This window comes from Triturus cristatus, chromosome 5_1 (assembly GCF_964204655.1).
Source record: "Triturus cristatus chromosome 5_1, aTriCri1.1, whole genome shotgun sequence".
NCBI classification, from domain to species: Eukaryota; Metazoa; Chordata; class Amphibia; order Caudata; family Salamandridae; genus Triturus; species Triturus cristatus.
In genome coordinates, this window is record NC_140587.1 from 162,827,132 (window position 1) to 163,935,919 (window position 1,108,788).

At 46.2% G+C, this 1,108,788-nt stretch overlaps 3 protein-coding genes, 1 long non-coding RNA gene and 1 pseudogene across 9 annotated transcripts in view; all 5 read right to left on the reverse strand.

Annotated features, from left to right (window-relative positions):
* Nucleotides 1-125,116: 125,116 nt before the first annotated feature.
* Nucleotides 125,117-226,859, reverse strand: LOC146830517 (chitotriosidase-1-like). Of its 6 annotated transcripts, none has more exons than XM_085604720.1 (8): nucleotides 226,770-226,859; nucleotides 214,245-214,446; nucleotides 183,987-184,043; nucleotides 180,068-180,124; nucleotides 175,359-175,481; nucleotides 173,814-173,932; nucleotides 157,852-157,968; nucleotides 125,117-125,246 (listed from the first exon to the last, which is right to left on the reverse strand). In XM_085604720.1, the coding sequence occupies exons 1-7, from the start codon at nucleotides 226,846-226,848 to the stop codon at nucleotides 157,940-157,942; spliced, it is 666 nt and encodes a 221-aa protein (XP_085460846.1). In that variant the 5' UTR covers nucleotides 226,849-226,859; the 3' UTR covers nucleotides 125,117-125,246; nucleotides 157,852-157,939. The 6 variants fall into 6 exon arrangements, with proteins under 6 accessions (XP_085460846.1, XP_085460848.1, XP_085460844.1 ...); XM_085604718.1 differs by lacking the exon at nucleotides 125,117-125,246 and adding an exon at nucleotides 172,738-172,920 and having other exon boundaries at nucleotides 157,866-157,968; XM_085604722.1 differs by lacking the exon at nucleotides 173,814-173,932.
* A 95,272-nt stretch (nucleotides 226,860-322,131) lies between these two features.
* LOC146830518 (complement C4-B-like) lies at nucleotides 322,132-877,126 on the reverse strand. Its single transcript, XM_085604724.1, has 41 exons — nucleotides 876,962-877,126; nucleotides 835,695-835,887; nucleotides 819,328-819,508; nucleotides 817,234-817,304; nucleotides 816,189-816,277; nucleotides 811,393-811,475; nucleotides 806,265-806,352; nucleotides 739,019-739,124; nucleotides 735,451-735,583; nucleotides 730,876-730,991; nucleotides 707,925-708,095; nucleotides 685,611-685,799; nucleotides 682,855-683,037; nucleotides 678,606-678,758; nucleotides 675,469-675,595; nucleotides 655,071-655,142; nucleotides 652,783-652,983; nucleotides 633,754-633,865; nucleotides 628,818-628,888; nucleotides 601,019-601,158; nucleotides 599,980-600,189; nucleotides 598,963-599,014; nucleotides 597,167-597,256; nucleotides 576,309-576,512; nucleotides 531,446-531,521; nucleotides 492,675-492,834; nucleotides 481,546-481,650; nucleotides 478,613-478,781; nucleotides 473,466-473,680; nucleotides 433,500-433,658; nucleotides 424,520-424,579; nucleotides 392,989-393,082; nucleotides 385,083-385,245; nucleotides 363,475-363,565; nucleotides 357,422-357,496; nucleotides 356,832-356,934; nucleotides 356,036-356,125; nucleotides 336,944-337,036; nucleotides 335,451-335,534; nucleotides 325,793-325,925; nucleotides 322,132-322,436 (listed from the first exon to the last, which is right to left on the reverse strand). Exons 1-41 carry the CDS (start codon nucleotides 877,024-877,026, stop codon nucleotides 322,295-322,297), a joined length of 5,112 nt encoding a protein of 1,703 aa, XP_085460850.1. The 5' UTR covers nucleotides 877,027-877,126; the 3' UTR covers nucleotides 322,132-322,294.
* Nucleotides 877,127-919,886: 42,760 nt separating this feature from the next.
* LOC146830519 (uncharacterized) lies at nucleotides 919,887-922,234 on the reverse strand (annotated as a pseudogene).
* Nucleotides 922,235-923,648: 1,414 nt separating this feature from the next.
* Nucleotides 923,649-925,120, reverse strand: LOC146830520 (uncharacterized). Its single transcript, XR_014961434.1, has 3 exons — nucleotides 925,052-925,120; nucleotides 924,154-924,207; nucleotides 923,649-923,817 (listed from the first exon to the last, which is right to left on the reverse strand). It is a non-coding gene; the product is annotated as an uncharacterized LOC146830520 (long non-coding RNA).
* Nucleotides 925,121-1,050,088: 124,968 nt separating this feature from the next.
* The window catches only part of LOC146830521 (cysteine and glycine-rich protein 1), a 145,144-nt gene continuing 86,444 nt past the window's right edge, over nucleotides 1,050,089-1,108,788 (reverse strand). Inside the window, exons 3-6 of the mRNA XM_085604726.1 lie at nucleotides 1,098,338-1,098,506; nucleotides 1,086,550-1,086,679; nucleotides 1,052,237-1,052,330; nucleotides 1,050,089-1,051,428 (exon numbers count right to left, since the gene is read on the reverse strand). Coding sequence (XP_085460852.1) covers nucleotides 1,051,352-1,051,428; nucleotides 1,052,237-1,052,330; nucleotides 1,086,550-1,086,679; nucleotides 1,098,338-1,098,506 — 470 coding nt within the window. The 3' untranslated portion in view covers nucleotides 1,050,089-1,051,351. The remainder of the gene's footprint in view (nucleotides 1,051,429-1,052,236; nucleotides 1,052,331-1,086,549; nucleotides 1,086,680-1,098,337; nucleotides 1,098,507-1,108,788) is intronic.

Consider the following 1,108,788-nt stretch of genomic DNA (forward strand, 5'->3'; position numbering starts at 1 on the left):
ATATGGAGAGATCTAGTGAACCTATATCTCAGTAAGGGGTGCATGCACCACCTTACCCAGGCTGCAGTAGCAGACCTGTGGTGTCATTTTGGAAGGCTTCCCAGGGGTGACACAATACATGCTGCAGCCCCTGGTAGGCCTCTGGGGTACCTATGCCCTTGGTACATAATATACCATATACTAGGGACTTATAAGGGTACCCCAGAATCCAATCTGGAGTGTACCTATAGTACTTGTAATCAATTTAAGGGAGAAAGCAGATAGGCTGGGGTCCTAATAGCAGGATCCCAGCAAGACTAAGTCGAAAACCAGCAAAACACCAGGAAAAAAGTGGGGGCAACCATGTAGTCAGATTCCACCTTCCTACACAGATCACAAAGTGCACATAATGTAAATAGGTCAGTGGGCTACTGCTTTTGTCAGAGAGATCCTTTTGTTACTTGCAGTTAATAAGTTAAAATCCTAACATAGAACAGTGAGCTATTAACTTTCATCTAAGAGCTTCATACAACCTGCAAGGTATAAATTAGAGCGTTATGTTTTCCCCCCAGTCTTTGATTATCCTAATGTTGCAAAAAGTGTTCTTTTGGACAGAAATCAATTCGGATTATTAAAGAGCACCCCCAACCATGGTATTATGTTTTAAATTCTGAGTTTGTTTCTCCAGACCAATCACTATTAAACTATACCGCCTAGTAGTATGGTTGTCATGTGACTCCTACACCTTGTAGTCCTTAGTCTTATGTAACATTTTCTATACAGTGATTTACACACATATTGATTGTCTCTGAGTAATGTGTGTGATGTAAAGTGCCCCTGACACCCTACACTGGTATGAGTGGCGCTGTAAATCAAATTAAATGCATCTAGGAGAGAGTGTGGTTATGGAGACTTGAGGGGCACTGTTAAAGGGTGGTAGTGAGGGAATCCATGACAGAGGTGGCCATTAGAGGGTAATAACAAACATTAATGAACAGGGCACCACCAGTGCTAAGACTGGCCCTGCCCTTGAGGCCAGTCTGCCTCACCCATAGTTAGCTCCATTGGCCTTGTTTCATAAGTAGTAGCTGCCACTCACCAGGGATTGGCAATGCAGAATTTGGCACGCACACCAAACTAAGTTTGCAAACTTCACAGTCTCTCTGCTTCATTCACAAGCACTTTTAACATGTGCTGCTTGCTGTGGGGTCACTGGAATTAAATATGCAGCAAAGGAGGACAAAATTATGCCACAGTGTTGACTAAATTATGCATTTAAAAAAAGGCTGCAGCGTAATGCAGTATATTTTCTGATATTTTATTATTTTGACGTGTACACATGCTAACAGTCTTTTGAAAGATTTTGCCTTATTAGCACCACTGTAACATACAAATGCAACAGTGAGAAAGATGATCAGTCAACCTATGCAATAAGCCATCCACTCCGCAGCAAAACAAGTCAATTTGTTTGTTAACTTTTGATACATTTGAGCTATAAACAATTTATTAGTTTAAATGGTCAGATCATGCAACAGATCTTGCATTAGGAGGCAAATATGGCAGAGCCAGAGTTATATAGAAAACCTTTGCAAACTAGGATATGTTGCCATTCCTGTTTGAACTGCTGTTGTGGAAAAAGGGAGAAGTGCTGATGACAGAAACTCCATGGCTCGGAGACAAATGGCTTGTGCTTCCATATTTTATCGTATTTGGGACATTCTGTGATTAGAAGCATATCCCACTTTGTGAATGTGATTTAATGTCAATAACTCATTATAACCTTATATAATCATGTGTATCCATTGGTTGATTAAACTGGGCAGTGAAATGCCAAACAAATACTAAAAATTGGGATATTTGCGCATTCTGGCCACACCTCTGGCTCCGCCCACTGAGCCAATCCTTGGGTTATTCCCGCCCTCTGATTCTCCGCCCACAGTTCCCCTACTTTTTTTCCCCCACTTCGACCACTGCAATAGCTCAAACTTTTGCAAATGCGAGACCCATTGCATTGCAAATGCTTGTTCTTTATTGAGATTTGTAATGCACAGTCATACATGTAGACATCCATGAGGATATACGTTTTCAAATCTGCCATAGTAAGTCATTAATGAAGACTTATAGCCCGCCGTAGCGGGCTATACCGGCTATTAAAGGCCCACTGCAGCGTTAAAGGCCCGAGCCGAAGGCGAGGGACTTTAAAAGCCGGTATAGCCCTGCTACGAAGGGCTATAAGGCAGCGGTTCCCAAACTGTGCGCCGCGGCACCCCGGTGCGCCGTAATGACGAGCCAGGGGCGCCGCGACCACAATGTTGAAAAATGAAGCGATGTCCTGTTGAAAAATGAAGCGATGTCCCGACCCACCTGAAAAAATGAAGCGAGAGCGAGCTGAAGGCAAAACATGGTCTGTTCCTGGAGGCGTACTGTCGCGATACGTGCGTACGTACGTATACGCGTCGTACGTGCATTCTCATGCGTTGGAGGTAGTCTCCATTACTGGCATACGCATGCCATACGTACGCAGCTCTGGCGTTCGAGAGGAGTAACTGCTGCCGTCTTCTGCCGCCCGCCGCTTTCTACCGCCGGCCGTCTTCTGCCGTTCCCACATAAGCCAAGGTAAGAGTGAAGTTGATATGAGTGAGACAATAATTAAGTCGTTACCCCAGTGTCTGCGTTACCCCTTTCCACGGCGACCGAATGGCTTCCAAACAGCAATGAACTGTGCCATTGAAGGGGAACGTGTAAAATGAACCAAGCATTGCAAAGCCAACGAGTCTCTCCTCTGACACATATTGGCTTTATCCACGGTTTTTCGCCATGATTGACAGCATCCCTGAGTGTGCAGCATGGGTAAATAAGAAAAACAAAAAGTCTACGATGCTGGCCTTGTCGTCATTTTGTAGGCACGTGAAAGCCATGCTTTCGCACACTTAAGAAATGAGGCAGCTTTTTTATCTTTTTTATTGCCTGAGTTGGATCGACAAATAAAAAGAAAAAAAAAATACAATAAAGCGTTTTTTTAATCATGGGTGTGCATCATGAGGGGCACGAAGGAAAGGAAGCAGCATGGAGAGTGGAGGGTGAGGAGCAGAAATTACAGGGAGTGCAACGTGTAGGGGGGCAGGGCAAAGCACATGGGTGACAGTGAAAAATATGGAGTGGAAACAAGCATCCTAGGACCGGTTGCGGCGCACAAATAAACATCCTACAGAAAAATCACTGCAATTTAGACAAAGAAAATGGTGCAGACGAGCCGCATGGCTGATTCTCTTTAGTCATGTCCAGGCTGGGAGTAGGTGTCAAAGGGGCGTCTTCAAACACCTCCCAATACCTCATCCTCATCCGCTCATTTCTGATAGGAAAACATTACTTTGTGGACACTTTTAGGGCAGAAGGGTAACACTACACAGGCACTGCCAATTGTCGGTCCACCAGTAGCATGCTGTCAGTCATGTATTTGACTGCACTTTTAAAAGCCTTAAAAATGAATATGGTTGTAATGTTTGCATTGTTAAATATATTTAAAGTAGTTCCTTTTCTTGTGAAACATCTTCAGCCATTCATAGTATTTTTACTAACAGAGCACTGCATTTTGAGACTTCCAGTTTTTGAGTTAACATTGTAAGAAGAGGCTCGAAAAGTCCAGTATGTACTTGTGTCCACAAAAGATGTTATTTCTCTGGGATGGCATGGTGTATTATTTGCCAGTAATATGGGACAGGTGTATTTATTGCTGTGTAGATGTCCTTTAGTTGAGACCGTACCAACAGAAGGAGGAGGCATGCTGTTTTTTCTCTGTGGTTGCCAGCCTATGCATTTCACATGTGTGTTTAAGCTCCGGAAGTACATATTTACTTCCTGAGCATTTCAGTTTTCCTGAAGTTTCTTTCAAATGTTTTAAATTGAAGACTCAGCTCCGCGTCTAATGTGTCACTCCTGCCTTCTGCTGTACTAGTGTGGCATGTTAAAAATATATATTCTCTAAAGCACATGAAACCAATAGCAGGTGCTATTGGTTCCTGTGCGTGTTTACACCGTGCTGCACACAACTTTAATTTTGTTTCCTAAAGCAAATTCAAAGTTGATAAAGGGGGTAATTCTTTTTGACATGAGATGGCTTGTTCTTCTCGGGGAAAGTTCCAACTTCACCACTAAAGAGAGATGGGTCGTTACTCAGGTCTGTTTACATTGCTGTTTGATTGAGGCTTGTGTGGCACTCACTAATATGCGCTTTTAAGGTACTTGTTTATGTTATGCATTACTATTTTTAAGATGCACCTTCTTTATATATTATTTATTGCACCGATTGTAGTCGGATTCAGCAGGGCGCTGGGTAAAGGCTGGGCCTTGTTTGGTTCTAACTCGTGGTTTTGTATTTTAAACACGCAAACAAGGACAGTCCCACTTTAAAGCATTGAGGTCCAACAGAGGTTCAGGAGGACTGGCTCTGCGATAAGTTTCAAAGAAAACCACTAGATATGTAAATGAGTTCCATGTAGGTTCAATGTAGGGCAATTTATTTCATGTAGATATCATCAAAATCTGGTAAACACCCGCCCCTCCCTGGCGTACATTGGATACCCTCTTAGTTCAAAAGGGAACTACAGCAAATCATTTGTGTACTAGCCACAAATAAGTTGGATTTGGAGACATTCCATTAAATATCACCCACAGTGGTAAATAAACCGAACCATCAAAGTCCTGTTTTTCCTAAATAATGTAGAACATGTGCACAGTGAATAACACAACTCTATGAGCATATGTGTGGTGCTGCTCCTGCTTGTGTTTATTTGAGAGTGCTGACCATGAATGTGTTAATGTGCCTGCTGCAAAGAATGTGTACCATGCACGTCACACAGTGAAGCTAGTTTAAATAGGTCAGTGCCTTTGTCAGATCTTTTGGTTAAAAGCAGTGTAGAATGTTAAAATCCACACTTACTGTCTACCAGTATGGATGACCTGTGACTTACCTTGTAGTCCTCTGGCTTATGAAACATTTCCTATACACTAATTTACACACATATGATTGATTGTCTCTGCTCTGTGTAATGTGTGTGTGATAAGTGCCCTGACACCTTACACTGGTATAGGTGGCACTATATAACTGATTCAATATATCGGAGAGAGAGTGGTCATGGAGACTTGAGGGGGGCACTGCTAAAGGGTGGTAGTGATGGAATCTGTGGGGCGCAAACATTGTCGCACTGGGCACCACCAGTTCTAAAGCTGGACCACCCAGGAATCCTGTGCTGTTTTATCATTTATACCCGCGTACTGATTTATACATTTCTGAGCCTGCAAAATGGTTCTGCGGAGGAGAATACGGACAAGTCAGCCTTCCAAAGCCGCATTTATTCCTCCTGGCACAGTAGGCAGCCTTTCTAAATTATTTTCCACCCATCCATGACATTTGTGTCTTTAAAGAAAAGCGCATCAATGCCTCAGGTTTTCATCCCCAAAGAGGCCAAATGTGTTTCTATTTGATTTCACGCTGGTTTAAACCTTGCTTATATGAACTAAGTCAGAGCTGCTCATGTTTTCTATTGTTGGTTCCAACCGCTGGGCTAAATTGCAGCAAACTTACAATTTGCCATTTTATTTGACCTTAGACTTCATTAGAAAACTGAATGCTCTTTCTGTCTGTGCGGGGTACCAATAAGAATAATAAGTCCAAATGGTCACCATCATCATGGGCTACTATTGCAAACTAACAGAAATAATAGATCCATCATTAGGCAGAGAATAACTTTAGTTCTACTTATACTTGTCTTACCTGGATGTTTTGTACTTCAGGCTTATTATTCCGTGGAGACTGTGGATGACACCTGGAAGAAACCTGGAAATACTTCAGCAAAGGAAAAGAAACGACGACCAGGGACTTTACAGATAGAAAGACGAGAGGAACTGATTCCCATCTTTGTGATTGACAATGAAGAGATTTCTAATGCCAAGTTCAAGTTCATCTGAGCAAAGTGAAGTTGCAGGTTCTTCTGACAAAAAAGACGACGGGAAACGAAAGGCCAAGTACAGAAAGTACGATGACAGGTATTTGGATTATGGTTTCACGTGTGTTCGGGTTAATAACGAGGACCGTCCTCAATGTGCAATCTGTTTAAAAGTTTTGGCTCTGGAATCCATGCTTCCAAGTAAACTTAAGCGACATCTTGAAAGTCTTCACCCAAATGTGGTCGGAAAGCCAAGGGATTTTTTTGAAAGAAAAGTTGCTGAAGCCAAACTACAAAAGTCCACTTTCTCAAAACAAACCAAAACTAATAGTAACGCCCTCCTGTCTTCATATAAAGTGGCCTATCTAGTTGCACAGAGTAAAAAACCCCACACAATTGCAGAAGAGCTGATTTTGCCTGCTGCTGTTGAGATGGTAACAATCATGATCGGCGAAGATGCGGGTAAACAGCTGCTGAAAGTGCCTCTTTCTAATAATACTATCAGCCGGAGGATAAATGATATGGCTGAAGATATTAACGATCAGCTCATCTGTAATCTAAGAGGCAAAGACTTTGCACTCCAGTTGGATGAGGCAACAGACAACCACAAAGACACCCATCTTATTTGCTATGTCAGGTTTCTATACGAAAAACAAATTGTTGAGGATTTGTTGTTCTGTAAAGAAATCAAAGGTGGAACCACAGGTCAAGACTTGTATGCGGTTGTGGATGATTTCATGCAACTGAATCAAATTGACTGGGAGAGATGTGTTGGAGTTTGTACAGATGGGGGCCGTTCAATGGCAGGATGCTACCAAGGACTTCAAGCTCGCATACGATCTAAAGCTCCTAATGCTGTTTGGACACACTGCATAATTCACAGAGAAGCACTGGCAGCAGGAAACCTCAGTGAAGAACTGCATGGTATTCTGAAAATTGTCATCAAAGTGGTAAATTATATTAAAACAAGACCATTGAAAGCAAGATTTTTTGCTAAACTGTGTGAGGACATGGGTGCGGAACACTCATGTCTCTTGTTCTACAGCAGTTCTCGATGGCTGTCTCTAGGTAACTCCCTGCTTAGGGTGTATGAACTGAGGAATGAAATCTACTCATATCTACATGGTGATGAACATTGTTTTGCTGACAAGTTTATTGATGCAGACTTTCTAATACAAATGGCTTTTCTTTCTGATCTATTTGAAAAACTGAATGCACTGAACAAGTCCTTGCAAGGCAATAATACTAACATCTTGCAACTGTCAGACAAAGTTTCAGGCTTTAAGAAGAAAGTGATCCTTTGGAAAAGCAGTCTAAGCAAAGGTGACTATAAATGTTTTCCTTCATTGGACCAGTTCCTGCAGGAGAATGAGATGGCGTTAAAGGAGGAACTGAGGACAGTTTTTGTTCTGTATTTGTCTCAACTGCGTTTTTACCTTGATAAATATTTTCCAGAGGATGAAGTGGAGCCAATAAAATGGGTGAGAGACCCCTTCAACGCTGAGATACCTCAGCATTTCAACAATGAGGAAGCAGAACAGCTTATTGATGTTTCAAGTGACTCAACATTGAAAGTAAGGTTCCAGTCTCAGTCACTGCTTGAGTTCTGGTGCCAAGCTGGAGATGAATATCCAATGATTAGCAAGAGAGCCCTGCATGGTTTGATCCCTTTTGCAACTTCGTACCTTTGTGAAGCAGGTTTTTCAGCAGTTGCAGTGATAAAGTCTAAATATAGGGCAAAAATTCACCTTGAAAAAGAAATGCGTGTTGCAATCTCAAAAATAACTCCAAGATTTCAGGAGTTATGTAAGGAAAAACAAGCACATCCATCTCACTAGGATTTGTAAGGTAAATTTCGGACTCTGTTTTACCTGTTCATTGAAAAGATATTTTATTACATAGAAATTTGCGAACTATTGTTGTGTGGTTAATAAAAGTTGCATGGAAACATATTTGGCTATTAATCTTGTATCGTTTCACACTTAACAAAGTTTTATTAAACAGCTGTTATCTTCGTATTTTGTTACAAATATGATTATACTACCTTCATTGCATCCCAATTAATTTAAGGAAGACAACAGGAAGTACTCCCGAGGTCGGGCTTACATCCCCCCGCCACCCGCCCACCCGTAAAAAAATGTTGGGGAGCCACGGCCAACTGCCAATTAGGTCAAGGGAGCCATGGGTCAAAAAAGTTTGGGAACCACTGGCTATAAGGCTATTAGAACATTCTGCCACTAGAGGGCAGAATGTTCTAACAAAGCCTTCAGGGAGCGCGAGGGGATTGAAATCCCCTCGGGCTCCCTGAAGCCTTTGTTCACAGCCAGAGCTGTGAACAAAGACACATTGGAATGTTGGAGCTCCGGGCTTATACCAGCCATTATAAGCCCGGAGCGCTCCATTGATTTCCCGGATCAGGCATCAACCATCACTCTTCTATTTCACTGAAGCTGAAATTGGACCCTTCCATATTGTCAAAAAATCCTATCCATTCCTTCACCACCCAGGGCAGTTTCACTAAAGAAAAAGAAGGGGGAAAATCAAAATATGTCCTCTCGCAACACAGCTCTCCCGCTAATGTGCAGTTCAAGTTGTGTTTAGAACACCCTCATTCTGATTTGACATGATCATTCCCATGAACTTGCACACTCCCTTCCTCTCTTTGCAAGAGTGAGTCTTTGTTCTAGATGGGTACTCTCTGTATGCCCGTGTACCTGAGCCATTGTGCCCTCTGCACTTCAGTCACCTAACACTTTAGGATGTTTCTGAACATGTCCCCTCAATTCTAGACAGATTTTCCCTTGTTCCAGAACCAGAATCCCTCCAAATGTGGCCTCTGAAGTCTCCTACCTCCTTTGGGTAGCTGTTTCTCTCCATAGACAGATGTTCTAGTCTCTGCTAGTATCTCATCGGGCATGTGTGTCTCTCGTCAGGTTAGAAGTCACTTGTGTGAAGTGTTTCATTGTTTTTTTCTCTATTTCCCCTAAATATCGGAAGTCTTCCTAATGAATAGGAAGAGCATTGAAGAGATGGAGCAACTAGCAAATGTAGAGATAGGATTGTGCATGGATATTGGAGCTCAGCTGTGAAGGACATTATGAGCTGATGGGGAGCATTGTACTCACTTTAGTAGCCAGGGGGTCTTCTATATAAGAGGGGGGCCTATACTGTTCAGTGGGCTCTGTGCTGAGCATGAGCCCTGTTAATTGCTGAGTGGAGAGCTCTGAACTTAACATATAGCATGTACTGGACAGATAGATCGGCACTTTGCACTGCACTTAACGCCGGGAGACTCATGCCAGAGCAGCAATTTTGCGCTTTATAAATCCCCTTCATTTTAGCAGAGTAGACCTATACTGAATATCTTGGGGTGTGAGCGTTATGCCTAACTAGAGCTCTGCACTCGATAGGGAGTCCTCTAATAAGTATGTATGGAGATTTGTATTTAGAAGGGTGCTCTACGAGTAAGAGGCTCCGTTTGCCCAGTAGTGTTGAGCAGGACAGCTGGTGATTAGTGAGCTCTGTACTGAGCCAATGAGAGACAGGATTTTACAAACCAGGATATTCAGTATCATACCAGGGGTATCTTTTGACTTGTTTCTAATGACATTTCTTGAACATTGTGATGTAATATGTACCATCTGAACTCCTGTTTTTCAAAATTATACAACAATATTTCTGGAAATGTATGTTGTAAACTCAATGCATCAAATGTAACCTTTTTTATTGATTTTTCTTGCTGGGGGATTACCCACTCTGGAAGGCTACGCCACAAAGGTACGGAATATTATACCCATAAAATAAGTCAGTAAAAAGATGTAACACGGTGTCCATGCTATTCTGTCCTGCTCCAGCTACGCCACAAACGTACGGAATATTATACCCCTCGAAATAAGTCAGTGAAAAGATGTAACACTGCGTCCGTGCTGTCCTGCTCCAGCTACGCCATAAAGGTACGGAATATTATACTCCTCGGAATAAGTCAGTGAAAAGATGTAACAGGGCGTCCGTGCTATCCTGTCCTGTTCCAGCTACGCCACAAAGGTACGGAATATTATACCCTCGAAATAAGTCAGTGAAAAGATGTAACACGGCGTCCGTGTTATCCTGTCCTGTCCTGTTCCAGCTACGCCACAAAGGTACGGAATATTATACCCTCGAAATAAGTCAGTGAAAAGATGTAACACGGCGTCCGTGCTGTCCTGTCCTGTTCCAGCTACGCCACAAAGGTATGGAATATTATACCCCTCGAAATAAGTCAGTGAGAAGATGTAACACGGCGTCCATGCTATTCTGTCCTGCTCCAGCTACGCCACAAAGGGACGGAATATTATACCCCGCAAAATAAGTCAATGAAAAGATGTAACAGGGCGTCGATGCTATCCTGTTCCAGCTACGCCACAAAGGTACGGAATATTATACCCTCAAAATAAGTCAGTGAAAAGATGTAACACGGCGTCCATGCTATCCTGTCCTGTTCCAGCTACACCACAAAGGTACGGAATATTATACCCCTCGAAATAATTCAGTGAAAAGATGTAACACGGCGTCCTTACTATCCTGTTCCAGCTACGCCACAAAGGAACGGAATATTATACCCTCGAAATAAGTCCGTGAAAAGATGTAACACGGCGTCCGTGCTATCCTGTCCTGTTCCAGCTACGCCACAAAGGTACGGAATATTATACCCCTCAAAATAAGCCAGTGAAAAGATGCAACAGGGCGTCCGTGCTATCCTGTTCCAGCTACGCCACAAAGGTACGGAATATTAGACCCTCGAAGTAAGTCAGTGAAAATATGTACCACGGCGTCCGTGCTATCCTGTCCTGTTCCAGCTACGCCACAAAGGTACGGAATATTATACCCCTCGAAATAAGTCCGTGAAAAGATGTAACAGGGCGTCCGTGCTATCCTGTTCCAGCTACGCCACAAAGGTACGGAATATTATACCCTCGAAATAAGTCAGTGAAAAGATGTAACACGGCATCCGTGCTATCCTGTCCTGTTCCAGCTACGCCACAAAGGGACGGAATATTATACCCTCGAAATAAGTCAGTGAAAAGATGTAACACGGCGTCCGTGCTATCCTGTCCTGTTCCAGCTACGCCACAAAGGAACGGAATATTATACCCTCGAGATAAGTCAGTGCCGAGCCGTCTGAGTTTAAATAAGCATTGTCAAAGCCAATGATGAGGATGATGTGAGCGCCGGAGACCAACAGACTCACGTGAGGGACTAAATAAAAGAAAGGGAAAGCAAGTCTAAATTCCGAGCTATAGAAGGCGCCCGGCTGCGCAAGGGTCCGAAACGAACAGGGCGCAGAGCTACACGGTACAGAGGAGAGATGTCGAGTTGCGCATGTTACATGGTTCTTGAGAACGGCTTCTTCCCCATCTTGGTCTTGCGCTTTCATAAAATACCTTTCCCAGACAGCAGGTGGCAGGCGGCGCCCACATTATAATAATACCCTGGCGTTCGGGCCACTTGGTCCCGTCATTGAAGTCACTAGCTGGCCGTGGACCCTCCTAGCAGGCTACAGAAACATATTGGAGGTCGGACTTAGGTTCAGTCCCTTAGAGAAGAGCTGGTGAACAGAAATACGCAGCATGTTCTGTTTTTAGGTCTCGCCTGAGCCAGCGCTTTAGCTTTTGTAAAAGGGGGATGTGGAAGTGCAAACAGTAGCTTTTCAGGCCTCCAAATACAGTGCATGTGCGCCGGGCGCACGCACCATTTGGCAGCCTGAAAATCACTGCCTGATCACTTCACAGCCGCTCTGATGTCCTCAGTGAGCCGCGCGGCCACTGAGGACATCAAAGCGGCCGCGAAAGTGCTCACCATATGCTCTGCTTCTCCCTCCTCCCTTTTCGTCACTTGTTTTGGTAGGCACCAGGAGATGAAGTGATTTACCGATCACCGGCTGCTAAGCCGACCCGGAGGCTCGTACTTACTCCACATCATGTAATTGAGACAAGATGCTGTTCGCATCGCATGCGACAGTGTGCTATTTTTGTTTTCGAAGCGCTCTCCTGCGGCCAAAATGGGCAAGAATGCATTTTGCTCTAAAAAAAAGTAACTTACAGTGCCACTCTGGCATTTTGCATAATGTGCATTTGCCCACGTAACTTTGTGTTTCTTCCCCGGGAAAATATTTATCCGGTTGAGAAAATTCTTTTACACTCCAGGGAATTCCGGCGGAGGGGGATCTGTCTCTGTCCCGTTCATCCCCCCTTACAGCTCCTTTCGCTCTTTCCTTGTATGTGTGCTTGCGGGGTTGATTGCGGGGTTGCAACCTAGCTTCAAAACGTGTGTGATACGAAAACTGCACATTTTGGGTGTTTACTGCATCTCGCAGCCCCCCTTTCACTCACCTAACCCTCACATTTATGGTGGTGCGAACCCCACGGCCCCCAACCCTCCTACAGACGTCTTGCTGTCATTTGAATCCTGTCTGAGGTGACATTTCGAAAGGCAAATGGCTTTTGTTATTGAACGTTTGTTTGTTGGGGTCTACCCACTGCACAGACCCCGCCCAGCATAAGCGCCAGAGCGCTGTAGAGAGCAGCGTGCGCATAATACAGCGAAGGCAAAAATCATAGCTAGAAAAAACTCAAAGGGGCTTGGTGTGGCCTAACGGCTAGAGCTGCTGGCCTTGAAGCTAGAGAACCAGCTCAAGCATTCTTTGATTCTGGGCAAATCACTCGTGCCTTAAAAAAAAACGCATTCTTTTGTAATGCAACCGGTGCTTATGGAACACGCTCCGGTTCCTTCGGGTTGAGTTCGTGCTATATAAAACTGCACACAGCAAACATTTTTTTACAAGAGTTCAGGACGTGATGGGAAGTGCACAGAGGCAGGCAGAAAGTTTTAAAATCTGGTAATTCTGTGCATGCGCTCTCTTTTTGAAACAAATTGCTGTCCAGGGCGTTAGTGGCGTCCACTTGCAGGGAACAAGACTACAACTCCCACTTACAATTAACTGGTATTTCGTGTTTTCGTTCTTAAAAACGCGGCAGCTAAATAAATAAAATACGTGGTTTAAATTACCACACATGTAACAGTGGGAAGGTCACCATTATAAATCACTTTGAATTTGATAGTGCTTTTTGTAACGTGAAAGAAATCTCTCAGCCAATCAAAAAATATCCCAGCAGTTACTATTGAAGCAAATTATCGCCTAGTTTACCAGAGACTCACTATCACACCAGACATGCGTGGTACATTGGGCATACGTTTTAACAAGCATTTGAAACTGCTGCCAAGCAGAGTGAGGCATCCTTAGGAGAGGAGACTTGCCTCGGACTCTCCACCCCGAAGGCCCAAGAAACGTGGCAGCTGAAGAGGTGTAAACGAAGCTTGGCCGAAGCGCTCAGCTTGGAGACCCCCAGGCACTTGTGAAACGGGAGCAGGCAGGTTCGTCACGTTGTGCACGGTGTTTATTTGATATCAGCAGCAGCATGGGCGTAAGTGTATTAGGTTAACACAAATGTAATGGTGGGGTAATGTACTGTAACTGCTCCCCTGTGACGCTGAGCTATAACTCAGTATTCATTTAAAAATCAATGTTTTGTTGGAAAACCGTGACCAGCACTTTCCCCAGCGATGTTTTCAGCACGTTTTCTGCTTCTGTCCTCCCAGCACACTACACACACACTACACACCACACACACAGATTTCGGGGGCGGGGGCTAAGACTTCCAGCCATAGGCAGAATGGCTGTAAGAAGGGGTGAAAACACAACAAATGCCTCATTAACGAGTAAATGGTCTTTTAAAGACCCGTGAAGTACTCTGGTGCTGCTGCAATTAGACGGACGCCAGCCCGCGAGGCTGTCTCAGCCGGGCTGTCTCACACGAGGTGGGGGGGGTCTGAAGCCCGGTGAGCCCAATGGGTGTTGTGCGCCTGCACACCACACTTTAATTAACAAGCATTTGCAATGCAATAGGTCTCGCATTTACGCGAGTTTAAGCTATTGGCATTGTAAATGACGATGCCTTTTATTTATGTTTGAAAAACGAAAACACAAATAAAAGGCATTGTTATTTGCAATGTGAATAGCTCAAACTCGCGTAAATGCGAGACCTATTGCATTGTAAATGCTTGTTTTATTTTAATCATGCATGTACGGGTTTTGCCGGTGAAGTAGTTGTTTAGTAATCTCATAATCCTGACAGAATTGAACAGTGTAAATCTTGGGAACACGCTTCCCACCTGAGAAGGCCTAAAACATTGTGCTTTGGACGTCACCGTGGCACAAGCACGTATACAGAACTTCCCATATGGAATCCAGCCGAGGTATATGTCTAACTATTCAACCATTCAGCCTTCTGACTCGCCCACCCACCCTTTCATCTAACCGCATGCTTATCCGTGTATGCATCGACCCATTCATCCGTCCGTCTATGCATTCTGCGGTTAATAAATCAATGTGTTTTCCATCCATTCCGCCATCCATCTTTTAATTTTTCCTTCTGTCTTGCCACCTATTCATCAATTTATCAATCCATTTGTGGAAATTTAGTTCGTAACTGAACATTATCTGCGCCATCTTGTCTCTCCCCAAGCGCCACACGCGGAAAACGCGCGACGGCCATTTTAGGCACCATGACCTCATTGCCGATCGCCAGCGCGTCCCTCTGGCGCAGCGAACATCCCCCCGGGCGCCTGACCACCCCCGCTCTCTCATACATGGGCCATAAACCCTCTCCTCCTGCGCGACCCTGCCATGGAACCACATCCCACGCCTGACCGACACCTTCTTTCATCCCATACATGGTCATACATCCCTTTGATAACCCCCTTCCTCTGCGCCCGACTGTCCGAACTGATCCCAGGCCATCACCTAGCCCTGCGGACGCAGTTTTATTGCCCCTACTGTAAAGAAAGCACCTCACATCTAAGGGATTGCAGTAGATCAAGGCCCCCAACCCCTGTGACCCGATCAGTCGCACTCACCACCCGGGAATTGGCGGAATGTCCAGCTGTGTGATAGCCATCTCCTACTGTGGGTGGGGTGGGGACTTCCACTGTAGATATGTGTGGGAACGAGCCTGACGTGGGGATTCCAAGGATGTCTTTCCATACAAAGTCTCAACAAGAATGTGTAACATGTAATAAAGCAATAAACCTGTGTATAAGAGGCCAGGCCTCAGAGATGTGGTTAGAGCACCTCGAGACGATACCTTGCTGTCCGATCTGATGTGTTCTGCTCCGACGGAATAAAACTTTGTTTCCTGCCTTCCAGTCTCCGGCGCCTGCCTCTTTTGTTGGTTAATCATCGAATGGTGTAAGAGGCGATTACCGCCGGGCAATACTTGAAGTTACCGACTGAACCTGCCCACCATTTAACAATTGGCGTCCCAAGCGTGGGGCCCATCAGCGACACGTGGATCCAGTGGGAGAGGTCCTGACGACAAAGTGAACGACTGCAACGATCGGGAAGAGCTCCTGCCTGATAGACCCTCGTCTGGCAGCCGATCATCCGAACTTCACTGGTTCCGAGCAGACCTCTCTCGAGTGATCTACGGTCCTGACTGGGAACCATCAGGAGTGCCGTGGCAAATACGGAGAGTAGAGGACGATCGGGCGCTGGAGGCGGAAGACGAGAAACTGTCCATGCGGTCCGGGTAAGGTCGTATAACACGACAAGTTGCGAAACGATTGATTGATCGAAAATACTAGTATTGCTTATTTGATTGTTCTTTGAGATATTCGCTGTCTACAAACGGGGAAGAGTAGAAACACTCTCTCCCTTTGCAGATAGTGGAGGGTAGGTAACGCAGACTTTTGTCCCCCTTCGTAATCTGTCGTGCCTATTATTCTCCCCACTGATTGATTGTCCGAACATGGATTGTTTTTGACGAATAGTGCTTTTTGAGATATTCTCTGTTTGCAAATAACGTAGAATAGAAATATTCTGTCTAGTCTTTGCAGATAGTGAAGGGTAGGTAACGCGGACTTTTGTCCCCCGTTGTAACCCGTCGTGCCTATCTCTTTCTCACCATTGATTGATTGTCCGAACACTGGTTGTTCGATATTGGTACTTTGGAGGTATTCTCTGCTTACAAATAACGTGGAATAGAGATATTCTGTCTAGTCTTTGCAAGCAGTGAAAAGATAGGTAGTGCAGACTTTTGTCCCCGTTGTAACCCGTCATGCCTATCTTCTCCCCACTGATTGATAGTTGGTTCTGCCCGGACCGCTTATTAGAGATGAACCATCCGGCTCCACTGGAAGGCACCCCTAATAAGGACATGTTTACTAAATATGGACTAGTCGCTGTAGCCTATAGACAACTCCTTCCTCCTCTCTCCCTCTGACCTGGCAGTCCCTTTCTCCCTCAGTTTCCACCTAGCCCAATTCCCCCCACTCCACCTGGCACCTGTCCCCCTTCATCCACCATCCATAACCTACAGTTCCTGTCCAGCACCATCCTCTCTTTTCACCTCATACTCATGCCCTTCCTGGGACCCCCCTCATTCCCCCTCTCCCTTCTTCTCCACGAACCTGTGGCATTCATCTAACCCCATGGCCTCCCCTCCCTGCTCAGCCTCTTCTCCTCTCCGATCCCCTTTCCTTTGGCCTTCATTTGACCCCCCTCCTACTCCTCAACCTTCTCCTCCTATTTTTGATCTCCACTCCTCCCCTCTGTTCAACACCAGTAATAATTTTTTTCTTCCCACCACTGTGTTTCCATCCACTCCTATCGCCCACCACCTTCCCCCACCTTCTACCCTTGCTCCCCAAATCCCCATCCATTCCCCTACCCCTCCCCCCCTCTGCGCTTCCTCTGTTATCTCGTTCCCCCACCCTGCCCCGTTCTCCCGCACTCCCTGCTCTCCCTCCCGTTTCCCGATCCTCCATCCCGCCCCACCCTCAATCACCCTCTGCACCACCTCCCTTATCCCGTTCCCCCACCCCTCCCCATCCCCACACACCCTCCGCACTCCCACCCTTTTCCTTCGTGCCTCCCAACACTCCGTGCTCCGCCCTCCTCTCCCTGGAAAATAAACTTGATTCTCTCATCTCTTCTATCTCCCAGCTTGTAGCTTCTATCTCACTTAAGTGCCAAGAGGTCCCCCTTCCCTAATATCCTCCCGAGGAGTTCCGTGCTCCCGCGCCCCAATAAAGCCAACCACAGTTTGTCCTCTACAGGCATCTCCAATTTACTAGCCAGCTACAAGTCCACCAGCATCACCCCCCCTCCACCATCCTCTCCTAAGAATTCCACGCAGTTCACTATTCAGACTATCTCCTCTGTCAGAACCTACCAGCCTACCTCTTACCGGACACCCTGATTCAAGAATCTCATCCCTATCTCATCTCATCCCTATCTCCCTTAACAGCCCTAACACCCCTGTCACCAAAACAGTTGCGTCGGAGCTGCACTGCTTGCTCCACAACTGCAGATCTGCAATCAGACATAAATTGGAAATCTCCGACATTATCACCCTCCAGAAACTTGACATGTTCTTCCTCACTGAGACCTGGTTTAATGACTCCTCTCATACTTTGTTTGATCTTCTGGTACCCACCGACTACTCTATCCTCAGAAATGACAGACCAGACAAAATTGGGGGTGGTGTCGATATCATCTTCAGGAATTCCCTTCAAATGAAAGCCTTCCCTACCATCCCTTTCCGTATATTCGAATGCCTATCCCTAGAACTTCAAATACATCATGGCTCACCCTTTAGATTCCATGCCATCTACCACCCGCCCGGTAACTGCTCTGCCTTTGTGGAGGAACTCATTGACTTCATCAGTGACCAATTTTCCCAAAATGACAGGCAGATCTTCCTGGGTGATTTTAATCTCCAATGGGGCTCTCTGGAAGACTCGCCTGCCAACAAGCTTGCCACCTTTCTCTCAGCCAATGATCTATTCCAACATTGCTCGGAAACCACTCATTCCAAGGGCTCAATTCTGGATCTTGTCATATCCAAAGCAGACCTGCTGACTACTGCTTCCCCTATCCATGTAGACTGGTCTGACCACTTCCTCGTTCGCTTCCGTTTTCACCTTTCGCACGTTATAACGCTCGGTCAACCTAAAAGAGCTACTACCTGGTTCCGCAACACTAAAAACATTGATCTTGTCACTTTTTGTGACTCTGCTATGCGGTCACTTCCTAAACTTGACCCCAACATGGATGTCAACGTTCTCAACTCTGTGCCTCTCAGTCATAGCAGTCGAAATTAACAATGTAGCTCCACTGCAAAGCAAAAGGAAAACACCCACCCCCTCAGCACCGTGGTTCAATAAAGCCCTCTACGATGAAAGGAAAAACCTTAGAACCCTGGAGAAACATTGGAGAAAATCTCCTTCCACCTCTAATCTCTTTCATTTACGTTCAGCAAGATCCAAATACCACAACCACATCTTCCATGAAAAAGCATCACATATCAGATCCCTCCTCGACTCAGCCAAAACAGACCCCAAAAACTTTTTGACCTCATCAAAAACCCAAACTGTTCTCCTTTAACTACTAAGCCTGAGGACTCCACAAAGAAAGCAGCCGATTTTGCTATTTTCTTTGATGAAAAGGTCAAAGCACTGGTGATTCAGGTCACCCACCCCACCCCCTTTGAGGAGCGGAAATCCTTAGTCACCTAGCAACACTTTGACGACATCTCGGAAGATGAACTCCTCAAATACATCCTCGAAACCAAACCATCCAACGATTCTTCTGACCCCATCCCTAGCGGCATCGCCATCGATTTCTACACCCATACTCTCTCTTACTGGACCAGGCAAGTTAATCTCTTCCTCAGTCAAGGCTCCCTCCCTGTCGCCGTTAAATCAGGACAGGTTACCCCTCTTCTAAAAAAAAAAAACCTCCGCTGATGCGAACGACCTCAACAACTTCCGCCCGATCACCAACCTGCCTTTTCTGTCGAAAATCGCCCAAAAATGTGTTGCGAAACAACTGGCCCTACATATTATGGACAATAATCTCCTCGACGTTTTCCAATCTGGCTTCATCCAAAATTGCAGCACTGAAACAGCCCTGCTGCAAGTGATTGATGATGCGCTGCATATACTCGACTCTGGGGAATCGTGCCTTCTGATTCTTCGAGACCTCTCTGCAGCCTTTGACACTGTTAATCATAGTACCCTCCTGAACACTCTTCAACAGAGAATGGGATTGGATGGCACAGTGCCTAAATGGTTTGCCTCTTTCCTCTCGTACAGATCCCAAATGATTAAGATAGCGAACAGTCTTTCATCCCCATTGGCTGTAGGTCAAGGCATCCCTCAAGGTTCTATCCTGGCACCCACCTTGTTTAATCTCTACCTGGAACCATTAGGCAACCTCCGAAGCAAATCTGGGATCCATTACCATCTATATGCGGATGACACTCAAATCTACCTCAAGGTGTCTTCTGCACATGATCTCTCACTACTCAACTCTACTCTCCACTCCATTTACAACTGGATGTTAGGTCACCAACTCATTCTAAATCCTGCCAAAACTGAATTCCTCCTCCTTTCTACCTCTCGCTCACCTCCTCCCATTCAATCGTGGATGGATCAGCTGAACTTACTAAACAGCAAACCCATCATTGTCGACAGCGCTAAATCCCTAGGTGTCATTCGCGACAAAAGACTCAACCTAATCTCTCACATCAACTCTATTGCCAAGAACGCACGGTACTGCTGCAGATCGGCGCATATAAATTCGCCCTACTTCCACGGACAGAGTAATTCCACAGTCATACGCACATATACTCATCATACGCTAGGGCCCATCACACTAACATTCATAACTATTACTCTATCCACACTGTAAATACGAGAGGAAACCTAAACCAATCTGCATCTAATTCGAGGTCAATGCGACCTAAAAGAAATTGTCTTGAGTCATGATTTAAAACACAGGAAATACATTCGGAATTCAATAAATGACAAAGAAATAACCACCCGAAACTGGAATTCAAACAAATGGTTGTTTATCTAAATTAGTTCAAAAGAACGTCAATCAATAGCAAAATCATTATTCACATAGTTACCTATTCTAGCTAAATAGGTCAGGACAGGTCTCTCAGTAAAGTCTCTCGAGTCGCCGTCCTCTCAATCAGCATCGAACCTCTCTCGAGCATAGGTTCAGGAAGAAATGGCCAAAATCGGAGCAGACCCTCTCTAGTCTAGTAGTATTTATAGGGAAAATATCAATTTTGAAAATAACAAACAATCTCTAAACGTCCGTTGAGCTGCTGAGCAGAGCGAGCAGGAAAGGATATTGTTTTGCAACATTTAGAAAAACCTCCGCTCTCGAATAATCACAAAAATAAAAACATGGAAGAAGGAAGCTTCAAGCTAAAACGATACATTCATGAATGCTCTTCCTCGGAATCACAGTGAAGCCACCGCAATATTATCAAAGTTCATTGTGGCTTTATTCTTCTCCAAGGGCACTTGGCAGCAAGCCTGGAGCTGCTGTACTCACGGAAACTTTTAATTCAGACAGAGGCTGTGGTCAGGTGACTTTCAACCATGTTCAGCAAGGCCTCTTGTTAAATTTCAATCACTCGAGTGCAGGCTGTAAATAGCGGCCATCTTGGATTAGGCCAAAACGGACCATCTTAATTAAAAGAAATACAAAACAACGTTACTACATCATAATGATTAAACAGTGTTAATTCCCACTAACACCCTTATGTGTATGTAATTATCTAGCCTTCTGCAACACAAAGAAGCATTAGAAGCACGTTATTTTAAAGCGCAAACACATTACAAATAACACTTTAGCCACACATTTAATTAATCCGCTCACTAATTTAGTTCACGTGTTAATAAAGCAACATAAATGCATTCCCGCGTGTAATTTCTCTTTCATTAGTAATGTTGATTAGTCAAGACTTCTAACAAAGTTAGTAATTAATGATTATAAATCAGTCATTTTAATCATGACATATAACGTAAACTGGAGTTTAAATCTCAATAAATTTTCAATAGAAAACTCTGCTCCAGCAATCCCCCCTTTGGTGATATATTATCACCACAAAAACCAACCCAAAAAAAAAATGTAGTCCCATTTCTTAGGAGAAATTGAAATGTCTTTTCAAATCACTACACACCAGACACTTTCATCACCCCTCTTTGACTCCAAGTAAACACTCTCCCTCAACTCTTCCAATTCTATTTCTTGTGGGTCTCTCTTTGGCCTCTTTTGTTTCTTTTCAGTATTCTGTCTTATTATTTTCTTTTTCCCTCCCCTGTTTTTACAACACAAACACCCTAATCTTAGTATCAATAAAGCAACAATCACACATGTCAAAGGAAATAAAATCTTACCAATAATAGTACTACCTATTTTAGCAATAAATCTCTTAACAGCAACTATCTTATTAGCTATTTTAGTCCAGATACTTACAGCTTCCAGTGGTACTAATTCTTCATGCAAATCAGTAATATTTTTGATATAGACCTTTAGATCTTTGCTTTCATCAGGAATGTAAGTGCAACAATGTTGAACTTTCAGCATTCCACAGACTCCACCCTCTTTGGCCAATAGAATATCAAGGGCAAGTCGATTTTGCATAGACATGGCGCGTACGGCAATCATCTCCGTATTTACCAAACGAAACCCTCCAGCGGTACTTGTCGATAAGCGATCCACCACTGTTGACAGTTTCCGAATTCCATATGCATTTAATGAAATTCCCACTGCTGGAATTAAAGCTCAAAAAATATCTCCTACAATTTCTGACCAAGATTCTCTCTTAAAACGGGTTAGTAGATTAATGTGTTCTACATCTTCTATCTTATCTATATGAAAAATATTTGGAAAGACCAGGCCAACATAACACGTGCCATACCAATGGTCGGGCAACCTGTAATAAGCCTTATTCCCACAAATATAATACACTCCCGGGAAAACTGGATCTTCTCCTCCCTTGAATCCCCATCCTGTTGCAATAAAGTATGTATCATGGCACTCACTAGCCCCAACAAAAAATGCATCATATTGGGATTTCCTTCTGGTAATGCATAGTTTACCCTTCTGTGGTGCATCTAAAGCCAAAGTTGGACTGGCCCCATTCCTCAACTCCTTTCCCATCTCAATATCCCATATTGTCTCACTCATTTTATATTTCCCTGCCTCTTCATGCATGCTCATTCTCCTTTTCTCTACCATGTCCAGGAAAGCTTTTTCTTCTTCTTTCAAACTGCAAGTTAAATTGTTTGTAAAAATGTAATCTAATGTTAATTCTTCTGTCTCAATAAAAAACTCACCAAAAATGTTAGCTTCTTTAGCAGGGTTCAGTTTCTTATCCATAGGCAACTGCCCAAAAATGTTATCTTTGTTAGACATCGCATAATCTATTTTCCCTAGCAAATAAAAAACACTACTCAACACACTACATGAAATCCCATACGTAGCTGGTAGATGGTGATAAGTAACACCCTCTGAAACGGATGCAGGCAATTGCATACAAACGTAGCAATCCCTTACTTCCATTGTCTTTACGTATTCGTACAACAATTTTGAAAAAACATTGCTAGAAAAATCATTAATTGACCTATCTTTATGTATGTAAATGTTACTAATTCTAGTTGGAACTACTCTCTGTGAACTCTTCTCCATGTTAGTCACATTCTCAGTAGGTATTCCAAAGGTGTCTAGTGTAACTCTAAAAGTAACTAGTAAAGCAAGTACACCCCATAGTAGCACTAATAATCCTGTACAGCAGCAGCACATTCTACACCATATTCTCAAGAAGGCACATCTACTTTGATTATTTTCTGTGTTAGCCATGTTATTACTCTGGCAGTGTCTTTTGACTTAGCCTCTACTACTCCACTACTGAATTTCTAGAACACTAGATTATTTCAAACAGCTAATTTTAGATTTGATTTTCTTCTTTTCACCCTTTCCAAGTGACTCCTTCAGTTTACTCAATTTGGATTTTCATCACTTTTCACTTCTTCAGCAACATCAAATAGTATCAGATCTTCAACGTCCTGAGCATCCGACTCTTCTCCAATGTCAGTCAAGATAACTTTCAGGATTCCAACAGTTTTCTCCTCCTTAACCACTTCTCGTATGGTCCCCTCTGGATTTCCTTGACTTTCTGTCTCTTCTTCTTACAGTGCCACATACGTCCATTCCGGTGACCTATACTTCTGGTTAGGTTTTCTGATTCTCTTGATCTCCTCTGGTTCTTTTGATACTTCTTGTTTCTCACCCTTTGCTTGATTCTGACTCGACTCCTCGTTCACCTGTTCAGCTTTCGATGAACTTGAACTTGCTCGTGTCAGTCTGTACCTTAGCCTCTTTATCGTGTTGGGCCAAAGATTTCCTCTCACAACCCTTTTCGGTCTCACTTCTTTATTATTTCTTTCTCTGATCCAAGTTCTCTTTCTCAGAACTCAACCCTCTGATTTCTCATTCTCACTCTCATCCGATTCTGTTTCATTTGCCTCTGGTCCATGAACAACTTTCTTTTGCTCCACAGACTTTTTCTCCAGCGATTGAGATTTCCCTATTTCTGTCCCTCCCCGGGTCTCCGACACGCAATCTTCTTGCTGTCTACTTGTCCCTTCACCTAGCTTATCAGGAATATTCCCTACACCTCCTCGGGGGTCTTCCGCAATCTGTCCCTCTCTATCTTCCTCTGACCCTGCTTCTTCAGGATTAATCTCAAGTGGATTCTCAATCTCTTCATTTGACTCAGGTGTAGTCTCTGTGGAATTGTTCCTTTCTCCTCTTTCTTCACCACTCGTTGTTGGAACTTCAGGCACTCTTACAGAATCCGATCTCTCTTCTGAGACTCAATGTTTCTCTTGAAGTCTCTCTCGGGAAGAAAAAAGAATCACCTAACTCTTTCTCCTTCACCCCTTTCAGGATTCTTTTTTCTTCTCACTTGTTTGGTTTCTGGATCTTCACTGGAATCTGACTCTTCAAAATACTCCTTACCAGTCCCATCCTTTGGATTCGGAACTCTCAGAGTATGACTTGCATGAACCCAGTTTTTCACACCAGCACACTTTACTGCAGTTGTCGTAGTCAAAATGACTTGTCTTGGTCTTCCCCACCTTGGAACCAAGCAATTTCTTCTTCTGTGCACTTTAATCCTCACCCAGTCCCCTGGACTCAGATCATGGGCTTGCTTCTTTTCAAGTGTAGTAGCGTCTTCTCCAACCTGGTGAAACACAGAATGAACTGCGTCAGCTAGGCCTTTACAGTAATCCAAAATCATGTCATCAGTTATTGTCATCAACTTGTTGACAGGCACGAAAGCATGTCTCATCGCACGTCCCATCAATATTTCATGTGGACTCAACCCTGTGGTTCTGTCTGGAGTAGACCTAATTGTCATTAGCACTAGAGGCAAGACATCAGGCCATTTCATTCCAGTGGCTAAACACATCTTACCAATTCGGTTTTTGATTGTGCCGTTCATTTGCTCAACAACGCCAGAAGCCTCTGGTCTGTATGCACAATGTAGCTTCTGCTGTATGCTTAATGCTTCACAAATCAAACCCATGAGCTCATTGTAGAAGTGTCCACCTCTGTCTGACTCAATTGTCACTGGGAACCCGTACCTAGGAATCAACTCTCTTAACAGTAACTTTGCCACTGTTATTCCATCATTTCTCCTAGTCGGATAGGCATCCACCCATCTTGAGAACAAACAGACTACGACTAGAACATACCTCAATCTGTTCACTTGGGGCATTTCAATGAAATCTATTTGCATTCTGGTAAAAGGACCTCCTTCTCTGCCTATTGTTCCTAGACTTACCACTGTTTTCTTTCCAGTATTGAACTGCTGACAAATCAAACATCTTTGACAGATGCTCTCTGCAATCAGCCTGAACTTTGCATTGTACCAGGTTTGTTGAAAGGACCTAATCATAGCGTCCCTCCCCAGATGTCCCTGGCCATGATACATCCTTGCCATTGTTGATAGCATCGAGTTAGGCATGACTGGTCTTCCATCTCTATAGATCCAAACATGATCTGTCTCTCTTGGGGCACAACCTGCCTTGATCCAATCTCTCATTTCCTCATCTCCTGCTTCATCCTGCAACTGTTTCACTTCATCCCACATTTCCAGGACATTAGTAAACATCACAGAACAAAAAGACATTTCCCTTTCTCGTGCCCTATTAATCGAATGATTGTTCTTTGCACAATACTGTGCTATGTCAATTGCAAAACGATTACCAAGGGTTACAAAATCATCTCCTTGTCCATGAGCAGCACATTTTACAACTGCTAGTTCTTTAGGCAGCTGTATCGCCTCAAGTAACTTCCCAATCACTTCAGCATTCTTTATTGGAGTTCCACTCGATGTCAAGAAACCTCTCTGTAGCCAAAGTTGGCCAAAATCATGAACCATTCCAAATCCATACTGACTATCAGTCATCACAGTTACTCTCAAATTCTTCCCAAGCTTTTGTCAATGCCACCAATTCAGCCACTTGAGCAGACCTTACTCCTTTCAAAGACGAAGCTTCTATAACTTCTGAAACTTTGCACACCGCATATGCTGCACTCCGCACACCATCTTCTATTCTCAGACATGATCCATCCACAAACAACACATGATCACTCTCAGGTAGTGGCAGATCTCTTATGTCTGGTCTGGGTTTTGTGCAGTAATCAAGCACATCCAAACAATCATGATCAACATCATCTCCCACATGCACATTTTCAGCATCTGGTAACAAAGTTGCTGATTCACATTCACACATCTCTCAAGAGTCCCATTTGATGCTCCCAGGATGATTTTCTCATATTTAGTCAGCCGACTATGTGACATATATTGAGTTCTGCTTCTTGTCAAAAGAATTGCCACATCATGAGGTACGAACACCCTTACAGGATATCCCATTATTATACCCTCACTCTGTTCCAAACTTCTGCATGTAGCAGCTACTGCTTTCAGGCAACCTGGCAAACCTACAGCTACGGGGTCAAGTGTTGATGAGAAGTACGCAATGGGCCTTCTCAGTTGTCCATGTTTCTGGATTCACACTGAAAGTGCACAACCATTCCTCTCACTGCAGTACAACTCAAACTCCTTCTCATAATCTGGCATTCCCAAAGCAGGAGCTTCACACATTCTGTTCTTCAACTCCTCAAATGCTGCCATTTGTTCTGCATTCAGTTCCAATGGATCTCTCACCTCACTTTTAGTCAATTTAATCAATGGCTTTGCTATCAGGGAAAAATTACTTATCCACTCACGACAATAACCCACCATCCCCAGAAACATCCTCACTTCCCTCTGGGTCATGGGGCTCTCATTCCTCTGATAATTTTGATCCTGTCATCAGTTACTTTTCTCAGACCCTTTTCAATATTGTGTCCAAGATAATGCACCTCTTTCTTGCAAAACTGCAATTTGGCTGGAGATACCGTTAACCCTCCATCTGCCAGATGATTTAATAAAGCTATGGTATCTACTTCACAAGCCTCACGTGTTTTCGATGCCACCAGTAGGTCATCGATGTACTGCACTAGTACTGAACTTTCAGGCATGATCAAACTTTCCAATGATTTCTTCAGTAACTGATTGAATATCGAAGGACTCTCTGTATACCCCTGTGGGATACGACACCATGCTAAAATACGCTGTCCAAACCGAAATGCAAAAATCGGCTGGCTGTCATGATGCAATGGAATTGAAAAGAAAGCATGACACAAATCAATTACCGTGTACCACTCAGCATCATGAGGAATCTGATACAAAATCACTGATGGATTTGGCACAATGGGACAACATGCCACTACAATTTTGTTAACCTTTCTCAAATCCTGTACAATCCTGAACTTTCCATTAGGTTTCTTTAGCCCCATTATCGGTGAATTACACGGGCTACTCAGTAACTCTCTCAAAACACCCTGTTGAATCATCTTGTCAATTATAGGGGTTATTCCCTCAATTATCTCTGGTGTCAATCTGTACTGTGGGATATTAGGATAAACGATTCCCTCTTTCACTGAAATCTTCACTGGATCTACATTATTCATCAATCCCACATCTTCTCCAGTAAAATCCCAAACTGCTGTTTTCACTGTGTGTCTCAACTCTTGAGGCAAATCATCTGGATTAAACACAGCATATGTACCAACAATCTCACTTTCTCTATTATCTAGAGTCATCCTGTACAAAACATCCTCATCTGGTGTCTCAAAAGCTATTCCATCCGGAGTACAGAAAATTGTGCAATTCATCTTACACAATAAGGCCCTACCGAACAAATTCACTAGACTGGTGTCACAGACTACAAATCTGTGCATGTCTGAACATTTCCCTATTCTTACCCTTACTGGTTCAGTAAAACGAGTTTTAATCTGTGTATTGGCTACACCAACCACTTGGATTGCTTCATCCGAGAGAGGAAGATTTCTAATATCTGCTGACCTGACAGTTGATCTCGTTGTTCCTGTGTCTACCAAAAAAGTAACTCTCCCCATTTATTTTCCCATCTACAAATGGTCCTGCCTGGTCTATTTCTAGAGTTGCACCAAGTATGCACTCTTCCTCCTCTCTTCGGCACCGTCAATAGTCCCCTTCAGACTCACTCCCCTCATTCTTTAGCCAGTACTGCTGTACCGGGTTAGTACGTCTCGGTTTGTTTACCTGCTCATCATTGTAGAATCCAGAGTCCTGGTTATACTTTTGGGACCCTCTATTCTGCGGCAAGGGCGGTTTTGGCTCTAGACTCTGCTGTCTGGCCACCTTCTGCTGCGGTCGCTGCTGATGATTACACCCCTCGTTCTGCACCTGTTGATTTAACGATTTATTCTCATTACTTACTAATGGTGGATTCGTACACTCGGATCTCCAATGCCCCAATTGTCCACAGTTGTGACAAGGGAACTTCTTCTTGGCCTCTTCTAAATTCCCTTTTCCTGCATATCTGGGCTTATTTCCTGGATTATTTGCTTGTTCCACCAGCTGTGCTTCTGGTCTTTCTGCAACTTTCACCTGTGCCCACATTGCTTTCTCTTTCAGCTTTCTCTGTTTTGCCTCAATCTCATCACTGAAGTATTTTGCATGTCTCAAGATTTCATCAATCTTTTTACTCTGCCAGTCGACCGTATGCTCACGTATCATTTCACTTATTTCAGGTTATGTTATGTTATTTATATTTTTATAGCGCACAGCTGCCCCAGCAAAGGGGCGTCATGGCGCTATGACAGACACTACAACATAACACACAATAAAAGAAAAAGAAAATTAAACAGACACGGGAAACAGGAAAGTTTTGATCGCCTGCCTGAAGGCGAGTAGATCTTCAAGAGCTCGGATGTGTACCGGGAGCGAGTTCCATAAACCTGCCGCGAGCACCCTAAAGGAGCGGCCACCCATTCTGCTCAATTTAAAGCGTGGACAGACAGCCAGGTGAAGCCCCTCCGATCTCAAGGATCTCAAAGGAGTATAGGGCGTGAGTAGGTTGGCAAGTGCCGGCGGCGAAGCAGATTTCAAAATTTTAAAGGTCAGGCACAGCGCTTTGAACTGGATTCGCTGTCTGACCGGGAGCCAATGTAAGGCCGTGATGGTACCAGACACTGAGCAATGTCTAGGGAGGCCCACAATGGCCCGTGCCGCGGCATTTTGTACCATTTGGAGCCTAGAGGCCTCTGCTTGATTCACCCCTAACAGCAGTGAACTGCCGTAGTCCAGCCGAGATAGTATAGAGGCCTGGACCACAAGCTGTCTGGTAGGGGGATCAAAATACTTTAAAACCGGCCTTATTCCCCGCAGAATACCATAGCACGTAGCAGCCACCTTCTTAGTGTGGTCCCTGAAGGTGACCGCAGAGTCCAGCCAGATGCCTAAATTTCTCACTCCAGAAGCTGGAATGGGAGTGACACCCAACTCTGATGGCCACCACTGGTTACCCCATAGCTCAGCGTGCTTCCCTAGTACCAACACCTCTGTTTTGGTGGCATTTAACTGAAGGCAGTTGGTGCGAAGCCAGCTTGCTACTGCCATCAGACCCGCTCGGAATCTGGGGGCCTCCACCTCAGGGTCTCCACTGAGTGTCACCGCTAGCTGTGTGTCGTCCGCATATGAGGCCATCGTAAGACCCCACTGTTTGACGACACCAGCCAACGGTTTCACATAGAGGTTGAACATTGTAGGGCTCAACGAGGATCCCTGTGGTACCCCCAGCTCCAGGGGATAAGTGGCGATTGGCCAGGTGGTATAGCCACTTTAAAGGAACGATCCGATAAAAAAAGACCGAAACCACTGGAGGGCGAGATCCGTCACTCCCGCCTCCTGTAAGCGTTGGATCAGTATATGGTGGGACACAGTATCGAAGGCAGCGCTTAGATCTAATAGTAAAAGCGCTGCAGTACAGCCTGAGTCCAGTACCTGGCGAAGATGTTCCGTGATGTAGAGTAATGCCGTCTCGGTACTGTGTCCCGACCGGAAGCCGTTCTGACTGGAATCCAATATCTGGTTGCGAGCCAGATGCTCAGACAGAACAGAGTTAACGTGGGCTTCTGTTACTTTGGCAATCCAAGGCAACAGGGATATGGGTCGGTAATTTTCTGGCAACCGGGGGTCAGAGTTGGCTTTAAGTATAGGAGTGACCACTGCCTGTTTCCATGCCGTGGGTACCGTTCCATTGGACAATGACATATTGATAAGATTCAATAAGGGGTCACGACACAGTGGGGAAAGTGTGTTGATAAAGGCTGGCTTTAACGGGTCCGAGGGAGAACCTGACTTGACCCTGAGGCTGAGCCTGTCAAAGGTCTCAATAGTCAGTTCAGGTAGCATAGCAAGGGTCTCATATCCCATCGTATCGGGGACAGTAACCTCTCGGTTCTGGTGGAGTGTGTCAAAACCTTGGTAGATTTTTTCCACTTTCTCCACAAAAAAAGGAGGCCAGCTTATCACAGTGGGAATCTGTGCAAATCACCTCTGAGGTGGATCTGTTTTTCATAAGATCCTTCAGTACCTTGAAGATCAGTTTTGATGGGTTAGGGCTGGTAGCAAATTCTTGAGCGTAAAATGCGGCTCGTGTTCTGCAAATTGCTCTATGGTAGAACTTCAGCTCAGTAAAGTACCGAGTTTTCAGAGCAGGGTCATAGGATCTTCTCCAATCCCTCTCTGATTTTCGGCAAGCTTTTTTCAGTTCTGCGAGTGACTCATTATACCAAGGACTAGGTGTTTTTGTCCGGCCTTTCGACCACCGTAGAGGTATAAGAGTGTCTAAGGCATCGGTGGTCCAAGCGCAGAACTGTTGGTAACCTTGTTCCACATTAATAAAAGTGCTCAAAGGTTTCTGTTCCAGTATGCTATAAAACTCTTCAAGCCTAAGCTTGTGCCAAAGCCTTTTTAAAATAGGTCTGTCCACAGCTATAAAAGGCTTATCGTGGACCGGACAAAAGGCTTCTACCAGCAGATGATCAGTCCACCCCATCAGCCTCGGGTCTGACAACCTCACCCCATCAAGTGTGGAAAAAAAGGGGTCCAAAATATGGCCCTCTGAGTGGGTTGGAAGGGTGACGAGCTGAGTGAGTTGAAGAGCTTCAAGGTTCGCCAGCAGAGTGCTCACAGTAGTGGATGACCTATTATCAAAATGGATGTTAAGGTCCCCCACGATGTTGAAATTGGCACAACCAAGTGCTATAGGACTGACCATATCGGCCAGTGCGGACCTGAAGACAGAATCATTGCCGGGAGGACGGTAAATGAGCATACCACTGAAAGTGAATTGATGGGAAAAAGCGACTTTGAAAATAGCACTTTCACATGCAGGTAGTCCCGACGGTTTCCAATCAGCTGGAAAACAGGATTTGACTGCCATAGCAATACCACCTCCTCTTGTGGTCCTATTGGTAGTGAAGACGGTATAGTTCTGAGGGAATGCAAGATTCAATATGGCAGAATCCGAATCCAGAAGCCAGGTTTCTGTCATTAGAAAGACATCGGGGTCCTCTTTCTCAAGCAAGTCATAAATGGACAGGTGATGTTTTACCAGCGATCTAATATTTAGACACCAAATACGAAGATCTCGAGATGCAACACACGTTCGCGTGACAGGAATAGCATCTTCCAAGGAACGGATTTTAGTAGGGCTCTTAAGTGACCAGCCTTTGCAGGCACAGCTGTAAGGGCCAACTAAAGGGTCCACAGGCTTACAGACACATCCTCTGGACCTTTGCCTTATGTACAGCAGCTCGGACCGTGTGTAAGACAACATACCTGCCAGAAGCGGCGAAGCAACACCGCGACGAGAACCAGAGCCTGCCCCGCCTCGCGCTGCCTCGACGCGGACGAGCGCAGACGGGCAGGACTCTGGCACGACTCCGGCTAAGCGACGGCGTCCTCACCTGCGCGTCCCGCTGCGCGGGAGAGGGGAGCTTTAAGTAGGCTCACCAATCCTAGCGCGAGGACGCTCCAAGATGGCGCCCGAAGCTACCTTTACATCCCTACCCAAAATGGCGCCCATAGTGAACCACCCCCGAGATCCAGGCCCGCCAAAACGGCAGTGAGGGAGCCAATTATATGCGGAATGAGGAAGGGGGCAAGACCCAGCTAAAAACAGGGGAGAAGTGCAGCAAAGTAAGATAAAACAAAATCACACAATCAGGAGTTTTAAAAAGCGAAGCGCCAGCAGCAGCGCCAACAACAGCAAGTGCGCAATTGAACAAGCGTCTGTCAAGGCCGCCTCGAAACTGAGTCCGCCTTAAGTAGGCTCACCAATCCTAGCGCGAGCGCGAGGACGCTCCAAGATGGCGCCCGAAGCTACCTTTACATCCCTACCCAAAATGGCGCCCACAGTGAACCACCCCCGAGATCCAGGCCCGCCAAAACGGCAGTGAGGGAGCCAATTATATGCTAAAAACAGGGGAGAAGTGCAGCAAAGTAAGATAAAACAAAATCACACAATCAGGAGTTTTAAAAAGCGAAGCGCCAGCAGCAGCGCCAACAACAGCAAGTGCGCAATTGAATAAGCGTCTGTCAAGCCGCTTATTCAAGGTCTCAAGCCATATACAAATCTGTCTACAAAATGACTCAAATCCTTATCACCCAGGTGTTCATCTCCACTAAACTGTTTAAAAGCCAGTATCAGCCTTTCATAAAAAGCATGAACTGATTCTTTTGCTTCCTGATGTGTTCGATCTATCTTAACCCAATCTGTCTCTTTCGGGGGTACCTTATTTTTCAAGAACACAATAACCTGATCATATTTCCTCATGACCTCCGGGTCTGGAGCTCCTGTTTTCGGATGTCTTGGGTACTCCTTAGCAGGCCAATCTACAACTATTTTACACACTGCCCACAAGTCTGCTGGAACAATTATATCAAACAGACTATTCAGGTCAATCCACAGCACCTTTGACAATTTCACAAACCTGTCTACCTGCCTATACCACTCGACGGGCTTCTCTCAGTCGAGGGAAATCATTCGTAAATGACAAAATGTCCTGTCTAGTCCATGGGACATGTACATATCCTCCTCCAGGAATCTCTCTCATAGGATAAGCATCCACTGTTTTTTTTTTCTCTCATAGGGAAAGCTGAATAAGTCCTGTCCACTGAATCTTCCCTTTTCTTGTACCACCTATCCTTCCACTTTTCCACATCACCCCATTTTCGCAATAAGGCAATCATTTCCTTTATCTGCCCTGTTCTGCCAACACCATTTAGATTTTCAATGTCCTTATCCGAGAAGTCCACTCTGTAAGGCTTCTGCAGAGCTTTCACCTTATCCATGTCAACCCCCATTTCACTCGCTATACTCTTTAATCTGTCATGTGTACTCTTAGCCCTCCAGGTGATACTCTTACACATGTACAACAACTCTCCATCATGATGATTTTTCAGTATATCTGTAGGAATTGTTCCTGCAATCAGCTCCTCCAGTTCTGTGCGCAACCTGGCCACATCAATTGCCTGTGAATCTTTATCCTTCTTTTGAAGAACCTTTAACCAATCATTCAAATCCTCAGCTGTTATTTCCGTAGACCTTTTCACTGTACATACTTGCTCTGCCATCCTCTGTGGTTCCAAAATCGATCCTCCTAAACAACCAGTATTCAATCCTGAATTAGGCTGTACATCTGATCCTCCACTACATGTCATGTCTCAGCTGTCTCAAATTATTTTCTCCCATCCTCATTCCGGATTCCTCCAAAGAACAAGAACCAACCAAACCATTTCCTACATAGGGAACTGTCAAACCATTCTCACCCATTCTTTGTTTATCAAAAATAGGCACAACCGGACCTATGGTTACAGGCACTGTAACAGCTTCTAGATTTTTCGTCAGCTCTAATTTTCTCAGTCAGCTCAGATGTGGTTCTGGCTAATTCTCTTGTTTTCTCTTCACTGATCCAATTCTCTCTCTCTCGCTCTCCCTCTCTCCCTTTCCGTGAAAGAGCTACCACTTTTCAGATCAGGTGTCGCAATCTCAGTTTTAACAATTCGCAAAGTATCTCTTATGGGAGTAGCAACTGGCGTTCTCTCTTCTGGTTCTGGTCTATATGGAGGCGGTCTCTTATAGATCATGTCATCCAAGACTTCATCCTCAATCATTAGCCCCATACCTCCTCACTTCTGTATCAGGTATCTTTTCCATACCCTTCCTCTCTTCCTTCTCGTCAACTGCCCTCATAGGATACAATCCCTCCGTCATACTAGCATCTCGCCATCTCCTCATTCGATCATGATGAGTCTCACAATCCTGTTTCCTCCCAAAAATATACCTATAGTTAGCTCCACTCCTCTGCTTTTCTCGCTCATGTACCTCATCTTCCCATTCCACCAATGCCTCGAACTGTGTCGGCCTTGGTCTAGGCTCTAGACACATCATCTTGTCCCGTAAATTTCTCAACACAGCCAAATTAAATGAACCATGTTCCGGGAACGCTAAAACACCATCGTCCTTAGTGTACCTAGCCCAGTTGTCTAACCAAATACATTTGATACCCATATTTCGCAACCATGAAGGATGCAGGAGTTCTTGTCGGAGGTAGCAATTCACCTTCTCTAGTTATTACGTTCTTATCCTTGTCGAACCATCTCTTAATTTTACCGAACAAGGACTTCTTTTTCTTCTTTTCCTCCGTTTGATAATACATTTTAGCGTTTACCACAATTCTGTAGTCCCTTCCGCAACTGTACGATCTTTGTCCAATAACAGCGCGACTCACCAACGCACCAATCCTAGCGCGGTCACTGTTCTAATCCACTGTCCAATCACAGCGCGGTCTGTCTCGGACGTCAACAGTCGCTGACTGCAGCTTCTACTCCTGTCTCCTGTCACTCGACTACCCCTCCTTTACAAAGCCTTCTTAGTAGACTTCGTTTTAGATTCTACAAAATCTATTAGTTACAACATATAGACATCTCCATTGTCTGCTTCGCTAACCACAGAATAGTAAAGAAAAGTCTTACAAGAATCCCGCTTCTCTAGAACAGCGCTTACCTCTGCTCCACTACGGAATTACCACTTTCATTGACACGGTAGCACATCCCTCTACTCTGCCCTTCTACCATGCATCCATTAACTGTTTCCTCCTGGAATGCTCCAAAGAGTCTCACAATCAACTAAATGCTCATACATTCACACACTTTCACACCAGAAAATGTAGCACATGCACACAGAATCCTGCTTTTCCCGAGAACAGCGAACAGTCTGTCCCACTACAGAATTATAACACACGTTAACCAAGCAGCGCTTACCTCTGCCCAGTCCTTCAAACAAGCTCAGTGAATACCTATTACTCCTCCAGCAGAAAGCTTTAACGGCAAACCTAACGGATCCCTGGGACTTAAGACCAGAGTTTCACAGATAACCTTCGCTACCATACGCACTCCTTTTATACTGAAAATATGTTTCTAGTAGTAACACACGACGATGTCACTGATTCCGAACCCAGACAATGCGACGCGCAACTTCAATCGTTACACGTTTTTCCTGCATACGTACAGGTAATTCCAACAATTCCGTCTTTCCCGAGAGCAGCACACACTTCCCTCTGCCCTACTACGAAACTGTCAACAGCTCCCCACGTTCCAGAAGCCGTACATACTACATAAAACTCAATACGACGACTTCAACATATAGTATTAGTACATATATCAACATCAATCAATGAATCCAAAAGCCTATGTACAAGCAATCTATCAGATCAAGACAATAATCTAACCATCATACTGCTACCAGGAAACTGCTGCAGATCGGCGCATATAAATTCTCCCTACTTCCACGGACAGAGTAATTCCACAGTCATACGCACATATACTCATCATACGCTAGGGCCCATCACACTAACATTCATAACTATTACTCTATCCACACTGTAAATACGAGAGGAAACCTAAACCAATCTGCATCTAATGCGAGGTCAATGCGACCTAAAAGAAATTGTCTTGAGTCATGATTTAAAAACACAGGAAATACATTCGGAATTCAATAAATGACAAAGAAATAACCACCCGACACTGGAATTCAAACAAATGGTTGTTTATCTAAATTAGTTCAAAAGAAAGTCAATCAATAGCAAAATCATTATTCTCATAGTTACCTATTCTAGCTAAATAGGTCAGGACAGGTCTCTCAGTAAAGTCTCTCGAGTCGCCGTCCTCTCAATCAGCATCAAACCTCTCTCGAGCATAGGTTCAGGAAGAAATGGCCAAAATCGGAGCAGATCCTCTCTAGTCTAGTAGTATTTATAGGGAAAATATCAATTTTGAAAATAACAAACAATCTCTAAACGTCCGTTGAGCTGCTGAGCAGAGCGAGCAGGAAAGGATATTGTTTTGCAACATTTAGAAAAACCTCCGCTCTCGAAAAATCACAAAAATAAAAAACATGGAAGAAGGAAGCTTCAAGCTAAAACTATACATTCATGAATGCTCTTCCTCGGAATCACAGTGAAGCCACCGCAATATTATCAAAGTTCATTGTGGCTTTATTCTTCTCCAAGGGCACTTGGCAGCAAGCCTGGAGCTGCTGTCCTCACGGAAACTTTTAATTCAGACAGAGGCTGTGGTCAGGTGACTTTCAACCATGTTCAGCAAGGCCTCTTGTTAAATTTCAATCACTCGAGTGCAGGCTGTAAATAGCGGCCATCTTGGATTAGGCCAAAACGGACCATCTTAATTAAAAGAAATACAAAACAACGTTACTACATCATAATGATTAAACAGTGTTAATTCCCACCAACACCCTTATGTGTATGTAATTATCTAGCCTTCTGCAACACGAAGCATTAGAAGCACGTTATTTTAAAGCGCAAACACATTACAAATAACACTTTAGCCACACATATTTAATTAATCCGCTCACTAATTTAGTTCACGTGTTAATAAAGCAACATAAATGCATTCCCACGTGTAATTTCTCTTTCATTAGTAATGTTGATTAGTCAAGACTTCTAACAAAGTTAGTAATTAATGATTATAAATCAGTAATTTTAATCATGACATAACGTAAACTGGAGTTTAAATCTCAATAAATTTTCAATAGAAAACTCTGCTCCAGCAGTACCAGTTGCGCCTTCTATGGGGGATCCGTCGGTTCTTCCCGGAGAAAGACTTAAAAACCTTGGTACAATCGCTGGTTCTCTCAAGACTGGATTATTGTAATTCTCTTCTGACTGGCCTACCCAAATCCCACCTCTCCCCTCTCAAATCCATCCTCCATTCAGCAGCTCTCTTCATTTCAGGGTGTAAACGAAGCGACCACATCACTCCTATCCTGTCCGCTCTTCGATGGCTTCAGATTGAGTCAAGATCTATTTACAAAACTGCCTGCATCACACACAAAGCCTTGCACACGTCCTCCCCTCGTTATCTGGCAAATAAATTGAAATTGTCCGGAGGCTCTCGACCCTCTCGTGATGCGGAAAAGCTTCTGCTTGAACCCCCCGTCTTCAAAAGGGAAAGATCGATTGCACAATCCTTCTCAGGCAATGCGGTGAGAATATGGAACTCACTTCCCCCATTGCTCCGTGCCACCTCCTCTACCCGGATCTTCAAAGCTGATCTCAAAACTCTTCTCTTCCAAAGACAGTTTCAGAACTAACACTTTCATTCTCAGGCCCCTCTTGGAAGTTCGCTCCTCATTGTAATTTTTTTTTATTTTTTCCTGTGCATTCCTCTCTCCTCCGTGCTTTCTCGGAATTTGTGTCCATGTAACCTTCATTTTTAGTCTCCTGTTTTTCTTTGCAATGTTTTATTGTGTTCCACGGTTCTTTTGTAATGTAACTGGCTCTATTGTGCAGCGCTCTGACACCTTCGGGTAATGTCCGCGCTTCATAAAAATGCACAAATAAATCAATAACAGTAAGAGCTCCAACCTGACGGGACTCGCTCGCCTCCTGCTCTTCACAGCGCCCGGGATTTGTGGAGGTTTTTCATGTTTTTGAAGGGGGCCACTGGTGTTTTTTCTCCTCCCTTGTCCACCGGGCTCCCTGAATTTCTGTGCCCCGCATGGGACCCCCCCATCCCAGGACTGATGGATTACCTGCTGCCGGGCATATTGGTCTCGTGCGTGGGGGGCGGCACCCGGTTGCTGGACGGCACCTGGTTGCTGGCCGGGTACTCCATCTGGCGGTGAGCAGCCTCGCGCTGGGTCTTGGGTGCTGGTTTTGGGTGGGGGGTTGGCGGGGGGGGGGGGGGCAAGACCTTTTGTCCCCTTTTCCGTAGTTGAATGATTGAGTGTGTCGACATGCATATACCAGCGAACTGTAGTGCCTCGAGGCGGATTGTCATTAAGGGTGTAGACGCACAGAGTTCACAGGAGTTCTTTTTGAAGGGCTCTCCCAGTTTGGGTGTATTTTAATTACGGCTAGTATTCATAGTCAGCAAAGGGGCCGCCCTGCCTTTTCAGTGCACACATGAGTTTGCAGAGAAAGCTGCGGCTGGACAAACTCCGGGTTTTATTCTGTGGCGCTATCATTGCCGAAGTGAGTCGAAAGTGTCAAGTGTGCGAGTATAAGCACGCGAGGTTGATTGTGCCATTGTGTTTGTCAGTGTGTAATTGCCTGAGAATGTGTGAGTGTACGATCCTGTCCGCATTTGAGTGATGGAGCTGGATGCATGAGTGAGTGTGAAAGTGTGTGGCATGTTAGTAAGAGAGTGGATGACTGTAGGTGTGAGTGAGAGCGCATGGGTGCACAAGTGAGAACATCAATGAAGTATGTTGTTGGCGTGCTTGGGGTGCGAAGTGGAAGAGTGAATACGCGTGTGAATGCGTAGTAGAACAGGAGTGTGTGTGTATGGCAGGTATTGCCTGGGTTCATGATCACTTTGTTGTGATAGATAGCTCTCTTCCAAGCGCTTAGAAGCCCAGCCCATGATCAGGCTGGGCTAAGGCCAGTGTTCACCAGACTGCCCACTGCCTCGGTGTTCAGAAAGAGAATTGTGATATTCGGAAGGGCCCGGCCTTCGGAGGCGGATCCAATCAGAATATTAGTTATTTATACGGGGAATGTCCCCCGTGGGCCACTGTTCATCACTTCGTCTGATGACGTCAGATATTACATCACTGTATTTAGACACTTATTTACCCATGTCTTCTTCCATTAATCTTTAGCTATACATATATTACAAATATTTATTTTTCAGAAAGACACACATGTCATCAGTGATGTAATATCTGACGTCATAAGCAGAGGATTGCGGTCGCGTGAGTTATAGTTGCCAGCACTAACTATAACGGGGGAATTTCATTGGTTTTTTTATGAGTGAAATGTCCAGCTAACTATAACATGTGTGAAACCTATGGTTTTTTAAGTGAATTTGCAAGGTTTTTTAAATGCTAATTCGTAACTATAACGTGTGTGAAACCTATGGTTTTTTCAGTGAATTTCAATGGTTTTTTAAATGCTAATTTATGTATGTTTTTTAATGGAATTTTCAGCTAGCGGAATTTTTCAAACTTCGCGTATTTTTTTCCATTTCTACCGTGCGCGCAGGGTGCGCGCACTCTGCGATTTTTCGAAAAAAAACCCTGCCCCCTTTTCACGTTCTAAACCTTTGTTTTTCACCACCTCAGACTGCGAGAGACAAAATGGCGGCCGAAACTTCCTGGTTTCGACCAATTCGAATGTTTACCGACATCTAACAACCAATCAGAATTGCGCTCGCGCACGGCAGGGTGCGCGCTCACGGTACGCGCGTATAGATATTGATATGGTTTTAAATGCTATTTTCTCAGGAAATACTGAACACATTTACACGAGACCTTCAAAAGGCACTTTCTTGACCTTCTGGCTACCTCACGTAATTCTGTTCAGCCGTTCGGGCTGTAGCTGCGACTAAAGGTCCTATGGAACAATGCATGGGGAAAACGCGTTTTGGGACCCCCCCTTTTTCTCAGCCCCCTCTTGACGAATCAGCCCGAGACTTTCAGGGTACGAGCGGAGCGCCCCACCTATTTTGAAAATTTCACGAGGATTCGTCAATCGGCGCCAAAGTTATTCCAAATAGAATTTTCAGATTTCCTATGGAAAATAGGTTGTAACTATAACCATCTACTGGCGACCGCCAGTAGATTATATATATATTTTTTTTTTAAACAATTGACCAAGCGATGGGGACATGTGAAACGTCATAGACAATGATGTCGGGGATTAGTCGAAGTTGATAAAACCACAGGGAGTAATCCAGTCATTGAAGTTTTTTTCCTGAGGCACTAGAGTGAATTTATTTGTCCAATGGCTGCCTGTTGTTAAATGAGTTTGCTTCCGATAACACCAGAGCACGATGAGGAATTATATTGATTTAACCTTTCTGGCAAGCCGATGGGGAAACAGGTGGTGTGTGTGTGTCAAGGTGCACTAAAACAGTATTGTATAGCCAGAGCGATATTATTAAACCGGCGGTCTTTTGTCCGAGCTGCATGGGAATCAATTAATTGCGGATTAGAATTTGGCAGCTGGGTGCTCCATCACAATACAGACCAGCATTTGCAATGCAATAGGTCTCGCATTTACACGAGTTTAAGCTATTGGCAATGTAAATGACAATGCCTTTTATTTATGTTTTAAAAACGAAAACAGAAATAAAAGGCATTGTTATTTACAATGTCAATAGGTCAAACTCGCGTAATGCAAGACCTATTGCATTGCAAATGCTTGTTTAGGTCTCGCTGAGCCAGCGCATGCGCTGCTCTGCGAGTCATTTAGTATTGGGGTTTTCAAAGTGCCGCCACAGGCTTTTGGTGGCCTAGCGCTTGCGTTCACGCGAGCGTGCATGTGTGCAGCTGCCATCTGCCTCCCAGCGCAGTCACTTTCACTGTTTAGTGCTGCTGCGCGCGCATCACTAGCGTGTTTTTTTTCTTACATTACTTACAAGCTTCCCGCGTCTCGCAGCCAATGCTCGTTTTTTTTTTTAGCACAGGCCCATTTTTTCTACCCGTTCATTAAAGGAGGAGTTGTGCTTCCGCCATAAAATACCGTCAGCACTCTCCACCTGAGCATCATCTTTTGTCGGTGTGTACGTCTGCCTCTATGACTCATCCAAGATGCAGCACAAAGACTGGGCCAAGGCAACCTATTCTATTGTTTCTCTCTTAAATAATTCTACTGCTTTCCTCCAGTGCTTCTCGCAACTTGATCGGACTGCCGGTTGTTGACTAAACTACTAAAAGCGTATTTCCTGTAGAATGCTTCTAGGACTGTGGTGCTCAATTAACTGGAAAATGTGCATGAGATAACCGCTTCTAATCAAAGGACACTGTGGCTCGGGAAATGTTCCGGAATATTTTTATATCTTTTTTTTATTTTTGTAAATGAATTGGTGAAAGACAACCAATTATATTTGCCCGGCAGTTATATTATGTTCAACAAATCACTTTACAACATATAGAGAGGAAGATTACATCACCCAGAAAGCTAAAGGAAAAAATGTGAACACAACAGGTGGCGATACTTTAAAGAAAGACCAAAAAGACTCAGTGAACATGACCAAGACTGCAAGGACGAAACGCATGGATTGTTTTTCTGTGTGTAATAAAATAAAAAATTAGGAGCTTTCGGAGAGTAAGGCGGTATTACCGCTTGATGTCAGCTACGGGTCACCCTGCTTCAGCCATGGGATCACTTCACCATGAGTGAAGCTTTCTGGCCATGCACACTGTGCCGGCCCCTTCAATGCCATGGACTACTGGGGCAATATGTTTGATTACAAAATATATTTTTTGCTTTAATCCAATGCTTGGTTTTATTATGTTGGTGCATGACCAACTGCACCCCCAACACTGCTGCCCGGTCACTTGCAAACGCGTACAAAGTGCACAATCCATTACTTTAAATTTAAAAAAAAAAAAAGAAAAGTCCAAGGCGGCCACCAAAGCTTCATCGTGTCTACTAACTAAGGGGCATATTTACAAGCTGGCGATAAGAAATTATCACCGATTTTGCGGCCGTTTTCGGCCGAAAAGCGGCGATAATTTGATCGCCTAGTTAGCAAGGCTATGCTAACGCGTGAAACCTTGCTTTAGCTTCAGGATTCCTAACACCCAGCTTTACATCTCTAATGAGATACAAAGTGGGCGTTCCTGACCTAACATGACAGGAGAAGTGTCGCTAAGCGACATTTCTCCCATCATCAAGCCCCACGCTATGAAGCATAGCGTCAGGAAAAGTAGCGATAACCCCGGTTATCGCTACTTTCCTTACGCCTGCTTAAGGACTGACTTAGCAATGCTATCCTATGGAAGGTGGATATCATGGCTAAGTTTGTGAGTCCCTAACAGCAAGCTAACGCCACACTACGTGAGATTATCGCTGGGTTTCCAGCGATAATCTTACGTTAGGCAGTTAGCGTGAGGATTTTTATCGCTGAGGAGATAAGCGTTGCTAATAGCACGCTATCTCAGCGATAAAAAGCCACGTTACCCGGCGATAATTATCCTCACACTAAGAGCGCTGAGCGATAATTATTGCCGGTTGTTGCTGATACTTATAAGGTCCCAAAGGCAAGACCTATTGGCTATACCAATGCTTGTTTTAAACTTTGGGTGAAAGCACAATAACCCTTTCACTATAATGGTGGCCGTGCCCCTTTGTTTAGACACTCCTCTCGGTAACCTGAATATGTGAGCAGCGTCTAAAAAAGGGGCGTGGCCACCATTATAGTGGTCTCACATTTGCAAGAGTTTGAGCTCTTGGCTTTAAAAACAACAATGCCTTTTATATATGTGTTCCTTTTAAAAACACAAATAAAAGGCAGTCATTTTCAATGCCAATAGCTCAAACGTTCGCAAGTACGAGACCTATTGCATTGAAAATGCTTGTTGAAGGCCAGCTCCTGAGACTTGCAGAAAATGAGAACAAAACCAAGTGGCAGTTCCCAGTGGCGTAACGAAACTTGAGGGGGCACCCCAGCGGCCCAGCCCACCACCAACCACTTTGCCCCACCACCCAAAAACCTGATATATTTTGATCTAAAACCTCCAACCTTTAATGAAATGCCTCTATATTGTCTTGGTTAAAGTTCTAATGAGAAAGTGGGAAACCCTCTTAACATACAAGCTATGCCATTTGTAACAATACTGTCAAAAGCAGAATATTTAACGGAGGCAGCAATCAGAATAATGCCAAGGAGCGATCCTATTGTCTCAGGAACTGCCTGTGGCTAAAGAACAAAGAACAACTATGAAGGGTTTGAATTAGAATTTACATTAATGGACAATAACTTGAATCTTTGAAAGACAAACCCAAACCTGCAGTTCCATAAAAACTCAACTGACAATATACATGAGAAGTACACAAGATATAACTCAGTATCCTGTGAAATTCAAGAGAAATAGACTGGTGAATTATCTGCATGCCAAACACTAGCGACTGTCTAAGGTTGTGCATGATAACATGAACTGAGGAAGCAATTTTAATTTCTACCATCAAGTCTTTATTAGTAAGCATTACAAAACAGGCAGGCAAACGAGGCTGAGGATGAAAACTGTTTGGATGCTTCAGAACATTGATGCAGATGTTTGTCTGAATTCATCATTTCTGTAGTGTAAACAATGCTTAATACAAGATCGAAGGCACACGTATTACAGACAAGTGCAAGCAACACCATGAATTACACTGCATGTAGAATAAAAATAAACCATATCAGCAAGTACCTAATGACAGAATCTGTACAAACTGTAGTTGGTAAAGCAAAACAAATGTGCAAATACTTCCAAGTGCATAATAAAGCAATCACCCGTCCAGCAATATACAAAAATCAAGCATGTTTTGTAAAACAATCGAACTTTCTTAAATCAAGGTGAAAATGCTTTCAAAGTGCATGATAAAAACAAGTCCAGCAATATGCAAAAATGAAGCCAGATTAGTCAAACAATTCCCCGTTTGGTGTGTGCATAAACGCACATATATTTCAAAGTAACTGGTAAACAACAACATCTACAGCACCATACAATAATCAAACCAGTTTAGACTAACAATTCCCTTTTTTGAATATTTCAAAGTGACTGGCAAAACAGTAACAAGTACAGTAGGCAGCAGCATACACAATCAAACCACTTTAGTCAAACAATGCCCTTTTGGTTGTGCCTGAAGGCATAAATATTTCAAAGTGCCTGGTAAAGCAATAACAATTGAGCAGCATAAACATCAAACCCGTCGAGTCAAACAATGCCCCTTTTATTTGTGCATAAAGGTGCCGGAACCCACTTTGCCTATGCCTTATGTCTCTGGATGGCATCTGCCTTTAATGGATGCAACAATCTCCCATCTAGTAATGGCAGCTTCTGAGGCAGCAATTGTGACCTGGGGAAAGTAAAGGATGCCCTGGCAAGAGGCGATCCCAAGGAGATGGCTCGACAAACAGGATATGTGGCAGAGCACTTACAATCAGGCCTGGGCCATGGCATGGAACAGGAGCTGAGAATTTACTGTGCGTGAAAGGAAGTGTGAGGGAAGATAGCAGTCCATCACCAAATGGTGGGCATGTAAATAGAAATAACAGGGTGGCCAGGCAAAGGGGCACCAAAACCCAGGCACCTAAATAATTTGAAAAGATGTCTTGCAGCCCCTGAAGTTGGTTCGCAACTTGGAAAAGCAAAGGCATGTACATTTTAGTAAGAAGCATACAAATCTGCTCAAGCGGCACATGATTTCAAACAAATAGTAGCTAGTTGTAAGCTTGCTTTTAAAATATGTGCACACGATTTTTCCAATATTCTCCATTCCCATATAACAGCTCTCCGTCTGAGCAAGTCTATATTGAAGTGTTTTAGGATGTTCAGAGTAAAGTTGGAGATGAGAACGTGGTTAGTTGTTAAAAGGGAAAAGTAAGATTCCGACCACCTTCCTTTCTCTTTTGTCAATGAATGCAATGGAATTTTAGAAGGGAGTAAAGCAAACTATATTAAGGGGTTGGTTATGCAGAGTGATGGACACATCCTTTTTTCCACCGAGAGGTTATTGTGAAGAGGAATACCTGATCTTCAAAAATGTAGATGAATATTGCACATTCGGTGAATAAGTAACACCAATACTGGGAGGAGAAAGAGACTTATGCGCCCCCTTTATACACACCGTTTGTCTACAAAAAATATACATTTTCAAGAAACTCGTTATTTTCAACATGGTTGACAATGCTGTATTAGCATAGCAGTATGCTTAAAAAAATCAAAGTCCATATTCAACCCCATGAGCTATCACTTATGGTTCAAAATGCGGGAAGTACCATATAATGTCCAGAGATGGACAGATATCTATACAATGGAGCTCAAATGGGTGCAGTACTGGGGGTAGCACACCTGTGCCCATTCACGGATTAGCTTTGCCCCTTGCTTCCCCAGTGGTCATCACCGACCTAAGACTCAGATAAAAACCAGAGAAGCGAGAACGAAAGTCATGAGTTGGCTGGGGCATTAAAAAACCAGGGGCGCAACTAGACCCGAACTTTTTGGGGGGGGGGGGCTACCACTCCCAGCCAGGGCTGGCCCTAGCACTGGTCGCACATGGTGCAAAAGTCTTTTCTAGTGCCCCCTCCCCCATTTCCTCCTTCTCCATGAATTCCCTCACTACCACTCACCAACCATGCACCTCATCTCTCTATAGCACCTTTCTGACAGATATTTCATTTTTTTTATAGCGCTACACATAGTTAACTCACTCAGTTCAGTGATCTGCATGGTACTCGTTCTGTGTAGCAGGCACATTAACCCTCTACACTTTGTGCACTCACATGGGCACTCCTCCCACTCACAGTGGCAGAAGCGACAGTGTGAGAGTAGTTTAAGAGGAGTGACTGCAGGGTGAGTGAGATGACCATATGAATTTGGGTGCAGATGTTGGTACAGAGTTGGACGAACGAATGCATGGTTAGTGATGGGCTTGTTTGAGTGAGATTGCAGATTGAGCAGTGAGGAGGACAGGTGAGTGAAGGGTGAGTAGTGTGCTCTTGTGACTGCAGGGTGAGGTATAGGGTGAACAGCACAAGTGCATTGTGAGTGCATTCTGATCGCTGTGAGTGCAGGGTGAGCGTAAAAGTGAAGGGCAAGAATGTCGATTGAGTTGTCTGAATGCAGGGAGCATTCCCAGACACTTGAAGTAACTCAGCATGTTATTGACGGTGGTGTAGGGTTTCAGATCTAAGTTCAACTATTGATTGCTATTATGGCATTAATAGGGATTGAAGGTGTAGGAAATAAATAATGTGCTGATCCTGCAACAAACTTCCAGTCTCATGACTTTGATGTCCCAGATGGGACAACAATAAGCAGTCACCTGAAGCTGGATTTTCAGCACTTATCTGTGCGTACTTTGAATAGCAAATATAAATGGAAAGCACTTTTAATTGTGTTCCAGGGCTGCCTGAATGATCCATGACTGATAATTAAAGGAAACAAAGACAGAAAAGTCACATTACAAATTAATACATACACATTTATTTATAACCCTATTTAGTGTCTACACGAGGTCTTTCCAGGCTCTTTAAACAATACATTGCGGGCATTTTTTTTTTGGCAACCCTACTTTATATTCCTTTTCATGAAACGCATTCTCAACAGTGATGTGATATGTGATGTCACCTCCGATATCAATTATTTTATTTGTGATGTTATCTTTAACATCAAGAACGAGCTGGGGGCAAGTGTAGGAAATTATGAGGTAGAGGCACAATGTGATTTGCGGGAGGCATTGTGGGTAAAGTGTATTGGAGGAGCACAGAGTAATGCGCTTCAGTGAAGCGCTGGTTGTCATGCCTGAAGGGAACACTATGTGATGTGTCTCACTGGTGGACTGGGTGTTGGGAATGTGGTGTGCAATTTGGGACTGTGCATCAGAAGGGCACTGTGTGTTGTACAGACGTGGTGTGTGTATTACAGAGCAGGTGAAGTGCGGGGCGAAAGTTGATGTTCAGTAACAGTTGTTGGTTAAAGTGTAACTTCAAAGAGGCCTGAAGATGTACTGTGTCAAGCATGAACAACTCATCTGTTCCATTTTTTTCTTTCCATTCAGGGATTTGGAGTACTATTCAATTATAAATGAGGGAATGCAAGTACTACAATACAAAGAAAAATATATATATTAGGGCTGGATAATCTACTGACACGACACCCGGTACTTTGGAAGATAAAAATTGACAGTCTTGCTTTCTAATGCATTGTGGCGATTTGTTTTTAGGGTCAGGAATCTAATCATGGCAGAAGATCGTGTTTAATATGGTATGTTTAATACAGGCAGATATACACATGAAACATTCATGGGCACATATTCAAACATGCACAATTCACATACAAGAATGGTTACACACCTGCATAGGTACAAAGAGCCCTACGACATCTTTAGACAGTCCTGTTTTTTTGTACAACACGGTTTGGCATAATGGCACTTTCAACAATTCGCTTATATTTGTAAAAGAAAACCTAAGCCCCAGAATGCAGTAATTTGTTGCTGCAATAAACAGAACTGGCTGAGGGCGTCACATGTGAAACGGGCTACTTGGTAGAATAGAATGACAGAAGTAAAAAAACCAAATACATTCCCTCTTTATTACATTTTAAAATAGATTTATTTTTGGTTTGTTGCTTTAACTCCTTAACCGCGGCGCAAATTCCGGTGCGGAGTTCTATTGAGTGGGCGGGGCCGCGTCAGCCAACGGATGTGCGCAGCACTACAGAGGTAGTGCGTGCGATGGCTGTAGGCAGACGCGCGCAGGCAAGGGGTTAAATATTTGCCTTAGTCTTCCATGCCTACAATATGAACAAGAAAAGTGTTGAAAGTATTAATTTCCATTATTTTTTTTACCCTGCTCCTCTCAAACATTTTCAAAGGCTGAGTTTAAATCCGAAAGCTTCCTTAGTTCTGCTTCTTTGACCTCCCCTTTTGGAGAACCTTCACATTGGTCAACAGGCGTACAGCCCCGTTTTCATTGGCTGGGGGCGAGGGGGTGCGTCTTGATTCACCTTAATCCTATTCGACCACGGACTCGCCACTGCTTAACCTCTTCAGCGCTGCGCGGATTCCCGCGCAGTGCTGAAAGATCTGAGCGTGGGCGGGGCCATGACGGAACGGTTCCGTCATAAGCACAGCCCAACCGGCGTGCATGACGGAACCGTTCCGTCATCGGCATCGAAGAGGTTAATTTATATTATAATAATAATAATAATACTAATAATAATAATACTAATAATACTAATAATAATAATGTGGAGTGCACAGAGTATTTGTTTCAGGAACCAGCCTCTGACGCAGCCAGCAGCCTAGCAAGGAAGACATGGGCCCTGGTGCAAGCAAGGAAAATGCCACCTTTTACTGCTGTTGGGTAGTCAAAAACAGCAATTATCATAGTTCAATGGGCCTCAGAGTTCCAAGTCCCGGTGCCACTGAACCTCCTGCAGAGATGGTAGCTGCGCCCCTGGACTCGGCAGAAGGTTGCCTTTCTTCCACTACGCAAACCTTCTCTTTCTTACTCTTGACTTTTTCATTCATGCAATCTTCCTTTTATCACTGTTTTTCTATTCTCTTCCTTCTTTCTCCCTTTTCTGACAGACTCTCTCTTGCTCCTACGGAGCATGACAAATGCATAGCTGCCAAGTTTTCAGATTTCCATGTGTGACATTTTCATAATTTCAGTGCTATTGATGGAGCTTAGATTTCACCTATAAAATGTATGCATTATTATATGACAAAAAGCTGCAGACATGAGTTTTATAATGGCACGCAGATTGTGGCGCAAGCAATATCAAAACATAATGCTTCAGTTTGGAGGTGCTTTCATGTGAAAACATGCTTAATTAGTTGAACAGCCATGCTTATATGTGAATAATCCATATGTAATCTCACTATAGAATGCACATTAATTTAGAAAATGTATTTGTACTTTTAAAATGGCATCATGTATTTTTGCAAGAGTAGAAATGTACTGAATTGTGTTTCACAGTGTAGAAAACCACGTGATTTTAGTTTGCCTTAGTGGACTAAACTGAAACAGTTTGGAATGTGCTACTTTTTCCCTAGCAACTTACAATGAACGGCTCTGAGCTTCCTCCGACCTTCAAAATGTTGCATATTTTTGTAGCCTGTTTAAACATGGAGAGAAGCACACTTTTTTTTCATAAATCACAAAACTGAAATTTGAACAGGAACAAGCCTGATTAATGACGTATCCAGTCAGCCCATTGGGGGGATGATGTGTCTTGAAGCTTTCTGATTGGACCAGCTATGAGGACTGAGCACGTGAACTTTTCCTTGAAATATGGCTTACAAGTGGGAGGAGGCCTCCTTTTTGCCTTGCTTTTCATCTCTCTCCAGGCCCAGTTTCTGTGCTGGACACAGAGAAAGGGAGGGGCTGCATTCTGTGGGGGCTATGGTGTAGCTGGAGACAGAGACACAGACTAGCACAGCGAAGCAGAGGGGAAAAAGCTGAAATGATCACAACAGGTTTAGATTTTAGGTGCTAAATTGCATTTATTTCTTTTTATGGGATATTTTTGCCATTATTAATTATTGATTAACCTTGTAAAAGACTAACTCTTTTTTCTTATAAACTCTTTAAGAGTTTTGACAGAATTTGCACCACATTTCCCTTCCTATATGTGATGCTTATATGCAGACTGTAATATGTTCTGTATTAATGCTATTTTTCCTATTTTTCCATTCTGTAACCTGATATTTGACTAATGAATAAAGAGTCGGAGAACCTTAAATTTTGACTTAAAATAAAACCCTTTAAAAGAACTCACCACTCTCATTATTGCCTCTAATATTGATGGCATTTAATTTTTATATATATGTAAAGTCTCCTGTTTAGTGAAACACGGTCATCAAAAGATCCATTTTTCACCCTTTACAGCGGTAAACCATAGGTGATGTGGTTTTGAATGGGGAAATTACCAGGTAATTACCGCTGGATCACTATTATGAGTGACATTTCAACGAGTAAGAGTGACAGTTTCTCGCAAGCGAAATAAAACAATGAAGACTAGGGAAATATATAGATATTGCAAATTACTACCATTTGCGCAACAAGACGCTCTATACTTGCTCCTTAGTGCGCCCCCGTTTCCCTCTGTTGCAGGGGGTGCAATGTCTGGCGGGCATTGGTGCACTGCGACTAGAGGAGGGCATCAGAGAAGTTTGAATGGGGCTTCTGAAGGCTGTGAAAGACCCGTAGGCAGCGTTACTGTGCACACTCGAGCTGAGACAGGAGGCGGAAAGACCGGGATTGGCCGACACTGGGACACCCATGCAGTTGCGCACACTCCAATCCAGAGACAGGAAGGTGTAAAGGCATGCATTGACCGACACTGGGACACGGACACAGACACAGTAACAGGCATGTATTTACAGACACTGGGATTTAGATAGATACAGGGGCATAAAGACACAGGCACACTGCCCCTACAACTTATTGCAGAAAAAGGGTAGAAAGGCTCAGGGAACTCGCACTAAAACGTAGGGACATATAATTGGGCAGCTTAGCATCTCTCCAGGCCTGGCCTCTCTCCCGCGTCTGGGACCCGGCCCCAACAGGATATGTGAGGCTCCAACTGCCACAACACACTGATGTCTAGTGTTGCCGAGCTGGCTGACAGAAAAACAAAACATATTGCCAGCCAACGTGTGGCCTGCCTGATGGCAAAATCATTCTGGATAATACCCTCAGGACGACTCGGGCCTCTCTCTGTGACGTGAGGAAAATGCCGGTCCCCAAAACAGAGTCCAAATGCCCACCACCTGCAGCTGCAACCACCGACTTAAAGCACCGAAACTCGCCTCACTTACTTCAAAATTTAACATCCATTCGCTAATGAAACCTCGAAGTACACGCACATAAGCAGCGCCTCCTCTGTGTGTGTGTGTGTGTGTGTGTGTGTGTGTGTGTGTGTGTGTGTGCTACAGAGCTGATGGGGCCCCTGGAGTCTGGAACACGGGGGCTGCTGCGGGGCCTAAATTACGTTTTAATCCAGACCCCATGAAGCATCCCACCCCACCCTCGGAGACTCCTCGCTCCTCCAACACTCACCTGATGCCTGGCCTGCAGCTTCATTGGCAGGCACGAATGGGCGGCAGGAGACAGGGCAAGGCGAAATTAAATTATTGCCGGAGGCCGCGCAGTCACTCTAAGTCAGTGGCGGCTGGTGAGATTTGAAAGTGGTGTGGCGTAAAAGTTCGTGATGAGTGTCATGTGGCGAGCAAGCGTAGTGAGCGAGCTCAAACGCCATAAGGGGGGTTCGGGGGAGGTTCTCTCCCCGTGAAAATTTCGAAAAACAGTGGATAATGGTGCATTTTCAAGTAATTTTTTGATGATGCAAACCTATAACTAGCACATAGACCGCTGCAGTATTATAGGCTGGGGCCAACTAAATACACATAGATCTCTGCAACAGGCACTTTAACCCAAAAAGCTATTTGACATTGTTTTCTGTTTGGGAATAAAGTGAGCAGAGCAGCAGCTGTGTTACTCAACTATGGGCCAGGTCACAAAACATTCTGGTCATTGCCATTCACCATAACTGATGGCTAAGACAGCTGTGTCTGAGACCAAGCCTTAAAATGGTGTCCCTCATCCTCACTTTAGGTGATCAGGTCACATAACCTTACCTATGTATGGTAAGGAGTCTTTTAAAGCAGCACTGACACCTAGTTAATAACTACACCTAGACAGATAAACAAATACTATACTACCATCTAAAAATGCGCACATGCCCCCCCCCTTTTTTTTTTTTACACTTTGAGCAAGTAAACGTTATTTCACGCAACCCACTATTTATAATGTTGACGACCACCACCACGGATACAGAATAATCACGAATATTCAACATCGCTTGTGACCAATGCAACTTGTGATTCACATCTGGGTGTGGACTCGCGGTTTTTAAACTGTTGACTCGGACAACTGTCCTCAGCTGCCAAACGTCAAAGTGATGCAACCATTGGAAAGAGGAGTTTGAAGCGAACACTCAGGCCGGTCTCCAGACCAACTCAAGGAGCGGGCAGAGGGGGCAATATGCCTTTGGAACTGCTCTCCTACAGCAATATTTATGCATAGATTTTTAATTTAAAGCAACCAGAGGGTCATTAATAATGAAGCCACACATAGACACACAACTAGATGGCACGAGAAACCGTGTTTTCTTTTTCTGCGTATTTTAGTTAATAATTCTTGCCCCTGGCAAAGATGGCAGAAGCCCAAGTCAGCTTGTTGAGTCAGGCCCGCAGAGGTTCTGACCAGCTTCTATCATCTCCCCGTTCGGGGAACAACATTTACAACGCAACTTTTACAACGCACTACACTTACAACGCATTTTTTACAACGCAACATCCATTACAACACATTCCATTACATCGCATACTACCTTTACAACGCATACCATTACAACGCATAATATTACACTACACTGTCCAACACTTACCCTACTGTTGCACCCCCTGGAGTTCGAATAGCAATTTTTACCCCTATACTATCCAACACTTAACCTACTGTTGCACCCCCTGGAGTTAGAAAAGTAATTTTTACCCCTATACTATCTAATACTTACCTTAAATGCAATTTAATATTATGCGTTGTAATGGTATGCGTTGTAAAGGTAGTATGCGATGTAATGGAATGCGTTGTAAAGGTAGTTTTTAAAAATGCGTTGTAGTGTCATGCTATGTAATGGAATGCGTTGTAATGATGTTGCGTTGTAAAAAATGCATTGTAAGTGCATGCGTTGTAAAAGTGCGTTGTAACGACATACATCCCCCCGTTCAGCCTGCATGCCTCATTGATGTCTGTGCTTGGAAGCTGACCCCTGTCTGTACACTCTACCCTGGTATTTCGTCCCGAGGGCAAATCGTACCCAAAAACGTTTATCATTGCACTATAACGAGGCACAGACACCCAGCCAAATCTTAATAAACAAATACTACACATAATTTATTAAAATGAAATGGACCATCGAAAGATGCCCTGATGTGCACTCTAAACTGCGTCACCACACGACTTTCACATTTTCAAACGGTACAGCCAGCGTATTTCAATAGTAAATTACCACAAATAAATTGCTAAACAGTGAAACGACAGAGCGAGGTTCTTCCCGTACTCAGAAAAAATAGCATTTCCTTATATTGCCACGAAGTCTGCTGCTGAAAGCCATATGAGGATCTGCGGGCCAAAGTCACTTTCTCGCTTCCTAACAACCAACCTCACCTGTTTGTCTCGATGAGAGGCATCCTTGAAAGACAATCAGGTCAGCTATTTCTTGAGTTCCGAGTATACTTAAGTAAACCAAAGTGTGGTAAATATTCTTTCACCTCGACTGAATTTCATACGGAATCTAAAATAAAGTAAAATAGCTCAGAATAATGAGAGGCAGAATCCGTGGTATAAGAGATTTTCTGAATGGGCTTTATTCCAAAATGGCCGACTCGAGTGGCGGCCTTCAGGTTCCGTCACCACGAGGGTTCAGGAAGTGAAGTACAATACTTTATTGACAAGAAGTAACTTTTATAGGTCATACATTACAATGAAACGAATGCAAAAGGCGTAACAATTGATAAGAGAAATGACATAGTAATACGTAATCGAAACTAGGCGTAATAAGGAGCAAAAGGAAACATGATTGGCTCTGATTATCATACATAGGTGGATCTATAAGATAATACTTAACATAGATGCGCGCGCAGCAGCATGACGTGTGATTGACGTGCAACTAGGGGGTGAAGGGGACTTGACATTTAGCTCTACATGTGGAGACGAGAAGTCTGGGGGGTCAAGTCAACCTAATCCCAAATCATATCTAACATCCTATGTTTAGAGAACTATGTTATCCACAAGGAAAGACTCTCGGACAGAATCTATTCTATACTGACTGTGTGTGCGTGTACAAGCGTCTAAGTGTCTATATGAGATGCGAGGGGCAGAAAACTTTCCATGGCAACAGGGCTATGAATTACTTGCAGGAGGACGGAAAGGCCGAGTCCTTTGCTTGTGAGCTAAAGGAGATGTTTACCTAAATCACTAGACAGGAATGCATCGGCTGAAGAGCAAAGTAGATAATCCGAAGGTGAAATACAGCTTCTTGGCAGGCAGGCGAAACTGGCCGAGGCAGGCACCGTTAGCTGCACAGGGAGTAGGACAAAGTTCATGGATACAGATGCGAGCTCAAGCTGAAGCTGTCAGAGACAGAGAGCAGGGAAAGGCTTTGAGGACAGAATCGGGCCTACTTGCCTGAACTGTAAAAATGGAGTAACTTAGCCATATAAAGTCGGTGGCCTTTCATACTTAGGAATCGAATATCCAGCCCATTGATGGCGGATCTGACAGAGAACATGTTGACGGTGGACGCACATATGTTTGCGTCTTGGAAACTGGAACTGGAGGGAACATACATGTACTTGTAACATGCATATAGAACCGTTGGGGTCCAAGATAGGGGACGTAACTGATCAGGAAAATCCACATTTCCACATTCCCTCCTTGTCCCCTACTTGCCCTTCAAGAGATATCAATCTTCATCATTCCATCGATTTGCTCATGGAGCATCATTTCTTCTTCCTTCTTCTTCCGGCATTTTGAACGAGAACCTTGATATGGAATGCATGATGTGGCACACAGACCACAAATCGCTGGTCCACATTGCAGGCATAAACAACAACTGAAGAGCATAAGAAGGCCAATACCTAGGAAGGATAGAACTCTCCATCCCAGGCTGATATCACACTCCAAAACCACCCGGACCACGTCCAAGTGCCTGGATTCTCGTGTATCTGGCTCACAATCTTATGAAGGCGTGTTATAGCTTTATATACAGATGGCGAATTTTCTGGTATGAATATGCAGCAGCTGGATCCGATGACCCTGCAAGCTCCGCCCCTATCGGCCAGGATGACGTCAAGGACAAGACGATTCTGGAGAACAACAATTCTCATCACTGATTGTTCCTCTGTCAGATTGCCTAGGGCGGCTATAGTCTCGTTTACTACAGCTTCAAGAGTCTTTGTTAGTCTGCGTATCAGCTTACTATTTGATATTGTACCTATATAGGGAAAGATACCTTTATTGAAATCTACATACTTGTCCCATGCCGTCTCAGTATAATCGACAACTGGGAGATCTCTTCGCTCTCTATTGTGTACTAAATGAACATTTCGATAATAATCAGGGGGAGCTAGGAAAACAGGTGGCAAAAGGAATGCTATGTAACAGGTACCATCCCAATCTAGAGGCAGACGCATATATGCCGTCTGACCACATATAAAGTAAGAATGGCGAGAAGCTCTAAATGAAGATTTACCTTGATCACTATATTCTACTGTAGTAACGCATTGGCTATGGCCCATATGTATGGAACCAACTTTTCTTACACATAATTCACCCTTAACTGGAAATACTGACATAGTGGGCAGAATTAGTTCAACTTCGGATTTGACATTCAGAATCATAAGATTAGGTGTAAAATTACCTAATTTATACACTTCATTTTCTAGATCAGTCCCTGTTCTACTGGGGTGACCCTCCTTATTAGGGTGACAGACTTTGAATAAAACTAGATTCAGATTTCCCCATATCCAATGTTGTTGATAAACTGCTGTGTCTGGGTCTATGGAATTTAGTAAACTAAACCATGCTCCACAGGAGCCATTATGTGTGAACGGATGTGGAAAGAAAGGCAGAACTCCTTTGTTATTCTGATAGGGAGGGAGTCGGCCACACACCCAACAATTGGTGGCATTACTAGTCTGATGGGAATGATGTAACATACTAATGAAAGTGTTATTGCGCAGCGCAAGTCTATAAGATAATTCATGTGGCGGTAGGTCACTAAAAGAATGTTCAGCAGCAATATTATAAACATGTCTAGAAATAGGATGATATATGTGCAAAATCACACTCGTAATAATTATTAAAAGACTCAATAAAAACAGAATTAATAATGTCCTCATACAGTAGCTACGCAGTGATTTACAATACGCCTGTCGTTTCAACATTTCTCGGGTATTTTCTCTACTCGGGTCCAAGGGATACATGTCAGAGACAATTCAACCGCTTCACCTTGGAGAGGACTTAAACAATCAAATTGCTCGACTGTTTGGGCCTAAGCTTTAATTTATAACACTGAGAGTCATTCTGTTCAACAAAGGGAAGTTTTGAATCAGTCTGTGAGGGAGTGCAGGGCACAGTGTCTATATCCGAGGATAGTCCATGAAATTTCTTAATGTGGCTGGAATGTATCCAGCCCTTGCGGCCCTCAACTTTCACGGCTGTTCTTGTGGTCAGCAGGACTAGCTTCGGTGCCTTCCACCTGGGCTCCAACTGGGTCTTCCGATCGAAATTTCTCACAAACACCAGATCACCCGGAGCAACGTCATGGGGTTTCACCTCAGTGTTGTCAGGAAAAGCTGCAGCTACCTGTGAACGACAAGATTGTAGTGCAGACATCAAGGAAGCCAAGTAGTCTGTCAGCATATTACAATTAACATCAGTTATTTTACGTGGTATAGGCGTCCCCCACATATTTGGTGGTCTTCCGAAGATCACCTCATACGGGGATAGCCCTGTTCGAGAGTGTGCTACCATTCTTATGTAAAATAGTGCAACTGGTAAGGCTACTATCCAGTCAACACCTTTCTCCTTACATATTTTAGACAATCTGATTTTCAAAATTTGATTATGTCGTTCCACGAGACCTGCTGCCTCGGGGTGTCGGACACAGTGGAATTTCCACTGATATCCCAACAAAAGTGAGACATGTTTCATTAATTCGGATGAGAAAGGCTGGCCGTTATCTGAATATACAACACGTGGTAAACCGTACCGTGGGAAGAATTCTCGAACTAACTGTTTGGCAGTAGTCGGGGCCGTGTAATCTGATACTGGGTACGCCTCAGTCCATCGGGAGAGAGCGCAGACAACTACAAGAACATATTTGAAACCTCGACATCGTTCCATCTGGATATAATCCATTTGGAGCACTTCAAAAGGATGATCAGGAGTCTGGAATCCACCCTGTTCTACGGGAACACTTTTTCCTGGGTTGAACTGACAACATATCATACAGGTACGGACTTTTTGTTTAGCTGCTGCTCGTAAATGTTTATTGAACCAAATGTATTGAATGCTATCTAGCATAGCTTTCTCTCCTAAATGCGCCGGGCTGTGAATTGTAGCTATAATGGCTTGGACCATAGAGTCAGGAAGAAACCATACAGATTTCTCCTTCGTCATCCATCCCTGATCTGTCTGGATCCCTCCTAGTTCAGTCCATTTCTTTAATTCTTCTGCAGTAGCATGTGTCTGTATGTCAATTACGTCAAGTGCGGGATCCTTAATTGTCATACACTGTGTTGGTGTCTGAACTATTGGCTTGGTCATGTCTAATGTGCGATTCTGAGCAGTCTGTTTAGCTGTTCTGTCAGCTAAATCATTGCCTTGAGAAATGATATCAGTAACCTTCGTGTGTGCTTTACATTTCATAATCGATATAGCAGTGGGTAGATGTATTGCGTCTAACAAGGCATGAATGAGGGGTCCGTGCTGAATGTGGGCACCATGGGAGGTTAAATAACCTCTCTCTCGCCACAGCACGCCGAAGTCGTGTACAACTCCGAATGCATAACGTGAGTCAGTGTATACATTAACTTTCTTATTTGTGGCTTGAATACAGGCTTGTGTTAGAGCAATAAGTTCTGCTGCTTGGGCTGACAAAGTATCTATACAGTTTGTCTCAATAACTTCAGTGTCTGTTGTGACTGCATACGCGGCCACTAAATCTCCTGTACTTGTTCTCATGCACGATCCGTCTACATACAACGTCAGGTCTGGATCTAACAATGGAACGTCTGTCAAGTCTTGTCTAGGTTTCGTCTTTATTTCAATGATTTCAACACAATCATGAGCTAGTGGGTCTGTCCCAATTACAGGTAACAGTGTAGCAGGATTCAATGTATTACACCGTCGGATCTCTATGTGTGGCTGAAACAATGTCAGTTCATAACCGGTAAGTCTTGCTATGGTCAAGTGTTGTGTTTGTGTTCGGTTCACAAGAACTTCTACTGCATGTGGTACTTGTACTGTCAATGGATGTCCTAACACTATGGCATCGCTTTGTCTGATTGCTAAAGCTGTTGCCGCCACTGATTTCAGGCACGCGGGCAAAGCCTGAGCTACGGGATCTAATGTACTGGAAAAATAAGCACATGGCTTGCGTGATCCTGCTTGTTCCTGAGTGAGTACTGACAAGGCAGTACCTTCGCGTTCTGTAACAAAGAGTGTAAAATGTTTGCTATAACATGGTGTTGCTAAAACAGGTGCTTGACATAAAGCTTCCTTTAGGCTTTCAAAAGCTTGTGTATGTTCCTGAGTCCAAGGGAGAACAGTCGATGTGGCTGCCTCCTGTGTGGTCAACTGAATGAGTGGTTTTGCTAGAAATGCGTACTGAGGGATCCACTGCCTACAATATGAAGTGAGGCCTATAAAAGCCCGCACCTCCTTTTGTGTCTGGGGTATTGACATGTTAGCAATTAACTGGATGCGATCTGGTGTAAGCTGCCTTCCCTCCTTGGACAGCGAGTGACCAAGATAAATAACTCGCTGGACACAGAATTGCAGCTTAGAAGGAGACACCTTGTGCCCCTTGTCGGCTAGAAAATGTAAAACTGTCAGAGAAGCCTTTTCACATTCGGGTTCGCTTCTCGCGGTGATCAGCAGATCATCGACATATTGAAGCAGTGCAGTATTGACTGGCATGTGGATACTGTCAAGTTCTCGTTTCAGTGCTTGACTGTAGATGCTGGGGCTTTCTGTGAATCCTTGGGGAGCGCGTGAGAATTTAAAGCTGCGCCCATTTAAACTGAATCCGAACAAATATTGGCTTTCCGGATCTATTGGGACACTGAAAAAGGCATTCTTGAGATCAATTACAGTAAAGAATGTTGCTTCGAAATCAATTGCTGTCAATAATGATGATATATCGGGGACCACAGGAAATTGTGGCACAATGCACTTGTTTAGTTCACGCAAATCAATAACCAATCGGTATACTGGCGGAGCAGTAGGATCAGTTCGTTTAAGAATCGGAATTATCGGTGAATTACATACATTGGAGTCTGTTTCTACAACTACTCCTTGGGCAATTAGCTCATCAATAATTTTCAGCAAAGCCACTACAGCATCTTGCGGTAACTTGTATTGTCGCATTCGTGGTAATACCACTCCTGCCTTGAGTGTAACTCGGTATGGTGTAATGTTCATGCAACCAACATCAGTAGGGCCTTGTGCCCATAGATGCGCTGGTAAAGTCTGTAGTCGGGGATCCATGTCTCTAGACACATAGTGACCTTTAAAATCACGTAAAAACAACCTTACTCCTTCCGGAGAACAACATATTATGGCTCCTAGGGCTTTCAGAGTTTTAATTCCTAACAGATTTTCTGGGCATGATTTAGTAAGCAATAAATCTGTAGTTCGTGTCAAAGGTCCTATCGTAAGAGGAAGAGGCTGTGATACTTCATTAACAATAGGTTTTCCTGAAAAACCAAGGGAAACATTTTGAGAGCCTGAGAGGGGTGCCCCTGGAACTTCACTACGTTTTATAGTTGTTCGACTTGCCCCAGTATCGAGTAAGAATTTTCTATCTTGACCTAATAATTCACTATGTACATAAGGTCCTTCTTGATCTACAGGAATCTCGATAAGGGGTAAGTCAACTTCCCTCTCTAGGCTGGTTCATGCGTAACGCTGATACTCAGGATATTCATACTGTGCAGTCTGATACATTTGTCGTGTTGTGGTTTGTGTGGCAGTAGCAGGCAACGGTGGTGCAGCTGGCACAAACTGTATTGGCTGTTGTGCGGCTGGCATGGCCTGGGGATGCGGCATAGCTCCTTGTTCATTCTGATCTTGTCTGAGTGGCCGTGATCTTTCTTGTGTTTTACCTATGGCGATATTAGGTTTTAAAACTGGACAATCGTGTACGTAATGACCTGGCTTTTTGCAATAATTGCATGTCCCTTTTACCGGTCCTGCTGAATCGGACTGTGTCATACCCTTTTTATGTCCTTCAGCCGGTACTGTCTGAGACACTAGCATTTTCATTTTTGTATCTTTCATACGTCTTTGTTCGTGTTCTTGTTCATCTCTAATTCTATTGTGATGATACTGTAACATTTGTAGCATTTGTGACGGAGTGTTACTTTGCCAGGTACTTTCGAATTTCAATATTCTATTCTTTACTGGAGGTAATGCATTTTCTACTAATTTTGTCACAAATAAATGTGGATACGACTCACTACTTGTTTTTATACCATTATTTATTCCAAAACATTTTTCAAATCGGGCATAATAATCACTTGTGTCTTCATCATGCTTTTGTTTACAGGCCGTGATTGCACCCCAATCTTCCTTTTTCGTAGTTAATAAACGTGGCAGTACTTGTACTAGTAAACCTGGTAATGCTTTGACTTTATCCCCGAGCCCTGAACCTGCAGTTCGGGCCTTTTCTTCCGTTTCTAATGCTGTCCAATCTATCTTTTGGTCTCCCACTTCCCACTCTTTTTCTTTCAGTTTTTCATAAATGCCAGCAGGTAAGAGCACCTTTAATATCGTCATAATATCAGGATAGGTATACTCTCCCATCAGTAACATGTCCTTAATTTCTCGGTGGAAACCCGCTGGGTCTTTGTCATGACTTGGTACTACTTTCTTCATTTCTAACAATTCAATTTTTGATATGGGTGTGTATACAAATACACGGTGAAACTGATTGTCTTCGCCTTTTATTGGGTGCACTTCTCGTAAGGGATTTTGTCTATCCATATAATACGGCGTTCTTTCTTTGCGGGGCAGCGAGAAAGAATCCGGACTTACAAAAAGGACATACTGTTTACGTGACACTAATATTTCTTTAATTAACTTGTTACTAGAACCTCTCCATCTGTTCGTGAGTAGTTCCGTTAATATATCAGGTAAAGGACCAGGGTCAGCATGTTGGCTCTTATATAATATAAGGAGTTGCTGAATCATATAGATTCCAGCTAAACGTTGTTCATCTGCACTGAGGTTAAAAAACGTGTGTGCTACGGTCTCATCACCGTATTTTTCAGGACTGTCAATCCAGTGAACGGCTGATCTGGCTAATTCTTGCTCATCCATGGAATCGAGGAGGTGGTAACCCCTTCGTTCTCGTAGTATTTTATCTGCGGCTTGAAACAAATGTTCAGGAGACTTCAGATTTATTACAGGCGTCGGATACGTTCTGCTATTTGGACATACAGAGTGTATGGGATCAGAAAAGCATCTAGTATTATCACAGGATCTTCCTCTGCCTACGTAGGCTATGGTCTCTGACTGTCTTGCGGAATTCCCTGATTCGGACACTTCATCTGGCTCGAACTCGTCTGTTTCCAATCTTTCTTCATGAATACGCTCTATTTCTCTACGGATTTTTCGGCACATGGCTATTATACAGTTTTTCTTATCGTGTCTCCCTTCTGATATATTCTGGCTCCATCTTGTAAGAATAAGCATTGCATTCGGGTCTACCCCCGGTCGGTCTTGATTTCTGATCACACAGTTTATGAGGAAACGTAACAGTTCCCCCCTGTATCTCTACTTTCTGGAATTCCATGGCTCTGTTAATACATTCTGGGTCTCGCCCGGTTTGGACAAAATGATATATTTTATCTAGATGCGTAGTCATTCCTGGTAACCTCGCTAAATACTCGGCGGCTCGTCTGATACGTAATGATGCCAGGACCATTTCGTCCTCTTTACCGACCACCGGGTCATATCTACAATCTATAAGGAGTTCCTTAAGCGTACGTTCACTTACGAATTTGGGTGTACGTGAATGCGCTGACTCTTGGAAAACAAGTTTATTTATTCTAGGTGGCGTAAAAGTATTGCTAGCACCTCCCGTGGCCCCTTCAGGGGCGTCGGGAGTGAATGGATTCGTCGAACGTGACACAGCAACTATAGGTGTCGATACCACTGTAGAATCGATTGCGGGGACAGATGCGGAAACAGATGTGCTTGCCGGAGCTTGTGTCGGGACTTGCTGTTGCACGGGGACAGATACCTGATCCTGACGTTGAACCCCTCCGCCAGACGGTCTATGTGGTGCGGGGTTAGCATACTCGGGAGCTGCGTCATCTAGATATGAGGAAAGAAAAACATCTTCTGCGGTTCTGGGATGCCTTTTTGGATGTACCTTAATTGGAAATAATGGGGGTGGCAAGTCTTTTGGCATCTCTGGAACAGCCTTAGGTAGTCCTTCGGCTAGGAGGGGATACATACCATTCATAAGAGCATTTCTTTGTCTATCTACTTGTTCTGATTTCACTCGGATACCTTCCTCAATTAATAGATTTTCTTGAACTTCCTTTGAACTTTCTTTACTCCTCTCTTCTTGTCTACGTGCTTTTTCTGTACGTCTATGAGATTCTTTACGCCATAACTCAACAGCGTCTTTCTGTGACTGTCTGACTTTTCTTTTCCATAACTCTTCCTCCACTTTCATGATGCACTCTGCATCCCAGGTTCCTGCTGCGGGCCACCTTTGACTTTCCGGCAATCCCTTGGTATAATCTACCCATAAATCAAGAAATAATATGGCATCTAAGCCATGCTTGTGATACATAAAATGCCCTGGAGTGTCCCTAGGAGGAATAGGAACTGCTTCTTCAAGCACCCCTTTTCTGGTAGTAATCTGTCTTAACTTCGAGAAGAGCGGCATCTTGACAACTGATCTGATACTTACTCTTGAACTCACTTAATACGAAAAAAACACAATAATTAACAGTGAACAATGAACAATCATTCATACCACAATATGCAAGACATTTGAACACTTTAAACATTAAACATTAAACATTTTAAAAATGACCGGCAATGATGACAGTCTGCATAACTAATCACCAAGCTGAATTCTTGACAATAACTGAATACTTCGGAATACTTGATATACTGCTAAACAGTACATATACACTGCTAAACAGTGCAGACCGGATTTGTGTACCCAAATCCGTCTTGACCGGCACAACCTATGTGCGCGTCAACACGCCTCCCCGGCGATGGTACTCACCGAGTAGCTCCTTGAAACGGAAGGCCTCAGAGAATGGACGGGACTCGATGACTGCGGACAGCGGACCCTCTGGACATCGGGATTTCGAAAACCTGGTGGGCCTCTGTATACCTCGGATCTTGCTCTCTCAGCTAGGCTCTGGTCGGGATACTTCGCACTTCTCACCGCCTCGTCTGGGTTGATCGCAGCCTCAGTCGCCCCCGCTTGACCGGAGGGAGCTACAGGAAATCCTGCTGGTACGCGTTTATGGTCCGTCCAGCTGTGGCAGGAGACCGGGCCTGCAACGCACCGCCGGCGCGTGAGATGAGAAAGTGTCCCTATTCGGGCGCCATTATGTGGTAAATATTCTTTCACCTCGACTGAATTTCATACGGAATCTAAAATAAAGTAAAATAGCTCAGAATAATGAGAGGCAGAATCCGTGGTATAAGAGATTTTCTGAATGGGCTTTATTCCAAAATGGCCGACTCGAGTGGCGGCCTTCAGGTTCCGTCACCACGAGGGTTCAGGAAGTGAAGTACAATACTTTATTGACAAGAAGTAACTTTTATAGGTCATACATTACAATGAAACGAATGCAAAAGGCGTAACAATTGATAAGAGAAATGACATAGTAATACGTAATCGAAACTAGGCGTAATAAGGAGCAAAAGGAAACATGATTGGCTCTGATTATCATACATAGGTGGATCTATAAGATAATACTTAACATAGATGCGCGCGCAGCAGCATGACGTGTGATTGACGTGCAACTAGGGGGTGAAGGGGACTTGACATTTAGCTCTACATGTGGAGACGAGAAGTCTGGGGGGTCAAGTCAACCTAATCCCAAATCATATCTAACATCCTATGTTTAGAGAACTATGTTATCCACAAGGAAAGACTCTCGGACAGAATCTATTCTATACTGACTGTGTGTGCGTGTACAAGCGTCTAAGTGTCTATATAAGATGCGAGGGGCAGAAAACTTTCCATGGCAACAGGGCTATGAATTACTTGCAGGAGGACGGAAAGGCCGAGTCCTTTGCTTGTGAGCTAAAGGAGATGTTTACCTAAATCACTAGACAGGAATGCATCGGCTGAAGAGCAAAGTAGATAATCCGAAGGTGAAATACAGCTTCTTGGCAGGCAGGCGAAACTGGCCGAGGCAGGCACCGTTAGCTGCACAGGGAGTAGGACAAAGTTCATGGATACAGATGCGAGCTCAAGCTGAAGCTGTCAGAGACAGAGAGCAGGGAAAGGCTTTGAGGACAGAATCGGGCCTACTTGCCTGAACTGTAAAAATGGAGTAACTTAGCCATATAAAGTCGGTGGCCTTTCATACTTAGGAATCGAATATCCAGCCCATTGATGGCGGATCTGACAGAGAACATGTTGACGGTGGACGCACATATGTTTGCGTCTTGGAAACTGGAACTGGAGGGAACATACATGTACTTGTAACATGCATATAGAACCGTTGGGGTCCAAGATAGGGGACGTAACTGATCAGGAAAATCCACATTTCCACAAAAGGCTTATGGTCTATACACAACTCAAACTGATTAACCAACAAATAAGTTTAGAATTTGTGGACAGCCTGTACACTTGTTAAAGCCTTCCTCTCAGAAGTACTGTAGTGTTCAGTAACTTTCAAAGAAAAAGACAAAAATGCTCTAGTTATTTCTTTGCCAGCCACTACCCGACTCAGCACCAGCGCTGGCATCAACTGTGGCAAAACATTTAGCTCCTGCCATACAAGACTTCAATACTAGAGCACGGATAATCACTTTTTTGACATCTGAAACATTTTCATCTGTTTCTCCAAAAAAAGACTTTCCTTCTCAACATTTTAATCGCTCTGTCCACACACATCTCATCCAACACTTACTAAGAGACCTCAAGAAGTCAGCGAGTCTGTTAGTCAACAATTGTCTTGACCAAGTACGTTCTGGGCTTCATATCTTCTGAAGACAAAGTGTCACACATAATTACTTTGTCAGTCAGAAACCTGCACTTTTCCTTCCCGAGGGTCTAGCCTTTACTCCTTAAAATAGAGAGCACATTTGCCAGTCTGAAATTGGGTTTCTTCTGTGTGTTTGTAAAAAACAATATGCCATTGTGAAGGGCTTGAACCCCTGGAACATCTTTTAGCATGACATCCATTAACTTTTGAAAAATACTTGCACTGGATGCAAACAGGAGCGACAGCTGTAAATATTTAAAAGCACAAAATAGTGTAAGGAATGTGATATACCCCTGCATCTTGAAATAAGTCTACCTGGTAATAAGCGGTTCTTAAATCGATTGGGAGGAAAGTGTGGCATTACCGAATTAGGCTAGCATCTCCTGTATTTTCAATAAGGTGTAACAATCCACCACTATATTTTATTCAAACTTCTTCAGTCTGCACACAAATAAATCTCACCAGATTACTTTCCCGTGATAACAACTGCTAAATCCCACTCTGAAGAATAAACTGGCTGTATGATGTTATCAAAACATATTTTATCAAATAGATCTTTCAATTTGCAATACACACTTAAGGGCACACTCCTAATCTTTTGTGCTACTAGCACACTTCCTTTGTGTAAACCAATCCTTTGCCAAAGGCCATTTACAATGCCTACTTTATCCTCAAATACCTCACTATAACTTTTAACATCTAACCCAACAAGGTTTCCTATATAGCTTTCCTCTACAATTAGGACGAAGTATACCTGTGTTCTCTTGGACTTGCCATCCCATTACACTCACATATATTGTAGAGAAAATGCTGCTGCCTTTAAACAGCAAGTTCGCCTCCAAATACCCCAAAATATCGACATTGAACTCTACACCCAAGGTTTGACATCAGTTTCCCCGTCCATCTCTTCTCAAAAATAAACTCAGATTACAATAGCATATATTTAGTCAGCCATTATAAGTATCTCTACATTGCCGATATGAACATTCCACAAGAGTCCTTTAGAGGTATGCTCGTTGCTTTCAAATCCGAAAGCAAGCACTAAATTAAACATCCCCGATTCCGTTTCATCATTGATGAAACTTTTTACAAGCAAGTGTTGTTACATATACAGACCTTAGCAAAAAGGGTCCTCTTTTTTCACTTATTACATCGTTTACCTTGTACTGGGCAAAATTCCAAAGGTGACCTCCAGCCAGAACTGTAACAGAGAGTAGATTTTGGTCTCACTAATGACTTCGCTTCTTTATCTTGAACATTACCAACATTCACTTGCATGGACAAGCCCTCCTCTCGACTGGCTTTTTGTAGAAACATTAGCCATTCAGTCTTCTTAGAAATGGGGATATTGTATCCCAATGTTAGATTTCTACAAGAAAAACAACTCAAGATTAACTGGCATCTCACATAAGTATCAATAACATTCTCAAAACACGGAGCCCAACTTAAAATACATCCAGTTTTGTCCTAAACCTTCATCCACAGTTTCATCACTGCACTAACCTCTAGAAAAGCTACATCCTCCTGAGGCGGAAGCCGGGAGAACTTTGCAGACAAAAAAAAACGACTTTTAACCACTGTTCAGAATTGTTTTTAGCCTAAGGCAACTCACTCACCTCTGAGCACTTCCCTGCCATTCTCGCCTTCTCATCCCCCCCACACAGCGGATATCAGCGCTGCTGCGGGATCGGGAAAGCAATCAGCGCCTTTGCGCGCCAAGCCCCGGGTCACGCCCTTCCTTGGAGGCCACGCCTCCCACCATCCTATTTCCATGTGCATTTACCGGCAGCGCGCCTAAGGCACGCCAAAGGCAAGCCCGTCTGCGCCCGTCTGCGACTGAACGGGGCCCGGGGCCAGACCCCCTGCCTCTTCTGCTCCCCCGGACAAGACGACAACTCACAGACGGGAGCAATATTATACTAAACAAGAACTACTATCTCTATGCCCGACACATGAAGATAGTTGCTATCACACCTCGCAAGCGGACTCTTTACCCCTCGTCTGTTAAACCTGTAATCACACCTTCCAACTCCTGAAGAAGGAAAAGCGGGCGACAGCCAAGTTAAAAATGTTACTACTAAATTGCAGATCTCTGAAGAAACATAAAATAGAGATACATGATCTTCTGACGGAGAGCTGTCCCGATGTTCCATTTCTCACCGAGACGTGGCTAGACGAGACTTCGTCGCCCGAAACTCTCGAAGCCACCCCTCCAGGTTACTGCCTACTTAGACTAGTAAGACAGAAACAGAGAGGCGGGGGTTAGCTCTATGTTACAAAACAGACTTAGAATGCACCCTATTGAAGGCTTCACTACCTAATGGCGAGGGTGGTTTTTTCACAATAAAAGCAGGACCCAAAAACATCAACGGGCTACTCATATACCGCCCGGAGGAGCAGCCCAGTTCGGCGACCAACTCATAGAACTGATTACCCAGCCGGCAATTCGATATAAAAAAATTCTCATCTTAGGTGACCTAAACCTCCACTTTGATATTGCTGATTGTAGGGAGGCACAAGATGTGGCAGAAGCATTGAAAGCCCTAGAGCTTAACCTGCAATCCAAATCCCCCACGCACCAATTAGGCCATCTTCTCGATCCCCATCTTTGCCAATTGGGAGGGTGTTAAGGTCTCCCCCCCGATCAGAACTATTTGGTCAGATCACTTCATCATCCCGTTTGAAATAGAAAGTACTCCTTCAGAATTCAGATCTAACAAATCCCTACCCCAGAAACGTAGAGATTGGAAAAAATTCAATCAGGAGACATTTCTTGAAAAACCCCCACCCCCTAGCAACCTTACATGAGGCGTGGAATAGGTACGAAAAATGGGTGTCCAACGCGTTAGATACGGTAGCACCCTGGACACACAAACCGCCTGCAAGACACACCAAAACTGCCCCCGGGTTCTCCGAGGAACTCAAAATAGCCAAAGCCAAATGCAAAAACTTGGAAAGACAATGGAGGAAAAATTACAACCAAAAAAATAAGTCACTTTACAGAACAGAATTAAATAAATATCACAAACTTATAAGAACAGTGAAAGGCGCCCACTTTAAAGACAGAATAGAATCCGCCGACAACCCCACCAGAGAACTTTTCACTATCTACAAAGAGCTAACAGTTCCAACTAGACTCGAAGCAGAAGACACCTACTCTAGCGAATTATGCGACTCTATAGCTGATCATTTTGTTGGCAAGATTGATAAAATCTATGCCACTTTCACAGACTACATTGATCCCTTTAGCAAAGATGTGGAAGTCAGAGACAACCCCACCATTAAACCTTGTCTGACATGTTTCAAAGTACCTGAGAGACAGGAACTGCTGAATATTGCTTACAGCATACAATCTGGCTCCCCCTGCGACGTGTGCCCCCCCCCCCAAACGCTGCAAGGGAGTCTTGGAAAGCATGATTGATCAGATTGCTCACATCGTCACCCTCTTTCCAAGAATGCCATGTGCTTGATGCATGGAAAACAGCCCAGGTCATCCCTTTGAAAAAAAAAACCCAATACCCACATCTCCCAACTTCAAAATCTACGTCCCATTTCCCTTCTTCCTTTTTGCTCAAAAGTAATGGAAAAAGTGGTCAACAGGCAACTCATGACATATCTAGAGGAGAAATCCCTTCTCCACCCCACCCAATCGCGGTTCAGAGCCGGCTACTCGACGGAGTCAGCCGTCCTCTATTCCACCGAATGCCTCAGACAGATGGTGGATAAAGGACCGACAGCAGCATGGGTTTTATTAGACCTTAGTGCAGCTTTTGACACAGTGCTGCACACAACACTGCTGTCTCGCCTCTCCGACATGGGAGTGGAGGGATCCGCCCTTGCTTGGATAAAATCTTTCCTAGATAACAGGAGTTTCCAAATGTACTGCCCCCCTTTTAAATCTTCCCCCCCGGAAGCTGAGCCATGGGGTTCCACAGGGCTCCAGCTTGAGCCCTACCTTGTTCAACCTCTACATGGAACCCCTGGCCCATATAGTCGAAGCTTTCGGGGTGGATATCGTCACGTATTCGGACGATACCCAACTGATGATCAAGCTCACGCCTGACCACACGGAAGATGCCATTAATTTCTCCAAATGCCTGTCATCAGTAGCAACATGGATGAATAACAACTGCCTGCGCCTAAATGGCGATAAAACGGAACTTCTAGTCGTTGGAAAATCTCCAAATGCCTGGTCGCATATGTGGTGGCCCGCGGAACTAGGAAATTTTCCAACTCCCGTTGAATCTGTTAGAAACCTCGGAGTAATGATCGACTCGGATCTTTCTTTCAGGTCTCAGGTTAGCAAAGTTACGGGTAAGTGCTTCAGCACATTAAATACCCCCTGAAAAGTCCTTGACCTGCTCCCCATCAACGTCAGAAAAACACTTAGTCACTCCCCACCTTGACTACGGCAACATTTTGCTTTTAGGTTTAAGTAAAAAAGGCTTGCACCGACTTCAGTGCGTACAAAACGCTGCTGCTCGCCTGGTACTTAACCTGCCCCGCAGAGCATCTGGGAAGAATGCTCTAACAAAACTTCACTGGCTACCGGTCAAGGAACGCATTGAATTCAAAACCCTATGTTTCACGCACCGCATCGCCCATGGCAAAGGCCCAAGATACTTGCAAAAGCTCCTCACTATTCACCGCCCCACCCGGAATCTGAGGTCGTCCGGAGCGATGCTGTTTAAACTCCCCCGCACTCGTAGAGCCAGAATGGGAGGACGTTCTTTCAGGAACCTGGCTCCCAGACACTGGAATGAACTACCGCTTGACCTCCGTATGGAACCTTCAGAAACCAGATTCCGTGCTAAACTTAAAACTCACCTGTTCCCACACAACTAACCTCCTCTTTTTCCCCCCGATCTCTTCTTCGTTCTCTCAAACTCGTTGCCTCTTGTGATATAGCATCAATCCAGCGCGGGGACACACTATTTTTAGTGCAGCCAGGCGCTTTAGAAATGGCTTTATTATTATTATTAAAAGAAATTGTGTCTCTCACTGGCTCACCCCAAGTAGTTAAATAACAAGGTTCTTTCCTGTCAGAGTCCTACCTTTTACTGTCATTGCCTATTAAACATTTCATAATGCCTTTAAATCAAGACTACAATTTCATCACAGGTTTGCAAAGGGACTGAAGAAGTAGAGGTGCATTAGAAAAGAAACCTGTTTATGGCTATCTACCTCCTGAAACTAAAGCCATTCAAAGAAGTCAACAGGGTTTGCCTGCAATTGCCGTAAATCCCGAATCACAGACTCTGCTTGACTAAGCGGCGCTTGACAGCATCATGCACGTGTAGGAAATGCTTGTCATACAAAATTCGAAGTAGCTGCCGAGAGCTTGCGCCACGTACTGATGTTACAAGAGCTAGTAGCTCTGGCAGGTACTGTAACAGCGCATAGGAGGGGAGCCAGGGGAACAATGCCACGGCGTGCGAGAACGCGCTGTGGACGTTAGGAACTACAACCCCCAAGCACCCCTGCGGCACGCCAGGGAACGTGATGACGCGCCACCCAGGAAGCGCTTAAGAGCTTCCGGAGACGCCGCCCAGGTGCCGATTACTTTGAATCCGGTGCGGTGCTGAGGCAGACATGGCGGTGTTTGGCGGTAATCCTTCCTCAAGCCGTCAGTTCGTCGACAGCACTGGGTGGCAGGGCAGGACCGCCCCTTCGTTGCTCCGTTGGGGGAACCCACTACCGGGGTTCCGTGCAGAGCAACCTTCCACCTGCATGAAGGCAGGATTCCTTCGTGGCAGGTCAGATCTATGATTTCTATTTGGTAGAGACGCTGCGAACAGCGTTTAACTGCGTAACCTTCCTAAGCGGTCACTCGTAATAGTGAGTGAGCTGGGGGTTTGGTTATCGTTCTTGAGGGCTTACCAGAGACACTTTGAACAGGAGGGGAAGGACCCTCCCCTAGAAGTAGACTATACCCTGAATTCCTAAATTGCAAGGAGCATGACATTGTGAACAAACCGGCTGATGCGTGATATACAAATCAGGCGATACAGCAAAAACCCACGCCCCGAGAAGGGGACAACAATCGAATTATTTGGTTTGTGTGTGCGGCCATCTCCCAAGACGTATTGCGGATATGAGTGGAACCATCCCTACCGTATGCTGAGTGGGTGTGCGAGCAACTGGGGAAATGATCTGTGTGTTTATTATGTCTTCCCGAGCAGGGGATCCGTGAGTGGGTGGTTGGAAGGCCCTACGCTCCCCTGTTGTATGCCTATTCTTTGTCGCTCAGTGGTAGGTCAAGCCGCATCACTAACTCCTTCTCAAGGCCGCCTCTCATGTTCTAGGATTGCGTGATCTATAGTAATGCACCTTTCTTTTTTCATACAGTTTTGAGTGCTACCCCCACGCTGCATTGTGCACCTGCATCAGCAGAACTGTTATCTTTTCTTTACAGGTACGCGCAGATCTTTTTGTCTTGGGGGGAAGCGTAGTGGATTTCAAGCGCTGATCTTGGTCTTCTCTCTACAGGTCTCCCTCCCCGCTGTCCCCATCCTTTCCTTCCCCCGCTTGATCACCCCATGGAGTCTGTGTATATCTGACCAGACCGTGGGGGTGTCGAGAGGTGGACCCCTTATAGCAACGTACGATCCCGAGGATTCCTGGCCACCACTACAGGTACACAGAACCTTAACCAATAAGGCCGTGGAGATGTGATGTCAGGCAGGTGTTACTGGTACCTCCAGAATGGCGTATGGATGTACTCTATGTACGCTCGGAGTAACATTCCTTGCTTATTACTTCTAATAAGGACTTGACTTGCACACATACTGACGGACATCAATTCTTGGCAAATGGTCACGACGGTCCTTGCAGGTTTCTCCCAACTCAACGGGTAAAGATGGAAACAATGAAATCCTCACATCAGTTATACCAAAATTCACCAGGTCATGGTGACGCAGGAAAAAAGAAGAAACCAAATGCTGCTCAAACCAGTGACAGGATTCCCACAAATTCAGGTCACAAGTCTCATCCTTGCGAAAATGTTGTGTGCTGGGAAAGAAATGACCACGAAGAGTCGAGTCCAAGTGGTAGGTAAGAATAATTCACAATGAATGCCTCGGTAAGGTACGTTATCTCCGGGATTCCTCAACTCCTCGCGCTCACTTTTAATTCTTCTGTGATGCGCCAGCCCCACCCTAAGAGAATGAAGACCGCAGAGACGCAGCCGCGCACCATTTAATTTATAAAAGAGGCCACAGTGAGGTGCCACGACGGGAGCCTAAAGCAAAATACGTACGCTCTCACATCCCAGATGCATGTGTAGTGCTGTGTGGACGCGGAGGGGGCACCCCCCACCCCCCCGCAACGCGGGATCTGTGGGGGCCTGTTTTACGTCCCTCCTGCTCTGGGACTAACATGAACCGGAAGTCCCAGCGCAGCCAGAGACTGGCAGACGCACAGACACTAGGGTGACCAACTGGCATGGGTGCAAATTCAGGACGGCGAGTGTAAAAATTCAGGACAAAGGGTCAAAATTCAGGACAAAACTTCGGGACAAAAGGTGCGTTTTACAGACACATCAGAGGAGGTTGCACTATAGTATATAAGTAATCCCATGTATATCCAAACATTCATCCATTTGCACACCTATTGTCGAGGAGTGCCCCAAGTCACCGAGACCTCACCTCATGGCCCCCTTGATCCCCCGTTATTTCTTCGTTCCAGCCCCCTGATGCACATGAGTTCCCTGCCACGGACCAGGAAGCTGACGCGGATTGGCTCTTTCCTCCCACCCCTTTCGTCATAAGGCGGAGTCCCGCGTCCCAGGGACCAACAAGAAGGCGTCTCCGGCTGACTAGAGGGGACCGTCGAACCCAGAAGAGGACGAGTGCCGACTGACTGAGACGCGAGAACCAGTGCAAGAAGCCTGTCGGGAGCCCGGATCGATAGGAGAGAACCAAAGAACCCGTGAGGAGGACGCAGCACCCGACCATGGCCTCACGGGAGGGTCGTGGCTTGAACAGGTGCGTGCCAGAGTTCGGGGGATTGGGAGCGGGGTGGGGACAAGAAAAAACGGCAGGCTAGAGAAGGGGCAAGGTAATTAGACCTCCCGGGGAAACTCAAGGTTCCTTTTTCCAGTGCATACGCCTTTCCCCCCCCGCTTACTACTCCTGGTGACAGTCCTACTCCCTACCCTTCGCACGGAGACCCTCACCGAGCGTGTATTACACTTCCAACACGGGTGTATCCCTAGTCACACGCTGTGGTACCCTGAGCACTGACCAGTGCCTTCTTTTCTTTTGTCTTTTTCTGGCCCGACTTCGCATCTCAACCCAACAAGAGGGGATCAAGGTCCAACCTGTATCCAAAAGAAGGAGCACCGTGACCCTACGCATACCCCGGCTGAAGATTGACACTGACGGAGACATCTACACCGCTCCTTCTCTTTTTGTTTTGTTTACTGTCCTCGAACCGACTGCAATAAATACAGGGACACAGCGCCCATTTTCACTATCACCGTGGTCCGTCTCTCTCACATCCTACAAGTGGCGAGCCAGATAGGAGCCTTACTCCACCGCACGACTAGATGGAGGCCTTAATCCAACATTTAGCAGAGGGACAAAAGAAATTGGAATGGGCCATGGAGAGACAAGTGAACATTGCCCAAGCAGATCGGGACTTGTTTAAGGACTTGAAGGGCGTCCATCTGTCCCTTTGAGTGGCGAGGAGGCAGCCCAGGGGGGCGGCGCGTCTCGAGGAAGTAAGATGTTCCCCTCAGCGCCCACGGTCTCCCTACAAAAATACGTCTCAGGGGAGGACCCAGACACGTTCCTGCTCAATTTCGAGCGGGCCGCACGGGCATCAGGTTGGCCTGTTGCAAAATGGCCCTACTTTTTAGCCCTGTTGTCCGGTGAGGCCCAGGCAGCCTACCAGGTTGCTAATGCGGGAGGAGTAACGCCCTACGAAGAGGTGAAGGCCATAATTCTGGATCACCTTGGAATGGATTCGGAAACCTATCGCATGCGGTTCCGAAAAGAAAGGGGGGCCCCAGGGGATAATCCCAAGACATATTTCAAGCTGAAAATGGCAGTGGATAAATGGTTGAAACCCACCGAACACACCAAGGAAGAAATCATGGAGGCCATTTATCTTGAGCAGTTCATAGAGGCGTTACCTTATCCCACACAGAGGTGGCTGAAGCAGCATTCCCATCCAACTGCGGAACAAGCGGTGGAAATGGCGGCATCGTATTCTAGGGCTCAACCCCGCCTACCCCATATAGAGATAGAAAGAACCTCCCGGTCACATACCGCCCCTCGGAAGCCCTTGAGACCCATTCGAGATGCAGAGAAGATACACCCCCCTCGAGGCGACCTACCTCCCCATCAGGGCCCACAATGCTTTGACTGTGGGGGTTGGGGCCACATCGCCAGAACCTGTCCTAAGAAACACACAGACGAGCCCATGACGTCAGTTGTATTCCCCGCAGTCTCTTCTACACAGCAGAAGTGGAGCCCTGCTTCTACGCAAGTGTTATCGTAAACGGGGTTCCCATAGAAGCCCTCCTAGATACAGGGTGTAGGCAATCAGTAATACATGCGAGTTTTGTGGAAAAACATCAAATTACTCCGGGGGGGGGGGGGGGTAAGAGCGCATATTCGATGCGTCCATGGCGATATCAAAGAATATCCCACAGCAGTCGTTCCCCTGATCTAATCGAGACAACCCTCCCTCCAAAATCTCCATTGGGGTTTTGAGCACACTCCCCGAACAATTGATCCTCGGCACGGATAACCCGTCTTTTATGGCCCTTATGCAGGAACCCACCAAGTTAAACCATTCCCTTCTCAAAACCACGGGGAGGTCAGACGAGCCTTCTTACCCAGGAGCCCTGGCAGCAGGATACACGCTTCCAATGGGCCTAGACTAGCGACCCTACCCTTGTCACCGTCTGGCAACAGGCCCGAAACCACGATAAGAACAGCCCACCACTCTATCCCTTATTTAGGATAACCAAGGGATTGTTGTACAGAATCGCCAAGGAAGGCGAAACACCTCAACTACTAGTACCTCAACAGTTTAGGGAACAAATCATGTTCTACGCACACTCACCTCTTAGCAGGACATTTAGGCCCGGAGAAGGTGACCCAGAACCTCCTACGCTATTTTTACTGGCCAGGTATATATGCCCACATACGAAAATTCTGCCAGGAGTGCCCAATATGCCAAGTTAAAAATCCCCACCGGCCACGAGCAGTTCCTCTCCAGCCTCTCCCAATTATAGGGAAACCCTTTGAACGCATCGGAATGGACCTTGTAGGGCCTTTACCCAAGAGCACCAAGGGACACCAATATATTCTAGTACTGGTGGACTATTACACCAGGTTTCCAGAGGCCTTCCCGCTCCGAGCCCCCACCACTGCGGCTATCGCCGATCGCCTGCTGGAATTCTTTTCCAGTGTCGGATTTCCTCGAGAGATCTTGACAGATCAAGGAACCCCTTTTCTTTCCCGATTGATGAAACAAGTGTGCTCCCTCTTACAAATCAAACAGATAAGAACCTCCGCCTATCACCCTCAAATGGATGGTCTAGTGGAACGGTACAATGGAACCCTAAAACTGACTCTTAAAAAGATGTTGGCCCTAGAGGGACGGCGTTGGGACCAACTCCTCCCACTTGCCTCATATGTCATACGGGGACAGATCCAATCGAGTCTGGGATGATCCTCGTTTGAAATGTTATACGGAAGACAGCCCCGAACCTTACTAGAGATGACAAGGGAGGAGGGACCCGATGGCGCCCGTGATCTTCTGGAATACAGTCAATCATTGAAGTCACATCTTGCTAAATTACGTGACCTAGCCCATACCAATATGGAAAAAACAACAAGAAAAACAAAGAACCCAGTACGATAAAGAAAATAAATGGCGTTCTCTTCAACTGGGGGATTGGGCTTTGGTATGTTTACCAAAATCTCTGCCCTCAGTACAGAAGGAATGGAAAGGGCCCTTTAACCCCTTCGATGCGCATGACGGAGCGGTTCCGTCATGCACGTCGGTTGCGCTGTGCGCATGACAGAACCGCTCCGTCATGGCCCCGCCCGCGCACAGAACCTTCAGCGTGGCGCGGAAATCCGCGCCGCGCTGAAGGGGTTAAAGTAGTGGCAGTGTTTGGGAAAACCACCTGCCAATTAGCAATCGGGCCAAATCGTACTCAATCCTATCACATTCCCCTTGTTCAGTCCCCTTGTTCAGGAAAGCTTTAAAGACCTGGCTATTTGTTATGGCATATCCGTGAGCTGGCCTCTGTGTTTCTGATCATATTGGTAGGCGCCTTGATGCCTTCGGGCTTAGTTTGCGCGATATAAATTGTTTTTCAATCATTCACATTAACCTATTAAAAAAATGGTTAGGACCCCTCCCTTCCACCTACGATAGCCATCTGGTCCACATTCCTAAAACCCCAGACAGCACCCTAGAAAACCTGGTGATAAGCGAACTCCTAACACCCGATCAACAGTCATCCTTGTTGAATAGGTTACTCCCGTTTGCCCACGTGTTCTCGGACCAACCCGGGAAAACCTCCTTAGTTGAGCACGCCATACATACCCTACCAGGGAAAGCGGTTCACCTGCGACCCTACCGAATACCAGCAAATCGCCGAGCAGCCGTGACCCAAGAAATCCACAACATGCTGGAGATGGGAGTCATTGAACCTTCTCATAGTGACTGGTCCTCCCCCATTGTCCTTGTTCCCAAACCGGATGGTAGTATCCGTTTCTGCATCGACTTTAGACAGGTGAATGCCATCTCCACTCTTGACGCATATCCCCTGCCTAGAGTCGACGAGCTCATAGAACAGTTAGGGGATGCACACTACATTACTACCCTAGATCTCCCGAAAGGGTATTGGCAGGTACCATTACGTAAGGCAGATCAGAAGAAAACGGCCTTCACAACTCCCGACGGCCTTTTCCAATTCACTGTCTTGCCCTTTGGGCTACACGGTGCCCCAGCCACGTTCCAACGGCTTATGAACCATAACCTAAAACCCCATCGAGGGTACTCGTCCGCTTATCTGGACGACAGTCATTTACAGTTCACAATGGGAACAACACCTAGACGACATACAGCTGATCCTGGGGGCCCTGGAACAGGCAGGTCTACACATCAACGCGAAGAAGTCGAGGGTTGGATTTTACAAAGTGAAATACTTGGGGTACCTCCTAGGCAACGGGTGTATCGAACCACAACAGGAGAAAGTAAGAGCCATAACCAACGCCCCACTTCCTACCACAAAGAAAGGGGTACGAGCGTTTTTGGGTCGCTTAGGTTATTATCGACGCTTCATTCTCCATTACTCAACCCTTTCGGCGCCTCTCACCGATCTCTTGAAAAAGGAAACCAAGAACAAAGACTTGTTATCCCCCTCCCCTGCGGTGCAACAAGCCTTTTCCAATCTCAAAACGGCTATCATACGCAGCCCGGCGCTACTTTCACCCGACCTTTCCTCCTACAGACCGACGCTTCTGAAGTTGGCATAGGAGCGGTACTCTCACAAGAAACAAAGGACGGAGCGGAACACCCAATTTTGTTTATTAGCCGCAAGTTATTTCCTAGAGAATATGCCTACCCTCGAGAAAGAGTGTCTGGCCATCAAATGGGCAGTCGAGAAACTGAGGTACTATCTGGAGGGAGGTAAATTCACCCTATTTACAGACGACGCACCCTTGGTCTGGTTGGCTCGAAACAAAGGCAACAACCCTAGAGTTATGCGTTGGTTCCTTTCCTTACAACCCTTTGCTTTTGACATTCACCACGAAGAGGGGCCCTGAACGCGAACGCCGATTTCCTTTCCCGCTTCCCTGTCCTCCCCGATCGGGATGACTCTAGGGGAGGGGTGTGTCGAGGAGTGCCCCGTGTCACCGAGACCTCACCTGATGGCCCCCTTGATCCCCCCGTTCTTTCTTTGTTCCAGCCCCTGATGCACACGAGTTCCCTGCCATGGACCAGGAAGCTGACGCGGATTGGCTCTTTCCTCCCACCCCTTTCGTCATGGCGGGGGAGTCCCGCGTCCCAGGGACCAACAAGGAGTCTCCCGCTGACGAGAGGGGACCGTCGAACCCGGAAGAGGACGAGTGCCGACTGACGGAGACGCGAGAACCAGTGCAAGAAGCCTGTCGGGAGCCCGGATCGAGAGGAGAGAACCAAAGAACCCGTGAGGAGGACGCAGCGCCCGGCCCCACGGGAGGGTCGTGGCTTGAACAGGTGCGTGCCAGAGTTCGGGGGAGCGGGGTGGGGACAAGAAAAAAACGGCAGGCTAGAGCAGGGGCAAGGTAATTAGACCTCCCGGGGAAACTCCAGGTTCCTTTTTCCAGTTCATATGCCTTTGCCCCCCCCCTACTACTCTGGTGACGGTCCTACTCCCTACCCTTCGCACTGAGACCCTCACCGAGCGTGTATTACACTTCCAAGACAGGTGTATCCCTAGTCACACACTGTGGTACCCTGAGCACTGACCAGTGCCTTTTCTTTTGTCTTTTTTTCTGGCCCGACTTCGCAGCTCAACCTAACAAAAGGGGATCAAGGTCCAACCTGTATCCAAAAGAAGGAGAACCGTGACCCTACGCATACCCCGGCTGAAGATTGACACTGACTGAGACATCTACACCGCTCCTTCTCTTTTTGTTTTGTTTTCTGTCCTCGAACCGACTGCAATAAATACAGGGACACAGCGCCCATTCTCACTATCACCGTGGTCCGTCTCTCTCACATCCCACACCTATCCATCATATATCCTTCCTTCTATCCATCCCTCCATCCACCCTTTCACCCTATCCATCCGTACACTCATCCATCTAGTCTTCCACCCATCCATCCAGCCATTTACCCTTTCACCCATCCAGCCATCCCTTCACTTATTCATCCACCCACCCAGTCACTCATCCTTCCACCCATTTACCTTTTTAGTCATCCATCCATCCTCCCTTTCTCTCCCCATTGACCCTTTCACTTAGCCATCCTTCCTTCCATCCACCCACCCATCCTTCTACTCATCCACTCATGAATCCATCCATTGACCCCATCACTCAGCCATCCTTTCACTCATCTATCCACCCATTCACTTGCCCATCATCCACCCTTTCACTCATTCATCCATCCATCCTTTCGCTCATTATCCATCCATTCACCCTTTCATTCATCTATTCACCCTTTCACTAATTCATCCAGCCATCCAGCCATCCCTTCACTCACTCGCCCACCTTTTCATATTAATTATGAGCTGAGTCTTTATCTGCAGAGGTGCATACAGAAGAGGCCCATCAAGAATGTCACCCTTGTTGTAGTTCCTAAGGCAAGTTCTAGGATAGGCCATGGTACGGACATACCCCCCACCCTCAATCTAAAATGGCGAGCTTCTTCTCCGGATATCGATGAACGCAGAAATTGAGCAGGAAGGTGGAGTTCAGTAACTTGTGGGCAATAAACGACCCCTTAATCGGTCACAATGTACGGAGGTACTCCTAAAGCTGCAACCAGGCACAGGCTGCTGGCCGACTTAAGTACACGCCGAGGTCCTCCTCAGATGCTTACCTCGTTCTTGACCGGTGAAAGTCGAGGTGAAGAGCCATAAGGAGTCCTGGAGCAAAGGTATGGGTGCCAGTTGCACAGCAGTCTTCTCTATGTATGCGGTGGGGTAGTAGCAACGCAACCGCGATAGTAGTGCTTCCGAAGACCTGCTAAAGCAGGGAAATATACTAAAAAGTGGTCCCAAGCCCTGGAGCATAAGCGCGGCTCAACCTTCTGTTGGCCATTCGTTGTACAGTATATATACACATGAGTAGCTATATGAGCTATAAATTAAATCCTTTTGAGAGAGGGGCTAAGGGGCACCATGGTGGGTGGCCATGCTGGGTGGTAGTTAGGGAATACATAAAGAAGGTCATGGAAGGGGCACCAACAGATTGTCGCCCTGGGCGCCACTAATGCACATAGTTTGGAGTTCGACAGTTCTTCCAGAGCCTTTGCAGCAACCACCTATAACGTTTGTCCTGTTTGTGGTACACAGTTACATGAAAGCTACGCCTCATTGTTTAAAATAAGTTTGCAAACAAATACAGAGCAGAGACATTTTAAGGCAAGGGCAAAGTGTGCAACGTCCAAGGACCCCAAGCTATAAAGCCCACTCCCTCCCCATGGAAGATGATCTATTTCTATATTTATGTCTATTTATCTCAACGCACCCCGCTCTCCTGTGTAGTTTTAAGGCTTGTTGGGCCCCAAGGGAAGACCTATATCAGCTGTTTCTGCATGATTCAGTTTCTAAAACTTTAACAGTTTAATATTTTTATGCATTATGCAATTCTTCAGTTTTCAGAAAATGGTTAATAAAATGCACAAATGTTCCGAACAGGGGGCCCCTAAACATATGCACAGGGCCCTGAAAATCATTAAGATGACAATGATACAGGGCAGTAGCCATCAACGGTGGAGCAGGAGCATTGACACCGGGTCCATTGCACACCAATTACTGTTGCCTTTTACGTGTTACACCACCGCACAGAGACCATATTTTATCCGTCATTTAATCTGTTTAATGCGTCGTGCTTTGAGGATCTCCTGAAGAATAGACAGAACTGCAGGAAATCTCCAAAAATGCATTAGCCTCGGATTCTGACATTAACAGTTCCCCAGCTCCAATCCAGCCAATGGCACCTTGAGGCCTGGTCCGTTTGGAACGCGTTTTACTGAGTCTACAGGTCGAGTAAGGGTCCCGAAAATTTAAATTAAAAAATAAAAAAAAATCTCAAAACGTACTCTGCACGTCCAGAAGTTCCGTGGCTGGGTACCCTAAAGCTGTTCTCATTGGCCAGGGCCAGTAAGAGCACTCCTGCAGTGTACCAGTGAGCTCTAGGATTGGCGCATGGCTTTCAAGCCAATCCTAAATCGCTTTGTTTGGTCTCCACATCAAACGGTTGGCATTAGAAAGGCACATGATTGGCTGTTAACCAACAGCTGTTAAAATTACGGACAAATGGCGTCCGTTAAAGAAACCGCTATGGACAGACGGCCGAAATTACGGACTGTCCGTGGAATTTACGGACGGTTGGTCACCCTAAGACACCCACTTCATAAAGAGAGAGAAATTGAAACTTACCATTACTTCTTGCGTCATGGCGGCAGCAGCTCAGTTCGAGAAGCTCCAGGAAGAGGCTTCATGTTCTATATGTTGCAAATATTTTACTGATCCCGTGACGATCTATTGTGGACACAACTTCTGCCGCTCCTGCATCACTGAGGACTGGGACAGAAGAGATGAAGACTTCCCCTGTCCAAAGTGCAAGGAAATATCTACCAGCAAAAAACTCCGACGAACAGTCAACTGGGGAACATGGTCGATATTGCCAAACAGCTTCATCTGCCCCTCGCGAGGTCCCTGGAGGAGAATCTTTGAGAGACACAAAAACTAAATCTGTTCTGTGCAGAGGATCAAAGGATGATATGTGTGGCGTGCTGGGAGTCCCCGGAGCATACAACACACTCAGCAAGTCCTCTAGGGAAGGCTGCAGAGGAGTACAAGGTATGTCTACAGGCCAGAGCTTTCCAAAGTGTGTGTCGCCACACAGTGCTGTCGCGTCCCCTGGGTGGGTGTGTCGCGTGACGATGACATCTGCGAGCACATTAGCGCGAATGCTCTCGAGACTCTTGGGCGTTTGCATTCAGTGATGCAGGAGTACAGCGTCTTACGCAGAGGAAGGAGAGCGTGAGCTAAGCGCGCAGCCTTGTTCTATTTGAGACGCAGAGACCACAAAGCCTCCTCTGCTCCCCAGGCGCTCGGTTAGCTAAATCTTTAAAAGTGTAAAACTATTTGGGCATGCACATTGGGTCACTCATTGGAAAGCGTAGGGCTGAGTCCGGGCGCTTTAGATTAACGGGACGAAGCCAGGCCCGGTTCTAGAGGGTGGGCCGGGTCCACCCAAACATGAGCCTGGCCCATCCAAACATGAACCTTGGCCCTGGCAGTGACATCAGCAAGGCCAACAGAAAATGGCCACTGCAATTTAAAACGTTCTCTGTCGGGCTGCCGCTACACAGCGCCAAGGGCCTTCCCTGTCCTCGTTGGAGGAAGGGGGGCGGGGGGAGAGACTCACTCACCGCACAAAAGTAGCTCCCTGGAGACACGACGGAATCGGCGTCAGGGAGAGGGGATTTTTATTTATTTTTTTAAATCTCCCACTTTGCTTTTCTGAAATGTTGGCATGTATGTGTATTCAACTGGCCCCGAGCACGTGCACTCGGGCCCCTTTATTAGCCGGGTCACGTCACTGGTGATGAATGGGTGTGGGGTGTGTGCGCCCACTCCCATAGGGGAGTGGCTACTAAGTGTCTCGTACAACAGTTGGTCACCCTAAGACACACCCACTTCATAAAGAGAGGGAAATTGAAACTTACTGTTACTTCCTGCATCATGGCGGCAGCAGGTGGGCTGGAGAAGCTCCAGGGCCAGTGCACATTTTCTATATGTGGCAATTATTTTATTGATCCCGTGACCATCGACTGGGCACAATTTCTGCCGCTCCTGCATTGCTAAGGAGTGTGAGGGAATTGATCGAAACTTCCCCTGTCCACAGTGCCAGGAAATATCTACCAGCAAAAAACTCCGACTGAACAGTCTACTGGGAAACATGGTAGATATTACCAAACAGTATCATGTGGAGGAGAATCTTTGTGAGACACAAACAGAAACTAAATCTGTTCTGTGCAGAGGACCGACAGATGATGTGTGGTGTGCTGGGAGTCCCCTCAGCATGTAACACACTCGGCAAGTCCTCTAGGGAAGGCTGCAGAGGAGTAAAAGGTATGTCTATAGGCCAGAGCTTTCCAAAGTGTGTGTCGCGCACTGCAATTTAAAACGTTCTCTGAACGTTATTTTTCTTCTTTCCTTAGGAGTTGCGTGATTGGGCTTGGGCTCACACCCCCAATCATGCATCTCCTATTAGAAAGGTGGGCTGTGTCCCCGCCCACTTGTGCCGGTACATAGAGGCGAAGGTGACAAATCCTTGGCACTGGATTTGTGTACCGGCCTGCTGAGAGGATATTTCATTCTTTTCAGCTGGTGAAGAGGAGTTTGTTTTTGCCGATTCATTTTCCTGACCCCTTGAGCTGCTTATCAGATCGGGCTGTGACATAGTTCCTAAGGAGCAGGTAAGAGAATGTGAGGCTATTGTTGCGTTTTTTTTCATCTGTGAACAAGACATACTTTGTGTGCCCTGTATATTTTATTTAAATCGTTTGTATCATCATCATCATGACTGGCTCTGCCAAGGACGCACGACAACTATTAAAATGTCCAGATAACTCTGGGGATTAATGATCCTGCTGGAGAGCAATCTTTTGTCTGTTTGTAGTTTGTAAATGCAGATAAACTGTAGTTTACGTGGATAGCTCAGTGGGTTACTGCCTTTGTCACAGAGATCCTTTGATTACTTGCAGTTCAGAAGTTATAATCCTAACATAGGACACTGACCTATGGACTGTCAAAGACCTGCATTCAAACCAGAATAGTATAAGTAGATTTCTTTTTTGTATTGCTAGTTAGTTCAAATTTTCCCAGTCTTTCATAATTCTAATGTAGCAATAAAGAGTTTGTTTGGGCAGATATACATTCTAATCAGTAAAGCCAACCCACAAACACTGGGGTATGCTTTAAATCCTGTGTTTGTTCTTCTCTAGACCTAACCCTCTTAAAACATATTGCCCAGCAGAATGGATGACATGTGATTCCTACACCTGGTAATCCTCATTAGCTTTTGTGACATTCCCTATAGGCTGATTTACATACTTGTATGATTCATTGTCTCTGCATAATGTGTGCGTGATGTAAAGTACTGAGCCACCCTACACTACGCGTAGCGCTATACAACAAATAAAATGCATACGAGAGAGGGGCTACGGAGAGATGATGGGCACTGTTGGAGGGTGGCAATGAGGGAATCCGAGGGGGACATCATGGGGGGAGGGGCTATGGAGCACTGAGGGGCACTGGTGGAGGTTGTTTGTGAGGGAGTCTGCGGAGGTGGTCATGGGGGAGGGGATTTGGAGTGATGAGGGGCACTGGTGAAGGGTGGCAGTGAGGAAATGCGAGGAGGTGGTGCTGGAGTGAGGTTTTTCTTAAAAATTGTATACCCCCTCCATTCTATAAGGTTTGAATTAAAAAGAATAACTGATTAATATTAATTGTACTAATAGTTTGCTGTGGATGACTGACCAATATTATTAATATAAGAAATACACGTGGGAACTGCTTTTGCATGGCCTAATTAATAAGTAAACTAAAGTTTGTCCGCATATTAATGATAGATATTTAGAATCAGCATGATATATGTTGCTTTTGTGATGTATTTGTAGTTCGTGCCTTATGAAATAAGTTTTATTTGCATTAAGTGTTGCTTATTGCTAGATAAATACACGCACATAAAGGGTTTAGTGAGGGAATAACATTTTAATAGTCATTTCTATGTATTAATTACGTTTTGTGTTTCCTTTGCTTAAGTTGGCCTTTTCGGAGTGGCCACAAAATGGCTGCCATCCCTATTTGACGGACTGACGATATGATGAAATCTCTGGGTGAAGTGTGCATGCGTTGCTGCAGGCAACAGTGGCCTTTGAACGACCCTAACCAGACTGTGGCACCCAAGGACGCACCGGGCTGAGAGCCAGATGCCCTGAATGGACAATTATAGATACAATTTATCAGTCAAAATATGAACTATACCTAAAGAAACATCTTGCGCTTGGGAATCAAGAAGGATGATCGTGTTTCCATTAATCAAAAGTGTTTAAAACATATGTTTGTAACATTTTGTCAGTGAATTTACTATAAAAGATGTAGAATAGAGGGTAAAAAACTCCATCATTTGATTGTCGACTTTATTTCCTGACGTTATGCTGACGGAGAGGACGGTGACACTGCAGGACAGCTGTTATCCAGAAACTGACGGACTGATCAGATGCCCAATTACCAAACAAACTGATTAATCGCTTACGGGCAAAGAGACAAAAGATCTGAATTTGACTTAGAGGACAACATGTAGCCAGAATAGGTAAATATGATAACAAGAAACGAAATGAGTAATGATTTTTCTATGCAATTAATCTAGATAAAAAATTCTTTATTAATTATAAGAATTGTGTCTGGTTGTTATTTGAGAAATGTATTGATGTAAAGTGTTTAAAGATTTAGGTGTTACTTCACTCAACAACTAGCTGATCCATGGCCTATCTATGGGAAGAATACTAGGATAATGTTTGGAGTCCTGGTGAGGTAGGAAAGAATAGGTGAACTTATCGCTCATTAGGGATTTGTGTATTCCCTCATTACAGCGTATGGAGTGAAAATCACCTCTTTAGCATCAGATCAATAGGGAATCAATGTTGGTGTTATGGGCCCCACCAGTGAATGGAATGAATGCGTTTGTAAAGATCTATGGTCCGTGACGGAGAGGGATTTAGTATTCCACGCTGCAACAGATTTTCTGGTAGCAGAATGATGGTTAGCTATTGTTTTGGGTTTAGTAACGATTGCTTGTAAATAGCCTATTGATTGATTGGTATTGGTTTATGTACTAACACTATGTTGAGTTACGTCGAGTTATATGTTGTTTGCATGGCTTCTGGGATGTAGGAAGTCGGAAGTTTGTAACGGTTCCGTAGTAGAGCAGAGGTAAGCGCTGCTCTCGGGAAAGACGGAATTGTTGTTGCCCTGTAGGTACACAGGGAAAACGTGCAACGAGTGCAGTTGCACTGCACATTGTCTGGGTTAGATTCGGTAACATCGTCGTGTGTTGCCATTAGTGATATTCTTTGTATGAGAGAAGTGTGAATGATAGCAAAGGGTTACCTGTGAAATTTTGGTCTTAGGCACCAGGAAACCAAATGGCATACCGATGACGCTTACTACTGAAAAGATAAAAGGTATAGTCAGAGCTTGCTAGAAGGACAAAGTAGAGGGAAGTGCTGCTTTGTTAACGAATGGTATATTCTGTAGTAGGGCAGAGGAAAGCGCTGCTCTCGAGAAAGACAAATCTGTATGAATGATCTACATTTTGTCTGTATGACAGTGTGTGTATGGAAAAGGCATTTAAATTAATGGCGAAACTCTAGTGTTATTTAATACTAGAAAAGCGGTTAGTTGAGGTTTGTTAGAAGGGTAAGGTGTGCTACTTTATCAACGGAAGTATTGATTCCGTAGTAGGACAGAGGTAAAGGCTGTTCGAGAAAGACGGAATTCTCGTGAGAAAGGTCTTTTTGCTGTTCTTTGGTTAGTGAAGCGGACAATGGAGATGTTTTAGTGTTGTTACTAAAAGAATTGTAGAAATTGATACAAAAACTTACTGCGCGGATTTTGTAAAGGAGGGGTAGACTAGAGCAGAGCTGCCGCAGCGGCTGCTGACGTCAGCGCTGGGATTGGACAGCAGGTCAGAGGCGTAAAACGCTCCGAATTGGTGCGTTAGTGTAAAGCCGCGCTAGGAGTGGAGAAATACAAGGTGACGTAAACGCTCCCTATTGGTGCGTTAGTTGCGCTGTGAGTGGACGTAATAGCGGTACAATTGTAAGAAGACTAAACGGTACACGAAAACCGAGAAAATGTATTACCAACCACCAGAAAAGAAGAAATCGTGGTTTGGGAAAATTAAGAAGTGGTTCAAGAAAGATAAATCAGTTAAGACTAGGGAAGGACAGTTACTTCCACCACCGAAAACCCCCGCATCTATAATGGATTGCGAAATATGGGTATCATACTTGTATTTGGTTAGACAATTGGGTAAAATATACCAAGGACGATGGAGTCCTGGCATTTCTAGAAAATGGTTCCTTTAATTTGGCAGTTTTAAGAAATCTCTGTGATAAAATGATGGACTTCGAGCCAAGACCTAGACAGACGCAGTTGGAGGCTTTGACGGAAAGGGAAGATGAAATGCATGAACGAGAAAGACAGAAGTGGTAGGGGTTACCGATACATGTTCGGTAGACCGTACGGACATGAGACACATGATGATCGGATGAAAAGGTGGCAAAATGCAAACATGACTGAGGGTGTTTTTCCTGTAAGATCGGCAGGAGAGAATGAAGGTAGAAAGTGTGCAGAGAAAAGGCGTAATGTGGAATCGAGTGGGTATGAAGCGAATGAAATCGGAAGATGATGTTCTTGATGTGTTTTACAAAAACCCACCGCCGTACCGACCAGAACCAGAGGCATTGTCACCAAGTGTCCCAATGAGAGAAACATTGTGAACAATTAAGACAGACTATGTCACCAGAGTTAGGAGAAAGTAACTCTGCCAGAATAATAGAAAAACAGATTGAAAGTAGAGTAAATAGTGAAAATTCAACAGAACTGGCCAAAACTACCCTAGAACTGACTGAGAAAATAAGAGAATTGACCAAAAATCTAGAAGCCGTAACGGTCCCAGTAACAATAGGTCCAGTAGTGCCTATATTTGAGAAACAAAAGGATAGCGAACATGGTTTGACAGTACCGTATACAAACCATAATTTAATCGAGAGCCCTGAACGGACTCAAAATGAGAATCCATGGGGACCAACAATGAATATGTTTGAACCAAGTGTTTCAAATAATCATTTGTGAATCAAAATTATGTTGAAAAGAATAGAATGACAGCGGAAACCTTATTAGAACCACAAAAGGCTCCAGAACAAAATAGTGTAGAAAGCCCAGTAGGACCATCTGTAGCAGAATTGAGTGAATGGCTTAGAGGGTTACAGAAAAAGGACCAAGAATCCCAGTCCATAGATGTGGCCAATTTACGAATCGTATTAGAAGAATTGATAGTAGGAACTATCCCTACTGAAAAATTGAAAAACTATCAGGATGAGGAATTATTATTTCTATGTAAAAGTGCGACATGGAGAGCGAAAACATTCCATGAAAAATTAGGAGAAGTTGCAAATGAAATGGGAATAGATTTTGACAAGGTAAAAGCATTACAGAAACCTTAGAGTTGATTTCAGTGAACGGGATATAGAAAATCTGAATACTACAGGACGGATAGGTCAGATTAAGGACATAATCGGTTTGTTGAGAAAATGGGGAGATGTGGATAAATGGAGAAGTGGTATAAAAGACGCGATGATACCTCAGAAAAGACAGCCTCAGCATTTCCTGTTAGGGAGAAAGAAAATGTAGCAACAGAATACCCAATGAGAGAGATTCCAGGAGGAGGATATGTGCATGTTCCATGGACGAGACAGGACATTGTCTTTCACAAATAATTTCCCTCGACTATGCGAAAAGCCCGTCTAGTGGTACCGGCAGGTAGACAGATATGTAAAACTGTCAAAAGTACTATGGATAGATTTGAATAGTCTATTTGACATAATAGTACCAGCAGATCTGTGGACAGAGTGCAAGCTCATGATTAATTGGCCAACACAAGAATACCCTAGAGATCCTAAGACAGGAGCTCCCGACCCAGAAGTAATGAAAAAATATGAGCAGGTTATGGCATTTTTGAAAAATAAGGTACCTCCTAAAGAGACCGATTGGGTTAAAATTAACAGGACACATCAGGAGAGTAAAGAGTCAGTACATGCATATTATGAGAGGCTAATTCTAGCTTTTAAGCAATTTAGCTGAGATGAGAATCTGAGTGATAAAGATTTGAGTCATTTCGTATACAGATGTGTATGGTCTACGCCCAGAAATTGGTGACATGATAAAACAACATACAGTTGATTGGCAAAATAAGAAAATAGATGAAGTATTGAGACATGCTAAATATTTCAGCGATGAGTGAGGCAAAACAGCGAAAACTGAAAGAAAAGGATATGTGGGCACAAGTAAAGGTGGCCGAGCTACAGGAAGCTCAGCTGGTAGAACAGGCAAATACAGGAGCAAAACCAAGATTTGGCCCAGGAAAAGGGAAAGGTAATATAGAAGTAGCTAAAAAGAAGTTTCCTTGTCATAATTGTGGTAGGTTAGGGCATTGGAAATCCGAGTGTAAATTTCCTCCAAGTACTAATACTGAAAATCCGACATTGAATTCACAGGTGCAGAAAGAGGCGAGTGGTCAACTGCAGCAACAGCAGCAGGTGGTTACTTCACAGAATCAGGTGCCAAAACCACCTTTTCTGCAGAACAGAAACTCACAGAAGTATAGTAATGAATCGGGATTCTACAATGAAGAACAGGTAAATAAACCATCACGCGCTCGCGCAGTTTCGAAGTATTGGCTGCACAACGAGGAGTGATTCAGAAGCAGGCTATTGACGGTGCCGAAGGGAGGAAGAAGAGTGCGTACTTGGCGCAACTCTAGAAGTAGACCAGACAGGACCATTTGTAGATGGGAAGGTTAACGATGAGAATATTACTTTCCTAGTGGATACTGGTGCTACTTAATCAACTGTTAGATCAGCTGATGTTAAGAATCTTCCTCTCTCGGATGAATCAATCCAAGTAGTTGGTGTATCCAACAGACAGTTAAAAACATATCTTACAGAACCAGTGAAAGTTAGTATAGGGACATTTTCTGAAATGCACCGCTTTGTGGTGTGTGACACCAGTCCTGTAAATTTGCAAAATGAATTGCACTATATTTTGTACTCCAGATGGGATAGCTTTTGAAACACCAGATGAGGATGTATTGTATAAAATGACCATAGCTAACGGAGAATGTGAGTGTATCGGAATATATGCAGTATTCAATCCAGATGAACTGCCTAAATAATTGAAACAATCTATAAAAGCAGAGGTTTGGGATTTCACTGGAGAAGATGTAGGGCGGATGAGAAACGTAGATCCAGTAAAAATAACTGTAAAAGAAGGAATAAGTTATCCAAATATTCCTCAGTATAAATGGACACCTGAAATAATTGAAGGAGGAACTCCAATAATTGAGAAAATGATCAAGCAAGGAATTCTAAGAGAAATAATGAGCAGCCCATGTAACTCACCCATAATGGGCCTGAAAAAGCCAAATGGGAAATTCAGAATAGTGCAAGATTTGAGAAAAGTGAACAAAATTGTGGTACCATGTTGTCCCATCGTACCAAATCCATCAGTGATTTTGTATCAGATTCCTCATGATGCAGAATGGTATACAGTGATTGAGCTGTGCCATGCCTTCTTTTCTATCCCATTGCACCACAACAGCCAGCAAATGTTTGCATTTCGGTTTGGAGACCGTATTTTGGCATGGTGCCGAATCCCACAGGAAAGCCCCTCAATATTTAATCAATTGTTGAAAGTCATTGGAAAATTTGCAAATGCCCGAAAATTCAGTACTAGTTCAATAGATCGACGACCTCCTTGTGGCGTCAAAAACACGTGAAGCTTGTGAAGTAGACACTATAGCCTTACTAAATCATTTGGCAGACGGAGGACTAAAAGTGTGCCCAGCAAAATTGCAGTTGTGCAAGAAGGAAGTACAGTATTTGGGACACAATATTGAAAAAGGATTGAGGAAAATAGCAATAGACAGAATCAGAATCATAAAAGGAATGAGAGCCCCCATGACCCAAAGAGAGGTGAGAAGGTTTCTGGGAATGGTAGGGTACTGTCGCCAGTGGATCAGCAATTTTTCGCTGATTGCAAAACCTCTGGAACGGCTGACAAGAAGTGATGTAAAAGAACCCCTGGAACTGAACAAGGAAGAATTGGCAGCATTCAAACGATTAAAAGATGGATTGTGCGAAGCCCCAGCATTGGGTATGCCCGATTATGAAAAAGAGTTTGAGTTGTATTGCAGTGAGAGAAATGGATGCGCACTTTGTGTTGATTCAGAAGCATGGAAGATTGAGAAGACAGATTGCATATTATTCATCAATGCTTGACCCAGTAGCTGTAGGCTTACCTGGCTGTTTGAAAGCAGTAGCTGCAACATGTCGGAGTTTGGAGCAGAGTGACGGAATCGTGATGGGATATCCTTTGAAAGTGTTTGTACCACATGATGTGGCGATTCTTTTAACAAGGAGTCGTACTCAGTATATGACACACAGTGGACTGACTAAGTATGAAAAGGTTATCATAGGTGCAACTAATGTGAGCCTTGCAAGGTGTGTGAATGTGAATCCTGCAACTTTGTTGCCTGATGCTGAGAATGTGGAAGTCCGAGATGAAGCAGATAATGATTGCTTGTATGTACTGGAGTATTGCACAAAACCACGACCAGACAAATATGTACCTTTGCCAGAAAATGATTTTGTGATGTTCGTTGATGGGTCATGTTTAAGAACGGAAGAAGGAGTGCTAAGTGCAGCATATGCGGTGTGCACGGTTGCAGCAGTGTTGGAAGCATCTTACCTAAAAGGGGGAAAATCTGCACAAATAGCAGAATTAGTGGCTCTGACTCGAGCATGTAAAATCGGGAAAAGTGAGAGAGTGACTGATAACTGACAGCCAGTATGGCTTCGGAGTTGTCCACGATTTTGGCCAACTGTGGCTACAAAGAGGTTTCCTGACCTCAAGTGGAACCCCTATTAAGAATGCTGAAGTGGTTGGAAAGTTACTTGAGGCGATACAGCTGCCTAGACAATTGGCTGTGGTGAAATGTGCTGCCCATAATCAAGGTAGTGATTATGTTACTGTTGGCAACAGATATGCCAATGATATGGCACAATATTGTGCCCGAAATCAGAATTCAGTCAATCGGGCAAAGGAAAAAGAAATTACTTCTTGTTCCTTAATGTTTACTAACGTTGTAGGGAAATGGGAGGAAGTGAGCCAATTGCAGGAGGAAGCAGGAGAGGAAGAGACAAGGCAGTGGGTAAAAGCAGGATGTGCACCAAGAGAGAAGGACCATGTGTGGGTCTATCGAGATGGAAGACCAGTCATGCCTGATAGCATGTCGTCTACCATGGCATGGATGTATCATGAGAACAAGAAGAGCAGTTCCTATGGGTATCTAGTTAGGAAGGGAGAGGAAGTGGGGAAGCACAGGTCTTTTCTTCGTAATGCCCTCACACACCCCAAGGGATGTCATGCTTCATCATTTGGGCATTTGCCCCTCGTCAGGCCGGCGCTGCAATGCCTGACGGGCTCCCGAAACCGGGGCTCTTTGTCGGGGATCTTTTGAAGAAGCCGTATGGGTGCGTGTGGGTGTGAGGGCAGGGTAGTGCACAAGGAGTGAGATGTTTTTTAAAAAAGGTATAGGGCCGTCCTACTTATTTAAGTATTTTTATTAATGAGGTAGCTCTAGCCTTGATAAAAAGAGGTGTAGAAGCCCTATTTAGGAGTAATGGTCCGAAAGGGCTAATTATGTGAAGGTGTGGTCAACATGTTTCGTGCCCCAGCTGCCCCAAAGGGGTCAATGGCACTTCGTCAGGACCAAAAATTAGAACGTGTAAGGTAAGTGCACTACCGTTTTAGCACTAGTTGCTTGGAACGGTAGGGGGTGATTGCTAAGGAACTGGTACTGCGATGAGGATAGACCCCTCACGACCTAGTTCCGGACAGACGGGGATGACAACAGAGCACAAAAGTTGCTCCGATTTGTAGGTAGACTGGCAACTTGCTGGCGTCCTACCCTCGCTCTGGGCGAGGGTAGGACGTTCTAATTTTTGGTCCTGACGAAGTGCCATTGACCCCTTTGGGGCAGCTAGGGCACGAAACATGTTGACCACACCTTCACATAATTAGCCCTTTCGGACCATTACTCCTAAATAGGGCTTCTACACCTCTTTATCAAGGCTAGAGCTACCTCATTAATAAAAATACTTAAATAAGTAGGACGGCCCTATACCTTTTTTAAAAAACATCTCACTCCTTGTGCACTACCCTGCCCTCACACCCACACGCACCCATACGGCTTCTTCAAAAGATCCCCGACAAAGAGCCCCGGTTTCGGGAGCCCGTCAGGCATTGCAGCGCCGGCCTGACGAGGGGCAAATGCCCAAATGATGAAGCATGACATCCCTTGGGGTGTGTGAGGGCATTACGAAGAAAAGACCTGTGCTTCCCCACTTCCTCTCCCTTCCTAACTAGATACCCATAGGAACTGCTCTTCTTGTTCTCAATATACCCTTGGTGCCTTCTGAGCAGGACCTGTTTCAAAACTAGGCTCCTTGTCCCTCTCTGAATAAATATGGATGTATCATGGCCAGGGACACATAGGGAGAGATGCTATGATCAGGTCATTTAAGCAGACCTGGTATAATCCAAAGTTCAGACTTGTAGCAGAAAGTCTATGTCAAAGATGTCTAATTTGTCAGCAATACAATCCTGGGAGAAAGACAGTGGTGAGTCTAGGAACAATAGGCCGAGAAGGAGGGCCTTTTACCAGAATGCAAGTGGATTTCATTGAAATGCCTCCTTGTAACAGACTGAGGTATGTTCTGGTTATAGTTTGCCTATTTTCCCGGCGGGTGGAAGTATTCCCAACAAGAAGAAATGATGGATTGACAGTAGCAAAGCTGCTTTTGAGAGAATTGATCCCCAGGTTCGGGTTCCCAGTGACCCTTGAATCAGACAGAGGAGGGCATTTCCATAATGAGATTGTAAAATTGATTAGTGAAGCATTGAATGTACAACAGAAACTACATTGTGCCTACTGACCAGAGGCTTCTGGTGTGGTTGAGCAAATTAAGGGTACAATCAAAAACAGAATTGGGAAAATGTGTTTAGCCACAGGAATGAAATGGCCTGATGTCTGGCCTCTAGTATTGATGACGATCCGTGCAACCCCAGACAGAACTACAGGGTTAAGTCCTCATGAAATAATCATGGGATGTGCGATGAGGCATGTTTTTATTCCAGTCAACAAGCTGATGACTATTTCTGATGACATGGTATTGGAGTACTGTAAAGGCCTGGCTGACGCAGTTCATTCTGTGTTTCATCAGGTTGGAGCGGATGCCACCACCCTTGAAAAGAAGCAAGCCCATGATCTAAGCCCAGGAGATTGGGTGAGGATAAAGGTCCACAGAAGAATTAACTGTTTGGTTCCCAGGTGGAGGAAACCAAGACAAGTCATTCTGACCACGACAACAGCTGTGAAGTGTGCTGGATTGAAAAACTGGATCCATGCCAGCCATACTTTAAGGATACCAAATCCAGTGGACAGCCAAGAGAAAGAGTATTATGACGAATCAGAGTCAAGTACTGAATCAGATAACGAAGAACCAAAAACACGAGAAAATCCTGTAAGGGGGGGAAAAGGAACCAAATCAGATATTGGTCCCCAGAAGTATCTGAGGAAAAGATTACAGATTTCTGACAGTTCAGATTCTGAAGACGAGCAAAGAAAGAAAGGTCCCAGAAAAGAACCCAAAATGAAAGAAGGAAAGGACAAAGAAGAAGCAGTAAAAAGAATTCAAGGGAAAGAAGTCCCAGATGAAAGACAGAGAAATTCCACCTGAAATTATAGAACTAAGTGAAGAAGGGACAGGTACAGAGAGGGACAGATTGCGGAAGACCGAGGAGGTGTAGGGAACTGCAACATCCAGCTAGGTGAAGGGACAAGTAGCCAGCAGGAAGATTGCGTGTCGGAGACCCGAGGAGGGACAGAGGGGACCTGGAACAAGTGGTGGAAAAAGAGACCACTGGAAAGGAAAAGCAAGGTGGGACAGAGTCAGAAGAGAGGGAGAACGAAGTACCTGAAGGTCGAGTTCTAAGAAAGCGAGCTTGGAGAAATGAAGAATGTCAGAGCAGTGGCGTCACTGGAGGGGTGTGGGGGGTGCGGACCGCACCGGGTGACACCCTCACGGGGGGTGACACCAAAGGGCCGGTCCGGTCGGTGTGTCACTGTCTGTGGTGCACACTGCAACCGTCCGCCGTGCACAATGACGTTAAACCACTCGAACCAGCAGTCCAGACTCCAGAATGAAACCGAAACGCGACGACGACGCGCGCGCGCAACCTAACCTTATCGCTTGTTCTAATTAGGAGGTGCCTGTGCGCAGCGCGCACTGTCTCCTCCTCCGCCGCGTCTGCGCGCCTCGGCATGACGTCAGGGGTGCAGTCAGCGATGTTACGGGTGGAATCCGAATCCCACATGCGCATTGGCCCCCCCCCCCCCCCCCCCAAGTGCGCGTGACTTGCATCACGAGGGACGAGGAGGTCTCAGCCTCAGGTCGCCGCCCGTCGCCACAGCGCTACTATAATTTAATTTTATTCCAAGGGAGCAAGGCCGACCGACCGTCACCGAGGGTAGTCCTCCCCCCCCCCCCCCCCCCCCGTCTGCAGACTGCAACTCAGCAGGTGAGTGGCCTACTATTGCCTATCATCATCATGTACAGCGCTCCAATACCTTCGGGTCGAGTTCGCGCTGTCTAAAAGATGCAAAAAAATCTAAAATCTGTCTTCGTTTCACTCTAATGTTTGAACTGAAGCTGTACCGTTACTCCATCTGACCCCTGGAGTCAGTAGCACACACACACCTCTACATTGGTAACCCCAATTACCCTTTCACATTTGAAAGAGATATACATGATGTAGAAGAGAGAGAGATGGAACAGAGATGGAAAAGAGATGGGAACTTGAGAAAGTGGTTTGGAATGACAGGACGGTGCTTGCCTCGGCATTATCCCCAATGGCAGTAAAAACTTTGGGTGCCTCCCTTGTTTGGGTATTGTATGGTTCTAATAGTTCAAAGCAGCCTTGCACATGGTGACAGCGCAAAGAGCACTACAAGGACCAGAACGCCTCTCGAGGAATCTGAAGCAGACAGACGTTACCAGACACCAGGTGATAATAGCGATGCACAAAAGCTCCAGTAACGCGTTGAGAAACGCAACAGGCGGCACAGGCCTTCTTCCATTTCATGAGCTCTACACTTGTCGGGTGTTTTCCTTTCGACAGTCTGGGATGTTGAAATGGAAAAACACTTGAAGGGAGAAGCTAGTCCAACTATGGCTTTAGATTGGCCTCAGAAAGGAAAAATGTGTATTAGAAGGAATCAAACTGCATATGATAATTACTTTGTAGGTAACCGTGAATGCCATGATACATACCGAATCATGGGTGGATGGGGATTTAAAGGAGGAAATGATCCAGTTTTTCCTGGGTTATATTTTATCTGTGGGAACAAGGCATATTATCGGTTGCCAGACCATTGGTATGGCACATGCTATGTAGGTCTGGTTTTTCCAAAGATATTCCACATGGGAAGAGGAGAAGATAGTGTACATAAGTTAGGTAGTCTATTAGCTCGTAGGAAAAGAGAATCTTGGTCAGAAATTGTAGGAGACATTTTTGGAGCATTGATACCAGCAGTGGGAATATCTCTGAATGCACACAAAATTAGAAAACTATCAACAGTAGTGGATCGCTTGTCAACAAGCACCGCTGGAGGATTTTTATTAGTAAATACTGAAATGGTTGCCATGCGTGCTATGGTAATGCAAAATAGACTTGCCCTTGATATATTATTGGCAAAAGAGGGTGAAGTCTGTGGAATGCTGAAAGTTCAACATTGTTGTACTTGCATTCCTGACGAAAGTAAAGATCTGAAAATCTACATTAAAAATATAACTGAACTTGCATGAGGAAATTACACCACTGGAGGTTGAAAGTGTTTGGGAAAAGATTGGGAAGAAACTTTCTTCTATTAAAGATTTCCTGTTACACTTAGGTGGTACCTTTAGAGGTAGGATCTTATTTCCATTAACATGTGTGATTTTTATAGTATTAATTTTAAGATTAGGATGCTTGTGTCATAATAGAAAGAAAATACAGAAAAAGTTAAAATGAGAAAATTTGAAAAGAAGACAGAATAAAAGACACGAGAGGGAATTTGAAGAAGTGGAATTAAAAGAAATGAAAGAATGTATAAAACAGCTAGAAGAGAAGAAATTGGGGAAACAGATGTAAACTAACTAAAAGAATTCATTTCACTTTGACAAATGATGTTTATATATTTCTAAAGCGCTTGAATGCCGAGGCGTCTTGGTGCTGAAAGGTGCTGTAGCAGGGGAAGGCGGAAGTATAGCGGCCTATGTCATTGCAAAGAGCCTGGTTTTTAAATGTTTTCTGAAACTCTGAAGATTGGGTTGGAGCCTCAGACTGGGGCAGCTTATTCCAGAGTCTGGCTGCACAGTATGTAATTGTGCGGCCACCCCAGCCTTCTCTTTTAATCTTTGGTACTCTGACCAAGCCTTGAGTGGCTGATCTTGGGTCTCGCAAAGGAGCATATGATATAAAAAAAAAAACTTTCAAGACCTTTAGCTGCTCCACCGTAGATTGCCTTATGCACATATGTAAGTGCTTTGAAATCTATGCGTTGTTTTATGGGCAGCCAATGTAGGGAGCGTATCCCGTTCGAAGTGGATTGTCCTTTGTGTAGGCCCAGAAAAAGCCTGGCAACTGCATTTTGCAGGGACTGTAGCTTCAACAATTGACACTTATTTATCCCTAAAAAAAGGGCATTAGAGTAATCTAGCTTGGAGAGAAAAAGAGCCACCATTACCGTTTTTTGGAGTTCCTGGGATATGTAAGGAAAAAAATTTTAGCGTCTTCAGTAAAAAGAAACATGAAGACATCAAGCTGTTGACTTGTGCAGCAAAATTAAGTTTGCTGTCAAAGAGGACCCCCAGGTTTCTGACTTTCTCTACAGGAGACGGGCATTCTCCCGCCTCTCTCGGCCACCATGCTTGATTCCACAACGGCAGGCCAGGTCCAACCTCCATCACCTCTGTTTTATCAGTGTTTATTTTTAGATAATTTTGACCCATCCAGGGCATGATTTCCGAAAGGCATGCATGGAATCTGCATGCAACAGATTCAGGCTGATTGATAGTGGATAGAATATGTTGAGAATCATCAGTGTACGACACTAATGTGAAACCATGTTTCCTGACGAGGTTAGCCAGAGGTGTGACGTAAAGATTGAAAAGAGTAGGGGAGAGGGCCGATCCCTGTGGCACTCCACAGGGGAGATGGAAGCTGTCAGATCTCATGCCCTCCAAGAATAGTCTGTGCTCTCTATTTTCCAAGAAGGACGCTAATAGGGCCAAGGCGGTTCCTCCCACTCCCAGGTCCCTCAGCCGTTGTACCAGTACGGTGTGATTCACGGTGTCAAACGCTGCCAAGAGATCCAAAAGCACCAGGACCGCCCTCCCACCGCCATCCACAATCTTGTGGATTTGTTGAGCAATTTTTACAAGTGCAGATTCCGTTGAATGTCGTGGCCGAAAGCTGTGCTGGGAAGAGTCAAGCAAGCCGTGTATGTCTAGGTAAGCGGTAAGGGATCTGTTCAGATGTTTTTCTAAAACCTTAGCTGCAAACGGCAGTCCTGCAATGGGACGATAGTGGTTAGGACTGCAACAAAATTTTAATGGTGTGGTGATAAAATCACCAAAGGGGGGATTGATGGAGCGGGTAGTACAAAATTTTGTATACCTCCCCCCATTCTACATGAACATACTAATGATATAATCATTAATTATATTATTAAATGAGTTTGCATGAATATTAAACCAACATTACTAATATCCAAATTGCACGTGGGATTGCATATTGCATGACTAAAATAACCTTTATGACTAAAATCTGTACGCATACTAACAGTAGTATATGTAGTAAATAGAATACTGCATGAATATGTTGCTTTTGAAAGGTCTCTGTAATGTTGCTCGAGAAGGACCGAAAGGGTGAATATAATTGCTTTAAATGTTGTTATACGCTAGATAAATACAAACAGAGGGATTAGTAAGGTGTTAACAATAGATTTATTATTTCTATGCATTAATTACTCTTTTGTGTTTGTTTCGCTTAAGTTGGCATTTGGGCCTAAATCCAAAATGGCAGCCGACGCGACACGACAAAGTGGCCACTGTCCCACGAGGCATGGAGTGAAATGCGCAGAAGCGACAAAGTGTTCCAGACCCCGTCATGAACTGTGATCTCCGTGTACCCAAGCAAGGACACTGTGGGAAGACGGCCAAGACTGACAATTGATTTTCAGTAAAACTGGAACAAACTGACTTTTCACTGACTTGATGACCTCACCCCTTGAACTGTACTAATGTCCCAAACCCTAGCATCGGACGATCGCAACCAGTCAATCAGAACTGTGCTGAAATTACAAAATGTATCTTCTGGATTTGATTTTCTTATAAAAGTACATGGTAGAATAGGGAGGGCTAATCACGCTCTCGACCGCTCCAAACATCAATTTCATAGACCGCGCTACTCGTGACGCTACTTAGGCGACTGACTGCGTTTTCCTGAATCCTAGATGGTCCAGATGCTGCCCAATTATCGGATGATTGCGAACTTTTCCTAATTCTATGGGCACTGATAGATGCTTGCACGTCTCTGGTCTTTTGCCGATCTTTGAGACTGTAGCGTGCTGAGCAAAGAACTTTGATCTGCTTAGACGAATGATGACAGATTTGAGTATGCAGACCCAATGACTTAGAGAACTCCAGATAGCCAGATTAGGTAAATATGATGTTCTGCAATTTACTTGAAATTTGATATAAACTTTCTAAATGCGAACTTAAACTCTTCAAGAAATTTTAGATAAACAGATATTGATTAACAAGAAATGAGTTTGTGGTTTATTAAGAAAGGTAGATCTAAATCTTGAAATGTGTTTTAGCTGGTTCTAAATCACCATCAACCAATCCAACTATTTGGTCCATTGACCACGTGGGAGGAGTGCCTTGATGTTTAGGATTGAGCTCTGTAGGCGAAAAGGGTGTGGATGTACATTTTGTAAAATAACTTTTCTTTCCCTATAGGTTATAAGGTGTTCCCCTCATGTCGAGCGCTTGAACCGCTCATCCCTCCTGCTGCGTGCAGACCGGTGAATGTGTAAGTGTGAGTGTTGATGTTATGGGCCCCACCAATGACTGCATGTGTGAATGAGTTAGTGTGACGTCGGGTCTGTAACGCAGGGAGGATACCGGTACAGGTTGGCTTTCCCAGTTACCAGGGGTTTTTTTTTGCTCTCCATCACAGGCTCAAACATGTAAATGCACTAAAACTAGCAAGAATGGAAAACCTCAAGAGCTTATTTCAAAAGATCATTGGCTGGATAGGGTTAATCACCGAGCACATAAATCAGAAAGAATTGCAAACAGGAACATTCTCCCAAAATGATGACCTTGCTTTTATCCTGAACTAGATTTTCAGTAAAAAAATGTGTAATTAGGTTGTGTGACATTATTATTAAGAACTCAATAGTTCAACCAAATATCAAACTGAAGCCACTTCCTTTGCCACTCTATGTGTTGGTGCATTATCATAAAACAGACTTCCACCCTTGATTGGGCACAGATGTCATGCTTTAATGGATTCATTGTTTTAGCGTGGAATAATCTTACATAGTAATAGGATCTCTGAAGAGCAGGAAAACAAAAGGCCTCATTTAGAGTTTAGTGTGCAGGATAATTCGTCTCAAATGTGGCGGATGTCGTGTATGCCGTACTGTAGCCTTATAGCCCGGGCCACTGGAATATGTGCTGAATCCTGATTTCTGTGAATATTTATCATTTGTGCGTCGCTAAGTGTTTTGATTTGTATTGATCCTATTAAATCTGTTTACAGCACACTTCAGAGTTACAATTTTTTTTATTTATTTTTGCTTTCCTAAATGGTGAACAAATACAGTTCATTTAAAAGGTATTTACATTTAGCTGTGTGTTGCAAAATTACGCAGCCACGGCCCGTACAGGTGAGCGCGGTGGGGCTATGGGGTGGAAGTGACAGACGATGGAATAGGTCAAATAAATTAAATAAATAAAACCACTTACCTTGCGATCACCGCATCGCCGAGTTGTTTGTAAGTAGTTTTATTCATTTATTTGACCTATTCTGTCATTTGTCACTTCCACCCCCCCTGCACCTGCTCCACCGCGCTTGCCTGCACAGGCCACCACTGCAAATACGACATCCTACTGCCTTTCCTGTCAAACTCTGTCCAATCGAGCAAGATTGTTACCCAATTCACTTTAAAAACTTCCCTCACTTCACAGTCGGAGAAAGAAAAGTAAACACCAGTCCATAGGTTAAAAGAATAAGCAGCAATTTGTCAAAAGACGTGGCTGACATTTGGCCTCCTCCTTGAAGCTCCCCTAAATGTGACAAGATCAGCACCAAATCTTTAAGCATCTTTATTTATTGCTCGGACTTTAGCAGCCCACCAAACATCGGCTCATGACCCAGTGTTTGGGAAACGCTTCAGTAGAGAATTGGTGCAACCTTTCCATCGTTAATCGTTTGTTTCACCAAGGGATCTCAATGTATGCAGCAGTCATGCACAAGTAAACGGTTCACACACTAAATGAAAACAAGAATAAGCTGTACCTAGAACAGCACAGGTTTGTCCTGACCAAGGAACAGCTGCCTGGTCCAGGAGTGCCTGCAGCTGCTAATCATCCAAAGTCCTTCCTATGTCACTTGTAGGGGAATCCAACGGTTAGCCTCCCAAACTACAAGCCACAAGCCCTGCTCACTGTCAGGTCCCAGTGAGTGAGCGGCCAGGGTCCTTAACTAGAGTTGGGCGGACACATGGTATCTGCCAACACGTGGCAGGTGAGTTGCCCCCTGCATGAAGAGGGCATTGATATCTCTGGCACTTTAAGTATGAGGACGAGTCATGCGACAATGTTTAGCGGATACCCTACTTCACTAAACTCAAATGAAGGCTTCACGTCCTCAAGAGAGTGCAAGGTTTGGTCCCTACCTCCTCCTAAAGAGGCCTCTGTGCCCTGATAATTACCAGGCTTTATTGGCAGTGTGTTTGGAGTGAGGTCCCCGCCAGCAGGGACATTTTAAGGATTTGTGGGGCCCTGGGCCAAATGTATTTAGGAGGTTCTGTTCTGAACACGTTTCAGCTCTTTCATGCCCTCTTTGCCCAGGGCACTGGCAGGGCACAAGCACATTCGTCCAAATTCTGAAGGGGTTTACATCTAATATTCAGGGATCGCGATGTGCGTTTTCAATATTGTTACACAGCAGCAGCTCGAGAATATTACTGCAAATAAACTCCATGACACCCTCCCATTTCTCCTATGGAAGGTCCTATTTCCTTCAAAAAACAAACTTTTTCATGAATATTACACGAAACATGAAAACATTACTTTACAAAAGGTCTGTAATAAAGTCACACACATCAACTACATTAAAATAAATTAACGCTAACGGTATTCAAAACAATAGGTTTAGGAATTATTCCAGGTCACCAGGGCAAGACTGCGGATCACAGCTGGCTCTTTGAGGGGGCGGGCCTGAAAGGAGGGGCCATCGGCCAGAGCCACTGTGCCCAGGCATTTCAACGTCTCTGCCTGCCAGGGATGCAGAGGTAGTGACAGAAGTGTCCCACCCTCTTCATCTGGTTTCTGGTCACTATCAGAAGTTGGAATTTACCAACAAACCGGATCAGATGTTTCCCCAGTATCAATATTGTCTACGAAATTAACTTGTTTCAGGAGTTATTCCCCAGATTCAAGATTCAGCCTGACGTCAGGGGATAATTCATCCCCGCAGATCAAGAACAGACAGCAATCCAAGGCAAAGCCAAAGGTTGATGGACTCTCCACTCTTACCCCGTCCATTCCATGGGACACCCGGCCACTATTGCTAGATACTCCAGTGCGGTCCCAAGAGGCACAAGGGCTTCGGGCACCACCCTGCTTCACTCCAGCCAGTGGAGACCGGAAGGACTTGTCACGCCGGGACACTGGCACCACGCTGAACATGGACTTTCAACACTTTTGTGATTTTCCTCCTTCTCCTGTGTCCTCATTACCTTCAAGGAACTCCTTGAGCTTGTTTATAAGAGGGTACGGGCCCTCATTGCAGAAAGTCCCTGCAAAGTCATCCTGGTCGATGGTCCACACCATGCCGCCGCCAAATCCTTGCTCCCTCACAAACGTGACCTGAAAATACATAGAGAAAAGTTGTGAAAAGACCCATCCATTTATTTTGTTGTATTCTTAATCGGTGTGTGTTCAAAGTTACATAACCAGGCAGAGTTAAACCTCAAATCTAATATGGCCAGGGTAGGAATTGGCAATTGGCCATATTTTTTTTAATGAAAAATGTGTGCTTCCTAGCTGATAGTGATCTAGGCAACTGCCTAGAATTGCCTTGCACTGACCCTATAATTTTTTTTATTTACTCGTTTTTTTTGTATTGCTGTGTAGTATGAAAGGGCAATCAATATTAACATAGTATCAAAACACAGTAAGGAAAGTAGAATACTTTCTTTGCACCAGTGACGGAACAATTCTGTATTGATGACCGGTTAATTTTGCACCTGCATTTCCATGCTCTGACCTGTCGAAAGTCACATTGGACCAGACCGATGAGCGCAAGAATGACATTTACATAGGTGGCTCCTCCATTTGAGCAGAAGAGAGTTGACTAACAATCCCCAGAGTTCAAAAATTAAATGGTAATAAAAGTTAATTTATTACCTTTTTATTTTTTCTGCAACCTGTCGTGAAATAAGTGTCAGGACAGGGCAGTGCCAGCACTGCATATTGGCAGCAGCAGAGAGCTATGCGCTTTAAAAAGTGCATGTTTCTTTGGCTGGCCGTCTTGTGCTGGCCAGCCAGACATGCGCATTTTAAAGTTCTCTAACCTAGCTGTCTTAGACAGCTGGGTTAGAGAAAGCGCAGGCCACCAGTGCTCTTAGGTGCGCTTACTCTATCCAATCCTGGTGTTGCGTTCATGCTGTGAAAGCAGCCCCGGGATTGGGCAGTGCAGTTTCCTGCATCAGGAGCTTCCTGAAGACACCCGAGGGAGGAGAACGTAGTGCTGCGAAGAAAGAAAGGTACTTTTTTCAGTTTGTTTTTTTGTTGTTGTTTTGCCCCCCACACACACGCCAGTTGCCACAGCATTTGCATTGGCTAAAAATACACTTTTGCAGTAGTTGGCCAGTGCAAACGGGGGGTTCCAAAAAATTGTTCAGTCACGGGTCTACTACAGGGAGGCAAGTTTGTAGTGCCGTATGTTATACACTGTGTCCTGTGTGCACTCACGGGAAATTGCTGCTCATGTTAGGCTACACCTGTACTTCCGGACCAAAACTACCAAATGGATTCTTTTAGCAACTCCACATTTGTGTGCAACGTCTTGTTATAATTTTTTTAATCTGAGGTTTGCTTCTCAATCGGTATTTTGGGCGGTTTGCATGCAGATTAGACGGAGGGTCTATAGTGATATTAGTAGCATCAACATTGCTAGGGAGTGTGCGAAGTTAGTCACATTCAGGAAGTTTATTTATTTTTAAAGTGTTTAAAAATGTTCTAACTTTGATTACTTCATTTAGTTTGTGAGAAATAGAAAAAAATCGTGTACAAAATAGCTAATATAATTGCATTTATATAGCCCTGAAGAGGCATCGGAGTGCTTTTTTTTTTTATACAGTATTCAAACCAGCGTCCATCAGCTTGTATCTGCATCATGGTTCGGGGCAGATGTACGAACGCATTTACTAGTCGTAAACGTACATTTCAGGGTACAAAATCGAGACATCTAGTGAAGATAGCCAAGGCGCTGCAATGCCTGACGGGCTCCCGAAACCGGGGCTCTTTGTCGGGGATCTTTTGAAGAAGCCGTATGGGTGCGTGTGAGTGTGAGGGCAGGGTAGTGCACAAGGAGTGATGTTTTTTAAAAAAGGTATAGGGCCGTCCTACTTATTTAAGTATTTTTATTAATGAGGTAGCTCTAGCCTTGATAAAAAGAGGTGTAGAAGCCCTATTTAGGAGTAATGGTCCGAAAGGGCTAATTATGTGAAGGTGTGGTCAACATGTTTCGTGCCCCAGCTGCCCCAAAGGGGTCAATGGCACTTCGTCAGGACCAAAAATTAGAACGTGTAAGGTAAGTGCACTACCGTTTTAGCACTAGTTGCTTGGAACGGTAGGGGGTGATTGCTAAGGAACTGGTACTGCGATGAGGATAGACCCCTCGCGACCTACTTCCGGACAGACGGGGATGACAACAGAGCACAAAAGTTGCTCCGATTTGTAGGTAGACTGGCAACTTGCTGGCGTCCTACCCTCGCTCTGGGCGAGGGTAGGACGTTCTAATTTTTGGTCCTGACGAAGTGCCATTGACCCCTTTGGGGCAGCTAGGGCACGAAACATGTTGACCACACCTTCACATAATTAGCCCTTTCGGACCATTACTCCTAAATAGGGCTTCTACACCTCTTTTTATCAAGGCTAGAGCTACCTCATTAATAAAAATACTTAAATAAGTAGGACGGCCCTATACCTTTTTTAAAAAACATCTCACTCCTTGTGCACTACCCTGCCCTCACACCCACACGCACCCATACGGCTTCTTCAAAAGATCCCCGACAAAGAGCCCCGGTTTCGGGAGCCCGTCAGGCATTGCAGCGCCGGCCTGACGAGGGGCAAATGCCCAAATGATGAAGCATGACATCCCTTGGGGTGTGTGAGGGCATTACGAAGAAAAGACCTGTGCTTCCCCACTTCCTCTCCCTTCCTAACTAGATACCCATAGGAACTGCTCTTCTTGTTCTCAATATACCCTTGGTGCCTTCTGAGCAGGACCGGTTTCAAAACTAGGCTCCTTGTCCCTCTCTGAATAAATATGGATGTATCATGGCCAGGGACACATAGGGAGAGATGCTATGATCAGGTCATTTAAGCAGACCTGGTATAATCCAAAGTTCAGACTTGTAGCAGAAAGTCTGTCAAAGATGTCTAATTTGTCAGCAATACAATCCTGGGAGAAAGACAGTGGTGAGTCTAGGAACAATAGGCCGAGAAGGAGGGCCTTTTACCAGAATGCAAGTGGATTTCATTGAAATGCCTCCTTGTAACAGACTGAGGTATGTTCTGGTTATAGTTTGCCTATTTTCCCGGCGGGTGGAAGTATTCCCAACAAGAAGAAATGATGGATTGACAGTAGCAAAGCTGCTTTTGAGAGAATTGATCCCCAGGTTCGGGTTCCCAGTGACCCTTGAATCAGACAGAGGAGGGCATTTCCATAATGAGATTGTAAAATTGATTAGTGAAGCATTGAATGTACAACAGAAACTACATTGTGCCTACCGACCAGAGGCTTCTGGTGTGGTTGAGCAAATTAAGGGTACAATCAAAAACAGAATTGGGAAAATGTGTTTAGCCACAGGAATGAAATGGCCTGATGTCTGGCCTCTAGTATTGATGACGATCCGTGCAACCCCAGACAGAACTACAGGGTTAAGTCCTCATGAAATAATCATGGGATGTGCGATGAGGCATGTTTTTATTCCAGTCAACAAGCTGATGACTATTTCTGATGACATGGTATTGGAGTACTGTAAAGGCCTGGCTGACGCAGTTCATTCTGTGTTTCATCAGGTTGGAGCGGATGCCACCACCCTTGAAAAGAAGCCAGCCCAGGAGATTGGGTAAGGATAAAGGTCCACAGAAGAATTAACTGTTTGGTTCCCAGGTGGAGGAAACCAAGACAAGTCATTCTGACCACGACAACAGCTGTGAAGTGTGCTGGATTGAAAAACTGGATCCATGCCAGCCATACTTTAAGGATACCAAATCCAGTGGACAGCCAAGAGAAAGAGTATTATGACGAATCAGAGTCAAGTACTGAATCAGATAACGAAGAACCAAAAACACGAGAAAATCCTGTAAGGGGGGGAAAAGGAACCAAATCAGATATTGGTCCCCAGAAGTATCTGAGGAAAAGATTACAGATTTCTGACAGTTCAGATTCTGAAGACGAGCAAAGAAAGAAAGGTCCCAGAAAAGAACCCAAAAAGAAAGAAGGAAAGGACAAAGAAGAAGCAGTAAAAAGAATAAGGGAAAGAAGTCCCAGATGAAAGACAGAGAAATTCCACCTGAAATTATAGAACTAAGTGAAGAAGGGACAGGTACAGAGAGGGACAGATTGCGGAAGACCCCCGAGGAGGTGTAGGGAACTGCAACATCCAGCTAGGTGAAGGGACAAGTAGCCAGCAGGAAGATTGCGTGTCGGAGACCCGAGGAGGGACAGAGGGGACCTGGAACAAGTGGTGGAAAAAGAGACCACTGGAAAGGAAAAGCAAGGTGGGACAGAGTCAGAAGAGAGGGAGAACGAAGTACCTGAAGGTCGAGTTCTAAGAAAGCGAGCTTGGAGAAATGAAAAGAACGTCAGAGCAGTGGCGTCACTAGAGGGGTGTGGGGGGTGCGGACCGCACCGGGTGACACCCTCACGGGGGGTGACACCAAAGGGCCGGTCCGGTCGGTGTGTCACTGTCTGTGGTGCACACTGCAACCGTCCGCCGTGCACAACGACGTTAAACCACTCGAACCAGCAGTCCAGACTCCAGAATGAAACCGAAACGCAACGACGACGACGCGCGCGCAACCTAACCTTATCGCTTGTTCTAATTAGGAGGTGCCTGTGCGCAGCGCGCACTGTCTCCTCCTCCGCCGCGTCTGCGCGCCTCGGCATGACGTCAGAGGGGTGCAGTCAGCGATGTTACGGGTGGAATCCGAATCCCACATGCGCATTGGCCCCCCCCCACCCCCCCCAAGTGCGCGTGACTTGCATCACGAGGGACGAGGAGGTCTCAGCCTCAGGTCGCCGCCCGTCGCCACAGCGCTACTATAATTTAATTTTATTCCAAGGGAGCAAGGCCGACCGACCGTCACCGAGGGTAGTCCCCCCCCCCCCCCCGTCTGCAGACTGCAACTCAGCAGGTGAGTGGCCTACTATTGCCTATCATCATCATGTACAGCGCTCCAATACCTTCGGGTCGAGTTCGCGCTGTCTAAAAGATGCAAAAAAATCTAAAATCTGTCTTCGTTTCACTCTAATGTTTGAACTGAAGCTGTACCGTTACTCCATCTGACCCCTGGAGTCAGTAGCACACACACACCTCTACATTGGTAACCCCAATTACCCTTTCACATTTGAAAGAGATATACATGATGTAGAAGAGAGAGAGATGGAACAGAGATGGAAAAGAGATGGGAACTTGAGAAAGTGGTTTGGAATGACAGGACGGTGCTTGCCTCGGCATTATCCCCAATGCCAGTAAAAACTTTGGGTGCCTCCCTTGTTTGGGTATTGTATGGTTCTAATAGTTCAAAGCAGCCTTGCACATGGTGACAGCGCAAAGAGCACTACAAGGACCAGAACGCCTCTCGAGGAATCTGAAGCAGACAGACGTTACCAGACCAGGTGATAATAGCGATGCACAAAAGCTCCAGTAACGCGTTGAGAAATGTAACAGGCGGCACAGGCCTTCTTCCATTTCATGAGCTCTACACCAGAACCCTTTCAATCTCCTGAGGCGGAAGCCGGGAGACCGCCGATTATTTTAAAAATTGTCACTTTGTTTACTCTGTGTCACCACGTAAAACTGCATTTTTAAAGCGCACTCACCCGGCAAGCATCCCAGCAGCGGGCTAGAGTCACGCACAAACAGCGACCCCTTCGCTGCAACGAAGATAGCCAGGAAATCACTCTTCGCCGCCATTCACGGCGAGGAAGCGAGGCCACGCCCACCTGAGGCCACGCCCACTCCCACAGCATAAATACGCTGCTGTCAGTGCTAAGCTACCAGAACCCTTTCAATCTCCTGAGGCGGAAGCCGGGAGACCGCCGATTATTTTAAAAATTGTCACTTTGTTTACTCTGTGTCACCACGTAAAACTGCATTTTTAAAGCGCACTCACCCGGCAAGCATCCCAGCAGCGGGCTAGAGTCACGCACAAACAGCGACCCCTTCGCTGCAACGAAGATAGCCAGGAAATCACTCTTCGCCGCCATTCACGGCGAGGAAGCGAGGCCACGCCCACCTGAGGCCACACCCACTCCCACAGCATAAATACGCTGCTGTCAGCGCTAAGCTACCAGAACCCTTTCAATCTCCTGAGGCGGAAGCCGGGAGACCGCCGATTATTTTAAAAATTGTCACTTTGTTTACTCTGTGTCACCACGTAAAACTGCATTTCTAAAGCGCACTCACCCGGCAAGCATCCCAGCAGCGGGCTAGAGTCACGCACAAACAGCGACCCCTTCGCTGCAACGAAGATAGCCAGGAAATCACTCTTCGCCGCCATTCACGGCGAGGAAGCGAGGCCACGCCCACCTGAGGCCACGCCCACTCCCACAGCATAAATACGCTGCTATCAGCGCTAAGCTACCAGAACCCTTTCAATCTCCTGAGGCGGAAGCCGGGAGACCGCCGATTATTTTAAAAATTGTCACTTTGTTTACTCTGTGTCACCACGTAAAACTGCATTTCTAAAGCGCACTCACCCGGCAAGCATCCCAGCAGCGGGCTAGAGTCACGCACAAACAGCGACCCCTTCGCTGCAACGAAGATAGCCAGGAAATCACTCTTCGCCGCCATTCACGGCGAGGAAGCGAGGCCACGCCCACCTGAGGCCACACCCACCCGCCCCTTTTTTTACCTACAAGGATGTGCAATCACCGGACGCGCAGCGGACGGGCGCAGCGGGCGCGCCGTCAGCGCGCCGAAGGCGCGCCAAAGGCAAGCCCGTCTGGGCCCGTCCGGCCCAAGGCCCCGTTACTCTGCCGGGTGGCCCTCAGAAGCGAGTGACGTATACAGCAGATACATTGCGCTCCCTTCGACCTAAGAACATCCTTACCTGCCACCACACGCTCACCGCAGGTAATGCTTTCTCGTTCTGTCCTCGATGCAATCCGACTCCCCCCCCTGAAATCTACCACACTCCCTTTGAAGTTGGGACTTCTTAACTGCCGTTCCCTCCCCAAACATGCTACTGAAGTAAACCTTTTGATTCAGAATCAGGATCTTGACCTACTGTTCTTAACGGAAACATGGCTATCAGATAACACCGACCCTGACGTCGTCGCGGCCCTACCCACTGGACACTTCTGCCAAGCTTTAAATAGACCTAAAGGGAGAGGAGGCGGGGTAGCTATAATTCACAGGGAACAGTTCACCTGTAGGATGGCTAACGCTGGTATCGAGGACTGCGAGAGCGGCCAATTCTCCATCCAAATCTCCTCATCCCTTTCCCTGGCAGGGCTATTGATCTATCGCCCCCCAGGAGCCCCAGGCAATTTTATCAATTCCATATTCGAATCTGTATCACAATTAGCTTCCTCCACCTCCAACTTCCTTATACTAGGTGACCTGAATTTCCACTTCCTAGACCCCATGGATCGAGTAGCCTCGGATATTAGACACGACTTAACATCTTTAAAGATACATCTAGTGAATAACGAGCCTACCCATGAGAAGGGCCATCTATTGGACCCTATCCTCACCAATATAGCAGCGGTGACCACCAACCTACCTGTGACCCTACCATGGACGGACCATTTTCTGGTCCCTTTTTCCTGGGAAATCCCCAAACCTACTCTAACCCCTAAAACCCAGGTTACCGACCGACAATGGCGCAAATTGTCACCGGAGAAATGGGCTGCTTCTCTTGCAGACTCCATTCCCGAGCTCTCCTTTGACCCCAACACGGCTGACAAACAATTTTGTGATTGGATCACTTCGTCCCTGGATACGATGCTTCCGAAAACCACCACCCTTAAACAGCCCAAGAGAATTTCCCCCGCTCTATGGTATACTCCAGAGCTTAAAGCTCTGCGCCAAGAGTGCAAAAAAACCGAACGCGCTTGGAGACGTGAAAAATCAGGAACCAATAAAAACACCTACTCTACCTCTCTTCTAAGCTACAAAATCGCTATTCGCAAAACCAAAAGCGCGTTTTATCAGGAGAGAATAGAAAAAGCGGGATGCTCCAGTAAGGAAGCATACGCCATCCTTAAAGAGCTCTCAAAACCCCCAGAACAAGGACTGGGACCTCCTTCCGACCCTAAAGCAGACCAGGAGAAATGCCAAAAATTGGCTAATTTCTTCCATGACAAAATCCGACTTATTCTGGACTCAATTCCTCCCTCGAGCCCAGGGGAAGAAATTGTTTCCCAATACACGACATCGTCTACTTGTCTGTCCACATGGGGCCAGGTCACAATAGACGAAGTGAGAAATACGTTCAACTCCATGAAGAGCGGCTCCCCTAGTGACCCTGCTCCTCTTCGGATCCTTAAGGAGGTAGCCCCCACTATCATCCCCTCCCTTACTCATTTGATTAATACCTCACTCCAACAAGGAGTCGTACCCTCGAGCTGGAAGAAAGCTGTGGTAAAAGCCCTACTGAAGAAACCTTCTCTCGATCCTGAGAACCTGGCGAACTACAGGCCCATTTCCCTACTCCCAGGAGTCAGCAAGATCGCGGAAAAATTAGTCAACAGGAAACTCTCGCAGTTTCTAGAGGCCAATAACAAACTAAAAAGTTCCCAGACGGGTTTCCGACCAGGGCAGGGCACGGACATCGCCCTCCTGGCAGCGGTAGAGGAGGCCAGAGCGCTACTGGATGGGGGAGGATCAGTGGCAGTGATCCTCCTCGACCTTAGCGCGGCGTTCGATACCGTCGACCATCAACTCCTTATCGAAAGATTGGCAAGAGTTGGAGTGGAAGGTACAGCCCTATCCTGGCTGTCATCTTTCCTGGCCCAACGGTCCTATCAGATTTGGGAGAAGAACGCCCGCTCCTCCGAAATGCCCCTCCAATGTGGTGTGCCTCAGGGCTCTTCCCTGAGCCCCACATTATTTAATATCTATATGTCCACATTGGAGGAGGTTATCACCCCATTCGGAGTGAGCGTCGTCAGCTATGCTGACGACACACAATTAGTGGTGTCTTTGTCCCATCCCAAACAACAGAAAGCTGATCTCTTCAACTGCCTTACGCAGGTTCATCGTTGGATGAATAGATCAGTCTTAAAACTAAACGGGACAAAAACGGAGGTCCTTATACTTGGCCCGAAAGGAACCTCACTCCCCCTGGATAGTTGGCCAGCCTGTCTAGGTCCTCTCCCTGACCCAAAAACAGAGGTGAAAAGCTTGGGAGTATGGATCGACTCCGATCTCTCATTTATTCCGCAAGCAAAGAAGGTAGCAGGGACCTGCTTCGGTCTTCTAAAATCTTTGAGGAAAGTCCTGCCCCTTCTTCCCCCTAAATCCCAAAAACTGCTAATCCAAGGTCTCATAATATCGAGACTAGATTACAGTAACGTGATTTATCTGGGCGCGCCCGAAGCGACCCTTAATAAATTGCAGAGAATTCAGAACACTGCTGCCCGGATCATCACAAACACCCCGGCCAGATCATCTGCTAAACCCGCTCTCAAACTCCTCCATTGGCTCCCCATAAGGGAGAGAGTCAAATTTAAGGCCCTGTGCCTGGTCCACAAAACGTTACATAACCAAGGCCCCCCTATCCTCAGTAATTTTGTCACCCCTTACATTACCACTAGATCCCTCCGCTCTAACGCAGAGAACCTCATCAATACCCCGAGATTCAGGAAAGCCCGATCAGGAGGAAGACGCTTCTCGGTACAAGCTGCCCGTCTTTGGAATTCACTCCCCCATGACTTACGTCTTGAACCACAATATCTGCGCTTCAGGAAGCTGCTAAAAACACATCTCTTTCCCTAGCTTCCATGCCCCCCCCCCCGTTTTGATTTCCCACCCTTCCTCTCTTTTGCTCTTAGCTCCCGGGCCTCAGATTTGTTGAATTAGGGTTTTTAGCGCTGGGATACCTCCGGGTGACTATGCGCTTTATAAAAATAAATAATAATAATAATAATAAACTTGTCGGGTGTTTTCCTTTCGACAGTCTGGGATGTTGAAATGGAAAAACACTTAAAGGGAGAAGCTAGTCCAACTATGGCTTTAGATTGGCCTCAGAAAGGAAAAATATGTATTAGAAGGAATCAAACTGCATATGATAATTACTTTGTAGGTAACCGTGAATGCCATGATACATACCGAATCATGGGTGGATGGGGATTTAAAGGAGGAAATGATCCAGTTTTTCCTGGGTTATATTTTATCTGTGGGAACAAGGCATATTATCGGTTGCCAGACCATTGGTATGGCACATGCTATGTAGGTCTGGTTTTTCCAAAGATATTCCACATGGGAAGAGGAGAAGATAGTGTACATAAGTTAGGTAGTCTATTAGCTCGTAGGAAGAGAGAATCTTGGTCAGAAATTGTAGGAGACATTTTTGGAGCATTGATACCAGCAGTGGGAATATCTCTGAATGCACACAAAATTAGAAAACTATCAACAGTAGTGGATCGCTTGTCAACAAGCACCGCTGGAGGATTTTTATTAGTAAATACTGAAATGGTTGCCATGCGTGCTATGGTAATGCAAAATAGACTTGCCCTTGATATATTATTGGCAAAAGAGGGTGAAGTCTGTGGAATGCTGAAAGTTCAACATTGTTGTACTTACATTCCTGACGAAAGTAAAGATCTGAAAATCTACATTAAAAATATAACTGAAGGGGGCGGAGCTTGGCTCGCGACGAACATGGCCGCCTGAGCCCGGAGCTCCTCCGCACCGGCCTACTATCCTGTATTTATCCGACACCCCCTCAGGCAAAAATCATCTTTGGACGACTGCTGTTGGGTCCGGGGGCCTCGGCGTCCCAGATCTGGCCTTTCGACTCTTGGTGGCCCCCCCGTTCCGGAGCTGTGAGGCGAGGCCTCTGGCGCGTTGCTGGGCCTCGCATCCCCGGGGCCTGGTAGACAGGGGGCGTGGCTGCGTCGCCTTGCGTGCGGCCGGGCTCTGTTGGGACGGGCCGGTCCCCGGAGCGACCTGTGGCAGGACTCGAGGGCCCTCGGCGGACTCGCGCCAGGGCGAAGGCGGGGTGCTGATCTGGCCCCGCGGAACGATCTGGCCCCGCGGATCGATCGTGTGAGCTGAGCCACCTGCAGCGCCTCCTTGACTGATGACCCTGGTCCCGCCGCCCGTCCATCTCCGTGCCTAGAGGGGCCAGGGCAGCGGCCCGCGCCTCGAGGCAACCAGCATTGAGGAGGAGCAGAGGTGGACTCGCCGGCTACAGGGAGGTTAGTGGAGATCGGACTTTGGGATTGACCTACACGGGGCTGGCGGCGCCCTGCCGCTCTGGACTGCGGCCTCCCTGCGGCCTTCTGAGGGGACTGTGAGCGCCTGACCCGGGTGGAGCCCTCACGCAGACTGCCGGCCAGCAAGTGTAGTCCTGGGATGCAGTGCATCGCCCCAGTGCCTGCGGCCATACTCTGACCTTTTGCTGTGGTGACCGTCGCTTTGCCTGTGGCTTGCCGGCGCTGGGGCGCCTCGGATATCGGCGGCCGCGCCGTGGGGGCGACCTGGAGCTATCTCGGCCCGCTGCGGCACTCGTGGTCGGGCGGCGCCGCCCTTGGGCCTGCCCTGCACGTGGGTCGGTCGCTCCTGCGGTAGCCCTGTGCCTGCACCGGCCGGGAGTGATCGCGGAGACGGCCTGGCACCATGGGGGGGGAAGGGCCACCGCAGTGGGGCACAGGCGAAGCTTGAAAAGTACGCGTTCTGTCAGGATCAGAAACGGTCCCCCCCGGACGGGCCTGCGGAGTACACGCTGGCGGACGTCATGGCCACGCTGACACAGATGCAGGCCTCAATCGGCACTATCTCCACAGATGTTGCGCTCCTCCGGGCGGATGTCGCCTAAATTAACTCCAGACTGACTGAGGTCGAGGCCACCACGGAGACCCTCACGCGGGGCACGGCAGACCACCACAAACGCATACAAGCCCTTGAACTGGTGCAAAAGCAGCTGCTGGCCAAGTTGGACGACCAGGAGGGCCGGTCTCGGCGCAACAACGTGCGGGTCGTGGGTGTGCCTGAGAGTGAACGCGGCCCTGCCTTAGACCTCTTTGTTGAAAAACTGATCACCGAACAACTGCAGCCCCGCGGGCTCTCCAAGTTCTTCTCGGTCGAGAGGGCGCACCGGGTGCCGGGTGGGAGGCCTAAGCCTGGGGCCCCCCCGCGCCTGATCCTGGCCCGCATTTTCAACTTCCGAGACCGGGATGCGATCCTCCAGGCGGCGCGTGCCGCCCCACCACTGCGGGTGGACAACGCTAAGGTCACCCTCTATCCGGACTACACCGCTACAGTAGTGCGGCAACGTAAGGACTTCATGGCAGTTAAGGCAGACCTCCGCTCTCAGGAGCTAAAGTATTCAATGTTGTACCCTGCAAAGCTGCGAGTGGAGGCGGAGGGGCGCACATGGTTCTTCACATCGCCGGCGGAGGCCTCGGAATGGCTCGAGGGGTGGCGTCCAGCAAGAGCGAGGGGCAGGGGAGAGCGCGCCCTGGGCGGCCTTCCCGACTCTCACCAAACCCTGAACGTTGAGGACTCAGGCGCGGGTGACGAAGTGCCCTGAGGCATGGGGCTGTGATGTGACCGAACTGTTGGACGCTTGGCGACCTGGGACCTTGCAGTGGCTGTCGGCCCCTGGGTCCTTGAACCTACAAGGGGCGGATGACCCCGGATCCCCCTTTTTCCTTTTCTCTCATCTGACAGTCTGCTGCTTGAGGGGACAAACTTACGGTATGGGGAGTGGCGGCTGTGTGCTGAGCGGCTTTCCCCCGTACGCACGTACCAAGTTTATGGGAACTAAGCACTCTGCTGTGTTGGGGTGGCGGGTAGTTGTAAATCCGCTGGGCAGGGAGGCAGGGAGGGGGGTGGGGGGATGGGGAGTTCGTTTAAATGTTGATTTTTGTTTTGTTTTAGGTTCACCAACCACTCAGGGGTACATGCGGCAGATTGGGCAGGTACAGGTGCACAGGGGTGGCACAGGGCAAGACGCGACTAACACACCCTCCCCTGGAGACGACGTCACATAGCTTGCCTCGAGCGGCCTCTGACTCACTGCCAGACGCCCCTGCTCAGCAGCGTTCTCCTTCCTTTGCGGTCCTCTCCTGGAACGTTAACGGCCTGGGAGACAAGATTAAGAGGGGGCTAGTGCTTCAATATCTCAAGCGCAAGGGGCCCGGGGTGGCGCTCTTGCAAGAAACACACCTAGTGGGTACGTCCACCAAAGCCCTGGATAGGTGGGGGTTTAAGATGGCAACACATTCAGAGTTTACGACAGGGTCCCGGGGGGTGGGCATACTGGTGAACAAGCGTGTCCCCCTGATTCTTCTTGATTCCCGTAGGGACGACTATGGCCGCTTCGCGGCACTCACTTGTCAATGGGAGGGGAGGGTTTATAATCTGGTTTCTGTCTACATCCCCCCGACACTACACCAAGCCTCCCTCAGGGCACTGGGCGAATTCCTTTTGGCGCTCCCGCCCGGGGAGCTCATCATGGGCGGAGACTTCAATGCAGCCATGGACCCTGCACTGGACAGGTCTGCACACAGGACTCTTGGGGCCGACGCCTCCACGCTCGCAGACTTTGCTACCGCGCTTGGCTTAGTAGACACATGGAGGGCATACTGGCCTGATGAGAGACAATACACCTTCCTCTCCGGGGTACACCACACCCTCTCCCGTATCGACTACATCTTCACCTCACCGGCCGGGTACAAAGGGGTGACGGAGGTGTCGCACCTACCCAGGGGCATCTCGGATCACTCGCCGGTGGTCATCACGTTTGCGTCCGGTGACCCAGGAAGGCGCACATTGTTCCCGATCCGCCCCGGATATCTTAAAATCCCTAAAATTGCTAAGACCCTCAAAAAGGCGACCAAGAACTATTTTACCGAGAATGCTGAGTCTGTCGAGAGCGCAGCAACCCTCTGGGAGGCCTTTAAAACCGTCCTCCGTGGCCAGGCCATCTCCATCATTACGGACCACACTAAGACCCAGCGGCTCGCTGTACTGGAGCTGGAGCGGGCGATAGTGGAGGCGGAAGCATCCCATACACTGCGGGGGGACGGAGATTCGGCGCATACCCTTCATATGGCGCAGCAAGAATATAGGTCCCATCTTTGGGAGGGGGCCCGAGCTCGACAAGTAGCCACCCAGCACACCATCTATGAACTCTGTGATAAGGCTGGCAAACTCCTGGCGTGGCTGGAGAAGGGGGACCGTGCGTCGCGCTGGGTGGCGCGGATTCGCCTGGGCGAAGGAGACTTTACCTCGGAGCCCCAGCGCATAGCAGAGGCCTTCGCGGCCCATTATCAACGCATCTATACCCCGGAGGCCTCGGCCACCGTGGCAGACAATGAGCTCTTCCTCAGGGACATCGCAATGCCTCGGCTGGCCGCTTCGGGGGCCGAGGCCCTGGAGGCGGATCTGACGGCGGAGGAAATCACGCTGGCGATTTTGGCCCTCCGCAGTGGTAAGGCAATGGGGCCCAACGGAATCCCAATCGAATACTACAAGCAAAATTCCGCTCTTGTGGTCCCTCACCTATTAGCCATGTATGGGGACGGTCTATCGACGGGGATGCTCCCCCGTGATCAGAGGATGGCTACAATAGTGGTGATCCCTAAACCCAACAAGCCGTCCCACGAGTGCTCCTCTTATCGCCCGATCTCGCTGCTTAATGCCGAGGCGAAGATCCTGGCCAAGGTGATAGCAACGCGGCTGCAGCCCTACCTTTCGACCCTAATACACCCGGACCAGTCGGGATTTATGCCCCACCGGAACACCGCTTTGAATCTGCGGCGTCTCCATGGCATCATTGCCGGCCGCTCCTCGATCGAGGAAGATGCGGCCATACTGTCGTTAGATGCGCGGATGGCGTTTGACAGAGTGGAGTGGCCTTTCCTCTTTGCCGTCCTCCGCCATATGGGGCTTGGCCCCAGGATTTGCGCGTGGATCCAGCTGCTTTACACTAAGCCACTTGCACAGGTGGTGGTCAATGGCCGCGTCTGACGCCTTTCCGCTGGGTCGAGGGACTAGGCAGGGTTGCCCCCTCTCCCCGCTCCTATTTGCTATGGCTCTCGAGCCATTGGCGGCGTGGGTGCGACAGGATCCGATGATTCGTGGCCTTAGGTGGACGTTGGACTGGGAGGATCGCATATCCCTTTATGCGGACGATGTGCTCCTCTATCTCGCCTCGCCGGCGCGCTCTATCGCCTGTCTCCTCAACATATGTGAATCATATGGTAGTAGGTCCGGATACGAAATAAACTGGGAGAAATCCATCTTATATATGCTCCGAGGCTCCCCACCGCGGCTTCCGTCAGGCTGTAACATTCTACTAGCTAACGACGGGTTCAAATATCTTGGCATGTACGTCACGGCCGACCGGGACAAATTTGTCGCGGAAAATCTAATGAGGCCCCCCCAACGGCTTCGCACCGACGTTAAACACTGGCGCGCATTGCCGCTGACATTGCTTGGGCGGGCTTCGCTCTTTAAGATGCTCGCCCTCCCGAGATTCCTCTATGCGCTGCAAAATACCCCCTTCCCCATTGCACCCTCTTACTTCACGGCGATCAACGCTGAGATCACTCGTCTCCTCTGGGAGGACAAGTCGCCTCGCATTGCCCTCCATAAGCTTACCAGTGGCTGGTATGATGGAGGTATAGCCCTCCCCGACATGAAGACCTATTACTGGGCGTCGCACCTCATGGTTATTAACCAGTGGCTCCATGTGCCGGGGGATGACCCCGTATACCGTATGGACCGACAACTACTTGGCCCCGGAGGGGTGATGGGAGCCCTTTACAACCCAAAAAGGGGTCGCGTTCCGGCGGGGCCCGCAGCCCATACCCTCCGGATATGGCACGCGTCGCAACGGGCGATGGGATGGGCTGGAAAGATTACCCAGGCAACGCCGCTTTGGGACACCAGGCAGCTCGGGGTACTTCGCACTACCAAGGGGTTCCACCAGTGGGATCTTATTGGTATCTCCAGGGTGGGAGACCTCTGGCGCAAGGGAGAGGTGATCACTTTTGCCCAACTGCAAGCAGACTACGACCTGGCGGACACCGAGCACTTCAGATATTTACAAGTTCAACACGCTCTTCAGGCAGCGATACCACGTGGGACTCGGCTCCCTGAGTCATCGCCCTTGGAGGACCGGCTCCTCATGGAGCATCTGCTCCAGAGGGCGACGTCCCTAACGTACCGGAAGATAATAACCGCCCGACCCTTTTTCCGCCCTCAAGGGGAAGTGGGAGGCAGAACTTGGAGAATTTGATGAGACAGACTGGAATTCCGCGCTCTCATCCCCCAGGGAAGTGGGCATATCTTCCAAGCTCAGACTGGTCCAACTCAAAATTTTGCACCGCACATACTACACCCGCACCCTCCTATTCAGACTCCACCGGGTGGAGTCCCCGCTGTGTCTCAGGAACTGTGGCCACGAGGGGACCTTCTTGCATACCCTCTGGGAGTGCCCTGTCGTGGCGACTTACTGGAAAGGGGTGTTGAGTATTCTCTCCCAGGTAACAAAAATTCCCACGCTGCCGGAACCTCGGCTGAGCCTCCTCAATGTCTGGGAACAGACGGACCACAAGAGGGTGACCCAGCTTTGGGTGACTTTGGGACTCATGCTTGCAAAGCGTAATATAGCCCAGAAATGGGGATCGGGGCTGGGGCCTACCCTGACGCATTGGATCCGAGATATGGACCTTGTAATGGTGACCGAAAAAACTGTGTATGCCCATAGAGGGTGCCCCAAGAAATGGTCCCAGGTCTGGGGTGGATGGAATGTATACCGGGGAAATATCTGTGAGCCCCCACCGGATGCAGCGGACTCGGATCTGTGACCAGGATTAATGGCTCCACTGCTGGAGATGGGTGGGGAGGGGAGCGATGGTGTGTTGTCATTGGGCTGTTTATTTCTCTCTGTGACACCTGTACTGTCATTGCTCCGGTACCTTGTAACCCCTGTATGCCATGCCTTGCACTAATGAGTGGTGTTTGTTTTATGTTTTGTTGATAAACCCAATAAAAATATTTCAAAAAAAAAAATATATAACTGAACTTGCATGAGGAAATTACACCACTGGAGGTTGAAAGTGTTTGGGAAAAGATTGGGAAGAAACTTTCTTCTATTAAAGATTTCCTGTTACACTTAGGTGGTACCTTTAGAGGTAGGATCTTATTTCCATTAACATGTGTGATTTTTATAGTATTAATTTTAAGATTAGGATGCTTGTGTCATAATAGAAAGAAAATACAGAAAAAGTTAAAATGAGAAAATTTGAAAAGAAGACAGAATAAAAGACACGAGAGGGAATTTGAAGAAGTGGAATTAAAAGAAATGAAAGAATGTATAAAACAGCTAGAAGAGAAGAAATTGGGGAAACAGATGTAAACTAACTAAAAGAATTCATTTCACTTTGACAAATGATGTTTATATATTTCTAAAGCGCTTGAATGCCGAGGCGTCTTGGTGCTGAAAGGTGCTGTAGCAGGGGAAGGCGGAAGTATAGCGGCCTATGTCATTGCAAAGAGCCTGGTTTTTAAGTTTTCTGAAACTCTGAAGATTGGGTTGGAGCCTCAGACTGGGGCAGCTTATTCCAGAGTCTGGCTGCACAGTATGTAATTGTGCGGCCACCCCAGCCTTCTCTTTTAATCTTTGGTACTCTGACCAAGCCTTGAGTGGCTGATCTTGGGTCTCGCAAAGGAGCATATGATATAAAAAAAACTTTCAAGACCTTTAGCTGCTCCACCGTAGATTGCCTTATGCACATATGTAAGTGCTTTGAAATCTATGCGTTGTTTTATGGGCAGCCAATGTAGGGAGCGTATCCCGTTCGAAGTGGATTGTCCTTTGTGTAGGCCCAGAAAAAGCCACCATTACCGTTTTTTGGAGTTCCTGGGATATATGTAAGGAAAAAAATTTCTTAGCGTCTTCAGTAAAAAGAAACATGAAGACATCAAGCTGTTGACTTGTGCAGCAAAATTAAGTTTGCTGTCAAAGAGGACCCCCAGGTTTCTGACTTTCTCTACAGGAGACGGGCATTCTCCCGCCTCTCTCGGCCACCATGCTTGATTCCACAACGGCAGGCCAGGTCCAAACTCCATCACCTCTGTTTTATCAGTGTTTATTTTTAGATAATTTTGACCCATCCAGGGCATGATTTCCGAAAGGCATGCATGGAATCTGCATGCAACCGATTCAGGCTGATTGATAGTGGATATAATATGTTGAGAATCATCAGTGTACGACACTAATGTGAAACCATGTTTCCTGACGAGGTTAGCCAGAGGTGTGACGTAAAGATTGAAAAGAGTAGGGGAGAGGGCCGATCCCTGTGGCACTCCACAGGGGAGATGGAAGCTGTCAGATCTCATGCCCTCCAAGAATAGTCTGTGCTCTCTATTTTCCAAGAAGGACGCTAATAGGGCCAAGGCGGTTCCTCCCACTCCCAGGTCCCTCAGCCGTTGTACCAGTACGGTGTGATTCACGGTGTCAAACGCTGCCAAGAGATCCAAAAGCACCAGGACCGCCCTCCCCCCGCCATCCACAATCTTGTGGATTTGTTGAGCAATTTTTACAAGTGCAGATTCCGTTGAATGTCGTGGCCGAAAGCTGTGCTGGGAAGAGTCGAGCAAGCCGTGTATGTCTAGGTAAGCGGTAAGGGATCTGTTCAGATGTTTTTCTAAAACCTTAGCTGCAAACAGCAGTCCTGCAATGGGACGATAGTGGTTAGGACTGCAACAAAATTTTAATGGTGTGGTGATAAAATCACCAAAGGGGGGATTGATGGAGCGGGTAGTACAAAATTTTGTATACCTCCCCCATTCTACATGAACATACTAATGATATAATCTTATTAATTATAATATTATTAAATGAGTTTGCATGAATATTAAACCAACATTACTAATATCCAAATTGCACGTGGGATTGCATATTGCATGACTAAAATAACCTTTATGACTAAAATCTGTACGCATACTAACAGTAGTATATGTAGTAAATAGAATACTGCATGAATATGTTGCTTTTGAAAGGTCTCTGTAATGTTGCTCGAGAAGGACCGAAAGGGTGAATATAATTGCTTTAAATGTTGCTATACGCTAGATAAATACAAACAGAGGGATTAGTAAGGGGTTAACAATAGATTTATTATTTCTATGAGTTAATTACTCTTTTGTGTTTGTTTCGCTTAAGTTGGCGTTTGGGCCTAAATCCAAAATGGCAGCCGACGCGACACGACAAGGTGGCCACTGACCCACGAGGCATGGAGTGAAATGCGCAGAAGCGACAAAGTGTTCCAGACCCCGTCATGAACTGTGATCTCCGTGTACCCAAGCAAGGACACTGTGGGAAGACGGCCAAGACTGACAATTGATTTTCAGTAAAACCGGAACAAACTGACTTTTCACTGACTTGATGACCGCACCCCTTGAACTGTACTAATGTCCCAAACCCTAGCATCGGACGATCGCAACCAGTCAATCAGAACCGTGCTGAAATTACAAAATGTATCTTCTGGATTTGATTTTCTTATAAAAGTACATGGTAGAATAGTGAGGGCTAATCACGCTCTCGACCGCTCCAAACATCAATTTCATAGACCGCGCTACTCGTGACGCTACTTAGGCGACTGACTGAGTTTTCCTGAATCCTAGATGGTCCAGATGCTGCCCAATTATCGGAGGATTGCGAACTTTTCCTAATTCTATGGGCACTGATAGATGCTTGCACGTCTCTGGTCTTTTGCCGATCTTTGAGACTGTAGCGTGCTGAGCAAAGAACTTTGATCTGCTTAGACGAATGATGACAGATTTGAGTATGCAGACCCAATGACTTAGAGAACTCCAGATAGCCAGATTAGGTAAATATGATGTTCTGCAATTTACTTGAAATTGGATATAAACTTTCTAAATGCGAACTTAAACTCTTCAAGAAATTTTAGATAAACAGATATTGATTAACAAGAAATGAGTTTGTGGTTTATTAAGAAAGGTAGATCTAAATCTTGAAATGTGTTTTAGCTGGTTCTAAATCACCATCAACCAATCCAACTATTTGGTCCATTGACCACGTGGGAGGAGTGCCTTGATGTTTAGGATTGAGCTCTGTAGGCGAAAAGGGTGTGGATGTACATTTTGTAAAATAACTTTTCTTTCCCTATAGGTTATAAGGTGTTCCCCTCATGTCGAGCGCTTGAACCGCTCATCCCTCCTGCTGCGTGCAGACCGGTGAATGTGTAAGTGTGAGTGTTGATGTTATGGGCCCCACCAATGACTGCATGTGTGAATGAGTTAGTGTGACGTCGGGTCTGTAACGCAGGGAGGATACCGGTACAGGTTGGCTTTCCCAGTTACCAGGGGTTTTTTTTTGCTCTCCATCACAGGCTCAAACATGTAAATGCACTAAAACTAGCAAGAATGGAAAACCTCAAGAGCTTATTTCAAAAGATCATTGGCTGGATAGGGTTAATCACCGAGCACATAAATCAGAAAGAATTGCAAACAGGAACATTCTCCCAAAATGATGACCTTGCTTTTATCCTGAACTAGATTTTCAGTAAAAAAAATGTGTAATTAGGTTGTGTGACATTATTATTAAGAACTCAATAGTTCAACCAAATATCAAACTGAAGCCACTTCCTTTGCCACTCTATGTGTTGGTGCATTATCATAAAACAGACTTCCACCCTTGATTGGGCACAGATGTCATGCTTTAATGGATTCATTGTTTTAGCGTGGAATAATCTTACATAGTAATAGGATCTCTGAAGAGCAGGAAAACAAAAGGCCTCATTTAGAGTTTAGTGTGCAGGATAATTCGTCTCAAATGTGGCGGATGTCGTGTATGCCGTACTGTAGCCTTATAGCCCGGGCCACTGGAATATGTGCTGAATCCTGATTTCTGTGAATATTTATCATTTGTGCGTCGCTAAGTGTTTTGATTTGTATTGATCCTATTAAATCTGTTTACAGCACACTTCAGAGTTACAATTTTTTTTATTTATTTTTGCTTTCCTAAATGGTGAACAAATACAGTTCATTTAAAAGGTATTTACATTTAGCTGTGTGTTGCAAAATTACGCAGCCACGGCCCGTACAGGTGAGCGCGGTGGGGCTATGGGGTGGAAGTGACAGACGATGGAATAGGTCAAATAAATTAAATAAATAAAACCACTTACCTTGCGATCACCGCATCGCCGAGTTGTTTGTAAGTAGTTTTATTCATTTATTTGACCTATTCTGTCATTTGTCACTTCCACCCCCCCTGCACCTGCTCCACCGCGCTTGCCTGCACAGGCCACCACTGCAAATACGACATCCTACTGCCTTTCCTGTCAAACTCTGTCCAATCGAGCAAGATTGTTACCCAATTCACTTTAAAAACTTCCCTCACTTCACAGTCGGAGAAAGAAAAGTAAACACCAGTCCATAGGTTAAAAGAATAAGCAGCAATTTGTCAAAAGACGTGGCTGACATTTGGCCTCCTCCTTGAAGCTCCCCTAAATGTGACAAGATCAGCACCAAATCTTTAAGCATCTTTATTTATTGCTCGGACTTTAGCAGCCCACCAAACATCGGCTCATGACCCAGGGTTTGGGAAACGCTTCAGTAGAGAATTGGTGCAACCTTTCCATCGTTAATCGTTTGTTTCACCAAGGGATCTCAATGTATGCAGCAGTCATGCACAAGTAAACGGTTCACACACTAAATGAAAACAAGAATAAGCTGTACCTAGAACAGCATAGGTTTGTCCTGACCAAGGAACAGCTGCCTGGTCCAGGAGTGCCTGCAGCTGCTACTCATCCAAAGTCCTTCCTATGTCACTTGTAGGGGAATCCAACGGTTAGCCTCCCAAACTACAAGCCACAAGCCCTGCTCACTGTCAGGTCCCAGTGAGTGAGCGGCCAGGGTCCTTAACTAGAGTTGGGCGGACACATGGTATCTGCCAACACGTGGCAGGTGAGTTGCCCCCTGCATGAAGAGGGCATTGATATCTCTGGCACTTTAAGTATGAGGACGAGTCATGCGACAATGTTTAGCGGATACCCTACTTCACTAAACTCAAATGAAGGCTTCACGTCCTCAAGAGAGTGCAAGGTTTGGTCCCTACCTCCTCCTAAAGAGGCCTCTGTGCCCTGATAATTACCAGGCTTTATTGGCAGTGTGTTTGGAGTGAGGTCCCCGCCAGCAGGGACATTTTAAGGATTTGTGGGGCCCTGGGCCAAATGTATTTAGGAGGTTCTGTTCTGAACACGTTTCAGCTCTTTCATGCCCTCTTTGGCCAGGGCACTGGCAGGGCACAAGCACATTCGTCCAAATTCTGAAGGGGTTTACATCTAATATTCAGGGATCGCGATGTGCGTTTTCAATATTGTTACACAGCAGCAGCTCGAGAATATTACTGCAAATAAACTCCATGACACCCTCCCATTTCTCCTAGGGAAGGTCCTATTTCCTTCAAAAAACAAACTTTTTCATGAATATTACACGAAACATGAAAACATTCCTTTACAAAAGGTCTGTAATAAAGTCACACACATCAACTACATTAAAATAAATTAACGCCAACGGTATTCAAAACAATAGGTTTAGGAATTATTCCAGGTCACCAGGGCAAGACTGCGGATCACAGCTGGCTCTTTGAGGGGGCGGGCCTGAAAGGAGGGGGCATCGGCCAGAGCCACTGTGCCCAGGCATTTCAACGTCTCTGCCTGCCAGGGATGCAGAGGTAGTGACAGAAGTGTCCCACCCTCTTCATCTGGTGTCTGGTCACTATCAGAAGTTGGAATTTACCAACAAACCGGATCAGAGGTTTCCCCAGTATCAATATTGTCTACGAAATTAACTCGTTTCATGAGTTATTCCCCAGATTCAAGATTCAGCCTGACGTCAGGGGATAATTCATCCCCGCAGATCAAGAACAGACAGCAATCCAAGGCAAAGCCAAAGGTTGATGGACTCTCCACTCTTACCCCGTCCATTCCATGGGACACCCGGCCACTATTGCTAGATACTCCAGTGCGGCCCCAAGAGGCACAAGGGCTTCGGGCACCACCCTGCTTCACTCCAGCCAGTGGAGACCGGAAGGACTGGTCACGCCGGGACACTGGCACCACGCTGAACATGGACTTTCAACACTTGTGATTTTCCTCCTTCTCCTGTGTCCTCATTACCTTCAAGGAACTCCTTGAGCTTGTTTATAAGAGGGTACGGGCCCTCATTGCAGAAAGTCCCTGCAAAGTCATCCTGGTCGATGGTCCACACCATGCCGCCGCCAAATCCTTGCTCCCTCACAAACGTGACCTGAAAATACATAGAGAAAAGTTGTGAAAAGACCCATCCATTTATTTTGTTGTATTCTTAATCGGTGTGTGTTCAAAGTTACATAACCAGGCAGAGTTAAACCTCAAATCTAATATGGCCAGGGTAGGAATTGGCAATTGGCCATATTTTTTTTAATGAAAAATGTGTGCTTCCTAGCTGATAGTGATCTAGGCAACTGCCTAGAATTGCCTTGCACTGACCCTATAATTTTTTTTATTTACTCGTTTTTTTTGTATTGCTGTGTAGTATGAAAGGGCAATCAATATTAACTTAGTATCAAAACACAGTAAGGAAAGTAGAATACTTTCTTTGCACCAGTGACGGAACAATTCTGTATTGATGACCGGTTAATTTTGCACCTGCATTTCCATGCTCTGACCTGTCGAAAGTCACATTGGACCAGACCGATGAGCGCAAGAATGACATTTACATAGGTGGCTCCTCCATTTGAGCAGAAGAGAGTTGACTAACAATCCCCAGAGTTCAAAAATTAAATGGTAATAAAAGTTAATTTATTACCTTTTTATTTTTTCTGCAACCTGTCGTGAAATAAGTGTCAGGACAGGGCAGTGCCAGCACTGCATATTGGCAGCAGCAGAGAGCTATGCGCTTTAAAAAGTGCATGTTTCTTTGGCTGGTCGTCTTGTGCTGGCCAGCCAGACATGCGCATTTTAAAGTTCTCTAACCTAGCTGTCTTAGACAGCTGGGTTAGAGAAAGCGCAGGCCACCAGTGCTCTTAGGTGCGCTTACTCTATCCAATCCTGGTGTTGCGTTCATGCTGTGAAAGCAGCCCCGGGATTGGGCAGTGCAGTTTCCTGCATCAGGAGCTTCCTGAAGACACCCGAGGGAGGAGAACGTAGTGCTGCGAAGAAAGAAAGGTACTTTTTTCAGTTTGTTTTTTTGTTGTTGTTTTGCCCCCCACACACACGCCAGTTGCCACAGCATTTGCATTGGCTAAAAATACACTTTTGCAGTAGTTGGCCAGTGCAAACGGAGGGGTTCAAAAAATTGTTCAGTCACGGGTCTACTACAGGGAGGCAAGTTTGTAGTGCCGTATGTTATACACTGTGTCCTGTGTGCACTCACGGGAAATTGCTGCTCATGTTAGGCTACACCTGTACTTCCGGACCAAAACTACCAAATGGATTCTTTTAGCAACTCCACATTTGTGTGCAACGTCTTGTTATAATTTTTTTAATCTGAGGTTTGCTTCTCAATCGGTATTTTGGGCGGTTTGCATGCAGATGAGACGAAGGGTCTATAGTGCTCTTAGTAGCATCAACATTGCTAGGGAGCGTGCGAAGTTAGTCACATTCAGGAAGTTTATTTATTTTTAAAGTGTTTAAAAATGTTCTAACTTTGATTACTTCATTTAGTTTGTGAGAAATAGAAAAAAAAATCATGTACAAAATAGGTAATATAATTGCATTTATATAGCCCTGAAGAGGCATCGGAGTGCTTTTTTTTTTATACAGTAGTCAAACCAGCGCCCATCAGCTTGTATCTGCATCATGGTTCGGGGCAGATGTACGAACGCATTTACTAGTCGTAAACGTACATTTCAGGGTACAAAATCGAGACATCTAGTGAAGATAGCCAAGGCATTGTGGGCGTCGAGCAAGAAACATCTTTTGGAGCAGAATATCTTCCGAATCCGATGGCAGACTGGTATTTATAGATCCTTTATGTTAGATTTGAGGGCCTCTAGTTAGCCGAGGGAGGTACCTTTGTCCAAGTAGGGGCCCTTGCGTCTAGTCAGGGTAAGGGGGCACACTCCTAAAATAACCTCTGCTCACCCCCTTGGTAGCTTGGAACAAGCAGACAGGCTTATCTCAGAGGCAGTGTGTAAAGCATTTGTGAACACATACAGTAAGCAAGTGACAACACTACAGATGGACACCACACAAGTTGTACTTTAAAAATAAGTACTCTTTATATAGACTTATCACAAGACCACAAAACGAATAAAAAATCCACAATATTGTACTTACAATGGTAGAAATAACTTAATTTTCTTTAGATGTTAAAATGCGACTGAGTTCAATGAACCTTAAGATGCGCAACGCTATACAACTAAAGTGTTGTAGGGAAGGTGATGCGTCGGTTCCTTACACGCAAGAACGGTGATGCATCAGGTCCCTACTGCTGCGTAGGGGTTGCGTCGGTTCTTCTCTGCGAGGGGAGGTGATGCGTCGGTTTCTTACTGCATTGAAGATCCGGTGCAATGAATCAAAGATGGCGTCTTTTCTTGATATGACATGATACGAGCCGCGACAGGCCCTGCAAAAACGCTTCCCGGGGATGCAGCGGCATCTGATGCAACGTCAATCCTCTTCTCCGGCAAGGCGCTTCGGGGACCCTGCGATGACTCAACGGTTCTTCTGGTTCGCAACAGGCCCTGTGACACGCTTCCTGGTGACTCAGCGGCATCTGCTGTGACCTCGAGTGAAATGTCCAACTAACTATAACGTCTGATACCTATGCTTTTTTCAGTGAATATAAAAATATATATATGCAGTCAGTCAGGTGTGTGCGTATATATATATATTATACACACAGACCCGGGGAAGCCAATGGACACATTAAGGGGTTTCCCGAAGTATTAACCCCCTTCTTTTGCTTGGTACATCAGCGTTCATGAAATCTGCAATCCGTCCGGCTGGTGGTACTTACCACAGTGTTGCATGCTGGTCATTGAACTCTACAGTTCAGGACTACAGAGCAAACAACCAGGTGGGACGAGTCTTACTGCCACCAATTGGAGAGCCGCAGAATTTCCATAAGAGGGAGGTGGCTCAACCCAGTGCTGTTGGCATCTGAGAAAGGCGAATTACGCCAAAATGCACCATGCCAATCAGCTGTGAATAAATTGGTTTCTCCGCAACTCCCCGCTGTGTCCTCTTTATTGCTTTCCAGTGAAGCGGTCTTGTGTGTGATATACTGCACGTGTCGCCGGCAAACCCGCTAAAGAGGACCCGTCCAGCAAAGCGGCCTGTGACATTGTTGGCATCGTGTTAGGAGACGTCCAATGGATTGGAAACCTTAGGCCCGCCTCAGGATCGGGTCAGGCAAGTGGCCGGTGCCAGAAGACAGTCCATGATTACATGGAGAATCGTCATCAATGTATCGACGATTCACAGCCCTGACTGCATTTGAAATTGGGGCTTGGACGTAGGGGACCCGGGGAAGCCAATGGACACATTAATTACGGGGTTTCTCAAAGTACTAACCCCCCTCTTTTGCTTGGTACATCAGCATTCATGAGAACTGCAATCCTTCCCGCTGGTGGTACTTACAACAGTGTTGCATGCTGGTCATTGAAGTCCAGGACTACAGAGCAAACAACCAGGTGGGACGAGTCCTATTTCCACCAGTAGGAGAGCCGCAGAATATCCATAAGAAGGAGGTGGCTCAACACTGTGCTGTCGGCATCTGAGAAAAGCGATTTACTCCGAAATGCATCATGCCAATCAGCTGTGAATAAATTGGTTTCTCTGCAACTTCTCGCTGTGTCCTCTTGATTACTTTCCAGTGAAGCGGTCTTGTGCGTGAGATTATATATCTATATATATTTTTTAAAAAATCTACTGGCGGTCGCCAGTATAGTTATAGTTAGGACCCATTTTCCATAGGAAATTCGCGACATTCTATTCCCAATAACTTTAGCGCCGATTGACGAATCTTCCCGAAATTTTCAAAACTCGTGGGGCGCTCCGGTCTGCTCCTACCTTGAAAGTTTTGGGGTGATCCATCCAGAGGGGGCCGAGAAAAAAGGGAGGTCCCCAAACGTGTTTTCCCCATGCAATTTTCCATAGGAAAATTTAGACACGGCTACAGCCCGAACTGCTGAACGGAATTACACCAAATTTGGCTAAGAGGTAGTTCTTGGTTCAGAAAGAACCCTTTTTGTTAAATGACGTAAATCCGTTCAGTAGTTGCTGAGAAAATCAAAAGTAAAAACACATATCTAGGGCCGCGGATCCTCCCGAGCACGAGCTTTATGCTAATTGGCTGTCAACACTCCAAACCAGAAAGTGTTGGCAGACATCTTGTGCCTCGGTGGAACCTAGGCACAAGAAAACAGAAAAAGTAATGCGCAAAATGCAAAAAGGGGGCAGGGTAGAAACACGGTGAGATTTGCGCCACCAGCACGAATTTAGGCCGCAATTAAAAAAAAAAAAGCACCTTAATATTTAGCTCCCGGGTGGACCAAATCCCAGAGGCAATATTTGTATTGGGATGGGGGGCCACCACCCCCCGGGGGTTTTCAAACAATTGCGGGAGGGGGGCTCACTGCCCCCCGCAGTCCCGGGGACCGCCACTCCCGGGGGCGTCTTAGTTTAATGTTGGGGGGCCTCCAAGGCCCCCCAAGCCACGGGGACCACCACCCCCCGGGGCTCTACTTAATTGTTATTGCAGGGGGGGGCACACTGCCACCCCCCGGGCTTTACATTTTTTTTTTTTTAAACTGTGTGGGTGGCTCAAGCCGCCCCACACGCCCCGGCACCCACCACCTCCCCGGGGCTCCAAATATTAAAATTGGGGGGTCCATGACGGAATCCCCAGCCCCGGGCACCACTACCACCCGGGGCTTTGTAAATTGTGGGAGGGGTGCCACACGGCCCCCTTCCTCGAGCCTTATCATGGCCCTGGGGACCACCATCCCCCAGGGACGGCTCCTGCAGTGTCCCGGGGTGCCCACCCAGGGACTCTCAGGATTGAGGAGGAATTAATTCTCCAACTTAAAATGCGCCACAGGGCGTGTTTGCAGACATGTCACCTCAGGCCACGCCCCCTTCCTTCACCATTGTGCAAACGCAACCCCTGGCGAGTTGTAAGTTGGGGAATTAATTCCCCTTCAATACAGAGGGTCCCTGAGGGCCAACAGGTATGCACCAGGGAGCTGTGTTGCAGACAAGTGTTGTGAGGCCACGCCCCTTTTTACACCTCTCTGCAACGCAGCTCTGTGGCGCTTACTGGAGGTACCTACTGGGCTAGTTGGACCCTAGGGACCCTCAGGATTCAAATGAACTTAATCTCCCAACTAAAAATGCCCACAGGGCGTGTTTACTCAGTGAGGAAGGGAGGGGACGGGGCCTGAGGTGAAGTGTGCAAACACGCCCTAAGGAGCCTGTTAAGTTGGGGAAATAATTCCCCTTCAATCCTGAGGGCCCCTGGGGGCCAACTACCCCACCAGGTGCTTCCAGTAAGTGCCACTGCACTGCGTTGCAGAGAGGTGGTCCAGGCCGTGCCACTTTTTACACCTCTCCGCAACTCAGCTTTGTGGCGCTTACTGGAGGTACCTAGTGGGCTAGTTGGACCCTAGGGACCCTCATGATTCAAGGGGACTTAATCTCCCAACTTAAAACGGCCACAGAGCGTGTTTGCACAGTGATGAAGGGAGGGGACGGGCCCTGAGGTGACGTGTGCCAACACGCCCTGTGGCGCTTTTTAAGAGGTCGTTTAATTCCCCCTGCCCCATTATATACTAGGGGCTTACAGAGGAGGTCATGCTAATCACAGGGGGACCCCAATGCATAGTGTTCCCTAGTGTATGTAGGTGTTTTCACTGTATTCTAAGTGCCTTTTAACATAGCACTGGCTCTAGGACTGGTTAGTCCGACTGTTACCAGCAGTATCCGTCTGAAAAAGTTGAGGGTACAGGATGATTTTGCAACAAGGCTTCTTTCGGCTCTTCGGTTTGTTCTTTCTGCATGTTTTCCTTCTTCCTGCACCTTTTTGTCTTTGAGGACTTCTGTTGCTGCTTCCTGCATTTCTTTTTTTTCCTTTGTGAGTTTTTTCTTATTTCTTCACATGTCCCATCTCTGTAGGCATACTTAGAAATTAGCATTTAAAAAACCTTAGAAATTCACTGAAAAAAAACATAGGTTTCAGGGGCGTTATAGTGAGCTGAACATTTCACTCGTACAAAACCATTGAAATTCCCCCATTATAGTTCAGCTAACTATAACTCGCGCACCCGCAATGCACTGCTGATGACATCACATATATCACTCATGACATGGTCAGTGACATCACTGATGACATCATCTTTGTGATAGAGTGGCAGACCGCCTCTCACCCTAATATAACCTTTGATACACACATTCAAAAATAGAAACTAAAATTTTCAAAACCATGGACATACCAATACCAGTTACAACAACCTATTCAGTAATTCTAAGATCCACATACACATCCACTCATTCACCAACAGTCCTATACAGTCACTCATACATGTACTCACTCATCATATGTACTCATACACCTATACATCCTGTTACACACCGCCACTCATCCATAGATTTACTCACACACAGTCACTCATGCTAATAAAGAATCAAACATCCATTTACTTGCATATAAAGTTATACAAACACCACCACACTTACTTCTACAGAAACTTACACATAGTCTTTTAAACAATCACTTATAGAAACCTACTTATTCATACAGGAACTCTTCCAGTCTTTCACTCTCACATATACACACTTATATACACCAATAGTCACATATCCTAGTTTAAAACATATGTAGTTACTCATAAAGACACTATTGAGACAAGTCATTCACTCACTAACACACCCATACACACACTCCTCCACCCATACAGTCCTGCACACATGCGGTCTTCCACACATTAACAGTGAGTCACTCATTCATGAATCTATGCACTACGTAATACCCCCCACCAAACCATACAGACAATCACACTGATACTCAAAAAAACAACTAATAACCTATATAGACACTCATGTAGCTACTCACTAACCCATGCAGCCACTTAAACACAAAGTGAGAGACTGATACAGGTATTTACATATTTAAACATTACTCACTAACCCATGTATTCACTAAGATACACTTAATCAGTCAGTTATACAATCAATTTTTCATTAACAAAATCATCCATTTAGACATATACCCATTTATTCTTCCATCGACCTGGAGTTATACATATATAAAACATATGTAATTTTCAGAAAAACACACATTCACTAGATGATGTGAGTGATGTCATGAGTGATGTAATCTGTGATATCAGCAGTGGATTGCAGGCGCGAGAGTTATAGTGAGTACAACGAACTATAACAGAGGAATTTCAATGGTTTTGTACGAGTGAAATGTCCAGCTAACTATAACAGCCCTGAAACCTATGGTTTTTTCAGTGAATTTCCAAGGTTTTTTAAATGCTAATTCCCAACTATAACATGTCTGAAACCTATGGATTTTTCAGTGAATTTCGAAAGTTTTTTAAATGTAATAGTCATATGTATTATTTTATACTGATTTTTACAGTTTAACCGTTTATTTTTACATATTTTATTTTTTAAATTACATTATATATTTTTAATATAAATGGAAATAAAAATGTTTTTTTAAATATTGAAACTGAATTTTTTTTTTTTGTTGAATGTATAAGTGCAGAACTATAAGTGTGTTGGTTAGTTAGGATACTGCATGCATAGTGGATAGGGGTTTGAGGCAGTCCATGTGCTAATGCCTCGCTGCATGAGTACTTGGATACTGACTGAATGATTAGAATACTGCAAGGAGAGTGCCTGGGTGAATTTATAAGTGTTAGAATTACTTTTTAGAATCAGTACTGGGCTGAAAGATGCAGCACTGAGGTCTCTCCTGATAACAGGTGAGTAAATCGGAAATTGTAGTGCGGCTGATTTTAGATGAATATTTTAAAGTTTCAAAACTGCACACTTAGAAGAATTTCCAAGTGAAACCAGTCAATGTTAGCCTATGGAAGGAAATTCAAGTTACTGGTAAGTACGGTTAGAATTACTTTTCAGGATCAGTACTGGGCTCAAAGATGCAGCACTGACGTCTCTCCATGTTCACGGGAGTACTATTAAACAGTAACAGGGGTGGGAGCACACCGCTTCACCTCCCAGCAGGGTTCGCCCCTGGCATTGTGGTAAATGCAGTTTCAGTGACTTGCTTGCTTCAAGAGTGTTCGAGTGTTTCGCCACAGTTGGCGCAGATAGTGCTGATCTCTAGACATGTGTTTCTGGTTCTTTAACCGTCATCAGTAGAGATTACAGTATTTCAAATGTGGGGTTTGCTGAGTAGGCTGCCAACATCTTTCTCAGGTCAGGTACCTCACAGGCAAGCGGGTGCTTCATCCACGAGCTCGTCAGCTCAATGACTCACAGGAGTACTATTAAACAGTAACAGGGGTGGGAGGCAATGATATCCTATGGAAGGAAATTCAAGTTACTTGCAAGTATGCTTAAAATTACTTTTCAGGGTCAGTGCTGGGCTAAAAGATGCAGCACTGGGCTCTCCTGATAACAGGTGAGTAAATCGGAAGTCGTAGTTCGGCTGATTTTACTTCGGTCCAGTAAATAGAGCCACTTTCCTACACCATCCCCTCCCTTCACCACTGTGCAAACACGCCCTGTGGCGCTTTTTAAGTTGGGGAAAAAATTGCCCTTCAATCTGGAGGGTCCGTAGAGTCCAACTAGCCCACTATGTACATCCAGTAAGAGCCACAGAGCTGCGTAGCAGAGAGATGTAAAAAGGCGCACGGCCTGCACCACCTCTCTGCAACGCAGCGCAGTGGCACTTCCTGGTAGCACCTGGTGGGCTACTTGGCCCCCAGGGTCCCTCAGGATGGAAGAGGAATTCCCCCCCCCCCCCCCCAACTTAAAACGCACCACAAGGTGTGTTTGCACACGTCACCTCATGCCCCGTCCCCTCCCTTCACCAGTGTGTAAACGCGCCCCATGGCGCATTTTAAGTTGGGAGATTAAGTCCCCTTGAATCCTGAGGGTCCCTAGGGTCCAACTAGCCCACTAGGTAACTCCAGTAAGCGCCACAGATCTGTGTTGCGGAGAGGTGTAAAAAGGGGCGCGGTCTCTGAACACCTCTGCAACGCAGCTCCCTGGCGCATATTGGAGGTACCTGGTGGGCTAGTTGGCCCCCAGGGACCCTCAAGATTGAAGGAGAATTAATTCCTCAACTTAAAACATGCCACAGGGCGTGTTTGCACAATGGTGAAGGAAGGGGGCGGGGCCTGAGGTGACATGTCTGCAAACACGCCCTGTGGTGCGTTTTTAAGTTGGTGAATTAATTCCTCTTTAATCCTAATGTCCCCTGGGTGCCAACTAGCCCACCAGATACCTCCAGTATGCACCAGGGAGTGGCATTGCAGAGAGGAGTTCAGAGGCCATGCCCTTTTTATAACACTCTGCAACGCAGCTCCGTGGCGCTTACTGGAGGTACCTGGTGGGCTAGTTGGCTCCCAGGGGACCTCAGGATTTAAGGGGAATTAATTCCCCAACATAAAATGCACCACAGGGCGTGTTTGTACATCACGTCAGGCCCCACCCCCTACCTTCACCACTGTGCAAACGCGCCCCGTATGGAAAAGTAATCTGCTCTCGCTTCAATGAAGCAAAGCAGTTTGTAATGTCGTTGCAAACTACAGTGTCCCGGGGGTGGGCACCGCAGGACACTGGAGGGTGGCGGTCCCCAGGGCCGGGGCGTGTGGGAGGGCTCAAGCCCCCCCCCCACACAGATATTTTATTTATTAAGCGAGCCCCGGGGGTGGCGGTCCCTGGGGCTGCGGGGGGAGGCTGTGAGCCCCCCCCCACCCATTTTTTGCAAAGCCCCAGGGTGGCGGTCCCCGGGGCTGGGGGGCCCCTCTGGGGCCCCCATTGCTATAAATTGCCCCTGGGACTTGGCCCCCCGGGGGCTAATTGTAAACGAAGCGCGGGAGCCCACGCTTCTTTTTTTTTTCTGGAAGCGGGATGCGTGGATCCTAAGCGCATTCTGCGATTTGGGGCCTTGGGGGTCCTTGTGGGACCCCCCTGAGCAGGCCTAGGGGGTCAGGGTGTTTCTACCCTGGCCCGTTTTTGCGTTTTTCACAGGTTTTTTTGTGCTTTTTTGTGCCTCGATTCTACCGAGGCACAAGATGGCTGCCAACACTTCCTGATTCAGAGTGTTGACAGCAATTAGCATAAAGCTCGTGCTCTGGTGGATCCGCGGCCCTAGATATATCTATCTTTTTACTTTTGAATATCTCAGGAACTACTGAACGGATTTACAGCATTTAAGCATAAGGCACGAGTCTGAACTGAGGACTACCTCTTTGCTAAATTTGGTGTAATTCCATTTAGCAGTTCGGGCTGTAGCTGCGTCAACAGGTCCTATGGGAAAATGCGTTTTGGGAACCCCTTTTTTCTCAGCCCCCGCTTGACGAATCACTGAAATTTTCAGTATAGGAGCGGACCGGAGCTGGCCAAAGGTTTGGAAAAATTTTCGAAGATTCGTCAACCGGCGCCAAAGTTATTCCCAATAGAATGATGCAGATTTCCTATGGAAAATAGGTCCCAACTATAACTATCTACTGGCGACCGTATAATATATATATATTCCACATAACAAAATGATCTTGAGCATGATTACTGACTGTTTGGAAAATAACTTTTTCATGTTTCACAACCAAATATATCAACAGGTCAGGGGCGTTGCCATGGGGGCTCGTTTCTCTCCGAGCTATGCCTGTCTGCATTTGGGGCTCTGGGAGGAGCAGGCCCTCATGGTCAACCATGGTGACATTGTAAGGCAACATGTCATTTGTGGGTATAGGTATATAGATGACCTGTTTTTAATCTGGAATGGCACTGAAGCATCTGCACAGGAGTTTGTTAATCTAAACGTGAATAATTTAAATCTTAAATTCACGGCGGTGATGAACAAGTTACTTACCTTCGGTAACGATGTATCTGTAAGAAACATTAGTTAGTTAGATTCCTCACCTTAGAATATCCCCAGGCGTCAGACTGGATCCGGAAGATTTTTCGGCAGCAATACCCCTTGCGCGTCGCTAGGCGTCGTCTGCTGCTCCGCGTCCGTCGTCGGGCGCCGGAATGACGTGGGAGTACTTAGACGCCGCCCTCGCGCGCTGACGTCAGTTCTTGTACATAGCTTTCCGCGCCAGGAACGCAGAGCCATGCAAAGACCGACACTGGTGCCAAAAATAAAATCTAGGGGCCTGAAAAGGATAACCTTAACCCTAGATGTCAGTTCGCAGAACGGGGAGGATGGGTGGGTCGGTGAGGAATCTAACTAATGTTTCTTACAGATACATCGTTACCGAAGGTAAGTAACTTGTTCATCTGAAAGAAACAAGTTAGTTAGATTCCTCACCTTAGAATAGATACCCAAGCAATACCATCCCCGGTGGTGGGTCTGCGAACCAAGATCACACCAGAAAGTCCTGGAGGACAGAACGGCCAAAGAAGCCATCCCTCCGGACTTGGCTGTCAAGGCAATAATGCCTGGCAAACGTGTGTAGCGAAGCCCACGTTGCCGCCTGACAGATGTCCTGCAAAGGGACACCCCGTCCCAAAGCAGTAGTAGCCGCTGTGGCCCGAGTGGAGTGGGCGCGCAGCCCAACAGGAGGGTCCTTTTTTGCCAAGGAGTAACAAATTTTGATGCACAAAACGACCCACCGAGAGATGGTCCGTTTGTGCACCGCCTTCCCCTTCTTAGCACCCACGTATCCAACGAAAAGTTGGTCGTCCACCCGGAACTGCTTTGTGCGGTCCAGATAAAAGGAGAGCGCACGTTTTGGGTCCAGACGGTGGAGCCTCTCTCCTCTTTGGAAGGATGCGGAGGCGGAAAGAAGGTGGGCAAGGTGACAGACTGCCCAAGATGAAATGGAGTCACCACTTTCGGAAGAAAGGAGGGACGAGGCCGAAGGACAACCTTGTCCGGATGAACAGACAGAAAAGGAGGCTTTGAGGATAAAGCCTGGAGCTCACTCACCCGTCTAGCCGAGGTGATGGCTACCAGAAAAGCAGTCTTAAGAGTCAGAAGACGAAGAGGACAATTGTGAAGAGGCTCGAAGGGAGCGCACATCAGGAATGTCAAGACAAGATTCAAGTCTCACTGAGGCATTACAAAAAGGGACAGGAGGGAACGTGTGAGTAATGCCTTTCAGAAAGCGTGTAACTACAGGGGACTTGAAAAGAGAGGGCTGATCAGGAAGCCGCAAGAAGGCAGAGATGGCAGCAAGATAACCTTTCAGGGTGCCCAGGGCAGAGCCCTGCCGGGCCAAAGAAAGAAGAAAGAGGAGAACCTCAGAAAGAGGGGCGGAAAGGGGATCCACAGCCTTTGCTGTGCACCATGCCACAAATTTGTTCCACCGGCAGGCGTATACCGTCTTTGTGGAGGGACGCCTGGCTGCCAGAATGATATCACAGACTTCAGGAGGCAAGTCAAATGGCATCAACTGCCACCGCTCAATCTCCACGCATGGAGGTGGAGGCTGGACAGGTTCGGGTGGAGGACCGTCCCCTGCTGCTGCGACAGAAGATCCTCCCGAAGGGGCAGACGTATCGGAGGATCGGTCAACATACTGAGTAGCTCGGGATACCAGTACCTTCGTGCCCAATCCGGAGCCACCAAGATGACTTGGGCCCGGTCGTGCTTGATCTTCTTCAGCACTCTGGGCAGAAGTGGTATAGGCGGAAAGGCGTACAACAGACCGCAACTCCACTCGTGACGAAAAGCGTCGCCGAGCGAGTGCCGCCTTGGAAATGCCAACGCGCAGAACTGCTGACATTGCGCGTTCTCTTCGGTGGCGAATAGATCTAACCAAGGCTCTCCCCACTGCTGAAAGAGACCTTGCGCCACTTCGGAGTTCAGACGCCATTCGTGATCCATCATGCACCGGCGGCTGAGTTCGTCTGCTCTGGCGTTCAGAGAGCCCGCCAGATGTTGAACCACCAGGGTGACGCCCTGGTGTTCCAGCCATGTCCAGAGGCGCAGAGCCTCCTGACAAAGGGTCCACGACCCCACCCCGCCCTGTTTGTTGCAATACCACATGGCGGTGGTGTTGTCCATGAACACCTGCACGACACTTCCCCTGACAGAGGGAAGGAAGGCTTTCAGTGCAAGTCGGATCGCTCTCAACTCCAACAAGTTGATGTGGAGACGAGACTCCGCCGGAGACCAGAGGCCTCTGACCTCCACCTCTCCCATATGGCCACCCCATCCCAGGAGGGACGCATCCGTCACGACGACATGCTCCGGTTGGGGAAGGGAGAGGCTCTTGCCCTTGACCCAATCGCGGTCCGTGAGCCACCACTGCAACTGCTGTGCAGTGCCCTCCGAGATCAAGACATGGTCGGACAGGTTGCCGTGATGCTGGGCCCACTGAAACTCCAGGTCCCACTGCAGAGCCCGCATGCGCCGTCTGGCATGATGCACTAGTAGGATGCAGGAGGCCATCAGCCCCAGAAGCCGCAATACTAGCCTGACCGAGACCCAGGATAGAGGCCGAAAGATGGGAATCAGGGCCTGTATATCCCGGACCCGCTGTTCCGGTGGATGGACCCGGAACTGCGCCGAATCGAGAACCGCTCCGATGAAGAGGAGCTTCTGAGAGGGGCTCAGGTGTGACTTCGGCACGTTGATGGAAAATCCCAGCAAATGCAGGAGATCCGCCGTAGTCTGGAGGTGGGAGACGACTGCCTGGGGCGAGCCCGCCTTCAACAACCAGTCGTCGAGATAGGGGAAGACTGGAACCCCTGATCTGCGCAGATGAGCTGCGACCACCGCCATCACTTTCGTGAACACCCGAGGGGCACTGGTGAGGCCGAAGGGAAGCACGGTAAACTGAAAGTGCTCCGGGCCCACCGTGAACCGCAGGTAATGCCGGTGGGCCGGCAGGACAGGGATGTGGAAATATGCGTCCTGCAAGTCCAACGCTACCATCCAGTCTACGGGGTCTAGGGCAGCTAGAACCTGAGCCAAAGTTAACATCTTGAACCTTTCCTTCCGGAGGAAGGTATTGACGTTCCGGAGGTCCAAGATAGGGCGTAGGCCCCCTTTGCCCTTCTTGGGAACCAGAAAGTAGTGGGAATAACAACCACGACCTACTTCTGGGCTCGGAACGCGCTCGACGGCCCCCTTGGCCAAGAGGGCCGAAACTTCCTCGTGGAGAAGATTCAAATGATCCCCCGAGATACGGTGGTGCTGCGGTGGCATGGCTGGAGGGGTCGTCTCGAAGGGGAGGGAGTAGCCCCTTCGGACGATTTGCAGCACCCACCTGTCCGATGTGATGGACCGCCAGTGGAGCAGGTGATGGCGAACTCTGCCGCCCACTGGCGTGGAATGGGCCTGAAAGCTCGGACTAGGAAGGCTTTGAGGCGGATTGCTGCCGGGGTGGATGTGGGCTGACCTCGTCGACCTCCTCCAGACACAGGGGCAGCGCGTCCTCCACCGCATCCCACAGAGAGTGGGAATAACGGTCCAAGAGACAAGCGGTGTTCAAAGACCGCAGGCCCAAACTAAGGGAGGAGAACAGCTTCTTGCCAAACTGCTCTAGTCTCTTGGAATCCCGGTCCGGCAGGGCGGTCGGGAAAGAGGATTGGGAGGTGGAGGCCTCGATAACCAGGCTCTCAGGGGTAGGGTGTTGGGACAGAAAACTGGGGTCGCCCGGAGCAGGGCGGTGGCGCCTGGCGACGTTCCTGTCCACAGGAGGAACTGTGGAGGGCTTGGACCAGGTGCCCTGTAGAACGTCAGTGAGGGCCTCATTGAATGGCAGCAGAGGCTCAGTGGAGCTTGCTGCAGACAGAAGCACCTCAGTGAGGACATTCGTCCTCACAGCCACGGCAGGTAGCTCGAGCCCAAGGGCTGCGGCCGCCTTGCGCAGCACCACAGAGAAAGCAGCACCCTCCTCCGAAGCCACAGTCGGAGGAGAGATGAATCCAGTGTCTGGCGAGGTATCCAGGCCACTGGCCTCCCCCAGTTCATCTGCCCAGTCCTGGGACAGTTGGGCCTGAGCGGCCATAGGATCCTCGGATCCCTCCCAGTAGTCCCCATCATCCAACTCCTGGTGTAGAGGAGAAAGTAACGGAGCCGGGCGGTAGACAAAATGTGTCTCTAGCGGCGCCGATCGCGGCGTCCATAGACGCCGTACCGGCGCCGGACTGAACCGGGGCTCGACGTCGAACAGAGTCGACGTCGGCGTTGGGGGTGGTACCGGTGTCGACGCCGGCGGAGGAGGCGTGACGAGGTTGACCGGCGTCGACGGGGACTCGAGAACGGGTCCCACGGGCGCTTGCGGCGTCGAGGCCGGAGCCGTCAACGGCGCCGGGGCCACCGGAAGGCAAGGCAGCCCAGTCGGGTCCGCGGGGCCCGAAGGCGCACCAGCGGGCGCCGACGGCGGAGCCAGCTTCCTCATGGCCGAGAGGAAGGCACTGACTTCCGCCGGCGTCGCGTCAGTCCCAGGGACAGGAGGGTATGGGGACGTGCGCAGCGCCTGTGGCTCCGCCGGAGCCGCGGGGGTGGAACCACCCTGACCCTCGGCCGAGTCGCGCGACCGGCGAGGGGAGTCCGAAGAGTGGTGTCGCCTCTTGGACTTCTTGGAATGCTTAGACTTACCCGAAGACTTGGATCCCGACGACCGATGGTGACGTCGGCTGCGGCTCCGCGACCGATCCTTGGACCTCCTCCTGGACCGGGATCGAGAGGCGCGCGGAGCCGAGTGGCGAATCTCGAGAAGCTTACGGGACCACTCCCGTCTATCCTTCGAGGTCAGGGCCTTGCAGTCCGAGCACGACGCCGCGTCGTGATCGAGGCCCAAGCAATAAAGGCACCGGCGGTGATGGTCCGTAACCGACATCAAGCGGCTACAGTCCATACAGGCTTTGAAACCAGGCATCCTACCGGCACCGGAGTCGAGACAGGATCAAAAAGGATCAAGAAAGTTAGTCAAAAATTGACTAAAGGGGTAGCTCTCCCGGATCTGCGCTTACTGGCGCGGAAAAAAGAAGAACTGACGTCAGCGCGCGAGGGCGGCGTCCAAGTACTCCGACGACGTCATTCCGGCGCACGACGCCGACAACGGACGCGGAGCCGCAGACGACGCCTAGCGACGCGCAAGGGGTATTGCTGACGAAAAATCTTCCGGATCCAGTCTGACGCCTGGGGATATTCTAAGGTGAGGAATCTAACTAACGTGTTTCTTTCAGATCGGTAACAGCGTATTCTATTTAGATGTGGAGGTGTTTGTGTTCAACAGACTTGAAACACGTTTACATAGAAAACCCACCTCAGGTAACAATCCTTCATGCGCAAAGTCATCACCCGCCACATTTAATTAACAGCATCCCCTTTGGGGAAATGCTGAGAATTCGAAGGATTTGTAGTACAGACAATGAATGTACATTAGCCCAGCAAGAATGCAAATGGAGGTTCCTAGAAAGGGGGTACTCTGAGACAGTCTTGGATCTAGCTATGATCAAAGCTAATAAAATACAGAGATCGGAGACACAGACACAAATCCAACTTGAATACCGATCTGGTCCAGCCTACCCGCCTCATTTTGACATATAACATACAACACAAAGCCATACGTAGTATTGTCAATAAAAACTGTCCCTTAGTATGCAATGATCCTGTTTTGGGTAAAGATATGAACAAGTCCCCTAGTGTTGCTTTCAGAAAGGCACGCTCTATGAGCAATTCCCTGGTTAAGAGTAGTCCAGAGGTCAGATTTACCAACACCTGGCTTGGGAAAAGTAAGGGGTTCATAAAATGTGCTAGTTGTAAGGCATGCAAATATGGCATCAACACACAATCCTACCAGGAGCCATTCCAGCCCAAGCCTGTGAAAATCAACAAGGCCTTAACCTGTAAGACCGAGTATGCAGTATATGTGCTGGAGTGCTCGTATGGCCTGCGGTAGGTCGGCAGTACGAAACTACAGGTCCACAAGCGAGTGCTCCAGCACATAAGAGCCATCAATAACAGTGATGCAGCCTACCCCGTGGCTCGGCACTTCAAGGAGTGCCATGATAATAACAAAGCTCACCTCAAATATTACGTTATTGACTCTGTGCTGCCACTCACTAAGAAGATGGGGCAATCGTGAAAGATTGCTGCGTCAGATGGAAACTCGGTACATACTCAGACTGGATAGTAAGACACCACAGGGCTTGAACGCTAGTGAAGATTTTTTTACCTGTCTAGGACTGTGTGTATACATTGATGCATTTCATTTCTGTGAATCTCTGCTGCCTCTTGAATGCAACTCATTATCAAATAAGTTTTTAAAATCTATTTGTTGTTTTTAATTCTGTGCATTAACTGTGGAAATAGAAATTATTCTTCCATTTTTCCCACTGTATTTGTTTACATGCCTTAAATCACGGCTGTGATAGGATGTAAATTGGTTCTCTTTGCACAGCACATTTTTGCACTTTATTTCAAAAATACCCACCTCACAAGATCTAGGCCCACTTGGGCAAGACACCTGACATTCCTTAGATGCATTGTGCAAATAAGGCTGAGTGACGTAGAAAGTTGTTCCCGTTTTTGTTGACATTCACTAGTGGCATTTATGTCTATAACTGGTGTCCTCGACATACGATCAAAATGATTATGCTTACCATTTAAGGTGCCATTGTTTTCAATGAGCATAACATTTTAACAGAGGTAGACTGTTTTTAGCATTTTATACGATATTTTATCAATGCTATGCTTCTATCCATACATATGTATATTTATATATTTATTTATGTATTTATATATTTATTGGTGTATATTTACTTTGTCTGGCAACCCTTTTGCACTTTGATGTTATATCACAGTACTGTATTATATTGCGTTGTTTGTACAAACGTGGGTACTCCCTGCAGTTGTGGGGGTTATCTGTCCTCTATGTCCATGATACGAGGTGGGAGTGTTTTGCACACACGTCTTTGACGCACTAGCACTTTAAAAACTGAAAAAAACTGACTCAGTATACCATGTGATCAAGGCCTCCGCGAGGCTGAAACGCGTAATGGCGATGGTGTATGGGCTTGAAACAATAAATCTTTGAAAAAGAGCACACTAACCTGGGTCTATCTTCGTCTTTTCGAATTGCAAGTCGACAGAGCAATGGAAAATTATATATATATATATATATATATATATATAAATTAATTACATTAATTAAATAGCCCAACTCTGCTTTATGGACTGTGTAGGCTTCTTTATTCAAATAAGCAAAGCAATACCCGATGGGGACCTTGATGTAAGTACAGCGCGGTCGTGCAGACCCTGATGTGATGTGACTGGAATGAGAGGAGTAGTCGCTGGCTAAAACGCTTTCCTCTTTGTTTACTCCTCTTTGTTTTCATGCACATACAGAATATAACTACAGGTTTGTCACGGATCCGTGGACCTATGGAGAACTATTAAGTGTTACTACATGTATGTCTTGTGCACCATGTGCATTGTGTGATGTGTGAGAATATTTGAGCACTAGGGCAACGTACTATGTGAAACTCAAAATTGTCCTCTTCAGTATGGAACATAGCACCTACCGGATGATCGTGCAATTATTTTGGATCTTTCACGTGCTGGATACGGCAAGGTGCTTAAAGATAATGGGAAGTATTACCCGTAGAGGATATGGAGTTTCAATTTTATGCTGGATAAACGACACACAAGACTTTTCCCAGTGTCCTGGGTCAATCAGCGCTAAACTTCTTTATAGTTTCAGAACCAATGTAATTATAACACCAAGTAGGTGACAACAAATCTTTGGCATGTATGGCATTGTGACAGGAATGTACTCTGCACAAATCACAAATATTAAAGGAGTGGTTTCAGGGAGTGAACTGTTCGGTCTTGACGAAAGCCACAGGGACGGGTGCCAGAAACTTTTACCAGCTTTTAGGAGGAAGTTAGGGCTATAATTTTCCAGAGAACTTCCCACTTCATCTTTCCCATTTTTAATCATTTTGACTGAAGTATTTATTAAAATCACAGTAGCTATCAGCCAGATATTGTTAATGCTTATAACCCCCCAACTCCTGTTTTCTTACATATCATTAGAGATCAGTCTGTTCTCCTGTGTAACCCACTGCTGGCAGCAGGCCCCGTTCCTCAGCAGAACGGGAAGAAACCAAATGATGAAGCATGCTACCAAGGGGTAACCCTGGTGGGTGAGGGTTCTACATATTTAAAATAAGCATTTGTTGCTTATTTGGATAAAGAAGCCTACACAATCCATATAGCAGAGTTGGGCTCTCTAATTTTTGCATAGCGAGTGTGAGGAGGATGACCCGCCGCTCTATTCTACCTCTTCTCTCCCTCTTATTTGTAGTATATTATTGGAATTCACAATGAGAGAATGTTTTCAGCTGGAGACCAGAACCGGTAGCTATAACTATGGTTGCGTTTCTTCAGGATTGGTCAGGTGGAACTCGTTATGCTTTACCGCCATTCACAATGATTTCTAGATGTCGGACTCCGATACGCCATCAGCTGGTGTGAATAGTAGTGGTCGCCCCACTTTGTAGAAGTTACCCATGTTATTCAATCTTGTTGGGGAGATCAGTAGATTATCCAATTATGAAGAACCCGCAGGCTCTGATCTACAGCTAAAAGTACTCAATCTTTGAGGCCACTCACAGACTTACTAGGAATTTCAAAAGATGCTTCAGGGTACATCAAAGCATCATGGGCCCGGGATAAACAAATCATAGGTCAGCATGGGGATCCTGTTCCTTGTGCTTGGAAAGAGGTATGTATCCCATTTCAGTGGATGTGATTAGCAATCTAAAGGTCTTGGCTTCCTTAGCAGTGGTTAAGTGCAATAGAACCATTATTGGATACAGGTCAGCTATTTCCGTAGGGTATGAAAAGGTGGAGAGAAAGCATGTACGTGAACATCCTTTAGTATGTAGATTGAAGAAAGGGATTAGATAGTTAGTCCTTCACAAGCCCAGGTATGCTTCTATGTGGGATGTGAATAAAGTGTTACATTCATTTGAGTCATGGATAGATAATGAAAGTTTAAAATTTAAACTTCGGTTTGATAATTAGTAATGCTATTATGTCTGGTGTAATTCAGAAGAGTTTTAGATGCTAGAGCTTTGGATACTGATAGAATGAGCTTTTATCCAGGTCGTGTTCAGTTTAATGTTATGTGCCGTAAGAAAATATGATCTACATACATACACTTTCCACGTTTCTAATCTCATCCACAACTGTGTGTAGTAAGATGCCTTAAGAGGGTTTGTGTCAGTAACTAAAGACCCGAGGACAGAAGCTCCTCAATTGATAGCCTTGTGTAAGCCCTCTTCTCTTACACCACACTAAGTAGGTGGGTTAAACACATTATTAGCTGAAATGGATAAAAATTCTTTTGGTGACCATTTGACTAGAAAAGCAATGGCTTCTAAAGCCTTTTGGGTAGGTACCAGTCTGGAAGATATCCTAAAAGCTTCAGGTTGATCTTGGGTTTCAACATTTATGGCTTTCTATTGCAAGCTGATAGAACATGCAGCAACAACTGTAGTCATTATGTGTTAAAAAGTGTACAATACCAGCCTCCTCTCTTGTAATAAAATTGTATTGCAGATTCTCCTACTCAGGGGCCGATTCCGATCCAGGTCGGAAGGGCACCCAACGCGAGCAGTACGCGTGATTTCTGCCTGACTCGTACAGCTGTACGAGCGAGCAAGTACGATACGAGCTACATGAAATTCACCGACCGAGTCATTTCTGGGTCCGAACTGCTTTGTACGTCTCGGTTGTAAGCTATGGATGCGATTCACAACCGAGCCAGTACGATGCACTCGGACAGCCTGTGCGAGCAGGAGTGTCCGGCTCGTAAATCGTCCGGGTGGATGCCTTTGGGTGTCCGCGTCGGACCCCCTGTCACCCACAGCCCTACGACTCAGACACAGGGGGAGACCCAAGGGTACCCCCAACACAAGCATGTACGGTGCGGATGGTACGGACGCGTACTCACTGTAGGGGGCGCACTTGTCCACGACGTACCCATTCAGTCAATGGGAGCCCATGTACGCATCGTACGACCGGCTCCCATTGACTTCTTTGGGAGTCCGACAGCATACGGCCGCATAGTGCTCGCTCAAACTGCAGGACTCCGGTTTGGTCGGAAAACACTCCGGATCCGACTCGGTCGGAGTGCTTTCCGACCCCGATCGGAATCGGCCCCTCAGTTGTGAAGGAGAGCCCTGATTTTCTTAAAGCTAAGGAGGTGAGTATTATGCTACCTCTGTAATATTTTTCTGTTATCTGGTGCCCCACCATCAAATCAAACTTCAGGCTGACCAACCAAGCATGGAAGTGTCTTTGGACGCCACTAAGTGGACCACAAATGGAATCGGAGAAAGGATTGGACGACGTTGTTTGTTTATGTTTTGGACTTCAATTATTTTTGTTTCTTCGAAAGATCAGATGTGAACTTCTTTGCATCAAGAAAAGGAGGTGGACCCAGTGGTTAATAGCCTCTATATAGACTGAGCATTTTTGGTCCTTTTTTATATTTATGGCTTTGAAAACTGAAATGCATTACGGTATATGTAGTGGTTTCAAAAGCTGTAAATAAAGAATGTATTTACAGTGCAGTTTTTACATCGCAACATCCTTTACAACACATTCTTTTACATCGCATGCCATTACATTTTCAGAAACTACCTTTACAACGCATTCCATTACATCGCATTATCCCTTTACAACACATACCATTACAATGCATGATAATTACATCACATTTAAGGTAAGTGTTGGATAGTATAGGGGTAATAATTACTATTGTAACTCCAGTGAGTGCAATAGTAGGGTAAGTGTTAAATAGTGTAAGGGTACTATGCGTTGTATTGGTATGCATTATAATGACTTGCGATGTAATGCCTGCATTGTAATGACATGCGTTGCATTGACATGCAATGCATTGACATGCGATGTAATGACTGCTATGTAGTAATGACTGCTATGTAAAGGTAGTGCGATGTAATGACTGCGTTGTAAAGGTTGTTTCCCGTAAATAAATAGTAAGAAAGTAGACTGCATACTAAATCGCCTAATGGTCTTTAATAAAATCAGGATTCTTCACAACTGGCAAGGAGAATCTGCAATACTTTTGCATTTGTTAAAACTGGATGTGGTGCATATAGCAGGAGGAGCATGAGGGCCTAGCTTCGGAGCTCTAAACTCAGCAGTTGATAAGCGATGGTTGTGCTTTGTAGTAGAGGACCAGCTAGAGGAGGTGAGTGAGTGAGTGATATGTTGGAGTAGTGGGATGAGATGGAGCACAGATGGAGATGGTGGGAGTGTTCTGTTTAGTAAAGGTGCAGTCAGATGGTGGGGTCTTGCCATGTGGTTTTTTGTGATGGAAGAGAGTGAAGTAGTGAATTTCGGGTCTACTTTTTGTTGACAAATTCTCAAACATAAAAATGTTTGGATGGAAAAAGCTCAAGCAAAGTAGTCTTTTTGAAGCAAAATTTACTTACTAGAGAAGTTCTGTGAAGTTCCAAAAAGTTCTCAATTACACCTAATGACACTACTCTAGAAATACCCAAGAACGACGATCAGCTGAGAAATAGTATTTGCGCTATTTGGTGCATTAAAACAAAAAAAAAAATTAACAAAAATGATTAAATTGATTTAGGTAAATATAAAACCAAATTCGTAAATTAGAAAATTTGTAAAGATGCAACAAATTCTATTGGGACATGAATATCAACTGCATGGTGTACAGGTGTGCTCCTCTGCAACGAGAGACCGACTACAAGTATCTGGTATACTAACTTTTGATGTTGTACCTCCAGTAATGCTACTCTACTGCATGTGGAACGGCCCACAACTAGGACCTGGTCTTGTTCTGTAACTGGGAGGGAAGAACGAAGCGTGTCCTAAGTGTTCTTACATTGACAGACACAGGATTACTGTGACTGTTATGGGTTTAGCATATAGTGGGGAGGTGGCAGCTTAACTTGTTTTGAGTATCCGTAATGTGACCAGGCCTTCCTATCGGAGTCACTGGAGTGGAAATATACTGGCCTACTTGGTTAAAGTCCTACTTATGTGCGTACGTAGTGTCATGCTCTAAAATCCTGAGTGCATGTTAACTAAGTTTGATATATGTAGCATGCGCGGTACACGCATTGCATGTGTGAATGAGCGAGAGTAATGGAGGCCTTTGGAATGCATTTAGGCTACTCATGGCCTGGATTTTCACAATATGGAGGTGATGTGTTTCAAGAGAGAAGAATTGTATTGCACACATTTCTGAAGCTAGAGGGAGGAGACCTAGACACTAAAGTGAGGGAAGCAAAGACAGGGCTCTTTTTGATATTCAATGAGGCCCTTTGCTTAGCAAGGAAAGGCTGATTAGCCTTCCTGAACACTGCCACTTGGCGGATGGATGGAGTGAGGGATGGGACTGCTGACTTTACTGAAAACATTAGGTGAATGAATAAACATCTTTGAGTGCAGCGGATATTCAGAAAAGGCAGTTTTGGCACTAGTCGAGGCAGAAAAGCACAGATGGGGGAATAGGATCAATATACTATGGGAAGTTAAAGAACCACATTTTAAGATTTGTTTTCTGAAAGTGTATTCTGACTTCATAAAGTAGAGATCAAATGAGTTCCATAGAGAATATGCCAAGAAGACAGAGGATCTGCCTCCTATTCTTGACCTTTTGTGCTTGTGTACAGGTTACCAGTTAAGTTTTGAGTAGAAGGCATAAGGCTGAAGTTTGGGCAGTTTGAAGCCATTGACTCAGATGGCATCCTAGAAGACCCAAATTAATGGAATTGCGATAATTCAGCTATGCAGCGATTAAAGGTATGAACTACTCTTTTACAAATAGTACTGTCCAGGAAAGTAAGAACTTTCATAAGGTCACTCAGTAGTGATACGCATGTTGCAGAGACACATTAAAACGGACAAGCAAAAGAAAAGCTTTGATCGGATGGGATCCCAAGTTATCTAATCATGAATGGGGAACAGCAGGTTAGCCAAGGTCTGAAGACTGCCATTTATTAGACCAGAGAGGTGCCAAATCACAATACCTCAGTGTTTTCACTATTATGTTTGAGGCAACGTCATTCATTGTGACATGACATGCATGACCAGAAGTTAATCTGTGGCAGTAAGAGTGATATCTTATCAACTGAGTGTCATCAACATATGATAATATGCTAAATCCCTAATATTGGACTAACTCAGCAAGAGGTGAGGTGTAGACATTGAACAATGTGTAGATTGGTGGGGATTCCAGAGGAACTCCATAGGGAAGAGGACAGGAAGTAGGTTTATAAGGTGTAAGAGAAACCAAATTGTGATCTGTTGGTTAAGTAGGAACTGAGCCATTTCTAGGGGTGGGTGGTGAACTCCACTCTGCTTGGAGCGAGGTGCCTTGCAAAAAACTCCATGTGGTTCACTGCCTTACCCCCTCTAATTCTTCTTACTCCCTCTAATGCATCTCCAGCCAGCTTCAGTCTGATGTTTGCATGAGTGACAGAGGTAGAGTCGGAATAAACCTCTCCCAACATGCGATGTCACCAGCAGCAGATGGTGCTCTACACCTCACTCCAACACTCCGATTCCTGCTAGTTCTTGAACTCGATGCAGTCCAGTCACCCGACATCTCCACCGGAAGTGTCTTTCTTCCTGTATGTTGGTGTCTCACCGGAAATGCAGAAGTCCTTTTTCTGCCTTTGCGTTATTCAGTCTGGAGAATGGCAGTGCATTCTCATGTTGACTTTTATCCCCTGCTCCAAGTTTTAGGTGGGGCCAATAGGCTGCTAGTGTCCACCTTTCAACTTGCTAAAGGATGCTTGCCCACAATGAGAACCATTGCTGCTTCGCATATGGGGGGGTGACTTCTCAAAGGTAAATGAGCATTTTTACACGCAGGCACTGTATTGTTCTTTATTAAACCAGCAAGTGTGTGAAAGTGGTTTACCCAAACCTGTGCTCTCCAGGCTGACAAGCTGCCATAGATGGTCGCTGGGTGATGCAGCCGTCGTGTTGGAGCAGGAGACAGAAAGGGAGGTGCCTTCGAGCAAGCAGCTGCCCACTTCCTCTCCCTCCTGCCACTCGCCGCTGCCCCTGTTCTGCAGCCAGCTCCAGTCCAGTAACAAATATTGCAAGCTGTGGCTTCGGGGGGCGGGGGGGGCTCACCTGTGTACTGGGGAGCTCACAAGTAACTCGGTGAGGTCGCAGGTGACTGGTAGTACCTTAGACCAGATTAGGAGGACAGAGTGTACACAGAAGAGTGTGGAGAATCTCCTGTAGCAGGACATGAGTGGCTGCAGAAGATCATCCGGTGACGCTGAAGGATGGTTGGAGAAATTTGAGCCACGTGTGGATACGTACCTTTTACTGTAGCTGGTAAGTGGAGAAGGGGTCAGGGTGGGATTAAGGGAAATGAGTATGGCAGGGGAGATGGAGTGAAGGCTGTGACTGTACTCCAGGGGTGGGGGCGGGGTAACAGTAGCATGAGAACAGCCAATATTGTTCTATGTATTTCCAATTCCGCAATTAGGCCTACCCGCAATCAGATGGTCACGACAAGCGTGCACGGCATACCATTCTGCTGCTTGAGGAACTACGTGGAATCCCACTGAGCTTTTAGTTAACTCAGTGGAATTCCGAAGAGTAAAACTGTGAGTTCCGCCCACACTTAGGCATTTCATGGCAGTTTCCCACACCCCGCTTTTTAAGAGGTTTTCAGAGGACGGCATGTGAGACATTACTGAATGCTGCCTATAGGTCCAAGAATATATAAGTGCATCTGAGCTGCTCTGGTCTAGGGTGGATTGAAGGATTTCTGAGACTGCATGCAGGGTGGTGTAAGTGCTGCATTCTGATCTAAAACCAGATTGGATGCCATGCATGCAGTGGGGAATGGGACTCTAAATACCAAGACAGTTACTTTTTGGCAGGTTTTTCCAGGATTTTCAGTGGCAAAGGGAGATGGGCCCGAAATTGCTTAAAAACACTTGGGTGAACGGTCAGGGGTTTTGAGCATTAGAACTACTGAAGACTTTACACGTAGCCAGCACAGTAGCTGTGGTGAAGGAGGCATTGATATTAGTGAGAGGTATCAGGGTTTCAGCAATAAGATGGTGAATGTGTGGGGTACAATGTTAAAGGAGACACAGACTTGCATGAATTAAGCCCTGCCAGTGTTTCCTTTACCAGTATGGATTCAAACTAAGAAATGGATGAACCAACTGAGGACATGGATGAATCTTCCATTAATGAAATGGTATGTAACAATGTGCTGGAAAATGGGTGGAGATGTTGGCAATGTTGTCCTGAAAAAAAAGGTACCAACTCCTCACAAAGTTTGGGAGAGGGTGCCACTTTTGACCCTGTTTGAGGGGTTAGGCAAAGACTTAACCAAAGAGAGCATCTCCATTCTATCCTTGGAATAAGTATGGACAGCAATGGTAATTTCAAATTGTTGCCCTTCTTTGGAGGTTCATCATAATTCTACCTCAATTTGCTTTCTGATTTTTTGAGGTCCCTTTTGGAGATGGCCTCACCTGGCAGTTCAGGACAAACTGGTCTAATGAGGAGGGGATCAGTACTGATTTCCTAAGGCGGGCCTTTGTATTAAATGGAATGTGGTCAAAAAACAATTAACAGGAGTGCAGCCTTTGTTTAGAATGGCAGAGTGATACGAGAAAAAACATAGCAGCCAGGAACAAAACCGGAAACAAGCAACTGACTGAGATAAAGGAAGTTAGCAGGGCACAGCCACAGAATAAAAGTAGGCAAGGCATTGACCGCCAACGATGAAGACCGTAAGATCCACGAACAGTTAGAAAACACAGAGAGGAAACCACCGGATTACAATGTTCTCGCTCGAAAAAGCGCTGACAATAAGGCCGCAAATAGACTAAGAGGCCCGAAAAACGGACAAAGATCCACAGAAACTCTTGAGGCTGGACGGCAAGACCCTAAAATGGAATACGAAAAAATAGAGAACTTAAACCCAGAGGCTCTCAATTATAGAAATAGCACCTCGGTAGGACCGATAACAGAAAATCCTACAGCCCATGATCTCGGTGATAGAGAAGTTAGCCCAACAGAGAAAACGCAATCGAAACCACAATTGGTACATAGACATGAGAACCACCAAGGAAACTCAGGGCAGGAATTAGCAATTAACCACAACAAAGATCAATCAGGAGAACATGGCACCGCTAGAAAACCAAGCTCAAAACACCAGAATGGCAAATATGACCCAATACGTAAACCTTAGAGTCCAAATAAAAGATGAAAAGAAACAAATTACAGCCGACAACAAGAATGAGGATCCAATGTTACAAATATAGCAATGGCATCAACTCCCGAAACAGCAAATACTTTTAATTCCGGAATATGACTCAAAAGGGCCACAAGACACGCTGAATAGGGGAAACATATTGAAATTAACAGCTAACATTTCAGCCTTAAAATATTTGAACTCGAACTTATTGGCAGTAGAATTTATAGAAAAAGGAAATCAAACAAATATAGAACAAACACTGACTACATGGCAGTCAGAAGAAGACGCCCAGCACATCATGAATTCCAATCTGCAATTCGAAGCTTGGGGAATTAAACTGACAAGGCCAACTATACCACGCTATCCTGGCCCTTTGACTGTAAACTCACAACAAGAGTTATGGACAAAGTCAAAGAGCAAACAACCAGCATAAATATACAGTCCTTAAAGTAGTTAAAGGCAGCAACCTTCCATCCTCAGAGGAGAGAACTGCAGAGCGACCAGACAATTGAAAATGATCCAGTCCAGGACAGATGGAGCTGGCTGCCAGGAGCGCCAAGTACAGATAAGGGCCACTGACCATTGGAAAAGACATCAGTCAAGCAAGACTTGGAAATATACAGCTGCTCTCCTGGAACATTGCTGGGGCAAAAAAATGACTAGAAAACGGCTGTCAACCTAATAACTGGGAAAAATATGATATAATAGCGCTTCAGGAGACATGGGCACTGGAAGATTTTCCCCTGGCAAATTACATACATTACACAGTCCCTGCAACAAAAACCAAAATTTATGGACGGCCAAAAGGGGAACTGGCAGTATATACATCCACCGTTACAACAAACAAATGATGGACGGAATCCATGTTGTAACGCTTTTCGCCCTAAGTGGGATGGGTATTCCCAGACGTGGGACCCGTGCTCCCTACGCCATTGGAGTCGAGCTATCCTGGCTGATGACGGCTGATAGCCCGAAACCGGTCCTAGGATGCTTGATTCCGGTCCAGGGAAGACATGGCTTGGCAGTTCGGGCTGGACTGTTCCCATGAGGCACAGGGTCAAGACTGATTTGCATATGGCCATGTCTGAACTGGGGTGGCGTAGTGGGCAAAAGAACGATGGATTTAACCCAGATCTCTTGACTGGGGGAGAATGTCTGCATTGTCAGCATTCCGTCCATCAATTGTTTGTTGTAAAGTATATACATCCACAGCACTAAATATTGAAACGGAACAGATTGTCTCTTCAGGTCCAAATATCCAATTGATAAAGCTTACCTCTGGGACCGTCGGCAGAACAAAAGCGGTCCTGTTGATCAATACATATACACATCCACTAGCAATGAAAAAAACAGCCCACAATGCCCAGTTGATCACCATAATTAAAGATTTAAGGAGTACATACCCCTCATGGGACATGATACTGACAGGGGATTACAATTCTAACTTCATATATAACCCTGATGAAGATGAGAAGTTAGTAGCCGACAATATATACTGGAATGTTCCACAGCAATATCAGCTAAAGAGATCTACACCGGACCCCGAAGGTCAACGACTGGTAAATGCCCTAGAGTTTCTTGGTCAGAGAGTAATAAACAGTAGAACAGATGATTTACCACCAAAACACATTCCACGGAGGAAAGACACGATAAAGACTGGATTATACAGCCATCTCAGTAGCACTGATGCCATTTCTCTCTCACTTTTCCAAACATCAAGCAAACATGATAATAGAGGGAAGCATCCATACAATTGACCTAAAACGCCTTAAATGGTCAAATGAAACGATAGATACACTCCACACTAAATTAAAGATGATAACAGCTAGCGAATTCGAGGCCCCCGAACAAAATCCAAGCCTGGGTAAAATTCACCTCGGATCTCACAACATTAATGTCGAGCAAACAACATCAGTATAAAAATCAAAAAAACAAAAATGAAATTAATCAAAAATCAACGGTTGGGTGACACCCTTGAAATGCGAACTCAAAAAAGCTATTAGGAGGCTAAAAACAACTTTCCACGACCAAGTATCCTGGGACAATGTACGTCAGCTGAGGAAAACGTATAAAAAAAATGCTATGGGAAGAAAAAAGAAATCGTAATGACAAATTTTGGGCTGAATTGCTTTGCAGTGCTAAGAAAACCAACTCCAACACATTTTGGGAAATCATAAATAAAATGATATAGGCCGGTGAACATGCTATCATCAAATATTCAAGAACATGAGAGGGCTAAATTTCTAACCACAAAGTTTACAGAAATCGTAACTCATGACATGCTAGAAGTGAACACCCAGGAACAGCCTGAGGAAAAAAATACATCTGAAATTATCATACAATGGGTCAGTGAAACAAACAACTCAGGAGAGGTCAGCACGCATCACATAAGAGAAAAAAAGATCTCCGGAGCCAAGTCAACGGAGGCAAAAACCAAAACGCAGGGGAAAAAAATGGCACCAGTTCCCCAAATGTAAAGACAAGCCAGTCCTCCATGCTAGCTGATGGAGTAATACGCATAATTAAGAAAGGTAGAGGAGACGGCACTCCAGGACCTAATGGAATTCCACAAGCCATTATTAAGAATGATCCATCTTTCTGGAGCAAGCATTTAAACTGTATTCCACCGAATTGGCAAGGCTCGATACGGACACCCATTTTTAAAGGAGGAAATAGAACAAATCCATCCAATTACAGGCTAATCGCCTTTGTGGATGTAGAAGCCAAATAGCACGCCACACATTTTTGGAAGAGCTGAAGGAATGGCCAGATAAGCTCAATCTTATTCCAGTTAATCAGACAGGCTTCGGGCAAGGTATAGGGACGGTATCGAACATCTTAGCTCTATCTCCAATAGCAAACAAATGCAAGCAGAGGAAACAACAACTTTACCTCTGCTTCATAGACCTAAAGGCAGCATTCGACAGTGTAGACCGTCACCTCCTTTGGAAAAACCTGCGAGCCTGGAACATACCCGAAAGGTTACTACACGGAATACTGCAATTCTACTCCAATACATGGATAAGAATTAAGATAGAGACGGCACCAGATTATCAAGAAAGCTGATTACGACTAAAGGCCTCAAACAAGGTTGCGTATTGGCCCCACATCTTTTTAATTTGTTCATGTCTGATCTTGCACAGAGGCTAGACTGCACCAATTCTCATTCGCTGAAACTTGGTAAGCTAGCACTCACACACCTCTCGTACGCTGACGATGTGGTGATAATGAGTCTAACAAAGATCGGTCTTCAAAGAGTTTTAAATGAAATGTCAGATTACATCTCAGAGAACAATCTAGAAATAAATACATCAAAAACCAAAACAATGGTGATTGGCAGTCACCGGAGAAGCAAGCAGAACATCTGGCTTAATGGCAACCAATTAGAGGAAGCAAAAAACTATAAATACTTGGGATTTTATATAGACCATTTACAAAAATCACAGAGCAAAAAAAGTACATGACTCAGAACCAGCGCTCTCACATTCGCCTTCAGTCAACTGTCAAAAAGGTTGAATGGTCCATCATATAAACCACTGCTAGCGGTGATGGCGGCGAAAATCCTTCCTACGTTAACATACGCCAGTGCCGCTTTTCATGGCAAAGACTCAGAGCTTTTTAACCAACTAATAGTTTCTACCTATAAAAAAAGTTTTTCAGCTACAACTGTCAGCTTCTACGGCACAGGTTTGTCTTGAATTCGGCCTAACAAATGAAACTATGCGGCCACATCACCAATTAAATAAGCACTTTGGACCGAAGTAGATGACAGAAAATCACCTTATAATGAATACCTATACAAATCTGTTGTTTTTCCTCTTTTAATGTTTTTTTTTGTATTTATATGTACTTATATTGTTAAGGTTTTAATTGACCAAACAATAAAAACTTACTTAAGAGCGGCACAGTGGAGGAAAAAGGATGGACTGAAAGGAGCCCAAGAGCTAGCTAGTGCCTGAGATTAGTTCAAGCATTTCATACAGCATCTGGTTGTTTATTGCAGTTGATGCTCAGAGTGTGACAGCTGTGCCTAGAAATGGGTCCTGTGCTCACTGTGCCATAGGACTCTTGCTACACCCAACTGATGAGCCTTAACTCAGGCGAAATCAGTCTGAGGTTACTTGCTTTCCCTTCTGGAGTGGGCTTCATCTAGCAGTTTGGGACAGATTGTGCTCATGAGGATTTGGGTCAGCACCAATTTGCATGATGTGGGCCATTGTCTAGAGTGCATGGTAGGCATGAAATGATGGTCTGGAATGTGCCTGAGTGGCTGAGATTAATTCCAGCATTCCATCCCTCACCTTGTTCTAATTTTTTACAATGACATTGAGCTGTATTCTCCATTTCTGAGTACCAGGGCACTAAGCGCGTTTTATGTTGGGAACAGACACTTTTGATAGGAGAAGTTGAATCCAGTACTGAGGTAATCCACCTGCCAAAGTGTTCTGCATCATCAGAGATCTCATAGCGATGTTTACAAGGGTGTTCTATAAGGCTCTCATAGGTTTCTCTACTGTCATCTTGGCCCAAACACGCAATAAGACATAGAAAGATTGCAAACATCTTTCTTGGAGAAAGCCACAGAGGAAGGGACTGCATAATGGTCAGTCCAGGAATAAGGGATCCTTGGTTACTGATAAATTCATGAGGTTAGAAAATGGGATTTAGACTCTGCCCTGCAGCACACGTGAAGAGCAGACTGCGCTAGGAAAGACGGAGCATGGCGCAGCCTTCTAACATCATATGAGTGATGAGGGCTAGCAATATGAAATTTTTAAGTCCCTTAAAATGGAAAAATTGGAGATATTCAATATATGGGGAGCAATTATATCTATTAATGAGGTGATTAATTCACCTGGATGCTGGTAAATAAGTGCCCCCAGAAAAAGACAAAATGTGACTAAGGCATAGTACAGAGACGATCATTTCAATGCCCTCCACTGCAGCAGTTTGACAGGTAGCAGTGTAAGTTCTGCTTGATAGACGATCATCAGTTCACCTTTAGGGATAGCCAGAGTAACATCAAGAGGTGATGAATCCCAGTGGCAAGTCTCTAAAGAATATGGCATCAGGCTGAGGGTTACATGAAGTCTAAAATACTGGCACGATGCCTGGGCAGGGGTACATCATGAAAAAGCTGGACTATTGCTGGCCTAGATGCCAAGGGGTCTCATCTTGATGACAGACTGACAATATGGCTGCTAAAATAAGTGAACAGTTCTCTATTCACGACCAGGGTTCTGCATGCTTTGGACATGTTGAGGTTACAAAAAACTGTTTCCCTACAGATGTCAGAGATGAAACAGAAACCCCTAGCAGCAACATTTCAGGTTCAAATGCTAGAACTGCAAACACAGTAGACATACATGCACACATGCCTTACCCTGTGTCCAGAGTTTGCCCAAGTGGGTAATATTTTCCAAGACCTCAATGAGGTGGCAGAAGAGACTCAGACTAACAAAAATTACAGTAAGTAATCCATGTGTTACAAGACCTAGAGTGAGGTGGAACACTCACCTTGTACTGGTAGCTCAGCACATTGTCATAGCTCACCCACTGGTTGCCCTTGTAGGCGTAGGGGACCTCTTGGACATTTTCCCAGTTGTCAGTTGCACCTTCCAGAAAGGGGCAGATCTACCAAAAGAGTAAACAATCACTTAATCTGAAAATAAGACAATGAGGGAGGCCCTGCAGCATTAATATGGATTCCCATCAGCCACATTTCTCGATATCCCCAGTTTATGAAAACTAGATATTGTATTGCATTCTATTGTAATTGCATTTATATAGCACGTGCTACCCCTGATATGATCCCAGTCTTTATCTATTAAAGCTTTTCAGTATATCAGCAAACCACTCCAGGAACTTCACAATGCAGGCTTATTCTTCACCAGACATAATAACCTTAGATGAGCTGGGAGTCTGCAAAACAATCATCAAGTATGAAACCTGTCTCAGTTGTGATGCCTCATGGATTTTATTTAAACTTCTATATTCTATAAGTCCTATATTTTTGAAGAAGTGTCAAATTTTGGCTCAAATCCCTAAAAGTCACAATGGTAGACTCGTAGCGAAGGAAGGTCTATACATATGGGGCACCATTCCAAAATTCCAATAAAGGATCTAGGTTATAAACATCAGAAAGTTTTTGTGAGCTTTCTTTTTCAAACTAATGCAAGGGTTGGAGTGACACTGCCTTTGAATATTGTAACCAGTGTGTGATCCTTTTTTTCTCAAGAATGGACAGAGTGAAATCAGGAATGGGGGAAAAGATTGTGTGGTCCAGGCCGTGCATAGGACCTCTCCTCGGGACCCTTCAAGGGGTGCTTGGGTGCCTTCACAGCCGGAATATGCAGCTGACAATAGACTGGGACATGGAACAACAATGTAATACATACAGTACAACCCTTCCACAACTTGTGTGATAGCTGCTAACTGCGGATTCCGTGACACACACAACACTACCTGTAGACTTAACACGACTGAAAATAATGCATTTCCACCTTGATGCCTGTGAAGCAAAGCACAAATCTGTCCCACTTTTGACACCAAGTTTTATGAATAGCAGTAGAATGCAGTTCCTGGAATCGGCTCGATGGGAATCTTGAAAAAAGTAAATGGGACCATGTGGAAATCCTACTTTTTCAGAAAAAGTCACAAATTTTGTATCAAAAGCCTTAAACCTTGCTATGATAGGCTCTTGGTCAATGACATCAAAGGCGTACTTAGCACAATTTAAGATTTCCAATAATGGATCAATGTATGAACCATTTGATTCAGACACAGGGTAAATTCAGGACAATGATGATAAAATTCGTGATTTGTTTTAGCAAAAGACCAGTTATAATTGGGTCATACATTGCATAGCAGATGCCGGCCTCACCTTTGCTGAAGATATACGCATGAGTATTGTCAGTATTGGTAACGCGTGGTCTGCCGAGGCAAGGCCTTCTGTCCCTTGGGTTGTCGGTGAAATTGGTGACTTTTAATACATCAATTTGTAAAGGCCATGGTCAGTTGGATATAAATTGGATGACGTTGGAGAGGTCAATGAAGGTTGCATACATTAGCTTTAAAGTTTTGACAATCTTGCATGTCCAGAACCCATTTAACAATACTAGTCCCAGCTGCAGCCTGTGCATGTAAGTGCAGTAGGGCTGTGGGGATTTCAACAGATGACGACAATTATTTATTTATTTAATATTTCCTCATGGTCATCTGTCGGATTCCCCTCCAAACCGGCCCCACCGCCTCACTACTCTTACCTGCATGGGCCGCTCCTGACTAGTCCTAAATAAGCCTAAAATAAAACTCCAAATATAACCTCACAAAAATACTTCAATAATATATTTCACTGCAGAATCCTCAAGCTACTACCCTTGGTTGGAGGATGGCATTAAATGACAGTAACTATTCTGCGTTTTCCTTCAAGCAGTTCTGTGAACAAAGGCATCTCGTCCGCTTCTAATTGTGCTCTATTCTAAAGTGAAAAGCACTGATAAAGGACATGGCATATGCATCGTCGTAGGCAATGCCCATCTTTACTGCACATTGATTTAGAAGTGTTTTTCTCACTGATTGGAGAAATATAGATAATATTCACCCATTTACTCCATCATTACTTACAAAAAAATGGAATCAGCAAAATAAAAATAGCAGCCACAAACTAGCATTGGCAAAGCCAATAGGTTTTGCCTATGCGAGGTCTATTGGCTTTGGCAATGTTTATTTCGACAAGTGTCACAGCAGCCCGGGCTGCTGTAAAAAATGGCTTAAAGTAAAGAAAAACAAAGCTCTATGACACTGCCACGGTTGGTCTAATCATATTGCTTTTCTTTCTGTCCTTTAAGCCATGTTGCACAGCAGGCTGAGCTTTGATTGCGATGAATGTAAGATATGGCTTTGGAGGTGAATCCATAGAGAAGATTATAGAAAGGGAAGGCACTTTAACCTAGGAAAACCTGCACAGTTTCTTGACAACAAAGTGGAAGGAGAAAGGATTGTTTGAACTTGGGCCTTAGTAGTATCTTGTTTACATCATGTGCTGCATCTTGAAACACACCATTGGTTCCAATCTACATGACAATCTTAGCCGAAAGCGGACATATTTTTGAGTAATCTAAAGAAATCTACAAATTGTGAAAATGGCAGCAACAGATCCTCCATTTTCCATGTATGATGTTATGCAAATGTAACCTATGAATATTGTCACAATAGCATATTGTTCATACCTTGTTTAAAAACTCTGGTTTGCCCACTGGAATGAAGATGATAATCTTACGTTTCCAGGGAGAGGGATTCATATTTGTTCTGTCTTGTTATTCCCATTTTTCTTGGTGACCTAGATGCTGTTGAGACCTTTTTGTTGCAGGTGTTTGAATATGGTTGAGTGGGAGAGACTGATTGATGGGGTAGTGGCAACTCTTCTACCGGTGGATTCACACAATGGAGTTGAATAGCCTTGGCCATAGCTGTATTTGCTACAAGGAGTTCCTTTGGTGAGAGTCACTTGTACCTTCAACCAATGTTTGGTGTTGAAGACCGGTGGTTTCATAACTTTGTCTTTGATTGTGAAAGCTTCAAATCATACGCTCAAAAAATGAAAATCCGGAAGCACTGTAAAAGACTGAAAGGGAATCTCTTACCACAGGATTTAAACAAATATTTCCCCCATGTCATATGCCTATCTTTCACAAACAATAAGGGTTATAGGAAACAAAAAAATCCTTGTGGAAATCTTAGTTCATATGAAATAACAGTACAACATGTATGTGGGTTCTTTGATAGCCTTACTTCTAAACCTTTAACCCTCATCCCAGTGATCTAGCCAATGACAAGAGGCCGGTTAATGATATTCTTCTTCTACACTGTATGTGATCAATACTGAGGGAAAACCAGTTGTGGAAAAAGTACATGCCTGGGTGTGTCGGGCAGCTGTGTCTCAGCCATCTGGGCACCGAAACCTGCGGCACCTTGCATGGTCCTTTGGTTTACAGGCCTCAGAGAATGCTGTAAGAAGCCCACCTTTGCCTACGAGTCTCACTCACCTTGTACTCCTGGCTGCTGTTCCTTGCTCCTCCAGCTCCAAAATGGCAGTCAAATTATCCCACAGATGGCTATTTTTCCCCTTGGTTTCTTCATAATTGTCTCAGTTCATTCGGTTTCCTGGTTTGTGGTGTTTGATGTAACGGGCTTCCGTCTGGTTGGAGAACTGGTCCCAACACAGCTTTGTTCCTTTGCTTTTACCTCACTCTCTTCAATTGCTGATCCTGGATCTTTGCTCCAAACAAATTTCCCATTTGAACTCCTGGTTTCTGGTTTCTTCAGTCCTTTGAAATCTTCATCCAGCAAGGAAGTTATCTGCAACTTTGAATTTTTCCTCCTACAAAGTTGGAAGCCCCTCAGGGGCACTCGCCTACCACATATTCTAGTGTGTGGTGACATTGTGGCTTTCGGAAACGATCGCTCTGACATCGGACAGAAGACCCAGACCCTGATTGCAGTCGAGAATCCAGCCCTCAACGGGGAGATGTTGGTTGAACAGAGACTGTGTAAAGTGCAATTTAATCAGGATGAAATGGCAAAAGAGTTTAAAAGCAAAGGGCCAGTTAGCAACAATTATGACAAATTAAAAGTCTCAGTAATGGAATAAGTAGCTCTTTTTAAATATCTTTCCTTCAGGTCTTCCTCTTTGTATTGTGAAGGGGAACGTGCACTCCTAAAATTGGGGAAGAATTCACACTGTTGCTTATGTATGCAGACAATGCCTCCCTCAGCAAACAAAAGGCCTGGATAGTTTGGTCCAGGGTCACCTGGATAATTTGGCTCTATATGCCTCCGTAAAGCATCTGCACACAGCTACAGCCAAAGCCAAAATAATGTCTCGTAAAAAAACGACACTAGCACCAGGCCTATTAATTGTAAAAAAAAAATGATAGTGGTCACTTTTAACTATCTAGGCTATTTAGGTTCATATGGCTTCTCGTAGTTGGAAAGCTATTCCCATTAAGAACTAGTGTACATATTTTATAATGCTTATGAGGGTTTTTCAGTGACCCACGACTTGATGATCCAGGAGGACAAAATCGTCCTACGATTTTACTTTTTGGGCTGAATACTGGCGATGTTCTCAATTTGGAACACTGAAACATGGACAAAATTGGCTCTGGATATGTCACCATGCACACCATTTCGTGCTATTCTCAGTGAGTTGGCTTTATTTCGGACACGTCCTTTTAAAGGCACTTCCCTTTAAATAGTAGATTCTAAATTGAAAACCTTCGCTTGGTGAAGCTTTTTTTTGAGCAGCTGGTTGCGCAGCTGGTATGCTAACGCACAGATGGTTAAACTATTTCTTTGTCCATGAGTACTTAAACTACCTTCTTAATCAGATAGATGAGGTTCCTTATTTAACAAACATGCTACATCTACCAGTGTCCTTTGTGCAGGTTGAAATCATCCTATTGAGGACTTATGTTTCCATGAAACCATTTCTTGTAGACTTGAAAACTACCAGAGAAGCTATTACTAATTCCTTGCACAAAAAGGAGGCATAATGTTCATCCATGCCAATATTATGGGATGTCTTTATAGCAGCTATTGGTGGGGGTTATATTCAGTATTGGGATGTTGCGAAAGAAAATGTTCAATTAGATAGTAAGGGGATTGAAAATTTGAAGTCAAAATCTTGAGAACAGACACATCTAGGATTCTTCCAAAGAAATCAAAACCCAGGTTAAGAAAATAAATCGGACTATAGCAAGCTATTGAGATAAAGAGCTGGGTTCTGGGGCAACATCCAAAAGTTGACGTACATGTATAAAATTAAAAGAAATGCAGTTCAACTATCCTGTAAAATTTAGACAGTGGCAACAATGAGGAAATTGATGACTTGATCCAATCTTTTTATGAGGACATTTCATATTCCTGGTGGGAAAGTAAAAGATATGGTAATCCAAATGTACTCCGTAGTGTTGTGCCCATCAAACTCAGTAAGCCAAGAGTTAAGACTACCTGATTGCAGAGATATTAATATTGATTTGTTTTGTAAAGCGCTTGAATGCCAATAGCATCTTGGCACTAATGTCTATCTACTGCACTGAATATAGAACGATGGACCAGTGTTCCCATCGCAGCTGGCAGGCAGTTTACACAATACTTTCATGTCCACATTCAGCATTGAGAGGCCTAGATGATGATGGATCCATTACATCTCCCACCGACTTGGGCACCAAACATACTACCCCTTCCCCAAGTGTTGTGGGGTAACACACCACGCCCCCTTGCCTCTTGAAATAATTTTAACAGCGAACCCGCCAACTGCGCTTATATGCCTTGCCTGGTAGAACTCCACCGGAAAGCCATCACCTCCGGGCAACTTTCTGTAATTCATATTAGTAACCACCTGTTTCACTTCCTCAAGAGTAATAGCTCGTCTCGTAAGAGGGATGGCAAATCAGAAAGTTCCTTACTTGCTGGATAATCTGACACCGTCACATCTAGGCCTGGGCGGTAAATTCCGTTCCGCTCTCGGTGGGTAATTTTGCATTCCGCGGAGAACGCGTAATTGCCAAAAATTCCACGATCCGCGGAATTTTGCTTGTTCGCTCTTTCAAAATGCGTGTTCGCGAGATATTTCTCCCCGAGCATGCAAACAGCATTCGCGAACAGGAAAAAAGCATCGCGAACGTGCGGAAAAAGCAATTTGCGTGTTCGCGGAACTTTTGCGTGCTCGTGGAGACTTTACCATTTCCCGGAGCTCTGCGGAGCGCGACTACGCAAATTCTGCCCATCCCTAGTCACATCATCAGCAGTCACACCTCCCTTGTAAAGGTCTTCTAGGTGGTCCCTCAAGATTTCAGTAATAAGTCGGTGTTTATGGACCATGGTTCCGTCACCACGGTGGAGTGTCATAATGGGGGGCTTCTCTGTCTCTCTCCTAAGTAGCCAGGCTAGCCATTTATCCATTCGGGGCCCCTCTCGGTGTAGTTTCTGCCTGTGCTTCCGTCTCATCTTATCTGTCCCATGTATTCCCCAGGCGTCTTTTGATATCAACTAAGGAGTCAGCTACATCTGGGCTCTCATCCAACAGCTGGGCCTCCGCTAATTGCTTCTCAAGTTCCCCCAGTTTGGCCTGCAGCTGTCTACACAGACCACTTATCCTACTCAAACATTCCCCACGTATAACAGCTTTGAGCGCCTCCCACTCCATGCCCCTGCTCGTCGTGGTGCCCCAAATACACTTCAAATATTCTGTAATCTTTTCACCAAGGGCCTGTCTAAATGGCACATCCAGCAATGCCTTCATCTGCAATCGTCAAAGTCTCCTATCAGATTGCGCCCAGGCTCCATTCCACTCCAGTAGCATGGGGGAGTGGTCAGATAAGAACCTACCCAGGTAGACTACCTTCTGCATATCCAGCTGCGTATTGGATGTACCCAAGGCTCGGTCTAAATGGCTGTAAGTATTGTGTGGACGAATAGCAGGAATATTACCACCCTGTTGAATAAACATCAGTTAGAGTGTCCACCATAATTAGTTTAGTCATACCGCTGGTTGGCTGTCAATCTATAACTGGGTCTAGGACACAATTGATGTCCACCACAACAGTCGCTGCACCATATTACCCATCAGGAGTGTTTGCATCTTTGGGAAGAACTCCCCGTCATCAACATTGGGAGTGTAGGTATTTAGAATGTTATATCCACCCAGTCTAATAACCCCTGCACCAGCACATGTCTACCTTGTGTGTCCGCCTCTTAATAAAGCAGGTGGAAAGGAACCCCAGGAGCCACCCAAATAGCCACACCACGTGCATAAGAGGAGACATTTGATAAAAGCAATTGCCCCCTCCATCTCTTCCGTCTTTCGTCGATCCAGGCTGTGAGGTGGGCCTCCTGAAGACAGGTGATGGCCTCACTTGTGCGCTGCAAATAGGAGTACACTATTTCATTTTACTTGGCTTCCAAGCCCTTGTACAATCCATGTGATTGTTTTATGGTCTTGCACCATGTGAGTGTCTGGAGTGCCTGCACCCCCCACCCTGCAGTCTCAAACCCCAGCAATGCATGACATATCAAATCCAGTACCAACACTAATAAAACTGTGAAACTCCCCCTGCCCATCCCACCCTAGACAATCTGATAACAATTAGGAACAACATCATCATGATAGCCCGCCATTTAATGACCAATAGACAATTCCCCCCTTTTGCCCCTCTGTGATCAAACTGATTTGTACTCCGACTCGAAGAGTGAAACCCAGCCCTTGCACAGGAACTTAAGGCCTGATGAGTTTGATGGTCCATGGACCACCAAACCCATGGTGGTGCAGCAGTGGTGTTCTGATCACCGTATTATGACTCTGGCGGTTAGAACCGCCATGGGATCGCCACCACCACCGGGGAACTGTGATCCCTGGTGGTACAGTCTCGATCTGATGCAGCAATATGCTTGGCGTGCCGCTGTGGCACTGCCAAGCATATTACAAGTTCTCACCATCAGCGCTCTCATGGCAATGCCCATGCCATGAAAATGCTGGTAGTTAGGAAACTAAGGGGGCCCTACAGGGCCACCTGTTGCCTCTGGGCCTGTGGATACATGAAGGGGGGCACGGTGTGCACCCCTGTGTGCATGCACCCCCTTTCCTGCAAAGCATGAACTGCTCAGTCCAAGCCATGCAGAACAGGCTTTGGTGCTCCCATTGTGGTGCCTTACTAATAGGTACCACCCAGGGATCACCAAAGGACTGCCTGCCAGACCACAAAAAAAACTCATAATATGGCAGGCAGTCTAGTTTGGTGGTGTCGGAGTGGGGTGCGGGCGTGACAGCCCACTCTCACACCGCCAAACTCTTAATCAGGCCCTTAGTCTAAACCCCATATAGTGCAGGGGTAAGTGATACCAGCATTTTCCACCAGCCCTGTAAGAGGCAGTGGTCCATACCAGGTCTCATCCCAGCTGACCTACTAGTGTCTTAATACATGGAGGGCCTGTGGGAGCCAAACTGCAATAGCAGCACTCTCAAATAGGAAACATTTCACTCCTAAAACAGAAGGCAATCAAGTACCTGAAATCCGGTGTGCATCCCACAGGTCAGGATAGACGCATTTCACCCATACCCCCAGTGTACTTACATACAAATGGCAGCATACTGTCTCTGCCAGTCTGTGTGGCAATGTTCTCTAATGGGGGTCGGCGGTATCTCTCCTGCTCCACTACTCTGGATACTAGCCGAGCAGACGTGGTCCGTCAAAACATCTGTAAGCGCGCCACCCTCTTGAACCTCGATCTGAGAATCAGGTGAGTTGCCAGTCAACGAATGTCCCTGTGAGACAGTCCATGGGGCTGTGCCCTGGCACCCCCTTCGTCTGCTCCGATCAGTCCTAAACGAACAACGTTCCTACTGCGAAACTTTATCCCATCTCTCAAGCGACACCCAAGCATCCTCTGGTTGATCAAAGAAATTGGTCTTACCCTGGGCGACTACATGAAGCCCTATGGGAACAGTAGCAAATAGGAAAGCCCCATAGTCTGGAGTTGCGGTTTGACTTCCACAAATGATTTCCGTTGTGCTTTTACCTTCCGGTGTAGTCTGGGAAGATGGAAATAGTATGATTGTCATATTTCAGTGTGTCTGCGGTTGGAGCTGCCTTAAAACTACAGTCTGTTTCTCGATAGTGGAGGATCCGTGTAATCAGGGCTCATATCGGGGCCCCCAGCTGAGCCCATGCCATCAGCGCCTGGTGCACATGCTCTACTGCAAATCTGTGAGTTAAACTATCAGGTCGGAGGGCCAGGTCTCTAGGAATTATTCTGAGGAGTGTCCCTCTGCTCTTTTGGGGAACCCCACCAGTTGGATATTATTGCACCAGGACCAACCTGCTGCATCCTTTGCTCCGTTTTCATCGCTGCGATCAATTTAGCAACCTGTTCTTTCAGTGTGGTAACATCTTGGACCAGGCCACCAATCTTTTGTTCACAAGCGGTTACTCTCTCCCATACTTGGTGTAGGTCATCCGGTAGTAGACCCACTGCTGTGGCCACAGTATATGCTTTCTCTTCCAAGGCATTGGGTCACATGAACCCTCTATTGCCTCCATCAGGGCTGCTCTTGACATCTCCCCCTTAAGCGCACCAAATCCATCCCCCAGTTGTGCCATCTCTCGTTGTCGCTCTGCAGCACTCCACACTACCGGTGAGGACAGCCGGGCCTCTTCTGTGAGGCCGCACCCCATCCCAGGCACCTTTGTCGTCACCGTAAGGCTCTAGGGCAGCATCCTTTATTGATAGGCCTGCACAGGGGCCAGGCTACACCAGCACTCGATAATTAGCAGTGCAGGATCGCTTCCCCTGTCACCCTCGGTACGGTGCCCGGCAACGGGGGAGGGGTTCCTACAGGAAGGCAGCCCTGGGACCACTCCCATACTGCTGCTCTAAGCCTCCACCTACTCCCGAGACTGTGGCACCGCGATTCCCCAGGGAAGCTCTTGTGTCTCAGCAGTTACAGCAACCGCTGGAGGGATAAAAAAAACACCAAAGGCTCAAAACTAGATTTTGAGGAGTGTAGATCAAAGCAGTAGGGTGCAGGAGACCACTGCACACACTTGGGTCACTGCATAGGGCTCTCACAGGCAGCATGGTGTGGGATTATACACTGGAGCGGTGGAGCTCGGACTTGGGTTGAGAAGGGGGTGTGACCCTCGGATGCACTAACTTTACAAATTCTTTCGTCAGTAACTCTGCCGGGACATTCATAAACATTTCCTCTTTGGGTGAAATCCTAGCTACACAGTCAGTGGCTATTATTATAGTCATCCCAAATCCAAAAAGACACAAAATTGTGACCAATTTAAGACTGATTTCAATGCTAAATTTAGACTGTAAACTCCATGCAAAGATTGTGTCACGACCACCCAATAGGTACATACATAAAATAATTCATCCATCACAATCATAGTTTATGTTTGGCAAACAGACAAGCGGCAGCATGAGACTGTGTCTAATAGAGGTGGCAAAACAGTTTGGAACACCTTTAGCAACTGTCTTTTTGATACGCTTGACAGTCTTGTGGTTGTTCATTAGCAGGGGTTATACAGACATTTTATTCTGTTGAGGATTTTATTTAATTGGAGGGCCATAGATACGTGTATCTTACATTTGACAACATAAAAAACGAACATGTGAATATATTGAGAAAGGAAACCAAACAAAATCATGGAACTGGAAATGTGTTTGTCCTCTCAGAACATAACATGATGGGGTATGCTAGAAAGGGGGAATATTATCTTGATGCTTATTGGTTAAATCAAACATTCCTAAAGTGACATTGCAAATTTCTTCTCCGATAAGATACAGTATAAAAAGACTGCCACTTTACCACCTGTCAGGAAAGGTCCTCTGCCTCGGATTATCACCAACAAGGTACTGTCAAACTAGAGGACGATCCTGCATGCCAGAAAGGCTGCCGCCGTATCTTGCTTTCTACTGAAAGCTAATGCTGAACTCCCCCCCCAGGCTTGTCAGATCCTTATCTGGAAACAGGGACATATGCCACATTTGAAAGATTTCTATAGCGGTGAAAAACTCCAGATGAAAAGGGACCTCACTGAGAAATTGGCATTGACCGGACACAACATGTATAGACTCACACAGGCACTACATTGGGTGGCGAGGAATCCTGTTCGTAGAGCATTGCAAAGGGGAAGAATCTCAGATTGAATCCCAGTACACCAACAACATCAGACACAAAGGCACATCATGGCTGAATCATTACATTTTGAATACAACTCCCCTTAAAAAAACCTTCATACGTGACACAATGGGAGGGGAAATTGGATATGAACATTCATGAGGAGACCTGGAAGACTATATAGCAGAGGGCCTTGAAACCCTCAATATGTTTATGTTATAAAGAGAATGCTTACAAAATGCTGACAATGTTATCGTACTCCCATGCAACTACATAAGATGTTTGGCAGCTTAAAACTGTGCTGGAAGGGGTGCAGTAATAGGGTCACTGTCTTACACACATGGTGGACATGCTCACAGATCTGGGTCTTCTGGGACAAAGTCCTACTCATGATACGAGATAAAAATAAATGTCTTGTCGTACTTTAGAATTTGGGACCGCGTAGGAGATAGGGCCCTACCCCTGTCTATCTCGGTAATAGTGAACCGCGAATGGTTAATGCGGTATGTACGAGTGCTTTCTGTAACGTTTTAGCTAGGAATGCACTGCGTATACGCTATTTCACATCACTACGTGGGTTCCATTTAGTATCGGTGGCCATCTTATGGTTGCCCTAACATAGGCTATATAGTATGAAGCTAAAACGGGTCTTTTAGAGCACATGTGCCTTTCCTTGACTTCTCTGTGACCTGGGCAGCCTGGCTCCGCTGCCCCAGGTCAAACTGGTCTCCCGAGTTCCCCGTCCTCTGGCCACCTGTGATTAGCATCAGGGCATGACACACCATAAAGTCTTTTATCCTACACAAGCCTCCAGCTAATCTCTTTCACACCTGGCTGTTCCTGCTTTATGGCTTGTTTCCCAAAACAGGAGATGCTCATGTTTATTGGGGCCTATCGATATCTGATGTGGGATCTGAGCTTTACTGTGTAAATAATTGCGGGCTGGCTTCACTGGAATGTGGGATGGTCATCATGACTGCTTTTTCGTTTGTAATGTACACTTTGAATAACCATACCATAAACTTAGGAATGTATGCCTGAGGCAGGAATATCTGTATTTAAGAAGAAGCTAGTTTCTGTGATTTTCAGCAGTCTGAGAACATACACGCTGTTGTACTTCTAGGACGCCTGTAATTGGTCTGCAGCCAATAAACTGATCTTTGACTTCACCCAGAAGACTGTTTCTGTAGGTCTGAAACAGGAAGAACCCCGAAGTCATAGGGTGTGTTCCCCTGCACCGCTGGGCTTAAAATACCCAGTACTTCAGTCTCCTTGCCCCAAAACCCACTTATTATTCTCCTGGGGGACACTGGGGAATACAGACTATCCTACGATGAACTCACTGGGGAAATTGTTTTTCCACCTCCTCTTGGCTGCACGCTTGAGCAGCTGTAGAAACAACAAAATTCACCTTCGCTCATTATGGGGTGGGGGAAGATATGGTCAATCAATGCTATGAAGAGACTTATAGCAATAATCCGTGATAGGGTTGCATAATTTGAAAGAACATGTGCCCCGTCAGCACATACTTAAAGAGTACAAAGAACAGGTGGAATACACATGACAATGTCCAAGACTCTACAAGCTTCAGACGTGTGTGAAATGTCTTCCTCCGGAGCCGAAAGCCAGTCACCACCAGCAGCAAACTCAGACTAAATATTCAAGGTGAATGGTAATCCATAAAACGACCAAATTGAGACAAATCTTACGGACCCGAGCGCACGACGAACACTGCTATGTCCACTTGTATCCCGTTTTTCCCCAATTGTGCTCTCCAGTTTTAGGTTTAATAATGTATATCGTAAGGGACTGTGATATCAAAGTGTGTGTCCACAGCCCCAATAAAATTCAAAATAAAGTAGTAACGAAAAAAATAGCTGATACCGCGCCCAGGAGGAGTTGATGCCGATACTCAATGCGTGTTTGCCCTTTTCAGGAAATACGACCTCACTGACTCTTGATAATTACAGAGGTATGCAGTTAACCCTGGGCATAGTGTGCGTAGCAGGACTATGCGGACGGCATTTAAAAAAAAACTAAAAACCACTTACCTGTTTACCGCGGCATCCCCGGGCTGCCCTCCTCCTCATCCTCACCATACGGGTACTGTTTGAGAAAACTGCACAGGCACGTGCGCCCGCGCATGTGCATTTCTCGTACCCGTATGGCGAGGAAGAGGACGAGGGCAGCCCGGGGACGCCGCGGTAAACAGATAAGTGTTTTTCAGTTTAAATGACTGGTAATTTGTATCTTAATAGGGGGGTGGAGGTGGGCAGTGGGCCAACTCCAATCTGCTGCGGAGTGTGAGGAGATTTGCCTACTCTGCGTTCAACCGCGGAACACGGAGTAGGCCAATCTCCGCACACTCCGCGGGCAGAGCGGAGTACTCCACCCACGGTTATATGCAGTATGCCAATTATTTTTAAGAAAATCTAGCTGCAAACTATTTTACATTCCATGCTCTCCTAGCATGGTGCATAGAAGTAGGTTTTAGGGTGTTACGTATTCTGGATTACATTTTAACCATAGTTTGTTTTCAATCACCACAGTGTCCCGAGAGACCTGTTTAGGGACTGGTAGTTACCCAAAAGCATTGACGCAACTTCAACTGTGTATTGGGTGAGGTTCTGCGGGGCTGTAAAAACCTGTGTTTCACATTCCAGTATGGTACATTGAGCTAAGGTCACTTGTGTCACTCATAGGTGTGAAATCAAACCTTGTAGAGCTAAGCCAGAGACTTGCGCAACATGACCTGCCCATCAGACCTCTGCGAGACTCAGCCCCCAGTCCCACTATGTTCAGCATGTCCTATTCCAAGTGATCTTTGAAGACTGTCTTTCCTTAGTAGCCAAATCTAGGACTTCCAGCTACCTCAAATTTAACTCATACGAGCTCATTCTTTTCAGACGGGCATCCTTGATGTGGCCTCTTGCCGGAGTGCAAAAGAGCCTGGCCATCATCCAAAACCATCCTGCATCCAAAGATCTGGGCACCAGGACTGATGCCAATCTCTTTTGCCCCACAGACCACCTCCCAATCTGCCACCTGTTACCTCTCTTAAGGAATCCCTTCAAAATGTATTTGAGTATATCCCTTTCACTGCTTGCAAAAGAATGGTAAATACTTTAATTCCCTAATTACTATGGTAAGTTCCTCTTGCTGGGCAGTTCTAAATATTTGATACAGCACCATCAAGTTGTACAGAATTCTGCTGCTTGATTAATCCTTAACATTCCTAAATGGCAGCCTACTTTACTAAAAATCCTTCACTAGCATCCCATTATCAGGATAATACAATGCAAGTTTTTTTATTTTTTTAACTTTAGGGCAGTTCAGGACAAAGGCCCCAAATATCTTCTGGATCCGTTTTCCTGGTATGCACTGCCAGAGCCTCGGGGATTATCTAGATTTAGATGTCTTACCTTTCCTTGATTCCACAGATCCCATGATGGTGGTCGTTCCTTCGCTTTTGGTGCTGCCAAACTCTGCCTTGCCATTGCACATTCGCTCGGTTACATCTGAACATTTTTTCAGCCACAAATCCAAACCTGCCTCTGTTACTCATAGCTACTCTTGTTCTTACTCTGCTTAATCACAGACTGATCTTCAGCACTGGGATGCCCAGGTTGGAGCAGCTATGTCATCCATCCATCCATTCCAAATTCAGGTAGCAAATAACACTTTGGTGTTAAAAATTTGTAAGGGATGCTCACCACAAAATAGGTTAGGATGCTTGGCACCTTGGTATATTCACCAGGGGAGCCTGGGCCAGTGATCTGAGCTCCCGGCTTTGTGTCATTGCCAGGGATGATGAATGACCACCCATATCTTGGAAATCCCATCAGTAGCTTCTCTGCTGGTGCACCCTTCTCCTTCCAGTAATTCATAGCATACTCCTGGAGACACAATCACAGCAATATGGTCAAGAGTGAGAGAGAGTGTTATGGAACACATCAAAGTTTGCTGCACAATGTGCTTACAGCCTATATTTAGCAAAGCCCAGGTCTTAAAGTTGACACAAATGACACAGTGGCTTTAACAGTTCACAAAGAACAGCCATTACTGCTACAGTCATTAATGCATTACTCAATAATGGCAAATGACTGTTCCTATCGCCTTAGGTAAATGTTTTGTTTTCATAACAGATTTGTCAATTAGAGTCTGGTGGACAAACCAGGTCAGAGTTATGGTCCCTGCTCCCCTTCTGGAAGACTGGTCACCAGATTTAGAAATCCTCGGCTGCCTTCTGGGAACGAGTGTTTCTGCAGTGAAGCCACTGTGGTGTCACCACTGAAAGCACTGATCATTTGCTGTATGGACACCATCTTTGATACGCCAGCTCAGAGACGTACATTGGTTTTCAAAAGCACACTTCCAAAAGTTTATTATTGAAAGTCAAAAAAATGCAAAGCTGGCCCCGATGCAGAGTTGTCTCCCAGCGCATGGGGGTCATTTCTGTTGCTTGCTGTTCAGGACTTCAGGCTTTCCCGGGCGATCCCGACCCAAAACAATTTACTGCACATGGACCGCCCTAAAGAGGCGGTGGTCCTGACCTACATTAACCAACTGCACTATTGTGGGTGGGCCGTTAGTCTAAGGTTTCAGGCCACAAAGCCAGCTGAGGTTGCACCTGCTTAAATAAGGTACCTTTAAAATGACAGGCGAACCATGAGTTCGGCGGATAAGGCATCTGCTGATTCGACAGATTCCCCATATCCACCATACTCTAAAAAACTCCATCCTTTTCAACATGTCAAGAGATATAGAAGGGATGGAGGGGTGCTCTTACGCAATAGTAGGCAGCCTCCACAGTCGTTGATGCCTTTATTCAGAGGACTGTTGAAGCCTGTGGTATTGTCCCAGGGTGCATGGAAGTCAAAGGTCATTACGCTGATGAAATCTAGAAGCCTTACAAAAAAAAAATACACAACAATTACTTATCTAAGTACGGCAAGTTATTCGTGTCGAGACGTTTGAGACACACCTGGATATACAGACATTAGAAAATCAATATGTCAGAATTATCCACACTGTAAAAACTCGTGCAGCACCACAGCTAGCAGTGTCTTCACAAATGAATTCCAGAACAAAAGGAGCTCAAGTTAACAAAGGGTTGTAGGTGCTACACACTCCGGGTAAACCCAGTCCTAATTCCACCATTACCCAAATATTTAGAGGAAGAATCTTCTTACAAACCAGCCAAGAAACCTAGGATTAATGCTTTAGGTGACAACTTGATACTGAATAAACAACTAGATATGGTGAGCAAAACCTGCAATTACTAATTCAAACTCTAAATGCTGCCTGTCCTCCTCCCCTTTCCGATTTGGAGTAGTTATATTTAAATTGCATTATCTGGTCCCAAAATTATATACCACCCGCTAGTGACCATTGCCTTCTTAACCAAGCTGCTACTGGAGAGTCAAATACACCAAGGAAGTCGCGTCAGATGTTTGTACCAGTCACCAAATAACCAATTCCCTGGATCCAACCCTGAAGTCTATACCTACATTCTCTCCTCCCTGTCACCAAAACACCAACACTCGAGGCCACGATGGAAGTGGGCTGTGGAATCCATTGTCGATTCATTTGTGTCTCAGCCCACCCCATACACGTGGCAAAGTCACCAAAGAGGAGCTCTGACAAAATGATCCGGAAGTTTAGTTATGCTGATGTCTGTATAAACACCATTAGGTAGAGATTTCACCGGAAGTAAGACACTGGCAGCATGCACATGTTGGAAAGTTCCCAAAAGTGGCAAGTGTTAAAACTGCCTGGCCTCATGTTTCCTAGTGCTGTAGAACCCAAGGCCCGGAGACATCAGCAATACATGGCAGTGCCCATCACAGAGCGGTCGCCACTCACTGCCTAGGACTGGAGATAAGCGCCATCACTCAGGAGATGGCACACCGCCTCAAAAAACTTACAAGCTCCATGTGCCACACGAAGGCCACAGACACCAATAACTTTTCATTGTCGTAAGTTAAAAGGAAATTTCCCAAACTAGGTACCGGGTGCTATTACTCCACCAAGATTAATCAGCCTCCATAAGCCAACTCTATGGCCATCGCCCCTAATGTGGGGTTACTCCAATCCACCCTACGGAAGGTGCCAACAAGAGGTCTTTGGCACACAAGGTAAAAAAGGTGAAAAGTCAGACGAGTCCATCCTTCAGATGGAACGAGAGTGTAAGGATATCAAACCCAACCCACTGGTTTGCACTTCAGAGAGACCCTCAGTGAAAGCCTCTGTGTGCATGAAATGTCTTCCTAAAGTGAAAGGTTGCATCAGTTTCCTTTTGACAGTAGCCGTCCGCTCAATTTGGGGTACTTACTCTCCAATTTTTTTTATTTCGTATCCGGTGTCAATGGCTTCTTTGGCACCAGACACAGCCGCAGTGACAAGCAGTCTGGGGCGCCCCGTCTTTGCCTTCGGCTTCAAAAGCTTCAAGCAGTTCCTGGTGAAAAATACAGACAAGAGTCACAATTGTTATGCATTCCTCTAACCTGCAAAGGATATTTGTCTGCAACAGTACGTCACCATGATCAATACACTAACTTAAGGGACCTGGGTCAATGTGAAACCTGCTCACCGCTTCACTTGTTCACCTACAATGTCACTCCTCCCTTACCATCTTCCTGTTCCATGACCTGTTTGAGGGGCTTATTTACTAGCCCACTGCACCACCAGTGCATCACATTTATCGATGCACTGGTAGCACAATGGCCTTCCCCATATTTACACGGCCATGTAAAGTCACCCTGCATGACTTTTCATGGCTTTGTAAAAAACAATTCCCTTTCACACAACTGCGTGAAAGGGTCGTTCCACTGGTGTTGCTGTGAGTGTTCCCCCGACAGGAATAAATGAAGAGAACAATGAATAAGGACCCAATCAGTGCTTATTTGTAAAGACTTGTCCAGCCGGACAGTGGTCATGGATTTTACTGATATAGTAATGAAGCAAACAAATTGCAAAAAAATACACAAAGTGGGACACAAGCCTGTGTCCCGTACAACTAACAAGAAAAAGTACAAAGAAAACAAAGGTTCAGGCAAAAAACGTTTGTTACAATTGGCAGAAATAGAAAAAATGAACCATCAAACATTACATGGGACACCCTTATGTATCGAACTTAATATTACTAAAAACATATAGGGTGTGTACAAGTGTAGACGGCGTTTCGATCCTATAAAGGGATTGTTAGGATCATCATCAGGACAACATTGATCATGCCTGTAAAATTAAACCTGAATAGCCGTTAGAGAGTTAGGTGATTACGTAACGGTATTTGGACGAGATTATGTAGAAACGTCAGGAGGACTTGGAGTGCGCAAGGTTAGCGAGTATGGTGGAGGTCCGACAGTGCGGGGTACGAGATCCGGAAGAGCGGCAAAAGCCGCGAGGGGAAGCCTGATTGCCGGATCGTCAGGAGGGCTGGAGATTCAGCACAGTATATAATCCAGAGTAATCCGACAATGCGGGGTACAAGATCCGGAAGAACAGCAAATGCTGCGAGGAGAAGCTTGATAACCGGATTGTCAGGGGAGCAGTGTAAGCTCCAGAGCAGTCCGTCAATGCGGGGAGCGGAGTCCGATGGTAGAGAGCTGCCGTCGGCACTTGTACACACCCTATATGTTTTTAGTAATATTAAGTTCGATACATAAGGGTGTCCCATGTAATGTTTGTTGGTTCATTTTTTCTATCTCTGCCAATTGTAACAAACGTTTTTTGCCTGAACCTTTTGTTTTCTTTGTACTTTTTCTTGTTAGTTGTACGGGACACAGGCTTGTGTCCCACTTTGTGAATAGTTTTTGCTATTTTTTTGCTTCAGTACTATATCAGTAAAATCCATGACCACTGTCCGGCTGGACAAGTCTTAACAAATAAGCACTGATTGGGTCCTTATTCATTGTTCTCTTCATTTATTCCTGTCTAGGGACTTTTGTTGTTTATAATTACGTGATTCCCATGGTCCCTGGCCGACCTTATATGGGTGCTCTTGTTGTTATTTAAATATGTGAGTGTTCCCCCGTCACATCCATACAACTCGAGGCATTCCCAGATTTACAACATTTTTTAAACCTGGGAAGGCGCCAGAGTCCTACGCCTACCCAAGGGAGGCATAAGGAGGTGCGACGAGGAGAAATACTTTATTTCTCCTCGTTTTAATGTCTCTTCTAGGCAGCGCGCATGCGCTGTCTCTCCGAGACATCAAGTTATCTGTATCAGGGGTGAAACTCCACCTATTGCCTGGTAATTTCTCCTGCCACTTGCCATTAGTAAACTCTGGCATTGCTTTTCTATGCGGGCCTATTATTGGCTGTAGATCCGATGCGTCACTTCCATTTATTTCAGAAGCAGCACCGCCTAATTGCAGTTTTCATCCGCTCTTTGTTCATGTTTGTCCAAAGGGAACTTTCTTTTTAAGGCCCCACTAGCGCATCCATAATCATCACGGAGCTCATCACGAGCGTCGCTGCTGTTAATTATACATAATCAGCACAGCGCTCGTCATGAGCAGCACTTGCTTCTGAGCTGCATTTTTCCGGTGACCAGCAGGAGTGTATGCTTCTGGTGTGTCTGCTGACAAACAGGGGCTTGCATAAATGTACACGCTGATATAACAGGCCATAGCAGGATTTGTCTTTTTTTTATTTTTTATTAGAAACCGTTATTACACGATAAAATACAGACAAGGGCCTACAACCACCAAGGCCGGCCGCTATAGAGCCCGAGGGCCCGCAATGCGACGCCACACATTCAAATGAACCAGAGGCAAAGCTCCCGGCAGTTCGTAAGCACATATAACAGGCCGTGGTCATAGGCCAGGAGCAATCGGAAAAAACAGTTTCATTTTCTATTAAATACAAAACACACTCAAGGCAATGAGAGTCCGAAATAGCAGCGTGCTCTTCCCAGGACGGGGAACAACGTACAGTGTCCAAAGCAGTTCTTGTCTGGAAGCGGTAGTAGGGGGCAACGGGAAGACAAAACATGGAACACACCTCACACAATCCAGCAGAATGTGTGGCTAGGGGGACAAAGCAATATCGACGTCTAATGGCAGAGGCGGGGTGCAGATACGTCCACGATATAAATTCCATGGACCCCATACCTTAGTTCATTTCCCTGGCTTGCCTCTCGCCACATACACCGTCTTTTCCCTAAACATACACCAGTCCATATTCTCCTTCCATACCTCGATCGTGGGCGGCCTCGGGGAGCCCCACAGATGTGCAATGTTACGCTTAGCCACCATGTACCCCAAAGTCACCCACTGCGTCTGTGCCGCATTATAATCATTCGGTTCCCAGACATTCAACAAACACCTCCTAGCCTCTGGCAACAGGACTCGTCTTTTAATGCCACAGATGGTCTCCTTGCCTGTAGTCACCTTAGTAACCGGGAGTAGAAACAGCACCTCGGACATCTCTCGGTCTTGATCGCACTCTCTCTGCCAGCAGTTCTGTGTTGCCTTGTGGGGTGTCTCTCGCTTCCATTAACTCAGCCCTCATACACCTTGAAGTGAGACTCCCATCACACCCCGGGCTCTCAGGACGAGGGCGAGAGTTGCATCCATGGGCCACCTATCTGTACGCCCTGCTATCATGTCCACTGCTGTCCGAACTTTCACTCTCTGCCATCTATAAACAGCACACTCACCTCAGGAGTGCAATGATTCTCACTGCGGCACAAGGATTACTGTTTGCTCATAAGTTTAAAGAGCTCTCGCTCAGAAAAGTGCATGCAAGACGATGGCCATCCTGGCTCTGTGAATCCATTTTTAGAGCTGCTTTCAGGTTTGTGAATCTTTGTGTGTCCGTCTGCTATAGACAGTCATATGTTAGGGAATTTGGCCCAGTGTGAGGAGCCGGGGCCAAATGGATGCAGTGAGAGGGGTCCAAGGATACATGGAGAAATTGTGAATTGCAGGGGATAGAGGGTCGATGGAGAGACAGTTTGAGGAGTAAGACCACAGCTGCATGGGTAGACAGTATGAGCGGCTTGCATGGAGTAGAAATATAGGGTGAGGCAATGGGCATCAATGGTCCTTGTGAGAAGCAGAGGCTATACATAGGCGAGGGAGGCTCTTGGACACAGCGAGCGTGGCTAGAAGGAACATGGGCAGTATGTGATGAATTAGCCAATAGGACAGCACAGAGAGTTGAACGTGTGCCAATCACTGGCTCTGTCCCAGCTCTACTATCCTTTCGAAGGTATGGGCATATTGTACAATCTCAATATGATAAAACAACCCCCTGCTATCTAAAATGGCTTCTAATGACAAGTTCATCAGATTTTAGCCATTTACTTCCCCTGTGACAGGTTTTAGGAATGGCCTCAGCTGCTCCCTACAGGTAGGGCAGTCTGCATAGATTTCAACGTTATACATGTTCTCTGACCTGAACCAGGACGGTGAAGCGCTGCTTGTCCTCTGGAGGGCTCCCCCTGTCCGCATTCCCTGGGTACGGCCAATACAGGTGCAGTCCGTCAAATCCATACAAACGCAGCCAGTTAATCACCGACTCAATGAATATTTTACGGTTCGCCGCAGAAGCAGACATAGCTGTGAATCCACAAAACTGATCACAAGGTGCTCTTGCTACATGGACATATTTTATACCCTGGATCGTCAACTGCAATCACTGTGGTAATCAGTATTGACATTTCTAACTTTGTGACTTTACTCATCAATTTCAACTTCAATGAAAGCTTGAAACCTCATTAAATATTAGGACTATAATCCCCAGCTTCAGTCTACCACTTGAACAGAAGTACAATCACAAATTTCAGTAATCATCTACAACTTCACTTTATACGTCCCCTTTCAGCCCTGAGTTTAGACCCATGCCCATCTCTAATCTCACTGAATATTCCCTTCTCTAACTTCATGGAACATCTGCTCAGACTTCACTGTCTCCTTCATAGTTTTACTCACTATCTCCTCCCAACTCTACTCTTTGTTGGTTTGTCAATGTAGATCACTGACCACACTCGCATCCCAAAGTAGAACATTCTGATTCTAAAAGCAGCTCTTACTTTCCCGTGCCAAAGGTCCATCCTCCAATCGCCAACAGAGTGAGAAGTTCGGGATTTCTATGGAGCAAAAAACTATTATTTAGAATGATGACAGTCTGTGCAAAATCTCACCCAAGAAGTTTAACAATATCACCTCCCGAGACACTTGTAAGGTCGTTCTAGTTAGGCTCAGATTCCACTCGTACAAAACCATTTTAATTCAACAGTTATAGTTACCGGAGCTAACTATAACTCACGCTCCCGCAATGCACTGCTAATAACCTCACATATTACATCACTCATGACATGGTCAGTAACATCATTCATTACATCACAAATGACATCACGGATGACATCCTCCACTGAGTGTGTTTCACAAACTCTTTTGAAACGTATAGATATATACTAAGCTAAATTACTATTTTTCGTGTACTACTGAGCAACACCATTTCTAACACATGTCAACTGAATGGCCGTTCATTTAAAATGGTTTGTGTGAGTGAAATCTGAGCCTGTAACCTGTGTTTTTTTCAGTGAATAAATATCAAGGTCGAGAGTATATCATTGGGTTCCTCTATCCTTGAATAGTATCGGTCTCCCCATAGTGGATACGTTAAATAATATTCTCTAACTGGATTAACTAGAACTTTCTTGGGGAGGGAACTGCTGGTTTTAAGAGATTTATAAGTGTAAGGACATCAGCTCTGCCTCCAATATAGAGTGTATTAAGGAGATGATAGAGTGGCTAGTGAATCAATTGCCAAAAGAGTACCAATAGAAATGGAATTTATAAGTATTTTATTTACTCTTCACAGACCTTATCAAGGGGAACTTAATACATTAAGAAATACTGACAATGATGGAACTTGGAGATTAAAATCGTTATAAGGTTAGACTTATGGAATTAAATAATGAAATAAATAAATATTTAAAGAAAACTAGTTGGAAGTCCTTACTAGAGTTCAAATAATGGTAATATTTTTTCACAAATTTAAAATTATTTTTGTGTAAGTACAAGTGCTAACTTTAGAAGATGAAAAAAGAAAAGCAAAATCAAGAGACTATAAAAAAGGTAAATGAGCTTTATTTTTTATTTGCTTAAATAAATAGATAAATCGATGTTTAGGTATGGTAAAAGAAAAAAGGTGTTCGGCTAGCGGCTTGTGGAGAAGGAAGATATGTGCTCAATTGATTACTGAAGCTAAGCAGGGTCAGGCCTAGTTAGTACCTGGATGGGAGACCGCCTGGGAATACCAGTGGTAGTATGGTTTCTGTATCCCCTAAAGGAGAAGGTATAGAGAACATGGAGGCAAATATAATTTGTAATTGTATAGATTTCTCAGTGTGTTAAATAAATTTACTACGCTGAATTTCAAGTTGTATTTTGTTTAGATTCCAAATGTAATGTTCTATGTTTGTAAACAACCCTGAAGAAGAAGTGCAGTGGAGCGTGAAACACGTGTTGGCTTTGTACAGACTGCGGCTATATTTTGACTGCTTAAGAAAAAACAAATAAAACCAAAAAGAAATGAACTAAGAAGATTTGATTTTTATTGATGTCTAATGTGTGTGTATATCTCAGTGATGGTTTTTGATATACCAATATAAAGAATACTGGTGGGGACCAGGCTTTATTTTCGCAGTGCTGGCAGTCCATAAAACAGGCCTTTCGCAGTGCTGGCAGTCCATAAACAAAGGCATACGCGTTTCAGCAGTAAATCGCTTTCATCAGTGCCAATTTCAATTTCACGGGCTCCATCGGGGCCAGCACACAGAACAGCTGCTGTAATATATATAAAATTCACAGAAAAACCATAGGTTTCAGGGCTGTTATAGTTAGCTGACATTTCACTCATACAAAACCATTGAAATTCCTCTGTTATAGTTAGTTGTACTCACTATAACTTGCGTGCCCGCAATCCACTGCAGATGATGTCACATATTACATCATTCATGACATGGTCAGTGACCTCACTGATGACATCTCAAATGACCTCACTGATGACATCATCCACGTGACTTATCAAAGTACTTGTAAAGCGCACTACTTACCCATGAGGGTCTCAAGGCGCTGAGGGGTGGGTGTCCGCTACTGCTCCAAGAGCCAGGTCTTGAGGAGTCTTCTGAAGGTGAGTAGGTCTTGGGTCTGCCGTAGGTGGGTCGGGAGGGTGTTCCAGGTCTCGTCGGCGAGGTAGGAGAAAGATCTGCCGCCGAAGGTCGTTCGTTGGATGCGGGGGACAGTGGCGAGGGCGAGGCTGGCGGAGCGGAGCTGGCAGGTGGGTAGAAGCGGAGTCTGCTGTTCAGGTAGGCTGGTCTGGCGTTGTGGAGTGCTTTGTGTGCGTAGGTGAGGAGCTTGAAGGTGATCCTCTTGTCGATTGGGAGCCAGTGTAGGTCTCAGGTGGGGGGTGATGTGGCGGGGGGACGTTGAGGGTCAGTCGGGCGGAGGAGTTTTAGATGCGTTGTAGTCGACGCAGGTGTTTGGCTGGGATTCCTGCGTAGAGTGCGTTGCCGTAGTCCAGCCTGCTGCTAACAAGGGCCTGTGTCACTGTTCTTGTTTTGGTTGGGATCCACTTGTAGATCCTGCGGATCATGCAGAGAGTGTTGTAGCAGGAGGAGGAGGAGGAGATGGCGCTGACCTGCTTCGACATGGAGAGGGAGGAATCGAGGACGAATCGTACGTTGCGTGCGTGGTCGGTGCTGTTCCCAGCATGGTCGACCACCAGGAGTCGCTCCAGGCTGAGGGGGTGGATCAGAGGATGAGGACCTCCATCTTGTCAGAGTACAGCTTCAGACGGCGACGGCCTTCATTTCCTCGTGGAGGTTGGTTTTGGCGGTGTGCGGGTCCTTGGTGAGGGAGAGGATGAGCTGGGTGTCGTCGTCGTAGGAGATGTTGAGGTCGTGTTGATGGGCCATGTGTGCGAGGGTGACCATGTAGACGTTGAACAGCGTCGGGCTGAGGGATGAGCCCTGGGGGACGCCGCAGATGTCGGTGGCTTCGGATCAGAAGGGTGGGAGGTGGACGCTTTGGGTATGTGATGAATTAGCCAATAGGACAGCACAGAGAGTTGAACGTGTGCCAATCACTGGCTCTGTCCCAGCTCTACTATCCTTTCGAAGGTATGGGCATATTGTACAATCTCAATATGATAAAACAACCCCCTGCTATCTAAAATGGCTTCTAATGACAAGTTCATCAGATTTTAGCCATTTACTTCCCCTGTGACAGGTTTTAGGAATGGCCTCAGCTGCTCCCTACAGGTAGGGCAGTCTGCATAGATTTCAACGTTATACATGTTCTCTGACCTGAACCAGGACGGTGAAGCGCTGCTTGTCCTCTGGAGGGCTCCCCCTGTCCGCATTCCCTGGGTACGGCCAATACAGGTGCAGTCCGTCAAATCCATACAAACGCAGCCAGTTAATCACCGACTCAATGAATATTTTACGGTTCGCCGCAGAAGCAGACATAGCTGTGAATCCACAAAACTGATCACAAGGTGCTCTTGCTACATGGACATATTTTATACCCTGGATCGTCAACTGCAATCACTGTGGTAATCAGTATTGACATTTCTAACTTTGTGACTTTACTCATCAATTTCAACTTCAATGAAAGCTTGAAACCTCATTAAATATTAGGACTATAATCCCCAGCTTCAGTCTACCACTTGAACAGAAGTACAATCACAAATTTCAGTAATCATCTACAACTTCACTTTATACGTCCCCTTTCAGCCCTGAGTTTAGACCCATGCCCATCTCTAATCTCACTGAATATTCCCTTCTCTAACTTCATGGAACATCTGCTCAGACTTCACTGTCTCCTTCATAGTTTTACTCACTATCTCCTCCCAACTCTACTCTTTGTTGGTTTGTCAATGTAGATCACTGACCACACTCGCATCCCAAAGTAGAACATTCTGATTCTAAAAGCAGCTCTTACTTTCCCGTGCCAAAGGTCCATCCTCCAATCGCCAACAGAGTGAGAAGTTCGGGATTTCTATGGAGCAAAAAACTATTATTTAGAATGATGACAGTCTGTGCAAAATCTCACCCAAGAAGTTTAACAATATCACCTCCCGAGACACTTGTAAGGTCGTTCTAGTTAGGCTCAGATTCCACTCGTACAAAACCATTTTAATTCAACAGTTATAGTTACCGGAGCTAACTATAACTCACGCTCCCGCAATGCACTGCTAATAACCTCACATATTACATCACTCATGACATGGTCAGTAACATCATTCATTACATCACAAATGACATCACGGATGACATCCTCCACTGAGTGTGTTTCACAAACTCTTTTGAAACGTATAGATATATACTAAGCTAAATTACTATTTTTCGTGTACTACTGAGCAACACCATTTCTAACACATGTCAACTGAATGGCCGTTCATTTAAAATGGTTTGTGTGAGTGAAATCTGAGCCTGTAACCTGTGTTTTTTTCAGTGAATAAATATCAAGGTCGAGAGTATATCATTGGGTTCCTCTATCCTTGAATAGTATCGGTCTCCCCATAGTGGATACGTTAAATAATATTCTCTAACTGGATTAACTAGAACTTTCTTGGGGAGGGAACTGCTGGTTTTAAGAGATTTATAAGTGTAAGGACATCAGCTCTGCCTCCAATATAGAGTGTATTAAGGAGATGATAGAGTGGCTAGTGAATCAATTGCCAAAAGAGTACCAATAGAAATGGAATTTATAAGTATTTTATTTACTCTTCACAGACCTTATCAAGGGGAACTTAATACATTAAGAAATACTGACAATGATGGAACTTGGAGATTAAAATCGTTATAAGGTTAGACTTATGGAATTAAATAATGAAATAAATAAATATTTAAAGAAAACTAGTTGGAAGTCCTTACTAGAGTTCAAATAATGGTAATATTTTTTCACAAATTTAAAATTATTTTTGTGCAAGTACAAGTGCTAACTTTAGAAGATGAAAAAAGAAAAGCAAAATCAAGAGACTATAAAAAAGGTAAATGAGCTTTATTTTTTATTTGCTTAAATAAATAGATAAATCGATGTTTAGGTATGGTAAAAGAAAAAAGGTGTTCGGCTAGCGGCTTGTGGAGAAGGAAGATATGTGCTCAATTGATTACTGAAGCTAAGCAGGGTCAGGCCTAGTTAGTACCTGGATGGGAGACCGCCTGGGAATACCAGTGGTAGTATGGTTTCTGTATCCCCTAAAGGAGAAGGTATAGAGAACATGGAGGCAAATATAATTTGTAATTGTATAGATTTCTCAGTGTGTTAAATAAATTTACTACGCTGAATTTCAAGTTGTATTTTGTTTAGATTCCAAATGTAATGTTCTATGTTTGTAAACAACCCTGAAGAAGAAGTGCAGTGGAGCGTGAAACACGTGTTGGCTTTGTACAGACTGCGGCTATATTTTGACTGCTTAAGAAAAAACAAATAAAACCAAAAAGAAATGAACTAAGAAGATTTGATTTTTATTGATGTCTAATGTGTGTGTATATCTCAGTGATGGTTTTTGATATACCAATATAAAGAATACTGGTGGGGACCAGGCTTTATTTTCGCAGTGCTGGCAGTCCATAAAACAGGCCTTTCGCAGTGCTGGCAGTCCATAAACAAAGGCATACGCGTTTCAGCAGTAAATCGCTTTCATCAGTGCCAATTTCAATTTCACGGGCTCCATCGGGGCCAGCACACAGAACAGCTGCTGTAATATATATAAAATTCACAGAAAAACCATAGGTTTCAGGGCTGTTATAGTTAGCTGACATTTCACTCATACAAAACCATTGAAATTCCTCTGTTATAGTTAGTTGTACTCACTATAACTTGCGTGCCCGCAATCCACTGCAGATGATGTCACATATTACATCATTCATGACATGGTCAGTGACCTCACTGATGACATCTCAAATGACCTCACTGATGACATCATCCACGTGACTTATCAAAGTACTTGTAAAGCGCACTACTTACCCATGAGGGTCTCAAGGCGCTGAGGGGTGGGTGTCCGCTACTGCTCCAAGAGCCAGGTCTTGAGGAGTCTTCTGAAGGTGAGTAGGTCTTGGGTCTGCCGTAGGTGGGTCGGGAGGGTGTTCCAGGTCTCGTCGGCGAGGTAGGAGAAAGATCTGCCGCCGAAGGTCGTTCGTTGGATGCGGGGGACAGTGGCGAGGGCGAGGCTGGCGGAGCGGAGCTGGCAGGTGGGTGGGTAGAAGCGGAGTCTGCTGTTCAGGTAGGCTGGTCTGGCGTTGTGGAGTGCTTTGTGTGCGTAGGTGAGGAGCTTGAAGGTGATCCTCTTGTCGATTGGGAGCCAGTGTAGGTCTCAGGTGGGGGGTGATGTGGCGGGGGGACGTTGAGGGTCAGTCGGGCGGAGGAGTTTTAGATGCGTTGTAGTCGACGCAGGTGTTTGGCTGGGATTCCTGCGTAGAGTGCGTTGCCGTAGTCCAGCCTGCTGCTAACAAGGGCCTGTGTCACTGTTCTTGTTTTGGTTGGGATCCACTTGTAGATCCTGCGGATCATGCAGAGAGTGTTGTAGCAGGAGGAGGAGGAGGAGATGGCGCTGACCTGCTTCGACATGGAGAGGGAGGAATCGAGGACGAATCGTACGTTGCGTGCGTGGTCGGTGCTGTTCCCAGCATGGTCGACCACCAGGAGTCGCTCCAGGCTGAGGGGGTGGATCAGAGGATGAGGACCTCCATCTTGTCAGAGTACAGCTTCAGACGGCGACGGCCTTCATTTCCTCGTGGAGGTTGGTTTTGGCGGTGTGCGGGTCCTTGGTGAGGGAGAGGATGAGCTGGGTGTCGTCGTCGTAGGAGATGTTGAGGTCGTGTTGATGGGCCATGTGTGCGAGGGTGACCATGTAGACGTTGAACAGCGTCGGGCTGAGGGATGAGCCCTGGGGGACGCCGCAGATGTCGGTGGCTTCGGATCAGAAGGGTGGGAGGTGGACGCTTTGGGTTCTGCTGGAGAGGAAGGACGTGGTCCAGTCGAGGGCCTTCTCTTGGATTCCAGCTTCTTGGAGGCGTGTCTTTAGAGTGCGGTGGCAGACCATGTTGAAGGCTGCTGACAGGTCCAGGAGGAGGAGGGCTGATGTTTCGCCGTTGTCTAGTTGGTGCCTAATGTCGTCAGTGGTGGCGATGAGGGCTGTCTTGGTGCTGTGGTTTTGTCTGAATCCGGACTGGGAGGGGTCTAAGATGTTGTGATCTTCGAGGTGGCGGGCCAGTTGTATGTTGACTATTTTTTCAATGACCTTCGCTGGGAACGGGAGTAGGGCCGGAAGTTCTGGAGGTCCGCCTTGGGCTTCTTGAGGAGGGTGCCGATTTCGGCATGCTTCCAGCTTTCCGGGAATTTCACTATTTCAAAGGAGGTGTTGATGACCTTTTGTAGTTGGGGTGCAATGGCTGCGTTTGCTTTGTTGAATACGTGGTGTGGGCACGGGTCCGACGGAGATCCTGAGTGGATGGAGTTCATGACCTTGCGTGTCTCGTCGACGTTGGCCCAGGAGGTCAGGCAGGTGGTGTGGGTGGTGTTCGCAGGGGGTTGAGTTCTGGCGTAGTCGGGGCGGTCGTGGTATTGAAGCTGTTGTGGATGTCAGTGATCTTGCAGTGGAAGAAGGTGGCCAGTGAGTCGCACAGTTCTTGTGAGGGCGGGATGTCATTGGTGTTGGCGCTGGGGTTGGAGAGTTCCTTCACAATGCTGAAGAGCTGTGTTGTTCTCCAGGTGGTCTTTGAAGGAAAATCTCTTGGCTAATCTGATGAGGTGGTGATGTCTGCGGGTGGCGTCCTTGTGGGCTGTGTGGCTGTCCGGTGTGCGTTCATGGAGCCATTTCTTCTCCAGGTTCCGGCATGCGCGTTTGGAGGTCTGGAGCTAGTCGGTGAACCAGGTGGCTTTCTTGCTGGTGTGACTGTTGGGTTTCTTGAGCGGTGCGAGGGTGTTGGTGCAGTCGTTGATCCACTTTGAGGTTGCAGGTGGCGGCGTCAGGGTGGGTGGGTTCTGGGCGAGGGTGGTGGTCAGCTGGTCTTCAGTGACTTTGCTCCAGCAGCGGTGTGGCAGCAGTTGGGTGCGGTGGTGCATGGTTGATTTCTTGAAGGTGAAATGGATGCAGCGGTGGTCGGTCCAGTGGAGCTCGGTGGTGTGGTGGTAGGCGACGTGGGTGCTCGTGGAGAAGATGCGGTCCAGGGTGTGTCCAGCAGCATGGGTGGGTGCAGTGACTAGTTGTCTGAGGCCGAGGGTGGCGGAGTTGGCGGCGTCGTTCGAGGTGGAAGTTCAGGTCCCCAAGGAGGATGTAATCCATGGAGGCCAGTGTGTGGGTGCTGGCAAGGTCAGCGATGGAGTCGCTTAACTGTGCCCAGAGTCCGGGGGGTCTGTAGATGAGTGTTCCTCTGAGGGTGGTGTTGGAAGTCGGTGTGGATCCGGAAGTGCAGGTGTTCGGAGGTGTTGAGGGTGTCGTCCACGTTGGTGGAGACCTTGAGGGTGGATTTGTGGACGATGGCTATTCCTCCTCCGATTCCGTTGGCGCGATCCCTGCGGGTGATCTTGTAGCCGTCCGGGATGGCTATGGCGATGTCAGGCGCCGAGGAGTCGTTCCACTAGGTCTCGGTCAGGAAGGCAACGTCTGGGGTGGAGGTGTCGAGCAGGCCCCAGAGCGCGACGGCGTGTTTGCATGCAGAGCGGGTGTTGGGGAGTATGCAGCGAAGGTGGTTGGGTCCGGCCCTGGGAGGTTTGGTGGCTCTGTCACAGGTGAAGCTGCAGGTGTGGCAGGAGAAAGGTCCGTGGGTGCGTTTCAGGGCGGCCTGGAAGCAGCGGTGGTCTCGGGCGGCATTGAGAGCGTGGAGGGTGCTGGCGTCGTAGCGGAGTCTGGAGGCGTGGCGGTTGCGGGGACCAGGGGTTCTGGTGCTGGGCACGGTCCGGGCGTAGACGGGCTTGCCTCTGGCGCAACTCTGGTGCGCCAGCGGTGCAGCCACCATTTAAGGCGAGGTGGGAGGGAGGAGCAGCTGGGACGCGGGAGCAGGGCGGCGAGTGGGATACAGAAGGCAAAAAAGGGGCGGGCCACAGGGGAGCAGCGGCGGGAGCGGGGACAACGGCGAGGGGTACAGAAGGCAAAGGGGGATACTGGAAAAACAGGGGGCACAAAAGGAACAGTCAAAGGGCAATGATACAGTTACAGTACAAATACAAAAACCACAAGTATGGCAGAGACAACGAACCAGCAGAGCTGCTCAGTGCAGCACGGGAACGGCGAACTCATGTGGCAGGAGGCAGCAGGGGGGGGGGGGAAGGCACGGGCACAGCTGGTGGAGCCGTGCGGCATGGGGAGCGACCTGGCCTGCAGGCAGGGTCAGGGGTCGCTCTCACCACCGCGCAGTAGCTGCCATTTAAGACGAGGTGGGAGGGAGGAGCAGCTGGGAGGCAGGAGCGGGGTGGCGAGTGTGATACAGAAGGCAAAAAGGGGGCGGGCCGCAGGGGAGCAGCAGCGGGGACAACGGCGAGGGGTACAGAAGGCAAAGGGGCGATACTGTAAAAACAGGGGCACAAAAGGAACAGTCAAAGGGCAATGATACAGTTACAGTACAAATACAAAAACCACAAGTATGGCAGAGACAACGAACCAGCAGAGCTGCTCAGCACAGCAGCGGCGAACTCACAAGGCAAGAGGCAGCAGGGAGGGGAAGGCACGGGTACAACTGGTGGAGCTGTGTGGCGTGGGGAGCGACCTGGCCTGCAGGCAGGGTCAGGGGTCGCCTGATACACCTCATCATACACTAGTATAAACTTTCATCACTCACTGTAAAATACAGAGTACCATATTTGAATCCATTGACACACCAATACAAGTTTCTAAAAACCCACTCAGTGATTCCTAGATCTACACACACATCTAATCACTTAACTATAGATTTACTCATACATGCTGTCAATGATCAATAGAATAATATCAAATATACTTGTACACCTATATCGACATTATACACCAGCACACATCCTATTCACTTATGCAGTCATCCTACTCACTTATGCAAACAATGGATCATACTTACATTTAGTCAGCTACACACTTATACAAACACCACTTCATTTATTCATAGAGATAGTGACTCATACTTAGTGTGTTATAAAATCACTATTTCCAAGTATACAGTTATCCATACAGTCACCCATACAATCTCTGAGGCTTATGCATACTTATTTATAAACAACTGTCACATACACTGCCTTTTATTGTTCTAGTTTGTTGGACATGTACCATTGAGAAATATATTTGCTCATCACCACACCCATAAAGATATTCACTCACCCAAACAATTGTTATAACATGCAGTCTTAACCTCATATTCCTACTGAATCAACTATTCACACATCTTTGGGCAGTCACACATACACCCCACCGAACCACACACACACATTCAATCAATCAATAATTCTTTATTCGGTGGTTAAAAACCATCATAAAAGATTACATATATATACACACACAAGTAAAAATAGTATTAAATCATTATGCAAGAACATTGACTGAGTCTATATACATAAAATAATTCATTATTCACAATAAGGGCACCATAAAAACTTAATCACAGTAGACGGGTGGGGAATCCTACAGGGTTCTCAGGTAATGCTATCCTCTGGTTACCCTTAGTCTTAGTGCAAATTTCAGGAAACTAATAACAGAACACAAGGTTATCGGGTCACTGGCCCTTTGTAGGAAGATCAGTGCTTCTTTGGCTCGAGTGAACCTGGCCTTTTTTAAAATTTCCTTTAAAAATCTACGTCTTGGAATTGCATACAAGGGACATAGAAGTACAAAATGAAGGGTGTCCTGCGGAGACTTATTGTCGCAGCCGCAGGCACCCTTCTGCTCAATTGACTGACTAAAACCAACTGGTTCAGCTAACAAAAAAGGTAAAAAATTGAGCCTAAAACGTGACATTAAAAACCTTTCTTGGGTATTATACACGACACAAAGATAGGGTTCCATCCCATCAGTGGTTTCAAGCCTACTATAAATACTCACTGAGGGTTTTGCCCCTTCCACTGTGGATCTTGCAAGAAATCTTTGGTCCACAAAAATTTTCTTAAGAGTCTGCTTATCCTGTGGGATAATCCCTGAAGGGTTTGAGTACAGCTCCTTACGACCCATACTTTCCAAACTGGATTTCACGTAAATAAGCCATGGGATATTCAAGCTTTTATCCCTCCCTAGGCAATCTGTTAGGATCTGCCTACTCAATGCAGCTTCAGGGTTAAGCCAAATTTTCAGCCAGGCCAGGATTGGTCTGAATTTAATCAAATCCTCTAGATAAGGTCGTCCTAATTCTCTATGAGCTATGGCGGCAGGGGTGCAGTTGGGGACTTTCAAGATTGAACGGAAAATTTTATTTTCTTCCCTTTGCAAAAGGTCAAGGTTTATGAACCCCCACACTTCTGAACCATACATGGCTTTGGGGCAACAGAGCCATAAAGGTTCATTGATTGTTCCGGGGACCATCGACCAACTCTCCTCCCATAGCCTGCTATGGCCCCAGTTGATGCAACCAATTTTCCACACCTTTCCTGTACCAGAGGGGCAAATTTCAGGGACTCAAAGAGCACACCTAAATACGAAAAGGATTGTACCCTTTCTAGTGTGTGATTCCCAATTCTGTAAGCAAAGCTAGTCTGTGGTTTATGACCTGCTGCCATTACGTAAGATTTTTTTTGTAAATTCACAGACAGATCTAACGCATCCATAAATTTGACGAACCCGTCAATTAAAGTCTGCAGACTTTTAGGGGTGCGCGCCAAAAGAACCGCATCATCTGCGTACAGCAGCACCGGGATATTGCGTGTTCCTACCCTTGGGCAGTCGGTTTTTAAGTTGGTTAGAGACTGTTCTAGATTATGAATATAGAACGAGAATAGAAAAGGGGCCAATATACAGCCTTGCCTAACACCGCTAGTACATCTAAAAGACTCGGTCAGCCCCCCTTCCATGTTATAACGTACTCTGGCAGAGGTCTCTCTGTGCAATTCCCTCAGAGTACAAATTATACCTGGATCAATTCCTAGATGACTCATCATCGCCCAGAGCTTGTTCCGGTTTACGTGGTCGAATGCCGCAGCCAAGTCCATGAACCCCAAGTAAATAGCTTCTTTACTGGTTTTCGTGTACTTGGCGACCAACATAGAGGTTCAAGCATTGGTCACTAGTGGACCTACCAGACCGAAAACCGTAATGAACGTCCGAGATGATGTTGTTATCCTCGGCCCAATCAGTCAGTCGGTTCAGAATAACTCCTCCTAAAATTTTGGCTGAAACGTCTATCAGGGAGATTGGGCGATAGCATTGGGGGTTGTCTGTTACCCTTTTTAAAAATAGGTACTATGATGGCCAGCGACCAGGACCTAGGCAAACCTACCACGATGGCCGCATTTATTACTCTGGTTAAAATGGGAGCCCATAATTCCACATTACTCATGAACAGATCCGGGGGGGGGGGTCCCATCAGGGCCCGGGGCTTTATTTTTGGTTAATCCCTCGATGACCAAGCCTATTTCTTCCAGGGTGAACTCCAAAATCTGTCCCTGCGTGACCACCCTCCTCTCCTCTGTACTGTGCCTCCCTGCGATTATACAGGCCCTCAAAATGCACTGTCCACTGCTCTGGTAAAATGTTTGTGGCAACCGAGGGTGAGTTTATCTTGAAAACAAGGGGTATTTATTATTCTCCAGAATTCCGTTATATCCCTTTTTTCGGAGGCCTCCCTCAAGGCCGCCCACGCTTCCCCCTGCAGCGCTGCTTTCCTTCTTTTTAGCTCCTTCCTGTAATTTAGTCTATACATTCACTCTCCCATACAAATACACAGTTATCTAATCAATAACTAATATAGTCTTTCACGTAGCTAGTAACATACTGGTACAGCAGTTTACACAACAACTGACAGTGATACAGATATTCACACAGTTTACTCACTATCCAATATATTTGAGACACTATAAATTAGTCAAGTAAACAGTCAATCACACTGCTACTAAATCCTCCATCCAGATATTTATATATCCACTCATTCTTCAATGCAGATATAAATACATATTTAAATAACGAACCAAGACACATTCACTGGATGAGGTCAGTGAGGTCACTGACCAGGTCATGAATGATTTAATATGTGACATCAGCAGCGGATTGCGGGTGCGCCAGTTATAGTTAGCAGAACTAACTATAACGGAGGAATTTCAATGGTTTTATACGAGTGAAATAACTATAACAGCCCTGAAACCTATGGTGAGTGTCTGAATGGATGATTTAGTAGGTGTGTGACTGACTGTATACGTGAGTGATTAAACTTGTCTTACTGAATGCATGGGTTAGGGAGTAAAATGTGTAAAGGTCTATATCAGTTGCTGTGTAAGTGGCTGCATGGGTTGGTGAGTAGCTACATGAGTGTCTATATGGGTTATTGATTGGTTGTCTGAGTATCTGTATGGGTGCCTGAGTGTGTGTGTGTGTGAGTGGGTGATGTGGGGTTTGTGACTGTGCATAGATGTGTGAGTGGGTGATTCACTGGGTGTAGGAGTTCAAGAATGCATCTGGGACGGGGGGGGGGGGGTGTGTGCGTGTGTGTGTCAGTGGTACATGTGTGAGTAACTACATATGTGAAAGGCAGTATGTGAGTGTTGGAGTATATAAATGACTATATGTGAGAATGAGTGATTGTGAGGGTGGCTGTATGGATGAGTGTGCTTGTATCAGTGATTGTACAAGAGAGTAAGTATGTGTTAGTATCTGTATGAATAAGTGAGGTGGTGTGTGTATAACTGTATAGGTGAGTACATGGGAGTGTGATTGATTCTTTGCATGACTGACTAGCTGTGTGAGTAACTCCATGGATGAGTGGCGGTGTGGGAGGGTCTGTATAGGCGAATGAGTGCATATGTTAGTACTGTATTGATGAGTGACTGCATGTATGAGTGACTGTATGGGTGAATGGGTGGACGTGTGTGTAGACCTAGGATTCAGTGAGTGGTAACTGGTATTGGTATGTCTATAGTTTTGACCATAGTAGTCTGTATTTTAGAGTGGGTGTATAAAAGATTATATTAGGGTGTGAGGAGATGCATCAGATTATCACTTGGATGATATCAGTGATGTCATTTGAGAGGTCATCAGTGATCTCACTGACCATGTCATGAATGATGTAATATGCGACATCAGCAGTGCATGGCGGGGGCGCGAGTTGTAGTTAGCTCAACTAACTAACTATAATGGTCGAATTTCTCTGGTTTTGTACGAGTGAACTGTCCAAGTAACTATAACGTCCCTGAAAACTGTGGTTGTTTTCAGTGAATATATATATTATTTGCATTAGAACTAAGGTTACTGTGCTGTCCCATTACCAGATGGATGTTTGACAAATTATTATGCAGGATGAATCTCTGATACAAGACATGGGTAATTTCATTAAGGTATTTTTATAGATAAACGTAGCCGTAGCAAATTTCTTGTTGTTTGGGACACGTTAAAAGCTGCTGTTAGGGGCTATATTATCTATACTAAAATATAATATAGATTTAGAACATACTGCCTCATTAATATTTTCCAATCACTCTTCAGAGATGCAAAAAAGTTAAATACATATTATAAGTTTAGAGCTTAATAAAGACTATGGAGGGATGGCCTTACCCTAACATCAGACTTTATTATTTCACTGCCCTTGCGATTATGGCAAATTGTTGGAATACTAAAGATCTATAATTAATTCCATGTTTCTTTATCAGTTGAATTATTTCCCAGCAATCATAAAAATGTTGAGATGCCCCCAAAACGGCATAAGGCAAATCAAATGCTCGAATAGGGGATGTAAGGAGGCACGTTTGCAGTAAGAAAATAGGGTTAAATGCAGAATTACTCATTTTGCATAATTCAGCACAATCTTGTGGAACATTTCATTAATTCTGCGTGAATATACTACAAGGAATTACACAATCTACACCCACCCCCACTTTTTATACTAAATTATTTTACTCATAAGCTCCTAAATAAAATATGTTTAAGCACATTACATGTGTTTTCAGATGTTCAAATTATATAATCAGTGGATAGTGGCACATAGTCAAGATGGTTATCTTTTGGAATAAAATGTATTAATTTATAAGTTTTAGAGCAACACTAGATTACCCAGGGAGAAGAATTTATGTATAGAGATGTCAATTGCATATTCACTGATTATACAGCGCTGGAAATTTGCAAAGCTCTGAAAACTTGGTTTATGGATGAGCTTTTTTTCCTTCACTGTTCGAGATTACATGTGAACTTTGATGTATGAAATTTGAATTTAACCTGCTTTTTATTAGCAAATCGGCAACTGAAATTTATCCAATAGCCTACTGTTAGAGTCGGGGATATCTGGTTGCCGCAAGGTTGCCCTTGTGTCAAGCAGGAACCCTCTCCTCCACGTCAGGGCGCAGGATAACCCCTCGCGAATGACCCTTGCTCACCCTCTAGGTGCGTGGCGTGAGCAGCCAAGGCGATTCCTCAGGCGTTGTTGGTTAAGCACTTACAATCATACACACAGTAAATACATCAATCCCCCCAGAAACGGACACCAGACTTGGATATATATAAAAATACGCTTCTTTATGTAAAAATAGGTATATATATCTCAGCAGACTTATCACAAGACCAATAACGTTTTCGCTAGGCCACCAGGTTATAAAGCAGGCAAATGTTCTTTGTTCGTAGCTTCAAATGGAGACCTTGTAGTCTCTTGCAAATGTTACTTGCGGTTCCAGTACTCACAGAGATCGGCTCCTGCGAACGGGGAAATAAGGCGTTGGGGGCCCCGAGCCCGATACTGGAACTTCTTTCGTGATGTGGAGAGTCCGCACAGGTCGGTGCGACTCTCAGCTTGGGAAGTGTTCTTGGGTCCTCAATCAGCAGGTGTGGGCACGTAGGCAGGCGCGGCCAGTGACCCTTTAGCACGGCGGTGCCGGAGGGTCTCCACAGCGGGGGCGGCGCGGCCTGAGATGTCCAGGGATAGCGAAGCGGGGTCGCAGGGCACGGTCAGTGCAGCTGGATGACCCGGCGTAGATCACAGTCGTCGGACGGCTTCCGGCGGGAGGGGTGATAGCGCGGTCAGCGCGCTCCAGTAGCAGGCGGTGACAGGGATGCAGGCGGCCTGGCCCGGGGACAGAGAGCGGCTCTGGACGGAGCGGGGCTCTCACGGGTTTGAGGCAGGCAAGCTTCTGAGTGTCACGGCCCTAGGAGGGGCGATGAGGGGCGCAGGCTCTTTCCAGCGGGATGCACACACGGCTCGAATTGGAGGACGAGCAAAAGCACAGAGAACCCACTGGTCCTGGGGTTCAGTTCAGGGGGCAAGCTCAGATCAAGCCCTTGGAGAATGTTCAAGCACAAAGTAGCAAAGTGTTTTCAGTAAGTCTCTTCCTCTCCTTTCTCAGCAAGGCAAGCAGCAGGCCAGCTCCTCCAGTGTCTTCTACTCCTTCTAGTCGGGCAGAGGTTCTTTCTGGTAAACAGGATTCTGATTTCTTAGGAGCCAGGCTCCTACTTTTATACCATGATTCTTTTGTTCTTTAGCGCCAGGGGGCCTAGGCCTGGCTCAGTCCAGTTCTGGAGCACTTTGTTATGGTGACTCTGCTCTTTCCTTTCAGCAGCAGGGCAGAGACATCAGCCGCTCCACAGGGGGCGGCGCCGGCTTTGTGGTGGCAGAGCACAGGTCTATTCAAGAGTCAAGGTGTACTCCTCCCACCCATCCAGGTGTCACCTCTCTACCCACCACCTGGCAGCCAACCTGTCTCTGGGGATTCCCCAACCCTGCTCCTTACTGTTGCTAGGCAGAACACACACACACATCAGAGGCGGACTGAGATGGTCAGGTCAGTAAATACGAACTTTCTAAAAGTAGTATTTACAAACCCAGGATATTAAAATAAACTTGACTACAAGAAGTATTTTATTATTCTGAGTTCAGGCATACTAAACTTGACACTCTACCATGCTCTCTGAGTCCACTGGGGTCACAGCGTTGGCGTGATCCCGGCAGCCCATTCTGGCCTATGGAGAGCAGGTAGCCTTCAATAGTGAAGAACGAAAATGGCTGTAATTCACTACTAAGACATGCCACACACAGCAGGGCATGTCCTACCTTATGCCTACAATGCACCCTGCCCGTGGGCCTACCAGAGGGGTGGCTAATATGTAGGTAAGGGAAGGTTTAGGGACTGGCAAGTGGGGGCACTTGCGCAGTCAGCGCGACGGTCCCAGACCGCACACAGGGTCTGCGGTGGCAGACCCTAGACACATTTTACAAAGCCGCTTTCTGTGGGTGGCGCAACCAGCGCTGCAAGCCCACCAGCAGCATTGGCATTCACAAGCCCTGGCACCCCTGGTGCACTTTACTGGGGACTGACAGTGAATCCAATAAACCAATCATGGACATCAATTACAGGTACACTTTACCTAGGGAGCACTTGCACTGCGGCACGGATTAGCCGTGGCGCAGTGCCCTGAGCGGACAACACCAGCAAAACAATCGAAGCACACCATCAAAAAGTGGAAGGGAAACTCACGCCAAGGTGCCAGGTCTAACACGTGTCTCCTCCAGCTGAAATGTGGGGGGGGGGGGGGGGGGGGGGGAACTACCCTTGCCCAGGGGGTTCCTCGTCACTAAGGCGGAAATACCTGGACAGACCGTCAGCGTGATCTGTACCAGGACGGTGTTCCACCGTAAAGTCCATACCCTGTAGGGAGATGGACCACCTCAACAGCTTCGGGTTCTCACCCCTCATCTGCATCAACCATCTGAGGGGCCTGTGGTCCGTCTGAACCCGGAAGTGAGACCCAAACAAGTAGGGTCTTAGCTTCTTCAGCGCCCAGACCACAGCAAATGCTTCTCGCTCAATTGCACTCCACCTACTTTCCCGTGGGAGTAACCTCCTACTGATGAAGGCTACGGGTTGGTCCCAGCCCTCCTCAGTCATCTGTGAGAGAACAGCCCCTACACCATGCTCTGAAGCGTCCGTCTGCACTAGGAATTCCTTGGAGAAGTCAGGGGCCAAGAGCACGGGCGCCGTGCACATGGCAGTCTTCAGGGTGTCGAAAGCTTTCTGACAGGTGTCAGTCCAAATCACGTTCCTGGGCTGCTTCTTGGAAGTCAGCTCTGTCAAGGGGGCAACAATCGTTCCATAGCCCTTGACAAACCTCCTGTAGTACCCAGTGAGCCCCAGGAAGGCCCTCACTGCGGTCTGCGTCTTGGGGGGTTCCCAAGCCAGGATGGTCTCAATTTTGGGTTGCAAGGGTGCCACCTTGCCACTCCCCACTTGGTGTCCCAAGTACACCACGGAACCCTGCCCGATCTGGCACTTGCTTGCCTTGATCGTGAGGCCTGCTCGGCGCAGAGCCATCAACACTTCCCAGAGGTGGCGCAGGTGTTCGGGCCAGGTGGCACTGAACACGGCGATGTCATCCAGGTAGGCGGCACTGAACGCATCCAGCCCAACCAGTACCTGGTTGACCAACCTCTGAAAGGTGGCAGGGGCATTCTTCATTCCAAATGGCATGACTCGGAACTGGAAGTGCCCATCTGGAGTAGAGAATGCTGACCTCTCTTTGGCCCCATCGGTCAAGGCGATCTGCCAGTACCCAGACGTTAAATCAAACGTGCCGAGGAACCGGGCAGCCCCCAGCCGATCAATGAGCTCATCAGCTCTGGGGATGGGGTGCGCGTCAGTCTTCGTTACTGAATTGAGTCCTCTGTAGTCCACACAGAACCGGAGTGCAGGTGTGGCTCCCGGCGCAGCAGCTTTGGGGACCAAGACCACGGGGCTGGACCAAGGACTGCTGGAGGACTCAACCACCCCTAGCGCAAGCATTTGAGACCTCCTCCTTAATGCAAGCTCTGACCCTGTCAGTTACCCTGTAAGCCTTGTGCTTCACAGGTAAGCTGTCTCCTGTGTCCACATCATGGACGCACCAATCTGTGACACCAGGAACCAGGGAGAATCGGTCGGAAAACTGTCCCAGCAAGTGGCGGCAATCTTCCTGTTGTTCGGGCGTCAGGGTGGGTGAGAGGTTAACCCCATCCACTGACCCATCTTTCTCAGAGGCCACTAAGAGGTCAGGAAGAGGCTCAGTCTCCTCTTCCATTCCATCATCAGTGGCCAGCAGCATGCCCACTTCGGTCCTCTCTAAGTGGGGCTTAAGGCGGTTAACATGTAGGACCCTCAAAGGGTTCCTGGGAGTCTGCATGTCCACCAAGTAGGTGATAGGACTTTTGCGCTCCACAACCTCAAATGGACCTGTCCACTTATCCTGAAGTGCTCAAGGCTCCACTGGGGCCAAGACCCACACCTTTTGTCCAGGTTGAAGCTCTACCAGAGTGGCATTCCGGTCGTACCACCGCTTCATCTCCTCCTGGCTGGCTTCCAGATTTGCCTCAGCAAGTTGCCTGAAACGCAGAGTCTGGTTTCGGAAGGCCAGCATGTAACTGTATACATTCTGGGGAGGTTTCCTGGGAGATTGCTCCCAGCCTTCCTTTACCAAACTCAGAGGTCCTCTTACCGGGTGACCATACAGAAGCTCAAAGGGGCTGAATCCTAGAGACTTCTGTGGCACCTCACGGTAAGCGAAGAGCAGGTATGGCAAGAGGACGTCCTACTTAAGCCTCATTGGACCGTCCAGGCCCATGATCATGCCTTTGAGGGTTCGGTTGAATCTCTCAACCAACCCATTTCCTTGGGGGTGGTAAGGAGTGGTGAACTTGTAAGTTACCCCACACTCCTTCCACAGGGATTTCATATACGTGGATATGAAATTGGTCCCCCTGTCGCTCACCACCTCTAGAGGGAATCCCACTCGGGAGAACATTCCCATCAGTGCCCGTCCCACCACGGGGGCCGTCACTGTTCTCAGAGGGATGGCTTCAGGGTACCGGGTGGCATGGTCCACCAAGACCAGGATGAACCTGTTGCCCAGGGCTGTCTTGGGGTCCAGAGGCCCCACAATATCAATACCCACTCGTTGGAATGGCGTACCGACCACAGGGAAAGGTTGCAGAGGAGCATTGTGCTTCCCTCCGCTCTTACCACTTGCCTGGCAAGTCGGACAGGTTCTGCAGTAGGAATCTGAATTCTTGTGCATTTGGGGCCAGTAAAAGTGGGTGACAAGCCTGTCATAGGTCTTGTCCATCCCCAAATGTCCTGCTAAAGGCACATCGTGAGCCAGCCCCAGTAGGAAGGTTCTGAACTTCTGGGGTACCACCAGCACACGGGCTGACCCAGGTTCAGCAGCCTTAGGCTCGGAATACAGGAGGTCACTCTCCCAGTACACGTAGTGTGTTTTGGCCTGAACACCATTGGCCTGGTCTGCAGCCTGTTGCCGCATACCCACGAGAGAAGGGCATTCTTTCTGCTCCCTGCAGAATTCCTCCCTGGAGGGACCTCCTTCTTGCTGCCAATGGGTCAGCTCAGGCAGGTCTCCCAGTTCGGCAATCTGTTCCCCGGTAGGCTCCAGAGCATCCCCCTCAGGGTCTACTTCCTCCTGGGCCGTGGGAACTTTGGGGGCCGGTTTCCCACGCCTCCTGCGCCTTCTCCCTAAGGCCGGTTCCTGGACCTCTCCCTCAGGCTCCAGGACCCTCTCAACACCCCTACTGGCTGCCATGGACCGGGTGGTCACGCACGCCCAGTCGGGTAGACCCACCATCCTCAGATGCGTGGTCTTCTCCACCTTTTCCCAAGGGGAGCTCTCCAGGTCGTTCCCTAGCAGACAATCTACAGGCATGTCAGTTCTCACAGCGACTTGTAGAGTACCAGAGACCTCCCCCCACTCAAAGGGAACTTGAGCCATTGGACAACGACTCTCTATGTTGTCAGCATTGACAACCCTACAGTAGGCATTGGGTACAATCTGCTCTTGAGACACCAGGTGTTGCCTCACCGAGGTCACGCTGGCTCCTGTATCTCTAAGAGCCTCAACCTTCTTTCCATTGATGGTCACTACTTGCCCATATTTCTTAGTGTTAGAGGGCAGGTAGGTTACAGGGACCATCTCACTGTCTCCTAGCGAGACTAGGGTCATCTGCCCGGGACCCCCACCCTCCTGGACTGCTACCACCTCCCCAAAGTTAACACTAGCTACTTGCCGGGGTGGAGCACCAGTGGGTGCGGTCTTACCAAACAGGCGACACTTAGGATCAGAGGCAATGTGACCCGGGTCACCACACCTATAACAATTGAAGGGCCCCTTTGGAACAGGTCTACCTGTCGGGGCCCCATTCTGCTGCGGGGGTGGGGGAGGCTGAGAACCCTTCTGCTGGTTCCCTTGGGAATTACTTTGGGGGCCTTTTTGGAACCCCTTCTGTTTACCCTTGTCCCCCCCACTCTTCTGCTGGGGACCCTGCCCACCTTTGGCGGAGTCTCCCACTTGACCCTTGTGGACCCTGGTGCTGAGCCAGCGGTCCGCCTCCTCAGCAAGCTTCCTCGGGTTGGACAGCTTGCTATCAATCAGGTGCTGGCGTAGCTCAGGAAAACATTGACTGGACAAGTGCTCCCATGCAATTAAATCAAGCAGCCCTTGATAATCATTCACTTTGCTACCCTTCACCCAACCATCCAGTGCTCTGCAGAAAAAGGTTACATACTCCACATACGTACTCTCAGGGATCTTCTTCGTCTCCCTGAACCTCTGTCTATATAGCTCAGGAGTTAACCCATACCTGGTCATTAAAGCTTCCTTCATATGGGGGTATGAGGTCTGGACTTCTAAGGGTAAATCTAACAGTGTGTCCCGCCCTTCAGCAAGGAACCTTCCCCACAACCCTGCTCCCCAGTCTTTCTCAGGGACCCGGTGTGAGGACATGGCCACCTCGTAGGCTCTAAACCACTGCCCTATGTCATCCTTTCTAAAATACTCCTTCACTACATCTTTGGGGATGTACACCTTGGACTCTACCTGCACCGGTGGATTGCTGCCACCAGAAGGAGCGGTGTCCAAACTTTTCGCCTTCAGCTCCAACTCCTTCAATCTTATATCATGATCCATTTGGCGTTGTTGTGCCTCCAGGGCCAACTTCTGCTTCTCCATTTCCATTTGACCTGCCAACTTTGCCATCTCCATTGCATGCGCCCTGTCTGCTGCCCTGTCTGCCAGCTCCTCTGGCGACCGGACTCTGCTGGGCTCCTCAAGGTTGTCGGGTGGAACGATGTCCCCCGCATTCCGTGGGTCTCTTGACTCCTTCCAGGCTCTCAGCGCCTTGGCGTACTGGGTCCTCCTCTTGAATCCAGCATGGGGGACTCGGAATTTTACACTGTAGCCTTTCAATTGCTCCATCGAGTAGCCTTCCAGTCTCTCCCAATCCACCTCATCTATTCCAGAAATCACAGAGAGTGCTCTCCCAGCGGAGAGTGAGCTAGGCATGGTTGCAGTAATGGCAGATGTCTCAACAAAGTTCCAAAAATGAAAACCTGTGGCTGCGTTACTTGGTCTGCTCTCACTATCTGGTGATTAATAATTCACCGTATGCAAATTACAAGTGCAAATCCAAAATCCCACCGCTGCCACCAATGTTAGAGTCGGGGATCTCTGGTTGCCGCAAGGTTGCCCTTGTGTCAAGCAGGAACCCTCTCCTCCACGTCAGGGCGCAGGATAACCCCTCGCGAATGACCCTTGCTCACCCTCTAGGTGCGTGGCGTGAGCAGCCAAGGCGATTCCTCAGGCGTTGTTGGTTAAGCACTTACAATCATACACACAGTAAATACATCAATCCCCCCAGAAACGGACACCAGACTTGGATATATATAAAAATACGCTTCTTTATGTAAAAATAGGTATATATATCTCAGCAGACTTATCACAAGACCAATAACGTTTTCGCTAGGCCACCAGGTTATAAAGCAGGCAAATGTTCTTTGTTCGTAGCTTCAAATGGAGACCTTGTAGTCTCTTGCAAATGTTACTTGTGGTTCCAGTACTCACAGAGATCGGCTCCTGCGAACGGGGAAATAAGGCGTTGCGGGCCCCGAGCCCGATACTGGAACTTCTTTCGTGATGTGGAGAGTCCGCACAGGTCGGTGCGACTCTCAGCTTGGGAAGTGTTCTTGGGTCCTCAATCAGCAGGTGTGGGCACGTAGGCAGGCGCGGCCAGTGACCCTTTAGCACGGCGGTGCCAGAGGGTCTCCACAGCGGGGGCGGCGCGGCCTGAGATGTCCAGGGATAGCGAAGCGGGGTCGCAGGGCACGGTCAGTGCAGCTGGATAACCCGGCGTAGATCACAGTCGTCGGACGGCTTCCGGCGGGAGGGGTGATAGCGCGGTCAGCGCGCTCCAGTAGCAGGCGGTGACAGGGATGCAGGCGGCCTGGCCCAGGGACAGAGAGCGGCTCTGGACGGAGCGGGGCTCTCACGGGTTTGAGGCAGGCAAGCTTCTGAGTGTCACGGCCCTAGGAGGGGCGATGAGGGGCGCAGGCTCTTTCCAGCGGGATGCACACACGGCTCGAATTGGAGGACGAGCAAAAGCACAGAGAACCCACTGGTCCTGGGGTTCAGTTCAGGGGGCAAGCTCAGATCAAGCCCTTGGAGAATGTTCAAGCACAAAGTAGCAAAGTGTTTTCAGTAAGTCTCTTCCTCTCCTTTCTCAGCAAGGCAAGCAGCAGGCCAGCTCCTCCAGCGTCTTCTTCTCCTTCTAGTCGGGCAGAGGTTCTTTGTGGTAAACAGGATTCTGATTTCTTAGGAGCCAGGCTCCTACTTTTATACCATGATTCTTTTGTTCTTTAGCACCAGGGGGCCTAGGCCTGGCTCAGTCCAGTTCTGGAGCACTTTGTTAGGGTGACTCTGCTCTTTCCTTTCAGCAGCAGGGCAGAGACATCAGCCGCTCCACAGGGGGCGGCGCCGGCTTTGTGGTGGCAGAGCACAGGTCTATTCAAGAGTCAAGGTGTACTCCTCCCACCCATCCAGGTGTCACCTCTCTACCCACCACCTGGCAGCCAACCTGTCTCTGGGGATTCCCCAACCCTGCTCCTTACGGTTGCTAGGCAGAACACACACACACACACATCAGAGGCGGACTGAGATGGTCAGGTCAGTAAATACTAACTTTCTAAAAGTAGTATTTACAAACCCAGGATATTAAAATAAACTTGACTACAAGAAGTATTTTATTATTCTGAGTTCAGGCATACTAAACTTGACACTCTACCATGCTCTCTGAGTCCACTGGGGTCACAGCGTTGGCGTGATCCCGGCAGCCCATTCTGGCCTATGGAGAGCAGGTAGCCTTCAATAGTGAAGAACGAAAATGGCTGTAATTCACTACTAAGACATAAAACAAAAAAGAAAAAAAAAAAAAAGAAATGCACTTACCTGCAGACCGGCCATTGCCTCTCGGTCCTCTTCCTTCGTTCGATGCAGAAAGCAAGAAGCACACAGACTCCCATAGCCGATCACAACGCTGCTATCACCAGCATGACAGCAGCGGGAGCCCTCGTCTTTCGAGGGGAGCCCTTGTCTTTCGACCCTGTGGAATTGTTTGCTGGCCGTTTTGGGAGTGTTGCGCTGCTGAACTGTTCTTTCGCTGGGACCCTGCGTTTTGTGAACTCCTGTTGCCGCTGCCACCAGTGCTACAACTCGCTCGCAGCTGGGGGGGGGGGGGGTGGGGGGGACTGAGGCAAAGAGGCTGGTAGACTACACTGACCAGAACCCTCCAGGGCCTGAAGCCACCTCCTTGTCCCGCCCATGCCAGGTGGAATAAATTGACCAACAGCTACGCGCATCGCGGAACGCGCGCGGGAACGAGCCCGGGCGAAGCCCGGGACAAGGCCGGGCCCTCTGTGGCCCTCATTGGCCTGAAGAGACTGGGCTGGGCCCGAGACCCTGGTTTTCGTGAACTGATCCCTCTTTTTTTAAGTAACAAGTGAGACTTTAATTCTTTAACATTTATGTATAGTCGCATTGCAACTTAAACACGTATTGTTTCTATTTAGGATGTCTAAGGCTAAAAATGGAAAAACTGCTACGGGCCATAGCACTATTGACAATTACATGGTAAAAAAAGTCACTCAGATCAACAGTGAACGTCGGGCATCTCTAGGGAAAGGGCCCCCTGCAACAGCACTGGTTGAGACGCCGCCTCTGATAGCGATGGACGCTGAGGGAGAGGCCAGCGTCAATGGTGCTGCTAGAGAAAACCCGGTCACACCGATTGTGGTAAGGACTGAGGTCCATGTAGAACACCAAGATACATCCAGTGAGGATTTGGAGGAAGTTCCGCCAGCTATAAGGCCGGTACGCAACTGTGGGCGAACACAGATAAAAGGGGGTGGGAAACAGAAGAAAAAAACTACTGCTGTAGATTCTATTGTTAATGTCCCACTTAATAATCCCTTTGTGTTTACCGGAAACAAGGAGAATAACTTAAATGCTAATATTGTACAACTGGTTGCCCTCATAAAAAACCTAGAGTCTAAATTGGAATCTAAGGTAGAGGAGGCTATCAGACCTTTAACCACCAAGATAGACACTAACAGCTGAGGTGTCCAGGCTTGATGGCCTGGTATCTTCGTACCAGGCTGCAGTTACTGGATTAAGGGATAACCCTGGGGAAGGCAGACAGGCAGGGATGGTGCGGGGAAAAATGCAGTCAAATTCCATTAATACGATGGCAGTACCTACCACCGTGAGCAGGGTTCCAATAAAAGCAACCACACCAGCCACTCAAATAACATTGGATCCACAGATTCAATCTAACCCTGTTTCAAGACAGGGAACAGATAGTAGGTCGCACAGGAGTAAACGCGATCTTAACCTACCGCCCGACTGTGCGCCATTTGTGGTAGTTCTAACTAATGTCCCACCCTGCGGTACTCATCCTGCCTCACCCTATGACGAGTCTCACGCCTCACTTAAAAACAAAACCGTGTCATGGCTTAATAAAAACTGGCTTTCCAATTGCATATTTTTTTTTTTTTTTTTTTTTTTAAAGAAACCTTTATTACACATTAAAAAGATACAAACAAGGGCCTACAACCACAAGGGCCGGCCGCTAGAAAGCTCGGGAGCCAGCAAGGCAACGCCATACATTCAAATGAGCCAGAAGCAAAAGCTCCCGAAAGTTCGTAAGCACATAACAGGCCGCGGCCACAGTCCAAGGGCGATCAAAAAGGACGGTTTCATATTTTCTATTAAAAAACAAACAATAACACACAAACAAGGCAATGAGAGTCCGAAATAGCAGCGTGCGCTCCCCACCAATTGCATATTTTGATCAGATAGTGGCAGTCGGGTGACTTGGGTGGGCCCATCGAAAAAAATGGGAAGCGGAGACTGCATTGTTGTGAACTTCAAACATCCCCAACATGTGGCCACCGCTCTCTTAAGAGCTTCGTCACTGATATATAATGAGAGCAGTATATGTGTCCGACCTCTGCGGTACTTCTATGCCCATCTCTGTCATAATTCCCCCCAACAAAGGTGGTTTAGTCCAGTGGCTGAAACTCAGATCCAGGCCATGGACACCCGCTCTCAGTATAATATTGTTAACCCGAGGGGATTTGGAAACGTTACCAATACACAGAATAGACCTAATTTTTTGGCCCAACCTTATTCCGGGTTTAACATCAACACACAGAACAGGTACGACCTTCTATCTGGCCTGGACATGTGTGATTGACATGAGATCCCTGTGGGTCAGGGCATCTCAATCTCAGATGAATTGGTACCTATCCTGAACTCACAGGATAAAAACTGTGGTAGCAATGTTGTCTCGTGGAACATTGCGGGGTTGGCTGCAAAAATGGCAGACATAAACTGGGTCAACTACATTAAGCAATTTAAAGTTATCTGCCTACAAGAGACATGGCTGGTTGAATGTGATCTTTTTCTAGAAGGGTACTAGGCCTTCTATGTCCCGGCCACACCATCATTAAGAGGCAGACCTAAGGGTGGACTGGTAATTTTCGTTTCTATCCTTGTTACCTGTAAAATCAGTAGAATTGATGCAAATGATCCTGGTATGATGGGTTTGGTTTTAAATGGGGAACACTGCCGAGTACGTTTAGTGAATTTTTATAATGCTGCCAATGTCACTTCAGTATCTAATTCCGTATCTGTCCTGCATGCCTTTCTCATTTCCTCTCTAAATGATTTCAATCACAACCTCATGATTGTGGGGGGATCTAAATGTCCACTTGTGTGGAGACCCTCTGCACAAATGCATAAATGATTTAAGTTGTGAGCGTATGGAGGGACTCCACCTGGATCACACAATGGCTGGGGAACTATGCAATGCTCTCCTTGATCACCTGGACCTCTCCCTGGCCATGACACTCAGGGATCCATTTAAATGTTTTGATACCCCAACCTTTAAGGGGCACCTTTATGGATCACATGCTGTTGTCAGCGACACTGCTACCTTTTTTAGATTCGTTTGATATTGTCCCAAGCGAATTCAGTGACCATAATCCTTTAACAATCCGTCTGAAGGGACCTTGGTTCACTAAGGAAAGACATATGTAATTCCGGGAGGCTGGGCACCATAGATGGGAGGCGGCGACTCAAATGGTCAATGGGAACTCCAGATTTACTGTATAAAAACATTGTAGACACATGTACGGAGATATTGTGAACTGCACCCAGGTAGGGGCAGACCCACGACGGGTTCTCACTGCTTATCAAAATCTGTCGGAGAAGGTGTCAGAACTGATGTCGGCTCCTGCAAAGATGAGTGTGGAAAAATGTGGGCCAAGATGGTTCAATCATGATTGCTCCAAAGCTGCTCGTAACCTCAGGCTAGCACTGGCAGCTACTCCGAGAGTGCAGGAAAATGTCAAACTGTGCCGTAGAGAATATAAGTCCATTCTTAAATCCCATAAGGAGTCGCTAAGAGTAGAAGCGTGGAATGAGTTACTTGATCCCTCTACCTTAAAATCCAGCACCAGATTTTGGACAATAATTAAAAAAACATTTCTGGTAGAAGACCCGGGTAACGGTCTGGACTGTTGTATTACCAAGGAAGAGTGGGAATTTCACTTCAAACAATTATACTCTTCTGGGTTACCTGTTACAACTGAGAAATTACTTGATGCTAGGGGAGGTGCTATTAGGTTTACTAATGGTGAAGTTATGGTGGCCATTGAAGGACTTACTGCTAGAAAAGCCCCAGGGCCTGATGGGATCCCCCCAGACTTGTACAAGTCTGATCCACACTTTTGGGCACCCATCCTGGCTGCAGTATTCAATGCAGCTGCCAAAGTGGGCTGTCCTATCTCCTGGGGACTATCAACGATTGTTCCCGTTTTTAAAAAAGGAGATAAGGGCAGTCCTCACTGCTACCGGTCAATCTCCTTAATTGACTCCATGGTCAAAATTATGGGGAGAATTCTACTACAAAGAATAACATGCTGGGCGACTGAAAATAACATGTCGATTTCTCAGTATGGTTTCTGTGAGGGGCGCTCCACCATAACCCAGTGCCTTAACCTCTTCCTTGTATTGAGCAAATATACCACTGTACAGAGGGGAACTGTCCATCTTGCCTTCATGGACCTTTCTTCAGCCTTCGACTGTGTTAACAGGGGGGGGGGCTGTGGAGGTCCATGAGGGAGAAAAGTGTGGATCCTGGGATAGTCGACTTTCTGGTGGATATGCACAGTAATACCAGTGCTAACGTCAGATATTCTGTATTCTGTAAATGGGGACACCACTGGTAATTTCGACATAAAGAAGGGAGTGCGTCAGGGCTGCATTCTTGCCCCCTTCCTTTTTAATTTGTATATTAATGATTTAGATGATTATCTACAGAATGTACAGGCAGACTGCCCTAGAGTCGGCAGGCGGGGTATTCCAGTTCTTTTATACGCAGATGATGCGGTTTTAATTTCGAGAACGGAGAAGGGACTCCAGGCGCTTTTAAATGCTTTTAACATTTTTAGGTCTGATCGAAATCTATTGGTCAACAACTCCAAATCATACATAATGCATATTGGCCATAAACCCAAAAAGAATTTTATTTTTAAATTGGATGATGTCCCAATACCAGTCACAGAAACACTCATATCTTGGTGTCCTGTTTGATACCAAGCTTAACTGGGGTCCACACCTGGTCAAAAAGAAAGGTGAACTGACAAGGGCTAATGTTTCTGTTTTTAACTTTGCGACAAAACTGGGTAAGAAGCCAATTAACGCAATGATTAAGCTTTACAATGCCAAATCTGTTGCTACAGCTGCATATGGTAGCGAACTTTGGGGATATGTGGCTGGAGAACAGTTGCAGGTTGTCGAAAACAATTTCCTAAAACGTCTACTTTGTGTCCCCACCAGTACACCCAACCTGACAGTACATGAAGAACTGGGAATCCAGTATTTAAGTGATATTTTTTCCTTACGGCCACTGATTTGATGGGTGAAACTGTGGATAAATCAGGACATACCTTTTACCCATTTGATTGTAAGAGATCTTGTATCTCAGGACAAACACATGCGTGTCCCCTGGTTAAAATATCTGAAATCCTGCTTTTCCAGGCTAGGCCGTCTGAATTTGTTTGAAAATCCTAGCGGAATTGTAAAGGGGGATATAACAGCAATCAAACAAGCCTTCTATAAGGACAAGTTGGCTCAAAGGGAAAGTGAGGAGCTTATGAAATCAAGAATTAGGAAATATGTGATGTTAAAAACTTGTGAAAGCATGGAGCCATATTTAATGATTAATCTCAACTGTCATGAGAAATTCTGGTTGACTAGGTTTAGATTTGACATCTTCCATCATCTTTTAATTCGACCAAAGTCAGACATTTTTAATAAGGTTACAGCACCCTGTGGCTGCGACGGGAAGTCTCCTCAGGATATGCTGCATTTTATGTAGGTTTTATGAATATCCCCGCAAACTTTCTTGTTGCACTCTTAAGGAAACTTAATTTTAACCAAATCAAACCTGCCTTTTTCTATTTGCAGCTTTTGTACAGCGATAGTGTCTTACAGGTTAAAGAAACTTTAAAATTAACCGTCAAATTAAGGAATTGCCTAGACCAATGATGTTGTACTTACTATCTGCACTTTACCCTGTATCTGGATCAAGTTATTGGCAATGGGCTACGTGTAATATGATTCTTGTATGTGACTATGAATTATTGTAATAGTATGAATAATGTTTTTAATCGTATTGTATATATGTGCACTTTTATGGTGTGAAATATAACCCAATAAAGTCTCTATTGATTGATTGACAGCAGCGTCGTGATTGGTCAGAGCGCTGTGGTTCAGCGCTCATACAGCGAGTGGGAGCCTATACATGCCACCCAGGCTGTGCAATACAGTCGGGTGGAGAACATGCTAATTGCGCATGACAATTTGGCCGGCCCAAGGCGACTGGCCAAACAGTCATGTGCATTTAGAGTGCCAACCATTCCGCCCTCAACCCTGCTCTGGCCAACACAACCCGCCCCGAAGCCAATACGGAATAATAAACTGATAACATTGAGTTATCATTTTATTTGTCCTTTTTGTACTGCTCACAGAAAAGTGGGGCAATGCTCCTCCTTATCAGAGGAGCCGCTGCTGCAAATTAACCCAATATTAGCTGTTTACAGGGTTTTGGTGCTTGTTTAATATTTTAGTATTCCCAAACACCAAGAGGGAAAATCAGAAAGTCCGACCAAGCAGAGCCCTGCCTTGGATGTAGACGGGACCCGGTGATGAAGCATGCCACCAATCGTAGGTGAGGGCTTCATGTTAGAAAAATAATCAGTTTCTCTTATGAACCCTGCACTGCCATCTTTTCGCCCTTTCCCCCTCCTGTGCCGGGCCTTTCATTAGCGGGCGGGGTCCATGACGAGATAGTCTCGTCATGGGCACAGCGCAACCGTGCTCCATGACGAGACTATCTCGTCATGGGCATAGAAGAGGTTAAGTTGTCGATGGCCTGTTGCAATACAATGTAAAAGCACCACAATATTGACTTGATCCTCTCAGCTTTGCCCCAAGACCTTGGATTGCTGCTGTTGCCCCACAGCTCCCATGCCCTATAATGAGGGTGTTTTTTTCTCCTTTGCTGTGAGTGCCGGGCAGCTTGCAGCTGTTCCATTGTCCTGATCAGTTACAAACACTAGGGCCGCTGTCCAGGTCCTTCATCCGCAGCATACGAGGACAGCTGGGACAGCTGCCACCGCAGCCACCTCTAAAGTGCAGCTGTCAGCTCTCCTGCTCCATCTTTTCCCTCCATATAGGGAGGGTGAAGGAGGACTACGGAGAACTGACAGCTGCTGCCCCATTGTTGACAACTGTACTCTTGTACAATTTCTCAGGTGATGTTCATGAACATCAGGTTTTTATTTAATGTGGCGTTTTATCCTCATTAAAATAACATTCTACAACAAGGGTTCCCTTTGTTACTGGTGTAGCATGTTTTTTTTTTTTTTTTTTGAAGACCTTTATTGATAGAAAAGGGGCAAATACAAGTCAACAAGGAGCCCGGGGGGGCTCACACATACGGTACATTACAACTTACTGAAAACAGAGGATACATTACAGAAGGACTGAGGTCTAGTTTTAAAAGTTTTCCTTGTAGGATAGACATAAGCAGGATATCGTAGCACAACAAGTCAATACTGGTGTTAAACAATCAGGATAGATAATCTTATAGCAGTAGAAAACACCAGAGTCGCTGCGTGGCACCCAGAAAGGAACGTCTGAACCCCAGGGAAGGAGAAAGGACAAAGAATAGAAGGCCCATAGAACAAAAAGGAAAAACAAAAAAGAAAGCAACCCCACCCCCCAAGTGCCCCCCACCCTGCACCCCTGCAGCTGGCTACGGCCTTTCCCCCCCTAGCAGTGTGCCTGTCGCCCAAGAAAAGGAGTCCCGAAATATAGAAAGTAAGAAAAAGAGAGAATCCGAAAACACTCATAAAATTGAGAAAGGTGGGGAGGAGCCCACTATTCGTCCCCCAGCTCCGCCATCTCGCACCCATAATAGCAACAGTAGTCTAACACCCAATAGTAATAACATGCCCGGTATGACGAGAGAACTGGGGTCACAGCAGCAGCGCGCAGGGTAAATAAGGCAGCAACACCCAACCGAAACATCCAAAATATCAACAAGGAATCTTCAAGCCATGATTGATAGGCGTAAGCCCCCTCAATAGTCTTCTAGCACCACCGATACATGTCCCGGTCACTCAGAGAAAACTAGTTCCCCGGCTGCCCCACCCACAGGAACGGTGCAAAACGTTTATCAACGGAGGAGGGCCAACCCAAGAGAACAACAGAAAAAATCAACAGAAGTGTATCCGGCCATCACCTCCCAGACCCCCATGCAAACCATACCCAAAGTCCAGCGTTCTCGTCAGTCCAGCACAGTCCCAGGAATGTAGTTACCGGTATCAGAGCAAGAATAAAGACAAACTCAACCCTGACCCCTACGTGCCAGTGCGCCAGCATAATGCAGTTGCGGCGTAGCCCCGTAGAGTAGGAAGAGCATCCGATGTGAACACCCAGAGAGATGGCAACAGCCAGTAATCGCCATCCAAAGCAGGACAGTGTTATCCCCAAGAGTGCAGTACGGGTAGGCGTACAGTGATAGTCCACCAAAATTGGGCAACTCACTCCCGGGCAACATGTTCAAAGTAAGCAGAGCGATCTTGTCAGCAATACCCGCTGGCGGTGGTAGTCCTGGCATCCGACGGCGAACCTCTAGGTTCCGTCCAAATATAGAATGCACTGTGTCCTCCATAGTTGCGACAGTCCGAGCGGCGGTGATGTTAAGTTCACTCACAATCAGTTCCTCTACGTCTCCCCGGAGAGGCTGCACACGACTGCCGAGTCCTGGGCTCGGCGATCCGCTCCGCGCACAGCCGCCCGTCCGGTCAGCCAAGGAGAGAACGGGCACAGCGTCGTCCAGCCGGCGCTCCAGGTCACGGGCGTTGGAACAAAAAGCAGCTCGCATAGCGGCCAAAGCTTCCAGGACGTCGCCGATACTCACGGGCATAGCGTGTGAGGAAGAGATGCCAGCTCCCTGTCCCCGGAATTCGCAGGCGTGTGGCGACCCTCGAGCCCAGTCTTTAGCATACATGTCCAGGCGTCGTTTAGTAGGTCAGCTCCCAGAGAGGCAACGCCAAACCACAGGGACAGGGCAGCAACCTCCAGCCCAGCGCCACGCACAGGGACAGCACAGTGACGGTCCAACCAGGCGCCGTGTATAAGCGCCGATCACTCAATAAAGATGGCCCCTTCCATTACACTTCGTAGCGAGAGATCAAAGAGGAACTTCCAACAGGGGGGGATACATTTGTTGCATCGGTGGTGGTAAAGCAGCGTAGCGGCGAGACTACAATAGAAACTGTTGCGCTACTTCTGGGAAACTCGGTGGCCTGTCGCGTCTCGCCGGCGGTTTCAGATTCTCCTGTAATGGCCGCTGTCGTTGCCCTCCAGCCGGACGCCGCCGAGAACAAAGGACCGGACCCACTCCGTAGGCGTCTGCGGGAATTAGAGCGTTTCTTCACCCCCGGTGCAGAAGGAACGACGGGGAGCCCACCATCGGATGCAGCGTCGCCTCCCCAACCCGTTACCGCACAACAGGCACGATTCAGCAATCAGGAGAGGAAGCGGTACGGGAGGGAAGCGGACGAGTCGGCGGAGCCGAGGGCTCAGGCGGCCATCTCTGTTGCCGGCTAGGCTCCTCCCCCACGTTTATTTTTTTAGGGAGAAACAACTCATTAGTGTTGTTTTCTTTCCTTTGAATTGCTAACATCATGAGTTTAGATGAATAGAATCCCTCTGAACATATTCCACAGGCAACCACATGCTACGATGTTCATAAACATTGTGAAAATTCAACTAATCAGAATGCTGCTTTTTAATTTTTCGAATTTCAGATGTTTGCATACATTAAAGAATATTTTCAGATCATGTCCATGCACTAAGGCCACTTATATTTTTATTGTATATGACCAAAACCTCCAAAAGTAACAAATGAAACCAATCACACATTGCCTGCCTAATTTAGTGTACCTTGATTGTGGCTTTTTTCCCTTGGCTAAAATTGCCTTTGGAAATGTCTACCTTTATACAGAAAACTGCTTCTTTTGCACCTGGACTTTGCACTTTGAGTTTCCAAAGTTTGGTGTTAGTCTATGGAGGGCATTAATATTGCAAAGAACAGGTTTTTCTAAGGAGCCTTGTGTCAACCTTAACTACAAAGGTAGAAATGCATTTAAATATAAATAATAATTACTGACTTCTCCTTGAGGGCGTTAACCTGCTGGTAGAGCTCTGGGTCATTCTCTACACAAGTGGTGATCTTGTGGTTCTCCATGCAGGCAAAAGCGTAGCTGAAGTGCGTACACAGCATTGGGTCTACATCTGCTGGCCAGTATGTCGCTGGTGCTTCTCTGTACTGCGACCAGTTGGTGAAGTAGCAGGCCAATTTGTAGGCTGAGCCTAGGAAGAGAGAACAGAGGATGATGTGGGTGGTTGCAGAGGATGCTAAAGGCTTTTGTGGGTCCACCTACAATGGAATCCATACCTCTAGAAAAGGTATGCCAAAGTTCAGCACTTTATTGGCCCTGCAGAAAACCTTGAATACACCGAGTGAGGCTCCGTCTGATCATACCAGGCCTGATCTGGCACCTGTCATAGTCCTCTAGCCCACAGCAGTTATAAAATGGTCCCAAGGCTCCCAAGCAGTGAGCAGCTACCAACCACCAAACGTTTTAAAAAACAAATAAATTTTAAGAGTAACAGTGGGACTTTGTGTACTTCGAGCAAGCCACACTCTGCGCACAGACCCTCTACCTCATCTAATAAGCTTCTTAAAATACATGTCTCCACATGCATGATGAAAAGTGTTACGCTTCCAACCCCGCACCCTGCCTGTTCAAGGAGTGTGGAAGATGGCGTCAGTGGAGCAGACCACATCTGCTTAGCTGGCCAGTACGCTAAAGGCCTGCCATGTGCCATCTGGGTGCAGGCCTTTGTGCTTGAGTCAGCTCTGGGTCTTGGTGGAGCTGGCGGGCTTTGAGCCCCTGCAGCACCTCAGCAGTGAGGTTTACATGGGAAAGTTTGTATGGTAAATACTTGGGATGGTGGAAATAGGCCTGGTGATTGTGCATCACAAATTGACATTGTGTAAACAGGCATAGCCACAGTGTTGCATAAAGGAAAATGTTCAAGCTGCCATGGCAACATGTGTTCGCCCTATGGGAGAGCATAGAGCAGGGCTTGGCAATGTGTGCCTTACATATAGGACAAGGTGGATGTTGGTTTAGCAATCTGTGCTACACACTTGGCACCATTGAAACAGGAATAACAATGTGAGCTTCACATATAGCATAGTAACCAACCTGTGGCAGCAACGTTCGAAATCCAGAATAGCATTTGGAACCTGTAAAGGCAATGGTGCTTTCAAACCTGCAATGTGAAATCGCGCATGCCAAGGCGTTCTGTAGGAGCAGCACATTGTGGGAATTGATTTTGCAATAGATGCTGTATGGACTGTACAGGAGGAAATGGGCAGGGCCTTGTGCACTTTACACATGTGGCAATGTGAGTGCTATCATGGCAATGTGTGCTATGTGTAATGTGGGATTGAAAAACAGAAATGCAATGTGCCCCATGCGTACTGTACATTATAGAAACAGGTGTGGGATTTTTTTGTGCATTTCTATAATTGTGTATTTTTAGCAGAGTAAAATGCGGATCCACACTTGAATTTACATGTATACTCCTATTTGATGCCATTACCTTTGAAACAAATTCACTAGGACATATATAAGGGCATATTAAAGGGTTTATGCCAACGAGGTCTCGGGCTTCAATTACATCTTGTTCAAACGGGACGTCTCCCTTCACGGTTTATTATTTCTGCAGCACATGATGGTGATGATGAAGCACATTTCCAAAGCACTCAGTTGCTCCTAGGAGTGTCCCTGCGCTAATTCAAGAGCACGCCAAATGACAGTGTTTGCAATTCCTTCCTGTCTCAGATGCATCGGAAGACAGTTCCATGCAGATGGCCCTAACAAGGAAAAGGAGCTCCTGCAAATCGTTGAGTCTCACACTCGGCACTCTGGCCAAAGCCAGATGTGAAGACCAGAGGCTCCTCGCAGGATTGTAGGAAAGAATATGGGAAGCCAGATAGCCTGGCCCAATATTGAGGAGAGCACGAAAAATCAGCACCACTGTTTTGAGCAGAATTCCTTCATACTGGGAGCCAGTGCAGAGAGGAAAGTTGACTCAAGATCCTCGCTCTCTTTGGTGGGTTCGGTAGGAGACGCGCAGCAGCGTTTTGCATCACTTGCAGTCTATGGATAGCATATTCTGGCAGGCCAAGATACAAGGCATTAGCATAATCAAGCAAAGTTGTGTTTCTTTCCATTCACATGGTGCTTGATGTTCTTGAAGAAAACTTTCTAGCATGGGCTCAGTAATGTGATCATTCAAGGTCTCTCCTGCTAGCTCACTGTACTGTATTCATTCACTGTAGTTCACTTTGTAAATAGTTTGTCTGTATATTTTGTATATAGTTCTAATTGTTACAAAATCAAAAATGTACATGGTTAATGCCAGACATAATTAATGGCAGCCATAAAAAGTCTGGAGCATGTTCACAGAGACATTTTAAAAATACACAGGTGCTTGCTGGACAAGTTGCATGCTTCTGTAAGGATGTCCTGAACTTTCTCAGGCTCTCCATGGGCATCATTTAGAGGTCACCAGGTGTCACAGCCGCTACCCGTGGATTGCCTCTTGCTACCCCTGGCACTGCTTTTGCGACCCCTGGCCTCAGAGGTGGCAAAATCAGGGCCTGAACACAGGGGCAGCTCTTCCATACTGGACACTGGTTGGAGCTCCACTTCCTGGTTTCTGTCAATTTGTTTTATTATACAAATAGTTATTAATATTCCCTATTGGTGTAATAAAAATGGAGTACATTAGCTGAAATATGACCCTATCTGGAAGCTATGGTAAGTATAAAATGCTGTTAAATGTAAGTTGTATGCATGCTCGCATGTGAGTGTGCGCTTACATGCACAAGTGTGTGTGAATGTGTTAGTATGTGTAAGCATGTGTATGTGAGTCAAAGTAAAGGTCAAACGGTGTGCATTGTCACTTCCATTACCCCTGCCATTTTGGTGAATTGACGTCCATGATACTGTCTAGTTATCAAAGGAAAGTGCTGCAAATATGACATAGGCATGCAGATTGGTGTCCTGTTTAACACTACAGAGGCATCCTAAGACATGACTAGCAGTCAGTCAAAGGGTAAATGGGAGACTGAACGCTGCAGGATGCGTTTCACACTGCGTGGAGTGAAGACATGCTTACCGTTCACTCATGATGGCTTTTATTGTGAACAGTGGGAGGGAGGGCTATAAAGATCTGCTGCAAGTTTCTTTTCCTTTCTGATTCAGAGCAGTTCATTTGTTTTCCTGCAACTGAAAACTGTCAGTCTGTTTCGCGGTTCAAGCTCCCACCAGTGGCTGCTCCTCCACTAGAACATAAGAGGATCGCCCCCTGCTGGGGGAAACGGGAAAGATATCATGATAAAAAATTCACTTTATCATCATTTTATTTTTCCCGTTTCCCTCTACAGCCAATTAAGTCTAGGCAGGGTGGGACTTGGCTGTTGTCACAGCCAGGAGGAGAAGATTTGTACACACTAAGTGCGCATGACGGTTTGGCCGGTTGTCTTAGGTCGGCCAAACCATCAGGGAACTTAGGTTTCGCCAACCCAGCTGTGTTGCACAGCTGGGTTGGAGAAATAACACAGACTCCCAGGTACTGACTGAGCAGCAAACAAAGCCCCTCAGACCAATCCTGGTGCTACTCTCATGCTATTGAGAGCAGCACTGGCAGTGGGGTAACAAAGGCCCCTGCAACCAGTGGTGTGGGGGCCCACTCTGCGCAGTACCCTGGCTGGAGAGCTGAGTGTGGCCGGAGGGGCCCCCCCTCCATGTACTTTGCAGAGGGGGTCCTCAAGTTTTGTAATGCCACTGTGCGCCAGGATTGGGTAGGGAACCTGTGCTGGTGTCCGATATCATCAGTAGAGAAGAGGAGCACAGAGGCATGCCGGGAGCATTGGAACAGGTATTTTTTTTGTATTATAATTATTTCCCCAATCCCCTGTCCCGTCCACCCCTCCCCCGCACCACCCACTTGAGTTTTGCAGCAGCCGCCACTGGCTCCCACCTGGTTTCTTCACCTGCACAGCAACATGCAGTGTGACGTTCCAAGCGACCTAAAAACACCTTGATGCTGAAGTTTAGAGGTGAACCACTCAACCTACATGGACAGCAGCACTAAAGCTCAGGATAGGCAGTCACAAATCTGTGCTCTGGCCGAGTTCCGGATCTTCACCTCAGGCACAAGTACAACTGGGATGGTGCTCGTCACAAAAGTACTCAAAGGCTGCTGGACGCCATCACTGCTGCTACTTTCCCTGGGCATGTACATGCTTTTAATTTAAAATATCACTTTTGAAGCTCAAAGGAGTGGCAGCAAACGGTGTGGCAATTAGATCACATGTTGCTTGGCGCCTGAATAAGTTTAACGTAACAGGAGAAGGGCAAAAAGAAATTAAAGAAATATCACGTGCTTCAGAAGTCAGGATCGGCCTCAAGCGCTGACGAAACAATAAAAAAAACAAATACTACCTGGATATGATGGGAACCTATTTGTGCATTGATTAATTCATTGTGAAGGGGCAGAATGACTGAAGGGCTCCGTCCCAGGGTTCCATGCTGTAAATTCGAGTGGGTGGAAGAAAGAGGTTAAAAAAGCCACAATAGACCAATGAATGAAGAGCTGGCAGAAGCCCCTATAAGTAAGTTTGTTTGTTATATATATTTTTTTGTAAATCAAAAGGTCTTTGCTAACACCAGACCTAAAAAGGAAAACACCTTTCACCGCTTTGGTTTCTTTTCCCAAAAAAGAATTAATGCTCTGTTAGAAGCTGAAGCCTCACAAAGTAATTTGGTATTTTTATATTATTAATACCTTCAGACAATTTCACATTCCTGTGGATATTGGTGTCAAACATGACATACTAAAGTCATACTACCTCCGACAAAACAGAAGTACTGATCTTTGGTAAGAACACCACTGCATGGGACCACAGCTGGTGGCCAGCAGGACTCGGACCAACACTCACTCCAATAGACCACGCACGCAACCTAAGCATCATCCCCAACAGCCAACTGACCATGAAACATCAAGATCTTCAGATAGATCCTGAACAACACCAGAAAGACCGTCACACCACCGTCGTCACAAGCAGCCTTGGCTACAGCAACGCTCTCTATGCCAGAATCTCCACACAGCTCCTCAAAAGACTCCAGACCATACAGAACACCGCAGCCAGACTCACCCTGAACCTCCCCAAACAGACCAGCATCACCCCTCACCTCAGAAACATCCACTGGCTCCCCATCCAGAAAAGATGCCAGTTCAGGATCCTCACACAGGCATACAAAGCTCTACAGAACCAAGGGCCATCATACATCAACCATGGACTAAGCTTCCACCTCCCCGCAAGACACTTGTGACCCACCTCGGTCACCCTCGCCCCCCCCCCGCATCCATCACAGCTGCAATGGTGGCCACTCCCCCTCCTACATCGCTGCCAAGACCTGGAATAACCTGCCACTCCACCTCCGGACAGCACCCTCCCTGGCGTACTTCATAAAGAAACTCAAGACCTGGCTATTCGACGGAGAACCAGCTCCCCCAGCTCACAGGTACCCTTAGGGGTGACAGTGCTGCACTTTACAAATATTGATTGAAGATCCATAGGTACTGCGAAACAGAAATGTCACACATGCATGCTGCAAACTTGACAGCTATGCTTACTAATGTTATATAAACACAGAACTCAGACTTGTATCTTTATTTATTTAGATTTTCGCATATAGCAGAAAAGAAAAAAAATGACCACTGGCAATTCAATAGCATATGAACCATGTGTAATAAAAAAAACAATTTAGAAGAAGCATTCCATTTCATGAAATGAGGTCTTGAGCACATTCAATGTAAATACAATTCCTGTTGACTACCACCCAATATCCACTATTCCTACTCTAGCAAAACTAATGAAGAAATGCATCCACTCCCAACTATGCAACCATATAGCCCAATTCCAACTCATTGAGCAGTTCCAATCAGGCTTCAGGCAGAAACACAGCACAGAAACGGCCATGACCCACATCATCTATGACACACTCAATACTAGATCAAAACGAATCCTGCCTCCTAATCCTCCTAGACCTTTCATCAGCCTTTGATACGGTCAAACATATCAGTCTCCTAGACCTACTTGAACACAGAATGGGCTTATCAGGAGCTGTCCTAAAGTGGTCGCCTCCTTCTTAGACAACCAAACTCAAAGAATCAAGATTAACGAATTGCTATCCTCGACCACACCCATCACCCTGGGAGTCCCTCAAGGTTCCGTCTTATCTCCTACCCTCTTCAATCCATTCATGGAACCCTTAACTGAAATTCTGAAACTCTAAAATATCGATTACCACATGTACGCAGAGGATACATAACTATACCTAAAAATATCATCGCCGGATGACATCCGACTACTCAACACAACTTTACAAAATAAAACATCTGGCTAACAAAAAAACACCTCAAACTCAATGAGCTCAAAACTGACTCTCTACTAATCTCCCCACCACAAGGACATGGTTGCATAGTAAACTGGATGAAACGTCTAACAGGCCTCAATTGCAACCCTCACATTATCAATTCCACAAGATCACTGGGAATAATACTAGACAAGAATCTCTTGACATGAGGGAACACATCAGCACAGCCACCAGAGGAGCCAACTTTCATATGAGCTTTCTAAGAAAACTAAAACCCTTCGTCAACGACAACGACCTAAAAACAGCCAATCTCTAGTTCTACCCAGAATAGACTATGGGAATACAACCTTATGTGGCTTGCCAAGATCCAGTCTGGCTCCTTTAAGAGCCTCACTAAACGTGGCTGCAAGACTCGTCACTGTCTCCAGAAAGAATAACCACATCACCCTGGTTCTAAAGGAACTGAATTGGCTCCCTTACGAGGCAAGAGCACAGCTAAAGATTGCATACATGACGCACAAAGCCCTGCACCTCAACACACCAAAGTATCAAGTCAATAAACTCGAATTATCAGGCAATAGCAGAACTCTGAGAAGCACCAACACCCTGCTATTGAAACCACAAAAATTTAGGAAAAAGAAAACCTACACACCACTTTCTCTGGCCTAGCACCCAGGATATGGAACGCCCTGCCCCAAGCAATCAGAATGAACCCCTCCACCACCTCATTCAAAAATGAAGCCAAATGACTTCTTATGAATAAAACTCTTTCCTGATCCCAGCCCTGGTGCAAGTGGAACCAACCAGAAGCTGCTCATCTACCAAGAGCCGTGTTGGTCTCTAATCGAGAATGACTAACACAACCATGACCTTCTACAAGAACTAACAACATATACAATTTCTTCTTAGATCCTCATTTATATGACTAGCGTGCAACTTCTCTATTGACGTAACTTTTGTAAAGCGCTTTGATGCCCTCGTCAGGTCTAGTCCGCACTGTATAAAACCTTATAAATAAAAATAAATACATTATGTAGACATTTCTGTGGCCATATCGATTTAGTCCCAACTTCGTGGCCTTTGTATACAATACGTTAACATTCTCCTCTCTGCTTTCCTCCCTCATCAACAACTTGACAAGGGCTGAAACTCTAATGTGCTGAAACAAGCCCAGACGCACAACTAGACGCGTGGGGAGCCCCAGCTTTAGCAGTTACAGCCGGGGAGCCACTAAAATGTGAATTAATGATAGACCTATTCTATATGCAGACAAATGGTTATATTATACAACATGGTTGAGCAGTGTGAGCCGAAGCTGCCGAATGAGGCAAGTAAAGTGAAGGATCTGGTCGGATGAACAATTAATAAAAATGAAGAAAAATGACAGAGGCATATGGAAAAAGTGAGCAGGAGAGAAAAAGGTAAGAAAGAAACCAAATGAAAGAATACAGGTGAGAAATAGAGTAAAGAAAGAAGAGGAGACGCATGTGAGATTAAAAGGAAGAAACAGGGAAAAGAAGAAAGGTGTAGAAGCTGAATGGAAAGGTGGAAACAAAGGCAGAAGAAGGAAACATGGAAAAATGGGGATGGGTGGAAGGTTGAATGGAAAAAGAATAGGTGGAAAGGTGAAGAGATGTATGGAAGGATGAAGGGATCGGTGGATAAAAGGATGAATGAATAGAATGGTGATAGCATGAATTGATGGAGAAACTAGTGGATGGGAGTAAAAGCAAAAGGATGGGTGGATCAATGGATGAATGGATGGCTGGAAAGGGGAAGAACTCTACAAGGGACGGTCGTGCTTACTCGATCGGTTCCATGAGAGGTACGAGACAACATAGAGCGTATTTTAATTCCTTTCCTACAACCTAGTCAACAACATACAAAGGCATCTCAACATACATTGTCTATGGAAACTGTGCAGAAATATCCTATCCCAGGCCAGCTGAAGGCCACACAAGTTGCACTTGTCCATGCCCACCTCTGTTGTGCTCTCAGGCTCCAGTGCCGGACACAAGATGACTTGTGACTGCAGCCAGGTGGCCACACAAGAAGTGTCTTTGCAGCACACCAGTCACTCAAGCCCCAAGCATCCAGTGGAGTCTGGTGAGCCCCAGATTACTGTTCATCATACCAGCAAACTCATGAATCCATCCCGCCTACATGTCACCGCAGATCCAGCCATTCTATGCCTCATGGATGACCCCATGACCCAAGCACATTCCCCTCCTAGACCAAACCCACCGGCCAGTCTAGCAAAGAGCTCCCGAAGTTCTACTCCCAGACCATCAACTCTTCCCCATCCAATCACGCACTAAGGCTGTATCATTCTAGCCGACGAGGATTACAAGTCTACTGGGTTTCACCCTCCGCATAGTCACCGCTCCCTCCAGGCCAGCCATCTGGTGGTCCATGACTACACTTCAGACATCATTTCCAGCCATCCGAAGCTGCATTCAATGTCCTAGTCCACTCAGGCTACATTGGCAGACCCATCCTTCATAACCATCTGACACTACATCCTCCCTAGCCATCTGACACGACACTCCACAAGCATCCATCCTCGCCATCTGACACGACACTCCACAAGCATCCATCCTCGCCATCTGACACGACACTCCACAAGCATCCATCCTCGCCATCTGACACGACACTCCACAAGCATCCTCCCTCGCCCACTACACTCCACAAGCATCCTCCCTCGCCCACTACACTCCACAAGCATCCTCCCTCGCCCACTACACTCCACAAGCATCCTCCCTCGCCCACTACACTCCACAAGCATCCTCCCTCGCCCACTACACTCCACAAGCATCCTCCCTCGGACACTACACTCCACAAGCATCCTCCCTCGGACACTACACTCCACAAGCATCCTCCCTCGGACACTACACTCCACAAGCATCCTCCCTCGGACACTACACTCCACAAGCATCCTCCCTCGGACACTACACTCCACAAGCATCCTCCCTCGGACACTACACTCCACAAGCATCCTCCCTCGGACACTACACTCCACAAGCATCCTCCCTCGGACACTACACTCCACAAGCATCCTCCCTCGGACACTACACTCCACAAGCATCCTCCCTCGGACACTACACTCCACAAGCATCCTCCCTCGGACACTACACTCCACAAGCATCCTCCCTCGGACACTACACTCCACAAGCATCCTCCCTCGGACACTACACTCCACAAGCATCCTCCCTCGGACACTACACTCCACAAGCATCCCTCGGACACTACACTCCACAACCATCCATCCTAGCCAACTGATACTACACTTCATAACCACCCATCTTAGACACCTGACACTACACTGACCGACCCATCCACCCTAAATCTCAGAGACCACACTCCATAACCAGCCCCGACACAGTACACTACACGCAGCCACCCTAGCCATACACAGCTTCACTCCAGACCCAGCTATCCCAGCCAGCTTCAACTAGGTTCACATACACAATCACTTTAACCCTGAGATCACACACCAGACCCCGCCATCCCAGCCCTCTGAAAACACTCACCTCGCCCAACCATCCTCCTGCTTGGACACGCCAGACCAATTTATTTTTACCCGAGACACTCTTATTTCACAAAGACTCTTCTAACCCATCCTTATGCATCATCACATCACTGAGCATGTGCGTCCACAGAAATTTTTCCAGGGGGGGGGCTAACCTGGCAAATGAAGGGGCGTGGCTAAAATCGCAGACAATCCGGATCTGGTAATGCTCAGGCCAAGCTGAGAAAAACAAGCATTGGTATAGCCAATAGGTCTCGCCTTTTGGACCTTATAAGTATTTAGTTCTGCAGCAGGTCCCAAAGACGAGACCAATTGGCTATGCCAATGCTTGTTGTTATATCTGGGCATGTTGAGAGGCTAGGGGACTGGGTCTCGATGTCGGGTTGGAAGCACAGCAATGACCTACTCAATCTGAAAGCGTAGGTAATACAACCTGAGGGGTGAAATGAAAGGTTGACTACCAGGAATAACAGGAAGGTAGAAAGTTAGGCTGGTTAGAAAGGTGAGGCAGGCATGGTGGTGAGGGGAGAACCAGATGCATGCTGCGAGGGCGCTGCGAGGGGAAATCGGAAGAGGCACTGAAAGGTGGGTTGTGTAAAGACCGTAGTGAGGCAAACAGAAGGGTAGCACGGCGTGAAGGGTAGACACAGAAGTGAGGTGTAGAAGAAAAAGATTCAGGAGCAGAGACAGAGACAGAGAGGAAGAGGTGTGTCAGAGACAGGTAGAGATAGCTTAGGAAGAGGGAATAATAAAGACTGAGGTAGAGGGGTGCGTTGATATAAAGGAAGTGCAGAGATGTTACTGAAGAGGAAAAGTAGAGGTATTGAGAAAGGAGTAAGGTACTAAAAGAAGTAAGGGGGTGAACAGAGGTAGAACGAGTGGAAGGGGAGAGAACACGTAGAGGATGAATAGCAGGGTAAAGTGAGCGATCAGGCAGTGAGCACGCGGTGTGGGGTATGTTGTGGCAGTGAGCGAGGGCAGGGCCAGCTTTAGCGCTTGTGGCGCCCAGTGAGACAATGTTTGTCGGTGCCCCCAATGAACCCACTTTGCAACATTAGGATAATGAAAAACTGGAGAGAAATCACAAGGCTCTAGCCTATACCCTGCAGGTTGCATGCATCTTTGATAACAGTTACTTGCTCACCGTTCCACATTAGGATTTTAACTCATAATGAGTTAGCAACAATATGGAATCTGACAAAAGTGTAACCCACTGACCTATTTACATTACATTATACGCACTATGTGAGCTGCATGTTCTTTGCAGCAAGCATAGTAACCCTCGGCACTACCTTACGATGAGTAGAAACTTCCATTACACAAAACTTCGATCTCTCCCGCTGTTTCTAAGAAGTGCATTAATCACTGCAATCATTTAGACATTTTTATTGGTGGCTGAAAATTTCCGGAGTCCAGGAAAGCAGCAGGTACTTTTAAAATCATCATATTAGCACCCCCTACACGAAGTCAGCACCCGGTGCAGTGGCACCGGTCGCACCGCCCTAGAGCCGTTCCTGAGCGCGGGGATTGGGGTACAGGGGGATATGAGGCAGTGAGCGCGGGGAGTGGGGTGCAGGGGGATATGTTGGGTCAGTGAGCGCGAGGTGTGGGGTACAGAGGGATATGAGGCAGTGAGCGAGGGGAGTGGGGTACAGGGGGATATGAGGCAGTGAAACACAGGGTCGGGACGTCCTGCCAGACATGATAGGGTGCATACTGGCAGATAGATATGTTATTGACACGAGTCTGTACGTTTTAGTGGGATCTGAAATCCGGGCTATGCTGCAATCTCAGTTTTTGACTTGGGAGGATAATGCATCTACTCCCCCCCCAGAACTTAATTCAGAAGACCCCTTGCTCTCAGGCTACACAGTGTTGAAAGGAGGTCTTGGTGTCCAGACTGAACCACTCGTGCTTGTGGCGCAGCTCAAACTGGCCATGGTCATCCTGTTTGTAATAATCACCCACAGACAGAATGACGAGGGGCTGCGAGGAGGAGTGCGAGGCGCCGCACCAGGGAGTTGAGGCCTCTGGCAGGGAACACCTCTGCTCCCTGCAGGGCCTGGAATTACGAACAAATGACATCCGTAAAAGCATGAGCGCTGCAGGGGGGGCAAGGAGGGGCACTCCAAGGGGGGGGGAGCGCCCCTCCTTGCCCCCCCTCCCTGCGGACGCCCATGTCACTGAGAGCCTGACAGCCATGCCCCACAGACCCTTCCTACCGACAGACCTCGCGCCTCCGGTCTACCGCCAGGGCCTCTAGGATGTGCCCTACTCTGTGACCCTCTTCCTCCCCAGCCCCGTTTTACCACCGACAGGGCCATCTGTGACCGCACCACCACACACAGACCTCGGCAGGGACACACAGACCTTTGTTGACCATCAGCTAACCACACTTCCCTCGTCACCTGCACTGACTGACAAGCTGCCCCCCCCCCACCCCCACCTCCTCAAAAAGAGAGAGAATCGAAGCAATCGTGGTCTTCATTGTCAGTCCTCTCACCCCCGCCCCCCAAATGACAAGCCGCCACTCCCATTATTGCCTGTCCCTTATAGGTTTCACGACTTTCAGCGGCTATGGGGCAGAAGAGACGGGGACGCCAGTTCATGGCTGATACAGCCGCAGGGTGCGCGCTCATTACCTGGTCCTCCACAGACCCGTCTTGCACCAACAGCCAGCAAAAGCCAAAACCACAGCCCCATCGTAGAAACACTGAGCATCTCCCGCCCAGCGCCCGGCAATCAGTCTCACTGATGAGGCCCAGCTGCATTCATTCCCGGGGGACGGAGAAAGGCGACCAATCACAGAGGAGGGCGGGAGAGAGATGGCTGCACCCACACCTGCCCCTGCCAGGCACCTATCAATGTATGTGGCCTTCTTTGTTTTCCAGTAGGAGGGATATGCATATGTAAATCATGCTGAATGTGCAATTGAACAATTAACTCTTTTCTCCACAGGAAAATAGCTTCGCCCGTTGAGAAAATGTTTCCTCTGCTCTCTCATTTTAGTCTGGAGGTTATGTTCAATGCACTCAAGTTTCCCCAGGTCCATGTGTGAGTAGCGAGCTCAGCCATTCTAGTTGTTTCCTTTGCAACCTGGTACTTGTAGTCCTGGATTTAGTACCAGAATGCAATTTTTTTTTTAAAACCTGGCTTGTAGAGCTACTTACACATTCAAAACGTGAGATCTATGTCTAACCCTAAAAAAACCCTTCCGTCTGCACTTGAAGTGTAGTTGTATCCATGCTGTGAAACTACCTGCAAAATACCCCTTCAAAGCCCGCAAACGTGCGAGATGGTGCATTTCACTACATTTTGCAAGGCTACATCCCTTTCGGTAGTATGTCCCTTTCTATCCTTAGACAGTAAAATTACAATACTGAACAATTGACCATCAAGGCATTTCATTTTAATTTGTTTTTCTATTTCTGCATGTGAAAATATGTTTCCCCTGGAGAAACTCCTTCCCCAGTGCGATCACCCGTTTTGGAATATATCTGAGCGCTTTTTGCCTGAAAAAAATACTCCAAAGTTCGCCAGCTCCAGTTGCGAGTGTTCGGTCAGATCAGGTATTTTACTTTGCATTCTGGGATTTGAAGTCCATTTGATCCTATTATAAAATTATGACTACAAGACCTAGAATGCAAAGAAAAAACTTGAACGGGTTGAGCTGCTCAGGCATGGACATGTGAACCTTGAGTGCTTCACTCCTCTTATCTTTGGCCGCAATCGACTTCAAATCGTATGCGGTGTGGGACAGTGCATAAAATGTTTGTGAACACCCACGTACTCGGCAAGAAATGCGCTCTCCCTTTACCTGTGAGTATTTGTGCTCCCTATAATAGTGTACCGTCTTGTAATAAATACTACTTGGTAGTAAATTGTGCCATCCAACTTGATGTATGCCTTTTCTTTTGCATAGTGCCAACAAAAGCCTTGATTTACTATGGTTGCTCTGGTGCTCGCAGTTCAAAGCTGTGCACATGGCCGGTTGCATCGAACAACTTCCCAATAAAAATTCGATTTTGTGCCTCAAAATTGACGTGTGTGCAACACCAAATGGATTTGCATTGCATAGCACCAACGCTCTCGTAATGAATTCAACAAGCACAAGCTCGCGCGGCAGGCGGGGGCCTGCACGATTTACTTGTGGTAGCGAGCGGCTGGCGCCGCGATAATTGATAACATATGGCGCCAGCCGCTCGCTCCCGCAGGTGAATCGCCACACGTGAACGCATTGCCATTGAAGGCAATGGAACGCGTGCACGTTTTTGGCCGCAAAGCTGTGCTGATGACTAAAGGTCTCTCCTATGAAGCGCTATGTAGGCGAGACCTAATGAATGTGTCCTCTTGTAATGCACTGGCGCTATGTAAAGTGCTCTGATACGCGATTCGGGTCAAGTTCGCACTATATAAAACTCTGTTAAAAAAAAAAAACAAAGCACTCTGCCCTATGGGATGTTTAGGGCCTACCTTAGGGGCGACTTATATGTACTAAAAATGAAGGTTTTAGGCCTGCCAATAGCATCATTTTGCGAGGTCAAAATTACAGTTTAAAACTGCCCACAAGCTGCAAGAGCAGGCCGGAGACATTTTTATAGGCTATTTAAGTGGGTGGCACAGCAAGTGTTGCAGGCCCAAGTGTTACAAAAGGGGTGGTGATGGACGGAGCATCAGAACCCATCAAACACTCACACCCAGTCAACAGATCTGGCTGGGTTTGATCCATCACCGTTCTTTAGCCCACTCTGCCACCCCAGTTCAGACATGGCCATTTGCAAATCAGTCTGACCCTGTGCCTCATGGGAACATTCCAGCCCGAACTGCCAAGCCATGCCTTCCCTGGACTGGAAACAAGCTTCCTAGGACTGGTTTCTGGCATTTCAGCCGTCTTCAGCCAGGCTTGCTTGAATCCAGTGGCAAAGTGAGCAAGGGACTCACGTCTGAGCATACCCTGCCAACTTACGGCGAACAAAGCGGTACAAAAGGGGGTGGTGATGGACGGAGCATCAGAACCAATCAAACACTCACACCCAGTCAACAGATCTGGGTTTGATCCATCACCGTTCTTTAGCCCACTTTGCCACCCCAGTTCAGACATGGCCATATGCAAATCAGTCTGACCCTGTGCCTCATGGGAACAGTCCTACCCGAACTGCCAAGCCATGCCTTCCCTGGACCGGAAACAAGCTTCCTAGGACTGGTTTCTGGCATTTCACCCGTCTTCAGCCAGGCTTGCTTGAATTCAGTGGCAGGCCCAAGAGTAGCATTTAATTTACAGGCCCTGGGCCCATGTTGTAGCACTTTTCTTGAGACTTATAAGCAAACTAAATGGGCCAATTAAGGGTAAGCCAATTGTATCATGTTTTAGGGAGAGAGCACAAGCACGTTAGCACTAGTTAGCAGGGGTAAAGTGCATAGAGTCCTAATACCAGCAAAAATTAATTCAGAAAACAGGAGGTGTGAAGGCAAAATCTTTGGGGATGACCCTGCAGAGAGGGCCAGGTCAAACACATGGCACAGAAGCACACTGCCTCGAGGCACTTCAGAGGAATGACAAAGAAGGTGATACTTGGTGCACATAGAAAAAGAAAGCACTGTTGTTGGAGTTGCTAGATGGAGGAACTTAAGGGGCGGGGGGAATTGAACTGATGGCACTTTGAACAGACTATTGGGACTTATGGTGAATAAGGGAACGGTGCAGTGAAGGGTAATGGAAGCTGTAGATGAAGGGGTGGTCTGAGGGCATCAAGCGATACAAACAGGTACTTTAAAGTAGTGCTACAAGTGAGGCTTGGAAAAGAGGCATTTGAGGCAAAAAGGAAGGACACTCCAGGGGCAATTAATGCTGGGGGTTACTTTGAGTGGGCCATTGAGATACAGGGCATGAAAACATGTGATGTGGTAATTGCGACTGCAACATTGGGGCGGCAATTGAAGCTGTCAGTGACTAAGGAACAGCACTTTGGGGTTCACTGGGGGATTCATAGGAAGGGAAGGGATGTGCCACTGATATGTGCTGGTGTGGAGGTGATGTGTGAGGAGGGCAATTCATGGCGGACATCTTGGCATGCTTAGAGTTGTGGACAGAGTGTCTGGTGGGACTTAAATGGAACTATACAAACAGCCCCAGGAGCTAAAAGAGGCAATTGGGTCTTTTGGGTCACAAAAGGAGTGGCACATTGTAAGTTACTTTGAGACACAGACGAGCAACCTGAGAGTACTATGAAGTGAAATTTGGGGATGGGGCTATTTGGGGGTGGGGGTGGAAAAGGCACTTGGGCCTGGGGCAGTTAGAGGGCCATAGGTAATTGGGGAATTAAAGGAGACATGGGGAGAAATGAGATGGTAAGGATGGGAGCACTGAGAGGTGCTACTAGGTACTGACGGGGAGCATCAGATGCACAGAGGGACAACAATCGGGGGCACTCGGAGGTGGTGGTTGTTGCTCGGGTGCAAAGCATCTGGTAGCATCTGGTAGAAGGCAGTTTGTCAAAATCAAGGGTAGTCTGCCTCCGAAGTTCCAAATCTACCGATGATTTTCTGCTTCAAAAGTAATTTTAATTGTCTGTGTTGTCTTTAGAATGGTTTGATGTGACTCTGAAATGTGGCACATGCTTCAAATACGTCTTGTTTGGCAACAACTGTTTTGAAAAGCTGCGTTGCGTCGGTGGCTGTAATTGCTGCAACCCTTCACAGGGCACCACGGGATGCCCAGCCTGCACTCCAAGGGCAAAACCCAAGCTACAGATGCAAATAGCCTGGGCATAAGGGCTGGTGATCCAGTCCAGTCCTCTCACTCCTGGGGAGGAACAGATGATGCCACTGGGACAGCCTATGGGGCACTAAACGAACAGCAAGACCACAACCTAGAGACCAGATCAACTGAGCAAGGAGGTCAAAGACGGAGGCGAGAGTGCTGAGGATTCAAAATGGAGACAAACAGATGGGGAATGGAAGGTGAAGGGGAAAGAGGTAAGTGGAGAAAAAGGAAGCAAGGGCTGTGGAAGAGCCAAATGGAGAAAAAAGAGGATGGGAGAAAAGGTGAGTGGAGGAAACGGAGAAAGACTGAGGGGAAAAAAGGGAGAAAAACTGAAGGAAGGAGAAGGTCCGAGGGAGAAGAATTAAGGGGGAAAGGAATATTTTGGGGGGATGGTGAAGGGATTAAAAGGGCTTGGAGAAAGAAGTTGGAAGTACGTCTGGGAATCTTGGCCTTGAGTGAGGCAGGAGGGTACAGAGGGAGCATCACAATGGGTATTAAGGAAGGGAAACAGAGGTGAGTGACCGTGTGGGGGGTGGCAGGGTGGACTCAGCTGTGCCACATGACACAGAGATGCGGCAAATGGTGGGCCTCGGTTCCTGGGACAATTGGGGTGGGCATAGAGGTAACATTGCATTGGGAACGGGGGCACTGTAGGGCACAGCTGCGAGGCATTTGAGGCAAAATGGGAAGATGAGCCTGAGGGAAATGGCAGTGGGGTGCACTAGAGCTGGTGTCACTGGGACTGAAGGTAGATGGAAGTTTTCATTGGGGTAATTGGGAGGGGAAGTGCTTGGTCGGCGGTACCCTTTAAAGTCTTTGGAAAACATTCTGCATTTTGTTCTAATGGTTCCAAGGCAGACAAGGTCCTCTTTGTGATAATACTTTGTTTTTAATATCGATAGTACTGTTCGTTGCACTGTAAATGACAGGTGTTCCTGTTTCCCAGTTTAATGGAACTCAATCTAGCACCCTCGGAAGGATGAAAGGCTGAATTGGCCTTGATGTAATTCGAATGTGTGACTTGCAGATCACTGCATGTTTAAGCAGCAGGTATCAAGTCATCCTAAGAGCTGAGGCAGCACTGAGAGGCCTTCGTGGCCTTCCACAGGCAGTGCCCCCATCTGACCACACTCACTCCCCTCTAATCTGTGTGAGTTAACCCTCTGAAAGGAACTCAGGTCTTAGTGGCCTTCCACAGGCAGTGCCCCATCCGCCCACACTCACTCCCGTGTGAGTTAACCCTCTGAAAGGAACTCAGGCCTTCGTAGCCTTCCACAGGCAGTGCCCCCATCTGACCACACTCACTCCCCTCTAATCTGTGTGAGTTAACCCTCTGAAAGGAACTCAGGTCTTCTTGGCCTTCCACAGGCAGTGCCCCCATCTGACCACACTCACTCCCCTCTAATCTGTGTGAGTTAACCCTCTGAAAGGAACTCAGGCCTTTGTGGCCTTCCACAGGCAGTGCCCCCATCTGCCCACACTCACTCCCATGCGAGTTAACCCTCTGAAAGGAACTCAGGTCTTCTTGGCCTTCCACAGGCAGTGCCCCCATCCACCCACACTCACTCCCCTCTAATCTGTGTTAGTTAACCCTCTGAAAGGAATTCAGGCAGTGCCCCCATCCACCTACACTCACTCCGCCGCCCATCTGTGTGAGTTAACCCCCTGAAAGGAACGCAGGCCTTCGTGGCCTTCCACAGGCAGTGCCCCCATCCGCCCACACTCACTCCCTGTGTGAGCTAGCCCTCTGAAAGGAACTCAGGCAGTGCCCCCATCCGCCTACACTCACTCCCCTCTCATCTGTGTTAGTTAACCCTCTGAAAGGAACTCAGGCCTTCGTGGCCTTCCACAGGCAGTGCCCCCATCCACCCACACTCATTCCCCTCTCATCTGTGTGAGTTAACCCTCTGAAAGGAACTCAGGCTTCGTGGCCTTCCACAGGCAGCGCCCCCATCCGCCCACACTCACTCCCCTCTCATCTGTGTGAGTTAACCCTCTGAAAGGAACTCAGGCCTTCGTTGTCAAGAGGTGCTTCGGAACTCTGGCCTAACACCAAGACTCGTACCATAGTTAGCTTAATACACTCTAGCAGCAATCTACATCCCAATTAAGCACAGGGCAGAAAGGCCAAATGAGATCAGTCTCAGGTGAACAAGAATCATGTGTCACCAAATTACTTTCTGGTTTGTAGAAATATAGGCTAGCGAACTTTGAAAAGTAATCACAACAAGCATTGGCAAAGCCAATAGGCCTAACATTTTTATTTTTAGAATTGCTTCAGTATTGATTGTCTGGTTCCATGGGTGGTTGAGTGGGTGGGAGGGTTATGCGAGAACAAGTTAATGGTTGGATGAATGAGTGCATAGATAGATGAGTGATTCCATGGAGCTGCGTAGGTGCTTCCAACCTCATCACCTGTGCATAGGGGCCATGGCACTCTTTAGCATTTCATTACTGGCCACCCAGGTCACCTATTGTGGGTACATGACAGATTACTCCCACCATGGGAAGATATCACAGACCCTTTGTTCGATGCATGTGTACCTGGTGGTGTGGAGCCACTGAAGACAGGTGTGCCTAGTCGCCTGTGGTGGTGGCTTCACTGTGTGTGCCTCGCAGCACACCAGCTAAATGAAGTGCTATGTTTGTCAGGATGATTTCTGTCTCTCCAGTGAGAGACTGCTTTGCGATGCTGGGTCCGCGCCACCGAGGTGGACTCATAAAATTGCATTACTAACGAAACGGGCATATGCTGGTATAGAGGAAAAGCTCAGTATGACATAACTGCTAGTCACTATGATGAATGTGGGCTGATCGGTACATACATAAATGACATTTACAACAACCAACGACCGAGGGGGTGCATATTTTGCAATCCCCCCACCCCCGGTCTTGTGAGACAGGTAAAAACTGTCTCTATGCAGCCCTAAAAATCATGTGAAAAATTCTCGGCCTTTATAAAATAGTATTAAAATGTAATTCGCCGTACTGAAATGTGACGAAAGGTGTAAGTTTTACAGCAAACACAAGATGGGAACGTATATCAAATGCTACAAGTAGTTTTCTTGTGTGCATGCATAGAGAAAGAACCTTTTGCACTTACCCATCTGCACCTGCAGCAAAAGGGCCAACCCTGCAAAATAAATATTGTGTCATGATGAATTATGTAGTAGCAGCAGACATCTGCACATGGAGATTCAAGATTCATGTTCCAGCAAAAGGCTGCCCCATCTTTTAAAGAGTCCGACTGGTGGCGCTTACACTACCCTCTACAAGGCTGCACCGGGTCATCTGTTGGTCACCTCCGTTTATACAATCGCTAGCACATATTGTCTAAGATAACAGTTAGATACTAAGGGAAACGGGTATTGATTGCCTCATATTCATGCAGTGATAAAAACTACAGCAATTAAAACTGATTAAGGGCATATTAATTAATCCAGGTTCAACTGCCACAAATATGTCATTTACGCACAATATTTGTGTTGCCTACAATCTGGATGTGTTGTACTTTATGGAAGCTTGCTACTCGAGTACTGTTCAGGTGACTGGTCCAGTATTTAATGGTTTATTGTCAAATTGCCACCAAATTGTGATACACAGTCGAGACCATAGAACGGGGGTGGGGTGGGCCGGAGGGGTCACTGTAATCTGCTCACAACACTTTAAAATCATGAAATAGATCATGGCACTCGACCCTCTTTAGAACACTTTATTGCCAGATTAAGAGGCAATTATATTGCCTCCTTTGAACTACATGTGGCATATCACCCTAACCCCAAGGACCCCAAATGTAAGTTAGATTTGTTTATATATTATTTTACCTGACCGTGACAAATGCTGGCATTAACCCAAAACACCTCAACAGATTGCGGACAGATCATATACTTTCAAAGTGAGAGCACTTCCGGTGTGGGGAACATGGCTTTGCGAGTTAAAGCAAATTAGCAAAGACAGGTCAGATTGTATGATCTGCAAATCAAAAACGACATCTGCCTATTAGGTAGAGAAGATGTCCTGTGACTGGAGTCGGGTAACGAAAGTCATTCAATTTATTCCAGAACTTCAGACAGACAATGAGCTGTCTTCCTGTTCCACTACATCTATTGCTTTTTGTGAATCTTTGGCACAAAGAGCTACTGCCCAAGAAACCCTATCATCCTACATAAAAATACACTTCTTAAATTACGAGATACTGACACAACATGATATGGCACTCCCCCCATCTTTTATATCTTTTCTATCGCTTGAAGCAGAAAAACGAATGCGACTGGCAAAATTGATACTATCTCTCAGACTCCTCTTATTGACTCCTGGAGACTTTCGCACCCTGACACTCTTGATTATTCTTTTTTCTCTTCTCCTCATGCAACTCTTTCTCGTCTAGACTATATCTTTCTTTCTAAGTCTTTCTCTCAAAATCTTCTTTCTTCCTCTATTGACCCCATAGTTATCTCTGACCATGCCCCTATTGTTACAGACCTTGACTTGCTCCCTCCACATCTGAAATCTTCTTGATGGCGTTTTAACAACTCTCTTCTTACCGATGCTCTCTTCACTTCCTCCTTTCGCTCTTTCGCTAATGAATTCTTTGAAATTAACTGCAACTCTAACTCATCCCCTCATGTTATATGGGACTTCTTTAAAGCCACAACTAGAGGTTTTATAATTGACTTTGTTTCAAAGAAAAAGAAACGGTTTCTTACTCAACGGACAACTACCTTAGCTCATTTCAAGCTATTAGAACATTAATTCTATACTTCTTCTAAAAATTCAATTTTAGCAGAACTGATTCGAGCGAAAATTACTTTTAATAAAACCACTACTGATAATGCCTCTTCAATACTCCTTCGGAGTAGCGCTCGATTTTATGGTGGTCGTAATAAGGCAGGGAAACTTTTAGAAAACTATCTCAAAACACGCAAGGAACGCACTCTTATAGATTTTGTTTACTCTTCTACTAATTATCTTCTGCATAAAGATAAGGAGATACTTAACGAGTTTAAATTTTTTAATCAAAATCTTTATACGCCGGAATCCCCTCCCTCCCCTCCTCTCATTCAATCTTATCTTGATAAAATTCCTTCTCCCTCTACTTTTCATCTTAATCTTCTTGATCTTGATAAAGACCTCTCTCTTGATGAACTTTCCGTTGCTTTGAAAACTCTTACTAAAGGGAAAACTCCTGGTCCAGATGGATTTTTTGTTGAATTTTATCTGCATTTTTATGACTTACTACTCCCGAAACTTCTAACACTTTTTCACTCATTTCATTTAGCGGGTAAAACAGAAGGCACGTTCCAGGAGGCCACTATTTGCCTCATTTCTAAAGAAGGTCATGATCCGCACTTTTGTAAAAATTATCGGCCGATATCTCTTGTCAATGTTGACTATAAATTGTTCGCCAAATTGCTAGCTTTACGTTTAGATCCCCACATGCCTCACCTTATCAGTAAAGAACAATGTGGCTTTGTGAAAGGACGACTAACCTCCGACAACTCTCGTCTCTTTCTCAATGTTTTAAATAAAGTCCCCTCCCTATCTATATCTTTGGCTGCTATCTCTGTTGATTCAGAAAAAGCTTTTGATAGAGTAGATTGGTCCTTTTTGTTTGCGTCGCTTCAATGGCATGGTTTTGGTTCTAAATTCATATCTCTTATCTCCTTATTATATTCCGCACCTAAAGCCTCGGTCTTAGTAAATGGTAGTGTTTCACCTTACTCTCCTCTCCAGCGTGGTGTTCGTCAAGGTTGTCCTTTATCCCCTCTTCTTTTTGTTTTAGCTCTTGAACCTTTTTTGTCCTCTATCCGCAATAATGACTCCATTTCTGGTTTTCCTTATGGTGATTGTCAGTTGAAACTATCCTCATATGCAGACGATATCCTTCCTTTTATCTCAGATCCTGACACTTCTATGCCTCCTTTACTACTTGAATTCGAATCCTTTTCTCAAGTCTCTGGTTACAAAATTAACTCAGATAAGACTGAAATTCTCCCCCTTACAAAATTCTGTTGTCCTCACTCTTTCCTCTCTACTGGGTTTACTTGGAATAGTTCAAAAATCAAATATTTAGGCATATGGTTTTCCAACTCCATTGCCTCCTCAATCAAATTGAACATGTCTGCTGTCTTATCTCGTATAAATAAGTTACTCTCTTCTTGGAATCCTCTTTTCCTTTCCTGGTGGGGTCGATTGGACTCGGTTAAAATGATGATAGCTCCAATTTTAATTTACATACTCTCTATGCTTCCCGTTCATATCCCTGCTGTTTACTTCAAACGTATTGACTCATGTCTCTCTAAATTTCTTTGGAAGAACAAAAAAGCCAGCAGTGCCCTATCTTCTCTTCGTAAGCCAAAATCTAATGGTGGTGTAAACGTCCCGGATTTTCGCCTCTATTATAAATCCTTCTCTCTTCGCCAGGCTTCCAAATGGCTCCTGTCAGAATTTTCCCCATTTACTCCTCTTTGGCTTTCCATTGAACAAATCTTGTCACTTCCCTTCTCTTTCAAGGAAGTTATGTGTTTCTCTGCCAAATCCTCTTATACCTCTCTTCCACTATTTAGACACACCTGTTCCCTCTTGAAACCTCTGGTCCAACCTGCTGTTATCTCTCGGGAATGTTTTTTAGATTCTCCTATTTGGCATAATTAGCTTATCCTCTTTAAGAATAGGTCCGTTTTCTGGAATTCATGGAGATTAAAGGGTATTATATGGGTTAAAAATCTTTTTAATGGGATTTCACCCTGCTCCTTTTCCCAATTTCAATCCATATTTCATTGTCCTTGCTCCTTTTTGTACAGGTTTACTACTCTCATGTCAACTATTCTAGACATTTACTTTTCTCTCCCCTCTCAATCTTCCTCTGTAGCCCAAAACTCCCTTTTCAAGATACTCCTTACTCTACCCAAAGCTTCTCTTATATATACATATTTTTCAGCCCCTCCTGCTGATCGTCCTAAATCCAAATTGGAACTTTCATGGGAGTCGGATCTCAATTGTGAATGGTACACGATCTTTTGGGATAAATTTTGGTCTCGTTCTTTAAAAATTTCCAGCTCTGCATCTCTTACTCAATCTATGTTTTTCCTCTATCACAGGCTTTATTTCTCACCTTTATCTTTTGCTCGTTTTTCTTCCTCTGCTGACTCTAACTGCTGGACTTGTGACTCCTCTAATGCTGACCTTTTACATCTTCTTTTTCTTTGTCCTTCTGTTTCAGTCTTTTGAGATAAGGTCTGGTCATATATTTCTCGAATTTTCTCAATTTCCATTCCTTATTCTATCCCTCTTTTCTTTGCTGGTAGTCTCTCTGACTCTTTAGAACTTCCATCTCATGAGTCTGGTATTTTCGATCTTATACTCGCTCTAGCCTTTCAACACATATCCTTCATCTGGAAAACTCTTACCAAGCTTTCCATACAACATTGGTGGAATACTCTCTGTCATTTTTATAGACTTGATGCTGCATTTGCCTCCTCTTGTAAACCATTGTTGAATAGAGATCTCTTCTGGTTACCCCTTACCACCTATTTGGATCGTATTGCTTTAAATAGTATCTCCTATCGAACTGCAGAGAATTTTAAACCTCCTTGAATGACATTATCTCTGTTCTTTTTTACTTTTTACTTGGTTCATTTCAATGTACATATGTATCCACTCGATAACTCACATTTACTTTTCTGTAATGATGTAACCTATAGGTTTCTCTTTGTTTTATTTCTCCATACCATGATGTTATTATACCCTCCTTGCTCCTTACCTTTCTTCCTTTGTTCCCTCCCCTCCTTCTTCCCTTCCTTTTTCTATAAAATCTAAAAATGGCTTTACTCTTCTTTTTTTTGTTAGGTACCAGCTAATTCTGATGTTTTGTTTCATTCCTTTTTTTTTATTGTATTGCTGTTATGTTTCCCATATCTTTATTCATTAATAAAGCTTTTCAAACATAAAAAAAAGAAGAATTTCACCCAGCTAGATGGTTATAAATCACCGAGGTTCCCATATCTGGGACGCCATTTTTCGTGACTAATTTGCCTGATTGTGATTTTTAAGGAGGATATGTTTGCTGGTCAAACCAATAGAGTACAAGTTAGCTGTCAGAATGCACACTGCGATTCGACGCAGATCCTGTGATCTGGCCACAGTTTGCATTGGGCGCGAGTGGACTTTGAACTGTCATGGCCAGTTTCAATGGTCAGCAGCTAACGCAACGGGTGCTACACTAAGCGCTCTCTTTTGAAATGCACTTTATAATTGGAATTTTGAGTTCAATGTTCCTCACGTAATGGAACTGGTGCTATGCTAAGCGCTCTCATTGATGTTCCTGATGTAATGCAGCTGGCGCTATGCTAGGTGCTCTTATTTCGGAGTATGATTTCAATGTTCCTCACTTAATCCAACTGGCGCTATGGTTCTTATTTTGAAGTATGATTTCAATGTTCCTCACTTAATCCAACTGGCGCTATGCTAGGCGCTCTTATTTCGGAGTATGATTTCAATGTTCCTCACTTAATCCAACTGGATCTATGGCTCTTATTTTGAAGTATGATTTCAATGTTCCTCACTTAATCCAACTGGCGCTATGCTAGGCGCTCTTATTTCGGAGTATGATTTCAATGTTCCTCACTTAATCCAAATGGCGCTATGCAAGGCGCTCTTATTTCGGAGTATGATTTCAATGTTCCTCACTTAATCCAAATGGCGCTATGCAAGGCGCTCTTATTTCGGAGTATGATTTCAATGTTCCTCACTTAATCCAACTGGCGCTATGGTTCTTATTTTGAAGTATGATTTCAATGTTCCTCACTTAATCCAACTGGCGCTATGCTAGGCGCTCTTATTTCGGAGTATGATTTCAATGTTCCTCACTTAATCCAACTGGCGCTATGGCTCTTATTTTGAAGTGTGATTTCAATGTTCCTCACTTAATCCAACTGGCGCTATGCTAGGCGCTCTTATTTCGGAGTATGATTTCAATGTTCCTCACTTAATCCAACTGGCGCTGTGGCTCTTATTTTGAAGTATGATTTCAATGTTCCTCACTTAATCCAACTGGCGCTATGCTAGGCGCCCTCATTGAAAGTCAGATTTCAATATTCCTTATGTAATGCAACTGGCGCTAGGCTAGGCGCTCTCATTGGAAGTCAGATTTCAATGTTCCTGATATCGTACAACTGAGGCTAGGCGAAGCGGTCAGAATTGATAGTCTGTGATCAATGTAAAGTTTAAAAGCCCTGCTGCAGGTCAGCCAGCAAGGTATATATACGGTATATTACCCGTTATTCTCATTGTAGTTCCAAAAACGAATCCTTGCGGAAGCAAACATATACCTGCTTGTTAAAGAGTGACAGCCGGGGTAGCTCGCTCTAGTTTCATGCCGCATTGTGTCGTAGAACTTACTCATGGAGTTTGGAGGCGGCCGCATCCATAGGGGCTGAAGGAGGAGAAGTGATCACTAAAGCCTTCCTTGAATCGCTGTTCGTGACCCTGCGGGAAGACCTGCAAACGCTTAAGCAGGACCTCACAGCCGAAATCAAAGAGGTACATCGAGACATGGACAGCATTGGCGAGAGGGTTGTGGAAAAGGCAGACAGACAGGAGATGGAGATGTCAGTGCTACAGCAAGAAGTGATTTGCATTCACGACCAGCAGCTGGACCTTCAGTCCCACCTGGAGGACTTAGAAAACCACTCCTGACTACATAATATTAGGATCCGGGGGGTTAAAGCCGATGAGGAAGCGGGCGACATATTCAAGTACGCCAGAGAACTCTTCAATCACGTTCTGGGACACCCACTCGACACAGACATAGCACTAGACAGGGCGCACAGAGTGGGCCTGCCGCACCTGGGCAGGGCTCCACCGTCCGACATCCTAGTCTGTGTGCAGGACTTTCAGATCAAGGAGGAAATACTGCGGAAGGTGCGGCAGTTGCATCCATTGACATTCCGTGGCCAGAACCCGGTCCTGTACCAAAGACCTCGCCACCCTGACACTTCACAAGCGGAGGATCTTTCGACCAGTCACCTCCTGCCTCCGCCAACGCAACATCACATACAGCTGGGGCCACTCATTACGCCTGATCTTCCGCATGGATTGCAAGCTGTTTCAGCTTCGCTCCCTCACGGAGGCTTGTCGCCTCCTAGGAATTGACTTCCCCGGCAGAGGAGAGCGGTGACAAAGGCCCTGTACCCGGCGCAGACGACTCTAAGCCTCGATGAAAGCAGCAAGGCCGACGCCGCCAACTTAAACGGCAAAACCCGACCGAAATCTCCAAAGGCCAGAAAGCAGCGGTGGAGACATTGCCGGCAGAGTTAGCAAATACACAGTCTGGTTGACTCTAGCATCGTGCATCTGGGTCTCTGGATGGGCGGTATATGCTAGGCGAGCCTAGTGGGAGGGGGTGGGGACGGCACTGGTCATGACATATTCCTCATGGACAGTTCTCTCCAATCATCCGAAGATGATGGACTACGATATGTCTTTTGTTGTTTTTTAGTTCAATTTTGCCTATTCGCTCACCTGCGGATGACTGACTATTTTAGGGTTACATTTGTTCACCATTTTACCTTTGTCCCAGGTGGAAGAGTTCCGCTGTGATACTTGTTTGGGGTAGTTTCTTTTGGGGTTTGGGGTCGCTTGTCCACTTTTCTATATTAGCTACTCAGTCCTGCAACAGTCGCTACTCTTGACACCATGACTCGATCTCAGAGAGCGCTTGGGTAGGCGTCAGCCGGCACACATGGCCCTCACCGCCCACCTCCACCTAAATGACTCCCACCACACTTAAGGTCCTGACACTGAATGTGCGGGGTCTTAACGATCCCGTCAAACGTAGGGCTGTTTTATCCTGTCTCGGAATCACTGAGGCTGATATCTTCCTCCTGCAGGAAACACATCTGTTACCTAAAGATTGCTATCAGCTTATGTCCCGTAGATTTCCCACCCAGCTGTTCTCCTGCAGTCACACCAAGACAGCCAGAGTTGCTATATTAGTCGCCCAGAGGTTCTGGGGTAAGATCCTACACAAGGAGGCCGAGATCAAGGGGAGGCTCCTCACGTACCGATTCACTGTAGGAGGCCTCACGCTCACAGTGGGTTCTGTGAACGCCTCTAATGAACGACAAGAAACTTTTTTGCACACAGCACTCACCGAAGCAACGGCTACGTTGTGAGTGCATACCTGCACCACCAGACCATCCAGACATCAGAACACAATTACAACTACCTGTGCTCACTGGCCATTTAAAAAGCAGTAGATGCACGCAAACGCACGGTCAAAGGAGCTACATTTACCCATCAAAGTCGCATATTCAAACTTCATCACCTAACAAACTGCAATAGCAAAAATGTCATCTACGCAGCCAAGTGCCCCTGTGAAAAACTCTATATTGGGCAGACAACACAGAAGATCAAGAGCAGAATCCTAAAACGGTGTAGTAGATTACGCTGCAGGACCCAGGGGGCACCCCCTGGTAGAACATTTCTCTGAAGAAAACCATAAAACAGATGGCCTGAGGTGGTGGGTACTCCCCCACACAAGGAGTGGTGACCTAGCTTCCACACTCAATTTCAAGGAATGTAGGTGGACTCGCCTGCGAGACACTGTAAACAATGGTCTGAATGAGTTGGAAGAGACCAGTAGACAGCTTGGACTTCTGCGTAGAAGATAACCACCTCTTACCCTTGATTACTTAGGGGTTCGCTCTTACACTGTTACCCTTCTTTAGGTCTTTACCCTAGCTAAAATGTGGAGATGTGAGCATCATGTTATGTATATATGATTGATTGTGTACAACTGTGGATTTTAAACCCAGTATTTTCACTGCATTATATGCGTTCCATTATTCACCCAAATGCCAGTATGATGTACTACTGCTGCTTCTCTCCACTCTTCAATCCTTGCTCACAACTCCTTCATATCAGCATGCTGTTTAAATAATACCTCAGGTTGTATTACTACTAGAAAAAAAGTTGTGCATTTGCATTGATACCGAGAATGTCTTTACAATCAGATCCTTTTTGCCATTGATTAAGGTGAGCGGCGCCGCACTTCCTTGGAGTGCACACTCTCTTATATCTCATTAATTATAGTCAGCTGAAAGGTCCTAACACCCCCTTATCCCACTTTGCATTTCAGAAAATGTCTTCACATACTTGATTCCAACCTGACGGTGGATCCTTGATTCATCCCAAGGTATGCCTCCAGCATGAATCCCCTTCCTCGACGGACTCTCTCACTCAATTATCCGTAGTGGCACAACCATATTGGTTCCTGCTGTGGCTGATTAGCTCAAACAATAGTTGATCATACTTCTTTTTAATCGCTGCCCAAGCTGGACATGTGATTACTTTTGCATGACTGTCCATCGGGAACTCACTTATCCCGGGCCTCCTTGTCACCAGTGGGTGGTTCTCTTATTCATGTCTTATCTTGGAACACACCCTAATCGTCCATATTCAATTATAGGCTGTCTAATTTCTCATCCCCTGTCCTGATTAAGACCCGCCGTGACGCACAACCGCGCTTGCATCTAGGTCGAAACGTCGACGTGCCTGAGACAATCCTGACCCTATCTCCTCAGCTCCACGCCAAAAGGAAAATCAAATCTTCAGTGGTTCCGTGATTCATGCAATTAGGGATAGATGTCATTTGAAAATGATTGTTTTTAAAGCACTGTATCACTGTAAATAATATATCCTCACAATCAGCACTCCTCTTGCACCTAGTCACTTCAGCACCTGCGCTGATTATATTAGTTTCTATTGTCAGCGACAGCCCTGCATTGTCTTTCACCTACTGGGAAACGTAAAAAAGTACAAAACAGAAAATAAGTTATTCCATCTTCTAACAAGATAAAGTGTTCTCTTCTCCTTTTGAATATAATACTTGATTTGCTCATGATTTTGTTGTGTTCCTTGTTTTCTTTTCTTTTCATTAATTGTGGATGAGATAACATGCTTACATGAGCCATTCTGTATGCATATATAGATAGGTTTATAGTAAATGAATAATAAAGCAATTCGGTTCCTGACAGAACCACTTTACTTTTATAACTACACACCCAGGTTCTGAGGGGCACTGGGTTACCCCATTACACCAGACATCTGATTATGAGTTTGGTGGTCTTCATGTAGGACCGCCACCAAGCCTGTTGTGAACCTGCCTTCTGGATTCCGAGTGGAATTCAGGGCTGGCGGTGCAGCGGCAGCGGTGTCACGGCGGCAGGTATGTTTGGCTCATAGGGGAGCCTAAACAGCATACCGCTGTTGTGACAGCGCATCCAGCACGTCCGTGCATGGTGTGGCATGCACCATGTCATGTCTGCCACACAGTGCATGCATGACCATGCACTTTTGAGGGGAGTGGGGCACGTCTATGAGCAGATTTGACATGGGGTTCTTACCATGAAATGCTTGGTGGAAAGGCAGGTCAAAATCTGGTCGATGGTTCTGGCATTGGTACCGCTGCGATACTTGCCTGTTTTTCTCACCAACATGAGATCCTGGATCCTGTCGGTAGTGGCGGTCTTGTGGCCATCGTAACCCGACGGCCAAACCCTCGGGTGGTGGGAGTCAGACCACCAGCTGAAATTCCGGCAGGAAAACTGGCCTTGAGAGTCCACCGGCGATGACTGGCGGCAGGTGGTGTGGTGTCCGGTGTTGTGATCATGGACGGCGCTGGCGTCGTAGCGGTGGATGGTCCGACAACCAGGGTCTGTGGTGCTGGGTGTAGTCCAGGTGTAGACAGGCGCAGGCAGGCTTGCCTTTGGCGTGCCAGCACCGCGCCCGCCGCCTGCACCCGCAAAGCAGCTGCCATAAGTGGTGTGAGGGGCAGGGCTGGACAGATGAGAGGCGGGAAAGTGGTAAGCAGAAATTGGTGTTTGGGGGTCGAGCAGCTGCAGGGACATAGAAAAGGTGCAAAAAAGAAGGGGAGAGAGAAGAAAGTGAAAACTGTGAGAAAAATGCACGAAAGAGAAAGGAAGGAAAAAGAAAGTCAGAAGGCACAGGCACAGAGACAGAGGGCAGAGCAGCGGCAGAGCAGAAAAGCTCCCCACTGGACCACAAGGGATGAAGCAAAGGCGGTTGCCTGCGGGTGGAGGAGGGCCTCGAACCTCTCACCGGAGGGTCAGCAGCAGCTACGGGAGCAGCAGCTACCAGGCGGAGCTGTGCAGGGAAGGGAGCAGTCCACTGACAAGATCAGTGGAAAGATATAGTGAAGGGCATAGTGATCCCCCACTCAGGAAATATGAGTGTGATAATGATTTTTTGAAATGCTTTACCCTAAATACCATCAAAGATCTTTATTTTAACCCTTAGGTTAACTAGAGCAGCTGGTCCTGATACCCTCTTGGAACACAAATAGTGATTGGTGGGCACAGTTTTTCCTAACTAACCTTTAGAAGTATTGTGACGAGGGGTGGTGGGTTAGGTTCCAGATAGCTGGAAAGAATATTTAACTAAGCTACTTTTTACAAAGAGAAATTCTAACAACCCACACATTTATAGGCTCATAATCCTAAATGATGTTCAATTGACAGTAGACTCCAAAATCCCTGCTGAAACGCAAGGGGAGATTGAGGCGAAGGGCTTAATCCCAGCGAAACCAGGAGGGTTCAAAGAGTAGACCCTGCTTCACTCTATGGGATACAACCCCCAAGAATAATTAAATTAGGGTCAACCGCTACTCCTGTTTTGTTGATTTCATGGCACCGTTTGACTTGGTTAACTGTGATTTAATTTAATTGTGGTAGCAATTCCATGAGGGATATTGGCAATTTTCGAAGCAATGCATTGATGACATTTCCTTGTGTGGATTTAAGTCTAGATGGCCATCTGACAACAAATATTCCCATTAGAAATGGATTACTCCAGGGATGTGTATTGGCCTGAGCCTATTTGCTCGGTTTCTTATGGATTTACCCTTGACATTATTGAATTCCCACTTGTTTTTGCCTTTGATGGGTAGAAGGCATGTGTCTTGTCTTCTTTATGCTTTTTGGTCATTTTAGATGTACCCAAGTGGGCTTACAAATGAAACTGGACGTCTTCTTTAAATATTGTGGAAAACAAATTGTTGATAAATTTGAAAAAAGACTAACACCATAGTATGCAGACTTAAGAATAAAATATTTCAGTGTTTTGTAAATTGGGCACGGTTGGAAGAAGTACCATTCCATAAACTTCTAGGAATGTCATTTAATTGCCATGTAGATGCAGTGAAACTTCTGGATCTTACAACCATAGCAGGGATTATGAAGGCCCCTCCATGGCTCCAGCGGTGGATGCTTTAAAGCTTTGGTTCAATCTAAATATGTATAATGTACAGAGCTCCTGTTAATAACTGAGCATCGTAACTGGACTAACGTCGAAGGCTGTTGCATAAAATCACTTCTATGCTTTCCGCAATCCTCTATGAACCAAACAATAACACTGGATTCGTTTCTTGGCATTTGTGATCAATAAAGCTGATGATGAAATTCTGGAATAGTTTACTTGTAGCTGATAAGGACAAACTTGCCTATTACTGTGAAAATGAATTTGTGATTAGTGATCTGGGCTGGACTGCGAGAGTAAGAGTGCAGATAGAAATGATAATGGATCCTGTTCTCTTTAACTTTCCCACCTTGGATGTTCACGAGTGGACTCAACTAAGAAAAATGAAAGACTTTTGTGAAACAAGGGTTTGCAATATTTACGTTTCGAGAGTTCAGTATTGTCTTCAATAGACTTTTGGCACAATGGAGCGGCATTCCTGTTTGCTTCTGTGCTCCGGGACCAAGCCATGCATCACAGGATTTTAAATTTAATATTGGTGTTAGTCCTATGTTTACATGGCCTGAGGTATCAAACAGGGAATGTGATTTAAATGTGAAATATTCTAATCTACATAATTTATGGGATTGTCAATTTTATTCAAGAGCCAGACGCAGGATTTCAAACCAACTTTATTAAGTATGGGATAGCTTCATGCCAACAAGCCATGAGTGTTTTTTTTACATACTTTAGAAATTCCTTTCAGGTCATGCTAAGGAATTGGGTAGTCTTGAAACTGTAATTGAAATGTTTCTTTTAATGTAGGTTTTTTATGTTAATGTAATATATAATGCGCACAAATCACGCCTACGAGGGTGTCTCGGCGCTGCACAGCTTATAAACAGAGGAGCAGGCTAAATAAGCCAGAAATAACAATGTTTATTACTGTCCCCAGTATTTCATTGAGCTGATTTGTGTATTTTTAGATTTTTCAACTCCTTATTTGATATTTGAGGTGAGGATGCATTGAAATGTCCAGCGAATAATATATTGTTTTTTGGACTGGACAGGTAAGTGCCTAACTTCGAGCGGGGTGGCCACAGTAGCAAGGTCATGCTGAACATATTCAAACTCTGTTATGAACGAGGCAGACTGGGCATGCCTCATTCTGAGAAGTATTACTTGGAGTCTCAGATTGACAGAATGCACAGAAAATTGATTTAAGATAAAATGTTAGCCAGATAATCGATGGCGACTCTTCGATCGGGACAATTGCACACTGAGAAAAGACCCATCAGGTTTGAGGAATCTCAAGCCCACTGTGTTTTAAAAACCGTGTTTTATTGTTTTTGATCTAGCAATAAAAAGAAAGAAACATGCAGCGCTAGAGCTTCAGATTCCCGCATAATATCCCAATGAATACGAGCCATAGCCTAGGCGTCTACAGAAATGAGTGCATTCCACGTGTCAGGTATTACAGCATCAGAGAGGTTCAGATTCCCGCCTAATATCCCAATGAATACGAGGCATAGCCTAGGCGTCTACAGAAATGAGTGCATCCCACGTGTCCGGTATGACAGCAGCAGAGAGGTTCAGATTCCCGCCTAATATCCCAATGAATACGAGGCATAGCCTAGGCGTCTACAGAAATGAGTGCATTCCACGTGTCAGGTATTACAGCATCAGAGAGGTTCAGATTCCCGCCTAATATCCCAATGAATACGAGGCATAGCCTAGGCGTCTACAGAAATGAGTGCATCCCACGTGTCAGGTATCACAGCAGCATAGAGGTTCAGATTCCCGCCTAATATCCCAATGAATACGAGCCATAGCCTAGGCGTCTACAGAAATGAGTGCATCCCACGTGTCCGGTATGACAGCAGCAGAGAGGTTCAGATTCCCGCCTAATATCCCAATGAATACGAGCCATAGCCTAGGCATCTACAGAAATGAGTGCACCCCACGTGTCAGGTATTACAGCAGCAGAGAGGCTCAGACAGTGGTAAGTGCAGCTCGTCAAATGGACCAAGTCATCAAGCAAAGCATCAATCAATGATTACAGCAGAATCTCGCTTGTTGCCATAGACATAGCAGGACATCCATCAACCAGCCTTTGCCCCTCTCCCTTAGAGCTGTCATCAGTGCTCGCGCCTCCATCCTCAGTGAAGTTCTCAAGCAAGTGGGCCCAGATCAACATCTCCTCTGTCGCCCCCTCAGGTGCGTGTGGTGCTCCCCTGCCACCCCGGTCCATTAGGTTTCTCAGACAGTGGCACCCTCGTGTCCATCCTCCAATGGCTATGTGAGGTTTCGCTAGGCAGCTGGTCAGCTGAGCGAGACTGTAGGGGATCTTTCGTCCCCTAGGTTCTGTCCTCTACGCCCAGCAGACAGGCAATCGGTGTTCGAGGAGTGGACACTCCAGTGGCGTCCTCAATTCTTGGTGCCACCATCCGCCAGAAGGTCTGGATCCCGTCACATTCCCAGGGCAGAGGCAGAAAGGTGGCGCTTACCTCCCCACAGCGCACACATTTAGCCCCTCTAGAGGGATCCATTCTGGTTATTTTATAAGGTGTCATATAGGTGCGGAGTAAAAAATGAAAATGAATCTGCTTGGATCTAGTACTACAGGACACTGCGCACGAGGGCCGCTGCGCGAGCACCATGGGTGTCTGAAACGGGCTCCCCCAACTCATGCTCCCAGGCTCTACACGCTACATACGATCTCAAGTATGCTGGAATGTCAATTTTGTATTTTTTGCCAGGCTTACAAAAGGAGCTTGATTGAGGTGGCCATACCTCCCAAAATAGCCAAAAGAGTCAGAGAAATCCATTTGGTCACAGAACTTCTAGAATGGCTTCACTTTTTTACGGGGTAAGTCCGACTGAGAAAACGCATCTTACATTATTAGAGAGGCCAGGGAATAAGCAACGTTACAACGCACGTGTTAACAACGCATGCCATTACCACGCGGTCATTACAACAACCACGTTGTTTCGACACATACCATTACAACGCAAGTCATTACAACGACTTGCTGTAGGGGGGGGGCGCTGGATTTTGGAATAGTATAATTTACTATTCCAACTCCAGTCTCTGCAACAGTAGGGAAGGTGTTGGATTTAAAATCCAACACATTCTGTCCCCTACAACAAGTCATTGTAACGACTTGCGTTGTAATGGTATGCGATGTCACAAGGCGGTCGTTGTAAACACCGAGTTGTAATGGCATGCGATGTATCAAATTCGTTGTCAATAACGTTTACCCCCTCACACTCACACCAGTAGGGGCTGAGGGGGCCCCCTCCAGTATGGGTAAGCCTGCCCCACCCCCACCGCGGGGGCGCCTCTGTTATGCCACTGGACTGTGAGACATCTATTACAGAGAAATAATGGGAAAAAGTTTGCATGCCGGGAAATTCAGTGTAAACTCATCCAATTGAACGTTCTCCATAGGCTCTCTTTTATCCCAGCAGCCTTGCATAAAAACAACTCTGGTCGTTTGCGCCAGCGTCCCAGGCGCAGGCTGACGTCTTCCCTATGTTTCGGCCATGCAGCGTAATAGCAGATTTCTGGGCTACCATTGTAAACACATCGAGAGCAGTTGTGAGATTGGCCTTCTTCTGTTGCTATTGGGTTGTCCAGTAGCTGCGAAATATTGGCTGCTGTCTGGGGGACCTGAAACAGACTCCTAGTACCAAAATATGAAACATGAAATATTGGACAGGAGCTGCATGTGGCCATAACCAGAGCCGACAATAAGTTGGCAGAAGTCTGGAGTGACTGGAATGTGATGGAGCAGATACTGCTTTTCCTCTCAACACTTTGCCCAGGATGTATGACGTTACAACGCATGCTATTACAACGCCTACCTTTACAACGCATTTTTTACAACGCAAACACTACTACAACGCAATACTTTACAACGAATACTGTTACAACGCCAAACTTATTAAAATACTTAAAAGTGCTTTTACAACGAAAACCATTACAACGCATACCATTACAACGCCAAAAAATATATTTTTTAATAAAAAGTTCAATAAAATCTGGCACGGGATGCAGGGAAATTAGGGGTTTTAGGGTGGGGAAGTGTATTAAAATGTGGAGCAAAACTGAACGTAAATCTACTGAAATGCATTACCAAATTAATGCGCGAGTATTAAAATTAATACTCGAGTATTAAAATTAATACCAGAGTATTACAATTAATACTCCTATTTTCCAAAAAAATCCGTTTTCACACATTTAAAACTTTTACACAAATAACGAATAATTAATCAACAGTTCATATACATTTAAATCATGATTATATCAGAAAAAAAGTAAACGGATTAAAACAGAAGACATACACATAGTCGCCATTTTATCCATCTCACTTCTAAAACTTGTCCTACAACACTTTCTATGAAAACAATAGCAAAAGACATGTTCCAAAATGGATGCCAAAACGAAGCAAATCAATGAAAACAATACATCTTTTAATGCTTTTTTAAATTATCATTTTCCACAGCAAAATAAAATATACTAAAAAACACAACGAATGCTGTTTTTAAAAAAATTAATAGTGACACTGACTAAAACTTATAAATACCAGCAAGACACCATTTTGCAATCAGTTGATTATCAACTACCAGAGAGACCAGACGCAAAAACCTGACCCTCTGACACCTAGACTGTGACCTCGACTGAGAGAACACTGCAATCCTTTGGAGAAGCATTCTTTCTTTCCAACTACTAGTAAGTCACTATTAAATTTTAACACCTTGTTTTGTCCTAAATCATGTTTTATTTCCATCCAAACAGTGCTTTAAAAATAATTTAAATATTTTATAAAATGTTCTCTAACCAATTTTTTATCACTGAAGTAACTTTAATATATACCAACTTAAAACATCTTTTTTTGTTCCTAAAACAGAAATTTGTTTTTCTATCAAAAACAATATATCGTTTGCCTAATTTATCTTCACCTCAACCTCCTCGACTCACCTTTGTTATTGTGAAGGTAAATGATTTAATATTTCATTTTTTTTTATTTTAAAAATTTTTTTTAGCAAAAGTGTTGTATGGTGTAGGGGTAAATAATAATTTTTAAACATTGAAGGTGCATCATAAAAGAAATTGTGCGATGGTGCAGGGGTAACAATTACTAATATTACTGCACTTAGGTGCAGCAGTAGAGAAAGTGTTTGATGGTGCAGGGGTAACAATTACTATTCTAAGTCCAGGAAGGTGCAGCAGTAGGGAAAGCGAGGGATGGTGTAGGGGTATCCATTACTACTCTAAGTTCATAATGGTGCAGCATTATTGAAAGTGTAGTATGTTTAGGGGTACCAATTATTTTTCATTCTCAAGTGTGATGCAGTACCATGGAAAATATGATATGTTATGTAGTTACAGTGAAATAAAATATCAGATTTACAAGCAATTTTTCACATTTTTTTTTTTTAAGCAACGTTGTCAAAGTTGTCTTAACTTTTTTTTTTTTTTTCATTTTCACAGACAATCGGTTGCAACTTTGTGGATAAAATCTGTAAAACAAATAACTCAAACCTCCAGCCAGCAGTAAAATACCACAGCAGCAGCCAAACCAAGAAACGAAACAGCTAAAGCAAAAGGTAATTTAAATTTACACTGTTATAAATCCAACAATGTAATAGTCAAACCTATTTCTATTGTAACTCCAGGAAGGTGTAGATGTAGGGAAAGTGTTGGATGGTGTAGGGGTAAAATTTACTATTCTAACTCCAGGAAGGTGCAGCAGTAGGGAAAGTGTTGGATGGTGTAGGGGTGTAATTTACTATTCTAACTCCAGGAAGGTGCAGCAGTAGGGAAAGTGTTGGATGGTGTAGGGGTATAATTTACTATTCTAACTCCAGGAAGGTGCAGCAGTAGGGAAAGTGTTGGATGGTGTAGGGGTACAATTTACTATTCTAACTCCAGGAAGGTGCAGCAGTAGGGAAAGTGTTGGATGGTGTAGGGGTAAAATTTACTATTCTAACTCCAGGAAGGTGCAGCAGTAGGGAAAGTGCTGTATGGTGTAGGGGCTAAAATTTTCTATTCTAACTCCAGGAAGGATGCAGCAGTAGGGAAAGTGTTGGATGGTGTAGGGGCTAAAATTTACTATTCTAACTCGAGGATGGTGCAGCAGTAAGGAAATTGTTATCTAGTAATACTTAAATACAATGTTATAATTTCAAACATTTAATCCAAATTTGCATTTGTCACCAACGTTGTCAGTGGTTTTTTTTTTTCATTTTTCCAGACAATTGTTTGCAACTTTGTGGAAAAAATCTGTTAAAGACATAACTCAAAACTCCAGCCAGCAGGCCAATACCACAGCAGAAGACTCACCAAGGAAAGAAATCCATAAAAAACAAGGTATTTTAAAACAACACTGTTATAAAACCATCAATATATTTGTCAAACCATTTACTTATTAATTTTAATAAGATCCCCAAATGCATAAAATATGGTTTGTAGTAGGAATAACTTATTATTCTTACTCCAGGAAGGTGCAGCAGTATAGAAAGTGTTGGATGGTGTAGGGGTACAATTTACTATTCTAACTCCAGGAAGGTGCAGCAGTAGGGAAAGTGTTGGATGGTGTAGGGGTACAATTTACTATTCTAACTCCAGGAGGGTGCAGCAGTAGGGAAAGTGTTGGATGGTGTAGGGGTAAAATTTACTATTCTAACTCCAGGAAGGTGCAGCAGTAGGGAAAGTGTTGGATGGTGTAGAGGTACAATTTAGGGAAAGTTACTATTCTAACTCCAGGAAGGTGCAGCAGTAGGGAAAGTGTTGGATGGTGTAGGGGTATAATTTACTATTCTAACTCCAGGAAGGTGCAGCAGTAGGGAAAGTGTTGGATGGTGTAGGGGTATAATTTACTATTCTAACTCCAGGAAGGTGCAGCAGTAGGGAAAGTGTTGGATGGTGTAGGGGTACAATTTACTATTCTACCTCCAGGAAGGTGCAGCAGTAGGGAAAGTGTTGGATGGTGTAGGGGTAACATTTACTATTCTAACTCCAGGAAGGTGTAGCAGTAGGGAAAGTGTTGGATGGTGTAGAGGTACAATTAAGGAAATTTACTATTCTAACTCCAGGAAGGTGCAGCAGTAGGGAAAGTGTTGGATGGTGTAGGGGTATAATTTACTATTCTAACTCCAGGAAGGTGCAGCAGTAGGGAAAGTGTTGGATGGTGTAGGGGTATAATTTACTATTCTAACTCTAGGAAGGTGCAGCAGTAGGGAAAGTGTTGGATGGTGTAGGGGTACAATTTACTATTCTAACTCCAGGAAGGTGCAGCAGTAGGGAAAGTGTTGGATGGTGTAGGGGTATAATTTACTATTCTAACTCCAGGAAGGTGCAGCAGTAGGGAAAGTGTTGGATGGTGTAGGGGTACAATTTACTATTCTAACTCCAGGAAGGTGCAGCAGTAGGGAAAGTGTTGGATGGTGTAGGGGTAAAATTTACTATTCTAACTCCAGGAAGGTGCAGCAGTAGGGAAAGTGTTGGATGGTGTAGGTGTACAATTTACTATTCAAACTCCAGGAAGGATGCAGCAGTAGGGAAAGTGTTAGATGGTGTAGGGGTAACATTAGAGCTAGTTTATTTACTTTTACATCCTAATTTGTTTTTCTTCTCTTCTCTTTTCAGATAATGTCTAGTCTTGAAGCAGCTAAATACATTAAATCGAGGAAAGGAAAAAATTTATTAAACCATGCAGGATACATATATAGTAAGGAAAGAATAAGTTTTCCTAGAAATCATTGGAGTTGTGTGCAATACTACACTACCCATTGCAGTGGCAGAGAGGTTACACTTGGGTGCCGATTACGATCCTGTAAAAACCGGGTACGAACCGTCGGACGGAGCATATTCTCCGTCCGACGCGTACCCGGTCGTACAAAAATACAAACATGGAATTACGATTCGCACGGGAACACCATTTCCGTACGAATCGTAAAAAACCCTGACCGAACAAAATAAACATACAAATGCGAACCGGGAAAGCGCCGACCTGACGTCGGGACGCACGCAGCCTGCCATTCACGAACCAGGAATTACGATTCGCACCGACGTCATCCCGCACGGTGAATATTTTCCGGCTGCCAAAAACTGCCGGGAAATCAGGACGACGCGAACAAGGACTACCAGTACGCGACGGACAGACAGGACGACGCGAACAAGGAGGACCAGTACGCGACGGACAGACAGGACGACGCGAACAAGGAGGACCAGTACGCGACCGACAGACAGGACGACGCGAACAAGGAGGACCAGTACGCGACAGGACGACGAGAACAAGGAGTACCAGTACGCGACGGACAGACAGGACGACGCGAACAAGGAGGACCAGTACGCGACAGGACGACGCGAACAAGGAGGACCAGTACGCGACGGACAGACATGGACCCGAACCTACGAGTCATCCCGGCCCTCATAGCAGTCGACCTCCTCTACAGGTTCCGACGCAGACGCCGCAGAAGGTCAGAACAACTAAGGGAGGGGGGAAAGTGGTGTGGGGTGGGGGTGGCAGGACCAGGGCAGGCCACAAACCCCCCACCAAAGTCACACAGCACACATGCCCTGGACATACCTGACTCCCATGCCCTGGTCACTACGAGGGGGTGGGGGCGTGTCCAGATAAGCCAGCGACCGCCACAACGGAAGTCCGTCACAACGCGAACAGGCAACACAACCAGACAGGTACATCCCGTACCCACGCCTGAAGAGCATGGGTACGAGTCGAACCACGCCCACACCCACGTCACCCCAACAATGGCGGGACGGCTCGTACCCACGTGGCAAAGGCCTGGGTACGGCCCGCACAAGCATCACATAGCGTGGGGACGGATATGTACGGACCCTACCCCCACCCGTATGCATGGAGCGTACCCCCACCCCAACAGTGTAAGTACGACCCGTACCCACCCGCGTACATATGGAGCGTAGCCCCACCCCAACAGTGTAAGTACGACCCGTACCCACATCCGCGTACGTATGGAGCGTAGCCCCACCCTAACAGTGTAAGTACGACCCGTACCCACACCCGCGTACGTATGGAGCGTAGCCCCACCCCAACAGTGTAAGTACGACCCGTACCCACACCCGCGTACGTATGGAGCGTACCCCCACCCCAACAGTGTAAGTACGACCCGTACCCACACCCGCGTACGTATGGAGCGTACCCCCACCCCAACAGTGTAAGTACGACCCGTACCCACACCCGCGTACGTATGGAGCGTACCCCCACCCCAACAGTGTAAGTACGACCCGTACCCACACCCGCGTACATATGGAGCGTACCCCCACCCCAACAGTGTAAGTACGACCCGTACCCACCCGCGTACGTATGGAGCGTACCCCCACCCCAACAGTGTAAGTACGACCCGTACCCACCCGCGTACGTATGGAGCGTACCCCCACCCCAACAGTGTAAGTAAGACACGTACCCTCACCTCGAATGCATGGAGCGTAGCCCCACCCCAACAGTGTAAGTAAGACACGTACCCTCACCTCGAATGCATGGAGCGTAGCCCCACCCCAACAGTGTAAGTACGACACGTACCCCCACCTCGAATGCATGGAGCGTAGCCCCACCCCAACAGTGTAAGTACGACCCGTACCCACCCGCGTACGTATGGAGCGTACCCCCACCCCAACAGTGTAAGTACGACCCGTACCCACCCGCGTACATATGGAGCGTACCCCCACCCCAACAGTGTAAGTAAGACACGTACCCTCACCTCGAATGCATGGAGCGTAGCCCCACCCCAACAGTGTAAGTAAGACACGTACCCTCACCTCGAATGCATGGAGCGTAGCCCCACCCCAACAGTGTAAGTACGACACGTACCCCCACCTCGAATGCATGGAGCGTAGCCCCACCCCAACAGTGTAAGTAAGACACGTACCCTCACCTCGAATGCATGGAGTGTAGCCCCACCACAACAGTGTAAGTACGACACGTACCCCCACCTCGAATGCATGGAGCGTACCCACATCCGTGTATGTCATGAGCATACATATTGTGAAATTGGAGAGGTGGGTGCAGAGTCCTCCCAGCAGTGCCCTGAGACAGGAGGGGTGTGTGCAGAGTCCTCCCAGCAGTGCCCTGACACAGGAGGGGTGTGTGCAGAGTCCTCCCAGCAGTGCCCTGAGACAGGAGGGGTGGGTGCCTATCACTCACAGCAGTGCCCTGAGACAAGAGGGGTGGGTGCAGAGTCCTCCCAGCAGTGCCCTGAGACAGGAGGGGTGTGTGCCTATCACTCCCAGCAGTGCCCAGACACAGGAGGGGTGGGTGCAGAGTCCTCCCAGCAGTGCCCTGAGACAGGAGGGGTGTGTGCAGAGTCCTCCCAGCAGTGCCCTGAGACAGGAGGGGTGGGTGCCTATCACTCCCAGCAGTGCCCTGAGACAGGAGGGGTGGGTGCAGAGTCCTCCCAGCAGTGCCCTGAGACAGGAGGGGTGTGTGCAGAGTCCTCCCAGCAGTGCCCTGAGACAGGAGGGGCGGGTGCCTATCACTCCCAGCAGTGCCCTGAGACAGGAGGGGTGGGTGCAGAGTCCTCCCAGCAGTGCCCTGAGACAGGAGGGGTGTGTGCAGAGTCCTCCCAGCAGTGCCCTGAGACAGGAGGGGTGGGTGCCTATCACTCCCAGCAGTGCCCTGAGACAGGAGGGGTGGGTGCAGAGTCCTCCCAGCAGTGCCCTGAGACAGGAGGGGTGGGTGCAGAGTCCTCCCAGCAGTGCCCAGACACAGGAGGGGTGGGTGCAGAGTCCTCCCAGCAGTGCCCTGAGACAGGAGGGTTGTGTGCAGAGTCCTCCCAGCAGTGCCCAGACACAGGAGGGGTGGGTGCAGAGTCCTCCCAGCAGTGCCCTGAGACAGGAGGTCTGTGTGCAGAGTCCTCCCAGCAGTGCCCAGACACAGGAGGGGTGTGTGCAGAGTCCTCCCAGCAGTGCCCTGAGACAGGAGGGGTGTGTGCAGAGTCCTCCCAGCAGTGCCCTGACACAGGAGGGGTGGGTGCAGAGTCCTCCCAGCAGTGCCCTGAGACAGGAGGGGTGGGTGCAGAGTCCTCCCAGCAGTGCCCTGAGACAGGAGGGGTGGGTGCCTATCACTCCCAGCAGTGCCCAGACACAGGAGGGGTGGGTGCCTATCACTCCCAGCAGTGCCCATGGAACGCAAAGGGTGGAGTAGTCACAGATACCATGCCCACAAATGTCAGTCAGGTGCACAAAGACCCTGCAGTACATGTACCACATGTGTTCGAGGCTGGGAGTATACGCATGCATAGCGCAGAAAAGAAAACATGTACACATGAAGTCATGTCAATAGGCCACATACACAAGTACAATGACTACCAAGGATGCCACGAATGACGCAGGTGGAGACATCGCTCAGCATGCATGTGCAAAGGTGAAGGACTACGTCACACACCCAGCTAATGGACACACAGCTCTGTGCCAAAGTCAGGGGACACCCTGCAGGGAAGAAGTCAGGGTACACAGAGGAAGGAATACACCTTGGGACAATTGCAACATGCAGCAACTGCATACATGAATGGAGAAAGGTAGCTAACACCGTGTGATGGCACACAGATCCCAGGGTCCCCCCTATGAGCAGCACACTACTACATTTCCCACACACCCAACACATGACCAACACCCACAACCATGTAGCAGCCCCACCAACAGCAAGGCCAGCAATGCAGGAGTGTTCCAAGGGCAAAAATAAATAGCTTTATTCAGCATGAGAAAAAAACTAGTATGACGTGAGTCCAATTTCAACAAAGGCCATAGGGCAGTCCAGGAGTCCCAACTGGATGGGGGACACAGTGGGATGCGTGTCCCCTAGCTTGCCTGCACAGTTACAATCCGTCGTCTTCCACAGGGGTCAGGGCATCATGTGGGGGGGAAGAAACAGGCACCGCAGGGACAGGAGGGTGAAGGGTAGGTGTCGTGGGTGCAGGGATGGAGGACTCCACCACAGGGGGTGGGGCAGGGCCAAAGGCGGAGGCCAGGATCTCGCTGCACACCTTAGCAAGGTCCTCCAGGGACTCCCCTGCAACCGAAGGAACCACAGGCCCCAAGGAGGGGGGGGGTCAGAGGGATGGGTCGCAGCGCCACTGTGGGAGGGTGTGGACAGGGGGGGGGAATCAAGCACCATGACCGGGGACCTCCTTGACCGCTTGCGGGGTGGTGTCACTGTGGGGCTCAGGGACAGAGCGGCCATGAAGGAGTCTTTGGGGGAAATGTGGCCAGGAGAGCTGAGGGGAGGGGATTTGGAGGGAGTGGATTGGGTGGAAGGCGGACTCCCACTCTGGCTGCGTGTCACACGTTTGCCCCCCGACCCAGTGGGTGTGCCTACTGCACCCTGTGTGTGCGTGTCAGGAGGTGTGCGGCGGACCTTTCCTGCTGGTGTGGTGCCTGTGTCTGTTGTGGTGGTTTCATGCTTACGTCTGGGTGTATGTTGGACAGGCATGGGAGTGGGAAGTGTGGAAGGAGCAGGGGTAGGGGGTGGGACGTAGCGCTGCAGGATACCCACTGCTGCAGTCAGTGTGGAGTCTATGGATCTCAGCAAGTTGCGTTGGTCAGCCTGCGATGAATGAATGCCCTCCAAGTATGCCTCCATGTTGTTGAGGACCTGGCTGTGGCCATGGAGGACATTAAGGATCGCAGTCTGACCAATCTGCAACTGCCGCTGGATGTCCACAGACTCAGCATTGGCGGCAGCAGTGGAGACAGGGGCAGGGGGTGCGGTGCCTGGCAGGAAGGAGACATGTGGTGACCGGGCACGTTGGGAAGGGACACGAGCACGTGGGAGGCGGCTGATGCCAATGGAGGGGGCGGTGCCAGATGTAGGGCTGCTGTCAGATGGTGGTGCAGCCACCGCCCACTCGGAGTGATCATCCTCGGACCCGTCCGCTTCATAGGCTGTTGTGCCAGTCGACAGGTCCCCGGGGTCACTCTCCACCGCCTCTGTCCCACTCGAAGTGCCAGCCCCGATGTCACCGCTGGCACTGGTGCTCGGTCCCTCCGCGCCGTCTGTGTCCATGTCTCCCACCGTGTCCCCCGACGATGCTGTGGGCAGGGTGAAGAGACAGACAGTAATCATACACCTGTATACATATGTCACATGAGTACAATCTACGTAGGTTACAGTGCATAGCCTGAAACAAAGGATGAGTTACAACTACAAAACAAGGTACATACGTAGGCCCTGCAAGACACAGTTGTGTGACCCACCATGGCATGGAAAAACTATGGAGAGCATGACACAATAGCAAATGAGATGACATGGCACATGTGGTACATGTACTGCAGGGTCTTTGTGCACCTGACTGACATTTGTGGGCATGGTATCTGTGACTACTCCACCCTTTGCGTTCCATGGGCACTGCTGGGAGTGATAGGCACCCACCCCTCCTGTGTCTGGGCACTGCTGGGAGTGATAGGCACCCACCCCTCCTGTCTCAGGGCACTGCTGGGAGGACTCTGCACCCACCCCTCCTGTCTCAGGGCACTGCTGGGAGGACTCTGCACCCACCCCTCCTGTGTCATGGCACTGCTGGGAGGACTCTGCACACACCCCTCCTGTCTCAGGGCACTGCTGGGAGGACTCTGCACACACCCCTCCTGTGTCTGGGCACTGCTGGGAGGACTCTGCACACACACCTCCTGTCTCAGGGCACTGCTGGGAGGACTCTGCACCCACCCCTCCTGTGTCTGGGCACTGCTGGGAGGACTCTGCACACACCCCTCCTGTCTCAGGGCACTGCTGGGAGGACTCTGCACCCACCCCTCCTGTGTCTGGGCACTGCTGGGAGGACTCTGCACCCACCCCTCCTGTCTCAGGGCACTGCTGGGAGGACTCTGCACCCACCCCTCCTGTCTCAGGGCACTGCTGGGAGTGATAGGCACCCACCCCTCCTGTCTCAGGGCACTGCTGGGAGGACTCTGCACACACCCCTCCTGTCTCAGGGCACTGCTGGGAGGATTCTGCACCCACCCCTCCTGTCTCAGGGCACTGCTGGGAGTGATAGGCACCCACCCCTCCTGTCTCAGGGCACTGCTGGGAGGACTCTGCACACACCCCTCCTGTCTCAGGGCACTGCTGGGAGGACTCTGCACACACCCCTCCTGTCTCAGGGCACTGCTGGGAGGACTCTGCACCCACCCCTCCTGTCTCAGGGCACTGCTGGGAGTGATAGGCACCCACCCCTCCTGTCTCAGGGCACTGCTGGGAGGACTCTGCACCCACCCCTCCTGTGTCTGGGCACTGCTGGGAGTGATAGGCACACACCCCTCCTGTCTCAGGGCACTGCTGGGAGGACTCTGCACCCACCCCTCCTGTCTCAGGGCACTGCTGGGAGGACTCTGCACACACCCCTCCTGTCTCAGGGCACTGCTGGGAGGACTCTGCACCTACCCCTCCTGTGTCTGGGCACTGCTGGGAGGACTCTGCACACACCCCTCCTGTCTCAGGGCACTGCTGGGAGGACTCTGCACACACCCCTCCTGTCTCAGGGCACTGCTGGGAGGACTTTGCACCCACCCCTCCTGTCTCAGGGCACTGCTGGGAGGACTCTGCACCCACCCCTCCTGTCTCAGGGCACTGCTGGGAGGACTCTGCACACACCCCTCCTGTCTCAGGGCACTGCTGGGAGACATCAGGAATTCCCCCCCCCGGGACCCCCCCTGCAGTACAAAGCATGTGTGTCACACCTGGACACAATGGCAGAAGTCACAGTCACTAAAAAGGGACACAGTCTGTGCCAGTGGACACTGAACTCACCTGATAACCTGGTCGCCCATACAGCATGGGGTACCGTGGGAGGATCACATCCACCAAAGCCATGTTCTCCTCCAGGCTGTGACCTCTCCACAGCCCTTGACATGGTTCCAGGGAATCAGTAGCAGCAGCTGGGTCGTGGAATACAGAGATGTGCAGGCAAGTGCTCCCTCATGGGACCTGGCTGCCTTATATCTGCCTTGCTGGCCCATCTCATGCACAGGAGTACAGAGTGATTGGTCACTCACATTTGCATCCTATGTTTCCTCCAATCCCTTCAAACCTAGCAGTCTGTGGGTTCTCTATCGGTTTCATTCGCCTGCATGATGTCAGCCCCACAAACACATTGCAACAAAGTAGAAGAATTCCAACTGACTACTGCTGTGCACCTTCCAGAACACATTCAAATTTTGAACTTGGTCTCCATGACAACCAGCATGCATGTAGGCCTTAATACTTGTCCCTCATGTGTCCCCTATGTAATTTGGAGCTCCACACACAGGTACGGTGCGTTCCGGGGCCCTAGGGCACCCAAAATGCATTGCAACGGACCGTACACGCGTGCCTACGTTCACTATCACTATGGGTGTCCTCGCGTATGCGTACTCGTAGTGGTACGGGCCGTACACACACCTGTACGCTCCCTATCACTATGGGTGGCCTCGCGTATGCGTACTCGTAGTGGTACGGGCCGTTCACACGCCTGTACGCTCCCTATCACTATGGGTGTTCTTGCGTATGCGTACACGTAGTGGTACGGGCCGTACACACGCCTGTACGCTCCCTATCACTATGGGTGGCCTCGCGCATGCGTACACGTAGTGATAGGGAGCGTACAGGCGTGTGTACGGCCCGTACCGCTACGTGTACGCATACGCAAGAACACCCATAGTGATAGGGAGCGTACAGGCATGTGTACGGCCCGTACCACTACGAGCACGCATACGCGAGGCCACCCATAGTGATAGGGAGCGTACAGGCGTGTGTACGGCCCGTACCACTACGAGTACGCATACGCGAGGCCACCCATAGTGATGGGGAGCGTACAGGCGTGTGTACGGCCCGTACCACTACGTGTACGCATACGCAAGAACACCCATAGTGATAGGGAGCGTACAGGCGTGTGTACGGCCCGTACCACTACGTGTACGCATACGCAAGAACACCCATAGTGGTACGGGCCGTACACACGCCTGTACGCTCCCTATCACTATGGGTGGCCTCGCGTATGCGTACTCGTAGTGATAGGGAGCGTACAGGCGTGTGTACGGCCCGTACCACTATGGGTGTCCTTGCGTATGCCTACTCGTAGTGGTACGGGCCGTACACATGCCTGTACGCTTGCCATCACGATGGGTACACATACGGCAGCACCACTCCCATAGTGATATGGGAACGTACACAGGCCCTCTTCGCAGCAGTACAGCGGTTTTCACACATCACAGTGGTGACAGGCGGCACACAGGTAGGGATAGGGCGGACATACTTGTCCATGGATGGACATACTTGTCCATGGATGGACATACTTGTCCATGAATGGACATACTTGTCCATTAATTGACATCAAGGCATCGTCTGTGCATTACTACATGTGTGGGGCACAGGTGTGACGGCCTGTGATGTTGAACATTACTCCTGAGTCGAGAAGGCACCAGATGTATGATGAGATGTGTACAGATGTACTGTGTGATGGTGCAATGTGTGCCAGGCATGCCCTTGACCCCTTTGACATGTGTGCATGTCGTACTGCACACTTGGGGTGAGCGTCACTGGCATGGCACGGACACAAACACACGGAAGTGTCCCCTGATGCCCGGTACAGGGGTTATTACACCTGACTTGTCACTACCCACGGTGCACAATGTGACTATGTCATGTATGTGTGGGGGCTTCCCATCAGGTTGATGTTGGAGCACCCTCAAAAGCTGCAGCCGTTGCAGCAACCAACATGTGTCTGTGTGTAGATTGTCATTGCACACTGTTCCGCACACCATGCCACATGTGGTATCGGATGTGAGGTGCACATGTATGCATGGGACACGGAGTAGCGTGACAAGGACATGTCAGCATCCTCACAAGGAATGTGTGGTGAGTCATGACATGTGCACCTTCATGGCAAGGTGTGTGGGCTGTCCTAGTGTAATGTCATGTGACCTGTGGCTCCAGTGTTCCGCTACCAGTCTCTGCAATCGGCATCCTACTGCTGCTGATGTGTGGGCGTATGTCACTCCTGTCTTGCGTCTGGCTGTTCACTTGCACTGGGACACAGCTATTCCCATGGCGTGGCATGGGGAGGTTCTCAATCTCCGTGTGTAGCTGGGTCTTTGTAGGAGTGTCACCTTGCATCCATACGTGTCCTGGGCATGTAGCACATACCTGACTCCCTATGTAGCATATGTGTATTGACAGATTAACATGTGCTCAGTACACATGATTTGTTGTCGTAGTGCACTCACTCTTCCTTGTCACTTCCAAATTACTGCAGAGCGCCGCCTCTTGCCCGACCAATTCCGGACTTGGCTGCCATGCAGGAGAATGACAGCATCCGGCTCTACCGCTTCACACAACCGTTGATTCTGGAGTTGACGGCGAGACTGGCACCACACCTGCAACCGCAGCACAGGTATCCTACGGCACTGACACCCCAGCTGAAGGTAATGGCTGCCCTACATTTTCTTGCCACGGGTACCTTTCAATATACCATAGCTCATGTTGGTGGCATGTCCCAGAGCATGTTCTGCCGTGTGCTGCATGATTTCTTAGAGGCCATGTTGATTCACCTGGATGACTTCATCAAGTTCCCAACCCCTGAACAGATGACTGCGGTCAAGCGTGGATTCTATGCCCTGGGAGGGATGCCCCATGTCATTGGGTCCATAGATGGGACACATGTAGCTTTGGTACCACCACACGCACGGGAGGTGGCGTACCGCAATCGAAAGCACTACCACTCCATCAATGCCCTTGTGGTGTGTCAGTCCAACATGGTGATTTCACATGTCTGTGCTCGTTTTCCAGGATCAGCACACGATGCCTACATCATGAGGCGTAGCAGGATGCCTGAAATGATGATGCAGCTGCGCAACGAACGGGCATGTGTTGTTGGTGGGTACAGTCTGTCTGTCCTGTATTTTGCATAGCCTACCAGCACGACCGCTTCACCACTTCTAACGATGTCCATGTGCTTCCCATGTAGGGGACGCTGGCTATCCCAACATGCCTTGGCTGCTCACACCTCTCCGCAACCCCATCACGCCGGCCCAGCTCCGCTACAACACCGCCCATGGCCGGACAAGGCGAGTGATAGAGAGGACGTTTGGCCTGCTGAAGAGCCGATTCAGGTGCCTACACAAGACCGGCGGCGCACTCCCATATGCCCCGGCGAAGGTCTGCAAGATCTTGATGGTCTGCTGCATGCTGCACAACATGGCAGTTGAAAGAGCTGTGCCACTCATCCTGGATCAACATGACGAGGACCATCCACCCGTGGAGGATGAAGGGCTTGGCAATGGGGCTAGTGATGTGGAGGATGTGGAGCCGCAAGAGGACATCCGGACTCGGCTCATACGCGACTTCTTTGCTTAGTGGTGAGTACCAGTGTCTGAGTGTGCACGCATTGGTCCCCGTGTGGCATGTGTTGTGATGTGTGTCTCCACCTGCATGTATGGCATGTGAGTCAGAGGTGTGTGTGGGTGTGTCACTGGAGTGATGGTGCCAGTGATGGTTGTATTTCCCCAGTCATAATTGTGACCTAGCATGTTGTCATCCATACATGTGTCGAGTAAATGCACATGCAAGTGGCTGTGCTTTTTGTGGCTGACTTCTTGTGTGTCTCTCTTCCCCAGGTACTTGCGCATGCCGTCTGCTGCTTGCATTGTTGTGGCACTGCTATTCCTCATGGACATGACATTGTGGGCTGACTCAGCGTTACAGGCACGGACACGTTTGGAAGTCTCCATAGGGTAAGGGATGCATCTGGGGTGTATTGGGTGTGGCAGTTGTTCACGATGTATGCACACTGCCCCTGTCGATGTTTGGTTCCTCTGCAGCCATGTAGCATCACCATGGGACACGACATGCAGCTGTGTACACCTGAATAGATGGTCTGCCTGGTTGACAGTCATCAGTGATGGGATAGGGGATTGTGATGATGGCATCAATGTGTGTGACACTGCCCTCGGACACATACGGTTAGCATTGGCTTGACATGGTGTGGGACTTCCACATCAGCGGATCTATGGTGTATGGCAGGCTCTCCGTGAGCATCTGTGGGTGTTTAGCTGTTAGCCGACGCTTGTGTGCCAGTTCCATGGCGAACACGCATTTGTGCTGCAGAAGGGGGGTGCCAGTGTTGGACCCACATGTTACTCCACATGATGTGTTTATGTGTACTTCAAGTTGCCTCTGCAATCCCGAAAACATGACTAATAAAGGTGTCCCTATGCCTCCAAGGTGCCTCTTCTCAGTCAATGCTGGTGTGTTGCCACGGTGCATCCAGCATGTCTGGCATGGTATTCCCTGATTGTGGCTATGTGTCAATGTGTCGAGTAGCAAGATGCAAGCTGTGTGTGTGGGCTGAGACTGTGTATTGGGCATGATGTCCATGACTGTGTGGGTATTGTGACATGTGCCATCCCCATGCATCCAACGTTGTCCAGGACCCCATTCTCTGCATCCACCGGACTCAAGCTTGCAGGACATGGTTCTGCCACCTGTCTACACATACCTGGGTGCCCCCCAGGACACTGGACTGGATCCCTGACCTCTGCGCATGACTGTTGCTGTACTCAATGTGTCTGTCAGCACGGTTGTTCGGCCACCCCCTCAGCTGGTTGGGCCCATCACGGGTGTGTATGGTGCTCCATGTCTGTCTTGCCTAATACACTGTGACCCATGTGTCCTGTGCCAGACTCAGGCCCCAGGGTGTGGATGGTTGAAGACAAAAGATGACTCAGGCATGTTTAGACTTTACAAGACACATGTTAGGTAATAATGCAACCAGCAGGCATCTACTCTTCATAGTGTGATTTATTATTGGGGGGGGGGGGACAAAGTGAGGGGCTTTCCGGGATTTTGGAATCCAAAGTTCAGTAGGGGAGTTGGTGTCCTTGCCATTTGAAATCCTCAGAGTCCATGCCACAGTCTTTGTCAACATTGGTCAGCCAGTGACCAGCAGGGCCATGTGGCAGAGAATGTCTCTTGATGCTGTGATGCTGTTGCTCCAGTGGGCCAGGTGCCAGGCCAGGTGTCCTGGGAGATGGTGATGTAGCGCCAACCCTCACGGTCCTTTCCGTGGACGACCTGGCCTCCTGCGGGGACCCTCAGCAGCAGGCCGTGACGACGTCTGGGATGCTCCATCGGATGTTTCCTCCTCCTCCTCCTGATCCCTCCCTGTGGGTGGTGATGTTCTCCGCCTTCTGGCACAGGGAGGGTCGGCCATGTTGTCGGCCATCCGACGGAGTGTATCGTGAATCCCCTGGAACGCCGTCACTTGCTCAGCCTGTCTGTTCTCCATCCTCCGTTGGTGTCGCAGTAGACAGGCATGTTGCTCCGCATGTTGCTGGGCCTGCTGGGTCTTTATCTCATCGAGGGTCCCCTTGATCTCCTTGAGGGTGGACACAACCTGGGCCATGCCCGTGGTGTCCTGCCGGTATGTGTCCATGATGTTTCGGACATGGGCAAATACTGGTTCCCCAGCCAACTGGTCAGGCTCGCGCCTCCGCCGTCCTCCACTCCCACCACCCCTGCCCACTTGCACCTGGCCTGCCCTTGTGGGTACATCGGGTCTCCGGGACCCCTGAGGGGTGGCATTGGCGTTGTCGCCTGCCTCTTCCTGGGTGCCCGGGACACCGTGTCCCTCCTGGCCAGCCTGGCTGCATTGTGGTGTTGGGGCAGGGATCCTGGGTGTCTCCTGGGATGTGGCAGGAGTGGGGGTGGTGGTTGGCACAGTTGTACCTGACGCAGGTGCTGCAGGTGGTTGGACACCAGAGGGGCCAGGTCGGTCGGGGTCGTCCACAGAGTGGTGAGAGTGGTCGCTGCCGGTGGGATCGGGCTCCCGCAGATCCGGGTCCTGTGAGTCTTCCCCCCCAGTGTTGGGGGGTGAACCACGACGTTGACCTGTGTGTGAGAGAGACAATGTTAATTTTGGTCCATGCAACATCCATGTTTCATCTGTTTCAAAGTTGGGACATTTCCTCTTGGAATTGGGATCTGTCTTGCATTCCACTCACAGTGCACTTGTGCATGGGTGTGTCCCTTGGGCACCACTTTGGCCCCTTTAACTATGTGTGGCACGGTCTTACTTGCTGCGTCAAGTGTGACTGCAGTCAGCAGTGGAGTGGGCAGGTGTGGCGAGCCATGCATTGGCGCCTTCCGTGTAGCACTGTACATGTGCACATGGAGTGGATCCACACACTTATATGATCCAGGTAGCTGTTGTTGTGCTCGTGAACAGGTTGTGACATGGCCCTGTGTTTTGCCATGGGGAAGAGGGGGGGTTCTGGGACTGGCCACCCTTGTCTACATGCACGCAGTCTACCTGCTGACGAGCAGACATTCGCACACGCCACACGGCTGATTTGCTCTCCCTGTGTCTCGCTCCCTCTCTGTCCCCCTTTCCCTCCCTCCGTGTGTCAGCCTCCTCCCTCTGTCCGTCTCCCTGTGTCTCCCTCCCTCTGTGTCCCCCTCTCCCTCCATCTGTGTGTCAGCCTCCTCCCTCTGTCCGTCTCCCTCCCTCTCTGTCCCCCTTTCCCTCCCTCCATGTGTCAGCCTCCTCCCTCTGTCCGTCTCCCTGTGTCTCCCTCCCTCTGTGTCCCCCTCTCCCTCCATCTGTGTGTCAGCCTCCTCCCTCTGTCCGTCTCCCTGTGTCTCCCTCCCTCTCTGTCCCCCTCTCCCTCCCTCTGTGTCCCCCTCTCCCTCCATCCGTGTGTCAGCCTCCTCCCTCTGTCCGTCTCCCTCCCTCTCTGTCCCCCTTTCCCTCCCTCCGTGTGTCAGCCTCCTCCCTCTGTCCGTCTCCCTGTGTCTCCCTCCCTCTGTGTCCCCCTCTCCCTCCATCTGTATGTCAGCCTCCTCCCTCTGTCCGTCTCCCTGTGTCTCCCTCCCTCTGTGTCCCCCTCTTCCTCCATCTGTGTGTCAGCCTCCTCCCTCTGTCCGTCTCCCTCCCTCTCTGTCCCTCTTTCCCTCCCTCCGTGTGTCAGCCTCCTCCCTCTGTCCGTCTCCCTGTGTCTCCCTCCCTCTGTGTCCCCCTCTCCCTCCATCTGTGTGTCAGCCTCCTCCCTCTGTCCGTCTCCCTCCCTCTCTGTCCCCCTTTCCCTCCCTCCGTGTGTCAGCCTCCTCCCTCTGTCCGTCTCCCTGTGTCTCCCTCCCTCTGTGTCCCCCTCTCCCTCCATCTGTGTGTCAGCCTCCTCCCTCTGTCCGTCTCCCTCCCTCTCTGTCCCCCTTTCCCTCCCTCCGTGTGTCAGCCTCCTCCCTCTGTCCGTCTCCCTGTGTCTCCCTCCCTCTCTGTCCCCCTCTCCCTCCCTCTCTGTCCCCCTCTCCCTCCCTCCGTGTGTCAGCCTCCTCCCTCTGTCCGTCTCCCTCCCTCTCTGTCCCCCTCTCCCTCCCTCTGTGTGTCACCCTCTGTCACCTCAGCCCAGCTTCCTGGGCACACACTGTTAGCAGATCTTTGAGTGGCCCTTGGCTTGTTGATGTGAGTTTGTTTCTGATCTCCAGGCACCCATTGGGTGTGATGTGTGTCTGTGCGCTGCTGCTGTGGTGGTGTGTGCTGCCACTCTTTCACAATGTTGGCTGTTCATTAGCTGCTGTCATGTGCAAAACAGTGCCTTCACCCCCATGTGTTGATGCAAGGCGTCCGCCATTTGCTGGCATGTCATTCCTGTGTTGGGACACACTGTTTGTCTGGCTGTGACCTAGGCCATATGGGCAGAGGGCATTGTTGTCTGCTTCGGAGTTGCACTATGTGATTTTTGGGGCCCAGCCTCCCGCCATCCGGGTTACCGTGTCATGTGTTGGTGTCTTCTGTGGCCTGTGACTTGACATTGTCCAGCTGGGTGCATGGGGCATGGTGGCAGCAGTGGCATGTGCGTGCTCATGGAGTGTGGTTGAGTCATGCGATGGCTTGGGGTGGTTGCGTGCCTGTTAGTGATTTTGGTTGTGGATGCCGTTCCCCCCATGTGAGGTGCGTTGTTTGTGTACTCACCCGGGTCTCGGAGTCCTTCTAATCCTTCGACTGCCTCCACCGGCAGTATGGCCATCACCCTCTCCTCCCAGGGCTGGTAGTGTACGGGTCTGCGGGAGGGCCCTCCTCCTGTGGCGTTGGCCTGGTTGTGTTCCTCCTGCCTCTTGGCTCGGACCCTCCTCCGCAGATCGTACCACCTGTTCTGGCATTCCTGCCTGGTCCTTCTGGTGTCCGCAACAGCATTCACAGCATCGACGATGGTCTGCCACATGGCTGTTTTAGCTGCCATGCTGGTGTTTCTGACCAATGTTCCAAAGAGCTGTGGCTCGACTCTGAGGATTTCATCGACAAGAACCTCCAACTCTCGGTTACTGAACTTTGGATTCTTGGTAGTGGGCATGGTGAGGGGTGTGGGTGTGGATGGTGGGGTGTGGGTGTGGATGGTGGGGGGGGGGTGTGGATGGTTGTGGGTGTGTGTGTGTGGTTGTGCAGGTGTGTGTGTGAATGTGATGAGGGTGTGTTTGTGAAGGTGGTTGTGTGGAGATGTGCAAGTGTAAGGTGTGGTGAAGCTTGTAGTAAGGTGCTGTAAGTTGTCTGTGGTGTCTGGCAGCAGTGAGTCTGTTGCAAAGGCTCATGGTTTGTGTGTGTGGGCCCTTTTTATTGGTCCATTGGTGGGTGTGGCTGTGTTTGAAGTTTGGGTGAGTGTGTTATAAGGAGTGGTGGTGTTTAGGGCCTCTGTTTGTTTTTGGCAGTTGCAGGTCAGTGAATGTGTGTTTTTTGAGTGTTTGTTGGCCATGTTTAGTGGCTTTGTGCCATTCGAATAGTGTATTCTTGTGTTGTTTTGTTTTGTCCTGGTTGTGTACGTGCGTTTTGAGCTTGTGTACGGTGTGTAGATGGGCCATTTGGTTGTACGGTGCTGTCCTTGTGTGTGGCTTGGCACGACTCGTACATGCGGTTGTGATGTTGTGGCATGGGGTGCGCTCCGTACTTAGGAGGTTGTGGTGGGGGTGCGACTGGAACGTACTGGGGTGTAGGTACACGGGGGTACGACACGTACAGGGGTGGGGGTACGACTCGAACGTACTGGGGTGTACTTAGACGGTGGTACGACACGTACAGGGGTGGGGGTACGACTCGAACTTACTGGGGTGTACTTAGAAGGTGGTACAACACGTACAGAGGTGGGGGTAGGACTCGAACGTACTGGGGTGTACTTAGACGGTGGTACGACACGTACAGGGGTGGGGGTACGACTCGAACGTACTGGGGTGTAGGTACACGGGGGTGTGACATGTACAGGGGTGGGGGTACGACTCGAACGTACTGGGGTGTGGGTACACGGTGGTACAACACGTACAGGGGTGGGGGTGCGACTCGAACGTACTGGGGTGTACTTAGACGGTGGTACGACACGTACAGAGGTGGGGGTACGACTCGAACGTACTGGGGTGTGGGTACACGGTGGTACGACACGTACAGGGGTGGGGGTACGACTCGAACGTACTGGGGTGTGGGTACACGGTGGTACGACACGTACAGGGGTGGGGGTGCGACTCGAACGTACTGGGGTGTACTTAGACGGTGGTACGACACGTACAGAGGTGGGGGTAGGACTCGAACGTACTGGGGTGTACTTAGACGGTGGTACGACACGTACAGGGGTGGGGGTACGACTCGAACGTACTGGGGTGTAGGTACACGGGGGTGTGACATGTACAGGGGTGGGGGTACGACTCGAACGTACTGGGGTGTGGGTACACGGTGGTACAACACGTACAGGGGTGGGGGTGCGACTCGAACGTACTGGGGTGTACTTAGACGGTGGTACGACACGTACAGAGGTGGGGGTACGACTCGAACGTACTGGGGTGTGGGTACACGGTGGTACGACACGTACAGGGGTGGGGGTACGACTCGAACGTACTGGGGTGTGGGTACACGGTGGTACGACACGTACAGGGGTGGGGGTACGACTCGAACGTACTGGGGTGTGGGTACACGGTGGTACGACACGTACAGGGGTGGGGGTGCGACTCGAACGTACTGGGGTGTGGGTACACGGTGGTACGACACGTACAGGGGTGGGGGTACGACTCGAACGTACTGGGGTGTAGGTACACGGGGGTATGACACGTACAGGGGTGGGGGTACGACTCGAACGTACTGGGGTGTAGGTACACGGGGGTATGACACGTACAGGGGTGGTGGTACGACTCGAACGTACTGGGGTGTGGGTACACGGTGGTACGACACGTACAGGGGTGGGGGTACGACTCGAACGTACTGGGGTGTGGGTACACGATGGTACGACACGTACAGGGGTGGGGGTACGACTCGAACGTACTGGGGTGTGGGTACACAGTGGTACGACACGTACAGGGGTGGGGGTGCGACTCGAACGTACTGGGGTGTGGGTACACGGTGGTACGACACGTACAGGGGTGGGGGTACGACTCGAACGTACTGGGGTGTAGGTACACGGGGGTATGACATGTACAGGGGTGGGGGTACGACTCGAACGTACTGGGGTGTGGGTACACGGTGGTACGACACGTACAGGGGTGGGGGTACGACTCGAACGTACTGGGGTGTGGGTACACGGTGGTACAACACGTACAGGGGTGGGGGTACGACTCGAACGTACTGGGGTGTGGGTACACGGGGGTATGACACGTACAGGGGTGGGGGTACGACTCGAACGTACTGGGGTGTGGGTACACGGGGGTATGACACGTACAGGGGTGGGGGTACGACTCGAACGTACTGGGGTGTAGGTACACGGGGGTATGACACGTACAGGGGTGGGGGTACGACTCGAACGTACTGGGGTGTAGGTACACGGGGGTATGACACGTACAGGGGTGGGGGTACGACTCGAACGTACTGGGGTGTGGGTACACGGTGGTACGACACGTACAGGGGTGGGGGTACGACTCGAACGTACTGGGGTGCGGGTACACGGTGGTACGACACGTACAGGGGTGGGGGTACGACTCGAACGTACTGGGGTGTGGGTACACGGTGGTACGACACGTACAGGGGTGGGGGTGCGACTCGAACGTACATTGGGTGTGGGTACACGGTGGTACGACACGTACAGGGGTGGGGGTACGACTCGAACGTACTGGGGTGTAGGTACACGGGGGTATGACACGTACAGGGGTGGGGGTACGACTCGAACGTACTGGGGTGTGGGTACACGGTGGTACGACACGTACAGGGGTGGGGGTACGACTCGAACGTACTGGGGTGTGGGTACACGGTGGTACGACACGTACAGGGGTGGGGGTACGACTCGAACGTACTGGGGTGTGGGTACACGGGGGTATGACACGTACAGGGGTGGGGGTACGACTCGAACGTACTGGGGTGTGGGTACACGGGGGTATGACACGTACAGGGGTGGGGGTACGACTCGAACGTACTGGGGTGTAGGTACACGGGGGTATGACACGTACAGGGGTGGGGGTACGACTCAAACGTACTGGGGTGTAGGTACACGGGGGTATGACACGTACAGGGGTGGGGGTACGACTCGAACGTACTGGGGTGTACATACACAGGTGGGGGTTCGACACGTACACGGGTGTACATACAGGGGGGGGTGTACATTAACGGGGAGTACGACTCGAACGTATGGGTGCTGGGGGGAGTGTTTGGCACGTATGCGGGCACATATCTCCATGGTTGCAATGGGAGTTCGGTGCGGACGGTGTTTTTACCATACGGTTGTGAGTTCGGACGCACGGGTGGGATCGTGATTCCTTGGTCGGACTTGACTTTTCACGTTTGTACGGTAAATCGTCCGAGGACGTGTCGGACACATTTTCCGACCCGAGGACGTGTGGGGAATGATTCCAAATGCGGTTCGTATGGACCTTTTACCATGCGAATCGTGATTGCCAGTTCGTACGGAACTTGTACGATTCGTACGGTAAAAAGACCGGATACGAGGGGATTTTTTCTACCGGATCGGAATCGGCACCTTGATAATTTAGTTGTGAAAACAACAGAACATAACCACTCTGCCTCTGCAATGGATGTAGAAATAAGAGAAACTGTTAATGAAATGAAAGCTATTGCAAGCACCTCCAACGAGAGGTTGCACAGCATGTCCCCAGTCATGTTGCTAGTAACATGCCTATAATTCCTAATTTGAGACGAATTATTCAAAGACAAAAGCAGGCAAGTAACATCCAATTATCTACACCACATACTTTTTCAGATATTAGAATTCCACATGATCTTTCTATTTCTTTTTCTGATGAACCTTTCCTTTTGCATGACAACCAAAACCCTCAGAAACGAATTCTAATTTTTAGTACCCCACGTAACCTTGCAAAGTTAGAAAATAGTGAAATTTGGATGATGGATGGGACGTTTAAAAGTACACCCCATCCTTTCACTCAAATTTACACTATACATGCCAAAATTAACAATAATGTAATTCCCTTAGTATATAGTTTGCTACCTGATAAGACTTCTGCAACATACTCTGAACTTTTATCAGTTATTAAAAGTAAAACATCTCAAAGTCCTAGGAAAATAATAATTGATTTTGAATTGAGCATGATCAATGTGATCAATAAAACGTACACGGATACCCAAATTCAGGGATGTTTTTTCCATTTTTCCCAGGCTTTTTGGCGTAAATTACAAAAAACATCCCTAGTTGCAGATTATTCTCGTGATAGCAAACTACAGTTTGAACTAAAAAAATTAACAGCACTTTGTTTTGTTCCTCCCGATAGTGTGGACGAGTACTACACTGCTATTATAGAATCTGTTTATTATACAAATAATGAAGAGAAATTGGCACCCATCCTAAATTATTTCGAGGACACATGGATTGGGCACCTAAGCAGATCGGGTCGCAGGAGGAAGCTGTTATATCCTACTTATTGTATAACATGTAATCTAGCCCTGCTGCCACTAGCTGCTCAGCCAGAGCGTGAGATGGTCATGGAAAGTTGGTGTGCCTGTGATGCGTGGAATGCCACGATTCCATGTGGAGTGGTGGAACTGCTACACGAGCTGTTTAGAGGGAGAAGCAAAAACAAATAATGCCATTGAGGGATGGCATAACTCCTTCAACCATACTATTGGCAAACCTCATCCAAATTTCTACTCTTTCTTGGAAACTTTGAAGAAGGAGCAAAGTTTTCAAGAAATGAGACTTGCCCAAACACTTGCAGGTAGTCTAAACCCACGAGTAACTGTCAAAACTAAGGAAATGTCTGAGAGACTATTGGCTATATTACAACAATTTACGTTGTGTGTGGCTCTAGACTACCTAGAAAATCTTTCTAACATTCTTTCTTTCTAAAACTAGTTATGTACCTACTTTCTTGCTTTGCCTCAAATTTAAATATCCTTTAATTACAATTGGCATACAATTATTTTTCAAACATTTTTTCAAATTTACAAGTCGGGTCTCCTAATTATTGTATTTTATTTCCAAATCTTCATTTTTTCATAAACAACCAATGTTTCCAAAGCAACTTTTCCATAATAATCGACCAACTTTCCAAAAATCAAACGCAAGTAAATAATTATTAGAAAACTTCCTAAGTAACTACCACCATTAAAATCCACTAAAATTCTATGTTTTCAATGTTCCATTAGTCAATCCATTTTCCGAAATGCACATTGCTGCATAAACACCAAATTAATAACAATCTTTTTTTTCACAAATTATAAATACGCAATTTTTTTTTTTTTTTAAATGAAGATATAATTCATTTGTAATGGTTCCGAAGTTTTGTAATAAACATTTTTAATAGTAACTTAAATTACTTTTACAGTTACTTACATTTTTTAATGAAACAATACATTTTCGCGACCCGACATAGGCATACATTAATGACATGAACGTGGACATGTTTTTAAACATTTAAAAGATCAATTAGTTTTTCCGCAACCTCTCCTTATTCTTTTTTTACTATATATGTATCTTGTTTTAGCGTTATATCTATAAATAAATGTGAAAAAGTTTCCTACCTGGACGCAGATCAGCTTCCTGCTGCTTCCTCCTCCGATGCTCTTCAAAATGGCGCCTTACGTCTACGTTCACGTCATGACGTCATCGCGTGCATCAATGTTAAAAAAGGACTATTTTATTTACTTTATCTAAAAATAAATGTTAATTAATGTAAATAAATTATGTATATGTTTTGTAATAAATGTACATTATGTTATAAAAAACAATAAATCCAAAATGTTTTTCTATGTTTTTTGCAATAAAGAAATATTTAATAAACCTTATTTGTTTACTGTTATTTATTTTTAATATTGTTATTTAAACATGTAAAATGTTAATTTTAATTTGTAAATTTACTAAATGTGTTCCTTACCTTGACTCTATTTTCTTTTTCCTTTCAAACTTGCTTTTTCTTCTCTTTTCGCTCCTTCTTTTCTTGTTCCGCGGGTTGTATATTCTTAAGCTGCCAAAATAAATGAAGGACAATTTAGCACATAGACTTCAATGCAAAAGCGTGGGAATTTTTTTAAAGTAAGTTCTATATTCATAGTTCAATTTTAGTTTGTATTAATTTTATGTTAAAATAATTTTAAATAACTCTATGATTATTTTATATATAATATATTTTTTTTTTTACATTTTTTATATTTCATATTTTAATACTCCAAAATTACTTTTTCATTTTTTAAATACTTTTTTTCATTAATTAAATTTTAATTTTGTAGGTTAAAAATACTCCAGTATTAATCTTTTTTAATACTATTCATATATTTAATTTTTTCAAAATAAATTAAATAATTTATACACAATAATTACTTTTTCAAATTGTTAAAATGTATTATTCAATATTAATATTAAAATATTAATTATTTATTTTTAACATACTCCAAAGGTACTCAATATTACTACTCATGTATTATTATTTTTTTTTTATCAAAAATCTCTTTTTTTTTAAAAAAAAACTAAAGTATTAATATTTTATAATACTAGTTATATATTTTATTTTTTCATATTTATTTAATTAATTTATACACAATAATTATTTTTTGAATAAAGTATTTATTTTTAATATTAAAATATTAATTAATTAATTTTAACATACTCCAAAGGTACTTTTTTTTAAATTAATTTTTAAATATAAATTACATTTTTAAAAAGAAAGATAAAAATACTCAAGTATTAAACTCTCACAATACTACTCATTTTTAATTCCTTTTTAAAAATACTCTTTCTAATTTTAAAAGTGCTCCAGTATTAATCTTTTAAAGTACTACTCATATTTTTACATATTTCTTAAATTTTAAATAATTAATACTCAATAATTACTCTTTCATATTTTTCTATTATAGTATTTAATATAAATAATAAAATATTATTTAATTATTTTGAAAACATACTCAATAATTACTCTTTCATATTTTTCTATTATCGTATTTAATATAACTAATAAAATATGAATTAATTATTTTGCAAACATCATAAATAAAAAAATGTAAAAAATGCGTTGTAATGGTATATGCGTTGTAAAAGTACTTACCATATAACAGCATGCGTTGTAAATGCATGCGTTGTAAAAGCTTTTGCGTTGTAAAAAATGCGTTGTAATAGCATTACGTTGTAAAAGTTGCGTTGTAAAGGTTGTTTCCCCTTTGCCCAATAACAACTGAATGCAATGGCTGGAAAGTGTATTAAGTGGAAATAGATTATAGTTCCATGCCTTTCGGAAACTATTTTTTCCAGGGTGCAGAGAGTTGTGGCCTTCTTTGCCCATTGGCAGGGAGGGCACATATTACATTCACACATGGCCCTGGACTTCATATACTAATAACTTGCTACTACGCACTGACAAGACCCCATCCCCGAAGCCAGATGGAGCATGTTTTTTGAACTCCAGTTATAGTTTATATTTCGTTGTAGGCTTCTTGCTGCCCTGAACTGGGAGTGGGAGTTGGGTGTTTTGTGTTGGGTTTAATTTCTGTGGAGCATGATCATCATTTTGTACAAGTCACATGGGGTTTGAACCAGTGGCGGTCCCTGCAGGTAAGTGTGGTTGGGCGGGGCAGGAGGTAAGGGCTGGAAGTGACAAACGACGGAATAATGTAAATAAAATAAATAAATAAATCCATTTACCTTGCGCTTGCCCCATCGCCGAGTCGGCGATGCAGCGAGAGCAAGGTAAGTGATTTTATTTATTTTATTTACCATCCTATTGCTCTTTATTTCGGTTTTCGATATACCATAAAAGAGGTACATAAATAACTTACCATACAAACAGTCAAAGATTAAGACATTCATTAGCTAAAAACAAGCAAAGTCTAGTTAAAACATGTAAAAAAAATTGAACATGCATTTATACCCCCTAGCACCAATTAAAAGTAATGTAGTATTTGTCTTATGTATTACTGTATAACAGTGGGCTGCTTTTATGTAGAACACTCTTCCACTGTAGCTCTAGAATGTAGGGTGCTTGGTCCCTGTTGCCAAGTGCTTAGGGTCAGTTGCTGTTTGGTGCCCTGTGGATAGGATGTTGCTTTACCTGAAGTTTAATTAAACAAGTCTACTTCAACAATCAATACTGCCCCCTGTACTTCTTCACTTCAGTTATATAGGAATATTACGCATTCTTAACAATCAGGAACGCAATAAAAATCTTGAAACTGCGAAAACCTGAGGGGGGTGGGGCTGGCTTAGTTTGTAAGATCCTTAGGGCCACTTCATGATTTCTAGTGCCCAGGTTTCTACAAATGGAAACTAACCATTTCGACCTAGGTTTACTGTAACTAGGGCAAGAAAAAAACAAATGGGGCACTGATTCATTATCATGTCCACAGCTAGGGCAGCTCTGGTCCTTCGGGTTATCTGCTCCTAACCAGCCAGGTATGAATGCACAAAGAGGCAATGTACCACACCTAAATTGTACCTACAGTTTTTTAGCCATCCTGGGTTCAACAAAATCCAAGAATGGCTTTAATAAATAATGATCTTTATGCTGCAAAAAAAAAGCAGGATAATGTGCCATATGCATTGGAGTCAACAAAATTAGACAGCTTGAAGGACCTGTATTTATCTTTCAGGTCCTGTGCCCTTGTACATGGGCATGAACCCCCTGGGTCACTCCATAAATCCAGAAGACCCATCCCCTTAAAAGTGTCTCTTATATGCTTGATCCAGGGTAATCGAGCAGAGCACAGGTTCTTAAGGATTTCTAGTAAACCACTACAATAAAGTGACAGCTGTGGGGTAGCCCAGAGCCTTCTCCAGAATAATAAATGACTTAATTCTATTTGACCTGAAATTGGTCTCAACCCAGTGCCAAGTCTTAGAGGTGTTTATTGCGTGCTTATTGGGAGACTCGTTATTATCCTCAAAAAGTGATTTTCCTCCAGCTCGAGCTCTATAGTCTTTTTATTTCCCCATATTTCTGCCTGCCCCATAAAGAGTTACCCCAAGTGCTTGGCTGGTATAAATCTGTATTACTGGGGAGATGCCTTTGCTGAAAGAGCCTTTGTGTAGCTTCGATAGTCCCCCTATCTGGTGGGCTAGTTTTAAGTTTTTGTCTAGTGACAGGGTGTCCCCAATTCATACTCTCATCAAAAGTCATTCCTAAATAATCAAAAAGATCCACCCTTTCTAAGGGGATACCTTCATGTGCGGGATTTTTTTGTGTCAAACGGCAGGGGTTAAATACCATGTATTTAGTTTTATTGATTTCGAAGCCCCTTTTGATTCAAAATCTGCTAAACTCGCCCACATTCTTTTGTACGCCCATTGGAGATTATGCCAAAAGGAGTGTATTGTCAGCAAACATGAGGTTCGAAACCCTCATGTTTGCCAGCTTAGGGGCATCATTATCAACTACATTTAAGTGCTCAACCAAGTCATTTATATGCAATGTTTACAAAGTGGGAGCCAATACACATCCCTCTCTGATACCCTTGCCCACTGGAAATTGGGCAGTCGTCTCTCCTAACTTCCACAGCATACCTGGGCAGAATTGTTTTCATGTAACCTCTCGATGATGTGACATACATAATTGGGAACTCCCATGTTTCTAATCCTCAGCCACAGCTTATGCCTCGGGACCACATTAAAGGCCACTTTGACATCTACAAAAACCACATAGAGTCTGTGCTTCTCAATCAATACTGTCTTCTAGTATATCAACTGGAGTCTAAAAAGCTGGTCAATCATCAAAGTATTTGTCCTGAAACCCTCTTGTAGCAGGGTCACGATTGCTTTATTGTCCAGCCATTGCTACAGCCTTGTAAGTATTACCTTGCTAAAGAGTTTTTGGGTAGTGTCAATAAGGCTAATTTGCTTGTAGATAGCAGGGTCTAAAGGTGAATCTTTTTTAAAGATAAGTATAATTTGAGCCCTAACCTATGATTCGGAAATACTCATTCCATTTAGGATGGCATAAAAATGACTGACAAATAAGGGCCCCAGAGGTTTATCCTGATAGAAATAAATCGCCTGGGATTTTATCAATTCCTGGGACTTTGTAAGGTACCGTCTTTCAAATGGCTGCTTTGATAACTTTAGAATTATTATGATAGAATGCACAGCTCTCTGCATTGTTGGTTAGGCTAACGCCCACATGACTGATAGAATAATCCATGTCTTGTCCAGGGTCTAATGAATATAAACGAGAAAAACTATCTATCTATACATCATTTGCTATATTCTTATCAATTGCCATGGATACCGCTGCATGCCCAGTGGCAGCCAAATTCCAAACCAAAATAGTGTTTGGTTATATTATCTTTAGAAGCTTCAAGCAGTTCATTCCACCTTGTTGTCCCAGTCCTTTTTAGCCTCGCTTATTACCTTTTTATAGTTAGCTCTACTCTTAACGATTTCCCCCTTGTTCTTAGTTTTAATTGCTTAACCAGGGCTGGTTTGGCTTTCCTACACTGACTAATATACCACGGCATGCCAGTCTTCTTTTGTCTCTGGACCCTAGGTACCTGGAAAGATTTATTTTTTAGGTTCTCGAATAGGGAATAATGTATCTCTCCCATTTTCAGCTAAACATCTCCAAGGGTAAAAACACGATTTATATTACATATTTCCACAAGTGACTGCTCAACATGGGTGTAGATGGACCTCATTGCTTGCTCTGATCGTACCACTGTGCACCAGTGGATTTTCTGTTTGTTATGTGTTAAGCAGCACCTATCATCCATTGGACTAATGGAGATTCCAGATATGTACTCCATAGGCAAATCCAACACCAACTCCAGAGGATTGTGGTCACTCTCATATCTGGATCTCACGTTCATGTCTTTGACCAGGGGCCACATTCTGACATCTACTAGAAATTAGTCAATCAGACTTGAACCATTTGGGCCAGAAAAGGTGTGCTTCCCTACTCTTCAGACCTGCTCCTTCCGTTGCAAGCTCGTAGGTTATAGTTTAAAACCAGCACATTTATTTTGATTGCCAAAGGTGACCATTTCTTAATCGCATTAATATTCAAGTCTGGTATAGACCAAATTCTATCTTCTATCAGGGAATTTTCTGTAAATTGGCAATTTAGGCCTGCACTATTTTTAATACCCTTTGATTAAGATTATTCAGATGGGAATTTAACCGTCTAACAGCTGGCGATTCTTTTTTGTTCCCTAATGGTCTGGAGTATATGTTATAAATGCAAATAGTGGTTCCTGAGGGTAATCTTATGGAAACACTTAACATCATTCGAAATGACCTCACACCCCAGAACATTGCAATTTAGATGTGTACCTACCCAGATCATCAAACCTCCAGATGGTCTTCCTCTACCTTTAGCAACTGCCTCAACACTAAAGGCATAGTAACCTCTTCTACTTATTTGTGTAATAAGCTACGTTTACTGGAATAAGCAAATATCGTAATGGCTTATAAAAGATCCCCAGTCCTGTCTATCCAGTTTTTTGCCCAGACCAGCACCGTTCATGAAATCACCCTAAAAGAGAAAGATTTCCCTTTTGCTTTGATATTCCTATCTGAGACTGAACCATAATAATCCCCATCCCTATTCATTTTGGTCGATTCTCTCACTTGGCACAATTGATGTTAGATAAATGAAGGATTCCCCAGCGCGTTCCCTGTTAGACATGCATGATGTTGCAATGTCTCTATCGGACAGGTCATTATTATTACCCACTACTCCCTCTCCAGTATTAGCCTTCCTGATCTTTGGAATGGGCCACTGTCATAATCCGCCCCAATTAAATATTGGACGAAAAAGCAGAACCCCAAAAGTCCTTTTCTGGCATTCATTTTGGGGGTGGGGTCCTTCTGTTCATTGCGCTACTATGTTTGGAGCCCTCAACTCTTGTTACCGCGATATCCTTTCTCACTGGGGTGGTCAAATCATCACCATTAAGTCAGTCTACTTGGTCCAGTAGTCCAAACCTATTATTGACTTGCACATTATAAAAATAATTGCCCAATTCAGGTGCCTTGAAGGCGGGTACAGTGGGGGCTTTATAATTCACTTTCATAGCTGAACCCTTCTGTGGGTGGTTTATAGAAGTACCCCAGTGGTAAGAGTGATATAACAGTACCCTATTTACACCATTCCGTCATTTGTCACTTCCACCCACCCCTACATTTGCACCGCCCCCCTGTGCTTACCTGCATGGACTGTCACTTGATTGAACTACCTGGGGACCGCAGTGGATCAACCCAAGTGGAAGGTAGGGGTTGGCTTGTAGATACATCATTACTACGCGCCTGGCCATGTACTTGCCTACATATAACGTTATCATCTGTAATGTCTGATGATAGCTGCTCCCAGATGGCATCATTTGATACATTCCTACCTGTGGCGAAGACAGGCCCACATCGCTTACTTACTAACACAGATGGAGAAGCCAAATTATTGGTACCTACTACTCGGGATACGCTAGGGGCGTCCTCATCTGACTGGCTCCAGGGGAACTGCTGACGATGAGCCAAAGGTGGTGGATCCCAAGGGCAGATATGTGGTGGTGGACCACAGCTGGATGAGGCTCCGATTACCCTACTGGTGCTTTACAAGCCTTCTATCAACCAGCAACAGTTCCTAACAAGTCTTACCCCCCACTCAATCAATCAATCAATCACTGCATTTGTAAAGCGCTTCATACCCAAGAGGGTCTCAAGGCGCTGGGGAGGGAAGGGGGGTGCTACTGGTCGAAGAGCCAGGTCTTGAGGAGTCTTCTGAAGTCCAGCAGGTCCTGGGTCTGTCGTAGGATGGTGGGGAGAGTGTTCCAGGTCTTGGCGGCGAGGTAGGAGAAGGATCTGCCGCCGGCGGTGGTTTTTCGGATGCGAGGGACTGTGGCGAGGGCGAGGTTGGCTGAGCGGAGGCTTCAGGTGGGGGTGTGGAAGCTGAGTCGGTTGTTGAGGTAGGTGGGTCCGGTGTTGTGCAGTGCTTTGTGTGCGTGGATCAGGAGCTTGAAGGTGATCCTTTTGTTGACGGGGAGCCAGTGCAGGCCTCTCAGGTGGAGTGTGATGTGGCTTCGGCGGGGGACATCAAGGATGAGTCGGGCCGAGGCGTTCTGGATGCGTTGGAGTCGTATCAGGAGCTTGTTTGTAGTTCCTGAGTAGAGGGCGTTCCCGTAGTCGAGTCTGTTGGTGATGAGGGCCTGGGTAACGGTTTTTCTCGTGTCGAGGGGGATCCATTTGAAGATCCTGTGGAGCATACGGAGGGTGTTGAAGCAGGACGCGGAGACGGCGTTGACTTGCCTGGTCATGGAGAGAGTGGAGTCGAGGATGACCCCCAGGTTGCGTGCGTGGTCCGTGGGTTCCGGGGCTGTGCCTAGTGATGTGGGCCACCAAGAGTCGTCCCAGGCTGATGGGGTGGGTCCGAGAATGAGGACCTCTGTCTTGTCTGAGTTCAGCTTCAGTCTGCTGTCCTTCATCCAGTCGGCTACGGCCTTCATTCCTCTGTGGAGGTTAGCTTTGGCGGTGTGGGGTTCTTCGGTGAGGGATACGATCAGCTGTGTGACGTCGGCGTAGGAGATGATGTTGAGATTGTGTTGTCGTGCGACGTGGGCGAGGGGGGCCATGTACAGATTGAACAGCGTCGGGCTGAGGAGGGAGGATTCCTGTGGGACGCCGCAGATGATCTCGGTGGTTTTGGAGCGGAAGGGTGGGAGGCGGACGCTCTGGGTTCTGCCGGAGAGGAAGGATGTGGTCCAGGCCAGGGCCTTCTCTTGGATACCGGCGTCATGGAGAGGTGCTGATAGGGTGCGGTGGCAGACCGTGTCAAAGGCTGCTGATAGGTCCAGGAGGATGAGGGCGGCTGTTTCTCCTTTGTCCATCAGGGTCCGGATGTCGTCAGTGGCGGCGATGAGGGCGGTCTCGGTGCTGTGGTTGCTGCGAAAACCAGATTGGGAAGGGTCCAGGATGTTGTTAACTTCGAGGTAGCGGGTCAGCTGTTTGTTGACAATCTTCTCGGTCACTTTTGCCGGGAAAGGGAGCACGGAGATGGGCCGGAAGTTCTTGAAGTCCTTGGGGTCCGCCTTGGGCTTCTTCAGAAGGGCGTTGATCTCGGTGTGCTTCCAGCTTTCTGGGAAGGTTGCTGTCTCGAAGGAACAGTTGATTGTTTTCCGGAGGTGGGGCGCGATGGTTGCACTGGCTTTGTTGAAGATGTGGTGAGGGCAGGGGTCTGATGGGGATCCGGAGTGGATGGAGTTCATGGTTTTGATGGTGTCTTCGTCGCTGACGCTGGACCAGACGGTCAGGCGACTGGTGCGAGTGGTAGTCGAAGGGGTGGTGGACTCGGTGGTGGGTGCGGGGGGGTCGGAGTTGAAGCTGTCGTGGATGTCGGTGATCTTGCGGTGGAAGAAGGTGGTCAGGGAATCGCACAGGTCTTGAGATGGCGGGATGTCGTTGGTGTTGGAGCTGGGGTTGGAGAGTTCTTTCACGATGCTGAAGAGCTCTTTGGTGTTGTGTGCATTGTTGTCTAGGCGGACCTTGAAGGCGGTCTTCTTAGCGGTCCTGATGAGTTGGTGGTGTCTGCGGGTGGCGCTCTTGAGGGCTGTGTGGTTGTCTGGTGTTCGGTCGTGGAGCCATTTCTTCTCCAGCTTCCGACAGGTGTGCTTGATCCGGAGGTCCTCGGTGAACCAGGCGGCTTTCTTGTTGGTGTGGTTGGTTGTAGAGGTCTTTTGAGGGGCGAGGGTGTTGGCGCAGTCGTTGATCCACTGTGTGAGTTTGGTCCCGGCCGTGTCTGGGTCGGTGGGGTCGGTGGGTGGTCTCAGGGCGAGGGCGGTAGTCAGTTGGTCCTCGGTGACCTTGCCCCAGCAGCGGCGTGGTAGCTGTTGGGTGCGGTGGTGTGTGGTGGGTTTTCTGAAGGTGAAGTGGACGCATCCGTGGTCGGTCCAGTGTGGTTCGGTGGTGTGGATGAAGGAGACGTGGGGGCTTGCAGAGAAGATGGGGTCGAGCGTGTGTCCAGCGGCGTGAGTAGGTGTCGTTACGAGCTGTTTGAGTCCGAGGTTGGCGAGGTTGTCGATCAGGGCGGTGGAGTTGGCGTCGTTGTTGTTCTCGAGGTGGAAGTTCAGGTCCCCGAGGAGGATGTAGTCCGTGGAAGCGAGGGCGTGGGTGCTGATGAGGTCGGCGATGGTGTCACTGAACTGTGGGCGGGGTCCGGGAGGTCTGTAGATGAGAGTTCCTCCGAGGGTGGTGTTGGGGTCGGTGTGGATCTGGAAGTGCATGTGCACGGCGGTGGTGAGGGTGTCATCGGTGTTCGTTGAGATTTTGATGGAGTCTTTGTGGATGATAGCGATTCCTCCTCCCACTCCGTTGGTGCGGTCTCTGCGGGAGATCTTGTAGCCCTGTGGGATGGCTATGGCGATGTCTGGTGCTGAGGTGGCGTTCAGCCAGGTCTCTGTCAGGAAGGCGACGTCGGGGGCACTGATACATGACCTTACGGCACCCAGTATATGGGGTGGGGATTTCAATGCTGTGCACGACATCACTTTAGACAGGTTATTCCCTCCCTTGCAGGAAACACTAGCAACCAGAATAGCAATGCCCTAAGAGACTGGCTCACACATCTGACGCTGTTTGTATCCTGACACGAGGGAATACTCGTTTGCTCCCCAGTACACCAACTCCAAACCAGAATAGACTTATACTTATGCAACTCCCACATGACATCCCAAGTCGTAGCCACTGAGTACATGGGCCACGCACTCTTTGATCACAACTCCCTTTAGATGACGTAGCAATGGAGCAGACAGCAGGCACCGATGGCCACCCGGAAACTACACATGCTGGCACTACAAGACAAGGTTTTAAGTGATACCTTTTTCACACACATCACTGAATACTTCATCAAAAATGAGGGGACCACCATCCATGCAGTGGTTGATTGGGACATTTTTTAAGTGGTCAAATGGGGCCTGAGTATCAAAACTTTATATTGGGAAAATCACATACTGCAAACACAGACCCTTGAGCCTGAATGAGCCATACAAGCGGCAAATGTACAAGCAGGGACCGATGCAGGGAACAAAGACAGAGTGACTCCCTCAGATGGGTACATAGGGAAGTGGTCGTGAGACTCGGGAAACTAGACTATGTGGAATATGTGGCAAGACAATATGTGGAAGGGGATGAGGCCGGAACCCCATATGAATGCTATCAGATCGCCGATGGGACATATGCTGAACATGCAGGCAGTCATTAATCGAGTCTTCTTTGATTACTAAACCTTACTCTACAGAGTGGCGGTGGATCATAAAGGCTTCACCTGGCGGAAGTTCCTGGATAAACTACCTATCTCGCGCCTTGACCTCCTACAACGCCGCACCTTGGATGAGGCACTATATGGAGATGAGATCCGTCTCAAGATTGGCCAGAAGTACGCAAAAAAACCATGGGATGGATGGTTTCACAGTGGGATTCTACTCCACATATAATGCAACACTTGCACCAAAACTACACAGGATGTTCCAATGGGCAAGAGATGTGGACATCTTTCCAGCATCCTGGATGGAAGCAATGATCCTAGTCCTACCCAAGCCAGACAAACACCCCCTGGAGGTGCAATCGTACATGCCACTATCCCTACTGATCACTGACGTCTAAGAAAGGTAATTGTAAATAGACTACTACCCTGCCTCTGCACATTGGTTCACCAAGACCAGCATTGTTTAATTCCAGGAAGAAACTCTTTAACATCTAAGACGCCTATTCTGGCTGATGATAGAAAAGTGACCCCCACCGTGCACATATCTCTCTCTCGACATGGAGAAAGATTTTGGCACCTCAGGGTAGCTCTACCTGATGGAAGTGTTGAAGAGAATGAGGTTAGACTACAAGATAGTACGATGGATAGCATTACTCTCTACCCTTCCAATGATCTGGGTGCATACGGGCAGAGAGGTCTCTACTGCATTCGGGGTTCACAGGGGTCCCAGGCAGGGATGTCAGCTATCACCGATCATTTTTATCCTGGCCATGGAGCCCCTCAAGGGCCTCTTCCACCTACAAAACCTGCAAGTGTGGTATCCTGTGTGGTAACTCCGGGGAAATCATTTCGCTGTAATGGTGCACTGGTGTATCTCAGGGATGCCGGTAGTGACCTCCCACTCGTAGTTGAGGCATTAGATGATTTCTGGCCCAGTACAAGCAGGGGGCATTGCCTAACTTGGCAATGTACTGCTACCCTGACACTTTCCACTATCTGGGCGTGAACGTCTACCACTCCAATGACGATCTTATACAAGAGAAACTGGGGACGGTTGTAGCCAACATACACAGCTCCTTGGCGTTCTGGAACTTCCTACCACTGTCGCCGGCGGGCAGGTTGGCGATAGCAAAAATGCTGGCACTGCCTAGACTATTGCATTATTTCTCAGCCTTCCCATTCAGCCTCCCCAGACGCTTCGTGATTGAGTTGAAATCTATTCTCTCAGATCTGGTTTAGGGGTCTGGCTGCAAGAGGGTGGCGCTTAGTAAATTATATGCACCCTCGAATGTGACGGGTTAGGTGTACCAAACTACGAGCTCAGTTGCATTGGCCAATGCACTGGCACACAGACACTCCCAGTCCCGAACAGACAGCTGGGAAAAGAGACTTGGGTACTGTAGACTAATAAACTGGCTGATGGATCCCCGGCAGGCTGTCCTACTTCCCGGCTGGTTGACCAAGACTGCCAAGTGCTGCTGGCATAGATATATGCAACTCAACTGCCACCAAATGCCATGCTTGCCGAGCTTACCAATATGGGTGCCACCAACCCTTTGAAGGGTGGCTGTGCACCATAATATCAGACCATTGCCAGTTGCCGGCCTTACCATGCTGGGTGACCTCTATTTACATAAAACTCTTCTGCCTTTTCCAGAACTTCCAGCATGCCATGGCATTGCAGAGGGCCTATTCCTGTCCTACAACATGCTTTTGAATGCTATAGGACTCCTATGGCGACCAGAGTGACTAGATCCTGACCCTTGTTGGCAGGGCACAAGTCCTAAAAATAGAAGTGGGGGGACTAACCTAGTTAGGCAGTATGCCAGTGACATCACGGAGCGTGACATCATGGCACCTGACATCACGGCACATTGACATTACATGTGGTATCACAGGAATTGACATCATATGAAGTGGCATCACAAGCCCCGACTTTAATATGTACGTGTGATGTAAAGCGCTCTAACACTCTGCTATGGGATGAGTAGTGCTATACAAGAAAAAATAGTGGTACTTAAATTATTTCAACACCTCCTCAGGGGTAGTAAGCACTATATAAATTACATTTATTTTGTGTAAATACTGGGAGAGACCAACAAATCTGACATTCTTACAGTGCATGCATCTCTAGAAACAGAGTCTGAAAAAAATGAAACTCCGCCTCTCTTAAGTAAGTGTGAAGTGTTAACAAGATGTGAACCTTTGTTTCCCCTCTGCTGCATTTGCTTCTAGGTGTGAGGCTCCTGACTACTCCCAGCCAAGAGGAACAAAAGGAGGCCTGATGACCCCTCAGAGTCGCCCTTTGTTATGGGCCCAGCAGGAGTCTAAATTAAGAAAGGCCGTCCCCGCCTGCACGTTGTTTGCAGATGGAAAGCAGACAACAACGTGCAGACGCTGCTGAATGTGTTCCGGTGTCTGGAAATTACACATTATTCAGTGGGGCCCAACTTCTTGGCAGGGTGGATGGCGTTCACCCTGTAAAAATAGTGGGAGGACGCCGTCCACCCGCGTGTACCCCCCGACTCGTGCCCTGCTTGTTGGCCTCTGCAGTCCTTACATACCCATGGGAATGCCAGACGGGCTATCATGGTGCTGTATAATACACTATTAGACCCTCACATTGCAGACTTCCCCACTCTCAAGGATAAATGGGCAACCGCAACAGGCCAGGAATTCCCAGACAGACAGTGGACCGCAGCACTTGAGCAGCAACGCAAAGAATCTGGAAGCCCTTGGGTGAAGTATACTCAATGAAAGTAACTCCCATTCACATCCACTGCATGTTCCCAACTAAATCTCGTGGGCGCCCACCATGCCCTAATCTGGAGGCGAATTTCTACCTTACTGTATGGCTCTGCTCCATTGTTGGACAATTTTGGGAAGCGATAACGTCGACACTGTTGGACATTACTGGACGAACATTACTTGCCGACCTATTACAGTGCACACTGGGGATCTCAACGCGAACACGCAAGAAGAAGTACACCATAAAATGTATAGACTTGGCATTTGTGTTTGCCAAATACCATATTGCCATGGCCTGAAATCCCAGATGTGCCCTCCACTCGACCATGGCTGCAGGATCTGTTAAGTGGGCGATGGGAAGAGTCAGGACCTGGCACTCGCCTATGCAACAGGGGACCCTCCAAATGTGATGCTGGTGGCATGTACTTGGGAAAGCAAGACAGACGACAGGCCCCCCATTAGAGATACTATTGCGTTTCTTTTCCCCAGGGACTAGTAACCCCCCCTACATACTACACATACATGAGTCACACGCCTCATGTCCCTGAAACTCATCGTCCTCTGTTCCCCCAACCCACCTGGCCCCCCAGGACTACAGCTGCGATATCATTAGCTCAACAATGGCTACCATAGTTCACCCCCCCAGTTTTTTCTTATAGACAAAGTATAGCGATGCCTTATTGCCAACACTGCAGAAGATATCGGGTTGCCTCCACGGAAACATGGTTTATGCGTTTATGCCTCAATTGGGCATTTTTCAAGCTCTAACAATGGAGACGTGTGGAATCTAGTGCCTCAATAAGGAGCTTGAGAGTTTCACATGGTGACGGAATATAAACGGTGTGAACACCTTATACTGTTGTCCTCAGTAATGTTACTCCTAGGTTTTAGGCGGTTTATGCCTTCTGGGCAACCTCGAAACTATGCTTTATTTGCCTATGACGCCTGTACTGTATCTATACATAAAACACCAATTAAGAACCAATTGTAAAAAACAAATGTCGAAGGGATTACTAAAGTGACTTGGATTGTACATCTGGTTACATAAAGTGCCTGCTGTTCTTCTCTTATGGTAAAATACTTATAAATGGATTGGAGGTGAGTTCCAAATAGGATTCTAAAAGTGTCTTTGAGAATGAAACTGTTATCTGTGCTGAGCTGTTCTTGTACCAGTACTGTTTGGTTTACGAAATAATAAAAATAAATGGATACCTTTAGAGCACAGGTAATGGGTTAATTATTTATATGTATTTTAAATGAATTAACGTAAGGGTTAAGGGTATGATGACATACTAAATTACATTTTCTGGGATTTAAAAACATTAAGGGGCAGGCTTATTTATTTATTTACTTATTTTCAGTCAAGGCAGATCTGATATTTACAACTCAACAGCCAGTGTAATTTGCAATAGCACTGAAGATACACAGCTTTTTAAAGCTTCCATTTGCCGTTTCAGCGGTAAATACTCAATCAGTCAACTCAGATTTGTGGAGCGCAGCTAATCACCCACAAGGGTATCCCGACGCTAGGTTCTTGCTGGGATCATCCAGAAAGCCAGGTCTTGAGTCCCTTTCTGAATTCCCTGACAGAGGATGATGTTGGGAGGTGTAGGGGAAGGTTGTTCCAGGACTTGGCAGAAAGGTAAGAGAAAAATTGTCCTCCACTGTAGATTTGAAGGATGCTGGGAGTGTGTGCAATGGCAAGGGAGGCGGAACGAAATTGTCTGGAGGGCTGGTGGACGTTCCGGCAACCACAACCAAAGACCTGATCCAGGCTCTTGGTTGTGGAGGGCCTGGATCAGCATCTTCAATTGGCATCCTTTCTGGGTGGGGAGCCAGTGGAGGTTTCCTGAGGTGGGAAAGGGGTTGATGTGGGTCCATTTGTCCGGCAGCTCTGTTCTCTATCGTCCAGATTCTCGTCAGGAGTTGTGTAGTGGATCCTGCGTAGAGTGCATTGCCGTAATCGAGCAGGCTTGAGTGACGGTATTCCTGGTGCTGACTGGAAGCCATCTGTAGTTCTTTCGGAGCATGTGGAGGGTGTGGCAGCAGGCGTAGGAGACTGTGTTGATCTGGCATTTTATGGTGAGTTTGCTGTCCAGGATGATGTCAAGGTTGCGGGCGTGGTCTGTTGGTGTGGTTGTGGGTCCATATTCGAAGGGCCACCAGGTGTCTTCCACATCGAGAAGTTGTTCCCAAAAATCAGCACTTCTGTCTTACCCGTTTTGAGCTTCAAACAGTTGGTCCTCATCCAGTCGGCGCCACTCGTCATGTAGTTGTGGAAGTTGGTTCTAGTGGTGATGGGGTTCTCTGAGAGTGAGAGGATGAGGTGGGTATCATCTGCGTAGGAATTGATGTTGCGGTCATTGATTCTGATGATGTTGGCCAGGTGGGGCTGAGGGATGAACCTTGAGGACCTGGACCCTTATCATAGAATGCTCTTTGCGCATGGCACATTAGCTGAAAATGTTAACTTTTCCAGACTGGAAGCCAGTGAAGATGATTGAGATAGGCCAAGGCTGAACCAGTCTTGTTACAAATCAATCTTGCTGCCGCATTCTGAATAGTCTGAAGCCGCATGAACAAATGCTCTGCCATGACTACCGCAGATGGTGCTCTTGGGTTCCGAAGTGATGGGCTCATCCTGTGAGGAAGGATGTGATCCATTTAAGGGCATCTCCCTGGATCCCGATTTGCTGGAGTCTCTTGATGAGTGTGTGGTGGGATACGGTATCGACTGCTGCGGAGCGGTCAAAGAGGATCAATGCCGCCGTTTCTCCCCTATTGGGAGGGATCTGATGAGAGTTGCAGTGATCAGGTCTTTTTTAGTGCTGTGGTTGGTGCAGAAACCAGATTGAGAGGGGTCCAGCAGGTTGTTTCTCTCCAGGTGTTGGGTGAGTTTATGACATTCTCAAGTACTTTAGCGGCAAAGGGAAGGGGAGAGATAGGGCGGTTGTTCTTTGGTTTACTCGGGTCACCATAGTATTTCTTAAGGAGGGTACTGGCCTGACTGATTTGTTGCATGAGAGTTTTAAGCACTTTATAAAGTAAGGGTTTATTTTAATTAATTAAAATGTGAATACATGATGGAAAGGATTAAGGTTAGTATGTTAAGGCCTAGGGTTGGCATAAGTATTATATATATATGTGTTTGTAAAGCGCACCCTCATTCTCTAAGGGATATCCCAGTGCTAGACCTCATCTTTGCCAATCCCAATCAAGACACTTGGGTAGATAAAACCAGGTCTTCAACTTTCTCTGGAATGCTAACAAGTCAAATACTACATGTAGATTCTGGGGGAGATTATTACTTTGGGCCACTGCAAAAATATTCAAGGGGAGCCAACCATTCTGGATTTTTTGATTCAGTTACAGAATATGAAAGCCTGATTGTATGATAGAAGATTTTGCATAGGCTTGTAAAATGTAAGTCTATTCTGTAGAATCGCTGGACCTTTATCATAGAATGCTCTTTGCAAGTACTAATGCGATTGTAAAAAAAAGTAATGATGCAGTTTGTAATGCAAGTACTAATGCGGATCATAAAAGCAAGTAATTTTGCAGTTCGTGATGCAAGTACTAATGCAGCTCATAAAAGCAAGTAAAAATGCAGTTTGTAGTGCAAGTACTAATGCGGATCGTAAAAGCAAGTAATAATGCAGTTCGTGATGCAAGTACTAATGCAGCTCATAAAAGCAAGTAAAAATGCAGTTTGTAGTGCAAGTACTAATGCGGATCGTAAAAGCAAGTAATAATGCATTTTGTAATGCAAGTACTAATGCGGATCATAAAAGCAAGTAATAATGCAGTTCGGTACCAATCGCAGTGCTAGTGAAGGTCTCTATTCCACTCTTGGCTGACTCGCGGTCAGCGATTGCCAAAATATGCCCCCAATCCTGTTACGAAGGAAACAAAGTAAAGCTCCACAATCCGACCCCGGTACTGCCACTCCTCGGCGAGTACAGGCCACGATACTGACTTGAGTGGAGACTTGCGCTGCAAAGATGGGAAAGGCAGAGAGCAATCTCTCTTAGCACGCACTCCACCCCAGGCGGCGACACACGCACTCTCGCTAAGCGTTACCTGGGGGGTGCAGTCTCTCTCTCTCCTCTCCTCGCGGCTTGGGCGTCAAGCTGTGTTAGCTTTGGGTTGGTGGCGGCTGCTCCTTGCAGTGAGAGTTGGGGTACCAGGTGGCGGCCTCGCAGCTGATCGGTTCCCGGCGCGACTCCATTGATCTTGGGCAAAGGACCTTGGACCCACAATGGTGAAGGTTCACAGGTCTCTCCTTGGCAAAGGCAGGCTCAGGACAGCGGCGGTGATTTCTCACTGCTCCCCTTTGGGACAACAGTCCGGGCCGAGGGCGATAATGATCACAGCACTTCTGGTCATGCTGTCGATTGAAGTAGAGGGCAAGACTGCTCCGGGCCACACGGTCACGGGGCAATTCTCACGAAGGTCTCAGTCTGCAAAAAGGACACGCACACAGCATCGCTGAGACACACTTGGAAACTTGTATGTTCCTGAGTTTCCACAACAGGGAGCCAGCAACTCTCGGGCCCTTGGAGACAAGTTACTTCAGGACACAGCATACAGCAAAGTCCTTCCAAGCAGGGGGACACAGCACACAGCAAAGTCCTTGGTCCTCTCCTTAGTCAAATCAGCAAACTGCAGGCCAGCCCCAGAACACACAGCAAGGGCTGTCCTTCTCTTCAGTCTCTTCAGCTGTTCTTCCTTGGCATAGGTTCCTCTTGATCACGAAGTAGTTTCAATCATTCTTTAGGCTTGAGTTCAGGGGTTCCAGCGCTCACATTTATACCCCTAAATGCCTTTGAAGTCTTTGTGTTCAGGGGGCTCTGAGCCTGGTCTAAACCAGACCTGGGTGTCTTCCTGCCAGTGCACACCCTCTTCCTTTGATAGTCAGGGTCTGGGCCTCAGACACTCCGCAGGAGGTGGAGCCATTCTTTGGTGGCAGTAACACAGCCCTCTTCACAATCAGGGGGCTACTCCTCCACCCACATCAAATGCAGGCCAGCCTGTTGCTGTTTCACCTACTCCTCCCTGGTGTCAGGACACTGCACAGACCCAGTCAGATCCAAACCCAGACAGTCAATACACAACCAGGCAGAGGCACACTGGATGGTTTAAGACAAGAAACCAGCCACTTCTAAAAGCGTGGTTTCTAAACACACAATTTAAAAACCATCTTCACAAAAAGATATATTATTAAATTCCGAGTTCACGCACACTAAACTCCATCTCTCCATCTTATGCCTATGTGAAGATATGCTGGAAACATGGGACACAGCCTTCCCCATTCTGTCCTATGGGCAAGATGGTCTTGCAACTGTGAAAAACTAATTTGGCAGAATTTCACTGTCAGGACATGGTACACACCTCAGTACATGTCCCACCTTTCACATACACTGTACCCTGCCCAGGGGGGGTACCTTGGGCCTACTATAGGGGTGTCTGATGTGCATAAAAAGGGAAGGGTAAGGCCTGACAAGTGGGTGCACTTGCCAGGACAACAAGGCAGTTAACAAACTGTGCGCAGGCAATGCAGTGGCAGGCCTGATTTCTCTTGTTAGGGCTAATTGTGTGTGTGGCACAATTAATGCTGCAGGCCCACTAGTAGCATTTGCATTACCAGCCCTGGCACACATAGTGCACTTTACTAGGGACCTTACTAGTAAGACAAACATACCAATTATGGACAACCAATTACCATAACACTTTACACAGAGAGCATATGCACTTTAGCACTGATCAGCAGTAGTACAGTGCCCCTAGTCCTAAAACCAACAAAAACAGGTCGGAAACAATACAGGAGGAAGGAAAAGGTTCAGGGATGACCCTGCAAAAAGGGCCAAGTCCAACAGTAGGCATAAGTATATATATATATGTATTTATAAAGCGTACCCTCATCCTCTAAGGGATATCCCGGTGCTAGACCTCATCTTTACCAATTACTCGGGTCACCATAGTATTTCTTAAGGAGGGTACTGGCCTGACTGATTTGTTGCATGAGAGTTTTAAGCACTTTATAAAGTAAGGGTTTATGTTAATTAATTAAAATGTGAATACATGATGGAAAGGATTAAGGTTAGTATGCTAAGGCCTAGGGTAGGCATAAGTATTATTTTGTTGTTGTAGTCACTTTATTCGATATAAAAACAATATCATAAAAGTATAATACAGCACATATGAAACAATTTAAAACCCACTACAACAATGACTTTGGTCTTTATACAGTTAAAAAGAGTAAAAAAGCAGTGTCTATATACATACAGCATTTACGCACACCCCCGTTACATGATATAATAAACAGTAATATTCGTACAGGGTCAGGGGGATAGATGGTTAGCTTATAATTGGTACATCTTTAAGGAGCTTGCGTCTTATCCTCCAGGCCCAGCCCAGATATTTAGCAGTCCCACAGATAACACTGGGGACTGATGTTTCGTAGGTCAGGATTCGCAACGCCACCCTAGAAGACCTAGTGCCCAGGTTATTACAAACCGGTTTCAGCCATCTTAATCTTGGTTGCCTGTACGCCTGACAGGCAAACATAAAATGGCCAATGGTCTCTATGGGGGAGGCACAGCCTGGGCAGCCTTTTGGTCTCACGATTGCCTTACTCCAGCTAGATTGGAACTCGTGCAGTGGAAGGGTACCATATCTCATTTTAAGATATAGTGACCTATCTCCAGGAGATTCAATCAGGTCCATAAGGGATCCCATACTGGGAGCAGGTTTCACATCCAAGAAATTCACAGTTATAACGCCCCTCTGGTTTCTTAAGGTGTCAATCGTGACCCATTCCCAATAGATCTTTTTTATCGTTGATTTGGGTGGAGGGAGCTGACTCTCCCAAGCCTCTTCCAGGCCTATCTTCTGCAATTGTTTTTTCAGATTCGATACCCAGGGGATCTTGTGCTCTGCTCCAAGTTTTAATAACTTGTCCAGAGCAGAAGCGTAATGATGAAGTTCGGGGGACCTTCTGAGCCTTGTCCAATATAATATAGGGCGCAGCCTAGCCACATTGCTGATGTTATGTCTACCGAGATCACTGCGGAGCGGAACTAGCGGGGTAGACAGAGGAAGCGAGACTAAGTCTCTAAAGAACTTATTCTCAGATTTAAGCAACTCTGTTAGATTTTCAAAGCCCCACAGTTCCGCCCCGTAGAGGGCCGCTGACATGGCCTTCCCCTCATAGACCTTGACTGCCGCAGCTATTGGCCTACTATATGAGAGCCTCTGATGTTTCGCTATTGCCCCTGAGACTCTTTTATGGACAAGGAGCATTTTTGACAGATGGGGGGCCCATTTGAGCTTGTTGTTGACCCTCACTCCAAGGTAATCAAAAGCCTCCACTAGCTCCAGTGTGGTGTCATTTAGCTTGATGTTATTCCTAAAGCTTTTTGAGGGTGATAGCGTCATCAGCTTGGTTTTTGTTGTATTTATTTTCAAGCCCCTGATGTCGCAAAACTGGGAGAAACGGGACAATAATCTTTGTAAGCCCATAGGGCTTTTTGATATCAACAAAGTGTCATCAGCGAAGAGCAGGGTGGCTGTTTTTTCCCCGCACAGGGTTGGGGCGTCGGCCATGTCATCTCTCAAATGGTCTGCCACCCCATTTATAAAAAGAGAGAACAGGGTTGGGGCTAGAACACAACCCTGGCGCACACCTTTCTCGACAGCTATCCTCTCTGTGAGCTGGCCCTGGTGTCCCCACCTGACTTTGGCAAAATTGCCTCCGTGAAGGCGTTTGAGGAGGTCCAGGATTAGGGGGGGGGATGCCCAGATCGCACAGCACCTGCCACAGCTGTAATCGTGGGACCAGGTCAAAGGCTGTTTTTAAATCAATAAACGCCAAATACAGGATGCCTTTTTCAATAATAACAGATTTCCAGTATATAGTACAGAATCGGAAAACCTGGTCAATAGTACCAACTCCTTCCCTAAATCCTGCTTGATAGTGACTCAAAATGCCCTCCTCATCTATCCAGGCCTTAATCCTGGGCAGGAGGACTCTTCCAACCACTTTTTGTATTACATCGATTAGGCTAATCGGTCTGTAGTTGGCAGGGTCCTCCCTGTCCCCTTTCTTATAGATAGCCACCACCTCCGCCCCCTTCCATGAATCCGGAACTGGGTATCTTGAAGCTAGGTTGTTTAAGGTCCGAAGGATAAATTCTGCCCAAAGGTCTTTTTCATGGAGCAAAAGGTCGCCAGGGAGACCGTCGGGTCCAGCTGCCTTTCCCGGAGCGATCATATTGATCGCAGAGAGGACCTCTGTTAGCCCAAACTGGGCCTCTATCTCCAAGGGTACCAAATACTCTATTACCGGGGTCTGCTCCTCTAGAGCCACTCTTTCCCTAAGTGAATAAAGATCAGAGAAGTGTAGATGCCATTGACTCCCCGTAATGTGGTTCGGGATTGGATCGGCCCCTCCCCTGGCGCTGATGTTGATAAGACTCCAAAAGGGGGTTGAGTCTTTCAATAGGGCTGCGGCCTTTAAATCCTGCCAGTGGGTTTCGTCCCACAAACGCTTCGCCTTCCTTATGGCTTTGTAATAAGTTTTCCGGGCATTGACTTTAGATGACTGTTCCTTAGATTTTATGGCTCGAGATAGGATCTGTCTCTTTTCCCTGCAGTCCAAGGGTTTACTGACTTTGGGGGATGGGGGCGCTTTTGACCCCCCTTTTCATGCAACTCAAAAAAGTTCCCCACCCTTGCCACAGTCTGTTGATAGACTTCTAAGAAGTCATTGGGAGAGAGAGCCTCTGACGGACAGCCCGTGGGCGTTTCAAAAGCTGCAGTGCCTCCTTCTACTAGCCTTTTAATTTTGCTTAGATCCATCTCTCGCTTAACTACCCTTGGCCACTTGAGGCGCCTATTACAGTTAGGCGGGACAACCTCTCTTGCCCCAGGCCTCTGCTTAATTGAGGGCTCAATGGAAGTGGTGACCGACTCACGCCTGAGTTGCATGGACAGCGGGCTGTGGTCGCTCTCGCACCGATAGACCACTTCCATGTCAATAAGATATGGCCAGAGCTCAGTGCCCAGCAAGATGTAATCAATGCGCGAGGGGGCACCAGTTCTCGTGAAAGTAGGGGCTCCCAGGCCATCTGAGCGGGTTCGTCCATTTGTCGCCCTCAGGTTAAACTCCAGAGTTAAAGCGTTAAGTTGCACAGCTCTCTTGAACCATTTCTTTAATGGCGGGAGAGAGAGTTGGGGTATGCCCTGTTTAGAGTCAACATCTCCAATACCCAGGATGTCATCGGTGCTCAGGGGCTCGAAAGTACAGTTGAAATCCCCGGCAACGATGACATCCGCCTTAGTGATAATTGCTGTAAGTTCAGACTCGAGGGCTGATACAGTGGGGCTTGCTTGTGCACCAGGGGTCCCTCTAGCATAGAGGTTAAATATTTCAGGGGGGGGTTGTTGGTCAACCCCATTGATAGATATGTGCAAGAGATCAGAAGATGTAGTTACATGACTCTTGACTGCCCAATTCAAGCTGATATTGACCCAAATTAAAAGGCCTCCTGAGGGTCGTCTTCTAGTGGACCTGATTGCGGGGACAAAGAGGGTAATGAACCCTGATCTATGCAGGGGGACCAGGCTCCAGGTTTCCTGAAAGAGGATGACATCGAACTTATCAATGAAATCGCTCCAGACAGGATCTATAAGATTCCTCTTTAACCCCGCAACATTCCATGATAAAAACGTAATGACTCCTGAGGGAATGGGCATTGAGGAAATCCCCACGTCCTCCACCATGCTATCTTGACACCCCTCGTCAGCTACCATGATATCAACAGTTTCACCCAAACCATTAGGAGACTAGTGGGGAGCAGGAGTGGTGTTCAGGACTGGCCCCTCATTAAAATGAAGTGTAGGTGAGTGTAGGGGGAATCTTGTGTGTAAATTGGATAGTCAGTCCACCTGTCTTAGACCAGAGTCCTCGCCCTCCCTCAGATGGGTCCAGGCGGGAAACCTACGATTCTGAATTGAGGAATGAGCGGGAGGTGATGACCTATACTCGAGCAATATTAAGTTTTCTGCTAATATAGGATCCCCAAAAACAATCTCTACACAATCAGTAGTAGCGTCTGCCCGAGATAACCTGCTTACCCTTGTGATGTCCTCTCTAATAATCGATCTGCACGCTCTGACATGTCTCAGCCAGTGTATAGCTTTGTTATGTAATGAGTCACTGTTTTCAGTAACGCACCGTGATGGCAATTTCGGTACGTGGGTCATGAAAACAGAAGACTTAGCCTGCACAGGATGGGGAGAGGGCGAATAAGCTGGCGTATGGAATGATAGATTATTATTACCCCGTCTAAGAGGTAGAAGAGAACAAGAGGGGTGCCTAGTGAGAGAGTTTACATTTGGTGCATTTACTGACTCAGAGCATCTTGTCATATCTGCATATGACTTAGTAAGGCCATTTGTTCTGATATTATTATCCTCATTGTAAGCTCCCCCATGTGCAGAATCAACATTTATTTTCGGGGGAATTTGCTTGGGCGGAGCAAACTTCTTCCTAGGAGGGGCAACCCCGGAAGATGGTAGAAGAACGGGGGGAGTCGGGGAAGAAACTTGGCTTACTACAAGGCTCTCCACCCTCTTGTTGAGATCCGCCACCAACTCCTCTAATCTCTTAATTCTATCTTGGAGCGCCGCGAAGGTATCGGCATCGGACCTGGTAGAAGACACAGAATCCACAGTAGGCTTTGCTGCAAAAGTAGTAGAGTAAGATAGATCAGGATCGAGGGGGGCGAACCTATTAGAACATAAAATACGTTGCGGGGCACAATCAGGAATAACTGGATCCACTTCTATGACATTCATAGTGCCCGTAGTCTGTACAGGGATGACTTGGGGATCAGGGATTGTTATGATAGGGGCGGGAATAATACTTGTTGTTTAGACTGACGCTGGCTATGAAACATAGATGGAATTGTATTGTTAAGAATCGGGGCGGTTTTAACTGTCTGACCACCCGCCTGTCCGCCAGCCAAAGAATCCTCACAATCATTAACAATCTCCTCAATTCTAGTGAGAACACAGTTCATGGCAGCATGAGTATTTTTCTTAGATCTTTTTCCCTTTTTGCTACTGCCCATGAGACCTCCCTCAGCAGCTTTCCTTTTACCCATGACAAGAGCCCAATACCAAGAGGGATAGACACAAACTGAGAGGCGACCGACAAAACGTCTGCAGGAATCCTGCTCGTGGATGAATAGCGATGTCACGGGCCCCCAGGAAGGGACGGAAAAATCCTTTTGACGGGACACAGTACCTTAGCTCTTAGCTGGTTGGTAATCGGCAATGACCTCGTGTTAGGGGGGTGGCTCGGCCCGGCCTCCTCTGGCCCCTGATGGCCACAGATGGCCCGCCCTTTGCCCGGGCTTAGCCCGGCACCGCCCGCGCGCGTCCCGCGAGGCGGGAGGCGTTCCCTTCTCTTAAGGTGCCTCTGGGCGCGTCGATATCATCAGTGGTGCGCTGGCCCCTGTGGCTGCTGGATGATGTGGTCCCCAGCTGCTGCCGTTCCCCTCACAGTGCCACCGCCAGCACAGGTGAAGCCGTTTCCCCCGTGATGCTGCCGCTAATGCTGTCCAAGCCGTTTCCCTCACGGCGCTGATGGAGATGAGGCATTGCCCTCACGCCGCGACCAGGTGATGCAACTCTGTATTATATATATATGTGTTTATAAAGCGCACCCTCATTCTCTAAGGGAAATCCCGGTGCTAGCCCTCATCTTTGCCAATCCCAATCAAGACACTTGGGTGGATAAAACCAGGTCTTCAACTTTCTCTGGAATGCTAACAAGTCAAATATTACATGTAGATTCTGGGGGGATTATTACTTTGGGCCACTGCAAAACAAATTAAGGGGCAGCCAACCATTCTGGATTTTTTGATTCTTCTACAGAATATTAAAGCCCGATTGTCGCTGGACCCTTATCATAGAATGCTCTTTGCGCATGGCACATTAGCTTAAAATGTTCACTTTTCCAGACTGGAAGCCAGTGAAGATGATTGAGATAGGCCAAAGCTGAACTACTGCCAGTCTTGTTACAAATCAATCTTGCCGCTGCATTCTGAATAGTCTGGAGCCACATGAACAAATACTCTGCCATGACCACATAAAGCGCGTTCCCATAGTCCAGCAAACTCATAATACGAGCTTGAACAATATTCCTTCACCACGTCACTGGGATCCAACGAAATAGTCTATGAAGGGTGCGTAAAAGACCAAAACACATCCTGCACATCATCTTAACTTGTTCTTGCAATGAAAGAGAGTCATCAATTAGGAAGCCCAGGCTCTTTACCACCTTTTTAGGTCTTTGTGCCGGACCTAGCAACATCGGCCACTAAGAATCATTCCAGACCTAACAGGTGCCCCCAAAAAGCAAGATTTCTGTTCTTGCTGTGGTCAGTGTGTCTGTCACCATCCTGCCACTTTCGACAGACAACCACATTTCCCTGTGTGTCAGTGTGGTTGGCATCAATACCAATGATCAACTGGGAGTCATCAGCGCACATAACGATTTCCAAGCCGCATACCCTAACAATGCTTGCCAAAGGTGCCAAATAGATATTAAACAAAGTGGGGCTCAGGGAAGAACCCAGAGGAACTCCACAGTTTCAGCAAATTTCAAGGGCTGGACCTAAAAGAGGGTAGCTGCACTGAGTGAGAAAGATTGCTTCAAAGCAAGCAAAACCATCGCAGAGTGGTCGAAAGCAACTCAATTTCCTGCAGCCTTTGGAGTAAACGTTTGTGAGACAACAGATCTAAAGAGTAGCCTCTACTGTTTTTTCCCATGCACCCTGTTAGGGAATTCCCCAACAGATTATTACTCTCCAGGTATTGAATTAATTGTATGTTAACTATTCTTTCCAGCACCTTAGCCAAATAAGGTAGCATTGATAGAGGGCAGTAATTAGATAAAGTGGAGGCATCCATCCCTACTTTCTTCACCAGTGGCACCGCCAAGGCCTGCTTCCAGGTTGTGGGAAACTCAGCCGCCTTCAGAGATTTGTTCAAAAGTGATGTTACACACGGATCGAGCACGGAGGTTAGGAGAGAGTAAATAAAGTATGGACAGGGGTCCAGTGTGGACCCTGATTTCACCTTTGCCATCATCCCCTCCGCCCTTCCCTCTGACAACTCTGCAAAACGACCCCAATTCGAAGTAGCTTCCAGCTGTGAGCTAACATCCTCAGATTGCTCCCCCCATAGGTGGTTGATCACCAAATGTAAAATAGATGGTCTCGATTGTATTATTGAAAAATGTATCTGATTGCTCAATAAAGGAGGCCGACGCTTTAACTATCTGATCCGGGGCATAGAATGAGGTAATTCTTTAACTATTTTAAATAGTTCTCTGAATGAGCTAATATTTTCCTCAAGTCATTTTACAAAATATTGCATCTTGGCTTGTCTCAGGTGTTTATAGTATATTTTAAGTGCATTTTTGTAGGCCCTTGGTCCTCTGTCCCTTTAGTAGGCTGCCACTTACACTCAAGGGCTTTACAGCCTCGTTTTATTGCCCCTAATTCACTTGTATACCATTTCTCTGATGATGGTCTATTTACAGAACAGTTCTTTTTACCAGGGCACAGCCATCCAATGATAAAGACATTGCATTTGCAAGCTCATTGACTGCTCTTTCTACAGAACCCTACTCCCTAATCACAGGAAGACTAAAATTACTGGTGAAAAGGGCAGGGTCAACTTTTCTCCATGATCTCCCAACAACAGGAGGTGAGTTCTGACTGTCAAACCTATCCGCAACTGAGGAAAAAGAGAAATCAAGTATGGAGTGGTCATACCACGTAGTGGGCTCCACTGATTGAATCGTAGCCGAATTTAAATGTGTAAATAGTAGATCCAATGTATGCCCTAATGTATGGGTTGGACCCACTGCCCACTGTTGCAGCTGCAAAACCTTAATCTCATTTTCCAAAGATCTACTATTATGTCAAAGTTATTAGATGCAATAATAACATTAATTACACGAGGTCCATATTGTTGTAGAAACGGGGCAGTAGGGTTAATGCAGTTGTAAAGTAAATTTAAAATGTACCTCATCCATGTAGTTGTAGGTGAGTTAGTGGTATCAATGTAGTGGATATGGACTTCAGATTCATAAAACACTCCCTGCTGTACGGCATGTAAATTCCACATGCTCACAGGCCTTGGTACCCCACGCCATCTCCAGATTTACCCCATGCGTTGTCACAAATACTCTATGAGTGTTATTTATTAATGTTTTGTCTGGGTGCTCGTGTGGATATAAAGGATTTTATCGATTTACTTGCCATGAAACAAGACCACAAACATTGCGAAAAGTGTGCTGCGCAGCCCTGCACATACCCAGGACCAGGTGTCTTTACTTTCTTTAAGAGAGATTAATAAACGTTTTTCAGTAACTCTCTCCAAGTCACTATTAAGTCTTGAGCAAGTTTCATCAAAGATGACTGAGACACCATTCAGGGAGAGGAGGGTATCTTCTGGATTAACATGTTAGGCCCTTAGATGCCGGGTCACTAGATCTAGTTAAGGTTTCATCATCCCACCTACTGTAACTCTCTACCATCTTCTACTCCACACTCACTCATGGACTTGGCCTTCTCTGCAGGGCTATCCTGAAACTTTTTGCCTTCACCCTTTTGTTTTTGAAACCTGTTTTCTTTTGGTTTTTAGGCCTCAGTGCACTTTACTCCTGCTAACCAGTGCTAAAGTGCTTGTGGTCTCTCCCTTAAACATGGTGAAATCAGCTCACACCCAAATGGCACATGCAATTTACTTATAAGTCCCTAGTAACATGGCACTACATTTACCAACACCTGTGAATGAAATGCTACCAGTGGGCCTGTATCAATAATTGTGCCACCCACTTAAGTAGCCTTTTCAAACACGCCTCAGGCCTGCCATTCCAGCCTGTATGCGCAGTTTTAAACTATCCTTTTGATCTGGCAAAATAAACCTTTTCCAACTCAGGCCTTTCCTGCTTGCTGACAAGAAGAAGTGGGCCTGCTTCCTTGATCCCAGGTTGAGTGACTCCAAGGGTCAGCTGACTGACCTCCTGTTCTGAGTTACAGGGGCACAACAAACTACAAAGGACTTCCTGCATCTGGCCAGCTGACCTGCTGCCTGGACCTGCAACTGAACCTGCCTGAGCCCTGCTGACCACTGCTGCAGGGAGTTCCCGGGTCATTTTGCTCCAAGATCTCGCAACCACCAACGTGAATTTCAGGTGAAGCGACTCTTTGTGCTACAGCTACCGCCAGCGATAACCAGCAATGTGGGATCTACACTGTGGGCTACAGCATCAACCGACCACAGTGACCACCTAAGCGAACCTCCAGCAGCGACCGTCCGTGACGCCCGACAGGATCATTGTGCACCCATCTGTGACGCCTGACCTGGTCTTTGCGCTACCACAATTGTTTTTTTAGAGTTTTATATAGCGCAAACTAGACCCGAAACATTGGGTATCAGAGCGCTTTTCATGAGCATCAGTTTCGTTACAGAAGGACACATACATTTTATTTTGTTAGGCACAGGGAGATTAAGTGATTTGCCCAGAATTACAGGATGTTGAACGTTGTTGCTGAGACTCAAACCCGGTTCCCGAGCTTCGAGGTCGACCGCTCTAACCGTAAGGCTACATCCTGTCCCCACAAAGCAACTTGGTTTAATGACAGATGTAATTGTCTTGTAAATTTTCATCTCCTTGATATTATTGTTTTTATATGGTATTTTGTACATGTTTATGTCTTGTTTTTATATTTAAAAAAAAAAAAATGACAAATGAAATATTACACAAATTGACATGATTTTTTATTAAATTTGGAAGTATAAGCATTCAAGTTACTGTGTAGCACTGGGGGAATGAATGTGATGTGATTCACATGTTGGATGTATGGTTTTTTGAGTTCTCAGTGATTTCCAATGAAGTTATTTAAAATGGTTACCATTTCTTCGCTCCATCTTAGTTCGTTCCCGTTTGTCCATGGCATGCATGCTTCATGTCTCCTCTTGTGGTTAGTCCTCCCGGAGCATGGACCAAGTACTTCTCCCACTGCTCCCGTTTTAGGAGCTACTTTTTGCCTTGTGCTTGAGCACTCCAAACGAGTACTTGTGCAGTTTGCTTTTTGCTCGCCTGTCCTGCCAACCCGCCTGAAAATAAGCACTGACGCGGCCCTAGCACTGACCGTGTTACAGCACTTATTTTTGTATACCTTTACTTTTACTGTGCAACAATTGGACGACAGTATGAGAACACCATGCACCTTTTTGACACCTGGGCCCTTTATGTTCCCCATCCTCAGTGGACCTGTCACTAAAAAACTGCCTTTCCAGAAGCTTCTACAAAAATAGAACATTAACAAAGATCCTTCTCTCAGTTTCTCTCCCTTCTATACAGATGCTTCGAGTCAAGATCGTGGGGGTCTGCACACACAGCTTCTGAACGGTTCTCTCACTTGCACCCAATCACTGGCAGTGTCTCATTCTAGCACGCACCCACTCATCCAGCGCTTTCCCTCTAGCAAACCTGTCTGCATTATCCTGCCTATCAGCGTAGACCCCGATATTCTTGCATTCTCCCCTGAGCGCCTAAACATCTGAGCCTTCACTTCCATAATAACCTGTTTGGACCCCTTAATCACAGATGCCCGTTTCATCCTTCGATTTACTTTCAACGTATTTTACACATCTTCACTCATAGTCCTAATATCTACATAGTTTTTGTACATTGTTCTACCTTAAAAACAAGCATTTGCAATGCAATAGGTCTCACCTTTGGGACCTTTTAAGTGTTGAACAAGTTACTTACCTTCGGTAACGATGTATCTGTAAGAAACATTAGTTAGTTAGATTCCTCACCTCACCTTTGAATATCCCCAGGCGTCAGGCTGGATCCGGAAAGATTTTTGTAGCAATACCCCTTGCGCGTCGCTAGGCGTCGTCTGCGGCTCCGCGTCCGTCTTCGGCATCGTGCGCCGGAATGACGTCATCGGAGTACTTAGACGCCGCCCTCGCGCGCTGACGTCAGTTCTTGTACATAGCTTTCCGCGCCAGGGACGCTGAGCCATGCAAGAGACCGACACTGGTGCCAAAAAATCTAGGGCCCTGAAAGGAAGAACCTTAACCCTAGATGTCAGTTCGCAGAACGGGGAGGCTGGGTGGGTCGGTGAGGAATCTAACTAACTAATGTTTCTTACAGATACATCGTTACCGAAGGTAAGTAACTTGTTCATTTGAAAGAAACATGTTAGTTAGATTCCTCACCTTAGAATAGATACCCCAGCAATACCAACCCCGGTGGTGGGTCTGCGAACCAAGATCACACCAGAAAGCCCTGGAGGACAGAACGGCCAAAGTGGCCATCTCTCCGGACTTGGCTGTCCAGGCAGTAGTGTTTGGCAAACGTGTGCAGCGAAGCCCACGTCGCCGCCTGACAGATGTCCTGCAAGGGGACTCCCCGTCTCAGAGCAGTTGTCGCCGCTGTGGCTCGGGTGGAATGGGCTCGCAGCCCAAGAGGAGGGTCCTTCTTTGCCAAGGAATAGCAGATTTTAATACACAACACGACCCACCGAGAGATGGTCCGCTTGTGTACAGCTTTACCCTTCTTCGCTCCTACGTATCCAACAAAAAGTTGGTCATCCACCCGGAACTGTTTAGTGCGGTCCAAATAAAAGGAAAGCGCACGTTTTGGGTCCAGACGGTGGAGCCTTTCTTCATCTCTTGAAGGATGTGGAGGCGGAAAGAGGGTGGGCAGCGTGACAGATTGCCCGATGTGATGAGGGTACAAATTAGTAATGCCCTTGAGAAAGTGTGAAACAACAGGGGACTTGAAAAGAGATGGTTGATCAGGAAGCCGTAAGAAAGCAGAGATTGCAGCAAGATAGCCTTTCAAGGTGCCCAGAGCAGAGCCCTGCTGGGCCAAAGAAAGAAGAAAGAGGAGAACCTCAGAAAGAGGGGCGGAAAGGGGATCCACAGCCTTTGCTGTGCACCATGCCACAAATTTGTTCCACCGGCAGGCGTATACCGACTTCGTGGAGGGACGCCTGGCTGCCAGAATGACATCACAGACTTCAGGAGGTAAGTCAAATGGCATCAACTGCCGCCGCTCAATCTCCACGCATGGAGGTGGAGGCTGGACAGGTTTGGGTGAAGGACTGTCCCCTGCTGCTACGACAGAAGGTCCTCCTGAAGAGGCAGTCATATCCGGGGATCGATGGACATACTGAGTAGCTCGGGATACCAGTACCTTCGTGCCCAATCCGGAGCCACCAAGATGACTTGGGCCCGGTCGCACCTGATCTTCTTCAGCACTCTGGGCAGAAGTGGTATAGGCGGAAAGGCGTACAACAGACTTGCGACGAAAAGCGTCTCCGAGCGAGTGCCGCCTTGGAAATTCCAACGCGCAGAACTGCTGACATTGCGCGTTCTCTTCAGTGGCGAATAGATCTAACCAAGGCTCTCCCCACTGCAGAAAGAGATCTCGCGCCACGTCCAAGTTCAGACGCCATTCGTGATCCATCATGCACCGGCAGCAGAGTTCGTCTGCTCTGGCGTTCAGAGAGCCCGCCAGATGTTGAACCACCAGGGTGATGCCCTGATGTTCCAGCCATGTCCAGAGGCGCAGAGCCTCCTGACAAAGGGTCCACGATCCCACCCCGCCCTGCTTGTTGTAATACCACATGGCGGTGGTGTTGTCCGTGAACACCTGCACGACACTTCCCCCGAACAGAGGGAAGGAAGGCTTTCAGTGCAAGTCGGATCGCCCTCAGCTCCAAGAGGTTGATATGGAGCCGAGGGCGGCGTCTAAGTACTCCGACGACGTCATTCCAAAGCACGACGCCGACGACAGACGCGGAGCCGCAGACGACGCCTAGCGGCCCGCAAGGGGTATTGCTACAAAAATCTTTCCGGATCCAGCCTGACGCCTGGGGATATTCTAAGGTGAGGTGAGGAATCTAACTAACGTGTTTCTTTCAGATTAGCTATGCAGCATATTATCTATTATATTATATTAGCTATTAAAGGCATTAAAGTTTGTGGTAATTTATCACGCCTGAGAGCACTCACATGCCAATACTCTCTCATCCCAGTACTGCAGAAGTACAGATCAGTCACAAAATCAGGTGCGCTTATGTGACAGGCTGCTAAAGAATAAGCTAGCCTCCTCCACCATACCGCTAGCTTACACCAGTACCGTGAATGTGTGCCATTGGAGAATCCGCCCCTCACTCAGCGCAAAGGATGGCTAATCGGAATTGTTGGAATGGGGAGATGTGACTCTGCCGATGTCCAGTATTTTGGTGTTAGAGTACTAATGAGACTGAAAAGATAGAATATGGTTGACAGTGTATTCTGTCTGAAACTGAGAGAGTAAAATTGAGGTTAGTGCTTGAGGGTGGCGGGGCAGTGTGTAGGGGTTGGGGCGATGCAGCATGGAGTGGATTACAGCTGTAGATACCACTAGCCAGGAAGAGTCCACTGGGTCTGATAACATGTTTCCCTTCAGTGGGATTTGAATGCAGGTTTGGGGAGAGTGGGTGTTGTGATCAAGTTTGTGGCAAGAGTCGAGGCCAGTGGGGAAACCTGGATATTGGAGTGTGTAGAGTTCAACATGTTGTAGTGGCTACTAAGTATTGTTTCGGCCAGTTGGATGTTCTGGATTAGATGGTAACGTTGTTTGAGATTGTAAGAACTATGGGCCATATATATCATTCCAAATTGCGATCGCAAACCCCGAAATTCGATTAATTTTGGCGTTTCCGATCGCAATTGCGCTTAGTGGAATGTATTAATGGAAAACTGCCTCGCAAAAAAAGGAATTGTAAGATTTGCGATTCCCTATTTTGCGATTGCATTTAAGGATTTGCAAATTGCAATTACTTAAATGCAATGTAAGAAGCAAAGAAAAAGTGCAATTTGGCCTTAAGGAATCGCAAATTACCACCAACTTCAAGTTGGTGGTAATTTGAGATTTCTTTGAAAAATGCTCTTTTTTGGATTTCTCAAAGTGCCATGTGGCGCACATACATGCCCTAAGGGCATGTATGTGCGCCACATGTGCACACATGCACCTTTCAGGGGTGCAACAGGGTGTCCTTTTGACACCCTGGCACCCTTGAAATTGCATTCTCAATTTGCGATTCTCTAATTGAGAATTGCAAATTGAGAATGTCTTCCCATTCATTCCTATGGGCCTCTAGACCCATAGGAATGAATGGGGAGGTATTCCTTAATTGTGAATTGCAATTTGTGATTCGCAATTAAGGAATATGTAGGATTCGCAAAATTATTTGCAAATCCTACATACATAGCGTTTTGCGATTCTCAAATAGCGATTCGCAAAAAACTTGCTATTTGAGAATCGCAAAAGAACATTTTGATACATATGGCCCTATGTGCTAGGATACATGGAAAGTAGATGTTTAAGTGGTATGTGTGGGGGTGGTCACTAAGATGTGAGATAAGGAGGCGTGGATGTGTTTGTAGGGAAAAAAGGTGTGTGGTTAATAATCAAAGTGCTAGAGTGGGATTTTAGATAGCTGTATATCAACACTGGTGTTTTAAAACAGACATTGAGATCAGTTTTAAAGCATGAATCTGGATTTGCCAACTGGCATATATTGGGATGGTAGCTTCTGCATAGAATGGATCAGATGGGTTATGTTTAGTTTCTTGTCATTAGGGATTTTTGATATGCGGGAGACAGAAAGAGGAGAACGCCTCACTCCAGAAAGGAGTGTAGCAGGAAAAGAAGTTCTAAGAGTACCTCTTCTAGGACAGTGGTATTAGTCAGAGATGAAGGTATTAGGCAGTGTTTCCAGGAGCCTGTGTTTAAATTTCCTCAAAGCACTTTTGGAGGGACTGAGAGAATATATAGGATAGGTATCCTATTTTGACCCGGTGGGAAGAAGAGTGTTACCACAACTGTATAGCTGTGCAAGACAGTCCCGTGACATACCTCTAGAGATTCCACATTTTCTCAGATATTCTAAAATGGGTGATACGGGGAGGTATATGGTGTCCCACCCTTGTTTACACTGTTTTCCAATACCACCACTGTTGTGACTAGGGCAAAATGAAGTCCGACTGAAGCATTGCAAAGGGGCAGAAAGTATCCACACTAAAGAGATCTCCAATTGTCATAATCCCCTTATTTTCCCATATCGTCCATCAGACTGGCTTTTGGCCAAGTGGTGCCTCTTTGTTACCAGTGCTGTCTATTCCCAACAGCTGGTGTGCTCCTTTCCTAGTCGTCCACATTGCCCGAAGCATGGGGGAAGGGGTCAGACTTTGATGTTGTGGTATCATAGAGGATTCATAGACCTGTCGGGGTTTGTGTCACTGTGCACTCCCAGGGTACTCACAAGGGTTGGCTGTCAGCGGATGCCAAAAAGTAAGCCAACTGTGAGAGGTGGTGGCAAAGTAGTCTATGCATATCAGGGAGAGTATGCCTCGGCTTTAGTGTACACATGTAGCCTTGCCACCTTTATATGGGGTTTTCTGCCCGCCCTTATAAACAGCTTGATGCACTTATTTATATTACGGAGCATGTGAGCGGGATCGTGAGCGGCAGCATGCTTAAGACATAATAGAATCGAGGTGTTGTTACCATTTTATCATCTGGATTGTATCACGGAAAGAAACCTGCAAAGTAGGCCATAATGTGAAGTCTAGGTCCATCCTAGACACGAGGGGTTGTATATTGTCAAGAACCATTCTATTGAGAACCGTGTTAATTAGGATGCTTAAGTATAAAAAAGTATTTTATTCCACAGTTCTTCCATGTGAAGCCGTAGGAACCGAGCATGGTTTCTTGGTCGTGGGCCATCAATGACAGTGCCTAACGAATATGTGACGTTACAACGCATGCCATTACATCGCATGCCGTTGCAATACCAACCTTTACCCCGACTTTCTGTCGGGGGAGCTCTGGAAGTTGGAATAGATTAATTTTCTATTCCAACTCCAGTGTGTACAACAGTAGGGAAGGTGTTGGAGTTAAATCCAACACCTTCTACCCACTGCTGCCCATCTTTTACGTTGCAGCGGCATGCGATGTAATGGCATGCGTTGTAACGGTTGGGTCGAAAAGGCTGTTTCCCGTGCCTATCATGTCCTACCTTTTAAATAAAATGCACCCTGCATTGTGAGCCTTTGGAGCCTACTTTAGGGGTGACTAATAAGTATTAAAAAGGAAGGTTTATGCTGGGAAAAAGGTTTAGTTTGCAGTTGTGCAGAAATGTGTATAGTGTTATTTGGGTTATATGAATTATGACTTTGACTATTGGCTTTGACATGGCATTTATATTACTATTGGCTTTGACATGGCCTCATGTAATTTTGTTCTCTGACTTTCCCTTTCTTCATGGCAGTGCTTACTATTGGCTTTGACATGGTCTCATGTCATCTTGCTTTTCAATTCCATCGTGCCTTTCTGTGTGCATGGCATAACTAACTCCATCTTCATAACTGAAGTCATATTCTGTGCTTGCACGTAGTTGCAGAGTGGGGAGGGCATGTTTCTGCTCCTCACTTATTTTTCACTCTTCACCGACTAGAGAGAACTGGATGTTATATGTGGAATGTACATACTCTGCCTCGGAGCCATAATACAGAGGCCTGGCCAGCCGATATCGTGGCCTTGACGCAGGCTGGTACAGGCCAGCTCGGTTCTCTCTCATGAAAAAAGGGGGCGAGGTTTGCTAGAAGCTTCGCCTCACATTAAATAGTGTTAAAGCTACAAGCTTTAGCAGCTCAAGCGAAGTTCACCGCAGAGCAGACGTGTTGTTGTGGACTGGTGGGAACTTTGTGTCCTGACTGAACTCTTGCCTAGCTGCAGTACCCGGACGTCCCTCAGCTTGGTCGGCGAGATGTGGAAGCAGTCGGTGAGGTGTTCCTACTAACCATTTCTACTTTATTCTATCCTATCCTATTTGTATATATTCTTTACTCTTTAATGCTTGTACATATTGCAATCTATTTTGATTGTTTATTTCAATTGTCCTTTTGATATGTGAGAGTCTGCCATGATCAATATATATTCGGTCTGCCTTTTTAAAATGTTGTATTAATAAACCTATGCTATAATCCATACATTTTGATTTGTTTTCTTGCCTTACCTTTGGGGTGCTGAAAGTTTTCCCGCCCTTGGATGTGCTGTGCAAAGTGTATATTACATAAGTTTGGATTGGTATTATTCTCTCGCCTTAGGGGAGTGTTGGGTTATACCTCGGCCTAAGGGAGGCTTGTGTCTAGGATCTGTCCTTTTTGTGACAAGCAGATTCACTACACATGCATACTAAATTTCATGTTTCCTGTTTGCTTAGAAGCCATTTTTTGGGGGGTAATACATCTGCTCAATTCTTGCATCACCGAGTAAAGCATAGCCTCACTCCAATGTTGGCAAACAGGAGAGAGATTTTTGGAAAATAGTGACTTCAGTAATGTTTATGGATCTTTGTCTTTATTTCAAGGACTCCTTGCATTCTCTCCGTGAGAAGATTCTACCTCCTTCTCTTTTGATAGTTCTGTTTTAGTAATAGTTTCTGTCACATTTATGCTCTATAAATGTGTATTGAGAGAAAAGTGTAGAACTGTCCAAAATTGCATACATTTTAGCATTACAAGTTCCAACTGACTTTTTGAGCAACAGCTCTAGTCAACTGAAACAACAATTGTCATTTATTGTTTTGCTGTTCTCCTTGCTATTTGTGCATTAAATCCATGTAAGACTTGTGCTTACCAATGTGTTTGGTTATATGTTTAAAGGCTGCACATGGTTCTTTAAGGGGAAACGAAAGTGGCTGGTGATGGGGAAGAAGAGAAGGTGGAGGGCTGCTGGATCTGGCAGCCTCTGCCTTTGCCTCTATACTGCCTGAGAAGCTAGATCTTTTATTGGGGAAGGTGGCAGGGCTGACGTTGGCAAATATTGAATCCCTGGTGGAGCCTCAATATTTTCTAAACTTGTGTTGGTCCCTTACAGTTTACTTAGCTCCCTAGCTAGTTGTAGGAAATGCTCTGAGTTCTGCTTTGAGTTGCAGAAGGCCTGCAAAATCAGACTTTCAGGGGAGGGGTGTCAGAATGGGTCAGAATCAGAACCAAAAGGTTCATGTATAATATCCCAATAACATTGGTGGAAGCTTCCTTCTATGCATCTCTAAATCATCCCTCCTACACTATCCTTTGTGCTACTGAAGGATAGCCTGGGATGATGGCAGGGGCTGCTTCAATGGAGATGCTGGCTTCAAAGCCACTAGCAAGGACAAAAGCATTAGAGCCGTAGACAAGTCAACCGGTGAGGGCTGCAGCATCAGAACGATTCCAGAAAGCGCCAAAGGTACTCCATGAGGGACGGAGAGACCATACCATGCTGGGGGAAGACCAGTCATCAGGTACCCAAACAGTGTCCCAAGAGGTGGAGGACTTACTTGTTGAAGATGGCCAGAGTCTTGTTTAAGACTACTTCTTTCTTTCCTCTACTTTTTGTGTTTGCATCTTTTTCCTTTGAGAAATTTAATGAAGGACAGGACCTTGATGGAATAAAACGACCTTGACCGAGATAAATGTCTAGCCCGATATCAGTTGTTACGGGCAAGGGCCATGAACAGTTTGGCTTACAAAACCTCAAGTTGTGCCTCAACCTAGGAACCAAAAGCAAATGTCATGGTGGTAAGTGGTAGACATTGGCACATGGCAATCACAAAAAGGCTTGAATCCTGATATTTTTGGGGCCACATCCCTAGCACTGCACTTTTTTGAGAATTTGTGAAAGGGGTTCTCTGGCGAAAATAGTCCTGAAGATGATGTGGCATGACGAGACCATGAGGATCTTGATCAGGATGTAGAAGAAAATAAGTTATTTACCTGTAACTGTAGTTCTCCAGTATAGGTATCTGACATAGATTCAAGCATGTGAATCTAAGAAAGATCCAATACTGGTGTAATATCTTCTCCATCTTGAGCATGTAAGTCTATGAGATCTTGGACGATGACGATCCTGAGATCACAGTCTTGACCTCAACATAACATAACATGTGTATTTGTAAAGCGCACATTCACCCCAAACGGGGTATCTTGGCGCTGAATAACAGATGTTTATTGTTACCCAACTCAATGGTACTCATTTTATCGACCTCATATGGATGAAAGGCTGAGTGAGATCTAGGGTGCCTTATTGAAGGGTGCCACTGGTACAAGAGACACGAGTGGCTGAGAAAGAGTTGTGGGGGTATTGGCAGCAGAAGTAGACTGGTTGAGGAGAAAGAGGAGGAGGAGGCATAGAAGGAGGTGGAGGAGATGAATGTGGAGGAGGTGTGGATTCCGTTGGAGCCTGAGGAGGTGACTCAGACTGATGAAAGTCTGTGCGCGTTCATCAATGAAAGCGACTCCGCTGTCTTGGTGACAGAAGTTGCATGATGTCTCGACTTCGAACCATGTCTCGATTTTGATATACCTCTCGACATCGAAGGTGCTCTCCTCCTCGTCATACGAGTTATTGAGGTTGAACCAGCTTCTGATGGCGATACAGTAAATAGTGCATGTCTTCTTGACGTCAATGTCCTCGATGTAGAACAGGAGCCAGATTTTCTCCTTTTGGATCTCTGCAGAAGTCCTCAGACTGACACAGATGTACTGATAGAGGGAACAATCTCTCATCACCCTTCAGAAGTCTCTCCAGCCAGGGAATCTTGCCTTCTGCGGTGCTCCACTTGGCCATGGAGGCAAATCGTCCCTTTCTCCCTCAAAGTGTGCCTGGAAAGGGTCTTGCAGTGGCAACACGTCATGGGGTCATGAGAGTCAGGAAAACATAGGATGTAGATCCTGTGCGGGTCTGTTTTTGCAATTTTTCTGCCATAGTCTGGGCAGTATGCAAAAGAGACGGCATTTTGTGAAAAATAAGATATATTTCTTGTCAGAAAAATATCTAAAAATACTCCACGCCTTAAAGGACGTTGTGTGAATCACTTTATAATGCAAAAGATAAATACATTTTAGAGAAAAAATCCTTGACAAGGCATATCTGCGCTCCAGGATCCTGTCGGGAAAAGTTGGAAAAAAGAACTGTGCAAAGGGCCACCTGCAGGACATGATGGGGCACTGGAGGTCAAGATGCCCTTAAAGGCGCAGTTTCCTCTGCTTCTCATTGTTTTCAATGCTGCAGCCTGTACAGCTACAATGCCATGCTTTCCCCTCCTCTTACTTTAAAAAAAGAAGAAAAACAGTTTATGAAGGACGTTTTTAAAAGGTCTCTTTAAAATCTTATAGTAATTGAATAGAATTGTCAATCTAGCCTGTTGTAAGGCTGCAAAATGTAACATTTGTGTCACATGTGCTCCCTGACCTTTCCTTAAGTAAGATAACATAAATGTGACTGCTCCGGTGTCCCCTCACGTGGGCGGGACTATCTAGTGCTTATGATTATCAATGGAGATCCCCTGAAAGAACAATAAAAGTTATTTACCTGTAACTGCAGTTATTCAGTATTGTTATATAATAAAGCAGTATGTATAACTAATATAGGCTATATTGCCACTAGGCCATGAATGTAATGGCCTATCTGTGTCCTTTTTAAAAAAGGACAGAACTTTAAACAATGACCAATCAGGTCACAGCACCCTCTAGAACCTTCCCAAGGGAGGCTGACTTCTTCAGATTTTCAAGCATAATTAGGAATAGTATTCCTAGTGAGAAGGAGAGCCTCTAAGGGGAGGAGGGCGGGTCGTATGTGAATCTAGGAAAGATACCAACACTGGACAACTGCAGTTACAAGTAAGTAAGTAACTTATTTTCTTATCCAATATTGAATCTTTCATAGTTTCACATGCTTGGATCAGAATAGCAGGCAGTATTGTAAGTACCTGAAATGCCCTTGGAGAATGGTGGGCAAAAACAATACTTTTTTGTGAAGAAGAACCTGTACATATAAACAAAAAAATATAATATATATATAGCTAAAACAATAGGAAGAGAACATAATCATGTAAGTGCATAACGTTTAGACAAAGTATGTAAATATAAATATAAAATAGCGATATACCATAGCTAGGAAAATTAGACTTTAAAATAAATAAACTCCTCTATTTAAAGAGGGCCACCTTATAAGTGTTAACAACACGTGGCCTGCAGCTGCTTCACTTTGCTGTGCCGATTCCAGGCCCTAGTGCTGCGTGAACATGTGGGTGCTCTTCCATGTTGAAGCACCCATATTTCCTCCAGCACAACACCTGCAAACAGAGCACCCGAAGTGGACACTGCTCTTGTCGAATGCGCTTTAGCTCTTCTCGTTAAGGGTTTGCCCGCTTTGGAAAGTCAACACTGAATTGTCACCAAATCCAGCTTACAATCATAAGTTTTGTCACTTCTCTGAAGTGATGACCTTGACCATAAGTTAAAAGAAATTGGTCATCAGTCTTGCGAATGAGCTTAGTTCTGTGAAAGCAAAATTTGAGACATCTCTCAATGAGCCTGCTCAGCCGGTGTGGCTGGGCTGGGAAAAAAGTCCGAAGGATGATAGGTTCATTGAGGTGGAATTGAGAAGGAACTTTAGGGATGAATAAAGGGTTGCACAGAGAAGTATGTATTCATCGATGAAACAGAGAAAAGGTTCTTTAGGGGTATGCATCTCACTAACCCTTCTGGCAAATGTGAGAGTGAGAAGAGGAAGAGCAACTTTCCATGTGAGAAACTTTAACTCAGCCTTATAAATGGTTACGAAAGGCTACTTCATTAGTTACACGAGGACCACATTGAGATGCCATTCTAGGGGAGTTCGTTCGTTCGTACTGGTTGCAAAGCTCTGAAGAGTCCTTTCAAGAATTGCTTTATGAGCCTTGTAGAACAGATCGATGGAGCCTGTGCCGAGCGTCTGTATCTGGAGATTGCTCCAAGGTAAACCTTAACTGATGAATAAACCAAGCCTGACTTGGCCAGAGAAAGAAGATAAGGTAAGATCTGTTCCAGGGAAACATGGAATGGGTTTAAGTTGTTGCAGCTCCTCTTGTACCCAAATACCTCAACGACAGAATTAACTTCCACGTACCCAAAAGAAACCTCCGATCTTCCAACCTCGCACTGGCCAAAACCACGCGCATCCACAGAGCCAGAGCAGGCGGAAGATCCTTCTCCCATACTGCAGCCAAGAGCTGGAACGAGCTACCGGCAGACATCAGATGCGCCCCCTCCCTGAAAACCTTCAGGAAGACCCTCAAGACCTGGCTCTTCAGCTAAACAGATCTGTGGACCCCTACCCCCATCAGCGTCTTGAGACCCTCACTGGTGAGTAGCGAGCTTACCTTTCCCTGATTGATTGATTTATTGATTGATTGTAAAGGTTTCATTTAGAGGCGTGCCAATGGTACCAAGTTTATAGCAGAAGAGAGCCTGCCAAGGAGCGACTTGAACAGTCTCACAGAAACGTACTGCTTTCTTGCAATTTGTTGAGCCAAGCGCGCTAGCCTCCTTTGTCTGTCCAGAGAGAGGAAGGCTTTGATTTGTATTGTGTCCAGTTTGCTCTGAGAAATGCCATAGCCTGACTGGGACTGGTAGAGGACTTGCGCCAATTTACGGCGAGGCCCAGTTTGAGAAAAATACCTTTGTCACTCTGGCAGCCTGTCCTGGGGTTCAATTGTTTAGCAGCCAGTCGTCTAGGTAAGGGAATACCTGATGGCCTTGCTTCCCGAGTGCTACTGCTACTACTGGGGCCATGTACTTGGTGAATATACGAGGGGTGGACATTAGACCAATGCGAAGAACCTTGAATTGTAAATGGGTACAAGCTACTGTGAAACGAAGATATTTGCAGCGCTTGGGATGGATGGGGATATGGACGTAAGTGTCTTTTAGGTCTAGGGATGTCATGAAATCTTCGCTGTTGATACGATGAAGAATGTCAGAGAGAGTTATCACCTGGAGAGATTGCTTGCAGAGGTATTTGTGAGCTTCCTGAGATCTAGGATAGGTCTCCACTCTCCTGATTTCTTGAGAATAGGAAAACATGGGAGTAGAATCCTTCCTCTTTTTGAGCATGCTGGACTTTCTTTATCGCTCCTTTGGCAAGTATTAAGAAAGCATCATTCCGCAGTAAGTGAAGATGACAGGGGTGCGATCCCCATGGTGGATTAGTTGGTGGTTTCTACTTAAATTCCAGGGTACGGCCAAAGTTAACAAGGTCCAATACTCATCAGTCTGAAAGTGATGGTTTGCCATTGATGGAGGTAACTGAATATCTTCGCACCTACGGGATGAGAAGGTGGTGTAGCTGGTTCCTGGAGAAGGTCACTGTTTGCGGCCTGTCTCGCGGCTTTGAGAAGGTGGCCTTATGCAAGGCCCTTGTTCAGAGAAACCTGCCATAGAGGATTGATGGTAGGACTGTTGCTGATACCCCTGCCTGAACTGAGGCTGGTAGGACTGATACTGTTGAAAGCCACAGATACTGTTGGAAGCCACACCCTCGCACTCCCCACAAAAGCACAATGTAATATTGAGGGGTGTCCAGGGAGTTGGCGGAATCTGTGCCCATTTTAGTGACAAGCAGGCATCGTCAATGTGTTTGCCAAATAATGTGTCCCCGTCATATTCCATGTAAAAACTGGAATGGACCTCTGGTCTGAAAGAGGTCACCCAAAGTCAACCTTGGCGCCTTAACACCGATACGCTGGCTAGTTGGCGGAAGCCTGTGAATGCGATGCCCCTAGCACAATGAATTATTTCAGATGACATGCGTACGTCCTCCAATAAAATCTTTCTGGCTTCCGACTGTCTATCCTCCGGGATGAGATCAATGATGGATCTGACATGCGACCACAACAGCTGAGAACCGCCAAGGCATTCGCTGTGTGCGCTGTAATCACAGACATCGTGGAAAATCTCTGGCTAATATTGTCTACACTGCATCCAACTGTATCAGGTGGCACCGAAATAGGAGTAGATGGGGTCTTAGACCTCCGATGTGCCGCATGAGATATGACTGAATCAGGTTTGGGATGTCCTGTCAAACTTGCTAGGGAATCCTCAAGCACCCTGTACTTTTTGTCACTGTGAGGAAGGACAGGCACTACCCTGCCAGGGTTTTTCATTACCTTGACTCCTTCCTGCCAGATGTAGTCTACGATTGGTATTGAGCGCAGCGATTTTCTTGCTTGCTCATTAAAATCATAAAGGAAGCAGTCAGACTGCTTCACCGACATGAGAAGATGAACTCTGGTTGCCGCTCTGTCCATCAGATTGTGGAAACCTATATCTTCTAGAGGCGAATAAGAAGGGTGGTGCGGAGGCATGGATAGTGCTGGCATGACATAGTCATCCCATTCATCCAAAGGCGGCCGTGTGTCAGGGATCTCACCCTCTTCTCTTTCATCATCAGATGATAATGGATACCTTGGCACTGCAACATGGGAGGCAGGCAGCATTCTAGGCGTACCTGGCTGAGGGAGGGGTGGTGGAGGAAGAGGGGTGGCAGGTTGTGGTGGTGCACCAGGCTGTTCATGGGGAAATGCCTCAGATAATCCATTAGCATTGCTTGGAGGTCCTGCATCAAGGAAGCAGGAATGTGTGCAGTATCCCACTGAGGAAAAAGATCTGAAAAACACACTCTGTCTCATAGAGGATAGTAATGTTGGTAATAATGACTATCCTCCTCATAATTCCCATCTTCCTCCTGAAAATTAACGTTCCGTTCCTACAGACTATGAGCTGGACCAAACAGGCGACATCATCATCAGACTGCTCAATGTCCAATAGATGACTTTGAGGTAGAAGTGAGACTTTGCCGGATATATTGACTTCAGGATGCAGAAAGGTTTTGGAAACCTTAGAAATCTTAATTGTCATCGACGGGGGCGTCGGCAGTGTTGTTATCACAGGAGTCCTGTCTTTCTTTGGTGTCGTGGTCAACGGTCTCAACGAGAAGGTGGTACTGGTGGTCATCGACAGTCTTGGTGTCGACAGAGAAGGTGTTGTCGAGAAGGATTTTGAAGAGGTTTTTGGGTTTGTGGATGGCTCAGCAGATGAGGCATGAGGACAATCTTTATCCTTTCATGTTAAGGATGATTCTTAGGAGAAATGTCGTTGGTTCTCCTTTTTCTTAGAGCTGTGAGGCTGGTGAGAAGTCTTCACCGATTTTCTGGACTCCTCTGGCGCGCCATCATTGGATCTAGCCCTTTTGTGAGACCCAGAAAAGGTGTCACTATCTTCCGTAGAACACGACATTTGAGCTTTCGTCTTCTGAACCCACACTAGTAGCATACCTTCTCTGTCCCTCAAGAGGTTTTGAGAAGAAAGTGTGACAGATCTTGTACTCTTTTTCCTAATGTTTGGGATGAAGGCAGTAAATGCAGTTCTTATGGGTGTCGTCCACATACACTCTCTTCTTCCCACAAGCCTTACAGGGACGGAAGAGGCTTTTTGTGTCAGACATAGTAGAGTAGTAGTTGAAAATAGCTTTGAAATAAGAGAAACTGAGCGGAGCTCAGGGAGACTCCCTTCACACACGACGTACAGTGAAAATCTGAGGAAGTCAGCCTCTCTTGGGAAGGTTCTAGAGGGTGTTATAAACTGATTGGTCATAATTCAATGTTTGGTCCTTTTTTAAGAAGGACAAAGATAGGCTACTGCTATTGTCGTCTATGTTAGTTATACTTACTGCTTTATTAGAGTACCGTGGAATGATTCAAGCATGTGAATCTATGAAAGATCCAATACTGGATAAGAATAGATGTACTATTCTGACTCTTCATTTAGAGGCAGACATACATTTTTCATGCAATGCAGGACCGCAAACAAAATTGCTGCACTGAGTTGTGTGAAATTGAGAGAACGTGAAAGAGAGAATTGTTTCCTCTGGTGCACTCTAGACTGCTTTGCACCACCAAACATACCCTTGCACTATACTGCAAAGATGTGTGCGTTCTATCAAGCATTGTTTTTTTCCTGGAAGGAGAAACTTTCAGTACAAAAAATATGATTTAATACATTTCCTTCTTTGTATGTGTGCCGTACAGTGTCGTGTACACGTCAAGCTAGAAAAATGTGGAGAGTTTTGAAGCTTGCTACCCAGTTGCTACTGCCTCGAGGAGGCGTAAGGTTTTGGATTAAATCCTTGTCTGCAGTTGTTAGTAGATAGGGGTTTGTGCCACAACCAAGTGTGGTTGCATGTGAATGCCCATGATGCAAAGTATTGTAAAGTTGCAAATAGCGCTACTTTGCTTTACCTTCAAATGCAAATCCTGATCTGTGTTGGACAGTAAATACCACAACACTCTGCATAGTGTTAGAAAATTTCGGCCCATGTTTCCTTGACAAAATAGTGCAAGTCGATCTTCATTGGCATCAATATTATTAACTCACCCCGAAAATATTGTGACTAGTCCCATTTTTTTTATACAAAACTCCAGGATTCTGGAAGTACAGCTGGAAGGTCTGTACGTAAATCTCTATATAAACTTTGGTGACTGGCCCGCTATATGCCAATGTTTCACTTCCTGTCGCCATTTGCCAATTACAAGGCAAAGGTCTCTCGGATTGGCATTATCCGTACTTCTGCCCCGCCAACATTCAACCAGTCACCTGCCAAGAGTGACTGCCCGATTTTATCACAGCTTGGAGGGGTAGAAGAATAGCGGGGGCCTGCTAGCTATAACATAAGTAGAACTGCATCTCTACAGCACCGGGGCTCAAGGAATCTCCAAGAATTCACCCCGGGGTATCCTGAGCTGGCGTGTCGAGCATGCAGGTGGGAGAGAGCACCTGTGAATTCCCAGAGACCACAAGAGTGGAAGACAAGTAGATTCATACCTGGGAGATCAGAATCACAGCCTCGGACGCAACCTTCAGAAAAAAACTGAAAACTTGACTGTTTAACAAATGCGACTAACCTCCTTCCTTCCCCGCTTCTCCATGTCTCATACCTAGCGCTGGGAAGCCTTTGGGTTGCCATGCGCTCTATAAATCCTCATAACATAACATAACCTGCAGGCCAAGGCACAAAGCTAAACCTCAGGATTATCTTTGTGTTTTTGGGTCACTGGTCCCGGGGAATCCTGAGGATTCTGTTTGCACTGTTATTCACACACACAGCAGTACGGATGGGAAATCTGGGAATTCTGCAGGTCCCCAGGGATCAATGACAAATCTGAGTTCACCAAGGGCTGCCAATTGGAGCAGGGGCATGTTGGTGCTTGCACTGCCATACTGAAGTCCACTTGTGCCCTGAAATTGTCAACCTATGCCCAGCTGGAGGGAGGTGGCAGGGTGAAGCAGGGGATTGGACTTGGGTAGAGGCTGCGTCTGGATCTAAGGAGCAAACAATGGCCTGAGTTGCTCTGTAACAGACATGAAAATAACTCACACTCAGACAACTCAGTAGGCATCTTCTTCTGCCCCACCTCCACATGCAACACACTGAAGGAAGTACCATCTAGCTGCATTTATGATGTCTACTCGACACCATACCAAGGCTTGCCTCCTTTCTAGAGTTTCCTTTAGACCCTGTGCTGTGCCAGATTCAAGGACTGACTATTATGTGACTCTCACACAAATAACACTGTCTTACACAGGAAAATCAAGAAATGACAGATTCCAGTCACCGTAGAAACAGGAAAAGCAAAATCTACTTCTGTTTATTAAAACTGACTATGCATAAAGTAGATCCCATCTACTTTTCAAGAAAAGATCAATAGAGTTGTAGTGGACAGGACTTGTGCCAAAAAGTAAAGGTTATACGGTCTTGTTCCGGGAGCCCTGTACTGGCTCCCTAGACCATGCAGCCATTGTTCCGATAGTCCTCCATGAACTTCTGCATCTTCCGGCACTTGCTACGGTGGATGGAGGCTCTGCAGTTCCCTTCAGTCGCAAGTTCCTCGATCCAGGAGTTGGACTCAAGCAAGTACTGCAGCCTATTAGGGAAAAAAGAGAGCAAGAGACAAAAGGAAGCATTACATATGAATATGACTTGTAAATATTGGGATTTAAAGCGCTTGGAACAAAGCAAGGAATTAGGGTAGGGTGCTGGAGATGTAGCATTAGGGGTTGGGGTTTAAAATGGAGAGTGGAATAGGGCTTGGGTGAAGCTCACAGGAAGTGTAAGGGCAACAAAGGTGGCAGAGCTGCAGGAAGGAGGGAAACTCTTCAGGGATGGTACGACTACCAGTGATGAGCTGCTGCTCAAAATTAATTTTTGGATTATAACATGTGTATGAGTAGGGATGCACTAAGTAAGGTTATTCTTTACATGAATACAATTCTGATGTAAAACACACCATACTGTCCCACAGTTGCACATGGTTGTGTGTCAGAATATTGAGTATAGAAATATTGTGATACAAACATACTGTTGCCTAAACAACCAAAATATAGTGAGATTAAATATAGGTAAGTATATAGGTATATATAAGTACATCTAGGTGTCGTGTAGTTAAATATTGTCAAGTTATCTACATATGGATTTTAGTATAATAAACCTATATTGACCTATATATATTTACCATCACAAGATTTTGGTCTGTGATATTTTCCCAACAATATTTTTGTATCACAATATTTTTCCCATGATATCCTGATACATATTACTGCACATATTACCAACAGGTCAAACTGGCTTAGTTTGTTATGTTTTACTTTCCCTATCTGTCGAGACATGTCTATGCTCCGCTCTATCACATGCACGTGTAACACGCCAGAGTGTTCGATAGAGAAGAAAGGGCTGAGGTATTCGCTTTTATTGCTAGCAACTGAAATGCAGACACCAAACGTTAGGACAATGGCTCTGATTGTGTTTGCACAGAATCACACACTTAAACGTGTGCCCTGGTCCTCAGTCTTGGTGAATTCACAACCATTTCTTAAGGAAAAGTTATAATTGGTTTAGACTCTATTGATGCTAATATTACCAGCATTTAGTGGCATCTGGTAACCTGGAGAAATAATGGGTCAGAGACACATGTGCCCACTCAGGACCACCATCCATGAACACAACTTATACCCATCCTTTCACAACCACAGATGCGCACACACATTCAGACCTATCTATTCACCAGCATGCAAACATACACACCTTTCCACAAGCACACATATGTTAGTACATATACATTCATGCAAAAACACAATCACTCAAATTTCTATTATACGGGGGTGATGGCAGAACCAGCGGGTGAGGGAGGGAGAAGCGCAATGGCTCAGGAAGGAGCTGCAAGCTTCAGGAGGGAGGCTGAAAGCAGAAGATCCCCCCACCTCCTCTAATTGGCTATCCCTTGTTAAGGGTTAGCCAATGAGACTAGGATCTTCTCTAATCCACAGAGTGGGGTGGAATCATTGAGACTTGTGGATCCCCCCACCTCCTCTCATTGGCTACCCCTTGTTAAGGGTTAGCCAATGAGACTGGCATCTTCTCTAACCTGCAGACAGGGGTGGAATCATTGAGACTTGCGGATCCCACCTCATACTGCGGCTGATTAGTGAAGGGTGATGTGAAGCATCACCCCTGTCAGACAGTCAGTCCTGGGCCACTGAGGGCTTAAATCAGTGACTCTATCCATGACGCTACCCCTCGCTGTCAGAAGGAAGGTTCCTCTTAGAGCTTTCCCAGGCTGATGAAGTCACTGCCCTCAAACCTTGGCACAGGCTGTAAGCACCTATTAGTGCAAATGTCTGACCCTGACATGGTGAGTGTCTGTTAGTCTGCCCTTTGCTCAGTCTGACAAACTTTATTATATTATGAGAAAGAGGGGGGAGGTGGAGCCCCTGCACCTGTAATGACGAGCAGTCGCTGACCAGGAGGCCTTGAACAGTTCAACGATGCCTTGGCCCTGGTCAAGAAAATAAATACAACCTTTAGATCTAGGAGGCAGACAGTTACTGTGCCAATGGGTCATTGTAGAGTGGACACCTCTGGTTTGAGGCCCCCACAAAAATGCTCCTGGTGCAGCATCACTGAGCACACCTAAGACCATTCACATTCATGGTGCGGGGCTGCGAGTGTGTGATGTCTAGCATGGGCTTTGTACTGGATGGATAATCTTCCAGTTCAGAATACAATGCGTAGACATAGTGTAAATCTTTTCCACATGTGCATGTGGCCTTCACAGTAAAGCACACATAGAAAGCTGGAAAAGTTTGGAGAAAATAAACTTTTCCTCCAATGTCATACCTGCTTCAAGGATGCATTCACTTTTGGCGCAAAGCCCTTGTTATCTTTTTAGTGCATTGGGCTCCGTGTCATGACCCACGGGTGGTTCCTTGGGAAAGCCCATGTACCGTCCCTGGTCTACCCAAACAAAGCAGGGCGTAGAGCTACTTAGTGTTACTTCAAGATTACTTTCCAGCATGATGCAAGATTTATGCTGGAAAGTAAATCCCAATTCAACACTATGCACTGGTTTGTGTCACTTCTGAAGCAAACCTGGAGCAAAGTGCTAGTACAACTGTGCCACATGTCAGCCTTTGCCCCTGTCAGTGCTTTACCTGTGAGCAAGATCCAGAGATGCCTCCACCTGTGAATGTAAAAGGTGACGTCCTCTGTAAGGTGAGCTGCTGATGTTTGCGTGTTTTCAGAGACACATAGCAAGATTCAGGGAATGGTGTCTTCTCTCAGGATAGACACCAGGTATCAGTGTCAAGCAAAAGGCCTCATTGGCTCTGGTCCCTCTCACACAAGGAAGGATCCTGACTCATAGAGCAGTTTTATGTGTGCCTCTAGAGTGGAATTCATGATGTGACATTTGTGGGTGACAAAAACGATCTGAATGTGTTGGTGTTCACCAGAGGTTGCATGGGCATCCCAACACATGTCATTCCATTCCTCCATTTCACTCTCCCTACATGCAGACATTTGTGTTTGTGAAAATGCACAAGTCCTGATTCTGTGAAATCAGGATTTTAAATTTAAATACACAAATCCAACATTTTTTGCACCTAAGCAACTCAGTTCTGTAAATACTGTGCCCAAAATTAATAATCTTAATCTTATATTAAGTATTCGGTACGGCACTCAATCTGGAAGTAATACAAGCAAGAGGTAAGGAGCTACTTCTGGGTGTTATATTTTGATTTATAGATGTGCTTCAGGCAAGGATAATGGGAAGAAACACTGTAAGGATGTTATACCTTGTCTTTCCACAAATGATCCTGATAGTTATATTATAGCTAAACTGTAATGGCTTGATACACTAATTTATTTCCGTGGATTAGGACAGTCGAGAGAGGAGAGACTGAGAGACGGGGGAGGGGATATGTGTGTCTCTAAGCTGTCACTCACTCTCCCTCAGTGTCGTTTGTGTCCCCGTCCTGGCCCATCAAAAGGTACTCCTTTCCATCCTTCAGCTCCATCCGGCATGCTTTGCGCTGAATGAAATTTCGGAAATGTCCCGCCTTAATCTGTTCATCCTTGGCTGCACGATGGTGAGAGGGCAGAGAGAGGGAGAGGGAGAGAGAGGCAAAGAGAGAGGGGGAAAGAGGGAGATGGAGGGAGGGAGGGAGAGAAAGTGGGAGACAGAAAGAGAGAGGGGGAGAGGTGAGACAGAGAGGGGAGTGAGAGAGGGAGAGAGAGAGGGAGGGAGAGAGGGAGAGAGAGAGGGGGAGAGGTGAGAGAGAGAGGGGGTGAGAGAGGGAAAGAGAGAGGGAGAGAGGGAGGGAGAGAGATAGGAAGAGGGAGAGAGAGAGGGAGGAAGGGAGAGAAAGAGGGAGAGAGAGAGAGAAAGAGGGAGAGAGGTGTGTGTGGGAGAGAGAGAGAGAGAGAGAGAGAGAGAGAGAGAGGGAGGGAGAGAGATAGGGAGAGGGAGCGAGAGGGGGGAAGGGAGAGGGAGAGAAAGAGGGAGAAAAAGAGAGAGAGAGGTGAGAGAGAGAGAGAGAGAGAGAGAGAGAGAGAGTGAGAGAGAGAGAGAGAGAGAATGGATAACACAACCTTCATTAGTTTGTATTCACAAATACAATTTTTGTATGGTTGATTCACATGAAGGAAGTATACCAAGTATCCCATCCGGCTTTGCGGGTAACAATTACCAAAATGTTATACAGAAAGGCATTTTTCCTACCTCAGATACAGATCTCAATGGATGGATGTCAAAATATCATATACACACATATTGTCTGACGTAAATCTTGTGCTCTAGTTATAGTTTACTTACATATCGTTCCATTGGATGTTCAATTCCTCTTGTTAGCTTCACGGGGGTACTATATTTGTAAACTATGTTTACAACACAATAGTGATGGCAGGAGATATTCTGACGATGATCTTCTGGTGCCACGAAACCATGAAAGCGAGTTTTGAATAAACATAATCAGGCCGTTCAGCCGCTGCTCCTGGCTGCCCCTTTGCTATCCCTGGCGCTGCTCCTGCTACCCATGGCCTCAGGGGGCATGTAGGCGGCCACAGGATTGAAGATCAGGATAAATCAATTAACTATACTTACTCTTTGTAGTAGTCCCTTCATGCCTTCAAGTAAAAGGCTAGCGATGGGCAAAGGGCGAGACTGGGACTCAATCATAAGGAATGTGATCTCACTGCCGCTGTACCAGGCATTTTGGTGAACCAATGTCCATATGGACTGCCCAAAATATTGTCTACTACGCAGAATTACTATATCATGAATCGTTTGACTTCAAATGGATGTGAAGAAAGAGAGAAATAGCAAAATAGCTGCAGGAAGCTAGAGGCTAAAGATACCTTTGCCACCATACTGTGAGACACTTTACAGGTTGCGCACATCGCATGGCCACTCAAAGCTTTCAAACTGCTCCCCTACAACTCTTGGCCTCATGCGCATGCAACATGGTGGGACTTGCATGAAAGGAAGAAGCTTGAAAGGGACTAATGTGCCCTCTCACATTGTGTCAGGCGGGGAAGGGAAGCAACCATGTTGTTTGGTTGGAGTCATGTTTTATTGTCTTTAACATCATTGCTACACTTAAACCTTCCTCCCACACTAAAGACCCCCTCCCTTCTAACCTTGTCACAGACCTGAAGCACATCATTGCCCCACTCCTGGACCTCTATCGTCAACACCTCCCTTGCCATGGCTTGCGTCGCTATTTCCCTTCAACTTGGGCAAATCACTCCCATTCTTAATAACCTTACGGCCGACCCCAATGACCTTAACAATCTCCGCCCCATCTCTAATCTCCCCCTTCTTTCCAAAGTCCTCAAAGTGTGTCCAGCTCTAATTAGATAAACACATCGAAAGCTTCAACCTGCTGGATCCCCTACAGTCAGGCTTCAGGAAAGGTTGCAGCACCAAAACTGCCATGCTTAACATTGTCGATGACATCCACCACACCCTCGACAATGGCGAGACCTGCCTACTGATCCTCCTTGATGTCTCCGCTGCGTTCGACACAGTTAACCACTGAGCCCTTCTAAACGTTCTCAGAGACCGCTTTGGCCTCAATGGTACTGGCCATAAATGGTTTGTCTCCTATCTCCAGCACCGCATACAGCAAATCAAAATTCTCGATTGCTTATCAAACCCCACTCCGGTCTCCCTAGGAGTCCCCCAGGGATCCATTCTCTCTTCCTCTCTCTTTAACCTCATTATGGAACCCCTCACCTTCATTCTTAAACAAGCGGGAATCAACTACCACCTCTATGCCGATGACACCCAACTCTACTATAAGTGCAAAACCACACGCGGACATCCTACACCTTAACAACACCCTCTCTATGATTCAATCCTGGTTCCAATTATAATCATCTCAAACTCAACCCCCAAAAAACTGAAATCATTCTCTTCTCCCCTAAAAACAACCCTCTTCCCATTCAAACCTGGATCTCCGACCTTAATGCCTTCAACTTCACACTCTCCCTGTCCAACTCAGTAAAATCTCTTGGTATCTCCATCGATAATAGCCTAACTCTAAATGTGCACATCAGAAACTCGGCTAAAGGAGCTCTCTTCACTCTCCGTCATCTAAAGAAAATTAAACCCTTTATTCCATCAGATGTCTTTAAATTAGTAGTTCAATCTCTGGTCTTTTCACATATTGATTATATTGATTATAGTAACGCCATCCTCACCGGAATCCCCAAGGTCCACCTTGCTTCACTCAAATCTGTGCTCAACCTTGCAGCCAGGCTCATCACTGACTGCAAACGCTTCGACCACATCTATGCACCCCTCAAATCCCTTAAATGGCTCCCCATCGAAGGCAGATCCGCATACAAAACTGCTTGCATTACTCACAAAGTCCTCCATCAAAATACACCGCCATGCCTCGTCCCATGGGAAGCACCAATGCTCTCCTCCTAGTCCCACCCCTGTGAGAAGGTGGCCTGATATATGCTGTCCACTAGTTCTAGTGGGCACCTTGTATCAGTCCAAATAACCCCTTATGATGATAGGTTAAAGACAACCTTTATTGAAAGCTATCCTAGTGGTAGCTATGGAGAGCAGCCTTCAGGCTAAGTCTTGAAGGAATGTAAAGCAGCTTGTTTTACCAGTCTATAATCTCTTGAATGATCAAATGAAAGGACAACCACACCAGGTATATATTTGATATATATGTATTTAAGATAAAGCGCACCCCTCTAGTCTCTTTATGAGGCTGGAGTTCGAAGTACTTAAGTTACAAGATAGCAATCACCAGTAGTAGCACAAATACACGTTTGGGCCCTAGGGGCGTACCAAACCATATACCAATAAAGTGGTATAAGAACCACGACTGAACTAGACACAAGGCCTAGAGCCTGTAGAATCGCTGGGACCCCAAGGTAGTGATACAGGGGACCCACGGGGGCCGTGTGCAGTGTGTAAGCACAACCGCGGGTTCCCGTTAGCTTCTATGGGCAATGTCGCGAATGGAAATTTAAAGATTAGGGACACTTAGAATCGAGTCAGGACCAAACCCTTTTGGATTTAGGAAGTTCTAGGGCTAGCACCCACGGGAGCACCGGAGTACTCGAGTTACCTCACCCAGGGAAGCCGGGTGCATAGGTGTCTTTTGGTGTCGGGTCACGTCGCCGATTGCAATGGAAGCTGGCAAAGAACTGCTGCTGCCGTGAAGAGAAGAATTGTCCACAGAGATCCCAGCCTGGATCTAGGATGGAAGGAACCTGAAAGCAGAGGGGACAGAGTCTGGGTCACTTGCCAGTGACCGAGGGCAGGATGGACCAATGCCAACAGATGTCGGGTGCTTCAGGTGAGTTGACGGGTGTCTTGACTCTTCAATAAACAAACAGTTCGAACGAGAGAGTCCAAGGGAAAATTTTAAAGACCACTAAGGATTATATCCCCAATCAACTACTAACAAACACAAGAATCCTAGGGTCTACGTACTACCTCTAAGTTACAACTTAAACCTATGCGATAGTAATTAACCTAATTGGTAAAAACTGTTGAGCAGAATGTTCCTAAGGGCAGATCACTTTTAGGACGTAATCCCTCACTCACCAATGGTGACATGCTTCATCATAGGGACTCTCCTCCCAAAGGAAAAACCTAGTTCCTTTGGGGGCTACAACCCCCTCTCTGAGAGGGAGGACCTCCGGCAGCAGGCTCTCCAGGACTAGCGGTACCGACGGATAGAGCGGTGCTGCCTTCCTGAGCAGCTGCCAGGTAGAGGTGAGATCCTGTACCCAGCCTTTGCGGGTATTTGCAGGCTCGGATAGAGGCCTATGATATTGCACTGGCCCTATATCCTTTTTTGGTTTCATTTCACTTTCTTCACTTGCAGTAGCGTTTCTTTGTAAGGTCCTGACGAAAGCCCGATTCTTGTCTTGACTCTTCAGCCACGAGGTCCAGGAGGCACCGATGATGACCAGAAGCTGGATTCGAGCTGTCCCATGAAGTCTGTCGAGTGCTGCGGTGTCGGCGACCAGATTAAACCCAGCAAGCCTTGGCAACGGCAAGTCACTGGAAATCAGAGAAAGGACTGCGGTGCAGACCAGCAAGGTCTGAGGGACTCACCCAGCAAGGGTAAGCCGGGGCACGTCTGGAGCAACCAGGAAAGCCCAATTAGAAGAGGAGTTGCCTTCATGGGGTCCTACTAGCCAACGGGCTAGCGATCGCGAAGGAGCCTCGAGCGGTCATGCTTGAAACTGGACCACGGGTTACTCATGGAGTGGAGGCCAGCAATCTTCGGTGCAGGAGGTGCTCAAGGCTGGGGCTACTCGGAGCCCAAAGCACAAGTTCGAGGAGGACCAGGAAGATAGTGTTGCTGCAAAAGTTCACGGTGTCCAGGGGTCACGGTTCCATGTCACCCACAATAGACACTGGCCTCAGCTTTGCTGCAGACTCAGGGTAGCCCTGGGGAGGTCTGGAAATCCACCTCTGGTGATGCAAAGCCTTCGGCGTCTGGCGGGAGCTTCAGCGATGCAGACCGGTCAGTTGCTTCTTTGGTGCCTGCCAAGCAGGGGAGTCACTCCTTGACCCCAAGGGAGATTTCTTCAGTCTTCTAAGCAAAGTAGAACATCGAAGGTCCAGCATATATATTGCAGCGTTTCGTCCAGGGTAATCTAAAGTCGCAAGGACTGGGTTGACATACTCTAGGGACCCACGTATGGGAGGGTTTGGAAAGAGGGGTGGTTACACCCATTTCCTTTGTTCAGTTTCGCGCCAGAGCAGGGGCAGGTAGTCCCTGCAACCGGTTTGAACTGGACTATGCACAGGGACACCAAGTGTGCCCCCAGTGCAGGACTTCAAAGCACCAGAGAGTGCTCCCGCCCAGCCCCAATACACATCTGCCTGTCTGGGGAGGTGGTTATACCCATTTTGTGATGCCAGGGCTCAAGAAAGTCCTATCGGGTTAGACCAGTGTGAACATGTCTCTCCCTCTAGAAGGGTGGAATGCTACCCCCGCCGCCAGAACTGCCGGGGGGGGGGGGGGGTAGTATTCCAAAGCGTTTCACACCAAACACAACATGTTTCCGTGCAGCCAACCCAAACTTAGCATTTACCGCGAGGTTATAATGCACTTAAGAGTATATGGTCAGGCTGCACCACAAACAGCATCAGAGGAGATACTCCGAACGCTGCAGAGGGGCTCTGCGCATGCAGGGACACCATCTCACATAAAAACCAAGCACTCTGCCTTCAGGATTGTTAAGGCCTGCCATAGGAGTGACTTATGCAGTAGCAGACCTGTGGTGACATTTTGGAGTGCTTCCCAGGGGTGGCATAATACATGCTTCAGCCCCTGGTAGGCCTCTGAGGTACCTATGCCCTAGATCCATATACTAGGGGCTTATTAGGCACTCCAGAATCCAATTAGATATGTATCTAATGTACATGCAAACCATTTTAGAGAGGAAGCAGCTAGTCTGTGGGCCTGATAAGCATGGTCGAAAAACAGTGAAACACCAGCAAAAAAAAGGGGGTACCCATGTGAAGCAGATCCTACTCTCCTACAACCCCTACTAAAAAAGAAATCCACACAATCCCGCTCCTTCATTGGTAATGCCCCAAACATCTGGAACGCCCTCCCCAAAGCCCTGCGATGCAACCCTTCCTACATCAGCTTCAAAAAAGACCTCAAAATCCACCTCCTCAATCAATATTGGGGGTCTTCTGGTTCCCCCCACTTTCCTACTGCCTCTCTCATCCCCCCTCCCCTCCCTCTACATTCCACTCACCCAGCTTTCTCCCTTCCTCACTGCTCTTATGCGCTACCTCTCATAGTCCTTCCCATCCCCCTCCCACTCCCACCAAAATTTCCCCCTCTGCTTCCCTCTCACTTTCTCACATCTAACTTCCTAATACCTGCTGCTCTTCCTGCCCTTCTCCATCCCATACCATTATACGAAATCTGATCTCCCATTTCCATGTTATACATGTATATAGCCCTCGCTCTATCTACCTATTTTATATGTGTAAATTCTAGACGTTTCTATTTTGTTAACTTGTTGGTATTCCATTCTGTTGAATTTTTGTTCTATACCATTAACATCTTCTTACGCATGTAAAGCGCTCTGATACCTCTAGGTCTAGCCAGCGCTATATAAAACCTCTCAAATAAATAAATAAATTGTGTATGTGAGGGTTTGTGGAATCGACAGAAGCTCTTAGTGTCACAGCCTGAGGATCAGGTGCCAAATGGCAGCATGGAAATGGATGGTGTCATTGGTGTCTATGGTCAAATCAGGAAGTGTGGCGGCATCGGCTGCATCAGTTGTACTGTTGTGACGGCTGCCATGTATGCCTGTTCTATTTTCTATCCTATGCCTAATTTCAGCGTCATTTATCTCTTTTTAGAAAGCGTGACATTCTTAGTCATGCACAGAGATGTTTGCATCATATGTGCTTGCTATCTAGGATGACATATGTATTGCTGTCAGCCAGGGATGCTGCCATAATGTCATGGACGCTCACTGTAGTAGCTAGCATGTTTTTATTTTATTTTTTAGTTATGGAGTATCATTAATATGTGAATCGAGATGACACGTTTATCGCCATATTGTTTAGTCTTGTTGATACTTTCATGCTGCAAGTTCAGCTTTGTTTTATAAATAGAAAGATATGATCGGCCATTAGAAACTATGAAAACAAGGCATTTGACCTTAGGTTAGAGGGACTTGGACTAGGACCATCACGACAGAGGTAACACCAGAGGTCACTCCGGTTTGCCGCGCTAGCCCGCCCTGGACATTTGACCTCTCAATTCAAAGTCCCACAGGAGGAGGCATAACATGTGACTTAACGCTATCGTCTTACTGCACATTTTACCCTGCTTTTTCAGTACTATCTTCAGGGTAAATTCATGGCTTTCTGCAGAGTTTGTGCACAACTCAGAATCCAGATTTAGGCAAAACCACCCTCTGCACCCAGCCTTCAGTTCGCCAAGGAGCTTTGCTAGAAAACAGTCTGCATTAGGTGGCTAGAGGTGGTTAGCTCCCTATAATGTGCTACACAAGTGCTGTCCCATCAGTTACAGGCCTGAGGTGCTGGCCCTCTGGGTGCTGCCCATTGGATTCACACTCTGTTTAGGAGCCCCGTGTCGCCGGTGCATAAGTGCCCAGCTTGGACTTCTTCTGAGGAACCTTTTATGCAGAGGCTCTTTTCTGTAGAAGAATGTGACCCTAAAGAGCACTGGAGCACATTATGCAAATACAGTCTATACCAAAGGCATCACCAGTTTACAGCAGGCATACAGAGAAGGTGACTGCAATAAAGACATAGGGGGGTGTTGACAGCAGAGCTAGTCTTCGTTCAGTTACAGAGGACATACGTACACTTTTAACACTGTGTAGAAAGTTGTATGAATACATGGCATGATGGGAAGGGTTGCTGATGGCTGCAGTGTCACCGGTGGGAGAGGGTCTTCACAGAGACCAGCCCGCCTCTTCTCTGCTAGGTGGCTTGCTGTGTGGCCTCAGGTGTTGCACAGGTAGCCTCAGGGGCTATTGGTGGAGTCATGGGATCAGATTTGTGACTTCCATCAAATACACTTGCCAACTGCAAACAGTCAGTAGAAAGGGCAATAGTTTTGGCTCTCTGCTCTCAAGAGTTGTGACTGATAGCTAAATCATTGCACTCTTAAGGTAGAAATACAAAGAGGGTGATACATGGTAAGTTTGCCACCTTCCTTTCCACCATGGCCACGTCTCCAGCAGGATGCCAGGAGATTCTGCACTTTTCCCGCCTTTTATTGCATACAAGGCTCCTCGTTCCAAGATCACTGAGTCGTACCTCAGGTTTTCACATGTTCGCTGATGATACCCAGCTGCACCCAAAGCTGCAGGACGGGTTACGTGACCAACATTTGACCAGACCATGCCTAGCGAGGGGCAAGACTGGGTGCAGCGAAGCCAGTTCAGCCTCAGTGAGGGAGTCTGAGTGAGGGTCCGACTCCCATGTCCATTATTCTTATTGGCTTGGACGTCCTTGGGAAGAGCTTCAGTGCTTGAACTGCGGTCACCCTTGACTCAGAAGAGATGTTTATGTATGGACTTAAAAGGGTGGTCAAAAGAGTCTTCCAGCATCCAAGTACACTAGGAAGAATTTTACCCTCACTGGCCCTTCCTCAGTGTGGGGCACTCTACTGATGACTACACTAGGCTAATGCTAAACGAATCAGGAGTCTGTGAAGGGCAACAAATGCATGCCTCACATTAAGACCGCGTCACGCAGCTCACATGACCCCTGCACTGAAAGTCTCTACACTTGCCACAGATAAAAGAGCGAACACAGTTGAGACCTGCACTGGTGGGCTCAAGCTCACCTAATTACCATCTTCAAAAATATCTGCAGACCAAATGCCTCTGAACCTGCTGGACACCTTACCTGCCAAACATAAGCCGGTAAGTAGGGGGTTCCTGCACTCTTAAGCCACCACTGTTTCCAAACCCCCCATCCATCCAGCTCAACCCCACAGAGGATTTACCGTTTAGAAATCCACTCGTTGTTGATGGGTGTCCAGCCCCCAGCATTCTCACTCATGATCTTAGGATCACTTGTTTCTAGACTACCTTCTTCCCACCAAAACCTTCCAGATGACAGTCTGGCTGGGTCTGGTGGCTCAGTGGACTAATGCTTCCACTGCAGGGGCCTGTATTCGACCTCATGGTCACAGGTTCAAATCCTGGAGGGTCCACTCAGCCTTTCATTCATCTGAGGTCGATAAAATGATTACCATTGAGTTGGGTAACAATAAACATCTGTTATTCAGCGCCAAGATACCTGTGGGTGAACGTGCACTTTACAAATACGTTATCTTATGCAGTGACAAAAATATGTCAAATAAATACAATACAATAAATAGCTATTAATGGCAGAGAGCATAATTATATGAAGAGGGACATTCATATCCAGAGGAAGCAAGAACTCCCCCCATGCTCCAACTTCAGACACAAACTCTACAAATCTGTATTTCCATCAGCCCCACACTATACAACTTTGCTTCCACCTTGGACCCAAGCCCCCCAACTTAGCCTTCCCCCTACAGTCCCCGGCATTTCAGCAGGCCTTGTGCCGTTTGATACATACAACGTTGCAGGACTTCGAGGATCTGTGCCTTGTAAACCACAAAACTGTTCAGCTCTGCAGACTCCACCACCTTGACTTTGTATCCTGAAAGGCGAGTTTTGGGGTTAGTAAACATGGCGGGCTTTGGGACGCGGTCAATTACAATTCATTTATTTCAACATTGCAAGAAAACCAGGAGGTGTCATGACATGATGGTGCCTCTGAAAGACTGGTTGTGGTACAGAGTCACCCACGTCAGGTCTCTGAAAGAGCATTAGTCCTGGGAGCTAACAGGCACTTCCTGGATCAACCCAATACATCCCTCTGTTTATACAGGTAACCAGTGCTTAATTTGAGCCGGTGGTTGCCGGTGGGGACACTGGCACCTATCTTTAGGGACTAGCACTTGTTTTCCTACCTCATACATTTACTAAGAGCGACAGAGGGAAAACCACCAAAATCAGAGAAACGGAAGAAGAGAAGTATGGAAAAACCGTCACAAAGGGAGAAAGCAGGAAGCTGCAAGGGTGAGATAAAGGTGCAGCAGTGTCTGGCAGTGGAGTAAAGAGGCATGAGGTGGAGATAGGACTAACATCCTATTCAGGCTTTTGCGCAGAACTACGGGCACCAGCACTCTTTCTTTTACAAATTAAGCACTGCTTGGAGTCAATATGTTATGTATACACATTACAGACAAGCAAAGGTCGTTTAATCTCCTTTATAGTGTCTTACAGTCTGCTGAAAGCCTCTGTGTAAGGGCCTGAGCTCCTCAGCCTCACATAGACCCTAAAGCTGGCTTTAACAGACCCTCACTCAGTCATTCATATTACAGGGCCTCCAGAGGCTCCAGTCTAAGGGGCATATTTTGAGAAATAATCCCATAGCGCAGCAAACCAGCTTGCTGCGCTGAGCTACAGGAAAAGGGCAGGAATGCGCTGCATTTAACATTATATGGCTCTTTCCCTGCGCTAGCGCACAATGTGCTGACTACCGCCAATCCACGCATTGTAAGCAGGATTGTTTTTGTGCAGGAAGGAGCGCCTTCCTGCACAAAAAACAATCCTTCTAGGTAATTTCCTCTTTCTATGTGTGCTGCAGAATGCAGAACACATAGAAAGAGGAGAAAAAATGAGGCACAATAAAGATATTTTGCATTGTTACGCCTCCCCTGGCAGCGCGTACCATTCTGACCCATTCCCAGGTCTACCAATAATGTTAAATCTGGAAATGCACCAAAATCTATGGGTGAATGCATAGGAACACCTACGCTCCACCCAGGGATCGCCTCCCTGGGGCAGAGTAACGCAATGCAGCAACTCTAGATAAGTCACACGGGGCCACACAAGGTGGCCTTATGTGGCTTGATAAATCTAACTCACGAGCTGCGTCGGCCTTGCGCCCCGTTTCGTGGCACAAGGTCAATTCAACTCTGATCAATTTGGCTCCAACTGTTCTCCAAATCCAATCTCTGTTTCTCTTAGCCTACCCGTCACCCATCCTTCCCCCTCACTTACCATACTTGACTCTGGGACTGTAACAGGCATGGATGTGTCGGGGGTCCACGTCATCTTCTATGCTCAAGGTCGTAGTCTTTTTAGGACAGGGGCCTTTAAAATAAACACAAAGCCTTCATAAGTCATCTTCTGACCCAAGTACAACAAGTTATTGACTTTGCCATGAAGGTTAAGGATCATATTTTTGACTCATGGCTTGCTATCAGTGTACAGATTCATGCTCTGACCGACCTTTCCATCATCTGGTTAGATCATCTTGACCTTAGTTTCTACATCAGCTTTCCACACCCAAGGATAAAGGGAAATATCTTATACTGTATTTTGTCACATCTAGACGTGTTTCCATCAATCAACTTAAAAACTGTATTTCTGGATTTACTGGAAAAAGTAGGCAGAAGATGCCCATTTATCAAAGTCTCCGGCATAATCTCATATAGCCCCAAAATACCCCATGGAACCAAGGCCCATTCTAAGTCCCCCCCAGTAAATAGTTTTTACCCCTTCATTATGAGTTGCCCAGGCTGGGATGGGGAACAGCACCTGGCTCCAGTTTTAATAGACATTTTGTGTATCATTGCCCAATTTTCCAGAGTTAATGATTTCAGGTAACACCACAAGTCCGTGCAGAAAGTTAGCGCAACTCCACATCTGGATTCAGGTGGTTTTGCCTAAGTACGGATTTATCAAGAAATTCACAATGACAACTGTGTTCTAAATATGTTGTACCTGGGTGTATATCACAGTATAGGCCAGCACATTTATCGACTCAACGAGGTTGACTTTCACTTATCATCAAGGTATGCTATGCACTGGGAAGTATATATTTACTATTAATTCCACACATGCTTATCTTGACGATATTGTGCAAGTCCATACTATGGGGTCAATAGAAGTGCAGGTCATTATTTAAACTTCAGTATAATGGCAGAGTACTGCCGAACCCTAATTAACCGATATCAACTGCCGTACCCTAATCAACCAATGTCAACTGCCAAACCCTAATTAACCGATGTCAACTGCCATACTGTAATCAACCACCCTCAACTGCCGTACCCTAATTAACCAACGTCAACTGCTATACCCTAATCAACCATTGTCAACTGCAGAACCCTAATCAACCGAAGTCAACTGCCAAACCCTAATTAACTGACATCAACTGCTGTACCATAATTAAGTGACATTAACTGCCATACTGTAATCAACCACCCTCACCTACCGTACCGTACTCTAATTAACCAACGTCAACTGCCAAACCCTAATTAACCGATGTCAACTGCAATACTGTAATCAACCGCCCTCACCTACCGTACCGTACTCTAATTAACCAACGTCAACTGCCGAACCCTAATCAACCGACGTCAACTGCTGCACCCTGATCAACCGAAGTCAACTGCTGCACCCTAATCAACCAAAGTCAACTGCTGAACCCTACTTAACTGACATCAACTGCTGTACCCTAATTAAGTGACAGCAACTGCCATACCCTAATCAACCGACATCAACAGCTGTACCCTAATTAGCTAACGTCAACTGCCTTACTCAATTAACCAACAACTGCTGTACCCTAATCAACTGACCTGAATCTACACATATTAGTGTTGAGGCTTCGACAATTTCAGACCTCGCTATAAACAACTTTGAAATAATTGTACGTTTTGGGCACTACTAAACTCCAGAATGTTCACATTTCCTGGACATATGCTAACCTCTGTGGTTATGCACATACCATTTTATGGCCATAATCAAGACGGGACTTCATATACCAATCCGCACAGCTCTCTCAATGGGTCGAGCAGTCCACCCATCTAGGGGGCCACATTCTCGATCCTATCCTTTCCAACTTTCCCATTTCAATCAAAACTCCGCTTCCGGTCTCCTGGTCCGATCATTATCTAATTGGCTTTTCATGGGTAGTGCCCCCGCCTAGTGCTGAACCTTGGGTCGGCCATAAACCAACGTTTAAGGTCGACCCCTTACACTACGCCAGGGCGCTGGTGGCTAACAGGCCGTCCCTGCCACAAGATTTAGATCAATGTCTTGCTGCCTTTTCCAACTGGCTCCTGAGCTCTATGGCGGACATTGCCATACCGACCTTGGCTAGACAGTCAAGGGATTCTCCCTCTAAACCATGTTTTACGGAAGACCTGCGTCTTCTCAAGCAGGGCTGCAAAAAACTGGAGCGCTTGTGGCGTCTCAGCAACTACTGCCCGGCAGCCAAGGCTCAGCTCAGGCAGGGTCAGAAAATCTACTATAAAGCTATCTCCTCCGCAAAAGGGGCGTTCTTTGCAACCTGGATTGAGCAGGCCCAGAACAATTCTAAGGAGATCTTCTCTATCGTCCAAAGCTTCATGTCCCCTGTGGCGCAGAGCTGCACTCTGCCGGCGACTGTCGACTGGTGTGAGACGCTTTCTTCATTCTTCCAGGATAAGATACTAACGATACAAGGCAGCTTCTCCGGCCCGGGTGTCTCTGATGGGCCCTCGGTTCCTTTGGACCCATCGTCTACCGCTTCTACTGTTCGGCCCTCCAATCATTCCCTGTCTAATTTCTCCTAGGTGGATCTGCCGTGCACTCTAAGAATTCTGCAAGGTCTGAAGTCCGGTTCTCCGGACGACCCATGCTCAGCAAGACTTCTGGCCTCTGTGGCAGAGACGGTGAATGTGGAAGTTAACTACATCATAAACCGGTCCCTGCTGGAAGCCAGTGTTCCTAGTTGTTGGAAGCAGGCTAAAATCCTCCCCCTACTGAAGAAACCTACTCTCGATCCTTCAGCTCCGGGAAACTACAGACCTATTTCTCTCCTCCCTAGCTTGTCTAAGGTCTGTGAAAAAATAGTTAACAGACAGTTGTCGGAGTTTGTCGAGAGTGCTGGTCTTCTTCACCCTGCCAAATCTGGTTTCCGCCCCTCTTTCATCACGGAAGGTGCTCTTTTGGAAATCTCGGAAGCTATTCGGGAGAGTTGCTCGACAGACTGTCGAAGATTGGGGTATCGGGCCTGGCCTGGGGTTGGATTAAATCCTTTTTGGAGGGTCGGTTCCAGCAAGTCTGGTTACCCCCAGTGTCCTCGTCACCCCTCCATGTGGGCACGGAGGTTCCCCAGGGTTCATCCCTTAGCCCCCTCCTGTTCAATATCTACCTCACTCCTCTGGTTGTCCTAGCGAAAAAGTTGGGGGCTAAGGTCATTGCCTATGCCGATGACACTCAACTTTTGTTTACCTGGGATAAGCAGGGGTCTTCGGTGGCCCGTGTGCAGAGGTGTCTCTCCTCGGTTTTTGATTGGTTGGCGTCGGCCCATTTAAAATGCAATGAGGATAAATCCGAAGTTTTGATGTTTGGCGATTTCCCCTCTGGATTTAGAGAATTAATCTGGCCTCCCGAGTTCCCACCGCCTGTTTCCAACAGTCAGACGGTGAAGAACCTGGGAGTTTACTTTGACTGCAATCTCTCTTTTTCCAGTCAAGTCAGGCGCCTGTCAGGGTGCTGTTTTGGTCTACTCAGAATCCTGAGACGCTTCCTTCCGCTTCTCCCTCAAACAGCTAAGGAATCGGTGGTTCGGGCGCTTATTCTGTCCCGTTTGGATTATGCCAATGCTCTTTATGTGGGGATCCCAGCTTATGCTCTCAACAAGCTTCAAGTGACCCAGAATGCAGCTGCCCGTATTCTGGGTGGGCTGGGCCCCAGGCAGAGCGTTCAAGGCTATCGTCGCTCCCTTCATTGGCTCCCGGTTAAGGCCCGGGTAGCTTTCAAATCTCTTACCATTGCCCATCGCGCTTTGCATGGGCAAGGCCCCGGTTATTTGCAGAAACGCTTCTCGTTTTATGTGCCGGGGAGACACTTGAGGTCTTCCTCTCTCAGACTGATGAAGATTCCTGGCTTTCAGCGACATCGGTTAGGTGGCGCTTCCCTGGTCGTGTTTGCTGCCCGCTCCTGGAATGCGCTCCCTCTATCACTCCGCATGGTTGAAGACTTTGGGGTCTTTAAAAAATTACTCAAAACGCATCTCTTCTCGTAGGGCTTGGTTATGGTTAGTCTTCCCTTGGGTCGCGCCGGGACACTCCTTGGAGTATCTGTGCGCGTAATAAGTGTACGTAACATAACATAACATAACATAACATATACGTCTCAGACTAAGAAAGGACGATCATTGTCTCGGCATGACGGGAAATCGCATTGGCCCAAAGCGGAAGACCGGATAAAGGTTCAAATGTCTCAGCCTGATTCATCTATAAAGTCATTGTATATCACAAGAACCATACATAAGAGACAGCTGGATTAGCCCTCTCACACCTGCCCAGAGCCATCTGGCCATCTACAGAGGTAAAGGTTTTTAAGTCGGAAAGTCGAAGGCCTGAAACACATCCTATGTCCACCTGTGCCAAGAACTGACTAACTAAGCTTCCAGCATTGTCCAAGACTTTTCAGTTTGTCCTGTAATATTCTCCTGAAGCATGAAAGCACATCAGCTAAAAACGTATATATTAAATATAAAACTCATTTATGAGCACCGATGAGCTCTGGGCAAGTCCCTGGGATAGGGTGCAGCCTCCCCCTCTCAGGGTGGATTAGGGTTCTAAATTGTCAATGTGCATCTGCTTCACTATTGTCCAGTGCCTTGTAAATTTCATGTGTAGAACTTAGGCAGCTGGGATTTCAGAAAAACTCTCTTCAGAGAATTGTGGAATAGATAATAGAGACAGTGTTCCCCAGATGAATGGCAAAAAGACGTGTGAGGCACTGCCAACAGGATTTTGTTGTTTGTGAACCAGAGAGAGGGTATGTTTGGGTGTGCACAGGCCACTTTCATCTTTATAGCCAGCAGCAGTATTTATAATGCCATCCTGACCAGCACCTCGCCTGACTTGATGGTAAACTCACCACCTGAATGGATTTTGGAACACCGATGTAAGGTACCATCAGACTGCAGACAAAGAAGTGCAAGAAAGAAAAAGAATAAGGCAAAAGGCCTTCTTCATCTATGCACCTGGGACCTGGAACAACATCCCTGTAAGCATCAAACGTGAACGCCCCAACTTCAAGGTTATTTTGACCAATGGGACACTTTCATAGCTGAATTTTGTGAGGAGACGAAAGCACAATTTTTACAATCTTGGAGTTAGTGAAAAGATCGATCTAAGGTATTCTCCATTTGTGGAAGATACCTTGTGCTACCTCTAAAAATAAGTGCCACTCAAGATCCCCTAGGCGTCGGCGGCTGAGTTTGTCCACCCTGGTGTTTAGAGATACCGCCAAATGGTGTACCACTAGGAAAATACGCAGGTGTTCCAGCCAATTCCAGAGGCATAGTGCCTAATGGCAAAGGGTCCACAAGGCCACTCTACCTCTGTTGCAATAACATGTGGTGGTGTTCGTGAGCACCTGCACCAGCCTCCCTTTGATGGAGGGGAGGAAGGCCATCAACGGCAAGCGGCTGGCCTGCAAATGCAGGAGGTTGATGTGGAGCAAGTCCTCTGATCTACACCTCTCCCAAGAGGTTGGTCCTACCCAGAACCGAAGTTTCGGACACCACTGTTAGCTTTGGGTGCGGTAGGGAGAGAGGTCTGATGCTGACTCAATGGTGGTGCAGCAACCACTACTACAGGTCTTTTGCAGTCTCCTCTGAAATGTGGACATAATAGGAACCGTCCCCCTGATGCTGTGCTCACTGGGACTTCAAATCTCACTGACAAGCCCCCTTATGCCACCTGGCATGCTTGATCAACAGGATGCAGGAGACCATAAGTCCCAGCAGCCTCAGAGTCATCCTCACTGAAATCCAGGACAGAGGTTAAAACATTGTTACTGTAGCCTGAATGTCTTGGACTCTCCGTTCAGGGAGGAAGGCACAAACTGTACAATGTCCAGAATGGCTCAGATGAAGGGGAGTGTCTGTGAAGGAGCCAGATGTGACTTTGGCACGTTTGTAGTGAACCCCAATGATGCTAGGAGGTTCGCCGTAGCCTGGAGGTGTGTGACAACTGCCTGGGGTGAGCCGCCTTCAGCAGCCATTCATTGAGGAAGGGGAGGACTGGAAATCTTGACCTTCGAAAATGAGCAGCAACTACTGCCATCACTTTAAAGAACAACCGAGGGGCACTGGTGAGGCCAAAAGGAGGCACAGTGAACTGAAAATGCTCCTTTTCCATCATGAACTGGAGAGAGTGCCTGTGGGCCTGCAGGACAGGGATGTGGAAACAAGCATCCTGCTTGCCCAACTCTACTATCCAGTCTTCATGGTTGAGGGCAGACAAGACCTAGGCCAAGATGAGCATCTCGAAGTTGCCCTTGAGCAGGAAGTTGTGAAAGGATGAAGGTAAAAAATAGAATGAAGTCCTTCTTCGGCACCAGGAAGTGGCAGGACCAAAGCCTACTTTTGATACTGCCACCCTCACTATGGTTCCTTTGGCCAGAAGTGCCAGCAATTCCTGTAGCAAGAGGGACAGATGGTCCTTTGTCAGCCATTCTGAGGATGATGGAAGGTGCAGCAGGTTGACAAGAAATGGTAGTGCATTATCCTACTGAATATTCTGTTAGGACCCACTTGTGTGAAGTAATTGCAGTGGCAACCTCGCAGAAAATGTAAGACACTGCATAGGACAGGATGGCAGTGTGTCTGAAAGGGCAGATTTAAGAGGTTTTGAGGCAGTAGCAGCTGGAGGGGCATAAGACTCAGCTACATTCTAGCCCTGTTGTCCACATGACCTGTTAGTACCTTGGCCTCTGCACTGAGCAGGTTGAAGAGTTTGTTGGGTAGGCTGAACGTGCTGGTTATACTGGATGCCCTTCCCGTAGCAACAAAAGGGGCAAATCTGTTAGTGTGGTTGACATGGTAGGCATGACAGGCCTAAGGTGTGCACCATGGCCCTACTATCCGTCTGCCATCTCATCAAAAAGGCAAGAGTCACTGAAAGATATGTCCATTAATGTGGATTGGACGTCTCCAGAGGAGCCTGTGGACCTCATGCAGGCAGGCCTCCTGAGAGCCACACTTGTGCCAATTGCCCTGCCTAAGCAATCGCTGGTGTCCAAGCCACAATGGATAGTACATTTCGTGGCATTGCAATAACCCTGAATTGTTTGTGTGGGGACAGGACATAAATCATCAGGGAGACGAGTCAAGATTTGTGCAACAGCATGGGTATAATGTCCAATAATGCAGCCATATTGATGGAGAGTAGTGTTAAGCTGGTGGAGGAAAACATAATTCTCCCAAAGGTCTCAATACATTTCCTTTCCCTGTCTGGTAAGGTGGGAGGGAATGCATTGGGGTTGACATTACTCATTGAGGCCTGCATGACTAGCTTTCAGGTGTGGGGTGCTGAGCAAAAAAGTCCTGGTCGCCCGGGACAGGACGACAGCTCCATGCTATCTGTCTGTTGACCGGATCAGAGGCCCGGTACAGGATTTTGTCCAAGCCCCTAGATGGTGGATTAGCTGGGGTGGATGAGAATCCACCTAAAATAATATGGTCACTAATAGTGTTGGGTCCAGTAAGGGTTTCAGTAATTTAAACCTGAGCTGAACACCTGGTAACTATGGCACAGAGCAGACAGGCTTTACTGAAGAAAATGTGTAAAGCGCTTTAGAGTACCAAAACAGTTAAAAGTTGAAAACACAACATAAAAAAATCCCCTTTCACTTGATAAACAAAAACATTTTATGAACAAAATGACTCCAAAATGACAAAAATTCAATAATGGGAACCAGAAATGCAGATTCTTTAAGTTTTGTATAAAAACAGCGCCAAGAAGTGCAAAGCACCAACTGCAGCAACGGTTCACACTACGCTGAGGCAAGAGTTACGTTTTCAGGCTACCCACGATGGAGTGCAAATCAGATACAAGGGCCAAGTTCATCCCAGTGGAAAAGTTATCTCCCAATGTCAATAGCCTTCAATGGAAGCAGGCAGCTTGCTGGCGCCAAGAGAAGGGGTCTTGAGGTCAATGCAGTAAAAGCTCAAGTGCATGAAGTTCAAGTCTTGGCACCCCTAAGGTCGTTGACATCAATCGAGTCTCCTTGAATGGCAGTGCCAACAAAACTGTGGCTGTGAACTGAAGGACTGGGCTATTCTAAGGCCCAGCGGTGCCAGGGGACAACACCTGAAACCTTCGTGGGTTACCTGTTCCGGCGTACCAAACACAGAGACACGGGACACTTCCTGCGGCATCAAAGATCAGTATTTATTTACTGCAGGGATACAGAACTCGCAAGAAGTACACAACGTGTTAGTTCTGAGAGACTGCTTCAAATTGCAAAAGTGGATCGCTCCTTTTATACACATTTTCGTCATTGAACAACATGGCGAACAAAAGGTTACAACTCAGTTCCCACAGTAAACTTCAAAAGGGTCGCATTCATGTTTACAGAAACCCGGAACATAATTACAGCAGCATTGCCGGTTCCCAACTGTAAAAGCACATTATCCCCACATTAATCACATTCCATTTCTGACTGTAAACGAATTAGGAGGAGGGACAGAAACGGGTGCAAAGGAAAAACAAGGATGAGCAACAGATTGGAAAAGGGTGTAGGGAGCAATATCGGAAACATGATTGCAGGATCAAAGGATTTGTGCCTAATACATGCATGACTGAAACAATAGGCTAGCACGGCAAGATGAGCCTCGAGCGGAGCCATCTGCCTTTACAGTGTCATCCCCCTCATCATAAAGACACCTTCAAAGGAACACGTGTCTTCCGCGAAAGCTTGGGAATCCCAGGGTCACGAAGCGGACAGTGTCCGTTCGCTGACTACTTGAGGGCAAGAGACAAAATGGATGCCGTATCTAAAATGGAACCCGAGGGTTCAGATGGACATACCCAGGAATGAGACGAACCATCCATAGTAGCGTAGCGAAAACGCGTACACCCACTAAACTCGTCATTTGCGGTTCGTAGATACCAAACTCGTCCATATTCGGACAAACCCAAAAATGTCATTACGATTCTCACGGAACCTCAGACGCTCCTTTTGCCCTCATGTAGGCAAGGTCTAGTCGAGATCAGAATCGATTTCGATATTCATCAAATCGTTCAGTTGTTGCTGGAACATCATTCTATCCATCAATGTCTCTTTGGTAACAGATGGCCGTCTTATACACGTTGTAGCACAGAGGCCACATAAGGCAGGACCACACTGCACACAAAGACAACACGTGAACAGAAACGTTACGACAACCCCTATGATCATCAGAATCTTCCAACCCCAAGTTGACATCAGGCCCCAAAACCATCCTAGAAGCGTCCAACCACCTTCGTCCACGTGTATGGACTCGGAAATCTTATGCAACTTCGAGATGGCTTGGTAAACAGTTGGAGCGTTGTCAGGGATGAAAATGCAACAGCTCGAATGGATCACCTTGCACACACCACCTCTATCTGCAAGAACAACGTCTAGAACCATACGGTTCTGCAACGTCATGAGTCTATCCGCCTGAAGTTCTGCTGTTAAGTTACCAAGAGCACTTGTAAGTTCTGCTGTTAAGTTACCAAGAGCACTTGCAGTCATGTTAGCAGTCAATTCTACCACACGGGTCAACTGTCTCAGGTTCCTACTATTAACCATAGGTCCCCAAAACGGCAAGAAACCCTTAAAGAAATCTCCTGCTTCTTGACCGGCAGTGTCCTCTTCGCTAATAACGCCTCTCACAACTCTAGTCTTGTGATAGTCTGAGGCAACCGTAAAAGTCGGTGGCAAAAGATTCGCAATATAACAGGTACCCGAGAAGTCACGGGGCTACCATGTATATGCACGTTCATAATATACGAAATAGGTACCCTTGGCAGTCAGGAAAACAGGGGAAGAGAGCATCAGTAGAACATACGTATCAGTACAAGCACTCTTCCCAAACTGGGCTCTCGGATTTCGACCAAGACCTTTCAAGCAGAAATTACCGAGGTGGGGTACGATCCATATTGGAGACGAGCTCTTAAGCTGTCTATCACCCACTGACGTACTATACTCAGCCTCACTCAGATCTTCATATGCTTGCACCTCTTCATCTGGAATAAGCGATGCATCTAAATCAGCAATCGCTATCGCCAAAGGCTTGTGATACGGACCAGGACCGAAGTTTGCAGAACGTGGCTCTCGACTGGGGTAGGAATCTAGTGCACTACGGAACATAGTTTGGAATGCTCGAGCTGACCCCTGGGAGCTGTAAGGAAGAACCAAATACGGAATGCCCCTATCCATGGTATGTGGCATTAACCCACATACCCAACAGTTGGTAGTATTCATCACCAACTGATGCTGATGTAGGAGTTGAACGAAAGAGTTATTCATGAATTCCGCACGTCTAACCTGTTCATGTTGGGGCAAAGGATGAAAGGAATGTGGAGAAACAGTGGTAATAGAACTTGGTTTAGGAGACAAAGTAGGTGAAATGGAAGGCAATAACGACTGTATCGCAAAATATACTCCACCCACCAATAGCATAGAAACAGTCAGAAACAGCAGGAATACCTGAAACAAAAAGCATTTTGTTCGTACAATCTTATGCAATTTTGATCTTTGCGCCGACATCCTTTCTACTTCCAACAGCTCAGAGAATGCCATCCTCTAAAAACCGTCCGTGACGTCCTTGACGCACTTCGTTCTGAGTAGCGATTATCAATTCCCAGGAGTTCCCAGGAATCGACAAAAAGTAACCGACCTAGTATCAGGAACATGCTAAACAGAAGGAAGTACCCGCACGGCCCTACGGTCAACCCGGATGATAGGTTTTCTAAACAAACATTCAATTTAATAAAAAGTCTCTTAGCTGTAAAAAGTACACATGAAAAGGAACTCGAAAATCAGTAAAGGATGCAATTGTTCTTAATGTTCGTGGCAACAGTAAAGGACAATATAAGAAAAATGTTATTAGTCTTTGTCATGTGAACAAAGAAAATATCGACTTCTTCCAGGTCGAGTCTGCTCTTCAAATAATTGTTCAACTTGTGAAACAGTGTTCAATCGATCAGATGACAATTCAGACCTTGAGTTCTCCAAAACGGACGACTCAACAGATGTGTCTGGCTGCAATGAATTGTTTCCTACAAGTTGAGCATCACTAAACGGCACGAAACATAGAGGGGTCTCGGTTTCCGTTGCCACAATACCAGTTCTCACCCAATTGTCTGCTGGTAAAGGGATCGGAACCTTTTTGGTATGGGTGGCATGCACCCAGTTCTTTCTGCCTTCCAACCGAACTGCAGTCCTTGTAGCCAGCAATACTTGGAAGGGACCCACAAATCTCGGCTCCAAGTTGCGTTTTCTGCCAAAATTGCGGGTAACAACCCAGTCACCCGGTTGGAGCCGATGTCCAGGACCCTCTGTCTGTGCCGGTAGAGCTTCAAAGACCTGTTGATGAATTAACCTCAGTTTAGCAGTTAGATCATGAAGATAATCAATTAACATTGGATACTCAAGACTATCAGGGCGGCCGAACACAATCTCATATGGGCTAAGCCCTACTCGAGAGTGCACAGTCGCCCTGGTCGATAAAAGAGCCAGAGGCAAGGCATCAGGCCACGACAGACCAGTCGTAGCTTGTATCTTCGCAAGTTTCAGTTTCAGAGTACCATTGTACCCTTCAACCAAACTTGCTGCCTGGGGATGATTGGCGCTATGGAATTTTTGTCGAATTCCAAGGCCCTTACACACACTCTGCATCACGCTTCCCACAAACTCACTTCCGTTATCTGACCACACAATCCGTGGCATTCCATACCGAGAAAAGTATTCCTTCAGTAGGACTTTCGCTGTGGACAGGGCAGTATTATCCTTAAGAGGATAGGCCTCGATCCATCTGGAGAACGCACAAACCACAACTAAAACGTACTTCAGGTTATTGCATCTCTCCATATGGATGAAGTCCAGTTGGATAACCTCAAAGGGACATGTAGGAGGAGCAAAATGGCCGGGTGGAGTGGGGGTGCCCTTGCCAGGATTATGCATCAAACACACCATACAATTCTTAACCACTCTTTCAGCACATTTAGCAATACCATCATTCTTCCATACCGGGGACAACAACTTACATATACCTTTCGCACTAATATGTGACAAACCGTGGGCCATAGTCACAACGGCTAGCACATATGCGTCCGGTAACATCCACCTCTGACATTCCGACAAGTCAACCCAACATCCATGCGTGTCTAACTTTCCCGTGCTTTCTTTCCACTTGGTCTTTTCAGTTTCAGTGGCCTCATTCTGAATTGCTTTCACGCTCTCGACAGTGTCTTCACACATACCAGTCTCCGTCGGCCACCTCAATGAACTCGTAACATACATTCGGGTCGTAAGATTCTTAGCCGTTTCCTTAGCAATCTCATCCGCAAATGCATTACCACGACCAACATCATCCGTAACCTTTCGATGCGCACTACATTTAATGATTGCCACCTGTTTAGGCAATGTGAGTGCATCCAAAAGATCGTTCACGAGCTGTCCGTGTTGGATCTTCGTACCATGTGATGTCATAAATCCTCTTTCTCTCCAAAATCGACCAAAGCTATGTGCAATGCCAAACGCATATTGACTATCAGTAAACACATTTACTCGCTTTCCCTTAGACAAAACACACGCTCTTGTCAACGCAATCAACTCTGCCGCTTGCGCTGAATTCTGACTCAATCTCGCAGTTTCCACAACCGTACTCAACGTCACTACAGCATACGCAGTCGTCACATCACCATTCGGCAACTTAAAACATGAACCATCAACATACAAAGTGCCATCGGGGTCTATCAATGGAGTGTTTTTCAGGTCAACACGACCCTTCGTTTCTTCCTCAGTTCGTAAATATCAATCATGTGGTGGTACATCATTTGATTCCATATTAGTCGGCAACAATGTCGCCGGATTCAGCACATTACAACGCTTGATCTGTATGTGACTTGCCAAAAGTGTCAACTCATAACAAGACAACCTTGCACTCGTCAGATGTTGAGTTTTTGTACGATTCAGGAGAGTGTCAACTGCATGCGGAACCATCACTGTGAGCATATTATCCATGACCAGACCTGCGGATTGTCGAATAGACACCGCAGCTGCCGCTGTCGCTCTCAAACAACTCGGCAACGCTCTAGCTACCGGGTCTAAGGTCGAGGAAAAATATGCACATGGGCGCTGCTTACCACCAAATTGTTGCGTCAAAACACTCAACGCACAACCTTCTCTCTCGTGAACGTATAGTGTAAATGGTTTACTGTAATCAGGAGTACCTAACACAGGAGCCGAACACAACGCATCACGCAGTTCAGAAAAACTTTTCTGACATTCTTCCGTCCATGGCAAAGGAGTCGAAACATCCTTGCACGTGAGAGCTATCAATGGCTTCGCTAACAGTGAAAAGTTCGGAATCCACTGTCTGCAGTATGACGTGATACCTAGAAAGGCACGCACATCTCTCTGAGTTGTTGGCACAGTCATTCGAGCGATCGCTGCAATTCTTTCTGGGGTCAACCTTCTTCCCTCCTTTGACAATAAGTGACCTAGATAGGTTACTTCTTGACAACAATATTGTAGTTTAGAAGGTGACACTTTGTGATGTAAGTCTCATAGATGCTGTAACAGTGATACTGTAGCAGTTTTGCAAATCTGTTCAGTGTCAGCAGCTACCAACAGATCATCAACGTACTGAATCAAGGCCGCACCAGCCGGTAACACAAACGCGTCAAGTTGACTCTTAAGAGCTTGGCTGTAGATCGATGGACTCTCACAGTAGCCCTGAGGTGCGCGTTTAAACCTGAAGCTGCGACCACCTAATGAGAAACCGAATAGATCTCTGCTTTCCTCAGCAATCGGAATGCTAAAGAAAGCATTCTTCAGATCGATTACCGAGAACCATGATGCAGAAGCTGGAATCAGAGTCAGCAAAGCTGTAATATCAGGCACCACGGGGAACTGTGGAATTACAATTTTATTTACCTCTCTTAAATCAATAACAAAACGATACACAGGAGGCTTGGATGGATCAGTCCGTTTCAAAATAGGTAACACAGGACTATTACACACGTTACCCCGAGTCTCTTCGATGACATCTTTATCGATCAAATCGTAAATGATCGCTAATAGTGCTCGTTCTCCATCAAGAGAGATATGATACTGGGGAATGCGTGGCAATCGCGCGTTTGATTTCAATTGAACAGCATAAGGTGGTATATCCAGCAGGCCCACGTCATTGGGACCTGTTGCCCACAAAGACTCAGGAAGAGAACTCAATTCCGGTGGGAGCTTATCAGTTGACAAATACATAGGAGAGATCACTCTCTGACCCAACGTAAGCTCCACTCCCGCAGGAGAACAGTACAAAGTCGCATATAACCGCTTCAACAAATCCAGGCCCAAAAGATTCTCACCACAACCAGTAGTCAAAATCAAAGGAGCTTCTAACTCACGAGACCCAATTGTAAGGGGCAAAGGGCTAGAAACTGGATTGCTAACGGGGGCGCCCGAGAATCCAACGGAAACATTCGTTAAGCCAGACAGAGGCGCGCCAGGGAGTTTCGAATGCATGATGGAACTTTTCGCTGCACCAGTGTCCAACAGAAAAGGCTCAACTACGCCCAATGTGGCAACTGCGACATAAGGCCCTCTCTGATCAACCGGAACCGATACTACTCCCTCTCTTTGTCTATGGCTGTCCTAGTAATTACCATCAGCATCAACATCATGCTCGACATAATAGTCGTCCACACGATACTGTGCAGATCTACCAGACGATGAATCGCGCCGATCAAAGCAATTTTGCGAGTCTGATGAAATGGCGAAACGCTCATTCTGATTCTGAGTAACACCGTGACCTCTACCACGTGATGCTTGTTGAGGACCACTACGACCTCCTCGAGCCGAAACACCATTGTTCCGGTCACGCAAAACTGGACAATTAAACTTCAGATGGCCCTCACCCCTACAATATGCGCATTGATTATACCCCAACATAGATCGTGGTCTAGAGGAGTCAGTACGCGACTGTAACCTAGAAAACTGTGATTGTAATCGATTTTGTTGTTGCGAGTCATTTTGATTCGAGCGCGGAGGATACGCTTGCTGCAATAAGACCTTAGTTTTAAGATCCTTCGTTTTCTTATCTGCACGTTCGCTTTCTTCTTTCTCTCTATTTTCGTAGTATTGGGCCGTGGCTAATATTTGAGCAGTGGTAGAAACGGCCCACGAACTTTCAGAATTCTTCAATTTGTTGCTTAGTTCAGGCAACAAATTCGATACAAATTTATCAACAAACAGTCGCTGACCTCCCTCAGTGCTCATATCTTGACCACTGTGATCGATGAATGCCTCCTCAAATCTCGTAAAGAAATCGGAGACACTCTCGCCCTTCTTTTGTTTGCACGCAGACAGTTTGTCCCAGTTAAGTCTTATTGCTGGCATAAGCGTCTTCATAAGTGTAATTATCCTCTGAGGCAGATTCTCAATGATCTGTTCAGGTTTAGACCCACCAACTTGTCGTCCGTCAGCCGCCGCAAGTGCAGCCCAATCACCGCCCAACTCAGCTGCGTGATTCTCTTGACGGATTTTCGCCCAAATCGGTTGAGGTACTACATTACCGAACAACATGTCGATATCGGCGAGGTTCATAACAGTAGCATCCACTAATTGGGATAACTCCTTATAATAACCTGCCGGATTTTTGCGGGGGTCAGGCAAAGTTTGCTTCACCTGCAAAACTTCCGATCGCTTCCATGGGAGGTGTATCCAAACTCTCTGAAAGTGTGGTGGAATAACAGGATTAGCAGCAGGATCACCTGGCATCCACACTGGGGGAACTTCCCGCATAGGATACTGACCAGATTGTGCCATCCGCTGCTCAGTTTCGTCCTTAAACAATGCTTGAGGTTGTACGGTAGATCGAAAAGATAACAGACGCTCTAAAGCACGTCGAACATTACCACCCACAATCATACCATTCGAGAACTGATTCTGAAGTTCAGTCATCTCTGGCGGTACATTGTCTACCTCCTCATTATCCCACTCTTCTCTCAAGGATTTACACATTTCCTCAAACACGAATCTTTGTGTGGGCTCATTAAACTGAGAAAATGTTTCGAAAACTATACGCGAAGTGTACTTAGCAGGATGCCTAATCCATTTACGCGCCATTTTCACTAACGACTCACATTCTCTACCATCAGGAATTTGACTGCGCCTCTGAGAGACATCAGAAAGATCGGACCCAAGTATTGGCCCAAAAAGTGGAGAATAGAGATTAGCAACAGCATTAGGTATAGGACTACGAACAGAAGGGGAAGAGGAAAGAAGTACAGGAGCAACAACATTAGGAGTAAACGTAGAAACAGTAGCAGTAGTCGAAATAGCAGGAGTAGTAGTAACAATAGGCTGATGAGGTACAGGCAAAGGAGCAGTAGGAAGAAAAGCGGGTAAAGGAGCAGGGACAATTTGGGGCACAAGGGGATTCGGAAGAACAGGAGGAACGACAGGCTGACCAGCAGCCACCAGAACAACAGGTTGAGGAACAGGAGGAATCACAGGACCCATAGTATCGGGTGCATAGGGAGGTGGTGATTTCAATAGATAAGACAATAATGGATCCTCTACCGCTTCTTCTCCCTTCCTATCAGAACTAGACGGTAGAACCGGATAACATTTATCCACCGCCATATGATGCAGTCTAGCTAAAACTTCCTGTTCCTTCTTGTCTTTGTCTCGCTGATACTGTTCTGCATTTCGCATTACCGTAATAATACCTTCTCTCTTATTTTTCTTAATCTGTTTGATTTCTTTCTGCTTGGCCTCTTTATGCCATAACCGAAAGGAATCAAACATGGCCGGCCTAGCCTTCTTTTTAAACAATTTAGCTTCAAGATTATCTAATATTGCAGTTTCGAAACTACCATGTGGTGGCCAACTAAGAACACCATCATTTTTAGTGTAACGAATCCAATATTCATTATATACGATAGGACCTACTCCGTGGCGACTATAGAGCTCATAAATTGGAGTTCCAACTGGAGGTATCGGACATGAATCCTCCAGCCGGGAATCCGTGCTGCAACATTTAAGGAAACCAAACAAAGTACTACGGCCAGGCATCGTGCACACTAACCGAGTTTACAAACTTCAAGGGCTATCGAATTATGATGTCCTCGCAAAAAAAATGCAAGACCCTCGGTTTTTGGCGATTGCAATTGTCAAATAAAACCCAACAACTAAGAACCAACAACTAAGAACCACAAATGCAATGGAACCATGCAAACAACCAAGTTTAACCAAGTTACAAAAATACAAAGTAACCGTCCCAAAAAGGAACTACAAAACCATGGACTCTGGGAGCGACCCACAAATACTTAACTGAAAGAGCAATGGCGTCACCAGGAAGGCCCGTCTATCGTCTCGCCGTACAAAGGACTACGCCAGGCGCCAAAACAGGTCGACAGTCAGGGCATCAGTCCGTCGCAGCCGTCAGGAGGCGGGAATGTTCGCGGGAAAAGTCTTCGGACCACTTATTTCGACAACTGGATCGATGAAGCGGGGTGCACCTTCCCTCGGAGATTTCACACGAAGTTCCTCACGATCGTCGGGCTTTGGACCGGTACCGCTGATGTCGCCCCATGTTGGGCGCCAACTGAAGGACTGGGCTATTCTAAGGCCCAGCTGTGCCAGGGGACAACACCTGAAACCTTCGTGGGTTACCTGTTCCGGCGTACCAAACACAGAGACACGGGACACTTCCTGCGGCGTCAAAGATCAGTATTTATTTACTGCAGGGATACAGAACTCGCAAGAAGTACACAACGTGTAAGTTCTGAGAGACTGCTTCAAATTGCAAAAGTGGATCGCTCCTTTTATACACATTTTCGTCATTGAACAACATGGCGAACAAAAGGTTACAACTCAGTTCCCACAGTAAACTTCAAAAGGGTCGCAATCATGTTTACAGAAACCCGGAACATAATTACAGCAGCATTGCCGGTTCCCAACTGTAAAAGCACATTATCCCCACATTAAGCACATTCCATTTCTGACTGTAAACGAATTAAGAGGAGGGACAGAAATGGGTGCAAAGGAAAAACAAGGATGAGCAACAGATTGGAAAAGGGTGTAGGGAGCAATATCGGAAACATGATTGCAGGATCAAAGGATTTGTGCCTAATGCATGCATGACTGAAATAATAGGCTAGCACGGCAAGATGAGCCTCGAGCGGAGCCATCTGCCTTTACAGTGTCATCCCCCTCATCATAAAGACACCTTCAAAGGAACACGTGTCTTCCGCGAAAGCTTGGGAATCCCAGGGTCACGAAGCGGACAGTGTCCGTTCGCTGACTACTTGAGGGCAAGAGACAAAATGGATGCCTTATCTAAAATGGAACCCGAGGGTTCAGATGGACATACCCAGGAATGAGACGAACCATACATAGTAGCGTAGCGAAAACGCGTACACCCACTAAACTCGTCATTTGCGGTTCGTAGATACCAAACTCGTCCATATTCGGACAAACCCAAAAATTTCATTACGATTCTCACGGAACCTCAGAACCAAGGAAGGCTTCAGCAACAATGGATTCTGTCATAGAAAGAAGAACATAGCATATACAGTTCCTTAAGGCACAATATCACCAAAGCACTGGTAGTTTTAGTCTACGAAAATGAGGATATTTGAAAATGCTTTGGTCCTAGACCCTTATGATTCAAAGAAGTGAATCTGGCTTAAATGATATCACAAATGCTGCCCTAAAGTGGGCAACCAGCCCAACGCCTTATCAGCTGGGGTCACGTCCACCAAAAGGGTTGTCACAACTGTAGAGTGAACTGTGGTTCCATCATCAGAGGTGCAGCTTTTTGCCGCTCTCAAAATAGGGAAGTGGAATGAAAAGGAGCAGAGGCAGGACATCTGCCTTTTTCCTGGATGTCCCATTTGCTCTTCAAACTCTGAGTCATTTGCAAGCTGCAGGTTTTTTGCAGCTGGAGATGTCACCGACTGAGCTACTGTGCTGGTGCAAAGGATGGGCAGTGGCTGGTAAGGCACATTCTCCCTATCACTGTACTCTACTGCCCTGTTGAAGACAAATACCAGTGCAAACCATTCTCAGCACTTTTCCTCCTTCAATAACTCCAGAAGCCTCACTTACCTTCCGCACACTGACATACGTCTTCAGTGCAGAGGGAATTCACCAGCCTGCTCCCGGATGGGAGGTTGTAGAAAATATTGCACTTCCGGTCTGTAGGTGGAAACGGAGATGGTCAGTGTAGCCAAAGGACAGAAAAACATAAGCTCATTTGCAACTAATTCCATGTCTAAATACCTAATCATGGCAAGAATACACAATGGCTTAAATCACTGGATGAGAGGGCCTCCCATGCCTATGGACACTGATGACATCACAAGATGTGCCGGCGACCTTTATTACAAGAAGAGGGTGACATATTGTACATGAGTGGAATGGATACTTTATGACAGCAACATTTCACAGACAGAGATAAGGGCAGGAAAGAAGCCTCCTGGGGCAGAGGTGTCACAAGTGCAGCTCCTGGTGGTTCTTGATGCTCACATTGGTGACACATGGCAAGCCTGCCTGTTCCCTGCTGGCTCCTGCTGGGAGGGGATAGTGCATAACAGCACCCCTGTCTTCACTACCCTGAGACTTGTACCTCAGGTATGGTTTGTCTGAAAGTGGCCCAATCTTGGACGTACAGAGCTTACTGTGAAAGTATGAGTTCACAGCCCGCGCGACACCCAAGGACAGCCCTACAGACAGAATAACCTGTGTGAATTGGGTGTGTTTTCAGCTGGACTACTGAACCTACTGGTATATGCTGGTCATGGAAGACGCCCAAATGGGGCAAACAGGCAGTGATTCGTAGCCGGGCACACGGCTGATCGCAATCAAGAATTACGACATAGGAAGGTCTTCCAGAAGGTCTTACCCGGCTCATAGAAGTCGTACAGGGTGGCAGAGGCAGGTTGTAATGAACCAACCTTGACAGTCTGGGTGGCTCTAAAGCTGATGTGATCTTTTACAGCTGGAACCTGGAGGGAGAAAGTGTTATAATACTAAGCATTAGGGTTCTAACCTCATGAAGGTAACAGCTCCCAAACCTCCCCCAGAAGAGGGCCAGATCAGCAGCATTCAGAACTGCATTTGTTGTGCCGCTGATGACGGCAATAATGACGGAGCAGCAGCATGTGCACCGCCTTTAGATGGAGTGGCCAGAAACGCACTTAGATAGGCCATTGAGAATGGCATACCAGCAGCATGGAGAAGTACATCTATACATGCCACTCATGATGGGCTGTCCAGCAGTATGGAGAAGTACATCTATACATGCCACTCATGATGGGTTGTCCAGCAGCATGCAGAACCATCTCTAGACGGGCCACCTCGGCAAGTAAACCAACTTCACCAGTGTCGCCGCTATCTAGATGAGAGATAGCTAATGACTTGACTGACACCAAAAACCGATTTACAGGTAATCAGAGAAGCTAAATGTCCTTTGGTCTTCCATGTCGATCTTACCGTTTCGAAATAGAGAAGAAGTCGGCCATGCTCGTACTCATAGTGGCTGATATAGCGGTCGTCCAAATCCTTCAACTAAATGAAGAAAGCAGAAAAGAAGTAACTATGCAACCTAAAGGCGGCTCAAATCAGACATGAAGTGGCATAGATAGAAAGATATACATACAGAGAGCAAAGTAAAGAGTTGTTGAAAATCACTGCTGTATTAAACTGGAGATACAGGTAAACAAGCTGGTGCGTGTAAATTCACACACACGCACACACAATACACAAAGACAAGGAGATGCAAAGAAACACAAAAACAAGCAGAGGCAAATATATACTTACACATTTAGGCAAAATCACACGCACGCAGAAATAAACAGGTACAGCAGAAGTGCCCCTAAATCGTGAGAACTGGATTTGACATTCAAGCTGTAACACTAGAGTCGTGGCAGGCGTATGCTCAGGGTTTGCGAAAAGCAGTGCTTCATTTACCACTTTCACTCTGACATTTTGGTTTCGAGGTCATTTCCTTCAGGTATGAGTATATGCATTAAGTGGCATCTTATTTTGGGCTGTCATTACTACAGTACAACAAACAGGGCAACATGCTTACGGCCCCTTCCAAGATGGCGGTCACCACCACAAATCACAGGACTAAAGAACTTGCACAATGAGAACAGCTCTGCTCCAGTAGTTCATTTGAGTTACTATGCCTTGAATTAAAACAGCGCTAATATTTTACTTTTAAGGTGGTCAGTATGTTAGTTATTTTAACATTTGGTATATATTGGTCCTATTTTCCTTGCCTGTGATAGAGCGCTTTCAGCACTCTATATTGTATGGGTGCACTATACTCATGATTAAGACGCACTCATATGTATTTTATTGTTTGCAGTGTTTTATGAATATTCAGATGTATTTAGTTGAACCATTTATACATTAATCGTAGCGGATACATTTAATTAGGACCACATATGCATTGTAAATACTGAATGTATAAGGGACAGGATGACATTATATTCACATAATGTAATTATGTTTAGTTTAAGTTGCCCGAGTCTAGGCCCTGAAATCACAGATTGTTTTTAGTTTCACATCTCCTTGGTATCTCGAGAATTAAATAATTAAATGCATGTTGTGTTCGAAAAACAGAGTGTTCTCATCCTACTGCAGGTGCAGGAATGCAAACTCGTTATTTTCAGATTGAAGAAGATACTTGGAATGTCTTAGAAGTCTGCTAGGAAGCGAGAAGGGAGGACGCCTTTCATGTCTGGCCTATCTGAGAACCAAGGCCATTCGAACAAAGAAAGTTAATTAAAAGAGCTCCTGGAAAATCACCACACAGACAAAGTTGCAATGGAAAATTTATGATGACGTATTGCCAATCGAACCCCATTTTTTTTGTATGATGCGCAGGGACAGTGAAACCAGACTTCTGCTAGCTTTCGAAGGAGAAGGAGCATCTTGGAGCGAGCTCCAAAGCCTTAAGCTAATCAACCCATTTCTTATGAGGAAGTCAACACGTGCTGACACCTTTGGGAAATGATGGAATGGAATTAGGTAGGATCTCCATTTAGAACAGTGTAGGGAAAGCTTTTGTTTCTTCCTAATGAAAAAAGATCTGGACTCCGCATCTATTCTTCGTTGCATTCTGATTCTGGAGTTCGTCATTATATGCCTTTTGTGTTGCATAACCTATATTCGTAGACTCGGCTCTGTATTGATCGTTTTGTATCTGTATACTTTGATTCTCCGCTGTGTCTACATCCAATTGTTTTTGGCCTTATAATAAATCAACAAAACTGAAGTTTGGAGTCTGTGGTCCATTAAAGTATGTATATATTGAAAGTATAATCTTGAATTGTTTTGCTCCCCTCAACCTGTTTTAGTAGGTAAATAAAAGATCATCGGTGCCAACCTAGTTGGAAATATAAGGGGTGCAAGTTGGCGTAATCACCTGTAAAGTATAGGTCTACTTTACTAGGTCCCTTCCCTTAATAATATTTCTGTTTGCATCGACTTATCTAACAATTTACCAAAATTCAGCTGACAACCAAATACTTCTTAATTATTTGGTGCCTTCAGGTGGATAGTCGAGTAGACTCTTTCAACCTGTCTTTCTCTGGTTGTACATAGTGAGTCAGTAATATGCCCCCTGACACTTTATCCTGCCTTCACACTATTCACTCTTGATAGAGAGCTAAAACGAATGCTATAGAATACGTTAATATGGCAACACTGCCCGGTGCATAAGGGTTGTATGCAAGAATATCGTATGCATAATATCATCTGTCATAAATATCGTTCATAAAAATATTCCTCATTGTGTTGGTTTTCTATTATTAACGCCAATATTTAGGACACAATATTTACGCGAGGAGATATTATGTCACCAATTTATCACACCGTGCCAGAACTTTAATACATCTTGCTCTTCATTTAATTATTCTTTAGCTCGCTACAGAGCTCCCTTGTATTCCGGCTCCCACCAAACTCCACCATGCCAGCAGTGCTTAATTTGGAAAAGATTAAGTGCTGGGGCCCAAAATTTTGCTCAGGAGCCAAACAAACTAAAAAAAAAACACTTACCTCTTTGGTCGGCTGCGTCTCTCCTCTGCTTCCCTGCTGATGTCCCAGAACAGAAGCGCACACACAGGCTCCCCTAAGCCAATCACAACGCTGCAATGCAGCGTTGTGATTGGTCTGAGTGGTTGGGCACTCAGACGGGGACTGGGAGCCTGTGCATGTTCCCCACCAGGCTGTGCGTTACATGCAAAGTGCGCATGACTGTTTGGCCATTCCACAATGGCCGGACAAACAATCATGCACACTTACAGTGTCTCCCCTTGTGACCCCAGGCCCACCCTGCTCATTCCAGCCCCGCCCTAACCAAGCCCCGCAGCTACCAAAAATAAATTGATAATAACCAGGTTATTATCCTTTTTTTTCTTTTCACTGCTTTGAGAGCAGTGGGACGACGCTGCTCCGCCCCTGATTATAGCCAGTGGCACCTGTAACTAGGTAAATGGGACATTTGTCACATTCTGATAGACTATTCCATCCACCAAGCTCTAGATAAGGACATGAGGCTTTTGTGAACACTTATGGATCTTTCAAAGGTAATCCCTCCATAATGTGGCAGATGATCTGCCAGTTTATAGCAGCTGATCCGCCGCCAATTAAGGCGGAGTTAACCCTGTGAAAGTTCTCCATGAGGAAGGATGGTGGTCTAAAGTATAAGTAATATTTCTAACATGTGGGGAAACAACAACCCAAAATGTTAGGGAGAGCCCATCTGGAGGCACTGACACTGTGCCACCACTTTGGTGGTGCATTTGAAAAGCGGACAGTGTGAAATATTTATCCATTGTCTATGACTGAATGTTACAACATTGGAACTCCGAATGAGTGACCCCCTACTACAGAGATACTAGGAGGATAAAGGTATTTAAATTCATCCAAACTATTCATCGAGGGAGCAGGAGGGAGAGGAATCAGAGGCTGAGGGATGAGTTATCTGTTGGAACATTTAATTGCGAAATCTCCAGTTTGCAGCAGGAACGCAGAGGTATTAGATGGAGTCACAATGAATGACATCACAATATGATGCTGTAAGGCAAGCGGCAAGTTCTTGGTTACAGATATGTGATGAATAATGTTCAGAATTGAAATTTCTTTCATTTTGATAACATTCCTGATTGCTGAGTTGCCTATGAATAGAGTAATATTTATAAATCATATGATTTATATCATAGAAGCATATAGTGAACACTAACTTACAAAGTATCTAGATATTTGTGTGAACTGATTCTGGGGCTTCTATTGGAGACCCTTATACCCTGCAAGAGTAGGAGGTTATCGGACAGCTGTATCTGGATCCAGAATTCACCATATAACTGTAAGCATAACCCGCAGAAGCGGGTGGAAAATACCTTTCTGTCACTTTTTTCACCACAGAAACTAGAGCCTCCTTTGTGGCTAAGGAAACTTTCCCTGGAGTGGACCCCAGAAAGGGGGTTTTCTTGACAACTCCAAACCACAGTGGTATCTCCAGAGCTGGCACAGCCACTGTGCTGTTGGAAGCTGTGTAATCATGGCCAAGACCTCTAAATGTGATGCAGTGATGGGTAAAAAAATGCACTCGTAACCCTAACTGAACACTCAATCCATTCTACTCAATCCGTTCAGATCTCTTACACTATGTACAGTAAACTGAGACTGTCTCCTGGACAGAGTCTAGAACAACGTTGTAAGGGATTTGCCCGAAATCATCCATGCCTCAAATTTAAAATCTTAATCTACAGGTTAATAGATGACACACGCCTTTAAGGGATTTTACTTCTGATTGAATGTTGAACAACATAACAGTAGACGTAAGTCTGGAGACAAATGGGTGGGTCCATGGTGAGCACATTTATTTAAGATCATAGTAACAGGAGCAGCAGAAGCAAAGGGCCATTAACAACCCCCAGAGCTGCTTAACTGTCCCACTCATACATATCATATTCCACATTGCACCCACCCACCTGAGCCACATGGTCTGCACTTCATAACACCAATCATACGTTCCACACTCCATCCATTCCAGGCTTCTAATACCACAGTAGCACACACATTTTCATGTTAATCCTAAATACAATGAATGTTTTAAGGCAGGGGTACTCACAAACTTTCTCTTGGGGGCCAAATTTACAGTGTGGTTTGTGACGGAGGGCCGCACCTTGGGGGCGGGGTCATTGAGGGCGGGGGCGGGGCTAGAGCAACAAAAAAAAACTGTGACCATGAGGTGGAACACAGGTCCCTGCAGCGGACGCCTTCGTCCACTGAGCCACGGGACCCGGCATACACATATCTCTCTCTCTCTCTCTCCCTCTCTCTCTCTCTCTCTCCCTCTCTCTCTCTCTCCCTCTCTCTATCTCCCTCCCTCCTCCATCTCCCTCTGTCCTCCGTCTCCCCCCCTCTCCCTCCGTCTGCATCCCTCTCCCTCCATCTCCCTCCCTCCTCTATCTCCCTCCCTCCTCCATCTCCCTCCCCTATCTCCCTCCCTCGCTCCTTCTATCCGTCTCTCTCCCTCTCCGTCTCTCTCCTTCTCCCCCTCTCCGTCTCCCCCTCTTCGTCTCCCCCTCCCCCTCTCCGTCTGTCTCTTTGCCTCTCTGTCTGTCTCTGCCTCTATCTGTCTGTCCCTGTCTCTGCCTATCTGTCTCTGTCTGTCCCTGTCTCTGTTAGTCTCTATCTCTATCTGTCTGTCTGTTTCTGTCTCTCCCTACTGCCCTCTGTCACCCTCTGTCCCCTTACCCGACTCTCACACCCTGCTGTTCTCTTGTCACTCTTTTTCACCTCTCTCCCCCCCCCCCCCGGCCCCCCACCCTCTGCTTGTGTGGCAGCTGAGGCAGCTTCCCTTCCAGGGCACACAACCAGCCCCACCCGAGTACTTCACAGGTCTTTAAGAGACCATTTGCATGATAACGAGACTTTGTTGTATTTCACCTCTTAGCGCCCCAGCAGCTCCACTTGGACTATCGCTTGAATCCCCGGGCCCCCACAGAGCAGAGTCTGTGTTTGCTGACACTGTTAAAAAAAACAAAAAACACCGGTACGATGTCTGCAAGGTCCGCGGGCCGCCAAGAAAGGCTTGCCGGGCCGCTGGCGGCCCGAGGGCCGTACTATGAGTACCCCTGTTCTTAGGCATAAATGTGAGTTTTGTAAGCATTGTGGTAACTTAGTGAATGTGATGTTTTATTCAACCTTCTTTGAAAGCAAAGACTACCAATAATGGCATTTCTTGTCCACACATGCTGTTGAAACACAGTACAAGTCATTGACAACCGCAAAATGTCCATAACTGATGTAATTCCAAATAGATGTAGTGTAGGCTGAACCAAAATGTTCATAATACGTATAAAAATCAGTACTTGATGACCGGATGGGGCTTGACCCATTGCCCCTCTTGCTTTGTATTATTATGATATAGTGTAGTCAAAAAATCTTCTGGAATGCTGAAGCAGTCTCTGCCAGGTTCATTGACAATAAGCATGCACAGACATATATGTACTAAAATATAACTATACCTTGTTGAGGTCGTCTAGGCTGGGATCAAAGCCACTCAACATGGTGATGTCAACAATGGCCATCCCAGAAAGGTTTGATCGTGCTTCACGCCTAAAAAGAAAGTTATCACACAAATTTAGGGTACTGATGCATCAGATTTTTTAAAACAATATGACAGACAAACTTACAGTGCTTTTCTGTACTTGTCACACAAGCCTCTTGTCCATCAGAGGTGAGTGGGAGACCAGAAGTGATGTATCAAATAGGAAGGCAATATTTACACAAAAGTGACAGAGAGCAATCCACAGTCTCACATTCTAACTTATATATGCATCCATTCTGTATTTAGGCCAGTCTAGTCAATTACAGGGTAACCAATCACATTGATGGAAATGCCCTGTGGCCCTTCAGTAGAGTGGTGGGACACTAACCACACTGCGCCAATGATTCAGTTTAATGAAGAATCCTAAAGGGGGTAGAAAAACCAGCTGAGTCTGAAGCTGTGCTGTGTAGTGTGCTAGTTGGGCATCCTGTCTACCCCTAGGTATATGTACCTAAAAGAAAGAAATTCTTCATCGCACACTGACTATACCTTTACCCAGTCAAAATTCAGCTCTTTAGTAGTCAACCCCTTCACAATATATTTGATTCCATCAAGCTGTCGATGATTTTCTTTTACGTTCTAAAATTACCTTCTTTCGGCAATTTATATAATTTTGCATACTTTGAATTTATGGTCCTTATCACACAAACTTTAAATTGATTTATATACATTTTGATTGAAAACTATTATTAATTGCAAATGTTTTGATATCGAGCAAATTTCAAGGGAGTCAATAGGGACCATTAAAAAAAATGTGTGCTTTTATGTGTATATCCAGTGTGGAAATTTCGCAGTTAATTATTTCTCTGGATTAAATGACATAAACACAGATAACCAGATAACTAGATTCAACAGACGGGCACGAAGGCTGGTGGGACGTCTGATCCGTAGACGAGGATCCACATCAAGGATTACTTTTTATTAATTTCAGACTTGAAATAGCAGATCTGATCACAGCAAGCCACACATAATATATCACTTTCCATAAATGGCAATATAAAGTTGTTAAGGATGTGGCACTCACCTTAAAGGAAACTTTACCTAATCTAAGCACCACCATAAATAAAGCAGAAGACCTCTGCAGTTGACCAAAAGCTGCAGCCTACATTCACTCCCCTTTAAAGAGTTGCTGTGTACTAATTGAACTAGTTACTTACCTTCCGTAACGCCTTATCTGGTAGAGACTCTATCTAGCTGAATGTTCCTTAGCTTAGAATTATCCCTGGATCCGGACGTTTTTCGTGACCAGTACCTCTGATGGATGGTAGGTGGTGTTGTTCTGCTTTACGTAGCATGCTAGAAGTGACATCCCCTGTGCATACATAGGTGCCACCCCAGCATGCTGACATCAGTTTCTTTTGCGACTTTCCACACCAGAAACGCAGAGCCATGAAGAACACTGACCACTTGTGTGTAATACTAGGGCACTGAAAGGGGAAAATCCCTTTCCCTAGAAATCAGTTTGTAGAATGGGGAGGATGGGTGGGTTGGTAAGGAATCTGCTGTTAGATAGCGTCTAGTCTTTACCAGCTAAGGCTTTAACAAAGGTAAGCAACTTGTTCATCTGATAGACTTCTAGCTGCAGATTCCTTACCTTGAAATAGATATCCAAGAAATACCTCCCTGGAGGTGGGCCAGTGAACAATTTCACGCTAAAATGTTCTACAAGACCAAATGGGCAAAGGGCCCGTCCCAATGGACCTGACTGTCCAGGCATTAGTGCTTCGTGAATGTGTGCAGAGAGGCTCACGTTGTTGCATTGCAGATGACTAGGACCAGGACTCCATGTGCTAATGCCGTAGTCACAGCTTTTGTTCTGGTGGAAAAAGCATGCAAACCTGCTGGGGGTTGATGCTTGGCCAATGTGTAGCAGGTCTTAATGCAGAGCATGATCCATTGGGAGATGGGCCGTTTCTGCACAACCCTCCCTTTGTTGGCTCCGACATACCACACAAAGAGTTCAAAAAAGGTGGAGCGTGGCCAAGATGGCGAGCGGGTAAGACGCAGCCCGCTCATCTCCAGATCACCGCCTGCCGGCCTGGGCGCTTTCCGGCGCAGTTTTTGAGCGATGGACCCCTGGAGCTACGGCGAAGGGCAGCGGGCACACAGGGACAAGTTTTGGGACCGTCCCTCGCTGCCAATCAGTCAGAAACTGCGTCCTCGGGCGCCAAGCTCTGGACTCCAAAATGGCACACGGCTCTCACAGAGGGCCTAGGGGGACGGCAGACAAATGCGGGAGTACCCCCATGTGATGTAAAAAGACTCTGGTGACCTGCTGACACCCGGATCTGACAGGGACGGTACGGCGGGCACACCTTGGACGCCTGGTGAGTGCAGGGACGAAGATGCTGCTGGGCCCCGTGCGGAGGGGTCGGTGATCCTGGTGGCAGGCTGCCTGGTGCTGCAAGAGGCTTGCCGATAAGGCCGCGACAGCGAAGATCTGCGACCGCAAGGCTAGCGGTAGCGGCCCGGTGCTTCCCTGCGACTCTCCCTGCCAGCCAAGGCGGGATCTCCGACCGAGCGCTCATCCGGACCGCCGCCCGGGAGGACGAGGAGGAATTGGCCCAGACAGAGGTACCCGAGGCCATGCAGGGTGAAGTGGGGGGGCCCCGGCAAGGCTTTTGAATAACCTACGATTTAAGGAGGTCTGAGAGTAGAAGTGGCCCCAACTGAGGCGTTGTGGGGTCTGGCCTTCCACCTGAAGTCCTGGGGAGCAAGAGAGGGGCGGTGATACATCCCTGGTACGTGACACTCTGCTGCGCCTGAGGGCCACGCTATCGCGCTGGACTGAACTGGGCTGCTCGGCGCGTGCATCGGATTGGGAGGGCACACCCTGAGTGGTGCGGCGACTTCGCGGGTGGGGCTACTGCCCCTGCAGAACCCTGGGGGGGGGGGGGTGTAAACAGCGGACTCACCCTTCTGCCCGGGTGCGCGGCCATTGTGGTCTCTCGGCTGAAGACAACTGGGTTACGCAATGCTGTGCACTCTCTCAGCTTCGGGGGGTGCCCTCGTGGACTTTGTGCCCTGGCCCAGCCCTACTACGCATCTGACCTGCAATGCCCCAGAAGCAGGGGGGACGTGAGAGGCCACCGATCCTTTGTGCCGCATGAGGGGTGCACGTCACCTGGGCCTCACTCGTCCGCTCATGGGCCGACCCACCCGCATCAGCGACCGCCTTACCCCATGCCAGAAACCCAGACATGTCCACTACGCGTGGAAAGAAATAGAAAGACAAAGAGAAGGGGAAGGAGGATTGGTCCGTCAAGGACTTGTTTGCCAAGATGTTGGGCGCAGCTGGAGGGAGGGGCCGTGTCTCCCCAGCCCCTCCCGGAGGGCAGGAGATGGAGCAAAGGGACGAACCAGTCACAAGAGCCTTCCTCTCCCAGTTGTTCTCAGTTTTTAGAGATGATCTCCATATTCTTAAAAAAGAATTTGCAGATGAAATGAAAGAAGTGCGCGGTGGGCGAAAGGGTGTCATCTATGGAGGATCATGAAAGTCTCGTGATGAGGAAGTCGAGCAACTGCAGCAGGAAGTGATCCGCTTACAAGTAGAACAAATTGACCTCCAGGCCCATGCGGAGGATTCAGAAAACCGCTCCCGCAGGAACAACATTCGGGTGAGAGGTGTTCCCTCCAATGAAGAGAATAACGATATCAATGGGTACCTCCAGGAGCTATTTCGTCACGTGCTAAAAGAAACTCAAGACTTTCCTATCAAAATAGACAGGGCTCACAGAGTTGGCTTGCAGGGGAAGGCCCCAGCACTTCCCCCTGATATCTTGGCCTTTCTACCGGACTTTCAACTTAAAGAACTTATCCTGCGCAAAGCCCGCAATGCCCAGCCCTTGATTTTTAGAGGCCACACTGTCGCTTTATATCAGGATTTGGAGGCCTCTACCCTTCAGAGACGCAGGGACTTTCATCTGGTCACAACCCACCTCTGCAACCAAGGTGTCTCCTACTCGTGGGGGCAGCCATTCCGCATCATTTTCAAGTGGGACGGCAAGTTATGGCAAATACGCTCCCTGCAAGAGGCATGCCAGCTCCTGGACATTGAGCAAGACCCACTGGACAAAACCTTGAGTCAAGACAAGAAATTCCGGCGGGGGCGATGGCAGAGAGTTAGGTGCACGCGCCGGTCCGGGACCCCCTCGAAGCCGAATCCAGAGACGATAGCACAAGAACGTCGAGCAGTGCTGGCCTCTTTGACGGCGGACTCTGGACCTGGGGCCGATGCTTAACAAGCACTGAGGTCAGATAAGTGTGCTAGAGCATAGCTGGGGGGCGGCAGGCGGGTGGGCTGGGACAGGAGGGACACCGTCGGCCACAGATGCACCCCACTGACTGTTTTACCTAGGGGACGGGGTCTCGTACTGCGGCTTCTGGACACTGTGTGTTTTCTTTTGTTAGGCTTGTTGAGGTTAGGGTGGGGGGGGAGAGACCTCCGATATCCATGATCACCAGTTGCAAGACCTGTTGAGGAAGGATTACTTACCTGTAATCCTAGTTCTCTTCCAGGGGTATCCTCATCAAAGTCATAAGCATTAGAATATTCCCGCCAAGGCGCGGGATCCCGGAAACAGTATATTATATGTGCCCCACATATATATATCCATACATATATACCTATATGTATACACAAGCAACTGCAGCCAATAAACACTAGAGCTGAACCATGCTGTAAGGAATTTCCACTATACATAAAAAAATAGCATTATAAACACGAGAAACAACATTATAACTTGTTTAGAAACTGTTTTAATGCTCAGAAAACAGCAGAAATTCTTAGAAATCACTGAAAGCATAGGAAGCTCCCAGGCTGCATTGCAAATACCCAGTCTAAAAAGACTGAAAAGCTAACTAATAGCTGCATAGCAAAAACTGACACCGTGCCTTTAAGGCACACCTGACCCCCAACATCCCATCATGCCTCAGGGGTGGCAGTTAGGTCAGTTGTTCTTTGCGGAGACTGAAAAGTCATGGCACAAAGAAATAATTACCTCTGAAAAAGATAGCACACCTTTGCCCAGGGAGGCGGGAGGGTTGCTTATGACTTTGATGAGGATACCCCTGGAAGAGAACTAGGATTACAGGTAAGTAACTAATCCTTCTCTTCCAGGGGATCCTCATCAATAGTCATAAGCATTAGAATAGAATAGCGAGCCTCACCTCATCCCCCTGCGGGCAAAGGAAAGAAACAGAGAATGAACCTTATGCTTAGATAGACCAAGCTACCCAAAAAGGTTCCTCAAGGAGGCTTGGCCTACTTGGGCATCCGTCCTGGAATCGGATTCTAGGCAGTAGTGCCTGGTAAAGGTATGAACCGATTTCCAGGTGGCCGCCTTGCAAATCTCTGCCATTGGAACATCATGCAAGAAAGCTACTGTGGCCGCTTTCCCCCTATTAGAATGAGCCTTAGGGGCCAAAGGTAAGGGCCTTTTCGCCAGCTGGTAGGCTAGGGTAATGCAGGAAACAATCCATCTGGAAATGGATCTCTTAGCTGCTGGGAAGCCTGTTCTCATGGCGCCATAGTTGACAAATAGTTGATCCGTCTTCCTAATGCCTTTGGTACTTTCTAGGTAGAATTTACGTACCCTCTTGAGGTCTAAGGAATGAAGCGACCGCTCAGCCGGGGTCGCTGGGTTCGGGAAGAAGGATGGAAGAGAAATGGACTGATTAATATGAAAATCAGACACTACCTTAGGGAGAAAAGATGGATGTGCCCTCAAGACCACTTTGTGCTGGTGAAAAACTGTGTACGGCTCTTTAGTACACAGCGCCTGGATTTCGCTTACTCTGCGTGCCGATGTAATGGCTACCAGAAAAGCGGCCTTCCAAGACAGATGCTGCAAGGAAGCTCTGTGGATTGGCTCAAAAGGTGGGCCCATCAATTTGGACAATACTAAGTTCAACTCCCACGGAGGAGAAGGGTTTCGAACAGGGGGGTAAACTTTCTTCAACCCCTGTAAGAAGTCCTTGACCACCTGCATCTGGCAAAAAGAAGGTTGATTGGGAGACCTCCTGTACGCTGTAATGGCAGACAAGTGGACCCTGATTGATGCATACTTCAAGCCTGATCTCGCTAAGTGCAGAAGGTAAGGGAGAATGACATCCTCCTGCCCCTTCGTAGGATCAAGGTGATTCTCTCTACACCAAATGAAAAACCTCTTCCACTTAAACGCATAAGACGCTCTTGTGGAGGGTCGCTTCGCTTCTTTCAGAATATGCATGCAATCAGGCGGCAGACCTAAATGTCCGTATTGCAGGACCTCAGGAGCCATGCTGTTAAGTTCAGTGAGGGAAGGTTGGGATGCAGAATCCTCCCGCCCATCTTGGACAGCAGGTCCGGCCTGCAAGGCAGTCGCCTGTGAGGTCGCACCGACAGATGGAGAAGGTCCGGGTACCACCACTGGCGCGGCCAGTCCGGAGCTATGAGGATCATCTTCATGTCGGATCTGAGCAGTTTGGATACCACCTTCGGAATCAGAGGCAGGGGCGGAAAGGCGTAGGCAAATGTCCCTGACCAGTCCATCAAAAGAGCATTCCCCCTGGTCCCTGGACGGTGGAATCTGGACGCGAAGGCGTGGCATTTTGAATTTTCGTCGTCTGCAAACAGATCTATTTCTGGACGACCCCAACAATGGAACAGGTCCGCCACCACTTCGTCGTGTAGCACCCAGTCTGGCTGATCTTCGAAGTGCCTGCTAAGTGCGTCTGCTTTGAGATTCAACTTCCCCGGAAGGTGCACTGCCACTACCGAGAGGTTCCGGGCGAGCAGCCTGTGCCAGATCGCCTGTGCCTCCAGGGAAAGAGGACGTGACCGAGTCCCGCCCTGCTTGTTGAGTTAGAACATGGTCGTGGTGTTGTCGGTCTGCACCAGGACTGAATCGGCCTTGATTGCAGGGAGAAACGCCTTTAGAGCAAGGTGGACTGCCCGGAGTTCCAGCATATTTATGTGGTAGCCCTGCTCTTTTGTAGACCACCGACCCTGTATATGGAGGCACCCCATGTGGGCCCCCCAACCTTGCAGCGACGCATCTGTCACCACCGATTGCACCGGAAGTGGCTGGTGAAAAGGGACTCCCACCATCAGATTGTCCTGACGAGTCCACCATGCAAGGGAAGATTTCGCCACCTGGGAGAGAGAGATTTGATCTTCCCAACGGCCTGTGGACTGATCCCATTGGTGCTTTAGAGCTTGCTGCAAAGGTCGCATTCGCAGTCTGGCGTTGGGAATGAGAAAAATGCAGGACGCCATGGATCCCAGCATAGATGCTACCTGCCGGGCTGAAGGCCTCTGCATCTGCTGCATAAGCCTGCATTTCCGCTTCATTGAAGACCGTCTCTCCCCTGAAGAATACGCTCTTCCCACGCTTGTGTCCAGAACGGAGCCAAGGTAGTGGATGGTCTGAGTGGGCTGCTGCACGGACTTTGCCATGTTGACGTGAAGGCCGAGAGCGTGCAACTGTCTCAGACAGGTCTGGAAGTCTTTCCTCACCTGTTGCTGGGATGGAGCCTTACCAGTCGTCCAAGTAAGGGTAGACGAATAGACCCTGCTTGTGTAGGCAAGCCGCCACCACTGCCATACATTTGGTGAAGACTCGCGGAGCCGACTTGAGCCCGAATGGAAGGACTTTGTACTGATAATGCTTGCTTCCGACCACAAACCGCAGGTACCTGCGGTGATGTCTCGCAATTGATATGTGGAAGTACGCATCTTGGAGGTCCACCGAACACAACCAATCCCCTACTTGCAGATGTGGACAGATTTGATGAAGCGCCAACATACGAAACTTCTCCTTGACGATGACTTTGTTTAGGAGAAGAAGGTCCAGAATCGGCCGAAACTTGTGCTCTTGATCTTTTTTGGGCACAAGAAAGTACCGGGAGTACACTCCTTTTCCGATTTGCGAAGGAGGAACTTTTTCTATGGCCTGTTTTAGCAGAAGGGCCCTCACCTCCTTTTGGAGCAGCTTTAAGTGGTGAGGACGGGACTTTTTTGGCGGTATGTCTTTTGGACGCGCTCGAAAACGTAGCGCATATCCATTTCGCAGTATATTCAGCACCCAGCGATCTTTTGTGATGCTGTCCCACTCTGCCAGATGTTGTGACCACTGGAGTGGGCAACGGTCGTACAGGAAGCCACAGCTCATGACTTTCCTCCTCTTGTTGCTGTTGCTGGTGTCCACCTCTGCCCCTGGTGGACTTTCCGCCTCAAAACTGCGATTTGCCTTGGGTTTTACTCTGAGACCACTGAGGGGTTTGAACCCTCTGTTGAGGCCCCTTGCGTAGGGTGGGTCTAAAACGGCGCTTGAATTCTTTTTTCTTCTCCAACCCCACAGCTTTGAGGGTGTCCAGTTCAGTTTTCATGCGCCCCATCTCCTCATCCGTGTGAGTGCCGAAGAGGGAGGTGCCAGAGAACGGGAGGTTTAAAATCCGTTGCTGCGCATCCGGCTTGAGCCCTGTCAGCCGCAACCAGGACGACCTCCTGGCGCATACGCCGTGTGTGTAAGAATGGGCTGAGAGCAGCGCACCATCCGCCGCCGTGCTAATCGACTGATTAGCCACCAGTGACCCTTCAGTGACTATTTCTTCGAAGTCCTTTTGGTCCTCCTTTGGGAGCTTGGACTTCAACCGCTCCATAGAGTCCCAGAGAGCCCTATCGTATCTGCCCAACAGCGCCGCCGCGCTGGAGCTTGAGGGAAGCCGCTGCGGACGAGCAGGCCCTGCGCCCCCAGGAGCCCTGGGTTCTGCTCTCCTTATCCGGAGGAACGGAGGAGGACGCCGATACAGCATGACCCTTTCTTGCAGCCGCCACTATTACTGAGTCTGCAGGAGGGTCCATTTTTACAAAGACAGGATCAGAGGTAGCCGGCTTATATTTTTTGAGGATACGAGCCGGAACCGCTTTGACGGTCGCTGGGGTGAGGAAGGTGTCCATGACGGGTTCCATGATCCCTGGGACCAAAGGCAGCAGTGGACGAGAGGCAGACTTCTGGTGAAGTGTTTCGAAAATCACCGACGTGGTGACTTGGGGGACTGACATCTCAATCCCCAACTTCTGTGCCCCCCTCTGCAGCACCTCATGGTAGGTGTTGATGTCGTCTATGGGCGAGACCCTGGACACTGGGCTGCCCGATAGCGTGGGTGAATAGTCCCTTATTGAGGACCTGGTGGACGAGGAAGATGACGTTGATGGTGACCTCCGATCCCGGTGATGATCACGAGCCCGTGATCCGGCCGAACGCCCCTCCCGCCTGGGGGAGCGTGATCTGCGTCGCTGGCTCTCAGGCGACTTCTCACGTGCTGGCCTGGGAGGACTTGCTCTGTCCACTGCCTCCACCAACCGTTGCAGCGGAGAGTCATGCACTTGACTGACATAGTCCCGCAGTCTCCTTGTAGCCCCTGAGTCCTGCCAATGATGTGCTGGCAGCAGCCATCTGGGCGACAGTCGTACCGCAGAAATGGTCCCTTGAGTCTGAGGGGAAGACCTGCGGAGTTGGCTGGCAGACTCTCGTGGAATTGCCGGTCGTGGAGATGCCCCTGAGCGTGAGGAGGAATGGCGCGAAGCCGACTCCGTGACCAGGACCACTGACCTGTCCGAGGCCTGCCTCGACGTCGAGCGTGGTCTTGACGTCGATCCGTGACTTCGCCTTCTTTTTCGCCGGGACTCTCCTCTTCTCGACGTCGAACAACGCCTCGATGTGGACCGGCGGCCATGTTCAGCCGGCGAAGAATGCCTCCTCGATGTCGAACGGCGGTGTGAAGCCGCCGACGGAGGCCCTCTCTCCCTCGACGCCGAACGCCATCTTGACGCCGGCGGAGATGCTGCCACTCTCGACGTCGACGTGGAAGGTACCCTCGACGCCGAACGTCGTCTGGATGACGACGGCGGAGGACTCTTCCCTCTCGACGTCGATCGCTGATGGAGTCGCGACGACGGAGGGGATCGTGCCCTCGACGACGGAGGGGTGACACTCCTCGATGCCGATCGTCGCCTGGTTGACGATGGCGGAGGGTCCCTGCTCCTCGACGCCGATCGTCGTCGAGATGACGACGGCGAAGGTTCCCTGCTCCTCGACGCCGATCGCCGCCGGGTTGACGACGGCGGAGGTTCTCTGCTCCTCGACGCCGATCGTCGCCGGGTTGACGACGACGGAGGGGTGGTGTCTCTCGACGCCGATCGTCGCCGGGTTGACGACGGCGGAGAGGCTCTGGTTCTCGACGCCGATCGCAGCCAAGTTGACGATGGCGGTCTAGACTTCGACGACGACGACATACCTGCTCTAGACGGCGAGCCCGCTGTCGAAGGTCTCTTCATGGAAACATGACCTACCGGAAGATCTTTTCTCAGCGCCGGTCCCGACGCTGAGGTGGAAGGACGAGAGGACTTGCTTCTAGATGTATCTCTAGGCCTCTTGGAGCCCTTCCTCACCGGAGATCGTCCTCTGGATGGTTGTGCCAGGCCATAATTGCGAATTCGCTCTCTGTCCTTCAAAGTTCTCTTGGACAGGCTCTAGCAGTGAGGACATGTCTTGGAATCATGATCCTCCGGCAGACACAGGATACAGACCCTATGAGAGTCAGTCCTGGCCTTCTTCTTGCCACAAGCAGGGCAAGGATCGAAAAGAGATGGCATTTTAAGGTAGAAAAAATGCCCAAAACCGTCTAAAAAAGACAGCCTCCTACTTCTTTAGATGTAAAACGTCGAAGTAAGGGAAAAAAACAGTTGAAAAACAGACAATATTTTCTGACAAACTCAGAAAAAAGTGGAGCTCTGTTGCCAGGATCCTTCCAGAAGGAGCCGGAAAGAACAAGTAACCTAACTGCCACCCCTGAGGCATGATGAGATGTTGGGGGTCAGGTGTGCCTTAAAGGCACGGTGTCAGTTTTTTGCTATGCAGCTATTAGTTAGCTTTTCAGTCTTTTTAGACTGGGTATTTGCAATGCAGCCTGGGAGCTTCCTATGCTTTCAGTGATTTCTAAGAATTTCTGCTGTTTTCTGAGCATTAAAACAGTTTCTAAACAAGTTATAATGTTGTTTCTCGTGTTTATAATGCTATTTTTTTATGTATAGTGGAAATTCCTTACAGCATGGTTCAGCTCTAGGGTTTATTGGCTGCAGTTGCTTGTGTATACATATAGGTATATATGTATGGATATATATATGTGGGGCACATATAATATACTGTTTCTGGGATCCCGCGCCAGGGCGGGAATATTCTAATGCTTATGACTATTGATGAGGATCCCCTGGAAGAGAACTCTGATGCTACCACGACAATGGTATCATACTACCCTTGGCACTACACGTATATATACTGCAGCACTCATAGACTGGGAATATGCTTACACCTGAGGCTCTGCCTAGAATGCGCAATTTTCCTACCCCCTTGATATGGTGCCTGTGAAAATTCTTACAATTAATGTAAAGGGGCTTAACAATCCGGTGTGGAGGCATGCGGTATTGTCGTATTAGGAAAATGCGGAGGCAGGCGTGTGTCTCCTGCAGGAGACATACCTTCTGCCCGGAGACAATCTCCGCATGTGGTCCAAGGCCTTCCTTCTCCAATACTTCTCCTCCTTGGGGGAGAAAAAGGCCGGAGTAGCTATACTCACCTCTAGACGATGCAAGGGGGTGGTGAAGGACAAAGTGGCAGAGCTCAAGGGGAAGCTACTGGCTTATACTCTTCAATTTTGTAATCAACCCCTGGTCATTGGTTCCATTTACGCCCCTAACTCAGGGCAGGAGCCCTTTCTCCAGGCTGCCCTAGTGGACGTATTGGCCCCACAGAGGCGTAGGACGTTAGTGGGGGGACCTCAACATAGTTATGAACGCAGGTATGGACAGGTCACATGCAACCTTTTTCCCGGGAACTGTCACGGAATGGGAAGAGGTGGCTGAGGGAGGTGTGCTTGGGAGACATCTGGAGGGCGGCTCATCCCACATCACGACAATACACATACTACTCCCATGCCCATTTTACGCCTGACTGGACAACTTTCTAGGGATGGAGGAGGTAAATGTTGCAGTGCGGGAGACGTGCATTGAACCTATGGCTCTCTCAGATCATGATGCCCATCGGTCCAGGTTTTGCTGAACCCAAATACACATCGAACGGTAAGTTTGCGGCTTAAGGAACACATGCCTCATAACAAGGAGGTAAAACAGCAACTTCTTACATGCATTAGGGATTATCTCACCATAAATAACATGTCAGACATTGCAGTTACAACACTGTGGGAAGCATTGAAAGCAGTAGTACGGGGAGAGCTTATAGGGATCGCAGCGGCCCACAATAAAGAGCGTAAGGAGGTGAGAGCTACATTAACAACTCAAGTATGAGAACTTGAACAGGTACATAGCAGGACTTGGGGCCCCTCAGGTCTGGAGACAGCTGAAGGCGGCGAGGGCACAACTGGCCAACCCTTGAACGTATCCGGAGCATCCGTTAGAGCAGGGAGGCCGATATCCAACGAACAGACCGCCAATTTGGTGCCGTCACCCAAACACATAGAAGTCAGGACCAGCCAAATCAAATAACGTGGTAGAGATGACAAACTCCTACACCAATGGTTCTATCACAATATAGAGTTTCTCATATAAAGAAATCTATATCAATAATATATCCCATTGTATACAAAACGGTGGTTCTAATGGATACAAGGAAAGGATCCATTCATCTATAGAGGCTTCCTTAATGCGATCCGAGCTGTGGTGAGATATCGCCATTTCTCCAGATTATGTAAATTATTAGACATAATCCCTCGATATTTCCAGATTGAATAACTTGTTTTTACTGTCCTGAGGAAGGTGAAAATATTGAATAAACACCGAAACGCTGCGTCGACTTTTAATGTTTTTAATGAATTTTAATTTTTATATGTTTTTAGTATTCCGATACACTTAGATTGTAACCTATTTTGGGAGGAAGATTACCATTGATTTATGATTGTTTATGCAATATTTCTATTGTTGGAATAAAATTGTCTTTTGCAATATATTCATGACCAAAATGAATGAGTCTCTTTGTGCAAACGTATGCTATACTGTGTTACTGTGATTAGTTGTTTTTTCTCAAGTTGTATTAGCTTTTGTTGATTGAGGCACATAGTAGATAAGGATTACTGCTAGTTTCTTTAGCATCTAATTTTCCGTTCTAGATAGGGGTACATCCGCCTTTACCTATCACTACATAGGGACTTCTTGTTTCTTGGGCTCAACCCTTGATTTGGACAGGGCAGAATATGCGGCGGTGCGCTTGAAACATTCCTACTACGTTGGGGGAGACCGCACAGGCCGGCTCCTGGCCAATCGCCTGCGGGCACAGAGGCAGCAAGTGCATGTTTCTTCACTTCGGAAAAAGGGCGGGGGAGGAGAAATTAGCAGGGATGCAGAGATTGCACAGGAATTCATGGATTTTTACCAGAAACTTTACTCTGCGGAACCACGATCTGATCACGCTGCAACGGCTTACTTGCAGTCGATCTCCATGTCTGCATTGTCTCCTAGTCAGGTAGCATCCATAGATGCCCCCTATTCGTGTAGAAGAGTTCATCATGGCGATTTCACACTTGAAATTGCTTAAATCCCTGGGCCTCGACGGGTTTCCTTCTCTTTTTTACAAGAAATTCTGCACTATCATAGCACCAATGCTAACTAGGCTTTTCAATTCGTTTGGAGGCTCCACCCTGATTCCGTACACCATGCTGGCGGCAGCAATAGTGGTATTGCCCAAGCCTGGTAAGGATAGGCAACAATGCAGCGCATATCGCCCGATCTCTCTACTAAATGTAGATTTCTAAACCTTCATGGGTATCCTTGCGTCACGCTTGAGTCCTTGCATGTCATATTTGATAGAACCTGACCAGGCGGGGTTTATTCAATCCCACCAATGTAGCGATAATACGAAAAGAATGCTCCATCTTGTGGATAAGGCCCACCAGACGCGAATGGATGCTCTCCTGTTACAGATCGATGCAGAGAAAGCGTTCAATCGGGTGGATTGGGGGTTCCTGGGGCTCATATTGGAGAAGTTCGGCCTGGGGAAGCGGTTCCGTGAATGGGTGGGCTTTGCCGCACCTATGGCCTACATCAGAGTCAATGGCATGGCATCTCCTCCACGCACTTTGTTATTCAGAGGGGGACCAGGCAGGGCTGCCCGCTGTCGCCATTATTATTTGCCTATTGTATATTGAGCCATTGGCACAGCGGGTCAGAGATAACCAGAATATCAAGGGGATCCCATTTGGAGGGGAAACCCACCCCATTAGCCTCTATGCTTTTGATGTACTGTCGGCGCTGGCAGCACCCAGACTATCCCTACCCGCCTTCATGGATGAGTTGGACGCCTTTAGCCAGGTCTCCGGCTTTCGGGTTAATGTAGGCAAATCTCTGGCGCAGCCCCTCGGCTCGGCTGGGCCTCCACGCAGACCTCGCAATCGCCAACAGGCGCTTGGCTAACTGGCATTAAAGTGACGGAAACAATCCTGTATCTAAGCTAAGAGGTGGCGGCAACGGTCCAACAAACAACTCAGCTGAATTATGCTAGGTTGCTGCGTCAGGCGGTGAAAGACCTGGTCTTGTGGGGCAAATACCACTTATCCCTCCTCGGCCGGGTAGCCGTGGTTAAAATGTCTCTACTAACTCGGGCACTATACTTGTTGCAAACTCTACCAGCTCAGCCTCCTGTCAGTGTGCTCACTGTGCTGCAGCGGCATATTAATCAGTTTGTCTGGGCTGGGAAGAGGCAGCGGATAAGCAAGGCTCTCGGTTACATGCGCCCCGAGCATGAGGGCCTCGGGATACCGGATCTCCTCACCTACTATAAATTGACCCACCTACGCTACTTAGTGGAATGGGCAAGGCCGGAGTCCGAAAAGCGGTGGCTTTTCCAAGATAGGGCACTTGCGGGCATCCCTTTATGAAAGATCCCCTTTCTTAGGAGGGCACAGCGGCCACGAGGCCTGATGGGCTCTCCAATCACTAAGTCGGTATTGGTGGCCTGGGACGGGGTGGCGACTTCCAGGAATCTTACGACTTTTCCTTTCCCACTGACCCCCTTGTTTGGCAATAGCAACTTCACTACCGGGTTGCCTGATAAATCATTCCGAGACTGGTGCGACACACCATGTCGCTCAGTGAGCCACTTATTTGATTTGTCTGGGATGATTTTGTTCAACCAGTTGAAGCTTGACTATGGGATTCCCGAAACCGAGAGAATGAGGTATATGCAGGTGCAACACTGGGTCCTCCAACCTGGGATGCGGGAACAGGGTAGTCACAAATTGACCAAATACGAGAAGTGGTTGATCACTAAATTGATGGCTAATGGGATAATATCGGAAATGTACAATAGGCTTTGGAGCGTACCAGGCCCGCAGGCCACCCCGAGCCAACGGCAGCACATGGGGTGGCTTCATCGCATATGGCATATTATTGGGATGGAACGCATATCTCCCACACTGAGTGGCTCTGCTGCCTCGTTTCAGAAACTGAGGAAACCGTTTCTGACCATGCTTTTAAAAGAATGTAATGAAATCACACAGCCCAAGTACCTTAGGGTGTTGCAACTCTCCGACTTAGGGACAGAACTGACGCAGGCCCCCACTGGATGAAGGGGATTTCTAGAGTGAGGAGACGAGAAGGGGCCGTTCAGGGGTTGCGGGATATCGGACGGGATTTAGGGGGGGGGGGGGGGGTTCAGGTTTTTCTTTTACTTACGCAATGCTTTCTATTGCAATGCATGTTTTTTCTTGCCCCAATAGCGATACGACTGTACGAGTTCCTTTGTAAGCAATACATTTCTTTTACATTGACGAAACGTATAAATGACGGAGTCTATTGCATACTACTGCTATGGTTGATGGTATGTTTTATGTTTTTGAAACTGCTAATAAAAAAATTAAACTAAAATAAAAAGGTAAGCAGGGTGATGGACTGGCCTATATGAAAGAGAGTGACCGCCCTTGGAAGGAAGGAAAATCTTGTGCTAAGAAATAGTTCTCTGGGAAGATGTTGAGATATGAAGATGACAAAGCCTGGAAAAAGGCGTATCGACCCTCCAAGCAGATGTTAGGGCCACCAGAAAGGTCGTTTTGATTGTAAGAAGTCTGAAAGGACAATTGGGTAGCTGCTCAGTAGGAGCACACATTAGAAAGGTGAGTACTAAATATTGGTATGATAAAGGGTGAAGGAGTAAACATGTGTTGGAGCCCTTTCAAAAAACTACGTACAATAGTGGATTTGAACAGGGATGACTGATCTGGCAACCGCAGAAATGCCAAGAAAGCAGTAAGATAGCCTTCCAAGGTGCCCAAAGCAGAGCCCTGCAGGGCAAGAGGAAGAGTAAAACAGAAGCACCGGAGAAGGGGGAGCAGAAAAGGGATCAACTTGTTTTTCTGCACACCATGCCACAAACGTAACCTTGCAGTAGGCGCATACCATCTTGGTGGAGCGAAGTGTGGCTGCCAAAATGACATTACAGACTTCAGGCGGAAAGTCGAAAGGTGCCAACTGTCATGCTCAATCTCCGTGCCTGAAGGCGGAGCACTGACAGGTTCAGGAGGAGTACACTCCCTTGGTGCTGCGACAGAAGATCCTCCCGAAGGGGCAGCCTGATTTAGAGGACCGATAGCCATGCTCAACAGCTCGGGACACCAAACTCTCCAAGCCCAGCCTGGGGCCACAAGGATGACTTGGGCCTGGTCATTCCTGATCTTCTTGAGAATTCTGGGCTGGAGTCGTACGGGTGTAAAGGTGTACAGAAGGCCTGAGCTAGCCACAAGACAAAAAAACGACTCTGAGCGAGGGCCACCTTGAAACTCCAGTGCACAAAACAACAGACATTGTACATTGTCGGCTGTGGTGAACAGACATAACTAAGACTTCGCCCACTGCTGAAAGAGACCTTGCACCCCCTCCGGATGGAGACACTATTTGTGACATCTTTGGCTGAATTAATCCGCCCTGACATTCAGAGAGCCCACAAGGTGTTGAACCACCAGGGTTACTCCCTGATGTTCCAGCCATGACCAGAGATGCAGGGCGTCTTGACAGAGAGTGCACAACCCCACCCCGCCTTGCTTGTTGCAGTACCACATGGCTGTGGTGTTGGCCATGAACAACTGCACTAGCCTTCCCTTGATGGAGGGTAGAAAGTCTTTTTATACTGATATGGAGTCCGGATTCTGCCAGGGAGACCAGAGGCCTCTGATTTCCACCTCTCCCAGATGGCTACCCCAACCGAGGAGTGATGGATCTGTTACTATTGTCAGGTCAGGTTGGGGAAGGGAGAGGGGCGAGGGGACTGCCACTGACCCAATCATGTTTTATTAACTACCGCTGCAGATCTTTTGCAGTACCCTCCGAGATCTTGACCATGTCTGGCTTCTGGTTCCTCTTTGGAGGCTGTACTCCTGCCATTATTGCCTTCGTTTTCTGATGAATGGGCTAGTAATGACAATGTTCATTTCTTGGATATTGCTCTTCAGGCCTCTGTTGTTGTGTTGTCTTCAGATGCGGGTTCCGTCCCAGCCCCACCAACACTCTGGATATCGATGTGGTAGACATGTTGGAGTAGCTTCGTTTCACTTCAGGCGCCTCCAAAACTCTTTAATTTGCTTTTTCATTTCTAAAAATTGTTTTATTCATTTCTTAGTAGTTTGCATGGTTTTTTCGTTTGGTATTTTTTATGGATTTCTGTGTCTGCTTATTCTGTTAAACTTTTATATGCTTTTTAAATTTATTCATTTCTATTGCTTATTTTTTATTGTGTCGTCTCCTTCCGATCAAGGGGAGGGTATTGTGGAGCTTACATTAAACCTCCATTTTAGCTTTTTGCTTTTACCTTAGTATCTTTTTTTAATGGTGGTTTACACATGTTTTGCCCTAATATGAGAATGTGCCATGCACGCATTTATTCATACTAGACATTGTCGCCCTGAAATCTGCACAATTAGTTTCAGGGTCACACATTTGAGTATACGACGCTTGGTTTTATTTTCTGTGCTTGTAGGAGATGACTCTTCTGCTTCAGACTAATTAAACATGTTGTTCTGCACCTCAGGCATAGTACAATAACATTGCTGTTTTATTATTTAAGCAGGGTCCATGCTAAAGTAGGTGAGAGGTTCACTTCCCGGCAGAGTTATGATGGAGGCTGCCTGTGAGCTGTGACTGAGATTCAGCCCTGCTGTACCCAACCTTCATCCAGAGAAGGAAGGTAGCCGTGCAATAGAAGTGTGCAAGCCTGCACACTCAAGATTGAATGCATTTGTTAATGCACTAAGGCCTGCTTCCTGACACATTATACCAGGTATGGGGTTAGATCATTCCAACAGGTCTGGCAGAAGGGACTATTCCCGATATACTTTCTTTAGCATAGAGATATTAGTGATAGAAAGGAGTAACCTTAGTAATAGTATGACTAATTAACATGGTTGAATTGTTTGTGTTTTACACCGTTCTACTAATGCTGATAACAATGATGTGTCTCATCTGTCTAATAATCACAGTTCATGTTTTATTTACAAAGACCAGAGCTTTTCAATAAACATTTGAACATTCATTTTTGTATCTTTTCTGTAGGTGACACCTTGACCATGCAAAAGTGACAAATGAAAGGGTTGGATCTGTTTCCACTATTTCCTTAGGAATCTGAGTTGTCATGTTCGAGGTTACCGGCATCTTCTGTAACTCTGTAAAATTAGGAGTTTAGATGATGTACTGTGAGCTAGCCGAACAAACCAACATTTATTGATTGTATAGGAAGACTCAGTATCTGCATTATGAAGTTTTGTGATCAAAATATACAGTCCTTCTAAATTTGTAGGAACCGTATAACACTTAGTGCTGTGCCCATTGGCACTTCACATCTGACTGAACAGCATGTGCCACCTGGAATGTTTCACTACCATGATGTAGCAGACCCAGCAGCCCATGAGTGAGTCTCACTGGGAACCAGGACCAAGGCTGAAACATTGAGATCAAAGCCCAAATATCAATACCTCTCTGCATTGGGGGTGGGGGAGCATGGAACTGCACCGTGTTCAGCATGGCTTTGATGAAAGGGAGTGTCTGAAAAGGAGGTAAGTGTAACTTTGGCATATTGCTAGTGAACCCTAGAGAGTGCAGGAGGATCATTTTAGGCTGGACTGGATGAAGACTGCCTGTGGTGAGCCCATCTTCAGCAGCCAGTTGTTGAGGTGAGGAAAATCTGGAACTCTGACCACTGAAGGTGTGCTGCAACCATCACCATCACTTTTGTGAACAACCGAGGGGCACTGGTGAGGCCAAAGGAGAGCATAGCAAACTGAAAATGCTCCTGACTCACTATGAACTGTATGTAATGCTGATGGGCCTGCAGGGCAGGGATAGGAAAATAAATGTCCTGCAAGTCAAATTATACCATTCAGTCTCAAGGGCCTGAGCGGGTGTGAGCATCTTGAATTCCTCCTTGTTCAGCAAGGCATTGAGAGGGTGCAGATCTAGGATAGGGCAGAGGTCTCTGTTCTTTTGTGGCATCGGAAAGTAGCAGGAATAGCAACCACAACCTACTTCTGATGCGGGCACCCTCTCGATGGCTCCATTGGCCAAATTCTTGCTGCAATAAGAAGATGTTGCTTTCTGTCAGCTGATCCAAGGGTGACAGGGTTTCTGTTAATGGAAGGGCATAACATCACTTGACAATTTGAAGCAGCCACTTGTCCAAAGTTATGGCTTGCCATTGGGGCAGGTGGTGCTTGATCCTGCCGCAAATAGCGTGCTTGTGTTGGTGCGAGAGGCTTGGAGGCTGCGGCAGCTGGGAAGCTGTCAGACTGGGTAGGCTTATGGCCTTTGGGTCACATGGGACTTGTGGGAGCCATGTGTGCAGCTGCAAAATGGCTGGGAAGCCTGTTGGCTGGGTTGGGATGAACACAGTTGGTAGCCTCTAACGTATCCACGGAAGGAGTGAAAGAAGAGTGTGGTTTGCATGCTGCCAAGGTGAGTCCACGACCGGGCTGTGACAGTACTCTCTTTTAAGGGCTCAAGTGCTGATACAGCCTTGTCATCAAATAGCCGATAGGCATGTCCATAAGGCAAAGGCATGCCATAAGGGAATTATAGACAGCCCCTGTGAAGCCATTTGATCGCATCCAGGCGTCACAACGAAGCAGCACCCATGAAGCAACGCCTCTCTCCAGCAATTACGTCATATCCAGCCCGCATCTGATGGTGAACTTTGCTACATCCTTGCCAATGGCAATAGCATGGGTCTGCTTCTTGGATTGCTTTCTGTGGGACTTACCCAACAATGACTTAGACCTTGATGACGATCAGTAGGAGCAACACTAAGAGGGGGCGCGGGACCTTAAATTAAATGTGACCAGGACCTGGAGCAGTACCGAGTCGTCTGTTGTCAAGCGACCTGGAACTTCATTGCCCACTCTCGGTTCGCTTTGGACTTCATCGTATGGCAGTTGGGGCAGGTCTAGGAGTCATGGTACAGCTCCTGGTACCACAAGTAAACCAGATGGGGCTCTGTCACAGACATTTGTCAATGACAGGCTCTACAGGGTTTAAAACCCACAGGGTTCTTAGGGGAAATACTTAAGGCAGACTGGGATCAAAGAGGCTCAAATAGGTTGACCAAATGTTGAGAAGGAGGTCAAAAAATGACCAAGGTAGGTCTTCCGGATCTGTGCTGTTGGGACAGAAAGGAAGGAACTGAGAACCACATGCTGGGGTGCCACCTATATAAGCATTGCACAATATCTGATACAGACGTTGCCTACAAAGGCAATGCAACAGGCACACAGAGGTACTGCTCAAGATTTTCAAGATCCAGTCTGACACCTGGGGAATATGCTATGGTAAGGAATCTGCGGCTAGAAGTCTCTATCAGATAATTTTTGGGTAGATGACTCTCATTCTTTCTCCACTCTTCCTAAGTTCCTAAATGCTCTAATGGAAAACCTAAAGTCACCACTGAAGACTCTCTCCCAGAACCAACAACAAACAGACCTAATACAGCATGTTCTGCACTAACCACAAATGGATCTAAAAACATTATTTTGACGTATGACAACCTAATCTTGATCACTTTCAGTATTTACTGCAATTTTCTTATGCAACAAACTACACACATAACTTACCACCACTAGATCTAATACATCACTCTCATCAACAAAGACAGACCCTTTATAGCACTCCATGCAATCACCGAAGGCAAATCTTCCATGGCGCTCACAGACAGTTGAAACACAACACTCAAAGACAAACAGACATATCTGATATAGCATTCCAAATGTGTACCACTGACCTGCCCAGCCCTTCACGTACTTACCACACACAGAGCTTACACAACACTCCATACATGCACTACGTGACTTATTCAACAGTTCATATTCTCGCCAGAGACGGATGTTACACAGCACTCTATACACTGACCACAAATGTGTTATACAGTCCTCGGTTTAATTACTGTGGATGGATGTTACATAGCACTTACCACAGATATACTATAGAGCACTCTTTCCACTTACCAGAGATACACCATATACACCACCTCCTTGGTCTTTCCTTCGACCGGCACTGCTTGGCGCCTGCGTCTGCTGCGGAGGTCCTGCCAGTGGATCCTGGCAGAGGGCTCTTCCTTGACTTCATCATCTTCCTTGTAGTCGTAGTCTGCATCATAATCAGAGGGAACTGGAGAGTAAAAAGAAACACAGCACAAAGTCTTGCGCTTGGCGGGAGAACCTGTCCTTCACCACAAAACATCCAGCAGAAATCGAGCCAGGCCTTCACCTTTGCAGAAGATAATGAACCTCGTGATGGCTGGCTCAAGGGGAAAAAAACTCCACCTCATGACCCTTGGAGGCCCCTGAGATCTGAAGCCATGAGACTCTTTCTCAGGCACAGTCCAATTGTAGTCTTGAGTTTCAAAATGGCGCTATTGCCAACTCTATGTAGCCTAGATTAATAGTGGAGCTGCAATAGTAAACTAGGAATATGAAGTGAAAATAGGCATAACTTCAAAGTGTCATCTCTGAGACAAGACGTTCTTTAGTATCTTGTAGCCACGTTCAAGAGCTAAGACAGAGTGTGAGGAAATTGGGGGGTGTTATATGGTGTGGTTGTGCAACCTCACTGTGTGATAAATTGACCAACCCTGTCTTGGGTCGAGTCAAGCTCATTTGTTCAACCTTAGCTCAGCCCTCAGTAACTGTGGCTGTGAGCAGTCAGGCTTAAACAGAGGAACTACTGTAAAGCATTTTAGCTGAAACAAAACATTTTAATAAGAATTCAACGCTAAAATAAAAAAATCAAACACCAATTTATAAAACTAGACTATATTCTTACGAATTTATAGACACCAAAACGAAAAAGATCTACCAGAGAGTTCTGGAGATACAAATGCTTTAAGAATCAGTAAATCATATCTTTCTACTTAACTTCAAACTTCAAATTCAACTAATCTGGCACTTAGAAACTTTTCCAAGAAACTTGTTGCAATGTGGAATGCAGTCGTTTAGAGTTACTTTGGGTGACCGTCTCCGGCAGGGAGCAGATCAGGGAGATCAACTAGGTCCAACAAGACAGTTACCTCAAAAGAAGAGCAGTCTTCAGACCAGTTCCAGAATCAATAGAAAGTTGCCATAAAATCAAATGGAGAGGTCCTGATGCAAGGAATGCAGTAGGATGAAGATGCTCAAGGATGCTGTAGGCGATACTCTGGTTGACGAGGTTTTTCTGAGCCACCTCACAAACACGGTGGTGCGACTTTGGCCACAAGGGGCGACGTCCCTCGTAGTCCAGATGAAGTCCAGCACTGACACACTTGCCACTCATCTGCTTGTCTCTGGCTACAACGGTTTCAGTGGTTTCCTTTTATTTGTGATAGCTTGCCCTCTAGGTGGCTAAACTGCAATCCAACGTCTCTTCTCTTTTTTGTATCAACATACTGTGGCATTAGAATAGCTACCCCATCAATAGTTTCAAGCTAGCAGCAATGACTGGGGGGGTGAGGGAGTGTGAGGGAGAGAGGAGTCAAGAGATGGCCAGAGCTGGCCAACCAAAAGAAACAATGGTGATGTCAGATGGGAGGGAACCAAGTACCGAAAGGCAGGACAGATGCAAAATATTAACCAACCAGACAAAAGAATTTTAAAAAGCATGCCAACTAACCAACCAAAAGCGGACGGCATGTCCAAAGTCCCCGATAGCACATATACCGAATACAGCATGCCTTGCGGAGCAGTGCATGCGCTGCCTAGGCTAGAACTAAAATGGTGTATCAGGTACGTGGATGCCCCAAGAAATATGATATGATAATGGGACCCTGGCAGCATGCAGAAGAAGACATTTCTTGAGGAGGGGCTCAGCTGGAGGAGCCGGCTGGGTCCAGGAACTGAGGGCACTAATGAGTGTTTAAGAATCTTTTGGTGGGAGTCAATTTGATGTCTGCTCCTTTGTATAATTTCGGCAGAGATTTGGTCGGTGCCTCGGATGACAGAACCTGTTGTATTGTATTCATTATGATTCTAGTTTAATTGTCGCGGGTGGGTGGCTGCTTTTTACCCGGTTATATGAAAATCAATATAATAAAAAAATTAAATATATGTCAGCAACAAAAATATTGAGGACACAAACATTGACTTTACATTCTTGTATGTAATGTCAAAAACAGCAACTACGAAAATATATACGACCACAATATCTAATAAAATAAGTATTTTGACTTTTAACTATTATGCATTATATTAACATATAAATATATATTTAAAACTATTATAACTTTTTTTTTTTAAATACACCTCCCACATCAAGGATATATAAAACAGTAGACCTTACAAAAAATCCTCACTTTGAAGTAAAAGTTACTTACCTTCGGTAACGCTATATCTGGTAGAGACACAGTCTAGCAACAGATTCCTTAACTTTGAATTCTCCCCAGGTGCCAGTCTGGATCCCAAAACCTTTCGGCAGCACCTCTGGGCGCCGGGGCATGTTATAAATGTCATCGTAATAGTCCACAGGACGTACAACAACAACTCTACGCTGTTTGTTAATTTACACCATCACCTGATATACTGACAGTACCCGCATTACCAAAAAGTCATTCATAGAAAGAACAAATAAATGAATACTGCTCACTGGTGTGTAAACCAGAGAGCAAGAGAAAACACACACACACTCTACCATTCAGAAATGGACGGTATTGCAATCTCTAAACAAAAGCTAAGTGGCCAGGCCAAGCAGCTGGTTTAACCCAAACATAGAAAGAGTCAATGATTACTGGTCTATAAACCCAGTACTGAAAGGGTAAATCCCGTATCTCAAGAATCATACGCAGAGCGGGGAGGATGGGCAGGGCGTTAAGGAATCTGCGACTAGACTGTGTCTCTTCCAGATATAGCATTACCGAAGGTAAGTAACTTTTACATCTGATAGAGACATCTAGCCGCAGATTCCTTAACTTTGAATTAAATGCCATAGCTATACCCCACTGGAGGAGGGTCTGCGAACTAATCCTATGAAAGTTCTCTAAGAGAACTAACCGGTCAAATGAACAACCGACCAAGTGTACGTAGGAATAGCAGTACAAGGACTTGGCTCTTAATAGAGACCCTGATCACTGTAACAGAACATATCAATTAAAACAACCTCACAGGCCCGAGAGAATCGGTCTTTGAAGGAGAAAAAAAGGGTTTGAAGCCTTTGAACAATCATCTGTCAGAGGACAGACGTGAACCCCTGTCCCCCAAACGGAAAAAGAAAGCTCACTGACCAAGAAGGGTCAACAGCATAACAAAAGTCCTATAATCTGCATTGTTCATGACAATATTAATTATAAAAGGAACTGTCCTGATAAAATCTCCAAACAGGAGTTTTAGAACTCATTTCTGCAAAGGAAAGATGAACGACAATACCTCCTGGTATGAATAATTTAGTCTGGACAAAAGAATATCCATATTTATTCTATGCACCGATTGCATAACATCTTGCCACATGATGTATATATGGACATAAAAGGTTTTGCAAACATAAATACATCACCAAATACTTCAATTGAACCACAGAATTTAACTGGCCACAAACTACTGCCAGCAGAAGAACCTATAAAACTTGCCTCCAAACAGACTTCCGTGCCATAGCGCAATAATAGACTGAATACTATCTCAAGCTCTGAATAAGCTCAAACACCAAGGCAAGCGAAAAAAGGGAATTAACTGCATATTTGACTAACCATCTTTCTTTTTTATCTTTTTTAAACTTATTTAAAAAAAAAAAAATGCGTAGCGCATATGATACCTTCCTGTTTATACTGTGTACATAAGAATAAACTAGAACTGAGATCCAGTCCTATGAAAGACTTCCTCAATAATATTGAAGAATGGGACGCAACAAAAGGTGTAGTTCCAAATTACACATAAAATAAATCACTGCCAACAACAGCCACATACGACACCTCTGATACAAGACAATATATGAAATGAGAGGATCGGCAACACACACAACCCAGAGAGAAAAAAAGAGTAGTACCCTGCCACCATCCAAGGTGACTTGCCGTATGAAAATGTCACCTGACAAATGGTATCTTAAATAACTGATGCCACAACAAACAACAATTATGAATCCTCACAAAACAATGAATTTGGAGAATAATAAGTAGATTCCTCCAGAAGACAGGCAATGCCAATCGGACCAAGAATATCAAGGGAAGAAGGAAAAACATCCATTATAAAAAGTGTCTCCGAGACAGAGGGCCCGATTCACAGAACTAACTTAAGACAAAATCCTAAACTTACAACTTTTGGTATTCACAGAAGTTAGGATTTTGTCTTAAGTTTGTCTTAAGACAAACTTAAGACAAACTTAAGACAGACTTAAGACAGACTTAAGACAGACTTAAGACAAACTTAAGACAGACTTAAGACAGACTTAAGACAGACTTAAGTTAGGATTTTGTCTTAAGTTTGTCTTAAGTCTTTCTTAAGTCTGTCTTAAGTCTGTCTTAAGTCTGTCTTAAGTTTGTCTTAAGTTTGTCTTAAATTTGTCTTAAGTTTGTCTTAAGTCTGTCTTAAGTTTGTCTTAAGTCAAACTTAGGACAAAATCCTAACTTCTGTGAATACCATAAGTAGTAAGTTTAGGATTTTGTCTTAAGTTAGTTCTGTGAATCGGGCCCAGAGTCTCCAGGTGCAGGTAAATGTCTACGTGCAATGTCACGGTCCACTGGGACCCCTAACTCAGGCTTAGCCTAGGCACCTAATAATATGTCAAAAAGGGCCTCACTATATGGGAGAACAGGTTCTTCCCCTTTTTGTCACTGATAAAGGATCTCAAACAAAGGGTCTGTAGACCGCTGCACTGTGGGCAGTAATAAATCTAAAACTGCAGCCACTTTCCTCAGCATGTCCACAAAGGAGGAACTTGTCTCCATGGCAAGGCCAGAAGGATAGAGTAACCCCGATGCTGGCAAAGAGTCCAGACCACAGGCCTCACCAAGAGCTGTCAGCCAGCTCTCTTCCACCTGAAATGGGCCTAAAAAGTTCTGCCCCAGGTAGACCTCCTGACACCTCTCCATGAAGAGGAGCCACAACATGAGCTGCTCCTTCACGTTGCATAAGAGATACTGCCACCGACGTTGAACGACGCCCAAGCGGCGCAGACACAACGTCGACAGGAGAGTTGTGAGGCAACTTCAACCGGCGCCACCAATGTCAAAGTCAGAGTCGGTTGGTCAATTACTGGCGTCGAAGGCAAAGACACTGAAGGGCTGTGAGCTTGCTCATCCGATGTCTGTCGACGCCGATCCATCAAGTCCGAAGGCCCAACCGTCACTGAGGATGGTGCCCCACTCACCTCCTCCGGGCCTTGGGGCTCTCCAGAGGGAGATGGGGTCCCAAAGATGACCCATCAACGGCCCGGCTCCCGGAAACACAGGGAGGCGCGACACGAAGTCTCGAATGGCTTCCTCAACCGTCGAGCGAAGGAGCCCTGAGGAGCCCTGGGGGATGGAGTCTCTCCACACTAAAGTCCGAGACTGCGACCTCGACCGCCTCTTACCTTTCGACTTACCCAGAGAACAACGTCCTCTGGACCTGCTTCGGACTCTAGATCGACCCCACTTCTCTTCCCGGGACGACAAAGTCCGAGGCTGGGAAGCCTCTGAGGATCGTGAAACAAGCGCTGCCATCAATTTCAACCGCTGCTCCTTCACTGACTTTAGTTTCAACTTTTAGCAGGAACCACAATCCCCTGTGTCATGGTGTTCACTTAAACACCACATACAAATTGTATGCGGGTCCATCACCCACATCTGTTTGTTACAAGACCCACAAGGTTTAAAACCTGTCGACATCAGTCAAGGCACACTGTCCCACCAACACCAGGTGCCAGAGTAGGTCTGTAAAATAAAACGACCTGAGGAAACCGCTTCTCCGGAACCGCGTTACAGCGCAGAAAAGAAGAAACTGATGTCCACGCACCGGAGGGCACTTATATGGCTCTACTGACGTCATATCCGGAGACGCCGTCACTGCGGAGCCATAAGGCGCATTCCCCCGGCACGCAGAGGTACTGCTGAAACTTTTTCGGATCCAGACTGGTGCCTGGGGAGAATTCAAAGGTAAGTAATCTGCGGCTAGATGTCTCTATCAGATATAATTTCAAACATAAAAAGCAAGAAAAATACTACTCATAATGAACTATATTTATAACACAAGATACTAAAAATAAACAATAGACTGGATATTAAATGATATTAAAACAGAAATTATTTATAAAAAAACTACAAAAATATGTAACAAAAATATTTACCATTAAACAAACTTTTAACATTAAACCACAAAAGTATATTACATTAAAAAACCTCTGACAAATAAATTAGACTTAGTGTTCCCATTCCAACATAAGCGACAGTAAGAAAGTTTTTGACTTTGGAGGGGTCAGATTATCTATTCCCATTCCAAGGTAAGCAACAGTTGGGAAAGTGTTGGACTTTGGAGGGATCATAACTACTATTCCTACTTCAGCGCAAGCACCAAAATGGAAATGTTGAACTTCGAAAAGCACAGATTTACTTTAGCAAAACCTAAAATGAGAAGAATTAAATCAACACATAAACACACACACACACATATATATGTGCATGTGTGTATATGTATAGTAAATTTTAAAAGTACATTTTAAAAATATTAACCATAAATGTAATTTAAATAAAATAAAATAAACTTAAAATATATTGCCAAATCAAAAAATACAAAGCTATACTCAAAATAATTAAACATATTAACTTATATAACAAAATCTAATCAAAATCAACAAAATAATTTACAAAAACCCTTAGGTACAACTAGATTAAGACTACATTTATAAAACAATATTTGTACCTTCAGTATTCTGTCACACAATATTTTTGTCATTACAATATTTTGACACAATATTTCTCTCTCGAGATTTCTGAAACAATATTTGGTGGATCACCGTCAGTCATTTTAAGCTCTCCATATTCTGACGAGTAGCTCAGCTATGCGAGATCTGCCTAGGATAAGTGATTACTCTGTGATATAAGCAACCAAATTTTGTGAAATCAGTGTCTTTGTATTTACATTTCCTGCCCATTTCCAGCGAGAACCGTGAAGGAAAAAGAGGGCGAAGGGAAAATAAGTAGAAATTATAAGTGAAGGAAGATGCTATATACATTATGGTTCTCATTCATCTTTCATTCTGAGTGGTCGGCACTTTGAGCTGACATTTATAGCACCTTAAAAAATCCTGCTCCTTGAGTTGGAATTTATCGGAACCAAAAAATACCTATTTTATTGTTTGTCCCTAATAATAGGGACTCACGTGCATATTTTGATGCTTAACGTGCCAAAATATGCATTTCCCAGTAACTATCGGGTTTGACTTGCCCACAAAAAACTGCAAGAGTGGGGTTATAGTATCAAACTCCCAATTAAGATATGTCTGGTTACAGGAACTGCCATACATCTTACAAGTAAACATTTCACTCGTATTGAGGACCTAACTAAAGTCATACAAAGACTATTGCATTTCTGGGCAGAGATTATGAACCATCACTTTAAAGGTCACTACAAAGCAGCGCCTAACACCAGACTGGGGTGTCAAGGGCCAATAATCAGAATATAGGAGCCACACAATTCTGTCTAGGAATAGAGGCTCCCACATGCTGATAGACTCTCTCTTAGGTCTGACTGCAAGTTCATTACACTGACCATTCACCATTGTAGTGTCTCCTAAATGTGAAACAGATGACCACCCCATCACAGAACTGGCACAACTGGTGCACAGTCAGGCTGCTGAATATTCAGTCTAGAAATTTGCATCACTGGAGTGTGTTTCTAGCACTTCCCTACACTTGTGTTAGTGGCCTAGTGGAGAGGGGTGTCTTCTCAGTCTGCACCGGGGAACAGCATCATTTACCCGGTTCCCGGAGATCTTCGGTCAGCTCGATCTCCAACTTCAGTTGTTGGCAGGTGTTGTTCTCCACCTGCATCACATTGTACAGTCGCAGAATCTGAAACCAACGGGGAAAGCCAAAAATGAGGCTTCTGTGTCACACAGTGGGTCGCAAAAATGTTTCTTCAGGTCGTTTGGCCATTTAACACCATTGCCAAAGCTGGCTACCTTTTTCAAACACATAAACTGTGTAAAAGACAGATCTGCACATGTTCCTTCCCATCAACACCAGTACCAGAGCTGGACCAGCCCTTATACCCTCCCTTCACCACAAGTGACAAAGCTGGGTTAGCTGCCATCCCTTCCCTTCATCACCAGTACTTGAAATGGGTCTATCCCAGTGGCGGCTGGTGACATTTGAAACTGGTGAGGCGTATACGTCAGGCATAACTTTTATATAGCAAATGATGTGAATACGTTCAATGGACAAACCTGGGGTCCAGGGTGAGTCCCTCTACCAAGAAAGAAATTAAAAATAGATTGGCAAATTAATGTAGCGAGAAAGCAAGGCTTATAAAGCAGTGAAAACTTATAGTCTTAAACACATTAAAAACAGCCCCATATCTTCCTGCATTAATATGTTCAACAGTTACTGTAATGTGTAAATTGTACAGCATGACAACTATAGCCCTTTAAAATGTATGCTTGCCCATTGTCTTGCACTGCATGCAGCAATAACTTTGGAAAGATATGCTCTAACCAGACTTCGAGAAGCACCCACAGATGCTGGCTGAAACCAGTCACATAAAAATACGGGCAGACAGGTCCTTAAGTGAGATGGAAAAAGTGGGGGCTCCTATAAAAGTACATGTGAAATAAGTTTCTGTGATTTCCATAGTGTGCCACCTGACCAGTATTTTTGTTTTTCTCTGAGATGTAACTTTACCCAGATACATGACACAACAACTGACATACACCCAAAGACTGTCAGTATGATTGGCTTTGTCACTGGGTGTTGGCTGTTCAAGATACATGAGTAGCAACAATGATTTCTTATAAATAACTAACATTGACATTTTTTGCATTCTGAAATAGTGTTATGCATACACACAATTTTGTTCCTAATGTACATAATTATCATCAAACAATAACCAATGTATTTTCAATATATATAAACAATGTTAACAAAAAATATATATCAATATTTTTATACAATAAATGATTTAATATACATTTTTTTAATATCATCTGTTTATTTGGTGTTTATATCACCTATTTTTGTTTTTTTCGCCCACATTAGCAACTGTTTATCGCCTTGCCTTAGGCATTCATTTTTTCAATTGTATATTTCCTTGTAGAAAGGCAATCTTATATTGTATACAGGGGCCCCGTTCTTTTCCAAACTCATGGGCAGAAAGGCATACAGGAGAGTTGAGCTCAACTTGAGATCAAAAGCGTCTCAGAGCGAGAGCCGCCTTGGAAACTCCAGCGTGCAAAACTGCTGACATTGTATGTTCTCGGCAGTGGCGAACAGATCTAACCAAGGCTCTCCCCACCACTGAAAAAGACCTTGCACCACATCCGGTAGAAGACACCACTCATGATACGCTAGGCATCTTCGCCCTGGCTTGTAGAGAACTGCCAGTTGTTGAACCACCGAGGAAATGCCCTGAGGTTCCAGCCATGTCGAGCGACGCATGGCCTCTTGACAGAGGGTCAGCGACCCCACCCTGCCCTGATTGGCGCAATACCACATGGCAGTGGTGTTATCCGTGAACACCTGCACTAGTCTACCCTTGATCGAAGGATAAAAGACTTTCAGTGCAAAGTGATCGAAGGATGAATGGCTTTCAGTGCCAAACAAATTGACCGAAGCTCCAACAGGTTCATCTAGAGCTTGTACTCTGCCAGAGACGTGAGGCCTCTGATCACCACCTATCCTAGATGGCTGCCTCAGCCCAGGAGTGACGCATCTGTCACTACTGTCAGATCTGGTTGGGGAAGGGAGAGGGGTCTGCCAAGGACCCATTCACGGTTCGTTAACCACCACTGCAGATCTTTTTCAGTACCCTTTGAGAGCTGGACCATGTCAGACAGATTCCCCTGCTGCTATACCACTGGAACGTCAGGTCCCCCTGCAGAGCCTGCATATGCAAGCATGTGTCACAAGCAGGATGCAGGAGGCCATGAGGCCCAGCAGCCTCAGAGTCAGTCTCACTGAAACTCAGGATAAAGGCTGAAATATCAGTATCATAGCCTGAATATCTTGGACTTGCTATTTAGAAGGATAAGCCCGAAACCGCACTGTGTCCCGAACAGCTCCTATGAAAGGGAGCATTCGAGAGGGAGTCAGGTGTGACTTCAGCATGTTAATATTGACCTCCAGTGAATATATTAAGTCGGACATAGGCTGGCGGTGGGAGACGACTGCCTGGGGGAAGTCCGCCTTCAATAACCAGTCGTCGATATAGGGTAATACTGGCACCCCTGATCTCCACAGATGAGCTTCAACTACTTAGATCATGTTGGTGGATACCTGCTGGTAAGCCCAAAAGGGAGCACGGCAAACTGAAAGTACTCATGGCCCACCGTGAACTGCAGGTAACACCTGTGGGGAGCAGAATGGGAATATGGAATATAGGTCCTGCAAGTCCAACGCTACCATTCAGTCTCCCGTATTGAGGGCAGAGAGAACTTGAGCAAGTGTTAGACCTGGCACCTTGGCATGAGTTTCCCTTCCACTTTTTGATGGTGTGCCTCGATTGTTTTGCTGGTGTTGTCCGCTCAGGGCACTGCGCCACGGCTAATCCGTGCCGCAGTGCAAGTGCTCCCTAGATAAAGTGTACCTGTAAATTGATGTTCACGATTGGTTTATTGGATTCACTGTCAGTCCCCAGTAAAGTGCACCAGGGGTGCCAGGGCTTGTGAATGCCAATGCTGCTGGTGGGCTTGCAGCGCTGGTTGCGCCACCCACAGAAAGCGGCCGTGTAAAATGTGTCTAGGGTCTGCCACCGCAGACCCTGTGCGCGGTCTGGGACCGTTGCGCTGACTGCGCAAGTGCCCCCACTTGCCAGTCCCTAAACCTTCCCTTACCTACATATTAGCCACCCCTCTGGTAGGCCCACGGGCAGGGTGCATTGTAGGCATAAGGTAGGACATGCCCTGCTGTGTGTGGCATGTCTTAGTAGTGAATTACAGCCATTTTCGTTCTTCACTATTGAAGGCTACCTGCTCTCCATAGGCCAGAATGGGCTGCCGGGATCACGCCAACGCTGTGACCCCAGTGGACTCAGAGAGCATGGTAGAAGTGTCAAGTCTAGTATGCCTGAACTCAGAATAATAAAATACTTCTTGTAGTCAAGTTTATTTTAATATCCTGGGTTTGTAAATACTACTTTTAGAAAGTTAGTATTTACTGACCTGACCATCTCAGTCCGCCTCTGCTGTGTGTATGTGTTCTGCCTGGCAACAGTAAGGAGCAGGGTTGGGGAATCCCCAGAGACAGGTTGGCTGCCAGGTGGTGGGTAGAGAGGTGACACCTGGATGGGTGGGAGGAGTACACCTTGACTCTTGAATAGGCCTGTGCTCTGCCACCACAAAGCCGGCGCCACCCCCTGTGGGGCGGCTGATGTCTCTGCCCTGCTGCTGAAAGGAAAGAGCAGAGTCACCATAACAAAGTGCTCCAGAACTGGACTGAGCCAGGCCTAGGCCCCCTGGCGCTAAAGAACAAAAGAATCATGGTATAAAAGTAGGAGCCTGGCTCCTAAGAAATCAGAATCCTGTTTACCACAAAGAACCTCTGCCCGACTAGAAGGAGAAGAAGACGCTGGAGGAGCTGGCCTGCTGCTTGCCTTGCTGAGAAAGGAGAGGAAGAGACTTACTGAAAAGACTTTGCTACTTTGTGCTTGAACATTCTCCAAGGGCTTGATCTGAGCTTGCCCCCTGAACTGAACCCCAGGACCAGTGGGTTCTCTGTGCTTCTTGCTCATCCTCCAATTCGAGCCGTGTGTGCATCCCGCTGGAAAGAGACTGCGCCCCTCATCGCCCTCCTAGGGCCGTGACACTCAGAAGCTCGCCTGCCTCAAACCCGTGAGAGCCCCGCTCCGTCCCGAGCCGCTCTCTGTCCCCGGGCCAGGCCGCCTGCATCCCTGTCACCGCCTGCTACTGGAGCGCGCTGACCGCGCTATCACCCCTCCCGCCGGAAGCCGTCCGACGACTGTGATCTACGCCGGGTCATCCAGCTGCACTAACCGTGCCCTGCGACGCCGCTTCGCTATCCCCGGACATCTCAGGCCGCGCCGCCCCCGCTGTGGAGACCCTCCTGCACCGCCGTGCTAAAGGGTCGCTGGCCGCGCCTGCCTACGTGCCCACACCTGCTGATTGAGGACCCAAGAACACTTCGTAAGCCGAGAGTCGCACCGACCTGTGCCGACTCTCCACCTCACTAAGGAAGTTCCAGCATCGGGCTCGGGGCCCGCAACGCCTTATTTCCCCGTTCGCAGGAGTCGATCTCTGTGAGTACTGGAACCACAAGTAACATTTGCAAGAGAACTACAAAGTATCCATTTGAAGCTACGAACAACGAACATTTGCCCGCTGTACAACCTGGTGGCATAGCGAAAACGTTATTGGTCTTGTGATAAGTCTGCTGAGATATATATATCTTATTTTTACATAAAGAATCGTATTTTTATATATATCCAAGTCTGGTGTCCGTTTCTGGGGGGATTGATGTATTTACTGTGTGTATGATTGTAAGTGCTTAACCAACAACGCCTGAGGAATCGCCTTGGCTGCTCACGCCACGCACCTAGAGGGTGAGCAAGGGTCATTCGCGAGGGGTTATCCTGCGCCCTGACGTGGAGGAGAGGGTTCCTGCTTGACACAAGGGCAACCTTGCGCCAACCAGAGATCCCCGACTCTAACATTGTTGGCAGCGGGTGGGATTTCGGATTTGCACTTGTAATTTGCATACAGTGAATTATTAATCACCAGATAGTGAGAGCAGACCAAATAACGCAGCCACAGGTTTTTAATTGTTGAACTTTGTTGAGACATCTGCCATTACTGCAACCATGCCTGGCTCACTCTCTGCTGGAAGAGCGCTCTCCGTGATTTCTGGAATAGATGAGGTGGATTGGGAGAGACTGGAAGGCTACACGATGAAGCAATTGAAAGGCTACAGTGTAAAATTCAGAGTCCCCCATGCTGGATTCAAGAGGAAGACCCAGTACACCAAGGCGTTGAGAGCCTGGAGGGAGTCGCGAGACCCACGGAATGCGGGGGACATCGTTCCACCCGACAACCTTGAGGAACCCAGCAGAGTCCGGTCGCCAGAGGAGCTGGCAGACAGGGCAGCCGACAGGGCGCATGCAATGGAGATGGCAAAGTTGGCCGGACAAATGGAAATGGAAAAGCAGAAGTTGGCCCTGGAGGCACAACAACGCCAAATGGATCATGATATAAGATTGAAGGAGTTGGAGCTGAAGGCGAAAAGTTTGGACACCGCTCCTTCTGGTGGCAGCGCTCCACCAGCGCAGGTAGAGTCCAAGGTGTACATCCCCAAAGATGTAGTAAAGGAGTATTTTAGAAAGGATGACATAGGGCAGTGGTTTAGAGCCTACGAGGTGGCCATGTCCTCACACCGGGTCCCTGAGAAAGACTGGGGAGCGGGGTTGTGGGGAAGGTTCCTTGCGGAAGGGCGGGACACACTGTTAGATTTGCCCTTAGAAGTCCAGACCTCATACCCCCATATGAAGGAAGCTTTAATGACCAGGTATGGGTTAACTCCTGAGCTATATAGACAGAGGTTCAGGGAGACCAAGAAGATCCCTGAGAGTACGTATGTGGAATATGTGACCTTTTTCTGCAGAGCGCTGGATGGTTGGGTGAAGGGTAGCAAAGTGAATGATTATCAAGGGCTGCTTGATTTAATTGCATGGGAGCACTTGTCCAGTCAATGTTTTCCTGAGCTACGCCAGCACCTGATAGATAGCAAGCTGTCCAACCCGAGGAAGCTTGCTGAGGAGGCGGACCGCTGGCTCAGCACCAGGGTCCACAAGGGTCAAGTGGGAGACTCCGCCAAAGGTGGGCAGGGTCCCCAGCAGAAGAGTGGGGGGGACAAGGGTAAACAGAAGGGGTTCCAAAAAGGCCCCCAAAGTATGTCCCAAGGGAACCAGCAGAAGCGTTCTCAGCCTCCCCCACCCCCGCAGCAGAACGGGGCCCCGACAGGTAGACCTGTTCCAAAGGGGCCCTTCAATTGTTATAGGTGTGGTGACCCGGGTCACATTGCCTCTGATCCTAAGTGTCGCCTGTTTGGTAAGACCGCACCCACTGGTGCTCCACCCCGGCAAGTAGCTAGTGTTAACTTTGGGGAGGAGGTAGCAGTCCAGGAGGGTGGGGGTCCCTGGCAGATGACCCTAGTCTCGCTAGGAGACAGTGAGATGGTCCCTGTAACCTACCTGCCCTCTAACACTAAGAAATATGGGCAAGTAGTGACCATCAATGGAAAGAAGATTGAGGCTCTTAGAGATACAGGAGCCAGCGTGACCTCGGTGAGGCAACACCTGGTGTCTCAAGAGCAAATTGTACCCAATGCCTACTGTAGGGTTGTCAATGCTGACAACGTAGAGAGTCGTTGTCCAATGGCTCAAGTTCCCTTTGAGTGGGGGGAGGTCTCTGGTACTCTACAAGTCGCTGTGAGAACTGACATGCCTGTAGACTGTCTGCTAGGGAACGACCTAGAGAGTTCCCCTTGGGAAAAGGTGGAGAAGACCACGCATCTGAGGATGGTGGGTCTACCCGACTGGGCGTGCGTGACCACCCGGTCCATGGCAGCCAGTAGGGGTGTTGAGAGGGTCCTGGAGCCTGAGGGAGAGGTCCAGGAACCGGCCTTAGGGAGAAGGCGCAGGAGGCGCGGGAAACCGGCCCCCGAAGTTCCCACGGCCCAGGAGGAAGCCGACCCGGAGGGGGATGCTCTGGAGCCTACCGGGGAACAGATTGCCGAACTGGGAGACCTGCCTGAGCTGACCCATTGGCAGCAAGAAGGAGGTCCCTCCAGGGAGGAATTCTGCAGGGAGCAGAAAGAATGCCCTTCTCTCGTGGGTATGCGGCAGCAGGCTGCAGACCAGGCCAACGGTGTTCAGGCCAAAACACACTACGTGTACTGGGAGAGTGACCTCCTGTATTCCGAGCCTAAGGCTGCTGAACCTGGGTCAGCCCGTGTGCTAGTGGTACCCCAGAAGTTCAGAACCTTCCTACTGGGGCTGGCTCACGATGTGCCTTTAGCAGGACATTTGGGGATGGACAAGACCTATGACAGGCTTGTCACCCACTTTTACTGGCCCCAAATGCATAAGAATTCCGATTCCTACTGCAGAACCTGTCAGACTTGCCAGGCAAGTGGTAAGAGCGGAGGGAAGCACAAGGCTCCTCTGCAACCTTTCCCTGTAGTCGGTACGCCATTCCAACGAGTGGGTATTGATATTGTGGGGCCTCTGGATCCCAAGACAGCCCTGGGCAACAGGTTCATCCTGGTCTTGGTGGACCATGCCACCCGGTACCCTGAAGCCATCCCTCTGAGGACAGTGACGGCCCCCGTGGTGGGACGGGCACTGATGGGAATTTTCTCCCGAGTGGGATTCCCTCTAGAGGTGGTGAGCGACAGGGGGACCAATTTCATATCCACATATATGAAATCCCTGTGGAAGGAGTGTGGGGTAACTTACAAGTTCACCACTCCTTACCATCCCCAAGGAAATGGGTTGGTTGAGAGATTCAACCGAACCCTCAAAGGCATGATCATGGGCCTGGACGGTCCAATGAGGCGTAAGTGGGACGTCCTCTTGCCATGCCTGCTCTTCGCTTACCGAGAGGTGCCACAGAAGTCTCTAGGATTCAGCCCCTTTGAGCTTCTGTATGGTCACCCGGTAAGAGGACCTCTGAGTTTGGTAAAGGAAGGCTGGGAGCGATCTCCCAGGAAACCTCCCCAGAATGTATACAGTTACATGCTGGCCTTCCGAAACCAGACTCGGCGTTTCAGGCAACTTGCAGAGGCAAATCTGGAAGCCAGCCAGGAGGAGATGAAGCGGTGGTACGACCGGAATGCCACTCTGGTAGAGCTTCAACCTGGACAAAAGGTGTGGGTCTTGGCCCCAGTGGAGCCTTGTGCACTTCAGGATAAGTGGACAGGTCCATTTGAGGTTGTGGAGCGCAAAAGTCCTATCACCTACTTGGTGGACATGCAGACTCCCAGGAACCCTTTGAGGGTCCTACATGTTAACCGCCTTAAGCCCCACTTAGAGAGGACCGAAGTGGGCATGCTGCTGGCCACTGATGATGGAATGGAAGAGGAGACCGAGCCTCTTCCTGACCTCTTAGTGGCCTCTGAGAAAGATGGGTCAGTGGATGGAGTTAACCTCTCACCCACCCTGACGCCCGAACAACAGGAAGATTGCCGCCACTTGCTGGGACAGTTTTCCGACCGATTCTCCCTGGTTCCTGGTGTCACAGATTGGTGCGTCCATGATGTGGACACAGGAGACAGCTTACCTGTGAAGCACAAGGCTTACAGGGTAACTGACAGGGTCAGAGCTTGCATCAAGGAGGAGGTCTCCAAAATGCTTGCGCTAGGGGTGGTTGAGTCCTCCAGCAGTCCTTGGTCCAGCCCCGTGGTCTTGGTCCCCAAAGCTGCTGCGCCGGGAGCCACACCTGAACTCCGGTTCTGTGTGGACTACAGAGGACTCAATTCAGTAACGAAGACTGACGCGCACCCCATCCCCAGAGCTGATGAGCTCATTGATCGGCTGGGGGCTGCCCGGTTCCTCAGCACGTTTGATTTAACGTCTGGGTACTGGCAGATCGCCTTGACCGATGGGGCCAAAGAGAGGTCCGCATTCTCTACACCAGATGGGCACTTCCAGTTCCGAGTCATGCCATTTGGGATGAAGAATGCCCCTGCCACCTTTCAGAGGTTGGTCAACCAGGTACTGGTTGGGCTGGATGCGTTCAGTGCCGCCTACCTGGATGACATCGCAGTGTTCAGTGCCACCTGGCCCGAACACCTGCGCCACCTTTGGGAAGTGTTGATGGCTCTGCGCCGAGCAGGCCTCACGATCAAGGCAAGCAAGTGCCAGATCGGGCAGGGTTCCGTGGTGTACTTGGGACACCAAGTGGGGAGTGGCAAGGTGGCACCCTTGCAACCCAAAATCGAGACCATCCTGGCTTGGGAACCCCCCAAGACGCAGACCGCAGTGAGGGCCTTCCTGGGGCTCACTGGGTACTACAGGAGGTTTGTCAAGGGCTATGGAACGATCGTTGCCCCCTTGACAGAGCTGACTTCCAAGAAGCAGCCCAGGAACGTGATTTGGACTGACACCTGTCAGAAAGCTTTCGACACCCTGAAGACTGCCATGTGCACGGCGCCCGTGCTCCTGGCCCCTGACTTCTCCAAGGAATTCCTAGTACAGACAGACGCTTCAGAGCATGGTGTAGGGGCTGTTCTCTCACAGATGACCGAGGAGGGCTGGGACCAACCCGTAGCCTTCATCAGTAGGAGGTTACTTCCACGGGAAAGTAGGTGGAGTGCAATTGAGCGAGAAGCATTTGCTGTGGTCTGGGCGCTGAAGAAGCTAAGACCCTACTTGTTTGGGTCTCACTTCCGGGTTCAGACGGACCACAGGCCCCTCAGATGGTTGATGCAAATGAGGGGTGAAAACCCGAAGCTGTTGAGGTGGTCCATCTCCCTACAGGGTATGGACTTTACGGTGGAACACCGTCCTGGTACAGATCACGCCAACGCTGACGGTCTGTCCAGGTATTTCCGCCTTAGTGACGAGGAACCCCCTGGGCAAGGGTAGTTCTCCCCACATTTCAGCTGGAGGGGACACGTGTTAGACCTGGCACCTTGGCGTGAGTTTCCCTTCCACTTTTTGATGGTGTGCCTCGATTGTTTTGCTGGTGTTGTCCGCTCAGGGCACTGCGCCACGGCTAATCCGTGCCGCAGTGCAAGTGCTCCCTAGATAAAGTGTACCTGTAAATTGATGTTCACGATTGGTTTATTGGATTCACTGTCAGTCCCCAGTAAAGTGCACCAGGGGTGCCAGGGCTTGTGAATGCCAATGCTGCTGGTGGGCTTGCAGCGCTGGTTGCGCCACCCACAGAAAGCGGCCGTGTAAAATGTGTCTAGGGTCTGCCACCGCAGACCCTGTGCGCGGTCTGGGACCGTCGCGCTGACTGCGCAAGTGCCCCCACTTGCCAGTCCCTAAACCTTCCCTTACCTACATATTAGCCACCCCTCTGGTAGGCCCACGGGCAGGGTGCATTGTAGGCATAAGGTAGGACATGCCCTGCTGTGTGTGGCATGTCTTAGTAGTGAATTACAGCCATTTTCGTTCTTCACTATTGAAGGCTACCTGCTCTCCATAGGCCAGAATGGGCTGCCGGGATCACGCCAACGCTGTGACCCCAGTGGACTCAGAGAGCATGGTAGAAGTGTCAAGTCTAGTATGCCTGAACTCAGAATAATAAAATACTTCTTGTAGTCAAGTTTATTTTAATATCCTGGGTTTGTAAATACTACTTTTAGAAAGTTAGTATTTACTGACCTGACCATCTCAGTCCGCCTCTGCTGTGTGTATGTGTTCTGCCTGGCAACAGTAAGGAGCAGGGTTGGGGAATCCCCAGAGACAGGTTGGCTGCCAGGTGGTGGGTAGAGAGGTGACACCTGGATGGGTGGGAGGAGTACACCTTGACTCTTGAATAGGCCTGTGCTCTGCCACCACAAAGCCGGCGCCACCCCCTGTGGGGCGGCTGATGTCTCTGCCCTGCTGCTGAAAGGAAAGAGCAGAGTCACCATAACAAAGTGCTCCAGAACTGGACTGAGCCAGGCCTAGGCCCCCTGGCACTAAAGAACAAAAGAATCATGGTATAAAAGTAGGAGCCTGGCTCCTAAGAAATCAGAATCCTGTTTACCACAAAGAACCTCTGCCCGACTAGAAGGAGAAGAAGACGCTGGAGGAGCTGGCCTGCTGCTTGCCTTGCTGAGAAAGGAGAGGAAGAGACTTACTGAAAAGACTTTGCTACTTTGTGCTTGAACATTCTCCAAGGGCTTGATCTGAGCTTGCCCCCTGAACTGAACCCCAGGACCAGTGGGTTCTCTGTGCTTCTTGCTCATCCTCCAATTCGAGCCGTGTGTGCATCCCGCTGGAAAGAGACTGCGCCCCTCATCGCCCTCCTAGGGCCGTGACACTCAGAAGCTCGCCTGCCTCAAACCCGTGAGAGCCCCGCTCCGTCCCGAGCCGCTCTCTGTCCCCGGGCCAGGCCACCTGCATCCCTGTCACCGCCTGCTACTGGAGCGCGCTGACCGCGCTATCACCCCTCCCGCCGGAAGCCGTCCGACGACTGTGATCTACGCCGGGTCATCCAGCTGCACTAACCGTGCCCTGCGACCCCGCTTCGCTATCCCCGGACATCTCAGGCCGCGCCGCCCCCGCTGTGGAGACCCTCCTGCACCGCCGTGCTAAAGGGTCGCTGGCCGCGCCTGCCTACGTGCCCACACCTGCTGATTGAGGACCCAAGAACACTTCGTAAGCCGAGAGTCGCACCGACCTGTGCCGACTCTCCACCTCACTAAGGAAGTTCCAGCATCGGGCTCGGGGCCCGCAACGCCTTATTTCCCCGTTCGCAGGAGTCGATCTCTGTGAGTACTGGAACCACAAGTAACATTTGCAAGAGAACTACAAAGTATCCATTTGAAGCTACGAACAACGAACATTTGCCCGCTGTACAACCTGGTGGCATAGCGAAAACGTTATTGGTCTTGTGATAAGTCTGCTGAGATATATATATCTTATTTTTACATAAAGAATCGTATTTTTATATATATCCAAGTCTGGTGTCCGTTTCTGGGGGGATTGATGTATTTACTGTGTGTATGATTGTAAGTGCTTAACCAACAACGCCTGAGGAATCGCCTTGGCTGCTCACGCCACGCACCTAGAGGGTGAGCAAGGGTCATTCGCGAGGGGTTATCCTGCGCCCTGACGTGGAGGAGAGGGTTCCTGCTTGACACAAGGGCAACCTTGCGCCAACCAGAGATCCCCGACTCTAACAGCAAGCATTTTGGATTTCTCCTTTTTCACGAAGAAATTGAGAAGGTACGGTTCTAGAATAGGAACACAACCTTCTTGTGAAGCTCGAACCCTCTCTATTGCTCCCTTGGCCAAGAGAGCTGTCACTTCCTGGTGGAGTAAGGAGAGATAGGCCTCCATCAGCCTGTCGCAGGTGGGTGGCATGGGTGGAGGGGTGGTGATGAAGGGGAGGGAGTAGCCCCTTTGGACAATCTGGAGAACCCAGCGGTTAGATGTTATCGATCTCCAGTGGTGCTGTTGACGGAGTATCGTGCCTCCCCCTGATTGTCCATGATGGTTGAAGTGTAAAGTAAAGGGGCTTGGAAACTGCAGCTACCGGGGGAGTGGTGGACTGGCCCGATCTCTGGCTGATGACCTACATGCTCTATGAGTACTGTGTCCTTGGCCAAGCCAGGCCCGGAAAGCTTGTGTATTGTGGTTGCTGGTCATGGAGAGAAACAGCTGGAAGCCCCTTTGTGGTCACGAAGGAAGCAAAAGGCAGACTGGGGTTGGCGAGGGGTCATGAAAATGCCCAAGGACCTGTCCATAGCTCTGCTTTCCTTAAAGCACTCCAGCACTGGTTAAAGCTTTGTTTTCAAAGAGATTGGAGCCTGGACATGCACCGAAAAGCCAGTCATCCTTTGCCAGCCATCGTGCCACACATGAAGAAACTGCTCTGCCTAACAAGTCGGTCATTTCAAGCCCATTACAGATTGTGAACTTAGCTGTGTCCTTCCCATCAGCCATAACTTGATAGAGTATGGCTTGGGCCTCATCTGGGACCATAGACAGCACCTGTGAAACAGGATCACAAAGTAACGGCCGAAAATGCATGTGGTGTTCATGGATCGCAGTGCCAGGCTGGTGGAGGCAGACATTTTCTTGCTTAATGTGTCCATCCTTTTGAATTCCCTATCCAGTGGTGTGGTACTGGTAGGGAATGCACCAGGATTTACTCAGGAAGTGGAGGCTTGGAGCACTAAGCTCTCCAGGGTAGAGTGCTGGGTGAGGAAATTGGGTTCCCATTGAGTGGGGCAATGGTGGCGGGCAATTATCCTGTTCACAGGAGCCCGTGTGCAGGGCTTGAACTAGGCCCCAAGCAGGATGTCTGTGAAAGCTTCATTAACAGAGAGGAGGTTCTTTGGGGGTGACTACCGGCTGAAGCACCTCTGTCAAGACGTTAGTCTTGACAGCCACAGAGCATAGCTGAAGATCCAGGACTTTGACCGCCCTCTTAAACACCATAGCAAAGGAGGCTCCATCCTCCATAGTAACGGTAGGTGGAGAGACTAAGCGAGTATCTCGAGAGGTGTCCAGTCGACTGGCATTCGCCAATTCCTCACACCAATCCACAATGGGGTACAGGGGCTGGTATTCATAAGGGCCCTGTGGGTCCGGCCATTCTTCTCCAAGTCAATCAATCAATCAATCAATACATTTGTAGAGCGCGCTACTCACCAGTAGGGTTCTCAAGGTGCTGGGGGAGGAGGGGGTGCCTCTACTGTTCGAAGAGCCAGGTCTTGAGGTGTTTCCTGAATGTGAGGTGGTCCTGGGTCAGTCGTAGGTGGGCGGGGAGGGAGTTCCACGTCTTGGCCACCAGGTAGGAGAATGATCTTCCTCCGGCGGTGGCTCTGCGGATCCGTGGTACAGTGGCGAGGGCGAGGCTGGCAGAGCGGAGTTTGCGTGTTGGAGTGTAGAACGTGAGGCGGTTGTTGAGGTATTCGGGACCTATGTCGTGGAGTGCTTTGTGTGCGTGGGTGAGGAGCCTGAACGTGATCCATTTGTTGACGGGGAGCCAGTGCAGGTCTCTCAGGTGGGCTGATATGTGGCTGTGGCGGGGGATGTTGAGGATGAGTCATGCGGATGCGTTTTGTATGCGTTGGCGTCTTTTCTGAAGTTTGACTGTGGTTCCTGCGTATAGGGCGTTTCCGTAGTCTAGTCGGCGGGCCTGGGTGACCGTCTTTCTAGTTCCAGTAGGGATCCACCGGAAGATCTTACGGAGCATGCGCAGGGTGTTGAAGCATGAGGATGAGATAGCGTTGACTTGCTTGGTCATCGTGAGAGAGGATCCAGGATGAATCCCAGGTTGCGTGCGTGGTCAGTGGGTGTTGGTGCGGTGGGTGGCTGTCAGTGCGGTGCCCAGTGCTGTGGGCCACCAGGAGTCGTCCCAGGCGGATGGGGATGGTCCGAGGATGAGGACCTCTGTCTTGTCTGAGTTCAATTTCATCCATTCCGCGATGTTTTTCATTCCTTCCTGGAGGTTGAGTTTGGCGGTGGCTGGGTCTTTGGTGAGGGAGAGTATCAGCTGGGTGTCGTCGGCGTATGAGACGATGTTGAGGTTGTGTTCGCATGCAATGGTGGCGAGGGGGCTCATGTAGATATTGAAGAGGGTTGGGCTGAGCGATGAGCCTTGGGGTACGCCGCAGATGATCTCGTTGGCCGCGGAGTGGAATGGAGGGAGGCGGACTCTCTGGGTTCTGTCGGAGAGGAACGAGGTGATCCAGTCCAGGGCTTTACCTTGGATCCCGGCGTTGTGGAGGCGGGTTATTAGGGTACGATGGCAGACTGTATCAAAGGCGGCTGAGAGGTCTAGGAGGATGAGGGCGGTTGTTTCCCCGTTGTCAAGCAGGGTCCTGATGTCGTCGGTGGCTGTGATGAGGGCGGTCTCGGTGCTGTGGTTGGCTCAAAATCCGGACTGGGATGGGTCGAGGGATCCATTGGCCTCGAGGAATGCGGTCAGCTGTTATTGACGATCTTCTCGATAACTTTTGCAGGGAAGGGAAGAAGAGAGATGGGGCGAAGTTTTTGAGGTCTTTAGGGTCCGCTGTGGGTTTCTTCAGTAGGGCGTTGATCTCTGCGTGCTTCCAGCTCTCTGGGAAGGTGGTGGACGCGAGGGAGTTGTTTATGGCGTTCCGTAGGTGGGGAGCGATGATGGTGTCGGCTTTGTTGAAGATGTGGTGAGGGCATGGGTCGGAAGGAGAGCCGGAGTGGATGGTGTTCATAGCGTGGGCGGTGTCTTCGGTGCTGATGGGAGTCCAAGCGCTGAGGGTGGTTGTAGGGGGCGTTGGTTTGGTGGCTGGGGGTGCAGTCTGGGCACCGAAGCTGTCGTGGATATCGGCGATCTTGTGGTAAAAGAAAGTGGCGAAGGAGTTGCAGAGGCCTTGCGACGGTGTGATGTCGTTGCTGCTGGCGCTGGGATTGGAGAGCTCTTTTACGATGCTGAAGAGTTCCTTGCTGTTGTGTGTGTTGTTGTCCAGCCGTTCTTCGAACAATGTCTTTTTGGTGGTGCAGATCAGCTGGTGGTGTTTGCGGGTGGCGTTCTTGAGGGCTGTCATGTTTTCTGTCGGCTGTTCGCGGCGCCAGGTTTTCTCGAGGGTTCGGTAGGATTTCTTCGATTCTTTGAGGTCGTCAGTGAACCATGTTGTTTTCCTGTTGCCGGGCTTGCCTGGAGGGTTCTTCAGTGGTGCAAGGGTGTCGGCACAGTTGACGATCCACTGTGTGAGATTGCGGGCTGCATCGTTGGTGTCAGTAGTGTTGATTGGTGGGTTCTGGCTCAGTTATGTGGTTAGCTGGTCTGCGGTGACTTTGCTCCAGCATCTACTGGGGATCTGTTGGTGGGATGTGGTCTTCTTAAAGGTGAAGTAGATGCAGCTGTGGTCGGTCCAGTGTAGTCCAGTGGAGTGGCTGAAGGCAACGTGGCTGCTGGCAGAGAAGATGGGGTCAAGCGTGTGGCCGGCGTAGTGGGTGGGGGTGTCCACCAATTGCTTGAGTCCGAGGTTGGCGAGGTTGTCGAGCAGGGTGGTGGTGGTGTTTTTGTCATTGTTGTTCTCCAGGTGGAAGTTCAGGTCCCCTATGAGGATGTAGTCTGATGAGGCGAGGGCATGTGGGCTGATGAAGTTGGCGATGGCTTCACTGAATTGTGTGCGTGGGCCCGGGGGTCTGTAGATGAGGGTTCCTCTGAGGGTGGTCTTGGGGTCGGTGTGGATCTGGAAGTATAGGTGTTTGGCGGTGGTGAGGGCATCTTCGGAGTTGGTCGTGATACTGATGGTGTTCCTGTAGACGATGGCGATTCGTCCTCTGATTTGGTTGACGCGGTCCTTTTGGGTGATCTTGTAGCCATCCGGGATGGCTATGGCGATGTCGAGTCCTAGCTCATATGAATAAGGCTCAGGCCCCGGCCTGGATGGCATGGCTCCAGCCACACCAGAGTCAATGTTGGACGATGCCCCTATGGGTCTGGGTTGGATTTGGGGATTATAATGGGGATGATGCAGCCGGAGGGCTTAAGCGGGTATTGGTAGCCCGATAATGAGGTGCATGGATTCATAAAGTTCACGAAGTTGGGCGGGGGTCGATCTGGCTCCAAGAAACTCTGCAGGCGCTGAGACAGCCTAGGTTCAGGGTCAACCGTGAAGTCAGGCCTTGAGTGTAAATGCTCCTGTGTGTCGTCGGTTGACTTCGATGGACAGGGCGAAGTTGATGATTTTTTCAACTTCTTACTCTTCTTTTTGTGGGACTTACCAGAACAATACGACTTTGACTGTGAAAAAGATCGATGGCTCCGTGACCAATGCCAGGACCTTCTTGTTGACTGGGATCAAGACCATCGTGGCATAGCATGTTGAGCAGGAAGGAGCATGGGGGATCGCTCCCTCAAAGCCTTTGGGTGCATGGCACAACAATCAACGCAGGTTTTGGCACTGTGGTCACACTCAAGGCACCAGAGACAAACAAGGTGAGGGTCATCTCAAACATTTGTTTGTGACATCCAGCCTTCCTTGTTGACATCCCTCCCACACCAGGAGATCAGTCTAAAAAAACGTTGACAAAAAGTTGAAAAGAGACAGTCAAAAAACGACTGAGGGTAGCTCCATCCGGATCTGTCCTGACTGGCGTGGAAAGAAAAGAAGTGAGGTCAGCATGTTTGGGTGGCACTTATATAGACACACACACACGTCACTTCCAGCTAGGACAATGCTATGCAAAGCTGAATAGCGACCCCTACTAGTGCGTACAGATACTGTTCATGAAGATTTTTCAGATCCAGTCTGACGCCTGGGGATAATCTTAGGTTAAGGAATCTACGGCTACAAGTCTCTGTCAGATACTAGGCTCACTCCACCAGCTAAGCCAAGAACTAGTGACTAACGCCAAAGGATGCCTACTGCGAGGGCCCTGACTAACCATACCTGCCAGCCTCATAGTGCACATGGTGCATCTGACACGCACCGGCCTTAACGGGGTGAGGAAAACCAAAAATTGCCTCCCAAGCAAGGTATGGTTCCCACTCATGGACGAGATGGTAGTGACTATCATACATTTGTGACAATGGTGCAAAATAGCTGGTCCCCTTGACCCACCAGTGCCTGTGCTTACAGAACATAGCTGTCAACAATTGTGGACATGTGCCAGCCTCAATTTTGGCTGCCTCCCCTTTGCGCGGTACACCATGGTCCTAATAGATGATTACACCAAATACCCTGAGGTGGAAATTGTGACCTCTCAGACAGCCAGTGAGACCCTGCCAGAGCTCGAGAAGATGAGGTCCAGACAGAGTTGTTGAAAGAACTCAGGACAAAAAATGTTCCACCCTTTCTCAGCCAGGAATTTGCAACATATGTACACTCTTGGAACACTAAACATAAGAAGGTGATCGCACTGTGGCCCTAAGCAATGGGGATGCCGATAGGTTCATGTGTATGTTTAAGAAAGTAGTTTGCGTATTTCATGCTATCTAACAAACACTTGAATGGGCCATATACGCCTATTTACAGGAGTCCTGCCAGACACCACATTCCACTACCAACAGGCCCCAGGACATGCCATCATGGGTTGAGTGATAGTGACCTCCCCCCATTGACGACCACCAAACACTGCAGAAGAAGAAGGCTACCAATCAAAGGGGGAGCATCCACGGAGGGGCCAGAGAGCCCGAGAGTCAGATATTCGACCAGGAGATCCAATGTACATTAAGGACTGGTATCCTTAGAGCAAATTTCGAGCTCCCATTTGAACAATACCTGTGTCCGTTTGCTTGCGCCAGATGGCAGAGACACTCTAAGGCATGGGCAAATAGGGCCAGGCCCAGGGCCTCAGCCGTTCAGGAGCATCCTGATAGAGCCATCTCTGTCTTTCTCTGATGCCCTTAAATAATTATTTCACAGATTGTTTTAAATAACGTTTTCCTTTCGTTTATTTTTAATGTGGGAGATTTATGAGAGCCTATTCCAGACATGTTGCTGAGAAATGCTTATGTTTTTCAACACCATGTAACATTCATAAAACAATAATTTTGGATTAAAACTGAACTTCACATATGAGAAATGGGTGCGGTCACAGATATTATTTACAATAATATTAGTTAGCTGCTGCGGAATTGTAATACTGAAAGTAACCACCACTATTTCTGAGTATTAGATAAAAACACATTTAAAATATGGACGAGTTTGCCTGTGCACTGTCAATAACCTGGCCAAAGTGGACATAAAAGCTGAAACTGGATCATAAATTCAAAGCTGGTCTGAATTGGTGCCCCCAAAATCTGCTTTGCTGATGGCCTCTGAAATACTTAAGATGTCCTTGGACAGAGGTCTGTGCGAAAAAAACAGCTGGGAGACCCCAGGGGCTGCAATCCTCCCAGGATTGGGCCTGGTATTTAGAGTGCCCTCACAAGTCCTGTGCAAGGCACCAGTACAGCCGGCTTCTGACTTTGGCCTAAGCTTCACTGTACAGATGACGTAGGATCAGAAGCTGTGCAGGTCCAACCAATGAGAAGAGAATGGGGCCTCCTATATCCTTCATCGAGGCAAGGGGAGGGTTGGGCTCTCAAGAGGTATATGGATCAATCTGAAGGTATAGGGGAATATGGGGGCTTCCAGAGGAGGATTCTACCCACCTTGCAACCGAGGCCACACCTGTGCAACTTTCCAAAGAAAAACCTTACGCTTTTGAACTGTTATAGCTCCAGTTTAATGCAAGGGACCAAATTTACAAACGCAATCTGTACCGCAAACATACATTGTAGGTGCAGGAAAATGAAGGGGCACGGAGTCAGGAGGGCTATATGTGGCTGAGATTACTCTTTGCTCGACTCATTCGTTATCAGGCTATTAAAAATATTCAATAGAACTTCCTCATTCCAGCAACCAGATGGCACGCTTGAACTATTTAATAACACCTAATGCTAGTGGATGATGGTCACCAAAGCCGCATGACACCACCAGTGACGCAATAGCTCTGAATTAGTATAAATGGCCCCTCCGGGAACTGGATGGACACCCTCAATGATGCTCATGAAAGACTATAAGTCACCTTCACTTATAATATTACTCTCTTGTACTATTAATTGTTTAATATTATTTTAAGTGATGCCTCTGGCCCTTAGAGAGTGCTCACAAAATGCCACTTGACGCATTAAACCTCTAAGGCCGTGATTACAGGTTAAGTAATACCACACCACATATTTTCAATTCCGCCCAGTAAATGCGGGTTTGGCACCTACAGTGATACGTTTTCTTCCATGTCTCGCTGAATTGTTCCATAAAACTCAGAAAGAACCTCATATTTGTCACCACACTCACTGCCAGTGTGGTGAAGGACAAGGCAGAGTGACTTGAGCTGTAATTCCCTCTTCTGTGAGACAAAGGCATCCAGCTCCATTCTGCATCCAAGGCTGCCATCTTGGATTATGTAGTCCATTAGCCATCAAACGTCCTTCCTGTCCCAGTCTTAACATATCTGAGGATATGCCAAACCAATAAAATGCACTAACTAACTCATAGGGCACAACAAGAAACTTTACTTGACTCGTACAATCACTCCATTGCGGTATCCAAAACAACATGAACCAATTTCTTGACTGTGGAATTCGATAAATCCATTCAATAATTAGAAATAAATGTCTGAGGATGTTCCCAGGTTTCTGCCCTAAAAATCTCAAGAAGCGAATCACCACCTGCCTCAGCCCAGGAGGCTGAAAAGGGTCATTCAGAGAAGACCTGTAAGCCTGAGTAAAAAATTCCTTTCACCCACCTACTTAAAGTAGGAGCAGGCACCTTTTCCCATTTGTTGACTGCTCCGTATGAAACAAACCAGGAATTAGACAGATTAAAAGGTTGTGTCTTTGGGATTATATTAACAATTCTGATCTCGAAGAAGATGGAAAAACCGAAGCACTCTTCCTTCGAAAACTGATATCTCGACTACACTTAGGAATGAATTTGGGATCTACTTGAAGTACAACCCTGTATGGGAAAAACCTCAAAGAAGGGAACGTAATCAAAAGGTCAGATAACTCCCTCGGTCTTCTGGCAGATGTAATCGTTCAGAAATAAGTGCTGTAAAGTAGCATCTTTCTGTGGTTCAAGCTGAGTCAACAGAAGGCCCATTAATCACTATCACCAAACCACAGGTTGGACCCATATTTGTGAATGGCTGGCTCCTGAGTCTAAAACTCTTAAGAAGGAAAGCCACTAGTGTAAGAATCATGAGAAATCCTGAGATGGACTTCTGAACGCCTGTATTGCTAACCACTAAGCACTGAGGATAGCAGGAGCTTGGTCCTTGTCAAAACCCTCTTTCAAGACGTCAAGGACTTAAAACGATTAATGGAATATGGGGCCACCGATTTCCCAGAACACCAATATTTAAAAGAACCCTAATGTTACTTGTAAGATTTCAATGTAAATGATCTTCTGGAGTTTTCTATATCCAAGGCCACCTGATGTGAGGACCTCAACTTTTCCAAACATAACCTCTCCACTTCCAAGCTGGCAAGTTCAGCCTCTTGAGAACCTGAAAGTCGAGATGGAAAACTGAAGGGGCAGGAGGGGGATGAAAGGGAGATGAAACTGAACTTCTACTGCCATCTCCAAGATCAAGCGATACCATCGACGTCATGGCCAGAATGGAGCCACTATCATCACCTGAAGCTTCTCCTCCTGAATCTTCTGCAGCACCTTTAATGGGAGGAGAATTGGAGGGAAAGTATGCAGTAGATGTTGAGGCCACAACATTGACTGCAAAAGGACACCAAGCATTCGAGAAAATGAGAGGGAGCATTGCATCTGGAAGGCAAACAGGTCTATCTTTGGGGGCCCAAACCAAACTGTTGTAAATGAAAAAGAGAAATGGAAGGCAAACTGCGACTCAAAGCATGTGCCTGAAAATTCACCTTGCTCTGAACGTAAACTGAACTCACAGCCAACAGATGATCTACTGCTCAGGAAAAGTTTTTAGTGGCCAGGTCGTTAAGTCCCCAACTCCTTCTGCCCGCCTGATGATTCGGTTAACAACTTGCTACTGATTGTCTGTTCTGATGACCAGATGAAACCCTTCAAATATGACTGGAGAGCACTGACTTTTGGAATATGTGGGTACTGTTCCTCAAAGTGGTCAATTGGATATCTTTTCCCAGAAAATGAGGAATATAGGATATATCAATGTCTTTCCATTATTTCATGACAATGTCTCTAAAGACATCATGGAATGGAAGGTTGTCAACTGTAGAGGAGCAACACTGTGTATAAAGCTCCTCTTGCTTCTGCTGGTTCTGTTTAAATTCCAACACATTTTGAATATACCAACACTTTCTACAATTGCGAACCTTGAATGTAGCTCTTTTTGTGGTCAGACTCCTGCTCCCCATCCAAGTCTGCCCTAGCCCTTTTTACAGCTGGTTCATTCAAAGCAGGGTCGACTGTCTGCTTAATAGCTGCAGAGTCCCTCTAGAGATCTGTTATACCTCCTCATCCATAGGAGGCTCAGGGTTGTTACCTTGCTGGTTTCCTTCACGTGTTCCATAGTAACTGAAGTAAAATAACACCTATAGAACAAACTGTAAAAGCTGTAAGACTGAAACAATGAGACCTTCCAACAACAGGCAGCAAGTTCCAGCCGTGAATAGAATAAGGAATACATCCTGTTTATATGCAGATGCCTGGCTATCAACTCTTGTTACTCGAGATGCTTGAGCCAGACAAAAATGAGGCAATCGAATATCCGGTCGCTTGAACAGGAACAGCACATGACCAGAGTGGGAGCACCACCACATGCTGGTATCTGCAAGACTACCTCCCCATACCAAGACTTTTCCCTACCCCAGCACCGCGAGAACTGAGACTTGGGAGTAACTGTCACAACGTGATGAACAGGGCAGTAAGTACATAAGAAATGCATTCAAAGAAAACACGCACAACGTACTACAACAAAAGGTTTACTTATTTGTCATACCATTTAAAGGTCGACAGGGAACAATTATCAGGAGATTTGAGAGGAAAGGGAGGTACTTTTACAACAAGGTCAGTCAACGTAGAGATAGGACTGAAATTTCAAATTTTGTTGGGTTTACTTTAGTAGTGACCTGTTGGAAACAGACTCCTCATGTATGCTAATACTGAGACAGGGAGGACGGACGATGGGTAATGCAGTCAGTGACAGTGAAGGTTCCATTAAGGAAAAATCTACAACAGAAGGTAGAAAGAAACAGAGGGAGGGAGAGCAAAGACGGACTGGACTTCCTGTATTTCGAGAAGTTTGTAGGGATGGTTATAATTTGAGGTGCCGCAATAAGATTAAAAAGTCGGAACAGGATCAGCATTCTGACAGCCGTTCTAAATGTTCTTCTCAGGTCATTGATGATAAACAAGCAGAGAGAGTGAGTCTATCCCAGTGCTGAAGAAAAGAAGAGTATAGCATGAAAAGTTGAACAAGACGAGAGACTGAAGTCAATGTAAAGAGGGAAGAGAAAGGGTTGGGCCCTGAGACTCCAGTTAGAAAGAAGAAAGTAGTAGGAAAAACATGCAGAAATAGCTACGGATACTCTAGAAAAATAAGACAACGGGCAATTCTCCAAAGGTTTCTGGTGGCTGATACTAGTTGAGAGTCCAGATAAGCATTTAAATCCTCCTGATAAGAGTTTATTTTCTAAAGATACAGATTGAAGGGGATATACAATGCATCATTAAAGCAGTCTTCTCTCCGCGTTCGAGGTTTTTGATATCATACTAGCTGAAAATTACTTTATTAGTGAAGCACCCGGGGGAGTGGGGGAGGTTTAGAGTAAGTAATTAGGGTAGCTTTTTCTCACATAGTACCCGAAGATATCAAGGAAATTTACACCAGTGGATGGGATGTTAAACAGGAACCCGGCCTCATACAGAAACCAAGTGGGGTGGGATAAACCCTCTATTGCACATGTTAATCCCTTACACAGTGAGCATCAGGTGCAGGCTCCATACCCTTTAAACCCAAAGGCAAAGCATGGCATAAAATCCAAGTGAAAAAATTACTGAGGGGACCTCAATCGATTTGTGTTATGGTGCGGAAAAGAAGGAACTGAGTTCAGCATGCTGGGGTGCTGCCTAAATAGTCACTGCGCATGTCACTTCTGGTGAGGATGATGCCAAAGACAAACAACCCTCCCTACCACTACACAATGGGACTGCTCAAAAATTTCCAGACCCAGTCTGATGCCTGGGGAATATTCCAAGGTGAAGAATCTGCGAGTATAAGTCTCTATCAGATCCAAATCCGCATACACGATATAGAGCATCGAACAATTGGAAGAAACAATATTTTCAGTTTGTAACGATTCACCTAATACATGGTTAATACAAGGCATTATTTCTGTAGTATTCCCTTCTACTGTGAAAGCTGATGCCAATCCAAGTCTGAAGAAAGAGGAGCCATGGTTGATGCATGTTTTCCCTTCGAGGCAACACTTGCTCTCGACTGCTGATAACTACAGTGTTTATCTGTAAACTTCTGTTCAGTGCTCTGATTCTCCCTAAGAAACTCTAGATGCACATTACACTATTCCAGCTCTCATAGTATAGCACATATAAGTAGTTGGTAAATTTTATTTGCATGATTAATAAAAAATCTTACAATAACTACATTCTTAGAGAAAACGCACCAATTAAAAATAGTTCAAAAGTTTTTTAAAAATAATTTAAGGGCTAAAAGGTTTTCTTAAATAGACATAAATACAATATATAAACATTACATCAGACCGTCATCTTTCCAGAACTTAATATAAATAGTGTCAATTAATATTTCTATAACTTATGCATGATATCATAAATTTAGTCCTATATTTTGTCCTTAACTATTTTAGACTTCCAGATTTCCTGTGACCAACTCACAGGTATCCAACTTCTTTTTAACAAGTATTAGAAATTTAGTAAAATTGGAAATCATTTTAATATCCGTTGGTCTAAAACGGACTACCATGGCGTGTCTGCAGGTACGAACACCTCTGTCAATGAAGCAGTTTTTCAAGTATTGTTTTCTTTGCACATAGTCGGCTTAGATGGTCACAGCCAGGGCACTGCATGTTTTAAGCCAGGAAAGTTGCCAAATCGTGCTTTAATAAAGGTGTTTTAGTTTCTACTGACCATGGTATTTCTAAGTATGGTTGGACCTTATGACTTGTATATTCCTGAACCAACATCCATGCGTGGGATCTCTTAATAAACAGTTCTTTATCTTTTTAAAGGGACAAATGTTTAACTGATTTGTTAATCATTTTCTTAAAACTTTGTAATGTTAAGGACATTTCCCAAATTTCAGCAACTGACAGTTCTTCAAGTACTTTTTGTAGATATTTATGGAAGGACAGTTTTTTATTTTGTTGCATTTCTTTCCACAAGAATGTGCACATTAGGTTATTGATATTAGTTTTAATTTGTCTCCAGGTCTTAACGTACTGACCCATTCTTGCATATTGTTGATTACAAAAGCCAAATTCTATCCTTATCTGAGCAGGTGATACATTAGGTGGAAGCCGAAATAGATGTTTAAATGTATTTGTAATAGCATTATTTAATAATGCAGAATCCATTCCACACAGTATTTCACTTCCGTATGTAAGGCTTGGGAGCAATTTCGCTTTTATTACTTTTATTAATGGGGTATAAGTTGGACCTCCCAAGGAGCTATAAAGTAGACGAAAAGCCCCTTGTAGACTTTTGGCTCTTTTCCTCACCTCCTTTTTATGGAATGTAAAGGTTCCTTTCTCGTCAAATAGTATCCCAAGATATTTGTAACATTGTACTTTTTCTAGTTCCCGCTTTTGGTGCTACCATTTGTATTGACTGTCCTTCCTTTTCTTGGTACTAACTTCCATTACTTTTGTTTTTGTTTAGTTTATAGTCATTTTGTTCTCAATTGAATACATTGGTGTTTTGTTTATTAATCGCTGTAGCCCTATCCTTGTTTGGCTTAGCAGAACGACGTCATCAGCGTATAATAAATTTGATATTTGTTTCTCCGCCAGCTTTGCTGAGTCTGCTAATTCATTGTTCATTTCAAGGGTAAAATCTGATAAAAATAGGTTAAATAAATATGGGGCTAAAACATACCCTTGCTTTAGGCCTTGAGTTGTTTTAATTTTCCTCGAGAGCCTTGAACCATTCCCTAGCCGGACTCTTGTCCAAGTATCGGTATATAACAATTGTATTGCATTTAAAAGGCTGGAGCTAATGCCACAACGATCCAATTTCCTCCATAAAACCTGCCTATTCACACAGTCAAAGGCAGCTTTAAAATCAACAAAACATAAATATAATGGCTGTTTTTTTATTTTATATTTTTCCATTATGATTCCCAGTGTTATCACATTTGTTGTTGTACCTTGCCCTTGTACAAAACCCGATAGTTTTTTTGGAATTAAATGATTTTCATTAGCCCAGTCAATTAATTCCTTAAGTAGAACCGATGCAAATAATTTAGCTCCAATATCTTGGAGCGTGATTAGTCTGTAATTGGATGGGAGGGACCAGTTCCCACTTTTATATATAGGAGAAATAATAGATCCCTTCCATGACTCCGGAACTGTTTTTGATTGGAGAGCGTGGTTAAAAACTGGGGTTAGATAGCTTGACCAATATGAAGATTCCTTCTTATACAACACTGCGGGAATCCCATTAGGGCCTGGGCACCATTGGATCTCTGAGTCTTTATTAATTTACATACTTGGTTTTCTGTTATGTCTATTGAGTTGTTATTCTTTTCTCCTCCTATTCCGTTTATTGCCCTATCAGTAGGATTCTTAGCCATGTTAGGGGTAGAATTCAAATGCATATCTATAAACAATACCCATTCAGATTCAGTCACTGTTGATGAAGTAGATTTGCTACTAGACCTACTCAGTTTGTTTACTAAAATCCAGAAGTCTCTTGAATTACTCCTTTTGCAAGCATATAGAGCTTTCGCCCACAACAATTGCTTTTCTTACATTTTGTCCTTCCAGACCATTTTCCTACCTTCTTTATTTATCCTTTTAAGTTTCACTCTGTAAGCTAAATTAACTGGGAACTTTTTTACCAGTCTCAAGATTCTGTTACGTTCTTTTTTTAATTGATGGCTTTCAAACAAAATTTTCACCAATGAACGTGCTGGTTTATTTCTCCACTGACCTTTGTTAGCATATTTTTTAGATTGACTGGTAATTAATTCCTTGGTTAAGAGAGACCATTTTTCAACAGCGTTTGAGTAATCTCGTTCAAAGTAAAAATCAACAATTGCCTGCGCAGTGTTTGTAATAGAATCTTTGATGCTATCTGACCAATAAAGTTTCTTATAGTTTACTGTCGCTATTTCTCCCGGAAGTGTCATATGGTTTTCATATCTTAGGCCATTTAGGTTTAACTCAATTAGTTGTTGGTCATGGTAGCTTATATCTGTTCTCTCTATCTGGTAAGAAAAGATTTTATGAAATAGATTCAACGATGCTGTGGTATAATCTATTCTAGACCTGTAATCCCCAGCTTGGAAAGTCCATGCAGGTGGTGAATCCTGAGGAAATCGACCATTTAGCACTCTTAGACCTATAGTTTCTAATTCTTTTACAAGAGTCTTAGCTATTTTTTCATTGTTTTGTTCCCTCGTAACCGTTGTTAATAAAAAACTTGGAATTGACCATAAGTAATTTTGCCTTTGTATATCAACATCTCTAACGTAAAACCATAGCATATTCATGTTATAATCTCCGGTAATAATGAGCTCAGGTTGGGTATCATTGTCCAGTAGCTGCAATATCATAATTATCAAATTGTTCGCCATTGATCTTCGTGTCTTAATATCGGGATGAATGTATATGTTAATTATTACAAGAGTTTTAGTTATATTTTGTTCCTTGAATCGTATTTTAACAATTAGATAATCCTTTTGACTTTGTGCGTCCATTTCACTTTCTATTTTTAGATCAGTTGATATAAAAGTGGCCAGACCCCCACATGGTCTGCCATAGTTACTTGTTCTCCTAGCTAATGAGTAATAGCCTTTATACCCTTCTAATCTAAATGGGACTAAAGCCCAAGTCTCTTGTAAACAAATGATTTGAAAACAACACAGGGTAGCTAGTTGATTATTTTGAATCTTTGCTTGAACTCCATTTATATTTCAAGGACATAATCTGACCCTTTCGTTCATGATTGTTGGCCCCCTTAAAGGCACTTCAGTTAATAGATGTCAGTCCTGCCTGACATTATGGAGAGCTGCTGTTAACCAACCTTATTTGACAGTGTCAAGTAGTGGGTCTCCTTTTTTTTCCTCTAATGATTTTAAAAGATGCCCGTTGGTCATTCCTATGGGGTTTTTTAATACTGAGTACTTCTTATTATTTTCTCAGTTCTCATTTGATTATGATTTTGTAATTTTGATGAAACAAAGGGGCTAGGATAGGAAGGTTGAGGGGGAGTTGTTATTTTTATTCCCCAGTCCTGAAAGAGTTTATGTTCTTGCATAATAAGACTAGCAGCAGTAGATGATGTCCAAGTTACTAATGTTGATTCTTGATTATTGTTCTTAATTGTGAAGAATTCAATTGATTCTATATCTGTACATTTGATTTTCTTCAATGCGGGTACTGCATTGCACAATTTTAATATGTTTCCACGATTCAGAATATCATTGTTACCCCTAGATTTATATTCCGGCGTAAATATTACCTGCACCGCTCCATCCTTTTGATCTGGATTATTTAATTCCCTTTGTTGCAGGCTTTTATCACCTTTAGCATGCTCAGTAAACCTTCCATTATGATTACTAACAGTTTGAGACCATGATTGTTGATGATTGTATAACTGCTTCTTTTCGGCTCCCAGATCTTGTGGTAATTTAATATCCTTCCCGATTTTTAACAAATCTCTATTCGTTTCATCCCCACTGGTACTCTCACTCTTTGATCTTTTTGTTTCCAATTGTGAATTTATTTTCCTCCTGTTTATTATTTTCCTCCATTTGCAGCATTTCTATGGACTGATTTTTCCCATTCTCTGACATTTTTATACTATCAGCTTGCTTATTTGAACATTTATTTTTCATAACTGCTTGAACCTCCATTAGATCCTTATTAAATAGAGGGTAAAAAGGTTTTGTTGAAGACATTTGTTTACCATCACCTTCGCAATCTGATATTTGGTCGTGGTTATTTCCTGTGTTCAATCTCACTATACTCGATGTGTTTGTATTTTTTGTACTTTTATAAACTTTGTTTCTTGCTTTCCGCAGTTTTTTTCTCTTTCTTTTTGTTAGATGAACTTCCGGAGCTGCGTCTGTCACTGTTGATTGTGATGAACATAAGTTTATTACTTCTTGGTCTTTTGTTATATCAACTGTTTTTTCTTTAGCAACCACATTATTGTCTTTACTTTTTATTGTATCTTTAGAAGGGCAGTCAATCTTAGTGGGTTGAGTTCCCACAGTAGAAAATGTCCCTTTTACATCGTCAATTATTGTTTTTAAAATATCCGGAATGGTAGCCAATTTGTTAATTAGTGGGGCACAACTACACTCTGCATATGTAGATATTGGCTGAGATTGTGCCCTTACTATTAAAATTATTTAGCGTTATCTTCTGCTCAATTTCGGCAACAGAGGAAGCCATAGTGCTCAGGAGATCTTTTTGGACCTCCATTTTGTTGGACTGATATGTTAAGCCTTCCAAGGTTAATTGCGAGGTTTTGAAAAATAAATCCCAAATTGCTCCAGTGTTTCCACTTCCTGGTACCTGAGTACCTGGGCTATGATATTGCCCATTTATGAATGATAGGTCCTTATACTCCTCTTTTTGTGATCCTTGAAAACCATATCCCTCGTCATAAGAATTAATAAATTGTGCACTACTATTCAAAACATATTTTTGATATGGAGTACTCCAACGCTGCAGAGTTTCTGGGTTGCCCTTGTATTTATCCTTATTAGTTTGATCTCTGTTATTTTGATTAAATTTCGGCTGGTCCAGTTTTTGCTCGGAATTTATTTTAGACAAACTAAGATCCGGTTTCAGTGGGGTATTGACATCCCTTATAGTTTTCACTCCGCCATTTAGATCATTTGGAGCTTCTTGATCTGGTTGATTTATTTGATCTGGTTGATTTACTTGGCCAGATTAGATGGTCCCCCTATTCCGTTAGCTTTTCTGATTTTTACTTGCACTTCTATTGGCATTGGGTGCCTAGTTGGTAATAATTGCTGAGTATCTCCTATCATTGGACTCGTGCACTTTGGGTCCTCTTGTTGTGAACGACCAGAAAGTGGGATGGTTAACATCTCTAGGTCCGTTATTTGACCCCAATGGCTAAGTTGGTCTTTAGTTGAATTTGGGATTCGTTCGACTTCAACTTCAGACTCAGGGTGGGCTGGTTCACTTACTCCTTGCTTAGGGGATATAATATTCTCTCTATTCAGTGGTTTAATTGGAGTAATTGGAGTTTGAAGATCACATGAGTTAGTTAGCATTGTTAGCATAGCACCAATTGGATCTTTCATAAAATCAAACTTTGACGGCGATTTTCCCAGTTTCCTAAATGTGTGGACCTTAGATGGTTTAAGGGGCTGTGTGTCGCCTGCCTGTTTTATTTTAAACGTGTCCAATATTAGTGTTTGTTGTATTTTTCTTTTCCTTTTGATAGGAGGAAAAGGTGGTCGCTCCTTTCCCGACCTCATAGTTCACCCTCTAAGGTGAGGCAAACTTTGCCTCTTTCAGAGAATCAATATGGGCCAGTGACAGAACCAACGTGTCCTTTAATGGAGCAAAACGCACCTCCAAAACCTCCCAGGAAAATACCCCCAAATCACAACCTCAGCACTAAATCCACCGGTACTACTGGTTACTTATTAAATAAATAATTAGTTTGTTAATTGATTAATATCCAGTCTCCAGGTAGGGCTATAGACTAAGCATGTGGAGTAGTACAGGGGACAAGGGTTGCTTCCACAGGGCCAAAGTCTATTATCACTTGCCCCTTTAATTTATTTCACTGATTTTACAGATTTACAGATTTATTACAGACTCCAGCGGCTCAGCGACTTACTGTCTGGTTAACCTTGGCTGTCGCTCACGTCGCGTCTCGTACCTCTAACCACTTGTCACTCGCCATTCACTCACTTATTCATTGCTGTTTGTTGTTATTTATCGTTGTCAAAAAAATACAGGGAGAAGGCTGGGCAATCCTTCGGTAGCAGGAGCGCGATCAAGAGCCGGTCACATAGACGGTAGATGTAAGCACTTCTCTCCACTCCACTCCTCGGTTTGGCTCTGCTCTTAGTGTATCCTTGGTGTTTACACAGAACCAGACTGCAGGCAACAGGCCAAGGCTCCTCTGACCCAGCAGCAACCGCTGCACCAGCAGTACCGCCGGTCAAGGCTCCTTTACCACCTACAGCACCCAGGGTCTTAGCACCACGGTAGCAGCCGTTCCTACCTCCGCTTGAAATGGCCGTATCGCAGGTCAAGGTTCCTTTACTCCCGCAGCACCGCACCAGCAGCACCGCAGCAGCACTGCGGTGCCGTCAATGGCCGTTCCTGCCCCCACTTGAAGCGCCCGTATAACAGGACGCGGTTAAAACAAGAAAGCCGGGGAAGCAGGAGAGAGCCCTCCGGGAAACCTGCAGGAGCAGGTAACTGCTCGCAACACAACCCGACAATCGTTCCGAGTTCCACGCCAAGCTCCACGCCACTTGCTCCTCGCCACTTGCACCTCCTTTCGCCTCCTTTTAGGGGGTTAGGTAGCTAGATGCCATTTTAACTTTGGTAGGAATGTTAATTTCATTCTGGTTGTTCGTAGCATGCATTACTGCTATTTTAATATTATTTTGTTCTTTTGTTTTTTACGTGTGCTAGGCAATGAGATGAGCCTGTTGAGTCTTTTTTTGAACACAGTGTTTGTGTGTGATATTGTAAAGAACAAAATTGGGCTTCTAAATTGCCACTGTATCCCTGGATGCCTGTTTAGGAACCGTTAGTAACCCTAAGGACAGATGCCACTTCAGCAATGTATTGAGTGTGGTTGTGTGGGGCTACAACAACCTGTTTTTCACATTCAATCACTGTTCTATTGAACTAAGTTCACTTGTGACACCTGTGGGTGTGAAAACAAACCTTGTAGAGCTAAGCCAGTCTTAGTTTACACATTATTACTCACCGTCAGGGTTGCTTTGCCTTTCCCTTGGACTTCCACATGCAAATCGTTTCCGAGAGAAAACTAGGTCAGGGAAAAGAAATATTCAGAATAGATATTAAAATCATTGTTGTGTTGTGATTTTACTTTGATATCAAAAGCTCACATTTAGAGAATTTGCCCTAGTGATATTTAGCATATATGCAGCAAACCACACAAAGTAACTTCTCTTCCTGTTGTAACAATAAGTGTTATGTTATCTAAACCATGGTACTCAAATTATGTACATCTAAAGGATGAAATTCTAGTTATCGTTGTGAAGATTAAAAAATATGACCTGCTAGCTCTGCACAACAGCCACTCTGCCACCAAAGGGTCTTCTTGTGCATCCCTTGAAGACATGCATACCTTTTTGTATGACCAAAACACTGGCACTGAGCGCCCTCCCTAGAATCTTCTCCATGTGAGCCAAGACCACCAGATTATTGGTGGAGTCCAGGTCACATAAGAATGTGTGTCATCTCTCAAATACCCTTAACCATTTGCTGGATGCCTGAACAACCATTTATCACTCATTTATTCATTTTCTACAGTGCCAAACTGCCATTATTTAGTATTATTTTATGACCTACGACCTCTGATCCCTTTACCCTCCTAAAGTAATATGAAACTGAATGCTCTGCCTATGATGACCTTGGAACACAATCTCTACACACACTCTTGCTGACTTAAGGGAGGTATGAGTGAACTTGATCATAAATTAGTAGAAATACCCAAAAGTGTTCTTCCGAGCCCTTAATACGATGTAAGCTATGTTATACTGGTTTATCTTTCTAACATTCACCAGTACTAATGAACAAGTTACTTACCTTCGGTAACAATATATCTGTAAGAAACATTAGTTAGTTAATAGATTCCTTACCTTAGAATTACCCCCAGGAGTCAGACTGGATCCGGAAAGCTTTTTCGTCAGCAGTACCTCTGCGCGTCGGAAGGTGGCGTCGGTCGACTCTGCGTCCGTTATTGGCGTTGTGTCGCTGGGATGACATTGCAGTAGCTACTTAGACGCCGCCTTCGAGTGCTGACATCAGTTCTGTACACGACTTTCCGCGCCAGAAACGCAGAGCCACGCAAGACACTATCCACTGGTGCACAAAACAAGGGCCCTGAAAGGATATCCTTAACCCCAAAAATCAGTTCGCAGAACGGGGAGGATGGTTGGGGCGGTAAAGAATCTATAACTATCTAATGTTTCTGACAGATATATCGTTATCGAAGGTAAGTAACTTGTTCATCTGAGAGAAACACGCTAGTTATAGAATCCTTACCTTAGAATAGATACCCCAGCAATACCAACCCCAGTGGTGGGTCTGCGAACCAATATCACACCAGAAAGTCCTGGAGAACAGAAAGGCCAAAGAAGCCATCTCTCCGGACTTGACTGTCCAGGCAGTAGTGTTTGGTAAAGGTGTGCAACGATGCCCATCTAGCTGCCTGACAGATATCATTCAGAGGAACTCCTCGCCCTAAAGCAGCAGTGGCTGCCGTTGCCCTGGTGGAATGGTCATGCAACCCCACTGGAGGCTCCTTTTTTGCCAGAGAATAACAGGCCTTGATACACAAAATGACCCACAGAGAGATAGTCCGTTTGTGTACGGCCCGACCTTTTTTGGCGCCCACGTTGCCAACAAAGAGCTGGTCATCCACCCAGAATTGTTTTGTGCGGTCCAGGTAAAAAGACAGCGCACATTTTGGGTCCAGACGGTGGAGCCTCTCTTCCTCTTTGGAAGGAGGCGGAAAGAAGGTGGGCAAAGTGATGGTCTGCCCAATGTGAAAGGCAGTGACAACCTTTGGCAAAAAGGATGGACGGGTTCTGAGGACAACCTTGTCAGGATGCACAGAGAGAAAAGGAGGCTTTGAAGAAAGAGCCTGGAGCTAACTCACTCGCCTGGCAGAGGTGATAGCCACCAGGAATGCAGTTTTGAGACTTAAAAACCTCAAAGGACAGTTGTGAAGTGGCTCAAAGGGAGCGCACATTAAATAAGTTAAAACTAGATTCAAGTCCCACTGAGGCATAACGAAAGGAATAGGAGGCAAGAGATGAGTTATGCCTTTCAAGAAGCGATTAACAACCTGGGACTTGAAAAGAGAAGGCTGATCTGGAAGCCGAAGGAAGGCAGAACTTGCCGAGAGATAGCATTTGATAGTGCCCAGAGCAGAGCCCTGCTGGGCCAAAGAAAGGAGGAACAAGAGAACCTCAGAAAGAGGGGCAGAGAGAGGATCCACAGCCTTTGCCGTGCACAATGCCACAAATTTGTTCTGGCACTGCACAATCATTTTATTTTGTCACAGGAAGTGATGTCACAGGAATATGTGTCACAGCCCTGTCACATAATGATGATGATGATGCTAAAAAGGCATTGCCAATTAAACTCATCACAATATAAAATGTGACTCAGATATAAACAATATGAAAACGTTACAGCTGTTGCAGAACAAGTTACTTACCTTTGATAACTCCTTATCCGTTAGAGACTATCTAGCCGCAGATTCATTACCTTATTCCCCAGGCGTCAAACTGGATCCTGAAGTTTTTGAGCAGTTCTCCTGCATGCCGTTAGGTAGCATCTTTCTGCTCCACATTAGCAATGGCGGCGGTGTCTGCACAAGAAAGTACATGCAAAGGATCTATATAGGTGTTGCACCAGCATGCTGATGTCGGTTACTTTCGCGATTTTCCACGCCATTGTATTGTATTGTATGGCGTATTTATAGAGCGCAAAAACTGTCACCCAAAGGGTATCCTGGCGCTTCGACTTATTACCAACAACACGCGATGTTACAATATCCAAGCAAAATTAACCTAACCTAGGAAAAAGATGAGTTTTTAATCCTTTCCTAAAGGAGGAAAGATCCCCCATACTTCTCAGCGACAGGGGTAGGGAGTGCCAACATTTGGCCGCCACAAATCTAAAAGACCGTCCGCCCATCGGGGCCCTCAAAACCTTCGGAACCACCAATAAATAAGCTGACAATGATCGAAGAGGACATGCAGGTACATACCACGTGAACATTTCCTGCAACGGGACAGGGCCTAGCCCATGAAGCGCCTTAAACACCAAACACAGTGCTTTAAACACAATCCGCGGCGAGATAGGCAACCAGTGAAGGTCTGCCAGCGCCGTGGTGGAAGAATCAGAGCGCCGCCGAGAAAGGGCCAACTTAGCAGCCATGTTCTGCACACGTTGCAGTTTACCCACCAAAATGGCGGGTGCTCCTAACAGCAATGCGTTGCAATAGTCCAACCTGCTCAATATAATGCCACGTACCACCTCTGGCCGAGCATGGACCAGTAGTAACGGAAGAATTTTCCATAGCATGCGGAGCAGCGCCATGCAAGTGGCCACAGTCTTGTTAACAAATAAGTCTAGCTGAAGATTGGGCCCGAACATCACACCCAGGTTCCGGACGGAACCTGCCGCCATAAGTGCAGAACATCGATAAAGAACTGACCACTGGTGTGAAATACTTAAGGCCCTGAGAAGAGTCTACCTTACACTCCAATCAGCTCGCAGAGTGGGAAGTATGGAAGGGCCAGTAAGGAGTGTGCGGCTATATGGAGTCTTTACCAGATAAGGCATTACCCACGTAATGTTCATCTGATAGAGACATCTATCCGCAGATTCCTTGCCTTAGAACAGATACCCAAGCAATGCCTCTCCAGAGGTTGGTGGGCATAGTCACTTTAAACCAGAAAGTCCTGCAGGACCGAAAGGGTGAAGAGCTCATCGCGACGGACCTGGCTGTTCAGACAGTAGTGTTTTGTAAAAGTGTGCAAGGAAGCCCACTCTTCATCCTCCTAAATTACTTGTACTTGTGTCACTTTACTTGACTTCCCTGATACCTCAAGTGTGACTACAGTCGCTGGGTGCGGCTCCATGAACAGTCACAGGACCTTCTGCGCAACCGAGTCTCATTGGGTCGTCTGACATTGGTGGCGAGGAGCTCGCGGCAGTCCTTGTAGATCTTGGAGGTGTGGTCCCTTTCCTAGCACCACACTAAGTGTGGGTCTGTCATAGACATCTGCTGGTGACAGGCACCATATGGTTGTGAACCAGTTGGTTTCTTAGGGGACAAACTGTCACACCAGGAAATCAAATCTCTCAAAAAAGAGTTGACAAAAAGTCAGAAACAAGCCAGTCAGAAACAACTAAGGGTAGCTCTGACCGGATCTGCTCTATCTGGTGTGGAAAGGAAAGAACTGACATCAGAGCTCCAAGGTGGCGCATATAGAGGCACCGCCAACGTAATTTACGCTGTGGACGACACTGACGCGAAGCTGGACGACACCTTACGGTGTGCAGGGCTACAGCTCAAAACCTTCCGGATCAAGTCTGACACCTGGAGAATATCCTATGGGAAGGAATATGGATCTAGAGGTCTCCATCAGATAACTTATACATTATCTTAGCCCACCGCCTCAACGGTAATATTACATAAAATTAGAATGGCCTCAGTGCTGAAACTGAAATCCTATACTACGTGCTCATGTCCATATATAAAGCACACATTCATGCCTATCTATTTCTTCATCCCTGCAAAGCATGAGCCTAGAGTTTAAATTATTAAGTTAATGTTATCACATAGAGAAACGTGAAATTAACCTATAAACATAATTTTAAATATTGTAGATCACACATTAAGGTGCGGTTATACTTAGAAATGACCCAGTGACAACATTTTAAAACACATGGGAGGCAAGCTTCGTTGTCACATGCAAGGGGGCAATGTTCAACAAGCCTGACTGTCCTTGATAGCTTACTCTAATCATTATAACGTGGCAGAGGTAATACAGTACTCGCCAGAAGGATGGTCACCTGCTGGCAGCGCTCAACAGTCCCCCATGAAGAAGGAAAAGTTACTCATCTGTAATCCTACTTCTCTCGCTGGAGAATCCTCATACATGTCATAAGCACTGAATAGTTCCGCCCATGTGTGGAGATCCCGAGCACTTTTTAAAAGTATACATATATGTATAACAATCTTTGTACCACAGCACCTTACATATATGTTTGCATCCTAAAGAAGATAAAAAATTGACAAATTTCATAGAATTTTCATTTTTTTAAAAAGCCAATTGCATAGAGATGCGTCACTATAACAAAATGATCATAGAAAATCTTCCACAAATCTTTTTAAAAGGGAAAACGAAAGGGAATATGAAGCATTGTTGGCTAATAGTCTGAAATGCAAAGCAAAGTAGAGAAATCTGGCACTATGCCTGTACGAACATCACAGTACCCCCTGTATCCCTCCATGCTTCACAGGCAGTCACAGCTGCTACTTGGAAGCAGCAGTGGAGGTTGTCTGTAATTATAAAATAGTGGGCCAGATGTACGACCTGCAATATAGCGCATCGCAAATTGCTCATGAATATTAATGAGCCTCTCGCAATTTGCGAGCTCATTGGGAATGACAGGCCCTCCCAGGGATGGTGGCCTGCTGGGATCAGCAGACCACCATGTCTGAGACTGCTTTTAAATAAAGAAGTTTTTTTTTAAATGCAGCCCGTTTTCCTTAAAGGAAAACGGGATGCATTTAAAAACGAAAAATTGAACTTTTCTGTTTCATTTTTTTAAGGGCAGGCAGTGGTCTCTGGGACCACTGCCCGCTCTTAAAAAATATTTTCCAACATACTCACAAAGGGGAAAGGGTCCTCAGGGGACCCCTCCCCCTTTGTGAGTGGTTTACCACCTACTTAAAGTAGGTGGTAAACTGCAAGTGTTTTGAGGCCGCAAAACACTAGTACATAGCATGTTGACTCGCTATTAGGAAGAGACGCCCCTTCCTAAAAGCGAGAGTCGCAAATGATAATTGTATTTGTGCATGCTGTGACCCTGTTTTGCAAAAAAGGATGCACATCTAGCCCTAAGTGTTTTAAATTGAATAGTGTGTAACTGAATGTTTAAAAATAAATTCTTATTGGATTTTGTATGTTACAACCCTGAAGAAGCTTGAGTGAGAGCGAAACGTGTTGGCTGCATTTTTCATACAACAACTTTTGGAGACTAGTTTGGATGGACTTTATTTCTGAAGATGACAGTTTTGCTAAATAAATCTTGACAATTACTGTCTATTTATTATATTTTATCAGAAGATCTAACTTGGTTAATGTATGGAGACATACTTGAAAATGGCTCATTGTTTCTTTGCAAATGTTTTGCTTCCTGTATTGATCCTTTTTTCCTGAAACAATAAGTATCAGGAATACACTCCCAATCCATTTCGATGCAAAGGAACTTCCTTTGCTGTTTTTTTCTGCAGTAAAATGTTCTCCTCTTCCTGAAATAGAACTTGTTGATAAGATGATGTTTTGGTTGAAGGAAGGGGACTTGAAAAGAAAAGAAAAGAACAGCCACTTTGAACAATATTAAAGACCCATCTGTGTACAGTTATCAGCAGCCACTCTGAAAATCATGTTACAATACTTCCTCCCACCTGAGTGACTGACAGATCTGGGGGAAGATGTGACTCATTGTCATTGTTTAGAGTCTTTCCCGCTGCAGATTGCTGATGTTGACCTCCTGTTCTTTTGGATTGTATGACTGCTTTAGGAGATGTTGCTGCTTGTGGTGCAACCAGTGAGGGGTGTCAACCCTCTGAGGATTGTAGCAGCTATCATAGGGCCTGTGACTCCTTCTAAATTATTTTTTTCTTTTCTAGGCCCACATCTTTTACTGTACTGTCTTCATCTGTGGCATGTCGTCATCCGTTTGATATCCAAACGTGTTTTTCCTGAGATTGGCAGGTTCAGGGTTCTATTTTGCGCTTACGGTTTTAGACCTGTTAGTCTAAGTCATGAGCTTCTCCATATAACATGGCAGTAACCATGAGCGGATAAATCTGATATGTCAGCAGCTGGACTAATGATTTGAATTGATACAAGCATTCTCTCATTAATGCCATCCTGAAATCTGGAAGCCGAAGAACAATTTCTGATTAAAGATCTTGAGGTTGTTGTTCATAAGGGAGACAGTGTTCTGCGATGGCTTGTACTAGATCTTCTTGAGACAACTGGCTTCTTTCTCTAGAGCCATTTAAAAAACTAAGGCTGGATCTAGATTTAGAACGATGTCTATGAGTCAACTGTGGACTGTCCTGTGGATTTGTGAGGACAGAAGGAGATGCCAAGGATTATAGGTGATAGCATTGGAGATATTACTGAATCTGGAGAAAAGTTAGGTGGCGTGGCCCTCCCTGGTGAAGATGTACCATAAAGCAATGTCCCAAAAGCACTACTTCCAGTGTTTGACATGATTGATAATATGTTTGGGAGTATTTAGATTATGGAGTTGTAGGTCGTCGTTGGGGGAGGCAGTCTCGACATCAACAGAGGTAGCTTTGCCATAGACGGAGGTGGTTTCAATATCAACAACTGAGATCTTATCATTGAAGGAGGTGTTTTTCGATGGCAACTGACGGGTTCTTTCACTGTTGAGTGTCTCAACTTTGTACCTGATGAGCGCAAGCAAATAGGTATGTGTCCAGTCTGCAACCTTATGCTCCTCTACATAATGCTTCTCGATGTCGAACAGGAGCAATGTCTCTTCTTCTGATGTCTTTTTTCCTTGGATCTACCTCGAGGGGGAAGAAGAAGCTTTAGTAGAAGACTAGCCTTCTCCATGGTGTCTAGAAGATCTGGCAGCATTTTCTTCCTTCTTTTGCTGCAACCCATGTAGTCTGATTTATTGTTGATCCTTCAAAGTTCTTCTGGAGAAAGATTGTCAATAGGTACAGGAATCATGAATGTTATCCTCAAGAAGGCACATAATGCAGAGCCTGTGGGGTCTCACTGTGTCTTCTTTTTCCACAGGAAGGGCACTTCACAAAAAGTAAAAACATTTTTAACAGAACAAATATATAATAGTCTATCAGAAAGAGGTGTCAAACTACCCTAAGTATCAATAGACTTTGAACTAAAACTCTAAGTACAATATTTGCAAAGATTTCTAAAAGACTTTGTCCAAAAAGGCAGAGCTCAGTGCCCCAGTATCCTGTTTCTAGGAGCCAGAAAAATGAACTGACCCAACTGGCATGATGGGATACAGGGGATACTGTGGGGTTCTTAAAGGCACTGTGCCAGTTTTCTCTTCTATGCTTTGCATTGCAGCCTACTAAAAACATATTCCTTTCTTTTCCTTTACAAAAATGTTTTTGGAAAGATGTTCTATGGTCTCTTCTTGTTAGTGATGCATTTATATGCAATTGGCTGGTTCTTAAAATGAAAATTCTGTAAATTCTGCCTATTTTGAGCCTTCTTAAATCTGCAAACATATATGTAAGGTACTAATGTACTAAGCCTGTTATACATATATGCATACTTTTCAAAAGTGCTCCGTGATCCACGCACGTGGGCGGGACTCTTTAGTGCTTATGACTATTGATGAGGAGCCCCTGGAAGAGAAGTGCATTGAAAGCCAAAACAAACTTCCTCAAGATGTGCCTCATCATGAGGTCACAGTTCTGCCTTTCCTGCCTACAGGCAGATACTACACTATAATACCAGGGACACAGGATGAAGAAAGATTAGCCTAACAGAGGCATCTGGGTTACAATTTATTATACATTTATATGTCTATGCTTGTATTCCACTTTTCAAAACGGAGGCTGTAGCTCTGACCCTCACCCAGTCGTTCATCCTCAGCATGTATTAGGAGCAATATTAGTGAGGGAAGTCAGGTATGTCTGATGTTGTTTGCTTGGATCATGGCTTCTTTAGTGCAGGTAATTTAGTCTATGACAGCGGCATATGCCATGAGTTATAGCTGAATTGGTCGAGAAATCACTGTGGGTTTGTGGCTGATGCTGATGACTATTGTGCTCAATGTTGCTGCATGTTTGCTTGCCTGTGTTATACGCTGTGAACTGCACGTGTGTGCTCTCCAAAGCACTGGTGGATTACCATCTAAAGAGTGAAACACGTTTATTGGCTCAGAAGACTTACCTGCAACTGCTCTTGCACTTGTTTGCTGTGTTTGTCCAGGTGAAGTGTGTTTTTGAAACTTCTCTGTGGGGAAGAGATAGTGAGGGCAAGATTCCCTCCCTCTGTTGAGTAGGTCTTCGTCCAGTAGCGAGAAAGGGCCTCCAAAGCAACCACAGTGTCCTTAAGCAAAACAGAATTGGGATTACTATCTCACCTTAAAAACACCTCCATCCCAGGTGCAACATAACTTCTTCTTTTGAATCATATCTTCATTTAAGTTCATGCTCCAGACTCTCTTTGTTGTGATGCATCTGCACCCCTTTATTCTATTGGTGAATACCACAATTGCAAAACCCTCTTCTTCATTTACACTGTTGCAATACTGTCTGCCTGAAAACCTTCATTCATCCCTTGATGCCCATCATCAAGTGCACACAAAATATACTGTGATGACCCGCACAGTCATAATACTCACATTGTACTTATTTGTGGCTACTGTTATTGCACACACTAACAGAGGTTTCAAAATCCATATTTCACAGGAAATATATAAGACTTGTAAATTATTTTCCATAATTTGCAGGAGGTATTTATTCCTGTGGATTAGGGATACTATCCAATGATAGGCACTGTATCAGTCCAACTTACTTGCAAGGGAGAGCGGGTGGAATTCACTGGAAGGTAATGTGGAAAACCCTTCAAATTTTCAAGATCTTTTCACTTGCCTATGTTATTAACACTGATAACTTATTGGACACTTCTTACTTCTTTACAGTTTTCTTGTCATTTTTACTCACATTTTTACTAAATTTCTGTTATGCTTCCTAAAAATCTATATACCTGGTGCCAGATTTATCAAGGTTTGTGAAACCTATGCACGATTCAAGGGGGCATAAGTGTGACGCAAAATCTAAATGAGATTTACGAAGCCAAGTAAGGCGATTCTGCGTGGCCCTGTATGTCTTGATAAATCTGGAGTAATGCAAGGCAGCACAAATTAATGCCTTACTTCGCTTTGCCCCAGGGCGGCGTTCCATGGGTGAAGCATGGGTGTCCACGAATCCACCCATGGATTTTGGCGCATTCCCAGATTTACCAGTAATGGTAGTCCTGAGAAGGTGTCAAAATGCTACCCCTCCCCAGGAGAGGTATAGCAAGGAGAAATATATTTATTTCTCCTCAATTGTTCCTCTTTCTATGAGTGCGGCACTGTGAGAAAGAGGAAAATGCCCATGTGGGTTCTTTTTGTGTCGGAAGGTGCCCCTTTATAATGTTAAATAAAGCACATTCCTGCCCTTTCACGCAGCGTAGTGAGGTGGCTTGCTGAGCTGCGTGAATATTTGTTGAATATGCCTCTTGATGTTTATGTTTTTCATGTGTTTGTTGCTACCATGATGGTCTTGGCAAACCATTCCACCACCTGAAGCCACCCAAGATTTACCACTTAATGGCTCATTAAGAGAGGTTAGAGTTAGCCTGTCTTCCCCTGTGTTAAGTCTAAGACACCACTTTTCTGTGCATTAAAACAATCTATTATAAAATATGAAAGAACCAGTAACTTGGGATTTTATGCTCCAATGCACAAAATGTTGCAGCTGCCAATGCTTGAGAGACTGGTTCTAAATTTAATTGTATTGATCAATAACCTATCCTGGGGAGGAGCCAAGATGGCGACCGGAGCAGACGCTTGAGCGCCCGGCTCCGTCGGTCCGTGGCCTCGGACTACTATCCTGATGCCCATCCTCGCCGATTTTCGAGGTGCACCGTGTGCGAAGATGCGCTGACCGCGTTGCCGCTTTCCCGGAGTCTCAGCCCGCCCAGATGCCCGAGTTCTGGGTGCTTTTGTCCTCTGCACCGAAACCCTGCGTCATTACGGCCTTCGCTGGCCCCCTGGAAGCTCCGCAGTTGCCGGACCAGCTAGCGCTAACCTGAGCCCCGCGGTCCCGATTTCACCTCGCACCACGGATCGTTGCCGGACGAGCCCGGAGAGGGACGGCCGGACACCTTCTGCACCCTGTGCCGGACGGGCTGGAGCTGTGGGGTGGGCCCCTGTGCGGCGGGTCCCCTGCCCCGCTCTGAGTACCGCGCTGTGGGAGGCAGCTGCCCCCTTCACCTATTGCCTAGCCAGCGGCGGAGGGACCCTGCGAGAAGAGAAGCGATTGTCGGCCTTTCCCGTTGCGGCGTAGACCTGAGGGGAATTGACTACTTGCTACGACCCCCCCCCCCCCCCGGCCATTGCACCGTATAGCGGCAAAACATGGCGTTTAGTGCCTGCTTGCGGTTGGGGGGCGATACTCCGGTCTCGCCCGCCGCCCACTTCGCCCCCTCTCTTCCGGACACCAGCTCCACTGTGCCGTCCCGGATTGCTGCCGCTGTGGGGGCCCAGCCTCCGCTTACATGCGGCTCCGTTCTGGCTGCCCTGCGGGACTTCCAACTACAGATGTGCGCTGGCCTGCAGGCGCTGAGTGAGCGGTTTGACCCCATACTGTCGGCCGCGGGTTGTGAGCGCACTGTGTGCCATCTACAGGGCGTGGGTCTCCCGGTGCTTTTGTCCGCTTGCGGGGACGCAACGGCGGTGTGTGACTGTGTTACTCTGGTGCCTTCACCTGGCGCTCCCGGCGCCCAGGGTACACCGCTCTACACCTCAACTGCGGATGCTCTGTCCCCCTGGTCATGGCTGCCTGCTTCATTGTTGCCTGCCTCACCGCGTCCACTGGACTATCCTGTTGAGAGATGCCTAACGGCTTCGGGGAGCCGTCCGCGGTGGCCCACTGCTGACTTTTTGTGGAACTCCTGTACCTTACTTGCCAGGTTTGGATTTTATGTGGTGCAAAGAGGGACCTTAATCGAGGGGCGGCGGCCATTTCGTGATCCTACTTCACCATCCTTTCACAAGCGACCATCTTGTTTTTGTTTGTTTGGGACACGGGGCCTTCATGCAGGGGCTGGTTTAATCCCAAGCCCGCGATCGGGCCAGGGCTAGACTGACTTCTAATGCCATGGTTTATGGACGGGCTGGCCTGGGACTGGAACTGTATGCATGTTATGCGCGCACTCGTTGCGACTTGTATCCCTTCGCTTACACTGTGGTGCCATGGTATCTTCGCATGCCGTTTTTTTGGCGTAGTGGGCTCTCAGTGTGTGGGGGCCATGACTGGCTGATGGTTTGGGGCGCTCTGGTGTCCCGTGGGCTCCTCCCCGCCTTCTTTTCTGTTTTCTTATTTTCTTTCCTCTATTCCTACTTTCTTTCTCCTCTATATTTCGGGTTCATTGGGCGACAGGCACTATGCTGGGGGGGGGGTAGGCCGTAGCCTCCGCATTGGTGTAGGGTGGGGGGGTAATACTCTGTTCTTAATTAGTTCTATGGGCCTTTTTTCCTTTATGTCTCTGCGTTCTGCTTTCTTCGATTCTGGGTCCGGGTGCGGGGTGGATCGAGTGGGGGCGGCTCCGGAGGGGTGCGTACTTGCCCATGTGACTATCCTGTTATATTTCTGCACCGCCTCACTGTTTGAGTTTTTGCTTCAATTGTTGTTCTTCCTGCTGTTGCTGCTCTCCCGTGTGGTGAGGCTATCTTGCGGACTCGAATCTCCTTTGTTCCTATCCTTCATTGACTTTTTTCTTGATAAACTTATCTAAAAACTTAAAATTAACCTTCACTTCTCCTTCCCCGAGTGTCAAAGATATCTCCAGTATGTGATCCATAACTTGTTGTTAATCCTGACTGTTGACGCACGGGGGATTTAATGTGGCTATCAGTGCTTCATTGTATCGTGGCCGGCCTGAAGGTTGTAGGCCCGTATTTGTTCTTTCAAGATGCACGAATAAAGGTTTTTAAAAAAAAAAAAAAAAAAAAAAAAAATAACCTATCCTGAGACACCGTCAATGGCAACCTTACTCTTTCCATTTATAAGTGTCTGGCAATGCTTGAGGTTCAATTTAAACTAATCTTAAATGTAATCCTCGGTGAGGTTGGTGAAAGCTAGTGAGTGTTCATTGATCCCTCAATTCAAGTCAAATGTCGCAGTTGTTCAGACACTGCATGACTCAGAATTTGGAGGAGACTGAGAATATCGCCTCTGTTTTCAGGACAATTTTATTAGTATCAGTTTGAATCTGGGTATATCACTGCCTGCCTGTTGTGAAGTTGCTGTGCTAGAGTCAATGTCTGAAACAGAATTGTTGATGAGTTAATCCTTTAAAACCTGGAAAGGTTTAAATCATCTGCTTACTCAGGGATCTAAAGAAACTTGTGGGTGGAGCCATTGCGATCAGTACTCCCATATCAGGTTCATGCACAATCTTGTATGAATAAGAACGATGTTCCACGTTCACTTTTGTCAAGGGTGAGGGTTCTAACCTGGGAAGAAACTGACATGCTTCAAGAGTCTAGACAAATGTGTCAAAATCTTACTACTATGAGCTCTCGACAGAGAAATGTCAAACATTTCTTCTTAAATTGGTTTTTTGTGCATAAGGTGGTATGTTCTATACAGAGAGGGCCCGATTCACAGAACTAACTTAAGCCAAAATCCTAAACTTACTACCATTTTTGTATTCACAGAAGGCACTTACTCATTTCGGTATTCACAGAAGTTAGGAGTCCTAACTTTAGGACTCCTAAATGCCTTCTGTGAATACCGAAAGTCTTAAAATTAGGATTTTTCTCAGTTTAGTAGTAGTATAGTTAGGACTCCTAACTTTAGGACTCCTAAATGCCTTCTGTGAATACCGAAAGTCTTAAATTTAGGATACTACTAAATTGAGAAAAATCCTAAATAGTGCCAGAACAGGGTGTTCCTGAAGATAAACCAAAGAAAAGCGGAAAACAGAAAAAGCGAGAAAAAAAGGACTGGACCAGGGTAGCACTAACACTTAAAACCAAAACACCTATTTGGCAATATGACCGTGGGATTTTTTCTGCCCAAAGAGAGGATCCCACCCTACGAGGAGCCTGGAACAAAGCCCTAGAAGAAGAAGACCTAAACCAAGTAGGTCCTCAATTTTTATTCAAAAGGCTAGTATGGGTCTGAATTTTTGTTTGGATCCCTTCTATCAAACCATAAAATACTGGGAGTGAACTCCCAATTCTTTTTGTCAGTGTGGAACCTCCTCCACTGCTTTTTTCAACATCAATGTGTTGACCTCTTTCTGCAACAGATCTATTTCATAATCGTTTGGTTGAAGTAGGAGGGGATCTGAATCATAGAGAATATCCATTCTAGACAATATTCAATACCTATTTGTCTTTGGTTATTTGGTACCACTCTTCGACATAATTGCTTATATTTCCTCCTACCTGAGTAGACAACCGAGAAGGAGAACGGTTGGTGGAGACCTCCTTTCCTTCTAGAAGATTTCCTGTGTTGGTACAGTTGCCTTGGTTGCTGCTGCTGTTGGTGCAAACAATGAGGGGAAATAATGCCTGTCATAAGCCCTCTACTGCCTTCTGAACTCTTTTCTCTTTTCCAGGCCAACTGCTTTTAAAGTGTCCATGCCAGACTTCATTTGTGACATTTCATCATCTGCATGAGAGCCAAAATAATGCTGAGCCTGAGAATGGTAAATTAGCAATCCTCTGTTGCACTTCAGATTTGAGGCTGGTAACTCTCAACCAAAAGTTACATCTTGTGGAGATGTCATGAGCAGTACCCATGCACTGCCAAGTCGGCTAAGTCTGCTGCTGCTACAATGATTTGATTTGAGAGTAGCATGCCTTAATTAAGGATCTCTTTGGAGTCTTATCTATCTTCCTTAGGGAGTGTATTTTTGTAATGAATCCCACAGGAAACAATCATATCTTCCCAAGAGTGCAGTCGCACTTGCCGCTTTCATAATTGTTGCAGATGTTCCGCACATTTTTTCTGCCCTTTTTGTCAGGTGGGGCAGAAGAAGCAGGAGCAACTATATAGGATTTTTTAGCTGAAGCTACAATCACTGTATCGGGGTCATGATCTGGTGGCTTGTACTTCTTTAGAAAACCTGGAAGGAACAGACCTAATAGATGCAGGCATCAAAATAGCTGTGTTGCAGGCTCTAAAAGACCTCGAATCAAAGGCAATACAAGTCTAGATGAGAGTATTTGGTGTAAAGCCTCAAAAATGTCTTAAGTCAAAGTAGTAGAAGTGGGCATTGGGATGTTTCTCAGCCCCTATCACTAATATCTCATTGAAGGTGGAGAGATCATCTACCGCAGAGACTCTAGCTGAAGGAGTATCAATCAGTGTTGGGGAGCAATCTCTTATCGAAGATTGTGACAGAGTTGAAGGCAAATATCTCCTATGTAGGATGTTATGTTATATTGATTTGTATAGCACAGTAATCACCTGAGCAGGCATCCAGGCGATTGGGCAGGTGTGTAGGTTTGTGGTCCCCAAGGTGGGGTGCTTATACAAAGAACCAGGTCTTCAGCTTCTTGTGGACCTCAAGCAGTAAGGCGAAGGCTCTGGTGTGTTGAAGGAGGTCATTCCATGTCTTGAGTGCGATGTAGGAGAATGAGCAACCTCCAGTTTTGCTTTTGCAAATGCGGGGAATGTGTGCGAGTGAGAGTGAGGTAGAGTATAGCTGTCTGTTGGGTTGGTGAAAGTGTATGCATCTGTTTAGGTATTCTGGTCCAGTGTTGTGTAGGGGTTTGTATGTGTGCGTGAGAAGTTTGAATTGGCTGTTCTTGTGAATGGGGAGCCAGTAAAGCGTTCTGAAGTGCGGTGTGATGTGGGCGTGGAGTGCGAGGTTCAGCATGAGTCTTGCAGCGGTATTCTGAATGGTCTGAAGTCTGTGTTGGAGTTGTTGAGAGATTCCGGCTTAGAGAGTTGGCATAGAATGAGACCTTGCCGATCTTCTTCCTGATCGTCTTGAATGAGATGAGGTAGATCTTGCAGTAGATTGTCTGCTAGATCTTATCTTATCTTATCGGAGTGTTATAGAGCGCTTGTTCACCGGTTGGTTTCATGACACTGAGAGATCTGATTCTAGATCTAAAACGAGTTTGATGCCTTCTCCTCAGTGATCTCTTTGTCCTTGGAGGGGATATCTGTCTAGCTGGAGATGGAGCAGAAGTAGTTTCTCATAACAGTCTTGGAGATGAGACTGGACCAGGAGACAACGAGATAGAGCAGACTGTCTCCAGGGTGTTACGTGAGGGTGACTAGGTGCAGGAAAAATTTGAACCAGGAGTACCACTTCTCTGCTTACTTAAACTTTGCAACCATCTTGGTGACAGGTTGATTGATGGAGGTCCAGGATAGAGAGCTAGACCTTGTCGTCAAAGAGGTTGGTCTTGAACGAGACTAATGTGACAGTGAAGTCTTCAACGTCAACAAAGGAGGACTCAACGTAGATGGAAGATACTACTGCTGGTGGTGTCATTTGATTTTAACGGTGGCTGCTTCGACTTCAAGCTTGGTGGTGTCCGCGACAGAGGAAGTGCTGATGTTGTCGGGAGTTGGCTTGTCATTGACGGCAGTGTTTTTGACTTCGACGGTGGGTGCCTTGACGTCGACCTTGATGTTGCTGACGATAGAGGTGTACTCTAGGGGAGTCCTTGAAGCGGGAGGAAAGAGCTCCGATGGTAGACTGACCTTCACCATGGCTTCTTGAGGAAGCAGCAGTCTTCTCCTAATGTTTTTCTTGCTGTTGATCCTGTAGTTCATGCAGTCTGATTTTTTGCCTTTTTCTCAGTGTTCTTCTGAAGAGTTTTTTACAGTGTCTGCTTGCATTAGAATGGTGATCTTCTGGAAGGCAGTGGATACAGACTCCGAGTGGATATGTTCTAGCCACCTTCTTCCCACCTGTGGGACATTATGAAATACTGAGGGTACTGTGAGGTGCCTATATGCACAGTGCCAGTTGTGGTAGCTGAATGTACTGCTTGCAGCTTATTAGCTAATTCTGTCCTTCATTTGTTTTCCTTTTAAATAAAGCTTGTGAAATGTGTGATATGTTCACCTTTATTATATGGTGACATTTATGATAACAAATGCTTTTCGTTTTCAAATGATAATACATTTTGGACTTTTTGCCTGTTTATAGGCTGCAATTGTTGTGAGTGTAAATAATTTTTAGATTGTTGTATATATAAGCATACATGTATTTTATAAGTGCTCCATGGTCCCAGTGCGTGGGTGGGACTATTCAGTGCTTATGACTATTGAGGAGGAGGATGTAGAAGAGAATGTGAGAATAGTGGTCCAGCAGGCAACTCTCATTGACAGACCTGAAAACCAAGCTAGTGGCAGAAAATAACACCCTCCCAAAGGCCTCCACTCTTTTGGGCTCCCTATCCAGAGGAGTAGTCCAGAAAGCATTTGGATTTGTCCAGCTAGTGGAAGCTTGCACCACCAAACTCTGAGGGGAGGGATGCTGACAGAAATAGAAGGAGGAGTCGCCGGGGGAGGTCAGTCTCAACTCGCACCTTGGTGATTGACTGGGGGTCCATAGCACGGTTTGGCCCAGGTCCTTTGAAGAGCATCAGTGAGTGCCTCATTTAAAGGTAACAGGGGCTCAGGAGTGTTTTTCTCCAGCTGGAGTACTTTTGGTGAGGACAGTGGTTTTGACCTCTAAGGTGGAGGAGCTGGAGGTCGATAACGTTGCTGCCCTTCAGATGACCATTGCAAAGGGAGCACTTTCTCCAGTGGCAGGTCTTGAGGGTGAGAAAAAGCCAGAATTAGGAGAGGTGTCAAGATCAGGTCATCATATCATTGTCTGAGGTCACCATACCAGTTTTATTATGTGGTGGGGTAGGGTAATTTTATCTCCTGCATCATAGTCATTATTAGAATTATTCCCAAACAAGGATTGTAGTGTATGAGATCTGCCTTGTGGAGGTGGTACATCACGCGGATCACATAGAAATGGCTGTAGTTCAATGGAAACTGAGAACAGCCTTGGTCAAGGGTGGATAGACACCGACTCTGAGTTGGAGGGCACAATGGGCACTTTTCCCTCTGGTATCGGTGGAGTCGGCATCGGTGTTGATGCTCTGGGTCCTGGCATGGATCCTGGAGCCAGAAGCAGAGTTGGTACAGGGGCCGGAAGACATCCAGTGATACATTCAAAGGGTCAAACTAGTGACGAGGGCAAACCCGCCCGCGGTATCCCAGATGGAGTGACTCCCGGCTCCTTGGTGCCCGCAGGCATGCCAGAGGGAGTGAGAAAGGAGTCTCAGCATGCACTTGTGGAGCTCTTGGATCTGCCTAGGTGTTGCAGACAGCCCCAGAAACTTAACTTGTGCATGAACATGTTGCGTGATGGGCTTAGATTTTTACTAACTTCGGCTATCAGATCGAGAGGCATGGTAATGCTCTTGCACTGTCTTAGGAGTATGAGAGTGGCAGGGACGGGCCAAGTCCCTTTTGGTTTATGCTTCAACTTACCCAAAGATTTGGAGCACGACGATAATCAGCTTCAATATCGACCCTTGAGACTTCTGGAACAGGAATGAGACCGAACCTTGGACTTGGAGGTCCCGGCAGAATGTGAGAGTGATGCGAGGAACAGATGTGGCATCAGACCATCACCTTGTCATGTCTAGGCTAAAGCTAAAGCTTAAGAAAGCATGGATGGAACCGACAAACCAACATCAGAGATATGACACCACCGTCTTAAAAAATGCACAGAAACGGAGTGAATACTCGGTCACCTTTAGTAACAAGTTTCATGTCCTGCAACAACTAGAGGACGAGAGAGACCCAAAAGAAAATCTGTGAGAGAAGATCAAAGAAACAGTGATATCAGCCTGCCAGAAGGTACTGGATCCCAAGAAATACAAGCAGAAAGAATGGATTTCCACCGAGACTCTCTGCAAAATTCAAGAAAGAATGGAAAAGAAGGGGGGGGCGCTAGGTGGCGCACGAGCGGAATGGATGCCTCTTAGAGGAGCTCCCGCAGACTGATGTCGTTATCCGTTCATTTCTCCTACTCCCGGGACCGTTGTCCGACTGGAGACAACTTGTGGCGTTGGTGAATGCCCGGTGCATCCCCCGGGGACCTTTTGAAGTTGGTTGAGGCTTCAGGGCCGAGACGATCGCCCTCGGTGACTGGCAGCGGAGGGCAGCGGTGGCTGGACTGGAGCTGGTGGTCGGCGCAGCTCCTCACGCGAGTGGCCGGCGCTCCGCGCGGCGGCTGGGCCGCACATCTGCATCCGGAGGGCGCTGCTGGGCTCGTGAGGAGGCGATTGCTGAACGACTGCGCTGATGTTCAGGTGGCCGTGCATCGGAGGGGCTGTGGTGCCGGATCGCGACGTGACCGGGGCTGAGAGGACTAGAGGAGTGCTAGGACCGGAGTGCTGCCGCCGGACTCTTCGTCCTCTGAATTCTGCCTGGTGCGCTGCGGCCCTCTCTTATGAGGTGAATACCGGGACCTGTGGTGAGCGGAGGTGAGCGATACAGTGAGCGGAGGGCTGCGGGCGGAGAACTGCTGGCGGGCTGACTGCTTACCCGTGCTGGTGCCGCGCTGGCCTCCGGAGCACGGGGGAGTGGCGCCATTGATTTCCGGACGCCTGTCTCCTGAGGGCCGGTGGGGCTGGCCTGAATGCCGAGGTGCTGCTGGTGGGGGTGCTTTGAGGGCCCCCTTGTCTACAGGGTGTCTACTTGTGGAGAGTGGACCCGCGATCGTTACGTGCTGGTGGGTGACTGCGCCAGGGAATTTGAGAAGTTTGTCCTTCATGCTGGAGAAGGCTATGATGGGGCCGCTGTAGCAAGGCACCGGATTGTGGCTGGTTTAGGGTATTGGCGACTGCTGTGCCCTGGAGGAGGCAACGGAGGGCGCGAAGTGCTACATTGGTGTCTGTCAGAGCGAGGTGATAACTTGCGGAGCACTGAGGACCTGGTCTTGAATTCGATGGTGGTGTTAATGCTGTGGATGGCGAGTGACGAGTGCGGGCAGTACAGAGTGCGGTCCGCTGACCTGGCGCTTGATTCAAGGAGGTGCTGATCAGCGTGATTCGTGCGGAGACGCTGCGAGGTGGGACTGCCTGGGGGTACACCCAGACCCAGCGTCTGCCAGGACAGTGGTGGACCCTGCAAGATGGGGAAGTCAGAGGCTCGCCAGCAGAATCTATCCTTCGATGCCCGGTGGCAGGCGACACAGCCGCAGTTGGAGCAGGGCACGAGAGGTGCCACTTCGCGGGAGGGGCAACCAAAGACCTCAGACAATGACTTGCAGCTTATACTTGCCGAGATGCGCCAAGGGTTTGCCGCGATTACTGACAAAATGGACACCCTGGCCAACCGCATGGACACAATAGCGCGGAAAATCGAAGGGCATGAAACCAGGCTTACTGAGGCGGAGCAGCGTATCTCTGATGTGGAGGACGCAGCGGCACATGTGCAAACGGCGACTGAGCAACTAGATAAACTGCTCAAAGTCATAGCTGCAAAGAACGAAGACATCGAAGCACGTAGTCGACGCAACAACGTTCGCGTTTTGGGGATCCCGGAGAGCACCAACACGGGCAGGCTGGAAGAGTACATAGAGAAATTACTTGTGGACGTTGTGGGAAAAGATTCTCTGCCTTCGCAATTTGTGGTGGAGTGTGCTCACCGTTCCTTGGGACCTCGGCCGCCGCCTGGGGGCACTCCCCGGCCTATCATTGCTCGCCTACTAAATTACAGCGATAGGGATGTGGCCCTGAGGGTGGCCAGGGAGAAGAAACAGCTGTCTTATAATGGGGTGACCTTCACCATGTATCCTGACTTCACGATGCACGTACAGGAGGAGCGCCGTCGGTTCTTGGCTGTGAAGCAGAAACTGAGACAGGCTGGCATAGATTATGCCTTGCTGTACCCGGCACGTCTACGGGTGACCCATCAGGGAGCACAGAAGTTTTTCACCAATCCGCAACACGTGGAAGACTTTTTGAAACAGGCCCGTAGGAATACCAAAATACCGTTGTCACAGTCGGAGGAGAGCCGATCCCCCACGCTGGAGAAAGCCTGATGGCAAGCATGGACGATGACTGCGGGGAACAGATGGCGCTGCCGAGGCTCCTGGTCAAGCCAACATCTGTGGAGTTGGGTGGGTGGAGTGTATGGACTGGTGCTGAAGCCACTTGTATGCCGGTAACGGGCAATATTGGGCTACTGCTGGGCAGGACATGGAGGATGGGAGTAGAACTTTCTAAGCTCATCAGTCACCCTCAGGTTTGAGTCCGGGCCTGGTGGCTGTTGTGGCTGGGTCCGAACCGACTGGAGGTCATAGTGCGGCACCTGGATGTGAAGCCCCTAAGGGAAGTACCCTATGTTTGTTCTGTACAGTTTACAGCTTCTCTCTATGCCTGCCTTGAGTGGGATATGGGTGGCGCTCAGGTTATTGAGTACAGTTGGGAAGCTGTTGGAAGTTGGGGTGGGGGGAGGGACTAGTGATGCTGGCATGATTGGGATGCTTCAGTGGGTGGGGGAGGGGGGGAACGGGAGACTTCATGAGTACTGTTGGGGTTTGCTGCACTGTGTTGCATTAGAGCAGGGTTGTTCAGGGAATAGCAGGTGATGGTGTGCTGGGCTGCAATGTGTAGTGTTGGTTTGTCTGTATGGCGTCAATGGATCGGGAGGAAAGTGGTGTGCTTAAAATAATGTCGTGGAATGTGCGAGGCCTGAGAGACCTGAGGAAGCGCAGGAAGATCTTGGCGTATCTAGATAGGCAGCAGATCCAGGTGGCGCTGCTACAGGAGACGCATCTAGACCCCAGGGCTATTACCACCTTTGCATGTAGGTGGGCGGGACATCGTCTCTTCTCCTCATTCTCCTCTTATGCCCGTGGGACGGCGATACTTTTCCGAAAACAATTGCACTATGAACCAGCGGGGAGCATATTAGACGCGCATGGTCGGTATGTGATCACATGGGGACGGCTGGGGGGAGACTCCATAACGATAGCAAACTGCTATGGCCCGAATAGTGATAGTCCGGACTTCTTTATTGACGTCTGGGGGAAGATCATGACCATTGGCTCTACTCACATCATCTGGGGGGGAGACTTTAATGTTGCCTTGCAGCCAGGACAGGATAGATCGCACCCCTTGTCGCATCACTACACCAAGTCCAGGGAGGCATTGTCTGGCATAATAGAGGAGGGAGGACTGCTTGATAGCTGGCGGTATTTGCATCCGTTGGGGAGGGAGGGCTCGCATTTCACTTCTCACACGGGTAGCTGGGCGCGGATTGACTACTGCCTGGTGTCTAGAGGGCTGGGACCTGGTATACGGGCAGTGACGCATCTGGCCAGGACGTACTCAGATCATTGTCCTGTGAGGCTGTCGCTCATGTTGCCGGGCTATGCAGCTGCCAGGCCGCGCTGGAAGTTACAGCCCATGGCTCTACTAGATGCTGTATTTCAGGGAGAGCTGGAGGAGGAAATCCGTGAGTTTTTCAAGAGGAATAAGGGATCGTTCAGGAGTGTGGAGACGATATGGGAGGCCTTTAAGGTGACGATGAGGGGCTATTGCCTGTCTAAGAGTTGCGGAGTGCTAAGGGACATACAGCGCACGCTCCATAGTCTGGAGAAGGAGCTGAAGGGGTTGGAGAGGCAGATGGGGCAGGGACGAGACGGGGCGGCGCACAGCTTGTTTCGGGAAACCCTAACGAGATACGAGGCGGAGGCACAACGCGAATTGAAGTTTCGGGGGAAATACTGGGCGGCCCGCAGATATGGTGAGGGGGAGCGGCCTGGAAAGGCTCTTGCCGAAGTAATGCGGCCTCCCCGATTTAGTACTTACATTCTGGAAGAGTGCGGCCCTGATCGTACGATCCACCGAGACTCGCGGGGCATCCTCGCCACATTTGTAGAGCATTATGGTGCGCTTTACACGTCCCGGAGAGAAGGAGCGCTTGAGTTAGAGGACTTCCTGGACGACATCGTGCTGGGTTGGCTTGGGGATGCACAACGTGAATTCTTGTGTCATCCCTTTGAGCTGGATGAGATACGGGAGGCGATCATGCTGTTAAAAAATGGGAAAGCGCCGGGATCGGATGGGTTGCCAGCTGAATTTTACAAAAGTTATATTGACATAATGGCGCCGGTCCTACGGGAGGTGTACGAGGAGTCTTTAGAAGTAGGCATCTTGCCGCCGTCGATGAGAGAATCGGCGGTGACATCTTTATTGAAGCCCGGGAAGCCCCCGGATTCTTGCGATTCATACAGGCCGCTTTCTTTGATCAATTGTGATGCAAAGATTCTGGCTAAAGTGCTTGCCATCCACCTTGCGCTGCTGATGGACAAGCTGGTCCTGCCGGACCAATCGGGGTTTGTACCCGGGAGGTCGACGTCTCACAACCTTCGTACTCTGTTTTCCCTGGTGCAAATGGTGGACCAGGAGTTCCCACTCGCCGCTGTGTTTCTTGATGCTACCAAGGCATTTGACTCGGTAGAGTGGGACTACCTATTTGGCGTCCTTCGGCGGATGGGGTTTCATCAGCTTTATGTCTCCTGGCTTCAGTTGCTGTACAATCGGCCGACGGCCCGCATATTGATAAACGGTGAAGTGTCCTCCCAGATAGCTGTTTCCAGAGGTACGCCACAGGGGTGCCCACTGTCGCCCCTGCTATTCGCAATTGCTGTGGAACCGCTGGCTGCCCGTCTGCGACAGGTGCACAATGATAAGGCGTTCCGTTGCTGCTTGCGACAGATATTGATCTCGCTCTATGCGGATGACATAACGCTATACATTAGGGATCCGCAAGACAACATCAACCCCATATTGCGGGAATTTATACGCTATGAGAGACTCTCCGGAGTGGGTGTTAACTGGGGTAAATCCATGGTGTTCCCGCTCACGACGGCCGTGACTCCCTTCCCCCTCGACTTCCCGCTAGAGTGGTGTCAAGAGGACTTTCGATACCTTGGGATCCAGGTTGCTCGCACCGGGGAGGAGATTATTAGGGCAAACTATGGCACGGCTATGGATCGCCTCAAAACCAACGTAACGCGCTGGATCGCGCTGCCCCTATCTATGGCAGGCCGTGTGTCACTCATTAAAATGAAGATGCTCCCGCAGTTTCTGTACCTGTTTCTAAATATTCCCTATCATCCGGGGCGGGTTTTCTTCACCATGCTGCGTTCGGAGCTCATACGGTTGGTGTGGGGGGGTAAACAGGCGCGTTTGAGGTGGTCTACGCTGGTCAAGTCGTATGATCAAGGAGGGTTCGATGTTCCTGATCTGGAGCTGTACTTCTTATGCGCGCAAGCACATTACGCTTATTATTGGATTTACCCGCCGCGTTACATGCCGCAGGTGGCGCTGGAGGCCTGGCTTGCGGACCCAATACCCCTCAATGGTCTCATTTATGGTCCCGAGGCCATTCCGGTAGCGGCGCCCACAACAATCACTGGGACGGTGGAGGCATGGCGTCGTTTGCAGACCCTCTTAGGAGCTTCTTTCCTATACTCCCCTAGATTGCCACTTGCGTATCATCCCGCCTTGACGCTGCTGCAAGAGAGGGGGTTTCGAGATCTCTGTAAGCGTGTGCGGGTTGAGACCTGGGGGGATCTCTTTCAAGAAGGTACTTTTCGCACACCTGAGCAGTTCTTTCGGCAGGCGACACGCACGCCTCTTGATGTATTCTTATATGTGCGACTGCGGCAGGGCATGAGATCGTTGCTTTCTGATTTCCCCCAAGAACCGGAATGTTTTGAACCATTGCACCGGATGCTGCGCTCGGCGGAAGGTGGCCATTTAGTGTCCAGGCTATACGCCTCGATGCGTGAAAGTGACGTGGGGGACGATGGATTGTCCCAGACGCGATGGGGGGAAGAGCTAGGGAGCGAGGTAACTGAGGAACAGTGGAGATACTGTAGTCGGCAGACGGCACAGATATCGGCTAGTAGTCGGTTTCGTGTCATACATTTTAACTTCTTGCATCAGACGTACTACACGCCGGTTAAGAAACTACGTTTTAAGCTCGCTGATAATGATAATTGTGGGAGATGCGGTCAGCCGGGTGCGGGATTCTTGCATTTGGCCTGGGAATGTGCCGCGGTGAGTGCCTATTGGGAGCAAGTGTTTACGGCTCTGGGAGATATGCTGGACGTGCACCTAGTGAGGGACCCGCTTCTTGCACTTCTGGGACACACGGCACACGTGCCCCTGAAACACAAAAAGTATGTTGCCATTTCCTTACTGCTAGCGAAGTGGAGGGTAGCTTGTAGGTGGGGTAGAGGCCGGGCCCCGAAATTCAAAGAATGGCTGGCTGATATGATTTTTTGCCAAGAGCAGAGTGCCACGTATGCAGAGCTGCTGCCTCGGACCTCGAGGCCCAAGGATATATGGGGGCCGTTGGTGGGGTACCTTCTAACGCATGGCCCCGATGGGAGCAAGGCTGTGCAGAGTGCGGCTGGAGATGAGTGAGTGGCGGGCTGGGCGTTACTGCCGTCCCCTAATGCATGAATACACTTTCCTAGCTCGGGGGAGATCGAATGTGTGATATACGATTCACGGAGTGGATTGCGATCGCTGTGTGGATACGGCCAGTTTGTGATGTTTCGACGAGATTTCGTACTTGCACAAAGGATACTGCATGCCACTTTTATGTTTATGATTGTATGCCCTTCATGCTGATTGGATTTTTTTTGACCCTGCTGATGGTGTTACATTGCTTTATTATGAGCAAAAATAAAGTTTAAAAAAAAAAAAAAAAGAAAGGAAAAGAAAGCTGCAGTCAACGCCAGCCGAACTAGAGCAGAAAAAGCAAAAGCTCAAGGTGAATACACCAAAACCAATAAGGAAGCAAAGAGAAGCTTAAGAGCAGACAAGTGAAGATTTATCGATGGTCTTTCCACAGACCAAGGAAGCAGCAAGCCATGGAACCTTGAAAGAACTCTGCTACATAACAAAGAAAGTTTCCGTCACATACAGCAAGCCTGGAAGACCTGTTAAAGACAAAGCTGGCAAGACAATCATGCGTAACGAAGGCTAACAACGTAGATGGGTAGAGCGCTTTGAAGAACTGCTGAACCAACTTGTGCCACAGTCTCCACCAGACATTCAGCCAGCTGACAAGGACTTGCTAATTGATTGCAGCAGACCAACCAAGGAAGAAATACGGCAAGCGATCAAACATCTGAGAAATTGAAAGGCAGCAGAACTTAGAACATTCCTGCAGAGGCACTGAATGCAGACATTGAAATATCAGTAGATATGTTCTTCCCCTATGTTTTGAACGTTCTGGGAGGAGGAAAAGGTGCCATCAGCCTGGAAAGAGAGATACCTCATCCAAGAAAGGCGACCTGAGTAACTGAACAAACTACAGTGTGATAACTCCTCTATCAACCCCAAGCAAAGTGTTTAACAGAGTCATCTTGAACAGAATGAAGGAAAAAGTCAGCGATCAGTTGCGAGACCAGCAAGCTGGCTTCTGCAAAGATAGATCCTTCACAGACCCGACTGCAACACTGCACATCATCATTGAGTAGTCCATGTAATGGAACTCCCCCCTCTATGTCAAATTTAAAGACTAGAAGTCACTTGAGAGAGTGGATAGATAGACCCTTTGGCACGTCCTCCACCATTGTGGTGTGCCAGATGTACTCGTAAGAATCATCAAGAACTCTTACAAGGGAATGACCTGCAAGGCCAACTCATGGAAGCCTACCAAGTGAGGACCCGAGTCATGGACATCATTTGGGAGTAGTCAGGGGTCGCAGATGTGAGCTCTAGCTTGCTCCCTGCTACTCCTGGCACTTCCTTTATGAACCCCGGCCTCAGAGGGGGCAAAACCTCTTCTAAGGCCGGGGGTTGCATAGGAAGTGCCAGGAGTAGAAGGGAACAAGCTAGAGGCCACAGCTGTGACCCCTGACTACTTCCAAATTACGTCCAAGACTGGAGTCTGCCAGGGTTGTTTGCTCTCGCCTTTTCTCTTCCTACTGGCCATAGACTGGATCATTATGACATCCACAGCATGGAGAAGAAATGGGATCCAGTGGGCACCTTGGAAGCAGCTTGACGACCTGGACTTTGCAGATGACCTGGCCCGACTCCCTCCTACCCATCTACAGATGCAAGAGAAGACTAACAACGTGGCAGCGACATCAGCACAACCTGGCCTCAATGTCCACAGGGGAAAACCAAGATCCTGAAGACTACCAGGGCCAGCCAAACTGCAGTCACTCTTGCAGATGAGGCCCTGGAAGAGGCTGAGGCCTTCACCTACCTGGCCAGGGTTATAGACAAGGAGCGCGGCACAGATGCCGACCTCAAGGCAAGAATCAGCAACGCAAGAGCTGCCTTCATTCAGCTCAAAGGACCTATCGCTGCAAACCAAGTTTGGGCTTTTTAACACCAACATAAATCAGTACTTCTGTATGGAGCAGAAACTTGGAGGACAACAGTAACCATCCCCCAACAAAACCCAGACCGTCATCAACACCTGTCTGAGGAGAATCCGCCAAATCCACTGGACAAGCACATTCAGCAACAGTGACCTATGGCAGCAGACTTTCCAACTCCCTGCTCATGACCCCCAAGGGAAAATGAAAAGAGGAAGGGCAAGAAACACCTGGTGCCGAGGCCACGAGGCTAACTTCAAGGGGATGGGTTACTCCTGGAGTCAGGTTGAAAGAACATTTGCTTGCAACATTTCTTGCAAGGTTTAAAACATGTCGTTTTGGGAGGCAAGATTTTCTCTTGCACACTGCAATATTTCCAAGGTAAATAGATCTCTAAGGTACGAGCGGTAACTCTGGATCCATGTCTGGTGGCCCGTTAAGAAAGGACCGATATTAATGTGCAGGAGTGGCACCTATATTGAACCCACACATCATTTCGTAAGTGGAACAGCATCAGTGAAGAGCTGCAAGGTGCCACTTACCAGCACGCAGAGGTACTGCTCAAAAGGTTCCGGATCCAGTCTGACACCTGGCAATATTCAAAAGTTGAAGTGAACAGCTGCCCACACAGAAAGATCCAAAGACCAATAAATCCCCTCAATGAATAATCACGTCAAGAAATTGACTCACTACCCACCTGTCCCATCTATGATTTAGCAGTGATGTAGGCTTCCTATGACGAAGGCATCCTAAACTTGTTCTCAGTAGTTACACCGTTGACAATCGCATAGTTGGTTTGCAACAAATTAGAATATCTGACAGCCATAATGTTTGTTTGACTGGAGCCTTTGCCAATCACAACATAGGCTATATCTAAAGGTTGAGCGATTTTTTTTTATTGAAATATTTCCGTATTTCTTGCAAACAATATTCAAAGGTCACTAATTTGCACACAAGCTAGGCTTTCCTACGAAAATCAGGGCTTTATACTGCTTCTGCATGCATTCAAGTGTTCTCTGAAATACTTTCTCCAAGGGAAAGCAAAGTAAGATGTAAACTTGCATACCCACTGTTGCATTTTAAGTTCTGTCACTTTAATTGCTTGTACTTATGTCTTTACTATTGGCATGCACTCTGTTATCTTTTGTTGTACATTCCGAGTTCCATTGTAGATCTTATGGGAAGTTTTCCAGTGAGAGACTCAGTTGCGCCTGGAGTCTACATCTGGATGAATGTTCTGCCGTGCTGTTTCTCAATAAACTAACTGAAGATTTACTTATTGTGGATTTTAATATTGGCGACAAGGAAGAAACCTCTCCTGTCTGCATCAGCACGGGAACGGAGAGTTTAAAGAGTCCAAGGGAATTTAAAGACAAACAAGGAATTTCAAAAAAGTTGGATTTTAAATACAAGGAGGAAAAAAAGAAGCATTCCTGACCAGCGAACAGAACACGGAGGAAGATTTCCCAAAGCATTGGTTTTACTGGGAAAGGAAGTGTTGAATTTACGAGCCAAAGTAAAGGATAATTTAAATAAAAATACATTACCGGCACGCCATGGAATTTTGAAAGGGGGCGATCACTGTATCCTAGCAGCATTGAAGTAAGAACGCGGCAAAGGAGAACTTCTGTATCCTGGCGTCAGCGCGAGAATCAACAAACACGTCAGAAGCTACATCAGTGTGTGAGGACAGACGCTGACGTGCAACGCGGCGTGGTGGCCATTTTGAGTTGCCATAGCAACCAATACACAGAGTGGAAGATCTTACGAGAGGAGCTGCGCGATCGTAGTGAAAGTGTTTATACAAGTCAAGACGTCGGTTTAGAAGCTGAAAGGAGAGTTTAGAAAGTGAAATTATATGGATTTTGTGAATAAACTCTGGTGGGCAAATAATTCTGATTAGACATAAACATCATATCAGAAAGAAATATTTAAAAAAAAATCATTAAAGAAATTAAAAGAGGCATTCATTCAGGTAATATTCTAATATTGTTATTTTGACAAAATAAGTGGTAAAGAAGAACTTACAGAGGACAGTTAAAGGCAAGGACATTTTTGAGAATTTTTGACAAGTAGAATATAAAAAAGAAAAATGCAGTTTGAACCACCAGGAAAGTTTCTACAAAATAAGGGTGATCCACCCTTACCATGGACAAGGTGGAAAGAAGAATTTTTAACATACATGAAGGCAATCGATGGCGAACGCATGGGCGCTGAAAGGAAAAAGAGCATACTATTACACTGTCTAGGATCAGAAGGACAATACATTTTCAGAGCACTACCACAAGTCACACCACAAATAGGAGAGGAGAATGTAAATGTATATAATGAAGCTTTACAAAGGCGCGAAAAGAGGTTTAAACCAACTACCAGCATTGCGCTGAACAGATTTAGGTTTTACACAAGGGCACAAAAGGAGGATGAATCATTTGATTTCCTAACGGCTTTAAGATCTTTATGTGTTCATTGCAAATTTGGCATGATGGCTGATGAAATGATTAGGGATCAGATAATTGTGCATGTTAGGAACAAGAAGGTGCAAGAGAACCTGTGGGTAATGAGTGATCCTAGTTTATCTGAAGCAATAGCTAATGCTAATGCTGTAGAACAATCTGAAAGTTGGATGCAAACGGTTAGGCAAAGTACGAAGAAGAGTGAGAGTGTGGAAGAAGTTTGTGCTATAAAGAATAATACTGGAAACAGTATGGAGGGTCGTAGTAGCAAGCCAGAGAGTACACAAAAGAAGTTTGTAATAAATAGATACAACAATAGTAATGCATTTCGAAGTAACGGGAGTTTGGGAAGTCAAATTTCATGTTATAGATGTGGAAGTAGAACACATTTGGCATCTTTAATGGGTTGTTCTGCTATTACTAGAGAATGCAGGAAGTGTGGAAGGTTGGGTCATTTTAGTAATGTTTGCAGAGATAATAGGAGAAATAATACAGCCACGACAGTTTCAGGCTCAATATCGACGATTACTGGAAATGAAAATATTCACAATGAGGTTGAAAGGAAAGAAAGTTATGATAATTCTGAGTGTGAAAGAGGGCTCGTTGTATCGATTGTTAGTAAAAGTGTAGATGGGAACAATGAGATTTTGCTTAACTCACCTAAATGTACGGTAAAAGTGTTTGGGGTGGAATTACAGTTCATTGCTGATTCAGGATCACCGTGGACCATCATATCAAAAGAATATTTTGAAGAGAAATTGTCTGAAGTTTGTAATGGGAAAAAATTACAAGTTAGTGATGTTATAGGTGCAAGTTTTGACGGTTCAAGAATTGATATGGAAGGATATTTTAATGTTACCTTGTTGTTTAAAGGAAGATTTGCAGATATTAAATTGTACATTGCTGTGAAGGGTGTAAATGTGCTAGGATGGCGTGATCAATGGAAGCTTGGGATTATTCTCAATACACGATCTTCTGAACCAGTCACATTAGGGGAAAATGTTTCAACACAAAAGTAGCCGTTTTAGATTCTAAAGTTAGGAATTTGGTTAGTAAGTACAAAAATGTTTTCAGTGATAAGTTGGGAAGATTAATTATTTTTAACATAAAATTATTTTAAAGGAAAACGCACGTCCAGCTACGTTCCCTTTAAGGCGTGCGCCTTCCTTGACGTCAGCGCGCACTCCCGGATGTGGAGCGTGCACAACGATTCTAGGACGTCGGGAGAGAGGCGCCGCCGCTTTAAGAAGCGGGCGGCGCGAAAAGCAGGCACTGTTGAAGCAGTGCCGGAGAGGAGTCGTGGAGAGTGCAGGTAAGGGGGCTTGAGGGCTTGTGGCGGTTGGGGGGGGTGGCTCGGGGCGTGTGTATGCAGAGCGCGGGGCTGATTGTGGCCTTTTGTTTATATATTGATGGCAATCACAGCCCGTGAAGGGGCTCTGATTACCATCAATACTTAAACAAAAGGCCACAATCGTCCCCGCACTTTACTAACAAAACAGTAAAGTCGGTTTACAATCACAGTGTGTACCAAAGTACACGCTGTGTTTTTGAACTGGCTCTACTCTTTTGTTAGTAAAGCGCGGTGCGGGCACAATCGTCCCCGCACCGCTCTTTACTAACAAAAGAGTAGAGCCAGTTTAAAAACACAGCGTGTACTTTCATAAAGTACACGCTGTATTTTGAAACTGGCCCGCTCTCCCGCTCAAACTTATGGATGCGTTTCCAACCCCACTGGGACCTCGGCCATACTCTTTGGACCTGCCCAGGTGTCTCCGAGGGAGGAGGGGTCGAGATAGTTTTAGTGCAAGTTTTTAAATGTACTTATTCTCTGGGAGTGATGAAGTTTCACTTTGCGGCCTGAAATATATCAATGCGGCAAAATATTTAATTTTTCAACTCTTGGATTTAGCAGTGGCCGTTTCCTAACATGTGTCATATTTTCCCAATAAATAACATTTCAGGTTTTGGAACGCCACCTCTCTAAGCAGGCTTTTCCCCCCCTGAATCTGCCAGAAAGAGGTTGGTGCACACATGAACCAGATAATTCAAAACCAAAGGTGACACCTGCCTTTCCCGGTGTAAATGTATTATTAAACACATTAGAAGGCTTGTGTCACTGCGAATGAAAGACTCATACCCCTGAGATCGAGTTATGATAAACACTGGTAGGCGCAAATGTTGTCAGGAACACAAAATCACATTAATCTCCGCCCCAGCCTTTTCCATTTGACAAGTAGTTCGCTAGCGAGATTTTCAGATTTTCGCAATCTTCAACAACAATAAAATCCAGTGAGCAGCGCTTGATATCACATTAACATGTCTTTCAGTATACAAATATGCTTCAAAACTTGCCAGGCGCTATCGGATTCAAATACACACTAAAGTGTTAAAGGATGGCACACTGTCCTACGGACAGATTGACAATCTTTTCAAGCTGATGCTTGGTGGAAACATCTTGTGAGGAGGCGGCCTCCATAGCCGGGATACCCTTCCCATCATCCCTTGTACAGAAATACAACGACACGCGAAGGCGGGGAGGGAATGAGTTAATCCTTTCCCCTACCTCTTATGTGCAGGGAAGAGCCCCGCCCGGGCTGTGCAGGAACCAATGGCATCCGCGAGAGGCAGGAACTGATGAGTACGAAAAGAGCCCGGAAGAACAGCGAGAGTGTGTGGAATCGGAGGAGCAGAGAAAACAGCCACGCCGAGAACAGCCACGCCGAGAACAGCCACGCTGAGAGGAAGAGAGGAGCCTAGAGGAACCCTCGACCATCGACGCAGGAGAAGAGGAACCGAGGCCAGCCGTCGACTCGGAGGTCTCACCCGAAGCCGAAGAAGCCGAGACCTGGTCCGAAGAGTGGTGGACGCCCCCAGGAGGACGATGATAAGCCGCTGCAGCTCCGGAGAGTTGCGGCCAACGCGGTATGTGATACGGGAAGGGGGAGGGATAAGCGGGGTCCAGCTAGTGGACTATCGGGTGTTGCCATTGCCAGGAATCCTCAAGGGATAAGCGGGGTCCAGCTAGTGGACTATCGGGTGTTGCCATTGCCAGGAATCCTCTAGGAAAAGCGATTGCCCTAGCACGCCCCGGCATTCTGGTATCCCTTCACAACCCGGCCCGTTATACTAACCACTGTGGTATATTAGCTGAGCTTTGCAGCGATTATCCCCTGTTCCACGCCTATAAGAACTGCCACACCTGCATCTTTATATCGTGCCTCACAACGGGTCTTTCTTAGTTAGTTTTTGTCACTGTTGAAGGGTTCGTAACAGAAAAGCCTGAACCACGAGTCTTACCGCCTTCTCTCCTTCTTTCTTTCCGAGGCAACCTGGGGGAGAACATCCGACCACGTCAGGAACCCATCACCCGCCGGAAGACCGTGGGGACGATTCCCGGATAGAGAAGGCCATCATATCATCCTAACCTGTTTTGTGGAACTGTTCATTTCCTTTAAAAATAAACCTCAAACACCATTGCTCATCAAATTCGGCCTCCTCGCTTTTCCTTTCGACCCTCCCTCTCACACATCTCCTGTAACTTTTAAAAACATCAAGCAAAATGTAATCTACCTCAACCAGCAGCTCTCTTGAAGCGACAAATCCGTACAAAAGAGACAAGCACTTTGCTGATGTTATCTCTGTACTCCTAGAAGACAAGCCTTTTCTTTGACTAATGAAGTGATCTGGCCATGGCAAGAGACCTGGAGAACCCAGATATTAAGGAATATTGTGGGTGGCGCGGTCATGCTTCTGTAAGAGTAGTCTACTTGCCTTGCAGGGATGTCTGCACTCACTATAGCCATTGCTACATATACCAAATCATTGCTTCTAAAAGCTGGAAAAAATTAAGTTCTCCAGTGTGCACGGTATAAGCAAAATAAACAAACATCAGGGACTCCACCTAAGTGAACCCAACAAAGCACCTGGGCCTGAGGCTTGCATGATGGGTACCAGCCCACGCCTCCCTTCACCCCAATTTGTTTTCTTCCATGAAAAACACAAGACAAGGGCCTTGTCCTTTGACTGCACAATCCGCCCCTCAACTTATATCCGTCTCTTATTTCCATAACTATTTGCCATACTGAAATGGTTTTAGTCTAATGAAAATTTCTAGAAATTTCTAACATTTTAAGCCTCTTGAAGAGTCAATATTTCATTCTACTCTGGTCGAGTGGCCTTCTGCTTTATTCTTTTTGAACAAAAGACAAGAAGAATGGAAGGGGCTAAAAATGCATTATCTTTTGTAAATGTTAACATCTATGACGACATTGTAGCATTGTAGACATATAGAAATTCTCTACTCACTCTTGGTGGCCTTGGTGCTGTCGCTCTGAACACTGTCATTTGAATGGTTGCTTGAGACAGAAGATACACTGGAAGTCCTTAAGAAGCCGAAGGCTGGCATCTTAGCAGTAGGCAAGCGTGAGTAACCTGGCGGGCGGAGTCCTGACCTACGTTCCCTTTAAGGCGCGCGCCCTGTGCGATGTACGCCCCTAGTGTAGATATACTTAGGGGGTTAGGTCTAATGCGTTAGACTAATGAGAAATTGGATAATGTGATTTATGCCCCTGTGATAGATGCAGGATAGGTTTTATACCTGATGCTAGTGTGATGACGCTGAGGTCATTATTGCGCCAGTAGTTACTGGTTGTGCTCTACAGTGATAATTTGTGCTACAGTTAGTATATGTTCTACATGTACAGTTGGTGCTTTGTGCTGATCCTGACAGTGGTCCATGTGGCCCTGTCCTGTGTAAATAGTCCCTTGTAAAATTCTGCCCAGTGCCAGTTGGCACCGTGTAAATTGTGTGAATATTATCTAATGTGTTTTGGTATAATACAAAGGCTATTTTTATATATAACCTTGTGTGGAGTTTCCTTTGTGGTGGGCCTTGGGTGTTGTTGCTGGGTGCGCGCGCAAACGCTTTACACATTGCCTCCGGGATAAGCCTGACTGCTCGTGCCAAGCTACCAAGGGGGTGAGCAGGGGTTATCTTTGGCATGTAATTCCCCAGCCCTGACTAGAGTGGTGGTTTCTGCCTGGCTTTGGCGCAAGCCCTAGCCAACCAGAAATCCCATTTCTAACATTGGGAATTGTACATGGTGTGACATTCACAGTATTTCCTACTATTGCACTGAGTGACACGTTGAACACATTTAGATATTACTGTCATTGATTTATAAATTGAATTTACGAGTCACCCAAAAGCTGTTTGCGTACTTGCAACGGCAACCTAGTTTTCTTACAGGCATTTGCAATCCGCAATTATCGGTGCGGCATCAGGGCGGTGCAACCGGTGCTGTGACTTCAGGGGCCAAATTCAGGGTGTGTGGTGACGGGTGGGGGGCGGGTTGCTTCATTTTAAAACATCTAAAGGCACCTGCTGCACATATTTTTGTGTGCCCACCAGGAGTGAAAAGTTTGGGAACCACTGGTATGGGAGATGCTATAAAACAAATGAAATACATGTGACAGAGGAATGAGAGGCACCGTTGAAGGGTTATATTAAGGGAATCATTGAGGAATCCCAACAAAGATTGTTGTATGCTGGTGCATTGTAAGATTGTCATTTACTATTCCTTAAAAGCTAATAAAAGTCAATATATAATGATACATGTGTTGTAGAATGCACCATTGATTCCTAATTTTCTTGGGGGGAGAGGCCACTCACTACACTTAGGAGCCTTGTACTGTGAAAGAAAACTAACTATTTAAAAGTTAATCACCGAGATGCAGCACCAACCTTCCCACTACATGTTCCCGTTTTTGGCAAACTCTTCCAATATAAAATACTAAATTCATTAGTAATTATAGTTTGTTTTTGTGCGCCCATGTGTTTATTTTTTCGAATTACTCTTGTACTGTTTACATCATACTAATAATGAAACACATTGGCACACGCCTGTTTGTCCTAGACTGGAATCCCAGGTAATTGTTTAGTATTTTTTTCTATTGGGGTCTCTAGACCGGTCCCATTCATAGTTTGTGATTCTTCAAGCGTTTGCTGACTATCTTGTCTTCAGTTGCAGGTTTCCAGTCTGTAAGGTATTTGGATAGGAGTGGTCAGGTGCGAGTACCCACAAAGACAAGGTAATTCTGTGTACGTTCCTCGTTGGGTTGGCGGTTGCTGGGTAAATAGAATCACAATCTGCACCCCTTTTCTTTTGCAGGTTTGGGAGACCGTACTACAAATACAATTGCACAGGCAGACGGGAGTACAGGCAGAACAAACAGGTAATTGAGTTCAAGCAGAAGAGGTAATTGTTTGGTAGAGTTAAACTGTGGTGCATCTTCATCCTTGTAGTATAATATACTTACCCATGTTTTCTTCTGTTGCAGGCTTCGCAGCCAGAACCCCATACATTCACACAGGCGTACGTGAGTTCAAGCAGAAGAGGTAATTGTTTGGTAGAGTTAAACTGTGGTGCATCTTGAACATTGTAGTTCAAAGGATTGCATTCATGAGCTAGGCGCCAACGTAAGCCATGTTCCCTTATCTTGCAGGCTTTGTGGCACAGCAGGTTCAAACCGGCGGGCACGGAAATGTTCAAGCGCAAAGCTGTCACTTTGGGAGAGTGCAATGCTTCACCACAAAGGAAGAAATGTTGCCTTGTATTCAAGGGAGAGTGGATGAAGGAAATTGTGGAGGCTGAGATGCAGAAATCACGGAGCAAGGTTCGCGTGCAACTCGGGGAACTTTTCCAATACAGTCCAGATGTGGGCTTGATTTGCAAAGCATGTGCCTAAGCCAAGATTGTAGGGGACTTTTCCACAGGGAAGAAATGGAGTGATGGCTGGAAACTGGATTACATGAAACGCCATCTACTTAGCAAAGTACACGAGTCTGCCATGGTGATCTTGAGAAACAGAAGTGCTGCTGCCAGGTTTGGTTTTGGAGTGCGGGCAATGCTGACAGAAACTGCCACTGACAAAGCAAATAGAATGGAAGTAGTTGAACGCCAAAGATCTGTGCCTGAAGAGATAAAGATTCTCATCAACAACGTGTTGCTGGCGGTGAAGATGAATACTTCAATGTTATCTGTACAAGACATCCATGACCACCTAGCTTTGTATGTCAAGATACCAGACAGCTGGAAGAGCAAGAACTATGCCTTTGAGTTCCTTGAGGCCATCAATAGCATGATACACTGTGAAGCTATGGCAGAACTTCGTAACGCTTTGTATCACACATTGATAATTGATGAGAGCACTGATATTTCTGTTTCAAAAATGCTCATCCTGTACTTCAAGTTCCGACCAGTAACATCAACAGAGCACAAAACACAGTTTGGGCGCATAGTGAAGCTGACTAGTTGTAATGCTGAGGCTATCACTACTGCTGTGAAAAATTTCTACCCTGCCAATGAACCGGACCTCTTGAAAATGGTTATGTTCACATCTGATGGTGCGTCCGTGATGCTGGGTAAGAATAATGGTGTTGCTACTCGCCGTAAACAATCCATACCTCATCTAGTTAAGCAGCATTGTGTCGCCCATCGAGAAGATTTGTGAGTTGATGATGCCTGGAAAAGGGTTCCAATGGTTAAAGAGATGGAGACATTATTGAGGACTGTCTACACTGTGTTCTCCAGATCTCCTGCAAGGAAGTCCAAGCTGGATGAAATTGCATCAGTCACTGAATGTGAAGTGGTCTCTTTTCGACCACTGAATGAAGTCCGGTGGCTTTCAAGGCATTTTTCTGTTGGTGCACTAATTCGTAATTACGAGGCTGTTCTTAAGTACTTTGAGCATGAGAAAGTTGAGGAGAATGATCCAGTTGCTAAATATTGTTATAAAAAGCTATCAAACTTCAACTACCATATTTCACTTGCAGTACTTAATGACATTCTGGGTGAATTTGCATCTTTGTGCAAACTATTCCAAAAAAGTTCTCTGACTACTGTTGAAGCTGTACAGTATGCAAGAGCAAAGATTGGCCAAGTTAAGCAACAGTATTTGGGGGACACTGTCTTTTGGAGCAGCAATGTAAGAGATCTGATGGTGTTGTACAAGGAAAGGCAAGAGTTTGACAGTGGGCCTATTTTGTTTTTGTTTCCCTTCTTTGTGAGCACATGCAAAAAAGGTTCCCTGAAGATGAGCTGAAAGAATGGGCAAGTTTTGAAATCCAGGCAATGGCCGCACAATCACATTTTGATTTTGGGACTGAGAATATACAAAGACTTGTAGAAAAGTATACAAATGTCTTGGTCCTGGGTGATTGCGAAACACCAGAAGATGTTGTTCGACAATACAGAGACTATAAATATGTGGTGGCAGAACATGTAAAGGGTGGGTTATTTACCACCTCTCAAGACATGGTGAATTTCACTGTACGCAATGCTGCTCAATATAGTGTGGTGGCTCAGCTTGTTGATGTCTGCGCAACGTTTCAAGCATCTAGTGCAGATTGTGAACGAGGATTCAGCCTCATGAATACTATCAAGAGTAAGTTGAGGAATAGACTAGAGCAGAAGCATTTGGATATGCTGATGAGGACAAAGGCCTACCTCCTGAACGGGAAAGTTGACCTAGATCGAGTTTATCACCACTGGAAAAATGCCAAAGATCGCAGTGAGAAGCAACCCTGTCACCCCTCTAGTGATGCCACTTGACATGTCTCCCTTTATTGTTTGTATGTGATATTGCATAGGCTCCCAACATTTCCCCACCCAATTAACAGTGCTCACGTTAAGAATATTTATTAAAATCATATGATGGTACCACAGTTTAAGTCTTGTGCTTTTCTAAACTTGAAGTGTACTTGCCTGTGTAACCAATTCATGTCATGGCGTGTTTATCCAATTTGTAAACTTGCCTTAAGACACTTATTGTGGCACTGTATGTGTGAAAATGCACCATCTTTTCACTTTTTAAAGTAAACGTTCTGAGTGACATTTGGCGCCGCGCACACGCGCTGTCTGGTTCCTGGCGCACATAGCCATGGTTGCAGCGCACAGAGACCCTACACTGCCGCACACAGAGGAAAGAAATTAGAGGGAACATTGACGTCCAGTGGTACAAAAACTCAGGGGGGTGCCCATTAATGTGAGAGAAGAACTTAGGGACATGTTGAAAGAGCTTACCAATGAAGGAATAATTGAAGAAGTTGAATCTTCTGAAGGCTGATACAAAATTGAGGGTGTGTGTGGATCTGAGAGCCTTGAATTCTAATATTATTATTGATTGTCATCCTCTTCCAAATATAAACGAGGTGGTATCAAAGCTGGAAGGTGCAAAGGTCTTTTCAACATTGGGCTCAAGGTCTGCGTATCATCAGATTTGTCTTTCTGAGGATTCAAAAAACCTAACGGCTTTTATAACTCCCCAAGGCCTGTATCGTTACACAAGGATGCCGTTTGGTTTGGCTTCGGCCGCATCGGTTTTTCAAAGAGTTATGTTCAGGATGTTCAGAGATATTGATCATTTTGTTAAATGTTTTCAAAATGATATATTCATCTTTTAAAAAAATGAGGCAGAACATACTTTACATTTGAATATAGTCTGCAGGAGATTAGAGAAGCATGGTCTCACACTTAAGGAAAACAAATGCAAGTTGTATAAAAGGCCAGTAGAATACTTAGGACATACACTATCAGGTGATGGCGTGGTTCCAAAGAGATCGAATGTTGATGCTATCCTAAATGCACCAGCTCCTGTTAACAAGGAACAATTGTTAAGTTTTGCGGGAATGTGTGAGTACTATAGCAAATTTGTTAATAACTTTGCAAGTAAAATGGAACCATTGAGAGAATTACTCAGAAAGAATGCCAACTATGATTGGTCTAGTACTCAACAAAAAGTGTTTAAAGATATCAAGCAGAAGATAGTGTGTGCACCTACTTTGAAACCTTTCGATTTAAAAAAGAGTGTATTATCACAGTAGATGCAAGCCTATATGGGATTGTTGGTGTACTTTCGCAAAGGTATGGTAGAGAAGAATGGAATATGGCGTTGGCTTCAAGAACGCCTAATGAGACCGAGAGAAAGTATGCTGTGATAGAAAGAGAACTCCTTGCTTGTGTTTGGGCTATTGAACACTACAAATTGTACGTATGGGGTAGTAAATTCACATTAAGGTCGGACCATAAACCATTAGTGAACATCCTTTCGTCTGGTGAAGGAAGGAATTCCACTGCTAGAATTGCTAGGCTTTCCTTTAGGCTTCAAGAATATAATTTTAAGACGGAGTATGTACCTGGAAAGAAAAATGTGACAGCAGATTTTCTTTCCAGGTTACCTTGTGTTCAAAGTGGAGTGAACGTTGTCAAAGAATCTGATTTTGTACTTACCATCTGTGACATCATGCCTGCACAATTTCATGAGATTAGTGAGAGCCTATGGGAAGAGTGTGTCAATAAGGATAAGGATTGACTAGAAATTAAAAAATATGTTATGGAAGGATGGCCCAACAAATAACAGATTAGGCCTGAGTATTTACCTTTGTTCAAGGTCGCAGGAGAACTGGAATTTGAGGGAGATTTACTTTTTAAAAATAGTAAATTCCCCCAAGAGGAATGCAAGATGTTATTCTTAAAATAGCTCACCAGACTCATCCTGGCATCTCATCTATGAAACGCCCATTCAGGAATTTTTTTTGGTGGCCAGGAATGGACAAATCTATCGATCGCATCGTCAGGGAATGTGAATTATGTGTGTCTAGTGAGAGAATGCTGAGTGTTAAAACTCCTCCTTTAAGAATGGTTGAATGGCCCAAAGAACCGTGGCAAAAGATAGCTTTTGACATTTCAGGTCCTTTTAATATGTTGCCAGAAAACTATCGGTTTGCGTTGGTTTTAGTAGACTACCATTCAAAGTGGCCGGAGGTAAAATTTGTGACCAAAATCACCACGGGAATCGTTTTAAATTTCTTAAAAGAGATATTTGCGCGTGATGGATGCCCATCGTGTCTTGTCACTGACAACGGTGTACAATTTACTTCGTCAGAGATGAAAACCTTTGAAAACATTTGTGGCATTAAACATGTTTTCACTTCCTTATATGGACCACATGAAAATGGTCAGGTTGAAAGATTTAACCAGGTTTTGAAGGATTTTATCATTGAATCTGTCAAACAAGAGAATAATTGGTTGAGTAAAGTTAGAGAGAAATTATGGTTATATAGAATAACTCCTCATACCACAACTGATGACAGCCCTTTCAAATTGTTGAAGGGAAGAGATCCAGCTTCTAAAATTTGCCCATGGTGGTTTAGAGAGAAGTGTGTAAAAACAAATCTGAGCAGTGGGAAACAAACAACAGAAAACTTGTGCTTGGTTTGATAAGAAGTGGAAAACTAAAGTTCCATCTTTTAAAATTGGTCATTGGGTTAGGATTTTAAAACCAGGCCTCATCAGCAAGGGTGCCAGCAGATTTGGAAAGGCCAGCCAAGTTAAAAGAGTTTTTAGGAACTCTGTTGCCACTCAAGATAGTAAGGTATGGAACATTAGAAGGGTTGCCAAATGTCCACTTAGTGTGCGTGGCGATACACCAACAAGCTCTTCTAGTGAGCCTGACCATAGTAACAAATCTAGTTATGGTACCTCTGGTGAATCCAACAATGTGAATAAAGATGATTCTGGTTTTTCTAAGGTTAGGACCTCTAACCGTTTAAGATATTTTCCCAGAAGGTTAAATGACTATGTTTAAATTTCTTTGTCTTTCCCCATTATTGCTTTTGCTTATTTTGGTTTTTTTATTTATTAAATGAGGGGAATGTGTTGCATTTTAAGTTCTGTCACTTTAATTGCTTGTACTTATGTCTTTACTATTGGCATGAGCTCTGTTATCTTTTGTTGTACATTCCGAGTTCCACTGTAGATCTTATAACACCTCGGGAGGCAGAAGCTCGAAAACAGCTAGAAGCCTACTCGCAAAATTAGAAGAGCTGGGCCTACGAGCACTTAATGGTAGATTCTCAGGGGACCGTCCCCAATTCGCTACATTTCATAGCACTAAGGCTAGCTCTACAATTGATTTCACACTCCTCTCCCGCAGCCTGTATCAAAGGGCAAGAGATTTCCATATCGGTTCGATGGATTACAGTGACCACCTTCCTCAGGAAATCACGATTGAGGCTCCAATAATACTAAGCCCTCCCGCTGCCAAAAGACTAGGGTCAGAATTCTCAACAAATGAAAGGCGGATAAAGTGCATAAATAATGACCTACAAAGCCTTTTATCTCAAGCGAAACAAGCATTAGGAGAGGCACAATCAGCAACCACAGACTCAATCAAAAGTTGGGAGGTGTTCACACAAAAACTTTACGAGATAAATTCGAAAAAAATAAAAACGTAAGGATCGACGGAATGGTCAAAGCCCTGAAACATAAGAACCATCACAATTTTAGAAATGACATCAAGCTAAAAAAGTTAAAGTGCAGATCAACAATACTTTCCGAAGAGCATGGACAGACCCTGCCGCACGTCAAGCGCTCAGATAGTTAAAAGCTACCCGCAGGAAATTGATATGGCGATTTAAAAAAAGAAGCTGAAGAGGCCTTTTGGGGAAAACTCCTACACGACGCCAAAACGAACAATAGAGCGAAGCCAGGGGATCGAATCCTATACCACTGAAGAGGCCTGGACAACCTTCCTTGGTACACATTTAAACGATGCTCAATAACCGCGGAAAGAATCATATAAACTCAAAAACGTTTCCGAAGCGTGGAACTCTCAATATAAAGAAAATCTCGCACATAATGAGGAATTCCCAATCAAGAACGCACAGATACGCAAAAGAATCTTGAAAGGGAGACGCGAGGGAGCACCAGGCCTAAATGGCAGTCCCCCAGTCGTGTTCAAACAAGAGCCGGAGTACTGGGCTGTCGTTTTCAAACCAATGTTTGAAAAGATTTTGCAGACTTCAACAATCCCACGATCCTGGAGGGGAGCAATTATCTTGCCAATCTTCAAAAAAGGAGACAAGAATGATCCAAGAAGCTATCGCCTTATAGCCTTACTTGATAATGAGGCAAAATACTACGCTGGCCTCTTACTCCAGGAGTTAACATTCTGGGTGGAAGACACAACAGCAATTCCATATAATCAAACTGGATTCCGTAAAAACATGGGGACGACCACTAATATTCTAGCCCTATCACTCTTGATTGACTCAGCTCTTGTGACAAAACAACCTTTATACCTGTGCTATATTGACTACAGCTCCGCTTTTGACCATGTCAATAGAAACATGTTGTGGCAAAAATGAAAGAAAATGGAAATTCCACCACTACTGTTGAACCAACTAATTCTCCTGCACAGCGACACCTGGGTTCAGGTCAAACTAGGTGCAGGGGAATTCCTATCCAAGAAGATCCCAACAAGCACAGGGGTAAAACAAGGATGCGTGCTCGCACCAACATTGTTCAATCTTTTTATGGCTGAACTCCCAACCTTGCTGAATGAAAGCAATTCTCACGCACCCAAGCTAGGGGGCACTCAGCTGTCCAACTTATTTTACGCGGATGACTTGGTGCTGATCAGCCGGACTCTGATAGGCTTACAGCGACTGTTAGATATCACTTCGCAATACTCTAAAACAAACAAACTCAGTATCAGTCAAGAAAAAACTAAAGTCATGTGCATAACTAATAGTAAAAAGAAATCATAGACCAGTTGGTTCCTGGACTCACGGAAGCTGGATGTCACAAGAAAATACAGATATCTGGGGGTCATCCTAGACCCCAGCGACAGCTTTAAGCCACAATGCGAGGAAATAAAAAAGAGAGGACTAATGACAGCGGTATCTCTAAGAAACTTAAAAAATAAGATCACTGGACCAAACCTCATTCCTTTATTAAAGGTGATTCAGGCAAAACTGATTCCATCTATCACCTATGGAAGCGAAGCGATGAGAGGAAGGGACGCTAAAAAGGTAGACGGAACAGTAACAAGAGCCCTGCGCATGATCTTTGGCTTGCCAAAGTACACTTCACCCGTGCAGATTAGACTCGAATTTGGGCTGGTAAAGGAAGAGCTGGCACGTAAAGGAGTATACTTAAAAAGCTGGTATAAAATAAGCAGGGGAGAAGCAAACACACTCAACGATCTCCTTTGGAAGGAACTGCAAATTAAAGAAAACGGCCCCGCAAGGCTTTTCCTGGAGGACACAATAAAACACCTGGGGGTGCGTCAACTGTGGTATCTACAGGGCCTTTGGTGGGTTTCAAAAAAGCAGTAAATAACATCGTTAGAAAAGAATCTCTCCTGCAGGACAAAGCTTTACTGACGGAGCGAGCTCATGGTTGGCTAACTATACAATCTAACTCCAAACTTAGGCCACAAACATATCTTCAGACCAGCTTCACTAAAAAAACAAAAGAGAAATTTCTGAAATATCGCCTAGGACTATTGCCTTCTGTAGACCATATGGCCCCTTGGCTGCATCCCTCAATGCCAGCAAAGTGCCGCCTTTGTGGGAACGACGAAGAAAACATCCTACACCTTATTACCATCTGTAAGGTGCTGTTGCAAGATCGCAGGAATCTTCTGAGACCGCTATTTAACAAAAAACGAATCAGGTCATGCAGACAAGCGGTCCTGGCATGTTTTTCGGGTGACGAAGTTCAATATATTGAAGTTGCAGAAGCCCTCCTTAACAAAAAGAAAGAACAAACTGAAAAAGTTAAATTGATGGAACCCAGTGCATCTCTTGCATCCTCAGAGCTAAAATATTCGGATAATAATGAGGGCCCAACTGGCACTTAGGAGCCCACTGGAACTCAACGCTACAAAGAACAAGCATACAGGGATGAGAACGTCTTGTAACCCATGTGGACTACGAACTGCAATAATCAAATGCATCCTGAAGGGGAAAGTAGGTCAGCCTAATCATGTAAAGCTCCTCAATGGCAAGATAGAAGTGACTCAGCAATGGGCCAATTTTCCTTCCCGCTATTATTTTTTTAAAATAGTTTTAGCTTTAGCATTTTTTAATTGTAGCTTTTTACATCTTACCACAGTATTAATATAATTTTCTATGCTGTTATAGACACACAAAACTGTTTTTATTGATGTTGGTTTGTAATGGTTTTTATTAACTGTACAATAAAGTATTACCCCTTATGGGAAGTTTTCCAGTGAGAGACTCAGTTGCGCCTGGAGTCTACATCTGGATGAATGTACTGTTATGTTATGTTATGTTACATAGAATTTGTAGAGCGCACGTTCACCAGACGGTTTCTTGGCACTAGGAGAGACATGAGGCGGCAGAGGGACAAGAGCTAGTTGTCATAAGCCTGAAAAAATAGTCAACTCTTCAGAAGTTTCCTGAATAAGGCATAGGTGGAGGCTGTTCTTATCTCCAAAGGGAGTGAGTTCCAGAACTGCGGTGCCAGTACTCCAAGATGAGCGCCACCCACTTTTTTACGTTTGAAGGTAGGGATGACTAGCAGGTTGTGATGAATGGACCGGAGGACCTGGTTGGGGACATAGCGTACGATTTTAGATGAAATGAAAGCTGGTGAGCTTCCGTACAGAGATTTGAAGATGGTGCACCCCAGTTTAAAAAGACCTTGTTTGGCCACAGGTAGCCAGTGAAGTTCCTTCAAGAGGCTGAATGTGTTTGCCATCTAGGCTGATGGAAGATCAGTCTGGCCGCCTGATTCTGGACAAGTTGGAGGCGTCTAAGCTGATAGGCTGGGATGCCTACATAAAGGCAGTTAGAGAAGTCCAGTCGGGAGATGACCAGGGCTAAGATAACTAAGGTCAAGGCTTCTTGAGATAGAAATCTACTAATTTTTTTGATTCGGCGCAGTTGGAAAAAGCCGTCTGAGACCACAGAACTGATCTGGGCCTTCATCGAGAGGTCGTTACTGACCAGTATTCCAAGGCTCTTAGCGGAGCTAGTTGGGTCAGGGGGTTGCCTAAATAGGGGGGCCATAAGTTAGAGTTCCATGGGTTAGCAGGGCCACCCGTGAGAATGAACTCCGTTTTGTCAGGATTGAGTTTCAGCTGGTTTCCATTCATCCATTCGCTAATAAATGTCATAGTATCTTGGAAGTGGGTTAGCGAGGAAGGGAGCAAGGCTGATATTGAAAATCCGCTGAAGGTCATCCGCATAATTATAGGTTACAACTTCCCTGTCCCGAAGAGAAGAGATTAATGGGAGAAGGTATAAATTGAAAAGGAGCGGGGAAAGGGAAGAGCCCTGAGGGACACCACAAGAGAGTTTCCTCTTTTTAGACGAGAAATTGGCAAGACGGACTGATTGAAATCTGTTGCTAAGGAAAGAGGAGAGCCAATCCAGAGCCCGCCCCTGGATCCCGGCACTATTGACACGGTCCAGAAGGATGTTATGGTCGACCGTGTCAAAGGCCGCGGACAGATCCAGGAGGACCAGAGCCTGAGTAAGCCCTTTATCAGCACTCCCTCTGAGCTCGTCCATCACTGTCAAAATGACAGATTCAGTGGAGTGAAAGGGTCGGAAGCCGGCTTGGTGAGGGTCCAGAATGTGATGCAGTTCAACAAAAGAACTTAGTTGTGAGGAGACATAAGCCTCTAGGACTTTACCAAGGTATGGTAGGAGTGATATGGGGCGGTAGTTGCCAGGGATGGAGGGGTCAGCACCTGGCTTCTTCAATATAGGGATGATTTCCGCATACTTAAAGAGGTTGGGGACAATGCCCTCTTCAAGTGATTTATTTAGGAGGGAAAGGGGATGGTCAGGACACCTAGAGAGGGTCTGCTGAAAGGGGGCAGCAATCTGTTGGGGACCCTGAGCTGACTCTTTTTAGTAACCCCAAAAAGGTTTCCAAGGAGATAAGGGGGAGCTATGTCATCGGAGGTGGCCGGTCCTTGGTGTTAGGAGGAGTAAGGGGGGTGCAGAAGGGTGGGATACTGGCTTTAATGTCAGTAATCTTGTCCATAAAGTAGGAGTTAAGTGAATCGCAAAGAGATTGAGAGGGAGTTAGCTTAGGCACTATTCTGTCAGGTTTACTTTAGACAGCTCACTGACTATAGAAAAAATGTCTTTAGCTTTGTTGGCTGAATCTACAACCTTTTTTGAGAAGTAATCTGTTTTGGTTTGGAGAATGGCACTTTTATATTCCTTTAATAGGGTGATGTAAATATTTTTATCGACTGAGTGATAGTGGAGTCTCCACTTACGCTCAGCTTGTCTGAGTGTAAGTTTCTTAGTTTTTAGGTCCGTGGAGAACCATCGCTGAGCATCATATGGTCTACAGGTTTTAGTGTACTTGAGCAGAGCGACGTACTCACTTGCGGATTCAAGCCAAGACTTGAGATTTGGGGCCTGATCATGGATTGACTCCGAGTCAATAGAGGCCGTAAGAGTAAGGTGGGAACAGAGAAGATCAATGTTAGCATTTTTCAAGCTCCTTGACTTAAGGTTTTTGGTCGGTTCAGGTTTAGGGAGTTGAACTTCCGGTAAGGTGAAGGACACAAAATGATGGTCCGACCAGGTGCACAGAAAGATCAAAAGGGACGAGGGAGTCATATTCGCTGTCCAAACCTGGTCTAAAATATGTCCCTTGGTGTGGGTAGGTACCTGCACGTGTTGGGTGCAGTTCATACCCAACAGAAGATCCGTTAATTCAATAGAGCCGGCGCTCTCCATTGCATCTAAGGGCCAGTAATTGAAGTCCCCTATAATAAGGAGTCTAGCATGAACAATCGCCAGGTGAGAGATCAATTCTCCTAGGGCCTGGGGGAAAGTGGGCATAGAGCAGGGTGGTCTGTAAAAGAGAGCGCAGGTGAAGGACGAGTTGGGGGATTCTAGTTTGATGACTAGACTATCAACAGAAGGTACACCCTTAATCTCCATAGTTTTGAACTGATGGTCCTTAAGGATAATGGCAGCAACACCGCCACCCGCTTTCCCTGAGGGGCGGTTGGTTTGGAGAATATAGTAATTATCTGGCAAAGCTGCCAGAATGTCAGGTCTGGATTCATCTGTAAGCCATGTTTCCGTAAGGAGAAGTAGATCAGGCCTCTCCAACTGTAAAAGTTGGAGGATCTCAAGTTGGTGTTTCACCATAGATAGGGTGTTTAAGTATATAACAGAGAGGCCCCCTAGGCTTTGAGTGCCAGGAGTGTTGAGCTGGATGCCATTAGTAGGAGTATCAAAATCACGAATGAGGAGGACTTCAGGAAAGGAGGATCTGTTTCGTGAGATACTTGCTTTAGCCAAGCAGAGACGGGTGTGGGTAGCGATCTCCCAGTTCCCATGCAGCTCTCTGAGCATAATCGATGCATATTTTAGGGGAGAGGCAGGGGGACTGGCCCCTGGGCCCGACCGGCCGCGGACGGGTGCAGACGGGCTTGCCTTTGGCACGCCGGCGGAGCGCCCGCTGCGCGCGTCAGCTGCGCGGCCGTGACCTCCTCAGCTTTATGCGGGTCAGGGCAAGCGGCAGGAAGTGAGGGGAGGTGCAGGGGGAGGAGCCACGTCCCCTCCGTTCAATCGGCACAACAGCCGTGACGGACCGGGGGACAATGGACTCCCTAGATGCCACAAAAGTTGCTAATGGCAGTGCGAGGGTGAGTAGAACAATACAGAGTGCAGATAAAAGATTTTTGTTAAAAATACGGCGACTGAACTCACACAAAACGCAATTAGTAGTCAATTGTAAATCACGCAATGCAGATAGATTTAGCACATTTAGGCAAGCAATTGACTATGGCTATTAGTCTTTGCGGAACTCACGGTGCTCACTGCCGTAATGTTTCTCAATAAACTAACTGAAGATTTACTTATTGTGGATTTGAATACCCACACAATACAGTTTCACAGTATTCATAAGAACAATATATCCACTTTTGGTGCCAACTAACACTAACAAAGGGAAAGCAAGAAGCTTCAAGAGCTAAAAGCAGTCAATAACTCTGACAGGCAAAGCTACTCACATAATAAAAGCTTTGCACATCCCTGCTGAACACACCATATTAAATAAATAAAGTTTTTTTTTTCACCTCATCTCTCTGTTTAGCTGTTACTTCAGAGTTTCATGCCAAGGGGTCTCACTCTCAGCTGGGATCGTTTGCCCCGGACCTCAAACATTGGAAGGTCGTTTGCCCCGGACCCCAAACATTGGAAGGCCTGTAAGGCTTAATGTGTTTATAGATCGGAATGAGGCAGGTGATGACCGCCTCTAGTATGTGGCGCCTTTCGCTGCGGAAACCTCCAAATAGTTCCCCGGACAGTGTTTCTATTCTGAGCGAGGTGCTTGTGCTGCCGGAAAACCAGAGAGGAGCCCCGCATGACGTTTGTGAGCCAGGCCCCACAGAAGCTTTCTGGAAGGCCCTGGACCACACTGAGAGGAAGCCTTACCTGTGTGGACTTGAATCCCCCGCCGTAGTTTTGCTGTTCCGTCAGCCACCTGGCGATTTGATTGGCTGTCGGGATGTCATTCCGAAGCAGCACGTGCATCAGGGCGAAGGCGGTCCCTTCCACTGTGATGGCGGAAGCACTTGGCACGCGGTCCTTCTTGGTCTCTGAGTGCAGCCTGTCTGCCTCCTTCGACTCCCAGTACAGCATCCGGCCATCTAGGCGCGAGAAGAGACAATGAGGCAAAATGGAACCAAGAGGAGAATGACAGCAAGGGTGGGATACGACAATGAGAGAACAGAAAATGGAACTGAGCGGTGGAGCCCAAGAAGAGTAGAGAACAGCAAACAAATACATTCTGAAAAGACAAGTGAATGTAAGTATGGTTTGGCGAGTCTTCAAGAGCCCGTGGCAGAGAAGTGAGCAGTGACTAAGAGGCAATGGAAAGGACTGTGAGTGAAAGAGAACAGCAGAGCTTGCAGAAGAAGAAAGCCAGAAACCAGAGTTACACAGTGGGGAAGGAGAGAAACTGGGGCGGTTTCTCTAGGCTCTATCACCCTGGCTCCTCCCGCACGACTCAGTGAGGGTGGAATTCATGACGATTAGACCCATGACACAAATAAATACAAGTAACTGGTTTCCAGACTGAGAGCAAACCTTGGGCAAATTAGTACTGGCCGCCTTGTCATGGAGACAGTCCATCCTGAAATGCAAGGCGGGCCCCCTTCAGCAGGGAACACAGGCAGCCTCATGCCTGTTATGGCCATGTGAGGCCCCGCGGCAAGGTCTTGCTTGGATCCTGTGATGAAGCAAGGAGCATCTGTGCATACCTTTGGCAACTTAAGGCGTTACATCAGGAACGCTTGCAAAGAGCGTAGACCACCCACAATCACTTTCAGTACCTCTCAAACTAAGTGGTCTTCGGCCACTCTAGACAGAGGCCCCGACTATGCACAGCCATACTGTTGGAAACGGCCCTTTTTGCAGGGTTATCCCCAAACTTTTTGCTTCTTCCTCCTTTATTTCTTCTGACCCGTGGTTGTTGACAATAGGACTCTGAGCACTTTACCACTGCTGATCAGTGCTAAAGTGCATATGCTCTCTGTATAAATTGTTATATTGATTGGTTATCCATGATTGGTATATTTGTTTCACCTGTTAGCCCCTAGTAAAGTGCACTGCGTGTGCCAGGGCTGGTGATTCAAATGCTACTAGTGGGCTGCAGCACTGATTGTGCCACCCACAGGAGAAGCGCTAAAATGATGTCTTAGGCCTGCTTGCAGTGCCTATGTGCAGTCCAGGACTGCCATGTCGACCTGGCCAGTGCACCCACTGACCAGGCCTTATCCTTCCCTTTCTGTACATGTCAGGCATCCCTATGGTGGCCCTAGGTACCCCCCTGGGCTGGGTGCAGTGTATCTGAAAGGTAGGGCATGTACTGAGGTGTGTAACATGCCCTGGTAGTGAATTACAGCCATTTTCGTTTTTCACTGCTGAGAGGCTATCTTGCCCATAGGATAGAACGGGGAAGGCTGTTTACATGCCTATCTTCCCATAAGGGCAAGATAGAAAATCCAAGTTTGGTATCTCTGTGTTCAGAATTTAACTATACATCTTTTTAGCAAGATGGTTTTTAAATTCACTGTGTGAGAATAGCACTTTTTAGAAAGTAGCTATTCTCCTGTTTAACCTTCCTGTGTGCCTGTGTGCTGGTTGGCTGACTGGTGTCATGTGATGGGCTAGGTGGCTCCAGGAGCCTGGATGAGTCAGCAGCAGGGTGAATAGGGAGATCTGCTTTAGATGGGTTGGAGGAGTAGCTCCTGGGTTTGAATAGGGCTGCCTCTGCCAGCACAAAGCTGGCTCCACCCCCTGCTGGCCAGGCTGAGGACTCTGCCTCTGCTGGCACAAAGAAGGCTCCACCTCCTGCTGAGCGTCTAACGACCCTGCCCCTCACTCTGAAAGGAACCAGGTGCTCCAGAGCAGAGCACACCCAGGAACCGGTTTGAGCAGGGGAATCCCCCCACTGGAACAAAGAGAGACAAAGACTTGGAGGGGTATAAGAAGAGGACCCCAGACACCTAAACTTTAGATCACTTTGGAACTAAGAAGAAACCTCTGCCAAGGAGAAAGCTGAAAAGAACTGAAGAGGAGAAGGCTGCCTGCTTGCTGTTTTGCTTTGCTGCCAAGGAGAGGGGAAGGACTTTGCTGTGTCCCCTTCTTTTGATTCTGATCTCCAAGGGCCTGAGAAGAGCTGGCTCCCTGTTAAGAAGTCCCAGGAACAAAAGGACTTCACCACCAGCTCCCCTGGAACTCTGCTGAGGGAGTTCTGACCTGCCTTGGAGTGCTTGCCCAGTCTTGGGGCCTCAGGAGGTCGTTTTGCTGTGTTTTGGGAGCTGGGAAGCAGAAGCGTGAAAAATAGTAACTGGTACCCAATGCATCATCCGATTGCGTGTCGCAAGAACGAGAGTGCGTAGAAAATTTCATCGCGGCACCATCGCAACACGCAGGGTCCCCGCATCGCCGAGTGCATCGAGCATCGTCCCGAAGCGTGAAGATTCCTGACATTGCGAGGGTCGTCGCAGAACCAGTTTGCGAGCCGCACCACTGCCGGTGCGTGAAAGTCTCCAGTCATCGTGTGCGTCGACGCAGAGTCCCGTTCCGTGGCGCATCGAGAGTTGCAGCGCCGGAAGTCAACGCTGTGCCGCGCATCGTGCCACATTGAAGCGTGTCGCATCGAACCTGTGTGTGAAGCTTCCCCCTAAGAAACCTACGCAACGAAAGCCAAAGTCATCGCATCCTCCCCCTACAGATCGGAGCCGGCGCATCCACCTCTGCTGCGTGAAGCAGGGCTTCTGCAAAGCCTCCCCAGGATCTCAGGAGTATCGCATCGCCTTTGCCATCTCCCTTGTCATAGCTTTTGGGAACCTTATCGCAACTACAGGTACTGTTGGGCACGAAAGTGTCGCATTTTGTGCATTGAGAGTCGCATTGTGCAAGACACTGACTTTTACATCCTGGAGTACTTTCTGCAAACTCTTGAACTATCTTTAAAGTAACCTTTTGAATTATATGTTGGTTTGTCTGTAGTATTTGGTCTTGTGAAGTTTTTAGTAAAGATACATTATTTTTCTAAAACTGGTGTGGAGTAAATCTGTGGTGTTTTCACTGTGTTACTGTGAGTGTTGGTACAAATACTTTACACATTGCCTTTGATAGCCTAGACTGCTCAGGCCAAGCTACCTAGAGGGTGAGCAGGGGTTATCTTAACAGTGTATCCCCCTCTCCCTGACTAGAAGCAAGGGTCCCTACTTGGCCAGAGGTACCTACCCTGCCAACTAGAGACCCCCAGATCTAACACATACTGACCCGGCTTCTCATGGGACCAGTCCATCCCAAACCTTCATACACATGCATGTCCCGGTGACACTGATCTTAACATCTTACACTATACAGCGATATCTTCCATTGCAATAAACTAAAAGACATTGATTATTGACATCTGAGAGACCTTCAGCCTTAGCAGGGAAAGGGGTGCAAATTCCAGCTTCCAGTCAACGGTCAAGAACAGAAGCTTCACCCTTTTCAGTCAACCAAGCACACAATATCCCTCTCTGTCCGTCTACCTCTATCGTGAAGTAGAATCAATTCTTACCTATTACTAAGGATGCCCCTGCTCCCTGGGAGAGCAACATTAAATGATTATGAATGACATGGTGAAGGTTCTTTGTTGGCTTGTTTCAACACTATACATATCTCTTTATATAAGGACACGTCCTGCTTACAATAAGTCAGTTTCAATATGGTTTTGACTAAACTTTTGTTATTACAGAAGCCTGACATAGTCATTGTTCTCCCCAGAGAACAGACTCCTGGAACAAAACCCTTTCAGATATGTTTTCTTAATGTCATGAAATAGCGCTCTGACTTAGTTTACACCCAATCTTTGATACAGAACATCCCCACTCACAGTTTGGAAGACAAGCTGGCTTTTTTCCCCTAAAAATAATATGTACCAGATGCATCACCGACAGGGACAGATTCTGTTTCAAGTAAGGAAAATATGTCTGACTACAACTTGATGTTTTCAATAAGCATTTTCAGCTTATCAATGGAAGGCGGTCAGAAAAGATTGTCTCCCCTCAGAGAGTTCAGCGTGGGTGCTCCTTTACCGCCGCGAAGGCGACGATTGATCTCTCTCTGTTTTCTTTCCCCAGTTTTCTCATTCATTGTGTAAGTCTGTCTGTGTAGATCACCAAAGCACCTTTGTACATTTTAATCTTTTTGGTTAAATGTTCCTGGGGTTGATGGACTCCTTCAATTTCCACGCCCTTCAGCTCATTGCAAGAAAGACTATGTTCCAGTAAGCCAGTTCCCTGAGAGGCTGCATGCATGACACTGACTGCTTTCTACTTTGCCTGTCATTGATGTCTGATGTTTGCAGATGAAGCTGGATTTCTTGTAGGTTTGAATAGGTAAGTGCTTTCTGACTGCTTATCAGACAAACCACAGGCTGCCCCTGGACACTGTTTAGACTGTTCTTCCTCTTTCTACCACCGGCTGCTGCTCAAAGTGGTCTGTACCTTTGTCCTGATGAAGACTCACCAAACCATCTACCAGGGCCGAACACGTACATCACTGAAGAATGACGGTTTTAGATTGTGTCCCGTGGAATAACTCCTATTCAAACAGGCAGGTGTGGACATCTTGTACAGTCGCAACACTAAGCACCACAGACAGAACTTTTGCTGTGTATCTTTGTCTCATATGTGTATTTATCATTTGCACTTTTAAAATACACAAGCACTGCGCGGTCCGCTCATGTTTCTAAATTAGAACCTTTGCTATCTACTATTGATAATGTGACCCTTTAAATGAACTTGCACCCTTTGTGTATTTATAGAAGAATAAATACTTCTATTTCTCAATATACTGCCATCATTACTCTTGTATCTATAAATGTATACAAATATGGAATGTTATATTAAAACATTATGGAATGACTATTATTGTCCTTGGGTGTTCATTGGTTGAGTGTTTCTATTCTTAGGTCTTAGTCATTTGTAGGAAGCAAATGGTGTGTGTAATGTGGCCACTCTCTCACTCAGTCATCCCTTATCTACTTACCACATTGGTGGCAGTGGGCTACTCACCCTTGGTCTTTGTGGCGAAGTCCATCAGGTAGCTGTGGGCCTCCTTCTTGGCGCTATCGCTGTCTGACACTAGAGTCAGGGCGTAGGCCGAGATGGCGACGGTGTAAGGGCGCTGCAAGCTGGGCAGCTTCTGTTGGAGGTACTGGGCTGCCCTCTCAATACTCAGCCTCTGCAGAGGATGGAAAGAAGAGTGGGGCACTGTGTACGGCTGCGAAGCACCCATACTCGTACGCATAGTACAGAAGAAACTGGAAGAGTTGTATCGGATGTAGGATGGAAAAACAAAATCAAAGATCCATTTCCAGAGGAAGAGAATTAGACAAGAGAAAAAGCTAATAGAGAAAAGGCAGCTTCAGTGCTGCACCTTCATTGCTCACATCATAGCAGATCCGGCTGCTGTGGGATCAGCAGCTGCCCTGGCAGTGAAACTGGGGGTCCAGTTCCGTCTACACAGGGATCCACCAGGGCCCCTATTCGCGCGCACAACATCAATGTCCGCCATCAGCCGTACAAAAAGAACAACCTCCAGACATATCACACTCAAAAATACTAAGTAACAATAAACTTCCTCAAATTTAGTCTGGCAAAGGTCAAATAATTATTACCAAGGATGCACTCTGAAAACACTCGTAAACTACTGTGGTTCTACCGCTAGTACTCACGATGATGTTCATCTGGCTTCGCCCTCGGCATCTCTGAATTTAACAATATAACAACTCACCCTCCTGCTCGAAGCCACAAATGTCATTCCGCTCTGACCACTGTGGGCACTCGTTCAAGTATCCTGGGGCAGAAGATAAATAACCACACTCTGATTGTGGCCAATCCAATACTCTCGAAAGGACAATGTTCATGGCAGCAAGATTTGTGGCTGCTGCTTTTCAGTTATCGCAACACTAACAAATGAAGCGAAGTACTTGCTGTCGCAGACACTCAAGATAACCCTCAAACTCCTCTGCATCAGACACAGCTCTACAGAGGCAGCCTACTGAACTTAGGACACAAATTCAAGAACTGTAGCCATAGATAGAAGAAAACCCAAAGCAATGTGACTGACATCTCACTTCGGCAAAGTAAAGACCTAAAATCAAGCCTTCCAAAGAAGAGCATCCACAGCAGGCTGAAATGAATTCCTACTGTTCATCCACCTCAGAGGCACGCCGCCCGCTCCGTGGTGATTGTAGCGCACGGGGGGAAACATCTAGGACTTCAGGTGAAGGTTTGTTTGGGCCACAATGAATGCCATCGTCAAGCTCCTGCCCCTTCTGCCATCAGTGCGCGTTGGTTTCCAATGATCAGTTTAAAACTCGAAAACACCCGAGGAGGGGAATGGGTAGTTCCTTCGGGGGCTACAGCTACATAAGGCGCTGATGGACAATCTAGGAGATGGAGCAAAGGTGGTCTCGCCTTTAGGGAATATAAGAAACTCTACAGCAGACTGGTAACTCTCCAAAACTGGTAGGGCTTGGAAATGTTCACTTGTCAAATAATTTGTTTGAAGGGCAAGCGAGGTTGGAGAAATGTCAGCTCAGTGCCCATCCATTTCTGCGGCATAAGCATCATTCACTTGGCGCCACTGCTCGCTTTAAGTATCCATGCTTACAGAAGAGAGTAGGCGAGAAGGTGGAGATTCTTGTTATGAAGGAGCGCACACAAATATAAGGACCAAAGCACAGTCTGATTGAATATATGTAGTTCTCCTACATCTAGTGACACTTCTGGCCGTCTCCTTGTCAGAGGTTTTCCCCAGGCTTGCTTCTCCTCCCTGGTCTGGTGGCAAAACTGCTTCACAGCTTCATTCCCCTGGCTTTCTCTTCCCTGGTCCACCACAACTCTGTATTTTGTTATTATTTGGGAACATATATGATAAGTGCTGCTGTTATCCTGAGATTTCCGTGTGTATTGATACTTTTTCAATATATCCAACCCTATGTACTGCAGGTTTATATGCAATTAAAGGGCCTATTTCAACCTGTACAGAGACCAACCTCTCAGGTCCGCTTCCATTCTCCTCTAAATGCCACCCCTTAAGTCCAGAATAACGTGAGCGTCTGAACTGGGAGAGACCAGTGAGTTGAGGATGGTTTGAACCCTAATAGGGGATGACAACTGTGTTTGATTTCACAGGTCGTTAAGCGGCATGGCCTGACATTTTTGTGTTATGTGTCCCTAATATTTATCTTGGAAATCACACTCTGGTACTGTCTCTCCTAGTGTGGATTCAAAACCTGATCACCTTCCCTGCCCTGCCCTGCTTCTCCACTGCCCTCTGCACCTGCTGGAGAAGGTTGGGGTCTTTCCCTGTTTGGAGTTTCTCGAGATTCTTTGAGGTTCAGGCCCTGCTCTTTGGTGTGAAATTATACAATGTTTTCATTTCTCAGAGGTTAAAGAGAGACAAGCAAATTATCAGAGACCCTCAAAGTCAGGAGAACCCTGGGATATATAATTGTGTAGACCCAGACTGCAGTGATCTGGTAGCAACCTGGCTGGTAGACCTGAACGTGGTCATGTCATGTGGACATGTCTATTCCTGTGCACTCTACACAATGCATTGCACTCTTGCAGATGATGTGCTTTCCAAGCGGCAGCGCCAATCAACCAATCATCTCATGCTCAAGCTAGCGCTCTGCGCAGCCAATCTACAGGCACCCTGCTGTGCCTAAACCACATCAGCCTATCAGTGACCACCTCAGCAGCCATCTTGGCCACCCCATGGACCCACCTCTCAGGCAGGGCCTCGCTGTTAGACAATGGACAATGTTAGCGCCTTAACATTACTAGGAAGATAGAGAGTGGAGTAAAATACAGACAATGAAAGATGTAACACCTAGGAGCTAGACCGAGAAACAAGCACAGGCAAAACAGTGAGAGCAAAGCATAGGTTGGGCAGAGGGGTAGTTAGCCAGGCTCAAAGAGAGTGCGATGGTGCCTACCACTTTGCTCTTGTCTGGTCCTGTGTGGACGTCCATCGTGTGGTGTAGAGCGATGGTCACAAATGCAGTGAGGGCCACCTCGCCTTCCAAGCCTCCCACGCCGCCCTGAAACAAGTCAACAAGCCGCTCAACATTGGATCTGGAAGAACAAAGCTCATAACGGTGGCAGCCCAGAAGAGAGCAGAGTGTACTGAGGCCCTGATGCACAGTTCTGGGAGGGTGGGGCTTTAAGTGTACCCTTTCTTTAATCCTTTAGAGGTTGACACAAAATGAACGATCAATTTTGGCAGAGTAATTAATTTAAAATAGTATGGTTTTTATGCTGGCATCTTCCTCAACTCAGAATGTAGTAGACTGCTTGTTACGATGAACGGCAGCCGATCTCTAGATTGTGTTTCTTTAAAAAACAGGGAGTAAACCCACAGCCAAGAGCTCTTATTATAACTTTGGAGCCCATCCGTGCCGCCGGATATGAGGTCCGGATAAAGAGCAGCCCTTGATGAAGCCTGCACCAAGGTTGGTGGTGAGGGGTTTTCTTTTCTATAGGAGAAGCACAATCTAGAGAGCGGAAATTGTTTCCCATCTGTAAAGCGCGTTCTAACTATAGGTCCTCCAGATTCCGGGATCCGGTTTGTTCATGTGACATCTTTGGATTCCTCTATGGGAGGATACAATCTTTGGAGACCCTGTACACTATGGCTGTACTTCTTATGATAAATAGGAGCAGAAGAAATCCAAAAACAGCACCACAGAGAGGCCAGTTCAGAGACTGTGGCCAGTGTAGCTGTGTACTGGTACAGGGGATGCATTGAAGAGTCCCTCAGCCAGGCTTTGGTACAAATGGAAGGGCTCAAGAGTATTCCAAAAGCAGTAATGCGTAGAGTTTCAGATGTTATGTCACGCACATACAGTGGGTTACAGTAGAACGGCCCACGACAAGGTAAACACTGACTGCTCTTTTTTAAGCACCTAACAATGCACTGAACAATATGCATAGCAACCTAGTCATTACACCAAAATATAAAATTGTAGAATCAAAATTGATTAAATGAAATAAAATACATTATGCAATGTACATCAATACAAAACGAAAAGAAAGAATGCCAAGCAAGAACCAGGAATCCTAACCTAATGCACAGAACGATCAAACAAAAATGTTCTCAACACAAACTTGATAGGCAGAGTATGATTTTAGAAAATAGACATATTACTACTGGTGGGGAGCTTGCTATGTACGGGTCACATGCAGTCACTGGAGATTCAAGGCTTGCAAAAAGGTAGGAGCTTCATGAGAGAAGCATGTGCGTTTGACTTGAATGTGAGGCTCGAAAGCCAACCACAGTAGAGATTTAAGTAACATTTCCACTGTCCTTAATAAACCAAGTGGCTGATGCTGTATACATTCTCAAAAATTATACCTTACCTCATATTTGAAGTGGCCATGTTGCGGTGCTCATTCTGGCCATCTCTTTGTCCGTATGCGAGCCAAAGAGGAAAAACGGAAGGTTCAATATTCGCTGTTGGGCCTCAAGTTGACGGCAATGGAGGGTTTCACCTCGACATCGAACACTGTAATGACTGCGACAACGGAGAGCGATGCTTTGACTTTGGGCGATGAGTCGGTGCCAATGGAGATCGACTCCTCGACGTTGACCTTGCCGGCTGCCTCGTCAACAGAGAAACTCTCACAGGCGATTTCTTCGTTGTTGGAGGCATTTTCGAAGCCGAGCCTGACGCCGAAGAAGAACAGTCCGAGACCTTACTCTTGGAAGTCGACCTGGGTCTCTTCTTCTTGTGCTTCACTGGAGATCTGCCTCTGGAGGTAGTGGATTTCTTTTTCTCTGAGAGGCCATAAAGCTGGATTCTTTCTTTCTCCTTGAGAGTGCGTCTTGGAAGATTCTTGCAGTGTTGGCAAGTCTCAGGGTTATGAGACTCAGGAAGGCGGAGGATACAAACACAATGGGAATCTGTTTTGGTCTTCTTTTGCCACAGGAGGGGCAAGAATCAAAAAGAGAAGGCACGGTCTGACAGAAAAAGGGAATTTTGTGCCAGAAAAAAGATAACTCCTTACTTCAACAGACTTCCAGGGTCCTGACTGAAGGAGCTGGAAAAAACAACTGACCAAACTGTCAGCCCGGAGTCATGATCGGAAGCTGAGGGTCATGGCTGCCTTAAAGGCATGGTGCCAGTTTATGCTTGCAATTGCTTTCATTTCTTATGCTGTTGAGTTTTCAATGCAGCCTATAGGCTAACAATGCCTGCTGTTTTGCAGGACAACTTTCTTATGTCCATTAAAGAGAGTTCAAGTGTCTTCTTGGCCTTCTGTTTTCTGTTTCCTCCAATGCAAAAGCAGATTTCCAGAGCATTCGTTAGCCTTTGTTTTTTCTTGGAGGCTGCACTGGTTTGTGAATAAATAATATAAATATATATAAATTGCTGTATATTTATGTTTTATATATCATTTTATATATGTTCCATGGTACCCATGCGTGGGCGGGAATATTCAGTGCGTATGGCTTTGATTAGGATCATCTTGAAGAGAACTCCTTTGCGAAGCCCAAAACACCCTTTTTAATACATATAAGTCAGCCCAGGGTAGGCCCTAAACAATGCAATTTATTTAAAAATGTGGACATGAATTTTCAAGTTTTACATGTCCTGGTACTAAAAACTCACAAATTTCACTACTGTGAGGCCTACCTCTCCCTTAGAATAACATGTGTTGTGTGATTACATTTAATAAATGATAACTTTTGCTTGGGAGCAAGTGGTAATATCATGTTTGGTGTCTAAGAAATTGATATTTAAAATCCTCTTTAATTGTAAAATCGGATTTTAGTTCTCAATTTTAAACATGCTTCATTCTGAAAGGCACGTTTTTCTGAAACACCACAGAAGTTACACCACGGGAAGAAATCGATGTGTTTCACTTCATAAGACACGCCGGTCTGCCGGAGGTTAGGAATGATTCAAGTTCGTTCGAAGGGTGCAGTTTACGGACTACCATAAAGAGCAGAAACCTGCTTCAACATGTACGGAATAGTTGCACTATTGAAGAAACCACTATGAACGGAACTCACTGCGTGCTCCAGAAGTGTACAATAAGGAGAAAGCACTGACCAAGTCCCGGTACTGAGGAGAGCCCCAGAAATTACAAAAGGCTTCAAAACGTGTTGACCAAGCTGGTTGGGGGAAGATATAACCTGAACAGACTAGCAACAATCAGGAAACACGGCAAATTGCCTGTTCTTGCACTACAGAATCCCAACAAGCTTACACTGTCAAGATGTAGAACATGATTGAATTTTAAATGTAAATTCCGCCATGTGCTTTGTTCTTAGATTGAAGGACTGGTCTACTTCACAATTGTTTTGCCTTTTCATTTAAATGTTAATTTTTTTGGTATGTTTAATTATAACTGTGAATGTATATATGCAAAAAAGAGAAAAAGTTGCCCTCCTAAGAAATACATGCTATGAATGTTTAAAGTCGTTTTCAAACTAAAAAATGAGTGTGAAATAAATCACCAAGGCCACTATAATTGCAAATGTGGTTCTTATAGCGAAATATTATAATTTGACTAGAGCACCTAGGCACTGAAATTGTTGATATTACTTTATAAGCGGCCCAGTCTGGGTGCTAGTAACAGGCCCAACCCCCCACTTTTATAACTTTAATAAAGTTGGCATTTTTTGTTACCATTTTGTGTCTGCAGCCCGTTTCCTTGATCACATGACTGACTAGGTGTAGTTGGTCTTTGTATATTCCTCTCAGACAGCCAAACAATAGAGGGACTAAGTGTTGTCAGGATGGGCCACCTTAGCAGGACACGGGTAGAGCTGAGCAGAGACTCACTTGAACTTCAAAGACCCTGCCTTAGCACACACACAAAGAACTTCACACTAGCCTTTTGTGACTTTAAGACCCAGTAGAGCCTGGGCAGTTAGGCAGTAAACTCCAGATATTTCTGTGTGGGGAAGAGTCCCTAAGGTTCTTCCAATTCAAAGCTAGCACTAGGTATAACAAGCATTTGCAATGTAATCGGTCTCACCTTTGGGACCTTATATGTATTTAGCTATGCAGCACATTAGCCTGGGTGCTGAAACATCTACAGTTCTTTAACATGGAGGGAAACTAAGCACCAAACTGAGTGACACGCCAGGTATGGGAACAAATATTGCCTTTCAGCAGGAAATGGTATAGTCCAAAGCTATGTTTTTAATATGAAATCAGGGCCTTCAGTGGTCATATCACTGAAAATACAAGATTTGAAGAAAATATTATTGTCTACGTGTGCTTGTGGAAGACAATTTCTATGGACTGGAATCTAGAAAATACTAAAATGATTCTGGTATTTTACTGACCTCTGCTGGTCATTTTCTATCAAGAATGTTAAATAGAGGCAGTTGCCAGAAAAATAAAAAAGAAAGTCCCTAAGCAGAAAGCAATTCTGGTATTTTACTGACCTCTACTGGTCGTTTTCTATCAAGACAGTTAAATAGAGGCAGTTGAACAAGCAGAAAGCAATTCTGGTATTTTACTGACCTCGACTCAGGGCCGGACTAGGGCCCAAAACTGGCCCTGGCAAAGTGCTCGGCCGCCCCACCCCGGGGCTTTGGGGGGTGCGGCCGAGCTGTTTGGCATGGCCAGTATCGGCCGATTTTGTTACAGAGGCCGATATTGCTGCTATGCTGCAAAAGTGGCCCTGTAACAAAAAAGACCCCCACCCTGGTGGCACACGGGGGAAATGCCCTGTGCCCGCTAAGGCCAGTCCGGCCCTGCCTCAACTGGTCGTTTTCCATCAAGACAGTTAAATAGGGGCAGTTGAACAGAAAAAAAGTCCCTTAGCAGAAGCAGACAAGTCCTAGGGCTGATCTCCAGAGCCCACAAAGTACAGACACATATAAGGATATACTAAAGTATATACAAGAGGTCTTGAATGCTCAACCTAAAAATAGGACCCTCAGACTCACTCTTCAGTTCACTTCCGGGCCTGTGGAAGGACTCTCGAAGGACTGCCCCGCTATCCATGGCCTGGTGTGTACTTCAAAGGACTGCCCTGCTGCACCAAAAGGACTGCCCTTCTGCCTGAAGCCTGCCTTGTGCCCTCAGAGGACTGGCCAGCTGCTAGAGACCTGCTTTTCTGCTTGCACCCAGGACTACCAGAGTGACTCCTAGGGCCAGTTCGTTGGCCTCCTGATCTGAGATTCGGACAGAGAAAAGGCTCCAACCATCTTGAACCCGCACCTGGAACCAGCCAGAGTGAGTCCTGACCCTCCAAGTGATACACCCCCTGTCCTGGGCCCTTGAAAGTTCTGCTAAAGGTGCCAAGAACCTGTGATAGTGCAGTCAGCTGCACCTTGCTCGTAGTACTAGCTGATAATTTGCTTATTTGTACAGATCAGAACTAGTTCTAGTTATTTTTTAGATTTATGTACTGCTTTTAAATTTGCATTTTAACTTACTGCACTGTGTTGAATTTGATGTGTGGAGGGAGGCGGGAATCGAACCCTGAGTGGGAGGCAGCTGAGCTGATAATTAGAAACCGCCATTTCCTTTGATGGTGCGGTCTAGTTGTTTCAACCTGGGGATTATGAAACAGGACGGTGCGTGAGCGCGCTCAATCCCGTGATAGTGCAGTCAGCTGCACCTTGCTCGTAGTATTAGCTGCTAATTTGCTTATTTGTACAGATCAGAACTAGTTCTAGTTTTTTTTTTAGATTTATGTACTGCTTTTAAACTTGCATTTTAACTTTCTGCACTGTGTTGAATTTGATGTGTGGAGGGAGGCGGGAATCGAATTTTGAGTGGGAGGCAGCCAAGCTGATAGTTAGAAACCGCCATTTTCTTTGACGGTGTGGTATAGTTGTATTAACCTGGGCATTATAAAACGGGACGCTGCTCAAGCGCACAGCAGGCGCGCCGCTGGTGCGCCTGAGGCAAGCCCATCTGCGCCCGTCAGCGTCCCGGAGGCAGCCTGTGCCGGAAATGCTGCCCGTTTTCCACTTGATCACATAAATCGCATAAGTTACTGCAGAGCAAGGCTAATTGATATTGGCAAGTGTGTGAACTGCTGCTCCCACTTTTCCCTTCAGGCAGATGCCTTGCCTGCAAACACTGCAATTGGGCCGCCTTCCCCCCTCGCAGCGAGACGCGCGTGGAGTGCAAAGAGAAGTCTAACACCGGCGCCCACTCAGACCAAAAGCATGGGGAAGGGAGTCAACTGAAGGCTTTCCTACAAAACACCCAGTCAGTAGAAACAAACAAGTTTCAGCTCTTTGACCTTCTAATAGATTTAACGCTCGATATTATGTTTCTAACCGAAACGTGGCTAAACGAAGGCTCTAATCCCACCATTGCTAGTGGGATCCCCCCTGGATACCAGATCCAAAGAAAGGATCGGCCAGGGGGCAGGGGCAGGGGCGGGGCTATGGCCATATTCTACTTGCTCTTTACTGCCTACCATGTTGATAGAGGGGGGCGAGAGCCTCGGCTTCCTTCTTGCCGTATCTGCCGTATCGGCCCTACTGGGCCAACTGGAAAGTTCACAGAGTCTATTAGCCACGCTATCTACCCTATTGCTGCCAAATACAGTCACTGCTTGGTACTCGGGGATTTTAATATTCTAATGGACAAACCAGGGTAACTTGAGCCCATGGGGCTGTGCGAATCTCTGGGCATACTCTACCTGGCCCCTTATGTCCTCTTCTCTACCCATGAAAGAGGTCACACTTTGGACCAGATCTTTTCCAGGCAGCACTCCCCAACCCACCGACCACGCACGCAACCTCGGCTTCATCCTGGACTCATCCCTCACCATGACCAGACAGGTGAACTCGGTGACCTCAGCATGCTTCAACACCCTCCGCATGCTCCGCAAGATCTTCCGCTGGATCCCCACAGACACCAGAAAGACCGTCACCCACGCCCTCGTCACCAGTCGCTTGGACTACGGAAACACCTTGTACGCGGGCATCACCACCAAGCTGCTGAGGAAACTCCAACGGATCCAGAACGCTGCCGCAAGACTCATCCTGGACATCCCTCGCCACCACCACATCTCAGGACACCTGAAAAAACTCCATTGGCTCCCCGTCAACAAGAGGATCACCTTCCGACTCCTCACCCACGCACACAAAGCCCTTCACAACCTCGGACCCAAACTCATCAACAACCGCGTCTCCTTCTATACTCCTCCGCGCACTCTACGATCCGCCGGACAGGCCCTGGCAGCCGTACCCCGCATCCGCAGAGCCACCGCCGGAGGAAGATCCTTCTCTTTCCTGGCAGCGAAGACCTGGAACTCTCTGCCCAGCCACCTTCGCGCCATACCTGAACACCTCTCCTTCAGAAGGCAGCTCAAGACCTGGCTCTTCGAGCACTGACCCCCCCCCTCCCCAGCGCCTTGAGACCCTTTATGGGTGAGTAGCGCGCTTTATAAATGCGAATGATTGATTGATTGATTGATTCCACCGCCAGTATAGAAATGGACGCGCCCTTCCCCATAGTATGGTCTGACCATTTTCTGCTTGGTTTTAGAGTCCATAAGGAGTCAGGTAGCCCTCATTCATATTGCAAGCTTCGCGCCAGCAGTTTTAGGTCGTTTCATTAGTTTACCTCGGAGGCGTTGCATACTGCACTTAGCCTCCACCCTATCCCTCACAGCGGAAACCACAAGAGTGATGTGCTCTCCTTGGAAAACTGGCAACAACTCCGTTCCCTGGTGCTTGCCCCTCCTTCCACTCGGGAAGCAAAAACTAGCAGAGCCTCGGCCCCATGGTTCACGGAGGCCCTTAGGAAGAGCAAAAGTGCTTGCAAACGCCTGAGAGAGCGTGGCGGAATAACTTCAATCCCACGGACAAAATCACCTACAAACTGGCCCTGAAAGTCAACTACAGTAAAGTCCGCGAAGAAAATAAACTTTTTCTTTCCTCTAAAGTCGAACAGGCCGGGAACAAAAGTAAAGAACTTTTTAAAATGGTAAAAGACTTCTCATCCCCTAATGTAATTGACAGCCCATTTGCCCCTACCAGTGATTGGACTAACCACATGGCCCGCTATTTTTATGACAAAATTGAAATCATCCAAGATTCTTTTGAGACGCAGCCCCTGGTGACTTTAGTAAACACGGGTCCGCCCCCCGTGCTAACCCTAATATTGGTTTTTCCCTCATGCAGTTTCCTTCTATCACTTTGGATAAATCCCTCAAGATAATGAAAGCACTAAAGTCCTGTGCACCCTCCGACCCTTGTCCAGCAAAATTGCTGGCATCTATTGTTGAGGTGATTAACCAAGTCGTCAACTTGGTCCTGAACACCTCTCTGTATGAGGGGCAAATGCCGGAGAGCTAGAAACACGCAAAAATGATCCCGCTTTTAAAGAAACCTGCTGCAGATTCATTGGTAGCCGGTAATTACAGGCCAATATCATTGCTGCCTTTCTTCTCCAAGGTTTTGGAGAAATATGTAAATACAGTCACCACGGAATATGTGAAGATCAACCATTTACTTCACCCAAGTCAGTCGGGTTTCAGAGCAAACTTCTGTACTGAAACAGCCTTATTAGATGTCTCTGAAACTATTAAAGCAACACTAGACAAAGGTGGCAACGCGGTACTGGTATTGTTGGACCTTTCCACGGCCTCCACGACCGACTCCTGCGAAGACTCCAGGAGTGTGGCATTGGTAGCACGGTACTCAGATGGTTCACCTCCTTTTTAAGTGGACATCGGAAAACAATTTGGTCCCCTCCCTTTTCGGCTCACATCCCCCCTATGAAAGTAGGGGTCCCACAGGGACCCGACACTCTTTAACGTGTACATGGCCCCCCTTGCGCTCCTAGCTGAGGAATACAGTGCTAAAATAGTATCCTACGCCAATGACACACAATTGTTGTTCACCTGTGCTAAGGGTGCCAACTTTAGATGCGGTGAGATAAACGCCTGCTTGACGGAGGTGTTTTCCTGGCTTAGACAAAACCAAATGAAGTGTAATCCGGAAAAGTGGGAGATTATTTTCTTCTGCTCTAATCCTGGTGAAGCATGACGCCAATGGTGGCCACAGGATATGTCCCCGCCTGTAACCTTAATAGCACCGTGAAGAACCTTGGGGTCAAGCAAGACGCTGACCTGTCCATTAAGGCTCAGTTTCAAACTGTGGCCAGCACCTGCTTTGGGCTATTGAAAATATTAAAGAATTTTCTTCCCCTGCTCCCAGTCTCACACAGAAGGATGTAGTCCAGGCCCTCATTGTATCAAGGCTGGACTACGTCAATGCCCTGTACCTGGGCCTCCCTGACTATCTACTAGGTCCCTTGCAGGTGGTTCAGAGTGCGGCGGCCAGAGCTATTCTTATGGTTGGCCCCAGGGAGCGAATGACCCCCCACTTGATATCCTCGCACTGGCTACCGGTCCAAAAGAGGATCCATTTTAAAGCGCTAGTCCTGGTCTTTAAGGCCCTTCATAATACAGGGGAACCTTACATCAGGAAAAGGATTCAGCATTATGTCCCACAATGGACTTTGAGGTCCTCAGTACAGCTCCTGACGACCATTCCAAAGTTTTCCCGCTCCCGTATGGGTGGTCGATCCTTTCAAGTGGTGGCATCTCGGCTATGGAATAGCTTGCCACTCTCTCTTAGACAGGTGCAGGATCTCCTCGCCTTTAGGAGGAAATGAAAAACCTGGCTATTCCAACATTAGATCTAGGCCTACCTGCTTGTTGTGCTCACTGTCTGTCTCGTGGTCTTTTCAGCGCCGGGACACTCTGTGGAGTAGCAGCGCACTTTACAAGTACCTAGTTACATTACATTACAGAACCGAGAAAAGACTGAGACCAACCTGCTTGCTAATCCGCCCATGGTGCAGCACAAGTTGCCCTAACTTTGCGGAAGCTCCTGCTAAATTCTTCCCCACAGAAGTAAATCCTGTTGAGCTGCTCCTCTTTGGAAGGATATACGGCCTCCTGCAGCCCTCATCGAATACAGCCTGCAGCTTTGTCTCGCTGGACATTTTCGACTTCCAAATGGAAACATCTTCACTGTAACTTCGTCCAGCAGCTACCCGGTGACAACACCTCCTTCTTGGACTCTGCCAACTGCCTTGCCCCGCTAAACTTAAACTTCTTAGACATTTACATTTGAAATTTCTTCTAAGTCTAAAGGTAAGCATAGACTGGGTGAATTCGAACCACACTTCATCGAGGTCTACCAGAACTTTCGACTTTGCCATGGTATTGTACAACTAGATGTCCGCAGCTGGCGCTTTGATCTTTTAGGCACTAGATTTTACTAAAAACGTTTAGGGGCATCAGTGCCTGTACAGGAGCTTCTAAACGTTTTGTTTTACAGACAACTTTGAATGTTGCCTGCAGCATATTATCATTGGTTGGATGATGCTGGTTGCAGCGGTTGCTGTACAGCTACATAATATTCTATGTATGGCTGAGGGCAGCTATGGCCGAAGAATGCATTAGGTTATGTTTACCATCTCCCACTACAGCCTGCACTGGTTGGATACACTCAGGTCATAACAGCATGGCATGGATACAATGGATAATGCCATGGCATAGAGCATAGTGGAACTTTAGTAAAAAGGTAGAGCAGGCCGACTCTGTTCTTCATTATTGTATTGTCAATAGAATACCAGTGAGCTGGGTAAAAATAACAGCTAACAAAGTGTCAAGAGACACATCAGTCAAAATAAACCTATTAAATTAACTGAAATCAAGTGAGAGACTCGCACTGCACAGTCCTGTATTTTATTTATGTTTGATGTTTTTGTTCCGCTGTGGCCCATTGACATCAAAACACAGATAGGCAGACATGTTGGGGTAGCACATATGCAGGTGGCAGGGACACTTTCTTCCATTGCAAGGATGCTGGTTCCAAGCACTTGTGCCTCAGAATTCTCTGCAGTGGGGACAATGGGGAGAGGGAAACCAGGAGACTACGGCCTACCCTCATTGCATCAAGACACAGATAGTCTTTAAACCTCCATCTTCCCAATATATTCCTAGGTTAGGAGAAGCAGGAACAGCAACACCCTCTCAAGTAGGAGTAGCTTGTGTAGAGTAAACACATTATTTGGACCTTCTCCCTCTTCCTCCTGAGCCAGAACATGACCCTGATTACCTGCATCTCCCTTTGCGAGACCGGTGCTGGATCCCTGAAGGCCCCGCTATTCTCCTCCTGATGCTTCATCACAAAGTCCACCGCTGTCAGGATGGTGCCATCATTCATATTAATGTGATCGCGACAAATGGAGAGTATCTTAGCAATGAAGGCAGTAAGCCTGAAAGAAAGAACGACATGAATTTCATGACATCAGGGGACAGAGTACAAACACAATAGAAACCACCACTATGTCTCCCGATTCTTGCAACATGACAAGAGATGAGGATGAGGTAAAAGGCCATTTTGTCAAATGAAATTAATGAAATGGTTGGTTATGAACTCTTTGTTGTCCCTTTGAACCGGAAAATAAATGATGCTCAAACTGATGGGTATTTTGAGGTTAATGGCTGATTTAATTGAGGGATAAATACAAAAGGTATACATTAATTTAAATGTAATATTGAAACAAAATTATAATTTAGGACTGTAATCAATCTCACAAAAAAGCATGAATATTTGGCTAGAAACTTACACTGAAATTTAGCAATATTGATCTAATACCCCTTACGTCTAATGCTTGGCATTTACCTGAAGTAGTCGTCCGATTTGGTATTTCCATTAGTAGATTTCAGTCTAGATAAGTGGGTTTTAAAGTCACTAGTAATTATATTATATCCTAGAGAACAAATCCTGGATTGAGCCAACAAAGCTGACCAAATCCACTGGCAAGGAATTCTTTGAAGAAGGTGGTAAATAAACGTGTAGTATTTGTACTTAAGCTTCTCCCCTGTTGCTTTAACCCTAGCTACTCAGCCAGTGTGAATGTGATGCATGGAATGTTGGAGTGGTGATGATGAATGGAATGTTTGGGTGCCTGTGAGGTGAGGTGTGACAGTGGAGTATGGACTGAGCAGCAGGCAGGCTGCTGTACATGAATTTACCAAGCTACAACTAAGACTAAATAAACTTTCTTAAATTACACTTCAGCTACCTGATCTTCCTTATTAGAAAACCATAATATTATTAATATTCAAAACATCATCTGTTAAAAAAACAAATGGTTAGTTGCCCTCTCTGAGCTTTAAGTTTAAGTTTCTCAAAACCCATGCTGTCATTTATTGCCGTTGTTCATTATTCAATTTTACTTCCCAACATATTCATATTTTTTCTAGAAACTATCTACCAAATCAGAATAACTAAGTTAGAAGCTTATTGGTAGCATAGTTCGATGACACAACAAGCAAAACGTATTTCGCAAAAGAACAATTTGTATCTTCCACAACCGAGAATGATGACTGACCTGGGGCTGAGACAGTGATGGACTTGGAACTGAGCCAATTGTGATGGCCTGAAGCCAAACTAACGATTGATTTGGCATTGAACCAATGACGAGCCTGGGATTGAACCACTAATTAATGTTGGGACGAGAAATAATGGACTTTGGAACGATGGCCTAACATGTGAGTCTATGATGATGGGCCCGGGGCAAAACCAAAGATTGACTTGGCTGTCAGCTATTGATTGACCTGGGGCCGAACCTTGGAATGTTGAACAATGGGCATTGGACTGAACAAATGTTGGCTCTGGAACTGATTCAGTGATGGACCTTGAACTGAGCCAGGGATGGACCAGCGAGTAATCAAATGTTGGACCTCTCAATGCACTAATAATGGAGCAGGTGCCAATGAGAAATGATGGAAGGAGCCATTGGTGGAACTGAGACTGCTCCAATGATAATAGACCTGGGACTGAGGCAAGCATAATGGGCCCGATTCACAGAACTAACTTAAGACAAAATCCTAAACTTACTACCATTTTGGTATTCACAGAAGGCACTTACTCATTTTGGTATTCCCAGAAGGCACTTACTCATTTCGGTATTCACAGAACTTAGGAGTCCTAACTTTAGGACTCCTAAATGCCTTCTGTGAATACCGAAAGTCTTAAAATTAGGATTTTTCTCAGTTTAGTAGTAGTATAGTTAGGACTCCTAACTTTAGGACTCCTAAATACCTTCTGTGAATACCGAAAGTCTTAAAATTAGGATTTTTCTCAATTTAGTAGTCCTAAGTTTAGGACTCCTAACTTTAGGACTCCTAAATGCCTTCTGTGAATACCGAAAGTCTTAAAATTAGGATTTTTCTCAGTTTAGTAGTAGTATAGTTAGGACTCTTAACTTTAGGACTCCTAAATACCTTCTGTGAATGCCGAAAGTCTTAAAATTAGGATTTTTCTCAATTTAGTAGTCCTAAGTTTAGGACTCCTAACGTTAGGACTCCTAAATGCCTTCTGTGAATACTGAAAGTCTTAAAATTAGGATTTTTCTCAGTTTAGTAGTAGTATAGTTAGGACTCCTAACTTTAGGACTCCTAAATACCTTCTGTGAATACCGAAAGTCTTAAAATTAGGATTTTTCTCAATTTAGTAGTCCTAAATTTAGGACTCCTAACTTTAGGACTCCTAAATGCCTTCTGTGAATACCGAAAGTCTTAAAATTAGGATTGTTCTCAGTTTAGTAGTAGTATAGTTAGGACTCCTAACTTTAGGACTCCTAAATGCCTTCTGTGAATACCGAAAGTCTTAAAATTAGGATTTTTCTCAATTTAGTAGTCGTAAATTTAGGACTCCTAAATGCCTTCTGTGAATACCGAAAGCCTTAAAATTAGGATTTTTCTCAGTTTAGTAGTTGTAAAGTTAGGAGTCCTAACCTTAGGACTACTAAACTGAGAAAAATCCTAATTTTAAGGCTTTCTGTATTCACAGAAGGCATTTAGGAGTCCTAAATTTAGGACTACTAAATTGAGAAAAATCCTAATTTTAAGACTTTCGGTATTCACAGAAGGCATTTAGGAGTCCTAAAGTTAGGAGTCCTAACTATACTACTACTAAACTGAGAAAAATCCTAATTTTAAGACTTTCGGTATTCACAGAAGGCATTTAGGAGTCCTAAAGTTAGGACTCCTAACTTCTGTGAATACCGAAATGAGTAAGTGCCTTCTGTGAATACCAAAATGAGTAAGTGCCTTCTGTGAATACCAAAATGGTAGTAAGTTTAGGATTTTGTCTTAAGTTAGTTCTGTGAATCGGGCCCAAAGTTCCTAGGAATGATTAAATAATAAAAGACAGCAACTAAAACAGATAATGCACCAGGAGCTGAGCCAGAGATGACAGGTCTGGTACCAAACCAGTGACAATTAACCTGGGACTGAAACACCCATGGACCCGGAAATTCAACAGTAATGGGCCTAGAACTGAACACTGATAAACATGAACTGAGCTATTGATGGACCTTGGCCTGGACTAATAAATGAGCTAAGATAGAGACACCTAATTCTGGGCCACTCTTGGTCTGAACTATTGACAGACCAGCGAGAGTCAATCATGGGTCTGTGACTGGCCCAGTTACTGAGCCTATGATGGACTGGGACTGAGCAGTGCTGGGCCTGCACCAGAGCACCAACTAAACCTGAGTCTAACCCATTAATGTCCCTGAAACTGAGTGAGTGTGGGGAACTTTAAAATCGAGGAACGCCTTCTTGCTGGGAGACCTACCTGCTGTCCTGCTGTCCTGTTGTGCCTGTGCTGCTGCCGCCGCTCCTGGGCCCCTCACGCTGTGTGTCTCCCCCGCCGCCGCCACTACATCTCGCGGCCGAGAGCGGGGGGAGACTACAGCTCCCAGGCTCCTTTACGGCCGCTGACGCCACCCACGCGCCCGGAGGCGCATAAAAGAACGCGCCTCCCTCCGCGTCGCGGGACGCGCGCGGGTGGCGCCGGGCTAAGCCCGGGCAAAGGGCGGGCCCTCTGTGGCCCTCAGAGGCCTGAAAAGCCTGGCCTGGGCTAGAGACCCTGGTTGCGCACGTATCGCCCATCTCATATGTACAGGTGTAGTGAGTGTTGCTTTGTGGGGGCCAGTATTTGTGTGATTTTCCTGTATACATTTTGCTTGCAGTCAGAGGCCAGTATCAAGTGTACTTGATGGCCAAAGGTAAAAGTGAGAATACTCAGCATGGGGTGGGTACCCTGGACAATTACCTAATTAAGAAGGTAAACCAGATCAATAATGCCAGAAGGGCCTCCCTAGGAAAGGAGACCCCTATCATGATACCTGAAGAGTCGTCCCTCACACTGGTGGATACACATGCGCCTAGTAATCCCATTATTAGTGTTGGGAACATTGTACTGACTACAGCTCAGCTGCATGATGAGAGACACGCAGGTCAGCCAGTTAACTCTAGGGTTTATCATGAGCATGCCCCGCCACCCGCTAGATCAGTAAGAAAATATAAAAAAGCACATCGGAGGCATAGGGGGAATGACAACCAAAAAAGAGTAGTAACCGCTAACCATAAAAGGGGCTCTTTTATGCAGTTACTATCAGGAACAAACTCTGCTATGGGGGATTCAGGGACTGTGAGACCATCAATGACTAATTCTACCTACTTATTAGTAGACCATACTGATTTACCTAATTTTGGAGATACGGAGGATACGGGGGAAGCCCTGGTTAGCCCCTGCACCGACGATCCTCCCTTTAGCACGCCCGATAATACTTGCGAGTTTTTGCCGAGTTTCTCCATTAGCATGGACGAAGAAGGGTCATCATATCCTCCTAGATTTTCCCCCGAATCTTCCTCAATCTCAAAAGACACGTCTCCACATACCGCACTATTAATGAGGGAGACCTCTTGGAAAAAATCGAGCACTTGGTAAAATCCTCAATGCAGCCCCTTTTTGAAAAGATTATGACGATTAACACGCACCTGGATCTGATTGAGAAAAAGGTAGAAGAAAACTCACTTTCACTTTCTGGATTGGCGAAAAATCCAGGTAATACGAATCCTAGTAAAATACCCGTAAAAGTGTCGACAGAGGCAATACCAGCTCCATCACGTCCCACGACCACTTTAAAACCTAATCAGTGTAGACAAATACCATCTTGTCCTTCTCAAATTAAAGTGTTATCCCCGCCCTTGTCGAAGAAAAAGTCTGTTCATAGGTTGGAACCTCAAAGTAAAGTAGGGGATCTAACAACGGATAATCTGACTTCAGAAGGAAAATTAGCACCATCACAAAATAAGACCAATAAGGAGAGTGAGGTTGGAAACACTATTAACAAAAATTGGCAACCCCACAGCATAGTAGACTTACCGCCAGAAGCTGCGCCTTACGCGATTGTTATGGCGGGCGTCCCTGAGCTCCCCTCTGAAAATAGGGAAGACCATCAAGCCCTAAGGAATAAAGTTATCCATTGGTTGAGCAATAATAGACCTTTGCCTGCTGTACTGCTCGATTTTCCCGGCCTTCCCGTGTTAAGGGAGGCCTAATGTGACTTCAGTCTCTTTCCATTCAAGTCTAAGGGTTAGAGTAGTGTATAGAGCCTATTTATTAGGCACTTCAACATGATCCTGTGTTCTTCCCCATAGATCAGGGTTTGCATATATATATCCTAGGGGATAGATTCGTTAGCATTAGGGGTAATATGTTCTGTAGTAAGGGTATCTAATGGAGCTGTGCTGCATTCAGGCCTGGTAGGCCTTAAACGGGAGAGACTCCATCTTTCCTCCTGCTCTGGCAGCTTGGAAAGTTTCTAGGTCATAGGCAGTGTTTTAGTTAGGAGGTGTTATTCGCTTGGAGAGAACCGGTTCAGGCCGGCCCTTATCGAAGGATTGTATTCTCCTTCATGCCGAAGACACTACAACAGGCCGGCCGGCTGGGAACGTGTCCTTGGCACGGGGAGGTACAGGAATTTGGTGGGCGGCAGGTTTCGAGCTGGAAATTTCCATGAGAGAATGCACATCTATATTAGTGAAAGTCTGAGGCAGACACTTGCACTTGCTTCTAGACCATAGGCGGCATCTGGCCGTTAGCAGTAAAGCTACTACTTATTCCAGGGAAGACAGATGACGAACCTGAATCTAAAGAGGAGAGAGCAGCTGATGAGGAGGAGGTTCCAGTGACTAGGAGAAAAAGAGAAGGGAGTAGATCTGTGACTACAGAGGTGTGACTTCCAGGCGAAGCCGAGGCGCAGATGGGAAGGGAACCTAGATGACCTTTGAGTACAGGCTGAATATAATCAGGTGATGTTAACCCTTTACTATTAGAGTATACAACTTAACCTTTCACTTTCCTTGCAGGTTGTCTATATATATAATGTATTCTGCGAATGTGCATGTGGCATTTAAATAAAGTATTTAGCTTGTTGTACGTTAGCATGTGTTGTGTACTTTTGTATAGGAGGATAGCCTATTCTTTAGTCAGAGTTGCCCCAAAATGAACAGAGGTTAATCCTGGTCAGGTAAGTGGTAACTGGATGAGGGGGAAAACAAGCCCCTCGAACTAAGAGAACAGGTTGTGCTCAACTAATAGTCTTTGTGTGATCTGATATATGGTAATCCCGATTCCCCTGTCGTGTACCGCGGTAATAATAGGATGAGCTCGTGCTAAGGCTGCCGTGTAGGTAGGAGATTCTGGACCTGACTGAGGTCGCGAGACTGTGTGTGTTGCTGCCGAATGGGTAGGAGATTCTGGACCTGACTGAGGTCGCGAGACTGTATGTAGCTACCGGATGGGTAGGAGATTCTGGACCTGACTGAGGTCGCGAGACTGTGTGTGTTGCTACCGGATGGGTAGGAGATTCTGGACCTGACTGAGGTCGCGAGACTGTGTGTGTTGCTACCGGATGGGTAGGAGATTCTGGACCTGACTGAGGTCGCGAGATCGTGTGTGTTGCTACCGGATGGGTAGGAGATTCTGGACCTGACTGAGGTCGCGAGACTGTGTGTGCCGCTACCGGATGGGTAGGAGATTCTGGACCTGACTGAGGTCGCGAGATCGTGTGTGTTGCTACCGGATGGGTAGGAGATTCTGGACCTGACTGAGGTCGTGAGACTGTGGGTGCTGAGATTGCGAGGCTGTGAGGTCTTGATATATATATATAATAGGAATTCCCTGTCCTTAGGTGGTACATATATATGTGGTTATTTAGGTGTAAAAAGGCCCTAGGGAGGGGGTAACGTTCTGGTTTGGGTTGGAAAGGCTCTGTGGAGCAGGTTCTATCTGGAGGAAAAACCAAAGCAGAACATTTGGCGTCGTGAACCGTTTACGTATTCTGTGTGCGTTGTGTTGTCCCGTGTTTGCTGCTGGCGTGTGCGTGACTTTGTTTGTATGTTCTTTGTGATATACTGGTGTGTCTAGCCTTTCTTCTTCTTTCTTTTCTTTCTCTTCTTCTCTCTTTTTCGCGATCTGTTCTAAACAATGTACATATGCTTTTAAGTTGCCCGTTGATATTCCCGGCTGGGATTCCATGCCTTGTGAAGCCCTAGCCCGGGAGTGGGCTGAGTAATTGTAAGCAGACTGTTAAACGTCACTTGATTTATTTGAATGGGGGAAGACAGTATGATGTGCTGGCTCGTGAAGTGAGCTCATTGTGCTGATTTAGAATTGGTATGTGTATGTTTCAGCGTGTCTTGTAAAGAGTGCTTATAAATAGCTTGCTACGTGAGGCAGAGAGGGCTGGATCCCTTTCAAGTGTTAGTTAAGGAATGCATATCTACTGTTTTCAGTTGTAAAGTGCATGTAAGATCTCAGAGCATGGCTCTGAAACGTGGGACTCCCTTGAAATTCCAGTCTCCGTAGTTGCAAGGAAGGGTGTTATTCAACAGGTGATTGATGGCATTTTGGAGAGAGACAGCGGTGTTATTTTCATGTGTTGGTTACCATGCATTACACATGTGGGCATTTGCAATAAGAACGTAGTGAGTTAGAGGAGGAGCCAAGATGGCGACCGGAGCAGACGCTTGAGCGCCCGGCTCCGTCGGTCCGTGGCCTCGGACTACTATCCTGATGCCCATCCTCGCCGATTTTCGAGGTGCAACGTGTGCGAAGACGCGCTGACCGCGCTGCCGCTTTCCCGGAGTCTCAGCCCGCCCGGATGCCCGAGTTCTGGGTGCTTTTGTCCTCTGCACTGAAACCCTGCGCCATTACGGCCTTTGCTGGCCCCCTGGAAGCTCCGCAGTTGCCGGACCAGCTAGCGCTAACCTGAGCCCCGCGGTCCCGATTTCACCTCGCACCACGGATCGTTGCCGGACGAGCCCAGAGAGGGACGGCCGGACACCTTCTGCACCCTGTGCCGGACGGGCTGGAGCTGTGGGGTGGGCCCCGGTGCGGCGGGTCCCCTGCCCCGCTCTGAGGACCGCGCTGTGGGAGGCAGCTGCCCCCTTCACCTATTGCCTAGCCAGCGGCGGAGGGAACCTGCGAGAAGAGAAGCGACTGTTGGCCTTTCCCGTTGCGGCGTAGACCTGAGGGGAATTGACTCCTTGCTACGACCCCCCCCCCGGCCATTGCACCGTATAGCGGCAAAACATGGCGTTTAGTGCCTGCTTGCGGCTGGGGGGCGATACTCCGGTCTCGCCTGCTGCCCACTTCGCCCCCCCTCTTCCGGACACCAGCTCCACGGTGCCGTCCCGGATTGCTGCCGCTGTGGGGGCCCAGCCTCCGCTTACATGCGGCTCCGTTCTGGCTGCCCTGCGGGACTTCCAACTACAGATGTGCGCTGGCCTGCAGGCGCTGAGTGAGCGGTTTGACCCCATACTGTCGGCCGCGGGTCGTGAGCGCACTGTGTGCCATCTACAGGGCGTGGGTCTCCCGGTGCTTTTGTCCGCTTGCGGGGACGCAACGGCGGTGTGTGACTGTGTTACACTGGTGCCTTCACCTGGCGCTCCCGGCGCCCAGGGTACACCGCTCTACACCTCAACTGCGGATGCTTTGTCCCCCTGGTCATGGCTGCCTGCTTCATTGTTGCCTGCCTCACCGCGTCCACTGGACTATCCTGTTGAGAGATGCCTAACGGCTTCGAGGAACCGTTCGCGGTGGCCCACTGCTGACTTTTTGTGGAACTCCTGTACCTTACTTGCCAGGTTTGGATTTTATGTGGTGCAAAGAGGGACCTTAATCGATGGGCGGCGGCCATTTCGTGATCCTACTTCACCATCCTTTCACAAGCGACCATCTTGTTTTTGTTTGTTCGGGACACGGGGCCTTCATGCAGGGGCTGGTTTAATCCCAAGCCCGCGATCGGGCCAGGGCTAGACTGATTTCTATTGTCATGGTTTATGGACGGGCTGGCCTGGGACTGGAACTGTATGTATGTTATGCGCGCACTGTTGCGACTTGTATCCCTTCGCTTACACTGTGGTGCCATGGTATCTTCGCATGCCGTTTTTTGGCGTAGTGGGCTCTCAGTGTGTGGGGGCCATGATTGGCTGATGGTTTGGGGCGCTCTGGTGTCCCGTGGGCTCCTCCCCGCCTTCTTTTCTGTTTTCTTACTTTCTTTCCTCTATTCCTACTTTCTTTCTCCTCTATATTTCGGGTTCATTGGGCGACAGGCACTATGCTGGGGGGGGGGTAGGCCGTAGCCTCCGCATTGGTGTAGGGTGGGGGGGTAATACTCTGTTCTTAATTAGTTCTATGGGCCTTTTTTCCTTTATGTCTCTGCGTTCTACTTTCTTCGATTCGGGGTCCGGGTGTGGGGTGGATCGAGTGGGGGCGGCTCCGGAGGGGTGCGTACTTGCTCATGTGACTATCCTTTTATATTTCTGCACCGCCTCACTGTTTGAGTTTTTACTTCAATTGTTGTTCTTACTGCTGTTGCTGCTCTCCCGTGTGGTGAGGCTATCTTGCGGACTCGAGTCTCCTTTGTTCCTATCCTTCATTGACTTTTTTCTTGATAAAATTATCTAAAAAACTTAAAATTAACCTTCACTTCTCCTTCCCCGGGTGTCAAAGATATCTCCAGCATGTGATCCATAACTTGTTGTTAATCCTGACTGTTGACGCACGGGGGATTTAATGTGGGTATCAGTGCTTCATTGTATCGTGGCCGGCCTGACGGTTGTAGGCCCGTATTTGTTCTTTTAAGATGCACGAATAAAGGTTTTTAAAAAAAAAAAAAAAAAAAAAAAAAAAAAGAACGTAGTGAGTTGAAAACAGAGCTGGTTGATGCCCAGTTTGCTAATATCTCTTTGAAGACTAAATTAAACGTGTACCAGGCTGTGAAGTTGTTCACTTTGCCATGCCAGAATGATTCAGGTGTGATAAGTGTAACCGAGAATGCAGGCAAGCTATGAGCTACACAGATGATTTTAATTACTTCCTCTGGGAAGCTTTCTCAGCCTGAATGGAATGTGCATGAAAGTAAAAAAAAACTGATGTTGTAGTCTTCACGATCACCGGTTGCGGACATAAATTAGACATGACAGTGTATGATATATTTTGCTTTAAAAGAAGATTGCAACAATGTGATTTTGGATGTGCACAGCTGATTGTGTACAATAAGTCTAATATGTGGCCACTTCATTAACATGAACATTTATTTCCTAAGGTACTTCTAGAGCAATGTGCCCTTTTTAGTTACAGGAAAGTGCAGGGAATTAATAGGTCGCTTTTAATTTCAGATGCTGGACACATATTGTGCTTTTGCGCCCCAACACATACTGAACAAAACAGGGTTAGAGGCAATGTGATTTGCCTATGGGAGAGCATTTTCAGATTAAGACATGTGCAGTCTTGCTGGAGGTAAGGAGTGATTACAGCTATTTTTTCCTCTCAGACCTGTAAAGAGTTGTTCTGAAAGTGGGTCATTTCACAGCGTCTTTCAGATTGCTGTTTGGGAGTCTTGCAATGAGATCATCCAGCAACGCTGGGCAGGGCTCAGGCTTTCTGTGAAGTCCGAGAAGGAATTCCTACGGGAGGGGTCATCTCATCTCAGCTCCTCTTCTCCGTCAGTAGGGACAGCTTCCTGAACATAACTGTCTGGGAGGCTTGCACAGGCGCAGGCCCCCCCCCCCCGTGAGGTGAGTTGCAGACAGTCCGAGAAAGTTGGCAGGCGTGCAGTTCTCTCCGACCTTGAAGGAGATAAGGTGTGAGCTACAGACAGCCGGAGAAGCCTCTGCTTGTTATCTTTGGCGAGAGGCCATTTAGTGTCCGCGGAGATTTGTGAAGGGGGGCAGCACCTGTGAGGGGTGCAGTGAGAGAAGTGAGAGAAGGAGACTGCCCCAGCCCTTCTTGCAGTGTATTGAAACTGAGGGATTTTTATCAAGACTTTAGAGGCTAAAGCGTTAGTAGTATTATTACACGATTCCCCAGAGTTGGAGGAGACCTATATAGACAGAAATTAAAATATTGTACTTTTGAAAATGTTCTTTGCAAGAAAAGTGATGCTTGTTTCTTTTTCAGATTCGCCCAGTTCTCCGCGTATGAGTGGGACTCCCTTCTCCCGTGTGAGTGGGGCCCTCCCTCTCCCCTCCCCTTCCCTTCCCCCCCCCAAGCCTGGAGTAATACGAGACGGTGGCGGCTGATGCCGGTGGCTATCCAGACTGGACGGGGTCCTCCCTTATCAAGAAGATACAGCTGCTGATGTGTACCGGAGAGCATGATGGCCTGCTTCTTTCAAAGCGAAATGGGATCAGCAAAGTGTAGAACTGTTTCCTTCACGTGCGGCCACCATTATTTGCATGAAGGCGGTGTGTTTTTTCATACTGAAGGACTGTTTTTTTTTATTTTTTTATTAGGGATGGAGATCAATAGAGACGCTTTGCAGCGCTCAGAGTAAATATTTTCTGAGTTAGTGACCAGTAATAACTTGTAGCTGTTGCTACTATATCTGAGTTTGACAGTGGAGTCTCCAGTTTAATCATTAGAAGCATTTGGAGCGTTCAACAGCTTGATTGATTTATTTTCTGTATCCATTCCACATGTATCCGGATGTCTATGAGCTATTTCTAGCTGCACCTGCAGTTGTGGCTACTACATGTGTTTGGAGAATGCGGACTTTATTTGCTCTAAAGTGATTATCACATACCTTTGATGAGTTTTTATTGCTTTTTAGTCATGCTTTGTTTTGAATTGTGTATTTTTGTGTAGCAACTTCAAAATATGAGTTGCTGTTTCAACATGTGCTTTTTAGTAGTTGTGACTTTTAATTTAGACATGTGGTTTTCAATGGTTTTTGCTTTCAACTGCGATATGCAGTACTTTCATGATCATTTTGCTTTTCACTTATGTAATACAGTTGCTATTTTCTAGATTTTGTTTTTGACTATGCGAATGGTGATGATCAAGGGTCATGGGGTGCAATGTAGTGAATCAGCCACTTGTGGTCTGACACCCTATGGTGACCCTCAACCACCACCATTCTGTACTGACTTAAGTGTGTTCTACCTTTTAGTGGAATAGTCTTTCCAAGAATAGAAGGTATGGTATGTTGAGGTGCGGTCTTGTGGGTGGTGGTGCACACATGTGCTCAATGTTGTATACTGAGGGATTTAGCGTATAATGTTATTTGGGTTAGGTGAATTATGATTTTGACCCATTGGCGTTGACGTGGTCTAATGTGATTCTGCCTTTTGACTCTACCTTGCTTCAAACTTCTCTGTGTGTGTAAGTTGTGTGGATGAGAATTATTGGTGTTCCTGCTTTGGCAGTCTATAATGCCAAATCTATTGAGAAAATGGCCTGCTGGATGGTGAAATCCATTAATAATACTTCTACAGTCTTATCTGACTTGCTATTAGACGCCCAGGGTGAACGTAGAGCCATCTTGCAAAATAGAGCAGCCATTGATTATCTTTTGCTTAAATATGGACATGGCTGCTCAGACTTCGAAGGTCTCTGCTGTTTTAACTTATCTGATCATACACAATCCATTCGTGCACATATAGATAAATTGCATGACCTAACTAATGAAGTTAGGAAACACATTGATCAGGGCTGGTTTGACTGGCTCTTTAATTGGTTGCCAGACATGCATATGCTACGCCACACATTAGGTGGCATTTTGATTGCTCTTGCTGTTTTGATCTCTATCTGTTGTTTTATTCAGTGTATCCCTTCACTGCTTCAATTCTGCACATCTGGTACTAGACATAGATCGGTTAGTTTTGTTTCATATTATTCTTATGTATAATAGACTGAAGTCAAGGGTGGAATGTACTGCTCGATTTTCCCGGCCTTCCGGTGTTGTAGAGCGATCCATATGACTTCAGTCTCTTTCCATCCAAGTCTAAGGACTGGAGTAGTGAATAGGGCCTATCTATTAGACACTTGTGACACAATCCCGTGCTCCTACCCATAGATCAGGGTTTGTATACATATCCTAGGGGATAGATTCGGTAGCCTTGAGGATAACTTGCCCTATAGTGAGGGTATTTCATAGAGCTGTGTTGAATTCAGGCCTGGTAGGCCTCAAACGGGAGAGTTATTAGACACTTCCTGTGTTCTTCCCCATAGATCAGGGTTTGTATACATATCCTAGGGGATAGATTCGTTAGCATTATGGGTAATCTGTTCTGTAGTAAGGGTATTTCATGGAGCTGAATTCAGGCCTGGTAGGCCTTAAACGGGAGAGATATTATTCCTCCACCGATGTTAGTCATGTTTATTGAATGTATAATAGACTGAAGTCAAGGGTGGAATGTACTGCTCGATTTTCCCGGCCTTCCCGTGTTAAGGGAGGCCTAATGTGACTTCAGTCTCTTTCCATTCAAGTCTAAGGGTTAGAGTAGTGTATAGAGCCTATTTATTAGTCACTTCAACATGATCCTGTGTTCTTCCCCATAGATCAGGGTTTGCATATATATATCCTAGGGGATAGATTCGTTAGCATTAGGGGTAATATGTTCTGTAGTAAGGGTATCTAATGGAGCTGTGCTGCATTCAGGCCTGGTAGGCCTTAAACGGGAGAGACTCCATCTTTCCTCCTGCTCTGGCAGCTTGGAAAGTTTCTAGGTCATAGGCAGTGTTTTAGTTAGGAGGTGTTATTCGCTTGGAGAGAACCGGTTCAGGCCGGCCCTTATCGAAGGATTGTATTCTCCTTCATGCCGAAGACACTACAACAGGCCGGCCGGCTGGGAACGTGTCCTTGGCACGGGGAGGTACAGGAATTTGGTGGGCGGCAGGTTTCGAGCTGGAAATTTCCATGAGAGAATGCACATCTATATTAGTGAAAGTCTGAGGCAGACACTTGCACTTGCTTCTAGACCATAGGCGGCATCTGGCCGTTAGCAGTAAAGCTACTACTTATTCCAGGGAAGACAGATGACGAACCTGAATCTAAAGAGGAGAGAGCAGCTGATGAGGAGGAGGTTCCAGTGACTAGGAGAAAAAGAGAAGGGAGTAGATCTGTGACTACAGAGGTGTGACTTCCAGGCGAAGCCGAGGCGCAGATGGGAAGGGAACCTAGATGACCTTTGAGTACAGGCTGAATATAATCAGGTGATGTTAACCCTTTACTATTAGAGTATACAACTTAACCTTTCACTTTCCTTGCAGGTTGTCTATATATATAATGTATTCTGCGAATGTGCATGTGGCATTTAAATAAAGTATTTAGCTTGTTGTACGTTAGCATGTGTTGTGTACTTTTGTATAGGAGGATAGCCTATTCTTTAGTCAGAGTTGCCCCAAAATGAACAGAGGTTAATCCTGGTCAGGTAAGTGGTAACTGGATGAGGGGGAAAACAAGCCCCTCGAACTAAGAGAACAGGTTGTGCTCAACTAATAGTCTTTGTGTGATCTGATATATGGTAATCCCGATTCCCCTGTCGTGTACCGCGGTAATAATAGGATGAGCTCGTGCTAAGGCTGCCGTGTAGGTAGGAGATTCTGGACCTGACTGAGGTCGCGAGACTGTGTGTGTTGCTGCCGAATGGGTAGGAGATTCTGGACCTGACTGAGGTCGCAAGACTGTATGTAGCTACCGGATGGGTAGGAGATTCTGGACCTGACTGAGGTCGCGAGACTGTGTGTGTTGCTACCGGATGGGTAGGAGATTCTGGACCTGACTGAGGTCGCGAGACTGTGTGTGTTGCTACCGGATGGGTAGGAGATTCTGGACCTGACTGAGGTCGCGAGATCGTGTGTGTTGCTACCGGATGGGTAGGAGATTCTGGACCTGACTGAGGTCGCGAGACTGTGTGTGCCGCTACCGGATGGGTAGGAGATTCTGGACCTGACTGAGGTCGCGAGATCGTGTGTGTTGCTACCGGATGGGTAGGAGATTCTGGACCTGACTGAGGTCGTGAGACTGTGGGTGCTGAGATTGCGAGGCTGTGAGGTCTTGATATATATATATTCACTGAAAAAACCATAGGTTTCACACACGTTATAGTTAGGAATTAGCATTTAAAAAACCTTAGAAATTCAGTGAAAAAACCATAGGTTTCACACATGTTATAGTTAGCTGGACATTTTACTCGTAAAAAACCAATGAAATTGCCCCGTTATAGTTAGTTCAGCTAACTATAACTCGCGCGCCCGCAATGCACTGCTGATGACGTCACATATTGCATCACTCATGACATGGTCAGTGACATCACTCATGACATCACTGATGACATCTCAAATGACATCACTGATGACATCACTGATGACATCATCCAGTGAATGTGTGTTTTTCAGAAAAATAAATATGTTTTATATATGTGTATCTCAAGGTCGATGGAAGAATAAATGGGTATATAAGTGTCTAAATGGATGATTTGTTTTTGAAAAATTGATTGTGTTACTGACTGATTAAGTGTATCTCTCACTTTGTGTATAAGTGGCTGCATGGGTTGGTGAGTAGCTACATGGGTGTCTATATAGGTTATTAGTTGTTTTTTTGAGTATCAGTCTGAGTGTCTGTATGGTACGGTGGGGGGTATTACGTAGTGCATAGATGCATGAATGAGTGACTCACTGTTTGTATGTGTTGAAGACAGCATGTGTGCAGGACTGTATGGGTGGATGAGTGTGTGTATGGGTGTGTTAGTGAGTGAATGACTGTCTCAATAGTGTCTTCAGGAGTAACTACATATGTTTTTAACTAGTATATCTGACTATTGGTGTATATATGTGAGTATATGTGAGAGGGAGAGATTGAAAGAGTTCCTGTATGAATAAGTATGTGTTTCTATAAGTGATTGTTTAAAAGACTAAGTATGTGTAAGTTTCCGTAGAAGTAAGTATGGTGGTGTGTGTATTACTGTATATGCAAGTAAATGTATGTTTTATTCTTTATTAGCATGAGTGACTATGTGTGTGAGTAACTCTATGGATGAGTGGCATTGTGTAACAGGATGTATAGATGTATGAGTACATATGATGAGTGAGTACATGTATGAGTGACTGTATAGGACTGTTGGTGAATGAGTGGATGTGTATGTGGATCTTAGAATTACTGAAGAGGTTGTTGTAACTGGTATTGGTATGTCCATTGTTTTGAAATTTTTAGTCTCTATTTTTGAATGTGTGTATCAAAGCTTATATTAAGGTGAGAGGAGGTCTGCCACTCTATCACAAGGATGATGTCATCAGTGATGTCATCAGTGATGTCATTTGAGATGTCATCAGTGATGTCATGAGTGATGTCACTGACCATGTCATGAGTGATGTAATATGTGACGTCATCAGCAGTGCATTGCGGGCGCGCGAGTTATAGTTAGCTGAACTAACTATAACGGGGCAATTTCATTGGTTTTTTACGAGTAAAATGTCCAGCTAACTATAACATGTGTGAAACCTATGGTTTTTTCACTGAATTTCTAAGGTTTTTTAAATGCTAATTCCTAACTATAACGTGTGTGAAACCTATGGTTTTTTCAGTGAATTTCTAAGGTTTTTTAAATGCTAATTCCTAACTATAACGTGTGTGAAACCCATGGTTTTTTCAGTGAATTTGCAAGGTTTTTTAAATGCTAATTCCTAAATATAACGTGTGTGAAACCCATGGTTTTTTCAGTGAATTTGCAAGGTTTTTTATATGCTATTTTTTTTTTTATTCTTCATTTTTTTCAAACATATTTTTAATTTAATTTTCTTATCTTTTATAAAGACTATGCTTAAATTTTTAAAATCCTTAAATATTTTTTTTATATATATTTTTTAAAATAAACATGTAAAATTTATTTCCAGTTTTTTTTTTTTTTTTTATTATTTTTTTTTATAGTACGCGTACCGTAAGCTCACGGTAAGCGTACGGTTTACGCAACGCCCGTAATCTATCTACGCTGCTTGCGTATAGTTACGTACTTTGCGTAGCCGCGCGTACTGCGCGTGGGACGCGTGCGCGCTTACGCAACACGCGCACGTTACGCGGAAGTGCCGGGAAATGACTGTTATGCGCATGCGCGCAAGCGCGTGTCTTTTTTACGCGCACGCGTACTTTTTGCCGTAAGCGTACCGTAAGCGTACCGTAAGCGTACGGTAGGTCATGTGATCTTGAAACACAACTTTTGATTGGTTGAAACTACTTTCAGTTCTAGAACTCTCCTACACCACACCCATTCCCCTCATTTCTGCTTGTGATCCCTTGGGAGAAGGAGCTGGTTTGTCTTTGGGATACGATGGCAGAACAGCAGAGCTCTTCTGAGAGTGAGGCTAGCACCAGCAGCACTGTCTTGAGGCAGAGAGCGAGGAAAGTAAAGCCTTCTTACGTTTGGGAGTATTTTACTTTTCCAGAAGGCCAGCAAAAGGTGAATGCACCCTTAGTTACTTGCAAGCTGTGTAAGCGTGTACTTTCTAGAGGTAATCCTAACAGGAAGTATTCCTTTGGGAATCACACCATGAAGAGACACCTCCAGGAAGTACACAGAAGGACACATGGTCATCTTTTTGGAGGTAACTCTTCAGAAAGACGAGCCAGTACATCCACAGCAGCTCAGCCTGGACCATCATCTGCAGGGCAGACTCCTTCTTCTGCAGGTCAGGTGAGCCCTTCATCTGTGGGGGGAGAATCTCCTTTTGCTGGCCCTCTGGAAATTAACCCTCGGTTTGCGAGGGTTGAAGTACGGTGCGCCACTTGTCACGATCTAATTACTTATAGGGAGACCAGTGTTTCCCTGGTGAACAGTAAAATAGATCAGCACAATTGTCGTACCGTCTAATATTCCCAATCTTTCTTTCCTCTGTCCCTGCATGAACACAACGGTTCTTTTAAGAGCCAACCTTATCTTTCATCTTTTTTTTTCTTTTTTTTTTAAAACTTTTTTTTTTTTTTTTACCGTACGCGTACGGTAAGCGTACCTTTTTTTTATTTTTTAAAAAAAAACACTAAAAATCATTTATCTCATTACAAAGTCCTTGAGAGACTACAATTTTTATTTTTAACTTACCATACTCACTCAAAAAAATATTTATTCATTTGTTTTTTTTAAAAATAGTTTTTAAAATGGTTGTAGTTTCCGAAAATGTTCTATATCGATCTGAAAATAAAGAAAAAAGTATTAATATTTTTTATCCATTTTATAATACAATACACATATTTACATTTTTTAAAAAAAAATATTTTTGCCTTATTTTTGCTGTTTTCAGAATATATTGCATTTCACTATTAATTGTGAAAGCAATTGCATTCATCATTTTACAGCGGGCAAAAAAAATTAACAATCACAAAGATTGTATTAAAAAAGCCCAGAATGTCTTCTCACTTAAACTTATCATTACAGAAATGCATATTATTCTAAAAAAAATCATCTAAAAACAATACTTTTTTCTTTAAAATACCGTCTGATATGTTTGTTTCAGAAGTATAATCACAATATTATATCTCAAATAACTCCAAAATACATCTGATTTTATTTCCTTTAGGCCAAATAGTATTTTTTTTTTTTTCCTGGAATAAATTTCCAAGGGAAAACCATTAAAATTCTAAAGTTTAATCTGTCCAGATCTCACCAATTCTCTGTAACATTTTGGTTCACGAAAATTTTTTGAATAATTTATTTAGTCCACAATAGAATTGCTTACTTTTCCACATGGCCAAATAGTAATTTTTTAAATCATTTTTGAAAAAATTTCCAATGGCAGTCCAATTGCATTCCATAAATTAAAATGTGCAGAAGTTACCGATTATCTCTAAATTATTGGTTTTTGAAAATTGCATTAAAATTTAAAAAAGTCCACATTACAATTGGTTATCTTTCCTTTAGGCCAAATGATAATTTTAAAAATCTTTTTTCTACAAAATTGCAATGGTAATCCAGTAAAATGGTAAAATTATTTTGTCCAGATCTTGCCAAATCTCTCTAAAATTTAGGTTTCAGGAAGATTAGATAGGAATTTGCTAAATCAAAAGGCAAACGTTGTTTGAAAATCAATTTGGAATCATTACACAGTGTCCAGCCTTTTTCACATTTTAGATAAACTGTGTAATGTCCAGAAGTAACAGTAGGTCCATCATGGAAAATTATTGCAACAGTTACAAAAGTTTTTCCTGAAATTGATAATTGCTGTCCTGTAAACTTCTTTATTAAAGTATCCAATTTTGATCCATCAGCTCTACATCGTTGCATCATTAAAATTACATACTGTCCGTATTCCCTTAAAATTAATGTTGAAAACATGTCAGAATTACACTCACCACATTTCATGCTATGATTAGCATCTTTAACTAATTTTGCAAAAGTGACTGTTTTACTCTCTGGCAATGTCAAATAAATAAACCTTTCATTATCAACAATAGAGCCACATATATTATAACAATTATCACAACTATGTTCCCATTTATAAGAGAGACCAAAAAAAATGTCAATGGGAACTCCTTCTTCTTCCACTACCTGAAGAAAATACATCAAAAATTCGTGTGCATCTTGCTGTTCATTTTGAGAAAACTGTGTTCGTCCTGAACATACATCTAAAAGTTTTCTAATTTCAGTAGCACTTTCTATTTGAGTTTTATCTTTACTCAGCTTTTGAAAAAGGAGACTGAGCTCTGAACAGAATCTTTTTCCCTGATTTACTATTATCTGCTCTTGCAAACTTTCCAGATAAAATGCAACATTCAGCACTACATTAGCGTAGCAGTTGACACCAGAGCTATTTTCAAAATGACATCCTACAACCTGTTCTTCATTTTCCTTATTCTTTTTGCTTGCAATTACATCACTCCTCTTTTTTTTCCTCTTCTCTACATCTTCATTACAGATATTCTCATTTCTCCTTTTACGAGAAACTACACGTTTCTCCAACACAGGATACTGACCTAAATGAGGAGCATAGCTTCTTCTTAATCTATTATACTCCTTTACACAGTTTGTATCAGCACTAACTTTTGAGTCATCAAAGTCTATCATGAATAAACCTGATAATGTTTTGACTCGTGACAAAGCTACATATGCCATACCTTCTTTGAACACAGTTGAACCAATGTTCACAAATGCACAATCTACAGTCAATCCTTGAGACTTGTGGATAGTTACAGCATATGCTAGTGAAAACGGAAACTGCTTCCTACGTACATATAAGTCTTTCACAAGCATGAAACGAACTGAACAACGACAAATGTCTTTAACTTCCTCTATCTGATCAAATTTTATCTGTAAACATTCAATTCCTTCTTTTTTCTGATAATTAATAAAACCCACAACTCTTCCCATCGCTCCATTCACTAAGCCTTTCTCAACATCCAAATTTCTCCTTAAAAACACTCTACAGTTCATGCAAACATAAAGATTTTTTTCTAATCCTGCTGTTTTGGAGATGTTCTTCTCTAGTGAGTCCAATTTATTTTTCAGTTTGCCTGTTACTGTGACTGTAATTCTTCCATCCTCAATTTTGTCCACTGCTTCCAATTTCCTGATGTCTTCCTTTTCCAATTTCAAAAGCTCCTCATTAAATATTGAGCATTCACGTAGAGTTGGCATTAAGCAGATGACACTTTTGTTTTCTGCAATATTCTTGTATATTTTCTCTGCAACTATTTCTTCCTTTGGAAATAAATTATGTAGCAGCCGACTCTGTAATGCTTTTTTCCCAACATCTGTGAGTAGTCCAATCCTGATATCTTTCAGAATACTTCCATATTCTTCATCGTTTGCTTGCCTCATATTAGTTGTAAGTTCCTTGTACTCAAAGAAGGACCAAATATTTGTATTTCCAATGCTTCCCAATGACTTCTTCGTGTCTTCATGTGTCACAGTATTAAACACTGGTTGTCCTTTAACTGGAGTAAGTTGCAAAAGATCCCCAAAAACTATGACGTGTTTTCCACCAAATAACACGTCATAGTCTGTCTTCAAAATTTGCTGCATTCTTAAATGCACAAAGGCAAGCATTAAGTTTGATACCATGCTCACCTCATCAATAATGAGAACTTGCATCTTCTTCAATACTCGTGAAACTTCCAAGGATGCTTCTCCAGTTAGCTTGTTGAATTGTATTTTGTTCTCATGCTCCACTGGTAACATTAGCAAACGATGTAAGGTGATTCCTTTTATGTTATATGCTGCTAACCCAGTTGGAGCAGTAACCACACAAGACAAAGTAGAATCCGTTTTTTGCTTTAGGTAGCTTCTGATGACTTTAATTAGGAAACTTTTTCCAGTGCCAGCTTGTCCGCTTACATACATCCTGATTGGATGAAATGATGTGCATGAGCACTCTTTTTTGATATGTAGAAATCCGTGATCAATTTTGTTTCTGATCTCTTCATAAATTTGTTGCTGCTCTTGATTCAGTTGTTTTTCCAAATTTTCTAAGTCTATAAATTCTTCTTGAGCTAGATTCATAGCCGTTTCCACTTCATTCATGGCTATTGATGCTTCATTTTCAACGATTGGTTGTCCTAGGGGATCTTGACTGTGTGTTCCTGAACTTTGGCTGTCCTGAGAACTGTCTCTAGCTATTTCTGCTGCAATTGTAGTTTCCTGTTCAATTTCTTCATTTAACATTTGCAGATAAGTTGAGAATGTACTGCATTGTATGCTGTCTTTGCAAGCATTAAAAGAATCTTCATAGCTCTGGAATTCTCCCAGTAGTTCATCCTCTGTACGCCATGGTTTAAACAACTGTAAAAGAGCCAAGTAGTAAAATTCTTTCTTGTCGGTAGTGTCGCAACTCAGCTTCCGGTGATTTATCAAACTTCCTTTGGTTTGCTTCACCAAACATCCTTCTTCACCAACAACTTTATATTTTCCACTGTTGATGTCTTCTGCAGCTTTCCGTGAATAAATGTAGTTCTGCAGCACTTCATAGAGACACATGTTCTCCAGATGATGACTTCTCTTGGGATAATATGTGTCCAACATGTTTGTTTTCAATATGTCTGTACTTTCTGGGTCATTCTCGGCCAAATATTCAATTTCTCCAACAGATTTCAGTACCCGATTTCTCATTGCTGCAAGGCCTAAACTTGCCCAAATTATTCTTCTTGACTTCGAGTAGAGACTTGCAGAAGATAACCTATCTGAACATTCGTAGGATCCAATTTCTCGATGCGATAACATCTTCAAACTAAAACTGTACAGCTTCTTACTGACAGTCTTCTCGTGAGAAATCTCTTCCCACATTTCCTTCAATTCTGTTTTTTCTGATTTCGTAATGTAAGACGTTACATATCGAGCAACAGCAATGGAATTGTCAGCAACATACTGTATATCCATGTTAGCGTTCCACATGGATAAAATGACTGGGTTGTAGTCATTTATATTTTTTGATTCTTCTTTTCTTTTAAGGTTGTAGGTATTCTTAGGTGATTTTCTTGTGATAGTATGTCTCACAGCTGACATAAAACTGTTGACTCTTCCATTTGTAAGAACAGGTCTAGGAAATCCAAATCGACATTTAGTGTAGTATTTTTCTTTGCTCTTGTATTTCCGTCGACAGTATTTTCCACACCGATGACTTTGGAAACGTAGAACTTGCTCCTTTAACTTGTTCTCTTCTGTGTTTTTAGGTATAGCACATGTTGCATATTCTTCAATGTAAGATAACACTGCTTCATCAGTATCTGTTCCAAACTTTGGGGCATCCTTGATCCACAGCAGCATATGAATATGAGGAGCACCTCTTGCCTGGTACTCTTTTCTCCAAAAGAAATCCACTACTTCTCCAAGGGGTGGATTTTTTTTATTGCAGATGAAGGACATCATAGCCTCAAATCTATGATTGAAATATCTGCAAACATTAACCGGATCCAATGAGCACAGTTCTCCTGCTGTCTTGTATTCGATGTTTTCAATGTTTGAATTGGCCTCTCGTAGAAAATCCAGTAAATCATCCCAAGCGTACTCGGCGCAGCTTAGGGTAAGGAACCATGTTGCTGTTCCTAAGTTGCGTAACATGCATTTTAGTTCACCATGGCGTCGGTACCAATATTCATTTGTCCCACGCTGACAAGCCATCAGATTGATCAGTTGTGTTTCCAAATGATCATCTCGGTGCTGCACTTTCTCCATAAAATCCTTAGCAGACACATTTTGTAAATGTACTCCACTTTTTAAAATGTGATTTACTGCATAAGACAGTGCAGACAAGTCGCTTTCAAATAAAAGATGGAACAAATAAGGGATACTTTGTCGAAATCTGGGATCTTCAGCATATAGTCTTGTAGTCCGATACTCAGAAGCTGGAATCTGTTCCGGACGTTCATCGTATCGTCCTCCTTTTCCTTTAGGAAACAGCTGGGGAAAACATCGAGCTTCCAAGCTCTCCTCCCATACACTCACAGGATTTCCTTTTGCTTTCTTCATCTGAAAGAGATCAATATTGTCTCCCATAACTTCTTTCGAATGGAGAGGATGTATGCTAAAATGTTCATAAATTTCTTCTTCCTTTGACTTGTCCACTTTTTCAATTTGTCCAGTTGGTGTTTCTGTGTCTCCTTGTAAATCTTCTTCTTCTTCTTCTTCTTCTATATAAATTGATTCATACCATTTGTTATTTTTTTTCAAATACAAATTTGCTCTTTGTACTTTCCGCACATCTACCAGCTCCTGCCAAATCTTCTTATTCTTTGTAGGGACACCATTAACCAGAATAATTAATGGTTCAGTTTCCAAAGTATCTGCATCAATAGTTTCCATATTTTTTTTCAAATCCAAGGGCAAATACACCACTCTACCTTTTAAACCTCTCAGTAAATCTGAAGGAGGTAATTTACCAGTTTTGGGCTCCATACGTACTATGGTCTGGAACGGATGAACACATTGAATGAGTATAGACTCATATGTATTTAATTCAGAAAGTTCAGCAGGAATAGCATCCAATTCTAAATTATTATGTACAGCTCTGGTCGGCATTCTATTTTCCTCTAACTTGTTGTAGCAGTATTTGCAAATACGCTGATCTTCACCCAATTCAAAACAATTTTCAAGAAATATATATGTGGCAAAATCCATCCACTTATAATTATCTTCATTTTCACTCTTTCTGTAGAGATCAACATTCCTAGTTTGTTTTCTATAATGAGTTCTGCGGCAACAAATACAAGTAACATTTGGTCTTTCATTAGAGACTATTGCAAATTTTGTTATGTGATCATTAAATGTGTTACTTACAGAGGGTTCTACATTCTCTTCCACTTCTGCCTCATTTATTGTGTCCTTCTCTGCACTGTTTTGTTCAGGACCAAAGTAACAAAACTGAATTTCATCAACAACCTTCTCTACATCTGATACCGTTCCTCGGAACAGAGCCCTATTCAATTCATTTAACTTTATTGCTGGACTTTTGGCAAAATACAACCGTCTCACAAACTTTCTCATTTCAGTATGATGAACAGCCAGCATCCTAAAATGATGGAAAACACTATTGCACACTTTTCTAGATAGACAAGCAAGAGAATGACCCTGCAAACCAGTATTCTCTCTCACTCTGCATGGATCCAGACTTTGAAGCACCTTAATCTTTTGTTTTACACGTTTTTTTACTATATTCTCTTAGAAACTCTCGAAATCTGTCAATAGATTCCTGACGCACAGTGCAAATACTACTACAATTCCAAGTGTACACTGGGGCTTTAGGACGTCTCCCCATTGCCTCATCTGCCATCACTTGTACCTCATCTCTTGGAACCATTATCTCCTTCTCCATTATGCAACCGTTTTTTACTTCGTATGAACGACCTCTGGTGTCAACTGCATGCAGCAAACTATTGCTTTGAAAATAGCTTTCTTCATTAAAAAAAGGTTCACTACTTGAACTATGCATCCACTTTCCTAAAAACACTTTACAAAAGTTTGTTCTGTTCACTACTCTTTTGCTTTTGCTTTGTGATTTCAGTACATTAACCATTTTATCTAATGTACGCATCCTATTCAAAATTAATATGAATAGTTTCCTTTTTAATTCTAATGCTTTTGCTGCAATGGCTTCAATTTCTTTTTTTCTCTTATAATATTTAGCCTTCTGCTTATATTTCTTTATATCCTTTATCAAATTGGACATAACTCTTCTCTGAAACATTTTTCTACGTATCTCTTTAAATGCTGTTTTTCTGTTTATGTTAAACTTTTCAATTGCAGAAGGTATATTTGCATTAACTAAATCCTCAATTTTTTGCTGTTCTGTAGGTTTTGTTACATTTTTCCGAGAACAGACATTTTGTACATTTTTGTTTGTTTTCAATATTTTGTTTAGGAATTGTCTTTTTTGCTTACCAGAAGATTTTTTCTTTTTCCCAACATCAGCATCTTCTACTAACTTTGGTCCTCCAGTTGTCCTCAAATATAGTTTTTTTTTTAGCGTTTTTTGAACTCGAGATTTTGTAGGCATCTTAAATTTTGTTCACTGTTCTTCAGCAATACCTGAAAAAAACTAAAAAAAAAATCCTTTATTGTATTTAAATATATTACTACATTTCTTTTCACAATAGTCACAAAACGAAATTTCTTTGCCATTTTCAATGCACACAAACTGCTCTTTTTTTAAAATTTATTTAAATGCACATGTCCAAGCTTTTTTTTTTTTTCAGATCACCACCGTGTGTATTCTCTGTGACTGCCTACACTCCAGCAGGGGCAACCAGCCTTAGTGATGCTGAATGTATTTGCATTACAGACTTAAACCTGAAAACCCCACTCGCTTCTAATTACTGTGCATGACTATACATGGCAAGCACATGGGTGTGTGCTAAGCCTCTGCTTCTTCCCCCAAAAATTCGCTCCTCTTTTCCATCTACTGCAACTGTGAAATCACCAGAGCAAGACGCAATAAATTTCTGCCTATAATTCTTCTATGCACACAGAGTCATGTTTTCACATTAGTGCCAAAACGAAATTTCTTTGCCAATTTGAAAGCACACTTACTGCTCTTTTTTTTTCGGGCCAAGTGAAAATCTCTTTTTACACTTTGAAATCACTTTTACAGACTGACACATTCTGAAACCTTTTTTTTAAATTTATTTAAATGCACATGTCCAAGCTGTTTTTTTTTCAGACCACCACCGTGTGTATTCTCTGTGACTGCCTACACTCCAGCAGGGGCAACCAGCCTTAGTGATGCTGAATGTATTTGCATTACAGACTTAAACCTGAAAACCCCACTCGCTTCTAATTACTGTGCATGACTATACATGGCAAGCACATGGGTGTGTGCTAAGCCTCTGCTTCTTCCCCCAAAAATTCGCTCCTCTTTTCCATCTACTGCAACTGTGAAATCACCAGAGCAAGACGCAATACATTTCTGCCTATAATTCTTCTATGCACACAGAGTCATGTTTTCACATTAGTGCCAAAACGAAATTTCTTTGCCAATTTGAAAGCACACTTACTGCTCTTTTTTTTTCGGGCCAAGTGAAAATCTCTTTTTACACTTTGAAATCACTTTTACAGACTGACACATTCTGAAACCTTTTTTTTAAATTTATTTAAATGCACATGTCCAAGCTGTTTTTTTTTCAGACCACCACCGTGTGTATTCTCTGTGACTGCCTACACTCCAGCAGGGGCCACCAGCCTTAGTGATGCTGAATGTATTTGCATTACAGACTTAAACCTGAAAACCCCACTCGCTTCTAATTACTGTGCATGACTATACATGGCAAGCACATGGGTGTGTGCTAAGCCTCTGCTTCTTCCCCCAAAAATTCGCTCCTCTTTTCCATCTACTGCAACTGTGAAATCACCAGAGCAAGACGCAATAAATTTCTGCCTATAATTCTTCTATGCACACAGAGTCATGTTTTCACATAAGTGCCAAAACGAAATTTCTTTGCCAATTTGAAAGCACACTTACTGCTCTTTTTTTTTCGGGCCAAGTGAAAATCTCTTTTTACACTTTGAAATCACTTTTACAGACTGACACATTCTGAAACCTTTTTTTTTAAATTTATTTAAATGCACATGTCCAAGCTGTTTTTTTTTCAGACCACCACCGTGTGTATTCTCTGTGACTGCCTACACTCCAGCAGGGGCAACCAGCCTTAGTGATGCTGAATGTATTTGCATTACAGACTTAAACCTGAAAACCCCACTCGCTTCTAATTACTGTGCATGACTATACATGGCAAGCACATGGGTGTGTGCTAAGCCTCTGCTTCTTCCCCCAAAAATTCGCTCCTCTTTTCCATCTACTGCAACTGTGAAATCACCAGAGCAAGACGCAATACATTTCTGCCTATAATTCTTCTATGCACACAGAGTCATGTTTTCACATAAGTGCCAAAACGAAATTTCTTTGCCAATTTGAAAGCACACTTACTGCTCTTTTTTTTTTGGGCCAAGTGAAAATCTCTTTTTACACTTTGAAATCACTTTTACAGACTAACACATTCTGAAACCTTTTTTTTAAATTTATTTAAATGCACATGTCCAAGCTGTTTTTTTTTCAGACCACCACCGTGTGTATTCTCTGTGACTGCCTACACTCCAGCAGGGGCAACCAGCCTTAGTGATGCTGAATGTATTTGCATTACAGACTTAAACCTGAAAACCCCACTCGCTTCTAATTACTGTGCATGACTATACATGGCAAGCACATGGGTGTGTGCTAAGCCTCTGCTTCTTCCCCCAAAAATTCGCTCCTCTTTTCCATCTACTGCAACTGTGAAATCACCAGAGCAAGACGCAATACATTTCTGCCTATAATTCTTCTATGCACACAGAGTCATGTTTTCACATAAGTGCCAAAACGAAATTTCTTTGCCAAATTGAAAGCACACTTACTGCTCTTTTTTTTTTCGGGCCAAGTGAAAATCTCTTTTTACACTTTGAAATCACTTTTACAGACTGACACATTCTGAAACCTTTTTTTTAAATTTATTTAAATGCACATGTCCAAGCTGTTTTTTTTTCAGACCACCACCGTGTGTATTCTCTGTGACTGCCTACACTCCAGCAGGGGCAACCAGCCTTAGTGATGCTGAATGTATTTGCATTACAGACTTAAACCTGAAAACCCCACCCGCTTCTAATTACTGTGCATGACTATACATGGCAAGCACATGGGTGTGTGCTAAGCCTCTGCTTCTTCCCCCAAAAATTCGCTCCTCTTTTCCATCTACTGCAACTGTGAAATCACCAGAGCAAGACGCAATACATTTCTGCCTATAATTCTTCTATGCACACAGAGTCATGTTTTCACATAAGTGCCAAAACGAAATTTCTTTGCCAATTTGAAAGCACACTTACTGCTCTTTTTTTTTCAGGCCAAGTGAAAATCTCTTTTTACACTTTGAAATCACTTTTACAGACTGACACATTCTGAAACCTTTTTTTTAAATTTATTTAAATGCACATGTCCAAGCTGTTTTTTTTTCAGACCACCACCGTGTGTATTCTCTGTGACTGCCTACACTCCAGCAGGAGCAACCAGCCTTAGTGATGCTGAATGTATTTGCATTACAGACTTAAACCTGAAAACCCCACTCGCTTCTAATTACTGTGCATGACTATACATGGCAAGCACATGGGTGTGTGCTAAGCCTCTGCTTCTTCCCCCAAAAATTCGCTCCTCTTTTCCATCTACTGCAACTGTGAAATCACCAGAGCAAGACGCAATACATTTCTGCCTATAATTCTTCTATGCACACAGAGTCATGTTTTCACATAAGTGCCAAAACGAAATTTCTTTGCCAATTTGAAAGCACACTTACTGCTCTTTTTTTTTCGGGCCAAGTGAAAATCTCTTTTTACACTTTGAAATCACTTTTACAGACTGACACATTCTGAAACCTTTTTTTTAAATTTATTTAAATGCACATGTCCAAGCTGTTTTTTTTTCAGACCACCACCGTGTGTATTCTCTGTGACTGCCTACACTCCAGCAGGGGCAACCAGCCTTAGTGATGCTGAATGTATTTGCATTACAGACTTAAACCTGAAAACCCCACTCGCTTCTAATTACTGTGCATGACTATACATGGCAAGCACATGGGTGTGTGCTAAGCCTCTGCTTCTTCCCCCAAAAATTCGCTCCTCTTTTCCATCTACTGCAACTGTGAAATCACCAGAGCAAGACGCAATACATTTCTGCCTATAATTCTTCTATGCACACAGAGTCATGTTTTCACATAAGTGCCAAAACGAAATTTCTTTGCCAATTTGAAAGCACACTTACTGCTCCTTTTTTTTTCGGGCCAAGTGAAAATCTCTTTTTACACTTTGAAATCACTTTTACAGACTGACACATTCTGAAACCTTTTTTTTAAATTTATTTAAATGCACATGTCCAAGCTGTTTTTTTTTCAGACCACCACCGTGTGTATTCTCTGTGACTGCCTACACTCCAGCAGGGGCAACCAGCCTTAGTGATGCTGAATGTATTTGCATTACAGACTTAAACCTGAAAACCCCACTCGCTTCTAATTACTGTGCATGACTATACATGGCAAGCACATGGGTGTGTGCTAAGCCTCTGCTTCTTCCCCCAAAAATTCGCTCCTCTTTTCCATCTACTGCAACTGTGAAATCACCAGAGCAAGACGCAATACATTTCTGCCTATAATTCTTCTATGCACACAGAGTCATGTTTTCACATTAGTGCCAAAACGAAATTTCTTTGCCAATTTGAAAGCACACTTACTGCTCTTTTTTTTTCGGGCCAAGTGAAAATCTCTTTTTACACTTTGAAATCACTTTTACAGACTGACACATTCTGAAACCTTTTTTTTAAATTTATTTAAATGCACATGTCCAAGCTGTTTTTTTTTCAGACCACCACCGTGTGTATTCTCTGTGACTGCCTACACTCCAGCAGGGGCCACCAGCCTTAGTGATGCTGAATGTATTTGCATTACAGACTTAAACCTGAAAACCCCACTCGCTTCTAATTACTGTGCATGACTATACATGGCAAGCACATGGGTGTGTGCTAAGCCTCTGCTTCTTCCCCCAAAAATTCGCTCCTCTTTTCCATCTACTGCAACTGTGAAATCACCAGAGCAAGACGCAATACATTTCTGCCTATAATTCTTCTATGCACACAGAGTCATGTTTTCACATAAGTGCCAAAACGAAATTTCTTTGCCAATTTGAAAGCACACTTACTGCTCTTTTTTTTTCGGGCCAAGTGAAAATCTCTTTTTACACTTTGAAATCACTTTTACAGACTGACACATTCTGAAACCTTTTTTTAAAATTTATTTAAATGCACATGTCCAAGCTGTTTTTTTTTCAGACCACCACCGTGTGTATTCTCTGTGACTGCCTACACTCCAGCAGGGGCAACCAGCCTTAGTGATGCTGAATGTATTTGCATTACAGACTTAAACCTGAAAACCCCACCCGCTTCTAATTACTGTGCATGACTATACATGGCAAGCACATGGGTGTGTGCTAAGCCTCTGCTTCTTCCCCCAAAAATTCGCTCCTCTTTTCCATCTACTGCAACTGTGAAATCACCAGAGCAAGACGCAATACATTTCTGCCTATAATTCTTCTATGCACACAGAGTCATGTTTTCACATAAGTGCCAAAACGAAATTTCTTTGCCAATTTGAAAGCACACTTACTGCTCTTTTTTTTTCAGGCCAAGTGAAAATCTCTTTTACAGACTGACACATTATGAATCCACCATGTGTAACTACAACAAAAACAATTCCCATTTCTATTATTCATTTCTTAAGTTACCACATACATCCCCTCTCAAACTGTAAACTCACCTTTAAATTTAGTTAGTTGTGAAAGAAATGTGTCACTCAAACAGCAGATTATCAGAGCCAGGATCTCTGTTCTGTACACCTCTCTCCTCTCAGCAGAACCAGATAATGGCAAACTTTCCCTCTATTTTTCCACACATATACATGTAAGTTTCAAATCTCAGTGCTTCCCCCTTTTTTTCAAATGTAATGACACATTTCTATTGGTTGAAAACCAACCCTTTTCCAAAAGTACCCTGCCCCCAACTTGACTTCTGCCTAGTACCCTTCCCCCAACTTGACTTCTGCCTGCTACCATAGCAACAGCTCATGGAACACTGCTGTGTGCAGTTAGGTCAGAAGTTCGACACACAATGTTTCAATTCCACAGAGCAAGAGTGCTTGACTTTTCAAACCTAACTGCAAATCCATAGTACTGTTCTTTGGTTACACATTTTTTTGTACCAATACAAAACATGCTTCTATTAATTTTCACATACAGCCTATTTTTTATTCTAGAATGGTATGAAACAGCCAATCAGTTCTTTTTGTTTTGTAAAAAATATGTATGCCTCCATTTCCAAACTGTCTTTATTTTCATATTGCCATTCTACTGAAAGACACCTCCTGAGTGCATCCAGTTCTCCTTTGAAGATGTTCACAGTGTGGATTGTAGGGCACAGCTATGTCTTCTGGAGTGAAAAGTTTGCAGAGAAAACAGATATGGTGAGAGACCTTGCTTTGCCAAATGTAGACATTAAATGGATTGGTCAGAGAGGGTTAAAGTGGCACCAATTGATGCCATTGGTGAAATCCTTCATGCAAATCCAACACCCTGACCTCATAATAGTGCACTGTGGTGGCAATGACCTAGGCACTTTGACTGGGGTAGGTCTGGAAATGCTTATGAAGGACACCTTTGCACAACTGTTTACACTTTTCCCTAAAACTGCCTTTGTGTTTTCCAACATATGCCAAAGGCAAAAATGGAACTGGTCCAATCATTTCTGTCCACAGATTGACAAAGCAAGAAAGCACGTCAACAAATCTGTTTCTGCTTTCCTCCGTGACTATGGTATGGGTGCCATTTACCACAACAACTTGCGTTACGACATGCAAGACATTTATAGAGGAGATGGTGTGCACTTCAATGATGAAGGGAACAGAGTCTTCCTCTTGAACCTTAGACTCTGCATCGGTACTTACTTGTAAGTACCACTAAAAAAATGACTCCATAAACACAACAGCTCTTTTTAGAGCTCCCTAATTTCTAAACTCTTAAATCTGATTTTCATTTATTTATTTTTATTTTTTTTACCGTACGCTTACCGTGAGCTTACCGTACGCGTACCCCGTGATTTTTTTTAAAATCAATAAATGTTTTTTTTGTACTTTTCTGTCCTTCTTTGACCCCCTTACAATTGTTAGGGGGTCTGTAACTCTCCTCATTGCCCCCTTTCTTTGTTTTCACTCTTTTTTTTCAGAGTGAAATACACAAAATGGCGGCCGCCGCTTCCTGGTTTCGGCCGATTCGAATGTTTACTAAGATCTAAGAGCCAATCAGAATCGCGCTCGCGCACGCCACCGTACGCTTACCGTAAGCGTACGGTAAGCGTACCGTAAGCGGGCTCAGATATATATATTGATTTAAAGGCTATTTTCTCAGAATCTACTGAACAGATTTACACCAAACCTACAAAAGGCACTTCCTTGACCTGAGGACTACCTCTCTGCCAAATTTTGAGTAATTCTGTTCAGCCGTTCGGGCTGTAGGTCGTTCTAAAGGTCCTATGGAAAAATGCATGGGAAAAACGCGTTTTGGGACCCCCCTTTTATCTCAGCCCCCGCTTGACGGATCCCCCCGAGACTTTCAGGGTAGGAGCGGAGCGTAGCGCCCCACCTATTTTGAGAAATTCGCGAGGATTCGTCGACCGGCGCCAAAGTTATTCAAAATAGAATGTTGAGGTTTTCCTATGGAAACGTGGTCCTAACTATAACTACCTACTGGCGACCGCCAGTAGGTAATAATAGGAATTCCCTGTCCTTAGGTGGTACATATATATGTGGTTATTTAGGTGTAAAAAGGCCCTAGGGAGGGGGTAACGTTCTGGTTTGGGTTGGAAAGGCTCTGTGGAGCAGGTTCTATCTGGAGGAAAAACCAAAGCAGAACACCTGCCCACTTAAATGGGGAAATACTACACGTAAGGCGCTGCAACTGGGTGGGGGTCCGGCCTAAAGACAAAACAGGGGATGTGATTATTGTAAATTTTAAGGATCATAGAGCCGTTAGGCACATTGGGGATTGGTATGACCTAAGTAGCAGTGATTCCATCTCTACACACTACCTTAATTACTTCTACCCATATACTCTAGCCCAACATAGCAAGAACCAGGAGGAAAGAAGGCACACTGTAAATAGGTCTGCCCCTATTCACCATGATTATAGCCGCATCCCTTTTTTGCAACCATTTAATTTACCTAATCCCCATCCTAGGCAGCCCTATTCCAGCATCCGAGGCCCGAATTATGGAAATAACTCTCTGTGGGATAATAGAGGCATGGTCCCATTTGCCCACAATATATCAACCTATAATCGGTTCGATGTTTTTTCAGGCCTTGAATGCGTGGATTGACACAAGAAGGATACTTGTGACAGACAACCGCTAGGTTTAGTTGGGCTTGCCGACATAATTAGTGAAAATTTAAATGTACAGAGGCTATCGGATTTTAATGAGGATAATTTACAAGTACAACCCGCTTACAGAGCGATTCATGCTGATACTGGGAAGGATTGTTGTAAGGTTTGGAGCATACCTGATGCAAATGATGGGGGAAATAACGAAGGTCCCCGCTACAAGCAATCTGAAATGGTAACGGATAAAGGATCTTTATGTGACCTCGGAGTCAATGAAACAAGGAAAACCTGTACATTCCTATTTTGGAATGTGGCAGGATTAAAGGAGAGAATAAAAAATCCATCTTGGGAAATTGTTATAGATGGACATGGTATTTTGGCTTTCCAAGAAACCTGGTCTATAGACCCAGTATTTATTAACGGTTATAAAAGTTTCTTCACCCCGGCGGAGGGGGGCCAACATGGAAGAGCCAAGGGTAGTTTACTCACACTTGTTTCAAACCAGCTTAAATGCGATAAGATTCAGTTTACGTTAAAATCTAGTTTTTATCAACTAATAACCCTAAGAAATAAGAAGGGGTTTAATGTTGTTCTTATACATTTTTATAACAATATTCCAAGGAATGAAATCCCTAGCATCTTAATAATGCTGAGGGAGGATATACAACACGAAATAGATAAAAGCGACAGGGAATTCATGATTTTATGGGGAGGGGATTTCAACTACAAACTCTGCCCAAGGGGTAAACAGGGCATTTGCGGTCTATCAATAGAGCAGGAGACAAATCTAACCCATTTTGACCATTCTTTGATTGGGGACTTATTAAATGACATATTGTTTATGTATGACTTGGGATATGTCTATGAAATTGCCCAAAAACCTACTACCTTTGTGCCCACCTTTATCGGCAGAGGAGCATTGTCTACTATTGATTTTATCATTGCCTCAAATAGCTGCAGTCATAAGATTATTAAGCTAAATATTTTGGATCTACCATTAAGTGATCATCTGCCCCAAATAATGGAGGCTGAAAACCCCTTTTTTGATCGGCACGAAGATATACCCTCTATGTGTACTGTCCCTGATGTAGCCCTAGGTAGACAGAACGGGTATAACTTAAAGTGGGGCAAGGTAGTCCCGGAAATGTTTTTGGGCAAGCTGTTGAATGCTTGCCCAAGCAGCTTTGCTATCTGCCTGGATGAAAAGTCGAATCACAAGATGATAATCGAGCATTTTAACATAATAGCTTCCAAAATAAAGGAAAATCTGTGGGTGGAGGTTAGGAAGAGGGCAAAGGGTAAGAAAAGCTGGTTTGATAATCTTTGCACCAGGTCCTTAACTGACCTAAAACGTGCAATCCATAGGATACCTCGAAATCCTATTGAAATAAGAGGTTGTAGGAAAAAATATAATGAAGCCCTAAAAAATAGGAAAAACATCATAAAAAAGGAGGCCCTGGTAGTTCTATGTGAAGCATCACAGCTTAAGGATGCATCTGCATTCTGGAGGGCCGTTAATACCCCGTTCCTCTATGATAGTTCCAAAGCGCGTATAGAGATTGCTATCGCTGAGGAGGACTGGGTGGAGCATTTCTCACATCTTTATAGGTCTCAAGATGTATGCCATAGCATAGACTCTCCAGCAAGGGATAATACAGGTGTTGGGGTTAAAAAACTGGTAATAACCCTGGAGGAAGTTACTGCGGGTTTGAAAGCAATGAAGGGTGGCAAGGCTGCTGGGCCTGATGGGATCCCAGTAGATCTGTATAAAGCAAACATTGAGATCTGGGGACCAATGCTGGTGCAACTTTTTAATGCAGCACTGGCAAGAGGTTTAAACCCATCTTGGTTCACCTCGATCATTGTACCCATTTATAAGAAGGGAGATAGACAATGTTGTGCATGTTACAGACCAATCTCCCTTCTGGATTCATCTGTAAAAATCCTTGGGAGAATCATTTTGGCAAGATTACAAAGTTGGGCTGAGGAAAATGAGTTAATGAGTGACCTGCAATATGGATTTCAAAAGGGCATTGGCACAGTCGAACAATGTTTAAACTTAATGATCCTTCAATCGAAGTATACGAGGATAAAGGGCGAACGTTTGTATCTCACGTTCGTGGACCTTTCATCGGCGTTCGATTGTGTATCACATGTCAAGTTATGGGCAATTTTGAGAGAGATGGGTGTGGAAGATTCCATTGTTTGCTTTCTTAAAGATTTATACTCAGGGGCCACCGCTTCGGTCCGTTATGGTAGCGGGGGTCAATGCACTAGAAGGTTTGAGGTGGGCCGGGGTGTGCGTCAGGGCTGCGTTTTGGCTCCTTTTTTATTTTTAGTTTATATAAATGGTCTGGAGTGCCGTCTACTGCAGGAGTGCAGGGATATGCCTAAGGTTGGGAGGAGGTCTATCCCTGCGCTCCTGTATGCGGATGACGCAGTCCTGATGGCTCGTACCCCCGTGGCACTACAAAACTTGATAAAATCATTTGAGATCTTTATGTCTAGCTTAGATTTAAAAGTTAATTGTAGTAAAACCTTCTCAATGTACTGTGGTAAAAGATCTGGAAAGCAGATAAAAAGAATGTTTCTGAATAACGTTCCTTTGGAAATTACTCCTACTTTCCCTTATCTTGGAGTCTTGTTCCATGACACTGGGGCGTGGACTAGTGCAGTAAAGACCAGAACCTTTTTGTTTCAAAAAACTATAATGGCCTTAAAAATTTTTATAAAAAAACTGGGTAAGAAACCGATAAAAGAAATTCTAACAATATATAAAGCTACATGCACATCGGTAGCTATGTATGGCTCGGGTCTCTGGGGGTATTCCAATATTGATTTAATTCAAAAACCTGAGAATAGGTTCTTGAGGTACGTCCTGACAGCACCTCAAAGCGTCGCGACCTACATATGCCACACTGAACTTGGTTTACCTTACATATCTGATATTATCAGAATACAAACCATTCTCCTGTGGCACAGGGTATGGACAACTAATGAGTGTGCTATGAATCGGGCCGTCTTACAGGATGTTTTAAATTTGGAAAATGTGGGTAGACTTGATTGGCTAAACTATGTCAAAAATTTCTTTGTTAAAATTGGCTGTCAACAATATTTTGAAGACCCACCCTCAATGGATAGTATATCCAGAAACCTATTGTCTAAGTTATGTATGGAATATCTCGAGGAAAAAAGAAGGCAAGAGGAAGCGAAGAAAAGTCAGTAACCTCGCACTTTTCTTTGTTAACTTGCAACAAAGTACAGCCATACTTAACTTTGCCAATGTCAAATTACGATCAATTTCTTTTGACCCGTTTTAGATTAAATATTGTGTTCAGACTCTTGACCTTCCCAGAAATGAATTCATGGTCGCCTAATCTGCCCATGTGTCCGTGTGATGACTCTTCGTCCCAATCTGACATCCATATTTTATTTTTTGGTAAATTTTATACTTTACCACGCAGGAAATTCATCATCCCATTCCTCAAAGAACTGAAATTAAATAAATGTCGCCCAGTTTTTCTAGAATTCCAAAGAATGGACACTGTTCTAACTGTTACCGTAGTTTTAAGCTTTTTTAAAAATGTTTTTAAACTTCGGAAAACAATGGGCCTTGATGAAATATAATTAGACCCGCTGTCTTTCTTTTTATACTTTTCCTGTGTAATTTGTAATCTGATGTTGTTGCTTTCATGGTTTTTGTTTTTTAAACCGAATAAAGTATTTCTTGAATCTTGAATCTTGAGTGAGTGTTAGCCTGGGAGTGAATGATGGATATTGGACTAATTCAAAAATGCATCTGGGACTCAACCAATGCTGGAACTCAGAATGTGCTAATGAAGGACTAGGCAATCAGCCAATGATGAACTTATTGCTGGGCCACTGAAAGACCCAAGACGGATCCAATATTCATAGAACTGGGACTGGGCCAAGGGGGATGGACCTAGGACTGGCTCGGTAGTAATGGAACTGCAACTGAGTCTAAAAGGCACCTGCAACAAACCCAAAAGTGGACCTTAGACTATGCTAATGACAGGCCTAGATGTGCAGCAAAGACGATGAACCTAGGAAGATCCAATAATGAAGAACCTTCACCTGAGCTCCTAACACACCTGGGACTGTATTACACATAGTACCATGAGGCAACAACAGGCGTGTGCCTACTTTCTGCACTCCTGGGGCACGTTGGTATAAAAGAACGGGCTGAAGCTGCACAGCCCCTCCTCTCATACAGTTTGTGCTAGTGCTACATGTGCACAAGCGCGATATTAAGGGAGCATTCCTCATTTTCATGGCAGTATAGCCCATGCAAATGAGTAAACACTTAACCTCTGTGACAATGTGCTATTATAGGCGCTGGCACATATGCAAAGCAGCAGTCAGGGGTCTGTCTGTGTGCCACAAAGAGGTGGCATGCATTCAGTGTGATTCCCCCTTCCAAGGATTCTACTTGAATACAGGGGAAAGTGGCTCCCAAGGTCCCTCCAGACATCCCCTGTTGGTGGGTGCTGTCACTTACTGTCCCTCATTGAAAGGCAGTCTGCATAGCTGCTATACGGTGAAAGATGGACTGACAGCTTCTGCTGGTCCGCCTTTCACTAACGTGCTGCCCTTAGGCCAGATGTGAGCTTGCAGCTGTACTGAGGGTACCATATGAACACAAATAGGACGCGCTGACCTGGTCAATGCCTGGTGCACCAAGTACATTGTGGTGCGGACCAGCGCATAATAAGGCCCATGGGGCTCAGCTAATGGTGTTTAAATGAGGGCCTGGTGAATGGACCAGTAATAGACCTGGGACTGAGCCACTGATCGACCTAGACTAAGACTGAGCCACTAAAAGACCAAGCCAATTATGGTCCTTTGGCTGAGGCAACGATGGACTGGGACCGAGCCACTAATGGACCCGGAACGAAGACAATGATGCTGCAGAAACTGCAGGGACTGACACAATAATGGACCTAAGAGGGAGCCATTGGTGAACAAAAATTAGAGGTAATGATGGTTCTGGGACTGAGCCAATAACACGTTTGGGACAGAGACAACAATGGGCCTCGAAATTTGCCACTTGTGAATCTGAGACTGAGGCTATGATGGACACACATCTGAGCTAGTGATGGACCTAGGACTTAGTCAACAGAGAAACATCTGGGACCAAGTTAATGATGAAACAAGAGAATGTGAAATAATGATAATCTTAGGACGAAATAATGGTGGTTGGCTTACTGAGCCAGTGATATATTTGATAACTTAATATGTAGCCTGGCAATGCAATGATCTAGAATTCAGTAGGCCAAATAAGTAAGGTGCAGGAAGCATAAAACTGACCAGGTGCTGCTAGGAGTGGTTTTCCAAGCTCCATATGACCCATCTTCTTTCCTAAAAGTCAAGAGTCGCGCGTGACCTGAAAAGAAGCAAGAAAGCATTAATAGAGACAGTTAGGCTGTATTTTTATCCATCAGAACATTTATACAGAATGCATTTTAATGCAGCTGTGGTCCATTACATTATACACTTCAGACAGTAGTGCAGACATTGGAAATATAGAAAAAATCCAGCACATTATGAGACGGAAGGACTGTGCACTGATGATCATGTTACTTACCTTTGGTAATGCCTAATCTGTTAGAGACTTTATCTAGCTGCAGATTCCTTACCTTAGAATTATTCCCAAGCATCATACTGGATCTGGAATGTTTTTGGGAGCAGTACCTCTGCGCGCCGATAGGTGCAATCAGTTACTCCCATGGCATCGCCGGCGCTGGAAGTGACGTGCATTGCCTATGTAGGTGACACCCAAACGTCAGTTTCTTTTCGTAACTTTCCAAGCCAGGAGCGCAGAGCTACGAAGAACACTGACACTGGTGTGTGAAACTAGGGCCCTGAAAGGGAAACAGCCTTGTACCTAAAAATCTGTTCACAGAGTGGGGAGGAGGAAAGCCGCAGATTCCTTATCTTAGAATATATATCCAAGCACTACATCTCCGGAGGTGGGTCTGAAAATCTGATCTAGACTAGAAAGTCCTGCAGGACCAAACAGTAAAAATGCCCATCCCAATGGAACTGATGGTCTAGGCAGTAGTGTTTTGTGAACATGTGCAACAAAGCCCACGTTGCAGCTTGACAGTTGTCCAGGATCGGAACTCTGTGTGCTAACGCAGTGGTCACAGCCTTTGTTCTGGTGGAATGAGCATGCAACCCCTTCGGGGGTTGCTTCTTGGCCAGAGCGTAGCAGCTCTTAATGCAGAACACAATCAATGCGGAGATGGTTCGTTTCTGCATGACCTTCCCTTTCTGGGCTCCGAAATACGAACACGAAGAGTTCATCGTCCACCCAGAATGGTTGTGTGAGGTTAAGGTAGAACAACAGCACTCTTTTTGGGTTGAGCCAGTAGAGTCTCTTATCTTCCTTAGAAGGATGACGAAGAGAGTAAAGAGTAGACAAGGTAATGAGCTGTCCTACTTGCAATGGGGTGGCTACCTTCGGCAAGAAGAATGCTCGAGTCCGAAGGACCAGTTTGTCTGGGTAAAAGGAAATACATGGAGGCTAAAATGACAGCGCCTGCAGTTCACTGACCCTCCGGGCAGAAGTAATTGCCACCAGAAGGCTGTCTTGATGGTGAGGAGCCTAAAAGGGTAGTTATGAAGCAGCTCAAAAGTGGTGCATAGTAGAAAAGTGAGAACCAAATTGAGGTCCCATTGAGGCGTAATGAAGAGAGCTGGAGGAAGCATGTGCTGAAGACCTTTAGGGAACCTATTCACAATAGGGGACTTCAAAAGGGAAGGTTGATCTGCCAGCTGCAGGAAAGCTGAGATAGCAGACAAATAACCCTTCAACATGCTTAATGCAGAGCCCGGCTGGGCCAGGGAACATATAAATAAAATAACGTGGGAAAGGGGTGCAGATAAGGGCTTGAACTGTTTGTTCACCATGCCACAAACTTGCTCCAATAGCTGACGAATACCATTTTCATAGAGGGACCGTAAGCTGCCAAAATAACATTACAGATTTCGGGCAGAAGGTCAAAAGCCATCAACTGTCACTGCACAATCTCCACGCATGAAGGCAGAGCATTGACAGGTTCTGGTGGGGAAACCTCCCCTGCTGCAGCGACAGGAGATCTTCCAGAAGAGGCAGCCTGATTGGAGGACCGATGGACAAACTCAACAGCTCGGGATACCTGACTCTCCGAGCCCAGTCCGGAGCCACCAGAATTTGTTGGGCCCGGTCCTTCATAATCTTCTTGAGCACTCTGTCCAGGAGTGGTACTGGCGGAAAGGTGTACAGGAGGCCTGAGCTCCACTCGAGATGAAAAGCTTTTACAAGTGAGAGTCATCTTGGAAACAAAGAATTTACAAGTGAGAGTCATCTTGGAAACTCCAATACAACAACACAATGGTCTCCTATTGGGAAGGGCAGGCCTCTGCTTCCTTGGCAATTTGAAGAAGGCTATCAACTGCTTGCTTGTTATAGAGAAATTAATTTAGTTTATTATTGACAACAATGAGATTATACTCAGAATATGTACGAACCCATTTTGCAACACATTGTTTCAAAAGGTGCTCCAAGAAACGATGCAGTGACTGTGAATGTGTGAATTAAAGTACATATGTGCAATCTACAGTGCACATAACAATTGCTTTACACGCTAATGGCTGAGGAAACAATTATCACACTTATCACGCTAGTAAATATGCAGGTAAATAAAGAATAAAACAGGTGCACCGTAAACTCCAGTATAGGACAAATCCACAATAATGTTTGCAACACAAGTGACTCAGCAATCAAAGTGTTTTAATTAGAACACAACCATAGGTCTTCTAGCGTATGTAAGATATTGATATCACAATGCAATAACTTGTTTGTATGAATTAACAGATTTCTTTATTCATTCTTAAAAGTTTCTTTTGACAGGCTATGACTGCAGTCAAAATACGTTTCTAAGAAGATCATGAATAATGGTTGTATTCTAATATTTTTTCTGATAATATGAGTGCTGAGTCACTTGTGTTGCATACAATGCATAATGTAGGAAAGTGCCCCTTTTTGACATGGTCAACCCCACCTTTTGCCTGGTATCTGATGCCATTTTGACAGGAGTGCACTGGGTTCCTGCTATCCCAGTCCCCAGTGCCAGCTCTCTTTCCGTAAACTGTATAATTGTTCCCCTAATTGGCAATACCATCAACACCTCCTGTAAGACCCTAGTAAAGGGCACCCCTTGTACCTAGGGCAGGGCAGCTAAAGAGTGTCTCTAAGGGCTGCAGCATGTAGTGTGCAACCCTAAGAGACCCCTCAGCACCAACATGCAAATTGACATTGCAATGTGTGCCATGGTGAAGAGAAAAGTGAAAATACAACATAAAACACATCCCTCTATGCCATGCCTGTAGACACTGCATACAGTATAGGTAAGCCACCACACCAGCAGGCCCTACAGCCCTAAGGCAAGGTCCACTATACTACATGTGTGGGCATATCTGCATGAGCAAATATGCCAGATATGCCCCCTGTGATGTCTAAGTCAATTCTTAGATATCACAAGTGAACAGTTAAGCCATTTTAAGTACATGTGATGGACTCTGGTAAAAACGAGTTTCCCAGTGACATGATAGCTTCACTGAAATCTATGGTATCAAACACGTTATATTTTTAAACCCACTCTGATTCCAGTGGTGGATTTATTAATACCTTCACCCAGAGGGTAACCTAGATGGGCCCCCTGAAAACCTACCATCTACTAGTGTGCTGACTGGCTGGTGCAGACCAGCCTGCTACCACAGACAGGTGTCTGACCCCACTGCAGGTAAGAGCCCACGCTCTCTGAGGGAAGAAACAATGCCTGCTCTGGCCAGTGGTGTTGTCACCCCCTCCAAGCAGGATGGCTAAGAAATCAGCATATCAAGGCAGGAGGCTTCAAAGACTGAATCAGCAGGCAGAGGAAATGCCAACCCCCTGCCCTGGGCCATTTGGCACCAGGACAGGCAGGTAATTTGATATGCAGGGAGGCGTGGTGCACTACCAGCCAGTCACACCCCTAAGGTGACCTGCCTGATGCGCCCCCCTTTAGGAAAATTCCACCATCTTGGTGATGGCAGAATTAGGAACTCTGGGACAGGGTTAGGGCCATTTCCCACAGAAAGTGGTCATATAGGGGGTGTAGTGACCCCCAAGGGAAAGTAGCCCATTGGCTACCATCTTTCACTCCCCTTAATGCCCCAAAATATAGTATTTAGGGAAGCCCCTGGCACCAGGAAAGGAGATTCTGATGACCTAAGAAGAAAAAAGACACTGAAGAGCTGGAAAGACCTAGAACTGCGGGGTAGCAACTGACCTGCCGGCCTGTCAGCTGTCCCCGACAATGGTACCAAAGAAGGCTCAGCCTGCAGCTGCTCTGCCTCCAAAAGCCTGGTAGGACTGCCAGCACTTCAATGAGCAACCAGCATCTCTCGTGAGGTAGCAGAGCTACTTCTCTATACCCTGTAGGCACCCAAGAAGAACCGTGAGGACTCTGGACCGTGAAAACTTGACACCAGAAAACACCACTGCACACGGTCACCCCAGTCTGAGTTGAAGTGGGCTAACAGTGCCAGGGAGGTCCTGAGACCCACCAGAGTCGAACCCCACCTTGGGTTTGCCCAAACTGTACTTCCAGTCACTGCCTGCAGCTTCTTTGTGCAGGCCTTCTCATCCACGAGTGTCTCCTGCAGCACGGATCCGACGCCCCAAGACTGGGCCTGGGCGGAGTTGGCAGAGCTACACGGAACCCCGCGAAGTGAGCCAAAAACTCTGCCATGCTACGCCGAGTTCCACGAGTGGGCAGAGTAACAATAGCTCAAGCTTCGGGTGTGGGACAGAAAATAGAAAGGTAGTGGGATGAGAGATCAATTCGGCAGAGGAGCAATGCAATGCGTTATGATGTCATTTTCCTGTTAGAAAAACGTGGCTGGACATTAATTAGTACTGATTGTGGGTTAATTTAAAAGTGCACTTACTTACTGTGGTGTTGTTCATCCCACGGCGGAAGGCTGACCCTGAGGCGCTGCTGGTGCTGGCAGTGCTGGTTGTGCAGGTTCTTCTTCTAATGGCCTGCCAAGAAGTCAAAAGCATTTACTTGCCTGAGACCAGTTGCAGGTCCTCTGCATAGAGCTGCAGCTGTGTGTGAGGCTACCGGCTAAGCCGTCTCAGGCCCAGTCTGCGCAGTGGTGGGGAAGCCAGAGAAAGTGAAGCTGCAGGCGATGCCAGCAGGGTAGGTCGGCTGGTGGCCCACAAAGAAAGGCAGCGTGTAGGACTTGGCCTGCTTGGGCCCAGCCTGCACCGAGTTCGCCGCGAGGTGGGGAAGTCGTAAGAAATTAGGCCTCTCACCGGAGCCCGTCTGCTGGGTGCTGCTGCTACTGCACATTTGAAGTCTCCACGGGAGGGAGATCCCAGAGGGAGGGAGAGGCTCGCTCGGCCTGGCGCCACTCCTCAAATTTGCAGATGAAGTGGCAGCGTGGCCCATAGGGTCAAGCATAACCCACTGTGTGGAAGCCAAGGTGCCACTTTCCACATTGGGCTGCCGCTGTGTGTCATTTCTTTCATCTGAACAGAAGCACTCCGTTGCCTGTCTTAGTGTGAAGGCTGAGAGTGGCCAGCGCAGCACAGGTAAACTCTACTATGCGGCAGAGGCGGGGTTTTTGCCAAAATGTGCACTCCAAGCGGAGGGTGGAGTGACAAAAACTCAGTGAACACTGCCAGCGGAGCGTAGTTTAGCACCCAGCCTTACTAAACACACCACTGCACCAGAGCTCGAAAGCCAAAGAAGAAGTGTATCCACGGTGTCCCTACGTTCAACTGTAGTGTCCCCCCAGTCCTAGATTGCAGCCTCTTTTTCCCAGGACCGTTTCCACTTGAAACCAACGGGGTCACCCAATGCCATAAAGCACCTCTTGCACCGGGACACCCCAGAGCCTGCCGAGGTGATGTGTTGGTGCTATCTTAGACCTTGCCCTATACTTACCTTAACTCCAGAAGACTGGCCCTGTAAATTGCTGCTAAGTACCCGTATGCAATATATGTGTTTTTCCCCATAGGATAACAATACCGTATTAGAGACAATACAAGTTACCTACCTGTTTTCTTAAAAACTCCTATTTTAAGGGGCATAGCCAGGTGCTGCAAGATGGTGGGTAGGTGTAGGAGAGTAGGGTCTGCTATCCTATGGTCACCCCAAATTTTTGCTTTTTGCTTCACTGGTTTTTGACATATTGAGGCTGTGGGCCTGCCAATCAGACCCCCAGCCTGCTGTTCTCTCTACTAAATTAAAACTATGCACCCTAGGTGCATAACCAATTGGAAGTGGATCACCCTGTCAGCCCCTGTACCAGTGTACACTAGGTACCCAGGGCATTGGTGTACCCAAGGCCTGCCAGGGGCTGAAGCATGTATTGCCACCCCAGGCTTGGCCTAACAATCTGACACAACTGGCTGATCACTCAGCTGGGGTAAGTTGGTGTAATCACCTCTTACTTACGTGTAGTATACCTATACCTAACCTTAAATGGGACACCTGGTAACCTATAAGTCACTCCTATGGCAGGCCTTAACAATCCTGAAGGCAGAGTGCTTGGTTCCATGTGAGATGGTGCTCTGGCATGAGCTGAGCCTGTCTGCAGTGGACGGAACAACTTCCTTCTACTGTTTCCAGATATCGTCATACCATATACTCCTAAGTGCATTATGAACCTCGCGGTTAAATGCTATCTTTGGTTTGGCTTTATCAAAACATGTCGAGTAAGGTGTCATACGAATTGGAATACTAACCCCTCGCCAATTCTGGCGACGGGGTTAGCATTCCACCCTTCTAGAGGGACACGACATGTACAGTACCTGAAACCCGGGTAAAATCAGACATAGCCTCAGCTCCACAAAATGGATGCTGCCACCACAGACACAAGTCTGCCCTCCTGCTGCTGGGAGTCCTTCCAGCTTGGGAGGTGTGGACAAAGGGTTTCCTGCCAGGGGAGGTGCATGCACCACCCCAGACAGGATTTTGTGTATTGGTCAGGTAGAGCTTGAAAGAAACCAGACATGCCTGAGGCTCACAAGGAGCCTCGGTGCATATGCCAGTTCAAACCGGTCCTGGGGCACACCAGTCCCGGGCCTGGGGCGAGCTGGACAAAGGATTGGGGGTGTAACCACCCCCCTTCCTGGTCCCACCCATAGGGAGGGACCTAGCAGGTAGTCCAGCCCCTAGAATCCGCTTAAAGGTAGGAGCTGTGTCCTAAGACTTCAGACATCCTGGAATCAACTTGAAACTAAGAAGAAGACGGGAACTTCGACATTCTGCTGCACAGAAGACTGAAGGGAATCTCCCCTGTGGTCAGGGAGTGACCACCTTGCTAACGCAAGCACCATCCAGCGAATCAACGTCTGCTTTGCCGCCGCCTCCCGCCGGAGCCCGAGCCCAGAGACTGACAAGACCTGGACCTCCAGACCTCTCACCGCCCGATCCACAGTCCCTGAAAAGAGGAGACCCGTGGAGGCACAGAGACACGTGGAGCCAGCCATCTTGGAAACGACGACGACAAGCTGCAAGTGCAACAACCGAGGCTCCCTCCAAGTTGTGCTTTGGGATCTGAGAAGCCCAACCCTCGAGCAGCATCTGCACCAAAGGTGAGCCCTCCAGCATCTCCACGATCTGCGTGGGGCCCTTCTGCATTTTGCCACTCGACGCGCCTAACCTGTTGCTGGCCCACTGGCTAGTAGCCATCTTGGCGACGAACTTTACGAAATACACCGCTGGTCTGGTTGCTCCAGACTGGCCCTTGCTCCCCTCCAAAGGAGCAGTCCTTCTGACCTTGCTGGTCAGAACCATCAGCTTATTTCATCTCCTACAACAATTGTTGCCAAGGCTTGTTTGCTTCGATCAAGTCGCCGACACCGCCGACAGCGAGAGCCTGCGTGGGACAGCTCGTGAACCGACTCCTGGACGTCGTCGACCTCCAGGGACCACGTGGCTGCAGAGACAAGCTACACCTTTCTTCCTGTTTGCACCCGACATTGCCTGGTACCCACCTGGTACCACGCTGGTCACTGGCTAGTGACTGTGAACACTGTCCCCTCTGCTTAGAGGTCTTCAACATCTCCGATCCACTCCTGGATCCACCGCATCTCTCCCGGACCGACCGCCTGCAGCATCTTTGTCCACAGGCTCCACGGAACAGACAGAAGAAACCCGACGCACTTCGAGGCCTATGCACCCGCTTCCTGTGGGTGAGGTAAAGCTGGCACTCCTGTGCCCAAGTGTAGTATTACATCTCTAGTGCCTGTGTTCCAAATCTTGAGTTCCTAGTCCATCCAGAAGATCCTCTTTGCAGTAACTTTGTACTTTTTACGCACCCATTGAAACCTATGGGAGCACGCGTGTGACTATTTGCTCTGCACACGCCACCCGTGGACCTCCTGGTCACTAACTGAAGTTAGCTCCTTGTAGGCCCAGCGATTCTAGAGGCCCTAGGCCTTTTCCCTTTTCTGTTCGTGGTACTTATACCACTATTTTAGTATATGGTTTGAGGGGCCACCAGGGCCTATCCATATAAAGTGCAACTTCTGTGTATTCTACTGTAATCTTGTTTGACGATTTGTGCTCCTGTGCTCATAAAGAGACTAGGGGTTACTTTGAGAAATAAATACATATATATTTTGAATATATATCTGTGTGGTGTCCTTTCATTGGTATAAAAGGGGGTTGTATTTGGTAAAACAGCTGGCTTAACACGCTTCACGAGTTTAGCCTCTAAGACTGCTTAGCCTACGCTACCACTAGGGCAGCTAGTCCAAAAAGGTTGACTTACAACCACACCATAAGGGTTGCTTGGCATGGTACAAGGTGATCACTTTAACTAGTGAGCATCATATACCAGGCCAACTTCTCACATTGGTGAGCAGCGGTTGGATTTGAGCTTGCTGTGTTTTACCATTGTAATCTCTTGGTTACCAATTGAAAGATCACATAGGTACCTGTAGGTACATATAAAACAAGTTTAGATATACATAAGTTCTACTGAACTTAGTTGTTGTAGAGCAAAGGGAGTAGCACACCCTGACTACAACTACTAGATAGGTTTAGTAGGTAAACCCAAGTGTAGGTAGATTGCAACACATCCACCCACACTTAAGAGCAATGGCTAGGGCAGAGGGGTCCACTGTACCCATCTCTGTTGAGAGTGACCCCCAGAGGGCACCATCCATCTTTGCTACCCTTAATCAGAATGAGCTCAGGCATTTGGCAACTCTTAGAGGCCTTAAACAGCCCAAGAACCCTACCTCTGCTGAGCTCAGAGAACTCTTGCAAAATGATGAAAATCTGAGAGAGCTCAAGAAAGCTTCCCAGTTAGCCCCCCTAGGGTCAGGAACAGGAGGCCCCTCTTCTGAAGATGCTACAGAAGTACCCCTTTCCAATAGCCATCCCTTAGATGAGAACCATACTATAGAGGAGGAAAGTGGAGAGGATACAGAGAGTAGTGATGATGAAGGGAGAACTAGCCCAGTGCCAAGTGTTATACTTGGCCCAGCTAAACTAAGGCTATTGGGGACTGACAATGGGACCATCCCATTGGATCTCCCCAGTGGACTTAACCAGGGGCTTGGGAGGCAAAGGAATCACTCAGGTGACTCTAATGCTTCTCATGCCTCTAGAGGCTCTCAATGTCACTCCAGGAGAAGGATGACCACCCCTCAGAGGAGGGAGCATGAGGCCAGGATGCAAGAAGCCCAGCTGAGGATCAGGAAGCAGGAGCTAGAAGTAGCTCTGATGGAAGAGAAACTGAGCAAGGCTAGGCAGCATAAAGAGAGTGGGTCTATACCCACTGGTGGCAGCATTGTCCCTAAGGACAAAGATAGGGTCTTTGATAATAGAAACCTGTCTAAGGTTGTGCCCCCCTACAAAAGTGGGGATGACATCCACAAATGGATGACTGCTCTTGAGAGAGCCTGCAAAGTGCAGCAGGTTCCTGAAGACCAGTGGGCAGCAATCCTCTGGCTCTCCTTTGAAGGAAGAGGCAGAGACAAACTCCTCACTACTAGAGAAGAGGATGTCAGAAATTACAGAGTCCTGAAGAGTGTCCTAGTTGATGGGTTAGGCTTAACCACTGAACAGTACAGGTTAATGTTCAGAGACACCCAAAAGACACAGACTCAGGACTGGTATGAATACATTGAATGTGCCACTAAGGCTTTGGAGGGTTGGTTGCTGGGAAGTAAGGTATCTGATTATACAGGATTGTACAATTTGATGATGAGAGAACAGATTTTAAATAACTGTCAAAACCAGCAACTGCATCAACACTTGGTTGACTCTGATCTGACCTCTCCCCAAGAATTGGGAAAGAAGGCAGACAAATGGGTCAGAACCAGGGTTAAGCAAAAGAACCAGAACCAGGGCCAAGGGGGTGATCAGAAGAAAACAGACCAAAAGGGTGGAGATCAGAAATCTAAAGACCAGAAGTCTTCAACAGGGCCCCAAACTACTGCTAAGGAGGGTGGGTCCCAACAACAATCCAAGGGAAAGAAGAAAGAAGGTCAAAAGAAACCCTGGTGCAATCATTGCAAGAATACAACTCACTGGACTAGTGATTGTAAAAAGGGTGGAGCCCCCAACACTGTTGCCCCTATGGCACCTGCTCCCAGTACTACTGTTAGCAGTGTTGGTCCCCAGACAAAGGGTGTAGTGGGAATCACTATGGGAACTGAAGGAGATTCTGACTTAGACAGAACCCTGACACAGGCAGTCTTGATCTGTGATGGGGACATTGATTTGTCCCTGACTGTGAGCCCCAGTAACCTGGGCAAGTACAGACAGACACCTTTAATAAATGAAAAAGTGGCTCAAGCCTACAGGGACACATGTGCCAGTGTCACTATGGTGACACCAGGCTTTGTGGACCCTGGACAGTACATACCAGGTGAGAACTACCTGGTGACCAATGCCAGCAATGCCACTACTTCACATAGTGTGGCAGTTGTTAACTTCTCATGGGGAGGGGTATCTGGCCTCAAAAGGGTTGTGGTTAGTGCAGACCTCCCGGTAGAATGTTTGTTGGGCAATGACCTAGAGAGTTCTCTATGGTCAGAAGTGGAGTACAGGACTCATGCAGAGATGTTAGGTATATCATCACATGTCCTTGCTGTGACCAGGTCACAGGCCAAAAAGTGCCTCACTGAACCTCAGGTCTTGGATCCTGGAACAAAGGACCAAGCACCTACCAAGAAGAAGAACAGGAGGGTCAAGGCTGTGCCTTCCCCCCTGCCTCAGAGTGATGATCAGCCTTCCCAGGAAGCTGATCTAGAGGACCCTGAAGGAACTGTCCCTGAAGAGCTTGAACCTGATCAGGTTGAGTTTCTGGGGACAGGGGGACCTTCAAGGGCTGACTTGAGGCAGGCTCAGTTATCCTGTCCCTCTCTTGAACCCCTCAGACAGCTGGCTGCTGCTGAGGCTGCTGGGAATGCTCAAGGTACCCATAAAGTGTATTGGGATGAAGGGCTCCTTTATTCAGAGGCTAGAGACCCCAAGCCTGGTGCTACCAGGAGGTTGGTTATACCTCTGCAATTTAGGGGCTTCCTTCTTACCTTGGCCCATGATATTCCTTTAGCAGGACACTTAGGCCAGAACAAGACTTGGGACAGGCTTGTCCCTCACTTTCACTGGCCTCACATGAATGAAGATACAAAGGAGTTTTGTCGCTCCTGTGTGACCTGCCAAGCCAGTGGCAAATCAGGTGGCACAACAAAGGCCCCCCTGATACCACTACCTGTGGTGGGGGTCCCCTTTGAAAGAGTGGGAATAGACATAGTGGGTCCCATGGATCCTCCCACTGCATCTGGGCACAGATTTATACTGGTGGTAGTGGATCATGCCACCAGGTATCCAGAGGCAATTCCCCTTAGGACCACTGCAGCACCTGTTGTGGCCAGGGCCCTGCTGGGAGTATTCTCCAGAGTGGGGTTTCCTAAGGAGGTAGTATCTGACAGAGGTACCAACTTTATGTCAGGATACTTGACAGCTATGTGGAAGGAATGTGGTGTCAACTACAAGTTCACCACCCCTTATCACCCACAATGCAATGGGCTTGTTGAGCGATTCAACAAGACCCTAAAGGGTATGATCAAAGGATTACCTGAAAAGCTCAGGCGAAGATGGGACATCCTTCTACCCTGCCTTCTGTTTGCTTACAGAGAGGTCCCACAAAAGGGGGTTGGCTACAGCCCCTTTGAATTGTTGTTTGGGCACCCTGTAAGAGGCCCACTGTGTTTGGTGAAGGAAGGATGGGAGTTACCTCTCAAAAAGCCTAAGCAAGACATAGTGGACTATGTACTTGGTCTCCGCTCCAGGATGGCTGAGTATATGGAGAAGGCATCCAAAAACCTTGAGGCAAGCCAGGCCTTACAGAAAGCTTGGCATGACCAAAAGGCTGTCTTGGTTGAGTTTCAGCCAGGACAGAAGGTATGGGTGTTGGAGCCAGTGGCCCCAGCAGCACTCCAAGACAAATGGTCTGGACCCCATACAATCCTGGAAAAGAAGGGAGAGGTCACCTACTTGGTGGACCTAGGAACTCCCAGGAGTCCCCACAGGGTACTCCATGTTAACAGGCTTAAAGCATATGTTGACAGGGCAGACATGGGCTTGCTCATGGCTACAGATGAGGGACAGGAGGAAGAGAGTGACCCTCTCCCAGACCTGTTGTCTCAGAACCCTGAAGATGGCTCAGTTGAAGGAGTGACCCTTGGAGGCAATCTCACTGCCCATCAGCAGACTGAATGTAGACAGGTTCTACAATCATTTTCACATATGTTTTCCTTGATACCTAGTCAAACTGACTGGTGTACCCATGTGGTGGACACTGGTGACAGTCTGCCTGTAAAGAACAAGCTTTACAGACAACCTGACCACGTCAGGGACTGTATAAAGGCTGAGGTACACAAAATGCTGGAATTAGGTGTCATTGAACCCTCAGAGAGCCCCTGGGCTAGCCCAGTGGTTCTGGTCCCCAAACCTCACACCAAAGATGGCAAGAGAGAGATGAGGTTCTGTGTGGACTACAGGGGTCTCAATGCTGTCACCAGGACAGATGCACACCCTATTCCAAGGGCAGATGAGCTCATAGACAAACTAGCTTCTGCTACGTTTTTGAGCACATTTGACTTAACAGCTGGCTATTGGCAAATCAGATTAGCTGAGGAGTCTAAGGCCAAAACAGCATTCTCAACCCCAGGTGGGCACTACCAGTTTGTGGTGATGCCCTTTGGTCTGAAGAATGCACCTGCCACCTTCCAGAGGCTGGTGAACCAAGTCCTTACTGGGTTGGATGACTTTTGCGCAGCATATCTTGATGACATTGCTGTCTTTAGCTCCACCTGGGAGGATCACCTGATCCACCTGAAGAAGGCTCTTGAGGCTCTGCAAAGGGCAGGCCTCACTATCAAGGCTACTAAGTGCCAGATAGGGCAGAGTAAGGTTGTATATTTGGGCCACCTTGTAGGTGGAGGCCAAGTTCAACCACTGGAGAGTAAGATACAATCCATCAAGGATTGGTCTCCTCCACCACCCAGACTCAAGTTCGAGCTTTCTTGGGCTTGACTGGGTACTACAGGAAGTTTGTTAAGAACTATGGGTCCATTGTGACTCCTCTTAATGATCTGACATCCAAGAAGATGCCCAAAAAGGTTCAGTGGACAGTAAGCTGTCAAAAGGCATTTGATGACCTGAAGGAGGCCATGTGCTCTGCACCTATCCTGAAAAGTCCTGACTACTCCAAAGAGTTTATTGTCCAAACAGATGCTTCTGAGTTGGGTGTGGGAGCTGTGCTGTCACAACTTAATGTAGATGGTCAAGACCAACCCATTGCTTTTATTAGCAGAAGGTTGACCCCCAGAGAGAAGAATTGGTCAGCTATTGAGAGGGAGGCCTTTGCTGTGGTGTGGGCCCTGAAGAAGCTGAGGCCATACTTGTTTGGTACTCACTTCAAGTTTCAGACCGACCATAAGCCCCTCTTATGGCTAAATCAGATGAAGGGTGAAAACCCCAAACTGCTTAGGTGGTCCATTTCCCTACAGGGGATGGACTTTACAGTGGAGCACCGGCCAGGTACTGACCATGGGAATGCAGCTGGTCTCTCCAGGTACTTCCACTTAGGACATGAAGACGAGACTGGTCAAGGCTAGTTTAATGTCCCAGCGTTTGGGGGGGGGTTGTGTAGGAGAGTAGGGTCTGCTATCCTATGGTCACCCCAAATTTTTGCTTTTTGCTTCACTGGTTTTTGACATATTGAGGCTGTGGGCCTGCCAATCAGACCCCCAGCCTGCTGTTCTCTCTACTAAATTAAAACTATGCACCCTAGGTGCATAACCAATTGGAAGTGGATCACCCTGTCAGCCCCTGTACCAGTGTACACTAGGTACCCAGGGCATTGGTGTACCCAAGGCCTGCCAGGGGCTGAAGCATGTATTATGCCACCCCAGGCTTGGCCTAACAATCTGACACAACTGGCTGATCACTCAGCTGGGGTAAGTTGGTGTAATCACCTCTTACTTAGGTGAAGTATACCTATACCTAACCTTAAATGGGACACCTGGTAACCTATAAGTCACTCCTATGGCAGGCCTTAACAATCCTGAAGGCAGAGTGCTTGGTTCCATGTGAGATGGTGCTCTGGCATGAGCTGAGCCTGTCTGCAGTGGTCGGAACAACTTCCTTCTACTGTTTCCAGATATCGTCATACCATATACTCTTAAGTGCATTATGAACCTCGCGGTTAAATGCTATCTTTGGTTTGGCTTTATCAAAACATGTCGAGTAAGGTGTCATACGAATTGGAATACTAACCCCTCGCCAATTCTGGCGACGGGGTTAGCATTCCACCCATCTAGAGGGACACGACATGTACAGTACCTGAAACCCGGGTAAAATCAGACATAGCCTCAGCTCCACAAAATGGATGCTGCCACCACAGACACAAGTCTGCCCTCCTGCTGCTGGGAGTCCTTCCAGCTTTGGAGGTGTGGACAAAGGGTTTCCTGCCAGGGGAGGTGCATGCACCACCCCAGACAGGATTTTGTGTATTGGTCAGGTAGGGCTTGAAAGAAACCAGACATGCCTGTGGCTCACAAGGAGCCTCAGTGCATATGCCAGTTCAAACCGGTCCTGGGGCACACCAGTCCCGGGCCTGGGGCGAGCTGGACAAAGGATTGGGGGTGTAACCACCCCCCTTCCTGGTCCCACCCATAGGGAGGGACCTAGCAGGTAGTCCGGCCCCTAGAATCCGCTTAAAGGTAGGAGCTGTGTCCTAAGACTTCAGACATCCTGGAATCAACTTGAAACTAAGAAGAAGACGGGAACTTCGACATTCTGCTGCACAGAAGACTGAAGGGAATCTCCCCTGTGGTCAGGGAGTGACCACCTTGCTAACGCAAGCACCATCCAGCGAATCAACGTCTGCTTTGCCGCCGCCTCCCGCCGGAGCCCGAGCCCAGAGACTGACAAGACCTGGACCTCCAGACCTCTCACCGCCCGATCCACAGTCCCTGAAAAGAGGAGACCCGTGGAGGCACCGAGACACGTGGAGCCAGCCATCTTGGAAACGACGACGACAAGCTGCAAGTGCAACAACCGAGGCTCCCTCCAAGTTGTGCTTTAGGATCTGAGAAGCCCAACCCTCGAGCAGCATCTGCACCAAAGGTGAGCCCTCCAGCATCTCCACGATCTGTGTTGGGCCCTTCTGCATTTTGCCACTCGACGCGCCTAACCGGTTGCTGGCCCGCTGGCTAGTAGCCATCTTGGCGACGAACTTTACGAAATACACAGCTGGTCTGGTTGCTCCAGACTGGCCCTTGCTCCCCTCCAAAGGAGCAGTCCTTCTGACCTTGCTGGTCAGAACCATCAGCTTATTTCATCTCCTATAACAATTGCTTTTGCCAAGGCTTGTTTGCTTCGATCAAGTCGCCGACACCGCCGACAGCGAGAGCCTGCGTGGGACAGCTCGTGAACCGACTCCTGGACGTCGTCGACCTCCAGGGACCACGTGGCTGCAGAGACAAGCTACACCTTTCTTCCTGTTTGCACCCGACATTGCCTGGTACCCACCTGGTGCCACGCTGGTCACTGGCTAGTGACTGTGAACACTGTCCCCTCTGCTTACAGGTCTTCAACATCTCCGATCCACTCCTGGATCCACCGCATCTCTCCCGGACCGACCGCCTGCAGCATCTTTGTCCACAGGCTCCACGGAACAGACAGAAGAAACCCGACGCACTTCGAGGCCTATGCACCCGCTTCCTGTGGGTGAGGTAAAGCTGGCACTCCTGTGCCCAAGTGTAGTATTACATCTCTAGTGCCTGTGTTCCAAATCTTGAGTTCCTAGTCCATCCGGAAGATCCTCTTTGCAGTAACTTTGTACTTTTTACGCACCCATTGAAACCTATGGGAGCACGCGTGTGACTATTTGCTCTGCACACGCCACCCGTGGACCTCCTGGTCACTAACTGAAGTTAGCTCCTTGTAGGCCCAGCGATTCTAGAGGCCCTAGGCCTTTTCCCTTTTCTGTTCGTGGTACTTATACCACTATTTTAGTATATGGTTTGAGGGGCCACCAGGGCCTATCCATATAAAGTGCAACTTCTGTGTATTCTACTGTAATCTTGTTTGACGATTTGTGCTCCTGTGCTCATAAAGAGACTAGGGGTTACTTTGAGAAATAAATACATATATATTATGAATATATATCTGTGTGGTGTCCTTTCATTGGTATAAAAGGGGGTTGCATTTGGTAAAACAGCTGGCTTAACACGCTTCACGAGTTTAGCCTCAAAGACTGCTTAGCCTACACGCTACCACTAGGGCAGCTAGTCCGAAAAGGTTGACTTACAACCACACCATAAGGGTTGCTTGGCATGGTACAAGGTGGTCACTTTAACTAGTGAACATCACATACCAGGCCAACTTCTCACAGTAGGCTTTAGGACTGCTCCTCAGGGAGACTCACAATCCAGTAACGCCACTGCCATCTGCGCCTTCAAGGGTTTATTTGTAGTGGCTCTGGGATGGGAAAGATGGCAGCACTGATTGAACAGTGTATTAACATATCCCGTGCCTTGCAAGCTTGCCTACTGACTGTGAGCCTCTCAGGCCCGCAGGGCCTTCAACGTGGCCTGTGGTTGAAGTAGAGTGTCTACTAGCTCAGCGGAGCAGCTTGGATTCTGGCGACCAAGCAGGTATGGCCCTAGCACCTAGGAGACCAGCAGAGGAGGTGCCTGGGAGCCTGGGTGGCCTTCGGGCAGGCGACAGGTCTCCGTGGCTTGTGCGGTGAGTGGAGGTGGAGGTGGAGGATGGTGGTCCAGATACTGACCCCCTTGGGCCTCTGACTTATCTCCTGTGGCCGCCTCCTATACAGTAGCTGGAAATTGGGCTCGGGCAGGCAAGGGACCCACGTGGCCGCTGGCCTGGTTAGCAGGCAGCTCTCTGCCTTCCTGTTGCTGCTTCCCCCCTTTCTCTCCTCTGCATTTGGAGAGTGGGGCTGTGGCCTGATCATGTGAGGAGGTGGGGTAAAAGAGCCCCATGCGGGCATGTTGGCTGGGCCTCAGATGGCTGGATCGATCGCCCATATTGTGCCCTTTATGAGCAGCGGCTGAAGCTCCTAACATGGGTAAGCCACAGGACCTTCATGTTGGATGGCCCTGAACCCCCTGTGGCCAGATTCTCCGGGGGAGGGGGCGCCCTCCTCCCCTTAAACATTACTTAAGGAGCAGTGAAATGGGAGCCATTCTAGTGCCTGGGGGGCACTTATGGGGGACTAGGCCCAGTATAATCTGATGTGCTGACATCTGGTAGCTCTGAATGAGGCATTGCAGGACGCAGTCACATTGGTGGAGGTGAAGTGACCCGTATCTATATTACATTGGATGACTGGCCTGTTTCCTGACTGGGAGTGGCCGAGAAGCTTCTGAGGTGGACACTCCCCTCTGCTCTTTATTGCTAGGAGCATAGCCGGAAGCAGCACAAAGAAGGCAGCCTTGAGACTATTCGTGCCCCTCTGGCACAGGGAACAGGGAAGTGGTGGGTCCTGCAACGGGAGGAACAGGCTCCATATGCCATGCTGTGCCCTGCTTCATATGTGAAGATGTTCTGGCGCAGACTAGTACGTGGCTGCTGAGGCCGTGTGGTGTGAGACTGGGAGTGGGAGTCCCGCCAATGTTTGGACATTCCTGCCTGGTTGGACTGCTCGTGCAGCTCCACTACTCAGAGTGTGGGGGACTGGCGTGTACGCACTGGTCATCTGTCATCTCCACTGCGCTTCCCGGATTTCTGAACCTGGGCAAGGCTGCTTGCTGGTGGAATTGACAACATGGGTCACAGAGGAGGCAGTAGCAGCACCGACCCGATATCGAGATGAGCAACTCTGTTGTGTCCTGACCTCTGCCACACCCTCATCTGAGCCGACTACCGACCTTAAACTGGACAAGATACTTGCTGCTATAGTGGTTACCCGCCAAGATTTGCAGACTAGGTTGGATGCAGTAGCGAATGAACTGGGGCTGGTACATGAAGACCACGGTAAACTAGCGGACCGCGTCACCCATAATGAACAGGATATCACAGAACTGCGTCCCACAATGAAGGATCTGGTGGGCCAGATACATTCCCTTACCACAAAGGTGCAGGAATTGGAGGCACGTGCGAAGGACACAGAGGGGCGCTCCCGTTGCAAAAATCTCCGCATTGTGGGCATCCCCGAGGGAGTGTAAGGTTCTGACCCTGTGCAGTTTTTGGAGTCCTGGCTCTCACAGAAGGTGGCTCCTGGATTGCTGTCCGATCACTACTCTATTGAACGTGCCCACCAGGTCCCAGCGCGGTGGCCTCCGGTGGGGCACTCTCCTTGTCCTGTAAGTGATTGCACTGTGACCTGTGGGCACCGCACTCCGCACCGCTTCGCTTCACTTCGCCACCCTTGTCTCAACGACGCTGTCGCTGCTGCTGACTTCGACCCCATGACTGCATCGTAAGTTCCTCAACGCACCGTCTCTTCCCACACAGCAGTCTGGGCTGACCGACGCCAACTCCCGCTAACTGGCTCTGTCGCTTGCACCGCAACCTGCCAGCACCACATCGAGCACCACCTCGCCCTGCACCGTACACCTTGGTCTCACCAACGCCATCTGGACGATCGTCACTGAGCCGCTGCCTACAATGCATCGAGAGGGCACCGCACCCTGCACCGCTTCCATTTTGCAATGCAACCACGAAGGTTGCCACAACCAGCTTGCATCCACGTGTCAGCCTCAACGAGAAAGGTACTGTTAACAAGTCTGTCCACGCTTTCGCTTGCCCGAACCGACGTGGTCAGCTGGAACTGTTAGACTCTGTTGTTATCAGCTTAGCCGTAGCCCTGGACAGAGCTACCGACTGGTACGAACTGTGTTTTTAAGATATTTCTGCAATTTTAAGGATATCTTGCCAAGTATATATTTTTATATACTGTATTGAGCATTTTAATGGTTTTGGTCTTGTTTTGGATATATAAAAATATTGGATATTTTTCTAAACTGGTGGAGTGTCTTTTTGAAGTGTTTTGACTTTATTACTGTTGGTTATGTGCAAATGCTTTACACACTGCCTATGAGATAAGCTTGACTGCTCATGACAAGCTACCAAAGGGGTGAACAGGGGTTATTTTAGGAGTGTAACTCCCTTACCCTGACTAGGAAGAAGGGTCCCTACTTGGACAAAGGTAGCTACATCTGCCAACCAGAGATCCTCATTTCTAACATCTCCCGTTTACATCAAATGTTAGAGCTTTCCCGGGTTCAGTGGCCTTAAGCGGCTTGCTGAAGCTGAAGAAGGCTTTCAACGCGGTGGAGTGGGAGTACCCTTTTTTGACCTTGACCGCCTTTGGCATCTCGGGGAGACAACAAAGTCTCATACATCTCCTGTACACCGAGGCTACTGTCTGAGTTAAAATTGGTCAGTGTATTTCCCCTCCCTTCTCAGTAACACGGGGACGGAACAGGGCTGTCCACTGCCACCCCTGCTCTTCGCCCTGACAATGGAGAATTTGGCCCAATGACTACGACAACAGGAACAACCCTGGGGCATTCCGCCAAAAGGGGATACACGTTGTCTCGTTATATGTGGATGATATGTTGAGATATATATAAGGGACATTCAAGAGGGCATAGATGGAATATTGACCATGCTGTAGGAATTTCGAGCTGCTTTAGGGCTAGCGGTGAACTGGGCTAAGTCCTCCTTATTCCCCTTACATCCGGACTTCCCAAACGGCATTATGTGGTCGATGCCTACCTGGTGCTTTGGAAACCCCGCACACTCCGCTACCTCAGGATAAACATATATCATGAGACACAAGACATAATCAATGGCAATGTTACCAGGGCTATAGGCTTCTTACCGCCTCAGATGGCGTTCTGGGGTACGCTACCACTCACAGTGCAGGGCCAAGTCTCATTGGCAAAGATGGCGATGCTGCCTAGACTGCTGTACCTTTTTTCATAACCTCCTGGTTCACCTCCCTAAATCTAGCTTTCACACACTACACTTAGCTCTAGGAAGCCTTATCTGGAACAAAGGGAAGAGGCGCATCGTGCTCCGTAAACTGCAGTTGCCTGCAGAACAGAGGGAGCCCCTAACTTTGAGCATTGTTATCTGGCGGTGCAGCTGCAATGGCATACGTGCTGGCTGGCAGGTTGCCTTACAGAGGAACTGGGCCTTCCTGACATTTCCCAGCCACGGCAAATAGTCCATCATGCCTTTCTACCTAGTGCCAGACTCTTTCTGCATACGAATAGTTTGTTTTGGATTGCATATATCAGTCTACACCTCAGTTTGCTACTCATGCCGCGTGTACCCTGTTACTCCCCTGAAATTCCGTTGAATTCTCTTGAGCCTTTTGGGAGCATGCTGGGTAGAGCAGGGGTAAAGGCCTGGGAGTGAACCCCCTACGGGCACTATTCCAAGATGGTGTCCTATTGCCCTATGAACAGTTGCAAGAGAAGTATGACATTCCGGCGGTACTCTTCCTAACTTATGGCAGTCTGCTGGTGCTACTGGAGGGTGATGACGACGGGCTATCAACCTATTCACAGGAGCTCCTGGGCAGGGCTTGGACCTGTGAGGGTTTCATTAAATGGTAGAAGCAGTTCAGATGTGGTGACTCCTGACTGACGCACCTCAGTGAAGACATTGGTCTTGACAGCCACAGTTGGTAGATGAAGGCCCATGATCTCAGCTGCCTTCCTCACCACCTTAGCGAATGAGACTCCCTCCAGCATAGCCACGGTAGGAAGAGAAACCAAGCCATTATCTGGGGAGGTGTCCAGTCCTCTGGCATCCACCAGATCCTCACACCTGGTGTCCCCGGTGGTATCTGGGGCTGGTATTCATCAGGGTCCAGTGGCCCCTCCCAATAATCCCCAAGTCCTAGCTCACGGGCTTTGACCTTGAGGTCTGCTCCCAATCAGCGACAAAGTTGGCACTGGGCGACGCACATCCAGCTCTGTATTATAGTTGAGATGAGTATGTGGACTGTGCCCCCAGTGGATCGCTCCGACTCCAAGAAACTCAGAGAGGCACGGAGATGGCCCTGGTGCAGGCTCAACTGTGGTGCCAGACCTTGAATCCTGAGTTCCCTCGTCTCGTTGGATGACTTGACAGGACGGGGCAAAGTCGAAGATCTCTTCACCTACTTACTCTTTTTCCATTTGTGTGACTTACTTGACGCCCGGATGACTTCGATTGTGACAACGATTGCTGGGAGTGACTCTGCAACTAATGCTGGGACTTCCTCTCAACCGGGATCAAGATCATTGCGGCATCTCACGTCAAGTTGTGAGGAGCTTGAGGGACCTCTCCCTAAAGGCTCTGGGGTGCATGGTGCCAAATTGGCTCACATCTTGGCATCGTGGTCAAGCTCAAGTCACCAAACATAGGCGAGGTGTGAGCCCGTCATTGACCTTTGTCAGTGGCAGGTACCACATTGCTTGAAATGAACGAATATCAAGCTTTTAATGTCAATGATTTTTCAGCAAGCAATGGGGTAACCCAGTATCCCTCAGAACCTGGGCAGACTTATATCAAAATTACAATGGTTCTGTCGGGTAAAACCATATCCTGCTGGATATACAGCAAGATGTCTGAATGAATCAGAAGTGACACAAAGACCAAGAAACCTCAATATCCTTATATGAATTCATTCATTTATGAATTTTTTCATCAAAAATCATTTGCAAAGGCCATCACAATACAGAGACATCACAAATAATGACCAAAGTAAAACTTAGTGCTCAGTGAAATAAGTGCAAAACAAAATACAGTGTAATTGTACAAAAATATATATTATTATTGGCCCGCAAAACCAAAATTCATAGTAGTCATGCACACTAAAGCAATTCAATAGTTAAGGCAGGCTCTAAAGACTGGTCCGGGGAAATTGTCGACGTTTCAACCCTGTTGATGCACTACTAGTAAGTCGGTGCGGGTCTTCATCAGGACAAAAGTAACAAAAAGATGGCCTGTGGAGAATAAATTAACTTAAAGTCAGAAGTGTCACAGGAAACTGAAAAACTACCACTCAAGGGTAATTTGAGGTGGTGTACCACTCACCTATATTCTGGGCGGGGTATTCAATCCTTTCCGCAGATAAATGATTGAATGTATCTATAAATGAGTAGAATAGATTCAAAATTCCTACTCAACAGACTCGTAAAATTACAGAGCTATTAATATAGACTCAAATAGTATTCGTGGCAATTGAAGCTCACCTCAATACTGAACGTCGTGCTTATGACTCTGTCACGAAATTAATAATTTGTCTATTGCTTCTCGAGAATGGTCCAAGGCGATCCAATCTAAAAGCCATTAAATTAAAAGGATACATATTATGTAATAAATCATACTCGTATCCAACTATTCTTCATTTACATAGTACTATTAAAATTGTTATCAAAGAAGTGCTAATGATGCTCACCTCTTGAAGCTCAAATGAGGCGAGAAAACGTCACTCAAATTGCTGTTACACTCGATCTGTCAAATAAAGATTGTGAATTAGGTATACGCTATTCTAGCTTAGCTTAATGTTATGGCTGTTCCAGAAGAGCTCTAGGTCCTGAGATTACCTGAGTCCGAGTGATTGAGAGGAACGGCATGCAAACGTCTCTGCTCGTCCGTGTCTGCGAAAGACGCGTTCGAAACGAGCATTGCATATATAACATCCATTGCGCATGCATCACTGCGTCCATTGGCTGTTGCTAGGAAGCGACGTCTATGCACGTCTTCACGTGATCGTTGTCTTGACAACATTGAACGCCCAAGGTTCATATCCTTGCCAAACCCTCGTCAATTACTTGATCGTTACATCAAACGGGCACTGTTCTGAGGTGAGCTCCCTATTCCGCGAAAAAGGAAACACGGGCCGCCAGAAGTTAAAAGCAGCACCCTCATTCTGTTGATCCTAATGCGCTTGTGCGCCATTTAGGCGTTACGGGGCAACCGGAAACAATTATCCGTGATACTTATCGAGTATGCACACAAGGTGCTCTCGATCTACAAACTATGTATATGCCAAGAGAAGACTATCTCGCCATGAGTGAGATGACACGGGAAAATTCCCTTGGAAACATTGTCATGTGATTTGCGATGTTATTCGTAAAGTCATATATCTCACATTTTCCAAAACGATAATTGACAAATGTTGTTCATACATAAAAGACAATCCTTTCAGATTCTGGTGTTAAAGCAATTCAATCATGTTACAATTGAAGTTACAATTTTCAGCATAACTTCATACAAGTAGTTGGTCACAGATGGATCTGTAACAATTTATCAATAACCGGTCTACTAGGAAAAAGATAAAAATAATAATAAACTCCCATCTGGAAAAACAATACGGAAATCATTATATATTGCCAGATTTGTAAAATTGTATAGTCATTGTGAATTATACATTACATACATAGTGGGAGGTGTAGATTCGTTAACATATGTTAGGTGGAAACTACCAACCGTACAATTGATCCTACATTTTCAAATGCTAACCAGAACTAGATTATAATTGCCCCATCTGTCTTGTTGTCTCCTCCATCTCGTTCAGCACGTGGTCTATCAGGTCAAGCTGATGTATCCATCTACATTCTTTATAGTTCAAGCACCTCGTGACTGAACCACCCCTTACACTAGGAATAATCTTCTCAAGTACCCACCATGTAAGATTGTGTGGAGCGTGTTGGTGTGTCATATAATGATCAACTAAGGGTGCCCCTTGTACCTTACATCTTATCCTGCTCATATGCTGTAAGATCCTCACTTTCACTTTCTGAGTGGTTTGTCCAACGTATATACACCCGCAGGGACATCTGATGGCATATATAACGTTGGTACTGTTACAATTTGTAAAGTGTGAGAGTGTATACGTTCTGTTGGCGTGTTCAAATGTAGTGCCCACATAGCATAACTCACAGGCCTTGCACTGTCCACATTTGTGATGTCCAGTTACTGGAGGAAGACCAAAGTGACCTTTGAGGTCCAATGGTTTTGGTTCATCAAAATATGCACTGACCACTGTGTCTTTGATGTTTTTCCCCCTCTTGAAGGCAAAAATGGGGTTCTGTGTGGTCTGGATTTCACTTGCAACCAGGTTCCAATATTTCTTTACGATCCCTTTTATTTCGTTACTCCTGGTGTTAAATGTGGTGACACAAACCATTTTGTCTGTTTCTTTAGTTTTCTGATGGATCTCCAAAAGTTGTTCCCGGGGGCAATACCAGGCACGTTTTTTGGCTCGTTTAAGTACTCCGGTAGGGTATCCCCTCTCTTTCAGACGGTTAGTTAATATCTCGGACTCCTTGAAATAGTCGGTTCTCCTTGAACAATTTCTTCTGAGTCTGAGATATTGCCCATACGGGAGGTTATCTCGCAAACTGCGTGGATGGTGCGACTGATATTTCAATAGTGAATTCCTCTCCATTGGTTTGCGGTACAAATCGCTGTACACAAAACCTTCTTCGACTCGGAAGGTGACATCCAAGAAATCAATGGCCTTGTTGTTACTGGTCATAGTAAACTTGATGTCATCAGATCTCATATTCAGCCAAGAGAAGAATTCATTCAAATTCTCATTACTTCCAGTCCAGATCATTATGACGTCGTCGATATATCTTTTCCATACCGAGATCGAATTGAGGTATGGATTTGCATGATTGTGTAAATGTTCCTCCTCATAATAATCCATATAGATGTTCGCCAGGCTCGGCGCATAGGTTGCGCCCATGACTACTCCTTTACATTGGAAGTAAAACTGTCTTTTAAATACAAAGAAATTTTTGTTCATGGCAATCTCGAGTAGGGAGATTAGAAAGTCTGTGGGGATCCAATGAGGCCTTGGTCTGGTGTCTAAAGTTGTTCTGATGACTCGCAGTGCAGTATCTTGAGGAATCGATGTATAAAGTGATGATACATCCAGCCTAACCAAAATTTGAGTTTGTATATCATACGCTTGGCCTTCCAGTAGTTGAATAATATGCATTGTGTCCCTAACAAACGATTTTGTCTGAGGAACAAATGGTTGCAAAAAATGGTCTATAAATTGGTTGAGTGGTTCCAATATAGACCCGCAACCAGATACAATTGGCCTGCCGGGTGGTTTAACAATTCGCTTATGAATCTTCGGCAGCGTATAAATCGTTGGTATTCTCGGTTCCTTTTTGTTTAGAAAATCAGCCTCTGATTGGCTCAAAAAACCATCAGCAAGACCTTTCTTGGTAACTCTTGCTATCAAAGATGTAAGTACAGGGGTAGGGGCAGGCCAATTGTATCTGGCTGCGGGTCTATATTGGAACCACTCAACCAATTTATAGACCATTTTTTGCAACCATTTGTTCCTCAGACAAAATCGTTTGTTAGGGACACAATGCATATTATTCAACTACTGGAAGGCCAAGCGTATGATATACAACCTCAAATTTTGGTTACGCTGGATGTATCATCACTTTATACATCGATTCCTCAAGATACTGCACTGCGAGTCATCAGAACAACTTTAGACACTCGAGATTGCCATGAACAAAAATTTCTTTGTATTTAAAAGACAGTTTTACTTCCAATGTAAAGGAGTAGCCATGGGCGCAACCTATGCGCCGAGCCTGGCGAACATCTATATGGATTATTATGAGGAGGAACATCTATACAATCATGCAAATCCATACCTCAATTCGATCTCGGTATGGAAAAGATATATCGACGACGTCATAATGATCTGGACTGGAAGTAATGAGAATTTGAATGAATTCTTCTCTTGGCTGAATATGAGATCTGATGACATCAAGTTTACTATGACCAGTAACAAAAAGGCCATTGATTTCTTGGATGTCACCTTCCGAGTCGAAGAAGGTTTTGTGTACAGCGATTTGTACCGCAAACCAATGGAGAGGAATTCACTATTGAAATATCAGTCGCACCATCCACGTAGTTTGCGAGATAACCTCCCGTATGGGCAATATCTCAGACTCAGAAGAAATTGTTCAAGGAGAACCGACTATTTCAAGGAGTCCGAGATATTAACTAACCGTCTGAAAGAGAGGGGATACCCTACCGGAGTACTTAAACGAGCCAAAAAACGTGCCTGGTATTGCCCCCGGGAACAACTTTTGGAGATCCATCAGAAAACTAAAGAAACAGACAAAATGGTTTGTGTCACCACATTTAACACCAGGAGTAACGAAATAAAAGGGATCGTAAAGAAATATTGGAACCTGGTTGCAAGTGAAATCCAGACCACACAGAACCCCATTTTTGCCTTCAAGAGGGGGAAAAACATCAAAGACACAGTGGTCAGTGCATATTTTGATGAACCAAAACCATTGGACCTCAGAGGTCACTTTGGTCTTCCTCCAGTAACTGGACATCACAAATGTGGACAGTGCAAGGCCTGTGAGTTATGCTATGTGGGCAATACATTTGAACACGCCAACAGAACGTATACACTCTCACACTTTACAAATTGTAACAGTACCAACGTTATATATGCCATCAGATGTGTCTGCGGGTGTATGTACGTTGGACAAACCACTCAGAAAGTGAAAGTGAGGATCTTACAGCATATGAGCAGGATAAGATGTAAGGTACAAGGGGCACCCTTAGTTGATCATTATATGACACACCAACACGCTCCACACAATCTTACATGGTGGGTACTTGAGAAGATTATTCCTAGTGTAAGGGGTGGTTCAGTCACGAGGTGCTTGAACTATAAAGAATGTAGATGGATACATCAGCTTGACCTGATAGACCACGGGCTGAACGAGATGGAGGAGACAACAAGACAGATGGGGCAATTATAATCTAGTTCTGGTTAGCATTTGAAAATGTAGGATCAATTGTACGGTTGGTAGTTTCCACCTAACATATGTTAACGAATCTACACCTCCCACTATGTATGTAATGTATAATTCACAATGACTATACAATTTTACAAATCTGGCAATATATAATGATTTCCGTATTGTTTTTCCAGATGGGAGTTTATTATTATTTTTATCTTTTTCCTAGTAGACCGGTTATTGATAAATTGTTACAGATCCATATGTGACCAACTACTTGTATGAAGTTATGCTGAAAATTGTAACTTCAATTGTAACATGATTGAATTGCTTTAACACCAGAATCTGAAAGGATTGTCTTTTATGTATGAACAACATTTGTCAATTATCGTTTTGGAAAATGTGAGATATATGACTTTACGAATAACATCGCAAATCACATGACAATGTTTCCAAGGGAATTTTCCCGTGTCATCTCACTCATGGCGAGATTGTCTTCTCTTGGCATATACATAGTTTGTAGATCGAGAGCACCTTGTGTGCATACTCGATAAGTATCACGGATAATTGTTTCCGGTTGCCCCGTAACGCCTAAATGGCGCACAAGCGCATTAGGATCAACAGAATGAGGGTGCTGCTTTTAACGTCTGGCGGCCCGTGTTTCCTTTTTCGCGGAATAGGGAGCTCACCTCAGAACAGTGCCCGTTTGATGTAACGATCAAGTAATTGACGAGGGTTTGGCAAGGATATGAACCTTGGGCGTTCAATGTTGTCAAGACAACGATCACGTGAAGACGTGCATAGACGTCGCTTCCTAGCAACAGCCAATGGACGCAGTGATGCATGCGCAATGGATGTTATATATGCAATGCTCGTTTCGAACGCGTCTTTCGCAGACACGGACGAGCTGAGACGTTTGCATGCCGTTCCTCTCAATCACTCGGACTCAGGTAATCTCAGGACCTGGAGCTCTTCTGGAACAGCCATAACATTAAGCTAAGCTAGAATAGCGTATACCTAATTCACAATCTTTATTTGACAGATCGAGTGTAACAGCAATTTGAGTGACGTTTTCTCGCCTCATTTGAGCTTCAAGAGGTGAGCATCATTAGCACTTCTTTGATAACAATTTTAATAGTACTATGTAAATGAAGAATAGTTGGATACGAGTATGATTTATTACATAATATGTATCCTTTTAATTTAATGGCTTTTAGATTGGATCGCCTTGGACCATTCTCGAGAAGCAATAGACAAATTATTAATTTCGTGACAGAGTCATAAGCACGACGTTCAGTATTGAGGTGAGCTTCAATTGCCACGAATACTATTTGAGTTTATATTAATAGCTCTGTAATTTTACGAGTCTGTTGAGTAGGAATTTTGAATCTATTCTACTCATTTATAGATACATTCAATCATTTATCTGCGGAAAGGATTGAATACCCCGCCCAGAATATAGGTGAGTGGGACACCACCTCAAATTACCCTTGAGTGGTAGTTTTTCAGTTTCCTGTGACACTTCTGACTTTAAGTTAATTTATTCTCCACAGGCCATCTTTTTGTTACTTTTGTCCTGATGAAGACCCGCACCGACTTACTAGTAGTGCATCAACAGGGTTGAAACGTCGACAATTTCCCCGGACCAGTCTTTAGAGCCTGCCTTAACTATTGAATTGCTTTAGTGTGCATGACTACTATGAATTTTGGTTTTGCTGGCCAATAATAATATATATTTTTGTACAATTACACTGTATTTTGCTTTGCACTTATTTCACTGAGCACTAAGTTTTACTTTGGTCATTATTTGTGATGTCTCTGTATTGTGATGGCCTTTGCAAATGATTTTTGATGAAAAAATTCATAAATGAATGAATTCATATAAGGATATTGAGGTTTCTTGGTCTTTGTGTCACTTCTGATTCATTCAGACATCTTGCTGTATATCCAGCAGGATATGGTTTTACCCGACAGAACCATTGTAATTTTGATATAAGTCTGCCCAGGTTCTGAGGGATACTGGGTTACCCCATTGCTTGCTGAAAAATCATTGACATTAAAAGCTTGATATTCGTTCATTTCAAGCAATGTGGTACCTGCCACTGACAAAGGTCAATGACGGGCTCACACCTCGCCTATGTTTGGTGACTTGAGCTTGACCACGATGCCAAGATGTGAGCCAATTTGGCACCATGCACCCCAAAGCCTTTAGGGAGAGGTCCCTCAAGCTCCTCACTACTTGACGTGCGATGCCGCAATGATCTTGATCCCGGTTGAGAGGAAGTCCCAGCATTAGTTGCAGAGTCACTCCCAGCAATCGTTGTCACAATCGAAGTCATCCGGGCGTCAAGTAAGTCACACAAATGGAAAAAGAGTAAGTAGGTGAAGAGATCTTCGACTTTGCCCCGTCCTGTCAAGTCATCCAACGAGACGAGGGAACTCAGGATTCAAGGTCTGGCACCACAGTTGAGCCTGCACCAGGGCCATCTCTGTGCCTCTCTGAGTTTCTTGGAGTCGGAGCGATCCACTGGGGGCACAGTCCACATACTCATCTCAACTATAATACAGAGCTGGATGTGCGTCGCCCAGTGCCAACTTTGTCGCTGATTGGGAGCAGACCTCAAGGTCAAAGCCCGTGAGCTAGGACTTGGGGATTATTGGGAGGGGCCACTGGACCCTGATGAATACCAGCCCCAGATACCACCGGGGACACCAGGTGTGAGGATCTGGTGGATGCCAGAGGACTGGACACCTCCCCAGATAATGGCTTGGTTTCTCTTCCTACCGTGGCTATGCTGGAGGGAGTCTCATTCGCTAAGGTGGTGAGGAAGGCAGCTGAGATCATGGACCTTCATCTACCAACTGTGGCTGTCAAGACCAATGTCTTCACTGAGGTGCGTCAGTCAGGAGTCACCACATCTGAACTGCTTCTACCATTTAATGAAACCCTCACAGTTCCAAGCCCTGCCCAGGAGCTCCTGTGAATAGGTTGATAGCCCGTCGTCATCACCCTCCAGTAGCACCAGCAGACTGCCATAAGTTAGGAAGTGTCACTTCTGATTCATTCAGACATCTTGCTGTATATCCAGCAGGATATGGTTTTACCCGACAGAACCATTGTAATTTTGATTTAATGTCAATGAAGCAGAGAGAGCTGGAGAGTTGGTTACAGGCTTTGGGGCTCAGCACCATGAAGGACTCCACCCCCCCCCCCCCACCAGGATTTGAGTCAATAGGATGGGGGCTTCAAAAGATTGGCAGAGGATGTTCTCAGCGTTCTCTAGTTCCTGTAGTGGAAGAGATGGGCAGTGAGGTATTTGGGTCCAGTGGACCTAAAGGCTCTAAACACCAGTAGTAGGATCTGAAAAAGCATCCTCTTATGGATTGGTAGCCAATGGAATTTTTTCAGGGAAGCTGAAGCAGAGCTCAACTTAGGAAGTTGCAGCACCAAACCTGCAGTAGCATGTTGTGCCATCTGGAGCTTATGGTTTGACTGCTTGGAGCAGCCTGCGTAAAGACCAGTGCAGTAGTCAAGTCTTAAAGTAATTAGGGCGCAGGTAACAGTTTTCCTGGCTTTCAGAGGAAGAAGATAAAACATTTCTATTAGGTTAAAACACATGCCAGCCGCTGCCACAGCTTGTTGGAGAAAAAGGAGGGTGATGTCAAATTTGACCCCTTGATTATTTGACATTTCCACGGTGAAAGGAGGGGTGTACACGGAGATGGGCCACCATTGGATAGAGGAGAACAGGTTTGATTTATGGAAAATCAGTTTTCAAATGTATCTGTGTTGCATTTGAGGTGATTGTTTTGCATCCAGAGTATGATATTTCAGAAGCAGTTTTTGGAAGTTGAGTTCAGAGCCGAAAGAACCTTTGTCTAAGGAAAGGATCAACTGTGTATCGTCAGCAAAGGCTGTAGTAGCGATTCTATATGAGACTATCAGGGAAATGAGGGGGGGCATATAAATATTGAATAGAGCATGGCTGAGGGATGAGCCCTGTAGAACTCCCATTGCAACTGGTCTTTCAGCTGACAAGAGTTTTCCTAAGGCTACCGTCAGGAAGGATTTGATCCAGGATAGAGCCTTGTGGGAGAAGCAAATTTCTTGGATACGCTCAAGGAGGGGGGTGTGAGAGATGTTATCAGACTTACTGTGGACATCCCTGCCACACCAGGAGACAGTCTCAAAAAATATGTTGACAAAAAGTTGCAAAAGAGTCAGTCAAAAAAGATTGGGGTAGTCTTCTCCAGGTATGCGTTGGCTGGTGCTGTAAGAAGATAACTGACATCAGCATGCCGAGGTGGCACTTAAATAGGCACAGCACATATCACTTCCAGCATGGAGCCTAACAATGCCACCTACTGGTGTGCCTGGGTACTGCTCATGAAAGTTTTCTGGATCCAGTCTGACTAATGGGGACTATTCTTAGGTGAGCAATCTGCGGCTAGAAGATTACTGGGTGTATGGATAGCTACAACATGTCACAGTTCTTATTGAAGTGGGTATGCTTATGTTGCTGGAGTAGTCCGGACTGGTGTTGGAAGGGAACCCCACGTATCAAGACCTAGCCTGACAGAACTTGCAGGTTACCCTAGCTATGGTAAAGGAAATAAGAGACCTACTAACAGCTTTCATAGTATCTCTTACAGACTATGCCTCGTACCCTCCCCTCACGGCACATCTCCACAAGCTATTAATTTTCCAGCTACCCATGCTGTGATTGGAAACATAAGGAAGGCCTCTCATTTTGTATTGTGTATAAAACACATCAGGTAGATGCAGTATAGCCACATTATTTCTAACCCTCAAGAAAAAAAGTGAGTTCTGACCATATGTCTTCAAATAAGGACAGTGACGCCTTTGACATTGGACATGCTGGGCGTGCATATTTGCTAAATTTTGCATTGCCACACATGGGACTCCTTCTACAGATGTGACACCAGCCGTTCTAAAATAAATTTAGGAGGAACCTGTGGCACCTCCTGCAGTGTTTCTTGGCATGTGCTGCAACTGGCCATCTCTGCAGGGTCAACCCCAAACATTTTGCCGTGACCTTCTTTTTTTTGCTTAAATTTATTTTTGTTGGCCCTAGGACTCTGTGCACTTTACCACTGTCAACCAGTGCTAAAGTGCTTGTGCTCTCTCCTCTAAACATAGTATCATTGACCTAATTGTCACATTTTATTTACTTATAAGTCCCTAATAAATTGTTACTACATGTACCCAGGGCCTCTAATCAAATGCTACTATTGGGCCTGCTGTACTGATTGTACCCCCCACTTAAGCAGCCCTTTTAATATCTCTCTGTATTTTCGCACTAGAACTTGAATTCGCGAACATTTTAGTATGTCCTGCTGTAGAGTTCAAGACGACTTTTCATGGTAGAGGTGCTACCACAACCATCGATTTTATCTTATGCTCTCAATCCTTAAAAAACCGATTGAAGCAATTTACAACTGGCACCGACCCCTCAAGCGACCACTACTCAAATAGCATAACAATAGCATTAAATACTCCATCCTCAGCCTGCCCAAAAACAAGCCTCTTAGCGCAGCACTCTCTGGAGATGAATAAAATTAACGGTTATACTGTCAAGTGGACGATGACCAATCCCACAGAGATCACTAGTAAGATCATCCAAAAAACCCTTCCTTTTATCCACCACTGTTTGGAGACGTCATCTTCCCCCAAGCTGATCCTCTCCAGCTTCATCAAGATATTAGAAGTCATCAGACAAGAGCTCACCCGTCCCTATAGGACTCATGACAATGATAAGGATTCAAGAGGGTGGTTTGATTTCCGATGCCGTAAAGCGCAGCGTGCATTGAAAAATGCTCTACACAAACAGACTAGGGACCAGCCCCAAATTGCCTCCTTGAGGAAAAACTATAAGATGGCACAGCAATCCCGTAAACGGGAAATAAAAAATAATCTCTGGGCCCAACTACACCAGAGTACTCTAACCAAGGACTCCACTATGTTTTGGAGAACAGTTAGGGCCCCTTTCCTAGCTGATGAAACTGCGTTACAGCATCTAGATGTGGCAGTACCTGCTGATAAATGGGTAGCACACTACTCGCAGATCTTCGCGGATAATCCCTTGACAACGGAGGCTCCCAGACCAGATGCGGAAGCTCCTACTAGTAATAACATCTTCCCCATTGACCTCCACTTCGATCTAGAGGAGATAATCACAGCACTGACTGCCTCAAAGACCGGTAAGGCGCCCGGTCCAGACGGGGTCCCCTTAGACATATTTGTGAGCAATATAGATCTTTGGTCTCCAATTGTCACACAGGTCATGTCTGCAGTTACCCAGATCGGCCTTATTGATTCTTGGTCTACTTCTGTGCTCCTGCCCATTTTCAAAAAGGGAGATCGGGACAATCCAGCCTGCTACAGGCCCATCTCCCTTTTGGATTCCCTAGGCAAGGTAGCTGGCAGACTAATTCTGGAGCGATTAAGGGACTGGGCTACAGAGAATAAGATCTTAACTGACTTACAGTTTGGGTTTCAGGAGGGCCTGGGCACCGTGGAACAGGCCTTAAACCTGACTTTACTCATAGGCAAATACGTTGGGGCCAAAGGCGGTAAACTTCATCTAGTCTATGTGGATTTGAGTTCCGCATTCGATTGCGTAATCCATTCCAAGCTATGGGCGATTTTGAAAAATCTGGGCATAGATCTCGCACTGCTGAATTTTCTCCGAGAGCTATACTCGGATGCAAAAGCTTGTGTGAGATACGGTATCAAAGGGGAGCTTACTGAATCCTTTAATATCGAAAAAGGCGTAAGGCAGGGATGCGTCCTTGCTCCATTCCTATTCAACATCTATACTAACGGACTGGAGCAAGCGATGTTGGTTGATAGCAAAGATCTACCCTGGATAAGCTCCCGCCCTATCCCTGCATTACTGTATGCAGACGATTCAGTTATCCTAGCAAGGACACCCAATCAACTTCAGACCCAACTAGAAAAATACTGCGAATTTATGTCTTCTCTTGGTCTCAAAGTCAATAAATCCAAGACTTTCGTAATGAATATCGGGAAGAGAGCCCAAAAATGTAAATCTCTCTTTATTGAGAAGACCTGACTAGAAACTGCCACTACCTACCCCTATCTAGGTATCCTTATTGATAACCATCTGTCCTGGAAATCTGCCATATCCAGCAAAAAACTGCAGTTTCAACGCACAACATCTGCACTGACTTCGTTCTCTAGGAAACTGGGTAAGCCCGCTCCTACTGTGCTTTTGAAGATCTACCAAGCCAAATGCATGAGTGTGGCTACATATGGCGCCGGAGTCTGGGGCTATGTGTCCACAGACGAGCTACAAATTATAGAAAACTACTTTCTGAAATACATATTAGCCCTCCCCCGTAGTGCTCCTACTTTCGGCACCCATGTGGAACTCGGTCGGGAGTATCTGACTGATATCATTAGTTACCAGCCGATTCTACTATGGCACCGTATATGGACTCAGGAGCAATGTCATCTAACTAGGTCACTAATATCTGACTGTCTCACTTTGTCCCATTGGAAAAAGATTCCTTGGCTGCTATATGTTTCAAGATTTTTGACAGATTTGAATCACCCTGCATATTTCACTGACCCTGAATCCTTATCGGATATATCTAGAAAATCTTTGAAAAAGCTATGTGCTGACCACTTAAGCGATCTTCGTTTGTGTTCTGAACTCGTCAAAAAGTCAAATGTTCATTTAACGATGGTCCAATCTCCTCATGGCATTCAACTTTATTTGTCATTTTTTCTGTCAAATTATGAGAGGTATGTTTTAACCAGATTTCGGTTTGATGTATTTTATCGCCTTGTCTCACTGCCTGTGCCCTTAGACTGGTCACGGGAACTAACAAACTGTCCCTGTGATGGTCTCACTCGCCAGTCAACTCTGCACGTAACCTTTTTCTGCGGTTTCTATAAGTCCCCGCGGAAACGATGGCTGGTTCCATTGCTCCGACACTTAGGACTGAGAAGATGCAGACCGGCTCTTTTGGCACTTCAATATCTAGACACCCCGTACGTTGCCAAAACCGTAGCCTGCTTACTCAAAGCCTGCTTGAAAACTCATTCCCAACTATTGGCAACTGTTTCCTAAGATTTTATCGACTATTCTGTTATTATTCTTGTATATAGAGTGTTAGCGTTTACTTCTAAATGCCTGCTTTCCTTAACAGCCACTGAGCAAATCGAATTTTTATTGACTACTGTGTTATTATTTTTGTATTTAGAGTGTTAGTGCTTATATGTAAAATGCCTGCCTTTCTTAGCAGTCAATGAGCAAACTGATTTTTATAATGTTGTACTGTTTTAAATGTACTTTTTATGATTGTAAATTCAATCGAAATAAAGTTAAAAGTAAGTAAGTAATATCTCTCAGGCCTGCCATTACAGCCTGTGCATGCAGTTTAAACAGCCATTTCAACCTTTTGCCAGGCCTAAACGTTTATTTTTTAATACATATAAGTCACCCCCAGGGTAGGCCCAAAAGAGCCACAGGACAGGGTGCAATGTATTTCAAAAGGAGGGCATGTAGTTTTAAGTTTTACATCTCCTGGTAGTAAAAAACTCTTGAATTAATTTCTTTCAATACTGCAAGGTCTGCCTCTCCTGTTGGATAACACCGGAGTTACCTTATTACATTTAAATAAGCTGTATTTTCCAAAAGGGAGCAGGTAACCTGTTCATGATTGGTGTCTTTAGAATTGTAATGCAAAATCCTAACTTATGGTGAAGTCGGATTTTAAATTACAATTTTGAAAATGCCACTGTTAGAAAGTTGGCATTTTCCTGCCTTAGCCATTTAGTGTCTGTAGCCTGTCTCTGGATCACATGACTGGGTATAGATGACAGTTGGACTTTGTGTATTCCTCCTAGACAGTCATACACATAGAGAGCTTAGGTGTGCCTGGATGGGCATTACTGGCAGGATGAAAGGGCGGACCTGGACACAGACCTACTCACACTTGAAGGGGCTACTTACCCCCAATAGTTAGTCTGGAGGCAGGACAAGGAACAAGGAGCCTGTGGACTTCGAAGAGCATTTCTAGAAGCCTTTCCAACCTTCCAGATGAAGGGTACCAGGTATAAAAACCTGTGACTATTCTGCCAGTAAGAAGGACTGCTGCGCTGCTGATGAGACTGCCACTCCGCTGGACTGCTGCTCTGCTGTGCTGGCCTGCTGCCTGCCTGTCTCCTGCCTGATGCAGAAGGATTTGGACCTGCACCTGAACCCAGGACTCTCGGAGTGACTCTAAGGGCTAGTCTGCTGGCTTCCTGTCCTGAGCAAGAGGGACATAACTGGCTACCAATCACCTGCACCATTACCCAGATCCAGCTTGATATAACCCCTGACCCCCAAGTGGTGCCACTCAGGTCCGCGACCCTTGGCGTGGCCTCAGCGAGACTGAATTGAAGTTTTTGCACTCTCCATGACTGGGCCAGTTGCAGCTCAATCCTTGTCCCTCGCACAGCCCGGAATGCGAATTTCCGTCAACCCGACCCTTCGTGCTATAGCTTCGATTACATGAATCGACAACGCAAAGCACCGGCCCGACCGTTCGTGGCAACAGCAGGATCTTCACACTACAGGGATGACCGCCCATGGTGCCCGGCCTGCTCTTCGCGCAGCATCGACGACCATCCGTGAAGCTTCCGTACTCCTTGCGGCCCCTTAACTGTGAAGAGGACTGTTGGCGCTGGACTGAGAAGGTAACTTTTCAGCGGGAATTACCGGGCCCTGTATTCGATCCACGTTCCATCGCGGTCAGCCTGAACTTGTGACTTTTTGTAGGTCTCACACAACCAGATAGCCATGGTTAGTGCTTTGTTGTGGTATTTTACCCTACATTTTTTTTTAATTCATAACTGCGGTTATACTGATTGGATTTTTGGCTGTTTGGTCTTATTTTTTTTATTAAAAATAAGCGTTTTGTTCTAAAGCTGATGTGGGTTCCTTTTATAGTGTGTTTTCACTGTGTTACTGTTTCGAGTGTTGCACAAATACTTTATACATTGCCTCTGAGTCAAACCTGACTGCTCAGTGCCAAGCTACCCGAGGGTTGAGCACAGGTAAATTTAGGGTTTGCCTGTTACTTCACCGTGAGAACATTTATGATTGCTGCATGAGAAGGATTTCACACCCGTAAACCAATCACCCCATTTCTTACAGCATGGAATTGATCAAATCATGCTCAGGAAACTGCACAATTCTTGTCTTGTGCGCTGCCTTCGTGGAAGTGCTTAAAAGGGCACTTCTCACGGAATCCTACCCTGAATAGGGGGCTTCTCCCTTAGAACAAGGAAAATTCTCTTTATTCATAAGGAATAATGCCAACCTCCTTTTTCTAAGGATTTTAGTTGAGAAAGACTTACAAATATTGCAATCTGCTGGCCTATGTGTTGGATAACTGCAATAAATACACAGAGATTGTGGGTCATCAGTGTAAATCTTCTTGTTGCCACAAGATGAACACAGTTTAAATAAAGATTTATTTTCTTTGTTAGCCATGGTGACAGTTGGTTGCCAGATAAAATGAGCTCCCTGCTGGTCCAGAAAATATCATAATCTACCCTAAACAGAACTCACAGTACGTCAGTGCTAAAGGCAGGGCTGATTTGCATTCAGGGCATATACTAACAATTTCAGGTTTACTGATATGTTAGACCAGAGATCTGACAGGAGACTCCCATTTACACGACATGCAGTAGAAATCTGAGCTATGGTGGCCTTTAGGGGGAGTAGGAGAGCTTAAGATTCCACCTCATTGGCTGAAGCTTGGGTTCTTTCTAATGAGGTGGTTATGCTATCAAAGATTCTATGCTGTTTAGGCCTATGGCCTTTTTTGAACAGTGTATAGTATGCTATATATATTTTACACTGTTTTCTGCTATGTTAGTGTACCAAGGATTCGCACCCTGACGACGGGCTTGATTACATAAAAGATCCAGGTGCACACGCATCAAAATAGCCAATAGCGAATCCTTAATTGCGATTTTTAAGGAATCGCAATTAAAGATTCGCTATTGGCTATGCATGTAGGAATCGCAAATAAATTAGCGATTCCTACAAATTCCTTAATTGAGACTCGCAATTACGGAATTGCTTCCCATTCATTCCTATGGGCCTAGAGTCACATAGGAATGAATGGGAATTGCATGCCCAATTTGCGAGTATGTAGTCATGAAGCAGGCACGAAGGAGTTGATTTCACAACTTTATTAGTTGTAGGCTACACGGCAGACAGGAGACATAGGCAAATCTCCATTCAGCTCCAACCGCCCTCCAAACCTTTTGAATAAAACAAGCCCAGCAACAAGGCAACCATAGAAGATTCTAACAGGAATGACACCAGCATTAGAACATTGAGCTGCAACATAGGGCTACAGCACAAAGTAAAGTAATACAGAGAATACAACATATCCTCTTTTCTCAATAAAACGAAGAAAAAAATATATATATAAAACAACAAGCCAAAGAGCGTAAGAAAAGGTAAAGAACAAAATAAACTACAATCTATATCTGCTGGGAATAGCTCTAGATACTTCTCCTAACAGGAACCTGAGAAGGCACAAGAACGTCATGACTTAAAGAAGAGTCAGAAACACCAAGTGGTACGTTCCTGACTTTAACAATCTTACCTACATTCCACCACTTTCCTCCCTCAACTTAAACAGCATTCCTCCCCGCCCTGGTGACAGAAATGGGAGCACCAAACTTGCTTTGCCCCTTTTTAACATGTATGGGAGACTTTACACGCACCAAATCTCCCACAGCAACAGGAACAGTCTTAACAGCTTCCTTTTTGTCATACCATGACTTTTGTTTGGATTGTGAGATAGAGACATTTTCTCTGGCCAAATCCATGAGAAATTCAACATCAGATATGGTCTTAACCCATTTATTCATCTAAGCAGGCTTAAAGCTAGTGCTGGCCCTCCTTCCCCTTAAAAGTTCAAAAGGAGATACTTTGGTCGTAGAATGGGGAGTCGTCCTATAGAACCAGAGCATGCTATCCAAGGACTTCACCACATCAAAATCACTAGACTTGGCCCATTTGATACAGTCACTCACCACTCTGTTCATGCGCTCAACGAGACCGTTAGACTGGGGGTGATAAAGAAAACTCCTTACAGGTTTAATGTTACATCACTGTAGAAAAAACTGAAAAATAGCACTAATAAATTGTGTCCCATTGTCCTTGACCATGGTCTCAGGAAACCCTTCCTTCATGAACACTTCTTTATGGAAAGATATAACAACAGCAGAAGAGGGATCCTTGACAAGTTTGATTTCTGGCCATTTTGACCCATAATCAACAAGCACCAAAATAAATCGACAACCACCAGGCAAGATTTCAAGAGGACCCATTATATCCAAACCGACTTTAGTCCAAGGTCCAGATGGACACTCGATAGGAAGGAGAGGTGGAGTCGACACTTTCAACCCCTTGTCAGCTGTGCAGCACACAACACACATATCAACCACATAATTAATTTCAACATCCATAGAGGGTCACCAGAAAACCTCACAAATATGTTGCTTTGTAAGAGTAGAACCCAAATGACCATCATGAGCTTTGGCAATAATCCCCTTCCTAAGGCTCTGCGGGGGAATAAGCTTGTCTGAGCGTGGCAAAACTCCACCTCCCAGAGACATTTCTCACTCAACCTTCTCAAAAAGGTTGGAGACGTGGAGAAAGAACGCGCTCTCTGGGCCACCCACACCTGACAAACTCACACATTTGCTGCAAGACATCATCATTCCTAAGGGCACTCACCCAGTTCTCCTCTGTGCCAAGATCATGTTCCTGTAAATCCAGTGCAGCTACAAAACAGTCATCAGTGTCATCTTCACAAGAATCTAGGAAACCATGTTCCCCTTCATCCTCATTCACAGGAAACCGTGACAAAAATTCAGCCCTAATGTTCCTACCACCAGAGACATGGACGGTGTTGAATTGATACTGTATAAGGTGAGACACCATCCGGAGAATCCTAGGGGAACAACATTGACTGGTGCCAGCACCAAGTATACTAATCAAAGGTTTGTGATCTGTCCTCAAAAAGAAACGTGTGCCCCAGACATATGGGCAACACTTTTCAATTGCCCACAAACAAGATAAGAGTTCATAATACTTTAATAGTCCAAGTAAAGATTTGACACCGGTCTTGTCCACTGGTGCAGAAGCATAAGTGATAGCATCTAACAGTCCTTCCTGGGTCGAATTCCTTCACCAGAAAAAACATGACCAAGGTACTCAATCTCTTCACTGAGAAATTTACACTTCTCTGATTTGACCACCACACCATGTTTATGAAAAATCCCCAAAACTTTGCTCAGTAAGGGGTCATGTGATGGGACATCTTTGGAATGAATCAACACGTCATCTTGAAATACTAAAACTCTGTCAATACCACCTAGTAGATTTTGCATGACGCGTTGAAAGACAGAGGTAACTGAAGCTAGCCCGGAGTGCATTCGCTTGTATTGGAACGTACCTAGGGGTGACACAAATGCAGTGAGAGGGCGTGATTCAGAATGTAACCTAATTTGATGATACCCACAGGCAAGATCTAACTTGGAAAAATACATTGACCGCCTGACACATGCAAACAGGTCGCAGATCTTGGGTAAGGGGTGAGAATCAATCCAAATTTCTTTATTTAAAGATCTCAAGTCCACGCAAACACGTAACTTCCCACACTTCTTGCGTGCAACGACCAATGGTGAGAGACAAAGAGAACACTCTGTAGGCTCGATGATCCCTTGATCACACAAAGTCTTTAGTTCCTTTTCAAGATCGTCCCTGACGCTGAAAGGCACACCCCTAAATTTGTACTTAACAGGAAGGACTCCATCCTTTACGATGAGCTTGTGTTTGAAACCTCGTATCATTCCCAAACCATCACCAAAAACAGATGGAAATCTTTCTTTCCACTTACATTGCTGATACTCTTCTGAAACTACAAGAACTTGTTCTTTCGTACCCGGCTTGAGAATCATGCCAAATAACCATTGGTGGTACCAGCCAAAAATGTTAATGTAAAATGTTCAATCCATTGAGGGCAACGTAGATCTTGCCTCTAATATTCCTTCCCTTGAAAACTAAAAAATGTTCGATGTAACCCAAGAGTTCAATTTTCCATCCCTCATATGAAACGGGGGAACGATCAGGAGGTTCAAGAGGTCTGTCTTCCCATGTTTCGCTGAACAGTTTCTGTTTCATCATTGTGATTCTGGCACTTGAATCAACAACTAAATTTAGAGATTTATCACCAACACAGATCTCAACTATAGGATCAACATAGTTACTTGGATCACCTTCAACAGGTTCAGAATCATGCACATCAGTAACTACAGAGACAACATCAGAATCCGACTCTTGATCAGATTCTAACACACATGCAACCGTTTTTTAAACTTTTTTCAATTTCAAGCATACTTTTGCAAAATGGCCTACTTTTTTGCAATTATTACAAACAACATTGCCACCTGGACACTTCCCACCCTTCTGGTGAGGTGGGTTACCACAGCGATAACTCATTTGTTTTGTGTTAGAAAATTGTGTCACATATTTGCCCACAGAGGAGTTTTTACTTTCAGTATTTCTTGGGGAAGAATATCGAATATCAACCTTAGCATTACCTATAACAACATTTACTGATTCAAGAGCTTTATCCTCTAGTTCCTTCAGCGAAATCTGGGACGTTTCAATACTTTTCGCTATTTTGATTGTCTCATCAAGAGTGGAGTTACTTAGAGACAAGAATTTTTGGCGAATTTGTTTGTCCTTGCATTGGCATACAAATTGATCTCTGATAAGTAAATACTTCAAATTGACAAACAGAGGCCAGACTGCGCAGGACAGAGATGTAAGAGTCAATGTCTTCTCCTTCACCTTGACGTCTTTTAAAGAATTTGTGACATAAAACCATTAGGCTTGGTTGTTCATCAAACCTCGTTTTGAGTTTTGTAATGGTGTCTTGATAGACATCACCATCATCATCTGGAAGAAGAGGTATTTCAGGAAGGTGCTTAAAAATAGACCTACCCTCAAATCCCAAGGAATGGAGAAGAAGGCATTTTTTGCGCTGACTGCTAAATCTGGAAGCACCAATTGCTCCGAGATAGGTGTTAAAAGCATCAAACCAAATCTCCCATTGAACAGGAGGTTCTCCAGGAGAGTCCAAGAAAGAAGGAGGAGGAACAACAGTTTGCATGATCCAGATGTGGACGAAAAGAAGAAAAGATACAGAAAAAACTAAAATAAATGTATAAGATGTCACATAAAAGATGAAGGGTGAAAAATGCAGCAGAAAAAAAACAACGAAGATTGCAAGAGGTAATGAAACAACAGAAAAACAGCAGAGTGAGAAAAAAATATTGGTGTGCGAATCACCGTGTGCAAATTCGCTTTTCTCTTTATAAAAGTTAAAAGCTGGCAAAAAGGTGAGAATAACTGTATTGATCTCCGCTGTGCAGACTTAAGATGTGTGGATCATCGATAAGATGTGTGGATCATCGAGATAATACCCACCTGAAAAGTTTTTATAAACAAATTCTTGCAAAATGGTTTCCAAATTGATATGAATAGCACTTGGGATATGGTGATCACAAAATGTGAAATGACATCAGCAAGAAAAGACAAAGGTGTGCTAATCACCCTGATCAGCTTTGCAGGAACAACTTGAGACTGCCATGTAAATAGTGCTTTTAACTGTATTGTTGTGCTGATCACCGTATAAATATCTTCAATAATTAAGTGCGTTTCACCGTACTTCAACCAGAAGTTAAACACGATTAAAAAAAAAGAAGGTGTGCCAGTCACCGTGACCGGCTTCACATGCAGCTGAACTGGTTGCTGAATGCCCGTGAAAGCCTTAGTAGAGTTTCACCCTATCGTAATAGAGATGACTGCCGAGAAATGTGTGATGTGTCACACGCACAGAGTTTGGCAGAGCCAGCCACTGGATCTGGCTTGCTATTTGAGGTGTGTAAGTCAGGCAAGGACAGGCAAGGCGTTTGGCCCACCCAATGCACAGTGTTAAAGTGCATTGAAAATAGTATCCAGTAAACAGACAAAGCATTGCGATAACGTGAAAAACAGTCAAAGCGTGGAGGGCACTATACAGTCACAGTCAAAACGGAGAAGAACTCTTTGAAGAAATAACGGCAGTCTGCTTGCGCACAATGCGATTCCGAAACGGTGCGCCTTAAGGGCGATTCGAATGGCGAACAATTAAAGTCAGACAACAGTCTTACCGCCAAGGAAGGTTGGAACCTTTAGTTTTCTCCTTTAGATAAGTCGGATAGCAGAATGCACACGTAGGGTTCAGCGTGTTACCATGTAGCCAGCTTGTCGCCACAAATTTGTACTGATGAAGCAGGCATGAAGGAGTTGATTTCACAACTTTATTAGATGTAGGCTACAAGGCAGAAAGTAGACATAGGCAAATCTCCATCCAGCTCCAACCGTCCTCCAAACCTTTTGAATACAACAAGCCCAGCAACAAGGCAACCAGGCAACCATAGAACATTCTAACAGGAATGACACCAGCATTAGAACATTGAGCTGCAACATAGGGCTACAGCACAAAGTAAAGTAATACATAGAATACAACAGAGTACCCAATATGTACTCGCAAATTGCGCATGCAATTTCAAGGGTGCAAGGGTGCCAAAAGGACACCCTGTTGCACCCCTGAAATTACAGTGTATCCACATGTTGCACACACATATGCCCCAAGGGCATGTGCGTGTGTAACATGGGACTTTGAAAAATGCACTTTGGTGCATTTTTCAAAGAAATCGCAAATTACCATCACCTTTTGCGATTCTTAATTGCGAAATCGGAATTATTTTTCTCTAATGCATTGCATATAAGGAATCGCATTTGGGATGATGCATCCCAAATGCAAAAATACCGGTTGCAAAGGGGCATATTCTGCGAATCTGGCCCTATGCGACCAATATTTGGTTTGATGCATGTGTACCCCAATGTTGGAGAAGCTTAGGGAATAAACCCCTGTGTGTCATGGCTGTTGTATCTGTGAAACAAACTCCTGCTTTGGGAGTAGAAAGTCAACCAAGACCTGTCAGACATGACTGTCAACTGGCATCTTTCTTTGCCTTCAGTGCTCCCTCCACCAGGGCCAGACAGCTGGGGATCTCAATTCATGGCAGTAAATAGGGCCTTCACTGATATGGAGGCTGCACTGGAAACATCCTTCTTTGCCCTGGTCTTAATGATGCTGATGTCTTGAAGACACATTAGAGGTTTGGTCACTCTCTCTCCACTCTCTTCTCCAAGGAAAAGGGGCAGGGAGAGTTCAGACTAAGGTAAGAGCTAACAAGTTGCCAAACACAGCAGAAATTCCATAATATAGATTTACAGAGAATTTTAGTAGATATGATTTTAGATTTCAAGCTTGATTGATGTATTCAGAAACTTAAAAAATATGGGAGGGAAGCAGAGCATACCTTGGACTAACTAATGAGATTATTTCATCATAAGAAATTAGTTGCCTACCTGTACTCCAGTTTCCAACACTGTAATGTTTTATATATTGACATGGTTGAATCATTCCTCGTCGTCAGGCTGGGATGCCCACTCTGACGACGGGGAATGATTTAGGCTTGTCAATATATAAAAGATCCAATGATGGAGAAATGTACATCGCCAATGTGGGTTAATAACGGCAATAGAACTGCCAGTGCGATTGTGTTTAGCATTTCCCTAACAGCCACACTTTCCCTAAATGTTCAGCTGGTACTTTTGCCATCTTTACACCTAGCTACTGATGATACATCACCTTTTTCCATAGTCTCTCGTGCCTCATCCCGCCGCTCTGGTCCGAGCTGGGTCCACTGCTCGGTTTCATCTAGGTACTTCATGGCATATACCCCTGGTGCCATGTAAATCATGGTCTGCTCGGCGCAACCCGTAGGCACCCGGATCAGGCGGCTCACTCCATCGGCAGCCAAGCTGTTGTTGACAGTCTCTATGGAGTTGTCGGCTACAGAAAACAGACGAAAAGGCATTTAACTTGATGTGTCTTGATTGTCCCTACAGTAATCCATCATATTCACTTTAACCTTACACAATCACTCCATCTTCAGACCAAACACGGGCTTGACTACACGAATATTTAAATAGACACGGGCGGTACTGACCACATACAGATTTGGTTTCAACATGTTAATAAGCAGTTTTCAGGTTTGTCACCAGGTTCACAGGATATTGGCATAAGCTAGGGATATTAACACTAGACTAATGTTTCATGTTTGAGTCTGTCTACAAAAGAATTTATGCAAGATTGTATGGTGGACGATATCAATACAATCCTTACCAAAGCAAACACATGTAAAATATACAATTTGGGATACAGAGAGAACATATGGCAAGTCCAACATTTTGAGGCTCTGCACAAATAATCTGTTAACTCCCCATTAGTGAGAATGCAGACATATCACCCAACTGATGCACTTTCTTAAAAAAGAGGAAACGGCAGAAACAAAATGTGGCATGCCCTCCAAGCACTGGAGCTAATGTTGACCTTAAACACCACTAGTCACTGCTACAGGCATGTAAGGGATCACTTAGCATTTTGGAGACATGATCCTCTTGAGGTACTCATGAAAAAGACCTTTGATAGTGCTCCACTCATGAGAATGAAATAGCCATGATTCTGTCCTTCATATCCTGGCAAAGACCTACAGAAGGGGCTCAGCCAGACATTGCTTTGCAGCAAAAAATCATCATCTGTGTTGAGACGATGAAATATTGATGGTGGATTTATAAAGAGACTTTAAAGATACCATAAAACCAGAGGTTCAATTGATGGACAACTTACAGCCAACCCAATCCAATTCCATTTCAGGACCGGAGGCGAGGATTATGCTTATCTGTGTTTTATTGAAGCAGCCATTCATTAAACAAAATATTTCCCCAACAGTATGCACAACAAAACTACAACTCCCATGAGTTCTTCAGAATAACTCCACAAATGGCCCAACTATGGCAGATAACAGTTCCAACAATGAGCCAATCAGACTCCACCAGGTGTCCCATAGTCCTTCCTAATTTGGTGTGTGTGCTTGTTATGGCCGTAGGAACGTGTTTTTGCACTCCTCCACAGCTGCTATTCTGGTGTGGATTCGTGGTGCGATCCTCGACCCACTTGGTGGCACTACGGGATGGTTGACACTCCTCTACTGATGCGCGATTCCTGTCAATTCACATCAGTGGATGCTGGGGTCATGTGCTGGTAGCTGCCGCCTGGAGCCTTTTTGACCTAGAGCGTGACGCCCCAGCACGCTGGGGTCTGTAAACGATTGGGGAAATCCCCTAGGGTTTGCTGCATTGACGCCCTGCTTGGGTCAGTAGTAAGTGCATTATTATGCTCCCAGGGGTTTTTATTACTGTTGGTGGCCACAAGGGTCTGTGGGAGAACACGCTCCCAGGCACTTGATTTCCCCTACTGATTTTGGCAGCGGGGGGACGTGTTCCTGGCCTAGACCCATATTGTATGTGGCTTTGCCCACTAGAAACCCTTGACTGAATCCACAGTCCACCATTTACAGCCACCTGACTACCTACATTAGCCCTAAAGGGGGCTAAAAAGCTCTATAAGTGCCTGTATTGTCATTGTTTTCAAGATACGCCTTCCTTATGGAGGTTGAAGGGGACATGTATGAGGAACCTTTGGATGCCCTACCCTGGGGTGATGATTTTTATGATGCTGCGGACGCTTCTATTTACGGGGCATTTAATGAGGCCATGGGCCCTATGAAGAGTGCATTGTGCAACTGACTTCTTACAAATGCGCCAAGTGCCCTCAGGCACCACAGGAGGCTCCAGGGCCCTCTTCAGGGCCCCCAGCACCTACAAAGTTTGACCCAGCACTGGTGAAGTACCATTGTGTGGAGGGAGTGGATCTAGATGCCTTTGTGTGCCTAAAGCAGGCCTTTATGGCCCAAAACCCCGCGGGTTCCCCCTTCTGATCCAGCGGAATCGCTGGAGCACCCTCCCCTGATCAGAATGAGGTCTCACTGTCGGATGAGGAGGTGGGATTCTCCAGTCTGTGGCGTACGCCCCTCTGCAGCCACCGAAACCCCGCTGCAGAGGCATGATCCGATATGTTGGATCCAGATGAGATTCTTCATCCCAGATCAGCAGAATGGGTCCCCGGCAACAAAGTGGCACACTATGTGGCCAACCGCCTACGTAAACCTCTAGAGAAAGCGGCGCATAGCAGCCTGTGGGCACAGTTCCCACATCCGGCTCTGGCTGACAAGGTTACATTGACACTGAAGATCGACCTTAGGATGGCTACTTTCCTAGCAAAATTTGTCAAGGACCCCAAGAAAGGTATCGACAGGTCCTAGAGAGCTTGCCAAGATAAGCTCCTGGACATGATGGGCCACTAAAATCCTAAAATCTTCGACATGGTGTAGGATGCCAAGTCTCCGGATTCCCTGATTTCCCCCCAGGTGCTCTCCGGATCGGCACAGACAGATTATCTTCTTAGGTAATGCCAACTACGCTCTATCCACGAAGGGACGTTTTTCTGTCTTGATATAGGTGGACCCAAAGATTGGGAACCTCATCACCTTGGAGGCAGTGGCCCAAGGAGGGCTGTTTGGGGAGCCTTTTTATTAACAAGCTCAGTATATTTGTCAACACGTTCACCTCAGACAAAGCTCAAACATCTATCAAGAGGGTTTTCCCTAATTAGGTTTTCCCTGGGGGGCGACCATGGTAGGTGGCGCTCAGACAGCTGATTCGCATCCCAAGCCCCTTCCAGAGGGCCAGACTTCAGGCAAGGCTATAATCAGGACCCAGGATGCTTTTTTCCCGTCCAGGGAGGACCTGGCCTAGCAATTTTGGCTGGAATGTTCACATGGGACTGTTACAATGGGGAGCAAGATCAAGACTGATTTGCATATGCCTGGGTCCAAACTGGAATGGCATGATGAGCAAAAAACGATGTATTTAGGTCCAGATCTCTGTACTGGGGGTGAATGTTTGACATTGTTCAGCATTCCGTCCATCAATAGTTTTTTTTTGCATTTGTCCTCCTAAGTGGGAAGGGTATGTCCAGACGTGGGTCCCATGCTCACCATGTTACTGGAGTTAAGCTAGCCTGGCTGATGAGGTTGATACCCTGAAACTGGTCCCAGAATTATTGTTTCCGGACCAGGGAGGACCTGGCCTGGCAGTTCAGGCTGGACTGTTCCTATGGGGAGCAGGGTCAAGACTCATTTGCATATTGCAGGTTGCAAACTTAAATGGCATGGTGAGCATAAAAATAAATTTAGGCCCAGATCTCTGTACTGGGGGTGAATGTTTGACATTGTTCAGCATTCTGTCAATCAATTGTTTTGCAATTATCAGGACCAGCAGTGTTTCGTCATCTTTTACCCACCAGGAGTCAACTCTTCAGAGGCTTCAAGGGGCAATCTAACCACTCCAATTCTGGTAAGTACTCATCATTCTTCTTTGATCCAGGTGGAAAGCAGACTAGTTCTCTTTCTCACAAGGTAGAGGACACTCACAACAGACACGTGGGTCCTGCAGATAGTGCAGAGATTTCAAACAGAATTTTATGGCACCCCGCTCCAACCCACCGGCCCTCAGCTGATCCAATTCTTTTCTCAGGAAGTCGCGCTTGTAGAGGTGGAGGTTCAATCACTCTTGGAAAAAGGTGCATTCGTCCAATGGCCATCCACCCCCACGGGTTTCTAAGCAACCTATTTCTGGTCATCAAGACCAAAGAAGGTTGTCGTCCTGTCATAAGCCCGCGAGAGTTCAACAAATGGCTGGTTTACTACCATTTCCAGATGGAAGAAATCCACTTCCTGCAGGATGTGTTGCGTCCGGGCAACTGGATGGTCCGTATGGACCTCAAGAACGTTTATCTGCCATTCCTAATCTTTCCTCCTCACCAGAGGTTTCTTCAGTTTCTTTGGCGCCATCAGACGTTTGAGTTTTCCAGCTTTCCGTTTGGACTCCCCACCACCCCTTGGTTTTTCAACAAGTTTCTCAAACTGGTGGTGGAACACCAGCAGGTGCCAGGGAAACGTCTCATTGTCGATATGCTTCTTATAGCTCAGTGTACACGACAGTTGTCGCTTCAACTACAAATGGCGATAGACCTTCTGGAAGACTTGGGATTCGTGGTCAACGACACGACGAAGAGTGACCTTCTTGGGATTTGTTATTGATTCGACCACATCCTTCCTGAGCCTTCCATCTCAGAAAATAGCAAAGATTAGACACAAATTGATGATAACTCTGGCGAAGCCCTGCACGTCGGTTGCATCAAATTGCCCATCTTGTCGGCCTTTTCTCTTCCTCCATCCAGGTCATTTTTCTGGGACCCCTACATTATCGGGCCTTTCAAAGACCTAAGGCAAATCATCTGCGCAAGGGTCTTACATACTCACAGACAGAGTCCCTCTCAGAAGAGGCAATGGGGGAAATCTGGTGACTTTCTCACATGAAAGCCTGGAAAGGGAGAGCGATTTTTGGTTCGGACCCAGATGTCGTCATCAAGTCCAAGGCCAGCAGGTCAGGCTGGGATGCATGGTGTGATGATTTTTACACCGGAGGTTCTTGGTCCCCCCACGAGACGACCTCATATAAATTGCTTATAGTGCCTCACAGTGTCATTCGCAGTCCGGTGCTGGATGAAGGGCAGGATTCAGTCTTCTGTTCTCCTCAAGATGGACAATGTCTCAGGTGGCACGATACATCAATCATCAGGGGGGCACGGGCTTCCAAGATCCTCACCGACCTGGCCACAAATTTATGCCAATACTGCCTGGACTATCAGGTCTCAGAGATAGTGGAGTACTTGTCAAGTCAGGCGAACGTGGTGGCGGGTTGGCACTCCCGGCATTTCTGGCACTCAAGCTTGTGGAGGCTTCATCCAGAAGCGTTTACCGCCCTCCAGAATGCTGGGGTCCATTTTTAGTGGACCTACTAGCAACGCAGCTGGATCACCAACTTCTCAGGTTCTTCAGCTAGAGACCGGACCCACAAGCAGTGGTTAAGGACGCCTTCATGCAAGACTGGCCTCTGCATTTTGCCTATTTGTAATGCTCACCCAGGCCACGGCCCAGATCCGGTGACAGAAAGTGGATGTGGTGATGATTACACCAACAAAGACATCTCTGGTTTCTGGTTCTTCTGGAACTTTCCTGGGATTCTCCAATCCCACTCCCCCCTGTTTTCTCCACTTCTTCTCAATTCGGATCGCCTGCCGCACCGACTGGTGCTGGAAAACGCGCTCTCCCTGATGCTTGGTGGATTCCAGGGGACGTTGGTCGGTTCTGGGACTCTCGACACAGGCTGAACACATCTTGTCGAGAGCATGGGCAAATAGTATCATTAAACGGTACAGGTCAGCCTGGATCAGATGGACTAGTGGTGCCTGCGAAGATGTTTGGGTCCTGTGGGGCCGACACTGTCCAGATCCTCAATTTCTTACCGAGCTTGGCAACCATGCACCATGGTGCAAGGGTGCACGCGTTGGTGCAAGGCAGCCAATTGTGTGCCAGCGCAGTGGAAGAGGACAGGCATGTGCCTAGCTCATAGATACGGTGCATTCCTGCCCTTTCCTTTGGGGCAGGGCAGTGCAGCAAAGTGACTTGTTGAGCTGCCCTGCGTCAAAACTAGTAAATACGCCCCTTAGTGCTTATGAGCCCTTTACTAGCAACACCCCTGAAGGCAGGTTCGTTTTCTTGCTATATGAAGTAACACTAGCAATACAGCGGAACCCAGCAGGTAAAGTACCCAGTCCTGAGGGGGGGCCTATCAACCTCCTAAAATTCAACCTAGAGTTATGGGCGTCATTGATGTCCAGCATCTTTAATAGCCTAGCTTATATACAACTGCCAAGATCCTGGTCACCTTTGATCACTGTACCCGTCTTTAAAAAGGGCAATCACTCTAACCCTAGAAGTTATCGGCCCATTTCCCTTATTGACATCTCAGTTAAAATTATCGGCAGAGTCATTTATAATAGAATCTGTGATTGGGCCAACAAAAATAGCATCCTTAATTTATGCCAATATATATTTAGAGAGCGGCTGGGTACTGTGGAGCAGTACCCCAACCTTAATTTGGTCAGAGGCAAATAAACCACTGCCCAGCACTGCCCACTATACCTGGCATGTATGGACCAGTCAACGGCGTTAGACTGTGTTAACTGATCGAAACTATAAGCGACTTTACTGGAACAGGGGCTGGATGAGAAACTAATAAGCTTTTTATTCACCCTTCACAAGAATATTTTAGCAAATGTTAGATTATTTTATTTTACATTTGCCTAGTCATTCTAATAGATGAATCTGTACACTAGTTATTTTAATGTAGGTAATTACAATTGTTTTAAATCGTTAGTGCTTTTATAGATGTCTCTGTCATCCGAATACAGTTTGGCTGATGATGACATGCCACGTTTAGTGTCATTCAGTTCATCTGTGTTTGCATCAAGGAGCAAAGAATCTTGTGGGAGTTAAAATGGGAAATTTCACTTTTTGGAACATCCCTATGTCTAGGCCCACGCTTGAGGAATCTGCACGAAACTTGGCACGATGAACCCAAATTGGAGGCACTTTTTTTGGGGGGGGGGGAGGGGGAGTTTTGGACAGATCTGTTGAATGGTATGAAAGTTAAGAAAACAAGAACATTTCTTATCAATGGAAATTCTGACCTAACCGTAACGAGAGAGGAGTTATTGCAGTCTGCGTTATACATATAACAGGATGCTTTGTCAGTGACTTCTGAGCTAAGAGTCATGTATATATATATATATATATATATATGTGTGTGTAATTAGTATCCATTAATTGGACAGTCACGTAACTAATCTTGCTGTACCACCAACCTATACATTAAGGAATGTATTTCGCACAATTAAGAATGTTTTTCACACTGAGGTTTTGTGTTCAGACAGGTGGGATGGAAGGTCATATAAGAACTATCCATTCTAGTCCAATATGCATATGTTGTCTAATCTACATGTCTCTGCTGTTTTACTTATTTTTTCAGTTTTTCTAAAAACTGTCAATGTATTACGCAACGAATATCGATGGATCTATTGTAATGCACATGAAACTGGTAAATAAAGTTTAAAAAAATAATGTTTTTCACTCAATTAATTGATTTCTAATACTGAATGTCATGACCTACAGATTTGCAACAAATGCCCCAGTCGTTGGAAAAAGACAAGTATTTGAAGTCACAAACATGATCTTTCTACTGTACGAATTTCAATACTTTTAATAAGAAATGCTGCCTACGGGAGATTGTTTTAAGCTTAAATTCTGTGAAGAAACATTGAGCATCAGGAGTTCTGTCATTCGCTTTTTGGGGTAGTTTGCACCATAAGTTACTGCTGTCTGTAAGGGATGTGATTCCACGGAATGCATTGAGCAGTTCTGATTATAGAGAGAAGGGCAGGTTATGAAACTGATGGTATTGTAAAGAAGTATGGAACAAACCGGTAACCAAGCCCTGCAGACAGGAACAAAATACTTATGGCACCAAAACAACCGAGGAGAAATGCTGCAAACACTATTGATATCCAATGGACTAGGGAGGTTGCTTATGTCTGGGAAACAGGCGTTTCATCTATACAGCGTGTGAAATGAATAGATGACTGAGTGGCACTGATTTTAGACGTTATTGTAACCTCTATCTATCTATCATTCAAAGACATCACCATCAACAAGGAGCCTTAATCCTGGGCAGTGGGAGAGGTATCTGGTTTTATGTAAACCCATCAGCTAATTTAATTTCTGCCCTTCCGAGTACTAATACAGTCACTTTTTCTGCATCACGACTTTCTGTTTCTTTGTCTGCCCCATGGCACTTGTGTTTAGCATACAAAATAGTCAAATCTTGATCCTTGCAGGAAGAAAATGAGTTACTTACCTGTAACTACGGTTCTCCAGTATTGGTATCTTTCATAGATTCACATGCTTGAATCATCCCAGTCCTCGCAGTGGCAGTCCCATGGTATACATATAAAAGCAGTAGATAAAATGACCACAGGCTACCAGGCAATGAAAAGTCAGTGTAATAGCCTATCCACATTCATTTGTAAAAAAGAACCAAAACTAACCAACAGCCAATCAGGCAACGGCACCCTCTAGAACAATCCCAAGAGAGGGTAGGTTCCTCAGATTTTTCAGCACAAGTGTGACATTATAAACCTTAGAGAATAAAGGAAACCTCTCCGGGGAGGGGGGTGGGTGGCATGTGAATCTATGAATGATACCAATACTGGAGAACCGTAGTTACAGGTAAGTAACTCATTTTCTTCTCCAGTATTGGATCTTTCATAGATTCACATGCTTGAACCAAAGTAGCTAGCAGTTTCATAAACATGCATGTTTAATGCACCTTAGAGGATGGTGGATTATAACATACATGCCAATATAAAATACATTAATGAGATAATACGGAACAACAAATCAACCATAAAAGCATATATAAATATATATATATATAAATGTATATATATCAGATAAGGTAGGCCTCTAAAGATCTACCATCTAAAATTAGAGGCCTACCTTATTGAAATAGATGACGCAGGACGGCCTGTCCCGCTGCTGCTTCGCTATAAGTTGCCATATCCAGGCAATAGTGCAGCGTGAAAGTATGAGCATTCTTCCACGTAGCGGCTCAGCAAATCTTGTCCAGCGGGACACCAGCAAAGAGAGCAGCAGAATAAGACACTGCTCTTGTGGAATGCACCTTGGTTTTGGTTGTAAGCGGGTTACCCACCTTTGAATGGCACAATTGAATAGTGGCAGCAATCCATCGGGCAACAGTCCCTTTTGTAACAGCAGATCATAGTTTAACAGGTACATAGGAAACTAGGAGTTGATCCCTTCTGCGCAGATGCTTTGTCTTTTGTAAATAAAATTTAAGGCATCTTTTTACATCTAAAGAGTCAAGATATTTCTCATCTGGAGATGAAGGATTTGGGAAAAAAGTGTATGAAATTACAGGTTCATTAAGGTGAAACTGGGATGGCACCTTTGGAATAAATTTAGGATTTGTTCGAAACATTAAATAATCCTTTGTGAAATGTAAGTAAGGTTCTTTAATGGTGAAGACCTGAATTTTACTTACTCTTCTAGCCGATGTAAGTGCGAGAAGCAAGGCTATTTTCCATGAGAGAAATGTGAGCTCTATCTTGTGGATCGGCTCAAAAGGTGGTTTCATTAACTGAGAAAGGACCACATTAAGGCGCCATTCTGGTGGAGGAGGCCTATTAGGTGGAAAAGTTCTGAAAAGGCCTTTCATGAACTGTTTGATGATGCGAGCAGAACAAAGATAAGAGGCGTCAGACATCCGTCTATATTGAGAGATGGCTGCGAGGTGTGCCCTTATTGAAGATACACCAGACCTGATCTTGCCAGAGAGAAGGCGGGATTTTTTTCTGGGGAAGAGTGAAGAAGGTGAGTATCATTGCGATGGTGCCAAGAACAAAAACGTTTCCATTTCAGCCTATATGTTTTAGTAGTAGACTCAGCATCTTGCCCTGGACAAAATATCTTTACAATCCTGAGGGATACCTAAATCCTTGAACTCAGGTTACAGGCATGCAATTGAAGATAAGCTGGGTGCGGATGCAGGATCTGTTTCTTGTTCATCGTTAGCAGGGTGGCTGACGGAGGAAGGCTATAAGGATTGTATTGCGACAGCAGGCGCATCTCCGTGAACCAGTGCTGACGTGGCCAACGTGGAGCAATGAGAATGAGTTGGCACGGTTCCTGTTTCATTTTCATCAACACCCTGGAGATCAGGAGGTATGGGGTGAAAAGCATACGCAAAGATTCCTGACCATCTTATCGAAAATGCATTCCCCCATGACCCTGTCTGAGGTTCCCTGCTGGCAAAGAACCAGAATTTCTGGTTCCCCTGAGAAGCAAATAGATCCAAGCTGGGTGTTCCCCATTTTTGGAAGATGTGGTTGAGAATTGATTGGTTGAGTTCCAACTCGTGATTTGATTGATTCAACCTGCTCAAGGTGTCTGCCAGGTTGTTCTTTATTCCTGGGAGTTGCTCCGCTTTGATATCTATATGATGTCGTAAAGACCATTCCCATATCTGTTGAGCTTCCCAAGATAGGATCGGAGATCTTGTTCCTCCCTGCTTGTTCATATAATGCATGCAGGTGGTGGTGTTCGTGCGTATGAGGACTGAGGATGCTCTTATCCTTCGGAGGAATGACTGGAGGGCTAGAAAGATTGCCTGTAGTTCCAGAAAATTGATATGCATTTTGGAAAGAGAGACTCCATTTGCCACTTATTTGGAGGTCTTGCAGATGTGCTCCCCAACCTTCCAAAAGATGCATCTGTTGTAAGAACAAACTCTGGAGGAGGAGAAAGGAATGACAGTCCCAGAGAGAGGTTGCAAGGAGATTGCCACCAAAGGAGTGCATCCTTCATGATTGGAGTTATCCGAACTATGTTGTCGAATGATCCTGATATTTGAAGCCATTGGGCATCCAACTGCTCTTGAAGTGGTCTCATCCTTAGTCGAGCATGAGGCACCATGAGAATGGCAGAAGACATCATCCCGAGAAAGGATATGAGGAGATGTAAAGAAGCGCACTCTCTTCTGTAAAGGTCGTGAGCCAGAGATATGATGGTGCTCAGTCTTTCTGTTGACAAGAAGAACAAGATTCCTCACCTTATGAATATCTCCTGCACCAGCATTCCGCAGAATTTTTTCCTAGCTCTCCATGCCGATGAGGACGTCGGCTCTGCTCGCGACTCTGCATGATGTCACCGGAGCCATAAGAGAGCCTCATCGGCGTGATGACATCAGTTCCACCCATTTTTTCCGTGCCTCTGAGGCGAACAGGTGGACCGACATCAGATTCAAAGTGTACACAGTACACAACATTTGAACCAATATACACAGTACAAAATCAAAAAGGAAAGCTAAAGAACATCAGCATTTCATAAAAATGTACCAGATAGAAGGAAGATACAATGTAAAACAACAAGCCAAATAAGGCATCCTTTAAGTTATACAAAGGTGGACAACGGGGAGGAGGGTGGGTCAGTGAGGAATCCACAGGCAGATACTGTATCCACCAGAAAAAGCGTTCCCAAAGGTAAGTAACTTGTTCTTCTGATGGATACATCTGCCTGTGGATTCCTCACCTTATGAATAGATTCCCACAGCAGACCCACTTCCGGAGGAGGGTGTCCATCTTTCTTATACCAAAAAGTCCTGCAGGACAGAGCGTGCAAAATGGCCCTCCCTCCTCATTTCGGAATCCAAGCAATTATGCTTTGCGAAAGTGTGGAGGGAGGCCCTTACAAATGTCCAACACAGGAACACCTCGTGCTAAAGCAGAGGTGGAAGACTTAGCCCTAGTAGAATGAGCTCTAATACCCTCAGGTGGTTCCTTACCAGCAAGGGTGTAGCAGATCTTGATGCACAAGATGATCCACCTGGATAGAGTGCGCTTGGGCACAGCTTTGCCTTTTGAGCATCCAACGTAGCCCACAAAGAGCTGATCGTCCAAACGTAAGTCCTTTGTCCTGTCCAAATAAAAGCTCACCGCTCTTTTAGGGTCCAGGTGGTGAAGTCTCGCCTCCTCCTTGGAAGGGTGAGGGGGAGGATAAAACACAGGAAGAGTTATGGACGGCCCCAGATGAAAAGGAGTAACTACCTTAGGCAGAAAAGCAGCCCTAGTGCTGAGGACCATGTATGGTCAAAAATGGGGGTTTTGAACTAAGAGCAGGAGGCTCACTCATCCTCCTTGCTGAGGTAATGGCTACCAGAATGACTGTTGGTAAGGCGTTTGATAAATTTCAAAATGATAGGAGACTTAAATAAAGACGGCTGATCAGGTAGACACGGAAAAGCCAATAAGGTCGACTAATAGTCTTTAACAGTAGCCACAGCACAACCCTGCTGAGCCAAGGAAAGAGCAAACTGAAGAATATTCGACAAGTGGGCCTTTAAAGGGTCAATGGATCTCTCTCGACACCATTTAACGAATCTTGACCATCTGTAGGAGTAAATGGACTTGGTGGAGTGTTGCCTGGCCGATAAAATAACATCCACCACGTCAGGCGGGAGAGAGAAGGAACTCATGTTGCCCCGTTCAATCTCCAGGCATGAAGGTGCAGGCTCTGGAGGCGGGGGTGTAGAACCTGCCCCTATGTCTGTGAGAGGAGGTCTGCCCTGAGAGGGAGACGGAGCGGACGGTGCAATGAGACGTGAAGTAGATCTGTGTACCACACCCTTCTTGGCCAATCCGGGGCGATCAATATGACTTGGGCCCGGTCTTGGCGAATCTTCCTCAGAACCCAAGGGTATGGGAGGAAATGCGTAGAGGAGTTGAGAGCTCCAACTCAACTGAAACGCGTCCCCCAACGCCTCCTGCATCGGAAACTGGAGACTGCAGAATGACGGGCAATGCGAAAGTGGCAAACAGGTCCACCCGAGGAGGACGACTGAGACTGTCCGCACGCACATTTAGCAGCCCAGCCAGATGATTTGCCATCAAACAAATCCGATGGTCCTAAGCCCAGGACCAAAGTCGCAATACCTCTCTGCAGAGACGGTACGACCCTACTCCTCCCTGTAGGTTGACATACCACATCGCGGTAGTGTTGTCCGTCAGGACTTGAACCGACTGACCGTGAAGGGAAGGGAGAAAGGCCTTGAACGCCAAACGTATCGCCCGCAATTCCAGAAGATTGATATGAGACAATTTTTCCTCTGAAGACCAAAGACCCTTGATCTCCAGATCCCCCAGATGAGCACCCCACCCTAGGGTAGAGACATCCGTTATCACTGTGGCCACCGATGGAGGAAGATGAAAGGGCTTTCCTTGAGACCGATTGCCCTCCACGCTCCACCAAGACATATCCGCTGCAGCTTCTCTGGAGATCCTGACTGACTCCCTGAGATCCCCGTTGTTCTGATACCACTGCCTGCGGAGACACCACTGGAGCGCTCTCATGTGCCAGCGTGCATGGTTGACCAACAGAATGCAGGAGGCGAACAGACCAAGCAGGCGAAGGACCTTCATAATTGGAACAACCGCTCCATTCTGGAATAAAGGGATCATCACCTGAATGAAGAATTCTTTGTGGAGGAGGAAATGCTCGACACACAGTAGTGTCCAGTACCGCCCCTATGAACAGGTTGTGCTGAGAGGGCACCAGGTGAGATTTGGGCACATTGATTGAAAAACCCAAGTTGAACAACAGTTGAGATGTTACACGCAGATTATGAAGCACCAATTCTGGCGACTCCGCTTTGAGCAGCCAGTAGTCCAGATAGGGGAAAATAGGAATCCCCGACCTTCTGAGATGAGCTGCCACCACTGCCATCACCTTTGTGAAGACTCGAGGTGCAGTAATAAGACCGAACAGGAAGACCGCAAACTGGTAGTGCTGCGACCCAACCGTAAAACTGAGATAATTCCTGTGCGACTTCAGAATGGGGATGTGAAAATATGCATCCTGTAAGTCGATCGACACCATGCAGTCCTCTTGCTGCAATGCCAGAAGAACCTGAGCAAGGGTCAGCATCTTGAATTTCTACTGCTTTAGGTAAAAATTCAAGACCCTGAGGTCCAGGATCGGACGTAACCTGCCGTCCTTTTTGGGGATCAGGAAATACTGGGAGTAGCATCCCTGACCCCTTTCCTGCTCCGGAACCACCTCTATCGCACCTTTTTGTAGTAATGCAAGAACCTCCTTCTGCAGAAGAAGCAAATGGTCCTCTGAACTAAAACCTTGGCAAGGAGGGTAAGGAGGAGGAAATTCCCGAAAGGGAAGGGCGTACCCATTCTCCATAAGGTTTAAAACCCAAAGGTCTGTCGTGACCGATTTCTAACCTTGCAGAAAGTGAGACAGCTGACCCCCTACAGGACCCACATGATCCAGGATGGGGGATCTAGGGCTGCTTTCCTGCAGTACCAGAGGGAGCGGGGGCAGCAGAAGAGGAGGAGATGAGATTGCGGGCAGAACCACGTTGGCGACCTTTGACACTTCCTCTATAAGATTTATAGAGTGGATTTTGCTGCTGCTGCTGAGGTTGACGGAAGTTGCGAAAGGAAGACCTTCCAAAAGCCTCGATATTACTTGTAGCCTAAACCTCTCGACTGGGTCTACAATCCCAATGATTTCACCATGGCTCTGCTATCCTTAAACCTTTGTAAGGCCGAATCTGCTTTTTCCCCAAAGAGCTTCGACCCGTCAAAGGGAAAATCAACAAGAGTGGCCTAGAAATCGGGAAAATCCAGAAGAACGAAGCCAAGCCTGACTTCTTGTAGCTGTGGAGGAGCCCATAACTCTGGCTACTGAGTCAGCCATATCCAGGACTGATTGAATAACCTGTGTAGCCGCAGGCTGAGCGTCTGACATCTCTGAGCTTTCCTCATCAGGTAACTTGGGGGCCAATTGTTTTGCTGAGTCCATCAAAGCATGTATGTAACGGCCCAACAGAAAAGTGGCATTGGTCGATTTCAGTGCCATGCTAGAAGAGGAGAAAACTTTTTTAGCCGACTGTTCCATTTTCTTTGAGTCCCTGTCAACTGGGGCCTGTGGAAAAGCACCTGAAGATTGCTTGGAGCAGGATGCCTGCACCACCAGACTCTCTGGAGATGGATGAGAAGAGAGAAAATCTGGATCCCCTGGTGCAGTCCTATACCTTCTAGCCACAGCCTTAGAAACGGCATGCAAAGAGAGTGGTTTACGCCAAACCTTGAGAATAGGATCCAACAAAGCTTCATTAAAGGGTAATAGAGGCTCAACTATGGAGGAAGGTGAATGCAAAACCTCTGTCAACAAATTTGGTTTATATTCGGCAGTAGGTAACTGCAAATCTAAAAGCTCCGCAGCTTTCCTTATCACCAAATGGTAGGGAGCTACCTCTTGAGGAGGTGAAGCCCTTGTAGAAGAGAGTTCCCACTCTGGAGAGGTATCTAAACCACTTGCCTCTTGAATTCCCTCAAATTCATCCCGAGACTCTTCCAACTCGCCCTCCTCTACTTCCTCTCTACAATACGGCTCCTCTTCTAAAAGCCTCTGAGCCTCTCTCCGAGAACGAATCTGCGGACGCGGCATTGCTGGCGTCGTACGTGGCACCGATTGCTCCGGACCCGGCGTCGAAGGAGGCTCCGAAGGAGGCACGAGATCCACATGTGGCCGAGAGGAAGGCTCACCAGACGGTGCCGAGAATTCTATCAACGGCGTTGAGACTCTCGGTGCCGGAAATTTCCATGACGCGCCATTGGCATGAAGGGCATGAAAGGTGCCTGGGCATAGTGCTGGGGCACCCCCAAGTTGAATGCCAGCGGACCCACAGGACCAGAAGGTTCTCCAGATGGGAAAGCCGCCCTTGTAACAACTCCATACATAGTATTTAAAAAATGCGACAGATCCGCCCCTGGAGCCGGGAATTGTGGATATGGATTCGAGCCAGTAAACGGGGAGTGTCCGACGTCGGAACGATCGGATCCACTGCCTAATCCACCGGTTCAATCTCAGGCACAGAAGAAGATGGAACACCCTGAACCGACTCGGCATCGACTGCGCCGGAGTGCCTCTAGGCAAAGGAGACTTCTCTGGAGTTGCACGAGGAGAAGGAGAGGGTGAAGGAGATACAAAGTCCTTATGGTGACGTCAAGGGGCAGGCGAAGGCGACCTGAAAGCCTTACCCTTCGTTGAGCGGCGCCGAGATCCACGTCTTCTTCTTTTCTTGTGCTTTCTCGACTTCGATGTATGTGAAGTCGACGACTTCGACTTCGACTTATTACGCTTACGCCCTCTACCTTCTTTCTTCGCCTTGGCCAGAAACAACTTGGCTTCCCACTCTTTAAGTGCATTAGGATTCATTTTCCTGCAACAGGTAGAGTCCTCCACGTCGTGATCCGACGACAAGCACCATAAACAATCTTCATAGGGGTCAGTGATGGACATGTTTCCCCCACATTCCCTACAGGGCTTAAAACCAGACTCCCTTGAAGATGACATCACTTCTAGCAACAGTTAAAACAGAAGGAACAACAAAGTAACTCCACAAAATATGGAGAGTGCTAGAAAACCGTTACGCGTCGACGGTGCGGAAAAAAGGGAACTGACGTCATCACGCCGACGAGGCTCTCTTATGGCTCCGGTGAAGTCATGCAGAGTCGCGAGCGGAGCCAACGTCCCCATCGGTGTGGAGATCTAGGAAAACATTCTGCCGAATGCTGGCGCAGGGGATATTCATAAGTTGAGGAATCCACAAGCAGATGTATCCATCAGAATACCTTGTTTTGTAGAGTGTCTATAAGTGCTCCTAGAAATGTTAGTCGATGAGAAGGGGCAAGAATGGATTTTCAAAGATGGACTGCCAGCCCTAGAGAGCGGGATAGTTGCAGTCAGAAAGAGATGTCTTCTGAAGCCTGACGAAGAGAGGGGGCTTTCACCAGCCAATCGTCTAGGTATGGGAAGATCTGTAGGCCTTTAAGCCGTAGAAATGCTGCCACGAGAGCAAGGCACTTGGTGAAAACCCTTGGAGCTGAGCGAAGAAATACGAATGGTTCAGAAGTTGTAAGATCTCCTGAAGAGTAACCATGCGAAAGGATTTCTTCAGCAGGTACTTGTTGAGCTTTCTGAGGTCTAAAATGGGACGCCATTCCCCCAACTTCTTTTTTATCAGGAAAAAGCAAGAGTAGAAACATTTTCCTTTTTGAAAGCGTGGAACACGTTCTATTGCTCTTTTTTGAAGCATTATCAAAGCCTCCTTCTTTAATACCTGAAGATGGGGTGGCTTTGATCTTTGAGGTGGGTGATGAGGTGGCGTTGTGGTAAACTCTAGGGTATGGCCATACCTTATTATATCTAGGACCCATTTGTCTGATGTTATTTCTTCCCAATGATGCAAAAAATATGAGAGAAGGGTTTTCTTCAGAGAATACTGAGGTGCGGCAGTAGGCAAAGCGTTGTCACTGTTTACGGCCCAAATCTCTGGGCTGAGCCTGTTGTTTTCATCTAGGCTGTCTGGAGTAGGCAGTCTGTGGCGGTGCATGATATTGCTGTTGCTGCTGGTAGGATGGCCGGTAAGAGGTGTAGGTTTGAGGCTGGTATCTTTGATAACCTCCTCGAAAAGAATAATTTCCTCTGCCCCGGGCTCCACGAAAGAGGGTCTTTCTGTATTGGAGCGTTCCTAGAGCCGTAGCCCTGTCTGTATCTGTTTTGATGGTCAGCAAAGTGTCATCGATATGCTTGATTCACCATCAAATGGCATTTCCAATATCTTGCTTTGAACTTCAGGGCAGAACATAGTTGCCTTCAGCCAACCCTGGCGTCTCAGGACAACGGCTCCAGCAAGCTGACGGAAAGCCAAAGAAGCAATATCCATTTAAGCATCAATAATCTCGGAAGTTGACCTTTCTCCTTCAAGCAGGATTTTTCTAGCTTCCATTTTCTTGTCTTCCGGAAGGAATTCTAAAAATTGGGCAATGACCGACCACATCTGTCGATCGTACCTGGCTAAAATCGCAAGAGCGTTAGCAGCTCGAACAGTTGCTCCTGATGTGGTTGTGAACCTTTTCCCAATATTATCCAAGCGCCTCCCTTCCCTGTCAGTTGGAGCAGTAATGGCTGGTAGAGGGTTCCTCGATCTCCGTTGTGCGGCCTGAGAGATAACAGAGTCAGGCTTAGGATGACTTATTAGACACGCTGGAGCATCATCCGGAGCCTTGTATTTCTTGTCAATTCTGGGCAAGACAGGGATAACTGTGGCTGGTGTCCTCATTACTTTTAGTCCCTCTTCCCATATGTGGTCAACAATAGGTATAGACCTAACCTATTTTCTATATAAGTCTTTAAAATCATAAAGAAAGCAGTCTGATTGCTTTACTGTTAGGGATAGTTGAAAACATGATGCTGCTCTCTCAATTAAACCATGAAAGCAGCTGATGTCTTCTGGTGGAGACTCTATCATCTGTGGAGATGGAGACACTGGTGTAGATATGACATAGCAAAACACACAAGATGATGGACGGAATGTTGCACATTGGCAAAACATTCACCCCCAGTCACAGATCTGGGTTTAATCCATCGTTATTTTGCTCACCACGCCACCCCAGTTCAAACATGGCCAAATGCAAATCAGTCTTGACCCTGTGCCTCATGGGAACAGTCCAGATGGATTTAGGCCCAGATCTCTGTACTGGGGTGAATGTATGACATTGTTCTACATTCTGTCCATCAACTGTTGTTTTTGCATTTGTCACCCCGAGTGGGTAGGGGATGCCCAGACGTGGGTCCCGTGCTCTCCATGCCACTGGAATCAAGCTATCCTGGCTGAAGAGGGGTGAAACCCGAAACCTGTCCTAGGATGCTTGTTTCCAGTCCAGGGAGAACCTGGCTTGGCAGTTCGGGCTGGACTGTTCCCATGAGGCACAGGGTCAAGACTGATTTGCATATGGCTGGGTTCAAACTGGAACGGCATGGTGAGCAAAAAAACGATGGATTTAGGCCCAGATCTCTGTACTGGGGTGAATGTATGAAATTGTTCTACATTCTGTCCATCAACTGTTGTTTTTGCATAGATATGACATAGTCATCCCATTCCTCTCCTGTTTGACCTTCCTTTTGAGGCTGATTATCCTCAACTTCTCCCTCATCTGAGGTATCTGGATGTTGTTGCGGCCCACTAGTATCTCCCACCAGGGAGGATGCAGACACAGGTATTGAGGTACGAGGTGGTGATTCAACAGGCGGTGGTGGCGGAGGAGGTGGAGGAACAGGTGCTGATGGAAAACGTGTACGATAATCTCTTAATAATTCCTGAAGGTCTTGAACCAATGCGACAGGAAAGTGGACCATAGGTTCAGAAACTGGCTCCATATATTGGATTTTTGCATGAGGAGGGTGATATTCCTGTTGATAATATCCTCCATAATCCTCGTCATCATCCTCCTGATACTTTACATGTAATTGAGAAGGACTGTCAGCCAATCCAAACATGAAGGAGGTACAGGAGACATTATCGCAGGATTTTGCAAAAATTGCCTCGTCGACGGTGTTGTCGATGAGAACGTCGTCGACGGATACACTGGCGTAAGCTGCAAGGAAGATGGACGCTTACGACCACGAGTGGGGTACATCGTCGTCAGCTCATTGACGGAAACGGTGTCTGCGTCGTCGACGAGGACATGATAGAGTAAGCTGAAGCCGTCGTAGGTATCGTCGACGAGATTCACCGTCTCCGACGAGGTTGCTGACAAAAAGGTTGAAGTAGTCATCGTCAGGGTTGCCGTCGACAATGAGGTCGATGGCGGTACAGCAATCGTCATCACCGGAAGTGTTGTCGATGGGACTGTCGTAGAGTCTGTCATCGGCGATGGAGATTTTTTCGACGATGAGGAAGAAGAATCTTATTTAGAAGATGGTTTTTTCGTCGACGGGGATTCTGAATATAACGCTGTCAGTGGTACAAGGTTCTTTGAGACAGAGATCTTCATTGAATGGATCAAAGAATATTTGTCTTTTTATGGCTTTTCTCAACAGTAGGAAATGGAAGCTCTCCTTTTGGTGAGGTACCTTCCTCCTCATGACGAGACCTTTCTGATGTCTTTTTCTTGGAAACTTCAGGAGAATCAAGAGATCTCTCTCTCCTTTTAGGTGTTTCCTTTAAGGCCAGTGAGGTAGAGATCTCCTCATCCTCAGAAAGAACACCAGATTTTGATTTAAGTTATTGAAGCCAAATTAATAATCTACCCTCCCTGTCCTTGAGGAGCTTTGTAGAGAAGGTTCTACAGATTTTGCAGTCTTATACCTTGTGTTGAGGGTAAAGGCAGTAGATGCAGTTCTTATGTGGAACCTCAGCATGTAGTCTCTTTTTCCCACATGATCCACATGACCTAAAGAGTCCTTTCTTTGAAGATTCAGACATTTTTTAAGACAAACTCTGCTACAAAACTTGAAAAACAGAGAAAACTGAGCAGAGCTCAGGGAGACACGCTTTCACACGACGTGCAGTAGAAAATCTGAGGAATCAAGCCTTTACAAAAGAATGTGGATAGGCTATTGCACTGACTTTTCATTGCATGGTAGCCTATAGTAATTTTGCCTACTTCTTTTCTATGTATATCGTGGGACTCCCACGACGATGACGCGGATGATTCAAGCATGTGAATCTATGAAGGATCTAATACTGGAGAACACTGAAGATTTCTAACACACAATTGAAAAGCTTCCTTTAAAGATGCATATTTATGTTGCTTTTCTGCCCTCTAAGGACTGCTTTTTAGAATGTAACAATACATGGAGTCTTCCTTTGGCATTGCCACTTTCCAACTTATATAACCTTTTTTACAAAGTGGTCACAAAATCCTATTACACTGTCAACGTTTAAAAAGGAAAAGGCACATATGTTTTTCAGGAGAGCGTTTTGAATACTGCAGTGGTAGTTGTTTGGTGAATTGTGGCACTGACAGAGCAAACCTATTTTAAGAAGTAATTAGAAATTAGTCCAATATATCCTTGTCCTTCCTAACCATCCTAACCTGGACAATGGGGGTTCTTCAAATGGCCAGAACAGGCATTTTTAACCTAAGACAAATCTACAATTTGCGTTATTTGAGGCAACAGGATAACAACTGAGGTCTGGACTTACCGCTGACCCGCACGCTTATTCTAACATCTCCTTCGGGGATCAAATTTGACGGCTCTGCCCCGGGAATCTCAAATGCCCTGCCCTGTAAATCTGCGATAGGAAAAGACAGAGGAGTGAAAAAGAAGACAGTGAGAGGCAGACACAAACAAGGTTGAAGCAGACCAAAACCAAAAACAACTAAACTTCTTTCTGCTGGTTCAATATACAAATGTGAGATCTTTAGGAAAACTGAAAAGAGTACCAAAGGTAAGGACTTCAATTTAGGATAAACATTATAGATTTTACACAGCACACCGTGTCTGGGTTTACTCTATTTTATGTCACGAGAAAGTATTATTAAGCAATTCTTGAAGAAGGTGTTGCTTGCACTTTATAATTTACACAACATAATGAATAACAGGGGACCATATTATTGGATAGACTGGGTAATTATTTACCAACTCTTGATATCAATATTGCGTGTTTTTTACATTAACTAACACACATTGCACCAGGGGTTAATTTATTATGGGATAGACAGCAATATCATTGGGCAAGTCATGAAGTATTGAATTTGTTTTACATGTTCCACAATACATTACACCAGGTGTTATTCTGTTTTAGAACAGCTAGTCATTTCACTTTGTGATTCTTGAATGAGACTGCCTCAGGGTTTACAATTATTTTAATATAGATGGTAATAATATTTAGTTATTAGTAGTACATGTGTTTAATATTATAAACATTAGTCTCAATAGAGCTTTTTTTTCTGTAACCTTCTGGAATCTGACAAGGGAATGGCATTTGATGTCACAGGGTGCCCAGAGAAGAATGAAGCGTGAGCAGAACTGGGAAATTAGAATAATTTCAAATTAGAATTATTATGGGTGTATCCACTTTAGACTATTTTGTTTGATATGAATAATACTTTTATCATTAGACCAGGCCAAATACCATAACTTATTCATGTTACAGTTTTTTGTGTTTTCTCATAGTTTCTCAATAGTTGTTTTTCATTAAACATGACATTAATGGTCATCCCTCCCTTCTACTGGATGTGTGCATTTCCGGGGGAGTTTTGATAACAAAGTGTGTGCTCTAATTAAGAAATAAGGACTAGGATGTCAGGCATTTTCTTAGTTAATGTCCTAACAGAAGAAGAGTCACCTTTGGATATAACTCAACTGGGCTTTAGAAGACTAAAATTCCCTACCCAACCCAGAGACCATTTTTTCCATATAATCTGCAAGGAAACACAAAACTGCTACAACATATTTAAGCCTGGATCCCTAAACCAGCCTTTTGTAGCATATAATGCCTTTAGAGGTCTTCACCTAAGCACAATATTGACCAATTGTGTAGGGCACACCACACACCAAATTGTTCCTTGCAGTGATTATTAATTAGTATTATTGTTACTCAATTGCTGATCACTTCTTTTATCCACCGTAAAAGGCTAAAAGGCTCTTGGATTGAAACCTGTGACCAGCAGATTCTCAACCGGTGTTGAACAGGTTTTCCAGCCAACCGTAAATATTTTTCAAACATCCACAAAGTACTCTACCACCATCCAGAACAATCTTATGCAAACATCCTGGATCTAAAGATCTACACTCCTCCTATAGGCTGTAATGCATCTTACCAATATCCAGTCCTTAACGTTCCCACCTGAAAGTGGCCCATAAGTTCCCAAAGGAAAATTCTCATCATGCTGGACAATGTACAGAGGCACTGAAAAGAGTATCAACAACCAAAAACAATGTACTCTAGGACCAGCACAGAAACACCAACCTTTGGACATGAGGAATCATACTTACCATTGGTGTCAAGATTGTATGTTTGTTCTTCAAGTTTAGTTACTCCCTCTCTCTGCCAAAAAAGGAAAGAAACCATAGGATACTGGCGAGATGAAGTGAGACAGAGAGATTGAGAAAGGAGGTAGAGAAACTGATAATGTGGACTGTCCAGGAAGAGATCTGGGGAATATAGAGGACTAGACTAGAGAAAACTGAATTAGACACCTCTAGGTGCAGACCTGCATGTTCTAAATTACACAGAATGTAATACTGGATGTGGTCTGCTTTTTAGGCACTCTCAATTTTGGTGATGTAGGGAATCAAGGCACACTTGCAATCAAATATCTAGGAATCTGGCAGCTGATTTCAGGCTTTATTTTGAGAATCACTTGCTTACATACCACTGAGCGATTGTGTTTGCCACCAGCTATCTTCTCCACTTTGCTACCAAGCCAGACGGGTTTATATGTATCCCAGCCTACCACTAAATCACATGATAACTTGCTAAACTACATATCAACAAAGCCACTAGGTCAGTAGAGCATAACAAACTTGTCCACCCCTTCACATCTGAACTTGGCATCTATACCATGCCTCAATCCGGGCACTGGACCCTATTGCAACTTTACACGAGCACTAGAGCTCATTGTAACATAACATCTAGACCACATCTCATAATCAGCTACCAGTTCATATCATAACGTAGCAACAAGGCCAAGTTAAGACATAGCCACTGTAACTCATACCACAGTTGCCTCTAGACAACATTTCAAGTAGGCCAGTAGATCTCATGTCAGCTTGATGCCAAGGCCACATCTCATCTTACCAACTAATCCACATCTCGAACTAGCCATTGTGCCACATCGTAACTTAACCATTAGGAGACATCTAAACGTGAGACACTACACCCGCTCACCTCATTACTCTTTGTGAATGAGGAAGTACTGGAAAATGTACTGAGGATTGTGAGGGGATTCAAAGAGACAAGATAAAAAAGACACAGAGGGATAAAAAAGCAGACTACTGAGAGTTACTCACCACAATTTTTAGGAACTTCGTGATTTTATCTCCACCGCCAAGTGGTCCTTGAGCCAACACAGTGACGGGGATGTTCACCTTCGTCATGGGCACGATGGAAAAGGGCACTGCAACTGCAGAATTTTGGGGCACCCGCACCTTGTATTTTTTCTCCGGACCTGACGTGGCTTGGCTGCAGAGTCCTTCTGTCCTTCCCAAAGACACCTGGACCTAATTAAAAGGTTGCCAGCAGAGACCAAAGCGTGTAAACAGGAAACATACAGCACTGTTATTGGTTGACCTTCAAGAGAATGTTGCTACTAAATACTAAACATGGAATTATTCAAGAGTAGTGAGACTGTGATACAGAGGTGACAGTGCCTAAGGCAACCATCAGTACAGAGTGATGGAGCAGGGTATGCGACCTGAAGTGTTTGACGTTCATGTGCGCTGAACCAACAAGGACAGCTACTGCTCCCTATGAGCTTAGAAGGAGATGTACTGGTAAACAGAGATGACCTTGTCAGGAGATTTGTTGACTGACTTGACCTGCAGGACTTGGAGAACGTTGATTTCAAGCCTGTCTATGGCCCAGCCACTTTGACCTTTGAGGCACACCTGCTTGATAAGTAAACTCTTTGTTTCTCACTGGGTGCTTCATCTATGTTGATTGGATGGAGGTTTGGTTTGAGAATATCATGAGGCCAATCAGTTTGCAGTTAATGTATAATCACCTGAGGCCGTGTGATGTTTCCAGAGATGATGGCTAGTATTCAGCTTCCAGAGTGGTCAGTGCAGTCATAGCAATATGTAAATTTATAATTATGACACCACCTTGCTGCAGGAATGATCCTTACCTTCTACGCTGACTGGTTTGGTCTTCAGACCAGCTCAGCAACTGACTATGTTTGCAGAGGAGTTAAGTGATCCTGAACTTACCTATATATAATTACTTTGTTGATATTTTTTCTACTACATTCTGGTAGCATAATATTCTGTAGTTGATACTAATGTGGAATAGCTTGTCACTTCTAGTTAGATTACCCTCATGTTTGCTTACCTCCAGATCCTGCTCAACATAGTTGTAGAGGGTTGGGCGAATCTCTAGCTGTTCAAAACGCTTGACAGAATAAGGGAGAGGCAGGTAAATATGAAAAGGCTGGAAAACCTTCACTCTAATTGGTTCCGCAATACAGAATCCTAGGAAAACAAGAAGAAGATAATCAGGAAGGCACCCTTTGTATCTGCCTGTGAATAAACATGGGTGATCTAAGGACAAACCTAGGGATAGAGAAAGGAATCTGTGATTTTTTGACTATGCAGTAAGGAAGAAAAGGGGCACTAGTCATGGGAACTCAGGCCTGTATGCGTAAGTCACCTGGTTCTAATCCTCAGAGTAAGGAGAAGGAGTAGAAGTGGCAAGAGCGACTTGTGATTTTGCTGGAAGAGATATGGACAGGTGGTGGGAGCTCAGGTAAGAATACAGACGTCCACTGGTTCTATTCTTTACTGTGAGAGAGAAGAAGGGCAGGAGCTCCTCAGGGTTTTGAGGGAAGAGCTATGCACAGGGTTACAGAGAGGAACCCACTGGTTCAACTGGGTGTAAGGTAGAAAGTGTGGGCTAATGTCCTAGGGCTCCTTAGAACTATGAGCAAAGAGGTGTGGGCTGGTGCTGGGAGCTTAGGGAATAAGCAGGAGTCCCATGGTTCTAACCCTAGCTGTGAGGGAATATGTGTGGGCTAATGGAAAGAGCTCCTCATGGATGATGTGTGGGCTAGTGGTAAGAGATCCTCTGGGGTTTGAGGGAGGAAGGTATGAGCAAGTGGAGAGCACAGGCCTAGAGACTTTGGTCCACTGGTTTTAGTTCTACTGTGAAGAACCAGTGCGGGCTAGTGGCTAGAGATGCTGAAATCTTTTAAGGTATTGTGTGGTGGTGACATCGCAGGCCTTAAGACAGGAGTCTCCTAGTTATGATTCTAACTATGAGGGAAGACATGTGGTTTAAGGACACAAGCTCGTTATGACCTAAAAAGAAGAGCTGTGGGATGGTGGCAAGAGTTCTTTGGAGGATGATGCGTAGGCTTGAGAGCTCTTTAATGTAAGGCTAATGGGGAGAGTCCAATGATTTTAGACCTCCTAGAAAGGAGGTAGTCAGGAGGAGTGGTGAAATTTGCCAGTTACACACAAGTCCATTCTATTTAGACCTGGTGTGTGCAGAGAGATGTAGTCTTGTAGAATGAACTCCTCAGGGCTTTTAGGGAAGAAGAGTGCATTGTTGGTGAAAGAACCTCAGGGTTTTGAAGAGGTATTGGCTAGTGGCAACAGCTAGCAAGACTGTGGGAGAGTAGCTAGGGAGCAAGTGGTGTGAGGGAGTAGCTAGTCAACAAATGATTCCAATCCTTGCCATGCCATGTTATGCTATTTTTATTTGTTTAGTGAGCCAATCCCCCATGAGGGTTTTTGGGTGCTTTGCAGGTGGGCAAGCAGCTGTCGTCTGGTGAGGTTGATCAAAGTGCCATATTTTCAGCTTCTTGCAGAACCCGAGAAGCAATGAGGAAGCTGGGATGTGGTGAGGGAGGTTGTTCCATGTTTTGGCGGAGAGATATGAGAAGAAACGGGCTCCGGCTATGGATTTGCGGATACAGAGAATGCATGCCAGTGAGGCGCCTGGGAGGTATGTATTTAATTTGTATTAATTTATTTATGTATAAAGTTTGCTGATCTTTTGTAGCATCCTAAGGATGTGGTAGCAGGAGGCGGTCACTGCGCCTATTTGGGCTGTGATGTTGAGCTTGTTGTCTAGGATGCTTCCAAGAATTCTTGCATTTGTGGTGGGGGTGGGTGAAGGTCAGAAATTAATTGGCCAACAGTTAGAGATCTCGGCAGAGGCTTTCCTTCCAAAGATCACTACTTCAGTTTTGTCTGTGTTTAGTTTGAGGCAGTTGTTTTTTAGGTCTTGCATAGCGTTGCAGCACAACGCGCTGTTCGCTTTGCGAGACATGCAGTATACAGTATAGTGGGGGGAAGCTCCGCCCACTTTCAATCCATGTTTTTGATTGGCCTATATGAGAAATGCTGCATCCTGATTTGTTTTCGGCTTGTTTGTCCCTCCTCCTAACAGCCATGTCGTCATTTATCTCCTTCCATGGCTATCAGCCCCTTTACTTTGAAAACTCTTTTGTTCCTCTGGCACCCCCCCCTTCCATCCCGCAGTCTGTAACTTCTCTGCCTACCACCACCCCCCTCCCCACTCCTGATCATGCCTTCTTGGAGACACACGCTTTTGTTTATAATGCAATAGGGCTCGCGTTAGACGAGTCTTATTGCATTTTGAAATGCTTGTTTTCTCCTGGGATTGGCTGGGATTGGCTGGCTGAGTCTCGCACCTTATTTTGCCTGACCTGTCCAGGCGGCTATATTGCGCATGCGTCGTCCAGCAGCTGCTAAACAGACGCTCCTGCGCATTAACAGGAACTGAAAAAAAAAGCAGCAGAAGCATAAACAAGCATTTACAATGCAATGGTCTCGGCAATATTATAGGTAGAGCTATTGGTATTGCTCATTTTTTTATCATTTTTGTATCCCTAAATAAATGGCATTGTCATGTCTATTGGCCCCCGCACATGCACTGTAGCTCTAGGCTGGCCTGGTAGCACTTTTTGGAGCCCTCTCAATAAGTCTCGCCAGACCAGCGCATGCGCTGGGTCAGGCGAGACCAAAAAAACAAGCATGCAAAAAGCCAATTTCGAGCAAAAAGTGATTCTATGAATTGTTTTCTATGAAATGCTGAATGCCATTCATTCTGAAAAATTCCATTAAACAGTTTAGGGAAAATGGCTTCTCAGTAATGGTATTCCATTAAATTGACTTCAATGAAGTCACATGCAACCAGGAAAACTTCTGTGAACAGGGATGTTAAGAGTGGCATAACTATTAGTGGCGAAGCATGGGCAGTGGCTCCAGGGGCCCAGATATACGAGGGGGGCACTGATTGCTTTATTTTACTACCCATCCAGCAGTCAGAAGGTCCTTTGTCCTTGCTTGCACTAGGGCCAAGGGTACCCTAGCTACACCACAAATGTCGAGTATTATTTACCAGCCATGGTCTTCTATTCAGCAGCCAAAGCATTGTGGGAATAGTAGTTCTGGCTTATCTCAACATGCTGCCCCATATCAAATGGAGCCATCGGTTAACATTAGATGGGGGCTAGAGACCCCTCTTCAGGGAGAGATGTTACGTCACCAGCAGAGACCCTTCTTGAGACATCGGGGAACAAGAAGATCACTGTCTGCGCGTCCAAAAAATGACACTATTAGCAGATGAAGCAGAGGTTTCCAAGGCTTGGAAGTAGGCATAACTTCGATGGTAAAGTTTAACAAAGAAAGGCCTCTGGCTGGAACTAATTCCTGACAGCTGCAGGGCACAGCTGGCGGCTGACCAGGCACACAGAGCCGGCCAGGGAACAGCAGCTTTCTGTCCCCGCCTCGGCTTCCAATAGTGAACCCTTGTGAACTGACATCCAGCTTAGCTGGGGGCTGTGGGGCGAGGGAGTGGGAGGGAGCGCTGAAATTTATTTCCAGATGTTTCTGGGAATGATGGAGGGGTAGAAATATCAGACCAAGCAACTGAGGAGGGCATTTGATTCAGTTTTGTGCTGGGTAACAGTGTTTTTAATGTGCTAATGTAAAATTCCAGATGTTTCTGGGAATGATGGAGGGGGTAGAAATATCAGACCAAGCGACTGAGGAGGGCATTTGATTCAGTTTTGTGCTGGGTAACAGTGTTTTTAATGTGCTAATGTAGCGCAAAAAAGTCTCGGCTTTTCATCAGTGACCACCGAATAATTAACAGAGACGAGGATGAAAGCGGAGCCTGGAAGCTCGTGACTGGCCCCTCTTACCGCAGAGTATTAAGACACAGAGGTGGGGGGTGAGATAGCGAGTGAGGGGGGGCAAGAGTAGAAAAGAGAAGGGCAGGGGAGTGAGAGGGATAGGAAAATAAGTGAGCGTGACAGAGAGATAAACTTAGAAAGGGAGAAAAGACGACAACCAGGTAAGGGAAGAAGAGACTGCTAAAGAGCGAAAATAGGGGGACAGGCAGAGAGGTACACCAAGCAAGGAATGTTATGTTATGTTATGTTATGTTATGCAGGTTTTTTGTATAGCGTACGGCTACTCGAAAGAGTGTCCCGACGCTTTGAATTGCACACTAATCGCAGAAACACAGCAGGGAAAATGAACAGAAACAGAAAAAGAGGAAACCTGATAGGACCTGAAACTAAGAAGTGAAAAGCCAAGTTTTAAGCCCCTTCCTAAAGGCCAACAAGTTAGGGGTGCTGCGCAGGGACACAGGCAATTTATTCCACAGCTGAGGCGCTAAACATTTAAAGGAGCGGCCACCGATGCGAGCTCTCTTCGCGCGGGGCACTACAGCAAAAAACAAGGCTTCAGACCTGAGCGATCTGGCAGGACGGTAGAAGGACAACCTTTCCTGGAGATATTTTGCTCCAGATCTGTACAAGGCTTTGTGTGCCAGGGTGAGAGATTTAAAAACTATCCGCTTCCGGACAGGAAGCCAGTGCAGAGCCTCCAAAAGGCCCGAGGCTCTGGCACGGCGAGGTAGTCCAAAAATAGCACGTGCTGCCGAATTCTGAACGACCTGTAGTCGTTGAAGCAGGTATTCTGGCAGGCCGAGATAGAGAACGTTGGAATAGTCTATTCTCGAGCCTATCATCGCCTGCACCGTGATCTTCCTATGTTCCTCCGATAGCAAGGGAAGGAACTTGCGAAGCATCCGGAGTAAGCCAAAGCAGGTCCCTGTGAGACCGATTACCTGCGAACGTAGTGTGAGGCCATTGTCGATCTTAATCCCAAGGTTTTTCGCTACCTGGGACGAACTTGCTGGTGTAAACATGTTCTCTGGCCACCACACTTTCCAGTCCGGGTCCGAGCTGCACCCAAAGAAGAGGACCTCGGATTTATCCGAGTTGCACTTGAGGCTATTATGATGGAACCACTGAAACACAGCCTCAAGGCAACCCTGGATCCTACCTCCATCGAAGTCCGCACCCCTCTCACAGGTGAAGAGGAGCTGGGTGTCATCGGCATAAGAAACGATCTGGGCCCCGAAAGACTCCGCCAGGGCCGCCAGAGGGGTCATGAAGATATTAAATAGAGTCGGGCTCAGGACAGAGCCCTGAGGAACTCCGACACCCAATGGCGACATCTCGGCGGAGCAAGCAGAAGCCCAGACCGATTGTCGACGACCTGCCAGGAAAGATCGAAACCACTGGAGCACCGTCCCACGAAGACCAATCTCTGAGAGTCTAGCAAGCAGACCCTCATGGGGGACGGTGTCAAAGGCCGCCGACAGGTCTAACATCACCAGCATCGCTCTCCCACCCGAATCCAGCACCTCCTTTATCGCCTCCGAGACTTCCAGGAGGGCTGTTTCGGTGCTAAGATTGGCGCGAAAACCCGACTGGGTAGGGTGCAGTAGATCGTGGGCCTCCAAGTAATCGACAAGCACCCTATGCACCCTATGAATGTGACAGAGGAAACGAGGGCGAGCACGAAGTGCAGAGGAAGGAGGGAGAGAGCAAGCGGAGCTAAGAAAAGGGGGGGGGGAGGTGGAATAGCGGAAGGAAGAAATGGGAGCCAAAAAGGAGAGGGGGAGATGGAGGAGAAATGGATGCGCGCGAGAAGTGCTGAGGAGAGAGAGGCTACGGACGCAGGGGCCCAATAGGGAGCGCGCCAAGCCCTCCAGGGCAGAACCGCAGAAGCAACATGAGACTGAAAAGTCGAGGAACATTAGAGTTGCGATGCTGGCACTGGGGGGGGTGGTTCGGAGGGTTTGTGAGTAGAGGGCTGCCTTTTGCCGCCTGTTCTCTGCAGCCGGTGAAATCCAACCCCGAACCCCCGAAAAACTACTGAACATGGATGGCGCCCTGATCCTTTCTGGAAGCCTGTGCGTGGAGCACTGATTATCCGTGCATGGGGTCCTGACACTCCATGTAGGGCTGGGACCTGGGTCACCTGTGGCCGTCCCTGCGAGCCTGACGCCTTCCCGTACTCTGTGCTTGGGGCCACAGGACAGGGGGCCGGCCCTCCTCGGACGCCTGGTCCTCATTGGAGAGTGTGACGGAGTATACTGCGGAGGGCCGGGCCAGCTCCCCGCACCAGGCCTCACATTCCTGCTCAAGAACTTTTGCCTATTTTAGTAAAAGAAGGAAGCCTATGCAGAGAGGGTAAGGGAGAGAGAAATACGACTAAAGAGACGGGAAAAAACAACAGGGAGCGAGAGAAACCTAATGGGACTCAGAGAAAGGTGCAATAAGCATAGCAAGAGATAAAACAGGCACACCGCTGCCTTTCTCCGAGGCGAAGCAGAAATGCCTCGGAGAAACGCAGCGGCGGTTTCAGATTCGGGGGCGTGTTTTGCTGTTATCTCCTCCAGCCATTGGCTGGAGGAGATAATTAGACTTTCTGCAAAAAACACGCCCCCGATCCGAAAAGGACGGGGCCTGATCGGAGTGACGGGACCTCTTCTCCAATGGCTGGCCAGCATTGAAGAGGCCAGCCAATGGAGAACAGGGGAGAAGAGGGGCGGGTTCAAGCCCCTCTTCTCCAAGTCATTAAATCTCCGACTTCCGGTTCTGCCTTCGGCAGACCGGCGGTCCTCGACCTAAAAACGAAAGTGTAGCGACCAGAAGACCCGTGACTGGAAGGGAGGGGCCTGGCTACACAGGGGCCGCCGTCGTTGAGGAAGTGACGGGAGCCCAAGCCTGCCGCACACAACAGCAGCGCTGCTGCTCAGCTGCTAGTGGGTCCCTTGTTTTGTAAGTCTATGACGTTAAATATGCAAGAAGATTAGCACTATCAGTGCTTGCTTGTTATGGAATCCCCAGGTCCATACTAAGAGTACGCTGGCAGGCCCCTCGCCCTTGCCCCATCATTGAGGTGGGGGTTCGGATGCGTGCGGTTTGATTCAGCCCTCTGTTGTGAGGCAGATCACCCCTCCATACTCGGTGAAAAGAGTAAGGCATTGCAGTCACCAGCCCACATTTCCGCGGGAGTGCCGCGGCCTCATTGGCCTGCCCTTTGCTTCGATATAACGTCTGTGGACCTAAAGATAAGAACTAATGAGAACTGAAGGGAGAGAAATGGTTGTGGGCGATGACGGGTCGCTTCTGCCAACCCTTCTCGTAGAAAATATTTTGTTCGCTAGATTTTAAAACGGCTGCTTAGAGCAAAGCGAGGAATGCCGTGAAATGCTTTCTTTTTGTAGGTGAATTATTTGTACTTTTTTACAGCAACGAAATTAAAAAGCAGTGTATTTCGTCAGCTCTGGCACTGCTCATTGTTCAGTGTATATTCAGTGTATTCAACCCCTAAAAGTCACTCGGACTTTATTACAGAGCGCATCTCTGTGAAGCTGTGTTTTAGTACTTGAATCGTTTTCATTTATAATTGGTAACATAAACTTCCGAGTTGTCATCTAAAATGTTTGACTGAATGTCAGTCATTCCTTTGGCAAAAAAAAACCTCTGTTCTTGCTCATGTTTGTCTGTGCCGTGTTTACCCCCGCCCTCCCACCCGTTGTCTGTGCCGTGTTTACCCCCGCCCTCCCACCCGTTGTCTGTGCCGTGTTTACCCCCGCCCTCCCACCCGTTGTCTGTGCCGTGTTTACTCCCGCCCTCCCACCCGTTGTCTGTGCCGTGTTTACCCCCCCCCCTCCCCCTTGTCTGTGACTTGTTTAAATTTGTTGTAACTCAATGCCAGTCGAAATTATAAACCCAAATATAAAGGCACAGACGATGTGCGTGCAACTTTGTAAAGGTTGGAACGTGATATGTTCATTGTTTTCCCTCATCTTGTTTTTAATAGTAGTGTGATATTGCAAAGCGTTTCTTATTCTATATTAATGGTGCAGTGCGTCATGAATGTTATTGTGTGAAGAATTTGTATGCAACCTGCAAATAAAGAACAGATCCTAAGGGAAGTCTCCCCGTGCTCAGCTTGGGGTACGCTCCCAATCAAGAACGTGTTGATATGTACAGGCACTGCCAGTGACGCCGGAAGGAAGGCATGGCAGTGACCGGTGCCAGTGTTTCGCTGTATGAATGCTATCACTTTGTGTCGATGGCGTACTTTCAGGCGGTGCAGTTCGGGGCCAGTGTAATACACCCGGTGTCGTCTTTGCAGTGCATGGAAAGTGAAGGTGATCTAGATAAAGTTGTATACATCATAAGGCTAGAGACAGGCTATCAGACGTGACCTTTCTGACCTTCGAAGCAGTTGCTTCTAACACTTCTCTCTAAGCACTCTTGCTGCCTCTGCTAAAATTGTGTGTGGCCGATTAAGCAGCAGATGTGAGCAGTCCCGCGCTCCACCAAAATCTTGTCCACTCTCTAGAGCTGGATGTCACTGCCTCTCCCGCCCACACCGCAGGAGGTCAGAAGCTGACGTCACTGGCTCTTTTTCTGGCTTTCCTTCATGTAATTAACTGTACCCGTGAGAGTCAGTCGCTGAAGCACCATTGTCAAATGCTTTTGTAAATCAATAGATATAAATGTAGGTGCTCAAAATTGATTTATGAGCCTGCCTCGACTGGCATGCTGGCTCCTCACACTTCCAAAATTCTCACCACCTGCTGCCTGCATGTACAGTGCCCAAAGTTGAAGTGCAGAAAATGAGTGAAGCGAGCAAGCCTGCCTTCCTTAAAGTGGAATTCAGGTGAGGGCTGTCCCTTAAAGAACATTTTTTTTAAAAAATAGGTACATTTGGCCTTTTTACACCATTATTTTCATTTAAATTTGTTGCAAAACGAGACAATATTCATATTTTGAATGACCATGCTATCACGGTCAGGAGGAGACTGTAATCAAGAAAACAAAATAACCACAGCAGTGCCTTCCAGAAACACGCCGCGGAATGGAGTCGGTGCTGTAAGTGTGATTAAAAAAAGGTGATGGCCTCTCTGAAAGGGCCATGCCCAAAGATTCATAACTGAATCTTTCCAAAAAGGCATGGTCTATGTGACCAAGGACATGGATTTAACATACTTGAATTCGGAAAAAAAAAAGATTGCAAATTCGACACTACTTGAGGTCTGTGGAAGGGGGAGTGGTCTTTGGTGTGTGTGTCACTTCTATTCCCCCCTTTACATCACTCTCCTATGCAATCCCTGCTAGACAGTTGTCTTTTTATTCCATACAACGTTGTCTGTGTTGTCTTTAGTACTGCCCCCCACTTGTTGTCCGGGTTGTCTTTACTTCTGCCCCCCTCCTGTTGTCCGTGTTTTCTTTAGTTCCCACCCACTTTCTTTGTTGTCTTTACTCCCACTCCCTCCCATTTTCTGTGCTGTCTATACTCCCACCCCCCACCCGTTTTCTGTGCTGTCTGCACTCCCACCCGTTGTCTGTGTTGTCTGTACTCCCAACCCCCACCCGTTTTCTGTTGTCTGTACTCCCACCCCCTCACCCGTTTTCTGCGTTGTCTTTACTCCCACCCCCACCCATTTTCTGCGTTGTCTTTACTCCCACCCCCCACCCGTTTTCTGTGTTGTCTTTACTCTCACCCCCCATTTTCTGTGTTGTCTTTACTCCCACCCCCTCCCATTGTCTGGGCGTTCTTTACTCCCGCCCCCCTGTTGTTGTCCGTGCTGTCTTTACTCCCACCCCCACCCATATTCTGCTTTGCCTTTACTCTTGCCCGCACCCGTTTTCTGTTTTGTCTTTACCCCCGCCGCCACACCCGTTTACAGGTTGTCTTTACTCCCGCCCCCCACTCGTTTTCTAGATTGTCTGTACTTCTGCCCCCACCTGTTGTCTGGGTTGTCTTTACCTCCACCCTCCCACTTCCATTGTCCGTGTTATCTTTACATATCCCCCAACCGTTTTCCGTGTTGTCTTTACTCCTGCCCCCTCCCATTGTCCGTGCGCTCCTAACTCCTGTCCCCCTGTTGTCGTCCGTGCTGTCTTTACTCCTGCCCCCTTCCTCACTTACAATGTTGTCTGTGTTGTCTTTACTCCTGCCCCCACCCGTTGTCTGTGTTGTCTTTACTCCTGCCCCCACCCGTTGTCCGTGTTGTCTTTACTCCTGCCCCCCACCCGTTATCCATGTTGTCTTTACTCCCGCCCCCACCGGTTTTGTCTTTACTCCTGCCTCCCACCCGTTTCCCGGTTGTCTTTACTCCCACCCCCCACCCGTTTTCTGCGTTGTCTTTACTCCCACTCCCTCCCGTTTTCTGTGCTGTCTGTACTCCCACCCCACCCGTTTTCTGTGCTGTCTGCACTCCCACCCGTTGTCTGTGTTGTCTGTACTCCCAACCCCCACCTGTTTTCTGTTGTCTGTACTCCCACCCCCTCACCCGTTTTCTGCGTTGTCTTTACTCCCACCCCCACCCATTTTCTGCGTTGTCTTTACTCCCACCCCCCACCCGTTTTCTGTGTTGTCTTTACTCTCACCCCCCATTTTCTGTGTTGTCTTTACTCCCACCCCCTCCCATTGTCTGGGCGTTCTTTACTCCCGCCCCCCTGTTGTTGTCCGTGCTGTCTTTACTCCCACCCCCACCCATATTCTGCTTTGCCTTTACTCTTGCCCGCACCCGTTTTCTGTTTTGTCTTTACCCCCGCCGCCACACCCGTTTACAGGTTGTCTTTACTCCCGCCCCCCACTCGTTTTCTAGATTGTCTGTACTTCTGCCCCCACCTGTTGTCTGGGTTGTCTTTACCTCCACCCTCCCACTTCCATTGTCCGTGTTATCTTTACATATCCCCCAACCGTTTTCCGTGTTGTCTTTACTCCTGCCCCCTCCCATTGTCCGTGCGCTCCTAACTCCTGTCCCCCTGTTGTCGTCCGTGCTGTCTTTACTCCTGCCCCCTTCCTCACTTACAATGTTGTCTGTGTTGTCTTTACTCCTGCCCCCACCCGTTGTCTGTGTTGTCTTTACTCCTGCCCCCACCCGTTGTCCGTGTTGTCTTTACTCCTGCCCCCCACCCGTTGTCCGTGTTGTCTTTACTCCTGCCCCCCACCCGTTATCCATGTTGTCTTTACTCCCGCCCCCACCGGTTTTGTCTTTACTCCTGCCTCCCACCCGTTTCCCGGTTGTCTTTACTCCCACCCCCCACCCGTTTTCTGCGTTGTCTTTACTCCCACCCCTCCCGTGTTCTGTGTTGTCTTTACTCCCGCACCAGCCGTTGTCCATGCTGTCTTTACTCGACAGATGGGCCCTAGGGCCTGCCGGCTCCTGGGCGTTAGAGACTCTGGTGCGTGCTTTGGGTCGCGTCTTTTCATGATATTGAGGTAATCTGGGCACTGTGCAGACAAAACGGGTAGCGAATATCGCGTGAAATAATATCTGCACCATTACCGGGACCAGGATAGATCGGCGCCGCCCTCCGGTGGAGGTGGCGTCAACCGAGCAGCAGATATTATTATACAGAGGGGGCGAGCCGCGAGGTCGCGTCCACATTCAGTGAGGCGCGCATGGGGGGGTGGAACGGGGTCAAATAACACTGCTGCTGTTACCTATACTCCCCCCCCCCCCCCCCTTTGGCAGCAAAAGCACTCACCGCTTGCCTGATTATGCACCCAGGCCCACTTAGCTTCCTTGCAGGCACGCGGGGAACACAGCACACTGTATCCTCAGAGATTGCTGTGGTGTCGTGCAATCTGGGTGCTTCCTGAAGGTACGCTCCAAGACCTTGCTTCGCCAGCCGTGGTCCCGGTCTCGGGGAAGCACGGCGCAACGTGGAATTTCCGATGGGGGTGATCGTCGCGCCAGCGCGGCAAAGATCAAGCTTGCGGCTCAAGCTTGCGGCGCAGGCCCCATCCCCGACAGCGGGGGTAACCCGAGTCATTGTGGCTTAGCGGTGAAGGTCCCTGACTCTTCCATCAGCATGTGTACCCCTGAGGGAGGGGGGGGGGGGCAGCGTCGCTCCCCCTGCTGATCGTTACGGTGGAGCTACTCCTAGACGCTAAAACCACAAGTGGTTAAACGCCCATCACTGACATCTGCTGTAATCTGCTGGTCGGGAGATAATAATCCCACTCGACGTCCGTCAGACAGTTCATTTGATGGACTAAGGCTGATGCAATATATGGGGGCAGTGCCTGTATGTATTGGGCGGCGGTAATGGTGGGTCGCCACTGTTCCCTCGATGTTTAGGGTAAATGCGGTGCTCAAGATCAGGGTCATTCGAGCAGGTAATGGGGTACTGTGCTCCCCGTGCCGTGCGTAATGTAAATACGGTGCTCATGTAAGGCGCTCCATTCCCATGGACGGATGCGTGCTGCATAGATTGCTTGGCCACACGAATTTAGCGTCAATTCCTTCGGGTCGTGTTGGCGCTAGATGAATGCAAGCTACGATTGCTAGCTATAAGCGCATGTGTAGGCATTGCTCGCAAGATTTCGATTGTGATCATATTCCCGCGCATTAGGCGATTCAGGACCTTACTCTTTGGCGCGTATTACTGTTTAAGGAACTTCGTCGCTGCGCTGCCGCCTCTGCCATAAAAGTTGAGCTCACGTAATCTCCCTGGCGAGGAGGTGGGCCGTGGGCTGCGCTGCCGCCTCTGGTGCGAGTAAGCAGGGGTCGAGCCGCGAGGTCGTGTCCTCATCCGGTGATCCTGGGCAAATCTTCAACCCCGCCACCGCCTCGAGTGGGGGCCGGTTATGAAGTAGTGCGTAGGTTCGAATACTTGCACGCACGCGAGACGTAATGGGATCGATGCCCGCACTCTCCGTTAAGAGGATATGGGCATACATTTTGAAATCATGTAATCCCCGTGATGAGGTGGTGGTCCGGCTGCTGCGTGGCCGCCTCGGGTGCGGTACAGCAGGTTGCGAGCCTCGTGGTCGCGTCTACATCCTGTGATCCAGAGCAAATCATTTAATCCCCCCGTGCCTCGAGTAGGGTCTGGGTGGGGCTTCGACTCATGGGTAGTAGTTCCGGATGGACGAGCATTGGATTAGCACGCGAGGGGTAGAGGGATAGAGGCCCGCACTCTACATGGAATTTGCTTAAATTGTCAATTGACGTAATCGCCATGACGAAATGGGTGCCCTGGCCGCGCCACCGCCAAAGGTGCAGGAATCTTGGCCGCGAGCCTCGGGGTTGGGTTTCGACGCAGGGGAAGCTGCTCCGTATGGTGGAGCAATTGCTTTGCACGCGAGAGGTAGCGGGATCGATGCCCGCACTCTTCATTAACATTAAATATAATTAAAAAATAAAAATAAAAAATAAAGCCTCGTGCGCGTGTAGCGCGTCTGCCTCGCTCCCGTGCCACACGCTAGTGGGTCACAGTGAGTGCCGTTATAGCACGTGAACGAAATGTGTAATGTAAATAAGGTGCTCATGTAAAGCGCTCCAATACCTTCGCGCACGTTAGTTGGCTTGGGAGCGGCCGCATATAGTAGGCAACAGGTTGGTTGGCTGCATACAAGGGCGGATGCACGGTGCATCAATTGTATGTGCACAAAATCGCCGCCAAGTCCTGCAATGTCGGCGATGAACACGTAAAGCGCTCCAATACCTCATTTGCGCGATATATTAGGCATCAGGTTGGTTGGCTGCCTAGCAGGGTGGATGCGCGATGCTTAGATTGTATGGGCACAAGAATGCCGCCAATTCCTGCAAGTCGGGTTGGCGCTATATATTATGCAGGCGGTGTTTGCTGGTTGCCTATCAGGCATTTATATGATTCACGAGGATGCATGGTTTTGAAACCGGACTCACATGTATGCATTGTCACAAGAGGCGCATTAGGTCACGTCACCTCCTTTCCACCTCGTGTCCATTTGGCACGGCGCTCTTATACGGCGCTACAATACCACAAGTCCCTCCCTCCCAGAGCTGCATCAACGGGCTCCCTCCCGGGTGGTGCTTGCCCCTTAGCCCAACTGCATGCGAGGCTGCATAGCCAGCCATGGGCCTTTACTTAACAGCAGCCACGACTCGCGGCACACGGTATGGCGTTGCAGGTGGGCAGGCTACCTCCCCTACCGGGCTGCGCAAACCGGTTGCGGGTGAGGGAGAGGGGGCTCTTCCAGTGGCAGCATCTTCCCCCCCTAGGATGGTAGGTCCATGCAGCCACGGAAGCCAGCGTCGTGTGCTGTATAGTTAACAATGTAGGAACCGCTCTCCCCTATCTGAAATTGATCGCACCTAATGTTCTGCTGAAATAATTCACCCCAGCGTTTTCGCGGGCACGGCAGGCCATGGATTTAAGTGATCCCTTCGTGGGTTCCCGGCCCGTCTGCTGCGCTGCCGCCGAAGGGCGGGAATGTGAGCTGCAGGGTCGCGTCGCCATCGTTATGCGAGTTCACGCTGTGATGGTGTCTCTGGGGAAGTCACTGAATCTCCCCATGCCCGGATATGTATGCGAGCTGCTGGACCTGGCCTGCCTGGGTCCCCGAGGGTCCGTGCCCGAATATGTATGTATATGCGGGGCCCATGTACTGCGATCCAATACCGTTGGGCGAGTCGCGCGGTGCCTCTGGGCAGATCACGTAGTCTCCCCGGGCCCGATTATGTATGTAAATGCGGTGCTCATGAACTGAGCGCCAATACCTTCGGATCGAGTTTGCGCGGTGACATTGTCTCTGGGTACATCAATGAGTATCCTTGTGCCCGAATATGTATGCGAGCGGCTGGACCTGGTTTGCCTGGGTCCCCGAGGGGCGAGTTCGCGCGATATAAAAGAGCTATTTACTGCACGGATCGCGCAGTCTGATCCTGACTGCACGTGACGCTTTGTAACCTACATCGCGATCCCTGCCGACTACGAAAATCTTAAAGCCAGTGCGCTCCCACATGTGCGGGTCTGACTCCGCCCCTCGCCTTTGCGCCACGTACCCTGCTCTCCCCGAGTGTGTGTATCTCTGATGTCAACGGCGCCGGGGACGGATTGGGCGGCTAGCACCCCATCGCCCCACCCGGCCAGGTTTGGTCCTTCCGGCAGGGTCTGACTGGTATAGGGCGGACCGGCGTAGGGCTGAACAAATCTCTCTGTTCCACATCTTGAGTCCGAGGCCCCGACTACGAATGGCTGGGGGCTCTCTGCCACGCGAGGCGGACAGGCACGCGCTGGGACAGATCGGGCTCAGCTGCGTCGCGGAAAGGACACCGGTGGCGGCGTGGGTCTGTTGTCCTGCAAGCTGGCAGGAAGAGCCCCAGTGCTTGGCTCCTTGGTTGATTGGTCGGTATCACGGCGTTGCACACACTGACAGCCCGTGCCCAGTTAGCGAACTGGGCCTGATAAATGAGGTTTTGTTGTAATGGGTGTCCATTCGCGCCTTTTTATAGCAGGGTAAGCAAGGGCAAGTGGGGACGCACTTTCTTTATCAGGTGCGAAGGCAATTCCGACCCCCGTGTCGCCTCCTCATGCTTGTCTTAGGGAGAAGGTATTTGCGCCCCGCCCGCGGGTGAGCGGCCGCTGGGGGCGCGGGTGGCATGCGCCGGGCCACGTGGTCCTGGGCAAGGGATGCGCTGCCACCGAATGCGTAAATGCGTAATGTAAACACTGTACTAGTTAGAGCGCTTCAATGCCTTCCAGACCCCCCCTGCCCATGCATCGGCCGCGAGATAGTGGTTGGCAGCCGCATCGAACCAGGGTTCAGGGGGCTTCGCGGGCAAGGTCTAAACCTTCCCCTGCCTATGTAAATAAAGGTGCTCATGTAAAGCGCACCAATACCTTGGGTCGAGTTCGCGCTATATAAATATGCAACATGTAATTGCTAGCCTCCTATAAAGCAGATACATGACACAAGTACATGCATTGTTCACATTACACGATTGCAGGCATTACTAAAAACCCCGCACCTCAATGTTAACCTGGTGCGGTGTTCGCGTGATTTGGCACGGGGATCGTGTAATATGGTACGAATCGCTCATGCTCCCCGTGCCGACATAGTGTAATGTAAATACGGTGCTCATGTAAAGCGCTCCAAGACCTTTGACGTCGAGTTCGCGTTATACAAATAGGCAACATGTATCTGCTGGCTTCCGATAAGGCAGACACTTGATACAAGTGCAGGCATTGTGCACAAGATTTTGCTCGTGCCCACATTGTGGTATTTGGTCGGTGCTCGTGTCTGGCGCTTTAATAATTTCGCGCGCATTACGGTTTGAGCTAATGACTAATCCACCGTACCCGAATAGGTATGCTAATGCGGGGCTCATGTACTGCACTCCAATACCTTCGGGCGGGTCACGCTGTGACTGGGCTGATAATTTAATACCCATGTGCCCGATGATGTATGTATATACGGTGCTCGGTAACTGCGCGCCATTACCTTCGGATCGAGTTGGCGCTGTGTTTGTGACGCTGGGCAAATCACGGATCACCCCATGCCCAGATAGGCATGCGTGCGGCTGGGCCTGGTCCACCTGGGCCCCCGAGGGTCGCGAGTTTTGGCGGCTCATGATCCCACTCCGTGCCCGAACATGTATGTAGATACGAGGCGTACGGACTGCGCCCCATATACCGTCCGACGACTCGCGCTGTGACGCCGGGCAGATTACTTAATCCCCCCGTGCCCGATTATGTATGTAAATTCGGTGCTCGGGAACTGTGCACCATTACCTTCGGATCGAGTTCGCGCTGGGTGTGTGACGCTGGGTAAATCAGTGAATATCGCCGTATGATCTCACTCCCGTGCCCGAATATGGGTGTAAATATGGTGCTCATGCACAGCGCTGCTATACCTTCAGGTCGAGTTCGCGCATATAAAGTGCTATTCACAGCTAGGGTCGCGCTGTCCGATCCTGACCACACGTGACCACGTGTCCCTCGTCTCCAACCTTTTGCTGAAGGGGGGCTTGGTTCGGGTGTCGTTGTCGTTGTTGTCAGCAACAGAGAAAGTATCAGCGTGTGGGTAACAGGCATCTGCTCTCCAGCAGCTCCGTGCCCTGGGAGCCCGCGCGTTGCCCTAAATTTTGAGGCCTACCCATAAAGGGGCCGAGTAGCAAAACAAGTAAATAGGCTCCTTAGGCGGGCCTCTGGCCTTACAGCTGGGTGAAACCACCATCATTTGGAGATAGGCCCAGGTAAAATTAGGGCCTTTTCTGGATGTCTAGAGGACCATTGCGGTTGGGGGTATCTCCCACCGGATTCACTGGTCGCGTACTGCAGCTGCGGGAGACTGGGATCGGGGGTTACGGCCATGTTTACCGCGCTAGGGGCGCTGCCAGCCATACATAGGGTGCTGCTGTCTCAATAACTGGGGTGTCAGCGGGGCAAACACAAGGGGACATTATGTCAATAGTACATTTGTCACGCCCAGGGTGCACTAAATCTCCACTTCAACGGAGCAGGAATTTGGCACCGCTGGGGATGCTCTGGGTTTGTGGGGGGGGGCACCCCCCGCCACCCTCCTACTGAGGAGCAGGATGGGAGGGGCGAAGTAGGCTTAGTCAATCCTCAATGCTTGAACTTTACTGACAGCGCGCAATGCTTAAGCCAGACAGATGCCCGAAGCTGGTATACCTAGGGGGTTACATCACTGAGGGATCTGTAGGGGCATAATTCCCATAAGGAATAGGGGATGGTGGGCAGGGGCGAGAGTCGCCCCTTGACCATGGTCACGCGCTGGCAGCCAGGAGCACTCCGGTGCTCCGGGTTTAGCAAGCAGAGGACTGGCCAAAGGTTAAGTAAAAACCCTTCTCGCCTTCATAGCCAAAGAGGGCAGGCCCAGAATTGTGAAGAGGGTAATCTGCCCGCATGAGGGGCGAAATAGTTCTTGGCACATCTCCCCAGGCCTTGGGGGCATAGATGGGGCTATCTACAACACCAGGAGCTATAGCTCACTGGTAAGTGGGCCTGTGGATAACAGGGATCTCACAGGGTTTGAGTCCCGCTAACGCTGTCACACTGTCTTGAGGCGGCAGAATTTCAAACTCTTCTTTCTGCTAGGATGGTTCCCTTCCAGCTAGTTGCAGGAAGCCCTAGATAGGAGAGGTTGCAGGTAAGACTATAGCAGGTGGTGGGGGGCCCTGGCGGCGACGGGGGCCGCCGCCATGGCTGTGGCGGAGTTACAGGGCGATCTGGAAGCAGGCCGGTACAAAGAGTACCTCTGCGCGGCACCAAGGGGGTGCCTGAGCCAAAACGAGGAGCCTCCAGAGAGGTCCCGGAAGCCGTGTCGGCGCCCCGCTAGTCCTGCGGGCGGTTGTGGGCCTGAACAACCGGGGGCTTGCTATGCGACGCTTCGCCCCGAGAGGGGGGGCGTGAGTAGAACTACCAACGGCACGTGATCGTAGAAAGAATCACCTGGAGGGCAGCACTTGCGGGCATCGCTCCTGCGCTGCCCGGCTCATCAGGCGGGCAGGCGACCCAGATGGTTGCCTGCCCTTGGATCGCCCGTAAGATAACCCACCCATTACATATCTTGGAATTATGTAATAAACCTGCAGCATTTGTTACCCACTTACAACTGTTTCTTGTGTGTCATTGGGTAACCTAATTTGGGGGAGGGGGGAAAGCGGGGTGCACCCTGGGGGTACTATGAACACTGGATTTTGCATCGTATGAGGAAGCTGCCAAGCAACCTTCCCTGGGTGGGCTTAGGGCAGCGGCTTCACAACAAAGGTAGAGAGGACGCATGTGCAAGCCTGAAGGACTGCGTGTGTTTGGAACTATGTGTTCTGATTACACTTGTTTCTTTCATCTTTACAAACCCTTGCCTTCCCCTTAAAATATCGGTGTCCGTAATCCCTCCCCTTTGGTAGGGACACATACTAAAACATTCAAAGCTTGCGCCAAAAGGCTTATTGTCCTAATCGGATCCACTCAGGGCACAGTTACATGCCAGCCCGTGCCTCCGTTTGTAGAAACATTGCCAATTCTTGTTTCTTTTTCAATTTAAAATCAGAATGAAATCTATCCAACTATCACAGTTTTCCTGATGAAGTTGTGATGTATTTTATTCCACCCTACCCTAAAACTGCCCCTTTGTGTCGGGACTTCCACCAAACAACAGGGAGAAAGGCTGCAGTTTATGAAGTGCAATCCCCAGTGAATTAGGAGCTCATTTTTGTGAAAATTCAAAGATTGATGCGCATGAAGACCGTGCCCTTTTGTACTGCCTCAAGCATTCGAGACAGCAGCCACACTAGTCAATCAATCAATCAATCATGGAATTTTTACCGCGCGCTACTCACCCGGAAGGGTCTCAAGGCGCCTGTGGGAGGGGGTCTGCTACTGCTCGAACAGCCAGGTCTTGAGCTGTTTCCTGAAGGCCAGGTGGTCCTGGGTCAGCCGCAGGTGGACGGGCAGGGAGTTCCACGTTTTGGCTGCCAGGTAGGAGAAGGATCTTCCTCCGGCGGTGGCTCTCTGGATGCGAGGAACGGCGGCGAGGTTCACGGATCGTAGCTGGCGGGTCGGGGTGTAGAAGGTCAGGCGGTCGTTGAGGTACCTTGGGCCCAGGTCGTGGAGGGATTTGTGTGCGTGGGTGAGGAGTCTGAACGTGATCCTCTTGTTGACAGGGAGCCAGTGCAGGTCTTTCAGGTGGTTCGAGATGTGGCTGCGTCGGGGGACGTCCAGGATGTGTCGGGCGGAGGCGTTCTGGATGCGCTGAAGTCTTTTCTGAAGCTTGGCTGTGGTTCCAGCGTAGAGGGTGTTTCCGTAGTCGAGTTTGCTGGTGACGAGGGCTTGGGTGACCGTCTTCCTGGTTACGGTCGGGATCCATCGGAAGATCTTGCGGAGCATGCGGAGGGTGTGGAAGCATGATGAGGAGACGGCGTTGACTTGTCTGGTCATCGATAGGGAGGAGTCCAGGATGAAGCCCAAGTTGCGTGCGTGGTCCGTTGGTTTGGGTGCGGTGCTGAGGGCCGGGGGCCACCAGGAGTCGTTCCATGCGGAGGGCGATGATCCGAGGATGAGCACTTCTGTCTTGTCCGTGTTCAATTTCAGGCGGCTGATGTTCATCCATTCGGCGACGTCTTTCATCCCTTCGTGTAGGCTGGCTTTGGCGGTGTCGGGGTCTCTGGTGAGGGAGAGGATCAGCTGGGTGTCATCGGCGTAGGAGATGATGTTGAGGTTGTGTTGGCGTGCGATGGCCGCGAGGGGTTTCATGTAGACGTTGAAGAGGGTGGGGCTGAGAGATGATCCTTGCGGGACGCCGCAGATGACTTCGGTGGCTTCCGAATGGAATGGAGGGAGGCGTACTCTGTGTTCTGCCGGCGAGGTATGAGGTGATCCATTCCAGAGCCTTCCCTTGGATGCCGGTGTCGTTGAGGTGTTGGACTAGGGTGCGGTGGCAGACAGTGTCAAATGCTGCGGAGAGGTCTAGGAGGATTAGCGCCGCTGTTCCACCGTTGTCGAGCAGGGCTCGGATGTCGTCGGTGGCCGCGATGAGGGCGGTCTCGGTGCTGTGGTTGGCTCGGAATCCGGACTGCGAAGGGTCGAGGGATCCGTTCGTCTCGAGGAAGGCGGCCAGTTGCTTGTTGACGACCTTCTTAATGACTTTGGCGGGGAAAGGAAGGAGCGAGATGGGGCGGAAGTTCTTGAGGTCGGTAGGGTCTGCTGTTGGTTTCTTCAGCAGTGCACTGAGCTCGGCATGCTTCCAGCTCTCTGGGAAGGTGGCTGTGTCGAAGGAGGCGTTGATGACGTCTCGGAGTTGGGGTGCGATGGTGGAGGCTGCTTTGTTGAAGACATGGTGGGGGCAAGGGTCGGTCGGAGATCCGGAGTGGATGGTGTTCATCATGCGGGTCGTGTCTTCGGGGGTCACCTCGGTCCATGTCTGGAGGGTGGTGGCGGGGTGCGTAGGTTCGACCGATGGGTGCGGGGGTGGAGCGCCGAAACTGTTGTGGATGTCGGCAATCTTTCAGTGGAAGTACGAGGCGAGGGAGTCGCAGAGGTCCTGAGAGGGAGTGATGTCGTTGTTGCCAGTGCTGGGGTTGGAGAACTCCTTGACGACGTTGAAGAGCTCCTTGCTGTCAAGGGCGTTGTTGTCCAGTCTTTCCTTCAGAGATTTCTTCTTGGTGGTGCGGATGAGCTGGTGATGTCTGCGGGTGGCGAGTTTGAGGGCGGTCATGTTGTCGGCGGTCTTGTCGAGGAGCCAGGCCTTCTCGAGGGTGCGGCAGGCCTTCTTGGAGCCCTTGAGTTCGTCGGTGAACCAGGGGGCCTTCTTGCTTCTGGGCTTGGTGAGCGGGTTCTTCAGTGGGGCGAGGTCGTCGGCACAGGAGGTCAGCCACTGCGTGAGGTTGCGGGCTGCTGTGTTGGGGTCCGTTGTTCTGACAGGTAGGCTCTGGCTGAGGGAGGTGGCGAGCTGGTCGGCGGTGATCTTGCTCCAGTTTCTGTGGGGAATCTGCTTCGGGTGATGGTGGACCGTGTTCTTTCTGAAGCTGAAGTGGACGCAGCTGTGGTCAGTCCAGTGAAGTCCAGTGGAGTGGCTAAAACATACCTTAAACACATTAGCAAAGCCAAGAGCTCTAGCAAAACACTTAAGCATTGGCATAGTCAATAGGTGTTTTATTTTATATTCAGCACTCCATCTGTTCCCATGCGCTCTCTCCCTGCTTTTTCTTCTTCTCACAAGTTCCATTCATTTCTCCCTTCTCAACGCTTCTCCACACCAAACCTTTCTAGAGGGGGGTATTTAGGGGTGTAGCTTGCAATAGCGCCGCAGGTACAGTAGCACCTGGACACAGTGGTCTGAAGGCTTTATTTTTTTTTGCATACTGGGTCTATTTAACTTTCTTGATAGAAAACGACTAGCAAAGGTCAGTAAAATAACAGAATCACTTTAGCATTCTCTAGATTCCAGTCCATAGAAATTGTCTTCCATGAGCACCCGTAGACAATAATATGTTTCCAAATCTTGTATTTTCAGTGATATGACCACCGAAGGCCCTGCTTTTATATTTTAAAAAACAGATCTTTGGACTGTACCATTTCCCGCTGAAAGGCAACATTTCTCTCCATGTGTTCCCATACCTGGTGTGTCATGCAGTTTGGTGCTTACTTTTGCTCCATGTTAAAGAACAGTAGATGTTTCAGCACCCAGGCTAATGTGCTGCGTAGCTAAATACATATAAGGTCCCAAAGGCGAGACCGATTGCATTGCAAATGCTTGTTTTATCCTTGTGGCTACTGTGGTCATGCATGTGGCAATGTTGTTTTTGTAATAGGGGCCTTGTTAGACAGAGAGAGTAGGTTGGGTATCCCATGCTTAGGACAGTATTTTGAAGATCTGAAGAGGTCCGCTATTGGAGTCATGTAAATGTTGAATAACATTGGAATGAGGGATGATCCTTGGGGCAGTCCAGATATGAGGTTCTGGGCCTTCAATGTGTAGGGTTGCAAGTTAACTCTTTTGCTCTTCCTATGGGAAGGAACAAGTCCAGTTGAGGGATTTTGTATATGGCTTTGATTTTGTCGCTGAATAATTCTGAGAAGTTGTCACCTAATTCTTGCGAGGGAGTGATGCAGTTAGTAGTGGCGACTGGTGAAGTTAAGTCTTTGATGATTGTGAATATTTGTTTACCACTGCTGGAGCTTTTGCCTATGCACTCTGATAGGGCCTTCTTTTTTCTTGCCCTGAGGGAGTAATTGTGGCCAAATTGCAAGAGTTTGGACAGACTTTGGCATAATTGCGAGCGCTTGAAAGAAATTGTGTGGGGTGGTGGCAAAAGCATCTCAGGGTTTTAAAGGAAGTGGTGTGGGCAAGTAGTGCGAGTGTGTGGGCTAGAGACAGAAGTCTATGCTTTTTTAATTGGACTGAGAGAGGAGGTGTAACCAGCAGTGAGAGCTCAATTGAGATTCTGAGGTCCATGGCTCTAGACTTGGTTTTGATGGATAAGTTATAAGTCCATGTGTTCTCACCTTTACTGTTAGGGTGGAGGCGTTGGTTAGCCTAGTGCTGACTTTCTAGCTGTGAAGAAAACTTGGAGTATGGTGGAACTTACTCTGTACTCTAGCTATGAATGGATGGGTTACAATTCAAGCTGTGAGGTAGGTGGTGTGGAATAGCACAGGGCTTGAGGCAGGAATGTATGCATTAGTTCCTGCATTCATTAAGAAGTCATGGCACAGTGGTGAAACCTACAGGTTAGAGTCGAGCTCTATGGGTTCAAGACATGCAAGAAAAGAAGAGGTCAAGGCAAGTAATGACAGCCTAGAGCTAGAATCGGGCTTTATGGGTTCTTGAACCCGCTAATCATTTGCCATGAGATGTTGAATCCACAAGCCTTATCAATGAAAGACACAATTAGGCTTTTCTGTTTTCAGTTTCTATTTTTGGTAAATTCTGGTGTTTTTTCCCCCAGTGTTTTCAAGTGATTTCAATACCTTAAAAACAAGCATTTGCAATGCAAATAGGTCTCACATTTGTGAGTTAGAGCTATTGACGTTGAAATGGCAATGTTTTTTACCTACACTTTTTATTTTTGGAGTGAATGTATGTAGTGTGCAAAATCCCTTGGAAAGGTCCTGCACTTCGTAATATATTGAAAAAGACGCAAAGTGTGGATTGTGTCAACAATTGCTTGGCACGTACCTCATGGGTGAAGTGTCGACACACATGCACACCGTGGTGCTTTACTAATGAGAAACTCATTAATAAAGGTAGTGCTTACAGACTAACCAACGCGATCGGGATCGGAGTATGGGACCGAATCCCGGTTTCTCTTTCATTTTCTAGACTATTTGACTCACTCTCCTGCGTCTTGGTTATCCCCCAAACACTGGGAGGCAATAAAGTTAGCCAAGGGGGCGGGGGCTTCGGGGGTACAGGGAAATGTAGTCATTGTCTAGTTGTTAAAGGTCGCCCGGTGCTATTAGTTAAAAGTGTGCAGATTTCATTAAGTTATTAAGAGTACTGTACCTGCATCTATGAGAAAATCGACCTTAACTAAACAAAATGCCAGAATGCGTGTCCGTTTTCACAGTGTTTTAGACAGTACTGGTTGCTTAGTTTAATTGCATTAATTTTTGTATTTACTCTTTTACACAGCATCCGAAGTAGGTTACCTAACCCCAAAGCCCTGAATTGTTTAATGACCCATAGAAGGGAGTGTTTTACAGTTGAGCAAATGTGTCCAAATGTAATTTTGGTGGTGCCATGTTATGATCAGTCAATGAGGTACTCGATGAGCAGGTATTTAACTACACGTTCAAAACGTACGTTATTGTGGCTGTTGTTTGTTTGTACACAACCACCTCTTTTAATGTGTTTATTAACACAGAGCTCCATCTACCAGTCAGTGCTCACAGAGGGGCGACTAAAGCACAGAACAAAATGTATTCATTAATCCTGAGTGTGAAGGCACCCGGAAGCCCAGAGAGGCTAGGGATTCCAGCGCTTCTACAGACTCTGCCGTGCTCCTCTGCACCAGCAGGGCACAGCTCAGAATCTGCCGCTTCTGCTAAGAATAGGTGAGGGGGATGAGGTTGGGGCACGCAGGAGTTGCCGCCAGATTTCCATGTTATTGAAAGTGATGATTTGGACGTGAGGCAATGGAGACTGACTTTGTCTGTTTGTCTGCACCAGTCTATTTCTCTACCATCTACCAGGCTCACAGTCATGTATCCATTCATCTCTCTTTGTTAGAGGAGTGCGAGCCAATATATTAATTAGCAGGTAGAGCCAGCCGGAGACGGGCCAAGCATATACGAGCCAGTGGGTGAGCCGTGAAAATGATCGGCATGTTAATCATACAGTAAAAATTATGTAAATGTGTGATAAGGTCTCTTCAGAATTCAAAAAAGTGCATTTGTTTAGCGGGTCACCTCAGTACACAAGATTATAGCACTGAATTGAGAGGAAGTTATTAAAAGTGCTCGTTTTAAGCTTAAGTTAAAACTCCCGCTCGACAACAATGCCATTTGTGAATTAAGAGTGGTCAGTTGCCATGCATACCCCGAATGTTGCCTAGAGTCATATTATATTTAGAGTAACATTAAAATCTAGTTCATTAAACACGAGAAGTTTTTGTACAGCATGCATCTTGAACTCGCATATTTCAAGGTGGCAATCATAAAGATGAAAATGGAAGTGCCGGCAGGCAAGAAAACATGAACAGGAGTGAGGGGGGTTGGGGGAGGGTGAGAAGTCACAGACTGAGGAAGGGGGCGGTGGGGTGAGGAGACAGGGAAGACAATAGTGTTAGGAGTAAAGGGGCCAATGGCCGTGGAAGGATACAAATGATGAATGAGGAGGGACTAACAACCCTCAAACCAATCGGAAGGCAGCATTTAAGACAAAAGCCAATGGGCAGAGAGTGAGCGGAGTTTCCACACTACAGCATATACTGCATGCCTCGCAAAGTAATTACAGCGCATTTGCGCTGCAACGCTAGGTGAGACCTAAAAGAAAATAGTGTTAGGAGTAAAGGGGCCAATAGCCGTGGAAGGATACAAGTGATGAATGAGGAGGGACTAACAACCCTCAAACCAATCGGAAGGCAGCATTTAAGACAAAAGTCAAGGGGCAGAGAGTGGGTGGAGCTTTCACGAAGCTTTCACACTACAGTATATACTGCATGCCTCGCAAAGCACCATTAAAAACAACAGACACAGTGTTTTTCCAATATTCATGGAACGTTTTGCTTTTATTATTGCTTGCTTTCTGCACTGATAGACAATGGTATATAGACAGTGTATGTACAGCGTATATGAGATCCAAATACGTTTTTGCAAATCAAACTTATTGTAATACACCATACAATACTTTTGCAGTGAGTCTTTGGTCATGTGTGCTTACTTTTTCCTTCCCATGTAAACTTTTTCTGTGAAAAGGCCCTCTCAACATTGGCACGTGAGATGAGCAACGCCAAAACAGCCAGTACACAATTTGCTAACTCTGGCCACTGACATAGCTTTCCATGCCAATAGTGGTGCACCTAAAGATTGCGATTCTCTTTGCAGGTTCGAAAACATTTGTGTTGAACTGGGTGCTTATCCCTCAGAGATATTGAAGCGGTATAAATGAAGCGGCACTTTGAATCTACTGAGAAAATTCCCTTTTATGGAAGGGATCTAGAGCTTGTACAGAGTAGCACAGTGAGGTTTCATTGGCTTCAAATGCCATGGTTGGTGAAGGGACACTTCTATGCATCACTGCCAGCCATTTCTCATACATTGTAAAATGAAAGTTCCTGAAATGCCTGTCAACATTGCTTTGCATACCAAGTGGCAAGCACTCTAACATGGAACATGTTGCAGTGCCAAAGTCACTAATGATGTCGCCCAGCCTACTCTGAAGGACATGTTTCACATCTACACCAATTATGCTCAACACTTGGCAGACAAGGGTGTTTTCAGACTCTAGTTCTTGGATTATGTCCACTACAGCAGTTATGTTTTCCTGCGAAAATCTAAGAATGCAGTAGAGTGTACTTTTTTTCACATCACTATCAATATGCGACCAGAGATCCTCACATTCCTTGCCTTTGGCATAATTAATTCTGTAAACAGTTACCACATGGATAATATAGCATTCACAGCCCCTTGATCTGAGAACTAGCAGCTAAGTGACACTGTTGAAAGGACTCTTTCTTTGATGCCACACAAAGCTGAGAAATATTTGCATTTTAGTTCCAGCGCATAACAAAACAGTGCACCAAATGGACTAAAAAGTCAATAGCATTCTTCATTAACTCTGAGATTGTGAAGATGCTTTCAGCATGCCATCTAACAGGTGACAAGGATCTCTTACAGGGAAGCACTTCAGCTCAGGTATCGATTGTGACAGGTCATCACACAACTTTTTCATATACGTAGCTGAATCACTGCAATACAAACAAAACTACTTGGAAATAACCTTTTTGCAGAAGCATTCCAAATGACATTGTGTTCCATGTTTTCCAAAAGTCTAGTGTCATGTTTTCACCACTATCCCAGATGTTTGGTGATAGCAATCTTTTCACACATACTTGTCACTATACCTTGCATTGAATGTTTAAAGACTGAGGTGTTGAACTACTATCAATACTGACTCACTAGAAACTGGGGGCTGATATAGCAAAGGTTTTTACCTATTCTCTGTAGGTAAAGGTGATGGCACATATTGGGGAAGATTCTTATGAAACCAGTCATTTTACTTCAGTGAAAGAATCAAACACAGCCAAATGTCAAATATGATTTTGATATTTCCTGATTCTCTACAGTTTATAAAACCATTAAATAATACCTAAAACCTGCTTCTAAACCCTGCATCTTTAGACCAAAGACCACAAAACTGAGAAAGCAAAGGAAAGAAGAAATAGTATTTATGTGACATCCCTAAACAAAAAAACTCAAGCAGAATAATGTTAGCCCAGTCTTTCTTGGTGCTAGCTTGTATTAAAAAGTTACATTGTATTGGTCCCTTCAGGAAGAAAAAAAAATACTCCTTCACTCTCCTTTTCCTATCTTTGAATGGCATTTAGTTTGTGGTTCGGCAGGTGTTTTTTAGGTGCTTATATGTTTACACTTGTGAGGGCTATTTCCGTTTCGGTGGGGTTTTATCAGTTATTATGGATTTAAACCTAAAACCGGACAGCCTAGACGTAATGCCCATTGCAACACTTTGAGACTTTCTAATGTAGTGGAGAGATATTGAAGTAACTAACCAACCTGCCACATTTCAACAAAACTGTGCAGAATGGGTTGTTTATGCATTACTACTTCAGCAAACATAGAAGAATTGGGCTCTGTTCCAATGGGATCCACAAAACAATCTCCCAACACATAGAACCATGGAATATGTCCTCCTTAAAGAGATTAGCCTGGTATCACAGTACTTGCTCAGAGGTCAGGCATGTTGCTCTTAAGTCCAGTAAGCTACAAAAATATGCCTTCACATCTGCTGGATTGACAGCAAAGTTTGCCCCAATAGTGCTGTGAGCAGTCACAGTCTGACCAGCTATCACTCACCTCTTCCGTTGGATATGCTGATGGCCTGGATCTCCCACGTCGTGATGGAGTCAGGAACAAATGTATTTTCTCTGTAAGACACATAAAGCAAATGACAAAAACAAATCTGTGCATCTGAATAATATAGCCAGGTGAGGAGATGATGCTACTAGTGCTGATGCAGAGAAATATGATATTATAAATGCAGTAAGTTCTCAATTTTAGCTTCGTTTTATTTATGAATATGAAGCAAATTGGAGGTTAATGTAATAGGCGTGCATGCATGTATGCATTGTGCTATGGGACTGTGCTGCATTCACTCTGAAAGTTAATGCTTCAGAGCATACTGGATCTAAGCCAGGTAGGAAAAGGGAGAGGACTCTGAAAGGAAAGTGAATTAATCTTTAGGTGGGACAGATGTGGGCTATTTCAGAGTTGCGGTGTTGTGGATCTAGGAGGATCCTCAGCATCTCCCTAAAATTAGGATATCCTATGGTATTGCATTTCTTAGTGGTCAAGATTAGACTGGCTTGAGAGGATTTGAATATTAGTCCACCTTGCTGAGGTTGACCTAGTCCTCAACCCAGATTGACTTACGGGTCATACAGAGGATCTTACTTTGGATTTGTGCTTCCATCAGAAGACAGTTGAGTAGATGTGGTTGCAGTTTGTCTGTCCACATGGTTTTGGAACATCTCAAAATGTAGGGCATTGCCATGACATTGTCAATATTGGATACACAATTGCCCATAAAAAAGGTGCTCAGTGTTTGCTTGAGCATAAACTGAGTCATTTTATGCAGAGCAAAGCTGAAAATTGCAGGACATATCAATTTGACTGATTTGCTGCACAACGTGACTTTGTTAAGAAAGGTGGCACAGATATCTGGCTAGGACACACTTGAGTGGTCCTCCAAACTAGGGCCCAAAATATGAGTATTTTAGCCTTATTCGCGGATCAGCTGAGCTTTTAATTAAGCATGAGTGATCTAGAGGCAACAGTGAATGGAATCCACATAATCTATGCATAACTTTAGGATCTCCAGAACAACTTCGACATGCATCTTAAAGTGAAGGAAAAAGTTGTGTATGACTGCTAAAAAAAAGATAAGGTACAGGTCGAAGAGGTGTGAGTCTGCAGTTGTGAAATACCCCATAAGGCAGGTCAGTGTTTGAGAACCTGAAGGACTGAATTTTCACCTGATCAGAGTATCTGTTCAAGAAGTATCCAAATCAGTGCCAGGCTTTACCACTGACATCTTAGAATACTCACAGGTTCTCCAAGGGAACTTGAATGCTTGAGTCAGGTTCTAGTTATGGTCAAGAACCTCAGGCAGGACCAAGGATAGAAATGACAGAGCTATGCCTGTGTGTGGTACAAAGTCAATGCAGTGTGTGGGAACTCACACTTGGGAGCTGAGAGGTTTTTAACAGGCACTCTCTAAAGTAATGCACTAATTCCTGCAAATGACTGTGAAAAAATGTTTACCAGAGAAATCAGCAGGCTATTTATGAAACCTCCCAGACACGGCTATTTATGAAACGCTGTGGGCATCAGTCTAGAATCAATTTTGTGCGATCACACAAATTTCATAACTTCATTCTTCAGCATGTTGTGAAGGAAGTTACTTGAAGAAGATTTTTTTTTTTGTCAAATGACAATTCGGTGGAGTTAAAAGTGGTGGAATAAAACCAGCAAATTAATATTTGGAAATCCGTTTGGGCATCCAGTCTGTACTCTTAGTTGCAACTAAGAGAGTAGCTGGAATTCGTATCTAATTGCTGTGCCACAGCCCTGCGGAGGTGAAACTTTTCAGCATTTCTGATTTCCAGTGTTTCCTTGCCGGACCGTGGCTTCCATTTCAGTATTTTGTGCAGTAACACGTTGAACTATGATCAACATAATGGGAAGCGCACTGAATTCCTGAAGCGTTAAAGACGTTTCTGGATTCACCTGTGAATTGTAGGTCAAGTGAAGATGTAGAAAACCAATAGGTCATGAGCGGAGCTGTTGCTTTTTTCTGTGTTTGTATTCACTTACAAACAAGCATTGGCAAAGCCATTAGGTCTGCCATTTTACTTTGTATTGACCAGTAATTTTAGTGTGTGTATGGGTGAATGAGATAACGAGTTAATGAGTGGATGATTGGATGGGTGAGTGAGGGCATGTATGGAATAATGTGCTGACTCATTCACAATATTTATCCATTCAGGCATTCATTGGAGTAATGTCTTAAGTAAAGGAATACCTTTGTGAGTGTACATTAAATAATGTTGAGTACATAAATTAACTGTACAGGGTGAATGAATATTGCAACGAACAAGCTGGTACAGGAAGGAAAAAGTGAATTCATATGAATCAAAGTGTGAAGCAGGTAATGAATGAGTGAGCAAACAGAAGCGGATGTGTGCACCCACTAGTGAATGCTGCACTGGGTTCAGTAATGAATGCTTCAGCGTGCAGCAGTGAAGGAGGGAGTACCAATACGAATGCATAAATGTACAGAACTAAATGAGTTCAGCAGTGAGCATGTGATTAGAGCAATCAATGCACAAGTGTCCAGGAGTGAATGGATGGAGTACTGAACGACTGTGGAACTAAGACAATGAATGTGGGACTGGAGGTGTGAATGACTACTACAACGAATGACTGAGCAGAGGAATACATGAATGAATAAGCAAGTATTCATAAGTGAACGAGTGAGTGAATTACTAAACAGAGGGTGCATGGAACAGTAGTAGGGATTGAAGCAATGAGTGCTGACAGCCACATGTAGTAGTGAGTGGATGTGAAACACGTTTGTAAAAGTGATCCTTCTGACTGGCTGTTGCCAGAAATATAAAAGTAGATGGAACAAATTAACAAGTAAAATAAATTAGAAATTTGAATTTCAAGGTGCAGAGTAGATCTAGGAGAGCAAAAGGGAAGAGAACGCTACATTTAAGTACATACGAGACAGATGATCACATATTTAAAGAATCTTTGGGGCTTCGGGCAAGACATTTTCTGGGCACTCTTAAGGACAATTATGAATTTATTATCCATTTTTAGCTAATTACAGCCCTCATGATGTAAAGCAAAATTGAAATACATGAAACTGTGTCCCACAAAGCACAGCCAAATAATATGAAAGAAATCTTGGACAAGTGATGATAAAGTTATTTTCTTATTTGTGCTTCACTCTAGATTTGTTGTCTTCTAGCAATAATAATTCATATAGAATTCCGTGCCTAACAAACCACATTCACCCCATTAAAGAAAAGACATGGTAAAATGACTTTGATGATGTTTTGTGGACAGATTTATTGTATTAAAATACAAATTATGGATATACGACTTGAAAAGGTAGCTTTAATTTAACATTTTCATAAGCACAAATAAACCCCATCACAATTGTCATCCATGCTGCAACAGTGAGACTTGAAGCAGGTGAAATCTGAGTGTTCTCTTTAATTCCCTTCCCCTTCCTTGTCCATCCTCTCCTCATTCTATGTACACTTCTCTTGTTAGACAGTGACTTCCTGATTGATTGAGTAAGGGAGGGTAAAGAGTGGGACAAGTTATATATAGAGGATGGGAGAAGCAGAAGTAGATATCTGTGATAGAGAGAATGGAACGAAAGGTGTGGCAAAGAGGAAAAGTTAAGTAGAGAGGCAGTTGAGGTAGACAGAAGTGCAATCATAAAGAGGGAAATAGAGGGTGCGGTAGACAAAGAGGTGAAGTCTGAGAAATAAGGTAGGGAGAGGTATACAGGGAGGGAGGAAGAGAGAAGAGATGTAAATAAGGTGGAGTGAAATAGAGGTAGATGCAGAGAGTGATAGGAGAAATATAGATATATATAGAGGAAATAATAGAGGAAAAGTGGTGGAAGTAGAATAAGAGAGGGAATGACAAAGGTAGTGAGAAAAGAGTTTTCAAAGAGAAGGGTGCTGGAGAGGTGAATATATAAGGAAGTAAACTGTTAGGTTTGGTAGCAAGATAGAGAAGGTGGTTGGGTAAAGATGAGGGAGAGAGATGTGAAGTAGAGAGAGACTTGAGCTAGGGAGAGAAGTGACTAGAGAGTGGAGAGCTAAAGAGTAGAGTACTGAGAGTAATGAGAGGGGTGAGGAACAGATCAAGAGAGGTGTATGGAGAGATTAGTGAGATGAAAAAGATGAAATATTGTTGCTTTTGGTAAAGGGTACAGAAGTTGCAGATCTTAGCACCTGGAAAGTTCCTCTTTCCACTAAAGCGTAGCCCCAAAGCATGATTCTGATGGTTTTCCACATTGTATTGCTGAATCTACACAGCTATATAAGAGACAGAAAAGTGTGTGGACTGTTGAACCATGTTACAGAGATCCTTGATTTACTTATTGAAAAGAAGTCTGTCCAAAAAGATTTTTATGATCAAGAGATTCCCTAATCTAAGCATTGAGGCTTAGTCATTTTCGTAAGAGGTCTGAACCGTAGGGACGCAATGGTGTGGAGGAGAATATGGTGGCTCAGAGATGAAAGTGGTGGTGCGATGACATGGGGGAACAAAGAAGTATGAATAGGATTGTTAATTCACAAACACACACACACACACACACACACACACACACACAGTTTAATGGTGCCCCTTCCCTTGTATGGATACATCAATTCCAGAATGATCCGTTTTTTTTACAGTAGACAAAGATAAGTTACTAGAAGGTGATTAGTATACAAGGCACACCACCTACATATCAAGCAGGTTATTGATCATGGCCACCATTCAGTTTGGAAAGGAGAAGCTGTTGTCAAAGACGATGGGCGAGGACCTCTAAATGCAAAGTTTGAGCCAGTGGGTGTTTTTCGATGATAAGGTCATAGTTTGAATGTGTTGTCTTTGACGACATTGCTGTTGACTGGTCACCATACACTTGCACAACGGTGGATATCTTTGAAGTGGAATATAAAAGATTAAAATGGCCACACTTAGCAATCAATCTTACATGTGTTTTTTGTTCACATTCACTGTCTTCCACAGCCAGCTCTCAGGGAAGTTTGTTCTTGCGTCGATAGAGTCTTCGTCATAAAACTCTTCCTCTTCATCTTCTGAAAGAGCTGCAACAACAGAGGAATATTGGACTGGATGAGCTCATAAACACTAATCTTGGAAGAGATGGAGCATGTGTGAGGTGAATGGAATAGAGCACATGCATCTCCAGACCCTCCCACAGCATCACATCAGCACTGTTAATTTTGTAGATGACTTTTTAACCCCTTGATTTCCGAGGTGCCTGTGTAATCCTGTGCTAGATTTCCTCTCTGTCTTTAGAAATCTTCAATATACATGAAAAAGTCACTTCCCTTCAAATTTGTGCCTCATGCCCATGTTTTACTTATGTCATGAGGGAGTACTGTGTCCACCTTTGTATGATGTATCCATACATAACAAGGGCAGCAAGAGTGTTTTGAGTGAGATGCTACAGTCCAACAGGGGGCAAAGGCCATTAAAGAGAAACTGTCAACATGGGGAGTACAGTAGTGGGGCACCGACAGGCTTAGGGATGCTCCGCAGTAGGGATAATTCTCAAAACTAGGGAACAATGACAGACCAAAGCCATTTCCATATTTACAGAGGTTCTCCCATTTAGGTTCTCACTATGAAGGTGATGTAATTTGGAATGGGGATACCAAGGGACTGGAACCTCAGATTCCAGCCTGTATCCACCACCAAATTCCAATGAATAAAACTGCAAGGATCTGCATGACTCCCAGGTCCTTTTCCATGCACTTGTTCCCGCTTCTGGGGAGGAAACCGCTGATACTTTCTCCTCAATCTGAGCACCTGGAACGTGTCAGGTCAGGCTTCCGCCCACTGCTGCAGGGGTCGGATGCGGTGTGGCTCTGCTGCTGCCCACAGCACATTCAGCATTTAATTGGACTGGTATCTCCAGGCCTGGATTGATCGGGTCTGGAGTTTGCGGGCACCATCGTTCCAGACCTGGAGACATTCAGAAAATTGGGCAGGCAGAATTCCATAGAAAGTTATCGCTCTGGTTGAATTCCAGTAACTCATATTGAGGGCCACATCAGAGATCAAAGAATTTCTCTTTTAGACAAAATGCAGTATGCAATGAACAGAAAGTCCATGATTATGCTTTACCAATATTTGGAACTTTTTCTGAGTTTTTGGGAAATATCACCGGTCACTATTACAAAAATCCTGTTGCAGGTGCCAAAGATATTTCAGGCAATTAGCATGAGGTGTGCAGTGTTGGTAGCACACTTCCAATACTCCCCGGAAAAGTTTGAAATATTCTAGAGAACTAAAATATGTGCAGCAACCAGAAATGTAACTGGTTTGAAGATCATTAGTGGCAATTTAGCACAATGGGTTAAATTATCTTTGATCACATTCATGCAGGCACAGTACAGAACACACTAAACACCTCATGCTTCTGATTCACTGTCTCTTGAGTGGTTTCTCCTCCTACCAAAATTCCTTTGGATGTGTTTGGTACCACCCAAATTATCTCATCTTGAAAACGAAATTCATAGGAGAGAGAAGAACTTTCCACAAAGCACTTACAGGGCCCGGTGACCAGGAGTCTGGAGTTTTTCAAAGCTCCAGAATCTTTAAACAAAAGATGCTCTATTTTAACCTATTCATTTTATTCAGGGCTTTTATATTGAACAAGCCTAGCCCCAGGAGGCAGTATAGTGCTTTACATGGAACTCCAATTACAAGTCAATTTGTGCTAGCTAGAGACCGATGTCTACAATAAGACAAGGGCTCATGTACAAGCTACATAAAAAGCAGCAGGTAAAGGCGTGGGTGGAATCAGAGAGTCCGGAGAGCGGAACAGAGGCCCAAAGGGAATACTAGGTGAAAAGGAATGTTTTAGTTCTCCTCTGCAGTTTGTTAGAACATCTTATTCCTTGGGGATTTCCAGTTTGATCAGGTTGCACAGCGTGTGGTGTGGTTGCAGTCAGATGGAGATAGCTTTTATGATGGATGGTATGATGTGCTTGTATGAGTGTAAACTAGATGTGGTACCATCCGTGTTAACCTTGAAGATCTTTGTGGGAGGAGTGATGTGGTTGTACTTGCATTAGTCAGTGAATGACGTGAGTTGCTGCATGGAGCACAGCTTCCAATTATTGAGGGAAGAGTCCAGAATGACTGTCAGCAGGGAGACTCCATCCCCCCTTCCCCCCTCCCCTTCATTGCTTCACCGGTGAGAGCTTGCACTGTGGAGTGGACGCTGTACACTGGGCAGAAGACTTCAAACTTTGTAAGTGGCTCAGTAGTTACCAAGCCGTTCCCTTGAATAAAAGACTAGGGGCCCGATACACAAAGGTAAACTGAGACAAAAGTCTAAGTTTACTACTCGTAAATGCCCTTTGTGAATACCAAAAGTCGTAAAGTTAGACTTTCGTCTCAGTTTACCTTTGTAAATATATATGTATATTTATATATATAGTTAAGATTCAGATTCATTTTCCATAGGAAGAATATTATTTCATTTTCCAATAACTTTGGCGTTGTTTGATGAACCCTCTCAACATTTTCACCAGGTGGTTTGCAGCTCACTTCAGCTGCTGTATTGAAAGTTTTGGTGTGATCCGGCAAGGGGGGCTGGGAAAATGGTGGGTCCCAAAACGTGTTTTCTCCATGCTCATTTCCATAGGAACTGCATACATGGTTACAGCCCAAACTGCTGAACGGAATTACACTAAATTTGGCAGAAAGGTAGCTGTTTGTCCTAAAAGCGAACTTTTGTAAATTGGTGTACACTTGTTCAGTAGTTGCGTAATTTTGTAAAGATTTTTTCAATTGTATATATTGGGGCGAGGAGGGTCCGCAACTTTAACGCAAGGCAGCGTGAACCCCAGCAGTAGGAGGAATGCTCTAATTGGCTGGCCGCAAGCTGAAGAAAGTGTTGCAGCCACCATTTTATGAAGCAGAGCCAATCCTGGGGGATGGTTTTAAATGTTGGAAAGCATACAAGAGGTCAGTGTAGGAGTACCATGACGCCAAGGGTGTATTGTAGGGGTGTCTTAGACATCCCTTAAGTTTTCGAATGCATAGATTCGTTTTTTTCTCCACATGGATGGTGTTGCAACCCAATCGTGGTGCTCAGCACGATTCCTCCTGTAAAGTCACGTTGGAGGTTGTGAACCCCACGAAACAAATAAAAAACAAAATTAGGGCCACCATTTTATGAAGCGCGAGTCAGTCCCAGGGGATAGCTATCAATGTGAAAGAATGTAGAAAGGGTAAGGGTTGGAGTACCCGGACCTCATGGGTATATTGTAGGTGTCACCTAGGGACCTGTTATGAGTTTTACAATTCGAAGATAAGGTCATTTTTCCCACGCGGCAACAGTTGCAACCCCACTGCAGCGCTCAGTGTTGCCCCAATGTAACATCGTGATGGAGGCATGAACCTCACTGAAATAAATAGAAAAATTATATACATTCAAACACTCACTCATACATTAATGCATGCACTCAAACCGTCATAAATCCACTCACAGGCTCAGTCACAAATGCATACACCCACTCAGAGAACCACCGAGACAGTCACTCAACCTCAGAGACCCACTTACAGACTCATCTACCCACTCAGACCCACTCAGACACTGAAGCACTCACACAGAGACCGACTCAGAGACCCATGCACCCACTCACAGACCCACTCAGACACTCATGCAGCCAAACACAGACCCACTCAGAGACTCACATATCCATTCACAGACCCACTCAGACAGCCACACTCCCACACAAGGCCCATTTAGATACTCATGCACCCACTCACAGACCCACTTGGAGACTCATGCACCCACTCACAGACTCACCCAGCCACACATCCACTCAAGACTCATTTAGACGTTCATGCACCCACTCACAGACCCACTCAGAGACTCACACACCCACTTACAGACCCACAGAGATTCATGCACTCACTCATAGACTCATAGAGTCATGCACTCACTAACAGACCCACTCATAGACTTGTGCAGTCCCTCACACACCCACTAAGAGGTTCATACAATCACTCTCAGACCCACTCAGAGTCATGCGTGTACTCATACAGAGGTTACAGGGATATTATTGTTAGGAAATAGAATTTAAAACCTTAGAAATTCACTGAAAAATTAAAGGTTACAGGGTATTATAATTTGGAAATAGATTTTAAAAAACTATAGAAATTAACTGAAAAAAACAAATGTTACAGGGGTGTTATAATTAGGCTAAGATTTCACTTGTACAAAACCAGTGAAATTCAGCAGTTATAGTTACCTTAGCTAACTATAACGTATTCCCCCGCAATGCACTGTTTAAGACCTCATATATTGCATCACTCATGACATGTTCAGTGACATCACTGATGACATAACTGATTACATACCCATTCACACTTCCATACAAACACTCAGGTATGTGCTCACTCACCTTTAGTCATTCACACAGACATTCACTCTCCAATGCGACTACTTACACACACAGTCAGTCATTCATACAGACATTCAGACAACCACTCACTCACCCATACAGTCACTCAAATATCCACTCACTCACCCACCCAGGCAGTGAAACACCCACTCACTCACCACCAAAGTCATTCACAAACCCACTCACTCACCCACACAGCTATTTACTTATACACCAATACAGCCACTCACACACCCATTCACACCTCCATACAGAGACACCTAGAAAACCAGTCATACACTCACTCACTCACCCATACAACCAATCAGATACCTACTCACACATTCATACAACCACTAACACATCCACTCAGAAAACCTTAAGACCTACTTAGAAAATCTACTTTTTAGCCATACATTCACTCATGCATGCATTCACACACCGATGCAGCCACTGACACACTCACTCACCCAGCAACGTAGTCACTCACTCACACACCCACTTACTCACACACACAGCAACTCACATACCTAGTTTTACACAAATACAGCCACTCACACACCCACACACACCTATACAGCCACTCCCTCATGAACAAAAGCACTCACTCACACACCTATGCAACCACTCACATACCAACTCACACACCAATACTACCACTGACACAACTACTCACTCACCTACAGACCTAGTCAGAAATACATTCACTCACCCATAGTCCCTTATACATGCGGTTGCACGCCCATTCAGCAACTCACACACAGATACAGACAATCACACACCCACTCAGATCACACACTTATTTCTAGTACAGCTAGTATAGTAATCTAACTTTTGTAGTAGGTTAGTACATATCTTTAACACCCATAAACTCTTAAACACACTTACTCTCACTGGATGATGTCATCAGTGATGTCATTTGAGATGTCATCAAATGTTGTCACTGACCATGTCATGAGTGATGTAATATGTGAGGTCAGAGGCAGTGCATTTCAGGGAAGTAAGTTATAGTTAGTTCAGGTAACTATATCCGATGAATTTCACTGGTTTTGTATGAGTGAAATCTAAATATAATTGAAGTGAAAAAAATACATACATATATATATATATATATATATATATATATATATATATATAAATATATTAGATAGTTATAGTTAGGACGGTGTTTCCATAGCAAATCTGAAAATTCTATTTTCAATAACTTTGGCGCCGGTTGACGAATCTTCGCGAAATTTTCAAAACTAATGGGGCGCTCCGCTCAGCTCCTACCCTGAAAGTCTCGGGGGGATTCGTCAAGCGGGGGCCGAGAAAAAAGGGGGGTCCCAAAACACGTTTTCCCCATGCATTTTCCCATAGGACCTTTAGCCGAAGGTATAGCCCGAACGGCTGAACAGAATTACTTGAAATTTGGCAGAGAGGTAGTGCTCAGGTCAGGGATGTGCCTTTTGCATGTATGGAGTCAATCTGTTCAGTAGTTCCTGAGAAAATTGCAGTTAAAAGCACATACATATCTATAGCCGCGCACCGTGCGTGCACCGTGCGAGCATCCTAACGTGCGTGAGCGTAATTCTGATTGGTGGTTACATGTTAGTCAACGTTCGAATCGGTCGAAATCAGGAAGTGTTGGCCGCCATTTTGTTTGTTTTCAGTGCGAGAGTGAAAAAGGAAGGTGGCGAACGTGAAAAGGGGGCAGGGTAGAGAGTTCCTGACCCCCTAGCCTTTGTCAGTGGGTCCCTGAAGGACCCCGAAGGCAGAAATTTCTTTTTTTTATTTATTTTTTTAAATCGCGGGGGTGCGCGCACCGTGCGTGCACGGTGAAAAACCAAAAAAAAATGAATACGTAGTTTATTGTAAAATAAATATAATACATACATAACTTAGCATTTAAAAAACCGTACAAATTCACTGAAAAAACCATAGGTTTCACACACGTTATAGTTAGGAATTAGCATTTAAAAAACCTTGCAAATTCACTCAAAAAACCATAGGTTTCACACATGTTATAGTTAGGTGGATATTTCACTCGTAAAAAACCATGAGTGATGCCAGTGACCATGTCATGAGTGATGTAATATGTGACGTCATGAGCAGGATTGCGGGCGCGCGAGTTATAGTTATCTGAACTATGAGGCCAAAAGGGGACATCAGAAGCACCGAAGACATTAATGAAATATTATAATCTATTTAATTTTAAGTGCATTGTTTGGTAAATATATGGGAGAGGGTGAGCACGCTAGGCCCTGAATCGGGCCAATGGGTGATACAATAAATCTGGTCTCGGGGAATACAACTGAAGTGGGCAGCATTTGAGCTGTTGGAAGAACAAACTGGAGTAGATGAGGCTGAACAATTAGGCACTACTCAGCTAAATCTAGCACTACAAGGCACTTGCCAAGGGGATATTTAAATTGCAACCTGACCCCAACCTGGGGGGTTTAGATGAAAAGCGCAGGAGGACGACGGCACTGGTACGGAAGGATTGGGCGAATCTGGTGATAAAGATCCTCTCATTCACCGGCAAGAACAGGCAATAGCCCCTTCAACCCCCCCAACTATCATTGCTGATCTCTCTAGCTGTATTACTAACGATAGCTTGAACATTGCTAATACTAACCCAATCTACTCTCTGCTAGATGATGTGGCTTCGCATTCTGGATCAACTAGTTCACCACTTGGCCGGAAGAAGGACGATGCTAAAACTAAGTCTGAAAGATGATACAAAAAAGGTGTTGACAAATAATGTGACACACACGATCACAAGATTATTGCTGGCAAACTTGTCACAGACAGCAGTCCCCTCCGTAAGTGGGTTACGGCAAAGGGCGAAGTGAAAAACTTGATATCGTGACTCTCTGGCTCTGGCCCAGGTATGGATTATGATCTAAGACGCACGTTTCAAGGACCTAGTAAAGAATTAACTGCTTCTACTGATAAGGAGCCGACTGCAAACAGTGGCTCGAAAAATGCGGTGGCTGGTTTTGTTCCTCCAACTACCCTCGCTAATGTGGGTAAAGGCGACTTAACTGCTTTAACTGCTGGCTTAGCTGAATCTTCTGTCGTGGTGATCCTGCAAGCATTACAAGCCCAAAGAGAAGAAGCGCAGGAGTATTATACACAGGCCAGGGCTGATAGCTTATCGATTAAGGAAAATGCTACTTACCAGTATGCATCTGTTCTTGGCATGTAGAGCTGCAGAATATCACACTTTTGCATAGATCGCCATCTGGTGTTGGGCTCGGATGCTTGCACCTTGCTGTTGTCTTGGAAGAAGTATTTTGTAGTCACGAGATAGGTGACTCCTCCCTTGGACGAGAGTGCCCACGGGCATCGACTCCATCCTCAGATTGTTTTTTTCTGCCATCGGGTTCGGATGTAACTTCAGCGCTCTGATTCGGTACCGTGTTTCCAAACCTTTTTGACGCGCAAACCATCGCAAACTCGACGGTATTGTTTTTGTTTACGTGCCTTTCGACACGCTAACTCAAATACTCGATTCCACTTGTCGACACGGGCTGTGGGGCCTATCGATGACATTCGGGCCTTCAGCTACTGGAAAGGACTCCATTCAAAAAATGCCCCCAGTATGGAGCTAAATTCCCACAACCTTTGTCTCTCACCGGAACACGAAGATGTTCCAGCGGTTTTAATGGCTTTAAAACTTTCCAAAGCCTACAAAATGCATATGCACTCCCACGCCAATATCATTATAAATATTTACAATTTAGAGACTTTACCATGAGATCAAAGGGGGTGTGATCTGTAGGGACATATGATATATGAACATGTTTGCAAGAGACACCTCAGAAGCATGCAGTTCGTAAAGCATATCAATATTTGTGTCAGGAGAGGATTGATCCATGCTTACAGTTAGCTTCAAAATGGAGCAGGGTGCTAGAAACAGAAGTCACTTCTATGGCAATAAATGATGCCCTTATAACGCTAAAAGAAGCTGTTTGGTCTACTAACCTAAAGCTTCAGTAGTTTCGGACAATATGCATGCTATACTATACCCCGGAAAAATTAGCCAGTTGGGGGGGCAAAGTAGACGACATCTGAGTAACAAAGTGTATGGTCCAAAATGTAGATTATATGCTGCTCATATTTTGCATATGTTTGTTGCATGCCCATTGCTATTGCCATTCTGGCAGGGAATCAGACAAGTCTGTAAAGCTCACCTCGGCTTAGACTTGGTTTTCACTACGCAGGAGATTATGTTGGGGTATAAGGCTGAATTTAGTTACTGCCAGATTAGCAATCTCAAGGGCCTGGATATCTCCAAAACCAAGCAGCACTGCAGAATGGTAGGCTATTGTGGTGGAGATCTTTCAGAGAGAAAGGGATCTGGCTCAAAGTAGAGGCATACGATCGCTTCTGATGTTCAATGTTGTTTGGCAAAGAATGATAAAAGACTAATGTATTTTCCATATATTTCTATATCTTTCTTTCATTGTATTTTATAGGTACTGTTTTAGATGTATGTTTTGTTACAACATCTATGATATGAACTCCTATATATGAATTAGTATTGCCTTACTGTTAAATTTTGTATAAATTATGTTGATCTCCTTTGCACAAATGAAAATTACATTTTAAAAAAATAAAAAAGAGTGGTAAATATAAACAATAGTTCCCCAGAGTAAGGACACCTTGTTCAGGGAAACAGTGCATTTTATTTCACCCAGTCATTCATTCACTAATGGATGCTTTGTCGCTACAAAAGGTCAGTTCTAGACTTGGAGCATTGCAACATTTTAGTATTCATTTTTCGATAGGTTTATGCCTTCGTCAATGTTTTTGGTGCTCTCATTTAAGCCTCCTTTTTTACCTCTAGTTCCTCTGCTCTGACTACTGTTTTGATTACAGATTCTTCAGAGAACTGATTTGATGACTACCTTTTGGGACCTTAATGACACCAGCTTGTTATAGATCATCATCCTGGACATGGCGCACAGTGTCCTTAGTGGTCAAGGACTTAATTATCTGACTACCTATGTTCAGTTACCCATTCTAGAGTCTTACGCAAATGGGAAAAAGGAGCTTCTTAGGTGTAGGGTGTATAAACTGAAAGATACATTATGTCAAGATCAGGTTAGAAGGTTTAGCTAATGAAGTTATTACATGTGATCCTGTCAACCCTTAGCTAAATTTGTTTTTATATAATGGGATGAAAGTGCGAGGAGACCTTATCGTAATGTATGTTATAAATCAATCCATTTATGTGTCGCTGTTATTGATGCTCATGTCAGTTTGGAAGTATTCCACTTTGGATTTTTCCTCACGCTACCTCTTTCGAAAAGCATCTGTGGTATCTTGTTGTATGGAACACCAGCTACACAAAGGTCCTACCCTTAGCTTGGTCTTCCCAGAATGGATGCTAGGGACCCTCCACTGCAACCAGCCACTGACTATATGATGAAATAGCTATCTATTACCTTACCTTGGTACTTGCTAGACAAGTAATCAATGTTGCTATGAATAAATTATATATATGTGTGGTTCAATCTGGGGTCAAAGTGTTAGCATCCTTGAACTGCTGAGCACTGTAAGACGAATATTGTTGATTTAATAACACTCATGTGAATTTTCTAAAATCGTATCTGTGATGAAAGTAGCAATTAATAATTAAACAAAAGGTGCAAAAAATGCAAACAATGGGTGTTGTTAAAGGTATGTATGTGTTGCCAAATAATAGAATATAAATAAATACAAGGAAAAATAAACCAAGAGAGCGATCAACCATGAACCATTGGTTATGCTGTTAATTATAGAATGGGCTGCCCATGGAGCCCCTCGCTGCCAGGCTCAGACAACACCACACCCACAGAGGTCTCGGTTTTGCGGCCCGAGCTCTTGCCTTCTCCATGTATGTGGACGACGTCACACTCTATGTCCGCAATCCCCAGGAGAATCTCGGCCTTATGGTCTGCGAGGTGGTACGTTTCGGGGGCCTTTCTGGCATCCAGGTCAACTGGGACAAGTCCATTCTTTTTCCCCTCATGGATGCTACTGTCCCCTTCAATCCGGATTACCCTTTTGTATGGGCATTGGGACCTACTAGATATCTAGGTATTTGGCTCAGCAGAGACGTGAACGAACTCTGGAAGGCCAATTTCGGCCGCGCTGTAGATTGGCTTGAGTCTAAGATCCAACTCTGGTGACGGTTGCCCCTGTCTCTGGCGGGCCGCATAGCCATCGTCAAGATGGTGGTGCTCCTGAAGTTTCTGTATTTATTCGTGAATGTCCCCTTCCCCTAACAGTGCACTTCTTCCGCAGACTCCGCTCCCTTATCATTACCCTTGTCTGGGCCGGTCGTCAGCCTAGAATCGCATATAATATACTCACCCTCCCAGTGTCGCGTGGTGGACTGGGAGCCCTGGATTTTAAACTATACGCCCTCAGTGCCCAAGCCAGCTTCCTCCACTTCTGGCTCCATACGACTCCTTTCTAACCTCACGTCGCGGTGGAGGCTAACCTCGCTGCCCCCTGGCCGCTCCTGACCGCTCTTTTTGCCCCAATGAAGCCCCTGAGCGGCAACACAGTGGAGACTTTGCGATGGGCCTGGGATGGGTTCCGGAGATATTCTGGCTCAAGCATGCTCTCCGCAAATGCCATGCCCATTGCACATAACCCGACATTCCCCCCTCTACAGACGGCCGGAATGGTCAAACACGCGACCTGTTTGGGACTCTCCATGGTGTCGGACCTCTACCCTAGAAACAATTTCTTTTCTCTCAAGTCTCCATGAACACTCTACTTTATTGTCAACTCAGGGCTCTCTGCAGGGAGCTTCATTTCATGTTTCCTCAGCCCTCCCCTCGATGGCCGCCCTCAATTTTCTCTACACATCCCTCTCCCGCCACAAGTTGGTCACCAAGATATATATAATATAATATTTGCATAGACTGTACCGCTCCCCCACTCAGCTGCACAAAATGGGCCTCGCCCCCAGCGACAGATAATTGTGCGGCTCTGCTCCAGCGGCAGACTTCTCCCACCTTGCCTGGCTGTGCCCCAAAGTCTCAACATACTGGCGCAAGGTGTGCGCCGCTGTTACTGAGATCACCTCCGCGCTGGTCCAGCCGGACCCTCTGCTTTGCCTCCTAGGCTTTGTGAAACTCTACCCAGATACTACACGTTGGCTGACTGCGATGCTTCTTGTTCCCGCACGGCGCAGGGGTTTCCATGTGTTGGGGTCGAAAGTCTGCGACAAAGGTTACCACTTGGCACGAGGACGCTGCGCGCTGTCAAACACTTTTGTCCGAATTCTGGGACATAATGCCGGCCACTTCCCGCCCGATTGATATTTGGGGTCCCCTTGTCTCCTATCTCCAGCGTAAGGACTCCCTGCACTCAGCGGCCTCTCCCGCGCTCCCTGCCGGCACTCCGCCCGCGTAGGCCGCCGGAGTTGGCCCATGAGATGCTGCCTCCCCACTCACATACTCCTCTGGTCCCCTGAACCCTCTTCCATCTGCGTTGGGCTTCTCCCGGGCGTTCTCACCCGCTCCTCCTGCTTCGCCTTAGAATCTCTCTTTCTGTCCATTGTAATGAGCTTTGTGTATATGATGTCTCATTTGATGTATGAAACAGTTCTCCTCTTTGATTGCGGACCCTCCGGCTGCATATACTGTAACCTTGAAGTGCAATTCTTTTTCAATAAAGGTGTTTGAAAAAAAATAAGAAATAAAAAATTATAGAATGGGCTGTAAAATATAGGACATCATCTGAACATTTATGAGGATAAAGGCTGCACAAATCCTTATTCATAAAGAATGGGAATCACAAAGTGCAGTCCCCTTGAGATAACACATACAAGATGCAGGATACAAACACTATTGCCTAAATTAAGGCCATACAGATTATTTAGCATTTGGCACTTGTTGATTTTCATTTAATTTAAGCTACCACACCAAATACATGAGAGAATCACCAAAGGGATTATTCACAAACCTAATTCAGATATAATTATCACTACGAGACACACGTAATTTGTATCATATGTAAGTAAAGTATTCAGTTTGAAAAACAAAAAAAGACATATTTTTCCTGACTTGTAGAATTATTTGTGGGTGCTTTGACCCCTTCTTTATGATCTCCTTTGAACTTTCACCAACACATGTTTCTTTTTTTGGCGGGTATCCCTAAGACTTCATCAAGGATATTCCAATATCCCATCATGCTCAGCCAGAGGTAGTTACCTCGGTTCTTTTTGTAGGGTACACTAGCTGAATAATAGCAGAGCATGAACGTGACTGTCTAATCAACCGGGATGGAGGGAGGGATACTAATGACTATCATGGAAAAACCCCTACGAGAGAACTGGAGTTACAGCTAACAAATGACACCTTCTCTCGAAGGTGATTTCCATGTATAGTCATAAGCATTAATAGATTAGCAAGCCCATCCCCCCTGAGGCGGTGGAGTAAACAACAACAATAGCAAGATAGATAGCGAAGCAAATAGATTTCTGAGGGATGCCTGTCCCACTTGAGCATCTGTTTTAGCATCAGTCAAGACGGTAATGCCTAGTGAATGTGTGGACTGACCTCATGTAGCAGCTTTGCAAATATCTGCCAAGGGAATATTTCTCATCAAGGCGGTAGTGGCTGCCTTGCCCATAGTGGAGTGTGCTTTGGGTGTGCTATCAACAGTCTTATTAGCTAATTGATACCAGAATAGGGTGCAAGAGACAATCCACCTGGAAAATGACTGTTCGGAGGTAGCCATACCTGTGTGAACTGGACCAGAATTGAGGTACAATTTTTGTGATTTGCAAATAGATTTGGTTTAGCCTAGATAAAACTTTAAAACCCTATTTACATCCAGAGAGTGAAAGGCACTCTCTGCTGAACTGGATGGATTTGGAAAAAGAAAGTGGGAAATATAGTCTGATTTACGTGAACGTAACTTTAGGGAGGAACTTGGGATGGGTCCTCAACACTACTTCAGAAGAATGGAAGATTGTGTATGGCTCATGAACACTGTTAGACGTGGCACCATTGGCGTGGGTCTCCCTTCCATTTTTTGCTATTGCCTCATGTCTTTTTGCTGGTTATAGATGCTTTGGGCACTGTGCCACTGTTGTCCAGTGCCATAGTGCAAGTGCTCCCTATGGTAAATTGAGGTATGGATTAATGATTAAATGATTGGCTAGTTTGGTTTACCTGTCAGACCCTAGTACAGTGTACCAGTAGTGTTCGGGGCTTGTAAACCAAATGCTGCTGGTGGGCTTGCAGCACTGGTTGTGCCACCCACAGAGGCAGACTGTAAAAGTGTGTCTCAGGTCTGCCATCGCAGAGCCTGTGTGCAGTCTGGTACTGCCATGCTGACTGGGCAAGTGCACCCACTTGCTTGTCCCTAAACCTTCCCTTTTCTTCATATCAGACACCCCTATGGTAGGTCCAAGGGCAGAGTGCATTGTAAGTATAAGGTAGGACATGCCCTGGTGTGTGTGGCATGTCCTAACAGTGAATTAAAGCCATTTTCGTTTTTCACTATTGCAAGGCTAACTGTTCCCCATAGGCAAGAATGGGCAGATTGATTATTACATTTTATAATCCTAACTGACTCAGGGAACTAGGTAGAAATTCGAGTTTAGTATGCCTGAACTCAGAATGATAAAAATGCATCTTTTAGTGAAGTTGTTTTTAACATTCTGTGTTTGAAAATACCACTTTTAAAAAGTAGGTATTTTCTGGTCTAACCATCCAAGCCTGCCTCTGCTAGATTGTGCCTTCCTTGTCTGGAGTTTGAGTGACAGAGGCTGGGGGATTCCAGGAGACAGGGTGAGTCAGCACAGGGCTGAATAGAAAGATCTGCATGTAGATGGGTGGGAGGAGTTGCACCTGGGACCTGAATAGGGCTGTGCCTTCCCTCCACAATGCTGGCTCCACCTCCTGTGGTGCGTCTGATGTCTCTGCCCTGCACTGTGAAAGGAAAGAAGTAGTCATGTTAACAAAGTGCTCCAGGACTGCCCATAACTGGTTAGGACTAGGCAAAGGCCTCTCTACCTTCAGAGAACAAAGAGAAACTGAGTATAAATATTGGGACCCAAACCCAAGAACTTTAGATCACTTTGGGAAACAAGAAGAAACCTTTACTGAGGAGAGGAACCAGAGAGACTGAGGAGTGACTATCCCTACGATGAAGTGCTACTTGGGGGATTGGCCTGCAGTGGTTGCCTAAACTGCCAAAGAAAGGAGAGAGGAACTTTGTGTGTACTTTCATCAACTTGTAAAGGATCTCCAAGGGCTTGAGAGAGAGCTTGCCTCCTGCTGAAGTGTCAGGAACAACAGACTTCACCCACCAGCTCCCCAAGAGTTCTTTTGGAAGTGCCTGCTGCTGTGCGAGGCTTTCTGAAGGACTGTGTGTCGCAAGGAGCTGGAAGCGCGACTCAAGAAGAAGAAGTGTGTTGCAGCCGCTGTCGTCGCATCGCCGAAGAAGAGGATCGACGTCGCATCAGACGCCACCGCATCAACGGAGAAGCATGTCGCCACCGCTGCAGTTGACGCATCATTGCCGAAGGGCCTCACATCAGCGGAGAAGAGGATCGACGTCGCATCAGATGCCGCCGCATCACCGGGAAGCCTGTTGCAGGGCCTGTCGTGGCTCAGAAAAATCGCTGAGTCACCGCAGGGCCGCCGAAGCAACTCGCACCGCCGGAGAAGAGGATCGACGTCGCATCAGACGCCGCCACATCACCGGGAAGCGTGTTGCAGGGCCTGTGGCGGCTCAGAAGAATCGTTGAGTCATCGCAGGGCTGTCGCATCGTTGCCGAAGCTACTCGCATCTCCGGAGAAGAGGATCGACATCGCATCAGACGCCGCCGCATCACCAGGAAGCATGTTGCAGGGTCTGTCGTGGCTCAGAAGTATCGTTGAGTTGCTGCACGGCCGTCGGGCGTGCATGCATCGTGCCACATCAAGAAGAAGATGCTATCTTTGTCGCATTGTACCGAATCTTCATCGCATCACGGCGTTGTGTGCCGCAACGCCACGGAAGTGCAGTAAGAAACCGACGCATCACCTCCCCTCGCAGAGAAGAACCGACGCATACCCTAAGCATCAGTAGGGACCCGACGCATCACCGTTCTTGCGTGAAAGGAACCAACGCATCACCTTCCCTGCAACACTTTTGTTGTATATCGTTACGCATCCTAAGGTACATTGAACTCAAAGTGTCGCATTTTAACATCTATAGAGAACTAAGCTAATTCTACCATTTTAAGTACAGTATTGTGGATTTTTGTCGTTTGTGGTCTTGTGTTAAGTCTATATAAAAGATACTTATTTTTAATATACAACTTGTGTGGTGTCCATCTGTAGTGTTGTCACTGAATTCTGTATGTGTTCACAAATGCTTTACACACTGGCTCTGAGATAAGCCTGTCTGCTCGTGCCAAGCTACCAAGGGGGTGAGCAGGGGTTATTTTAGGAGTGTACCCCCATACCCTGACTAGACGCAAGGGCCCTATTTGGTCAAAGGTTCCTACCTCTGCCAACTGGAGACCCTCAAATCTAACAAGCACAAAGGGCCTGTATTGTACTAACTCTACATGCCGATGTTATAGCTACAAGGAATGCAGTTTTCCAAGTGAGATGTTGAAGAGATGCCTTATGTATAGGCTCAAAAGTTGAGAGCCCTGCTGAGCGCATCTGCTTGGACATTCTGAACACCTGGTAGGGGAATAGCTGTTACCTTCAGAATCCTGTTGAGGAATCAGTGGCAGATCGTCTATGCCTCTTGTGAGAGGGCTGTGGACCTTGCGCCACCTGCTTGTTCAGGTAGTACATGGTGGGTGTACTGAACAAGCAGGGTGTTGGTCGGGAACGACGGCTGAAATGCCTTAAGTTCCAGATGTACTGCGCGGTGTTCGAGGAGATTGTTGAGCCTTGTATTTGCAGGTGACCCATGTGGGCTCCCCACTCAAGCAGAGAAGATGATGGTCTGTCTTGGATCATGTTGGTGAAATGGAATATCCTGCAGGAGATTGCTTGGGAAACACCACCAATTGAGTGACCTGATGGCATGAAGGGATAGGTTGGGTCTGTCTTCCCAGTTTCCTGCAACTGGTCCCACTGGTCCTCCAGACACTCCTGGAGAGGGCCCATGTGAAGGCGAGTGCTGGGAGTCAGAAAGATGCAGGAGGCCATCAAGCCGTGAAGTGAGGAGACTTTGCAGATTGTTGGATGGGACATTCGTTGGAGAGTGTGACATTTCTGGGGAAAGGATAAGCGTCATTCCTTCGAAGGACACACCCTTGCAGGCAGTATGTGAATGGTATTGCCGGAGTAGTGCAACTTCTGGACTGGTGTTGACGGGGACTCAAGAAAATTGACTTTGAGACCCAACCAATGGAGGAGTTTGCAAGTCCATTTGAAATGTAGTTGGCCTTCTCGGAAGGTTGATGCCTTGATAAGCCAGTCGTCCATGTAAGGGTAGACAAAGATCTGGTGCTTTTGAAGATGTGCTGCCACCACAGCCATGCATTTGGAGAACATCCTGGGTGTTGGCCAAATTGTAGGATTGCATATTAGTAGTGGTCAACTTCCGATGCTTCTTTGCGATGGCAATATAAAAATAGGCATTGTGCAGATTGATGGAGGAAAGGCAGTCTCCCTGGTAAAGCTGACTGTACATTTGGTTTAAAGCCAGCAGCCTGAACCTTTCCTTTCTAATCCATTGGTTGTCAATCCAAAGGTCGAGAATGGGTCTTAACTCTTGTTTGCCCTTCTTTGGCACAAGGAAGTACCTGGAGTAAATGCCCTGTCCCTATTGACTTCGGGAGACAGATTCCACTGCTTTCTTTTGACATAGACTGTTGACTTGCTCCTTTAGAAGCTCGAGGTGGAAGCGGATGACTTTGGTGGAATGGATTGTGGTGGGGCAGTAAATCTGATACAATACCCATGTTTGACAATATTCAAGACCCAGGCATCTGTCATTATGCATTGCCACTCTGTCAGGTAATGTAAAATGCTTCCCCCTAGTGGAGTGGGTAAATGGAAGAGGGGTAAGGATGGGTTCAGGGATTTGATGATGTTGGTTGTCGGCCCCCTTTGGTTAGGTTGTTGTGCCGCACGTCTGCTGCTTGCGCTGAAGGTGGCAGGACCTTTGGTACTGCTGTGATCTCCCAGTCTGCAATTGAGGGTTTTGAACCCTCTGTGACGAGACACAACTCTGGTAGGGTCGGAACGACCGGCGCTGGTACTTAGATTTCTGAAGCCCTATTGCTTTTAAAGTATCCATCTCCGTCTTCAGCCTTACCATTTCGTCATCAGCATGTGAGGCGAACAGAATGGAACCCGAAAATGGCATGTTCTGAATACGCAGCTAAGCGTCAAGCTTTAATGATGTATCTTGACGTCGAGCGTTGACGTTTATACGGCGGCGAGCCAGTCATTGACGTTAAGCATGTCGACGGCGAACCTCCTCTCGACATCATCCGCCTCGACGTCGACTGGGACCGAAAGCGCTTTCTTCCTGAAAAACATCTCTCAGACCTTCCACGATGAAGAGTTACCTTCCCCTCGCTCAGAGGTCCCTCTGGCTTCTTGCTTGAGTCTTCTTTCATCTTTTCCTTGAAGGTGAATTTTCTCCCTGTCACGTAGGTTTTGCCTGGAGAAGGTTTTGCAAATGTCACAGTAGACAGGTAGATGTGAAGAAGGCAGGCAGGTAATACAGACCTCATGGGTGTCTGTTTTGGCCTTTTTCCTGCCACAGCAAGGACGCCTGTCAAATAAAGAAGGCGTTTTAAACACAAAAATACCTCTATTCCTGTCAAAAATATACAAAACTCAATAGGTGAAGACAAAAGATGTCAAGTGAAGCAAAAATCACTGATATTTAAGTCTACATTTTGGAGAAAACACCTCAAAAGGTCGAGTTCAATGTTCCAAGTGTCCTGTCAGCAGGAGCCAGAAAAAAGAATTGTGGCAATTGCCGCTGGCTGAGCATGATGCGATATTGGAGGTCACACAGTTCTTAAAGGCACATTCTCCTTTTTGTTTCCTAAAAATGGCAGCCTATGGGCTATATTGCCCTGCATGTCTTCATTCTATTCTCTAATAGCAAAAGGGTTTGTGGAGGATTTCTTCTCTGACATTACAAAGTTGTTCATGCATTAAGCGCCTATTTCCTTGGATAGTCCCCTTTTGTTCCATCAACATTGAGAATTTTGTCCACTGTAGCCTAATCCTATTGGCTGAATTATGACTTTTTAAAGTGACTTTTCAAGACCTTCCTGAAGAAAGGCAAATTTCAGCACTTAAGAAGATATATTGGGAAAAGTGCTACGGGGGACCCGCAGGCGGGTGGGACTATTCAACGCTTATGACTATACATGAAAATCCCCTACTAGAGAAATGTTTTTTCTTTCATACACTGAGAATATAAGCACATATACATACACATTTAAAGACATAGTAAGTGGTATTTAATAGGCAAGTGCTTCACCCTGAAAAGGAACATATTTTCTAATAGTGCTGCCACAGTACAATTATTGACTGCTAATATATCCCAATTTGTTGGTAAGATGTAGATAGTCATACCACAAGTAGATTAAATGAACAAGGTCACAAAGGAGCATGGATACTTACTTCTTCCCAGCCCAGAGGTCACCCTCCTGTATTTCTTCCGCTGCTCTGCAGCAAATTCACAGCACTTCAGCAGGGCACTTCTGCATTTCTCATCTGGGACTCTGGCGGACCTCTGTTCACAGCTGCGCTTCATGTGTGGGGGCAGGAGCGCCATGCCGTTTTTGCAACACTGTTTCAGTTTGATATCAGTAAACTCTCCGACTGTGGCATACAGGAAGTAAAAGGCAGTAAGTGATGAGCAGAACAAGAGGGGGTGAAGCAGAAACACAAAACAATGCAATAACAAGCCCTCATTGTGCATGAGCTTAAGAACTGCTAGTGACATGCTGCCTGGTGGCTTTACAACGCTAATACACCTGTTAACGGTGTAGATGGGGAAGTTCTGAGGTGCAATTTGTTGGGAATCAAGGAATGCCATTTGAAATTAAATTGGGGGAAAAGGAAAATCATATCTCCATTCGGCCACCACTGAGGTGGAATCACATGTTGTGGCATGCTTCATTGGGCCAAAGAACTAACACCCATCCTGTATGTCAAAAAAGGGAGTGTTAAGCTTGATCGACCACTTTTAATGGAGGATCAAGTGAACTCTGTTGCCTTTACCAGCTGAGGGTTTTCAAATGCATAATCTGTATGTTTACAAACCAACAAAGGATACCTGTTATGAGCGTTTTTATCTCAGCCTGGCACAATTATTGCAATGGCCTGTACCTGGATCCCCCAGCTATATCTTTAAGTAGGCTTCAGCTGGTGCAAAATGATCTATATCTCGCCTGCTCTGAATATACTGCTTTGGCTCCCTGTGAACCAAAGAGTAAGATTTAAGACTTTATCATAAATCTTTGAATGACCCACATCCAAACCCTCAGGGAGATTTTCTTCTCACAAACCCAATGTCAGTTTAAGATCAGAGGGAGCCTCCCTCCTCTGAGTACTGAGTATTGCGGTGTTACTCTGTGGGCTGCAGACCCTTTTCTGTCACATCAGACCGACTGTCATGCATTCCACTGAAACTGTGACATGAATCTCCTTGTTGATCTTCAGGAAATTGCTGAAGACCTGGCTGTGTCCCAGTTCTTAGTTTGAACTTCTTTCTTTTATCTTGTCGTGCTCATTTTAGCTGGCCGACATATACCACAGAGTATTAGTCCTTACATATCTGCAGGCGATTGTTTCATGCGCATCAAATGTAAATGAAAACTAAAATAAATGAACAGCTTAAACACAAGGGCTCCTGAATTTTGCCTATGACTGATTTAGCATCCTGTTTTGCTCTGTATCATGGAGTCATTTTGTGAGTCCATCATGGGCCTCATTAAGGATGCTTGACGCTGCACCATTTCAGAAGTAGACAGTGCGTCTGAGGGAGCGATCTGAGCCACACGGGCCCCAATAGTGAGAGGAAGGTCCTCGAAGCTGCTCCCCCACACATAATATACATTCACATGTGGAGTAAGTGCACATTTGCAAGAGCTCATTCGTGGAAGAGAATGTGTGATTGCACCATTTGTACATGCAGTTTAAGGTTTGGCTGTGTCGTAAGCGAATAACAGCCTGTGTGCACTGCATATTGCATAAAAACGACTCCCGACCATGTGATGCAGCACAATGTGCAAATCACAGGTGGGGTCAAATTCTAAGTGAAAATGTATTTGACAGACCTTTCTTAGACTGAGATGGGCAAGTGTGCAATGTGCAAATTTAACAAAAAAAGTTTTCTATATGTAAAGCCATAAAAAATGAATATATAAAGACAAATGATGAGAACCTTTGAGGACTGAGATCATGATTGTCAGACCACCATAGCCACAGATATAGCGGGATTCCTCCTTTATCCACTTACAGAAAGAGCTCAAACCCATAAGTCACATAAATGTATACATACATAAATACAAGTCACATTGGTGCATCACCTGTGCTTGACTCCACAAAGACAAGAACCCCTCACAAGGCTTAAGCGGTGACATACTTGAATATTAGTGGCGAGTGGTTCTCTGAAATATGCCTTTTCAGTGAGGTGGCCTACATAAATGCATCATTCCTGCAATCCATTCAAATTTCCATTTCACAGATTTGCACGCTCACTGGTGAATGCAATCCCATAATTTCCTCCCACTATAGAAGAGGGGTCACCATTGGTAGAGAAGAAAGAGGAAACATCAAGCCGTGGATGCGATAAAGAAGAGGATTCGGGCCATGGTAAGATAATAGTTTCCTTTTACCAAGCGCTGTCCTGGAAAGGCGTTGGTAGCCTGAGATCAAATATTATTTTCCCCCACTCTACTCACGTTTGTTGTTGATTGTGGTTTGGTAGTCCAGAGCCCTTTTCTTTCTCCTTGGCTGTGCTTTGCACCCGTACCCTGTGAGATAAAACATCAAAACAGAAGACTGAGCACAAAATATCGAGATTTAGAGTTAAGTAGGTGTGAAAAATTCTGGAGGAAGTGCTAAATCTGGAAGTAAATAGAATTTCCATCAATGGACTAAGCTCTAGATTTTGCTCTTCCTCCAAAAATACGAGGATTTTTCATTATGAAATTATAACTCATGAAGGTGACGCAAGAAAATAGTGAGCAAAAAAACAAAAGAGAATGTAGAGGTTTCTGCTTATTTTTCTCCATTACTGCAAACAAACAGTTTGTCCCAACATATTGGAGAATATCTCCAATTGCCTCTTTTATCTCCCATGTGCTGGACACGACAGTGCAAGAATGAAAATGAGCTGGAAGTGAAGTGCCAGGCTGAAGGACCCTATACAGATGTAGTTCGCTCCTTCCCTTGGGAACAAAGGGACTGAGGTCAGTCTGACAATGACTTGGTTAACAACACTATCAGAACCCCGCTCAGAAGGCCACGGGGCAAGCATGAGCCACTGGGCCCAACCTTGGTGGTTGAGGCCTTTTACTTCTCATGTCCTGGGACGCAACCTACTATGGATCCACAGCAACTGGGAGAAGTACCCCTTCAGCACTTGACTCTCAGTAATAGCGTGGTCCAAGCAGTATAGTGCTCCATCGGAGGGGAGGAGGGTGGACACAAGGGATGGACATGGGCTCACAACCCACGATATGTGCATCAATAAATTATTGTCCAGCCAAGTACTCACTTTTATCCAAAAAAATTAACATTGTATTTTTACCACTATCCACACAGGATATACAGTCCCCTCTGAGGTCAGGGTTCTAGTGTTTGGTAATCTGTCCCCTGTCTCCCACTCCCTCCTCGCTCTAGTGATGGTTAGAAATTGGGTTACTGGTTGAGGAGGGATAAACCCTTTTCAAGCAGCAACCACAATCTCTGTCAGGGTGAAACCTAAGTAAACCCCAAATTAACCAGAGCTTACCCCTCTGGTAGCTTGGCACAAAAGCAGTCAGGCTTAAGTTAGAGCCAATGTGTAAAGTATTTATGCAGCACTTCAAACCGTAATAAAGTGAAAGCACAACACAAGAATAATTGCACAGCAATTTAGAAAAGGAGAGTAGCATTTACTAAGGGGCAGATATACGACAATTTCATTTTGTGATTTTTTGTGACTCGCAATTAGAGACTCGCTGAATGAAATGTACTAATGTGTCCCAGACACATTAGCAATTCCCAAGGGGGTCTCAATTGTCCTGCCTCATCAATATGAGGCAGGTCGCACTTTGTGATGCATTGGAAATGGGCAATAACACAGGGTTGGCCTGCTGGGGACAGCAGACCACCATGTCTGTGTTTGCTTTTAAGTAAAGCAAAGTTTTTTTTAATGCAGCCCCTTTTCCTTAAAGAAGGACGGGATGTGTTTCAAAAATAAACAAGCATTTGCAATGCAATAGGTCTCGCATTTACGCAAGTTTGAGCTATTGGCATTGTAAATAACAATGCCTTTTATTTTTGTTTTTAAAACATAAATAAAAGGGATTGTCATTTACAATGCCAATAGCTTAAACTCGCGTAAATGCGAGACCTATTGCATTGCAAATGCTTGTTTCACCATGTGTCCTGGCAGATTTCACAACATTTAACACGTTCGGTTTTCAGGCGACTAAACACAGGAGGCAAGTTTCCATGTGTTCCGATACTTAATGGGTTAGCTGCCCTTAACAGAAAACTAATTAGCACAGATGATGCTGTGAGCATATGACGACCCCTTAATGCCTCATTGCCTGTATTTTCTGTGTTTATTGCACTGTTAATTAATCATTTCCATCTCCGGCCATGAATGCAAATGGTAGTCCTATTTCTAGGTTTGTGGAAAGTCTCTATTTTTGTTTTTTTTTAAAATCTAGTCCCCCTCGAAGTGCCTGCTGTTGGCAGCAGTTTTGCTTTCTTCATTATCACAGTATTCAAGTCCTGGGTGCTTGGGCACTAGTAGCAACAAAAAAAACCCCACCAACAATAAAATAAATAAATAGCCGTTACTTGCTAAAAGTGTTACTGCTGCGCCTGGCAGAGACAGTTGTCCGCTTTTGCGAAATTGTGCTCTATGGTGAGGCATCATTTAGAAAACAAGAATCATAAAACACGATAAATCATGACCAGAGATGTTAATCTTTAAAACGTGGCACTTTAGGTGTCATTTTAACTAAATTCGGGTAATTGTGGTCTATTTTACCCCCCAAAATAGTCTTCTGTTTAAAATAATTATCAATGCTGTATAGGGGGTTTGAAAAGCACCATTTTAAATGTGACGAAAAGGACAATGTAACTCAGAGAAAATGACGCGGTTAAAATACACAATCCAGCGAGACACATATGCACATGTTCATTCAAATGAGTGCATGTAAATACAGGGTCATGTGATAACTGAATAACTTGGGCGGCATGCTACATAAAATACTATTAAATAGTGGGGCTGTTAGAAGCACTAAAGTCCTCCGAGCTGAGCTGCCGGCTGCACGCCTGTCTGAAATGGTATGGTGCCAGTATCTCACATCCAAAGACGAGCCACCAGTGTCCTTGCAGTCCACAAACACTACACAGCATGGCAGCATTCCCTGTGGCTAATATGATTATATTGCCTTCTTGAACAAGTGAATATGGAAAACTACTGCTATCTGCATTTATTGAACCGGTTACTGGCAAGAAACGAAAGTAAGGATCTAGTTGTGACGGGCATTACATTGCAATCCCTGTGCAAAGTGATGTTTGCAGTAGGGGTCGAATTTAGGAGTTGTGCATCCATGATGAATTTCTGCACATTTAATATGCCGTAATATATGCGTTGTGGGGGAGGGAAATCACCCAGTAATTACTGGGGTATGCAAAGTTTGATCCGGTAAGCACCAGAAATCAGCATGTTACCCCAGGAAATACAAACAAGCGTTTGCCGCGCGCGAGCGGCTTAAGACGCAATATGTGGTGAGGGAGGGGGAGAAGCGGGAGTTGTGTGTGCGCGTGCGTCATCTTGATCGCGATCGCTCTGAAAGCGAAAGTGATCGCAATCGCGATGACGCACGAGTTTTTAAAGTGCTGCTGGCAGCCGGCTGCGCGCGCACGATCGCGTGAACGCAAGCGTTAGGCCAGCCAGCAGCACTTTGAAATTCCCACATACAAAATGTCTCTTCGAGCCAGCGCATGCGCTGGGCTCAGCGAGACCTTAAAACGATTCGAAGCACTGCAAAGGAAATAATTGGAGCCAAGGTAGAGCTGCGCCGCTCCTTGCAATACCTTTACGCCCTGCTGGACAGTGGCGCCCTGGGCCCCGTTCTGCTGGACAGTGGCGCCCTGGGCCTGGGCCCAGCTCGGTCATGCCAAAATCCAGCCCTGGTGACCTTGGCACATGAGTGTTTGTGGAGTGATGTAGGGCACTGTGATTCTGTGGTCTTCTCTTTTTGGGTCTTCCCTGTTTCCATGGCTATGCTCCCTGGGTTGAATGGTGGTACAGGATGACTAGATGTGGTTTGGCCCCTTAAGCCAGTGACCTCTCTGTCATATCCTGGTCACCTGCCCTGTCTGCGCCTATAACACAGGCTGGATGGGGGAGATATGAGGCACAGCCTCTAGAGTTCTACAATGACTTCCTTTAGCTTCCTGAACTTTCTAAAGAGCAAACCAGCCAGAGCCCGGTGACCAGCTCAGACCGCCTCCCCATCATCAGGCCCTTAAAAAGGTGCTCTCTGGTAAATCACTGCAATAAATAGATGCAAGTTTCAGATCTGATAGCCTAACAAATATGACCCGCAAAAAGTAAGCTCTATTTTTGTTCATAGTTAACAGTGGAGAGCGTTGTGATTGTGGTGATGTTGTCCATAGTAGTGTCTTATAGTACTTGAATGTGGCTTTTTTATGGAGAGTTGATTGTTGGGCGAGGTCGTGTGTGGCTCTTGATTTGAGCGTGTTGCTAGAATGAAATGCGGCACAAATTTCCGGCAGTTTGGTGGCATGGGTCACATTCTCTTTTAGTAACTTAGGTAAAACCAGGTGATGAGCGCTGCAAACCCTTTACAGATAGTCCACATTCTTTGGAGCATTTTGACAGCCAAGATAACTAGTTTGTGCATCATAAACGCTGTTTTTTTTCCGCTAAGGTGGAAAGTGATATGCTGTCCACTGTTAGGTTAGGCCACAATGTGTCTTTTATTTTTTGAGCCATCGACAAATATTAGACCCTAAAGAAATCTTTACATAAAAAACACGCTTTGAAACCCATTTGGATTTATGGCAGTGCTTTAAAATATGATGGTTGCATACCTAGGGTGATGCATGCTGGAAAGGATGGCCGTACGGATGTCGACGTGCCAATCACCCTTTCAAGAGGATGCAGATGATGCCATGGAGGGTGGCACCTTTTAAATAGTTTTAGTTAGCACATGCGGAGCTGAGCAGGGCTCGTCGGTGTAGACTGCTTGGTGGTTCTGTTTTCGCCGTACACTAGTTCACATTTTGCTGTGGGTTATGCGGCATGTGAACCGATGTTCATGCTGTGTCTACTGTTTTACTTTTTATCGAGTGTTGTCATATTTTCCTGTGCATGGTTGTGTGCTTTTGGCTTGCTGTTGTAGGCGAAGGTGGATGATGGTGGAGTGTTGTGCTGTTGAGTGGGGGCCTGGCCGCCGGTGAGGGGCCTTTTTTTTGGGGGGGGGGGGCCCTATCACTTATTTATTGTCAATTAAACACCGTCTGAAAACTCATGCACCACGTCATCTTTGTATATTACTTTCGTTTAGGAGATAAACTGTGTTAAACACTGCAGTTTGTGCAATAATAACCACATCATTCTCCAATACTTTTTTCACAGTCACAACTAATAGACTTCAATAATTCTATGAAAACAAACAAGTTAGGTGACGATTCATTGATGGGCACAAGACCACAATTTACACCACAGGTAGTATTGGAGTCCATACAACAGATGAGCACTACTGCAACTGGAAAAGAGAGAAAGAGAAACAGAAATAGGGGTGGCGCGAAGATAAAGAAAAGGAAAGACAGAAAGAGGGAAAGAGGGAAGAAAGCTAATTTAAAAAAAAGTGCGTTGTACTTGTGCAGCAGCAAGTACCCCTTGCATCTGACGGAGCGTAATTATATTAAAATGATTTGTCTGAATCAATCCCTGCTCATGAAATAGTGTGGTACTAATACATACTTAAGGCTGTAAACGACACTAACCCTGCGCCATATGCCTCGCGCTGGGCCCCGGGACCGCGCAGCTTCCCTCCATGATTTTATAGCTGAAGGTGCTTTTAGTTGTCCTCATAAGATGAACTGCTTATTCCATGTTTTTGTCAAAGTCAATTGCCTGCATTATTGACGTTCATTTTCCCAACAGAGAGTCTCCGGGCTGAAGGTGAAGCAATATGTACACAAAGGGCTCTTCCATGTGCATTGCTCTGCCTTCGATTTGATCAGGGAATCACAGAAACGCACTTCACATCAATGACCTCGCAGGGTATCAGCGGAACGTAATATATCCGTCGTGGGGGAGGGAAATCACCCGGGAATTACTGGGGTATGCAAAGTTTGATCCGGTAAGCACCAGAAATCAGCATGTTACCCCAGGAAATACAAACGAGCATTTACCACGCGCGCGAGCGGCCGGAGATGCAATATGTGGTGGGGGAGGGGGAGAAGCGGGAGTTGTGTGTGCGCGTGCGTCATCGTGATCACGATCGCTCTGAAAGCGAAAGTGATCGCAATCGCGATGACGCACGAGTTTCAAAGTGCTGCTGGCGGCCGGTTGCGCGCGTGCACGATCGCGTGAACGCAAGCGTTAGGCCAGCCAGCAGCACTTTGAAATGCCCACATACAAAATGTCTCTTCGAGCCAGCGCAAGCGCTGGGGCTCAACGAGACCTAAAAATGAAATGTACAGGTTTATCTTTACTGCCTGCTCTTAAGATCGTTTTAGATATCATTCATAAAGGGGAGGGGTCATCTGGGACCCTTTCCTGTTTGCGACTGGCTTACCACCTACCTGAAGTAGGTGGCAAACTGTGATTGTTTTACAACTGCATTCCAATCAAAAAACAATTGTACATTTCCCTGTGACTCGCGATTAGAAGGGACGCCCTTGGCAGGCCCCTCCGAATAGCGACTCCAAAACCCTATTTTGCGACTCGGTAATATTATTGCCAACAGGAGCGGCCATCTTTGTTCTGCTGTAGCATACACAGTCTAGTCAAACTTCGTATACAAGCATGACTGGTCTTTTTCATTCCTATTTAAACTGCACCAGGAGACAGACGCGCTAAGATGCGGTCTGCCCGGGAGCCAATAGGTGATATTAGACGGAGGTGTGCTTTGACTTAGTACGTTTCTTTTTCCTCAACAGGCCCTTCCGGACATTTCAAAGCACTATTTTCTTCTCCCTTTGAGCATCTCCCATCCACGTTATCGTTATGGGCAGACACAGCAATATGCTTTGCTGGTAGTTTTCTTATTTTTCTTCCCTTTGCGCACAGTTAACTACAATGCTCTGTGTCTCTTTAGGGTATGACTACAAGCCCCTCTACCCTGGCAGACCATGAGGCATAGTATTGCCAAAGCATAAGTATGTTCCTGAAAATTATGAAAACATTATGTGTTTATAAGTTGTATGTCATGTGGTGTCTAATTTTTTCACAAGTGTTTTTAAAGTTATATTTCTGCATTTAACTATGCTTTCTCACAAAGGAGACGTCTGATGTGTTTGATTGTTTCACATTAGATTAAAGCACTAATTAATTATTATCTCTAAAGGCACCAACTATAGAGGAGTACATTGATCGGATTACCTCATTGGGTATGGACCTGCCCACGTGAGAGGTGGGCAGGCATTATGAGCTAACTTTTCAATACTGTTTTATTCCCTGAACAGATACTATGAGTCAAAGACAAAACCGTATATATTTTAAATCGGGTGCTCACAAATTAGGTGTGCATCCTCACTTTATTATAGGTTTTCACAAGGAGAAGCATGCATGGGGCTGGTCCCCGTGTGGTGCTGAGGAGGTTTAGGGGATACCTCGAAACATGTCGACCTAATATTCGGGACTGTATACACATAATAGTTACTTTTTTCCCTACTATTTAACCCTCTTTTTATCCATACTAACTAGGAGCAAGAATAAAATATTAGCTCACTAGCTAGGTACTTTTTAACATCACTTTCACCACTCCACTAACACTGCACTACACATTTTTCCACAAAAAAAGTGCTCCTGCGTAATTCCGCAAGTTGCAGCACGCCCCAAACAGCAGCTATTTGGGATGGCCCCAATGATGAAGCATGTCACCTGGGGCAACCCTGGGTGAGTGAGGGGACTCAGGTTTTTTGGATCTGACATTTACAGATTTTTTTGTGAACTACAGGTACATTGGAGGGTGAACCAAACCATTCCCACCATCTCCCCTCTGTTTTTGATTGTGGGGACAGCAGACCACCATGTCTGTGTTTGCTTTCAAATAAAGCATCTTTTTTCTAATGCAGCCCCTTTTCCTTAAAGAAGAAAGGGATGTGTTTCATAAAGAAAAAGTAAACGTATAGGTTTATTTTTACTGCCTGCTCTTAAAATCGTTTTAACTATCATTCATAAAGTGGGTGGGAGGTCCTCTGGGACCATTTCCTGTTTGCGACTGGCTTACCACCTACCTGATTAGGTGGTAAACTGTGATTGTTTTACAACTACATTCCAATCAAAAAACAATTGTACATTTCCCTGCGACTCGCGATCAGGAAGGGACGCCCTTGGCAGGCCCCTCCTAATAGCGACTCGCAAACCCTATTTTGCGAGTCGGTAATAGGTTACTCACTCACAAATTAGGGCTGGTGCATCACAAAAGCCATTATAGTGCTTGTAAAAGGCCCAAACCTGGCCCTAAATTATTTGAGATCAAAATGACAAAGATCCAATCAGTAGAACCACAGATATGCAATTTTAAAGATCTAAGTGAAAATAGTGCCAATCAATCAGTGGTTTATAAAGCGCAGCTACTCACTAGTGAGGGTCTGAAGGCGCTAAAGGCGGGGGGGCTCTGTAGTGTGCTGGGGTCATCCGAAGAGCCAGGTCTTGAGGTCCTTCCTGAACTGGGGCAGTGTGGAGGGGGAGGTTGATCCAGGCCTTGGCTGAGAGGTGTAGAAGGACTTCCCTCCCGCTCTGGTCTTGTGGATGCGTAGGACAGTAGCCAGAAAGAGGTCAGCTGATCAGAGGTGTCTCTTGGCTGCGTGGAAGGAGAGGCAGTCATTTAGGTATGCTGGTCCAATGTTGTGGAGGGCCTTGTTTCGATGGGGAGCCAGTGGAGATCGCGGAGGTCTTGGGTGATGTGGTGGTGGCGGGGTATGTCTAGGGCTAATCTGGCTGCAGCATTCTGGATGGTCTGGAGCTTGTGAAGTAGTTTCTTGTTGATTACGGCATATAGAGCGTAGCCGTAGCCCAGTTTTCTGCTTATGAGGGCATGCATGACCCTTTTTCTGGATTCAGGAGAGATCCATCTGAATGTTTTTGGGAGTATGCAGAGGGTGTTAAAGCATGACGAGGATACAGCGTTGATCTGGAGGTTCATTGTGAGCACTGAGTCTAGTATGATGCCGAGATTTTGTGCATGGTCCCTTAGGGTGGGGGAGTTTCTGAGGGCAGGGGGCCACCAGGTGTCATCCCAGGTTGAAGGGGTGGGGCCAAGGATGAGGACTTCTGTTTTCTCGAAGTTGAGTTTCAGGCAGCTTCTCTTCATCCAGGTGGCAACGGCTTTCATCCCTTCTTGGAGGTTGTACCTGGTGATGTTAGGTTATTTGGTGAGGGAGAGGATGAGCTGAGTGTCATCCGCTAAGAAGACTATGTTGAGCCCATGGTTTATGACGATGGTTGCGAGGGTGGCCATGTAGAAATTGAAGAGGGTGGTGCTGAGGGATGATCCCTGGTGTACTCGGCATCTGGTCTCTGTTGGTTCGGAGAGGAAAGGCGGGAGTCTGACTCACTGAGTTCTGCCTGTGAGCAGATGCCGGCGTTGTATAGTCAGGAGGCTAGTGTGCGGTGAGAGACAGTGTCAAAGGCAGCTGAGAAGACCAGGAGGATGAGGGCTGCCATTTTGGCCCTGGTTGAGGAGGGAGCGGATGTCTTTTGTGGTGGTGAGTAGGGTGGTCTCTGTGCTGTGGCTGCTCTGGAATCCGGATTGGGAGATGTCCAGGACATTGTTGGCTTCGATGAAGTTTGCTAGCTGGGTGTTAACTGTCTTTTAGATGACTTTGGCTGTGAATGGGAGCCGTGGGTATTGAGCCTGCAGAGTGAAGCGTGTGCTGCCCTCTGTTGAAGGTTGTTTGGCACTGAAGAGAAGAGAGTTTTAACAAGAGGCTAACAGAAGCCGCAGCAGGCAGATCCTGTGGGCAGCGGGAGGTGCTGCACTTCCGTGAAGCGGGACCTGCTGAGGGTGGTCTGCAATGCAAATTACCATCCCGCGGTGAGTGGGCCTCCAGAAAGAGGCAGGTGGGAGAGATAATGGCAGACCCTGGTGAGGCCGACAAGCAGATTTGTACAGCTGGCCCAGGAGCACATAGCGCCCGAGACGAGCGATGGGCCGTCCTGGACCACAGACGCTGACAGCTTGACCGGGCGGGAGGCTGTGGCTGAACCGGACCCCTCCATAACTATGTGCGGGCGCCTCACACGCCTGCAGAGAGAAAACTGCTCTGGAAATTACGTAAAGTAAAAGATCAACAAAACTACTACCAAGAAATTATATTATAGTTTGTGCGAACGATAAATCGGCGCTCCTTGAATTGTGACTCCCCCAAGTGACCTTACAGCAGAGAAATAGCTGAGGTGAGAAATAACCTCCAATTTGTTCTTTCCCCTGGCTAGTCCCAGAGCTTTATATTACTATAGAGCACTGCCTAAGCCCCAGAAGGGATCTTAGTAGAGACTTGCCTGAAATAACACGCCGCTGTGGAAGACAAGGGAGTGCGCACCTCCACAACACACCATCAAAAACTACCCTGGGCCCGCCTCAGCCTAACTCTTGAATCAGCATAACTCGCGCTGGCTACAGGGGGCGGGGTCTAGCCTCCGCGCAGAACCAGTGAGTGAGAGGTGGTGCAGGAGGACGATCGTAATCTGACAAGGCCACTGCAACACATACACTGCTGCAAAGCCTGTCCACTGGACGCAGAGAACTCCACCATGGGCAAAACAGATAAGAAGCAATCCCGACTAACATTTGAAACCATGAGAGCGGCCAAACCCAGCAGGGAAGCAATATCAGACTCGGAACAGGACATTCAACCCCAGAGCTCATTGGGGCTGGCCTCCATGCTGGCGGTGATGCAGCAGAGCCTACAATGTATTGACAGGAAAATCAACAAGCTAAACCTATGCTTTGATCATATGGTGACCAAACGGGATAAGCAATCGGCCAGGATAATGGTGACAGAGCAACATATATCCACAACAAAGACACACTCCGCAGCACTCAAGAGTAATGCTTAAACATGGAGAAGGTCCTGGAGGTGATCTAAGCTAAAAAACGAGGATATCGAAGCTAGATCTATACGGAATAACCTGCGGAATATGGGGGTTCCGGAAACCACCAACACAGGAAACATGGAAGTAGATCGCTTGCTGAAGGAGATCTTTTATACCAGGCAGTTTTCGCATGTGTTGGTGGTAGACAGAGCGCACAGATCGCTGATGGCGAGGCCTCCCCCTGGAGCTCCTCTGCGCCCCATTGTTGTGTGCCTTTTGAACTACGGAGATGGGGATGTGGTACTACACCAGTTCAGAGAACGGCAGGAGATCCAATATCAAGGGAATGCCCTTTAATTTTTCCCAGATTTTATGGCGTTGGTACAGGCCGCTCGCAGGGAATACCTCCAAGTAAAGAAGAAATTGCAAAAAGAGGGCATCGAGTATGCTATGTTATATCCAGCCAAACTTAAGATCGACTACAAGGGCACACAAAAGATATGCTCCACCTCCAAAAAGCGGCAAAGGAATAAGTGAAGCAGATTACGGGGACCCAACGGCCCGCCCAGGAACAGGAGGACTGAGGGGCCCCAGGTCAAATACCCCAGCAGATGGCTTCACGTCTAGGTGAACAGTCAACTAGCGGATGAAATCTGAGCGGACGGCTGTACAGAATACAAGATCCTGTGTGAACAAGGACCACCCTGTGTGAGATCTGAAGGGTCTGTAAGTACTGTACTGAATAGAAATGGTGTGGCAAGAGACAATGTTTAAGGCCTTGAGATAGATGAGTCATTAAAGGCTGCACACACGGCCTACCCGCCCAACCTGCTCAGCTGCTCGTCTCACGAATAGACAGTGGTGCATGAGCTCCCTTGTTGCCTCCATCTACCAGGAGGTTACGCCGAGCGACTAGCTGCCCCCCTTGGGTGATCCCCACTTGAGTTATCGTTCATGGGTGTCTTATATCTCGATTACGGTATAGTCTATTAATGCACTGTATTTGGGACGTTCAGGTATTTAAGGATGATGCCTTTAGCATGGTTGGGATGCTGAAGTGGGAGGGGGAGGGAGTGTTAGTTTTATGTTAAAAGCCTACAGATTTATGATGGCTGAAACTGCCAGATGTGAAGCTGTGATCAAAATGAACCAGACACACACAAGGGTACGCAGCTAAAGCAGATGGGTAAAACACCACAAGTTGAACCACTACATTTAATACCATTGAATGTGTGGGGGCTTAATAACCCCCCAAAAATTAGACAAGTGCTAGCCTACCAAGATAGGCATAAGGTACAAATAGCGCTGTTGCAGGAGTCGCACCTCAGAGGCAAAGTGGCAGAGACGACAGGAGCCAGATGGGTGGGTTACCGAGTGGCCTCTTCTTACTCTAACTACACCAGGGGGTTCAAGCTATTGATTAAAAAGGGGGTCCCATTCGCGGCAATATATTCCGAGATTGATGAAAATGCCCGGCATGCGATAGTACAGGGCGTGCTCTGTGGCACATTGTTGAATATTATTAATACCTATGGTCCCAACGTGGACGGACCAGAGTTCTATGCGCACTTTTGGCGCCGGCTAAGGGCACTACAGCCCTCAGCGACCATATAAGGAGACAACCTAAATTTATATTTGGATCCGAACATGGACAGATCAGTGAAAAGGGAGATTAGGGGGAAACAGGCAGAGCAGCTGATGTGCAATGAAATGGATGACTTTGGCCTAATAGACATCTGGAGACATCCGAGTGGAAGGGAGAATACCTACACCTCAGCGACCCATGGTTCCTGGTCTCGCTTAGATTATTGACTCGGAACAAGGGAGGTGAACACATGGGTGCAAAATATACGTCACTTGACTAAAACGCTATCAGATCACACCATGGTTTTGTTGACACTGTTTATCCCAACACAAGCACCTAGACAGTTCCAATGACGTCTGCACCCCACTGAGCTATTAGATCCAGCTTTCCGAGACACAGTGAGCAAGGCTATAGTGGAATACTTTAACATAAATACAGACTTGGTCGACAGCGTTGGGGTCCTTTGGGGGGAAGCATTCAAGGCCACCATCCGGGGGGTGTGCATGGGAACGCATGCATGGATTTTAAAGGACATCCTCACCCAGTTACAGAAACTGGAAGGCAACCTGCAGAAGTTGGAGCGAGAGTACGAGAGCGACCCACAAATAAGAACCTTGGCAAATATAAGGACGCAAATCTCCGAATATGAGGCTCTAGCAGAGCAGAAAATGCACCATATGTGCCGCAGACCTGTGACGCGGGTGTATGGGAAGCCGGCAGACCAGAATGCCACTTGGCCATGTCACTGAAAGCTCCATGGGCACAGTCCAATGTAACTGAGGTGATCTGGCTCAACTGAATACCCTGCTATGGCACCCCCTCAGTTGGGGCGGAATTCTCCGATTCTATGCTCAATATACAGCTCTTGCGAGGGAGCGACAGCAGCCGAGACCTCGCAATATATGGGCGATATTGCCAAGGCATGGTTGACAGATGGCCAGAGAGAATACCTGACGCAACCTGTCTTGGTGGAATTTTATAAGGAATATGCAGATCTTTAGGCCCCAAAATCGCTTAGGGTATTTGCAGAAGCATACGATAGGCAAGTGCTCCCCCGTCATTTAGGGAGGCCCTCCTGATAACGATTTTAAAGCCAGATTAGCCCCCGAACCAATGCTCTTCATATTGGCTGCTGTCAATAATTAATATAGATATGGCTTCATTCCCAACCGCTCAACAGCGCAAAATCTGCGCACCATATTTGCATTATTCACCCAGCTCCACCCCTCTTTGAAAGCCGCTGCGGTCTTATTAGACGCCGCAAAAACCTTTCACTCGATCCAATGGTCCTACATGTTCACCATTTTCCTCCGGTTGGGTGGTGCCACACGCCTTTCTTCGTTGGGTCTACCTACTATATACAGACCCCTTGGCACGACTCAGGGTGAACAGAGTCACATTTGAGGCAATACCCATACACAGATGCACAAGACAAGGCTGCCCACTGTCGTTGATCCTTTTCACCCTAGCGCTGGAACCCCTGGCATGTGTTATACGCCAGTGACACGCTGCGTCTGCACTATGCTTTATACCTCGCCCCATAGCGATCTCAATGTATGCAGACAATATGGCCGTACATGTTCAGGAACCGGAAACATATCTGGACTCGATCATTCAGTAATACTTTTGGTTTGAGTGACTGTCAAGCCTAAGTATAAATTGGACAAATCTTTTGTAGTTACCCTCATCCCATGCACGACAACCTGCACGCAAAACCCCACTATATGGGAAGGCATTACCGTTAGATCACCAACCAGCAATATCAGTCATGAAGGAACCCAAGGAGCTAAGCTTAATAGTGAAGTTGTTGACATGTTCCCGGACCGAAAGTTTATTCAATGGACAACCATGGCCCAAATAGGTCATGGCTCTCGATTACTACATTTTGCGTATCTGATTCTGTGCCCATCTATTCCCAGTCTACATCCACAGTTCCCGGAGGAACCCCCGGCATTGTCAGCACTTCAGATATTTCTGACTACTCCAACTAGACAGAAACTAGTCACCAGGCTCTATAACGCATCGCACCTTGACAAAGCCCAGTCCAGCAACTCCCCCAGGGACAAATGGAATGAGGTTCTAGATACACCCCTCACACAAGCGGAATGGACATTCTGCTGCACACAAACAGGGGAGCTCACCCCAAATTGAAATGTACTCATTATTCATTTTAAGTTCCTCCATCAAACATACTACACACCACTCAGACTTAGGAGATATGGCCTGAGGAAGGATGACAATTGCAGTAGATAAAGCTCCCCTTGTGAGATGTTCCCTGTGGTCCACAGACAGAAGATCGAGTTTTAAATGTCGAAATGCACAAATATCGAGTTGGAAATATCATGATAAAGAAATATTGAAAGCAAGAATATTGTAATCAAGAATATCGACTTTAAGGTAAGACATATCGTTTTTGAAAATATCGTAGTCATTAATATCGTTTGCAAAAATATAGTTGTTTAAAAAATCGATTTTTTTAATTAGTGTTATGTATTTTAGTATGTATTTTAAAAGTATGTGATCTATTTTTTTGTATAAGTATTGCTTTGGTTTTTTAATATATGTGTTCAATTTTTAGCAGTTATTCATTTTATGGTAATTAGATTTTGCATTTATTATTTATTTCATTTAGATTTTATAGTGTTAATTGTGGGAATTAATTTATTATTAATTAAATATTAATTGGTTGTTAATTGTTATTATTTAATTTATTGGTAATTATATTAATGGTGTAATTTTCTTAGCAACAGGTTTTGGGTTTATAGGGGAAAAGGATGAGAAGTAATTTGATTATAATCAAATTATCAATATTTTGTAATCATTAATATTTATTTAATTTATGTTTTATACTGTTAACTGTGGGAATTAATTTATTATTAGTTTTTTATCAATTGGTTGTTAATTATTGTTAATTCATTGCTAATTATGTTAATTGTGTCATTTTTTGGGGAGCAGGTTGAGGGTTTATAGAGGATTAGGGTGGGAAGTAATTTAATTTTAATAAATGTATTAATATTTGTTATATATTAATATTTTTTATTTTATAATTTATAGGGTAATTGTGGGAATTAATGTATTAATAATTATGTATCAATTGCTTGTTAATTATTATTAAGTAATTCATTGGTAATTCATTATGTTAATTGTGCCATGTTTTAAGAAACGGGTGGTGGGGTTTTTAGATATCCCCTACACAGAGCATGCGTTGTGCTGTGATATGTATTGTTTACAATTCAGCTGGCTTACAACCAGCCCACAGCATACCACTAGTTGTTTTCATTCTCACTTTCATTTACAATCTTCAATTGTTTAGCTCCCGTAGGCTTCCCTTCCTTTCTAGTCTTAGCTCTTCTCTGGAGCATGGACCCTATATGTGTTCTTCCTCGTCTTTGTACTTCCTCAGCTTTTTGCAACATGCTATTTTTTTATTTTATTTTATTTTATTTTATTTTAAAAGCGTTTCAGCATTATTCCTGGATGTGCAATGTGCTTTCCTACTTTTAACACCGGTATACAGCTTCTAATTTATGCTTCTTTCATCCTATCTGCTGTCTCTATTGACACCTTACAACCACAAATGTCCTACTCTGTGCCACTCTACCCTATACTACTGCACTCCACTCTACACCACTCCACTCTATTCCACTCCATGCCACTCAACGCCACTCTACTCCACTCCACTTTAGTCTTTGCCACTTAACTCTACACAGTGCTTTTCTACTCCACTCTACACCACTCAACGCCACACCACTCTACATCACTCTACTCTACTCTATGCCACTCTACTCTGCCACTCTACTAAACCACTTTACTCTATGCCATGCCACTCTACACCACTCTACGCCACGCCACATCACTCTATTCTACGCCACTCTACTCTACGCTATTCCACTCCATGCAACTCCCCTGTACTCTAAGCCACTCCACTCTACTCCACCCTACTCTATGATACTCTACTCTATGCTCCTATATACTAGATAGAGGTGAAACAGCAGCCCTCATCCTCCTGGACCTCTCTGCAGCTTTCAACACAGTGTCACACCACACACTCATCCAGCAACATTGCCAGATCGGAATCACAGGCCACACTCTCAGATGGATGGCGTTCTTCCTCACAGGACGTACCCAAAGAGTCCCCTCCCATCTCCTTGCACGCCAAGGCCACCATCTGTGGGGTACCCCAAGGCTCATCTCTAAGCCCCACCCTCTTCAACATCTACGTGACTCCACTCGCAGACATCGTCAAATCACACAACATCAACATCAGCTCATACACCGATGACAACCTCTCACTTTTTCTCCTCGGTCTTAAATCCGGAGCACCCTCCGACCCTTGCATGCCCTCCGCACTTCAACTGGCCCCAGGACCAGCAGCTAATTTCCTGTGCGAGGTATTCAATGGAATACTTTTATCCGGCTGCTACCCAGCTATCTGGAAGGAAGCTATTGTTCTCCCTCTCCTTAAGAAACTCAATGCCGATCCCTTGGAGCTAAAGAATTTCCATCCTATTCCCCTCCTTCCTGCCCTGGCAAAAATCCTGGAGAAATTCATTAATAATGAACTGAGGACGTATATTGACTCACAGGAAATCTTAGATCGTTCCCAGAATGGATCCCGCGCCGGTCACAGCACCGAATCTGCCCTTATTGCAGCCACTGACTGCATTCGGTTGCAGGTAGACCAAGGGGGCTCGGCAGTGTTGATTCTGCTTGATTTATCGGCAGCATTCGACACCGTCTTCCCAGCGTGCATGGTCCAACATTTGCAGGAAGTGGGGGGTCACGGGAAAAGCCCTGCAGCTTCTTCATTCCTTTTTAACAGATAGAGTGCACACAGTCAGTTTTGGAGGCTTCAGAACAATAGCTTTTGCTCTCCCATGCGGGATCCCTCAGGGCTTCTCGCTTAGCCCTACTCTTTTTAATCGTTGGATGAAGGAAACTCTCTAGAGATCAACACAGAAAAGACCCAGGTCCTAGTTTTTGGACCACAGAACTCCGTCTGGTCTAATGCCTGGTGGCATTCAGAATGTGGATCTCTTCCAGCCCTGGTAAAAACTGCTAAAAATCTGGGGGTAAACTTTGATGAGGGCCTGACTTTTGATGCCCAAGTGAATAGTACAGTTATATTTTAACAACCCTCAGAAAGGCGCTTCCATTCATTCCCTCGGAACTACATCGGCCAACCATTATCGCACTGATTACCTTTCGTCTTGATTACTGCAATGCCCTATCCCTTAATATCACTGCAACATCACTGAATAAACTCCAGGTGGTACAGAACTCAGCGGCAAGACTGATTTTAATTATTCCCAAACATCAGTCTGCCAGAGAAGGGATCCGTACCTTACACTGGCTCCTCATCAGGGAGCGTATTTCACTCAAGGTCTTAAGCACGGTACATAAAGCCATGCATAGCAAAGGCTCGCCCCAACTCAAATCTTTGTTTCAATGGTATACTCCAAGGAGGACTCTGAGATCATCCACTCAGAACAAACTGGTCTCGCCCAGATTTCGCAGATCCAGATGGGGCGGCTGCTCCTTTTCGGTTGCCGCTGCCAAACTTTTGATCTCACTCCCCCTGCCATTGCCAACGCAAGCCCTCTTTCAGCTTTCAGGAAACTCCTGAAAACAAGGCTATTCCCCTCTTAATCTGCTGTTGTGCTTTTTTCCCCTTGTTTGTGTCTGCCCAGCGGCTTGACTCCTTCGGGTATAGTGCGCTTTACCAATCCTATCCTATCCTATCCTATCCTATCACTCTCAGCCAACCCCACCCAGACAAAGACCAACTTCCTCAACGGCATGAAGAACTTAACAAAATGGGTGAAAGACAACTGCCTCAAGTTGAACACGGACAAGATGTAAGTCCTTATCTTTGGCATTTGATGAATATATTAGGAGGTGCACACCTGTTTGAACCTGTGTACTGGCTATTCTAATTAATAACAAGGGTGCAACAGTGTAACGCTTGCTGCCGGGTCAAGCATCTTGTATAAAGCAGGGAAAACACAAACCGACGTGGTCATATACACTGTGCACTGTTCAATAAGTTTACAAAACCTGGCTCTTCGACCAGTAGCACCCCCCCCCTCCCCAGCGCCTTGAGACCCTCTCGGGTATGTAGCGCGCTTTACAAATGCAGTGATTGATTGATTGATTGAAAACCTTTGCCAATTTGCATATAAATACAGAATACTTTAACAAAAATCGAAACTGAAGTTATGATTCAAACATGTATTTAGTTACATTGACATGAATGAACATATGCAATAATCTTCTGAGTAGTAAGATAGTGAATATGGTAATTATAGTGGGATGCTATGAACGTGCTGGCTATCAGCGTAACGCTGATGTCAAATAATCTTCGAGACGCGGAGCAGGACTCTACAGCACTACGGCTGGCAGTTTTTTGCCTCTAAAGCGGCGATAATTTTAACGCTGTGCTTTGATAATATGCCCCAGAAGTTCTTAATAGGATGGTGGTAACACAGAAAGTCTTTGCCTCTCACCTCCTAGTGCACAGGTATCACACCGGCCCAGGTCCATGTAACTGATTTCACTCCTAGGAGTAGAAATGAAATCCTGCATCCCACATCATATGCCTGGTCCTCTACATGTATTGCCCGTTTCCCTACATAAGCTCTGTGTTAGATTGGGACTATTGATACCTTTCTTCGGCTGCCCTTGAGAAACATTCTTTGTCCAAAGTGGTGTACCACACAGCAGGAAGCATTAGGGCTATCTCTAACTGGAGCAACCACAACATGGGCACATGGCTGTTGTCGCCCTTCCTGAAGCAATTATCAGACAAATAACTTATATGACCTAGAAACCTCCTCACCTTGAACAACAAACTGCAGCTCAGACAGACGAATCTGCATCTCCTTGTTAAATAAACAGCGCCATTGAATGTTATTAAAGTGGCCCAGTCTCTCCCTCCTCACTTCAGTGTCTGGGTCTCCTCACTGCAGCTACAGTAATGCAGGCAATGCACTTGCACTGTCTGCGAAGCTATTCTCACCTCTATCCTGTGCCATGCTAAACCTGGGCATCCAATTGCTTTCCGTTCATATGTAGGCAAAGCATTTGTGAGGCAAATTTTAAGGGTTAACATCAGAAGATATGGCTGGAGTAATTGCAGAATCTCCTTTTGAGGTTTGCATTATTTACCTTATATATTCTTTCACGTTGCTTTGATAATGAGAGTATTGCATCAATATAGCACAGTCTAATGTGCTTGACAGTTCCTTATCTCTGCTGTCAGCCTTTACTTTACACTTGCAACCCCTCCGTACTGAAGCAGTGCTCTAGCAATAGCCTAGAAGTAGACTGACTGTTCACCTGATTCTATGGCCTATCAAAGGTGCCCCATATAGAACTATCTCACATGCAAATATGATGTTTCTTCTTACAGTTTTACATCCTCGGATTTCAAGCTCTGTCAAAGTCTACTCCCTGTGCTTAAAACCCTGCTTAAAAATGTTGACCGTGTCTTAAAATTTCCGATGGTCACCTTCCCTCCTTTTTACTTTGAATGGCCCTCTCCTTGCCCTCCCTCTTCTGCATGCCTCCCCTCGGAGTACAGCCTACTCTAAGTCTTGTGCATAGTTGCCTTCATCTCTATTACTGTTTTTGTGAAATCATAAATATCACCACCTGCCCTTCTTTGAAGGTCAGCCCATGCAACCTAGCAATACCTAATGCGCTCCAGCTCCCCTATTGACATAACATAAGATAACCTCCAAGACACTGGAGCTGACATGGAGACTAGGAATGGTCTCCTTGAGAGAACTAGACTAAACCCTACACCAACAATAACCACTGGATGAACCTCTTACTTCGGTTCCGAAGCTGAGTCCTGCTTTGCATAAAGGACTTCAACAACTTGTTAGGGCTAGTAAGCGCTATATAAATCTAATTACAATACAATACTCACTAAATAATCTGTTAACATTCTGCAGTGTCCTCTATTGACTCATTAATGGATTGTTGCAGAAGGGCTAAGCGTCAGACAAGAGGTCAACACTAAGGTGCCATCTTGTGTTAAAGGGTGAATTATATACTTTCTGGCAAATAACACTGATTCTGGGACCTCAATCGCTTGATTAGCGAGTTGTCACATGTTTGTGAACCACATGGCCTTGGTTGCAGTGCACAGAGACCATTCACTGCTGCACACAGGGAAAATAAATAGAGTGAACGCTGATTGAGAGATGTATCTGTGACTGACAACATGGTCAGAAGACCTTACCTTCACGGAGTGTTGAGGCGGTCTGACTGGATATGAATGAGAGACCGGCATCCTTAAAGACACCGTCAAAATCTTTGCCATTCCCCATCGTGCAGCCGAGGTCGTACTCGTTCATGGCCTGGAAAACCTGCATGCAGGGGTTTGAAGAGAAAGGCATTCGTAAGCAATGCATTGTCTGATTACAAGATACCATTACCAAACTCCTGCTGAGATAACAGCTTGACAACCATTGTTCATTTCTTCAGGTGGCTTCCAACCCCTATACTAATATTGTGTGTTTAGGATCTATTTATTTGCTTGGGATGCTGTATTTTCAGTGCACAACCACGCAGTAGAATAGGGTCTAAGGGACTGAGTATTGGCTGTGCCATATTTTGATTTGGATCGAAGTTGAGATAAATTCAGCTCCAAGTCACAGTCCACAATGAGTTGAGGCTCCTTTTCCAGTGCTGGATGAGTTGGTGCTGTTGTTGACATCCGTTGGACCAGCGCAGACTTTAGCACATATCCAAAATCACCATCAATGCTGTTGTGGAACTCGAACTCTGTTCAAAGGGTACCAACAGCGCCAAAGGAGGACTAATCGACAGTAACATGGCTGGAGGTCTCTGCTTATCCTTGCAGCCTGAAGGTGTGCCAAAGAGAGACGGAAGGGTGCCAAAGATGTGCTGCATGGCCTCTCGAAAGGCTTTGACTTGCTGCAGCATTGTTGATAGACCCAGGAACACAGGATGCATTGGAATCAAAGTCAGATTTGGCTCTTCTGAGGAATGAGAGCGAGACCTGGAGTCATGGTGACTCCCTGGCACCTTCTGCAGAGAACGAGAGTGGCAGGAAGAGGCCCAGTCTCTCTTGGATTTTTATGTTTCTTCTTGGACTTACCAAAATACTTCAACTCCACATTCTCAACTTCAACCTGTAGCGAGACCTAAGTGGAGTCTTGCAGGGTTTTGCGATCACAAATATCCTTCAGATTCATCACGGTGCAAACGTTGAAGCCTTAGAGTCATGTGCGGAACCCAAACAAACCTCATGGGGATCTGTCATAGACATCTGTTTGCAACAACTCTTACGAAGCTTAACCTCTGCAGTCTTGGGGGTGACATGCTGCATTGCACAATAGAAAATCTTTTAATGAATAAATGACTTCACAGAGTGAAGAAATAGATGAGCGGAGATACTGATCTTCATCTGAAGGAGCAGAAAGAAAGGAGCTGACGTCAGGACGATTGGGTGGTGCTTATATGAGGCTCAGTTCACCCTATACCCCAGCCAGGACTTTGAGGTCATCGACCCAACATTTGCTGTCGGTGCCTAAATTCTTTCGGGCTAGGAAGGGGGCACGCTCATTCCAGGTGGTAGTTGGAAGACTATGGAATGGTCTGCCTCTTTCTCTCAGACAGGAACAAGAGCTTCTTAGTTTTAGGCGCCAACTTAAGACCTGGCTGTTCCTTCAGTAATGAGGACTTTGTCGGATGAGGTTGCACACTGTTTTCTGTCAAGGGGGACCTGTTAGCGCCGGGACACTCCATGGAGTAGCTGTGCGCTTTATAAATACCACATAACATTAACACTTCTGGAGCAGGACAACGTTGGCGCACAGAAACAAGGCGTCACCTACTGACACACAGGAGCACTACTTTTTGAGTTTCCATATCTAGTTTAGTGCCCTGGGGATTGTCACATGGGTAGAAGAATCCATCAGAAATACCAATGCTTGAAAAAATTGACAGTTCTATGGCTTTGTCTAGTTTTTTTCTTAACTAAACTAAGTTCCTAGAGAGACCTGGAGAAACCTCTTCCTGTACACCAATTTTGGGGGCATTACACTCCTCTTACCACCATGCAAATAGATGTACTGTTTGCAAAGTGGCAAGTAGTATGTGAATACCCACAAAAATGTATGTTTGTGAATACTCACAAATGTACAATCTTTTCCAGCCCTAGAATACCCATTCCCTGCTCACAGCCCACCTGCACTTTTTCAAACAGTAAATCCATTCATTAGTGCATGGTTGCACTGAGGTAGCAGATGCAGGGTTTAGGGCAAATGATGACAACAGCATTAGCTGGATGAAATATACAGTCGAGAAAGTGATTATGGCCTTCGGTGTGACAGATAGGTGAATAAGTAGTGATGCAGTGTGGTGTGGGGAAGTACTTAGGGAGAATGCTATAGTATTATGGATGATGGGAGTCGAAAAGCAATAGAGGGAGTGTCTACAAAGGGAACGGTGCCAATAATGGTAGAGGTGGTGGTACAAGCAGTGATAATGAAGAAAGTTGAGATAGTTAAAGTAGTATAAATAGCCATGGTTGAGCAGGCACCATAAGGTGGCAGTGGAAGGAGCATGCATCTAATGGTATACTTACCAAATGTTGTGGTAATAGTGGTGGTAAAGGTCCTACAAACAAAGTTTGTGGTGGCAAAACAGGTAGTATTGCTGGAGTTTGTAGATGAGGAAGGAACTAGGGTCCGGAGGTGATTCAATTTTTAGAAGCAGGAGTGGAAGTGTTGTCATCATGATAGTGGTAAATCAATGAGGACACAAACATGTTTTTCGTGGATTGTACTGATTGAAAAAAGAGGGATTGGATGCGATATGCAAGTAGTGAAGTTATTGTTGGTGGTGAAAAGTAGCTCAGACAGCTAGTCAATTACTAGTAGTGGCACTGATGATAGTTAGCTTTCAGGACACAGTGGTACAAGCAGCAATAATAGTAGAGATATTTTTGATAGCTGGGTTAGTTGTCAGAAAAGGAGGAGAGGAAGTTGTGCGTGTGCAGCGATCACCGTAGAAATTGTAAAGTTGCTGGTACTGAAAAGTTCAGTAATGGATGGTGCGCTCAGTGATCACAGTAGAAATCATAAAGTTACTGCTGATGGTACTTCGCAATGTAGTGGTGCACTAAGTGATCAAAGTAGACATTGCAGTGGACTGATGATGATGCTTTGGCAAGAAGCAGTAGTACAAACATCTGCCAAAATAGGAGTAGTAGAGGTTTTGATGATCGTGATTTCATCGTGGAGGTTTAGGTGATAGCACGTGCCAGGGAAGCCCTGGTGATGGAGAACAAGTACTGTAAAAGTGCTCTCTTTATCAAGCTGCACACAGGTTATCTTCAGACTGCCTTACCTTTTTCTGGGTCAGCTTGTTCTTCTTGTTTAGAATGTAGACAGCAGTGTCAATAGCAGCGAGGGCGACCTTCGCTTGGTCATCTGTCTCGATCGTCACTTTCAAAGAACCACCCGGCTTCAAGACATCCCTCACATTGCTTTCAACGTGCAGCTAGAGGATTAAAAAATATATATTTAGATGCCTGACTTGACATTTTTTGCAATACACCTGAGTTCTTAATGTTATTAGGAAGGTTTATTTCTGATATCAGAGCAACTGACCTTTTGTGTGTCAAGTGAATAAATACAGCAAGTGTGTCTATATCTGATTCAGTAAGGCAAGATCCATGTGAGTTGATCAGGATTATACAGAATGTAAATATATCTCATGTCTGTGACTTGAATACATGGCATGGATCTGACCTCCCTGGTCTTATGTTGGGCACCCCAGGCTTACAGCAAGTGAAAGTAGCTTAATAATAAAAAAAGTTATGGACAGGAGTTGGGAGTTGGGAGTATGTCTCTGGGAGGCAGTGAGATGCTTCACCTGAAACAGATGCTCAAGAGGCACAGAGTGTTTTAAGAAATACGTCACAGGAGCTAATTCATCCAGTTTCCCCAGATATGGGACCTACCTAAAATAATTTACAGGTATAGAATAACAGGGAATGTATCTGAAAACAATGATTATATATAAAAGAAGATGGATTGTAAAAGTTTCAGTACCTGAAAAGAAAGAATTTGAAAAAAATCCATATGGTGCCCACACTACATTTTGTAGTACATACAGTCGTACTATAGCAGCACTACTTACTACAAAATACAATTCACAAGCCTACAAGTGTAAATTTCCACCGCCGCCTCCCTGGTCTTTTTATACCGGGGAAATCTCACATTTAGGTTTACTACTTAGGGGTTGATTACGATCCCGTTCGGAAGGGCTCTGAATCGGATTTGGGTTCTCGTTCGGAACACAGGCTACCATTGAAGTCAATGGGAGTCAGACCGAATCGCATTCCGGAAGCATCTAGAAGCATCCATATCGCTCGGTCGGACTACTCTGATCTGAGTTGTCTGGAAAGCATTCCGGAACCGATTTGGTCAGAATACTTTCAAGGCGAGATCATAATCGGCCCCTTAGTAGCAAATGAGGGAGGAACAAAGTGGAGTGGCTGGAAAATGAGGAATACTTACTACAAATTAAGAGGGGTTTAGGCAGGGTTAAGTTGGGGGTTTAGGGAGGGTCATACTAACATAAACACCCAACCACAAAAGTATTAGACCATTACTTTTCACAAACTACACTTCTAAAATTACTACAGCCTAAAATGTCACAAAACAGTTGTACATGTACTCCAGTCCCGTCTAGGAGTAAGTCTAGCACCAGACATGGTCATTCATAGGTACTGCAACAAACTCTCATAGAAAAATTGGAAGCAAGGACTTAAAATAAAACCTAATAGGAATTAATATAAAATAAATCCCACACACACATCTGTGTATTAATTCAAATGTTTTAGCGTTAAACATTGCAATAAGTGAAAAATTAAATATTAGGCACTTTAAAAAAAATATTTAATTAAACTATTAATGAAAAATACAATTATTTTAAATGCATTTACTAAATATTATTTTGATATTAAAATGCTAGTAAAGGTGGATTTTTTAATTTTATTGAAAAATATTTATTAAAATGTTTTATTTAATTAAACTATTAATGAAAAATACAATTAATTTAAATACATTTACTAAATATTATTTTGATATTAAAATGCTAGTAAATGTGTATTTTATAATTTTATTTAAAAATATATATTTGTATTTATTTAATTAAACTATTAATGAAAAATACAATTATTTTAAATACATTTACTAAATATTATTTTGATATTGAAATGCTAGTAAAGGTGGATTTTTTTAATTGTATTGAAAAATATTTATAAATCCATTTGTTATTTTTGTTTTGACTTTTTAGTTCAATATCTCTTTATTAAAGTTTTAGTTCCATACAGGTACATAATAATCAGTACAGCATAATAAAACATAATGACGCAATCTAGACTGTATTTATAACTCTTGACAATTTGCCTTCTGAGTGACCACAGTTTGGAACATTGTAATAACATCAAACAGAACCACTGTGACATGACATGGGTGCCCATCAATGATAATGATTGATAGTAAACTAGTCTGATCTGCGGGTAGAAAAGATGTCTTGCTTCACATAAATCGTGAACCATGTGGTCAGCTGTCACGGTACGGTTATATAAGTTCTGCATGGCATTCGCACTCTAAAATTTGGCATGGTGCAGTTACATTTATTCTTAAGATAGTACCAACCACACTATTAATCATATTAGCCATAAGCGTAGTTATCCTGTCAATCTTCCTTCCTGATCATAAATGAGTCTTAAGTCTTATGTGCCTATGCCCGTTTATGTATTCCCATTTGTGTTCCAACATCAGCTTGCGCTCAACTGTGCACATCTTTTAACCATACTCTGACTCTGGTGCTAGCGCGGCTTTACAACACATGGATATAATCTACTTCGCCGAAACCAATGCCAGACCCAGAAACCCTGCAGAATGTTGATGACATTTATACTATGGGACTTGCCCCAATTTCACCTGCCCACCTATAACATTTGCAAGGAGACAAAGCACTTTCTCCAAAAAGCCTCTAATTATTCATTTGGCAAAACATTTGCATTCACTGCTTTACATCAGGGACACCCAGTGCCAATTACCCTAGCCATCTTCCCTAAACACTGCATGGACAGGTATGTATGACGTAAACATTTGATTTGAGTGTAGTAGATGCATGGGTTCCTAGATACCACAGACACATATCACAGACACCGCCACCAGTGATCCTCAGATATTCTCAATCTGCCCGCTATTGCCAGTTTATTATACATCACCGCTGGCATATCACTCCCATGAGTAAGGATCACCAGAAGCGCCTTGGACCTAGGGCTTCATTCCCAATTGAATCCCATGTACCAGCGACTACACCCATCACTGCATTGAATGTCAGGAACTGACCTCTGGCAAAGAGATATACGTCACCTACCTTTTCAAATGTATGTAGGGTACCATTGTCATACACATCCCCAACCATACGTACCCCCGCTTCCATCCATGCATCACAATCATGTATGCGTGCTACTTCCCGGAACTTAGGTAGGGACCATAGAGGGAACTCCGGTGTGTAGGGGTGGCTGTTGTGCTCTTCCCAACCCAGATCGCCCCGCAATATTTCATCATAAAAATGTAGGCACTTGAAATCTAGGTTTGTCCAAGGTTACCAGTCAATCGAGTATGCATTCCCATAGAGCGCTTTCGCGTTTCATTCCTTGCCAGGTTCTCCCCATTATTTATTTGAATATTTAATAAGCATTTAATTTGATGAGTTAATGTGCTGTAACATTTTATTCCATTATATTATCTAGGTTAATAATAATCATGTTGAAGTAATATACAATTATATTTTACATTAAAATATTTTTAATGTCTTTTTTTTAAATATTAAACTGTATACTATACTTTATCATAAAGAGATCTCTGCCCTAGTGCTGGAGATCTCTTCCCCAGTGGTGGAGACCTCTACCCATGTGGTATTGATCTCTGCCCAGGGGTTGGAGATCACAACTTGCATGTAAAAAAGTAACTTGTAATAACTTTAAACTTGTACGTTCAGTTTTAGATGCCTCCACCCTCTGGTTTCAGTGCCTGGAGACATGTAATTTTACACTTAGGTGTAAATCAACACTCATAAATGGTGAATACCAAATAAATGTAGATTTACACCTAGGTGCAGTAGTAAATTTACACGTAAATAAATCTGCATGTATAGATTTACCTTTTGGTCAAATGAACTTTAAATTCTTGGGGCAAGTAGATCAAGCAGTCTTTAGCTCAAATTGACTTTAACCCAATGAACTTTATTCTGTTCTACACTGGGACTAATACAGTGTACAGAACTCTCCCATCATCCCGTAATCAATGGTCCTTCAATTTATTTATATTCTTTTCACTTTTTAACATTGCTGGCAGGCTTACTGTTTTTAATATTTCCATTTTCTGTCAAAGCACAAAATGCAGGGACAAGATTGTTGATCTCTTCATAGCAATGCAGATCTTGGTCGATTCATAACTTCACAAAAATGCTATCATATAGCCTTTTCCAAATAACGAAATAAATGGAAGTGCGTTCTTCTCCCCTGCACAAAGGTGTTAGTTCCCCACCCCTTTCAAGTTTTTTTTACCCTTCCTTCGCAGGAATCCTCCACATCCATCCACACGGAGTTGGCTACGATCTCGTCCCTGAGGTAGTAGTAGACGACCAGCCTGAAAGATGGGATCATATCTTCAGTGACCATGAACTGGATAGTGGTGAGATCTGCCTTTGCCACTCTCCTCAAGAAGAGTATCTGGCCTTTGTTCAAAGCCTGTGAAGGGGTGAATAAGGAACACTGAAGTCACAAGGAACAGGAGTATAAGAGTAGACTTTAGAGAGGAGGAAATGAAAGAGGAACTGAGTGGGAGAAAGGGAATAAGAGAGAAGATAAAAGAGAAGGAATGGAACAAAGTGAAGGTCTAACAACATGGGAAGAAAAGAGAAATGAGATATAATGTGAGTTGTGGGGTGGAGTGAAGCTGAAACAAGATAGCAGTGAGATGAAAATGGGCAGACAGAGAAAAAAGAAAGCAAATTAAAAAAACATACACCATTCTGTGATCTAAAAAAACATGAGGATAAATGAGAAATAACTGATATCTGGATCTTAATGAGTTTGGCAAACAGTTTTAAAACATGTCTAATAACTCTTCAAGGTTTTCCACTCATTTGACAAACACCACCTATTCTTACTGCTATACTTCAGGAGGGTCGACACATTTGATGTAACATAAATACTTCCTATGCACATATTTCCTATTTACTTATTCTAAAAGGACCATCTGCCATCTTGAAATTGTAAATTCATAATAAAGTCTAATAATAAAATAAAGAAGGCTGGCTGTGGCCTGCATGAGCTTGGATGCACATGCATGACGTGTAATCTTGGAATGCTTGTCCTATATGTCAAGAACCATTCCAAGAAGGCTATGTGTTTGCATGCGTGCTGATGCACCACCAACTATCTTGGAATGGTCTTTGACATGCATATATGTGCGTGCTGATATACCAGATGCCATTTAGGATGAACTATGTTTACAATTGTCATGACAGAAAAGCTAACAAGCACTGTCAAAGGCAGCGGAGCTGTACCCCGTTATTAAAGGGAAGACTGATTGTCTTTCCCAGTGTTTGTTTTATATTTCTGGATGGCCACTGATTACATGATGGCCGCCCTTTGAATATGTTTTCCCATTGCATGATGACTACCCTTGGTGAGTGTTTCGAATCTGTGGCGTCTTCCAGGAGGTCGGTCCGTGATGATTTGGGATGCCAGCCAAGGCTGACAGTCTGATGCGACTTCAATGACAGCTGTTTCTGGTGCTGGCTACTTACTGCAACCTCACCAACTGCAAGTGCCTCTTCAAATTAGCTATTTTAGAAATAGAATTTGAATATTTTTGATAGATTTCTATCTATGATTTGTACTTTGTTTTTTTTGATATTTTCTAGATCTCACTTTTTGGAACAGATTATCATCACAGACTGAGCTGTGGGTCCATTTTCTTCATTAGAGCCCTGTTCTGCTCTTCCTGAACGACAGCCAGACAGACATGATGGTGCCTTCAAGAGCCCTTCACAAGGCACAGGCCCAGTATATTACCCATTGGAGAGGATGATCTTTCCTTTCTCTTACCCACCTTCAGCTTCAAGTTACACCAGATATTTCACAGCGGCACATTCCTACTTCAATTCTCGGTCTGTAGACCAATTTCAGAACTCTGCCACTACTCGCTGGATGTTTGCATGCATGCTTTGATTGGTGTTAGTACCTTCCACCGGTGCATCAAACACATGCCTTCAACCCCTCTTTGGCTATCCGCTTACCTTGCCGACCCGGACCTCCGCTCCCTACTTTGAAGTCTGTATTTTCTTTTGGTTCTCATTCTTCGAATTCTCAAACCAGAACTGGGACTGATCTTGGGTCCTCAGATTCCTAGTCCTGTCCTGGTTTTGTTTCCATCCCTGCCTTGCACGTTATCCACTTCTGCCTGTTTGCTTCTTTCCTGCTCATCCTGGTTCAATGACATTTGTATATCTATTCCTGGCAGAGTGCCTGGTCTCTGGGCTCCCTTTAATATTATTACTTCATGTCAGTGCTGTTGCTGCCGGACAAGGAAGCTCATCGATACAAAAAACAGTGGTCCTAGACCTTCATTACAAGAAAGGGATATTAATCCCTACTCAGTGATATCACTCATTAGTTATGAGCTTTTTAGAAAAAACGGTTTAATAGCTCATGGTATTCAATACATTATTCATCATAAACCAAGGAGAGTGCGACAGACCATAATCTTAATCACCATGCATTTATTTTCATGACAATTGGTGAAAAATACAGTCTTTCTTTTGACAATTTTTGTAGTGGAGGTTGCTCCAGAGGAAACGTGCAAGGAAGCTCAGCAGGTGTGCCTGCAGTTACTGTGGCACAAGTATTTTGTCCCAATATGTCTACAAGCCCCCTATTATTGCCCCACAGTGGAAATGATCCACAGACATTGTTACAGCATTTGGTAACTGAGCCACACTACACAGAATTATGGCCCTCGTTAACCGCAACCCCAATGCACAGACTCAACATGCTGCTAAAGGCTTTGCAATCTGCCCACCTATGGGTACAGAAGACATTTTAGAACCTCCTTAAGTCTATCATGTTCTGATGTCTGTCCTAATTTTCTTTCTCTGGTCCCATTTAAGGCATAGCCTCAGTAACTCTCTTGTCCAAGCCTGCAAAACATCTGTGTGTTTTAGTATTGTCCTCAAGTGCCTTCATCAGACAACGTCAACACCCTCCTCCCAGGGGAGATGATAGCAGCATCAAGATGCTCCCAGGCATAGACTCACCATATAATACAGGAAGATGATCGCTTCAGGCTTAGCAGTAACAGGCTTCAGGTTAAAGGATGCCAGTGTGCCAGGCTTCACCGCCAAGCTAGTGAGTGCCTGGATGTAGAGGTAACTCTGGCTTAAAGATTGGTACGCACTGAGAGTCACCCGGCTGGTTTCTGAGTTTTCCCCCTCACCAATGGTTGCCTAAAGAGAGCATGGGGGTGGAGGGAAAAACAATATAAGAAAAGCTGCATCAAAAGAAGGTCATAGTTCAGCGTGGTCTCACAGAGGCAGAGGGGACCCACGGCCTACTGAGTAACATCAGTAGAAAGCGTTGTTGTTTATCAGGCCTGTCCATCTAGAGATCAGAGTGATCAAGAGAGTAAATGTGTGTGTGTGTGTGTGTGTGTGTGTGCGTGTGTGTGCGTGTGTGTGTGTGTGCGTGTGTGTGCGCCAGTGAGTGAGTATGGGACTGAGTGAGCAAGAGAGTGACCGAGTTTGAGTGAGTGAGCAAGCAGCTGAATGGGGAAGCAAGCGAGTGAGTGATTGACTTGTCAGTTATTGGAACCCCATTTTCTACATGATGGTAAACACGTTTCTTGCACTTCACGTTGGGGAGGATGCGAGGAAGAGAGAGAGAGAGAAAGAGAGAGAGAGAGAAAACCAGAGAAGAGGAAACGAACTATGGAGATTGAGATTAATGCATAAATAACACCAAAAATACCCGTTTGGACATTCCACTGGAAGGCTCAGGTTAGGAGAGGTAAGGCAGACCTGCTGTTGAAGCAACTGGTTCCAAGAATGCGCACCAGTTCACCATGTTCCAGCACATACAAAGCAATCATACAAAAAGAATACATTTTCACTTTCAGCACCCAACCCCTGCAAACTCTGCTATGGTAAGGGTTGGACTTGGCCCTTTTTGGCATGGTCATTCCTGAACTTTTTGCTTTCCTCCTGTATTTTCTCTGACCTGTTTTTGTTGGATTTATGACTCAGGGCACTTTACCACTGCTGATCGGTGCTAAAATGTATATGCTCCCTATGGCAAATTGATGTATGGATTAGTGATTCCATGATTGGTTGGTCTGGTTTACTTGTCATACCCTAGTACAGTGTACTGAGTGTGCCCAGGGCTTGTAATCCAAATGCTGCTGGTGGGCTTGCAGCACTGGTTGTGCCACCCACAGAAGAAGCCTGTAAAAGTGTGTCTCAGATCTGCCATTGCAGACCCTATGTGCAGTCTGGTACTGCCATATTGACTGGGCAAGTGCACCCACTTGCCAGTCCCTAAACCTTCCCTTTACTGCCTATTAGTCACCCCTTTGGTAAGCCCAAGGGCAGGGTGCATTGTAGGTATAAGGTAGGACAAGCCCTGATGTGTGTGGCATGTCCTAATAGCGAATTACAGCCTTTTTCCACTATTGCAAGGCTACCTGTCCCCCATAGGCCAGAATGGGCAGTTTGATTATTACATCTTATAATGCTAACTGACTCCGAGAACTAGGTAGAAATTCGAGTTTAGTTTGCCTGAACTCAGAATGATAAAATGCATCTTTTAGTGAAGTTGGTTTTAACATGCTGCGTTTGAAAATACCACTTTTAGAAAGTGGGTATTTTCTTGTCTAACTATCCAAGCCTGCCTCTGCTAGGTTGTGTATTCCTTGTCTTGCGTTTGAGTGACAGGGGCTGGGGGTTTCCAGGAGACAGAGTGAGTCAGCACAGAGATGAATAGAGAGATCTGCATGCAGATAGGAGGGAGGAGTTGCACCTGGGACCTGAATAGGGCTGCGCCTTCCCTCCACAATGCTGGCTCCACCTCCTGTGGTGCGTCTGATGTCCCTGGCCTGCACTGTGAAAGTAAAGAAGGAGTTATATAAACAGAGTGCTCCAGGACTGACCAGAACTGGCTTGGACTAGGCAAAGGCCTCTCTGCCTTCAGAGAACAAAGAGAAACTGTGTATAAAAAGGGGGACCCAGACCCCAGAACTTTAGATCACTTTTGGGAAACAAGAAGAAACCTTTGCTGAGGAGAGGAACCAGAGAGATTGAGGAGAGACTATCCCTAAGCGTGAGGTATTGGCCTGCAGTGGTTGCCTGACTGCCAAAGAGAGGAGAAAGGACTTTGTGCTACTTTCATTCAACTTGTGAAGTATCTCCAAGGGCTTGAGATAGAGCTTGCCTCCTGCTGAAGTCTCAGAGACAACAGACTTCACCCACCAACTCCCCAAGAGTTATTTGGAAGTGCCTGCAGTTGTGTTGGGCTTTCTGAGGGACTGCATGTCGCAAGGAGCTGGAAGCATGACGTACGAAGAAGAAGCGTGTCGCCGAACTGCCGCTGTCGCTTCACAACGCAAAAGCGCCTCGCATCGCTGGAGAAGAGGATCGCCGTCGCACCAGGCGCTACCGCATCATCGGAGAAGCATGTCGCTGCCTCAGCCGTTGTCATCGCATCGCTGGGAAAGCGTGTCGCCGCTGAAGTTGTCGCATCATTGCCGAAACGCCTCGCATCACTGGAGAAGAGGATCGACGTCGCATCAGATGCTGCCGCATCACCGGGAAGCGTGTCGCAGGGCCTGTCCCGGCTCAGAAGAATCGTTGAGTCACCGCACAGCCGTCGGGCGTGCACGCATTGTGTCGCATCAAGGAGAAGACGCCATTTTGTTTCATCGCACCGGATCTTCATCGCATCACGGCGTTGCGGGTCGCATCGCCACGAAAGCGCAGTAAGAAACCGATGCATCACCTCCCCTCGCAGAGAAGACCCGACGCATCCCCTACGCATCAGTAGGGACCCGACGCATCACCGTTCTTGCGTGTAAGGAACCGACGCATCACCTTCCCTGCAACACTTTCGTTGTATAGCGTTACGCATCCTAGGGTACATTGAATTAAGCTAATCCTACTATTTCTAAAGTACAGTATTGTGGATTTTTGTCATTTGTGGTCTTGTGTTAAGTTTATATAAAAATACTTATTTGTATACTACAATTTGTGTGGTGTCCATTTGTAGTGTTGTCACTGGGTTACTGTATGAGTTTACAAATTCTTACACACTGCCTCTGAGATAAGCTTGTCTGCTCGTGCCAAGATACCAAGGGGTTATTTTACGAGTGTACCCCCTTACCCTGACTAGAAGCAAGGGTCCCTATTTGGTCAAAGGTACCTACCTCTGCCAACAAGATACCCCCAGTAAATGATTTGAATACATCTGGGCACCACCTTAATTGTTTTGTAGCACTTACTTTGTATCCCTTTTATTTAGTCCCCCCATTTCCTGTCTTCTCACAATGCCATTTCCCTGCCCTGCTCCCCGCTATACTACCACAAAGCTTTCCTTCTCCACATTACTGCTACCTGCTGCCTTCCCGTTCCCTTCCGCAGCTTCTGTTCTCCTCACCTTTCTAGACCTGCTCAGACTGACCTCGTACCCATCACTTCTTCTTTCAGCTCTCCGCTTTCTACATGCCCCTGCCCACTGTGTCTCTAGTGGGGTCATCATGACATCCTGCGGATCATTTGCTCCGTCACTGTGAATTTCTTGAGAGAAAAGCCTCTATCCCATCCATATAAGTGTTACGCAGCATAGTTGCACAGTCTTTGCATGCATGTATGTATGTATGCATGTATGTATGTAGTATTGCCTAGCCAAAAGGCAGCGGAGCGCTGTACAGGGTCAAAGACAACCATGAAGTCAACAAGTGATAGGAGAGAAAGCTGGTTTGTGGATGGTTATTGCATTGTGATAGTGTCCATTAAGGAGGGCCTGGGTGTACAGATAGAAACGGCCTGCTGCCTTGTTTAGTCTATTCGTACACTTCTTAGTTTACCGTCAGATGGTGATGTGGCTGTGCCGAGAACCAACAGAGATAGTGAGCTTCTCTGGAAAAAAATAGGGGAGCTGATTGTGATGGGTTTGTCAATGATGCATCTGGGTTTGAAGATGATGCAGGATGGCAAGGGGAGCCAATGGGGTTCTATCTGGATGGAGGTGATGTGATCACATTCCTTAGGACCCGGGTAAGACATGCTGTGGCGTGTAGGATTCCCTTAAGCATGGCCAGACTCTCTACCAAGTGTTTGTTCTAAATAAACAATTAAAAAGTCAATGGTTTCAAAGTACGCTTTAAGCATGCTTTAAAACTATTCGTTAGGTCTCGCGTAGACAGCACATGCGCTGTCGCAAGACCTATAGTAAACACAATAATCAGGGTAATTTCTCCTGTCGCTTGCCATTGGTTGATTCTGGCATTGCTTTTCTTATCTCGCTTACTGTTGGCTGTTGATCGGATACGTCACTTCCGTTTTTGTAGGAAGCAGCACCGACCAACTACAGTTTCCCTACAATGTGAGTGCTTGTATATTATTTTGGGGACTACTTCTTTTTAGGTCGAGCATTACACACACCCATGCATACATAATCAGCACGGCGCCCTTTTACAAGCGTCATGCTGTTAATGGTTTCATTGTTTCCTCCACCATGCTCTCCGCTCTCACTCCCCCCTCCCTTCTCCCCCTCCCTCCTTGTTTAAAGAGCTTGAGTGCGGTGCTTCATCGGAGCCATGCACTGCACTCACTGTATTGGGATTGCCACGCGCCTGACTGTGGGGCCCAAGCACTCCTGTTTCCACAACCATTTGCACAGCTCGTAATTCCCCTGATTTGTGTGCCTGGGTGATCTTGCAGCACAAACAGCCAGCCCTTGTCACGTGACACTGCTTCTGAGGGCACCACTGACATTGCTGAAGCCTCCTCCCATGTTGGAGTACACCAACAAGAGAGTACGCTGCATCCGGAGTCCCCAAGGTGCCGCTGCAGCCATCAACCAGAGGGGAGATGTTGCCAGTCCGTCCCGCAGCACTAGAGGCCACAGTAGTGTGAGATGTGCTCCTGCAGCTCTGGTCAAGGAACCAGGGGGCATATCAACAAGCAGGCGATAAAAAATTATCGCCGTTTTCGGCCGAAAAGCGGCGATAATTTTATCGCCTAATTAGCAAGGCCATGCTAACGCGTGAAACCTTGCATTAGCGTAGGAATTCCTAACGCCCAGCTTTGCATCTCTAATGAGATGCAAAGTGGGTGTTCCTGACCTGGCATGACAGGAGAAATGTCGCTAAGCGACATTTCTCCTATTAGCAAGCCTAACGCTATGAAGCATAGCGTCAGGAAAAGTAGCGATAACACCTGTTATCGCTACTTTCCTTACGCCTGCTTCAGGAGTGACTTAGCCATGATATCCTATGGAAGGTGGATATCATGGCTAAGTTTGTTTGTTATCAGCAAGCCTAACGCTATGAAGCATAGCGTCAGGAAAAGTAGCGATAACCGCTGTTATCGCTACTTTCCTTACGCCTGCTTCAGGACTGACAAGGGGGCATATCAACAAGCAGGCGATACAAAATTATCGCCGCTTTTGCGGCCGTTTTCGGACGAAAAGCGGTGATAATTTTATCGCCTAATCAGCAAGGTCACGCTAACGCGTGAAACCTTGCTTTAGCGTCAGGATTCCTAACGCCCAGCTTTGCATCTCTAATGAGATGCAAAGTGGGCGTTCCTGACCTGGCATGACAGGAGAAATGTCGCTAAGCGACATTTCTCCTATTAGCAAGCCTAACGCTATGAAGCATAGCGTCAGGAAAAGTAGCGATAACACCTGTTATCGCTACTTTCCTTACGCCTGCTTCAGGAGTGACTTAGCCATGATATCCTATGGAAGGTGGATATCATGGCTAAGTTTGTGAGTCCCCATCAACAAGCTAACGTGAGATTATTGCTGGAAACCCAGCGATAATCTCACGTTAGCCAGTTAGCGCTAGGAGTTTTATCGCTGATGAGATAAGCGTTGCTAATAGCACGCTATCTCAGCGAAATTGGCGCGCCGGCGATAATTATCCGAGCGCTAGGTGCGCTCAGCGATAATTATCACCGGTTGTTGTTGATATGCCCCTTAGCCATGATATCCTATGGAAGGTGGATATCATGGCTAAATTTGTGAGTCCCTATCAACTAGCTAACGTGAGATTATCGCTGGGTTTCCAGCGATAATCTCACGTTAGCCAGTTAGCGCTAGGATTTTTATCGCTGATGAGATAAGCGTTGCTAATAGCACGCTATCTCAGCGATAAAAATCGGCGCTAGCCGGCGATAATTATCCTAGCGCTAACAGCGCTGAACGATAATTATCGCCGGTTGTTGTTGATATGCCCCCAGATACGGTGTCTAGCGGTGCCACAATCACCATTTGGCACCGTTCTCGGGCCACCCTGTCCCATAACTGAATCCAGACATGCGCCACACTGCGGAGGCTGGGGGCACCAGAGTTCTCCTTGATGTCACTCACTACCACCGCTAGTCCGGGTACATTGTTCCGCTATGCGCAACAAGTACTGTGACAACCCTGCATCACATCTCACCTTTTTAGCTTAAATATACTTGGTCATCTCAAGTTACCTGAATCGGACCTGAGTGGCCCCAGCGTTGCCCCTAAAACACAGAGGGCAGTGGTGGGGGATTTACTTTGGCGACATTCCAGTCTCTTCCTTCTGAAGCAGAGGCGGCCGGTGTACAAATTACTGTATCTCTCTTAAAGGGAGCACCCGCATTTTGTTTACCTGAACACTACTAATTTTGGGAGCACATTGCTTTACTATCAGACACCACTCTAAGCACTAGCACTGCTAGTTTGCCCACAGATTACCTAATCACCCGCTCTCACCCCCCCCCCCCCCTTTCCCCTCCCTCCTTGTTTAGAGAGCTTGCTGGCGCTCCGTTGTCATCAAACCTATCAATGAGCGTCGAGCGCCTTCACAAATGCATTTTTTTAAGAGCGCTGAAACGTCGTGCTTTAACTTTAAATATTTATTTTATTCATCTTTTTTTTTCTTTTCAACATCGGTAAGATGCCGCACTTTTACATTAACAATTTCTGCTTTTTAGGCAAAGAATAAATAAGAAAATAAAAGATCGGCGCGAATTCATCACTGGCACAGAAAAAAAGTTACTTGTCCGTCCTAATTTTAGGGCACAATCAACACCACCAAGTTGTTTAACAAGCAGTACAATGCAGGGAGAGATAAAATATTATTTATTTCTGTGACTAGACTTACCAGTACTGCCGAAACTTGATCGTTTACAATATTTTTTTTAATGTTGTGAAACCAGTTATACATTAAATACTTGAAGGGAGGATAAACAAGCATTTGCAATGCAATAGGTCTCGCATTTACAAGAGTTTGAGCTATTGTCATTGTAAATGACAATGCCTTTTATTTATGTTTTGAAAACCTGCAGGCGGTGCGTAAACACGCACTTTGTACTTATAGTCCTTGCTTACGAGAAGCAAGGTTGGCAGTAAAAGAGGCGCTGTTACTGACAGCCTTACTTCTCATAAGCAATGACTAGAAGTTCAAAGTGTGTGCTTACGCACCGCTTGCAGGTTTTCAAAACACATCAATAAAAGGCATTGTCATTTATAATGCCAATAGCTCAAACTCTAGCAAATGCGAGACCTATTGCATTGCAAATGCTTGTTTTCTTTACTTTTAGCCGTGTTGCAACATGGCTAAGAAACTTTGGCAAAGCCAACAGTTCTCAAATAGAGAGGACCTATTGGCTTTGTCAAATGATCCACCCTTCACAGAGCGGTACTTTTCAAATGCTCCGTGCAGTGGATGAATTGCAGCTGGAAAGAGCCTGCCACATGTGCACCATCAGGGTCTCTTGAAAGCAAGAGTCCTGCTGGTTCTTTTTAGGTCTCGCTGAGTCAGCGCGCATGCGCTGCTCGGAGAGACATTTTCTATCTGAGTTTTCAAAGTGCTGCTGGCTGGCCTAGTGCTTGTGTGCACGTGAGCGTGCACGCGCGCAGCCGCCAGCTTTCAGCGCTGCACCGCATCGCACACCACTCGCCAGCGCGCGCAGTCGCCAGCTTTCAGCACCGCACCGCATCGCACACCACTCGCCAGCGCCAGCCTACTTTTGCCATCGCGCGGCGCGCGCGCTTGTTCTACTTGTTTTAATTGTTCCTTCTGTTTGTCCGTAATTTTGATCATTTTAGGTAAGAGCCATAGACGTTGTGCTTTCAAACAATTAATGTTATGCCTTTCACTGTCCGGAGCTCCCTAGGATTGGCTTGAAAGCCATAAACCAATCCTAGTGCTCGCTGCTCCCCTGCACGACCAATAAGAGCAGCTTTAGGGTGCCCAGGACCTGCTGAGCATGCTTTTGGTCGTTCGTTTCCGGTTTACACTACAGGGTCTGACTCGTGCGTTTTAGGGAGAGCAACATCGTGTGCCAGGCCAGCAGACTCAGACCTTTAAGAACCAGAGCACAGAGTCAGCCACGGTTTCCATTACCCCCTACAAACAACTTCTCGAACACTCGATAAGTTAAACAAATGTGTTTTTCAAGTATTTGTAGGTCTGAAAATGACATATGTCTGTTTTTGTATATTTTTGTCTGTCTCTGTTAACTTGTGAGTTCCTATCTGTCTGTCTGCCTTCTACCAAGTCGTTTGCCTCTGCCAGTTTGTGGCTGTCTGTCTTCTAATTGTCTGTCCAGCATTACGGACGGTTGGTCACCCTGGGCTCCTGGCTGGTGGGTAATATGTATCTTTTCAGAACCCTCTGTGCACCGGGGCTAAACCCCTGCCCTCAGTCTGTGTGGGAGGAGGATGCGCCTTCACTGCTACAGAAGGCGTTCCTTTATCGTTATGTTTACAGCTCTGCTCCCATTCTTTCCCTGTCTTACTGCTCGGACAGCAGCACAGAAGGTCACTCATTGCATGGACATGTCTGTCCCACTGTCTGCCGGCCAATGGGTCACTACTTTAATGGCAACCACCCAAAGGAACAGGGAAACCCAATACACCAATTAGCACCTGTTTAGATCATTTAAACAGACAACAACGGTCTCATATGCACTAATTGCATTAAACATTTTACTATTTCTAAGGACCAGCTATACAAAGTAATAACAAAGCTGTTTTGCAATTTTAAATACTCTGTAAGTTCAGCCAAAGCTGCTAAGGTTCCATTACCCCCTGCAAAGAACTTCTCGAGTGTCAGCATTTCGCCTTTCTGTCTGCCTAGCTTGCTGTCTACCTACCTCGAATTAAGCAGTATTGGCTATGAGATCTCGAAAGTAAACACCAAGGAGCATGAAACTGCCATACTAATGCTATCTATGGCATCCCTCGCTATACTGTCTGGATTACGTTGGGCTGTACATCACAGTGACATCACAGTGTGATTCCATGCATTTTCTGCTTCTCAGTGGTAATATGTCTGATAGATGCTGCTTACGTGATTCAATTTCTGTTGCAACATTAAAACTTACATAATCAGTAAAGCACAAGCCATGTCGGATCCCACAACATACTGCCTATTTGTTGGGGTTGTTCTCTAACAGGAACACAAAGGTATGAACGGCCACTCACCTCATCTGTAAGGGTTTCTAGGAATCTGTAAATATGAAATGGCCTTGTTAGTCTCTAGGAAGAAACACTGCTCCTGCTATGGTGCTTTGACGCGAAGTGCATTCAATGGAAATGGCTCAAACATACGTATAACACAGTCCCAGCAGTGGTCAGAGGAACCTGTTTCCTAGTATCTTAGAGAAATACTCAATAGTTTCTGCAAATATTCCTGCACTGTTTTCTGGCACAGGTTTGAATTTCCACAAACATAAAATCTGGGAGAGTGAGAGGAGTTTTGCAGAGAGAAATCCATACCACCCTTTCTTACACTGGTATCCAACATAGAATTTGCTTCCATTAGCCCACATGGGGTGTATGTTTCTTTACCTTGAGAACATTCCACGGCTTTATGTTGGTAGTGATGATGCCAAGTCAGGTTGATTGTGGGACTTGCGTAGCAGATTATCTATCAGCCTTTCCTACTGTTTCGCTAGTAATGGATATCTCTCAATCTACTGGGTCTGCAGCCCATGACATTACTTATACCAGTGCATGCTTACATAGTTGTATTACACAATCGATGTAAAAGTACAAGGTTAAACATGAAGGAGGCTATTAATCTACCTTTCCTGAAGTGCAATATCCACTGTGTGTTTATGTTGCTTTTTCATGGCTTCTCATGTCACCAGTTTTATGTTGCCTCATATGGTTGGTGGGGTTAATATGCTAATGTCCAAAGGTTTACTCTGTCTGGCATGCTGTCTCATTGTCACTGTGGGGCATATTTATGGGGAATTGGCGTATGGCTGCCCTACACAAATGTGAAAGGGCAGGAATGCACCGTATGTGTGCAATACGTTGCATTCCTGTCCTTTCACCCTGTGCTGGCGCACAATGGGCTGCGTAAGGCCAATGCCTCAGTGGCATGCAGGGTTGTTTTGGTGCAGGAAGGGGCACCTTCCTATTAAAAAGCAATGCAGAGAGGCGTTTTTCTCTTTCTATGTGTTCAGGACACATGGAAAAAGAAACAAGCATTGGCATGGTCAATAGATCTCGCCTTTGGGACCTTATAAGTGTTTAGCCATGCAACAGTTGTTGTTGCACCAAGGATATTGTGCTGCATAACTAAATACTTATAAGGTCCCGAAAGCGATACCTGTTGGCTATGCCAATGCTTGTTTGATGTTGTGGCTGCTACATGTGCCCCATCAGGGTCTCTTGAAAGCAAGGCTCCTGCTGGTTCTTTTTTGATGTTTTGGCTGCCACATGTGCCCCATCAGGGTCTCTTGAAAGCAAGAGTCTTGCTGGTTCTTTTTTGATGTTTTGTCTGCTACATGTGCCCCATCAGGGTCTCTTGAAAGCAAGGCTCCTGCTGGTTCTTTTTTGATGTTTTGGCTGCCACATGTGCACCGCCAGGGTCTCTTGAAAGCAAGAGTCCTGCTGGTTCTTTTTTGATGTTTTGGCTGCCACATGTGCCCCATCAGGGTCTCTTGAAAGCAAGAGTCCTGCTGGTTCTTTTTTGATGTTTTGGCTGCCACATGTGCACCGCCAGGGTCTCTTGAAAGCACGGCTCCTGCTGGTTCTTTTTTGATGTTTTGGCTGCCACATGTGCCCCATCAGGGTCTCTTGAAAGCAAGAGTCCTGCTGGTTCTTTTTTGATGTTTTGGCTGCTACATGTGCCCCATCAGGGTCTCTTGAAAGCAAGGCTCCTGCTGGTTCTTTTTTGATGTTTTGGCTGCCACATGTGCACCGCCAGGGTCTCTTGAAAGCAAGAGTCCTGCTGGTTCTTTTTTGATGTTTTGGCTACAACATGTGCACCGCCAGGGTCTCTTGAAAGCAAGGCTCCTGCTGGTTCTTTTTTGATGTTTTGGCTGCCACATGTGCACCGCCGGGGTCTCTTGAAAGCAAGGCTCCTGCTGGTTCTTTTTTGATGTTTTGGCTGCCACATGTGCCCCATCAGGGTCTCTTGAAAGCAAGAGTCCTGCTGGTTCTTTTTTGATGTTTTGGCTGCCACATGTGCACCGCCAGGGTCTCTTGAAAGCACGGCTCCTGCTGGTTCTTTTTTGATGTTTTGGCTGCCACATGTGCCCCATCAGGGTCTCTTGAAAGCAAGAGTCTTGCTGGTTCTTTTTTGATGTTTTGGCTGCCACATGTGCCCCATCAGGGTCTCTTGAAAGCAAGGCTCCTGCTGGTTCTTTTTTGATGTTTTGGCTGCCACATGTGCCCCATCAGGGTCTCTTGAAAGCAAGGCTCCTGCTGGTTCTTTTTTGATGTTTTGGCTGCCACATGTGCACCACCAGGGTCTCTTGAAAGCAAGGCTCCTGCTGGTTCTTTTTTGATGTTTTGGCTGCCACATGTGCCCCATCAGGGTCTCTTGAAAGCAAGAGTCCTGCTGGTTCTTTTTTGATGTTTTGGCTGCCACATGTGCCCCATCAGGGTCTCTTGAAAGCAAGGCTCCTGCTGGTTCTTTTTTGATGTTTTGGCTGCCACATGTGCACCGCCAGGGTCTCTTGAAAGCAAGGCTCATGCTGGTTCTTTTTTGATGTTTTGGCTGCCACATGTGCACCGCCAGGGTCTCTTGAAAGCAAGGCTCCTGCTGGTTCTTTTTTGATGTTTTGGCTGCCACATGTGCCCCATCAGGGTCTCTTGAAAGCAAGGCTCCTGCTGGTTCTTTTTTGATGTTTTGGCTGCCACATGTGCCCCATCAGGGTCTCTTGAAAGCAAGGCTCCTGCTGGTTCTTTTTTGATGTTTTGGCTGCCACATGTGCACCGCCAGGGCCTCTTAAAATCAAGGCTCCTGCTGGTTCTTTTTTGATGTTTTGGCTGCCACATGTGCACTGCCAGGGTCTCTTGAAAGCAAGAGTCCTGCTGGTTCTTTTTTGATGTTTTGGCTGCCACATGTGCACCGCCAGGGTCTCTTGAAAGCAAGAGTCCTGCTGGTTCTTTTTTGATGTTTTGGCTGCCACATGTGCAACAACAGGGTCTCTTGAAAGCAAGGCTCCTGCTGGTTCTTTTTTGATGTTTTGGCTGCCACATGTGCACCGCCAGGGTCTCTTGAAAGCAAGGCTCCTGCTGGTTCTTTTTTTATGTTTTGGCTGCCACATGTGCACCGCCAGGGTCTCTTGAAAGCAAGGCTCCTGCTGGTTCTTTTTTGATGTTTTGGCTGCCACATGTGCCCCATCAGGGTCTCGTGAAAGCAAGGCTCCTGCTGGTTCTTTTTTGATGTTTTGGCTGCCACATGTGCCCCATCAGGGTCTCTTGAAAGCAAGGCTCCTGCTGGTTCTTTTTTGATGTTTTGGCTGCCACATGTGCACCGCCAGGGTCTCTTGAAAGCAAGGCTCCTGCTGGTTCTTTTTTGATGTTTTGGCTGCCACATGTGCACCGCCAGGGTCTCTTGAAAGCAAGGCTCCTGCTGGTTCTTTTTTGATGTTTTGGCTGCCACATGTGCCCCATCAGGGTCTCTTGAAAGCAAGGCTCCTGCTGGTTCTTTTTTGATGTTTTGGCTGCCACATGTGCCCCATCAGGGTCTCTTGAAAGCAAGGCTCCTGCTGGTTCTTTTTTGATGTTTTGGCTGCCACATGTGCACCGCCAGGGCCTCTTAAAAGCAAGGCTCCTGCTGGTTCTTTTTTGATGTTTTGGCTGCCACATGTGCACTGCCAGGGTCTCTTGAAAGCAAGAGTCCTGCTGGTTCTTTTTTGATGTTTTGGCTGCCACATGTGCACCGCCAGGGTCTCTTGAAAGCAAGAGTCCTGCTGGTTCTTTTTTGATGTTTTGGCTGCCACATGTGCAACAACAGGGTCTCTTGAAAGCAAGACTCCTGCTGGTTCTTTTTTGATGTTTTGGCTGCCACATGTGCACCTCCAGGGTCTCTTGAAAGCAAGAGTTCTGCTGGTTCTTTTTTGATTTGTTGGCTGCTACATGTGCACCATCAGGGTCTCTTTAAGCAAGGCTCCTGCTGGTTCTTTTTTGATGTTTTGGCTGCTACATGTGCCCCATCAGGGTCTCTTGAAAGCAAGGCTCCTGCTGGTTCTTTTTTGATGTTTTGGCTGCCACATGTGCCCCATCAGGGTCTCTTGAAAGCAAGACTCCTGCTGGTTCTTTTTTGATGTTTTGGCTGCCACATGTGCCCCATCAGGGTCTCTTGAAAGCAAGGCTGCTGCTGGTTCTTTTTTGATGTTTTGGGTGCCACATGTGCCCCATCAGGGTCTCTTGAAAGCAACGCTCCTGCTGGTTCTTTTCTGATGCTTTGGCTGCCACATGTGCACTGCCAGGGTCTCTTGAAAGCAAGGCTCCTGCTGGTTTATTTTTGATGTTTTGGCTGCCACATGTGCCCCATCAGGGTCACTTGAAAGCAAGGCTCCTGCTGGTTCTTTTTTGATGTTTTGGCTGCCACATGTGCCCCATCAGGGTCTCTTGAAAGCAAGAGTCCTGCTGGTTCTTTTTTGATGTTTTGGCTGCCACATGTGCCCCATCAGGGTCTCTTGAAAGCAAGAGTCCTGCTGGTTCTTTTTTGATGTTTTGGCTGCCACATGTGCCCCATCAGGGTCTCTTGAAATCATGAGTCCTGCTGGTTCTTTTTTGAAGTTTTGGCTGCCACATGTGCCCCATCAGGGTCTCTTGAAAGCAAGAGTCCTGATGGTTCTGTTTTGATGTTTTGGCTGCCACATGTGCCCCATCAGGGTCTCTTGAAAGCAAGAGTCCTGCTGGTTCTTTTTTGATGTTTTGGCTGCCACATGTGCCCCATCAGGGTCTCTTGAAAGCAAGACTCCTGCTGGTTCTTTTTTGATGTTTTGGCTGCTACATGTGCCCCATCAGGGTCTCTTGAAAGCAAGACTTCTGCTGGTTCTTTTTTGATATTTTGGCTGCTACATGTGCACCGCCAGGGTCTCTTGAAAGCAAGACTCCTGCTGGTTCTTTTTTGATGTTTTTCCTGCTACATGTGCACCATCAGGGTCTCTTGAAAGAAAGATTCCTGCTGGTTCTTTTTTGATGTTGTGGCTCCTTACTTTTTCGCTCAATGCATTTATTTCATGTTACAGATAGTGTAGTGAGTTAAACTATCGCCGCTGAAACATGCAGTGATATGAAGGTCACATGTTTGAATTCCCACAAGGCCATCTGAGCCTTTCTTCCTTCTGAAGTCGGTAAATTGATTAACTATCGTCGGTAAAAAAATACACTTTTTATTTGCGGCACTTGGACACTGCAGAACTGCAGCGCGACGATATATTCACATTTGTAACTTTTTTAACTGTTTTCTGTATTTGTATTGAATGCTGTGGATGTTGGCATGGGGGAATCCGGTTTTGAGAACCTATTTTATTCTGCGGTCTGTGCATTTTTTTATGTCAAGCAGCAGCAGACAGAGCTCTTTAAGAGTGAAGTTGACCCTTCATTCAAGGCAAGTACTGGGTTGCCCTAAATGGGCAATACCAGACCTGCCAAGCTTAAGATACTTTTCGATGTGTTAAGTTAATTTTATTTATATAGCGCATTAATGCCCTGAGGCATTAACTGTGCGATAGTTCAGGGAAGAGAGTATGGTTTTAGCAAGTGGGTGGGGACATGGCGAGTGGTGCGTTGGGCGTCCTGCTCTGCCAAAACAGCCCCCCCCCCACCTGTCACTCCTGCCTCCCGCACCCACAACCAAGCAAGAATTGCTATATGGGGCCACCTCCTACGTCCTTGGGAGGTTTAAATGCAGCTCTGTTGTGTAAAAACTTCACACTTCAGCTGGAAACCTTTCTATTAAAGGGCTTCCAGCTCACCCTATTAGGGTTCGATGGCGGCCGCCAATTTCATTAGGTGAATATACTGGCCTGAGCCAAGACATGATTGACATGATTGAAAGTTATAGCGCCAGGACACCTCAGGGTAGCAGAGCGCTCTAGAAATCTTAATAACATAACATAACATAACATGAGCCAATGGCTGAAAGAGGCAGACCCAAAGGCCACCACCTCTGTACATTATTAGCAGTAGCTCTGTTTAACTGTGGTGCTGTCAAAGCCCGGACCGAAAACTAGGGTTACCATTTCAAACACCACATTCCATTCCGAACCTCCTACCAAGGCACCTACAAAGCCCCCAAATATTCTAATGCTGCAAACTTGTGTGGAAACAAGAATTGCAGACCTGCAGGCATATGAAATTTCAGAAGAACCACATTTTAGTTAAGAAATTGGGATGTTTGAAGCAGAATTATTATTACTAGGGGCAAAGTAAGACGAAAAACGAATTCTAATGAACATATTTGGTATTCTTTGTCCTCAAGAAGGGCTCGTGGAAGCGAGATTTTAACTTTTAAATACCATCTCAGAGGCCTCCGAGTAAACTTCAAGATCTGATTGAGAACAAAGGGTGGGGGGAGGGGCAACGCAGTTTAGAAGTGTATATGCTATTTATGCGCATTGAGGACCCCACCCAGAGTGGAAAGAGACCACACCCCACTGGTGGAAATGTCATACCATCAGCTGTGTGGAGTCCACTGAGAAGCCACAGACCCCCAGCCCACTGGAGGAGCTGTAGCCCACCCGCTGCACGCAGTGCGGAGTCCACCCCAAAGCCACATAAGCTACCCTCTGAAGGGACAGTTAAACCAACAGTTACGTGTATGCAGCGATCACCTGTGGGGTGACACAGACCCCACCCCACCGAGGAACTGTTCCACCTACCACCAGCTATATGACCATGAACCAAAAGCGACATAGTACCCCTCCACACTAGAGAAACTGTTAATCCACCAGCGGTGGCACAGGAGTGGACCCAGCAGCGGCAGAGCCCCCCACCCTATGGAAGGACTGTTAAACCACCAGCTGTATGCACTGCCCTTCAAGAAGCAATGGTAACAACCAGTACATTAATCCCTACAGATCCGTGCAGAGGGCTTATTTATGATGTTTCTGCACGTGTATTTATTAATAACTAAAGGACTTGACCAGAACCAGAAAACAAAGGCCTAAACAGGTGAGATCTAGCCACACTAAAAGGTGCAGGGGGCTTAGTTTTCCTCTGTGACATTATTACTACCTGCAATTTATGAAGCAATAAACACCATTTTGCTCATTATGTTACACCATGGTCATAACAAGGAGTCTGGATTACACCGTGGTAATAAGTGCGTGAATGTGCGTTTATTTGTACACTTACCCCAATTAGCATGTTTAATTGGGACACGTTTTTCAGAGGTATCGCATTAACATGCCTCTTGCTCCTTTAACAATTTATGAAGCATAAAAGCCTCACATTACCAGTCAACCACAGCTGACCCTTCATTCAATAAAAATACCAGATAGCACCACTCACTGCATACTGTGCGAATGGTAAACTATGTTACCTTATTCCCATATGTGGCAACGTTTCTATGCCATATTGTTTTTTTGCCATAAGTTCTTTTGTTATGCTATGTTGTCAAGTTACATCCTCACGCTCTCATGGGTTGATGCAGTACAGGAGTCTGAGGCTCTGCTACTGCGGAACCTTCCCAGACGGGCTTCGATGGGCTCGGCATAAAGTGCACCTGCTTCCCATAAAGTCTGCCTTCAAGGCTCTATGCTATTGTTACAGGGTCTTTAACAAATCAGGTGCCAGCTATCTTCACCGCTTCATCAAACCCTACCGCGCTTCCACCCTCCAGTGTCGGAGGTCTTCGGGGGCTCGGCTGGCTGAAGTCACCACAGTTAAGAAACCGCTGGGACACTTCTGCTGAAGTAGCCATGCGCTTTATACATTGTATTATTATTGTGTGAAAGCTTACTGTTCAGCGTTCTTGCAGGAGTGGGCATCGTGGCGCTTTTAGCTGTTCTCAGAGGTCAAAAAAATAGTAAAATGAGTGTGCACCATTTGTGTGCTCTGAAACAGCAATGCTTCACAGCTGCGCTGCTCTGAGCACTCCTGTGTGGGTGCAAAAGCCACTGTTGATTCTTGGATGGAGACGATGGAAGGAAGGACAGTGGTCTCATTCTGATAGTGAAGCTGAACAAATCAAAAATCATCCCCCTCCAGCTGACCAAGCAGAAAGGCAGTGTCCCCTTTTTGACGTTCACTTATCTTTGAACTTTTTTTATATTTATTGGATACGAAATACTTTGTACATTTTCCGCATCCCCTTATTGTTCATGCTGCCAAAAATGCAGTTGGTCTACATGTGTGCACCAGTCTCTGTCTCCAGATCATACAACAGTGTGGTTCATCGCCATCAAGATAGCAGGCAAGCCAAAAGTAAACTTCACAGAATATACAGAAGAACCGTGTAAGTAAGTCACGCAGCGATTAAGGTCTGAGAAATGTGCAAACAAAGCAATACCTTGATCTAGAGCCGACGGGGGGAGGGAGGGAAAGTGTAAGCGCGCCATGCGCGCATTACTGCTGACACCGTGTTGCAGGGTCCCCGGGAGCTTCCGAGATGATCTGGAGCCAACGGGGGAAGGGAGGGAAAGTGAAAGGGCACCATGCACGCGTTGTGCGAAAACCCCGCGAGCGGTACACGTGCACATCGCCTGTCCGGGCACGTGCACATCTCCTCTCCCCTTCGGAAGCTAAATCGACAGCAATAGATCTCGCAAGCGTGCAGCGCATATGCTGCGTCGCTAGGTGAGACCTAAAAAACAGTGAGGGGGCATGTTTGGCACTTCGTACGCACTTGTCATACAACTTATGAGTATCCCCTCAATCCTCAGTTATTTAAAGAACTCTGACTTGTAATGTTAACTCAACTTGGCCGGAACGATGGTGCTAGAAAGATCAGTGTTGCGGAGGGAGGTTGCATAAAACAATGAATAAATACCTTGCAAGTTGTCTCGTTCAGTTCCAAAGTCGACTTCACAGGAACAAATCCAGCAAGAATTTCCCCTTTAGAGACCACCACTGGCAGGTAAAGCTCATTTTATAAAGCAATGTTTTCGAGTTAGTTCACTCTCCTAGAACGCTTTTAAATATCGGATGAGGAGGGACTGTCTGGAGAGAGGTAGGGCGATTACTCGTGGCTGTCACACGTGGTGACTGACTGCTCTCTGGCCTAGGGGTGGAGATTTAAGGTCAAGAGTGTCAAACACATCGGTTCCAGCAGCTGCTTTTCTTGATTTCTCTGCTAAGAGTCAATCTTGGCTCCTATTAGCATAGGCGCTGGAGCGGTGGGTGCGGGGGTGCTGCAAATCAAAACAAGCATTTGCAATGCAATAGGTCTCGCATTTGCGAGAGTTTAAGCAATTGAAATTGTACATGGCGATGTCTTTTATTCATGTATGAAAAACCAATACGAAAATACGTAAATAAAAAGGCATCGTCATTTACAATGCCAATTGCTCAAATTCTTGCAAATGCGAGACCTATTGCATTGCAAATGCTTGTTTTTGTATTGTTGTTAATTTGGAACATGGAGGCAGGTCCCCAGTAACAAAACCGTCCCCCACCAAAATGCCTGGTAGCCAGTCCAGCCCTGCACTTAAGGGGTGCCAGTGTCCAGATTGTAATTCCATGCGGCAGAGCGTTACCACTTTCCAGGTAAGAGAGTATGAGGGCTTGAAGAGCACCTCTGAAGTTGGTTCTGGAAAAAAAGTATGAGTTTTTTTTAGAAGAGAGAGCTGTTACAAGGCCACCTTTGTTTTTTGACAATGTGTTTCTTTATGGTGAGGGCGGTGTCTATGCTGAATCCAAGTGACCTGGGGCCAGATGTACGAGCATTCACTTTTGCGAGTCGCAAATTGCGTCGAATTGCGACATCACAATTTGCGACTCACAAAAGTGAATGTACAACAGTGTCCCAGACACTGTTTGCGATTCCCAATGGGGTCGCAAATTTCATGCCCCATTAATATTCATGAGTTAAGCGCAATTTGCGCCCCCATTAGGAGTGGCTAGAACTCCCAGGGATGGTGGCCTGCTGTGGTCAGCAGACCACCATGTCTGTGACTGCTTTTTAAATAATGCAGTTTTAACACAAATGCAGCCCGTTTTCCTTAAAGGCAAATGGGATGCTTTTAAAAAAGAAAAATTAAACTTTTCAGTTTCATTTTTTAAGGGCAGGCCGGGTGAGGAGGGATTTCGACAACAACGAGGGCAAATTATTTATTTATTGAATTTTCCCATGTGGTCGTTGGTCGAATCTCCCCCCAACCCAGCCCCACCGCTCTTGCCTGCGCGGGCTGCAGCTGTTTAAATGCTCCTACTTAGAGTTAAGGAAACCAGACCTACTCAAGAGAGTCACAGCTGAGGAACACAAATGGCTATTAGTCAACATGGCATATATTGTAAATCCTCTGTAGGATTGCTGGAAACTTCATGCATGTGTCTACTTACCCTATGAGAAATGCTTGGGTAAGAAGCTGCAAGTGCTTCAAAGAAGGTTTAGTGATAGCCAAGGAGCCCAACGGATTGGCTAGTGACTGCTAAAAGGCCCTCAGGGCCACACGAAGGGCATACTTCCTTTTAAATTACAGCAATTGTAACATTGTAAACAGAGAGGATACCTTGTTACCTCTATGTCGGCTGAGTTTGATACATGTGACAACAAAAACATTAAATAAAAAGAGACGATGCAATTTTCTCAGGTGAGACAACTAAGTAGAAAATCATTAAGTAAGTGGTTTCAGCAGAAATCCTAAAATTCAGGCACAAGATATGAAACCTGCTGCTTCAAGATGCATTTTATAGAAACATCAGGGGCTACACCAGGCTTGTTTTCCTGGTTGCAGAAGAAGTGCAAGTACTAAAGGGCCAAAGGTGGGGTAAAAACATTGTGTGAAGACTTCAAGTTAACTAGCCTCAGCCAATGAAACGCACTACTAACGGTGGCAACAGCCGAGCTTCTCTTGGGCCCAGGGAGGAACAGACAGGCTTCCACAAATTAAAGGGGGTTTCAGCAACCCCTTTTATGCATGCTTCTGTCCACCACTGGGTAATGGTCATGGTGCTCACTACATCAAGTCAGGTTTTTATGTGGCAGTCTGAGAGGGACACACTGGCTAATCAGCGGACGCAAGCTTTCAGTGTGCCCAGCCTGTGCTCGGCGCTTTCGAGATACAGAATTTGCAGGGCTGCCTCTAACTGGCCGACTGTTCTAGAGCATGACCCTGTCAGCTGGGCCTTGAGCTCATCCTTGAGGTACAGAGATAATCATCACCACTCTGAACAGTATCAATCGATCAATCAGGATTTATAAAGCACGGCTAATCACCCGATGGGGCATCCAGGTGCTTGCAGGCCCAGGAGGCTTTTTCGAACAGCCAGGGTTTGAGGGCCATTTGGAATTCTGGAAGTGAGGTGATGGTCCAGAGGTGCGTGGGGAGGCTGTTCCAGGTCTTTTCTTCTATGTGGGAGAAGGAGCGTCTTCCACTTCTGCTTCTGTAGATGCGGGGTGAACGCGCAAGTGAAAGGGAGGCGGAGAGTAGTCTTCTCGTTCGTTGGTGGAAGTTCAGGTGGTGGTTAATGTAGGCATAGAATAGCTTCCACTCTCCGGAAAAGGACACAGCACCACGACATTTACCTCATCATGGTATAGTTTCCTTTTCTCAACTGGTGCTGCAGAGCTTTATTTGGAATCCAAAATGAATACAAAATCGATGTTATGGAGGGAGAGTACGGAATTGAAGCCACTGGTGCTAATCAACGGCTCACTCAAAATGTGTGCCATCCTCGAAATGTATATCCACATCAACCTGAACAAGAAGCAGCTTCAGCTGTATATCCTAGGTTTCCTACACTGAAGGAGGAGAAGAAACGCACGGTTAGAAGGATAAGTATTATGAAGTCTCAGACCAGACATCCCAAGTTTCAGCCAGTGTGGTTTTCCATGGCATAGTCTGAATGTGGAATGCAACCCAGAAACCAAACAAGGTTAACACTCCAATGGGGCCTTTGAGATACAGTTTCAAATGCTGCTGCAAGCTTGGGGAGATGCAGTGACCTTAACAGTGACCCGCTATCTTATAAAACATGCAGAGCATTTTCACAGATGACACAATTCGCACAGCACACAATCATAAGCACAACCACACAACAACACACACACTGTGAGTGAAGTGAAGGACTTCAGTGATGAGCGACTGGATCCATTTTAATCCAGGGCGTTGATGAATCCCATCCCTGTGGCATGCAAATAACACGAAAAGAAGCCAGTGGCCTCCAAACATTGGGTCCACTGGGAAGAAAAAATTAGCTATGCAGAAGTAAAACATGGGGCACAATTACAGCTATCTATTGCAAAGCTTTTAATCACCCTACAACACAAAAGTGTCCTTTTGCACACAAATGGCCATTGTACACACAAGTGACCAGCCATGGGCAATTATATCCACTCCACTCTAAAAAGCAGTCTACACTCTACCTTTGCTACATGAAGCACTTATCTATACCATGATCAGGCTTTTGTCTATCACTCACTGAGTATTAGTGGGAAGACTCTGCTGTACCAAAGTACTACCACGAGATACTAGTGATATTTGGAAGCAATACAAGAGTCAGATAGCAAAACCTAACACATATATTGATTTCTCCTCTTGCACACGTCAAAAAGAACACCACAAGATAGACAAGGAAAGGATTAGACAGTTATTCTATGAAAGTGTAACAGAGTATAGCAGAGAAGTTTTCAATTGGAGTAGTTGTCAACAGTTGATTAGGTGATGGTTAAACAAGCAGATTTTAGTTCCATTTCTTATTGACTGGTTGTCTTAATTAGTATGATCCTGGACATATCACTTTATCTCTATTTCATAGTAATGGGGCATGGTTCGATTAGCCTTGTGATTTACATCTACTCTGGCCCCCACCAAAGAGAGAAGACAAGACATTAATGGCTGTATGACTAAAATGATCTTGGTACAAAAATCTAGAGAGATGAGCCCTTCCTCTTAGCTCTTACTAGTGATCCACCAAGCCTGTACGATCTTCAATAATAACCAAAGACAAGAGACACTCACCGATATATCCAGTGTCTTGGCAGGAGTGGGTGTGTTGATGTAGTACTCCAACACTCCATTCTGATTTGATTTCTGAGTTGCCAGGGAATGCCAAGGGGCTCCATTTGTTTGCATGGCCAACTTCACAGGGATCCCGGCAGCCACGGAGCCATCCGTGTGAGATACCATTGTCTGTTAAATGACACAAACAATATCAAACACGTCATTTTGGTCAATGGCAATGAATTGTGCCAAAAAAAGACAGGAAACACACTGTCATACTTCTGTTGCATGTGTATTACTACAATCAATAACAAGCACAGACTCCAGGTAGAATCTGCAATACTAGAGACACAGAAGGGGCTCATGGCTCACTAGACTGTCTTTAAAAACATGTGTGGCCTTCTCCATCCTTCAATAATCATTATTCATACCTCGCAGGTGTACCACCATTAAACCATCATCTGTCAAAGTGGGAAAAACCATGACAGCAGGCGCTGCTGAGATGGAATCACTCCCCTGCTAAACTTGTCGATGTTGGTCCCAGATCTCGAGGCACAAGATGGAGTTCCAGATAGAGTTATCAGTTCCAAAGACCGGAAATTCCATCCAGTGGCTGGTCAAATTGAGGGAGTTTTTTTGTTTACGCTGGTCCACTGGCAAAACTTGGACTGACATTTCTTAAGGCTGGAGTCTAATGTCACCATCATTTGAGCATCAGCTGCATAAGCCATCATTGTGACTCAGAAGGATCAGATGAGGATGGCCAATGGCATCCAACAGGGTGGGGCGAAGGAAGTACTCCTGTGGAACCCTGTATCAGAGAGAACCTGAAGGGCGGCAATTGCACTGCATTGTGATGGGTTATGAAAGGGTTCTGCCATGGATGTCTATTTAAGTCTGGCATTGGCAGATGCTGTGAAAACCATAGAAAAGGAGGTGGCAGAAATCAAGAAGGATGAGTACTTCTTAGTCTTCCTTTTCTAGAGCCCACCCGAAATGGTCAGAATGGCTAGAAGGGCTGGTCCGCCAGAGGCCATCAACCAATTGAATAGGTTTGAGAAGATTGTAGAATTTAATGTAATGGGAGAGTTCACCTCGAATACTAATACTTTAGCAGGGAATTGGAAAAGGGAAATGAGTCAGACTTGCTCATCAGAAAGGGCTCAGCACTGGGCTGTTCAAAAGGGGGAAAACCAAGGCTCTCATCTAGTCCAAATGAAAGGTGCCAGAGAGGACTTTCAAAGGTCAGTGAACAAAGTGCCAATGTTATGAGTGACGGATTAAGAATGTGAGGTGTGCGGGGATCAAGTGGAAATCCTAATGCGTGATTTGGCTACACTTGCAACACCGCACATTGTCTATTCCCAGATTTGTGGTGAGGCAAAGGGGACGCAGAAAACATCCATGTCTGTAAGAGAAGAGTCAATGGTTTTAATTTTTAAAAAATAAAAAAAAGTGGACGGTTAGTTATAGAACTAGGGAGAGCTACAGAGTTTTCTTAGGCCTTGGGATCTGTGAATTCCTTATTGAGTTTAAATATTTCACCAGGAAGACTGCTGAGGGCCATAAAATGTTTTAGAGTAGAAAGGATTTGTATTTAATAAAAAATGTAAGATAGTTTTTCCTCAAGATGCATTATAGTTTTTATGGACTGGCTTGACAGCGAAGTCGCCACCAGACAATTATGTGGGTATGACTAGAGAGGGCCTTTGGCTCTGCCCACATGTTGAGAGCTGGGAGTGTATGATTGACTGGGCAGAAGTTGTGTGCATCCACAAAATGTTGTTACACTACACACAGTTGTGATCATTTCATTTATTTAACCATCTGACTGAGCTTGAACTTTCAGGTGCATACATGACATTCTGATGCTAATAAAGTGTCTTAGATAACTAAATCATCAATGGTGTTTTTCCCTGCCAGCAGCCCATATTGGAGGAGGGCACTCATTAACCTACATGCATGTTTAGCTCTGGCTCTCCAGTGCAGTTGAGCTTTTGACCTACACCAATATTATTCAACAGTTCTTTGCTTCCACAGAAAAGCATGTCCATCCCCATGCAGTTTATTTGTAATGCTTCATATTACCATACAACATTCCTTTATAGGCAAAGTTATTGGCATTGGCAATACACTATAAAAGTAGAGAAGATGGGGTCGAGCTCAACTGTGAGTGGCAGAGCCAAATGAAGGTTAAAGTCTAGCGTATTTATATATAGATAGATAGATAGATAGATAGATAGATAGATAGATAGAGACATTTACACATATCTATACATATATATATGTGTATGTGTGTATCTATCTATCTGTTAAAATTAAAGTCAAGAACTTATGAAATCTGTAAAAATACAAAAAATACAATACACAATGCAATCTGGTAAAAAGGATTTGCCACTGGTAATCCAAACTGGAAATGGTAATTTAATTGATAAGTGTTAATCACAAATGAAATACAGTATTCACAAATAATGTGTCAATCTCAATATAGTAATGAAACCATAACTGACTGACGGACTGCACGTGTAAAGCACTGTTTGACCTGTCAGCCATAAGGTGGTCTTCCCCAATACTCTTTGCATCCACTCCTCTTATTTTGCAGAATTTATTTTCCCTTGCCTTAGGACTCTGTAATTTAATTTAAGGTGGATTTGTAGAGCACAGCTTGTCACCCGTGAGAGCATCCAGGCGCTGAGTAGGTGAGTGTAGGCGTGTGGTTAGGCTGGGCTTGGGTACAGGAAGTCTTGAGGGTTCTGCAAGAAGACTAATTGAATAGTCAGGTCTTCAGCTTCTTGTGGAGTTCAAGAACTGAGGAGGAGTCCCTGATGTGCAGGGGGAGGTAATTCCAGGATGTTCTGCTTCTGTGGATGAGTAGTGTGTGTTTCGCTGAGAGTGATGCTGAGCGAAGTTGTCTGGTGGGTTGGTGGAAGTGAAGCTAGTAATTGAGGTACGTGGTATGTGGGTTCTGTGTTGTGTACTGGCTTGAATGCGTGTTTGAGAGATTTCAACTGCCAGCACTTCTGGATGAGGAGCCAATGAAGCTTTCTGAGGAGTGGTGTGGGTTCAGCGTCGGAGGTTGAGGACGAGTCTGGCGGTAGCAGCATTTTGGATGGTTTGGCGTCTGTGAAGAAGCTGGGTTGGGATGCTGGCATAGAGTGCGTTGCTGTAGTCCAATCTGCTTGTGATTAGGGCCTGTGTGATGGTACGTCTGGTGTCGGAGCCACTTGAAGATTTTGCATAACATGCAGAGGGCGTGGAAGTATGAGGATGTGACGGCATTGACCTGTGGCTTCATGGCGAGGTTGATGTCCAGGATGAGGCCTAGCTTTCTAGAGTAGTGGGCTGGGGTAGATGTGGGTCAAATGTTAAGTGGATCACCAGGTGGAGTCCCAAGGTGAGGTCTTATTCCCAGAGATCAGCACTTCAGTTTGTCTGTGTTGAGCTTGAGGCAGTTTTCTTTTATCGAATTGGCAACACTTGCCATACATTGTTTGGAGTTTGTCTTGGTGGTGACAGTGGCATCTCGAGGGAAAGAATGAGCAGGGTGTCATCAGCGCAGGAAAGGATGTTGATTTCATGGGAATCTGATGATGTTTTCCGGAGGAGTCATGTTGAAAAGCGTGGGGCTGAGTGATGATCTCTGTGGGACACGGCAGATAAGGTCCTTTTGATTCTAAAGTGAACGATGTGAGTCTGACTCATTGTGTTCTTCAAGAGAGGAAGGAAGCTATCCATTTCAGTGCTGGTCCTTGGATTCCCACTGTGAGTAGTCTGGCGATGAGTATGTGATGGGAGACTGTGTCAGAAGCGGCGGAGAGGTTGAGGAGGAAGAGGGCGGTGGTCTGTCCATGGTCGAGTATTGTGAGTATGACATTTGTGGCAGCAATGAGGGCTGTTTCGGGTGCTGTGGTTGTTTTGGGATACTGATGACGAGTCGTCCAGGAGCTTGTGGCATTCTAAGTGGTCAGAGAGTTGTCTGTTGATGGTCTTCCTGATGACTTTGGCTGTGAAGGTGAGAAGCGAGATGGGACGGTAGTTACTGAGTACTTCGGATTCGGCTGAGGGTTTTTGTGAGGAGGGCAGTGACTTCGGCATGTTTCCACCTATCTGGGAAGGTTCTTGAGAGAAGTGGTGATGATTGCAGTGAGTGCAGCGCTGATCGTGGCTCTTCCGAGGTTGTAGATATGGCGGGGGCAGGGGTCTGTGGGAGCATCGGAGTAGACTGTCATCATCATTGCTGCAGTGTCCTCGATGGATAGATGATTCCTTGCTGTCAGTTTGTCATCTTTGGTTGATGAGGATAAGCAGGCTAGGAAGGTTGATGAGGGGGTAGCTGTAGATCTTGGTGGTTTTTTGTGGAAGAAGACAGAGAGGTTGTTGCAGAGTTCTTCTGTTGGGGTGATGGTGTTGGTTGCTAATGTTGGGTTGATGATTTCCCTATACAATGGTGAAAAGTTCTTAGCAGTATTTGGAGCTAGTTTACATTCTCAGGATAAGGGCCTTTTTTGCCCTCCTTCACTTGATGACGAACGTGTGGCCTTGTAAGTGTTTCTTGCAGTTGTTCCTTTGGTGGTTCTCCATTTCCTTCCGAGTTGTTTGCAAACCTTCTTGGATTCTCTGAGGTCATCATTGTACCAGCTGGATCTTTTGGGTTTGGTGTTTTTCAGGGGTGCCAGGGTATGGCAAAGGTGGTGATCTAGTTTTTGCAGTTTTTTGTGTCAGTGATGAGGATGTTGGTGGAGTCTGAGTAGTTTATTTGGAGGGCATTGAGCCATTCTGTTTCTGGAATGGTCTTCCAGTTGCGTCTAGGGGTGTTGCTAGACTCCATAAGAGTAATTGGTGGCCCTGTTAAGTGGAAGTAGACGATGGAGTGGTTATCCCATGTGAGTGGAGTGATGTGGCTGACTTTAACTTTATTGCTGGGAGATAGGATGGAGTCCAGGGTGTGTGCGGCAATATGGATAGGGTTTTGTACACGCTAGGTGAGGCCGGTGTCTTGTAGACTTCCGAGCATGCCCAGGTGATGGAATCTGTAGGGATGTCGAGATGAAAGTTGAGATCGCCTAGAAGTATGAAGTCTTTGGTACCCATGGTGAACAATTCTGTGAGGAGGTCCTAGGCGCCTGTTCCATAAAAGTGGCTTGTGGATTGGTGTGAGAGGTATACTGGATGGTGTCTCTGTGGATGATGGTGAGTCCTCCCTCTGGTTTATAGGGTTGGACTTGGTGCAGGATTTTTTCCAGCACCGATGTGGGGTTGAGTCGGGTTTTGGTGAGGAAGAAGAGGTCCTGTGCATGGGAGTCGATGAGGTCCCAAATCTCGGTGGAGTGCTTGCGGAGTGATCATGTGTTGATTGTTAGTGAGTGCTGTTGTTCGGGGTGGGTGTGTGGTGCTGTGTGAGTGCGGGTCTTGAGTTCTGACTTGGTGAGATATGTGGTGTGTGTTGTGGGTGGGAGTGGGTGTGTATATGCAGGTGAAGTGGCAACGCGAGTAGGCAAAGGGCCCAACCGTGGACTGAGTTGAGGCAGCAGCTTTCGTGGCAGCATCCAGGGTTAAGCAGGTGGATTTTCTCGACCGAGTAGCTGCATGAGGAGTTTGGACCAGGGTTCCTGGTGCTGGGTGTGGCCCAGGTATGGACTGGTCCCGACGTGGTTAAGAGGAACAATGGATACAAAAAGGAGCAGTTAAACAGAGATAGAACACACAGCACCGACAAAGAAAGAGCAGTTACAGAGTCAGCGGCAGAACAAGCACTTAAACAAGAAAAACGGCAGGAGACAGACACCAACACGAGTCCGAAGGGCAAGGCAAGGGCAAGGGCACACTGAGCAGACGAGTGACACCAGGACACCTACTATGCACCCTTTACCACTGCTAACCAGTGCTAACCAGTGCTAAAGTGCTTGTGCTTGTGCTTGTGCTCTTCCCTTTAAACCTGGTGAAATTGGCTTACACACAATTGGCACATTTAATTTACTTATAAGTCCCTATTAAAGTGGTATGCCGTAACCAGGGCCCGTGGATTAAATGGTATTAGAGAGCCTGCCGCACTGATTGTGCCACCCACTTACGTAGCCTCTTAAAACATGATATAGGCCTGCCATTGTGGCCTGTGTGTGAAGTTTTAACTACCATTTCGACCTGGCAGAATAAACCTTTTCCCAGGCCTAAAGCTTCCTTTTTTCCTATAGAGAAGGGTGCAGTGTCTTTAAAAAGCTGCTCATGTTCTTTTAAGCTTATTACATTTAATGAGTGATAACCTTTGCTAAGTAGCAGGAAGGAAATTCATGCCTGGTGTCTAAGAAATTGTAATTGAAAACCCTCTTAAATGAAACAGAAAGTCAGATTTTAAGTCACAATTTTGAAAATGCCACTTTTAGTAAGTTTGCATTTTCTTGTCCTAACCATTTGGTACCTTCAGTCTGTTTCCTGGGTCACATGAATAGGTGTAGCTGGAATTTGGCTTTTGTATTCTCAACGGTATCACAGAGGAGAGTAGGTGTTGGCAGGATGGGCCATCTCTAGCCGAAGATGGAGCGGTCACCTGCCACACTTCAAAGGGGCTGACTCAGCACACTCACAAAGGAGACTAGGTGTTGGCAGGATGGGCCATCTCTAGCCGGAGGGGGAGCTGTCACCTGCCACACTTCAAAGGGGCCGACTCAGCACACTCACAAAGGGATTCACACTAGTCTATTGTGACCCAAGACAATCTTGGGCCGGGCCAGGTCAGGAAGGAAGGAAGTTCCAGACACCTCTGTGGGAGGGAAACTCTAGAAGCTTCTCCTACTTCAAATGGGGCACCAGGTATGAAAATAGGACCCTCAGACCCACTCTTCAGTATTCTTTTGGCTACTACAGAAGAAGGACTTCCCTGCTTCTTGAGGCCTGACCTGCTTACTGAGAAGGAAGACAAGACCTGCTCCCTTCATCCCAGGCTAACCTGAGTGACCCCAAGGATCAGCTGGCTGACCTCCTGGGACACAAGATGCTCCAGGGGCCTACCTGCATCTGTCCGCTGACCTGCTGCCTGGGACTGCAAGTGGACCTGCCTGAGCCCTGTGGACCTCTGCTAGAGGGAGTCACTGATCCCCAAGAGGTGCCTCCCAAGGCCCTGAACCCTTGGCGGACATCAGAGTGCACTCATTTGAACCTACAGGATACATCCTGAAGTTTCTTCATGACAGCAATTAGACAAGTTCTCACCAAGACCTTGCTGCCAGCGCTGACCGACAATTTAAAGCTCAGTGAAACGGAACCTTTACGCAATATCAACTGCCAGCATGACCAACAACTCAAGATCAGCAATTTGTGCAGCAGCATCGTCAGCCCACAGTGAACACCAACGTGAAACTCCATCATCGACCGTCCGTGATGCCCAACAAGATCATCGTGCAACAGCGACGACCATCCGCGACGCCCGGCTTGCTCTTCTCGCTACAGCGGGTATCATCCGCAATGCTAGGATCATTGTGCTACAGCAATGACCATCCGCGACGCCCGGCCAGCCCTTCGCGCTACAGCGATGACCATCCGCAATGCTCTCCCTGCTCCTCGCGTTCACTTCCACTGCCAATTAACTCTTTGTCCTAGACTTGAGCGAAGCTAACTTTTGCAGTGGGACAAACTTGGTCCCTGTATCTGGCAGGTGCTCCATCGCAGTCAGCCTGAACTTGTGACTTTCCCCTGGTCTACCACAACCAGATGACCGCGAGTGGCGCTTTGTGCATTTAGCTGGTATTTTCAGCTAAATGTCTAAAATTACATGTCTCCAGTTCTACTCTTTGGATTTTTGTTGTTTTCGTCTCCTTTTATTTATTAAATTGTCGTCTATTTTTTAAATTGGTGTGTGATTTTTCTTGTGTTGTACTTTCACTGTATTACTTACTGTTTGTGTGCTACATAAGTACTTTGGAGTGCCTATTTATCCAGCAAAATAGTACAAAATCTCTGCTCTATACCCAGCGGCTAGCAAAATTGTACATAATCTCTACTGCTTATGCTGCCATAGATTAAATGGTAGAGATAATGTACAATTTGATCAGCGGACAGATAAATATTGTGAAAGAGGTATTTATTTAGCCGGCCATAAAGAAAAAAGGGACTCCAGGCAATGGTAGTGTGGTAGCCACCTTGTATTGGGGGTGCAACATGTGTGAAGTATTTGAAAGTAAGTGCATATACAAATGTACAATAGTTTGCAAAAAGGTAAGTGCATGAATTGAGCTAAGCTATTTCCAGATGAAAAAAACATAAAATAAATTTTGAATAAAAAGATATATGGTATTTTAATATTCAAATGAGACGTGGAAATAAAACTGAAGCTTCTGGATCTGGCACACAGATATTTGTGCTTCAGTCAGGGAGTATTTGGCTGCCAGCAAAGAACACTGAGTTGGATTTTAAAGCGTTACACAAATGTTTTATTTACTCAGGAGAATACGTTGTCTTATCTAATGTTCATGATGCTCCTATTGATGGTGTTTGAGGGCTGGGCTCTTTTTTTAGGGTATTTATGGAAGGCATTGTGCAAGCTTTAGGCTTCTGTTTGAGGGGGATTGTGCTTGGTTAGTATTTCAAATCTGGCAAAACAGCAGCAGTCATCAAGGAGCAGCAGGTAAGAACACGATCAGTAGCTAAATGGTGTTTGGGGGCACAGTGGTTTGGGGCACTTGCAGGAGGGACATTGAGGAAGACACTGTATGGGGCTTCTGTGGAATGGGTAAGTGAAAGTAGGAGACAGGTAAGTAATGCATCTGGGTAATAAACAGGATACGTTCACTCTGCTGCCTGAGAATGAACACGCCCTTTCATACTATTAACCCAGCCGAGTAGGTTTACGGCATTGATACTTATTGGTCCCATGTCATGTGTGGCCCCTTCAGCATCATTGATATTTGCACAATACATTTGGGAATTGTAGTTTTGATTTTGAACATGTTAGGCAGTGTTTTTGTTTTAAGTGGGCAAGGTCTTGTCTCTACTGGGTTCTCATTTCTGCATCTGACAGTACAGTCTCAGCAAAAGAAAATTTGCAACCCAAAAAAACATATAGATAAATACAAATTTGTGTGATAGTATTGGAAGTTGTACCTGACTGAAGCCACTGTAGATGTGGCACTGAGGAAGAAAGCAGTCGGAGGAAGAGAATGAAAAGTAGGAGAATATGGGCCAAAAGGTGGACTAGGAAGGTTAGGATGGCCAGTGCCAAGAGGACAAGAAGAACCAGGCCCTGGGATATCCAATCTTTGAGGACCAGGGTTATCAATGCCAGCGGGGACCAAGAACAAGTAGACGATGAGAAACAGGACAATGAAAAACAGCACTAGAGTTACTCCGATCAGGGTTAGGAGAAACAGGAGGATGTAAAACAGGGATCTGGTCACAGAACTTAAAGACCAGAGTTAGAAGGGGTGACAAGAAGGGCGATGAGGGCCTGTGAACACCAACCTGGACCAGAGAGATATGGAAAACCAGTGCCAGGAATAGCAAAACCAAGTAGACAGATCAAAGAGGACCATTACCAGGAGACCAAATGGAGAGAAGGACCAGTGGCAGGAGGGCCAAGACCACAGACATCAGATCAAGGAGACCCAAGGGTTCAGAAGCAAAAGGACCAGCATACCCTGCCAACTTATGGCGAACAAAGCAAAAACCAAAGGAAATGATGGACGGAGTGTTGAACATTGCAAGCACTCACACCCAGTCAACAGATCTAGGTTTGATCCATCACCGTTCTTTAGCCCACTCTGCCACCCCAGTTCAGACATGGCCATATGCAAATCAGTCTGAACCTGTGCCTCATAGGAACAGTCCAGCCCGAACTGCCAAGCCATGCCTTCCCTGGACCGGAAACAAGCTTCCTAGGACCGGTTTCTGGCATTTCAGCCGTCTTCAGCCAGGCTTGCTTGAATCCAGTGGCAAAGTGAGCAAGGGACTCACGTCTGAGCATACCCTGCCAACTTATGGCGAACAAAGCGGTACAAAAGGGGGTGGTGATGGACGGAGCATCAGAACCAATCAAACACTCACACCCTGACGATGCTAGACAGCGCAGCAGAAGTAACAATAGCTCACCAGAACCTGAGGGAATTTGTTAAGCATTTGTTGTACACACTCAGTCAGCAAATGATTTCACACACTCAGACTGAACGCCAGACCAATTGTTTTTGTATAAAAATATTCTTTTAGTTATTTTATTTTCTAGAACCAAGCAAGCCTGGCACAGATAAGCAATAAATACTTTACAGTAGTAATGCAGTTTGTAAACAGTTTGAATTGTAATTTTATATGCACTTTGTTTGGATTACAGTACTGGTACTGAGACTGCAATGCTTTGGAAATACAGTACATATACTTTGTATAGGCTTTTTAGTAAAATTACAGGTAAATTACTTTTGAGATTACTTTTCTTACACAATTCAGTATACCTGGATAAGGCACTGGGACATTTCCTGTAAAAAGGTAAGTAAAATCGTTTAGGTTACAGTTTAAAAGCTTTTGATAGGTTTCCTAACTCTACACTTAAAAACTTTTCACAGAAAAACAGTCAATGCTATCCTGTGGAGGAAAATAGTGTTATCGGTTTAAGGGTAAGTATCGGTTGTGGGAGTTGGTGTTCTGGGGGTAGACTCAGGGGTCCCCCAGGGTCAGGGATTCACTCTTGTTACACCCTCAGTGGCACTAGGGCGGCCGGGTGCCCAATGTTATCCAATGGGGGATAGGGGCCTCCGGTTAATGGCTGCTGAGAAGCAGGCCACTTGGTTGTGGGAGCAAAGCCCCAGGACTTTAGCTCAGGACAAATGGGGAAACAAAGTAGCACCAAAGGTACACCCTCAGCGGCACTATAGCGGCCGGGTGCATGGTGCTGTTTCGCCATCGGGCGCCCTGTTACTTGCAATGGGGATTCTTCGGTTTGCAAAGGCACTGCAGGCTCGGGGACGAAGGTCTTCTGGGTGTGACCACCACTTCGAGAGGTAAGTTGGGATGTTAGGGGTTGGCTAGGCACAGTCCGTTGGGCAACCAGAACCAGGAAATACAGGGCCAGGAAGTTCTTCGACTAGCATGAACTGAAGACCAAGAAACATCAGAACTAGAAAAGGCTAGGCTGATCTGTGACAGGACAAGTTCTAGCAGAGCCATACATGCAAGGTGCAGGAGGACGAGGGCCAAGAGGATCAGGATCAGATTGAAGAGGTTCAAGTCGATCAGGACCTGAGGGGCAATGGCCAGCATGTCTAGGAATAAGAAGGACAGGGATTTGGAAGACCATGGGGGGCAGTGCCAAGGGTACCCAGAAGACAAGGGCAAGAGGACTACGTAAACTAAAAGGATCACGACATTGAGGACCAGAAACAGGGCTAAGAGGGTCATGAAGATCAGGACCTAGGGGACCAGGGATCCGAATACCAAGTGTGCCAGGCCAATCATTTCATGTAGCAGGACCAGGGTGAGGAGGATCTGAGGCAAGAAGACCAACCAGCACCAGGCAGACTAAGTGAAATAGACAGTGGTGGGAGGAGAACCAGGACCAAAATAACCAGGCTGAGGAGGACCTGAACAAGGAGAACCTGGATCAACAGGACCTTGATCAATGTTTGCAGTACCAGTAGGACTAAATGGACAAGAATCAGATCCCAGAGAACAAGGAGAAACCAAACCAGGAGGACAAAGACTAAGAGTGTCAGGACACGAGAAGCAAGACGAACCAGGACCTACGGTACCAGGGCCAGGAGGTGGGCAGTGAGGCGAACATAGACAAGGTGACTAGGACCAAGAGGACCACAGAGGAACAGGGCAAGATGGGCCAAGGCTGGGGAAACCAGGAAGGGACACGATGGGCAAAAATAAATATTTATGATAAAAAAACTCAATGGGATAAGAAGGACCAGGACCAAGGAGACCAAGACTCAATCAATCAATCAATCATGAAATTTATATCGCTCACTACTCACCCGGAAGGGTCTCAAGGCGCTTGGGGAGGGGGGCTGCTACTGCTCGAACAGCCAGGTCTTGAGCTGTCTCCTGAAGGCGAGGTGGTCCCGGGTCAGTCTGAGGTGGACGGGCAGGGAGTTCCATGTCTTCGCCGCCAGGTAGGAGAAGGATCTTCCTCCGGCGGTGGTTCTCTGGATGCGAGGGACGACGGCGAGGGCGAGGTTCGCGGATCGTAGCTGGCGGGTGGGCGTGTAGAAGGTCAGTCGGTCGTTGAGGTATCTTGGGCCCAGGTCGTGGAGGGATTTGTATGCGTGGGTGAGGAGTCTGAACGTGATCCTCTTGTTGACAGGGAGCCAGTGCAGGTCTCTTAGGTGGCTCGAGATGTGGCTGCGTCGGGGGACGTCCAGGATGAGTCGGGCGGAGGCGTTCTGGATACGTTGAAGTCTTTTCTGGAGATTGGCTGTTGTACCGGCGTAGAGGGTGTTTCCGTAGTCTAGTCTGCTGGTGACGAGGGCCTAGGTGACCGTCTTCCTGGTCTCGGTCGGGATCCATCGGAAGATCTTGCGGAGCATGCGAAGGTTGTGGAAGCAAGCTGAGGAGACGGCGTTGACTTGTCTGGTCATCGATAGGGAAGAGTCCAGGATGACGCCCAAGTTGCGTGCGTGGTCCGTTGGTTTGGGTGCGGTGCCTAGTGCCGGGGGCCACCAGGAGTCATCCCATGCGGAGGGCGACGGTCCCAGGATGAGGACTTCTGTCTTGTCCGTGTTCAACTTCAGGCGGCTGATGTTCATCCATTCGGCGACGTCTTTCATCCCTTCGTGTAGGCTGGCTTTGGCGGTGTCAGGGTCTCTGGTGAGGGAGAGAATCAGCTGGGTGTCATCGGCGTAGGAGATGATGTTGAGGTTGTGTAGGCGTGCGATGGCAGCGAGGGGTTTCATGTAGATGTTGAAGAGAGTGGGGCTGAGCGATGATCCTTGCGGGACGCCGCAGATGACTTCGGTGGCCTCAGAGCGGAACGGAGGGAGGCGTACGCTCTGTGTTCTGCCGGAGAGGTAGGAGATGATCCATTCCAGGGCCTTCCCTTGGATACCGGTGTCGTTGAGGCGTTGGACTAGGGTGTGGTGGCAGACAGTGTGAAATGCTGCGGAGAGGTCTAGGAGGATGAGTGCCGCTGTTTCGCCGTTGTCGAGCAGGGCTCGGATGTCGTCGGTGGCTGCGATGAGGGTGGTCTCGGTGCTGTGGTTGGCTCTGAATCCGGACTGCGATGGGTCGAGGGATCCGTTCGTCTCGAGGAAGGCGGCCAGTTGCTTGTTGACGATCTTCTCGATGACCTTGGCAGGGAAGGGAAGGAGCGAGATGGGGCGGAAGTTCTTGAGGTCGGTCCGGTCCGCTGTTGGTTTCTTCAGCAGTGCGCTGAGCTCGGCGTGCTTCCAGCTCTCCGGGAAGGTGGCTGTGTCGAAGGAGGTGTTGATGATGTCTCGGAGGTGGGGTGCGATGGTAGAGGCGGCCTTGTTGAAGACATGGTGGGGGCACGGGTTGGTCGGAGATCCGGAGTGAATGGTGTTCATCATGCGTGTCATGTCTTCGGGGGTCACCTCGGTCCATGTCTGGAGGGTGGCGGCGGGGTGTGTAGGTTCGACCGATGGGTGCGGGGGTGGAACGCCGAAGCTGTTGTGGATGTCGGCGATCTTGCGGTGGAAGTAAGAGGCGAGGGAGTCGCAGAGGTCCTGCGAGGGAGTGATGTCGTTGTTGCCGGTGCTGGGGTTGGAGAACTCCTTGACGATGTTGAAGAGCTCCTTGCTGTCATGGGCGTTCTTGTCCAGTTGTTCCTTCAGAGATTTCTTCTTGGTGGTGCGGATGAGCTGGTGGTGTCTGCGGGTGGCGAGTTTGAGGGCGGTCATGTTGACGGTGGTTTTGTCGAGGAGCCAGGCCTTCTCGAGGGTGCGGCAGGCCTTCTTGGAGTCCTTGAGTTCGTCGGTGAACCAGGGGGCCTTCTTGCTTCTGGGTCTGGTGAGTGGGTTCTTCATTGGGGTGAGGTCATCGGCACAGGAGGTCAGCCACTGCGTGAGGTCGAGGGCAGCTGTGTTAGGGTCCGTTGTCCTGACTGGTGGGTTCTGGCTGAGGGAGGTGGTGAGCTGGTCGACGGTGATCTTGCTCCAGTTTCTGTGGGGAACCTGCTTCGGGTGGTGGTGGATCGTGTTCTTTTTGAAGCTGAAGTGCACGCAGCTGTGGTCAGTCCAGTGAAGTCCGGTGGAGTGGCTGAAGGTGACGTGCTTGCTGGATGAGAAGAGGGGGTCGAGCGTGTGGCCGGCATAGTGGGTGGGGGTGTTGACCAGTTGCTGGAGTCCGAGGTTGGCGAGGTTGTCCAGCAGGGCGGTGGTGTTGCGGTCGTTGTTGTTCTCCAGGTGGAAGTTGAGGTCCCCGAGGAGGATGTAGTCGGCGGAGGGGAGGGCGTGAGGGCTGATGAAGTCCGTGATGTCTTCGCAGAACTGTGTGCGTGGTCCAGGGGGTCTGTAGATGAGGGTGCCTCTGAGGGTAGTCTTGGGGTCGGTGTGAATCTGGAAGTGCAGGTATTCGGCGGCGTTGAATGTGTCGATGGAGTCAGTCGAGATGCGGATGGTGCTTTCGTGAACGATGGCGATGCCCCCTCCGGTCTGGTTGACGCGATCCTTCCTGATGATCTTGTAGCCGTCCGGGATGGCTATGGCGATGTCGGGGGCTGAGGAGGCGTTCATCCAGGTTTCCGTGAGGAAGGCGATGTCTGGAGATGCGGTGTCGAGGAGGTTCCAGAGTTCCACGGCGTGTCTGTGGACAGAGCGGGTGTTGAGCAGGATGCACTTGAGGTGGTTGCTGTTGTCCGTCCTGATGGGTGCGGTGCCGGGTCGGAGGCAGGAGAAGTTGCAGGATCGGCAGGCGAAGGGTCCATGGGTGCGTCGCGGGGATGCTCGGTAGCACCCGGGGGCTCGGGCGGTGTTGAGTGCGATGAGTGTGGCGGCATCGTAGGTCCTGCGGGGGGGCTGGTGGACGCGGGGGCCAGGGGGTCTGGCGCTGGGCGCGGTCCAGGCGCGGACGGGCGCAGACGGGCACAGACGGGCTTACCTTTGGCGCACCTTCGGCGCTCAGTCGGCGCTCCCGCTGCGCGCGTCCGCTGCGCAGTCGCTCAGGGGGCGTCATAAGTAGGAGCCGGGAGGGAGAGGGTCGGCCGGGAGGCGGGAGGATCAATGGGCGAGGAGGGGAGGCGGAGCTACGGGGCAGCGGCGGGAAAGCAAGGAAGTGACCGGGGCAGCGGGGCCGGTGAGCAAGTGAGGAGCGGGGGCAGAGGCGGCAGGCTGCGGGCGGAAGGCGGACTTTAGGAAGAAGCAGAGGGCAGCGGCGAAAAAGAGGTGAGCGGTAATCTGCAGCAGCAGCGGTCAGGCAGCAGGTAAGGCAGTAGGCAGGCGAGCGGCAGAGCAACGTGGAAGGAGCGACCGCCTGTGGGGGGGAGACTAGATAGCAGTTGGGTAGGTCCAGGAGAACTAAGGCCAGGAGAACCCAAACTATAAGGAACAAGGCCAAGAGCACAGAATCTCTAGAAGGACAAGGACTATGAAAAACAAAAATAGCATCATGTTGGCCTAGAGTGCCAGGTAGCTAAGACAAGGTTCACAGGCAGCCAGAGTCAGAAGAAAAGAAAAATAGTTCTAATAGGACCAGGAAACAAAGAACTAAGGGGACCAGGAATATCAGGAAAAAGAGCTTCAGGACCTTGAGTACCAGAATCAGGAGAACTAGGGTGAAGAGGAAAAGGAGGATCAGGAGCAGGGACAGCAGGACTAGAATGATCACCGTCTGGAGATCCTGTCCAGTGCTAGGAATAGGAGTAGCAACAGGCTGGCCAGGCCCATTAGGACCAGATAAAGGAGGAGCATGATATGATGGGTTTGTGCAGCACGAGCAGCACAAGGTCAAGCAGTCGTAAGACCAGGGCTAAGAGGATCACGACCAGATCCAGGAAGACAAGATTCAGGCTGATAGGACTGAAGGCTAGATTAAGCAAACAAGACAAGGGGGTCAGTACCAAGAATAGGACCACAACCAAGATGACCAGTACCAGAGCAAAGATGATTATAAGGATCAGCACCTATAGGAATAGGCCTAAAAGTGCCAGGAAGACCATGGCCATAAGACCAGTGCCCAGAATACCAAGTGGAGCAGAAAGACCAGGACCTGGAGTTAGTAGGACCAGGGTGAGGAAGATCAGGAGTCCAGACTAAGGCTACGGAGATTGGACATCCATTGTTTGGGTCCTCTTAAGCCTGGTCATTTAGGTCCTGGTTCTCCTCCCACCACTATCTATTTCACTTAGTCTGCCTGGTGCTGGTTGGCCTTCTTGGATGTCCAGAAGAACCAGGACCAAAACGACAAGACCGTTGGGTCTGGTGCAAGAAGGACTATAAGGACGAGGCACAAGGCCAGGAGGATAAGGATGATCCAAAGCCGGAAGACAAGAGCTAAGACGGCAATGCCTAAGACGGCCAGGACACAAGAGGCCAGGTATACCGAAGTGACCAGCAGGACTAGGAACTGATGGCCTGGGAATTAGATGAGCAGGATGGGAAGGATCAGTAGGGCCAGGTTAAATGGACAAGGATAAGGAAGACCTGGAAATGAAAGATGGAGCTAGGAGAAGGGGGATGAGGATGACCAAAAGGACCTGAACCAAGGGGGCCCAAACAAGGAGGACCAGAAAAAAAGGATTAAGTCTAGTGGATACAAACCCAGGAAGAAAATCCAGACTGTGAGGACCAGGAATAGGAAGACCATTACTAGAAAAAAACAGACAGAGTGAGAAAGACTTGGAGAACAGGACCTGAAGAAGCTGGCTAGGCAACCAGAACCAACAAGACAAGAGCTAATAGGACCAGTGGCTCCACAACCAAGTGGAAAAGGAAGCTCAATTCACAGAGGCCCAGAGTATCAGGACCTGGCATACCAGGACAAGCAGGACTAGGATGAGGAAGAAAAGGAATACCAGGACAAGAAAGGCTAGGATGACCTGAACAAGGAGGATCAGGATAAAGTGGACAAATAGTCTAAGATAACAACGTGCAGGAGGACCAGGGCCAAGAGTATCATGACATGTTGGAGGAGGACCAGGAGAACTAGTGAGGTCAGGAATAGGTGGACTATGGCCATTAAGGCCAAGGACCATATGGTGATGGGTTAGGTGGACTTGAAGGATCAAAATAGACAGGACCTGGAAAAGGGCAAGTATGACCAGAGAGGTCAAAACCAAGGAACCAGGACATAACATTCCAAGCCGAGCAGGGGGACTAGAAACTGGGAACAAGGGTATTATGACAAGGCTTGTTGATGATCAGGGGAACCAGGTCAGCCAGAATCACAAGGACCAATAGGACCAGATATGGACCAAAATGACCAGGCACAGAGCAAGAGAACCTAATAAAGAGGAAATGGACCAATGGAGGCAGTACCAGATGGACCACAAGGACCAGGGAAAGGAGAATCAGGATGACACAAACCAGGAAGACACAAACCAGAAAGACAAGGACTGCCAGCCCTAGGAGGACCAGGGCTACGTGGATAAGGATCCAGAAAACTAGCGTGGATCAGGATGAGGATTAGTAGTACCAGGATCAGGAGGAAAATGGTTCTTATTTATGCCTCTATACTGCCAACCTTTAGAAACCCCTATCTATCCAGCCCACATATAGAACTGATAAGTATTTGATGAAAAATCAGAGCATGCAAAGTGAATATAAAGCTGGGACTGTCATGAACTAACCTTTGAGCGTAGAAGACACGGTCTGATGCTGGCACAGTAAACTGAGGGAGTATCTGGGGGCACAGGGACTGAAACTTGACAGACGAGTTTGACAGTGGATGGGTGAAAATGAGTGTAGTCTGTGAAGGAGTGAAGGGTGGCGGAAAGGGTTTGAGAAACTCAGATGGCTAGAGTCAAGAAACAATGGTTAATGGCTAACAAATGCATCAAAGGGCTATGGCAGTCAGCAAAAGGAATCTCAAGATCATAAGAAGGCTCTGATCAGCAGAAGAAGGGATGATGGAGGCTCCAGATAGATCATCTTAGATGGCCTAAAGATGGATTCTGTGTGACCCCCTGATTTTTGTGCTGACATTCCATGTTTGCGTATGTGAGGTGGATATGTAGAGTGGGGCGTGACAGGGAGATAGCAGAAATGTGACGTATCTATTAAGATAAGCTCCACCCACGGAATGTCTTCTCAACATAGAGTAACTCAAAGCAGCGATTTGCTCTGCCTTGTATCACTCTGGACTTACTAAGTCACGCAGAGCCAAGCATGGTGCCATTCGTCTGGTCTACGGAGTAGACCGTACGAATAAACAGTATTGTGGCCCATGGAGACTAAAATAGTTCATCACTTTCTAGGGTTGCAAACCTACATTGGAAAAGCTAAGTTTCTGGAAAATAAGCTAGATTTAATCAGAGACTCGGGCCCGAATTATTGTTTGACGAGCGGTAGTTTGTCTATCAGGGTGACAGAGGACATCACCTCTGCTATTGTGACTGACTACCATCTAACAAATTTGTAGATCACTGCCGACCTAGCAGTCATTTCAGTAGATTGAAAGGATCCACTATCACAGCGATTCCTTCCAGTGCTCAAAATGTTTGGTGGATGGCTGCTGTTAGGTATCAAAGACGTTCACCCAACTTTTCAAAAGTTTGCTCTTCTGAAGCAAATTCCTAAAGCTGGAGGTTGTTTCAGAAAAACTACTGACCCCCATATTTTTCACCCAGGAGTGTAAGGACATTCTTTTTCTCTTCTGTCCCTCATTGACAGGCTTTCTCTGGCAGTGACGAACAGGAAAAATAGACATTATACTAACTAGCCTAAACACAGCGGACAGTGAAATGTCTTCACTTTGACAATCCCTAGTCTGTCGTGCCACTGGAGGAAGTTTCCCATCAACAGAGCTAAAGGGGGTTCCATCGATGGAGATCGTAAGGCCCATCTTCTGTTTCTAAATGAGGCAGATGGACTGAGGGTTTTTCAGACAGTGTACTCGGACAGCGGACAGGGCAGCACAGGACGTCGATTTACCAGTGAAACAATGTGCTACTATTAAATTAAATACAGTGCACAAGATCTTCACGACATCCGTAGGTATGTTGTGTGCCGTCCACACTTCTATGCCCTCGACAGCGAGTTGGTTTCGGGGTGCAAAGACTGCTGTTGGATTCCCCAACTTGATCTAGAATCACCTAGGGATTTTTTATCTCCCACGTTGCAAGGTTCAGCTCAGGAACACAAGGACAATCATTTAAAGATGTTCCTGTTAAATACACGATCTATGAAGAAACATGAGTTTCAGATTTATGATATGTTAGCTGACCTTAATCCTGATGTTATCTTTTTTACCGAAACTTGGCTCACCGAAGCCTCTAATCCGACGATTGCCAATGCTATTCCAGTTGGGTATTCGATTATGAGGAAAGATCGTCCTTTAGGCAGGGGTGGCGGCTTAGCCATTATTTTTAAAAGCTCCTTCAGCTGTACCTCTCTAGCTCTACCCAATTTAGATGGTGCAGAAAGTTTGGGTTTTCTTTTTTATGTCTCAGCCCATCAAACGATCGCGGGAGCTCTGATTTACCGGCCCCCCGGTCCGACCAATGGATTTCTCGAATCTATAGGCCAGTTGTCTGCTTCCATTGCTGCTAATCATAGCCAGTGTCTTGTTTTGGGTGACTTTAACATTCATATGGATAAGGCACTGGATCCTGTGACCATACAATTGTATGAATCTCTGGATATTTTTAATCTTACCCCCTACCTCAAACAAGCCACCCATGAAAAAGGACACACCTTGGATCAAGTCTTTTCCTCTGCGAAGATTGTATCCGAGGTACCACTCGCACTAACGTGGTCAGATCACTACTTAATAAAGTTCAATATCAGGAAAGAGTTAAATAAAGTAGGGCCTACGGGCAAATCTCTTTCCCGGAGCAGTTTTAGAGCTTTTAACCTGATGACACCCGAGGCAATTCAGAGTGCTTTAAGTCTGCGTCCTCCCCTGCTGTGTGGTCAGCCTGATCAAGATGTATCATCTCTGGAAAACTGGCTAAATCATCAGGCTCTGATTCTGGCACCCCCCAAAATGAAGGTGGAAACATTTACAAGAGTGTCAGCCCCATGGTTTACTATCACTTTAAAAACAAGCAAAAGCGCCTGTAAACATCTAGAACGGATATGGCGTAGACATTATAATCCCGCAGATAAAGCCACTTATAGCCAAGCCCTGAAGGATTATTATAAGAAAGTACGTGAGGAGAAAAGATAGTTCCTAATGACAAAAATTGAACGGGCAGCTAATAAGAGTAGGGAACTCTTCACGATCGTGAAAGGCTTCTCCTCCCCTTCTTCCATTAGATGCCTGTTTACTCCTTCAAGTGATTGGATCAAACGGATGGCTAGCTTTTTCCATGATAAAATTACAGTCATTCAAAACTCTTTTAAGAGTAAACCTTGTGAAGATAAGACACAGGATCTCAGGCAAGACGTAGGTCTTATGCAATTCCCTAATATTAGCCTTGATCAGTCCCTTTCTATTATGAAAGGACTTAAATCTGGCTCGACCTCTGATCCTTGTCCTGCTAAAAATCTATCAGCCATTGCGGAAGTGATCAACCCCATTGTAAACACCATTTTAAATTCTCTTTTGCAGGAGGGCCTTATGCCCCAAGCTTGGAAAAGTGCCAACATTTTACCCCTTTTAAAAAAACCTAAGGCCGACCCCGACGATGTTAGCAACTATAGGCCGATTTCTTTGCTACCCTTTTTCACCAAAGTGCTGGAAAAGTTTATAAATAAAATAATTACAGACTTTTCCGAAGCGAGCAACCTTCTCCACCCCAGTCAATCAGGCTTTAGAGCCAATTTCAGCACAGAAACTGCTCTGCTGGAGATGGCAAAACTGTGTTGGATAGGGGTGACAGAGCAGTGCTGGTGCTGCTTGATCTTTCCGCGGCCTTCGATACCGTCCCCCATGAACTTTTATTACAAAGGTTGGAGAGGGGCGGCTTTGGAGGCCTGGTCTTGAAATGGATGAGATCCTTTCTCAGTAACCGGTCCCAAACGGTGTGGGCACCCCCTTTTTCAGCTGAAATTCCAGCCTTGAATGTCGGGGTTCCACAGGGATCTATTATTAGCCCTACGCTATTTAATCTGTACATTGCCCCCCTCGCCCTTCTGGCGGAAAATCATGGAGCCAAAATAGTATCATACGCGAACGACACTCAGTTGTTGTTCACTAGTGAGAAGGGTTCGGAGTTTGATTGGGAATGTATAAGAAACTGCCTTGGGAAGAATTTTACATTGTTTAATGATAACCAATTAAAATGTAACTCCGATAAATCGGAGATTATTTTTTTGGGCCCCCAAGCCCATGAAGCCTGGCTTTCCTGGTGGCCACAGGATATGTGTCCCCCGCTCTCGGAAGTGACACTCGTAAAGAATCTGGGGGTTAAATTGGACTCTGCTCTTTCCATGAAGACGCAAGTCCAATCTGTCACTGGTACTTGTTTCGGGATTTTGAAGATGTTGAAAAACTTTCTTCCACTTCTCCCTGTATTGCATCGAAAAACAGTGGTACAGGCTCTGGTGTTGTCAAGACTCGACTATGTGAACTCTTTATACCTGGGTCGTCCCGAGTATTTATTAAGTCGGCTTCAAACTATCCAAAATGTGGCAGCCAGGGCTATCTTTCTTACTAAGCCCAGAACTCATACCTCTCAATTGTTGTCTTCACTCCACTGGCTCCCAGTGAAAAAAAGAATTCACTTTAAGGCTATGGTTTTGTTTTTTAAATCCCTTCATGGGATTGGGGCCCCGTACCTACGGGAAAGACTTCAACCTTACACTCCTCAACGTTCTTTCTCCTCTCAGTCCCTAACCCTAATCCCTAAATTTAGGCTTTCACGGTTTGGAGGAAGATCTTTCCAGGTCACGGCCTCTCGCCTCTGGAATGGTCTCCCCATTTCACTCCGTCAAAACTCTGATCTTTTCTCCTTCAGACGAAACCTGAAGACGTGGCTTTTTCAGCTCTAGCTCTCCTTCCCCTTTATTTATTAGGACGGCATCTATGGGCGTTTATTTGCTTTTGTTGGTTGTCTGTGGTCACCTGTAGCGCCGGGACACTCTTTGGAGTAGCTGTGCGCTGTATAAATCACGAATAACATAACATAACATACTCCGCCACATTTGCTACAGAGTACACTGTCTGCCAAACTCTAAATTGGGCCTTAATTGTGGGTAGAAAGTTATCTTCATTTTTGAGCAACCAAGGTTTGAATGGGCACCAAGACCAGCCTGTATTGTCACATGCATAAGATGATTTCAGAGGGCCCCCTCTGTGAAACCTGTGTACGTATCTTGAAAACATAAATATCGTTAACGTACATATATGTGGAATTATATATAGTAAAACTTTACTTACCTATAGAAACTTACCTTAACAATATTTTTGCTCTCGATATTCTGAACATTTTAGCGGAAGGAAGCAGTAGCCTCATCCGTCGAGGTCCCACCAAATTCATGATGGAACAGAGCCAGAGATACTGTCAATCTCTGGGATATATCCATGCTTATCCAGATAAAGACCATTGAAACTCTCATGGTGTCAGAAGTGGGTGATGTGCTTGTTGGCTGACCTAAAGTATTGGTAGTGTTTTCCATGTAATACTTATTTCCCACCATTTTCTAGCATAAGAAATAGCAAGCGATTCTGCCCGGACCATCTTGAACAAATTCCTGACCTACTGCGGGACCACCATAGTGTCTCCAATGGAACAGATGTGAAGGGCTGATTACTTGTCTTTATTTATTTACATAATGTGTGTGTGTTCCTTTGCCTATGGCTTTCCCATGATGAAGTAAGACTACATATCCCATAAAGCATAGTGATGTGTTTAGTCACCGTGTTTGCCCTCTAATGTTCAGCCTCATCACTCCCAGAAGGAGCCGTGCACGTGTCTAGCTCACGTCATACTCACCTGCACCTTAAAAGACGTCCCCGGAACAAAGTACCGCTCAGTCTTCGAAAGGTCCACCACGTAAGGAGACGCCACAAATTTCACAGTGCTCAGCTCCTGCTCTTCGAGGGCCCCAGCTGTAGAGTGAAACAAGGGGTCCAAACTGTAAACACAGCACTTTTAAGCTTTTAAGTTCTATCACAATTTACAGAAACAGCAAAGTCGAGATGCTCCTAGTTTTAGCAGCAGACTGTGAGTCTGGGGCCTCACTTGGGTCCCTCCAGCTGTGCAGGGGGTGTACCATTTAGGAGGCCCCAGTTAACCTAAGTTCCTTGTACATGTGGGCTGATGTATCAAAGAGTTTGATCCATTATGTGTCTATGGAGAAATGCGTTAATATGAAAGGGCCCTGGCGAGGTGGCTTTAGTCCAGAGAATGGGTGAGTTGCGTGCTCATGACTGAAGTATGCAGTGATCTGCAGGTTACAAGTTGGGATCCACGCAGGGCCATCTTAGACTTTCATCCTTTTGGAGTTTTTGAATTGAGTGCCAATAAATTGTGTAACAGTAGCACACCAGCCACCATCCCATGTGCTTTCAGATGTCACTGTACATCAGCCATTGCCCATTCAAAGACAAAACGTATCACTGACAGAATATCGGAAACACAAATATCGTGAGGACAGAATATTGTGTCACAAATATCGAGGACCAAAACATCGAGAACGTAAGTGCAAAAGGGTAAGTATAGATTTACTATTCTAAACTCCGCATCTACGTATCTTGAAAATATAAATATCGTTAACGTACATATATGTGGAATTATATATAGTAAAACTTTACTTACCTATAGAAACTTACCTTGACAATATTTTTGCTCTCGATATTCTTAACAAGATATTGTGTCCACACAATACGTTTTCTCCACTATTTTCTCTGCACACCAGAAAAATATAACTTCCTTCTAACAGCACAATTGGTCCTTTCTTTAGGGAATTTGACACAATAATCGCTTATAACACACGCTATTTTCATAACTGTTCTCTGATCACTTGCTATTGAATATATACTCGACGCCAGTGCTTACCCCATGGATCTAATACTGCTTCCCAACACAATATCCCATTCTTTACCAATCGTTGACCCCCCTTTGTCGGATTGGGATATCATTTACACGCTACTCATACCCCTCCAGCCTTCCGTCTCAACTCATTCCTGAGCCAAATACACAACATCCTCAACCCACTTTTATTTCATCAAAATAATGGTATCCTGACTCATGCCACTGGCTCACACTATGGTCCAGGCACATTCTCCTCTACAAGGACACATCCACAGGGCTGACACACTGTCAAGGTAAGCATACATAGGAAGTATACATTTACTATTCTTAACTCCACATCTACTTACCTTAATCATAAATTAGTGGCCAGTATTGTGGTGGATTCATAATATGATAAAACGCCTTGTCTTCTATCTCTCGAACCGATCTATCTCGCGTGTCTGGAAGTCCAAACCCACACATGCTTCACTTTCAGTAGGTGTCAGTCAAGGCTCTGTCCCTCGCTCTCTTCTTTTTTACTCCATCTCCTTCGGGGACATCATTTCCTCTTTTGAGCACTCATTCAATTTTGTATGCAAAATACTACATCACAATGCATTAACCATCCATAACATCACAATGCATTAACCGTCCATAACATAGCAATGCATTAACTGTCTAAAACATCACAATGCATTAACCGTCCATAACATCACAATGCATTAACCGTTCATAACATCACAATACATTAACCGTTCATAATATCACAATGCATTAACCGTCCATAACATTTCAATGCATTAACTGTCCAAAACATCACAATGCATTAACCGTCCATAATATCACAATGCATTAACGGATTATAACATCACAATGCATTAACCGTCCATGACATAACAATGCACTAACCGTCCATACCATCACAATGCATTAACCGTCCATAACATCTTAATGCATTAACCGTCTATAACATAGCAATGCATTAACCGTCCTTAACATAGCAATGCATTAACCATCCATAACATCACAATGCATTAACCATCCATAACATTGCAATGCAATAACCGTCCATAACATTGCAATGCAATAACCGTCCATAACATTACAATGCATTAACCATCCATAACATCGCAATGCATTAACTGTCCATAACATCACAATGCATTAATGGACTATAACATCACAATGCATTAACCGTTCATAACATCACAATGCATTAACGGACTACAACATCACGATGCATTAACCGTCCATAATATCACAATGCCTTAACCGTCCATAACATCACAATGCAATAACCGTCCATAACATCACAATGCATTAACTGTCCATAACATCACAATGCATTAACGGATTATAACATCACAATGCATTAACCGTCCATGACATAACAATGCACTAACCGTCCATACCATCACAATGCATTAACCGTCCATAACATCTTAATGCATTAACCGTCCATAACATAGCAATGCATTAACTGTCCTTAACATAGCAATGCATTAACCATACATAATATCACAATGCATTAACCATCCATAACATTGCAATGCAATAACCGTCCATAACATTGCAATGCAATAACCGTCCATAACATTACAATGCATTAACCATCCATAACATCGCAATGCATTAACTGTCCATAACATCACAATGCATTAACGGACTATAACATCACAATGCATTAACCGTCCATAACATCACAATGCATTAACGGACAACAACATCACAATGCATTAACCGTCCATAATATCACAATGCCTTAACCGTCCATAACATCACAATGCAATAACCGTCCATAACATCACAATGCAATAACCGTCCATAACATCACAATGCATTATCGTCCATAAAGTTTCAATGCATTAACTGTCCATAACATCACAATGCATTAACGGACTATAACATCACAATGCATTAACCGTCCATAATATCACAATGAATTAACCGTCCATAAAATCATAATGCAATAACCGTCCATAACATCACGATGCATTAACCGTCCATAACATAGCAATGTATTAACTGTCCATAACATCACAATACATTACCTATCCATAACATCAAAATGCACTAACCGTCCATAACATCACATGCATTAACCGTCCATAACATCGCAATGCATTAACCGTCCATAACCGAGCTACTGCTCCTATCACTCACTTGAGTTTATGCTTGTCTTTGACCTTGTACAGCGCTCCGCTACCTTCTTGCTCTATATAAATATTATACACATTCAACACAAAATACTACATAAATTCATACATACGGCCCCAAAATCGTTTTTTATTTCCTACTTTTTTGCCCTCCTTCAGTCACATGTATTTAATTGTCCTACTATCATTTGTTTCTAGATTGCTTTACAGTTCCTCATGTGAACCTCCTCTAATTCTGAAGTCCTGTATTTCTCCTCCTCATTGGCATCTCTCAAAACAAAACACAATCATACATAACTACTACAACAACCTCAGAATAACATCAGGTTTGGAATGTACAAAAGAATCACACAGATATCCCATTCAACATGGCACAACACTCATCAAGTCACCTGTATAGGACGCAATACAAGGCTTTTATATTCTAAATAGTTGGCCTTCCACTCTCTTGACAAGGTACCTTCTACACTCCTTTTTAGGAAGACTCCCACCTCATCCTATCATGCCAAGCTGACTGGATTTCCAAAAACACAGCCACATACCAGGCATGTGTACAAAGCAGTGAATGGTACTGCCCCAACCCTCTCTGGCATCTTAAACCAGCTGCACTCCATCCAAGATCCACAATCTCTAGTGTGCTAGTTGCACTTGGCAGCACTTGGCCTCCTCGAGGTTCCGAGCAGTGTATTTATCTTCAAGATCCTCTGCACTGGACCTCACTCCCACCAGTCACTCTGGCAAACTTTTGTTCTCCAGATTTGGAAAAAGTATTAAAATGGAATCCATTGTTAATGGAATTAAATGAGGCAGTGCTGCCCTATTCATCAGCAACTGTAAATGTATTTATTGTTTGCTTACATTTCTCATATAGTTTGCCCAAATACTAGACATCGCAACTGATCACTTCGGCTCAATGTTAACCATCTTACCCCCAGTTTTCATGGTATTCGTACTGTTTGTGTTTTTTTAGATGAAATAAATATCTAAACAGCAGGATTCCCAGGGCTACCTCAAGACACGCTTTAGGGTGAATTATTGGCTGGGGGTTGTCATTTTGTGTTTGTTATGTCACTGAGTTATTCTGGTCATGTGAGGTGTATTAGCAGAACTGTCCTGATGTCCATGTTGTTAGTTGGTCCAGAGGATCCTGTGTGTCAGGGTTGAGATGCATTGGAAGTGCTCGAAGAGCAGTGACCCTGCAGGTCAAGACTGAGCTCTATCAGCAGAGATTAGTGCTGGCAAAGTACCTAAAAAGTAGTGGTCATTCAAGTCAGTATTTAGGGGCACGAGTACAGCAGTGGACAGGTCCTGGTGCTGAAATAGGGGGTGTACGGGGAGGTATAAATACATTTGGTGCATTATGGTACTGGTAGTTGAATGGCCCAACACCGCTACTCACTTGCGATCTCCAGCACGGTCACAGCAATGTACAGGTGCCTCCCCTTCAGATCGGCCAGGGACAGATTGAAGGTTTTACAAATGCTTGAAATGCTTTCCCCTGTCAAACTGACCTCAGCCTTCCCCTCCACCAGCTGTTGGTAGAGAAAGACATAGAAAGAAGTAACTAAGAAAACATAATTGATAACTAGCTGATCACAATGATAGAAATGTAGATATTGATTGAGTACATACAAAAAAGACATTGATGATTTCCTGATCACACTCATAGATTTCTTTTGATACAATATGTAAGCAAAAGTATTTGATAACTTGCTGATCACACTGATCTATGTTTTCTAATACAATAACTGAATAACCCACCACAATGATGACATCTTGCCACGGGTGTTCCAGAAGCTACATTTCTGCACATCTGAGGATAGATAACCCCATAGATGTGGCTTGTCATCTTTAATGTGTAAATGCTTATGATGTCTGCATCTTGTTTTGTTCTGGTGTTTTAGGGCATTGTGCACACTGACACAGGCCTGTGCCCTGCTAGGTACATTACAGAGTAATGGAACATAAGCTCTCACCAGTCTTACCTGGCTATCAAGTCAGTAGTGTTTTGTGAATGTTTTAACAGCTGCCTGAAACAGGTGCTACGCATGGCAACATAAAGGTAGCAGCATTCGCTCTGGTCGAGTGAGCCCACACATGTTACGGAGGCTCCTTATGGGCCAATGTGTAACAGATTGTAATAGCTGATCGATGACCCTGTGGTCCTTAGTACAATGGATGTACAAGATCAAGGCCTTCTTGGCGTCCAAGCAGTATAGCCTCTCCTCCTCTTTCAAGGGCAGAGGTGGAGCAAAGAATTGCAGAAGGGTGATGGATTTTCTGACTTGAAGAAAGTCACCTCCTTCGGCAAGAATCCTGCAACACCAGTTTTCCGGGGGAAAAGGTGGTGTACGATGGATGCATGACAGAGCTTGGAGCTCACTCATGCAGCAAGCTGAAGTTATCACTGTGAAAAAAACTGTTGTAGAGACAACGGACACAAAGGACAGCTGTGCATCTGCTAAATTGTGGTACACATACAAAATGTGAGAAGAAAATTAAGGTCAAACCGCGGCATCATAAAAGGCTTGGGTTGACACGTATGAACCAGATCATTGGTCTGGGAAATGCAAAAAGGCAGAAACTGCTGGCAACCAATAACGGTGCTCATTTCACATCCGTGATGGGCTAAAGACAGCACAAAAAGTAAAACATACAACAACTTTGCTTGTAATGGATCTGTATGAAAGGATGTGCACCAGGCTTCAAATCTATCCCAGTGTCCAGCATAAACCGTTTTCGTAGATGGATGCCTGGTCACTAGGATGATATCCACTACTTTGGGAGGAAGTGAGAAAGCAGTCAACTGTCACTGCTCAATCTCCACGCATGGAGTTGTAGATTGTCTAGGCCCAGGTGCAGGCCAGTGCTCTGCTGCTGCGACTAGAGGAGAAGAACCTCTCAAACAGGCCTCCTGATTGGATGACAGGCCCAGAAAGTTTAGACACCACACTCATGATTTGGGCCCGGTTGTTGTTGATCTTCGTCAGATTTCTGGGCAAGAGAGGCAGGTGGAGAAGGATTCTGAGAGGAATTATAGGACATAGGCTTGTTGAATGGGTGCTCCCACTCTAAGGATGTGATGCTCTGCCACCCATGAAGGTAAGAACTTGGTCTGCCTGTTGCCGGGTGGCCATCGCTACAGAGGGCAAACTAAAGCGGCTTGGGAGCTGAAGTTGAGGGAATGGAAAACTGAGCCGTTGTAGGCTGGATCCCTGATTCCGGCCTCAAACGGACTGGTGGGGGTCAACTGCTCGAGTGGAGGACCTTCGAATTGTCTTTGCCGCTATGTCCCTTCTGAAGCCTTGAAAGATGTGACATAGCTGGGGATACTGCTTGTGAAGTCTGGCCACCTACCTATTTACCATCGTATAAGAGCAAGGTGTGGCCCTGGTGCCCATCATTATGTCAGTGAGTGCTTCAGTAAAAGAAAGAAGTGGCTCTGTAAATGCCTGTCCGGGCTGTGCTTACAGAACTCACGTCAGCACATTTGTCTTGACCTCAATGGATGGAAGATGTATGTCCAAACCTTTGACCGCACACTGGATGACCCTAGCAAAAGAAGCTGATTCTTCTGTTATGGGACCATGTTGGAATTGAAACCAGTATCAGGGAATATATCCAGGCCACTAGCCTCATACAAATACATGTACAAAAGTATTGGACATCATCCCCATTGTCATCGCTAAAATTATGTTGGCTTTGGTCAGAGTCTGAGCCAGGCAAGTTGTGAGGCTGGTGGATGATTTCCCAATGTAAGGTGTTCTACCTGAGTTGGAAAGGGGATGGATTGTAGCATTTGTCTTGACTTCGGTCACGGTGGAGTCGGATTAGTTTCAGACAATCGGGTCCTCCTCTGGCATTATCATTATCATTATTATTGTAAAGGACTTATAATGCACGCAGCTGTGCTGAGGGGTCTCAAGGCGGAGGATAGAGGCAGCTGACGGAGACCGCAGCGGGCAGCTAGAAGAGCCATGTCTTCAGATTCTTACAGAAGGCAAGTAAGGGATTACTGTTCCTGAGAGAGGTGGGGAGAGAATTCCGCATTTTAGGACCAAAGCAAATGAGCTGCCCTTCTTGTGGGTAAGATGAAACCTGGGCGTAGCAAACAGCGAGAGGCTGGATGATCTCATCAGACGCGTAAGCACATAGGGCGTCATCGGGCTGGTGTTGACGTGTCAGGTACAGGCATGGCCCATGGTGTGGTAATCATGAGTCAGGTTGGGCGTTGACCCCAGAGTCTACATTGAAGACAAGATGCACAGGCGGTGTCAAGGATGGTTGTGCTGAGAGTAATTTAATAGGAGGCTTTCTATTATAAATGAGACCTGACGGCGCACCAGAGTGAGCTAGAAATGTGACAAATATGTGTATTATGGTTTCTGTCAAAGGAGACTGATAAATATTGGGTGCATCAGGACAAGTTGGGGGACCCATTACTCGCTAAGAGACTGGGATCAAGATCGAGAGGCACCTTGATGTCCTTGCAACTTCGCAAGACTAAAGTAGCAGGACAGGGAGAAATTACGCTTGGATTTCTAATTTTTCTTTATTTACCTGACAACTCAATTGAGAGGAAGATCTGTTTGTGAGAATGGCATTGAGAGCGGGAGCTGTCAATGTGGCCCTCAGTTCCTGTACTAGGCTGGGTCAGTTCAAGTTTTCAACTTTTTAAGTTGATAGCATGAGAATCATTGAGTTGAGTAACATGCCTGAAAGTTTCATGCAATGTGGGCTTTATAACTAGTCAGCATAATGTAACTTTTTTCACAGTGGTGATGCTTGCAATGCAGAGAGTCATCCTCTGAGTAGATGCACCTATTCACTGCTCCTGAATTAAGAAACCTCTTTGTTAAAGGTGTGGAGCCAATCCACTCCGTGCTTTTCCCATTGCCCTGTGGTGACCCGGAGCTCTGTGGACCCACACATGCGCCCGGTCACCCAGTCAAGTCACACCCACTCACCTTGATCTGCTGCTCCGTGCCTCGCAGGAATTTCTTTGTGCCATCTACGTCCAATATGGCGAACCTCACATAGCTGACCCCTTGAACACTCTTGCCATAGACGTAGCTGGAAAAGAATTTAGATTCATTGGTGTACTGTCTCAAACAGGCTCTGCCTTCCTGCTTGCAAAGGAGAAGTTACGCACCTTCTAGAACACTCTTTCTGGTAGAGACTCTACCTAGTTGCATGTTCCTCACCTTTTAAATATTCCCCAGGTGTCAAACTGGATCCGGAAACATTTCAGCTGTACTTCTGTGTGCCAGTAGTGATGCCGTTGTGCTCTGGAAAGTAGTTGCTTTTGAGGCTGTCTGCGCCCCCAGACGAGGAGCCCCCATTGCAAATTGGTTGTGAGCAGAGTGCAGATTCCTAGACGTGGGTCTTATTAATGGATAGAGTTCAATCACAGAACGGGGAGCATGGGAGGGCCAGTGAGGAATCTGCAGCTAGACAGAGTTTCTATCAAAAGAGCATTACTTTACGTAAGTAACTTGTTCTTCTGATTAAGAAATCTATCCGCAGATTCCTCACCTTCTGAACAGATACCAAATCAGTAACTAATTGAAGATGGGTGTGTGAAGGGACAAAAACCAGAAAGTTACTCTTCGTGCCTAATCCAGGGCCACAAGGATGTCTTGGACCTGGTCAGTCCTGACCTCCTTGAGAACTCTGGGCAAGAGTGGCAGACATTGCCCATTCTCAGTGGTTAACAGATCGAGCCAAGGTTCTCCCCATTTGCGGAAAAGACCTTGTGTCACCTGTGGGTGAAACTGCCACTTGTGATCTGCTTGGTGCCGACAGCTGAGCTTGTCTGCACTGGGATTCAATTATCAAGATTCACTGGAGGTCCAGATGCATAGGGCCTCCTGGCATAGTGTCCATGACCTCTCCCTGCTCCCCAACCTGTTTGTTGCAGTACATCCAGGTGGTAGTGTTGTCTGTGAGCACCTGTGCCAATTTACCCTTGATGGATGGTAGCAAGGCTTTCAATGCCAAGCAGATGGTCCTCAGCTCCAGATGGTTGAAATGGAGCTGGGCTTCCCCCAGAAACCAAAGGCCTCTGTTCTCCATCTCGCCCATCTCGTTCCAACCCAGAAGGGATGCATCAGTCACCACTGCCACCTCTGGGTAGGGTAGAGGTGTCTGCCACTGACCCAGTCACGGTTCAGTGACCACTATTGTGGATCTTTTGGAGTCTCCTCGGAGATCTGGACGTGGTAGGAGAGGTTCCCTTGATATTGGGCTCACTAAGTCTTCAGATGCCACTGCTGAACCTTCATAAGCCATCTGGCGTGCTTGACCAGCAGGATGCAGGAGGCCATCAGTCCCAGTAGCCTCAGAGTTGACCTCTCTGAAATCCAGGACAGCGGATAACCATAGCCTCAATGTCCTGTACTCTCCTTTCTGGGGCAAAAGAACAAAACCAAACCATGTCCAGAATGACTCCAATGAAGGGGAGTGTCTGAGAAGGAGTGTATGGTATGACTTGGCACTCTCATAGTGAATCCCAAAAATGACAGAAGGTTCGTCAATGTCTGGAGGTTGTTGACGATTGCCTGGAGTGAGCCCACCTTCAACAGCCAGTTATCAAGGTAGAGAGATGAATGGGACAATTGGCCTCCAAAGGTTTGCTGCTACCACCACCATCACTTTTGTGAACACCTGGGGTGCAGTGGGGAAACCAAAATGGGGGTCACAGAGAACTGGAAAAGCTCCAGTCCCACTACTAACCCCAGGTATTGGCAATGGGCATGTAGGATGGGTATATGGAAATAAGAATCTGTAGGTACAACGCCACAATCCAGTCTCCAGGGTCGAGGGCAGACAAGACCTGGGCTAGCGTTAGAATCTTGGCTTCTTCATCCTAAATGAAGGCATTGAGTGTGCTCAGGTCTAAAATAGGACGAATGCCTCCATCCTTCATTGGCACCAGAAAGTAGCAGTAATAGCAACCACAACCTAATTCCGGTGCAGGCACCCTCCTTATTGCCCCTTTGGCTAAAGGAACTTGCACTTCCTGCCTTTAAAGGGACAGATGATCTAACAACAGTCATTAGGGGGATGGGGGAAGATGTAGCGGCATGGAAATGAAGGGTAGGGCATACCCCTTTCCAACAATTTGCAGGATCCAACTGTCCCATTTTGTGACCTGCCAACTGGGTCAGATCCTGCTTCTTATTAGGTAGCTGGGCTCCACTAAGGGCTCTTTAAAGGGTTTTGGCAGGTGGGGCTGCAGGGGGGAGAGTGGACTGGGTGGCCAGTTGACCTTGAACACAGGGGCGGTGAGCACCATGACCGCAAAACTGCTAGACACCTTGTTGAGGTTGGACTGGCTGACAATATGTGGTGCCAGTCAGTCAATGTCAATGTCAAATATTCTTATAAAGCGCACAAATCACCAGAAGGTCTCAAGGCGCTAGCAGCAAAAAAGACAGAGAAACAGACAATAACCTGATACCTAATGCGAAAACTTATTGTGAAAAGAGCCAGGTTTTCAGCCTTTTACGAAAATATTTATTATCAGCTATGGATGAAAGACCTGATGGTAGTTTATTCCAAAGCATGGGGGCAAGGTAAGAAAAGGAACGGCCACCATTACGAGAGGTTTGAATTTGTGGCTGAGCAAGGTATGATTTAGTACCAGACCTTAAGGAACGTCCAGGTACATACCATTGCAGTTTTTTTGCTAGGTAGCCAGGTCCGGTATCATACATTGTCTTGTGTGTAAGACTTAAGATTATAAAATGGCCTCTTTGACGCACCGGGAGCCAGTGCAGAGTTTTAAGAATCGGGGCGGAAGGAGATCTGGGGGTAGATTGAGAATAACTCTGGCAGCGGTATTATGAAGAATCCGGAGCTTGGAAAGCAAATCTTGATTAAGTGCTGTAAACAAAGCATTGCCATAACCAAGACGGCTAATAACAAGACCCTGTACCAAAGGTTTCCTCGCTTCGATGGGTAGCCACTTAAAAATTTTACGAAGGTTACGCATAATCCCAAAGCAGACGCCTAAAACCTGGTTAATGTGGGCTTTCATGGACAAAGAATTGTCGATGGTAAAGCCTAGGTTGCGTACTGCTAACTTGGGAGAAGGACAAGTACCTAGCTCCGGGGGCCACCAATCCTGTGTCCAGAATTGCTCAGCTCTTCCAAATAGAATAATCTCAGTCTTGCTGCCAATTAGCTGTAGCTTATTTAAGCTCATCCAGTTGGTAATTTGGACCATGCAGCTCTTAAAACGGGATTGTGTGCCACCATAATCAGAGCCACATGTAGAAAGCAATTGGGTATCGTCGGCATAAGACACAGTCTCAAAGCCATACCATCTAATGATACCCGCTAAAGGTATTAGATATGGATTAAACAACATGGGGCTGAGAATATAACCCTGAGGGACCCCAACTGTTACTGGGTAACTAGGCAAGACCATTTCGTCTACATGAACAGTGGTGGATCGGTCAGCCAAGTAATTCTCAAACCAGTCCAAGGCCTTCCCTCTGATACCCACCTCCCACAGTCGATGTTTCAAGATACTGTGGGAGATGGTATCAAAAGCAGCAGACAGGTTCAGGAGGACCAAGATTGCTGATTCTCTTTTTTCCAGAGTAAACCTGATGTTATCCACTATCTGAACAAACGCGGTCTCCGTACTGTGAGCAGCACGGAAGCCTGATTGCGATGAATCAAGGAGGCCGTGGTTCTCTAGATGGACAGTAAGGCGTTTATTAACTAAGTGCTCCAATACTTTCCCAAAGTAAGGTAGTAATGAAATGGGACAGTAATTTACTGGTAGATTGGGGTCAGCCAAAGGTTTTTTATGGATTGGCTTAACCTGAGCATGTTTCCACCTATTCGGAACCTTGGCTTGCTCTAATGACATATTAAAAATAACGGTTAAGACATTCGCGAACAGAGGCGTAATCTTAGTACAGGATCGAGGAGGAAAAGGGTCAGCTGGAGAACCGGATTCAGTAAAATGAGGAACAGGGTGGGGCTGCTTGAATAAGTCAAATCAGCATCCCCACTGGGCCTGTGCCCACCTGGCATTATGGCAAGTATCTCCAACTTATTCACTCCTTCCATCATGTCTCTTTTTAACTTCTCCATGGACTCAGCTCCAGTCCCCATTGCATGGGAAAGTGCTCTAGTCTCCCCCATCTTAAAGAAGCCAAACGCTGACCCAGGCATTACATCAAATTACCGGCCCATTTCTCTCCTCTGCAAACTTCTGGAGAACATCATTAACATGCAACTCTTTGCCCCTTGGAAAAACACTGGCTCCTCGCGTCCTCCCACTCTCGTTTTAGAGCATGCCACAGCACAGCGACAGTGCTAGTCGCTGTCATGAACACTATTAGATTGTCCCTGGATGCGGGCACCCTAGTAACGCTAGTACTTCTAGATCTGAAGGCATCCTTCGATACGATCATACATGGGATTCTCATTCGCAGGCTGCATGACATTTGAGTCTATGGTAAGGCGCTCAAATGATTCATCAACTTTCTAAATAATTGTACCCAATCCAATTCTCGGAAGCCCTTTAAGTCTCGTACCACGCCTGTTGACAAAGGTGTACCACAGGGTTCCACACTTAGCCCTCCGTTATTCAACGTCTATGTTGCCACTCTGGCACAGCTCATCAAGGTATGTGGTTTTGAGGCAATCTCATATGCTGATGAGACACAATTGGTCATCTCTTTTGGTCAATCTAGCAGGGGTTAATTCCCGCTTCTCTGATTGTATGAAGAAGATAGTTTTCTGGATGTCTAGTAACTGTCTACTATTGAATGGAGAAAAAACTGAGAAACTCCTATATGGCGAAGCTCAAGATTTATGGAAGCCAGACAGGTGGCCTTCCAAACTGGGGCCAGTCCTGTCCCTAAAGCAAGTAGCACAAAACCTGGGCATAAAGTCATATCTCACTTTCTCTATAAAAGAGCATATATCTAATATCCGTGGAACCTGCTTCACCTCCATGTGATTACTGAAAAAAGCTATTCCTTGGCTCCCTCTAACTTCCATCAAAACACTGGGGCAAGCCTTAATCACACGTCTTTTAGACTATGGCAATGCATTATTGGTTGCTGCAAACAAGGCTCTGTTGTCCAAACTCCAAGTGGTACAGAACATGGCAGCCAGACTGGTTGGCAATCGTCCATCTAGATCCTCTTTTGCTCTGATGATTCTGAACTCTTTGCACTGGTTATCCATCAGGAAAAGGCTCATGTGCTGTCTTACACATAAGTCACTAAACGTGAATGATCCATCTTACCTGCAATACAGGCTCCGACTGTATAACCCGACCAGACCTTTAAGTTCTAAAGACAAAGCCTTTTTGCAAATTCTGTGAATGCCCACTGCCAGTTATGGCGGTAGGTTGGTCTCTCCCTTCCACTGGAACAAACTAACTCTGCATATCCAACTTTACTCAGAGTTTGGAAAGTTAAAAAATCTTTTTAAAACATGGCTATTCTAGTCGATTGGTTCAGCTGTTGCTCTTCTATATCAGCATAGTGCTGGGATATTCCTTCAGGGAGGATTTGTTCTGTGCTATAACGAATGTGGTTAACATAACATTGCATATCCGGAGTGGAACGGCATCAGTGTTGAGCCACACAGCACCCCTTACCTGTGCACAGAAGTGCTGCTGAAAAGTTTGCGGATCCAGTCTGATGCCTGGGGAATATTTAAAAGGTGAGGAATCTGCAGCTAGAAGTCTGTATAAGAAGTAGGGCAGTGGCTCTATCACAGCCAAAAATATTCTCCATATGTAGTTGGGCTTAGTTACAGACAAACTTTGCCCACCTCCACGCACATCAAACAGTTAGTTTATGGCAGAACAAACCCCCATACACTCACATCAGTACACAGATTTGTCATGTGCCTTGCCTCCTTTCTGCTCTTGTTCACCATCAAAGATGATATTTATTCATTTTTTCACTAGCATGTATTTATAATTTTGCAGTGCATTATTTTGTTTGCTATTTCATCTTCATTCATTCAAAGTATAATGTTGCTTTTTTTATAGGTTGATATTTTATCAATAGTTTATGTATTCTATTTCCATATAGTGTAATTCAGGGAAAAAGATCAGTTTCATGTAAATGTGCAAGAGAATTCACACTCTTTTTTTTACACCTTACATGACAAATCACAAAGCTCATTATATTCTCCGAATACTCCCACGCCCACCTTCAGGCCACGCCCCCTTCCCGCCCTTCTTAAGCGCCAGTTCTCGAGCGCTCACTGGGTTCACATCTCCTGAGGCGGAAAGCCGGGAGACGCTCTTTTTAGTTTGTGTATTTTGTGTATTTTAAACTTTACCTGCTGCTATTTGCTTGGTTGCACCTCGAGGGCTCCGTGTAGCGGATCAAGCGCTCACGTGACGCCCTCCTGCCGGCTGGCCACGCCCACCTTCAGGCCACGCCCCCTTCCCGCCTTTACGGCCACCTATAATAATGTGCCATTTTAGAACGCGCAGCGGACGAGCGCAGCGGGAGCGCCGACTTCGCGCCGAAGTCGCGCATAAGTCAAGCCCGTCTGCGCCCGTCCGCGGCCGATCGGGGCCAGGGGCACGACACCATGCTAAAATCCTGTCCTATTCGCCTAAGGACCTCATCGCCCTTCAAGGCCCTTGGCCACTCCCGGATTCCGTCCATAGACTCGTCTCTTCACTAGGCCTTGCCCCTACCCTCCCCACACCTCCGCTACCCCTGCTACGCACCCCCCTGTTACCCTGCCCCCCCCTCGCCGATCCCTGTCCCACGACCCCAGCACTGTCTGTCATCCTACTTAATACCAGGTCAGCGGTCAAGCACCACCACGAGTTGTACGTCCTACTCGATACCGCGAAACCGGACTTACTGCTCCTGACCGAAACCTGGTACTGTGACTCCTCCCTCCCCGCCCTCCTGGCTACCCTTCCGCCTTCCTACGTGGCCCTACGTGCCGATCGTCCGGCGGGCAGGGCTGGCGGTGGGGTCGCCTTAATCGCCAGGTCAGATTTGCATTTTCTATCACTTCCTTTTCCCCCTATGCTCCCTGCTGACTTCTTAGTAGTCCGCTCCCTTTTATCCTCCCCTCCCATCACTTGCCTTCTCGTGTATCGCCCTCCCCAGCCCTCACCTTCATTTTTACCTGCTTTTCAAGACCTACTGGCCAATCTGGTGGTCAATTATGCCTCGGTTCTGGTGCTGGGGGATTTTAATTACTGGCCCTCAGACCCACACGAGTGCCCTGCCTCAAAGGAATTTACAGAATCCTTACTATCTTTCAACTTCGTGTCACATATAACTGTCCCTACTCACTCTCACGGGCACACACTCGACCAGGTCTGGTCTCTCAACCTTCCATTGGCCTCGGTGGCTGTCTCTCCATGCCCCTGGTCTGATCATGCCTTCATCTCCTTCTCCATCCTCCACAACCCACTTTCCAAAACCCCGCGTGCCAAAAACACCTGGGCGCGGAACTGGAACAGGCTGGATCTCCCCTCCTTGACCTCCCTGCTCCGCAATTCCATTCCCTCCTTCTCGGGCCTATCATCTGCCTCTCAAGCCAAGGCCATTAACACCTGGCTGGCTGGAGGTTGCGACTCAGTGGCTCCCCTACGTCGCATTTCCATTCGCCGACTCAAGGACTCCAATAGATGGTTTAACGACCACCTAAAAGAACTCAAACTGAGCGCCCGACGGGCGGAGAGGCAGTGGAGGAAAGATTATAGCCTTTCATCTAAAACCCACTTCCTGGCATCACTGGCTAAATATAAATCAGCAATCCTGGCTGCAAAAACCGACTACTTCTCCACGAAAATAACGTCTGCCGACAACAAACCCAGGGTAATCTTTGGTATTGTGAATGACCTGGCATTCTCTGACCGAACTTCGTCCCAAATCCCTTCCTCCCAGCCCCTTTGTGATCAACTCAATCACTACTTCTTGGACAAAATTACAACTATCAAGGCTAATATCCCATTACCCTCGTCTGCTTTTGTTGATCCATCCCCCCCCACCGTCCAGAACCCTCTCACCCTCATCCCTCCCCTCACTCAGGAATCTTTTCTGGCAATACTCCCCAAAGTAAAGTCGGGGTCTCCGGCGGACGTCTGCCCCGCACGCATCTTACAGCAAATCTACTCTAGCTGCCCTGATCCCCCTATCGCCTTCCTTAACAGCTCCTTGGCTCAGGGTGTTGTGACCCCTGCACTAAAGGCCGCCACCATAGTGCCTCTGCTGAAGAAACCCGGCGCGGACCCTTCCATCTCGGCTAACTTTCGCCCCATCTCCCTGTTGCCCTTTCTGGGCAAGGTGATGGAACGCCATGTCACCGCGGTACTGAGCGCTCACATCGAGGCGAATGGGGGGCTGGCCTCTCGCCAGGCAGGATTCCGCCCCAGGCATTCGACCGAATCGGTCGTAGTCTCAGTCCTAGACAACCTCAGAAAGGGTATGGATGACAACAACCACCAGGCACTGGTCCTCCTTGATCTCTCCGCCGCCTTTGACACGGTGGACCATACCACCTTACTTGCCCGTGTCAAGGCGGCCGGCATCGGGGGATCAGCTCTGGTCTGGCTCTCCTCCTTTCTGAGGGACCGCACTCAGGCGGTCCGACTAGGCGATTTCACCTCCACCCCTCTCTCTGTCACCTGCGGTGTTCCCCAGGGCTCCTCTCTCTCTCCCTTACTCTTTAATCTCTATATCTTTCCTCTTATCTATGCACTCCAGCAGCTGGAGGTCACTGTTTACAACTACGCGGATGACCTCCAGCTCATCTTTGATCTGTCCCCCTCTTCTCTCTCGGTCTCTAATTTCCAGTCAACTATGACATTCATCAGGGACTGGATGAACCACAACCATCTTAAACTGAACCCTGACAAGACCGAGCTGGTTCTCACTGGTGGTTCATCCAGCCCCTGGAACTCTCTTTTCTGGCCCCCCTCTCTTGGCCCGGCACCATCCCCCTCCACCGTGGTCAAAACACTGGGTGTTAAAATGAATAATCAGCTCACTCTTCACTCACAAATCAGTTCCGTGGTTTCCTCCTGTTTCCTCACTCTCCGAACTATCCGTTCTGTCTCCCGCTTCTTCTCTCCCCAGGCACTTAAGATCATCATAGCCACCCTGGTAATCTCACGATTGGACTACGCCAACGCCCTCTATCATGGCATTCCAGCGTACAGCCTGCGTAGACTCCAAACCATCCAGAACCAGGCGGCCAGGCTGATATACAGCCTTCCACGCTACCACCACTCCACCCCCCTTCTAAAAAAGCTTCACTGGCTCCCCGTGAAACAACGCTCCCTTTTCAAGATCGGATGCATGGTTTTTCAGGCCCGCCAGGGCACTGCCCCCGCTTTCATCGCCTCACTAATTAAACCCTATGTCCCCGCTAGAAATCTCCGGTCTTCCTCCAAGTCCCTTCTCCAGACCCCCCGCTTCTCACGCAAAAAGTGGGGCGGTTCTAACTTCTCAACTCTGGCCCCTACTTTCTGGAACTCACTTCCAGACAATCTCCGTTCTGCAACTCAGTATCTCTCCTTCCGTAGAGACCTGAAAACTTTCCTCTTCAGCCAGGCTTTCCCCGCCTAATACTTACTCCACCCTTCCATGGTCTTTCCTCCTCAGTTACTGAACCTCCAGCGCCAAGAAACCGCAAGGTGTACGCCGCGCTCTACAAGTGTTTTAAATTAGAAATTATAGTGCTAAGAAATAATATGTGAGGTCTAAGTAGGACGCTCTCGGGAAGAGTGAAAGTCACATCTAGATTGGGGAACCAAAAGCAGCCCTTGCAAAAATGCTCAATTTAGCCTCAATCCTCAAGCTCAGGCGTGGCTGGCACAGGTAAGAGCGGTAGGGTGGGGCAGGGGCAAGGCAGTGCCGGGTCCGTGTGAGGGGAAGTCAACAGACGAAGGGATAGGAATTTCTTTTTTTAAACAAAAAAACCACTTACCTGGTGCTCGCTGCATCGCCGACTCGGAGATGCGGTGAGTACAAGGTAAGTAGTTTCTTAAATTTATTTAATTTTCCCTATCCCGTCGTCTGTTGACTTCCTCCCACCCCGCCACCCCACCGCTGTTACCTGTGCCGGCTGTGCCTGCTCAAGCTATCTTTCTCTGTCTATCCATTGTCTCTCTCTTCTCCATCTGATCGCTTTCTCTCTACTTTCTCCGTCCATTCATCTTGTTCTCTCATCTTATGTCTCGCTTTATGTAGTTAACCATGGACACCTGGTGAAGGTGTAAGAAGCACCATGAATGCCACTGGGCTCTCCAAACCAGTCTTCTTAGTTTGCATGCTCATTTCACAAGAGCTAAAGCTGCAACCACTGCGTTATCACGTGGAGTTCCAGTCGTGTACATCTGCAAAGGCAGCAATGTGGTCTTCCCTGCACACGTTTTTGAGGTCTCTACAAGAATAGGAGGTCATTGAAAACTTAACACAAAACATACCCAAGTCTCATTTAAAATTGGCACCAATGATATAAAGCGTCACACCCGCCTGGCTAAATCAGTGAGCGAATAATGTGAAATGATGTTGGGCAGCCAAATCACACAGTGTGCTGGCTGCTTTATGTGAATAGAGCAATGCTCTGTATTTTAGTGCGGTGATGCGGACACCAGCATTAAAATGCATCAGTGTAACGATTGGTGCGTGGTACTTGGCAAGGATGAGCTCCTCTAGGAGGGAGAATTTTTTCAGAGTGAGCGTATAAAGGCGCCGGAGTTGTTCGCTGCTTTGAGAAAGCAGTGAAAAGCAAGGCTAATATTGTATTTCACATGTGTAAGGGAGGTTCTAACAAGGAAATCTTATGCCACAATTCACCTTTTAAAATAGAGTAAGCTGGTTTTATACTATTTAGCTTCTTTTACAATAAAAGCAGGAATAACTGGGATTCACTTAAGCTAATGTGCAACTGTCACAGTTAAAAAGTAAATATCTATTTCCGGAAATTCTTATCATAAAAACACAGGAGACCTGCTGTCACACGAGCACAGTAAACAAGCACATTACACAGGGAGCAAAAACAGTGCCTTCTGGATTTTTAATTCCCATGGCTTGCTACTGACTTTGAGAGGCTTGGTGATCATAGCTAGGCTTCGTGTAGTAGCATCTTTTAGTGATTAGTAAGCCCTTATGACTTCCTTTAATTTATTTATTTTATTTTAAAGGTTTTATATAGCGTTGGCTAGACCCGGGGGTATCAGAGCGCTTTACATGATTAAAAAGTATAGTACAGGAGTAACAAAAATTGTACATAAAGAAGAATTCAAACTGGTTAGGGTAAAAAAAGAGCAAATACAATAAATACAATTTGCATATGTCAGAAAGGCAAAACAGAGCTATCTACAAAACATGACATGGACACAGGCAAGACAGAGCAATCTACATCAATGACAGGGATACAGGCAAAACAGAGCTATCTACAAAAAATGACATGCACACAGGCAAGACAGAGCAATCTACATCAATGACAGGGATACAGGCAAAACAGAGCTATCTACAAAAAATGACATGGACACAGGCAAGACAGAGCAATCTACAGCAATGACAGGGACACAGGCAAGACAGAGCAATCTACATCAATGACAGGGATACAGGTAAGACAGAGCAATCTACATCAATGACATGGATACAGGCAAGACAGAGCAATCTACATCAATGACAGGGACACAGGCAAGACAGAGCAATCTACATCAATGACAGGGACACAGGCAAGACAGAGCAATCTACATCAATGACAGGGACACAGGCAAGACAGAGCAATCTACATCAATGACATGGACACAGGCAAGACAGAGCAATCTACATCAATGACAGGGACACAGGCAAGACAGAGCAATCTACATCAATGACATGGATACAGGCAAGACAGAGCAATCTACATCAATGACAGGGACACAGGCAAGACAGAGCAATCTACATCAATGACAGGGACACAGGCAAGACAGAGCAATCTACATCAATGACATGGATACAGGTAAGACAGAGCAATCTACATCAATGACATGGACACAGGCAAGACAGAGCAATCTACATCAATGACATGGATACAGGCAAGACAGAGCAATCTACATCAATGACATGGATACAGGTAAGACAGAGCAATCTACATCAATGACAGGGACACAGGCAAGACAGAGCAATCTACATCAATGACAGGGACACAGGCAAGACAGAGCAATCTACATCAATGACATGGACACAGGCAAGACAGAGCAATCTACATCAATGACAGGGATACAGGCAAGACAGAGCAATCTACATCAATGACATGGACACAGGCAAGACAGAGCAATCTACATCAATGACATGGATACAGGCAAGAAAGAGCAATCTACATCAATGACATGGATACAGGTAAGACAGAGCAATCTACATCAATGACAGGGATACAGGCAAGACAGAGAAATCTACATCAATGACATGGATACAGGCAAGACAGAGCAATCTACATCAATGACAGGGATACAGGCAAGACAGAGCAATCTACATCAATGACAGGGACACAGGCAAGACAGAGAAATCTACATCAATGACATGGATACAGGCAAGACAGAGCAATCTACATCAATGACAGGGATACAGGCAAGACAGAGCAATCTACATCAATGACAGGGACACAGGCAAGACAGAGCAATCTACATCAATGACATGGATACAGGTAAGACAGAGCAATCTACATCAATGACAGGGATACAGGCAAGACAGAGAAATCTACATCAATGACATGGATACAGGCAAGACAGAGCAATCTACATCAATGACAGGGATACAGGCAAGACAGAGCAATCTACATCAATGACAGGGACACAGGCAAGACAGAGAAATCTACATCAATGACATGGATACAGGCAAGACAGAGCAATCTACATCAATGACAGGGATACAGGCAAGACAGAGCAATCTACATCAATGACAGGGACACAGGCAAGACAGAGCAATCTACATCAATGACATGGATACAGGCAAGACAGAGCAATCTACATCAATGACAGGGATACAGGCAAGACAGAGCAATCTACATCAATGACATGGACACAGGCAAGACAGAGCAATCTACATCAATGACAGGGATACAGGCAAGACAGAGCAATCTACATCAATGACAGGGACACAGGCAAGACAGAGAAATCTACATCAATGACAGGGATACAGGTAAGACAGAGCAATCTACATCAATGACATGGATACAGGCAAGACAGAGCAATCTACATCAATGACTGGGATACAGGCAAGACAGAGCAATCTACATCAATGACATGGATACAGGCAAGACAGAGAAATCTACATCAATGACAGGGATACAGGCAAGACAGAGCAATCTACATCAATGACAGGGACACAGGCAAGACAGAGCAATCTACATCAATGACATGGATACAGGTAAGACAGAGCAATCTACATCAATGACATGAATACAGGCAAGACAGAGCAATCTACATCAATGACATGGATACAGGCAAGAGAGAGAAATCTACATCAATTACATGGATACAGGCAAGACAGAACAATCTACATCAATGACAGGGATACAGGCAAGACAGAGCAATCTACATCAATGACATGGATACAGGTAAGACAGAGCAATCTACATCAATGACATGGACACAGGCAAGACAGAGCAATCTACATCAATGACATGGACACAGGCAAGACAGAGCAATCTACATCAATGACAGGGACACAGGCAAGACAGAGCAATCTACATCAATGACATGGACACAGGTAAGACAGAGCAATCTACATCAATGACATGGACACAGGTAAGACAGAGCAATCTACATCAATGACAGGGACACAGGCAAGACAGAGCAATCTACATCAATGACAGGGACACAGGCAAGACAGAGAAATCTACATCAATGACATGGATACAGGTAAGACAGAGCAATCTACATCAATGACATGGACACAGGTAAGACAGAGCAATCTACATCAATGACAGGGACACAGGCAAGACAGAGCAATCTACATCAATGACAGGGACACAGGCAAGACAGAGCAATCTACATCAATGACATGGATACAGGCAAGACAGAGCAATCTACATCAATAACATGGATACAGGCAAGACAGAGCAATCTACATCAATGACATGGATACAGGTAAGACAGAGCAATCTACATCAATGACAGGGACACAGGCAAGACAGAGCAATCTACATCAATGACATGGATACAGGCAAGACAGAGCAATCTACATCAATGACATGGACACAGGCAAGACAGAGCAATCTACATCAATGACATGGATACAGGTAAGACAGAGAAATCTACATCAATGACAGGGATACAGGCAAGACAGAGCAATCTACATCAATGACAGGGATACAGGCAAGACAGAGCAATCTACATCAATGACAGGGATACAGGCAAGACAGAGCAATCTACATCAATGACAGGGACACAGGCAAGACAGAGAAATCTACATCAATGACATGGATACAGGCAAGACAGAGCAATCTACATCAATGACAGGGATACAGGCAAGACAGAGAAATCTACATCAATGACAGGGACACAGGCAAGACAGAGAAATCTACATCAATGACATGGATACAGGCAAGACAGAGCAATCTACATCAATGACATGGACACAGGCAAGACAGAGAAATCTACATCAATGACAGGGATACAGGCAAGACAGAGCAATCTACATCAATGACAGGGATACAGGCAAGACAGAGCAATCTACATCAATGACAGGGATACAGGCAAGACAGAGCAATCTACATCAATGACAGGGACACAGGCAAGACAGAGAAATCTACATCAATGACAGGGATACAGGCAAGACAGAGCAATCTACATCAATGACAGGGATACAGGCAAGACAGAGCAATCTACATCAATGACATGGATACAGGCAAGACAGAGCAATCTACATCAATGACATGGATACAGGCAAGACAGAGCAATCTACATCAATGACAGGGACACAGGCAAGACAGAGCAATCTACATCAATGACATGGACACAGGCAAGACAGAGCAATCTACATCAATGACAGGGAGACAGGCAAGACAGAGAAATCTACATCAATGACATGGATACAGGCAAGACAGAGCAATCTACATCAATGACATGGACACAGGCAAGACAGAGCAATCTACATCAATGACAGGGACACAGGCAAGACAGAGAAATCTACATCAATGACATGGATACAGGCAAGACAGAGCAATCTACATCAATGACATGGACACAGGCAAGACAGAGCAATCTACATCAATGACAGGGATACAGGCAAGACAGAGCAATCTACATCAATGACATGGACACAGGCAAGACAGAGCAATCTACATCAATGACATGGATACAGGCAAGACAGAGCAATCTACATCAATGACATGGACACAGGCAAGACAGAGCAATCTACATCAATGACATGGACACAGGTAAGACAGAGCAATCTACATCAATGACATGGATACAGGCAAGACAGAGCAATCTACATCAATGACATGGATACAGGCAAGACAGAGCAATCTACATCAATGACATGGATACAGGTAAGACAGAGCAATCTACATCAATGACAGGGACACAGGCAAGACAGAGCAATCTACATCAATGACAGGGATACAGGCAAGACAGAGCAATCTATATCAATGACATGGATACAGGTAAGACAGAGCAATCTACATCAATGACGGGGACACAGGCAAGACAGAGCAATCTACATCAATGACAGGGACACAGGCAAGACAGAGCAATCTACATCAATGACATGGATACAGGCAAGACAGAGCAATCTACATCAATGACATGGATACAGGTAAGACAGAGCAATCTACATCAATGACATGGACACAGGTAAGACAGAGCAATCTACATCAATGACAGGGACACAGGCAAGACAGAGCAATCTACATCAATGACAGGGACACAGGCAAGACAGAGCAATCTACATCAATGACATGGATACAGGCAAGACAGAGCAATCTACATCAATAACATGGATACAGGCAAGACAGAGCAATCTACATCAATGACATGGATACAGGTAAGACAGAGCAATCTACATCAATGACAGGGACACAGGCAAGACAGAGCAATCTACATCAATGACATGGATACAGGCAAGACAGAGCAATCTACATCAATGACATGGACACAGGCAAGACAGAGCAATCTACATCAATGACATGGATACAGGTAAGACAGAGAAATCTACATCAATGACAGGGATACAGGCAAGACAGAGCAATCTACATCAATGACAGGGATACAGGCAAGACAGAGCAATCTACATCAATGACAGGGACACAGGCAAGACAGAGAAATCTACATCAATGACATGGATACAGGCAAGACAGAGCAATCTACATCAATGACAGGGATACAGGCAAGACAGAGAAATCTACATCAATGACAGGGACACAGGCAAGACAGAGAAATCTACATCAATGACATGGATACAGGCAAGACAGAGCAATCTACATCAATGACATGGACACAGGCAAGACAGAGAAATCTACATCAATGACAGGGATACAGGCAAGACAGAGCAATCTACATCAATGACAGGGATACAGGCAAGACAGAGCAATCTACATCAATGACAGGGATACAGGCAAGACAGAGCAATCTACATCAATGACAGGGACACAGGCAAGACAGAGAAATCTACATCAATGACAGGGATACAGGCAAGACAGAGCAATCTACATCAATGACAGGGATACAGGCAAGACAGAGCAATCTACATCAATGACATGGATACAGGCAAGACAGAGCAATCTACATCAATGACATGGATACAGGCAAGACAGAGCAATCTACATCAATGACAGGGACACAGGCAAGACAGAGCAATCTACATCAATGACATGGACACAGGCAAGACAGAGCAATCTACATCAATGACAGGGAGACAGGCAAGACAGAGAAATCTACATCAATGACATGGATACAGGCAAGACAGAGCAATCTACATCAATGACATGGACACAGGCAAGACAGAGCAATCTACATCAATGACAGGGACACAGGCAAGACAGAGAAATCTACATCAATGACATGGATACAGGCAAGACAGAGCAATCTACATCAATGACATGGACACAGGCAAGACAGAGCAATCTACATCAATGACAGGGATACAGGCAAGACAGAGCAATCTACATCAATGACATGGACACAGGCAAGACAGAGCAATCTACATCAATGACATGGATACAGGCAAGACAGAGCAATCTACATCAATGACATGGACATAGGCAAGACAGAGCAATCTACATCAATGACAGGGATACAGGCAAGACAGAGAAATCTACATCAATGACATGGATACAGGCAGGACAGAGCAATCTACATCAATGACATGGATACAGGTAAGACAGAGCAATCTACATCAATGACAGGGACACAGGCAAGACAGAGCAATCTACATCAATGACAGGGACACGGGCAAGACAGAGAAATCTACATCAATGACAGGGACACATGCAAGACAGAGCAATCTACATCAATGACAGGGACACAGGCAAGACAGAGCAATCTACATCAATGACATGGATACAGGCAAGACAGAGCAATCTACATCAATGACATGGATACAGGTAAGACAGAGCAATCTACATCAATGACAGGGATACAGGCAAGACAGAGCAATCTACATCAATGACAGGGATACAGGCAAGACAGAGCAATCTACATCAATGACATGGATACAGGTAAGACAGAGCAATCTACATCAATGACGGGGACACAGGCAAGACAGAGCAATCTACATCAATGACAGGGACACAGGCAAGACAGAGCAATCTACATCAATGACATGGATACAGGCAAGACAGAGCAATCTACATCAATGACATGGATACAGGCAAGACAGAGAAATCTACATCAATGACATGGATACCGGCAAGACAGAGCAATCTACATCAATGACATGGATACAGGCAAGACAGAGCAATCTACATCAATGACAGGGATACAGGCAAGACAGAGCAATCTACATCAATGACATGGATACAGGTAAGACAGAGCAATCTACATCAATGACAGGGACACAGGCAAGGCAGAGCAATCTACATCAATGACATGGATACAGGTAAGACAGAGCAATCTACATCAATGACATGGATACAGGCAAGACAGAGCAATCTACATCAATGACAGGGATACAGGCAAGACAGAGCAATCTACATCAATGACAGGGATACAGGCAAGACAGAGCAATCTACATCAATGACATGGATACAGGTAAGACAGAGCAATCTACATCAATGACAGGGACACAGGCAAGGCAGAGCAATCTACATCAATGACATGGATACAGGTAAGACAGAGCAATCTACATCAATGACATGGATACAGGCAAGACAGAGCAATCTACATCAATGACAGGGATACAGGCAAGACAGAGCAATCTACATCAATGACAGGGATACAGGCAAGACAGAGAAATCTACATCAATGACAGGGATACAGGCAAGACAGAGAAATCTACATCAATGACATGGACACAGGCAAGACAGAGCAATCTACATCAATGACAGGGACACAGGCAAGACAGAGCAATCTACATCAATGACAGGGATACAGGCAAGACAGAGCAATCTACATCAATGACATGGATACAGGCAAGACAGAGCAATCTACATCAATGACAGGGACACAGGCAAGACAGAGCAATCTACATCAATGACAGGGATACAGGCAAGACAGAGCAATCTACATCAATGACATGGATACAGGTAAGACAGAGCAATCTACATCAATGACATGGACACAGGCAAGACAGAGCAATCTACATCAATGACAGGGACACAGGCAAGACAGAGCAATCTACATCAATGACAGGGATACAGGCAAGACAGAGCAATCTACATCAATGACATGGATACAGGTAAGACAGAGCAATCTACATCAATGACAGGGACACAGGCAAGACAGAGAAATCTACATCAATGACATGGACACAGGCAAGACAGAGCAATCTACATCAATGACATGGATACAGGCAAGACAGAGAAATCTACATCAATGACATGGATACAGGCAAGACAGAGAAATCTACATCAATGACATGGACACAGGCAAGACAGAGCAATCTACATCAATGACATGGATACAGGCAAGACAGAGAAATCTACATCAATGACATGGACACAGGCAAGACAGAGCAATCTACATCAATGACAGGGACACAGGCAAGACAGAGCAATCTACATCAATGACAGGGATACAGGCAAGACAGAGCAATCTACATCAATGACATGGATACAGGTAAGATAGAGCAATCTACATCAATGACATGGATACAGGTAAGACAGAGCAATCTACATCAATGACATGGACACAGGCAAGACAGAGAAATCTACATCAATGACATGGATACAGGTAAGACAGAGCAATCTACATCAATGACAGGGATACAGGCAAGACAGAGAAATCTACATCAATGACATGGACACAGGCAAGACAGAGTAATCTACATCAATGACAGGGACACAGGCAAGACAGAGCAATCTACATCAATGACAGGGACACAGGCAAGACAGAGAAATCTACATCAATGACAGGGATACAGGCAAGACAGAGCAATCTACATCAATGACAGGGACACAGGCAAGACAGAGAAATCTACATCAATGACAGGGATACAGGCAAGACAGAGCAATCTACATCAATGACAGGGATACAGGCAAGACAGAGCAATCTACATCAATGACATGGATACAGGCAAGACAGAGAAATCTACATCAATGACATGGATACCGGCAAGACAGAGCAATCTACATCAATGACATGGATACAGGCAAGACAGAGCAATCTACATCAATGACAGGGATACAGGCAAGACAGAGCAATCTACATCAATGACATGGATACAGGTAAGACAGAGCAATCTACATCAATGACAGGGACACAGGCAAGGCAGAGCAATCTACATCAATGACATGGATACAGGTACGACAGAGCAATCTACATCAATGACATGGATACAGGCAAGACAGAGCAATCTACATCAATGACAGGGATACAGGCAAGACAGAGCAATCTACATCAATGACAGGGATACAGGCAAGACAGAGCAATCTACATCAATGACATGGATACAGGTAAGACAGAGCAATCTACATCAATGACAGGGACACAGGCAAGGCAGAGCAATCTACATCAATGACATGGATACAGGTAAGACAGAGCAATCTACATCAATGACATGGATACAGGCAAGACAGAGCAATCTACATCAATGACAGGGATACAGGCAAGACAGAGCAATCTACATCAATGACAGGGATACAGGCAAGACAGAGAAATCTACATCAATGACAGGGATACAGGCAAGACAGAGAAATCTACATCAATGACATGGACACAGGCAAGACAGAGCAATCTACATCAATGACAGGGACACAGGCAAGACAGAGCAATCTACATCAATGACAGGGATACAGGCAAGACAGAGCAATCTACATCAATGACATGGATACAGGCAAGACAGAGCAATCTACATCAATGACAGGGACACAGGCAAGACAGAGCAATCTACATCAATGACAGGGATACAGGCAAGACAGAGCAATCTACATCAATGACATGGATACAGGTAAGACAGAGCAATCTACATCAATGACATGGACACAGGCAAGACAGAGCAATCTACATCAATGACAGGGACACAGGCAAGACAGAGCAATCTACATCAATGACAGGGATACAGGCAAGACAGAGCAATCTACATCAATGACATGGATACAGGTAAGACAGAGCAATCTACATCAATGACAGGGACACAGGCAAGACAGAGAAATCTACATCAATGACATGGACACAGGCAAGACAGAGCAATCTACATCAATGACATGGATACAGGCAAGACAGAGAAATCTACATCAATGACATGGATACAGGCAAGACAGAGAAATCTACATCAATGACATGGACACAGGCAAGACAGAGCAATCTACATCAATGACATGGATACAGGCAAGACAGAGAAATCTACATCAATGACATGGACACAGGCAAGACAGAGCAATCTACATCAATGACAGGGACACAGGCAAGACAGAGCAATCTACATCAATGACAGGGATACAGGCAAGACAGAGCAATCTACATCAATGACATGGATACAGGTAAGACAGAGCAATCTACATCAATGACAGGGACACAGGCAAGACAGAGAAATCTACATCAATGACATGGATACAGGTAAGACAGAGCAATCTACATCAATGACAGGGATACAGGCAAGACAGAGAAATCTACATCAATGACATGGACACAGGCAAGACAGAGTAATCTACATCAATGACAGGGACACAGGCAAGACAGAGCAATCTACATCAATGACAGGGACACAGGCAAGACAGAGAAATCTACATCAATGACAGGGATACAGGCAAGACAGAGCAATCTACATCAATGACAGGGATACAGGCAAGACAGAGCAATCTACATCAATGACATGGATACAGGTAGGACAGAGCAATCTACATCAATGACAGGGATACAGGCAAGACAGAGAAATCTACATCAATGACAGGGATACAGGCAAGACAGAGAAATCTACATCAATGACATGGACACAGGAAAGACAGAGCAATCTACATCAATGACAGGGACACAGGCAAGACAGAGCAATCTACATCAATGACAGGGATACAGGCAAGACAGAGCAATCTACATCAATGACATGGATACAGGCAAGACAGAGCAATCTTCATCAATGACAGGGACACAGGCAAGACAGAGCAATCTACATCAATGACAGGGATACAGGCAAGACAGAGCAATCTACATCAATGACATGGATATAGGTAAGACAGAGCAATCTACATCAATGACAGGGATACAGGCAAGACAGAGCAATCTACACCAATGACATGGATACAGGCAAGACAGAGCAATCTACATCAATGACATGGATACCGGCAAGACAGAGCAATCTACATCAATGACAGGGATACAGGTAAGACAGAGCAATCTACATCAATGACAGGGACACAGGCAAGACAGAGAAATCTACATCAATGACAGGGATACAGGCAAGGCAGAGCAATCTACAGCAATGACAGGGATACAGGCAAGACAGAGCAATCTACATCAATGACATGGATACAGGTAAGACAGAGCAATCTACATCAATGACAGGGATACAGGCAAGACAGAGAAATCTACATCAATGACAGGGATACAGGCAAGACAGAGAAATCTACATCAATGACATGGACACAGGCAAGACAGAGCAATCTACATCAATGACAGGGATCCAGGCAAGACAGAGCAATCTACATCAATGACATGGATACAGGCAAGACAGAGCAATCTACATCAATGACATGGACACAGGCAAGACAGAGAAATCTACATCAATGACAGGGACACAGGCAAGACAGAGCAATCTACATCAATGACAGGGATACAGGCAAGACAGAGCAATCTACATCAATGACAGGGACACAGGCAAGACAGAGAAATCTACATCAATGACATGGATACAGGTAAGACAGAGCAATCTACATCAATGACAGGGATACAGGCAAGACAGAGAAATGTACATCAATGACATGGACACAGGCAAGACAGAGCAATCTACATCAATGACATGGACACAGGCAAGACAGAGCAATCTACATCAATGACATGGATACAGGCAAGACAGAGAAATCTACATCAATGACAGGGATACAGGCAAGACAGAGCAATCTACATCAATGACAGGGACACAGGCAAGACAGAGCAATCTACATCAATGACAGGGATACAGGCAAGACAGAGCAATCTACATCAATGACATGGATACAGGTAAGACAGAGCAATCTACATCAATGACAGGGATACAGGCAAGACAGAGCAATCTACATCAATGACATGGACACAGGCAAGACAGAGCAATCTACATCAATGACATGGACACAGGCAAAACAGAGCTATCTACAAAAAATGACATGGACACAGGCAAGACAGAGCAATCTACATCAATGACATGGACACAGGCAAGACAGAGAAATCTACATCAATGACAGGGATACAGGCAAGACAGAGCAATCTACATCAATGACATGGATACAGGTAAGACAGAGCAATCTACATCAATGACATGGATACAGGTAAGACAGAGCAATCTACATCAATGACATGGATACAGGTAAGACAGAGCAATCTACATCAATGACAGGGATACAGGTAAGACAGAGCAATCTACATCAATGACAGGGATACAGGCAAGACAGAGAAATCTACATCAATGACAGGGATACAGGCAAGACAGAGCAATCTACATCAATGACAGGGACACAGGCAAGACAGAGCAATCTACATCAATGACAGGGATACAGGCAAGACAGAGAAATCTACATCAATGACAGGGATACAGGCAAGACAGAGCAATCTACATCAATGACAGGGACACAGGCAAGACAGAGCAATCTACATCAATGACATGGACACAGGCAAGACAGAGCAATCTACATCAATGACAGGGACACAGGCAAGACAGAGCAATCTACATCAATGACATGGATACAGGCAAGACAGAGCAATCTACATCAATGACAGGGACACAGGCAAGACAGAGCAATCTACATCAATGACAGGGACACAGGCAAGACAGAGCAATCTACATCAATGACATGGACACAGGCAAGACAGAGCAATCTACATCAATGACAGGGACACAGGCAAGACAGAGCAATCTACATCAATGACATGGATACAGGTAAGACAGAGCAATCTACATCAATGACATGGATACAGGCAAGACAGAGCAATCTACATCAATGACATGGACACAGGCAAGACAGAGCAATCTACATCAATGACATGGACACAGGCAAGACAGAGCAATCTACATCAATGACATGGATACAGGCAAGACAGAGCAATCTACATCAATGACAGGGACACAGGCAAGACAGAGCAATCTACATCAATGACATGGATACAGGTAAGACAGAGCAATCTACATCAATGACATGGATACAGGTACGACAGAGCAATCTACATCAATGACAGGGATACAGGCAAGACAGAGCAATCTACATCAATGACAGGGATACAGGCAAGACAGAGCAATCTACATCAATGACATGGACACAGGCAAGACAGAGCAATCTACATCAATGACATGGATACAGGCAAGAAAGAGCAATCTACATCAATGACATGGATACAGGTAAGACAGAGCAATCTACATCAATGACAGGGACACAGGCAAGACAGAGCAATCTACATCAATGACAGGGATACAGGCATGACAGAGAAATCTACATCAATGACATGGATACAGGCAAGACAGAGCAATCTACATCAATGACAGGGATACAGGCAAGACAGAGCAATCTACATCAATGCCAGGGATACAGGCAAGACAGAGCAATCTACATCAATGACATGGACACAGGCAAGACAGAGCAATCTACATCAATGACATGGATACAGGCAAGACAGAGCAATCTACATCAATGACAGGGATACAGGCAAGACAGAGCAATCTACATCAATGACATGGACACAGGCAAGACAGAGCAATCTACATCAATGACAGGGATACAGGTAAGACAGAGCAATCTACATCAATGACATGGATACAGGCAAGACAGGGCAATCTACATCAATGACATGGATACAGGTAGGACAGAGCAATCTACATCAATGACATGGATACAGGCAAGACAGAGCAATCTACATCAATGACTGGGATACAGGCAAGACAGAGCAATCTACATCAATGACAGGGACACAGGCAAGACAGAGCAATCTACATCAATGACAGGGACACAGGCAAGACAGAGCAATCTACATCAATTACATGGATACAGGCAAGACAGAGAAATCTACATCAATGACAGGGATACAGGCAAGACAGAGCAATCTACATCAATGACAGGGACACAGGCAAGACAGAGCAATCTACATCAATGACATGGATACAGGTAAGACAGAGCAATCTACATCAATGACATGGATACAGGCAAGACAGAGCAATCTACATCAATGACAGGGATACAGGCAAGACAGAGCAATCTACATCAATGACATGGATACAGGTAAGACAGAGCAATCTACATCAATGACAGGGACACAGGCAAGGCAGAGCAATCTACATCAATGACATGGATACAGGTAAGACAGAGCAATCTACATCAATGACATGGATACAGGCAAGACAGAGCAATCTACATCAATGACAGGGATACAGGCAAGACAGAGCAATCTACATCAATGACAGGGATACAGGCAAGACAGAGCAATCTACATCAATGACATGGATACAGGTAAGACAGAGCAATCTACATCAATGACAGGGACACAGGCAAGGCAGAGCAATCTACATCAATGACATGGATACAGGTAAGACAGAGCAATCTACATCAATGACATGGATACAGGCAAGACAGAGCAATCTACATCAATGACAGGGATACAGGCAAGACAGAGCAATCTACATCAATGACAGGGATACAGGCAAGACAGAGAAATCTACATCAATGACAGGGATACAGGCAAGACAGAGAAATCTACATCAATGACATGGACACAGGCAAGACAGAGCAATCTACATCAATGACAGGGACACAGGCAAGACAGAGCAATCTACATCAATGACAGGGATACAGGCAAGACAGAGCAATCTACATCAATGACATGGATACAGGCAAGACAGAGCAATCTACATCAATGACAGGGACACAGGCAAGACAGAGCAATCTACATCAATGACAGGGATACAGGCAAGACAGAGCAATCTACATCAATGACATGGATACAGGTAAGACAGAGCAATCTACATCAATGACATGGACACAGGCAAGACAGAGCAATCTACATCAATGACAGGGACACAGGCAAGACAGAGCAATCTACATCAATGACAGGGATACAGGCAAGACAGAGCAATCTACATCAATGACATGGATACAGGTAAGACAGAGCAATCTACATCAATGACAGGGACACAGGCAAGACAGAGAAATCTACATCAATGACATGGACACAGGCAAGACAGAGCAATCTACATCAATGACAGGGATACAGGTAAGACAGAGCAATCTACATCAATGACATGGATACAGGCAAGACAGAGCAATCTACATCAATGACATGGATACAGGTAGGACAGAGCAATCTACATCAATGACATGGATACAGGCAAGACAGAGCAATCTACATCAATGACTGGGATACAGGCAAGACAGAGCAATCTACATCAATGACAGGGACACAGGCAAGACAGAGCAATCTACATCAATGACAGGGACACAGGCAAGACAGAGCAATCTACATCAATTACATGGATACAGGCAAGACAGAGAAATCTACATCAATGACAGGGATACAGGCAAGACAGAGCAATCTACATCAATGACATGGACACAGGCAAGACAGAGCAATCTACATCAATGACAGGGATACAGGTAAGACAGAGCAATCTACATCAATGACATGGATACAGGCAAGACAGAGCAATCTACATCAATGACATGGATACAGGTAGGACAGAGCAATCTACATCAATGACATGGATACAGGCAAGACAGAGCAATCTACATCAATGACTGGGATACAGGCAAGACAGAGCAATCTACATCAATGACAGGGACACAGGCAAGACAGAGCAATCTACATCAATGACAGGGACACAGGCAAGACAGAGCAATCTACATCAATTACATGGATACAGGCAAGACAGAGAAATCTACATCAATGACAGGGATACAGGCAAGACAGAGCAATCTACATCAATGACAGGGACACAGGCAAGACAGAGCAATCTACATCAATGACATGGATACCGGCAAGACAGAGCAATCTACATCAATGACATGGATACAGGCAAGACAGAGCAATCTACATCAATGACAGGGATACAGGCAAGACAGAGCAATCTACATCAATGACATGGATACAGGTAAGACAGAGCAATCTACATCAATGACAGGGACACAGGCAAGGCAGAGCAATCTACATCAATGACATGGATACAGGTAAGACAGAGCAATCTACATCAATGACATGGATACAGGCAAGACAGAGCAATCTACATCAATGACAGGGATACAGGCAAGACAGAGCAATCTACATCAATGACAGGGATACAGGCAAGACAGAGCAATCTACATCAATGACATGGATACAGGTAAGACAGAGCAATCTACATCAATGACAGGGACACAGGCAAGGCAGAGCAATCTACATCAATGACATGGATACAGGTAAGACAGAGCAATCTACATCAATGACATGGATACAGGCAAGACAGAGCAATCTACATCAATGACAGGGATACAGGCAAGACAGAGCAATCTACATCAATGACAGGGATACAGGCAAGACAGAGAAATCTACATCAATGACAGGGATACAGGCAAGACAGAGAAATCTACATCAATGACATGGACACAGGCAAGACAGAGCAATCTACATCAATGACAGGGACACAGGCAAGACAGAGCAATCTACATCAATGACAGGGATACAGGCAAGACAGAGCAATCTACATCAATGACATGGATACAGGCAAGACAGAGCAATCTACATCAATGACAGGGACACAGGCAAGACAGAGCAATCTACATCAATGACAGGGATACAGGCAAGACAGAGCAATCTACATCAATGACATGGATACAGGTAAGACAGAGCAATCTACATCAATGACATGGACACAGGCAAGACAGAGCAATCTACATCAATGACAGGGACACAGGCAAGACAGAGCAATCTACATCAATGACAGGGATACAGGCAAGACAGAGCAATCTACATCAATGACATGGATACAGGTAAGACAGAGCAATCTACATCAATGACAGGGACACAGGCAAGACAGAGAAATCTACATCAATGACATGGACACAGGCAAGACAGAGCAATCTACATCAATGACATGGATACAGGCAAGACAGAGAAATCTACATCAATGACATGGATACAGGCAAGACAGAGAAATCTACATCAATGACATGGACACAGGCAAGACAGAGCAATCTACATCAATGACATGGATACAGGCAAGACAGAGAAATCTACATCAATGACATGGACACAGGCAAGACAGAGCAATCTACATCAATGACAGGGACACAGGCAAGACAGAGCAATCTACATCAATGACAGGGATACAGGCAAGACAGAGCAATCTACATCAATGACATGGATACAGGTAAGATAGAGCAATCTACATCAATGACATGGATACAGGTAAGACAGAGCAATCTACATCAATGACATGGACACAGGCAAGACAGAGAAATCTACATCAATGACATGGATACAGGTAAGACAGAGCAATCTACATCAATGACAGGGATACAGGCAAGACAGAGAAATCTACATCAATGACATGGACACAGGCAAGACAGAGTAATCTACATCAATGACAGGGACACAGGCAAGACAGAGCAATCTACATCAATGACAGGGACACAGGCAAGACAGAGAAATCTACATCAATGACAGGGATACAGGCAAGACAGAGCAATCTACATCAATGACAGGGACACAGGCAAGACAGAGAAATCTACATCAATGACAGGGATACAGGCAAGACAGAGCAATCTACATCAATGACAGGGATACAGGCAAGACAGAGCAATCTACATCAATGACATGGATACAGGCAAGACAGAGAAATCTACATCAATGACATGGATACCGGCAAGACAGAGCAATCTACATCAATGACATGGATACAGGCAAGACAGAGCAATCTACATCAATGACAGGGATACAGGCAAGACAGAGCAATCTACATCAATGACATGGATACAGGTAAGACAGAGCAATCTACATCAATGACAGGGACACAGGCAAGGCAGAGCAATCTACATCAATGACATGGATACAGGTACGACAGAGCAATCTACATCAATGACATGGATACAGGCAAGACAGAGCAATCTACATCAATGACAGGGATACAGGCAAGACAGAGCAATCTACATCAATGACAGGGATACAGGCAAGACAGAGCAATCTACATCAATGACATGGATACAGGTAAGACAGAGCAATCTACATCAATGACAGGGACACAGGCAAGGCAGAGCAATCTACATCAATGACATGGATACAGGTAAGACAGAGCAATCTACATCAATGACATGGATACAGGCAAGACAGAGCAATCTACATCAATGACAGGGATACAGGCAAGACAGAGCAATCTACATCAATGACAGGGATACAGGCAAGACAGAGAAATCTACATCAATGACAGGGATACAGGCAAGACAGAGAAATCTACATCAATGACATGGACACAGGCAAGACAGAGCAATCTACATCAATGACAGGGACACAGGCAAGACAGAGCAATCTACATCAATGACAGGGATACAGGCAAGACAGAGCAATCTACATCAATGACATGGATACAGGCAAGACAGAGCAATCTACATCAATGACAGGGACACAGGCAAGACAGAGCAATCTACATCAATGACAGGGATACAGGCAAGACAGAGCAATCTACATCAATGACATGGATACAGGTAAGACAGAGCAATCTACATCAATGACATGGACACAGGCAAGACAGAGCAATCTACATCAATGACAGGGACACAGGCAAGACAGAGCAATCTACATCAATGACAGGGATACAGGCAAGACAGAGCAATCTACATCAATGACATGGATACAGGTAAGACAGAGCAATCTACATCAATGACAGGGACACAGGCAAGACAGAGAAATCTACATCAATGACATGGACACAGGCAAGACAGAGCAATCTACATCAATGACATGGATACAGGCAAGACAGAGAAATCTACATCAATGACATGGATACAGGCAAGACAGAGAAATCTACATCAATGACATGGACACAGGCAAGACAGAGCAATCTACATCAATGACATGGATACAGGCAAGACAGAGAAATCTACATCAATGACATGGACACAGGCAAGACAGAGCAATCTACATCAATGACAGGGACACAGGCAAGACAGAGCAATCTACATCAATGACAGGGATACAGGCAAGACAGAGCAATCTACATCAATGACATGGATACAGGTAAGACAGAGCAATCTACATCAATGACAGGGACACAGGCAAGACAGAGAAATCTACATCAATGACATGGATACAGGTAAGACAGAGCAATCTACATCAATGACAGGGATACAGGCAAGACAGAGAAATCTACATCAATGACATGGACACAGGCAAGACAGAGTAATCTACATCAATGACAGGGACACAGGCAAGACAGAGCAATCTACATCAATGACAGGGACACAGGCAAGACAGAGAAATCTACATCAATGACAGGGATACAGGCAAGACAGAGCAATCTACATCAATGACAGGGATACAGGCAAGACAGAGCAATCTACATCAATGACATGGATACAGGTAGGACAGAGCAATCTACATCAATGACAGGGATACAGGCAAGACAGAGAAATCTACATCAATGACAGGGATACAGGCAAGACAGAGAAATCTACATCAATGACATGGACACAGGAAAGACAGAGCAATCTACATCAATGACAGGGACACAGGCAAGACAGAGCAATCTACATCAATGACAGGGATACAGGCAAGACAGAGCAATCTACATCAATGACATGGATACAGGCAAGACAGAGCAATCTTCATCAATGACAGGGACACAGGCAAGACAGAGCAATCTACATCAATGACAGGGATACAGGCAAGACAGAGCAATCTACATCAATGACATGGATATAGGTAAGACAGAGCAATCTACATCAATGACAGGGATACAGGCAAGACAGAGCAATCTACACCAATGACATGGATACAGGCAAGACAGAGCAATCTACATCAATGACATGGATACCGGCAAGACAGAGCAATCTACATCAATGACAGGGATACAGGTAAGACAGAGCAATCTACATCAATGACAGGGACACAGGCAAGACAGAGAAATCTACATCAATGACAGGGATACAGGCAAGGCAGAGCAATCTACAGCAATGACAGGGATACAGGCAAGACAGAGCAATCTACATCAATGACATGGATACAGGTAAGACAGAGCAATCTACATCAATGACAGGGATACAGGCAAGACAGAGAAATCTACATCAATGACAGGGATACAGGCAAGACAGAGAAATCTACATCAATGACATGGACACAGGCAAGACAGAGCAATCTACATCAATGACAGGGATCCAGGCAAGACAGAGCAATCTACATCAATGACATGGATACAGGCAAGACAGAGCAATCTACATCAATGACATGGACACAGGCAAGACAGAGAAATCTACATCAATGACAGGGACACAGGCAAGACAGAGCAATCTACATCAATGACAGGGATACAGGCAAGACAGAGCAATCTACATCAATGACAGGGACACAGGCAAGACAGAGAAATCTACATCAATGACATGGATACAGGTAAGACAGAGCAATCTACATCAATGACAGGGATACAGGCAAGACAGAGAAATGTACATCAATGACATGGACACAGGCAAGACAGAGCAATCTACATCAATGACATGGACACAGGCAAGACAGAGCAATCTACATCAATGACATGGATACAGGCAAGACAGAGAAATCTACATCAATGACAGGGATACAGGCAAGACAGAGCAATCTACATCAATGACAGGGACACAGGCAAGACAGAGCAATCTACATCAATGACAGGGATACAGGCAAGACAGAGCAATCTACATCAATGACATGGATACAGGTAAGACAGAGCAATCTACATCAATGACAGGGATACAGGCAAGACAGAGCAATCTACATCAATGACATGGACACAGGCAAGACAGAGCAATCTACATCAATGACATGGACACAGGCAAAACAGAGCTATCTACAAAAAATGACATGGACACAGGCAAGACAGAGCAATCTACATCAATGACATGGACACAGGCAAGACAGAGAAATCTACATCAATGACAGGGATACAGGCAAGACAGAGCAATCTACATCAATGACATGGATACAGGTAAGACAGAGCAATCTACATCAATGACATGGATACAGGTAAGACAGAGCAATCTACATCAATGACATGGATACAGGTAAGACAGAGCAATCTACATCAATGACAGGGATACAGGTAAGACAGAGCAATCTACATCAATGACAGGGATACAGGCAAGACAGAGAAATCTACATCAATGACAGGGATACAGGCAAGACAGAGCAATCTACATCAATGACAGGGACACAGGCAAGACAGAGCAATCTACATCAATGACAGGGATACAGGCAAGACAGAGAAATCTACATCAATGACAGGGATACAGGCAAGACAGAGCAATCTACATCAATGACAGGGACACAGGCAAGACAGAGCAATCTACATCAATGACATGGACACAGGCAAGACAGAGCAATCTACATCAATGACAGGGACACAGGCAAGACAGAGCAATCTACATCAATGACATGGATACAGGCAAGACAGAGCAATCTACATCAATGACAGGGACACAGGCAAGACAGAGCAATCTACATCAATGACAGGGACACAGGCAAGACAGAGCAATCTACATCAATGACATGGACACAGGCAAGACAGAGCAATCTACATCAATGACAGGGACACAGGCAAGACAGAGCAATCTACATCAATGACATGGATACAGGTAAGACAGAGCAATCTACATCAATGACATGGATACAGGCAAGACAGAGCAATCTACATCAATGACATGGACACAGGCAAGACAGAGCAATCTACATCAATGACATGGACACAGGCAAGACAGAGCAATCTACATCAATGACATGGATACAGGCAAGACAGAGCAATCTACATCAATGACAGGGACACAGGCAAGACAGAGCAATCTACATCAATGACATGGATACAGGTAAGACAGAGCAATCTACATCAATGACATGGATACAGGTACGACAGAGCAATCTACATCAATGACAGGGATACAGGCAAGACAGAGCAATCTACATCAATGACAGGGATACAGGCAAGACAGAGCAATCTACATCAATGACATGGACACAGGCAAGACAGAGCAATCTACATCAATGACATGGATACAGGCAAGAAAGAGCAATCTACATCAATGACATGGATACAGGTAAGACAGAGCAATCTACATCAATGACAGGGACACAGGCAAGACAGAGCAATCTACATCAATGACAGGGATACAGGCATGACAGAGAAATCTACATCAATGACATGGATACAGGCAAGACAGAGCAATCTACATCAATGACAGGGATACAGGCAAGACAGAGCAATCTACATCAATGCCAGGGATACAGGCAAGACAGAGCAATCTACATCAATGACATGGACACAGGCAAGACAGAGCAATCTACATCAATGACATGGATACAGGCAAGACAGAGCAATCTACATCAATGACAGGGATACAGGCAAGACAGAGCAATCTACATCAATGACATGGACACAGGCAAGACAGAGCAATCTACATCAATGACAGGGATACAGGTAAGACAGAGCAATCTACATCAATGACATGGATACAGGCAAGACAGAGCAATCTACATCAATGACATGGATACAGGTAGGACAGAGCAATCTACATCAATGACATGGATACAGGCAAGACAGAGCAATCTACATCAATGACTGGGATACAGGCAAGACAGAGCAATCTACATCAATGACAGGGACACAGGCAAGACAGAGCAATCTACATCAATGACAGGGACACAGGCAAGACAGAGCAATCTACATCAATTACATGGATACAGGCAAGACAGAGAAATCTACATCAATGACAGGGATACAGGCAAGACAGAGCAATCTACATCAATGACAGGGACACAGGCAAGACAGAGCAATCTACATCAATGACATGGATACAGGTAAGACAGAGCAATCTACATCAATGACATGAATACAGGCAAGACAGAGCAATCTACATCAATGACAGGCATACAGGCAAGACAGAGCAATCTACATCAATGACAGGGACACAGGCAAGACAGAGCAATCTACATCAATGACATGGATACAGGCAAGACAGAGCAATCTACATCAATGACAGGGATACAGGCAAGACAGAGCAATCTACATCAATGACATGGATACAGGTAAGACAGAGCAATCTACATCAATGACATGGATACAGGCAAGACAGAGCAATCTACATCAATGACAGGGATACAGGCAAGACAGAGCAATCTACATCAATGACATGGATACAGGTAAGACAGAGCAATCTACATCAATGACATGGACACAGGCAAGACAGAGCAATCTACATCAATGACATGGATACAGGTAAGACAGAGCAATCTACATCAATGACGGGGACACAGGCAAGACAGAGCAATCTACATCAATGACATGGATACAGGCAAGAGAGACCAATCTACATCAATGACAGGGATACAGGCAAGACAGAGCAATCTACATCAATGACAGGGATACAGGCAAGACAGAGCAATCTACATCAATGACAGGGACACAGGCAAGACAGAGCAATCTACATCAATGACATGGATACAGGTAAGACAGAGCAATCTACATCAATGACAGGGACACAGGCAAGACAGAGCAATCTACATCAATGACAGGGACACAGGCAAGACAGAGAAATCTACATCAATGACATGGATACAGGTAAGACAGAGCAATCTACATCAATGACATGGACACAGGTAAGACAGAGCAATCTACATCAATGACAGGGACACAGGCAAGACAGAGCAATCTACATCAATGACAGGGACACAGGCAAGACAGAGCAATCTACATCAATGACATGGATACAGGCAAGACAGAGCAATCTACATCAATGACAGGGATACAGGCAAGACAGAGCAATCTACATCAATGACATGGATACAGGTAAGACAGAGGAATCTACATCAATGACAGGGACACAGGCAAGACAGAGAAATCTACATCAATGACATGGACACAGGCAAGACAGAGCAATCTACATCAATGACATGGATACAGGCAAGACAGAGAAATCTACATCAATGACATGGATACAGGCAAGACAGAGAAATCTACATCAATGACATGGACACAGGCAAGACAGAGCAATCTACATCAATGACATGGATACAGGCAAGACAGAGAAATCTACATCAATGACATGGACACAGGCAAGACAGAGCAATCTACATCAATGACAGGGACACAGGCAAGACAGAGCAATCTACATCAATGACAGGGATACAGGCAAGACAGAGCAATCTACATCAATGACATGGATACAGGTAAGACAGAGCAATCTACATCAATGACATGGATACAGGTAAGACAGAGCAATCTACATCAATGACATGGACACAGGCAAGACAGAGAAATCTACATCAATGACATGGATACAGGTAAGACAGAGCAATCTACATCAATGACAGGAATACAGGCAAGACAGAGAAATCTACATCAATGACATGGACACAGGCAAGACAGAGTAATCTACATCAATGACAGGGACACAGGCAAGACAGAGCAATCTACATCAATGACAGGGACACAGGCAAGACAGAGAAATCTACATCAATGACAGGGATACAGGCAAGACAGAGCAATCTACATCAATGACAGGGACACAGGCAAGACAGAGAAATCTACATCAATGACAGGGATACAGGCAAGACAGAGCAATCTACATCAATGACAGGGATACAGGCAAGACAGAGCAATCTACATCAATGACATGGATACAGGCAAGACAGAGAAATCTACATCAATGACATGGATACCGGCAAGACAGAGCAATCTACATCAATGACATGGATACAGGCAAGACAGAGCAATCTACATCAATGACAGGGATACAGGCAAGACAGAGCAATCTACATCAATGACATGGATACAGGTAAGACAGAGCAATCTACATCAATGACAGGGACACAGGCAAGGCAGAGCAATCTACATCAATGACATGGATACAGGTAAGACAGAGCAATCTACATCAATGACATGGATACAGGCAAGACAGAGCAATCTACATCAATGACAGGGATACAGGCAAGACAGAGCAATCTACATCAATGACAGGGATACAGGCAAGACAGAGCAATCTACATCAATGACATGGATACAGGTAAGACAGAGCAATCTACATCAATGACAGGGACACAGGCAAGGCAGAGCAATCTACATCAATGACATGGATACAGGTAAGACAGAGCAATCTACATCAATGACATGGATACAGGCAAGACAGAGCAATCTACATCAATGACAGGGATACAGGCAAGACAGAGCAATCTACATCAATGACAGGGATACAGGCAAGACAGAGAAATCTACATCAATGACAGGGATACAGGCAAGACAGAGAAATCTACATCAATGACATGGACACAGGCAAGACAGAGCAATCTACATCAATGACAGGGACACAGGCAAGACAGAGCAATCTACATCAATGACAGGGATACAGGCAAGACAGAGCAATCTACATCAATGACATGGATACAGGCAAGACAGAGCAATCTACATCAATGACAGGGACACAGGCAAGACAGAGAAATCTACATCAATGACATGGACACAGGCAAGACAGAGCAATCTACATCAATGACATGGATACAGGCAAGACAGAGAAATCTACATCAATGACATGGACACAGGCAAGACAGAGCAATCTACATCAATGACATGGATACAGGCAAGACAGAGAAATCTACATCAATGACATGGACACAGGCAAGACAGAGCAATCTACATCAATGACAGGGACACAGGCAAGACAGAGCAATCTACATCAATGACAGGGATACAGGCAAGACAGAGCAATCTACATCAATGACATGGATACAGGTAAGACAGAGCAATCTACATCAATGACAGGGACACAGGCAAGACAGAGAAATCTACATCAATGACATGGATACAGGTAAGACAGAGCAATCTACATCAATGACAGGGATACAGGCAAGACAGAGAAATCTACATCAATGACATGGACACAGGCAAGACAGAGTAATCTACATCAATGACAGGGACACAGGCAAGACAGAGCAATCTACATCAATGACAGGGACACAGGCAAGACAGAGAAATCTACATCAATGACAGGGATACAGGCAAGACAGAGCAATCTACATCAATGACAGGGATACAGGCAAGACAGAGCAATCTACATCAATGACATGGATACAGGTAGGACAGAGCAATCTACATCAATGACAGGGATACAGGCAAGACAGAGAAATCTACATCAATGACAGGGATACAGGCAAGACAGAGAAATCTACATCAATGACATGGACACAGGAAAGACAGAGCAATCTACATCAATGACAGGGACACAGGCAAGACAGAGCAATCTACATCAATGACAGGGATACAGGCAAGACAGAGCAATCTACATCAATGACATGGATACAGGCAAGACAGAGCAATCTTCATCAATGACAGGGACACAGGCAAGACAGAGCAATCTACATCAATGACAGGGATACAGGCAAGACAGAGCAATCTACATCAATGACATGGATACAGGTAAGACAGAGCAATCTACATCAATGACAGGGATACAGGCAAGACAGAGCAATCTACACCAATGACATGGATACAGGCAAGACAGAGCAATCTACATCAATGACATGGATACCGGCAAGACAGAGCAATCTACATCAATGACAGGGATACAGGTAAGACAGAGCAATCTACATCAATGACAGGGACACAGGCAAGACAGAGAAATCTACATCAATGACAGGGATACAGGCAAGGCAGAGCAATCTACAGCAATGACAGGGATACAGGCAAGACAGAGCAATCTACATCAATGACATGGATACAGGTAAGACAGAGCAATCTACATCAATGACAGGGATACAGGCAAGACAGAGAAATCTACATCAATGACAGGGATACAGGCAAGACAGAGCAATCTACATCAATGACAGGGATCCAGGCAAGACAGAGCAATCTACATCAATGACATGGACACAGGCAAGACAGAGCAATCTACATCAATGACAGGGATCCAGGCAAGACAGAGCAATCTACATCAATGACATGGATACAGGCAAGACAGAGCAATCTACATCAATGACATGGACACAGGCAAGACAGAGAAATCTACATCAATGACAGGGACACAGGCAAGACAGAGCAATCTACATCAATGACAGGGATACAGGCAAGACAGAGCAATCTACATCAATGACAGGGACACAGGCAAGACAGAGAAATCTACATCAATGACATGGATACAGGTAAGACAGAGCAATCTACATCAATGACAGGGATACAGGCAAGACAGAGAAATGTACATCAATGACATGGACACAGGCAAGACAGAGCAATCTACATCAATGACATGGACACAGGCAAGACAGAGCAATCTACATCAATGACATGGATACAGGCAAGACAGAGAAATCTACATCAATGACAGGGATACAGGCAAGACAGAGCAATCTACATCAATGACAGGGACACAGGCAAGACAGAGCAATCTACATCAATGACAGGGATACAGGCAAGACAGAGCAATCTACATCAATGACATGGATACAGGTAAGACAGAGCAATCTACATCAATGACAGGGATACAGGCAAGACAGAGCAATCTACATCAATGACATGGACACAGGCAAGACAGAGCAATCTACATCAATGACATGGACACAGGCAAAACAGAGCTATCTACAAAAAATGACATGGACACAGGCAAGACAGAGCAATCTACATCAATGACATGGACACAGGCAAGACAGAGAAATCTACATCAATGACAGGGATACAGGCAAGACAGAGCAATCTACATCAATGACATGGATACAGGTAAGACAGAGCAATCTACATCAATGACATGGATACAGGTAAGACAGAGCAATCTACATCAATGACATGGATACAGGTAAGACAGAGCAATCTACATCAATGACAGGGATACAGGTAAGACAGAGCAATCTACATCAATGACAGGGATACAGGCAAGACAGAGAAATCTACATCAATGACAGGGATACAGGCAAGACAGAGCAATCTACATCAATGACAGGGACACAGGCAAGACAGAGCAATCTACATCAATGACAGGGATACAGGCAAGACAGAGAAATCTACATCAATGACAGGGATACAGGCAAGACAGAGCAATCTACATCAATGACAGGGACACAGGCAAGACAGAGCAATCTACATCAATGACATGGACACAGGCAAGACAGAGCAATCTACATCAATGACAGGGACACAGGCAAGACAGAGCAATCTACATCAATGACATGGATACAGGCAAGACAGAGCAATCTACATCAATGACAGGGACACAGGCAAGACAGAGCAATCTACATCAATGACAGGGACACAGGCAAGACAGAGCAATCTACATCAATGACATGGACACAGGCAAGACAGAGCAATCTACATCAATGACAGGGACACAGGCAAGACAGAGCAATCTACATCAATGACATGGATACAGGTAAGACAGAGCAATCTACATCAATGACATGGATACAGGCAAGACAGAGCAATCTACATCAATGACATGGACACAGGCAAGACAGAGCAATCTACATCAATGACATGGACACAGGCAAGACAGAGCAATCTACATCAATGACATGGATACAGGCAAGACAGAGCAATCTACATCAATGACAGGGACACAGGCAAGACAGAGCAATCTACATCAATGACATGGATACAGGTAAGACAGAGCAATCTACATCAATGACATGGATACAGGTAAGACAGAGCAATCTACATCAATGACAGGGATACAGGCAAGACAGAGCAATCTACATCAATGACAGGGATACAGGCAAGACAGAGCAATCTACATCAATGACATGGACACAGGCAAGACAGAGCAATCTACATCAATGACATGGATACAGGCAAGAAAGAGCAATCTACATCAATGACATGGATACAGGTAAGACAGAGCAATCTACATCAATGACAGGGACACAGGCAAGACAGAGCAATCTACATCAATGACAGGGATACAGGCATGACAGAGAAATCTACATCAATGACATGGATACAGGCAAGACAGAGCAATCTACATCAATGACAGGGATACAGGCAAGACAGAGCAATCTACATCAATGCCAGGGATACAGGCAAGACAGAGCAATCTACATCAATGACATGGACACAGGCAAGACAGAGCAATCTACATCAATGACATGGATACAGGCAAGACAGAGCAATCTACATCAATGACAGGGATACAGGCAAGACAGAGCAATCTACATCAATGACATGGACACAGGCAAGACAGAGCAATCTACATCAATGACATGGATACAGGTAGGACAGAGCAATCTACATCAATGACATGGATACAGGCAAGACAGAGCAATCTACATCAATGACTGGGATACAGGCAAGACAGAGCAATCTACATCAATGACAGGGACACAGGCAAGACAGAGCAATCTACATCAATGACAGGGACACAGGCAAGACAGAGCAATCTACATCAATTACATGGATACAGGCAAGACAGAGAAATCTACATCAATGACAGGGATACAGGCAAGACAGAGCAATCTACATCAATGACAGGGACACAGGCAAGACAGAGCAATCTACATCAATGACATGGATACAGGTAAGACAGAGCAATCTACATCAATGACATGAATACAGGCAAGACAGAGCAATCTACATCAATGACAGGCATACAGGCAAGACAGAGCAATCTACATCAATGACAGGGACACAGGCAAGACAGAGCAATCTACATCAATGACATGGATACAGGCAAGACATAGCAATCTACATCAATGACAGGGATACAGGCAAGACAGAGCAATCTACATCAATGACATGGATACAGGTAAGACAGAGCAATCTACATCAATGACATGGATACAGGCAAGACAGAGCAATCTACATCAATGACAGGGATACAGGCAAGACAGAGCAATCTACATCAATGACATGGATACAGGTAAGACAGAGCAATCTACATCAATGACATGGACACAGGCAAGACAGAGCAATCTACATCAATGGCATGGATACAGGTAAGACAGAGCAATCTACATCAATGACGGGGACACAGGCAAGACAGAGCAATCTACATCAATGACATGGATACAGGCAAGAGAGAGCAATCTACATCAATGACATGGATACAGGCAAGACAGAGCAATCTACATCAATGACAGGGACACAGGCAAGACAGAGCAATCTACATCAATGACATGGATACAGGTAAGACAGAGCAATCTACATCAATGACAGGGACACAGGCAAGACAGAGCAATCTACATCAATGACAGGGACACAGGCAAGACAGAGAAATCTACATCAATGACATGGATACAGGTAAGACAGAGCAATCTACATCAATGACATGGACACAGGTAAGACAGAGCAATCTACATCAATGACAGGGACACAGGCAAGACAGAGCAATCTACATCAATGACAGGGACACAGGCAAGACAGAGCAATCTACATCAATGACATGGATACAGGCAAGACAGAGCAATCTACATCAATGACAGGGACACAGGCAAGACAGAGAAATCTACATCAATGACATGGATACAGGTAAGACAGAGCAATCTACATCAATGACATGGACACAGGTAAGACAGAGCAATCTACATCAATGACAGGGACACAGGCAAGACAGAGCAATCTACATCAATGACAGGGACACAGGCAAGACAGAGCAATCTACATCAATGACATGGATACAGGCAAGACAGAGCAATCTACATCAATGACAGGGATACAGGCAAGACAGAGCAATCTACATCAATGACATGGATACAGGCAAGACAGAGCAATCTACATCAATGACAGGGACACAGGCAAGACAGAGCAATCTACATCAATGACATGGATACAGGCAAGACAGAGCAATCTACATCAATGACATGGACTCAGGCAAGACAGAGCAATCTACATCAATGACATGGATACAGGTAAGACAGAGAAATCTACATCAATGACAGGGATACAGGCAAGACAGAGCAATCTACATCAATGACAGGGATACAGGCAAGACAGAGCAATCTACATCAATGACAGGGATACAGGCAAGACAGAGCAATCTACATCAATGACATGGATACAGGCAAGACAGAGCAATCTACATCAATGACAGGGATACAGGCAAGACAGAGAAATCTACATCAATGACAGGGACACAGGCAAGACAGAGAAATCTACATCAATGACATGGATACAGGCAAGACAGAGCAATCTACATCAATGACATGGACACAGGCAAGACAGAGAAATCTACATCAATGACAGGGACACAGGCAAGACAGAGCAATCTACATCAATGACAGGGATACAGGCAAGACAGAGCAATCTACATCAATGACAGGGATACAGGCAAGACAGAGCAATCTACATCAATGACAGGGACACAGGCAAGACAGAGAAATCTACATCAATGACAGGGATACAGGTAAGACAGAGCAATCTACATCAATGACAGGGACACAGGCAAGACAGAGCAATCTACATCAATGACATGGATACAGGCAAGACAGAGCAATCTACATCAATGACATGGACACAGGCAAGACAGAGCAATCTACATCAATGACATGGATACAGGTAAGACAGAGAAATCTACATCAATGACAGGGATACAGGCAAGACAGAGCAATCTACATCAATGACAGGGATACAGGCAAGACAGAGCAATCTACATCAATGACAGGGATACAGGCAAGACAGAGCAATCTACATCAATGACAGGGACACAGGCAAGACAGAGAAATCTACATCAATGACATGGATACAGGCAAGACAGAGCAATCTACATCAATGACAGGGATACAGGCAAGACAGAGAAATCTACATCAATGACAGGGACACAGGCAAGACAGAGAAATCTACATCAATGACATGGATACAGGCAAGACAGAGCAATCTACATCAATGACATGGACACAGGCAAGACAGAGAAATCTACATCAATGACAGGGACACAGGCAAGACAGAGCAATCTACATCAATGACAGGGATACAGGCAAGACAGAGCAATCTACATCAATGACAGGGATACAGGCAAGACAGAGCAATCTACATCAATGACAGGGACACAGGCAAGACAGAGAAATCTACATCAATGACAGGGATACAGGCAAGACAGAGCAATCTACATCAATGACAGGGATACAGGCAAGACAGAGCAATCTACATCAATGACATGGATACAGGCAAGACAGAGCAATCTACATCAATGACATGGATACAGGCAAGACAGAGCAATCTACATCAATGACAGGGACACAGGCAAGACAGAGCAATCTACATCAATGACATGGACACAGGCAAGACAGAGCAATCTACATCAATGACAGGGAGACAGGCAAGACAGAGAAATCTACATCAATGACATGGATACAGGCAAGACAGAGCAATCTACATCAATGACATGGACACAGGCAAGACAGAGCAATCTACATCAATGACAGGGACACAGGCAAGACAGAGAAATCTACATCAATGACATGGATACAGGCAAGACAGAGCAATCTACATCAATGACATGGACACAGGCAAGACAGAGCAATCTACATCAATGACAGGGACACAGGCAAGACAGAGAAATCTACATCAATGACATGGATACAGGCAAGACAGAGCAATCTACATCAATGACATGGACACAGGCAAGACAGAGAAATCTACATCAATGACAGGGACACAGGCAAGACAGAGCAATCTACATCAATGACAGGGATTCAGGCAAGACAGAGCAATCTACATCAATGACAGGGATACAGGCAAGACAGAGCAATCTACATCAATGACAGGGACACAGGCAAGACAGAGAAATCTACATCAATGACAGGGATACAGGCAAGACAGAGCAATCTACATCAATGACAGGGATACAGGCAAGACAGAGCAATCTACATCAATGACATGGATACAGGCAAGACAGAGCAATCTACATCAATGACATGGATACAGGCAAGACAGAGCAATCTACATCAATGACAGGGACACAGGCAAGACAGAGCAATCTACATCAATGACATGGACACAGGCAAGACAGAGCAATCTACATCAATGACAGGGAGACAGGCAAGACAGAGAAATCTACATCAATGACATGGATACAGGCAAGACAGAGCAATCTACATCAATGACATGGACACAGGCAAGACAGAGCAATCTACATCAATGACAGGGACACAGGCAAGACAGAGAAATCTACATCAATGACATGGATACAGGCAAGACAGAGCAATCTACATCAATGACATGGACACAGGCAAGACAGAGCAATCTACATCAATGACAGGGATACAGGCAAGACAGAGCAATCTACATCAATGACATGGACACAGGCAAGACAGAGCAATCTACATCAATGACATGGATACAGGCAAGACAGAGCAATCTACATCAATGACATGGACACAGGCAAGACAGAGCAATCTACATCAATGACATGGACACAGGTAAGACAGAGCAATCTACATCAATGACATGGATACAGGCAAGACAGAGCAATCTACATCAATGACATGGATACAGGCAAGACAGAGCAATCTACATCAATGACATGGATACAGGTAAGACAGAGCAATCTACATCAATGACAGGGACACAGGCAAGACAGAGCAATCTACATCAATGACAGGGATACAGGCAAGACAGAGCAATCTATATCAATGACATGGATACAGGTAAGACAGAGCAATCTACATCAATGACGGGGACACAGGCAAGACAGAGCAATCTACATCAATGACAGGGACACAGGCAAGACAGAGCAATCTACATCAATGACATGGATACAGGCAAGACAGAGCAATCTACATCAATGACATGGATACAGGTAAGACAGAGCAATCTACATCAATGACATGGACACAGGTAAGACAGAGCAATCTACATCAATGACAGGGACACAGGCAAGACAGAGCAATCTACATCAATGACAGGGACACAGGCAAGACAGAGCAATCTACATCAATGACATGGATACAGGCAAGACAGAGCAATCTACATCAATGACATGGATACAGGCAAGACAGAGCAATCTACATCAATGACATGGATACAGGTAAGACAGAGCAATCTACATCAATGACAGGGACACAGGCAAGACAGAGCAATCTACATCAATGACATGGATACAGGCAAGACAGAGCAATCTACATCAATGACATGGACACAGGCAAGACAGAGCAATCTACATCAATGACATGGATACAGGTAAGACAGAGAAATCTACATCAATGACAGGGATACAGGCAAGACAGAGCAATCTACATCAATGACAGGGATACAGGCAAGACAGAGCAATCTACATCAATGACAGGGATACAGGCAAGACAGAGCAATCTACATCAATGACAGGGACACAGGCAAGACAGAGAAATCTACATCAATGACATGGATACAGGCAAGACAGAGCAATCTACATCAATGACAGGGATACAGGCAAGACAGAGAAATCTACATCAATGACATGGACACAGGCAAGACCGAGAAATCTACATCAATGACATGGATACAGGCAAGACAGAGCAATCTACATCAATGACATGGACACAGGCAAGACAGAGAAATCTACATCAATGACAGGGATACAGGCAAGACAGAGCAATCTACATCAATGACAGGGATACAGGCAAGACAGAGCAATCTACATCAATGACAGGGATACAGGCAAGACAGAGCAATCTACATCAATGACAGGGATACAGGCAAGACAGAGAAATCTACATCAATGACAGGGATACAGGCAAGACAGAGCAATCTACATCAATGACAGGGATACAGGCAAGACAGAGCAATCTACATCAATGACATGGATACAGGCAAGACAGAGCAATCTACATCAATGACATGGATACAGGCAAGACAGAGCAATCTACATCAATGACAGGGACACAGGCAAGACAGAGCAATCTACATCAATGACATGGACACAGGCAAGACAGAGCAATCTACATCAATGACAGGGAGACAGGCAAGACAGAGAAATCTACATCAATGACATGGATACAGGCAAGACAGAGCAATCTACATCAATGACAGGGATACAGGCATGACAGAGAAATCTACATCAATGACATGGATACAGGCAAGACAGAGCAATCTACATCAATGACAGGGATACAGGCAAGACAGAGCAATCTACATCAATGCCAGGGATACAGGCAAGACAGAGCAATCTACATCAATGACAGGGATACAGGCAAGACAGAGCAATCTACATCAATGACATGGATACAGGCAAGACAGAGCAATCTACATCAATGACAGGGATACAGGCAAGACAGAGCAATCTACATCAATGACATGGACACAGGCAAGACAGAGCAATCTACATCAATGACAGGGATACAGGTAAGACAGAGCAATCTACATCAATGACATGGATACAGGCAAGACAGAGCAATCTACATCAATGACATGGATACAGGTAGGACAGAGCAATCTACATCAATGACATGGACACAGGCAAGACAGAGCAATCTACATCAATGACAGGGACACAGGCAAGACAGAGCAATCTACATCAATGACAGGGACACAGGCAAGACAGAGAAATCTACATCAATGACATGGATACAGGCAAGACAGAGCAATCTACATCAATGACAGGGATACAGGCAAGACAGAGAAATCTACATCAATGACAGGGACACAGGCAAGACAGAGAAATCTACATCAATGACATGGATACAGGCAAGACAGAGCAATCTACATCAATGACATGGACACAGGCAAGACAGAGCAATCTACATCAATGACAGGGATACAGGCAAGACAGAGCAATCTACATCAATGACATGGACACAGGCAAGACAGAGCAATCTACATCAATGACATGGATACAGGCAAGACAGAGCAATCTACATCAATGACATGGACATAGGCAAGACAGAGCAATCTACATCAATGACATGGACACAGGTAAGACAGAGCAATCTACATCAATGACATGGATACAGGCAAGACAGAGCAATCTACATCAATGACATGGATACAGGCAGGACAGAGCAATCTACATCAATGACATGGATACAGGTAAGACAGAGCAATCTACATCAATGACAGGGACACAGGCAAGACAGAGCAATCTACATCAATGACAGGGACACAGGCAAGACAGAGAAATCTACATCAATGACAGGGACACAGGCAAGACAGAGCAATCTACATCAATAACAGGGACACAGGCAAGACAGAGCAATCTACATCAATGACATGGATACAGGCAAGACAGAGCAATCTACATCAATGACATGGATACAGGCAAGACAGAGCAATCTACATCAATGACAGGGATACAGGCAAGACAGAGCAATCTACATCAATGACATGGATACAGGTAAGACAGAGCAATCTACATCAATGACGGGGACACAGGCAAGACAGAGCAATCTACATCAATGACAGGGACACAGGCAAGACAGAGCAATCTACATCAATGACATGGATACAGGCAAGACAGAGCAATCTACATCAATGACATGGATACAGGCAAGACAGAGAAATCTACATCAATGACATGGATACCGGCAAGACAGAGCAATCTACATCAATGACATGGATACAGGCAAGACAGAGCAATCTACATCAATGACAGGGATACAGGCAAGACAGAGCAATCTACATCAATGACATGGATACAGGTAAGACAGAGCAATCTACATCAATGACAGGGACACAGGCAAGGCAGAGCAATCTACATCAATGACATGGATACAGGTAAGACAGAGCAATCTACATCAATGACATGGATACAGGCAAGACAGAGCAATCTACATCAATGACAGGGATACAGGCAAGACAGAGCAATCTACATCAATGACATGGATACAGGTAAGACAGAGCAATCTACATCAATGACAGGGACACAGGCAAGGCAGAGCAATCTACATCAATGACATGGATACAGGTAAGACAGAGCAATCTACATCAATGACAGGGATACAGGCAAGACAGAGAAATCTACATCAATGACAGGGATACAGGCAAGACAGAGAAATCTACATCAATGACATGGACACAGGCAAGACAGAGCAATCTACATCAATGACAGGGACACAGGCAAGACAGAGCAATCTACATCAATGACAGGGATACAGGCAAGACAGAGCAATCTACATCAATGACATGGATACAGGCAAGACAGAGCAATCTACATCAATGACAGGGACACAGGCAAGACAGAGCAATCTACATCAATGACAGGGATACAGGCAAGACAGAGCAATCTACATCAATGACATGGATACAGGCAAGACAGAGCAATCTACATCAATGACAGGGACACAGGCAAGACAGAGCAATCTACATCAATGACAGGGATACAGGCAAGACAGAGCAATCTACATCAATGACATGGATACAGGCAAGACAGAGCAATCTACATCAATGACAGGGATACAGGCAAGACAGAGCAATCTACATCAATGACAGGGATACAGGCAAGACAGAGCAATCTACATCAATGACATGGATACAGGTAAGACAGAGCAATCTACATCAATGACAGGGACACAGGCAAGGCAGAGCAATCTACATCAATGACATGGATACAGGTAAGACAGAGCAATCTACATCAATGACAGGGATACAGGCAAGACAGAGAAATCTACATCAATGACAGGGATACAGGCAAGACAGAGAAATCTACATCAATGACATGGACACAGGCAAGACAGAGCAATCTACATCAATGACAGGGACACAGGCAAGACAGAGCAATCTACATCAATGACAGGGATACAGGCAAGACAGAGCAATCTACATCAATGACATGGATACAGGCAAGACAGAGCAATCTACATCAATGACAGGGACACAGGCAAGACAGAGCAATCTACATCAATGACAGGGATACAGGCAAGACAGAGCAATCTACATCAATGACATGGATACAGGTAAGACAGAGCAATCTACATCAATGACATGGACACAGGCAAGACAGAGCAATCTACATCAATGACAGGGACACAGGCAAGACAGAGCAATCTACATCAATGACAGGGATACAGGCAAGACAGAGCAATCTACATCAATGACATGGATACAGGTAAGACAGAGCAATCTACATCAATGACAGGGACACAGGCAAGACAGAGAAATCTACATCAATGACATGGACACAGGCAAGGCAGAGCAATCTACATCAATGACATGGATACAGGCAAGACAGAGAAATCTACATCAATGACATGGATACAGGCAAGACAGAGAAATCTACATCAATGACATGGACACAGGCAAGACAGAGCAATCTACATCAATGACATGGATACAGGCAAGACAGAGAAATCTACATCAATGACATGGACACAGGCAAGACAGAGCAATCTACATCAATGACAGGGACACAGGCAAGACAGAGCAATCTACATCAATGACAGGGATACAGGCAAGACAGAGCAATCTACATCAATGACATGGATACAGGTAAGACAGAGCAATCTACATCAATGACAGGGACACAGGCAAGACAGAGAAATCTACATCAATGACATGGATACAGGTAAGACAGAGCAATCTACATCAATGACAGGGATACAGGCAAGACAGAGAAATCTACATCAATGACATGGACACAGGCAAGACAGAGTAATCTACATCAATGACAGGGACACAGGCAAGACAGAGCAATCTACATCAATGACAGGGATACAGGCAAGACAGAGCAATCTACATCAATGACAGGGATACAGGCAAGACAGAGGAATCTACATCAATGACATGGATACAGGTAGGACAGAGCAATCTACATCAATGACAGGGATACAGGCAAGACAGAGAAATCTACATCAATGACAGGGATACAGGCAAGACAGAGAAATCTACATCAATGACATGGACACAGGAAAGACAGAGCAATCTACATCAATGACAGGGACACAGGCAAGACAGAGCAATCTACATCAATGACAGGGATACAGGCAAGACAGAGCAATCTACATCAATGACATGGATACAGGCAAGACAGAGCAATCTTCATCAATGACAGGGACACAGGCAAGACAGAGCAATCTACATCAATGACAGGGATACAGGCAAGACAGAGCAATCTACATCAATGACATGGATACAGGTAAGACAGAGCAATCTACATCAATGACAGGGATACAGGCAAGACAGAGCAATCTACATCAATGACATGGATACAGGCAAGACAGAGCAATCTACATCAATGACATGGATACCGGCAAGACAGAGCAATCTACATCAATGACAGGGATACAGGTAAGACAGAGCAATCTACATCAATGACAGGGACACAGGCAAGACAGAGAAATCTACATCAATGACAGGGATACAGGCAAGGCAGAGCAATCTACAGCAATGACAGGGATACAGGCAAGACAGAGCAATCTACATCAATGACATGGATACAGGTAAGACAGAGCAATCTACATCAATGACAGGGATACAGGCAAGACAGAGAAATCTACATCAATGACAGGGATACAGGCAAGACAGAGAAATCTACATCAATGACATGGACACAGGCAAGACAGAGCAATCTACATCAATGACAGGGATCCAGGCAAGACAGAGCAATCTACATCAATGACATGGATACAGGCAAGACAGAGCAATCTACATCAATGACATGGACACAGGCAAGACAGAGAAATCTACATCAATGACAGGGACACAGGCAAGACAGAGCAATCTACATCAATGACAGGGATACAGGCAAGACAGAGCAATCTACATCAATGACATGGATACAGGCAAGACAGAGCAATCTACATCAATGACAGGGACACAGGCAAGACAGAGAAATCTACATCAATGACATGGATACAGGTAAGACAGAGCAATCTACATCAATGACAGGGATACAGGCAAGACAGAGAAATGTACATCAATGACATGGACACAGGCAAGACAGAGCAATCTACATCAATGACATGGACACAGGCAAGACAGAGCAATCTACATCAATGACATGGATACAGGCAAGACAGAGAAATCTACATCAATGACAGGGATACAGGCAAGACAGAGCAATCTACATCAATGACAGGGACACAGGCAAGACAGAGCAATCTACATCAATGACAGGGATACAGGCAAGACAGAGCAATCTACATCAATGACATGGATACAGGTAAGACAGAGCAATCTACATCAATGACAGGGATACAGGCAAGACAGAGAAATCTACATCAATGACATGGATACAGGCAAGACAGAGCAATCTACATCAATGACATGGATACAGGTAAGACAGAGCAATCTACATCAATGACAGGGATACAGGCAAGACAGAGAAATCTACATCAATGACATGGACACCGGCAAGACAGAGCAATCTACATCAATGACATGGACACAGGCAAGACAGAGCAATCTACATCAATGACATGGACACAGGCAAGACAGAGCAATCTACATCAATGACATGGATACATGCAAGACAGAGCAATCTACATCAATGACAGGGATACAGGCAAGACAGAGCAATCTACATCAATGACAGGGACACAGGCAAGACAGAGCAATCTACATCAATGACAGGGACACAGGCAAGACAGAGCAATCTACATCAATGACAGGGATACAGGCAAGACAGAGAAATTTACATCAATGACAGGGATACAGGCAAGACAGAACAATCTACATCAATGACAGGGACACAGGCAAGACAGAGCAATCTACATCAATGACAGGGATACAGGCAAGACAGAGAAATCTACATCAATGACAGGGATACAGGCAAGACAGAGCAATCTACATCAATGACATGGATACCGGCAAGACAGAGCAATCTACATCAATGACATGGATACAGGTAAGACAGAGAAATCTACATCAATGACAGGGATACAGGCAAGACAGAGAAATCTACATCAATGACAGGGATACAGGCAAGACAGAGCAATCTACATCAATGACATGGATACAGGTAAGACAGAGCAATCTACATCAATAACAGGGATACAGGCAAGACAGAGAAATCTACATCAATGACAGGGATACAGGCAAGACAGAGAAATCTACATCAATGACATGGACACAGGCAAGACAGAGCAATCTACATCAATGACAGGGACACAGGCAAGACAGAGCAATCTACATCAATGACAGGGATACAGGCAAGACAGAGCAATCTACATCAATGACATGGATACAGGCAAGACAGAGCAATCTACATCAATGACATGGATACAGGTAAGACAGAGCAATCTACATCAATGACAGGGATACAGGCAAGACAGAGAAATCTACATCAATGACATGGATACAGGCAAGACAGAGCAATCTACATCAATGACATGTATACAGGTAAGACAGAGCAATCTACATCAATGACAGGGATACAGGCAAGACAGAGCAATCTACATCAATGACATGGACACCGGCAAGACAGAGCAATCTACATCAATGACATGGACACAGGCAAGACAGAGCAATCTACATCAATGACATGGATACATGCAAGACAGAGCAATCTACATCAATGACAGGGATACAGGCAAGACAGAGCAATCTACATCAATGACAGGGACACAGGCAAGACAGAGCAATCTACATCAATGACAGGGACACAGGCAAGACAGAGCAATCTACATCAATGACAGGGATACAGGCAAGACAGAGAAATTTACATCAATGACAGGGATACAGGCAAGACAGAGCAATCTACATCAATGACAGGGACACAGGCAAGACAGAGCAATCTACATCAATGACAGGGATACAGGCAAGACAGAGAAATCTACATCAATGACAGGGATACAGGCAAGACAGAGCAATCTACATCAATGACATGGATACCGGCAAGACAGAGCAATCTACATCAATGACATGGATACAGGTAAGACAGAGCAATCTACATCAATGACAGGGATACAGGCAAGACAGAGCAATCTACATCAATGACATGGATACAGGTAAGACAGAGCAATCTACATCAATGACATGGATACAGGCAAGACAGAGCAATCTACATCAATGACAGGGATACAGGCAAGACAGAGAAATCTACATCAATGACATGGATACAGGCAAGACAGAGCAATCTACATCAATGACAGGGATACAGGCAAGACAGAGCAATCTACATCAATGACAGGGACACAGGCAAGACAGAGAAATCTACATCAATGACATGGATACAGGCAAGACAGAGCAATCTACATCAATGACATGGACACAGGCAAGACAGAGCAATCTACATCAATGACAGGGATACAGGCAAGACAGAGCAATCTACATCAATGACAGGGATACAGGTAAGACAGAGCAATCTACATCAATGACAGGGATACAGGCAAGACAGAGCAATCTACATCAATGACATGGATACAGGTAAGACAGAGCAATCTACATCAATGACATGGATACAGGCAAGACAGAGAAATCTACATCAATGACATGGACACAGGCAAGACAGAGCAATCTACATCAATGACATGGACACAGGCAAGACAGAGAAATCTACATCAATGACATGGATACAGGCAAGACAGAGAAATCTACATCAATGACATGGATACAGGTAAGACAGAGCAATCTACATCAATGACAGGGACACAGGCAAGACAGAGAAATCTACATCAATGACATGGATACAGGTAAGACAGAGCAATCTACATCTATGACAGGGATACAGGCAAGACAGAGCAATCTACATCAATGACAGGGATACAGGTAAGACAGAGCAATCTACATCAATGACAGGGATACAGGCAAGACAGAGCAATCTACATCAATGACATGGATACAGGCAAGACAGAGCAATCTACATCAATGCCAGGGATACAGGCAAGACAGAGCAATCTACATCAATGACAGGGACACAGGCAAGACAGAGCAATCTACATCAATGACAGGGATACAGGTAAGACAGAGCAATCTACATCAATGACAGGGACACAGGCAAGACAGAGAAATCTACATCAATGACATGGATACAGGTAAGACAGAGAAATCTACATCAATGACAGGGACACAGGCAAGACAGAGCAATCTACATCAATGACAGGGATACAGGCAAGACAGAGAAATCTACATCAATGACAGGGATACAGGCAAGACAGAGCAATCTACATCAATGACAGGGATACAGGCAAGACAGAGCAATCTACATCAATGACATGGATACAGGTAAGACAGAGCAATCTACATCAATGACATGTGTGAGAAGTTGGCCTGATATGTAGTGCTCACTATTCTAGTGATCACTGTGTATCATTCCAAACAACCCTTATTGATGATTGGTTGTAAGTCAACCTTATAGACCAGCTATCCTAGTAGCGTGGATACGAGCAGTCTTAGGCTAAACTCTAGAGGGCGTGTTAAGCCAGCTGTTTACCATCACATATACCCCTTGAACACCAAGTGAAAGGACACCACACAAGTTGTTATGAAAATAAAGGATATTTATTTATAACAAGACTACCCTGGCTCTTTATGAGTCAGGGAGCTAAGCACAATACAAAACTCTTAGGAAAATACTTCTGGTTGCACAATTTACACAAATGCCCGAGGGCACGAAACCATTACACTGCAAGTGGAAGGGGAGAAGTTAGAAAGTCTAAAGTTACTGATTCCGGAGTGATCCGATCAGTGGGACTAAACGAAAAAGGTACTGGACACTTGTAAAGCGAACCTGCGATGGAGCACCGAAATGCTTGAGTTACCTAGCCCAGAGGCTGCGGCGGTGGAAGGTTCGGCAAGATGTCGGAAGTCCTCGTTGTAGTCTCAGGAGCCTGAAAGAAGAGTTGCTGGCAGGCGACCAGTGTCGATGTTCAGCGAGATCCAAGCCTGGATCGGTGTTGAAGGAAACCTGAAAGCAGAGGGGACTCAGTTCTCAACCGCTAGCCAGCGATCGTGTGGGCACCAGGAGGGTACCGGCTGAAGTCACCTCGACTAGGTGAGCGGATGACGTCGGACTCGGCTGTTCCTCGGACCAGGAGGCGCGGCGGCGACCAGGATGGAGGGCGAGCTGTCCCACGAAGGTATCTGCTGTCGATGATGCTGGGCCCAGGAATGGGGCAGCGGATCTTGGCAGTGGCAAACCCACGCGGTGGAGTCAAGATGGCGTCTGGAGTGGACCAGGAGGGTCCGTGGTACTCCTCTGTTGAAGGGGAGCAAGAGCCAGTCTGGAGCAACCAGACTAGTGATGAAACAATCGTGGTGCGTCGTGAAGAGGGCCACAAGCCGGTCGGCAAGTGGTCGAACAACGCGGTGAACAGCAAGGAGCGGAAGGGCCCCCACGCAGATCTCGTGGATGCTGGGGAGGCAGACTTCGGTGCTGGAGCTGCTCAAGGTTAGGGCTTCTCAAACCCTAGGTGCACTCACTCGAGGGTCCCTCGGTGGGCGTGCTAGATAAGCGTCGTGCAGGTTCTGAAGAAGGCCGGTCCCGCAAGTCTCGTCACACCTACGGCTCTCAGCTGGGCTGATGAGGGAGGTAAAAGGTCAGAGATGGCAGGGAACTCGGGTCTCGTCGAGCTGGGCAGTCTTGATCCGTAGGAGAGACTTACAGCAAACCGCAAGCGCTTAGGTGGTGCCTGCTGGTGCAGGGTGGCTACTCCTTAGCCACAAGGGAGAGTCTTCAGAAATGGTCAAGAGTTCCTTTCGTGGAAAGTAGTTCAAGATTCAGAATTATCCAATTTGGGAAGGGGACTCGCTCCTACCTTTATTCTAAGAAAAGGGGCTGGCCCGTGACTAGGTTCTACCTATGGGTGGAGCCAGGAGGGGAGTGGTTACACCCCTCTCCTTTGTCCGGCTTCGCCCCAGCTCAGGGGCTGGTGTGCCCCCGAAACTGGTTTGAGCCGGGCTATGCACAGTGAGCACCGGGGTGCCACTGGCAATCACCTTCCTTTCAGCCCTGCCTACCTGGGATACACAAACCCTGTCTGGGATGGTGCTAACACCGCCCTCGACAGGAAACCCTTTGTCCAAGCTCCCCTCGCTGGAAGGTCTCCCAGCAGCAGGAGGTCAGACTTGTGTCTGGTGGCAGCATCCATTTTGTGATGCTGAGGCTTGAGTCAACTTTAACCGGGGTTCAAGGTTACTTCCATGTCGTGCCCCTCTAAAAGGGGGGAACGCTAACCCCGTCGCCAGAACTGGCGAGGGGTTCGTATTTCAATTCGTATGACACCTTACTCGACATGTGTAGGTGATGCGATGCCAAAGTTAGCAAATAACCGCAAGGATTATAATGCATTTAAAAGTAGTTGGCCCGCGTCACCATGGAACGGCTATTAGGACTTGGTTCCGCAAGCCGTCGACGGGCTCAGCTCGCGCCAGAGCACCGTCCCACATGATTCCCTGCACTCTGCCTTCAGGATTGATAAGGCCTGCCATAGGAGTGACTGATAGGAATCCATGTGTCCATTTTAGGGTTAGGTGTAGGAATACTACACCTACAGCAACGGGTGATTACACCACGTTGCCCCAGCTGTCGTGCAGCCAGTTGTGTCAGATTTGGGCGGCCATTCCAGGGGTGGCATAATACATGCTGCAGCCCCTGGTAGGCCCTGGGTACACCGATGCCCTGGATACCTGTGGTATGCTGAGACAGGGACTGACACGGCGGCCCAGTTCCAATTGGTGGATGCACCTAATGTACATGTGTGTTAATTTCAAGAGAGAACAGCTAGGCTGTGGGTCTGATTGGCAGGCCCACAGCCGGGGAAAGTCGTAAACCAATGAAGCAAAAGCAAAAAATCTGGGTGATCATAGGATTGCAGACCCTACTCTCCTACATGACCCCCCCCAAACTTTGGGACAATAAGCTAACCTTGACCAGGTGAGTCTTCTTGCTCTAAGTGGAAATACCTGGAGAGCCCATCTGCATTGCCATGATCAGTGCCAGGTCTATGCTCCACTGTGAAGTCCATCCCCTGTAGGGAAATGGACCACCTAAGTAGTTTGGGGTTTTCACCCTTCATTTGATTTAGCCACAAGAGGGGCTTATGGTCGGTCTGAATCTTGAAGTGAGTGCCAAACAAGTATGGCCTCAACTTCTTCAGGGCCCAAACCACAGCAAAGGCCTCCCTCTCAATAGCTGACCAATTCTTCTCTCTGGGGGTCAGCCTCCTGCTAATAAAAGCTATGGGCTGGTCATGACCATCAAAATTCAGTTGAGATAGAACAGCTCCCACACCCAGCTCCGAAGCGTCTGTTTGGACAATGAATGGTCTGGAGTAGTCTGGACTCTTTAGGATAGGCGCTGTGCACATGGCCTGCTTTAGGTCATCGAATGCCTTCTGACAGCTTGCTGTCCACTGAACTTTTTTTGGCATCTTTTTACTTGTCAGGTCGTTTAGCGGGGTCACAATGGATCCGTAATTTCTGACAAATTTCCGGTAATAACCAGTCAGGCCCAAGAAAGCTCGAACCTGAGTCTGGGTGGTTGGAGGAGCCCAGTCCTGGATGGCCTGTATTTTGCTCTCCAATGGTTGAACCTGGCCTCCACTTACAAGGTGGCCCAGGTATACAACCTGGGTCTGCCCTATCTGGCACTTAGTGGCCTTGATAGTGAGGCCTGCCTTTTGCAGGGCCTCTAACACTTTCCTCAGGTGGACCAGGTGATCCTCCCAGGTGGAGCTAAAGACAGCGATATCGTCCAGATACGCCGCACAGAAGTCGTCCAACCCAGCGAGAACTCGATTCACCAGCCTTTGGAAGGTGGCAGGTGCATTTTTCAAACCAAAGGGCATTACCACGAACTGATAATGCCCACCCGGGGTAGAAAATGCTGTTTTGGGCTTGGCCTCCTCAGCTAACCTGATTTGCCAATACCCAGCTGTCAGGTCAAACGTACTTAAGTAGCTGGCCGAAGCCAACCGGTCGATAAGTTCGTCTGCTCTTGGTATTGGGTGGGCGTCAGTCTTAGTGACTGCATTGAGACCTCTGTAGTCCACGCAAAACCTCATCTCTTTCTTACCGCCCTGGGTGTGAGGTTTCGGCACGAGAACTACGGGACTAGCCCAGGGGCTGTCCGAGGGTTCAATGACTCCCAGCTCCAACATTTTCTGCACCTCCGTCTTGATGCAGTCTCTGACATGATCAGGTTGCCGATAGATTTTACTCTTTACGGGCAGACTGTCCCCAGTGTCAACCTCATGGGTACACCAATTGGTCTGACTGGGCGTCAGAGAGAACATATGTCGAAAGGATTGAAGAACCTGTTTACAATCCTTTTGTTGATGTCCAGAGAGGCTGCCACAAAAGACAACACCATCTACTGACCCATCGTCAGGGTTCTGAGAGAGCAGGTCCGGGAGAGGATCACTCTCCTCCTCCTGTCCCTCATCTGTGGCCATGAGCAAGCCCATGCCCTCCCTGTCGACATATGCCTTGAGCCTGTTTACATGGAGCACCCTGTGGGGGCTCCGGGGAGTTCCCAGGTCTACCAAGTAGGTGACCTCTCCCTTTTGCTCAATGATCGTGTGGGGCCCAGACCATTTGTCTTTGAGTGCTGCTGGGGTCACTGGCTCCAGCACCCACACCTTCTGTCCAGGCTGGTACACAGTCAGGACAGCCTTTTGGTCGTGCCAAGCTTTCTGTAATTCTTGGCTCGCCTCAAGGTTTTTAGACGCCTTTTCCATGTACTCCGCCATCCGCGAGCTGAGTACATAGTCCACAATGTTCGATGCCGGCTTTCTGAGAGGTCTCTCCCATCCTTCCTTTACCAAACAAAGGGGTCCCCTTACAGGATGTCCGAACAGAAGCTCAAAAGGGCTGTAGCCAACCCCCTTCTGCGGGACCTCTCTGTAGGCGAACAAGAGGCAGGGTATCAGGACATCCCATCTCCGCCGAAGCTTTTCAGGTAGTCCGTGAATCATCCCTTTTAGGGTCCTGTTGAATCTCTCAACAAGCCCATTGCATTGTGGGTGATAGGGTGTGGTGAACTTGTAGTTGACACCACACTCCTTCCACATTGCAGTCAGATATCCCGACATGAAGTTTGCACCTCTGTCTGAGACGACCTCCTTAGGGAAGCCCACTCTGGAGAACACTCCAAGTAGGGCCCGTGCCACCAGAGGTGCTGTAGTGGTCCTAAGTGGAATAGCTTCAGGATACCTAGTGGCGTGGTCCACCACCACCAGTATAAACTTGTGCCCTGATGCTGTCTGGGGTTCCATTGGTCCGACAATGTCGATCCCCACTCGTTCAAAGGGTACCCCCACCACCGGTAGTGGTATGAGGGGGGCCTTTGTCGTGCCACCTGACTTACCGCTGGCTTGGCAAGTGACACAGGAGCGGCAAAACTCCTTTGTATCTTCGGACATGTGTGGCCAGTGAAAGTGTGGAACAATTCTGTCCCAAGTCTTATTCTGGCCTAAGTGACCTGCAAGGGGAATCTCGTGGGCCAGGGTAAGAAGGAAACCTCTCAGAGACAAGGGGATGACCAGCCTCCTGGTCGCACCAGGTTTGGGGTCTCTTGCCTCGGAGTACAGGAGTCCATCGTCCCAGTACACTTTGTGGGTACCTGTGGCGTTCCCTGCAGCCTCAGCAGCAGCCTGCTGTCTGAGGGGTTCAAGGGAGGGGCAGTCTAACTGTGCCTTTCCCAGGTCTTCCCTGGAGGGTCCCCCTGAGCCCAGAAACTCAACCTGACCAGGTTCAAGCTCTTTCGGCTCAGTTTCCCTCAGTTCTTTAAGGTCAGCCTCCTCAGAGACTTGATCCACGACCTGGGGCAAGGGGGAAGGCGAAGCCTTACCCTTACTGCTCCTCTTCTTGGAAGGTGTCTGGTCCGTTCTTCCAGGATCCAGCACCTGTTCAGTGGGGCATCTTTTGGCCTGTGACCTGGTCACAGCAAGGACATGTGCTGGCAAGCCTAACATTTCCATGTGAGTCCTCTGCTCCACTTCTGACCATTGTGACGTTTCCAAATCATTGCCCAACAGACATTCTACGGGGAGGTCTGAACTAACCACAACCTTTTTCGGGCCACTTACCCCTCCCCAGGAGAAATCAGCAACTGCCATACTGTGATTGGTAGTGACGTTGCTGGCATTGGTCACTAGGTAACTGGTACCTAGCATGATCTGTCCAGGGTCCACAAAGTTAGGCGTCACCATGGTGACACTGGCACAAGTGTCCCTGTAGGCCTGAGCCACCTTTCCATTAATCAAAGGTGTCTGTCTGTATTTGCCCAAAGTATTGGGACTGGCATCACGGGACATATCCATATCCCCTGTACAGACAAGGACGGCCTGAGTGAGTGTGCCGACTAAGTCGTCACTCCCCTCGGTTCCCAAGGTTAACCCAACCAATGCCTTGGGAGGCGCACTACCACTGCTGACTGTACTAGGGGGTGCAGGTGCCTTAGGGGCTGCAGTGGCAGGAGTTTGTCCTCCTTTCTTGGTGCACTCACTAAACCAGTGAGTCTTACTTTTACAGTATTGGCACCACCTTTTTGACTGGCCTTCTTGCGTCTTCTTCTTCTGTGAAGCCTGACCCCCACCCTCTTTGGTTTGTTGGGGACCTGTCGAAGACTTCTGGTCATTTTGTTCGTTCTTGTTACTACCCTTCTGGTCTGCTTTCTTCTGACCACCCTGGTTCTGGTTCTGGTTCTGCTTGACCCTTGTTCTGACCCATCTGTCTGCCTTCTTTCCCAATTCTTGGGGAGAGGTCAGATCCGAGTCGACAAGGTGCTGATGCAACAATTGGTTCTGACAGTTGTTTAAAATCTGTTCTCGCATGATAAGATTGTACAATCCTGTGTAATCAGTAACCTTGCTACCCAGCAACCAGCCTTCCAAAGCCTTAGTGGCACAATCGACAAAGTCAGTCGAATCCTGAGACTGAATTTTCTGGGTGTCCCGGAACTGCACCCGGTACTGTTCCGTGGTTAAGCCGAACCCATCAATCAGTGTGTTCTTCAGGACTTGGTAGTTGTTAGCATCCTCAGCTCTAGTAGTGAGGAGCTTGTCCCTTCCTTTACCTTCGAAGGAAAGCCACAGTATAGCTGCCCACTGACTTGGGGGGACGCACTGGACAGTGCAGGCCCTCTCCAATGCAGTTATCCACTTGTGGATGTCGTCCCCTTGTTTAAAGGGGGGCACTATTTTACTCAGGTGTCTAGTGTCTATACCCCTGTCTTTCTCTCTATTGAGAATGCTGCCACCAGTGGGATCTAACCCACTTAATTTCTACTCTCGGGCCAGGGCAAGTCTTTCTTTGGCGAGGGCAAGTTCTTCCCGCTCGATCCTCAGATTGACTTCCCTCATCTTCGCTTCATGCTCCCTTCTCTGAGGGGACGTCATTCCTCTCTGAGAAGATGCCTGAGAGACATGTGTATGAACCGATCTGCCAGAGCCTCTGGAGAGAGACCTAGCTCGTCCGTTCCCAAGGTTAGGCCTGCTTGAGCGTGGGCCCGGGGCTCCCCCAGTTCCACTCTCATGCCTGCTTAAGTTGGTCCTTGTAAGCCTGCCGACTACCACTGGACCTTTGTCTGCCTCGTCTCCTGATAACTCCTCCTCGTCCTCCTCCTCTGTGTGGAGGTCAAGGTCTGGGTCACCGAGGGTTCCCTCTAAGGGAGGCATGTTCCCATCAGCACTGGGGGGACCTGTGTTAGAGGACCTCCTAGCATCGTACGCCTCTAAGAGACCTATCAGAATTGCGATGGTAGGGTTAGAACCCTGGTTTAGCTTCCTGGAGGCACACAGTTGTCGCATCTCCTTGAAGCTAAGAGCTGCATATCGTGACACGACCTGTGGAGGGTCACTGACCACTAAGGGAGTCTGCGAAGACTCTCCGTGGACCGACATGCTTTTCTAGTGAGGTGTAAGTGATGCACCTACCTACACTATGTGTTTACCTACTGATCCCTTGCTAAGAGTTGTAGTCAGGGTGTGCTAAGCCCTGTTACACTACAACAGCCGGTTCAGTAGAACTCGGAGTATTCTAAGTTAAGTTATATGTACCTGGGTACTTATGTGATCTTTCACTTCGATATTCTTAGGATACGTGTGTGGTAAAACAACAGCAAGCTCAAATCCCAACCGCTGCTCACCAATGTGAGAAGTTGGCCTGATATGTAGTGCTCACTATTCTAGTGATCACTGTGTATCATTCCAAACAACCCTTATTGATGATTGGTTGTAAGTCAACCTTATAGACCAGCTATCCTAGTAGCGTGGATACGAGCAGTCTTAGGCTAAACTCTAGAGGGCGTGTTAAGCCAGCTGTTTACCATCACATATACCCCTTGAACACCAAGTGAAAGGACACCACACAAGTTGTTATGAAAATAAAGGATATTTATTTATAACAAGACTACCCTGGTTCTTTATGAGTCAGGGAGCTAAGCACAATACAAAACTCTTAGGAAAATACTTCTGGTTGCACAATTTACACAAATGCCCGAGGGCACGAAACCATTACACTGCAAGTGGAAGGGGAGAAGTTAGAAAGTCTAAAGTTACTGATTCCGGAGTGATCCGATCAGTGGGACTAAACGAAAAAGGAACTGGACACTTGTAAAGCGAACCTGCGATGGAGCACCGAAATGCTCGAGTTACCTAGCCCAGAGGCTGCGGCGGTGGAAGGTTCGGCAAGATGTCGGAAGTCCTCATTGTAGTCTCAGGAGCCTGAAAGAAGAGTTGCTGGCAGGCGACCAGTGTCGATGTTCAGCGAGATCCAAGCCTGGATCGGTGTTGAAGGAAACCTGAAAGCAGAGGGGACTCAGTTCTCAACCGCTAGCCAGCGATCGTGTGGGCACCAGGAGGGTACCGGCTGAAGTCACCTCGACCAGGTGAGCGGATGACGTCGGACTCGGCTGTTCCTCGGACCAGGAGGCGCGGCGGCGACCAGGATGGAGGGCGAGCTGTCCCACAAAGGTATCTGCTGTCGATGATGCTGGGCCCAGGAATGGGGCAGCGGATCTTGGCAGTGGCAAACCCACGCGGTGGAGTCAAGATGGCGTCTGGAGTGGACCAGGAGGGTCCGTGGTACTCCTCTGTTGAAGGGGAGCAAGAGCCAGTCTGGAGCAACCAGACTAGTGATGAAACAATCGTGGTGCGTCGTGAAGAGGGCCACAAGCCGGTCGGCAAGTGGTCGAACAACGCGGTGAACAGCAAGGAGCGGAAGGGCCCCCACGCAGATCTCGTGGATGCTGGGGAGGCAGACTTCGGTGCTGGAGCTGCTCAAGGTTAGGGCTTCTCAAACCCTAGGTGCACTCACTCGAGGGTCCCTCGGTGGGCGTGCTAGATAAGCGTCGTGCAGGTTCTGAAGATGGCCGGTCCCGCAAGTCTCGTCACACCTACGGCTCTCAGCTGGGCTGATGAGGGAGGTAAAAGGTCAGAGATGGCAGGGAACTCGGGTCTCGTCGAGCTGGGCAGTCTTGATCCGTAGGAGAGACTTACAGCAAACCGCAAGCGCTTAGGTGGTGATCATAGGATTGCAGACCCTACTCTCCTACAACATGGATACAGGTAAGACAGAGCAATCTACATCAATGACATGGACACAGGCAAGACAGAGCAATCTACATCAATGCCAGGGATACAGGTAAGACATGGATACCGGCAAGACAGAGCAATCTACATCAATGACATGGACACAGGCAAGACAGAGCAATCTACATCAATGACATGGACACAGGCAAGACAGAGCAATCTACATCAATGACATGGATACAGGCAAGACAGAGCAATCTACATCAATGACATGGACACAGGCAAGACAGAGCAATGTACATCAATGACATGGATACCGGTAGTCACTTTTTGTACAGAGACAGAAGATGGATGTAGGATCAATGATAGGAGGGTAGTAGGAGGGAGGGCGAGGATAATGGAGTGAAGAATATATAAAGGAAGGAGAGGTAGGAACAAAGGGGACGGAGTATGGGGGGAAGGAAAGAAAAAGGCGAGGGCGGAGAGGGGAAAGGAGGGGGGAGAAGGTAGAACAAGGGAGGAGTGAAAGGATTATGGACCCCAATATTTGTTGAGCAGGTGCAGTTTTAGGTCTTTCTTAAAGCTGAAGTAGGAGGGGTTACAACGAAGGTCTTTGGGGAGGGTATTCCAGATGTTAGGGGCGTTTCCAGGGAAAGAGCGAGATTGTGTGGTTGTTTTTTTTAACCATGGAGGGACCACGAGAAGAGCGTTGGTGCTTCTCAGTGGACGGGCGCAGCCCGCTTTGTTAAGTTTATTAGTGAGATAGAGTGGGGCATTTTGATGAAGGGATTTGTGTGTAATGCATGCAATCTTAAAGGTAGATCTGCCTTTGATGGGAAGCCATTTAAGGGCTTTAAGGGCTGGGGAAATGTGGTTAAAACGTTTGCAGTCGGAGATTAGCCTGCCCGAAGGGTTGAGCACAGATTTGAGTGGAACTAGGGGAATTTTCAGAGTTCCAGAGAGGATAGTCAATTCTAGAGAAGCCAAGAGATTGGACAACCGATTTAAAGTTGTTTGCTGGAATGAAGGGTTTAATTTTCTTAAGATGGCGGAGAGTGAAGAGTGCTCCTTTGGCCGAGTTTTTTTTGCGGTCATTAAGATTTAGGCAGTTGTCAATGGTGATAGCAAGAGATTTTACAGAGGTGGATAAGGAGAGGGGACAGTTGAGGGTGTTAAGGTCAGAGATCCATGTTTGGATAAGTAGAGGATTGTTTTTTGGAGAGAAAAGAATGATTTCAGTTTTTTTAGGGTTGAGTTTAAGATGATTTGAGTGGAACCAGGATTGGATCTTAGACAGGGTGTTGTTGAGATGCAGAACATCAGCGTGGGATTTAATCTTATAGTAAAGTTGGGTGTCGTCAGCATAGAGGTGGTAGTTGATCCCCGCTTGTTTAAGAATGAGGGTCAGGGGCTCCATAAAGAGGTTGAAGAGAGAGGGAGAGAGAATAGATCCCTGGGGGACACCTAGTGAGACAGGCTTCGGGTTAGAGAGGCAGTTGAAGATTTTGATCTGTTGTGTTCTATGTTGGATATAGGAGGAGAACTATTTGAGGACGGTACCATTGATGCCAAAGCAAACTTTGAGCGCGATATGTAGGGCAGGATGGTTAACTGTGTCAAACGCGGTTGAGAGGTCGAGCAGAATAAGTAGACAGGTCTCGCCATTATCAAGGGAGTCGTGGATGTCATCAACTATATTTAGCATGGCAGTTTCTGTACTACAGCATTTTCGGAAGCCGGATTGAAGGGAGTCCAGTAGGTTGAAAGTTTCAATGTGTTTGTCCAGTTGGAGCAGGGCACATTTTTCAAGGGCTTTGGAAAGCAGGGGGAGGTTGGAGATAGGGCAGAGATTGTTCAGGTCGTTTGGGTCGGCATTGGGATTTTTAAGAATGGGAGTGATTTCTCCAAGATGGAGGGAGACCAGGACACATCCTGTGGTAAGGGAGGAGTTGATGATATTAGTGCAATAAGGGGCAATGATGTGTTTTAACTCATCGACAAGGTTGAAAGGGAGGGGTCTTTGGTGTAGGAGAACGGTTTGAGTTTGGAAATGGTGTTAGAGACTTCAAGCTCAGTTACGGGGTAGAAATTATGCCAGGAGGCTTAGTTTTTAAGCTGGGAGTTGGAAAGGCTGGTGTCCGGAGGGGTAGAGGAAAATGGGTGGGAGAAAGAATCAGGGGGGAGAGTTAGTGAGGAGGATGATGTAGGAGTAGAGTCTGTGGCGGGTGGGGGGTTGTGAGTGAACTGAGTTACAAGGTAAGATTGATCTATTTTGGCAATTTTTTAAGAGAAGAAGTTTGCAATTTCTTTGCATCTTTCAGTTGAGGCCATCAATTTAGGAGGGGCAGAGGATGTTTGGTTTCGAATTATATTAAACAGCTCTCTAGGTCTATTTTTGGCACGGTCAAGTTGTGTGCGAAAGAAGAAAGCTTTTTCAGAGAAGATGTGTTTCTTGTAAGTGGATCTAGCGGAACTGAGGAGGGCAAGATGGGCGGGAGAAGGGTGTTGTCTCCATGTTCTTTCAGCTAGTCTAAGTGCACGTCTTTCGTTGTTAAGATTGGAAGTGAACCACGCTTTGGATGGAAAATTTCTTTGGGTTTTAAGTTTAGAAGGAGCGATTTGGTCAAGGACGTCAGAGACAGTTTTATTAAAATGTTCTGTGAGCTCATTATCATTTTGGGAGAAAGGGGTGAGAAGAAGTTGTGCTTGGAGTTTAGACTCCAGTTCACCGGGGGGGAAAAGCTTAAGATTTCTGGTCCATTTCCTGGGTTGTATGTTTTTGATGGGGGGGGGGTGGAGCCATGGTGGCGATTGAGAACAGAATGAGGTGATGGTCTGACCAGTGTATGGGGATGATGTTGGAAAGGGAGGCCAAGTAATTTTTGGTAATGATGGCATCACGAGTGGCCCCTTTGGTGTGGGTTGGAGAGTGGCAGAGTTGTTTAAAGTCACTGATCTCTAGAAGCTTAGTGAGAAGGTTGACAGTAGGATGATTGGCCTTACTCCAGTAGAGGTTAAAATCTCCTAGGAAGATGTTTTTTTGAGTTAGATAGTGAGGATTGAGTGAGAAGGTCGGATAGTTCCTCTGAGAAAGTAAGAGGAGGGTGGTAAATATTATGTAGTTGAATATGGGAAGAACCATGAAGCTTAAGTTCGGCTACAAGGTATTCGAAGGTTGAGCGGTCAGAGTTCTTAACAAGGGAAAGTTGAAGCTCGTTTTTAAAGATTAGGGCTAATCCACCCCCAATTCTCTCGGTTCTGTCCTTTCGGATGATAGAGTAGCCAGGGGGTAAGAGTAAGTCAAGGCTGGATGTAGAGTGGTCATTGAGCCAGGTTTCCATGAGGAAGGCAATGTCAATAAATTTGCTAAGGATTGTTTCTGAAATTTCGATAGCGTCACGAACAGCTGAGCGGCAGTTAACAAGCATGCAGGAGAGGGGTTTAGGAGTGTCTTTAGGGGAAGAGCACGAATGGATGATGGTAAGTTGGGGTGGGGTTCTGGGGGAGAGGGGAGAAGAGGGGACTTTGCAAGTCCTCAGAATAACAGGAATGCTGGAGTGAGGAGGGGGAGGATCATTCATCATGGACTTAGGAAGGTAAGAGTTGCAAAGGTCAAGAAGGTCAGTGGGGGAGAGAAAATTTGAAGCGAGGAGAGGCCTATGAGAACGGCAATGGAAGGGAGTCGTACTCCAAGGTTTAGGATTAGAGGTGTGTTTTAAGCCAGAGCCAAGGGAATTAGAATGATTGAAGGGGGATTTGGAGTTGAGGGTGTTGAAATCTTTTTCGGCCGACAGGGTTTAGAGATTATGTTCTATGTTGGACAGAGTCTTGGATAGAAGAAGGAAGGGGAAAGCGGTTGAGAAATAAATAAAATGAAACAAGGAATGCTGAAGGAATGTTTTGGTCCTTTCTTCTGGGCAAGAGGCACCCAGAGCAACAATCCAGTGACAGCCTGCCCACCCTCTGAGCTCCTCAACCCCGGTGCACAGTACCTGGCTTCCACGATGAAGTCAAACGCATTCTCTGACAGCAGAAAGTACGGCTTGTCGACAAGGATCTTCACCTCGAAGTTCGGCAACACTATATGTAGGAGACAGGGAAGAAGTATTATAGATGGTCCCTGGAAGCGGCAGGGCTCTGATCTGAAGTTTTATGACTCGACGCATGAGAAGCTCGCGCATATCAAGTTTAAACTTTGCATCCTTGTCCTTGTAGTGCATTTTATTCATTATAAATTCTGAATTCCAATGTGAAGGAAAAATGGAATGGAAAAGCACTAAATTACACATAGCCGATGGGCCAGGAGAGCCCCGTCACAGAAAAAGCATTACATGCCTCTGGAGGGTATCATATAGAATTATAGATGGGTAACAGTGATTAACGGGAATGTTTTTCATCAAGGGTTCTGAGTGACATCACATACACAAAAGCAAACCTGGAGCTGTCTATTATGTCGCTCAGAACCTTGATTTTGCCACTGATCCCCTACTATATGTTGATAACTTATTTATATATCCCTTGCGTCTGCAGACTTGCGTTTTCAGAGTTCTGTACTTATTTATTGAACTTGGAAGGATGAAGGCTGAGTGGTCCCTGCTGTAGATTGTGCCAGGAAGTGTCAGCTGCAGGCACATTATCCTAAAGACGTCAAGCATCTGGCACACTGAAACCCGACTCTGCTTATGAGCAATGGGTTATTTCCTGATATAGACGGAATGCTGAACAATGTCAAACATTCACCCCCAGTACAGAGACCTGAGCTTAAATCCATTGTTTTTTTGCTCACCACGCCGTTCCAGATTGGACCTGACAGCACAGAGCGCCACCGGGAAGGCAGTGGCATAACGAAACTTGAGGGGGCACCCCTGCAAGTTACATGGAGGAGGCCCCCATGCTCCAGACTCATTTAAGCCTGCCGCCCGTGCACAGAACACAGTGCCGGGGAGCTCGGGCCCCCCGCACCGCAGGGCCTGCGGGCACTATTGTTACGCCACTGCAGCAAGGGGAAACCCCAGAGACCCCCGCCATGGAGCTCCTCGTAAGACTGGCATGGATCTGCGCCCTAGTGAACCTCGCCCGCCCGGCGCCAGCGTGAGTGTTTCTTTTTTTCAATAAAGGGGAATCGAGGATTTATGAGATTGCAGTTTTTAGTGAGGGTGCTCCGGATTTTCCACTACGTTGATTCATTTCGTGATAAAAAAATGGAAGCACCGCAAACAACAGCTGCTCACCTGCTGCCCTTGTATAGTCACAGTAATGCGGATGCAGTGTGCTTACGCAAAGTGGCATAACGGTGTAATTTCGCGTTAGAAATGCATCGCGAGTGTTCCACTGGCGCACATCACTCTTTGCTCTCTTAGTACTGCACATCACCTGGTGACTTTGCGCATAGTATTGTGTACAACTTTTGGTCTGTGGTACTTGACGCATCTGTTATTGTATGTGTGAGTGCCTTTATGTCTGATAGAGAGCAGGTGTTTGCTGCTTTTTTGTACATTTGTACCCAGATGCTGCATTCCTCTGTGTGGTTTTGTTGTACAAAAGAGAAACCTATTGACTTTGTCCCTGCTTGCGTTTAATTTTGTCAGAAAATCGGTGTATTTTGCAGCTGTGTGATATAGCAGGTTTTATGCCATTATTTGCTATTGGAAGCAATATCACACAACTGATGGACGGAATGCAGAACAAATCAAAACATTCACCTCCAGTCAAGAGATCTGGGTTAAATCCATCATTCTTTTGCTCACCGTGTACCCCAGTTTAGACCTGGCCATATGCAAATCAGCCTTGACCCTGTGTCTCATGGGAACAGTCCAGCCCAAACTGCCAGACCTGACCCTGCCTGGACCAGAAACAAGCATCCTGGGACCGGTTTCGGGGTATCACCCATCATCAGGCAGGATAGCTTGACTCCAGTGGATGGAGAGGACAGGTAATGTGACCAGGCTCTTTCGTTGCACCCATCAAGTTCCTAGGACTGATATAACACAGACTCACCCGCCTCCATCCAAGATATGACACTGATTGATATTAAGTGATTCAGTGCGGCTGCATGCACCTGAATGCTGTAAGAATGTTTTGTGAGTGCATTCAGCCTTCTGTGCCAGGGCATGTGTTGAGGGGAGGACTCTGCCAGCTGACGGTGGTCCTGTGCCAGGGCATGTGTTGAGGGGAGGACTCTGCCAGCTGATGGGGGTCCTGTGCCAGGGCATGTGTTGAGGGGAGGACTCTGCCAGCTGACGGGGGTCCTGTGCCAGGGCATGTGTTGAGGGGAGGACTCTGCCAGCTGACGGGGGTCCTGTGCCAGGGCATGTGTTGAGGGGAGGACTCTGCCAGCTGACGGTGGTCCTGTGCCAGGGCATGTGTTGAGGGGAGGACTCTGCCAGCTGACGGTGGTCCTGTGCCAGGGCATGTGTTGAGGGGAGGACTCTGCCAGCTGACGGTGGTCCTGTGCCAGGGCATGTGTTGAGGGGAGGACTCTGCCAGCTGACGGTGGTCCTGTGCCAGGGCATGTGTTGAGGGGAGGACTCTGCCAGCTCGTGGTGGTCCTGCAGGGCTGCCTGGAGTGGGGCAGATAGTCTGCCCGGGTGACTCTATGTAGACTGAGCGTCTTCACATTTGCCACGTCGATGTTGAGAGTGCTTGAAAAGTCTTCGCCTGAGGAAGAGTCATTTGGAGATGAGGAGCTGTAGCGCTCACCCACTTTCAAGGCACTCGTCAGACTCAGCCATATTAAACAAGCTACTTTGACTTCTAATAAATTAAGTGTTAAATGTCAGAAGGGGCATTTAAAAACTAGGTAGGCCAGGTGCAATCAACTATAGTAGTTTCACAAGCCCTGGAATTAAAACACTGTACTCTTGCACTGCTCTGGGTAGAAACTGCTCCTTTCTTCCCACTAAGGCCCTCATAATGTGGACTTTGGTGTGGACTGTGTGTCGTGTGACCATGTGCGCATTAACACTTGCTTATCCAGACACTTGTTAACTCTATTACTATTGACAAACAATGCCTCTGATATGCTCTTAGTAGATGCAATAGCCGAGATGAAAAGATTGCGTAACACAGGCCCCGCATCCTCCGTGGTGCGGGACCCCCGAGCTGCAGGGGCCCCCCTCAGCACAGTACTCCGGTTCGAGCGCTCTGGATTCAATCTGGAGCGCGGCTCCTCCGTGTACATTGCAGGGGGGCCCCTTAAACGTTTGTTACGTCAGTGTGCTCACTGTGGACATCTCTACGGAACCAGGGATTCAGTCCAAGCAGGGCCGATTCAGGCTGTCATGATTTTGAAGTTGGTAAAATGTGCATGACTCTGCTCAGTTATAGAAACGTATTTTGTTCACAATGCTTGTATACTCCTCTGGTATTTTATGCCTGAGTGTGACTAATGCAGAATTATGAACACGGATACAGTATGGCTGGAATTAACACTTCTGGCTGGTGACCCTTCACATAAACATGAGTATTACGAGGTAATCACCACAGAATGGGGAATAACTGTGCAGACAGAACTTGTCCGGGTCAAATTCTACAAGGAATTGACAGTTCTGTGTAGACTACCAGTCCTGTTAATCACCTGCTCTAAGCAGTTGGTAACTCAGAGCAGGAGAGAAGGGGCAGGTGTTTAGTTTAGTTTATTTTAAATTTGATATAGACCTCTGTTGATATCAACAAATACACAGACTTAGTTTTAAAACATTTATAATAAAACCCATAGCATCAACTTTGAACATTTCTAATGTTAAAATATTTCATCATAGTTTTTTGCGACAAAAAAATAAAGTTAATTCGATATTTGTATGGTTAATAAAAGATAAATTAATCCAATAGGTTTTCCAGAGCTTAGATAAATCGTTTGAAGAGGTGACGTTGTATCTAAGGTTGAGAGTTCATAATATCAGCTTTAAATATTTATAATTTTAAAACATTATCATCATGAACTTTAAAACAACTTTAGAAAACACTTTAAAAATGTATACAATTGATAACAAGTGGGATCATTTGGTGGTGATTAACAGAGCTTAATTAGGTTTGTATGAAGAGAGCATTGTATCTGATATTCGTAGGCCTTAAATACCTCCTCTGGGCTTCTACTAGGGTTGGGTTAGGACAAACAGATAGAACATGAGTTAGATCTTATATTCCTCCATTACACAAATCACAGAGCCCAGTTGTACTTACAGAATCGTTCCTCTTTGCTTTATACACTTTCAAAGGGAGGATTTCCAGCCTCAGTAGGAGAATGCAGCGCCGGACCCTATGATCTAATGAGAAGTATGTATATTTCTCTAGGCACTTATAATCTATAGTTTTTGTATAGTCTATATAGTGCTTTAATTGTAGACAATGTTCTACGTCCAGATCAAAGCTTAATCTTGGAACCATGTTCTTTAAAAAGATCTTAAAAAATGCCGGGGTCCAAGTTTGTAAAAGTGCTACAGTGCAGTGAGAGTGACTAAAAGCTATATTAAGATTCTCATTAAAAGTGTATCATGACGACTCATCTCTAAAAGTTTCCAGTTTTAAAATGTGCCTTATGGAGCCTAGGTCAGCATGCAAAAGATAATAAGCCCATCTTAACATATTCGAGATAGCCCTTGCGTATATGCTGGATAGGGAGAGTTCAAGACGTAATGGTTGGGCCGGGACAGCTTGATTGAGGGGGCAGGTGTGTTTTGGGGTGGGGTGGGGGAGGGTGGCAGTGGGCAGGGGAGGTTGCCGTGCAGAGGGAGTGGGAGTATTACACACTTCTTCCTTGACGCAGGGGGTGTCTTAAAACCCAGGTGCGCCATCCCCAGGCAAGTTCTCACTGAACGGACTGGCAGCCGCTCAGCAATATCACACTCCTTAACATGTAACCAGGTCCTAAGCCGTAAATCCAAAACAATGTATTATTACAACAGTCCCAAATGACTGCGCCACACTCTAATGCCATTCAGAGAGAACGGTTCCGTCTGGAACTTAGATATCCGGAGGCGTCCTCTCTTTCTGCTCTTCTAAGGCGTGCTTGCAAACCAGCGGGCATGGTATACTTCCAAGACGCTCTCATAAACCCGTTTATCGATGGGTATGTGCTCTTCTCCTCAGGACACACACATGCTGCAGCAGTGTAGACCTTACCGTACTTCTTCACCTCGAACTGGGTCGAAGAGCTGGCCTCGGGGGAGGAGGTGTACCTGGCCGTGATGTTCCAGACACCGGGGCTACAGGGTAACAAGAGGAGACAACTCGGATTAGAGGCTCTGCTGAAGGTTCCCTTTCCACCCACCCACCCCTGACACGCTGTTGCCTATCATGAAGCTGCATTTCTGCTCCACCCCATACGTCAGTATATCATTAGCAAAAGTACTGCCTGATAGAAAGGCCGTCCCGAGTATCATTTACAAAAAGATTGTCTCATCAGCGGCAGATTTTTTATCAATAGCTCTAAGGGGGCAATATACTTTTGAACAATATTTAGGACAGCATTGTGGTTAGGGTATTCTGAGACCACAGCTTCAGAGTTGGGTGCTAATAGAAAACCCTCCATTTTGCAGAGGAGGGGGAAATGCATTCAACTGTGGAGAATTCACTGACGTCGTGGCCTTCACCATACTATAAGCCTGCCTGAGTATTCTCCACTGGTGAAGAATCCTCCACCAGAGGATTTACCACTCCTGCCATATCTCACTGAATCTTGTTACCATCAAATTCTCAGTCACTGCTGCTGTTTCCAGGGAGATACTGTCAGTATGGGCGTGAAATAGTGTTCACATGTGATACTCCTCGGAGGCAGGAGAGAAACTGGCCCCAAGAGATGCAGAAGACACCGGTCATGAGAGATACTGAAGAAGACACCGGTCATGAGAGACACTGAAGAAGACACCGGTCATCAGAGACACTGAAGAAGACACCGGTCATGAGAGACACTGAAGAAGACACTGGTCATGAGAGACACTGAAGAAGACACTGGTCATGAGAGACACTGAAGAAGACACTGGTCATGAGAGACACTGAAGAAGACACCGGTCATGAGAGACACTGAAGAAGACACCGGTCATCAGAGACACTGAAGAAGACACCGGTCATGAGAGACACTGAAGAAGACACCGGTCATCAGAGACACTGAAGAAGACACTGGTCATGAGAGACACTGAAGAAGACACCGGTCATGAGAGACACTGAAGAAGACAATGGTCATGAGAGACACTGAAGAAGACACCGGTCATGAGAGACACTGAAGAAGACACCGGTCATGAGAGACACTGAAGAAGACACCGGTCATCAGAGACACTGAAGAAGACACCGGTCATCAGAGACACTGAAGAAGACACCGGTCATCAGAGACACTGAAGAAGACACCGGTCATGAGAGACACTGAAGAAGACACTGGTCATCAGAGACACTGAAGAAGACACCGGTCATCAGAGACACTGAAGAAGACACCGGTCATGAGAGACACTGAAGAAGACACCGGTCATGAGAGACACTGAAAAAGACACCGGTCATCAGAGACACTGAAGAAGACACCGGTCATGAGAGACACTGAAGAAGACACCGGTCATGAGAGACACTGAAGAAGACAATGGTCATGAGAGACACTGAAGAAGACACTGGTCATGAGAGACACTGAAGAAGACACCGGTCATGAGAGACACTGAAGAAGACACCGGTCATGAGAGACACTGAAGAAGAAACCGGTCATGAGAGACACTGAAGAAGACACCGGTCATGAGAGACACTGAAGAAGACAATGGTCATGAGAGACACTGAAGAAGACACCGGTCATGAGAGACACTGAAGAAGACACCGGTCATGAGAGACAACGAAGAAGACACTGGTCATGAGAGACACTGAAGAAGACACCGGTCATGAGAGACACTGAAGAAGACAATGGTCATGAGAGACACTGAAGAAGACACCGGTCATGAGAGACACTGAAGAAGACACCGGTCATGAGAGACACTGAAGAAGACACCGGTCATCAGAGACACTGAAGAAGACACCGGTCATCAGAGACACTGAAGAAGACACCGGTCATCAGAGACACTGAAGAAGACACCGGTCATCAGAGACACTGAAGAAGACAATGGTCATGAGAGACACTGAAGAAGACACTGGTCATGAGAGACACTGAAGAAGACACCGGTCATGAGAGACACTGAAGAAGACACCGGTCATGAGAGACACTGAAGAAGACACCGGTCAGGAGAGACACTGAAGAAGACACCGGTCATGAGAGACACTGAAGAAGACACCGGTCATGAGAGACACTGAAGAAGACACCGGTCATGAGAGACAACGAAGAAGACAATGGTCATGAGAGACAACGAAGAAGACACCGGTCATGAGAGACACTGAAGAAGACACCGGTCATGAGAGACACTGAAGAAGACACCGGTCATGAGAGACACTGAAGAAGACACCGGTCATGAGAGACACTGAAGAAGACACTGGTCATGAGAGACACTGAAGAAGACACCGGTCATGAGAGACACTGAAGAAGACACCGGTCATGAGAGACACTGAAGAAGACACCGGTCATGAGAGACACTGAAGAAGACACCGGTCAGGAGAGACACTGAAGAAGACACCGGTCATGAGAGACACTGAAGAAGACACCGGTCATGAGAGACACTGAAGAAGACACCGGTCATGAGAGACAACGAAGAAGACAATGGTCATGAGAGACAACGAAGAAGACACCGGTCATGAGAGACACTGAAGAAGACACCGGTCATGAGAGACACTGAAGAAGACACCGGTCATGAGAGACACTGAAGAAGACACTGGTCATGAGAGACACTGAAGAAGACACCGGTCATGAGAGACACTGAAGAAGACACCGGTCATGAGAGACACTGAAGAAGACACTGGTCATGAGAGACACTGAAGAAGACACCGGTCATGAGAGACACTGAAGAAGACAATGGTCATGAGAGACACTGAAGAAGACACCGGTCATGAGAGACACTGAAGAAGACACCGGTCATGAGAGACACTGAAGAAGACACTGGTCATGAGAGACACTGAAGAAGACACCGGTCATCAGAGACACTGAAGAAGACACCGGTCATGAGAGACACTGAAGAAGACACCGGTCATGAGAGACACTGAAGAAGACACCGGTCATGAGAGACACTGAAGAAGACACCGGTCATGAGAGACACTGAAGAAGACAATGGTCATGAGAGACACTGAAGAAGACACCGGTCATGAGAGACACTGAAGAAGACACCGGTCATGAGAGACAACGAAGAAGACACTGGTCATGAGAGACACTGAAGAAGACACCGGTCATGAGAGACACTGAAGAAGACAATGGTCATGAGAGACACTGAAGAAGACACCGGTCATGAGAGACACTGAAGAAGACACCGGTCATGAGAGACACTGAAGAAGACACCGGTCATCAGAGACACTGAAGAAGACACCGGTCATCAGAGACACTGAAGAAGACACCGGTCATCAGAGACACTGAAGAAGACAATGGTCATGAGAGACACTGAAGAAGACACTGGTCATGAGAGACACTGAAGAAGACACCGGTCATGAGAGACACTGAAGAAGACACCGGTCATGAGAGACACTGAAGAAGACACCGGTCATGAGAGACACTGAAGAAGACACCGGTCATGAGAGACACTGAAGAAGACACCGGTCATGAGAGACACTGAAGAAGACACCGGTCAGGAGAGACACTGAAGAAGACACCGGTCATGAGAGACACTGAAGAAGACACCGGTCATGAGAGACACTGAAGAAGACACCGGTCATGAGAGACAACGAAGAAGACAATGGTCATGAGAGACAACGAAGAAGACACCGGTCATGAGAGACACTGAAGAAGACACCGGTCATGAGAGACACTGAAGAAGACACCGGTCATGAGAGACACTGAAGAAGACACTGGTCATGAGAGACACTGAAGAAGACACTGGTCATGAGAGACACTGAAGAAGACACCGGTCATGAGAGACACTGAAGAAGACACCGGTCATGAGAGACACTGAAGAAGACACCGGTCATGAGAGACACTGAAGAAGACACCGGTCATGAGAGACACTGAAGAAGACACCGGTCATGAGAGACAACGAAGAAGACAATGGTCATGAGAGACAACGAAGAAGACACCGGTCATGAGAGACACTGAAGAAGACACCGGTCATGAGAGACACTGAAGAAGACACCGGTCATGAGAGACACTGAAGAAGACACTGGTCATGAGAGACACTGAAGAAGACACCGGTCATGAGAGACACTGAAGAAGACACCGGTCATGAGAGACACTGAAGAAGACACCGGTCATCAGAGACACTGAAGAAGACACCGGTCATCAGAGACACTGAAGAAGACACTGGTCATGAGAGACACTGAAGAAGACACCGGTCATGAGAGACACTGAAGAAGACAATGGTCATGAGAGACACTGAAGAAGACACCGGTCATGAGAGACACTGAAGAAGACACCGGTCAGGAGAGACACTGAAGAAGACACTGGTCATGAGAGACACTGAAGAAGACACCGGTCATCAGAGACACTGAAGAAGACACCGGTCATGAGAGACACTGAAGAAGACACCGGTCATGAGAGACACTGAAGAAGACACCGGTCATGAGAGACACTGAAGAAGACACTGATTATGAGACACATGGAGGAAGACTTTCCTGGAGAAATACTCAACAATACTCTGGTCATGCCTAAGGCAATGCAAGACACTGAAAATTAGATACTCTAGGCATTATAGAGAGACACTGGAGCTAAAAGATACACTGTGCATGTGTGGGAGCAGTGATTCATCTGGTCTCTGAGGGAGACACTGAATCACAGCGATACCAGGTGAAAGGAACGGAGACAACAATTACAACCCCTTCCCATGGAGTATTCTGTGTGAGAGACCCCAACCTGGAAAAAAGATGCAAATGCTTTGCCTTACTCCGAGATGTCTGGGATGGTGACCTGCTCGTTGATAATTCCCGCATCAGAACGTTTCTCTGACTTCTTCACTTGCAACCCTTGCGCATTCTGACAAAGAAAGAGGAAAGGGCTATTATGCAGAATATATTCACCTCATTCACAAGATAAAAAGTTTCATGCCCTGCAACTTAGCTTTCAGCAGCAGCAGTGACCTACTGAGATTTAACAGCAGCTTCAAGTTGTACACCAGAATACGTGTCAGAAATGGGCACAAGTGCGAACTCATGGGTGGGCTCTGGTCTGAGTACTGTGGAGTGTAAGAGGGAGGGATGTCACTTACAGTGGTGGGCTATAGGTTGTAGCACTGGAGAGCACCAGGAGGATGAGCCTGAGTACTGCAGCGTATAAGAGGGAGGAATGTAAAACTCGTCTCTAGGATTCAGACGGCCTAGAGATGGCCACTAGCTATTGGGCTAAGTAATGGAGGGCGTACGAGTGAGTAAATGCCATGGCTCTAGTAGGTTCTGGGCTTCAGAGAGCACTACATGGATGCATGCTCTTCCACTTACAGGGAGCGGTTGAGAACCAGATGGCACTGAAGGGAGGTAATGAACATGCAATATTGGGCACTGGAAATTGGATGAACGCGAACCCATACACCCGCAGAGAGGCTCAATACTGAAGGCTTTGGAGGGGGGAGGGGAGGGTTGCCCATACAAAATGAGATTGAAAAGAAGTAAAGGAACACCCTCACACCAGTCGGCTCAAGGCCTGCAGGATAGATTCCCTTACGGGACTGGGCTATGAGCTTCAGTAATGGAGGCCAGAGGTGGCAGCAAATATCCTCACTGGGAAAGGGTCTGGACATTATTACTGTAAGAGAACTACACCATGGCTGTACAGGGATTGTGCACTCTTTGTTCCACAAGTGAGCTTCTAGCATGGAAGACATCTTCAGGAAATGTGCTTGGATTTCATGGGATTGAGTTGTCGGGACAGGGGGCTACCTTTCATGACCATGTACTCTGTGATAAGGGTGTCCAGAAGTGTGAAAAGTAACTTACGTGAACTGTGACTGTGATAGATTCCGCTACAGGCCTCATCACATGGTCAAGAACGAAGACCCGGAACTTCACTGTAAGGCAACAGAGTATGAATTAGGTTGATGTGATCTACGGCATACAAGGCCCATGGGCCAGACCTCGGGCATTGCACAAGAGCCCAAACAGGAATGCATCCTGGATTACGAGCCCAAGCTGCTCTCAGCTCAGGAATATTCCTTGAACTCATCCATCTTAATAAACATTTCCCTGTTGTGTTTTGGAAGTGGGTTTTTGGTCACAGAAGAAGAAAGGGAACAATGACAAAATGAGCAAAGGAATGTGTGCAAGCGAGCTTTTGCACGCTGCCTTACAAAGCCAGAGGCACAACCCTTGAAGGTAGCCTGCTGCTCCAGCAGCAGCACCTCCAACCCTTACAAACACCCCAGAACCTGTATTGGTCTGACCAACTCATCCTGCAGAGAAGACAGCAACACCTCTCTGGATTTCATGGTGAAGATATAAGGTGTCAGGAAGGAGTATCAGGGCACCCAGTCTGATAGGGACTTGTTAGGTCTGTGAGAGTACCAATGCCCTTACAGGCTATGCCTATGGCATTTGAGGCTTTGTGTAGACTATCACTGCCATTATCAGCCCTGGTAGATGAAAAGCAGAAGGCGCACCAATGAGAGCCGGTGGATCTTTTATTCTGATGTTTACTGTGTTATCCTAGATGAATGAACTGTGGTTTTAAGAGTTCTTATGTACTCTTATGAATTTTGGTCATACATCGAGGATGGACTCTTTGATTATGTACTTGACATTTTTATAGGTTACAACTCGGTGAGTATTAAATTGTTATATTCATATGTTTATATATCTAAGAATAACCTTATGTGAATATTTAAATATTCATATATATGTATATTTTGAATTCAGTAGTTATAATAGCAAGAAAATAACCCTATATTCCTATATTGCAACAATGACATCTTCTGCTACAAATGTTTATTTTTTAATATCACTCTAAAGAAAGAATAATTGCATTTTAGAATATATAGTGCGCTGTCCTTACCTGAAATAGTAATATAATAATGCAGGATTTATATACCTCAAAACATTTAGATGTTACAGTGGTTTGTTCATGCTGTCAAATCGGTCTGGACTGGACAGCTCGTAGCACTACACACATCAATTCAAATTTAATTGACATTGAAAAGTTGGATTGAAGGACAGCATATGTCTCAAACAAGGGCTGGTACTATCTCACCACCTGGTTTATTGTGAAGTGTAGATTCTACATGGAAATGACTCTAATAGTCTGTTTTCTGGTTCAATTTGCTGAGAAAGTAAACTTGTAAGTTCAATACTGAAAATACTGCAAAACACAAAGTTATTACTGGGCTGATCCCTTGCCGCATAAAGCACACGCTGAGCAGCATCCTCGCCTCACGGTACAATGGCATCCTTCTCCGTATTGATGCCTGCTCATGCCAGGCCACGTGTAAAGCCCGACGCAGACTTCTCTGGTCAGTGAATGAGCTTAGCCTCTTCAATGCCTATGACGAGCTGGTCTCGTCATGGGCCGCGGTTGCGCTGTGCCCATGACTAGACCAGCTTGTCATAAACCCTGCCCGCTAATACAACGGCCGGCACAGGGCGGGGAAAGGGGCGGGCACTGAAGGGGTTAACCCATACTGATACCAAACCATCCACTTTCCAGGTGAATTGTGAGACATGAATATCAATTGTCCGTCAATCATCAGCCTCTGCCAGCCTCCAGGTTGTTACAGTAGAAACATTTGATCTGTTGATCCATACAATACACTCACTTTGCACCCAGAGAAATGAAAGGTAAACACAGACCTCCATGTTAGAATGATTAGAAGCAGTTTATTATGGGGAGTTGGTCAACACTTGAACCTCTGAATTTGAATAAGCAGAAAGTGCTACAAGTAAAACACTTTAAAGGACTCTTTGTTAGTGATTATCCAGCATAAATCCTCAAAGGCACCTCCTTCACCCCTAGTTCCAGCACCTCAGTGTGCCAGTAAAAAAATCATATGATAGTGATCAAAAACCCCAGAGGAGCGCATTTCTTCAAAGAGAGCCACTTACCCTCCTGGGCGGGTGTGTAGATGGGCTTTTCTGTCTGGGTGAACAGGTACCCCTTCTTGGTGGAGAGCAGGATGGGAACCTTTCTGTCTTTCGGAAACACAGGGCCTGAAGCAACCAGTTGGATGTATTTTTGCTTCTTCAGAATTTCAAGTTCGCAAGTTTTCACCTGCTGGGCTGTGACCTGTGAGAGGAAAGACCAGAAACTGTCAGGTGCAGTTGACAACTGGAACCAGTGTGCTGTAGAAACTTTGCAGTTGTATCATGTCCAGAGAACTTATGCTAAGCAGATCATTCAGGTTACCAAGCCTAGTAAAGCATGGCTCCTTGTAAGATAATTCACTTGGTTGCCCACCTGTATGAGAATTCCGTGGAGTGGAAGACACAGTTTCATATCCCAAAGGGGTGTTGCCGCTTTGTAAACGTCAGGGCTCCTCACAGTGGACAAGCCTTATTTGAGATTCTCCTCTGTATCTAGGACAACTAAGCTTCAAACCTCACCCCCTCAAAAAGAGCAGCCAGTAGAGCAGTTACTGCATGGGATGGTCTTCCTCCTACACTGGTTCCATGACACAGCAGGGACAGCAGTGGGTACAGGACGATAAAAGAGCTGCCACGCTGCTTGCAGCAAGGTTCTCCTTACCCATGGCAACACGTCCACTGGAGGGGATAGGAAAACTCCATGGAATGGCTCAACAAAGGCTTCCTCGGCAGCCTGTTGTGAAAAAAACTCGAAGCCCAGAAGGGCATTTTCCAAAGATTTCGGATGTGGGTGGCAGGTTGGGAAATGGGGGATCTTTAGCATGCTACTCTAACGGGCAGAAGGGGTGGAACAAAAGGAACCGTTACACCCTATTTAAGAACGGCATTTCCTAATGGTCTGCAACATGCAAAGAGATTTATAGGGGGTGTTCTAACGGATTTAGTAAACAATATCGTATTGTAGTGGAGACAGGATTTTATGTACACACATTGCTATGTTAGCATAAGCACTTTAGAAGTTAAACGCCATCTTGCCACTTTGCTGCTTTTGCACACAACACTACAGGTAACTGTTATTACAAGTAAAACTACTTGCTTGCTTTTTCTTCACATAAGAACGGTCTGTTGTTCACATCCCTAGACGTGCCCCGCGATCTTAGTCTGAACACTGTGTGCAGAAGCCGTCAAGGTCAAATAACAATGTATGCTGTTGAATTCAGGTTGATCGGCCCACGCTCTAGACAGAACAAGCACACAGCTGCAAATATCTGAAACTCGGGTGCCTTTAATATTGCATTTGCATGCATGATTCAGACACTTGGAGAAAACCTTTCCAGACACAGAGAGCAGAGCTGATCCTGTGATGTGATTCACCTAAGCTGATCTTTGAGGTATGGGGTTCCCCATTCAAACCTAGGTACCTTCTATTAGTTTCATAAAACTAGCTTACTAGAGAAGGGAGGGTGGCTGTTTTCCACTATTATTTGTAATATGATTTCTCCCTTCATTTTCTATGGTATTGTAACAATGCTGACGGTTTTGTTTTTTATCATTTGTCTGCTTATGTTGGCCCAAGTACTGCACCTTAGAGCACGTAGTTAAAAATAAACATTTTAAACTTTTCCGTGTCTCTGATTACTCTTGTTGTGGACTGATATGAGAATAATAACGAAAAAGTGTTTCTGATTCCCACCATTGCTGAGAGTACTCTAAGTCGCTTGTTCTGGGTTGTCTAATCATTGGTAGCTTTGAGATGATACGGAGAACGAATGAGACACTGATGCTAGTCGGATAGGGGTTCTGGGTACTGAGGTGAGTTTTACTTGTAATAACAGCTACCTGCTCTGTCGTGTGCAAAAGCAGCAAAGTGGCAAGATGGCGTTTTACGTTACAACAAACAAATGATGGACGGAATGCTGACAATGCAGACATTCTCCCCCAGTCAAGAGATCTGGGTTAAATCCATCGTTCTTTTGCCCACTACACCACCCCAGTTTAGACATGGCCATATGCAAATCAGTCTTGACCCTGTGCCTCATGGGAACAGTCCAGCCCGAACTGCCAAGCCATGTCTTCCCTGGACCGGAATCAAGCATCCTAGGACCGGTTTCTGGCTATCAGCCGTCATCAGCCAGGATAGCTTGACTCCAGTGGCGTAGTGAGCACGGGTCCCACGTCTGGGAATACCCATCCCACTTAGGGCGAAAAGCGTTACAACAAACAAATGATGGACGGAATGCTGACAATGCAGACATTCTCCCCCAGTCAAGAGATCTGGGTTAAATCCATCGTTCTTTTGCCCACTACACCACCCCAGTTTAGACATGGCCATATGCAAATCAGTCTTGACCCTGTGCCTCATGGGAACAGTCCAGCCCGAACTGCCAAGCCATGTCTTCCCTGGACCGGAATCAAGCATCCTAGGACCGGTTTCTGGCTATCAGCCGTCATCAGCCAGGATAGCTTGACTCCAGTGGCGTAGTGAGCACGGGTCCCACGTCTGGGAATACCCATCCCACTTAGGGCGAAAAGCGTTACAACAAACAAATGATGGACGGAATGCTGACAATGCAGACATTCTCCCCCAGTCAAGAGATCTGGGTTAAATCCATCGTTCTTTTGCCCACTACACCACCCCAGTTTAGACATGGCCATATGCAAATCAGTCTTGACCCTGTGCCTCATGGGAACAGTCCAGCCCGAACTGCCAAGCCATGTCTTCCCTGGACCGGAATCAAGCATCCTAGGACCGGTTTCTGGCTATCAGCCGTCATCAGCCAGGATAGCTTGACTCCAGTGGCGTAGTGAGCACGGGTCCCACGTCTGGGAATACCCATCCCACTTAGGGCGAAAAGCGTTACAACAAACAAATGATGGACGGAATGCTGACAATGCAGACATTCTCCCCCAGTCAAGAGATCTGGGTTAAATCCATCGTTCTTTTGCCCACTACACCACCCCAGTTTAGACATGGCCATATGCAAATCAGTCTTGACCCTGTGCCTCATGGGAACAGTCCAGCCCGAACTGCCAAGCCATGTCTTCCCTGGACCGGAATCAAGCATCCTAGGACCGGTTTCTGGCTATCAGCCGTCATCAGCCAGGATAGCTTGACTCCAGTGGCGTAGTGAGCACGGGTCCCACGTCTGGGAATACCCATCCCACTTAGGGCGAAAAGCGTTACAACAAACAAATGATGGACGGAATGCTGACAATGCAGACATTCTCCCCCAGTCAAGAGATCTGGGTTAAATCCATCGTTCTTTTGCCCACTACACCACCCCAGTTTAGACATGGCCATATGCAAATCAGTCTTGACCCTGTGCCTCATGGGAACAGTCCAGCCCGAACTGCCAAGCCATGTCTTCCCTGGACCGGAATCAAGCATCCTAGGACCGGTTTCTGGCTATCAGCCGTCATCAGCCAGGATAGCTTGACTCCAGTGGCGTAGTGAGCACGGGTCCCACGTCTGGGAATACCCATCCCACTTAGGGCGAAAAGCGTTACAACAAACAAATGATGGACGGAATGCTGACAATGCAGACATTCTCCCCCAGTCAAGAGATCTGGGTTAAATCCATCGTTCTTTTGCCCACTACACCACCCCAGTTTAGACATGGCCATATGCAAATCAGTCTTGACCCTGTGCCTCATGGGAACAGTCCAGCCCGAACTGCCAAGCCATGTCTTCCCTGGACCGGAATCAAGCATCCTAGGACCGGTTTCTGGCTATCAGCCGTCATCAGCCAGGATAGCTTGACTCCAGTGGCGTAGTGAGCACGGGTCCCACGTCTGGGAATACCCATCCCACTTAGGGCGAAAAACGATGGATTTAGGCCCAGATCTCTGTACTGGGGTGAATGTATGACATTGTTCTGCATTCTGTCCATCAATTGTTGATTTAGCATTTGTCGCCCCGAGTGGGAAGGGTATGCCCAGACGTGGGTCCCTTGCTCTCCATGCCACTGGAATCAAGCTATCCTGGCTGAAGAGGGGTGAAACCCCGAAACCGGTCCTAGGATGCTTGTTTCCAGTCCAGGGAGGACCTGGCTTGGCAGTTCGGGCTGGACTGTTCCCATGAGGCACAGGGTCAAGACTGATTTGCATATGGCTGGGTTCAAACTGGAACGGCATGGTGAGCAAAAAAACGATGGATTTAGGCCCAGATCTCTGTACTGGGGTGAATGTATGACATTGTTCTGCATTCTGTCCATCAATTGTTGATTTAGCATTTGTCGCCCCGAGTGGGAAGGGTATGCCCAGACGTGGGTCCCTTGCTCTCCATGCCACTGGAATCAAGCTATCCTGGCTGAAGAGGGGTGAAACCCCGAAACCGGTCCTAGGATGCTTGTTTCCAGTCCAGGGAGGACCTGGCTTGGCAGTTCGGGCTGGACTGTTCCCATGAGGCACAGGGTCAAGACTGATTTGCATATGGCTGGGTTCAAACTGGAACGGCATGGTGAGCAAAAAAACGATGGATTTAGGCCCAGATCTCTGTACTGGGGTGAATGTATGACATTGTTCTGCATTCTGTCCATCAATTGTTGATTTAGCATTTGTCGCCCCGAGTGGGAAGGGTATGCCCAGACGTGGGTCCCTTGCTCTCCATGCCACTGGAATCAAGCTATCCTGGCTGAAGAGGGGTGAAACCCCGAAACCGGTCCTAGGATGCTTGTTTCCAGTCCAGGGAGGACCTGGCTTGGCAGTTCGGGCTGGACTGTTCCCATGAGGCACAGGGTCAAGACTGATTTGCATATGGCTGGGTTCAAACTGGAACGGCATGGTGAGCAAAAAAACGATGGATTTAGGCCCAGATCTCTGTACTGGGGTGAATGTATGACATTGTTCTGCATTCTGTCCATCAATTGTTGATTTAGCATTTGTCGCCCCGAGTGGGAAGGGTATGCCCAGACGTGGGTCCCTTGCTCTCCATGCCACTGGAATCAAGCTATCCTGGCTGAAGAGGGGTGAAACCCCGAAACCGGTCCTAGGATGCTTGTTTCCAGTCCAGGGAGGACCTGGCTTGGCAGTTCGGGCTGGACTGTTCCCATGAGGCACAGGGTCAAGACTGATTTGCATATGGCTGGGTTCAAACTGGAACGGCATGGTGAGCAAAAAAACGATGGATTTAGGCCCAGATCTCTGTACTGGGGTGAATGTATGACATTGTTCTGCATTCTGTCCATCAATTGTTGATTTAGCATTTGTCGCCCCGAGTGGGAAGGGTATGCCCAGACGTGGGTCCCTTGCTCTCCATGCCACTGGAATCAAGCTATCCTGGCTGAAGAGGGGTGAAACCCCGAAACCGGTCCTAGGATGCTTGTTTCCAGTCCAGGGAGGACCTGGCTTGGCAGTTCGGGCTGGACTGTTCCCATGAGGCACAGGGTCAAGACTGATTTGCATATGGCTGGGTTCAAACTGGAACGGCATGGTGAGCAAAAAAACGATGGATTTAGGCCCAGATCTCTGTACTGGGGTGAATGTATGACATTGTTCTGCATTCTGTCCATCAATTGTTGATTTAGCATTTGTCGCCCCGAGTGGGAAGGGTATGCCCAGACGTGGGTCCCTTGCTCTCCATGCCACTGGAATCAAGCTATCCTGGCTGAAGAGGGGTGAAACCCCGAAACCGGTCCTAGGATGCTTGTTTCCAGTCCAGGGAGGACCTGGCTTGGCAGTTCGGGCTGGACTGTTCCCATGAGGCACAGGGTCAAGACTGATTTGCATATGGCTGGGTTCAAACTGGAACGGCATGGTGAGCAAAAAAACGATGGATTTAGGCCCAGATCTCTGTACTGGGGTGAATGTATGACATTGTTCTGCATTCTGTCCATCAATTGTTGATTTAGCAAGATGGCGTTTTACATCTAAAGCGCTTATGCTAACATAGCAATGTGTGCACATAGAACCCCGTCTCCACTACAGTTCCATAGTATTCAAGCATCTGGTAGCGCAGATGGATCAGCCGGGGCTGGCTGTCGTGTCGCAAAGATCGTGCAGCCATTGCGGAGCAAACAAATCAACAGCAGCACACCAGCAGACAAGGCGAGAATTAACGGAAGCCCGTCGAAGACGCTGGAAAAAATAGAATGAAAAAATGACAGTATCACACGAAATATTGTTTGGAACGAGGTCACAAGGCCAGAGCCCACAACTTTGAAAAAATGCACCAAGCCAGTTGTTGCCGAGGCATTGAATATAGTGTGAATCAGTGCACCGAAATGAAGTTGGAGATCAGTATTTAAAAGAGCATGCACCTCAGTGCGGGTGTTAGCCACGTGAAGGACAAATCTTTCATGGGAGGAAGTCAGGGCGACTTCTTTTTGAGACAATAGAGCCCTTATTCTGCTCATCTTGTTGAACTCTGCTTTCAAGGTTGGTATGGAAGGCCAGATGGATACATCCAGTCTCACATGCGGGGGTGGGAAAAGGACATTCTTACAGCAGACTACTCGTTGAGAGACAGTTACAATGTACGGAATCCCTTCTAGCATCCCGCAGCATGCCTCATTATTTAAAAGCAAATAACTACTGTTTGCTAATAACGTGAAAGTGGGTGTGATCGCTGGATTTCCCTTCAAAATGCAAGCTAAATTCAGGGCGTGAACGTTGCATGCATCATGCAATTGGATGTTCCTACAGACTACTGAGTGATCAGGTGTGGAAGTGCATTCCTCTCCTTTTAAATAAACCTCTTTACCCTCTCTCAGGCACCTGTATGTAAATGGGAGTGACCAAACTTCATGCAGGAAAGCGGTACCCAATGGTTCATATCTGCTTAAGGCATAGTGTTTCATAAATGAGCTGAAATTAAAGAATGGCAATGGTAGAGTGATTAATTACATTGATAAGCCACACAGCTGAGTTTGATTCGGCCACAGAGAATGGCAAAGCTTTCAACTTTCAATATGCAATAATGAGTATGTCGCATCCTTCATGGACATGAACTGTTGTTTATTAGTCAGATTAAACGGCAGAAATAAAGATGATGTGTTCATATAGCTTCTGCACACAATGTTCAGACTAAGGTCGCGGGGCACGTCTAGGGATGTGAACAACAGACCGTTCTCATGTGAAGAAAAAGCAAGCAAGCAGTTTTACTTGTAATAACAGCTACCTGTAGTGTTGTTTGCAAAAGCAGCAAAGTGGCAAGATGGTGTTTAACTTCTAAAGTGCTTATGCTAACATAGCAATGTGTGTACATAAAACCCTGTATCCACTACACCCTCCCTTGATCGGACCACAAACAGAATATGGAAGCAATGTAGGAACGCAGAGTTCAAGTTCGAGTGAGACAGAACCAAGTCCATATATTGCCAATCCATATAATTGGTAGTGAAAGTTCGAAAACATTTGTTGGGAAAAAGTTAAAGTTAAACATGTAGTTTTGGGTTATCGACATTTGAACTCTCATTGTCGAACCTGCACGGAGCAAAATACCCACAGTTCTGCCCTGGTAGATAGTCTTGTGAGAAAAAGGTTTAAAACAACACTTGACATCATCAATGGCTTTTATAGCCATACACGTCCTCTGTTAGCAGTCAATGGACATCCTTTACTTTAGGTGGCAAACAAAAACATTTAAAAGATTAGCCATGGGCTATAAAAACAGTCCTGGTGTCTTTGCCGCGCGTGTATTCTCTCTGTTGGAGAGCATTGACCATGATGCGTACGCGTATGTTGATGATATCTATCTCACAGACGACGAATTATGGCCACATCTGTGACACGTTGACCGCATCATTGTTATGTTTGCGGACTTCGGTTACATATTTAACTTTGCAAAATCACACATTGCAGAGTATACTGTGTTGTTTTTGGGCTATGAACTCAACAACGAAGGTCGAGGTTTAGCACCTAACTTCCTGGAGAGATGCACGTGTTTTCGCGCTCCGACAACTCTGAAAAAACTACAATCGTTGCTGGTTTTTTTAAATTTCGGGCGTACTTACATTCCCGATTATGCCCAGGGTATCAAGCCGCAATATGCCTTGGTACAACCTGCTTTTTCCAAATCGAGCTGGCTGCCAGAACATTCAGCTATCCTGCAATCTTTGCCTGCAGATCTTCTAGCTTCTAAATACTTACTGACGCGTGATAACCACACAAACCTGGTAATAAGAATTGTGCATGGTGCAGTGGGTTTCACGTACTTAACATTCAATGAGGGAGAAACAGCCCCTATTGCTTACAAGTCACACCTGTACACTTTGGCTGAAATGCACTTTTCCACTGTCGAAAAGGTTTTGACTGCAGTGCAGATGGTGATTCTGAAAGAGAGAGCGCTGTCGCAAGGGAAACGCATGTTGGTTGTCACACCGTATCCTGCCCTAGAGGCAGTGACAAAAACCAGTGTACCAAATTCTAAAGCTCTGCATCCACGTTGGCTACAATGGGCCACTACTTTGACGTCTCCGGATGTCACTTTCATCTTTGATGCCTCATTGCAGACTCAGGAGTATTTACAGTATGAATTTGTTCATCCAGCTCCACTGTCCTTGCGCCCGCTTGAGGATTACCATTGTATCATTTACACTGACAGTTCGGCGCAACCGGCGGTGGAATCTAAGCATGCTTATTCAGCGGCCTGCGCAATAGTGGCTGGTACTTTCGGAAATGGTGAATTCAAGTCTGATGTCGTGCACACGCAGACATTGGGTGATTGTACCACCCAGTTGGCAGAGCTTCGTGCTCTGGTGCTTGCACTGGAGTTTGCTGATCCTCGAGTGACTACTCTTGTAGTGAGTGACTCTTTTTACTGTGTTCAGTCTTACAACGACAATTTATTCTTTTGGTCTCAGAATAAGTATCGTGATTCCAAAGGTAGCACAATCAAACATAAAATGCTTTGGGTTCGAGTCGCAGAACTTAAACAACGTCTTCCGCTCGTGAATGTAATTCACACTCTTGGTCACCAGCGCGTCGGGGTACACGCTGTTGGCAACAGTTTAGCTGACGAAGCAACGAAAACAGCAGTGGCAACATATCGAGTAGCAGCAGTTACAAGATCCAAAAGAAAGGTGGATGATGACATCTTGGCAGCAATTGCTGCAACAGAGAAGGGTGATAATTACCATTGTGGTTTCCCTTCTAAATGCTCTTATCAGTTAAGTGCTGATAAAGTTCCCTATATGAGAATTAACGACGTTTATGACAGATTGATTCCCAACACGGACAGCAGACTTTCTTTGATAACAGCAGCTCACGGAGGTATGGCTTCTGCCCATGCCGGAATTTCAGCGACTGTTACTATCTTACAACAACGTTACTGGTGGTGCGGATTGTATAAACAGACTCGTGCTTATGTCATTAATTGTGACATTTGCCAGCAGATTAAACATTCGACTGCTGCACGTCCACCTCAAACACAGTTGTACATATCTAATAAACCACTTGGGTGTGTTTATTTGGATCACTGCAGTCCTTTCTCCTCTGATACTGCATATAGGTATATCTTAGTTGCAGTGGATTAGTGCACACGTTTTCTTGGGGTCTGGCCACAACGGAGTGCTGATGCTCGAACTGTCATCAGGGATTTGCGTGTCTTTGTGGGAAGTTTTGCATGTGGTACCCTCCATTCAGACCAGGGTCCAGCGTTCGCCTCTTAGGTGTACAAGTATGCCATGAGATCTTTGGGAGTCCAAGTCAAATTTTCGTCTCCATACCGGCCTCTGGGCAATAGTGTTGTGGAGCGAATGAACAGTGACTTAAAGCAATCCCTGACAGCTAGGATTTTAGGTACTGGCAAGAACTGGTTGGCCCTTTTGTATAGCATTCGATGTGCACTTAATAATCTCCCTAGAAGGTCTCTGGGTTGGCGGACCCCATACAAAATGCTCTTTGGCATAAATATGTTTGTCCCGGACCTTGATGGTCTAGACATGTCAGCGTCGGCCGCACACTTTGACGTAGATGATCATTCTGCTGAATCTACAAGAGACTCGAGACAGTCTTGCAAAGGAACACTTGCCCTCCACAACTGATGCTGCACTTCAGATTCCGGTAGTTGGCTGGCTACCTCGAGTTGGTGACCTGGTCTGTGAGAAGGTGGAGAACAAGAAGGAGTTCGGCCCCTCTTATCGTGCGCCGGTTCCAGTGCTTGGCGTGCAGGGTACAAGAACAGTCATTTTACCTCCACGTCCTGGTCGCAAGGATAACAGGTACATCTCCATTGACAATATCAAACTACAACGAGTGGCCTATTCTTCTTAGTATGACTCCAGCGGTCTCTTGTCCAGCAATGCTGAGAAATTCTGTTTTAGCTCCGGCAAATACCAACAGGCCTGACGTTGCCTTTGAGATGCATACAGTTACTAATCCTTTATTGCCTCCACCGGCTGGTGGTCCAGTTGAAGATACTTAGTATACTTATCCCACAGATGTGTCGTTGCCTGGTTTACAATCAAGTGCAGTTGACCAGTCACGTTTTTCATTTGACACTAACTCTACAACATCGAAGGCCCCATCGAAAATTTCTATTTTTGCTGTTTGGTTTAAAAGACATTTTTTAATTCCCCCTTGGACTTACATGTGGCTGGGGCTCATATCTATTTTTTTGTTTATGTCGACTGGATTTGTGGTTGTATTTTTCCGTCTGGTAAACTAAAAGATCTGCAATTATATTAATTGATGGAACTTTGGCACCCCACTCCTCATCACACGTCATGAAGAGGGACCAGACTTTTATTAATATTACTGCCTGGCCTGTGTTAGATGGGATTGTATGGGATGCTGTAACATTTCAAATTAATGGTCCAACAGAGGTGATTAATGTCCCCAATGTACTTCGTGTTTCTATGGGGGATGTTGTGAAACAAAACATACGCTCTGATGATTGGGATGTCCAAGCCGTCGAGGCTCTTTTTTCTGATTTGAAATATTATGCTGCTTTTGATGCTGGATATTTATATTTAGACACAGCAAATTATGGAGAATTGTTTTGTTACCAACACTATGGCAATCCTTTCTTGCATAAAGCGAATACATTTAGAAATGTCATTAATTATACGCAATGGGAACATTGTCCAGCACCGGTTGAAGGCAGCTCCAAAACTCTAGTGAAAACATTTACATATTTTTCTGATTTCAGTGTATCTAAATCAGAAGCCTTTTATTTTAAAATGACTGCTGAATCAGCTTCCAAAGTTAGACTGACCCACACTAAATTACTGTATTCAAAGTCCTTTATGGATGAATTAGCTGTAGGGGGCTATGAGCTGTGGAAAGATACCATTGATCTTAAATCTGCTTGGGGTTCTAAAGCATGGCAGGTACAAGGCACAGAAGCACTGCATCGTGCATGCCTTGTTCCTAACCACCTGTTGTTTTTGAATTCTACTAATTTTCAGACCACCTGCTTTGGATTGGCTACTTCTAAAAAGGTGAATTCCCCTTCTATTCCTGATCTGGGCGCTTATCCAACATGGGCTAATCACACAGATCTGTCCCTTGATGAATTGCAGTCATTCATTACTAATACATCCTTCAATGTTTTTCTATTCTGGATCATCAAGGATGGTTATTATGGCAGAAGAGTTCAGATTCCTGTCAGCATCGTTTTCTGGGTCTGCTCCCCGGTTAGACACAGGTTAGGGTGGATCCCCGATTTGAATCTTCCCATTCGGTCACTATCTATTCCTTAGGTAAATTATGTCAAAACTGGCTGCAACACTCCACCTTGGCCTCTGTTAAACTTAATTTGTCCAAATTAAATGACAAAGTAAATCTGAATGATTGGGTGGCAGGTCCAAAAGATGGGTGTATGCTGTTTACAACGAAGTTTGGAAATTATCTCAAACTGAAGCTGCTTCTAGATTAAGAGCTATCGATCAAGCAAATTTGAAAAAAGTGCTAGCTGTGATTGATAATAGCATTAACACCCTTTCTTCCAGAATTTACATACTAGATAATATTGTTTCATCTGTTGTGGATATTGTACAGGATGATATGTCTATTTTATATCATGGTCAAAATCAATTGCGTTCTATAATGCAGTTTGCCTGGACTTTTTAAACATTGAAGGCTGGGAAAGTTCCCTGGGACTACATGGACACATCATCTTTATTCCTGCCGTTTAATCTGACTGATAAACAACAGTTCATGTCCATTAAGGATGCAACATACTCATTATTGCATATTGAAAAGTTGGAACCCTTACCATTCTCTGTGGCCAAATCGAACTCAGCTGTGTGGCTTACCCATGGATTAATCACTCTACTATTTCCATTGTTTAAGTTCAGTTCATATATGAAACAGTATGCCTTAGGCAGATACGAACCATTGGGTATCGCTAACCTGCATGAAGTTTGGTCACTCCCATTTACATACAGGTGCCTGAGAGAGGGTAAAGAGGTTTATTTAAATAGAGAGGAATGCACTTCCACACCTGATCACTCAGTAGTCTGTAGGAACATCCAATTGCATGGCGCATGCAACGTTCACGCCCCAAATTTAGCTTGCATTTTGAAGGGAAATCCTGTGCCAGCGATCACACCCACTTTCACTATATTAGCAAACGGTAGTTATTTGCTTTTAAATAATGAGGCATGCTGCGGGATGCTGAAACTCTTGGGAAAGGCAGCTGCTATAGAGCTCCAAAATTACTTAGAGAATCCTCCAGCATTTGCAGAATCTGAATTTCACCAAAACACACTGAGATTGCCCTACTAGAAGTACTATGAATGTTCCTTGAAATCTTAAACAAGAAATGTGCAGCAATGGGCATTAAAGTTAATACTTGCCCTCCGTCTTGCCACCAAAACTTTGAGACGGTGTGCAGATGAAGGGCATACAGCCGCTCTGGTGTTGCTAGATCTAAGTGCGGCTTTTGACACCATATCACACAGCCTACTTCTTCAGAGGCTTATGCTGTGCAGTGTCGGTGGCACATCGCTGCGTTGGATGACTTTATTCCTCCAATCCAGTAGCTTCCAAGTTGCCCTAATCCCACACATGTCAGATAGCATTTCACTTTCAGAATGGGTACCACAGGGCTCAATCATGAGTCCCACTTAAATTAACTTCTACATCTGCCCCTTAGTGGACATTGTGGAGTACAATGTGAAAATTGTATCATATATGGACGATACGAAGCTCATAGTCACCTCAAAATGCGGAGGCTGCTGCAGCCCAATTCTCTCTTTTGGCCAGGTGTATGATTTTAGCACTTTGCAACAAATTGCGAGTCGCAAAATGCTATGTACAACAGTGTCTAAGACACTGTTTGCGATTCCCAATGGGTTCGCAAATTGCATGCCTCATGAATATTATTAAGGCAGTTGCAATTTGTGAGCCCACTGGGAATGGCTAGCACTCCCAGGGATGGTGGCCTGCTGGGGTCAGCAAATAACAATGTCTGAGACTGCTTTTAAATAAAGCATTTTTAAAAAAAAATAAAAGTGAAACTTTTCAGTTTCATTTTTTAAGATGATTCTCATCTACAGAGGGAAGGATTCTCAACCTGCAGAAGAGAGGATCTGCAATAACCAAGAGGAGAGGTCTCAGCCTATAGATGGGAGGATTCAACAATAATGTACATACAATATGATTCTCATCTACAGAGGTGAGGATTCTCAACCTGCAGAAAGGAAGATCTGCAATAATCAATAGTAGGGGGGACTCAGCATAAACATAAGAGGATTCTCAATAATGTACATTGCGGATGATTCTCAGCTAAAGAGGGGAGGATTATTATATTAGACAGGAGCGTTCTCAATAACATGTACAAGTATAATAGGTAGGGTAATCAATCTACATGAGGAGGGGGGAATCTATAACACCTTCAAAGGGCAGGATTCTCAACCTGCAGAAAGGAGGATCTGCAATAACCAATAGATGTGGGGGGCGGTCTCAGTCTATACATAGGAGGATTCAATCCTCTACACAGTGTTTGATTCTCATTCTGCAAATGGGGATTCTCACATCAGAGAGGAGCATTCTCAATAACCTGTAGAAGGGAGGGTTATCAATCTACAGAATGGAGGAATCTATAAAACCTACAAAGGGGAGGATTCTCAACCTGCAGAAGAGAGGATCTGCAATAACCAAGAGGAGGGGTCTCAGCCTATAGATGGGAGGATTCACAATAATGTACATATCATATGATTCTCATTTACAGAGGAGAGGATTCTCAACCTGCAGAACAGAGGATCTGCAATAACCAAGAGGAGGGGGTCTCAGCATAAACGTAGGAGTATTCTCAATAATGTACATTGCGGATGATTCTCAGTTAAAGAGGGGAGGATTATTATATTAGAGAGGAGTGTTCTCAATAACATGTACAAGTATTATAGTTAGGGTAATCAATCTACATGAGGGGAATCTATAACACCTACAAAGGGCAGGATTCTCAACCTGCAGAAAGGAGGATCTGCAATAACCAATAGTTGTGGGGGGGGGTTCTCAGTCTATACATAGGAGGATTCAATCCTCTACACAGTGTCTGATTCTCATGCTGCAGATGGGGATTCTCACTTTAGAGGGGAGGATTCTCACATCAGAGAGGAGCATTCTCAATAACCTGTAGAAGGGAGGGTACTCAATCTACAGAATAATGGAATCTATAAAGGGGAGGATTCTCAACCTACAGAAGGGAGGATCTGCAATAACCAAGAGGAGGGGGTCTCAGCCTATAGATGGGAGGATTCACAATAATGTACATAGCATATGATTCTAATCTACAGAACTGAGGATTCTCAACCTGCAGAAGGAAGGATCTGCAATAATCAATAGTAGGGGGTCTCAGCATAAACATAGTAATGTACACTGCGGATGATTCTCAGTTACAGAGGGGAGGATTATTATATTAGACAGGAGCGTTCTCAATAACATGTACAAGGAGGGGGAAATCTATAACACCTACAAAGGGCAGGATTTTCAACCTGCAGAAAGGAGGGTCTGCAATAACCAATAGTGTGGGGGGGGCTCAGTCTATACATAGGAGGATTCAATCCTCTACACAGTGTCTGATTCTCATGCTGCAGATGGGGATTCTCACTTCAGAGTGGAGGATTCTCACATCAGAGGGGAGCATTCTCAATAACCTGTAGGAGGGAGGGTTATCAATCTACAAGGGGAGGTATCTATAAAACCTACAAAGGGGAGGATTCTCAACCTACTAAAGGGAGGATCTGCAATAACCAATAGTAGGGGGTCTCCTTAACCTATACATAGGAGGAGTCTCACTAATCTACATCGTGGATGATTCCTATCTACAGAGGGGAGGATTCTCACATCAGGTGGGAGGGTTCTCAATAACCTGCAGAAGGAAGGGTAATCAATCTGTAGAAGGGGGAATCTCAATAAATTACAAAGGGGAGGATTCTCATCTACAGAGGGTGGATTCTCATCCTGCAGAAGGGAGGGTCTGCATTAATCAATAGTGGGGAAGGGGGGTCTTAGCCTATACATAGGACTCAGAGGAATCTCAATAATGTACATAGCGGATAATTCTCATCTACAGAAGGGGGGATTCTCAATCTGCGGAAGGTAGGCTCTGTAATGCCAATGGTAGGGGGGGGTTTCAGCATATACATAGGAGGATTCTCAATAATTACATAGAGGATGATTCTCATCTACAGAGGGGAGGGTTCTCGCATCAGAGAGGAGCGTTCTCAATAACCTGTAAAAGGAAGGGTTATCAATCTACAGAAGGAAGGAATCTATAAATCCTACAAAGGGGAGGATACTCATGTTCGACGGCAGTGTTCAAAATAACCTGCAGAAAGAAAGGTCATAGATCTACAGAAAGGAGGAATCTATAAAACTTACAAAGGGTAGGATTCTCACCCGCAGAAAGGAGGATCTACAATAACCAATAGTGTGGGGGGGTGTCTCAACCTATACATAGGAGGATTCAGTCCTCTATACAGAGTGTGATTCTCATGCTACAGAGGGAGATTCTCACTTCAGAGGGGAGGATTCTCACATCAGAGAGGAGCATTCTCAATAACCTGTAGAAGGGAGGGCAATCAATCTACAGAATGAAGGAATCTATAAAACCTACAAAGGGGAGGATTCTCAACCTACAGAAGGGAGGATCTGCAATAACCAATAGTATGGGGGGTTCAGCATACACATAGGAGGAGTCTCAGTAATCTACATCGTTTATGATTCTCATCTACAGAGGGGAGGATTTTCACATCAGAGGGGAGCGTTCTCAATAACCTGTAAAGGGAAGAGCTATCGATCTACAGAAGGGAAGAATCTATAAAAAGAGGAGGATCCTCAACCTGCAGAGGAGAGGACATTCATTGCACACAGCATTGGGGGGAGATTAAGTCTTCATTAACCTGAAATATTCTGAGAGAAGGATTCTCACTGTGCTTTCAGAGATCAGAGAGAGTCACTGTGCTGGGACAGAGATGGAACAAGTGAAAGATGGCTCATACCTTCAGCTTCTTGACCTCCATGTAATTGTTGTTGCTGTTTAAGGTGAAGGTCTCTGTGTTGGAGCATCTCTTGCCTTTCAGCTGGTTCTCAAAATACACTTCGATTGTGACGGCACTGGTGAGACCCTCCACTTGTATCGCTACCGACTCGGCGACATCTACATGTATGATGTTAGGAGCGGTGACCAAAACACTGAGAAAAGAAGGACAAAGATGGGACGGGTCATACTGATATACTAATCGTAGTATCACATGTCTGCATGTATGACGTGGCTGTTAATAGCAGAAATGGGCGTAACAAGTTCCCAATATTGTTTTTTTAAATTGCTCTTTATTGAAAGCTTTTAAATGTCCAGATCACAAATGCTTAGCATCTGCCTTCAACAGCGCATTATACTGATAAAACATTACCATGGAAAATCGAGGCAACAACTGGTTTAAGGACAAACAGCAGAGTAGGGGGGGCGTGGGGAGGCCAGCCTCCAGTTCATCACTGCTGCTCGTTGTGCAAGAGTGAGGGCGCAGTGAATGAATTTTCTCCCAGCCCTGTCCGTCTTAGGGTGGGCATCAATCAAGCCCAGCAGGCAAGGGTTCTGCATGCTAACATGTCGCCTAATACTGGTAACTCGCTTAAGTAATTGACATATCTCATTCCAGAGGGGCTGAAGAGCATGCATTATTGTCACGTCATATGATAAAAATCTGTGTGCATCTGGGGCAGGTATGAGGGGTGGCTCTAAACACACAATGTAGCCTGGCTGGAGTCAAGTAAGTATGATAAACATAATTGAATTTTAGCAGCTTAAAGCCAGCATTTATGGGGACATTGGAAATACAGGTGAAGTCAGTGGACAAGTCCTTGTGAGACAGGTCAGTCTGGGGGCCTTGACTCCATCGAGGCTTAAGACAGACAGTTGCACCCCCTCCTCTGTCTCCATGTGTATTATAGATAAGTGGTCCTGTGATGTTTGGGGCTCCACGTCAGCAATGTGTGCAGTGCATTAACCTGTATCTAACTCAGCATCATGGCCTAACCAATACTGTCTATTACCCTGCGTAGTGCTGCAGCACGTGTAAACATCCGTCCCAGGTTCAGCTCATAAGCTTTGCATAAGCCGGGAGGGGTGTAACTTGGTCATAATGATGGTTGGGGGGTATAGGTTTTCCAACAATCACGCAGGCATATCATGATAAAATACATTATACCACAAGCAGGGCGCCTGAGAGGGGATTAAGGGGCGATGGAAAGGGCGAGGAATGGAGATTGGTAGGAGTACTAAGTGAGGGAAAACAAGATGTTTTGTAACCTAACATCTTTTAGGACTTTCAGGGAGAGAGTGTGTGTTGGCTATTTTGTCTGTGTGTATGTAAGAATTCCTGGTGAAACCTGACAGACACATCACCATAACCGACTGAACTCACTTATACCCAACTAGTTACCACAAAATACATTTTTGAGGGGGATGTAACACCCCAAAACCCCCCATGGAGCTATGCCCATGCGTATAAGTCTGCGAAAGTGAGGGCAGCACCCGATTCAAGCAGTTGGCACAAGCTCACAACTGATGGCTACGACCAATGTGGCTTATTAATTGTTATCTTACCCTAGCAAAGCCTGGCTACCACCAAAGAGGAAGCCCTGGTGAATCTGTATTAGTAAAGGGTCTATGGCAAAGATGTCAATACCAGCGGTAGCGAGCTACTCGATCTGGGGCTGATAATATATATATTATCTACTGGCGGTCGCCAGTAGATAGTTATAGTTACAACCTAGTTTCCATAGGAAATCTCAAAATTCTATTTTGAATAACTTTGGCGCCGGTTGACGAATCCTCGCGAAATGTTCAAAACTAATGGGGCGCTGCGTTCAGCTCCTACCCTGAAAGTCTCAGGGTGATTCGTCAAGCGGGGGCCGAGAAAAAAGGGGGGTCCCAAAACGCGTTTTCCCCATGCATTTTTCCATAGGACCTTTAGACACAGCTACAGCCAGAACGAGGTAGTCCTCAGGTCAGGCATGTGCCTTTTGCATATATGGTGTAAATCCGTTCAGTAGTTCCTGAGAAAATCAAAAGTAAAATCATATACATATCTGGGCGGAGCCTAACCACAAATCTCATTGTGAGATCTGATTGGCTGTCAGCACTTCATCCAAGAAGTGTTGGCAGCCATCTTGGGACCAATATACATGATAGCACCTCATTAAAAAGCATTGCGGTTAATAGAAGGTTTTAAGACTTTAGTTACATTATAAATCATTTGTTGATGGTACCATACTCATTTTAGGAACTGTAGTATGTTCTAAGGTGATTTTACCATGTGAAAAAGCCTTCTGCTGGGATATCATGAATCATGTTTGAGAGAAAACTATTTTCACATGCTTTTCCCACAGAGGTTTGGAAGGTGATCTATAAGCTAAACTGAGAGCATATTTTCTGTAAATTCACATTATCTTTCTCAGTCATGTGAGAATGAAGTCTGACATTCTCAGTAAAACATGTACATCCAACAAGGGCAGAGACTGTCAGTTGATTCCTTTGTGTTCTACTGCAGCTTCCCAGAGTGTTCCAAAGAACAACTAGAGCGCTAACAGTCTTACTTATGACAAAGGTATGGCACACCTGCAGCCATCTTGATTGGAATAAAGTGGTAACATTTAAAACATTTAATTTGCAAAGGAACAAAATGAGGGGGTTCATTTTGCCATAGAAATTATGACTAGTGCTGCAGAAAGAAAACTTAGGGCACATTTTGACTTCTCAAATCCTCTTCTATTTCATTAAAAAGTTCTGACATGCAGACTGAAACATGCATATCTGTGTATGTATGCATACATTTATATTTGTATTTATATAGATATGCAGATTATATATATGTTTATATATGTATGTATATACATATATATACACATACATATATATATAAATGCATATATGCGCATATGTGTGCGTGTAGAGAGAGGTAGAGAGAGGTAGAGAGAGGTAGAGATGTAGAGGTAGAGAGGTAGAGGTAGAGAGGTAGAGGTAGAGAGGTAGAGGTAGAGAGGTAGAGGTAGAGAGGTAGAGAGGTAGAGAGTAGTAGAGAGAGAGGTAGAGAAAGGTAGAGAGGTAGAGAGTAGAGGATGAGTAATAGAGAGTAGAGAGAGAGTAGTAGAGAGAGTAGTAGAGAGTAGTAGAGAGAGTAGCAGAGAGTGAGTAGGAGAGAGTAGTAGTGAGTAGTAGAGAGTGAGTAGTAGAGAGTAGTAGCGAGTGAGAAGTAGAGAGTAGTAGAGAGTGAGTAGTAGAGGGAGTAGTAGAGAGTGAGTAGTAGAGGGAGTAGTAGAGAGTGAGTATTAGAGAGTGAGTAGTGGAGAGTAGTAGAGAGTGAGTAGTAGAGACTGAGTAGCAGAGAGAGAGTAGTAGAGAATGAGTAGTAGAGAATGAGTAGTAGAGTGAGTAGTAGAGAGTAGTAGAGAGTGAGTAGTAGAGAGTAGTAGAGAGTGAGTAGTAGAGAGTAGTAGAGAGTAGAAGAGAGAGAGTAGTAGAGAGTGAGTAGTAGAGAGTGAGTAGTAGAGAGAGAGTAGTAGAGAGAGTGAGTAGTAGAGACTGAGTAGCAGAGAGAGAGTAGTAGAGAATAAGTAGTAGAGAATGAGTAGTAGAGTGAGTAGTAGAGAGTAGTAGAGAGTGAGTAGTAGAGAGTAGTAGAGAGTTAGTAGAGAGAGTAGTAGAGAGTAGTACAGAGTGAGTAGTAGAGAGTGATTAGTAGAGAGTAGTGGAGAAGTAGAGAGTGAGTAGTAGAGAGTAGTAGAGAGTGAGTAGTAGAGTGAGTAGTAGGGAGTAGTAGGGAGTAGTAGAGAGTGAGTAGTAGAGTGAGTAGTAGAGTGAGTAGTAGAGTGCAAGTAGTAGAGAGTGTGTAGTAGAGAGAGAGTAGTAGAGAGTAGTCGAGGGTGAGTAGTAGAGAGTGAGTAGTAGAGAGAGTAGTAGAGAGTAGTAGAGTAGTAGAGAGTGAGTAGTAGAGAGTGAGTAGTAGAGAGTAGTAGAAAGTGAGTAGCAGAGAGAGTAGTAGAGAGTAGTAGAGAGTAGTAGAGTGAGTAGTAGAGAGTGAGTAGTAGAGAGAGAGAGTAGTAGAGAGTGAGTGGTAGAGAGTAGTAGAGTGAGTAGTAGAGTGAGTAGTAGAGAGAGTAGTAGAGTGAGTAGTTGAGAGTGAGTAGTAGAGAGTAGTAGAGAGTAGTAGAGAGTAGTAGAGAGTAGTAGAGAGTGGTAGAGAGTGAGTAGTAGAGAGAGTAGTAGAGAGGGAGTAGTAGAGTAGTAGAGAGTGAGTGGTAGAGAGTAGTAGAGAGTAGTAGAGAGTGAGTAGTAGAGAGTGAGTAGTAGAGAGTAGTAGAGTAGTAGAGAGTAGTAGAAAGTGAGTAGTAGAGAGTGAGTAGTAGAAAGTAGTGGCGAGTGAGTAGTAGAGAGTGAGTAGTTTAATTTAAAAGGAACACAATGAGGAGGTTCATTTTGCCATAGAAATTATGATTAGTGAGGAAAAAAGAAAAATTAGGGCACATTTTGAGTGACTTATCAAATCCTCTTCTATTTCATTAAAAAATTCAGACATGCAGACTGAAACATGCACTTTCAATACCAGCAGCAGACTTCCCTGGTGAGCAGTAGCTTTACTACAGTGATCTAATGAGCAACTAGAGTGCTACCATTCAGAATTTATGGAAAATGTGGGACACATCTGAATGCCTTCTTGATGGAATCAAAGTAAACGAGCATTGAAAATGCAATAGGTCTCGCCCTCGTTTAAGTTAAAGCAATTCTCTTTGTAATTAGGTGGCTTTTTAGCTTTGCTTGTATTAGAGTTTTTCAAACTTTCATGTAGATACCATGCATATGTATGCATATATGTATATGTTTGCATGAATTTATATTTATATAGATATGCAGATTATATTTATATGTTTATATATTCACTGAAAAAACCATAGGTTTCACACACGTTATAGTTACGAATTAGCATTTAAAAAACCTTGCAAATTCACTTAAAAACCATAGGTTTCACACATGTTATAGTTAGCTGGACATTTCACTCGTAAAAAACCAATGAAATTCCCCCGTTATAGTTAGTGCAGGCAACTATAACTCACACGACCGCAATCCTCTGCGGATGACGTCAGATATTACATCACTGTATATAGACACTTATTTACCCATGTCTTCTTCCATTAATCTTTAGCTATACATATATTACAAATATTTATTTTTCATAAAGACACATATGTCATCAGTGATGTAATATCTGACGTCATCAGCAGAGGATTGCGGTCGCGTGATTTATAGTTGCCTGCACTAACTATAACGGGGGAATTTCATTGTTTTTTTACGAGTGAAATGTCCAGCTAACTATAACATGTGTGAAACCTATGGTTTTTTAAGTGAATATATATATATATATATATAGTCACTGAAAAAAACATAGGTTTCAGGGACATTATAGTTAGCTGGACATTTCACTCGTACAAAACCAGAGAAATTGCACTGTTATAGTTAGTTCAGGAATCTATAACCTGCGACCCGCAATGCACTGCTCATGACGTCACATATTACATCATTCATGACATGGTCAGTGACATCACTGATGAAATCACTGACGACATCTCAAATGACATCACTGATGACATCACTGATGACATCATCCACGTGAAAATCTGATGCACCTCTTCACACTCTAATATTAACTTTGATATACCCACTGTAAATTACAGACTACCAATTTCTAAATAATTGACACACCAATACCAGTTACTCCATATGCACTCACTGATTGCTAGGTCTGCACACATATCCACTCATTCATCCATACAATCACTCATACATGCAGTCACTCATCAATACAACACTATCATATGCACTCATGCACCTATAAAGACAATCACACACTGCCACTCATCCATGCAGTTACTCACACACCTACTCAGTCATGCTAAGAAACTATCATACTCCCATTTACTCTTCTATACAATTATACACACAGCACCTCACTTAGTCATACAGATACTAATGCATACTTACAGTGTTATATAATCAGTGATACCAGTACACACTTATTTATACAGCCAGTCTTACAATCACTGACTATCATGTAGAGTCCTTTATATACTTCAACTCTCACATACACTGCCTTTTACATATGTAGTTCCTTGGACATGTACCACTGAGACATTCATTCACTCACCAACACACCGATACACACACTTGCCTACCCATACAGCTATTTCCACATGCACTCTTGAACCCATACACTCAGTGAATCAACCACTCACACATCTTTGCACACACCTCCCACCCACCAACACACACACTCAATCTCCCCCAAAAAATACTCAGACAACCAATCAATAACCTATATAGACACTCATGTAGCTACTGACCAACCCATGCAGCAGCTTGCACAACAACAGACAGAGTGATACAGACATTCACACAGTTTAGTCATTAACCCATGCATTCAGTAAGACACATTTAATCACTCACTTATACAGTCAGTCACTCACCTACTAAATCATCCAGACACTTATAAACCCACTCATTCTTCAATACACCTAGGAATATATATAAAATATATTTAAAAATTACAGAAACACAGTCACTGGATGATGTTGTCCGTGATGTCATCAGTGATGTCATTTGAGATGCCATCAGTGATGTCACTGACCATGCCATGAATGGTGTAATATGTGACGTCATGAGCAGTGCATTGCGGGTGCGTGAGTTATAGTTAGCTGAACTAACTATAACGCTGGAATTTCTCTGGTTTTGTACGAATGAAATGTCCAGCTAACTATAACGACCCGGAAACCTATGGTTTTTTCAGTGAATTTCAAAGGTTTTTTAAATGCTAATTTCTAACTATAACGTCCCTGAAACCTATGGTTTCTTCAGAGAATTTCAAAGGTTTTTTAAATGCTAATTTCTAACTATAACGTCCTTGAAATCTATGTTTTTTTCAGTGAATTTCAAAGGTTTTTTAAAAGCTAATTTCTAACTATAATGTTCATTAAACCTATGGTTTGTTCAGTAATTTTGTTTTAGTTTTTTGTGATATTTTGTAGGTTTAATATCCTAAAAATTGTTCCCGACTTCCACAGAATAGAAATTGTAAAAATTTTCATTTTTTTGTTGTGGTCCTTATTCTTCTTCTCCTGTAGGCCCCACGCAAATTATATAAATGGCACTTAAAATATATAAAAAACAATTTTTACCTTCACAGTCCCTGTCTACCATCTTGTGACCACTGTACAGAGTTAATGGTGTTCCTACCCTCCCCTCTACTGCTTTCTTTTTCCGGTACTCCTTTGAAGTGTGCCACAAAATGGCTGACAACAGTGAACCGTTCCCACCCAATAAGGAGCAAACTTGTACTCGGAACACTTTAGTCAATAAAATGTCCATGGTGTTCCGCAGAGGGGGAGGGAATGGCTGCCAATACTTCTACTTTTAATGCTTCACAGCCAATGAACATTAAGCTTGGGAAGGTCCTGCTTGGAACACGTTACCCAATCAGATGTCCCTGATACTCCACGGAGGGGGAGGGAATCGCTGACAACACTTCTACTTTCAATGGTTTACAGCCAATGAACATTAAGCTTGGGAAGGTCCTGCTTGGAACACGTCAACCAATCAGATGTCCCTGCTACTCCGCGGAGGTGGAGGGAATGGCTGGCAACACTTCTACTTTCAATGGCTCCCAGCAATGAACATTAAGCTCTGGAAGATCCTGCTTGGAACATGTGAGTCAATCAGATGTCCTTGCTACTCTGCGGAGGGGGACAGAATGGGTAGCAACACTTCTGCTCTCAATGGTTCGCAGCCAATAAACATTAAGCTAGTTGTTGGAACACCTCAGCCAATTAAACGTTAATTTGGTTCCGCGCACAGGGAGAGAACAGGCCCTCCCACATAATATTAAATTTCCTCTAACAAAGTGACACCATCCGTGATAAAAGTAAACACTGCATTATAAGTAAACATTACTGCTCATTATATTAAAGGAAGACCGCAATACGGCGCATTGTTGTTTTTCCGATATGATTTCCACAGCCTACTGCACATTGCCGCAATACAGCGCATCGTTGTTTTGCGGACGTAAATTCCACGGCCTACGTAACATTCACACTACCTGTGTGTGCACCCGATACACTGCTTGCCGCAATACGGCGCATTGTTTTCCCGACGGGCTTTCCAGATCCTACACAACCATACCGCAATACCGCACACAGTTGTTCTGCGGACGTGATTTCCACAGCCTACGCAACATTCAAAGTCCCTGCCTCTGCACCGTACAGACTGCTTAAACTAAGTCCACAGTGTTCCTACTATACTCTCTTATACAATTGTTTTCTTTTTTCCCCCTACTCCTTTCAACTAAGTCACAAAATGGCTGCCAACACTTTCGAGTTTCAACTGTTCACAGCCAATCAGCCGCAAGCTCGTGCTCGTAACGCCTCAGCCAATCAGATGTCAAAATTCTCAAATATCGATATCTGTAAAATTGTATATTTCTCAAAAACTACTGAACGGATTTACCCCATTTAAACAAAAGTGTGCTTTCTGGACCAAGACCTTTCTCCCTGTCAAATTTGGCATAAATCTGTTCAGTAGTTTGACCTGTAGCCTTGTCTAAAGTTTCCTATGGAAATTGCATGGAGAAAACACATTTTGGGACCGCCTTTTTTCTCAGCCCCCCCTTGACGAATCACCCCCAAACTTTCAAGATAGGAGCTGATCTGAAAAAAGAAACTTTTTGGAAATGTTCGCAAAGATTCGTCAAACGACGCCAATGTCATAAGCCCATCAAAAAATGCTTTTCCTATGGAAACTTTGTCCTAACTATAACTAATATATATGTATATACGACCTGTGATTAAGGAAGGAGGCGACTGCTCCGAAACGCGTCGGGTGGTTTCGCTGTATGGAATAAACTAAATTCAAGCTGAAGTGAATTGGGCTTGGCATTTGTTTTTTCAAAAATGACACAGTGTATATATATATATATATATATATATATATATATATATATATATATATATATATATATATATATATATATATATATATATATATTATCTACTGGCGGTCGCCAGTAGATAGTTATAGTTAGGACCGAGTTTCCATAGGAAATCTCAAAATTCTATTTTGAATAACTTTGGCGCCGATTGACGAATCCTCGCGAAATTCTCAAAACTAATGGGGCGCTCCGCTCCGCTCCTACCCTGAAAGTGTCGGGGTGATTCGTCAAGCGGGGACCGAGAAAAAGGGGGGTCCCAAAACGCGTTTTCCCCATGGATTTTTTCATAGGGACTTTAGTCGCAGCTACAGCCCGAACGGCTGAACAGAATTACGTGAAATTTGGCAGAGAGGTAGCCATAAGGTCCATGAAGTGCCTTTTGCAGGTTTGGTGTAAATCTGTTCAGTATTTCCTGAGAAAATAGCATTTGAAAGCATATATATATGTGGACGGAGCCTAACCACACATCTCATCCTGAGATCTGATTGGCTGTCAGCACTTCATCCAAGAAGTGTTGGCAGCCATCTTGGGACCAATATACATGATAGCACCTCATTAAAAAGCATTGCAGTTAATAGAAGGTTTTAAGACTTTAGTTACATTATAAATCATTTGTTGATGGTACCATACTCATTTTAGGAACTGTGGTATGTTCTAAGGTGATTTCACCATGTGAAAAAGCCTTCTGTTGGGATATCATGATTGAGAGAAAAATATTTTCTCATGCTTTTACCACAGAGGTTTGGAAGGTGATCTATAAGCTAAACTGAGAGCTTATTTTCTGTAAATTCACATTATCTTTCTCAGTCATGTGAGAATGAAGTCTGACATTTTCAGTAAAACATGTACATCCAACAAGGGCAGAGACTGTCAGTTGATTCCTTTGTGTTCTACTGCAGCTTCCCAGAGTGTTCCAAAGAACTACTAGAGCGCTAACAGTCCTACTTATGATAAACGTATGGCACACCTGAAGCCATCTTGATTGGAATAAACTGGTAACACTTAAAACATTTAATTTAAAAAGGAACACAATGAGGGGGTTCATTTTGCCATAGAAATTATGATTAATGCTGAAGAAAGAAAATGAGGGCACATTTTGAGTGACTTCTCAAATCCTCTTCTATTTCATTAAAAAATTCTGACATGCAGACTGAAACATGCACTTTTAATACCAGGAGCAGACTTCCATGGTGAACAGTAGTTTTACTACAGTGATCTAATGAGCAACTAGAGTGCTAACATTCAGAATTTATGGCAAATGTGTGACATATCTGAATACCTTCACGATGGAATCAAAGTAAAAAACTGAAAGCATTTCCTACTGAGGAGACTGCAGTACATGAGGAAATTAGGAAACTTCATAACAAATAAATCTCCCAAGATGGCCACCGGAGACAAAAGAGCCCAAATGTAGCCCAAAATCACCCAGATGTAGCCCAAATATAGCCCAATGACAGAAGTGTGCAAAACACTTATTATTTTGTGTTTTTGCAGTGTTATATAGTGCAGACTTGTCAGGTATTGGAGTGCTTTACATGAGCATTGGATTCATCACACAAGAACAAATTCATTTTGGTTGTAGACATGGGGAGACTAAGTGATTTGACCAGAATCACAGAATGTCGAGCTGAAGCAGAAACTTCAACCTGGTTCCCCAGTTGCAAAGTCTGCAGTTCTGGAAGTAACACCAGATCCTCTCCCCTAAGTGCAACATTTAATCAAGTGGTCAACTGGATAAAACAACATAAAGATAACAAATAATTTAAAAGTGCTTAGTCGCTATTTGAAAACTCAGAAAATATGTCCTTATTTTAGTCTTTTAGAGCACTAACCATAATTTTGATGCCAATAAGGCCCTCTCATATATGTAATTTCTAAAGGAAATGCTCTAGGTATTACAGTTTTGATTACATCAAGATGATGTCAGGCGTTCCACACTTTTGTAATAAATATAGAATGTTAGCAATCTAGTTTTTCATTAGGATACTGTTGAGAGGCAGAGGCCAGGGGCACGGACTCTGAAAATTGAAGGCAGGTAGGAGGGTGCAAAGGCAACAATTTAACCACACTGAGCAGGCAGGAAGGGCCGTGGAAGCACAACAGACTATGGAGGGCAGTGGAAAGGGGGGCAGGGGCAACAAACCAACAATACAGGACTTGCAAGAGAGGCTGTGGCAATGTAATAGACCATTGTGGGCAGAAGGAAGAGGCAATGGTAGTACAACCATACATGCCAACAGACCCGATTCAGCCAGGAAACGTCCAATGTTTTTAAGCTCAAATGGGCTTTATTTGATCTGTCTCCTGTCTACAATATCCTCTTTTTCAATGTAACTCAAAGGGGAAAATCAATACCCCAGTTTTTTTTCAAAATCTCCCTCTTACCAAGTTTAAAATGTTCGCAAGTATGGTACATTGGATCATGGAAGGAAATGGGATAGGGACATGGACTTGGATAACAGAGGACAGGAGGGACATGGAGAGGTGCACCAAACTGACCCTGCAGGGCAGGCATCAGAGTTTGCAGCAGCACAATACACCACACAGGGCATGCAGGACGGGAGTGCAGCACAACAATCCATAGAAAGAAAGAGGGAGGGGACAGGACCATGTACATGGACAACAGAGAACAGAGGGGCAAGAGGCAATGGTAGCTAGCTGACCATAATGGACAGACAGGAGAGAAAGCTGCAGCATAACAGACCATAAAGGGCAGGAGGGACGGATCAGGGGCATTACAATGGAACAGACAAGCCAGGAGGGAGGGAGTAGGGGTCTGCACATGTAAACAGAGGGCTGGGGGCAAGTTGGCAGGGCAGGAGCAGCAAGATAGCCATGGAGGTCAGGCAGGATGGGCACTAGAAGCAAGACACACCATGAAGAGCAACAGCGAGACTGTGATGGCATACACACAGACCATGGAGGGAAGGTGGGAGGGGGTCAGGGGCAGCTAACCGACCACACAGGGAAGGTGGAGGGGCCATGGCAGCACAGAAGACCATGCATGGCAAGTGGGAGGGTTAGTGGCAGCACAATGGCTATGATGGGCAAGAAGGAGGGTGCAGGGGCATGCACAAAGGACGATGGAGGATAGAAGGGAGGGTCAGGACCTGTGCACAGACAAGAAAGTTCAGGGGAAGGGGCCTCACAACAGACCACACGGGGCAGGCAGGAGGAGCAGTTGCAGCACAACAGACCAGGGAGGGCAGAAGGGTGTGGCAGTACAATGGACCATGTAGGACAGGAGGAAGAGGATAGGGGCATGGCATGCGGACAGGCAGGGTGGAGGTGGCAGGGACAGGTTACAGTCATCTGACAATGCTAGGCAGGTGGGAGGGGAGTGGCAGCTCAACAGAACACTCAGAGTAGATAGGAGTGGCAGGTCCATGGGACATGGTGGGCAAAAAGGATGGAGCTGGGGCATGCACAAAGACATCGGAGGGCAGGGGGAAGGAGAATAGGGGCAGCAAGCTAAGCACAGAGTTTAAGCAAGAGGTCAATGATGGGGCATAGAATTAGGCAATGGAGGGCAGGAGGAGTGGACTGGTACATCATACTAAATTGAGGGCAGTGGCAGCACATCAGACCATGCATGGCAGGAGGGAGGAGGCTAGTCCATGGATTCACACAACAGAGGATAGGGAGGAGGGGGATGGGGCAGCAAGCTAACTGTTCAGAGAAGGCGGGTATTAGGAACTTTATTGTTTTTAAAACATTGTGTCTGTGCGAACTACTTAAAATATGAACAAGTATGCAGCATAATCTCACTTTTATTCAGGAAGAAGAGGACGTTTGTGACTGTGACTCCGGGCTCACTTGGCAGAAACACCCCCTGACCCTCCACCCCCTATCGCAAAATGTAATGCCCGTGAAAAGGGTAGGTGAACACAGTGTTATATAGAACATAGTCCTGAGAGCACGATTGAAAATGAAAACTAGATATAGTGTATGGTATAAACTATGCACCAAAAAGTGTGATATAAGATGAACTGGGCGTGAAATATAATATGCAATACATTGTGCGCAATGACAGATTCATTGGAGAGCACGAGATAGCACAGGCACTAGCGCGTGCTATGCGATATGCGCCTTGGAGTGTAATATGCACAGGGCAGTGTTGTGTAACCTAACTAGTCTCTAAAGTTGTAATATAAAATATGTGCTGGGGAGTGTAACGTTGCATATGCACTGTGACAAAGATATGGATCCCAGATTGTAATATGTATGGCATAGTACTGTGCGTTATAACATAGGCATCGAGAAAGGCACGTTAGATGGGGCAATGTATCCCGTGCGAAGACAAGTGTGGCATGACATATTCACGGGGTGGTGTTACAGTGCACATGGGCTAGAGAGTGTCATAGCATATGCACTAGCTAGTGGAATACAACACAGAGGTGTGTGGCACTCGGCAGGCAATGGTGGGTGTAACACAGCATTGGGCTCTGTCAGGAGCGCGCTGTGACTCTCAAGTGATGTTCGTCCCCTTTCCAGAGAGTAAAATAAAAAGTATTACACATCCGGCAGTGGATGTGTGTTTTATTAACCGTGAGGGAGGTTTCTTGCATAGTTTTGGTCGAATTGTTGTCGAATCCCCTTTGAATGGCTTGGTGTGCATGTGTATTAAATGTGCCCGTCAATAGCTACCCATGTTTGTATAAATAAACGACAAGGGTGTCTACCGGGATTAGGCACGGTAGGGCATCAGACATGTCAGAGCTTCACTAGTGGTGTAAATACATTCCACGTGGATTCATTGCATGCATAGTCGCCTTTTAATGAATATCACGCAAATCGTCATGGTGATAGGTACGTACGGTTTGTCCAGCATGTCCTAGGTGTGTCTATAAATATATTTTTTGCTTAAATAATAAAAAACAGTGGCCGGCCCTGGGGATTGGGGTCAAAAAAATATAATTAGGAGACAGGCCCTGGGGGATGGGGTCATCAGGGCCAATAAATTAGAATAAGAAGGGGAACCACACAGCCCCCCTTCTTAAAAAATTAAAATAAATAAAAGACTGGCATCGTGCCGGAGGCCATGCCCCCTCCGTGCAGCACTCTGCAAACGCGCCCCCAACAGGCATCTCCAGTATGCATCAGGGAGCTGCGCTGCAGACAGGTGTTCTGAGGCCAAGCCCCTTTTTACACCTCTCTGCAACGCAGCTCTGTGGCGCTTACTGGAGGTACCTAGAGGTCTAGTTTGACCCTAGGGACCCTTAGGATTCAAGGGGACTTAATCTCTCAACTTAGAACAGCCACAGGGCGCGTTTACACAGTGGTGAAGGGAGGGGACGGGGCCTGAGGTGACGTGTGCAAACACGCACTATGGCACGTTTTAAATTGGGGATATAATTTCCCTTCAATACTGAGGGCCCCTGGGGGCTAACTAGCCCACCAAGTGCTTCCAGTAAGCGCCACTGAGCTGCATTGCAGAGAGGTGGTCCAGGCCGTGCCACTTTTTACACCTCTCTGCAACGCAGCTCTGTGGCACTTACTGGAGGTACCTAGTGGGCTAGTTGGACCCTAGGGACCCTCAGGATTCAAATGAACTTAATCTCCCAACTAAAAACGGACACAGGGCGTGTTTACACAGTGGTGAAGGGAGGGGACGGGGCCTGAGTTAACGTGTGCAAAAACGCCCTGTGGCCTGTTTTAAGAGGTAGTTTTAATCCCCATGCCCTATTATATACTAGGGGCTTACAGAGGAGGTCATGCTAATCACAGGGGGACCCCAACGCATAATGTTCCCTAGTGTATGTAGGTGTTTTCACTGTATTCTAAGTGTCTTTTAACATAGCACTGGCTCTAGGACTGGTTAGTCAGACTCAGTTACCACCAGTATCCGTCTGAAAAAGTTGAGGGTACAGGATGATTTTGCAACAAGGCTTCGTATTTGAGGACTTCTGTTGCTTCTTTCTGCACTTCTTTTGTTTCTTTCTGTGCATTTTTTCTTCTTTCTTCACATGTCCTATCTCTGTAGGCATAGTTAGAAATTAGCATTTAAAAAACCTTTGAAATTCACAGAAAAAAACATAGGTTTCAGGCACGTTATAGTTAGGAATTAGCATTTAAAAAACCTCAGAAATTCACTGAAAAAACCATAGGTTTCAGGGGTGTTATAGTTAGCTGGACTTTTCACTTGTACAAAACCATTGAAATTCCCCCGTTATAGTTAGTTCAGCTAACTATAACTCGCGCGCCCGCAATGCACTGCTGATGACGTCACATATTACATCACTCATGACATGGTCAGTGACATCACTCATGACATCACTGATGACATCTCAAATGACATCACTGATGACATCACTGATGACATCATCCAGTGAATGTGTGTTTTTCTGAAAATTAAATATGTTTTATATATGTATACAATGGTTTTGTACAAGTGAAAAGTCCAGCTAACTATAACACCCCTGAAACCTATGGTTTTTTCAGTGAATTTCTGAGGTTTTTTAAATGCTAATTCCTAACTATAACGTGCCTGAAACCTATGGTTTTTTCTGTGAATTTCTATATATATATATATATATATATATATATATATATATATATATATAAAGCAAAGAAACCAGGTTCAGCCCAAGTTGAATGCTAGCGCACTTGTTTGAGGGGCGGTGCGTTTTCCTCCGGCAGGGCCACGCCGGTAACAATGCCAACAATTTCGCTGGAGCAAAAAAAGGGGATCGCACTCATGCAGGATCAAAGTTTATGGCAATTTACTAATGTAAAAAGGCTGCTGCCATGCCCAACACATTTTGGTCCTACTCCTCGGACCTTGATCACTGTCTGAGTAGGACCGAAGCGCGTTGGGCATGGCAGCAGGCTTTTTACATGAATAAATTGCCATAAACTGGAATCCTGCGTGAGTGCGATCCCCTTTTTTTTGCTTCGGCGAAATTGTTGGTATATATATATATTATATATATATATACATATACATATATATATTACCTACTGGCGGTCGCCAGTAGATAGTTCTAGTTAGGACCTAGTTTCCATAGGATAAGCGTTTTTTCTTTTCCCAATAACTTTGCCACCGGTTGACGAATCTTCGCAAACTTGTTAAAACTAGTGGGGCGTTCCGGTCAGCTCCTATCCTGAAAGTTTCAGGGTGATTCGGTAAGCGGGGGCCGAGAAAAAAGGGGGTCCCAAAACGTGTTTTCTCCTTGTTATTTTCCATAGGAAACTTTAGACACGGCTACAGCCCGAACTGCTGAACGGAATTACACCAAATTTAGCAAAAAGGTAGCCCTTGTTTCAGAAAGAACTCTTTTTGTTAAATGGTGTAAATCTGTTCAGTAGTTCCTGAGAAATAAAAAAAAAAGAGGTTGGAAAATGAATTTCCCATAGGAAACTTTAGCCAAGGCTACAGCCCGAACTGCTGAATGGAATTACACCAAATGTGGCAAAAAGGTAGTGCTTGGTTCAGAAAGCGACCTTTTTTTCAAATGGTGTAAATCCGTTCAGAGTTGCTGAAGAATTAAAAAATATAAACATTTCGATATCTGGGCGGAGCCTAAGTCCCGAGCACGAGCTTTCCTCTGATTGTCTGCCAACATTTCAAACCAGGAATTGTTGGCAGCTATCTTGTGCTTCCATAGAGTGAAAATCAAAAAGGTGAGACAAAGTTTAAAAAAACATAAAAAGGGGGCAGGGTAAAAACTCCCTGACCTCCCCAGGCCTGCTCAGGGGGTCCCACAAGGACCCCCAGCCCCCAAAAAAGCATTTTTGTTTGTAGTTTCCGGGCGGGGTCGCGCCGGGTGCGTGAATCCGCCGAAAATTTAAAAAAAACAAAGCGGCTGTTGGCTGTGCTTTATTCATTTATGGGGTGGGGGGGCTGGTGCCTGCCATGAACCGCTCCCAAGAGTTGCACGTGAGTATCAGGGGCAGAACAAGTACAGTGAACGTGCTGGCCAGCTCTCTGCACCCGCCCCTCTCTCTGCCTGCTCACAAGCGTTTCATGCCAGACACGAGCAGTTTATTCAGCCCGATGCATTTTTATACATGTAGTTCTGCATTTCTCAGTATAAAGGCATGGCTACAGGTCGCAGAAAGCAGCATAACATTTGTACTGGCTAATGTGCAGTGCACCCCCGGGATGGCCCGCGCTATACCTGCTACCCAGCGCCGCCTTTGCTCTCGCAGCGCTCTGGCCGGATACCTGGATCCACCTCTGGCCACCTTGCGTTCTCTTATGGACGCTCCTGCAGGAGGGGTACAGCAAGGAAGGAGGTCTGAGCCCTCAGCAGGGCTTATATCCGGGGGTATTTAAATGTCTCTCTCTGCCGGCCCTTTCTTCAGCCTCTTAGTGACTAAATAACTCACGAAGAACATCGCATCTCTCTCTGTAACGCATGCAGCCGACCAGGTGTTTTAATATGTGAAACCGCACGCACTCACGCATGCATACATATACAAACACGCGCACACACAAATCCATGTCTTCCTCCTTAGATATGCCTTTGTTTCCTCTCTCCGTTCCTTCTCTTACTCACTTCCATTCTCTTCTAGAGCCCCCTTTGTGCCCCCCTGACCCGTAAAACAAGTTTACATGGCATACCCTGCCTTCCCCAATCTCCTTCACTTCCTCTCCCTTCTTTGTTGTTCCCTTCTATCTCCTTCACGTTTGCCGTTTTTCTTTTGATTGCTTTCTTCACGCAGCGCGTCTCCTTTTTTCAGTTCCAATGTTAGCTTTATTTTATTTATTTATTTATTTATTTATTGAGTTTTATATAGCGCTGGCTAGACCCGGAGGTATCAGAGCGGCCCTTTTGTTATTTGTTCTATTCCGCTTTGCTCTCTGCTAGTCTTGATTGTGCTTACTGTTCTGCTCTTCTCTGTTCTGTGCTGCCCTGTTCTATTTTGCAATGTCTGTTCAATTGTGTGATGCCCTGTTCTGTTGTGCACTGTTCTGGGCTGCACTGCTCTGTTCTGCCCTGTTCTGCGCTGTCCTTTCCAGGTCTGTGCTGCCCTGTTCTGTTTTGCAATGTTCTGTTCTGTCCAGTTGAATGCTGCCCTGTTCTGGGATAAAATGTAAAAAAAAACGAAGCGGCTGCTGCTGTGCTCTATTCATATATATTGCTATATTTGGTATATTGGCACTTTCCATGCTTCCAGTCCTCTAACCACCTACACACTTGTCTTTCACACCTTCAATTACCCAGGCAGTATCTATACACTCCAGCAAACACCCTCTCACTCCCCATGCACTCCTCCAGACAGCATCCAGCACCATGTACTAATCCAAACACTGAGCCTAAACCCAAACACTTATAAATTCACCCTGGCACTCTCTTTGCAGTACTCTAATCATTCAGTCAGTACCCAAGTACTCATGCAGTGACCCAGGCCTTAACACATGCACTGCTACAAACCTATCCACTGCACGTGCAGTCCTCTAACCACCTTCACACTTGTCTTTCACACCTTCAATTACCCAGGCATTACCTATACACTCCAGCAATCACCCTGTCACTCCCCATGCACTCCTCCAGTCAGCCATCCAGAACCATGTACTAATCCAAACACTGCGCCAAAACCCAACCACTTATACATTCTACCAGGCACTCTCCTTGCAGTACTCTAATCATTCAGTCAGTACCCAAGTACTCATGCAGTGACCCAGGCCTTAACACGTGCACTGCTACAAACCCCTGTCTACTACGCATACAGTCCTCTAACCAGCTACACACTTGTCTTTCAAACCATCAATTCCCCAGGGAGTACCTATACACTCCAGCAATCACCCTGTCACTCCCTATGCACTCCTCCACTCAGCCATCCAGCACCATGTACTAATCTAAACACTGCGCCAAAGCCCAAACACTTATAAATTCACCAAGATACTTTCCTTGCAGTACTGTAATCATTCACTCAGTACCCAAGTACTCACGCAATGACCCAGGCCTTAACACATGCACTGGTACAAACCCTTGTCCACTCTGCATGCAGTCCTCTAACCACCTATGTTAAATGGTAGCGGCAGTTGCAGTCGATAACCTTTCAAGATTTGCCCGGCGGTAATCGCCTCTTATACCATTCGATTTAACCAACAAAAGAGGCAGGCGCCGGAGACTGGAAGGCAGGAAACAAAGTTTTATTCCGTCGGAGTAGAACACATCAGATCAGACAGCAAGGTATCGTCACGAGGTGCTCTAACCACATCTCTGAGGCCTGGCCTCTTATACACAGGTTTATGACTTTATTGCCGGTTTATCATACATGGCACATTCTTGAGATCGATTTGATACATGAAAGAACATCCTCGGAATCCCTACTTCAAGCTCGTTCCCACACATATCTACAGTGGAAGTCCCCACCCCACTTACAGTAGGAGATGGCTATCACACAGCTGGACATTCCGCCAATTCCCGGGGGTGTGTGCGACTGGTCGGGTCTCAGGGGGTGGGGGCGCCTTGATCTACTGTAATCCCTTTGATGTGGGGTGTTTCCCTTACAGTAGGGGCAATAAACTGCATCCGCAGGGCTAGGTGATGGCCTGGGATCGGCCCGGACAATCGGGCGCAGAGGAAGGGGGTTATCAAAGAGATGTATGACCATGTATGGGATGTCGGTCAGGTGTGGGATGTGGTTCCATGGCAGGGTCGCGCAGAAGGAGAGGGTTTATGGCCCGTGTATGAGAGAGCGGGGGTGGTCAGCGCGTGGGGGGATGTTCGCAGCGCCAGGGGGACGCGCTGGCGATCGACAATGAGCAGGGAGAGAGGCCATGGTGCCTAAAATGGCTGCCGTGTGTTTTTGCGTGTGGTGCTGGGGAAAGACAAGATGGCGCAGATAATGTTCAGATACGAACTAAATTTCCACAGTCCTCCCTTTTAACATATCTCGCCAGCTTGCTTAGTTCGGATCTATCCCCATAATATTACGCATTTCTACCTCATACAAAGCTTTCATACGTTCGGCTTCAAAGTCCAGAGTCTTAGGACAGATACAGTTTGTAAAAAGTGAACACAGAGTTGGCAAGCATTGAATACCCAGGAAGCATCCACATAGTATCACGATTGGTATCAGGATAAACGTAAACAACCTCCACCCCCAGCTTTTAATAGTGTCCCAAAACCAACTCCCAAGCGACCATCCTTCTTGCTCCTGATGAACCTCTGCGGAAAGTCTGTGGAGGTGTTCAATCGCCTTGTAGACTGAGGGTGAGTTATCCGGTACGTAGGTACAACACCTGGACCCAATGATACGGCATGCTCCTCCACGATCGGCCAGAACTACGTCTAGAACGAGGCGGTTCTGAAGAGCTACCAGGCGGACGGCCTGAAGCTCAGCGGTGTTGTTGGTGAGGATGCCGGCTGTAATGTTCATTGTTGTTTCGACTGCCTGGGTTAAGTGGCGGATGGCACGGCTGTTTGCCATTGGGCCCCAAAGTGGAACAAGTCCTTTTACTGCGTCCATGAACTGTGCTCCGGTGGAGTCGGCTTGCACAATGTCTTTGGCACGTTTCTGTCGGTGATGGTTTGCTGGAGCCACATATGTCGGAGGAAGGACAAAAGCGATGTAGCAGGTGCCTCTCCAACCTTTCGGAAGCCAGGTGTAGGCCTTAGTACCACAGACGAAGTACATATTTGGGGAGGTAACAAAGGAGGGTGGATCAACTGAGTCCAATGTTCGGGTGATGAGGCAGGAGCTGTGGTCCACCAGCTGCGCCCCCAGGCCTTCGAGGCACACAAGTCCAGTGATGTTGATGACGGATAGGGCCACTGTTAGGGTGGCGGCCGTTCGTTTCCGGAGGTAAGAGAAGGTGAGTCTGGCTGGGTTGTTGAACACCTGTATTTCAACTCGTTCTTTGGCAGGGATGTCCATGTGAAAGGAAGTGTTTGATCTCAGAGGACAGAAGGGGGCAGAAGTTTTTCCAGTTTTGTTCAGCCAGAACCCATGGTAGAAGTGTGACACAGTTTTGCCGGAAGTGGCATTGTCCTTGTAGCTTTCTTGCAGGAGGATTAGCCAGGCGAGGCAGGAACCATGGACAGAAAAAGGTGAAGGGATGAAAGGGATAGAGTCTCCAGTGGCATGTGGTAGCAATCCACAGATCCAGCAATTAGTAGCATTGGCGGCAAGATTGTGTTGGTGGAGCAACTGCACAAAAGAGTTATTCCAGAACTCCTTACGCCTTTCTCGGAGTTGGGGTGAAAGTGAGATCAGATGGTGTTCTTTCATGGTGGTAGGTTGAACGGTGGTCAGCAATGTCTTATGAGCGGGTGCGCTCTCCTCCATGATCCAGAAGGTGACCATGAGGAGAAGGCAAAAGAGAAGGGTAATAAAAAGTGCAATAGTCTTTGAGCTGTGCATTTTGTCAGTCTTTGGGTTTTTGTAGTGGATCTTCGGACGTCCGGTTGCTTCCATCATCTTCATGTCGGGTGCTTCCATCATCTTCAAGGGACTCGGTAGCGGGCAGAACCACAGACTTTGTTTAATTTCTCTTCTGGAGGCCTTTGGGGTGATTAGGCTACCGTTTTGAGATTTCGACTTAGTTCGTGGTCTGCTTAGCCGAGGTTCCCTCCTTTCGTCGCAGGTTATACCCTTCCTTGGATGGCACAGTGGGATCGGGATATTTCATTAATTCAAGTGTCTCTGTATCCGGGTAGCAGCTCAGGGATGGTCGGTCTTTGTCCAGGGGTTCCTCTTGGGCGGTGATGTGTTGTCGGTTGTCGTCAGGGTCGGTGATATCTTCTTACAATGGTGTGCGTGCAGCCAATTATGCTTCCCCTCCACTCGAAGAGCTGTTCGGGTGGTGATTAGGACTTGCAGGGGGCCCGTCTACGGGGCTCCAGACTCTTGGTGCGCTGGAAGTTACGCACTAAGACAAAGTCACCGGGTTTGATGTCGTGCCCGGGGCCCCTGGAAGCATCGGGAATGGCTTGCAGCACCTGCTGATGGATAACAGACAACGTTTTAGTAAGGTTGTACAAATAGTCAGACATGAGGACGTCCGGGACGTCGTGGATGGATGTTGGTTTCGGTGCAGTCCAAAGGTTCATGGGCCGCCCGAAGACGACCTCGTAGGGGGTTAAGTGGTGTTTGGTGGGGGTGGAACGCATTGATAGCAATGCTAGCGGGAGAGCGTCTGGCCATTTCAGTCCTGTGGTGGCAACTATTTTGGCTATCTTAAGCTTCAATGTGGCATTATGTCGCTCGACCAAGCCTGCAGATTGGGGATGGAAGACCACATGGAACTTCTGTTTTACACCCAGCCCCTTTAAGATGAGTTGGATAACCTCGGCTACAAAGTGGGGGCCGTTGTCGCTCCACAAAATTCGACAAAGGCCGTAACGGGGGAAGAATTTTTTCAGTAGTACTTTTGCGGTAGTCATAGCGGTGTTGTCGCGGGTTGGGTAGGCTTCCACCCACTTGCTGAAGGCAGACACAACGACAAGTACGTACTTCAAACCTTGGCACCTTTCTAATTGGATGTAGTCCATTTGTAGGACTTCAAAGGGGTGATAAGGAACCCCAAACCCTCCCCGGGGTACAGCAGTTCCTTTCCCAGGGTTGTGTTGGAGGCATACCAGGCATTGTTGGACCAGACGTTTGGCTGAGTCTGGGATCTTGTCATTGTGCCAAACTTTGGAGATGAGTTCGATCATGGGGGCAGACCCTATGTGTGCGGGGGAGTGTGCCATGGTCAGCATGGGGATCAAGTATGAGTCAGGTAGCAACCATTTGTTCGAGTCTTTAGTTCGCCAGCAACCGTCATCGTCCTTCAATCCCACCCGTGCCCATTCAGTCAATTTGTGTGATGAGCTGGCTAATTGGATGTCCCTAATCGTTTCTCTAGCATCCTTCCACTTCTCAGTTTGTGACCTGGTCACATACATGCGGGTCGTGGACCTATTCTCGGCTGTGGTTCGGGCAGTAATGTCAGCCAGAGCATTTCCCTGTCCTATAATATCTGTCACCTTCTTGTGTGCCTGGCATTTGATCACAGCTAGCCGTGTGGGGAGGAGGACTGCTTCGGTCAAAGCGGAGACTAGATCTCCATGTAAGATGGGTGTGCCATGTGAAGTCAGGAATCCCCTCTCTTTCCATAGGAGCCCAAAGTGGTGAACTACCCCGAAGGCGTACTGACTGTCTGTGTAAATGTTTGCGGTAGTCCCTGCTGCTAGGATGCATGCTCGTGTGAGAGCGATCAGTTCAGTCGCCTGCGTGGATCGCTGTGTGATGCGGGCTGTCTCTACAACTGTTCGGGCTGTGGTGACTGCATAGGCGGCTGAGGTGGTGCCATCGGGGAGCTTGATGCATGAGCCATCTACCCACAGTTCTCCGTCAGGGTCCGGGAAGGCAGTATCTCGAAGGTCAACCCTACTCTTGGTCTGTTCGTCGGTGAGGGTCACGCAGTCATGTATAGGGGACGCATTGGGGTCAGTGTCAGGGAGAGGTAGTAGAGTAGCTGGATTCAGAGTGGTGCATCGTTTTAATGTGATGTGGGGTGCAAGCAGAGTCAGTTCGTAACCAGTCAGTCGTGCGCTAGTCAGGTGTTGAGTCTTGGTCTGGTTCAGGAGGGTGTCAACCGCATGGGGTACCAATACAGTGAGGGGGTTCGAGAGCACGATCCCCTCACTTTGCCGGATAGAGACAGCAGTGGCGGCTACTGCTCGAAGGCAGGCGGGCAAAGCTCTGGCTACAGGGTCAAGAGTGGCAGAGAAGTAGGCACAAGGGCGTTGTTTAGGACCTATGGACTGGGTTAGGACAGACAACGCGCATCCCTCCCTTTCGTGGGTGTAGAGGGAGAAAGGTTTAGTGTAGTCTGGGGTTCCTAGGACTGGTGCTGAGCAAAGGGCATCTCGTAATTCTTTGAAGGAGGATTGGCATTCGGGTGTCCAGGGGAGAGGGAAGGGGGCATCTTTAGCCAACAGGGAAAGCAGAGGTTTTACAATAAGACTGAAGTTTGGCAACCACTGTCGACAGAAGGAGGTGAGGCCTACTAGAGACCGCACTTGCTTCTGAGTTTTGGGAACAGGGGTTTCTAGGATGGTCTGAATTCGGTCAGGTGTAAGTTTCCTCCCGTCCTTGGATAGGAGGTGGCCTAGGTATGTCACTTGGGGTTGGCAGAACTGTAACTTCTTCCTGGAGACCTTGTGACCGTTCTCCGCAAGGAAGTGGAGGAGGTGAATGGTGGCTGTGACAGCAAGTGGAGTGGTGTCGGCCGCCAAAAGAATGTCATCGACGTACTGTATTAACACCACTCCATCGGGTAATTGGACTGCATCTAGTTGTCTCTTGAGGGCTTGGCTATAAATGCTGGGACTCTCAGTGTAGCCTTGGGGTGCCCTACAGAATCTGTACAAACGGGCTTTTAAAGTGAAGCCGAACAGGTAGCGGCTGTCTGGGTGGATGGGGATGGAAAAGAATGCGTTCTTGAGATCAATAACGGTAAAGGTGGTGGCAGTGGACGTAATCAGGGTGAGGATGGTGGTGATGTCTGAGACCACGGGGTACTGAGGTATGACTACTTTGTTAACTTCTCGTAAGTCAACAATGAAGCGGTATGCTTTCTCATCTCCCTCGCCTTGCTTTTTTACAATGGGTAGGATAGGGCTGTTGCAAACATTACTGACTACTTCTTCTACCACTCCTGCATCGACTAGGGACTGGATGATTTCCACCAATGCCATCTCGCCTTCGGGCGATATTCGGTACTGTGGAAGCTTTGGGAGCACTGCGTCCGGTCGGACGGTTATGTGTACTGGGTCGATCACCATGCGCCCTACATCTGAGTCGGTTTTAGCCCATAGATGTGAGGGTAACGTGTCGAGTAGGTACAGGTCAGCATCGGTTATAGAGAGCATACGTCGTGTGCGACAAGGTCTGAACAGATCTGGGTTATCGTGCAGGATGACTCGAACTCCGTCTGGGGAACATCTGATGGTAGCTCGGAAATGTTTTAGCAAATCGAGTCCCATAATAGCATCGGGGGTGTTGGAGGAGAGCAGAAAGGTCGTGTCAGTGGTGTTATCTTCTAAGTCAAAGGAGATTGGTGCTGACAAGGGGTTAGTGGAGGGCGTTCCATCGAAGCCTATTGAGGTTACGTGTGAGCCAGACAAGGGTGCCCTAGGAATCAGTCGTTTAGATAACGCACTACGTGTCGCCCCAGTATCTACCAGAAATGGATACTTTGTGCCCAAGACCTTAGCAGTGACGTAAGGACCTTGCTGGTCAACACGGAGTTCGACTGGATCCCTCCCTTGCCTCTGGCGGTCCTATGCAAAGTCATGGGTGCTTTCGTAGTCGGACTGCTGACACTGGTTTTGTCGGGGGCGATCAAAGGTGTTTGGTCTGCCTGGCCTGTCGTTGATGGCGTCGTTCGTGTACCCTCGTCCCTGTCCTCTACTTCTGGGGTCATATGCCATGTCCATGGTGCCCCTATTTTTGTTCATTTCCAGAAGGACCGGGCACTGGGATTTCCAGTGTCCGAACCCTCTACAGAACGCACATTGGTTCCCATCTAAATCTCTTCGTCCGGTGTAGGGTGCAGGTGTATGGTCTCTAGGGGGTAGCTTTCTAGAGGCGGTTGGTTGGTAATTCCCTTTAGGGGGCTCCCTTCCTATGGTCACCCCTTGCAACTGTGCTATCATTACCCTCTCCTTCAGTTCCTTTTTCTTTCTCTCGGACGCCCTATCGTTCTCATTCTTTTGGTGTTCGTAGTATTGGGCCATCTGGAGGATTGCTGCGGGTTTGGAGGCTGCCCAACTACTCTCGCTGGTCTGTAGCTTCTGGGAGACTTCTTGTGACAGACCCTTCACATAATTCTGGACAAAGAGGTGATGTCCGGTTGCAGTGGTCATGTCCTGGCCACTATAATCGGAAAACACGGTCTCGAATCGAGAGAAGTATTCAGACACATCCTCCTGGGGTTTCTGGCGACAAGCCGTCACTATCGACCAGTCTACCTTTCTTTCTGGGATTAGAGTCTTCAATTTCTGTACAATCTTGTCTGTGAGCTCCAATATGGCTTTCGGGGGTTTCTGTCCCGGTTCTCGCTGTTTATCTATGGTATCGAGTTGTACCCAGGTATATCCGAACGGCTCAGCGTGGTCGACTTTCCGGATTTGCTTCCACACATCAGCCGGCAGACATAACCCGAAGAACAAGTCGATATCTGCTAAGGTCATTATTGTCGAACCTAAGGCTGTACCTAGTTCGGTGTAGAAGGCAGTCGGGTTCTTTCTTAAGTCGGGTAGGGTTTTTCTAAAGGTCAAAATGTCTTGTCGGTCCCATGGCTGGTAGACCCAGTTATATACAACCCTTCCCTTCGCATCTTGGTGGTTGATGTCGTCATGCGTTCCCTGACCTCGTGGGGGGACCCAGTAGGGGGCGGCTTCTTTGATGGGCATCATGGTATCAGCCCTTCCTGTCTGGGGTTCAGTCGCTATGGGGGTCTCTGCTTTGGTTGTCTGTCTGTGCTCTTTAAGGTGCCGGAGGACCTCGAGTGTACGAGTGAAGAGGTCCGTCACATCGCCCTCTCCTTCTTCCCCAATGTCTACCTTCCTATATAGGGCCGCTAAGCCTTCGGGACCTTTATCGTGGTACCTATCCTCATATGTATTCAGGGCGTGATAACAAAGTCGTACGACAAAGTGTCGTCTGCGGTTGTCAGCATACGAGTTATACACGTCTGTTATATACTCCTCACTTTCCTTTCGCTCTACTAGTGTCCTTACTATCTTATCGATTCCGGCTCGTTCATCCTTTGTTAGTTGATTCACTCTGGCGGAATCTTTCTTTCTCATTTCAGGGTCATCTAACGTTATTGCTAACGTTGTGTTCAGTACAAGAGGCTCGGCCGGCGCGGAGGCCGTGAGGACCGAGGCCCTGGTACTGCTTTCGCTTGCGTTTGGGGGTTGTGGGTGCTGCGCTACCGGTTGGGAGGGTGCGTATGGAGGGGGCATGTAGATGATCGGGGGACCTAATAGCAATTCGTCATTCGTTTGTTGCTTGGGAGGCAACTCAGGGTAGAGCATAGAGGGGGTCCTAACAGGGTACTGGCCTGATGTTTCAGGTTCTTGTTTTAGTTTAGCTTCCCTTCTCTCCTTTATTTCTTCCTCTAACTTTCTAGCGGCAAGGTGAGCTGCCTTTCGTAATTCCTTTTCTGCTTTTACTTCTTCCCTCTTTTTCCGTTGCGTTGCTTCTTTGCGCCACATGCCGATACTGTCAAGCATAGTAGGCGTCGTTTTATTACCACGTAGAGCTATGTCTAGCGTTTCTATTTTATGGTTATCGAAGGATCCCATCAGTGGCCACTGACTCTCGGGGTCCTTCTTTGTATATTTATGCCATAGCTTGCTATAAGCTACGGCGACTAGTACATATTTAGTGAACATGTCCTTATTAGGGGTGCCCTCCAGTGGAGCCGGATGGTTCACCTCTAATAAGCGGTCCGGGCAGAACCAACTACCAATCAGTGGGGAGAAGATAGGCAAGACGGGTTACAACGGGGACAAAAGTCTGCACTACCTATCTTTTCACTGCTTGCAAAAACTAGACAGAATATCTCTATTCCACGTTATTTGCAAGCAGAGAATACCTCCAAAGAACCAATATCGAACAACTAGTGCTCGGACAATCAATCAATCAATGATGAGAAAGAGATAGGCACAACGGGTTACAATGGGGACAAATGTCTGCGTTACCTACCCTTCACTATTTGCAAAGACTAGACAGAATATTCCTATTCTACGTTATTTGCAAACAGAGAATATCTCAAAGAGCACTATCCTTCAAAACAATCAATGTTCGGACAATCAATCAGTGGAGAGATAAAAATAGGCACGACGGGTTACAATGGGGACAAAAGTCTGCGTTACCTACCCTTCACTATCTGCAAAGGAAGAGAGAGTATTTCTACTCTTCCCCGTTTGTAGACAGCGAATATCTCAAGGAGAACAATCAATAAGTAATACTAGTATTTTCAATCAATCAGTCAATCGTGTCGCAATTTGTCGTGTTTCACGACCTTACCCGGACCGCATGGACAGTTTCTCGTCTTCCGCCTCCAGCGCCCGATCGTCCTCTACTCTCCGTTATTGCCGCGGCACTCCTGATGGTTCCCAGTCAGGACCGTAGATCACTCGAGAGAGGTCTGTTCGGAACCAGTGAAGTTCGGATGATCGGCTGCCAGACGAGGGTCTATCGGGCAGGAGCTCTCCCGATCGTTGCAGTTGTTCACTCTGTCGTCGGGACCTCTCCCACTGGATCCACGTGTCGCTGATGGGCCCCACGTTTGGGACGCCAATTGTTAAATGGTAGCGGCAGTTGCAGTCGATAACCTTTCAAGATTTGCCCGGCGGTAATCGCCTCTTATACCATTCGATGATTTAACCAACAAAAGAGGCAGGCGCCGGAGACTGGAAGGCAGGAAACAAAGTTTCATTCCGTCGGAGTAGAACACATCAGATCAGACAGCAAGGTATCGTCACGAGGTGCTCTAACCACATCTCTGAGGCCAGGCCTCTTATACACAGGTTTATGACTTTATTGCCGGTTTATCATACATGGCACATTCTTGAGATCGCTTTGATACATGAAAGAACATCCTCGGAATCCCTACTTCAAGCTCGTTCCCACACATATCTACAGTGGAAGTCCCCACCCCACTTACAGTAGGAGATGGCTATCACACAGCTGGACATTCCGCCAATTCCCGGGGGTGTGTGCGACTGGTCGGGTCTCAGGGGGTGGGGGGGCCTTGATCTACTGTAATCCCTTTGATGTGGGGTGTTTCCCTTACAGTAGGGGCAATAAACTGCATCCGCAGGGCTAGGTGATGGCCTGGGATCGGCCCGGACAATCGGGCGCAGAGGAAGGGGGTTATCAAAGAGATGTATGACCATGTATGGGATGTCGGTCAGGCGTGGATGTGGTTCCATGGCAGGGTCGCGCAGAAGGAGAGGGTTTATGGCCCGTGTATGAGAGAGCGGGGGTGGTCAGCGCGTGGGGGGATGTTCGCAGCGCCAGGGGGACGCGCTGGCGATCGACAATGAGCAGGAAGAGAGGCCATGGTGCCTAAAATGGCTGCCGTGTGTTTTTGTGTGTGGTGCTGGGGAAAGACAAGATGGCGCAGATAATGTTCAGATACGAACTAAATTTCCACAACCTACACACTTGTCTTTCGCTCCTTTAATTACCAAGGCAGTATCTATACACTACAGGAATCACCCTGTCACTCCCCATGCACTCCTCCAGTCAGCCATCCAGCACCATGTACTGATCCAAACACCGTGCCAAACCCAAACACTTATAAATTCACCCAGGCACTCTCCTTGCAGTACTTTAATCATTCAGTCACTACCCAAGTACTCACGCAATGTACCAGGCCTTAACACATGCACTGCTACAAACCCCTGTCCATTACGCATGCAGTGCTTTAACCACCTACACACTTGTCTTTCACACCTTCAATTGCTCAGGCAGTACCTACACACTTCAGCAATCACCCTGTCACTCCCCATGCACTCCTCCTGTCAGCCATCCAGCACTATGTACTAATCCACACACTGCGCTAAAACCCAAACACTTAATTCACCCAGGCACTCTCCTTGCAGTACTCTACTCATTCAGTCAGTACCCAAGTACTCATGCAATGACCCAGGCCTTAACACGTGCACTGCTACAAACCCCTGTCCACTACGCATGCAGTCCTCTGACCACCTATACACTTCTATTTCACGCATTCAATTACTCAGGAAATACCCATACACTCCAGAAAACACCCTGTCACTCCCCATGCACTCCTCTACTCAGCCAATCTAGCATCATGTAATAATCCAAAGACTGCGCCCAAACCCAAAGACATAAATTCACCTAGGTACTTTCCTTGCAGTACTCTAATCATTCAGTCAGTACCCAAGTACTCATTCAATGACCCAGGCCATAACACATGCACTGCTGCAAACCCCTGTCCACTACGCATGCAGTCCTCTAACCACCTACACACCTGTCTTTCACACTTTCAATTACCCAGGCAATACCTATACACTCCAGCAAACACCCTGTCACTCCCCATGCACTCCTCCACTCAGCCATCCAGCACCATGTACTAATCCAAACACTGCGCCAAACCCCACACACTTTTAAATTCACCCAGGCACTCTCCTTGCAGTACTCTAATCATTCAGTCAGTACCCAGGTACTCATACAATGACCCAGGCCTTAGCACATAGACTGCTACAAACCCCTATCTACTATGCACATGCAGTCCTCTAACCACCTACACACTTGTCTTTCACACATTGAATTACCCAGGCAGTACCTATACACTCCAGCAAACACCCTGTCACTCCCCATGCACTCCTCCACTCAGCCATCCAGCACCATGTACTAATCCAAACACAGCGCCAAAACCCAAACACTTATAAATTCACCCAGGCACTCTCTTTGCAGTACTATAATCATTCAGTCAGTACCCAAGTACTCATGCAGTGACCCAGGCCTTAACACATGCACTGCTAAAAACCTATCCACTGCACGTGCAGTCCTCTAACCACCTTCACACTTGTTTTTCACACCTTCAATTACCCAGGCAGTACCTATACACTCCAGCAATCACCCTGTCACTCCCCATGCACTCCTCCAGTCAGCCATCCAGAACCATGTACTAATCCAAACACTGCGCCAAAACCCAACCACTTATAAATTCTACCAGGCACTCTCCTTGCAGTACTCTAATCATTCAGTCAGTACCCAAGTACTCACGCAGTGACCCAGGCCTTAACACATGCACTGCTACAAACCCCTGTCTACTACGCATGCAGTCCTCTAACCACCTACACACTTGTCTTTCACACCTTCAATTCCCAAGGCAGTATCCATACACTTCAGCAATCACCCTGTCACTCCCCATGCACTCCTCAAGTCAGCCATCCAGCACCATGTACTAATCCAAACACTGCGCCAAAACCCAAACACTTATAAATTCACCCAGGCACTCTCCTTGCAGTACTCTAATCATTCAGTCAGTACCCAAGTACTCATGCAGTGACCCACTTGCTCCTTTCTACTCTTCTCCTGCCTCTTTCTGCACCCCTGTTGCTTCATTCTGCACTTTCCATGCTTCTTTCTGTACCTATCTTGCTTCTTTCTGCACCCCGTTGTCTCTTTATGTACCTCTTCTGCCTCTTTCTGCACTTTTCTTGCCTTTTTCTGCACCTCTCTTCCCTCTTTCAGCATGTCTGTTGCCTCTGTCTGCACCTCATTTGCTTCTTTGTGGACCCCTGTTGTCTCTTTCAGCACTCGTCTTCCCTCTTTATGTACCTTTCATGCCTGTTTTTGCATCTCACATGCCTCTTTCTGTACTTTTCTTGCTTCTTTCTACACCTCTGTTGCTTCTTTCAGCAATTCTCTTGCCTCCTTCTGCACCTCTTAGTTAGAGGTAGTTTTAATCCCCTTGCCCTATTATGTACTAGGGCCATACAGGGGAGGTCATGCCAATCATAGGAGAACCCCAACACATAGTGTACCCAAGTGTATGTAGCTGTTTTCACTGTATTCTAAGTGTCTTTCAGCATAGCACTGGCTCCGGACTTGGTTAGTCAGAGTCAGTTATCGCCAATACCCGTCAGCAAAAAGTTGGGGGCACAGGATGACTTTGCAACAAGGCCTCTTTTGTCTCCTCTGTTGGTTCTTTGTGCACATCTCTTGCTTCTTTCTTTACCTTTCTTTGTCTTTCTGTACATCTGTTTCCTCTTTCTGCATTTCTCTTGCTTCTTTCTCTGCCTTTCTTCCTCTTTCTGCACATGTCCTACCTTTTAGGCATAGTTTGAAATTAGCATTTAAAAAACCTTTGAAATTCAATGAAAAACCACAGGTTTCAGGGACGTTATAGTTAGAATTCAGCATTTAAAAAACCTTTGCAATTCACTGAAAAAACCATAGGTTTCAGGGACGTTATAGTTAGAAATTAGCATTTACAAAACCTTAGAAATGCACTGAATAAAACACAGGTTTCAGGGATATTATAGTTAGTTGGACTTTTTACTCGTACAAAACCAGAAAAATTTGGCTGTTATAGTTAGTTCAGCTAACTATAACTTGCGACCCCGCAATGCACAACTGATGACGTCACATATTACATAATTCATTACATGGTCAGTGACATCTCAAATGACATCACTGACTTTATTTTCGGTGGGAGTCACGTAGGGTCTGCGACTCCTGCTGAAAAGTTTTTTTAAAAATAAAGCACGGTCTCCCGTGCTTTGTTTTCCTTAAGCACCCGGGTAGGCCACGTCCCAGGGACAATTGTAAATAGATATGCGGGGGCCAGCGGGAGAGGGCACCGGGGACTGCCACCTCCCTGGTGCTTATACACTGAGTTTTGGGGGGGCACGCTGTCCCCGCAGCCCAGAGGACCACCAGCGCCCCTGAAGGACTGGGCTATTCTAAGGCCCAGCGGTGCCAGGGGACAACACCTGAAACCTTCGTGGGTTACCTGTTCCGGCGTACAAAACACAGAGACACGGGACACTTCCTGCGGCGTCAAAGATCAGCATTTATTTACTGCAGGGATACAGAAATCGCAAGAAGTACACAACGTGTAGGTTCTGAGAGACTGCTTCAAATTGCACAAGTGAATCGCTCCTTTTATACACATTTTCGTCATTGATCAGCATGGCGAACAAAGGTTACAACTCATTTCCCACAATAAACTTCAAAAAGGTCGCATTCATGTTTTCAGAAACCCGAAACAGAGTTAGGAGAGAGTGCAAGAGTAGGAGAGAGTTAGGAGAGTCAGTACGTTGACGATCTGTTGGTAGCTGCTGACAATGAACAGATTTGCAAAACTGCTACAGTATCACTGTTACAGCATCTATGTGACTTACATCATAAAGTGTCACCTTCTAAATTGCAATATTGTTGTCAAGAAGTAACCTATCTAGGTCACTTATTGTCAAAGGAGGGAAGAAAGTTGACCCCAGGAAGTGAGTAACTAAGTACTGTGCAGTTAGTGGTATACTGATTCCATTCTCCTCAGTTTCCACTAACCTGCTTTCCGTCATCTCCAGCCCCCGTGTATCCCCTGCTTTGTGGTCTGCCTGTATTTTTCCTGAATCCTGACGGTGCCCCTCCTCTTGAGAATGCTCCTCCCCCAAATGGATGATTTCTATAAAAGCTTGAGTGCATGGACAAAATCTGCAGGTACTCACAATCATTTAAACTTATCATATCCTTTCCAGAGCATTAGATATTGTAATTGGCCTCAAAGACACAGGAGTCAATGGTCTCCATTAGAAGTGGTGTGTCTTTACTAGGTGCATCTGAAATGGCAGGTTTCACTCTAGATACGTGGAATAGTGGATGGACGTGCCAATGTGAAGTTGAATATAAACCTACAGCTGCTCTTTCCACTTTTCCCAAAACTTTGAATGGAACTACAAATCGGGGCGTGAATTTAGAGTGAGATCCATGAATGGTTGGTCATTTGGTAAATAACCACACCTTATTCCCTTTCTGATCATCAGGCGCCTTTCTGTAATGTTTATCAGCAAAGCTTTTATAAGCTTGATTCACCTGCACCAGATGTTGGTGTGCTGCCTTCAGTATATCTTGAAGTCTGTGTAGGAGTGAAGTAACAGAAGGATCAGAAGAAGGAATAATAGCTTTCTGTGGTAACATCTGAGGATGATATCCATAGGAACAAAAGAAGGGTGATCTTCCCGATCACAAGTGATACAAAGAGTGAGTTAAGGTGCACAAATTCTGCTGAGGGAATCCACAGGTATCAGGCATCCGGGTAATCTACCAGGAAGCATTCTAAATATTTTTCCAGACATTGATTTAGCCATTCACTTTGTCCACCAGTCATTGGGTGATAGCTAGCTGGTTTGACAGACCTGGCACCCCCATATTTTTTATTAACTCTCTCCCAAAAAAGTGCTATAAATTTCGCCCCTCCATCTGTAATTATATCTGGAAGGCCATAGAGATGGAAAAGTTCAACAATAAAAATATTAGCTGAGTCAACAGCTCTGGGAAGCTTCTTCAACAGAATGAAGTATCTCATTATCGTGACTTAATCAATGACAATATAATATAACTGTTAGATGGTAATTTAGTCAATTATGAAGTCCATCAAAATCATACAAACATTCAGAATAACCTATAGAAACTGGAGAAGCCCGATGTATTGGAATACCAAACCTAATAAACAGAATAAAAAAAAAAAAAGAAGAAACTAGTGAAGCCATCGAATCTTTGTACTTCTCTCATATTTCGTGTAAAAGGCCATTCCAGCACCATTTTTACGTATGCAGTATCCATACTGATATTTATCGTGGAAAATGCAGCATACAAATAAGGTAATACCCCTTACCAGTTTCATCACTGGGAGTGAATTTGATGAGTCATGGGACAACTTGAAAACCATTCAAGAGCCCCAAGACGGTGCTGCAATCACACTGGACAGAAGTACAATAAAGATAAATAGGCAAAGACACTAACATAAGGGTAAAGGGTAAAGCTTAAGGGAGGACTAAAAGGAAGACCGAGGGAACCAAAAAGGAAAAAAAATAAAAACATGAGAGGTGGATACGAGTGCAAACTGGTATGCACGGGAGATGCCAACACAACTAATGTTTTTACTTCTCTCAGTCCAACTCCAGAAATGCTCTCAAGAGCCCACAGGAGACTGATTCCACCCCTAGCGCTCACTATATAAGTAAACCCCTGTTAGACTTGGCATCTTTTGGCGTGTTTCCCCTGACTTTTTGCTTTCTGACCTCCCATTTTTGACTGGTGTAATGATTCTGCGCACTTTCCTCACTGCTGTCCAGTGGGAAAGTGCAAGTGCTCCTGTATAAAATGTGTATGGATTGGTTTTTCCATGATTGGCCTGTTTGATCTATGTGTCAGTCCCTATTAAAGTGCGCTGCGAGTGCCAGGGCCTATAGTTTGATCTATAGTTTGGTGGGCTGCAGCACTGGATTGTGCCACCCACGCAAACAGCCCGTAAATATAACTCGGGCCTGCCATTGCAGAGCCTGTGCGCAGCCTGGGACTGCCATGTCGACTTGGCAAGTGCACACATTTGCAAGTCCCTATAACTTCCCTTTCCTACATGTGAGTCACCCCTCTGGTAGGCCAACGGTACCCCCAAGGACAGGGTGTATTGTATGTGAAAGGTAGGACATGCTCTGGTGTGTGTGGCATGTCCTGATAGTGAATTACAGCCTACTTCGTTTTTCACTATTGCAAGGCTATCAGTTCCCCATAGGCCAGAATGGGCAGTTTGATTATTACATCCTATAATCCTGACTCCTAACTGACCCAGGGAACTAGGTAGAAATTCGAATTTAGTATGCCTGGACTCAGAATGAGAAAATGCATCTTTTAGTGAAGTTGGTTTTAACATTCTGTGTTTGAAAACACCACGTTTAGAAAGTAGGTATTTTCTCTCGTCTAACCATCCAAACCTGCCTCTGCTAGGGTGTGTATTCCTTGTCTGGAGTTTGAGTGACAGGGGCTGGGGGATTCCAAGAGACAGGGTGAGTCAGCACAGGGCTGAATGGCTGAATAGCAAGATCTACATGTAGATGGGTGGGAGGAGTTGCACCTGGGACCTGAATAGGGCTGTGCCTTCCCTCCACAATGCTGGCTCCTGTGGTGCATCTGATGACCCTGGCCTACACTGTGAAAGGAAAGAAGGAGTCTTTTCAACAAAGTGCTCCAGGACTGACCAGAGCTGGTTTGGACTAGGCAAAGGCCTCTCTGCCTTCAAAGAACAAAGAGAAATGGAGGATAAAAAGGGGGACCCAAACCCCAGAGTTTCAGAACTCACTGGAATCAAGAAGACTGCCAAGAAGAAGAGCGGGAGAAGATGTGAGGAGGAACTACCACTTTGCTGTGTGCTTTGCTGTGTTGGCCTGCAGTGGCTGCTTCTGTCTTGGGCAGTGAAAGGACTGGACTGAACTTTCTATACTTGTGCTGAGTATCTCCAAGGGCTTGAGGTAGAGCTTGTCCACTGTTCAAGAAGTCTCAGGAACAGCAAAGACTTCAAGCCCGATGCCGTCTCCGACGCCGCTGCCGACTCTGTGTTTTGAAGGCACGGCAGAGGGCACCGCCGCAACGCCACACCACGACCCTGGTCTCACCGACGACGCTTGCTGAAGCCGATGCTCGAACCGTGACCTGTGGGCACCGCATTCCGCACCACCTCGTTTCATGACGACGCCTTGATATCACTGACGCTGCCGCTCCACGCCGGACTTGACGCCGTTGCTTGCACCGTGGTTCGAGGGCACCGCTCGTAAAGTTACACGACGCACCGCCCTCATCCCACACCGCAGCCTTGGCCTACTGACGCCTGTGCCATCGACTCCAGTTCGTCAGCCGATGACAGCAGTTCAGCAATGATGACACTGCTGCTGCACCGTAACCTGCCAGCACCGTGACAAGCACCGCCCTCATTTCACACTGCGACCCCGGTCACACCGACGCCGCCCCCTGACGCCGCCACCGAGTCGCTGCTCGCACCGCGACCTGAGGGCACACCGCACCGCTGCACTTCGCACCGCAGCACCCGACGCCTGCCGACGGCAGCACTCCTGACTCCATCAGAGAGCAGATCGTCCTGCACCGCGTGCGACAACAAGAGGTCACCGACGACCTGCATTTCTGAAAGGTACTGGCTGCGGGTCTTCCCGACAACGTAGCTGACCCAGACACTGCGGTCAGCCAGAACTGTTTGGATTTGTTTGTTCACGACCCCGGACGGAGCTATTGACATTAAGTAACTGTTTTTCAAGGATACTTTGATATCTGAAGACTTATAAGTACTGTATTGTGGATTTTTATTGTTTTGGTCTTATTTTAAGTATATAAAAATATTGGATATTTTTCTAAACAGGTGTGGTGTCCTTTTGAAGTACTTACATTGTATTACTGTTGGTTTTGTGCAAATGCTTTACACACTGCCTCTAAGATAAGCCTGACTGCTCATGCCAAGCTACCAAGGGGGTGAGCAGGGGTTATTTTAGAAGTGTAACTCCCTTATCCTGACTAGGAAGAAGGGTCCCTACTTGGACAAAGGTGCAAGCCCTTGCCAACTAGAGACCCCCATTTCTAACACCCCCTCACTCACTGACGACGATTGCATGATGTGTAGTACTCCGTGAGTCTCAGTTCTCTTCTAGGCAGTGCTTTCAATGGAAAAAAAGAAGCGCAGGTACTCACCAAAAATAAGCAGTGGCCTGAGGGTGGAGTTTGGGGTGGGGCAAGGGGTGGGCTATATTTTTTACCTTTCTAAGGTTTGTATGCAAAAAATATGCATGCATTGTAAGAATGTCAAACCATTTCTATAGTACTTACCAATAAGTCCTTAATAATAAAGTAACCTTTTTTTAGAAACCATATAATAATAAAATGTTTAGAAAAAGACGCTAGTTGCCTAAGGTTTGCCTCGTCGATTGCCTGCAGGATCATGAGTCACTACACTATATGACAAAGATTTTAACTTGTGACTTGCAGGTAACACAATGATCTCTGAAGCAAAAACAGTAACCAGTAGAGCACTCTATATAAAAAACAACTCTGTGATCAGCTTGTTTCATGCTGTGCGTTACAGCAGGCACATTGATCCTCTATGCAATTTTATATTCAGTCAATCCTTTGATTAGCAGAATGCACACAGAAATTTCCAGCAAGCGCATTAACCACCAGAGTTATAAAAGTGCCATTGTGCCCAGGAATTTACTGGATACGCAAAGATCTCTGTTCCAGGTAATATTTCGAAATGCAGCATGTTGTGATGAGTTAGGCGAGGCAGAATACATTTATTATCACATTTGTCTTGTCACATTCTTTGTGGCAGAGTTTACAAAAAATAATTACGTTCAGACTTTGCTTCTTTCGATTGTGCCCACTTTCTGATGCAAACCCTTGGCCTTTGCCCGATTAATAAAGCTAGGGTTGGCTTCATGAGTAGCCATTTTTAAAGTACATTTGCCTAGAGGTGTGTGAGCCACTTACAGGTCGAGCCAGGCTTGAGTAAGATGCTGGGCTCTGGACCAACTCAAGGTTCTCTTGGAACTTCGAGCCCAAAAAGAGCCTACATTTCATGTGGCTTCTGCCTGCTGCCCTCGCTGCGCCCTTATGCACAAAGTTAAAACAAAACATCAACATTTGACGTAAAAAGGAGCAATAAATAGATACTCATTTAGAGGCCGATGTGTACAAAGTGAAACAAGAAAACTGGGATATATCCTGGAGTCTCCACTTAACCAAACTCTATGCTCTTAGGCAAATATTGCGTTTCACAAATCTCCCTTTTTCTTCATTATGCCTCAATATTGTATAACGTCACATATTAATGTCAAAGCTGTACCATTTAAAGAAATAATGATTTTTTTTATTTTGAAGAGACTTTATCCTATTAAGTGAAGTTTGTTGGATGATTTACAAGGTAAACCGTTCCAGGGCTCGGCTCATGCAAGTTCTCTTAGAGCTCAGCCAGACCCTTGGCTCTACACTCCCTTTAAATTTGTTGGATCCCCCACCACTACTTTCGTCTTCTGACTGGTAAACCTGCTGAATCATTTGTTCACATAGCTGGCATTTTCATAAAAAGATAAGCAAAATTTCACAAAATCATCGGAGAACGTCATAAAAATAGCAAAATTATCTCTAGAAAAGTTGGAGATGAACTGTTAACACATTCCCTACACGCTGTCTAAATACATTTGCCCCTTTCACATACACTCTCCCCCTCACACACTTAAAAGCCCATTTCATGCTCTCTGAATCACATTTAGTTTCACACAAACAGCAGGAACCACTTTTCATTCTCACAATCATACCCACACTTGCAAACTCACACACTTATTGCTTTTACTTCCTGACTCTCACACATCCTTTTTCACATGCAGTGCCCGACAGTGGAGGCCTTCAAAAACATTAACAGGTGCAGCACAAAGTTGGGGTTGCATTTTGTGCAATGTACATATTCGCATATTGAAACATTTTCAGAGACTGCCACAGGTGTGTCTCACTGGAGCAGAGACCCTTAGGAGGTTTATCAATAAACGGCACACTAACAAATCAATACTAGTGCTGCAGTTTTTTTAAAATCATGAATGCATTGATAACAGTGATTTTCTTTCATGCAAATCCCTTTTATTTAAATTGTTGATGGGTGAAGATTTGCGGGCATTTAAAACAATGGGCATGCTAACATGCTGTATTGCCCTGAAGAATGTGCCTCACACTTAGGTTTTTTAGTTACCTTCCAACACCCTCCGAAAGACACCAGGCAGCCATACTCCTCCTCTCTTAACTTCCAGAAAGGCACGCGCAGCTCTCTCTGTTCGCAGACACCACCAACGCATCCGAACCGCCAAAAGGACCTCCTTCAAAGAGCTTATAACAACAACGCACACAACAGCAAAGAGCTCTTCAACATCGTGAAGGAACTCTCCAACCCCAGCTCCAACTCCAACGACAGCCCGCCATCGCAAGACCTCTGCGACTCCCTAGCCACCTTCTTCCACCGAAAGATCACAGACATCCACAACAGCTTCAGCAACCAGGCCCCCCCCCAACAGACACAGACACCTCAGACTCACCACCCCCCAGCCACATCGACCCCTTGCTTTCCTGGACCCACGTCAACGAGAAAGACACCATCAAAATCATGAACACCATCCACTCCGGCTCACCATCTGACCCCTGCCCGCACCACATCTTCAACAAAGCAAGCTTCACCATCGCACCCCATCTCCGCAAGATCATCAACAGCTCCTTCGAGACCGCCACCTTCCCGGAGAGCTGAAAGCATGCCGAGATCAACACCCTACTCAAGAAACCCAAGGCAGACCCCAAGGACCTCAAAAACTTCCGGTCCATCTCCCTCCTCCCGTTCCCGGCGAAAGTAATCGAGAAGATTGTCAACAAGCAACTGACCTCTTTCCTCGAAAAGAACAACATTCTGGACCTGTCCCAATCTGGATTACACAGCAACCATAGCACCGAAAAAGCCCTCATCGCCGCCACCGACGACATCAGGGCCATGATGGACAACGGAGAAACCACTGGCCTCATCCTCCTGGACCTTTCGGCCGCCTTCGACACCGTCTGCCACCACACCCTCCGCACACGCCTCCACAACGTAGGGATCTGCGACAAAGCACTGGACTGGACCACCTCCTTCCTCACCGGCAGAACCCAGAGTGTCCGCCTCCCCCATTCCGCTCTAAAGAAACCAGGATCATCTGCGGCGTACCCCAAGGATTGTCCCTCAGACCGACACTCTTCACCGTCTACATGGCACCGCACGCCAACATCGTTCGATCGCACGACCTCAACATCATCTCATACGCCGACGACACCCAGCTGATCCTCTCTCTCACCAAGGCCCCCACCACCGCTAAATCCAACCTCCACGAAGTAATGATGCCCATCGCCGAATGGATGATGAACAGCCGCCTGAAACTGAACTCGGACAACACGGGGGTCCTCATCATCGGATCCAGCCCCTCCGCCTGGGACAACTCATGGTGGCCGGCCACACTAGGAGCTGCACCGACGCCCACTGACCACGCACGCAACCTGGGAGTCATCCTGGACTCTTCACTATCAATAACCCAGCAAGTCAGGTTCAAGGCTCGACGTCGGCTCAACATCCTGTGATGCTGGGCAAATCACTTAATCTAACTCTGTCTAACAAAAATGAATGTCTCCTTAACCGGTGCTCAAGCGCCCGGTGTTGATGATTAAGTGCCGGTGCTCAGAATCGGAAACCACCGGCTCAAACTAAGCAAGACTTATAAGGTCCAAAAGACGAGACCGATTGCATTGCAAATGCTTGTTTAGCCACCTTCCAACACCCTCGGAAAGACACCCTGCAGCCATACTTCTCTCTTAACTTCCAGAGAGGTGCGCACAGCTCTCTGTGTTCTACTGAAGACGAGCTGCTGTCCTGGCCTTTTGAACCAGCTCAAGCCAGGCCTCAGCTCGGTTTGAAAGGGGCTTTAATCCTTGCAGGACGGGCTCAAGGTGCCGCCAAGGATGGAGCGCAGCACTAACCACATCAAAACCGGGCCCTTATGAGTACCGCCCGGTACTCTCCTTGTCCGAGGAAAGGCCCCGGTAATCAAGGGGGAAAAAAATATAAAAGTGCCGGTAGTTTAAAGCACTGCTTCGAGGGTAAATCCGGAGCGCTCTCACTGCAAACTGCAAGCTCTCAAATCCCCAATTCCCCTTTATTAAAAAAAAGAAACACTCACGCTGGCGCCGGGCGTGCGAGGTTCACTAGGGCGCAGATCCATGCAAGTCTCACGAGGAGCTCCATGGCGGCGGCCCGGGGTCTGGGGGTGCCCCTTTCCGGTGGCGCGCGGCGCTGTCAGGGTGGTGTGATCTGGGCCTCTGCACCCTTCAGAATGAGCCGAGGGCGGGAGGGGCAGGCAGAGGGTACGGACTGGAGGGAGGCTGGGCACGGCCTATTTACTCTCCTAAACTTTAACCTCTCAGGGAATTTCCCTCTGACACATTCCTGGCGTCGCACACGAAAAGTCCAAATGATCTCTTTTATTTGTGCTGCTGACCGTTTCTCCAGAATAAGGCATTTACCGGGCCTGCCCAGAGCGCAGACCACAAGCCGGTGCCAAAGGGAGACATCCCAGCCCTGCTTAGAAGTAGCAGACACCAGGGTAACTGCCTGGGCACTCGCCAATTGTCTGGGGTGCAGCACGAGCTGCTCCAGTGAAGATGGGGGTAACCGATCATTTGACTCTGCACAGTTACCTACCCCAATGCCTCTTCAGTGCAGATGGGGGTTCTCCAGGCACTGCACTGGCTACTCTCTCATGATTTCCGCTAGTGCTTAATTTGTGCCGGTGTTTTCCGGTGATCAGTCCCTGCATTTAATCGTGAGCACCAGCTCTAAAGCAGCCCACTACCTGCTGTTGCTGTCTTTTTTAATTTCGAGATGAACTCAACAGTCCTGTTTATTAAGTCAATATATACTCAAAACTAATCAAACCAGCCCCTCATGTCAATATTTTAGCTTTGTGTGGCCGGAAATTGTCTGCATTGTCAAACTCGTAGGATGCTGATGCTTAGGTGGTATGTTGGTACAGTCAATAGCGGCGCTGGCAGGGTATGGGTGGCGCAGGCTGCTTTAGCCTTCCAAGAAGGGTCCCGGCAGTTATGTTTTTTACAAATTAAGCACTGCAGCTACTGTGCTGTTGAGGCTCAGTGGTGCCCCAGCAAAGCATGTCCTCCCATCGCCTCAGGTGAGACCTTCGCAGCACTTGTGCTGTCAGGGGTCACCGGTGGGTCACCAGCTCAGTAACTGGTTGCTCTCAACACAGGTCTCAGGTTTACAGACCAGCAGAAGACCCGAGGAATCTGAAGACACCTGTGGACGTGCTGTCTCCTGGCTGGGAAGAGAAATCAAACAACCCCTGAAATGCTTCAATAGGAGGCTTTTACTGCAAGGAACATTTGGTTTTGCAGTAAAATTTTCCTATTATCTTGGCTAAAAATCCATATATTTTAAAGGGAATTCTGGAGAGAACTTCTTAAATTGTTCCAGTTCTATAGGGTTTGCCAGAGCACCGAGCAGCGTTCTTTTTCTGAAAGCAGCCCCCAATAACCCCCCGGGGGTTGTACCTATGTCTCGTGTCTAGATTCCCCTGTGCCCCCTGCTACTGGGTGGGACGATGTGTACCAGAATACCATAAAAGACAAACAAGGCAGCAGGCCTTTTCCATCCCATGCAGCCAGGATCGGCAACAACACTCCTGCAGCCCCCAGGACCCCACAAAGCGGCTCCGGTTCAGGAAAGCGCTGAAGACTCACCTCTTTAAAGAACACAACATCACAGTGCATTTACCACTCACGATGCAGCCGCTTTCTCTCCTACTAGCAGACTTTACGCCGGCCTTTGACCTTTCTCATTGACCAAGTGAATATAGACTCGCATGACATGCTGGGGATAAAAATACATGTGCCAGAGGTAAAGTGCCTCCATGGCTTCAATGTATATTTAAGACCAAGTTCTGGGAATGTACAATCATAGACTTTAGCCACCCTATGGTCTTTGTCAGTACCATTAAGCCAGGATGCATGATTACCATTGGAGGAGGAGACATGAACATCTGGTTGGAGCCTATATATGTTCTTGACTTCGTTAGAGAGGTTGAGGGCGAGACTCCATCTCTTAGCATCAACTCTTATGTCCCATACACAACAGCCGCGTCCCAGCTAGCCCGCAGGGCTATCTCCGATGGACTAAGAGCATGTGATGGAAGATCCATTTCAGACAGAGACGTGAGGCCAACCTTTAGGAGAGGGTCAAGCCGAGCAAAAAGAGAGGCCATAACCATTACAAACTTCGTTTAAAACTCTCAGGAATGCTGATTAATAAACACTGTGCCCTACAGAACCACCGGTGATTATCAGTTAAATGGCGATCAATACTAGGGATCGATAAAGACTCAAATGAGATTTATACCTTGTTTGCCGCAGCTCTAACTCCCCTCGTACACTCCCGCTCTACTGAGATCTCAGTTGTGGATGTCCAGAGCAAATTGGTTGACTCTCTAAAAATGGTATTGTCAAAACGTCCTGGGAGGAGCCCCCCACCCCTCAACAAAGATCCCCAAATCCTTGGCTCACGAGAGATTGCAGAAAGGCCAAGAAAGACCCACAACTTTTGTCAGCCATCCTCAGGGAGGTTTCGGTGTTTTTGTATTAATTTCACTTTCATTTTGACAGTTAACTGTGGTGGATCCTATGCTGTCACTGATGTCAATGTTTGTGTGGCATCATTTCTTGTGAGGGCACTGAAGATGCTAATTAGTTATCATTGACAAGAATGTTTGAAACTTGAGGGCTCTGCGTAGCTTCGGTCTGTTCTCACCCTACAGAGACCAATGTCATCCTGACGCCTCAGAGAGTGGAGAGGTCTGTAGTGTCCTAAAGACATGTTACTGAAGGTGATAAGGGTTGATGCCTATCCTGAAATGTGCCCTCTCTCAACCCCAGGGACTATAGCACAGAGACCACCTTAGGAAAGACGAGGGGCCACCTCATAGCACCAAGAAAGACGAAGGAGAGAAGGGAGGACCAAGCCTGTCAATGACAGAGACGACCAGTGCAGAAGCCTTGAGATGCCTCCCCAGCCTCCGATCAGGTTTGATGACGCCAGAAGATCCCACCATCAACAAGCATCCGTACTGTTGGCTATGACTGCATCCGTCAGCTCACAACAGGCAGGTGGCGGCAGCAACTTAGCCGTCAGGTTCCAGAGATGTACATTTGTGAAGGCTCTTGGCATCCTTGAATAGCCACAATGGTGGGGAAAGATGGACTTGCTACTGGTGATAGGAATTTGGGGAAAAACAGGGAAGGGAATGAGAAAGACGCGGCAGACTCGAGCTTACTCTCCGGGATGGACTAGTCTCACCTGAAGGGCAACACACACTACGTCTATATTGTGGATGCAAGTACAGAGGACCTGACGTGAAGACGGAGGACAACCAGAAGACACATGCAATATACAAATAGGTTTACACAGGTTACTAATCTCGACAGTGTGTTTCTGTGACGAGCCTTGGACTGACCTGGAATATAGTCGAGACCCAGGACACTACCACAAACACATACCGGACAAAGGTACAACAAATCCAGACAGGCCAAAAAATCAAGGCAAAGGGAGGACTATCGACAAAACTGAGTGAACTAAAAGGACAAAAACAAGCATGAGGGGCGGATATAAGTGCAAGTGGAACGAGAGGGAGAAGCCAATGCAACTAACGACGCATTGCCAGACAAAACCTATGTGCCACGCAACGCCTGAAATATGGCTCTGCCACCATTAACCCAGAAATGACCCCAGACCAAGGAACTGAGTTGGTGGCCTCTGAAGACTTCCCCATATGACGACGTCTGTAGAACCCTTTAAAGAGCTTGGGAGCAGGCACAACATCTGTACACTCTCACAACTTTTCAAAAACATCATATTCACTCCAGGTCACTAGATATTGTATCTGGCCTCATAGGTACAGTAGCCAATGATCTCCTCGTCTTCTTATGCCAATGACCCACCTGTTATAACCGGAAAAGGTTGTTTACTAAAAACATCAGAAATGGCTTGTTTGACACAAGATACATGGAATATTGGGTGAAAGTTCCATTGTGAGGTAAGAGGCAAACTTATGGCTGATCTTCCCACCATTACTGAAACTTTCCTTGACACTTTGAATGGACTCATTATCATCAGTTTCCACTGACACGTTCTCCATTGTCTCCCGAACTCAGTATATTACTGTTTGTTGGGTGACAATACTTTGCCTGAACCCGGACAACGGTGAAAGTCTAGTGGGAGAGACTGAAGAACAAGTTACTTACCTTTGGTAACAGATCTTCCTGGTGGATACTCTGTGTAACCGCAGATTCCTTCCCTTGTACCTTAACTTGTGAGTAATCCCCAGGTGTCAGCGTGGAGCCAAAGGCTTTCGGTGCAGTTCTCCTGTGTGCTGCTAGGTGGCGTCATAACACTCTGTGCCAAAATCATTTGAGACCAGAAGTAACAAGCAGAGCTGCATGTAAGGACCACCCATTCGCATTGACTGGAGGTGCTTTCGAGGCTGTCCGCACAATCAAAGCACAGCAGCAGATTGTTAGGACAAGTATCCCGATCTCTCAAATTGGGACTTTTTAAAATGAGAAACAGTGCAAATCACAGAACAGGAAGGTGGGAGAGTGGATGAGGAATCTGCCGTTAGAGTGTCCATAAGAAAAACCATTACCAGATGTATGTAACTTGTTCTTCTGAGGCATACCTCTTACTGCAGATTCCTCAACTTGTGAATAGAAACCATACCAGTACCTCCCAAGATGGCGGGTCTGTGAATTAGTTCAGACCAAAAGGTCCTGCACGACACAGCAGGAAAAACGCCAGTGTCCTTCTCGAAGGACCTGGCTGTTGAGGCATTAGTGCTTTGTGAATGTGTGCACCGAAGTCCACGTAGCTGCCTGACAGATGTCGAGGACAAGCACTAGGCATATGAGCACAGTGAGAGCAGCTATGGTCCTGGTCAGGAAGCTGCCTTAACAACACAGGCTCAGTCACACGTGCCGTTTCCCTACAAGCTGAACCACGCTTGCTTTAAACACGCATATGCCTTCACTGTGCACATGCGTGGTTGAGCCAACATGCGGTCCAGATAAAGAGCCGATGGGCAGGCACAGGAAGCCATGAAGAGGAAGGGTCGGGAGAGGACGAGGTGAGGTAAGTGGGACTGATGCCAGGTCTTGGGGGTCTGGGGGGTAGGTTTTCAGGGTGGGAGATAGTTTTTAGGGCTCAGGGGTTGGTGTTGTTTATAGGGTACGGAGCAATGTTAGGGACCAGGACAGGGGGGCTGAGTCGGGGTGTTTTGCAGGTACAATACACCAGAGCAACCGTTTTAAACCTTGTTAGGCTCCCCTTTCTGATCCGTGGCCCCCTTTTCTTTTAGCTCTAGGAGTGGACGTCATTAACCCAGTGATGAATCCCCTTTTAAATAAGTCATTTGAAACTGCCACAGTTCCTTCCTTTTGGAAACAGGCCAAACGTTTACCTTACTGCTCCTTTTAAAACCCAATGCGGGCCCCAATGTCCCGGCAATGGCAGGCCCATTTCCCTGCTGCCCGCGCCATCAGAACTTGTGGAAAACTGTGTTAATCAGCAACTCACCAACTACATTGAATCCAGTGCTTAATTTGTAAAACAAAATAAGAGATGGGGCTCTCACCAGGAGGCCACCACAGTTTGCACCACACATTGCCACTGTACTTACACATCTCCTAACCATCACCCTGAAGTGTGACAATTAAGACTGTTTGAGGCCGCCATAGCTTTAAGAATGGCTTCACTTCTCTTTCGAAAGTCTCGGAACTGATTAAAAACATTCTACATGCAGCCTACAGCGCTTGCACTTTTAGGCGATCTGTTGTCTGTACTTTGTGGGGTCTGACTCTTCCCAGACTTTGGATTGGCGAGTGGGTGTGTCAATTAAAACTGGTAGCCTGCAAATGGCTACTGGTGGGTGCATGTCCCGCCATTATAGAGAAGGCTACTCCCATGGAGTATTGCCGCAGGAGCGAACAAGGATGCGCGTGCAGTGGTGACGACGAAGCGTATGCCTTGCTCCCTTCCTGTCAGCAGCTGAGAGGCTGTTCTTTCGTCCTATGCTGTTAGTGGCAGAGGGGCCTTCCAGCCTCAGGTGCCCGATATCGAATGCTCCCCTGACACACTGCATAGGGCTGTTTTCTGCCCCACGCGTGGCTTCTCTTAGACAAAGATGCGGGAAGAGTGGACGGGACCTTCAAACGCAGTCTCAGCTTCTTCATTCATAGACAGCGCGCACTCCTGACAGCCTGGCTCTGTCTGGTGAGCAGGGAGCTCCCAGTCCGCTGCTGGTGCTGTTCGCCGACAGGAGTTCTCTCCCAGCCTGGTGTCTGTTGTGTTCACTCTTCGCATGTTTATTACATTCTATTTTCAGAGAAAAGAAGAGAAAAACAGAAAACCTGTTACCAATGGAAACAGTAGCAACGTGCAAGAGTGAGATTACGGGCCAGGGAGCGTCTGGCAGCGGAAAACAAGCCTGAGGTGAAGTCCGGACAATGTAGATTTAGTATTTGTCACTGTAACATTTTATAGCGCAGACCACGGACATCTGAGCAGCGCATTGGGCACGGGCACTTATTATTTTACAATCAAAGCACTAAAAATGGGTTCGATAACGTGGCCTACCAGAGCGGTCGACCTCAAAGCTAGGGAACCGGGTTCGAGTCTCGGCAGGGATGCTCAGCATCCTGTGATTCTGGGCAAATCACTTAGGGCCAGATGTACGACCATGACAATTAGCAATTCACAAATTGCACTCGATTGTGAGTCGCTAAATGCCATGTACAACAGTGTCCGAGACACTGTTTGCGATTCCCAATGGGGTCGCAAATTGCATGCCTCATGACTATTCATGAGGTACTCACAATTGGGAATGGGTGGTCCACCCAGGCTCAGCAGACCTCCATGTCAATGACCTCTTTTTAAATAAAGCAGTTTTTCTTCTTTTAAATGCAGCCCATTTTCCTTAAAGGAAAACGGGCTGCATTAAAAAAAAGGAAATTAAACGTTTTTGTTTCATTTTTTAATGGCAGGTAGTGGTCCCTGGGACCACTGCCTGCCCCTAAAAATATTTTCCCCTGCTTTTGAAAAGGGGAAGGGATCCCATAGGGACTCATTCCCATTTGTGAGTGCATTACCACCCTCTTGAAGAGGACGGTAAATTGCAAGTGTTTTGCGACCGCAATTGCGGTCACAAAACATTCATACTGTTGCGGGGATTCTGCTCATGCACAGAACTATGCGCAGGAAACCAGGACCTCAGTGAATTGGGGTGTACCAAAAAACTCACCTCAGTACCCAGAACCCCTATCCGACTAGCATCAGTGTCCCATTCGTTCTCCGTATCATCTCGAAGCTACCAATGATTAGACAACCCAGAACAAGCGACTTAGAGTACTCTCAGGAATGGTGGGAATCAGAAACACCTTTTTGTTATTATTCTCATATCAGTCCACAACAAGAGTAATCAGAGACACGGAAAAGTTTACATTTTTTATTTTTAACTACGTGCTCTAAGGTGCAGTACTTGGGCCAACATAAGCAGGCAAATGATTAAAATCAAAACCATCAGCATTGTTACAATGCCATATAAAATGAAGGGAGAAATCATATTAAAATGATAGTGGAAAACAAGTCCTATAATACTTTGTGAACCACCCTCCTTTGGCTAGTTTTATAAACTAATAGAAGGTCTCTAGGTTTGAATGGGGAACCCCATACCTCAAAGATCAGCTTAGGTGAATCACATCACAGGATCAGCTCTGCTCTCTGTGTCTGGAAAGGTTTTCTCCAAGTGTCTGAATCATGCATGCAAAGTGCAATGTTAAAGGCACCCGAGTTTCAGATATTTGCAGCTGTGTGCTTGTTGTGTCTAGAGCGTGGGCCGCTCAACCTGAATTCAACAGCATACATTGTTATTTGACCTTGATGGCTTCTGCACACAGTGTTCAGACTAAGGTCGCGGTGCACGTCTAGGGATGTGAACAACAGACCGTTCTCATGTGAAGAAAAAGCAAGCAAGCAATTTTACTTGTAATAACAGCTACCTGTAGTGTCGTGTGCAAAAGCAGCAAAGCGGCAAGATGGCGTTTAGATTCTAAAACGCTTATGCTAACTTAACAATGTGTGTACGTAAAACCCTGTCTCCACCACAATACATGGGGTAGAGAGTCGCTTTTAGAAAGGGTCGCAATTCCTATTTAGCGAGTCGCAATTACATTGTGACTTCCTAATTAGGAATTGTACATGGCCCTATTCGTTTTCCCATGCTCAAACGGGTAACTAACCCGTTTGCGCATGCAATTTAGGGTCATACATCTGTCCCCATATCTCCCCGCACTCAACAAAAAGGATCGTGTCCGTCTGTAACGCAACTGGTGCTAATGTAAAGCAATACCTTCAAGAGCAGTTCACACTGATTGAAACTCACGCTAACTTGACTAATTACATGAAATTTAATTGAAGCAGTTCGAGGTTGATGGGATAGACACTTGCCAAATTTTATGGGGTTCGTTGTATGCAGGGCGATCAGTAAAACAAAAAATGCGTTTTCTGTGTGAACAGCTACTGAACTAAAATCATAGAGTTGCTGTTGCTGCCTCTGAAAGATGTAAATGTAATTGCAAGACTTTTCTGTGCAAAAAGTCTGTAGTTCGAACTCGTTTACAGGTCTAGGATTTTTTCTAATTGTTTTTTGAATGAACTAACACTTTAAATAATCTGCACCTCATTGTGAGTTGTGTCAACAGTTGTCGTTTCTTCCACCCCGAAAGTGTGATCGTATGAGTTGACACTGAAACCTGGGACCTTTGAGTTAGCACTCCTTTCTCTGCAGTGGCCTCTGAACCCACTGATCTTTCCTACATACACATCTTTCTTCTCTCACTTTTCTGTTTAGTGGACGCAGGAAACTGATGAAAGAAAATATACCTTAGAAATTGTTTTCAGTGAAGTGAAGCCAGCTGGCCAATGAATGTATGACAAATAAAGAAGCACACACACTTGAGCGTTGCGCAACACTCCAAACAGTCATTTATGCAAATAAAAGTGTTCTAAAGAGTAGAACTTGCCGTGGAGACGGTGTCTCAGGGTGTGTGATCCATATTTTTGGGCATTCCATGAAAAAGAGTGTTGTACGGTGGATGACTTTTCGAAATGGTACCCGTAGTGGTATCATAAGGGCACAAGGGCACTGGTACCAGTACCTCTGGGTTGCCAACGTTACAAATAGGACCTTGAGGGCACCCTTACAAATACACACAAGTTGCAACATGAGCATTCATGAAAAGTGGCCCGGTAACTCTTCTGGATACTCCGTCCCAGCAAAGATATTGATACTGCTGGCACTGGGAACTCTGGGATGGGTGGCACAATTACTAGGGGATTACATGTGGGACCTTGAGGGCACCCTTACAAATACGCACAAGTTGCAACATGAGCATTCATGAAGAGTGGCCCGGTAACTCTTCTGGATACTCCGTCCCAGCACAGATATTGATACTGCTGGCACTGGGAACTCTGGGATGGGTGGCACAATTACTAGGGGATTACAAGAGGGACCTTGAGGGCACCCTTACAAATACACACAAGTTGCAACATGAGCATTCATGAAGAGTGGCACGGTAACTCTTCTGGATACTCCGTCCCAGCACAGATATTGATACTGCTGCCACTGGTAACTCTGGGATGGGTGGCACAATAACTAGGGGATTACAAGAGGGACCTTGAGGGCACCCTTACAAATACGCACAAGTTGCAACATGAGCATTCATGAAGAGTGGCACGGTAACTCTTCTGGATACTCCGTCCCAGCACAGATATTGATACTGCTGGCACTGGTAACTCTGGGATGGGTGGCACAATTACTAGGGGATTACAAGTGGGACCTTGAGGGCACGCTTACAAATACACACAAGTTGCAACATGAGCATTCATGAAGAGTGGCCCGGTAACTCTTCTGGCTACTCCGTCCCAGCACAGATATTGATACTGCTGGCACTGGGAACTCTGGGATGGGTGGCACAATTACTAGGGGATTACAAGTGGGACCTTGAGGGCACCCTTACAAATACACACAAGTTGCAACATGAGCATTCATGAAGAGTGGCCCGGTAACTCTTCTGGATACTCCGTCCCAGCACAGATATTGATACTGCTGGCACTGGTAACTCTGGGATGGGTGGCACAATTACTAGGAGATTACAAGTGGGACCTTGAGGGCACCTTTACAAATACACACAAGTTGCAACATGAGCATTCATGAAGAGTGGCCCGGTAACTCTTCTGGCTACTCCGGCCCAGCACAGATATTGATACTGCTGCCACTGGTAACTCTGGGATGGGTGGCACAATAACTAGGGGATTACAAGTGGGACCTTGAGGGCACGCTTACAAATACACACAAGTTGCAACATGCGCATTCATGAAGAGTGGCCCGGTAACTCTTCTGGATACTCCGTCCCAGCACAGATATTGATACTGCTGGCACTGGGAACTCTGGGATGGGTGGCACAATTACTAGGGGATTATAAGTGGGACCTTGAGGGCACCCTTACAAATACACACAAGTTGCAACATGCGCATTCATGAAGAGTGGCCCGGTAACTCTTCTGGCTACTCCGTCCCAGCACAGATATTGATACTGCTGGCACTGGTAACTCTGGGATGGGTGGCACAATTACTAGGGGATTACAAGTGGGACCTTGAGGGCACCCTTACAAATACACACAAGTTGCAACATGAGCATTCATGAAGAGTGGCCTGGTAACTCTTCTGGATACTCCGTCCCAGCACAGATATTGATACTGCTGGCACTGGGAACTCTGGGATGGGTGGCACAATTACTAGGAGATTACAAGTGGGACCTTGAGGGCACCTTTACAAATACACACAAGTTGCAACATGAGCATTCATGAAGAGTGGCCCGGTAACTCTTCTGGCTACTCCGGCCCAGCACAGATATTGATACTGCTGCCACTGGTAACTCTGGGATGGGTGGCACAATAACTAGGGGATTACAAGTGGGACCTTGAGGGCACGCTTACAAATACACACAAGTTGCAACATGAGCATTCATGAAGAGTGGCCCGGTAACTCTTCTGGCTACTCCGGCCCAGCACAGATATTGATACTGCTGCCACTGGTAACTCTGGGATGGGTGGCACAATAACTAGGGGATTACAAGTGGGACCTTGAGGGCACGCTTACAAATACACACAAGTTGCAACATGCGCATTCATGAAGAGTGGCCCGGTAACTCTTCTGGATACTCCGTCCCAGCACAGATATTGATACTGCTGGCACTGGGAACTCTGGGATGGGTGGCACAATTACTAGGGGATTATAAGTGGGACCTTGAGGGCACCCTTACAAATACACACAAGTTGCAACATGTGCATTCATGAAGAGTGGCCCGGTAACTCTTCTGGCTACTCCGTCCCAGCACAGATATTGATACTGCTGGCACTGGTAACTCTGGGATGGGTGGCACAATTACTAGGGGATTACAAGTGGGACCTTGAGGGCACCCTTACAAATACACACAAGTTGCAACATGAGCATTCATGAAGAGTGGCCCGGTAACTCTTCTGGATACTCCGTCCCAGCACAGATATTGATACTGCTGGCACTGGTAACTCTGGGATGGGTGGCACAATTACTAGGAGATTACAAGTGGGACCTTGAGGGCACCTTTACAAATACACACAAGTTGCAACATGAGCATTCATGAAGAGTGGCCCGGTAACTCTTCTGGATACTTCGTCCCAGCACAGATATTGATACTGCTGGCACTGGGAACTCTGGGATGGGTGGCACAATTACTAGGGGATTACATGTGGGACCTTGAGTGTACCCTTAGAAACGTACTAGGCGCATCAGTAGTTGTTTGTCTGATTCCCTCCACCCCCTCAAGCCCCCGCTATTCCTCATTTTGCCCCTGAGTTTCACTCAGACATTTAAACTGAAGTAGCACAAATCCTCTTTATTCCTCAGTCCTTAAACTTCCAAAGGGGCTTTTAACGTCCATTTTTGGCCCCATCAGAATTTAAAGGCCCTGTAACAAGCTCAGTTAGTTGGTATTCACCACATTCCCAATAGCCACTCCCATGGACTTATCCCCCACATAATTGTGTTTTTCGTTTTCAGGGTTAGGTGCTCAGAAGCCTTTGCGCTTGTTTTCTGTCAGTGCAGGATCTTTGAGACTGTTTACACTCACCTCTTGGCCCCAACATTATTAATTCAAGAAAGATTGAAAGAAATAGGTTGCTTGACTGTGGCAAGCATCACTTTCCCAAAACAAGTCACAGCATTCATAAACAAGGATTTGCAATGCAATAGGTCTTGCATTTGCGAGAGTTTGAGCTATTGGCATTGTAAATGACAATGCCTTTTATTTATGTGTTTTGAAAAACTGCAAGGGGTGCATAAAAACGCACTTTGGGGCAGATTTACAAGCCCCTGGTGTCACTTTTGCACCGTTGATGCGTCACCTTTGTGATGCAGCGGCAGCGTAAAAGTTGCCGCCCATTTACAACATGACGCATTTAGGGAGATGCGTCACATTGTGAAGACCTGCTCCACATTAAACCTGCGTCAGGTTTAATGTATGCAGGGTGGGCGTTCGTTGCAGGAAGCCCCGTAAAAGTGACGCAGTGTCACAGTCTACAAGATTTCACGGAGTCACTTTTACGTCCATGCTGCGTCAAAACACTGCGCCTGCTTGAAGCAGGCATAAGAATTGACGCAGCATGTTAGGCGTATGGCAGCCCTGAGCATTGCTGGAGTTGCGTCGTGCTTGCGACACGACTCCAGCAATGCGTGACTTTTCCGTCAACAGATGCGTCAGAATTTCTGAGGCATCTGTCAATCCTTGCGCCATGGTGCGCCGTATTGTAAATACGGCGCATCCATGGTGATGCAAGGATTTGGCATGTTGGCGCAGGGAAAGTGACGCATCTCTACAGATGCGTTACTTTCTTGTAAATCTGCCCCTTTGTACTTATAGTCCTTGCTTACGAGAAGCAAGGCTGGCAGTAAAAGAGGTGCAGTTATTGCCAGCCGTGCATCTTGTAAACAAGGACCATAAGTACAAAGTGCGCCCTGCCCAGGTTTTCAAAACACACAAATAAAATGCATTGTTATTTTCAAAGCCAATAGTTCAAACTCTCGCAAATGCAAGATCTATTGCATTGTAAATGCTTGTTTAGACCTGTCAGCAGCTTTTGACACGATTCCAGGTTACTTGCTTGCTTTCATGATATAGGCATCAACGGTACTGCATGGAAGTCGATGAAATCTTTCTTAGAAGATAGGGGTCAAGAAGCCTATCCCCCTTATTTGTCTGGCAGCAGAGGTGTCACAGTAGGAGTGCCATTGGGCTCGGACCGTAGCCCCACAATGTTCAATATTTACTTGACCCTGCTTGCGGCATTGGTTGAGTCTTTGGGGGCCAAGATAATCTCTTACGCTGATGACACACAGCTTGTCTTTTCCTTCAATAGAGGCGAGATAATTGCCTGGATGTGCAGTTTTTCAGTGGATGAATACCAACCAACTTAAGTGTAATAGGTAAAAAACAGAGTTTCTCAATTTCAGACACAATTTCAATCTAAACCTGCAAGTACATTGGCCAGGTGGGGCCTCTCTGCCCAACTTGCAAGTTGATGCTGTAAAAAACCTGGGAGTTAAGATCAATAAACACATTACTTTTCAAGATCAAATTAACTCAGTAGTTGGCATTTTGTTAGGTTTTTTGCATACGGCAAATACATCCTGCATTCCCTCAGCGTCCCGTGAGGACAACAGTGGTACTGGCCTTGGTTATGTCCAGGTTGAATTATGCCAAAGCCCTTTATGAAGGTCTTCTACAATACCTGGTCAGAAAACTGCAAATTGTTCAAAATGCGGCTGCAAATCTACCAAGATGGGTTCATGTCTCTCCCCACCCGAGAAACCTGCAATAGCTCCCAGTGAATAAGCGTATCTTATTCATAACCTAACTGTTAATGCACAGAGGGCTGAATCACTTTGGTCTGGGCAATCTGTCCTCCAGAATACTCCACCACAATCCCAATAGAAACGTGTGTTCTTCCAGCAGCCATCTGACCACAGTTCCAAGGGTAAATCTCACTAAGGCTGGAGGGTGATCTTTCACCTTCCTGCGTCCACAAGCCTGGAATAAGCTTCCATTAGATGCACCCATTTCCTCATACCAGTTGTCCTCCTCAACTGGGTCTTCTCCATTAGGGTCCATAGCCCCCTCCCAAATGTATCCCTCACCAGGTCTATCCATCAAATAACTCACTGGCTCCCCTCCTGAAAGGATGTCCTCAGTCAGTGCCGTAGTCAGTGTTGGGCAACGCCCGTCCGCTCGACATCAGAGTTGGAATGATGATGGGTATGGCGCTGCCTTGGGGTCTCAGCGGGGCCGGAGGCATAGGCACTGGAGCGGGTGCAGGGGAAGATCTGGATCTCGCCGGCGGCTATGCTCCGGATTCAAGAATGGATCCCTGGGGCCCAACTGGCGCAAAGGTGAACCCGTCTGTGTGGTTCCAGTAGGGGCCCCAAAATTCCTTCAACTGGGTGGCGGTTGTTCCCGGAAAATCTGGGTAACATGGAGCAGATGCAGGGACAGGCCTCACTGACTCATGGAGCCTGTATGCTGACTCTCACTCTTCTCGTCGGATGACTTCGAAGGACGAGGGGTATTCGAAGAGTGTTTAGACTTCTTTGACTTCTTGTGCTTGTGGGACTTACCCAGCTTCCCCGATGACTTAATGTGCAACGAAGAACCGGAGGGGCTCCACGAATGGTCCTGGGACCTCCCACACAAACAGGACCTCATGTGTTGTGGAGTCAGCTGATGTCGGGTAGTGAAGAGCTTGTGGGATCTCTCCGTCTGTGCCTTCATGTGGATGGCACAGCAGTCCTCACATGCCTTTGAGTCATTTCCCGGCTCCAGGCACCACAAACATACCAAGTGGGAGTCTGTCACCGACATTTGCATATGACATCCTCACACTGGGAAATGAAATCTAAAAAAAAAGTTTACAAAAAGTAAAAAAAGGCCAGTCAAACAGTGGCTGGGGGGTAGCTCATTTCGGATCAGGGCGATCAGGTGTGTGAAGGAAAGAACTGACATCAGCGCATGAGGTAGCGCCTATATAGGTATTGCGCATTACACTTTCGTTGTAGCAGACACGGATCTGAACAACGCCACCTGCCGGCACACAGGGGTGCTGTTTGAAAATTTTCCCGATCAAGTATGGCGCCTGGGGATATTCAAAGGTACAGAATCTGTGGCTACAAGTTTCTATCAGAAAAACATTTTTCTATAAGAGAGTTGTGCTGCTTCATATGGGCTGATTGTGGTATGAATTCGTGAAAGCAGTCCTCAATACCTAAGTGGAGGTTTTCCCTATGTCTCATGTGTAGTTTATCCTGTGTCCCATGCCACTGTGTGCAACAATGTGCCACTATAACATCATATATATTATTATCAGAATATCATCTGACATAAATATCATATCATCCAAATCATCAATAAAAATATCTCCCATTAGAGATATTAGAGAGTTTACACCAAATAGGGACATATTGTTGTAAGCAGCATTTAGATTGTGTTACATAAAAGTTTGTTTTTTACTTAAGTCAGTGGCTCCAGGTGTCTCTCCACCCAAGAGTCCACAGCTAAGTGGAGACAAAGACATGGGCAATATCTTATTCTGAATCCCTGCTCCACTGCCACCACAGCGAGAAACAACAAGGTAAAATGTCATCATGAATCTAGCCCAGCACGCCACAATACCACTCCTACAATCCCATCCAGACCTGTATCACACACGCACACCTAATCCACACAACAAAATGGTTCAACCTCATGCATATCCAATGAACCACCAAATACCCTAAAATCACCAATCACACATGCCAACTCATTCTCATTAACACACAGTCTGGATTACTCCATGCCCCAGATATTGTTTATCTTGTCACCTATCACAATCTTGACTCACTCTTCATGATAGAAAGATGTATGTCTGTGTTATGCATGTGTGTATTATTTGTGTAGCACAAATCTAGAAAAAGGCACCAACACGGATCACCCCCACCTCCTCTCACATCCTAGACTCACTTGGTCTGAAAGACTACAGCATCCAGCATGAGATCCGCATACATAAGGAGGAAGGTGGCCTTGCTATCATCCATAGATCCTCCTGGTCTTGCTCCTTACACATGCAGCCAACACTTAACTCCATGGAGCTCATAGGTTACCGCCTTTAACCTCATCTACAGGCCTTCTCGTCACAATAAATACTTCATTTACAGATTCTCAGACCTCCTCATCACTTGCAACCTTACAAATTGTCGTCCAGTCCACAGATTTATGTGACCCTTGCCTAGTGGTTTTGCTGGGGCTCTCTGCTGATTTCAACACCATGGACTGTCTCACCCTCATCCACATCCTGAAGTCCTGCATGGGATTTGGCAATGTCCTTCAATGCTTTTCCTCTGATATTCATCCAACCAACCCCAGTTTGTTCAAATGGGCACCTCCAGTTGCCAGAAGATGCCCATCACCTACAGATTTGTCCCATGGTTCCAATTTAGCCCCTTTGTCTTCAACCGCTACATGAAGTTCCTTGGGTGCCACTCACTCATAACATCGTCAGAATTCACAAAAATCCTTATGACACACAACTCTATTTCAAGGTTTCCTGCACTTCAGAGATCCTGTGTCTTAGACTTCGCCTACATCTCATCCAGATGTGGAAGACTAGCACCTACCTGATTATCATCCCAATCAAGAACAACAAGGAGAAACTAAAGCAAACCTGACTGAATCACCAGGATGGATTTAGACACCAACGTTTCATCCAACATCAAGCCACTTAGATTCACTCTAGTAACCAATCTCACCCTCAAGGAAAACATTGCAGAAAGATGTCCTGGTAGCAAATCTCTCCAATAAATAAGGTGAAACCATTACACCCAGAAAGTAACTGAAGAATTGATGTTCAAGTCCTCATAATCTTGCATCTGGATGGTGACAAGTGACAATGCCTTGCTCTGTGGCCTCCCAGGCTCCACACTATCCCGTGTTAAGGGCATCCTACACGTTTCAGCACGTCTTATCCACACATCATGCTGCTACTTATGGAACTTCACTGCCTCCCTTTGCTGGCACCATCTTTCAAACCAGCTGCATTATTTACTCAGACATTACGACCAGCACCCCCACTCCCTGTATCTGGCGGGCAGGCACACCAGACAAGACACCATCAGACTGGAGGCAAAGAATCGCAATAAAGGGAAAGCCAAGGAATCTGTCTTCTACATATAAGCACCCAGGATGTGGAACAATATTACTGTATCCTTCAGGGCCGCCTAAACCTTGCTTTAATTTAGGTGAGAGCTAAGTATGTACCTCTTTCAGGAACAATATACAATGATGGATTAGTAGTTCACTCTGATCCCAGATCACAGATGCCTCTCCAATCACTTATTGACTTCGTTGACTGTATCTATCTTTGTCTTTGACATTGTACAACACTTTGCAGAATTTTGGCTAAGTTCATGCTATATAAATGCAATGGCCCTGATTCACAAAGGTAAATTTAGACCTGAAGTCTAAGATTAGACCTAAAGTCTAGTAGTAAAGTTAGACTTTTGGTCTAGGATTAGACCAAAAGTCTAACTTAGACCAAAAGTCTACATTTACTACTACTAATGTTAGTCTTTTGGTCTAAGTTTAGATCAAAAGTCTAACTTAGACCAACAGTCTAACTTTACTACTAGTAAAGTTAGACTTTAGGTATAATCTATGACTCCAGGTCTAAACTTAGACACATGCATGAATACATTAAAACAAACAAGATTCTGAGGTACAACAACGTGCAGGGTGCAAACACTGCTGGTGATGCCCCTGTTAAATTTACTGCTTTTTGCACAGTTCTGTTTTGAACAATTTGCACATGGCTCATCCCACATCTAGATGCAAGTCTATTTCCCGTAAGTCAGAGTTTATCATGTCCATGGTTTAAAACCCCATCTGGTATTACAGTACAGTATGATAGAGGTCATCTGGGGCAATAACAGGGCGATCACTTTTAAATTTGCAGAAGTTTCATTAAATATAAAATGCGGAAAACAGGTTGACTAGATTGTTAAACTTGGGCCTATACAATAAAGGGAGGCACACCAATGAAAAGTGTTAGAAGGCGCCCAGTACATAGGCAATACACATGTGCAGGGGAGGAGGGGAGGTTACACAATTGCAGAGTGTACTGATCTGTGACTGATGTGCGGCAGTGTGGGTCCTACTCATGGAATACACCTCTCTAACTATGAAGACACAAAGAGCACCACCATCTGGTTAGCTCATTGAAACCCAGTAAGACCCTGTGCATAAAACCCCACGGCTGGCCAACCATCGCTGTGCACACCCTTTGACTTTTGTTTTTTAAATGTTAAAATTCACAGGCCTTATCTTGGGGTTTATGGACCATGGCAAACTTGTGGACCACTGTTGGACATCTGACATCCCTCTGGGTTCGCAAACCTGGTGCTGGGTCCACAAACCGCATGGCATATCTAAGACCCCTTGCCATAGGTATGCAAACTCTTAATCTGCACCAGGGAAACAATTACCCTTCACAGACCAGACTCCATGCTGACCCAACAAGTCATTCTCTTGGACGTTTTCCGACTGACTATAAATATTAGGGAGGTGGGAGGGGGTGCTCCACCCCAATCTTCCCTCCCCTGATGACAACCATCATTGGCCACTGGGGCTTCTATGAAAGATTATCGACCACCAACATATCATGATACAAAAATATTGAGGTTAAAAATATCTACTTTACTGACCTACAAATCAAAGGACAAGAGTGGTTAAAAAATTACTTATATAAAATACATATCCCTAGCATGATGCAAAGGCATAAACATGGTACACAAATGTATTTGCATTATTTTGACAGTATCAGTGCAACTATCGCGTTTAATAGTTTTATTCTGAATTGTTGCTGATTCATTTGTGTCAAATGATATTTTAATATTCCAGGTTTAACTATAAATTCAAATGCAGCACAGCATGCAAAATAGCCTTCTGAATATATGCTTTATGGTACTTTCCATAAAAGTGAGTTTGAATACCAGCGCCTTTGGTTTGACAAACCTTTTCTACTCACGACTCTTTTGCACTTAGTTTATCACACTGAAAGAGACATTATGCTAACCCTGCCTCAGCCAGGTTGCCCCAGAGGCCAGTGACCTGGTTCTATTGATCTGGTCTGGGGAAAGGTTGGACCTTGCTCCCTTATTGATGCTTATCTACAATGTGCATGTGCTCCACAGCGTCAATGAAAGCTGGCAATCTCCCCGGCCCCGCTGTTCTTGGGGTCCACAGCATCAATGAAAGCTGGCCATCTCCCCGGCCCCTCTGTTCTTGTGCTCCACAGCGTCAATGTAGATGGAAGAGAAATGAAAACTGGCCATCTCCCCAGCTCCGCTGTTCTTGTGCTCCACAGCGTCAATGGAAGCTGGCCATCTCCCCGGCCCCGCTGTTCTTGTGCTCCACAGCGTCAATGTAGATGGAAGAGAAATGAAAGCTGGCCATCTCCCCGACCCCGCTGTTCTTGGGGTCCACAGCATCAATGAAAGCTGGCCATCTCCCCAGCCCCGCTGTTCTTGTGCTCCACAGCGTCAATGGAAGCTGGCCATCTCACCAGCCCCGCTGTTCTTGTTCTCCACAGCGTCAATGGAAGCTGGCCATCTCCCCGGCCCTGCTGTTCTTGTGCTCCACAGCGTCAATGTAAATGGAAGAGAAATGAAAGCTGGCCATCTCCCCGCCCCGCTGTTCTTGTGGTCCACAGTGTTGTCTCTTGGACAGGCCCACCTCCTGGCTCCTTTCCCGTGGGGCGTGGTGAAGATAGAGGAGGAGCACAACCTGGGCTCTCCGCTGGCAAGTAGTAGTCCACTGCTGGGAAATTACCACATGACTTTTTGTAAAAACTGTTTATTTGATTAGAGTTGTGCAGCCAGACTCAATATTTGCTTTGGACGTTACAGACATCAGATTGCACCGCCTTCTCTTTCATGGGTGACAATCTGAGCCCGTCCCCTTTTAGAAATTCCAAATACCCAGAAATCATTTTGTTGTGCAATTTGATCTCCATTACACCCCAGAAGGCCTACTTGCATACAAATACACCCAAGAAACCAGCAGACGCCAGCTATACCCACAATATATCCCATCAGTAGGTTCTATCTGGTTTACTCTTGTACTTTGCGTTAATAGATGATTTAGCCAATGCTAATGACTCTTTTGGTAAAACAGACAGTATAGCACCTCCCTGGCAAATTAATGTCTACCCATGCATATTGAATATTGCAGCACGATTGTCAGGTGGCACCAGCTATGCAGCTGAAAGGATGACATGGGTTTCATAGAAAGGCTCAGTTAAACTGAACAAACTGAATCTACTGAGATTAATTCACAAGACCTGGGGTAAGGCCCCCTTAAAGGCCTGTGTTCATCAAGAGATTGGATGAGCCTTCCCCCTTTGGGTTTATTTCTGGACTCCGCGCAGTCTGCATAGTTTCCCATTGCTTATACACCTACGCAAGAGAAATAGTCTTCTTCCACAAGACTTATTGACTGAGTGCCGCAGGATAAATGCTCTTTGAGTAAGGTGGAAAGGACATCTGTCACATTTGTGGTGGACTCTCTAATAAGTCTCACCCCTGAGGCGGAAGCCGGGGGCTCAGCAACGATTTTAATTGTGTGCATTTGTATTTAATTTGGAATCATTTTACTTACATTTTTGGCTGGTTTTTAAAGCTCGGGAGTCGACTTGCAGCATAGTCGCTTCATTACGCCGCTCCAGCGCAGCAGACTACGTGCTGACGCTGGGAGTAGAGGTGAGCAGCCGCCATATTGGGGGAACAAAGGGTGGCGCGCCAGTAGCTGGCTGATTCCCGCCCTCCCAGGCTATATTAACATCCCTGTAGCGCGAACGCGCTGACTCTCTAATAAGTCTCACCCCTGAGGCGGAAGCCGGGGGCTCAGCAACGATTTTAATTGTGTGCATTTGTATTTAATTTGGAATCATTTTACTTACATTTTTGGCTGGTTTTTAAAGCTCGGGAGTCGACTTGCAGCATAGTCGCTTCATTACGCCGCTCCAGCGCAGCAGACTACGTGCTGACGCTGGGAGTAGAGGTGAGCAGCCGCCATATTGGGGGAACAAAGGGTGGCGCGCCAGTAGCTGGCTAATTCCCGCCCTACTCCAGACTGGATAAAAAGGGAACGTCATCCCATCCGCGCAGCGTGCGGGCGCAGCGGGCGCGCCGGCGGCGCGCCAAAGGCGTGCCAGTCTGCGCCCGTCCGCTCCGGACCAGCGCCCAGCGCCAGAACCCCTGGCCCAGCAACGCAAGATTGGATTACAAATTCATCGGTTGACTTATTGCAGCTGAGACCCTCTAGTGGGATTGTGTGCCCTAAGTATGATCCAGGCGCCAATGCCGCAGTGATCAGCACCTGCTGCCCTGGCTGTAAGTCTCTTTTACCTTTTGTCAACACCAAAGCCATTTCATCCCAAGCCTACAATTCTAAGATTAAGAAGTTCACCTTCTCACTTATCAATGCCCGCTCTTTAGGCAGGCATAGGCAGGAGGTTGCTGACCTGATTCAGGACAAAAAATAGACTTGCTTTTTGTCACAGAGACATGGATGGATGAGGCGTCTGACCCCGATTTAGTGGTAGCAGTGCCGCAGGGCTTCACTGTATACCAGCAAGATAGACAAGGGAAAAAAGGCAGAGGCTTGGCCATTATTACCCGGAATAGTTTCCCGGTTAGAATTTTTCCCATTGTTTCTAAAACATGCGAAGCCTTAAACTTCGCTATTGAGCTCACCCCTTCATACAATCTTAAAGGAGCACTTATTTACAGACCTCCGGGTGCTCGTTCCGAATTTCTATCCACCTTTATGTCACTTATGGAACCCCTTGCAATTGAGGATACCTTCATGGTCTTGGGGGACTTAAATTTCCACCTGGAAAAAATGGAAGATACCGAAACTCAATCTCTCATGGCTGATCTTAGTACTCTAGGATTGACCCAGTTGATAACAGTACCCACACACGAGGCGGGTCATACATTAGACGGAAGACGGTATCTTTTCCAACACAAAAGAGATAACAGTAAGTGATATACTGCCTCTTACTTGGTCCGATAATTTTGCCATACTGAGTAATATTTCCATCACCCAGACCTATACACCAAAACAGGCTTCTTTAACCCAAGAACTTTTCAGAGTCTGGAAGGATGTTGATGATGTGACCCTGAGGGCATCCTTAATCAATTCCCGTCCGACCATTTCTGCAGATGCTAATATAGCTGTGCACCAATTCTCAGACTGGCTATGTAGTGCAGTGGAGACACTGGTTCCTCTTAAATCTATTTCCAGAAATAGGAAAATGCCGTCTGCACCCTGGTTCTCTGAAACGTTAAGAAAACAAAAACAAATTTGTAGGAACCATGAAAGAATTTGGCGAAGGTCTTATGATAGCGAAAGTAAAATCCTATATAAAAACACATTGCTCATTTCTAAAAAAATGATCAATGAGGCCACATTTTTTTTTATGAGGAACAAATTGAAAATGCAAAAAATTCAAGTAGGCAATTGTATGAGGTGGTGAAATCCTTGGCTGGGAAATTACCTGACCTGGTTCCCTCGCCCTCTCAAGCGCTTTGTGACGCTTTGGCAAGTTTCTTCTTTTCGAAAGTAAATGATATCTATTCCAAGTTCGCAGTGACTGACAAAATAATGACCGTGGTTCCTAGTCCCCGAAGTAAACACCCTGAGTGCACACTAGCTCAATTCAAAGAGATAAATGAAGATCAAATAGTTGACATCATTAAACTCATTAAAACAGGCTCGGCCATTGACCCCTGTCCCCCAAAGTTTCTTTGCCCAATAATTGATTTGATCAGCGAAGCCATCATGCAAATCTGTAATGCAATGTTTAAATCCGGGATTTTTCCAGATAGGCTAAAAAACACGCTACTAAAACCACTGCTCAAGAAGCCTGGTCTGGATAAAGATTTGCTGAAAAACTACAGGCCCATTGCTAGCCTGCCGTTTCTCGCTAAGGTGGCCGAGAAAGTAATGAACGATCAACTCCCGGAATACATTGAACCAAATGTCCTGCTTGATGATTCCCAGTTCGGCTTCCGGAAAATGCATAGCACGGAGACCGCACTAATCAAAGCCGCTGATGACATTAGAACCATCAGAGACCAGGGGGGCACGGCGGTACTGGTGCTGTTGGATTTGTCAGCGGCCTTCGACACGGTCAATCATTCCATCCTGATTGACCGTGTCATTGAGCTGGGCATTCACTCTAAGGCTGGAGCCTTACTTGCTTCATTTCTGTCAGGCAGAACTCAGGCCGTAACACTTGGGCCTTTTAAATCGGCAGACTTGGCTCTACCCTGTGGGGCTCCTCAGGGCTCGTCCCTAAGTCCGACACTTTTTAACATCTATGTGTCGGACTTAGCTAGGGTCATTAAGACCCACCGGATGATCCTTACAACATACGCCGACGACACTCAGTTGGTGTTAGCTATCAATAATGACGGAGAAAGGGTAGCGGCCCAGTTCCAGGAGGGCATGCTGGCAATTAAGGAGTGGATGGCCTGTAATTGCTTAAGGCTGAACTCCGAGAAGACTGAGGTGATTATTTTCGGTAAACTATCACCCTTGTGGTCTTCTATTTGGTGGCCTCCATTACTCGGAGCGACACCAACTCCAGTTCAGAAGGTCAGGAATTTAGGTGTCATCTTTGATGAGAAACTAAATTTTGTTAATCACGCCAACCAAACAGCTTCCTCAGCATTTTACAAACTTAAACTCTTAAGAAAAATATTTCCTTTTCTCCCAGAAAGTGCTAGGAAAACTGCAGTGAGCTCATTGATATTGTCATCTCTTGATTACTGTAACGGTTTACTTGCAAATGCTCAATGTCGGGTGGTCGCCAAGTTACAACTGGTCCAGAATGCGGCGGCAAGGCTGCTATCTGGGACCCCCAAATTTAAACCGATTACGCAAGTAATAAGGAATTATCATTGGTTGACGGTCAAAAACCGGATCAGATTTAAAACCTTGTGTCACACGTTCAAAGCACTCCATCAGCTAGGGCCGGAGTTTCTTAAACAGAAGCTTTCTTTCTATTCCCCCACTCGCAAACTGAGATCCAAAAATTCATACCAACTAGCGGTGCCACGGTCTAAGACTGTCACCTGGGGAGATCGATGTTTCACTAACATCGCAGCCAGACTTTGGAACAATCTTCCTTTGGTGATTAGATCTACACCCACATTGTTCCAATTTAGGAAATTGCTGAAAACCTGGCTCTTTGACCAGTAGATGCTTTCTGTACCTCATTATTTCTTAATTCGCTTCCGTCATCAGGGAGGCATTAGCTGAGTTATAGCGCCAAGACGCCCACGGGCATACGTTGCGCTTTATAAATTTTTCAAATAAATAAATAAATAACCCATCTGCCAACCTATAAACGAGGCCCCAAGTTGGAACCAGGAAGGTCTTGCGAGTATTGTGAAACCAGATGCTTACAGAGTGCACTACGGTAGAGACAATCCATGCCTACGTTTTAGAACAGGAAAGTAGGCGATCTTGAAAATAAAATAGAGAAATAGATTTCCTCCATTGACTTTCATTGAAGCAGATGTAATTTTAGGCGGGAGACTACTAAAATAAAGCAATTTCTAGCTTAAAAAATCAGGAGATTCCCACCTGAATCGGGTCTGCTGGCATGTATACATTCTGCTCCCGAGTTACAGAAAAAGGAGGCAGGTACATCCGTCAGAACGCAAAACATCATGAACTAAAAACCAAAATCCTAATGAAGGTGTCACACGTGACAATATGCTTCTTTGGAGCTCAGGGTTTGTGTTTTGCGTGCAAAAGCAGCAGGGAGCCATTCTGGGACTTGCTGTTCCCTCCTGAGAAAAGGGGTTTCTTTCTCATTTTCAGATTAGGAACTCTTCTTGTACGGGCCTTTACTAAATCATGGAATAAATCCCTTGTAGGCGGATCTGACATGTGTCTCTGTACATTAGGAGGCCATGAGATTATGCATTTTTTGCCGCTGTTTGATATTTTGCTCAAAATCCTAAGGTACTACCTACGTCCACTTTTTCAAAAATTCAATCTGAGATGCTGCAGTGGAGCACTTTTGCTATGTTATAGAACTGATCATATAGAGATGTATTCACCAGGCAGTTGCTTCGTATATGCATGCTGCTTGAAAGGTCACAAGACCTGCTATAGAGAACGGAGAAGGAAGTGGGTTCAAAACATAAGCCAATTGCTAGTGAGGATTTTGCTATTTTTTGTGTGTCTCTGGAGGCTGTTCTCGCCCTTTGATATATCTGCCCCTTGTAAAATGGAGCTTGGCTTGACTCCCACATTAACCCCTTCGGTGCGTTGGACGTCCTGGAGCTGTCCGACGCACCAGTGCTCATGTGCGTTGGACAGTTCCCGGCGGTCTGCGCACATCGCACAGGAAATTCCTCTGGTGCGGGCACCACAGGGATTTCTTTTCTGTCAAAACATCCTCGGGAGCTGGGGAAGAGCTACCCCTGCTCCCAAAGGGTGTTCTAAAAAAAAATCTGAAATGATGATCGGCGCCCACGTCGCGATAACGTCGTTTTGGAGAAACTTAAACGGAAACTCAGTTTTAGTTTTACTGCCTCAGTGCTCAGGCAGATATCTCATCCCCCAAGCACCAAGGCAGATGGCGGGGTACCATTGGAAAGGGGAGAGTCTCCCCTTTTCAATGGTACCCCTCCCTAGTAGATCCCTGCTTGGGGATCACCTCAGGATCACCTCAGGAGGGCAATCCCCCAGCACAGATCCATTCACTAGGCCCCCCCCCCACCGCCCCAGGAGGCAGAAAGCACACTTTTTTCCTTAGGGGTGGGAGCTGCTCAAAATGGGCATGCCAATGCCCCCCAAATTCCACGTTCTTTCTGCCCCCCTGGGAGGCAGATGGGAGCAATATCCCCGATCTACCCCCCGGGGGTCCAGAAAGCACACTAAGCACCAGGGATATTTTATTTTTATGTATATAGGCATGAGGGCTGCCCAAAATGGGCATGCCAGTGCCCCTCCGTCCCCCCAAATTCCACAGTCTTTCTGCCCCCCTTGGCTGGCGGTGTGGCTTGCATGGATCCCCCAGCGTTTTCTTACCCAGAATCCCCCTCAAACCTCCAATTTAGGCACAAATTTCCGACCACCCAGCATTCCCTCCCGAGAAAAATGATACCTCACTTGTGTGGGTGCCCAAAGTAACGTCAGACTAAAAATGTATAAACAAACTGCCCTTTTGGACCTGCCTTGGGCTCCCCTTAATCTCTACACGTTTTTGGCCCTTCCATGTCATAGACACTTGTCCCATCCACGCAAGTAAGGTATCATTTTTATCGGGAGACTGAGGTGAACGCTGAGTGGTAGGAAATGTGTGCCGTGCAGTGATCCACAACCTTCCCACACAGATATTAGAGTAAAATGTGACTTTTTAGCTAAATTTGAGGTTTGCAGTGGATTCTGGAAAGAAAAATGTTGAGGGATCAACGCAAGCCACACCTCCCTGTACTCCCACAGGTGTGTATTTTTCAGAAATGTCTGTGTTTTTTATGTTCCCCTAGATGTCTGCAAGCCCGGGACCAAAAACACCGGTGTCCACATATCTATCACACAACTACCTGGTTTTTCATGGGGGTAACCTGCGTTTTTGGCCCCGCCTTAGCGGCCATTTAGGGAGACCTACCAAACCCAAACATTTCTGAAAACTAGACACTGAGGGAACTCGAGGGAGGTGTGGCTTGCGTGGATCTCCCTACATTTTCCTACCCAGAATCCCCTGCAAACTTCAAATGTAGTTAAAAAAATCATGTTTTCCTCACGTTTCTGTGTGGAAAAGTTGTAGGATCCCTGGACTGCCACAAATTTCCTACCACCCAGTGTTCCCCCAGGTCTCCCGATAAAAATGGTACCTCACCAGGGGTCTCCTGGGTTTTTGCCCCCTGGCTCAGAGGCCATCTAGAGAAACCTACCAAACCCAGACATTTCTGAGAACTAGACACCTGGGGGAATCCAGGGCGGTATCGGTTGGTTGGACCGCCCAACGTTTTCCTACCCAGAATCTTCCACAAACCTCAAATCTAGCTGGAAAAAAATCAAATTTTTCTCACATTTCTGTGATGAAAAGTGAAATGAAAAGTACTACTCCAAATAGCCCAGAAAAAGGGCTTAGCATGGGGGGGGGGGGAGGGAGGCCTAGCAGCGAAAGGGTTAAAAGAATTAGGGCACAATCGACAACCTGGATCCTCCTACTGACTGGACGGAAGATCCAGAGTTATTGTTGCACATTTCTACGTGCAACTGCACTTTATAAAATGCTTGAATAAGTATCGGCCATCCATTGACCCATATCTGAGGTTTCATTTCCATCGGGCTGTCATCAAAACTGTAATGATGTGGTCTTGTTCTGATGTTTTTTTTCTGTTGACTATAAGACAGTTGTCAGGCATCCTAAAAGGTATGACTACTCGGAGTAGGTAACTAGCAGACATAGACTCCGGTACCTGCACCTAGGTAGGAGCTTGTTAGCTGGTACGTTTTGTAAGATCTAATGACCGCTCTATATAATTGATTGGTTTTAATAGTGATGTATGTCATACGTTTGGACTTTAAATCAGATCATGCATGATACCCAAAGTGTAGTATTTATATGAACTGTGCTTAAGTTGTGTTGAGGCAAAAAAATTCTGATTGTTTTATTATGTGCTGTAAATATCAATGTTTTTATTTTTATAGCATAAACTGTTGACAAAATTTTGACATTAAGAACCACACCGGCAGGAATGCTCAGTAGGTTGTGCGGGGTTACATTTAACACGGATTTCCTTAATTCGTGATGGTGCACTATACTAAGTCCTTCAACCAGTGGGTTAGGCATCTAAACCCTCTAGACCTGGCCCCTAGGCCACAGGATTTGAAACATGCCCTTTACTCCTGTATGGGGCGAGGTTCAGATCAGGCACAACTTGTTAGCCAGCTCCGATAGTTTAACTTCTCCTGTATGGGGTAAGGATTAGACTAGACACAACTAGTCTCCCCTTCCTTGACGGTGACAGTGTCCCGGTTGTGCCCTTCACTTCATTATGGGTTGAGGATCAGGCTACACACAGCTTGTGAGCCCCTGCCCCCAAGAGTTGCATTTCCCTGCTTGTGCCCTTAATTCCTGTTCAGCGTGAGGATACGACTAGACATCATTTGTCCCTTTAAGGTGACAACACTATTTATTGTTCCCTTTAATCCTGTATGGGGGAGGATCAGACTTGATACAACTTGAATCCCCCTTACAGTGGCTATACCCTTGTTGTGCAGTTTCTCCTGTATGAGGTGAGGGGCAGACTAGACACGACTTGCGCCCCTCTTAAGGTGGCAATACCCTGGTTGTGCAGTTGCTCCTGTATGAGGTGAGGGGCAGACTAGACGCAACTTGTGCCCCTCTTAAGGTGGCAATACCCTGGTTGTGCAGTTTCTCCTGTATGAAGTGAGGGGCAGACTAGACGCGACTTGTGCCCCTCTTAAGGTGGCAATACCCTGGTTGTGCAGTTGCTCCTGTATGAGGTGAGGGGCAGACTAGACGCAACTTGTGCCCCTCTTAAGGTGGCAATACCCTGGTTGTGCAGTTGCTCCTGTATGAGGTGAGGGGCAGACTAGACGCAACTTGTGCCCCTCTTAAGGTGGCAATACCCTGGTTGTGCAGTTTCTCCTGTATGAAGTGAGGGGCAGACTAGACGCAACTTGTGCCCCTCTTAAGGTGGCAATACCCTGGTTGTGCAGTTTCTCCTGTATGAGGTGAGGGGCAGACTAGACGCAACTTGTGCCCCTCTTAAGGTGGCAATACCCTGGTTGTGCAGTTTCTCCTGTATGAGGTGAGGGGCAGACTAGACGCAACTTGTGCCCCTCTTAAGGTGGCAATACCCTGGTTGTGCAGTTTCTCCTGTATGAGGTGAGGGGCAGACTAGACACGATTTGTGCCCCTCTTAAGGTGGCAATACCCTGGTTGTGCAGTTTCTCCTGTATGAAGTGAGGGGCAGACTAGACGCGACTTGTGCCCCTCTTAAGGTGGCAATACCCTGGTTGTGCAGTTTCTCCTGTATGAGGTGAGGGGCAGACTAGACACGATTTGTGCCCCTCTTAAGGTGGCAATAATCTGGTTGTGAGATTTACTCCTATACGGGATTAGGCTGAGACTAGACACCCCATGCACCCTCAATACTGGGCTGCCTTCACAATTGAGCTATCATACCAGACGTCATCCTGGTTTGCAATGACAACCAGTCGGAGAGAGGCCCCGGGAGCGGTGCAGAGAGGTGCCCTTCAGCCTTGCCCTGTCATCATACCTGTGCAAACTGCCATAGAGAGAGCCAAACCCCGAGAGAAGGGCTGCTGTGCGATCAATCTTAAGAAACTCACTTTACAGGCTTTGATCTACAGGCTCTCTATTTGCTGCTTCTGCTAAGTTTTAGCATAGCGCTTGGAAGCCGAGTGAGGGTGGCGGGGTGATAGAAATTGTAAAACCATGTTAGAAATGTTCATATTGTTTTCTCTAAGCATGTGATACATTACTGCATTTATTTTCATACTCTGTTTGGTTCCATTTATATTTTATACACCACACTTGGGTTTTAGAAGTCAACATTTCATTTTAAAGCCTACCCCATGCTTCTTAATGCAATTTTGAGTGGGTTGTTCACTTACAAAAGATGGTTCAGAGTTCAACTTTGTTCTTGAACTCATCTAGTGGGACTGATAACGACAAAGAAAACACTTCCTGCAGCGTCATGCTCAGTGGGGGGTGCATCGCTCGCAGTTCAACGTGGTTTCCAATTTGTATTGGTGCACTGAACTGAGTCCTTGCACCAGGGGGATTGAAATCCAACCTTGCTGGTCGGAGTGGGTGGAGGGGGCTGCACAATTGTGACACTTTCATCCTTGGAAGTTTGAACTTTGCCAGTATCACTCAACTATTCACATTAAAGGGCACCTTGATTTGTCTCTCCGATGAGTTATAAGTTTGAAAGTCCCCCCAGCTGTGCATCAAAGGGATATTTCAAATCACATCTGCGTTCCATGCCCTTAACAAGGAGCTCTGTCTTTAGTCTTGTTCTTCTATATGGTCACAGAACTCCTTAGTGACTTGCAATATCCTTATAATGTATGGCAGAGGGGACTATATCCCTTTTATCGCCTACTTGCTTTAGATGTTCATCACTGGGTGCCTTCAGAGACCATCAACACTCGCTTTCCACTAACACTGCAGCATTTATGGGGCACAAAATTAGCCCGGGTCGTAATAGGACGATTTACATAACGAGGAGAGATAGGAGCCTGGTTGTTTCTGGTTACAGAGTGCCAAAATGTTGTTTACATAAAGAGGAGAAATGGGATTGGCTGTTTCAATTATGAAGGGCATTGCCCCCCAGCTTGGTTACAAAAAGAGGGTTGACATGAGGCTGGTGGGCCTTGTTAGCGACAGCATACGGGCTTGTTTACTCCGGGAAGGAGTGATAAGAGCCTGGTGCTGTATTACAATGGTGGGAGATGTGAGCCCAGTGGTGCCTGGTTTAACAGCACACACGTTCACTTGAACGTCTGGGGGACTCATGGGAGTGTTGTTTCCTGGTCACAGATGGCACACAGGTTTACATTAGGAAGAGGAATATGAGCCTGGTGCACATTCCATATGCAGGTGATGTGAGCCTGGTTACTGATGGCACATATATATATAGGGAGGAGTCACTTTAGACTGGTGCTCATTTACATACGTAGATGTGAGCCTGGTGGTGCTTGATTATTGATGGCCTATACTTGTTTACATAGGGAGGAGCCACATTAGTCTGGTGCTCATTTACATATGCAGGATATGTGAGCCTGGTGGTGCCTGGTTATAAATGACACACAAGCTTACATAGACAGGAAACATGAAACTAGGGATGTTGGGTGCAGACGGCACACATGCTCATTTACATAGCGAGTGTACATATGCATAAGTGAGCCGGGTGAGAGATGGCACACAGGCTCATTTACATACAAGACTGGTGGTTCCTGTTTAGAGACGGCACACTAGCATGTTTGCACAGGGAGGATAGGAGCCTAGCACTCCTTTACATATGTGATGAGATGTGAGCATGGTGCTGCCTGGTTACAGACGACGCACAGGAGCTTTTAAACGGGGAGAGGCACTGGCAATCTGCACAATTATGGATATTCAGTCCAACCGCCAAGATATATTATGTTTAACAGAATGTTCTTGGCCCCGGCATCAACCCTAATCCTGCTCACATCCGAACCAGGTAATGAGGGAGTATGATCTCAGTCTTTCAACACGCTATATACCAATCCATGAATACAATAGGCTCTTTCAGCCACAGCTCCAGTTGTTTACCAGCTCCACACCAAGTAATAGGAACACAGTTTAGGAGAGTGCTTTGATGGGTCCGACTTATCTGGTCACAACATTCAATCACAAATAAACAAAACCAGACACAGAGCGTAGCTCCATACACACATTGTATGGGAGAAGAGTACTACTTAAGTGTGAACACATTTCACATTATATATACATATGTCATATTAATATACCATGTCCATCATTGAAAGGCGTTACAGCAAACAAATGATGGATGGAATGCTGACAATGCAAACATTCTCCCTCAGTCATAAGACCTGGGTTAAATCCATCGTTCTTTTGCCCACTACACCACCCCAGTTTGTACCAAGCCATAGGCAAATCAGTCTTAACCTTGTTCCCCATGGGAACAGTCCAGACCGAACTGCCAGGCCAGGTCCTCTCTGGACTGGAAACAAGCATCCTGGGACCGGTATCAGGGTATGTCACCCTTCTTCAGCCAGGCTAGCTTGAATCCAGTGGCACAGTGAGCAAGGGACCCACATCTGGGCATACCCATCCCACTTAGGGCAAAAAGTGTTACAGCAAACAAATAATGGACGGAATCCTGACAATGCATACATTCTCCCCCAGTCAAAAGATCTGGGTTAAATCCATCGTTCTTTTGCCCACTACGCCACCCCAGTTTGGACCCAGTCATAGGTAAATCAGTCGTGCCCCATGGGAGCAGTCCAGACCGAACTGGGGTGGCGTAGTGGGCAAAAGAACGATGGATTTAACCCAGATCTTTTGACATTGCTTGTTTCCGCTCCAGGGAGGACCTGGCCTGGCAGTTCGGTCTGGACTGTATCCATGGGGCACAGGGTCAAGACTGATTTGCATATGGCTGGGTCCAAACTGGGGTGGCGTAGTGGGCAAAAGAACAATGGATTTAATCCAGATCTTTAGACTGGGGGAGAATGTTTGCATTGTTAGCATTCCGTTCATCATTTGTTTGCTGTAACACTTTTCGCCCCAATTGAGATGGGTATACCCAGACATGGGTCCCTTGCTCACTGTGCCACTGGATTCAAGCTAGCCTGGCTGAAGAAGGGTGACATACCCTGAAACCGGTTCCAGGATGCTTGGTTCCAGTCCAGAGAGGGCCTGGCCTGGCAGTTCGGTCTGGACTGTTCCCATGGGGAACAAGGTTAAGACTGATTTGCCTATGGCTTGGTACAAACTGGGGTGGTGTAGTGGGCAAAAGAACGATGGATTTAACCCAGGTCTTATGACTGAGGGAGAATGTTTGCATTGTCAGCATTCCATCCATCATTTGTTTGCTGTAACACTTTTCGCCCCAATTGAGATGGGTATACCCAGACATGGGTCCCTTGCTCACTGTGCCACTGGATTCAAGCTAGCCTGGCTGAAGAAGGGTGACATACCCTGAAACCGGTTCCAGGATGCTTGTTTCTGGTCCAGGGAGGACCTGGCCTGGCAGTACGGTTTGGAATGTTCCCATGAACACAGGGTTAAGACTGATTTGCATATGGCTGGGTCTAAACTGTGGTGGCGTTAGTGGGCAAAAGAGCGATGGATTTAACCCAGATCTTTTGACTGGGGGAGAATGTTTGCATTGTCAGCATTCCGTCCGTCATTTGTTTGCTGTATCATTGAAAGGCATCAGAGCTTTGTATATGGTCCAAGGTAAAACCAGTCAACATGTGATGAGAGGGCAAGCAGGTTACTAAGAGTGAGAGAGAACTTTTAATTTGAAATGATGTGGTAGTCTTTAAAGTGGTGCATTTCTTTCTCAATGTGCAGCTCCATCAATTTCACATATGTCTGATTTATTATTCCTATAACATCACATTAAGCCTCGAGAAGGCCCATCCGGGACAGGCATGAGGACAAAACACATGCTGACAAATTGAGGACAGAGGGATTTTGACATGGTCTGGGAACACTAAAAACAAATCCTATATCAAACCTCCCGTGTTTAACTGATTGAAAGCAAAGAGTAATATCAAGTAATATACTGAGGAAAAAGTAACCTGGAGAATTGCTGCAAATTAAAGTAAATTTGGAAAACTAACAGAGAACTACTTAACCACAGCTGTGTGACTTGGAAGCCTATTATTTCTCAATATAGCCCTTGTTGGTGATTACCTTACAGTGTTCACATTATTATCCGAACTAGAAGAGATGGAAGCCTGGGGTGTCTGGTCACAGAAGCTCATTTGCATAAAGGGGGGGTGACAGCCTGTTCACAAAGCACAACAAGACTTGTGTATGTAAAATGCTTGAACACAGCACAGGATAAAGTGATTCAGGTGACTGCGAGTGTTGTTTGACATTAGTAGGCTGTCTTAGTTGTTGAGACCTGAATGTCTGACGGATGCATCTTTAGCTCTTTCAACTGTTTGAGAGAGAGTGGCAGGCTCAAAAATCTGGGGGTTCAGATACCAACAGCTCCCCTCATGGTTTTTACTTTTTGCATCTACAGTCGATACAGATTTCGCCTAAGACAGTAACCTTTTCAGCTGGAATCAGCCGGTTTTGCTTTTCCCATACTTGGTTCAGCAAAGGTAAATGTGCCTTAAAGGAAAACAGTGGAAGTCACAAATGTCAATACCTTGTAATAAAAGGAGTCGAGGAACTTCAAGATTCAAACCAAGTTTAGATAAAAAAGAATATTTAATGATTACTCAAGAGCAAAATCCAAAGCAGGTATGTGATTTTAGGATTATTAATTAGCAAAAAAACAACTGTCCTAAAGAAAATAAACAATGCTCATAGTCATGTTTTCAACACCACAAAGAGGAAAATTAATTTTAAAAGAAAGCAGATCCACTGAATCAATAATAAATCTGTATGCAAAATAGAAGATGACCTCGGTAGCCATGCTCCAGGGGGTAGTGGTAATGATGATTAACCCTGGAATTTGATGCAAGTTTAGGGCTGAATCAGTCTCAGAATGTCAGGAGATCGAAGTGAAAAATGCCCACAAAGTAGAGTTGGGTTATCAAGTCGAACCTGCTTCTGCTGCCATCAAATGCATCAAACATCAGGCAGTTACAACAGCTGTGAGGTCTTCAGAGCTTCCAAGTTATGGAGAGGGTTAAAGGTTGATTATCCGAACCAAATCATGGAACGTTGTGTGAGTAATAGCAGCACACTGGAGCTCACACTGACAGTTCAAACATGAAACTTATAACCGTCAGGGTGTATCACAGCAAGTTCAAAGGTTGATCAGCGATTCAACCCATATCTAAGTTATCCAAGTGGAAAAGGCAGATGGAGGCGCAGGAACCTCAGGTTTTGGACTCTCTGTGCTTACAGTGGAGCCGTACAGCGAAGGTAAAAACTGTTCATCATATAAAAATGTACATGAAGAATAAGAGTTCCTCAGAAGCAGTTACCAGCAGATGATATTTCAGCGCCAATGGGGTGGTAAATGCAACAAAATCAGGTAAAAGGAAGAGGAGAAGGGAAAATATAAAAGCAAATCACGATAACATGGTTAACAACATGGAGAAATTACCTGAGCCTACTATTGCTATATCGAGTAGAAGCTGCAAAAGTCCTGCAGGAGGTCCAATGATGTAGCAAGTACAGGAAAATTACTTTGAGATATCCGTTGCCCCTCCTCAGTCAAAAAAACACATCAGACAAGTGCTCTGGTGTTCGCGCACGTTCATCTCATTTGCTATAATAACAGCCCTAGTACCCATGTCCAGTTTAGCTTTACCACAAAAACGAAACACCTCGGTCCAGTTGAACACATTGAGGGGTATTCACAAAGGTATCTTACACCTGTGAGTAATCTAAACATGCAAGGATGATCTTAGAGTAACTTTCCTACTTTTAGCTATTCACCTTTAGGAGTGTAATTAGCATGGCCAACCACTAATAATGGAAAACCCAAGAACCCCATAGAAAATAAGAATAAATGTAAATCATTTATTGAGACTTTTAAAACTACATATGCATTCAAAATAATGCTACAAAATTACATATATTTTAAAATTAATTAGTTCATGATAAAATATGTTAACTTTTAAATTTAAAAAAATATTGTAACTATTAAAATAATAATTTCAATTAATTCTATACATACCTTTTTTTAAGGCTGTATCCCCTCTGAACAGAGGTGCATAAGCAATTCAGTAATTCTGAGTACATAATAAGACAATACAATAATTTTACTTTAGGTGGGATTTTTTAAAACAGATCTTTAAATAAACATTTTTTTTACATGTTTAAAATCAATTCAATATGTAACTAAAATACAAGTTAATAGTGTTGTAGCATTTTTTATTTTGTTCTACATTTAAAATATATACAATTTAAAGTAATAGTTAACATAAAACACTTAATTTTTTTAAATGTACTTTTTAAGCATTCTGTATATTTTATTTTTATTTCATTTTTTACACAGGGAGAACTCCACCCAAGTTGAATATATTAAAAAGTATATTCTTTCCTAAGCTTAAATTAAAAGTTTCCCACCTAAAGTAAAAACATTATTATGTATTAATAATTATTAAATGTGAAGCACAGAATTAATTATAACAAATGCAATTATACTTTAATAAAAAGGAATGTTATATTAGTGTTTAAAATTTAAAAAAAGTTATTGAAACATTTTAATATATTGAAATGTTTTCTTTTTACATATCTTTCCATTAAATTACATTTATTTTGATTTTTAACTAGATTAAAATATTTAGTTTTACATTATTTCCTATGGGGTTTTATTTTACATCCCTACCTCCATTATTATTTATGGGAGGGTGTTGCAGTTCCAGTGGATGGCCATGTGTGATGTTGGGCTTACTCCAGCTCTGAGCTGGGACACATTTATGACTGTTTTATGGCTGTAGTAAATTTAGAAGTGTGGCTTGTAAATAGAAAAGGGTTTACTCAATTTTGTGGGTGAGCGCTTGTCCTGCCCTAAACTGCTCCTTACTCATTCCTTAGCCCCTCTTTTTTATACATAAGTAGTTCCCATTTTACAGCACCTTCCCTTTGTCCCTCCCACATTTACTACTAAAATGTATACTAAGGCGTGCAGAAACTCTGCAGCCGGGCAAACAACTCCACACAGAAAAAGATGGGAGAGGCAGAAAGACCGCACATAGTTAACTCCACACAGAAAAAGATGGGAGAGGCAGAAAGCCTGCACATAGTTAACTCCACACAGAAAAAGATGGGAGAGGCAGAAAGACCGCACATAGTTAACTCCACACAGAAAAAGATGGGAGAGGCAGAAAGCCTGCACATAGTTAACTCCACACAGAAAAAGATGGGAGAGGCAGAAAGACCGCACATAGTTAACTCCACACAGAAAAAGATGGGAGAGGCAGAAAGACCGCACATAGTTTGTGAACAGCATTTTGTAGTACTTTAGTAGTACTAACAATGTACAACACAGATTTTTGAGTCTCCCTTGTGATTCTAAAGTTTGTAAACTTTCCTTAGCAGACGGGAAGTAGGTTCAATTTGTAGCAAAATGGAAAGAGGCCATTAAAGTGGATCTTTGTAATACTGGGCTGTGTCACCTCGGAACAGAAGTGATTATAACTATCTAGGTTGGGGCCAAGAATGGTTTCCATATGGATGGCATTGTCTTTAGTTGTCCAAAGATAAGAGAATGATGTGGTGTATGTTGTTGAGATTAACTACCAGTCCTTCATCACCTTTAGTTTTCCATAATGATCAGTCCTAAGTAGCACAAACATGAACAGACGTTGGTCCCACAGAGACCTACAACAAAGAGAATCCTGCTGCAGCTACCTGGTGAGGCTCATTAAGGGTGGAAACAGTTTGAGTTACTTACATTGCAGATCATAGGGGTGTGGCCTTAAAGTTAGGGATCTACTGGACCTTGTGGGTCAGAGCCATGGCTTATTAACACTCAGGAAGCAAAACAAACTGAGTGGAATGAGCCCACAAATAGTCATTAGGCAATTACATTAATTCAAGCATTTCCATCCTTTGCTGTGTGCTTTTCTCAGTAAACAGATTATTGGACAATCAATGAATTGATGTCTTTGTGGCTGCTACCTGTGAAGGTTTTGCTAATCTGAACACGTCCCGCCCCCCCCAGTGTCGACAGCGAATTCCTTTTATTCTCCCACATTGTCTCTCTCATGAAGAGAGGTTGCATTTACAACTGAAGTTTTTAACACATTTAGAGCACTGATTTAACATGAGAAAACACACAACGAGAAAACAAATTATCAAACTTAATCTCCAGCAGACGCTTCCCTGGCATTTAGAACAGTGACAAGGTTTTGTCTAGCGCGAGTTCTTTCATGTTGAGAGAGAGCAGATTTCTGACTGAAGCTTTTCTAGCATTCAGAGCATTGATAAGGTTTTTGCCCACAATGTAAAGGCTCATGTCGGGTGAGACAGGTTTTCAGTCTTAATCATAAGAGAGTGAACTTAATGATTTCCTCGTGTCTTTCTGTACCAGTTGTCTACCCTAAACCCTCATCTAAAAATTGACGTTTAATAGAAGTGCAGTATACAGGGGTAAGATTAATAAGTGAGGTGGTGATCTTGTTCGGGCGTTTACGTTGTCCTTAGCATCACACGAAAATGCCAATTTTTAGATATAAGAGGCAATTTCATATTTCACTACACAGATCCCTGCAGTATTTTCCCTCTAAAGAAGGTGGTATTCACCTAGGGTAGTGAATACCTATGTGCGAAACCCAATGATGATGCCGCCTGATACTACATCATAATGGTGACCAGTTAACACCACCAGAGGAAAATATTGTTTAAGGCTTTCAGTGGGGGCAATTTCAACTCGTCTCCACTTCCGTTTGTAGGCTGCTAAAATTAGTAATTCTTGTGTTTTAAAAAACGATCTTTATTTGCTCATTTTGCACAACTTCCGTTTGTAGGCTGCTAAAATTAGTAATTCTTGTGTTTTAAAAACGATCTGTATTTGCTCATTTGCACAACTTTGGGGAAGTTTGAACCACTTACGAGGTGAACTTTTTCCTCACTTCCGGCGCCTAGAGCTTGACACCATTTTTGTTGGGTTGGCGCTCTAGTATCCTGGACCACCGACACTACTTAAATGCACGCTGCGCGTTCGCAGGTGCTTGAGGGCTGAACCATTATTATTTTTTTACTTGCTATTGTGCTTTTATCTTCCGTTTTAACGTTGCCAAAATTTGTAATAGATGTGTTTTATTTAAAAAAACGATCCTTTTATCTGCTCCTTGCACAGCTTTGGTGAACTACAGAATTGGGGGCAATTTCAACTCGTCTCCACTTCCGTTTGTAGGCTGCTAAAATTAGTAATTCTTGTGTTTTAAAAAACGATCTTTATTTGCTCATTTTGCACAACTTCCGTTTGTAGGCTGCTAAAATTAGTAATTCTTGTGTTTTAAAAACGATCTTTATTTGCTCATTTGCACAACTTTGGGGAAGTTTGAACCACTTACGAGGTGAACTTTTTCCTCACTTCCGGCGCCTAGAGCTTGACGCCATTTTTGTTGGGTTGACGCTCTAGTCTCCTGGACCACCGACACTACTTAAATGCACGCTGCGCGTTCGCGCAGCGGACGAGCGCAGCGGGCGCGCCTAAGGCAAGCCCGTCTGCGCCCGTCAGCAGCTCGTCGGGAGCCGGGGCCAGTCATGCTGCCCTTTTTGGGGTCGCTGATTTCTGCCTCCGGTCCTATTCCAGTGAGTATCTTAAACAGCTGCGCGGGTCGTGTTGTAATTCCCTCTCCTCCCCTAACTTGGACGGGGCTTTGAACTTCGTGTGTGGGAATTGTGGTTTTCGACTAGTACTGGGTCCTACACCTAGCGCTAAACCGCGTACCGCCTCCACTATTTCAGCAGCGCTGCTTAATGTCCGCTCTCTGAAAAAGCATCATGCGGAGGTCTTCGAGCTTCTGGAGGACAACTCTTTGGACTTTTTCTTTGTCACGGAAACTTGGCTCGACAATACCTCCGATCCGATTGTACCTCTGGCTATCCCATTGGGGTATAAAATCTATAGGCTAGACCGGACTACAGGGAGAGGTGGAGGGCTGGCAGTTATCTTCAAAGAGACGTGGGAGGTGGTTGAGTGCTCTTTCAGTACGTGGGACGGATGTGAAGTTTTGGATTTCAGTATCCGCTGCTCTGCCCATTTTTCTTTGGGGGGCTCTCTGATCTATCGCCCGCCAGGCACGGCTCATACTTTTCTTCAGGCCTGTGTGGAGGCGGTGTCTTTGAGAGCCCTGCGTTTCTCTCACTATATGATCCTAGGTGACCTTAATATCCATTTAGACCTCTTAAACTCAAAGGACACAAGTGAGTTTCTTGATATCTGCCAATCCACACAGCTCTCACAATGGATCAATCAGGCTACCCATCTTGGGGGCCATATTCTTGATCCTATCCTTTCTAACTTTCCTATCTCAATTAAAGCGCCGCTTCCGGTCTCGTGGTCCGACCATTATTTTATTGGTTTTTCATGGTCAGTGTCCTCGCCTAGCAATAGACCCAGCTTCGGCTCTAAACCAGCGTTTAAGAAAGTTGACCCTATCCTTCTTGCCAGGGCGCTGGAGGACAACAGGCCAGTCCTGCCTCAAGACCTCGATCAGTGTCTGGTTGCTTTCTCCAACTGGATTCTGTGTTCTGTGGCGGCAATTGCCATACCAACCTCTGCTAGACAGTCACGGGAATCACCTTCTAAACTGTGGTTCTCGGAGGATCTGCGACATCTTAAACAGGGTTGCAAGAAACTAGAGCGCTCTTGGCGCCTCAGCAACTATTGCCCGGCTGCTAAGGCGCAGCTCAGGCAGGCTCAGAAGAGGTATTATAAAGCTATCTCCTCTGCTAAAAGAGCGTTCTTTACCACCCGGATTGATCTGGCTCAGAACAATGCCAAGGAGATCTTCGCTATTGTTCAAAGTTTTATGTCCCCGGTTGCGCAGAGTAGCATCCTGCCGGCCTCTGTGGATTGGTGCGAGACGCTCTCTGCATTTTTTCGGGACAAGATTCTTAAGATACAAAGCTGCTTCCCCTGCCCGGTCGGTGCTGACGGGCCCTATGTTTCTTTGGACTCATCGGCTATTGGTCCGGTAGCTTTGTCCCCTATTCACTCCCTGTCCAAGTTCTCACCGGTGGATTTGTCCTGCTCCTTGAGAATCCTTCAAGGTCTTAAATCCGGCTCTCCGGACGATCCGTGCCCAGCAAGACTTTTGGCCGCGGTGGCTGAGACGGTGAATGTGGAGGTTAATTACATTATTAACCTGTCTTTGCAGGAAGCCAGGGTTCCCAGCCGCTGGAAGCAGGCTAAAATTCTTCCTTTATTGAAGAAACCTTCCCTCGACCCCTCCACCCCAGGCAACTACAGACCTATTTCTCTCCTTCCTGGCTTGTCTAAGGTTTGTGAGAAAATAGTGAATAAACAGCTGTCGGAGTTTGTCGAGAGTAGAGGACTTCTTCATCCCGCCCAATCTGGCTTCCGTCCCTCCTTTAGCACGGAAGGTGCTCTTGTGGAGGTCTCTGAATCTATCCGAGAGTGTCTGGACGCCGGCGGGAAGGCAGCCTTAGTGCTGCTTGACCTGTCGGCAGCCTTTGACACTGTCCCCCATTCTCTGTTGCTTGATAGATTGACGGAGATTGGGGTATCTGGCCTCGCCGGGGGCTGGATTAAATCCTTTTTAGATGGCCGTCTTCAGCAAGTTTGGATACCACCGGTGGCCTCCTCACCTAGACAGGTTGGCACGGGGGTCCCCCAGGGTTCCTCCCTTAGCCCCCTCCTGTTTAATATCTACCTCACGCCTCTGGTTTACCTAGCGGAGGGGTTGGGGGCTAAGGTTATTGCTTATGCCGATGACACTCAACTTCTGTTCACTTGGGATAAGCAGGGATCCTCGGTGGCCCTTGTGCAGAGTTGTCTCTCCTCGGTTTTTGCTTGGATGGCTTCTGCTCATTTAAAATGCAACGAGGATAAATCGGAGGTTTTGATGTTTGGTAATTTCCCCTCAGGGTTTAGAGAGTTAATTTGGCCTCCCGAGTTCCCACCTCCGGCTTCTAGCAGCCAGACCGTGAAGAATCTGGGAGTTTATTTCGACTGTAATCTCTCCTTCTCTAGTCAGGTCAAACGCTTGTCAGGTTGCTGTTTTGGCCTACTCAGAGTGTTGAGAAGATTTTTGCCGCTGCTTCCGCAAGCGGCCAGGGAATCGGTGGTTCGGGCACTTATTCTGTCCCGTTTAGACTACGCTAATGCCCTCTATGCTGGGATTCCAGCCTATGCCCTTAACAAGCTGCAAGTGACCCAGAATGCGGCTGTTCGCTTGCTGGGTGGGCTGGGTCCTAGGCAGAACGTTCATGGCTATCGTCGTTCCCTCCATTGGCTTCCAGTGAAAGCTCGTGTTGCCTTTAAAACCCTCACCATAGCCCATCGTGCGCTGCATGGACAAGGTCCTGGTTACCTACAGAAACGCTTCTCGTTCTACGTGCCGGGTCGCTCTTTGAGGTCCTCGGCACTTAAGCTAATGAACATTCCTGTCTTTCAGCGGCACCGGTTAGGCGGCGCCTCTCTGGTCGTGGCTGCTGGCCGTGCTTGGAACACGCTCCCCCTATCACTACGTTCTATTGAAGATCTGGTGGTCTTTAAAAAACGGTTAAAAACGTATCTCTTCTCTTAATTCCCTCTTTTCTTTTGGTTCTTCCTTGACCGCGCCGGGACACTCTTTGAGTATCTGTGCGCGTAATAAATGTACATAACATAACATAACATAACATAACATAACATAACAGTTAGACAACTAGTACATGAAGACACCAGTAAATCATTAAATTCACTCTCATTTGATTAAAACATGCTACACTTGTGGAAGCTGAGTGTCCTTTCCGCATGCTTCTACCCCCTCCCCACGCCCATTTGATTTTTCGAGACAGGTTTTCTGCCTGAACCTTTTAGGGCATGCAGAACACTGAAACGGTATGTGCCCAATGTGGATTCTCTCATGTTGAATTAAACTAGCTTTCTCACTAAAGCTTTTTTGGGATGAGCAGCACTGATGAGGTTTTTGCCCGGTGTGAGTTCTCTCATGTTGCGTGAGATACATTTTGTGACTGAAGGTTTTCTGGCATTCAGTTCACTGATAAGGTTTGTGCCCCATGTGAGTTCTCTCATGTTGAGTGAGACTTTGTTTCAATCTGTAGCTTTTCCTGCATTCAGAACACTGATAAGGTTTTTGCCCAGTGTGGATTCCCTCATGCACAGTTAAACTTGATCTGAGACAGAAACTTTTTTGGCATTCAGAGCACTGATACGGTTTTTCTCCAGTGTGAGTTCTCTCATGTTGGGCAAGAGCATATTTCTGACTGAAGCTCTTCCAGCATTCAGTGCACTGATAAGGTGTTTGCCTAGTGTGAGTTCTCTCATGTTTAGTGAGACTTCTTTTCAGACTAAAGTTTTTCTGGCATTCAGAACATTGATATGGTTTTTGCCCATTGTGAGTTGTCTCATGATTAGTGAGTTTTATTTTCTGACTAAATCTTTTCTGGCATTCACAGCACTGATACGGTTTTAGTCCAGTGTGAGTTCTCTCATGTTGAGTGAGACTAGATTTCTGACTGAAGTTTTTCCAGCATTCAGAGCACTGATAAGGTCTTTGCCCACTATGAGTTCTCTCATGTTTAGTGAGACTTTGTTTCAATCTGAACATTTTCTGGCATTCACAACACTGATACGGTTTGAGCCCACTATGGATTCTCTCATGCAGAGTTAAACCTGATCTTTGACAGAAACGTTTTTGGCATTCAGAGCACTGATACGGTTTTTCTCCAGTGTGAGTTCTCATATGTTGTGCAAGATCAGATCTCTGACTGAAGCTCTTCCAGCATTCAGTGCACTGATAAGGTTTTTGCCCAGTGTGAGTTCTCTCGTGTTTTGCAAGATCAGATCTCTGACTGAAGCTCATCCAGCATTCAGAGCACTGATATGGTTTTTCTCCAGTGTGAGTTCTCTCATGTTTTGCAAGATCAGATCTCTGACTGAAGCGCTTCCAGCATTCAGAGCACTGATACGGTTTTTCTCCAGTGTGAGTTCTCTCATGTTTAGTGAGACTAGATTTCTGACTGAAGTTTTTCCAGCATTCAGAGCACTGATAAGGTCTTTGCCCACTATGAGTTCTCTCATGTTTAGTGAGACTTTGTTTCAATCTGAACATTTTCTGGCATTCACAACACTGATACGGTTTGAGCCCACTATGGATTCTCTCATGCAGAGTTAAACCTGATCTTTGACAGAAACGTTTTTGGCATTCAGAGCACTGATACGGTTTTTCTCCAGTGTGAGTTCTCATATGTTGTGCAAGATCAGATCTCTGACTGAAGCTCTTCCAGCATTCAGTGCACTGATAAGGTTTTTGCCCAGTGTGAGTTCTCTCGTGTTTTGCAAGATCAGATCTCTGACTGAAGCTCATCCAGCATTCAGAGCACTGATATGGTTTTTCTCCAGTGTGAGTTCTCTCATGTTTTGCAAGATCAGATCTCTGACTGAAGCGCTTCCAGCATTCAGAGCACTGATACGGTTTTTCTCCAGTGTGAGTTCTCTCATGTTGAGTGAGACTAGATTTCTGACTGAAGTTTTTCCAGCATTCAGAGCACTGATAAGGTCTTTGCCCACTATGAGTTCTCTCATGTTTAGTGAGACTTTGTTTCAATCTGAACATTTTCTGGCATTCACAACACTGATACGGTTTGAGCCCACTATGGATTCTCTCATGCAGAGTTAAACCTGATCTTTGACAGAAACGTTTTTGGCATTCAGAGCACTGATACGGTTTTTCTCCAGTGTGAGTTCTCATATGTTGTGCAAGATCAGATCTCTGACTGAAGCTCTTCCAGCATTCAGTGCACTGATAAGGTTTTTGCCCAGTGTGAGTTCTCTCGTGTTTTGCAAGATCAGATCTCTGACTGAAGCTCATCCAGCATTCAGAGCACTGATATGGTTTTTCTCCAGTGTGAGTTCTCTCATGTTTTGCAAGATCAGATCTCTGACTGAAGCGCTTCCAGCATTCAGAGCACTGATACGGTTTTTCTCCAGTGTGAGTTCTCTCATGTTTTGCAAGATCAGATCTCTGACTGAAGCTCTTCCAGCATTCAGTGCTCTGATAAGGTTTTTGCCCAGTGTGAGTTCTCTCGTGTTTTGCAAGATCAGATCTCTGACTGAAGCTCTTCTAGCATTCAGAGCACTGATACGGTTTTTCTCCAGTGTGAGTTCTCTCATGTTTTGCAAGATCAGATCTCTGACTGAAGCTCTTCCAGCATTCAGTGCACTGATAAGGTTTTTGCCCAGTGTGAGTTCTCTCGTGTTTTGCAAGATCAGATCTCTGACTGAAGCTCTTCTAGAATTCAGAGCACTGATACGGTTTTTCTCCAGTGTGAGTTCTCTCATGTTTTGCAAGATCAGATCTCTGACTGAAGCTCTTCTAGCATTCAGAGCACTGATACGGTTTTTCTCCAGTGTGAGTTCGCTCATGTTTTGCACGATCAGATCTCTGACTGAAGCTCTTCCAGCATTCAGAGCACTAATACGGTTTTTCTCCAGTGTGAGTTCTCTCATGTTTTGCAAGATCAGATCTCTGACTGAAGCTCTTCCAGCATTCAGAGCACTGATACGGTTTTAGTTCAGTGTGAGTTCTCTCATGTTGAGTGAGACTAGATTTCCTACTGAAGCTTTTCAAGCATTCAGAGCACTGATAAGGTCTTTGCCCAGTGTGAGTTCTCTCGTGGTAAGTGAGACTTATTTTCTGACTAAAGCTTCTCTGGCATTCAGAACACTGATACGGTTTTAGCCCAGTGTGAGTTTTCTCATGTTGAATTAAACTAAATCTCATACTGAATCTTTTCTGGCATTCTGACCACTGATCAGGATTTTGTCCAGTGTGGATTCTCTTTTGTCGAGTTAGAGTAGCCTTATGACTGAAGCTTTTTGACACTCAGAGCACTGATAAGATTTTTGTCCACTGTGAGTTCTCTCATGTTTAGTGAGGTGGGATTGAGAACTGAAGCTGTTCTCACATTCATTGGTCTTACTCGAGTTGTGTGTATCCCCAAGTTGGATTTTTTCCTGGATGCAGTTCATCTTAGGACTGAATCTGATTCCAGAGTCAGTATTACTTCATGTTACACTCAGCATTAACTTTTAAATACACTACACATACTCTGCCAAACAATTGTATTTAATGAATCATAGATTTATTAGGAGATCGTTTTTCCTACATTTAAAGGCAGTCTATCTAACTTGCCCAATACACTTTCACAGAGGATCCCCCTGTTTTTTTAAAGATGTCCCTCATGGAATCATTTTCTCAAAGTTATGCCCAGGTCAGTTCTTTCAAGTTAATTTAGACTCATTTTGTGACTCCAGTTTATCGCATTGGATTTAGGAGTCTTAAAAGCACTGACAAGGTCTTTGGGGTTTAGTGCTTACATTTAAGCTAAATTTGTTCATACAAGTAATGATCGGGAATTAAGACATGCAACAATGATTTTTTTAAATTATCAATAGCACAACAGAGGGCTCTTTTAACCTTCCTATCCCAGTACTAACCTTTTTTGCTTTGTGTCTAAAGCTACAGTAGGTACATAATTGACTTTGGCAGTCTGAGACACTTTGAAACAACTGAGATCAACCCATGAGACAGAGTTCCTGGAGAAAATGTTTCTATATTCAAAATGATAATCCAGCGCTTTTGCTGTGGTGAAAACAGGGAAAGCATTTTCACAATTACTTTCATTTCAACAGTGTATTATCTCCTCTTGTATCACAGGAGACATAGACAAAAGATTGTTCTTTTAAATTGAGGTGATTGGTAATCCTCACAATTCGGTCACATCATGTGTAGAGATACTGTTTTGTTTCAAAGGCGCTTGGGTCTCCAAGACATTCCTTATAAACCATCAGATAGAATTTACAACACTGATTAGTTTGCTCTCAAGTACACTGCGTGGATATTAATTGTCACCAATATTTTAGTTCTTACATACTTTGAAATGGAAAATTTGGCAATTGCTTCTTGTCATTTTACTTTAGTGACCTGACAACTTATAATGAACATACAAAATTTGTGATATTACTTTGACATTCAGCCCTTTCTTCAGTTCCATGTTCTTCACCATTCCTGGCACAAATAATTTGTTTCTTTTTAGAGCTCTAAAATGAGGAATGTTTTACTTTCTTCAACATAAATCTTTTGTAAAGTACATTTCTTTTTTGGTTCACGTTTCAGTGACTTGTACAAATAAAGTTAGAGACTATCAATGGACACACAGAAATAATATTTATGACCGTTTTCTTTGCAGAAAGAAGGCATTTACAGAAATGAGATAGGCACTCAGTTTGAGCTGCATTTCCGACAGGGGAGAAACAGCTCTAGGACACGGTGTAGATATGGAGCTTGGAAGCACTGGAACTCAAGGTTGCGAGAGCAAACTGAGGGGATATCGAAAAAAGAAACACAAGTTACACATACATTGCGACACAGATTTTCAGAAGCATCCAACACCAACAATTTACTCCTTCTTTGACAACAGCTGGCATCACAGAAAATATTTTAACACCTTCAATAAAATATTAGATACGGTTTACTCCACTGCCCACTTAGAGGATTCATCTATTCCTTATTTCAGAAATCTATGAAGGAACATTTTATTCAACAAATGAATTGGCCTTGTACTCTGTGATTTAAATGCCCCTATCTGCTGAGGCTGTGTCCAGTTAGCTCAGTGGAATTCACAGTTTCAAATTTTGAAAAAGATAAGGACTTACTTTGTGGCCTGAAAATCGTCAGACTCCTCCAACAAGATCCTGGTACTGCAACACCTGACAAAGCAAAAAAACAACACAACAGTAAAGGAAACCAAAAAGGTACAAGAAAAGGCAAACAAAACAAAGAGAGGAAAGAGAATAAAAGACTATCTTCCACTCTCACGACAGGGATCAAGCTGGACCCGTGAATTGGCAGACAAGACAGAAAAGGACAGAATGAAAGGACCTGATGAGGTGGAAGTGAGATGCAGAGAGAAAAGACGCAGAAAGAACCTTTCAAGAGGGGATAGTATAAATTGAGGTAGAAAAGACGCAGAAAGAACAAACAGAAGGAGCATAGTATCAAGTGAGTAGAGGAGGAGACAAATGCACAGATAGTCAAGGAACTGCTGGGCAACACGGGAGGCAAGCACTCACGGCCAGTGCATCGAAACCTGAAAAACAACTGGACCTGCACTAGGCCCCCAACATGTTCCAGGAGGAACGTGGCTCCATCAGGCGGGTGCCAGGGTACACAGGTGGTCAGCTACAATAGCGGGAACAAAAAGATATTAGGAGGACATTTGAAGGAACACAGGAAGGCAGCACGCCGTTACAAAACCTTGTCAGAGAACCCTTACTATCAATAAAGGCCCTAAAGTAAGAGGCAAGCAGACAAAAGCATAGCACAATTTATGAAATTGGCGATAATTCGCTGGGCACTTGAGTGTACTATTATAAGGAAATATGAGAAAGTGGCTTGCGTAAAAGCAATTTTTTTTATTATCAGAAGTTTGATAGCAACACAAACAGTGTAATGAGGAAGTCAAAAGTGGAAGTTGTAGAGACATAAAAAAACAAAAACAGAGATCGAGAGAGAAAATAGAGGAAAAAGAAGCAGGGTAAAAGGAAACCTTACCTGACAGTTATTTATTTTGTTTCTCCAAGAGTGATGGCCGCACCGCACTGCGTGGCTTCCCAGAATACTTTGAGAAGAAGTAAAGACATGCTTTAACCAAGAGCTTATTTGCATCAGATGACAATCATGCTTCATCCCATTTTCCAAATAACCGTCCTGAACTTACAAAACAAAAGGAACTCTTGTTCTGTGGAAATCATTGTCAAGCATCTATGGTTTAGAAAAAACACTTTATTCTCTTAGTATCTATGACCAAACCCACAAAACACATCTTCCTCCAAATCCAAACCTTGTAGTACAAGAACACACCAATAACCAGGAACCCTTGCTGAAAAAGGTCTGAATGAATACACAGTGCACACACAGGCTGAACAAGGTCTGAGTGTCTCACGCATGCTGTGACGTTATAGCACTGTAAATATACAAGTTACTATTCCCTAATGCACCAACCAGGATTCAAATTAGCGACCCTCCAGTTTAACAGAACAACAGAAATGATCACATTAACCAACTGAGCATTTCATACAGAATAGTTTAACTTGCATTTTCTCTTCAGTTCAGGTGTTTAAATTATATTACAATTCCTAAAATTCCTCCCTCTCGGACCTGATTGACACAACCCTTATCCAGCTCAAAGCTCTGCAGCAGTACATTATGATTTTACAACTGACGGCTAAAATAAATAAATGTAAATATCAGAGGCCAATCATTTTACGGGAAGACAAAAATATAGACTGGTTTGGCCTTGTTTGCTCACCCTATCGCATACCTTGACTAAGGCCTGTGTACCCTTGCCTTGAGAGATAGAACTGTATATGAATCTGGTATCCTAATTTTATTTTGGCCTCAGCAAACGCAAGACCTTGAGTGCGCACTACATGCCTAGGCCCAAAGTTGACCCTAAGGCCCAGTGACTGGCCGGGAGGACATAGATGGACCCTAAAGCACACCTCGGTCTCTGTCCCTGGCCACATACAGTGAGTGGTGGTGGCAGCGTACCATGTCCTTAGAGGTCACCAGCTGAACAGGCTTTTTTACCTGTTCAAGGATGACCGCGATGCCTACAGGCCATTGAGTAAAGTTCCATTCACGTCATGACCAAACCCGGAATTGATATCCCTGTTTACATTTTGAGTTGTGTATTTATATTATAAGGTAGCAGGACTCTATATTGTTTGCACGTATGTATGTGTGTATCTTGTTATCAGTCGCATCCATGTTGGCTTGCCTCTGGGCTGACATGGCACAGGTTGGAGTGTATTGGCAGAAATCCCAAAGAGAAGGGTGTAACTTTGGACACAAGGGTGGCGGGATGGAGTCAGGACTGCTTTTTAGAAAATCTATGTGACCTTTTTAGCAGAGAATTGACGATTGGTCTTTAATGAGCTCTCCTGTTTGGTTAACAGTGTGGGAATGGGAAGAGCCTGCAGAGACAAACACTAGTGAAAGACATTTCTGGGAGAGATGGATTCTTTGCGTTCTTTGGATGGCCCATCTGGGAATGATGCAAAGAGCCATGTTCAGCCTTACTGTGCTCATGGTGCTAGTATTCCCACTTGGAGCTAGCATCATCTCCACCTGCTGTGAGGAGCAATCACTTTGCACAAACATCCATCTTGTGCTACAGAGGAAAATGGACATTGAAAGGTTTAAGCAGCGAAAGCAGTAAACCCAGACAGTGAATTCAAATTCAGGGTCCGAAAATACCACAGAAAAGTGGGTCCAAACATATTGACTTTGTTCTAATTCAAGCTGCTTCACTGCCAACAAGAGCCGCTGATGTTTCAATAAAAGTATTGCTGATAGAGACTCCCCGTAGGCGAGGGCACAGTGCCTGGTTCTTGCAAGTCTTCGGGATGAAACTGTGGCTCTGCTAGTGACCCTGTGAGCTGCCTGCCTGACGAGAGGGAAGAGGAGAGAGCCTTGTCTGGCAGAAGTCTGCCTGCTTATTGAGGAGGACGAGCTGCAGAGCCTGACCTGAGGAAGGGCCCAGAAGGAACAGAGGAAATGTGGTAGATGGCTGACATTATCAGTGAAGTGCCCAGGGTCCCCCAGCCTCCCTGTCTGACTGCCAATCAAGGAGGATGAGCTGCAGAGCCTGTCCTGAGGAAGGGCCCAGAAGGAACAGAGGAAATGTGGTAGAGGCCTGAGATTATCTGTGAAGTGCCCAGGGTCCCCCAGCCTCCCTGTCGGACTGCCAATCAAGGAGGACGAGCTGCAGAGCCTGTCCTGAGGAAGGGCCCAGAAGGAACAGAGGAAATGTGGTAGAGGGCTGACATTATCTGTGAAGTGCCCAAGGTCCCCCAGCCTCCCTGTCTGACTGCCAATCAAGGAGGACGAGCTGCAGAGCCTGTCCTGAGGAAGGGCCCAGAAGGAACAGAGGAAATGTGGTAGAGGGCTGACATTATCTGTGAAGTGCCCAGGGTCCCCCAGCCTCCCTGTCGGACTGCCAATCAAGGAGGATGAGCTGCAGAGCCTGTCCTGAGGAAGGGCCCAGAAGGAACAGAGGAAATGTGGTAGAGGGCTGACATTATCTGTGAAGTGCCCAGGGTGCCTCAGCCTCCCTGTCGGACTGCCAATCAAGTCTGCATAGAGTGTGTGTCTCACTTATCAGTGGCAACTGTTAAATAAAAACTGCCTGATTCGGAGAGCGCAGAGGAGAAAGATGCAGACAACTACTGCTGACTCTACCTGCGTCGAACTTCTGCGATAACACCAGCACCACGCACTGGCGTAACGAAAATTGAGGGGGCCTCCCGGCACGGTACAAAGAGGGGCCCCCTCCAGGCTCAATCAGGAGCTCTCTGGCCAGAGTGCAGTGCCGTGGGGGCCCCCTGGAGCTTGGGGCCCCCCGCACGGCGGGGGCTGCGGGGGCCACAGACCCAAGGAAGGAGAGCCTCTCACCATGACGAATGGACCTTCCGCCGTGACTGCGGGAGCAGAATTCTTGAGGTGGCTTTGAGGAGACACTGCGCACCAGCGAGCTGCCCATGGAGAGGAGAAGGCAGCATTCCCCGTGTGCACTACAGTTTGCCGTGTGCTCTATTCACTGACAAATCAGTGCTGGGTCATTTCGAATGCACACCACATCTGGAAATTCGAAATGCCTGAGAGACTCCGACTGTGAACTTTTGTCTAACAAAGCAGGACAATTTATCAAACATTGCTATCCCTGCATAGGAAATTAATAATCATTAACTACGTAATGACCTGTGGATCACAGAATCCTCGGAAGCGAGCTTGCACCAAGAGTACTTCCACATTTTCCATTCTCTGAGAACCCTGTAGAACACGTAGTGCATCCCTGTAGATCCCTGTCCAAGTGAACAGTGTTTAGGTTTTTTGCCATTAAAAAAAGTCTAATTTTATTTTTAAAAAGGCGCACTTTGGGCTGCACGTCACATTATTGTACCTATTGTGTGACAGTAAAGATCCGAGGGTCAGAGGTATGACAATGTTTTGCGTCCGCAAACGGGAGATCCTTCTGTTTGCTGCCACAAAAAAGGGCAATAGCATGTACAAATGCGATTTAGCGAATCACTGACTCGCTAAATAGCATTTGCGACTCTCGCTATAAGAAAGGGGTGTCCCTTCCTAATAGCGAGTCAACATGCTATGTACTAATGTTTTGCAGCAGCATTTGCGGCCACAAAACACTCACAGTTTACCACCTACTTCAAGTAGGTGGTAAACCACGCGCAAAGTATGTGGGAAAATATTTTTTAAGAGCAGGCAGTGGTCCCTGCCCTTAAAAAATTTAAACTGAAAAGTTTCATTTTTCTTTTTTAGATGCATCCTGTTTTCCTTTAGGGAAAACGGGCTGCATTTAAAAAAAAAAAAAACAGCTTTATTAAACAAGCATTTGCAATGCAATAGGTCTCGCATTTACAAAAGTTTAAGCTATTGGCATTGTTCATGACAATGCCTTTTTTATCTATTTTATAAAACAAACACATAAATAAATGCCATTATCATTTAAAATGCCAATAGCTAGTGTTGCATTATTATTAGCAATGCCAACTGCTCACACTTTTATAATGCGAGACCTATTGCATTGCAAATGCTTGCTCCATAGTAAGGATAATCCCCAGGACACACTTGGTAAAAGGCTCTGATTCTCGCAGTCCAGTTACCCCTGTTTATTCTGGGATTCCTGCAGAACATCCCATAAGAACAAAGATGTAAACTGATGTAAACTTATGTGCTAAAATGAAATGCTTCTGCTTATTAAAAAAAATACACTTTTAAATTTTGAAGAGACTTTAGCATATGTTTATATGATGTGTGTTGCACAATTTCCATTGCAAATATTATCATGGTTCAGCTCGTGCACGGGCTTTTAAACGCAAGCCACAACTTCGGCTAGCTTCAATCTGCCTGTTAATTTGTTTCCTCGCCCACCTCACTCTGGTCTAGGTACTGTGAGGCGGGCGTAGGAACCAGAGAAACAGGCAATGTGTGGCAGGGTCGCCATCGCCCGTGGCGTCTCTGAGAAAGGGATTGAGGTTTAGTTCTAAATAAAACGCACGAATTCGTGCTGCCTTCTGTGCTTTTATTTCACAAGCTAAAGCAGCTGCATGACCACGGATCAAGAATAAATGCGCAGCGAGGCTTTTTATTATTACGAACATTGTGAAGAAAACGCCTGCTGAGAGGTGTCCAATCAGGGTAGTGCTTTATCCCGCAAGCAAAGAGAAAGGCAGCAGCGGATAAATATCGATCAATCTGCCTGTTAATTTGTTTCCTCGCCCACCTCACTCTGGTCTAGGTACTGTGAGGCGGGCGTAGGAACCAGAGAAACAGGCAATGTGTGGCAGGGTCGCCATCGCCCGTGGCGTCTCTGAGAAAGGGATTGAGGTTTAGTTCTAAATAAAACGCACGAATTCGTGCTGCCTTCTGTGCTTTTATTTCACAAGCTAAAGCAGCTGCATGACCACGGATCAAGAATAAATGCGCAGCGAGGCTTTTTATTATTACGAACATTGTGAAGAAAACGCCTGCTGAGAGGTGTCCAATCAGGGTAGTGCTTTATCCCGCAAGCAAAGAGAAAGGCAGCAGCGGATAAATATCGATCAATCTGCCTGTTAATTTGTTTCCTCGCCCACCTCACTCTGGTCTAGGTACTGTGAGGCGGGCGTAGGAACCAGAGAAACAGGCAATGTGTGGCAGGGTCGCCATCGCCCATGGCGTCTCTGAGAAAGGGATTGAGGTTTAGTTCTAAATAAAACGCACTAATTCGTGCTGCCTTCTGTGCTTTTATTTCACAAGCTAAAGCAGCTGCATGACCACGGATCAAGAATAAATGCGCAGCGAGGCTTTTTATTATTACGAACATTGTGAAGAAAACGCCTGCTGAGAGGTGTCCAATCAGGGTAGTGCTTTATCTCGCAAGCAAAGAGAAAGGCAGCAGCGGATAAATATCGATGTGAAAAATACAGAGCGCGTCGAAATATGAACGCACTTGGAATTCGCAGAAGCCAGTAAATTGTCCCTCCCAGAGTCGGCGAAAAGAAAAGACAAGCGCGCACTGAAGTTGACGAGGAGGGAGTGGGAGGGGGAGTGGGGGCGGAAAGACAAGCGCGCACTGAAGTTGACGAGGAGGGAGTGGGAGGGGGAGTGGGGGCGGGCACAGTGGTGCGGGACATAAAAGGGGCCCCGAAAGTGAAAGAAAACGAGTGCTTTCAGGCTGCCAAATGGTGCGCGCGCCCGGGACACATGCACTGTAGTTGGAGGCCTGAAAGCACTCGTTTGCACTTCCAAAACGCGCTTACTATAAGTCTCGCCAGAGCAGCGCTAAAGCGCTGTCTCAGGCGAGACCTAAAAAGCAGTCACAGACATGGTGGTCTGCTGACCCCAGCGGGCCACAATCCCTGTGAATGCTAGCCATTCCTAAAGGGGTCGCACATTGCGCCTGCCTCATTAATATTAATGAGGCATGTAATTTGCGACCCCATTAGGAATCGCAAACAGTTTCTGAGACACTGTTGTGCATTCCAATTAGCGAGTTGCAAATTGCGAGTTGCAAATGCGACGCAATTTGCGACTTTTTAATTGGTGGGTCGATATCTGGCCCAGAGTCTGTGCTCCCCGCACCATTTCCCAGAAATGCAGTGGACAACACTACCCTGAGAGTTGAGTGCGGAAGGGGTTGCTCTTGGCCCAGTTTGCAGAGCCACAGTAGGCCAAAACCCAGGACACCGGTGGCAAAAGACCTCACTCGCCACTGTTGGGGTCCATTAGTTATTGTTTGCCCTGTGACCCACTTTCAGTCACTGGCGTAATGAAGCTTGAGGAGGCCTCACTGCAAGGTACGTGAAGGGGCCCCCTCCGAACTCAACCAGGAGCTCTCTGGCCAGAGTAATGTGCTGAGGGGGCCCCATGCAGCTTGGGCCCCCCTCACGCAGGGGCCTGTGTTACGCCATGGCCTGCAGTTATTAATTTCCCCACCACCACCATGAAATTCTAACTTCTTAACATCAGACACAAACAGCTTCAGCTCTAGCGAGGAAAACATTGTATTATGGTAAGCGGCGTCTAATCAGTTTTCTAAAGGTGCCTTTTCTTCCTAGAAAAAGGCATCAGTTCTGCCTCTAGAATACTGTGATACCTGCCCCTCAGCCCATCCCTAATGCATCACATCCCACATACATCAAGAAAGAGCTCGCCGGGGGCGTGGTATCGCGCTGAAGCGAGATGGCTGCGTGAGAGAGCAGCTCCGTCCCTAACAGCTTCATACCACATCATCCGCCAAACTTATCCGATCCCCACCCGCGGGGACAGGTCCCAAAAGTGCTCCGGTTCCTGCCTGGCCGGTCGCTGGGGCCCCACTGGTCTCTACGGAGCGTCAGAAGCCTGATTGTCTCGGCGGCCTTCCTGCGGCGCTGATCCTGGGCCTGCGGTGACAGGGCTCCACGCGAGTCCTGCGGGCGAGAGTGGCCGCTGAGACAGCGCAACGCCGGGGATTGTGGCCTAGTTCCGGGAAGCGGAGCCGGAGTTCTTGCGGAGGCGGTGCCCTCCCTAGCGTCAACCAGGGGAGCGGCGGAGGTATCATGGGTTCCCTCCCACACATTCCTCCTGCCCCATGAGACTTTGCAGCCCTATTGAGTTGATCACCGGGTGCCCGTCGGGACGTTTAAGGCGGCGAGCCATTCGCGGGCGGTCGGCTTCACGTCTGGACACACAGAGTGGGGGTGATTTCACAGACAGCCGCGGCACCGGGGGGTCTCCCCCCCCCCCGGCCCGCTCCGGTGAGTCTGGCACCTCGAGGCTCGGGCTGGGGATTGGGACCGCCCGCCTGCTTTGGAACTGCCTATAGAGAAGTACTGTGCATGGACAGAGGCCCCTGTGGTGTTGTGCTGAGGGGCACATAATCCAACATGTTGCCCCATTGGAGGAGGAGGCGGCTGGGGTCCTCTACGAAGCCTGCATTATCTCCACTGCTGACCTTGGCGTTGCGGCCCTCATCGGGCCCCTCCCCCCCGGTCTCCACTTTTCCCCCTCTCCATTAGTTCATCGATTGCCTATGTGGCACCCAGGGCTAATTGGAGGTGTGGTGGAGTGAGGTGTCCTACCTGAGGACGTGAGACGTGACCAGTGCTTTTCACACATGGACTGTGGGGTGCGGCGTGGTGGGCGCACAGCCATGATGAGTGGAAGGGGCACAAAGCAGACGCAGCAAACCAGACTGGAAAAATACTCCTATTCCAAAGCCGCTAGTTCTGCAATGCCCGCCCGGGAGGAATCAACAGGAGACGCGGTGGAGGGCCCTCCTAGCCTTTCCTTAAAAGATGTCATGGAGGCGATAGCGGGGGTCCGCACATAAATGGAACAAAGAACTGACGTAATAGCAGTGGAGATAACTCATCAGGGCAGACTTCGCGAAAATGAGGGAGAAGGTCCAGCAGCTCCAGGTGACCACATCCAGCCTGGTCAAGGACGTCTCACAGATCCACACTGAACTTCAAATTCTGCAATCTTCGCGAAAATACGCTGAGGACAAGCTGGACGACTATGAAGGGCGCTCCAGGCGCAACAACGTCCGCATCATTGGAGTGCCGGAGAAAGCAGAGGGGCAGTCGCCGAACCTTTTTGTTGAGGAACTAATACTGAAACACCTATGCCCTAAGGGCCTGTCCAGGTTCTTCGTAGTGGAATGGCGCACAGAGTTCCCGGGGGACTTCTGAAGCCAGGGGCCCCCCAGACCCCTTTTAGCCAGGTTGCTCAACTTTCGCGATCGAGACACAATCTTGCAATGTGCCAGAGCAGGGGGCCCCCTCAAATTTGAAAATGCAGTCATTTCATTTTTTCCGGACTTCACCCATGCTGTGCAGAAACAAAGAAGGTCCTTTCTTGCCATCCAGAAAAAAACTCAGAGATAAAGGCCTCAAATACGCCATGTTCTAACTGGCCAAGTTGCGAGTTAAGGCAGATGGCAAACCATGGTTCTTCGACCGTTCCGAGGACGTGGAGGACTGGCTTGACGGCTGGCGAAATGCTGCTGAACACAATGCCCACTGAGCCTGCTTTTGCGGACGACTTTGATGCTCATCGGACCTATCTGGGTAACCTCACTTGACTGTTTTGTTTCCAGGTCCGAGACGGCCCGTTCTGACTCTCGGGGGTGGCCCTTGCAGATAGGGGGGGTGCATTAACTGGCCTACTCCTCACTGGGCCCTTCTCGCTTGGGGAGACACGGGATGCTGTCCCGCACGGGGGCTTACATTGTTTGACTTGTTCAGAGTGGTTGGCTGGGAGATGGAGCACTCTCCTCTTTCCTCACAATTAGTCACTTAGTCTTTGGGTTTGGGCGACAGGCACTCTGCAAGTTATTTAATGGGTAGTTCTAGGCCCAGTGTGCAGGGGAGCAGGGAGGGTGTGGTTGGTGTTGGGCGTGGGTGGGGGGTTTGTTGGGATTAGTTTGTTTGACTGCATTAACTGAGATGACCTTTAGAGGCAAGTTTGCAGCACTCATGGCATTCAAGTAGTTTCGATAGCGTGACTACTGTCAGCAGGGAGTCTGGCACAGGTGTCATTAGAGGGTCTGATCTTGTTGTTGTGACTACTGTCAGCAGGGAGTCTGTCACAGGTGACATTAGAGGCGTCTAGTCTCGATAACATGATGGCTGTCAGCAGGGAGTCTGCCACAGGTGGCATTAGAGGACGCTAGTGTTGATAGCATGACTGCTCCTAGCAGGGTTCCTGGCACAGGGAGCATTATAGGGGTTTGATAGCTTAACTGCGTTCATCAGGGAGTCAGGCACATGTGCCATTATAGGGGTTTAGCCTTAATAGCAGTACTGTTGTCAGCAGGGAGCCTGGGACAGGTGGCATTAGATGACTTTAGTCTTGATAGTGTGACTGCTCTGAGTAGGGAACCTGGCACAGATGGCATTACAGAAGTTTCAATAGTGTGACTGCTGTCAGCAGGAAATCTGGCATAGGTGGCATTAGACGAGTCTAGTCTCGATGGCATGACTGCTGTCAGCAGGGAGTCTGGCACAGGTGGCATTCGAGGGGTCCAGTCTCGATAGAGTGACTGTTGTCAGCAGGGAGTCTGCCACAGGTGGCATTAGAGGGATCCAGTCTCGGTAGCGTGACTGCTGTCAGCAGGGTGTCTGGCACAGGTGGCATTAGAGGAGTCTAGTCTAAATAGCATGACTGCTGTCAGAAAGGAGTCTTGCACGGGTGGCATTAGAGGAGTCTAGTCTAGATAGTATGACTGCTGACAGCAGGGAGTCTTGCACAGATGGCATTTGGGGGGTCCAGTCTCGCTAATGTGAATCCTCTGAGCAGGGAGTCTGGCATATGTGGCATTAGAGGAGTCTAGTCTCGATAGCATCATTGCTATCAGCAGGAGGTTCGGCACTTGTTTTATTAGAGGGGTCAGATCTCGTCGTGACTGCTGCCAGCAGGGAGTTTGGCACAGGAGGCCTTAGAGGAGTCTAATCTTTACAGCGTGACTTCTGTCAGCAAAGAGTCTGCTACAGGTAGCATTACAGAGGTTCAGCCTCGTAGCGTGGCTGCTGTCAGCATGGAGTCTGGCACAGGTGGCATTAAAGGGGTCCAGTCTCTATAGCGCGGCTTCAGCCAGCAGGGAGTCTGGCACAGGTGGCATTAGAGTAGTCCAGTCTCAATAGTGTGAATGCCCTAAACAAGGAGTCTGGCACAAGTGCATTAGAGGGGTCCAGCCTCGATAGCGTGACTGCTGTCAGCAGGGAGTCTGGCGTAGGTGGTAGTAGAGGAGTCTAGTCTCGATAGCTTGCATGCTGTTTGCAGGGAGTCTTGCGCTTGTGTCATTATTGGGGTCAGGTCTGATTGTTGTGACTGCTGTCAGCAGGTAATCTGGAACAGGGTGCATTAGAGGAGTCTAGTCTCGATAGTGTGACTGCTAGACAGCAGTGAGTTTGGCACAAGAGATATTAGAGGGGTCTCGGCTCAATTGCATGACTGCTGTCAACAGGGAGTCTGACACAGGTGGCTTTAGAGGAGTCTAGTCTTGATAGCATGACTGCTGTTAGCAGGGAGTCTGGCACAGGTAGCATTAAATTCGTCCTGCCTTGATAGTCTGGCTGCTGTCAGCAAGGCTTCTGGCACAGGTGGTATTAGAGGAGGTTCGATAGCGTGACTGCTGTCAGCAGGGAGTCTGGCACAGGTGGCATTAGAGGGGGGTCTAGTCTAGATAGTGTGGCTGCTGTCAGCCGGGAGTCTTGTACAGGTGGCATTAGAGAGATCCAGTCTCGTTAGCGTGAATGCTCTCAGTAGGGAGTCTGGCAAAGGTGTCATTAGAGGGGTCTAGTCTCATTGTTGTGACTGCTGTCATCAAGGAGTCAGGCACATGTGTCATTAGAGGGTCCAGTCTTGTTGTTGTGACTACTATCAGCAGGGAGTCTGTCACAGGTGGCATTAGAGGCATCTAGTCTCGATAACATGATGGCTGTCAGCAGGTAGTCTGACACAGGTGGCATTGGAGGAGACTAGTGTTGATAGCGTGACTGCTGTCAGCATGGAGTCTGGGACAGATGGCATTAGATGAGTTTAGTCTTGATTGCGTGACTGCTATGAGCAGGGAGCCTGGCACAGATGGCATTACAGGAGTTTGGATAGTGTGACTACTGTCAGCAAGGAATCTGGCACAGGTGGCATTAGAGGGGTCCAGCCTCGATAGGGTGACTGCTGCCAGCAAGGAGTCTGGCACCGGTGGCATTAAAGGAGTCCAGTCTCAATAGCGTGTCTGCTGTCAGCAGGGAGTTCGGCACAGGTGGAATTAGAGGAGTCTAGTCTCAATAGCATGTCTGCTGTCAGCAGAGAGTCTGTTACAGGTGGCATTAGAGGAGTTCAGTTTCCATAGCGTGTCTTCTGTCAGCAGGCAGTCTGGCACAGGTGGCATTAGAGGAGTCTAGTCTCGACAGCGTGACTGCTGTCAGCAGGGAGTCTGGCACAGGTAGCTTTAGAGTAGTCTAGTCTAGATAGCGTGACTGCTGTCAGTAGGGAGTCTGGCACAGGTGGCATTAGAGGGGTCCATTCTCGATAGCGTGAATGCTCTCAGCAGGAAGTCGGGCACATGTGTCATTAGAGGGGTCCAGTCTCCATAGTGTGACTGCTGTCAGCAGGGAGTCTGGCAAAGGTGGCATTAGAGTAGTCCAGTTTCGACAGCATGACGCATGTCAGCAGGGAGTCTGGTACAGGTGGCATTGGAGGGGTCCAGTCTCGCTGTTGTGGCTGCTGTCAGCAAGGAGTCTGACACAGGTGTCATTTGCGGGTCCAGTCTCAATAGCGAGACTGCTCTCAGCAGGGAGTTTGGCACAGGTGGCCATAGAGGGGTCTAGTCTTGACAATATAACTGCTGTTAGTAGGGAATCCGGCACAGGTAGCATGACATGGGTCCTGCCTTGATAGTCTGGCTGTTGCCAGCAAGGCTTCTGGCACAGATGGCATTAGAGGAGTTTTGATAGCATGACTGCTGTCAGCAGGAAGTTTGGCACAGGTGTCATTAGAGGTTCTAGTCTTGTTGTTGTGACTACTGTCAACAGGGAGTCTGTCACATGTGGGGATAGAGGTGTCTAGTCTCGATAACATGATGGCTGTCAGCAGGGAGTCTGACACAGGTGGCATTAGAGGAGGCTAGTGTTGATAGCGTGACTGCTCCCAGCAGGGATCCTGGCACAGGGGGCATTAGAAGGGTTTGATAGCGTGACTGCGTTCATCAGGGAGCCAGGCACAGATGCCATTACAGGAGTTTCAATAGTGTGACTGCTGTCAGCAGGGAATCTGGCAAAGGTGGCATTAGAGGAGTCTAGTCTCGATGGCATAGATGCTGTCAGCAGGGAGTCAGGCATAGGTGGCATTCGAGGGATCCAGACTCGATAGCGTGACTGCTGTCAGCAGGGTGTCTGGCACAGGTGGCATTAGAGGAGTCTAGTCTAGATAGCATGAATGCTGTCAGAAGGGAGTCTTGCACGGGTGGCATTAGAGGAGTCTAGTCTAGATAGTATGACTGCTGACAGGAGGGAGTCTTGCACAGATGGCATTTGGGGGGTCCAGTCTCACTAGAGGAGTTTAGTCTCGATAGCATGACTGCTGTCAGCAGGAGGGTTGGCACAGGTGACCTTAGAGGACTCTAATCTTTACAGCGTGATTTCTGTCAGCAAGGAGTCTGCTACAGGCAGCATTACAGTGGTTCAGCCTCGATAGTGTGACTGCTGTCAGCAGAGAGTCTGGCACAGGTGGCATTAGACGGATCCAGTCTCGATAGTGTAACTGCTGTCAGCAGGTAGTCCGTCACAGGGGATATTTAGAGGGGTCTTGTCTCAATTCCATGACTGCTGTCAGCAGGGGGACTGGCACATGTGGCATTAGAGGAGTCAAGTCTCAACAGTGTGACTTGTAAGGTTCTATCGGTCTTGTTAGTAGCCCAAGAATATACACACAGCCACTAACCTGTCACTGTAACCAGCAGAGACGATGGCCGTCAAATATTCCCCCCAATTCCCCTGAACGCACTCCCCAACAGAGGACGGAGACCCTACTGCGTGAGAATGTGCTCCGGGGAAGAGGGAAGGAGATAAAATAATAAACTTGCTGCGGGCCCTCTGGTCTTGGTAGAGCCTGGTCTGTGACGCTGCAGGTGATCCTGCAGGTAGGGGGAAAAGAGGAAAAACACAACAGTTGTGTGGGAGTTCCTAATACAGGTGCTAAATATCACCCTACCCCCTTCACCTACTCACCGGAACCACTTAGCAGCCATGACACTAGAAGACTTCACCATTAACATGAAAACTGGAACAGCGAACACATTAATAGAACGCTAGGTATTTCTCACTGGAATGACTTCACTTCTGGAAGGAGGAGAACTATTCTTACAGCTATAGATACCTCTCTATAACCCTCAAAAATCAGTCTCAGAAGTTCTCCAGCGGTTTTTTTACGGGGGCACTACGAGAGCAGTCCAGGCTAACTGCGTTTATCACACTGACTGGAATTCACTGCCCTCTCGTGTTGCATACTGGTATTGACAGTCTCGCTGGACAAACAATAAATGAAATAAACGCACACCGCGTCTTTCTGTAATCTCGTCCGGCACTAGTAGTCCGCTTTCAAAAGTATTTGGGGCGGACCGCGGCACCACTTATCGAAGGTAGATTGCGCGAGTCAAAGTTGCGGAATGAAGTTTAGATGCGCTCCGGCGTCGTCCTTCATCGCGGGTAGATCGTAAATGAAAACAATCATTGTAGTCGCGCTTGCTGGGGAAACGTTCCGAAGAGTCTTGCGCGAGTCGAAGGGTAATAGAAATAAAAGTAACGGTACAGGAAGGAAGCGCGCCGGCTTTCTCCCAATGCCTGTACCGTAGGTTGCACTGCTATCAGGGCACTCAAAACGACTCCACGATACGGGTCCTCAGGAATCCTCTGGAACAACGCTGAACAGGCTTCACGCTGGGATCCGGCGGGGAGCACCATCCGCCATGATGGTTGCTTTCAAGGACGATTGTAAAGCACCTTCTGTTTCCGGAGGAGGGTCTTATGAATGGCCTGTCTTCCACCTCGCCACTCTGCATGCTGGGAATCATAGTCCGTAGGGCTTTTTACTGCATCTGAGCCTGGATGGGGGTTTTAGCTTCCTGCGGTACATTGTCAATTTCCCAGCTCTTAGGTACGTGATCGCTACAGTACCCCTTCTCAAAGACCGACGACTCGGCGGTTTGCCAGGTTTACCGGAGTGGATGGAATGGAATCGTTCGACCAACTCAGGGCAATGGAGATTCTCCTCAGGTTCCCATGTTCTATCCTCCACCCCTAACCCTTTCCAGTCTACAGGGTATTGGATCCTCCCCCGTACCAGTCTAGAATCAAGGATCTCCTGTACTTCATACTCTTCTTGTCCGTCTATGTCTATGGGGAGAGGTTTCTTAGGTAATCTCCTGCTAGCAGGACAGGGTTGGAGTAGGGACACATGGAAAACAGGATGAATCTGCCAGGTAAGGGGTAAGGATAACCTCATGGCTACAGGGTTGATAACCTCCTCTATGCTATAGGGGCCTATGTATTTTGGTTTCAGTTTGTTTATACCCCTGAGATGCAGATTTTTTGTAGAGGGCCATACTTTATCCCCCGGGGGTTCTGTTGCTCTTTTCTTATCTGCGTAAAGTTTTTGTGTGGATTGAGCTGTAGCTAGACTCGCTTAGGCCTCTATCAATACTGCCTAGAGATGAGCATGGTGTTCGTGTATGCTGGGTAATGGGGATTGGACTGGCCATTCAAACGGGAGTATATTGGGATGATGACCATAGACACAAAAAAAAGGAGAACAGCCTAGTGTAGAATGTGTAGCGTTGTTATAGGCGAACTCCGCAGTCCATAACAACGTAGGCCAGTTTTGGGTGTTTTGTAAGGTAAAACATCGAAGGTATTGTTCCAAAGTCTGATTTAGACGTTCTGTTTTACCATCCGTTTGCGGATGGTAACTAGAGGAGAGTCGAGCCTCCATGTCCAGTGTTTTGCAAAGGGCCTTCCAGAAGCGAGAAGTGAATTGCGAACCCCGGTCAGTGATCAGCACACAAGGGATTCCATGGGCTCTGACCACATGCTGGAGAAACACCAAAGCGAGCTCCGAAGACGAGGGTAGACCCACTAACGGAATAAAATGTCCCATCTTTGTTAGATGATCAACTATCACCAATATGGTCGTCTTTCCTTTGCTGGGGGGCATTTCCACTATGAAGTCCACTGATATGGTATGCCAAGGCCGTGGGGGAATAGGCAAGGAGTGGAGCAGGCCCGTAGGTTTGGTATGTTTGGCCTTACCCTGCGCGCATATAGCACAGGTGTTGATGGACTCCTGGACGTCTTTACGGAACACGGGCCACCAAAATGAGCGTTCTACACCAGCTATGGTTTTGTATACTCCCAGATGTCCTCCCATTACTGAGTCATGTACCCATGTCAGTACTTGTTGTTGCAGGGAACGTAAATGTAAATGTACTTATATAGCGCACTTCTACCCAGGGGTCTCGTAGCGCTGTATTCATACCGCTCTGGAACCCTTCCAGGTTTTCCTGTGAGATTTCCACTCCTGGGCACCCCCAAGGTGAAGCCAGGCATCCTAGCGCTTTGGGGGCCGTTGTGGAGATTAAGCAAGCTATTGCCCAGAGTTGCCCAGTGGGACCCATGATTAGAATAGGCACCGAGGCGAGAATGATCAGGTCCGGGGAAATTGAATCCAAGAGCCGCTGAGTCGGGAATTGAACCCTGGTCCCGGGCCAGACCTCTTCAGCAGGGTCTGCCGCTCTAACCATTGAGCCACACTTCTCCACAACGTACAGCGCATGGTAATGATAGGCTAGCCCCTCAATTGTTGAGCGGTGTTCTGGTTCCTGTTGAACTCAGGCCTGCATGTCCATGTTCGCCAGGGATACTCGTAAGTCTTCAAGAAAGTCCTGGGAAGCTAGGAGAGCTATGGATCACGGGGGGAGTATTTACTTCCGTTAGTATGAACGGTGGTTCAGGTTGGTTTCTCAGGGTTGCGTCTTCTGTTTCATCCATACGGGAAAGAGCGTCTGCTTTCCCATTCTGAGGTCCAGGTCGGTACTTTATTGCAAAGACGTAATCGGAAAAAAACAGGGTCCACCGTAACTGCCGGGGTGTCAGGGCCTTAGCCGTTTTCAGGAACAGCAGATTTCTATGGTCCGTGTAGATCTCCACAGTATGCAGTGCTCCTAGGAGATAGTGTCGCCATTCTTCACAACCCCTTTTTATGGCCAGCAACTCCTTGTCGGAGATAGTGTAGTTGACTTCGCTGGGAGTAAGTTTTCTCAAATAGTATGCCACAGGGTGTAGCTGTCCGTTTTCAGGGTGTCGTTGGGACAACACTCCTCCTACCGCGTGTTGCGAGGCGTCTGTTTCCAGGATAAACGGGAGTTGTAGATCAGGATGGCGTAGGATGGGGGCCTGCGTAAACCTGTCTTTCAGTAGCTGGAAGGATCTGGCAGCCTCTTCACTCCACACGAAAGGGACGTTTTTTCGTAGTAAGCTAGAGATGGGATGTATAATTTTCGAGAAGTCCTGAATGAAGCGCCGATAGTAATTGGCGAAGCCGAGGAAGCTTTGCACCGACTTTACATTCTGGGGAGTCTTCCATTTGGGGATCGCTTCCACCTTGCTCGTGTCCATTTGGAATCCCTGGGCGTTAATGATATAGCCTAAAAAGGACACTTCTTGGGCATGAAAAAGATATTTCTCGAGTTTGGCATATAATGAATGCTGTTGGAGTCGATCCAGAACGGCCTTTACATGAGCTACATGTTCCCGGAGTGTGGGTGAATAAATTAAAATGTCATCTATATAGACCACACAAAATGTTTCCAGGTATCCGCGCAACACCTCGTCCATAAAAAACTGAAAGGCCGCGGGGGCGTTGCAGAGCCCAAAAGGCATCACCCGATACTCGAAAAGGCCGAACTTGGTTCTAAAGGCAGTCTTCCACTCATCGCCTTTCCAAACCCTTACCAGGTGATAGGCCCCTCTGAGGTCGAGTTTCGTGAAGTATCGAGCCCCCTTTAACTGGTCCAACAGCACAGGTATTAATGGCAGAGGGTATCTGTTTTTTATGGTTATGCGTTTTATGGCTCGTAATCAATGCAAGCTCTCAACTCGTCGCAATCCTTCTTCGGAATGAAGAAAAGAGGAGATGGCGCTGGTGACGAGGAGTGCCTAATAAATACAGATTCCAGGTTGTCTTCGAGGTAGGTCTTCAGGTATTGCGACTCTGGTTCCGTCAAGGCGTACACTCGACTGCATGGGATATTCACCCCTGGCACCAGCTGAATACGGCAATCATATACCTGATGGGGTGGTAACCGGGTCGCCTTTTGTTTATCAAAAAGGGGCTGGTATTCGCGGTAGGTGTCAAGCAGCTCAGTAGAACAGCAATATATGTCTTGGGCACAGGCTGCTGCCAAATAAGCAGAGGGGTTTCCCTTGTTTTCCATACAGGGGTTTCTTTCTTTGTTGCAATGTTCTCGACAGTAGTCAGAAGTCAGGGTGACCGTACGAGCCGCCCAGCTGACCCCAGGATCGTGAAGCGTCAACCAAGGCATGCCAAGGATGAGGCGGAATTGTGGAGCGGCGATAAGATCGAATTGGATATACTCAGAGTGAATACGCCCGACCGTCATCCAAAGGGAGAGGGTATGGTGCGTCACCGGACCAGAAGACAAGGCAGATCCATCCACCGCTTTCACGTATTCTGGGGTTTTCTTCTTCTCACAAGGTATATCCAGAGTCAGAGCGAACTCCTGGTCCATGTAGTTTCCTGTCGCCCCGGAGTCCAACAGGGCATCCACCTCCAACGGTTCTTTGGACGTGAGCCATAGGGATACCCCGATGTTCAAGTGAGCTACGGCAGGTTGTTGGGTGTTTGCAAGCACCGATGAGATCGTTATGCATGAATCACCCAAGTCAGAGACCTCCTCCTGACTCGGGCTCCCTAGTTTTCCATCAGTTCTCCTGGTCTTGTGATCGCTTGTACTCGTGGATTGGGGTTTCTCCCAGTGACAGGGGCCCGCGCACGACACTCCCGAATGAAATGACGTCCTTTGCCACAGTACAGACACAGCTTCATCCTTCTTCGCTTTTCCTTCTCCTCAGGGGTAAGGGGTCATCTAATCCCTCCTATTTGCATTGGTTCGAGACTGTCAAGAGCTTTAGCGTGCTCGTCCATCGGGCCTTTTGGTCTTGTATATGAAATCCGAACCTCTCCTCGGGACTTGTCTCCCTTTCTTTGTTGGAGTCTATGGTCCAATTGAACCGTGAGCTCGATCAATTCTTCGCAAGTGTGTGGTAGCTGCACGACTTGGGATAAGACGTCTTTGAGCTCTCCACGGAGCCCTTGGTAAAACAGGGTAATTCTTTTCTCGGAAGGCCATTCAGTTTTAACCACTAGGCGATTGAAGGTCGTGATATACATCAACAGGTCTTGAGACCCTTGACGTAAGGTAAGGAGTTCTCGGTCCAATGTCATCATGTGTGATTTCCTATCAAATAATTTTCGTAATTCCAAACAAAAATCCGCGAAATGATGTAGGATGGGATCATTCCTCTCCATCAGCGGAATGGTCCAGCTGGCTGCATTACCTTCCATATAGGACATCATGTAAGCCGTTTTAGCGGCTTCATCCTGGAATACGGCTGGTTTGCACAAAAAATGAAGCCGACACTGGTTTAGGAATGTCTCGAACTTTTTTGGATCCCCATAAAAACGTTCAGGGGGTGCTAAGGGAATGCCTGTGTTTTGTAGCACGTGAACGGTGGGGACTGTGTCTGTTGTTGTGGGGGGAAAGGGAGTAGCAGCAAAAAATCCCCCCCCTGAAGTGACAGAAGCAGGGGAGTGTGCGCTAGATACAGGTGGTGGTAAGGTGGCTGGCCTGATGTAAGAGCTCTCTCCTTGGCCCTTGCGGGAGAGGCCTGCGACCTCTCTACGCAGTGTACCCATTTCCCGTTGTAAATTCTGGTTCTCTATGCGAGAGGTTTGAACCTCCTGCTGCAGAGCAGTCAGGCTCTCCAGCACAGAGGCCAAAACCACGTTGGTATTCATCGTCCGGGCTGGGAGTCTACACTTGGGCTTTACAATCTGTCAGGTTCTATCGGTCTTGTTAGTAGCCCAAGAATATACACACAGCCACTAACCTGTCACTGTAACCAGCAGAGACGATGGCCGTCGAATATTCCCCCCAATTCCCCCTGAACGCACTCCCCAACAGAGGACGGAGACCCTACTGCGTGAGAATGTGCTCCAGGGAAGAGGGAAGGGGATAAAATAATAAACTTGCTGCGGGCCCTCTGGTCTTGGTAGAGTCTGGTCTGTGACGCTGGAGGTGATTCTGCAGGTAGGGGGAAAAGAGGAAAAACACAACAGTCGTGTGGGAGTTCCTACTACAGGTGCTAAATATCACCCTACCCCCTTCGCCTACTCACCGGAACCACTTAGCAGCCATGACACTAGAAGACTTCACCATTAACATGAAAACTGGAACGGTGAACACATTAATAGAACGCTAGGTATTTCTCACTGGAATGACTTCACTTCTGAAAGGAGGAGAACTATTCTTACAGCTATAGATACCTCTCTATAAACCTCAAAAATCAGTCTCAGAAGTACTCCAGCAGTTTTTTTACGGGGGCACTACCAGAGCAGTTCAGGCTAACTGCGTTTATCACACTGACTGGAATTCACTGCCCTCTCGTGTTGCATACTGGTATTGACAGTCTCGCTGGACAAACAATAAATGAAATAAACGCACACCGCGTCTTTCTGTGATCTCGTCCAGCACTAGTAGTCCGCTTTCAAAAGTATTTGGGGCGGACCGCGGCACCGCTTATCGAAGGTACATTGGGCGAGTCAAAGTTGCGGGATGAAGTTTAGATGCGCTCTGGCGTCGTCCTTCATCGCGGGTAGATCGTAAATGAAAACGATCATTGTAGTCACGCTTGCTGGGGAAACGTTCCGAAGAGTCTTGTGCGAGTCGAAGGGTAATAGAAATAAAAGTAACGGTACAGGAAGGAAGCCCGCAGGCTTTCCCCCAATACCTGTACCGTAGGTTGCACTGCTATCAGGGCACTCAAAATGACTCCACGATACGGGTCCTCGGGATACCTCTGGAACGACGCTGAACAGGCTTCACGCTGGGATCCAGCGGGGAGCACCATCCGCCATGATGGTTGCTTTCAAGGACGATTGTAAAGCACCTTCTGTTTCTGGAGGAGGGGCTTATGAATGGCCTGTCTTCCACCTCGCCCCTCTGCATGCAGGGAATCATAGTCTGTGGGGCTTTTTTCTGCATCTGAGCCTGGATGGGGGTTTTAGCTTCCTGCGGTACATTGTCAATTTCCCGGCTCTCAGGTACGTGATCGCTATAGACTGCTGTCAGAAGGGCGTCTCGCACAGGTCGCATTAGAGGAGTCAGGTCTTGACAGTGTGACTTTTGTCAGCAGGGAGTCTGGCACAGGTGGTATTAGAGGGGTCCAGTCTCAATAGCATTACTGCTGTCAGCAGGGAATCTGGCACAGGTGGCATTAACGGGGTCCAGTCCTGATAGAGTGACTGTTGTCAGCAGGGAGTCTGGCACAGGTGGCATTAGAGGGATCCAGTCTCGATAGCGTGACTGCTATCAGCAGGGAGTCTGGCACAGGTGGCATTAGAGGAGTCCAGTCTCAATAGTGTGAATGCTCTCGACAAGGAGTCTGGCACAAGTGGCATTAGAGGGGTCCAGCCTCGACAGCATGACGGCTGTCAGCAGGGAGTCTGGCATAGGTGGCATTAGAGGAGTCTAGTCTTGATAGTTTGACTGCTGTCAGCAGGAAGTCTTGCTCTTGTGTCATTATTGGGGTCAGGTCTCATTGCTGTGACTGCTGTCAGCAGGTAATCTGGAACAGGGTGCATTAGAGGAGTCTAGTCTCAATAGCGTGACTGCTGGTCAGCAGTGAGTTTGGCACAGGTGGCATTAGAGGAGTCTAATCCTGACAGCTAGACTGCTGTCAGCAAGGAGTGTGCTACAGGTAGCATTACAGAGTTTCAGCCTCGATAGCGTAACTGCTGTCAGCAGAGAGTCTGGCACAGGTGGCATTAGAGGGGTCCAGTCTCGATAGTGTGACTGCTGCCTGCAGGTAGTCTGGCACAGGGGATATTAGAGGGGTCTCGGCTCAATTGCAAGACTGCTGTCAGCAGGGAGTCTGGCACAGGTAGCATTACAAGAGTCAAGTCTCAATCGCGTGACTGCTGTCAGCAGGGAGTCTGGCACAGGTGGCATTAGAGGGATCCAGTCTCGATAGCATGACTGCTGTCAGCAGGGAGTCTGGCACAGGTGGAATTAGAGGAGTCCAGTCTCAATTGTGTGAATGCTCTCAGCAAGGAGTCTGTCACAAGTGGCATTAGAGGGGTCCAGCCTCGACAGTGTGACTGCTGTCAGCTGGGAGTATGGCACAGGTGGCATTAGAGGAGTTTTGATAGCATGACTGCTGTCAGCAGTGAGTCTGGCACAGGTGGCATTAGAGGAGTCTAGTTTAGAGAGTGTGACTCGTGTCAGCAGGCAGTCTGGCACAGGTGTCATTAGAGGGGTCCAGTCTTGTTGTCGTGACTGCTGTCAGCAGAGAGTCTAGCACAGGTGGCATTAGAGGAGTCTAGTCTTGATAGCTTGACTGCTGTCAGCAGGAAGTCTTGCGCTTGTGTCATTATTGGGGTCAGGTCTCATTGCTGTGACTGCTGTCAGCAGGTAATCTGGAACAGTGTGCATTAGAGGAGTCTAGTCTCAATAGCGTGACTGCTGTCAGCAGAGAGTCTGGCACAGATGTCATTAGAGGGGTCCAGTCTCGATAGTGTGACTGCTGCCAGCAGGTAGTCTGGCACAGGGGATATTAGAGGGGTCTCGGCTCAATTGCATGACTGCTGTCAGTAGGGAGTCTGGCACAGGTGGCATTACAAGAGTCAAGTCTCAATCGCGTGACTGCTGTTAGCAGGGAGTCTGACACAGGTGGCTTTAGAAGAGTCTAGTCTTGATAGCTTGACTGCTGTCAGCAGGGAGTCTGGCACAGGTGGCATTAGAGGGATCCAGTCTCGATAGCATGACTGCTGTCAGCAGGGAGTCTGGCATAGGTGGAATTAGAGGAGTCCAGTCTCAATTGTGTGAATGCTCTCAGCAAGGAGTCTGACACAAGTGGCATTAGAGGGGTCCAGCCTCGACAGCGTGACTGCTGTCAGCAGGGAGTATGGCACAGGTGGCATTAGAGGAGTTTTGATAGCATGACTGCTGTCAGCAGTGAGTCTGGCACAGGTGGCATTAGAGGAGTCTAGTTTAGAGAGCGTGACTCGTGTCAGCAGGCAGTCTGGCACAGGTGTCATTAGAGGGGTCCAGTCTTGGTGTCGTGACTGCTGTCAGCAGAGAGTCTAGCACAGGTGGCATTAGAGGAGTCTAGTCTAGATAGCATGACTGCTGTCAGAAGGGAGTCTTGCACAGGTGGCATTAGAGGAGTCTAGTCTAGATAGTATGACTGCTGACAGCAGGGAGTCTTGCACAGATGGCATTTGGGTGGTCCAGTCTCGCTAGTGTGAATCCTCTCAGCAGGGAGTCTGGCATAGGTGGCATTAGAGGAGTTTAGTCTCGATAGCGTGACTGCTGTCAGCAGGAAGTTTGGCACAGGTGGCCTTAGAGGAGTCTAATCTTTACAGCGTGATTTCTGTCAGCAAGGAGTCTGCTACAGGTAGCATTACAGAGGTTCAGCCTCGATAATGTGACTGCTGTCAGCAGAGAGTCTGGCACAGGTGGCATTAGAGGGATCCAGTCTTGATAGTGTGACTGCTGTCAACAGAGAGTCTAGCACAGGTGGCATTAGAGGGATCCAGTCTCGATAGCATGACTGCTGTCAGCAGGTAATCTGGAACAGGTGGAATTAGAGGAGTCCAGTCTCAATTGTGTGAATGCTCTCAACAAGGAGTCTGACACAAGTGGCATTAGAGGGGTCCAGCCTCGACAGCGTGACTGCTGTCAGCAGGGAGTATGGCACAGGTGGCATTAGAGGAGTTTTGATAGCATGACTACTGTCAGCAGTGAGTCTGGCACGAGTGGCATTAGAGGAGTCTAGTTTTGATAGCGTGACTGGTGTCAGCAGGCAGTCTGGCACAGGTGTCATTAGAGGGGTCCAGTCTTGGTGTCGTAACTGCTGTTAGCAGAGAGTCTAGCACAGGTGGCATTAGAGGAGTCTAGTCTAAATAGCATGACTGCTGTCAGAAGGGAGTCTTGCACAGGTGGCATTAGAGGAGTCTAGTCTAGATAGTATGACTGCTGACAGCAGGGAGTCTTGCACAGATGGCATTTGGGGGGTCCAGTCTCGCTAGTGTGAATCCTCTCAGCAGGGAGTCTGGCATAGGTGGCATTAGAGGAGTTTAGTCTCGATAGAGTGACTGCTGTCAGCTGGTGATTTGGCACAGGTGGCCTTAGAGGAGTCTAATCTTTACAGCTTGATTTCTGTCAGCAAGGAGTCTGCTACAGGTAGCATTACAGAGGTTCAGCCTCGATAATGTGACTGCTGTCAGCAGAGAGTCTGACACAGGGGATATTTAGAGGGGTCTGGTCTCAATTGCATGACTGCTGTCAGCAGGGAGTCTGGCACAGGTGGCATTAGAGGAGTCAAGTCTTGACAGTGTGATTGCTGTCAGCAGGGAGTCTGGCACAGGTGGCATTAGAGGGGTCTAGTCTCGATAGCATGACTGCAGTCAGCAGGGAGTCTGGCACAGGTGGCATTAAAGGGGTCCAGTCCTGATAGAGTGACTGCTGTCAGCAGGGAGTCTGGCACAGATGGCATTAGAGGAGTCAAGTCTTGATAGTGTGACTGCTGTCAGCAGGGAGTCTGGCACAGGTTGCATTAGAGGGATCCAGTCTCGATAGCGTGACTGCTGTCAGCAGGGAGTTTGGCACAGGTGGCATTAGAGGAGTCTAGTCTCAATAGTGTGAATGCTCTCAACAAGGAGTCTGGCACAAGTGGCATTAGAGGGGTCCAGCCTCGGCAGTGTGACTGCTTCAGCAGGAAGTCTGGCATAGGTGGCATTAGAGGAGTCTAGTCTTGATGGCTTGACTGCTGTCAGCAGTAAGTCTTGCGCTTGTGTCATTATTGGGGTCAGGTCTCATTGTTGTGACTGCTATCACCAGGTAATCTGGAACAGGGTGCATTAGAGAAGTCTAATCTCGATTCCTTGACTGCTGGTCAGTAGTGAGTTTGGCACAGGTGGCATTAGAGGAGTCTAATCTTGACAGCTAGACTGCTGTAAGCAAGGAGTCTACTACAGGTTGCATTACAGAGTTTCAGTCACGACAGTGTGACTGCTGTCAGCAGGGAGTCTGGCACAGGGGATATTAGAGGGGTCTAGTCTCAATTGTGTGACTGCTGTCAGCAGTGAGTCTGGCACAGGTGGCATTAGAGGAGTCAACTCTCAACAGTGTGACTGCTGTCAGGAGGGAGTCTGGCACGTGTGGCATTAGAGGGGAGCAACCTCAACAGCGTGACTGCTATCAGCAGAGAGTCTGGCAAAGGTGGCATTAGAGGGGTCCAGGCTCGATAGCACGACTGCTGCCAGCAGGGAGTCTGGCACAGGTGGCATTTGAGAGGTACAGTCTTGATAGCGTGACTGCTATCGGCAGGCTTGTACAGGTGGCATTACAGGAGTCTAGTCTTGATAGCGTGACAGCTGTGAGCAGGGAGTCTGGCACAGGTGGCATTAGAGGAGTCCAGTCTCAATAGTGTGACTGCTGTGAGCAGGGAGTCTGGCAAAAGTGGCATTAGAGTAGTCAAGTCTCAACAGTGTGACTGCTGTCAGCAGGGAGTGTGGCACTGGTGGCATTAGAGGAGTCAAGTCTCGACAGTGTGACTGCTGTCAGCAGAGAGTCTGGCACAGGCAGCATTAGAGGGGTCCAGTCTCGACAGCTTGACTGCTGTCAGCAGAGACTCTGGCACAGGTGGCAATAGAGGGGTCCAAAAAATATCACAAAATAGAAGAGACAAGGGATTGAGTCTTCTCTGACTCCCTTACCAATATTTACGTCTTACACAACAGAGAAAAACTTAATAACAAAAACAGCTCTACTGTACGCTAGATAAGGGAAAATCAAAAGATGTCTTAATACTGCCCTCACACACTTGGTAGTGTCTTGCTTCATCATTGGGCCGCATCATACATCCAGGTGAAGACCAACACTCTGGATGGAGCGCAATTTTTTAGTAGAAAGATGAAGAATAGTGGTGAGGGTAGAGTGTAATAAAGAAAGGCAAAAACGAAACACAAAAGTGTAACGAAAATCAAAAAGGAAAACAAATTTTCTCCTGGAAGAAGGGACCAAGAGAGGTGCAGATATAATTTTAAAACTGCCTAGGGGTTAATCCGCAATTCTTTATTTTTTTGTCAACCTCTGGCAGGATTAAAACCAACGGTATGGGGTATTCAGGGAAGGTAACGACCCTTCTATCCCCACTGCAAATACCAACATGTTTCTGCCAGCTTTTTTCGCGCCAAACCAGGTCGCTCTGGCATTCGTCAGGGTCGGTCCAGCCTTGAAACCGCGACTGCTGCCAGCAGGGAGTCTGGCACAGATGGCATTTAAGGGGTCCAGTCTTGATAGCGTGACTGCTATCAGTAGGCTTGTACAGGTGGCATTACAGGGGTCTAGTCTCAATTGCGTGACTGCTGTCATTAAAGAGTCTGGCACAGGTGGCATTAGAGGAGTCAAGTCTCGACAGTGTGACTGCTGTCAGCAGGCAGTCTGGCACAGGTGGCATTAGAGGAATCTAGCCTCAACAGCGTGACTGAAGTCAGCAGAGAGTCTGGCACAGGTGGCATTAGATGGGTCCAGTCGCAATAGCGCAACTGCTGCCATCAGGGAGTCTGGCACAGGTGGCATTAGAGGGGTCCAGTCTTGATAGAGTGACTGTTTCGAGCAGGGAGTCTGCCAAAAGTGGCCTTAGAGGGGTCCGGCCTCAAAGCATAACTGCTGTGTGCAGGGAGTCTGGCACAGGTGACATTAGATGAGTCCAGTCTCCATAGGGTGACTGCTGTCAGCAGAGAGTCTGGCACAGGTGGTATTAGAGGAATCTAGTCTCGATAGCATGCCTGCTGTCAGCCTGGCAGAGATGGCATTAGAGGGATGTGCCCTCAATAGTGTCACTGCTCCCAGGAATGAAAAGAGGCCCTTTGATTGACATGGAAACCGGAGACATTTTAAGGCAGGAGCAAAGTGGGCTTTGGCCCAGGGCCCCCACCTTACAAGGGGTCCCCTTGGAAAGTCCCAGCTACTAATCAATGTAAGCACAATGCATTTTGAGATTTACCCATACTGTATTTTTCTTGAAACAACCTGTCCAATTCAGCAGTCCTTGTCTGCTTCGGCCCCACTCCCTCCAGGTAAATAAATGATCTCTGACTGAAATGTTGTCAGTTTGTGGTTGAATTGGGCATGGCATGCGCCCTAAACTTCTGAATGCATCTGTTATCTGTGCATGCACAGCTCAATCACACGTGCCTTTTTTTGTTTCATTCTGAAAAGTAACTGCAGGGAAAACATGATCGTGCACCAGAACTCGTCAAGTCACATAGTCACCGAAGAGGAGCTGGCGGCTGCTGCAGGCAGAGAGAGTGCACACTGAGCAGTAATTATTCTCTGCTTAGTTAGACCCAAGCCTCACCAAACAAAGGTGGGTGCAGGGGCAGTGTAGCGCTGTCCGTTTTCTTTTGCTGTTCTCCCTCAGCCCTAGTGCTTTTGAGATGTGGCTAAACTCTGTGATGGTGGAGATACAAGAATAATTACCTTGGTGCCTCATCTAGAAAATAAAAGGGGGACCCTTTGCCTCTTTGATTATCGTACTGGAAACACTCTCCGAGCCTTTTTAGACAGTGGTGTTGGCCTTGACACATCGATCCAAATAGTCGAGGGCACAGTGACAGAATTCTAAATCCAGCAAAACTGCCAAGGTAGGTATAGCAGCCCAGTTAAAGGTGTAAACTTTAAATATACCCTCTATGTGTTAATTGAGACATATCTTTTGTTGCTCAAAGTATTTTCAGTTGTGGATGTCTGATGCATCTAAAACGAAGTTGTCAGTCAAACCCAGTTCACAAGCATGATCTTGGTGGTCCGGGAACTAGAAAACTAATCCGTTAATCAATCCTTCTGTGGGCGTCTCTCTGACTATTAACAATCTGAATAACTATCTGTCTCTGTGTTATCTCATATTATAATACAATAGTGACACTTTCTTTGCTTGTTTGTAGATCTGGCCGTGTTTTTTCTTTACCAGTATATGTTTTTCTCACTTTCTACCAAGCCATGCTCTGCCCGTATTCCCTTATATGTTTCTGCCTGTAAGGATTTGTCAATCTGCCTGTCGATCTGCCTGATACATTTTTTTTTCTATTTGTCTCTACATGTGTGTGTCACAGACTCTCTGTATTTTATCATAGGTTTGCATAGGAAGTTCTGTCATCAATCTTTTTATCATTTTTGTTGGCCACGTATTCACCAATACAGTGTGCAGTCATACAGGAAAAAATGTTTCCTGATATTCACAACCATAGCGTCCTTTCCAGCGTAGCAACCGGCAGTTACTTTTATCAGCACCACCCATATTTTATTTTTAAAACAAATAAGCAAAATCACCTGAACCCAATATTATTAGCACTCATCTGTACATACTTCAAACAATAAATATATGTAGAAAACACTTTTAAATGTGCTCTAGAGCTTCTTTGGTCCCGGGCTAATAATTAAAGTAAACAAAGGCAGAAAAGTAATGTTACAAATAAATACATGCGCTTTTGATTAACCCCTTCGCTGCTGCGGACATTCCGCTGCAGCGCTGGGGGGGGGCAGGGGGGCAGCGCGGCGGGCCTGTGCTCCTGACGGAGCCGCTCCGTCATGAGCCACAGTTGAGCTGTGCTCATGACGGAACGGTTCCGTCATGACTCCGCCCATTTGCGTTGTCCCCTCGCACAGGCGGGGAAACAGCGCCGCGCAGGCGGAGCGGCCGCCAACAGGATTGTCATGACGGAACCGTTCCGTCATGAGCACACGCCAACCCTGGCTCATGACGGAACGGTTCCGTCATGAGCAGGGAAGGGGTTAAAGCCGTATTTAGTATCATGTCCGGGCGTTTGCAGACTCTTAGAACAACAACAAATGATGGTTATTTGTCTCTTGCTAAGGTGGCAACCCTGGTCCTGTCTCAATTAGGGCTGTAAATCAATTAGCCAGGAATACCAGGGAGGGACATCCCAACGCTCTTGATAAAGCTACTTATCAGATATTTGTTCCAGCATCATGACATGGTTTTCAATGATTTTTATGTCTGTGAGGGTATATATATTTAAAACATTTTATCACAGCTAACATTAGATCTTAAAAATCTAGGGCTAGATGTTCAAAGCCTTTTTGTGGTCGCAAACGGCCCGATTTGCAGAATCAGGCCGTTTGCAAATGCAAAAAGGCATTTGCACATGTACAAAGCCCCAATTGCAATCCAATAACCTGTTACTGAATCGCAATTTGGGTTGGAAAATCGGTATTTGGAAGGGGTGGGTTTAGGGAATTAGCATTTTTATGTATGAATGTTTTGGTACCGAAATGCTGTTGCAAAACATTCGCGCTTTACCACCAACCCAAAGTTGGTGGTAATCTATTTCAAGTGGGACCCCTTCCCTGTTGAGAATGCCCCCCCCCCCCGCTGAGAATGGCTGAAAACAACGCCTGGAACGTAGATATGCAAAAGAAATTAACATTGTTATGAACCGATATAAGTTTTATACACATCAACAAGAGGAGTATCAATCCATTGATGACTTTGTCTCAAAACTTAGAGAACTCTCAGTGTAAGGTAAATTTGGAGCAATAACAGATGAACAAGTTTGCGACCAGCTTATTGTTCATTGTAACTTGCAAAAAGACACAAGAACGTCTGTGGGCTGCTAAAAAAACAACCTTAAAGGATGCTATAGAGATAGCTAAATTAGAAGAACAATCCCAACATTGTATGCGTGAGCTTGACAAGAGAAATGATGGTAGTAGTGTGTCCTTGGTATTCAAAGAAGAGCTTGATGTTGCTACTGTATTTAGATCTGGTAGACCTCCACAAAGGGGCAGACAACAGTTTAGATCTTGTTATAGGTGTGGAGCTCCTTTCATAATGCAGATTTCTGTAAATGTTCAGCCATTGATAACATTTTCAAAAAATGCGGACGTAAAGGTCATTTTGCCAACTTGTGCAGACAAACTTTCAGACGTAGAGTAGCAGTTGTAGAAGATGATTCTAGTTCCATGTCGGAAAAACAGACCTAAAACGGACTTTTTAATTAATGGATGTACAGTACAATTGATGGTGGACTCAGGGTCAATGTAGGAGATTGGCATCGATTGCATAGTTGCCCTCAACTTTTTGCTGATGTTTTGACTGTTTTTTTACTCCAGCCAGGCTGTGGCCCTGCTATCTAGGACCCCAGCCTATCTGCTTCCTCTCTAAACTAATGTGAGTACCCTAGGTACATACCAATTGGATACTGAGGACACCCTATGAGCCCCTTGTAGATGGTACCCTAGGTACCCAGGGCATGGGTCCCTCAGAGGCCTACCAGGGGCTGAAGCACTCATTGTGCCACCCCTGGGACAGCCATACAAACTGACGGGGAACAACCTTTACAACGCAACTTTTACAACGCACTACCATTACAACGAAACTGTTACAACGCGAGTGCATTGACAACGCAGGACATTACAATGCAAGTCTTTACATCGACTTGCACTAGATGGCGTGCTAACATTAAAAATAGTGTAGTTTACTATCCCAACACCTTCCCTACTGTTACGTGGACTGGAGTTGGAATAGTAAATTACACTTTTTTAATGTTAGCACGCCATCTAGTGCAAGTCGATGTAAAGACTTGCGTTGTAATGTCCTGCGTTGTCAATGCACTCGCGTTGTAAAACTTTCGTTGTAACAGCATGCGTTGTAACAGCATGCGTTGTAACGTCATACATCCAAACTGACACCACCAGACCACTACTGTAGTCTGGGTAAGGTGGTGCTGGCACCCCTTACACGGATATAGGTATCCTGTATCCCACTTAAATACAACACATGTATCCTCATAAGTCACCCCTAAGGCAGGCCTTGCTAATCCTACAAGGCAGGGTGCTGAGATATATGTGAGGGGGAACCCCTACCTGAGTAGGGCCCCTCTGCAACTTTCGTTAAAACTAATGCGAGGTTGTTTGTAGTGCAGCCATACCATATACTCTTAAGCGCATTATAATCAATCGCGATAGGATGCTAACTTGAGAATGGGTTTAGTAGGGTTGACCCTGGGATCTGGAGAGGACTCTGGCCTAGTCAGAACACCTACTCAGGCTGTGCTAGTTTGTGATGGGGACCTGTCCCTATTTGTGAGTCCCAGTGGTCTGGGCAAATACAAACAACAGCCTAGGATAAATGGAAGGGAGTCTCTAGCATACAGGGACACTGCGGCTAGTGTCACCATGGTGACTAAGGACCTTGTGGATCCTAGCCAAATCATACCTGGGGAAACTTACCAAGTGACCAATGCGAGCAATGTCAGTACTAACCATGCTCTGGCAGTTGTTAACTTCTCTTGGGGAGGGGTAACTGGCCTAAAGAAAGTTGTGGTAAGTGCAGACCTACCAGTAGAATGTTTGTTAGGAAATGATTTGGAGACCTCAGCATGGGCTGAGGTGGAGCTAACTACCCATGCAGCAAGGTTGGGTATCCCTGCAGAAGTGTTTGCCCTGACAAGGTCAAAAGCTAAGCTGACAGAAACTGAACAGGCCTTGGATCCTGGAAAAATGGACCAAGGACCTCCCAAGAGGAGGAGTAGCAGGGGTAAGGCAGTGTCTTCCCCCCAGGATCAGTCTGAAGAAAGTCTTGTAGCAGAAGGGGATCTGACCCCTGAAGAAGGAACTGTCTCAGATGAACTTGAGCCTGATCAGGTTGAGTTCTTGGGGACAGGGGGACCTTCTAGGGCAGAATTGAGCCTGGAGCAGCAAAGCTGCCCCAATCTTGAACCCCTGAGACAGCAGGCCGCTGCTGAGGCTGTTGGGAATGCTGGTGGAACCCATAAAGTATATTTGGATGATGGGCTCCTTTACTCTGAGGGTCGATACCCCAAGCCTGGTGCAGCCAGGAGGTTGGTCATACCTCAGAAGTTTAGGGGTTTCCTGCTCACACTAGCCCATGATATTCCCTTAGCAGGCCACCTAGGCCAAAATAAGACTTGGGACAGACTTGTCCCTCACTTTCATTGGCCTTAAATGAGTGAGGACTGCAAGAGTTTTTGTAGCTCTTGTATTACCTGCCAGGCCAGTGGCAAGGCAGGTAAGTCCACAAAGGCCCCCCTGATACCACTACCTGTGGTGGAGGTTCCCTTTGAAACGGTAGGGATTGACATTGTTGGTCCCCTTGACCCACCAACAGCATCTGGGCACAGGTTTATTCTGGTGGTAGTGGATCATGCCACCAGATACCCAGAAGCTATTCCCCTTAGAACCATCACAGCACCTGTGGTGGCAAGAGCCCTCCTGGGAATATTTTCCAGGGTATGTTTCCCTAAGGAGATGTTGTCTGATAGAGGTGCAAACTTTATGAGTAGTTACCTCAAGGCAATGTGGAAGGAGTCAGGGGCGTAACACAGGCCCCCGCAGCCCCCGCGGTGCGGGGGGGCCCCCAAGTCTGGGGGGGCCCCCTCAGCACAATGCAGACTGGCTTTACTCTGGGGCCAAATAAATATTAACTCGCTTCGAGGCAGAGAGAGGAACATTTTAATATTGATAATGACCTGCCGCCCATGCACCGCAAAGGCTGGCTCTGTGCACGGGCAGCAGGCGTTTATTATAACAGGCCCTCGGCCTCAGAGACAGAGGCTGGGTTTACAGCGTCGCACGCACGTTAACATTGAGTGCGCCGCCTGCGCGCCATCCATCACGCATTGCTATGCACGGTGGGTAATGTGCGCAGAGTAAACTGCGCGCGTCAGTTCAGCAGCAGTCATCTGCGCCTGCTCCCTTGGACACTACCGAAGCAGGCCTCTCGTCATCTTGCCCGCAGTTCCCAGGTCTTCATTTCATAACAGTTTCTGGAGGCAGACTGTGGGTGCGGGTGTGTGTGGCAGCGCGTGGCGAACTGACTCAGCTGTAAGTATCCGGCCTGATTGGGATGGGAAGTCAATCAGTGCGCTCTTGACGTGTGATCACTGAATAATCACAGGTGGTCATCTAACTCCCTTTTCCTAACACCAGGAACGCCCACCACAAATGAACTGTAGCCTCGTGCCTTTCCATCCTGCGCAGACCCCTCCTCCGCCCCCACATTCCATGCTCACTGCGAGGAGGGCCCATGGGCCGTATGCTACAGGATGTTCTTATTCCCAGGGCATTATCCAGGTCAGACTCTGCCTGCAGTGACTCGTGTTAAAAGTGTATCAGACTTGTGCTCTCCTAGGAATAACTTCTCCCGGAGCACTCCAGATTTAATTACCAATGATTGAGGTGATCTGAAGCCGCTGCCCATGAGCAGTGCCCAAGTTATATCTAAAACCTTCAATAAATCTCTGCAGATGCGCGCGCGCTCCACGAGGTGCGGGTGGCATGGTCAGACCCTACATGGAATAATTAAAGTTCCTACAGCCCTTCTACGGCCATACTCTGGGGAGGACACACTCCTCCACCCCTCATTCAATCGGTGCAGTAATCCTGACCTACACCCCTCTCCTAACTGCACCCTCAGAGGGGATGGAGTCCCCGCTATGAGCCTCGAGCCTAGCTCCCAGCCTTGGCGCTAGACATAGACATAGGATGTCAGGGGGACATTGTTTGAGAACCAGCCCACCAGTACATAGGGCGGGTTGCAAAGTCCGATTCTGGCGCAGATTGCGGCCCTTTTTGCGACGGCCTGGCAGTAAACCTGCCCCTCGGCTGCCATGCCCTCTTCTCTTGGGCAACCGTAAAAAACCTGTCCGGGCCGGGGATCATGCAGGTGACGTGATCACCAAGAATAGATTTATTGTCGCTGGGAATGTTTAAATCTCAAACTGCAGAGGTGCTTATAAAAAAGACCAAAAAAACATACGAAACAAACGTTTTTATTCTTTTTTTTATACACATGACGGTGTCCTGTACACTCTAGGACACGTTAGTTTTGCTGTTCCTAACTCACGATTTTATAAACCTATATATGTCTGGATTCTTGCTGTGAATTAAAGCCTGTAATGTTGCTGAAGCTGCCTCTGTCTTGTAGGGAACTCCCTAGGGCCGTCCCTAAATGCTGTGTGTGTGTATTTTTTCTAATGCTCCATTTGATGAGGCGTGCTTATGTGTGAATTGTTGTTGAAGTATCCTTTTGCAGCTAAGTAACACAAACAATATCATCTTCTGACTGACTGTTTTCCCCCCCACAGACCTATGTCCCATCACCCTCTGCCCCAGGTGCCTGTGGCCACGAGACATTGGTACCGGGGCTCGGCCTGCCCTCCCCGTTATATTAATTAATGTTAATTAAATTTAATATACTAGCACGTGACTCAACGCACAGGATCATCTCACCCTGCAAGTATTTAACAATCCCAGTCCATTTATGCCACGCCCTGTGAAAGCTGCCCCCTCTACCAATGCGGCCCTAGAGATCGGCTCGTGCACACAGGAAAGCTTCTGCCCACAGTAGTGCACTATAGCTCCTGACTGAGGACTCGAGCAGACCAAGGCCATCAAAGTGACAATCATAGAGAGCAGCTTAGCGCAGTGGCAGTGAGTCAGTGCATCAACCAGAGAAGCCAACTCTCTCAGCAGTACAAACAGCCACCTACAGCCAGTCTTCAGCACTACTGCGTGCAGCTTCAGTGACCCTCTTTCCAACAACCTGGTTAAAGATGCTCTCTGGCCCACCCTGGTACTGCAGGAGGACACATCATGGTGGCACAGGTGAGAGCCAACAGTGCACTTAAGTAGTGCAATGGGATGTCTACGATTGTCAGAGTGGGGGCAAAATATTATGTATTGTTCAGGAGCACATATCGGGGATTTATGGGTCTTGGAAGCAGGGTGGGATTGGGAATTCAGGCATTGGGCGCTGGGCCAGCAGATGAGGCCCAGCTATTAGCCGGTGTGTTTTTACCCTCAGTGCCTCATTTGCAAACCCACCTGCCAGGAACACCTCATACAAACCAAAGCTGCTGTAGCATTGGAAAGTTGTCAGCCTGCTCGGCCTACTCTCACGCAAAGAACAACAATGGACCGTCCTGATTGAGTACCAAATGTGAGGCCTTTCCCTCCTCCAAACTGATCATGTGCTTGGGCCCGTGCATCCTCTAGAGATGCCAGGAAGGGCACTCACTATGTATGAGGAGGTGTGTGGAGTAGGGTACGAGGTGGAGTAAAGCAGTTTTGTTAGTCCGGTGCCCTGACAGGTCAGCTAACGTTAATTGGGCATATCGCAGTCGCCGCGGGCATCAATGCCTTCTTGCATTACACTGGCCTCTCAGGTTTCAAGTAGCCCACGGGGGTGTAAAGACTGAGGCCGGAGGATGATGTGGGACGGGTCCAGTTAAAAACAGTAACGGTCCCTAATAACTCCTATATTCATCTCCTTAACGATAGAAGTAAAACACAACAGTATGTACAAGAACTCAAAAAATATGTCCGCCATGCAGTCCCATTTACATTTTACTAGTTTGATCTCATGTTGTATAGTATATGTAGGCCTGTTTCCTAAGAGTATTTAATTTTTCCAGATGTATTTTTAATTAATTTATTTTGTCATGCAGCTTGAGTCTGCAGCGCATCACGCAAGCGGAATTGCTTCTAAGGGTTAGGGCCAGGTCAGATTGTGGAAGGGGTTCTTGACGGGGTAACATTGAGGGCTCCAAAGTTAAGTTCGAAAGCAGTGTGAGTTTCACTTTGTCATAAAGGTTTCCTGACAACACACTCATCCAATCTTTGGCCTCTCTGCAGAGCACAGAACGAAGGTCACCTTTGTGCCACCTGGAATTACAATTATAGCTGCAAGTGACTGAAATGCTTAGTCTAAACTGTATGTTACTCTGATTATTTCAGTAGTGCAGGTGCCCCAGACTTTAGTGGACTGCCTTGGCACAGCTGAAAGTGATTACCTGCATGGGAATAAGCAGGAGCTGCTGGAGTTGGTTCAGTACTGTATTTCAGGCATAACTTTAGTGGAAATGCACTGGTAAAGTTATTTGAAGGTAACACCACTAGAACAGGAGTCAGCAGAACCAGACAGTGAAAGCACCTGGAGTGTGAAGAGGAAGATCACAAAAAAGACAGAAGCTTTGCTTTGCTTATTTACGAGTCGTATGTTGCACACATGCACCAGTTGATGTTCAGGTGCTTTACAACAAACCATACTTTCTCTCAAGGGAAGGTTACACAGCCGAGCAAAGAATAATATGCAAAACTGAAAAAAAGAGCTCGGATTCAAAAGCACCACTCTTGGCATACATTGGTTTTACATATTGTGTGCAGTGCAGCGTGTGAACAGCTCACACTACGTGGGGCAACAAATGCACCACATAAATACTCTTTGACATGAGTTATGTCTTCTGCCTTGGGGTGCAACATACAGTTCCATCGAGGCCAAGGTGCATCATCCATTTATGGGGTGGATGCAGTAAGTGCAGACCTGCATTTGGGAAAAGTGCATCAGGCCAAGACCTGCCCATACAGAGAGTTCAGGAAACACACATCAGGTCTGGGGAATGGCCCAGAAGAATGGTTCTGTCAGTCTGGAGGATGCAGGAAGCACACTCTTGCCACTGCAATGCAAGAAGCACAGTCATGTCCGGAGTGAAGGCTGCAGAAAGAAACGGGTCTATGTGGTTCCAGTGGGAGTAGAGTGAGCCTGATGGTGGAGAAGGCACACGCCTGCTCTACTGAGACCTCCTAGGTGTGAACTGGTACAAACAAGCAGTCCTTTCTGCTTGAATGCTTCCCATTTTAATTGTTGTCCTGGAAAACATACCTAGAGTGACAGGCCCTACAAGCTTTAAAACACTAAATTTACCATAAATGTTTCCAAACGTTGCCCACTGACACATATCAAGCAAGGTTTCATGATAGGTCATGATCCACAAACATGGGCTGCTTTTTACGGTTGTCCGGGCCCATTTTTGGTCCCAATCCAACCCTGCTTGGAAGCACGCTTGAAACCGGGCCCTATGGAATGGGTGGGGTGGGCAGAGTGTCTGTCACTGCAGGAGGCCCTAAGCCTGCTCAGGAATGTGTCAGGACACCGTGTAACTGATCCTCCCACTGCAGGGCGACTGGAAGGTTTATAGCGGTCTTTGTGCACACACCTCCTCCAACATGAACCAGGCGCATTCGCAAAATTGTATTCTATGAGGATTAGCTGTGAGTTACTGCTTTTTACTAGGTTAATGCTCTTCTATTTCTGGTGCTTTACAGTAGTTTTAAGAACTTCTTAGAGTTTCTCATTCCTCAAATGGGTGTAATTTCTGATATTTATATGTTTCCCTGGTCTAAATTGCCTAATTTTGCTCGCGAGAAAGTGTCACTCATAGTCATTGAATGTCTCTCATAATTACACTGAAATTATGAAAATGTCACACATAGCAATCTGAAACCTTGGCAGCTATGTGAGTGTTAAAACCCTGCTTAACAAGCAGCCGCCAGTCACTGGGGTCCGGATTCTTTAGAATTCACTTTTATGGCCAAACAAACACCCAAAAGATGTCCGAGGCTCAATTGTGACTTTGAAGATGCTAGGCCTGGATTTTTCTCAACTTCCAGCCGCCTCTACCCCCCACAGTTTAAATGATTTTCCGCGGATTTCAGGAGAGGAGATTTCACACTTTTTTAAAGCCAATATACCCATGTTTGCAGGCATGCACCTACTGATTTTGAGTCTAAAGTGAGAGGAATTGTTCTTCAGCGTTGATGCTACAAAACCAAGTAATACTAATTTCAGGATCCATCCCCTCTCCTATTTAATCACATTGTGTGACTTTGGTCAAATTTCTTTTTATAAATATTCCCTTATCTTCTAACAGTTGGTGTCTTTTGAAACACGTATAGTCTGTTTATAGTTTAAAAAACCGCACCTTTACTGTTACCAACAGAAACATGCATTTGCTGCCCTTAATTTTCAACACCGGTCTTAAAACAGGGCTAGCACGAAGGCAGCTCTCCCAGAGCCTGGATCGAGGTCTGCGGAGCTCTCTGAGCCAGAATCTCAGCTTGGAATCAACCTTCATCAGTATTAGGACAGGTGTGGAAAAATCATGGATCTAGCACTTGTCACTTATTTTCCGCTAGTATCTACTTTCCTTTCTCCCATGCTCTCTGGTTTCCTTTCCCGTCTGCTCCATTTGCTTTCATTTTTCCGTGGTCTCTGTTTTCCGTTCTGCTAAGCTCTAGACTCATAGGTGAACACAGATCATGCGGGTGCGCCATGACACAGGTCTGTCTCATGGTATGCGGTCTTGTTGGACCAGGAGGGGCACCCAAAGTGCGATCCTTATAGCGGTGGCAGCATATTGTGTAGTGATCAGTAGTAGTGAACAGGTCCTTTTTACCCTGTCACTGGAGTGAGGCTAACAGCCTCACTCACTTTAAAGTTCCACTGCTGTGTGCTTGACTCACCCTTGGCCTACTTCAGGTAGATGTGCAGTGCTGCGCAGGAGCAGTGACTCTGCGCTAGATGTGTGTGTGCCTGGGAAGGGTACAGTACAGGGATTTGTATATGCTGCTGCCTGCTGTACTTATTGTTTAAACAGTGACTTTGAAATATCTGCACCTTCATGTACAAACCAAAGGGGCATTGGTTGACTAAACTGGTTTGAATTTTGTATGCTGCTGCCTGCTGTACTTGTTATTGTTTAAAAAGTCATTGTGAAATATTTGCGCCTTCGTTCACAAACCAAAGGGCCTTAGTCTGATTAAACTGGTTAGATTTGATTTTTGTATGCTGTTCTGCTGGGAGACATCCATTACAACGCCAACATTGCATTGCAATGCCTCTACATCGCAGTCATTACAATGCAAGTCGTTCCGACTTGCGCTGGGTGGCGCTCTAACCTAAGGAATAGTATGATTTACTATTCCAACACCTTCCCTACTGTACGTAGACTGGAGTTGGAATAGTAAATCATACTATTCCTAAGTCCAGCGCCCTCCAGCTCAAGTCGTTGTAATGACTTGTGTTGTAATGAATGCGATGTAAAATACCACGTTGTAAATGTATGCGATGTAACGTCATACATTCTGTTGCTTGTTATTGTTTGCGCCTTCATACACAAACCAAAGGGGGAATTGTTTGACCAACCTGGCTTCATTTCTGCATACTGCTGGATTTGTTTTTATCACACACTTTGAAAGTGTGTTCACCTTGATGCAAGAAGAAAGGGGGATTGCTTTACAAAACACGCTTGAGTTTTGTATATTGCTGGATTGCAGATTCTTTTATTATGCACTTTGAAAGCATTTGCACTTTTTCCTTTGTTTCACCAGCTACAGTTAGTATAGATTCTGTCATTAGGTACTTGCTAATATGGTTTGTTTTTATCCTACATGATGCCTTATTGATGCTGTTGTTTGCACCTGTCTATATTATGTGCACCTGGAATTGTGTAATTAGCTTTGTGTACAATAAAAAATTGATAAATACAGACACACATCTGCATCAATGTCCTGAAGCATCCAAGCAGTTTTCATCTTCAGCCTTGTGTGCCTGCCTGTTTATGGCCTGCTTACAAATAAAGCCCTGATGGTAGATATTGAAATTGCATCCTCAGTTCATTTTAATTACTATAGAGTGGTTAATATGATACAAAATCCCTGACAGACGCAAGCGTGTGGCATGCAGATAATTCACACCAGTTTATTTCTCTTGGACCTGGCAGGATGCTGGGATATGTATATCTTGTGTACTGCTCATGTATATTGTCAGTCGAGTCTGTTAAATTGCAGATTTGGGTTTGTCTTTCAGAGTTTCAAGTTATTTTCCATAAATGTCAATTCTAATTCAGACCCTATGTAGTTGGGCTTCAGCGATAGGCAGGTCCTCAAACAACAGGACCACTCCTTGGCATTGCTCTGATTCCTGTCTCAGTTAGATAATCTGCTCTTGACAATGTTGCTAATGGTGTAGCTTATATGTTGAGTGTTTCTTACTTTCTTATTGGAACTTTGAGTACGCGAATTTAGAGGCATTTCATTAAATGTTGGAGGTTTCAATGAAAAATATACCAGATTTTTGGGCGGTGTGGCAAAGTGGTGGGCGGTGGGGGGGGGCCCCTCCATGTACTTTGCAGGGGGGGCCCCTCAGGTTTCGTTACGCCACTGTCGAAGAGATGTGAGCACTGGTCACAAGCTTTATTAACAAAGGGGGAGATGTAATAGTGTGAGCATTCTAGTGGTTGGTGGGGTGGAGCCTTGGGGTGAAGGGAAGAGGAGGAGTAACGGTTGAGGCGGGCAGTTAGAGTAGGGACAGGGAAAGCAGAAGACGTGTGAATAAAGGTCTTCGAAATAGATCACTGTGTCGGTCGTTATTAAGGGGAACACGACACGACATACCTGTACCACGTGACGCCCCGTGCAGGCGGACCTTCCTTTTCTTCTGTGAGGCCATCAGGTTTGGCCTGGCTGGGAGTGCGGGCTTCTCAGTGTGGGGCACGGTCTGACTCTTTTCGCTGCAGATGAGATTGTTTTCTGCCCCCCTGTGCCATGTTCATGGCAAGTGCAGTCTTGCCCCCACGGGGCTGCAGAGGCGGGCACTAAGCAGTTGTAAGCCTCGGGCTGAGTGCAGCCTTCTCTTCACTCCGTCATGGGCCCTTGGTGCTGCCTCATCACACGCGGGTCTCTGCAGTCCTCCTCGTGCTGTGGGCCACACCGTGTCTTCTCGGCTTTGCATTACTTGTCAGGGGGCTCGCAGCATGTCGGACACCTAGTTCATTGGGGGCTCACAGCGCTCGGGGGAACAGGCTGAGGCAGAGGCGCAACTAGAGCCAAATTTCGGGGGGGGCTGAGCAAACATTTCGGGGGGGGGCTGAGCAAAATTTTCGGGGGGGGCTGAACTTTAAGCAATAGGCAGAGTGGAGCTGCAGGGGCTCTTAGAAGGGGTGAAACAGCAGCAAGGCCTAATTAACATGCAAATGGTCTTTTAAAGACCTGTGAAGTGCTCGGGTGCGGCTGCTTTTTTGCCCGGGAAGGTGTCTCATCCCGGGCTGCCACACACGACGGGGGGGGGCTGAAGCCCTGTGAGTCCAATGGGTGTTGCGCGCCTGGGCTGAGGTGCTTCAGGCCAGAGCAACTTAGTTTGTGAAGTGGGCTTGGAGCTCATTTCGGCGCTGTGCAGGGATGCGCTGGGGCCGCTCGGTGCAGCGGCCTCGGGACGTTCACAGCCAGTGCTGGCTTGGTCCTAGCGTGCTATGCTTAGCAGTCTCAGCAGGGTGTGTGTATCGGAGCGCCACTCACCACTTGCATGCTGCTACTTGCCTGGCACACCTCACGCCAGACGGGTCAGCAGGCTCTGCCTTTCTGGGGTCACGGCCAAAGCGGTGGACTGGTTCTGCCCTGCTCCTCCACTGCGAGCCCCCCTCTCAGCCTGGTCAGTACTGCGGGGTTTACCTTTGTCTCTAATCCGTTAGCATTCGCTTCCTCCTCTTCTGGGACCCTTGAGATTCTTTGGTTTTTTCAAACTGCATCCTTCTGCTCATGTTTTCTACATTTTACCCCATTTGTATAAATTACAGCCCCTTTGGACATTGCCGCGTTTGTTGGCCTCTTTCTGATGAATACATTGCGCTCGCCCACCCAATTATATAACTCATTTACCAGTCTCAGTTTTGAACATCTGATAACTGCACTGGCGCACACATAAGTAAAAAACATTTCCATTACAAGGCCCATAGCTCTAACTCTAAAACAAAATGCGAGACCTGTTGCATTGCAAATGCTTGTTTTAAATGAGTACTCCGAGTGGCAGGATTCGCGAGTCACTGGTGGCTCATGAGTCGCAGAAACCTAAATTGGCGTCTGGCAACCACTGTGCCAGTTCTGGTACCGCAGTTCCTGAATGCCATTTTTGGTGTCAGTGGCAAGCTTCAGGGTGAGACGCTACACAGGATTCTCAAAAGGTCTGTCAATTCGGTAAAAATAATTGAATAAGGAAAGGCCTAACAAAAGTCAAAGCTCTAAGGGCCAAACTTTTTTGCACCCAACACCCGCTGTGCATAGTGCAGTCCCTGTGCTCAACCCCCGCTACGCACAGCTGCAGGATGTGTGCAGCTGGTACTGTGCATCAGGCGTGAGATCACTAACACTGCAGACAGTGGTAGTGGCCCTTGTGTTGTCCAGTGTGGCCCTTGTGCTGTCCAGATTGGACTACTGCAATGCCTTGCTGTTAGGGATCAATAAGACTTTTATGAAGAGGTTGCAGACTCTTCAGAATGCTGCAGCAAGACTTCTGCTAGATGTCCAGAGAGATCAATCTATCTCTGGGGGAATCAAAACACTACATTGGCTCCCGGTTCAGCAGCGTATAGATTTTAAGGCTATATGCTTAGTACATAAGGCTGTGTTTGGGGAGGGAGCCAAGGATGTTCAGAAGCTTCTCATTCCTTATTCTCCGGGTCCGGTGCTAAGGTCCACCACTCAAAGTCTTATTAAGATAAATCGGATCAGGAAAGCTAGATGGCGCGGTAGAGCTTTTTCTTTCCGTGCTGCGGTCTCTGGAACAAGCTTCCTTGTCCATTGAAATCAACAGATAATCATCAAACGTTCAGAAAACTGTTAAAAACATGGCTCTTTGATGAGAACCGATGCTGAGGATGGTGTCCTTTCTCTCTGCTTACCAGCGCCAAGACGCTTCGGCATTCGTTGCGCTATAGAAATGTTTATCCTATCCTATATAGGTGTGAAATCATTATCACTGAAGATATACGTATGAGATTACCATCACTGCAGATGCAGGTGTGAGATCACTATCACTGCATATATAGGTGTTAGATCTCTATCACTATAAATATTGGTGTGAGATCACCATCACTGCAGAAATTGGTGTGAGATTACTATCACTGCAGATACAGGTGTGAGATCAATATCACTGGAGATACAGGTGTGAGATCACCATCACTGCAGATATAGGTGTGAGATCACCATCACTGCAGATATTGGTGTGAGATCACCATCACTGCAGATATTGGTGTGAGATCACTATTACTGCAGATATAGGTGTGAGATCACAATCACTGCAGATATAGGTGTGAGATCACTATCACTGCAGTTATAGGTGTGAGATCAATATCACTGGAGATACAGGTGTGAGATCACCATCACTGCAGATATAGGTGTGAGATCACCATCACTGCAGATATTGGTGTGAGATCACTATTACTGCAGATATAGGTGTGAGATCACAATCACTGCAGATATAGGTGTGAGATCACTATCACTGCAGTTATAGGTGTGAGATCACCATCATTGCAGATGTATGTGTGAGATCACTATCACTGCAGACATAGGTGTGAGATGATCATCACTACAGATATAGATGTGAGATTGCAATCATTGCAGATACAGGTGTGAGATCACTATCACTGCAGATGTAGGTGTGAGATCACCATCACTGCAGATACAGGTGTGAGATCCCTTGCACTGCAGATATAGGTGTTAGATCACCATCACTGCAAATATTGGTGTGAGATCACTATCACTGCAGATATAGGTGTGAGATCGCTATCACAAAAGAAATAGATGAGATCACCATCACTGCAGATATAGGCGTGAGATCACTATCACTGCAGACATAGGTGCGAGATCACTATTACTTCAGATATAGGTGTGAGATGAATATCACTGCAAATATTGGTGTGAGATCCCTATCACGGCAGATATTGGTGAGAGATCACTATTACTGCACATATAGGTGTGAGATCACAATCACTGCATTATAAGTGTGAGATAACCATCACTGCAGATATAGGTGTGAGATCACCATTACTTCAGATATATGTGTGAGATCACTATCACTGTTGGTATTGGTGTGAGATCACTATCAATGCATATATAGTTGTGAGATCACTATCACTGAGGATACAGGTGTGAGATCACTAGCACTGCAGATAAAGGTGTGAGATAACCATCACTGCAGATATAAGTGTGAGCTCACTATCACTGCTAATATAGGTGTGAGATCACTCACACTGCTGATATAGGTGTGAGATCTCTATCCCTGTAAATATTGGCGTGAGATCACCATCACTGAAGAAATTGTTGTGCGATTACTATCACTGCAGATATAGGTGGGAGGTCACTATCACTGCAAATATAGGTGTGAGATCACCATTACTTCAGATATATGTGTGAGATCACTATCACTGCAGACATAGGTGTGAGATGATCATCACTACAGATATAGATGTGAGATTGCAATCACTGCAGATACAGGTGTGAGATCACTATCACTGCAGATGTAGGTGTGAGATCACCATCACTGCAGATACAGGTGTGAGATCCCTTTCACTGCAGATATAGGTGTTAGATCACCATCACTGCAAATATTGGTGTGAGATCACTATCACTGCAGATATAGGTGTGAGATCGCTATCACAAAAGAAATAGATGAGATCACCATCACTGCAGATATAGGTGTGAGATCACTATCACTGCAGACATAGGTGCGAGATCACTATTACTTCAGATATAGGTGTGAGATGAATATCACTGCAGATATTGGTGTGAGATCCCCATCACGGCAGATATTGGTGAGAGATCACTATTACTGCACATATAGGTGTGAGATCACTATCACTGCATTATAAGTGTGAGATCGCCATCACTGCAGATATAGGTGTGAGATCACCATTACTTCAGATATATGTGTGAGATCACTATCACTGTTGATATTGGTGTGAGATCACTATCAATGCATATATAGTTGTGAGATCACTAGCACTGCAGATAAAGGTGTGAGATAACCATCACTGCAGATATAGGTGTGAGCTCACTATCACTGCTAAAATAGGTGTGAGATCACTCACACTGCTGATATAGGTGTGAGATCTCTATCACTGTAAATATTGGCGTGAGATCACCGTCACCGAAGAAATTGTTGTGCGATTACTATCACTGCAGATATAGGTGGGAGGTCACTATCACTGCAAATATAGGTGTGAGATCACCATTACTTCAGATATATGTGTGGGATCACTATCACTGTTGATATTGGTGTGAGATCACCATCACTGCAGATACAGGTGTGAGATCAGCATCACTGCAGATACAGGTGTGAGATCACTATCACTGCATAAATAGATGTGAGATCTCTATCACTATAAATATTGGCGTAAGATCACCATCACTGAAGATATTTCTGTGAGATCACTATCATTGCAGAAATAGGTGTGAGATCACTGTCACTGCAGATATGGGTGTGAAATCATTATCACTACTGATACAGGTGTGAGATCACCATCACTGCAGATATAGGTGTGAGATCACCATCACTGCAGATATTGGTGTGAGATCACTATTACTGCAGATATAGGTGTGAGATCACCATCACTGCAGATACAGGTGTGAGATCAATATCACTGCATATATAGGTGTGAGAGCACTATCACTGCAGATTCAGGTGTGAGATCACTATCTCTGCAGATATAGGTGTGAGATCACCATCTCTGCATATATAGATGTGAGATCACCATCACTGTACATATTGGTGTGATATCACCATCACTGCAGATGCAGGTGTGAGATCATTATCACTGCAGATATAGGTATGAGATTACTATCACTGCAGATATAGGTGTGAGATCACCATCACTGTAGATATTGGTGTGAGATCAATATCACTGCAGATATCGGTGTGAGATCAATATATCTGCAGATATAGGTCAGAGATCCCTATCACTGTATATATTGGTGTGAGATCACTATCAATGCATATATAGGTGTGAGATCACTATCACTGCAGATATAGGTGTGAGATAACTATCACTGCATATATAGGTGTGAGATCACCATCACTGTAGATATTGGTGTGAGATCAAGGTCACTGCAGAAATTGGTGTGAGATTACTATCACTGCAGATATAGGTGTGAGGTCACTATCACTGCAGATATAGGTGTGAGATCACCATTACTTCAGATGTAGGTGTGAGATCACTATCAATGCAGATATAGGTGTGAGATCACTATCACTGCAGACATAGGTGCGAGATCACTATTACTTCAGATATAGGTGTGAGATGAATATCACTGCAGATATTGGTGTGAGATCCCCATCACGGCAGATATTGGTGAGAGATCACTATTACTGCACATATAGGTGTGAGATCACTATCACTGCATTATAAGTGTGAGATCACCATCACTGCAGATATAGGTGTGAGATCACCATTACTTCAGATATATGTGTGAGATCACTATCACTGTTGATATTGGTGTGAGATCACTATCAATGCATATATAGCTGTGAGATCACTATCACTGAGGATACAGGTGTGAGATCACTAGCACTGCAGATAAAGGTGTGAGATAACCATCACTGCCGATATAGGTGTGAGCTCACTATCACTGCTAATATAGGTGTGAGATCACTCACACTGCTGATATAGGTGTGAGATCTCTATCACTGTAAATATTGGCGTGAGATCACCGTCACTGAAGAAATTGTTGTGCGATTACTATCACTGCAGATATAGGTGGGAGGTCACTATCACTGCAAATATAGGTGTGAGATCAAAACCACTGCAGATTTAGGTGTGAGATCACAATTACTGTAGATATAGGTGTGAGATCACTGTCACCTCAGATATAGGTTTGAGATCACTATCATTGTAGATATAGGTGTGTGATCACTATCACTGCAGACATAGGTGTGAGATCACTATTACTTCAGATATGGGTGTGAGATGAATATCACTACAGATGTTGGTGTGAGATCCCCATCACAACAGATATTGGTGTGAGATCACTATTACTGCAGATATAGTTGTGAGATCACTATCACTGCATTATAAGTGTGAGATCAACATCACTGCAGCTATAGGTGTGAGATCACCATTACTTCAGCTATAGGTGTGAGATCACTATCACTAAAGAAATAGATGAGATCACCATCACTGCAGATATAGTTGTGAGATAACTATCACTGCAGATACAGGTGTGAGATCACTATCACTGCAGATATAGGTGTGAGATCACTATCACTAAAGAAATAAATGAGATCACCATCACTGCAGATATAGGTTTAAGATAACTATCACTGGAGATATAGGTGTGAGAACACCATCACTGTAGATATTGGTGAGAGATCACCATCACTGCAGAAATTGGTGTGAGATTACTATCACTGCAGATATAGGTGTGAGGTCACTATCACTGCAGATATAGGTGTGAGATCACCATTACTTCAGATGTAGGTGTGAGATCACTATCACTGCAGATATAGGTGTGAGATCACCACCACTGCAGATACAGGTGTGAAATAATCATCAATGCAGATAGAGGTGTTTGATCACTATTACTGCATATATAGGTTTGAGATCTGTATCACTATAAATTTTGGCATGAGATCACCATCACTGAAGATATTGGTGTTAGATAACTATCATTGCAGATATAGGTGTGGAATCACTATTAATTCAGATCTAGGTGTGAGATCACTCACACTGCAGATATAAGTGTGAGAACACCATCACTGCAGATACAGGTGTGAGATCCCTATCACTGCAGATATAGGTGTGAGATCACCATAACTGCAGATATTGGTGTGAGATCACTATCACTGCGGATATAGGTGTGAAATCATTATCACTGCAAATATAGATGTGAGATTACCATCACTGCAGATACAGGTGTGAGATCACTATCACTGCAGATATAGGTGTGAGATCACTATCACAAAAGAAATAGATGAGATCACCATCACTGCAGATATAGTTGTGAGATCACTATCACTAAAGACATAGGTGTGAGATCACTATTACTTCAGATGTAGGTGTGAGATGAATATCACTACAGATATTGGTGTGAGATCCCCATCACGGCAGATATTGGTGTGAGATCACTATTACTGCAGATATAGGTGTGAGATCACTATCACTGCATTATAAGTGTGAGATCACCATGGCTGTAGATATAGGTGTGAGATCACCATTACTTCAGATATAGGTGTGAGATCACTATCACTGTTGATATTGGTGTGAGATCACTATCACTGCAAATATATGTGTGAGATCACTATCACTGTTGATATTGGTGTGAGATCACTATCAATGCAAATATAGTTGTGAGATCACTCTCACTGCAGATACAGGTGTGAGATCACTAGCACTGCAGATAAAGGTGTGAGATAACCATCACTGCAGATATAGGTGTGAGATCACTATCACTGCAAATATAGGTGTGAGATCACTCACACTGCAGATATAGGTGTGAGATCTCTATCACTGTAAATATTGGCATGAGATCACCATCACTGAAGAAATTGTTGTGGGATTACTATCACTGCAGATATAGGTGTGAGGTCACCATTACTTCAGATATATGTGTGGGATCACTATCACTGATGATATTGGTGTCAGATCACTATCAATGCATATATAGTTGTGAGATCAATATCACTGCAGATACAGGTGTGAGATCACTATCACTGCAGATATAGGTGTGAGATCCCCATCACTGCAGATACAGGTGTGAGATCAGCATCACTGCATATACAGTTGTGAGATCACTATCACTGCATAAATAGATGTGAGATGTGTATCACTATAAATATTGGCGTGAGATCACCATCACTGAAGATATTGGTGTGAGATCACTATCATTGCAGATATAGGTGTGAGATCACTATCACTGCAGATATAGGTGTGAAATCATTATCACTGAAGATATAGGTGTGAGATTACCATTACTGCAGATGCAGGTGTGAGTTCCCTATCACTGCATATATAGGTGTGAGATCTCTATCACTATGAATATTGGTGTGAGATCACCATCACTGAAGATATTGGTGTGAGATCACTATCACTGTAGATATTGGCATGCGATCACCTTCAATGCAGAAATTGGTGTGAGATTACTATCACGGCAGACATAGGTGTGAGATCACTATCACTGCAGATACAGGTGTGAGATCATCATCACTGCAGATATAGGTGTGAGATCACCATCAGTGCAGATACAGGTGTGAGATCAATATCACTGCATATATAGGTGTGAGATCACTATCACTGCAGATTCAGGTGTGATATCACTATCTCTGCAGATATAGGTGTGAGATCACCATCTCTGCAGATATAGGTGTGAGATCACTGTCACCTCAGATATAGGTTTGAGATCACTATCATTGTAGATATAGGTGTGTGATCGCTATCACTGCAGACATAGGTGTGAGATCACTATTACTTCAGATATAGGTGTGAGATGAATATCACTACAGATGTTGGTGTGAGATCCCCATCACAACAGATATTGGTGTGAGATCACTATTACTGCAGATATAGTTGTGAGATCACTATCACTGCATTATAAGTGTGAGATCAACATCACTGCAGCTATAGGTGTGAGATCACCATTACTTCAGATATAGGTGTGAGATCACTATCACTAAAGAAATAGATGAGATCACCATCACTGCAGATATAGTTGTGAGATAACTATCACTGCAGATACAGGTGTGAGATCACTATCACTGCAGATATAGGTGTGAGATCACTATCACTAAAGAAATAAATGAGATCACCATCACTGCAGATATAGGTTTGAGATAACTATCACTGCAGATATAGGTGTGAGAACACCATCACTGTAGATATCGGTGAGAGATCACCATCACTGCAGAAATTGGTGTGAGATTACTATCACTGCAGATATAGGTGTGAGGTCACTATCACTGCAGATATAGGTGTGAGATCACCATTACTTCAGATGTAGGTGTGAGATCACTATCACTGCAGATATAGGTGTGAGATCACCACCACTGCAGATACAGGTGTGATATCATCATCACTGCAGATAGAGGTGTTTGATCACTATTACTGCATATATAGGTTTGAGATCTGTATCACTATAAATTTTGGCATGAGATCACCATCACTGAAGATATTGGTGTTAGATCACTATCATTGCAGATATAGGTGTGGAATCACTATTAATTCAGATCTAGGTGTGAGATCACTCACACTGCAGATATAAGTGTGAGAACACCATCACTTCAGATACAGGTGTGAGATCCCTATCACTGCAGATACAGGTGTGAGATCACCATAACTGCAGATATTGGTGTGAGATCACTATCACTGCGGATATAGGTGTGAAATCATTATCACTGCAAATATAGATGTGAGATTACCATCACTGCAGATACAGGTGTGAGATCACTATCACTGCAGATATAGGTGTGAGATCACTATCACAAAAGAAATAGATGAGATCACCATCACTGCAGATATAGTTGTGAGATCACTAAAGACATAGGTGTGAGATCACTATTACTTCAGATGTAGGTGTGAGATGAATATCACTACAGATATTGGTGTGAGATCCCCATCACGGCAGATATTGGTGTGAGTTCACTATTACTGCAGATATAGGTGTGAGATCACTATCACTGCATTATAAGTGTGAGATCACCATGACTGTAGATATAGGTGTGAGATCACCATTACTTCAGATATAGGTGTGAGATCACTATCACTGTTGATATTGGTGTGAGATCACTATCACTGCAAATATATGTGTGAGATCACTATCACTGTTGATATTGGTGTGAGATCACTATCAATGCATATATAGTTGTGAGATCACTCTCACTGCAGATACAGGTGTGAGATCACTAGCACTGCAGATAAAGGTGTGAGATAACCATCACTGCAGATATAGGTGTGAGATCACTATCACTGCAAATATAGGTTGAGATCACTCACACTGCAGATATAGGTGTGAGATCTCTATCACTGTAAATATTGGCATGAGATCACCATCACTGAAGAAATTGTTGTGGGATTACTATCACTGCAGATATAGGTGTGAGGTCACCATTACTTCAGATATATGTGTGGGATCACTATCACTGTTGATATTGGTGTCAGATCACTATCAATGCATATATAGTTGTGAGATCAATATCACTGCAGATACAGGTGTGAGATCACTATCACTGCAGATATAGGTGTGAGATCCCCATCACTGCAGATACAGGTGTGAGATCAGCATCACTGCATATACAGTTGTGAGATCACTATCACTGCATAAATAGATGTGAGATGTGTATCACTATAAATATTGGCGTGAGATCACCATCACTGAAGATATTGGTGTGAGATCACTATCATTGCAGATATAGGTGTGAGATCACTATCACTGCAGATATAGGTGTGAAATCATTATCACTGAAGATATAGGTGTGAGACTACCATTACTGCAGATGCAGGTGTGAGTTCCCTATCACTGCATATATAGGTGTGAGATCTCTATCACTATGAATATTGGTGTGAGATCACCATCACTGAAGATATTGGTGTGAGATCACTATCACTGTAGATATTGGCATGCGATCACCTTCAATGCAGAAATTGGTGTGAGATTACTATCACGGCAGACATAGGTGTGAGATCACTATCACTGCAGATACAGGTGTGAGATCATCATCACTGCAGATATAGGTGTGAGATCACCATCACTGCAGATATTGGTGTGAGATCACTATTACTGCAGATATAGGTGTGAGATCACCATCAGTGCAGATACAGGTGTGAGATCAATATCACTGCATATATAGGTGTGAGATCACTCTCACTGCAGATTCAGGTGTGATATCACTATCTCTGCAGATATAGGTGTGAGATCACCATCTCTGCAGATGTAGATGTGAGATCACCATCACTGTGCATATTGGTGTGATATCACCATCACGGCAGATGCAGGTGTGAGATCATTATCACTTCAGATATAGGTATGAGAATACTATCACTGCAGAAATAGGTGTGAGATCACCATCACTGTAGATATTGGTGCGAGATCACTATCACTGCAGATATCGGTGTGAGATCAATATACCTGCAGATATAGGTCTGAGATCCCTATCACTGTATATATTGGTGTGAGATCACTATCAATGCATATATAGGTGTGAGATCACTATCACTGCAGATGTAGGTGTGAGATAACTATCACTGCAGATATAGGTGTGAGATCACCATCACTGTAGATATTGGTGCAAGATCACTATCACTGCAGATATCGGTATGAGATCAATATACCTGCAGATATAAGTCTGAGATCCCTATCACTGTATATATTGGTGTGAGATAACTATCACTGCATATATAGGTGTGAGATCACCATCACTGTAGATATTGGTGTGAGATCAAGGTCACTGCAGAAATTGGTGTGAGATTACTATCACTGCAGATATAGGTGTGAGGTCACTATCACTGCAGATATAGGTGTGAGATCACCATTACTTCAGATGTAGGTGTGAGATCACTATCAATGCAGATATAGGTGTGAGATCACCATCACTGTACATACAGGTGTGAGATCATCATCACTGCAGATAGAGGTGTGAGATTACTATCACTGCATATATAGGTGTGAGATCTGTATCACTATAAATATTGGAGTGAGATCACCATTACTGAAGATATTGGTTGAGATCACTATCATTGCACATACAGGTGTGAGATCACTTTCACTGCAGATATGGGTGTGAGATCACCATCACTGCAGATACAGGTGTGAGATCCCTATCACTGCAGATACAGGTGTGAGATCACTATCACTGCAGATATAGGTGTGAGATAACTATCACTGCAGAAATAGATGTGAGATCACTATTACTTCAGATATAGGTGTGAGATGAATATCACTGCAGATATTGGTGTGAGATCACTATTACTGCAGATATAGGCGTGAGATCACTATCACTGCATTATCGGTGTGAGATCATCATCACTGCAGATATAAGTGTGAGATCACCATTACTTCAGATATATGTGTGAGATCACTATCACTGTTGATATTGGTGTGAGATCACTATCAAGGCATATATAGTTGTGAGATCACTATCACTGCAGATACAGGTGTGAGATCACTATCACTGCAGATAAAGGTGTGAGATAACCATCACTGCAGATATAGGTGTGAGATTACTTTTACTGCAAATATAGGTGTGAGATCACTCACACTGCAGATATAGGTGTGAGATCTCTATCACTGTAAATATTGGCGTGAGATCACCATCACTGCAGAAATTGGTGTGGGATTACTGTCACTGCAGATATAGGTGTGAGGTCACTATCACTGCAGATATAGGTGTGAGATCACCATTACTTCAGATGTAGGTGTGAGATCACTATCACTGCAGATATAGGTGTGAGATCACCATCACTGCCGATACAGGTGTGAGATTACCATCACTGCAGATAGAGGTGTGAGATCACTATCACTGCATAAATAAGTGTGAGATCTCTATCACTGTAAATATTGGCATGCGATCACTTTCACTGCAGAAATTGGTGTGAGATTACTATCACTGCAGATATAGGTGTGAGATCACTATCACTGCAGATACAGGTGTGAGATCACTATCACTGCAGATATAGGTGTGAGATCACCATCACTGCAGATATTGGTGTGAGATCACTATTACTGCAGATATAGGTGTGAGATCCCAATCACTGCAGATACAGGTGTGAGATCACTATCACTGCATATATAGGTGTGCGATCACTATCACTGCAGATTCAGGTGTAAGATCACTATCACTGCAGATATAGGTGTGAGATCACCATCACTGCAGATATAGGTGTGAGATCACCATCACTGTAGATATTGGTGTGATATCACTATCACTGCAGATGCAGGTGTGAGATCATTATCACTGCAGATATAGGTTTGAGATTACTATCACTGCAGATATATGTGTGAGATCACCATCACTGTAGATATTGGTGCAAGATCACTATCACTGCAGATATAGGTGTGAGATCAATATCACTGCAGATATCAGTCTGAGATCCCTATCACTGTATATATTGGTGTGAGATAACTATCAATGCATATATAGGTGTGAGATCACTATCACTGCAGATATAGGTGTGAGATCACCATCACTACAGATATTGGTGTGAGATCACTATTACTGCAGATATAGGTGTGAGATCACAATGACTGCAGATATAGGTGTTAGATCACTATCACTGCAGTTATAGGTGTGAGATCACCATCATTGCAGATATTGGAGTGAGATCACTATCACTGCAGATATAGGTGTGAGATGATTATCACTACAGATATAGATGTGAGATTGCAATCACTGCAGATACAGGTGTGAGATCACTATTACTGCAGATGTAGGTGTGAGACCACTATCACTAAAGAAATATATGAGATCACCATCACTGCAGATATAGGTGTGATATCTCTATCACTGTAGATATTGGTGTGAGATCACTATCACTGCAGATATTGGTGTGAGATCACCATCACCACAGATATTGGTGTGAGATCACTATTACTGCAGATATAGGTGTGAGATCACTATCACTGCAGATACAGGTGTGAGGTCACTATTACTGAATATATATTTGTGAGGTCACTGTAGATATAGGTGTGAGATCAAAACCACTGCAGATTTAGGTGTGAGATCACAATTACTGTAGATATAGGTGTGAGATCACTGTCACCTCAGATATAGGTTTGAGATCACTATCATTGTAGATATAGGTGTGTGATCACTATCACTGCAGACATAGGTGTGAGATTACTATTACTTCAGATATAGGTGTGAGATGAATATCACTACAGATGTTGGTGTGAGATCCCCATCACAACAGATATTGGTGTGAGATCACTATTACTGCAGATATAGTTGTGAGATCACTATCACTGCATTATAAGTGTGAGATCAACATCACTGCAGCTATAGGTGTGAGATCACCATTACTTCAGATATAGGTGTGAGATCACTATCACTAAAGAAATAGATGAGATCACCATCACTGCAGATATAGTTGTGAGATAACTATCACTGCAGATACAGGTGTGAGATCACTATCACTGCAGATATTGGTGTGAGATCACTATCACTAAAGAAATAAATGAGATCACCATCACTGCAGATATAGGTTTGAGATAACTATCACTGGAGATATAGGTGTGAGAACACCATCACTGTAGATATTGGTGAGAGATCACCATCACTGCAGAAATTGGTGTGAGATTACTATCACTGCAGATATAGGTGTGAGGTCACTATCACTGCAGATATAGGTGTGAGATCACCATTACTTCAGATGTAGGTGTGAGATCACTATCACTGCAGATATAGGTGTGAGATCACCACCACTGCAGATACAGGTGTGATATCATCATCACTGCAGATAGAGGTGTTTGATCACTATTACTGCATATATAGGTTTGAGATCTGTATCACTATAAATTTTGGCATGAGATCACCATCACTGAAGATATTGGTGTTAGATCACTATCATTGCAGATATAGGTGTGGAATCACTATTAATTCAGATCTAGGTGTGAGATCACTCACACTGCAGATATAAGTGTGAGAACACCATCACTGCAGATACAGGTGTGAGATCCCTATCACTGCAGATATAGGTGTGAGATCACCATAACTGCAGATATTGGTGTGAGATCACTATCACTGCGGATATAGGTGTGAAATCATTATCACTGCAAATATAGATGTGAGATTACCATCACTGCAGATACAGGTGTGAGATCACTATCACTGCAGACATAGGTGTGAGATCACTATCACAAAAGAAATAGATGAGATCACCATCACTGCAGATATAGTTGTGAGATCACTATCACTAAAGACATAGGTGTGAGATCACTATTACTTCAGATGTAGGTGTGAGATGAATATCACTACAGATATTGGTGTGAGATCCCCATCACGGCAGATATTGGTGTGAGATCACTATTACTGCAGATATAGGTGTGAGATCACTATCACTGCATTATAAGTGTGAGATCACCATGACTGTAGATATAGGTGTGAGATCACCATTACTTCAGATATAGGTGTGAGATCACTATCACTGTTGATATTGGTGTGAGATCACTATCACTGCAAATATATGTGTGAGATCACTATCACTGTTGATATTGGTGTGAGATCACTATCAATGCATATATAGTTGTGAGATCACTCTCACTGCAGATACAGGTGTGAGATCACTAGCACTGCAGATAAAGGTGTGAGATAACCATCACTGCAGATATAGGTGTGAGATCACTATCACTGCAAATATAGGTGTGAGATCACTCACACTGCAGATATAGGTATGAGATCTCTATCACTGTAAATATTGGCATGAGATCACCATCACTGAAGAAATTGTTGTGGGATTACTATCACTGCAGATATAGGTGTGAGGTCACCATTACTTCAGATATATGTGTGGGATCACTATCACTGTTGATATTGGTGTCAGATCACTATCAATGCATATATAGTTGTGAGATCACTATCACTGCAGATATAGGTGTGAGATCCCCATCACTGCAGATACAGGTGTGAGATCAGCATCACTGCATATACAGTTGTGAGATCACTATCACTGCATAAATAGATGTGAGATGAGTATCACTGTAAATATTGGCGTGAGATCACCATCACTGAAGATATTGGTGTGAGATCACTATCATTGCAGATATAGGTGTGAGATCACTATCACTGCAGATATAGGTGTGAAATCATTATCACTGAAGATATAGGTGTGAGATTACCATTACTGCAGATGCAGGTGTGAGTTCCCTATCACTGCATATATAGGTGTGAGATCTCTATCACTATGAATATTGGTGTGAGATCACCATCACTGAAGATATTGGTGTGAGATCACTATCACTGTAGATATTGGCATGCGATCACCTTCAATGCAGAAATTGGTGTGAGATTACTATCACTGCAGACATAGATGTGAGATCACTATCACTGCAGATACAGGTGTGAGATCATCATCACTGCAGATATAGGTGTGAGATCACCATCACTGCAGATATTGGTGTGAGATCACTATTACTGCAGATATAGGTGTGAGATCACCATCAGTGCAGATACAGGTGTGAGATCAATATCACTGCATATATAGGTGTGAGATCACTATCACTGCAGATTCAGGTGTGATATCACTATCTCTGCAGATATAGGTGTGAGATCACCATCTCTGCAGATATAGGTGTGAGATCACTGTCACCTCAGATATAGGTTTGAGATCACTATCATTGTAGACATAGGTGTGTGATCACTATCACTGCAGACATAGGTGTGAGATCACTATTACTTCATATATAGGTGTGAGATGAATATCACTACAGATGTTGGTGTGAGATCCCCATCACAACAGATATTGGTGTGAGATCACTATTACTGCAGATATAGTTGTGAGATCACTATCACTGCATTATAAGTGTGAGATCAACATCACTGCAGCTATAGGTGTGAGATCACCATTACTTCAGATATAGGTGTGAGATCACTATCACTAAAGAAATAGATGAGATCACCATCACTGCAGATATAGTTGTGAGATAACTATCACTGCAGATACAGGTGTGAGATCACTATCACTGCAGATATAGGTGTGAGATCACTATCACTAAAGAAATACATGAGATCACCATCACTGCAGATATAGGTTTGAGATAACTATCACTGGAGATATAGGTGTGAGAACACCATCACTGTAGATATTGGTGAGAGATCACCATCACTGCAGAAATTGGTGTGAGATTACTATCACTGCAGATATAGGTGTGAGGTCACTATCACTGCAGATATAGGTGTGAGATCACCATTAATTCAGATGTAGGTGTGAGATCACTATCACTGCAGATATAGGTGTGAGATCACCACCACTGCAGATACAGGTGTGATATCATCATCACTGCAGATAGAGGTGTTTGATCACTATTACTGCATATATAGGTTTGAGATCTGTATCACTATAAATTTTGGCATGAGATCACCATCACTGAAGATATTGGTGTTAGATCACTATCATTGCAGATATAGGTGTGGAATCACTATTAATTCAGATCTAGGTGTGAGATCACTCACACTGCAGATATAAGTGTGAGAACACCATCACTTCAGATACAGGTGTGAGATCACCATAACTGCAGATATTGGTGTGAGATCACTATCACTGCGGATATAGGTGTGAAATCATTATCACTGCAAATATAGATGTGAGATTACCATCACTGCAGATACAGGTGTGAGATCACTATCACTGCAGATATAGGTGTGAGATCACTATCACAAAAGAAATAGATGAGATCACCATCACTGCAGATATAGTTGTGAGATCACTATCACTAAAGACATAGGTGTGAGATCACTATTACTTCAGATGTAGGTGTGAGATGAATATCACTACAGATATTGGTGTGAGATCCCCATCACGGCAGATATTGGTGTGAGATCACTATTACTGCAGATATAGGTGTGAGATCACTATCACTGCATTATAAGTGTGAGATCACCATGACTGTAGATATAGGTGTGAGATCACCATTACTTCAGATATAGGTGTGAGATCACTATCACTGTTGATATTGGTGTGAGATCACTATCACTGCAAATATATGTGTGAGATCACTATCACTGTTGATATTGGTGTGAGATCACTATCAATGCATATATAGTTGTGAGATCACTCTCACTGCAGATATATGTGTGAGATCACTATCACTGTTGATATTGGTGTGAGATCACTATCAATGCATATATAGTTGTGAGATCACTCTCACTGCAGATACAGGTGTGAGATCACTAGCACTGCAGATAAAGGTGTGAGATAACCATCACTGCAGATATAGGTGTGAGATCACTATCACTGCAAATATAGGTTGAGATCACTCACACTGCAGATATAGGTGTGAGATCTCTATCACTGTAAATATTGGCATGAGATCACCATCACTGAAGAAATTGTTGTGGGATTACTATCACTGCAGATATAGGTGTGAGGTCACCATTACTTCAGATATATGTGTGGGATCACTATCACTGTTGATATTGGTGTCAGATCACTATCAATGCATATATAGTTGTGAGATCAATATCACTGCAGATACAGGTGTGATATCACTATCACTGCAGATATAGGTGTGAGATCCCCATCACTGCAGATACAGGTGTGAGATCAGCATCACTGCATATACAGTTGTGAGATCACTATCACTGCATAAATAGATGTGAGATGTGTATCACTATAAATATTGGCGTGAGATCACCATCACTGAAGATATTGGTGTGAGATCACTATCATTGCAGATATAGGTGTGAGATCACTATCACTGCAGATATAGGTGTGAAATCTTTATCACTGAAGATATAGGTGTGAGATTACCATTACTGCAGATGCAGGTGTGAGTTCCCTATCACTGCATATATAGGTGTGAGATCTCTATCACTATGAATATTGGTGTGAGATCACCATCACTGAAGATATTGGCGTGAGATCACTATCACTGTAGATATTGGCATGCGATCACCTTCAATGCAGAAATTGGTGTGAGATTACTATCACTGCAGACATAGGTGTGAGATCACTATCACTGCAGATACAGGTGTGAGATCATCATCACTGCAGATATAGGTGTGAGATCACCATCACTGCAGATATTGGTGTGAGATCACTATTACTGCAGATATAGGTGTGAGATCACCATCAGTGCAGATACAGGTGTGAGATCAATATCACTGCATATATAGGTGTGAGATCACTATCACTGCAGATTCAGGTGTGATATCACTATCTCTGCAGATATAGGTGTGAGATCACCATCTCTGCAGATATAGATGTGAGATCACCATCACTGTGCATATTGGTGTGATATCACCATCACTGCAGATGCAGGTGTGAGATCATTATCACTTCAGATATAGGTATGAGAATACTATCACTGCAGAAATAGGTGTGAGATCACCATCACTGTAGATATTGGTGCGAGATCACTATCAATGCAGATATCGGTGTGAGATCAATATACCTGCAGATATAGGTCTGAGATCCCTATCACTGTATATATTGGTGTGAGATCACTATCAATGCATATATAGGTGTGAGATCACTATCACTGCAGATGTAGGTGTGAGATAACTATCACTGCAGATATAGGTGTGAGATCACCATCACTGTAGATATTGGTGCGAGATCACTATCACTGCAGATATCGGTATGAGATCAATATACCTGCAGATATAAGTCTGAGATCCCTATCACTGTATATATTGGTGTGAGATCACTATCCATGCATATATAGGTGTGAGATCACTATCACTGCAGATATAGGTGTGAGATAACTATCACTGCATATATAGGTGTGAGATCACCATCACTGTAGATATTAGTGTGAGACCAAGATCACTGCAGAAATTGGTGTGAGATTACTATCACTGCATATATAGGTGTGAGGTCACTATCACTGCAGATATAGGTGTGAGATCACCATTACTTCAGATGTAGGTGTGAGATCACTATCACTGCAGATATAGGTGTGAGATCACCATCACTGCACATACAGTTGTGAGATCATCATTACTGCAGATAGAGGTGTGAGATCACTATCACTGCACATATAGATGTGAGATCTCTATCACTGTAAATATTGGTCTGAGATCATCATCACTGAAGATATAGGTGTGAGATCACCATTAATTCAGATATAGGTCAGAGATCACTATCACTTCAGATATAGTTGTGAGATTACCATCTCTGCAGATACAGGTTTGAGATCACTATCACTGCAGCTATAGGTGTGAGATAACCATCACTGCAGATATAGGTGTGAGATCACCATCACTGTAGATATTGGTGTGAGATCACCATCACTGCATATATTGTTGTGAGATCACTATCACTGCTGATATAGATGTGAGATTACAATCACTGCAGATACAGGTGTGAGATCACTATCACTGCAGATATAGGTGTGAGATCACTATCACTGCAGATATAGGTGTGAGATCACTATCACTGCAGATACAGGTGTGAGATCATCATCACTGCAGATATAGGTGTGAGATCACCATCACTGCAGATATTGGTGTGAGATCACTATTACTGCAGATATAGGTGTGAGATCACCATCAGTGCAGATACAGGTGTGAGATCAATATCACTGCATATATAGGTGTGAGATCACTATCACTGTAGATATTGGCATGCGATCACCTTCAATGCAGAAATTGGTGTGAGATTACTATCACTGCAGACATAGGTGTGAGATCACTATCACTGCAGATACAGGTGTGAGATCATCATCACTGCAGATATAGGTGTGAGATCACCATCACTGCAGATATTGGTGTGAGATCACTATTACTGCAGATATAGGTGTGAGATCATCATCAGTGCAGATACAGGTGTGAGATCAATATCACTGCATATATAGGTGTGAGATCACTATCACTGCAGATTCAGGTGTGATATCACTATCTCTGCAGATATAGGTGTGAGATCACCATCTCTGCAGATATAGATGTGAGATCACCATCACTGTACATATTGGTGTGATATCACCATCACTGCAGATGCAGGTGTGAGATCATTATCACTTCAGATATAGGTATGAGAATACTATCACTGCAGAAATAGGTGTGAGATCACCATCACTGTAGATATTGGTGCGAGATCACTATCACTGCAGATATCGGTGTGAGATCAACATACCTGCAGATATAGGTCTGAGATCCCTATCACTGTATATATTGGTGTGAGATCACTATCAATGCATATATAGGTGTGAGATCACTATCACTGCAGATGTAGGTGTGAGATAACTATCACTGCAGATATAGGTGTGAGATCACCATCACTGCACATACAGTTGTGAGATCATCATTACTGCAGATAGAGGTGTGAGATCACTATCACTGCACATATAGATGTGAGATCTCTATCACTGTAAATATTGGTCTGAGATCATCATCACTGAAGATATAGGTGTGAGATCACCATTAATTTAGATATAGGTCAGAGATCACTATCACTTCAGATATAGTTGTGAGATTACCATCTTTGCAGATACAGGTTTGAGATCACTATCACTGCAGCTATAGGTGTGAGATAACCATCACTGCAGATAAAGGTGTGAGATCACCATCACTGTAGATATTGGTGTGAGATCACCATCACTGCATATATTGTTGTGAGATCACTATCACTGCTGATATAGATGTGAGATCACAATCACTGCAGATACAGGTGTGAGATCACTATCACTGCAGATATAGGTGTGAGATCACTATCACTGCAGATATAGGTGTGAGATCACCATCACTGCAGATACAGGTGTGAGATCATCATCACTGCAGATAGAGGTGTTTGATCACTATAACTGCATATATAGGTGAGAGATCTGTATCACTATAAATTTTGGCGTGAGATCACCATCACTGAAGATATTGGTGTTAGATCACTATCATTGCAGATATAGGTGTGAGATCACTATTAATTCAGATATAGGTGTGAGATCACTATCACTGCATATATAGGTGTGAGATCACTAGCACTGCATTATACGTGTGAGATCACCATGACTGCAGATATAGGTGTGAGATCATCATTACTTCAGATATAGGTGTGAGATCACTATCACTGTTGATATTGGTGTGAGATCACAATCACTGAAAATATAGGTGTGAGATCACTCACGCTGCAGATATAGGTATGAGATCACTATCACTGTAAATATTGGTGTGAGATCACCATCACTGCAGATATTGGTGTGAGATCACTATCACTACAGATATAGGTGTGAGATCACTATCACTGCAGATAGAGGTGTGAGATCACTAGCACTGCAGATTTTGGTGTGAGATTACTATCACTGCAGATATAGGTGTGAGATCTCTATCACTATAAATATTGACGTGAGATCACCTTCACTGAAGATATTGGTGTGAGAACACCATCACTGTAGATATTGGTGAGAGATCACCATCACTGCAGAAATTGGTGAGAGATTACTATCACTGCAGATATAGGTGGGAGGTCACTATCACTGCAGATATAGGTGTGAGATCACCATTACTTCAGATGTAGGTGTGAGATCACTATCACTGCAGATATAGGTGTGAAATCACCATCACTGCAGATACAGGTGTGAGATCACCATCACTGCAGATAGAGGTGTGAGATCACTATCACTGCATATATAGGTGTCAGATCTCTATCACTATAAATATTGGCGTGAGATCACCTTCACTGAAGATATTGGTGTGAGATCACTATCATTGCAGATATAGGTGTGAGATCACCATCACTACAGATACAGGTGTGAGATCACTATCACTGCACATACAGTTGTGAGATCATCATTACTGCAGATAGAGGTGTGAGATCACTATCACTGCACATATAGATGTGAGATCTCTATCACTGTAAATATTGGTCTGAGATCATCATCACTGAAGATATAGGTGTGAGATCACCATTAATTCAGATATAGGTCAGCGATCACTATCACTTCAGATATAGTTGTGAGATTACCATCTCTGCAGATACAGGTGTGAGATCACTATCACTGCAGATATTGGTGTGAGATCACTATTACTGCAGATATAGGTGTGAGATCACCATCAGTGCAGATACAGGTGTGAGATCAATATCACTGCATATATAGGTGTGAGATCACTATCACTGCAGATATTGGTGTGAGATCACTATTACTGCAGATATAGGTGTGAGATCACCATCAGTGCAGATACAGGTGTGAGATCAATATCACTGCATATATAGGTGTGAGATCACTATCACTGTAGATATTGGCATGCGATCACCTTCAATGCAGAAATTGGTGTGAGATTACTATCACTGCAGACATAGGTGTGAGATCACTATCACTGCAGATACAGGTGTGAGATCATCATCACTGCAGATATAGGTGTGAGATCACCATCACTGCAGATATTGGTGTGAGATCACTATTACTGCAGATATAGGTGTGAGATCACCATCAGTGCAGATACAGGTGTGATATCAATATCACTGCATATATAGGTGTGAGATCACTATCACTGCAGATTCAGGTGTGATATCACTATCTCTGCAGATATAGGTGTGAGATCACCATCTCTGCAGATATAGATGTGAGATCACCATCACTGTACATATTGGTGTGATATCACCATCACTGCAGATGCAGGTGTGAGATCATTATCACTTCAGATATAGGTATGAGAATACTATCACTGCAGAAATAGGTGTGAGATCACCATCACTGTAGATATTGGTGCGAGATCACTATCACTGCAGATATCGGTGTGAGATCAACATACCTGCAGATATAGGTCTGAGATCCCTATCACTGTATATATTGGTGTGAGATCACTATCAATGCATATATAGGTGTGAGATCACTATCACTGCAGATGTAGGTGTGAGATAACTATCACTGCAGATATAGGTGTGAGATCACCATCACTGCACATACAGTTGTGAGATCATCATTACTGCAGATAGAGGTGTGAGATCACTATCACTGCACATATAGATGTGAGATCTCTATCACTGTAAATATTGGTCTGAGATCATCATCACTGAAGATATAGGTGTGAGATCACCATTAATTCAGATATAGGTCAAAGATCACTATCACTTCAGATATAGTTGTGAGATTACCATCTTTGCAGATACAGGTTTGAGATCACTATCACTGCAGCTATAGGTGTGAGATAACCATCACTGCAGATATAGGTGTGAGATCACCATCACTGTAGATATTGGTGTGAGATCACAGTCACTGCATATATTGTTGTGAGATCACTATCACTGCTGATATAGATGTGAGATTACAATCACTGCAGATACAGGTGTGAGATCACTATCACTGCAGATATAGGTGTGAGATCACTATCACTGCAGATATAGGTGTGAGATCACCATCACTGCAGATACAGGTGTGAGATCATCATCACTGCAGATAGAGGTGTTTGATCACTATCACTGCATATATAGGTGAGAGATCTGTATCACTATAAATTTTGGCGTGAGATCACCATCACTGAAGATATTGGTGTTAGATCACTATCATTGCAGATATAGGTGTGAGATCACTATTAATTCAGATATAGGTGTGAGATCACTATCACTGCATATATAGGTGTGAGATCACTAGCACTGCATTATACGTGTGAGATCACCATGACTGCAGATATAGGTGTGAGATCATCATTACTTCAGATATAGGTGTGAGATCACTATCACTGTTGATATTGGTGTGAGATCACAATCACTGAAAATATAGGTGTGAGATCACTCACGCTGCAGATATAGGTATGAGATCACTATCACTGTAAATATTGGTGTGAGATCACCATCACTGCAGATATTGGTGTGAGATCACTATCACTACAGATATAGGTGTGAGATCACTATCACTGCAGATAGAGGTGTGAGATCACTAGCACTGCAGATTTTGGTGTGAGATTACTATCACTGCAGATATAGGTGTGAGATCACTCACGCTGCAGATATAGGTATGAGATCACTATCACTGTAAATATTGGTGTGGGATCACCATCACTGCAGGTATTGGTGTGAGATCACTATCACTACAGATATAAGTGTGAGATCACTATCACTGCAGATATAGGTGTGAGATCACTAGCACTGCAGATATAGGTGTGAGGTCACTATCACTGGAGATAAAGGTGTGAGATCACCATTACTTCAGATGTAGGTATGAGATCACTATCACTGAAGATATAGGTGTGAGATCACCATCACTGCAGATACAGGTGTGATATCACCATCACTGCAAATAGAGGTGTGAGATCACTATCACTGCATATATAGGTGTGAGATCTCTATCACTATAAATATTGACGTGAGATCACCTTCACTGAAGATATTGGTGTGAGAACACCATCACTGTAGATATTGGTGAGAGATCACCATCACTGCAGAAATTGGTGAGAGATTACTATCACTGCAGATATAGGTGGGAGGTCACTATCACTGCAGATATAGGTGTGAGATCACCATTACTTCAGTTGTAGGTGTGAGATCACTATCACTGCAGATATAGGTGTGAAATCACCATCACTGCAGATACAGGTGTGAGATCACCATCACTGCAGATAGAGGTGTGAGATCACTATCACTGCATATATAGGTGTCAGATCTCTATCACTATAAATATTGGCGTGAGATCACCTTCACTGAAGATATTGGTGTGAGATCACTATCATTGCAGATATAGGTGTGAGATCACCATCACTACAGATACAGGTGTGAGATCACTATCACTGCACATACAGTTGTGAGATCATCATTACTGCAGATAGAGGTGTGAGATCACTATCACTGCACATATAGATGTGAGATCTCTATCACTGTAAATATTGGTCTGAGATCATCATCACTGAAGATATAGGTGTGAGATCACCATTAATTCAGATATAGGTCAGCGATCACTATCACTTCAGATATAGTTGTGAGATTACCATCTCTGCAGATACAGGTGTGAGATCACTATCACTGCAGCTATAGATGTGAGATAACCATCACTGCAGATATAGGTGTGAGATCACCATCACTGTAGATATTGGTGTGAGATCACCATCACTGCATATATTGTTGTGAGATCACTTTCACTGCTGATATAGATGTGAGATTACAATCACTGCAGATACAGGCGTGAGATCACTATCACTGCAGATATAGGTGTGAGATCACTATCACTGCAGATATAGGTGTGAGATCACCATCACTGCAGATACAGGTGTGAGATCATAATCACTGCAGATAGAGGTGTTTGATCACTATCACTGCATATATAGGTGAGAGATCTGTATCACTATAAATTTTGGCGTGAGATCACCATCACTGAAGATATTGGTGTTAGATCACTATCATTGCAGATATAGGTGTGAGATCACTATTAATTCAGATATAGGTGTGAGATCACTATCACTGCAGATATAGGTGTGAGATCACAATCACTGCAGATACAGGTGTGAGATCACTAACACTGCAGATATAGGTGTGATATCACTATCACTGCAGATATAGGTGTGAGATCTCTATCACTGTAGATATTGGTGTGAGATTACTATCACTGCAGATATAGGTGTGAGATCACTCACGCTGCAGATATAGGTATGAGATCACTATCACTGTAAATATTGGTGTGAGATCACCATCACTGCAGATATTGGTGTGAGATCACTATCACTACAGATAGAGGTTTGAGATCACTGCAGATAGAGGTGTGAGATCACTAGCACTGCAGATTTTGGTGTGAGATTACTATCACTGCAGATATAGGTGTGAGATCACTCACGCTGCAGATATAGGTATGAGATCACTATCACTGTAAATATTGGTGTGAGATCACCATCACTGCAGGTATTGGTGTGAGATCACTATCACTACAGATATAGGTGTGAGATCACTATCACTGCAGATATAGGTGTGAGGTCACTAGCACTGCAGATATAGGTGTGAGGTCACTATCACTGCAGATAAAGGTGTGAGATCACCATTACTTCAGATGTAGGTATGAGATCACTATCACTGAAGATATAGGTGTGAGATCACTATCACTGCATATATAGGTGTGAGATCTCTATCACTATAAATATTGACGTGAGATCACCTTCACTGAAGATATTGGTGTGAGAACACCATCACTGTAGATATTGGTGAGAGATCACCATCACTGCAGAAATTGGTGTGAGATTACTATCACTGCAGATATGGGTGTGAGGTCACTATCACTGCAGATATAGGTGTGAGATCACCATTACTTCAGATGTAAGTGTGAGATCACTATCACTGCAGATATAGGTGTGAGATCACCACCACTACAGATACAGGTGTGGGATCATCATCACTGCAGATAGAGGTGTTTGATCTCTATCATTGCAGATATAGGTGTGAGAACACCATCACTGCAGATACAGGTGTGAGATCCCTATCACTGCAGATATAGGTGTGAGATCACCATAACTGCAGATATTGGTGTGAGATCATTATCACTGCAGATGTAGGTGTGAAATCATTATCACTGCAGATATAGATGTGAGATTACCATCACTGCAGATACAGGTGTGAGATCACTATCACTGCAGATATAGGTGCGAGATCACTATCACTAAAGAAATAGATGAGATCACCATCACTGCAGATATAGTTGTGAGATCACTATCACTAAAGACATAGGTGTGAGATCACTATTACTTCAGATATAGGTGTGAGATGAACATCACTACAGATATTGGTGTGAGATCCTCATCACGGCAGATATTGGTGTGAGATCACTATTACTGCATATATAGGTGTGAGATCACTAGCACTGCATTATACGTGTGAGATCACCATGACTGCAGATATAGGTGTGAGATCATCATTACTTCAGATATAGGTGTGAGATCACTATCACTGTTGATATTGGTGTGAGATCACAATCACTGAAAATATAGGTGTGAGATCACTCACACTGCAGATATAGGTGTGAGATCTCTATCACTGTAAATATTGGCATGAGATCACCATCACTGCGGAAATTGGTGAGAGATTACTATCACTGCAGATATAGGTGTGAGGTCACTATCACTGCAGATATAGGTGTGAGATCACCATTACTTCAGATGTAGGTGTGAGATCACTATCACTGCAGATATAGGTGTGAAATCACCATCACTGCAGATACAGGTGTGAGATCACCATCACTGCAGATAGAGGTGTGAGATCACTATCACTGCATATATAGGTGTCAGATCTCTATCACTATAAATATCGGTGTGAGATCACCTTCACTGAAGATATTGGTGTGAGATCACTATCATTGCAGATATAGGTGTGAGATCACCACCACTACAGATACAGGTGTGAGATCACTATCACTGCACATACAGTTGTGAGATCATCATTACTGCAGATAGAGGTGTGCGATCACTATCACTGCACATATAGATGTGAGATCTCTATCACTGTAAATATTGGTCTGAGATCATCATCACTGAAAATATAGGTGTGAGATCACCATTAATTCAGATATAGGTCAGCGATCACTATCAATTCAGATATAGTTGTGAGATTACCATCTCTGCAGATACAGGTGTGAGATCACTATCACTGCAGCTATAGGTGTGAGATAACCATCACTGCAGATATAGGTGTGAGATCACCATCACTGTAGATATTGGTGTTAGATCACCATCACTGCATATATTGTTGTGAGATCACTTTCACTGCTGATATAGATGTGAGATTACAATCACTGCAGATACAGGTGTGAGATCACTATCACTGCAGATATAGGTGTGAGATCACTATCACTGCAGATATAGGTGTGAGATCACCATCACTACAGATACAGGTGTGAGATCATCATCACTGCAGATAGAGGTGTTTGATCACTATCACTGCATATATAGGTGAGAGATCTGAATCACTATAAATTTTGGCGTGAGATCACCATCACTGAAGATATTGGTGTTAGATCACTATCATAGCAGATATAGGTGTGAGATCACTATTAATTCAGATATAGGTGTGAGATCACTATCACTGCAGATATAGGTGTGAGATCACAATCACTGCAGATACAGGTGTGAGATCACTAACACTGCAGATATAGGTGTGATATCACTATCACTGCAGATATAGCTGTGAGATCTCTATCACTGTAGATATTGGTGTGAGATTACTATCACTGCAGATATAGGTGTGAGATCACTCACGCTGCAGATATAGGTATGAGATCACTATCACTGTAAATATTGGTGTGAGATCACCATCACTGCAGACATTGGTGTGAGATCACTATCACTACAGATATAGGTGTGAGATCACTATCACTGCAGATATAGGTGTGAGATCACTAGCACTGCAGATATAGGTGTGAGGTCACTATCAATGCAGATAAAGGTGTGAGATAACCATTACTTCAGATGTAGGTATGAGATCACTATCACTAAAGACATAGGTGTGAGATCACTATTACTTCAGATATAGGTGTGAGATGAATATCACTACAGATATTGGTGTGAGATCCTCATCACGGCAGATATTGGTGTGAGATCACTATTACTGCATATATAGGTGTGAGATCACTAGCACTGCATTATACGTGTGAGATCACCATGACTGCAGATATAGGTGTGAGATCATCATTACTTCAGATATAGGTGTGAGATCACTATCACTGAAAATATAGGTGTGAGATCACTCACACTGCAGATATAGGTGTGAGATCTCTATCACTGTAAATATTGGCATGAGATCACCATCACTGCGGAAATTGGTGAGAGATTACTATCACTGCAGATATAGGTGTGAGGTCACTATCACTGCAGATATAGGTGTGAGATCACCATTACTTCAGATGTAGGTGTGAGATCACTATCACTGCAGATATAGGTGTGAAATCACCATCACTGCAGATACAGGTGTGAGATCACCATCACTGCAGATAGAGGTGTGAGATCACTATCACTGCATATATAGGTGTCAGATCTCTATCACTATAAATATTGGCGTGAGATCACCTTCACTGAAGATATTGGTGTGAGATCACTATCATTGCAGATATAGGTGTGAGATCACCACCACTACAGATACAGGTGTGAGATCACTATCACTGCAGATATAGGTGTGAGATCACTATCACTGCAGATATAGGTGTGAGATCACCATCACTGCAGATACAGGTGTGAGATCATCATCACTGCAGATAGAGGTGTTTGATCACTATCACTGCATATATAGGTGAGAGATCTGTATCACTATAAATTTTGGCGTGAGATCACCATCACTGAAGGTATTGGTGTTAGATCACTATCATTGCAGATATAGGTGTGAGATCACTATTAATTCAGATATAGGTGTGAGATCACTATCACTGCAGATATAGGTGTGAGATCACAATCACTGCAGATACAGGTGTGAGATCACTAACACTGCAGATATAGGTATGAGATCACTATCACTGTAAATATTGGTGTGAGATCACCATCACTGCAGGTATTGGTGTGAGATAACTATCACTAAAGATATAGGTGTGAGATCACTATCACTGCAGATATAGGTGTGAGATCACTAGCACTGCAGATATAGGTGTGAGGTCACTATCACTGCAGATAAAGGTGTGAGATCACCATTACTTCAGATGTAGGTGTGAGATCACTATCACTGAAGATATAGGTGTGAGATCACCATCACTGCAGATACAGGTGTGAGATCACCATCACTGCAAATAGAGGTGTGAGATCACTATCACTGCATATATAGGTGTGAGATCTCTATCACTATAAATATTGACGTGAGATCACCTTCACTGAAGATATTGGTGTGAGAACACCATCACTGTAGATATTGGTGAGAGATCACCATCACTGCAGAAATTGGTGTGAGATTACTATCACTGCAGATATAGGTGTGAGGTCACTATCACTGCAGATATAGGTGTGAGATCACCATTACTTCAGATGTAGGTGTGAGATCACTATCACTGCAGATATAGGTGTGAGATCACCACCACTACAGATACAGGTGTGGGATCATCATCACTGCAGATAGCGGTGTTTGATCTCTATCACTGCATATATAGGTGTGAGATCTGTATCACTATAAATTTTGGCATGAGATCACCATCACTGAAGATATTGGTGTTAGATCACTATCATTGCAGATATAGGTGTGAGAACACCATCACTGCAGATACAGGTGTGAGATCCCTATCACTGCAGATATAGGTGTGAGATCACCATAACTGCAGATATTGGTGTGATATCACTATCACTGCAGATGTAGGTGTGAAATCATTATCACTGCAGATATAGATGTGAGATTACCATCACTGCAGATACAGGTGTGAGATCACTATCACTGCAGATATAGGTGCGAGATCACTATCACTAAAGAAATAGATGAGATCACCATCACTGCAGATATAGTTGTGAGATCACTATCACTAAAGACATAGATGTGAGATCACTATTACTTCAGATATAGGTGTGAGATGAATATCACTACAGATATTGGTGTGAGATCCTCATCATGGCAGATATTGGTGTGAGATCACTATTACTGCATATATAGGTGTAAGATCACTAGCACTGCATTATACGTGTGAGATCACCATGACGGCAGATATAGGTGTGAGATCACCATTACTTCAGATATAGGTGTGAGATCACTATCACTGTTGATATTGGTGTGAGATCACTATCACTGCAAATATAGGTTTGAGATCACTCACACTGCAGATATAGGTGTGAGATCTCTATCACTGTAAATATTGGCATGAGATCACCATCACTGCGGAAATTGGTGTGAGATTACTATCACTGCAGAGATAGGTGTGAGTTCACTATCACTGCAGATATAGGTGTGAGATCACCATTACTTCAGATGTAGGTGTGAGATCACAATCACTGCAGATATAGGTGTGAAATCACCATCACTGCAGATACAGGTGTGAGATCACCATCACTGCAGATAGAGGTGTGAGATCACTATCACTGCATATATAGGTGTCAGATCACTATAAATATTGGCGTGAGATCACCTTCACTGAAGATATTGGTGTGAGATCACTATAATTGCAGATATAGGTGTGAGATCACCACCACTACAGATACAGGTGTGAGATCATCATCACTGCAGATAGAGGTGTTTGATCACTATCACTACATATGTAGGTGTGATATCTGTGTCACTATAAATTTTGGCATGAGATCACCATCACTGAAGATATTGGTGTTAGATCACTATCATTGCAGATATAGGTGTGAGAACACCATCACTGCAGATACAGGTGTGAGATCCCTATCGCTGCAGATATAGGTGTGAGATCACCATAACTGCAGATATTGGTGTGAGATCACTATCACTGCAGATATATGTGTTAGATCACCATTACTTCAGATGTAGGTGTGAGATCACTATCACTGCAGATATAGGTGTGAAATCACCATCACTGCAGATAGAGGTGTTTGATCACTATTACTGCATATATAGGTGTGAGATCTGTATCACTATACATTTTGGCATGAGATCACCATCACTGAAGATATTGGTGTTAGATCACTATCATTGCAGATATAGGTGTGAGAACACCATCACTGCAGATACAGGTGTGAGATCCCTATCACTGCAGATATAGGTGTGAGATCACCACAACTGCAGATATAGGTGTGACATCATTATCACTGCAGATATAGATGTGAGATTACCATCACTGCAGATACAGGTGTGAGATCACTATCACTGCAGATATAAGTGTGAGATCACTATAACTAAAGAAATAGATGAGATCACCATCACTGCAGATATAGGTGTGAGATCTCTATCACTGCAGAAAATGGTGTGAGATCACTATCACTGCAAATAAAGGTGTGAGATCACCATCACTACAGCTATAGGTGTGAGATCACTATTACTGCAGATATAGGTGTGAGATCACAATCACTGCAGATATAGGTGTGAGATCACTATCACTGCAGTTATAGATGTGAGATCACCATCATTGCAGATATTGGTGTGAGATCACTATCACTGCAGATATACGTGTGAGATCACTATCACTGCAGATATAGGTGTGAGATTGCAATCACTGCAGATACAGGTCTGAGATCACTATCACTGCAGATGTAGGTGTGAGATCACTATCACTAAAGAAATAGATGAGATCACCATCACTGCAGATATAGGTGTGAGATCTCTATCACTGTAGATATTGGTGTGAGATCACTATCACTGCAGATATTGGTGTGAGATCACATCACCACAGATATTGGTGTGAGATCACTATTACTGCAGATATAGGTGTGAGATCACTATCACTGCAGATACAGGTGTGAGGTCACTATTACTGCAGATATAGGTGTGAGATCACTATTTCTGCAGATATTTAGTGTGAGATCATTATTTCTGCAGATATAGGTGTGAGATCACCGTCACCTCAGATATAGGTGTCAGATCACTATCATTGTAGATAATGGTGTGAGATCACTATCACTGCAGACATAGGTGTGAGATCACTATTACTTCAGATATAGGTGTGAGATGAATAGCACTACAGATTTTGGTGTGAGATTTCCATCAGGGCATATATTGGTGTGAGATTACTATCACTGCATATATAGGTGTGAGATCTCTATCACTATAAATATTGGCATGAAACAACCATCACTGAAGATATTGGTGTGAGATCTCTATCACTGTAAATATTGGCATGTGATCACCTTCACTGCAGAAATTGGTGTGAGATTACTATCACTGCAGAAATATGTGTGAGATCACTATCACTGCAGATACAGGTGTGAGATCACCATCACTGCAGATATAGGTGTGAGATCACCATCACTGCAGATATTGGTGTGAGATCACTAGTACTGCAGATATAGGTGTGAGATCACTATCACTGCAGATACTGGTGTGAGATCACTACCACTGCATATATAGGTGTGAGATCCCTATCACTGCAGATACAGGTGTGAGATCACTATCACTGCAGATATATGTGTTAGATCACCATCACTACAGATATAGGTGTGAGATCACCATCAATGTAGATATTGGTGTGATATCACCATCACTGCAGATGCAGGTGTGAGATCATTATCACTGCAGATATAGGTATGAGATTACTATCACTGCAGATATAGGTGTGAGATCACCATCACTGTAGATATTGGTTTGAGATCACTATCACTGCAGATATAGGTGTGAGATCAATATCACTGTAGATATTGGTCTGACATCCCTATCACTTTATATATTGGTGTGAGATCACTATCAATGCATGTATAGGTGTGAGATCACTATCACTGCAGATACAGGCGTGAGATCACTATCACTTGAGGAAATTCGATTTTCGATCTCGATCGTATTGAGCCGCCATTTTGTGTTTCGCCGTCATTTTGTGTTGCCCTCACTCAGGCCGCACGGCAAACAAAGTCTTTTCTGCTTTTCCTGCGGCATCTTGTCAAAATAGCTTCTGCCTCTGTTTACGAAACTGGTGTCAGGGCTGGCCGAGTCCACTAATCCCCGTCTGGTTTGACTAATCCCTGTCTCAACTATCTGTTGGTTCACACTATTCTCTTCTGACTTTATCTTATCTTCTGGCCTTCGCTGTTCTCTGCTCGTATTCTCTCATTTCACAACTGTCCTCCAAAACACACAAATGTATCCTGCCACCTGCAAGTCAGCTGCTAGCAATAATTGATTAAACCTGTGGGGAGGGGTGACAAACACAGTTGGAGGAGAGGCTTATTTGGGTTACTCGATATCTTGTTTTTAAACTCTTTCCATTGGCTATGTCTTGTTTTCGAACTTTTCTTATTGGCTCTTTATGTATGCATTGGGAGTGTTCTTTGTTAATCTATATGTCATCTATGTACTATAAAAGATTGTGCGCCACGGAGTGAAGTGGCAGTCTCCTGAGAACATACAGTGTGTACTTCTGGGACAACTGTGCTAGCTGCAGCTAATAAATCTGATTTTATACGCCTAACAGAGTGTCCCGTGTCTCTGTTAGATAAAGCAGGTGAACCCAGGAGATTAAGGCGTACCCTGCGCCGCCAGGCCCATAAGGCTCTGGTTGTTCACACTGCAGATATTGGTGTGAGATAACCATCACTGCAGATATAGGTGTGAGGTCACCATCACTGCATATATTGGTGTGAGATCACTATTACTGCAGATATAGATGTGAGATTACAATCACTGCAGATACAGGTGTGAGATCACTATCACTGCAGATGTAGGTGTGAGATCACTATCACTAAAGAAATAGATGAGATACGTACCCATGGTACCTTTTACAAGGGACTGACATGTGGCCAGAGAGATGCTAATTGGGAGTGCAAGGTACAGTTTAGGGGAAAGAACATAGGCCCTGGGAACCTGATTAGCAGGGACCCATGGCACATCAAGTCAAAGTGCATCAGTAGTATGTAGGGGTGGGCGGAATTTGCGAAATTCACTTTCGCAAATTATCGCGAAAATGTTAAAAATCTCCGCAAACACGCGGAAATATCGCGAAGATGCGAACGTTTTTTTCCTGCATGTTCGCGGTATTTTCTGCATGGTCGCGGCTCGCCAACTTACCCATGCGGTTGCTCGCGGGCGCGGCCATCTTGTTTTCACTTGTCTCGCGGTGCATGATCGCGAGAAGGACGTGATCGCGCGACGAATGACGTTACTGCGGGTGCGAACTGTCGCGAGACAGCGCAAATGGCTACCAACAATCCAACATCTCGTGGAGAACGCGACCGGATCGGGAAAACTTGTCGGCGAACGCGGGGATTCAGGTAAGGCGATCGCGCGCACGCGAGAATGTATTATTTTACAGCGCGAGCAAGCAAAAAAATTCCGCTAAAATGCAGATTGCGGAAATTGACATTTTCGCGCTCGCCGCGGAACGCGAAAATGTCAAATTATCGCAATTTCTGCGAGCGGAACGGATTTTTAGCCCAGGCTTAGTAGTTTGGCAAAAGGTGGGGGGGTTACTGCAACAGAAACACAGCTTCCTACACAAGCCCCCCCAGCCCAAAGGCCAGGAGACTCAGCCAAACCTGGGAGAGACTTTCTAGTCTTCCAGGCGAGGAAGAGTAGAGAAAGTGGTTTGAAAGTTGCAGTGCCTACTCTGCCTTACATCCTTCTGTCCAGGTCAGTCCCTTTGGGGAGTTGGCCTACCTCAATAGTTCCAGGACATAATTCCCAATGCTGCTTTCCTAGCTCTTCAGTGTCTCTACCCCATATTTTTAGTTTGCCTTCAGAGGTGCCTACCTCTGCAATTTCTAACTTAGCTAGGGCAAAGCCCAGCTTACCCGTAGAGGTTACCCACAGCTTGAGTAACCCCACCATGATCAATAGGGTCAGGGGGCCTATCTTGCTATTTGGCAGGGGGCTAGGTCACCATGCCAAGGACAGTGGTGCCATGAAGGTTAACACCCAGCAGAGGTTACTGACAGTTGTAAGTGCCCAGAACCACACCTTTAGCTCTTCACTGGTAGAGGAAGTGGCTAACTTACAGGCTTCTTTGGGTTCTGGTGGCCTGTCTGCTGCTTTAGGGTAGGGGGTCACTACACTTGGTAGTAAACACCCTCCTTCCACCCTCTGTTCTGCCAGCTGAGGAGCCACCAACTCAGGCTGGACAGTGGCCCAACTAGTCAGGTCTTTTGGCTGGCTAGGGAGGACTTCACCAGTGCCAATTTTACAGTTCTTCCTTGCTGGGATTGAAACTCCCTGGCCCACTCAAACTGCGGCTAACAGTTGTCCACCTTTCCTACACTGTCTCTTCTTTTTCTTTTGGGACTTAGCTGCACTAACTGCAGGTTCAGCCCTCCCCCCATGTTCCTTGGATGAGGTCTGGAACTGGACCAATACCTTTCTTTGGCTCAGACCAACCTCTGGGTAGTCATTCCCAAGGAGACAATCAAGGGGGATGTCTTTATTGACTACCACCTTTCTCCAACTAAGGGACCCATCTATTTCTAGGGACACTATAGCCACAGGCCTAACAGTGACCTTTCCTGGGATAGCCCTTACACTTTTTGTTTCCACTGGGACATACTGGTTTGAGAGTACCAACCTGTCATGCACCACAGTGTGACTGGCACAGGTATCTCTCAGGGCAGTGGCTGGGATTCAATTCACGAGTAAGTGGTGGAAGTGTCTTCTCCCCTCTGGAATCTCCAACTCACCTTTTGGGCCCATATTCCAATGGAAGGCTAGGAGGACTTCCTCACTGGCAACCCATGGAGCTACACTAGGGGCTGTAATATCTTTAGGATTGCTAGTTTCCTTGGTGTGGTATCCTGTCTTTTGACAGTTGTGACACCATACCTTGTTGGGATCCCAACTTTTACCTTGGTACCCAGTTTTAGTTTATGAGGCATCTTTGGGCCCACCCTCCTGCACACGTTTTTGGGGGCTACCTGGGACTCCTTACTCTTATCTTTTAGACGCTCACTGTCTTTCCTCTGGGGAGGTTTTGTAACCCTTTCATTTGGTCACCCCGAGTGGACGTCTTAGTCACCCTTGTCTTGACCCAATAGTCTGCCTTCTTTCCCAATTCTTGGGGTGAAATTTGACCTAGGTCTACCAGATACTGATGCAACTTTTTATCAATGCAATTACTTAATATGTGTTCTTTAATGAACAAATTATGAAGACCATCATAATCTTGCACTTTACTTCCAGTCAACCAGCCACCTAGTGTTTTCATTGAGTAGTCTACAGATTCCACCCAGGGCTGACTCTGGGTTTTCTGAGCCTCCCCCCCCCCCCCCCCCGCAAATCTAATTCTATACTCCTCAGTTGTGAGTCCAAATCCCTCAGAGTTCTCTTCATGAGGTCATAAGACCCAGTATCTGCCCCACTAAGGGTCAGAAGTCTGTCTCTGCACTTACCAGAGAACAGTTCCAAAGTAGTGCCCCCCATTGAGTATCTCCACTTTTCTGGCTTCACAAGCCCTCTCAAAGGCTGTGAACCACTTGGTGATATCATCACCATCCTCAAATGTAGGGACAATCCCTTCGGGGATTTTGGGATCATAGGATCCTTCTTTTTCTACATCTTTCAAATTGCTGCCACCATTGATGTGTCCTCTGCTCTTTCTTTTTCTAGAGCAAGGAGTCTAGTTTCCAGGTCTAATCTTTTGGTCAACCTGGCTAGCAGGATGTCCTCCTCATTGAGGCTGTCCTCAATGTCCTCAGTAGTGCCTGAATCAGCTCTGTGGGCTCCAGCTACTGAGAGGTTTACTCTTGGGGGGGAGGGGGGTTGGAAGGTATCCTCATCCCCTTCATCTTCTTCCCCATCTGAGAGGTCTTCACCATTCTCAGAGGGACTGGTCCTTAGCATACCCAGCCAATAGCTCCTGGAGCTTTTGTTTGGTGGGATGGGACCCCATGGTTATTGTTAGAAAAGGTAGACGGACCGGGAGGGTCGGCCGGGGTCAGGAGGAGAGGTCTCCGGGGAGAGCCGTCTCCAGCGATCGTACAGATAAGTAACTTCCCCCCCCACAGACAGATGCCACACAAGGATAAGGTTCAGTGTTCTTTATAAGCACTTATTTAAGGTACGGTGGAATGATACAAGGAGGTCTGGACTCAGGGGTCCCCTCGATTATAGTCTCGCAAGGTAGGGAAGGGGGTAGCGGGACAGTCTATTTACCAATCAGGTAGTTCGGATGAGATGATGATGAGCTCACAATCCTCGAGCTTGGTGGTACGGGCCGCGGCAGCGCCAGCAGGTCCCGGTGTGGATGGTCGATACAACGGGCCGCGGCAGCGCCAGCAGGTCCCCGGAAGATATACGGTCCGCGGCAGCGCCAGCAGGTCCCGGTGAGGATGGTCGTTACAACGGGCCGCGGCAGCGCCAGCAGGTCCCAGGAAGATGAATGTTGCAGAAGGCCGCGGCAGCGCCAGCAGGCAGGACGATGGTTCACAAGAGCGGGCTATGGCAGCGCCAGTAGACCGTCAAGGTTGAGTTCACTCGGTGTCTCTCGACTCCAGGATACAACTGCCTTCCTGTTCCGGAGCTGCCTCAGTTATAGGGCTGGTGCCCTTTGATGTCCGGACCCTCGCACTTGGAGGTCGGAGGGCCCGGGATGAAGGTGTCCAGACACCCAGCAGGGGGTGGAGCCAGCGCCTGGGGGAGCTGGAGGCGATCGGCACCTGGCGGGGGAAGAGCTCTTGACACTTCGTCCTCCCATTGACCTGCCAAGTGGTCCGCTCACCTCCTGGGTGGATGGTGGTGCCGGGATGTCGGGGCCGGCCAGGCCCGGGGTTAGGGTCGAGGGGAGGCCAGGCGGCCGCGTGGTGCAGGGCCCAAGATGGCGGCTTGACCCGGCCGGGGAAGCCGGTGGGGCTGGACCCCGTGATGAGTAAGGGTCCGAGGGCAAAGGGTCCGTCGGGAGACGGAGTACAGGTGCTTGTCGCGGGGTTATGCCAGGTGGGCCGGAGTCCGGGCCCTGTCGAGCGGGGAGGGAGCAAGTCGTCTGTGAGGCCTGTCCAACATGCGTCCCCCCCAGCTGAAGGCGGGGAGAGTCACCCATCTCCTTGGGGACTCTCTTCGTCGAGGCGGAAAAAGCGGGACAGGCCATCCGCGTTGGCGTGGTCTTGGCCTGGTCGGTGCTCCACGGTGAAGTCCATTCCCTGCAGGGAAATGGACCAGCGCAAGAGTTTTGGGTTCTCCCCCCGCATCTGCATCAGCCATTGCAGGGGTCGATGGTCGGTTTGTACCCGGAAGTGGGCACCGAAGAGATATGGTCGGAGCTTTTTGAGGGCCCACACTACTGCAAATGCCTCCTTCTCGATGGTGCTCCAATGCTGTTCTCGGGCCAGGAGACGTCGACTGATGAAGGCCACCGGCTGGTCATGACCTTCGGGGTTCAACTGAGAGAGGACGGCTCCGATGCCGTGGGCGGAGGCGTCGGTCTGCACCACAAATTCCCGACTGTAATCGGGGGCCTGGAGCACCGGGGCGGTGCACAGGGCGGCCTTCAGCTCCTCGAAGGCCGCTTGACAATCAGGAGTCCAGCTGACCCGCTTCGGTTGATTCTTGGATGTGAGACCCGTGAGGGGCCCCGCGATGCTGCCGTAGTCCTTCACGAACCGCCGGTAGTAGCCGGTGAGCCCCAAGAAGGCTCGGACCTCGGTCTGGGTGACGGGGGGCTGCCAGGACTGGATGGCAGCAATCTTAAGTTGTAGTGGGGCCACCAGCCCACTCCCCACTTGGTGCCCAAGGTAGGTCACAGACCCTTGGCCAATCTGGCACTTGCCGGCCTTAATGGTGAGGCCGGCCCGCTGGAGGGCTCGTAGGACCTCTTGGAGGTGACGGAGGTGGTCGGACCAGTGGCGGCTGTATACAGCGATATCGTCCAGGTAGGCAGCGCTGAATTCTTCAAGCCCCGCCAAGACCTGGTTCACAAGGCGTTGGAATGTGGCGGGGGCATTCTTCATGCCAAAGGGCATGACCTTAAATTGATAGTGGCCATCGGGGGTAGAGAAGGCTGACCGTTCCTGAGCCCTGGGTGTGAGGCCGATCTGCCAGTAGCCCGCCGTTAGGTCGAAGATACTAAGGTAGCGGGCGGCCCCCAGCCGGTCGATCAGCTCGTCTGCCCGGGGGATGGGATGAGCGTCGGCCCGGGTGACAGCGTTCAAGCCCCGGTAGTCGACGCAGAATCTCAGTTCAGGTGCGGTGCCGGGGGCAGCGGCTTTGGGAACCAGTACAACCGGACTGGCCCAGGGACTGTCCGAGGGCTCGATGACCCCGATCGTGAGCATCTTGGCCACTTCCTCTTGTATGCAGGCCCGTACCCGATCTGGTACGCGGTAGGCCCGGTGCCGGACAGGGGGACTGTCCCCGGTGTCTACGTCGTGCAAACACCAGGGGGTGACCCCGGGGGTGAGGGAGAACAGGGCAGCGAACTGCAGCAGGAGGTCCCGGCAGTCCTGGCGTTGCTCCGAAGTGAGGGCGTCAGAGAGCCGGACCCCGTCCACGGAGCCGTCCTTCTCCTGAGTCTTCAGGAGATCCGGGAGGGGCTCGGAGTCTTCTTCTGTGCCACTGTCTGTAGCCATCAAGAGGCTCAGTTCGGAGCGCACAAAGTGTGGTTTGAGCCGGTTGGTGTGGAGGACCCGAAGGGGGTTCCGGGAGGACCCCATGTCGATGAGGTAAGTGACGGGGCTTTTGCGCTCGACCACTTTGAAGGGCCCCGTCCACTTATCTTGCAGGGCACATGGTTCAGTGGGGGACATCACCCATACTTGCTGCCCAGGCTCGAATTCAACGGAGGAGGCATTGTGATCATACCACCTCTTCATGTCCTCCTGGCTGGCCTCGAGGTTCGCCTTGGCCATCTCCCTGAAGCGCCGGGTCTGGTTTCGTAAGGCCAGGATGTATTTGAAGACGTCTGGAGGGGTCGTTAGGGGGGCCATCTCCCAACCTTCCTTGACTAGGCTGAGGGGCCCCCGCACAGGGTGCCCGTATAGGAGTTCGAAGGGGCTAAAACCGAGGGACTTCTGGGGAACTTCCCAGTAGGCGAAGAGGAGGCACGGGAGCAGTACATCCCACTGGCGACGGAGAGGCTCTTCCAATCCCCCAATCATCCCTTTGAGAGTGCGGTTAAAACGCTCCACTAGTCCGTTCCCTTGGGGGTGATAGGGGGTCGTGAATCTGTAGGTGACCCCGCATTGTTGCCAGAGGGACTTCATGTATTTGGATATGAAATTCGTACCCCGGTCGCTGACGACTTCTCGGGGGAAGCCTACCCGGGAGAAGATCCCCATCAGGGCCCGGCCAACCACCGGAGCGGTCACTGTCCGTAGGGGCACCGCCTCGGGGTAGCGGGTGGCATGGTCCACTAGTACCAAGATGAACCTGTGTCCTTGTGCCGTGCGGGGGTCCAGAGGTCCCACAATGTCTATCCCCACCCTCTCGAACGGGGTGGTGACCACCGGGAAGGGTTGTAGAGGGGCCTTCAGCTTCCGGCCACTCTTCCCGCTGGCTTGGCATGTGGGGCAAGATCGGCAGTGGTTCAGGACGTCATTCCTCATTTTCGGCCAAAAAAAGTGGGTCACCAGGCGACTGTACGTTTTGTCCTGGCCCAGGTGTCCAGCCAGGGGGACATCGTGGGCCAGGTTGAGCAGAAAGTCTCGGAAGCGGAGCGGTACCACCAGAACTCGACCGGCCCCCAGCTCGGCGATTCTTTGCTCGCTGTAGAGCAGGTCGTTATCCCAGTAGACCCAGTGGGTTCCGGTGGTGTCCCCGGCGTTTTGGGTGCTGGCTTGTTGGCGGAGTCCCTCGAGGGAGGGACAGGTCTTTTGTTCCTGGCGGAACTGTTCTTGGGTGGGCCCCCCTTCTTGCCGCCACTGAGCCAGATCCGGAAGGTCCTGGTGTGGCGCGTCTTCTTCGGTAGTCGGGTCCGGTAGGTCGGACTCGCCGTTGTCCCCTACAGGGGCCACCGGGGGCGGAGGTGCCGGCCATTCGGTTTCTTCTGATCGGGGGGCGGCACGGGCGGCCATGGATCGGGTGGTTATGCAGGCCCAGTCCGGGAGGCCCAGCATCCCCAAGTGCTCTCTTCTCTCGACGGTGGCCCACGGGGAACTCTCGAGGTCATTCCCCAGGAGGCAGTCCACGGGGGCATCGTCAGCGGACCGTCACCTTCAGTAGGCCGGAGACCCCTCCCCATTCAAACGGGACGCAGGCCATCTTACACATGCTCTCAGAGTTGTCCGCCGAGCGGACGGGGCAGAGAATGTTCGGTAGGATCTGCTCGGGCTTCACCAGGTGACAGCGGACGGCCGTCACGCTGGCGCCGGTGTCACGCAAGGCCTCGGCTCTCTGTCCATTAATGGTCACCCACTGACCGTATTTTCTGGTGTTGGCGGGTAGGGGGGCCCGCGGAACCATGTCTCTTCCCCCTAAGCATGCCAGGACCATGGCGGCCGGTTCCCACCCTTGCTGGGCCGGCTCATACTCTTCGGGTCCCTCCGATGATTGCTCTTCCCCTAGGGCAGCGGCAGCTACCTGGCGGGGCTTGGGTGTTTGGTTTAGCGGGCAGTTCGGATCATTGGCGTAGTGGCCTAGTCGCTGGCACCGGTGGCACGTGACGTTGGCTCGGTACCCAGGCCGCAACGGGGGGTTGCCCCGGCCGGCCGGAGCCGGGGTGCTGGCCACGGGTGTTGCGGGCAAGGCGTCTCTCCCTCGCCCCTGGCCCCCTCCTCCTCCCCGAGGACGGTGCTGGCCTTGGTTGTTTCTGTTCTGTTCGTGTGGCCCCCTCCGGCCCACTCGGGTGCTTTCCCATCGGTCAGCTTCTGCGGCGAGCTGCCGGGGGTCAGTCAGCTTACTGTCGAGTAGGTGCTGCCTGAGCTCGACGAAACAGTTGTTTGACAGGTGCTCCCATACCATAAGGTTGAAGAGTTGTTCGTAGGTGGTGACCTGACTTCCCTTGATCCAACCCTCGAAGGCCCGGCTGAAATAGTTCACGTACTCTACCCAAGTTGTACCTGGGATCCGGGTGCAATCTCTGAACCTCTGGCGGTACATCTCGGGCGTGAGGCCGTAGCGGGTGAGGAGGGCAGCCTTCATGTGGTCGTAGGACGACATTTGGTGATCGGGGAGCTGTAGCAGGGCATCGCGACCCTCGTTGATAAATCTCCCCCAAAGTCCGGCTCCCCAATCACTCCGGTCGATCCGGTGGGAGGTCATTGCGATCTCATAGGCCTTAAACCACTGTTGTATGTCGTCTTCTCGGACATACTCGCGGACCACATCCTTGGGGATGTGAACTTTTTTCTCAATTGGCCCCGGGGTGTGTGGTCGCTCAGGCACCCCCAGTTCCTTATTCTGTTTGCGCAGTTCTATTTCCGCCAGTTGGCGCTCGTGCTCGAGCGTTATTTTTTTCTCTTCCAGCTCTCTCTGTCTCTGCTTTTCCTCTCGTTCCTCTCGAAGCCGCATATGCTCGAGGTTGAGTTTCTGTTCAGCTAACTTGAGTTCCCCATCCATCTTGAGTCGTGCCATCTCTAATTCGTGTAATCTGACTCTGTCTCTTTCTCGTATCTCCTCCTGCGAGAGGCCCATTCCCCGCTCCTCGGGAGCCGTGGCGTTCCCCTCTGGTGTGATGCTGTTTTGGTCGGAGGGTCCTGCGACCCCAGTTTCTGTCCATGACTCAAGAGCGCGCTTTAGATCATCCTTGGTACTCAGGCCGGTGGTAGCGATGCCAAGTTCTATGCAAAATTGTCTCAGTTCGCGGTGGTTGTATTCTTCTAATTTCTCCATTTGGAACTTCTCGGTGGAGCTGCTATCTTTGCTCGACATCGTGCTTTGTCGTGGGGTGAGCTACTCTCTGTACGATTACGCGTTGATTCGGATCGCGCCGCTGCCACCAATGTTAGAAAAGGTAGACGGACCGGGAGGGTCGGCCGGGGTCAGGAGGAGAGGTCTCCGGGGAGAGCCGTCTCCAGCGATCGTACAGATAAGTAACTTCCCCCCCACAGACAGATGCCACACAAGGATAAGGTTCAGTGTTCTTTATAAGCACTTATTTAAGGTACGGTGGAATGATACAAGGAGGTCTGGACTCAGGGGTCCCCTCGATTATAGTCTCGCAAGGTAGGGAAGGGGGTAGCGGGACAGTCTATTTACCAATCAGGTAGTTCGGATGAGATGATGATGAGCTCACAATCCTCGAGCTTGGTGGTACGGGCCGCGGCAGCGCCAGCAGGTCCCGGTGTGGATGGTCGATACAACGGGCCGCGGCAGCGCCAGCAGGTCCCCGGAAGATATACGGTCCGCGGCAGCGCCAGCAGGTCCCGGTGAGGATGGTCGTTACAACGGGCCGCGGCAGCGCCAGCAGGTCCCAGGAAGATGAATGTTGCAGAAGGCCGCGGCAGCGCCAGCAGGCAGGACGATGGTTCACAAGAGCGGGCTATGGCAGCGCCAGTAGACCGTCAAGGTTGAGTTCACTCGGTGTCTCTCGACTCCAGGATACAACTGCCTTCCTGCTCCGGAGCTGCCTCAGTTATAGGGCTGGTGCCCTTTGATGTCCGGACCCTCGCACTTGGAGGTCGGAGGGCCCGGGATGAAGGTGTCCAGACACCCAGCAGGGGGTGGAGCCAGCGCCTGGGGGAGCTGGAGGCGATCGGCACCTGGCGGGGGAAGAGCTCTTGACACTTCGTCCTCCCATTGACCTGCCAAGTGGTCCGCTCACCTCCTGGGTGGATGATGGTGCCGGGATGTCGGGGCCGGCCAGGCCCGGGGTTAGGGTCGAGGGGAGGCCAGGCGGCTGCGTGGTGCAGGGCCCAAGATGGCGGCTTGACCCGGCCGGGGAAGCCGGTGGGGCTGGACCCCGTGATGAGTAAGGGTCCGAGGGCAAAGGGTCCGTCGGGAGACGGAGTACAGGTGCTTGTCGCGGGGTTATGCCAGGTGGGCCGGAGTCCGGGCCCTGTCGAGCGGGGAGGGAGCAAGTCGTCTGTGAGGCCTGTCCAACAGTTATCTTTTTAATTTTGCATAAGGACCTTACCTCCTTGAAAGACAGGTGAAAGTAAGGGTGAGGTCAAGCACCTCAACCTGGTCCTCTATGTCATTGTGGTTATCTGCAGATACAGCTGGGTTCTTGGTAAGAGACATAGTTAAAAAAAACTATCCATCCTTGTCCCTAGCTAAAGTGACTTTTTATTTTTCAAAACTTCTAAAGGGCCTTAACCCAGGACCTAACAACTTTTAGTCATTTGGATAAAATGTGTCAATTCAAAAATCTGAATTCTAAAGACAATTTAAGAGTTCTGTCGTGTGATCGGGGGTAACCAAGCTAGTCCAACAAATGCAAAGTTGTATATCCCACCGCTGATCCACCAATGTAGGAAGCTGGCTCTGTATATACTATACCAAAGTGAGGTAGAGTGTGCATAGAGTCCAGTGGAACCCCAAAGGTAGGCAGAGGTAAAAGTAGATAGCACCTTACTCTCTATTTGTGGATAGTGTGGTCGAGCAGTAAGGCTGTATCAGAGGGTAATGTTAAGCATTCGTTGTACACACTCAATCAGCAAATTATATCACACACTCAAAGACTGAACTTGGTTTTGTATAAAAAATATTCTTTGTTATTTTATTTTCTAGAACCAAGCAAGCCTGGCACAGGTAAGCAATAAATACTTTACAGTAGTAATGCAGTTTGTAAACAGTTTGAATTGCAATTGTATATGCACTTTGGTTTGATTACAGTAGAGCTACTAGTAATGCAATGCTTTTGATATACTGTACATGTACTTTGTATTGGCTTTTTAGTAGAACGTCAAGTAAATTACTTTACAGATTACTTTTCTTACACAGTGCAGTATACCTTGGTACTGCACTGAGACATTTTCTGTAAAAAGGTAAGTAAAAGTGTTTTTGGTATTTAGTTACAGTTTTAAAGGGCTTCTTAGATTTTCCAAATTCACACTTACAAACTTTTCACAGAAAAACAGTCAATGTTATCCTAGGGAGGAAAATAGGGTTATCGATTCAAAGGTAAGTATTCAGTTGTGGGAGTTGATATTCTGGGGTTACACTCAGGAATCCCCCAGGGTCAAGGATGCACTCTTGTTACACCCTCAGCGGCACTAGTGCTGTTTTGGCATCGGGCGCCCTGTAGCTTTCAATGGGGAGTCTTTGGTTTGCAAACACACTGCAGGCTCGGGACGAAGGTCTTCTGGGTGCGACCACCACGTGGAGAGATAAGTTGGGATGTTGGGGATTGGTTAGGCACTGTTGGTTGGGCCACCCAAGGGCGTGGGGCATTGGGTGCAGGAGTGCCTTTTAGGGTCTGAACTCCTGGTCGTGGTTAGAGGAACCTTCCGGTTTGAGGCTGCAGGCATCAGCTGGAGGCTTGAGGCAGGACAGGGGCCACCGGATCTTGGGTCAGGATCGTTGGGGAGACCTCCTCGTGGAGTTGGGCAACTCAAACTCGGGCTATGGGCATCGGGTGCAGACTCGCGGACTTTGCCGGACCTGGAGCCTGTTGGTGAACAAATCCGGTGTTCACGGGAGACAGAGTCTTTTCTTTTGAAGGCAGGGCAGGTCCTCGAGGTTCTTGAGGCTGCTGACTGCAGGACACACTGGAGTTTCACTTCTGCAGGTTCGAGGTGGGGACAGGCCGGTAGGGCTGGGGCCAAGTCAGTGGGCGTCTTCCTCTTCTTAGCTTCGGCACGGCTGTTCGGCCCTTCTTTTTTTCTTCTTGTAGTTTCTTGTCTGAGTTCTTGGTTCAGGGCTGCCCCCTGAATACTTTATTAAGGGGGCATTTTAGGGGTCTCGAGATCACCCTTGGTGTGCTCTCCCCACATGGGGGAGAGAGCATAATCCCAAATCCTGATTAGGGAGTGCTTACCATCTGCAAGATGGCAGGAACTGAACAGTTACCGACTCTGAGAGCGTTTATTTTCCCTTCAGAACTATTTCAAGCAAACGACTTGATTGACTGCCTCTAACCTGCTTATTCGCTTCACGTGATTTCACAGGTCCCAGCCCTAACCCATACTATGACTCTTGGTTTCTGTTCGCCCTGAGGAAGGTGGCACCAATATTTCGGTGCATTCACCGAAACGCGCGTCGGCGCACACATGAGGCCCACCCAAACCCTGTTTTCCTTAATCTTGAACAGTTGTTCTTCAACATAATGTTGAATATTCATTGAATTTTGTTTACACATTGAATATTTTTTTGGACGGTTTATATCCTCTATATGTGAATGTGCGAATTTAGTATTTATGTCTTAGAATGATTTTTGTATGAGTGTGTCAGTTAGTGTGTGTTTGAGTACGTCTGGGACCCCGATAAGCATGCTCTTTGTTATTTGAAATTCTTTATGTAATTACAGCAAACCCTCCTATGTACTGAATTTATTCTTTCACAAATCAATTTAATTTGAAAATAAAATTATTATAAATTTACCCTTGATTATGTTTTGAATCATACTGCCCTAGTCCAAGTGTAGATATATTAAAGAGACGATACATTGTACGTTCTGAAATCTATAGGTAGAGATATTCGTGTTCGTATTTATTCAGCACGAGTAAGTATGACATCGCCACAAATCCGGGAGCCCATGAAATGATCCAGGAGGTGCTCCCGACGAGGTGCCCCAAAGAGGCCGACCTCCTCACAAGCCGAAAGAGAGAGAATGGTGGCACTACAGGCAGTACTGGCGATTATGCAGGATAGGAAAACCCCATCAGAGGCCGGGACACTCTTTGTGGGGGGGAGGATAGAATTTAATCATACTCTTCCCGCATCGATAGTGTAACATTACCAGTGGTGACCCTGAAGACGGTAGATGAGATTATTTGATGTTGGGTCGACCTGTGGCCTTTAAGGGCTCCCTGTGGGGAGGAATGCCCTTGTGGACTGTCCGGGACCAGAGCTGGCCTGTCCAGTTTTTGGCCGGTGCGCCATGTGCAGTTTTCTCTTTTTTGGCTACATCTCTGGTCTTGCCATATCCCCTGAGATCCCTGCCTTGCTGGGTTTGGGCCTCATCTAGTGCTCGATGTTTTACAAAAACATTGGGCGACCGGCTGTTGTCGGACTGCCCTGGGTTTGGGGAGCTGTTCAACATGGGGATTAATTTCCTGGTTTATTTAAAAAACTTTGTGGAATAGGGTGACCATACATGACTTGGGGAGCAGGGATAAGGGGGAGCCCAAGAGAGTGGCTGCCGAGAGACCCACTGCAATTATGGTACACAAGCACAATGTAATAAGGTTTATAACCTGTAACATGGGAGGGATGAGGTCCATGGCTAAGCACCATAACATCTACTCCTACTTAAGACGCTGAGATGTACACATAGCCTTCCTTCAGGAGACCCATTTAACCAAGGATGAAGCCGGAAAATTAAGCAAAAGGTGGAGAGGGCAGGTTTTTGCAATAACCTTCTCAGCCTTTTCCAGGAGAGTGCTGATTTGGATAAGGCCTGGGATTCCCTTTGATTTTACACATACCTTAATGGACACCGAGGGCTGGTATGTCCTCTTGACAGGGAGGTTGGCGGAATGGGAGATAACATTGGGTAACATCAATGTGCCTAATCAGGACCAGATTGCTTTCCTCACCTCCCTCTCAGCTAAGCTAGCCGACTACATAAGTGGGCAGGTAATACTGGGGGGGGGGGGGTACTTTAATTGCATCGCGGACATTGTGGCTGACCACCGCTCACACCCCCTGCTTCCGGGTGCACAGTCTCACTGCATGGCAGCAGGCTTCTGGGACTGGATACTCCACTGGGGCCTTGAGTACATTTAGAGGGCACAGCATAAAGGGGATAGGGAATATTCCTTCTTCTCATTGATCCATCAAGTACACACCAGGCTTGACACCTTCCTCTGCACACCGGACTTCAATAGTTCCATCATACACACTGAATAGTTAAGGTACACTCTGTCTGATCATAGTCCATTATTGATGACCCAGCAACCTCTGGGGAGGCGGCCTCCGATCCCTTCATGGAAGCTTAACCAGCTGACACTGGAAGACACTCCCTTTCGGTCATCCTTGAATACGCTCATTGAAACCTTCTTTCCCATAAACGCTCACACTGCATCTTTTGCCCAAATAGAGTGAGAGGTGTTCAACCTAGTAGTGAAAGGTAACTGCATGGGGCAGTCGATAGGGGCAAAGCGAGAGATCCATCAGGAACTCCTGGTTCTGGAGGGGAAAATACCCCAGTTAGACAACGTTCAGGGAATGGATCCTGTCTCCTTACTAAGATTGCAAGAAACGCGTGCGAGGTAAAATGAAGTACTTGGAAGGTTGCGGTGCCACAGTTATAAGGAGTACCTGGACAGGGTACAAAGGCAAGAAGGGAGGGCTGGCCGGCTCCTGGCATGGTTAATTAAACCAGAGTCCCGTGGGTCAACGATTACACAGCTGCAGATGGAAACAGGTCACCTAATTTATAAGCAAACAACTAGGAGCTATAGAGGAAAAAAGACACCAAGTCGCCCTCCACTCTTTTGTACCATATACGCCTCTGATGTGAGGTAGTCACATCAGCTTTTCACCTTCAATTTAAAAAAAAAAAGAAAACTACAATTTTCTTTTACAAATAACAGTCCCCACTTTTTATCTACCCTGACCAAAATACAGAAGGATCAATCAGGTCACCTTTCAAAAACAAAATTTTGAAAAAATATGTGAAAAGGCGAGATGACATCTCACGTGCGCACCACCAATCAAGCCTGCTGGTTGGTACTCACCAGCTATGCCCACTTTTATCATCATTGGCTGTCATCTCGCTTATAAACATTTTTTATATATAAAGTGTCCAAAAAACAAACAAAATGTGGTGTTAGATAGTGAATCAATCACATCCCACGATGCGACCAAAGTGAATATAAAATTGAAGAAGGATGCACTTTTCACAAGACCAACTTTATTATTCCTTCTCTGTGCACCTTATTCAAATTAAAAAGGTTGCTTGTCATGCATACCATTATACTGTGCCAACATGTTTCATCGCCACAACGATTTTAGGCAATTTCTTCAGGGCAAACACGGTCGCCTGGCACCAGTTAAGGACACTTCCAAAACTTTTTCCGGGGACTGCCAAAAGTAAAAACAGACACACAACTTCATTCAAAACATCCAATTCTCTACAAATGGTAGTCCTTTCAAAATTGAAGGAGAAGAACTCTCTGACAAGGATGTGTAATTTACCCTTACTGAGCCTCACTTCCTCGTACCGGCTCGTTTTTATAGGTCACATATTAAGCTCCATATACGAGTCCTCACAATTGGATTCTCATTCAGCTGTAATGCAAATCTAGGAATAACAAATCATATAATTAATCACAAAACGTTTATATTCCTTCATATATCAGACCACCATAAAAACCTACTCCAAGGGCAAACGGGGTCTCAACACATCCCTTAAATGTTTGTCATAATTCACCAAATACTCTCCAAATTCGTATTTAGTACCTTCCTATCGGATTGTTTCCTTATTCAAAACAGCCCCGCTTAAAAACATTTCATACATATGATCAACCAAAAAATTAAAGATTTGAAATGCAATCTTGATAGTTTTTCCCACGAATGGGCTTTTCCCTACGTGGAGGATAAGTATTACCATTCAGTCCATGAACAATCATACTCAGTGGGGAGAGGAAGGGGTGGAAGACAACAAAATAAGCGTACACCTAGTAACTGGACTTTTGATAATACCTCCAGTGAAGAGGAAGAAAGAGACCAACAGACTAACCCTGGCAGAGTGAGGTTTAATCAACAAGAGAAGAATAATGAAGATTTAAGTGCCCTTCTTCGCTCTTTTTTAGGACAAAACCAAAGGGGCAACAGAGGGGGTAGTCAGGGCGGCAGAGGCCGTGGGCGTGACAATCAAAACCAGCAGGCGCGGTGCGTCCATTGGGGCGTGGGGGCGTAGCCCCCCTGCCCCCGCACCTGCCCGTGCCAGCATCTCCCTCCCGGCTCCTCGTGAATGTCAGTCAGCATGACGTCAGACCGTGGGCGGTCCGGCGTCATATTGACTGACATGCATTGTCAGACGCCAGGGAAAGGCAGCACAAGTGCGCATGAGTGGGCATGGAGCTTAATTTTTTAGCCCGTGCCCAGTCATGCGTACTTGTGTTTTTACTGCCTTGCGCATGCCCATTAGGAGCCCCTAGGTCTCCTAATGGGCAGGCGGCGGGCGAGGAGTAGGCTGTGCCCTCAGCCAATCCTGGCGCTGCAGCAGTGCCAGAATTTGCTGAGGGGTTGCCACGCAGTGCTGACGTCGTGCTGTTCCAGTTCGAAGAGGGAAGAGGCGCCAAAGCGGAACAGGAGAAGAGGCGGTCAGGTAAGTGTCTTTTAATTTTAGTTTTAGTGTGGTTTGGCTGGGTTGGGGTTGGGAAGGTTTGGCTGGATTTGATTTTGATTTGTTTGGGTTGGTGTTGGGAAGGTTTTCCAGTGGTTTGGCAAAATTCGATCGAGATTTGGCTGATTTTGGGGTGTTTTTGTGGGTTTGCAGGGGCGCATGTTTGATCGAAAGTCGTACCCCTTCCATTGGATGGATTTGTGTAATATTTGGTGAGAGTCTTCGTAATTGCTGGAACTACTGTCCCAGTGAGTTTCAAGCGGATCGAAGTAGGGGAAGTGTGAAAAAAACGCTTTTTTTTTGAAGGCTCGAAATGCAATGTTATCCAATGGGCGTTTTTGAGGTGGTGGAGAAGTGGGTTTTAGGGTGTTCCAGTTGCTCAAGAGGAACGGGGCTGCTGTGAGTGGTAGGGAGGGGGAATTCATGGGTGTTCAGGGGGTTTGGGAGGAATCCATCAATGGGAAGGGTGTTTTTCGTCAAAGTCGAGGAAGGAAGGAGCTGCCATAGGAGCCCATGTTAAATGTGAGTGTTTATATGTTTTTGGGGTTGGATTGTAGGGTGTTGCAGGTGGTTCCGAGTGGATGTACTTAGCTGGGATCAGAGTTGGGAAGGTCTAATTTTGATTGCAAGTGTTTTGAAGAAAATCCATGGAGGGGCAGGGGTGTTTTGGTCCTAGTTTGAGAGTGCGTTTTGACGCGACTTTGTTACGGGGCACTTTTACGCCCCGCCATTTTCAAATGTCACCAGCTGCCACTGAAAACCAGCAATGGCAAACTCGTTCCCCGAGGATAACATGCAGTCGGGGCGTAATCAGGTATGAAGGAAAATAATATAGTGGTAAACCTCTCAGATCACACCCTCACCACGAGTGAGGAGAGGGTTTTGAATAAAGGCCTTGGGTTTGTTCCCACCCCAACCCATGATGCTTTTAAATGCAGAGTCGAATAAAACATAAAAAATGTTTTGCTAATAAACCACAGGATCCACTCCCAATGTTCAACACGACATTAAAGAAACCTTCGAATTTCTGTCCGCCTACCACGATGGTGGGTCCAGAAGTTGTGGTTTTTGAAAGTAAGGTGTTACAAAACATCACGACATTTGAACAGAATGGTAAAACTAGAAAATGTAATAATATGAGTCGTGAAGATTGGGATGCAGTTAAAAGTTTGTAGAATAACTCTTCACTTACTATAAAAACTGCTGATAAAGGTGGAGCGGTGGTCGTGATGAATTCTACCGATTATGATACTGAAGTGATGAGATTACTGGGAATGCGTAATAACTATCGCCCACTTCATCACGATCCGCTAAATGAACTACAGGAAACCATTAAGAGTATGGTAGGCATTGCAAAAGAAAACAAATTGATAACAACTAGAGAAGCGGAGTTCCTAGTTAACATCAAGCCCAGGACTCCGGCCTTCTATATTTTACCTAAAATACATAAGCCACAACGTCCTCCTCCGGGTCGGCCGATTGTGTCAGGGATCCAATCTGTGTTGGAGCCCCTTTCACAGTTCGCCGACTTTTTTCTGAGAGAGTCAGTAATTAACCAAAAATCCTTTGTAAAGGATACTACTGAGATCCTTAATATCGTGGAGGATTTGTATTTTGATCCGAGTTGTGAATTGTTGGTCACAATTGACATAGAGTCACGCTATACCTGTATACCCCAGGATGCTGCGCTGGTGGCAGCAGCGCGAGCTCTCAGTTGGCAGGAATGGTTCTATGATGCACCACAATCATTTGTGCTGCAATGTATAGAACTTGCCTTGACGTGAAATTACTTCAGTTACAAGAACAACATGTATTTGCAAACTACAGGCACTTCAATGGGCGCTACTATGGCGCCCAGTCTGGCCTGTATTTATGTTGGCCAGTTTGAAGAACACATCATATACCATCAGTCTAACCCCTTCCAGAGGAATTTGCGCCTCTGGAAGCGGTATATAGACGACGTGTTCTGCATGTGGTCAGGGGGAGAGGACACTCTGCTTGAGTTCTTTAACTGGCTCAACCAGCAAGATGCCAGTTTGAGATTTACATGGACATATAGTAGCCAGACGGCGGTATATTTGGATCTAGATATCCATGTAAAAGAAAATACTTTGTGTACTGGAGTCCACCAAAAACCAACTGATAGGAACTCACTTTTGTCATATCAATCATACCACCCCAGAGCTCTCAAAGATAATTTGCCGGTGAGACAGTTCTTGCGGTATCGGAGGAATTGTTCCTCCACCGCAGCATTTCTTGAACAATCAGAGGGGCTATGTGAGAAACTTGAGATGAGGCAATATCCCCGGAAGATCATCAGACAAGCAAGAAAAAGAGCGATAAACACTCCACGGAGTGTGCTGCTTGAAAAGAATGAAAGGGCAAAAGAAGAATGTGTGCCCGTGGTAATGACTTTTGATCCATTAGCAACACGTATTCGACAATCAATACGAAAACATTGTTCATTATTGTCTACGAAGGAATTCACAATGCCACCACCGAGATTTGCGTTTAAAAGATTTAGCAATTTAAAAGACAAACTTGTGCATACCCGGGCAGAAACATTTCAGAAATCAAAAGAGACAGCGGCTCCCCCAGGGCACTATCCATGTGGGTCATGTTCAGTGTGTATTCTGACTAGGAAGACATTGAGTGTAGTTTTGAATTCAGGAAAGATATGGTATTTGAGACGCTTCAGTAACTGTAATAACACGAATGTGGTGTATAGGCTGACTTGTCAATGTGATCTACAGTATATAGGTCTCACCACTAGAAAGATTAAAGTTAGAGTGCAGGAACATCTCAGCACGATTAGAACAGGGAAGTTAACAACAAAACTGGTACAACATTGTCATGAGAATAAACACACAGTCACCTGGGTAATACTTGAGAAAATAGTAGGAGATCCACAGAACATTGAGGGCCTTTTGGCTTCTAAAGAGGCACGTTGGATTTTTCAATAGAGAAGCGACCAAATTGGGTTGAATGACCAAATTGAATGGAACAAGGCAAAACACTGAGTATGGGGTAAGGAGATTAAGGGCACAATGTGAATCCTTTGGTGTCTTTAAGATATAGTATAGGCAATGCCCTCTGATTACATCGAACATTTAACACGCGTGGCGTTTACAGTAGCACGCCATCCTCCCAGCTTTGGCATCCATTGTTGTTTGCTACTCTGAAAAGGTTCTAGGCTGGGGTAAGACACAATGCACTGCCTGCGCTCTGGAACTGCGGGATATTAAGAGAAGATGCCATGCATTAATGACAAGCTGGATGGCATGTGTTTGTACGAATGCAAATAGTATGAAACAGTAATCTGCATCATATTTTTAAACTTGATGAGTTTTGAAGAACAGTTTGGCGTATAAGATAGTGTTTGAGATAACAGAGATGAGTTTTTTGATCGATAAATATAGAAAAACTGGATAAAGTTCTATAATTTTAATAGAAAATTAAAATTAAAATTAAAATGATAGTGCGTAATGATCTGTGAATTTGGTATAGATACAGAGGACAATGAAAAATGCTGGCCTGTATGTACTGAAAAAACGAGTTAGATAGGTTCCGTTTTGTGGAAAAAGGGAGTGCATAAGTATCAAATGAATAGAAACAATCCCGATTCAAGATAGCGACTATCGCCACAGCAGGGCGACGTCACCGGTTGCTTCACGCGAGAGTATAGAAATGTAGGTGTCTGCCCGCGGAAACCAAACGGTGGAGACAAGAAGCTCCGTGAGGCCCCGGGTAGGAAGAATGGATGTTTGTTGTAAATAGAGTCGTTTCAATGTCCAGCGTCTCGTTGTATGTAGCAGAGACGAGCGGATTAAATGATTTTGTTACGAACATGGGTACTTTATGAGAAATGTTAAATAAGGGTATTTGTGAAGAGAGTTTTCTTCCATGTTCAGCGTCTCGTTTTTACGAAGCAGAGAGGTGTAGATGAAATGATCTCGTTACGAACATCGAAATTCTATGAGAGATGTTAATGAATGGTACTTGTGCCCCTGAAATGTTTTTAAGCGGGGCTGTTTTGAATATGGAAACAATCCGATATGAAGGTACTAAATACCGAATTTGGAGAGTATTTGGTGAATTATGACAAACATTTAAGGGATGTGTTGAGACCCCGTTTGCCCTTGGAGTAGGTTTTTATGGTGGTCTGATATCTGAAGGAATATAAGCGTTTTGTGATTAATTATATGCTTTGTTATTCCTAGATTTGCATTACAGCCAAATGCGAATCCAATTGTGAGGACTTTATATGTGACCTATAAAAACGAGCCGGTACGAGGAAGTGTGGCTCAGTAAGGGTAAATTACACATCCTTGTCAGAGAGTTCTTCTCCTTCAATTTTGAAAAGACTACCATTTGTAGAGAATTGGATGTTTTGAATGAAGTTGTGTGTCTGTTTTTACTTTTGGCAGTCCCCGGAAAAAGTTTTTGAAGTGTCCTTAACTGGTGCCAGGCGACCGTATTTGCCCTGAAGAAATTGCCTAAAATCGTTGCGGCGATGAAACATGTTGGCACATTATAATGGTTTGCATGACAAGTAACCTTTTTAATTTGAATAAGGTGCACAGAGAAGGAATAATAAAGTTGGTCTTGTGAAAAGTGCATCTTTCTTCAATTTTATATTCACTTTGGTCGCATCGTGGGATGTGATTGATTCACTATCTAACACCACATTGTATTTGTTTTTTGGACACTTTATATATAAAAAAATGTATATGCCAATGATGATAAAAGTGGGCGTAGCTGGTGAGTACCAACCAGCAGGCTCGATTGGTGGTGCGCACGTGAGATGTCATCTCGTCTTTTCACATATATTTTCAAAATTTTCAAAATTTTGTTTTTGAAAGGTGACCTGATTGACTCCTTCTGTATTTTGGTCAGGGGAGATAAAAAGTAGGGACTGTCATTTGTAAAAGAAAATTGTGGTTTTCTTTTTAAAAAACAAAAAAAACAAAAATGAAGGTGAAAAGCTGATGGTGACTACCTCATATTAAAAAAGAGAGGCGTATATGGTACAGAAGAAGTATGTATCCACACCGCAGCTTATCTTGATACTTTGTTTTGATACCTTCAAAGAACCAATCTATTTTTGTATTGACACCTAATTTATAACCCTGACTTAATTAATGCTATATTCCAAGACTGCTACGAGAGATTGTACACCGCTCGGGCAACGGTTCACCCGTCATTCATAAGAGACTTTTTAGATCCCCTGCCACTCCAGACTGTAGACATTCAGATACAGGAAGAACTGGGGGCCCAGTGACTTTGCAAGAAATCAATGCGGCCATTACGGCCATGGCACCTGGTAAAACACCAGGACCCGACGGCATCCCGGCCAAATTCTACAAAAGATTCACTACCAGTCTACCACCGCAACTATCAACCCTATATACAGAATCATTTGAGCACGGTGAACTTCCAGAAACTACCCAGAATGCGCTTGTGATTACCCTCCCTAAATCTAAGGAGATAGGTGTCAAGGTGGTGGATTTTAGGCCCCTCTCCATGCTTAATTTAGATTTTTAAAATTCTTAGTAAGGTTCTGGCGGGTAGGTTACTCCCCCAATTGAGATCCCTTATCCACCCTGACCAAAATGGTTATATTCCCTCCCGTAGCACCTCCTACAATCTCCGTAGACTCTACTCTATGCTCTACCACACGGAAGCGCCATACAAGAAGCAGGCGGCAGTGTTGTCAATCGACTTGGAAAAGGCATTTGATACAGTTAGCTAGGAGCACCTGTTTGCAGTTATGCTGCATATAGGCCTTGGGAACAGCTGGGTGAGGTGGGTATGGCTCCTCTACGCATCACCCATGGTGAGGGTTAAGACAGGCAAAACAATCTCCAACAAATATAAGATTTCCCGGGCAACTCGACAGGGGTGCCCTCTCTCGCCCCTCCTATTCGCCTATGCAATTGAGCCGCTTGCTGAGAGGGTCCGATTGGGGCGCGAGGGGATTGGTCTCAGTTTAGGAGAGCGGGTGAATACCATTTTCCTATATGCGGTGGACCTGTTGATCTATCTCGAGGAGGGGGTGAAGGGCACCGCCTCGGCTATACAGCTCCTGAAGAGCTTGGAACAGTTATTCGGCCTCTAGGTTAACAAAACCAGGACATACTTATTTCCTGTGGCGAGACCGCTACCCAGGCCTGCGGCAGTCACAGCTGACATTCTTTGGACTCCCCATTCCTTTAAATACCTGGGTATTCATATATTCTATTACCTGGATGGATCTGAGGAAACAAAACCTGAACAGGGCTCTACGATCTCTTAGATCCTGTGTCCTCCTCTGGCGTATCCTGCAGTTGCCAATTATGGCTAGGACTTCATTATCGAAAATGGTTATGTTTCCCCGGATATTGTATTTTTTTGTTAATCTTCCAGTCTTGATGCCTCCAAGTTGGTTCTGCTCGCTGAATTCCCTGTTGTGAGACCTGGTGTAGGGTGACGGGCGACTGAGGGTGTCATTGAAAACTTTGCAACGTCCCATGTCTGAAGAAGGGTTGGGGGTATCAAATTTCTAGCTTTATATGTTGGCCCTCCCAACTGCAGTGGCTGGCACAATGGATGGAGGGTGTGAATGAGGTAAGCACCTGTCTGACAGAACCTGATACTCGCCCTAGCCTATTACTGGCAAAATTGTTAGACCCGACAATTCCCACGCCGTACCGCTCGTTACTGCAATGCACTGCTTTGCAGTCTTGGAAAAGATGCTTGACCAAGCTGCAGAGGACCCAGAGATACACTCCTATGCTGCCTCTCTTGGGCTTGCCCCATGGAGACCCTAAGACAACATTAACAGCTGAATGGTTGGCACCCTGGACAGAGGCAGGGCTGGAGAGTGTTGGGGATTGCTACCTGAGAAAAACCCTGATCCCATTTGAATAGTTGGTGGACAGTCACTGGCTTTCCCCGGGGCAGTTTCAGAAGTATGAGGCCTTGGCTTGCACCTTCGGGCAATTATAAGATGGGGAGGGAGGAGCCCGAGACACACTCAGTGTTACATTCATTGAGTACTTTGGGCTTGGCGGGGCACCAAGTGAAGTGGTTCTATGCTACTCTGATTACTGCGTCCCTTAACCCATTATGTGAACTGCAGGGGACGTGGGAGAGGATTGTGGATGGAGAACTCACAGATGGGGTAAGATCTTGCAGTCCCCCAAGAAGGACTCCTGTAATACACACCTAAAATATATTCAATTCAATTTCTTACACATGACCTACATGACGCCCCATCACCTTAACATCACTTTCACTTATGGGGAGGGGAGTACGGAAGGGCCCAAGATGTGCCCAATTTGATGCAGATTTTATACATACGACTTTGGAATGTCAGTGTATACCCCTCTTCTGGGAAGCAATCCTGGCCAAGAATAAGGACACCTTGGGGCAGGAATTTGCCCCCACGGTGCAGGTGTGCCTGCTGGGTCTCTTCCCCCGGCCACATAAACAAAAGGTTGGGAACAGGTTGATAGACTTAGTCTTAGGACTTGCCAAACGAAGAATAGCATTAGAATGGAAGTCAGTGACTGGACCCCAAGTTGAAAGTTGGAACCGAGATGTGATTGGCTGGGCAGGGGCAGAGAGTAGAGCGCTGAGCTGGGAAGAGGTTAGGGGGATGTGGAAGTGCCCCATAGCTGACCAATGGAAAGAGTTGATGGTGTTCTGGGAAAGGCCGACACAAAGAAGTAGTGAGGAGGAGGAATGAGCGATTAAGTGAAGAGGTGCTGAACCACAACAATTTTTTTCTAATAACGTGGGCATGAAGCTGAACTTGACAATGTACCCTATGATCGTTTATTACTGAGGGAAGAATATGTGGGTGTGAGGGGAATTGCCACTCCTTTCAGTCCTCCTATGAGCCCCTTGCGTTATAACACCCCCCCGTCGAATATAAACTGTAGGATGATCGTATATAGCACCCTTCTGCACAAGTTTTAAGTTTATAGTTTGAAGTTAAAGTAGACTCATTAAACACATATGGTATTGATGTACCCTAGAGAGTAGCTTAAGGCCGCCCACCTGAAAGTTATGAATAAAATATGAAGCGAGTATTGGAATGGATACTTGTATACTAGAGACAAGGTTACTCCACTAGCTTATTTCCCAGCTCACAGCAAGTCTTAACACAAGTGTCAATAAATATGCAGTGAGCTCGGAGTGACATAGAATGATGTATCTTAGTGTTGTACCAGATGATGACATGACTACTATTTGTAAACTGTAATGTTATATACAAAACTGCAAATAAAAATATGTTTTAAAAACAAATTGTGAACTTAATGAAACTTTCATGTTTGTCTTCACTTCTTGTTAAATGGATTGCATCTGCAATTCTCTTACAATCCCCTCTACAGATCCTTTTTCTTAAGATGTGCATTGATTGATTTAACGTCCTAAAACATTAGCACCTCAACCGCATTTTATAACTAACAACACTGGCTTTTGTTATGCCCTGCTCTCACTTCTACGGCAAAGCATGTTGATCTCTATAAAGCCAGTTCATTGAAATTCATGCTTTTAAACCAGATTTGGCTGCAGTTGTTAGGCGTTTTAGCACTGAGGAGCAGAGTCTGGAAGAAGGGTGAGTGAATGAGTGGACACCCGAAGTGTACCTTGCAGGGGCACCCTTACCCCAGTGTACCTTGCAGGGGCACCCTAACCCCAGTGTACCTTGCAGGTGCACCCTAACCCCAGTGTACCTTGCAGGGGCAACCTAACCGCAGTGTACCTTGCAGGGGCACCCTAACCGCAGTGTACCTTGCAGGGGCACCCTAACCGCAGTGTACCTTGCAGGGGCACCCTAACTCCAGTGTACCTTACAGGGGCACCCTAACCCCAGTGTACCTTACAGGGGCACCCTAACCCCAGTGTCCCTTACAGGGGCACCCTAACCGCAGTGTACCTTGCAGGGGCACCCTAACCGCAGTGTACCTTGCAGGGGCACCCTAACCCCAGTGTACCTTGCAGGGGCACCCTGACCGCAGTGTACCTTGCATGGGCACCCTAACCCCAGTGTACCTTGCAGGGGCACCCTACCCGCAGTGTACCTTGCAGGGGCAACCTAACCGCAGTGTACCTTGCAGGGGCACCCTAACCGCAGTGTACCTTGCAGGGGCACCCTAACCGCAGTGTACCTTGCAGGGGCACCCTAACCCCAGTGTACCTTGCAGGGGCACCCTAACCCCAGTGTACCTTGCAGGGGCACCCTAACCCCAGTGTACCTTGCAGGGGCACCCTAACCCCAGTGTACCTTGCAGGGGCACCCTAACCCCAGTGTACCTTGCAGGGGCACCCTAACCCCAGTGTACCTTACAGGGGCACCCTAACCCCAGTGTACCTTACAGGGGCACCCTAACCCCAGTGTCCCTTACAGGGGCACCCTAACCGCAGTGTACCTTGCAGGGGCACCCTAACCGCAGTGTACCTTGCAGGGGCACCCTAACCCCAGTGTACCTTGCAGGGGCACCCTAACCCCAGTGTACCTTGCAGGGGCACCCTAACCCCAGTGTACCTTGCAGGGGCACCCTAACCCCAGTGTACCTTGCAGGGGCAACCTAACCCCAGTGTACCTTGCAGGGGCACCCTAACCGCAATGTACCTTGCAGGGGCACCCTAACCCCAGTGTACCTTGCAGGGGCACCCTAACCCCAGTGTACCTTGCAGGGGAACCCTAACCGCAGTGTACCTTGCAGGGGCACCCTAATCCCAGTGTACCTTGCAGGGGCACCCTAACCGCAGTTTACCTTGCAGGGGCACGCTAACCCCAGTGTACCTTGCAGGGGCACCCTAACCCCAGTGTACCTTGCAGGGGCACCCTAACCGCAGTGCACCTTGCAGGGGCACCCTAACCCCAGTGTACCTTGTGGGGGCACCCTAACCCCAGTGTACCTTGCAGGGGCACCCTAACCCCAGTGTACCTTGCGGGGGCAACCTAACCCCAGTGTACCTTCCGGGGGCAACCTAACCGCAGTGTACCTTCCGGGGGTAACCTAACCGCAGTGTACCTTGCAGGGGCAACCGAACCACAGTGTACCTTGCAGGGGCACCCTAACCCCAATGTACCTTGCAGGGGCACCCTAACCCCAGTGTACCTTGCAGGGGCACCCTAACCCAAGTATACCTTGCAGGGGCACCCTAACCGCAGTGTACCTTGCAGGGGCACCCTAACCGCAGTATACCTTGCAGGGGCACCCTAACCGCAGTGTACCTTGCAGGTGCACCCTAACCCCAGTGTCCCTTGCAGGTGCACCCTAACCCCAGTGTCCCTTGCAGGGGCACCCTAACCCCAGTGTCCCTTACAGGGGCACCCTAACCCCAGTGTACCTTACAGGGGCACTGTTGGACAGGCCACACGAAGGGCTTGCTCCCTCCCCGCACGACAGGGCCCGAGCTCCGGCCCACCAGGCATAACCCACGAAAAGCACCCGTACCCCGTCTCCCGACGGACCTTTTGCCCTCGGACCTCTACTCATCACGGGGCCCAGCCCTACCGGCCCCCCCGGCCGGTTCAAGCCGCCATCTTGGGCCCTGCACCACGAGGCCGCGTGGCCTCGGGCCGACCCTAACCCCGGGCCTGACCGGCCCCGACATCCCGGCACCACCATCCACCCAGGAGGTGAGCGGACCACTTGGCAGGTCAATGGGAGGACGAAGTGTCAAGAGCTCTTCCCCCGCCAGGTGCCGATCGCCCCCAGCTCCCCCAGGCGCTGGCTCCACCCCCTGCTGGGTGTCTGGACACCTTCATCCCGGGCCCTCCGACCTCCAAGTGCGAGGGTCCGGACATCAAAGAGCGCCTGCCCTATAACTGGGGCAACTCCGGAGCAGGAAGGCAGTTGTATCCTGGAGTCGAGAGACACCGAGAGAACTCAGCCTTGACGGACTACTGGCGCTGCCGTAGCCCGCTCTTGTGAACCATCGCCCTGCCTGCTGGCGCTGCCGCGGCCTTCTACAACATCCATCCTCGTCGGGACCTGCTGGCGCTGCCGCGGCCCGTTGTAACGACCATCCTCACCAGGACCTGCTGGCGCTGCCGCGGACCGTACATCGACCATCTTTCCGGGACCTGCTGGCGCTGCCGCGGCCCGTTGTAACGACCATCCTCACCGGGACCTGCTGGCGCTGCCGCGGACCGTGCATCGACCATCTTTCCGGGACCTGCTGGCGCTGCCGCGGCCCGCACCAACTAAGCTCGAGGATTGTGAGCTAATCATCATCTCATCCAAACTACCTGACTGGTAGACAGACTGTCCCGCTACCCCTTACCCTGCTTTGAGAGACTTGAATCGAGGGGACCCCTGAGTCCAGACCTCCTTGTACCATTCAACCATACCTTAAGAAGTGCTTATAAAGAACACTGAACCTTATCCGTGTGTGGTATCTGTCTGTGGGGGGGGAAGTTACTTATCTGTACGATCGCTGGAGACGGCTCTCCCCGGAGACCTCTCCTCCTGACCCCGGCCGACCCTCCCGGTCCGTCTATCCTTTCTAACATTGGTGGCCAGCGGCGCGATCCGAATCAACGCGTAATCGTACAGAGAGTAGCTCACCCCACGACAACAACACGATGTCAGCCAAAGATAGCAACTCCACCGAGAAATTCCAAATGGATAAATTAGAAGAATACAACCACCGCGAACTGAGACAATTCTGCATAGAACTTGGCATTGCTACCACCGGCCTGAGTACCAAAGAGGATCTAAAGCACGCCCTAGAGTCGTGGGCAGAAACTGGGGTCGCCGGACCCTCCGACCAAAGCAGCATCACACCAGAGGGGAACGCCACGGCTCCCGAGGAGCGGGGAACGGGCCTCTCGCAGGAGGAGATCCGAGAAAGAGAAAGAACCAGACTGCACGAGTTGGAAATGGCACGACTCAAGATGGATGGGGAGCTCAAGTTAGCTGAACAGAAACTCAACCTCGAGCACATGCGGCTCCGAGATGAACGAGAAGAGAAGCAGAGACAGAGAGAGCTGGAGGAGAAAAAAATAACGCTCGAGCACGAGCGCAAACTGGCGGAAATAGAACTTCGGAAACAGAATAAAGAACTGGGGGTGCCTGAGCGACCACACACCCCGGGGCCAATAGAAAAAAAAGTCCACATCCCCAAGGATGTTGTCCGCGAGTATGTCCGAGAAGACGACATACAACAATGGTTTAAAGCCTACGAGATCGCCATGACCTCCCACCGGATCGACCGGAGTGATTGGGGAGCCGGACTCTGGGGGAGGTTTATCAACGAGGGGCGCGATGCCCTACTGCAGCTCCCAGATCACCAAATGTCGTCCTACGACCACATGAAGGCTGCCCTCCTCACCCGCTACGGCCTCACACCCGAGATGTACCGCCAGAGGTTCAGAGATTGCACCCGGATCCCAGGTACAACTTGGGTAGAATACGTGAACTATTTCAGCCGTGCCTTCGAGGGTTGGATAAAGGGGAGCCAGGTCACCACCTACGAACAACTCTTTAACCTGATGGTATGGGAGCACCTGTCGAACAACTGCTTCGTCGAGCTCAGGCAGCACCTCCTCGACAGTAAGCTGACGGACCCCCGGCAGCTCGCCGCCGAAGCTGACCGATGGGAAAGCACCCGAGTGGGCCGGAGGGGGCCACACGAACAGAACAGAAACAACCAAGGCCAGCACCGTCCTCGGGGAGGAGGAGGGGGCCAGGGGCGAGGGAGAGACGCCTTGCCCGCAACACCCGTGGCCAGCACCCCGGCTCCGGCCGGTCGGGGCAACCCCCCGTGGCGTCCTGGGGTCCGAGCCAACGTCACGTGCCACCGATGCCAGCGAGTCGGCCACTACGCCAATGACCCGAGCTGCCCGCAGAACCAAACACCCAAGCCCCGCCAGGTAGCTGCCGCCGCCCTGGGGGAAGAGCGATCATTGGAGGAACCAGAGGAGTATGAGCCGGCCCAGCAAGAGTGGGAACCGGCCGCCATGGTCCTGGCGTGCTTAGGGGGAAGAGACATGGTCCCGCGGGCTCCCCTACCCGCTAACACCAGGAAATACGGTCAGTGGGTGACCATTAATGGACAGCGAGCCGAGGCCTTGCGTGACACAGGCGCCAGTGTGACGGCCGTCCGCTGTCACCTGGTGAAGCCCGAGCAGATCCTGCCGAACATTCTCTGCCCCGTCCGCTCGGCAGACAACTCTGAAAGTATGTGTCAAATGGCCTGCGTTCCATTCGAATGGGGAGGGGTCTCCGGCCTGTTGAAGGTGACGGTCCGGGACGATGCCCCCGTGGACTGCCTCCTGGGGAATGACCTCGAGAGTTCCCCGTGGGCCACCGTTGAGAGAAGAGAGCACCTGGGGATGCTGGGCCTCCCGGACTGGGCCTGCATAACCACCCGGTCCATGGCCGCCCGTGCCGTCCCTCGATCGGAAGAACCCGAATGGCCAGCACCTCCGCCCCCAGTCGCCCCAGTAGAAGACAACGACGAGGCCAGCCTCCCGGACCCGACGGCCGAAGGGGACGCGCAACCCCAGGACCTTCCTGACCTGGCTCAGTGGCGTCAAGAGGGGGGGCCCACCCAAGCACAGTTCCGCCAGGAACAAAAGACCTGTCCCTCCCTCGAGGGACTCCGCCAACAAGCCAGCGCCCAGAACGCAGGGGACTCCACCGGAACTCACTGGGTCTACTGGGATAACGACCTGCTATACAGCGAGCAAAGAATCGCCGAGCTGGGGGCTGGTCGAGTGCTGGTGGTACCTCTCCGCTTCAGAGACTTTCTGCTCAAACTGGCCCACGATGTCCCCCTGGCTGGACACCTGGGCCAAGATAAAACGTACAGCCGCCTAGTGACCCACTTTTTCTGGCCAAAGATGAGGAATGACGTCCTGAACCACTGCCGATCTTGCCCCACATGCCAAGCCAGCGGGAAGGGTGGGCGGAAGCTGAAAGCCCCTCTGCAGCCCTTCCCTGTGGTCACCACCCCGTTCGAGAGGGTGGGGATAGACATCGTGGGGCCTCTGGACCCCCGCACGGCACAAGGACACCGGTTCATCTTAGTACTGGTGGACCATGCCACCCGCTACCCCGAGGCGGTGCCCCTACGGACCGTGACCGCTCCGGTGGTTGGCCGGGCCCTAATGGGGATCTTCTCCCGGGTAGGCTTCCCCCGAGAAGTCGTCAGCGACCGAGGCACGAACTTTATATCCAAATACATGAAGTCCCTCTGGCAACAATGCGGGGTCACCTACAGATTCACGACCCCCTATCACCCCCAAGGGAACGGACTAGTGGAGCGTTTTAACCGCACCCTCAAGGGGATGATTGGGGGATTGGAAGAGCCCCTCCGTCGCCAGTGGGATGTACTACTCCCGTGCCTCCTCTTCGCCTACCGCGAAGTTCCCCAGAAGTCCCTCGGTTTTAGCCCTTTCGAACTCCTGTACGGGCACCCTGTGCGAGGGCCCCTCAGCCTAGTAAAAGAAGGTTGGGAGATGGCCCCCCTAAAGACCCCTCCAGACGTCTTCAAATACCTCCTGGCCCTACGCAATCAGACCCGGCGCTTCAGAGAGATGGCCAAGGCGAACCTCGAGGCCAGCCAGGAGGACATGAAGAGGTGGTATGATCACAATGCCTCCTCCGTTGAGTTCGAGCCTGGACAACAAGTATGGGTGATGTCCCCCACCGAACCATGTGCCTTGCAGGATAAGTGGACGGGGCCCTTCAAAGTGGTCGAGCGCAAAAGCCCCGTCACTTACCTCATCGACCTGGGGACCTCCCGGAACCCCCTTCGGGTCCTCCACACCAACCGACTCAAACCACACTTTGTGCGCTCAGAACTCAGCCTCCTGATGGCTACGGACAGCGGGGCAGAGGAAGACTCCGAACCCCTCCCGGATCTTCTGAAGACTCAGGAGAATGACGGCTCCGTGGACGGGGTCCGGCTCTCTGACACCCTCACTTCGGAGCAACGCCAGGGCTGCCGGAACCTCCTGCTGCAGTTCGCTACCCTGTTCTCCCTCACCCCCGGGGTCACCCCTTGGTGTTTGCACGACGTGGACACCGGGGACAGTCCCCCTGTCCGACACCGGGCCTACCGCGTACCAGATCGGGTACGGGCCTGCATACAGGAGGAGGTGGCCAAGATGCTCACAATCGGGGTCATCGAGCCCTCGGACAGTCCCTGGGCCAGTCCGGTGGTATTGGTCCCCAAAGCCGCTGCCCCCGGCACCGCACCTGAACTTAGATTCTGCGTCGACTACCGGGGCTTGAACGCTGTCACCCGGACCGACGCTCATCCGATCCCCCGAGCAGACGAGCTGATCGACCGGCTGGGGGCTGCCCGCTACCTCAGTATCTTCGACCTAACAGCGGGCTACTGGCAGATCGGCCTCACACCCAGGGCTCAGGAACGGTCAGCCTTCTCTACCCCCGATGGCCACTACCAATTCAAGGTCATGCCCTTCGGCATGAAGAATGCCCCCGCCACGTTTCAACGCCTCGTGAACCAGGTCTTGGCGGGGCTCGAAGAGTTCAGCGCTGCCTACCTGGACGATATCGCTGTATACAGCCACCACTGGCCCGACCACCTCCGTCACCTCCAAGAGGTCCTACAGGCCCTCCAGCGGGCCGGCCTCACAATTAAGGCCGGCAAGTGCCAAATTGGCCAAGGGTCTGTGACCTACCTGCGGCACCAAGTGGGAAGCGGGCTGGTGGCCCCGCTACAACTTAAGATTGCTGCCATCCAGTCCTGGCAGCCCCCCGTCACCCAGACCGAGGTCCGAGCCTTCTTGGGGCTCACCGGCTACTACCGGCGGTTCGTGAAGGACTACGGCAGCATCGTGGGGCCCCTCACGGGTCTCACGTCCAAGAACCAGCCGAAGCGGATTAACTGGACACCCGATTGTCAAGCGGCCTTCGAGAAGCTGAAGGCCGCTCTATGCACCGCCCCTGTGCTCGTGGCCCCCGATTACAGTCGGGAATTCATGGTACAGACCGACGCCTCCGACCACGGCATCGGGGCCGTCCTTTCTCAGTTAAACCCCGAAGGTCATGACCAGCCGGTGGCCTTCATCAGTCGACGTCTCCTGGCCCGAGAGCAGCGCTGGAGCACCATCGAGAGGGAGGCCTTCGCAGTGGTGTGGGCCCTCAAAAAGCTCCGGCCCTATCTCTTCGGTACCCACTTCCGGGTACAAACCGACCATCGACCCCTGCAGTGGCTGATGCAGATGCGGGGGGAGAACCCAAAACTCTTGCGCTGGTCCATTTCCCTGCAGGGAATGGACTTCACTGTGGAGCACCGACCAGGCCAAGACCACGCCAACGCGGATGGCCTGTCCCGCTTTTTCCGCCTCGACGAAGAGAGTCCCCAAGGAGATGGGTGACTCTCCCCGCCTTCAGCTGGGGGGGACGCATGTTGGACAGGCCACACGAAGGGCTTGCTCCCTCCCCGCACGACAGGGCCCGAGCTCCGGCCCACCAGGCATAACCCACGAAAAGCACCCGTACCCCGTCTCCCGACGGACCTTTTGCCCTCGGACCTCTACTCATCACGGGGCCCAGCCCTACCGGCCCCCCCGGCCGGTTCAAGCCGCCATCTTGGGCCCTGCACCACGAGGCCGCGTGGCCTCGGGCCGACCCTAACCCCGGGCCTGACCGGCCCCGACATCCCGGCACCACCATCCACCCAGGAGGTGAGCGGACCACTTGGCAGGTCAATGGGAGGACGAAGTGTCAAGAGCTCTTCCCCCGCCAGGTGCCGATCGCCCCCAGCTCCCCCAGGCGCTGGCTCCACCCCCTGCTGGGTGTCTGGACACCTTCATCCCGGGCCCTCCGACCTCCAAGTGCGAGGGTCCGGACATCAAAGAGCGCCTGCCCTATAACTGGGGCAACTCCGGAGCAGGAAGGCAGTTGTATCCTGGAGTCGAGAGACACCGAGAGAACTCAGCCTTGACGGACTACTGGCGCTGCCGTAGCCCGCTCTTGTGAACCATCGCCCTGCCTGCTGGCGCTGCCGCGGCCTTCTACAACATCCATCCTCGTCGGGACCTGCTGGCGCTGCCGCGGCCCGTTGTAACGACCATCCTCACCGGGACCTGCTGGCGCTGCCGCGGACCGTACATCGACCATCTTTCCGGGACCTGCTGGCGCTGCCGCGGCCCGTTGTAACGACCATCCTCACCGGGACCTGCTGGCGCTGCCGCGGACCGTGCATCGACCATCTTTCCGGGACCTGCTGGCGCTGCCGCGGCCCGCACCAACTAAGCTCGAGGATTGTGAGCTAATCATCATCTCATCCAAACTACCTGACTGGTAGACAGACTGTCCCGCTACCCCTTACCCTGCTTTGAGAGACTTGAATCGAGGGGACCCCTGAGTCCAGACCTCCTTGTACCATTCAACCGTACCTTAAGAAGTGCTTATAAAGAACACTGAACCTTATCCGTGTGTGGTATCTGTCTGTGGGGGGGGGGAGTTACTTATCTGTACGATCGCTGGAGACGGCTCTCCCCGGAGACCTCTCCTCCTGACCCCGGCCGACCCTCCCGGTCCGTCTATCCTTTCTAACAGGCACCCTAACCCCAGTGTACCTTGCAGGGGCAACCTAACCGCTGTGTACCTTGCAGGGGCACCCTAACCCCAGTGTACCTTGCAGGGGCACCCTAACCCCAGTGTACCTTGCAGGGGTACCCTAACCCCAGTGTACCTTGCAGGGGCCCCCTAACCCCAGTGTACCTTGCAGGGGCACCCTAACCCCAGTGTACCTTACAGGGGCACCCTAACCCCAGTGTACCTTGCAGGGGCACCCTAACCCCAGTGTACCTTGCAGGGGCACCCTAACCCCAGTGTACCTTACAGGGGCACCCTAACCGCAGTGTACCTCGCAGGTGCACCCTAACCCCAGTGTACCTTGCAGGGGCACCCTAACCACAGTGTACCTTGCAGGGGTACCCTAACCCCAGTGTACCTTACAGGGGCACCCTAACCCCAGTGTACCTTGCAGGGGTACCCTAACCCCAGTGTACCTTGCAGGGGCCCCCTAACCCCAGTGTACCTTGCAGGGGCACCCTAACCCCAGTGTACTTTGCAGGTGCAACCTAACCCCAGTGTACCTTGCAGGGGTACCCTAACCCCAGTGTCCCTTACAGGGGCACCCTAACCCCAGTGTACCTTGCAGGGGCACCCTAACCGCAGTGTACCTTGCAGGGGCACCCTTACCGCAGTGTACCTTGCAGGGGCACCCTAACCCCAGTGTACCTTGCAGGGGCACCCTAACCCCAGTGTACCTTGCAGGGGCACCCTAACCCCAGTGTACCTTACAGGGGCACCCTAACCCCAGTGTACCTTGCAGGTGCACCCTAACCCCAGTGTACCTTGCAGGGGCAACCTAACCGCAGTGTACCTTGCAGGGGCACCCTAACCGCAGTGTACCGTGCAGGGGCACCCTAACCCCAGTGTACCTTACAGGGGCACCCTAACCCCAGTGTACCTTACAGGGGCACCCTAACCCCAGTGTCCCTTACAGGGGCACCCTAACCCCAGTGTACCTTGCAGGGGCAACCTAACCGCTGTGTACCTTGCAGGGGCACCCTAACCCCAGTGTACCTTGCAGGGGTACCCTAACCCCAGTGTACCTTGCAGGGGCCCCCTAACCCCAGTATACCTTGCAGGGGCACCCTAACCCCAGTGTACCTTGCAGGGGCACCCTAACCACAGTGTACCTTGCAGGGGTACCCTAACCCCAGTGTACCTTACAGGGGCACCCTAACCCCAGTGTACCTTGCAGGGGTACCCTAACCCCAGTGTACCTTGCAGGGGCCCCCTAACCCCAGTGTACCTTGCAGGGGCACCCTAACCCCAGGGTACCTTGCAGGGGCACCCTAACCCCAGTGTCCCTTACAGGGGCACCCTAACCCCAGTGTACCTTGCAGGGGCACCCTAACCGCAGTGTACCTTGCAGGGGCACCCTAACCCCAGTGTACCTTGCAGGGGCACCCTTACCGCAGTGTACCTTGCAGGGGCACCGTAACCCCAGTGTACCTTGCAGGGGCACCCTAACTGCAGTTTACCTTGCAGGGGCACCATAACCCCAGTGTACCTTGCAAGTGCACCCTAACCCCAGTGTACCTTGCAGGGGCACCCTAACCCCAGTGTACCTTGCAGGGGCACCCTAACCCCAGTGTACCTTACAGGGGCACCCTAACCGCAGTGTACCTTGCAGGGGCACCCTTACCGCAGTGTACCTTGCAGGAGCACCCTAACCACAGTGTACCTTGCAGGGGCACCCTAACCCCAGTGTACCGTGCAGGGGCACCCTAACCCCAGTGTACCTTGCAGGGGCACCCTAACCCCACTGTACCTTGCAGGGGCACCCTAACCCCAGTGTACCTTGCAGGTGCACCCTAACCCCAGTGTACCTTGCAGGGGCAACCTAACCGCAGTGTACCTTGCAGGGGCACCCTAACCGCAGTGTACCGTGCAGGGGCACCCTAACCCCAGTGTACCTTGCAGGGGCACCCTAACCCCAGTGTACCTTACAGGGGCACCCTAACCCCAGTGTACCTTAGAGGGGCACCCTAACCCCAGTGTCCCTTACAGGGGCACCCTAACCCCAGTGTACCTTGCAGGAGCACCCTAACCCCAGTGTACCTTGCAGGGGCACCCTAACCCCAGTGTACCTTGCAGGGGCACCCTAACCCCAGTGTACCTTGCAGGGGCACCCTAACCCAAGTGTACCTTGCAGGGGCACCCTAACCGCAGTGTACCTTGCAGGGGCACCCTAACCCCAGTGTACCTTGCAGGGGCACCCTAACCCCAGTGTCCCTTGCAGGGGCACCCTAACCCCAGTGTACCTTGCAGGGGCAACCTAACCGCAGTGTACCTTGCAGGGGCACCCTAACCCCAGTGTCGCTTGCAGGTGCACCCTAACCCCAGTGTCCCTTGCAGGGGCACCCTAACCCCAGTGTCCCTTACAGGGGCACCCTAACCCCAGTGTACCTTGCAGGGGCACCCTAACCCCAGTGTACCTTGCAGGGGCAACCTAACCGCTGTGTACCTTGCAGGGGCAACCTAACCGCAGTGTACCTTGCAGGGGCACCCTAACCCCAGTGTACCTTGCAGGTGCACCCTAACCCCAGTGTACCTTGCAGGGGCACCCTAACCCCAGTGCACCTTGCAGGGGCACCCTAACCCCAGTGTACCTTACAGGGGCACCCTAACCCCAGTGTACCTTGCAGGGGCACCCTAACCCCAGTGTACCTTGCAGGGGCACCCTAACCCCAGTGTACCTTGCAGGTGCACCCTAACCCCAATGTACCTTGCAGGGGCAACCTAACCGCAGTGTACCTTGCAGGGGCACCCTAACCCCAGTGTACCTTGCATGGGCACCCTAACCCCAGTGTACCTTGCAGGGGCACCCTAACCCCAGTGTACCTTGCAGGGGCACCCTAACCCCAGTGTACCTTGCAGGGGCAACCTAACCCCAGTGTACCTTGCAGGGGCACCCTAACCCCAGTGTACCTTGCAGGTGCACCCTAACCCCAGTGTACCTTGCAGGGGCAACCTAACCGCAGTGTACCTTGCAGGGGCACCCTAACCCCAGTGTACCTTGCATGGGCACCCTAACCCCAGTGTACCTTGCAGGTGCACCCTAACCCCAGTGTACCTTGCAGGGGCACCCTAACCCCAGTGTACCTTGCAGGGGCACCCTAACCCCAGTGTACCTTGCAGGGGCACCCTAACCCTAAGTGATAACTTGGACCCTCCTGAGGCGCAGCCGGGAGTAGAAGGAGACAACTATTCACTGTTTTTAAAACTTAAAATACTGTATTTTTGTCACTTGGATTTTAACTCACTCACCCCTCCTGGGACACATCCTCTGTGTGCAGGCACCCTTCCACACTGAAAAGGAGCGCTGGGAAGGGCGAAATCGCCGCATTTCCCGCCTAATTATCTCCCCTTGCCCTGATTGGGCACGCCCACTAGAGGCCACGCCCCCTTAGTCCTAGCTATAAAAAACGCGCTGAACTACAAGCGAGTCAGATAACTTGGACCCTCCTGAGGCGCAGCCGGGAGTAGAAGGAGACAGAACTATTCACTGTTTTTAAAACTTAAAATACTGTATTTTTGTCACTTGGATTTTAACTCACTCACCCCTCCTGGGACACATCCTCTGTGTGCAGGCACCCTTCCACACTGAAAAGGAGCGCTGGGAAGGGCGAAATCGCCGCATTTCCCGCCTAATTATCTCCCCTCGCCCTGATTGGGCACGCCCACTAGAGGCCACGCCCCCTTAGTCCTAGCTATAAAAAACGCGCTGAACTACAAGCGAGTCAGATAACTTGGACCCTCCTGAGGCGCAGCCGGGAGTAGAAGGAGACAGAACTATTCACTGTTTTTAAAACTTAAAATACTGTATTTTTGTCACTTGGATTTTAACTCACTCACCCCTCCGGGACACATCCTCTGTGTGCAGGCACCCTTCCACGCTGAAAACGAGCGCTGGGAAGGGCGAAATCGCCGCATTTCCCGCCTAATTATCTCCCCTCGCCCTGATTGGGCACGCCCACTAGAGGCCACGCCCCCTTAGTCCTAGCTATAAAAAACGCGCTGAACTACAAGCGAGTCAGATAACTAGGACCCTCCTGAGGCGCAGCCGGGAGTAGAAGGAGACAGAACTATTCACTGTTTTTAAAACTTAAAATACTGTATTTTTGTCACTTGGATTTTAACTCACTCACCCCTCCTGGGACACATCCTCTGTGTGCAGGCACCCTTCCACGCTGAAAACGAGCGCTGGGAAGGGCGAAATCGCCGCATTTCCCGCCTAATTATCTCCCCTCGCCCTGATTGGGCACGCCCACTAGAGGCCACGCCCCCTTAGTCCTAGCTATAAAAAACGCGCTGAACTACAAGCGAGTCAGATAACTTGGACCCTCCTGAGGCGCAGCCGGGAGTAGAAGGAGACAGAACTATTCACTGTTTTTAAAACTTAAAATACTGTATTTTTGTCACTTGGATTTTAACTCACTCACCCCTCCTGGGACACATCCTCTGTGTGCAGGCACCCTTCCACGCTGAAAACGAGCACTGGGAAGGGCGAAATCGCCGCATTTCCCGCCTAATTATCTCCCCTCGCCCTGATTGGGCACGCCCACTAGAGGCCACGCCTTCACCTATCCCCTTCTTCAAAACATGTGCATGTACCGGAAGCGCAGCGGACGAGCGCAGCGGGCGCGACGATTGCGCGCCGAAGGCGCGCATAAGGCAAGCTCGTCTGTGCTCGTCCGTGCCGAGACCGGGCCTAGGGCCACCCCCCCTATATCCCCGACTATAAAACTCAGACATTACAACTCGGAAACTCTCATGGGATTAAGACCCACCGGCAGAGATTGCCTTCAGCCCCAGTTTCATGCAGAAAATATCCCATATTCCTGCCCCTCCTGCCAATCAACCCTTAAACCTAAGCCGGCTCCAGACCATTCACATGAGTACCGCATGTTCTTGCTCAACTGCAGATCCCTGCCCAAACACAGGGCAGAGTTCGCATTATTGCTGGAAGAACGTATGCCAGACATTGTCTTCCTAACAGAAACATGGCTGGCCACAGATTCGGACCCCGCGGTAATCACAGCCCTCCCTCCCGGCTTCCAAATCATTCGGCAGGACCGCCCTGAGGGCAGAGGAGGAGGTCTAGCTATTATCTATAAAGACCAATTCCTCTGTCGAGTAATTCCGGAGACCATCCCTGACTGCGAGAGCCTAGCCTTCTGCCTCGAACTCTCCCCTAACACCTGCTTCACAGGTACTCTAATTTACCGCCCTCCAGGTCCTCCCAAACAATTCCACAATCTTCTCGCCTCGATTGTGGCGGAACGCGTCAGCACTTCCTCGAACTTCACCCTGTTAGGGGATCTTAACTGCCACTTTGACTCCACAACCGATCACATAGCCACTATGATGATAAATGACCTAGCAGCGCTGCAGCTAACCCAAATCGTTAGGTCCTCCACTCACGTCAAAGGCCATTTGCTGGACCCTGTGTTCAGGAATTGCGCAGATCTTACATCTAGCCTACCAATCCCCCTTCCATGGACTGACCATTTACTAGTCCCCTTCACCTGGACCACACTCAAACCTCCAATCATTAAACCCACAGTACGAATAGCCAGAGCCTGGTCCCGCCTTCCAGTCGACAAATGGATGAGCAAACTCGCTAGCAACCCTCCTCTCCATAATAAGGATCCACGCCTAGCTGACCAGTCCTATGAAGACTGGATCACCCAATCCCTTGACAATACTCTCCCCAAAAGAAAAACCACTCTAAAACGTTCCCACAAATCGGCACCATGGTATTCAGAGGCCCTTAGGGCAAAGAAACGCCTATGCAGGAAAGCTGAAAGGAAATGGCGTCTGGACTTCTCTCCAATAGGAAAAACCCAATACCGAACGCTACCTAAAGAGTACAAAGAAGAAATCAAAGCCACTCAAGCGGCATATTTTTCTAACAAAATCATGTCAGCCAAATCAAAACCTAGGGAGATTTTCCTAATAGTAAAATATCTCTCCAAGCTACCACCCAGCCCACCTGTAACCACATCCACAGAGCATTGCAACAATGTGGCAGCCTTTTTCCACAAAAAAATTGACAAAATCTACGCCTCCTCTCCCCCCCTGGCCACCTCCGTTCCAGCCTCGACTAACACAGTCTTGGCACACCCTACCTTACAGACTCCCACTACACTAGCTCACTTCCCCCCCCTGGATCTGGCATCTCTGGAAACTGTAGCCCGGAAAGTCAAATCTGGCTCCCCCAACGACCCAGCCCCACCAGACATTATAATGTCGGCATCTCAGGTCACCCTACCCATCATAATGGACCTCCTGAATGCCTCTATCTCCTCCGGCACGGTCCCTCCTGGATGGAAACGGGACATGGTTAAAGCACTGCTGAAGAAACCCAGTTTGGACCCATTAGACTTCAGCAACTATCGGCCAATCTCCCTGCTTCCCTGGCTGAGCAAGGTGTTGGAGAAATACATCAACAGCCTTCTGGTCACCTTCCTAGAAACCAACCAACTGCTAGACCCCACCCAGACAGGCTTCCGACCCAAGCACGGAACCGAGACCGCCCTCCTCAAGGTCACTGAGGAATCCAGGAAAATCTTGGACCAAGGAGGATCAGTGGCAGTGATCCTCCTTGACCTCAGCGCGGCCTTTGACACGGTCAGCCATGACATCCTGCTGAACCGTCTGTCTAATGTTGGCGTCAAGCACCAAGCTTGGCTATGGTTCGAGTCCTTCCTGAAAGACAGATCCTTTCAGGTATTCGACGGTGAATCAGTATCTACCAGCAGACCTTTAAGGTGCGGGGTCCCACAAGGCTCCTCTTTAAGCCCGGCGCTATTTAACATTTATATGAGGCCACTGGCTGAGGTTGTTCGTCCGTATGGAGTTAAGATCATCTCCTATGCGGACGACACCCAGCTGGTGGTCTCACTGGCACATGAGGCCAACATTCCCATGAGCGGGGGACTCTGTAAATGCCTTGAGGAAGTAAAGAGCTGGATGTCTTCCTCATCACTCAAGCTAAACGGGGACAAGACGGAGCTGATGCTTCTAGGTCCCGCGAATCCTAGCTCCTTCAATTCCCTGTGGCCACCCTGTCTGGGCACCCCCCCAACACCCAAGGACAACATCAGGAGTCTTGGGGTGTGGCTCGATAAATCCCTGTCATTCGACACACAAGCTACCAAACTTTCCGCCACCTGTTTTGGCCTTCTTAAAATGCTCAAAAAAATTCTTCATCTTTTACCCATGGAGGCAAAACAAGTGGCCATCCAGGGTCTGATCCAGTCCCGCCTGGACTTCAATAACGTCCTATACCTCGCTGCACCAGACTACACACTGCGGAGACTTCAAACAGTGCAGAACTGTGCAGCTCGGACACTGCTCCAGCTCCCACGCCGACAATCCGTCAGAGCTAGTCTGACCAGTCTACACTGGCTGCCAGTCCGCCAAAGAATCCACTTCAAAGCCTTGTGTATTGCCCACCTGGCTTTCTGGGACAAAGGCCCAATCATCACCCGCGACCTAATCTCTCACTACCATCCAAGCAGAAACCTACGGTCAAACCAGACTTTTCTGGCCACCGCACCCAGAATAAAAAGAGCCAGAGCAGGTGGTAGGACCTTCACCCATAACGCTTCCAAGCTATGGAACGCCCTTCCTCTTCATCTGAGAGCCAATTCTAATCTTACCTCATTCCGGAAACAGCTCAAGACTCTTCTTTTCAACTCCCCACAATAATTCTGGTAACTATCCCCGCCTCTGCCTATACATCTGTCGGTCCCTCAGTGCTTGGACGCCCCCGGGCATCAATTGCGCTTAATAAATCCACATACAAATACAAATACAAACCCCAGTGTACCTTGCAGGGGCAACCTAACCCCAGTGTACCTTGCAGGGGCAACCTAACCGCAGTGTACCTTACAGGGGCACCCTAACGGCAGTGTACCTTGCAGTGGCACCCTAACCCCAGTGTACCTTGCAGGGGCAACCTAACCCCAGTGTACCTTGCAGGGGCAACCTAACCCCAGTGTACCTTGCAGGGGCAACCTAACCGCAGTGTACCTTGCAGGGGCACCCTAACCCCAGTGTACCTTGCATGGGCACCCTAACCCCAGTGTACCTTGCAGGGGCACCCTAACCCCAGTGTACCTTGCAGGGGTACCCTAACCCCAGTGTACCTTGCAGGGGCACCCTAACCCCAGTGTACCTTGCAGGGGTACCCTAACCGCAGTGTACCTTGCAGGGGCAACCTAACCCCAGTGTACCTTACAGGGGCAACCTAACCGCAGTGTACCTTGCAGGGGCACCCTAACCCCAGTGTACCTTGCATGGGCACCCTAACCCCAGTGTACCTTGCAGGGGCACCCTAACCCCAGTGTACCTTGCAGGGGTACCCTAACCCCAGTGTACCTTGCAGGGGCACCCTAACCCCAGTGTACCTTACAGGGGCACCCTAACCCCAGTGTACCTTGCAGGGGCACCCTAACCCCAGTGTACCTTGCAGGGGCACCCTAACCGCAGTGTACCTTACAGGGGCACCCTAACCGCAGTGTACCTTACAGGGGCACCCTAAGGTTTCATAACACCATTCAAGATTGCATTTTACTTTTTCCAGTCGGATAGATCAGCCACTGCTAAATTCTTTTTTTAATGAAAGTGTTTACTTTTGCTTTCAACAGTCAGGTGGTGTGGCTCAGAGGACTATTTCCTTAATAAATAATCCAGTTACTTTGATTAAAGTTGAGAGTAACTGACGCTTCACATTTTACTTTTTTTCTCTAGCAAGTGTATTTTAAAATAAAAAAATAAAAAATCTTCATACATTTTGTGAGTCATACACACAGCAGTCAAACTTTGCAGTGAGTTATTTGTGCGCGGTCTCTGCTGCTCGTGCATCTGTAAAGCACAGTGTTGGAAACGGCCCTTTTTGCAGGGTTATCTCCAAACTTTTTGCTTCTTCCTCCTTTATTTTTTCTGACCCGTGGTTGTTGGCAATAGGACCCTGGGCACTTTACCACTGCTGATCAGTGCTAAAGTGCATATGCTCTCTGTATAAATTGTTATATTGATTGGTTATCCATGATTGGTATAATTGGTTCACCTGTTAGCCCCTAGTAAAGTGCACTGCGTGTGCCAGGGCTGGTGTTTCAAATGCTACTAGTGGGCTGCAGCACTGATTGTGCCACCCACAGGAGTAGCGCTAACATGATGTCTTAGGCCTGCTTGCAGTGCCTATGTGCAGTCCAGGACTGCCATGTCGACCTGGCCAGTGCACCCACTGACCAGGCCTTATCCTTCCCTTTCTGTACATGTCAGGCATCCCTATGGTGGCCCTAGGTACCCCCCTGGGCTGGGTGCAGTGTATCTGAAAGGTAGGGCATGTACTGAGGTGTGTAACAGGACACTGATTTTGACATCCTGGAGTACTTTCTGCAAACTCTTGAACTATTTTTAAAGTAACCTTTTTAATTGTATGTTGGTTTTTCTGTAGTATTTGGTCTTGGGAAGTTTTTAGTAAAGATACCTTATTTTTCTAAAACTGGTGTGGAGTAAATCTGTGGTGTTTTCACTGTGTTACTGTGAGTGTTGGTACAAATACTTTACACATTGCCTTTGATAGCCTAGACTGCTCAGGCCAAGCTACCTAGAGGGTGAGCAGGGGTTATCTTAACAGTGTATCCCCCCTTCCCTGACTAGAAGCAAGGGTCCCTACTTGGACAGTGGTACCTACCCTGCCAACTAGAGACCCCCAGATCTAACACACAGGAACAGATGTTCTGCTGAAGACTCCTGCTGCTAAACGGAAGAAGAGAACATTCCATGTGTGTGATGTCATTGCGTCTGAAAGCACGGAAGGCCTCCTTGGACGGCTGCGTGGCTTCCACACTGCCTTCTAAGGAGAGCGTTCACTTCTGTTTCCAAGAAGGATATTTCCTCACCGCTTCCTTGCACAGGAACCGCCCCAGGAATCTATGTTGGCTTTAAAGCCAAGCCTGGCCATTTTTGGTGACGCGTTCCAGCTCTCTGTTGGACGAACTCTTCAGTGAAGATCGTACAAAGAGCTGGAATATACACAAAGTGAGGTCATCTTATGCACCGTTTCCTTCACAGTAAGAACAGTGATGAAAGAAGGACACTCGGAGACATCCTTCCATTACAGCTCTGTCAAATCAAATGTGTTCTGCCAAACAAGTAGAAATATACCTTGCTAAAAATGCCTCCTGGATGTGACAGGGAGAGGGATTCAATCGCAAAGATCGTGTGGTGCGTGAACCCTTTCAGCAGCTGTCTTCTTGGCTCTGAGGGGCCTGCCAGCTCATATATAAGACGTCGCATTGTCAATTCTCTGGATTATTTCTCAGTTGTGTTTATTCGAGGTTCTGTGGGAAGCTAACAGAAGAACATTGCATGCAAACTTCTTCTTGAACTGTGTTGTATTACAGAAAGGGTTATGATTGATCACAAATGTACCCTGTAGTTAAGTTGAAGCTTCCTTAATGAAACTGATCAAATTCTCCTTCATACAAACCCATAAGTGCTTAAGAGACGGGTAGAGGGGCTATGAGCACGATGTGCTATTTACAATATATATTGCACGGCAGGTTTGTGTGGGACAAAATGGACAAATACTCAGCAAGATTTGGTGTGGAGCCAGTGTGTTTGCATAAGTGGTCATTCAATGCAAACTGGACTCACTAAATAAAATACAGAATGTGATTATCATCGCATAAGACAAATTTGATAATTTCTCCATCCTCCTCAAGAGCAGAGGAGGGCTGGCACAAAATGGCTGTGGAGTGTGAGGACACTCCTGGGACGTGAAATGGCTTTACTAGTGGGCCAGTTTACTTGACTTTTAAGGAACACCTCTCACACCATCATTCAACAAGCATTGACAAAGCCAATAAGTCTCACCAATGCAAGAGCTGTTGGCGATGCCAAAATGTTTTAGCTATGTTGTACACCAGTATGGCTGCTGTTCAGCATAGCTAAAAGTTAGTGCCGTATAGGAAGTGGAGTGTTGTAGAGTGGAGTGTTATGGAGTGTCGATAGAGTCCTGGAGTGCCGTGGAGTGGTGTACAGCTGGGTTGAGTGGCATGGAGTGTCATGGATTGGCGCAGAATGGAGTGGCGTAAAGTGTTGTGGAAGAAGTAGAGTGTCATAGTGGAATGGCGTGGAATGGCGTAGAGTGGCACAGAGTGCAGTGGCAAAGAGTGGAGTAGAGAATCAGAGTGGAGCAGAGTTTAATGGAGTAGAGCATCATAGATGGAGCATTGTGGAGGGGAGTGTTGAGTGTTGTAGAGGGGCCTAGGGTGAAGTGGCATAAAGTACAGTGGTGGAGAGTAAATTGTCGTAGAGTACATTGGTTTTGAGTAAGTGGTGTAGAGTGCATTAGCATATAGTATAGTGATGTAGAGTAGAGTGGCGTAGCATGTAGTGGCATAGAGTAGAGTGGCATAGAGCGGAGTGGTAAAGCATAGATTTCAGTGGTGTAGAGTGCAGTGGCGTAGAGTGGAGTAGTGCAGAATAGAGTGCAGTGGTGCAGAGTAGAGTGTTGGAGAGTGTAGTGCTGTAGAGTTGAGAGGTGTAGAATGCATTGGCATGCAGTGGAGTAGAGTAGAGTGATGCAGAGTAGAGTGGCATAGAGAGAAGTGGTGTAGAGTACAGTAGGGCAGACTAGAATAGAGTGGCATACAGTTCAGTGACAGAGTGCAGTGGTGTAGAGTAGAGTGTTGCAGAGTAGGAGATAGTGGCATACAGTTCAGGGGTGCACAGTAGATTGGCATAGAGTGCAGTGGAGTAGAGAGTAGTGGCGTAGAGTGGAGTGGCGTAGAGTGGAATGTTGCAGTGGATTATAGAGGTGTAGACCAGTGGCATAGAGTAGATTGTTTCAGAGTACAGTGCAGTGTCGTAGAGTGCAGTAGCATAGAATAGAGTGGTGTGGAGTAGAGTGGAGTGGTGTTGAGTAGATTGTGACGGCGTAGAGAAGAGCACCATAAAGTGGAATGGTGCAGAGTGGAAAAGAGTGGCGTATAGCGCAGTGGTGTAGAGTAGATAGCTTCAGAGTAGAATAGAGTCGCATAGAGTAGAGTGGCACAGAGAGGGGCGGAATGGAGTAGAGTGGCATGGAGTAAAGTGGTGTAGAGTAGAGTGGCATGCAGTGCAGTAGTGCAGAATAAATTAAAATGTCTTAGAGTGGACTGGCATAGAGTTAAGGGATGCAGAGTGGCCTAGAGTGTAGTGGCATACAGTACATTGGCATAGAGTTGAGTGGTGCAGAATAGAGTGTAGTGGTGCAGAGTAGAGTGGCATAGAGTTCAGTGGCAGAGAGTGCAGTACAGAGCAGAGTGGCGTAGAGTGAACTGGCATAGAGTGGAGTTGTGAAGACTAGAGTAGAGAGGTGCAGGGTAGAGTGGAGTGATGCAGAGTGGAGTGGCATAGAGTGGAGTGGCATAAAGGGCAGTGGCATAGAGTGCAGTAGAGCGCCATAGAGTACAGTGCAGTGGTGTAGAGTGCAGCGGCATAGAGTAGAGTGGTGTAGAGTTCAGTGGCAAAGACAGCAGTGTTACAGAGTAGACTGTCAAGTTGAGTGTAGTGCAGTGGTGTATAGTGGAGTGGCATAGAGAGCAGTGGAGTAGAGTACAGCCTTGCAGAGTAAAATGCAGTGGTGTAGAGTGCGTTGACGTAGGGTCCAACAGTGTATAATAGAGTAGCATAGAGTAGAATGTTGCAGAGTGCAGTGTAGTGGCTTACAGTGCAATGGTCTCAGGGTACACTGCTGCAGAGTGGGTTAGTTTGGGGTAAAGGGGTGTAGAGTGCAGTGGTGAGAGTATAGTAATGTGGCATAGAGTGGTACAGAGAAGAGTGGGTTAGTACAGCGTAGAATGAAGTGGAGTGGGGCAGATGGGAGTGATGCAGAATAAATTGGTTGAGAGTAGAGTGCAGTTTTGCAGAGTAGAGTAGTATTGAATGGAGTGACCTAGAGTGGAGTGGTGTAGAATGCAGTGGCGAAGAATGCAGCTGTGCTTAGTACAGTAGAGTGTATTGGCATACAATAGAGTGGTACAGAGTAAAGTAGAGTGGCACAAAGTGAAGAGGGCTAGGGTGGAGTGGTGAAGAGTGGAGTACAGTGACACTTTGTGGCATGGCATAGAGTGGAGTGGCGTAGTGTGGAGTAGAGTAGAGCAGAGCGTAGTGGTGTGGAGTGGTGCAGAATAGAGTAAGTAATTTGGAGTATACATGGTGTGGTAGCGCACTGCCATTACAGACAATGCATCTTCAATTAAAATGAGCATTACATTTGCACAGACATACAGTTTTACTGATAAAAGTATACAACACACGAACGATAATGTGAGGGAATGCCATCTTCTGGTGTATTGATCTTATTAAAATATTTGTTTCTATATTCTGAAATATCTGCACAGTTCATTTACAGACATTTACATTTTGCTGTGTGCCAGTAGCCAGCATGATTGTCATATACATCCTCTTACTTTGAAGTCAGAGAAAGTGAACGTGAATACCATGCTCCTTCAGAAGCCAGAGCCCGACATTTGACCTCTGTCTTTGAACGCACAGCAAATGTGGCAAGATAGGAACAAGATTTAAAGGCCTGTATTGGGGAAATAATACAGAATATAGGGTATGGGCCACAGAAGTGACGAACTCAAGCTGGACTGCCTAAAACTAATAAAGCCAGCAAATAGAAAGCAAGCAAATGTGAGTTACAAACCACAAGGCCAATAGTAAGCAATGGGCGGAGTGCATTCCCAAGGAACATTCTGAATGCCCCCAAGATGTCTCCAGCAAACCAGACCGCTGTGCTGACTGGTAGGCTTTGTTCTAAACGCCAGCCATCCTTCTTGCACACACATAACCTTCACTAAATGGCCTTTTTATTGATGTCCAGACTCCAAATTATCCTTTGCTGTACCCTAAAGATCAGAGAAAAGTTTTTAAAAAATAGTTCCTGTCAGAATTTTGCATCATCAGTATTTCAAAATGCCTCGTTTAGAATGTCTCAGGCATAAGACATATTGTTATATCCAATGCCAACTTTAGGACGCTGCGGCAGATGTGTGCTGCATTTTCCAATATCTTATGGGTTTAAAAGCACCTGCTGCAGAGTTTCTTGCAGTGCCCAGTAATATTCATGCAATAATAAAAATGTCAAGATAACTGGTGATTAATGTACCTGGAGAGATATGACTTGTCTTGTTACAATTTTGGTTCATAAAGTAGTGCAGAGCGTTAATGTGACTGATGCAAAGCAAGTGTAACATGCAGATCACGGAATTCTATAAAGCTCAGTGTCTACCTTTTTGCCACAGCAATTGTTTTGTTGTTTGCAGTTCATATGTTGCACTCCACCTAATATTGCACAGTTACCTATGAACTGTCATCCAAGAGCTGCATGCAAACTGCAAGGCACAGACTTAAAACCTTATGTTTTTCTCCAGTCTTTAGTTATTCTAATATATTTTTAAGGCTTCCTTCGAGGAGGAATAGATTCTTATTAGTAAAGCCAACCACGTCCACTATGTTAAGTTTTAAATCTTTAGTGTGTAATCCTCCAAACCAAGTACTCTTAAAATGTCCTGCCTACCAGCATGGATGAAATGTAACTCCTGCACCATGTAATCCTCACCATCTTATTTAACATTTTCTATACTTTGATTTACACACTTGTATGATTCATTGTCTCTGTATAATGTCTGTGTGATATAAAGTACTTGGACTCCCTGCATTATTATGGAGTAGCACTGTAACACCCCTCACCAGCCAGGCTAGCTTGAATACAGTGGCAAAGTGAGCAAGGGACCCACGTCTGGGCATACCCTGCCAACTTGGGGCGAACAAAGCAAACACAAGGAGATGATGGACAGAGCACTGAAACTTTTCAGACACTCACCCACAGTTACAGATCTGGGTTAAATCCATCATCATTCTTTAGCTCACTTCGCCACCCCAGTTCAGACCCAGCCATATGCAAATCAGTCTTGACCAGACGTGGGTCATTTGCTCACTTTGCCACTGGATTCAAGCTAGCCGGGCTGATGTGTGGTGTATCCCTTGGACCGGTCCCAGGATGCTTATTTCTGGTCCAGTGAAGACCTGGCTTGGCAGTTCGGGCTGGACTGCTCCCATGAGGAACAGGGTCAAGACTGATATGCTCGCATCACTGCTGCATTTTAACGGCACAGCACCGGGGCTGGCCAAAAAGGATGCCCAGGGCCATCATTGGTAGCGCTTTCACGCGCTACAAGATTGACAGCCCTGGGACCCACATACCCGCCCGGTACGTCGCGCGCTGCACCAACACTATGCTAGGTGGTGCGTGCAGCATTTGCAAGCAGGTGCGCTTGCACATCATACATCATACATGTGTACAGTGCTGCCACGGGCTACCAGTGCCGCGCAGCCGCTGCCACCCCAAGATAGTGCCGCCTGGGGCGGACTGCCCCTACCGTCCCCCTCTAGCTACGCCACTGTGAATATGGAAGATACGTTCATGCAGGGAACATTTGAGACCCATCCAGGTCGGCTGAGAGCTTGTGGTGACATCATATAATGTTAGACTGATTTGCATGAAAGCAGGTTTTGTGTGGCTGAGAAAGAGCTGTTCCCTCTGTCTCCCGAAAAGCCTACTTGCATGTAAGACGTTGCCTAGTTCCCTCTATAAAGCACAGCTTAGGGTCCCTACCATGGTTAATAGGATCCTGGATTCATTGCCCAATCTGACTGAACCAACCCTATGTCAGTGTGGTGCTGAGGTGAGCGCTGGTTCATGTAGGTGTAGGACTACAGTTGAACTATTAGGTTGTTGTTTAAGTGGCAGTCATAGCAAGGTATCCAGGGACTGACAAACACAGCTGACAGTGTTGTATTCCTCTGATGCAGGTTGCTAGGTACCATTCGAAATCAGAATGGCGTTTATAATGGCAAGAACCAATCATCTCCTGCCTGCTTGAGTGTGCCATTTGACGGTAATTTATAACCTTCAAAAATAAAAGATTCAATCCCAATATCATTATGCCACACATCCTTAAAATCACACACATTTTGACAAGCAGGGTGTTGTAGTTTTTTTAAATAGTTTATTGACTACCATAAGTATCTTTGGCCTCTGCCCTCTTCTTGTGCTGTGATGGGACACATGGTGGCACTAGTGTTAGAGTAGAAGACATTGAAAGCTGTGCAGAAAGTGCCTGTCCTGGATGAGCCAAGCCGGGTGAGGGTGGGAGGTACATTGAGACAATCGCCTTTGCTACACACCAGGTTATGGCCCAGTTCCAGATAGTGTCTCACACTTGTTCTCTAGACAGGATGTGGCCAGACTTTACCAATGAGATATACAAAGAAAGGAAGAGATAAGATGAATCACCTTTTTGAAATGTTTGTATCAGAACATGGCCGCTTCCTTCAGTAACTGAATCTGGGTGCAGTTTGTGCGCTTCGCTATCATTCGCCCGTCATGCATGTGGCTTACCACATAATTTGCAACTACATGTGAATGAGGAACACCACAAGAAGCGGGATAAAAGAGGATGATAAAAAGCCTCGCGCTGACCCTATGGTCCTTGAAACAGTAAGGCAAGTTGTGTTTTCAGTTGCTGCTTACTTTTTATATGAGTTACAGCCCTCTGTTTGATATCAGAGTCAGAACATGACAACACACACGATTTAGCAATCTGGTATTAGACCAGGGTGCTTTTGTGAGAGTAAAAAGGCAACTTGAGAAAAAGGTTTCAGTTAAAAAGTAAGAGTCTTTTCATGAGGTTGGGAGAGTTGTCCCTTTGGTATTAAACATGACAAAGGGGTTCATTTTGACAACTCTGTCTTCTAGCCAGAGCCATCACTCTTTGAATTAAGGCTGAAAAAGTAGGTATTGCTAGGTTTATATAGAAAGTGAAGCAATTGGGGGGGGAGGGGGGGGGGAGCAAAAGTTCTTTAAATCCCAGCCAACCAGCTACAATCTATTCCGCTGGTAATTCAGGGTCTGGTTTGAAGACTCGGCTTACTAGAGATGGATGGTAGTCACAGTGGAGGACCATAGGATGAACCGTGGGGCGAAGCTGCTGAAAGTTACCATAGCTTTCATATTTAAGATATCACTAGAGAACTAAGTCTACCACTGCTGGGGCTACATAGGAAATCTGCCAGTGTCTACAAAATCCCAGGTGAAAGTGTGAGCAAGTTATAAAAAACATTTTGAACATCACAAATCATATAATTAACATGAAAATAATGAGTTTGGAATGGCATGAAAAACAGTGGTGAAAGTATTCAGCTCCATTCTTGGTGGTGGGCGGGGGTGTGGGCTGAGGCACCTCCTTCACCTTACTTGGTATGTGCAAGTGCCCCAGCTCCTTGTCCAAATCCAAAACCCTTCGGTCCAAAGTTCTTGGCATAGCATGCTGTACGGGGGAAATAAAGCAGAAATATTGTTTAAGCTATAATAGCACTAGATGAATAGTGGGAAAAGAAAATGCACTGTCTTATGAATGTCCATGCTAGCATTTGGTCTATTACATTATATAAAAGGTAGTCCAGTGACTTGAATTAGGACTCATAAAATAGTTTTTATATTTTCTGGCACATAGCAAATTACAATTCGGAATATAAACCACTGACTGATCAATCTACAAAATAGTGCAGTCGTTATATCCATTTTGATTTATGAATGGGTAATTTTTCATTTTCACGAACTAAACTTTGTATCTTCAAAACTGAATTGATATTTTTCAAGAATTCATTTGTTTCCATCACAAATTGTTTTTTTTGTATATATTACTTGTTTTTGAAATTTCTTGTATAATTTATTTTGGCAGGAAACAATGCCATAGGTAATTTGCTACAAATTAAATTTGGGTTTAAATTCTTCTCTAAAATTCACCCAGCTATACAACTTACGTTAAGAGATCATTTGGAATAAGAGTGTTGATTGTCTATAAAAGATCATAAAAACTGATTTCAGATGCTCTACATCCACTACACCTATGGATTCTGAAACTCCTCAAACCATGGACTTACCAACACAATACAATTACTCACTAACACAGCATTTTAATATAAGTGGCACTAGGACATCTAACTCTTGCTATACATGGCGAGTATGAGGGATGATGACAGGGTTTGTCCTTGAATGTATCCACTCCACCTGCACTGCTTGTGTTGTCTTGCCCCGTCCCTTTTGATTCATATGCTCTGGGCTCTTGAACTAACCTTTGCAGTAGATTTCTCCATCCTTGTCTGCCAGGGTGGTGGATTCTAAGCTTTTTCCGCATTTTGCGCACCGGAAGCAGGCTTTATGCCATGACTGAAAAAGACAAGATGGTGAAGGAGTGAGAGAGAAAAACATGTGAAAGAACATCAGAAGATGATGGTAAGACCAAGGGAGAACTGAAATAGAGGACAGACTTAGAAGGGTTCCTCATTACAAGGAAAATCTATTGAGGCCTCTTCTTTCAAAGTGGCAGAGGTTTACAATTTAAGCTTGACAAAACTGCATGAACCACTAGGCACCTTTAATCAGCATAATACGTCTTCTATAAAAAGGTATCAGTATTTTTAGTTTGAGACATAAAATTATTTTGGTTGCACATTCACTTCACATGGTGCAAGGCTTGTCCAGGAGTTCATCTTTATGTTTTGTGTGGACAGTGTGTAACACAAAATGTAATTGCTTCTTGGTACTAAATCGGAGGCAGCATCTATTATTGTAGCAGGCACATAAATGTCGCATTGATCCACCTGGTAGTGGCTATGCATTGATCACTCTGAATCGGCATAATGAGCTAAGCATCGGTTGCTAGTGTACCATATGCAATAATATAAAACTCGCCACTACAAATTAGGATATTCAGAGAATTAACACAGGGAAAACATGTAAAGGATGCTTATCAAAATAGGTTTGTAAAACAAGGGCGGTAGATTGCATGTCTGGAAGATATCTGACGGGACCACCAGAACAGGAGAAACGTGTCAGTGTTTGGACTGAATTAAAGGATGATGCTGCGTTGGGAATGTCCAGGAGCAGTTTGGTCTAGAGTAAGCAAGCAGCATTGGCTCTAGGCTGTGGGTTCCATCATGCACTATTCAGTCTGAATGTGGACATCTCTAAACAATGTAATCTTGGACCAGGATGATATAAGTGAACTGGTGTACTATAACAGCAGGCTCATCAACATGCTTACCAGTGCACTGAGAACAAAGTAAGGCATGCCTTTGTGGCGAAGGAAGTGTGAAGTCCAATGTAAAAAACACATGTATAGTGGAGTGCATACTTCTCATTTTGTAATATGTCTATGGCGTTGACAGAATGCTGCATGAAACAAATTGGGCAGCACCATGCAACATTTAACGATGGAACAGTGCTGAGACCACCACCTTCATTTTACCACTTAGACAACTATTATTGCAAACCCTGTGACGTTAGTGGCAGGAGGCTAGTAATATAGTGCTTAATGTTCAGTCTTCGGCCTCTCCCTCCCAGCTAGTTCTTAATTCCATTTGAGATAGATGCCTTTTTGTTCACTAAAACAAATCAAGTTTAGTATCTCAGGTAAAAGCCATCCAATAATCATAACAAGCAATAGTACAATTTGGGAACACATTTATTAAAAGAAATCAATAATCCTTTATAAAAAGTTTAAATGATCTATCTATTTGAAAGAGCACAATGTGCGCATGTCAGCTGTTCGTTTGTCACACAGCCCTCTTTTTTATTTGCAGTCTGGCACTTATACTCTTGCATTTGTTTTGAAGCAAAACACAACAAATAAAACCTACAAGATCCATGATTGGAGCAGATGAGGGGAACACCTTTGACTTCACCAACGCAAGAATGGCCCACCCACCTGCTGGGTCATTCTCCTCCCAGTCAATGTGCTGCCCATAGAAGGCGGAACCTGTGGAGCGATGGGTAACATACCTGTGGTGGAGGGTCCTCCACACAAGAATCTTACTGGAGAGGGAGAGAGGCCAAGTTAGCACTTTGCAAAGAGGCTGGAAAAGGTTTAAAGAAACTATGCAAAATTGAGGGTTTCACCAATTTGCAACTTTTCATATGCCTGACCGGAAGAGAAAAAAAACAAGGAAAACTAGAACCCATCCATGTGAATGTATTGACCTAAAACATGCACTCCAACAATGACGAACAAACCAAGCAGGAAAATCTGCCTGAAAAAATATCAACAGGAAAAAACATGGTCAAAATCACACTTATTGTAGGGTTGTACGGAGTCATTATTGCAACTTCAGTACTATCATAACAAAGTTGGATTCATAGTAATATTTTTGAATTGCAATACTTTTCGTTTATTATTTTGTGACATTTTGAATGGAATTATTTATTAGTTACGCGGTACTATGTTTTGTTTGTATCACTTTCCCATAAAGCAACACTTTTTTTTAATCTCGGGAGCTAGGGCTACATTCATGGACACACCCAGTGTAATGTCTAAGTAAGTAAGGAGCTTTTAGAAAATAACATCACAGTGAGGGTGACCCAAACTTCCTTCACTGGAGCCACACTGCAATGGCAGCCAATGATACTATGAAAAAGAATATAAAATTGCAAATGACTAAGGAAATCAAATGCAATGTAGGAGGTCAGTCTAAATACTTCTAAGATACAGGAAATGAGTACAATACAGACCTTAAATAATAAAGTCAGTATACATACAAAATTGAAAAATAACACTAAACGGTATAGTCTTTCTGGTAAAGAGTTATATGAGCGGAAACCACCCCAGAAAAATCTCCGCAATTTTACAGTGTGACCGAAGTGAGCAGGGGTTCAGTACAGCGATTTAGGAAAAAAATAATGGTACTAAAAGCAGACACGAATATGACCCACTGACAGGAAGAGGGCATTCTGGGGATTCATATGTGGTAAATAATTTAATTACCGGGACTTAATTTGATACAGAAACATAATAAAAATAGCTCAATAAATAAGAGGCAGAATCCGTGGTATTAGAGGTTCGGAATGGGCTTTATTCCAATGGACGATTCGAATCGGTTGCTCCAAGTTCCATCACCACGAAGGTTCAGGAAGTGAAGTACATACGTTATTGATAATTAATCACTTTTATACAATAGGCATTACAGTGAAGCGAATGCAAGAGGCGTAACAATTGATAGTGTGGATAAAACATACATACGTAGCAAAAGTAGGTGTAACTGGGTGTGACTAAAGAACGTCATCAGGTGTGATGTCATAATAGGGTGGTTCCATGAAAGAATTTCGCAATGTCAGCAGAAATACTTGGCAGAAATGCGCGCACAGCAGCATGACGTATGATTGACGTGCAACTAGGGGGTGAAGGGGACTTGACATTTAGCTCTACATGTGGCGACAGATGTCTGGAGGGTCAAGTCAACCTAATCCCAAATCATATCTAACATCCTATGTTTAAAGAACTATGTTATCCAAAAGAGAGGTCTCTTAGAGTAGAATCTTATTCTATACTGACTATACTGACTGTTAGTGCGTGTACAAGCGTCTAAGTGTCTACACTAGATGCGAGGGCAGGAATCTTCCATAGTAACAGGGTTATGAATTACTTGCATAAAGACAGAGAAACCGGGCCTTTGCTCGGTAGCTGGAAGAATGTTTACTTAAACTACTAGACAGGAATGCATTGGGCAGGGAGCGGAGCAGATAATTTCGAAGGTGAAATACAGTTTCTTGGCAGGCAACAGGCTGATGTCAGGCATCGTGAGCCGCGCAGGGAATGAGACAAAGTTCATGGTCACAGATGCAGGCTCAGACTGGAGCTTCAGAGGCAGAAAGCAAGAAAAGCTTGATGACAGAATCAGGGCCTACTTGCCTGGACTGTAAAATGGCATAAGTGAACCATATAAAGCCGGTGGCCTTTCATACTTAGGAATGGAATATCCAGTCTATTCATGGCGGATCTGAAAGAGGACATGTTAACGGTGGACGCACATGTATTTGCGTCTTCATAACTGGAACTGGAGGGAACATACATGTACTTGTGATTCATACATGAAACCGTTGGGGTCCAAGATAGGGGACATAACTGATCAGAAAAATCCATATTTCCACATTCCCTCCTTGTCCCCTACTTGCCCATCAAGAGATATCAATCTTCATCAATCCATTGATCTGTTCATATAGCATCATTTGTTCTTCTTTTTTCTTCTGGGACGAATGAAATCTTGGTGATGGAATACACGATGTGGCACACAGACCACAAATCGCTGGTCCACATTGTAGGCATAGACAGCAACTGAATAATATGAGAAAGCCAATACCTAGGAAGGATAGGACCTTCCATCCAAAGGTAGATAATACACTCCAAAACCAACCGGACCAAGTCCAGGTGCCTGGATTCTGGTGTATCTGGCTTACAATCTTATGAAGGCGGGTTATGGCTTTATATACAGACGGCGAATTTTCTGGTATGAAAATGCAACAACTTGATCCGATGACCCTACAAGCTCCGCCCCTATCGGCCAGGATGACGTCAAGGACAAGACGATTTTGAAGCACAACAATCCGCATAGCAGACTGCTCTTCTGTTAAATTGCCTAAGGCGGAAATAGTTTCGTTCACTACTGCTTCAAGGGTTCTAGTTAATCTACGTATCAACTTACTATTAGTAACGGTACCTATATAGGGAAAGAGACCTTTATTGAAATCTGTGTATTTTTCCCATGCTGTTTCAGTGTAATCGACTATTGGGAGATCTCTCCTTTCTCTATTGTGTACTAAATGAGTATTTCTGTGATAATCAGGAGGAGCTAGGAAAACAGGTGGTAAAAGGAATCCAATGTAGCAGGTACCATCCCAATCTAGTGGCAAACGTATGTATGCCGTCTGACCACATATGAAATAGGAATGGCGGGAAGCTCTAAATGTAGACTTGCCCTGATCACTAAATTCTATTACAGTGGTGCATCTACTATGGCCCATATGTATGGAACCATTCTTTCTTACACATAATTCACCTTTTACTGGAAATACTGACATGGCGGATAAAATTGGAGTAGCTTCGGATTCGACATTTAGGATCATAAGATTAAGCGTAAAATTACCTAATCCATATACTTCATTTTCTAGATCAGTTCCTGTTCTCTTGGGAAGTCCCTCCTTGTTAGGGTAGCAGACTTTAAGTAAAACTAAGTTCAAATTTCCCCATACCCAGTTGTCTTGATAAACTGCAGAATTTGAATCTAGGGAATTAATTAAACTAAACCATGCTCCACAGGAGCCGTTGTGTGTGAATGGGTATGGAAAAAGAGGTAGAATTCCTTTATAATTCTGATAGGGAGGGAGTCGGCCACATATCCAACAATTTGTAGCATTGCTAACCTGATGGGAATGATGTAACATACTAATAAACGTATTATTGCGCAGCGCAAATCTATAAGACAACTCATGCGGAGGTAATTCACTAAAAGAATGTTCAGCAGTAACATTATAAACATGTCTAGAAATAGGATAATATATGTGCAACAATATACTTGCAGTAATTATTAAAAGACTTAAGAAAAACAAAATTAATAACGTCACTGTGCAATGACTACGCAGTGATTTACAGTATGCATGTCGTTTCAACATTTTTCGGGTTTTTTCTCTATTCAGGTCTAAGGGATACATGTCAGAGACAAATTCAACCGCTTCACCTTGGAGAGGACTTAAACAATCAAATTGCCCGACTGATTAGACCTGAGTTTTAGTTTATATTGTTCGTGATTACTAGATTCAACCAAAGGAAGTTTTGAGTCAATGGGTGAAGACACACAAGGTGTGGTATTTACATCCGATGGTAGTCCATGAAATTTCTTGATATGACTTGAATGTACCCAGCCTTTCCTGCCTTCGATCTTCACGGCTGTCCTTGTGGTAAGCAAGACCAGTTGCGGCGACCTCCACCTAGGATCCAGCTGAGTCTTTCGATCAAAGTTCCTCACCAAGACCAGGTCCCCCGGAACTACGTCATGGGGTTTCACCTCAGTGTTGTCAGGAAAAGCTGCAGCTACCTGTGAACGACAAGATTGTAGTGCAGACATCAAGGAAGCCAAATAATCTGTCAGCATATTACAGTCAATATCAGTTATTTTACGTGGTATAGGCGTCCCCCACATATTTGGTGGTCTGCCAAAGATCACCTCATACGGGGATAGCCCTGTTCGAGAGTGTGCTACCATTCTCATGTAAAAGAGTGCAACTGGTAATGCTACTACCCAGTCAACACCTTTCTCTCTGCATATTTTGGACAATCTAATTTTCAGAGTTTGATTATGTCTTTCCACGAGACCTGCTGCCTCGGGGTGTCGGACACAGTGGAATTTCCACTGATAACCTAACAAAAGTGAAACGTGTTTCATTAGTTCGGATGAGAACGGCTGGCCGTTATCTGAGTAGACAACACGTGGTAAACCGTATCGTGGGAAGAATTCTCGAACTAACTGTTTGGCAGTAGTCGGGGCAGTGTAATCTGAAACCGGGTATGCCTCTGTCCAACGGGAAAGAGCACAGACAACTACGAGAACATATTTGAATCCTCGACATCGTTCCATCTGGATATAATCCATCTGGAGGATTTCAAAAGGGTGATCAGGAGGCTGAAATCCACCCTGTTCTACGGGAATGCTTTTTCCTGGGTTGAACTGACAACAGATCATACAGGTACGAACTTTTTGTTTAGCTGCTGCTCGTAAATGTTTGTTGAACCAAATGTGTTGAATGCTGTCTAGCATAGCTTTTTCTCCTAGATGTGCTGGACTATGGACAGTGTTAATAATGACTTGGACCATTGAATCAGGAAGGAACCACACAGATTTTTCCTTTGTCAACCATCCTTGATCCGTTTGGATCCCTCCTAATTCAGTCCATTTCTTTATTTCGTCTGGAGTAGCATGTGTCTGTATGTCAATTACGTCAAGAGCGGGATCCTTAACCATCATGCAATGTGTTGGCGTCGGGACTATTGTCTTTGTCATGTCGGATGTTTGAGTTTGAGCAGTCTGTTTAGCTGTTCTGTCAGCTAGATCATTGCCTTGAGAAATGGTATCAGTAACTTTCGTATGAGCTTTACATTTCATAATTGATATTGCAGTGGGTAGATGTATTGCGTCTAATAAGGCATGAATGAGGTGTCCGTGCTGAATGTGGGCACCGTGAGAAGTTAAATAACCTCTCTCTCGCCACAGCACGCCGAAGTCATGTACAACTCCGAATGCATAACGTGAATCAGTGTATATGTTAACTCTTTTATTTGTGGCTTGAATACAGGCTTGTGTCAGAGCGACGAGCTCTGCTGCTTGAGCGGACAAGGTATTTATGCAGTTTGTTTCAATGATTTCAGTATCTGTTGTGACTGCGTAAGCGGCCACTAATTCTCCTGTACTTGTTCTCATACATGAACCATCTACATACAACGTTAGGTCTGGGTCTGACAATGGGACGTCTGTCAAGTCTTGTCTGGGTTTCGTTGTGATAGTGATAACTTCAATACAATCATGAGCTAGTGGGTCTGTTCCGATTACGGGTAAAAGTGTGGCAGGATTCAATGTGTTACAACGTCTGATTTCTATATGTGGCTGAAACAATGTTAATTCATACCCTGTAAGTCGCGCTATGGTCAAATGTTGTGTTTGCGTTCGATTCAAAAGAACCTCTACTGCATGTGGTACTTGAACTGTCAATGGATGTCCTAATACTATGGCATCGCTTTGTCTGATTGCTAAGGCTGTTGCTGCCACTGATTTCAGGCATGCAGGCAAAGCCTGAGCTACGGGATCTAATGTACTAGAAAAATAGGCACATGGTTTGTGTGATCCTGCTTGTTCCTGTGTGAGTACTGACAAGGCAGTACCTTCGCGTTCTGTAACAAAGAGTGTAAACTGTTTATTGTAACATGGTGTTGCTAAAACCGGTGCTTGGCATAAGGCTTTCTTTAGGCTTTCAAAAGCTTGTGCATGTTCCTGAGTCCAAGGGAGAACAGTCGATGTGGCTGCCTCCTGTGTTGTCAATTGAATGAGTGGTTTTGCTAGAAATGCATACTGAGGGATCCACTGCCTACAATATGAAGTGAGGCCTATAAAAGCCCGCACCTCCTTTTGTGTCTTGGGTATTGGCATGTTAGCTATTAACTGAATGCGGTCGGGTGTAAGCTGCCTTCCCTCCTTGGACAGCGAGTGTCCAAGATAAACAACTCGCTGGACACAGAATTGCAGCTTAGAAGGGGACACCTTGTGCCCTTTTTCGGCTAGAAATTGTAAAACTGTCAGTGATGCTTTCTCACATTCAGGTTCGCTTCTAGCGGTGATCAGCAGATCATCGACATATTGAAGCAGGGCAGTGTTTACTGGCATGTGGATACTGTCGAGTTCTCGTTTCAGTGCTTGGCTATAGATGCTGGGGCTTTCTGTAAATCCTTGAGGTGCGCGTGTGAATTTAAAGCTTCGTCCATTTAAACTAAATCCGAACAAGTATTGGCTTTCCGGATCTATAGGGACGCTGAAAAAGGCATTCTTGAGATCAATTACAGTAAAGAATGTTGCTTCGGAATCAATAGCTGTCAGTAATGACGAGATATCTGGGACCACAGGGAATTGTGGCACAATGCATTTGTTCAATTCGCGCAGATCAATAACCAATCGATATACTGGCGGGGCCTTTGGATCTGTTCGTTTAAGAATCGGAATTATCGGGGAATTACATACATTGGAGTCTGTTTCCACAACCACTCCTTGGGCAATGAGCTCGTCAATGATTTGTAGTAAAGCCACTACAGCATCTGGTGGTAACTTGTATTGTCGCATTCGTGGTAGTACCACTCCTGCCTTTAATGTAACTCGATATGGTGTAATATTCATGCAACCCACATCAGTAGGGCCTTGTGCCCATAAATGTGTAGGTAAAGTCTGCAGTCGAGGATCCATGTCTCGAGACACATAGTGACCTTTGAAATCACGTAAAAACAATCTTACTCCTTCCGGAGAACAACATATTATAGCTCCTAGAGCTTTCAGTGTTTTTATACCTAACAAGTTTTCTGGACATGATTTAGTAAGCAATAAATCTGTAGTTCTGGTCAAGGGTCCTATCGTAAGTGGAAGAGGCTGTGATACTTCATTAACAATAGGTTTTCCTGAAAAACCAAGGGAAATATTCTGTGAGCTTGAGAGGGGTGCCCCTGGAACTTCACTGTGTTTTATTGTTGTTCGACTTGCCCCTGTATCAAGTAAAAATTTTCTATCTTGGCCTAATAATTCACTATGTACATAAGGCCCTTCTTGGTCTACAGGGACCTCGATAAGGGGTAAGTCAACTTCCCTCTCTAGGCTGGTTCATGCGTATCGTTGATAATCAGGATAATCATACTGTGCGGTCTGGTACAGCTGTCGTGTCGTGGTTTGTGTGGCAGCAACCGGCAGCGCTGGTGCAGCTGGCACAAACTGTATAGACTGTTGTGGAGCTGGCATGGACTGTGCATGCTGTGGTGCTCCTTGTTCATTCTGATCCTGTCTAGGTGGCCGTGGTCTTTCTTGTGTTTTACCTGTGGCGATATTACGCTTCAGGACTGGGCAATCGTGTATGTAATGTCCTGGCTGTTTACAATAGTTGCATGTCCCTTTTACAGGTCCTGCTGAATCACCGGAATGTGTCGTACCCTTTTTATGTCCTTCAGCTGGAACTGTCTGAGAGACTAGCATTTTCATTTTCGTGTCTTTCATGCGTTTCTGTTCATGTTCTTGTTCCTCTCTAATTCTATTGTAATGGTACTGTAACATTTGTAACATTTGTGATGGGGTATTACCTTGCCAGGTACTCTCGAATTTTAATACTCTATTCTTCACCTGGGGCAAGGAATTTTCAACTAATTTTGTCACAAACAGATGTGGGTATGACTCGCTACTTGCTTTTATACCACTATTTATACCAAAACATTTTTCGAATCGGGCATAGAAATCACTAGTGTCTTCATCTTGCTTTTGTTTACAGGCTGAGATTGCACCCCAGTCTTCCTTTTTCGTGGTTAATAAACGTGGCAGTACCTGTACTAGTAAACCTGGTAGTGCTTTAGTTTTGTCCCCAAGTCCCGAACCTGGACCTCGGGCCCTTTCTTCATTTTCTAATGCTGTCCAGTCTATCTTTTGGTCTCCCACCTCCCACTCTTTTTCCTTGAGTTTTTCATAAATGCCAGCAGGCATTAATACCTTTAATATTGTCATAATGTCGGGATAGGTATACTCTCCCATGAGTAACATGTCTTTAATTTCTCGGTGGAAACCCGCTGGGTCTTTGTCATGACTGGGTACCACTTTCTTCATTTCTAACAATTCTATTTTCGATATGGGCGTATATACAAATACACGTTTAAACTGATTGTCCTCGCCCTTTATTGGGTGTACTTCTCGTAAGGGATTCTGTCTGTCCATGTAATACATCGGTCTTTCCTTGATGGGCAGTGAGACATGTTCTGGACATACAAAAAGAATGTACTGCTTTCTTGATTCTAGTATTTCTTTAATTAGCTTAGTACCTGAACCTCTCCATCTATTCGTGAGTAATTCAGTCAATATATCAGGTAAGGGACCAGGATCTGAATGTTGGCTTTTATATAGTATAAGAAGTTGTTGAATCATATAAATCCCAGCTAAACGCTGTTCATCTGGGGTGAGGTTCAAAAATGTGTGTGCTACTGTATCATCACCATATTTTCCGGGACTGTCAACCCAATGAACGGCTGACCTGGCTAATTCTTGTTCATCCATAGAATCGAGTAAATGATAACCCCTTCGTTCTCGCAGTAATTTGTCAGCGGCTTGGAACGAATGCTCGGGGGACCTTATATTTATTATAGGTGTTTGGAAATTCCTGTTATTATCTGGACATATCGGACGTATCGGGTCAGTAAAACATCTAGTACTATTACAAGATCTTCCTCTACCTACATAGGCTATGGTTTCTGACTGTCCTGTGGGCAGTCCTGATCCTTCCTCCTCCTCGTTTTGTTCAAACTGGTCTACCGCTAATCTCTCTTCGTGTAGGCGTTCTATTTCTTTACGGATCTTTCTGCACATGGCTATTATACATTTTTGCTTATCATGTCTCCCTTCTGATATATTCTGGCTCCATCTAGTAAGAATTTGCATTGCTTCCGGGTCTACCCCCGGTCGGTCTTGATTTCTGATCACACAATTTATGAGGAAACGTAACAGTTCCCCCTGTATTTCCACTTTCTGGTATTCCATAGCTCTGTTAATACATTCAGAATCTCGCCCTGTTTGGACAAAATGATATATATTATCTAGATGCATAGTCATTCCTGGTAACTTCCCTAAATACACCGCGGCTCGTCTGATACGTAATGATGCCATGATCATTTCGTCCTCTTTGCCGGGCACAGGGTCATATCTACAATCTACAAGAAGTTCCTTAAGCGTGCGGGCATTTATGAGTTTGGGGGTACGTGGATGTGCGGACTCTTGAAAAGTAAGTTTATTTATTCTGGGTGGCGTAGAAAAAATGTTGGTAGCACCTCCCGTAGCACCGTCTGGGGTATCGGGCGTGAAAGGATTCGTAGAACGCGATACAGCAACTATAGGTGTGGGCACAGCTGTGGAAGCAGCTGTAGGAACAGATGTGGAAACAGATGTGCTTGCCGGAACTGGTGTCAGGATTCGTTGTTGTAGAGATACAGATACAGGATCTTGGCGTTGAACCTCCCCGGCAGACGGTCTATGTGGGGCGGGGTTAGCATACTCAGGAGCTGCGTCATCTAAATATGAGGAAAGAAAAACATCTTCTGCTGTTCTAGGATGCCCCTTAGGATGTGCTTTTATTGGAAATAATGGGGGTGGCAAGTCTTTTGGTATCTCTGGAGTAGCCTTAGGTAATCCCTCGGCCAGAAGGGGATACATACCCTTCATAAGGGCATTTCTTTGTCTGTCTACTTGTTCTGATTTCACTCGTGTACCTTCTTCAATTAATAGATTTTCTCGGACTTTATTTGAATTCTCTTTACTCTTCTCTTCCTGTCTACGTGCTTTTTCTGTACGTCTATACGATTCTTTACGCCATAATTCAATGGCGTCTTTCTGTGATTGTCTAGCTTTCTTTTTCCATAATTCTTCCTCTACTTTCACGATGCAATCTGCATCCCAGGTCCCAGCTGCGGGCCACCTCTGACTTTCTGGTAATTCCTTAGTGTAGTCTACCCATAGATCAAGAAATAATATGGCGTCTAGGCCATGTTTATGATACATGAAGTACCCTGGAGTGTCCCTAGGAGGAATGGGAACAGCTTCTTCGAGTACCCCTTTTCTAGTTGTGATCTGTCTTAATTTCGAAAAGAGCGGCATATTGAGAACTGATCTGGTACTTGATTTTGAACAAACTTAATACAATAAAACACGATAATGAACAGTCATTCACACCACAATATGCAGAACGTATTAAAAACATTTAACATTTAACATTTAACTGAGCAACGATGATGATGACGATCTAAGGAAACTTAATCACTAAACATAATACTCGGCATTAACTGAATTATTCTGAATTTATATACTTGATATACTAGATATACTGCTAAACAGTACAGATACACTGCTAAAACAGTGCAGACCGGATTTGTGTACCCAAACCCGTCTGGACCGGCACAACTTATGTGCACGCCAGAACGCCTCCCCAGTAATGGTACTCACCGGGTAGCTCGGAACGGAAGGCCTCGGAACGGAACTGAACTGAACTGGACCGGACTGGACTCGACTCGACAACTTCGGACACTTCTGAGCTTCGGAAACCTGGTGGGCCTCTGTATACCTCGGATCTTGCTCTCTCAGCTAGGCTCTGGTCGGGATACTTCGCACTTCTCACCGCCTCGTCTGGGTGTTGATCGCAGCCTCAGTCGCCCCCGCTTGACCGGAGGGAGATACAGGAAATCCTGCTGGTACGCGTTGTTGTCCGTCCAGCTGTGGCAGGAGACCGGGCCTGCAACGCACCGCCGGCGCGTGAGATGAGAAAGTGTCCCTGTTCGGGCGCCATTCATGTGGTAAATAATTTAATTACCGGGACTTAATTTGATACAGAAACATAATAAAAATAGCTCAATAAATAAGAGGCAGAATCCGTGGTATTAGAGGTTCGGAATGGGCTTTATTCCAATGGACGATTCGAATCGGTTGCTCCAAGTTCCATCACCACGAAGGTTCAGGAAGTGAAGTACATACGTTATTGATAATTAATCACTTTTATACAATAGGCATTACAGTGAAGCGAATGCAAGAGGCGTAACAATTGATAGTGTGGATAAAACATACATACGTAGCAAAAGTAGGTGTAACTGGGTGTGACTAAAGAACGTCATCAGGTGTGATGTCATAATAGGGTGGTTCCATGAAAGAATTTCGCAATGTCAGCAGAAATACTTGGCAGAAATGCGCGCACAGCAGCATGACGTATGATTGACGTGCAACTAGGGGGTGAAGGGGACTTGACATTTAGCTCTACATGTGGCGACAGATGTCTGGAGGGTCAAGTCAACCTAATCCCAAATCATATCTAACATCCTATGTTTAAAGAACTATGTTATCCAAAAGAGAGGTCTCTTAGAGTAGAATCTTATTCTATACTGACTATACTGACTGTTAGTGCGTGTACAAGCGTCTAAGTGTCTACACTAGATGCGAGGGCAGGAATCTTCCATAGTAACAGGGTTATGAATTACTTGCATAAAGACAGAGAAACCGGGCCTTTGCTCGGTAGCTGGAAGAATGTTTACTTAAACTACTAGACAGGAATGCATTGGGCAGGGAGCGGAGCAGATAATTTCGAAGGTGAAATACAGTTTCTTGGCAGGCAACAGGCTGATGTCAGGCATCGTGAGCCGCGCAGGGAATGAGACAAAGTTCATGGTCACAGATGCAGGCTCAGACTGGAGCTTCAGAGGCAGAAAGCAAGAAAAGATTGATGACAGAATCAGGGCCTACTTGCCTGGACTGTAAAATGGCATAAGTGAACCATATAAAGCCGGTGGCCTTTCATACTTAGGAATGGAATATCCAGTCTATTCATGGCGGATCTGAAAGAGGACATGTTAACGGTGGACGCACATGTATTTGCGTCTTCATAACTGGAACTGGAGGGAACATACATGTACTTGTGATTCATACATGAAACCGTTGGGGTCCAAGATAGGGGACATAACTGATCAGAAAAATCCATATTTCCACAATTGATTAGAGATTGAAAAAAAGCCACTTTGATCTGAATTTAGAGACCATGTTACCCAACCATCTATCCTCCTGGTGAAAGTACGGAGGGGAAAGGTCACAACGGTTTGAAATTTACAATTTACATTTATGTTTATCACAGGCCCTCGGCATCCACAATTGGCCGCAAGAACAACTGCTCTAAACCTGCTCACCACACTTTAGGAAAAGGCCTGCAGCTCGGTATTTGAATGCGATATGAACAAACGCACCGAGGGAGAAGTGAGGGTACATTGTGCAATGAGAGACAAGCTGGCCGCATCACCGAGACAGGGGCAGGTCTCTGGACCAACCATGAGCCGGACAGCAGATGTGAGGTGGGCTGTCCAGGTTATATAAGCAGATGTGCAGGACGGGCCAGTAGAAGGAAATGGAGCCTGGGGTCAGAGAGTGAATAAACTAGTGTTCCACAAAAAATGCCAGTGTTTTTTGAGTTTGACATGGTATTTTTAACAGGCATTGTCACCTAACTAGAACATCATTTTAAACGTTGGGTTTTCCATTGAATTTCTTTGTTTGTTTTTTATGTAAAGTTAGATCTAATTACCCAACCTAACTATAATGTCACCAGCATGTGGCAGACAGGCCCTGCAGCCAACCCCATCAGGGATGGTCGACACCTCCCACCTCCGCCCGCACCTGTGCATGGCCAGCCAATGAGAGCGCTCATCATCACATAAAAGGGTGTCATTTTAAATAATGCAGGTTTACTGGCTTTCTCAAGAGATCATCACATGAATATATAAAAGGCAGGCCTATCAGCTTTGTCAAGAGGTGACCACATCAATATACAAGGCAAGCCTATTGCCTTTGTCAAAGGGTGATCACATCAGTATACAAGGCAAGCTAACTGGCTTTGTCAAGGGGTGACCACAGCAATATACATGGCAAGCCTATTGGGTTTGTCAACATTAAGACACGTGTTACAGTCTTTCACTTACACGTCTCAGGCCACATAATGCATCCTTAAAAAGGGAGTGCCACAATCCTCAGCTGAAGAGAAAAAGCTCCAACTCAAAGTCCGTGTCCCTGTGCCCTGCGTCCTGAAATGGTAGCCACAACATTTTTCCTCATGTAAAGGCCTGTCAGTCACAGAGCCAATCAGATTGTTCTATTATTTAAAATTGCGTACCTGTGGGACTCCCAGAAAAGTCCTGCAAACCCAAACTTTCAGATATACATACATTTTTAACCTTAATTTCTCAAAAACTATTGAACAGACTTGCACCAAATCCCACAAAATCACGCTTTGTGTGAATATCTAGCGTCCTGTAAAGTTTGTTGTACTTCTGTTCAGCTGTTTGGGCCGTAGCACTGTTCAAAAATCCCTGTAGACATTGCAGGGGGGAGTTGCATTTTGGGACTCCCATCTTTTCTCGGCCCTGCTTAACGGATCACCCTGAATCTTGTAAGGAGGTGAGGTGGATGAACTCTTTCACCAAACGGCGCCAAAGTTATTAGCAAACCAAAAAATGCTCTTCCTATGGTGACTAGGTCCTAACTAAAACTAATATAAAGTGAAGGGGGTCCGAGGGACAGTTTAAAGACCACGACCAGACTAAATCCCCTATCCAATGATTCATAAACCCAAAGAGTCTGGAGGTCTAGATATACAGGAGAGAGAAATGAAAAGAGAAATGCAAGGAACAAAGACTCTTTAAGTGCTCTATCGCTCGAAGGATTTCCATCAATAACCAGTGATTGGTCAGTTTCATCATCTGGATATCCAACCTTAACACCACTGCCAACTTCTCCAACATGAGATGTTTGTTTCGGTTGGGTGTCAACCAGATGACCAATGGTGTAAGAGGGAAGGAACCGGAGAGCAACAAGGGTTCTTGTCCTGGCCAAGATGTATATCACTAAATGATATAGAAGGGTGCAGTGCAAAAAAGTGAGATAAAAAGGATTTAGAGGAAGAAGAGAATGTTTATTCAGGGTATTCCAACTAATCCATAGATTAAAAAATGGTGCAACAAAACAGCTTTAAACAAATAGGCTGCGTTAAAGTACGGTCGACATGTTTCAGCCTTAATGACCCAATGGTCAAATGGCTTTCTTCAGGACCTCATACCATGTTAGTATTGCTACTGCAACATTATTCGTGAAATAAAGAAAAACTGTAAAATACAACCTTTGTGGTGTGTTTTCCTTCCGTGTAAACGGTATATCTGTATTACCTGTTTAGCACGAGGAATATGCCTCACCTACCCGGAAAGGACTCAGGTTGACGGAGGCCCCGCCCTGTCCGTTGGTACCTCAGAGTTTTCCTGAGTCGTGTGGGAGCCAGGGAGGGGCCTCCGTCAACCTGAGTCCTTTCCGGGTAGGTGAGGCATATTCCTCGTGCTAAACAGGTAATACAGATATACCGTTTACACGGAAGGAAAACACACCACAAAGGTTGTATTTTACAGTTTTTCTTTTTTTCACGAATAATGTTGCAGTAGCAATACTAACATGGTATGAGGTCCTGAAGAAAGCCATTTGACCATTGGGTCATTAAGGCTGAAACATGTCGACCGTACTTTAACGCAGCCTATTTGTTTAAAGCTGTTTTGTTGCACCATTTTTTAATCTATGGATTAGTTGGAATACCCTGAATAAACATACTCTTCTTCCTCTAAATCCTTTTTATCTCACTTTTTTGCACTGCACCCTTCTATATCATTTAGTGATATACATCTTGGCCAGGACAAGAACCCTTGTTGCTCTCCTAACTAAAACTACACAGTGGTGACAGCGACTGTGTTTAATGAGAGAGAGACTGTCCAGGCTGACAGGGAGCTATACAAAAGAGACTGTCAGACAGTAAGAGAGCATATACATAATATATATATATATATATATATATATATATATAATATATATATATATATATTCACTGAAAAAACCAAAGGTTTCACACACGTTATAGTTAGGAATTAGCATTTAAAAAACCTTGCAAATTCACTGAAAAAACCATAGGTTTCACACGTTATAGTTAGCTGGATATTTCTCTCATACAAAACCAATGAAATTCCCCCGTTATAGTTAGTTCAGCTAACTATAACTCGCGCCCCCGCAATGCACTGCTGATGACGTCACATATTACATCACTCATGACATGGTCAGTGACATCACTCATGACATCACTGATGACATCTCAAATGACATCACTGATGACATCACTGATGACATCATCCAGTGAATGTCTCTTTTTCTGAAAATTAAATATGTTTTATATATGTATATCTCAAGGTCGATGGAAGAATAAATGGGTATATAAGTGTCTAAATGGATGATTTGTTTTTGAAAAATTGATTGTATAACTGACTGATTAAGTGTATCATAGTGAATACATTGCTTAGTGAGTAATGTTTAAATATGTAAATATATGTATCAGTCTCTCACTTTGTGTATAAGTGGCTGCATGGGTTGGTGAGTAGCTACATGGGTGTCTATATAGGTTATTAGTTGTTTTTTTTAGTATCAGTGTGAGTGTGTGTATGGTTCGGTGGGGGGTATTATGTAGTGCATAGGTGCATGAATGTGTGACGCACTGTTTGTATGTGTTGAAGACAGCATGTCTGCAGGACTGTATGGGTGGATGAGTGTGTGTATGGGTGTGTTAGTGAGTGAATGACTGTCTCAATAGTGTCTCTATGAGTAACTACATATGTTTTAAACTAGTATATGTGACTATTGGTGTATATAAGTGAGTATATGTGAGAGTGAGAGATTGAAAGAGTTCCTGTATGAATAAGTATGTGTTTCTATAAGTGATTGTTTAAAAGACTAAGTATGTGTAAGTTCCCGTAGAAGTAAGTGTGGTGGTGTGTGTATAACTGTATATGCAAGTAAATGTATGTTTGATTCTTTATTTTCATGAGTGACTATGTGTGTCAGTAACTCTATGGATGAGAGGCATTGTGTAACAGGATGTATAGGTGTATGAGTACATATGATGAGTGAGTACATGTATGAGTGACTGTACAGGACTGTTGGTGAATGAGTGGATGTGTATGTGGATCTTAGAATTACTGAAGAGGTTGTTGTAACTGGTATTGGTATGTCCATTGTTTTGAAAATTTTAGTCTCTATTTTTGAATGTGTGTATCAAAGGTTATATTAGGGTGAGAGGAGGTCTGCCACTCTATCACAAGGTTGATGTCATCAGTGATGTCATGAGTGATGTCATTTGAGATGTCATCAGTGATGTCATGAGTGATGTCACTGACCATGTCATGAGTGATGTAATATGTGACGTCATCAGCAGTGCATTGCGGGGGCGCGAGTTATAGTTAGCTGAACTAACTATAACGGGGGAATTTCATTGGTTTTGTATGAGAGAAATGTCCAGCTAACTATAACATGTGTGAAACCTATGGTTTTTTCAGTGAATTTGCAAGGTTTTTTAAATGCTAATTCCTAACTATAACGTGTGTGAAACCTTTGGTTTTTTCAGTGAATTTGTACGGTTTTTTAAATGCTAATTTTTGAATTATTTAATTAAAAAAAAAATTGTATATTAAAAATAATATTCCTATGTATTCATTTATATATTATCTGTATCCTTTTCTTTTTTTTTGCTTTTTTAAAAAAAATTCAAATAGGATAAAGTTGAACAGTTTTTTAAATTTTTGCAATTAATTTTTTTCCACTTTTTTTTTTTATATAAATTCTTGGGGTGCGCGCTCTGAGCGCGCTAGTACAATTTCGTAAGTTTTTTATGAATACCGTCGTACGTTATTTATGTACGCATATATACGTCATCGTGCGCGATGGGAGCGTGCACCCAGTACGTATGCGTACGTACGTACGCATGCGTGCGTCCTACGCGCTCCACGCGGTTTACTTCCGCATACGCTTAAATTACGCGCAATAACGTTCGCGTATACGCGTGTTCAACGTATGCGCGCTACGTACGCGCATATGACGTATGCACATGCGCTCCTACGCGTTCGCGCATGCGTAATCACGAGGTGCGCGCTCGGAGCTTGCGCAGTGCGCGCACCTCGGGTTATATGCATAATAAAACAACACTTCTTATTGGTTATCATTACTTTCAGTTTCTGATTGTTTCAACACCACACCCAATCCCCCTCATGGCAAGTCATGTGATCAAGAATCATCACTTTTCATTGGTTTGAAGTACTTTCAGTTCCAGATTCTTCCCAAACCACACCTACTTCCCTCATTATTAGTTCTGATTCCTTTGGAGAAGAAGCTATTCTGTTGTTGAGAGACAATGGCTGAACAGCAACCATCTTCAGACAGTGACCAGGACACTCTTAAGAGGCAGAGGAGCAGGAAGCAGAAAGACAGCTTTATATGGCAGTTTTTCACTTTTCCAGAGGGACAAAAAAAGGTAAATGCACCTAAAGTTACATGTGTACTTTGTCAAAAAGTCTTGTCACGTGGGAATCCTAACAAGAAGTATTCTTTTAGCATTCACACTATGTTGAGGCATGTTGACAAAATGCATCCAGTGACTTTTCGTCGAGCTTCTGAAGCAAACCCTCCACCTGCTCAACCGACGACATCTGCAGCAGCTCAGCCGAGCACATCTTCGGCAGCTCAGCCGAGCACTTCTTCTGCAGTGGTGCATTTGCCTTCTTCCACACCTCGTTTTGGACCACCTTGTTTTGCGAGGTTGTCCACACGCTGCACTGATTGCGGTAAACTTATTTCTGTGTGTGAGACCAGTCTTGATCTCATTCAGAGAAAATTTGATGTGCATGAGTGCAGTAGGCCATAGATGTTTTTTCTTTTTTTTCGTTTTTCTCTTCCTGTTTCCCTCCATTAACTCAAGGGCTCTTTTAAGAGCCACCTAAAAACTAAACCCCAAAAAATTTTTGGGGGAATTTTTTTTTTTTTTTTTTTTTGGGGTGCGTGCACCCTGCGCGCACCCAAGGTTTTTTAAAAATTGTTTTTTTTTTTTTAAATTTAATGTACAAAAAGAGGTGAAGAAATGGAAGCATGAAAAGGGAGGATCAAGAAATACTAATATTTTTCACTTATTTAAAAAAAAAAAATAATAATTTTTGAAAAATTTATTTTTCTAGTATTTTGCAAGGGAACAGATTTTTTTTTTTTTTCCTTTCCAGTTCTGCAAAAAAAGAAAAAAAGTATTAATATTCAATCATACATTACAAAAAGCATTACATGTTTTTACATATTTTACAAAGCAATTTTTTGCCCTTTTTTGCTGTTTTCAGAATTTTTTATTTTTCACTTAAAATAGTGAAAACAATTGTATTCATCATTTAACAGCGGGCATAAAAAAACCAATCTGAAAGATTGTTTAAAAAAAGCCCTAAAACTTTCCTCACTAAAATATATCTTGTTAGAAATATTACATATATATTACAAGTACTTTTTAGATGAATAAAATGTTTCTAGACAAACCGTCTTTAAACCTTGTCGCAAAAGCACACATGCCAAAATAATTTCTGTCAAAGGAGTCCACAAATGTTTTTATTACTTTTCCTTTAGGCCAAATAGTAATTTCAAAATCCTTTTTAAGTGATATCTTCAATTATAATCCTTTAAAATTACAAAAAATGCATTGTTCAGATGCAGTTTTTAGTTTTCAAAATTTAGGTTTCAGAAAAATTAAATAAGAATTGGGTAAATCATAAGGCAAACGTTGCTTGAAAATCAATTGGGAATCATTACACAGTGTCCAGCCTTTTTCACATTTAAGATAAACTGTGTAATGTCCAGAAGTTACAGTAGGTCCTTCATGAAAAATTATTGCAACTGTAACAAAAGTTTTTCCAGAAATTGATAATTGTTGTCCTGTAAACTTCTTTATTAAAGTTTCCAATTTTGAACCATCAGCTCTACAACGTTGCATCATTAAAATTACATACTGACCATATTTCTGTAAAAATAACGTGGAAAACAGGTCAGATTTGCATTCAGAACATTCCATGTTGTGATTGGCATCTTTAACTAATTTACTAAAAGTCACTGATTTACTCTCTGGTAATGGTAAAAATATGAACCTTTCTGAATCAACATTACTACTACATGTGTTCATACAGTTTTCACAGCAATGTTCCCATTTGTAAGAGACACCAAATAAGTTTTCTACTTCTACTCCTTCATCTTCAAGTACACTCAAAATATATATTAAGAATTCCTGTGCATCTTGCTGGACATTTTCTTTAAACTGTGTAGAACCACAACATACATCTAAAAGATTTCTAACATCAGTAGCACTTTCTATTTCAGTTTTATCAGTACTCAGCTTCTCAAAAAGGAGACTCAGCAGAGAACACAATCTTTTTCCATGATTTACTATTATCTGTTCTAGCAACTTTTCAAGATAAAATACAACATTCAGCACTACATTTGCATAGCAGTTGACACCAGAGCTATTTTCAAAATGGCAACCAACAACCTCTTCAACACTGTCCTTTTTCTTTTTCCTTGCTATCACATCACTGTCCTTTTTTTTTTGTTCTGTTCATCCACATTACAGATATTTTCAAATCTCCATTTCCAAGAAACAACATGTTTTTCAATCACAGGATACTGACCTAAATGAGGAGCATAGGTTCTTCTTAATCTATTATACTCCTTTACACAGTTTGTATCAGCACTAACTTTTGAGTCATCAAAGTCTATCATAAATAAACCAGATAATGTTTTCACTCGTGACAAAGCAACATATGCCATACCTTCTTTGAACACAGTAGAACCAATGTTTACAAAAGCACTATCTACAGTCAATCCTTGAGACTTGTGAATAGTTACAGCATATGCTAGAGAAAACGGAAACTGCTTCCTACGTACATATAAGTCTTTCACAAACATGAAACGAACTGAACAACGACAAATGTCTTTAACTTCTTCTATCTGATCAAATTTTATTTTTAAACATTCAATTCCTTCTTTTTTCTGATAATGAATAAAACCCACAACTCTTCCCATAGCTCCATTCACTAAACCTTTTTCTACATCCAAATTTCTCCTTAAAATCACTCGACAATTCATGCAAACATATAGATTTTTTTCTAATCCAGCTGTTTTGGAAATGTTCTTCTCTAGTGAATCGAATTTATTTTTCAGTTTGCCTGTTAATGTAAAAGTAATTCTTTCATGCTGAATTTTGTCCTCTGCTTCCATTTTCTTAATCTCTTCCTTTTCCAATTTCAAAAGTTCCTCATTGAATATTGAGCACTCACTTAGTGTTGGCATTAAGCAGATTACAGTATTTTTTTCTGCAATGTTCTGGTATATTTTCTCTGCAACTATTTCTTCATTTGGAAATAAATTATGTAGCAACCGACTCTGTAATGCTTTTTTGCCAACTTCTGTGAGTAGTCCAATTCTGATATCTTTCAGAATACTTGCAAAATCTTCGTCGTTTGCTTGTCTCATATTGGTAGTGAGTTCTTTGTACTCAAAGAACGACCAAATATTCGCATTACCAATGCTTCCTAATGACTTCTTCGTGTCTTCATGTGTCACAGTATTAAACACTGGTTGTCCTTTAACTGGAGTGAGCTGTAAAAGATCTCCAAAAACTATGACGTGTTTACCTCCAAATAACACGTCATAGTCTCTCTTAAGAATTTGTTGCATTCTTAAATGCACAAAGGCAAGCATTAAATTTGAAACCATGCTCACCTCATCAATAATGAGAACTTGCATCTTCTTCAACACTCTTGAAACTTCGAAGCATGCTTCTCCAGTTAGCTTGTGGCATTCTATTTTGTTCTCATGCTCCACTGGTAACATTAGCAAGCGATGTAAGGTAATTCCTTTTATGTTATAGGCTGCTAACCCAGTTGGAGCAGTTACCACACAAGACAAATTTGAAGCTGTTTTTTGCTGTAGGTAGCTTCTGATGACTTTTATTAAGAAACTTTTACCAGTTCCAGCTTGTCCACTCACATACATCCTGATTGGTTCAAATGATGTGCATGAGCACTCTTTCTTTTCATGTAGTAATCCATGATCAATTTTTTTGGTGACTTCTTCATAAATTTGTTTTTGTTCTTCATTCAGTTGTTGTTCCAGATTTAGTAAGTCGATTGAATCTTCCTGTGCTTGATTCATAGCCGTTTCTACTTCAGTCATGGCTACTGCAGCTTCATTTTCTATGATTGGTTGTCCTAGGGGATCTTGACTAAGTGTTCCTGAACTTTGGCTGTCTTGAGAACTGTCTCTAGCTACTTCAGCTGCAATTTTTGCTTCCTGTTCATTTTCTTCATTTAACATTTGGACATAAGTTGTGAAAGTACTGCATTCTATACTATCTTTGCTAGCATTAAAAGAATCTTCATAGCTTTGAAATTCTCCCAGTAGTTCGTCCTCTGAACGCCATGGTTTAAACAGCTGTAAAAGAGCCAAGTAGTAAAATTCCTTTTTGTCAGTAGTGTCGCAACTCAGCTTCCTGTGATTTATCAAACTTCCTTTTGTTTGCTTCACCAAACATCCTTCCTCACCAATGACTTTATATTTTCCATTGTTGAGGTCTTCTGTGGCTTTCCGTGAAAAAATGTAGTTCTGCAGCACTTCATAGAGACACATGTTCTCAAGATGATGACTTCTTTTTGGGTAATATGTGTCCAACATGTTTGTTTTCAAAATATCTGTACTTTCTGGGTCATTCTCGGCCAAATATTCAATTTCTCCAACAGATTTCAGTACCCGATTTCTCATTCCTGCAAGGCCTAAGCTTACCCAAATTATTCTTCTGGATTTCGAGTAAAGACTTGCAGATGATAACCTATCTGAGCATTCGTAGGATCCAATTTCTTGATGCGATAACATCTTTAAACTGAAACTGTGCAGCTTCTTACTGACAGTCTTCTCGTGAGAAATCTCTTCCCACATTTCCTTCAATTCTGTTTTCTCAGATTTAGTGATGTAAGATGTGACATACCGAGCAACAGCAATAGAATTGTCTGCCACATACTGAATATCCATGTTAGCATTCCACATGGATAAAATGACTGGGTTGAAGTCATTTATAAATTTTGACTCTTCTTTTCTTTTAAGGTTGTATGTATTTTTGGGAGATTTTCTGGTTATAGTATGTCGCACAGCTGACATAAAACTGTTGACTCTTCCTTTTGAAAGAACAGGTCTAGGAAATCCAAATCGACACTTTGTGTAGAATTTATCTTTGGTCTTGTACTTCCGTCGACAGTATTTTCCACACCGATGACTTTGGAAACGTAAAACTTGTTCTTTTAACTTTTTCTCTTCTGTGCTTTTAGGTATAGCACATGTTGCATATTCTTCAATGAAAGATAACACTGCTTCATCAGCATCTGTTCCAAACTTTGGGGCATCCTTGACCCACAACAGCATATGAATATGAGGAGCACCTCTTGCCTGGTACTCTTTTCTCCAAAAGAAATCCACTACTTCTCCAAGAGGTGGATTTTTTTTATTGCAGATGAAGGACATCATAGCCTCAAATCTATGATTGAAATATCTGCAAACATTAACCGGATCCAATGAACACAGTTCTCCTGCTGTCTTGTATTCAATGTTTTTAATGTTTGAATTTGCCTCTCGTAGAAAATCCAGTAAATCATCCCAAGCGTACTCGGCACAGATTAGGGTTACAAACCATGTAGGAGTTCCTAAATTCCGTAACATGCATTTTAATTCACCATGGCGTCGGTACCAATATTAATTTGTCCCACGCTGACAAGCCATCAGATTGATCAGTTGTGTTTCCAAATGATCATCTCGGTGCTGCACTTTCTCCATAAAATCCTTAGCAGACACATTATGTAGATGTACTCCACTTTTTAAAATGTGATTTACTGCATAAGATAATGCAGACAAGTCGCTTTCAAATAAAAGATGAAACAAATAAGGAATACTTTGACGAAATCTTGAATCTTCAGCATATAGTCTTGTAGTCCGATACTCAGAAGCTGGAATCTGTTCTGGGCGTTCATCGTATCGTCCACCTTTTCCTGTAGGAAACAGCTGAGGAAAACATCGAGCTTCCAAGCTCTTCTCCCATACACTCACGGGAGTTCCTTTTGCTTTCTTCATCTGAAACAGATCAATAGTGTCTCCCATAACTTCTTTTGAATGAAGAGGATGTATGCTAAAATGTTCATAAATTTCTTCTTCCTTTGACTTGTCCACTTTTTCAATTTGACCAGTTGGTGTTTCTGTGTCTTCTTGTAAATCTTCTTCTTCATCTATATAAATTGATTCATACCATTTATTATTCCTTTTCAAATATAAATTTGCTCTTTGTACTTTCCGTACATCTACCAGCTCCTGCCAAATCTTCTTATTCTTTGTAGGTACACCATTAACCAGAATAACTAATGGTTCAGTTTCCAAAGTATCTGCATCAATAGTTTGCATATTTTTTTTCAAATCCAAGGGCAAATACACCACTCTTCCTTTTAAACCTCTCAGTAAATCAGAAGGAGGTAATTTACCAGTTTTGGGCTCCATACGTACTATGGTCTGGAACGGATGAACACATTAAATGAGTATAGACTCATATGTATTTTATTCAGAAAGTTCGGCAGGAATAGCATCCAATTCTAAATTATTATGTACAGCTCTGGTCGGCATTCTATTTTCTTCTAACTTGTTATAACAGTATTTACAAATACGCTGATCTTCACCCAATTCAAAACAATTTTCAAGAAATATGTTGCAAAATCCTTCCACTTATAATTATCTTCATTTTCACTTTTTTTATACAGATCAACATTCCTTGTTTGAATTTTATAATGACTTCTGCGGCAACAAATACAAGTAATATTTGGTCTTTCATTAGAGATGATAGTAAATTTTGTCATTTCATCCTCAAAATGTTTAGTAATAATGAGTTCTACATTCTGTTCCTCATTTTCCTCATTTACTGTGTCCTTTTCTGCACTTTCTTGTTCTGGACCAAAGTAACAAAACTGAATCTCATCAGTAACCTTCACTACATCTGATACAGATCCACGGAACAGAGCATTATTCAACTCATTTAACTTTACTGCTGGACTTTTAGCAAAATACAATGTTCTCACAAACTTTCTCATTTCAGTATGATGAACAGCCAGCATCCTAAAATGATGAAAAACACTTTTACACACTTTTCTAGATAGACAAGCCAGAGAATGTCCCTGCAAACCAGTATTCTCTCTCACTCTGCATGGATCTAGTGTTTGAAGCACCTTCATCTTCTGTTTTACACTCTTTTTACTATATTCTCTTAGAAAGTCACGTAATTTATCAATAGATTCCTGACGCACAGTACAAATACTACTACAGTTCCAAGTGTACACTGGGGCTTTTGGACGTCTCCCCATAGCCTCAGCAGCCATTACTTCTTCCTCATTTCTTGGGACCATTTTCTCTTTTTCCATCACACAACCATCCTTAACTTCATATGCTCTACCATTGGTGTCAACTGCATGCAACAAACTATTACTTTGAAGATAACTCTCTTCATTAAAAAATGGTTCAGTACTTGAACTGTGTTTCCATTCTCCCAAGAACACTTTACAAAAGTTACTTTTTTTCACTTCTCTTTTCCTTTTGCTTTGTGACTTCATTGCATTCACTAATTTATCTAATCTACGCATCCTATTCATAATTGGAATAAAAAGTTTTCTTTTTATTTCCAAAGCCTTACTTACAATATTTTCTATAAATTCTTTTTTCTTAATAAATTTTGTTTTTTTCTTATATTTTTTCACATGTTTTAGCAAATTTAACATCACTCTTCTCTGAAACATTTTTCGACGAATGTTTTTAAAATCTAATTTTCGTGTTAAATCAGTTTGACATACTTCTGATTGTACATTAGCTTTTTTTTTGCTGTTGACTCTGTTGTTGCTTTGTACATAAAACACTGTTTGGTTTACAGTTATTTTTGCCATTTTTTTGTTTTTTGAAAATCTTTTTTAAGAAATCTCTACTCTGCTTACCAGTAGACTTTTTCTTTTTGCCATCACCAGCTTCTCCTCCTATTTTTTTTTCCCCAGTTTTGTCCAGATATACTTGTTGTTGCTTTTCTTTCCTCTTTCTTGTCCTTAAAGGCATTTTTTTTTCACTGTTGCTCAGCAATACCTGCAAGAAACTTAAAAAAATTCCTTTTTGTAATTATAATTCATTAAAATATTTTTTTTTACTTTTCATTAATTTCAAATGTTTTTCCATTTGCCTCTCATTTGTGATTTACTAATTTGTGCACAGTGCTAACCACCACAGTTGAAAAGAACAAGCTGCCCCTTTCATGCAAGTGCATGTTTTACAGAACAACTGCAACACAAATTATATCTGTGGCCACAATTCCTGTGCGCACACAGCCTCATGGTGTGCTTCTAAGCAGAAAACAGAATTTGATTTGCAAATTCAAAGCACATTTACTACTCTGGTAGATCAAGTGATAATTGCTGTTACAGCCTGACACATTTTCCTTATAGTTTACAGAGACAGAAAATAGCACATTTCCTAACAGCTACTTCATACCATAAGCATCTGCAACCTGGGTGAGTGTTTAGAGTAGAGCAAAGAAAATGAGGCCTTGGTGACGTTGAATGTGTTTGCATTACACACAGACCTGAGTACTACGCATGGGAGTGTTGGAGAAGCTGCTGCGTGTGTGCCAAGAGTGTGTTTCTAGACACTGTGTATTGTCTGGTGCAAGACAGATGAGCAAAGAGACTTCCAAAACTGCATGAAGACTGCAGGGATGTATGTAACAATGCATGTGTGCTAAGGGATAATTTGTGTAAACACAACAGGCTGCCCCTTTCCTGGGACTGCAATTCTTACTGAACAACATCTTCACAAATTAAATCTCTGCCCACAATTCCTGTGCGCACACAGACTCATGCCATCATTTTAGGCACATAACACAGGCTGCCCCTTTCCTGGGACTGCATTTCTTACTGAACAACAACTTCACAAATTAAATCTCTGCCCACAATTCCTGTGCGCACACAGACTCATGCCATCATTTTAGGCACATAACACAGGCTGCCCCTTCCCTGGGACTGCATTTCTTACTGAACAACAACTTCACAAATTAAATCTCTGCCCACAATTCCTGTGCGCACACAGACTCATGCCATCATTTTAGGCACATAACACAGGCTGCCCCTTTCCTGGGACTGCAATTCTTACTGAACAACAACTTCATAAATTAAATCTCTGCCCACAATTCCTGTGTGCACACAGAGTCATATCATCATTTTAGGCACATAACACAGGCTGCCCCTTTCCTAGGACTGCATTTCTTTCAGAACAACAACTTCATAAATTAAATCTCTGCCCACAATTCCTGTATACACACAGACTCATGCTATGTTTTTTGGAACAAAACAGTGTTCCTGAATAGTACCAAATTACTGTTGCAGCCTGACACATTTCCCTTATCATTTACAGAAGCAGAAAACAGCACATGTCCTAACAGCTCCTTAAGACCATGACCATGTGTTACAGGGTGAGTGATTAGACTAGATCAATTTAAATGAGGCCTTGGTGATGTTGAATGTGTTTGCATCACACAGTGCTATCTGAAACATCACACAGAGCTGAGTACTACGCATGGGAGTGTTGGAGAAGCTGCTGCGTGTGTGCCAAGAGTGTGTTTCTGGAGACTGTGTATTGTCTGGTGCAAGACAGATGAGCAAAGAGACTTCCAGAACTGCATGAAGACTGCAGGGATGTATGTAACAGTGCATGTGTGCTAAGGGTTATTTTCAGTTTTGAACATATGGCATCTACATGTGCCTTTGCTATTTTGAAAGGGAAATCTACCCTGTTGGTTTCAAATGTTTTAGCTTTTGCCTCCAATTTGCGATTAAGTGATTTCTGCTGAGTGCTAACCACCACATTTGAAGAAAACAAGCTGTCCCTTTCCTGCAAGTGCATGTTTTACAGAACAACTGCAACACAAATTACATCTCTGGCCACAATTCCTGTGCGCACACAACCTCATAGTGTGCGTCTAAGCAGAAAACAGAATTTGATTTGCAATTTCAAACCACATTTACTACTGTGGTAGAACAAGTGATAATTACTGTTACAGCCTGACACATTTTTCTTCTAGATCACAGAGGCAGAAAAGACCACATGTCCTAACAGCTACATCATACCATGAGCATGTGCAATCTGGGTGAGTGACTACACTAGAGCAAACGAAATGTGCCTTGATGACGTTGAATGTGTTTGCGTTACACAGTGCTATCTGAAACACCACACAGACCTGAGTACTACACATGGGAGTGTGAGAGAAGCTGCTGCGTGTGTGCCAAGAGTTTGTTTCTTGAGACTGCGTATTGTCTGGTACAAGACAGATGAGCAAAGAGACTTCCAAAACTGCATGAAGACTGCTGGGATGTATGTAACAGTGCATGTGTGCTAAGGGTTATTTTCAGTTTTGAATATGTGGCAACTACCTGTGCCTTTGCTATTTTGAATTGAAAATCTACCCTATTGGTTTCAAATGCTGTAGCTTTTGCCTCTCATTTGCGATTTAGTGATTTCTGCTGACTGCTAACCACCACATTTGAAGAAAACAAGCTGTCCCTTTCCTGCAAGTGCATGTTTTACAGAACAACTGCAACACAAAATACATCTCTGGCCACAATTCCTATATGCACACAGACTCATGCTGTGTTGGTAGGCACAAAGCACAGAATGCCCCTTTCCTGGGTCTGCAATCCTTACAGAACAACAACTTCACAAATTAAATCTCAGCCAACAATTCCTATATGCACACAGACTCATGCTGTGTTGGTAGGCACAAAACACAGGCTGCCCCTTTCCTGGGACTGCAATTCTTACAGAACTAATTCTAATTTCAAATGTGCTACCATTTTCCTCTCTTTTCTTTCAAAGTGATTTCTACTAAATCCTAACCATCACAATTAAAAAGAAGCTGTCCTTTTCTTTCAACTGCAAGTCTTACTTTTCAACAGCAACACAAATTAAATCTCTGTCAACAATTCTTCTCTGCACACAGACTCATGGTTTGATGGTAGGCACAAAACAGTATTCCTCATTGTTACCAGTACACATTAACTTATGGTGAAAACATAGCCCTTAATATCTTACAAGTTCAAGACAGTTAAATATCTCCCAAACCTCAAAATGTAAAACATAACTTTTGAAGAAGATTCACAATTCTAATATTTTTCTCAAAAATCACCACATACTTCCCCTCTCAAACTCATAACTCACCTTTAAAATTAGTTACTTGTGAAAGAAAGGTGCCACTCAAACAGCAGACTATCAGAGTCAGAATATCAGAGCTCTACACCTCTCTCCTCTCTGCAGAACCAGTAAATGGCAATGTTTCCCTCTCTTTTTTCACACATATACATGTTAATTTCAAATCTCAGTGCTTCCCACTTTTTTTCAAATGAAATCACACATTTCTATTGGTTGAAATCTTCAACCCCTTTCCAAATGTACCCTTTCCCCAACTTGTCTCCTGCCTGCTACCATAGCAACAGGTCATGGAACACTGCTGTGAGGAGAGAGGTCAGAAGTTCAGCAGACAATGTTTCATATCCAAAGAACAAGAGTGCTTGACTTTTCAAACCTAACAGCCAATCCATAGTAATGTTCTTTGGTAACACATTTTTCTGTACCAATACAAAAAATGCTTTTTAAAATTTAAACATACAGCCTAGTTTTTAGTGTAGAATGGTTTCAAACAGCCAATGAGTTATTTTTATAAAAAAAAACTATGTGTGCCCCCATTTTTCAACTGTCTTTCATTTCATATTGCCTTTCTACTGAAAGACACCTCCTGAGTGCATCCAGATCTCCTTGGAAGATGTTCACAGTGTGGATTGTAGGTCACAGCTATGTCTTCTGGAGTGAAAAATTTGCAGAAAAAAGAGGTATGGTGAGAGACCTTGCTTTGCCAAATGTAGACATTAAATGGATTGGTCAGAGAGGGTTAAAGTGGCACCAATTAATGCCTTTGGTGAAAACCTTTCTACATCTCCCACAGCCTAACCTTTTTATTGTGCACTGTGGTGGTAATGACCTAGGCACTTTAACTGGGATAGGTCTGGAAATGCTTATTAAGTACACCTTTGTGCAATTGATGTCGCTTTTTCCACAAACTGCCTTTGTATATTCTAACATATGCCAAAGGTAAAAGTGGAACTGGTCCAACCAATTTTGTCCGCAGATTGACAAAGCAAGGAAGCACGTCAACAAATCTATTTCTGCTTTCCTCAGAGACTTTGGTATGGGTTCTATATACCACAACAACTTGCGTTACAACATGCAAGACATTTATAGAGGAGATGGTGTACACTTCACTGATGAAGGCAACAGAGTCTTCCTCTTGAACTTTAGACTCTGCATCGGTACTTACTTGTAGGTACCGAAAAACACACAATAAACACAAGGCCTCTTTTTTGAGCCACCTTATATCTTTTTACTTAATTGCGAATTTTTATTATTTTTTTGTTTTTAAAAAATTTTCGGGTGCGCGCTGGGTGCGCGCACTCGGCGATATTTTGTTTCAAAATATAAATCTTTTTTTTTGCCCTACAAGGTCCTACTGTGACCCCCTTACAATGCCTAGTGGGTCAATATCTCCCCACTCTGCCCCCTTTTCACGTTCTCCCCCTTTGTTTATCACCCCCTCTTTATGCGAGAGACAAAATCGCTTCCTGATTTCCACCGATTCGAATGTTTACTGACATCTAACAACCAATCAGAAGTGCGCTCGCGCACGGCAAGGTGCGCGCACAGGACTTGCTCAGTGCGCGCACGCTGCGCGCTTACAGATATATATATTGATTTAAATGCTAATTTCTCAGGAAATACTGAACAGATTTACACCAAACCTGCAAAAGGCACTTCCTGGACCTTATGGCTACCTCTCTGCCAAATTTCACATAATTCTGTTCAGCCGTTCGGGCTGTAGCTGCGACTAAAGTCCCTACGGAAAAATGCATGGGGAAAACGCGTTTTGGGACCCCCCTTTTTTCTCGGCCCCCGCTTGACGAATCACCCCGAAACTTTCAGGGTAGGAACTGAGCGGAGCGCCCCATTAGTTTTGAAAATTTTGCGAAGATTCGTCAACCGGCGCCAAAGTTATTCAAAATAGAATTTTGAGATTTCCTATGGAAACACGGTCCTAACTATAACTACCTACAGACTCACTTGAGTTTTTTATGTGCAACTACGAAGACCAGAAGGCCTGAGAAGTGGCCACGCCCACTGGAGCAGTCTTAGTGAATATAATGCAGCTGCACTTGACCGGTCCTGTGGTACAGAATTTGCCGTTGCCATTGAAGAAGGGTCAAGAGACTTGAAACGCGTCTGGCAGTGAATGGCAGTAATATTTTGATGACGTCTTTTCACATCTGTGTGCAGCCTTCGTGAACAAATAAAGAAGGAATCGAACCTACCTGGTGTGGCTCTTCCATAAGGGGTAACTCTTGTTTGTTTGGATTGAAGCGGCCAGCTCTGGTCGCGGAAGAAGCCCAGCTGCGAGCGCAGCGTTCCCGAGGTGAGGCCAACCTGACGTCACCGTAAAGGGAGGTAGTCTTCTTCACGAAGGGGCGAAACTGCAGCATGATTGTTTTTAAAGATTCAACATCACCCCACTGTGGTTCCAATGTGACTTTATTGTTTGCACCACAGGACAAACTCACTTGAGTTTTTTATGTGCAACTACGAACAACAGAAGGACTGAGAAGTGGCCACGCCCACTGGGGCGGTCTAAGTGAATATAATGCAGCTGCACTTGACCGGTCCTGTGGTACAGAATTTGCCGTTGCCATTGATGAAGGGTCAAGAGACTTGAAACGCGTCTGGCAGTGAAATTTTGATGACGTCTTTTCGCATCTGTGTGCAGCCTTCGTGAACAAATAAAGAAGGAATCGAACCTACCTGGTGTGGCTCTTCCATAAGGGGTAACTCTTGTTTGTTTGTATATATATATATATATATATATATATATATATATATATATATATATATATATATATGTATGTATATGTATGCAGAAAGAGAGGGAACAAGAGAAGTACAATGTACAGATAAACACTGTGGAGAGAGATAAACTGTCGAGACTGACACTGATATTTGAAGAGACAGTCCAAGAGAAAGAGGTTCAGCGACCAAGATAGATAGCAAAAGAGTGAGAGAGGCAAAAGCATAAACTGCACAGACTCAAATAGGGATATGGGTATCAATCCAAAGACCAACAGAACCAGACCAGAACTAGAAACATTTATGTAAGATAGAGTGGGTGAACGAGGGAACGAGAGAGACAGAAACAGGGAGGGATGAAGCTTGCGAAACAAGGAGATCTGATTGAGAGGGAGACGTTCATTTATAGATTGATATGAACCAGAAGATAAATTCAGGTGAAAAGACAGAGGAGGGGGTGTGGGTGTTTCGGCTAACACAGACATTAACCATACAACAATGTGGAGCACATGCCTTAAATGAAGAAATCTGCTCAAGCTAAGAGCCTGGTGTCTTAAGCCACAGACCAACATGAGCCACACTATTTGTATGAGAGAGGTTAAGACAGGCAGGAGAGGTCAGGCAAAACTGGGACATGGGTGTTCATCCACAGGCTGGATTGCTAGAAACAAATAGAATCTAATCACGCAAGTCATGTAGGGACAGGTCTATCGTGGTCATGGAGAACTTGTCTGGCAAGATTGGGGGGGGGGGGTGTCTGCCTCCTGATTCGAACATGTTCCATCTAGTGCTTCTGAGTGTCTTGGGCTGCATGTATTGTGTCACAAGTCTACATTTGATATGGCACTTTCGTTCATCTGCATACAATCAAGAACATACATACGATGCAAAAGAACAAATGTCCTGGTGACAGAGAAAATGTTCGTTGTTTCACGGTGTTTAACTCAATGTACTTTCAATGGGAGAGTGCCAAACATGTTGACATGATGCCTGCCTTGATACCAAAAGAACAGATCCCTCTCATCAGGTAACCACTACCTCTTTCAGCCTAGAAAGACAAAAATAGCAACATTTGGTGAAACTGCATTTTCGATTGCTCTTACTAAGTACTAGAGTCTCACCCTGTAACTTACTGTACTTCATCGAGAAGAACCTCTCTTTCCACATTGTCAGCATAATCCCTCATTTTGGTACAACATTTTAGTTCTATGTTATGGAGCCAAAGAGCCACTAATGGCTCCATCCTATATATCTAGCAAATATAACTTCTAAGGGGGCCTGAGCATGTACCATGGTTTTGCCTTCAATCATTTGCAGCATTGATCGAGAGTTCTTGAGTGCAATAGAAAATATGTACTGGAAATGCAACACAGCTTGTCAATACTCACGTTTCCAGCTCCGATCACTTTCTCTGCGGCATAAACTGCACGTCCACATCGAGGGCAACCATCGGTCCCTGCAACCTTCTGGGCAAACTTGGACGCATTGGGGTTGTTGGTAGGTTGATGGCTTGGGGTCCTGCAGGAGTCAATGACATAAACATCTTATACTTTCATATGGTCAATTGAGAGTACACAGACAGCTCAACTGAATGCAAATATCACCTAACAGTGTGTTTCTCCCGGGATGACAATAATAGTAGCATTTTGCTCCCGAGAATTAGTTCAAAGCATGGCGACAGCACCACATTAATGCTCCACTGGCAGGGAGAACGTATCAAAGTTATTAAACATTGATAGCGCAGATTGGGCCCAAAAATAAACAATATTGTTCACCATTTCAATTACCATCACTTACAGGGTTAAGCCCTGTTCCTTCGCTGGCTTCTCATTGCTTAAAATGACAGATTTTTGCCACCATATTTTGATTCAAAGAGCTATTACGGCACCACAAGCAAATTTCAAATACATTTCTAAGTTCAGTCAATGGTAAGAGTTTGAATACGTTTTAAAAGTTTTATTCTCATTAAGAGATTATTTTTTATTTGTATTAGTCAGTAAATATTTAGTATATTTACAGAAATCTCATGAAAAGGTTTGGTAGAATCAAATAGACAAATAATGCATCAAGCACATTCCATAAAGGAATAAACCCCTTTTCTAAAAGCACAGATCTGAATATCAGAGTTGGTAGAACCCACGAAAACTTCAAGTTTCAAGGAAAAGAGTGGGCTTAAAGGAGCATAAAGCTCAAAGCCAAAGTAAAGCAGCAGAACTTCCCTTAAAGAGTAGTTTATGAAACTCAGCAGAGTCTCAGTAGATGTCTTAATACATCTGGTATCACCGCGAATGAAGGAATACCATGTGTCCTGGTGTATATGGCAGCAAAGACTGTACCCCAAGAGGTGTAATCCTCTAATTGTGGTGTTTCCATGGGAAAGCAGATTGTTAGCATTCTGTGTTTTTCAAACGTGGTAGTATTTGTGAATACTGCCTCGAGCTGAGTTATTTTCTGAGCTACCCAGAATGGTATTTGTTCACGTTTTGTGGGCATTTTGCCCATTACCGTGTGTAATGTTTGTGGAGTTATTTTAGTTGCTGTACCCTGTGATTGAGATCCATTTGTTGCAACTGTTGTTGGTTGGACTGTGAAAGTCTGCATGATGAATTGTGTCAGGTTTCTGTAGATTCGAATTAAATCTTTGTATGAGTAAGTCTGCTTGTGGCAATGTATCAGTCAGGATGTGGTGTGTAGGCCGCTAATATTGGCCATGTTGCGTCGTCTCCTCCGAGCGGGCCTAATCTTACTCTGTGTCTTATATGGGGTAGGGCGTCTTTAAACCAGTATAGGTGTTCCTGGTACGCGAGCTGAACTTCTATGTCCTCACATGGACCATATTCCGCTGGTGCATCTCCTTCTGTGTAAGAGTGAAATGTGTGTGTTCTAGCATCTGCTTCTGGAAATGTAACCCACGAATAGAATACCTATGTTTTGTTTGATTTGTGTGCCTCAATCACAAAAGCTACTAAGCCACCCCAAGCTGGTAAACCATGTTCAAGTAGTTTCAGGGTGATAGTATGTCTGAATTTAGGTGGAATGAGAATTCCATCCACCTCTTCATCTTCTGCTGAGAGGTGTCACTCCAATATTGCGTTATTTTTGCTCTCAGTCATTTTGTCACAGAGAAGGAGTTTGTTCAAGGGAACTAAGATAAGGTGTTATGCACAATTTAGGAACACTATGTCCTGTCAAGCTTGATTAACCAGCAGCTAATAAATAGGATATTTCACCTACTCAGCTGTGGCAGAATTTGTACCCACCCACTCCAGACATCTCTGGTGTTTTGTGAGTAGGGGTTTCTGAGAAATACCACGACTGAACTACTCAGATTCTACTGTTAAATAAGTACCCAACCAACGTTGTTGGCACTGTCGTGTAGTTCCTATGGTACCCCTGCAGGACCTGTGCGTTTGGATAACATTGACTGTGGGATTGGTGGCAGACTGGCTCCGTGCACCCCCACCGAGAAATGTTAGCCTGTTTGCGTTAGCTAGCTCACAGTGCCACTAGTGTCTCCTCTTATCGGGTAGAGAATAGTTTCTGGCAACTTTAGAACATGACAAACTGATCCCTCAATATCGTGGAAACAATGTACTACTTTTTGCTCAGTCACTCATGCTCACTTAGTTTATCTCAGAGATACACAGAATAAACAGTCTGGGCGTTTCAATAAGGATTTATTGAGCAGTTGTTATTCTCGTGTAAAATATATGAGCTGCAACAACCATTAGACAGTAGCAGAGATATATGATTAGCAGTACAGTGAATAGAAAAGGATAGTACCATTCTACCATCTTGCAATAAGCATGAATAAATACATGGATAGAAAATGCAGAATAGAAGTGCGCACATACTCCTACGATGCCTATCTAGATGGACCTAAGTGTACCTAGCATGTGAGTGGGTGTGAAGCCAAGAATCTCTAGGATTTAGTCGAACCCCATTACCTGAAGTATGAGAATGTAGGAGCCCTTCTTGGTCTCGAGTTGGACACCCCGCGAGGGATGTTCAGACCACTGTCAGCTGGAGCATCTGCATGCAGGAGCCTCAGCGTCTCTGGTCAGTGCGTTGGCCGGGAAGACTCGGTTCCCGCCATCTAAAACTAGCAAGATGGGATGTATTTATACAGAAAAGTATCTAGGGTTCCTTTGTCCCTTGTTTCTTGTATTAGCCATTGTTAGATTTGAGGATGACGGATGGGATGAACTGTGTACGTAGATATGGGGAGGAAGGTGGTGTAGCCACAGCCTGGTTTCCAAGAACCCTTATGAGTATTCATTCATACTGTGTCAGTCTAAAGATGAAGTCATAGAACACCATTGTTAAGGGAAGCACTCCTTCTGCACCCAGGACTGGAACTAGGCAGAGGTTCAATCCTAAAAAGCCTTGTTACTGTGTAGTGTAGGGGAGGCGATGTAGATGAAAGGGTATGACATTACCCGGGTGTTGGACTTGGCCCTTCTGGCAGGTTCACCCCTAAAACCTTTTGCTTTTTATTGTGACCTGGTGTTAGTGATTTTTGGCTTCTGCGCACTTTACCACTGTGTCCCAGGGTAAAGTGCGTGCGTGTATTGAGGTTGGCCTGCCCTCCCATAGGAATGCATGGGGGAATGTATGTGTCCCTGGTAGTTCCTGATGCGTGGGGAGTGCAGGTGCGAGTTTGGTATGTGCGGACTCGTGTGATGAAATGTGTGCGGCGTCAATGTACCTAGTGTGGAAGTGCCACTTCTAGAAGTTGGCATATCTGTGTGCAGTGTAAGATGAGTGCCTTGTCTGGCGATTGGCTGGCTGAGGTCATGTGACGGGCTAGGGAATCCCCAGAGTCAGGATGGGTCTGCCCCAGTGGTGGGTGGAGAGATCTACATCCAGATGGGTGGGAGAAGTACACCTGGGACCTGAATAGGGCTGGGCTTTCCCCACACAATGCTGGCTCCGCCCCCTGTGGTGCGACTGATGACCCTGTCCTGTTCTATGAATAGGGAGAGGGGTTGAGCAAAACAAAGTGCTCAAGAACCAGTTGCATCTGGTTCGCCCCTCCCCGACACCTTGAAACAAAGGTACTATGTGTATAAAAAGGGGCTGTGACCCCTTAAAAAATGTTCTCTCTTCTGACCCTAACTTGAGGGGGGCCTGCTGCTGCTGGGCGCCAGGAGAGACCGCCACTAGGGACTGCCTCCCTGCCGGAGGGCCCTGTGAGCTGGCCCCTGGGCCCAGTCTTTGCCCCCCTGCATCTGAAGACTTTTCCTTTACCTGCATTCAAGCGCACGGGAAGCGCTTCACCTTTACCTGCCTTCAAGCACCTGGGAAGCGCTATACCTATTTGCTGAAGAGCGCCTTAGTTGTGGCCAGCAGCGCTGCGCTACGATAATTCACGAGGGAACCCCGACGTAGGGATTCCCCCGCTTTTGCCGTGTTTACCAGCAGGTGCCCACCCCGCATTGTGGCGCTCATTGGCGGGTGCCCACTCCGCTTATTTCACTTTTATTGTGCCTTGAAAACAAAAGCGGGTGCCCACCCCGCTTGCTGCTGAAGAAGAATCACCGCTGCGGACCGGTCCGTAACCGGAAGTCAGGCAGCCTCGGAAGGGACGGGGCGTGGCCCAGCACAGGAAGCGGACGGGAGCCTGGCCCCGAGACGAGGGACCGGGTGAAGCCAGGCGGAGAAGAGAGCCCCGCGCACCCACCGGAGGAGGCGTCCCACGCAGCGAGGAGGCCCCGCGTCAGTCCGGTGAGTGGGGGCTCTTGCCTGCAGGGTGAACGGGACCGCATTGTTGGTTCCTAGAGCCCCGAGAAGGCTCCAACAACAGGGCCAGCCTTGGTTGTGTCAGAGCGCTAGTGCGCCTCAACGGGACCGCATTGTTGGCTTAAGAGCCTAGAAGGCTCCAACAGTTGGGGCAGTGTTTGTTTTAGAGCGCTAGTGCGCTCCAGCTATGGGGGCATTTTCCTTGTTGTAATAGGAGCGGCCCCGGAAGGCAGCGGGCCGCTCCAACGTTGTCCCAGGGCCTATTTGTTAAAAGGCCCACGAGGCTCCACGTGACTGGGGCACATTTCTTTTCGTGTCTTCTGCCGACCTAGAGCCCACGAGGCTCCCACGTTGTTTTGGGGCGTTCCAGAGCCCAGAGAGGGCTCCAAAGGCACAGCGGTGCCCAAACTCATTTTCCACAGCTGCCCAGCACTTAGTGGGCAGCTGCAACGTTTAGGTTGTGGCCCTTTGCGCTTTGGCTTGCGCAGCCTGCGCAGCCCAGCCCTGACTCCATGGACAAAGGGTGTTTGTTCCCCTGAGAGGCCAAGTTGGCCTAGGGACAGTTTCCTTGTGTTGTGCCCTCACCTAGGGTACATGGTTATGGTTACCTGTGTACTTTTGCGCAATGTGCCTTTCCTTGATGCCATGTGTATTTCTAACTGTGCCTATGCGTAGGAGAGGGTTATGTGTTCATGATTCCCTGCGTAATATTTTCCTAAGGTGGTTAGGGTTGCATAGGTGGTACTTACCTGTTACCAGTGGTTACTGGTTGTGCGCTACCTTTTTTTTTTTTAATTGGTGCTGCAGTGATTGTATGTGCTATGTCCTAAAGTGTTATTCCTACAAAGTGCTAATTCTACAACGTGCTAGTTCCAAAAGTGCTTATGCCTGACAGTGGTCCATGAGGCCCTGTCCCATGTAGATAATTCCCCTGTAAATTCTGCCCGTGCCAGTGGCACATTGTAAAGTGTGTATTTATTATCTAATGTGTTTGGTATAATACAAATGCTATTTTTATATATAACCTTGTGTGGAGTTTCTTTTGTGGTGGGCCTTGGGTGTTGTTGCTGGGTGCGCGCGCAAACACTTTACACATTGCCTCCGGGATAAGCCTGACTGCTCGTGCCAAGCTACCAAGGGGGTGAGCAGGGGTTATCTTTGGCGTGTAACTCCCCAGCCCTGACTAGAGTGGTGGTTTCTGCCTGGCTTTGGCGCAAGCCCTAGCCAACCAGAGATCCTATTTCTAACACCGGGCCTATATTAGGGTACCTATATGAAACATAATACAGTAAGTGATCATACAGTTGCAGTAGCGATCTAAAAAAAGAAAGCATCAAAATTAAGTAAGGATGAACAGAAGCAGCAGGAGCTACAACCGTCGGTCCAAGACAAGAAGGACGGTTGAAAGCATCGGGGGAAAAGAGCATTTAAACTAACTAGGATCACGCACGAATATAAAAGACACGACTACATGCTGCAGACAATGTAGCAGGCTTCTTCCTCTCTGGGCCAATCCTAGGGCAGCTCTCCTTTGTGAGCAGGTTCAACACTTCCTTTCCCATGAACATACATGTGGATTGCAAAGCTTTATCAAAAGTTAGCTACAGACATTCTTACGTAGTTAAGTTCTGAAAAAAGAGGCCTCCGTTGCCATGGGCATTGAATGCAGGTTGGCTTTCTAAATATTAAATGCTTCAATGTACACAATGAACTATGCTAAAGAAGAGAAACCTTAACTTGCAAAATACTGTTAGTAATGCAATTAATTAATATGAACAAAAAATATTGTTTTAAATGTGCAACTATTCTATTCATGCATTATGTGAAATGGGGTGAGAATTGGAGGTTAAGAATTACAAATAATATGTTGCTTGGTAAAATAATTCATTGATTAAAACCTGAATGTTCTGAAATTATGACAAACAATTCTAAGCATGTCACGATAAGGTCAGATTTCTAAATTATATTTCTGCACAGTTCAGCAATATTAGGTTAACTTCTAGTTAAAGGAAGCTTGCTTCTTAGAATTTCTAAAGCCTTAACACATAGCTATAACTGCCATGGTTTTCACATTCTAAATGCATGTCATATCAGCTTTGAATTTTACATTCATCAATTCACATTTGTATGAGCTAATCTAAATAATTTTCATTTTAATTAGTGGACCATATCAACATCTTTTAGACACGAGTCTCTGGCAAACACATGACAATATTCTGAACTTCTGCTTGGATTCTGAAGTTAACCACTTGATACATGGACTGAGAAGGGCAGCACACTGGGGATTTTTTCTTCCATACAAGTCTGAAGGTGAGAATGGTTTATCTCTGAGCAAAGCGCTTTCAACCTGATATCAAGGACTGGGGCAGGATTGGTGTGCTAACATTCAGAGAGATAATGAGAAATTCGGAGGACATTAACCCTTCATTATCAATTATGAAACAGCCTCATGGAGTGTTTGTCTAGCAGCTGATTGATGTGTAATGCTAGTGGACTCAGTCAGGGCGTGGGGTACAATTCTCTCTCATGTTTAATGACATTTTCATTAGACAAAAATCTTTAACGTCACAGGATTGAGAGGAAACGTTAAAAAAAGAAAGCGGATGTAAAATTTGAATAAAAAGATGAGCTACATCTTGAAAATCATTCTGACTCCTCCTGGAGGTTTTCCACAAATTGGAGGAAAATGCTCACTCATTAGGTAACGTGACATGAGAAGGAAGGGCCCACCACGTGGGTGACAATTACAACTGGTGACTTTTATGGAATTGCGAGGCCAAATAATTAGATGTAACTGAGATATTTGGGTGGATGTTTACATTTGGGGGGCCTGTTTTGAGGGGCTGCATTTAACGTACAATATAGAATAAAATAAACGATATTTACCTAAAAGAAATTGGTGACACACAAGCAAAACGGGGGCAAGGATTTGAAGTAGGGTATAGCTCTTAAAAATAACAAGAAGTGGGGCGTGGGGGGTAGATCCTTTCATCACGAAGGGCGGTGGATTCGGCAGACACTAGTTTCCCTCTGTTGTGAAAGAGGACACAGGGTGTGCTTTATTGACAATCTCTTTTGTCGATAACGGGAGAGGAGGTTTTTATTGAGGTCAGTCACGTTCCACTCAATTGAACATGCCAGGATCCAGTGAATCCTAGAGGCCAGGATCTAAAGGAGCAGGTGTGCACGTGCCCTGATTGCCATTCCATGTGATTGGTTTGTCCAATGACTCCTTCTGCTGATTGAGGTTGGTACGGTCAATGCGAGGGGCTTCCTTTTTTTTTATGAGTTCTGCTTCTCATTTCTGTTTTTCACTTCACAACTGAGGATGAAAATTCACTGCATATATTGGTGCATATGTTCTGTGACTGGCCTCAGTGTCTCCCAGGCCCCGCCCATGACCTTCTCAACAGCCGGACCTTTGTTGATTTACAGTTATTGGAACAGTTCATCTCCTGGAAGAGAGGAACCCCGCCCGGCCCAATCAAAAGCAGGACATGAAAAACGTCAAGATCGAAAAATCGCTTCAACATATTTTACGCATGAGACAACAAAATGACCTTTCGCCGCTTACTGAAAAGGGATTAAGTTTACAACTAATAAGGACAATATTGTGTGATACTAAAACACGTCCTAGGAATGCTTTTTTTTGGGCGGGGTGAGCTCCCGCCTGTGCAGCACCCTCACTCACACGTCACCTACTAGCGCTCTTTTGACAGGTGTAGCTGTTGGAGTCGACTAAAGAAGTCACATCATTTCCTCCAGTGGGGACCTATCCCGCACAATTGTAGGATTTGATGTATATATTCCTAATGTGAAGAACTGAATGCTTTTTTTAGCTCCAGTGCGATACATGCTGCCTGTGGCTATAGATCAGTCGATTCTTTCTTAAAATGCCAGAGTCGCCGAAGATTGTTGGAGGTTATAACCTGGAATAAATACTGCTTGGTCCTTGCGGATAGATTCCGGTAGCTCACGTCACAGCCTACACGCTAGAAGCTTGCTTAGGATTTTAAAATCTGTGTTCAGTATAGAAATCAGACAATCGGATGTACATCAGAAGGATCTTTGTGGGGTTTAAACAACGTGGAAATAAGGGCTTTGTTGAGCTAGCTTGGGTGGCAGTGTTTGGGCCAATAGAGTACACAATTCCACCAGGAAACTGTCAGTTTTGTTGGTGAAAATCTCTCAAGTGGTAGCAATCTCCTGTTGGGATACGGGGGCATCCGAAGAGAGCCGTACCTCTGGGGAGGTCCAGCGTGTCTGTATCGGGCCAACAAAGTTAGTTCTGGCTGATTCTGGGGATGGACATGGGCTTCTCTATCGCTCTCAATAAGAGCAATGGAAAGCATCATTAATGGGCAATCGTGTGTTGGCAACTGCCCCTGTCGGTAGTAGGACTGATGGAGGGGGGGTGGGTGTACACTATCAGGAGAGGAGATAGCACATGGCTGGGTTTATAGCTTTATGTTTAGAAGGTTGAATGGACATGAAGTCTAAGTACTCCATGGAATCAAAATATGTTGCCCTAGCTGTGCGCAAGTTGTGTGCCTAATTCAGCGAGGTCAGTATCACGCCCCCAGCGCAGAGAGAGGTATTTTTGCCTTTAAGTCTGTCAATAAGGTCTTCCAAACCCATACTGTTTTAATGCATAGCCCTCTCGTCACAACCTGATATGCCTCCCACTCCACTTTAGGGGAGGAAGCAGACTGTGTTTTCACAAAAGAACATATGCGGGTGGTTGAAAGTGAAACCGGTCGGTCATTCCGGCTGGATACCGACGGGCTCAGTCAGAGGCCTCACCGTAATCCCCAAGGATTACATTTCTGCCGTAGGGATTACGATGTTGGTTTCCGACAGCCTTTCCAGGTCAGGAGTTCCAATATGGAAAGCACGTCAGAAAGCAACTTTGGGGGGCCCTAGCAGGGCTCCCATTCCTCCACACTGTCAGTTGGGGACCGAGGGGGCACCTATGGTGCCCTCCTGTTAATCCCTGCTCCACATGGTATGCACCTTGAGGTGCCTGCCACGCGGTGCAGGGATTAACAGAAACTCCTATTTCTCTATGGGAGCTAGTGCTGCGGCCATAGAGAAATGGGAGTATGTGACTGCACCATGTGTGGTCACATTGTAATAGCGGTGTCGGGAATGCCGACCAGAGGTCGGTCGGTCCCGAGACCGCAATTGTGTCGGGCAGACGTGAGACCGCCCGACATCGTAATCAGGCCCTCAGTCTGAAAGTGCCTGAGACACTGAAGTTACATTATTACTTTGACAGAGTTGAAATCACAGTTATTAGGTCTGGGTTTAAAAAAATGGAGGTGATAAAAGCATATATAACAATTTGGCCAGTTTTTTTAGGACTGAAATACAATCGTAGATGTTGCTATAATATTAGAGAGGCACAATTAGAATATATGTTAAAAGCCAAATCGCTGATAAATTTGCCCAGTTTATTTAGGAATGAAATACAATTATATTATGTCCAATATTAGGATCACATAATTATTTATGTAAACACAATAGTTAATATAGGACGTTGGTGTGCGCGACAATTTTGGTTCAATAAATTTTATTCAGTGATCATTCGACTATACATTAATTTAAACTACCAAAATGGCTGCACATACCGTCAACACGCAGGATAACGCACGAACAGAGCATTTAAACGCGAGCAACACGGCGGTGCCGTCTTTGCTTAATAAATCAGAATCCCAGTAGAAGAGACACAGCGCGTCGAATACGGTAAGGAGACTTAACAGCTCCCCAGTAGTTAACTTAGATGCAACAACGGGGGCTCGATTGCTGAAGTTATGCTTTATAGGCGGTAAATAATATGCGCATAGACCTTTGGGTCGTTCTCTATATATATACCTCTTGTTATTTTGGTTAAAATAAAAGGCTGATGGCTATTACTTCTTGTAAGTCAATCCGCAATACAACTTTGTTTTGTGGGCATTAATATGATGAAATTGACTCGTAACAAGAGATAACGCTGTGACAATTACTGATTCAGTGGGATTTTCGAAACAAAGGAAAATAATGTCTGTTACCACATTAAACAAATAAGGGGCAATTGAAAAATAAACCGCATTACAATGGCTTAGTGCATTTTGAAAATGTAAATTATGTGAGAAATAAGTTACTTCAGACTATCTGTCAATGCCAGTATGTAAACTTTTGACTGGCACACACGATAAATTGAATGTCGAGTGCGTTTAAATCTTTTTAAAACATCTATAAAGCATGGTCTAATCAGGTCTTCAATACCGGCTTTTAACTACAAAATGGCTACGATTTAGAACACTTAGTGAAAATATTGGCCTCTAGCGGGTGAGTGACTTAATGTAAATCTTGCACTAAGAAATAGGTCTAGATGCAAATTGATTATATTCATTGAAATTATATATATCCTTTGATTAAATATGGTGAAGGAAATCTATACCCCCATTATTGTTTTTAAAGTATTAGAATATGAAGCCATACAGTTTATGTAAGTATAGTAAAATAATTTATGAGTTTAATGTACACTTTTTGTACTGGAGCTTGATTTATTAAAACCATAAATTTCCCTAGATTCTATGGTCAGACGAAGATATACACAGCGGGATTTATAAAAATAGTGCTACAGTGCTGCAACGTACTCCTCACTGAATCCCCAATGAGGGTAAGCTATTGGGGTCACAATATGAGTTAGAAACTGCTTCAGAATATAATACCCTTGTTGACAGAATTAATGTATTTGTCAAAGAGGGTCGAGCAATATGTGCAATGTAATGTATATTGTAGAATCATGTTTTAGACATGTATTGACATAATTGCACTTTAGCGTTGAGCATGGAGGCTTTTGTGTAACTGTACGCTATAGTATTACGATGAAGAATTACATTGAACCAAAGAAAATGTAATTCTGAGCACATGTTCGGCATCTAATTGTATGTAACTTTTATTTTTAGATTTATTGGTTTGATATAAAGAGCACTTTGTGTTTTTATGTTGTGGGTCCGGAAGAAGGTGTTTTTAACTACAAGATAAACCGAAACGCGTCGACAAGAGGACACAGTTAATCTGTTTTAATAAAAATCATATTTTTAATATTATGATATGTACTGAGTAGTATATAAAATTTATTTGATTAATGCCAACAATTGTTAAAAGAATTACTGTAAAAGATACCATTTTAAAATGTTTGTTTTTATGAAAATGCGTACAATGATATGTAATGAAAAGTGTTTTTAAATGGATACAATACTGCTTAAATTTTTATAAAGGTGCAAATAATAAAATAATGAGAATATAAATCTAGATTACGTGTTGCTATATTTGAAATTTATATATATTTCTTCCCATAGAAAGGCTTCCATGTTCTCCCACAGCAAACATGTACACTAATAAAATGTTAACAGTACTACAAATAATATAAATCGGACATACTCTTCCGGCCGGATCCCAAGAGATTCTCCTGTGTCCATGCTCAGCGTTCCTGCTCCTCCCCCGTAGCCGTACCCTTTTGGTCCATACTTTTTCTGGTAGCAGGATTTACAGTAGATCTCCTCCCCATGCACAGCCACTGTAGTACTGTCGAGATTCTTTTTACATACCACTGGGGGAAAAGAGACAGAGATTATAGAGTCCCAGAGACACACATAAGCACATTGGTGAGAACTGTATGACATCACAGTTAGTCCGACCACTGCCTGTGACAGGGTACAGCATCTGCATCAATCCCTGTATTCAGGAAAATAAGTCAAAATGATCCGGTGAAGCAATAAGGACAAGCAGGTGAGGTTGGACTGGCTGCAATCGCAGTCTGTTAGACCAACAAAGAAAAGAGAGCTCAAGTTCCAAAGTGCCCTCCAGTTTCTCTACGGTTGCTCAATTCCAAGGTGTGGTGTACCCACACAGAAATACAAAAATAGAAAATGAGTCCTTGTTTTGCTTACAGTGGCATATAATTACCAGTAGAGGCAAAGTGTTTTATTAGTGGCCTGATACATTTCTGAAGACAAAAAGCTGTTAACCAATTATGAAGTCACAACTAATCAGCTTTTGGTTTTGTCAATACCTGTCCGAATAGCGCAATACAAAGCATGTATAGAAGCATTCCATATTCACCGAGTAAGGGGCAGGGAGACAGAGGGCTTTGCCCGATACCACACAATGGGGTCGAGTGCAGAGTACGAGATCAGAACCCAAGTCTCAGGTTCCACAGCAGACACTTTGGGCTATAAACCACGCCTAAGTAAAGGGATGCAATTCGTTCTTTTATTCGAGGGTCATCTCAAGATGGGCGATGGCGATTTCTTAAATTCTCCCATACTGTGCCATCCCTCTATCCCACCATAAAGAGAGGCAAACGTGTGATTCATACAAGTGCATGTTTCTACGACACTGAGTTCCGATCCGAGCTGTGAAACCACATAGGATTTATCACAAACTATTAGATCCAGCAGCAACTTATTAAAGATCAGCACAGGTCATTTATTGGACCAATTCAGTATTTCTCAAAGTCTGTGTCACATTCTAGCACAATCAGCCACTAAGTAAACTGTTGGGTTGGGCAACAACTTCGAGTAGGGGATGAACAGATCCTAACATTTAATATAGTAAAACAGAAAAACAGCAAATTCCCAGGGTTTAAACAAATCTGTGTGAGTAAACACTTTTGACAGTGGCTGCTGTGAGTGCCTACAGGATTGGCACAGGATTGGCACAGGATCGGCTCAGAAGGAAAAGACAGGGAAAGAGTTCATAGTACGTGTGTCCCATGCCCCTATAGAGATAGAAATGTAATACTTTGCAATCAAGTGAGAAACTCTTGTGTGTGTGTGTGTGTGTGTGGGCCACATCTTATTTTAGCACTCTTCTGTGGGGGAGGTGGCAGATGGTAAGTGCCTACTTATAGGGCTGAAACTGAGAGCTTTAGATAACGTAGCCTACAATGTCTAGCTTCTCATGTTCAAAAGCGCAAATTGGTCATGCAATAGAAAAATACATTAGCGATTTCCTTATCATGACTGCCAGAGTGCTGTACACTTCACACAATGATGGAGATATCAGCCCTGAATTCCAAGCTATTGGGGCAAACATAGAAACCTAAAAGGAGGCTTATCCAGTATGTTGCTTGAATAATGGAAGAACAAACTTCAAGTGGACAATATTATGAGTCTGGTCATGTCTAAAACTCAGAATAAATGGAAACTGGGAAGATCAGATCACTGAAAGCCCACTAAGACCCTCTTGGAAAATAAAACAGGAATAATCGGAACAGATGGATATCTTATTTAAAGGAGAAAAAAGTTAATAGTACCAACACCTTCCCAAAGCAAACTGCTGACAATGGACCACCAAAGACATCTTGTAAAACTGTTAACTAAGAGACAGCTTAAATAAGAATACTGAAGGAATGGACTGTGACATGGCACATGCACTGAAAAATAATCCAAAGTAAACAAAGTTAGAAGAGGGTCTTCACATGGCTAGTTCCCAGGACTACAGTAACCTCTCAACGAATGCATGAGCAGTTAAGGTTAGACTTTAGTGGTCCCATGTGTGGCTTAATTTGAATATGCCAGAATACTTGCTGATCTCAGGAGCAGGTGGATTGATTTTACATCTATGTCAGACATTAGAAGTATGGTAATGGCGATGGAGAGATTAATAGAACACCATACAGTTGTCTGTCAATCTCTGTATTGATACTGAGAAAACTATAAATAGAACCATAAGTGACACTACCAGTACTGCACCATTTGGGCTAATGAGAGATCGTAAGTCACATCACAATTTATTGTCATGGTGGACAAATTTGGAAGCTGTGTGTATTGCAAAACTAGAGACCAAACAGGAATTGAAGGTTTGCAGGGGGGATAAAAACGTTTTAAAAAACTTAGTAAGGAAGAAAAAAAAGAGTGAAGCATTCACAAGTTAAGGCAGATGGTTGGGTGAAGATAAAATTACAGTGTGCTTAACATCTGGTATGGAATAAATATAGTCGACTCGCAGAAGCCCGAAAAAATGATGGTTCATGGCTGAAGCTAGTAAATGGTAAAAGATGAACTGCTTCAAAAGCAGTTTTGTACAAAAAGAAGCAAAGTAGGGTTAACAAAAAGGAGGAGACAGATACGTTAAATTTTATGTGAGCAGATGATGTTGCTTTGAGAGTGATGGAAGATTTGGGGCGGACAAACTCAGATAACTAAAAAACTAGCCTTCAGGACCACCCACAAAATTCAGAAACATTTTGATACTTTTACAAATTTCACATGTATGCATGTGTATTTAAGGTCTCGCCTAGCATTGCACCGCAAAGCGCTGCTCGCTCGGCGAGAGATTTTGTGGATGAGGGGTTTTCACAAAGGGACTCGAAGCCCCGCCCCTCATTTCCATTGGCTTGCTTCACCGTGTATGCTAAACGGTGGCCTGCCATTGGAAATGGGGTATTTTGGTTGCCGCCCTTTCGCTTTTTGGTCCGGCCCATCCAGATTGGCTCGTTTGCTTTGCGTCTGTCGCAAAGCACTTTCTTATCTTTATGGGGCCATGTGTTTCTAATTAGCGTGGAGGCGCACACTGCCCCCGACCACTCAAAGGAAAGAAATCTTGGTTTAATCAAGATTTTTTTCCTTTGAGAGGTCAGGAGCAGTGCGTGCCCCCACGCTAATTAGAAACACATGGCCCCATAAAGATAACAGATCGAAGACTTGCTGCTTACACGAGCAGCAAAAGTAATTTGCTCTAATTCACTCACTCCACTATCCCTTTTTATCTCTCTATTTTTCCCGCCCCTCTCCATTAACGCGCCAGTCCCATCCCCCAATCCCTGTCTCCACGTTCTCTCTCCTCTCAAGCAAATCTTTCTTTCTCTTTCCATAGTTTCACTTCCCCCCTTCATTTCTGACTCCATCACCCCTCGATCCCTCTCTCCAAATCTGCCCTCCGAAGCTCTCATTCTTTCTGTCCACCCTCTTCTCCTCCACTCCTCAATGTCCTTCTCTCAATCTTCATCCATCGGACTGTCTTTCAATTCCAGTCTCTCTTCCTCCATCTTCGCTGACTCCGTTTCGACTCTGAACGCTCCGTCTCCACCCTTCGCTCGCTGTCTCTCCCCACACGCCTCTCGCTCCTGCCTTACTGCCATTATGTTTCTCACCCCGACTCTTCTGTCTTCCTTCTTTCCGTATTCACCTCACTCTGTCTACCGCACTCTCTCCCGTCTTCTTCTCCTGTTGTCATCTCTCTCTGGCTCTCTCCATCTCTCGCTTCATTTGCTTTTCTCTCTCGCTTTCTTTCGCTCTACCTTTATTTATTTCTCTTTCTCCAGCTCTCTCCTCCGTCTTCATCTCTGTGTCTTTCTTTTTCCTCCTTTCACGCTCTCTCCCTTTTCCATTCCATCTCTCTCTCTCAGTGTAATCTCAGCAGTCCTTGTCACGGTGGTGCATTCATACCGTGAGTGCTTCCGGCTGAGAGACTGCCTGTGGTTAGATAATCAGTCATGTTTGTTAGAACTAAAAGAGATTTGCGTTTCTCTGTTGGTCATTCCCACCCTCCTTCAAGCGCCTAGACTGGCTGAGCCCATCAGATGGCTCGGAGTGTCGTGATCCCCTGTTATTTGCCTGTCTTCTAAGTTCACTGGAAGTGCAGAGTAGGGGCAAGGGCCAGGCTTGCTCAAGGAAGGGTGTCTTCAACGAGTGACGAAGATATGATATGGGGCCGGTCTGTTAATAACTGACAGCTACTGTTAATGACCATGCAATTATGAACTCCTATTGAAGGCAAACTAACACGGGGAGTGGGTAGGTGGTAACTTAACAAGTGTAGATGCCTCCCAAGCACACTAAAGAGAAAGATCAACTAGCCACTGTTAATGCCCAAAGGCATAATGAAGGGACGATTAGCACCTTCACCAGAGAGGGCAGTAACGTTGATGCATGGCATTCATTTCCACTCATTTGTGACTCACTAACCCTGCAAAACCCGAGCTGCACTCATTTATAGTCACCTGAAATGTTTGAATCAACGCCCCCCTCCTCACCCCCACTTAAGAGACCAACTTTTGCAACCAGGAGCTGCTTCCATGAGAGTTCTGACTGTGTTTGGATGGCTCCCCTATGATTTCTGCAGGGAGGGCAGTGACCCACTCACATGCATGTTTAGCCCCTAAGACATTTCGGATGCATGCACAGCGCAGGAGGTGCGAGGCTGCTCCGCTGGGGAAAGCTCAGGCTCCGGTCAGAGGAGCAGTGTGTCTAGATTTCCTGTGAAATATCGTAAGGCGGGCTAGAGATCCCCGTGCAGTGTGCGCCTGCATTCAAGAGGAGGGTGAGAAGAACGGGGAGGATGTAGCCTCACGGCTAGAGCTGCTGACTTTAGAGGGCGTCAGCTCAACATCCTGTGATTCTCTGCAATCACTTAATCTCCCTGTGCATGCCAAAAATGAATGTGTCCTTGTGTAAAGTAACTGGTGCTCATGTAAAGCGCTGCAATACCTTCGGGTTGAGTTGGCGCTATATAAAATCTGCCAAAAATAAAACAAGCATTTGCAATGCAATAGGTCTCGCATTTACGTGAGTTTGCGCCATTGGCATTGTAAATGACAACGCCTTATATTTATGTTTTAAAAACTAAAGCATAAATAAAAGGCATTGTTCAAACTCGTGTAAATGCAAGACCTATTGCATTGCAAATGCTTGTTTTAAATATTAATTTCCACCATGATTTCGGGTTGGGGCCTAACATCAATTTAGCAGTTGTTCACAGTTTTTTCTTCGTCTTTTCTTCTATTACCCTTTAGTCTTTAAAAATATTTTTTAACTTCTTTGTTCGTTTGTTGAAAGGGGAAGGTGTGTAGCTAGGGTTTCTTCAATGTTTTATAATGCCCAGGCGCACAATGACTCTATTCTCATGGGTCTCCATTAGGGCTGGGCGGAATTTGCGGAATGCCTCTTCGCGGAATTTTGAAAAAAAATTGTTGAAAACGAGCGCACAACCTGAGGGACCGTGTGCCCGGGACTGGGGTCCCTCGTGCTTGGGCAGGCTCCCCTATCTCCCCGGCCTGGCTGCGTTGAGAAGCAGGGACCGGCCCCGGGCCTCCTGATGTTTGGTCAGGGCCTGGGATCCCACGTCCTGCGGCCTGCCAAGTGTCCATCTGCCCGGGACAAGGGACCCTGGTGCAGAGCCCCGGAGCCCTGCAAGGGCAGGCAGGAGCCCTACCGCTATGGCTCGGTGTGGGCAGCTGGGAGTCCTTTCGGTCCCGGCCATCTGGTCGCACCTTTCCCTCGGCCATCTGGTCGCGCGCGCAATGCTTTCCAATGGGGCGACCAGATGGCCGGGCCGGCCTGGAAGTCCCCATGAGGGTCCATTCGCCTCGCGGATCCCAGCCAGGGCTCCAGGAGGCCGGGCGCGTCCGAGCCTAGGGTCCCCTCCGTCACTCGGAGCGTGAGGGTTACAAGAAAGGTGGGTAGCCTTCCTCCGGATTAGTAGGGGCAGGGTATGCCGGGACACCCCTCCTGGGGATTGCGGTTCTCAGACGGGGACCAGATGGGCCAAGCCCAGACGACACTTCCCCAGGGCGTCGGGTGCTCCCTCCTCCAGCCCGCGGCGAGGCAAAGTGCCCAGGACGGGCTCCATGGGTCCCCCCGGGCGTCCACCGAGGCCTGCAGCCCCAAAGCCCTGCAGCCCTGGAGCCCTTCAGCCCAGAGCCCTGGAGCCCTGCAGGCCCGGAGCCCTGCAGACCCGGAGCCCTGCAGCCCCGGAGCCCTGCAGGCCCGGAGCCCTGCAGCCCCGGAGCCCTGCAGCCACCGAGGCCTGCAGCCCTGGTGCCCTGCAGCCCCGGAGCCCTGCAGGCCCGGAGCCCTGCAGCCCCGGAGCCCTGCAGGCCCAGAGCCCTGCAGCCCCGGTGCCCTGCAGGCCCAGAGCCCTGCAGCCCCGGTGCCCTGCAGCCCCGGAGCCCTGCAGGCCCAGAGCCCTGCAGCCCTGGAGCCCTGCAGCCCCGGAGCCCTGCAGCCACGGAGCCCTGCGTGGGCAGGCGGGAACCCTAGCGCGAAGGCTCGGGGTTGGACAGATGGGAGTCCTGTCAGTCCCGTCCATCTGGTTGCACCTCTCCCCTCGGCCATCTGGTCGCGCGCAATGCTTTCCAATGGGGCGACCAGATGGCCAGGCCAGCCTGGAAGTCCCGATGAGGGTCCATTCGCCTCGCGGATCCCAGCCAGGGCTCCAGGAGGCCGGGCGCGTCCGAGCCTAGGGTCCCCTCCGTCACTCGGAGCGCGAGGGTTACAAGAAAGGTGGGTAGCCTTCTTCCGGATTAGTAGGGGCAGGGTATGCCGGGACACCCCTCCTGGGGATTGCGGTTCTCAGGCGGGGACCAGATGGGCCAAGCCCGGACGACACTTCTCCGGGGCGTCGGGTGCTCCCTCCTCCAGCCCGCGGCGAGGCAAAGTGCCCAGGACGGGCTCCATGGGTCCCCCCGGGCATCCACCGAGGCCTGCAGCCCCAAAGCCCTGCAGCGCTGGAGCCCTTCAGCCCGGAGCCCTGGAGCCCTGGAGCCCTGCAGGCCCGGAGCCCTGCAGCCCCGGAGCCCTGCAGCCCCGGAGCCCTGCAGGCCCGGAGCCCTGCAGCCCCGGAGCCCTGCAGCCACCGAGGCCTGCAGCCCCAAAGCCCTGCAGCTCTGGAGCCCTTCAACCCGGAGCCCTGGAGCCCTGCAGGCCCGGAGCCCTGCAGGCCCGGAGCCCTGCAGCCCTGGAGCCCTGCAGGCCCGGAGCCCTGCAGCCCCGGAGCCCTGCAGGCCCGGAGCCCTGCAGCCCCGGAGCCCTGCAGGCCCGGAGCCCTGCAGCCCTGCAGCCCCGGTGCCCTGTAGCCCCGGAGCCCTGCATGCCCAGAGCCCTACAGCCCTGGAGCCCTGCAGCCCCGGAGCCCTGCAGCCACGGAGCCCTGCGTGGGCAGGCGGGAACCCTAGCGCGAAGGCTCGGGGTTGGACAGATGGGAGTCCTGTCAGTCCTGTCCATCTGGTTGCACCTCTCCCCTCGGCCATCTGGTCGCGCACAATGCTTTCCAATGGGGCGACCAGATGGCCGGGCCAGCCTGGAAGTCCCGATGAGGGTCCATTCGCCTCGCGGATCCCAGCCAGGGCTCCAGGAGGCCGGGCGCGTCCGCGCCTAGGGTCCCCTCCGTCACTCGGAGCGCGAGGGTTACAAGAAAGGTGGGTATCCTTCCTCCGGATTAGTAGGGGCAGGGTATGCCGGTACACCCCTCCTGGGGATTGCGGTTCTCAGGCGGGGACCAGATGGGCCAAGCCCGGACGACACTTCCCCGGGGCGTCGGGGGCTCCCTCCTCCAGCCCGCGGCGAGGCAAAGTGCCCAGGACGGGCTCCATGGGTCCCCCCGGGCGTCCACCGAGGCCTGCAGCCCCAAAGCCCTGCAGCCCTAGAGCCCTTCAGCCCGGAGCCCTGGAGCCCTGGAGCCCTGCAGGCCCGGAGCCCTGCAGCCCCGGAGCCCTGCAGGCCCGGAGCCCTGCAGCCCCGGAGCCCTGCAGCCACCGAGGCCTGCAGCCCCAAAGCCCTGCAGCCCCGGAGCCCTTCAGTCCGGAGCCCTGGAGCCCTGGAGCCCTGCAGGCCCGGAGCCCTGCAGGCCCGGAGCCCTGCAGCCCCGGAGCCCTGCAGGCCCGGAGCCCTGCAGCCCCGGAGCCCTGCAGGCCCGGAGCCCTGCAGGCCCGGAGCCCTGCAGCCCCGGAGCCCTGCAGCCCCGGAGCCCTGCAGGCCCGGAGCCCTGCAGCCCCGGTGCCCTGCAGCCCCGGAGCCCTGCATGCCCAGAGCCCTGCAGCCCCGGAGCCCTGCAGCCCCGGAGCCCTGCAGCCACGGAGCCCTGCGTGGGCAGGCGGGAACCCTAGCGCGAAGGCTCCGGGTTGGACAGATGGGAGTCCTGTCAGTCCCGTCCATCTGGTTGCACCTCTCCCCTCGGCCATCTGGTCGCGCGCAATGCTTTCCAATGGGGCGACCAGATGGCCGGGCCAGCCTGGAAGTCCCGATGAGGGTCCATTCGCCTCGCGGATCCCAGCCAGGGCTCCAGCCTAGGGTCCCCTCCGTCACTCGGAGCGCGAGGGTTACAAGAAAGGTGGGTAGCCTTCCTCCGGATTAGTAGGGGCAGGGTATGCCGGTACACCCCTCCTGGGGATTGCGGTTCTCAGGCGGGGACCAGATGGGCCAAGCCCGGACGACACTTCCCCGGGGCGTCGGGTGCTCCCTCCTCCAGCCTGCGGCGAGGCAAAGTGCCCAGGACGGGCTCCATGGGTCCCACGGGCGTCCACCGAGGCCTGCAGCCCCAAAGCTCTGCAGCCCTGGAGCCCTTCAGCCCGGAGCCCTGGAGCCCTGCAGCCCCGGAACCCTGCAGCCACGGAGCCCTGCGTGGGCAGGCGGGAACCCTAGCGCGAAGGCTCGGGGTTGGACAGATGGGAGTCCTGTCAGTCCCATCCATCTGGTGGCACCTCTCCCCTCGGCCATCTGGTCGCGCGCAATGCTTTCAATGGGGCGACCAGATGGCCGGGCCGGCCTGGAAGTCCCGATGAGGGTCCATTCGCCTCCCGGATCCCAGCCAGGGCTCCAGGAGGCCGGGCGCGTCCGGGCCTAGGGTCCCCTCCGTCACTCGGAGCGCGTGGGTTACAAGAAAGGGGGGTAGCCTTCCTCCAGATTAGTATGGGCAGGGTATGCCGGCAGACCCCTCCGGGGCTGGCCGTTCTTTGCCGGGGACCAGATGGGCTACGCCCGGGCAACATCCTCCCAGGCTTCACTCCTCCGGCCCGCGGCGTGGCAAAGAGCCCAGGGACGGGCTCCACTGGTCCCGGGCAGTCCTACCCCCGGGGCGCCCGGGCCAGAGAGCTCCGTCGGTCCTCCCCGTGCCCGAGTCCCAGCCGCTGTCCCCCAGCCCCCGGGAAGCAGAGAGCCCACCGAGCCCATGGTTAAGGCGGAGCCCTACCGCTATGTAGCCTTCCTCCGGATTACTAGGGACAGGGTACTCTGGGACCCCTCTCGGTCCTCAGCCGGCAGCTGGACGGGCCCGGATGCTGCCCCGGTCCTGTCCCGGGGACTGCCGCGTGGCAGGGTGCCCGGGACAAGGGGTCCGGATGGTCCGGGGAGGCTTCCCCTGCACCTGCGGGCCTGGGAGCCCCGGCTGACTCCAGGGGCCCAGCCGGGCCCCGGCCCCGTCCCCCGGCCTGCGGCACTGCCAAAGGCCTGGGACTGGGTTCCGTTGTGTCCGGGGAGCCTCCCCAGGCATGTCTGGGTTCATTGGCCCCTGGGGGCCCCGGGGAGGGCGGCCTCCCCGCCCGTCTGGGGTCCTGCCACGTGGCAGGGTGCCCGGGGCGGGCTCCGGAGGGCCCGGGGAGGCTTCCCCTGCGCCTGCGGGCCTGGGAGCTCCGGCTGGGTCCAGGGGCCCGGCCGGGCCCCGGGTCGGGGTCTCCGGCCCCGGGCCCCGTCCCCCGGCCTGCGGCACTGCCAAAGGCCCGGGATGGGGTTCCGTTGTGTCCGGGGAGCCTTCCCAGACTCGTCTGGGTTCATTGGCCCCTGGGGGCCCCGGGGAGGGCGGCCTCCTCGCCCCGGGCTCCGTCCCGGGTCCTGCCGCGTGGCAGGGTGCCCGGGGCGGGGTCCGGAGGTCCCGGGGAGGCTTCCCCTGCGCCCGCGGGCCTGGGAGCTCCGGCTGGGTCCAGGGGCCCGGCCGGGCCCCGGGTCGGGGTCTCCGGCCCTGGGCCCCGTCCCCCGTCCTGCGGCACTGCCAAAGGCCCGGGAGGGGGTTCCGTTGTGTCCGGGGAGCCTTCCCAGGCTCGTCTGGGTTAATTGACCCCTGGGGGCCCCTGGGGGCCTCGGGGAGGGCGGCCTCCCCGCCCCGGGCTCCGTCCCGGG

What these genes read in the sequence shown, in the direction of transcription:
- LOC146830517 (XM_085604718.1), bottom strand. Translation starts at nt 226,848, where the DNA reads ATGCTCAGTGTTTCTACGATGGGGCTGTGGTTTTGGCTTTTGCTGGCT. An exon ending in ACGGGTCTGTGGAGGACCAG is followed by an intron (nt 214,447 to 226,769) that starts GTAATGAGCGCG and finishes CTCTCTTCCTAG; the next exon opens with GCTCAGCCTACAAATTGGCC. An exon ending in TGGACCTTTGGCACGGGAAA is followed by an intron (nt 180,125 to 183,986) that starts GTAAGAGCTGCT and finishes TTTGCTCCATAG; the next exon opens with AAATCCCGAACTTCTCACTC.
- LOC146830518 (XM_085604724.1), bottom strand. Translation starts at nt 877,026, where the DNA reads ATGGAGCTCCTCGTGAGACTTGCATGGATCTGCGCCCTAGTGAACCTC. An exon ending in GTTCGAGGTGAAGAAGTACG is followed by an intron (nt 806,353 to 811,392) that starts GTAAGGTCTACA and finishes TCCTACATATAG; the next exon opens with TGTTGCCGAACTTCGAGGTG. An exon ending in GACCTCTGGGCTGGGAAGAA is followed by an intron (nt 633,866 to 652,782) that starts GTAAGTATCCAT and finishes CTGTTGTTGCAG; the next exon opens with CTCTTTCAGAAGATGAAGAG.